Source organism: Tiliqua scincoides, chromosome 3 (assembly GCF_035046505.1).
Source record: "Tiliqua scincoides isolate rTilSci1 chromosome 3, rTilSci1.hap2, whole genome shotgun sequence".
Taxonomy (NCBI): domain Eukaryota; kingdom Metazoa; phylum Chordata; class Lepidosauria; order Squamata; family Scincidae; genus Tiliqua; species Tiliqua scincoides.
Window position 1 is genome coordinate 185,568,441 of NC_089823.1, and position 1,104,862 is coordinate 186,673,302.

Consider the following 1,104,862-nt stretch of genomic DNA (forward strand, 5'->3'; position numbering starts at 1 on the left):
TGATAAATGGTCCAAAGAATAATAATAAAAAAAAACAGGAATGCTGCTTCAACATCAATAGTCTTGTTTCTTAGAAGGATTGCATTCTTGCCCACATTAAGATTGATGGCAAAATTAGTATAATTAAATCCCCCAGCCTACAGCTTTCTTTTCCTAATCAGCAATTATTAATGATTCCCCCCCCCCTTTTCTGGCTGTGCTTTCCCAGAGACATCCATTTAGCACCAAGTGGAAAGGGCATTTTTAAAGCCAGAGTAGGTCAGCTGTCAGTTTCATGTGCTTTGCATGCTTCTCTCTCAGCCTCAGCCCACATAAGACTAGAGATGCACAGGTATCCTCTGGATCACTGCTGTTCTTGAATGAAAGTACCTAAAACGTATGACTCTACCAACTCCTTAAATACCTGAGATTCATCAACTGCCAGATAGTGATAAGGCACCATTTCAATAGCTTTCAGCAATATCTTTTAAAAAAGAGGCAGAGAGTCTTCTTGTTGAGTTTGAATATGATTGACTGATTTAAAATATTTCTGCTATAGTATAAACATAAGAATCAATATTTAAAAAAAAATAATAAAATGCAGGTTGAATATTGCTTATCCGGACTGCTTGGAATGGGAAGGTGTCTAGATTTCAGATTTGTCTAGATTTTGGAATAATTACATAAATATAATATGAAGTTCTTACTCTTGCTCTGCTTGGCTCCGCACTTGGCCACTTTCTGCACACTTTCTGAATTTAAAAAAAATGTCTTGGACAAAAATGTCTGGATTTCAGAACAGTCTGGATTTGGAATGTCCAGATAAGGGATAATCCACCTGTAACAATATTCAACACTTATAAAATCATTATAAAATCGATCACAAAGATTTCCTGGCACCCTCTGCCCGCTCCCCCATAGATAGATAGATCATCATTATTATTCTTAACACTTCAGCCTCCTTATTAGGAAATCCAGAAAATTCTGCAAAAAAAGCAACAGAAAATAGCAATAAAACATCTCAATAAAAACTTACAGTAGCAAAAAATCAGGCAGCCCAATCCTAACCTGCGCTGGAACAGGCAGACTAGCTGGCCTGTGTTGTATCCAGCACAGGGCTGGGACTGGCTGTGGCTCAACCCAGGAAAGGGAAATTAATTTCCCTTAACCCGGGTAATGCGGCAGCAGCCCCAATGGGGCTACTTGGATCTGCACCACCTAAATCCGCGGTGCAGTTCTGAGCAGCCTGGTGCTGTGCCAGGTTACCTGGGAGGGGTTTCGGATCCAGCCTAAGTGCCATCCCCCACCTGGCCCCAGGCCACTCATGGGCCCACCCGCTGCCCACCCTCACTCTGCCCTGCACCTTCCCCATTCTGCCTTCCCTCCTTCTTCCCAGGATCCCCGTGGTGGCCTGACTCAGGGCCCAATCCTATCCAATTTTCCAGTGCCGGTGCAGCTGTGCTAATGGGACATGTACTGCATCCTGTGGTGGGGAGGCAGGCACAGAGGCCTCCTCAAGGTATGGGAACATTTGTTCCCTTACCCTGGGGCTATATTGCAGCTGCACTGGTGCTGAAAAGTTGGATAGGACTGGGCCCACTCTCCAGGCGCACCATCACTGGATTCAGCCTGTAGAGACTGGTGCACCTCCATGTGCAAGCCTCTCGACTCCTGACAAGGCACTTTTGCAACACCTCCAGGCCAGCAAATCAAGATTGTGCCTTAAAATCATATCAAACCAAAAGAAGCAGCTATTAAGTATAGAAATGGCCCTCCCTTGTGCTTGAACTGCTCCTCCACCACGTCATGATTGGCTTCATGATTAACAGAATTTTATGATGATCATTTCACAGCCAGGGAAATGTGATTCTATCCTACCCAGCTAGCACTTCAATTGCAATCCTGAGTACCATGTGAACTGCAATTGTTATCAATAAAATGATGAGCATGTACTGGATAATGCTAATGACAACAGTAACGACAAGCGCATATCTTCCAAGTAATTAAGTTCATGCTTTCCTTCCCAACATTATATGGAAGTACCCCATTGGTTCATAAGGCTTCATCTTCACACAGGCTGCTGTAGGTTGTCTCATGGCATTTGTGGTTTGGTTCAAGAGTGAAAGAGAGAGGGAAATCAACTTCTTTTAGAATTAATTTTCACCAGGGCATTGCAATGAAGAAGAAATGCACCTGCCATCATGGCTTATGTAGTGTCTCTAAGTAATAGCGCTAGGAAAAGGGAAATGAGAATTGATATTATGAGAGTGATGCACTGAGGGTTTCCATTGCCAAGTAGCTGAGATGCCCATAAAGATGAGGGAGAATAATCCTCAGGGAGAATAATCCTGGTGTATCACTTTCCTGTGTATTTTTGGCAGAGTGGACTGTTTCTGGTCTGCATTACAGATCCCATGCCCATTAAGGCATTTCAGTCACATGATCCCAAAATGCCTTGTGGAGATGATATCCTGTGCACAGCTCAATTATGGACAGCTCAATCTCTGGGCTTATATGAATGAGCTGTGAGTAGGGCTAACCTGGGGTTAATAGCTCTTTTACGAGATTGTCAATGACGCAGGCTGGATGTCAAAGCCTTTCCATTAATTATTCTTGACATGCAATATATTTGACTAAACACATGATTAGATTTAAGTGCCAAGGATCAGAACTGGAGGGGAGGATGAGAAGACCTCCATCAGGAGTAAAAGACTCAATGATAAGATTTAATCAAGTCCTAATTGTTTTGACTGGGAGGCTTATGAAGAAAGTGGAGACTTCTTATAGATCTGGAAAGTGAAGTCAAATGGTTTATCCATGTATCACTTACAGAGAAGAGACTGCAGGCTGATTGTTAAGAATTATAGAAGGTCTTCAGGTCAATATCACTTTGGTTTCTAACTTAATATTGATGATCCTACCCTTGGGATGTGCAGGTTGTTCTGGTCTAGATTCTGGCCAGGGTAAAAGTGAATGCTTGAGTGGATAAGAAAATGAAAATGTGATGCATGGAAGAGTCAAAAATCAGGGGGAAAAAAGGAGAATATGTGTAGTAGAGCTAGTTCCCACACAGAGACCTAATATGGAGACCTAATATGGTACTGTGGTTCTGGTGTTGGATTTAGACCTAAAAGGTTCAGGTTCAAACCCCTGCTCAGCCATGATGCTTCTTGGGCCAGTCCCTACCTCTCAACTTAACCCACCTCACAGGGATGTGAGGACAAAATGAGGGAAGGCACCATGTACACTACCCTGAGCTCCTTGGAAGAAGGGCAATATAAAAACATGAAAATAAATAAATAAATAATACACTGAATAACACCCAACTATCAATTCACTAGCAACATGTTTTGTATTCCACTCAAGTAAATACTTAACTAGTATGAGCACTCATTTTTATTCAAAATTTGACTGTTCAAAAATACAAAATGCAAGAGACCTGCTTTTGGATCATAAATAGGTTTGGAGGTTCTTAGACAGCAAACACTAAAAAATGTTGGCCTTTGCCGGTCCTACAGCTGGCCCTTATCATCCACAGGTTAGGCACCTAGGGGGATCCTGGATTGTATCCCCTTTAGATACCGAGGGCTCACTGTCCTTACTTATAATGATCCCTAGTGATGAACAACTTCCATTAATTCACACATGGAGGACTTGAAAAAGAATGAAAACTGGTTCTGAATAGAATAGTGATGGATATAGAAAATCATCAAACTGTTCCAAATTTTTCCCTGCAGAGCAGGCATGTGGATATTGCCATATGAATGGAGTTATATATCAGTGCTATCTTAATAAGAGTCACGTGCTGATGGGGGATTCACATGAACATGGCAACACATATTTCAATCAACCCACTTTGTGAAGTGCTACCAAGAAGTTGTGCCTGCAGTGTGGTGGTGCTGGATAATAGGTTATGTGCTCCATGTGACTGTTTATGGGCCAAGCCACATAGCAGATGTTAGCACATATGAGTTGGCCCCATGAATGAAAGCAGTCCACTCTCATTGTGGTTTCAAAGGGGATGCACTCAATTAGCATGCAAAGGGGCATCTCTTCTGCCATTGGGACCATCCAGGTTTAATTTTCACAGCTACAAAGATTTAATGAGACATTTCAGAAAGCCACATCAACTGCAGGGCACTCACATTGTCACAACACATTCTGAGACTTGCTAATGTTAGATGAAACTGAAGTTTAGTGTTCTGTACATCTGGTTAGTAGCCCAAACAAGGTGAGAGAATCAGATGCACTGAACCTCCACTTAGTACTTCCAGGCAAATTTTATATCAATTACATTCACTAATGGCTTTGGGTAAGAAGTAGGGCAGCTCTGCCCATTATAGGGAGGTAGCAGAAGGAAGATTCTGAACCAGCTGCACTGCCTTGTGAAGCCCGTCCAATGAAGCTCAGGTGTAGCTATGCCTATTTCAGGCCACTCTACTTCCTGCTAGCAGCAGTTCTTGACTACAGCAATGCTCAATATATGAAAGTATCCAAAGATAAGAGAAAAACACAGGGTATTCATCACACATCATCTGAGGACCTGAGTGTGAACAAAGAAGTGGCAAAATATAGCACTGAAACCCAGTGCTATACCCATCTATGCCCATCTTGCATAAGATGGTGAAGTCTAAAACAGACTGTGAGGAACTGCAGAAAGTTTACACAGTTTACAACCGAACAAGACTTGCAGTACAGTGGTCAGTTGCCATTCAGCAAGTCTGCTAACTTGTACAAGTCAGGATTATACAAGAAGTGGAATTAGCAGTGGGACTCTAAGGCAAGCAGCCCTCTGGGAGAAACTACCCACACAGCTCTCACCATAGGAGAAAGGGAAAGAGGCAGACTCTCTAAGGATTCTTCCTCTACATGGCCCTCCCAGAGGGTAGGAAGTGACCCAGAAGACAGTAATCTTGTCCAAGATTACATAAGCATCCTCTGGCCCCATTTGGGGGGGGGGGGGACCCAGCACCAGGCAATTCCACCCTGCTGCTGCAATAGGATGTAGGTTGGGTTCTTTGGTACCCTTGTAGGCCCCTGCCTCAGTTGGACCATAGCGTCTCTGCACAAGCTATAAGAACAGGCACGAGTGGGGATAAAACTGAAGGTGAAGGAAGCTGCCAGGGCTTGGAAACCACCCTGTTTTCTGTTGCATTAAGCTCCCCACTGTTCTTCCTAGACTGTAAGTAATAGAAAAGGCAACACCAACCTGGTGTGCAGCTTGTTCAATGTCATGCAGCGCTTCTGACCATGTTGCACACAATCATTTCAAGGCAGAACTGCCCCCCCCCCCACTGGCGGGAGGGGGAGGAAACCACCATGGTCACAGCCTGGCATAATCTTTCAAACTGTGTGAGGACTGAAAGATAACAGTATATAAGCACCAGATGGTGCAATAGGATCCTCATTGCACTATGACATAGGACAGATCGTTCTCTCCCTGTGAATGCACGATCTTTCTTGCTTTTCTCAAGATCCAGGGAAAGCTGTTGTTCCTAGCTACTCTCTGAACCTCCTGCTGTACTGCCTCCTCATGTGAAAAGAGGGAGCTGGGAGTTTATACTTAAGAGGCACATGACATAATGTTTCTGGCTTAATTAAGCCATTTGAATTTTAGGGGGTTTTAAGCATGAGGCAATTTGAATGCATAATTCAGACAGCCCGCCAACTTGCCTTGTGTTTCCCTTGTTTGGCATGGGAACAGATTGTGAAGGAGGAAGACAGCTGTGATAATATCCTACCGGCTCTGCCAGAGCCAGCTTCTCATTTACATTTGGGGCTTTGGAGAAGAATTAATGAGATTTTCCCAGCCTGGCACAGAACTCGCAAAACTAGTGTAAACCCAGTCTGGGGGAAAACCCTTGACCCAATCAGAAGAAGACAGTTTTGCTCAAGAAGTATCTCCAGTCCCTTGCATAGGGCAATATTGCCTGTTCACATTAACTCATGGGAAATCTCATATGAATTTCATGATGATACTATGAAGGTGCCTATGCTGCAGGACCATGTGAAATCTCAGCAGGCCCTTTTAAGTCATTTCTGACCAATGTTGCATATACACAACAGGGACCAAATGTATACACCTGTGGGTCAGGCAAAAATGTGTTAACTTGACTGAAGATGATGGCTTTCCTATATTAGAAGGGCTTCCATAGATGGCCCATGGGAGTTGTTCCTTGTCTTCCAAAAGGTGGAGCAAGAGAGTCCTTCTACTCCTTATCTCATCAACTTTCTAGGCGTGTCCAGATATGTGAAAAACTCAATGGTTAAACGTGCTTGATTTTATACCATTCCCCTAGTTTTACATGATACAGCTGCCTGCCATTACCACTGCCCAGCTTCCTTCTTACAGGATTTCAGAAGGCTGGCTGCAAATCTCATTTCTGATGTCTGATGAATAGCCTGCATCCTGCTTCTCACTGAGGTATCTGTTGTTGCTATATAGATTGTAATTTCAAGGACTTCTTCCAGAAAAGAAAAAATCAGTCCTGTTTCCTGTGTGTTCTCTCTCTCTCTCTCTCTCTCTCTCTCTCAGTATGTGCAAGCACATTTGTAGAAATCTAAGGAAATGACAGCATAAGAATAAGTCAGAATCAAAGAAATATAATGATCTTTCACCTTATCCTTGGCAGTCCAACCTTATTGGCACCAATGCTGACAAAACAGAGAAGCGACAGGTAGTGGCTTCACTAGGGTTTGAGTCACCTGGTATGGGAAGCCAGCGTGAATCACCCCATCATGGACTTCCTCCCATGCAGTGGGCGGGGCAATGCCCTGGGTGAGGGGGTATGGTGATGCACCATCACCCAGCCCCTGTTGGGTTTTTTTTTGTTTTGTTTTGTTATAACCTTACAAAGGGCAAGTGTGGGTGCAGAAGAATGGGGTCAGCCAGGTTAGTTGAATTCCCAGATTCTAGTAACTAGTGTCCATTCTGAGGAAACCCTATCAACTGAGTTCTTCCCCCAGATGAGAGTTGGAGTGAGGAAGGCACCCTCCTTTTGCATCTTTTTCCTTCCCGGTGACAACATCTGTTCCTTTTCTTGATAACTGTTAGCTGCTCATGAAGTATCTGAGGGTAAACAGGATGGTCAAGTGCATAGGCTATGTGTCATGCCCTCCAATCACCACACCATAGACCTCAGTGGCTTTATTGAACTACCACACATATACAAGACCATGTTTGCATCAGAATATATTTTGGCACACTACAGCTCTAAAATAAATCTCTTTTGTGTGCTTGCTTGTTTTTGTGTTTTAGTTTCCTTGGTTATAAGAAAAAAAGTATTTGTATAAAAACACAGGGCTCTTGCAAAGGAAAGAAAAACCCATCCTGTAGCTGAATATATACGATGCGCCTGATAAATGTAACATATTTGGAGAAAGAGCAACAGGAGCTGTGAAGGCTGCCAATGACATTTTGATGGGGCAAGAATTGTACCAATTGTGGCATTGTTATGTTTTTCTACCTAGGAATTTTATTTTCTTAATAACCAAGTTACAGGTATCACAAACAATCTCTTCAGTGGCCTCTGAGGAATTGTTTGTCTGCTTAGGCATTCACCCACATGCCATAAGCAGCACATGCTTGTCCAGAACAATCTGTCACAGAAATATGAGTCTAGCTCTTTATGGGAAGCGGAAAGCACAGAGCATTTGAGTTTTGTTTGAGAATGTGTTCAAATGCACAAGCTGTTGCAAGTGTAGGCAATTCAAGAAACAGATATGATACAGGCACTCATTTGACTGAAATTTCCAAACTTCTGAGCTGGAATCCTGGGTACTCACCACCACTGCAGTACAGGAGTGTTAGATAAACAGAGGTGTGGCAATAAACTTGACACAATTTGGGAGAAGAAAAAAAAAAGAATTTTGTTTGAATTTTTTTTCCCAGACACTTTAGAATTTTTTTTGAGATTTTTGTGACAGTGGCAAAATTCACTACACTTTCTGATCTACACTAATCTGATACCTCTTCATCCAAGATGAAGCCATTTTCTTTCTGCGACATGTTCAGCAGGTCACCTTGCAAAATGTGCATTCTTCTAGTATTCTATAAAAGAAATTGAATATGAGGTGGGATGGTTGTGAACCTGATTACTCCCTACCTCTTGTACTGCGAGTACAGATGTTACAAGCTAGGTGAAGAGTGATAACAAAACCTCCATGGCTGACCACACTGTCCTTATGCAGGCTAGCCAATAAGATCTGAGTGTTTGCTGGATATTTATGGCTAGAAGCCCACATTCCAGCTTCATTTTCTCAACAGTTTAGCTCCCACCTAACCTTCCTCCAATAGTTAGTGCAGTTACTAAAGGCTAAGGGCAACCCCCCTTCCAGCTGCATTGCTTAAAGCTCAAAGCATTTTTTGCCTACACTATTCTGTTGAGCCAGGTTATCCTTAGCTAGGTCGGTGTCAGCATAAATGCATAGTTGGAGCAGGTCACAGCTTCAAGGTCAGCACATGTGAGGAGGAAATAGGAATAAAAAAATGCTAATAGGTACCCTGCAGCATCAATAGGAGAGCTGCCACCATCTCAGGGCTATTGGTCTCAGGAGACAGGAATCAGAATCCCCTTGGGCACACCTGTCTTGCCCACCCAAAGTTAATAAATCTGGGTGGAAGGTGATTAAAGCAGATTGTCCTCAACATAACTGTTAGTGGGTGTGCTTTTCAAAACATGGTCAGCATGGGCACAAAGCAGAAATGTATATCATGTGCTGGGGCCATGTACAGGAGCCAATGGCATAGCTTAGTGGTTCAGCAGGGAAGAAAGAGGGAGGCAATGATGAAGATGCAACAAAAAGAACCTTATTGTGGTGGTAATAATACAAATGTGGAAAAAGGGAATTGAAAATAAAAAAAAAACAGTGCAATATTCCTTATGATCAGGCCCTAAAAATGTGAGCCATACAATGTACAAAGGAGAGAAGAAGATATCCTTAATAGGGAAAGGGGGCATGTCATGGCATGAACAAAGAAGGGAGAGAGGAGAGGGAAACAGATATTGGGAAATCAGGAGGGTTACCCAAAGGAAACTGAAGCAGAAATACTAGAGGTTTTGTAGTAGTGGAAAGGGAAGGAGAGAGGAGGAAAGCCAGGTAAGAGGAAAAGAAGTGAAAGAGGTTCCCAAGATTCTGACCAGAATGAAAGACCATGCCTGAATTGCAATAGCAAGGAGCGGGTCCCTCTGTGGACCATGAAATAATTTTACTGATTTGCAGTAAGAAAGCTGGTCTCTCTCACTAGATGATCTCTCTCACTCATTACAGCCCAATCTTATTGGGCCTTAACAAGCGACCCACCATTGTAAATGCATCTGTAGTGCTATCAATGGCTGTATTGGCATTGCGGAAGATCTGGCGAGGAGGTAGAATGTGGTGTCTACAGTGGCCCCTTTAAGAGTCAAGGCGTGGGTTTCCAGTAGAGGGTGTGCTGCACAGCTGCAGCCACTAGAGGTAATGAGGTACCAAAGGATATAAGGAGCATCTAAGGCAGGAAAGGGTGTGGGTTGTAGGAAGAGTGAATGTTTGAAGGAGATGAGACTAACTGGCTTACTTGGAATCTGACCTTGGACTTTGACTTGGATACTCTGACTGATTTGACAGGCTTATTTGGAATCTGTAGACTGGAACTGGACTCTGACTTTTGCTTGCTGCACTGTTGAGTTAAACAAGGAAACTAACCAGCCTTAAGTGGGCAGGATACCCAGTGGGGAGGAGTTGTGGCAAGACAATGGCATGCTGCTCTTGTGTGTGTCAGAGCTACTGGTGCAAACAGCCAGAGGCTCTAAGTGCACACTGCAGTCAGAGACCCAGTTTGCATTGGAACAGGTAAGATGCCAGTGGGGGCAGGTCAAGGGCAGTTCAGGGTAGGGAGAGCAGGAGTAGTTCTGCTCAATTACATGTGAAGCATTGCAAGAGTCATGGGGCTAGTAGCCAAGTCCATGCGATCTCTTGGGTTGAAAGCAGAAAGGGCTTGAAAGTAAACCCAGAGCCTAGGCTGTAGCTGTAGCTGATTTCAAGAAGCAAAGAAAGGCAAGAGAACTGGTGCTGTTTTCCCAGCAGGGGTGCAGTATAAGAACAGCTGCCCAGCCCACACTAGCACACCAACTCAAAGAAGCAGGGAAGACTGAAAGAAGGCTGGAAAGAGAAGTGAACGGTTGGTTACAGCACCGGTTAACAATCCTGGCTCCCAGCTAGGCACAGTTGAGCAGGGGTGCTTCACATAGCACTGGTAGCTCAATGAACAACAAAAATTGCAGACGTATGACTCAACTTTGTATACCTTTGTTACCCATTGGTTCCTGTGGAACTCTCATATGTGACTTGATGGCCCTTGATGTTTATCCTCAGCCCTACATGGGTGTTTTTAATGTTTTACACCCTACCACAGGTGTGGTAGCTAGCTCTGGAGGCTAGTGGCTTCATTAATATGAACTCCTTGATGGAGTTCAGCCATCGAGTTGGGGAAGGCAGCTAGGGTTCTAAGTGGCCCTTCTTTTGTGTGGCCAGATACAATGGAGGACAGAGTGCCTGTACCTTTAACCACTATATAGAAGAGGGAATTTTGGCAGGTGCAACTTTTTAAACCTTTCCATGTTGAAGTGTACCTGCCAAAATTCCCTCTTCTATATAGTGGTTAAAGGTACAGGCACTCTGTCCTCCATTGTAGCTGGTCACCCTGGGCTAATGACTGTTCACTCCAAGTCAGGAAGCTCCCAGGCCTTTTGTTCATGGGTTGCAGCTCATGGGATTTTCCCAGAAATGAAAGCCAGGCAAAGCATCATTCAAGCCAGCCTTCGAGAGTGGGATAGCTTTGTGTGTGATTGCCCTGACAAGTGTGGCCTTCTGCATGACTCTCTTGCTATCAGCCCAGTTTTAACATTACATTACTGGCCTAGGTTATGCTCTCTTGGCAGACACCCAGTACAAGTGCATTCAAATGTGTCATGCATTATGCATCCAAATAAAAGTGGTTGTCAGGCAACAATATGTGAAGTGCATGGCAGTGAAAAGGTGGGAGCAATTGGGCAACTTCTCTTGGACTGGGTTTCAGAATGGGGCTTTCTTAGAATTGGGAGGGGGGAGTGAGGCATGTGCGGACTGAGATGCATTGTTGCAGCATTCTGCCTGAATCAATACAACATAGTGATAATGCATGCCTCTGCTGAAACAGGCATTCAGCCAGATTTCAGAGGTGAGCCCCCAAAGACCTAATTCTCTCTATTAGCACTGGTCTAGGTCAAAAGTCAGGCCAGTGAAGTGAGCTGGCTCTTTTGCTGTAAACCCTGTGGAAATAAGAAAGGGAGTTCCTCTGAATACTAATATTTTAATTTTAAATGTGTACAATACTTATAGTAGGAAAACAGGGGTGTGTGTGTGTGTGTGTGTGTGTGTGTGTGTGTGTGTGTGTGGGAGAGAGAGAGAGAGAGAGAGAGAGAGGCAAAGACTGAATACAAATAAATACAAGCTAAAAGTTATAGTTAGTCTCCTCATTCAAAATTAGTTAAGGTTCAGTTAATCAATAGCTTTTTCCTTTGAAAAGAACTTTTATAGGCAGTCAAATTCTACAAACAGGGCACATACTCTAAACGCATTAGCAGGCTCATTGCTAACACTTCAGGATGCACTAAGTCTAAACCAAATTGTCTAAGGGTTGCATAGGATAGGCTCTGATTAATAATGGGCAGTAATATTCATTTAAGGTAACATTTTTCAATCTTTCATCTTGTGGCACACTGATAAGGCACTGAAATTATCAAGGCACACAGTCAGGTTTTTGACAATTGACAATGCATGCCATGCTGCCAGCAGAGGGCTCACATTCCCCATTGGCCCTACTAATAAAATGACTTTCCCCCAAATTCCTGTGGCACACGTGTGAACCACGCACGGCACACCAATGTGCCATGGCACAGTGGTTGAAAATTGCTGATTTAAGGGATAAAAAATCAAAACTCTCACCTTTCTCCCAGCAAGGGCACTCAAAGCAGCTTGTAAGTATCTAAAACACAGTGTGAACTATAAACAATAAAACAATAAAAGCAGTAAAAATAAATAAAACCCCCAATGGATCAGCATCAGTTAAACACCGATCATATCATGTCTAAGAGTCAGTGACAGTCAGCACTCACCATCAAAGGCTATTCTAAACAAAAATGTCTTAAGGCCTGGCATGTATACTCACTTATACATACCCCCCAACAGCCAGTATCAACTCATCACACATAAAGTCATTTTACATAGTTTGGGTTCCCATCTCAGTATTTGCTGCAAGAGTAATTACCTTCTTGCCTAAAATTCTCTTCTCTGCCTTGCAATTCTATTGATTGTTTCTCTCAGCCTACTCATAAAACATTGACCTGGATGTTGTTGTCATTCTTGGCATGCATACGTTAAGTGCTTGATAATATTTTTCTTCAATATGTTTTTAAAGTCACTACATTGAGAAACAGGTTCTTGTTTCACAACAAAAATGTTTATGATTGACATGAAAATCTGTACTCTTCAGCAAAATGTAGAGTAATAGCTAGCAATTTCTTCATTCTGTATTCCGCATTTACAAGGGAACTTGATTATTCTACAGCAGTGGTTCCCAAAGTGGTGGATCGCAACCCACCACGGGAACAGGAAGTGGGCCATTCCCCCTTAAGGGGAGTGACCCAGTAATAGGTATCCCAATGGTGCTGTAGCAATCACAGTGCAATGGGGACCCAAGGGTTTTCCCCCATACCTGGACAGTCACACTGTCCTTGGGGAGGGTCTGAGAAGCCCACAGTCCCCTCCGTGGGACCCCCCAATGCTTAAAATTGCTCCGATTGGAGCACACTTCCAGTTTTCACCCAAAAATCTCCAGGTAAGAGAAAAAACCCCAGGGTCCCTGCCGCACCATGATCACTGTGTCTCCATCAGGACCCAGCCCCAGAACCCACCCCAGCCAAGACTTAGCATATTTTCAATGTCCAAGTAGGAGTTTGGGAATGATTGTTCTGCAGCCAAATTCTGTCTACTCAGAAGTAAGCCTCCTTGAGTTAAACGAGACTTACTGCCAGGAAAGTATATTTAGGCGAGCAGGCTAATAAAGCAATCCTAAGCATACTTACAAGGGAGTAAACCCCATCAAGTTTAAAGGGATAGACTTCTGAGTAAACATGCTTTGACTGCACTGTTAGTGTGCTAAAGAGGTCATTTCATTGTTTAAGAAAAACTGTGAACACTTTCTTGCAAGGTTTCATTTCTCTTTTGTGATTGAAATATTATTCTGGTGAGATCTAAAGAGGAGATATTCTACCACAAAATTGAAATGAATTCCAGCTAAACTCTAACATTTGAGGAAGGTTAAAGCCTTATGTCCATCATCTTCTAAAACAGACTCTAAACTATTTATTTTGAAATTAATTCTCCATGAAACTGTTTTCTTGAATTTTTCCAAGCTCTACCATAATGATGAAAACATGCTGTCTTCGGAATACATATTGCATCTGCCTTCAGATGCAATGAGTTCCCTGTTCGGAATTAGATTGATTCACTACTTCCTACTCAATTTCCTTCAAGTTACAATAATTTTGTTCATGTTCGTTGGTTTGTTTTTTTTCTGCAGAAGGTGATTCAGTTTTTGGTCAACACTGAGATTGGCATTTCAGTGCCCATAATGTACAAGGATAAAAATTGTGCCCTTGTCCTTTTCCTGTAAGCCAGGGGTCTCCAAACTTTTTGGCTAGAGGGCCACATCAAATATCTGGTGTGGTGTTGAGGGCCAGAAAAATTTTTTTAAATATGAAGTTTTAATAAATAAATTAGAGATGGAACTTAGAAGACTGAATAAATGAATGAATAGACTCATTCATTCAACCTCTCTGGCCCTCAGAACACCCTCCAGATGCAACCAGAGCACAGTTCTGGTCGTGTTCAGTTGAGTGGGCCAGAGGCTTTCAGGGGACATGAGGCTGGCCGCGAGCCAGATAGAGGCTTGCCACAGGCTGCATCTGGCACCCGGGCCAGGGTTTGGAGACCCCTGCTGTAAGCAGACAGCTTTCTGTCAAAAATTATACAGTTTAACCTAACAGGCAAAAAATGCCCCTTTGCTGTGCTGATATTCTATTATGCGCTTGACTAATACAATTCATGTCGTTAACAGTCCAATCCTATGGGTGCCTTCCACTGATGGAATGAATGTTGTATCAGTGGAAGGCCTACTTTGTTGGTGCTGCAACTGCAGTGACAACTTGCACAGAAGCCCACCAGGGCAAAAGACTGGTGACCATTCATGCCTCACTTGTGCACTCAGCCGCCACTAAAGGAGGTGAGTTGGCATAGTGTGGGGTTGTGGAGGGGGAGGATTGGGGTGAGAATCAAACCCACCAGGTTGCATGTTGGGAGAGGACAGTGCTAATACCCTATGCCCCCTTCCCAGCCTTGCAACATCCCCTTAGGTCCACTCAGACAGGTCTACTGTGCCAAAGAGTTGGCACAGATTGGAATAGACCCATTGGGCACCATTCTGAGGCAGAGTAGATAAGTAAGAGTTTGTTTACTTACCTCTCCATTGCACCATGGTCACCAGCCAGCCTGCAGGATGCAGTGGAAGCTACATCAGCACCTCCTGCACCCCACAGGCTTGCCAAGGAAGGGATTGAGCTGTAAGTTCCATACATTAATCAGAGGTGTCTCTAGAGTTTGCATCATTGTGTCAGCCCTATGATGAACCTCCTCCTGTGCCCGAACATACAGAATAATAATAATAATTATTATTATTATTTTATTAATTTGTACCCCGCCTTTTTGCCCAACGGGCACACAAGGCGGCTAACAAACAATTTAAAAATACAACATGAAAAACAGTTAAAAACAATTTACAATGATTAAAAAGCTAAAAACAAAACAAACCCCATGGATTTTCATATAAAAAGCAAGAACGCCAGCCAGCCTGTCAACAATTAAAAGCTTTTTGAAATAAAAAGGTCTTCAGTCCACGCTGAAATGTTAGCAATGAGGGAGCAGTTCTCAGTTCTAAGGGGAGGGTATTCAACAGTTCAGGGGCCACCATCGAGAAGGCCCTCTTCCTGGCCGCCACCCCTCTCACATCTCTTAGTGGCGGCACAGTCAAAAGGGCCCCCCCAGAAGAACTAAGAGCATGGGTCGGATTGTAGGGAAGGAGGCGGTCCCTCAAATACCCCGGACCCAAGCTGTAAAGGGCTTTAAAAGTCAAAACTAGCACACAGTATTGTTTCCACAATCTGAATGCTGTGGCATCACTAGGGTTGGTGTCACCCCCATTAACTGTATTTATTTTAATATATAACAGTACCGGTTACTCAACAAATCAGTAATGAACAAAAAACCAGTGGCCAACTTGATGGCACTCACACAACAGTAGTATTAGCTCTGAGAATGGAAATGTGTGTCTGACTCACATTGACACTTTATTTGTTGGCTGATGTGTCATAATAGCCCCTAATTGTCTCTCAGAACAATCAATTTCATTGGTCAGTTTTCAGTTAAAGAAATCCACTTTTAGTAACATAAGGCAGCTGTGTTTCCTTTTCTGGTTATTGGTCACAATTTTTGATTGAATACAGAAAGTTCAATGTGGTTTGTTTCATTGAATTGTGCATTAAAATATGCATCAAATGATATATAACTTGATGGCATTATTCAAAAATACTAAAATTTTCACAATTTTGGCCAGTTGTGGTGTCACACCTTCTGAGGGTATCACTCAGTGCTGCCCTCACCATGGCACCCCCTAGCAATGTCACTGCATTAACCTTATCAAAGGCAACATGCAATTACTAGTTTAAAGGGCATCATTAGCCAGTCTTTCCTTGAAGGAGTTTAGTTTGCCATATTGTATTTGTACCTTCCTAACATCCAGCTCCTCCTTTCCACCAACAAGATAAAAGCACCAGTGTGATGATGAATAGCACAAACAAGAAGCAACAATGAAACAGGTTTGGGAGCAGGGATCACTGACTCCAAATGACATAAAACAAAGAGATAAGTGATTTCATCTACTACAACACAACTAGAAATAATGCTGGTGAGAGAGAGACAGCCTGATAGTCAACACAGCGCAACTACCTCAGTCTTGTGTTCTGGGGGGGGGGGGGGGGTGCTCACCATCTTGATTTACACACTAACTTTGATATGTTATGATGTTTGGCAGGGAATGTTTAATTAGGTGAGGCTTCCAAAGAAGGAACAAGCAATTTATTAGTGAACATGGTTTTTCAAAGACATGCTGCGTGCAGAAGATACTGTACAAGTTCAGAGGCAGGAGGCAAAACAATGTTGATCTGGGTTGCTTACCATAGTGTCACTTCAATGACATGAAATCCAAAGCACCCAAATGCAGTGATTTGTTTAAAGGCCTCTTCCATCATCATTGACTGTAAATGTTTCTGGGATCTGGTTAAATGGCATTTAGCTTTGACAATGATCTGTTTTTGTTTCTGTTTTTCTGGCGGTGCAGCCTCACCACTGTGTTGAGCAAGGCAAGGGCTCTCTTTGCCTGGTCCTGCCCTACATAAGGCAAGAGCAGGAAAGGCAGGCCTTGAGCCTGCCAGGGTTGGAGCCCAGGACAGCATTTGTACAGGCAAGGCCAGTCCTGGCATTCTGCTTCCTGCAGGCTTGGCAGTCCATCCCACCCAACCACAAGAGAGTCTGAGGGGGTGGATTAGCCCAGGGGGTGGATCACATTTTTTTGCTCCCCATGTGACTGGCTGTTGGTGAGGAGTTTTTTTGACTACCTCAGAGTGTACTTGAGGCATGGTACTTTTTATCCAGGTCGGTCATTACTGGCAGTGGAAGAGAGGGTCAAGGAGTAGGATAAGGGGTTCAGTGTGCACCTTGAGGTACGCAAGAGTTGAAGGGGATATACAACCAATTTCAAGAGGCTGTCTGACTTGGGGATGCAGGCTGGTGATATCTCAGGCATGCAAAGTCCACCTCAAAGGCTGTCAAGCATGGAATGAGTGAACTGATTTGGATGCCTTGACCCACTTTCCAGGAGTGTAATGGAAGATCAGAAGATCATCAGGTGGCTGATGTGCTGTTGACAGCTATTCCATGTTTTGACAGCTGGTTGAGAGCTCTGGGAAGGGCAGGGCTGGCTCCACAGCTGTAATCAATCAAGGCCAATGGAGACCTGGTTTGACACCTGAGCTTCATTTGACCTTGATGGGACTTTGAATGGACATGGGCTGAAGGGATGGCTCACCTGAGCCTAATTTGGACTTAATGGGACATCCAAGGATAAAAGGCAGCTTCAGAAGGAGCAAAGCTACCTGATCCAGAGGGAACCTGAGCAGACAGAGCTACCTGACCCAGACGAAGGGGACTGCTAGGACTCTGCTGGATGACACAGAAGAGAGGACTGCCAGGACCTGCTGGAGGAGACACTCTGCTGGAGAGGACACTGCTGGAGAGGAGGGACTCTGCTGCATAAGACTGGACTGGAAAGACTGGACTGTGCTTTGGAGACTGGATTGGACTTGGACTGGAGGCTTCAGACCTTGGGGAGGGAAAGCTTCTGGACAAGAGGACTTGTAGGGAGTGTATGTGTTTGTAGTAATAAATTCAACTGAAAAGGAGTTCATTTCTTCGTACATCACAGCTGTTTTTGGAAAAGGAGGGTGTTAATTAGCCAGACAGTGGGCATTAGAAGGGAGTTGGAATATCTGGACAGGACAAGGAGTGTTGGAGGAAATTTAAAAAATAGTTTCATCTTGGGGGGGAAGCAGAGTAGCTTAAGCAGCGGACCCCCCCTTTGGGCATCACCCCAGAGAACCTCCCTCACCTGGCTGACTGTTATTCAATAAAAAGACAAAGAGGCAATGGCTTGTTAAAGTTGCAAAAAAAAAAAAAAGAAGTTATTCTTACAGTTCCATTGAGTGTATATTTATGGCATCTGATTAGCATCAGAGGTTCAGCTATTACTTAGAGATAGCAAGGCCCTGCAGCTGCCTCACCCTGCATGCCATGTGCTCCAGATGGCCTGGGCATCAGAACCCTGGTGTGTGCCATCTTAACAGGTCAGTGGTCAGAGGACGTGCTCAGAGGAGAAGGGAAGGATAAAGGGTTAGGACCACACCCTACAAGAATCACAGAGAGAACAGGTAGAAAGGTCAGAGTCACTGGGTCATAGCTTGACCCCTTCTGGACAGCATCCTGCCCCCTCTGGACAGCAGATAGAGTTGCACCAACTCCAACAAGGAGTTGGTGTGGAAAAGCTGGGGTTGATAAAAGGCAAGCCCAGGGGTAATGCCCAAGAAGGAAGTAATATTGGTATCTGACTTCTTCAGGTTAGGTGCAGGTGGAGTTGTACTACATGAACATCCACAGCAGAATGAGTTGCATTGTTAGTTGTAATCTATAAAGTGGCCTGGTTCATACTGAAGTTGATCTTGTCTTGTGTCATCTGAGAAGGGATAGAAAATTCCATGATTTGGGGCCCAAAACCTGCCCTCGACTTATCTGTGAGATTGACTTATGGACGGGTGTCTGTGGTGCATAGGGGGTGAAGCTCTCCCTAAGTTTGAGAAACACTGCTCTAGGTAGTATCATTCAGATAGGCAATTACAGACTGGCAGCCCAATCCTATCCACCATGTCCTGGGAGTAAGCCCCATTGACTCTAATGGGACTTACTTCTGAGTAGACATGCATAGGATTGGGCTGTAAGTCACTCCATGAAGAACAGCCAAATGGAATTTCTTATTGTGCTGATAATATTGTGCTTGATAATCCTTACAGATTTTTCCCATTGGGAAGTTGCTCCTTTTTTAGTCAATCTTTCCAAGTTACTTTCATAAGGGAAAAATTCACATTGTAATACCATTCAGGTACGTAAATTCTTTTTCCCCCCATTGCACAACAGCATCAAGGGATTGTGATTATGTGTGGAAGAGCCATGGAGAGGAGCATAATCCCTTTCTTACAGAACTCTTCTATCTTGAAATGACCCCTCTCCAAGTAGAGATGCTACAAGCAACTTACCAGGGGAATTTGAAATACTAAACTCCTCCGCTTGAATGTCTGCAAGTAGAATCGAGATGAGCACAAATGTGTCCATGAAAGCACAAATAGCTTCAAACAAATCAGCCGCTAATAAAGATTCTTTTCATTTGCAACTTTGTGACATATTGTGAACCATTTGGTTATTTGTGGGTGCATTTGAGCTTTTTTGAGAGATCAAAGTGACGGCCTGAACTCAACTCTGTTTCAGGTCAAATACTTAAATGCCTGTGGATCACAGTCTCCTGCTGCTTCTACTTTTTCAGAGATTCTAGATGCATGCCACACCTTGGAAGCGATGACTCCACATACAAACACAACCAGTGGGGGAAAATGTCAAGGACCCTCCACATGCCTTCCCATCCCAAAATCACAGCAGTTATTTTGGGTCACAAAGGCGGTGATGTTTCACAAAAATGGAACATAACTGCATAATGGAACATAGCTTTGCACCATGTGCAGTATGAAGCCAGTGAGCCACCTATTTGAATGAGGAATGGCAATAAACAATGATCAGCAGTAAGTGGATTAGTAAATTGGTCATCTAGGGGTTTCAGTCAGTGGCATCACTGGGGTTGGTGTCACCCCATGGGCCTTCTCTGATTGCCCCCTACTTGCGAGATTCTGGTTGACTGCTGTAAGAAAGAGGATGCTGAACCTTTTATCTGATCCAGCATGGCTTGTCTTAATTCAAGAAGGAGCAAACACTATATCCCTCCATCCTGTTCGGTGTCTCCCCCCCCACCAGTAAGCATCATCATCATAATACAGGTATTATTATTATTATTATTTATATACTGCTTTTCAACTAAAAGTTCACAAAGCGGTTTACAGAGAAAAATCAAATAACTAAATGGCTCCCTGTCCCAAAAAGGCTCACAATCTAAAAAGATGCAAAGGAATACCAGCAGACAGACACTAGAACAAACAGTGCTGGGGTGAGGTGGGCCAGTTACTCTCCCCCTGCTAAAAAAAGGAGCACCCGCTTGAAAAAGTGCCTTTTACCCAATTAGCAGGGGTATTTATATGCCACCTTTCTTGGTTGTCAGATTTCTCCTCAGACTTTATTCAAGGCAGTTTACAAAGGCAGGCTGTTCTAAATGTTCTATTCCATCTGCTCTGAGCGTGGGAGGATGGAGGCCAGAATGTGCGACCAGATCAAGAAAGAAACATCTGAATGTTGTGGTTTCTTGAAAGACAGAAACCTTCTTTCAAATTGTAAAAATCCCTATGGGGATTTAAATTTGCCTGCCTATGTAAACCGCCTTGAATAAAGTCTAAGGAGAAATCTGAGAACCAAGAAAGGTGGTATAGAAATACCTGTATTATTATTATTATTAAATCCCCGTAGGGATTTTTACAATTGAAAGGTTCTATCTTTCAAGAACCACAACATTTCAGATGGATCTTTCTGATCTGGTGACACATTCTGGCCTCCAGTTTCCTCCCACACAAGCTGACAAGCAGCTCCTTCATCTCTCACATGGAGGGCAGCCAAGACGTTTCTTCGCTCACACCGAAGAGCAGGTGGAATAACTCGGCTTGGCTTGTCAGCTGCTTCAAGGTCTCACCATTCACGGTGCCGGTGGCCTTGAATTGGCGACCTGAGGATGTTATCTTCAGGCAAACGGAAGCTCTACCCTCTAGACCAGACTACCTGCCCCTAGACCAGACCTCCTGCCCTGTAGGATCACCTGCAGGATCTAACTCCTCCAATCAGCTTTTTGCCACTGCCACCCTTCTGTCCCCATTCTCAACCACATGTACTATAGCTGCTTCTAAAACCTTGCTGCAAAACTGCCAATCCCTCAGACACCGCCAGCTCTTTCAGTTAATCAAACATCAGATACTCTGTGGATAGTGGGCTTTGGAATCCTTTTCCTTCTTTTCAGATACAGGGGCTACTGGGAGTTGCAGGCCTTTTGGTCACACAGCAAATGCAATCTCTGCTTTGGTCTAGTGAGGATGTTAAGGGAAGAAGGAAGGAAGGAGGAGAAGACCATAATGAAACTTCCCGGGAAGATCTGAAGTTGAGGTACTCATTTCCCATGCCTGGCACCTTAGGCTGAGTGCCTCTGATCAAATACCAAACATCTAACTCCTAAGGGGTATGTGGAAAATAAATGAGTCCCATATAGACAGTCATTTTGGTTTCACCCTTCCTGATGGTGTCACCCAGTGTGACCCGCATCCCCAACAACCCCCTAGTGCTGTCATTGTTTCCAGTTAAGCAACAGATGGAAACTATGTATAATAGCAAGCTAGCCAACTTAGGGTCCAATCCTATCCAATTTTCCAGTGTTGGTGCAGCCATGCCAATGGGGCATGCGCTGCATCCTGTGGTGGTGGGGCAGACACACAGGTCTCCTCAAGGTATGGAAACATTTGTTCCCTTACCTCAAAGCTGCATTGCGGCTGTACCAGAGCTAGAAATTTGGATAGGATTGGGCCCTTGTTCAATCCCTTGCTGGTGTAGTCACATCAGAAGGGAACACACTGAATCCAGCAGGGGGTCAGATTGGGAGGCTTTGGAAAGGAAAGGAGAATTATTTCCCATGCCACCTCTTGTGGCAGCGCTCCCAAAACGGATGCCAAAGAAGCGCTGCACACTCTGTCGGAGTTACAACAAAGGACGTGTCATTTGCTGTTGTATCATCCTGCCCCCAACAGCCTAATCCAGAATAGAATTGGGCTCAGTGGCATAGCTAGAGGGGGTCAAAACACTAAGTTTTCCAGGCTCTTGAACACCTACATACAGCAGCCCCACCCCCTCTCCACCAGAACCACTGGGGCAGTGAGTGCAACACGGAGGAGACACCTCCACATTGCTCCCACTGACCACTATGGCTCCGATGGCAAGGGGGAGGGGCCACTTTACAGAGGTGTTCTGGAGCCTGAAAAACTTAGCATTTTGACGCCTCTCTAGCTACACCACTGATTGGGCTGTTAATGTGTTTTCATCAAAATCCAAATTCTTCCCAATAATAACATATGACAACAAGTTGAAAAATTCTGGCTTCCTGGCAGTTCGGTATCCATACTTGTGCATAACTATCCCAAATATTCCTCAATGGATTTTTGGTGAAGCAAAAAAAAAATTGTGAAAATAGTTGGGGAGATTTCTCTCTAGTTTTGTTCTGTTTGCCAACCATACTATATTTGTGCTACTGCTGCTGCTGAAACAGCTTGAAGGCAAGCCTTTAGGTGAAGGCCACCCATCTTCTTTCGCATCTTCCTCCAGACTGTAGAAATCCAAATGGAGTCATTGCAAGTACAATATTGAACTTGGCTCTCCGCTCAAACTTTTTGGCTCATGTAGCTGGAAAAGTTTGCTAATGAATGTAAGTGTGAGAGAAACATTCTGTTGTTTTTGCTCCAAAGTGTTAAAACGAATGCAGTCTTATGCCAGAAAATGAAATGCTATATACTGTATTTATAATGGAAAAAGAAGGTTGAATTCTGGACATGAGATGGTATCTAGGGTTTCAAGGGAATTTGCTCAGCTCCTCCACTGAACTGCAGCTTCTTGTGCTACACAAAGCGCCTCTCCTGAGGGTCAGGGGTCAGACCCAGGATCATGTCCTCAAGATCCAAAAGGAGGTGGGATGGGACACAGAGACTTGCTGTGGGGGTCAAGGAATGAGGACAGTTCCTTTTCATCAGCTTCATGCTGCTCATGCAACTCTAGATACAATCCATAGTGCATAGTGAAACAGAATTCCTTATCAACCTAGTTTTAATTCACTATCACTTTAATCAGCAAGTGTTTTTATGTACCCATTTGTGTTTTTAATGCTCTATGGTATGGATTTTTTTTATGAACTTAGAAATAGGACATGGCCTATAATCTACCCTTGCATTCCAGCATGTAGTTGATTGCCAAGGGAGAAAAAAAAATCAATATATAATAAAGATGCAACATATTAAGACTAAATTGGAATGATTGATTTCCCCAGGCTAAATTTGGTTGACCTCCTCCACTTCCAGGCCAAATCTTTATGTCTGGCTATGGAGAGATATTTACTCACCAATTTAGGTTTTACAGTGTGGACATAGGAATGATAAAATCCAAGGACACAATCAACACATGCCTCCTCTTCCACTTTCCTGTCTCCCAGGAGACAGTTGCTCTTGCAAAAAGAGATTGGATAAGCTTGTTAACCCAGCCATTCATTGAGGACTAGATTATGAATGGATCAGATACTTCTAGTAATGGAACTGAGAGAGGAAGAATCAAATGCCTAGTAGTACAGCCAATCTTTCAACTGTTGTGGTGTACCCTTGGAGGTTGTTATGGCTAGCAAGCCAGCAATCTTTATTTTCCATCTATAGAATGAGTCGTCTGAGTATTATCTCACAAGGCTATAGTGAATCTGCATTAATTAATGCTTGTTCTATCACAACAGCAGAAAGGGGTTTTCATGTTTCCCAGTAGAGGGATGATAGTCCAGTACTGTGACTGAACACCCGTTGTGCATGGCACAATGTGATAGAGAACGTATTTTGATTGTTTAAAGATAATTAGCTGATTGGATAGTTAGCATGGCTGGCAGGCCTTTGTTAATATTACCCATTTGCAAAACATAAGTACTTCAGTGCATGCAAGACCTAATTAAAATATGTCAGGAAAGGCAGTCTTCGGAAGTCAGATTCCTGGATGCTTTGTAAAATGTTGTGAAATACATGCTAATTGATTAGTAATAAAATGGTCCCAGGAAGTAGAAAATGATTGTTCGCTGCAGGAGTGCCCAGCTCATGAATTGAGAAGGAAAAAGAAAGGCAGCTAATTACTACTGTATAAATTAAATATGAATGGCTAGATACATAAATATGAACAAGAGGGGAGAGGCGGTATAAACTCACCTGATTGGCCCAATAGTGCTAGAGAAGTAGGCAGTCCTTCCAGGCTTACCATCCCCCAATGAGAAAACTGGCTTCAGACAAAACCCTGTTCAGACAACACAATCAGGGTGACTGTGGATGTGCAAGGCAGGATCACGCCCACGAGCAATTCTGGCACAAAGCTGTCAAGGACCCTAGAGCAGTGGTTCTCAAACTGGTGGGTCATGACCCACCAGTTCATGTAAAGGTTCCCACGTCCCTTTAAGGGATAGGGGAAGGGGAGAGGAAGGGAAGCGATCCCCATGTGCTTGTGACTTACTTTCAGAAGGCAGGAGCCCTGTGCAGCCCTGCAGAGTGCTCCCCCAGGTTTGGAACTTTCACTGAAAGTGGTGCAAAGCGCCTCCTGCAAAGCGGAAGTGTTTTGTGCCCACTTTCTCCAAATGTTCCAAGCCTCAGGGAGCGCTGTGCAGGGCTGCGCAGGGCTCCCTGTGCCTCCTGCAGCCTGCTACAGCCCTGCCTTCCAAAAGTAAGTCACAAGCACCCCCCTCGCCCCCCTTAGCAGTGCGATCCTGGGGATCATGTTGCTGCCCTAGCCCCTCCCCCACAAAGACTTATTAAGGGAGTAAAGCTTCCTCAAAGTTTGAGAACCACTACAATAGTTGGCAACCTTCAGTCTCGAAAGACTATGGTATCGCGCTCGGAACGGTGGTTCTGGAACAGCATCTAGTGTGGCTGAAAAGGCCAATTCGGGAGTGACAATCCCTTCTGCACCGGGAGCAAGTGCAGTCTGTCCCTGGTCTGTCTCCCTGGCTATGGGCCTTCCTTCTTTGCCTCTTTGCCTCAGTCTGTTGGCCAAGTGTCTCTTCAAACTGGGAAAGGCCATGCTGCACAGCCTGTCTCCAAGCGGGACGCTCAGAGGCCAGGGTTTCCCACCTGTTGAGGTTCACTCCTAAGGCCTTCAGATACCTCTTGCAGATGTATTGCAGCTGTGATCTACCTGTAGGGTGCTTTCCTTGCACCAGTTCTCCATAGAGGAGATCCTTTGGGATCCGGCCATCATCCATTCTCACAACATGACCGAGCCAACGCAGGCGCCTCTGTTTCAGCAGTGCATACATGCTAGGGATTCCAGCTCGTTCCAGGACTGTGTTGTTTGGAACTTTGTCCTGCCAGGTGATGCTGAGAATGTGTTGGAGGCAGCACATGTGGAAAGCGTTCAGTTTCCTCTCCTGTTTTGAGTGAAGAGTCCATGACTCGCTGCAGTACAGAAGTGTACTCAGAATGCAAGCTCTGTAGACCTGGATCTTGGTATGTTCCATCAGCTTCTTGTTGGACCAGACTCTCTTTGTGAGTCTGGAAAACGTGGTAGCTGCTTTACCGATGCGTTTGTTTAGCTCAGTATCGAGAGAAAATGTCGGAGATCATTGAGCCAAGGTACACAAAGTCATGGACAACCTCCAGTTCATGTGCAGAGATTGTAATGCACAGAGGTGAGTCCACATCCTGAACCGTGACCTATGTTTTCTTCAGGCTGATTGTCAGTCCAAAATCTTGGCAGGCCTTGCTAAAACGATCCATGAGCTGCTGGAGATCTTTGGCAGAGTGGGTAGTGACAGCTGCATCGTCGGCAAAGAGGAAGTCACGCAGACATTTCAGCTGGACTTTGCTCTCAGTCTGGAGAGGTTGAAGAGCTTTCCGTCTGATCTGGTCCGGAGATAGATGCCTTCTGTTGCAGTTCCAGAGGCATGCTTCAGCAGGACAGCGAAGAAAATCCCAAACAAGGTTGGCGCAAGAACACAGCCCTGCTTCACTCGGCTTCGGATGTCAAAGGGGTCTGATGTGGAGCCATCGAAGACAACAGTGCTCTTCATGTCCTTGTGGAAAGATGTGATGAACTACTGCCCTAGAGTAAATCCCTACACTGGGCTCCATATGGTGAGTTGGGTTCCTGAACCACTCCAGATATATCAGTGGTGGGAAGCAGGTGATTTACAGTGGCTCCTGCTTCTCTTACAATCTCTTTTACAATTTGGAGGTGGAGCTGTCACCTTGCCTGAAAAAGCTAAGCAGGATCAGCTTGAGTTTCATCTTGGATGAGGGATAGGCAGCTGCTGGCTAGAGATGAAGGATGTCTTGTGTCTAGGGGCAGTGGTATTTACAAAATACCATGATACAGCACAAAACTGGGCTCTTTGAGCAATAAAATGCAATATCCTACGAAATAAATGAAACAATCCAAAACGTACCTTTAGAAGTGTCCTTCAGAGGGTCTGTGAAGCATTCCAGGAACATTTTGAGTTATTACATACAGCTTACAAGCCTTTTAGAACACACGCAGCTGTGCTCCTTCCTCCATTTCATTTTTACATTTGTTGGAGGCACAGAGCTCTGTTGCAGAGTCTTCTGAGCATGCTTGTTAACTCAAAACCTGGAAGTGCTCCTTAAACCAACAGTGAGCAGTATAAAGCGTTGTCTGGCAAAGAAGAGTCAATCTATCTCCAGTAGCCTGTGCAGCCAACTAGTATCTGGCAGGGAGTGGCTGTTTACACAATAAAGGCAATAGATTGCATTGAATGTTCACTTTATGACCTAATCACATTACAACAGGGATAGGAGAACGCATCCCCGTCATTAAGTGGCGCACACCTGTACTACCGATATTACAGCAAATGCAATTGATAAAAGTACTTCATAATTTATTAAAATGCAATTTTTGAATAAAAACTCAGAACACTTCTTTCAGTTATCTTTATTGTCGGATAACACAGAAATCTCTGAAAATAATACAAGCGTTTTAGACTGCCGCTACTCATGCCATGTGGGCAGGACGGACTCCAGGGTTGAGGGTTTTGTTGGCAAAGTGCCCTCCATAGGTCCCCCCCCCTACATGGGTGGTGGCTCTTCACCTGTGAAGCAGGATTCTATTTGTGGATGGAGAGAAGAAGAAGAAGAGATGGCAGCACCACCACCTCCTCTCTTCCAAAAGTGGGAATTCATTCCAGAGGCCCCTGTGAAGAAGCAAGAACTGGTGGACGGGCTGGCTAGAAGGAAGTGGTTATGAGTCACTGCCTTGGCTAGGGCAGTTGCTCCTCCACTGGGCACCTTTAGGCTCAGCAGTGGACCCTCCTTGGCCGTCAACTGCCCAAAGGTGCTGATACCATCCCTGCTTGTGGGCTGCATAGCTCCATCTGTGATTAGATTCCTCCTTCAGGAGATTGCTGTACTGCAGTATATTTATCTTTTCTTATCACTCCTTTTTGGAAAACAGTCTGTGGTCCCAGTTGTAAATATTAGAACAGAATATTAAACTCTCCTAATTTTTGACAGATTCTGCTCTGGATTCCAAGATTCAAGTTACATAGAGGCACATGGAAAATGTGGCTGCAAATTCCGCAGATGCTGGTTTTTAAATTTTTTTTTTAAAAAAAAATAGTCCTGAAACTATTTACACATTTCAGTGACTATTACATAATTAGCTTCAGGACCATTTAATCTGTAATAACCAGGTGCCTTCATCCCTCACTGTTGATGCCTTTCATCCGACACTGTCACCCAGCACAGAGTGATAGATTCACATTAAAATGTTCTGATGCACTTTGGTGAAAAGTGACGCCTGGTAGGAGGAAGATGAGGTGTTTGGCACAACCTTAGGAAGGTTTGCTCCTCATTTATCACCTGTTAAGGCTGCTTCAGATCTCATCCAGCCACCTGTTATTTTCAGCATCATTATTAAAGATTAGTAGGGCCACTCTGCAGGCTTGTAATTTCTCAGCTCCTGCTCAGCATAGTTAATATTCTGGCCACAAGGTATAAATGTCAATTACTGAATTAGAGTCTTTTTGAGTTTCAAGTTCCTCTGTGTGTGTGTGTGTGTGTGTGTGTGTGTGTGTGTGTGTGTGTGTGTGTGTGCGTGCTGTACATGCACATGTATCCCTCTTCAAAACTCAGCTTTTCTATTATGTCTTTGGCACAACTCTCTGGTCCAGCGATTCCCAAATTCCTACTCAGATGTTGGGACCACTGTGAGTACTTGTGGGGATGGGGCAGGAGCAGGTGGGGTGGCCCTGACAGTGCCATAGCAGTCACAGCACTGCAGTGACCCTTGGACATCCCCATGTACTTCGGGGTGTCCTGCAGCCTCCCTGAGGGTCCAGGAGGCTCGCAGCAGCACCCTCACCAGATGACTCTTCGCTCACAACAGGAGAGGAAACTGAATGCTTTCCACATGCGCTGCCTCCACCGCATCCTCGGCATCACCTGGCAGGACAAAGTTCCAAACAACACAGTCCTGGAACGAGCTGGAATCCCTAGCATGTATGCACTGCTGAAACAGAGGCGCCTGCGTTGGCTCGGTCATGTTGTGAGAATGGATGATGGCCGGATCCCAAAGGATCTCCTCTATGGAGAACTGGTGCAAGGAAAGTGCCCTACAGGTAGATCACAGCTGCAATACATCTGCAAGAGGTATCTGAAGGCCTTAGGAGTGAACCTCAACAGGTGGGAAACCCTGGCCTCTGAGCGTCCCGCTTGGAGACAGGCTGTGCAGCATGGCCTTTCCCAGTTTGAAGAGACACTTGGCCAACAGACTGAGGCAAAGAGGCAAAGAAGGAAGGCCCATAGCCAGGGAGACAGACCAGGGACAGACTGCACTTGCTCCCGGTGCAGAAGGGATTGTCACTCCCGAATTGGCCTTTTCAGCCACACTAGATGCTGTTCCAGAACCACTATTCAGAGCACGATACCATAGTCTTTCAAGATTGGGGGTTGCCAACTAAGGGCGGGAGTAGGGGGGGTGGCCCTGACAGTGCCATAGCAGTCACAGCACTGCAGTGACCCTTGGACATCCCCATGTACTTGGGGGTGTCCTGCAGCCTCCCCAGGGGTCCAGGAGGCTCGCAGCAGCCTCCATGACCCTCTGCGCAGCTGCAACAAGTTCCATTCTGATCTTGGAGCTCTTGCGCGAAGTGAGCTCCGAGATCAGAATGGAGCTTGTTGCAGCTGTGCAGAGGGTCACGGAGGCTGCTGCAAGGACATCCGGGGAGGCTGTAGGATGTGCACAGGTAAGCCTCAGGAGACCCTAACAGCATGGGATGCAGCAGACATCACACTGGTGCTACTGCATTGCCCTGTGGGGTGTTAATGGTGGATTGAGCTGTATGGCTGCAATCTTATACACACCTATCTGGGAGTAAGCCCCATTGAAATAAATGGAAGTTACTTCTTATTTACTACCACTTCTGCGTAGGCATGAATAGGCTTGAGCTGTAAGTCATGTACATGAAATAACTGTGTATTCTTCCTCCAGTTACTCTGCCACCAACTATTAGTGTCTCTCTCATATCTCTTTCTAGATTTTTGAGTCCCTTGGGGTAGGGGTAAGTCTTCCCTTCTATTGCAAAGCACCATGCACACTGATGGTGCAAGAATGATGATGAAGTATATATGTGCATGCAGCAGGATTGCCTATGTTTGAGTGAGTGATGTTTGGCTAGACACCCAAACTAAAAGGTTCATTTGCTGCTCATTCTTTAATTGTCGATAATCACCCATAGCATAGAGAATAAGCTGATGCTCCTAAATTGCTGAAAAATAATGAGGGTATCTGTGGGGTTTTTTATTTACTTATTTATTTTTTCTGTTTTTGACACATTCTTTCTGCTTCTCTCTGGCAGGCTCTATTAATTAACTGTTACACAAACAAACAAAAAAGGCACCTTCCCGTCCCACAACAAATAAGAGGAATTTGAATTAGAGTTGCCGACGGACTTCAAGCACTTTTTAGCCTATTAGAGAGAAAACAAAATCCAGTAAAGCCAGGCTCATTACACGCAAGTGGCATTATCAGACTATATAGCCAATTGAAGATTTCAGGTGCGTTAAAGTCCATGAGTGCCTTTCTGTCTCTTCTATTCGATATTGCAAGGCCAGCCACAGCACAGCAGTGTTCATACATGTTCCTTCTCACTGTAAGTGAGCAGTTGCAGTGCTGCTTACTTAAACTTGATAGACATGTGGTGTCAAAGCATACTCTAAGGACTGATGTCTTCTCCGCCTCTGCATGATAAACTTAAACTACTGTCCTTTCCTTTCTTGTATACACCATAGACTGCTCTTAGGGCAAACTTTCCTGCCCTGAACTTTTGAGAGAAATTCTTTAGGGAGATTTGTGCCGCAACGCAATTGCTGTAAGAATTTCAAGCAGAAAGTTGCTTTTGAAAAATCCTGGCAAAATCATATGAAAGCCTTAACAAAATTCTTTGTCTGCTAACAATTTATTTGTTAGGGATCGTCAGCATTGACAGTTACCCTCTGAAAGAATGTGAATGTGGTTGTGCTAGGGCAGTAATCTCCAAACCCAGTCCATCAGCCAGATCCAGAGTTGCAAGATTACCAATCCAGGCACGACAGAGGCAGGGGCTTTCTGTTCCATGCTGCAGCCTCCCCTTTTTGCAGCCAATCTTCTGGGCAGCTGCTTCCTCCCAGAAACCAGGGCACAGAGCCTGCTGGGATTACAGGCAGCAAAAGCAGCTGCCCGGTGTGAGTTTCTGTGGAGAGTGGCTGCAAAAATGGGAGGTGGGAGTTTGGAACAGAAAGCCTCTGCCACCACTGCACCCAGACAGGTAACCTTATGATACTGTGGTTCATGGTTTGGAGACCGCTGCTCTAGAGCTATTCGCTAAAGGCTATGGCACTGAAATAGTTGGCCACATTACTTACTGCCCAACCCTATCTCCTGCCATTGGCAATAATGCAACAGTGCTGGAGGAGTGCATGCTGCATTCAGTAACTGGAGGAGGTGGCAGACAGCCAGTGGGATGTAAGTAAAAATATGTTGTATTTACCCACTAATAGGCTACCAAATCACCCTTATATCTCCTTAGACCTATGCCTGCCATTTTACTGGCTTATACCCAAGGAGAAAAAAGGGGAATGAAGTTTGGGAAAGGGGACAAGATCCTGGTGCATGCTGGTGCAGCTGAAATCCACTCTCTCCCTCCCCCAATTTGCCCCCACTCTCCCTTCCCTCTTCTTCACTGCCCATAACGTGCCCCCGCTACCAATTTACCAGCACCAATGGAGGCTTTTGGAGTCGCTGCTCCACATAACACACTTACGCTCATTTGCAGTAGTGGCCCAGAAGTGAGCAACAACAGCCCAGCTTTTGTACATCAGTATGGTCCATGTGCTGCCCAAATGCTAGTCAGAGAAAATTAGGGCCTTAGGGACTGGAATTTCCTCCTGGCAGGGAGATGTTGACTTTTAACCTTGAAAGATTGTGCTATAACAAGAAAGGTAGTGGTGGTTTGCCTTTCACTGCCTTCATCCTCAGTTGTATGGTAGGTGTACAAAAATGGGGGCACAATAGACTATGATCTGCTCCTTGGCCTCTAGTCTTTGCTCTATCCTGCTAAGCAATTCAAGGACTTTGTGTTGTTGCCCCATGCCCCATCAAAAAAATCTAGTCTGGAGCCTCTGCACCGTTGTATCAGTCTCCCCTGTTTTAACTTCCATCTCCAAAGCTGTCAGCAGCCCCAACCATGGAAAAATATATGTACCTGTGGGTTTGTTTTTTCTTTACAGAAAGACAAACGTCATCACATAAAAAATACCGAAGCACTGCTTGATCAGGCCAGAGACATCCAGTCTCCTGTTTCCCATGACAGCCAATCCTACAACCAGGAGATGATGTCAAAAGCTTCTTCTGTAGAAATCCTACAACCAGGAGATGATGTCAAAAGCTTCTTTCTGCTATTGCTGCTTTGCAGTGGGTATTCCAGGACATACCACCTCCAAACATAGCAGTAGCATGTTGAACTCCAGAAAAACAGCAAGCAGGTAAAGGTTAAACCCTCCCAGATTTGAAAACTTGGCTTGATCAAACTTGACGCTCTCCATAGCTACTTTAAATAATACTTAGATTATCAGGAGACCTGATCTCTCATGTCACATATACTCTGGTTCTGATTCAATATACTGTCATGTTAGCTGGAGAATGCCACCACCATCACCACCAACCACCAATTTCCAATTGAGGCTTGCTGACTGTCTGAATGCCAGAAATTTTTATTGGAAGCTAGAGCTTCTGAAAGCCTCTCCCTGCCCCTGCAAAAATGGGTGGGGGGGGGGAAGGTGCAGACATCGTTGATTATGTTATTATTTATTTTAAAATATTTCATCCACCTTTCAACCTTATTGCCGCTCCAGTTGGTCAAAAGATCAACATAAACCAGTAAAGGCAGCAGTAGCAACACTACTGGTCTTCAAGAGCTTTTTTTTAAAAAATTTTAAACAGAGCACAAATTATTACCCAAGCCATGGGTGAGAAATCATGACAAACTCAAAGGATAATAAATGCCATGTTTCATCAAATGTTCGATTAACAGAGACAGTTGCAGGCATGAGCCGTGTCCAGGAAAGAGCTAGGAAGCAAGAATGTAGAAAGCAATGTTTATAGCCTTGCCCAAAGTCTTTACATTGATCTGGCTAACATAGCAGGAAGCAACAGTAGCCAACAAATAGTGATAGATGTGCATGCCATCTCTGAGACCTCGGATTTGGTATCATGACTGCATCTCTGATAAGGAACAAGCTCAGATTTCAGCCAAATAGAAAATTCAAAGGGGAATAAATTGATCCATGAGGACACCTCAGCTGGATATCAGTCTCTGTTCAGGATGTTTCATAGCTCACTATAACTCATAGTGAAACCATGGAAAGATCTGGAAAGAATGCTGTCCAGACCAGTTAATCTCCACAGGAATAGTTCCTTTTGAAAAGCTTTTGCGCACCATGAAATTCACATGAAAGGGAGAGGGAAGTAACATGGAGGTCTTAGAGCTCAATCCTAAGCACTCCTTGTCACAAATGTGCCATGAGGCATGTTTGCGACAACTTGTGAGTTGGGGAGGCTGGCATGAGGACACGCGCCAACCTCCCCATGCAAGAGCAAGCCCTGGAACCTGTAAGTTCACACCCGCCTTTCCAGGCTGGTACAGGGATCTGGGGAGGCAGGTGGAGGGCAGGAGGGAGGTGCTTCAGGACAGGGGCAGGGCAGGTAGGCCTGTGGGTAGGCAGCGGGTGTGCGGAGGGAGGGGCCAGAATCCTAACCCTGTTCCTGGCAGCCTGGGACAGCTCTGGGCTGCTCGGATCTGTGCCACCTCTTTAGGTAGCACAGATCCAAGTAGCCCCATTGGGGCTGCTTCATCTTTACCCAGGGTAAGGAGAAGCTATTTCCCTTGCCCCAGGCTGAGCCACTTTTGTCCCCAACCTCATGCTGGATATGGGGCAGGCCTGCCGGCCTCTCTGTTCCAGTGCAAGTTAAGATTGGGTTGCCCAAGGGGAGAAGGGAAACTAGCAGGTTGTAACAAAGCCAGGATTGTAATATAGCTATGGTCCTTTAATAAAGTATAAATATGGTCCTTCAGAGCCTTAGTATTCCCATGTAACCAGTGAAACACTAAAAATGGTGATTACAGTAGTTCTGATTTGGAGTAAGTTCACCAGCAAAGGTTGATGATAATAGGATCTTGTAATAACCACTAGAGGGTGGCAAATGGTTGCAATGCTTTTGTGACCTTTCAAAAAATAATTATTTGGTTACTTGATTACAGAACGTCATGTGTCACTGTGAAGATAAGCACATCACCTGCAACATGCCCTCCAAACCTCCACTCCATATTTTAATGAAGTCCATTCTAGCCTAATGGCCTAATCCTATTGAAGACTAGCGCCGGCGGAATGCCTAGTGCCAGTGGAACAAGAGTATGGCCTACTCAAAAGTGCTGGAAAGCACATTGTAACAGCGCACACTCTTGTATTGCAGCGCGGAGAGTTATTATTATTATTATTATTATTATTATTATTATTATTATTATCATCATCATCATCATCATCATCATCACCACCACCACCACCATCCTCTAGTTAGGATAGAGGTTTCAGTGGATTCTAATAATGCATTCTACTATATAACTTTTATCCTTGCTTATCAAGATGCCCCGTATACCTGAATTAATTTGTTGCACTTTCCATGCATCCCTGTTCCAATGTGACACTTTTTCAGTGTAACACCTTGAACTTTTGTTTATCAGCATCTCTGATTTACTGAGTGCTTTGAAATACTCCTTGGGGGGGTGGGGTACACAAATTATGATCCAAGTCCTGTTTTTCTGCCTCTGTTATGTGTTGCTTCTTCCCAAACTCCTTTCTCAAGGACACAAGGTTTTAAAATCCTATCAAAATACCAAGATTGTCTCAGTGGAATTTGGACAACTTTTTATCATTCATGATCTGGATTCGTCTCCTGTCTTATGTTTAATTTAACACTGTAGCATCAACATAAATGAGAACAAAAATGAGGTGGAGAGAGGAACATTTTTGAGAGTTACTGTATGCAATTGACTCTGTTAGATGTTTAAGGTGTCTGGATGTCATTTTAGGGCATGAAAACCCCCAGGGGAAATTATCTTATGATAATCCCTAGTGCCTGGTGGGATAACAATAGCATTTGATATTACAACTCAAAATGGTTTATCTTGGTAAGGGTGCAACTTTGCTTGAGCTTGAGTGAACGTAATCTGACTGATTTAAAAACAAGGAATTTGACCAATGGACAGAATGTACTGTAACCTAGAAAAGAAAACCAATAGGCATTTAAAAAGCAGGCTCCCAAGATAGATTTTGCATACATTTCAGTCATTTCATTTTACTGAAATGAGATTACAACATACGCATATATCGAGTGCTGGACCTAAATCATCAGTCAGTGTAAATGGATACCACTCTATTAGGTCACTGAAATTGTTTCAGTTTGCTGGAGAAGACAAAATGATGCTATGACTTGCAGCAATATACATCAGAACTTGAATTCCATTGAATTAAATGGATACGCTGAGATGTAGGGAATCAGCCCAATCCTAGCTAGGGCTGATGATGGCAGATCTCACAATCTGCCTCTGTTACAACCCAATCCTGAGCTGCTCAGTGTATGAGGCTGCCGCGGCACCAAAATGGCTGCCGTGGCATCCTGAACGCACTGGGCAGCCAGCACCGGCTCATTGGGGAAAGGGGACATTCGTACCCTTCCCCCGGGTAAGGAAAGTAGCCCTGCAATGTGGCTACTGTATTCTGCAGTGGCTCCACCACTCCAACCGCTCCCTCCCCCTCCCATGTCTCCTCCCCACCCTCTGCCCCCCCGGAACACCTCCTCCTCCTTGTCTTCCCCCACCCCGTCTTACCTCTCCACCACCCAGCACTTCACACACCACTCTGGGACTGCGATAAGGCTCGCAAACGTGACTTAAGGCACTTTTGTGACAGTGCACACCAGCAGTAAGCTGGCGCTCTGGGCTCAGGATCAGGCCCTTAGTCTAGGAGCAGCCGTGTGAAAGCTGTTCCATAGATTTGTGTTGCAGGACTACCAGCACAAATGGCCTGAGGCCTCATATGCTGAGAGCAGTTCACAGACTCCACCTGAACAGGTGGGTCAGCAGTGGGGCTGGTTTGAGAGGGTTGTGAGCAGTTTGGGGAAGGAAGCAGACTGGGCAGGTGGCGGGAGGGAGAAGATCTCAACAGCAGCCATGCACTCTGAGAGTCTATTCCTCTTTCCCACCCCCAAACACCCTCTTGGTCTCCTTTGACTTATGTGACGCCTATTGGTGGCCAGGGAGCTTGTGGGGAATTAAGTAAGGGGCCAACTGGTCACCACCACCCCCATAGCATGCAACATATGCTCCAGCAGTGGCACTGAGTGCTATGGATTGGCAGGGGGGATAGAACTGGACTTTCAGTTTCATTCTAGAAATAGAAAGAACAAAGCTTTTAATCCAAATTTCTGTCTCTGTTTCTATAATGTACCTTGGGTTCCAGAATTGCTGTTCTAGCTTCCAATTTAGATTTTCTTCTTTATCACCAGGGAATGTGAAGAAGCCTCTTGCACTCTGCACATATGAGGTTACTGACCCATGAACCCTGGTTGAGAAAGCTTTCAGAGAAATGATCTGGTGAGCCCTTTTATGGCTTTGGTGGGGCCCTGTGAGGCTTATGCTGTTGACAGGAGTTGGGAATTCTTTTTCCCTCCCCTCCATTTTTCATCACCAGCCTCAATCATATCATTTCTAGCCAGATGGTGGCCACTGTCTTTTTTCTTACAGTGCTTCTTCTCAAAATTGTGTTGTTCCGAGACATTTTATCTGAGAAATGGGATAACAATGCCACTTTTAATGAGTACATCCATGTTTTTCTGATAGCAGTCATTTTTCTCCCACAATACCCTTGGAAGTGCATGAGCTGGAACATTGTCAGAAACTAAAATGGTAGCTGCCACTTGCCTGACCTGGAAGAGCACTTTGGGAAAAGAAAGAAAGAAAAATGCCAAGTCAGCTATGACCCCTGCCAACATTCTGGGGTCCCAGTAGCTTTCTGTGGATGCTGTATACAGATACTGGGATCCATGGAAATTCTAGAAAGCCTCAACGCATGTGCCACAGTTGTTAGTATAGCAAGAACGTCTTTTAGAACCTGACAGAACTTCTGCTGAATTCTGTTTAGTCTGTATTCCAGTACCCAGTGGAATTCCCAAAGCAGAACTCAAGAATCTGCTGCTGAATATTTGTTTAGTCAGAATTCAGTCCTCATTCAACTAGAAGTTTGCTCAGTAGCGACACTCCAAAGTTAAATCATCAAAGTAGATTTGACTCACTGATATTGATTTTCTTAATGAAGCCCATATATTCCTCAAAGGTATTAAAAAAAATCCAAACGAAACAAATTATATTACTTCATTTTTCAGCCAAGGGGGGAAAGAGGAAAAAAGCAAGCCAGTTATTCAAAATTCAGATCTCTCTAGGGATGATGGATCCTTTAATCACCAGGAGCCCACCCTGATAAACCTTTTTGTAATTAGTGTATATGCAAACATTCTGTAAAGTTGCCCTGGAGCTGATTTCTCATTGCGAAAATGCAAAGAGACAATGTATGAACTACAGCTTAGAAGGCAGTTGCTCAGTGTTGCACCAGGCGAAATGTGATTATTAATTATCTAAGACCATCATTAATAAGCCAGAGGTCATCCTTAGTCAACTGCCTAGACTTTACCAAACCTAAGCACTAATAATCTAGAGTCATTTATCAGCACTTTGTGACAGAGAGATTAAGAGAAAGAAATCTGCCTACTGGGCAGTGTGCCACGGTGGAGGAAAATGAAATAAAGGTGCCTTTTTTTCCTCTCTGTCTAGGCCACCCACACAGTAATACAACCAGAAAACAAACTCTGAATTCTCATTACAAAACCTTTTTACAAGATAGAGAGGAAAGATGATTACAGGAATAGGGAACATCATGTTCCAAACTTTATACTTTTTAAGTGCATATTGAATTGGTCTGAAACTATGTTTTCATGTGAAAATTGCTGTCACACTAACTCAGCAGTGAGACAATGTACCCATGAGTCTATTCAAACCATGCCCCTTTGAATGTCTTACGACCCAATCCTGTCCATTAGCGCAAGGCCCAATCCACTGGCATAGCAGCCACTGTGACAGCGCACAGGCCAGAGCAGACAGTGCAAAAAGCTAGAGGCCCTAGGCACATGCCAACAGAGTGCCAAGCTCATGCCAGAGCAGGTAGGTTGATAGAGGGGGGTCTTCAAAGGAAGGATAAGGGTGTGGATCTGGAACAGCTTGAGAGCGTGTCAAGGGCATGCTGGGGCAGATATCAATAATGGTAACAACTCGTATGCCCTTGGTTTGGGCTTAACATGCCCCCAATGTACACCAGGCAAAGCACTGGTGCAGATCTGAATAGGCCCATTGGGGATCAGGTAACATCACAGAAGGTGACACCACAGAAGGTTTAAAAATGCCAAAATGATCTGTTGCTGACTGTTCCCCAGCTGACTTAACAGCATGCAGTGGAGGCTGCATAGTGCCACTGCACTCTCTGGGCCAGCCCAGGATGGGATTGGGCTATTAAATGAGGATTTAATAGCCCAATAGGGGACTAAGATGATTACGGGGCTGGGGCACCTTTCTTATGAGGAAAGGCTACGGCGTTTGGGCCTCTTCAGCCTAGAAAAGAGACGCTTGAGGGGGGACATGATTGAGACATACAAAATTATGCAGGGGATGGACAGAGTGGATAGGGAGATGCTCTTTACACTCTCACATAATACCAGAACCAGGGGACATCCACTAAAATTGAGTGTTGGGCGGGTTAGGACAGACAAAAGAAAATATTTCTTTACTCAGCGTGTGGTCGATCTGTGGAACTCCTTGCCACAGGATGTGGTGCTGGCGTCTAGCCTAGACGCCTTTAAAAGGGGATTGGATGAGTTTCTGGAGGAAAAATCCATTATGGGGTACAAGCCATGTTGTGTATGCGCAACCTCCTGATTTTAGGAATGGGTTAAGTCAGAATGCCAGATGTAGGGGAGAGCACCAGGATGAGGTCTCTTGTTATCTGGTGTGCTCCCTGGGGCATTTGGTGGGCCGCTGTGAGATACAGGAACCTGGACTAGATGGGCCTATGGCCTGATCCAGTGGGGCTGTTCTTATGTTCTTATGTTCTTATGATTTAAATCATATGTGTAGGGATGGGTTAGATGACAATGCACCTAGGCAATTAGGCAACACTAATCAGATTTGGGGGGGGGGGAACCTGCAGGATATACATGCTCATGTTCTAATTGCATGGAGCAGAGGCCTGCTCTGAGCAGACGAATATTATCCAAACCAGCCCATAGAAACTGAATTTGCTTGCTGGATTTCCATGTCATCTTTCCATCACGCTTCCAAGGCAGCTTACGAAAAGCTACAGTAGCAATAAATTATCTAATATAAAATAAAGAACAACTAGAAGCAGCAGTTAAAAGAACTTAAAGCGCAATCCAAGCCTCTCCGTGAGCTGATGCAGATGTCCCTGCAGGCTCAGAGTGTCAAAAACATGCCATAAAGCACACTGTGACTACTCATGAGTCTGAGGCACCGGTTCAAAAGCCTGTGCCAGCTCACCTGCACTGCTTCCAGGAGCAGTGCCAGCCAGAGCAAGTAGGTAGAGGGGCATGGGGAGGGTGGCCGAGAGGAGGGGAAGGGGCATTCCTGGGCACAGGGAGGGTGAAAGAGATTGGGCTGGGGGGGGCTGGGATAGGCGGAGGCCTTCTCCAAAGTATTCAAACCCCCTCCCAGCATTACTAAATAGCTGGTAAGAATCCGAGATGTCCCAGAAGACCAAGGAAATGAAGTTCCCAAACCTTGTTGTGATTCTTTTCATACATGTGTAGTAATATATTGCATATGATGACATGTGATATGGTGACATTTACTGTTAATGGAATGAAAAAGAGTTTACCAGCCATATGAATATCACAAGCAGATCTGACAAAATCATGTATACATCTGTAATGGAAGATCAGAAGGTCATCAGGTGGCTGATGTGGTGTTGACAGCGATTCCCATGTTTTGACAGCTGGTTGACAGCTCTCGAAAGAGAAAGGCTGGCTCCACAGCTGTAATCAATCAAGGCCAATGGAGACTCTGATGGACGCCTGAGCTTCATTTGACCTTGATGGGACTTTGAATGGACTGAAAAAGGCAGCTCCCAGCTGAGCTGCATCTTGGATAATGGGACATACAGGATAAAAGGCAGCTTCAGAAGGACCTAGACCCGCACCCTGGGAGAAGGGGATTGCCAGGACTCTGCTGGAGGACACAGAGCAGAGGACTGCCAGGACCCTGCTGAAGGAGACACTGCTGGAGAAGAGAGTGGAAGGAACTGCTGAGACTCTGTTGGACACACAGAGGAGGGACTCTGCTGCATTGGACTAGGAAGACTGGACTGTGGTTTGGAAATTGAACTGTAGCCTTGGACTGGAGGCTTCAGACCTTTATCCATTAAGTTAAATGGAGTTTTGGGGAGGGGAAAGCCTCTGGACAAGAGGAATTGCAGGGAGTGTGTTTAGAGCAATAAATTTTGGTAATTACTCAAACTGATAAGGAGTTCTAGTCATTCCTTTGCACACCGCAGCTGCTGTTTTTGGAGAAGGGGTTAATTAGCCAAAAAGCAGGCATTGGGAGATGGAGTATAATTTGAATGGGACACTATCTATAGACTAATAATAGACTAATAATAGTGTTGCAAATGTACATCCCAGCACTAGGCATTTCAGCAGGCCATACCATGTAACCAGCCATGCTATGAAATGATATGGCATGCTACTTTATGCTTCCATACAATTGTCTAGCATAGCATCAACTAGCATATATGTAAAATATTGACAACTAAGCGAGGTCCTGAGGTAAGTGAAAAAACATTGCCTTACCTTGAGGAAGCCTCCATGACTGCCACCCAACTGCAGGATGCAGCACATGCTCCATTGGCACAGTTATGTCAGTGCAGGAAAGTTGGTTAGGATGAGGGCCCTAATTTTTTTTTTTAAACTACACATTTACTTATCTGGGAATTTACATTCCACTAAGAAAGTGACCCTCAAGGCAGTTTACAACATAAGGAAAATGCAATCTCTGTGTGTGTGTGTGTGTGTGTGTGTTTGTCTGTACACGTACGCACACACGCACACACGCACACACGCACACACGCACACACACACACACGCACACACACACGCACACACACACGCACACACACACACACACACACACACACACACGTATAAAACAACAAACAGTATATTCTTTTAAAAAGACCAGAATTTTTTTAAAATTCACCATATAACTACACTAAAATGACTGAGAACAGATGGGAAAAAAATTCCTCAAAGCAGTGGACAACAAATCAAAGCAGCCAACATTTGTTGAAACAATAAATGATGGCAGCATAGCAACAAAGGGTCTAGACAAGCCCCAAGGAAGAGGGAGTTCCATAATCTGGGGTTGTTATTACGAAGGCCTGGTCACATATGCTTCCCCCAATCAAACTTCAGGAGGAGGGGAAACATAGAGCAGGCCTCAGATATTTAACTTAGCAGATTTCCGTTGGGAAAGTCACAGCCCAATCCCAAGTAAAAAATCCCCTCCCAGACAATGCAGCCATGCTAGCAGAGCATGCACTGCATCCTGCCAGGGGCAGTTCTGGAGGCCTGCTCAAGGTAAGACTCCACTTTCCCTATGGGTCTCATTTGATCTTCACCAACCATTGCTGGTGCAAAACTGAGGACAGTAATGGAGAGGGAACAGGGGATGGAACAGGGATAGGATCCTGGCACATGCTGGTATGATCTTGGAAGCTAAGCAGGATCAGGCCTGGTTAATACTTGGATGGGAGACCGCTTGGGAATACCAGGTGCTGTAGGCTTATACCATAGTCTTTCGAGACTGAAGGTTGCCAACCAGTGGGATCCATCCCTCTCCATTCTATCTGCTGCCCTTCCCCCTGCTTAGAAACTCTCCCGTTCCTCCTCCTCCCACCTCTCCCCCCCCCCACCACCCATCACCCACTTCCTGCAATGGCTTACCTGCCTCGGCACAGGTTGCTGTTTGTGGCAGCATTCTGGGACCACTGCCACTATTTGAACATGGGAACATGTGTTCCCTTACCTCAGGGCTGCTTTGCAGTTGCATCCATGCTGGCAAGTTGACTAGCATTGGGCCCTATCTTGTTACAGAGAGAGTGATGTGCTAGGCTGTGAAGCAACATGCCTATGCACGAGTATCAAGAGTTCTTGTGGAATAAATAATGTTAGGTCAATTGGTGCAGGGGTGGAGCAGACACGCAGAAGGGGCTATGGCCAGGCATGACACATTTGATGCCCCCCCTCCCCACGGATGAAGGTGTCTGCAGATGAAGGTGTCACAGAGGTGGAGGCATCACAGAAACAAAATTATATCTCTATATTTTCCCCTCAAAAACAGGACCTTGGATAGCACTTCATCTCTTTCACTAGTTCAGGTTGGCGGCATTAAGTGCAATGAAACAGTGCTTGAGTTCCATTTACACACAAACTCTTGTAAAAGTAACAAGAAGGAAATGTATTTATACGCCTCTATTGGCTTTGAAGCTGCCAAGGTGCAGCATTGAAATTGTAGCAAAACATGAGTAAATAGGTTTATTTCTACCATTTTCAGGGAAGGCAAATGTAGATTTCATGATTCAATTTGCAGCCTTGGCTGCAGACCCAGAAGTGTTATATCTGCAGCTATTCTAGTGGGATTTCTGCTCTTTTTTTCTTTTTCTTTAGTCTGGTACCATATTCAGTGTACTTCTATATGTATGTATTAATTGGCAGATTGCTATACATATAACTGTAAAAACCAAGAAATAGTATATTAAAAAGAGCCCTCATTCCATGTTTGCTTTTTTAGAAAATAACCTCATTTTCTTGGTTTGTGTTTTGCCCCCCTTGTATATTAGCATATTTGTTCTTAGTGTTTTTAAATATACAGTCTTTCCATTACAGTTTAATGTTCAGTGGCATCTTGATGTCATTTACCATGATGGAATAGGATTTTATGTGCTCCATGATGTCTTATTGGCTGTATCATTCCATGTGGTTTGCTTTCCTGAAGGCAGTGACAGAAAGACATCATGCACCATTATGTCAGTCCATTCACAATCTAGCACTGGACTGGCTATTTAACAACCCAAACCTATCCAATTTTCCAGTGCTGATGCAGCCATGCCAATGGGGTATATGCTTCATTCTACAGTGAGGGGGGGGGGCAGTCATGGAGACCTCCTCAAGGTAAGGGAACATTTACCTCCTTTGTTCCCTTACCTTAGGGCTGCACTGCAGCTGCATCAGTACTGAAACGTTGGATAGGATACGGCCCTAAATCCTTTTTTTTTTTTAAAGCAATCATTGTCAGGCATGGAGGCAGACACAGGTGTTTCAATAATAGTACATTCATTTGGAACTGAACATTGATTTAAAAGCAATAAGCAAAGCATATTCTGTGAAGAATTCTGTACCTTTTAGAGCCCACATGTCAAAATAAAAATTCAATACCATGAAATCTGAATGCAGAACAGGGACGGCTTCAGCAATATGTGAATATATTTGAATCTTTGGCTATTGATATTAATAGGCTCTGGCTCCATATGCACTGCAGATCAACTCAGATTGAATACTTTTGCCTCTGCTCCAATTACATTCCGAGGCCCTCTTACAATAACACAAGATCTGTTTGGTCTTGTAGCATAAAGTGGTTTGAAAACGATATTTTTGCATTTTGCTTTCTGTTAACAGCAACAGGACAGTTCTCTAGTCTAGGCTTATTTTCCAGAACCAATCCCCCCTCTTCCATTTCCATCATACACTGACTTGGCAATATCTCTTCCTCAAATTATTGTGTATGTAATTATTTGACAGATTGCCTGCACACCCCCCAATAAATACACAAAGCAAGGTTTGGGGTTAAAACTGGGCCATATTTATTGGAACGAATGCTAATTGGCAGACTACTGAAAACTATGTAGTATGTCTTATCTCCACACACTCTTCCCCCTTTAGAATGGGCACCTACCTTGGAGGAAATGGCACACTACAGTTTCTTTCCCCTTTGGGCAGGGGTTTTCAAACTGGGGTGTCACAACCCCACAGCCTGAGGGCCCTGGCCTCTGCTCCCTTAAGGTGTGGGGGCAGTGAGGAGGGAGGGAGGAGGCAGTGACTCCATACCCAGGTTCGATCCCCAGGTGCTTGGCTGTACTTAGCAGAGCCTCCTGCAGCCTCCCAGGGGTACAGGCAGCCCTGCGCGACTGTCTGCAGGGCTCTCCGAAGCTGAAGAAGTGAAAGTGAAGCGAATGCACTCCACATTTGCGGAGGTGGGGAGCAATTGCTCCACTTTCACTTTTGAAGCATTGGAGAGCCCTGCAGACAGTTGTGCAGGGCTCCCCACACCCCCAGGACGCTGCAGGAGGCCCTGATAAGTACAGCCAAGCCTCTGCAGCCCCCTGAGCAACGCAATCCTGGGGATCACGTCGCTGCCCTCCCCCTGCCCCCACTGCCTCCCCCCCCCGCACAAGGGCTTAGAGTGGTTTTCAAACTCCCTGAGAATTTGAAAATCGCTGCCTTGAGGTGTCCTCACCCTGACTTAAGCACACAAATCATCAGCTGATGATCACAACTTACCAACCTCCAAAAGGGGCTGAGGAAGCTGAACTGTCCAAGCCTCTGAAGTTGACTTTGCAGTCCATATCTGAGGGGTTACCAGCCAGTATCCTTGAGCTGCACTGCCTCTTGAGATTGGTTCTGGTTCTCTCAATCACTCTTACTTCAGGGAACTCATCACATCTTTATTTCTACTTCTTATCGTGCACTATACAGTACCTGCCTGTTGTGACCAATTTGGCTAATTCACCACACCCGAAAACAGTCTGGGGTAGGCACTGAGGCAGTGAATACCCCTGTGCTGCCTGACAGCCCAATCCTGAGCTTCCCGGCATCCACTGGAGTGGCAGCACCAAAGCTGCTATTGCTGTATCCAGCAGGTGTCAGAAAGCAGCCATAGGTCTCCTCAGGGGAAACAGACTATTGCCCCCTTCCCCCAGGGAAAGCCCCAAGCCCCACAATGGGGCTTTCTAAGTTTGAGCTGGCTATTTTGCCAGCACAGACATAAGTGACTCCATGTAGGGCCTTCCAGCCTGACACAGCGTTCAGGATCATGAATGATCCTGATGAGCAAGACCTCATTGTGTCACCCCCATGATGGACCTCCTCCCTTACAATACCATACAAAATAAATTACAATATCATACGCACCACTTAAATGCAGTGGCATCACTAGGGTCGGTGTCACCCCCATTAACTTAATATATAACAATACAGGTCATCCAACAACTTAGTAACCAATAAAAAAGCGGTGGCCAATCTGACACTCACACAACTGAATAAGAGTTCCAGGATTAGCTCTGATACATGGAAATGAGAGCTGACTCATACTAACACCTATTGGTTCCCTGCTGTGTCATAACAGCATCTCATTGGCTCTCAGACCAATAAGTGGCATTGCTCAATTTTCAGAAAATCCACTTTTTGTTCCATAAAGCAGTTGTGTTTTCCTTTTCTGATTATTTGTCCTTAACGTTTGATGGAATACAGATATTTCAGTGTGGCTTATTTCATGGTATTCTGCATTAAATTGTATTCTGCATATGCATTATATTCTGTATTAAATGAATGATTTAACATGATGGAATTATTTGAAAATACCAAGATTTCACAATTTTGGCCAGTAGTGATGTCACTGCCCCCCCCCAAGTGTGTCACCCAGTGCAGTCTGCACCTCCCACACACCCTTAGCAATGACTTTGCATGCTTCTCCTGTTCATTAGAAATAGAAGTGATACACAAGAGGAAGGTTGCAGGTTGTGCTCTTTGTATGTAAAGGGGTCAGCTTCCATTTCACCACTCTTTCTCTACTTGGTGCTTCATAAGCACAGCTTAGGCAGTGAGAGGTGATCTGGAGCCCCACTGGCTCCCCCTCTTCTTTTTCCAGCAGCTCCACATTGCTTCTCCTGGTCTACTTGGTGCTTTGTAAGAAAGTAGAAACAGGCAGAAACAGATTGGAGCCATGGCAGCTTTTCTATTTTTCCCCTTCTCCCTCCAGCCATGGGGGGGGGGGGAAGAGGGGAGAGGAGGACTGCTGCTGTAAGCCTCTTCCAACTTGCTCCCAGTGGGCCAGCAGGCTACAGTGATGTCGAAGTGGTCAAGCAGGCTACAGTAGTTGTGGTTAGATGGGAGAGGGCTTATCTGTTTGCCACCCCTCCAAGGGTCACTAAAGGTACTGTTCCACATGGTTGTGGAGGTTGCTTCATGGTGGTTGTTTCATGGTGAGGCTACTGGCCCAGAGTAGGCAAAAACAAAACCCTCCTCACCAACGGCCAATCAGGTGAGAGGCAAAAATTCCTATTCAGTTCCAGATGTCAAGTAGCTACCCTCAAACTGTATTGGAATAGCTGAAGATCTGGTGAGGAGATAGGATGTGGTGTCAGCAGTGGTCCCTTTGAGCGTTAGCCCGGGCTTGTCAGCAGAGGCTGTGCTGCACAGCTGCAGCCACTAGAGGCAATGAGGAGCCTATCGATATAAGGAACACCTGATGGAGGATGGGTTTGTGGGTTGTAGTGGAGAGAGGGGCGGCGGCGGCGCGGCGGCGGCGGCAAGGTAGCTGGATGGACTTTGTGGCTAACTGGACTGCTAACTCATGGACTGACTTACGGCTCTCTGTTTTGGATTGCCCTTCTAGCTAACTGACTATGACTTACAGACTCACAGACTGACCCATGACTCTGCTAATGAACCAACGGAATGGCTAATGATGTACTGGACTTTCAGACTGATTATCTGGTTCACTAACTAATGAACTACTCAAACAGACTGCTGAGCGGTGGAGAGCTGAGGTGCTGCTGCTGCTGTACCTGGAAGGACTGCTGCTTGGAGAGCTGGGAACCTGCAGGCCTACAGGCAAGCCACCTACTAGTCTCCTTCCTGCTGGTACAGCCAGTTCTAGCTGTAGTCAAGCTGGGGGAACTAATTAACCTTAACGTGGGCATAGGATCTCCAGGCAAAGCTCAGAACAGGGAGCTTGGCAGAACACACACAGAACACACTGTGGAAGAACACACACTAACCCAGGGGTCTTCAAACCTCATCCTGGGGGCCAGATGCGGTGAGTCTCTCCGGTCTGCGGTCAGCCTCTAGGATAGACCCCTGAAAGCCTCTGGCCCACTTGACCAAACATGACTGGAGCTGTGCTCTTGTCACGTCCAGAGGGTGTTCTGAGGGCCAGGGAGTTTGCGCACAGCCTCCCTGGTCCTCGGAACACTTTGTAAAGGCCTAAAAGTATCACTTTCTGGTTTTCCCAAAAACGGAAGTATCTTTTTGTGCCCTCTGAAGGCCTTAGAATACTTTCTGAGGGTCAGGGAGGCCTCCACGGCCCTCAGAACACTCTCTGGGTGTTTCCTGTGATGTCCTGGTTCTGAGGTATTTACTCCTGTATATTTAAGTAAACTGCTTAGGAGGTGGGGGAATGGGGGTTCATTTGAGTGTGCACTTTCTTCTGTTCTGCATTTCGGTGCTTGGAGAAATCCTGGAAATTTGAGCCCATTCATTCATTTATTCGTTCATCTCTAATGTATGTATTTAAATTTCATATTTAAATTTCTTTTTTTTTTTCTGGACCTTGTCACTGTGCTAGATATTTGATGCAGCAATCTGACCAAAAAGTTTGGAGACCCCCAAAAGATGGGCAGCTCATTGCAAGGGTGAAAACAGCCTGAGCCAAAGGGCTGAGCCCAAACCCAACTGCAACCATATGCAGTCAGGTGCCATCGTTCTCCTGCTGTGGCTCATGTGAGGGAGGGATGGGGCATAGATGCACCCACCGACATAGCAGTGGCAGAGAGGTAGTATTCACACTCTTTCTTTCAACATGGCTTATAGGATTGCAGAAATAATAATTTTAAAATACCTCCTACTTGTGATCCTACCTTCTTGCCGTTCTAGAACATTTCATATTTGGGAAAGGGAAGTTCAAGTTAATTCTTCATATCCGCACCTCTGCTTAAATTTACAGATGGCTCCAAAGGTTATGCCAAAATGAAATCTGAAGTCGATACATGATTCCCCTTCTCATCTTATGTATTATTAAAGTGCCATTTTGAGTTTCTTCAGCCGCTCTCATAACTGGGAAGGAGAAGCACAAAATAGATGTTTGCAACAAATTTAAAAAACTGCAATGCAAAAGCTCATCCCTGCTAAGGTTCTTCTGTTTCCAAGCCAACCGCTTTTGATCAGGGACTGGCTCTTTCTAAAAGCCTACGCAAAGAGAGGATGGACTACAAATACAAATAAATAAGTTAATAAATCTTGTCAGGGCTTTGTGACATTTCATTTCAGAAATCGTGAAAATGCCATGAGCACATCCAGATGTAGTAAACCTGCACTAATTTATGTTGCAGTTCAGGGCCCAGTTAAGTTACATGGCGATCTTACAGGGAAACAAAAGTCAATGACAAGTAAATTCATGTTCTACATTGCAAAGTGTGTAATGCGAGCCAGACGAACTGATTGTCTGATGATTACGTAATCTATATATAGTTATACAGGTATAATTATGCTGAACACCGCCATGCTTCTTTAAATGAACACGGATAATTAAAAGACAATCATACATTAAAGCAGAGGAACTAGGCAACTAAATATGAACTCAACTAAAGGCGCAGCAAAAATGACTACTGCCATTTAACCGAGTGCATTTTCAGTTATGGGGCTATGGGCAAAATGGTGAAGACGCATGCAAAACGAAGAGAATTAACAGCTGGTATTTAAATCATCTTGCATAAAATGTTCAGTGCAAATATTGCATGTGTATCAAGTGCTCTGTCGGGAAGATAAAAAAGCAAAGAAACCATGATAGCAACAGCAACTAGTTCAAATACCTATACATGAGGGATCCAAGCATGTGACAGGGTGCCAGTTTGGTCAATAGCCTAATTATCTGTCACCAGAAGCACATGTTGACTCATCTCCCCTCTGCCCAAGGCACTGTCCCACTTCCTGTAGTCTCAAACTGTGGTTCAGGACCCACTAGGTGGGTCACGAGCCAATTTCAGGTGGGTCCTCATTCATTTCAAAGTGTATTTTTATTTTAAATATATTAGACTTGATGCTACCATGATATGTGACCGCATTTGGGGAAATGTGACAGATCTGTACTGTCTGCGGCTGCTATGTATATGCTTTTAACAGATGATAGTCAGTGGGGCTTACTCCCAGGTAAAAGGGAATTTCAGCGGGTGCAGCTCTCACAGGTGACAAGCTGCACCTGCTGAAATTCCCTCCTCTACACAATTGTTAAAGGTTCAGGATCCCTAAAGCTGAAAGTTTGCCCACCTTTGGTGTATAGCAGTGGTATTCAAATTGGGGCGTCGCGATGCCCCAGCCTGTGGGTCCTGGCCTCTGCCCCCTTAAGGGGCCGGGGTAGCCAGGAGACAGGGGGAAGGCAGCCAGATAGCGCCACTCAGGAGGGCTGCAGGGGCTTGGGAGCACTTGCCCAAGCCTCCTGCAGCCTCCTGGGGGTGCAGGGAACCCTGTGCAACCTTCGGCAGGGCTCCCCGGGTCAGGAAAAGTGAAAGTGGAGCAATAGTGCCCTGCTAACCGGAAGTGGAGCACGATTGCTTCCCTTTCCCTTCTGACGGGGCTGCAGGGACTGGGGTGCACCCTCCAGTCCCTGTGTGTGGGGAGCCCACAGGGAGGGAGAGTGGGGCAATCGTGCTCCGCTTCTGCTTTTGCGGAGGCAGAGCAGTTCGCTCCACTCTCCCTTTCCCTGAGCTGGGGCGCCCTGCAGGCGCTCACGCAGGGCTCCCCACACACAGGGACGGCTGCTGCAGGGACTGGTGAGTGCATCCCAGTCCCTGCAGCCCCCTGAGCAATGCAATCCTGGGAATCGAGTTGCTGCCTTCCCCCTGTCCCTGCTGCCTCCCCCCTGCCCCCGCCAAGACTTACTGCGGGTTTCAAACTCCCAGAGAGTTTGAAAACCGCAGGTGTATAGGATTACAGCCTTTTGGATGTTTGAGTTTTTAAAAAAAAAACACAGATCTGCAACTGCTTTGGAGAATTAGGAGAGTCTTTTGGAGAGTCTTCTTTATTTTAAATAGATTTTTAAACTTGTACTTATTGTAAACATTTAATTTACTTTCTTATTTTATTAATTTGATTTTGTTGAATGGGGGGGGGGGTGTTAAAAAAAAGTTTCTGCTTGATGATGCCACTTCCAGCGATGACATCAGTTCCATGTTAATAACATTACTTCTGGTGGATCCCAGCAGATTGTCTTCCTAAAAAGTTGGTCCCTGTGCTAAAATGTTTGAGAACAACTGATGCAGTTGAACTGGGGCAGTTCATCTGAATCCCCTTAAATGAACAAATCAAATATGGGGACACATGAGGCCGATGGTGGAGAACTCTTGTGTCTGAGACATGGTGGGGGTATATAGCGGATTGGATTGGATTTTGGACAAACCTGATTCCAGTCCCTACTCCCCTATTAATCTCACTGGGTTGCTCACTATCACTCAGCCTAACATACCTCATAGGATGGGAGTGAAATTATAATACCATAAACTTGTGTACACTGTTTTCATATTATAGAATTGAAGGTCAACAAAAACAGCAACTAATTGGCAGGCTGGAGCATCTTAAGACTATGATGGACTTTGTACTTTAGGAGAAAAGTTATCTGAGGGAGGACATCATAGAGATTTATAAAATTATGAAGGGGTGGAAAGAATAAATGGTCTTTTGAGCCATGCAATGACACTGATTAGCAGTAGGTTTTGGATGGGCAAAATGAAGTACTTTATCACTACATTTTACCACTAAAATACGTTGTTTGGATTTTCTGCCTCAGGAAGCAAAACATCTCGGACCGTTTGCTACAGATTGCTTAAATAGGACAAGAAAAAATGAGAAGACATAGATCATTATCTCCCAATTCCTTTAAATTCCAGTGCTACCCAAAGCGGAGTTTTGCTTTTAAAATGGCTACTTAAGAAACACTGAAAACAGCTTTGCTTAAAATATTTGCCTCCCTGCCCTTCATAATTAGAGAGTGGTTTGCACAGATGGAAAATAAAAAAAGCAAAACATCTTGCCCTTTGGCACTTCAGTCAGGAATGAGGCACCAGCATTTCTAACTAGCTACCTTTGCTTTTGTTCCTACACAATGTACTGACCGTAATGTTTAGCCCAGTGGTTCCCAAACTTTTTGACGCACCTCTGGAGGGTCGTCTTTGCCCAGCGAAGGCCTCACGCTTCCACCCGCAGTCTCTGCGAGGCTCTGCGTTTTTTCTCTGTAAAAAGATAAAAAAAGTCACTTCTGGTTTTTTCATCAAAACTGGAAGTGACATTTTTATGCCCAGAGGGCTTCCCCAGCCCTCATAATGCTTTTTAGAGGCATAAAAATATCAACAGTCACTTTGAGTCTTCTCGGGGGCTGTGAATCCCTGATTAATAAATAAGTGAAAATGCAAATATGGGATCTCTGGATGTGGGGTCCCCCTATATAGGATGACGGGTTTTTTGCAAGGATTCAGTGGTTCCCCTGGCTGGTTTCCATGGCTCCCCAGGGAGCCACTGCCCACCATTTGGGAACCACTGGTTTAACTCCATAATGCGCTCACAGTCAGGTACACAACAGCCACATTGGAAACTGTCGCATTAACCTGCAGGTCAGATTAAAATTGCTCTAAACAACTTGACTGAAATTCGCAAATGACTTACAGTCCAATTGTACTGGACAAATCTGGTGACGGAACTAGTGTTCTGTGCTGCCAAAGTGCTGATGGAGAGTCCAACAGCCCAATCCTATGCTGCCCTGGTGCTGTGCAGTACAGCAGCACTGAAATGACATACACTGTGACTTACCTGCGGGCCACAGCAGCCACCAGAGGACTCTGCAGGATAAGGAACCTGGGTTCCCTTACCCCCTGTAGAACACTGCTGGCCCCATGGGATCCCCAGTGGAATCTTGGATCTGCACCAGCAACTAAGCTGGGGCAGAACTGAGGAGATCAGTGTCAGGCTCCTCAGCTCGGGGGGGGGGGAAGATAGGATTTGGCAGCAGCCTTTGCTGCTGTCCCTGCCCCTCCCTCAAATCCAATTCACCGGCCCAGTTTTGCCCCCTCCCTGCCTTCCCCCATCCTCCCCCACCGCAAAGTGCCTTCATGCTGCCTGCAGAGACACTCACTGGTCAGTGTTCATCATCTGCAGCCTGCTGGTGCAGAGGCCTGGCGCCAAGTGCCATTAGCCTCCCGCCGGCGCAGTGTGTCTCCTGGCAGCGACAAAGTTCCTAATGCACTTTTGCAACACTCACTGCTGACACTGGGGCTGCAGCACTGGCAGTGAGCACCATAGAATTGGGCCCCAGAGCAGCTATGTGCGCAGCGAGGATGGAGAAATGCCTACCAACCAAGATAAGCCAGTAGGGGAGGCAGAACAGGGTGGGGGCCAGAACAGCAGCAGGTGTGGGTGGAATGGGGTAGGGATGGGGGGAGTAATGGGGTGGAATGGAGCAGTCATGGGGGGAGGAGGGTGGATTGAGTTCAGGAAAGGGGTAGGGTTGCTGGCAGCAGTGACTTCCCCCTTCCCGGACCCAATCCCAGGTTCATATAGATTTGTGCCAGTGGTTTGCTGGCACAAGTTTGAATAGACCAGCCTGGTGCTTTGAGGCTTACCCAGAAGAGACCTCCAGGACTGCCCCCCCCCCCAGGATGCAGAATGTATTTCAGTGGCGAGGTTGCATTGGTAGGTGACGGAATAAGACTGGGCCACTATTCTCAATGGGGACTACCATGCCAGGCAAAACTGGCAACGGGCAACCCAATCCTGAGCTGCCTAGCACTCCGGGCTGCCATGGCACTGAAAATGGCTGTTGTAGTATCCAGCACACACCGGGCAGTCCAGCAGCAGCTCCTTGGAGGAAGGGGACTTTTGTCTCCTTCCCATGGGTAAGGGAAGTAGCCCCGCAAGTAGCTCTTGAGATGACCTGACATGGGGCTCAAAATCCAGTGGAGCTGATAGGAAAAAAATCCCTATCTGCCTAATTGGTGCATGGCAGTGGAATTTTTTTTCACTTATCTCAAACAATTTCCTGTGATATGGTGTTAGTTTAGCGCCAATTTGCAGTGCAAGCCTATGCATGTCTACTTAAAGGTAAGTCTCACTGTGTGCAATGGAGTTTATTCCCAGGCAAGTGTATATAGGAGTGCAACCCTGATCACTTTTGGCAGGTATAGTGCAGGACTGAGAGGAGGAGTAGGGGTATGCAAGGGCCAGAGCGGAAGCCAGTACCCATCTCAAGAGACCATCTGGCCCAGTCCTGAATCGTTTAGTCCATGTTAAAGTTTTTCTGGCTTGAAAAACTGGGTCCCAATTTGGCTGCCTTGATCCCCTTTCCAGGGGCAGGTGAGGAAAACCAGAGTTTATCATGAGCCAAGCTCTGTTTCATACCAGGATGTTAAAGTGAACCATTGCATCTGTGACCATCAAGGTAGGTGACCATACTAAAAGGGGGGTGTTTGGTAGTCAGGATCTGCTGCAACAATTAAGTGTAATTGAATTATGTAACTAATATAGCGGCCCTCTTCATAACAAATCTGATCATGTTTCGTGTGATTTGTACAAGGTACTTGAGGAAAGTTATGAACAACAGAGTGGAAGATGGAAGATGAAAAACCTGCATTGCCCTCTGACTCCTGTCACTGCCTTCCATGTGGATGTAGATTACTCTTTGATTCTAACTGTACTTCAGCATTTTTTCTGCAAACTGGAAATACAACAAATATCTCTTTCACTGATAGGGCTTGATAATTCATTAATCTTTATTTAGATATCTCAGAAGACACCACTGGAGATTGTTCAATTTATTCTTCTGCCTCTCAGTGGATTGCAGATTGGTACTTTGTTGGTACATAGTGTATGAAAAATGACTTGAACAGGCTAAATATTTGTGGAACAGACACATCTATTAGATTTTTAATACATTTGGGGAACCCCAGGATAACGGAGAGAGCATGCAATTCGCAACTTTCCAAATGTGATTATATCATTTTCAGAAATTCCCAACACGGTAGAAACTTGTGCAGTGAATTAACCTACAAAATGCATCAATTACCAATGGAGAGATGAGGTTATTTTGAGAAACACAATAAATAAATCTAACTGAAGAAATAAGTTAAAAATGACAACTGCCAAGCAACAGGTCTATGGACTTCTGCTAGCTGGCTATTTCATAATTTGTTTGCTTTGCTGCAAGGTAAATGCAATAGAGGCATCAGGAAATGCCTCTTTTGTTTTCAAAGAAGTCTCATGAGACAATTAAGGTCCAAATCCTAACCAACTTTCCCTCATCGACACAGCTGTGCCAATGGGGCATGTGCTGCATTCTGCAGTTGAGAAGCAATCACGAAGGCCTCCTCAAGGCAAGGGAATGTTCGTTCCCTTACCTTCGGAGCTGCATTGCTCTTACCTTGCTGCTGGGAAGTTGGTTAGAATTGTGCCCTAAGAGCCCATTTTTCAACTGGAGAATCAGGGCAGCTTCATTTAATAACTGCCAGATCCTAAAGGATGTTTACAGTGGCATATCTCCTGATCTGCCTCCATAAGTGCTGGCGAGGTGTGCAGTACACATACCACTGTTGTGCATTGTAAGATTGCCAGAGGCCCTGAACACACTGGCTTATCTAGGCTACACCCGAACAGCTAAGGTGGTGGTGGTGGTGGGGGAGATCATAGCCAATTTGAAGGAAGATCGGGGTGGGGATCCTTGCTTACAGACATGCCCCCTTTTTCTCCTCAGACTTGCACCAGCTAAAGATCTGGTGCAGGTCCGAGGAGACCCATTGGCAATCAGGAAGCTTATGGGGAGGCAGAGAAATATTTCCCCTTATCTCTCCCAAGCCTCCCAATTGCCCCACACCATATCATTTAGTGCAACCTGTTTTGGTGCAGCTGTATGTTATGGCTGAGGAAAGGATAGGATTGGGCTGTAAGGCTTCCACCGCTTTAAGATCAATCAGTGGTTGCAGCCTGAAACTGGATTATTTTGCAATTGTTTTTAGGGTATGTGAACTGCTTTAGGAGACCTTGCCTGGCAGGTGGCGTGCAAATAAGTCAAACCAATAAATAAAATTTAGGCTAGCTTAAGAGCAGAAAACAAAATGGCCAGAAGAACTTCAACTATTCTTTTGTTTAATGGAAAAGGTTTTTTTTCTTTCCCAGCTATTGATATCTGTATTTGTGTTGTCAGTATTTCTGTGTGACAGATATATTAATAATCAAGGCTGATCCACACAACTAAGCTTTGAACAATTTCAAGTTATAATCAGTCACGTACCTGAGGGGGGGGGGCAAAGGGAATAAATGCCCCAGGCACCAGGCTGGGGGAGGTGATGCTGTTATTCATCCCCACCCGTAGCATCCCCCCATGCCACGCAGGGCCTTTTGCTCAGAGGCATTCTGAGGTCAGGGGAAGCAGCATGCTGCCTCCCCGACCCTCCAAAGGCCTTGTAAAGGCCTCGGAGGACTGAAAAAACCCGCTTCTCGTTTCACGAAGGAAACCAGAAGTGACGTTTTTAGGCGCTTAGAACCCCTTTTGAGGGCTGGTGAGGATTCTCCAGCCCTCAGAATACTTTCTAAGGGCATTAAAACATTACTTCTTCTTTCCTTTGTGAAACCAGAAGTGGGTTTTTCGACCCTACAAGGCCTCCAAAAAGGAGGTGGGGGTGGCAGTTCACTGGTGGGGGGATAGCTCAATGTGTGGAGGGGGTAGAAGCCTGCGGTCTTGGTCCTGGGCACTGCCGGGGCCAGGACCACCACTGGTTACAATGATCTTCTATATTTTGGTCAGTTAAATGTGATAGGTGACCACTTCATTCTAAGTGTTCCACCATGGCCCCAAAAGCATAAATGCAACTACATCGAAATAGTAAAGATGGTGACAAGTTGATGACATTCCTAGTATAGAATCATCGGCTCTTTAAAATTGTTTTCCTCTTTCCAAGAGCAACAAAGTAACTTTAACTTTCTGTAATGGATTCATCTTCACCAGGGAGACACAACTTTAAAAATTCTAAGTGATGGCACCTGCCTTGAGGAAATAAGATTTCAGTGACATGAAAAACAAGGGCAATATGCTCTCTTCAGCCTCTCCTGCTTTTCATTTTATCCAGTTATGATATGTTGACATCAATATCTGCCTAAATGTCCAACCACACTGAGCAAATTGTAAAGGTTCTCATCAGTGAAAATGGATAAATGGATCAGTGAAGTCCAGTCACCATTTGAGAAAAAGGGACTGTGCCCAATTGTGCTTCTAAAGGGTGACCAAAACTCTTGATTCTGTAATGATTACTATTGGTGCTTTACTGCATTGACAGCTGTAAGGATGACACACATTGTTGAAATGACTTTCCCCTATCCCATACCAATCCCTATGCAAAAAGAAGTTGCAATTCACAAATTTTTGATATACAAGGCCTTTTCTAAGCAGTATGATGTTCCCTGTAGTACCTTTTCTACCCCTGCATAAATTGAGAACTGTCTGAGTGTGTAAAAGCTCCACTTTCTCCACTCCACTTTCTCAAGTTTCAATGAGTACAAGTTAGAAAGCAAGGCAGTGATTACTTCTTAAGTACAAAGTATGCCTTTGCAGGTCATTCCTTATGGGTGGGCATATCATGGAAATGTTGCCTGATCCAATGCATATTTATCTATAAGCAAATTGAGAGCCAAGATGGTTCAGGAAAATCCAGGATGGTTCAGTTTCAAATCCCTGCTCACTTCCTGGATGACCTTGGGCTAGTCTTGATTTCTCAGCTTCATCTACTTCACGGGGTTAAGGTGAGGACAAAAGGAGGGGAGGAGCCAGGAGCCATGTACATCACCCTGAGCTCCTTGGAGGAAGGGTGGTATAAAAACATGAAAAAATAAATACATTTCATGGAGTTCAATTGGCTTATTCTCAGTTAAGTAAATATAGGACTGTAGCCTTGATTTTTGGAGAAGAAGCACAGACACACACGCTTTACCTCCTGCTGGGAACTGAGAGCTGGTGACAGGTCGGGACAGCTGTCTGAACAGCAGCACTCAAAGAGGACCTATCCTTAGAACCCTGGGAGAAAAGAAGCACTTTCTCCTGCTTCCAATTCAGCCCCTTCAACTACCTGGACTTGCAGCACCCTCTCCATGGGGCTTCAGTGCTCCTAAAAGCTTCTGCATTTCCCAGCCTCATTTTTTTCAGGAAAATGAATCCCTTTTCTGCAATGCTAATGACTTCAAATATAAACCGAGAGGGTAGACAGGAGACAGGAAGATATTGCCATTTGTTGAAGGGAAATGATGACTTTTCATAAAAGGAATCTCCATGGAGGGAGGTTTTGAGACATGGCTCTAGAAGAAGAATAGAGAGGGGAGAGACCTAGCATAATTTTGTCTCTTTGCTCCATTTTGTTTCAAGAGGTGGAGGTGTATTAATGTAGCTTTGGAGAGGACTGCTTGTGGGCATATACAAAAACACTTTTCATAAGGCTGAAATCCTATACAGACCTTCCAGGGAGCAAGCCCCATTGAACATTAGGGGACTTGCTTCTGAGTAGATGAGCAGAGGGTTGCTCTGTAAGCCTTTCAGCTAGGCAACAGGAAGGCTTAACTCAGCACCTCTTCCTCCTGCAATTGAAGAACAATCAACCTCCTACTGGGAGCCTTTGATAAGCAAAACGGTTTCAAACTCTCTCAGTCACAAGTTTGTTCAGCCTCCAACAACAGTGTAACAGCACCAGGCTGGTGACATCAGACTCTAGCTGGTGACATCAGGACAGACTCGGGTCCAATTCCTAACCAATTTTCCAGCACTGGCATAGCGGTGCCAATGGGGCATGTGCTGCATCCTGCAGTTGGGTGGCACTCACAGAGGCCTCCTCAAAGGACGGGAATGTTTGTTCTCTTACCTCGGAGCTGCATTGCCCTTATGTCAGTGCTGGAAAGTGGGTTAGGATTGTGCCCTCAGAGACTGATCTGAGATCACAGGCTCTTTCCTCAGCCTGGCTCGAGGTGGTCACAACAAAGGGGTGAAGGAGTGATGGTGTGTGTGCATGTGGGTTTTTTTTTTTTAGCTTTTACTGCCATACCTGTTCTCTCTGGCTGTCTCCCTCCTCAGTCTGGAGCCCTCCAATTTCACTCAGGCAGTGATGAAGCTGCTGTTTCATGATAAGTCAAGAAAAGAAAGCCATGCTCAGCTGACTACTGCTTTGGCTTCCCTTCAGCCAGTAGCATAGCTGGGCCAGCTGGTGCCCAGGGCTGGCTGACATGATGACATCCCCTGCATCATTGTGTCACCCTCACACCTATATACAGCAGCACTAACAAACTGAATTGCTGGGTATGTAAGGAGTTAAGTCTTGTTCAAATTGTGTGTTGGTACATTAAGTGCAACATCTGCTCCACACTATAAGTGGGACTAAAATAACCAGATGGCGCTGATGTTTTCCTTGCATTATGCAGCAAAGCTAAGATTATGTTTTAATGGCTTAATCATAATTCCCAGAGAGTCTAATGGAATTGCATCACTATGGTGTGAAGACACTGTGCAGAGAGGGGGAAAGGGAAAGTGTGTGAAGGATAATGCCCTGCCCCAAAGATCTTACACTGTGAATAGTGAAAACATAAAGGTAAAAATGGGGCTACAATTCTGTACATATGTATTTCAGAGTATGCCCCAGTGGCTACAATGGGACTTACTTCTAAGTAGACTTGCATAGGTTTATGCTGTAAGTGACCTTCAATACCAATCAAACTCATGAGGATGGTATCATTAAAGAACAGTACAAGTACAAAAACACAATAGTTAGTTCCACGGTTACAGTCCGTTAATTTCCATGAATTAATTACAAATTAAAATATTTTCCAGCACATATATTTTATTCTAATTAGCTAGTAGCCCAATCCAACCTGGGGGTTATAGCAGAGGATCTTGTGACTGTGGGACTACTAGTGCAAACGGCCAAGGACCCTGCATGCCTGCCTACAACCCAACTAGGCCATACTGCAACAGGTAAAGTGGTAGCAGGGGTGGTTTGGGGGAGGATCAAGAGAGGATTTGCTTGTTTGGGCTAGGAGGATCTCAGTAGATCTCAGTAGCAGTCATGAATGCTGGCATCCTATCCTCTCCTTTCCTGGTCTGACATGCTCCCTAAGGCTCCTTCGGACTTACACCAGCTAAATAGCTGGAGCAGATCCAAACAGCCCTGTTGGCAGCCAGGCAGCTTATGAAAAGGCAAGTAAAATATTTACTTGCCTCTCCTGGGCCTTCAGGTTGCTCCCCCTCCCTAGGATACAGCACATGCTCCAGTTATGCTGTGGTATTGTGTAGACCGGGGTCTCCAAACTTTTTGTCCAGAGGGACTCATCAAATATCTAGCGTGGTGGTAAGGGCCGGAAAAAAGATTTCAATATAAAATTTAAATAAATAAATTAGAGCTGGAACTTAGATGAGTGAATAAATGAATGGATGGGTTCATTCATTCAACTTCTCTGGCCCTCAGAACACCCTCCAGACACAACCAAAGCACAGCTCTGGTCATGTTCAGTTGAATGGGCCAGAGGCTTTCAGGGGACAAGAGACTGACTGCAGGCCGGATAGAGGCTTGCCACGGGCTGCATCTGGCCCCCGTGCCGGGGTTTGGAGACCCCTGGTGTAGATTACTGGGGATAGGATTGGGGCATTAATGTATGGGGCCAATTTGCTTGAACTGTATTTAGACTTGGAGCAGTGAAAGAAAGTTCAGTTTATGCTCATCTGTCTTTCTGCTATCTACCTGTATGTACAGCTGAGAGATGGAGTTGTGAATCAGAACATCCCTGGCCTTACCTCTTTTATGAACACACAGGGTAATCTTAGGCAAACCACTTCCTCTCAGACTCCAGCTGAGATATTGGTGCAATGTCCTTGCAGCAACCCTGTCAAGTGAGTAAGTACTAACATGAAGATAATGTTAGTACTTACTCACTTGACAGGGTTGCTGCTAGGACATGTACTAACCGAGAGGCTGTTTCTAGGTCTCATCAGGCCCATAACCCACTCCATTGGCCTACATAGGCCCTGGAATGCCCCTCGGAAATAACTGGAAGTGACTTCCAGTTTGCATTTGAAACTTCTGGTTTGCTTATTCAAAAGGCAAGTCATTTCCAGTTGCTTCCATGGGGCATCTAGTTCATGGGCCCAGCGCAACCTGAAAGTAGCCTCTGGTGGCTCCCAATAAAGCATTTTAGCGCTACAGGGAGCATTGTGTTGCAACTGATTACAGAGGATGAGGTGGTTCATGGTACCAAAAATTTTGGGAAAATCTGTTTTAGGATCATGATTAATCCACTCCAGCCCACTACTCACTAATGGTCTTGTGGTTAGTTGATGAACCTGATTAGATCACTCTTCAGTTAAATCTTCTGTGTGCATCCTGATCCTTAATAAGGAATGCCAGGGACAACTGCATTCAGAAACATGTTGCTTTTAATGTCTTTTTCTAAGTCTGGCTGCCTTAGAAACATTTGTATCTAAGTGTATTATTTGTCAAAGTACATGAAGGAGCATTGTTTTCAAATCAGTTGCTTTGCAAAGAACCACGGAGCCCAGTAACACCTTTTGATCATGCACTTCAAAGACATAGGGAAGGTATTTCAATTGGAAAATGAATGTGAAGCATTAACACTAAAATTGGGCTACACACATTAGGATATCCAGGGTTGCCTCTTCCTTTTTAGAAAGTCAGAGCAGACCAGCGTAGCTTCCTGCAGCAGCGGGAGAAATATTCAGGGTTACTTTTCCATCTTTCATACCTGGGACCAATGTGGCTGAATTTGCATCATTTCTTATTACAGCACGTGTGTTTGAAATTCCTTACAAAGGCCCAATACTATCCAACTTGCCAGCACTACTGCAGCCATGCTGGTAGGATCCTGCAGTGGGGAAGCAGTCATGGAGGCCTTCTCGGGGTAAGGGAATGTTTGTTCCCTTACCTTGAAGTTGAATTGCAGCTGCATCAGGGCTGGAAAGTTGGATAGGACTGGGTCTCAAGACATATATTGTGCCACCATATCTCAAAATCTAAGCCTATATATATGTAACAAAGGCCGCAGACCTAACCCACTTTCCAGCACTGACATAAGGGCAATGCAACTCCAAAGTAAGGGAACAAACATTACCTTGAGGAGGCCTCCATGACTGCCCCCTCAAATGCAGGATGCAGCACATGCCCCACTGGCACAGCTCTGCCAGTGCTGGAAAGTTGGTTAGGCTTGTACTCTATGTTAACTTTCATTTGTTCCTTCTTACCTTTGCCTCACTTCCTATCTTTTTTTCCTATACCCTATCAATGGCGAACATTCAAATTAAGTCCTCGGGAGCAGGAATATTCCTTTTTGCTTTTCCCTTTCCTTATGTTACCCTGTAAAGCAGTAACGCTTCCATCCTATTTCCAATTTCTTGGGAGTAAGCTCCATTGAACACAATGGCACAGACTTCTGAGTAGACACACATAGGTTTGTCGGGTATGCTGGTTTATGAATAGTACTATTTACAGAGAGAATAATGGCTTGGAGCCCAGCGAGTTCTTCCACAATCAGAAGTACCGTTCAAACATGAGGATGGGGCAGTTTTCTCTTCTACCCCTGGTGCCTACCAAATGTGTTCTTGGGGGCCTCCTACAGATGGCTGCAGATGGTAGAGAAAATTCCCTTCACCCTCACACAAACGGAACTTCTTTGTTCATTGAAATAATATTATCCATTCCAATATTAATGCTTCTCCATCCCACCCTGCACATGTGTGCATATACTCTATAGAAGTATTTGCTTCTTGGCAAGCAGTGTTTTCAAAAGCTCTTCTGTGACTTTTCCTCCCCCCACCTTTTCATTCAGTGCCTCCATCTCCAGCTCTTCCTCTCCGCTCCTCCCTGTGTTCCCATTGATATGACTGAATACTTTAATTTATCCTCTGTTGAGTGCCTTTGCCTCGTTCTCTTTGAGTAATTCATACCGTGCTCGGCCTGCTGTCTCCTATTATTTAATCCTGTAATGCATTCTGGGACACAAACCTTGTTGTGCCACACTGTATTGTATCAATATCGTGCATCTTTAAAGTCAAGTTCAAATAACATACCTGGAACCTGTTGCAGTGTGATGCCGCAGATCAACGTGATGGGTGGTGGACTGTAAAGGGACCCAAGGCTCATGGAAAAGACACATATGAGGTTGTCGGGGAAACAACTACTTCTGCTTGTACCCACACTTACCACTCCACTGACGTATTCACTCCACAAATACTCAGTATGTTTTTTTATTATTATTATTATTATTATTATTATTATTATTATTATTATTAACAGACGCCTGCGTTGGCTCGGTCATGTCGTGAGAATGGATGATGGCCGGATCCCAAAGGATCTCCTCTATGGAGAACTCGTGCAAGGAAAGCGCCCTACAGGTAAACCACAGCTGCGATACAAGGACATCTGCAAGAGGGATCTGAAGGGCTTAGGAATGGACCTCAACAAGTGGGAAACCCTGGCCTCTGAGCAGCCTGCTTGGAGGCAGGCTGTGCAGCATGGCCTTTCCCAGTTTGAAGAGACACTTGGCCAACAGTCTGAGGCAAAGAGGCAAAGAAGGAAGGCCCATAGCCAGGGAGACAGACCAGGGACAGACTGCAGTTGCTCCTGGTGTGGAAGAGATTGTCACTCCCGGATTGGCCTTTTTAGCCACACTAGACGCTGTGCCAGAACCACCTTTCAGAGCGCGATACCATAGTCTTTCGAGACTGAAGGTTGCCAATATATATTATTATTAACAGTATTTATATACCGCTTTTCAACTAAAAATTCACAAAGCGGTTTACAGAGAAAAATCAAATAACTAAATGGCTCCCTGTCCCAAAAGGGCTCACAATCTAAAAAGATGCAAATGAATACCAGCAGACAGCCACTAGAACTGACAGTGCTGGGGTGAGGTGGGCCAGTTACTCTCCCCCTGCTAAAAAAAGGAGCACCCACTTTAAAAAGTGCCTCTTACCCAATTAGCAGGGGTTTTGCATTTGTAGTTTGTGCCTTTCTCCATTTTGAGTGTTCCTAGGTAGTGGTGTAGGTAAAGCCGATACAAAAGACTATGTTTTGCAGGGAGCCTCACTACGCAGCATTCCAGGCTCTGCCTCAGTTTTGCTTTAGGGGCCCAGAATGGCTCCAAAGGGCAGGGGAAGGGGCCTCTTGCATATTGCAGTGAGGCTCCCTGCAAAACTTAGTGCTTTGCATCCCCTCTAGCTACCCTACTGTTCCTAGGTAAAATTGTCAAATGTAATTATTTACAATGTGTCTCTGGGAAGGTACTAAGACTAATTCTGCAAGAAGCTGTCAAAAGAGTAATATGTGGCGTGCAAGAAAAGCCCAGAAGAATTTTGTTTAGCATGAGTGAGATTTATGATCCGAGATGGCCATTTGAGGATAATTCAATGAACCAAAAACAGAAGGAAAAGCTAAGAGGATGCAATACAAAAGAAATTCTGCAAAGTGGATTCTTCAAAGAAAGGCACAAAAAAAGAACCAAAAACCAGACCTATTAAGCAAGAAATAAGGTTCTGGACAACAACATACATACATAACTTTCATTGTGCAGGGAATGCAAGCAGTATTTTGTTGTGAAGGGGGGGGGGCGCAAATCAGCCGTTTGCCATGTGGGATGGAAAGCTGGGCACAATGATTCTTCATATAACAAGAGCGGCTTATTTCTTGTGAAGACCTTTTAAGTTTTGTTGGACTCAGAAACGGATTCTAAACTGATCAAAGCATAAACTGCAATTGACTGTTGGCTTCCAGGCAACTGGTTGCTGTAGTGCTGAAATGGAATATCTCATTATGGAGGAGGAGCAAAGTTAGATCATTCTACCCATCTGCTCCACTCTGGTGGCTTAGAAAACAGCATTTCAGAGTGTATCTGCACATGTTAGGCAGAGAGGCTGAGGTGTCGAATTCCGACTGCACCATTGCAGATGAGGTGTCAGGTTTTCAGTGAGCACATCAGGGGGTGATTGGCTGAACTTTTATCTTTGATGTGCCAGTTTTCAGCATGCAGTGAAAGTTGTTTTATTTTCCCCATTATTTTATATTGAATGGGGAAACATTAAAAAGAAATGATGCTTCTCTCAATACTTTGAAGCAGGAATGTCCCCATATTCTAAATCCAGTATCTACCATCACATGGGAAAAAAATGCAGGCCTGTCCACCATGTGATTAGAACCAAGGATACACATATTTCTCCCACCCCACACATGCCACTTTGCTCTCCATTCACATGGGGAGGGTGGACTATCCAAACTGCCCTAATCACAAGGTTCTAGTACTACTACTAGTAGGACTGAACATAATAAGAAGAGCCCAGCTGGACAGGCCACAGGCCCATCTAGTTCAGCTTCCTATATCTCACAGTGGCCCAGCAGATGCCCCAGGGTGTACACAAAACAAGACACCTGATTCCTGTTGCCATTCCCTTGCAGCTGGCATTCTGAGGTACCCTCCTGTTAAAACCAGGAGGTTGCACATACCCATCATGGCTTGTAACCTGTGATGAATGTTTCCTCCATAAATCTGTTGAACCCCCTTTTATATGTAAACCGGGCCAGGTGCCACCACCACATCCTGTGGCAAGGAGTTCCACAGATTAAAGAAATGGGTAAAGAAATATTTTCTTTGGTCTGTTGTAACTTCCCTGACATTCAGTTTTAGTGGATGTCCCCTAATGTGAAACTCCACATTTGTGGTTGTTAGGATGTTCCACCCCAATGCAGGAACATAAAGTGCTATATGCACCCTCCCTCCTCCTTGTACTGTAGTTGGATGCCCAAAAGTTCAGTGATTTGGCTGTCCCAGAACTCTCAGGGAGGTATACCAACACCTCAGCTTAAGCCATTTCTGCCCAATGTTGTATATATGCAACAAGGACCAAATGTGTACATCTGTGGGCCAGGCAGAAACGGGTTAAGCATTTTTCAGAGACACTTAACTTTTAATTTGGTGAGCAGCTTCAGTCTGGAACCTGCTGCTGGGGTTTTATGCAGCAGTTATTTTACTGTCTTTATTAATGCTATCATGACTACTTTACATGCTTTCTGTATATTTTAATCTATTCAGAGCCTCTGGGCTAAAAAAAAAAAAAGATGTTCTAACTGGAGAAAGGAGGACAAGGAATATTCCATTAAAATAACACATATAAGGCTTTGTTTTCACATGCCTAAAGTAGCTGCATTGTGGTGGCCTGCTAGTATTTGGGTGTGTGGATACACATGCATGTGTGAAGTCAGTTCTCATTACACATGGCCGGTGCTGCCTGGACTCTTAATCCCTAAGATTGCATCAAGGACTGCTCTGAAATGACACGTTGCATTTGCTTCAGCTTTGCTCTGTGATTTTTGGTCAGCGGAGACATTTTGCATAATCTCATCCAGCCGCTCCTTGTCAGATCCCTTTGGGTGTTCCTGCTGCGTGTGCTTTGTGTGCCTGGGTGATGTGGCTCCAGGTGCTTTGGATCCCTTTCAGATTGCTTAATGCTGCACCTTGGTGATAAAGCCTTTGTAAGTTCAGCACAGCGGATAACACTGGGAGACACAGCCGAGCTAATCGTCTCTGCCGCGAAGGGGGCTGATTTGGGAGGAAAGCGGGAACGGAGTTTAATTTCCAGCTTTAATAAAATATTCAGTCCCACTGCCTGCATTACCTGCAAGTCACTTTTATTTTTATTTTGGAAAGGGAAGTAGAAAGGAAGGAAAGTGATTAATGTGATGCTTCTGGAGGGATTTGAGTGATCCATTCCTGGCAACAACCATTTCCAAGATGCAGCATAAAATTAGAGCCAGCGGAAAGTTCTGTCACCCACTATTAAATCACTTTGACTGATTAAAACCTACCTTGCTTTTCTCACTTTTCTATTAATTGGAGAGCGGTCCTCTGCAAAGCAAGTGATTATTGCAAGGCTGGGAATGGCTGATGGGGTGGGGAAATCAATCCTGCTCGGCAATCCCAAGTACTGCTTTCCTTCTTGATTCCCCCTTCCCACCATTATGGCCAATTTGAACTGCCCTGGCACAATCTCCCCTTATTCCCACCCCACTCTCTAGATGCACCTGAATTCCAACTCAGCATTGTAGATAGTCTCTCCCAGACCACAAACAAGCACATGGATATACCGATGCATCTATTATTTACCGTCAGCATTGCTTATTCATTCGGATTGAGTCACCACATTAAATGTCACCATTTTCTCCTCAAACAGTTGCATTTGTTAACTTTATAATAATATTTTACAGCTTCTCAGAGGAGTCTTTGACCACCTAGTGTGTTCATGGTTGGCAACCTTCAGTCTCGAAAGACTATGGTATAAGCCTACAGCACCCGGTATTCCCAGGCGGTCTCCCATCCAAGTACTAACCAGGCCTGACCCTGCTTAGCTTCCGAGATCAGACAAGATCAGGCATGTGCAGGGTAACAGTTGCTGCCACTGATGGAACATTCAGGGAAGTCTTCTCAGTGCAGCTGCTATATTATACCTTCATCCTAGGATAGTATTTTCCAAAGGGAAAATTTGTACTTTGAAGTCCTCTCCTGTTAAGTTCTTATTTTTTCCATTGCTTGTTAAGAAGATTCAAATTTTGTTCATTGCTCATCCTCAGAAAAATCCACCTCTTGTTTTCTTTCTCCCAATGACAAGAATTTTAGCATGATAAAAGGGAGAGGAACCCAACTGCCACTTGCATGGCAGATAAGCCATGCCACAAATTCCTGATTTGTCACAGCAAAAACAATCCTAACCAACTTTCCAGTACCACAGTAAGGGCAATGCAGCTCTGAGGTAAGGGAACAAACCTTCCTTTACCTTGAGGTGGCCTCCATGACTGCCACCCAACTGCAGGATGCAGCACATGCCCCATTGTTACAGCTATATCAGTGTTGCAAAATTGGTTAGGGTTTGGGCCTAAGTTTTGTTGGCTACTCCGTGTGAACCATCGAGTAAAATATGGCAGTTGCGTGAATCACCAACAGCCCAATACTATGCGCCCAATATGACAGAAGTTGCCTTCTGCTGTCATAAATGCAGCAGTACTTGCCAAGAAAGGCATGCTGCTGCTGAGTGCAAGGGAGCCAGCAGCAAAAGCTGCTTGTGGCTATTCACATGCACTGATGGTCTGCCTGGACAACATCAAGGTAAGACCAATGGCAGAGCAACCTTTCATGGGTGGGGATAGGAAAGGGACCAGGGCAAAGAGAGGTGCTTGTCAAGGACAGAAAGGATGTGGTTGGCAGCAGCAGCAACTCCATCAAGAGGACTGTCTGTGTTGCTCTATGTTCAACTGTAGTGACACTCTCCCATATTGCCCCTGAAAAGCTGCCAACAAAGATTACTACTTCTACGGAGGCATTTTGGAACAGGGGAAGGCGGCCGGCGGTTGGGCCTGTGAGCTGGTAGGGAGCGGGAGGTGAAACCAGGATCTGGCACTTATGCCAGATTCTAGCCATGTTCCCAGGTGGCTTGGAGCGGCTCCAGGCTGCTCTGTTCTTCTCAAATCTGTGACACCTCCCCAGGAAGCGCAGATCTGAATAGACCCATTGGGGCTGCTGCAGCTCTCCTCAGGGTAAGGGGAATTTTTTCCCCTTACCTTGGGCCAAGTCTCAACCAGCCTGAAAGTTGTGCTGGATATAGTGCAGGTCAACTGGCCTGCCTGTTCCAGCACAAGCTAGGATTGCGCTGCCCAAAAGACATTCTCAGCAGCTGCTTCCTAGTTATGGAACTCTCTGACCAGAAACTCACCAAAGTCCAAGCTGAGCACCTTTGGGAAACAACAGTTATGTAGATTTTGAAGCAGTGTGATCATTTTGAGACTGAGCTACATGCAAAACAATAACCAACCAATGGCACAATCCTAAATGCCTCCTGCGCTAGTGGAGTACATGCTGTCACAAAACGCCTGCAACAATGTAGGTCAGTAGTTCTCAGACTGGGGTGTTGCGATGCCCCAGCCAGAGTCCTGGCCTCCAACCCCTTCAGGGGTGGGGAGGGGGGAGGTAGCGACGTGATAGCCAGGATCATGTCACTTTGGAAGGGCACAGGGGCTTGCTGAGACTTACCACAGCCTGCAGCAGCCTCCCTGGGGTGCGGGGAGCCCTGTGTCAGCCTCCACAGGGCTCCCCAACATGCAGAGACAAGCAAAATAACAATCGCGACCCACTTCTGGTTTTGTGATCGCAAACCGAAAGTGGGTCGCGATCGTTATTTGTACATTCTCTGCATGTTCGGGAGCCCTGTGGAGGCTGGTGCCCCCGGGATGCTGCTCTGGTAAGTCTTGGCAAGCCCTTGTGCCCGTCCAAAGCGATGCAATCCCGGCAATCGAGCCACTGCCTCCCCCCTCCCCCACAAGGATTTACAGCAGGGCTTGAACTTCCTGGGAGTTTGAGAACTGCTGGTGTAGGTGTTAGTGGCACTGGTGTCACATCAGTGTCACACCTGTGCTATTACACTGGCGCCAGTGCAGTCTGCAATGCATGCCAGAGCAGGTAAGCCACACACTGGGCAGTAAAGGGGTGGGGCAGGATGGGGAGGAGGAAGTGGTGGCAGGTTGGGCCCAGGAGGGTGGTGGGACTGGTGAAACTGGTGTACAATGTATCCTATCCCCCTTACTGAACCAGATCCGCCAACACGGATCTACTTAGACTTGCGTCAGCAAATTAGCAGATGCAGGTCCAAGTAGACCTGTTGCTGCAGGCAGGGATTTCCCCAAGGCAAGGGGACCTGTTTCCTTACCTGAAGAAGACTTCCAGACTATTAAATTCCTCCTTGGCATACAGCACAAACTGCGCTGCCCCTGCCACATCGGTGCAGGGAGATTTCAATAGGATGGGGCTGCTAACCACTGATTAACAGTTCCTCTTGCCTCCGCAAAGTCTGGACAAAAGTTTTGTGTGAATGAGTTTACACATGCGATAACCTCCATCACAGTTCTGCGCAGAATGAAACACTTCTTTCTACTTCTGGGAGTCCATAATTCAGTAGAAGAACCTGTAGTTACTCAGACAAAACACCAGAACATCATTAAAGACAAAGGAGCAACTTAAGAGACTGTCTACTGCTGACATTAATTTTAGAATCCAAGGTGCTAATCCGGAGTAGTGAACTAGATCCTGGTAAATTTCCAAGCTGTGACTTCACAACCTTTTATATATTTATGTTTTATTTCACAGGGAGAGGAATTCAGCTAGTCTGAACCTCTGTTAACAGTTATGACCTAATTCCCCCCCTCCCGAGAGAAATATGAAGTTACCATCTACATGCTTACTGGGCTTGAAATAACTTAGCAATGACATTTCCAAGTCAGAACTGTTTTGATGGTTTTGAAGTTAAGAGAAAAGGCACAATTTTCATGATTCTTTCCTTCTGCTTTCTCTGGCCATGGTGGGAGTGTTAAAACTTTCGGCACAGTCCTGCCCATATCTACCCAGAGGAAAGTTCCATTGTGTTCAGTGTGCATACGATTGATGCCTTTATTTCATATATCTAAAGAATGTCCATTGGTTTCAGTTGTGAGCGTCATGGCTGCCAAAATGGTAATGAACTGTTCCTTTGCAGTTGTCTGAATTTTGTCTCCATTTTTCCATCAAATTGCATGCTATTTACATCATGTAAAGTTCTACATAAATAAATTGTTCAGAAATTGACCATAGTTTTCAGATAGGAGGTAAAATGCCAGCACACATTTGAAATGAATTTGTTACATGAAAACTTGAGATTAGTAAGAACATGTTTATACGATTTTCTCCCGGCCTCTTCGAGAAGGGTTTTGATTTCACGGTGAGGTTCAGGAATCCAAAATTAACATGGAATTTACAGTAGGATCACTAGACAATTTAAATCATACCAGCAGATCACAACTAGATAGGTTTTTGGGTAGAGACTGAGCTAAACATTTGAAGGAAGATTTCAGTATCCAGTGCCAATGAAAATACATCATTTTGATATTTTCTGTGGCAGTGGTTCTCACACATTTCGCTCTGGGACCCACTTTTTAGAATGAAAATCTGTCAGGACCCACTGAAAATGAACATAAGAACAGCCCCACTGGATCAGGCCATAGGCCCATCTAGTCCAGCTTCCTGTATCTTACAGCGGTCCACCAAATGCCCCAGGGAGCACACCAGATAACAAGAGACCTCATCCTGGTGCCCTCCCTTGCATCTGGTATTCTGACATAACCCATTTCTAAAATCAGGAGGTTGCGCAATACACATCATGGCTTGTACCCCATAATGGATTTTTCCTCCAGAAACTTGTCCAATCCCCTTTTCAAGGCGTCTAGGCTAGACGCCAGCACCACATCCTGTGGCAAGGAGTTCCACAGACCGACCACACGCTGAGTAAAGAAATATTTTCTTTTGTCTGTCCTAACCCGCCCAACACTCAATTTTAGTGGATGTCCCCTGGTTCTGGTATTATGTGAGAGTGTAAAGAGCATCTCCCTATCCACTCTGTCCATCTCCTGCATAATTTTGTATGTCTCAATCATGTCCCCCCTCAGGTGTCTCTTTTCTAGGCTGAAGAGGCCCAAACGCCGTAGCCTTTCCTCATAAGGAAAGTGCCCCAGCCCCGTAATCATCTTAGTCGCTCTCTTTTGCACCTTTCCATTTCTACTATGTTTTTTTTTGAGATGTGGTGACCAGAACTGGACACAATACTCCAGGTGTGGCCTTACCATAGATTTGTACAACGGCATTATAATATTAGCTATTTTGTTCTCAATACCCTTCCTAATGATCCCAAGCATAGAATTGGCCTTCTTCACTGCCGCCGCACATTGGGTCGACACTTTCATCGACCTGTCCACCACCACCCCAAGATCTCTCTCCTGTTCTGTCACAGACAGCTCAGAACCCATCAGCCTATATCTAAAGTTTTGATTTTTTGCCCCAATGTGCATGACTTTACACTTACTGACATTGAAGCACATCTGCCATTTTGCTGCCCTTTCTGCCAGTCTGGAGAGATCCTTCTGGAGCTCCTCACAATCACTTCTGGTCTTCACCACTTGGAAAAGTTTGGTGTCGTCTGCAAACTTAGCCACCTCACTGCTCAACCCTGTCTCCAGGTCATTTATGAAGAGGTTGAAAAGCACCGATCCCAGGACAGATCCTTGGGGCACACCACTTTTCACCTCTCTCCATTGTGAAAATTGCCCATTGACACCCACTCTCTGCTTCCTGGCCTCCAACCAGTTCCAAATCCATGAGAGGACCTGTCCTCTAATTCCCTGACTGTGGAGTTTTTTTAGGAGCCTTTGGTGAAGGACTGTGTCAAACGCCTTCTGAAAGTCCAGATATATAATGTCCACAGGTTCTCCCACATTCACATGCCTGTTGACCTTTTCAAAGAATTCTATAAGGTTCGTGAGGCAAGACTTACCCTTACAGAAGCCATGCTGACTCTCCCTCAGCAAGGCCTGTTCGTCTATGTGTTTTGAGATCCTATCTTTGATGAGGCATTCCACCATCTTACCCGGTATGGATGTTAGGCTGACAGGCCTATAGTTTCACGGGTCCCCCCTCTTTCCCTTTTTAAAGATAGGCTTGACATTTGCTATCCTCCAATCTTCTGGCACTGTGGCCGTTTTGAGGGACAAGTTGCATACCTTAGTCAAGAGATCTGCAACTTCATTCTTCAATTCCTTAATAACTCTTGGGTGGATGCCATCAAGACCCGGTGACTTATTGATCTTTAATTTATCAATGAGGTCTGAAACATCTTCTCTTTTAACCTCTATCTGACTTAACTCCTTGGTCAGGAGGGGCCGTTTGGGCAACGGTATCTGCCCGAGGTCTTCTGCCGTGAAGACAGATGCAAAGAACTCATTTAATTTCTCTGCCATCTCTAAGTCTCCTTTTTTCTCCCCTTTCCCTCCCTCACCATCCAGAGGGCCAACCGCTTCTCTGGCGGGTTTCCTGCTTCTAACATATTTGAAGAAGCTTTTATTATTCCCCGTAATGTTGTTGGCCATGCGTTCCTCATAGTCTCGCTTGGCCTCCCGTATCACCTGATCACCGTATCCCGTTATCACCATGATGTCATGACTGGAAGTGACATCATCAAGCAGGAAAATTTTCAGCAATCCTACCCACACTTACCCAGGGTTAAGTCCCATTTACTATCATTGTTAAAAAAAAATATACATAGTAGCTTGTTAAAAATATGGGTCTGTAACATTTCCCCAAAAACAGTCACATACCATGGTAGCACCAAGTCTATTAAAAATAAAATATTGAAATGAATGGGGACCCACCTGAAATTGGTTTGCGACCCACCTAGTGGGTCCCTATCCACAGTTTGAGGAACACCATATGGTATAAGGCCTCTGCAATACTGATTGAGGACCCAATCCTATCCAACATTTCAGTGCGGAAGCACCGCAGTGCAACCCTGATGTAAGGGAACAAGCTTTTTCTTACCTTGAGGAGGCCTCCATGACTGTCCTCCTCTCCTCAGGTTGCAGCTCAAGCCCCAATGGCATGGCTGCATTGGTGCTGTAAAGTTGTATAGATTTGGCCCCTAAATTGGGTAAAAATTGTGTTGTGACAGGAATATAGCCTGACATATAAGGTCTCTAGTGGGACCTATTTTTAGCCATTTCTGTCCAACATTGCATATACACCTGTGGGCCAGGCAAAAAATGGGTCAAAGTAGTAAAATGAACGTGGGTCCAGCTGTGAACTAGGTGGGTGTCACTTAAGGCATAGGCCTCCCTATGGCATGTCATCTCTTTTCTTGTTACAGCATCTAATAGAACTCATTACATGGATGATGGCCATCATATTATGACTGTGAGCTCTGTTGCCTTCACTCCACATCATTGGTTGCCAGCCTTAGAGATGAGGAAGTTCACAAGATGGGTACGAACTCATACATTGAGTGTTACTAGACATTACTGCAGGGAAAAAAATGACTAGCCATGGGGAGGACATTTTTGGCAATCTCCTCATGGAAAATGCAGCCTTTGGCCTCTGAAAGAACTTGACTTAACTGGTCTCAGAATTGTCATCCTTCTGCATTGATAAAGAGCCCAGGAAACAAGGACATCAGAATTCAAATTCTTTCCTGTTAAAAACTGATAGAATGAAATATCAATTTAACGATCAATAATAAAAGGAAGATTGTTGTAACTATTAACATTTATACAACATTTGAAGGCTTCAGGCAGCCCAATCTTAGCAAGGGCTTATGGCGGGAGATCTCATGATCCACCACTGTAAATCCTCTTATGGCATTGCACACCAGTGTGGTGCAGTTCATGACTGCTGGTGCAAACAGCCAGATGCTCCAGCTGCTCATGAACATCATTCGCAAGCAGGTAAAGTGGTGGCAGGGTTGTTTGTGGGTGGGAGGGGGAAGACTGGGAGAGCAATGGGGAGGGGAGCTGGGTGGGCAGGTGGCATTTTGAGGGCAGGAGGGAGTGACTGTCACTTGTGTATGCAGGATCTTATCCCCATTTTCTTGGCCCAACACCCCCCCCACACACACACACAGCTTTCCTCAGAGTTACGCCAACAAAATACTCATTGACAGCCAAGGAGCCTACAGAGAGATAAGTAAAAATACCTGGTCATACACACACCCTTCCAACAACACAGCTACATCATTCAGGGTGGTAGGGGATAGGTTTGGGGTACAAGTGCTTTACAATGTTTATTGTGCTTGTATATGTCTGTGAGGAAGATCACTGTCAATCCTCTTGTACCAACTGTAAAATGAGGCTGAGCTAGGAGAAAGTGACTTGGTTAAAACTGTAATCCCAAAGTTTGCAGATTTAAGCTCAATCGTTATCCACTGGGCCAAAGTTGCAGCCTCTCTTGTTTATCAGGCCAAATTCAAAATAAGCTTCAAAGCCTCATGATTGCAACTTAAAAAATGCATTTTTTGTTGTATTTCAAATGAGAAAGTTACACTTCTTAAATACAGGTAATTTTATTTTTGTTCCTTGATAATTCAGAGAAGTGCTTGGCTCAGATATTTTGCTGTTTTTTTAAAGGCTTTTGCTTCTTCATAGACATTTTGCATTATTTGAGCAGCAGAATTTGGTGCTCTTATTTGATTTGGAAAAACAACAGCTTTCAAGCCTATAGAAATGCAGCCCTCTCAATGATTTCCTCTTGTTTTCAACTCCCATGCCAGCTTCCCCCTTAAATTTCATATTGATTTTAACAAGGAAAAGTGAGTCCTTGATACCCAGAGGTTTTGAACAAATACTTGCTACAAATATTGTAGCATGAACCATAATAAACTGAGAAGTACCTGGATCCAATCCATATATTGGGTGAAATGGGAAAATGTGGTTTTAAATTCATCTATTCCCACCCAAGTGGAAAAGATTTGTTCATAATGTTATTAGGGTTGGGGGCAAGGGAAAGTAAATCCAAATTCTTATGTTCAATAGGTTAGTGAATTAATAATAAGTTTCAAAAGTTTGTGAATGTTGGGGTCTTGGTGACTTTTCCTCTTCTCTGAGGTGCATTGTACCACTTGGGTGCAGAGTGTTGATGAGCTATGCAATCAAGTGGTCCTATGAAATCTGTGTGGAGTGCATTAAGGCCCAGTGTTGGTGTATTGAATGGGCTACAAATATTCATGTGTAGAAAACAGACTAATCAGAATTTCCATCTCTCTCTCCCTCTCCCTTCTCCTACAGAGGTGACCTTTCCCCCTTTCCTAATGTTTCCCAACTTTTCCCAACCTGACCACCTTCCCCAATGTGCCAGGGACACTTCCTTTCTGCTGTGTTGCCTATCCCTCCTGATGTCTTCCTTTCTTCCCCAAAGGATGAGGCCAGCATGAATGGGAAGACCTGCAATGGATTAGCCTTCATTGCAGTCACAGCAATTGCATGACGTGGGTTCTGAGAATGGACATGTTAGAGAAAAATGAGGAAGTCAAGCATGGATGAACCAATAATAATTGGAATTTCCAAGCCTAGAATAGGACTTTATTGGCTCCTAAACCTTGACTCAGTGGCATCACTAGGGTTTGCATCACCCAGTGAGGGAGGCCAGGGCGTCACCCCCATGATGCACCTCTTCCCATGCAGTGGGCAAGCAATGCCCTGGATGGTGGGCGTGGTGATGTACCACAGCCCCACCTCCACTGGTTTTTTGGCAATACTTTTTGATATAACACAGATATTTCAACATGGTTTTTTTTATTGCATTATGCTGTAAATTACACATCAAATGGTATATAACATGGGGTGCAATCCTGGGTTGCCCCGGCCCAGGAGGGTCGCAAACATTCTGTAAAACACATTTGCGCCTCCTCTAGAGTCAGCTGGGCCAGCGTGGGGATAGCACAGGGTTGGCTGGGCCGGAGGAAGTCTGAGAAGACCCATAGGGGCTGCAGTGGCTTACCAGGTGTAAGGAGAAGAGTTTCCCCTTATCTCCAGCTGAGCCACTTTGGCACCCTATTGTGTGCTGTATACATAAGAACATAAGAACAGCCCCACTGGATCAGGCCATAGGCCCATCTAGTCCAGCTTCCTGTATCTCACAGCGGCCCACCAAATGCCCCAGGGAGCATACCAGATAACAAGAGACCTCATCCTGGTGCCCTCCCTTGCATCTGGCATTCTGACATAACCCATTTGTAAAATCAGGAGGTTGCGCATACACATCATGGCTTGTACCCCGTAATGGATTTTTCCTCCAGAAATTTGTCCAATCCCCTTTTAAAGGCATCTAGGCTAGACGCCAGCATCACATCCTGTGGCAAGGAGTTCCACAGACCGACCACACACTGAGTAACACGCTGAGGCCTCCTGGCCTGCCTGTTCCAGCACAAGATAGGATTGCACTGCACATGGTGTTATTCCTACAAACCACAATTTCAGTGATTTTGGTCACTAGTGGTGTCACTCCGCCTGTGCACGTCACCTGGTGCAGTCCGCACCCCCCTAGCAATGTCACTGCCTTTACTAAAGCCTACTGTTGTCAAACAAAGAACCAAAACCTATAACCCAGAGCAACGATTTTCAACCTTTTTCATCTTATGACATACTGACAAGGCACTAAAATTTTCAGGGCACACCATCAGTTATTTTGGCAATTGACAAGGCACACTACACCGCCAGTGGGGGATTCACATCCCCCAATCACCCTCCTAATAATTACCCTCCCCCAAACTCTCATGACAAACCTGTGGGTCATTCACAGCTCACCAATGTGCCACAGCTCACTGGTTGAAAATCACTGACCCAGAGGGTTGGTTTGGAGCCATAGCCCTGCTATACGGACAGGCCGCCTGCATCTTTCCAGGTGTGTCTTTCACAGCATATTGTGGATTCCACAAATCTCGATCAACTCAACAACATGCATCGTCATGTGAATATGTGTATATTCTCACTTTTGCAAGGAACCTTTTCCACTGGGAGTTATGTTTTTTCTTACTGTGAGCTTCATCCATACATTTACTGTTGCATCTAAAAAAAGAGCCCACAGCTTTCATGCTACCCCGTCCTTCGTTTGCATCGCCAGCATCACTAGCTCATGCAAACAAGCAGTTACACCAGATAATTGCTCTGCTATATCCATGCCAACTGGGTTTCTTTTTTTAGCATTTTATTTTTTTCATTATGAACTTAATTAACATAAAAATACGTACTGTAGCAAAATGCAAAACAAAATGAAACAGATGTTTGTCTTTACACTTCAATAGGCACCAGTATTAAATACAACTGTAAGAACATAACTGATGACAGCTCACACTGGGATAGTCCCATTAATGTCAGTGGGATGATACCAACACAATGGATGACTGATTCTTTCCCTAAGTGTCAGTCTATCAAGTTTCTGGCCATCAAAAAGGGATATATTTATTTAGTTTTCCAAAAACTAACACTCTGCAATGTGATTTTCAATCATTTCTTTTCTATAAAGTGTGTGTGCGTATAAAGTAATGTGGAGGAAAAGAATCCAGAAGGTTCTTTATCTTCCTTATAAAGTCAAATATTCCTAGGCTATTTCATTTCTCTAAAAGATCAGTTATTTTCAAACAATGCCTTCTCCAAACTCCTCAAACTCCATTAGTAATTGCTTTGTTATTTAACAGCCCAATCCTATCCCCTACAGGTCCACAGCATAAAGTGCCACCAATAGAGTGTGCATTGTATGCTATGGTGGGGTGTGGGAGATGGGATCTGGCATATGCTGCGGCCCCCAAAATCTTCTCTGTCCTACCCCTGATCCTCCCCCATACTATCCATGACCCACTTCTGCTGCCACCTTACATGCTCTGGTGCAGACTGCGTGGGCTGTTGGCAGATACATGTAGTCTCTGGCCATTTGTGCCAGCGGCTCTGAACCACACAACAGGATATACCTTTCCGACCACTATAACTGGACTCAGGTGATCCAGTTGCCATTGGCCCACAGTAGGCTTGGGCCATAACTCATAAATATTCTGTCCCAATATTTAACCCTAACATTTCCTTCTTACATTTAAAATCTTCCTTGCTCCACCTACATCTGGTTTGCCCAATGAAGTTCTTCACTGGGTTCCTTTCCTGAGAATCCTCATCCTTTATCCTACTGGACTGGTACCTTTGCTTGAGGGAATAACTAATCCTAACTGAGTTGCCTGCCAGTGGAATTTGAGTTCTGCCAGCCTAAGTGCTGGCCCCCGATGGAAGTAATGTTCTGCCGATGGGCCATCACTTCTGCTGGCAAGCACAAAGAGACCACCAGTATAATTGCTGGCAGCTGCTCCTGCTCACCAGAGGCAAGGACCTCATCTGTTGGAATTAATAAGGCAGTGGAGGGGGCAGGATGGGCAGAAAGGGGTAGTAAGCAGGAAGATCTGGGTGGAGATTGGGGCCTCAAGGGGGCGTGACTGGGGCAGATGGAGGACTGGTATTGGTGGTGATGGCTCCACTGAAATCCTCCATTCCATTTTGGCCCCAACATGCCCCCTTGCCTCTACTCTGACTTGCACCAGCTAAGGAGCTGGCACACACCTACATACACCCATAGCGGTCCATGTAGGAGAAGAATCAGGCAAGCAAAAGAAATGTTTACTTAGTTTTCTGCCCCCACGTGGTATCTGGCCACCCGCAGGATACAGCGGAGTCTGTGCTAGTACTGCTGCACCCTATTGGCAGCCTTTAGTTAGAATTAGGCCTTTTGTTACGAGCTGCTATGCACAGCAGTTTGATGTTTCTGTGCCTCACGGCGAAACCACAATCACCCCCGGCGACAAGGAAGACCCAGAGGCAGAAGTCATCCACCACACTCCTCCTTTACTGTATGTACAGATATTTACAATGTCCAAGTAGTACAACGGTACACGATCTATTCTTCCAACCAACGTAGCCTCCGGCTCACAATGCTCTGCTTCTCCCACTCACTTGCTTGCCTCTGCTGGACATTTATATTTCTTGCAGCCAATCACAGTATTGGGAATTACTGCACAGTCATGCTGACTGTGCAGCTGCTGCCACACACACACACACATGAAATCACCTGATGCAATATCACCAGATATTGCATCAGCATGAAGCTCCCAGGATGCTGTGCACTCCTGGTTTGGCCAAGGCTTCAGGCCTGATACTGTGCAGCCAGTAAATTACCAGTCAGGCCGGGGTTCAACCCGTGACACCTTTAGTTATCTTGTTACACATGTCACTACATTACTCTGTTCTCATGCATAACCTGTCTCTTTCTCAGTGCCCTCCCATTTGACTGAACAATCTAAAACCTTCACCTCTGCCAAAATCATTCTACTCCCAAGCACCTCCTTATGCATTTCATTATCCTTTCCTGTGAAATATTAATTTAACTGATGACTGATTTAAAAAAAAAAAAAAAGGCTTGAGAGGTTAGAAAATGAAAGGAAATGAGATGGGAAAGCAAATATACATTTAATGTCGTATGTGGTTTGAGCCTAATGTGACCCTAATGTGAGGGGCAATCCTAATCTGACCTGGAGCAGTCAGGCCACCAGGCCTGCCCTGCATCCAAGGCATGGTTGGAACTGAAAGCAGTTCAGCCTGGGGCAAGGGGAATCACTTCCTCTTACCCCAGATAAAGCTGCAGCAGCCCCAGTAGGTCTACTCAGATCTTCACCACCTAAAGAGGTGGCGCAGATCCAGGCTGCCCAGGAACGGGATTAGGATCTGGCATAAGTGCCGAATCTTGGCCCTGGCCCCCTGCCCTGCCAGCGGCCCACAGGCCTGCCCACCACCTGCCGACCCCCGCCCTGATTCTGTGGCAGCAGTGCAGCAATCGTGGACTAAAGTTTAATAATACTTAGTAAGTAATTAGTAATGAGTAGTTTGGAAAGTTGCTCACCTAAATGTATCCTGAAATGGCCTCTTTCTTTCCTTTGTTGGTTCATATTGAAATTACAATCCATTGTGAAACTTAGCTTCTCCTCAGAGTTGAACAATGATTTTCTAGTTTGCATTGACTTACTTGGAGATGGAAAACCTCAAGTATATCAATGCCTTCTACAGAAAGAACAACACAGAGCAAAGGATAGAACGCTATCAAGACACCAATGATTAGAGAACCCAAACAATGCACAGCGACATCGAGATTTTTCTTTTGAAGGAAATGAAATATAAGGTTTGTTTCTCTCATGCTGTGAGATTTCATCTGGGATTCTGACAGAAATATAGCTAGGAGGACATTTAAAATAATAAGCATTCACTCATAATAGACCACTGATGGTACTTTTAAGTATATTCATGCACTTGGTGAAAGATGCTAAACAATTTATATGACTTTGGTAACAGCTACTCATCCACAAAGTTTCTCAGTGATGTAGAGTTTGAAAGTGCCAACTATAACAAATCACTTCGTTACTATTTGACCACATTTCACTGAGTAAGGAGTTGATGTTGGGCAGCCCAGTACAACACAGCTCCCCACATGGTGATGCAACCATACCGACGGGGCACATGACATGAGAAGATTCATGTCATGGAGGCTCCTTGGGGTAAAGGAAAATTTGTTCCCTTGCCCCATGGTAAGCTCATGCTGTCTTGCTAGGTCTACTTGGACCAGCGCCAGCGTGAACCCAGGTTGGGGAGGAACAGGGAGGAGATGCTGTGGGGATGAGGGACATCAAGGCTGGGAAGTGGGTGGTATCAGCAATCTTCTGAACTGGTTTCACCCAGCACATGTCTGATCTCGTCTGATCTTAGAAGCTAAGCAGGGTCAGACCTGGTTAGTACTTAGATGGGAGACTGCCTGGGAATACTGGGTGCTGTAGGCTTATACCATAGTCTCTCGAGACTGAAGGTTGCCAACCAACCATTACATGAACTTGCACCAGCATAATTGCTGACATAGGTCTGAGTAGACCCAGCAGGCCAGCATAGATTTACTCTGAGGTAAGAGAATAAATGTTCTTTTACCACAAGGAAATATCCAGGGCCCCAAACTCCTCTGAGAGATACATTTGTACTGCTTGCATAGCTGCGTAGGGAGTTGAATATATTTACTTGTGGACATTTGAAGTATATATACACCACACTTTTCTTATCCCTGATGGGTAACCCAAATTATATTGCAGACTACGGGATAGAGATGAGCATCTAACATTTATGGTGGGATTGGATGATGTATTTTAATTTTTTTTTACATATTTGTGCATTTGTTGGTCCTAATAGCCAGTTTCTGTGTGAACTACAACAGCTGGACAACTGGAAAACACCGAATGTGACCAGTTTTGGGTTTGGTATCTAAAGCCTTTAATCAGTATTTTAAATCTCCAGCTATTATTTGTAATTTATGCTCCAATAAGTTTCCATATTTTAATTTAGCCTAAACTCCAGCTGTCACTCTTAATTCATATCCCAACTTCTTGACTGGAACCTTGCCCCGTCTGCAGTCCAAGTTACTCAATTTACAGCAGTTGGACTACTGAACAGCTGTTTGTGCATCCTTCATGTAAGAACATAATAATTATAATCATACTGGATCAGATCACGTGACTACCTAGTCCAGCATCCTTTATTTCAATCACTAGCTAAATGTGTCTAGGAAGCACAAGAGTATGAAGGCAACAGTTATTCTGGTTATTCCTTATTCTTTGATTAACCCCATCTCAAAGCTATCTGCATCAGTGACCATCACTACCATGACAAATCCATCAGTTAATTATGTGTCCTGTGGCGAAGTACTTTGTAATGGCACAATTATTTCTCATCTTATATTATTTAGTACTGTTAGCTGTTGCTGCTTCTGCACTGGTTCTAAACCTTCTTTCTGAGCATTGACCCTGGATCTAGCTTCTGATCCCAGGCTCACAACTGGGGATCAACAGCCCACAACAGACCAAAGTTACATAGCTAGATACAGGGTTAATGTGATTGCACCAGCTAGAACTGTCACTGTTTTAAAGTGCTCCGTAGTAGTGCTCCTAGCAATTCTTGAGTGTGGTGTTTGCCTGCAGAGGCAAATTTTTACATGTAGAAGTATGGAGGAGCATGGCTACAGAGCAAATTGGTGTGGAGGCATGGACGGATTCAAGGGGCACCATGGGTGCATGCCCCCCCCAAACAGTTGCACCAGTGGGGAACGCCACCCACCAAGATGGGAAGCAAAGTAGGGCACTAAGGGAACACACACTGGGTGGGGCATTGCTGGTGAGATGGCGCCCAGTTGACACTCTGGCCAGCCCAAGTCTAGCAAGACCTTGAGTCATGTGGCTGGGAGGTGTGGGACTCTTCAACCTGGTGGCCTAGCTCATAAGGAGCCAGGCCACCGAGGAAGGAGGTAGCTTCTTTGGGAGATCCAAGGAGGTGAGCTGGGGAGGCCTGCCTGCTTCCCTTCTTTGGCCCCCCAAACACATGCCCTCCCAACACAGGGAGAGGCTAATTGGCTTGCTTCAGGTTTGAAGCAGCCACTTTGGAAATGTCTTCTTTCAGAAAAGCCACTGTAAAGAGGATGCAACCTCAGCACCAGGAATCAGTTGCACAGACAACACTCTGAGGGGAAAGGTACAGCAAGATATATAAGTGATGGAGATTTGCACTGACAGCCTGAACATTAAAACAGCGTGAAACAGGAAACTAAATAACAGTGGACCATATCCTATCCAACTTTCCAGCCCTGGTGTAGTCATGCCAATGGGTGTGTGCTGCATCTCGTGGTGGGAGGGTAGTTATGGAGGCCTCCACAAGTTAAGGGAGCATTTGTACTTTTGCCTCAGAGCTGCACTGCAGCTGCACCAGCACAAGAAAGTTGTTTAGGATTGGGCCCAGTGTCATTTTATGTCTGAACCATACATTGCTAAACAACCACAAAACACTGACAAGGATCTGCGATATGAAACAGACCTGTTCTAAATAACTCAGTTCTATATAACTCAACTTTTGGTTTTGGATTAGGGGTATAAGACAGGGGTATCAAACATAAGGCCTGGGGCACAGATGCAGCCTGAAGAAGCTTTTTATCTGGCCCTCAGGCTCTCAGCTACTGAGGTGTCACTACTACAAGGACAGCCCACAAAAAAATTGGGCTGTCCCATATCTTGAAATATGATAAAGATTTGTGTATTTTCTCTTCTGTCATTTGCAGCTAAGGAGTTCCTAAGAGAGAAAAAGTGCTTGTTTTTGGTTATGACCTTCTTTAAGGACATCACTTTCAGCCCTCAGCTGGCATCATGAACGCTATTCGGCCCTCTGTATGAAATGAGTTTGATACTCCTGGTATAAGAGCACAATCCTGGGTTCGGCTCGCTGGCTCACTGCCAGCATGCACTGTTGCAGATGTGCCATAAGGCACGTTTGCAGGCCCTACCACCGGGAGAGCGCCAGTGGTAGCCCAGCACTGGGCTACCGCTAAACAGGTGCCCGACCTCTGCTGCTCTGCAGTCGTGCGGACTGCCGAGCACCGGAGAAGTAAGTGGGGGTGTGGGGGAGGCAGGGAGGAGGCGTTCCGGGGAGGGGGGAGGTGAGGAGAGGGCAGGGAAAGGCGTGTCGGGGGAGAGAGCAGGGAGGGAGGGAGGTGGGACCAGTGGAGCGATGCTCCACCGGATCCAAAGCCTCCATGTTGGGCTCACCGCCCGACGTGGAGGCACTTGATTCACCGCCAACCTTTGGGTTGGCGGTGAATCGAATAGCCCCACTGTGGGACTACTGCATTTACCCCTTCTCCTGAGATGTCACTGGTGGCTGCCTTGGGTGCGTAGGATGTGGCAGCAGCCAATTTCGATGCCACACACCCCAGGCAACTCAGGATTGGGCTGTAAATTCGCACCTTTTCTTTTTTATTTAAGAATCTGGAGTCCAATTGATTGGCCATTTGCCTTCTATTTTTACCTTAGTATGTAGCCTGGCTTAAGCCATCTACAGTGTGATACTATTGTTGGATAAGTTCTATACCTACCCTCACAAATCATTTTCCAAATAAAACGTTCACCCTTTCAAATATTAGCCGACTATTCACCAAATATTTGAAAACTGTGTTTGGTATATAATGACATTTGCTTTTAATATTTAATAGTTGCCTTTGTTTCTTGTATAGCAATATTCTGTGTGATAACAATATTTCATAGTTGGCATAAGTCATATTTAGTATTTGCTTTCATTTGATAATTGTCATATATTGTTTTATTATCTTTCAAAAACAAGTTTCGTAGCACCTTAAAGAATAACCAGTTCATTTCAGCACAAACTTTAGAGGACTACAATCCATCAGATGCAAAATGATGTATTTTTTTAATTAGGAAAAGGTAGCATTTGCTTGTTGAGAATTTAGCAGATTTCATACTTGACGCCTTCCAACTAGTTTAACATTGTCAAATTTTGAGCTAAAATGCCATGCTGAAAACTACAAGTTTAACTTTCAGTAGTGACATTTGAAATGTTGCCAGATTTCAAATATTTGTTAATGTTCTTTTTGCTCATCCTCAAACTCATTTCAGTGTGGTGATAGTTTTGCCTCAACCTGCTTTGAAAAAGGCACAAGTCTGAGGTTAGTTGGAACCCTCTGGATCAGTTGCTGGAGTGGAGATAACCTCTTAGTAGACTGGTCCAACAGGTTATACCTGGAAGTTTTTGCCAATTCTGCTAGATTACTGGGGGGGGGGTGTTCTTTTCACCTACGCTTTTCATGTACTCTGTACTGTAAGCCACAGGTTGTTTTTGGAATTAGTTATTTGGTCACATCTGACAGGACCAGTGAAAGTTAGGAGGAGGAACAAAGAATAGGTGACCACCCTATAGGTATTCAGGGGGTGAGGTGGTAATTACAGTCCTTTACATGATTACATCCATTTGCAGCTGTATAGCACATCCTCAAAAGCTGTCTGGCTTGAGGAAGTGAAACAGCTCAGGCTTGCTTGTCCAAGGGCAGGTGGAGAGAGGGAACTGTTATATTGATCGCCCACTGCTCTGGCTGAGGAGAAAAGAACAAAGGCATGGCAGCATCCTGGAGCTTGCACTGCTTTGCAGAGAGGAGTTTAGGTGTCCAATACAGCCCACTGCAGATTTATTGTTCAGTGATTGTGACTCTGTTTTCCATCCAATTTTTTTGCTTTGTGTCTTCATTGTTGGTTGGTTGGCAACCTTCAGTCTCGAAAGACTATGGTATAAGCCTACAGCACCCGGTATTCCCAGGCAGTCTCCCATCCAAGTACTAACCAGGCCTGACCCTGCTTAGCTTCCAAGATCAGGCATGTGCAGGACAATTTTCAGTTGTAGCCTGGATGCTATGGGCTGACTCCTTAGGAGGTCTGCAGTACACAGAGTTGGATAGATGATCTCCAGCTCAATTTGAATCATAGAATTCAACTTTGACTGTTATCTTCCAATGGGGAAGCCATTCCAGAGAGGTGCCCATGTTAGGGACCAATTCTAACCAGCCCTAGCACCAGTACGGAGCTCCAGCACTGGGGCTGGGTGTGGCAAATATGTGTTTAGGCATGAATGTGGTACCCAAAATACCGCCAGAGCCGGTCAGTGCTGGGGCTCAGCATGGCATGGGTGACTAGCCAGTTCTCTTCCAGCACCAGCCAGTGGTGAGTATTTTCAGGGCAAGTGGAGGCAGGAATAGGCGGAATGGGGGGGAAGAGAGAGGGGAGGATTGGGCCCAGGAGGGGAGAGGATATGGTGACAGCCTCTACCTCCACATCCCAACCTCCCTCCCAAGCCAGGCGACCTGACACAGGTCTTCTCAGCCCTATGCCCACTCAAATGCAGGTGCAGAGGCAAGGAGACCCATTACCAACGGCTGCTGCCTACCCACGGTAAGGGAGCAAACACACCCTTCCTCCAAGGAGAACTCTGGCAGTATCCTGGTACCCACAGGATCCAGGAGTAGCAATTTTGGTGCCACTGGAACCATGGGCGCCAGGGGGCTTAGGATTGGACTGTAGCATGAAAAACACAAAGGCACTTTTAAGATTGGTAGGCCAATTTATTTCAGCATAACCTTTTGTGGAATGGAGACAATGTCATCAGATGCATAAAGTGTTGTCCTCAGTTGGCAGCTATACGTGGAGACTGAGAAAAAAGAAAATGTCAAAGTTGAGAGGGGGAGGGACTCAGATGAATCCTCTTCAATTCCATTTTTACTTTCTCTCCACCATGTCTATACTTTTTTCTAGATTGTTCCAGGGGTTAATTACTTGTGGGCGCAATCCTAACCAACTTTCCAGCACCAAGGTAAGGGCAATACAGCTCTGAGGTAAGGGAACAAACATTTCCTTACCTTGAGGAGCACTCCGTGACTGGCACCCAACTGTAGGATGCAGCACATGCCCCGTGTCACAGTTATGTCACTGTGGAAAAGTTGGTTAGGATTTAGGCCTGTGTGTTTCCAAAAATATGGAAGTGAAACATTCCATAACTGATTGACAATACTCCTATCTACTATTAAAAAAAAAAAAAACTAAAATAAAAATCCCCAGATACCTTATAGGATCTGTCAAGCATGCTTGATGAATTCTAAAGAGGTATATTTCACTGGAATTGTAATGCAGTTGAAAATAAACTATCAAGACAAAAGGGAAAAAATAACAGAAATATCAAGGACAAGCATTCTGTTTCCAGCAGAATGACTTTGTGCTTAGGGATGGCTGATCTGGTTCATTCAGATGAAAAGTGTGAAGTGACTCAGAACTTTGACCCAAATTCATAATGAAAGAAATTAGTTTAGGATCCTCTCTCTCTCTCTCTCTCTCTCTCTCTCTCTCTCTCTCTCTCTCTCTCTCGCACACACACACACACACACACACACCCTGACACAGAAGTCTACAGATTCATAGTTTGATGATCAATGCTAACCAGGTCTGAGCTGGAACAGGACATAGCGCAACACAGAAACAGAGCATTGTCCTTTGTAGACTTGCAATGATTTCAATTTGCAAAATGGGTCACTTTCACTGTAGACAAACTGGCCACAGGTACAAGGGATAGCATGCTGTTCAGACCCGCTGGCCATCGTGGGAACTTCCTGGCTCTAAAACTAAACTATCATCTGAGGACACAAATGATGTGCCACCGACTCTTTGACTTCCCCTTACCAAATTAATTCACCGTTCAGCCTAAAACAGGGGTATCAAACATCGAATAGTGGGCTGAATAGCATTCATGGCGCCTGATGAGAGCCAGAAGTGACATAATAAGCAGGAAGTGACATAGTTAAGCTAGGGATGGCCAGAAATAAGCCCTTTGTTCTCACATAGAAACTCATCAGCTACAAATGACAAAATAGAAAATGGGCAAATCTTGTTCATAATTTCAAGATACGGGAGTAGCTTGAGGTTAGGACTAGTTTGCAACTGTGACCATAACCATACAACTATGAGGCCTTGGCAGAGGGGATGTACATTTGTTTTGCCTCCAGTACTCATGCTGAGGCCTGTGCAGGAGAAGCCAGCTGAGAGATCAGCCCCTCCCCTTGGACTGTGACATCTGTCTCTGAAGTGGGGTAGTGTTACATTTCTTCAAATTTCTTATGAATAGCATAACATCCCCCATGGCTGTGGTTCCTGAACTGTTTGCTTTGGCTCCCCAGGGTGCCACAGGAACCAGCCAGCAGAACCGCTGAAAAAACACACCACCCTATACAATGTATAGGATTGTAGCCCTAATGGGGAGCTGCAGCCAATGGTCCAGTAGGTCATTCCAGCACAATTGGGCTTTTAGTTTGACTCCTTTTTTTTCCCCTCTCTTGCTGTGCTCTATTGTTTTTAAATGTTTTTTTTCTGAGTTTCTATAATTCTGATACTATGTTTTTTGTAATGAATCTGAAACATTGAAAGTTTGCTTAATGAGATAACTCTTATTACTGAACTGAACTACTATTGAATTGTCTTTAGATACTCTGTGTGTGTGTTTGTGGCCACAAATTGATACTAGCTTTTTAGTTTGTCAAGTAAAGTGTAGATATTGTGCTGTTATGCTTCTTAAATGAACTGTTAGTTGAATTGTTTTGGCATGTTGGTGCAATGTATTGTTAGTCTATTCTTGTATATGTCAGTACCTCCTCCCCCACACTGTGGATACAGGGAAATGCTATATAAATAGCAACTGCCCCACAGCCCCTGGATCTGCGGATAATTGAAACCATGGATATAGGATCCGTGGATACAGGGGCCTGTCTGATGATGATGATGATGATGATGATGATGGTTATTGTTAAGCATATTCATGTATGGTGTGTCAACAAAAAAGTTCACAAAGTTGTTTACATTGCATAGAAATGTTTTGGAAAAGTGGCATACAAATAAATGGATGATGATAATGAAGAAGAAGACAATCCAGGAGATTTTTGAGTCAATGTGAAAAGCCTGAATCACACAACCCAACCTTTTTTTTTAATTCCAAACCTCTAAGTAGCTTTTATTTCTCCTCAAAGTCTGCGGGCAGATGGAGGCAGCTGGCCCACTTTTGGCAGTACTTGATTCTGTTTATAAGAGGGGGAAAAACAGTGTTTTGAACTGAAGTCAAACAATTCTAGCTGGGCAGAGCAGTTTCTTCTTCAGATTGCTGTGGAATTAATAGGACACAATGAGAATAGCAGTGTTGGTATTTTAGTCCTCCCTGGGCACACCCTGTCTTCCAATTTCCATACATGACATGTTATTTGCAGCCCATGATTATACCCCGCTGCACCATAGCAGGCAGTCACACCAACTGAGGCTGCACAGAGGGCAAACCAGAGATAAGTAAAAAAACTCTGGCCACCTATGGATCTTCTTAGACTGAGGCCAGCTATGGAGCTGGTGTAAATCTGAATAGAACTAGGGGTGTTCTGGGGCAGGGTTATGGGGATAGGATCTGGTGTGTGTGACTACTGCCAGATCCATCCCCTCCCTCCCCCTACTACCCCCTGATTTCTCCCCCCAAACTCCCCAATCTTCCCACTCCCTGCCCATGGCCCACCCTACCTGCCAACGTACCAGTATCAGTGAATATCCAGTCAAATCTGGCATGTGAGCAGAGTCACTGGCTATTTCCATCAGTAGCTCCATGTTTCTGCCATCATCAGGCCTTCTGTATCAGCAGATTACAAGATCCACTGTCACAGAAGGCCCATAGGATTGGGCTGAAATAGAAGGAGAAATGTCCCAGAGCAACTGCCTTCCCTGCGGATTAGAGGAGCCTTTACATATGATAACCTCATCCCTGTAATTGCACAAACAAGCAGACAGTCACATCAGCTTAAGGGACTACTTGCACCCTGACATGCTACATAATTTATTGACTGACTGCCCTTTATAATGGCCTTTTGCAATGGAGATGCAAAATAAACACTGCTGAAGACCAGAATTACACATCCCAGTCTAGATTGTCAGCGCTGAAAGACACTTATGCCCTCAGATGCCTGGATGAGAGCAAACCTCTTAGCTATAGTTCAGTATGCTTAAATATTTAAAACCCAGTTGCACAAGGTAAAGTCCTGAACTTCAAGTCAATGACTCATACAGTTGTCTCGCACACTGTTGACTTTGCAAGAAAAGTTACCCTGCTGGCCACATGGTGGCACCCTGCAAGCCCTTGCTCACTCATAGGAAGGAGCTCTAAAAACAAGTCATTCCCCCCCCCCCTTTATAATGTTGTTTTAAAAAACAGTCTCTTGAAAACATTTTCCTAATGCACTGCAAGTGAAACCAGCACACCAAAATGGAAAGGACTCTAGAAAATGTATGGCCAGATTCTTTAACTGATAATATGAAGAAACAAGTATTGTCTGTTTGAACAGGAATTTGAACACACTTAAGAACATAAGAACATCCCCACTGGAGCAGGCCATAGGCCCATCTAGTCCAGCTTCCTGTATCTCACAGCGGCCCACCAAATGCCCCAGGGAGCACACCAGATAACAAGAGACCTCATCCTGGTGCCCTCCCTTGCATCTGGCATTCTGACATAACCCATTTCTAAAATCAGGAGGTTGTGCATACACATATAAGAACATAAGAACATATGTGCAACTTCTATGAGATAGAGGCAGAGGGCCATCATCAGCATCATAGTTCCAGTTCAAGCAACTGCAGTTTATTAGAATGGTAACGAGTGACAAGCTTGAGCACCATCTTGCGCTGCCCCTTCCCTCCTCCCCTTGCACGCTCAGCTTCATAGGCCACATCCTGATTCATTAAACCACAGTTTACCATCAGATCTGATCAGCCTTTGAGAATGCACAGTTTGATCCAATTCTGAAGAACAACCTAGCTTAGAAGGAGCACTCAAACCATAGTGCTGTGGTTTAGATGTCACAGGGAACTGTGGTTTAACAAGGCTTCTTTGAAGCTATACATGTGTGAGGAGAAAGGAAGATGGTTGTGACATCTTCACTAGGCCATAGTCAACCCCAGTCATGTTGTTGTTCAGTCATTAAGTTGTGTCTGACTCTTCGTGGCCCCACGGACTACAGCACACCAGGCCTCCCTGACTACCACTAACTTCTGGAAGCCGAGTCATACCGTAAAACTAAGTGAAACTGCCATGTCAAATGGCAGGCTCCAGAGTGAATGCCATTTTCTTGTCTACTGCATCTCTGAGCTGTTATCAAAATTTAGTCCCAAGGCAGCAGGGACAGGAGGAGTTTCACGGATCTATTCTGATGGCATGGATAGATCTGTATAGATCCCTACAGGCCTGCAGGGAAAAACCAAACTTTAGTTTGTTAGAACAACCTGCCCCCTCCCCTCCCTAGCTGGCTTAAGAGAAACCTTATCTTTGGAAAATTACATGACCAGCTGCATCTTGGCAAACCGAAACCTATAAACAAGGCCACATCCTGGGAGCCTCCTGACTTTGAGGTAAACAAGCTCATTAGTGATCACAGTGTCTTCAACCATGGCTTTCCTTCCCAACTCCATTGCAAACTGAATGAAGACCTGTGTGTTAAAAGTACATACTTCCAGAGCAATCAAGAAGTCTTCTTCTGCACCCCCCTCAGGGTGAAAAACAATAGAGGGCACTCCCTGAATTTGGAGATAGACCACCAGGACACAAAGAAACAGTCCTTGATGAGCTCGCTTCACAATAGCCTCTATGTTGTTAGCAATTTTGTCTATAAAAACTGAGTCACAGGCTCCCTCATGTCATCTCCTTCATGGTCTTCATCCAAGTCTTCTGCTGCTGCTATTTGTGGATTGCTCAGCTGGTGCTGGTGCTCTTTCCCTTCACTACCCAAAAATTGAAGTGCCCACTGAGCCACACTTGAATCACCTTCTCTGGAAAATCAATCTCGGCTCCCTTGCCTTGCTTTCCTCCCTAGGGCCACTGCCCAGCCTTCCAGGGTTTCTCTTTTCTGCCTTTCCCCCAACCATTTGAACAAGCAAATTGCTATGTCTTGGCAACCTAGTCCCACAATCCCTATAAAAATGCAAGCTCATCTTGACAGATATGGTTAGGTAACCTTGGCGCCTGGCACTCTTGACCATTGGCTCCCAGTCTCCTCTATCTTCCATGCCTCATGTGCAGTGGATTTAACATACTTGATTTTTTCTATCCCCTCTTTCTGTGCATTGGTGTGAGTGTGTGTGGCAGTCAAGGTATTTTTTTACCAATTAAGATGGAGGGCAAGAGATGAAGCCCCAGGCCTCCAACTCATGTTTCCTTTTAAACCAATCCTTCAAGGACTACGAAGACAAGGAGAATCATAATTTCTGCTTGATTCTTCTCTTGTAGGCTTGGGACATTTGTTAAGAATAATCATTACAAGGGAGTGAACTGCTTTGCAACCCACCAAGAGGTTCTCTTGCCTGCAGAGATCATTCTGGCTACAGAGAACATAGGTCCAAGTCAAGGTCTTGCACCACAAATTGAGCCTTTCCTGAGTCTTCTCTCTCTCATTCCTTTGGCCTTCTACCTGACTCCTTCCTCCCTCACTAATAGATAATTCCCATTTCTCCAGTCCCCATTCCTCCTGAATAATCTCCATAGTTTTCTTACATCCTGCTTCCCCTCCTTTCTTCCCTCCTCCATTTTGCATCATAATATACCCCCTTTCTCTTAGTCTGTGAATATTGTCCAGCTTTCTCTTTCTGGCTGTTATATTACTATCCCCACAATAAAAACTACGTGTTGCTGCACCTATGTCCTTCTCAATTCATGCCAGTCGGTTCAATTGTGCCATGAGCCACTGTGTTCAATCCCTATACTTGTACTCAATTTCCTCTGTGTGAGCATGCTCCATGTGTTTTAAAGCATGCCTAGTAACAACACTGTCTCCTGCCCTTATTAGAAATTGACATCTGCATGGTTTGCATGACTGGCTGTTAGCTTCCTGACTTTTGAAGACATGGATTTTACTGACCAAATGTTCTAAGAGCACTGATCTTCCTGATGTGTATAGATGCAAACTATCTATTTTCATTCACCATTGATGGTAGGAGCTGATAAAGGCCAATTAACACATTTCACTGTCACTTTGGATGGAAAAACAACAACAAGAAAAAGCAGTATTGAAAATAAGCTGGGATCGTTTTTCATATCAAGTGCAGACTTTCTGTGTCACTGGAGTTAAATTCTGCCCAGAGGGTATTTTTATTCACAGACAATAAATGCTAACAGGGAATCGAACAGCCCAATCCTCCCCCCCCCCACCACATGATAGTATGCAGCCATGTCAATGAAGCACATGCTGCAAGCTATAATGGAGGGGCAATAAGAAGGATGACTAGAGATAAATATTGTAAAAATATTTTTTGCTTACCTCTGGGTCAGCTTCCTAGCCACCTATGGGTCTCTTCAGACTCATTTACTATGTAGCTGGTGTAAGTCCAAGGATATGAAAGGGGCAGGATGGACTGGGAAAGTGGGCATAGCATCCAATGCAAATTCCACCCCTCCCTTTCCTAATTACCCTCTGCCCTCACCTCTCCCCACAATATCTGATCACATGGCAGAATAGGGAAATGCCACTCCTTAAAATGGCACACATAGGTGGCTCATGCCTATCCATTAGTGACAGAGAGGCATGAAAATAGACTTGCCCATGAGATTTTCTGCTCCTTTAAATTTTGAAAACAAGTTCAGCTAACCTACTCCAAATGCTAATTACTGTTTCTTTGTTGTTCCCTCAACATACTGATGGAGCCCTTGCAGGTGGCTGTGTTTATCTTAGCTCTCCTGTGCCAGTCTTCTTTCTTCACTTTGAACCTCAGACAGATCTGAACTCTCAACATTCAGCACCTGGGATAGCTCTGAACCTGCCAGCAGGACTCACATGAATGCAGCCTCACTGGTCTTGACATACCCAGATGGTTTGGCTCATATCCACATATAAAGGTAATTACAGGCATTCCTGTAATTCCTGCTTGCTTTCCTGCAGAAGTGCCAAACTTTTATTGTAAATCAAATGTTCTCTCTAGGGTTGCTGGAACATGACATAAATGCCATAATGGAACTCATGTGTTCATGTTTAACCAAACCCATCCAGGATCCTTTCTCTCCTATGCTCATGTCATAAGCATTTAGATACTCTCCCCCACCCCCTTTGTTCATAACCATTTCCAAAAGAGCCTCTGTTAATTCTCCTTAACTTCAGGAAGAACAGAGGCTTAATGGTGAATAAAGATCCTGCAGTTATCGAAGGCAGAACACAACAACAAATCTCTCTCTCACACACACACACAAACACACACTCAGAGAGAGAGAGAGAGAGAGAGAGAGAGAGAGAGAGAGAGGCTGTCAGGCATCTAACAAGGGTAGAATGGGTGATTCGCTATCTGGTTCCAAATGACCAGATGTTCATATCATAAGAACCACCATCTGAATCATCACTTAACTAGTGTCCTTATTAGGACATTCAGCATTTTCATTTAGGAGTAAAGAGGGCCTGTATGTTGAGCTGAAGTGTACTGGCAGGGAAAGTAGCACGGAGAAGGCTTACATTCAAGACAATGGGATTTGTCTCTCTGTTAATGTCTAGAAGAATGCCTTTCACAACATCCAACTTCTTATCACGACTAAATTCTGCTTGTGAATTAGTAATCAAAGCAGTTTTTGGATTTCTTTATTAATGTTTGTTGCATGCCTCTTCTCATCTTCCCTACTCATGCAACCTGAACACAAGGGACAGGAGCTGGTTCAGCAGAAGGTAGGAGGAATGAGTTCTACATTCATGCACACATAGGCTCTGTACTAATCATCAGACATCCTGATCATACTGGGCTTCCTGATTCTGCATACAGACCCTACATGTATTTAACTGGGGTTGCATTTAGCCTATTTAAACCTTTCACTGAATGGCCAGGGATTGGGATCGATGCAGAGGTTGCAAGTAGAGAGTGTGATTCCATTCTACCCCTACATGGTTAGTCTGTGTATAATATTAAGGTTAGAAGAGGGCAAAAGTCTACACTATATTTACAGGCACAGAGCTATGCAGCAGTAGTCAGTTAATATATGAAGATCGTCCCAGAAATGATAAAGACCAATGCTGGTTGTACCACTGTTATAACCAGAATACGTCTGCATAGTGGCATCCCTAGGGTTTGCATTGCTTGGTGCAGGAGGCCAGTGTGTCACCCCCATAATGGACCTCCTCCTGTGGGCAGGGCAACACCTTGGGTGGTGGGCATGATAATGCACCATTGTCCCACCCCCTCTAGTTTTTATTTGCTATAACTTTGGATAGAATAGAGATATTGCAATGTGGTTTGCTTCATTGCATCTTGCATGAAATTACACATCAAATGATGCATTGTATAACATATATAATGTTATATATGTGTTATTCAAAAATACAAAGACTTGAATGTGTTATTGTGTTATTGAATGTGTTATTCAAAAATACAAAGATTTTAAAAATTTTGGCCTGTAGAGGTGTCACCCCCCGCCATACATGTCACCAGGTACAGCCCACACTGCCTGCACCTTCTGAGTGATGCCACTGCTTCTGAAATTGGTCTTCATCAACTGTTCCACTTACAAATAACTGATTTTCTTTTAAAAAAAAACAGAAGAAAGAAAAACACTCACTCTTTTTACTAACTTCCCATTCCTCCTTTTATCCCAGTCTTTTTTTATGCAAGAGATCATAAATATACAAATAGAATATTGCCATAGGACCCTGTGGTCCCACCTGTACTTCCTGGGTTTTTTGGTTTGTTTTCAGATCTGAACCCTACGGCTGTGGTGCATCTATCGTTCCTGCCATCTTTTCCAAGTCCAGCCTAGATGCTTGTATTCCCCTTCCTTACCAGTATCTACATTCTAGTCAATCGCTCCACAGTCCGACTACATCTCCTACATTTCTGCTTATATACATATTTCCAATTTTATTTTCTATTGTTATATTGTATTTTCTATTTTTTATTATATTGTATTTACAATATTTATTATATTGTATTTTTTTTTAAAAAAAAAATCTATAAATTGAAAGCCTAGGGCTTACAATCTATAAATTGTAAGGTTTAGGGAATCTGCTTTCAGCAGAGGAAAGGCTGTTACCAAAAAAGGGCTGTTTTGTTTAGGGGAATTAGTATATTAGCCTTTTGGAAACTTTTAGGATCGCAGGCTGGATAACAAGACAGCGTAAAGCAAAGAGATCCCTTGTCTAGCTTAAAGAGGAGACTGGGAGAAAGGTAACTTTCAATCAAAGATTATATTTTTATTACAAAACACACATAGGTAAACATAATGCACATTTCTTGGTGCTAGTACTTGAAAAATGTACCCAGTTTTTATGGTGGTTGCATGTGCTATGTGTTTGGTGCATCCAAAAAGGAGTTCAGAAACAGATAGGTTGTAGGGAAGGATTTTAGGGGTTCCTTAATCTGCTAAATCCAGTTTGCTGACTAAAGATAGGGAAGAAGGGAGGAAATAGGTAGGGAAGAAGGGAAAGAGTTTTAGACACAAGATATATTTACCTGTCCCGGGGAGCAGTTGGGGGAAGAGTCCTAGGAAGGACCACTCCCGTGGGAGGGCAGCCAGAGCGGGAGAGACATGTGCTCGGAGTTCTCTCTTAACAGGGGTTGTGACTGACCTAGAATGACCCGGAAGTATCCTACAGCTGTCCTAGATGTGCATGCTCAGTACACACAATGGTACACGTGGAGTATGTAAGAAAGACATGATGAACCCGAAGTCAGCTTACCAGCCAGGCTGACCTTCTGGGGGAGGGAGGCAATTTGCATAAGGTGCTTAAGAGTGATAAAGCTACAACAAAAGAACAATAGACTTCTTCCTCCGCAGGTGCATGCTTGTTTGGCATAATCAGGAGACACAGTGATTAGGTTATACATTGACCTGCAAGGAAGTGGGGGTTGTGTAATTCATGTGCTTGTAGCTTGACCAGGGCCTTTGGAAACATGTGCTGGGGGAGGAGTGGCCTGCTTGCTTGGTCTGTATGAGCCAAAGTAACATAACCAGATATAAAAATCACAACTTGGAAGGGAAAAGGAGATTTTCACATAACAAGGCGGGGTAGAAATCTTTCAAATAAATAAATAAACTATTCTTCATCTTTAGTCTTAAATGCTAAGCTGGGTTTTTTGACTCTGATCTTTGCATGCCCCATAGACCACCAGTAACATTCATGTCAGCAGAAGTTTTTCATCCATTAGTAAACTGAGTTTTGTTTTGATGCTTAAAAGCACAGCCCCAAAAGGACATGCATTGCTGAGTTTTGACTCACTGAAGGTTTCCTTGCATGCTGAAATATAACTTTTGGATCCCTTTTAGCTTCATGATTTAGTCATCCTTTCTGCGAAAAAGTTTTTGTTTTTTTTAAAAGGTACCTGCTATGAAGTGAACCACCCATAAAGCATGTTGGGTAACCCAATCCTATACTTCAGAAACACAGGGCTGGGCAATGCACATAGATCTGTTCTTTAAACAGTATCCCATTGTTTTCCATGTATCTCCTTATGTTGGACTATCTGTTGTGAAGGAGCTTCTATGTTCCATTCCATTTGGTGGATGCCTTTTAGAGATGCATAACCTAAAACCTATGTGAAAGACAAAACCTATTTTGTCTTAAGAAAACCAAAATGCTTGGAAGATAAATATAGTACACAGCAGGCCTTATTTAAATATAAGAAAATACAAGCAAACCCCTGTTGTTTTCTTCAGATAAGTTTCAGAAAGTACAGATGGAAATTCTCTCAAGAAATGACTGATTGGGTATATCAAAGATATACACTTGTAATCACACACACAGTTACTGACTATAATTCAACAGAACTTGTGTTTAAGACTATTTAAATGCCTGAAACAGGAAGCTTGTGGTCTGAATCTCATTTTGGCCATAAACTCACTGGAGAGATGCCCTCAGGCAAGTCACTATACCCTTCCCCACCATTTGTCGTATGAGGATGACAACAACGCTGGTCTACCTCCATTTTTTCAAGGCTTGGTTAATGTTGGTATAGGTATTGGTCTAGGAGAAGGTAACCCTAAGCTAGTCACCATAGCTTAATCTATCTCATAGGGGCTTTGTAAAATTAGTACTATTATGACCCAATCTTATGGGCCTGCTGCTCTGGTATACTGCCAGATCTGCTAGTGCAATGAAGGCTACACCAGTATGGCAGTCTCTCTGCCAGTCTGTGCAGCAGGTGGAAAGCCATGCATCACCAACAGTGTGGCACAGACGGGCCACCAGAGGATTTCTGCTTGTGTAGGGATGAGGATTGGGGTGGGGATTTGGGCAGGGCAGCTTAGGGCAGGTCACAGCAGCACCAGTGTCCACCATATCCTGAACCCCCAAGCTGGACATGCCCCCAGCAGGCTCTCAGAGTTACACCTGCAGAAGAGCCAGTGTAGATCTGAAGTGTCCCATAAGGGACCATTTTGTGGCTGCACAGGGTGTCCTCCCTCTTACCCAGCATGTTGGATGTAGCAGCTGGTGCACTGGAAGCCCTGCATCCTTCACACCAGCACCATATAGGGTTGGACTAGGCCATATTTATCCCATCAGCCTTCCTCCAAGTTGCTCGGAGTGTTGTACATGGTTCTTCACCAGCCTTCATGATAACTCTATGAGTTATGCTAGGCTGAGAGAAGACTGACTCAAGGTCACTCACAAGCTTCACAGCTAAGCCCAGTCCACTGTTCTAACCAATACACTACAATGGCGCAGAATGATGGCAGAAGAACCTTGTATATACAACCCTGAGCTCCTTGGAAGAAGGATAGCATAGAAATGTTAACAATTAATAATAAATACATTATAGGAAATGCCTTGAGAACATAGGAAAAAGTTCTGTATAAATTCTAAGACTCGTTATTGTGGAGAGGTAATATTTGGAATACTAATAACCTATTATTTTTAGAGGCTTGTTAGGAGTATTTGCTTGTTCCTCCACTTAAGTAGCACCAAGGGAACATTATCTGCCACAAAAGCACAGTTGGGATGTTTTTGTATGTATACTCCAGTGGGTTATTCTTACATGTTTCATAAACACTAACAAGACAAAGGCAAAAAAAAAAAAAATCATTAGACTTCAAAAATCTGAATACTGGTGAAAAACTCATGAGGAAGCCTGGAGTTTTATACAACTACAGCCAAATCTATTCCAAGGCTGATCTGTCAGATGATTATAGTCAAGGTGGAGTAATCACTAAATGCTTTCTTTACGAGAAACAAAACTATATTTATCCTTTGAAATGTCTTGTCACTTGCTTTGTTGCACAGGTGCTCTGGACACACTCCAGTTTGGAAGTACTGAATTGATAGCATGAAATACTGATGCTTTCCAGTGCTTGTTGTCACTGGTGAGGAGAAGGAGAATTCTGCCTGGTAAGGAAGATGTGGAAATGGTTTTGTTTTTAAACTTTCTATTATCCTTTTAGAGGAGAAAAGGGGGGAGCCTTTGGGGATAAGTTTGCGGGGATAGGAGAGATGTCCAACATCCTCCACTCTAACATGAAAAATCTTTTACAGTGCAATCCTATGCATGTCTATTCAAAAGTGAGTTCCATTGAGTTCAATGGAAACTTACTCCCAGGTAAGCGTGTATAGGATTGCAGCCCCAACCTCCTTCATTTTGAGGGTAATAACTCCAGAATCTATAGAACTATGCAGCTTAGGAGGTGCTATTTTATACTCTACATATTCTCATAGAATTATCCTGCTAATTGGGCAAAGAGACAATTTTAACATGGTGCTTCTTTACGACATAGCAGAAGGGCAGCACCTGATCCTATTCATCCCAGCATAGCATCTTTTCCAGTGGTGGTTTGCTGGTGTGTCTTCTGCGTCAGTTGGCATCCTTCAGTCCCGGAAGACTATGGTATCACACTCTGAATAGTGGTTCCGGAACAGTGTCCTCTCCAGTGCGTGAAGCCTGGGTAAAGTAGATATGGAGGATAGACTGTTTCCCATGCAGCAAATCCCCCCTCTCCACGTCGCTGGAATGGTCCAATGGAAAGGCAGAAGCCAATACGGTTGGTTCCAGCGGCGTCGCAGGAGTTGCCAGAACGTGACTGTGTTCAGCCATGAACTGCCTCAGGGACTCTGGCTCCAGATTTTGCCTCGAGGTTGACTCCTGAAGCCTTTCCCATAACTGGATGTAGCCACAAGGCAGTGGAGGTTTGGGATCAGAGTTTTCCTTCTCTCAGATGAGCTGCCTTCCCAGGCTAATGAGTCCCTAACGAGGCTGTGTCTTCTGCAGCTTTGTAAGATTGTAAGCCTTTTTGGGGACAGAGAACCATTTCTTTCACTACCTAATTCCCTTTCTTGTTGAAAGGCAGTATATACATAGTCTAAATAATCATAATATCGAGGTTGACATTGCCTCCATTCATCTGCTGTTTGAATCCCATCCCCCTGCCACCTTTTTCAAAATTAGAAGAAAGGGGCCTACTCTTCAAAATTAGAGTGTTTTTATTAAAACAGCATTATGTTTTAGAGTGTCTTATAAAATGGCTATTGCACACCAATGAAAGAATGGGATGGTTTGGAAGATGACTTGCCAACTTCAATAGTAAGTTTGCTATTTGGCCCACATGTTTAGCAGCCCAGTCCTGCCCTCCAGTATTTTAGGAGGATGGAGCATGTGCAGCATGCTATGGTGAGGGGGTGACCAGACAGCCCGGAAGAGGTAAATATTTATTTATTTATTGTTTAAAAAATTTATAGCCCACCTTTCCAAAAGCTCAAGGTGGCTTACAAGACTTAGTACATAAAAACATAGCATAAAATGATAAGAACACAATTAAAATCTAGATAGTTAAAAATCAGCATAACAGTAATTAATATAATAATTCTAAAAAACCCATAGGTGGTGACAGGTAAAAACAATACCAACTAAAAAACACATGACTACACAATTAAAAAAACAGGTTACATAAAAGACAACCAGGAATATTCCTCTCTACCCACCCCCAAAAGCTAATGTAAATAAAAATGTTTTTAGGCCTTTTCAAAAAGTTTCTATTGAAGGGACAGGTTTTAAATGTTCTGGCAGTGAGTTCCATAAAAATGGTGCCATGCATGAAAAAACCCTGTTCCTTGCCACTGCACTTCTCCCAGCAGCAGGGCCCTTTCAGATGACCTAACTGAATGGGCAGGATTATATGGGAGTAGGTGGTCCTTCAGATGCCATGGTCCCAGGTCATACAGGGCTTTAAAGATAAGTACTGGCCCCTTGAATTGGGCCCAGAAACAAATGGGCAGCCAGTGTAGCCACCAGAGCAGTGGCTCAACTGAGTCAAACCACTGAACTCTTGCAGCCACACAGGCTGCCACATTCTGTACTACCTGAAATTTCCGGACCTTCTTCAGGGGCAGCCCAACGTAGAGTGCATTAAAGTAGTCCAAACAGGATGTAACCAAGGCATGGACCACTGTTGCCAGATCTGAATGACACAGGTACGGCTGCAGCTAGAGCACAACCTAAAGCTGGGCGAAGAGCCCCCTGGCCACCTCTGTCACCCGGAGAAGCTGTACATCCAGAAGTACCTCCAGGCAGCACATCTAATCTTTCAGAGGGAGTGCAACCTCATCCAGAACAGGTCAATAGTCTTAATATCTGCACTGCGGGTTTCTGAACCAAGAGGACCTCTGTCTTGTCCTGATTTAATTTCAGTTTATTGGTCCTCATCCAGACCCCAGCCTCCTCCAGGCAGCACTTGCAATGGACATTGAAGTCCCCATGGGCACTCCAATGTCACCACCGAGATCACCCCTGCCAGCTCAGGCAGGGAGTCCATTGGGCAGCAGGGCAAGCAGAACACCAATACAATCCCTGCCTTGTCTCGCCCATTCAACATCACGCCAAGACACTCAAACTGGAAACTCCGCTGGACAGGGTAACTGGAGATGGAGATAATTTCCCAGTAGACCAGTACTATCCCACCTCTCCACCCCTGCTGACATGGCTGATGAAGCACACAGAAACCTGGTGGATACGGCTGGGATAGATTCACACACACACACCCAGCTTCCTCCAACCAGGAGGATACCAACCAGGTCAGGAGGATACCAACCAGATTAAATCCTGGATCAGGCTGGTCTTATTATTCATTGACCTGGCATTGAACAACAGCTGCTTCAGACCTACAGGGCAACTGTTAGAGCCACCATCAGACTGAGGGATGAAAGATGGGCAAGAAAGTTTTCTTTGATTAACCTTCTTTGATTAACCTTCTTTCTCCTATAATGGCGTGCCCAACCCCCACCAGCATATCTCCTGGAGCCCTACTCTTCTAATTGTGGCACTACAATGCCCCTTCTTACTACCCTGACACATTTCTAGCATGCCCTACTACCACCCACAAGGCCTACTACTACCCACAACGTAGACACAACCACAACTTCCCAGTCACCCACAACAGAAACACAGACCGCAAAATGGTTGAAGCTCTGCTCTAGCCTTCTCAAAAACCAACTCGCTTGGTATTTCTGGCTCCCCCTCAACTTTACCCTAGAAAAAACAGAGTCCCCTTTAAAAGAAAAAAAAAAATCCACAAAGAGAATAGCAAAAATAGTGCCCTAGCATTTAAGTGGGCCAGCTCTCATGTTGCCAAGGCCCCCCTCCACCACTAGACAATCTTCCCAATCTCTCCCTGATTGTGGGGCAGCAGAACTTCAAGGTGTGGGGGCGGGAACACTCATTCACTGGGGATTTTCAGCTCTCACCTGGTCCCCAGTAAAGATGGTCTTTAACACTGACCTCCCCCATCCCATCACCAGCCCTAGCTTGCTGTCACCAAGGCACAGGTCAGAGAGAAACCCTCATGGCTTCACTGTCTCCACAGATGTGATCAACAGATATATCACCACATCTGAAATCTCACAAAAGGGGAAACAACCAGGTGTTTATGACTTACAGTTTGTTTCTGTTGCTGCTGCTGCTGCCTTGTTGACAAGTGAACCTCTCCAGCTCTTATATTCCTCAGATCAGAACTAATCCAGAAAGGCAAAAATGGCCTTACAAGGCCATCACTTATCTGTTGCTACACGCACTGTTGGAACTTGCTTCTGTTGTGTAGATGGAGATTGTCCTCTTGTCACCACCATTCACTGAAATTACTGCTGATTCTTGTTCTTCCTTTCCCCCAGCAGTTGGACCAGATTGGGGAAAGCTGGTACTAGCTTCCCAGAACCTTCCCTTAGGCTCTTGCCCTTTGCTTTATGCTAGAGGGCTCACACTTCTGCCCAAGTCAGGGGCCTCGTACAGAAGAAGGAAGGTGAGGCAGAGTCAGACTTTTGGTATCTCTCTTCCAGGTGTTCCCAATCTCCTTCCCCTGGCCTCCCCTATCTGGCTAAGCCAGAGGCCTTGTACCTACAGAGGAAGGAAGGCGGGGAAGAGTCAGACACTTAGAGCCCGATCCTGAGCTTGGCACAGCAGCTTCGTGCTGCTGCACACTGTCACAAACGTGCCATAAGGCACATCTGTGAGTCCTACTGCCAGGCTACTGCCCTTGCTAACCCAGTGCTGGCTGGTGCTGGGTTAGCACCAGGCTAGTGCCAGGTGGGCGCCCAGCCTCTGCTGCTCGGCAGTTTCAAGACTGCCGAGCCGTAGCACAGTAAGCGAGAGCAGGGAGGGGGCAGGGAGGAGGTGTGACGGGGAGGCGGGGCGGAGAGAGGGCAGGCGGGAGGCGTGCCAGGGGGAGGGAACAGGGAGGCAGACAGGCGGGTCTGGTGGAGCTCTGATCCACTGGATCCTGACTGTTCATGTAGGGCTTGGCTCCCTTCCCAAACAGCTTTATCTTACTGCTGACCTTTTGGTTGGTGGTAAAGTGAGTAGCCCCATTGCGGGGCTGCTTCTCTTACCTCAGAGAAGGGAACCAAAGTCCCCTTCTCCCAAGGCGCCACCTGCGGAAGGCTGAGGCGTGCAGGATGCAGCAGCAGCCGTTCTTGGTGCTGCTGTAGCTGCACACCCCAGGCAGCTCAGGATATGGCTGCCCCCCTCTCTCTCAGGTGTACCCAATCTCCTCGCCCTGACTCAAATAAAACACTGTTTTACTCAGCCCTTGATAGGCCTTCTGGCTTCATATAGGACTCATGGCAGCTATGAGGAAGAGGTAGGTTGGAAAATAGGGGATTGAATCTGGCATATGCTTTTGCCACTGATATCCACCCCCTCCTGCCCCACCTTCCTGCCCTGCCCCAAACTACTCATGGCCTGCTACCACCATCATCTTACCTGGGCTGGCAGAGCATCAGGGCAATTCTGGTGTATGTGTGGCACCATTAGCCATTCCCACCAGCAGCTCCATCATACATAACAGCAGCATGGCTTTGGCACGACCACAAAGGGGCCTACAGCAGCAGAGCATGAGACAGGCCTTTGATAGGATTGGCTTGTCAGTTTCATATTTTTCAAGTGTACCATTATGGATGTGTCTCATGTCATGCTCCTTCTAAAACACTGTTTACAGCAAAATGGGAATACATTGCCATTAACACTGACAAACACTCACCAAGTTGCTGCTAAACAAACCTACGATTGAAAGTGGCAGGCAGGGTATGTGATCCACAGAGGAATTCTCTCTGTCCCCTTGCCATTATTACTATAATAATTGCTTTCTAGATTAGAATAGTTAACAACTGCTAGAAAGTGTTTGCTCTGATTACTGTGAAAGATGACTGATCTATCCTTGTTATAGTACAACTCAATGGCCATTTAACCTTGAAATTCACTAGGATGTTTCTGTCAAACCAAAGACATGAGCATATGTGATTACTAGAGCATTGTTTGTTAGTTGTAGCTTACTTTCTCTAACAAGATGTTCTTTTAAGTGCTTTTGGGTAGGATATTCATAATTCAACATAAGCCCTTTTCAGAAGACCCAACCATGGTGACTCCATAGGGAGGAGTAAGACCACAGGAACAGGTACGGAATCTAAACTATGTTAATTTAATGTAACTTATGTGAGACAACTCTGTGTGCACAACAGTATACACCCATGATTCCTGCTGCACAAACAAGAACCTTGAAAAGGAGGTTCTCAGTCACATAATGCATACGGGGAGGCTTGTAAGCAAGTTCGGAACTGGCACTTAATTTCCATCAATTTGGGGGCACTAATTTGTCCAACTCTACCCACATGTATTATGGGATATCACATGAATGAGCATGCCCTGCTTCTCTCCCAGCATGTCAGTAATGATCCCTCTTGCTCATGATCAGAATAGTATTTTAAAATACTCTGTTACGATGCGGGTATAGTTTCCGCAGCAAGCAGCTGTCCGGCTGCACTCTCCACCTGTCTCTCAAGGCCAAAGCGTAGGCACTCCCAGGAACAAAGACGACACACGGCAGAAGTCCTCCACCAAACGTCTCTTTACTATGTACAATATATACAGCAACAGTCCAGATAGCACACAATTCACGGATCACACTGACGTAGCCTTCGGCACCAAATCCACTCTGCATCTCCCACAACCCAGCTTGCCCTGACTGGAGTGTATACTTACCACAGCCAATCAGAGTGAACTAGAAAGTGCTTAGTCACTCTGATGGCACATGGGGTGACATACCTGGTGACAGTCACCTGGTATGCATCACCAGATGTTGCATCATCTCTTCCCATGATGCTGTGCGCAGTCAGGCCAAGGCTTCAGGGCCTGATACTATCCAGCCTGCAAATTACCTGCAGGCCCGGGGATGATCCCTTGACATACTCTGATGTTGTGATCAGAGTAGTAAAGTTTTTCCTCCAAACCACCCCACCCCTCCACCATTACTAAAACTGGAAGGCATGTCAGAAGCAAGTTCCATTGAGTTCAGTGGGCTTGCTGTCTGATAAGTGTGCATAGGATTGCAGCCGCTGAGCCTGATCCTAACCAACTTTCCAGCGCTGATATGTTCCAGTCACAATATGGTTCTGTTGTAAGGAACAAACAAGACTGCTCCTCCCATCTCAGGATGAAGCCCATACCCCTTTGGCATGGCTACATCAGCGGTGGAAAGTTGGATGTTATTGAGTTCTCAGAGTGGCTGTTGCTTCCCTTGTAACTTGAAGAAGAGTGAAGCACCTTTTTCCTAGTATCACTGTTCCAATCAACTTCAGGGCTCCCTGCAGCTGGCTCTTCTATGTAATGTGTCATTTGGGCTTAAGAGGAAACCAAGGCTCTCCCTGGTACAGCTGAAAAGAATTTGCAGTTGGCTTTTTCGTTTTAATGTGAATGACTGTTTTAGATTCATTTTAAAATTGCCAATCAAGGCAAGAAAAATAGCATAAACCTGTCAAGAAGTGTGCATGGTTCTCCCTCTATTCCCCCACTGCTCCCCCATTGATCTAAACCCCTGGGCAGAACAAGCGTTCGTCTCTTCCCCATTCTTCCAAGGTGATGGGGACAGTGTGGGTGTCTCTGAGTTCCAGCACAGCTGCCATAGTTTTTGCAACTCCACTTCTAGGGTCAGCCCATGATCTTTCCCAGGTCTTCAAAAACATGCAGGAGTTCAGGATTAGTCAGGAGAAAATAACTTAATTGAGATAATAATTATAATTTAGGTGAGGTTTTCCCCCCACCCCCGTACATCAGAGGTTGCCTCTTTAAGGCCTCCAAATAATGAATTTGACAGATCTTGCTCACTCTGCTACCCTGTGCAAGGTTGCTTAGCAACCACAAGATGTGAAATAGAGGAGGTTGCAAGAGTCAGATCAAGAAAAAATAGAGAGGGAAATCATTAGCTGTACATATTCTGAAGAAACCGAGGCCTCAACTATGTATGTATGAAGGCAGAGGTATAGGAACTGTACTGAATTTTCTATAGATACACCTGTGGACCCAGGCCCAGTCCTATCCAGTTTTCCAGTGCTGGTGCAGCTGTGCCAATGGGATGTGCACTACATCCTGTGGTGGGGAGGCAGTCACCGAGGCCTCCTCAAGGTTTGGGAACATTTGTTCCCTTACGTTGGGGCTGCATTGAGGTTGCACTGGTGCTGGAAATTTGGATAGGATTTGGCCCACACACTACTGCAGTCTAATCTCCTTACACCCTGCTCCTAGCCTGGGCCAGTGCCGGTCTCCTGCAAGCTGCCTGAGGATGGCCATTGCAAATGTTCCATAATGTACGTTGCAGCAGCCAGAACAATGGAGGCACCGGTGGGGAGGACAGTGTGGGCATGTGATGGGCCTCCATGTCTGTCAGCGGACCACCAGAAACCATTGGCTGTAAGTTCCCCACTGAGCGGCAGGGAAGTGCTTGGGGTGGGATAGGGTGTACAGAAGGCAGCACTGGGGGGGGGGCAAAACAGAGCAGGAAGGGTGGTTCAGCCATGGAGGAAGGTGGATATGGTGAAGGAGGCTGCTGCTGGATGCAATCCCCCCTCCAGCACCAGAAAACCCTACAAAGGTCTGCTTGAATCTGTGCTGGGAATTGAGTTGGTCCAGTTCCCCAAGTAGACCCATAGTGGCTGCCGGGGCTTGACACAGGGTAAGGGAACTAATGTTCCCTTACCTCAAGAAGACCTATGACTGCCTCCCTCGCCCCACAATATACAGCGGCAGCCATTTCAGTGCCACTGTACCGCAGCACCGGCAGTCTCATTAGGACTGGGTTGCCCATCTCTATGCACCACAGAAATCTTAAAGAGAACATTTTGGTTGAGTAAATTTTTTTAAATTCATCATTTACCACATTTGAAAAGAACTATTTTGGAATGAATTTTCAAAAGCCTCATGCAGTGAAGAGTCCTTTTATTCTACTGCTTTACTTGTTGAATTTCTGGATCATCATCATCTGGAGATTATACAGCTTCACTAGTGTAGTGTAGATCTAAGAATGGTTGGCAACCTTCAGTCTCGAAAGACTCTGGTATAAGCCTACAGCACCCGGTATTCCCAGGCGGTCTCCCATCCAAGTACTAACCAGGCCTGACCCTGCTTAGCTTCCAAGATCAGACAAGATCAGGGATGTGCAGGGTAACAGTTCATTTCCACTTGCTTTCAACACTGAAACACCTTCTTTCTTACCACATTGTTAGAAGGTCAATATTTTATTTCTGTTATTTCTTTTAGGCTGCAATCCTAACCACACTCTCCTGAGAGTAAGCCCCATTGAACAAAATAGGACTTACTTCTGAGTAGACCTGGTTAGGATTGTGCCCTTAGTTTAAGACATGCATTTTAACATGTGTACTTGTACAGACCAGTAATGCAGCTGATGGCAACAGGCCATGTACTGTAATCAACCCCCCTACTCCCACTTTAGTCCAGGGAATCCAATCCTCCAAATCTGAATGAAGTTTGTTTACTGGTTACATTGTAATGAACTGTTCATGCCGCCAAAATGGAGTTGAGCTTTTCAGCTCTGAACCCAGCTGGAACAGCACATTTGGTGGAGCCTAGCCACTTCCCTGGATTCCTGAGCTGGGAAAAACAACTTTGTAAAACAAAGGGAAGTTTTCACATTTCCAGAAGTCCTCACCCTACTTCCTTCATGGCTACTGCCCCCATGCACATTCACAGACAAAGAGAGAAACTTTGTCACCCTTCTTTGAATCGGAGAACTCACATGGGTGGCAACCATGGCCCCTGCAACACAAGATTTTCTTGCTTGACAGAGAAGGATAGGTAACCTTGGCCCATGACTCACAGCCCAATCCTGAGCTCGGCATGCCAGCTCACCGCCAGTGCGCACTGCCGCAATCATGCCATAAGGCATGTTTGTGGGCCCTAGCACTGCTGTTCTGCCAGTGGTAGCCCAGTTGGCGCTGGGCTACCGCCGGGTGAGCAACAGAGCTCTGCCGCTCAGTGGTTGCATGGACCGCCAAGCAGCGGTGAGGTACGTGGAGGCGTGAGGCAGGCAGGAGGCATTATGGGGTGTGGGAGAGAGGGGAGCCAGAGGCAGCTTCCTGAATACGCTAGATGTGGCGGCAGTCATTTTTAGCACCGCTGCAGCCTCCTGCCCCGGGCAGTTCAGGATTGGGCTGCCCACCCCTTTACCGAAAACCCACCAAATCCCCACTATGTTCATTGTCTCATCTTGTGATAATTCAGATTGACTGCATGGTTAGTGATGGTCTCTGTCTATCTGTCACGGAGGTGATGGGAAAAATTTGGGATTTTAACATACATATGGATATGAGGGTGGGGAAAGAATGCTGAAATTTAAAAGGATGTTGGAAAGTTCAAAGAGTGTTTGAGTGCAAATTATGTGTTCCATGACATGAAAAACTGTTATGTCACATCTCAACAATTCATATTTGTTGGCACAGCATATTTGGGCTAGTTCTTATGTTCTTGGACATCAGCACTCAATGACTCAGTGAATTCCTTAGTCTGAGTTCCCTAGCAAGTTCTCTAGGTCACTAACCTGTTTTAATTAATTTGTATTTTATATTTCTTCACAGCCCAATCCTAATGGGCAGCCCAATCCTGAACTGCCTGGGGCGCCCCAGCTCGGCAGCACCGCAAGGACTGCTGTTGAATCCAGTACCTCCCGCGCTACCGCGGGAGGCACTTCAGGAGTAGGGGCCATTTATTCCCTTCCCCTGGGTAAAGGAGGCAGCCCTGCAATGGGGCTACTCTCTTTAGCAGCGACCAAAAGGTTGCCGCTAAATTAAAGGCGCTCATGTAAGGCATGCAGCCTTCACGAGCACCTAGGATCCTGCAGAGCAGGTTCCTCCACCCGCCCACCTCCCAGCATGCCTCCAGCATGCACCCTCCCCATGTCATGCCGGCCTCCCCCCTCCCTGGAACGCCCCCATCCCTGCATCACGCAGGCCTCCCCCCTCCCTGGAACTCCCCCATCCCCGCATCACGCCGCCTCCCCCCTCCCTGGAATGCCCCCGTCCCCGCCACCCTGTGCCCCCTGTGCCGGCGGTCATCCACCGCCGGGCTGCGGAAACTCCACCACCGCCCCGCGCTAGCCCAGCGCTAGCCCAGCACCGGTCGGCGCCCAGCACCGCTAGCCCAGCACCGATGAGCCCCGCGAATGTGCCTTACGGCACGTTTGTGACTGTTCTCAGTGGCGCAGGGCCGTGCTGCTGGGTTCAGGATCAAGCTGTTAGTTGCTTTGGGCTTTTCTTTTGAAACAGAGAAGTGGGGATATAAGCAAGCATTTCAGAATGTAGGAAAAACTGTAGGAAAGTTCCTACATTTTTTTGCAGTGGGGAGAAAGTGTGTAATCTGGGATAGCTCATTCACACAGAGAAAACATCAATTGATTCCATGGTAGCAGTTATCAAGTGATAACCATGTGAACTGACCCTTAGAATTAATCCATATGAGAGCGAGCGAGCGAGCAAGCGAGAGAGAGAGAGAGATTGAGAGAGAGAGAGAGAGAGAGGCAGGCAGGCAGGCAGGCAGGCAGGCAGGCAGGCAGATTTTGGCTATATTATTTCTACTAATGCTACTACAGTGCCAGGTTGAGAATCAATGCATTAAGGTAATTATCACAGAAAATATATAATGATCAATCTAGATCTAGTTTTCCTCAAGAAATGAGAGGTTCTGTAGCTCGCTAAAGGCAAGCATCACCTTCTCTCAATCCTTGTCTATCTAGATGGTGTAGCCTACCAAAATGGATTCTCAGGTGAAGCTAGACAAGAAAGATGAGACATGTCAATTCTGGCCCTACAAGATCAATGCATCACCTGTTTCCACCAAGATAAATCAGATTATAAGCATAGATAGCTGCTGCTCAGCACATATCTTCAATGCTCTTGACAGCCTGTAACAGATAAGAAGATAACATCCCCAATGCCTTTGATGACACATTGATGTCCTTGACCTGGGCAAAATATAAATCAAGAATACACTCTTTTTTTTTGTGCAAGTTGCACTTTGATATTTTGAAGTTGTTGTGATTATTGCAGTTTTCTTTCATCTGTAGCCAGAGAGCTACAGTTTTGCTGCAACTGCTATCATCACAGACTTGAATATGAAAAGAGCAAAGATTGCAAAAATATTAATCATCTAAAATAGCACAACTCTGGGTCTCTTTCAGTCATAAAGATTAAGAAGAAACTTGCTCAGAAACATACAGATTTCTTCCTTTGGAATTTTCCACTTTTATCTTGTGGAAACAAGAATATTTTACAAATTTTAATAATTAAGAACTGCATATTAAAGCAAGTGTTATTTTTGCTAGGTGACACTTGCGCAAATATAAACTAGGTACTGAACCAGTAATGTCAAAATGAAAATTGTGTATGAATTGAAACACAGCATTTTGACCTGTCGAACAGATGCTTTTAAATAGCACTGATCACAGCAAAAGTAAAAAATAAAGAACCCACTAAAAACAGATTGAGATGAAAAATACATTTCAAAATGCCAACTTGACCTGAGATAACTTTCCACTGAACAAATATTGTCTTCTTATGTTTGGCAATAATTTCAAGAAAACGCAATCGAAATTCACCTACACTCCAAAATCACAGCATGATATGAATGTGAAGCGTGTCTGCAGTTGTGGTAGATCTTGAATCGATGGGCACATAAAGAATGTAGGTACCATTCTGGTTGTAATATAGAAGGGAACAGGCAGTAATACTGATACTTAAGAGAGTCACCTCAGTATAAGGAATGTTTGATAGCCCACCCTAGAGTCTGAGATCGACATTCCAACCTGAGATACTTGGCCGTAGGCATGTTGAAACTAAAAGTCCAATCAGGTTCTAAGATGTTCTAGTGGATGAATCAGGTTTGAATATTGCCTCTGTCATGAACTTACAGCTTGTCTTATCATTGGGCTTCACCACCCAACTTCTGGCATCACAAAATGTGACACTCTATAGAGTGCAACCAGGCCACCACCAAAATGGCAAGCAGCACCAGCTGTACAGTAGCAGCTTCTGTTAAGCCCCTGGTGCCAGTAGGTCAGCAGCAGGTGTGGGCCATGGATGGGGAGGAGGAGGGTGTGGGAAGATTTGGGGGTCTTTCTGGGCGGGGAGGGGGAGGAACCAGGGACAAGGAGGAGGTAAGATCTGCCACCATAAACCCATGATAGGATTGGGCTGCCCATTTCCTCTTGTTCGCCTTGAAAATGCACTATGACCATTCATTTTTTCCTAAAGATTCCAGATGTCTATGTAGTCTTTAGGTGAAAGAGCTGTCACTGTTATCCATTATCATCTTCACCATTTCCCTTCTCTGCTTCATGCATTTTCTCAGTCAACAACTACTGGAAAAGGACACAACACACCATCCTGAAACACGATTTGAACCGTTACTGAGTGCTGTATGTTGTTGAAAAAGTTTCAAATCATGACAGACAGATCATGCATTTCAATATTTTCCCAGAAGATGCTACAGTAAACGAAAGAGAGATTTAAGCCATATTTCCCCATTCCCGGTCGCTCTTTGTAGTCTGTCAACAGATTCCTCCTGGTTATTCTTATATAGCTTGCCAAGTTCAGTATGACTTTGGGCATTTTAAATCTTACTAGAGATTTTTGCCAGAGTTTAGTGCTGCTTTCCACTGCAAGACAGGAACAATTACACTTGTACATTTTAACCTTATGCAGATATTTGTCTTTTCATGTTAACATAATTCAGTAATATGTTTCATGCATCAAGTTCCCAGGCTGGTAAGAATTTTTCTTCTTCTTCTCCAGTTCGAACAGAGTACCCTTCAAGACATTTAAGTGTTATTGCAGCATCACTAAGCATTGCATGTTTAACAAGATATGCCAGCAAGAGCAGCATATTTTACACAAGGTAGTCAAGTGTTCAGGACATCAGTTTAATCATCACAAATGCTCCAGTTCAGCAAGGGCAATCTTATCTGTTCTGAAAACAGGCTTCTGTGCAGATGGTCCAATATAAGATATCCTTCTCCCCAGATTACCCATGCTCCAAACTACACGTGCAACCAAGTGTGAAACCTCCGAGATATGCTGCTAATCTAATGTTTCCATTTGTGAAGTGAGCTTGCCATAATCGTCTGAGGTGTGCATATGCCTCGGAGCGCTGGGGATGCAACATGTTAAATCGTAGGCATTTTAGAGGATGTGTATGTCTGTATCTGACCTTTGTTTCACCCAGGCCCCTTCCTACTTTCCTTCCAAGCAACTGTAGATAAAGGGATGATTATCACAGCACAGATCTCACACACAGATGATGGTAGAGAGTGGCTTGGCCAATCTGACCCCAAATAATGGAAAGCAAGCAAGCCTGAAGCAAACACAAGGTACAGCTTTTGACACTTCCATCGCTGTTGGCACTGAGAACTCTAGCATCAGCTGATTTAAATAAAACTTCCCTATATTTTGATCAGGAGCCCTTTATACATCAGAGGTACAGTTCCTATGAAGGCTGGAGGGCTTCTGAATGTATAAATTGTCAACTTTGGCTAGGAAACTTTCCCCTGTGTGCTCCCACAGCACTTCTCCTTCCCAAACTATCCCAGGGCACAGAAGACTTCTTGATTGGGGCCTTTGTAACTTATGTTCTTCAGAACCAGCGTATCAGGTAATCTGCATTTGAAATACTGATGCTCATTTCAATGAGAAGAACCAAATGGAAAAGTCAGTGTAGATTTCAAAAGAATTCTGATGTGTGTGATTTTTTTTTGGGGGGGGGGGGACTCAAAATCTCTTCTGCAGTTAACTCATATGGCTAAATGCTCATCCTGCCAGGTGACAGAGGTGTTAAAGAAATACCAGGAGGACCAAGACAGGTCAATGTATTACATGTTAAATGCCAAATGGAGAATGATTGCAATGTCATATGAAAAGCAACGGTGTCAGGAGCCATTTGGATCACACAGGCAATAGTGCGCTTTTTTATCATTTACCCTTATGCTTCCCTGTCACAAATTTAACAGTCTCTCTGCTTTTCATCTCTTATATTCAAGTTCTCGCAGAAAATTACACACATAGCCTTCTGGTTGTCAGAAAATATCCTGAGCTGATGCACCTAGTAATAAGAATGAAAAGATCTGCAAATTCATTGCAAAGTCGCACATTCCCTAGGCTTAATCCTCATGCCGAGAAGGGAGCTCAAGTTACTTAAGGAGGTGTTCTGTAGGACGTTATCCTTGTGCTTTATCCACCTTTGCATTTGTTTATCCTGTTTGTGGGCTCTGTGTTAAATGCCTCAAGGGAGCAGGAGTTGAAATGCTGTAGAATGTAAAAGAGAATCGTAGAAACAATTTAGTACCTTTTCCCCTGTCTAAATTTGCTACATTCAACTCACAGAAGGGAATGAATGATGAATGTTAGATATATGTATGTATACATAAAAAGAAGAGATTTATTGCACTAGACACAAGAATGTGCTCTCCCCAGAGGGGGGAATTGCTAAAGTAGGGTAAAAAAAAAATTGATTGAATTACACATGGGTTTGGGATATAGAGGCCTATATTACTTCTATCAGATGTGTTTTCTTATTTTTCAGTATCTATGCCTGGGACTCCTTCACAGAAATGATTCTTGACAAAATAATACACATTTGCTTATAATACTAATAATAATACAAATCATGTTCATCATAATGAGTATTGGTTTTCCAAAGATCCCACTTAATAGAAATATATTGCAAAGATATCAGAATGCTGGTAAGAGAGTTTGCTAGACAGTAGCTGCACTTTCCGCAAATACGTATTCAGGTGTAAATGCCACACGTTATTTTAAATACATTGCATTGCATTCCCTACTTCACATAGTGCAGGAAATTCTAGAGCAGTGTTTCTCAAACTGTGGGTTAGAACCACTAGGTGGGTCACGAGCCAATGTCAGGTGGGTCCCCATTCATTTCAATATTTTATTTTTAATATATGAGACAATGCTATCATGGTATGTGACTGCATTTGGGGAAATGTTACAGATCTGTACTTTTAACAGGCTTTTAACAATGATAGTAAATGGGACTTACTCCTGGGTAGGATTGCAGCCTAGGATTGTTAAAAAATTTTCTGCTTGATGATGTCACTTCTAGTCATGACATCACTTCCAGTGGGTCTTGACAGATTCTCATTCTAAAAAATTGGGTCCTGGTGCCAACAGTTTGAGAACCAGTGTTCTAGAGAGCTGTTTTTCAGTTCCCCTGTGAAGTGGGAGCTTTGGAGACTTAAAGAGGACTTGTATACAAATATACACGTTCTGCAACAGAGAACACAGGCAGATGGAGAGAAAGCAGATGTCGTAAAGCAGCCTCCGCGGAAAAGTGTAGCAGGCCCACTGGCAGGGAGGCCACAGTGGCCTTCCATGTGCTGGTGGACCCATGGTCATCTGCCAAAGCAGGTAAGCCCTTGCAGGGGGTTGGAAGGGAGCAGAAAGGTTGTTGAATGGGAGAGGGTGGAATGGGGATTGGCAGGACAGGGTGGAGATGGGGTGGGGAGAAGGATGGGAAGGGGAAGCCATATCCTGACCCCCTTGCTGGCCCACAAGATGCAGCAGGCACAGATTTGAGGAGACCTATTGGGACCACCTGGGTCTTAAACAGGGTAAGGAAGTGTGAGCTCCCTTACCCCAAGGAAACCTGATGCTGCTTCCCAGCCCCACTGGATGCAGTGGTCACCATTTTGGTACTGCTACAGACCTGGGTGCTGGGAAGCATTGGATTGGGTTGCCCAGTATAATTGGTCTGCATGTCCTATGAAGTCAGGATGAAGAAGTTGAGCATGTTTACTTGGGTGAAGAGACAATAAAGAGAGGACATAATTATATCTGAGGGGCTGCCATGTGGAAGATGAAGCAGATTTGTTTTTTGTTGCTCTGGAAAGTAGAAGCAGCGCAAATGTGTTTAAGGTACAACAAGGGAGATTTCATTTAACCATTGGGAGGAACTTTCTAATGATAACAGCTGCCTTGGAAGGTGGTAGGCTCTCCATCATTGAAGATCTTTAGGCAGAGGCTGGATAGCCATCTACCAGGGGTATAGTAGTTGCGGTCAGCCTGCATTGGCAAGGACTTGAATTCAACGATCTTATAGATCCCTTCCAACTCTATAGTTCTATGATTCTCTCATCCCCACAAACCACTTTCACCCCTTACTCACCCACCAATCCTTCCATTCTCCTATCCCAGTCCATTGACTAGGCTGCTACAGGCACTCCTGTTTGTTATATGGCTACCAGTTTTCTTTCCTGCTATATCCCACTCAATATAAAATAGGAATCTGCAAATACTTTTTTGAGCGATTGCACTTCTCTTATGGAAACTAATTTGGCTTCCTTTGAATATGCTCTGTTGTATCACCTTGCAAAGAACTCTGAGTTTTGTTCTGTATTCTATTTGGGCCAATCCTACAAACTGTTCACATGTCTTTGATCTTATTGCCTCACTTTGCAATTCCACTTTTAGCTATATCTTTGTCTACTGCTAGCTGCAACAGCTCTGACACACGCAGTCACAGCCCATCATACTGCAGAGGCTTAAAAAATAGGCCACCTGCTAGTCCATACTCCCAAACAAATTTAAAACTGGTCCGTTCCAACAATTTTATGTAATGTTGCCTCATCTGATGGTGTTAAATATCTGACACTTGGATCAATCTGATGCAGCACTACTGTGAAACCCTTTATTTTGTCAGTGTCAGCTTTAAACCTATCCAGTTCCCTGAGTTAATGGATTTTTTAAAAGCTTATCTGAACCTTCAAGTTTATAGAATCAATGCACCTTGTCTTGAAGACTAAAGAATTAGAGACAGGTTTGTATGTCAGAGATTAATCTAAATACCCAGCACTTTGTACATAAGCTTGTAAGTGGTTAGAACACCCATCTGGCTAACAGCTATTAATTCTGTGGAGCTGGAAGGTGTTCTGCGTTGTGGTGAAAACTCCTTATTTCCCTCTATTTTTTCTATCTTTTTAAAATCTGTTTGGAGCCTTCCATAACCCAGCAGCTCCTGTGATGTTGCAGTATCTTGGAAAGGTTGTTGAGTCATCCCAATGCAATGGCAATTGCACTGTTTTGAGAATCTTCTCCAACTGATGAATAAGCAAAGGATATGGCTTTGAGCCAGCATATTGGACAATGAAGCTCACCTGATTTCCAGGACTGAGAAATTCAAGTACCCCATTCCTTGAGCTAACTAGACCTTGGTCCCAGTGATGTCGCTAGGGGTGTGTGGGGTGTGTGTGTGGGCCTCACTGAGTGACACGCACAGGGGGATGACACCACTACAGACCAAAAATTTTTAAACCTTGGTATTTTCAAATAATACCATGATGTTATATATCATTCAATGTGCAATTTCATGCATAATACAATGAAACAAACTGCATTGAAATATCTCTAATCTATCGAAAGATTTAGCCAAAAAACCAGCAGGGGCCGGGTAATGGAACATCACCATACCCACTGCCAGGGGCGTTGCTCCACCCACCATATGGGAGGAGGTCCATCATGGGGGTGGCATGGTAGCCTCCTGCAGTGGGTAACATAAACTCTGCAGTGGGTAACATAAACTCATACACCACTGCTTGGTCCAACGTATGCATGCAATATTTCCCCCTCTTCTGGTTTGGCATTGCCACTGTTCCTGGAGTCTAGGGGGCAATGAATGAAATGGCTTGGAGGCTACAACAGGGATCCAGATGTGGAGTGTAACATTCTCCAAGTTTGTGAGCTCCTCAGAAAGAGTGCCTGCAGGAGAGGCAAGTATGGGAGTCCCCATTAATGTCAGGAACCCCTGAAGGGGCCTGTTGCACCACCTCCTTGGAGAACATATGAGGGTCCAAGTACAAATGGAGCCTTACAGTTCCCAATATGAGTAGCAAAATGAAAGCCGCAGTGAACAATCGGCTAGTTCTGATTTTCACGAAGGTAATGATTTTCTTGTACAATGCTGGGGAAAAGCCAGAGAAAATCTTTGTTTGTTGAAAGCTAATAAAACCTACAAGCCTTCATCCCAAAGTATCTGAATCCTTATTGGAGCAGTGATGAGGTTTTTAAGCATTCAGTGTTAAGGTGAAATTTAGCAATTTCTATAACTTTATTTTGGAATAATCATTTTCAGTGATATTATCTATTTAACATCTTGTCAGCATTTTAGCAGAGAAGATGAAGATAAATTATATGTAGGATTCTTGTATCCTGGATTCTGTGTGTGTGACATGTGCATTACAAAAAGTGTTCTTTCCAGACTACATTTGGCACACATGACAACACACCAAACCCCAATATAAAGCCCCTGCCAAGGAGACTACAGCTTAGAAAATTATCAGGTGAAGAGCATGTGGATGTACCTCTCTGGGCTCTGAAAGGGGAATTTAATAATGAGAACCATGGTGAAAGGGCACTTGGTGCACAGACGGAAGCAGTTTACACAAAACATGTATGGCAACCTATTTTAACAACTTGTGCCTTCTCAGAATTCCTATTAAGAACATAAGAAGTGCTTTGCTGGATCAGGCCAAGAGCCCATCTAGTCCAGCTTCCTGTATCTTACAGTGGCCCACCAAATGTGTTTGGGACCACACAGACAACAGGTATTCTGCTCCAGGAGGACTCTGCAGCTGGATCCTCTACCGCACCACCAATACGGGAAGCAAGGACAATACACCTGACACAGGAAAGTGGGGAGAGGAAGGGGATCCTATGCTTCAGTGTTTTGTCTCCATCCATCCCCTGCTCGTAGTGCTTCTCTGGCCACCAGCATTGGGACTGGGTGGATGCGGTGACTGACTTCTTAAGATATGACACCAATGATGCACGGACATCAGGATGCTGCTCAATGGATGATAGACGGTGTCAGAGTTTCTGTGGATGCTATTAACATTACTGGGAGGACTGTGCAAGTGCTACTGGAAGGGCTGCACCAGTGAGGCATTCTCTGGATAGGCTTAAAATATGGTGGCCATTGCACTGGTGTCAATGTGCGATTGGTGCACTGTCCAAATAGGATTGGGCCATAAGTTATCGAGGAGAGTCATATGAACAACTTTTTAAACACATACAGGCAGGTAAATCAATCTTACACTTCTTAAATCATAAGAACATAAGAACATAAGAACATAAGAACAGCCCCACTGGATCAGGCCATAGGCCCATCTAGTCCAGCTTCCTGTATCTCACAGCGGCCCACCAAATGCCCCAGGGAGCACACCAGATAACAAGAGACCTCGTCCTGGTGCTCTCCCCTACATCTGGCATTCTGACTTAACCCATTCCTAAAATCAGGAGGTTGCGCATACACATCATGGCTTGTACCCCATAATGGATTTTTCCTCCAGAAACTCGTCCAATCCCCTTTTAAAGGCGTCTAGGCTAGACGCCAGCACCACATCCTGTGGCAAGGAGTTCCACAGACCGACCACACGCTGAGTAAAGAAATATTTTCTTTTGTCTGTCCTAACCCGCCCAACACTCAATTTTAGTGGATGTCCCCTGGTTCTGGTATTATGTGAGAGTGTAAAGAGCATCTCCCTATCCACTCTGTCCATCCCCTGCATAATTTTGTATGTCTCAATCATGTCCCCCCTCAAGCGTCTCTTTTCTAGGCTGAAGAGGCCCAAACGCCGTAGCCTTTCCTCATAAGGAAGGTGCCCCAGCCCCGTAATCATCTTAGTCGCTCTCTTTTGCACCTTTTCCATTTCCACTATGTCTTTTTTGAGATGCGGCGACCAGAACTGGACACAATACTCCAGGTGTGGCCTTACCATCGATTTGTACAACGGCATTATAATACTAGCCGTTTTGTTCTCAATACCCTTCCTAATGATCCCAAGCATAGAATTGGCCTTCTTCACTGCCGCCGCACATTGGGTCGACACTTTCATCGACCTGTCCACCACCACCCCAAGATCTCTCTCCTGATCTGTCACAGACAGCTCAGAACCCATCAGCCTATATCTAAAGTTTTGATTTTTTGCCCCAATGTGCATGACTTTACACTTACTGACATTGAAGCGCATCTGCCATTTTGCTGCCCATTCTGCCAGTCTGGAGAGATCCTTCTGGAGCTCCTCACAATCACTTCTGGTCTTTACCACTCGGAAAAGTTTGGTGTCGTCTGCAAACTTAGCCACTTCACTGCTCAACCCTGTCTCCAGGTCATTTATGAAGAGGTTGAAAAGCACCGGTCCCAGGACAGATCCTTGGGGCACACCGCTTTTCACCTCTCTCCATTGTGAAAATTGCCCATTGACACCCACTCGCTGCTTCCTGGCCTCCAACCAGTTCTCAATCCACGAGAGGACCTGTCCTCTAATTCCCTGACTGTGGAGTTTTTTCAGTAGCCTTTGGTGAGGGACCGTGTCAAATGCCTTCTGAAAGTCCAGATATATAATGTCCACGGGTTCTCCCGCATCCACATGCCTGTTGACCTTTTCAAAGAATTCTATAAGGTTTGTGAGGCAAGACTTACCCTTACAGAAGCCATGCTGACTCTCCCTCAGCAAGGCCTGTTCGTCTATGTGTTTTGAGATCCTATCTTTGATGAGGCATTCCACCATCTTACCCGGTATGGATGTTAGGCTGACCGGCCTATAGTTTCCCGGGTCCCCCCTCTTTCCCTTTTTAAAAATAGGCGTGACATTTGCTATCCTCCAATCTTCTGGTACCATGGCTGTTTTGAGGGACAAGTTGCATACCTTAGTCAAGAGATCTGCAACTTCATTCTTCAATTCCTTAATAACCCTTGGGTGTATGCCATCAGGGCCCGGTGACTTATTGATCTTTAATTTATCAATGAGGTCTGAAACATCTTCTCTTTTAACCTCTATCTGACTTAACTCCTCGGTTAGGAGGGGCCGTTCGGGCAGCGGTATCTGCCCGAGGTCTTCTGCCGTGAAGACAGATGCAAAGAACTCATTTAATTTCTCTGCCATCTCTAAGTCTCCTTTTATCTCCCCTTTCCCTCCCTCACCATCCAGAGGGCCAACCGCTTCTCTGGCGGGTTTCCTGCTTCTAACATATTTGAAGAAGCTTTTATTATTCCCCTTAATGTTGCTGGCCATGCGTTCCTCATAGTCTCGCTTGGCCTCCCCTATCACCTTCTTACATTTCTTTTGCCACAGTTTATGTTCCTTTTTATTCTCTTCATTAGGGCAAGACTTCCATTTACGGAAGGAAGCTTCCTTGCCCTTCACAGCCTCTCTAACTTGGCTGGTTAGCCATGCGGGCACTCTCCTGGATTTAGTGGAACCCTTCTTTCTTTGCGGTATACACCTCTGCTGGGCCTCTATTACTGTTGTTTTAAGCAGCCTCCATGCACTCTGGAGAGACTGGACTCTTTTTACCCTCCCTTTCAACCTCCTTCTAACCAGCCTCCTCATTTGAGGGAAGTCCGCCCGTCGGAAGTCAAGGGTTCATTCTGTCAAATCATTCTGTTTTGGTTCGGTATGAACAGTTCTCAGATTAACTGTGACAAACTGTCATTTTCTTTTGAGTTTATCAGAGAGAATAAAGTAAACAATCTTTGAAAAGAATGAAAAGGAATGCAATTTTCCATAAGTTGCTCTTTTCATGGATATTCAAATTCTTGCTTCTGTAAAACGTTACACTGCACAAACACAACAGAACTGTCTTGTAGCACCTCAGGGACTAACAGAATGTTGCATACGATGAAATGGGCTGCAGTCAACAGAGGCTGATGCTGAAATAAATGTGTGCATTGTTAAGGCACTACAACATTCTTTTAGCCTATGGGGGAGACACAAGGCAGGAGAAGGAAGGTGAGTGGTACCTTGGTATGAGTTCCAACAGTCCACAATTGTATTGCTCATTGCTAAGCAGTTTTTTTTGGAGGGGGGGATGAGGCTGAGATTTCTTTCCAAAATTTCTTGATTAAAATAGCAAATTGTGGTGTTCTGTGTTTTATTCCAAGGGTGGATTTAATAAATTATATTTATAATCACTTTAAAAATGTGCTAGTTAGGTGATATAGTGTCAGTAGATGCAGCCACAATATTATTTCTAAGTGGAAAAGGAGTCTGTTTTAATTTCTAGAAAATACCTTGGACACCAAAATGCAATGTGTTTTTATTTGGCTATTTTAACACCAAAAAGGTGGTGTTTTGTGTTTGTGTGCATTTTAAAAAATGTTTTAATTTATTTAAAAAAATTTAATTAAAAAAATAAAAAAATAAAAAAAAATAAAAACCCACCCCTACTCATTGCACCTTCCAAAGGCAAAAACACACAGTTCTGACATAACCAAACCCAAGAGTGACCCCATGGAGCTGCCAGCCCCATTGTTGATGCCTATGAAACTGTCAGCCCAGTGCAGTTTCCCAGTGCATTTGAAGTCAGATTGTACTGGTTTGGCTATTCCAGGCATTCTTTTCAGGTTTGGGGTTTTTTTTATTTTTTATTTGTTTTAATGAGCCTTTTTTTTGTACTGATCAAGTGCCATTCACAAAGATTTTCACCTTGATCCAACAAGGTGGATGTTCAGATCTCCTATTTTGATCTCCTTCCTATGTTCAGATCTCCTTGTACAGATCTCCTATTTTGCCCTCAAGAATGACCGTTTTGGAAAGAAGTTCTAAAGCAGTCATTTTCAACCACTGTGCCGTGGCACATTGATGTGCTGCGAGTGGTCCACAGGTCCACAAATGCCACAGGAATTTGGGAGAAGATCATTTATTAGTAGGGCCAATGGGAATTGTAGACCCCCTACTGGCAGCATGATGCGCCTTGTCAATTGTCAAAAACCTGATGGTGTGCCTTGACAATTTCAGTGCCTTGTCAGTGTGCCATCAGATGAAAAAGGTTGAAAATCACTGTTCTAAAGGGAAGGGTGGGCCAAGCAGAAAGGATCTCTCTTTCTTGACCTCTCTTGTGAAATCAACATGGCTGGTTCACAAGAAGTCTAGTCAATTCCACCCAAGAACTTTTTCAGGGAAAAGTGAAACAGAGACTCTCCATATGTCAACACAGAAAAGTAGGAAGTCCAGTTTCATGGTGAAATCCTCCCAGGCAATATATCATGTGAATGATGTACTAGTGCTAATTAATCTCTTGGTTTATTAACTGAAAAGCAATCAGAAGGGGGAGGGTTTACAACCCATCTCAGACCCATCACAGTTTATATTTGTTTTATGATCCATAAAGCCCAAACCATCTTTGGATAAAACACCCCTTTTTTATTTCAGTTAATCTGGTAACAAGTTCTTGTTGAAGAAAAGCAGAACTTCACCAAGAACCTCAGGTTTATAATCTTGCTGTTAATAGCCTTTTTGGCACAAGAGTTATGAGATATTAACTCATACAGCCCATAGCCGGAAGGCCTGTGCTATATCCAGCACAAGTCTGGGGCTGTCTGAGGCTCGGCCCAAGGCAACAGGAAACTTTTCCCCTTACCCTGGGGAGAGCTGCAGCAGTCCCAATGAGTCTACTCGGATCTGTGTCACCTAAATTGGTGGTGCAAATCTGAGCAGTCCGGGACTGCCCCAGGCCACCTGGGAATGGTTCTCCCGCTCCCCGCCCGTCCATCTTGGGAATGCCTGCTGCCCACACTCCCCCCTACCCTGAAAGCCTCCTTCCCACCTCCTCCCCATCCCACCCCCAGTCCCCCATACTGGTCTAGCTCGGTCAGTGCACCCTGCCTGGGACCTGCGTTGCTCAGGGAGTCCAGTGCATGTCTGTGATTGGCTTATCTCCCCTTATGTTAGCACAAAAGTGCTTTAAGGAATTTTGCAACAATGATGGACTGGCACAAGGTACTTGCATTCAGCCCAAGGGCACCTTTGGATTGCACCTTTAAAGTCTTAAGAACCTTGTACGATAAGTAGCTCTTCCACTTAGGTCCAACAAAGTTAACTGGAATTAATTTTAAGTACTCCTTCCAAAATAGGGGACTGGGATAAGACCTTTTTCATCATTATAAAAGTCTGTTCCTTTAAAATAATGCAGATAAAGAAAAGTAATAGGTAATTTCTTCTGGATCTGCAGACTCTCATTATCACACCCCAAGGCATCACTGTAGCCATCAATACAATATATCACTACAAGGTCACTTGATTATGTTTTGTGTTATCAATGAGTGAACAGATTGATGGGAGTGTCCATCTTTCACCAGCTAATCTTCCCATGATATCCTGAAATACTTCAGTAGTATCTAATAGTCCCATTTTTAATTTAAATGAATTAATAACCTCAGCTTGTTACATAGCATTAGCTTTTTCCAAGATGTAACTCAAGACAAATATAATATTATGCATATATGTAATGGATGATGGGTCAATAGAAAGAAGGGGGAGAAAATGAGAGCCAAGCCTCAAAAAACCAGAAAAATTCTTCTGGAATGTATTCTTTTCAGGATTACATAGAAAACCCACCAAACTGAATCAAGCATTTTTGAATACAGCAGTGGCATAGCTGGGGGGAGCAAAACAGTACGTACTGTAGGTGCTGCCCCTCACCATGTAAATGGCCCCTCCCACTCTCTGTTGGAGCCATCCCAGGAAGCAATGGCATTGGACAGGAGATGCTTGGAATGGCTCCAACGGCGTCAGAGGGACTGCTTACACGGTATACTACGGCACCTTCAGTATTTACTGTTCCCCCCTCTACTTATGCTACTGAGTACCAATAAAAGACAAGGTCAAAATTCAGAGTTATTTTTATTCCCTTTTCCTGCCTGAAGATTCATTGGTATTGGAAAGAATCCCAAAACACAAACAGTACTGCCTTATATTGACTCAGTTCATTTGACCACCTGGCTCAGCACTGTATACACTACCTGGCAATGGCTCTCTAGTATTGCAGACAGTGTTCTTTCCCAGATGTAACTGGAGATGTCATGCATTGAAATGGCACTTTCTACATGGAAAGTATGTTCTCGATCACTGATTTATGGCCCCTCCACAGTTATTATGACTAACTGAGACCACGCAAGGTGAATTTGAGGTTTAATTTGAGCAACAGTGTTGCTATACGCTATTTCACCTTTACTTCAGTTTCTGAAATAAATACTGAAGTAATTACTATGATGTTCAACTTCACAGTTGAAAAATCTAAGTCTGAAGCCAGGAAACCTAAATAAGGGGAAACAGGTGCTTTGCTTTCTAAAAAGCAGAGTGCAGTTCAACAAGTGTTGTTACTAATGAAGCCAAGATTACAAGGGGCATCCAGGGAACTTGTGAAGTTTGTTGTCTTTGGAAGGCTTCAAAATGCAGCACTGTTCAAAATCTAATATTCACCTGAACACATTCGTCAGAAAAAACAGAACGCTTAATACTAAATAATCAGTGGCAATCGTAACCCATATGATATGCTAGACAATCTTCTTCATGGTGCTCCTACACTTGGCACAGAAATTGGTATCAGGCTACTATATTTTGTGAGAGTTATTAGTTGCTGAAAATATAAAGGCTTTTAATACTGGTGAATACCAATGCAAAGAAAGAACTTATTCCCATTCCCTCACCTTGCAAAAAAAATAATCAAAAATCTGTAATGGCTATTGTTCTTAACATTGTCTTACTTCCAAAAGTTATTATAAAATTCACAACACAACAGGTTGACACAAGAATTGTGTCAATAGATGGTAAGATCATGATAAGGTGCAGAGTAAGTTCTGTCTTTTTGGCCTGGATTGTTTTGGCAGAAGTCATGCCATGCAAGATACATGTTCACATAATGGATTGCCTTGTTTTGAATGTGACCAGTATAATCCATCCAACTAGTACCATCTCTAGCGTTTCTCAAACTGGTTTCTGCTTTCCAGCCTGAGAGTTTTTTGAACTGGTTCCCTCATACATCAAATCATAGCCCCTTCTGATTTTTCATTTGCCCCCTCACTACCAATGTAGATAACTGGGCAATTTCCCATAATAACCCTGGAAAGCAGAATCCTACAATCACAACATTACACAATTAAATTCAAGGGCAGATTCATTTGTAAGTCCTTGTTCTGCTGGTAACATCGAACCTGACAGGCTGCCATCAAAATAAGAAGCTGTTGTATTTATCCCAAGCAAGCAGTTGACTCCATTAAAGGAGAACGTGTTTCATGTTATCTTGCTCCAATTGCATGTCAGAGATTAGTAAGCACTAATTCAAATTACCTTATTATCTGAAACACAAATTACTGATAATTTCTTGATGAGGATTTTCTGTCTTCATTTCATAATGCTCAGGGAAAAAATGCAAATGAATGTAAAAGCCAGGTTCTTTATCTATAAAACTCAAGCAACAAAATCAAGAGACTTGAATTCATTTATAGACATATCTTGGGACCAGGTTCTCACTTACGTTAGATGGATATCAGATCATCCCCAACAGAGGTCAATTAGAGAGCAAAGAGACTAGATTTTTACTTTTCATTGTAGCTCAAGCCAATATAAAACTGGAGTAACCCATAATTATGTAGTTTTCCAATACATGTTGTGTTTTATTTTTAATATATTAGACTTGATGCTATCATAGCATGTTACTGCATTTGTGGAAATGTTACAGATCTGTACATTTAAGAGGCTACTATATATAACAGAGGTTCTCACTCCTTTAGCACTGGGACCACTTTTTTGAATGAGAATCTGTCAGGACCCACTGGAAGTGATGTCATGACCAGAAGTGACAACATTAAGCAGGGAAATTTTTAACAATCCTAGGCTGCAATCCTACCCACACTTACCCAGAAGAAAGTCCCATTTACTATCACTCTTAAAAGCATCTTCATAGTAGACTGTTAAAAGTACAGATCTGTGACATTTCCCCAAATGCAGTTATATACCATGATATGTATTGTATCAAGTCTAATATACTAAAAATAAAATATTGAAATGAATGGGGACCCACCTGAAATTGGCTCACAACCCAACTGGTGGGTCCCAACCCACAGTTGAGAAACATGGATGTATAAGCTTTTAACAATGGGACTTACTCCAGGGTAAATTTGAATAGGATCAGCAACTGCTTGGGAAAGTTAGGAGGGTTCTTCTTTATCTTAAATAAATCTTTAAGCTTATACTTATTGTAAACTTGTAATTTCCTTACTTAGAGCCCAATCCTGAGCTCTTTAGTACTGGTGATACAAGTGTACTGCTGGCGCTGGGTGTCTCAACTGTGTCGTAAGGCACAACCACGACACCCTGTGCGAAGTCAGTGCTGGCGCTGACCCAGCACCCATCGACTCTGACCCCAGTGCTGGACAGATGCTGTCCAGACCTAGGTAAGAGCTCCAGGCGGCACTAAGGTCCTTGGAGTGGGGGGAGCCATTCCAGGGCAGAGGGAGGGTGGGCTTGGGGGAGGAACTTGGGTAGGAGGGCAGTGGGACCAGTGGAGCTCTGCAAAATAGCCAGCACAGACTTGAGAAACGCCGTTGTGGGGCTTGAGGTTTTCCCCAGGGGACAGAAATGAAAGTATCCTTCTTTGAGGAGACCTCCAGTGGTTGCCACAGGCTGCTGCAGTAGCCTGACTTTGGTGCATGTGGTTGTGGTGCTATCTTTAGGATTGGACCAGTGGTTGTCAAACTCCCAGGAAGTTTGAGCCCCGTTGTAAGTTCTTGCAGGGAGTGGAGGAGGCAGCAATGCAATCAGCAAGTTCTGACCCTGACTATACATTTCAAGGTCTCCTACCTGAAAAATTGATGGAACTTGGAAAAACACATTGGTATACTCATCTGCATCCTTCATTACACATACACATACACACACACACAGAGAGAGAGAGAGAGAGAGAGAGAGAGAGAGAGAGAGAGAGAGACCACAGTGAATAGTCATTATGACAAGGAGAATGCCTGACCTTATTCCAAAGCTGTTGCATTGAAACATCAATATCCCAAATAGCCCGTTTTATTAGAACATCGTCTATGGGTCTGTCCATCAAGTCACCACTTTCCCTGGATGAAAAAAAAGAGAGTATTGGGCTTTAAGTGCCAGTTTCTCAAGTTCTATGCATTATTTGTAATGCATCTGCATAAATTTATACTTTTGAGTATAAACAGGTAACCTATGGGGAAAAACAATTTCATTTAGAATAATAACTTTCTATGGGCATAATCCTATACTGCACTGGAACAAGCAAGCCAAGAAGCTTGCGCTGTATCCAGCACGGGATAGGGCCCAAAGTGGTTCACCCAGTGGTAAGGGGAAACTTTTCCCTTTACCTCCTGGTAAGGCACCCTGGCCCCTATGGGTCTCCTCAGACTTGTGCCACCTCCTGAGGTGGTACAAGTCCAAGGAGAGCAGAGCAGCTTCAGGTCGCTCCAAACTCCCCAGGAACAGGGGTTGGAATCTGGCATAACTGCTGGGTCCTAGTCCTGCATCCTGCTCCCCACCCACCCACCCCTGGGGCCACCCACTGCCCGTCCTCCGCCCGCCCCAGAACGCCTCTCTCCTGCCTCCTCCCCACCCATCCCAGAGCCTTGTGTTGGCCCAGCTGACACAAAGCTTGGTGTCTCTGTCAGTGCAGAGGCTTGTGTCACCTCTGTCCGTCGGTTTTGCCAACTCCTGAGGAGGCACAAACATGCCTTATGTCATATTTGAGACCCTCCTAGGCTGGTGCAAGGGACTTGCATCAGCCCAAGGGCGCCTCTGGATTGTGCCCTATATTGCTTAGGACTTGAGTAAATAGGCTTACCCACATACCACTCTGAGGCTACAATTCTATCTGTACTTAGCTGGGAATAACCACCATTGCTCTAATTGGACTTACTTCTGAATAGACATGTATTGGATTGGACTGTCAGGGAGTAAGTCACGCTCAACCAAGAGATACTTACTTCTGTTTGAAGTAAACATTTGTAGAATTGGACAGCAGCATACCGAAACCTCCAGAATTACAACACATAGGGCAGGACACATCACACATGGGCAGGAGGTCTGGTCTAGAGGGTAAAGCCTCCCTTAACCCGGAGATAACATAAGAAGGTCGCAGTTTGAGGACACCGGCAGCTCCCTGAACGACTGAGAATGGTGAGACCTTGAAGCAGCTGACAAGCCAAGCTGAGTGACTCCACCTGCTCTTGGTGTGAGCAAGAAGCGTCTTGGCTGCCCTCCATATGAGAGATGGAGCTGCTTGCAGCCTGCGTGGGAGAACTGGAGGCCAGAAGTGAGACCAAACCAGGAAGATCCATTCTGAAATGTTGTTGGTTCTTGAAAGAGAGAACCTCTATGATTGTAAAAATCCCCTTGAGGGATTTAGAAACGCCTGCCTATGTAAACCGCCTTGTATAAAGTCAAAGGAGTAATCCGATGACCAGAAAAGCGGTATATAAATACCTTGTTGTTGTTGTTGTTGTTGTTGTTATCCAAATAATGGTGGGCTGTACCTTTGAAACCTCCATTGCAGAAACAGGAGTGTAAGAAAAACATCTTGTCTTTGTTATGTCAAAATATTAACCCTCCTAAAAGAAGTAGTGAATGGGGGGATTCAACAGCATTTGTATTTTCAGTTCTTTGGTTTACACTGTCAATTCTGGAAGAGCAAGTGGCTATATTTTAAAATGTGTCAGCACTGATGACAAAAGACACTTGCTCTTGCTTGGAATCAGCAGTGACTTTTGCAGTTTGCCTCCAAGAGAGTTGTCTTGCATTGACCAAGCAACTAATTAAATTGCTGAAGGTTGCAGTACATCTCTATCATTGTTCCAGAGAAATCCCTTTTTCAACTCGACAGCTTTCTTATTATTATAGCAGGCCTCCATTTGTCTCCTCCGCTTCTGATTTGAAGTTGCAACATTGTAATATATTTGCTGGCTAGAAACACAGACAAACGCTCATGGCTGGAAACTTTCATTGTGTGAGATCCCCTCTCTGTTGGAGGTTCTCAGGTATCATGAAATCATGTAAGATTGCCTTAATTTGTAAAGTTTTTGCACTCCTCTTCTGCTACTAGGAGCCAATACAACTTCATGGTTTGACTTGGATTGACTTCATGGATGGGTTAGACACACACACACACACACACACACAGAGAGAGAGAGAGAGAGAGAGAGAGAGAGAGAGAGAGAGAGAGAGAGAGAGAGAGAGGTCTAGTGTTTTCCTTGCCATAGCACCATAGCAGAGGTGGAAGCAGGTAGACAACATTCAGAAACATTTAAAGGCTGCTCTTGGATAAACTGAAGGTTAAGATGGAAAAAAAATTCCAGCGTTATCCTACGAAAGGTTCCTTCCCTAAAAGGCACTCCTGAAAGGTGTACACTGGTACTGAAATGCTGGCCTGAATTGCTGCCACATGGCAGAACACTTTGCAACATGGCAGCTGCTCAGTGCATGAAAGGATCAGGCTCTTTTTTTCCCCACAGCTCTAACTACTAAGGGATCAGGAAAAAAAGTGAAAATGGAAACTCATCTTTACAGGAAATATTTTCTTTTAATCAGTTTAGAGGATTCACTGAATGACGGGGAAGGGGACTGCCTTATTTGCTCAGTGAGGGGACTCTGGAGGCCGATCAGACTTTAATTTGTTTCTATTTATTTGATATTTGCATTCAGCAGGGTCAGACTCTAGAGGATAGCCTACAAACTAAACATTAGTAACATGGAGGCGTGCTCATAAAATCCCTATTTGTGTACAATAAATATGAAATTGCCCAGTGTATTAAATTAAAATGTGATTAGTTAAACTAGTTTGCAGGCACTACTTATAAATAATCATCAAGCTGCTATTCCTAAGAGGCCATCATGAGCATATCAGGCAGTTTTGTTCTTTGGAGTCTTAGGAGTAGGAAGGATCCATTAAAAAAAATAAAGTACCTTGTTGGGTGGCTCAATAGATGCTTGCATATATGTGAGGGATGGGTTGATGATGATTCCTTTGTTTGCCTGACTGAAGTCTGTATTTCACCTCCTAACCAAAGTTTTCAAGCTGGCTTATGGCAAAATGAAAAAAGAAAATTAAAATAGAGTTGGATTTTCAAATCCCTTGATGGATGCGACTTTTTCTCCCAGGTTGCCAGTGATGTTTGTTGCAGTTCCTGGTTCCAGGTGGCAGATCAAGAGGCCCTGGATAGGGCATAGATGTTTATAAGCATCTTCCTAGGGTTCAGATGTTATAATCATGTTCCACTGACACTCTGTTGTGGAATATATGACTCATGCCCCATAGGATTCATAGCCCTACGGTTTCATGGAAAATAACACCAGTGTGAAGGTGATTGCCAAGGCAACTGGAAGAATCCCTCCCCTTGACAGCACTTCCTCACCTAGGCTGCTGTAAATGTCTCTTGTAGTTGGGGGCTCTAGGCGGCAGGTGCAAGAAGTAATCTGAAGAGCGTGTTTCAAAAGCACCATTTATTTTATCTACCCCAGTCACAAGTGGTGCAAGATGGGGGCAAGGTGAACAATTGCCTCCATGCAAGCAGCTTCCCTCCCAAAGCCCTCCACTACTAGACACCCTGTGGTGTTTTGGAAAGGACTTCTCACATACTCAAAAAGTCATAAGAACATAAGAACATAAGAACAGCCCCACTGGATCAGGCCATAGGCCCATCTAGTCCAGCTTCCTGTATCTCACAGCGGCCCACCAAATGCCCCAGGGAGCACACCAGATAACAAGAGACCTCATCCTGGTGCTCTCCCCTACATCTGGCATTCTGACTTAACCCATTCCTAAAATCAGGAGGTTGCGCATACACATCATGGCTTGTACCCCATAATGGATTTTTCCTCCAGAAACTCATCCAATCCACTTTTAAAGGCGTCTAGGCTAGACGCCAGCACCACATCCTGTGGCAAGGAGTTCCACAGACTGACCACGCGCTGAGTAAAGAAATATTTTCTTTTGTCTGTCCTAACCCGCCCAACACTCAATTTTAGTGGATGTCCCCTGGTTCTGGTATTATGTGAGAGTGTAAAGAGCATCTCCCTATCCACTCTGTCCATCCCCTGCATAATTTTGTATGTCTCAATCATGTCCCCCCTCAAGCGTCTCTTTTCTAGGCTGAAGAGGCCCAAACGCCGTAGCCTTTCCTCATAAGGAAGGTGCCCCAGCCCCGTAATCAGCTTAGTCGCTCTCTTTTGCACCTTCTCCATTTCCACTATGTCTTTTTTGAGATGCGGCGACCAGAACTGGACACAATACTCCAGGTGTGGCCTTACCATCGATTTGTACAACGGCATTATAATATTAGCCGTTTTGTTCTCAATACCCTTCCTAATGATCCCAAGCATAGAATTGGCCTTCTTCACTGCCGCCGCACATTGGGTCGACACTTTCATCGACCTGTCCACCACCACCCCAAGATCTCTCTCCTGATCTGTCACAGACAGCTCAGAACCCATCAGCCTATATCTAAAGTTTTGATTTTTTGCCCCAATGTGCATGACTTTACACTTACTGACATTGAAGCGCATCTGCCATTTTGCTGCCCATTCTGCCAGTCTGGAGAGATCCTTCTGGAGCTCCTCACAATCACTTCTGGTCTTTACCACTCGGAAAAGTTTGGTGTCGTCTGCAAACTTAGCCACTTCACTGCTCAACCCTGTCTCCAGGTCATTTATGAAGAGGTTGAAAAGCACCGGTCCCAGGACAGATCCTTGGGGCACACCGCTTTTCACCTCTCTCCATTGTGAAAATTGCCCATTGACACCCACTCTCTGCTTCCTGGCCTCCAACCAGTTCTCAATCCACGAGAGGACCTGTCCTCTAATTCCCTGACTGTGGAGTTTTTTCAGTAGCCTTTGGTGAGGGACCGTGTCAAACGCCTTCTGAAAGTCCAGATATATAATGTCCACGGGTTCTCCCGCATCCACATGCCTGTTGACCTTTTCAAAGAATTCTATAAGGTTTGTGAGGCAAGACTTACCCTTACAGAAGCCATGCTGACTCTCCCTCAGCAAGGCCTGTTCGTCTATGTGTTTTGAGATCCTATCTTTGATGAGGCATTCCACCATCTTACCCGGTATGGATGTTAGGCTGACCGGCCTATAGTTTCCCGGGTCCCCCCTCTTTCCCTTTTTAAAAATAGGCGTGACATTTGCTATCCTCCAATCTTCTGGTACCGTGGCCGTTTTGAGGGACAAGTTGCATACCTTAGTCAAGAGATCTGCAACTTCATTCTTCAATTCCTTAATAACCCTTGGGTGTATGCCATCAGGGCCCGGTGACTTATTGATCTTTAATTTATCAATGAGGTCTGAAACATCTTCTCTTTTAACCTCTATCTGACTTAACTCCTCGGTCAGGAGGGGCCGTTCGGGCAGCGGTATCTGCCCGAGGTCTTCTGCCGTGAAGACAGATGCAAAGAACTCATTTAATTTCTCTGCCATCTCTAAGTCTCCTTTTATCTCCCCTTTCCCTCCCTCACCATCCAGAGGGCCAACCGCTTCTCTGGCGGGTTTCCTGCTTCTAACATATTTGAAGAAGCTTTTATTATTCCCCTTAATGTTGCTGGCCATGCGTTCCTCATAGTCTCGCTTGGCCTCCCCTATCACCTTCTTACATTTCTTTTGCCACAGTTTATGTTCCTTTTTATTCTCTTCATTAGGGCAAGACTTCCATTTACGGAAGGAAGCTTCCTTGCCCTTCACAGCCTCTCTAACTTGGCTGGTTAGCCATGCGGGCACTCTCCTGGATTTAGTGGAACCCTTCTTTCTTTGCGGTATACACCTCTGCTGGGCCTCTATTACTGTTGTTTTAAGCAGCCTCCATGCACTCTGGAGAGACTGGACTCTTTTTACCCTCCCTTTCAACCTCCTTCTAACCAGCCTCCTCATTTGAGGGAAGTCCGCCCGTCGGAAGTCAAGGGTTTTTGTTAGAGATTTGCCTGGTATTCTTCCCCCAACGTGCACATCAAAACGGATCGCAGCATGATCACTGTTCCCCAATGGCTCAGTAACGTTTACATCTCTAACCAGTCTTTTCTTTATCTTCTTTGGTGGACAGCAGACTCACATTAGGGGTAATGTGAGTTGACTGGCTAATGGGCATAAAAATTGGACACATTGTACACAACATTCACCTTACTAATCTGTCTTTGAAGAGACAATAGTAGAGACAGCTGGGACAAAGATATTTTCACCTAGTAATGCACGCTGCCCCTTCCTAGTTCCCATATTTTTCTTTTTTTCTGGTGCCACTAGTCACCCCAGGGAACTAAACTACATAAAACTATGGTTATAGTCTGACAATGCCCTGTAAAGTCATCAGAGGAGGCCCTTTTAAGCATGCTGCCATTGATGGAGGTGAGGGGGATGGCAGTGAGGAACAGGTTCTTCTTGGTGGTGGCACGCCATTTGTGGAACTCCCTCCCCTTGGAACTAAGAACAGCTCTCTCCTCAGAAAGCCCTTGGTAGGGCCTTAAGTCCTTTTTATTCAGAAGTTCTGCATTCGGCAGACTGCAGGCCAACATGTGGAATCGCTGTGGAATAAGCCTTGCTACAAAGCTTAAAGTCTACCGAGCAGTTATGCTAACTACTCTGCTGTATGCCAGTGAGACTTGGACTGTGTACAGGAGGCACGCTAGGCAACTGAATCACTTCCACACAACGTGCCTCCGCAGACTTCTGAGGATCTGGTGGCGGGACAGGGTGCCCGATACAGAAGTCCTCTCCAGAGCAGGACTGCCGTCAGTTCATACCCTGCTGATAAAAGCACAGACACGCTGGGCAGGTCATGTTGTAAGGATGCCAGACCACCACATCCCTAAACAGCTCTTTTATGGTGAGCTGTCTCAAGGAAAGCGATCACATGGGGGACAAAAGAAGCGATAAAAAGACACACTGAAAGCCTCTCTCAAGTCCCTGGATATTGACACCATCGCCTGGGAAATCCTGGCACAAGACCAATCGACATGGTGCATGCTGATCCACCAAGGCTGTCAGACATCTGAAGCCAGAAGGACAACCGTAGCACAAGAGAAGTGTGCACTCCCGAAAGCCAGAGTTGCAAATGCTGCAACAGTGGTGTCTACACATGTCTGCCTGACATGTGGCAGAACATTTCGTGCTCATATCGGCCTTATTAGTCACCTGCGGACACACTGTGGACAGTCTACAACCCATTAGATGTCAAGGTCTTCTTCGAAAACGATGGACGAACATCGTTCAAGATTGTGTAACAGTTAACATGATGGGCTAGTGTTTTAAATGCAGTTTTAACTGTTTTGTGTGACCCATTAAGGTTGTCTTGTTTTAATTGTTTTTAATTCTCCTTTTCCTTCTTCTTCTTGATGGTTGTTTGTGGAACTCCTGTCCTCATTTTGTCAATCCACTCAATCCTTCCCACCACACCACTGTTTCTTTCTAGACTAAAATAACAGCTAAAAGACGTTCCTTGACCTAGAAACATTATTTTATTAATGTTTTGTTATGATGGTGCAATATTTTTCCCCTGCCACAGCCTAAATCCCTTGATTAATGACATCTTTCCCACATTTCAAAATCACACTACCGAAATGAACAAAAACAAGTTGGGGGTGGGTGGGGATATTGTCTCCTCTTTCCTTTATGAAAAGCCAATAACGTCCATGCGGTGCTAGTGGCAAATTCCCCCTGCCCCGCCTCGTGCCTCCAGGCTGAGGTTGCGCCATGATTGGCTATCGTGCCTGGGGGAGAGGCGGACCAGAGCGCCAGTCAGGCGCGCGCGCTCTGGCTGGGCTCAGTTCGCTCCCAGCCGGCAACGAGGACAGACGCATCCTCTGTGGGAACGAACTGAGCGGGTTTGCGGCCCCTCCCTTTGGCAGCGGAGCTGAGCCCAGAGTGGCAAGAGGGAGGCAGAGCAGCCGGGCGAGCAGCTGGAGAGCCTCCTACCCCCTCCAACGGGCAGCAGGTGCGGGCTGCGGGGAGCCTCAGGCAGTGAGGCGGGCAGTGGTTGAGCGGGCAGAGGACCCGTGGAGGCATGGGCGTTGGCGCGTGAGGTGGAGGACCTGCAGAGGAGCCGAATACACAGGGCACACGCCTCTCCAACCGCCCAGGGAACCCAGCGCAGCAGCAGGTGGTGGCTGAGTGGCCCTGGAGAGGAGGATGAGCATCCCCTCCCTCACTGTGCCTGTTTAGGCACTTGTATCCTACTGTCAATCTAGCACACGTGGGAGGGCGGTTTTCCTTAGAGCCACTGGAATAATGGGAAAGAAAAGCCAAAAGAGAGGCGGGAAAGCCCCTAAAACACCAGCACCTCCCACTTCTCATCCAGTTCCCTCTTCTGAGGGGGAGGAAGCTCTCTCTTAATGAACTTAGAGCTCTGTTGGCATGCTTTGATGCTAGGGAGAAGGAAAAAGCCCTCAGAAGAGCTAGGAGGGGTGAGGGGGTGGGGTGTCTGGTACAGTCTTACCTCTAGGAAAGGACATGGGGCCAAATTGAGTGAACTTTTGTCTTCCAGAAAGTGTGGGAGGGGCCAAGCAGGTGCTAATGACGCAGTGCCTTCCGCCCAGGGAGACCACACACCTGAGGTGGAAATTACAGGTGCCACACATATAGCTCCAAAAGGTGCGCTGCCTGCATGCCTGGGTGCTTCAGGTGAGCCAGCACAGGATGTAGGCAAAAATATTGGAGTGGTTTGGGATAAGCGGGAGGGCTATACAGTGCCCGCTACTGCCTTTGCTCCACAATGGTCACCTTGGTCTCAGTGGGGGGCATCTAACTGATATTATCCTGGGGGTGCTTACCAGCAATGGGTGCAAGGTGGGGCAGCCCAGGTCACCCCGGCTGTAGCAGGTCCAGGTGCCAACCTACCTCCGGTTTGGGCACCAGGGGTGCCCTTGCTGCCCTCCCCCTTTTGGGGCAATTGATGGCCCGTTTGGCCATCCCGGGGATGCAGATAGGTGGCCATGTGAATCCTGTTGAGCACCACTGGATATCTTATGGAGACACTGCGCTTCCATTGGGCGGTCTTCTGGCATTAGCAGTTAAGGAAAAGATCTGGAGGGGCAAATATGTGGACATGTTTAGTCTCCTGCAGATCGAGCCAGAACCCGTTCCGAAGCTGGGGGAACCAGTCTGAGACCAGGAGACAGGAAGCGTAAAATCAACAAAAATTGGGCAAATTGGCTGAATGGCTTTGTCATTTATGCCTCCGTGCTGCTACAAATGTATCCCAACAGAGCCCCTGCTCTCTTCAAATATCTGGACATAGTACACAGGGCATTCAGGGATTATACAGGCATGGCTTGGATGGCCTATGACCAGCATTTTAGGTTACGTGCAGCACATGATCCAGCCCTAAATTGGCATGTCCCACAATGGGAATTGTGGACACAGCTGGTTGTCCCCCCTAGGCCAGTGTGGGGTGACTGCTCTGACATCGGTCATCTTATAGCTAGAAACAAGCCAGAACCCAACAAGGCACCCAACAGTGCCCCGTGGGTTCAAAACCCATGAACATGTTCCAGATTTAATGCCTCAGGAAAGTGTGGAAGGAACAAATGCACTTACCTGCACACATGTGACCTTTGCGGGGCAAAACATCCAGTGTCATCCTGCCCTAAGCTGGGAGGGCCAAGACAGGGTGGCAGTCAGCAGTCAGGAGGTAGCTGCAAGGGAGGCACTCTCACTTTCCCTCCCCCAATAGCAAAGGGACCAACACCGATTAAGTTGCCACAGTTATGTTCGTGATAGTGTTGCAGCAAAACATTTGGCTGAAGGGTTTTCTTTGGGTTTTTGAATTCCGGTGGCAAGGCCCGCAGAGCCCATGCTGGCTGAGGATTTGCATACAGTTCAGGGGTTAGAGCATATTATCAGGTCAGCAGGGGAGGATAGCCCTTGCTTTCCTAAGAGCAGAATGGCACGGGAGCATAGGGAGATAGCAAAAGAAGCAGACACAGGCTTGTTTGTTGCAGAAGCATGTATTGGTAAAGGAGCAGGCAGAAGAGTAGTCAGTCAAACGGTCCAGAATTCAGGGATACAGCAGGTCACAGTCACGATAAGGCAGTCCAAAATCAGCACACAAACCAGCAGCATGGCACACAGAAACTCCACCACAACAACCCACACCTTGGTGTCTGTGCTTGCCCCATATATGTGGGGGCCAGCCAATCAGAGTAGGGCGACCTCATAGTCATAAGACAGTCTTGTGACCCACTCTGATTGGCTGTCCAGTGGTGCTTTGCACCACTCCACCATAGCCTACGTGACTCTGCACACATCTTCCCAGAGTCACGTGACTCCCACCTGTAACAGGTGCAGCTGATTGCATCAGCATACATATACAGTACAGTGCTGCTGTTCCTTTAATTGACATTTCATACCGGGCCTGGACATCAAGGCCCCTCCTGCCACATCCTGACTAATAACAATTTCAAGCCTGGGATGCCAAAAACCTGACACATATAGTACGGAAAAAGATCGCCAAGGAGGTGAAAGTGGGCAGGGTCGTTGGACCTAATTGCACCCCCCTCCCCAGCTAATCGTGGTTCATCTAGGCAAGAACATCCTGGGCCAGAGGACCTTGATGTCCTTGAGGCTCCAGGCCCGTAAGGAGTTCTCACTGCTTCTTAGATGGATGGCCATCCTCTGGTCCAGTCTCAACCCCCGACGCATCTGGCATGGAGCGCGGAGCATCTGAAGAATAGATGTTACCAGAAAGTGGCTTAACACTTACCTGGGAAGGGTAGTGGTCGAGTAGGACGGGGCAGTGATTAAACACCCAGCTGTTGGGTTTAAGCAGCCTGCCTTGTTCCACAGCACTTGGAACAAGTGGGGTGCACTTGTAAACAATTGGCAATGACTTGTTTTTGTCTGACCTGCAGCAGGGTTTGAGGGAATTTATCCTTATGGGGAGTGGTGAGGACAAGCGCTAGGCTGTCCTCCCCTGTGGCAGGATACGTGCGGGGCTGGGTAGGTAGGTATTTGGCTCGGTGTCCATCCAAGGCAGCAAGGTGAAGGGTGAGTCTGAACCGCTCCCATGATGCCTGACCAGCTCCAGGAGGCAGGCAGGTGAACCCCTTGCCTGGACTGTCAGGCTGGTGAGGCTCTGCCTACTGGACCTGAAGTCCGGCTGCCTTGCCCCCTTTGGGGGTGGCGTTGAAAGACCTGATCTGGCAATTGCCTGCGTTGGGCCTCAAGCCAGGCGGTATGCCCAATGAGATTGCAGGGGGAGGCAGACGGCTAGGGCCGTTTTCCCCCATATAGCCCCACATGTCTGATGTTTATCATCCTGCTGCAGTTTAAAAGTTTAATAAAGTGGCCCATTTTTCATCCAAGCTGAAGTCTGGTCTCTTTATTGTGGGTGTGGGGGTAAAAGGTAGACAAGGTCAGAAAACAACAGCATATACAGGCATTTATTTTAAAAATGTTGGCAAGCAAAGGGAAATGGAGCAAGATGAGTCTTCCCCAGCTCCTTAGGGAAATCACTCAGTAAGAACTCTTATCAAATACTGATGTTGGTCTAGGTGCTGTTCATTTGCACTGATGATGAAAATTATTTTTTTTAAAAATCTGAATTTTAAAGTATTCATTTACATGTACAGTTCTGTATGACATGCACGATACTGTAAAGAATCAGATGCAAGATAGCAAACTCAACCACTTCCCCTTATCTATCTATCTATCTATCTATCTATCTATCTATCTATCTATCTATCTATCTATCTATCTATCTATCTATCTATCTATCTCTGCCTTGTTTGCTTGCTAATATACAAATTTATAGTTTTGGTCTTGGTTTACCTTACCTAAGGGATAATGTTTAACATTATACATGAAACTGTGGAGGATGTTAGCCATTACGGATGTGCATAGTACAGGTGCTATGAAATTCTCTGCAGAGTTTTGGGGAAATGTGCACTTTATAAAGAGAAATCTCCCTCTTCTCCTTGGTATTTCAGGTGAACTTTGTAGCACATAGTACGTGGTCTTCCACTAAAAACTGGCCACATAATCAAATTGCAACAGACTAAGAATCAAATGACAAATTACATTAAATTGTAGTTTGGGTCTTTTTTAAAAAAAAATTTTTAATAACTTATAAAGTGCTAAAGATTGTATGTGTGTTGCATGGGGCAGGGAGATTTAAGCCTCACTTGTCATGCTAGAGTTTAAATGAAAATAACCCCTCTGCTCCAAGCTGTTATGAGCCCTGGGAAGGAAGGTTCTATTATGTTTGGAATAACTGAACGTGGGTAATCTATATGCTCAGAGCAATAGGTAATGTGCAGTGGCAGACCTCCCCAGCCCTGCACCCCAGGGCAAAGGTTTGTGATGGCGCCCCCATGGGATACCACTAGCCCCCCCCCACAAATCTGCCCCCCCACTTACCTGAAGCATGCGTTGGGGAAGCCTCCTGAAGTTCCCCCAAAACATTAAACTGTGTTTCTGAGAAACCGGAAGCACAGTTTCTGACCCCGTTGGGAGCCTTAGAGAGGCTTCCAAAGGCGCACGAGGCTGGGTCCCCGGGGTCTGCCAATGGTAATGTGACTCTGAGAACTGCATAACCTATACACCTGTTCTGTGCAACTTCTATAACATATAGAGAAGAATCATGTGGGTTGGCTGAATTACGCAGTTCTTTTTTCCCCCCTGCACTTCCCTGATCTCATCTGATCTTGGAAGCTAAGCAGGGTCAGGCCTGGTTAGTACTTGGATGGGAGACCTCTTGGGAATACCGGGTGCTGTAGGTTTATATGAGTCTTTCGAGACTGAAGGTTGCCAACCATTTTTTTTCCCCATGCCAGCAGCAAAGATGGAGGAATTGCTCAAGAATGCCCCCACCCCCCACAAATCACAAAAGATAATATTTACTATAAAGCAGGGCCACATTATTAATTCCATGATGCAATAAGCTTAAATCCTGAAGCAGAACCTGCCTATCAAGTGCCCCCCCCCTTTAATGCAGGCACCTGCACTGAGAGAAGCAGATGCAACTGCTTGCTTCTGCTTTGAGCTTAGCCACCCTGACTCCAACCAGACTCATGCCAAATTCTGGTTTTCACCAACAAACCTTGGAAAAGGTGTCAAGGCAGCCAAATTGCCCAGCTCACCCCAAGACAGACAGCCTTTAGAATGGACTTTCAATTCAGCATCCTGGAATCAGACAGCATCTTGAGATCGATACACGCTTTCCTTCTGGCCCGTGCACAACTTGGGATGCACATCAGATCCCTACTTCTACTCTCTGCCCCATACCTGCCAGAAGTGACCAAACTGGCTAAGATTGCCAAAGGAGACTGTTTGTGTCCACAAATAAATCCCCCACCATGGGCCAATTAGGTAAAGAGCAAAAACTACCTGCTCCCCTGAGGGCAGCCAGCTAATCTCAGACTATCCTTAGGATGGGTGCATCATCACCTGAGTCTGAATGGCTCACTCAGCACACAAGCAAGAGAGAAAAAACACTGAACGAGAGACACCTCTCCCCATTCACCAAATCAGTGAGGGCTCTGCATTTCTTGTGTCTGGGGCTGGACAAGAAGGCCACCACGTGAACTGCAGTAAGTCAGTGTTCCTTGCAATTAAGTTTACAAGTCAACTTCCTCTGAAGATCAAATGTCTTTTTACCATTAGTGGGTTAGTATGTCCAATGGGCAATCAGTACCTTTATCTCACTGCATGGGAATAAACATACTCTGCTAGATCATTACTGTGCTTTGTGCTCTTGAACTTCCTTTTCAACATGTCTGCTTTGGATCTGTGCATTAATAATCTCCGTGGGGTTTCAAATAGACCTTGGGGGGCCCGTGCTGCTGTTCTCAGCTACAAGTTGCAATTGATGACTCAACAAGCTGGGTTTTTTTTTTTTTTTTTCCTGAGAAGCTAATTCATTGAGGAGTTCATATTGAGCAAGAGGTTTTGTGTGTGTTTGTGTGTGTTTTTGTTTCTTTTTCTTTTTCTTGCCCCCGCCCCTCCTTAGGATCAACAGTGACTTTCTCAAACTTCCTAATCAATAGCCGCTGCAGAAGCTCTTAAACACTATTGTCTGGTTCAGGGACCATGAAGCAAAAGTGAAAATGAGCTTAGCAGGAAGAAGCACAAATCTATTGATCTGTTATCTTTTAAGACTTTGTTCTTTATTGCTTTGTGTGTCTCCAGTTTTAAGTTTTATGGGCCACAATTGGAGAAGATAGTCACTCTTTTGTAACCACAAAAACTCTTTTGTGAGCAGGACTGATTCTGTAATTCTTTACAGTTACAATCGGTACTGTACAGCTTACAGTAAATAAGACAAGTTTTGACACATGGCAAATCAGCCCCTGTAAGCATAATGGCTGCAGTGCACAATTTTATAATAATCTGGCAGACATGAAGCGTGGATCCATAGACCTTAACGATTCATTCCAAATGTGTATGCAAATTAGGGGTACAGCACCACCAGGCTGTTATATGTATCAGTGGTGCTTTCATACAACACCTTCAGAGAGAATTCGGTCCCAGGAAACAAAAGTTCTAGGGTTTCCAAGGGTGTGCATGTAGTTCAGTTTTCCTTTGTCACCAACTCAATATGATACTCAATGAGTGCATATGAATGAAGCTTGTTTCTGAACCCCATTCATTATATATTTGGCATTCCGATGCTTCACTTGTCCAGCAACATTGGCGGTCCTTCGTACAGCCAAATCCCAGCAATTGAAGGTTTATTTAATGCCCCAACAGAGCACCAGTGCAGGGCATTTTGGGAAAATCAAATGGCTTCTGCCACAACAACATGGCATCCACACAGAAGGCTGTCATTTTCATAGAAACGATGACCAGGCCATCAATTACGATCCTGGTCCTGTGCTGCTTGGGGCCAGGACCATAAAGTGCCACACTTGTGCCACCCTATGCCACTTCTGGTTTTCAGTCTTGGAAGGGCCTAACAAAAACAAAAACAGATGGTGGGGAGGAGAGGGTTGTGGTGGCACCCCTGGGTGTCACCCTGGGGCATTTGCTCCCCAGCCCCTGCAGGTGTGCCTGTTTGTAGGAAAAGAAGATAGTTGCCTGCACAGAAGACAGCTGCTACCTGCCATAGGCATTGGGGTGGAGTGAATCGATAAGAAGAAGAAAACAGAAGCTGGGAAGGGACAAAAATGAATGCAGCAAAACAAAAATGGTACAAAATGAAAAATTAGATGGAAACATTTAAGAAAAGAATAACTGACAAGTGTTTGTAACAGAAAAAAACACTCAATAATTTTTTTTTTTTCTTGCACACTGCTTGAGTAAGCATCCGTTAACAATTGATTTTTCCACTTGGGAACCCATGCATAGTGAACCCTGAGGTACATAGTGGAAGGCAGGTGGGAATAGAATTTAAATTGGGGGTGTATGTTTCTAGAGAGAGAGAAAAGTATAGCATTCATTTCAAATGGACTTGAAAAGCAGTATTAAGTATTACATTAAATGAGGCAACTGGAAGCTGGGCTATGCGGATAACTACTAAGCAAGTCAAACAAAGTGCTTTCCCCAGTATTTTATCCACCTTGGTGAATGGATACAGGCAACCTGCTAACTCACTGACAGGGCATTTATCTCATTGTATGGGAGCAATGTTTCCATTTGACCGCCACTTTTCTTCAAAGAAAAGCGCCAATGATTTCAGATTATCAAGGTATTACCTATAATTCCAATCATCATCAAAATGATATAGTTGTCTAATGGCCCAATCCAAATGCTTGTTTCGCCGGCATAACAGCTTGATAGGATTGGGCCATACCGCTCACGCCAACATAGTCATGTTTGAGGCTGCCGTCAAGCACATTATGCCAGTGGGCCTGCACCAGCTCTAAAGTTGGGATTAGGCACTACTGGGGGGAGTCAGGAGATTAGCTGGCACTTCCGTGTCCTTCAGCACAAACATGAGACTGGTGGGGCTGAAGGGGGGGTGTTTGCCCACCTTTACTAGGTGATGCTGGCACCATGTGCCATGCAGGAGGAGGGTGTCCTGCTGCTGCCCTTATCACCCTGAAAGCTATGCCTGTGTCTTTAACAGCAGCTTAGAGTGGAGACCTTAGCAGATGGTAATTCTTAGTTGGACATCATATAAAGTTTCACTTGCTAATTCCTGCATCTCAAACCACTGTTAAAGGCATGGGAATAAGAAAGGAAGTGTGTGTGTGGAGGGGGGGGTAAGCAAGTAAGCATTTTGACAATGCTTTCTCCTGCATGCATTTGCTTTCCAAACGACTACACTTCCATTTCTCATTCAGATCATTGTAAATTATGCTTCTGACAAAGTATAAACAAGACCACAAGTATGAACCTAATGAAACATTGAATGAATGACATCCTGCTTCCGAAAAATCTATCAATGTGCCAGTACGTGCTTGCTAAGGGAATCTAAATAAGAAGTGTGTGTTATTCAGTTCACATTTCTACAACATAAGCCTTCAGCATAAATCAAACTGAGCACTAAATGCTCCTAAATTATTAATCTTACTTGAGCTGTTGCAGTAGCACAGCTACGGGGGGGGGGGGGGGTCACAACACTAAGTTTTGCAGGGTACCACAATGCACTGTGCAAGCTGCTGCTCCCCTCACCATCAGAGCCATTCCAGATGATGAGAACCACACAAAGAAGACACCTCCATGTTGCTCTCACAGCCAGGCATGGCTCAGATGGCAAGGGGAAGCAGCAGCTTGCACAGTTGCAAAACTTAGTGCAGTGACCCGCCTGTAACTATGCTACTGAGCTGTTGCAACTTGGTAACAAACTGAGCATGTGTTCTTATTCAAGAGGCTCAGACTTTGTGACAGTGATTTTCAACCTTTTTTGTCTCATGGCGCACTGACAAGGTACTAAATTTGCACACCGTCAGTTTTTTTGACAATTGACGAGGCACACCATGCTGTTGGTGGGGGGCTCACATTCCCCAATGATCCTACTAATAAATGACCCTCCTCCAAACTCCCACGGCACACCTGAAGACCATTCGCTGCACACCAGTGTGCCAGTGTGCCACAGTGTGCCACAGTGGTTGAAAATGGCTGTTTTGTGGGTTGTGTCTACTATAAAAAAACATTGAAATTGATGTTTCTATATGCTTCTTTATATAGTCATCTATTGTATTCCTCCAGAACTATAGATAGCTAATCTATAGAAAGCAACACAACCTATAGAAAATCTATAGAAAGCAACACAATATAGAAAATGCAAAGCAATTTGCATTTCAAAAAGTGACCATTTAACTTGAGGTACACCTAGGTCCAGCAGGACTATCATAACAGCTTCCTCTACTATCTACAGTGAGAACCTCATGCTTTTCCTAGAGAGTATCGATATGATGTGCAATGGATGAGAGGCCACTGAATCCTAGCCCCCTTCCTAGACCCAACCCTGGGCTGCGGAGGATTACCCCTGGGTAAAGGAACATTTGTTGAGAGCTCTGCAAGTGAACCCCCTTCAGGATCCAGCAGCAGCCATTTTGGCATTGCTGCATCAGAAGAAGTGAAAGAACACAACTGGGCTGTAACTTTCCAGTGCTGATAAGGCTGTGCCACCAGGGTATGTGCTCCATCCTGCAATGGGGGAGGCAGTCATGGAGGCCTCTTCAAGGTAAGGAAATGTTGTTCCCTTGCACTGCAACTGCAAGGAGCTGGAAGGTTGGGTAAGACTGGGTCTTAATGATCTGTGCAAACAGTTCATATCACTGCATATATAAACAGGCATATTCCAGTGGTTCCCAAACTGTGAGCTGTGGCTCCTTGGGGAGCCATGGATACAAGCCAGGGAAGCCATGGAACCCTTGTGGAAAAACCCACTGCTCTATACAATGTATAGGGTTGAAGCCCTAATGGGGAGCCATGGCCAATGGCCGAGTAGGTCAAGGGATCCAACAACTGAAAACGATTGGGAACCGTTGGGCATATACTAACATATTTTCATTGACCTGAATGAAAATAGACTGGTTCTGGTATGTGTGTGTTGAAAATCGACACACACACACGCACACAATTTTCCCCCTATCTCCCAAAGAAAACAGCAGGACGCAATACAATCAGAATCACTTTTCTGAATACCTATTTACAAGGACGCTTGCATAGAACAACAGCAGAGATTGACTTGTTCCAACAGAATTGCTGGCTGCAGCAGATAAGATATATTGAATTTTTAATTGTGCTTCATCATGAATACAACTGTTTTGCATCAGCCACTCCATTTAAGAGAGTAAGAGCCATTTAACTATTTTCTGCAGGCTTCTCAACAAGAGGAACCTCAGATTTAATTAGAACGGTGAGAGGCATCCAAAAAATTCGATCACCAACTGCCATTCTGATGGAATTAAAACAGAAAAATCAAGCACATAACCAGAAAGGTTGGACAGCAAGAGATAAGACTTGTTTTAAAGAGATGATGTGAGTGCATTTTAGCCTCTGGCTCTGACACAGTCAAAGGTAATGCAAGCTTTATAGACAATTCCCTAACCAAGCTGCGTGGTAGGAGGAGCAACACGGGTCCAGTCACTCTGTTCTAATCATTTGTTTTTAACAGAAATAAATAGCAGGAAGGTGATCTGGAGGTTGTGTCTCACAAGGTGTAGCCATCGAGTCATTTCAACAGATCTAAGACTTGAAAAGCTTTGACTATTCCTCCAATTTGTCTCGGGTCTCTTATAGTCAGAAAGTGTGGGCAGTTGTATGAGAAAGCTAGAGAAACGCTTTCAAAAGTACACTTTGCCATCCGTAACTAGCAAGGAATTGTCTGTAAGCTCTTAATATTTGAATCACGATGCTCATTTCAAACAATAGATAGCACAATTGCACCTTTTCAGTGCTGTTCCTGTGCCTCTTTCAACTGCTTGACACTGTGAAATTAAAGAGAAGACTGGACTTGTAACATATAATCAGTATATACCTGATAACACAGAACATATCTGTGTGTTCACATTGACCAGGTCTTCAAACTCTGGAACAGAACAGCGCAGGGAGGCCCCTGTGCTGCATGCAGGGCTCCTGGGACTGCCCTTGTGTCCCAGTAGCCAATTGCCTTTCAGTGGGCTCTCCGTGTGTTCCATTCAAATGCAGAGGTGAAACTGGGCAAGAGAGTGTGAAGGAGGTGTAGGGAGTTTTAGGGGTTAAAAGAATTATAGGGGATGATTTAATTCATAAAACAAAGAAGGGGGTAGGAATGAAGTAGCTGAGGGAAATTACTAAACAGAGAGGGAAAGCATGGGAAAGGAAGTGAGAACCTTTGAAGTTAGAACTGTAGGATTAGGCAAAGTAAGGGGGGAAAAGTGTGAAGCAGCAGGAAGGGGGAGGAAGAGTTAAGTGGAAAGGAAAAGAAATTCAGAAAGCCAGTTGGCCTTGAGGAATAGGAAGGATAACACCAGGGCACAGAGATAACCCACAGGTGCAAATGGTGAGATCACGCCAGGGAAGAGAAGTACATGCAGGGGTTTTGATTGGATTGATGGCAAAAGCAGACCCAAGTGTATGATTGGTCGAACAGCATAAAAGGGATGAGTATGACTCAGCAAGATTGTAAAATTTTGATTGGTGGGTGGCAAGATAAAGTTGCGCCAAGCCTTGTCTCTTGGTCCCCTTGGGGGTTGGCGAATGCCACGGGGAGATTCTGCTTCTCTGAACATCTGGAAGGAAGGATCGTGTAAGTGTATATAGGTAAGTAGTAGAGTAGAATTAGTGAGGTTTATTATTTTCCCTGCTATGTGTGTACTGACATCTCCAGCTGCCCTTGAAGAGCCCACTGTATTGGGCGGCAGCTGCTTAAGTTACTATCCACAGTTACAATAAAGAACTTTTTACTTGGATTCTGGTGAGTGTGTGTTCAAAGGTGGGATTGGATGGCTCAGGAGAACCCAGGGGTTTGCGCGGGCAAGCAGCAAAGGGAGCTGGGGCGGCCCAATCCCTTCACATGGTGGCAGCTAAGGTTGAGCATTCCAAAACTCCATTGACCACTTGGTGCTGAGATACATCAGTGCGTACGTATACCGTTTTGTTATTTTGGAAAAGTTAGCAAGCGATGTTGAGTGGAAAGGGAGCAGCTAAATTTGTGCTGCTGCTTACTAAGGAGGAACGGGAGTGGCTGGAGACTTTCCCATCGCCCAGAGTGGAGCAGCTTCGATTCAGGGTCCCGTGGAACAAGCCAGAGGACACCATGATGATGTTGGCTGAGAGCAGAGGCCGCAGTGTGCAGGAAGCGGATCAAAGATCCAAGGATGTGGGGTCGTCATTGGAAGCAGCTGCTGGAGCGCGGTGCGAGACCAAGACGACAGCCCATCCTGGAGCCACTGCGCTGGGGGCTATGGATGTTAAAGTCATGAGCAGCAATGGGGCGGAGGATGCGCAGGGCACGATCCTCGTTGCTACACAGCAACAAATAACCGCACTCACCTCACTACTACAAATGCAGGTGGAAATGTTATTAGAGCAAAGGAGGGCGCAGGAGCATCTGCTAGCTCAACAAGCTGAATGGAGAAAACTGGATTTGGAGGAGAGACAGAAAGAGAGAGAATTTGGGGAGGGGCGAGAGGCTGAAAGAGGGCCCGCTGTTGACACACAATGTTTGCCATGGCTTACGCACACTACCGATATTGCAACTTTTTTTGGATCCTTGAGGTCGCCTTGTGCGAATTTGGAGTATCACCGGGACATTAGGTGCGATATGTCCGAGGTTTGATCCATGACAAAGAAGCGCTGGACATTTTAGGGTCCTTCACTGAGCAGGACACATACGAGACATTTAAGCAATTGTGTTTGCAGAGATTAAATATATCAGTTGATACGAGAAGGAGGCAAGCTTACAAAGTGCCCTTTTGATTCCATGCAACAGTTTCTAGCAAATATGAGGTGCAAGTTACACCTGTGGCTGCATGCGGCTGAGGTGAACACCAAGGAGGATGAGATTGACTTAATTTTGAAGGAGCAATTCTGCTGCTCCCTCTCCACCGAACTTTATACCCTCGTTGCGGATTCTAAACCAAAAACTGCAAAGGAGGCAGCAGTGTGGACTGATGAACTAATTGCATGCGGGGCCGTGAAGAAAGGCTTCTCGAGAGAAAGTTTTGAGAGAGGAGGAGAAGGGTGGATGTATCCAACTGAGCAACAAGGTGAGAGGGGACAAGAAAGACAAACACATGTTTCCGGGTGAGAGCCGCCATTCATGGCCACCCCCTGAAGAAGCTCAGGTGTGCAAGGTTGCGTTGAAAATATGCTGTCTACACTGCAGGTGCCCAGAGGAGAGATAAGATGTTTCTCCTGTGAGAGCAACCAGCATTTCCAACAGGAGCGTGGGATGGCGCAAGGCAGAAATGGGACGGGGGACGCCCGCATGTCCGCTCCTTACGTTACCTACCGTCAGACTATGCTGAGTGAACGAACCATCCAAAATGCCAGCATAGGCAGCAAATGTATTTCAAAGATCGAGACAGGAAGGAAGAGGAGGCAGCAGCAGCTATAGCACACTTAGCGTCACGCGGGCCAGAGCCAGAGAGAAGGCCGCATGCTCCGGGAAGTCCAGAGGCACTCAGCTTGCATAGCAATATCTATCCCATGCAAGTGAACATAAGAACATAAACATAAGAACATAAGAACAGCCCCACTGGATCAGGCCATAGGCCCATCTAGTCCAGCTTCCTGTATCTCACAGTGGCCCACCAAATGCCCCAGGGAGCACACCAGATAACAAGAGACCTCATCCTGGTGCCCTCCCCTACATCTGGCATTCTGACTTAACCCATTTCTAAAATCAGGAGGTTGCGCATACACATCATGGCTTGTACCCCATAATGGATTTTTCCTCCAGAAACTTGTCCAATCCCCTTTTAAAGGCGTCTAGGCTAGACGCCAGCACCACATCCTGTGGCAAGGACTTCCACAGACCGACCACACGCTGAGTAAAGAAATATTTTCTTTAGTCTGTCCTAACCCGCCCAACACTCAATTTTAGTGGATGTCCCCTGGTTCTGGTATTATGTGAGAGTGTAAAGAGCATCTCCCTATCCACTCTGTCCATTCCCTGCATAATTTTGTATGTCTCAATCATGTCCCCCCTCAGGCGTCTCTTTTCTAGGCTGAAGAGGCCCAAACGCCGTAGCCTTTCCTCATAAGGAAGGTGCCCCAGCCCCGTAATCATCTTAGTCGCTCTCTTTTGCACCTTCTCCAGTTCCACTATGTCTTTTTTGAGATGTGGCGACCAGAACTGGACACAATACTCCAGATGTGGCCTTACCATAGATTTGTACAACGGCATTATAATACTAGCCGTTTTGTTCTCAATACCCTTCCTAATGATCCCAAGCATAGAATTGGCCTTCTTCACTGCCGCCGCACATTGGGTCGACACTTTCATCGACCTGTCCACCACCACCCCAAGATCTCTCTCCTGATCTGTCACAGACAGCTCAGAACCCATCAGCCTAGATCTAAAGTTTTGATTTTTTGCCCCAATGTGCATGACTTTACACTTACTGACATTGAAGCGCATCTGCCATTTTGCTGCCCATTCTGCCAGTCTGGAGAGATCCTTCTGGAGCTCCTCACAATCACTTCTGGTCTTTACCACTCGGAAAAGTTTGGTGTCGTCTGCAAACTTAGCCACTTCACTGCTCAACCCTGTCTCCAGGTCATTTATGAAGAGGTTGAAAAGCACCAGTCCCAGGACAGATCCTTGGGGTACACCGCTTTTCACCTCTCTCCATTGTGAAAATTGCCCATTGACACCCACTCTCTGCTTCCTGGCCACCAACCAGTTCTCAATCCACGAGAGGACCTGTCCTCTAATTCCCAGGAGGATTGGGACCATGAGGAGGCGCCCTTCACAGAGAGGTCCCCCCCATGTACATGGGTCATGAAGCAGAAATCCCTCATAGATATTTCTCATGTTAATGATTTATTAATTCTTCTATCGATTAAAAAAAAATAATCATGGAACTTACGGTGCTGAAGCTTGACTCAATCAGAGAAGTTAGTTCACCTGCAGTCCATTACCTTCGACATACCTTGAACTATTCCTGAACAGGTAGGATGTTTCTCTTTGTCCTTAAATGGCCTGGCTTATCCTGATGGTCCAGTGGGAGGGAGACTGCTCTGCAGTAGGTGGCCTGCTTTATGACAGGCTATAATGCGTCAGGGAACAGATCACAGCCCTACCCAGGAAAAATGAATACCAGGAAACTGAGGCCAATTGGAAAAGATCTATTTAGCCTTGATGTTTATTTACTTATTTATTAAAATAGAATCAGCCTTGCTCTTCCAACCCACCAGGATAGCTTGTAGCAGTTAAAACAATAGAACAGTGGTTCTCACACATTTAGCACTGGGACCCATTTTTTAGAATGAGAATCTGTCAGGACTCACCGGAAGTGATGTCATGACCAGATGTGACTGGCTGCAATCCTGCCCACACTTACCTAGGAGTAAGTCCCACTGAATATCATTGTTGAAAGAATATATGTAGTAGCTTGTTAAAAGTACAGGCCTGTAACATTTCCCCAAATGCGGTCACATACCATGGTAGCATCAAGAATAATGTATTAAAAATAAAATATTGAAATGAATGGGGACGTACCTGAAATTGGCTCGCGACCCACCTAGTGGGTCCCAACCCAATTTGAGAAACACCGCAATAGAACAATTTAAAACAATGTAACCCAATTTAAAAGAGCAGAGCAGTAAAATCCCCAGCAAAGTAAAAACATGTAACAGTACTAGCAAATTACAAATTAATTATATTATTAAATTTATAATTAATATTAATAATTAATAATATAAATTAATTATATTATAAATTAAAGTTCTGCTGGCATAGATAGGTCATCACTCAACTTTTAAAGACCCCAGCGTCTGGGCCATTTGGGCCTCCTGGGGGAGGCAATTCCACGTTCAGCCTTTTGTTGAAAAGATGTTGCCTTCAGCTCCACCAGTTCAGCCTCTCCGAGAGGCATGACAAGGAGCAAGGCCACAGAAGTTGACCAATGTGTGCAAGCAGATATGTACAGGAGGAGGTGGTCTTTCAAGAACCCCAGCCCCAAGCCACTCACTATGTGCAATTGCATCAGTAATAGTATTCTGTTTCTGTGTGATAAAATGCCCAGTAGCATCGTTCTAAGCAGAGTGCAAGGGAAAATCCTTTCCATCAAATAGTGGCATTAACCTAAGAACTGTAGGAGACATCACTGTGTCACAGAAACGGGAAAGGAAGAGAGATTTTTCTGCCTCCTGTTGCAGTTTCATTTTGTTACTGCCCCAAACCCAGAACTTATCTACCTTTCTTTGCTGGGATCAGAATAAACTCACATCACATTCTGCAGAATGGAAGACACAAGTCGCACCAAGAAAGTCTCCTCATTAGCTATTCACCTCTGGAGCATGCATCTAGCAGAATTAAACAATCCGACTGAAATTCTTACAGGAATGCCTGATCCATATTGGAACTTTAAAATCCATATTTTAAAATATTGTTTTCAGCCGCAGGCTTTACAGTTCAAGACCATGTTTTTTTAGCATTCACTTTGGATCCCCTTGATCATTTATAATGTCTCAAGTAAGGTGGCAACCCCGACTACTGACTACGTCGTTTGGTGTTTGCAAATGAACCAGGTAGACACTATCAATGCTTCTTTTGGAAGTGAACATGACATGTCCAACTGCTTCTTCATTTAACTCCATAGTACATGTTGAGTGCAGATTTGAACAGTTCCCATCTCTGATTTGCTACATTCTTAACCTGATGGGGATATTAAATGGAGATGAATGTCATTTTTCCCCCTGCTTTATAATCTCCAAACCTCCAATGTATAACTGTAGGGTATTAGGGTTTCTAACCCCCCACCCACCCTCTTTTTCTGAACAAGCATATGCAACCAAAAGTTCCACACACATTGCAGGCGTTAACACATCTGTTAACGTTTGGTTATGCAGCAGTGCCCCGCAGGCACCTGTACAGCTGTCAGGGTTGACATAACTTAATGGCTTTTTCGCCAGAAGCAACCTGCTTGCTACTTGAACTACAGTCAGTGAGAATGAGAACTTTCTGCAGATTCTTCTTTTTTTTTAGGCAATCATTTCTGGTTGGTTTCCTCAGCTCCATGTTGAAATGAATCAAAAACCCAGATAAGTTGAAACAAAGATTTGTTTAAACAATGAAAAAAAATCACTGTTAACAAAATTTCTCATGTAATTTTGGCTCTAATGTCTTTTCATTCCACTGTTATTCAGTGCATAGACATGTGGCAGTAGCACACACGTCCGATAGCTTTCAAACTGGTGGCACCAACCAGTGTCTAATAAAAGTATTCCGGTGGCACGTGTATTAGCACGCCACCGGCGTTTACCCTGCCCGCCCACGAGACACAGGAAGGGCCAGCCTCGCAGCCGATTGGCTGGGGGCTAATTGGTCTGGGGCCACATGCAGGCTGCTCAGAGAAGCCTGCGCAGTCGGGACCAGGCAGCGGTCAAGGGAGGATCCCTGCTTGCTGCTCCCCAACTGAAGGCCATGTGGGGTGGCCTCCGAGCTCAAACGTCTCTGCTGTGGGAGCCTTGCCTGCCCACCTGCCCTTCAAGGGTTCCACCGGAGGGCAGTGAGCAGTATCAGGCAGTTGTGCCCGGCAGAGGCTGCTTAGTGTGGCTTGGGGGTTCCCCCCCCCGTGACTCTTTGCTCCCCTTGGCTGTGAGCCGGTGGGGTGGGTGTGCTTCGTGGGTGGCGAGGGGGACTGAGCGCCTCACTCGCGGGCTCAGCGGCTGCTGAGCTGTGGCTATCAGCAGAGCCAGGCTGGTGCCGCCTCCAGTGTCCTGCCCCACCCCGCCAAGTCTGGCAACCGGCTGAGGAGGGGCCATGCAAGTCTGGCAACCGGCTGAGGAGGGGCTGAGGAGGGGCCGCTGGGTGGTTAGGGTGGCGTCGGGGTTTGGGAGTTGGCGCGCTTCTGTGGGTGGTGAGAGCGGGACCTGAGGTCCTCGCCTTCGGGCTCGCTGGCTGCTGGGCTTCAGCTACCAGTGGAGCCAGGCTGGTGCTGCTTGCGCCCGCCTTCTCCCCCGCCCCTGCTGTCGCCTTTTGGGGCACTCTGATAAGCGCTGCGCCTGGCGAGGGGCCAGGCATGCCTGAGCCCAACCTAAGCCTCCCGCTGGCTGGTTAGGGTGGCGGCGGCGGGGCTTGCGGGGGCTGTGTGGGCGTGAGACCCATCCTCCCGCTGGCCGGAGGGGCGAGCCTGCTGCTTGCAGCTGCGCCTCGGTTGGGGGCAGCTGGAGTGTACTGCCTGAGCTCCCCCCTGGCTGGGTTGGACTGTGGGCCCGCCCTCCTGCCCCACGCTTGTTTTCCTGCCTCCCACGTTAGTGGAGAGTGAATGGCAGGCAGTGTTTGCTGCTGGCTGAAGTTGTGCGGGCTGTTTGGAGTTGAGCAGTCCTAGCTACGCTTCCTGGGAGTAAGCCCCATTGAATAGAACGGGGCTTACTTCTGAGTAGACCTTGTGGGCATTGTGCCCTGAGTGGAGCCCGGGGGGGGGTTCAGCAGGGGATCAGTGCTTTGTGAAGCAAGGTTGAGCAGTACTCACTGCAAACCGCCCCCCGCTTGACCCTCCCCCCTTTTTGGCTATTAATAATAATAATTAAAAAAATACAATTGTTGTTAATTAATGATTGTTAAATAATAAGACGGTCATGATAAATAAGACTTCAATCTTGTCTACACTTTCCTGGGAGTAAGCCCCATTGACTATAATGGGACTTACTTCTGAGTAGACATGCATAGGACTGGGCTCTCAGAAATAATATATATATTTCTCTAATAGAAATATATTGGAGGGGTGAGAGGTGGCTGTCAGTTGCCACCACTCCCCCCCCCCAGGTTTTTTGTTGAGACGTCTGTATGCCCAATGAGGAATAAGAAATCAGGGGGGAAGGCTCCCCCCCCAGCTCGCACTGACTTCTGCCTCAGAGGAGGAGGATGATACAGCTCTGGTTGCACAGGTAGAAGCTTTTAAGAAGGAGAGTGCAATGTGCAAATGCTGGTTTGGGTGATGGTCAATGCATCAGGTGCTTCCCTCCCCAGGGAGGTCTACCAGGAAGGGACGTGGGGCGAACCTTAGGCAAATCCTCTCTTTCAGAGTAACCATTGGAGGAGCTTAAGGAGTGACAGGCTCCAGCCAGACCTCCAGTTGTGCAAGCACAGTGGGACCCTGATGAGCAGCAGCAGCCACAGGTGGCATCTTCCCAGGTTCCTGGGTAGGGACAGTTCAGGTTCTTATCTGTGGGCACTCCATCATTTTCTGGGCACAGAAGAGATTAACCACTTTGGACAAGCTCATTGAGCGACAGGCTCCGGGACCTCCAGCTGTTCAGGTACAGGCATCGGATCTTGATGGTCTCTGGTGTCCCTTACAGCCTAGCTCCTTATGCTGATGTCCTGTATGGGGTTTTCTCTCAGGGAGCCACGGAAGGGTCAGGTGAGCGTCCACAAGTGGCCTAGTGGGATGTGGCCCTGCCTTTGGGTGGTCAACTCACCTTGGCAGTTAAAGGAAAATTTAGCAGGGCGAGTTTGTTAATGTGTTTAGTTTATTGTGTGAGCAACCTGAGCCAGCCTTGAAGGTGGGTGACCCAGTGCCTGTCCCCCAAGTGGGGTGAAGGCAGAAAAATTGGTAGAAATTAGAATAATTGGTTGACCTGATATATTATTTATGCTGCAGTAGTTATTCAAACTTAGGCAGCATGGGCAGCTGCACTTTAAGTACCTGGATATTATCCCCTCGACTGGCAGGTTTCAGAGCGGGATTGTGGGTTCAAATTATCTGGCCGGCCCGGTCCAATTTGGGCGATTGATCCTTAGTGGGCATTTGCTCTGGGCGCAGCTGGGCCAGTGGCAGGGATGTTAGGAGTGTGATGCGTTCACCACCCTGCTCCTGCTATGAGTTTAACTCCATGGGGCGGTGCGGCAGGGCAGGTTGCACCCTTGCACATGTCAGCGGGCAGTACAACGGCCAGCACTCGGTGTCCATGTGCCCCAAGTTGGCAGGATTTAGGAGGAGTCCCAGGCTCCGAGCTGGGCAGGCCAAAAGTGGGGGTGGTCAGCCCCCTCAAGCTGGGAAGGTGGCCCACCCTGATTAGAGTAGAGGTGTTGGCTGTATTTTGTAGGGGTATCCGAAGTTTTCGGACGCTCAATCATTAGTTAAAGGTAGTGACAAGGGATTTCAGATTCCTGCGGCCCCTCCCTCCAGGTCTACCTGGGCCAGGAATCTCCTGTCGGTAAAGGGTATGGAAGGAACAGTTTAAGCTAAGATAGATAAGGAATAGGGAGCCGGCCATCTGGCGGGCCCCTTTAAGTCTCCTCTGTTTCCCAATGTTTAGGTGTTCCCGTTACGTGTAGTTCCAAGAAGGTCCCTGGACCTTCCATCTCATTGACCATCTGTCCTATCCTTATGGGGGTTCAGTTAGTGATAGGATCCCTGCACACCTTAGTTCATTATGATATATTCTTTGGACCAAGCTATCAGGGTAGTATGTGGCTGTGGCCTTGACGCCCTTATGGCCAAGGCGGATATTGTGTCTACAATCAGACTCTTGGCCGTCCACCCTGATGATTTTTGTTTGCTTGGTTTTCAGTTTAATGGTTCCTTATATCTGGATAAAGCGCTACCAATGGGATGCACAATTTCCTGTGCCCTTTCGAGAAATCTGCCTCCCTTTTGGAGTGGTTAGTGGTGAGCAGAGCACGACTCGCCTCAATGGTCTATTATTTTGAGGGCCCCGCAACTACCCTTACGTTTTTGGTATTGAATTAGACACTGTCCAGCGGTGCAGTAGGCCGCCTGGCAACAGGTTGGTTAGGCTGCAGCAGCTAATACCTGCTGGCCTCCAGGCTCCGAAATTGTCCTAGAGACATTTGCAGGTTCTCGTGGGACATCTGAATTTTGCCTGCAGGGTAGTTGCCCCCAGCCAGGCCTTTTTTCAGGAGGCTGCATGCCTGCATGGCAGGTATTAGAGGCCTCACCATCGCCTGTGGATCACCCAAGACATGAAGGCAGATTGGGTAATCTGGTTACAGTTTTGGAGCTTTATAATGGTGTATCCTTTTGGCAGCAGGAGTGTTTACTTGGGGCGGGGCTGCAGGTTCACTCTGATGTTGCGGGTGGTTTTGGATTTGGAGTTATTTTTGAGAGAGATGGTGTTCTGCCCCTTGGCCGGATACATGGGTTTCAGAAGGGGTTACTGTAGGCATGATTTTTTAGGGCTGTCCCCCCCTTGCGGTGGCAGTTCAATTATGGGCAGAGGAATTTGCCAACTCCACTGTGCGTTTCTGGTGCGACAACCAAGCTGTGGTTTTTGTCGTTAACCAGCAGACGTCCCGGTCCCCACGGGTAATGGGACTGGTGAGGGTGTTTGTTTTGCATTGCCTTAAGATTAACACCTTGTTTTTCATTAGGCACATCCCGGGTCTTGACAACGGCATAGCCGACACCCTATCTCGTTTTTTTAGGTGGAGCGTTTCCAGCAGCTGGCACCAGGGGCATGGCGGGATCCCGACCCAATGCTCCTTTGGCTTAGGACACTTGGCTGTGCAGAGTGCAGCATGTAATTTTGTCTGCGCTTGCGCCGTCTACCTTCACAGCTATCAAAGGGAGGCAAGGGAATTTGAGGCCTTTTGGGCAGCCCTGGCCGTACCCCAAGTCTGGCCTATTCCGCCAGAACACCTGATGCGGTTCTTTTATACCTGCAGGGCATTAACGTATCGTGTGGGTCTTTATCAGTGTACTTGGCGGCATTGGCGTTCTGTGCCAAGGCCTCAGGTTTTGCTGATGCTGGTCTTGTTTGGCTGCACGTCCTGTGGTTCGGGGTGCCTTGTTCTGTAATGTTGATGCCTCACCTGTTATGTTTTTCCAGTTTAGGGTCCTTTTTCGCAGGGCAGTGGCGGACCTTGGGTTTCGGGCGGAAGATTACGGCCTGCACTCTTTCAGGACTGGGGCTGCATCGGCTGCAGCTGATATCGGCCTCCCAGCCCGGGACATTCAGAGGATTGGCCGTTGGCGCTCCTGCGCATTTTCGTATTACGTCAGAGAGCCTGACAAGCGCTGAGCGGGATTCGCTCGGCTATTCCCCCTCGCCCTGGTGGTAGGGGCGAGGGGTGATGCAGATACCACAGAAATTTCCAGGCGCGGCCTGTGACAGCGGTTGGGCGCTCTTTGTACTGGCATTGCCAGGTGTTTATAGTGGCACTGCCACAATTTCCTGTATTGCATGCTATATTTCCGGGCTCGTCCCGTGACAGCGGTTGGGCGCTCACTTGCACTGCCTTTGCCAGGTGCTATATGGTTAAGTGATGCATGTTTCTGGAATTGTGATTCCTGTTTTCCTGTCCATAGGTTCCAGGGTGGGAGCAGTTCCGGTCATTATCTTCAGCCACTCCATCGTTTTCTGGGCAAGGAAGAGGGCGGCATCCAGTAGCTTTGGCATGCAGTTGCAGCTTGGTTCCTTGGCTACTGTGCATTGGGTTGCACGGCGGGGAATGCTGTGGGATCAGCTTCTTCCTGCTTTTTATGAATTTGTGCATGCCCATGCCCAGCCTCACATCATCATTATACATTCGGGAGAGAACGACCTGGGCCAGAGGACGACTCTGTCCTTGAGGCTTCAGGCCTACAGCGATATTCTCCACATTAATCAGCATCTTGCGGGACGGTCATCTTATGGTCTGACCTCTTGCCTCACAGTGTTTGGTGTTATGCCTCTGCTGTTAAAAAGACTGAACTGGATAGGAAGAAGGTAAATTCGTATGTGAGGCGGGCGGTACCCCTTTACGGAGTCGGTGTCATTTATCACCCAGGCATCAGCTATGATGCGCCCCAGTTGTTCAGAAGCGATGGAGTACACCTTTCGGTGTTGGGCAATTATACTTTTCTTCTTGAATTGCAACTGGGCCTGCAGAAATTTTTTTCCATGTGGGGCGGTGGGGCCAAGCGCTAGGCTGACCCCCCGGGTGGCAGGTGTCGTGCGGGTTTTGGGTAGGTAAGGTCATATCGGTGTACACCGCAGGGTGGCAAGGGCCGGGTGGACTCCACGCTTGGTCATGCTGGCATTCCCGGCTGGGTGGCGCAGGCTGGATGAACCTCGGCCTGGTGGTAAAGGCGCACCGCGGGTTCGCTCGGGTGGCCTGAGCTAGCCTGCCACCCTGCCCCTTCGGGGTGACAATGAAGGGGGCGGCAGGCTTGTACTGACGCTGCCCTGAGTCTGGTGTGGTCGCCCAAATCACTATAGGGGGAAGTAGACGGGCAGCTCCGTTTCCCCCATGTAGAACCCGCATGACTTATTTGTTAGGCCCTGTTGCAATCTGAAGTATACTTAAATAGTTAATAAAGTGGCCCTTTGTACCATATACCCTTGCCTGTGTCTTTATTGGGGGGTGCTGGGTAATTTATAAATACTTATAAAAGTATTATACTGGCATGTATAAGGGGGCCATGAATGCTCTCGGAGGGAAAGGTGGGGTCAAAATGCTGTTAATAAATGGATGAATGTCTCCATCTAGCCCTGTTTAATGGATGAATCTCCAGGGACTCAGTAAAAGGGGTGTCTGTCTCTGCTACATTAGAGTTATTTAAGCCATTTCTGTCAAACATTGTATATATACAATGTCGATATTTAAAAATGGCCACAGACAGTTTCAAGATGATAATTTTCTTTAAAATTTGACCTTTTTGTACTCAAATGTTTAACATATGCAAAAAAAAAAAAACAACAACAACAACCCAGGGCGGAACAGCTGTTAACAAGTAGAGATAGATAAGGATTGGGGGGGGGGGAATCTGACAAGATCTTAATTTCAGAAATTGGTTAACTGGTGATCAGAGGCATAGCTGGTCATTTGACCATAAATTTTTGACATGTCCCCCCATATAACAAAATTATTTTCAGTAATAGTCATGACATGAAATGAGAAATAATTATAATAACCAGAAAATAAACACAGACAGCAAACATTTTATTGGACTTTGTATATATAAGAAGGAACCTTCCACCACCACCCAATTTTAGACCTTCACATGTCCCACTCTCCATGATCCCACTCCTCATCAGATTCTGGGGTCCAGTTTTAACTATGCCCCTGGATCTGGAGACTCAATGTAGCCATCATGCACACGTGCACATACATATGACCTGCATGCATCAGAAAAGAATAAAGTTATTGGGCAGGGCTTTGCTGAATAGTATCTTTGACATCACCAGCCATTGCTTGCTATGCCACTGCATAGCAAGGGGGGGGGCAGAGGGTGGGAGTGGGAGGTGGCCCTCTCCAGGTGACACCTGCGGGATGACATCAAAATGAATGCAGAAATAAAACTTTATCCTATCCCTATCTTAACTCACCCAGGGATTACATCAGAATGTTTATGGATCTTTAAAAATGGCCGCAAGTGCTTCAAATGGCCACTGGCAGCTTCGGTATGGCTGCGGACAGCTTCAGAATAGCTGTCGATATTTAAAAATGGCCACAGACAGTTTCAAGATGATAATTTTCTTTAAAATTTGACCTTTTTGTACTCAAATGTTTAACATATGCAAAAAAAAACAACAACAACCCAGGGCGGAACAGCTGTTAACAAGTAGAGATAGATAAGGATTGGGGGGGGGGAACCTGACAAGATCTTAATTAATTTCAAGATACATTGGTAAGAAAAACATGAAATACTAAGAAAATAGAAAATACTAAGTACTTCGTATTACTAAGATATGAGAGTCAGGGACTCCCAAACTTCACAGCACTGCAAACCACCTCATCCATTGCTGTGTGTTGCAATACTCCTAGTGGTGCTGGAGGCCTCTCCTGGCCCAGCAACCCACTCTACAGGCCTCTGTGGACCTCAGAATGGTCCTCAGAAACTTCCATAAGACACTTTTGGTTTTCAGAAGCAAACCGGAAGTGGCTTTCAAAAACCAGAGGGGGCTTACAGAGGCTTCTGAGGTCATTCTGAGGCTTGTAGAAGCATGTAGAGTGGGTTGCCAAACCAGGAGAGGCCTCCAGAGGCTCCAGTAGGAAATGGGGCTTCTGGAATGGCTCCAACTTGGAGTCAAACCAGTGCAAGGGTGGGCGGGAGGTCCCAGATTGCGACCCACTATGCTTTGACTCATGACCCACGCTTTGGGAAGCACTGACGTAGGTTGAAACTATCTAAAACATTAATAGTGTCTTGCAATTCATCATTAAACTCATACATGGATGATGGGCGGACTAAGGAATTTGTTCAACTCATTTGCATATAATTCCCTCTCCCCAAAATCTTTACACTTTCTGTCTGTTTTGCCTATGCATCCCGTCCCAGTGAAGATCACATAAAATCCTAAACAAGAGATTTTTACCGTGTTATATTAGCCGCTCATTCTAACAATCTTTGCAGGCAAGTTAAATATAGAGAAAAATATTCTTAGCACTCTAAATTCTTACCGCTATTGCTTCCTGCTGCCATTTCTTCTTGGAATCCCGCCAAAACCACATCTTGTTCTATTTACTACCTAACTGTCTATAACCTTTGCATCACTTAAATGCCTTCTGTTTTCCCCAGAGACTTCAAGTTTTCAAAGCAAATTTCATAAGAATATTTTCGTAATGGATCCAGACATTCCAGCTAGACATACTTTTGTATGTGCATGGTTGAGATGAAGCAAGCCTTATCCTCATTACAAACACTCCTGCAACCTTACACATAAAACCAGCAATCTTGGCTCCTAGATGCAAGAGTCCATAGATGCAAGAGCTCCTTGGGAACTATGGGGCATACAGCTTCCCATAGTTCCCAAGGAGAATTCTGGGGCATACAGCCAGTTCCCAAGGAGACCTCTCTGGCTGTACCCCCTCCTCAACACACACAGATGCACCATGGGTTCCATTGGCATGGCTGCATCAGTGGGTGGGGGGGGGGAGGTAGGATTTGGCTGTGGGACTACTAGTCCCAGTCCCCACTGCTAACAGATGCCACTAGGGCCCTGGAATCACCCATTGCCTCCTTCCTTACATCTAAAGGAAAAAGGGGAACCTGAAAATAGAAATACATATGACAATGGCAGTCCATTCCTAACCTGTGCTGCCACAGCCAGGCCGCATAGCCTACACTGTATCCAGTGCAGGTTAGGAGCATGCTGGAGGTCTCCTTGGGCTAAGGAGATATTTTTCCCCTTGAGTAATACTCCCGCCTACCTAATCACTGCTGAATCACTGGCGCAAATCCAAGGCAGCTCCATGCAAGGCTGCCAGGTCTGGGAAAGAGGCTAGGATATGGCAGAGGCCTCCTCCTGGGAAAGAGGCTAGGATATGGCAGAGGCACCCCATTCCATCCTCCCCCACCCCAAAATGCCTTCTCCCTGCCTCCATTCCGCCATTCCACCATCCTCCTCACCCCCTCCCCCCCCCGCTTCTCTGCTGCTCGGCAGAATACTCGGCTCCTCTGGTGGCTGTTGGTTGGGAAGCACTATCAGCGGGCTGGCGCAGGCCTTCCTATTGGCAGTACTGGCTTTTGAGGAGTTGCAAATATTTGCGCTGTGGGAGTCTTGCATTTTATCCTCTGTGAGTTATGTGTTTGCTCAAGCTTTTCAGTCTCTGCAAGCCCTACTTCCCTTGCCCCATCCAAATTGCCCCCTGAAGTAGATATTAGCCTCCCAAGAGAAAATATTGGTACAGATACCTGCTTTTCCTGCTGTAGTGCAAACAGTAATCGGCTGGGGGATGGGGGGATCATTGTTAGATTAGAAAAATGCTATAGAACAAAAAAATAAACACTTTCTCAGCATTGCTGCTCTGATCCAATTTTGAAACCGCCTGCCCCTGTTTCACAAAGTGGGAGATGGATTTTCCACATTATGCACGAGTTGGCCTGGAACTGATAAACCAGCACATGCATAATAATCTCAAATTACAATTTAACAGTAGAAGAAAGATATTTAAAGGGTTTTTTAGATGTTAGAAAAGCACACGTCAAGTGAAGTTTTTACAGTTTTATAACTTTTCACATTTCACAAAAGCACAAGTGATGTGAAGCTTCACTTTCATATGCATTTTAAAAAAACCAGATTATTCACCTGATAATAAGTATTTGCATGCACCTCTTGCTACATCTTTCTTTTCCTAGATTATTAAATACTCACTCAAACAGAACTCTTACAGTGATCAGTTATTCACTCATTAATTTGAAAGCAGGGCACATGCAAGAACACAGTCTTCAAGCAAAATTACCTTGCAGAGTGCTAAAGTTGATCTATCAAATTATTTATTTCCATCTGATAATTGGTTAAATCATTGACTGTATCCAATACAGAGCACTTCATGCATATCGGTTCAGTCATATCACTTATTTATATTGGACATTAATAAAACTCCTTCTTGGAACAGTTTTCTTCTTTAAAATACAATTTTTTATTTACAATTCATAGAGAAGTAGAGAGTTTATTTTAGTGCAATTACTATAATTTGTGTATTACTTGGGAGCACTTTAGATCTATAAATTTTGATTGGCTGACAACCGTGGACATAAAGCAGAACTTGGTTTAAAATGCCTTATTGAATCTTTATCCCCTGTTGATCAATAATACATACCATTACGATCCTTCAACCTGCTAATAAATAAATATGTTAGCCCACAAGTATGATAATACAAAAAGTTCCTGTTGACTTTTCTGAAAGATGCTCTGCTAGTATATCACCTCATGACCAATTATATAGTCAACAGTACACATAGGAGGACTATCTGCCAATAATCCTTGATCAAAATCAGTACTATGTAAAGTGAATTAAATGATACAGGGTGCAATCCTATCCTGCTCTGGAACAGGCAAGCCAAGAGGCTTGCACTGTACAAAGCACTGGATGGGGGCCCAAAGTGCTCAGCCAGAGGTAAGGGGAAACTTTTCCCCTTACCTCCAGGTAAGGCACCCTGACCCCTATGAGTCTCCTTGGACTTACGCCACGCCTGATGTGGCACAAATCTGAGGAGAGCAGAGTGACTTGAAGCCACTCCAAACTCCTTGGGAACAGGGGGTTGGGATCCACCATAACTTCTGGATACCATCCCCACTTTCTGCTCCCCACCCACTTGCGGGGGTCCTTGCTCCCCACCCACCCCCTGGGCCCCAGCTGACTCAAGGGCACCTCTGGATTGCGCCCACAGTCTTGCACCATGGTGGAAGCATAAGAGACGCGTAAACATGAAACTGAGGCCCTAATCCTATCTGCCACTACCAGTGCAGATGCAGTTGTGCCAAAAATGCAAGCACTGCACTCAGTGGTGGAGGGCAACTTTAGGGGAAATGGAAGGTAAGTAGAAATAATTTCTGCTTACCTCCACATAAACCTTGGGGAAGTCTCTGGGTCTTCTCAGACAAATGCCACCTTCATTGGGTTGTATTTTTGAGGAGAGAAAGGGCAGGGAGCTTTAAAACAGAGGGGATAATGTCCAGTTTGTGCCATTGCCATCAGATCCACCCCTCCTACCTCCTCTCCTCCCTGGTTCCTCCCCCTCCCCTTCCATTATGCCCTCCAGTCCTCCCACTCTCTTCCCCTTCCTACCCACAGCCCATTCCTGCTGTTAACTTACTGGCAACAGGGAATCCATGCAGGCTGCTGCTGTGCGGCCAATATCACTTCCCATTTCTGACAGTGACCTGGTTGCATGCTATATGCTATATGCCTGGTGGCATCACATTGTGCCATGCCGTAGGTCAAGCTGTGATGTCAGAACACTAGTTCCTGCAGCACAGCCCAGTCATAGGATTGGGCCAACCTTTTGTGTACATTCCAAGAGAATGCTTGCAGAAACATCAATTAAGGGAGCAATCCTAACCCCTTATGTCAGTGCTTTCCAGCACTGTCATAGGGGCAATGCAGCTCTGAGGTAAGGGAACAAACATTCCCTTACTTTGAGGAGGCCTCTGTGAGTGACACCCAACTGCAGGATGCAGCACGTGTCCCATTGGCACCGCTATGCCAGTGCTGGAAAGCACTGACATAAGGGTTAGGATTGCACCCTTCATCTGTTACAAAGGCTCAAATGTGCCCACAAAAGGTGGAAATTTGACTAACATCAACTGCTTGCAAAGGTTTGAATGAAAATGGTGCCTATTTCTGGGCTGGAGATTGCTGGAGTGGACATCTTTGCCCATTTCTCTTTTCTTGAGCTCAAGTGAGAGGAAAATAGTTCATTGGTGTTGCTGTAGATGTGGAAAGAGTCACAGCTGACAGGTATAGTATGGGATAGCGGTAAAGAGTAGAGATAGATGTAAAGCCTGAGATAGTGAACTGAGCAAAGGGAGGGACCAGAACCAATCTTCAGAGGCTGCTCTGCTTGAAGCTTCTGGCAGTGAACCCCTTGCCAAAGGATTAGAAAGTCAACCTCAAAGGTTGATCAACATGGGCGGGGCAGGGGGGACAGTAGTGCAATCCAGACCTTTCCCAATCTCTTACAGTGATTACTGAATCATATGATATTGTCAGGCTGGGAATGCTTAGAATGGGGAATAACAAGCAGTTGACTGTCTCCCCCAAACAAGGGAGTCTACACAGAATAAAAGGGGTAAAGATAGGAATTTCTGTAAGATCATATGAATTAATTGAATGTAGTGGCCTATTTAAATCCAACACGCTTGTGTTTTCTTGGGGGTGGGGGGTGGGTAAGCAGATACAGAATGTCTGCAGGAAGTTGAGTCACTCACAAAACATTAAACTTTTTCAGGCACATTTATTCTCTTCTTGATTCTACTCACAAACATTTGACCAGGCAGATACACTATTTTGAGGTTCCTGGTCAAATGTTTGCAACATCACTAGACAAAATGCATTTCCATTGAACACCTTGGGACACACACTGGCTGTTACCCTTTTCCATCAGAAAATAGAAGGAAACATGAATGCTTAACCTGCCCAAAATGAATTCACACTAATGCATCTTGTGTAAAAAGAGCTCTCTGTGTTATGTCATACCATCCAATTAGCATCACCCAAATCCATTTTTCTCCCAGGTTGGCTGTCCAAAATATTAATTTTATTGAGCTGAAAACTTTGAGCAAAATCTGATGATCAATCAAGTCAATGTATGAGCTGTTAAAGACCACAATTACATTACTCCAAAGCTATAATTAAAAAGTTTGATCCTGTTTCTAATCGTGCGATCGATCTCTAAGGGAAATATGTTTCCATTATGATGTAAAACCTAATAAATCTTGGAGTGGTGAAGAAAAAATATATGTTTAAGTTCCCGACACAAAATACAGCGTGAACCAAAAGTAGGTGGACAGTAAATGATAACATTTATTTTGAGATTACATATACAGTTATATTTTGTGATTACATATACAGTTATATTTACTAATACAATTAAATATAATTTAATATAATATAACACAAATGCCATAATTATAATGAACACCATCATTATAGTATAACCCTAACACAAACCCTATTCCACTTACTTTTGGTTCATCCTGTATATACCTGGTCCCTATTGTGAGCTGGACAAGAAAGAGAAATATTAAATGACTATAAATCTGCAACACTCTTCTATAACTGCTTGAAGCAAAGTATAATTTGGCATTTTATTGATATTTCCAGTATTTAAAGCTGACAAGCAGTACATTAAATTTTACCATGTAAATCTGGTCTGACAATGAACAGATTTTTGTGATCTGGTTTGCGACAGCTGCAGTAAAACAAAATGAGACGTGTCAGGCAGGAAAATGGATTGTTCTGTCTCTTCATTCTAACCTTAGGAGCAACCCTTCTAAGTATCTTGATAGCATTTGCTCAGAGAATCAGTCCCGTTGAACATCTTTTCCCATTTTCATGATGCATCTCCTTATCAAAAAGCAAACAGTCAAAGTCTGACAGTTTATTTTCTTTTTCCTGTTCCGGGCAATCACAATGTTTTTCTGTTCCAGATTCATCCCAATCTATGGGATGATTGGCAAAAAAAGAGCCCTGGAAAAAAAAGAGCAGAACTAAGAAATTCAACAAACATAACAGTTAAAAGCCCTTTCCTGGAACGAATCGCTACTAATATGTGAGAAATGAGCATTGTAGTTGATATGCTCGGCTGGAGCACTTACTTATGTTCTTGCTTGCCTTGGTGTTCTCATCAAACCTGGATTCCAGACATAGGGCAAAGGGTAAAATATTGTGAATTCTGAGACCCAAATACCCAGGTCTTCCCACTACCCAATGATGCCTTGCATGAAGTGTGGCACTTGGAAGTAGATGGCAGTGACATGATAATGTCACCACCCAACTGCTTCCAGGGACGGCCTCGTTTCAGAACAAATGAACCCAAGGGCAGCAACGCTCCGCTTGCAGTGGTCTCCTCGTAACACCTTGGCATAGGAGAGTCTATGCCAGAGCAACAGCTACAGAGTAAGGTGCTGCCTGCGGGTGCTCAGCTCATCACCCCAGTGCAGGTACCCCCCAGGCATGGGCCCCAGTTGGGACAGCCCTGATGCTGACCAGCCTTGCACTGTGTGCTCTTCCTGATGTGGTTCTCCAAGCCTTGAGCAAAGGTGTCTGTCCAAGTTCCTTTACCTGGAGAAGCCTTCTGCATACAACACACACACACACACACACACACACACACACACACACACACACACTGTTGAAGTATGGTGGCACCTTCCCGATGTAGGTTAGCAGCGCATTCAGGGCCCAATCCTAAACTGGCCCGGCTCCAGCACCGAGCCCTAGCGCCAGCATTGGGTGCCGTAAAAGTGCTATAAAGCATGTTTACAGCACTCGGTGAGCAGGGAGCGCTGGCACTGAGCCTGCGCCAGTCAGGCACCAGACCAGTGCCGGCAGAAAAAGGATGTGCCATTACCGGGCTAAGTGCAGCCACCGGGCAGTGATGTGGCCTCTGGAGTGCAGGGGAGGGCAGAACAAGGGCGGGATGGGGGGGAGGAACCAGGGCTGGAAGGAGTGGGATTGGCAGAGCTCTTGAAATCCCAACATGGACTCTCCCAAGTCTGTGCCAGCAAAATAGCCAGCACAAACTTGGGAAGCCTCATTGTGGGGCTTGAGGGAGAAAAGGGAATGGGTGAATGGCAGTTGCAGCAGGTATTATGCTCAAGATGTTGTGAGTAATCAGTTCAATTGTTGACAAGAGCTGAAACCTTTGTGAGCCTGCTTCGTTTTTTTTGTATTCTGCTCGCAAGCATTCAAGCATATCCAGTCCATCTGATCAAATGTTTGTGACATCTTTAGTTAAAGCTAGGACCCAAGGTCAATATCATCCTACTACTTAATAGGACTCAGGGGGCTTGTAATATTCAGGTATAAATCTAGCTAGGAATTGCTGCTCTGCCTGGAGCTTGCTAGTGGCAGTGGTCCAATTTTGTTTATACTTAATAAACTTGGAATCTTTCCCCAGAGAACTGTAATGTTAGATGATGGACAATTGTCCTAATACAGAAGTCTTAGGTACAGGCAAAGATCAGGTGCTGTGCATGAGAGTGAGTGATAAGGCAGAGGAGTTATCTCAGCACACACAGATACATGCAGACAGTCTACACAAACAAAATACATTACTCATATTATGTCATATATAATATATATATGACATATATATATGCCATCAGTGTGGAGACTCGTTGGCACCAGCAAAGAGGTAAGAAGATGATGAACAGAGCAGTGCACTGTGAATTAATGCCAAAGCTTTAGAAACTGGAAGCATGACAAATATGGTATGCAGCAATTTCTTGCTATTGTGCTAATCTTGCTTCTTCCAAGAATACATTCCTCGTATGCCCCATCTATCGGTTTTGATTAGATTGTCAAGTAAGGGAGGCAAAGATTTTTTTTGTGTGTGCACATTTCTTTATTCTTTTTTTGTGAGAGAAAAGAATACTTTAAGAACGCAGTAAGAGCACAAGCAAAACAAACAACTGCAAACAGAAATTGAGATATATCTGTTTTCAAGACTATTACAAAGTGACACTAAGATGTATCTGTTTCCAAAGGGGGGAGGAGGAGGAGTATAAACATATTTAAGGACTCTATTCCAGTATCACCTGGCAGGACAAAGTTCCTAACAACACAGTCCTGGAACGTGCTGGAATCCCTAGCATGTATGCACTGCTGAAACAGAGACGCCTGCGTTGGCTCGGTCATGTCGTGAGAATGGATGATGGCCGGATCCCAAAGGATCTCCTCTATGGTTAACTCGTGCAAGGAAAGCGCCCTACAGGTAGACCACAGCTGCGATACAAGGACATCTGCAAGATGTCTCCGCAGCGCTCCCTGAGGCTTGCAATCTGCAATCAAAGCAGGCACAAAGCATTTCCTGCAAAACGGAAGTACTTTGCACCCGCTTCTATTGCAGGTTCCAAGCATCGGGGAGTGCTGTGGAGGTCTGCGCAGGGCTCCCCGCACCTCCTGCAGCCTGCTGCAGCCCTACACTGTACAAAGTAAGTGCAAAGCACCCCCCTAGTCCCCCTTAGCGATGTGATCCTGGGGATCGTGTTGCTGCCTCCTTCCCCTTCCCCTGCCCCTTAAAAGGACAGGGGAAGTGTTACACAAACTGGTGGGTCGCAGCCCACCAGTTTGAGAACCACTGCTCTATTGCATATTTCACCTGCTCTATGTATACATCTAGGAAAGGCTTCCAAATGTCCTTCAATATATCCGTTCACTGTTGTTGTCTGTAAGCCATTTGTTCAAAAATTGATAAAGTCAAAAGGTCTTCAGTCCACTGATGGGCAGCCCAGTTCTGAGGTTTCTGGTGTCTGCTAGTGCAGCACCAAAGCAGCTGAATCCAGTGAGCATTGGGAAGCAGCAGGTGATCTCCTCGGGGGAAGCCCTAAGCCCCACAATGGAGCTTCTCAATCTGCACCGGCTATTTTGCCAGCACAGACTTGAGAGTCTCCGTGTCGGGCCTTCTGGACTGACATGGAGTTCTGGATACACTGGAGCAGAGCTCTGCCAATCCCACCTCCCTCCCACCCCAGTTCCCTGCTCCGCCCTAAGAACCCCTTTTCCCAGAACCCCCATGGATGCCGAAACCTGCAGGTAACTGAATCAGCAGATCTGGCACTAACCTTAATTTCAGATGCAACTGGAAGCACTGCTAGTCAGATTTGGGAGGTCAGGTGGGCTCACAGTGAGTGAAATCCATGGATTCTGAATGCAATGATAAAAAGAGCCCACCTGAATATGTGTTTTTATCTTGTGTGTGTGTGTGCGTGTGTGTGTGTTTGTGTGTGTGTGTGTGTGTGTGTGTGTGTTCTTTAAGAATGTATGTATCAGGTGCATAAGATCAAGGTAAAGACAATGGCAGGGGGATGTGCTTTAACCCTTTGTCCCCAACATAATCAAAGTTTGTATCTCCCCTTCCCTGCCCATGATTGCTTTCATCTTGGGGCAAATGGTTTCAGGGGGATCTATGTCGGGGCAAAAGATCAAAGCCCTCTCTCCCCGCTATAGTCCCAATCCAACTAGGATTCATTCTACTTTTATTTATATTAAAAACAGACATATATGCCAGCCCTAAATATGTCATCAGCGTATCAACTAGTTTGGTCTGCATTGACATTTTTGTTGAGCTATCCACCATGATCACAAGATTCCTCAGAGTTTAGCACCCTACAGGACCAGAAACATGGAGTAGTGTGCCTCGCTCTTTAACGAACTTGCATAATGTGTGACATAGCCATGGTAATTCAAACTGCAGCTTCAGCACCTCCTGTGAAAAGGCTATCATCCCGAGATTTAAAGGAAAATAATACCCTGTGGACAGTAGACATTTTCTTTGCACTTGAGTATGAAAAAACACTGACAACTTCTTTCAGAAAGGAGTATCTGATAAAGGAACATGTTTTCAAAGACTCGTAATACCTAGGAGATCTGAAAGGTCAAATATAATGGGGAAATGAATTGGTGAAAAACTAGCTTAGCAGAAATGAAGTGCTTTTTTGTTTTTTGCCATTTCAAAATTCCTATTTCATATAAAACACTGAAGCCCTTTGGAATAAAATAAATGGAAGATGAAGCAGAAGAAACAGGTAGTAATAATGGTTTCTGATCTAAAGATTGCCCTGGGCAAGCAAAAGAAACTTGCTGTCATGGTGTGGGATATGGATGACCTCCTTCTGAAGCCCTCTGTGACAAATAGAGGCTTCCCTAAGAAACCAAACTCCTCCCTGCCTTTCTCTGACCAACAGACAGATCCTTCTTCGCTCTGTCCCCCCACCATTCCTCACAGCTTGTTCTTTCATGCAGGGCCTAGGAGAGGGAGGTAAACAGGGTAATTTGTACCCAGGCCCAGGGTCAAAAGGTGGGCCCAGGAGCCAAAGGAGGGGGCCCAGAAATTTCCTGAGATCTTATGTTTTCCTATCTACTCAGACTTGTTGCCCGCATGGGATACTGGGGACACTACTGATGCCACATGGGTTGGTAGACCTGGGCTCCAAAGACTTTTCCAGCTGTCTCTATCCTTCCCCTGTTCTGTTTCACCCCTCCCCTTTTGCAAAGGGGCCCCAAAGAAACTTTGTACCCCCTGATAAAATTCCTCTCAGAGGCCCTGCTTTCACGAACTCAAAGAGAGAAAACAAGGAAGGCTCTACCCGAACAGTTTCAGAAACACGTTGAATCCTGTTGCCTCTGCTTGATTTTCCCTGACATTGGGTGGGCTGTCACAACATGCCATAAAGCATGTTGGTGGCACCCAGGGAGTAAGCGGTGCCAGCAGGGAGGCCTGCGCTGCCTTGTTGACACTGCATTTGGACCCTGGGTGCTGGCAGAGACAAGGTAATCGTTGAGCTGTGCAGGGGTGCAGTGAGGGCAGAGGGAGGCATTCCTGGGTGGGAGAGAGTGGGGAAAGGAGGAACCGGTGTGGAACAGGCTCAGGAGGGAGGTGGGATTGGAAGGGGCTGCCTCCGCCAAATCCCATCTCCACTCCTGGGCTCAAAAGCCCGACACGGATCAAGTCGATGCCAGCTAAAAAGCTGGCGCAGCTCCAAGAAGCCCCATTGAGCAGGCTAGGGCTTTACTTGGGGTAAAGGGACAAGTGTTCATTTACTTCGAGGAGACATCCAGCCTGCTGAAATCCAGCACAGGATACAGTGGGCAGTGTTTGGTGCCAGTGCTCCTGTGCTGGATAGGATTGGGCCCTAAATCTCTCAATAGTCACGAGGGATTAAAATGAATGAAATTTATCTTGGACTCCTTTTCTTCTTTATAACCCTTTACTTTCAGGTTGGCAACCTTCAGTCTCGAAAGACTATGGTATAAGCCTACAGCACCCGGTATTCCCAGGCGGTCTCCCATCCAAGTACTGACCAGGCCTGACCCTGCTTAGCTTCCGAGATCATGGTATAAGCCTACAGCCCCCAGTATTCCCAGGCGGTATCCCCTGGGGGCTGGGGATAAGAATAGGCCCTCAGCTTGGCTGTACTTGTCGTAAGAGGCTAATTGGGTAAGAGGGTAACCCCTGCTAATTGGGTAAGAGGCACTTTTTCAAGTGGGTGCTCCTTTTTTTAGCAGGGGGAGAGTAACAGGCCCACCTCACCCCAGCACTGTCTGTTCTAGTGGCTGTCTGCTGGTATTCCTTGGCATCTTTTTAGATTGTGAGCCCTTTTGGGACAGGGAGCCATTTAGTTATTTGATTTTTCTCTGTAAACCGCTTTGTGAACTTTTAGTTGAAAAGCGGTATTTAAATACTGTTAATAATAATAATAATAATAATAATAATAATAATAATAATAATAATAGGCGACTAAACAGCCACCGGGTAGATGGGACTCGTCAGCCTGGGAAGGCAGCTCATCTGAGAGAAGGAAAACTCTGATCCCAAACCTCCACTGCCTTGTGGCTACATCCAGTTAGGGAAAAGGCTTCCGGAGTCAACCTCGAGGCAAAATCTGGAGCCGGAGTCCCTGAGACAGTTCATGGCTGAACACAGTCACGTTCTGGCAACTCCTGCGACGCCGCTGGAACCAACCGTATTGGCCTCTGCCTTTCCATTGGACCATTTCAGCGATGTGGAGAGGGGGGATTTGCTGCATGGGTAACAGCCTATCCTCCATACCTACTTTACCCAGGCTTCGCGCACTGGAGAGGACACTCTGTTCCAGAACCACCATTCAGAGCGTGACACCATAGTCTTCCGAGACTGGGGGATGCCAACAAGAACTTTCAGGCTAATATTAGTGGGTGAATCATGGCCAACAGAAGAAAAAGAAAAACCTGAACACAAATGTTTGGGGACACATACTGCAGTGCACATGTCCTGGACCTGTGAGGCATGGGCTATGCTATGTCTCATGGGGGATTTTTGGCTGCTTGAGGGCTCCTCGAGGTAAGGGGGCATTTGTCCCTTTGCCCTGGGGTAAGTCCCAGCAGCCGCAATGGGTCAACTTGGGCTTGCATTTGGGTTTGATGTCTTCTCAAGATTTTTAAGCCATTTTGAAATAACTTCCAATTGCTAATATTGAATTTGCTATGGCAAAGTCATCTCCATTTTAGTTCGGCGACACATTTGCAATCAAGCAGATGAGAATTCGACTACTACAATACTTTACGTTGTATCCCTGTTGTATATTTGGCTCTCAACCAGCATCAAATCAGTTCCGAGTGAAGCATATATAATGTGTTTGGCATCAGAAACTGACAAGATTATTAATAAATCATGGCCATCCTTAGAAGTCCAGGACCACAATTTTTCTAGCTGTTCATTAGCAACATCCCAGTTGACTGCATTTCATGTATTTAGCCCACTCCCCCACACCTATTTTGTTTTATGGGTGAAATTAAGTAATCAAACATCCTGTAGCAGATTAGTTTACAAAGGTCGCTAATGGCACAATTAAGACTTGTAGCAGATAAATAACTAATTGGTATGCACAATGAGAATGGAAACTTAAGAGATGATTAAAAGTGTTTATGTGTGAAGGTGCATTGATATCAAATAGATGTGCATACATACACATGCATGTATGCAGCAACTGTTACCTTGCACATGCCTGATATTGGAAGCTAAGCAGGGTCAGGTCTGGTTAGTACTTAGATGGGAGACTGCCTGGGAATACCGGGTGCTATAGGCTTCAGTCTTTAGAGACTGAAGGTTTCCAAACACATACACAAACCCTCAGTGCTTGGACAGTGCTGCCATTTGACATTGGCTAAAAACACTATAAAATAAGTCACACAAACTGGGAGTCTTGTATGGATAGAGGTGGGAGAAAACTGTTTTATTTGTTCACAAATTTCAGTGTTTTCCAAAGTTAGAAATGTAGAAAGAAGTGTTATGTGTTTTAACACATAAGTGGGCTGCCCTGGGGGTGGACAAGTGGGGAGTGGGAGGCGGGGCTGGGATCCAGCAGTTATGCTGGATTCCAACCCCCGTTCTCAGGGAGATCGGAGCGGCTTCAAGTCCGAGAAGACCCATTGGGGCAAGGGCGCCTTACCCAAGGGTAAGGGGTAAGGTTTCCCCTTGCCTCTGGCTGAGCTGCCTTGGGCCCCTATCCTGCACTGGATACAGCGCAAGCCTCTTGGCTTGCCTGTTCCAGTGCAGGGTAGCATTGCACCCATAGTTGTTTCCATCATAGCTTTCTTCCTCTATAGCAGGGGTCTCTAAACTTTTTGGCCAAAGGGCCACATCAAATATCTGGCACAGTGTTGAGGGCCAGGGAAAAAATTAAATGTAAAATTGAAATAAATACATTAGAGATGAACCTTAGATGAATGAATGGGCTCAAATGTCCAGGATTTCTCCAAGCAGCAACACAGCCCAAGAAATAAAGCATACACTTATATAGATTCCCCATTCCCCCACCCCACAAACACAACTCTGGTTGTGTTCGGTCAAGTGGTCCAGAGGCTCTCAGGGGATCAGAGGCTGGCTGCGGGCCAGATAGAAGCTCTCCACAGGCTGCATCTGGCCCCCAGGCCTGGGTTTGGAGACCCCTACTCTATAGGTACATTCAGTGACTGTATCATCAGGATTTCTTAAGTTCATTTAGGGTGTGAAAGTGTGTGTGCATGTATGATAAAGTCAACTAAGGGTGCTTTTACTTGATATCTTCTGATTCTTACTATGTCATCTCTGAAGACTATTGACCTTCTGGTTCCTGTGAAAAATTTCAGGTATCGTATATGGATGTTCGGTCAGCAGAAATATTCGCACTATGTGAAAACTCAAGATACATGCCATCCTGTGTGGTGAACACCCATGATTTTCCCCTTTCTGTTTAATTATTCTAACCCTCTTCTGGACCCTTCTAATCCTCCAGGAATTTCTGCCTCAATATCCTCAAAAGACTCAGGAGGGGTTGCCACATCATGTTTTGCAACTATATCTACCTGAACTGAATGTTGGGGCTCTCAGTTAAACTTAGAGAGGGGCTTTTCCAAAGCACTTTCCTTCTGTCTAGGTTTCCCTCCTTTGTAAGATGGCTGCAATATCTGTTTCCAGTTATTCAGACAAAGCATTACAGCACAGAGATTTAGTTAGGATGGGGCTGATAGTTGTAAATCCTGATTCAGAACCCAAATCTACCTAAATCCCCATGCGGTGATGCAGTGGCAGTGGTGCAGGCTATGCTGCATTCTACAAAGAATTTGTCCCCCTTCCCTAGGGTAAGCCCCAGGTGCCACTATGAGTCAACTCGTTGGTGTAAATTTACATTGATCCATGCAGGCAGATCAGGTCCAAGAAGGGTGTTAGGATATGACAAATGTGGATGCTGCCATTCCTGCCCCCCCAGACATGATCCAACCTGCTCCATCCCATCTTCTCCCCATTCCACCCCTTTCTTGCCCTCCCCCCACCCCTGTGCTGGACCTATCTATCTGCTCCATCCCATCTTCTCCCCATTCCACCCCTGTCTTGCCCTCCCCCCACCCCTGTGCTGGACCTATCTATCTGCTCCACAGGTGCACAGGAAGCACCCACAGTATTCCCACAGGCCGGCCAGCTGCTAGCGCTGTCACAGAACACTTTATGGCGCTTTTGCCACAGCACATGCCAGTGGAATGTGTGTTCCACCAGCAAGGCATTTAGGTAGGGCTGGGCCATCAGTCTCCAAGGGTGTTAGCCATCCCCCCAGCTACATGTCAACTGCAAATTTGGCAATGATAAGCATCCCCTTTACCCCCTCATCCAGGTGATTTATAAAATTGTTGAGCACCAGGGCCAGAGAGAGAGAACCCTGAGGCACCCTATGCAATATCTCACTCCAAGTTGACCCAAACCATTTATTATCACTTGTTGATAATAGTTGTTCTGTCAGGTTTAACTCATCTAACAGTAGTACCATGCAGTCCTCATTTTCACATTTTATCAAGGATATTGTGAGGAACTATATGATTTGTTGGCAGTTGAGACAATGGTCGGTTGAAATTTAGATACATCTTGTCCATCACACTCCCATGATCTACTTACTACATTAGTCACTCTATCCAAAAGGAAGATAAGGTTAGTCTGGCCCGACCTTTTCTTGGCAAATCCATGTTGATTCCTAGAAATCACATCATTATTTTCTAAGTGCACACAGATAACATTATTTAATAATACCTACTTAATAATATGCTCCAGAATCTTTCCGCAGATCTCACAATGTAACACAGCTGGTGAACATGCTGAACCAATGATCAGGTGTGAGTTAAACTCAGCAGGGATCCAGGAAGTTTTCAGTCAAGGCTGTTGTTTTACTGGTGATGCTAGTTAGTTATGGGACTCTGAGACATATTTGAAAGGGGAATGCTATATGTGACCCAGAGCTCTAGACAAAACAGAAGAGATGACAGATACAGAGCACTGTCATCTTGGAGTAAAAAAGGTGGTTTCCTCCAGAGAGGGGTGCTTGTTAACTGACAAGAAGTTTTCTCAGGGCTTGCAGATGATACCACGTCCAATCCCAGTGTGTTTGGAACTAAAAAATCAATCCCATCCATTTTGTCTGTTTATTTAGGGAATGTACTTCGTCAAGCACAGTCAATTTCGTCATACCGAATGTGTTATTTAACACATCCAGTTAACCCAATAAGAAAACAGTTACAGCAGAAGAGTCAGTGATTATTCAGGGACTTACTCTGTCATGTTTTAGTTTCTTCAGTTTGGCAATTACTTCTTGTTTGTGAAACAAATCTGATCTTAACATAAGTGATGGGTTCCCATCATCATATCACTGTCATCAGAGAACAAATTATAGCTTGTGCACTTTTTCCCTGCATATGAAGAGTTTTGCTTATGCATAATTCTACATTTGTTGTTTACTTCCATGCATATATGAATTTTCAAAAACAGTAAACCCAATTCTATTTTTTTAAAAATTCATATTTGTTATTTCTCCCCTTCCTGTCTCTCTCAGGGCACAATCCTAAAGCACACTTGAGCCAGCACAAGTCCCTTGCGCTGACCCAGGAGGCCAGCTTTACGTGCTGTAAAGCACGTTTGCGCCTCCTCAGGAGCAAGCCATGCCAGCGCATGGAGTTCACATGAGTGTGGGAAACACATGTTTTGTGACTTGAGTTCGAGTCTTAATGAGTCAAGTCACCCATCCCTGCCACATAGCAGGAACAAACCAAATGTCTTCCATTTTTTTTTCATACAACACCCATGCCAAACCCTTTGTCACTGGGGACCAGATGTTGCCAGGAGTGATAGTGATTCCATCTGCAAAGAGACTGCTTGCTTAGCTTTCCAAAGAATGCAAACACCAGCACCACTCAGATATGTCAGCTATGACGAGTATCATTAAATAGTGCAAAACATTTTGAGTCAATCATCAGAAAGGTATCCCTGAACACCATGTGCTCTTGGCCAGATGCTGGTATTATTTGGAGATGAGCTTTGGTCTCCTGGATATGATGGCAACAGGAGCAAAATGCAAGGAGAGGAAAACAATTCGCTAGAAGGGCATCTTAGCGGTGTGTTAAGCAAATGAGAATATAAATGATGGCTGGAATGTTGGCCAGTAGTGGAGGAATCGTAAATGTAATCGACACAATTCCAGCTAAATGAGGTGTATCCCAGGCAGCTGTCCTGCTGCATTAGGAAGGCATTTAAAGACTCTCCTATCACCATTTTAAAAAACTTCCCGATGGCTTGCACCTCCTCCGGTGCCTACAATAACTCACAGAGCCCATGAGTTGAGTCCTTATAAAACACAGGAAGTGCATTATAACCGGACTGTTTTATGTGTCATCATTACACCATCTTAATGCACCATCTGCAGCCTTTAATCATCAAAGCAACAAGACAAACAAGTTCACACACCTCATTTGCTTGGCTTTGTTTCCTACCCCATATTTATTCTCTCTAGACATCCAAAGATGGATTGATGCCTGCAAGATATGCCTACATTTGATAGGGCACTAAAGCTGAAGAGCTTCTATGTCGTTATGCATATATAGGGTTCAGTCACCCATTTCCATGATGCGGAAGCATCTAGTCTCTTAAATCAAGCAACAGAAGGGAAAAACCCATATACTGGTTATATAGAAAGTCATGTGATTTTGATTTCTTCTAGAACAAACCCCATCAGATGAACAATGGTCCAATCCTATCCCCCATTTATGGCAATAGATTTCATGTTCTGCTGCCATAAGTCCATGTGGTGCAAAAGGCAAGCAGCTATCATGAGCTCTGGAGCCTTTGGCATGAGTGACCGGAGGCTCTGCGCACCCACCAACAGCACCCAGGCCGCATTAGAGCAGATAAGGTGGTAGCAGGCGCAGGCCATGGGTGAGTCAGGAATGAAAATGGGAACAATTTAGAGGAGGAGGGGGTGGAACCTGACAGTAGCAGCATGTGCTGGATCCTATCTCCTTCTTTCTCTTCCCAGACTGGGCCTCATGCACACGCTAAAAACCATTGTTTGTACAACACTTCCATGTGCCATCAAGCTCTATATATAACCACTGGGATTTACCCAATTGTGGCTGTTCAACAGTTGGCTCCCCAATCATGTCCACTCTGTTTTTCTCTAGTGGAGGAGAGGCAAAGCCAACCTCTGCCTCACAACGCAAATGGAGAATATAGTTCTCAAGAAGCTATGAATAGCAGAGTGAAAGCAACCCCATTGAGGGTTTTATTTTTTAATGTACATGTTCTGCAAAGTATCTGTGTTGGACAGAATGAACCTCAGACAATTTGTAGACTTCATCCAAATATGTGACACAGTGATGGTGCCGGTGTAAATATCTTTCTTAGTCCTCTCCTTTTCTTGACAGGACAAGAAAGTGTGAAATTATGAACAGTGTAATGGAGAAATCTCTGGCAAAGATACAGAATAAATCATTCTTAGAAGCCATGAATGATAGATCTAATGGAACCCCCAAACAAATCATTTTGCTTTCATTTATGTTTGCCTCCCAATTCTTATTTATGGTACAATGACAATTCAACAAAACCCCAAAGATTTTGAAACAACACCAATGGAAAATGTTTGTTTTAGCAAAAAATACAAATGAAATTACAACTCCAATTGTACTTGCATACCCCAATTACCAACATGATTGGTTAATTAAGAACTAATATTCATATAAGTATTTTTATGGATTACTTTCGTCACTTATTACAATCCATAAGTTCTTGACAAAACCATCTTTCAGAGCTTCCCACTCAGATTGGTCTGTATGTTCTCCTAATTTGGTTTCTGCTCAAAAGTGGCTTGAGAACCAGCAATAATTCTTTTAAAACACTTAATTGTGATAATATTAAATGCTTTTTGCTGCTATAGTTTCCCTAATTGATGTCTGCTTTGATACTGTGTTTGAAATAATATCTCCTTTTTCTTCTTCATCATTATGGATTAATCATATGGTTTATCCCAGCCAATCAGGGACCTTTGAGGGAGCAAGATAGCATCACAACTCTGTATAGCCAATCTAATTTGTATATGCTATGTTATCACATTTGGTTAAAAAGCATCTCATTGTTCATGGCTCAATCACATGAATCCCACCTGAAGGGTGATCATGTAGATAATGGTATTGACTTGCAACATTAGGTAGCCAATCAGATTTGACTTTGGTTGCCATCCTTACACACACTTAACTGGAAGCAAGCCCAAAGAGTGAGAGTTCTTTCTGAGTAAACAGGCTTAGGATTTCTCTGTTTGTGACCATGTCACTGAAAGCAAATGAATTCAGTTCAAATAGATGACTTGCAGCCCAATCCAGTTCCCCCTGTTAATGCAGCTGTGTCAACAAGCAACACACAGCACCCCATGGAGGAGTTTTGCGCCCTGGAGGCCTCCTTGAGCTAATGGAACATTTGTTCCCTTACCCCAGGGCAAACCATCTATGGGTCTACTTGGATCTATTTTGATGGTGCACGTCCCAGTGGACCCAGTTAGGTAAATCAAGGCCAGGAAGAAGAATAAGATATCTGCAAGCCACTGTGAAAATCCTATTGGTGGAATACAGCTCTGTGTATTTTCTGCGGGGCTGCTCCTGACATGTTTATCAAAAAGATTTGGACTTGAGTCAAATAGAGTCCCCAAAAAAGCTCTGGGCGAGTTCCCACAGCTGCCCATTAAGACTTGAGCATGAGTTCAGTCAAAGGGGGCAGGGACCCAGAACTTGACTCCAGTCTCACTGTGGTGGATCAGCACATCCCTGCTATGTGGGGAAAAAGAAGTGCGTAAGGGGTCATGATCTCAGTCAAATACAGGTAAAGAAGATGCAAAGATGACCAAAAACGATTGTATAGAAATAATGCAAGCATTCTCCCCAGGGAGCTTGAAATATTGAATTCCCCCTGCTTGAATGTTGTATGTGGAATCAAGAGGAGCAGGAATGAGCCAGGAAATTGACTGCCCAGAAAGGTACTTTTTCCTTTGAACTTTTGCAGACGTTCAACCTTTTTGTGCACATTGGAATATTTTTTTCATTGATTGAACTGATTGAACGAAGTTTTCCAGCTTTTGTGGACCTTCGTTTTGAACATGCACAAAAGCCTGACCTAATTTCAGGTTCAACACAGGGATTCTTGGGCTTCCCCATAATTATTCTGCTTTCTTACAAAAGGGAGCAATATCAGCACAAGAAAAGAAAGCCTCAGTTATTTATTAGAAAACATTAACTGTAAGAGTACCTGGGCAATGGAAACCACCACATAAAGCACGTTTTCTACTAATCTCTTTCACTGGAGGTCTTTAAAAACAAGCTGGATGGGGACCAGCAGCAAACCAGTTAGATGGTTTACATACAGCTAGAAAGATGTGAAATGGTAAATTTAAAAAAAAATGCGCTATCCCATCCCCCAACCATCATTCCTATCTTTATATTCCTTTAGATTCCTGCCATTCCTCCCCATTATAATACATGGTGATAGACAGACATTTTTCTAATACTGCCTCCACTGTTTGACACTTACTTGGCTGTGATAATGTGCTAGGATTTTATTTAGCCCCATCACCATTTCTCTTCCTGTGAAGGGATCTCTTGGTAACAGGTTTCTGCAATCATTTCAAACCTGTCAACTAGACTTCTCAAGATGCACATCTACCCTGCTCCTCTTTGAGGCTGTTTTTGTTTTATTCTGTGGATCCCACTATTTTCAATGCATTTTAATAACTGCCCTCTCTTTACTCAAAGTATGCATTTTCTCAAAATGAATAGACCTGATAGATGGAGAGGCAGGGGTAGTGCTATGTCAATAATATGTATGTCTGTACAGAAATCCAACAGCGTTGTGGAGACCATCTGTGGAGACCATAACTAACATATGTTAGTAAAAAAAGGAATAAAAACAGTGTAGTCAGAGTCTACTATAGATCACCAGGCCAAGGGGAAAATATGGATGATGCTCTCCTGAAACAACTTACATATGTTACAAAGAAACACCTGTAAGTAGTAATGGGAGACTTCAACTACCTGGATATCTGTTAACAGCCCAATACTATCTCCCAACATTGGTGCTAATGCAGCTGTGATGGCAGAGTGTGCACTGTATCTAATGGTTGGGGAGCTGATAGGACAGCCAGCAGGTGATAACTAAAAAGTAAGTAAAAAATCTTTTTATTCCCCCCCCCCCAAGTAGGCTGCCTGATCACCTATGGGTCTCCTCGGACAAACCTAAATGTTAACCAGCATTCTATGAGTAGATGAACCAATGGGAAAAGGAGCCCAAGGTGGATGAGAGTTCCTCAAGAAGAAGTTACTACAGGTGCAATCAAAAACATTTCTGAAGAGGAAAAAAAAGGGAGAGACATCTCCAAAAGCCAGTATGGCTGCACCAAAAGCTTAGTGACAAATCTGAGGATAGAAAGGGACATGTTTAGGAAACTGAAGACAGGAGAGATCATGAAAAATGAGCATAGGTAGGACCTCGATATACACTGATTTGGTATCCACTGATTTGACTCACCGCTGATACCGAGGCCCACCTTTAAATGCCTTGTAACAAGGAAAAAGTATCAAAATCCAATTTCCTACCTCTGTACTGTTAGAATTACAATAATTAGAATTTCATTCCACTAGATTCCATTTAGAGGATGAATGTGGTATAGTGCTATACCAATGCATTCTGGAGTGACAATGGAGGAGCAAGAAACCTGGAAGTGAGTCTTTAAAGCTATTTTTCCACTGATTTAGTATCCACTGATTTTTTTTTTAATCCACTGGGGGTTCCGGAACAGAACCCCAGTGGATAACAAGGCACAACCTGTATAGCTAAGTAGGCTAGACTTGTAGGAAGACCATTAGGAATGCTAAAGTTCAGCATGACCTGATCTGACCAGGGATGCAAAGAGCAACAAAAATTTTTATTTTTTTTAAAAAGGTATGTTCAACAGAAGAGAAAGAGTAACAATATCATAGGCTCTTTGCTTTAAAAGGGTGGTGAATTGTTACCTGATGACAAAAGAAAAAACTGAACTGCTCAGCTCCTACTTTGGGTCGTCTTCTACCAAAACGTTAATTGTGCAACATTTATGCTGGTTCTTGACCAAGGAAGGGGGAAATGGGTGTGGACCCACAAGAGTAGTGTAAATGGGAAGGGGACAATCTGAATATTAAGACTGACAGAGAGCACTGGTCACTAGACCTAAGTGAATTCAAGTAATTCAAGTGAACATAAACTGTGGCAAAAGAAATGTAAGAAGGTGATATGGGAGGCCAAGCGAGACTATGAGGAATGCATGGCCAGCAACATCAAGGGGAATAATAAAAGCTTCTTCAAATATGTTAGAAGCAGGAAACCCGCCAGAGAAGCGGTTGGCTCTCTGGATGGTGAGGGAGGGAAAGGGGAGATAAAAGGAGACTTAGAGATGGCAGAGAAATTAAATGAATTCTTTGCATCTGTCTTCACGGCAGAAGACCGTGGGCAGATACTGCTGCCCGAACGGCCCCTCCTGACCAAGGAATTAAGTCAGATAGAGGTTAAAAGAGAAGATGTTTCAGACCTCATTGATAAATTAAAGATCAATAAGTCACCGGGCCCTGATGGCTTCCACCCAAGAGTTATTAAGGAATTGAAAAATGAAGTTACTGATCTCTTGACTAAGATATGCAACTTGTCCCTCAAAACAGCCATGGTGCCAGAGAATTGGAGGATAGCAAATGTCACGCCTATCTTTAAAAAGGGAAGGGAGAGGGACCCGGGAAACTATAGGCCGGTCATCCTAACATCCATACCGGGTAAGATGGTGGAATGCCTCATCAAAGATAGGATCTCAAAACACATAGACAAACAGGCCTTGCTGAGGGAGAATCAGCATGGCTTCTGTAAGGGTAAGTCTTGCCTCACAAACCATATAGAATTCTTTGAAAAAGTCAACAGGCATGTGGATGCAGGAGAACCTGTATACATTATATATCTGGACTTTCAGAAGGCTTTTGACACAGTCCCTCACCAAAGGCTACTAAAAAAACTCCACAGTCAGGGAATTAGAGGACAGGTCCCCTCATGGATTGAGAACTGGTTGAAGGCCAGGAAACAGAGAGTGGGTGTCAATGGGCAATTTTCACAATGGAGAGAAGTGAAAAGCGGTGTGCCCCAAGGATCTGTCCTGGGACCGGTGCTTTTCAACCTTTTCATAATGACCTGGAGATAGGGTTGAGCAGTGAGGTGGCTAAGTTTGCAGACGACACCAAACTTTTCCGACTGGTGAAGACCAGAAGTGATTGTGAGAAGCTCCAGAAGGATCTCTCCAGACTGGCAGAATGGGCAGCAAAATGGCAGATGCGCTTCAATGTCAGTAAGTGTAAAGTCATGCACATTGGGGCAAAAAATCAAACTTTAGATCTAGGCTGATGGGTTCTGAGCTATCTGTGACAGATCAGGAGAGAGATCTTGGGGTGGTGGTGGACAGGTCGATGAAAGTGTCGACTCAATGTGCGGCGGCAGTGAAGAAGGCCAATTCTATGCTTGGGATCATTAGGAAGGGTATTGAGAACAAAACAGCTAATATTATAATGCCATTATACAAATCGATGGTAAGGCCACACCTGGAGTATTGTGTCCAGTTCTGGTTGCTGCATCTCAAAAAAGTCATAGTGGAAATGGAAAAGGTGCAAAAGAGAGTGACTAAGATGATTACGGGGCTGGGGCACCTTCTTTATGAGGAAAGGCTACAGCGTTTGGGCCTCTTCAGCCTAGAAAAGAGGCGCCTGAGGGGGGACATGATTGAGACAAACAAAATTATGCAGGGGATGGACAGAGTGGATAGGGAAATGCTCTTTACACTCTCACATAACACCAGAACCAGGGGACAGCCACTAAAATTGAGAGTTCGGAGAGTTAGGACAGACAAAAGAAAATATTTCTTTACTCAGCATGTGGTTGGTCTGTGGAACTCCTTGCCACAGGATGTGGTGATGGCGTCTGGCTTGGACGCCTTTAAAAGGGGATTGGACAAGTTTCTGGAGGAAAAATCCATTACGGGTTACAAGCCATGATGTGCATGTACAACCTCCTGATTTTTGAAATGGGCTATGTCAGAATGCCAGGTGCAAGGAAGGGTGCCAGAATGAGGTCTCTTGTTATCTGGTGTGCTCCCTGGGGCATTTGGTGGTCCGCTGTGAGATACAGGAAGCTGGACTAGGTGGGCCTATGGCCTGATCCAGTGGAGCTGTTCTTACGTTCTTATGTTCTTATGTCATTTAGACTAGATGAATTGCATCCTAGAATACTGAAAGAACTTGCTTATTTATTCTCAGAACCTCTGTCAATTATCTTTGAGAAATCTTGGAAGACAGGAGAGATGCCACAAAATTGGACTTGGGCTAATTTTGTCCCAATCTCCAAAAAGGGGAAAAAGGAGGATACAGGAAATTATCCTGTATAATTACAAGGAGGAGGTCTGGTCTAGAGGGTAGAGCCTCCATTAGCCCAAAGATAACATCTGAAGGTCGCCACCAGCAGCTTCATGAATGGCGAGACCTTGAAGCAGCTGACAAGCTGAGCTGAGTTATTCTTCCTGCTCTTTGGTGTGAGGAGGAAGCGTCTTGGCTGCCCTTCAAGTGAGAGATGAAGGAGCTGCTTGTCAGCCAGTGTGGGAGAACTGGAGGCCAGAAGTGAGACCAAACCATGAAAGATCCATCTGAAATGTTGTGCCATTCTTGAAAGATAGATCCTTTCTGTTATTGTAAAAATCCCTTCGGGGGTTTAGAGATAGCCTGCCTATGTGAACCACCTTGAATAAAGTTAGAGGAGTAATCCAAGGACCAGAAAGGTGGTATATAAATACCAGTATTATTATTATTATTATAGATCCATCAGTCTGATTTCAATACCAGGAAAGATATGAGAACAAATTATAAAATATAAAAATTATAAAACAAACCTTACCTTGTGCTGACGGAGCACACACTCCACCAGCGCACACTGTCTCAAAAGTGCTGTAAAGTACTTTGCAAAGGCACACCTTCTTGCAGTGCCAGCAGGAAGGCCACAGCCTCCCCGCTGGCACTGATGCACTGAGGGGCACCTGATGAAGTAGGTAAGCACCTACTAGAGCAGGTAAGTAAGGGTGGAACAAGGTAGTAGAGGGCAGTGAAGGGGACAGGGGTGGGCACATCAAGCCCAAGACAAGGCGGGATCAGCAGAGCCAGTGCATGCCATATCCTATCCCCCTTCCTGAACCCAATCTTCTGACATGGATCGATGCAGATTTGCACCAGCGATATAGCTACCGCAGGTCAATGGGCTGACCCATTGTGGCTGCTGAACAAATGTCTCCTTACCTTGAGGAGACTTCATCAGTTGAAATTTCCCTGCTGGATGCAACATAGCCCCTCCAGCACTGCTGCATTGGTAAGGAGAAAATTTAGAATTGAGCTATAAATCTCCTTTTCTTTCTGAAGTCTCCTAATCCACACACACACACCCCTTGCTGGATACAGTGTGCTCCTTTTTAGCCTGGCTGCACCAGCAGGGAAGAGAGGAGGTAGAATTGGGGTCAAAGAGAATTTCACAACCAGTGCCATGAAATAAAGAATGAAATATCGCCTGTGATCAACTGCTGCAGTCATCGATATGCATTAGCATTTGGACATCACAGTAATTTGGCTCTTTTGAAGTGGTACTTGGCTGGATAGATTCAAATTTGGTTAGTGATCCAGGATTCTTGATTCTACCTCTTTTTTGGCTGCAAAAGTAAAACCAATAAGAACCAACTCAGGAAATTGACTGATGTGGACAAACTTCTAGTAAATTTTAAATCAATTTAAAATCCATTACAGTTCTATTATCAAAAATGTATAGATTACTGATCCAAATAAGAGTCAGGGGAAGAGAGACAATTCAGAGACTTAAAGCCAGATGAAGTGACTATTGTAATGAGGAAATGACTGAGGATAGTGGAAAATTACCTTTTTGAACAAAATAAGTCATGTCATCTCTATAAGCTTAAGAGAAAATCAGCATAAAGTTCTCTTTAAATGGGATCTTGCCCCAGTCAGATTAAATAAATGTGACGGTGTATTATCAGATACATGTTGGTGGTGTTCATCGCCTAATGCAAATGACATGCATATGTAGTGGAATTATAATAAAATTTAGCATTACTGGAAAGAAGTAACTGAAGTTCTAATATATTCTTCACCTATTTCACCATGATGACATCTTGTAAAGTACATAGATCATGTGAGATGGAAAGAATAGCAAGGCATTGCAGTTAATACATTTGCCTGAATTTCCAGTAAATGGAAAAATAATACCATTTATAGAGCATTTTGTAAGTGTGCAAAGTGCTTCATGTGTCTTATTGCCAGTGTACTCTCCACAAAAGACACGTAGCAAGTTAAATTCCCTGAAAGGAGTCCATGCTGCTGTGTGGACCCCTTCTCTTGCTGCATGGCGTCACACTACAGTTGCAACCCACAGTTGCAGACTTCCCATTCATTCTATGGGGCAAATGCCCCAGGCGCAGAGCCTCCTGTGCCTTTAGGATCCTGCAGAAGACTCTCTGAGGCTCTCAACGGGGTTGCTTCTGGTAAAGCATTGGGAAAATTCAGAGAGGCTTTCCTGATGCATTGTGCAAGGCTCTGTGAGCTCTAGGTAAGTGTGTGTGTGTGGGGGGTGGATTTGTATGTGACATTTCATGGGGGGCAGAGCTGGAGATGTTGTAATGGAAGATCAGAAGATCATCAGGTGGATGATGTGGTGTTGACAGCGATTCCCTGTTTTGACAGCTGTTTGACAGCTCTGGGAAGGGCAGGGCTGGCTCCACAGCTGTAATCAATCAAGGCCAATGGAGACTTGGATGGACACCTGAGCTTCATTTGACCTTGATGAGACTTTGAATGGACGTGGACTCATGGAATAAAGAGATGGCTCAGCTGAGCCTAACTTGGACTTAACAAGGTGGCTCACAGCTGAGCTGAATTTGGACTTAACAAGGGGCTGCAGGATAAAAGGCAGCTTCAGAAGGAGCAAAGGGCTGGCCAAGCAGGACGCTGACCCAGCCGGAAGCAGGATGCTGATGGAGCCAGGAGCCGGACCCTGACCTACAGGAAGAGAGGACTGCCAGGACCCTGCTGGAGGAGACACTCTGCTGGAGAGGAGGTACTCTTCTTCAGAAAACTGGACTGTGCTTTGGAGACTGGATTGGACTTGGACTGGAGGATTCAGACCTTTACTCACTAAGTTAAGTGGAGTTTTGGGAAGGGAAAGCCTCTGGACAAGAGGACTTGCAGGGAGTGTCTGTGTTTGTAGCAATAAATTCTTGTTAATTGCTCAAACAGATAAGGAGTTCTGTATTCATTTCTTTGCACACCGCAGCTGTTGTTCTTGAGAAAGGAAGGTGTTAATTAGCCAAAAAGCGGGCATTAGAAGGGAGTTGGAATATTTGGACTGGACAAATTGGTGTAGTCGGCAGGAGTTGGATATCTGGCAGAACAGATGTCCGCCACTGGCAACCCATTTCTGGATGCATGGCAACAGTGCATCATTGCTGAAATTCTAGGTTGCTGATCTCTGTGCTGCACAGAGCTTGACTTGCAGTGGGTGGCCACATGGCTTAGCAAATGTCAAGGTTTTGGGAATAAAAGAAGGGCCACATTTATTAAACTTAGGCCATGGCACAATCCTATGCATGTCTCCTCAGAAGTAAGTCCCACTATGTTCAATGGGGCTTACTCCTAGAAAAGTGTGGATTGCTCCCTAAATGGTATATAACAAAGGTTCTCAAACTTTGAGGGAGCTTTACTCCTTCAGTAAGTTCTTGTGGGGGAGGGGCTAGGGCAGCAATGCGATCCCCGGGATCGCATCACTAAGGGGGGGGCAAGGGGCAGACTGCAGCAGGCTGCAGGAGGTGTGGGGAGCCCTGTGCAGCCCTCCGCAGTGCTCCCTGAGGCTTGGAATATTTGCTAAAAGTGGGCACAAAGCACCTCCTGCAAAACGGAAGTGTTTTGCGCCTGCTTTTAGTAAAAGTTCCAAGCCTCGGGGAACACTGAGCAGGGCTGCGCAAGGCTCCCTGCACTTCCTGCAGTCTGCTGCAGCCCTGCCTTCTTGAAATAAGTGCAAAGCACCCCCTTAGCGATGTGATCCTGGGGATCACTTTGCTGCCTCCCTCCCCTTACCCTGCCCCTTAAAGGGACAGGGGAAGTGTTACACAAACTGGTGGGTCATGACCCACCTGTTTGAGAACCACTGGTATATAATATCATGCAGTTGATCCTCAACACACCTTAGAGGAGGTAGCATATAACTTTCCTTCCCCCTTGGGTCACCACCACTCTGACTGCATACTGAGATTGTTTGTGACAATCCTAGCTTTTGGGGGTTTATTGCTAGAAAAAGTGTCAAGGAAGCTGAATTGCTCAGCCCAATCTAAGCTAGACAGCCAAGACTTTGCACTTCAAGGCTGAGGGGTCACCAATCTGCACCCCCAAGCCAAACAGCCTCTTGAGACTGGTTCAGAAGCCACGTATAATTGTCATGTATACCACGGGGTGCACACCACTCCCAATTCTTACTACCAGTCCATCATTATACCTGACAGCTGTGGTTACCCTGGCTGACAAGATAGAAGGCCAATTCCTTCACCAAAGACCAGTCAGGTGAGAAGTAAAAAAAAAAAATCCTACTTTGTCCCAGGAAAGCCAGCAGCTAGCCTCAGACTACTCTAATGGGTATGTGGAAAGGTGCTACAAGCTACCCCAGACACAAAATAAGCCCTGCACCCACCTGAGTCAGACACCCAAATTAATGTAGAAAATCACCCCCTTGCCTTGTGCAGGGCAGGAAGGGACAAAGGATGCCCCTGCCTTGTGGCATTGCTATAGAAGTGCAGTCCACACCGGGTGACATGCATGGGAGAGTGACACCACTAATGGTTGGCAACCTTCAGTCTCGAAAGACTATGGTATAAGCCTATAGCACCCAGTATTCCCAGGCAGTCTCCCATCCAAATACTAACCAGGCCTGACCCTGCTTAGCTTCCGAGATCAGATGAGATCGGGTATGTGCAGGGTAACAGTTGCTGCTTAGTGACACCACTACATGCCAAAATTTTAAAAATCTTTGTATGTTCAAACAATACCTTCATTATATATCAATCAATGTGTAATTTCATGCAGAATACAAAGAAAAAAACCCTGTTGAAATATCTCTATTCTATCAAAAGTTATAGCCAAAAGCCAGAGGGGGCGGGATGATGGTACATCACAACGTCCACTGCCCAAGGTGGCTGTTAATCCTTCAGGTGATTTCTTGGTTTAATGACTCACAGCCCAATCCTATGCATGTCTACTCAGAAGTAAGTTCCATTAGAGTCAATGAGGCTTACTCCCAGGAAAGTGTGGATAGGATTGGGCTGCTACTGTGTATTGAATTCAGCTATCTTCCTTACCATTATTGGGCGGTGTCAAGGTCTTGTTGTAATGGTCTACATTAAAAGTGATTTGACTTTTGCAGTTTTTTGAAAAAAAAAAAAAGAAATCATCCAAAAGGGGTAACTTTTCAGAGGGATGCAAAAATGCTCACAAAAAATGAGTCCCATGTTTTGGATTTTGCTGTAATTGTAAATCCCAGGTGAAAGAATGATTTCTACCCTAGAATGGCGTCAATATGCCTAGATCAATTTGTAAAAGCCACTGGTTTCTGTGCTAATAAAAACAAATGCTTTGGGCAAAACACATGGATGCTTTCATGAGTGCAAATTCTTTTTGAATCAATGTCTTGTGAATGAATCTGCCTTTCACTTTACCTGTTGAACATTTGATTGGACATTGTCTAATCAAAGGTTAGATCTTTCCAGAAAGTACTGATTTCTGTTTGGGTCTTGGCACTGGTTGGATTTCTTGCTGCTTTTTCCTACAGGAAAGCCAGTGCCTTTCCCTCTACATTCAACTTAATTAATGTTACATTCTGTGTCTAGGTCTCCAAAATAATTATGTTTCCACTCCTCAGCTTGCAAGTGAAATATGCTAAAAATAGAGCTAATCAGAGCCAATACAGAGATAAATTTGGGAGTTGTTATTTGTAGCAAAGGAGGATGACAGATATTCCCTTTTCTGGTAATTAAAATTGCAAATGTTGTTTTGTGTGGATTCATCAGTTCAGTTTTCATCAGTTTTGTGTGGTTTCACATTACTTCCCAGAAGTGGTGATATTAAGAGAGAAACAAAACAAAGGCTGGTGGCAATGGGCAGCTCAAACACCACATTAGATAATTCTGCTGCACTTGCTGTTTGGTGTTCAGCTGCAGCTTAGCTGTGATACAGTGACATTAAAGTGGTGTCACCATGTCTGCTCTGATTGGCTGGACTGCATAGGATTGTGTCAGAGGTGCCCTTCCTGTTTCTTTTCCAACCCCCTAACCCCCTCTTTTCGCCCCTTTCATTTTATGGGAGAAGAAGCAAATGGACATTCCCTTCTGTTAGGCGTGGGACCAAATGGATCCATTTTGTCCTATGAAGCTTTAGCTCTTTGTGTACGCACAGCAAAGGAGCCTGGAGCCTCAGACAATCTACCACCCCAACCATAGGCTTCTGTTACCAAGAGTAGAACCAACACACACATTAGTGTGTTTAGACATGTTTTGGAAGACAGTCTCTCTGTGAAGGGAACCCAGTGGGAGAAGACTTGCTTTATGGAAGGAAGTCACATCTTTAACGCCAGCACTTTCAAAAGGATACAGATGTAACTGAGAAGCAGTATTTCGCAAGACAGATTGCAATCCTCCTTTCCTGCGATGTAGGCTGCAATCTTATACACACTTTCCGGGGTGCAAGCCCCGTTGACCAAAATAAAACTTACTTCTGACAAGGCATACATAGGGTAATATAAACAGAGTTTATAAACAGATACTCCTCACCTCCAGTGGGAAGAGGATGAAGGTGCTGTTTGCATCTCCTTTTTCTCCTTTGTCCCCCTTCCAATTCCACACAACTAGAGAAAAAAATTCCAGCAAAAGTCACATTTCCTGTTGCCTCTCCAACTAACCGCAAGCAAAAGGGAGCGATAGCTGCTATTTCAAGCTGAAAGTAAGAAGAGCTGTGGCAGAAAGTCTGGGGTGCTGTTTTACCTACCAACCACCACCCACTGTGGTTGCAAAACTCTCAGATATCAAGAACCACATGAGTTTTGCAACCACACATTCAAAAACCCACATGGAAGAATCTAAACTTGTGGATTGGGAGGATGAATTTTTGCTTCCTACCTGATTGGTCTTTGGTTGAGTTTTTTCGCAACCAAAGCAAAAATTTCTACTTGCCCCAATTTAATTGCATGCCATTGTCTCTAGGTAGTTGGTAGGACTCTTGATTTTTCTCTCTATTAGAGAAGTGGCTTGTAAAGGCTGTGTTTGCTCTACCTGCTCAGTATCATTGTTGCCTTCTGTGTTCCTCTCTCCTACCTCTTGACTTAGCCATGGGAAGGAGACAAAGATGCCTTCCTGCAGTTAGTTTGGTAAAAACATGATGTTCTGATCATTTATTCCCTCTCCCTTAGCAGCATAAAGTGGGAACATGGGCTTCCTTCCCTTTGTTTACTTTCTCAGTTTGCAGATTACACCCCATGCTTCTGCAGGAGTCAATTAGAATGGAAAACCCTTAGAGTTTGTTGTTTGCAAGAGAGCAGATGGGAAGGAAAGAGAAGTGGACCTCCACAGCCTTTAATACTATGTTAGATATGAGGGATAGCTGATAGGCCTGTGACTGCTACTATCTGAGAGGAAAAAAGAAGCAGGAGAAACTTAGTTGGAGGTTCTCTCTCCTCATGCTACAAAAGTTTTGACCCAGGCAAGAGGATTTTGAAATAAGGTCACACATTTATAATCTGGCAATACTGCCGAAACTTTAGCACAATTGGATATGATTCTGTGCATAAATGTTAACACAGTGATCAAGTGTTCCCAAGTTCGTTCATTAAACCCACCCCTTTCAGGTTACTCCTGCTCATAATGTTGCCAAATTTGGGGAATTTACAAGGATCTTTAAAGCTTTCTTTAAGAGAAATTGCTTTTCCTATGCTAAACTCCCTCACCGCAGCACGGAGCCATGAGATTTTCTTTTCTTTTTTTTTATCTCTCTGGTATATATAATGAAGTATTTATAGGGCTCTAAATCACCGTAACAGACTGCACTCTATTACTGCTCGGAAAACAGGCAACGTCACTGCTACCTGGGTAAGCAGCACTGAATGCATACACAAGCTCTTTAAAATCAATGAAGTGAAAATCAAATGCAAACCAACTCGTATTTATACCTGAATTACATTCTGCTGCAAGGAATGAGTATTCACATATTAAAACCATAGAGTCACACGTCAATTACTGCATCGTTTTTAAATGCAGTTGAGTTTTGCGTGTGTATCCAAGGAGAGTGGGAGGGCTCAACATCGGAAAGCAAATGTATGCTATTGTGTGATCGAAACAAGAGCTACAAAGGAGTTTTCTTTCTCAGAGTTGGCAGGGATACACAAAGAGCCATTAGGAGAGATCAAAAGACTGTTGCTGTTTGATGACTGTATTCAAGAGAGGCAGAACAAAATCCAGAAATACATTTTCAACGTATCCATAAACAAGTAATGAAGAGGCTGATCGAAATGGAACATGCTGAACATGTATGTGCTTCAGGCTTTTTTGTTTAGATGTTTGCAAGTGTCCTACCAGAGGAGATTGCAGTTTAGAACTCCCCTGCTTGAATGTTCTCGAGAAGGCTTGCCTGCATATGGTCATATGAGTTTGAACCTTTTCATGCAAACTGAAAGGTGCTCATAAGGTTTTTTCTCATTTGAATCTTGGCAAACCTTTTTCAAGCAGTTGATGCTCATGAAAGTTCAACCTTTTGTCTTTGGCAGTGATCAAACTGATGGAAGCTCAAACCCTCTTATATAAAATACTGCATGTAAAATAAAAGGCATGAGAATGTGACTATATACAGGTCCAGCCTTGTTATACACTGATTTTTTATACACGGATTTGACTCAACATGCATGGCCACTGCAAATGAGAAGGAATGTGCTGATCCCTGGAAAAGGGGAAAAATGCATCCCTTTAAAATCAGTTTAAAAAACTGAACAGTCCTTTAACAATAGCCTCAATGAGAGAGAAAGAAGGCAGCTGGCTGATAATCCATCCATCCTTCTCTCTCCAGGTGACCCCTCCCTTCCCCCTGAGCACCTGAAAGAAAGGTGATCACTCTGCATTGGTGAATACACTTTGCATTGCATTATATATAATGGTAGTTAGAAAGAAGCAGCAAGCAAGTATATTGCATTTGCTGTAACAACAACAGCAACAACAACCTCACCGCCTCCTTTTGGGGGTCTGAAGTTGGTTTATCACAATCCACAATCATGGCCCAATCTTATTTGAATGTTACACTGCTGGAAATAGCATTCCGGTGGCATAAGGCCCTTTACGGCGGTTGCAAAATGCAACATGCCATTCAGTGTGGCATGGCCACTACCGCAGGCAGTGATTGGTGAGCAGCTGGATCCATATGCCAATGGATTTAGGACATCTGCCAGTGATGGTAAGTCAGCACAGGGGATAAGTAAGGAGGGAGAAGGAGGGGGGGATGAGTTGAGACGGGACAAGGAAGAGGACAGATCAGGGCTGGGAGGGGATGGTATCAATGGCAGTGGTGCACGGCAATATCCTATCCATCTTCCTGGCATTTATCCCTGGACCTGGGTCCACACTGCCTTGAGCCAGCATTGTAGTTGGCACAGATCCAGGTAGACCCAGTGGGCCAGCACGGGGATACCCTGGGCAAGAGAAGAAATGTTTCCTTATACCGAGGAGGCCTCCGGGGCCCAAAACTACCCCATGGGATACTGCATGAGTCATGTTGGCACAGCTGCATTGTCACATGAGGAGTTGTGTTGGATTGGGCTGCCCATTAAAAACCTGAAATGATAAATGAAATTAGATGACAGCAGTAGTTAAAATTATCAGGAGAAAACAAATTAAGCAAACTTGGTAAAAGTCTGTTGAAAGTGAAATACTGGCAGAGACAGCAGCACAGTAGAAGGCAGGCAATTCCACTTTTTAGGGGCTGCCACTGAGGAGGAGGCCACTTAACCTGCACACTGAATGTCAGAGGATGGCAGAATGTGTTGGTTAGACCCTGGTCCAGGGAGCATGGGCAAAGAATGAGCATCTCATGAATTTCCATAAACCTGAGCAGGGGTCTCCAAACAGTTCAGTACAAAGGCCACATCACGTATTTTACACATTTTCACGAGCCAAAAAAAAAAAAATCTGTTTTACAAATGAATGAATAAAATTTAAATGAATGAATATGTTTAACTTGGAACTTTTTTTTGTTTTTGTTGTTATCGGCATGATATGATTCAGAACAAATGGAAAATGTGAGCAAATGAGGGTTAGTCATGCTGACCACTCTGTGGCCACTCTGACCACATATAAAGAGTGCGGGAGACAGAACTGCAAGTGTTAACTGTCAACTGTGTGGTTGGGAAAAGATATTTTAAGTTGCTGTCGGCCAGATAAAATCTTGAGGCAGGCCAGATGTGGCCCCCAGGCCATAGTCTGGATAACTCTGAACTAGAAAGTGGTCCTAAGAACTGAAATAGAGGAAATTGCCTGAAGAACTTTTTCTGTGCTGAATTCACTCATTTCTCTGTTGCCTGAACCCATGGCTTTGGGTACATGCTCCAGTCGCTCTACTGGGAAGCTGATACCTTTGCACAGTATGACAGTTAGAATTCCCCAGTATCTTCTGTCAGTTGGTTTTACTAGGTGTAGGGGCCCACCCACTGCCTTGTGGCTACATCCAGTTGTGGAAAAGGCTTCAGGAGGCAACCTCAAGGCAAAATCAGGAGCCGGAGTCCCTCAGGCAGTTCGTGGCTGCACACAGTCACGTTCTGGCAACTCCTGCGACGCCGCTGGAACCAACCGTATTGGTTTCTGCCTTTCCATTGGATCATTCCAGCGACGTGGAGAGGGGGGATTTGTTGCATGGGTAACAGCCTATCCTCCATACCTTCTTTACCCAGGCTTCACGCACTGGAGAGGACACTCCAACTTCGCCATACGGCGTTGGCACAACACGGGAAGCAGCAGTTACCGGTTACAGACTGCACTTGCTCCCAGTGTGGAAGGGATTGTCACTCCTGAATCGGCCTTTTCAGCCACACTAGACGCTGTTCCAGAACCACCTTTCAGAGCGCGATACCATAGTCTTTCAAGACTGAAGGTTGCCAACTAGGGGCCCACCCTTGGAGGTGCCTGGAGCAGGCTTGTTCCACCCCCAGGGAGGCCTCAGGTTGGCTGGAGGGGGTTCCAGCACCCTTGTCCTCCTCCCTAGCAGAGCAGCCAAGCCTGGCCTAGGAGCAGGCGCTGTTCACCTCACAGCTCCCTGCTTCCCACTGACTGCCTCTCATCCCTGGCCTCCCTGTTTTATGGAGCAAGCCTGCCCCCTTTGGCCCCTCCCCTTCCTCCAGGTGGGGCAGAAAAGGCCTTTTCTGTTCCTGGCTTGTTTCATGTAGTGTTCCTTGCTGGCCCTGCCAGACCCCTCTGGCTGGTTGAGGTGAGCCAACCTGCTTTGCCCCCTTCGAGGGCAGTGAAGCCTCCCCACCCTGGGCATGGGGTGCCTGCTCCCGGGTAAGTCAGGGGTCAGGGCATCTGGGAGGGGCCCCGACACAAGGTTTGTAATGAACATATCAGCAGGCCATGCTCTTCAGGAACTTCTTTGCCTTGATGTGACTGCATCTTATTTGCTAGAGAATAAAATGACATAAAAGTCAAGCAAATATTTGCAATGGAGTTCTTTTGGGTTTTCTAATTGTTCTCAAAAGCCAGACCTGAATTTTCCTAGAAAGTTTCTGAGAGTTGTTATTGGCAGGGGGAAAAAAATTAAATAGCAAAACCAGTATGTTCTATGTCGTTATACGTTAACTGCTGCTGCAAGATATAAAACAGCATAATGTGAATAAACTGTAATGAAAGCCAGAAGAGCCTGTGTAATTTCATTATTTTATCTTGGATTCTGAGAGCTGTTCCACAGATATAATTTTGGAACAAAGCACGTGAGAGAGTGGCCCAGTCTACAACTCAATGCCTGTATGAATGCCCCATACTCTTCAGCAGTAAACAAGAATATATTCTAACAGACCCACAGCCCAATCCTATCTCTCCCCCCCCCCACATTGATATAGTCATGTGAAACAGTTTATGCTGCATTCTGCGGGGGCGGGGCAGTTGTGGAGGTCTCTTCTGGATAAGCCTCCACAGTGTGGAGGGGTCTACTTAGACCTGCACTACCAAAATTGCTGGCCCAGATCCACATGGACTTGGGCCATGGAATTGGGTCTGGGAAGGGGGTTTGGATTTGGTGGCTGCCTCTGCCAGAGGCAGAGGTAACTCCCCTTCCCAGACCCAGTCTGCCCCTGTCACCACCCTGTCACTTCCCTGTTTTGCCCACCCCACCCCCATTCCACCCTTGTCCACCCTCTTCCCACCCCATTCTGCTTCCCCTGCTGTTTTACCTGGGCACAGTACAACAAGAGTAAACAAGAGTTTACCTTTATCCTCCAGCACAAGGGCTATGCAGAGTGGTAAAGAGTAAGGTGAAATTCCTGTACTTGGTTCAGAATCAGTTTGACATTTCCAATCTTTATATCATAGTGTTTTAATAGAAAAAGTTGGTTTGCTTCCAAAAGCTCTTTCCTAGATCCCAGTGTTGTGTATGTTGACAGTGTAATCTCTTGAGAACTGTAGGTCCCAGAACCATCCATGGTAGAGAGCCACTTAGGAATTCTCCCCACCCATCTTTCCACTTTTTGATGTTTTTAAATTGTTTGGTTTTATTATTATTATTATTATTATTATTATTATTATTATTATTATTATTATTATTATTATTATGGTTGCACACTATGGATAATATTTATTGAAATGTCCCAGCTTACCCTCCGAAGAAACAGAGTGCTCAGGGCATTGAAGAGAAGGTATAGCAAAACAAATTATAACCAATTCTGCTCTTACGTGAATCAATTGAAGACCTCCTACAATATTGGATTTTTTTTTTTCAATAGCCATTACAGTGTATCAAGACATATTTAGTTCTCTCCTTAGGTTTGAACAAAGCAATTGGCTTGCTTAATGAAATGACGTGTTTCTTTTTGTAACTATTTAGCGGCAATATTTGTCACTGTTGATATTCATAGCAAATGTATCTTATCTGATGTCATTTGTAAAGGAGACTATTCAATCTCAATGTATTACAATATGCACGGCTCTGTGAGACGCATGTTTGCTAGTTTCTTTCATCAGTCACGGTAGTGTAATTTTACTATTTGACTGTATTTATCGTGGGCATCACCAATTATATTTGAGAATGTTTGGACATATTTGAATGTCTGCAATCACACTGTTGTGCATTGTAACAGTCAATTTGTTTAGTAATAAACTTGCACTTGGCTTGTTCTCTTCTATGGGAGAGAATCAGTCCAGGATATTGGCCTGTGTTTATCTGAGGTTCTGAAATACGGCTAGCATCTGCAATCTGAGACCTAAAGAAAATGTGTCCTTTAAAGTGGAATTTATGCTTCTCTTTTCTCCTGCTTTAGGAAGAAAAGAGGAAATATGTCCGTCCATCCACTAACTATAACAAAATCCATGACAGTAAATGAAAAACTTATATTCCAACAAATTGTCAACAGTATCCAAATGCTCAGGGCATTTCTTTCCCGATGATAAAAGGTAGATTGACTATGAGTTGTTGTCAGAGCTGAATTTTTTTCCCCCAATGATAGAAATATATTTCAAAGAAGGCTGTCCAAACTATAACAGCACCCTGACTAAACATCAAATATTTATTAACATATGAAAAGCAACCCTGTTCCAACATGAAATATATTATTTTCCTTACTTTAAAAGAAATATTCTCATATTCATTGTATTTTGTATTTCAGAAAATGTTGTCAAATATCATAATGCAGATAGTGAGTTCCTCATTTCAAATGCTAAAGAATCAAGTTATCTAGTTATATTATTATTGAGCTTGGGGAGCAGCCGTCTAGGCAGGAAATCACTAACAAGCTTTAAGCTGTCAGGAGCCTGCCATGGATGGGAACGCAAGTCAGGTGACTTGAGTCCAAGTTGCAAAAACACATGTTTTCCGCTGACTCAAGTCACCTGCATCAATGTCTTGGGCATTGACTCAAGTCTGAGGCTACTGAGTTGGCACTTGTCCTCATGCAAGCACACTTGAGTCTGTGTCTGGGTGTCCTTGCTTACTTTTTTGCGACAGGAAGGACCTTGTGGGGCCAACATTCAGACCAGGTGAGCAGCAGGGAAGTTCCAGCTATGAGGCAGGGAAGGATTAATGTTTTGCTTTTGCATTGGAGGGAGGAGGCAGGAGCTTGCTTTCTTGTCCATCTCCAAAGGAACCAATGATCATTGGATGAAGGATAGACAGCTTGATTTGTTTCTTTGGATGAGGGAGGGCAGGAGGAGGAGTCCAGTGGAGTTCTTGGCTTAGAATTTGCTGGGGGGAGGTGGTTCATAGTGATCACACTTTCCAACCGCATGGCTCCTGTGGGCTCCATTGTTACTTGGGAGAAGGAAGTCTCATTGAATGACTGGCTGCAAATGGGACTACTTCTGAGTATAGCTGCATCTCACAGAGTTGGTAATACATTGTATGTGTCTGAAGTCTCTTTAACTCAGAGAACCAGATAATTTTATCTGGCCGGAGCCGCATTCATTTTTAATGAGTCAGGCTGGGCAATGAATGTAATTAGTGTTTGCTCTAACCTTTGTGTCTGATGATCCTGGAGCATGAAAAGAAATCCCAGGAGTATCTTGCACCTGATGAACTGAAGTCCATGAAAGTTTATACTGATATAAACTGGTTAGTTTTTAAGATGCTACAACATGCTTACAGCACAATCCTAAATTGCACTGGAACAGGGAGGCCAGTAGGGTTTCCCTGCCCAGGAACAGGGTCAGGATCCAGCACAAGCATTAGGTCCAGGCCCCACTCCCCACTCTCCTGCCATCTAGCCACGAGCCTGCCTACTGCCTGGGCTTACGAGCTTATCTCCTTCTATTGGCAGGTTCGGCCAGCACAGGCTTATCTCCTTCTGTTGGTGTGGAGGCTGGATGCACTCCCTGGGCCAGTGCACATCCTTGCATCGGCCCAGCTGACACTTGAGGAAGATCCTCCCAGGTCAGCGCAAGAAACTCGCGCCAGCCTAGTGCAATCTTAGGATTGTGCTCTTAGTTGCTTTTGAAACTTTCAAGTTACAGGAAAGTACAACAACTCCTTAGCAAATGCAGGGAGGGTGGAATGTGTATCAGAGGCAGGAACGGGGGGGCACCCAGAGCAGCCAACTTGAGTGGGCAACTGGATTCTGTCTCCTCTGGAGCAGTTGACATGCCCCCATGTCTCCTCAGACTCGCACCAGCTAAATTGGCAATCAGGAGGCTTATGGAGGGGAAAGTGAAAATATTTTCTCCCCCGCCCCCCAATAGCATAATGTGCAATCCATTTTGGCATGGCTGTCTACTATGGTGGGGAAAATGATACGATTGGGTCTTCAATTCTTTTTCTGATTTCGGAAAGACTATTTTTTTCTAATATTAACATGTATATCTGATTTTTAACCTATTACTGGCAGCAGATCAATTAAAATTATTTCTGCACGCCATGCACACTCACCCAGTGAATAGAATTTTATCAAAACCTGGAATCTGAGTGCAATAACAGATTCCCAAAGTTTGTACCCTGTAGTTGGCAGCCAGCGATAAACTGTCTTGTTTACCAGTTTACTGTCAGATTTTTGACTCCAAAAGTTATACATCTCCTTCCGACCTATTTCACTAGGTATCAACCTTTGTTTGCATGCCAATTCTCTCATACGCAGTATTTTTTTTTACCATGTGTTTGTTTAGTCCCTGCACACCCTGGGGAACAAGGGAGGAAAGAAGAATGAGCTGAATGCCTTTAAATCTTTGACTGCTATGAATTTTGCATAGGGGCTAAAAGACGTGCTGTCAAAGGCAATATGGATTGAAGAGATATTTGCGTAATTCTTGTGCTGCAGAACTTTTTTTTTTCCATTCTGCTTCACCAAATCTCCAGCTCTGTGGAGCACATGGACTATCAGGAGGAAAAATTTTCCAGCCAGTTCCCTCAGGAAGTCTCCTATAAAAACAAAAACTCTTCCCTCTAAACTCACAACAGGAACCACTGAGTGATCTCTCTCGAGGATAACATGAGAGGCTCTGATGTGCTTACAGAGCTGGGTTTCCCTCTGGAACCCTTTAGGGGTGCTGCTTCTGCTTCCAGAATCAAGCTTGCCCTTTCAACAGTGGAGCTAGTTGTGCTATGTTGCTGGAGGGAAAGAACTCTGTAGCTTTAACTCCATTGTACAGGTGTATTTGGGCCTGAATAGTTATGGTACATACCACAGGGCATGCTGCTGTAAATCCCCCATAAGTCAATGCAGGCAAACACATATAATGACATAGAACTCTTGTAAAGCAGCATTCAGTCAGACGGTTCCCTTCCCAAATATTCAATTCCCCCCTCTTCAGCTTTTTCAACAGAAACAAAATAAATATATACCATGCCATCAAAGTGGTTGGCAATATGAATATTCCCAGCTCATAATGCTTGGATATGTAGACAGACCTAACCTTAGATATTTAGACAAACCATGATATGTAGACAAACCAAATTAACTGCATAATTTACAGCAGAATGCAATGAAACAAACTACTTTGAAATATCTCTATTCTATCAAAAGGTATGGTCAAAAAGCCAGCAGGGGTAGGGTGATGACACATCACCATGCCCACCATCCAAGGTTGTTGCCCCACCCACTGCATGGGAGTAGGTCCATCAGAGGGGTGATGTGCACTGGATGACACAATCCTAGTGATACCACTGGGCAGAGTGGCCTGTTATCAGCTGAATCATACTCCATGAAGTGCTATAGAGCAGTGATTTTCAACCTTTTTCATCTCATAGCACACTGGCAATGAGCTAAAATTGTCAAGGCACACCATCAGTTTTTTGACAATTGACAAGGAACAACTGCACTGCTCGAAGGGGGCTTACACCACCCAATGGCCCTACTAACATATGACCCTCCCCCAAATTTCCATGGAATACCTGTGGACCATTTGCAGCCAGTGGTGTAGCTAATGATTGTGTAGCCCGGTGCCAAGCTCAAAATGATGCCCTGGAGGTGACGTAACAACTGGAAGTGTTCTGGGTGAAAAGGGTAACTTTTTACCCAGTTAGCAGGGGTAAATGTATTATGATACATGGAAATGAGAGCTGACTCATATAAACACCTTATTGGTTCCATGCTGTATCATAATAACATCTCATTGCAACATGTCAATAACATAATAACAAGTCATTGGCTCTCAGAACAATCAGTCTCATGGGTCAGATTTGACTTATAGAAATCCAGTTTTTCTTCCATAAGGCGATTGTGTTTTCATTTTCTGGTTAATTGGCCATAAGTTTTAATAGAATACAGATATTTCAATGCAATTTGTTTAATTGCATTCTGCATTAAATTACCTTTCCAATGATATATAACATGATGGTATTATTCATATATATCAAGATTTTCACAATTTTAGTCACTAGTGTCAAGCTTAGCTTGTTGCCCCCCTAAAGCCTGATGCCTGGTACAACTGCACCCCCTGCACCCCCTTAGCTACGCCACTGTTCACAGCACACCAATATGTCACAGCACAGTGGTTGAAAATAGATGCTATAGAATCTTCCTGCCTATATTGGTGGAGTATTTGGAACAAAATTCCCCACCCCCATATATCCTATCAGTTCAGGTGAAATGACCTGGAGCAGAGAAAGTGTCTGGCTTTGATTCATCAGGTTCCTCAGCATTTGTGTGGAGTTCCGAAGTGCTGCCTAGCTAAGTGGTAGATTAGATCCTCTGGTCAGACTTTTCCATATCTATCCAGTGAAAGATATGGAAGAACGCCAGGAAATCAGGAGGGCAGAAAGTACTAGGAGAAGTTAATTGGGACTTGGAGAGAGTAGCATTGGAGGCAGGCCTGGGGGCAGTTGTCATCCAGCCCTCCCATGGCCTGGAGATTCCACAATGATATAGAAGCCTCTAGAGGATGTTCCTGTTGGTTGATGGGAATGCCAAGCCTAATTGTGGCATTAGAGCCCAATCCTATCCAATTTACCAGTGCCAGTGCAGCCATGCCAATGGGCATGAGCTGCATCCTGTGGTGGGGTGGCCATCACAGAGGCCTCCTCAAGGTAAGGGACTGTTTGTTCTGTTATCTCAGGGCTGCATTGCGGCTGCACCGGAGTTGGAAAGTGGGATAGGATTGGGCCCTGAGTCTTTTGAGGGGATACTGAGGGAGTTCAGGGGTGATCTGGCTGGATGGAGCCCCATTCAGCACCCTACTTGGATGACACTTAATACTGCCTTTGGCTCTTCTCACCTGTAGGTTCCTATTATAATCAGACCTTTCCTTGCTCGGATTAAAACCAGACCTGGGCCTATTTTTTCACATTTGCTTAATTCCCGATTACATTTCTATTATGATAATATGATAGCCCCCATCCTTTTTTAACATTACATTTGGCACCAGACCAATTGAAACAATGCCCTGCTTCCACTCTTCAACAAATGGCTCTGGTTTGGAATTCTTAATACTGCATCCATGGCTATTTATTCTTGCATTTAGAACACATCCCGCCTGTGCACTGGGTAATTTCCTGATGAGAACATTATAAATGCCTGGAGGCTCATTAAAGCGTGGCTTTTATTTCTGGGAAAAAGTTAAATATGAGGCACATTTTAAATGCTTAATGTTTCATCACAAATCTGGAGGAAGAACTAGGCACCTTGTGACTTGCATACGGTGGAAAATGTTTCTGCTGTAGTCCAGCAGCACCCTCAGCTCTACAAGTAGCATATTAAGCACTATACAGCCCCATCCTAGCCACACTTTCCTGGGAGTAAGCCCCATTGACTCTAATGGCACTTACTTCTGAGTAGATATGCATAGGATTGAGCTCTTAGAAGGCTATACACAGATATGAACATAAGAACATAAGAACAGCCCCACTGGATCCGGCCATAGGCCCATCTAGTCCAGCTTCCTGTATCTCACAGCAGCCCACCAAATGCTCCAGGGAGCACACCAGATAACAAGAGACCTCATCCTGGTGCCCTCCCTTGCATCTGGCCTTCTGACATAGCCCATTTCTAAAATCAGGAGGTTGCGCATACACCTCATGGCTTGTACCCCGTAATGGATTTTTCCTCCAGAAACTTGTCCAATCCCCTTTTAAAGGTGTCCAGGCCAGATGCCGTCACCACATGCTGTGGCAAGGAGTTCCACAGACCAACCACACGCTGAGTAAAGAAATATTTTCTCTTGTCTGTCCTAACTCTCCCAACACTCAATTTTAGTGGATGTCCCCTGGTTCTGGTGTTATGTGAGAGTGTAAAGAGCATCTCCCTATCTACTCTGTCCATCCCCTGCATAATTTTGTGTGTCTCAATCATGTCCTGCCCCCCCCCCCGCCATATGAATGGCAGTTGCCCACATCTTTTGCAGTTCTGGGATTATTGCCCCAGTTTAGTTGCAATAGTGTATTCCCCAAGCAAGTATGGTAGGAACACCAGAATGGATCAAGTCAGACATGGACTAAAGGCCTGTGACTGGAGGTGGGTGAAAATGGTTTTACTTTTTCACAGATTTTGGTGTTTTCCAAAGTTAGAAGTGCAGAAAGCGGTGTTACATGTTTTTATTCCAAGGCAGTGGCATCACAAAGAGGTGTGGGATGCACCAGGTGGCATGCACAGGGGGCCGTTTGTGACACCACCACTAGCCAAAATGTTTAAAATCTTGATATTTTTGAATAATGCCATCATATTATATATCAATAAATGTGTAATTGCATGAGGAATGCAATCAAACAAATTATGTTGAAACATCTCGATTCTATCAAAAGTTACAGCCAAAAAACCAGCAGGGTGGGGCAATGGTGCATCACCACGCCCACCATCCAGGGTGTTGCCCCATCCACTGCATGGAAGGAGGTCTATCATGGAGGTGATGTACTGGCCTCTCATACCAGGTGATGCAAATCCTAGCGACACCATTGTTCCAAGGGCACATTTTTATAAATAATTATAAATTATAAGCACTTTAAAAGTGTTCTAGGTAGGTTATATAGTGTCAGCAGATGTAGCCACATGCATGTAGAGGTGCTAGAGAATGGTTTTATTTTTTCCAGATTTTACAGATTCTGGGTTTTTGCATTTTTTTACAAAAATGAGAAGTGCCAAAAGCAGTGTTAGGTGTTTTTATTGTGTTATCACGGAAAAATCCTGCTTCTTCCTATGACTGATTGACTGCCCAGATGAGGGTCACAGCTGCTCACAGCCAGGAACCTGACCACCCCCTTTGCTGGGTGCAAGGGTGCAAGTCCACTGGTAGATGTGTGCCTTCACTTCCTTGCATCTGAGCACTCTCCATCTTCAAATGGAAAGGTTCACCAGAGGTCTCTGTGGGCTCTAGAGGATGTTGTCATTGACTGGGAGGGAGGGGAGGGCAGAAGGATGAAACACCATACAAGTTTTGATTTGCATGGCATATCACCGTTCTCTTTTCCTCTTTGCTAGCCAGCCAGCTTTCTCCCAAGCCCTTATGACAGGGGTGCTCAATAAGTCGATCGCGATCGACCGGTCGATCGCGAGACAAAATGAGTCGATCGCGGAGTGCCGACCCCCCCTTCAGGTGCCTCTGCGAGGAAACGGCTCCGGACTCTCCCTCCACACCCCCCAGTCATGTGCCACCAGAGCCGTAAAGCAGCGCGGCCTTCGCAACAGGATGACAACCAAAGGGTGCGACTAGGAGCGGCTCCAGCATGGAGGAGGCGGGGATGCCGCAAAGGGCGGCAGGGAGAGGAAGGCATGGTGTGGGAACGAGCGAGCGAGCACGATGCCTGTCTGCGAGCCCCTCCTCCATGTGAGCATGAGGCAAGGGGGTTGACGCCCCCGCCCGCCCACTGCCTGGGAGTCTCGGAGCAGTGCCCTTGGCCCAGCCCACCTCCCCACTGGTGGTGGCTCCCAGGTGCGGAGCCCGGACCCACAGCAATGGCGTCCAACACGGCCGAGAGGGAGATCCTCCTCACCGAGCTCCAGGAGGTAAGGAGCGGCCGCCCTGCCTGCCTGCCTGCACCCTCCTCCCCCAGGCCCCTCCTCGCCTGCCTGCTGCTCTCAGCTCCCCGCTGCAGCCGCTGCTCCTGGGCAGGGCCCTGGTAGGCAGTGGGGCTTGCTCCCAGGGAAGGGTGGACTGCAGCCCGATCCCGATCCTAGGCATGTCTACTCTGGTGTAAGGCCCATTGTACTCAATGGGGCTTACTCCCAGGTAAGTGTGGCTAGGATTGCAGCCTCACAGCCTAATCCTAGGCATGTCTACTCAGGAGTAAGTCCTGTTATACTCAGTGGGGCTCAAGGTACACCAACATACATTGTACACATAAATGTTATATGTTATGATGGCGCGAACATTGTAAAAAAAAAACTCTGGTAGATCTCCAGGCCTTGCTGGGTTTCAAAGTAGCTCTCGAGCCAAAAAAGTGTGAGCACCCCTGCCTTATGACAATGTTGGGGCCTTGGGAGAATGTCCTTTAGCCAATGGGGTGGTTGAGGTTGCAGTGATGACTTTGGCAGCAGTGGTTGCAGCAGCTGCTCCTGATGCTCCTCCTCCTCATTCCTACTCATTAAAGGTGAGAGGGAGAATTTGAGGAGCCACAACTGCCTAGAAAGATATGGGGGGGGAGGGTCACACAAGAGGATGGGCCAGTACACACAAAGCCAGGAAGTGGCCAAGATTTGGTAGAACACACTGCTGGTCTTGGTTGGTAGCTGAGATAGACTCAAAATAAAGCTTCTGAATCTCTTGCATGAATGATGTCAACATGTGATGTCACTTAGCATGCTAAGAAGGGGTCCTGCCCGTTAATTGAAGCCAGATGTCCCTTTGGGCTGTGCTGATTCTCTCTCTCTCTCTCTCTCTCTCTCTCTCTGTGTGTGTGTGTGTGAGTGAGAGAGAGAGAGAGAGAGAGAATGGGAAAACTTAATTTCCTCTGGACTAGACTTCTCAGTATCACTGTTTATTCAGGGTTTATATCAGCATGAAGTTTTCAAGTTAAAGGTCTACCTAAGTACCCCTTTGGTTTATGATGAGAGTTAAGACAGTTTCAATTTTCCTTCATGTTCTAAACTAGGGGTGTCAAACTTGAATGCCTGCTGAGGACCAGTAATGGAAATGCACAAGATCCCTGGAGGAGATAGGATGTGGTGTCAGCAGTGGCCCAATTAAGGGTTAAGGCCTGGGATTTCAGCAGAGGATGTGCTGCACAGCTGCAGCCACTAGAGGTAATGAGGTCTCTAGGGATATAAGGAGCACCTGATGCAGGAAGGGTGGGTGGGTAGTAGAAGGAGGAAAGCTTGAGACTGAAGGGATTTTGATGTGTGGTTGCCATGTTCAAGACCTACTGGCAGGAGAGGAGAGGACTTCTGCAAGTTGAACAGGTGAGCTACCCTGGTGGTGGGGTCTAGCAGTACTGCAAGGCAGAAATAGGGCCATTGTTGGGGAAAGAAGGGGAGCTAATTAGCTATAAGTGGGTGTAATTCTCTAAATGAAGCTTGGACTGGGAATCTGGCAAAACAGGGCTGGAAGGAAGTGATGTCATTAAGCAGGTCATAACTAGAAGTAAATACTTTTACTCCCTCAGGAACTCATTTGCAGCAAATGACAGAAGACATGCAAATCTTGATCATATTTTCAAAATAAAGGAGACCTCAATTATCACAAGGGTGACCTGCAGTGACACCCCAGCACAGCTCAGTAGGTGAGAGCAGCTGATAGTGGTGCTGGGTGCGCCTGGGGCCAGTTAAAGAGCCTCTGGGGGCCACTTTTGGCCTGCAGGCATTATGTTTGAACCCTGCTCAAAACAGCTTGGGGAATGGCAAGTTCAGGTGGTCAACTCAAATGAAAGGGCCATGTAAGCTGTCAAGGCTTTTTACAGTCTCATACACTGTGCTACTTTACAGATCAGGCTCCATGAATCCACTCATTGCAATTCTACTTTCAGCTTGACATCAAATTGCATCCAGGCAGAAATGCAATAGGTAAAGCTTCCCCAATTATTTGCTAGCAATAGAGCAGCTGATTACATATTTGAGATAGCAATCCTTTGTGCTTTTCCCAGGTAATGCACTGAACTCAATGACACATACTTCTGAGTAGAGTTGCATAGGATTGAGCGTTACCACAAGGCACAGTGGTTCCTAAAGATGCCACTGGATCTGCACCAGAAGTGGGGACATTGTGCACTCTGAAGTCTACTTCCTTAATCTGGTTTCAGGGTTCCTGGCTCTGGTGTCTCCAGCCTGGCAGGCTGAGATTCCATGCTAGCCTAGGAGTCTGGGACTGGGTCAAGGGCTGGTCCTTCCTTGCCTGTCATCATCAGGTTGAACACAGGGTAAGGCAGTGACAACGCTGCCCTGCACACAATTCAGAAATAAACATGAAACAATGAAGGACTTCTAATGTCTTAGTTCACATTTGGAAAGACATTTGAGTAATTCAGAAATTTAATGTTCAAGGAGAAATTGGAGAATTTCAGAAGCAGCCCTAATGAAAATCCAACAATTTCGCAATTGCCATTCTCAGCATGTAATACTGTAACACAAAAGTCATGTAAGCAGCAGACCTGTTAGAGTATGTTCCTATGTAGCATGAAAGCTCTATTTCATTGCAAACCAATATGTCTGAATTGTTCCAGCAACCAATTAGCATGAACTCTTGTTCAGCACATTAAAAACAGAAAAGGTAAACTTGATTTAAATCAGTTATTTCTCTTTTTTTCCAGTCATCTAAATAAATATTTAAATAGGGATTAAAACAGCCTGGCTTTAAATCAGTCTGTCTCACTCTGCAACAGCATATAACCGATAGGTATAGCCTTGTTAAAGGATCTGAAAAATTGCTAAAATAAAGATGTTGTTAAACAACATGGGTTGTGCAGACTGGGCATCTGTTTTTATATGTCTGTTTGGGGCGATTGCTTCCCAACAACCCTTAGTTTAATGTTTTCATGTGGTGTGTCTGCCCTGTTGACATTCCAGTCCATTTGCTTGGAGGGCATGGTGCCCATTCACGAGCTGCTCAAAGCACTTGGCATGGCACTTGGGCAATGATGAGAGGTTTGTTTGGGCAGCCTACACATGCCAGCTAAGCTACATCTGCTCTGCCTAATGCCACACCTCTGTGTCAATTGGCACACCAGATCAGCCACCACATTGCCTCCATTTCCCACAACATCTGCTAGCACCATCCGCCAACATTCTATTTTTTATTTATGTATTTTTTTATTAATGCACACAGACAAACAAACATAACAAACATTCTAAAACAGTACACACGGGAAGAGGCAGCTTGGGCATTCGCTTGTGGCTGCGGTTGCTTTCTTGGACTATGAACAGCTCGGGTTCAATAGCAGGAAAATGGCTTCTGCTGGAAAAACAGGGGGGGGGAAGTACATTACTCCTGGCAATCAGGGGAGAAAAGATAATCTCCAAGCCAAACTTGGAACATAATTATATAATATGGCAGATACTGGACTATAGGGTTTCAAACCAGTGGCCCCATGTTCTCTCTCTTGGAACACTCGGTGCATGATGTTGTATCATCACTCTGAACATGTTCCCACCCTTGTTCCACTTTACTGTTTTCCCTTTGCTAAGGTGGGAAAACTCGGAGCACGCAGTCATCACATTCAGGAAGAGAAACTAGAATGGAGTGGACGAGACCAAGACACAAGGGTGCAGTTGTCAGTGGCGGCTCCGTGTCATTTTACACATCCTATCCACTGAGCATTTACTTGTGATGATAATGTTTGTGTTATTCCAGTTTTCTGTGGATGTCAATGAAAGGTGACCCTGCTTCTTGGGAGGACATACATTCTCAAATTTTGAGCCAGTGGTTACAGGTAGGCTCAAAACATATGTCACAGGAGAGATTCATTATTGGTTTGCCTGATATTTATTATTATATTAACCCAGATGTTGAGCAGTGATCAGAGATGTGACATTGAAGAGAATCTAATATTTCCCCTTGCACCATTGTCATTTGCCCAGAAGCCATCCTTAAACCCATGAGTGTGTTTTTGTGCTGTGTGTGTAAATTATGCATACGTATGCATGTTTGTGTGTATGAATACAGATACATCATTTGTAATACAGGTTGCGTCTCATTTGCAAGGGTTCCGTTCCCAGAACTCACGTGGATGGCAAAAAATGCACTATAGCAAATCAATTTAAAAAAGAAGTCTCTTTGATCTGGTGATCTTGCTGACCTTCATAATGCACACAGAGGACACCAGTCTCTCTCCAGGTGCTTAGGCTTTGCTAGCAGGCAGCAATCCCTCTCTTCACCAGGAGCCCTAGCAAGGGGGAAAGAATGGAGAAAGTGATAATGGCTGCCATTTAACCTTCTTTTATGTGCTCAGGGGGAAGGGAGGAGTGAAGCCTGCAGACAGAATGATTGATGGATTGTCAGCCAGCTGTCCTCTCTGGCATTATTAAATGACTATTTTCCTTTAATTTAAAGGGCCCTTCTCATCAGCTTTGAGATAGAAAAATCTGTGGATACTTAGGCTATACCTGTAATCCAGGGCTTTTCAAACTGGGGTGATGCAACACCCCAGCCTGTGGGCCCTGGTCTCTGCCCCCTTAAGGGGCAGGGGCAGCCTGGAGGCAGGGAGGAGGCAGCAGCGTGATCCCCAGGATCATGCCACTCTGGGGGCTGCAGGGGCTTGGGTGCACTTACCCAAGCCTCCTGAAGCCTCCCTGGGGTGCAGGGAGCCCAGTGCAAACCTTTGGCAGGGCTCCCCACAGCAGTGAAAGTGGAGCGATCACGCTCCACTTCCGCTTTAGCTGTACCTGTATACCAAGGCTGGACCTGTATATTGTTTTATGCATAGGGCTGGCAGCTGCTTTGAGGAGCAGGTATGAAGTGCAGGGAAGTGGCAGCCGAGCACCCCTTCCTCAGTGCTGCTGCACCAATGCAATTTGAACTAAGAACATAAGAACATAAGAACATAAGAACAGCCCCACTGGATCAGGCCATAGGCCCATCTAGTCCAGCTTCCTGTATCTCACAGCGGCCCACCAAATGCCCCAGGGAGCACACCAGATAACAAGAGACCTCGTCCTGGTGCTCTCCCCTACATCTGGCATTCTGACTTAACCCATTCCTAAAATCAGGAGGTTGCGCATACACATCATGGCTTGTACCCCATAATGGATTTTTCCTCCAGAAACTCGTCCAATCCACTTTTAAAGGCGTCTAGGCTAGACGCCAGCACCACATCCTGTGGCAAGGAGTTCCACAGACTGACCACGCGCTGAGTAAAGAAATATTTTCTTTTGTCTGTCCTAACCCGCCCAGCACTCAATTTTAGTGGATGTCCCCTGGTTCTGGTATTATGTGAGAGTGTAAAGAGCATCTCCCTATCCACTCTGTCCATCCCCTGCATAATTTTGTATGTCTCAATCATGTCCCCCCTCAAGCGTCTCTTTTCTAGGCTGAAGAGGCCCAAACGCCGTAGCCTTTCCTCATAAGGAAGGTGCCCCAGCCCCGTAATCAGCTTAGTCGCTCTCTTTTGCACCTTCTCCATTTCCACTATGTCTTTTTTGAGATGCGGCGACCAGAACTGGACACAATACTCCAGATGTGGCCTTACCATAGATTTGTACAACGGCATTATAATACTAGCCGTTTTGTTCTCAATACCCTTCCTAATGATCCCAAGCATAGAATTGGCCTTCTTCACTGCCGCCGCACATTGGGTCGACACTTTCATCGACCTGTCCACCACCACCCCAAGATCTCTCTCCTGATCTGTCACAGACAGCTCAGAACCCATCAGCCTATATCTAAAGTTTTGATTTTTTGCCCCAATGTGCATGACTTTACACTTACCGACATTGAAGCGCATCTGCCATTTTGCTGCCCATTCTGCCAGTCTGGAGAGATCCTTCTGGAGCTCCTCACAATCACTTCTGGTCTTTACCACTCGGAAAAGTTTGGTGTCGTCTGCAAACTTAGCCACTTCACTGCTCAATCCTGTCTCCAGGTCATTTATGAAGAGGTTGAAAAGCACCGGTCCCAGGACAGATCCTTGGGGCACACCACTTTTCACCTCTCTCCATTGTGAAAATTGCCCATTGACACCCACTCTCTGCTTCCTGGCCTCCAACCAGTTCTCAATCCACGAGAGGACCTGTCCTCTAATTCCCTGACTGTGGAGTTTTTTCAGTAGCCTTTGGTGAGGGACCGTGTCAAATGCCTTCTGAAAGTCCAGATAGATAATGTCCACGGGTTCTCCCGCATCCACATGCCTGTTGACCTTTTCAAAGAATTCTATAAGGTTCGTGAGGCAAGACTTACCCTTACAGAAGCCATGCTGACTCTCCCTCAGCAAGGCCTGTTCGTCTATGTGTTTTGAGATCCTATCTTTGATGAGGCATTCCACCATCTTACCCGGTATGGATGTTAGGCTGACCGGCCTATAGTTTCCCGGGTCCCCCCTCTTTCCCTTTTTAAAAATAGGCGTGACATTTGCTATCCTCCAATCTTCTGGTACCGTGGCCGTTTTGAGGGACAAGTTGCATACCTTAGTCAAGAGATCTGCAACTTCATTCTTCAATTCCTTAATAACCCTTGGGTGTATGCCATCAGGGCCCGGTGACTTATTGATCTTTAATTTATCAATGAGGTCTGAAACATCTTCTCTTTTAACCTCTATCTGACTTAACTCCTCGGTCAGGAGAGGCCGTTCGGGCAGCGGTATCTGCCCGAGGTCTTCTGCCGTGAAGACAGATGCAAAGAACTCATTTAATTTCTCTGCCATCTCTAAGTCTCCTTTTATCTCCCCTTTCCCTCCCTCACCATCCAGAGGGCCAACCGCTTCTCTGGCGGGTTTCCTGCTTCTAACATATTTGAAGAAGCTTTTATTATTCCCCTTAATGTTGCTGGCCATGCGTTCCTCATAGTCTCGCTTGGCCTCCCCTATCACCTTCTTACATTTCTTTTGCCACAGTTTATGTTCCTTTTTATTCTCTTCATTAGGGCAAGACTTCCATTTACGGAAGGAAGCTTCCTTGCCCTTCACAGCCTCTCTAACTTGGCTGGTTAGCCATGCGGGCACTCTCCTGGATTTAGTGGAACCCTTCTTTCTTTGCGGTATACACCTCTGCTGGGCCTCTATTACTGTTGTTTTAAGCAGCCTCCATGCACTCTGGAGAGACTGGACTCTTTTTACCCTCCCTTTCAACCTCCTTCTAACCAGCCTCCTCATTTGAGGGAAGTCCGCCCATCAGAAGTCAAGGGTTTTTGTTAGAGATTTGCCTGGTATTCTTCCCCCAACGTGCACATCAAAACGGATCGCAGCATGATCACTGTTCCCCAATGGCTCAGTAACGTTTACATCTCTAACCAGGTCCTGCGTACCGCACAAAATTAAATCCAGAGTCACCTGTCCTCTGGTGGGCTCCTTGACTAGCTGATCTAAGCCACAGTCATTTAGCACGTCAAGAAATCCGGTTTCCTTATCGTGACCAGAACACAAATTGACCCAGTCAATATGAGGATAATTGAAGTCCCCCATGATTACAACCCTGTCCTTCCTTGTCACCTCCCTGATCTGTTTCCTCATTTCAAGGTCCCCATCCGATTTCTGGTCTGGAGGACGATAGCACGCCCCCAGTATTACATCGCTGCACAAGCCTGGTAATTTAACCCACAGAGATTCTACGGTGGAGTCGGACCCACCTTCAATCTCTACTTTGCTGGATTCTATCCCTTCCTTAACATAAAGGGCCACCCCACCTCCAACACGCCCCTGCCTGTCCCTCCTGTAGAGTTTATAGCCCGGGATTGCGGTATCCCACTGATTCTCCGCATTCCACCAGGTTTCCGTTATGCCCACTATGTCAATATTTTCCCTTGTCACCAGACATTCCAGTTCTCCCACCTTTGCTCGTAGACTTCGGGCATTCGCATAAAAGCATTTATACACGGAATGCCCCAGGATGGGCTGCTTATTTGCTCCTTTGTCCCCGCATCCTCTCATTGTGCCAAACCGTCTATCACATCCCATCACCCTACCTTTCCCAATTTCTTCTCCTACCCTGCCTTTGTCTTGTTGTTCTCTAACCTCCCCATCCTCATCCCATAGGGATGAGGAGTCCCGAACCGGATGCCCCTCGGCTCCTGTCGGCCTTCCCCCAGGGATCAGTTTAAAAGCTGCTCTGCCACCTTTTTAATGTTATGCGCCAGCAGTCTGGTTCCATTCTGGTTCAAATGGAGCCCGTCCCTCTTGTACAGGCCCCGCTTGTCCCAAAACGTTCCCCAGTGCCTAACGAATCTAAACCCCTCCTCCCTACACCACCGTCTCATCCACGCATTGAGACCCCTGATCTCCGCCTGCCTAGCTGGCCCTGCGCGTGGAACAGGTAGCACTTCAGAGAACGCTACCTTTGAGGTCCTGGCTTTCAGCTTCCTGCCTAAAAGCCTAAATTTGGCCTCCAGGACCTCCCAGCTACACTTGCCCACGTCGTTGGTGCCGACATGCACCACAGCCGCTACCTCTCCCCCAGCACTGTCTACTAGCCTGTCTAGACGAGAAGTGATGTCCGCAACCTTCGCACCAGGCAGGCAAGTCACCATGCGGTCCTCACATCCGTCGCAAACCCCCCTCTCTATGTTTCTAATAATAGAATCCCCCACTACAAGAAGCCCCCGACCCCCCTCCCGCCGAGGAGTATCCCGAGTGCGCTCGGATACGGGCCCATCCCCTGGAGAAGGGATCCCCCCTAGGGGATTGTTTCCCTCCTCTCCAGGATGACGTCCTCCAGTCCCGAGACTTCCCACCCGGGCAGCCGAGGAGCTGCACGCCTGAGGTTGGGACGAAGCCTGATCGTCCCCAGAAGTCTCCCCACGGTCCTCCTCTGGCTGCCTGCGCTTCTCCAGGTCGGCCACCAAGGCTTCAAGGGAGCGGACGCGTTCCCTGAGAGCCTGGAGCTCCTTGCACCGAGGACACACCCATGACTTATGCCCCAGAGGCATATAATCATACATGTGGCACTCGATGCAGAACACTGGATAGCCCCCACCCTGCTGCTGGCTGTCTGACTGCATAGCTTTGTTGTTGTTGTTGTTGTTGTTGTTGTTTTATTTATGGGTCCTTTTAAAAACCGTACACTGGATAGCAGCCCTCTTCTCAAGGGAAGAGGAAGGGCAGTGTATGGGGCCCTGGCTTCCTTGCCCTGCTGCTGAACTCGCCCAGATGCTAAACTCTTGTGCCTTACCTGGCACTTAGTTCCCAGAGGCACTGGGTTCCCAGAGGTCACACGCGTCTGCAGAGAGCCTCACGCGATGGCCCGCCTAGCTTTATACTCCTGGCTGGCTCCTCCCCCCTCCTTCCTTCCTGATTGAAGGGGGCTGGCCTTCCCAGGTGAGTTTACAAAAGCTCAGGAAGGCAAATGGCTGCTGATGGGCGTGACCTACTCTGCAGGCTCCTGAATGGACTGCTTGGATTAAAGCAGTCAGTGGATAAAACTGCCAGTGCCTGTTTTAAAATAAAATGAACTTGGGAGAGTTAATGATGGATCTCCTGCACCATGTGTGTTTTATCCCTTGAATGCCAATTGGAGGACTCTTGGTATGCACTGAGGAATGATGATGGTATGCACTGAAGTAATCTCATTCCCCAGTCCCTTCCAGGGAACAAAATAGCAGCCAGCAGACTCTGGCCACTAGGAAAAGAAGCAGGGCTTGATGTGCTGCTTTTGCTACTACCTGTGAGGCATGGCATTTTTGGTTAATAGATTGAGGATAACACCCCCTCCTGCAATAAAACCTCCTGCACCAAAACTTTTGACGATGCCCATGACCCCATTGAAATTATTCATGGGGCAGCCCAATACTGAGCTGGCCAGCGCCCAGGGCTGCAACGGTGCCAAAATAGCTGCCACAGCATCCTGACCATGCCGGGCTCCCAACGCCTCCTCAAGGGAAGGGGATATTATCTCCTTCCCCCAAGTAATATAAGCAACCCCGCAATGGGGCTACTCAACTCTGCACCAGATATTTAGCTGGTGCAGAGCAAAGCAGTCCTGGGTCAGGCTGAGAGGCTCAATGCAGCTCTGCTGGTGCTGCCCCACTTCCTCCCCGCCACACCTTCTCCCAACTGTCCCCCCACCCCAGAACACCTCCCCCCATGCCCCAACTTACCTTTCTGCCACCTGGCAGTCAGCTGGCCTCTGGCTGGTGCTGGGGCAGTGCAGGCTTGCACCGAGCCTGCTCCAGCGCTGGGTCAGCACTAACTGGTGCCTTAAGGTACATTTGTAACAGTGCGTGCCAGTGGTGAGCTAGTGCATGTTCTTCAGGATTGGGCCCTTTGTCCCTCCCTCCTGAACCACATATTTCACCCCTCTGGTTCAACTTACTCCTGGCAAGTGGGTTTCAAATACTGTCAGGTCTAAGCAGATGTCCAAAGAAGCACATGTAGTTTACAAACTGAATGAAACATATTGCCTTTCAATGTTTTCAGGTACCTTCTTTCTTTACCCCATCGCAAAAGGGTGGTCAGCAGTGCCTTCCATTTACTCATGATGACTGTTGGAACCTAGTGCTCTCAGAAAGAACCAAGCAAATGAATGGACTCGACTTGTACAGAGAGGGAACCATCCAAGGAAGTCAGGAAATTGCCAGAAAAATGAGACTTTGGTGCCTATGGACTCTTTGAATGATGGCTGTGACCCATTGCACAAAGAACTGCTCGTTGAAGTCAAACGAAACAATACCTTTTTCACTAGAAGAGAAAAGGTTTCTTTAGCTGCAGAGGTGCCCTGAGCCCTAGATGTGGATCCAGGCAGCACGAGTCACAAACAAATATCTGAGCTAATATGGTAGCAGAAGGTGGGGAGCACTTACTCTTAGCACCAGTGGGTTTCCTTCCCTTCAGATGGCTCATTTTGTGCTACTTCCTCCACCCCTTGTTATCCCTCCAGACGTTTTCCATGTGCTGGTTCTGTCAACTTCACCAAGTGTCATTCAATCCCCCAGATTCTGGTGACAAAACTACATTGGTAGTGCTGGGAAGAATGACTGCTCTGGGTTTCTTTCTCTTTGTTTGTTTTCCTCTCTGTCCAATTTTATTGTACTGTTCTTCCCAGGGATGGGCAAGTCCAACACAGCTTGACTTGAGTCAAGAGTCTCCACCACCCCACCCCCCGCAACTTGACTGAAAACAAGTCATAATTGGGGGCACTTCCCAAGTCTCTCAGAGCATTTTTTTTTTTACTTGAAAAGACTCTAGTCACGAATCATTCCTTTTAAAAACCCAGCTGTGGAAAAAACAGGGCTGCTACCAGAGTGTGTGTCGGAGTTCTCTTTAACCACTCCTCTACTGTCCCCATCTGTAAACAAGGGGGGAGATGGTGGGAGGGACTGCGTGAGAGCTGGGAGAGAAGTGGCAAGAGGGAGGAGGATCACGCGCAGCAGCAGGGAGGCTTACCAGGATGACACGATCCTGGCAGCTCTACTCAGAAGTAGTCTCATTTGCATTGGTTGTTCAATGAGGCTCCCTCCTCCCAAGTAACAATGGAGCTATGCGTTTAGAAAGCATATGATCGTTATGAACCACCTCCTTACCCTCCATGAACTTTTCTGGCCAATCTTAAGGTAAGTATCCCCTTGGGCTCCTCCTGCTGCCCTATCTCAACCCAAGAAGATATTGCCCATCCTTCATCCAGTGATCATTGGTTCTTTCAGAGAAGGGCAAGAGAGCCTGTTCCCTCCTCCCACCTCCTATTCATTGCAAATGCAAACCATTAACCCTTCCCTACCTCCTGGCTGGAACTTCTCTGGGGCTTGTCTGGTATGAATGAAGGCGTCACAAGGTCTTTCACACCATGAAAGCAGTAAGCGAGTGCACCCAGATACTGGGTGCACTTGAGTCTCCATGTGTGGGGATGAGTGCTGAGTCAAGGGGCTCTTGACTCAAGTGTTTTGCTGAGTCTTCCATGCACCTGACTCAAGTGTACACGAGTCAGCAAAAAACATGCATTTTCACAACCTGGACTCGAGCCACCTAACTCTAGTTCCCATCCCTGGTTCTTTCACACACTACACTCTTCCTGCATTGCCCTTGTGCGATGCAGTAATGTGTAGTGAGGTCCAAGGCTGGGAGGCAACTGCACATGGTAACCCAGAAGTATGATGTCACCACCAAACTTCAGGATCACTGGACTTCTGCATGCTCTAACACAGCGGAGACTGAGCTTTCACTGCTTCAGCTAATACAGGGAGAGACTAGCACTGAGGCAGATGAAAGCTAAGCCTTCCCTCTGACTGTTCAATTCTCAAACTGGGTGGAGTGTGTAAACAAAGTGATTTTCTGTGCACACGGTCCACCCACTTTCTGAGTGGTTGCGCAATGGCTGGGGAGGTTGAGCTCTCATCTGCCACAGTTTGAGTCTATCCTGGTATAGAAACTTAGCTGCAGCAGTGAGAACTCAGCCTACCCAGTGATCACGCACCCACTCAGAAACTGGGTGAAGCATGTGCACATTAAGAGGGAATCACATTGTGCATGTGCTCCACCCAGTTCTGAGAGTTGTGCAATCACATGGGAGGCTGAGCCCCACAGACCTCAGGGGTATATATAGCTCAGAGCTGTGCAGAGGTTGCTGATCTAGACACATTGGTCAGCATATACAGGTCCTCAGCTGGTGTGCAGCTTACATAGAAAGTTAATAGTGTCCTTTGAGGATAGGTTAGGACATTTTGAACTGGCAATTTATTCTGCCCTCTTTATTTTGGACACAAATAAAGCCCAACAATACAACAGCAGACATAAGCTGCTCTCGGTGCAAAAAGAATCCCCTCTGGCTGAGCAGTGAAGGTGCAGAGCCCAATTCAAGAAAACCTCCTTGGAATCCTTGTTGCTTTTTTGCATTCAAGTCAGTTCTTTAAAATAAAAAAAAATCAATCTAACAAAGGCATTATAAATCTGGAAGTAACAAACAATGAGAAGAGGCCTTCTGGGTCGACTCATAATTAGAAGAAGGAATGCAGTGTGGGTGGAAGGGCGGCACTGAGTAACCTGCCCAGTTTGCAAAGGACTTGCGTGCTGGTATAATGTGGATTGCACAAAAATATGGTTAGTACTAAGTTCGATGAAGGCTTGTGCAACCAGGTTTCCCCAGCAGACCCTCTGCGACAGCAGAGATTATAGCGGCTGTTATTTATTAATTTACTGAGTTGGTGCTGGATGTTCCCCCCCCATCCCATCCCTCCCTCCACTCATTAATTTCAGATGGGCTACATAACTGTGATCTGTGGGAAATAGAAAATACTCTGGAGCATGGAAGCAGCAAAATGGCAGTATGTAAATAACAAACAAAAGGGGCCATTTCTTTCCTTTCCACATCAGGAGCAGAGATAGTCTATTAACGCATCCAATCAGGGATAAAACAGAAGGAGAAATAATAACAATAATAAGTGCCATTATAGCCTGTTTTTTTGAGAGATATAAAAGCAGTTGCAGTGCTGTGTTGACTCAATTTCCACACGGATGTATGTGCGGAAACATCAGACTTAGACAGGGTTGCTACTGAGAAACACTCGCTTTGAACACCACAGGAGGCAGAAATGATTGGTGAATTTTTTTTTGTTTGTTTATGCATGGTTTTTTCCATCCATTTTCATAGGGGGTGTGTGTGCACGTGAGAGAGAGAGAAAGAGAGAGAGGGAGAGAGAGCACACTGAGAAACTGGAGAGTATGTAAACATAAGGGATTATTTAACAACAGCACCACAAACCCGCCTCAATGGATAGAGTTGGGGCATATCATGACACTGGCATAAAAAAACAAGAGTCCTAAATTGTCCCTGTCCAAATAGGCAGCAACAACTTTATTTTGCTCCCAAGGCATGGAATGGCTGTGAGGGGGAGGGGCCCCTTGCACACTACGGTAAGGCTCCCTGCAAGACTTAATGCTTTTCACCCCCTCTAGCTATGCCACCGATCATTGGCATCCCTGGACATTCATGTCTTTTCTTTTTTCTTTTGGCATCCCAGTCATTTGCATCCCACTATAACTGGGCAACAAACAAACTATAACTGGGCAGCAAACCCCATGTTATATATCCTAAACCTCTTATCCCAGCCCTAACCCTATCTCTACATTTGTGTTAGGATTAAAATAGGGTTAAAAAAAATACATTTTTAAAATAGAAAAGTACATCTAATAGAAATATACATACATTGGGACACAAATGTCTGGGATGCAAAAGGAATGGACAAAAATGTCCAATATCAGGACTCATTTAACACAGTTGTTCAGGATACAATGGTCCTCGCACTAGCCTGGCCCATTCTAAGTTTGCATCCTCTCTGTCCTCCGTCTGAACCAATAGCAATCTTGTTCTACACTGACACCAGATCTCCTTTTTTTTCCAGCAAGCTATTCACAGTTAAGAATTCTGGCCACAGCTGGGAGGCAGAGGATAGATAGCAAACATAATATGAGATAAACACAAAAACATATTTGATCATTCATCCCCTACCATTCACTCAGCTCCTGGGAAAGTGAAGTCTCCACAGTGATGCTCTTTATAATCTTCCTTGACTGTTAGGATTTACGGGCTGCCGCGGCGGCAATAAGTGAAATGTCATTGTCGTTTTGATGATCTGTTTGATTAAGCTGAGCAGCTATAAGACGTAGCTGAAAACACAGACGGAGCATTGTCTCATCACAACCAGAAGCCAGAGATAGGTTGTTTCATGATCTGGCTCCTGGCCCTGCTTCTTGTTTCAAATCAGGGGCTCATTTTCAAATCAGGGGCTTGTTTCAAATCATTTTTAAGGGCTTTTCCTGCACAATTGCTGTACTATTTGCATTCCTAGAACCCTTTTGTAGGTGCCACTTTAAGCAATAAAAAGATCTTAGGCTACAATCCTATCCACATTTACCTGAGAGTAAGTGCCATTGACTATAATGGGACTTACTTCTGAGTAGACAGGATTGGGCTGTAAGTGCACTTTACAGATCACAGACAAACTGAATCAGAGTCTTCAGTGTATGTGTTCTGGTGATGTCTGATGCTTGCTAAGTGCTTGTCATCATTTTTTATATAAATATAACCAAGGGGGGGAAAAAATAATAGCATCACCTTGTTTAGAAAGGATGGAACCACTGATGATAACCGAGAGAACTAGATTAGATCTATTGACCAAAGGAGATAGAAAAATTAGTAGGGACATTCATAAATATATCAGAACATGTTCCATGCCTCATCTATTTTGCAGAGGCATTTTTTGACCTGTTAAGCCTAGCTGCCCTAATGGCCCCTTCCATCCTTTCTCTTGACAGTACCATACAAGTACATTTACATAGAGTCAGTGGCTTCTGGCATGCCAATTTGAAAATCAGGATTGAATCTTCGGTTGATATAATGCTATGTTTTTGGTATTCTGTTGGCAACACCTTTAAGTAGGGCTACAATCTGACTCCAATCACACAGTTCATCCAGTGTGTGATTAAAAGCAAGTTCATGCAAGTCTTTCCTCCTTCAACTAGCATTACCTTCCACCCAACATACCCACTTCCAAATTGCCCTAATGACGTGCTTCTGACAATACAGTTCTTTACAATCACATTTGAACGGCATGCTTAGGGATGTTTTGAAATTCTGCACCCAAAATGAATAATGCAACAGGGCAGAATGATGTGCTTGGAGATGGGACATTAGAGATGTGCTTGGAGATGGTGTACACCCTCACTTGTAAGTGGGTGGGCCAGTCTGTTATATCACCCAGAATGACCCATAATTATGTTCTGTTAATGTGAAATTGTATTCTCCCCATCCCATTCCTCCTCCACACTCTGCCCTCTTCCACTAACTTACCTGGGATGGTGGGTCCCGACTGAGCTGCTGTCATGCACAGGGCTGCTGTATCCTCCTCACTGGTGCTCTGACAGTGTGCCTCTACACACTGCCCTTTTGTGACTTGCCAAAGTCAGTCACCACTGGTAGAATGTTTGTTCCTCCAGTAATAAAGCCCAATTCTATTAGGCTGTAAATCTACAGCATTCCTGATATAGTGTGATGTGATTGCAGGCAAAATACATATATGGAGTAACTGTTACTACTAACTATGAAGTACTGTAACAGAAAGTACAATGCATATATGCCCTAAAGTCCAAATAGATAACGATAAAACCTGGATAGAAGATTGCATAAAGAAGGTTGGCCAAAATTCTTAAGGCAAATGTATTTCCTGCAGAAAAACTGGGAATTTGGTATTGGAAAATAGGAAACAGGAATTCAATATTGAATTTCTCTTGGAGACCTTGCCCATATTTTTCACTTTCACACCAGTCTGTAAAGTCCAGAGCTAACAGCAAATTTTTAGAACTGAGACAAATTTGGAGGTTTTTGATTGGCTACACTTCAGAGAAATATTGCAAAAAGTAGAAAACAGTTTCAAAAAGAAATATCTTTCAAGGTCCACACATCCCAGTCATGGAAACATAGCAGTCATTCATAAAAATTGTTAGTAATTTATGACACAATGGGTGTCACTAGGCTGTCCATTGGGATAAGAGTGCAGAAGCAAAATTCTCTGTTCTGAAGGCAAAGTGGATAAGACCTGGGACTAGAGTTGCCATCACAAGTGTTGAGACATTAGAAGTTCCTGCTCAGGAGAAACATCTAAGGAATTTTAAGAGAATCAAAAGCAAGACAGGCAAAATTGGGGGGTCGGGGGTAGCATATGGCATAGAAATGTTTAGCACATCCCTAGAGTGCGTAGTTGTTCTTCATTTGCTTCTTCCCCGTTCCAATCAATGTGACTATTAGCAATGGTGGAAAAGTGCTTTGGATTGAAAGCCGCAACCCATTCTCTTTGACAGACAAATGGCAAAGAAGGCATTGTTGGAGTCACTGGCACCAAATGAGTTGAACATCTTCTGGGGTTTGTGAAATAACAACCCACAGAGGAAAGGAACACAGTCTTTCATGCTAACTTGCATGCTAACTAATAGGTCAGCTGCATTATGCTATCTAAAGGCTTACAGAGGTGAAAAATTCTCAGCTCTATTGGAATGCAAAATGAAAGCTGATTAAAAAAATATGTGTGGGAACATAAAGGTAGTAATGGTGCACTACTAGGCTACGTCTGATTACCTGCATGCCAAGCATGACTGAGTCAGGGCATGATTTCCAAAATTCCTGGAACAATTCAAACACCAGGCGCTACATGAAGCTAAATGGGTTTCCACAAAATGGTGTCAGAGTTTACAATGCATTAATGAGAAGAGTCATGTGCCCTCTCTCTACGCCTGGTTGTTACAGTTCCCCAGAACTGTCTAACCACAGAAGAGGCTTAAGAACCATGTGTATTAGCCTTAGAGTCATTATCCAAATCATCTCAAGTTGCTTAAAATAATACAGTACTGTGTGGTCAGTGTTCTTGCTCCTTTTTTTTCTTTTTATAGCTCTTCCTGAATGTACTGTAATCTTTTCTTTGAACATTCAGGTCTATGTTTAATTTTTTGTCAACAATGTATTGTGATTGGGCCGAACTGAATATTGTGTGTGTGTTTTTTTTCCTTCAGAGATGATTGGGGTCAGGCTGGAATGCTGAATAATAACCGCCCAAGATCATAGTTCCATTGTTCCCTCAGCCTTTGATATTTCTGTTTATGGAAATGGGTTGCTATTCAGATTTCAGTGTGTATCTATATGGAGTAATTCTCTGCTCTTAGATATATTCACAATTCAGTTGCTGAATCCACTGTGAGAAATGAGATGGGGGGATTGATGGGTTGTTGGTCTGAACCAGTAGGCTCTTCTCAGACTGTGATATGTGAATTTACAGCAGCACAATTTAGTTGGGACCAAGTGTTCTTCCAAAACCAAACTCACAATAAGAGCATTAGGGAAAAAAAAAAGTGATAATCTAGCAACAGTTACTATGACAAAACCTTCACATTGGCCATGTATGGGAGGCACTAATCCACCCATGCAATGGTACACGTACTGAGATACCATCATCACACGTATTGATATTACACACCATGCACAAGTAGACTGATGAGTAGCTGACTGCCCATTCCATCCTCGACATCCATAGGTCCATGGCTTGGAGAGTTGGAACCTAAAGAGCTCATGCTTTCCAAGAGAAAGGTTTTGAGTTCCTCCATTATCGCACAACCAATGTTCATAAAACTGTACACAGCAGCTTTAGACCTGCATCTGTGTGATGAGAAAAAAACATTTTGCAAGGTGAGGATGATATCTTACAAGCGGAAAGGAAATATGAAAGAGTACCAGAAATGATACAAGAGAGGGATTTATAGTGCACTGAAATGCGGTTTATTGTTGGCTCACTTTGAGGCACTGACGAAACAAAGCCACCTTCTTAATTATCTGCAAGTACCGGAATTTCTAATATTAATAGACACTCTGAACCTTCCTTGCACATGCCCAATCTCGTCTGATCTCGGAAGCTAAGCAGGGTCAGACCTGGTTAGCAGTTGGATGGGAGACCGCATGGGAATACTGGGTGCTGTAGGCTTATACCATAGTCTTACGAGACTGAAAGTTGCCAACCACTGAATAGACACTATAGACATAATCAGGGTTGACCACAGACTTGAGGGCAGTAACAGACCTGCCCTCAAGGTGCCCCAAGGCAAAGGTCTGCAATGCTGCCCCCCTGCACCACTCTGCCCCCCCATGCTTACCAACGAAATGGAGCCTTGCATGACTCCAGAACCAACTGGGAAAGCATTCTGAGGCATCCTCATGGTCTTAAAGAAGTACTGTTTCCAATTGCATCGGGAGCCTCAGTAAGGCTTCTCACATGGTCCTGTAGTCGTGTGGCCTCGGTGCCCAAGGCATTTGCCCCATTTGTCTGCCACTGCTTGAGGACCTCAAATTTGGTGGTACAAGGGATGCATTCTATTTTTGCCAATGTAGTAGCAGGAGACAAAAAAAAACCGCACTAAATCATCAAGGAGATTCCGTTGCTGGCTGGACCCAACCCACCCACAGAGAGGCAGGGCAAGGGTCAAAAGTACCCCCCCAAGGTTGCTAGGCCCTGGAAGGATACGGCTTTGTGGTCATGGTCTTGGAGTTAATATAGAAGGCTCTTCTACTGCATCAGTGCTCCTGAAGGAGAGTGTCTACTCAACACGTGTTGGGTCTACATATCAGTCCAGCACTGATATTTTCTCTTCTGCTGTCAATTCAAGGGAAAGGTCACAGTAGGTAATTCTGTGACTGGGCTCATGGTGCAGTGGGAAGGAGCAGTGAAGTGGGAAACCGGTGATGCGATTTGATTTCCATTCCCAAGAAACGTTGAGTTGACCTTTCACCTCATCTTTCGGATGTAATGCCAGCAACAAGAATTTTGGGCCAGAGAGTCAGAGAAGCAGGTCTAGAACCACACGCTCATAAAATAAAGAGCAATATCCTAACTGCACACCCACAGTCTGACATCAGGAACCCCTGATGGAAACTTTAAAGTCTCTCCTGTGTTATCCACCTGTCCTTTCTTCCTTTTCTTTCTGCTTGGCTACTGGCTGCTTGTTCTCTGGGCAGAGGGCACACTTAGTCTCAATGTTTGTGCAAAGTACTCCTGGGTTCTCTGTTCTTTGTGCTTTTGGGTGCTTGGGTCCGTTAGCCATGGGAGGAAGCCCCATGCACTGTGCCTACATACAATATGTAAGCCGTAGTCCCTTTCTAGAATTCATGTTTTCCAAGGATGCTATAGCATGAGGGACTGCTTCATTAGTAATTCTCTTGACCTCCAAGAAGATAATTGGCCTGGTTGAAACTTGGCTGCTGCCTGAGGCAGCAGCAAACACTGCCACACTTCTATGCTGCCTCTCGCGCGCAGCAGCTCTAGCTTCATTTAACTTCCCCTTCTTCCAGTACTGCTGGAAAATGGGGGGGGGGGGGAGGTGCTGCTGCTGCAGCCATCTCTTTGTCCATCTGGCTGCTTAGGAAAACAACTGGGTGGGCAAGGAGGGCAAAGCAGGGTGAAGTGATCCAGAGCCCACCTTCGCTTGAGCTAGGGCACCACTTCCTCCCTTTTTGCACCAGCCTGTTTGGAACAACCACCACAAACAAAACAGGATGAGCTGAGCATACAATGAAGGGCACAGAGGCAGAGCCAGAACTCAAGGGGGCAGGGATGGGACAGATTCTACTTGCCATGCTCTGCCTCTCCTCGCTCACCTGGGTGCTTTCTTAAGCAGCTGGGCGTTTGCAGAGGCAGTGCCAACAGTGGCATTTTGGGCTGCAGCTGTTTAAGAGCCTAATCTTATGCATGTCTGCTCAGAAGTAAATCCCATTATAGTCAATGGGGCATACTCCTAGGGCAGTGTAGTTAGGATGGCAGCCCCAGTCTACTTCTGGACAGAGGATCAGAGAGATAACTGAATGGGTCCATGAGCAGCAATGGGCTGGAAGCTCCATGATCAGCAGTGGAAACAGTGGGCTGGAGGGAGGGGTGGACAGAGGAAGTGTGGGGGCCATCCTTCATTTGTTCGCTGCTCCTCCAACTCACCACTGGATGTGAACCCTGCTCCCAGTGGCGTAGCTAGGCCAGGGCCAGAGGGTACATTTCCCACCCACCTCCCACAGCAGAGTGGTGGTTTTCCTCTATCTCCACTTTGGGAGACAGGTTTTACTGGAAGCACACGGGAAATGCCACAGAATCGGCCTGCTTGCCCTCATCCCCATATGGCTCCAAATAGAGCCATTGTCAAGGCTATGCATGCACAGAGGAAGAGTGACAATGCAGGCATTGGGGTGATGCAATGGCATGGGGGCATCATTGCATCATCTGGCCCTGGATACCAGCCCCCCCCCGGCTACACTACTGCTGGAGGGAGATCTGGCTTCCCCTTGTCAAGCATCTGGGGTTCTCTACTCACTTCAGTGAGTACATTTTAGTTACCCCCTTTTTTATGTCTGCATAACTTACCACTGAAAGGCCAAACCATTAACAGACCAATGGACCCCAACTATGATAACCACTCCTGCACTCTTCCCCTACCACATCACACCTGAATTTCCTTCTTGCACTGGTGTCCCACTACAATAAGGCATGGGTTGGTCCAGTCTTCCTCTGGCTCAATAACCTTACCCCATGAGAGTGAGTTTCCAAAACAAACATTAACTTCCAATAGCACATGATAAATATGGGTTTTGGCCAGCCACCATAGTCAGAAGATAAGAAAATGCCATTAGTGTATTTTAAGATCATTTGTTGTGGTTTGTCTTTTATACATCACAATAATTATAAAAATGTTGCCAATGCAGATCAAACTGTCACCATTTTTTGTGTGTGTTAACAGTTTATTTGGCATGTATGCCTAACACATAGTCTCATTTATTTGTTTATAACAACAGCCATTTGGAGCATAGATCCTAAAAAATAAGTCCTCCTGGGGGAAAGCCACATGCGTTTTGAAACACAGTGCTTTCTGTAAATGGTTCCCCTGCTGCGGATGAAGCAGCGCAAATTTCATTTTGAACCAAATATAATTGCATCTGATATTGGTGCTAATAAAAACAGGTCATGTTGTATAGGTTATAGAGGGGAGAGTAACAGTAGATCATTACTGCATCTCCGATAGCAGCACTAAATAGCGATTTCTGTTGGTACGAGGATAGTATTTGTATCTGCAGGTCTTTGATTTTCAACACTTTTCTTCTCACAGAACATTGACCTTCATGGTCTTCTCTGTGGTCTTCTCCATTTGTGATGTCGCTTCTGGGAGATTCTCTCAGGTTTTGCGGCTCTGTTTCGAGGGCAACTGACTGCAGCAACATCTCCTTAGAATCAGCAGAGAAAGAAGAACTGTCTGTCCCTCTTCCTCTGCTGGGTCCTTAAAGGCATTTGCTGTGTAGGCAAATGCTGTCCTCATAGTCAGTGGGGGTGGGATTTTTGGGAGTGCTTCAGCATGGCGGCAGTGTTTGCTGGTATACTCTCACACCCCCCAATCATATGGATAGCATCCACATGATTGACTGTCTGAAGAGCGATGCAGTCAAGTTCCAAATATGCACAGGTTAACTGGTGTGTGATGGGGCCAGGCTGCTGTAGGCCCTGGGATAAAGTTCTGCTGTGGAACTCCCAAACTTACCAGCAGTGGGCAACAAGTAGTGGCAGTTTACAGTGGCTTGGCCCCTCATTCCACTGTCTCCATTGCTGAATGGGGGTAATCTGAGGTAGCTAACTGGTATGGGGGGGGGGGTTTTTGCAGGTACTAAATCTGAATGGAGAGGTCCTCTAGTGGATGTCGGACTTTTATTTTTGAGCAACCTGACTGACCTCTAGCACCACCCCACAAGAGTCTGTCTTGTGCACCCCCCATGTGGTGGGCTCAATGGAGCTTACTCCCAAGTAAGTGTGTACAACTTGCAGTCTTAGTAATGTCCTCTAGCATTTCTCTCCTGAAGAATCCAGGGAAAAAATTTATTTTTCTTACTACTCTGCTTTCTAACTTCCTCTCAATCAACATGTAATCAATGGGAAGCAGAGAGTGTAATGACATTCTAATCAGAGATGTTTGATGAGGAAATTAGACTACTCACTTTATTATTCTTGATTAGCAGCAAATTATTCCTGCTCACCCTTGCTATTCTCCCCCTTTATTAGGAAATGATTAGAAACAAATAACTGTTAAAACAGCAGGGTTTTAATAATAGTTTTATTTGTGCCTATAATTACATGTATAGTATATCTTTAATCAGGTAATAAACCCGTCTCACCTGGTCCCCATTTTTCACAGTTCTAATTAGGCAAACAAACAAATTTCATCAGGCACAGCAGTAATTCTAGAGGGTACACTAGAAACTGGCATTCAAATGTCACCTTGGAATTCGATAATAGATTCTACATTGGGGTCTGATTCTGAGAGTTCCATTGTAACAATCTAGAATGAATATATTGAAACTGGACTTCCTAACTAGCCTACAAAATTTGGATCTGTCCCTCCCAAATTGATATATCTAATTATAATGCAGTAAAATCAATTGTAACAATAGTATTGTCATTATTACTTTCTGCCTGCCAGAAGGCTTATCCCTGTCCAGAAATGCATGCAATTTTGAGCAAGATCAAATGCTGAATTTTTGAAAAGGGACTAAAACATGGCATTTGGCTGCATCAGGTTTTTGTCCCCTGAAGATCCTGAAGGCAGAATGAGCTACTGTGAACAGGGTGGGGTGGATTTGTAATTGCGGGGTGGGGGTGGATTTGTAATTCATTGGTAGAGCACACGTTTTGCATGCAGAAGGACTCAAGTTGTTATTAATTTATTATTAATTTATTAACAGTATTTATATACCACTTTTCAATGAAAAAATTCACAAAGCGGTTTACAAAGAAAATCAAATAATTAATGACTCTCTGTCCCAAAAGGGCTCACAATCTAAAAAGATGCAAAAGAACACCAGCAGGCAGCCACTAGAAAAGACACTGCTGGGGTGAGGAGGGCCAGTTACTCTTCACCTGCTAAATAAAAGAGAAGCACCCACTTGAAAAAGTACCTCTCACCCAGTTAGCAAGGGTTAATCCTTAATACTTCCTGGAGAAGTTCAGCTAGTCAATGTGGACACTAATGAGGCTGATACACCAAAAGTCTGACACCAAAGACTAATGAGGTAGATACACCAAAAGTCCAAAAGTGGGTATAGGGCCACTCCCACATTTCTAAATGTAAAAAAAGAAAGCAATTGCAACCACCAAACAACAACAAAGTCACAACCCCATACAAACTTACCTGGAAGTAAGTCCCATTGAATTTATTGATACTTCTGAGTAGACATTTGTAGGATTGCACTGTTAAGTCATCTCCCTCTAAACATTACAAAAATGTCTTCCCCTCCCCCTTGAAATTTGTCCTGGTTTGTTTCTTTCCCTTGGCACCCCCACAAATATTGGGGTTGCTTCCAGGAATTTTCAGCTCAGCTCTATTCCACACCATTTGAAGGAACCCTCCCTGCATTCAACAATTCCCTCTTCAAATAAGCATCAAACTTGTAATGTCCAGGGCGTGCCCTGTGAACACATCAACATGGAGGCATGACTATTTGGTGCACTTCCATGGCCTTCTCCTTGTGTTTAAGGAATGCAGGGCGAATAATGTCTGAAAAGGGCTATTGTTTCATTACAGACCAAGTGTTTGCTCCCTGTATAACTGCCGTAATCTCTTTCACACAATGCACAGTTAGCTGCACATTCGCTGCCATACGATATATGGTGATGGCCATTACCTTAGACAGCTTTTTTAAAAAAAGATTAGGTCAATTCAGGGAGCATATATCTATCAACAGCTAATAGGTGTTTACTTTTTTATTTTAGACATTGCTTTCAGGATATGGCATCATGGTACACCTCTGGATCTTAAGAGAACTTTATCATCCTCTGTGACATGAAGGCTGTGCAACACCTCTCTCTCTCTCTCTCTCTGCAATTTGTGTAACTGAGACAATAGAAAAGGTGCAGTGTGACAATCTGGATAAGGACTCAGCAACTTACCATGGGGGAAGAAGTAAGGCACAGGCACTGATGTACCTGATCTTCCTGTGCATTTTTGGAAACCTCACAGGCAGCTGTGTGCTGTGGCCACAAAGGAAGGTAAAGAACAAAAAAGGGGGTCCACTCCCACCTTGCTGTCCATTGGGGTACTCCCAATTGCTGGGATTCCCTCAGCATGGAAACCAGTTATTATAGGATTGATCTGAGAAGCTGCCTAGCACGGCCAACCTCAGCTCCTTAGTACAGACACTTCCTTTTGTACAATAAGCCCCTGAGTGATTGGGCAGGGAATGAGGGTCTGAACAAGATCAAAAGGCTCTCAACAAGATCAAAATGAATTGGGCAAGTAACTTGCAGAAATTACACAAGTTTATTAAGAAAGACAACTAACAAAATGACTAATGGAAAAATGGGGAAAGGACAAATGTACAGAAAAACAAGCATTTGCATTCAGAGGCAAAATGGAAGAAAAAAAAAATCAAACCTATATGTCTACCAAACAGATATGTAGAAAGTTAGTTACTTAGTTGTAGTTCCTCTGATCACCTCTTGGGGAGGCAGAGGAGCGAATAACAATGTACTGGTAACCTCTGCCAGTGCTGGAACAGAACAAGTGCTGGTTCAAAGTAGCCAGCACCTTCTATGAATTTTTAGGCATCACAATTTTACTCTTCTGATTGGCTATTCCAAAGGCAGGAAACTCAGAATCAATTCCAAAGGCCAAGAGGAAACCCTTGGCCCTCCTCTTGGCCACAGTAAGGCAGATAGACTTGACCAAGAAGACAAATGTTAGCAAACCCACCTGCCATCAAGACTGGTCAGCTATCAGTAGTTTGTAGTTGGTTTCCAGTGTCGGACCTGGGCTGGGCAGGGGGGCAAATGCCCCAGGTTCGCCATGCTACTGCCACTGATGCCTTTGCCTGCCGCCCCGCCCTGCCTGTCAATCCAAGCCATTATGCAGGCAGGCGAGGCTCCACGTGGCACTTGGTTTCTCCTGTTTCATCAGGGAGAACATTTGGGCAGGAGGTCTGGTCTAGAGGGTAGAGCCTCTGTTAGCCCGAAGATAACATCAGAAGGTCGCCAGTTTGAGGACACCGGCAGCTCCCTGAATGGCTGAGAATGGTGAGACCTTGAAGCAGCTGACAAAGCCGAGCTGAGTGATTCCACCTGCTCTTGGTGTGAGCAAGAAGCGTCTTGGCTGCCCTCCATGTGAGAGATGGAGCTGCTTGTCAGCCTGCGTGGGAGAACTGGAGGCCAGAAGTGAGACCAAACCAGGAAGATCCATTCTGAAATGTTGTTGGTTCTTGAAAGAGAGAACCTCTATGATTGTAAAAATCCCCTTGAGGGATTTAGAAACGCCTGCCTGTGTAAACCACCTTGAATAAAGTCAGAGGAGAAATCTGATGACCAGAAAGGCGGTATATAAATACCCAGTTATTATTATTAGTAGTAGTAGTGGTAGTAGTAGTGGTAGTGGTAATAGTAATAGTAGTGGTAATAGTAGTGGTAGTATTTAAAACAGAGGGAGCGGACTCAGAAGGCTTCTTGACTGCTGCGAAAAGTCACACAAGTTTCCGTTATTTCTCAAAGAGTATCCTGGGGAGGGGGCTGGTGTCCTGGAGGGGAAGCAGCATGTCAGAGGGGGGCAGCATGTTGCAGACCTGCCCCAGTTCACAATGAGGGCAGGTCCGCTACTGTTGGTGTCCTGCTCAGAGACTGCTGTCCCTATTTAACAGTCATCTACTCAGTGACTACTAAGTGGTTTGCACAAGCTGCCATGACAGCTTCTGTGAAAAAGACAAGTTATGACAGGTGTAAGGTCCTCCAGCAGCTGAGAGCCAATTACTTGGGGCACTCAGCTGCAGGAATGGATATATAAGAGGCCAACCAGTCCATCAACCTTTCATGTTTTCAATTTTTCTGTATATTGCTGTGCACAGAAAGTCTTCCATTTCATGGGGGAGAGAGTGGCACATTTGCAGAGTTGCTGATCTTATTGGTAGGATTTATTTGCACTCCTTACCTTCTGTCACGATGTAGGCACTAATCAGGCACATCAACAGCTGGTACAAGTTGTACAGAATAGAGCCGCAATGTTTAACCAGTGTACTGCAGCACATTGATGTGCCACAAATAGTCCACAGGTGTGCTGCAGGAGTTTGGGGTGGGTCATTTATTAGCTGGGCCATTGGGGGATGTGAGACTCCCACCAGCGGTGTGGTGTGCCTTGTCAATTGTTAAAAAAAAACTGATGTTGTATCTTGACAGTTTTAGCGCTTGTCATGTGCTGTGAAATTAAAAAGGTTGGAAACAGCTGGGATAGAGCAACCTGAGGCTCTGTGGTTTAAAATGGCACCCTCGAAGGGGTGGCCTGAGGGTGGGTTATACCTGAGGCAGAGAAAATGTGCCAGCATTCCTTGGGAACTCGAATCAGTGACTTGGATTTGAGTCGTGAAAATGCAAGATTTTGGGTAACTTGGCAACTCATGAGTTGCACACATGGAAGACCAAAAAAGATTTGAGTCAGAGCCCCCCTGACTCGGCACTTGTCCCCATGCATGCTGACTCGGGTCTGCCTGTGTCTGGGTGTGCTTGCTTACTGTTTTCATGATGTGGAAAGCCTTGTGGGGCAAGCATTCCATCAGGCGAGCAGCAGGGAAGTTCCAGCTGGGAGTCAGGAAAAGGTTAATGTGAGCAGGAGGGGGGAGGGGGCACTGGGCGCTCTTTTCCTGTCCCTGATAGGAAGAAACAGATGATCATTGGACAAAGGATGGGCATTCTGATATTTTCATTGGCTGAGGAGGAGCTGGGGGGGTTCTTGCAAATTTGAAATTTGGGTGTGACTCCTGTTTACTTTCTGCTATTATACTGGAAGTTATTACAGTTCTCTGTCAATTCAGCCAGAAAAGTTTCAAAGTTTTGAGCAAAATACCTTGAAAGTCAAGCAGATGGGCCTCTGACTAAATACAGGGAGGGGGCTTATTAAATGAGAAGGTGCCAATTTAGAAATAGTTGCTTAGGAAGCTGGCTTTATTAAAATTCAAATTCAGTGATGGAGATAAACAGCTTGACTGTAGGCAATATATGTGTCACAGTCACTAATGATGTTTGGGTTGTTATACCAATACTGATTTGAGAAAAGTGGGGAGGAACGTGGTTTGTATACCACTTTCTGAGGTTGCTTTTCTACTTGGTACCCTGACTGTGCTGTTTCCTGGGTGCTGTGGTATGTTTCTCTGGGATGTGATAGAAGTCAAGAGAACTGATTACTCTTGGGGAGTATTCTGGGGAGTTATGAAAACAAGTCTATTATTTTTACAGCTGGGAAAGTTGGCTTTTCACATGTCAGCTGTCAAACTCCAGTTTGTTTTTTAAAGTCTCTGGGTTGATGAAGGACTTGCATCTTTTTAAGCTAATGAGCGTGAGAGAAAGTAGATGCCTGTAGAACCATTATTTGATACACTGTCAGTGTCTGCAGGAATTTCAATAGAATTGCAAAGGTGACTGTGTCCATTTTTGAAAAGCGCTGCTGTAAGAACAGCTGCTAGGAACCATCTTACCTTTACACCATTTCAGTTCAGGCACTCTCTGTCACTGCAATGTGAAACAAGCAAGCAAGCCAACAAACCATTAACTCACTATATGTGTCAAGGTAGTGAATCCTGGAAAGTCTATGATTTTGGTGTGATTTGTGCTGCTTACTAAAAAAGTGAATCTGGAGTCCATTCAAGGTAAAGCATCAAACACATCTGCAGAGAAATCAAAAGATATGCCCATGAGCCAGCAGCACAATCCTATGCATGTGTACTCAGAAATAAATCCTATGAAATCAATGGAACTCATTCCCCCGGTAAGTGGATAGAGTAAAATATGGTAGAAAGTCTAGTATATCACTAGTCTGTCACCAGGTTTTGGCTACAAGGACATTTAAAGGGTTAGCTTAAAAACCAACTCATGGATTATGTGGGAAATTTATGCCCACCCCACATTTGCAAATGGAGGAAAACACACTGAAAGGTGGAGTGAGAGTTGCATGATCCCACTCCTCATTGCACAAAGAGAGGCCTTGTTTGCAAAGGTATCATCCAAACCAGCTCAAAGTAAATTTGAAGTGATGCCTCAGGTGAAATATTAGAACAGAAGCCAAAAGAATTTCATTAAGCTACAAAGCTTCTCAGGGGAGATTGTGCACTCCTATTCCCTGCTGAGCACAGCAGTAGGACACAGGATCTGTGATGTCTCTGTAGAGTGTAGCCATTAAGACTGCTGTTTCAGTTCCAGGCAATGAAGGATTCTTCGTACATTCGCCTGTAATGGTGGACTGAATGGCAGAGCACTTTTTTTAATTGGACCAGCAATGAGATATTAATGCTATGTAGCATTTATATAGCACTTTTGCCAGCATGCAAAGCACTTCACCTGTATTATCTTTGTGCTGATCGACCGTACAACATCCTTGTAAGGTAAGTATTTTTGTCCCCATAGTGCAGTGGGGAATCTGAGAGGGAATCATTTGCTGATGGACACCTAGTGAGTTCATGGCAGAGGTGAGATTCAAACTGGTGAAGTGCTGACAGGCTGCTTGGTTTCTGAACCACTGCACTAACCAGTTCTATGAGATGAATGTCAGTATTATCTTATATGCTTCTGTGAGCCTGGACAAAAACAACAGGTTTTACCAATTTTAGAACTGGAATCAATGTTTGGTTGGAGTGTATGACATTCCAGCCCCACTGCAAGGACTGCATGGCTTGTGTGCTCTCATTCTAGCCAGCTGGGTGGGTCTGAAACACCTGAGAATGATGCCATTCCTGGGCATCTTAGAGCCACAGCAGCAGGAAGGGCCTGGCCAGGGGAGGCGCTTTGGAAGGAGTGGAGCCAGGCAAGAATGGGAACTTTAAAAGAGGCAGAGTGGCAGACAGGGGTGGGTGGGTGAGAATTGGAGCAAGAGAGAAAGGATGGAGAAAGTGGAAAGGGGAGCACTAAAGTGACAAGGAAGGACGAGCACAGTGAATGGAGAAACGTACAGACCAGGAAAAGGGGCACGAAGGAAGTTGAAGAAGTTAATGAAGGGACGGGGGGGGGGGGCACAAAGAACCCAAAGTCTGGGCTAGAAGCAAAGGACAGATGGGATAGCAGGAGAAGAAGGGGAATGAAGTGGAGGGATCCAGATGAGAGGAAGAGCCAGAAATGGAGAGAACTGACTTACTCATGCTCCAGAGTTGGAGACTGTCACCCCTTGGCCCCATGAGTCCTATCATGTCCACCTTAAAAGGTATCCCTCAGGGGGTATACCTCCTGGGGATCTCTAGTCCCCTGATGAGAAGGGATTCAGTGTAAGGAGCAAGAAAGTGATGCTCCCAGCAAGGGTAACTGAAGGGTGAGACTCACAGACTCATGGGACTTGCCGAGAAGGCCATTCTGTATTGTATACCATACTCAAAGACAAACACCTTTCCTGCAGCAAAAGTCAACTGGCTCATGCTCCTTGAGGCCAATACGTAGTCCAACTTATCTTTCCCTTTGATGCAGAATTTCCCCCTTGGGAGGAGGTGGAAGGGCCAAGGGAGCCAACAGGGTGCTATCATGATCTAATCCAATTTGACTAACATCATAATCTGCAAGATTGTTGCAGACAAGAAACTATATGGGCTAATGCTGAGCGTGCACCTGAAAGAAACTGCATCAGACATGTTTCTGTTCTGGTTCTCTCTTTTTAGCTTGGGCACAACAGGTTATAAAGATTTTATGGGCAACATGCTGATATTGTCAGTCTTCACTTGTGATCCTGAGCTCCAGGTAAACGGCTATTCTGAGCTAATACACTTGCATGCAGCGATCCAATCTCTAGCACTGGTGATGCTCATTTCTGGCTAATTGCACCTCATAACCGAACAGTAAATATTTTGCATTCTGTTGCTTGGCATCATGGCACAGTGCTTTTTATGGTGAGCAATTAACACAGTACACTGCAAGGCTGGAGAAGGTAAACTTGTCATCAATAATGGGGGAAGATTATCTGGGGCTTGCAGCTTGGTTCCACTACTGCTTGTTATTGCAATTGGTTTTGCAAGCCTTTCTAGCTCCAGCTAATCATTTGTATCTGACTTGAAAGAATGCTCATTCTCCAATTCAATTTGCTTTGAGAGCTGTGTTGGGGAATCCCAGTCAGGTCAATTCATAGACTTTTCTTCATGTTGTGTAGTCTTGTGATGAGCAGTAGGAATTATAATAAGGACCTCATGACAGTAAAATCTGAACTGTCCTGTTGTATTAATAAAGGCCAAAAAGGCAGAGTTATTCATTCTGAGTACAATGGTAACCTTGCTTCAGCTGTATGTAGCAGAAGTGATCTAGCTGGGTAATATAACTCTAGATTATATCACCCAAGGGAAATGACTCTGATATTACCACATGTGCTCTGATACATTTGTACTAACATGGATCTGCTTTGAAAGACACAAGTGTGAAGAATCTTTGACCATTGGCCATGGTGCACACGCCTCTTATTCTGGTATCTGAGAATAAGGAAGTTGGAGGTTAGATATAGGGTAACCAGATATAGGGTAATCCTCGTTTGCAGGACATGTCCTCCTTTTTTAGCCTCATTACCTGGAAAAGAACTTAAATGTCCTTCTTTTCCCTGTGAGCAGACCCCTGCGGGCAGTGCATAACCTTTTTGTAATTAATAAATTCAGGTAATAAACTATACGTAATATAGTTTTAAACTTAATAAGTAATATAGTGTTTAAATCAACCAGATGAAATCAATATATGAGTGATTTTAGCTTTTATTTTGTCATGTCCTACATTTTTTGATGTCCTACATTTTGGGGTGCCTTGTCCTCTTTTGCAGTTTTGACATCTGGTCACTATGCAGATGTAACAAAAATGCATACACATTTTGTTGAACGAATTATTTGTAATAACACAGACGGAGAAACACATGTAAAAAGTAAACACAACAACATGGACTAACACACTGATGCCACTCTGGAGACCAGAAGAAGGGGAAGACAGCATCTGCAGGGGAAATCGCCAGGTGGGCACTGACTCCATGACTCAGCACTTATGCAAAATGCTGAATTGCCCAGAATTCCAAGTGTTTATGTAGCAATACAAACTCCATCGTGACTGGGAGAGGGATAAAGAAACACTACAGATAGTTGTTGAGAAACTAAAATAGCTGATTGAGAAGCAGATTGAGGCTGATTGAGGCTGTGGTTTGACTCAGGTAATAAAAGTACATAATAAAAAGGTGGCTCTCAAATTAGTCATCTAGGAACCTACAATCTACAGCAGGGGTATCCAAAGTTTTTGGCAGGAGGGCCACATCATCTCTCTGACTATGTCAGGGGCCGGGGGGGGGGGGATAATTAATTTACATTTCAAATTTGAATAAATTTACATAAGTTTACATAAATGAATATATTAAAGATGAATTTATATGAATGAATGAGGGTCTTGCAATAGCTCAAGGCCTATAAAAGGTCTTGCACAAAGCCAGGCCAGCCTTTCTTTTGCTGCTGCTACTGCATCACAGACGTGAAACTGCAAGCAGCGGAGTGAGCCATCATCCCACAGCTCACGCGAGAGGTCAGTCACCCTCACGCTGAGAGCAGTTGCGTCGGGCCAGTGCGGGCTCCAACAAATCTCTGGAGGTCCAGAGGCTCATTGGAGACTAGGGGCTCCCTGAGGGCCGCAAGTGGCCCCAGGGCCGGAGTTTGGGCACCCCTGATCTACAGTGAGGCAGTTGGCTCTGCCATTCCAAGTTGTCTTAACCAATTCTATAGATGTTCAAGAAGGAGCTGAGAAGAAGTGATTCTCCTTGTTACTCAGAGCCCTTGCCAGATCAAGTAGAATTCAAAGGACCTTGGAGGTAAATCCCTGGGCATCCATCCTAAATACTTGAAAAACAGACTTGTAACGCAATCCTATGCATGTTTTCTCAGAAGTTAGTCTCTTCAATGGGGCTTACTCTCATTATCAAGCAGCAGCCTTAAACTGGATAAAAGATTAGGAACTCATAACTAATTCGAAAATTTTAACACTAGAAGCACATGATCTACAAATAGGCTGGCATGCATTCCTGTTTTATGATAAAGACAAACAGCATGGATATTTTAAACAACACATTTTAAGAAGATCTTTAATTTGGATATGGGATCAGATAAAATACAAGATATATTCTAAATTACCCAGATGGATAAAACCGCTTGAAATAGCAACTAATCCGAACTGGATTAAAAAAGACCGAAATAAATCATACAACAATCTGCTGAATATTAAAGGAGAGATCCTAAGTAAGCCTGAGTTAGAAGAGAAAGGAATAAAATTGGATGGACTGGTGGAACGAAATGCAAATAAGAACAAGATTACAAGAAGACCAAAAAATAGGTTTTTATGAGGAAGATATAAGATTTGATAAAATATTTTTGATTGATGAGGGGAAGTATATAAAAAAAATGTACAATTTTCTCCTTAAGATAAGAATGGAGGATGAGACAGTTAAAGATGCAATGGTACACTGGGCAAAAATTTTTGGATATAATATATCGATGGATGACGAACCAAATTTGGAATACAAATATTAAGATAACTAAAGCAGTGTCTTTTAAAGAGAATTTATATAAAATGTTTTATAGATGGTATCTAACTCCAGAGAAATTAGCAAAAATGTATTCTGGGTTATCAAATAAGTGTTGGAAATGTAAAGAGGTTGAAGGAACATTTTATCATATGTGGTGAACATGTGAAAAAGCAAAGAAATACTGGAAAATGATACATAAATTGCTGCAAGAGATATTGCATTGTGTATTACCATTCAAACCAGAAATAGTCCTCCTAAATTAAAGACCAATGTAAGAAATACCTTATTGTACATATTGCTACAGTGGCAAGAATATTGTTTGCTCAAAAATGGAAATCTACAGATGTGCCAACTAGTGAAAATTTAATAGACAAAATTTATGAAATAGCAAAAATGGAAGTTTTAACAGAAAGAATGAAAGAGAGAAATTTAGGTAGAGTAAGAAAATATTGGAAGTCTTTTTATGACTGGATAGATAATTTTAGTTAAACAATATTGAGTGTTTCGGTAAATCCAAATTTTTATACTGATAAATATGATAGCCTTTGTATTGATGATTATTGTGTTTTGTTTTTTTATTGAATGATGCATGTTGTAATCTAGGGCCAATACCCTCATGTGTAACCTGTGTTGTACCAGCCCTAAGTATAACCTGTTTTCCTTACCTGTATCTGTAATAAATAAATAAAATATTTAAAAAATGGGGCCTACTCTCAAGAAAGAGTGTATAGTAGGTCTTTTCAAACTGGGGTATCGCGACGCCCCAGCCTGCGGGCCCTGGCCCCTGCCCCCTAAAGGGGCGGGGCAGCCTGGAGGCAGGGAGGAGGCAGCGGTGCGATCCCCAGAATTGCGCCGCTCAGGGGGGCTGCAGGGGCTTGGGTACCCATACCCAAGCCCCTGCAGCCTCCTGGGGGTGCGGGGAGCCCAGCGCAACCTGCAGCAGGGCTCCCCACAGCAGTGAAAGTAGATGTGGCGTGATCGCTATCGCTATGGGTACCCAAGTCCCTGCAGCCCCCCTGAGTGCTGCCTTCCCCCACCCCTGCTGCCTACCCCCTCCTGCCCACGCAAGAACTTAGTGGCTCTCAAACTCTCCCAGAGAGTTTGAGAACCACTGGTGTATAGGATTGCAAGCTTAGGCAACAGAAAAGGCCGAGGGAAAAGACAACTGAGTCTGGGCATCATGCAAGAAACTAGGAAGACAGGAGGAAGGGCCAGAGGTCAAAATTACTCTCCTTCCACTGAGCCAGTTATTGAAAAGCTGGAATTTGCAGAGGATCTCAAAACCAAATGGCTAAGAGCCCAATCCTATCCATGCCTACTCAGAAGTAAGTCCCATTAGAGTCAATGAACTCTTGGCTGAAAGCGAAGAACATGTACAGGCCAGAGTGCTTAGAAGCCAATTCAAGAAGGCATTCAAGATAGCGAATGAGGTGACCGACCTGGGAAAAACAGGACAAACAGTTCACAGGATGTTTGAATCAGTGAGGTGAGTTGTGTAACAGCCCATCCTATCCAGGCTCCAGAGTGGTGGGTGTGTGCAGCCTCTGGCCATTTGTGCCTGTGGCTCCAGCATGTTCCAGAGCGCCTGGTGGCGGTACACACACCACAGGGATGTGGAGCACATGGGTTGTGGTTGCTTGGGCATTTCACATAGCGGTGGTACTTTTCAAAGGACTCCGATGTGAGGCTTTGCCTCACCTGCCTCCCCACGCACTGCACATCCCTGACACACCGTCATAACTACACATGCAGTGATGGATTGCGAAATCGGCTGCTATAAAAAAAGGTTATGACTTGACTGCAAAACAGGCTAGAAAGGTTCTCATTAGTTTTGCTTGCCTCATTAACTGGGGTTTGGCTAGGCATTCGTATAAAGTTGGCTTGTTGGTTGCACAAGGCATTCATACTAACAATGCTCAGCCGACACTCTTGCCCTGCTGAGGCAGAACTCTCTCAGCACAAACTTTGGCCATTTTCTTCACACACTTGCAAAATGGAGGCCACCTGGGGGTCTGAGCAATGCTGATCTGACTGTGGAATCTTTCTTGGTTGATCTAATGCTACAGAAATTATTCTCAAACCATGTGCTGGCAGGGCACACTACTGAAAGGTCCTGTTCAAGGAAGCCAAATTAGTGTCTAGATGACAAGTTCACTTTTTCAGAGGGGGCTTTGGGCTTTGCTGGGAATTTTCATTAAAAGTGGATAAGCTCCTTCAAGCTCAACGCAGATTGGGACTAGAAATAATGAGTGATTGATTTAAAAGACATCTATTCTGCTTTATCAAGAGCTCAAACAGTATACAAAATATAATACATAATTTAAAATAGATTCAAACAAAATATACAAAATGCATACCATATAAACAGGGCAGGCTACAAGAAAACCAGTGAGCACCAGTATCATATGAGCAGATTAATCGCCCAGGGCCGAATCCTCTCCAACTTTCCAGCACTGATGCAGCCATGCCAACAGGTCATGTGCTGCATCCTGTGGTGGAGCTGCAGATACGGAGGTCTCCCCAAAGTAAGGGCTCCCAATCTTATCCAACTTTCCAGCACTGGTGCAGCCGCAATGCAGTCTTGAGGTAAGGGAACAAGCGTACCTTTACTTTGAGGAGCCCTCTGTGATTGCCTCCCCAGCACAGGTTGCAGCACATGACTCATTGGCATGGTTGTGCCAGCACTGGAAAATTGGATTGGATTGGGCCCTAAAAGTATAACATGACACTTAATAACAGCAGTACTAAAGTAAACAGAACATGTATGCAATGACCAGGGGAATCATCCCTCTTCAAAGACTAATTGATATTAATGATTGTTATAATTATTAATAATGTAGTCATATGGGATGTGATTTACCTGATTATTTGACTACACACATAGTCTCTCTCTCCCTTTCACCCACCCACCCACATATGCACACTCTACTGTAGGTGGGCAAAACTGATAAGAATTTTTCTTTGAAGCTGTTCTATCAGCAGCAGTTAACATTCCCTAAAGACCTCTCAGGCTAGAACAGCACACTGTGACAGCCCTTTCATCATTTTTAAGGGCACAACATCATCCATATTAGCCACCTTCACTCGGTCCCTCTTTTGATATCCAGCAAAATGAGTATGCCAGAATAAGTGCAATCAGTCAATTACCTCATCCTGCTGGGTGCTTGGAATCATTAATCTGGCTTCTTTTTGCCATTTTTAGCTAGCCTGTTTGTTTGCTAGCCGCAACGGTTGCTTATTGGACCAAGGGATTAGAGGAAGAGCTAAATGTATGACCTGTGCAATATCTTTGCTTACTGATGTTGGACCAGATTGCAAATGCATCGCTTCCATTTGGGACTGCAAGTAATTAAAAGGTAATTTCATAACGACTGAAAAGTCGTGGGCTTAGAAAAGTGGGGATTTGTGACTTTTGATAAGTGTTCTGAAGAAACTAATTACCACATCCAGTCTAACAAATATAGGTCGGTCCCCATATCCATGGATCCAGTATCTGTGGTTTCACTTATCCACTGATCTGGGGGGGCCACCACACACCCCATACCCATTACAAGTACCTTTGTTTCACTGTAGTAGCGCTTGCAGCACAAGCCCTCCTTGCTTGACGTTCTTGCTTAACTGAAGAACCAAATGTGCAGGCAACAAGCCTGCACACTAGAGGGCAACTAACAGGAAACAACAGCTCATGCTTCCTGTTAGTCCCTCTGTAGCATGCAGGCTCATTGGCTTCATGATCAGTTCTTCATTTAAGCAAGAATGTTAAGAAGGATCTGTGCTGCCAGCACTACCACAGTAAAACAAGGGTACATGTAATAGTCATGTGGGGGAGGGGATGCTATTTATGTAGCGTTCCCCTGTATCCACAGTTTCCTTATCCATGGCGGTGGGGTGGAACACAACCCCCATGGTTATGGAAGCCAGCTCGTACTAACTTTAAAGGAGAATACTTTGACTGTGGTATTGTTGATGCAATGCCACCTTCAGGACTCTGAAGTATACTGTCTAGGCACATCAGACCTCTGATCTTCCTTCTATGATGCTTGCAGGAGGTGGGATCCGTAAAATTATTTCCTTCCTACCCTTTCTCCACACACCTTTTCTTCCTTCCAGCAAGAGGCTGTGCTCTGCTTGAGCTCTGTGCCCACCCAGGCCACCCCTACACGCATCCATACAAAGAGAACTGCTCTAGGGTTCTCTGTTCCATAGTAACAAACCTTTGGTTTTACAAGTAGGCTACCTCAAATTGCCCATTACAATGGAGTGGCAACAGGATGCAGGTATCTGGTTGACTCACTGAGGCATATGGTGAGTCACTGTGAGATACTGGAAGTTGGACTAGATGGACCTTTGGCCTGATTCAGTGGGGCTCTTCTTATGTTCTTACGTTAGGTTGGTTGGAACAGAAGGGATGAAAAGCAAAACAGAAAAAAGTGCTTGAAGTTGGGTTAATTTTTAAAATAAAGTTTTATCAACCATAACGCTGGAATTCCATCAAATTTCTGCCAATTTGAACGTAGTGTGCAGTCTCTAGTATGTTTGCCTCTGGCTCGCTTGATTTTTCGTTTACAAATATCTTCTATGTAGGCAGCGGGGAGTGGGGATGGGACAGAATGGGGTCAGAACCGGTATTGAAGTATGGGTGGGGAAGGGACCTTCATTCTTTTGCCCTACTCTCATGTTCTGATCTGGATCAAAGTCCCAGTAGTTACTGTTGCCTAGGGAGAGGATATGCCATTGGTACTATTAACTTAACTTGTGGTTTGGTCTGTAAGCATCTTTGCTGCTTGCTAAAGAGCAATTGGGGAAGCTCTAACAAATGTAGATCAGGCACAAAGAGACACATAATGCATGGCAGCAAGTAGGTTATGTTTTGTAGATTGAGTTATTAGCACTAATTGACCTAATCCTTAAGAAACCCTCTGACTCCAGTAGGCTAATGATTAAGACACTGACCCAGATATTTAGCCTCAAAAATTAGCAGCCTTAATATCCCCACAAGACTCCCCCCTCCCATAGTTCTCTCCTGGACTGAGCAAAACAATATTTGTGCCTTGCTTTAGTCAGAAGCAAACTCATTTCTTTACAGACTGAAATAATTTCAACCTTTTAATCCCAGAGTCCAAATGTCACTGTTATCATCTCAGAGAATAATCGCTTTGAGTACTCATTTATTAAAGTTTCAGAGGAATTGGTTTTTAAAAGAATTGTGTGGGAGCAGATAGAGGGGAAATGATGGGGGTGTTGTGAGGGAAGCGAGATTTGGCCTTTGTTTGGCACTTCATTATCTGGCTAAGCCTTCTCTGCTACTTATAACTTCATGCCATTTTATGCACGTGCCATTCTGGTCTCCTACAAAAAACGGAGAGATTAATTCAAGTGATCATCCCTGACTTTTTACAAAGGGATTCAGTATATATGTAAATGTAGGTGGATAACACGCCTCAGTCCATATCTTGCCATGTTTCACATTTTAGGGTGAGTAATAGAGAGGTAAGAATAACAATAGGGACCTTGTCATCATAGGGGAATAGATAATTTCGAAGTACAACGGAATCATCCATATCCATTCAAATATAGCAGGGAGGAGAAGCTGCAGGTTGGGTTCTGGCCTAGACTATAATGTTTTGAAGCCTTTTTCAGTGTTGGAAGCACATACAGGAATGCACGGTGGAGCCCAGTGTGAGTCTACCAACAAACCTCACACCTGCTGTGCTGTCAAAGCCCCACTCCCTGTCTTCACCCTATGAACAGCATTTGCCTGCGTAAATCCTGTCTGCTTCTCCCCAGGTTTATGGACACTGGCAATTCAGCATTTGCAATGATAGTGAGTTTCACTTTGACAGTGTTTGCCTATGCAGACAAACACTGTCTACAGTAGGGGGCAGGGCATCCTTGCACTACACTGGTTGATAAGGTGGTTAGTTTGAAGTGGAAAAGAATCCTGAAATTAGACAGTGCCAGAAACTCTTAAGAATAAGTTGAGGAACACAGCCTGGTCTTAATAAAAGGCAGGCTTTAATGCGGAGGTTCTTTCCCTGCATGTAGCCTGTCCGGGAAAAGTGACTCCTTGTGCCTACTAAGCCGCCTGGGAGGGGCTGCCACACATACACCCCATGTACAATCATTGAGCCCCATGGTGGGGTCACCTAGATGAGTGTCTTGCAATGTGTGCTCCTTGGAGTGCTGGGGCACCCCATGATCAATGTTAGAAATGGAAAGGGGTCAGGAAACCAAACCATTTGAGAACCGCTGACCTTGACAATTGAGAAGCACACCGCTATCAAACCAGTCGCTAACACCACAGAAAGCACTGCAGTCAGTAGGAGGGCTGTCATGCTTGTCCCAAGCCCGGCTTCCTAGTTGCTGGAGGAACAGGGACACTAGGGAGGCAGGTTCTGAGCTGGAATGGCGGTGGGGCTACACAAGTGTATAAGGCAGGCCCCAGTTTGAAGAGTCCAGTTAGTGCCAGTGGAAAGGCAGTAGCAGCAGGACATGGGGGCTCTGTCTCCATAGCTACTGGAGGAGACAGTACCCAAGGAGGCTGTCCCATGGAGAGAAGGAAATGGGTGCTGTATAATCTCAGTCAACCTGAAGCCACAGAGGAAGGCTTTTCAAGCCAGACAGCAGGATCTTTCCAAGGTGGATGGAGAAGGGTGATCCAGAGGCCCAACAAGCAGGTACCGTGAGTACAACCTGGGCCAGGTGTTGGGGGAGCCCCGCATAGTCACAAAGATACTGCTATCCATTCCTTTTGAATCCTCCTTGCTCTTCCTGTTTAATATAAACCCTGGAATAGACTGTTAGTCTCGGAATAACTCAAGACATTCTAAATATTTGTCTTGATTAAGGACTGGCTTAGTTACAAATATAACAAAGAGGAGCCCTGGAATCTACATGCAGTAGACCCTTGGTATCTGCAGGGGTCAGTACCATGACTCCACCCCTCATGGTTACCTTAATCCATGCATAGTGAAATCCACAGGGAGGAGGCAGGGTGGTGGTAGCACAAGGACTCACCAGAGCCCTTGAGAGGGGGGTGAAGGAGATAATTTGTACCTGGGCCTGGGGTCATAAAGGGAACCCAGAAATTTCCTAGAATCTTACATTAGCTGATCTCCCCTGGACTTGCTGCCCACACAGGATGCTGGGGGCACTACCACAAGCATGAGGTGGCAGCTACTGCTGCAAGCTATACGCACCGGGCCTAGGTGCATTCCTGGTGTCACATCTGGGAGGAAACTGACCTGCTATAGTAACTCTTTGGTTAGTGGATCTGCTTACCATGGAGCATATAGGAAAAAGTTCATGGACACAGCTGCAGGACTACAGTTGCTGCAGAAGTAATTTTTGGTACATGCAGGACACTTTCCATTCTAGTGTGAACCTAAATACGATGATGCTAATCTATGATGCTAATCTATGATGATGCTAATCTATAATGATTTTATTTATTTATTTATTTATTTATTTATTTACATCCCGCCTTTCTATCCCAACAAAGGGCACTTGACTTTAGAGAGACTTAGGAGTGGTGTTTGGTTTTCTGTATTATTGTATCTAGCTGCCAACATTGCATGGGCAGGTAGCTCTGGGCTCTGCATCAGGAAGCCCAGTAGATCTGGGCTGCAAAGACTATTCTGTCTATCACCATCTTCCCCCCACCCTGTTTTGCTCCCCTTTGGAAAAGAGCCCAAAAGAAACTTTGTACCCCCTGATAAAATTCCTCTTAGAGGCCATGGGACTCACCTGGGGGCTGTGCCAGATCTTTTGGAGGTCAGTCTCTCAGTCTCTTCAGAAGGCCTCATGGATGCAACTGAAAGCCATTTCTAGTTCACATCAGCAATTTCCAGTTATGTCCAGGAGGGGTTCTGAGGCAAGGGAGGGTTCGTTGAGTGGGCTATGGACCTCTTCTGGCCTCAGAACACCTCCTGGATGTGACTACGAACTGGAAGTGGCTTCCAGTCACATCTGGGAGGAACTCAACATCTACAGATGCTCAAATCTGCAGGTGCTAGTACCATGAATAAGGAGGGCCCACTTTATACTAAGGCTTCTGGCCAACTGGTAGGGCATGGCCCTGTAGCCATCCAGAGATTGTTGGGTGGGTGACTGGAGGAAATGCAGACTGTGGCTGTAATCAAACTTCTGGATTGATTAATCAGTTAATCAATTAATCAATTAATCAATTGATTAATCAATTAACTTCTGGAGTGATTAATCAATTAATCAGTTTGATTAATTGGTTAATCAAACCCCTGGAGGAGGGGCATCCGGTTCGGGACTCCTCATCCCTATGGGATGCGGATGGGGAGGTTAGAGAACAACAAGACAAAGGCAGAGTAGGAGAAGAAATTGGGAAAGGTAGCGTGATGGGATGTGATAGACGGTTTGGCACAATGAGAGGATGTGGGGACAAAGGAGCGAATAAGCAGCCCATCCTGGGGCATTCCGTGTACAAATGCATTTATGCGAATGCCCGAAGTCTACGAGCAAAGGTGGGAGAACTGGAATGTCTGGAGACAAGGGAAAATATTGACATAGTGGGCATAACGGAAACCTGGTGGAATGCGGAGAATCAGTGGGATACTGCAATCCCGGGCTATAAACTCTACAGGAGGGACAGGCAGGGGCGTGTTGGAGGTGGGGTGGCCCTTTATGTTAAGGAAGGGATAGAATCCAGCAAAGTAGAGATTGAAGGTGGGTCCGACTCCACCGTAGAATCTCTGTGGGTTAAATTACCAGGCTTGTGCAGCGATGTAATACTGGGGGCGTGCTATCGTCCTCCAGACCAGAAATCTGATGGGGACCTTGAAATGAGGAAACAGATCAGGGAGGTGACAAGGAGGGACAGGGTTGTAATCATGGGGGACTTCAATTATCCTCATATTGACTGGGTCAATTTGTGTTCTGGTCACGATAAGGAAACCGGATTTCTTGACGTGCTAAATGACTGTGGCTTAGAGCAGCTAGTCACGGAGCCCACCAGAGGACAGGTGACTCTGGATTTAATATTGTGCGGTATGCAGGACCTGGTTAGAGATGTAAACGTTACTGAGCCATTGGGGAACAGTGATCATGCTGCGATCCGTTTTGACGTGCACGTTGGGGGAAGAATACCAGGCAAATCTCTAACAAAAACCCTTGACTTCCGACGGGCGGACTTCCCTCAAATGAGGAGGCTGGTTAGAAAGAGGTTGAAAGGGAGGGTAAAAAGAGTCCAATCTCTCCAGAGTGCATGGAGGCTGCTTAAAACAACAGTAATAGAGGCCCAGCAGAGGTGTATACCGCAAAGAAAGAAGGGTTCCACTAAATCCAGGAGGGTGCCCGCATGGCTAACCAGCCAAGTTAGAGAGGCTGTGAAGGGCAAGGAAGCTTCCTTCCGTAAATGGAAGTCTTGCCCTAATGAGGAGAATAAAAAGGAACATAAACTGTGGCAAAAGAAATGTAAGAAGGTGATACGGGAGGCCAAGCGAGACTATGAGGAACGTATGGCCAGCAACATTAAGGGGAATAATAAAAGCTTCTTCAAATATGTTAGAAGCAGGAAACCCGCCAGAGAAGCGGTTGGCCCTCTGGATGGTGAGAGAGGGAAAGGGGAGATAAAAGGAGACTTAGAGATGGCAGAGAAATTAAATGAGTTCTTTGCATCTGTCTTCACGGCAGAAGACCTCGGGCAGATACCGCTGCCCGAACGGCCCCTCCTGACCGAGGAGTTAAGTCAGATAGAGGTTAAAAGAGAAGATGTTTCAGACCTCATTGATAAATTAAAGATCAATAAGTCACCGGGCCCTGATGGCATCCACCCAAGAGTTATTAAGGAATTGAAGAATGAAGTTGCAGATCTCTTGACTAAGGTATGCAACTTGTCCCTCAAAACGGCCATGGTGCCAGAAGATTGGAGGATAGCAAATGTCACGCCTATTTTTAAAAAGGGAAAGAGGGGGGACCCGGGAAACTATAGGCCGGTCAGCCTAACATCCATACCGGGTAAGATGGTGGAATGCCTCATCAAAGATAGGATCTCAAAACACATAGACGAACAGGCCTTGCTGAGGGAGAGTCAGCATGGCTTCTGTAAGGGTAAGTCTTGCCTTACAAACCTTATTGAATTCTTTGAAAAGGTCAACAGGCATGTGGATTTGGGAGAACCCGTGGACATTATATATCTGGACTTTCAGAAGGCATTTGACACGGTCCCTCACCAAAGGCTACTGAAAAAACTCCACAGTCAGGGAATTAGAGGACAGGTCCTCTCGTGGATTGAGAACTGGTTGGAGGCCAGGAAGCAGAGAGTGGGTGTCAATAGGCAATTTTCACAATGGAGAGAGGTGAAAAGCGGTGTCCCCCAAGGATCTGTCCTGGGACCGGTGCTTTTCAACCTCTTCATAAATGACCTGGAGACAGGGTTGAGCAGTGAGGTGGCTAAGTTTGCAGATGACACCAAACTTTTCCGAGTGGTAAAGACCAGAAGTGATTGTGAGGAGCTCCAGAAGGATCTCTCCAGACTGGCAGAATGGGCAGCAAAATGGCAGATGCGCTTCAATGTCAGTAAGTGTAAAGTCATGCACATTGGGGCAAAAAATCAAAACTTTAGATATAGGCTGATGGGTTCTGAGCTGTCTGTGACAGATCAGGAGAGAGATCTTGGGGTGGTGGTGGACAAGTCGATGAAAGTGTCGACCCAATGTGCGGCAGCAGTGAAGAAGGCCAATTCTATGCTTGGAATCATTAGGAAGGGTATTGAGAACAAAACGGCTAGTATTATAATGCCGTTGTACAAATCTATGGTAAGGCCACACCTGGAGTATTGTGTCCAGTTCTGGTCGCCACATCTCAAAAAAGACATCGTGGAAATGGAAAAGGTGCAAAAGAGAGCGACTAAGATGATTTCGGGGCTGGGGCACCTTCCTTATGAGGAAAGGCTACGGCGTTTGGGCCTCTTCAGCCTAGAAAAGAGACGCCTGAGGGGGGACATGATTGAGACATACAAAATTATGCAGGGGATGGACAGAGTGGATAGGGAGATGCTCTTTACACTCTCACATAATACCAGGACCAGGGGACATCCACTAAAATTGAGTGTTGGGCAGGTTAGGACAGACAAAAGAAAATATTTCTTTACTCAGCGTGTGGTTGGTCTGTGGAACTCCTTGCCACAGGATGTGGTGCTGGCGTCTAGCCTGGACGCCTTTAGAAGGGGATTGGACAAGTTTCTGGAGGAAAAATCCATTATGGGGTACAAGCCATGATGTGTATGCGCAACCTCCTGATTTTAGAGATGGGTTATGTCAGAATGCCAGATGTAGGGGAGGGCACCAGGATGAGGTCTCTTGTTATCTGGTGTGCTCCCTGGGGCATTTGGTGGGCCGCTGTGAGATACAGGAAGCTGGACTAGATGGGCCTATGGCCTGATCCAGTGGGGCTGTTCTTATGTTCTTTAGAGAGAATCAGTCATAAGAACAGCCCCGCTGGATCAGGCCATAGGCCCATCTAGTCCAGCTTTCTGTATCTCACAGTGGTCCACCAAATGCCCCAAGGAGCACACCAGATAGCAAGAGACCTGCATCCTGGTGTCCCTCCTTGCATCTGGCATAGCCCATTTCTAAAATCAGGAGGTTGGAATTGTCACAGAAAGATAGTTGCAAGACATGCAAGTCCTTACATGTTTCCCCATGAGCAACTTTTTTTTTCAGCATTACCTTGCAATCTGCATAGCAGTCCTAACCATAGGCATTGTTACTGAAAATCAATTGAATTGCTAACTTTTTCTTATCTTTTGCAAAAGTTACCAGAGCCAATTTAGGAATCTGGTTTGGATATCCTGCACCAAGTAAAATCACCTAGTTTGACCCTAAATGGTTGAATCATAAGAGGAAAGTTTGCCTCCCCACTCTACAAGCGCTTCAGGTGTCTATCAGCAGAAGTAAGAACAGAGTGAAGCAGGAATCCTTGGTAACCTTCCACAGAGTTCATTCTTCAGCTTTGTTGTTGTTTCTTTCCATCTTTGCAGTCCAAGGTAAAGGATTGAATTGTGAGTAACACTGGTTAAGGCATCTTTCTCATCTTTCTCATTCCTTTTGGGTTTTGTCTTTGGGAACTATTAATTAATCTAAATACAATCTTGGACAAGATTCAGGGGAAGATAATTGGAAGTCTTAGTGGAAAGAGTCTATCTTGATCTTCTACACTGTAACAAAAGCCTTAATTGTAAATTGGCACTGTGGGCTTCTGAGAATTGGGCCTTTTTAAAATTATTTTTAAAGTCTGTATACATTTCGAAGTACTGCTACCTGCAACAACTTTTGGAAGATGAAAAGACATATTTTCAAAGCACAGCATGGTGACTTGCCTCTGTGGCTGAATTTAAAGACACATTTATAATAGTATTGCCATAACCAATAAAATGCACTGACATTTTAGGTTCCTGTGTGGGAAGGAGCTATGTGGGAGTTGCTCCCCCAACTTGCTGTCCTACATGGTTGCATTATATATGTGAATACTGAGACCATGCGGTTGGGACTGATTGCTTATTTCCAATACAATCACCACAAAGTCATGCCTGTGTTCCTATTGATGTGGTTGTCCTATTCACATCGGTATTGCAACTTTATTGGACGACCCCATGAGAAAGCAGACAAGCAGGTATAGGCGTTTTCACAAAGTAAGACTAATATTCATGATTATTCTGTTCACAACAGGACCGCGTGCAGGCACGAAAAATACATTATGGGGACTTGCCCTTACCAAATACACACCAAGTAAACAATAAGTTCATTATCATGGAGGGAATTAAAAATATAGGCTCATCTTGGCCTGCAAATAACACTTCTTTTATTACATTTGGTGATTTATTTTATTTGTTTCCTGCTTTTCTCCCTGAAGGGCAATCAAAGTGGCTTGGTTTGTGCTTTTATTGTAACCATCAGTTGACCAAACACATTACAAACAAATTGGTAATTCAGTGTGGAGAAAACAAGTTTTTCAGATGATAGCCAAATGATTTTTCAATCTTCTGTGCTTTTGATATTGAAAGCAGTGGTCTAGCTTATCCAGAGTTCAATCAGGAAGTACAGAATGGTGTTAATCCACAGTCATGGTATTTGGAGAACAATCTACTACATCTTTTTTCTTTGGAATCTAAAAATAAAGTCATATTCTTTTCCTATAAAGTCATTTATTTTTCCTTTAATCCACTGTTGTGGAATGCTGCAAACCTGAACGTCTTGATTATGGTTTCTTTCCAGTGTGTTTTTTTTAATGTATTGTTGTACAGAAATGTGTAAATTGTATAAATTAGGGATTTTACTAACATTTTGTTGTTGCCTGATATTATAAAACATAAAATGGGTATGTGGTAGCAAAGCGTTTGAGGTGTCTTTTTCCCTAACCATTAAATTCTTGGCAATCGTCTTCTCTTTCTCAGATCTCTAAATACCTTAATACCATTCTCAGAGTGTGTTTGTTCATGTTTACCATTTTTCTTTCACAGACGCCTTGCTTTTGAGTTGGTCAGAGAAAGTGACATTAAGAAAAACACCAAATGAAATTAATGTCCTCTGACAAGCTGACAATTATACAAGCTAATTACCACTTGCATCCCATAATCAAAACCTTGTAAAGCTCACAACAGCAGCAGGCGGACAAATACAACAAAAAAAAACAACACTAGACATTGTCTAGTGCATGGAAGTATATAAACATGGAAGCATGGAAGTATATAAACTCAACCTTCAACATATAGTTTACATTTTGAAAAAGGTGAAGAATGCATTGTACAGAGGCATAACGTACCGAGGCACAGAGCAAACATGGCTAAATTACTGTTCCTTTTAATTTTCCACCCCACAATGAATGAAAGTGATTTTGCATGGGTGGCATAAATAATCCAGTGGTTTGGGTAATCAAATATGAAAGCAAAGGCTAGAAAACATTCACTGGTATCCCATGCAGTTACCCCCATCAAAATTTATAGGCATGCAATTCTAGATAATGAATTACAAACCATAATGAGACCCCACAAGTCAAAGAAAATGTGTTATTTGTCAAATGTAAGACTAATAAAATATCATTTGGTTAGCATCCCATGGGCTTATCTAGGAAATGACAGCCCTGCCTGACTGCCCTGCTTGTTCTTCTAGGAGTGTACAAGAGGAGGGGAGGCTTCACCTCCTCATTCTCCAGCACCTCAGAAGCCACTTAGGGTGCAGACCTCAAAGGGTGCAGTTTTATAAAGGTTAGGTTTTTCTAACCCAAGTAAAAAAAATACTGCTATGGAATATACAGGTTGGACCTTGGTATCCGCAGGGGATCAGTTCCCAGACCTCCTGTAGATACTGAAACCCGTGGAAAATTAAAACCATGGGTTGCGGTCCAATAGGGCTTCCACACATGACTGGAGCCAGTTTTATAAAGGTTAGGTTTTTCTAACCTTGTTCTGGTCAAGTCCAGAGCTATTCTGAGACCCACTGAGGCTGTGGTTTTCACAGAAAGCAGGAAGTGCCCATTAAACACCTGGGGGTGGGGCTTTCTGAGGCCATGGAGGCTGCATGCAGTCTCTGCAGGCCTCAGAAAGGCTCCCAGACTAGAGAATACCTCCAGTTGCATCCAAGAGCTCAGGTCTGGCCTTCCACTGCAGGTTCAGAACCCGTGCTGAGTTAAAAATCTGCGTGTCCCAAATCTGTGGATTAGGAGGTTGGACCTGTACTTATAAAGTATTATTTTTAAAATGGGGGAAGGTTTTGCAATAAATTAGCCTTGCAAAATAGCCTGGCGTCGGCCCTGCGGATGAAAGTGACAGATCAGTGGCATTTCGGGTGGGTTGGCATGGGCTGTTTCTGCATCCCCCATAGCACTCCCCTTCCTCCATTCCTAGCATACAGAGCTTCTGTCCTGTTGCACAGGGTTCCTTTTCTCATTAGTACTTTGTTGCCTCATTCTCCTGTCTCTTCTGCCCTTTTCCTTTTCTCTTTCTCCTGTCCTTCCCATAGGTCCATAGTTTCAGCCCACTCCTTTCCTACAGCTATCTTGCTTCTGGGTTTCCTGTTCCTTAGGGCACAATCCTAACCCCTTATGTCAGTACTTTCCAGCACTGGCATAGTGGTGCCAATGGAACGTGTGCTGCATTCTGCAGTTGGGTGTCACTCACGAAGGCCTCCTCAAAGTAAGGGAACATTTATTCCCTTACCTCAGAGCTGCATTGCCCTTACGTCAGTGCTAGAAAGCACTGACATAAGGGGTTAGGATTGTGCCCTTAGTCTTCCTGCCTTTCAGAAACTCTTCTCAGTCTTAAATCTCCTGCAGAAAGAGATCTCTGAGGCTGAAGCCTATGTGAGGTTTTAATACCAACCGAAGTGATGAAGTCTTCTTCTCTTACAGAAGCTGGATTGTGAAGAGTCTTTGTTCGCTTAGTAGTTTGTAAGCATTCCTCCTATCTGAGAATTCACTGTCACAAAATAATACGATATAAATTCTGCTGCCTGATCTGTTTTCGCTACTTGGTTGTGGGATATCCATTCCTACCTTAGTAGAGAGGCTTGGACAATATGCCCTTCATGTCTCCTTCCAGGCTTACAATGCTATAATCCAATATATCACAGCAGTGAGTTTATCATAAATACCTCAAGTGAAAGAGTCAGGCATTTGCCAGTCAATTATGCATGCTGAGTATATGTTCCTTTTTGCTCATTGTGCTTTGAAATGTTGCAGGAAGCTTGCAGAGAAGAAATAATCCCCAGCAAAAACCAAAGGTGATATAGTTCTGAATATACATATAATTAGTCCTCTCAGAGATAATGAAACATTTTGTTAATTGATGGCACAGAATGCTGTATTATCCCCCATTTGATAACCCAGTAAATCAAAATGAAATAAATTCAGTTTCAACAAACATACCTGATTTATCTCATAGTGTCTGTCTAACGGCCCAGTCTAATCCCCCACCTGTGTATGCCATGCTGCCAGACTGCTGGAACATGTGCTGATGGGTGGCAGGGGTGACAGGCAGTCTGGGAGGGGTAAGTAAAAATATGTTTTGTTTACCTTTCCATAGGCTGCCTGGACATCAGTGGGTCTCCTCAGATCTGTACTAGTTCTTTTGCTGGAGGACGTCTGAGGAGACTCCCAAGGGACGGTCAAGGCCAGGAAGGGGCATAGGATCTGATGTGCACTGCTGCCACCAAGATCCTCCTACCCTTGAACTTCCCCCAGTTAGGCCCACCCTCATCCTTTCCCAAACTGCCTTCCCACTCCAGCTCAGTGTCCAGGCACCACCAGCACACTCACAGGACCTCCAGCTGTTTGCACCAGCGGTCCTGTTGTGTATGACAACTGCATGCCTTTTGCAACTCCTTACAAAGTCTTATTGCAGCAGATCATGAGATACACTGCCTCAGGCCTTCCATAGGATTGGGCCATAAGACATTTTCCCACATGGCTTCTACCTGAGGGCAAGGGATGTCCTTGAGGAAATGGTCTCAGCTATTCAAAGCCTCTCTTATTCCTTAACAGGCAGAATAACTGCATCAGAATGTGCATTATGACATGTGTGAGGATAAATAATAATAATAATAATAATAATAATAATAATAATAATAATAATAATAATAATAATAATAATAATTAACAACAGGTATTTATATACCGCCTTTCTTGGTCTTTATTCAAGACTTTATTCAAGGCGGTTTACATAGGCAGGCTTATTTAAATCCCTTATCAAATAGGGATTTTTACAATTGAAAGAAGGTTCTTTCAAGAACCACTACATTCAGGTGTTTCATTCCAATCTGGCTTCACATTCTGGCCTCCATCCTCCCACGCTCAGAGCAGATGGAATAGCTTGGCTTCAGCTTGTCAGCTGCTTCAAGGTCGCACGGTGCCGGTGGCCTCGAACTGGTGACCTTGTGGATGTTATCTTCAGGCAGACGGAGGCTCTACCCTCTAGACCAGACCTCCTGCCCTAGATGTGGCATGTTCATATTTCATATAATGTGTTGTATACAAAACACTTTCGTATGGTGTGCATGGTTCGGGCACTTGCCTTCTTGGCCACTTCTTTCCCACACATGACATTCTGTTGCTGGATCTTCTTCATCCCTCCCAACAACTTTTGTTGCTGCCAGAATTCTCCTGTCTCTGTCCCATATCTGCCTTTTATGCAGCCTACAGGGCGATTTCCTTCCCACTCTTCCCATCACTGACATACTTAGGGGGCTCAGTGGGTGACATGGCTGGTGGTGAGCACCATGCCTCTCCAAGAGTCATCTACTGCCTCCATTTTGAGGGTATTGTGATCAGAAGTGTTCTGAGGGCCAGAGAGGCTGTGCATGGCCTCTTTGACCCTCAGAAGGCCTTCTAATGCCTCCAGAAGGCCTTTCAAATGTACTTCAATTTTTTGGGGGTGTCTGGTGTGAACCATTTTAGGGTGGCACACAAACCTTTACAGGTTCTGATCCTCTAAAACCAGTGCAGCAGCTTACAAAGCTCAATGTGTGACAAAAGAACAACGGTTCCCAAATTCAGTCAAGATTATTTTGCTTTTAAAATCGAGAATGCACAAATATTTTGTTCATGGAACAAATGTTTTATGTCATACTGAATGTATGTGTATTCATGATTTTATAAATAATGCAGTTGTTCTTCATGGTTAGCGCCAATGTATACATAATAAAAACCCTTAGAGGATAAAATATATATAGTCCTATTTATTTTCTACGGGTGGACCAGCATGATAAGTTATCCTATTATTACTTTGCTCAGAGACCTTATGAGCCTTTAACTTGCCAAACCCTAGATTCAGTCTATTTGTGAGAAATGACTACTCCTTTCTGCCTGAAAATTTGAAAAATTATTCACAACTAGCAGCCCAATCCTAACCTGCCCTGGAGCAGGCAGGCCAGCTAGCCTGTGCTGAAACCAGGGCTGGGCCAACTTCTAGTAAAGGGAATTAATTCCCTTACCTTATGCCCTGCGGCAGCTGCCCCCAATGGGGCTACCTACAAGGTAGGGTGTAAGTCCAGGCCACTCAGGAGGAGGGTTAGGATTCAGTCTGTCAGGTCCTGCTCATGTCCCCCTCTTGGGTCCTGTGCTCCCGCTGGCCTGCCCCCCATAAAACCTTATGGCACGTTTGTGACACTCCTGGGTCAGCACAAGGGACTTGTACTGGCCCAGGGGCGACCCAGGATTGTGCCCTAGGACTGAACAGGTTGCTTTGTGTTCACTGGGCCTCAGCTAAGATTGCCAACCATTTCTAATTGGCCTGAAGCCCTCCAAACTCAGCACCAGTCTCCAGGAGACTCCTGAACGCTATTCTGGAGATTGTAACAGAGCTTCCAGGAACATCCAACATTACATCCTGTGGGGGGAAAATCTCCAGGAATAGCCTCAATCTGAGTTAGCAACCATAGCTTCATCATTCTGACAGCCAGTGAAAGAATGCCAGTGACTTCGCCATACGGCGTCGGCACAACACGGGAAGCAGCAGTTTACCAGTTATAAGTCTTTGCTCAATTGGCGTAGAGCATGACGCCAGGGGCTGCTTCTGATGGTGGGAGAGATCATTGCATCTCATTGGGCAGCTACCGCCCGCCTTAAGCTGGGTAGTCCCCGGCCAGTAAGGTGCTGCCTCGCCACGGTCCGTTAACCTCACGGGGTGCGTGGGGTTTAGGGTGAAAACCGACAAGCGGATCGACAACTTTGCACCAGGCAACAGAAAACAGAAAACTCCTGTCTTCTCTGACGACCTGCAAGAATTGGACGACGCCCGCAAAACAGCTGTCATCAACATGGAGCTGAGCAGACTGCAGATGGACTGTCACCCTTCAAGAGATGAGGCTGCCGGACTCAGGGCCTGTCAAGGAGAGCAATTTCTCATTTTTCTGGCAGGGAAAACCACCAAACGAGACCAGGGAACATGGCGTTGGGTATGCAGTCAGAAATACCCTGCTGAAATCCATCATCCCACCTTCTGCAGGAAGTGAAAGAATTTTGTCCCTGCAGCTCCACTCATCAGCAGGACTTGTCACTCTCACCAGTGCATATGCACTGACTCTGTCATCTTCAGCAGAAGCTAAAGACAAATTCTATGATGACCTGGCCACCACTATCAAGAAAATCCCCAAAAATAGCCATTGTTCTTCCTCAGCATTTTCAGCGCTAGAGTTGGTGCTGATCACAGTTCGTGGCCCCCTTGCTTAGGCCAGTTCTGTTACCAAAAAGGGCTGTTTTGTTTAGGGGGAATTATTACACTACCCTCTTTGGAACCTCAGGATCGCAGGCTGGATAACAAGATGGCGTAATGCAGAGAAATTCCCTTTTAGCTTAAGGAGGAGACTGAGAGAAAGATAACTTTTAATCAAATATTATATTTTTATTACAAAAACACACAGGTAAACATAATGCACATGAAAAATGATAAGTCTTGGTCCTAGTACTTGCATCTAATGTACCTAGCTTTATGGTGGTTGCATGTGAAGTGTATTTGGTGCATCCGAGGAAATTAGAAAAAGGGAAGGTTTGTAGGGAAGGATTTTAGGGGTCCCTGATCTGCCAATCCCAGTTGCTAACTAAAGATGGGGAGAGAAGGGGAGGAAAAGAGGGAGGGGGAAGAAGGGAAAGAGTTCCAGATGCGATATAGTTACCTGTCTTGTGGAGCAGTTGAATGGGAGGGGGGGAAGAGTCCTGGGAGGAGGACCTTCTGCCTTGGGGGGAAGAGTCAGAGAGAGCAAGCATGTGCCAGCCTCTCTCTTAAAAAGGGTTTTTGCTGACCTGGAGCTGACCTGGATGCGACCTAGAGCTGACCTGGATGTGCTTGCTTACTACACACAGTGGGGTACTTGGAATATGTAAAACAATGAAAGGATCAGGAAGTCAGTTATCAGCAATGGCTGGCTTCCTAGGTGGGGGAACTTGTGCAACCCCGGAAGGCAGTTCAAATTTGCATAGAGTACTTAAGCAGTGATTGAGTCACAACAATAAAACAATAGGAGACACTTAAGCAATGATTTACTATGCCAGCCTAGAGAGGTGGAGGTTGTATAAGCAACCTAGAGAAGTGGAGGTTGTGTAATCCATGAGTTTGTAGCTTGACCAGGGTTTTTTGGAAGTTTGGCCTGTGAGAAGTTTGGCCTGTAACCAGATATAAAATCACAACTAAGGAAAAAGGGGATTTTCACCTAACAGTTCGGCACTGGGAGGATGAACGAAAATGGCCAATGCCTGCTAGAGCTTTGCTGTCATCACAGTCTCTGCATCAGCAACACCTTCTTAAACACGAAGCCCCAACATAGAGTCTCTTGGAGACACCCAAGATCAAAGCACTGGCACCAGCTCGACCTGATTCTCACCAGACACTCCAGCCTTCCCAGCATCAAGATCACACACAGTTCTCAGGGTGCTGCCTGCGACACTGACCACTCCCTGGTGTGCAGCAGAGTGAAACTGCTAACTAGGCGACTATCACATGAAAAAGGAAGGAAGACCTCACATTGACACCAATAAGACCCAGGACCAGGGAAAAGTGGAAGAATTTGCACGAGCGCTTGAGGAATCTTTTCCAGTCCCGGCCGATGCAGATGCATCCAACAGATGGGAACATTTCAAAAATGCCGTTTACAACACCTCCTTGTCCATATTTGGCAAGAAGCAGATGGAACATACCAAGATCCAGGTCTACAGAGCTTGCGTCTTGAGTACACTTCTGTACTGCAGGGAGTCATGGACTCTTCGCTCACAACAGGAGAAGAAGCTGAACGCTTTCCACATGTGCTGCTTCTGACGCATCCTCGGTATCACTTGGCAGGACAAAGTTCCAAACAACACAGTCCTGGAACGAGCTGGAATCCCCAGAGTGTATACACTGCTGAAACAGAGACACCTGTGTTGGCTTGGTCATGTCATGAGAATGGGCGATGGTCGGATCCCAAAGGATCTCCTCTATGAAGAACTTGCGGAGGGAAAGCGCCCTATAGGCAGACCACAGCTGTGCTACAAGGATAACTGCAAGAGGGATCTGAAAGCCTTAGGAATGAACCTCAACAGATGGGAAACCTTGGCCTCTGAGCGTTCTGCTTGGAGGCAGGCTGTGCAGCATGGCCTTTCCCAGTTTGAAGAGACACTTTACCAAGAGACTGAGGCAAAGAGACAAAGAAGGAAGGCCCATAGCCAGGGAGACAGACCAGGGAGAGACTACACTTGCTCCCAGTGTGGAAGGGAAGCTTGCTGCCTATCTGAATTCATTTCCCATCAGGGTCAGCCCAGCCCAGGAGGTAGTATCGTTGCATGGATGGATGGCTGGAGGAGGCCATGGACAGACTAGGGTGCTCAGTTGCATCTTTATACACACAGGTTGGGAGTGGGAAAGGACTACTTTGCCCTCTCTTTGCCTGCTCAGTCACTCCTTGAAACTGGTTGGGTGAGTAAACTCAGCCCCAGCCTGTTTTAAGTAAATGTGGAGAAGGAGATGGCAGTAGAAGGACATCACCTCAACTTTAATTCCCAATTGACTCAAGCAAGCCAGTTTCCTCTCCCTCCCACCTGTCCTGCTAAAAACAGTTTTATTCAGCTGTTAGTTCATTTTACAAGGGGGCAACTGAGCATGCTGAATTCCCGTCAGTCTGTTCTTTCTGTGCATCTCCCTTTTCCTTGAATTTTAAAGCTTTCTTACTTCTGCATGCCTAGGGAATGCCTGGAGTATATAGGTACTACTGCCTTGGGCCATCCAAGGTAGATGGGCCCTCCACCATCTGAGTTCACTCTGAGTACGTAGGTAGCAGCAAGGCAAAATACTGTTGGTGTTCCGCGTATACAGTACCAGGCTAGACAGATAAATTCAACATAAGGATACTCCTGATATCCTCTTTAGGTATCTTGGAATTCTGAGATTGACCAGGATTTGATTGTATGTTACAAGCCATGCTGAGTTGTCCTGTGAATGTTGAAAGCCCTGTACAACATGGCCATTGTTGGACTCTCAAGGTAGTGTACTATAGCAAAAGGATTACAAGAAAAAGACACAAAACTCACATTTTTCATTGGTTTCAGGCTGTATGTAAAGGGGGGGGAGCCAAGTAGCCTGTGGTGAACAAATTACCTAGGATAAATGAGGAGAAAACTACCTAATAGCACTTATCTCTTAAAACATTCTTCTTCACTCCATAAATTTAACCACAATACAGAGGAAGGAATTACAATGGCATCTTTTGCATTCAGATAAAATTTAACGGCTTTTAGAACTAGAGAGAAGGGGGAGGAATTTAGTGCCAAGTCACCATTAATTTGATTTTGTTGCAACTAATTAAATCAAACTCAATTAAATGTCTCCATGCCATAACCTTGACACTCTTTGTGATGCTGCTGTTATCCTTTTTATGAGAGAAGGCAATCTCTCTATAGCCAATCAGAATACTGAGTTCCATCCTGTTCGGTATTTTCACATGGATGAAACCAGATTTGTCTTTGCCAATATATGAAACCACTAGAGAACTAGAGAACTAACTGAAAGGCAATGGGAAGGGCCAAACCAGAGCTTCCAGCAGTTCCTACCAGCAAGGAATTTCATGTGCCACCACTGCTCTGATTCCACTGGGAGACAGAACTCAGCAGAGTTCTCGGAGACAGAACTCAGAGCCCAATCCTGAGCTTCATGCACCAGCTTACCACTGGCGCACACTGTCACAAACGTGCCATAAGGCACGTTTGCAAGACCTAATGCCAGGCGAGCGCTGATGCTTGCCCGGCGCTGGGCTAGCACCCGGCAGGTGCCTGGCCTCTGCTGCTCATTGGTCGTATGGACTGCTGAAAAGCTGAGAGGTAAGCAGGGGTGTGGGGGGAGGCGGGGAGGAGGCATTTCAGGGAGAGGGAAGGTGGGCAGAGGGTAGGGGGAGGCATGCCAGGGGAGGGCGGGAGGCAGGACCGGTGGAGTTTTGCTGCACTGGATCCAAAGCCTCTGCATCAGGCTTGCCACCCAACATGAAGACTTTTACCTCACTGCCGACCTTTTGATCAGCGGTGAATTGAGTAGCCCCATTGAGGGGCTATTTGCTTTACCCAGGGGAAGGGGATGAAAGTCCTCTTCTCCCAAGGTACTGTCTACAGCTGCCTTGGGTGCACCGGATGCAGCAGCAGCCATTTTCGGTGCCACCGCAGCCACGCACCCTGGGCAGTTTAGGATTGGGCTCTCAGTGCCTTGTGGGACTTGTCTAGGCTGCAGTTCTGGCTGGCCTGATCATGCAGTCAGCTGATCTCCAAAACCAACCCCAATTCACCAAGGAATCCCCTTGAACCGACAACCAGTTGTTCCAGGCCCCAGAACCTGAGGTCCTAAAGTCTGATTCTTGCTGAGCCTTGACATCAATTTTGTGACATGTGCATTTATTAATCATGCATCAAATATGAGTAAAAAATGGCAACTTAAATGATGAACTCTTTTGTTCTCCTATCACTTTTGCCATGCATTAGCTATTATTGAGTGTGGGTTGCATGAACTGGTTTTCCCTTCCTGCCCAAACCGGTGAAGCATTCTGTGACAGAAGAAAGGAAGTTCCAACTTAATCTCCTAAGCACAAGATAGTCCTTCTCCTAGCCTTATCTGTCATTATGGACACCAAAGTTAGGCCAAGTTTTCCTAAGCCTTGAGGTGGCACTTCAAATACTGCCCCATTACACAGAAGCCTGCTGGCTATTGTCACTGCTCATCTTTCTCGCACTCCCTGGATCAAAAAGGAAGAGAGAATCAGAATAGAAGTGTGGAGAGGAGAAGACTTGTGGGCAAGAGCAGCAATCTGCGCCCCAGAATGCAAGGTCAAAAGGAATATGGGGGGGGGAGAAATGCAACCCACAAAGTGGGTCATGTGCCAGCACTACCCAGAAGCTGCAAGGTATTCTGGGGCACAACATAGCCCAGAATGCCTTGGGGCTTCTGACTAGTGCTTGTCCTACAACTCATCAAAAATTGGGTCCACATTTGTGAGAACAATCCACAGTGTGAGAACCACTTGGCTAGAGCATTGGAGACTCTCTAGACCACTATTCTTCTCCATACTTCCTCTTCTGATTCTCTCTTTTTGAATTCTAATAGCAGAACAAAAGAGGAGAAGAGAAGGTGGGTGGAACAGGTAGAAGGGGGCATCTCCACCAAACCGAGGTGACTACATCTAGTCAGCCTCATGGATAGGCTGACCCTGATGGATACAAAAAACTATGCAGTACTGAATGTTAAGCATGTGTCTGGAAATTCACCATAGCCAGAGCTCAGCACAGGCACAGATTTATTCTCACTTGTCATCAACAGCTGCAGAATATGCTAAAGCAGTTGGCAAACAGCAAGTCTCAAGTTTACTTACAAGCTCCATTAAGACCGCCTTAACCTGTTTTCAAAATGATAAGGTAAAAACCATGAGAGTTCTTCATGCTTTTTAAATTGCATCCTGATAGTTATCACTACAGAACAGCCTCCTATCCTCATTATGAAATTCTTCTACCTTGAGGGGAGAAACACACACACACAATCTAGCTTATCAGTTACATTGCAATTAGCAGTGAAATCTTAATTTTTTTTTAGTAAGCATAAACAATAATTAATTGCTTACTAAAAGATAATTAATTAGGGGCATGTTAATTGTGGCATAACTAAAACTCTTGTTCCAACAATAAAAACAACACTCAGAAAACACCTGCCCCCCTTAACTGCAGGAAGAAAAGTAATAATTTCTATGAAGTGAGATGCTCAGACTTGAGCCTAGCTAAGCCAGTAGGGAACTGGCAATTGGTCAAGCTCATATTAAAGGAGGAAGAGGAGTTACAGCTAAAATTAATACTGTTAATAATAATAATACTGTTAATAATAATAATACTGTTAATAATAATAATAACAGTATTTATATACCACTTTTCAACTAAAAGTTCACAAAGCGGTTTACAGAGAAAAATCAAATGCATCTGTGTAAAATACTCTTTGGAAGTGATTCATCATTTTAAAAACTGCATTAATTTTAGTTAATTATAAAACTAAATAAATAAATAAAACTAAAAAAAATAAAAACTAAAAAAATAAATAAAACTCCAAGTTCTTTTGTATGGCTCTGTATAATTCACGAATTTTGAAGACTGTTATGCAAGGAAAGCCTGTGGGCCAGCCCAGCTCCTTTGGATTAGCACACCAAACAAAACTGGGCTTGAATCAGGTTGTATGGTAGCAACGGAATGCACGAGCGCAAGCGTGCAGTCCACAATAAACATCACACTTCAGGAGCCTAACACCAGCACAGCCAACATGTTATAGATGGAATGTGGGTGGCATTCTTGAGAAACATCACTAGCCTTGCTGAATCTCTTTTTGCTGACTCAAGCTGGAGACTCTTTCAAAGTTGTCTCAAAAATTGATTTCAAGTTATGACAACTCAGAGCCCAATCCTGTGGTTGGCAGCACGGCTCCTTGCCACCAACCACAGTCGCAAACGTGCTGTAAGGCATGTTTGCCGGGCTCCCACCTGTGCTAGCTCAGCGCCAGCCGGTGCTGGGGTAGCGCGGGATGGTCGCCCAGGTTCCACAGCTCGGCAGTCTCCCAGACCGCTGGGCTGCAGAAGGCAGGGGCGTGGACGGGGGCGGGAAGGAGGCGTTCCAGGGAGGGGGGAGGCCAGCAGGAACAGAGAGCGGGCGGGTGGGAGGCATGCTGGGGAGGTGTGACGCAGGGAGGGGGCGGGTGGGAGGTGTGCCTGGGGGAGGGATGGGAGACGGATCCGTGGAGCTCCACTCCGCAGGATCCAAGGCGCTCATGGAGGGCTGCATGCCCTATACAAGTGCCTTTACCTTGTGAGTAGCCCCATTGCGGGGCTGGTCCATCGTCACCATTTCCAGCAGCAGCTGGGCTGCACTCTGCGGCATGCCATGTTTCTCAGCCAGAAAGCATGTTATGCCACCAGTATGCACATTTCAGTGGCATAACAAGCTTTTAGGATTGGGCCGATATTGACATAAATGTTCTCTGAGCTGTTATTATTGATGTGAAAGTTCACAAACTTGACTTTCTGGTTTTGCTTCAAGCCAGCGAGGAAACAGTTTCTGCCCCTTTGCTAGTAAAAAAAATGCTTTGCTTGTCCCAAAACAATCTTCAGTGCTTTGTTGATTTGAATGAACTCAGCAGATGCTTTGTAGAACAGGGTCTTCACTCTTCTTTTGTGGCTCATACAATGACCATCTTTTTTCAATGTATTCATGACCAATTAGCACCATGAAGCATAATGGTTCTGCCATTAATTAACCTGGAGGTTCTTTTCCATGGGTTCAGGAAAGAAAGTAAGCTAGGCAGGACAAACTGGAGGCCACCATACCCTCTATCACTGATGAGGGAGACTCTTGTGTTCCTAATCTTCTTAGTATCAAAGATAAACTTTCACCAAATGGCAGGAACTCCCCTGGTGCAACACACACACACACACACAGCAATTATCCAAAGCTAATCCTATTATGTTAAGAGTCTCCAGCCTTGCTAGCTCAGATCACACTGGAATATTCTGTAACAAGATTAAATGGCCTTTACATTTTTGTTCCCATTGGCTTTCTCACCTGTTTTGCGGCATAGTAGTCCTTTCTCCAGATTTCTGTTCACAAGCACCTGCATTTTGCATTATTCCACTGTCTCTGCACCTGGAATGACAGTTCTTGTTTGAGACATTGGGGGGGGGGGTGGATACAGATATAGATATCTTGTGGAAAGTGCCCACATATAGTTCTGTGTATATTTCTGAATCCTGAAGAATGTATTATCCAGTGTGCTCATTGGTTTTGATGAATCTATTAATCTGGAATGTTTGGAGTCAAATTGGAAGACTCGGTCAACTCTGTTGAGCGGCTGTTGGCCGGATCCTTGTTGGCCCAATCCTATCTCCCAGTTGTGCTGGTGTACTGCCAAGTATGATGGTTGCAGCAGGCCCTCCACTGGTGGTTGCTGCACAGCTGCTTGTGTAGCAGCCATAAAGCTGCACACTGCCAGCAGCACAGTGCAGATTGGTTAGCAAAGGGATTCTGCCACTAGAGGGTGGGAAAATTTGTGGCGAAAAGATCTGTGAGGGCCAGTTCGTTACAGCTCCACTTTGGCCAGAGAAACGATACAAGCCCCCAACTTCTGACTTGATAGACCATAACAGTCCCAACAATCCAGAAGGTGGCAGAGTTTGATTAGTCAAAAATTCTTCTTTCTTTAAATGGTGGTTTGCTGTGCATTCTTTAGTCCTTTCCCGAAGTTAATTAACATTTAATGCAAAACCCAGCTTTCTTTGGAGAAATTCACCAGCTAATTTTGTATGAAGAACGGAAATTCTATTATTTCAACATTATTTTCAACAGTCAGGCCATAACATACTTTTCTTTTCTCTTACTTTGTTTTTCTCTCTTTCCCTTGTTGGTCATTTTAATAGTCGTCGTCTTCGTCTTCATCATCATCATCATCATCATCATGCATTTACTGGTATTAACAGAAATTATCTGAATTAAAGGTCTGAACCCAAGGAATTGCCTCCGTTTTTTTGCCTCACCCCCTTATACTATAAGCATGAAGAGAAGAAGGGCATGTATAGCATATGATCGGTCACAGCTCATTGGGCTGCCATGGTGATGAGGGTAGAGCCTGAATAGCCTTATCAGCTGCCTTGGCTCTCCACATTCAGAGAGCAGCTGCAAACTGCCACCCCCCACCCTCTGGAGGTGGCTCCAGGATTACCTGGTCATCAATAGGAAACTGAGTAGGAATTTTTGGCAGAATTTGGCAGGAATTCATTTGGTAAAGGTAGGTGCGTTTTTTCACCCACAGTACTTTGGACTAACCTAATTTGTCAGCTGTTTTTCTTATCCAGTTGGTCATATCTGGCACGTCTGGTGCAGGTAGGAATTAGGCTTACAGATTGATATGCATCTTGAGGAAGTGGAGTGGGCAAAGGGAAGAAACCAGAACTAGTCCTAAGAAGCAGCTCAACTCAGATATGCTGGCTGGGGACCCATTGTTCTCAATAATTAGTTTATTAATGTCAACTCTCTCTCTCTCTCTCTCTCATGCCCTTCTTCTCTCAAACTCCTACCACATTCTGTTCCTCTCATTCTTCTAGACCAGTGGTTCTCACACATTTAGCACTGGGACCCACTTTTTAGAATGAGAATCTATCAGGACCCACCAGAAGTGATGTTGTGACCGGAAGTGACATCATCAAGCAGGACCATTTTTAACAATCCTAGGCTGCAATCCTACCCACACTTACCAGGAGTAAATCCCATTTACTATCATTGTTAAAATAATATACATCGTAGCTTGTTAAAAGTACAGGTCTGTAACATTTCCCCAAATGCAGTCATATAACATGGTACCATCAACTTCAAAATATTAAAAATAAAATATTGAAATAAATGGAGACCCAACCTAAAATTGGCTCGCGACCCACCTGGTGGGTCCCAAACCACAGTTTGAGAAATACTGCTCTAGACAGTTTCACATTCCATTTCTCTTCTCCTACACCTCTACTGCATCCCTTGCCCTGCAGCCTTCTCAAGCTAGTGATTTCTGATTTTCTATACTCGTGCTTCTCCTTTACCTCCTTTCCAGGGCCCATCCAGCTTCTTCTTCTTTCATTTGGATTTGAGCAGCCAATGGGTTCAGTCTTCTGCCCACCCATGACTTTCCTAATTAAAAAGTCAGTCTCTGCCAGTAGTTACAAGCACACCACTAAATCCTGTATCAAGACAAAATATGTGTCGGTCTTTACTGGAAGAAAGATGTCTTGAAAATGCCAGGCATCTATCTGTATCTACTTTCCCAAAGGGGCCTGTATGAATCAACTTTCTTCTCCTTTAAATTTTGTCTGCAGAAACCAAAAGTGGAACAAAATCCTTCGATGATGCCTGTTTATATGACGGTGAATTGCACTCTGCAGCCTGTCTTGTACAATGTATCCCATATTGAATTTTCATTTACCCTGTTTGCAGACAGGAAAGCCAACACTTGCTGAGTGAGTGTGTGTGTAGCAATTATTTATTTATTTTCGCTGGGAGAAATTCTTCTTATGGTTCTATTTCAGTCTAATCAAAGCTGAAATATCTCCCAGAAAACAGGCGGGAGGACCCTCTGCCTCCCTAATGAGAAGGACTAACAGGAAGAGGTTGAGGCTAGCTGATTACGTGGGCAGCTGTTCTGTTCCAGAGAGCATATACTGGTGTTTCATTAGTTCACCTGTTCTGCTACACCGCAGATTTTGGGCAAAGAGCAAACCTGCCTGCTTCCTGAATACTTATTTCCATCTTGCAAAGATGAGAAAACAGTCATGTGACACCAACTGCAACTCTCCTATTAATCATGCCTTCACCAGGAAGAATCTCTACCACATGTTGCTCTCCTTAACCTTTACTTAGGGCACAATCCTAACCCCTTATGTCAGTGCTTTCCAGCACTGACATGAGCAATGCAGCTCCGAGGTAAGGGAACAAATATTCCCTTACTTTGAGGAGGCCTCTGTGAGTGACACCCAATTGCAGGATGCAGCGCACGGCCCATTGGCACCGCTATGCCAGTGCTGGAAAGCACTGACATAAAGGGTTAGGACTGCGTCCTTAATTGTGCTACAAAACGTCTCTATAGTACCATGGAGTAGCATAAAATTCTAATGGGTGTGAATTATGAATTTAAAGGGGAGAAAATGGTTATTGATTTATTTATACATACATACATACAGGTATTTATATACTGCCTTTCTTTGTTTGTCAGATTTCTCCTCAGACTTTTAATCCAAGGCGGTTTACATAAGCAGGCTGTTCTAAACCCCCATAGGGATTGATTAGCAGGCAAGTGGTGAAGCTTTGCTTCACAGTATTCCAGAACAAGCATTATTCTAAAACCACCATCCAAATGGCAATTCTCTCCTTTTACCCTTACACTCCACGTAGACTATGTCCACAAGAGAGACTGTGGTGTAATGGTTCAAGTGCTGCGCTTGGATAATGGGCTGTGAGTTCAAATTCGATTACCGTTCAAAAGCGTTTACTGTTCTGCTGCACTGCTGCTTCATTTCCTCCCAATCTGAAAACAGGATGCTCTGGGCAATCCCATCTGCCTGCACATCCTGCTGCAAAACTTGCTGGGATGTTGGGCAATAGACAGAACTTCCCAGAGCATCCCTATGCCCAAATCAGGAGGAAAATGAAGCTACAGCGCAGCAGAATGATGTTGGGATGAGGAGTGCAGCAGTCCACTAAATTAGAGGGCTGGAGACCCTATAGTGGAGGATTTGGAGACTACTGCTATCATCCATGAACCATTTATCCAATGGAACTATTGCAAGATTTAAGCATCAAAGCACACTGGCCTGATTGTTTTTGCAGGAATACAATTGCAATGTGGGTACAACTGGTCAACTTCTATCCAAACCTGGGTTGGTTTGCCTTGCTGTGGCAGCAGCTATGCTACTATGTTGCCCTAATCCCAATATGTCATATCTGTGATAAGAAACAGTGACTCTAAGGAAAAGGTGATGAGAAGTATCCCCTACCTTTACAGTCTGTTGCCTGGTGTTGGCCCCAGCAGCGCAGGTGGCCTAGGGAGTAAGAGACTCCTCAGGAGTAGGGGATAGGTACTGCCAGGATTCAGCCCTGAGGCAGGAAGTAGGACCTGAGAGCTCTCACCATCTGTGGCTGATGACAGGGCCAGAAGGCGTGGAGCCCTTGGCAGGCTGCTGAACTCATAAGGAGCCAGAGGGAGAGGTTTGTGCTGGGGCTCCTGGGGAACAGCTAGAGGGAGCCTTGGTGAATCCCTGGCCTGGTCCTTACCTGAGCCTTGTCTTGGAGGGGCTGGAGTTGCCTATCATTCAAGGAAGGGGCCTCCATCCCTACTGGGGATCAGGGGGCATGCCCTACAGGGACAATTCTAGCCATGGGGGGGGAGAGAGAACAGCCCTACCACTTGGACCAGGAGCAGGGTGCCCTGGCAGACACTGAGAGCAGCTTGGGGAACAAGAGGCACTCCTGGCTGAGGATGCAGGGCCACTCCAGAAGTACCTATCTGCGGGACTGGAGGGGTAGTGCACAAGGATACTGGACTGGCCCACCTTCCTCCCGCCAATCTCCAAGCAGACCAAGGGCCTGAGCCGCACCTGGAGCAGTGTTGCTGCAGCTCCTACTGACCCAAGCCTTTTCAGCCATCAGAACCCACCCACCCCCCACATCTCGGACTGATATGGCCAGCAGAGTTGGATGAATGATGGACTTCTCAACTGTGACCAAAACCTGCTCGGGGCCCAGTGGTGTAACTGGGTCCCAATGAATGTTAAATATTTGACAAAAATAAACTGCCTTTACCAGTACCATCAGCACTCCCAGTGGTTCTTCTCAAGACAGGGTAAGTTTTCTGCCAGTCACACCTTCTCACAGCTGCCCTTGCCACCCCGGGGGGAGGGGCAAGGGACATCTATGGATCTACTCAGTCATTAAAGCAATTCAGGATTGCACTGGATACATTCAAATCTTTGGTTTCCTTCTTGGTTTACTATGGGTATACAGTTTTTAGGTGGCATTTTAGCCAGATCTGCCTTTTACCATCCCATTTGCAAAAAAAAAAGGATGCTTGAGATGCAGCTCTAATGAAACGATCAGGGTCTCTCTTTTGTACTGGATTTCTGTGGGTCATTGGTTCCACTGTTGGATCTTCTACTGATAATTTACCACCCAGTTATCATGGGTGATTGATTGGACCTAGTTGTGGTAAGGACACTTTTGGAAGCGTTGTCCATAGGCCACTGAAAACTAGCAGTGTGAACTTATGCCTACATTGAGAAACTTTGGAAGATGCTTGGAGGGCTCAGATGAAAGAAGACAATAGGAAGCTAGAGAAGTATTGTTTATTTTGTACTGTGCATTTGGTTATGATCCATGGGGCTAATAGACTCTTTCCTTAGTTTCTTTACATTCATGCATGCAGTGTATAAATCACCCATTTTTTTAAAAATGCTATTTAGCAAAGCATCATTGTGTAATAAAGTATCCGGTAATTGCAATTACTTAGCAAGTATTATGAATGGAAAGTCAGATTTGCAAAAGTCAATTGGGATGCAATTTGTCTATAAATGCATGGATTAGGAAGGCTAATGAAATCTGCCTTGCTTTAGAAACTCACCTCCTTGTTTTCTCATCAAAGTGTTTTTGTAGCAGCACAGATCTTGATAAATTATCCCTGTTTCTCGCACCAAGGAAACAAAAGAAGCACTGTACCATACCTAACAACACTGCGGTGACTATAGAGGATTCATATGACAATACGCCTGAAGTGTGGAGGGAGGCATTGTTTCTTAGAATGCAAACCAACCTCTCTGCTCCTTTCATATTCCAGAGGGCTGAGTTTAAAAGCACTTGATGCTTTGTTTTTGTTGGTGTATGAAAGAGGTAGGCTTGTATGCATAGCATGTAAAAAGAGGTTCAGTAGGGAAGGGATTTGATACAGCTCAAAAAATACACCTGGGAGATTATTACAGTGGTGGTAAGGGAGGGTTTGTGCATGACAATGAGTCAATGAACAAAGCAGTATAAGCTGTCCTAATAAGAAATGTGAGCCTGTGATCATAAGATGGTTTTTTTTCTAACTATTAAAGGCATAATGTTTGGGAATAACAATAAAAAAAGAAAAGGTCTTTCCTTGTCACACTGGGTTACAAATTGTGCGGAAAAACTCATCCTGGCAGACTAACACACTAACAGGCCACTTGTATAAAATGACTCAATTATGTAGAATTTATTTAGTGTTTTATATATTTTTAACCAATCCTTACTGAGAATGAGATAGTAGCTTATCCAAGGGCAACTTGACACTTATCCAAGTGATGAAATCAGAGAAAGGAGGACCAGAGGGCAAAATGGGTACAGCACCCAACAGCATCAGCCCTTTCTCCTTTGCTCACCAAATTTCTATTGCTTAGAGTGGTATTTACTATGGGAAAAGGTAGCTTTCACTGCCACCATCCAAGGCTAGGAAGCCCTAGGACAGTGGTTCCTAGCCTGGGGGTTGTGACCTCCCCACCTGGGCAGATGTATACATTTTTGGTTGGGATGCTTAAGGATGGTAGTGACTCGACCAAGGACCTGTTGTGACATTAGTATGGCACATTAGTATGGCATGGAGCCCAGTCCAGGTAAGGAAGACCCAGAGACGGCAGCCAGACTGAGACACGGCCACTTGGGGCTGCAGGTGGCACTGTCTGGGCTCGAGGTAGGCCCAAGGTCTTGCAAGATCTTGGGGCTCCTGATAGACTGGAAGGGGTGGAGGCCCATAGCCAAGCTGCTAGGCTCATAAGGAACCTGGCTGCTGGGGAGAGTGGTAGCTCTTCCTGGGGCTTGGGCTTCTTGACAATAGCTGGGGAATGCATTTGTGGACCCCTTGCCTTGAAGGGGCGGGAGTCATCCCTCTGTCAAGGGAAGGACTGTGGCCTCTGACATTGGCCTGAGGGTGGTGAACAGCGGGGGAGGAAAGGCCCTGATTGCTGGACCTGCAGGGCAGCCCCTCCACTTGGGGAAGCCACAGGTCACCCTGACAAGTTCCAGGAGCACCTTTCACCTCTGAGGACATCATTTTTCAAGGGGCTGGAGACCACCATGGTGAGCCAGATTGCTAAGTACCAGGGAGAGGTGTCTGAGGCACAAACTTCGTGCCCCCTCCCCCTGCCAAAAATCATCAGCTTTGCCTCCTTTCAGATGAAGGTTTGGGACATAGTAAATGGGTGAAACTGTGGCCCACAAATTAATTTCTGTTTTTAACTTATTAATATAATTTACAGCCCAATGCTATGCAGAGCTTATAGCAGTGGATTTCTCAATCCACTGCTGTACGGTTCATTGTGGCGGCATGAAGGCTGTGCCACCATCACAACTCAGGTTCTTCCAGCAATCAATTTAGGAAAGAACTTGAGAAAATATCCTACTGATGACTGGCTAATCCTGCCCAGTAAGAAGTGGGGTGACTGGACAGATTTTTGCTGCTGCCATTGGCTACACTACATATGGCTGGCCTATCTCACTCTCCATTCCTCTAAGGGGGGGTGGGTAGACATCCCACATAAGGCAAGCTACAGCGCACCATTGTCAAACAAAGATACCTTTCTGGAACTCTATCCTGTATAATTAATTCCTGTGCTGACCACCTTCCACTTCAGAACTCTGCTGTAACCCAACAGAGAGCTGAGCCACATGGGAAAGCAACAGAAAAATGAGCAAATGCTTATTTCTTTGTTTGCCCAAGGTATTTAGAGAGCTGGTGACATATCTCAGTGCAAAACATTATTTCAGTCAGTGACAGCACAGCTGAGGCTGCAATCTAAAGTGATGTAATTTGAGCTGGAAGCAAAACTAAACTAGAAACACAAGTCCCTTCCACAGGGAGAGAAGGGAGGAGTGGGAAGTCAGGAGTGTGGCTGGATTTAAAAAAGAGAAAAGTAAAACATTCACATCTCTAATGTTCCTGTCCTGGGAACTGCACCAGGGCATTCCTCCCAGCCACCCAGGGCCAATACCAGGTCCAGGCTCAGGAGGGGGCGGGGAAGATAGAGGAGGCCTCTGCCACATTCCAACCACCATCCTGAGCTTGAGAGCCCTACATGGAACTACTTGACCCAATGTAAGGGAACTAATGTTCCCTTATCTTGAAGAGGTCTCTGATTGCCTCCCTGACCCCACAGGATAAAGTGGCGGTTTCTCTGTACTGAGGGACGGGCAACCTGGTTAGGATCAGGCTGCCCATCTTTAATGAAGTATAATGAGATTCAAAGTCAAAATAAGGGGCAGGAAAAGGAAATTTAAAGCTGATTTTTGTTTTGTCTTAATCTGAATGGAGCATGGCTACGGCTATGTAATGGCAAATAACTGCATTTGAACACTTGCCACCACACCGCTGGATGTCACTTAGTGGTAGAGCACATGCTCTAATCTCAGGTGTCAGTTTCAAAGTCTGGTATCTCCAGGTAAGGCTGAAAAAGACTTCTGTTTGAAATCTGGAAGGCCATCGCCAATCATTCTGGATAGCTCTGAGCCAAAATCTAAGAGGGAAGTTATGAATTGTCACTGCTGGTTTTTCAAAGCCAAGCTACCATGTAGCCACTGAGCCCAGACAACTATACTGTGATACTTTACATCAGATAATAATTTTTCCCCTCGTGGCACAGCTGGAAGTTTCACATTCTCCATAGTTCCATTTTAAACAGTCATTTTAAGGCACTTATATATAAAAATAGCATCCTGAGCTATTTTGCCCATGGTTAGCAGGGCCGATTTCCTTTTCTCCTCTCCCACATGCAGGGTAACGGGCCTCTGTTTAACATTTTCCTCCTCAGCTCCATAAGGAACGGCATTTTGCTTCACTCAGATATATTCTATATGCACATACATTGTCAATAATCAGAAATCCCATCATCCCTGAAAATTAAATGTCTTTAAATGAAGCTGGAATGAACTGTCCTTCCCTGGAGTGACTTGCTATTGAAATCTGCATTTATGGCTTGCTGTCTCATTGTGTATTGCCCTTTTGGCATCATCTCTCCAACCTTATCATCATAGTGATTTGTGAAATCCGTCTACGATGTTCTAAAAGTTCCTCCCAAAAAGCACATATTTAAACAGAGAAGCAAACTGATACAACTCAAGAAAAGCTGATCTTTTTAAAAAATCTCTTTGGCTTAAATTAGGATGCAACCATTATCTTGATGGATGAATGGCTATCTTGGCCCACAGCAGGAAGGTAGCAAAAGATCTTGTGGCCTTCCTACCGCAAGGTTTCACTATCCATAGTATTCAACATTTCACAGATGAAAACAGGGACATCCTCTACATGGAATAAACTCATCTGAATACCACGGGTCACTGCCTGAACTCTCACCCCTTTGTTATACATTGCTACTTGCTATATGCCGTCCTACACTGGCTTTAGTGGACTGTCCATGTAATCTTATGCATGTCTACTCGGAAGTAAGTCCCACTCTTAATTTAATGAAGCTTACTCCAAGGTAAGTGTGCATAGGATTGCAATGCAAAGCCCCAATCCTATCCTTTTCTTCCTTTGCAGATGATGCAGCTGCACCACCAGAGTATGTGCTACATCCTGTGGAGGGACAGTCCCAGAGTTCTCCTTCATGTAAGAGAACATTTGTTCCCTTACATGAAGGCAAGCCTCTGGTACCGGAACATATCTACTTGGTTTACAGTGATTTTGTTGGTCAAATAGACTCAGGAAGACAGATTGAGGCCTGGAAGGGGAATAGGATATCAGAGGTGCCACCACTGCCAATACGGCCCCCTTCCAGCCCTCGTTCTATTCCATTTCCTTCACCTTCCCTCATCCCCCATACTGACTTACAGTACTGGGAAAAGCAATGGATCCACTGGTGGGCTGCCACCACCACTTGCCACCTGCAGCAGAGGCTTGACTGCTCCCAACAGTAGCTCACATTTGTGACCCTCATAAACAGCCTTTACGAGAACACTAGTTCCAGCGGCATAAGAGCACTTAGGTTTTGGCTATGTGTCAGTATACTGATCCCATATTTAAAAACTTGTCTTGAATGTGCACAGCATTTCAGGCCTTTTACAAAACAGGAGTGTTCTGGTAATCATGGTTAGTCTTTAATGTGTGCTTACTTTGGTGCACCATTCACCATATGGCAGGTAGTGCTTGTGCCCACAGTCGAGGTAACCATGTGGCACTGCCCAATTGCCCCAACCCCTCTGGATGCAGAGATGAGTAGGGATGTGGTGCGCAGTGGGAAAGACATGGCTGTGCAGTTGCCTGGCCCTTCAAAAGAGGCATGGTTTTGGGGAGGAGCATGCAGAGTAATGCTCCGGCGGTGAAGCTAGCAGCCCAGTTCCATGTATTGCAGCCATATACGGTGATAGTAGTGCTACTTGCCTGCTTTGGAGCATGTCCCACTGAACTCTGTTGATGTGCTAGTCCTAAAAAGGCAAAATACGGATAGGGTTTTATTAGTGATAGGAAACTGGCAGGCCCAGTAGAAGAATACGCACCCTCTATTCCTTAACCTGTACAATCTAAACCACAATTTAACATAAGCTGAGAGCATGGGCATTATGTAAGCATGGAGCGAGTCATCCAGTAGCAGGAGCTAATGAAGTACCCTGGGTTGAGGGATCCCTGATCCCAGGCTCAAACTCAGCCCTAGAGGTAAAAAAAAAAAAAAAAGGTCATTAAGACTTCTGAATACCTTATAAGGCATTGGGAGGTCCAGGGTGGAGCCCCTGCCTCCAGCAGAGACATGGGGACCCCCCCACAAACTCAATCCTTGGTTAACTGAATCTGTGGATATGCCGCTCCCACCCACCTCCCAACCCCGTATACCTTCTACTGAGGCTTATGCTTGTTTTCAGCTAAGATCCCTTGAAAAATGTTTCAAGGGCAGTACCTGAGTTCCACAGATGACATCACTCCTGCTGTAGGAGGTGCCCTAGAACATAACTCACCATTGACTACTCCCCATCCTGATAAAACAATCCCAATGCTTTAATTCTTTTTCTATGCTATTGTGTTTTATTCCTCCCAGAAAGCATATTAAAAACATTTTTAATGTTCAAGGAAAGTATCCAGATATAACAAGGAATTGAAGGGAATATTTTTTAAAAAGGTATTTTTAATACTTCTCTCTGCACAAACTCATGCATACACACACACCCATGCCAATTTTACAGTAACATTAAAACACCAGGGCAGGAAAACAAAATGAAAACCCATGGAGGGCAGCTGAAGAGGCTTAATGGCTGTTATATCATTATAATAATAGTTGCAGCCAGCGTGTTTCAGAGAAAGAAATACATTCGAAAAGGAAAGAGAATATAGGAAATGCCTATTCAATGAACGTGCAGTCTCATGAAGAGAGGAAAAAAAAATGCTAAGAACAGAAAGAAAGAAGGAAAGGTTGATCAAGAGCAAAGCCACGTTTCACCTTGAGGAGATAGATTTTGAAGCTTAGCACAAATGAGGGAGCACTATAATGTGAACACGAGCAAAACATGCAGGTCAAAGTAAAGATTAGCTGAATGTGCTTGGAATCTTTGTACTACAGCAGTTCCATGGTGATCCGTGGTTCATATCTGCAGTATGAAGTATTCTGTCATTGACCATTTCTGGCTTAACAAGATGAAACCCTGAGCAGAGTGAGTTTCCTCTTAACTTCACAAAGGGGGTCCAGGAAGCCAAATCATTCCACCTAGTCAAAGGAAGGCAGCCTTGATATACAGTATTGCCTTTGGAAAGCAATATGAAAATTCTGTGTTAGATCCAGGATGACCCATTCACCCACACTGAAGTCATCATTTGATGTTGTAACAATCAAGTGTTGAAAATGGGTGTGAGGATCTACACGCACCATGTTTGTATGTTACCAATTCAGGGTGATAGCATCAAATTCTTTCACAGGTGGCGTGTTTGTTTCAGAAATATTCCCAATCTTATAAAGGTGTGAAAATGCAGCACTTTTGTGTGTGTTTTTTATGCCTGCCTGCCAGCTAGACCTGCATGGAAACCGCTCCACATTGTGATAATCCATTTAGCAAGGATTTCATGCAACTTTTAGACATTGATAAGAAAAGTGTCCCTGCCTCTTTAGCTAGCTTATGTTGGCAGATTTGAACACCTTGTTAAAGACATACGATTACCAGTGAGCAACGTGTAATTCTACTGCTCTTTCAAATCCCTCAAGGGATGTTACATGACAATGCAGGATTTTCATTTCACCTCTCTCATTTTTGTGTGCAAGCAATCTTGTTTCTTATGCAAATCTCATTTCTGTGCCTTTGAACTTCTTTCCTGAATTAGAAGTCCTCTCACCATCTATTTCTAAAGAAAAATGATGACTTTGGAGTCTTGCTGAAAGAATGGATTCCAGCTAGTATCAACTGTGTAGCGACTTTATAAAATGGAGGAAAAGACATTGTTCCCCAATCCATATGTGAACATGTATATGTTGTTCTGGTTGCGTGCAAAGTGAGAACATGACCCAGATCAGATGCATGTTGTCCTTGAGCAGGTGGACGTCAAGGGAGAATCAGGCCATAACCCTTTGGTAAAAAGTGAAACTATAGCACTTTCTAGCAATGCCACCCCAGTCTTGGGAGAAGCCTCTCAAAAAATTCCACAAGTGGAGAACCCTCCCCTGACATCCTAGGCAGATCCGCCACAGTCCTGGCAACTTCTTAGCCTTAAGATAAACAGGACCTTTGGGGATGGAAAAGAGAGCTGCTCTGCCTTTCCTTCATCAACTTCACTCACAACTTAGTCAGAGTCCTGTGCTAATCATGGCACAGGTCTCATGAACAATTAGGAAGCCTATAGTCACACCACAACAGGAATGAGCCATGTTCACCAACAGTGGCTGAGAGAAAGCAATCAAGAATTATCTTTGGGAGAAAAGGATGGTCTGTGATGAGCTCATCCCATAAGATACTCTATATGGGTCCCCTTAGGGGGAGAAAGATGGGATAAAAATATGTTAAATATATCACCAAAAACATTATACAAAGTCTGGACATTGACACCCAAAGTGTACATTTGTCTTCCATCTAATGTGGTGTGTCTGAGAGGAGAGTTGGCCCATCCATGAGGCCAACTGGTCACCTCAGGCAGCAGATTTGTGGTGGGAGGGGAGTGCGCTCAACTCTCTCTGCTTCTTTGCTTCCACTGTTGTTCTTCCACTCACTGTATTGGAAAAAGAAAAGAGGGGGACAGAGAGGAAGGAGGAAAAAAGAGTGTTGAGCTAGAACATTGGAGGGGTGGGAGGGAGGCTGGCACACCATTGCGTAAATGGGGACAGCATTTGGCATGCATCAGCAGTTTGTGGGCCACCCTGCTTTCCTCACAGAAGACAGCCATAGGTAAAACCCGGGAGTGTGCATAAACTTTAATGTGGTTTTCAGCCATACCAGCATCAGGCAAGTACTGTCAATGTCATGCTCACTCACAGTTTCAGTCCCTGGTCTACTCGGGGAGCCTGGGGTCTCTGTACTGCTGCAGTGCTAGTTTGGCACCTTCATATGGGAAGAAGCTGATTTCACAGCCATTCCTCCCTTCTTTCATGCTGTCAGCTATGCGACTGTAACAGCATCTAGCTCAGCACTCCTCTGTGCGATTGTGGGTCTGAAAAGCTATGGCAATTGTTGCGTTTCCATTGGGACCGGAACTCATGGCTCTCCATTTCATGATGATTGCATCAGGACTAGTGGGATTTGTGTGGCACTGGGGAGAGAAAGACAGCTGCAAATACGAAATCATTCTTCCTAATTTTTTTTTTTTTAAAAGAAAGTTCGTGTATAGTGACAATAAGGTTCCTGCTGCCTGCCCTGAATCGGAAATAATGAATATGGGGATGTGGGGAGGGGAAGGAGTGTTCTGAACATAATCAAGGAAACTTGTCTTGTACTCTCTGCTTTCTGTTATCAATCTGATTGCAAACACAGGCTTCCTTCATCAGACAAACTGACATGCCACTGCAAAATAAAGAAAAGAAATAATGGTACTAGTGATATCTTCTGCAGTGTCACTCATTAATCCTTTCCTGTCTCCACTACATTCTGTTTGGTACTCTCATAAATATGCTCATACAAGACAAGTCCCAGCACAGGAAGTTGGTAAGGACACCACGGAGGTAGAAGAGATTGCAACAATCTGTTTTAATTAGGCTACTGCCAGAGCAGTTCCTGAATCCCACATGACAACCAGTGGTAGAAATGTACTTAAATTGAGTTATAGGAATACTGTAACATGGTAGCTAAGCAATCAGTGAAGGTCTGTTCTGTCATGTATTTGTACCTGTTCCAAAGAAGCATTAATGTGCATCAGTGCCTGCTGTTGGGGGATGAAATGGCATTGTCTTCTACTCTTCTTTTGAATGAGCTGATGCTGTTTTTGTCACTGTTTTTGAAAAGATTACATTAGGCAGGGATGCACTACAAGGTATTAAAATAGATCCCAGTTTCACAAGTGTAATTTATTAAAATGCTTTGCTGATGAGTCACTGGGCTGGAAAAAGAAAAGGACTCTCAAAGCTCAGCTGAACTATATAAAGCTGAGAATTGACAAAAGAAGTTATTCAGAGTAGCTGCAGAATGCAGTCATGCAGCCAAAATGCCAAAAGCCCACCCCCCACCACTAGCTCATCCTTGACAATGGATGGGGATGAGTCATTACTCCTAAATATCCCCATAACTATCGCTGTGGGGCTCTTCTCTGTGGGCTACGTGTTTATGAGGCCTATGGTGAGGTTAAGTAGAGACATGGAGTGAGTTACCATCCATACCCTGATGACTCCCCAGTCCATAATCATTGTTCTTGCAGTGTCACTTGGGATCCAAAGCAGAGAGAGCTAAACATACTTATTTACTGAACTGCAACCAAAGGAGGGGAGTGAGATGTGGCAATTACTGGACAGCAGTGCTTGATGGAGTAGGAGGAACATGTGCTTCCTTATAAAAGTTCACTTATTTCTTTTATTTTGATCCCCCCACACACACACGCACACAACTTATCTTTTCAACAACCCTGTGAGACAGGTTAGTCTGAAAGAATTTTGCTTGGTCTAAAAGTCATCTAGTGAGCTTTGTGAGAATTTGAACCCAGCTCTCCATGACCAACACTTAACTCCTACACCTTGGCTACTGAGACTGCACCAGAGATTGCACATACCTGGCAACCATAACAGCTAGGAGTTTGCTGTTTAATTAACAGCCCAATCTTATGCAGCATTGCTACTGCCAGAACTACGGATCTGGCAGTGGAACACATTTTTCGGCCATCACAAACAGTGATCCAGAAGTATATGTAGCTGCGTGCTTCTAGACCAGGAGCGTCCAAAGTTTTTGGCAGGAGGGCCACATCATCTCTCTGACACTGTGTCGGTGGCCAGGGAAAAAAAGAATTAATTGACATTTAAAATTTGAATAAATTTACATACGTTTACATAAATGAATATATTAAAGATGAACTTATATGAATGAATGAAGGTCTTGAAATAGCTCTAGGCCTATAAAAGGCCTTGCACAAAGCAAGACTGGCCTTTCCTTTGCTGCCGCTACTGCATCACAGATGTGAAACAGCAAGCAGAGGAGGGAGCCCTCATCCCACAGCTCACGTGAGAGGTCAAACAGTTGCCCTTATGCTGAGAGCAGTTGCGTCAGGCCAGTGCAGGCTCCAACAAATCTCTGGAGGGCCAGAGGCTCGTTGGAGACTGGGGGCTCCCTGAGGGCCGCGCTGAGAGGCCTCGAGAGCTGCAAGTGGCCCCAGGGCCGGGGTTTGGGCACCCCTGTTCTAGACCAATGCTGGAGCCACTGCAGAGGCCCTGCATGCAGCAGCAGGGAATGGGAGGAAAAGAAAGGCTCACCAACGTTGGTGAGGTGGCAGGGTGGGATAATGGGGCAGAGGAGCAGAAGAGTGTGGAATGGAGGATGGCTAGAGGCATGTCAGATACAGGAAGGGGAGACACCCAATGTCAGCAACTTACACAAGATGTCACCCTCTCCAGAGTGAGCCAACATGCCCCCTTTGTTTCCTCAGACCTGCATCAGCTAAAGAGCTGGTACGGGTCTGAGGAGACCCATTGGTGGCTGAGCGGCTTATGGAAGTTAACGGAAAGGCCTTCCAATCTGCCCCCCTCCCTCAGCATGCTGCACAGCCCATTTTGGCATGGCTGCATGCTATGGCCGGGAAAACCATACAGCTCATAGGATTGGGCTTAAATGAATTATATAAAATCGAGATTCTAAGAGAGCTGATTTTTTCAAGGATTCAACAGTAGGCCCTTTAAAAAACAAAACAAAACAGCACCACCTATATAGCCCTGTTGGAAATTAAGGCCATGCAGCACAATGAGATGGAAGCCATGTCATAGAATTCTGATATGATGGAATAAATTTACTTGAGTGAACATTCAAAGGTGGTATCCACCACCTACAGTCTGAAATGGCATAGTGTTCTTTTGCCTCTTGATATTTTACCACCTTATACTACAGCATGGGTGAACCACATCTCTAAGTGTATCTTGTCCTAAGCAAATCCACCCTGCTGTGCTATACAGAAGTTTCAGTGTGTGCAAGGCAGTTTATTAAAAGCTTACTGTCCATTAGTTTGCACCAGTAAAGGGCTCCATGATAAACTTAGGCATGGGTGACAGAAGAAGGGGACAGAAGAAGATAACTGAACAATGTCACAGAATTATGTTCACTAAAGCAAATGGAAAATGTATCAAACGCCTATGTTCTTCCACATGGGAACTATAAAATAATCAAAAATTAACAACTTAACCCAGTTAGTAACTTCTAAACAAACATTACTATAATGTACTTTTTCAAATCTTATTTCTCTCATCCAGGCTAAATTATTGTGCCATTATTTAGGTAAAATCAACAATGTATAGCAAACATTTTCACAAACCATTATTCTATCTAATTATTTTTTTAAAAAAACATTATAAATTCTTTCTTGCCTTCATTAAACATTATTAAAAACATATTACTACTGACCATTTACTGATCTTCAGTAATGAATCTAAATGATGCATTTCTAAAATTAAACAATATTTTTCAAAACCATATGTTTTTGTTCTCAAAGTTCCCTTCATTAGATTTTTTAAATCTACATTTAAAAAACAAAAACAAAACTTGCCTATATTAGGGAAGTAATGGGAGACAATTCTAATGGCCCAATCCTATCCCTGTCCAGCCTGCAGGGTGCAGGGGCGCCAACATAGCCTCATGTAATCACGATGTCACTTCTGGTTGTCCCAGAAGAGGAGGAGAGGTGTCTTGGCAGTATGAACGCCACCCACTTCATCCTCAGATTGGGAAGCTGCTGAAACACTAAGAGGTGGCCACCGCCGTCTTGGTTGGGCCTCACTTGCCACCCCCTCATGTGACACTCTGCATAGCACCCAGAGCATTCCACCTCCACCTCTTTGCTTCTCCAGCGGCTGCATTGGCTGCCCATTCATTTCCGGGCCCAATTCAAGGTGCTGGTTTTGACCTTTAAATCCCTATACTGCTCTGGGCCAGGGTATCTCAGAGATCGCCTACTTCTGTACAATCCGGTTCGTCCTCTCAGGTCATCAGAGAAGGCCTTTTTACAAGTGCCGCCGCCTAAGGAGGTACGTGGGGCGGCGGCAAGAAATAGGGCCTTCTCAGTAGTGGCACCAATGTTATGGAACTCCCTTCCCCTTGATGTGAGAATGGCTCCCTCTCTTGAGACTTTTCGGCGAGTCCTGAAGACCTTTTTGTTTAAACAAGCCTTTTTATGTTCATGGCCTTTTTTTAAACATCTTTTCTATATCTTTTTAGTATTTTTACAGGCCTGATTCCTCTATGATTTGCTGCGTTTTGCTCTTTTTATCTGACTACTGTTTTTAGGGGTATCTGTTAATGTGTTTTAATATGTTTTTATTTGCGGTTAAATTATGTTTTTAATCTGTTTTCAATATGTTGTAAGCCGCCCTGGGTCCCTTTCGGGGAGAAGGGCGGGATATAAATAAAGTTTATTATTATTATTGCTGTTCTGTGCCACTACCATGAAGTGACTTGAACCCATCTCTTGGAACAGCAAAGTTGGAGGGGCAGTGAACTGACAAGCCCCTGTCCTGTCTACCTGTTACCCTCTCCACTCCAGTCAACACTCTGGTCCTCTTCTAGCTCATTGAAAGTGAATCAGAAGAGGAATACAGCAATGGTAGCCCCTTCCCCCTTCAGTGCTGCTAGAGGAAGAAGGAGGAAAATAAACAAACAAAAAACTGCTGCAGCTCCTGATCACCTTTATCCACCTTACAAAGCACCAAGCTGGCAAGGACAGGCTATCTGGAGACACCCGCCTGGTGCTTACATTTTAATCCTGCCCTGCAGGTGTTCGCACATGTTCTAGAGGTAACAAAACTGGGGAGGACTCACAGCCCAATCCTATCCTGGAAGCCCTGCTAGGTGCAGCGATGCCAAAATGGCTACTGCTGCATCCAGTGCCACTACCGGGCCCACCAGAGGTCCCTTTCTTGGGAGATTTTTGTCCCCCTGAGGAAAACCCCAGGCCCCACAATGGCCAACATGGAGGATAGGATCTGGAGCAGGCCTCTGCTGGTCCCACCCCCTTCTGCATGGTTCCTTCCCCACCCCACCCTCCTCCCACCTTCCCCTGCCCCTAAAGACCTTACTGCCAAGCAGAGCTCTTCCCTTGCTCCAGGCAGCATCTGTCCAGTGCTGGGCTTAGCGTCGGCTGGTGCTGGCACTCCTTACACTCCAGGTGCCATAAATGTGCTTTACAGCACATTTGCGACACCCGGCACCAGCACTGGAGCTCAGCACTGGCACTCAGAGCCCATAGGATCGGGATCTCAGGCAGCAGAGAGGCACAGGCCACACCAGGATATATCAATGGAAATAGAGTTTCCATCAGGTATCATTTTGTGCCTTGATTATTGGGAGGCAACATCAATCTGCACATTTTGATCTTGGAGATTGGCGAGCAGCAGCCACTGTAAGGAGGAACTTGAGAAGTGTGAAATGCCCTCATGTTTTTGTGTTTGCCTGCTCATTATGAATGCAACAAAAGGAGATTTATAATTTGCTCAGAATGAGACACATTTTAATTTGGTTGGGCACAGCAATGCAAACAAAAATCCTCTTTGAAATAATCCCAAAAGATGTATTGAGCATGAAAATAATCAAGACGACTTGGGCTATTTTCCAGTGTTCTAACATCTTACATCATCATGGGCGCTGGCTTGCTCAAACATAGATACACTATAGGAAAAAATGAAGAAAAAGGCATCTTAAACTTTATTCCAGCTTCCCTTTTCCCATTTATTACAGTGTCTGACCGGCCAGATCTGCTGCTTCTCTATGCGTGTGGTGTCTGATCTGACTGTAGCCTGGGGGTGCCTGCTTCTGTCTTTGATAGTTTTCTAATGCAGTGCATAAATATTTTACTGCAATCTATTAAATTATATGGATTTTCCTAATACCTTTGCAATAACTAAACTCATGCATGAAAAGAAGCCTCTAAACTCCTTTTTAACAATACTTACTTCTCATAATCTTCTTTATGGCAGCATGTTAAAGGGGTACCTGTTAAAGATATTAGGACTTTTTTTTTTAACATAGCAAGAATTACATAGTAAAATATTATTGTGAAGATATCACTTTCCATTCCAGTGCAGAAAACCGGGATTTGGAGAAAGCTGGCTGATATGGCTCTTAGGTATACTAGACACAGGCCTGATAGAAGGGCTTCTATCATTAAAAACAACGGCATGCAACAAGCAGAGGGCGAACGGATTCAATTGTACTGCAATGGAAGTACTTGTGAGAAAGCAATGAGTGTAATTAAACTACTCTGCCTAGTTTGTACCTTGGGGAGCCAGGGTGGTGTAGTGGTTTGGAAGGTGAACTTAGACCTGGAAGATCCTTAGAACTTAGACCTTAGATCTGGAAGATCCAGGTTTGAATCCCCCCTCAGTCACAAAGCTTCCTGGGTGACCTTGGGCCAGTCACTTTGTCTCAGCCTCACCTACCTCACAGGGTTGTCGTGAGGATAAAAGGAGGGAAGGAACCATGGACACCTCCCTGAGCTCCTTCAAGGAAGGGCAGTATAAAAATGTGACAAATTGGCCTCTAATTAAATTCCAGTACTTGATCACATGCCCAGACATGAGACATGCTGTGGACTAAGGTCAAGTCTACCTGAATGGATATGTGGGAAGCTGCCAACCAAAGTCGCTGCTAGAGCAGGGAGTTGAGATTCTCAGTAAAGCAGATATATCTAAGTGTAAATTGCAGAAAGACACTGTGTATTGAATTGTGGAGCATGCATTGTGGTTATTGGATGTGCAGACAAATTGTTGTATCTACTGGCTAACCTTCCTTTGTTAGTGAGATTGCTTGTTAATAGCCCAGGATGATTGACTGGATGATGATTAACTCAAGTTCATAAATGGAAATGAATAGATGGAAGACAACTGGCTGACAATCTCTGTGTATATTTGAATGAAACTACTATCAGAGCTTGGAGGAGGTCACACACACGTGTGCATGTACAGCTAACAAGGAGTGTTTAAAGATCTTCAAGCAGAGGCTTGACAAGCACCTGTTAGAAATGCTTTAGGAGGATTTCCTACTTCAGGCAGGGAGTTGGACTAAATGACCTATTAGGCCCCTTCCAACTCTATGATTCTGTGAAGAAGAAAAACAACAACAACTCCAGTTCTGCAGTCTGGAAGAGAGGGAGAGTCCCTGTTCAGATGATCCCTCCATATCTTCAATGAATGAGGTCACACCTGCTGGCCCCACCCTGCCACATACCTCTCAGAATATGCCTCTCAAAGTCAATTGAATGTGTGCAAAAGAAGCCTGTGCATTTATTGCTATCATGCATAGACTCCCCTTTCAAAATTTCCACCACACATGTGGAGGGTGGTGATGGACCCAAATGCCATGCCAATGTCGAGAGTCAGCTAAAGCAGTTCCCCTTGCCCCTGTTTAGCACATAGCAGAGCATGTGTGGATATGGAGAGAGAGAGAGAGAGAGAGAGAGAGAGAGAGAGAGAACTGGATGTTGAAGGCACTTTGAGGTTCAGGGTTTCTCTATGAAAACCTGATATGGCATAGAAGACCTGCTGTCTTATGGAAGTGCTTGTGTTAGTCTCCATTTATGCTCTATATATGTACATTTGTAAAAAAAAAAAAAGGGGGGGGGCAGATATTACATAATTGCCATGATTCTCCACCACTCTGTTTTAAAAAGGAAACCAAAACTAACAGTTGAAGCCAAACCCCCCCCCCCCACACACACACACACCAGCTCCAGTGCAGCCATGCAGAAAAGTGTGCGCTGCATCCTATGGTGGTGGGGGGAGGGCAAACAGAAGGCAAATGGGAAGTAAATAAATATAGTTTTTCTTAACTCTGTGTAAGGCCCAAGGCTACCTATGGGTCTCCTAGGACATTTGCCACCTATTTTGTTGGCATATGTCCATGGAGGAAATGAGGGTGGGAAGGTTTTAAAAAGAGGAGATAAGACCCAATGTATGCCATTGCCTATACCTCCCCTTTGCCTCCACCCCGCCACCTCCTCTCTCCCTCTCTGAGGAGATTCACCCCAGCAGCTCCCCAGAATGCCTCATTCCACACTCTTCCCACCCACAGTCTGACCCTGGGTCTGCTCACCTGCTCAAGAACAGGTTGCAGGCTGCAGCAGTGGGCTACTGCCTTTTGTGGCAGGGGTTTCAAAACAGCCACCGGCAGCATGCCGTGTGCACCCCCATGTGACCTCTTATGACAGTGGAACTCTGTTCCTCTCTTTTAAGTGGGGGATAGGATTGGGTTGTAGGTAGCACTATCCTGGGATTTTCTTTATTCATGGCAGAGAGGAGCTCTCAACACTATGATTGAAATGGTATAGCAAATCCAGTTCTTCCCTGGCAAAATAACAGAGATGCACTCTTTAGACTGATGCATGTCTCACCTTCCTTTTGAATATCTGTGTTTGAAGAGAGCGATAGAGCTTCAGGCAACCAAATATTAGCTGTCACTTTTATGCCTGGCATTTTTTAATTATTATCTTTTGCTTTCCAAGTGGCTGTGATACCTGTTTGCCTCCATATTCACTGCCCTGCTGGCCCTGGCCCTGGCCCTGTGCAAACGCAGTCCGTCTTGGCAATTCCAGATACATTTGTTTGTATCCTTTTAAAAACAGCCTTTCATTAGGAGTAGAAAAAGACACCTCTTCTTTTGTTCCTTAGCTGAACAAAACAGCTAAGAGCCCCTCTTAATAGAGCCCCTGCTGTATACAGATAAATAAAACAAAAATCTCTTGCTTTAGGAGTCTTGATTTTTATTCAGCACCCCATTCCCAGCAGGTTCTTTTAGAGGCAGCATACAAGAGACCAAAAACAATGCCAGAATCAAATTCTAAGCTGCAGTTTGGGAGAAAAAGAGCACATCTTCTTTAGAGTGGCTTCTTTCAGTTAGGTATTTTTCATGGCCAATAAGCCATAATTAGGTGGGAGTTGTGTTTAAAAAAAAAAACAACCAGCCACCATATCTGGCTTTTGTTCGACTTTGAAAGCATGAACTGCTGTTTGAACTGCTGTTCAGGTTGGATATGTTATGGCAACAGAAAGGCTTATTCACACTACCAAGAAAAGGAACATGTCTGGGATGATAAAAATGAGGTCTGGTGGCCTGTTGAATTTCTTTCACAGGCTTTCTAATGAGTAAGAGTTGCCTTTATTTGGGAGGACGTGAACATTGTCCCAACCTGGCAAGTGAAAATCTGTGAGGACAATCTGTGAGGCGAGTGTTTATATACACCATTGATGCAGATCTCTACCCAAGTTTCATTACTGGCAGGATAGACCTCTGTGGGCACAATCCTGCCCTTCACTTGGGCTGATGCAAGTCCCTTGCACCGGCCCAGGACAGTCCCAAACGTGCCATAAAGCACATTTGCGCCTCCTCAGAAGTAAGCCATGCCGATGCACGGCTGCCAATTATTCTGGTTTCCAAACCCCATTCCCTGCAGAGTTCAGAGCGGCTTCAAGCCGCTCCACTCTCCTTGGACATGTGCCACCTCAGGAGGTGGCGCAAGTCCGAGGAGACCATAGGGGCAAGGGCACCTTACCCGGAGGTAAAGGGAAAAGTTTCCCCTTGCCTCTGGCTGTGCCACTTTGGGTCCCTATCCTGTACTGGATACAGCGCAAGCCTCTTGGCTTGCCTGTTCCAGGCAGCGCAGGGTAGCATTGCATCCTGTATGCGCCAGCTGTTGTACTTGTTGCTATAACTTGAGATGCTGCAGGCCTTCAACCAGGGGAGTTGAAAATATTGAATTCCCCCTGATTAAGTGTCTGCAAGCAGAATCAAGGCCAGCACAAATATATTCACAAAAATGTGACCTTCTGGGAGTGAACTGACTTGTCATAAGATTCTTTTTCATTTGAAACTTTAGAAGTGAACTTTTCCAACTTTTGCAAATGATGAATGCATGCAGTCTTTTTACTTTTTGTCAGCACGTTCAAGCCCTGATGAGATCAAACTCATCAAATGGGTTGCAAATGATCATTTGTTTGTGATCCTTCATTTGAAACCCGTGGAAAAACTCGATTTCACTTCAGGTCAAACATCGGGATCCTCAAGCATCCCTGCCCACAACAAATTGCCCTGAGCTAGAACTAGATCAGGTTGTATTCCTGTAGTTCTGAACACATGAAAGGCAATGGACATTACAGTTTGTAATACAGTCTATGTATTACATGATGTATTACATAGACTGTAATACATCGTGGCAGTGCTTCATGTCAACCATGACATCTGGAAACAATCAGTACTAGTGCATCCCAAATGGTATGATTGTTGGCCCCCATATTTCTTCCTTGTGATATCTGGCCAAACAAATATTCAAATTGGTTTCCCACTTGGTTGAACCATACTACACAGAAAGTGTTCACCAAAGCACCATTTGTCTCCAGGAAACAGAAGAAAGAAATGTCTGGATGGCCATGTAAATGCTGAATGGAACTTAAATGTATTATTTCAGAAGATGCTTTTTTGAAAGACAGCAACCAAACATAAAGAGTAACAACTAATAATTAAGGTGAGGATGGTGGAACCTCAGGCAGCCCAATCCTGAGCTGCCCGGCACATGGGACTGCAACAGTGCCGAAAATGGCTGCTGTTGCATCCAGTGCACCCCAGGCAGTCTCTGCCTCCTTGGGAGAAGGGGATTTTCTTTCCCTTCCCCCAGGTAAGGAGAGTGGCCCTGCAATGGGGCTACTTGATTCTATGACAACTCGAAGGTCGGCGTAGAATAAAGGGCCTCTGTGTTGGACAGCCAGCCCGACATGGAGGCTCAAGATCCAGTGCAGCAAAGCTCCACCAGTCCTGCTTCCCTCCCCTCACGTGCCTCCTTCCCACCCTCTCCTCATCCTCCCTCTACCTCCCCCCCGCCCCAGAACGCCTCCTCCCCACCTCCCCCCACGCTCCCACCTACCTCTCCACTACCTGGACGTCTGCATGACCGTGGAGCGGTGGATGTCTGGTACTCCACTGGTGCAAGGGCCCGCAAACATGACTTACAGCACATTTGCAACAATGCGCGCTGGTGGTGAGCCGGCGTGCACTCTTTAGGATTGGGCCCTTAGTCCATAATAAATGTGTTCAGTCTTCTTGATGGCCTCATTTCATGGCATGTGAAAGTATTCTAGGTCACAGCCGAGGCTTTTGGTGCCACAACTTGTTGCCTAAGCTTTCAGCTGTTTGGTTAACAATTTCGCCCCCCCCCCTAAACATTGGAGATTAATCTGACTTCTTTCATTAGCATTAACATTTATTTAACACTAATACCTTGAGTATTAATAAAAGAAGGGTGGCGCACAAGTGCAAATAAGAATGATGTAATTACTAAATGCACAGGTAGAATTCTCCACCTCAAATAAAAAGACAAATTTTCCAAGAGCTTTCCGGTAATGCTCAGTTCACAGCAATAAAGCTTTATCTTCTCTCATTCTTCCCTACCGTGTTTATATAGGACACATTACAAGCTTTAAACCATCCAGTCTACAATTATGGCTTTATATTATAGAGGTGGGCAATTTATTACATTAGGCTATTTCCAAGTTTATAAAGTTCTTGCTAAGTGGAACTGTAAACTTCTTGGGGGAATTAAGTTAAGCACAGGGTTTACAGTTTCTTTTCTTTCATTTCATTTGTCAAAATATCCAGTAAATGAGTTAAGCAGACTAAAAATACTAGACCATTAAAATGTGTCATAGTAGCAATGACAACTGAGGCTCCCCCCCCCCCATCCTGTGAATCAGATAAAACATAGAGTAATTTAAGCTTCCTACAGAAATGATACTCTGTTTTTGGGAAGGGGTTTTAGTTCAGTGGTAGAGCACATGTTTTACATAAGGAAGGCCCCAGGTTCAATCTCCAACATCTCCAGGTAGGGGCAGGGAAAGATTTCTGTCGGAAACCCTGGAGACCACCTGCCAGTCAGTGTAAATGATACTGACTAGGTGGACCATTGGTCTGACCCAATAGAAGGTAGTTCCCTTTATTCTTGTTGTCAGTCTCCCCTTTGTCACATTTTTTTTTTGCTACATTCCTATCCCCTAATTTGCAGATTTGCTCTCCAACAAGCATTATGATCAAGTAATGGAGACCTGCAGATTTTAAACACGTATATTGATTGAAATGAGGATTACAAAATGTACACAACGCTCTTCAGGTTGAACTTTGAAAGAACACTGCATCATTTCGAGTTTATGCGGCATCTTGCAGTCTTTCTATTGGGGCTGCTTGCACTGTAGCCAAATCTTAACTTTAAACATGCCCTCTTGTCGGCTTAAATCTGTAAGTCCCTGTGCAACCTTGGGGCAAAGATAATGCGAAAGCTATTAGTTTACAAATAATCTACTGGGAAGGAAACTGACTTCCATCCTTATTTAAACTGCCTTGTAGGATCCCATTACCCTCCTGAGCTTTCCCTGTCTCTGTTTTCCAAGGCTGTGAGTAAAGATAGGGGCGACCCTGCCATCTGTAATAATCATCCTCTCCCAGATCTCATCTCGGTGGTTGAAATCATCAGCTTATTGTCAGGCATCAAGATTAAAGGGATTTGACATTTGATTTGTTTGGCTTGTAAAGAATCCCATGACGCGAAAGTATCACCAATTTAAGCTGTAAATTCAGCTCAGCAAAGAAGCAAAATGAACCGGAGCTAGCCTCCCCGATCTGTTTTGTAGCCATCACAGCTGCTTGGAATGATTTGATGTGACATCAATTAGTCAGCATTCACAAGGGGAAAGTCCCTTTTTACAGCCAGCCCACACCCATCAATGTCATTTTTCCTCCTAAAACATGACAAAGAGCAGAAGGGCTTTTCGGTCCCTCTTCGAATACATCACTGGAAGCATTAAGCATAAGCTTGTGGGAGAGAGCCATTGAAAATATTTTGAGACAAAGTGTGGGATTTTAATGGGTGGTGGTGGGTGATGTGAAAGACAATTAGCATGGCATTCTGCACTTTACAAAACACGATGCCCAAGATCAGGGCAATCTAGAAATAGAAGCAAGAGCATTACAATGGGTAGAGGAGGGGAATTGCTGGATCTGTGAATGTGAATGTGGATTTTCCCCTGGGGGCTGGGGATAAGAATAGGCCCTCAGTTTGGCTGTGCTTGTCATAAGAGGCGACTAAACAGCCACCAGGTAGATTGGACTCATTAGCCTGGGAAGGCAGCTCATCTGAGAGAAGGAAAACTCTGATCCCAAACCTCCACTGCCTTGTGGCTACATCCAGTTATGGGAAAGGCTTCAGGAGTCAACCTCGAGGCTAAATCTGGAGCCAGAGTCCCTGAGGCAGTTGATGGCTGAACACAGTCACATTCTGGCAACTCCTGCGACACCACTGGAACCAACCGTATTGGCTTCTGCCTTTCCATTGGACCATTTCAGCGACGTGGAGAGGGGGGATTTGCTGCATGGGTAACACTCTATCCTCCAAAATCTACTTTACCCAGGCTTCGCGCACTGGAGAGGACACTCTGTAGAGCTCGATACCGTAGTCTTCCGAGACTGAAGGATGCCAACAACAAGAATGTGGATTACAATGGAAATGACAAAACAGAGACTGACTGCCCAGTACTAACCCCTACCATGTTGTAGCATGCAGCTTTGCCAATGGAGGATGCACTACACACTATGGTGAAGAGCAGTAGTGTAATTAGAGAGCATTCAAGCAACAACAGCACCCCTCTAACTCCGCCACTGGTGGGGAGGATGATTGGACAGCTTGCAGGAGATAAGATAATATTTTTACTTAACCCCCAGAAAGCTTCTCAGTCCCCTTGTCCAAGGGTCTCCTTGGACATAGGCCAGCCATTTCTCTGGCATTTGTCCAAGGAGAACCAGGGGGTGGGAAGGGCATAAAAATGGGGGATAAGATCAAGCGTACACAACTGCCACTAGATCCACCCCCTCCTCCCCCAACATGCCCCCCAGTTCCTATCAAGGCACACACACCATTACACCCTCTCCTCGCCCATGGCCCCGCCCCGCCACACACTTGCTTGTGCCTGCAGAGCCTTCTGGTGCTGCTCCCATGCATGGCACACCTGTCAGCATGTGACAGTGGCTTTTGCACTGCCATAAGGGATCTTGCACTACTGGAGCCTAGTTCTGGAAGTGCAAAATCACAACAGAATTGGGGCTGGAGTTTCAGAGTCTTGATTAAATCAAATTTTAAAATATTGCAGGTTCAGATTTTAATGTTTCCACACTTTGACATTTTCACTCTCATATAATAATAATAATAATAATAATAATAATAATAATAATAATAATAATAATAATAATAATAATAATAATAATACAGGTATTTATATACTGCCTTTCTTGGTCTTTATTCAAGACTTTATTCAAGGCAGTTTACATAGGCAGGCTGATTAAATCCCCGTAGGGATTTTTACAATTGAAAGAAGGTTCTTTCTTTCAAGAACTACTACATTCAAGGTGTTTCATTCCGATCTGGCTTCACATTCTGGCCTCCATCCTCCCACGCTCAGAGCAGATGGAATAGCTCGGCTTCAGCTTGTCAGCTGCTTCAAGGTCGCACCGTGCCGGTGGCCTCGAACTGGCAACCTTGTGGATGTTATCTTCAGGCAAATGGAGGCTCTAACCTCTAGACCAGACCTCCTGCCCACCTCATGACCACCATATGACCACCACATCTCAGGATACTGACTTCTCAAGAACTGTCCATTAGAATTATTCCATCATTAGAATCAACAATCAATGCAAGTAAGAAAAAGAAAACATCAAGATTTTATACAGTGGTGTTCATAATTTGGGTGCTGAGAACCTCTACACCGTAGAAAATATATGACCCTTCATTCTATGGTGGATGTGCTGAGCAGTCCTGATCTAAGCACTGTATTTCACTGTCCTCACCCTATCCCACCTCAAATAAGTATGAAATAACCTCACCAGCTACCATGTTTAGGGGGATTCTGAACCAACCCCATGACTCAGTCAGGCAACTGCTTACTGTACAAACAAGCTCAGCCCAATTGTAATCCAGTAGTGTTGAAGGAAAATCAAGGTCATGCAAATTAACTTGTTTCTTAACATTTGAAGGTTAATTAACTTGCTGATAGGGTCCTAAAACTTGCTTCTTATCATTTGAATGTCAGTTATGACCATGCTTGAGGACCATGCTTGAGGTTTAAAGGAGTATTGGGGAGAAGTTATAATTCAGAAGTACAGACAATCCCAGGATCAATCCTAGCATTTTCAGATGGGGATGGAAAAGACTCCTCTCTGAAACCCAGGAGAACCACTGCTGATCGCAGTGCTGACAATACTGAGCAAGATGAACTCAGCAAAAGGCCGTTATGTATAAGGATTCATTCTTGGATGAAGAACTACATAAATCTACAGTTCTTTTAAGCCTTATAAAGCAATCTGTGTGTGTGTGTGTGTGTGTGTGTGTGTGTGTGTGTGTGTGTGTGTGTTTTCATGCTAGTGATGCACATAAGAGCCAGGATGGTGTAGTGCAGCATTTCTCAAACTGGGTTTTCAGGTGGGTTCCCATTCATTTCAATGTGTATTTCATTTTTATTATATTAGACTTGATGCTACCATGGTATGTGACCGCATTTGGGGACATGTTACAGATCTGTACTTCCAACAGGCTACTTTGTACATGTTTTTAACAATGATAGTCAATGGAGCTTACTCTCAAGTAAGTATAGATAGAATTGCAGTCTTAGGGATGTTTGAGGAATTTTTTATAAAGAGAACAGCAACTGATTGGGAGGGTTAGGAGGGTTCTACTTTGAATAAAGTTTTAAACTTATGCTTTGTTTTAAAGTAAAATTGTAAACTTTTACTTTACTTGATTGATTGATTTGATTTTGACATATGTGGGTGTTAAAAATTTTCCTGTTTGATAATGTCATTTCTGGCCATGACATCACTTCCAGGTTAATGACATAACTTCTGGTGGGTCCCAACAGATTGTCATTCTAAAAAGTGGGTCCCAGTGCCAAAATGTTTATTTTATTTGTTTATACAGGTATTTATATACCGCCTTTCTTTGGTCGTCAGATTTCTTCTCAGACTTTAATCCAAGGTGGTTTACATAGGCAGGCTGTTCTAAACCCCCGTAGGGATTTTTACAATTGAATAGTTCTAGTCTTTCATAGAACTCCTCCTTCCAGCTGGATTCCTTCCCGGTCTGGCCTCTCTCTGGCCCTTCGCCTCCCATGCTCCACTTGACTCCCACGCTCCACTTGACTTGGCAACTCCTCTCTGCCACCAAGGGTCAGTTCATCAGTATATCAGCGTGTCCTTGGGTACTTCCGGTTGTTTCGAACTGGCAGCCTCAGATCTTCAGACATACACGGCGGCAGCTCTACCAACTGAGCCAGACCTCCTGCCCTGGTCTGAGAACCACTGGTGTAGTGGTATGGGTATTGGACTTAAGTCCAGGAAGATCCAAATCCCTGCTCAGCCATGAAGTTTCCTGAGTGACCTTGAGCCAGTCACTATCTCTCTGCCTCACCTACCTCACAGGGTTCTTGTGAGAATAAAAGGAGGGGTGAAACTATGTGCACCACCCTGAGGTCCTTGGCGGAAGGGTGGTATAAAAATGTGAAATAAAATGAATGTAATAAAATATGATTGCAATGAAAGGATGTTTTACTGGGCATAGTGTTGCTGGATGAGACTGTCTCATCTGTTTCTGAAGTGAAGCAAACAGTAATGAAAGACCCACAGTCTAAAGTAAATAGAATGAGATTGCAACTGCATCCATTCAGTGGAAGGCAAAGAAAATAGTGTCTGCAATAGCAACAGCCTGCATAGCCAGCCATACAGATAGGGACTATAGCAACAGAGTCTCTGCTGGCACAGCTCTGCAGCCTCTCTCTAGGAAAAGGAGCTGAGTTTCAGCTCTGGTAATAATCCACTCCCCAAACTCTGTTTCCTTCTCTTTCCAAACAGCCAATTAACATACAGTGCATGGCTTGTAAGGCAATTTGTCATGAGTCACTTCATGATCGACAGATAAGGGGGGAAATGGTTACTGTAAACTGCATTTCCCAAAATCCATTCCACTGCAAGGTGCTTGAGGAAGATCTTGAGATTGCAATCGAAAGACTTCAATGAGAGTCAGGGGGAACTGAGCCCTTTTCCATTTGCCTCAACATCTCCCTCACAGGAACATATTAAAGCTTTCCTGCTTGCTGCAGCGGCTGCTACTACTTCATTTCCTACAGACTGGCAAAATGCATTGCCAGAACTGGTCGTCTGGATTCTTCAGTCACTTGTTGATAATATCCTGTTCTTTTTACTCTGAAATGATTTGCTAAATCCTAGTCAGTCCCTTGATTGGCAGTTTTCTGAGATCCCAATGCATATTTATTGGGTGCTTCTATGAAAGTATCCCAGTTTTAAGAAAAGCAAGAATAAGGAGATACCATATCTATAGAGGGAGACTCTCACACTGCCTTATGACTCAGTGTTTCTCAAACTGTGAGTCGGGACCCACTAGGTGGGTCGCAGGCAAATTTCAGGTGTGTTCCTGTAGGGACGCTGTCACGAAGGCGCTGGCAAACCACGCCACCCGTGATTCAGCCTCCTTGCCTCAAACCCAATCAACAAAAGGCAGACGTGGTGTGAGAGGATTAGCTTGTTTGATTAGGCAAAGAGAGTGTCTGGAATGAGGGGGAAGAGGGGATAAAAATAAAGAGCTCTGGAAAAAGAGCAAGAGATCTTGCACCAAGCCCAGCCCTCGTCTCTCTTATTCATCTCTATTTGAGATCCCATATTCTGTATTCATCTCTATTGAGATCCCACATCTGGTGACCCCGACGTGATCCCAGAACCCAACTTACCTCAACTGGAACAGTCTTCGGTATACCTCAGCTTCGGCTCCCTGGTAAGTATGGGGGATTCCTTGTCAAAGGAACAGAGCGAGCATGCTCAAGAATTATATAAATTGGTCAAACAGACCGGCGAGGGCTCGGCTTCAGTGCAAGATCTTCGAGATCTTGTCAGGGAATTGGACACCTCTTGTTCATGGTATCCAAAACGAGGCAGTCTTCTGACTGTGGATTGGGGGAGGCTGGCGAAAAATCTGCAGGCAGAACCCCGTATCCCCATTGCTCTAATTTTAACCTGGAAAAAGGTATATAAAGCTCTGTGCCAACTTAATCCACCTGATAATATGCTTCTGAAAGGTACTCTCCCCTCTGCTACAGGGCCACCCCTATATCCAATACTCCTTCCAGCAGCGCCAACCCTCGAAATAATTAAATCGCCTCCCATGCCTAGTGCTCCTTTGGAGCCGCCGCGGTGGTCTCAAATAGCCGCCCGCACAGCAGGCACCCTAGATCTGGCCGACCACTGGGAATCCCCTGCCTTTTTTCCTCTAGAAAAGAAAGAACCTCCAGAAACTACCCGTCACAGGCAGGCTTCAGTCATGGAAGGCATGGCCAGAGAGACCCTGAAATCAGGAGATTTAAAAGCAGAAAAAAATTCAATGATCTGCCCTGCAGGGGCTGGCCAGAACACACAGGGACAAGCCATCCGAGTAGATCAGTTTCTGAATGAAACAGACAAGCAAGTGCAATTAGGAAACCCTTAACCCACTATCCCATTCCATGTTAATTAATAAATATCCAAAACTCATAATGCATCATTTTATGGAAGATATATTGATAGCAGGTCCCCAATTAAATTCTTCTCTCCTGCAAGACCTATCTAAAAATTTACAACAGTTTGGTCTTCACATAGCACCAGAAAAGGTACAGCAACAAGTTCCTTATTTGTACCTAGGGCATAAAGTATTAACAACTTATGCTGCGCCTGCAACCGCAGAATTAAAAATCTCCCAATGCCTGACTTTAGTACAATTGCAGCAGTTACTGGGACATATTCATTAGGTATGTATTTTAAGCTTCCCACACAACTATTAAAGCCAGTATTTGACCAACTTAAAGAGGGCCAAGACCCCGCAAAGCAAATCACCCTCTCTCCAGAAGCTTGTAATTCCATACAAGAAATATAACAAATCATGAGACACTAATTTGTAGATTGGCTCCCATCTTTTGTGGCTAGTAATTCTACTCTCTGACCCATACACCCACCTTTGTAGCTTAAAACAGAAACTCAGATATACATTCTTGAATGGCTTTGTCAGTCAGCCAACCCATCCAGGAATGTGTTATCTTATCAGAAGGCTATCACTGCTTTCATTCACAAGGGGCCAGAAAGAGCAGTGAGGCTCCAAGGCAAGGCTGTAGTAAAAATTAAATTGCCTTTTACCAAAAAATGAAAACCTTCATTTGTGGGAAATTTCCACTTCTTATCAGATTATCGTGTTGGAGCAAAGACTAAACCATGTATATGTTTAAGGCATTTTAAAACCTATTAAAAGGTCTTAATAACATTTTTGTTTCCTTGATGCTAGGTTAATAGATCCTGCTGGCCAATGGAACTCCCTGCCACTGTAGCCAGCAACAGAAGTTTGAATAATAACTTAGTGTTTCCTTAAAACTTTCTAGGTTTCTCATGTATGCAAGGCAAAAAGCCAATGCATGGTTCCTAAGGAAAAAAAAAAGCAGAAGGACCTCTCCTAATCTTTGTGCCTCAGAGCATGCACAGAGTGCAAAATATCAGCAATCTTTTGTTTTAACCCTTTTTGTTTCAACAAGAAAGAACAGGAAAAGAAAACATTTGCTCTCAAGAGAAGGACTAAAGATTACTAAACCTTGTTTCTTTTACAGGACATATGTACACATTTTATTTTGCTTGATACAGCAACTTTTTGTTTCAGCAGCAAGTAAGGACAAAGAAAAGAAAAAAGCATTTGTCCTCCAGAGGACAAATTTACTTAATCTCAATTTCCTTTACAGGAATAAGCAGTGATCCTATATCTGTATTTTTAATACTAATGAAGTATTTCTTTTCTAATGGAAAAATTGTCATGACAAATTCTTTTAATTCTACTTATGTTCTCTGCTTATATACATATAAATACTAAAATGTTCTATATGTTCTTTGGATGTGTGTGTGTGGTATGAAAGAAGCGCTTTGTCTGTCTTTGTTCTTGTTTGTCTTTGACTTATAGTGAAGTCTATCTGAAGTCCACATGACTTCCTTTCTGTAATAGGCCTGATATTCGTTGCAACAATTTTTTATTATTTTTGTATATTGAGCTCATTATCATTTTTGGTACCATGATTTTTTTTCTATCTGCTTTTAAAACCAATGTGTTTTCTTTTCACACACACCCCCATCACCAAAGATGGAAGAAACATGCAGAATTTGCTTCAAGACTGGACCCAACCTTATTTTGTAGCCCACATCGTAATCACAACCCCCTTCCAAGGCTCTTATCTAAAGGACAAAGCTGATCAGACTCTCAGGAGCCTCCCTATTTCATCAGTGAACTCCCTCCCTGTTCTCTGATCCAATAGCTAGTCACTCAGGGAAGATGGTAAACAATTTTCCATCCCTTTTTCACAAGTGCAAACACAAATTATTAAAACCTTTTTATTAAAACAAAAAAGGGAGATATGAGACTATTTGGGCTAATACATATTTAGGAAACACTCTATACTTTGTCATATTCTATACTTTATTATATACTTAAAATTATACTTAAAATTTTTAACATTAAATGCAGAAAGGTTTACTCCTAATGAAAGACATGAAGGAGTCAGGAAACCATTACCCAGCCCCATTGGTAACTTGGGGGCGAGGCTATGCTGTTATGCTTACTCCTACAGGAATGCTTTAGGTACCAGCGCAGTGTGTGCAGCCAGCCAAAGATGTCACCAGGGCCTGGCGAATCCGATCCCCAATTTCCAGATGACCTACCCCCAATTTCCAGATGAGTCCAGCTGGGACTACAGGAGCAGCCAAGGAACAGACAGCCAGCCAAAAGACCCAGACAGGAAGCTCATCCCCTAACCTGGGGAGATCTGAAGGCGCTGACACTCTAACACTCCACAGTGATTGTGATTCAAATGTAAAATTGTTAAGCAAAGCTGAGTATGTTTCACTGGCAGCCTCCCTAGTAGTAATCCTAGCATTGGTGGTGGACAACTCAAGACAATTGCACAAATACAACAAGATGTAAACTTTGGTGGATTTTGGGATTGGCTTACAGGATGGCTGCCGGACTTCGCATGGCTTGGACAGACTTTTGGGCATGGGATTTTTTGGGATGGTTGTTCTGATCATTATCTGTTGTTTTATTCAATGTATCCCCTCCTTGTGTCAATGTATCCCCTCAGTTGTGTCTTTAGCAGCCAGTTTAGTAGGCGTCCCTGGCCTTGCAGTGAATAATGCAAAAACTATAGGCCAGATGGCCTGTTTGTTAGCAAAAACCATCAACGCCACTTCTACAGCCATTGGTCTCTTAGCAAAAGAACAGCACGAACTTCACCATGCTATTCTAGATAACCGAGCTGCTATTGTGAAGCAGTAAAAGATATGTGTTGTTTTAACCTAACAGACAATAGCAACCGAATTCAACAACAAATTAACAAACTTAAGAGCTATGCGCAGAGCATACATCAAGACCTGCATCCCTGCATGGTAGGATGCCCTTTGGTCTTGGCTTCCCACTGGCCTGCTTCGTACCTTAGTACAATATGGTGCACTAATTTGTATTGTTTTAATCATAGGATGTTGTTTTGTACAATGTATTCCTAATTTATTAGCCCTCTGTATCCCTTATTGTCGGCCGAAAGCCTTAGTGCCCACTCAACGCCAGATGTATTATGCATATCAATGCCTTAAAACAAGAAAGGGGGAGATGTAGGGACGCTGTCACGAAGGCGCTGGCAAACCACGCCACCCGTGATTCAGCCTCCTTGCCTCAAACCCAATCAACAAAAGGCAGACGTGGTGTGAGAGGATTAGCTTGTTTGATTAGGCAAAGAGAGTGTCTGGAATGAGGGGGAAGAGGGGATAAAAATAAAGAGCTCTGGAAAAAGAGCAAGAGATCTTGCACCAAGCCCAGCCCTCGTCTCTCTTATTCATCTCTATTTGAGATCCCATATTCTGTATTCATCTCTATTGAGATCCCACATGTTCCTATTCATTTCAATTTTTTTTACTATATTAGACTTGATGCTACCATGGTATGAGACAGCAACTGGGGAAATGTTACAGATCTGTATTTTGCCTAGAATTCTTTAAAATGTTCCTGTTTGACAGTGGTGGACTTCCCCAGTCCTGCGCCCTTGTGCAAAGGTCCGCGATGGTGCCCCCCTGCAAGATGTCGCCACCCCCGTATGCAGATTCGCCCTCCCCCCACTTACCTGTAGCTCACGGAGACTTGTGTGATTCCAGGATGTGTCGGGAAAGCTTCTCTGAGGTTCCCTAATGCTTTAAACTGTGCTTCCAGAAAACTGGAAGCACAGTTTCTGACTCCATCAGGAGCCTCAGAGAGACTTCCGCAGGGTCCTAAAGGCATGCAAGGCTCCACATCCGGGACATTTGCCCCATAGAATGAAGGGGAGGTCCGCCACTGCTGCTTGATGATGTCACTTCCGGTCATGACATCACTTCCAGTGGGTCCTGACAGATTCTCATTCTAAAAAGTTGGTCCTGGTACTAAAAGTGTGAGAACCACTGCCTTATGTATATACGAGGGAGGATGTAATAATAATCCTACAGCTTGTTCCTCTCTCTCCCATAGACACATACGTGTTCACAAACTGAAGAGATGCACTATGACAAATCATTCCAAGCACATTTTCTCCCGGGAGTGGAGTGTGTGCATATGTGTGATACAGCAGCACTGAAGCACATTCTAAATATTTAACAACTTTTCAGATCTCTAACGTTGCTGCTCCTTACCAACCTCTCCAGTTTTCGATGGAGCACACTTTTAATTTAAGATATAAGCAAAGACCCATTTCATCCCATCTTCCCTGATTGAACATGTAATGCTTCAGTGAAACTTCCTCTCCCTAGTTTGCCACAACAGTGTGGTTCTTCTCCCCTTCTTTTGCAGTATGGAGTCCAAATACGCAGTGGAGACCACTAGGATATTTTTTTCATGCCTCTGTACACTCAGTGCCCAATGCTCAATAGTGTTGACTTGATATCCAATAACATATCCCCCCCAACAACATTTGTCCCTTACAAACAATTCCTAAAGTAACAGAATTCATGAGGGGGGGGGCTTAGCAGTGGGAAGTGCAGGGCTTGATTTTTTATATAATAAATAAGAACTCCATTTGAGTGAACCTCCTAACAATGCATGCCCCAGAATCTTTTGGCTCTTCCTTGACTTCTCATGGGTTCTGCCAACATATATGTGACATGAATGATGAAAGAGAACTAGGATAATGTAGTGATACTGGACTTGGACTTAGACCTGGAAGAACCAGGTTCAAACCAGGACACGAAGAACCATGGCATCACTCAGCCATGATGCTTCCTGCATGATCTTGGGCCAATCTCAGCCTCATCTACCTCACAGCATTGTTGCCAGGACAAAAGAGGAAAGGAACTATATGAAGCAGGGGGAAAAAAAGTGTGTTGGAGAGGGAAGTGATGGGCTACAGTGTTTGTTACCACTAGGTAAGAGGGTGGCTTGTGATGCGCTAAGGAACCAAAATGTGTTGAACCAGCCCTGCCATTGGGGAACATAAAAGAACTTTAGTTTCTTCATTTGATTACAAATAATACATTTGATTACAAATAATGAAGAAAAGTAATTCGATCTGACTTGATTCCTTATTCTGTCTCCTTCTCTCCCCCCCCCCCACTCTTATTGGAACAGGAGTGCAAATCTAATAAAGAAGTGGAGGGGAAAGGTATGTTTTTGTTCCTAGCAAACTTCCCATGTCCTACGAATAATGCTGAAGACAGGGAAATGGAATACCTCCGCACTTTTCCGAATATTTGCATTTTATAATTGTTTCTCTAAAGAGCAGGTTGGGCTGAACTGAGCCAGAGGGGCTGTGCCTTTCCTTCTCCTGGTTTGGAGAAGGCAGCAGAATTTTAACAAGGTCTGGTAGTGCCTTTGTAGCAGCTACATCTACACATTACCTCCTTATCTATTTGTCTCTTAACACACTCCTTATTTGCATGCAGAAGCTGGAGACTTGCAGGCTGGATAAGTGGACTGCAGAAATCAAATGGGAAATCAATGAACCTGGGATAGGAGATCCTGTCCTTCCTCCCCCACCTCCCACTCATTAACATTCATATTTCCAGACCCTCCGAGCAAGGGCACGTATTTCAATTTTACTGTGTAAAGCACCAAGCACCCTCCATGATGCTAAAGTGTTGGGCAGAAAGGCACCCTACAGTGTTGGGTGGTCTAATCCAATAGGGCACTTTTGGCAGTGGAACTCCATCCTCTCGCATAAGTGCCACTGCAGCATCATGAAAAGTGCGCTGCTGTCATGCACTTTGGGGCTGCTGATGCAAGCATATGGGGGGCCTGCAGACATGTGGCAATAGCTCCCAGATGCTACACTGGAGCAAGAATAGGGACAATTAGCGGGTGACTCTGGGCAGGGAGCGTTTCCAGGACAAGAGAGGATGAATCCCAGCAGCAGCACATGTGCCAAATGCCACATCAGCTATCCCTGATTTCCTGGCCCAACACATCCCCTGCCTCTCCTCAATCGTATACCTAGCTGGCCTTTGAAAGCCAGGGGGCCTATGGAGGGGTAAGTAAACAATATTTTAAAAATAGTTTTAGTTACCTCTCCTGGGCCGTATGGTCACGCCACCCATCACAACATACAGTGCATGCTCTATGAGTAGTGCTGCATGGTATGGACCTGCAGGGGATACGACTGGGCCCCTAAAGTCACTCCCAAACCTTCCATCCACTACTCCCTTGCCTCAGAAGTTTGAATTTATTTCTCATGTCCTCTTTATCACCCAGGGTCAAATCTCAGAGCCACCTTCCTTGGAGTGTAAGCAGTGCTGAGCAAACTACCGAGTTCACACACGTTATGTACACATATATGTGTAAAAACAACCAAATAATGAACATTGTACAAGCCGCAATCTTGTGATGGGCTGTAGCTCTCCAAGTTGCCATTTTGTAGGTGGCTACACCTCCTGGAGCTGCTCTTTTGGACTGATAGGTTCCCAAAAGCTGTAGCTGGAGCCTCGACAGAAGTGGCATGGCACTCTCAGAGCCCCCAGCACTGGATAACCTGCAAGCCTAGACAGATTTGCCCCTTCTAAATCTTTAAAAAAATATATTTGTGGTATTTTTACATTAATATTTTTAAAAGAGGTCATTAGCTTCAGTGATCCAGCATGAAGAATGTGCCTGTAGAGGACATATCAATAAACAGAATTCTGAATCTTGGTCCTGTTAATGAGGACAGAATTGGTAGGACTTTGAACACAGGTTGTTTCTTTATTCTCATATACTTTTCTATTAATTTTGTCTCCTTTCTTTTTCCTCTCTTTACTCCATTGATTTTCATCTCCCTCACTCCCTCCTTCTCCTTTTCTTCATCCTACCAAAGCCCCAAGGGACAAACACTTCCAATCCAAATTGCAAAGGAACTGCTGTAGTTATAAGGAAACCACAAATTAAGCAATAGTAGGGAGGAGATTAAGATTTTGATCATCGCCTTGTCCCATGTTTACATCAATTGCCAATATGACCCCAATATGCTGTGGCTGAGTTAGGCTGCTTTGCTTCCATCCCCAGCTTTCCAGAGTCACATGGAAATAGTGGAAAGCTTGTAGACAATGTGTAGAAAGGGACTCTGAAAATGAAATTATATTTCTGTGTTTCCCAGGGAAAGCACAGCGCATGCGAGGATATCGACTCAGCAGTGTTAACACAGTAAGAGACATTCTCAGAGGCCAAAAAATCACACTTTGGCTAACCAAAGCATGTGTCAATGGGTACTTTCATCACTCCTGTAGATTTATTCTTTTGTCTTTTCACCAGTCGGACAGGTAATTTGACACAATATGCAGCAGGTACCAAGAGAGAATGCAATGGGGAGCGAATGTCAGAGGTATTCCATGTCCTCTGACAAGAGTATGTGTGTGATGCATGTGCTTGGAAACACATTTTGACTTTACATATTTGGAGATATACTTAAAATATCTTATAGCCAAATGAAGAAGGGGCCTACATACAAATGTGCATATACAGGGTTATTCTGCATGATTGAGAACACTAGAACAATTGGGGTTTCTGATTGGGTAGAAGATGTCTGTTAGAATAGGCTCCTTTTTACATTGCTGAATGTGTGAACACTAGGTTGCAGTCAGTGGAAATGTTGGCATTGCAGGGTATGGCCAGCAGCTTCCTTCTATACATCCTGGACGAGTATGGGAGAGGACTATGGTCCTGCTTCCTTCTATACATCCTGGATGAGTATGGGAGAGGGAGTGGGAGACCATTCATATGGGACATTTCAGGGTTTTACTGCCCAATCTGTTCAGCTGGCAGGAGTGCAAGGATACCAGACTTTCTGCTGGTAAGCACAAGGTCATCAGCACTGGTGAGTTGGTGGTAGAGGCAGGTAGTGGGAGGAACGGGGCATTTCTGGATGGGAATGGGGAGGAACTGGGGCAGGAAGAAGGCAGGAGAGGGTGGATCTGCCAGCAGTGGTGCATGCCTGATCTTATCCCCTTTTGGAAACCTCCTCACCCTTTTTCCCTCCTTGGACATTTGCCACCAAAATATCAGTGGTATGTATCTGAGGAGACCTATATGCAACATTATGGCCTACACAGAGGTAAGTAAAAATAATTTTTACTTACCTCCTGTTTGCCTTTGGGCCCCCTCCCACCATAGAATGCATCACATACCTTTCCGGTGCGGCTGCCTCAGCGCTGGTGGTGGGAGTCAGCTGTTAAATTCACTGACAATGGACCTAGTAGTACTCCATTCTACACCCACAAAGGAGAGTTGTGTATACTATAGAAACCATTTCTGATATGCCCTAGAGAACACTCACACTCATGCACATGCACATGGACAACTGGGATTTTGTGTTTCTATAGCAGACATGGACTACACATTTGAAACTTGTTTTTAGGGAAAACGATCAAGAAAGAAAAAGGGGGAAAGCAGGTTCTGAGGCTAAAGTATTCAGAAGACACCATGAATTCTAGACACTAATGCTAAGGATGCTGCAAGTATAAGCCACTGCAAGTCTTAGGATCTTCTCTCCTCTTTGGAAACGATAGCTGCAGCTCATTGATTGCTGAATGCCTAACAACACACAGTCTGAGTTAAATATTACCTCTGCACTGTCTGTGGGAGCTGCCTGTAGATGTAGGCTGCGATGGAGCCAGAGGTAAATTACGGGCTTAGAGCATTATTGACCTTTGGGATACAAATGTAAATCCAGTGCTCTGATCCACTGTTGAGACTGAGATGTGCCAGAATCTCTCATGTATTTCAGGAGATGCTGGGATTTTCATTCAGTAGCACATATTCTAAGCACTGGCATATTAAATCAGTGACTTTAGGCAGCACCTAAAGCTGAAAGTACATGCACAATCTGCATTTGTTATTTCAGATCTGTAAGAAATGACCACATAATGTACCACTGTGCTAGTCAGGTCACTTGTGAGTTCCCATTCCTTACCTTGTAAAATATTTGGTGTAACCAGTCAGTAAAGAAGGCACTGGGCTGTTGTTTTGACACAAAGTACTGCCAAATGTTCTATATACAAATAACTTACTGGACTGCAAGTTGCAAACTGAAAACGCATCACCTATTCCTCCCCCTGCCCCACTACCTGCCCACCAGCAGGGCATTTTGTAACAATAACATGCCTGTTCCATAATATAGTGCTTTCCATTCCAGGGCCTTCAAAAGTACTTTACAAATTACCAGCCAGAAAATATTGTACAAGTGCTGCGGCTTTGTAGGCACCACCAGAGAGATAAATTGATACTGAATGAGCATGCCCTTTTATGTCGCTAATCCATGTTTCTGATGCATAATGTGGGAAGAGTGCTCTACATCACAATATTAACCAATTCAAGAGGAGAACTGACCAACTAAAAATAATAATAAATCATTTTCCACACAGCCAGCAACATAAGACACAGAAATGGGAATTTGATGATGAGCAGAGCAAATTCTCATTCTTTTGCTAAACAATCTTATTATTCAAAATTGATTTCTTTTCATTTCATCTCACTGGCTCTGTTCAGTCATTTAGAGCCCAATCCTGAGCTTGACACACCAGCTTACCCCCGCCGTGCACTGTCACATACGTGCCATAAGGCACATATGCTCACCCTAAGACTGGGTGAGCATCTGTGCTAGCCCAGCGCTACCTGGCGCTGGGCTAGTGCCAGGTGGGCACCTGGTCTTGGCTGCTCAGCAGTCACACGGACTGCCGAACAGTGGAGAGGAAAGCGGGGGTGGGGGGAGGCAGGGAGGAGGTGTTCTGGGGAGGGGGGAGATGGGTGGAGGGCGGGGAGGAAGCATGATGGGGAGGTGGGCAGGGGGAGGCATGCCAGGGAGGGAGGCAGGACTGGTGGAGTAATGCTCCACCAGGTCCAGAGCCTTTGCATCAGGCTCGGCGCCTGGCACAAAGGCTCTTACCTCACTACCAACCTTTTGGTCGGTGGTGAATTGAGTAGCCCCATTGCTACTCCCTTTTCCCTGGGGAAGGGGATGAAAGTTCCCTTCTCCCGAGGTGCCACCCATGGCTGCCATGGGAGTACAGGATGTGGCAGCAGCCATTTTCATTGCCCTGCACAGCCATGCGCCATGGGAGCTCAGGATTGGGCTCTAAGTCTTTGGTTTTACTAATCAAAGTTTGTTCCATGTTCCCATGATAGCTGATATTCGTTCCTCTTACCTACAACCTGAATCTATGCATATTTACTCAGCAGCACAGTATGATCATGTGCATTTTGACTTGAAAGTGAGCCATATTATGTTCAGTGATGTTTATTCCAGGCAGATATGTATAGGATTGATGCCTAACTGCCCAATCCTCTGCTGCATGCTCTGGGCTGGCTAAGGAACAGGGAGCAATAAAGAGCTAAGTAACAAACCTTTTTAACTTCTCTGTCACTGCCTGGTTCCCAATCAGCCTATTTGGATCTGTGCCAGCATTTTGGCTGGCATAAATCCAAGTGAGTCCAAGGGGCTGTGTCAAGCCCAGGCCAAGGGCATTGGATATGGGTGCCACTGCTGCCATCATTGCTGTCCCAGGCTCAGCCAGATCTCCAACCCGATCCTCCCACAAACACTGCAGAATGCCCTCTCTGCCAACCTGCCTGCTCCAGTTGGGGTTTAGCATTCTGTTAGCCTGTGTGAGCCCAGGCCTGATGAGAGTGCATGAGTTTGATCAGCCTGGATGGGATTGGGCCACTAGTCATTTTGTACCACTGCTTTCCAATCATTCACTCTTTCTTTCCTGCTTGTACGACAATCTTTCTATCCTTTTAACTTCATCCAAAGTAAGTACTTGTGCTCTTGGTCTTTTATTCTCTGTCTTTTTTTATTGAATTGTTTGCTGGCTTCTGGTGAGTTTCCTACAGATTTTAAATTTGTTTTTGTTTCTCTACTCCTTTTCTAAACTAAACTTTCCCATTTGTCTGCTGATTATGGCTAACCATAATCAACCTTCTCTTCTTTCCTTTGATTCTCAATTGCCTCAATATCTTGAATACTTTTTTTTTTTTAAGGTTTGAATTATTTTTCTGAACTCTGCTCTGCTGGATCCAGAACATGCGCTACAAGTCTTCTCAACTCTGCATCAGCAAACTTTAGTAGCCCCATTGCGGAGCTTGGACCTTTCCCTGGGAGAAGGGGAAATAAGTCCCCTCCCCCCCCAAGAAACTGCCAGCTGCCCAGTGACATAGTTTGCAACAGCAGCCATTTTTGTACCTCTGCTCCTTTGGGTGCCAGGCAGCTCACGACTGGGCTGCTAATAAGCTGACCAGGGCTCTTGTTGCTGGTGTGTGTGTCTATTAAACACCCAATCTGCTTGCTAGATGAGGATGAATGTTTAATGACGGACTCACATAACGACGGGAATTTGCGTCATTAAGTGACGCATGACTGTATTGCTAAGCTTTTCTATCAGTTCTGCCCATAATTTGATTTCTATACTTATTTCAACTAGATTGGATTAGTCCAATGCTCTTCATTTGTTCTCCCCTCTTTCCACTTTAAAAGTTGTTTCTAGTCTGCATTTTTGTTGCTTGCCTTATTCTTTCTGCTAGCAAATGTGATTGCATTTCTCTGCTTTTAAATCTTTTTCATTGGAAATCTTTTTTTTTTTGCCTTCAGTTTGTTTCCCTTACCTTCAAATGTATTCATTTGTAGCTCCTACATTTCTGTCATCTCCGATTTCTCTGTATTTTTTCCCCGCTCAGTCTGTATTCTTCTGGTTCTTTGTTGCATGTTAAAATGTGTATCTCTTCCTCTGTTTCACATCTTTGTATTTTTTTCCCCCTTATCTATACCATTCTTCACCAATTCACATGTTCATTGAACTGATTCTCTTTCTCCTTTTTATACATCAAAAAAATGCTTTCAGACTCATTTATTTCAAGTAGCCTAAATTGAATTCTTTTGGGCCTTTTTCGTCTCTTCTTATTTTTAGTGTTATTTATACACTTGGTCTATTGGTCTATTTATATGTGTTTTGCTCAAAACCCCAGTTTTTTAAATACCTGTACATCATATCAGTATTAATTTATCATTTAGAGAGTGACCCTTTTGGGAGCAGGGGACCATTTATTGATTTATTTCTAGGTAAACCGCTTTGTGAACTACTCTGTTGAAAAGCAGTATATAAATATTTTTAATAAAAAGATTAATAACTTATGAACATAATTATATATAGTTTAAATGCAATGATTTATAGTATGCAAATGGCCACACCTGCAGAATGGTAAAGTTCAGCATCCAATTTCACTACAAAAACAGACATTTTCCCTCCCTTTCTTACATTCCCTGATAACAAGGTCTGCTGTACATGTCACCATCTGTAAATTAACAAGATACATTACCTTGTTTCAAGAGGGAGGGTAACTGCAGAAACAGGAGACACAAAAGTTTATTAAGGTCTTTCCCACATGAAAACATGACATCAATTTGCAAGAATCATTGATCCCCTTTCTTTCCTTGGCTTTATTATCAGTTATTTGTCTCTGCTGCTGAGTTATGGTCCCCAATTCAATGCATCTGGCTTGCTCAGTAGAGAAAGGCAAAAGCCCAGAAAGTAGTTGTTTAGACATATGATTGCCTGTAATTCTATATGATTGGCACCTTATTCAGTTGGAGGTGTTCCCTCCGTATGTGGACATTGACCATAAAGGATCAAAACCGGATGGTTCTGCTCCAGACAACCCATTAGAATGTAATCTCACTCACTTTTTCAGAATTTTCGTAGGACTGGGGTGCCTCTTGATGAACTGAAGCTTTCACTAGGTCTTCGGAAAGGTTCTAAGCCCTAGAACATCCCATTTTAATCATAGGGACACTCTTATGCCATTTTGAACGCCTATTGAAGGTTCTGGATTTGGGGAAGTGATTCACAAACCAAATGCCCCAGAAATTCCAAGGAGATGACCCAAAATTTAAATCCCAAACAAAACCCAGAATCTTCTACAGGACCGACTTTTGCATGGGAAGCAGAGAAATGTCTAACAGTCATAGAATTATTGAGGCCAGTTATATTTTTATGCAAAGAGAGTATATGATTAAAACACAGAAATTAACCCTTCCAAACTACTTCTGAAGCTGATATAAAGAAATGTTCTTCCTAGGTTCCTGATGCCTTGGAACTGAAAAAAACAGAGTCACAGCCTGCAGAACCTCCTCCATCCCATGCCGCCAAAAGTCAGTCAGTGGGGGGCAGAACAGATGAGCATCAAAGGAAGTTCCAAGTGGGGAGTAGGCTGAGCCAGGGATGGTTCAGTGGTGGGAGGGGAAGGATCTCAGTGGCAGTGGTGCACACCAAGATCCTATGTCCCTTTTCTGAACCTGATTTGCCTCCTGACTCTCCTTTGGCCAGGTTCAAGGAGAATGATCAGAGACCACGTGGCCAACAGGGAGGTTAGTAAAAAAGGTTTTACTTACCTGTCCTGAGCTCTCTGGTTGCCCCTCCATCCTCTATATCATGCAGTGCACACTTCGACAGCATCACTGCATGCAATGGGGTGGGAAGGAGTAGCACTGTGTCATAAATATAGAAATGACTTCCAATTTGTAATTTAATCCTATAAATGTGGTTAGTCTTATGCTCAAAAATACCAATAATGTAATAATCCAGGTGGATCTGTGTGGGAAGGGTCCTGTAAAAATAATAATAATAACATGAATAGGGACATGAATAGGGACAAATAACTGGGTCAAAGAGCAAGCCTATGCATATTTACTCAGAAGTCCCATTGCATTCAATGGTACTTACTCCAAAATAAGTGTTCATAAAAGTTCAACCTTCATCTCCCAGGTCTTTTCAGATTTTGAAGTTTTTAGATTCAAAGCTCTTTAACCTTTTAAGTGTTTGAGGTTTAAAGGCTTCAAATGGTTTTAGGTTTTTGATCCATTTACGTCTCTAGTACTAATGGTTTAATATTTGGACTTGGCGGCCTGGACTTCTTTTTAAATTGCTGTTGTATGCCTTGTCTCAGACTGTGATATTTAAATGATTTATTTATATCTTAATTCATGTTGCAGTTGATTGCAAACCAGTCTGAGTGGAATTATTCAAAACAGTAGTAAATACATTTTAAAATGAATGAATAAATAAAAAAGGCATAAAAGTATATCATCTAAACACAAAGGTTATAAGTGCACAGAAGGGACTAAATAGATAGATGAGACTCAAGAATGCAAAATGTGTTCTGCTCTTATAGATACCTCTGAAATGACTGGTTCTGATTCCTAAACCAGTTTCTGCTTCGTTCTCCAGTATGGAGAAAGCAGACTGAGACTCAGACATTAATGAAATTCCATCCCATCAGTACAACAGGCAATACTCAAGAGTTGATTTATTAGGATTCAAAGTTAGAGTAAAGGAATGGCACATGCCTAGAAAGTTAAGCAGAAGAATTAAAACAGGATACACAAAAAAGTATTGTTTTCTTGCTTCAGTATATCCTATCAGGATCTTCCACTGAAAGAAAAGTTCTGTCAGTGGAAGGCCCAGGCTGGAGCCACCAACATGAATGGCTTCCAGCCCCGGGTGCCTACCAATTGAGTACCCAGCCCCCACTAGAGCTGGTAAGTTACCGGAGGAACATTCCAGGGGAGGATCCGGGTGGAGATCAGGGCAGGCCAGAGGCATTCCAAGGGCATGTTGGGGCAGATATTGGCAGTGGGGGTGCTGCCAATATCCTATGCCCTCCTTGAATCCTCAACATGCCCCCTTGGCCCCACTTGGACTTGCACCACCCAAAGCACTGATGCAGAACCAAGTAGGCCACTTGGGGACTATGACACAGCACAATAGGAAATGGTCTAAACAATTATTTTACTTACTTCTCCATCACATCATTGTCCCTGGCCTATAGCATGCAGTAGAGCCTACATTGGGTCCTAACTTCCAGTATTCTACCCCTGTTTTGTACAGGCTCCTTATTTGAGAGAGACAACCAGCTACTATGTATTCCCCCTCTAGAAGAGACAGCCAACTACTGTCTATTTCCCCTTTTGAGCAATTCCACTCTGATTCAAAGCTGCAGTTCTGAGATGGCAATCCTAGATTTTCATCACCAAGGAAAGGGGTGAGAAGACCTTTAACATCCAGGAGCTGATCTGGAACTCTGCATCTGAAGTCACTGCTGCTCTGATGTAATTGTTGAGTCTCTTGAGACTCTACCTTCACTCTATTACCTTCACTCTATCCCTCCTGGTATACATCTTCTTCATTCAACAATTTTTCCATCCTCATTATCTGTTCTGCAAGCCACTGATGGCCTTGCTCCTCGCTGGTCTTGCTCAAAGACTTGGCTGACCATCCCAAGTCCTGGACCTGTTAATCCAACAAACCTCTCTTCTGCTTCCTTGGGCCTCATTTGCTTTCTGTCATTTTATACCCATTTCATTTGACTGTCGTCAGTGGGATTCTAACCTCAACCTCACTCTCTACTTACATTTCCACCTTTTAACCTTGTGATCCAGATTCCTTGGCTCACTTGCCTTCACTGGAAGGGACATAGACATCTGGTGAGTGTTTGCAGATATGTTGACACTGTAAGAAGCTATGTTGGTGTATTCCCACTCTTTTAAAACAAACAGATAAACACCCCTGCTGCTCCCTTTAGTTGGAATGCTCCCAACTGAATGCATTGGAGGATAAGGATGTCAGAAACTATCTCTACTGCAGTACAGGGGTGGATTCGGGGGTGGGCATGGATGCGTGGCCCCCCCAAACTGCCACGCCACTGAGGGTCTGTTGGGATGGGAAGTTGGGTGCCAGAGGAATGCCCACTGGGCAGGGCACTGGTGGCAAGATTGCACCCCACTGAGCCCAAACACGGCCGAGCCCAAGTCTACTCATATGGAAGAGGCAGCTCCAGAGGGCAGTCAGAATGGGAGCCCACATCTGCCCAGTTGATAGATATGGACTCCAAGTCCAGCAGGAGCCCAGGTCTACCCACCCAGTAAACCTTGGCCTTGGAGGCAAAAGTTCAATCAGGAGCCCAGGTCCACCCACCTGTGGACTCTGGAATTAAGGTAGTGTTCATGGTCCCCACCCAAACACCCAAACACAATCACTAGAACTAGTCCCTGCTGCAGTATTGAATCAAAGGTATTTCATTTGATGTGACTGTTACTATTCAACCCTTGCAGTGCATAGGAATGGCACAAAAGTTATCCAAGCTTCCATTTTTCAGAATGTTTTCCAAAGAAGGCAGGGAAAACCACATGAGAAAGGGATCTATTTTGTTATTCACATTTTTATACTACTCTCCTTTCAAGGAGCTCAGGGTGGTGCACATAGTGCCTTCCCTCCTTTTGTCCTCACAACAAACTTCTGCGGTAGGTGAATCTGAGAGATAGTGAGTGGTCCAAGGTCACCCAGGAAGTTTCATGGGTGAGCAGGAATTTGAGCCTGGATCTTCCAGGTCTCAATCCAGTTCCCAAACCACTACACGATCCTGGCTCTCTAGCAATCTCATAATGGATGTAATCTAATGTCCAGATTCATAGGCAGTGTACACCTGAATACCACTTGCTGGGACAAAGCAGCAGAAGGTGGTTTGCCTCATGTCCCACTTCTGGGTTTCAGAGGCATCCAGCTGGAAAGGAGGATACTGGCCTAGGTGGATTTCTGGCCTGCTCCACTAAGGCCCTTCTTAAAGAAGGAAGTCAAGGAAAGCACATTCCCTACTTTTCCCTATCCTACTTTTCTGCTTCAGTTCATCTCTTCCAAAGCAGTTTTTCATTTTTTAAAAAATGCAGATTTGGGGCTTTGTTTAACAGAGTAGCCCCTAGGAAAGCCATTTCAATGTGATCCTAATTAACATCTGTTTTTAGCTTTGGGCTGAAACTCTAAAAAATATCCTCCCCCATGTCACTTTAAATCCAGCATTTTATGCACAGGTGTATTGAAGTTCATGGATCTCCTATCATGGATTTGTTTCATTACACTGCTGATGTTGGGCTCCTTGGTTCTTCCTCCAGCACTGTTCTGGAAGCACACTAGAAATGCTTGTTGATATGCCACAATTCTGCTGGGAGCGCATGAGTGTGGAGAGTTTTGTTTTTGTGCAGGTGGCAAGACCGAATTAGCATTGCTGTCAGCACTATCGTTCTGCAAATAATACTTGGCACATCATGCCCCCTGAGTTGGCCTTGCTTTGGCTTACAGCCTGATCCTGTGTCTGGTTCCTTGAATATGACTTCCACTGAGTGCAGGTAGTACAATTCAGTCCTTCCTTCTAAATAAACATGGGAACTTGGGTTGATGCCAGTCCAGATGCTGCTCTTTGGAGGTCTGTTGGATTAGATAATTGTCATTATTCTGTACTCTTTTGAAGGCACTTCCATCTACTTTGCTTCATGCACACTTCATCTCCTGAATCTCATTTCCAATCTGTTAAAATGCAACAAATGAAAGAATCTGTTCTCCCATCTCTACTTGTGCTTTAAGTAATTTCCATGAAATTTTCTTGATCTTCTTTTATTTCCACCTCAGCTCGCCCTAAGTAGTACTCCATCGTTTTAATTATGTTCAATTACTCTACGGATTTATCATTTTGATCCTTTACTTAAAGTACCATTCATAGCCATGGGATTTAAAAAAACAAAAAAAACCTTATGTGTATTTATAGCTGAAATTAATGAGTCACTTTATTATAGACAGTGATCAAATGGAAGGTGAAAAGAAATATGATCTAACTATAGAAAAAAAAGAGACAAAAGCAAATAAATTGGGCACCATCTAGAAATGTTTCTTAATGTGGCTGAGCAGCTTTATTAAGGGCACAGTCCTAGCCATGTCTACTCAGAAGGAAGTCCTATTTTGTTCAATGGGCTTACTCTCAGGAAAGTGTGGTTAGAATTTCAGCCTCAGTGTTTCAATTTGCTTTAATTTCAGAGACTTCCCCCCCCCCACCACCCATGAATCAGATTTACAAATGTATAGCTCTTTCAGTGCATAACCCTGCATGCACCCATCACACTGGTGGTAGCTGGCTTAGAATTGGACTGCCCATCTCAGGGCCCCAAGCTTTATCTCCATGCATTTGATGGCATGGGTCAGGAAGGCCTCATTGCTCTCAGTGACTTTTTATTTTTTTTTTATTTTGGCTAAGAAATATTATGAGTAACTCAGCCATAATAGCATAGGGATTGATAAATGTCAGTTTGTGAAGCCAATCATTCTGCCAGGCAGATTTTCTTGATAAGCAGACCATGGAAATGTGCAAACTGACCCCTTGAAGCAGTGTTGTTATGCTGGGCAAAATGCAACACAAAAATCCAGTCTCCTCCTGAACCAAGCCTGTGCCCTTTTCCAGGTTCCAAAATGCTGGAATGATTCAGGTTTTCATTTGCCAATAAAATGATGAAACTGTGGTCTGCTCGCAATGGTGTTATTTAAATGGCAGCCAGTCTGGGAACAATGTTCCAAACATGTACTTTTCTCTGCACTATTGGCACTTAAAAAATAATTACAAAGATTTATTATTTATACAGCTTCAAGGATGTGTGAAGCATGAGTTATTTTGCTCAGTTGCATCAGATCTTAAAAGGTCACTTGAAATTTCTATATTTAATAAATGATGGTGCTGTTGTTGGTTACTGGTATTCACAACTGAATCAGACATGCATGAAGCTAAGATGTTTTCTCCTATTGCCGCAGCATCTCCACCACCAACAAAAAGAGCTCTGAATGCCCTGTTCAATATTTCCCCAAATGGAGGATCAAGAGTCTCTGAAACACATGAGTTTCACAAAAAGACAAGTGAATCCAGAAAAATTATTCTTGCGGAGTAGGGTGGAAGAGTGCATGGGCAAGGTAATCCTAACTATAGGTCACTGGCGTGATTCTCTGCAGTCTTTTTCCATTGACATAAACTCGGCATAACTTTGTCATTATTTAGCGTTAAATAATATGAATGAGTCCCACAGGGGCCTGAACATATAGTATACTTTACTACATTATATACTATTATTCTGTAATGCGTCGGAGGCTGTGTTTATGTATGCTAGCTTGGGCCAAGCTTGAATGTTTGTGTCACTTTCTTGTTCAGATTTTTATCTACAGTAGGTTTTTTTTTTAATAACTTCAAGCCCATTTTAGGCCTTTATTGAACTGTAAGTGTACCTGAACAGAGCCCAATCCTGTGCTTGGTGGCACAGCTTCTCCGCTGGGCTCCCACCCATGCTAGCCCAGCACCAGCCAGTACTGGGCTAGTGCGGGGCAGTCGCCCAGCTTCCGCGGCTCGGCGGTCTCCCAGACTGCCAAGCCATGGCACAGTAGGTGGGGGCGGGGACAAGGGCGGGGAGGAGGCCTTCCAGGGAGGATGGAGACCAGCAAGGGGCGAAGAGAGGGCGGGCGGGAGGAGTGACGTGGAGGCTTGACATGGGGAGGGGGGTGGGCTGTAGGTGTTCCTGGGGGAGGGAGGGAGGGAAGTGGGTCTGCGGAGCTCTGCTCCACAGGATCCAAGGTGCTCGTGGAGGGCTCCGCGCCCTACAAGAGTGCCTTTGCCTTACCCCAAGTGAGTAGCCCCATTGCAGGGCTGCTTACCTCACCCTGGACCAGGGGTGCCCAAACCCCGGCCCGGGGGCCACTTGCGGCCTTCACGGCCTCTCAGTGCGGCCCTCAGGGAGCCCCCCAGTCTCCAATGAGCCTCTGGTCCTCCAGAGATTTGTTGAAGCCCGCACTGGCCCAATGCAACTTCTCTCAGCGTGAGGGCGACTGTTTGACCTCTTGTGTGAGCTGTGGGATGAGAGCTTCCTCCACTGCTTGCTGTTCCATGTCTGTGATGCAGCAGCGGCAGCAAAGGAAAGGCCAGCCTTGCTTTGTGCAAGGCCTTTTATAGGCCTTGAGCTAATGCAAGACCTTCATTCATTCATATAAGTTCATCTTTAATATATCATTTATGTAAACTTATGTAAATTGATTCAAATTTTCAATGTAAATTAATTCTTTTTTTTCCCCCGGCCCCCGACACAGTGTCAGAGAGCTGATGTGGCCCTCCTGCCAAAAACTTTGGACACCTCTGCCCTGGACAAAAGTCCCCTTCTCCCGAGACACCTCCCGCGGTAGCCCGGGGTGTGCAGGATCAGGCGGCAGCCATTCTCAGTGCCTCTGAGCCTGGGTGCCCCAGGCAGCTCAGGATTGGGCTGCCCATGGGAGAGCACAAGATTTGTATGCCAAAGTTTGAAGTTTCAGTCCCTTGTACTTTGAAGTCAGGCTACAAAATCTCCTGCCTGAAACCCTTGACAGCTGCTGCTACTCAGTGCATAGTACTGAGCTAAATGGTCCACTGATTGGACTCAGTGGAGCGCATGTGCTCCTATGATATTTTAAACATGTGCATTTATTCATCTGTTTTTACTGAATTTAAAAATAGATTTAGTTAACAACATTTCTGAATTTTTCACCCTTTTCTTTTTAAATGTTTTAAACACTTTATAAAAAAAATTGGACATTATTGATTCCTGACCATTCAATTGGGATAATTATTCGGGAATTAAAACAAGAAGAGTTAAGGTGCTTTAGAAGTAAATAATAGGCTGAAAAAATAAAAATTGAAGCATGTACCTATTGGCAACATCGCCCACAGTGGCAAATCACTTCCATTTCAGTTGCATAATTGGATTACAAATGGTAGGTTTCAGTATTTTTTTTCTCATTTCTCAAACATGATTTTACTAAGCCTATCATCACTCTTCAGCAGGTCATCTGTGACTTACAGTGCATGAAACACACAAATAGCAAGGTGGAAAGATTGTATTCTGGCTAAACTCTTACAAAGAACACAAGCCTGAAAAATCAGTCCTGACCTCAACAAGACAAGGCCTATGACCCTGAAGGAACTGTAGTTTGAACAGCCGAACTTTAGCAGAAAGTTTGTAGGATCTTTCCAGGTTTAATTCAGATCCTGGGACTAGGATATTTCAAGGACCATATGAATCTGCCTATTCACTCAACAACAGCGACCTCACTCCATGTTTCTCCTCTTTCTGAAGTTCATTTGAGAGGGACATATGACTGCTCTTTTCCCATTGTAGCCACAGGCTTTGGAACTTCCACCCTTGGAGTGTCATTTAGCTCTTTCTTTGGTGAGTTTCCACCGGCAAGTAAAGACCATTTTTTGTTAAGCAACCATTTAGTTAAATTAATATTTTATTTACATTATTTAAAGGTATTTTATCCCACCGTTCTCCCAGCAGGGCACTCAAGGGGCACGCCAGAACTATAGTACTGGGAGGATCCATTAAAATTGAATATCCGGAGAGTTAGAACAGACAAAAGAAAATACTACTTTACCCAGCGTATAATTAGTCTGTGGAACTCCTTGCCTCAGGATGTGGTGATGACGACTGGCCAAGATGCCTTTAAAGGGGGTTGGACAGATTTCTGGAGGAAAGCTCCATCACAGGGTACAAGCCATGATGGGTATATACAGTCAGAGATGAGCTGGTTGCTCATCATGAGGGCCAGATAGGAATTTTTTTCTGTCATCTGAATTGGCAAATATGTCATCCATGGATGGCAGTTTTTCAATCTACCCCAGACTGGTGAGGGAGGGACAGTGTGTTCAGTAGATTTCATGTTTTAAAATTGGTCACTTGTGTTTAATAAAGAGGCCCAAGTTAAACCCAAGCTGCAGGCTGGTGTTTTCATTGGGGGGTGTGAGGGTAAATAGGATGCCAGATGTAGGAGAATGGCAGTGAGATGCAAGTATCTTGTGTGCTCCTGTGATGAAATGTGCAAGATCCCTTGAGGAGATAGGGTGTGGTGTCAACAGTGGCCCTTTGCTCTGGCAGGGAAGCATAGGGTTAATCCCAGGACTCTAACTAGCAGTGGGTATGCTGCACAGCTGCAGCCACTAGAGGCAACCAAGTCATTAATGGATTAAAGTTGCACCTGATGAAGGGAGAGTTTGGTGGGTAGTAGAAGGAGAAAAGCTGAAGGAAGGAACTGAACTGATGGATTAATGGACTGAGGAACTAATGGATGATGGACCACTGGAACTGCTGATAAGAACATAAGAACATAAGAACAGCCCCACTGGATCAGGCCATAGGCCCATCTAGTCCAGCTTCCTGTATCTCACAGCGGCCCACCAAATGCCCCAGGGAGCACACCAGATAACAAGAGACCTCATCCTGGTGCCCTCCCTTGCATCAGGCATTCTGACATAACCCATTTCTAAAATCAGGAGGTTGCGCATACACATCATGGCTTGTACCCCATAATGGATTTTTCCTCCAGAAACTTGTCCAAACCCCTTTTAAAGGCGTCTAGGCTAGACGCCAGCACCACATCCTGTGGCAAGGAGTTCCACAGACCGACCACACGCTGAGTAAAGAAATATTTTCTTTTGTCTGTCCTAACCCGCCCAACACTCAATTTTAGTGGATGTCCCCTGGTTCTGGTATTATGTGAGAGTGTAAAGAGCATCTCCCTATCCACTCTGTCCATCCCCTGCATAATTTTGTATGTCTCAATCATGTCCCCCCTCAGGCGTCTCTTTTCTAGGCTGAAGAGGCCCAAACGCCGTAGCCTTTCCTCATAAGGAAAGTGCCCCAGCCCCGTAATCATCTTAGTTGCTCTCTTTTGCACCTTTTCCATTTCCACTATGTCTTTTTTGAGATGCGGCGACCAGAACTGGACACAATACTCCAGGTGTGGCCTTACCATAGATTTGTACAACGGCATTATAATATTAGCCGTTTTGTTCTCAATACCCTTCCTAATGATCCCAAGCATAGAATTGGCCTTCTTCACTGCCGCCGCACATTGGGTCGACACTTTCATCGACCTGTCCACCACCACCCCAAGATCTCTCTCCTGATCTGTCACAGACAGCTCAGAACCTATCAGCCTATAACTAAAGTTTTGATTTTTTGCCCCAATGTGCATGACTTTACACTTACTGACATTGAAGCACATCTGCCATTTTGCTGCCCATTCTGCCAGTCTGGAGAGATCTTTCTGGAGCTCCTCACAGTCACTTCTGGTCTTTACCACTCGGAAAAATTTGGTGTCGTCTGCAAACTTAGCCACCTCACTGCTCAACCCTGTCTCCAGGTCATTTATGAAGAGGTTGAAAAGCACCGGTCCCAGGACAGATCCTTGGGGCACACCGCTTTTCACTTCTCTCCATTGTGAAAATTGCCCATTGACACCCACTCTCTGCTTCCTGGCCTCCAACCAGTTCTCAATCCATGAGAGGACCTGTCCTCTAAGTCCCTGACTGTGGAGTTTTTTCAATAGCCTTTGGTGAGGGACCATGTCGAACGCCTTCTGAAAGTCCAGATAGATAATGTCCACGGGTTCTCCCACATCCACATGCCTGTTGACCTTTTCAAAGAATTCTATAAGGTTTGTGAGGCAAGACTTACCCTTACAGAAGCCATGCTGACTCTCCCTCAGCAAGGCCTGTTGGTCTATGTGTTTTGAGATCCTATCTTTGATGAGGCATTCCACCATCTTACCCGGTATGGATGTTAGGCTGACCGGCCTATAGTTTCCCGGGTCCCCCCTCTTTCCCTTTTTAAAGATAGGCATGACATTTGCTATCCTCCAATCTTCTGGCACCATGGCCGTTTTGAGGGACAAGTTGCATACCTTAGTCAAGAGTTCTGCAACTTCATTCTTCAATTCCTTAATAACTCTTGGGTGGATGCCATCAGGGCCCGGTGACTTATTGATCTTTAATTTATCAATGAGGTCTGAAACATCTTCTCTTTTAACCTCTATCTGACTTAACTCCTCGGTTAGGAGGGGCTGTTCGGGCAGCGGTATCTAACGGGCAGATGAACTAACTGACTCAAGGACAGATGGGTGAATGAACTTTGGAGACTGCTGGAACAGAGACTGATGGAGACACTGGAGATTGGTGTGTGGCTGCCATGCCCAAGCCCTGCTGAGGACCAGGTTGTTGCTGTAGTGGCTGTAGAAGCTGCTGGCAGGAGAGAGGAGGAAGGATGACCTCTCCAGGTTGAACAGGTGAACTTCCCTGGTGGTGGGATCCAGCAGTGCTGCAGGACAGGTCATTGTTGGGGAGCAAATTAGCTTAAAGAGAGCATAAATCTCTAATGAAACGTGGATTGGGAATCTGGCAAAACAGCTCCCTGAGTGGCATATGGTGGGTGCTGTGGAAGCTGAACTAATGGGCCTTGGGCCTAATCTAGTGGGGCTTTTCTTATGTTCTTAAGGAGGCTTATAATAATCTTAAAAACCATAAAAACATAGTACTCCCAACTTGATATATTTCTGGGTGGTCTTGTTGATTTTTAAATTCCATTGGTTTCTTGGGTTTGGCGATTGTTTTACAACAGGGGTGGCCAACATTTCAACGTTAGGTCTCCTGGACCTTTAACAGTTGCACAGTAGAGGAAATTTCAACAGGTACAGCTTGTAATTTGTTTTACAATAATCTTTAAAATGGTATTATTGCAGTCATTTTCAACCTTTCATCTCACAGCACATTAAGGAGGTGCTAAAACTTTCAAGGTACCATCAGTTTTTTGACAATTGGCAAAGCACATTGCACTGCCAGGTGGGGTCTCGCATCCCCTACAGCCCTGTTAACAATGACCCTCCTCCAAACGCATACAGCCCATCTGCAGACCATTCACGGCACATCAATGTGTTGTGGCACAGTGGTTGAAAATTGCTGGATTATTGTACTTGTGCATTTGAACCAGAGTGAGCCATCTTGGGGGGGTTTCAGAAAAGAGCAGGAAGGTGGGATATAAATTTCCTGATAAATGAATGAATAAAGTAGTTCAGGAGATTGGGGAAGGGGGAAGCATTCTCTAACACATTATTAGGCCTATAAAAAATTTTCAGTCACAGCTGTATATGATGATTGTTTTGAATTCAGTAATTTATTTTGTAGTGAAACGTGCAAGAATCCAGATAGAGGACATGCCTTCTGGCCTGATAATATAATCCACAGTAGGGGATGTAAGAATTGATTTTCATGTACGAATAACATGCCAAAATTAAAATATCCATTTTGAAGTCAAATGTTAGGGCTGCCAGGGATAGCTACCTGTGTTCTTAGAAATGAAGAATCCATATACTCTCTAACTGCAGCACAGAAGACAAATCCAGGAGGGTTCATCATGCTTGCCTTAAAAGGGGTCAAGCTTTACAATCCCAATAGTTCATTTCCATCTTGTATTATGATCTGAGCCTCAGAAGACTCAGATCTTCTAGCCTCCCTCCACCACTGCCTCCCACCCTATCTGGCTCCCACCATACTGTTCACCCAGTAGCACGATGTCCCTCCAACCCTTGACTCTTTTGAGGGTCTAGAATCTTTCTTCTTAGACTTCCTAATGCTCCTTCATCTGGAATATATCTTAACCAGGAGCAAGAAACACTAGGAAATGTGGTTTCTCTACCACTCCTGGCATAACAGCATGTTGGGCATCAAAGAAACGTGGGAGAGAAACGCCTCCCTCTTGCTGCCTGCCACTATTTCCAAAGCAACAACAAAGGTAGATGCATTGGGAGAGGCAGGGTCAGACTTAGAGCAAGTTGACCAAATTGGAGCCTGGAGTAACTCTGCAGTGAGCAGGACGTCCGCAGCCTCAGGAAGCACCTTGCTCTGTAGCTGACACTCCGGCATGGAATCCATGTCGAGGCACTGTGAGGAGAGCATGGTGAGCAAAGCATTGCTGCTGGGTGGCCCTTCTTCCCATCCCTGGGTCTGATTGGCTTTAAATTGCCCCTTCAGAAGCAGTTGATGATGATGTCACTGCTGAGTGCTTTGCCACTCATCCTGGTGAGAGGGCCCCATCTGAGTGGGAAGTCCCTGCAAAAATGTTTGCATTGGGCCCGCAGCATTATATCTGCCAATCGTACATTCAAACCTCAAAATCTAAGCACCTTTATTGTACAATTTCTTTTGATCCTTCTAATGCCACCCACCGTCACTCAACTGGGAGAGCATTCTTGCCCTGCCCTGCTGTCACATAAGACAAGGGCAGGCCAATTCTAGCACCCTATTGGGTGTTCCTGAGGGCAGGGATGGGGGGTGTTTGTTGTTTCTCTGCACCTTCCTTCAGTGTGCCTCAGGTTTGTTTTTGCACCCACCCACCTTTGGCTGTCTAGCTAGTTGTCCTTTAGAACCAGGTAGGAATTTTTTGTCATTTTCCATATTGGCCTTAATGGGTGGTTTTTCCAGCAAGTGCACTTAGGAATTATGGTGTGCACCCTGAGGTAAGCACGGTCAGAGGGGGGAACAGTACTGATCCCTGGATGCTACCTGGCTCCTGGTAGATAGATTCCTGGTAATCCCTTGGACTTGGATCACAAAGTCAACCTCAAGTGCTTGCCAGCTTGGGGGAGGTGGTGTAGTTCACCTTCCTCCACTCGCTTGCAGATGGTGATGATAAGCTTAGGCTGTCCATTGAAAACGTGCAGCTTGGTGTTCAGGGTGGGAATGCCAGTGAGGGGGGAAAGACACTTTTTGCTGTCTTCTCCAAGTGAGATGCCTACTCTGAAAGAGGTTTGAGTTATTTGCCATGCAAACCGATAAGGCAAGATGCCATTTCCTTTCAACATTTGTGGACACTTGTGTCAGGGAATCCACTGTGTTCATAATGCCAATGGCTACCTTCCGATAAGCATTCAATCAATGTCCCTTCCATGCCTCCAGCAACAGGAGCACTAACCTTTCAATGCTGTCAGTGTGTTCCTTGCAGCAACCTGGCCCCACCTCCTTCCACATCCCTTGACCTTTTCTCCATGTCTCTTTGTTTGCTGCTTTTGTCCTTTTTAAAAAGCTCCTTATTGATGTTTGAACCTAATGGAAGAACATCAACAAGTAATAAAGAAAGGTTAACAATACTGAATCGATTCCAGGAAGAGAGGGACCTGAGGATGGAGAAGGGAATGCAACCAAAAGGCCAAATTTAATCAGTGCCCTATTGACATTCTAATTCTGTGTGTTTTTTTAAAGCAACGCCTAATAAAAGGTCTGTCTGGTGCCCTGCTGTTTCAGCTACCAAGATATTTTTTTTTAACATATTTGGCCATGTTAACCAGTCTCATATCATGAAAACATGATATGCTATATTCTTCTAATGTGTTCTCTTGAAAATGATATGTTACTATTGGAGAAAAATAAAATTGGATTGCCCCGTTTGCCTATGGTTTGCTGAATTTTGAGAGTACTTTTACCATAAACCCAGATGAACGGGGCAAGCAGTAGATTTTCATATTTTTCTTATTACGGCTTCTATATAAAGTGGGCTGGGAGTCTATTTTACAAGAGATTTTATATTTATAGCTGGGTGAATTGGAGCCCAAAGACCTCATATAGTTTCTAATTGCTCCCATCCTAGATATTTGTTTAAACTACACAATTTTCAGATTTCATATGAAAAGTAAGCATTTAGTCCTTGTGCTAATACAGCCATTATTTTGGTCCAAGAACTCCCCCTGTCTGTGGCAGCACATCACCTACTGCCTCCTCTTAATAACAGGCAGTGCGTCAGTAACCCATAGTACATTGCTATGCTGTGAGTGGTCTGCAGGTATGTTGTGGGAGTTTGGAGAAGGGTCATTTATTAATAGGGTCATTGGGGGATGTAAGTCCCCCATCAGCTGCATGGTGTGCCTTGTCAACTGTAAAAAACAAAAACAAAACCCTGATGGTGTCCCTTAGTGGCATCGCTTGGGGAGGCATGGGGGGGCATGCAGGCCACACCAGATAATGTGCATGGGTGAAACCACTACTAGCCAAAACTGTTAATCTTGATATTTTCAAATAATATGCCTCCGACACATTCTCAGCATCACCTGGCAGGACAAAGTTCCAAACAACACAGTCCTGGAACGTGCTGGAATCCCTAGCATGTATGCACTGCTGAAACAGAGACGCCTGCGTTGGCTCGGTCATGTTGTGAGAATGGATGATGGCCGGATCCCAAAGGATCTCCTCTATGGAGAACTGGTGCAAGGAAAGCGCCCTACAGGTAGACCACAGCTGCGATACAAGGACATCTGCAAGAGGGATCTGAAGGCCTTAGGAATGGACCTCAACAAGTGGGAAACCCTGGCCTCTGAGCGGCCCGCTTGGAGGCAGGCTGTGCAGCATGGCCTTTCCTAATTTGAAGAGACACTTGGCCAACAGTCTGAGGCAAAGAGGCAAAGAAGGAAGGCCCATAGCCAGGGAGACAGACCAGGGACAGACTGCACTTGCTCCCGGTATGGAAGGGATTGTCACTCCCAAATCGGCCTTTTCAGCCACACTAGACGCTGTTCCAGAACCACCTTTCAGAGCGCGATACCATAGTCTTTCGAGACTGAAGGTTGCCAACAATATGTTATATATCATTCGACGTGTAACTTCATGAGGAGTGCAATGAAACAAACTTAGTTTAAAATGCCTCTGTTCTGTCAAAAGTTATAGCCAAAAACCAGCTGGGGCAGGGCAATGGCGCATCACCAAGCCCACTGCCCAGGGCATTGCCCCACCCACTGCATGGGAGGAGGTCCATCATGGGGGTGATGCTCTTGCCTTCTGCACTGGGTGATGTGAGGCCACTGGTGTCCCTGACAATTTTTGTGCCTTGTCACTGTGCTGTGAGATGGAAAAAGTTGGGAAACTGCTGCAAAAGACTGAAAATGTTCACTAGCTCTTCCTCTGCCTGCTGAGGTCCTTTCTGAGGAAGCCTAGCAAAATCCATGAAGCTCATCGTCTTCAATGGAAACAATGTTGTGCATTTACATGAGCCTTTCAAGAAGGAAAAACAGAAGTACAAAATGTCCCCCATGGCAATGAAATTGTTAGACAAAAGCAAATGTGGATCTACTCTTGTTTCTTTTGACTAGCCCAGTGTTTGCAGGGAATGAAGGGAAGCAGCTGCAACAATTAGGCTAATGGGGCAATCAAATTTCCACCCTCTCCTCTCCTGGTACGTTTGTATGATTATCAAACTATGGATGTTGGATCAGAGCTGGAGCTGCACTAGCACAGTCGGGGAGGGAAGCGGCTTCCAATGATCCAGAGAAATAATCATGCCTCTGCATGTTACCCTTTGTTAGGCTGTCAGCAAAGCCCTACCAGCAAAGTCTCATGCCCATGTACTTCCTTGGTAGGGAATTACCCACATAAAGCACTGAAATTTGGCAAGTCTAAAGGCATCAGCAACTTCACATCTGATGCTTCAGTTTGTTGTATGATGCCATTTGGAAGGCTGCTAGGTCAGAGACTGATACTTGAATTTCCTTGCTGATGTCTGATGTGAGATATTCTGGTTTGCAGCTGGAAATCTGAGTCTCAATGAAAAATCCACTTCTTTGGCAAGTTTTACCTAAAGACGTTTCTTTTTCTACCAAATGACTTTTTCTGTTGATGTCAATAGGTGCACGGTTCACTACAACCCAGAACAATCTGCCATCAGAATTGGAGCCAGGCCAATGTTGATTCCGATGGGAACTTTCATCTTGACAAAGATATTTGAGAGATTACATTGGGTTTAGCCAATGCGAAGAGATTCATTGGAACAAAACCGGAATGGAAGTGCTGTGGATGAAAGAAAACTGGGCCTTTGATCATCTTGCTTCTCCATTCAGTTTTCTTTAACCCTCTAAGTATACTAAAGAGCTCCTCCTTTTATACTTTTGAGAGAGGGATGTGCCAAAGTGTTGACAATTTAGGCCATGATCCAGAGCCCACCATGCTAGCTTTCTGCTGGCATGCACTATTGCTAGCCTTACCGCAGACCCAGTGCTGGAGCTAGCGCGAGCCCACTCTGGGCCAGCTCCATCATTGGGGCTGCATTTCACTGCCCAGTGGCTTGCCTGAACCACTGGGCAGCAGAGAGGTGAGTAGGAGGGTGGGGGGATGCATTTTGGGGTGGGGGAGAGGTGGGTGAGGGTGGGGAGAGGGTGGAGAGGAGGCATGGCAAGGGGAGGGAGGGAGGGAGGGTGCAGGACTGGCAGAGTTCAGCTTCACTGGATCCTGAGCCCCGTGTGGCCCAACACGGGACTCCTTGATTCTGCGCTGACTCAAGAACCACCGCAGAAACAAGTAGCCCCTTTGTAGGGCTACTTCCCTTATCTGGAAGAAGGGGACAAATGTCCCCTTCCCTGAGGACAACCATGGGCTGTCCGGCACATGTTGGATGCCATGGTAGCTATTTTGGCAGCTCTGCATTGGGCTGTTAGTCAACACTTTCTGGATTGCAGTCCTATTTCAGTGCATGGGCTTTGCTCACCATACCCCAGGCAGGTTTCCCATAGGTATTTGTAAAAACCTGCAGGGAGTGCATTGGGAAGAACTCATTTGCAAGGGCTTCACAAATCCTCAAATTGCCAGCATCCACTCTACTTAGCGGCTATGGAGGGGGGAAAAAAGAATGTCTCTCTCACCAGTAGTATTCGTTGTAGCTTTTATAGCAACAGCTTTAGAAAGCGTCAAGAAGATCAGCGGGGTACTTACACAGCCCAAGCCTGCCTTCCTCTGCCATAATGCTGCTTACATTAATATTTTATTTTCTCTCTCTTGCTTCTATTTAATGTGCTTATAAAATAAAAACAAAAAAAATCCTCTGACAACACTTGTCAGGCGTGTGCATGATCTTTTGATTTTCTCTGAAGCGGAAAAAAAGCCTGGAAAAAAGATGACATTATCTGTAACTTCATTGTGGCAGCAAATCTGAACTGGCAAGCTTCATAACATAATGGGTTAGCCAAAGGACAACTTTGGCTAACCCATCCAATAGCTGCAGGATCTATTGGGCTCTGTTGTTTTTAGAGTGACATTTTAGCTGCATTTCTTATATTGTAGAGGTTATAGTTATCCCAGGAACCATTTGCTTCTACTCTGCAATGTCTCTTTGTCTGCTTGACTCACAAGCAGCAGCTGCATGGGACTGTACTTTTGAATAAGACCAGAGTTCAGAGGTAGATAGTGCTTAACCCTCATTTTCACCCTGGATTCCAGCCCTTCAACCTTGGAGCAGCTCAGTAACCCTGAAAATGTCACTGGTGATACTGGTAGTTTCAGGGTTAAATAGTCACTGGGTGGAATTTGGATGGGAAAATGACACAGAAGTAAAGGTTAAACACCCCTACTTCTTCACCTTTTGAACTGAAGGGCAGGAGGTCTGGTCTAGAGGGTAGAGCCTCCATTTGCCTGAAGATTAACATCCACAAGGTCGCCAGTTCGAGGCCACCGGCACCGTGCGACCTTGAAGCAGCTGACAAGCTGCAGCTGAGCTGTTCCATCTGCTCGGAGTGTGGGAGGATGGAGGCCAGTATGTTAAACCAGATCGGAGTGTAACATCTTGTATGTAGTGGTTCTTGGAAGAAAGAACCTTCTTTCAATTTGTAAAAATCCCTGCGTGGATTTAATAAGCCTGCCTATGTAAACTGCCTTGAATAAAGTCTTGAATAAAGACCAAGAAAGGCGGTATATAAATACTGTATATTATTATTATATTATATATATTATATTATATGAAGGGGCCTCCCGCTTCTCCTCCTCCTCTGTGCTTGAGACATTGCACAGCCCTTTCCCTTTTAAGAATTTCCTCTTCCCTCTTCTTCTTCTCTCTCTGTTTATAGTAACAACTAACACTTAGAACCCAACAGTGTGGAAACTGCATTCCTAATATTGCAGTGGTTCCCAAACGTCTTAGCACCCAGACCCAGTTTTTAAGTATGACAACCTGTCAGAGGACCCTGTCCCCTCAAGCTTGGAAGTGATGTCATTAAGTAGAAAGTGACATATTTGTACTATAATGGAAGATCAGGAGATCACCGGGTAGATGATGTGGTGTTGACAGCTATTCTCATGTTTTGACAGCTGGTTGACAGCTCTGGGAAGGGCATGGCTAGCTCCACAGTTGTAATCAATTAAGACCAATGGAGACTTTGATGGGCATGGACAGAAGTGGTAGCTCACAGCTGCACCTTATGATGTTAGGACTTTGCATGAACTGAAGAATATGGCTCACACCTGAGCCTAATTTGGATAAAAAGGGGCTGCAAGAAAAAAAAGAAAAAAAGCAGCCTCAGAAGGAGCAAAGGACACATACAGAAGAACGAACTGCCAGGACTCTGCTGGAGGGACACAGAGGAAGAGGATGCTGCTGGATTGGACTGGGAAGATTGCACTGTGCTTTAAAGCTGTTTGGGAGCACAGTGTGCCTTGTCAATTGTCAAAAAACAGTTTTTTGCCCTTGAGCATTTTAGAGACTTGCCAGTGTGCCATGAGATGAAAAGGATTGAAAATCACTGTAAAACCTGGCATTCTGATGACACCATGACACAGCTCCTCAAATGTCATGACTGGCAATTGAATATATTAACTGAATCCCTTTTGGTGGTAGATCTGTGATGATCCAGTTACCCCTGAAGGACACCACGTGATATTACAGTCATCAAGTGATGTGCATGCATGTGAGAATCAGTGTAAACAGAACCTTGTAGTAAGCATTTTCATCTGAAAACTCCGTAGGTCTTGTGCTTGTAGAAGGAAGACTGAAAACTCCATTGCGGCTGTGCAACCTTTCATGGGCACACCTGTTCAATTCCCCACAGAAGACCTTTTGAAATGAACATCACTAAGGCCACACCTGGAGTATTGTGTCCACTTCTGGTTGCCACATCTCAAAAAGGACATAGTGGAAATGGACAAGATGCAGAAGAGAGCAACCAAAATGATTACTGGGCTGGGGCATCTCCCTTATGAGGAAAGGCTACAGCGTTTGAGGCTATTCATCTAGAAAAGAGGCGCCTGAGGAGGGACATGATTGAGACATATAAAATTATGCAGGGGATGGACAGAGTGGATAGAGAGACGTTCTTTTCCCTCTCACATAACACCAGAACCAGGGGACATCCACTAAAGCAGGGTGTTGGGAGAGTTAGGACAAACTAGAAAAAAATTTCTTTACCCAGCATGCAATTAGTTTGTGGAACTCCTTGCCACAGGAAGTAGTGATGACATCTTACTTGGATGCCTTTAAGAGGGGATTGGACAAATTTCTGGAGGAAAAGTTCATCATGGATTACAAGCCATGGTAGGGATGTGCAAGCTCTTAGTTTTAGAGGTAGGCTCCCTCTGATTGCCAGATGCAAGGGAGGGCACCAGGACGTAGGCTGTGTCTGTTGTCTTGTGTGCTCCCTGAAGCATTTGGTGGGCCACTGTAAGATATAGGAAGGACTAGATGGGCCTTTGGTCTGATCCAGCAGGGCTCTTCTTATGATGCAGAATTGTCTGGTTAGTTGTGTCCAGTAGCACTGAACGCTTGTGACATACTCAGGAGCTGAACAGGACTATGCAGATGAAACACCTGCATTGTATCTCGTATCCCTCCTGTGTTCCACATCGCTTTTGTCCTTTGCTCCTACTTATGAATGCTTCATTAATCCCTTCCTGTCAAAAAAATATTTAAAATTCTGTAAAAACTAACATTTTGCAATCAAAACAAATTAGGAGAATTAAGTAAATGTATGCAAATTGTCACAAATTATTCTCAATATAGACTTTGAGTTTTCAGGATCTGTTTGAGTGCAGATCTGATCATCTATTTAGATGGGGTTTAGTCTCACTACATAGTTGTACATTTCCTTTCCCACACAAAAGGATGAAACCTAGGAATTCTTTGGGCTTCTCTCCACTAATTGATTGATTGATCAATAGATGTACACACACACACACACACACACACACAGGCTTTATGTTATGCACAAATTTACTTACAGTATTTATTGTATATACTGCCTTTCTCATAGACTCAACGTGGTTTACATATAAACCATTTTTTCCCCAATGGAATTTTTATAAGTAATATTCTATGAGAGAACTCATAGAGACTCCATTTCTCCAGTGGCTTGCCAGAGGTAACCCGTCACCCATCCAAGGCAAGACCTGAGCTGATCCTGCTCAGCTTTTCAGGCAAATCAGTGGTTCAGCCTGAAGACCACACTTCCTGCCTGAATGTTTACACACACACTTTTATATTACCAATTAAAATGGTGAAAGTAGAACAAGGGTGGCTGTGGCAGGAGAACGATAAGCGAGAAAGGCAGAATAAGGGGGCAATGGGAGGCAGGAGCTGTGGCAGGCAAACTGCAGCAGATATCAGTAGATAGTGACAGCAGCAACCCCCAAATCTGTGATGTCCTTGAGATCTAAACATCCTCATAGGCTTCTGTTGCAGAACTGAAACACCTACTGTAGTTCTTTCACATTACCTTCTCATCCTGAAGCCTGCTAGATGTGCCTCTCAAAGATGCCGTGATAATACGCCGTGCCTCCATGATAATGCACACATGCAGCAGTTCTGGTTCATATTGGAGGCCATGACAGGGATTCATGTGGTGTGGGTCCAAGCCTACCCCATGCACACCTGAGGCAGTGTGCCACTTTGCTCCACGCTTAACCTTCACCAAACCTACCCATCTGCCACCTTACCTACTCCAGCACAGCCTCTAGGAGCTGCTGACCTGCATGATGTTTCTGCAGGCCACCGCAAAGCACATGATGGCAGCATGCCTTTTACGATGCCACAGAGGCATTTGCTATGGTGGACTGCAAAATTGGGCCATTAGTCACATATTTGATTCAATATGGGTACAAGCAGTGGGCAGTGTCCATCTATAAAAATGAACTCAGAATAATTTACACAGAAATATGTACAAGAGTACAGAAAGCTGAACTTGGGTCCACCATAAAGTGTGAACACATCTCATTGGTGTTGGGGGTTTAGATCTGCATCAACGGATCCTGTTTTGACTTTGACAAAATTACAGCACTCTGAAATTACAGCCAACAATGAATTCACCATCCAATGAGTCTTTCAAGCACCCCTTCACCTTCTGTTGTCCTCTACATAATAAGTCAAGTTGAAGTGATCCTACTATTAGGGCTTCAAAGCAATGATGAACTTTGATCAAATGCTTCGACGCCTTGTCTCAACTTGGTCACTGATGCATCAATTTTCGCTTCAAACAACTTCAGTGTGGGGGTAAACAGATGCAAAGCAGGAAAGGGTCACACAACAGCTGTGTAGAAGAAGCTGTGAGAAGTGCATTTTCCTCACCCCTGTATGACAAACTGCATTTGCCAAAATGTTCCTTCTTCAGAACCATTGATTTTATAGGATACCTATCCCTCATTGTATCTGGACAACCTTTAAGTATCTGCTAGCAACCACAAGTAGATTTGACAGCTGTTCTCTGAAACACAACAGAAGTTAAATTATATGTCATGGCCTCATGACCCATAACCACAGAATTTGGCCCTGACTCCCAACTGAGAATAATATTCATTCCACAAAATAGAAAAGACAAAATGGGAAGACAGAAGCAGAGAAGCTCACCTGACAATGTTGATTGTTTAGCTGTAACAAAGTTAATGCCCCTGCCCTATCCCTCTAACCAAGTGTTTCTCAAACTATGGGTCAGGACCCACTAAGTGGGTCTTGAGCCAATTCCAGGTGGGTCTCCAGTCATTTCAACATTTTATTTTTAACATATTAGACTTGATGCTACCGTGGTACGTGTCTGCATTTGGGGAAATGTTACAGACCTGTACTTTTAACAAGCTACTATGTATACTCTTTTAACAATGGTAGTAAATGGGACTTACTCATGGGTAAGTGTCGGTAGGATTGCAGCCTAGAATTGTTAAAAATTGTCCTGCTTGATGATGTCATTTCCTGTCATGATACCAGTTCAATTGCTTAGCACAAGTCCTTGTTGACCCATGCATGTGAATTAGGCTCAGACCCCTTGCCAGGGCCTAATCTGCATGTGTGGGTCAACATGGACTTGCACCAAGCCTTTGAACTGGCACAGGTCTGAGCTGACCCATAGCAGCTACTGTGGCTTACACTGGGCTTACACTGTACGTGTGTACAGGTTGTGTCTTTCATGTTTCTTCAATGTTTTTGTCTTTCATCTGAAACTTGGGAAACTAAAATACAATATGTAGTGAACACCAAAACATCAGATTCAATGGTGCATCAAGATCACCCTAACAGGCGCTTTTCAAAAGTTTATGTTCTAGTTAATGTTTAGCTTGCTTCTTAGCTCCTTCCCTCCCAGCCACTGCAAGTTTCTTGAAGGGCACATCTGTGACCAATCCAACACTTAAATGAATGCAGAAGAGTTCCAGCAAAAACAAACATTCTCACATTAAATAAAATAAAGTCACTCACGAGGTTAACAATGTGTTGATTAATGTTTGCTAGAGGTAAGAATGTGATGCTTCAAATTTACCAGTCTGTTATGAATCATGAATCCTGGGTAGCTGGGTTGGTCCAGGACTGGTTAACAAATATTTGGAAGGTAGCAGATGTGTTTATCCCATTTTTGCCTGCCCCACAGGTGTACGTCTCTGTTGCATATATGCAGCATTAGGCAGAAATGGCTTAAGCTAACTGAATGCTATAGTATATACTATACTATACTAATTGAATACTATACTATAAGCTAACTAAATACTATACTAAATATGAGAGATAATAACCACAAGGCAGAAAGTGTAGATAATCATTGGGTCCCGTTTACTAATTCTTCGAAAAATAGGTACAATTTAAGAAATACTAGTGAATTAGCCTAATGAAGAAAAAAATATGGTCTTTTGTGTATTTGTTATTGAGCACAATATTATTCACTCCATATTCTTGAAGTGAGAAGGTTAAAAATGACAGTACTTTGTTTTTACGTAAGTCCAGCACAGTTTTATAGTTAGGAGCTACCCAGCAAGAATCCCCATAGTTCTGCCTTTGGCATTCTAGTGTGATTTGAGTCACCTCACTAGTGAATGCAAGACTCACATTGCAAAGTAATCATTAGCTGATCCAACTTCATTCTTCTGTGTTTCAATCACTTTTCATTATTCGTGTCCCTGCATCCATCCCCACCCCCATCATAAAATTTCCTACAAGAAACAGCACGGCTGTCTCCCATATTGCAATATTACAGTGATTCCTAATCTGAGGGTCGCAACCCCTTGGGGGGGGATCATAAGCTGATTTTCAGGGGCTTGCAGATACCCAGTTTACTACAGTAGATGTGTTCGCACAACATTTTAAAAAGTTGCAGTTTTACAACATTTTCGGGGAACCTGAAAATAAATTTTTGAAAAAATTTCAAGGTGTTTCCACATACCTAAATACAACTGTTGCATATGGTAACATATGGTAGTCTATATGCATTTTTTTTTTAAATACAGGCACTGATTTTACTGATCATACAGTTTAGTTACTGGAAAAAAATTCAGGGTGTGTCCACATACTGATTCATCAATGAGTACAACATGTGATTTATTTAAAAGTGTGATTTATTAAAACAATGACATCACTTCCTACTTAAAATCACTTGTAGCCTGGCTGGTATATGTTCTGTCACCCCTCTCCTGGGACCAATTTATCTTCGCGCCCCACTTCTGGTACCAATTTGTCCTATCCTGCTGACTATGCCAATTTGTCCTGTCCAAAATATTTCATCTTCCAATGCCCACTTTTTGGCTAATTAACACCTCCCCTTCTCCAGAAACAGCAGCTATGATTTCTGCAAAGGAACACCCTTATCAGTTTGAGAGCAGTTAACACTATTTACTGCTACACAAACATTCCCTGCAATTCCTCTTGTCCAGAGACTTTCCCTTCCCCAAAACTTCATTTAATTTAGTAAAGTGCTTAATATGTGTACCAACTCCTTTGAAAAGCACCATGCTTAATGGGATGCCTGATAGTATTTATCAACCATGGCACATTGGTTGAAAATGGCTATTTTATTTTTTCTTTTCTTCAGTATCAGGTGTGGTATATATGAACATACAAACCTGCTTCATAGTGAGTAAGGGAATTGATTCACCTAAGTCAAAGTCGAGTATACAAATCATCTCTCTAAGAAGCACAGATTGAAATAAGGCTAACCTTTACTAGAAACAGAATTTTTTCAGTGGTGGCACCTATACTGAGAAATTCTCTCTTTTTGGAAATTCACCTGGTTGCTCTATTTAAAGAGATCTGTGAAGATGTTTTTTATTGCATTTGGCTGCCTGGTAGCTTAAGTTAATTCTAATTTTGATATGAAAGAGACTGTTGTGTATTTATATTTTATGAATTGTTTTTATGATACATTATGATGTCAGGGCAAGACACTCTGAGGACACCTATGATCAGGTGCAGACAAACATATAATGCAAAAAGCATTCATGTGTTGCTACTTAACCCATTTCTGCCCAGCCCACAGGTGTACACCATTGTGTATATGTAGCATTGGTTGCAAACCTAACCACACTTTCCTGAAAGTAAGCCCCCTTGAACAAAATAGGACTTACTTCTGAGTAGACCTGGTTAGGATTGTGCCCATTGGACAGAAATGGCTTAATATGTGTACCAACTCCTTTGAAAAGCACCATGCTTAATGGGATGCCTGATAGTATTTATGTCTGTGACACTGGAGCTTGATGGCTTATCTATATATAAATATTATCACTTGATGTTGCCATGATCAAGTAATGCATTTGCTGGAGAGGACCAGCCCTTTGAGATTCTACAAAAGACAAGTGATAGCTTCTGTGCTCTGTAGCATGAAGCTTCTGAGCTCTGTAGATTACAGCTCAGGCGATATCTAGGTCCCTTGCATCTAAGTACCCACTAGATAGTGATGTGATATGCAAAAGGAGATAACCTGGGTAGACAGGCATGACAGCCTTTTCTTTGATCCATTTCAAAAGGGAAATGTTCCAAGTCAGGCATCATCCTTCACAACTTTGCCTCCCTGTGACATAGCAGATTTATACAACTTTTTGAAATATTTAGCCCCATAATCTACGTCATAAAGATGCATTATTACTTTTTAACCAACATTAAAGATTAAAAACAGAATAAAAGCTTTGCTTGCTGCCAGGAGCGATTGTCCTTCAGAGAGAGAGAGAGAGAGAGAGAGAGAGAGAGGTTACTACATTACAAGCTTTAAAGAAGCTTGAAAATAGAAGGGCAGGTAGTGTGTCTTTCTTGCATAATTTCCTTTAGGAGCTAGGACTAAAAAGCTGGTTTTCATTCCCCTTGATACTTTCAATCTCTTTGAAAAGTTTGTCATTAGCAATAAAGAACGAAGGGCTAGATAATCGCTCGTTTGTACATTCTTCCCTCCTTGTTGAAATCTAGATCACAAATGTGATGTGCTGTTGTTCTGTGCCTTTTGTAGAAGAAGCTGCTAAGAACAGAAGGACTATGTTAGAGATAATGGGCAAAAACACAGAGATAGCAGAAGCGCAAGCCTGCAGCTGCAGCATGTCCTGCTCAGAGCACAGGGAAGAATGCCAAAAAAAAAGGAGGCAAGACCCAGGGAAGTACCAGCACCAGAGTCTATTTACAGGCACTATTTATAAGTAGAAGGCAGTTCCAGAAATTAGCAAGCAGAGGCAGTCCAGCAAACAGTCCAAATAGTCAGCAAATCAGGCATCAGTCCAGCAGAGATTCATGCAGCAACTTACTCCTACAACCCACCCAGTGGAGTGTGCTTGTTGGACTCCTGTCAGCCAATGGGAAAGGCCTGACCTCATCACTGAGGAATGTCCTTGCATCATCCTGGGTGGGGATTGCATCAGCTTTTCCCATCTCTTCTTGTTCTGTGCAATGACTCAGCACTTTGCCCTGATTGGTCCTTGCCCCATTGTCTGACAGGTATGCTTACATTTGCCTACACACAACAGTAGCCTGGTAGGCCTGCCTTATCCAGCCACCAAATTGCCTTACTGTGTGGGGCACATACTGTAACAGACTGTGCTTTTGGATCAGGTCAACATTCCATCCTGCTTTGTATTCTGTTTTCAGCAGTTACCAGCCAATGTGTCTCTGGGAAGTATATAAAGACAGCAATTTTCATATGAGCCTCAGAACATGGTGACAAACAGGCACTGAACAGGGACACTGCATTTACTTGCAGGGGGTAGACCTACCTTTTATGCATTTGTCCAATTCATTTTCTATGGAAAAGCAGTTGCTTGACCTGCTGCAGTTGACTGACCAACAGTCTCCCTGCCTGAGCTTCTGTGTGTGATCTTGGACATGACCGCCCAATAAACTCTTGGGAACATTATGTCAGGGCTCCTGCCCCAGAAGTGACTCAAAATTTCATGGCTGCCATAAGAACCATGGACACATCTCTGTTAATACTGGTCCCCATTCACAGGGCAGGTCATATTTTAGACCAAATGTTTGCAGCTGGGCTGTATGGTGATGCTCTGGAGGTGGAGGAGATTCATATTCTTCTTCTATCATGGTCAGATTATCTCCAGGTAGCATTGTGACTATTTGGAGCTCCCAGGGTAGGGATCTATTTGGATGATTCACCCCTGGACACTGATGGAACTGGAAGGACTCCTGAGAGCTCTGGTAACCTGCAATATGGAAAACAGACTGCATGAAGCCCTGCTGACTTCTGAAATGGGGAAATGATAAGAGAACTTGACATGATCACTCCCAAGTGTCCCCCTACACACTGGCGTAGGGCAGACCTAAGTCATTAAGACCATCCAGGAAGAAGGAGCAGTCACTGTCTAGAATGATTACATAAATAATCCCAACAAGATACATTGTGTGAATGCATTTTGACTGAAATGTCAGGTCCCCCTGACTTACCTGGGGGAAACCTGGGAGGAACAGGCTATTTGCAGGGTGAGAAGGGGCTCGTGGCAGGGAAGAGGCAGACCCCCAGGCCAGCTGCAAGAAGAACATGGCTGGGAGATCCAGGAAAGGGAGGAGGGGGGAACAGCACGAGGCCCCAGTCTTTTAGCCATTCCAAATAGGAAGGGGTGGGATCTGGAGTGGCTGGTCACCAGCATAAAGCTTAGCCGGGCTGAAGATGAAGGCAGTCTGAGCTAGGCAGCTAGCTGGAGCAGAAGCTGGCCTACCTGTGAGCCAATATTCGCTGGGAGCCCAGAAGCCCCAGCAATTGGGGAGAAGGACCAGGGTGACGCAACCCCCTTCCCTCACACTCCTTTCTAAGCAGTGGCCGGGTTGTTGCTGCTGGAGCCAGAAGCCCCAGTGTCCCCCCTTTGCCTCTCACAACTCAGAGGGTCCTCAGCAACCCAGGGCCCCACATGAAGAGCTACTGAAATCATCTGAGAAAATATAGAGTGCAAATATGGCTCACTGAACTGAAAGAGACATTAATGACCAGAAAGAGATAGCTATGAATGAGCAAGTAATCAAAAAACTTGATTCAGACAACCTGGCCAAAAAATAAACAACAACAACAACAAAACCATTTGGTGTGATTGTGCCATTTAGGCAGTCATTTTTAAATTTAGGATGACATGGAATTGACCTTGGGGGATACTTAATCCTCCTGAAGTCATAAAATGATATTCTCCAGTGAAAAATCTCCACGATAAACATACTTTGATAGATTTTACTTCTTGTTGGGGGGGGGGGGGGGACACATTCCATCCAATTAAAGAGGTCAGCTTTAGTCATATGAATCAAAAGAGTGAAAAATCCTAATTGGGAAACTGTATGTGCAGAAACAAATCCAAAGTGCTTTTTATTAATTGCTAGGACTAAAAATGGTTGGAAAAAATTGCTAAATAGTGTAGGGGAGGGGGATGAATGTGGCTCAGGTTGGTTCAAAGAGACATTCTTTAAAAAAAATTGACATTATTTTTAGAATGAAGAATAGGCAGAATGCTTCCCTAGGTTCCACAATTATCTTACAAGAGGGTGGGCAGACTTTAGGCTACTTTTTTGGTACAACCCTGGGAGCTACCAGTGTGAAATGGCAGCTTGGGGAGGCAGAAGATGGTGGGCTGGGGAGGTGGAACCAGTCACAAATGGCAGCTCCCTTACTGTTGTACACACACACACACACACACACACACACACACACACACACAAGGCAGAAAGGCATGCAAAAATTTAGATCACCATTACAACTATCATTTGTGCTGAAGAACTCTACTCCCTTCTCCAACCATACAACACATAGAAGATCATGGAGGAGAAGACTATTTGTAAGTCAAGCTATGGTGAATGGATATGAAGTTCTAAAGTTTTTGTCCTTCAGTGTATTCTGTTGATTGTTTTACACTAAAAATTCCAGACTCTAGCCATAGCTGAAAGAGGTTGGGCTAAAATGCAGGTTACTGTGCTATAGGACAACAGTATAATCCAACATGGCTGGTTGATGCAGTATAATTGCACCAAATATTTTGATTTTCAGGTGGTAGTACTCCAGTAGTGGTATAGGGAGTTAGAAATACAATATTTCCAAAAAAAAGATGATAATTGTGAGGATCTTCTCTGGGTTTCCCCCTCCATTTTGGTGCCATCTTTCTTCTTATCTGCTGCTTCTTCAGCACTTTCTTTTCCCCCCGTTATGATGATTTCATCTTCTTGATGGATTAGCTGTATGAGTAATCCCGGAAAATCAGGATGACATCATGATTTTATGCAACCAGTCAGAATTGGTTATGTAGTGACATCCTAAAGGCAAATTATGTCATTTGAGAGTGAGGGCAGCGCTCCCTTAATTAGGCAAAGACTCTTTCCACTTCTGTAGCAATCTCGAAAAGGAAGGGACCTTTCCATGCTGCCAAAAATGTTCATGGAAAGCCCCCTGCTTGGGGTTCACCTCTTTTTCTTAGCGTTTGGTGGACAAAGGCAGTGGCGGTTAATTTAATGTGGATGTCTGTTTGATTCTGCTAGAGATCACTCCTCATGGCTAAAAGAAAAAATAAGCAGCCACGCTCCCAATCAGTGCTGATTCCTCTGTTTTTCCCACAAGGAATGGGTTATGTCTACAGAAAGGCATTCTGTGGATCCCCTTGTTTCAATCTCTACAGCAAAATCAAGTATATGTTTGCATGTGTGGAAGAGCTGTTCATATGTAAAGCCCCTTCCATTCTTGCAACACATATGCTGGATTTATGCTTTTACTGTTCAGAGTTTTCCAGGACAAAAAACATTCCTCTCTGGCACAAAGAGCAGCAAGCAAAGCGACAAGATTGTGCTCTCATCTATCAGTACACAGAATACAACAAACATAGCATTTTTCCTTTTTATTCAGATGTTGTAATTTTGGGAGCACATGTTGCTGTTTTCTGTTTGGCGTTGTAAAATTAGAGCGATACTGCTGTCATCATTAAAATTTGAGAGAAACGTTGGTCTAGCATTTAAAAAAAAATGTGGCAGACTCCAGTCTCAGGCCTGATGTAACAGTATTTTAGTTTAGGATGTGCTAATGCATAGAGATTATGAATGTTTTATGGCATTTTTGCTTTAGAATTCAAATGAAGCCTTTTAAGCTGCCATGGCTTTAATGAAGTTCTAAATTCCTCCCTTGAGAGAGGAGGGGAGCAAAGATGGCTCTATCTCATAAAATTGACCAGATCTCTGAGTGTTTATGCCATTTATTCATTTGACAGGCCTTTACGGAAGAAGAGCAGTAGATTGCCACAGAGGTGAAAGGTTCTTCTCAGAGAGATGAAGAGACCAATTTGTGAAGTAACAAAACAACTGGTTATATTCAAAACTCATCAACTGAATGCTTCAACGCTGTTTAGCACAGGGCTATGTTTAGAGCAGAAACTATTGAAGCCACTCTGGGAAGCGATTGTACAAGATGCTTCTTCGGATAGGTCTGGCTCCAAGTCTGAAGTGTCCCCTGATGGGCTCACTGATTGAGCCTCCCCAGCCTTTCTCTTCCATCAGCAGGTATGAGGAGTTTTGTGGGGTAAAAATCATGGACATGAGCTGCTGGTGACTACCAGCTACAACAGGGGTGTCAAACTTGTTTCATATAGTGGGGAAAAAATGGAGCTTGCTAGGGGGCCAGAAGTGGCATCATTAAGCAGGAGTGGCATCATTAAGCAGATGATGACCAGAAATAAGCAGTTCGTTCTCACATAGAAACGCATTATCTGCAAGTGACAGAAGAGAAAATGTGCAAATCTTGCTCATAATTTCAAGATATGAGAGAGCCCAATTATCATGCTGGAAGAGCCCAATTATAATGGGGGCTGGATAAATTGCTTGCAGGGGTCACATTCAGCCCACAGGCACTCAGGCATATTTGACACTCCTGAGCTAGAATGCAGTTCTTGCTGCTCCTGGGCCACCACCATAGATGGCAGCAAAACTAAATAAACTAAAACCATTGCAACATCTGGCACCAATGAGGGAAGCAGGTGAGGGGGCAGTAGCCTCCACAAGAGAAGGAATGGGGCATTCGAAGTCACCATTATTTCCTCCTTCAGAGAGAACCCAGAAGTGACATTCATGCCCCTAGCGCCAGGATAGTGCAATACACCACCGTGGCTAACATATTTTACTGAGTTAAGGCACAGTCCTATCCCTCAGTTTGGCCGGCCCAAGTTCCTTCCACGTTTGCGCCTCCATGGGAGGAAGCCAGGCCAGCGCTGTTGGATCAGATAAGCCGATGCAAGGGTGTCAGGTAGGCATAGGGGAGGTGGGGAGGGGGAGATTCCTGGGCAGGGGGAGGGAGGGTGATGGACGGCCCCTGGGATGGGTGGGCGAGGAGAGGGAGGCAGGGCTGAGATCTGGCAGTTATGCCAGATCCCAATTCCCATCCCCCGGGAGAACGGAGCAGCTTCAAGCACTTCAGGAGGTGGCACAAGCCGAGCAGACCCATTGGGGCCAGAAGCCCTTACCCAGGGGTAAGGGGAAGAGTTTCCCCTTGCCTCTGGCTAAGCTACTTCTGGCCGCAATCCTGCGCTGGATACAGCGCAAGCCTCCTGGCTTGCCTGTTCCAGCACATGTTAGAATTGTGCCCTTAGAGTAAAATGGAGGAGGAACCATGTATACCAACTTGATCCCCCGGAAGAAAGGTGAGATAACACAGGAATAAATGGATAAAATAAGCCATATTGTCCCTGCTAACCAGCAATAGCTTCCAGACACCTTTCAAGGGCAGGCTTACTAGAGCACACTGCAGAAGTCAAAACTAGAAGTCTTAGTGTCCAATTCCTACATCTCGGAGTAGAACTGGAGTCACTGACAATGGGTAATAGCTTCTGTAGTCAAGATAGCATCTTGCTTTACAAATTAATGACTTGTTGGGCCTTTGTGGGTCAATAGAGACATCTGAAAGACACTAGCCTAAGCCAAAAGCCGTGCATCTATTACATTGCCATTCAGTGCACACAGTATGGAAAGGTCAGTGTGGTGTTGGAAATCTGATGTAAAGGAAAGTTGGGTGTTCTTTTTTATTGTCCTGAATGCTTTTACAAATGAGATTCACAAATTATTCTAATATTTCCTGCCCTCTGAGACCCTTTCACAGAAATGGTACTGGTAGTTGCAGAGATAAGGAGTGTGAAAAATGGCTTCAATAAAACACTGCAAACCTTTGAAAAATGATCAAAAATATCTTTCCCTTAAAATGTGGCAACAACAAATCACGCAACAGTTTGCCATAAAGGGTTTTATTGGTTGGCAACAGGGATGAGCTGAATAATGCTCCCATTCATTTTACTACACTGGGGTAAATGTAGACTGTATAAATTACTGCAGAGGCCAAGGCTGGAAAACCCAAAGAGGAAGGGGAGGGAGCGGACTCTTCTGTGTTTGATAAATGATGATGGGGAAGGAGGGAAGGATTGGAAGGGAGAGGGGGGAAAGTAGAATAATCAGTAGAAGTACCCCCTTCCTATGGTAAAAAGGTATCCCACCAACCTGGCTAGCTCTTATCAAACACATATACACAGGATGCTTGGTTAAGGTATAAGAAATACTTTATTCTTAGGGCGCAATCCTAACAAACTTTCCAGCACTGACTTAGCCGCAATACAGCCCCCAAGGTAAGGTAACAAACATAAATTACGTTGAGGAGGCCCCCTTGACTGCCTCCCCGCTGCAAGATGCAGGGCACGCCACATTGGCACAGCTATGTCAGTGCTGGAAAGTTGGTTAGGATTGCGCCTTTAGTTGATTACTTGCATCTTCTGCTTATGATCAAAGGCCCTAATACTTGTGGAACAGCAATCCCTAGAGCTGAGGTCTGTTGAGAATGGCCTGGCAGGCAAGAAGCCCTGGGGCAGTACATCCTTCTCCTTTGGTGTCTGAAGAGAAAGAAAGAGTACAAGAAGGAGGGGAGGAAGGAAATAATTTCACATCTCCTGGAAGAGCCAAAGAGAGAACAGCTAGATGATCTCAGGTGACTGGACATTGCACTGCCCTCCAGACTCCTGCAGGTAAGAACATAAGAACATAAGAACAGCCCCACTGGATCAGGCCATAGGCCCATCTAGTCCAGCTTCCTGTATCTCACAGCGGCCCACCAAATGCCCAGGGAGCACACCAGATAACAAGAGACCTCATCCTGGTGCCCTCCCCTGCATCTGGCATTCTGACTTAACCCATTCCTAAAATCAGGAGGTTGCGCATACTCATCATGGCTTGTACCCCATAATGGATTTTTCCTCCAGAAACTTGTCCAATCCCCTTTTAAAGGCGTCTAGGCTAGACGCCAGCACCACATCCTGTGGCAAGGAGTTCCGCAGACCGACCACGCGCTGAGTAAAGAAATATTTTCTTTTGTCTGTCCTAACCCGCCCAACACTCAATTTTAGTGGATGTCCCCTGGTTCTGGTATTATGTGAGAGTGTAAAGAGCATCTCCCTATCCACTCTGTCCATCCCCTGCATAATTTTGTATGTCTCAATCATGTCCCCCCTCAGGCGTCTCTTTTCTAGGCTGAAGAGGCCCAAACGCCGTAGCCTTTCCTCATAAGGAAGGTGCCCCAGCCCCGTAATCATCTTAGTCGCTCTCTTTTGCACCTTTTCCATTTCCACTATGTCTTTTTTGAGATGTGGCGACCAGAACTGGACACAATACTCCAGGTGTGGCCTTACCATCGATTTGTACAACGGCATTATAATACTAACCGTTTTGTTCTCAATACCCTTCCTAATGATCCCAAGCATAGAATTGGCCTTCTTCACTGCCACCGCACATTGGGTCGACACTTTCATCGACCTGTCCACCACCACCCCAAGATCTCTCTCCTGATCTGTCACAGACAGCTCAGAACCCATCAGCCTATATCTAAAGTTTTGATTTTTTGCCCCAATGTGCATGACTTTACACTTACTGACATTGAAGCGCATCTGCCATTTTGCTGCCCATTCTGCCAGTCTGGAGAGATCCTTCTGGAGCTCCTCACAATCACTTCTGGTCTTTACCACTCGGAAAAGTTTGGTGTCGTCTGCAAACTTAGCCACTTCACTGCTCAACCCTGTCTCCAGGTCATTTATGAAGAGGTTGAAAAGCACCGGTTCCAGGACAGATCCTTGGGGCACACCGCTTTTCACCTCTCTCCATTGTGAAAATTGCCCATTGACACCCACTCTCTGCTTCCTGGCCTCCAACCAGTTCTCAATCCACGAGAGGACCTGTCCTCTAATCCCCTGACTGTGGAGTTTTTTCAGTAGCCTTTGGTGAGGGACCGTGTCAAACGCCTTCTGAAAGTCCAGATATATAATGTCCACGGGTTCTCCCGCATCCACATGCCTGTTGACCTTTTCAAAGAATTCTATAAGGTTCGTGAGGCAAGACTTACCCTTACAGAAGCCATGCTGACTCTCCCTCAGCAAGGTGTGTTCGTCTATGTGTTTTGAGATCCTATCTTTGATGAGGCATTCCACCATCTTACCCGGTAGGATGTTAGGTAGCATTGCATCCAAATGCCAACAGGATGAGGGTTCTGTTGAACGTTATGGCAGTTCTCTGTCATAGGTTCTGTAGCACCTGTAGGGGGGTGGTGGGCCAGAAATAATGAAAGAATATGATGCAACGTTTTCTGGGATATACCATTTACAACTGCAAGTGGGAGTTGCATATTTAAATACTCTGCCATATATTTCCCTGTGGATAGAAAGCCGTCGACCCAGTTGAAAAGCGAAGTTAGATACCTTCTCAAAAACATGCTTACTTTCAATACTGGCATGAGGTTTCTCAAAGTTCTGGGGCAAAGACTCGCATTCCTCACATTCCAAGTTACCTGGCAGTGGGTGATGGCAGTGGGTAGGTGTGGACATCTGAGGTGACTGGTTGGCATTGGGGGAGGAGTTCAAAGCAGTTGGCCCACATAGGTGGGCCCTCTAATGGGCCTCTAATGGCCCTGTAAAGCTTTGTTTGTACAGGGTCTTGCCCCCCCCCATATGGGAAGAATTCACCCATTTAATTTCTACCTGCAATTCAACATGGTACAGGGCAACAACAAATACATCATGGGAAGCTTTTGCTCTGATCTTGAGTTTCAGCTCTTCAAGGCTGAAAGGATCTGTAATAATGAGGATCAGTATTTCGGGTGGGGTGTGTGGTGGCAGAATCGGATATTGGCAATCCTGTTGTTTCCCTACTCTTATGTCATGAAGTGAATGAGGAAATGTACAGTTTCAAGTGATAGCTGTTTTAAAAAAAATAGAAAAATAAAAAAGCAACCTGCCCTGATTGATTACAGATGTAACAGTCCTGCGATTGAGGTTTTATATAACTACCATCGTTAGTGTTAACACCAGTTTAATGGGTGATTTGTAATTTCTGCATGTGAAGCTTGTTAAGAGAATGAATACAGGCACTCAAGATGCCATTTGGATACTGTTAATCTGACACGGCACGGCTGCCATCAAAGTGCACGTCTACAATAAAAATATGTTTATGGAAGATGGAATAAAACTGCCAGGCTTATGAGACTTGAGTAAAATGGTCAGGAAAACATCAGGCTTCAAGTAAACGCGATGTTTTATGGCTTCTGGGATGAAAGAAATAGAAAAAATTGTTAAAAATTAAGAGTTGGAGTTTGCATAGCAAATGAAATAAAGGTTGGCTGTGAAGGAAAGAATGAAGCTAAAAAATCTCAACCAAATAGGGTATCATGGTTTTCTGATTAAGGCTGACTGCCAACATTTCCCCTGTTACATTCCTTTAACATTTTGATGTTTTGCTAATATTAATTCTGAAATTGTAAGAGTACCAGTTTGTACCAATAGTACCAGTAGCAGTGGTACCAGTTTGCTGGTGGCCTGTGAGCAAAGTTCTGCACTTGGTCCTCCTTAGCATCCTCTGCCACCTCCTGATAGAGCACTGGTTGTTACCAGTATCACTAGTACTGAGGTTTAGGGGTTGGCCTGAACAGATGAGCCCTTTGATGAGCATTAGCCTTCAGATACAGTCCAACCTGGATAGCCTCTGATGCCACCACAAATTGAGTCATAGACTGCATGCCTCAGTATCTAGTTCATTTATTTCATTTAAAACACTGCAAAAAAAAAAAAATCGTGTCCATATGAATGACTGAGAGCCCAATCCTGAGCTCGGCGCTCCGGCTTTGTGCCGGAGCGTACTGTCACAAATGTTCCATAAGGCACATCTGCAAGGCTTACCGTTGGGCCAGCACCCATGCTCACAGACCACCGAGCTGCGGCACGGTAAGCAGGGACAGGGAGGAGGTGTTCTGGGGAGGGGGGAGGCAGGCGGAGGGCAGAGAGAGGGCGGGCAAGAGGCGTGATGGGGAGGCAGGAGGTGGAATAAAGGTGGGTAGGAGGCATGCCAGGGGAGGGAGGGAGGTGGGTCCCATGGAGCTCTGCTCATATATGATGTAATGGAGTGGAAAGACATGAAAGAACTGAAAATGATAGCAAACTATGTATACAGTGCGTAGGACTTTTTACAAACTGAGAAATTAAAAAAAATGAACAATTCCTAATTCATAGATTCCATTCTAGAAACATGATCGTAATTTGAGGAACATAAGAACATAAGAACAGCCCCACTGGATCAGGCCATAGGCCCATCTAGTCCAGCTTCCTGTATCTCACAGCAGCCCACCAAATGCCCCAGGGAGCACCCCAGATAACAAGAGACCTCATCCTGGTGCCCTCCCTTGCATCTGGCATTCTGACATAGCCCATTTCTAAAATCAGGAGGTTGCACATACACATCATGGCTTGTACCCCGTAATGGATTTTTCTTCCAGAAACTCGTCCAATCCCCTTTTAAAGGCGTCTAGGCTAGACGCCAGCACCACATCCTGTGGCAAGGAGTTCCACAGACCGACCACACACTGAGTAAAGAAATATTTTCTTTTGTCTGTCCTAACCCGCCCAACACTCAATTTTAGTGGATGTCCCCTGGTTCTGGTATTATGTGAGAGTGTAAAGAGCATCTCCCTATCCACTCTGTCCATCCCCTGCATAATTTTGTATGTCTCAATCATGTCCCCCCTCAAATTGGAGTGAGAATTTCATAAGCATTCCTAGCTGTGAATTCTGTGTCAGGTTTTTCAAGCATGGTTTCAGACACTGCCAGTTCAATCCAGAAACACAATCTGCGCTCACAGTTGCTGCTTCGGAATGCACACAATTTTCACCAAGTTGAACTTAATACTTGGGTCTGATATAGATGGTGTTGTTCATTCCTTTGTAGGGTCAATAGTTGCATGCAATAAAGCACAGCCAGAGCTGAATCGAGGTCTACAGCTGACCCATGCAAACATAAAGTATACTTTGCATTAACAGAGTTGTCATCTGCTGAGAAAAGATTTAAGTGCCCTAGCAATAGATGTTCAACAAGAACTCAGAAGTTATTTCTAGAGATGGGTGAGCCTCAAATTGGTATTGGAAATTATTCAATCCCCCCCCCCAAAAAAAAAAAAAATCAAGGCACAAAAAATGCTAGTCCCCACCCTCAAAACAACCTCCCTATGAGTACCCATCCCTCATAAAAACACTCTCCTTTGTGTTTCTATACTGGTCTCTGGAGAAGTCCAATGGGACCAGCAATGGCAACAACTTGGAGCACAATCCTATGCATACCTACTCAGAAATAAATGCTATTGAATTCAATGGGACTTACTCCCATGTAAGTATGCATAGGATTGCTGCCTTAGAGGGAGGTGGTTGGGGGAGGAGTGGAGACACATGCATGGGAGTGGTTAATTCTTAACATTCCCTCCTCTCTTTGGACTTCTGGTGAGGCCACTGTAATGGAAATGCATAAGATCCTTCCAGGTATAGTGTCAACAGTGGCTCCTTGCTCTGGCAGGCAAGCATAGGGTTAACCCCAGGGCTTTAACTAACAGTGGGTATGCTACACAGCTGCAGTTACTAGAGGCAACCAGGTCATTAATGGATTAAAACTGCACCTGAAGAAGGGAAAGTTTGGAGAGATTGAGAGAGCAGAAGGAAGGTGCTTGGAGGAGAGGGAACTAAACTGATGGACTAAGGAACTAATGGACTGGCTGGTGAACTACTGGATCTGATGGACTAACTGACTAATGGACAGATGGGTGAATGGACTTCTGGGGATTGCTGGAACAGAGAGTGATGGAGACACTTGAGATTGGTGTGTGGCTGCCCCAAGACCTGCTGAGGACCAAGTTTTGCTGTGGTGGCTAGAGAAGCTGCTGGCAGGAGAGGTGAAGAAGGACCTCTGCAGGTTGAACAGGTAAACAACCCTGGTGGTGGGGTCTAGCAGTGCTGTGGTGCAAAACTAGGGCCATTGTTGGGGAACACAGGAATCTAATTGGCTTAAAGTGGGCATAGATTCTCTAGGCAAAGCTTGGACTGGGGATTTGATGAAACAAGAACCATACAAGAAAGGCTTGTGGCTCTTGGGGCCTGCAGTTTTCCCAAAGGATATACTTTGATAGGATCTATACATCCCCTGCTGGATTAGGAGCCATATAAAATAATGGATATGGTCTATATGGTTTCTAGTGCTGAAAACCCAATGTGCTTTCTAAATATGATCCTCCTGTGTACTGAATAATAGCAGAGTGTAGTGCAGTGATAACCAGTGGAGAGGTGGGGTGAAATCATTCTTTGTCCTATGCACTATCTTTTCATCTCAGTGTTAACCAAACTTGCTACAATTCGTTGAGTTCCTACAGCAAGCTTAATGTGTCACAAAATCTAACTCTTGCAAATTTCAAAACATTCCTAGGTGGGGGAAAAAATATCCTCCTTAATTTTTTTTTTTTTTTTTTGCAAGGCGAAGCATAGCAGAACCTTGCTTTTGTTTTATTCTCCTTCCCCAAGGTTCTCCCTGTCTTCATCCAGTGCCTATTGTCCTTGACATGTCATAGCTCAGCCTTGGTAGAATTTCAGCTGCCGGTTTTCTCATCACTTGCACGTTGCTGAAGATTGATGGACAGCTGAGCCATGACCATCAAACATTCCTTGTGCTGTTCAGTGAAAACCGGAGTGATGAGTGACCCAGATGCCTGCTCTTAAGCTGGTGACACAAAAGCTCTTAGGAAGTGTTATTAATGAATCTTCTGGGAAAAGCAATATGCAAGCAAAATTGCCTCATAGCACTTGGTTTAACTGAAATTGAAATAAAAATAATAGTATTCATTCTTTAAACATCTACGTTTTGGGAGCGGGGGGGGGAGAGATGAAACTTCACAAATATTTTATATACATTCTTTTCCTATCAGGAAAAAAAGCAAGCACAGATTTACAGTTCTGAAAAAATCATGACAGGTTCACACAGGCAGGAGTGTAGCCTCTTTGCAGTTCTATCCACAATCCTTATGGAGTCAGAGTAGCTAAATTGACCCAAAGCTCATTCCAAAACCTGTTGTATTCTTAATGCAGGTGTGCACCGATTTCTTAATTTATTCCAAGGTTGTAAAGAGATTTATTCAGATTTTTTTTTACCAGTGGCAAAGCGAGAAGGGGTGGCAATGGTGCACACTGGGTGGAATGCTGGAGTGTCATGTGAGGGGGTGCCATGTGGCACCCAGCTAAGATGACAGCCACTTCCTCTTAGTGTTTTGGCAGCTTCCCAATTGGCCGCTGCTTCTTATTGTCCCAGAGCCTCCCCAGTCACACTGCCGCTGCCTCTTAGTATTTCGGCAGCTTCCCAATTGGGAAACTGCTGAAAAACTAAGTGGTGGTGCGGCGGTGCTCTCTGGTCACTGCAGTCTCCCTTGGAGACTCTCTTTGAGCCTCTCCTTGAGCCTCCAAAGGAGGAGAAAAGGGAATGTCAGCCACATTATGAAACTGCTGTCCCCTCCTCTTCTAGGAGAAGCAGAAGTGACATCGTGACACCATGTGATGTCAAAACATCGCCACCTCAGATTCAAGGGACCCTAGCTACACCACTGATTTTTACAGATATGAAAGCAAAGAAAAGGAAGCTGTTATCTTTCAAACCTCTTTGATAAAAACATGGGAAAACTTTTGATTGCTCTGTTAGCTCTTCATCAAACAGAGGTTTGATGAAATGGCTGCTGGTCCATCATAAATGTGTTGGGGAGGAGCACGGGTGCAAACTGCTCTTCCCACCCCACCCTGTGTGCCATTTGGCACACAGAAGGTGAGTCATCTATATCACGCCCATGTGAATGAAACACTATTTTAAAACAAACAGCTCCCTGACAGATGGGACCTGTTATAATGTGGGAGATGTTCATGCCCGCACGTCTTCTCTGTGCATTTAGGATGGGCTGGAAATATGTTACTATGGTTGGAAAATAACTCCCAAAATGGGACTCGTATATTGTTTATGAGCCATTATAAAGCTGTCTTAAAGTGAGTTGGACTACTGGTCCATCTAGATCAGCATGGGCTACAACAGTGAGAGGCATCAACTGCTCAGAGCTCTTTCTTGGCCCTGCTGGGAGACCCAGAGTATAACATGACATCTTTAGCATGAAATGTATGCTGTCTATCACTGAGTCCTGGCCCCATCCCCACATAATCATCATGGTGTGCAAAACAGAGCTATTTGTGGGGCTGATTAGATGTTTTAGTTTATGGCCATTGCCTTGCATTTTTGATCTTCAGTCTGGCATCTTATCCCTTTCTTTCTTTTTCTGTTGCACTACAACTGCTACCGACCCAATGTGCGGTGGCAGTGAAGAAGGCCAATTCTATGCTTGGGATCATTAGGAAGGGTATTGAGAACAAAACGGCTAATATTATAATGCTGTTGTACAAATCAATGCTTAGGCCACACCTGGAGTATTGTGTCCAGTTCTGGTTGCCACATCTCAAAAAAGACATAGTGGAAATGGAAAAGGTGCAAAAGAGAGCAACTAAGATGATTACTGGGCTGGGGCAAATTCCTTATGAGGAAAGGCTACAGCGTTTGGGCCTCTTCAGCCTAGAAAAGAGACGCCTGAGAGGGGACATGATTGAGACATACAAAATTATGCAGGGGATGGACAGAGTGGATAGGGAGATGCTCTTTACACTCTCACATAATACCAGAACCAGGGGACATCCACTAAAATTGAGTGTTGGGCGGGTTAGGACAGACAAAAGAAAATATTTCTTTACTCAGCGTGTGGTCGGTCTGTGGAACTCCTTGCCACAGGATGTGGTGCTGGCGTCTAGCCTAGACGCCTTTAAAAGGGGATTGGACAATTTTCTGGAGGAAAAATCCATTATGGGGTACAAGCCATGATGTGTATGCGCAACCTCCTGATTTTAGAAATGGGTTATGTCAGAATGCCAGATGTAGGGGAGGGCACCAGGATGAGGTCTCTTGTTATCTGATGTGCTCCCTGGGGCATTTGGTGGGCCGCTGTGAGATACAGGAAGCTGGACTAGATGGGCCTATGGCCTGATCCAGTGGGGCTGTTCTTATGTTCTTATGTAATAAGCCACTTGTAAGCTAGAAGCTAGCAAAAGCTTTTAAGAGCACTGAAAGTGGTTTGAGGAAAGCTTTGCTCCCAATAATATACATTTACAGTACATTTCATTCATCCCACTATCATTTTCGGTCAAACAGATTTTGCAGGTTTTGAAAATATAAAAACCTACCAACTCTGGCAAAGATTAATATGTGATGCATTCACATACAACAAATGGAGATGCCTATTATAAGCTGTGTTATAACATAAATAAGAGTTATTTAAACAAATACTGGATCATCTGTCTCTAACCAAAGTTCTTTGTTTTTAAGTCGACTTCCTGACTTCAGTTTTAAGCACACTTGAGGGCCCAATCCTATCCCAATTTCCAGCACAGATGCAGCCTTGCCAACAGGATGTGTGCTGCATCCTGCAATAGGGGGGCGGTCATGGAGGCCTCTACAATGTAAGGGAACATTTATTCCCTTATCTCCAGGCTGCATTGGCACTGGAATGTTGGATAGGATTGGGCTTTTACCTGGCAGTAAGTACTATTGAACTTAGTGGGATTTGCTTCTGAACAGACATGCAAGAGATTGCACTGTTGGTCAATTTATTTTGGCTGGATTAATTCATTTTAAATTGTGGCGTTCACGTTTCCACAGTTGTGGACTAGTTTGTCCTTTCAATCCATCACATGTACTGATAAATCTCACACCGGACTCTTTTTCACCCATGCTAGGAACTTGTCTATGGAGAACATTTTCCTTTGGGGCAGGAGACAAAAGATTGCTGAGTGCCTAGTGCTCAATAGTTCTCTCCAATCCTATGGGTAATGTTCTCCGATGACAAAGCTACTCTCTTTCTTAGCAAAGGCCTTTTATCAAATGATATAGCAGCACATTTTCAATCATCTCCACGGCACAATGAAGAGACAAACCCTGTTAGCGTTGTTCTCCAGGAAAAAAATCGTAAAATTCACTGGCTTGGTACACCTAGGGACTAACCCTGGCTTTGAGCTCCCATGAATTTTAGTGGCAGCAGAAAAATGTAATTCAATCTTTTCAACTTGGGTGATATGTATTCATGTCAGTGGCTTTAAGATAAGGAAAAGACTTTAGCTGAAGAATGAAACTTTTGATGAATAACCCAGAATGTGATGAATAATGTACAAATATTTCTTTCCTCTCAGTAAAAATGATTCTAGATCCTTTTTCATTTTAATCCTTGTCCTCTTCTACAGGATTTTTTTTCATGCTTGAAAAAAGCATAGGGAAATAACATTTTTTATGAAAAATTTGCTTTTTAAAGAAATAAGTCAAGCATATAACTATGCACTCACAATATCTTTCCTCTGTTATGGTTGAAGAAATGTTTAATGTTGTATACCAGGGATCTCTAAACTTTTAGGCCAGGGGGTCACATCAAATATCTGGCATTGTGCTGAGGGCAGAAAAAATAAATTTTAAGTATAAAATTTAAATAAATGTATTAGAAAGCCGAAGGCCTTCAGATGGCCCAAAAACATCACTTCTGGTTTTTCAAGGAAAACCAGGAAGTGATTTTTGGCCTTTAGAGGGGAGTTGCATGGCCTCCCTGACCCTCAGAACACCCTCCAGATGCAACTGGAGCACAGCTCTGGTCACATTCGGTTGAGCAGGCCAGAGGCTTGCAGAGAACCAGAGGCTTACCACAGGCCAGAAAAAGGCTTGCCGTGGGCTGCATTGGGCCCCCGGGCCGGGGTTTGGAGACCCCTGTTGTATACTGTCGTATTAAATCTTTTTTTGGTGGTGGTGGTGGTAATCATTGTATCGAAGGTGGACAGTTGAATTCACCCCTTAACTTGTCTGTGAACAAGCATGTGTATATGTATGCCAAAATAGATTTCAGATCTTATATTCTTTCATTTGTCTTTTTACTTAATTGATTTTTATACCACTCTTCCAGAAATGTTCTCAGGGCAGTTTACAACAAAAGAGAAAATGAAATTATATTATAAAAATAATAGAGCACAACGAACAGATAAAAACTGTGTTGTTAAACATCTCACTAGATGTTAAAAGCCATGGGGGAAAAAAATAGAAATGTCTACCCTGGCACTAAAAAGATCAGGACTTTGAGGTCCATGAGGCCAACTGCATTCCTCATCTTAGGGGGCAGATTGATGGGAAGTGCCCATCTCTACTGCTTCTCAGGGCACAATCCTGAGGAGCACTTTGGTTAGTGACATAAACCACATTTGCACCTCCTTTGGAATCAGCTGAGCTTAATCCAGGCTCTGCACTACCCGGACCCAGTAAGTTTGCATCAGTCAAGGGTGGCTGGCATGGAGGATTGGAGAGGGAGGGGGGAGGGCAAAAAAGGGGTGTTTTTGGGTGGGAGGAAGGCAGGGGGAGGGCAAGCTGGTGCGTGGACCAGACCCGGGGGAATGGAACTGGCCTGGGCAATCTAGGTAGGATCTTAAACCCCCTCCTGACTAGTCTAGCATTACACTGGGCTGCTTGGATCTGCACCAGCCCCATAGTGGTGGCTGGCGCATGACTTTGAATAAGGATATTCTAGCACAGGTTAGGATTGGGCTATCATACACTCTAGATTACAAAAGGAAGCTGAGAATGAAGGGAAGAGGGAGGTGCTCTAGCCTCTCCTCTCCTTCACACTTCCTTTTCTGCTCTACCTCCCTTCTTATTTTCAAATTCAGAGAGCAAGACCAAGAAGAGAAGAGGCACTTGGTGCATCATCTCAGGTACAGTGGAATCTTGGATTGGTACTAGAAAAGACATCAGTATAGGTACCTCCAAGGTGACATCTTCCTTCAGGAAAGAATTACATATGTGGAGGGCTACAACAATTTGTATATTAACATACTGATGGCCAATTAGATATTATGGCAAACTGATGGTCATAATGTGTCTCTTCCCCTCCATCATAGCAAGAACACCTTACCCATAGCCTGACATCACACTTCTGTGTATTGTATCCTGTATTCTTGTCTGCATCTTGAAGTAGGGAAAAATGAAACATAATGACAGCAGAAAATGGATATGTTCTCTAGTCCTTGGGTGCCCTTCGGGGAGAAAGGCGGAATACAAATCCAATAAATAAATAAATAGTCCAGTGGTTCTCACATGTTTAGCACAGGGACTCACTTTTTAGAATGAGAATCTGTCAGGACCCACAGGATGTGATGTCATGACCAGAAGTGACATCATCAAGCAGAAAATTTTTTAACAGTCCTAAGCTGTAATCCTACCCACACTTATCCAGGTGTAAGTCCCATTGACTATCATTATTAAAAGCATATACATAGGAGCCAGTACAGATCTGTAACATTTCCTCAAATGCAGTCACATACCATGGCAGCTTCAAGTCTAATATATTAAAAACAAAATATTGAAATGAATGGGACCCACCTGAAATTGGCTCGTGATCCACCTAGTTGGTCCCAACCCACAGTTTGAGAAATACTGATCTAGTCAAATGTATCTGATAAATGCATAGTGTCATTTCCAATGGCAGCCACCTATTCAGGATATTGCATAGTTTGGCCCTAAGAGCCACAAGTCACTTGTCTTTAGAATTTCACTTTAACTTTTGTCATGAACCAGTCAGTCACAATGAACAACGAGACTAATCTATTTGACTCAATGTGACTCATACCTATTTTTTTATTGTAAATGTGCATCTTTTCTGGAACTGTTCCTACATGGGAAACCTGAGATCTACCACATTTTGGACATTGTTTGAAACCTGAAAGGAGATTTTTTTTCTCCAAACACATTTCACATGAGAATGGTGTTCAGTTTGCAGATCTACAGTGGAAATGCTAAAGACCTAAAATACACATTCCTTCTCATAACAGTGTGGACATAAGCAGAAGTCAAATGAAAAAATGTATAAAGTTGTAGAAATTGGCAAGATCCAGCTGTGCCTCTGGTCTGTTTTAAAAGGACAGCAGTTTATCGTTCCTCCACTCCAGCTGGTCTTCCTAAGCCCTAAAAAGCACCTCTAATTAGGAACCATTGAGCAGAACAAAAACTAGTCATCTCATAGAGCACAGCGCAGTAAACCATGGAGTACAAAACAGTAACTTTTCCCATGTTTTGTCAAGGCGATGAATTTGACAGGCTGGAAAGCAGAACCATGTGGCGTGAAAACTGTGCAAATTGACAGAGCTTGTTTAATTTTGCCTCACCTGAATTGTTACGGCTCAGTCACACCGAAAGGGAGATCAAACCTCCAGAAGTGAAACTAAAGATGCAGCTACACATTACACAAAGTATCATTTTGTTTCTCTACTTTTTTTTAAGCCAGTGTCAGAATGGACAGGCAAGTAAGGGTAGAGGGGGGAGGGAGGGAGAGAGAGAGAGAGAGAGAGAGACTGTCCAACAGTATTTAAAGAGAGTTGGGGCAATGCAGACTCTGTTGGAAGACTGGGAGAGGGGCAGCACAGGCTCAGAGGGGTTGAGTAGCTTGGAGGCTGGGCTGTAGGCTGGGCCTTGGCTGGTAATTCTGCATTTGGAGTCTGAAGCTTCCTAGGAATGTCTGGGGCCATTCCTGGGAAAGTTTGGGGCAGGTCGCTGGCACCAACCCAGCAACCTACCCCTTGGGCACAGGGCTAAATGATTGGTAGAGATTGAAAGGCCACAGTGGGCAGGATGTGGGCCCATTGGCATGTTGAGTGGAGTGTGCTTGCCCAACCTGCAACAACCAGCCAGGTGTGGCCAGTGTCCAAAGGAGCCTTTCTACCTCCTAGGGAGGAGGCTTCAGACCCTGAAGGCAACCAGGCTGGGTGGGTCGAACCAGAAAGGGGGGAGGCCAAGGCCAGGGAATATAAGGAGCAGGTCAGGGATGAGGAAAAGCTTGATGAAGACAGGAGATTAGCTGATAGGGGGGCTCCTTTACCTTTTAAGGCTGGTAAAAGCCCTAATAGGGTGCTCTGAAGGGGGAGAAATGTTACTAGTCAGGAATGGCTGCAGGATTTATATTATTTGGATGTGTAATTATAAAGTGGTCCATTCCATACCAATATGCTGACCCATCTGGTGTCATTAATGGAAAGTAACAGGGCAAAAATTGAGGAACTCTTGTTGCTAAATTTCAAAAATGGCAGTAATTAAAACAGTTGAAGCCAAGTTTTAGCATGTAATTTAGCATGTAATGTCTGTTCTTAGAGCTATCAATTGATTAAAGACTTTTTAGTCACTTAAACGCCTTGCTTTTCATCTGAGCAATTGATTCATTATGCAGTTAAATAATTACAGTAGTTTGTAATGTGGGCTTTCGATTGTATTTAATTACAGTAACTGTCCCACAACTGAAGAATACACATACAAGTATTTTATTGTTGGAGAAATTATTTGAGTGTACAGAGTTCTCCCTTACTAGCAGTTCTGCTAATTCATTTGCAAAATCTGTTCATGTGGTCCCACATTCCCATAGTCAAAAGTACAATCAAGATTGCATGGTCCCTGTATATCAGGGCCACTTGAATGCTGGCCCCTGGGGCTGGATCTGGGTTCAGGTGGCTCCACCTGCCTGGTGAGCAGACCCTTTCGTTCCACCTCTGAGCAGCTCCTCTGCTGGATAGATTTGTTCACCAAGACTCTCTGGGCAGTCACTTCTGCCCAGACATCCTGTTGCATCCTGTTCTGGGATGCTGGGCAACAGATGCAACTGCCCAGAGCATTCTGGTGCCCAGATCTACGCAGCAGAGGAGCTGCGCAGAGACAGAATGAAAAGCGGCAATCTGAACAGGGACCACACTTTCGTTGGACAGCCATCGCAACTCTACTGCTGTATATGAATGACTGTAGATACACACATTTTCTGAAGCATTTTTGACACTTGTTCTAACTGTGAAATTGAGGTCCTTAGGGATGTCTAGTGTATTTGCCCCTATAACCAATAAAGACACAAGGTAAGGAAGTGGGTTGAACCAGGACACCGTTTTATTAATTTTAAACAGCAGCATGGTTTTCAAACTAATCAATTATCAAAATCCAGCCTTGAAGCAGTGAAGGTTTACATCTAATTAGGCAGCAGGATGGTAATCCCTTTGCTTGTATCTCTGAGCAAATCTATCCCTTGGCAAGAGCAGCATAGCAATCGCATGGTCATAGCTTCCTAGCCCATCTAGGAATGAGCAAGCGCCATGTCAACTCGCTTCCCAAGTTGAGCAGTTTTGATGCAACTACAGATGCAGCCAGCAGGACAGCGCCACTCCCCGCCATACTGTGCAACCCGAGGGGATTGTAGTCAAGCCCTTTTCTTGCCCCTGGCTATCAGTAGGAGTACCACCAATCTTACCAAGTACTCCTTTGTCTGCGCTGCCCCTGTCATGTTATGACCAACAGTATTTATTTCTGAGGAGTAAGATAGGATTGCTGCCTAAGCCTTACTGAACACAATGGGCTTACTTTTGAGTAAAATAAATAACACCATTTTCAACCACCTCTACCAATAGCTGCTTTATAACACATATCCCTTCATATCACACAATGAAATAGGCCAAAAAAAATTCCTCAGATGAGGACAATTTGGCAGGGACCCCCAAAAAATTTCTACTGGGTCCTTTCCCATACTTTGAGGTGGAGGGTGGGCAAGCACGCTCCCCATGAGAGCTCCCTTCCCCAATTCAAACCAGCTTCAGTCAGTTTTCTCCAACCACAGGGGCCTCATGCCTTCCTTGACAGCGTGGGACAAAATCACATTCCCCATTCAGTCTTGGGCAGGGCCCCATTTCTGACATAATTCCTGTCACTGTCTTTATTTTATATCAAACCAGTCTTGACTGGCGACAAGGCATGCAGTAAATAAAATTCAAGGGGATCAGGCCCTCTCCTGAAACATTTGAAGTGGTGTCACCAGTTTCTAATTTTTGAGATGTATAAAAGCCAACATACTTACCTGAATGTGGGAAACTGGTACTACCTGTTTCTTTAAGAGAAATTACCAAAAAGGCAAAGGGTTTCTCTTTTTCTTCCTAATGCTTCCTCTAAGCCAGCCATTTTCAACCACTGTGCTGTGGTGTGCCACAAGTGATCGACAGGTGTGCCACAGGAATTTGACAGAAGGTCATTTATTAGTTGGGCCAATAGGGATGTGAGGCCCCCACTGGCAGCATGGTGTGCCTTGGCAATTATCAAAAAGCTGATGGTGTGCCTTGGCAGTTTTAGTACCTTGTCAGTGTGCCATGAGATGAAAAAGGTTGAAAATTGCAGCTCTAAGCTAATGGTTAGGGTTTCGCTGTGTGAGTGATGTGTACACTTCATTTTTTAAAAAATTAAATTGCCCTTCTTGGTTATTGTAGTCTTATCCCCGCACTAAAGACTATTTAATGTTGCACCTGTAGCCTTGGCTTTGTCCCCTTTTTGTGCCATTCCCCTGAGTAATGCCATGAGTCACTTCACTTGGCCCCTGCGCATGAAACAGATTTCCCCTGTGTTTGCATGTTACGCATGTCTTAGAGCAGGGGTGCTCACACTTTTTTGGCTCGAGAGCTACTTTGAAACCCAGCAAGGCCCGGAGATCTACCAGAGTTTTTTTTACAATGTTCGCGCCATCATAACATATAACATTTATGTGTACAATGTATGTTGGTGTACCTTGAGCCCCACTGAGTATAACAGGACTTACTCCTGAGTAGACATGCCTAGGATTAGGCTGTGAGGCTGCACTCCTAGCCACACTTACCTGGGAGTAAGCCCCATTGAGTACAAAGGGCCTTACTCCCTGCATTTCCTCCCAGAGGCACCTGAAGGGGGGGGTCGGCACTACGCGATCTACTCATTTTGCCTCGCGATCTACCGGTAGATCGCGATCCACCTATTGAGCACCCCTGTCTTAGAGCATGCCTGGAAACAGCCCTCCTCACAGAATAAAAGGTTCTTGTCACCATTAGATATGCCTTCATAAAACTCTTTGGGTGAATTAGTGCCATGTGCTCTTCATGGGACTGTCCTTAGGGGAAAAACTGGAAGCCAGTACAGAATGCAATTACTTGACTATCCGCTACCCAGTGTAGATTTGTGTCTTGAACTTGTGCCCTTTGTATCTGCTTCAGCTGCCTTCTCCAGTACCAACCCAGTGTCTTCAAAACGGGCTGGTCAGAGCCTCTCTTGCCCAGTCTTTTTTTTTTTTTTTAAAGAAGCAGCTGAGCAAGGAGGAGAAAGATGAGGGGCCAAAGCAGTTACTTCTACTTTCTCTAGCCCCACTGCTGCTATTTGCTTACTTAAGAGTATCAGTGGAGGAAGAAGGGTGTTGGTGCCACCCTCAGCCTCTTCTCTCACTCTCAGCAAGTGAGAAGACGAAGTGCAAGGCAAAGTGGCTGGTTGGGTGGCAGGCTGGGATGAATACCCCACCATGGGCAGATTCTGGATGCAAGGAAACCCCCCTGCTAATTTGCCATACCCATCTCAAAACAGTTGCTTCACTTACCAGGCAATTGGCCAAGAAATTCCACAGCCTGATGCTCACCTTTAAAATGTCGTGGTAATTAGACCGTTCATTATAGAAGCAACCAATGTTATTCCTGTTTGGTGTCAGCATTTACCAGACAAGGCTGCCTTAAGTGTCACCTCTGGGTCTCTGCCTCACTTTTGTTTTTCACTATGATTACAAGGAACGCCGTTACCTGAGAAAATCATAGCATATTCTATCATGCACCTACTTTAATCCGTATCCCCAGCAGCTGAAAAATACAAGACTCTCTGTCATCTTACTTCACATTTTCCTTTCCTTAAGGGGCTTCCTGCTATGAACCAGATGAAAAAAGAGTAACACTTGTTTTTTTCTGACAGGTTTTATCTTCTGCTAGAGCTGTTGCAATAGTTTGCGCTCCACTAGCCTTTGCTGTATCCTATACTTGGTGAGCAGAGGAGACACAGCCTGTTGCACATTCCTTGCTCTGAAGAAAAATTAGCATGCTATAAGGGGGTTCCACAGCCAATGTGTGGCTCATAGAATGTTGCTTAAAGGCCTGTGTGGTGTGCAACCAATACAGAGGACTGTGGCATAGCAATGATCATAGTAGCTTTAGGGGTAAAGTTGGATCTCTGTTTTGGATCAAGACAAAGAGCATCCTTCTGTTATAATTATTAATACTAAGATCACTATGTCTGATCCTTAGGGCCCAGGGATCAGACTATGTCTGATCTAGGGTGCGGCAAGTGGACACATCTGCTTTAGTTCCCACTTGAAGGGGAACTCTGGGCACAGACTTACTATATTCTACCAATGGTGCATTTTTGCACCAGTTTTAGAGAACCTCCCAAAAAAGGTAAGTGAACACTATTTTTCTTTTGTTTTTTTATGGGGGCTAAGCATGCATAGATTTTTGCATAAATTCACTTGGGGAGATGAACAGGGCTGGCTTCCCACCCCATCATCTCTCCTTCTCAGCATGACCTGCTGAATAAATTCACTTGGTGGGATGAACAGGGTTGGCTTCCCATGCAATCATCTTCCCTTATCTGTTTGGGCAAGGGTGCAATTTCAGTGCTTGCCATAATCACCATTTTCCCTAGATACACCACTGTTGTGGCCATAACCACATTTCGGCTTGTTACAGTCTCTTCTGCCTCTTTAGAGTGGCAGATTACTTTACTTCAGAGCAAAGCGATGTTGTAAAATGTAGCACTGAGCAGATATGTTTATATGCCTTTTCTGTTTCTGTCAGCTATCAATCTGGTGATATAGTACCAAGATACATGAGAGAAGAATAGCAGTTGGCTGATGTATTATGATAATATGTCAATGGTGCTTTGATAATGCTTAATAACTGTACTACCGCACTGGGGAGCATGCCAAGAAAAACAGAGAAAGGAGAGAGTATATATTTAATTCCTGGATCATGTCTGAGATTCACAACTAACTGATTTTTTTGCATTATCTTTACAATGCCCACTCCACCACCCACATTCTTACAACAGGACACAGAATACAGACTCTGTTTGGATACCCCTTAACCCTGAGATATTCAGTCTGTGCATCCTGCCTCCTTAGGGAGGCTAGCTTCCAGGGGCATCTCAGGGAGAGGGGCTGGGCTGGGCTGTTCCGCTACATGTGCTGCCTCCTGACTTGCTGCTTTTCTGCAGCTGTGAAGAAGGTGGGTGGGGCAGCGTGAGGCTGGGAGGGCTGTGAAACATGCTGGGGGGAGGTGGGAGAGAAGGCTGGCTGGGCAGGCAGAGGTGCCGCATCTCATCATGGAGCTCTCTCCATGTGCACCCTCGCCCCAAGGACTACATTTCCCAGTGTGCCCATCTCCCTGGGCATCCTGGGATAGGTCAAGGCTGGAGGAGAGAAGAGTTCAGAGGTGCTGCATCTCATCAGCACAGGGGCGCTCCTGGCAGGCTTCGAAGCGGGAGGGAAGAGTCAGTCCTCCACTGGGGGTGTCCAGCCTGCTCTTAGTGTCCAAATGCCCCAGCCTGCATCCCTCCGTCTTGCCTGGGGGAACAGGGGTGGCATCTGCATGTGTGTGAGCAGCCCCCATCTATTTTGGGGTGAGTTGTAATCTTGCTGGGTGTGGCTGCAATCCTTTCCACACTTTCCTGGGAGTAAGCCCCATTGATTCAAATGGGGCTTACTTCTGAGTAGACCTACATAGGCTTGGGGTCTGTGTCGGCTTAACCCAGGATCCTCACCTTTCTCTTTTTCCTCCCTCTTCAAAAAAGAGAAAAAAGCCACTCTTGATGGCTTTGTCTCCAAAAATTGATTAAAAATAAAAATCCCCATTCCTTTTTAGCAATTCACCTTTTTCTTCCTGCCTCCTTTTTTTTTTTGGGGGGGGGGGGTACTCTGTTGGCTGCTATTGTAAGACAAAAGGCACAATCCTAGCTAGGTCTACTCAGAAGTAAGTCCTATTGTGTTCAATGGGACTTACTCCCAGGAAAGTGGGGTTAGGATTCCAGTCAAACAGTCTCTAGGTCTCAGTTTGCATCAGTTTGCAATTAGCAGATACACACATAAAACAGTCTTCCCCTCCCCCAGCAAATCCATCCCCCCTCCCTTTCCAAAACCCTCCAGCTGTGCTGCTAACAAACTCAGGGCACAATCCTAACCAGGCCTACTCAGAAATAAGTCCTATTTTGTTCAATGGGGCTTACTCTCAGGTAAGTGTGCTTAGGATCACAGCCTCAGAGTGCTGGCAGCCTTGTTTCTAGTGTATAATTATAACACCTTCATTTCCATTTTGGGGGTAACTGAGGTGAGGTGTTGTAATGCAGAGCCATGGCCAATGGCTACAAGGATCAGGGGAGGCGTGAGCAGGAAAAGTTGGAGAACCATTTTTGCCCAGCTCACAGGTGTACACATTTGGTCCCTGTTGCATATATGCAACATTGGGCAGAAATGGCTTGATTTAATCATGCCCAGGAAACTCCTGGCTGGACACCCAGGAGATGTTCTAGTACCATTATTTGTCAAGAAAAGTATTTATGGGGAACTAAACAAAGCATACAAATACCACTACTCTGGAAGCAGAACTTTGGCATTTTCTTCCTTGCTGAAGGTGTCCTCTCTGTTTTAGTCTTAGCTCCCTCCCACAGAGACTTGCATGCTGTCTGTTTTTGAAAGGTTCTTCCCCATTTGGAAAGCCTTCCATTGCAGCAGTTGCGCTCATCTCCTGATAAACTGCCATCCCTGTCATCCAAAGGACACCTTTCTGCATCCATTTTTTTCCCTGGGATCTGAAGCTGCACAGCCTGGCTTCACTTCATAGGAGGACACTGTACCCCAGTCTATACAGCAGACTAAAGACAGATAATTCCCCTTTTCTCTCTTTCTCTCATCCCTCCTAATAACCACCAGTCTTTGTTTTAAACCTCCTGTTAATTCTTGCCTCCTTCCCTTGCCTCATTTGGTTGGGTCATCTGATGTGGAGGAAGCGAGGCCCAGTGGGCAGCCTCTCTCCCCTCCTTCCTCTTTAGCCCATGCCTGTTCAAATAGCACTGCAGTATTTGCAATTATCCCTTGGCTACTAAACTTCTATAAAACTGATCTCACCACTTCAAACTCTGGGAAAAATAGAATATAAATGTGTTAAGTAAATAAGTCCTCATTTCTCTATATAGCTTTTGATAAAATTATCAAAATACATTTTTGATAAAAGACATATTCCTTTGCGAAATTATGTCTTGTGGTTACTATTAGTCAGAGGCACAGAGGTTGTTAGCTTTGCTTTCCAGTCAAAGACACCAAAACAGTCATTTGCTGCATCCTGGTCTCTCTCATTAAAAATTTCCCCAACAGACAGCCCAATCCTATCTTAATCTACCCATGCAGCTGTGCAGAGGGGGGCAGTTCTGCAGTTCTCCTCCAGGTATGGGAACATGTGTTCCCTTGCCCAGGAGTAAGCTTCCTCTGCCTAAATGGGTCTTCTCAAACCTGCACTAGCAGTTTTGCTGCTGCAAGTGGGAAGGAAGACTGGGATGTGGGAAGGAAGACTGAGGCCAGGAAGGAGGATAGGATATTGGTTGCACTGCTGCCACAAGTACCACCCCATTCCTGGCCTCAAAATACTTACCCCTCTCTGCCTCAGTCTCCACCCTGTTCCTCCCCCTTCCCACTCTATGTAGCCTTCGATTTCCAGTAAGCTTCTGAATAACCATTGCAGGGGAGCAGTGATGGGAGAATTGTCTCCTACTTGTTGGCTACTCAGAGCCAACTGGTGGGCCCCTATAGAAGGCAGGCTATTGGACTAGATAGGCTTTGGCCTGATTCCAGTGCTCTTACGTAGCAGTGGTGAGGTCATCTTGTAACCTGATCAGTGATATTGCAATGTCACTCTTGCTAGCAAGAAGGCAGTTCTGAAACAAAAACCATTATGCTGAAGCAGCAGCCAACTGGGACAGAAAACAGCAGTGAGTGTGTCACAAAAATGGCAATTTTTGGGGTGGGGGGGGTGATCTCTTACAAAGAACTTTCTCCTAAACGTTTTTCATGTGTGGCAAAAATGTTCATGCTCCCAAACATGTTGCTGCACTACTAGACAAAATCTAGGTTTGCATTTTCCAGAGAACATTGCATGATAACAAAAATGCAGAGCAAGTAAATCATGCTAAAGGTCTTTGAAGTTCCACTGACTAAAGTGTATGATTGGGGGGTCAGATCGGCAGAAAGTTAATCTTGCTAATGTAAGTGGAGATGAAATGTATCTTGTGCAGAACTGGAGCTGCATGAGGAGGCTGGGAAAACTGCTCCAAAGGATGAAGTATCATTGTCTATGGAAGGCTATCAAAATAACATAAGCTGACAGCTCTGATGTACAAAAATACATTTATTTTCAACAATTTCAAAACCACTGCCTTTTTTTTTACAGTAGAAATATTCAAATGGAACAATAAAACCAATAACAGTATATATCTACTTATGTATATATATGACTCATGCATTTGTCTTACTTCATGTAAAATAAGTATTGCAGTTGTCTGTTCCATTTAAACCTTATAACAAAAGGGGGGGGGAGAGGAAGGAGTTTGCAAGCTTCTAACAGAAGGGCTTGAATCAGTCTGGCCAAGTCATATTCACTGTAGGAGAAGTTGGTGGGTTTGGCTTCATATAGTGCATGGAAGCCTGACTGCTGCAGGATGGTGAAGAGTGCTTTGTGTTTTGGCACAGCCCAGAATGGGTTCCACATGAAGAGAAAGGTGGTTCACAGGGTGGGGGTGGAGAGTATTAATGTACTATTAGCAAAATGCCAGCAAAAAGTACATGGCCGTCTTTTGCCTCAAACTCCTAACATCTTTTGGCTGACTCCTACAAATGCAGAACAAAACAATGGCATTTTGCTGGTTTGTAGTGTGCCCAGGCAGGCATCACCAGCTGTGAGTTTTATGTCTAGTATTTTCTGAATAGTTCTTCTTGCTTACATTTTATATAGCATGGTACTTCGGAGGCAAATTATCCTTGAACTCTTTGGTGATTTCTACTTCTTTGTGTTGGTTTGGCTAAACAATTAATGCGTTGGCTGGTGTATTGCACATTTTGTCAGCATCCCCTGGACGGCAGTTGATGAGAACCTGCCCTACATCTTGCTAAAAAGAATGAGGAGCCTGCCATGTAAACTGTTTAGCTTAAGAACAGGACCCTAGGATGCCGCTGGCTTAAGAGTTCTGAAACTTGCATGAATAACACCGTGTATCACAAATTGTTTAAATTTTTAATGTTTCTGATACAATTGAGAGGTGCGGATTCCAATGGTAACTTTAATGTTTGTATTAAAATTTTTTTAGTTATCTTAAATTTTGTTTTTGTATCTATTGTATTGCCTAATGCAGCAGTTCCCAAACTGTTTGGTGCTATGACCCACCTTGTCCTCTGTGGCAGGTCGAAACACTCCTGGTGGTGCTGGAGGGAGCCTCCAGAGGGTTCCTGAGGGTCACGCTGGGCTGCTGACCCTCTCTATCAGCCTCCAATGGTTGCAGAAGCCTCTGGAAATTACTTCTGGTTCTCAGGGGTGACTTCTGGTTTTACCAGAATTAAGTTTTGGAGGCTTCTGTAGGCCATTCTGAGGCCTGAAGAAGCCAATAAAGTGGGTCGGCGTCCTGGTGCTAACCAGGAGGCGGCTCTGGCCATCAGCATCGTGACCCACTGTAGAGGATGAGGCTGATCTGGAATAGCTGCTGCCCAGAGTGACTTTGTAAGAATATCAGATGATTGAAAGATAAAATGGGGCAATGCGGACTGATAAGCTCCACTCACAACGAGGAAGGCTTTTTCCCTCATGCAGTGGTCTGCGGTTTGGAAATTTGCTATAGAGATTTGCTAGAAGACAAAATTCTGCACACCACTCTACTGACTTCATGTCTGCTTTGCACTTGAGCATAACGCTTAACATACACCATGGCCTTTTTTATTGCAAAGACAGGACCTCAGAGTAGCTAAGTAATCAAGCATAGTACCATAAAGATCACTAAAAACTGCTTTGCCATGAATAAATTTGTTTCTGACTTAATGTCAAAGCAAAAATATATCATTTGTAGATCCTTTTGGTAGTATCCCATTATTTCTCATAGCTATCCTTATGTTTTGGAATAGTGACCACAATCCTACGCATGTCTGTATTGGCAACCTTCAGTCTCGAAAGACTATGGTATCGCGCTCTGAAAGGTGGCTCTGGCACAGCGTCTAGTGTGGCTGAAAAGGCCAATCCGGGAGTGACAATCCCTTCCACACCGGGAGCAAGTGCAGTCTGTCCCTGGTCTGTCTCCCTGGCTATGGGCCTTCCTTCTTTGCCTCTTAGCCTCAGACTGTTGGCAAAGTGTCTCTTCAAACTGGGAAAGGCCATGCTGCACAGCCTGCCTCCAAGCGGGCCGCTCAGAGGCCAGGGTTTCCCACTTGTTGAGGTCCATCCCTAAGGCCTTCAGATCCCTCTTGCAGATGTCCTTGTATCGCAGCTGTGGTCTACCTGTAGGGCGCTTTCCTTGCACGAGTTCTCCATAGAGGAGATCCTTTGGGATCCGGCCATCATCCATTCTCACGACATGACCAAGCCAACGCAGGCGTCTCTGTTTCAGCAGTGAATACATGCTAGGGATTCCAGCACGTTCCAGGACTGTGTTGTTTGGAACTTTGTCCTGCCAGGTGATGCCGAGGATGCGTCGGAGGCAGCGCATGTGGAAAGCGCTCAGTTTCCTCTCCTGTTGTGGGCGAAGAGTCCATGACTCGCTGCAGTACAGAAGTGTACTCAGGACGCAAGCTCTGTAGACCTGGATCTTGGTATGTTCCGTCAGCTTCTTGTTGGACCAGACTCTCTTTGTGAGTCTGGAAAACGTGGTAGCTGCTTTACCGATGCGCCTGTTTAGCTCGGCATCGAGAGAATGAGTGTCGGAGATCGTTGAGCCAAGGTACACAAAGTCATGGACAACCTCCAGTTCATGCTCAGAGATTGTAATGCAGGGAGGTGAGTCCACATCCTGAACCATGACCTGTGTTTTCTTCAGGCTGATTGTCAGTCCAAAATCTTGGCAGGCCTTGCTAAAACGATCCATGAGCTGCTGGAGATCTTTGGCAGAGTGGGTAGTGACAGCTGCATCGTCGGCAAAGAGGAAGTCACGCAGACATTTCAGCTGGACTTTGGATTTTGCTCTCAGTCTGGAGAGGTTGAAGAGCTTTCCGTCTGATCTGGTCCGGAGATAGATGCCTTCTGTTGCAGTTCCAAAGGCCTGCTTCAGCAGGACAGCGAAGAAAATCCCAAACAGGGTTGGTGCAAGAACACAGCCCTGCTTCACTCCGCTTCGGATGTCAAAAGGGTCTGATGTGGAGCCATCGAAGACAACAGTGCCCTTCATGTCCTTGTGGAAGGATCTGATGATGCTGAGGAGCCTGGGTGGACATCCAATCTTGGGGAGAATCTTGAAGAGGCCGTCTCTGCTGACCAGGTCGAAAGCCTTTGTGAGATCTATGAAGGCTATAAAGAGTGGCTGTCGTTGTTCCCTGCATTTCTCCTGCAGTTGTCTAAGGGAGAATACCATATCAGTGGTGGACCTGTTGGCTCGGAATCCACACTGCGATTCTGGATAGACGCTCTCTGCAAGTACCTGGAGCCTCTTTAGTACAACTCGGGCAAACAGCTTTCCTACAACGCTAAGGAGAGAGATGCCGCGGTAGTTGTTGCAGTCACCCCTGTCACCTTTGTTCTTGTACAGCGTGATGATGTTTGCATCCCTCATGTCTTGAGGTACTCCACCTTCTCTCCAGCAGAGACAGAGGATTTCATGCAGCTCAGTGACGATGATCTCTTTGCAGCATTTTAGGACTTCAGCAGGGATGCTGTCTTTTCCAGGTGCCTTGCCAAAGGCAAGGGAGTCCAGGGCCACGTGAAGTTCTTCTAGGGTTGGTTCACTGTCAAGCTCTTCCAGCACAGGCAGGCACTCAATGTTGTTCAGTGCTTCTTCGGAGACTACATTTTCTCTGGAATATAGCTCAGAGTAGTGCTGCACCCAGCGTTCCATCTGCTGCGCCCGATCCTGGATGACCTCGCCTGTGGCAGACTTCAGAGGGGCAATTTTCTTCTGTGTTGGACCTAGGGCCTGCTTGATACCATCATACATCCCCTTGATGTTGCCCGTGTCAGCTGCTATCTGTATCTCGGAACAGAGCTGGAGCCAGTAGTCGTTAGCACATCTCCTGGCAGTCTGTTGGACTTTGCTGCGAGCAGTTCGGAGGACCTGCAGGTTGCGCTCACTGGGACAGACCTTGTATGCTGCTTGAGCTCTCCTCTTTTCCTCAATGACTGGTGTCAACTCCTCAGAGTGGGCTTCAAACCAGTCTGCCGCCTTGTTGGTCTTCTTGCCGAATATGGACAAGGCAGTGTTGTAAACGGTATTCTTGAAATGTTCCCATCTGTTGGATGCGTTTGCGTCGGCCGGGCCTGGAAGAGATTCCTCAAGCGCTTGTGCAAATTCCTCCACTTTTCTCTGATCCCGGGTCTTGCTGGTATCAATGCGAGGTCTTCCTTCCTTTTTCGTGTGATACAGTCGCTTTGTTTGCAGTTTCACTCTGCTGCACACCAGGGAGTGGTCAGTGTCGCAGGCAGCACCATGATAACTACGTGTGATCTTGATGCTGGGAAGGCTGGAGCGTCTGGTGAGGATCAGGTCGAGCTGGTGCCAGTGCTTTGATCTTGGATGTCTCCAAGAGACTCTATGTTGGGGCTTTGTGTTGAAGAACGTGTTGCTGACACAGAGACCGTGATGACAGCAAAACTCTAGCAGGCGTTGACCATTTTCGTTCATCCTCCCAGTGCCAAACTGACCTAAGCAAGTGGGCCATGAACTGTTATCAGCACCAACTCTAGCATTGAAATCGCCGAGGATGAACAATGGCTCTTTTACAGGGATTTTCTTGACAGTGGTGGCCAGGTCATCATAGAATTTGTCTTTGGCTTCTGCTGGAGACGACAGAGTCGGTGCATAAGCACTGATGAGAGTGATAGGTCCTGCTGATGACTGGAGCTGCAGGGACAAAATTCTTTCACTTCCCACAGTAGGTGGGATGATGGATTTCAGCAGGGTATTTCTGACCGCAAAGCCAACGCCATGTTCCCTGGTTTCGTTTGGTGGTTTTCCCTGCCAGAAAAATGAGAAATTTCTCTCCTTGACAGATCCGGAATCTGGCAGCCTCGTCTCTTGAAGGGCGACGATGTCCATCTGCAGTCTGCTCAGCTCCATGTCGATGACAGCTGTTTTGCGTGCGTCGTCTATTTCTTGCAGGTCATCAGAGAAGCCAGGTGTCATTGTCCTAACGTTCCAGGTGCCCAGCTTTAGGGCAGTAGTTTTCTGTTTTGTGTTGCATGGTGCAGAGTTGTCGATCCGCTTGTCGGTTTTCACCCTAAACCCCACGCACCCCATGAGGTTAACGGACCGTGGCGAGGCAACACCTTACTGGCTGGGGACTGCCCAGCTTAAGGCGGGCGGTAGCTGCCCAATGAGATGCAATGATCTCTCCCACCGTCGGAAGCAGCCCCTGGCGTCATGCTCTACGCCAATCGAGCAAAGACTTATAACCGGTAAACTGCTGCTTCCCGTGTTGTGCCGACGCCGTATGGCGAAGTTGGAGTGTCCTCTCCAGTGCGCGAAGCCTGGGTAAAGAAGGTATGGAGGATAGGCTGTTACCCATGCAGCAAATCCCCCCTCTCCACGTTGCTGGAATGGTCCAATGGAAAGGCAGAAGCCAATACGGTTGGTTCCAGCGGCGTCGCAGGAGTTGCCAGAACGTGACTGTGTTCAGCCATGAACTGCCTCAGGGACTCCGGCTCCTGATTTAGAACCTCTTAGAACCACAAAGGCTAGAACCAACCATGCACAGAGATGCTGTTGGGTTTAACCCTGTGGTTCCCAAACTGTGGGTTGGGATCCACTGGTGGGTCATGACCTGAGTTTTGGTGGGTCACCAAAGGGTGATGGAAAGATCAGATATCTAATTGCCTAGACCCCTGAGGCTATTCATACTGTAGCTGCTAATTACCCTGCAAAGAGCTCAGCTCCTGCAGTTTGCAAATTTGTGTAAATATAGGGAGATAAATGCTCGAGGGTCTTTTTCTGGTTATTATTACTTATAAATTATTTCTTTCTAGATCTCCTGTTTTAAAAGTCTAGTAAACCTAGGTGGGTCCTGATAGTGTCATTTCAAAAAGTGGGTCCCTGTGCTAAAACGTTTGGGAACCACTGGTTTAATCACTTCCGCATCATTATTTGAATCAGAAATGGGAAGTATATTTTCTGGATTTATTCATACCATTATGAAAACAGATAACAGAATGCCACTACTGATTGTGACTGGGCAGAAGAAAATAAGGGAGAAATGCAGGGCTCAAGGTGGTATAGTGGTAGAACAGGAGCTGTGGATTTTGTTGGGGTGGTCAATATAGCAGGTTAAGTCAACTTCTACAACGGCTATAGTGATCTGGTTTTCTCAAACTGAGTTTCATCAGCCAAGCACGCTATGATAACCTTATTGCAACCTTGACTCAGCAGTGCTTTCTGAGCATGCATGGTAAGATGTGACCAGTGGCTTTTTGGGAGGGAGGGCATACTGCTCTGAGCAAAAAAAAAAAAAATGTATTTCATTTTGAAGTGCTCTTTATCAGGGCTGGCTCAAGATCTCCTGGCACCTAAGGGGGCATGCCAAACCCTATCTCTACTTACAAGTAAGAGGCGAATGGAGCAGAAAAGGTAGGCTAGTCTTGGGAGACTGAAAGAAGTCTGATGCTGTAGCCCACCACACACCCTCTTCCAATTCATTTTTTGGAATCCAGGAGCAGATCAAGAAGAGATGGATGTGAGGGAATGATGGACATGGGTAACCCCTGCCAGGCTGCTGGCAGAGGTGACTGCCTCAGCCAGCCTCATGGATGGGCAGCCCCTGCTTCTAAATCAGTATGTTAACACCAATGAGACATATCCTCCCTTATAACACTGACAAAATAAAACAGATAAAGGAGTTAAATGTGACAGACAACTGATACACATTCAGATCCCACTTGTGACACACTTGCTCACTGCAGCTGCCCAGTGAACTGTTTTGCTTCTTGTGGATGTGTGAAGGTGTCTCTGTGTATGTGTGTGATTTATTTTAAATTTATCTTTTACTAAACATTAAATTATTTCCCAAGAAATAAAAAGGTATTTACATGGTAATTATCTACAGTATGCCATCAGTATCCTCAGTATTAACATGCACTTGTGAGGGCCTCATTCATCAACTTGGTCAGATTCGTCAGCAGCCATTTTGTGCATCTTCTCCACCCCCACAAGAACCCAAACAGTAAACCTCAAGAGGTCTAATTCCCAATTTTTAAAAGATATACAAGATAATACACTCAGTGGACTGAATCCAATAGGGTGCTACATGACCGGAGAACCCTGCGTTCTACAGGAACAAGCCTAATATGAAGACAATTAAATAGTCTTCTGAAACTGCCATTGGCAGAATAGGCCAACTCTTTTGTTGAATAGGGAAATAGAAAATGTGCCCATAAATTTAAGTTCAGGGCCTTATGCCTTATTTCCATTAAGCTGTGTATGATTTTATGATACAGTTTGTCCAAATGCTGAATTTATGAATGTGGCCATAGAAAATGAAGAAATAAAAAACAAAGCAAAAACAAACCATACCTAGTTGCCCTCCCTCCCTAATAATAATATAATAATAATTATAATAATGACATAGAATTTTTCCTTTGTAATAATTATAACAATAATATTAATTAAAAATAAAAACTCAGAAATGCTGTTGTCAAAGTGGATTCCTGGTATTAAACACTAGTGCAGTTGGGAATTTCCTTTGTGCTTTCACTGTTGGAGATCGTTGAGATACTTCCTAAGGAAAACAAGAAGGGGAGGGTCAGCGGAGGTCATGATACTTGATAACATTCCAGATATTGTTTGTGTATCAACTACTAAGAGCCTGGGGCATAGATTGACTAATATGTTCTGCTCCTTTACCCACTACTTCAATCACTGAGAACTGTTGCCAAGCTTGAACATTTTAGTTTCAAGAGTTGAAGCCAGTAACCAGGACTCCACATCTTTGACACTACACTTTTCAGAAAGTCTCAGAGACCAATTGACAATTAACAGTGGAATCGGCAAACAAGCAAGCAGGGAGTCAGGTCTCAGCAGTAAACAAAGAAAGGTGACACTAGTTCAGGGGACTGAACTGTCAATGCTAGTTTCTTGCAAAGCACTTTCTCTTTATTCCCACCCCCGTCATTAGCCCCATTTGCCTACCCTAAGTTCCTACCTTACTATAGCACTTTCCTAACACTAGTGATCACAAGAGCAAACAACTTCCAAGGGCCAAATGCACTATGCAGAATAAATGGCAATGGTTGACTATCTATGCAGCTCCTCTAATTGTACGAGCTCCTCGTATTCTGTTGGTTTTCTGGACTTACAAGAATCCTCAAACTCAAAACGTTGTAATTATTCATTACCCACACAAGTGGGCCAACAGAAACTGGATCAATAGCCCAATCCTATCTCTCCCCCAACCCCCAGTTAAGTAGCAGCGCCACGGAGTCTTGCGTTGCATCCTGTTGTGGGAGAGCAGAGCAGGAGGCTGGGGAAATGCATGGGGCTCCTCCAGTCTCTCAGATGCTGTTCTGCTCCTCGTGCTTTTGGAAGGCCATTTACATGGCTATAAAGTGCACCCCCACCACCAGAACACTAGTTCAGACAGCCAGGAGAGAAAGTACGATTGGGCCATAAGTTCTAAAACATTTTGGGGTCTATCTTTCTCTAAAGTCAACTACTGTAGCACAACCACACTCTTACAGCACCACCGCAACACTCTCTTTCTACAATGTCCAAGATCCACAACATTGCATGATATGGCCATGTACTGGGTTTGACTTTAGTTTCAAAACTGGACGTTTAAAAATAAATATAGTGTCATATACAAGTAAGTGATCCTTGGGAAGTCTGACAATTTTCCAACAGCACAAGAAAATGGCCTATTGGGTTAGAGCAGGGGACTCCAAACCTTGGCCCGGGGGCCAGGTGCAGCCTATGGCAAGCCTCTGTCTGGCCCGCGGCCAGCCTCTGATCCCCTGAGAGCCTCTGGCCAAGTTGACCATACACAACCAGAGTTGTGCTTGTGGGGTGGGGGAATGGGGTCCATTTAAGTGTGTGCTTTATTTCTTGGGCTGAGTTAGTTCTTGGCGAAGTCCTGGACATTTGAACCCATTCATTTATTCACTCCTCTAAGTTCCATCTCTAATGTGTTTGTTTAAATTTTATATTTAATTTTTTTCCCAGGCCCTTGACACTGTTCCAGATATTTGATGCGGCCCTTCGGCCAAAAAGTTTAGAGACCCCTGGGTTAGAGGACAGTTCATTTGATTTCATCTTCATTTATAGAAACATGACTTTTTAAAACAGACCCTGAAAGACACCTTAGCTAAACATGCTCCAGAGTGTCTTTAAAATTACCATCTAGTCCTTTTTTTTTCCTGCTCCATCAATTACAAAATTAGTTCAACAATATCTGCTCATCTGTGAAGAGGCCTACTCATCTGTGCCACTACAATCCGTCAGAAAGAATAATATTCAAGTGTTCATCAAGGAAATAACATTAGAAAATGCATTCCTATGCCTGTAGTTCAGCCTAATGTAGAGCCAGTTAATGTCGGCATGACACATGCATGAGGGGAGCAGAGGCATTCTGTGTGCCTGTAGTGCATTGAATTCAGTCATTCAATGAACAGCCATGCTGTTTACCTATAACCCGTGTGTCCATCTCTTTGTCCATGAGTTCTTCAGGATCTGTGAATTCACTCAGTGTGATTTTGGGGGTGTTTTCACTTTGGCTGACGGAACCAATCATTTCCTGTTCCTTGTCATGCTGGACCTGAGCATAGATGTTAATCCAGGGGATTTTCCTACATTAAAAAGAGAGAGAACATAAACCTTCTTCAGGCAGGTGTTGGGAATTCCTTGCGCTACAGGCACAGTTGCTTCCTCAACAAATTCTTGAAAACTGGCTGGGTGAGGTGAAGCCTGGAAACAAAATCTTTCCATTCCCACCATCCTCCCCTCTTTGCCATTTTTAAGAAGTGATGGGGAAGGAAAGATATCAGAAGAGGCGAAGCCTCTTCCCCGAAAGCTCTCCTGGAGAATACCGCTGGAGCTGAAGGGGGAGGTGACCCCCTCCCCATCATTTCTTGTACATTCTTCCTGCTGTGACCAGGCAGGTGGTGGGCCAGTGTAGTGCACCTCCATGAGTTTGCTGGCCCCCAACCTGCTACTCAAAGCAAGTGCTTCAGCTGACCTAATGGCTGGGCCACACTTGCGCCTGGGCTGCCACAGCCAATTCGAACAAATAGGAACAAATGATGACAAATGAGGCCAAGGGCAGTGAAAGCAAAACGGGAGAAGAAAAGTAGCACTGAGATGAAGCCGCAGTCAAGGACAGAAAGAAGCACTGAACAACATCAAAACAAATGTCAGAGTTCCGTGTTTTTCATTTTTTAGCTTAACTGCACTGAATATGAAGAGACTATTAAAATTCAAGAACAACTAGCATGGCCATCTGGGTAGCATTTGGCTCATCGTACGACCATGACCTACGGATGACTTTTACAGATTACTTTTAGCCCGTTTACGTGGTTACCTTGCACTGAATGTTTATGCGATTCAGCCCTTATTCTCCACAGATAGGGCAAAAAACGAACCCTCCTTTCCTTCTTGAGATCTGCTTACATCTTTCAAAAATGGTCACATATTCCTGGTTAATCTTTGTTTCTCTACCTAGTTTCTTTGTTCTTTCTTCATAGGATTTAACTCATAAGCCCGTTAACATAAGCTCCTGCTTCTCTCACAAATGAATAAACAAGCTGATTTATAACACAGGTGCTTTCTTGATTCTGGACATGTAAAATAAGTCAGTGGCCATTCCGACTGAATGTTGTCAATGCTTGGAAAGTTTGGCTGGATTCATTCATTCTTGCTTTTGCTCTCGGCATGTACAGTATTCTGACTGTTGGGACTTTTAAAATTTGGGTAGAATTCAGGAGTAGCTTCCTGGATAAGCAGGATAAAGGCACAAAAGATGTCATTTCAACATGCAGATCCCTGCTTAGTTCATGCTTTTATCAGCTGCTCTTTCAGGGGAGACCTGAACAGATGCATGCTCAAAACAATGCATTGGGGAAAAATGTAGAGATGCCCAGAGCTCATTAGTGGTATATAGGTGCATACCCCCTTCTGCTAGCAGACATTTTCCCCCTGTACCTATGAAAGGATGCCATGGCATGCATGGTGAGCTCTTAGAATGGAATGAAACCTCTTTCTGCCATTCTCTATGTATGGCGGAGCAGGAGAAAGCAACATCAAGAGAGAATTCAAGTGTAGTTGCCTAACTCTTAACCTCTCTGTTTCCAGATATCTCAAGAGTCAAGCTTTTGGTAAGATAAAGCAGTGCTGTCCCATTAATATGAATAGCTCCCACACAAACAATAGGATCACTTGTGTTCAGCAGGAGGCAACTGGTAATTGCTTCTTTTCCAATACAGGTGTGGGTTTTAGCCAGGTTCAGAGATGATGTGGTTTGTATATGCTATTTTTCAGATGCAGAAGGTCCACTTTAGGAATGATTTACAAACCTTGGTTGAGACAGGAAGCAGGAAAATAAAAAATAGAACCAAAATAAGTGGAGATTAGGGAAAAGTCAGACCTGGTACCTGCCCAGAGCTTCAACTGAGAAGTCCATCAAATGTATATGCAGATATGTCCATGAAGAAGGGTCTAGCGAAATGGTTGTATGAGTGCCAGACCCTAATTTCTCATTCCGGATGGCTTTGTATCCTTTCTGTCAGCTTCACACTCCCCAATCTTTGGGATCTTTGTCTCTCTCTAAGGCAGTGATTTTCAGCCTTTTCTGACTCTCAGCACACTGACAAAGTATTAAAATTGTCAAGGCACAACATCACACTTTTGACAACGGATAGGGCACACCATGCTGCCAGTTGGGGGCTCACATCCCCCAATGGCCCTACTAATAAATGACCCTCCCTCAAACTCCCATGGCACACCAGTGTGCCACAGCACATTGATTGAAAATGGCTGTTCTAAGGTCTCATTTCAATCCTTACCTCAGTTAAGGTATCAGGCATCTCCTCCCTCTTCCCTCTGCTATTCAACCATGCTGGTCAGTGAGGTATCAATGCAAGCTCAGCTTAGCATGTGGAAGATGCTTGGAATCACATGCACTTATACCATCTGTCTGGTCACACCCCAAAGCCCATGAAGATATATTTATATACTGCTGGAAAACAGAGTGTCCAGCTAGCCCAAGCAGAGGAGAAAAACAAAACAGAATCAACACATTGCTGTCTACCATCATTATTTCACAGCAGGATATCCTTTAGTCTCCAATGGATTTCTTGTATGTGCACATAGAACTCAACACAGCCCAGGCTTGAGAATAGCTTGTAATGTGACTGCCTAACAAGCCACTTGTGTGTCTTGCTTCATGCAAGTACCTAATAAACAGCCTGTATGTGTAGTAGCAGACTGCCAATTGTAGCAATCTGCAAAATTAAAAATTCATGCAGACACATGTTTTCCATGCCTTAGCTAAACTGATGCTCAGTATTCTAGCTGCGATTCTACCTAATCACAAAAGTACACATTACTAATAGATGGAGGAGAACCAGACAACACTAAATTAGGAGCTGCTGCACTCTTTCATTCTTGAAGAGAAGATCGGGGCCATGTAATTACTACAGAGGATAAGACAGGATACTGTTCCTATCTAGCGCAAAGCCTTAGTCAGCCTAGTTGGCCCCATGGTGAAGAGAAGAGATAATATATTTTATTTGATCTAACTAGGTAGGGTTCAACATGCAGAATTGGGTTTTTAATATAAAAACACATATTTAGAACACCTGTGCAACCAATTAAAAGTTACTTTCTCATTTGTGTTTGGGGTTTTTTTTCTGTTCCTACCCAGAAAAAAAACACATTCAGAAGCCTGAAAAATAGAGTTCAGCTTTACAGAACGTTGATGATTTCAGAGCTGCACAAATTTATGTACAGTATTTAAAAACTTCTGTTGTATAACTCCCAAAAGGCCCTCAAAGAGTCAGTGTGGAACTGCAGCTCTCGGTGTGATAACCCTAAGACTGGCTTCCCAGGATTGTAGCCCTTTCAGATGAGAAGTCTTTTAAAGCAGCCTGACTACTGGGGTTTGCTAGGCACCTCACTTGGAAAACATAGGATTATTGTGAAACCTGGAGCCTGTATCCTGAGCCACACTACCAAGGGGCCTGGACTCTAGCCACTCCCAAGGAGCTTTATGACCTACAATGCGAAGGAAGCTTTGACTCCATGCAACTTTTCTTTCTTGCTCAGCCAGCACCTCTCCACATTCAGCTGCCTCTTCTCCTCCTAGCCCTTCTCCCCCTTGCCCTTCTCTGATCTTACATAGCTCAGCAAGCCCTGTAGTCGCTGGCAGCTTCTGATGTCTCATGTGAGCAACCTGCCCTACCAGGAAGTATTGAGCCAATTAGGAGGTATATTGCTGTTGCTGTGATCTGGGCAACTAGACTGGCAGACACCACAACAGGCTTGCCCAACCTATGAGCTGCCTTGGTGTTCCAGCCAATGGAATCCTTTCCTTATTCAGTATTCCCCCAGCTCTGCAGTGACCATTGGAGGGCTGATTGTGGGTGAATCATCCTGTGTTCCCAAAGCAGCAATTCTCAGGCAATTCCACCACTGCCAGTTCCCTGTAAAAAGTCTTTTCAGGATCTCCATCTCTGTCAGTAGTGCTGGTCATTCAATGAAGTCTATGAGGAGGGAGTTCAGTTCTAGTCTCACAGAACCAATATAGTATTCATCAAACCCTGAAGTCCTAGTTTCTTTGAGACTATTTTGGTACAAAGAGACTTCTGTGCCCAGTGGCACATTCTCCTACATTCAGTCTTCCTGTCCTGTCTTTATTTCTCTGCTATATGGGGTTCTGGCCCCACTCTTCAAGAGTTGCAAGAATGGAGTGGAGGAGACAGAAGGTAGATGCAACAGTTGGATATGTGAAGATGCTGCTCACAGAGATGCAGCCCCTCCCCATCATAAAGGCCATAAAGATAACAGAGCCCATCTGGGCTTGCACCTGGCAGCTCTAATTTAAACTAAACTCTGGCACTGACATCGCTTTATTCCTAAACTCCCAGGGGGAACGTACAACACTGACAGCATTTGTCTGTTCTTCAGAAAGCCAGGAAACTTTCATATGGTAGCAAATGAAAAATAAAACATACTGCGGGAGTCAGAATACATTAAAGCTGGCAGGAGACATTCCATGAAAATAGATACATTTTTGGTACCACGCGCCTTTTTCAAGGCCAGGGGTAATGTTAATTTTTCAAACAGCTATGGATACTTTGTTCAGGACTGCCTTTCATTGATGTGTGCAACTTTGGTTTTTGAAGGGCATTAAGCACATAGAGTTTTGATACAGTCCCACTGATGCAGTAGAGGGAGCAAAGGTTGAATGTGCTTTTGCAAACATTTACAAATGTCACCTTGTGATCCTCCCCCCCCCCCTTTTGCTCAATTGTAGCTCTTAAGAATCATGGAATATTTTGCTTCTACCTTTGACCATGCATTCCTCCCCTTCCTCCGATGCAACAAAATCTTGCATAACTAGGAATAGGACTGTTCCATTTCCATTTGCACCTGGGGAGTTCTCAGAAAGCAGTCTTGAAAGTCATGCTCCATGAGAAAAGGAGGACAGTAAGGTTGGATACAGTTTCTCCTCAGGTGTTCCTTTGAACAAATTACACTCCATTTAAAAGTAGAGGTGGTACAGTGCTGAAGCCTGGGCTGGCTGAGCTGGAATTAACTGGGCTGCAAAAGACTGATATGTTTCCCCATATCAGTGACTTTGTTCTTCTTGGCTCACTTGAATGTGGTCTGGCAGAGCTGTGAACAACTCAAACTACATGTTTTAGGAACACTGCTGCATCTTCTGATCATTTTATGGTCAGACCCAGCTTACATAGATACAAAAGTAGCATTTCTCTTTACTTAACATCCTGCCTGATGAAGATTTCTGGAGAACTCAAAATCTTGCTTCAGATTTTGCATTTATTTGATTGGTTCTAATAACGCTATTAATACTGGGTTTTGACTTTTTTTTTTTCTTATAATGGACCAACACGGCTACATATAATTGAATGGGCTTGCATCAACTGGGATGCCTCTATAGTTATATTAGCCCATGTCCTTCTGGGTACCATAGGGAGGGCACCAGGATGAGGTCTCTTGTTATCTGGTGTGCTCCCTGGGGCATTTGGTGGGCCGTTGTGAGATACAGGAAGCTGGACTAGATGGGCCTATGGCCTGATCCAGTGGGGCTGTTCTTATGTTCTTATTACAATGAGGCATCACTGTAAACTAAGAGTTACATAAGAACAGCCCCACTGGATCAGGTCAAAGGCTCACCTAGTCCAGCTTCATGTATCTCACACTGGCCCACTAAATGCCCCAGTTATGTTACAATTATCGAGACAACCTCCAGGGGGAAAAGGTATTTGAAATGAGATCTTAGAGGAGCACAAAACACTAATCACATAGTAGATAATGCATTGCAGTTATTGTAGCAATCTGAAGAACTACAGTATATGTTGAATTTACACATGGGAGATTTGCATTATTCAAAGTGTGGCTCAGCCATTGACCTCTAAGATCAGCACCAGTTCCCCAGGGATAAATTGGGGATAATCATTAAGACCTGGCTTAAAAGACTTGATGAGAGAACAAACAAGGGCAAACATTCAAAAAAACAATTCCACACATCAGAACTGCTATATAAATGAATAATGATGTTGTTATCTTATCCTGGCAACACATAACTGAATTGTCAAAAGCCAACACAGGAGGAGATTGTGACAGGCTGAATATACATTAACACTAATCATCAAGATAAGAAATTGTAACTGGGTTTCTGATGAGTAACCTCATTCCTTAGAAAGTGGCAGAGGAGCTTCCAAGTTAAACTGAGTTATTACACACATACATTATTCTTAAAAACTGATGCTCCTGTGGACCAGCATTTCTGACTGCCTGGCCTACTGGAAGTACAGATTATTCTTTCATAGAGGAAGATACTGGAATTGGGAATCCAGTATACAGTACGTTTATATTTGTTTCAAGCTAAATCTTGACTTAAACAAAATGTTACTGAGCAGAAAACATCAACAGCAAGAATCAGTCTCAATCAAGCAACAATGAAAATAGTCAACAGCACCAAACACTTGTATCATTTTGAGAGTGAGGTGCAGGTAAGGGAATGCTGGCAAATCGGCGAGATCGCTTACTACCAGAGGGGTTGTAGGTGGAGACATGCTCCTACAAGGCATTGCATTGATCTAAGGTATGTTCTGGAGCCACATGATGGAGCAAACTTCTTCTGAAGCTTAGCATGTGTGGGTCTGGGCAGTGCTTGGATCACAGACTGCCTGGGAACCTTATGCCTGATGCCTTGAGTTCTGCAAAAGGCAGGCAGGACATAAGGTAATAAATGAACTATCCAATATACTGGATAGAAATACATAGCCGGTGCAGACTTGAGAAGCCCCAATGCAGGGCTTAGGGCATTTTCTGGGGGAAGGAACGAACGTCCCCTTCCCCTGAGGAGAGCAGGGACCCCAGCAGTGCCTTTGGATGCAGTGGTAGCCATTTTAGCACCGCTGTGCATCCAGCGCCACCACATGGGATAGGATTGGGCTGTCCAACAGCCCAATCTGAACGGCCCTGCTGGATCAGACCATAGGCCCATCTAGTCCAGCTTCCTGTATCTCACAGTGGCCCACAAATACCTCAGGGAGCACACAAGACCACAGGAGACCTGTATCCTAGTGCCATCCCTTGCATCTGGCATTCTAAGGTAACCTAAAATCAGGAGGTTGCACATACATATGGCTTGTAACCTGTGATGAACTTTTCCTCCAGAAATCTGTCCAATTCCCCTTTAAAGGCATCTAGGTCAGACGCCATCACCATATCCTGTGGCAAGCAGCACAGAATCCATTAGCCTATATGTTAAGATTTGATTATTTTTGTCCCAATGTGCATTACTTTACACTTACACTTTACACTTATTGAAATGCACCTGCCATTTTGCTGCCCATTCTCCTAGTTTGGAGAGATCCTTCTGGAGTTCCTCATAATCTCTTAGCAGTCTAGCCGTCTCCAGGTCATTTATGAACGGGTTGAAAACCACCGGCCCTAGGATATATCCTTGGGGCACTCCACTTTTCACCTCTCTCCATTGTGAAAATTGTCCATTGACACCCACTCTCTGCTTCCTTGTCCTGAACCAGTTCCTAATCCAGGAGAGGACCTGCCCTCTAATTTTCTGACTGTGGAGTTTCCTCAGCATCCTTTGGTGAGGGACTGTGTCAAACACCTTCTGAAAATCCAGATATGTAATATCCATGGATTCTCCCTCATCCACATGCCTGTTGACCTTTTCAAAGAATTCTAAAAGGTTTGTGAGAAAGCAGCTACCTGGATCTGGTTTCACAAATTCATAGTATTTCTTATGAATCTTTTCTCTTCTTATTTCCCAAGGCCCAAACCAAAACATATAAGAAAACCGAATTCCAAAAGTGCAGGTCCTGTTGTGTTTAGCCAGACTTCCTTCAAGTTGTGGAGGAGTATCAACCTACCTTTTAAATTTGTAGATTAAAAAAACAGCCAAGCCCACGAAGACCACTGACAACAGCATCAACATCGCTGAACTGCTGTGCCCAGCGCTGGAGTCCACAAGAGGTGCTGAGAGAAAGAACAATACCCTATTACATTGGGAAGTCATTAACCGCAGGAGAGAAGGGGAGGAAGCACCTGTTTCTTTCCTTCCATTCTCTTGTTTATTTTTGCTGACATGTGGCACATGCTGTGCGCAAACAGGCAACTCACATCAAAAAAATTGATCCCCTTCCCTTTGAACACAAGGCTGCAATTTTTAGATGGCATCATAATGAAAAGGAAGCAGTAGGTTGTGTGCAGACAAATAGTGGGAAGACCACCCCTTCTCAACCCTTTGGTCTGCTTGAGATTCAGTTTCATTCTGGGGCCGAGAGCACAGCTTTTTGTTCATTGGTGATCCAATAAAAGCAAGGAAGAAAAATGTTCAGTCTCTGATGCAGAACATGGTTTCAGCCAGGATGAAAAAAACAAAAACATTCCTCTGAAACCAAATCCTTGCAGTCCTAAGATGATTCTGGAATCATGACATCAGTCCTACAAAGATACATGATTCCACATTCACCCCAACAATTGACAAGTTTGTCTGGTTGCTTAAAAGATTTGCACCTCATATACCAGGTCAGAAGTTTAAACCTTGCATGGCAGCTAACAGAAACACATTTTGCATGGGGATGACAAACTGGGTTATGTTCTTACTGCCTGAGAACATAAAACTAGCCTTGCTCAATTTGATGCAGGGGCCAACATGCTGTTCCCAACAGCGTGAAGACAGATGCCTCCAGGAAGCCCAATAAAGCAGGGAGTAAAAGCAACAGCCCTTCCTCATTTCATAGCCCACCTCCTGATATTTGGAAGCACACCATCTCAGAGTATGGAGGTTCTGTTTAGGAGGGGGCTATTAGCAATGATAGATCTATGAATTCCATGAACGTGTTTATATATTGTACTGGCCATCACAACATGTGGCAATGAATTCCATAATTTGACTATACGCTTTATGAAACACTACTTCTTGCACCTATTGCTAATTAATTTCATACTATTATGAAAGAGGTAGAAAAATCTGTTTCTATACACTGTCTGCATAACAATCATAGTTTTATAAACCTCTGTTGAGGCCCCCTTAGTTGACTTTTCTGTAAATAAAAGCCGACCAAAGGCCTTTGTCTTTCCCCCCAAGGAAAATGTCCCCTGATCATTTTTAGCTGCTGTTTTCTGTACATTTTGGAATGCCATTGTTTGTACATTTTGGAAGACCATTTTGTTTTCTGTACATTTTGGAAGACCATTGTTTTTAAAATGAGCAGCCCTCCAAGCTCTAAGCTACACAGGGACACTAATTTTGAGCCTGGACAGAAGCTCTGACAAACTCAGCTTGACTCTCTAAACATTTCAGAGGCAGAAACTGAAAGGCAATTATTGTGCATCATGAACAACACAGAAGGAACAGAGGCACCCTTCTCATTTAATGAAGATAAGATGTCTGCAAGGTAATTCACAACAGATCTGGCAAATTAATTGCAAGAGACCATCATCAAGCACAGAGACATAAAGAAGCAGCTCTTTCTTCTCACTTGCCTGAATAAAAGCTCTGTGTATTGTAGAGAGCTGAGCTGCACCCACTGAACTCACAAACTGAGCCGCATTACACAATGTGGTAGGCAAGGATGAACCTCACATTGGTTAAACTTACGAGTATCTATCCCTGCAGAAGCACTTTATTTGGACCATGTGATAATTGGACTCTCAAAACACCACCATTAGCTGCTGAGACTCTAAGGGCCCAATCCTACTTTCCAGTCCATGCCAATGGGGCGTGCACTGCATCTTGTTGGAGGGAAAGACAGGGAGGTCTGCTCAAGCTGAGGAAATGTTTGTTCCCTTACCTTGTGGCTGCAATGTGGCTGCATCAGTGCTGGAAAGTTGGCTAGGATTGGGCCCTAAGTGATCTCTTGGCAGAAGTGGCACTGTGGAAAGGGTGGTCTGCATGATACTTGGGCTCTCCAGTCCTGCCCTTTCAGCAGCCCTGCTTCTGCCAAGGCACTGGGAGGGAGTGATGGAAGGAGGTGTTGGAAGGCAAGGAACAGTACAGGGTTAGAGGCAGACCAAGAGGGGGGAGAAAAAGAGAAGGGAGCCTCTGTGAGGGTTCAGTTCTCACACAAGCTACTCTCTCAGCTGCAGAGGTGCAAAGTGACGCCTCAGCAGAAATCCCATGGGATAATTGGGGTCTCCCATATCTTGAAAGTATGATCAAGATTTGCATATTTTCTCTTTTTTCCTTTGCGGCTAATGAGTTCCTAAGTGAGAAATAAGTGCCAATTTAATTTCTGATTATCACTTGCTTAATGATGTCACTTCCAGCCCTCAGCAGGCATCATGAATGCTATTCGGCCCACTATCTGAAATGAGTTTGTCACCCCTTTTGCTACACATTGTGCGTATGGCATGTTTGGGACCTGCATGTGTATTCATTTATATGTAAACAGCATCTGCAGGAGGACCATAGCAAGGGGCGGCTTTAACCCTTTGATCTGGTTCTGGACTGGACCCACACACAGAGCTGCTGTTTGCCTCCAGTAGGGAAATTTCTGCATGCACCAAACTATTTTATGTGTGCAGGACCATTAACATGAATGCAGCAACATGATGGATTGGGTTTATACCTTGCCTTTCTTCCAGTAAGGGCACCCAAGGTGACTTACAAGATGTGCAGATAAATCCTATTTGTGCTTCCTCATGAGCAAGGTGCGCCGGCACACATAGGTGCACCAGCACATGGAGGCTGAATCCAAAACAAGGTTCTGGACTGATGCAGGGCTCTAGGGTGGGCAGGGAGGAGAGAGGCATTCCTGGGCAGGGAGGAGAGAGGCATTCCTGGGCAGGGGGAGGGCAGGCGGTGAGCGGCCCCAGGGGCTGAGCGGGTGGGGAGCGGGAGGCGGGGCTGGGATGCGGCAGTTATGCCAGATCCCAACCCCCGTTCCCAGGGAGTACGGAGTGGCTTGAAGCCGCTCTGCTCTCCTCGGACTTGTGCCACCTCCGGAGGTGGTGCGGTTCTGAGGATACCCAAGGGGCCAGGGCAAAAGTTTTCCCTAGCCTCTGTCTGAGCCAATTCTGGCCCCTATCCTGTGCTGGATACAGCACAAACCTCTTGGCTTGCCTTTTCCAGCGCAGGATAGGATTGCGCCCTTAAAAACATAACAAATATTAAAAACAATAAAAACAAAAAGCCAGGAGATAACACTTGCAAAAAAATGAGATGTTCCCAAACTCTTATGACAACAGCTCATAAATACTGAGCTGGTTCCAAATAGAACAGGGGTCGGCAACCTTAAACACTCAATGAGCCATTTGGACCCATTTTCCGGAGGAAAAAAAACCTCAGGAGCCACAAAACCCTTTTAACGTCTAAAATGAAGATAATACTGCATATATAGTTTTTTTTTTCACCTTTATGCTCTTATAGGTCCCATTTTTATAATGTAGCCCCCTCTTGTAGCTTTTAGTTAGTTTTGTCATACATTCTTGTCCTGTGTTTTCAGACGCCTGGTCCTCTATGGTGTTTTGCCTGATTCCAAAGCCATTCTCTGCCTGGAGAATTAGGCCCACTTTAAGCAAATTAGCTCCCCTTCTTTCCCCTAACAAATGACCTGGTTCTGCCCTGCAGTCCTGCTGGACCCCACCTCCAGGGTAGCTCGCCTGTTCAACCTGCAGAGGTCCTCTCTCTTGCCAGCAGCCTCCCACCACAGCAGACCCTGGGTCCTCAGCAGGTCTTGGGCACAGCAACCACACACCAAACTCCAGTGTCTCCAGCAGTCCATTAGTCACAAAGTCAGTCAGAGCATCCAGGGCAGAGTCCAAAGTAAATAAGCCAAGTCATAGTCCAAGATCAGATTCCAAAGTAAGTCAATCAAATCAGTCAGAGTATCCAAGTCAAAGTCAATAAGCCCAGTCAGTCTCCTCTCCTACCTCCAACCTGCACTCCTTCTACAACCCACAAACCCTTCCTGCCTCAGGTGCTCCTTATATCCCTGAGGGCCCTATTGCCTTCAAGTGGCTGCAGCTGTGCAGCACACTCTGCTGGATGCCCAGGCCTTACCCTTAAAGGGGCCACTGCTGACACCACATCTACCTCCTCACCAGATCTTCCTAGATTCCAATACAAGTGGGGGGGGGAGCAGATCTCTATACAGACCAGTGCAAAAACAAGGGAAAGGTGTGGGGGAGGGAAGATCTCTATATAGACATCACAGCAAGACCAGTGCAAAACCCCTTGCACACAGAACCAACAGATGGAAGTGGGGGGGGGCAGATCTCCATACATACCAGTGCAAAAACAAGGGAAAGGTAAGTCATCCCCAGGAGAGTCAATGGGCTCACTCCAGGTGCTCTTACATCCCTGAGGGCCCTATTGCCTTCAAGTGGCTGCAGCTGTGCAGCACACTCTGCTGGATGCCCAGGCCTTACCCTTAAAGGGGCCACTGCTGACAGCACATCTAGCTCCTCACCAGATCTTCCAGGATTCCAATACATATGGCGATTATGACATCTGCTTATCTTACATGGATACTAAAGAACTCCCCCCACCTTCCAGAGGCACCCTGCTGGAAGGAAAAAAGGACACAGACTCCAGAGGTGAGGAAGAGAAGAAGGGGGGGGCAGCCACAGGCCAGCTTCTGCCCTGCCTGCCCTCCCTTACTTAGGCTGCAACCTTCTCCACACTGTCCTGGGAGTAAGCCCCATTGGCTTAAAGGTCAAACAGACCTATGGGGGGAAGGGGGGGAACCATAGGCCAGCTTCTGCCCTGCCTGCCTGCCTGCCTGCCCTCACTCAGGCTGCAACCTTCTCCACACTGTCCTGGGAGTAAGCCCCATTGACTACAATGGGACTTCTGAGCAGACAAGTTGGTTTGAGTTCTCAGGCTGCAGTCCTCTCCACACTTTTCTGGGAGGAAGCCTAACTGGCTACTTGTGAGTAGACCTGCATAGGAGGTCTGAGGCTGCAGCCCTCCACACCTTCCTGGGAGGAAGCCCCACTGACTACAGCAGGGCTTACTTGTGAGTAGCCTTACTTCCTCTTTGCCGACAATGCAGCTATCACTACCCACTCTGCCAAAGATCTCCAGCAGCTCATGGATTGTTTTAGCAAGGCCTGCCAAGATTTTGGACTGACAATCAGCCTGAAGAAAACACATGTCATGGTTCAGGATGTGGACTCACCTCCCTGCATTACAATCTCTGCACATGAACTGGAGGTTGTCCATGACTTTGTGTACCTTGGCTCAACAATCTCCGACACTCTTTCTCTCGATACCGAGCTAAACAAACGCATCGGTAAAGCAGCTACCACGTTTTCCAGACTCACAAAGAGAGTCTGGTCCAACAAGAAGCTGACGGAACATACCAAGATCCAGGTCTACAGAGCTTGCGTCCTGAGTACACTTCAGTACTGCAGCGAGTCATGGACTCGTCACTCACAACAGGAGAGGAAACTGAATGCTTTCCACATGCGCTGCCTCTGACGCATCCTCGGCATCACCTGGCAGGACAAAGTTCCAAACAACACAGTCCTGGAACGAGCTGGAATCCCTAGCATGTATGCACTGCTGAAACAGAGACGCCTGCGTTGGCTCGGTCATGTTGTGAGAATGGATGATGGCCGGATCCCAAAGGATCTCTTCTATGGAGAACCCGTGCAAGGAAAGCGCCCTACAGGTAGACCACAGCTGCGATACAAGGACATCTGCAAGAGGGATCTGAAGGCCTTAGGAGTGGACCTCAACAAGTGGGAAACCCTGGCCTCTGAGCAGCCCGCTTGGAGGCAGGCTGTGCAACATGGCCTTTCCCAGTTTGAAGAGACACTTGGCCAACAGTCTGAGGCAAAGAGGCAAAGAAGGAAGGCCCATAGCCAGGGAGATAGGCCAGGGACAGACTGCACTTGCTCCCAGTGTGGAAGGGATTGTCACTCCCGAATCGGCCTTTTCAGCCACACTAGATGCTATTCCAGAACCACCTTTCAGAGCGCAATACCATAGTCTTTCGAGACTGAAGGTTGCCAACTACTACTTGTGAGTAGACCTGCACAGGAGGAGGCTGAGGATACAGCCCTCCACACCTTCCTGGGAGTAGCCCAGGGACTACATCAGGGCTTACTCTGGAACAGACCTGGAACAGATGGGCTCCACTCACCAGTCCTTGCGCTTGGCCTTGAGCAGGCTTCAAGGCTGCTATCCCAGGCGCCCTTTCCTGGGAGTAAGCTTCATCCTCTGTAATGGGGCTTACAACAGAGTAGACACACGTAGGAGCAGGTGCCAAGGCTGCCATCCCAGGCACCCTTTCCTGGGAGTAAGCTTCATCCTCTGTAATGGGGCTTACAACTGAGTAGACATGCATAGGAGCAGGCTCCACGGCTGCAATCCCAGGCACCCTTTCCTGGGAGCAAGCTTCATCCACTGTAATGGGGCTTACTACTGAGTAGACACACAGGATGTCTCCTCTGCTGTGGAGGAAAAGCCTCTCCTTGCACTGACTGGGGACCTACTCAGGGAAAGTCCGGCTGCAAGGGCTTGCAATGGCTGAGGAGGAAGGCGGCTCAGGATTGGCTGGTGGTCAGCCAGTGAAGGGCCCTGAGCCATTCCAACAGAAAAAGCCAGGAGCCTGCTGGATGCTGATTGGCTGAGCCTGCTGGAGAGTTGGGGAAGGGAAAAACAGGGACCTTAAGCCTGCAGAGTGGCAAAATTGAAAAGGGAAACCAATGCGGGGCAGGTGGGGGTGAAGGGAGAGGAGGGCAGTGAGCTCAGGGGGTGGAGGGAAGCAGCCCACCCTCCCAACACAGGTGCCTCCTGTCACACTCTTTGCCACTTTCACCTGGAGGAGCCGCAGCAGACAGCTGAAAGAGCCGCATGCGACTCTAGAAATGCAGGTTGCCGACCCCTGAAATAGAACCAGGAGGAGTCGGCCAATTCCAAATATACATATTTGCTGCTCACATAAGTGATTCACCTCCCCCTTTTTTGCAGCAGATGGAATGGATATAATCTGGGACATACATAGTTTTGGTCATGTGTAAGCACTTTCACTTGATGTCCATGTTAAGTAGAATTGAGCCGGGGAAACTATTGTGTGAGAGAAGGAGTGAACCTTAACAATTGCAAAAGTAGCTCAACAGGATTTATGCCTCACCCTAAATTTGACTTCTAAACTGAAGTACATCTAAGAGTTCTCCATCTAGTATGCTGTGGGTGTTCTGAAAGTGCAGTGCTGACAAGTCCAATACGCTGCCCAAGATCAGAAGAGAAAGAATGAGAATACCCTTCTTTTGCTTCTTGCTGACTACATTTCACAGACTTTTTCTCCTTCGTCAGCTTACCTAACGTTAGTTGAGTGACATATACAATGACTTCCACCCCAGGCTTCAACTCAAACTGGATCAGGTTCTGGTTCAGAGCACTGAAGAGGATTTCTACAGCCTGAGGAAACAAAGATTCTTAAATGGCAGCATGATAAAAGAATTCTCATATATACATCTCCAAACAATATCTGGCTCATCTTATGAATAAACAACATTTCCCATAATAGAACACTACAATTATTCACATTAGGCTCAGCCAGTCATTACAGATTTTATTTCAGGTTTAAAATGACACAAAGTTGTTAAAGAGCACACAAGCTTTTGAATTAAACAAATGTTCTATATTAAGCTTTAGTATCCTTACACCATGAGAAGCTGCTTCAATAAGTGTTATTTTCCTAAAATTATTCAGTGCTATTTGCAGTCAAGGAAATGTGGACCACAAAGATCTTTACAGGGACAGGAAGGAAAACCATGGGTGGAATTTAGAGATGCCACCAAACTTGTTCTTATCTAAATTTCTTCCTGGATTTTGCATTTCAAAATTATGGAACTGCAGCATTCATACGCCAATAATTAAATCCTTGTATATGGCAGTGGTCTGCGAACTTGTACTGGCATGCCTGATGAACAGATGGTCATCACTATTTTTTTAAATATGAAAACTATAAACCATTTCCCCAAATAGTAAAGAACGACATGAGTATCACAAAACCCGTACATAGAGGTGCATTCTATAAAACTGAAAACAATACATCATTCCGGAAATTACTGTTCTAGTAATGAGAAGCATAGTGGCAAAAAGACTCTGCTTTCCCTGCTTGGTTCAAATTCTCACTTGTGCTATCAGCTCTTTTTCAGCCTCAACCTTCCTTGTGTGACATGGGCAAAAACCCAACAAAAATCTACCTTAGAGGATTGTTGTACAGATTACCATGACAGGAGTCACTCCATTGTATGTGAAGTGCTTTGGATATTCTACAGTGTGATATTATTATAGACTATTGATTTTACATTCAGAGGATATAAGAGACACTGTCTATGACAGTAATGAGATTTTGCTAGCTAGTCTTTTTTTTATATTTCCCATTCCTCCCCCAGAAGAGATCCAGAAGGAATACAGTTGATTTAATCAGTTCATTTCTGCATGAAAGCTTTAGCAAGCGAATGTTACTGTTCATGACTCTAATTGTGCCTTAATATCAAAGCTGCTATTCATCACTGTAATTACCTATTTATTTAAGTGAATGGATATTACTACTTACAAATATAGTCTGCACTCTATTCCTAACTGGATTTATGACAGAGTAGACACTTGATAGAGAACTTGAAGGCAATCTTAGCTCTATGAAAATTATGTGTGATACATATGTCTCAAAATCTGAGTTTGTCCCCACATTTTTATATTTAAGTTGAAGCCCATTTTAGACCTGCAGTTTGGCAGAAGGAACAACCTTCCTTCAGATCTTCAGAAACACATCAGTCAGTGTCAGAGTATGATGTCACAATTCTCTTTCTTCCTCTGCCCCCCCCAGCCATTTACTTTACCCACAACAAAGGTCTAAAATGGGTTAAAGAAAATCTTGTGGTTACATCCCCAAAACACAACATGAATCAGTCATAAGACTGCAGTCCTAACTAGGGCTTATTCCAAGTCAATGTACGTAAGACAGAGCTGTTTGGCCATGGTCCTGATCAAATTAACTTTTGCCTAAGCTTGGTTGAACGCAGTGGGACATACCTCTGAGTCAATAACCATAGGGTCCCACCGTACAGTGTCATTGGGAAAAGGACACACGAAAATGACTTTAAAAGAGACGACACATATAGATGCATATTTGCAGGTGCTCAAAGTCTGAAAGTCAGATGAGCGACTGAGAACCAAAGCAACCCAATGCAAAAGAGAACACGGATCATGGAGTTATCATTGTTTTGTGAGACAGGGAATTCAGGCAGGTGTAGTTTATCATGTAGGGGTGACAAAAGCTGTACCTACTGAAATGTCCTCTTCTACACAAGCATTAAAAAATACAATGTCCTCCACTGAATCATCTGGGCATTCTAATTGCAATAATTAGTTGCTATTTGAAGAGGATATTGATACAGTGGACATGTCAGAAATTGGATGTGAGTCAAAATCAACTGGAAACATTGTTATCTTGTTACCTTATATCCAAGTTATCCTTGGATATAAAATCTATAACAAGGACACAGGAGTTCATACTTGGAGGCAGTGTTGCTCTTTCAAAGAAAGCAGGCTTGGAGGAGAGGGTTGGGGCTGAAAGACCAAGAGAAAGTATGGGTGTATGGTGGCTAAGTTGCAAATGAGCAGAAGATGGTGTTTACTATGTACATAACACAGAAGTTAAGGGGGTACCTTAACTTACAGCGTCCATGCTTTTGGTGCAGGAGTTGATTTAGAACCTGAATTTTTAAACTGAAGGCTTATTAAGTCATAAGTATCCCAAGGGAGCCCATACAACAAATAAATCTGGAGAGACAAGAGTTTTGCAAAGGCAGAGCAACAGTAAAAAGTTGAGTCATGTTTTCAAGGAATCCCTTCTGAGAGATGCAGGTGACTACATCAGATGACCCCAATTTTGGAAATTTGTCTCAACCCTAATACATAATATGGCATAACTCATTTTTATGCTGAGACCACAGACAGTCAAAGCAGGGTTGCCAGACTGCCAACTCGGACAATGAAATTTAAATTGGCCACTGTGGCTACCAACACTAAGCAACAAATGAAAGGTAGTGTTCCAATATCTTAATACAGAGGTTCCCAAACTGTAAGCCACAGCAACTAAGAATGCCACGATGAACTGAAGGGTGTCACAGGAGGTCCCCAGCAGCCTCTTCTTCCTGGCTTTCCTGGACACCACCATCTTGGATCATGTGCAATTCTCGCAAAATCCAAGATGGTGGCACCCATCTTCCAGGCTCTTACGAGTGCTGGCATCTTGGATCTACATGATCCCAGATGGCAGCAACTGGAGAACTAAAAAGAAGAGACTACTGAAAGAAAGGTGCAGTGACCACGGTAAGTTTGGGAATCACTGCCTTAATAGGTATCAAGAGGAGACATCAGAAATAGGGAGGTTGGGTTAATAATAATAACAATAAACTTTATTTGTATCCCGCCCTTCTCCCTAAAAGGGACCCAGGGCGGCTAACAACATGTAAAAAACAGATTTAAAAAACAAAAATTAGCACAAATAGCAGATAAAAAACATATTAAAAACACATTAACAGAGACCATAAAAACAGTAGTCAGATTAAAAGACAGAATAAAAAGAGCACAAAAGAGCAAGTCACAGAGGAATCAGGCCTGTAAAAAACTAAAAGATGTATAAAAAATGTTAAGAAGGCCAAAAAATCAGAAGGCTTGTATAAACAGCAGTGTCTTCAGGCCTCGCCAAAAACTCTCAAGAGAGGGAGCCATTCTCAAGTCAAGGGGAAGGGAGTTCCATAATGTTGGTGCCACTACTGAGAAGGCCCTATTTCTTGCAGCCGCCCCCCGGACTTCCTTGGGTGGCGGCACTTGCAAAAAGGCCTTCTCTGATGACCTGAGAGGGTGAGCCGGATTGTACGGGAGTAGGCAGTCTCTAAGATATCCTGGCCCAGAGCAGTATAGGGCTTTAAAGGTCAAAACCAGCACCTTGAATTGGGCCCAGAAACGAACGGGCAGCCAATGTAGCCCCCGGAGAAGCGGACTGACAGAGTCAAACTGCCTAGCTCCAGTGACCACACGGGCTGCCGCATTCTGCACTAATTGCAGTTTCTGAACTGTCTTCAGGGGCAGCCCCACATAGAGTGCGTTACAGTAATCTAACCTCAGTGTCACCGTGACATGGATCACCGTGGCCAGGTCTGCACGATCCAGGTACGGCTGCAGCTGGCGCACCAGCCGAAGCTGAGTGAAGGCCCCCCTAGCCACAGCCACCACCTGGGAATCCAGGAGCAGCTGCGAGTCCAGGAGGACCCCCAAGCTGCGAACCTGCTCCTTCAGAGGGAGTGCAACCCCATTCAGAGCAAGCCGATAATCCAGCACCTGCATCGAGGATTTCCGAACCAGGAGAGCCTCTGTCTTATCCGGATTTAATTTCAGCTTGTTAGCCCCCATCCAGATCCTCACTGCTTCCAGTCAGCACTCCAGGCCCTCAACCGCCATCTTGGAGTCTGGAGGAAAGGAGAGATAGAGCTGGGTGTCATCAGCATATTGATGGCACCTCACTCCAAACCCCCGGATGACCTCTCCCAGCGGTTTCATGTAGATATTAAATAGCATGGGGGACAGAATTGAACCCTGTGGCACCCCGCACCTCATAGGCCAGGGTGTCAAAAAGGCCTCCCCCAGCACCACCATCTGGGACCGACCCTCCAAGTAGGAGCGGAACCACCGCAAAACAGTGCCTCCAACTCCCAACTCGGCCAATCAGCCCAGAAGGATACCATGGTTGATGGTATCGAAAGCCACCGAGAGGTCTAGCAGGACCAACAGGGACGCACTCCCCCTGTCCAGTCCCCGGCATAGGTCATCCACCAAGGTGACCAAGGCAGTTTCCGTTCCGAAACCTGGCCTGAAATCAGATTGAAAAGGATCCAGATAATCCGCTGGCCGCTGGGTTAGACTGGCCATCAGTGCCTGTACAGCGTCTGCTCTAAGCAATCAGCTAACCAATCAGTAGCTGAGTACCTGCATAGCATTCACGCAGTTTTCCCCTGCTTCTGACCCTGACACCTCACAGTGCGGAAATGGAATCCAACCTTCTGTCGCATCTGGTCCACTATGTCAGCTGATTTTAAGGCAAAATAATTGTGTTGCTAATCTGGGAATCTTATCACCAACTTATAACGTTTACAGCATCATTGGGGTTCAAAACCTATTTAACAGTTAAAGGAGTAGAATACTTACCTGGAAATCTTTCGTTGGGCTTAATGCTGCATGAAAATAGAAAGCAGGGCAACATCCAGAAGAAAAGCACTCTCCTTTCCTTACCTGGTCCAGGTCACCTTCACTTCCTTTTCTTCTCTCTGACATATTTTGATGGGGTAGGATGTAGAGCTCAGCAGAGGTGGGCAAACCAGGAAATACTGCCACCAGAACTTGTTCATCAGGAATGCCCGTCACCTAAAGAAGAGGACCAGCCACAGGATTAGTAGCAACCATTATAGCATTTAGTTCATTTTCTAGTGTGAGTTCCAGTTTTGAAGAAGAGCAGACAGTCCCATCAAGAATTGGGCCTCTATAGATTTAAGAAAATAAAAGCTCTGCTAGATCAGGCCAAGAATCCCTCTAGTCCAGTTTCCTTTATCTCACAATGGCCCACATGATGCCTCAGGGTGCACTCAACACAACAAAATACTTGCAATCTGTTGCCACTCCCTTGCATCTGGCTTGAGATAGGCTGCCTCTAAAACCAGGAGGTTGCACAGTTATCATGACTAGTTAACCTGAAATGGACATTTCCTCCATAAATCTGTCCAATTGTCTTAAAAGACAACTTTAAGGCATCTAGGCCAGATGCCATCACAATATCCTGGGGCAAAGGGTTCCACAGATTAATTATACACTGGGTAAGGAAATATTATATATTTATAAGGTCTACTTATATTTATTCTCCTCAAGTGAAAACCAGTGCATATTGGAGAAAAAAACAACAACCCAATTTCACATATGCACTGACGGGAACGGCGCTGTTGGTTATGAACTAGGGAAGCAGTGGCCAGAGAAAGAGATATGCCTTTCTCTCCTGCTTGCGGGCTTCACAAAGGCAGCTGGTAGGCCACTGTGGGAAAAGGATGCTTTTCTATGCTCTTCTATAAACCCTAGGAATGACTCAAGGTCGTAATATTCTGCTGCTGAAAAAGATTAATTTGTTTGGTATCTAAAATGTGGCTCTACTGACTTTCATTGTGTTTGGAAACTAGGTTCCATTTTGGTTGATTTGAGCTATGAAACCTATTCCAGTTATGATTAAATCACAATACTGTACAACTGTTTTCTCTGCTAGGTAATATAACACTTTTCTTAGATCCAAACTACACCCTGTAGTTCCATCTGTCTTTTACACTGTTCAGCAGCCATGTGAGGTCAAGGTAGAAGGTATTTAACCCTTTACCTCCATGCCATTTGCTCTTTAAAATTTGCACTCCTGAAGTGGCTAGTTAACTTTTAAAGCGCCATTTACTACAGAGACACTTCACCTGTTAGGCTGCTTTGTTGATCTGATTTTTAAGTGAGAAAATGGAGCTGTAGAGATTAAATGCCTTCTTTGTGGGTGCCATGGCCCCAATCTGAACTGCAGTGCCACACAGAGATAAAAGAAAGACCTGAATTACAGAGTTGTTCAGTAAATAACATGGATTATTTGGGTCTAATTCTCAAATTTTTCTTTCCCTTGTTATACTGGAGCAGTATTTGAATAAGATGACCAACTAGATGAGTTTACACAAAGTTACTTATTCCAAAACATCAAAAATATGAATGTATGATACTACTTTATAGCACAATAGTAAGGCTACCAGATCCTTCTAGGTTGGTACACTGACTGGTAGCATCTGTCCAGGGTCTCAGGCAGTCATTCCCTTCACTGCATTGTCCTTTTATGGCTGGAGATGCTGGAGACTGAATGTGGGGCCTTCTGCATTCAAAGCGTGTGTTCTACTACTCAGCTATGGGACTGTCCTTGCTAATGCCCCACTTCATCTCTGTTCATAAATTGGTTGCTACACAGTATTTTATTTTAATAGCAAAATTAAAACCCATATCAGAATACGATAGTGGCGGTGCTAGGGTTTGCGTCATCCAGTGCAGGAGGCCAGCGTGTCACCCGCAATGATGGACCTCCTCGCATGCAGTGGACGGGGCAACACCCCAGGCAGTGAGCATGGTGATGCACCATTGTCCCACCCCTGCTGGTATTTTGGCTATAATGTTTGATAGAATAGAGATATTTCAACGTGGTTTGTTTCATTGCATTCTGCATGAAATTACACATCAAATGGTATATAACATGTTGGTATTATTCAAAAAGACCAAGATTTTAAAAATTTTGGCCAGTGGTTGTGTCACACCCCCCCCCGGTGCGGCCTGTACCCCCACACCTCCTAGTGACACCACTGATTCAGAATAATTAGAATATAATCAGAATAATTGCTAGGCATGCAATTTATTGTCTCTGTCAAAGCACTCAAACTTCTTTGCAACAAAAATGTTATATATCTAGTTATCGAACTACATGGCTCAGCACATACAACTATTAATAACATCCCATGTCAAAAAGGAGGGGTGCAATGAAGCTGGATCTGAATATTTGCATTCAGGAAAGGTCAAAAGATATTTCAACAATATGTTCCCTGCAGCATTGATCTCAGAATTCTGAAAATCAAGCTCCATTATTTTTATATGCTAGAATACATCTGATCAAAGGGAACAGAGTTATCATTAAATCACACCAAGCAAGTTTTTGCTCAGTGGGGATAACAAGTGGGTAGAACTGCAAATTTTCAGTGTTCACAGAGTGAGAAAATGCAGCATGTCAAGCAAATCCCAAAAGGCAACATGAACATGAAATTGCAGTCTGCAATTTTAAAAAAAGCAACAATTCATGACAAAAATTGAGATACACATATGATATATCTGAATGATATATCTAACAATAATTTCTTAATATTTCTGTTAAACAGTAAGGTGCCATGTACTGTATAAGTAGTCCTGTATAAGTACTAAAACAAGTAATCTATTACTGGTCATGTAGACAAAACATCTTGCTCTGCATATTTGTCCCATCCCCTTAATACTAGGGCAGTGTTTCTCAAACTGTGGGTCAGGACCCAAGCCCATTATAGGTGGGTCACCATTCATTTCAATATTTTATTTTTAATATATTAGATTTGATGCTACCATGAAATGTGACTGCATCTGGGGAAATGTGACAGTTCTGTGTTTTTAACAAGCTACTATGTATAGCTACTATAGCTAACAAGTTACTATCATTTTACCAATGATAGGAAAAGGGACTTACTTCTAGGTAAGTGTGGGTAGGATTGCAGCCGAGAAGTGTTAAAAATTTTTCTGCTTGATGATGTCACTTGAAGTCATGACATCACTTCCAGTGGGTCTTATTCTATTCTAAAAAGTGGGACTCGGTGCTAAAAGTTTGAGAATAATAATAATACATGTATTTATATACCGCCTTTCTTGGTCGTCAGATTTCTCCTCAGACTTTATTCAAGGCGGTTTACATGGGCAAGCTTTTCTAAATCCGCGTAGGGATTTTTACAATCAAAGAAAGGTTCTTTCAAGAACCACAACATTTCAGATGGATCTTTTTGATCTGGTATCACATTCTGGCCTCCGATTTCCTCCCACGCAAGCTGACAGGCAACTCCTTCATCTCTCACATGGAGGGCAGCCAAGACGCTTCTTTGCTCACACCAAACACTGTACTAGAGAAACACTGTACTAGGGAGTAGCAGAGCAGGGTTGTCCCAAATTCTGTTCTTGCAAAGATCTCTGGCCTTTCCTCTTTCTTAGCCTAGTCTGAAAACAAATCTGTACCATGTTCCAAGAGAAAGAGAAACTTTGCTATGATCCACACATTCAGTGTTGTCAGTTGCTGCCTCACAACAGTGGTGCATATCTGAAGACCATGATTACATAAGAACATAAGAACAGCCCTGCTGGATCAGGCCATTTCAACAGGCCCATTTTTCTTGGGATTGTCTTCTATTGTCATGAGCGGTGCATCACTAGGGGTTGCAGGGGTTGTGGGCCACACAGTGGGGGGGACGGAAACGCACTAGTGACCAAAACTGCTAAAACTGCAGTATACCATTCACTGTGTGATATACTATTCAATGCGTAATTTACAGTGGAATGCAATGAAAAAAACCACATTGAAATATCTGTGTTCTATAAAAGGTATAGCCAAAAAACAGCAGGGTGGGGCAATGGTACATCACCATGCCCACCACCCAAGTAATTTCCCCACCCACTACATGGGTGGAGGTCCATCATGGGGGTGATGCGCTGGCCTCCCACACCGGGTGCTGCAAACCCTAGTGACGTCACTGCTCATGAGTGGAGTCATCTCTCAAGATCTAAATCAGGGCTGCTTGAACTGCAGCCTGGGGCCAGATCTGGCGTCTGCACAGATCTGTCCACCTGGTGAGCGAACCTTTCGGTTCCATCCGGGTGCCATGCAAAGTCCCCCTTGATAAACAGGGACGCTCTGGGCAGTCGTGTCTGCCCAGACCTCCTGTTGCATGGCCTTCTGGGATGCTGGGCAGACAATGCAACTGCCCAGAGCATCCCAGTCCTCCAAACAAGGAGGACTTCGCACAGTGCCTGATCGGAACGCTCGGATGCAGTTCGGACAGGGACCGCATTCCAAGCGTGCAGCAGTAGCTAGTTTGAGCACCGCTGATGTAAATGAAATCTATTCTTACGAATATCTGAATTCATAATGAGAACACTATAGTCTATTTGTGAGTCTTTCCTGGAAGACAGTATAACTGACGTATGCTGAATCCAGCTCAGAATTTGTCATGAAGATGTGGTTGCAGAGCAGGGGTGTCAAACATAAGGCCTGCGTGCCAGATGCAGCCCCTGGAAGCTCTTTATCCTTTTCAGGCTTTCTCAGCACTACCATCAGTTGCTCTCAGCTGCTGAGCTGTGCTGAGGTGCCACTGCCGAAAGGGCAGCCCGCATGTTACTTGGGCTCTTTCGATCAAGATTTGCATATTTTCTTTTCTCATTTGCAGCTAATGAGTTCCTAAGTGAGAAAAAAGTGCTTGTTTCTGGTCATGACCTGTATAATGACATCGCTTCCTGTTCAATGACATCACTTCCAGCCCTTAGCAGGCATAATGAATGCCATTCGCTGCATGAAACAAATTTAACACCTTTGTTGTAGAACTTCCTTTCTTTAGAAGCCTCCCAAATTCTGAGACTCAGACTCTTCCAGAAGTGGCATCAGACCTTTCTATTTGGATAAACTTTTAACAGTTAGGGTTAACGGAGAATGAGATACTTGTACTTTTTATACGCTGTTTAGCTTAATTTTCATTTGAGCATTTTGTGGCATATTTTTATGTTGTATAACCTACTCTGAGTGTCAAGCACTGGGAGAACTTGAAGTCCAATCAATCAACAAGATCGGGTTCCATGTGGTTTTTCATCATAAAGCAATTTCAAAAAGCTAACATACTTGGCTTGCTTGAGTAGCCGATATGTAGCCAATTGAGCACCTCTCTTGAGTAGAAAATGTGGTTCACCAGACACAAAGACACATTCAATAGACATGCTGAATGAAAAACACCTGGATGCAAATCCTCTGGTCAATCAAATTACCAGCTTGTCTCCCCATTTCCCTTAGCTATAAAATGACAAGTGATGGTTTGCCATCCAGGACCGCTGGGAGGATGAGCGAGATAAAGATTATCAATGTTGTCCAACTTGTCTCCCATGCCTGAGGAGGCAAGCAGGTATCCCCTTCTCCTTTCTTTTTTGTTTTTATTCGAGCAGCAACATCCTTCTTCCTCTTCATGCTCTCCATGCAGAAGTGGAAGGCAGTCACCTTCCTACCTTCCTTAGATACATGGGATGCTGCCTTCCACTGAGTCAAACCGGACTGTAGTCCAAATGTTTTCTTCCACTGACCCATGGGCCTTCCTCTCTTCTGCAGGGAAATGCTGCAGGAAGAAGAAGAGCACAGGTGGCTGGTGCTAGGCCAGGCCAGCAGTGGAGTGGATGACAAGTGGGTGAAGAAGTGTGCAGGGGCACTCCTCCCAGCCTCCACCAAGCTGCCCTTTGAAGCAGCTGCTTTACCTGGCCTCATCCATGCATAGGACTTGAACACTGCAAACCACTGTGCATACTAACGAGAGTAAGATATTATGCTCCTTGCACCACAGAAGGTACTATTGAAAGGAACGCAGCTGAATTTTCTTGAAATGTTTTGCTGGATTCTGAAAAGTGTCATAAAATACTGATTCAATATTTGTGCAAAGACTCACTAATATTGAGGAATGACTCAATTTTGTGCAAAGACACCCCCTCCTGTGCTTGGCTTCAGTTGTTGCTGCTGCTAACTTGAAAGAAGTATCTTCTTTCTCTGAGTCGTCCTGCCACAAATTACTCAGCCTTTAAGAAATGATCCCCATTATTCAGTGGGCTGGCCAGGGGTGCTCACCTGCACCAGGGCTCTCTTGATGACTCTGCCGATGTCCTCTCTCCACTCAGGGATGTCAGGGTTGTGAAAGTCCAAATTAGGAGAGAATGATAATAACTGAGACTGGAAATACTCTGCCAAGAAAGAAAGCCAGAGTCAAAATCTGCCCTAAATCCTCCAAGGGTGCAAGCCTAACCAACTTTCCAGCACTGGCATAGCTGTGCCAGTGTGGCATGTGCTGCATCATGCAGCTGGGAGGCAGTCATGGAGGCCTCCTCAAGGTAAAGCCATGTTTGTTCCCTTACCTTGGAATTGCATTGCTCTTATGTCAGTGCTGGAAAGTTGGTTAGGATTGTGGCCCAAGTAATTTAGGGCGCAATCCTAACCAAATTTCCAGCACCGAGATAAGGGCAATGCAGCTCTGAGGTAATGGAATAAACATTGCCTTACTTTGAGGAGGCCTCCATGAGTGACATCCAACTGCAGGATGCAGCATATGCCCCACTGGCACAGCTATGCCAGTGCTGGAATGTTGGTTAGGATTGCGTCCTTAAACTGGTAATTTTAAGGTGTACCTGTTCATATGACATACCAAAAAATTCGATGTATAGACATAGACTGTAGAACCGAAGCAGATAGCTTCCAGAATGCAAAGTCTACACCAAAGAACACTAGCTGCTCTTCAAACTCATGGGAGAAAGCCTCCCAAAGCACTTTCCCCCTTTGAAACACAACTTTCAAAACTAATTTTCAAAATTAATTTTCAAGTACTGATAATATTGATATGATTTTTTTTCAGGGGTGGTCCTAAGGTGTCAGATACCAGGTCTAACATAACAAGAAACATACACTAAACTAAGAAATTTCTAGTGCACCTTAACTTTTCCAGCCCTTTGGATTACATTCTTATAAGCAGTTGGGTGGGGTAGAAGAATGTGTGATACCTGAACGCACAACATTCAGGAATATAAATAAAAATAAAAATCTTAATCATCCCTCCAACTAACTTAATTTGGTTTTGTGCTAGTCTGTAAAGACACTTAATCCAAGGCAGTCTGGGAAGAGACCAAGTGAAATAGTGGAAAAAAAGAAGTAATCTAACACAGTGCTTCTGAGAGATGAAGAGACAGTAGACTAGATTGTTTTTTATTAGGTATCTTTTATCCATCCTAAGGCATTTTATATAAGAAAATAAAATAAAGGAAGACAGAAAGCAAAGAACAAACAGGAGACCAGGTGAGTAGCACATGTCTATCTCTGTGGTATGAGGTTTGTAGCTTGCTGGGCAGCCTAACCTTAGAGCTTTCTGCACACACCAGCACTGTCCAGCAATCAAACGGTGCCAGAAAGGAAATGGGAGCCAGCATTCAGAAATTGGTTTGTTCTATTGTACTTGGCATGCATTGTGCTCCACTGAGCAAATTCTTACTGTAAGTAATCTGTTTTCCAAAAGCAGGAATTATCTGTTTGTTAGGTCCATGTGCAGCCATCAGTAGTTAATGCATAACAAATCAGATACCAATCGCGCTAATGACAGCCGAATGAGGGTATTGCAATTCATGAGGCACTAAGAAATTACTTCCTAATTAACTGGCTGCAGGGAAGCAAGTCTAATTTCAATGGCGTGCAAGTTTATAAATTAACAGAGATGGACCTCCACTCTGGCCCACTACAAAATCCCTCCCCTTCTGTTTAACTCCTATTTGGACTCTGTAGTATCTGTCTCAGCTCTCAAAGCTATTAGATAATGTGACACTGAAGTTCTGAAAGCAAAAATGCTGTGGCCTCCTCCTTCTATGTGGGCTTCCTCACTTGGGTGGCGTTTCCCCAGTCAAAGCAGGGAGGCAGGTGCCATTGCCAACAGCTAAGGACTGTGCCTGTTTTGCCTTCCATCTTCCCTACAACAGCAACACAACTCTCACATTTTCACATCTCCTGGCAGTTCCCCAATAACTATCTCATCCTAACTCATTATCCTACAGAATCATAAATTATATGCTATGTGACGTTTTTATTAACTGAGCATCCCAAATGAGACTAATTCATATTTCAGGAACTTTCAAAGGAAAACTACTGAAATTTGATTTGTAAATTTGAAAAGCTACAGGCTGATTCCACTCTGATACTATACGGCTTGGACACATAAAGAGGCCTTCTTTTCAAGGAAGGAAGATAAACAATGTAAATACTGTACAAGGTAACGAAACACTGCATTGAGTAACAGGCACACACAAGACAGTTTTGAAAGAGACTGTGTCTGCTTACCATGCACAGCAATCTCCTTGGTGTCCTGAATGAGAATGCTGCCAGCTGAGACCTGCACTGTGATGGTATTCAGTCCTTCGGTAATAAAAGTATAGGAGATGCTGCTGTCCAAGGTGATATATGGCTGTAAGAGACATATGAAATCTGTGTCAGTTCCTTGAAGCCATTTGTTGTCCATAGTAAGTAACAAGAACTACACATTTCTAGGACAGGAAATAGTTAAAATTTCAGAGAGTCACATACACGGATCAGGCAAGAACACAATAACTCTATTTGTAAATTTGAAAACAAAACAATGAGATCAGTTTATAAAAAAAAAAAACACAACTGCTTAATGTTCAGATCCTTCTCCTCCACCTTCCAAATAAAGCCATGACATGCCCAAACCTGAGACTAAGATTGCTTTTTGGAAATAATACAGTGATTGACCAGCAGCAAGAAGGGAATGTATCATGACTGCATGGTGATTGTCAGCTGCCTTTCTAGAAAGAGTCAAGTGTCTTGTAGCATCCTAAAGATGAATGAGTTTGGTTGACAACCTTCAGTCTCGAAAGACTATGGTATAAGCCTACAGCACCTGGTATTCCCAGGCGGTCTCCCATCCAAGTAGTAACAAGGCCTGACTCTGCTTAACTACAGTCCAGTTGTAGATCAGATGTGAGTTCATGAAAGCTTAAATAAATGTGATAGTCTTTAAGGTGTTACAAAACTCATCATTTCTGCTGCAATAGACTCACACAGGTGCAGTTCTGTGTTCCTTCAAGGTCAGGTTAGAGCAGGGGTGTCCAAAGTTTTTGGCAGGAGGGCCACATCAGCTCTCTGACACTGGCCTTTCTTTTGCTGCCACTACTGCATCACAGACGTGAAACAGCAAGCAGTGGAGGGAGCCCTCATCCCACAGCTCACGTGAGAGGTCAAACAGTCGCCCTCATGCTGAGAGCAGTTGCGTCCGGCCAGTGCGGGCTCCAGCAAGTCTCCGGAGGGCCAGAGGCTCATTGGAGAGTGGGGGCTCCCTGAGGGCCACACTGGGAGTCCTCAAGGGCTGCAAGTCGCCCCAGGGCCGGGGTTTGGGCACCCCTGGGTTAGAGCATGATTCTGAATACTCCATCAGGCTCTCTCTGTTAGTGGAAGGAATAAGGACACTTGTGATAAATTGAGGAAGAGGAGAACAATCTGTATATAGATATTTTTAGGAGTGAGAGTGCCTGCCCAGTTCCCTACTCCCATTTTTCACTTCCATCTGACCCTCTCACTAGAACATAAGAGAAGCCCTGCTGGATTAGGGCAAAGGCCCACCAAGTCTAGCATCCTGTTTTCCACACTAGCTCACCAGCCTCCACTGGGAGGATCACAAGCAGGAGAGAAAAAGCAAACTCCTCTCCCACCACAGCCCTCCTGCTGCTGGCATTCAGTGGCATACTGCAGAGGAAGGTAGGAGGTAGTGCATGGCCATCATGACAAGTAGCAAGTGACAGGCCTGTCCCTGAAGTTGTCCAATCTCCCTTTAAAGCCATCTAATATAGTGACCATCACATCTTAGAGAACACTGTACTTTAGTTGTCCTGATGCTGTTTTGGAGGAAGGGTGCAGAACCCAGGGCAGGGACACACTGATCCTGAGCTCCTGACATGACAGTGCCTCAACAACTAGGAGAGGCCAATATTTCCATACTGGCTTATTTCCTAAAAGTTTGCTTGATTATATACCATCAAATTAGTCTCTCAGTGCCAGGCTTTTTAGCTTTTGCTTGGTGCGAAGCTATTGTACACATCCCAGCTTCTCCTGCACGTCTTCCCCTGTGTCTCTAGGAGTCCTTTGAAATATCCACTTTTGAAATGAAGTATTTATACTCAAGTTTCACACAAACCCTTTGCAGGCAAAATAAACTTTGGGAACTACATTACTGCTTTCCAAGCTGAGAGAGGGAAAGAGACTGAGAGCGAGAGCAGAAGTCAATTTTGTTTTTTAAAATTGCCCTCCCCTTGCATGATGGATGTCTTATTATCATGGCCGATTTCACCTCCATGATGGAGTTTTAACATTTGGCTAGTTCCTTAGATTTAATTCAACCACTGAGGTCTGGAAACGGAACTCTAAATTAAATCAGGGAGTTTAAGGTTCATTTGTTCAAAACCTATTAAACAGCCAGACACATTTATTAAACTGGACCTGTGTTAATCCAAGCAAATTGGCCTTTAGGTGTATTGCTAAAGCAGTGGACCAGCACTTCACTACAATAGCTCTATTTAGAGGGGGAAAATATTAGAGCTTGTCTGGGATGCATATAAAATGCAGCCATATACTGCTGTGGGACCCTTAAAGCAGGAGGATGCAATGAAGCTATGAATCTACAAATGGCCTAAAATGCTATCATTGTCTGAAACTCTTTTCTAGTGGAGTTCATTGCATCAAGAGTTAGCCGATTCACAGAAATCGAAAGCTTCTTCCATTGCATACTGTCCTCGGTTAACATTTCAGCTGGCAGTGCAACGAACTAGTCTGATTCCTCCCATAACATGGCTAGCTTGATTTTCAGTGCAAAAAAAATTACTCACCATGCATTGACAAGTTGATCCAACTGTGCAACAAAGCAACCAAATAGCCTGCTGCTTACACGTAATACTGTAATGACAATCAAGGGTTCTGTTTGGCCCAGCTGGTCTTCTAATGTATGAAAGTTACTTATCTAAAGTAGAATTTGATCAAATAGACCTCATAGACTCCCAAGAGAAGGAAAGGATTTGATAAGACAGGAGATCCATTTTCAACTTGTGCATAGATTTTCAACTTCACATCCTAGTTGAACTACTTTACAAAAAAACGTATTTTAAAGCTAAAAGAGCATATAGACTATTCTGTTATTCATAGCAGGTCATGATTTTTTTTAAAATTTATCTGGATCAGTTCAAAGTTCATATAGTGACCACTGCCACTTGGTTAATTGCATCATTATTTCTGATGGTCACTCTCCCTTCCCCCATCTGCTTGTGGTGAGTTTGGTTCAGAAATAAGCTTTGTTCAAAATGTGGAAGTAACTTGTCTTCTGTTGAGCCAAAATGGATTTCAGCCCCCTCTTGAACCCCATTCCACCAATCTCCCCACTAATTCTTTAATCCATCTTTGTTCCTTTTCAACTCACAAGCAGCCCAATCCTGAGCTGTCCAGTGCGCAGGGCTACCATGGCACCAAAATGGCTCCACCAGTCCCACCCTGCTCCATTCCCCTGCCACACCTTCCCCTGCCCTCCCCCACCCCAAAACACCTCCCCAGCCTTCCCCCATGCCCCCACTTACCTCCCCACCGCCCAGTGTTCCCACTGAGTGCCGGGCGGCACTTCACTCCACTGCCCCGACGGACACTAACCTAGTGCTGGGCCGACACTAAACCTGCGAACGTGCCTTATGGCACATTTGTGACAGTGTGTGCCCGCACTGAGCTGGCACACACTGTTCAGGATTGGACTCTTATGGGGCTGGTGTGGGGGAGGGTTTAGAAAGCTAAAAGCTGCAGGTATCAGAAAAGGCAAGTGACTTTCTCCTTCTATCATCCTTTTTCTGTCCTCCCACTGCTGGAGCTATTGGCACTCTAGCCTGATAAGGGGAGAGGGAGGTTGGGGAATTGGTGGATGCTGGTGTCAAGAGAAACAGAAGAGGATTCAGCTTGGTTTCAGCTTGTTCTGTGTATTGCAGAATTTCCTCTGGCCAGTTGGTGTTCAGATTTTGCATAAGGGGACGCCCTGTGGGACAACTGAAGGCCAATGTGGTGGAAGAGAAAGTATGTGAAGAGTGGATAAGGAATGTCAAAGAGGTTGTGGTGTGTTGTGTGGCATTACAGTTACAGGCTGTTACAGAGCCTGCTGCCCTACCAAAACTTCTGGGTTGCTGAACTTTTACCTTTTATTTTTTACATGCATGGCAGTCTTTAGCCTGCTCCGGGCCTTGCCAAAAACAATGTCAGCGAGAACATGATGAAACTACGTTTGGAAAGGGTCTGGAATGGGACGAAGAGCAACACACAGAGGCTCCAGTAGCAGGCTTTGGGGATAAAACAAATGCAAAAGCTCATCATGTCACCACCACAATTTCCAGGCTCTGGACAGAGCCAGACACTGCCAGGCCACTGGCATGGAGGCCAGACTAGCTTCTCATTTGATGGAAGATGGCCAAGGTAAGGTTACATAGGGGGGATAGAATGAGGGGAGGATGAATGGGGCAGTGATGGGGGCAAGGAGGAGGGCAGATCAGGCCTGGGAGGGGGGTGGATTTGGTGGCAGTGTGTGCTGAATCCTGACTCCCTTCCCAAGCCCAATCTGTTTCTCTGGGTCAGGGCAGACTTGCATCAGCCTTAGAGCTGGTGCAGGTCCAAGTTGACTCAGTTCTATTTACAGAGCCTGGAGATTTTGGTGGCTGCAGGCACTCGATGCTGAGGAGACCTCCAACATCCAAAAATCCTTCTACTCTCCTGAACTCCTATTACTCCCTGACTTCTATTGATGCACTCTCTCAGAGTTAAGAATCTCAGAGTTAGATATAGCAGAAGCTGCTCTGGTGCTGTTACATCACCACATGGGGATTTTGGGAGGATTGGGCTGTCAACGCTGGGACAGTGGGGGGGGAAGGGCTGAATAGGAGGGGCCACGAGGAGACTCCTCTTTGGCTCAGAGTAAAATTCAGAGAGTTTTAATGCTTGCCTTTAGCTTGAGGCAAATATTATAAGCCCCTGAATCTCCTGCTTCCAAGCCCTGAAGCTCCAGTCTCAGTGCCACTACTGATTAGATGGTTACGTCTGGAGGCAAGAGGCTCCAGTTTGGAAAAAAGTTTCCAGCATGCAAAAGATACCATCGTGCAGAAGAACACAGTGGGGAGACCGCATTGTAGATCAAATGTCCAGAAACTATTTTGCTTTGGTCTGCTGAATACATGGGGTACTTTTCCACCCAAAGAATTTGAGAAGCTATAGTGCAGTTTTTTAGACTTCGTGGCTTCGGATTAGAACACATAAAGAGTCTGAGGATTACTCCCCTTGCCCCTGGGCGTGTGTTGTTTAAAGAAATGATTTCTGGAGTTCTTAACTCTGAGAGAGTGCATCAATAGAGGTCAGGGAGTAATAGGAGCTCAGGAGAGTAGAATCCTCGAGACAATAACAGCAAAGGTGTCTTGGGAGAACAGCAGATCTATACCTCTTTTTAGTCCCTCTAGTGAATTGATGGGAGATATCGGAAAATGCCCCAATAACAGACTAGTAGCAATACTTAGCATTCTGCTCTATTCTCTCATGATTATTATCATTTCACAAAGCCAAAAATTCTTATCAGCTACAAACAGCCCCTATTTCTGATGCCATTTGTGCCTGCAGTTTAAAAGCCATTTCTGCCCACCTGTTGCAAATGCGCAACAGGAATCAAATGTGTACACCTGTGGGCTGGGCACAAATGGGTTAAAGAGATTAAAGTTGTGATTGCACCCATAAATTAGAGGTACAGCCATACATAAAATTTAAATTATATAAAAGGCACAGGCATACATTAAATTTAAATTGCAGGTGCAAAAGTACACCGTTAGCCCCATTTGCAATTATCCAAACGTTAAAAAAATATCAATTTTAGGCATTTAACCCTAAACTCTAACCCTGAGGCAAGAACTCTGTATCCCTAACTTCTTCCTTCCCCCAGAATAGTCTATGCAGCCCTGATTTAGCAATAGAATAAGGGCTGGATCATTTTCAGTGGAGCGCACTTCTATCATTAGAAACACTTTCAATTCCCAGAAGCAATTTTTAACAACAGTTGTTAGAAATTGCCATCTAATTACAGGAGAGCCCCCGTATCTGCGGATTCCATATATATAGATTTCTTATCTGTGGATCAAGTCTGTGGGCCCCTGATGAGCACTGCCTCTCATCAGTGGAGGCAAAGGGAGCACCACTACCCTCATCTCCAGAGGGTCCTCTGAGCCTAGCAGAGGCCGCAGACGTCAGTCCACAGCTGCTAGCAGGCTTAGTCTGAGCTTTACATTTTTTTAAAAAGTCACTTCTGGCTTCCTAAGGCATTAAAAAGTCATTTCTGGTTTTACAAAAAAACCGGAAGGGATCTTTTTCATTGTAAAGCTTAGTCTGAGCCTGTCAGAGACTGTGGACAGACATTCGTGGCCTCTGCTGCGGTCAGAGGACCCCCCAAAGTCATCCCCTCGTATCCACGATTCAAGTGTATGTGGGGGGTTCCAGAACAGAACTTCTGCAGATATAGGGGCCCACCTATACGTCCAGTAAAGGGATTATGATGTGTCACAGTGCATTTTATGAGTTGTAGACCAAGAAAAACACTTTGCTAAAATGAATGGAAAGCTCCATCTTTTCCTTCAGGGAGGCATAGTGGGAACCCTTTCAGGATTCCTTATGATCTGATGCTGGCGACTGTGGAAGGAATCCAAACTGTGGAAGAAATCAGCCCATATTAACCCATTTTTGACCAACCTACAGGTGAACACATTTGATTCCTGTTGCATATATGCAATGTTGGGTAGAAATGGCTTAAAGGAAGTCCTTTGTGAGTTTGTATCCAGTATGATGTCATCCATTAACAAACCAGGGATGTTTCAATCCCAGTTCTAAGCAGATGTGCCTCTGATCTGCTTCTGTTTTGAGCAACCAAGGTTGGTTAAACTCCAGTTCCAACCCCAGTTGCCTCTGGTCTGCTTCTGTTTGAGCAACTAGTATATGATCTGTGGCTAGAACAAAATTGCCCATCGATAAACTAGTCAAATGTTCCAAATTATAGAATGCTGCTAGCCAAGTGCCAGTACTCTCTGCATCTACAGTGCTGTGGTCTGGTGCATTCTAGCTTGAGGGGAACTTATTCACTAAGGAATCCCTGCATGTTGCAGAAGATTCTGCAAACATGTAGGTCACAAACTCATACTGCATGGGACACAAGTCAAGTGTGTAGATTACCACTATTACCCCACATGAACCAAGAACTCACCCTAGATCACATCCAATACTACACCAGGTTGCCCATGATAAGGAAAGGGAAGATCTTCCTACTCCTCCCTCTCCCTTAAGCTTTCTAGAGCCACCAACACTCCAGCCCTGTAAATAAAGTGAAAAGGAGAAAAGACGGGTGAAGGATAAGTGGGGAGTTTGACTGAATGGGGCTCCAGAGGGTGTTGAATTCTGGTTTTGCTCAACATAAGCCAAACTGATTCCAAATGATTTATGAGCCAAACTCCAAAGGAGGGGGAGGACTCAAACTCAGGGGAGGAGGGTGACCATCACAAATAATAATGCAATTACAGTATTCAGTTACCAAGTGACAGTGGACATTATGTGAACTTTGTACTGATCCGAATACATACCTAAATAAAATTTTAAAAAGAATCATGACCTCCTATGAATAACTGAGAATAGTCGATATATTCTGTTGCTATTCTCTTTACAGAAATGCCTATTTTAAAGCTAGAAGTAGTTCAACTATAAGGTCGGAAGGTCAATGCACAAACTGAGAAGGGATCTCCTGTCATATTTACCCCTTTTCTTCTCTTGGGAGTATATAGGGTCTATTTGATCAAATTCTACTTTAGGTAAATAATACACCAGAAAACCCATTGGGCCAAAGAGCACCCTTGATCTGCATTACAATTTCACATGTAGTCAGCAGACTGTCTGACTGCTTTGTTGCATAGCTGGCTCAACTTGTCAGTGCACGGGGTAAGTAATGTACCCTTCATGAACTAACACAGGGTGCCAAACATTAGGCCCGCAGATGGAATGCAGTCCCCAGAAGCAATTCCTCTGGCCCCTGTAATAATTGGGCTCTCCCAGCATGATAATTGGGCTCTCTCATATCTTGAAAATATGAACAAGATTTGCACATTTTCTCTTCTGTCATTTGCAGCTCATGAGTTTCTATGTGAGAATAAGTGCTTATTTCTGGCCATCATTTGCTTAATGACATCAATGCCTGCTTAATGATGTCACTTTCAGCCTCAGCAGGCACCATGATTGCTAACTTCGGCCCTCTGTATGAAACAAGTTTGACACCCCTGAACTAAGAACTCACCTAGGAACACATCCAATACTCCACAAGCTGTTTTACTCGTACATGAATGCTTGGTGATCATTACCATTTTATTTAGGAATCCACAGGGGCTTCTGAAGGATTACAGAATATAGGCTGAAATTACTGTTCAAGTGGCTCAAGCAAGCTATGCCATATTTTTAAAAACCCACAAATATCAAAATCCTGTATTTTCCAGTCTCCTGGTTTTGTCTCCTGCTAGCACATACAGAAGGCAATATCTAAATTAAGCAGCCACCAGTGTTGTCTCTTTCAACATGTACAACTCCTAGAATCAAAAGAACTTCAAGTTGGCTAGGCTGTATAGAATGGGTGACTGATTGTCACTGAGCATTCAAAAGCAGCTTTGCATGTACTTCTCTGACATGTCCCCAAGGACACAAACGAACAGCATGGACAGGCAGGGACAGAGCTGTGTGTGATCTCAGCCTGAATTTCAGAGATGCCAAGAAGTTATTTAGTCCCCAGTGACTTTATAGTGCAATGCTGAATGTTAACATTACAAGCACATTCTGACACTCATATTGGGAAGGCTGGTGCTTATTTGATCACCAGCCGTTTTTAAATGCCGAGTATAAAGCCCAGTATTATCCAGTCTACTGTGGTATGTAATTTTGAATTCTGGTAATCACAAAGGCTTCTAAACACAGTGTTCCAGTAATAACCAACTGCTCATTGGAGAGACTCCTGCAAACAACAACACTGGGCAGGAGGAAATAGGAGAGAGACAAAAATGAAAGAAGTAAAGCTTTGAGAATGAGGAAGCTTTATTAGGGAGCTATGAAAAATTATAGCAGCGGCTCACTTGATCTAAAGCCCCATAAAGAAAATCGATATGTTATATGAACCAAGATTAGCCCTTTCAAAAGAAAATAAGCAAGATCTTATTTTATTTTATTCTATTCTATTGTTTTTTTAAAAAAGAACCAAACCTTTGTGTTGTTGCCAAACCACCAGAAGTAAGTGAGGGTACCCGATTGACTTGGCCAAACCACGGCAGTGAGATTGACTTCCTTATTCCGAATGGCCACAAAGGGGACACTCAAATGGACACGCTCCACAGGACCTGTGAGAAGAAAACTCATCAATATACAGAGATCCCTTCCTCATTCACATGTCAAAGTGGTGCAAAGCAAATTACCTCATCTTTCAACTCAAGAGAATGGTATCATCGTAAAATAAATCTCAAACAGTAGAGAATGAAACCAATTGTGTCTCTTTAGTAGTGACAAGACTTGGAATGGCAACTTTTCTGACTCCAGAATTTTGCTTTAATGGAGCTTAATTCCAATTTTACCCACACCTCACCTTCAAAACATTCACGCCCGCTATGGAAGTTAAGAAGAGATATATTTATCACTGTTAAAGCATGCCTTCACTCATAGAAAACGTGTTCCACAGTCAGTTTGTGATAGTGATTCAGTCCTAGTCATTCTATATGGCAGGGATTTTCAAACTGGGGTGTCGCAACACCCCAGCCAGAGGGTCCTGGCCTCTGTCCCCTTAAGGGGCGGGGGTAGGGGGAAGGTAGCGACATGATCCCCAGGATAGCATCGCTAAGGGAACTGCAGGGACTGGCATATACTCACCAGTCCCTGCAGCAGCCTGCTGGGGGTACGGGGAGCCCTGTGTGAGCATCTGCAGGACTCCCTGCAGCTTAAAAAGTGAAAGCAGAGCAATCGGGCCCCATTTCCGCAAAACCAGAAGTGAAGCGCAATCGCTGCACTTTTTTAAGCTGTGGGGAGCCCTGCAGACACTCACGCAGGGCTCTCCGCACCCCCAGGAGGCTGCCGCAGGGACTGGTAAGTACATGCCAGTCCCTGCAGCCCCCTTAGCAATGCAATCTTGGGGATCGTGTCACTGCCTTTCCCCTGCCCCGCTGCACCCCCTCCCCCGCAAGGACGTACTGTGGTCCTCAAACTCCTGGGAGTTTGAGAACTGCAGTTATATGGGGACACAATGCAGTCACAAAGCAATAAACATGAATGATATTGAATAGGTTTTGAGTCTTTGTTGGGCTGAATTGCTAGGGACAGCTTCATGATCCCCAAGGACTTTACGGCTCATTTGGCATAGAATCAAGAGCCATAATCTATGGGCTGATCCTCACATTGCATGAACACAGACAAATATAGTAAAAATATACATGCATTGTTAACTGTAGAGGACTTGCATGTGTAAGAAGGAATGCATGTTTCTGTAAAACGTATGGAAATGGCACGCCAACCCTTCCCCATACACTGCTTCCGAATATTTTTACAGGGTCATACACTAAATCTAAACTTTCCACTCATATACACTCTTCAGACTTGATATGGTTCATTTTGATTTCTTCCCAGGTATTCATATGAAGACAAAGTGCCTGGAATACTATGGACAACTCTTACATCACTGGTTGCTTTTTACTGACCCAGGCTTGAGCACACATTATCCCGAACACCCAATTAAAGAGGTGTTCGGTGTTTGTTTTGCCTGGCCGGGACACGAGAGTCCAGTCCCTCCCCAAGGGGGAGGTGAAGGGGGCGGGGTCTGGCAGCCACAACGGACCTTTCGAAAGGGGATGAGACCCAGCCCTCTTCCTCTTTGTGCATGTGGGCACCGTGGGAATAGAGTGGACCTGACCCCATCCAGCCACTTTAGGACCAGTGCAACTCCAGAGGAGGCCTCCTGCAATGGATCTCATGTGCAGCGTGTTTGATCTGTAAGGTGGGGATGGGGGTTTGGACAGGCTCTGCCCAAGGAAGGATCAGGTGCAGTTCAGGCACACTTTCCTGGGAGTAAGCCCCGGGAGTGCAGGGGGACTTGCTTTCTTGCGAGTAAGCCCCAGGGAGTTTCCCACTTTCCTGGGAGTAAGCCCCGGGGATGGGGCATGGAGTGTGCTTGGAGTGTGCTCTCAGTCCCTGGCCTGGTGGGCGGAGGGGGGCAGGCTGCCACCTTCTAGCTCAGAGCCAGGACTCCCTGCTGGCCTTGCCCAGGTCTCCAGCGCACGTGGCGCTCCTGCTGCTGCTTCCTGGGAGGGTGCCCACAAGGGTTGCTGGAGAGGGGCGCTGTGATTGCAGGGCTGCTCCAGGGCTCCAGCCTGCCCAAGTAGCAGGTTGCAGTGCGCTCCACGTGGGAGTAGGCTCTGCATCGCAGGAGCCCTCCCGAAGGCGCAGGTGCCTGACCCTGCAGCTGCAGGACTGTTGCAGCTCCCCGCATGCAGCTGGCAGGCAAGCCCAGGGCTCCCAGTACGCTCCACGTGGGAGCAGGATCTGCATGGCACGGAGCAGGTGCCTGGCCGCATGTGGCTCAAGCTGCAGGACTGCTGCAGCTCCCTGCATGCGGCTGCAGGCCAGCACGGGGCTCCAGGAGGTGTCCCGACTGAGCCCTGATCCCTGCTGCATGCAGGATCACGCACATGGGGAGTCGCCATGGGAGGCGGTGCCAGCTCAGCACCTCCACATCACCCACTTTCATGCGAGTAAGCCCCAGAGACCATAATGGGGCTTGCCTCTGAGGAGGCAGGCAGAGGCTTAAATGCTGGGGCTGCAACCCCAACCACAATTTCCAGGGAGGAAGCCCCTTGGACTATAATGGGCCTTGCTTCTGAGGAGGCAGGCAGAGCCCTGGACTCTAGCTGCAATCCTACACACACTTTCTTGAGAGTAAGCCCCATAGTCTATAATGGGCCTTGCTTCTGAGGAGGCAAGAAGAGCCTTGACTCTGGCTGCAATCCTAGACAAACTTTCCTGAGAGTAAGCCCCATAGTCTATAATGGGCCTTGCTTCTGAGGAGGCAGGCAGAGCCTTGGACTCTGGCTGCAATCCTACACACACTTTCTTGAGAGTAAGCCCCATAGTTGAGCACTTCCTTTACTTAAAGTCTCAGTCCTCAAGTTTCTAGTCCACAATGAGGATTTTTGGTAGCTTGCTGAATGGCTAGGCAGGATTCTGAATCTTTGTCCCCAACAGACAATGAACCAACATGGTAAAAAGGTTTTCTACTTTATTAAATACATAGGGTTACAAAAAGGTTACAAAGGCAGCAAATGCTAGAGGCATAAAAACTTCTAGGAAACATCAGCATAAAGCTAACTGGCTAACTCTATTAATCTCTGACTCTCACCTGGGTCAGCTTCTTTTGTAGATCCTCAGTTACCTAAGAGGCCACATGGTCCTGGTGGAGCAGGAGGCCCACCCACCACCTCTCTCACTAGAGACAAAGAACAAAAACCTTGTCCTCCAAAAGTGGGGCTGGAAGCTCGCCCTCTGAGCTCTTCCCTCCCCCCTGGAGATCTACAGCTGCATTCCATCCTTGATGGGCATCTTTCTGGCTGCCTAGGTGCTACATTATCACCTTCCATTGAATTGTAAATCCTGGCAGCTAGGACTGCAAGCCCCTTGCAAGCCCCTTCTGTGTTACTGGGTTACTGTGGTTCAGGCTTTGCAATGCTACTAGGCCTAAACTGTACATATTCATGACAATTCTGAACAGGCACACAGAGGACTGCAACCATAGGGTTGCAGTCCTCGCCCACTTTATGGGGAGTAAGCCCCTGGGGGATAATGGGGGCTTGCTTCTGTTGGGGCATGCAGAGGCTTGGAGCATAGGGCTCAGATCCTGGCTCCAACTTCCAAGGAATAAGTCCCAGGAGTATAAGGGGTCTTGTATCCGGGTAGACATAGCTGGACTTAAGGCTACAATCCTGTCCACACTTTCCTGGGAGTGTATTCCATTGATTTTAATGGGACTTAATGATGAGTATATGGGCATAAAATGAGCTCCAATGAGTGCAAGCCAGTACAGATACACCAGCCCAACCACCCGCAACAATCTCCTCCCAGGCACCTGACCTCCTCCTTGTTAATACTTCATCAGTTTTGGAGGATATTTAGAGGCATATGGGGAGCCCCTGGCCATCTCGGATTGCTTACAGCATACACTCCATCTATGTGGGAGCCGCTTTGAAAGCTGCCTGGCCAGGCTTCAGCACCCAAGGAATGGGGCAGAGTGGATGGGGCATTTAATATGTGAGTATAGCATTTAATATTATGTTTTCCCTGGGCATCAGCAGGGCATTTAGTAACTCACTTAGTGGGCATGCCGCCCTTGCTCCTTGAGAGAGGAGATATGTGTGCTGCCCCCTATGCCTTTAAGGGAAGAGTGGCGTTCTATTACCAACATGCTTAACAGGCATGCTACCCCTTCTCCTTAGGGGAGGATGATGATCTGTTACCAGGCTGCCTAATGGGTGTGCTTACCCGACTTCTGTGGGGGTGGTGGTGTTCTGTCAACAATGTGCTTACCAGGAGTACTGCCCCTACTCCTTTCAGAGAAGGGGGGTGTTCTGGTGCAGACCCACTTAGTGGGCATAATGTTACTAGGCCTTTGGAAGAGGGGAGGTTTCAACAACCCGCGTAGCCGTTTCTCCTTAGAGAGGGGTGATGTTTCATTACCAGCCCACTTAATGGGTGCACTGTCCCAGCTCCTGGGGGAGGGGCAATGTTTGGTTACAACCCCCCTTACGGATTTGTGGCCCCTTCTTCTTTGAGAGGGGGGCGTTCTATTAGCAACTGTTTTATGGGTGCTCTGCACCCACCCAGGAAAGGGGTAATGTTCTGTCGACCAGTATTGCACAGTTCACTTCAGTGACTCTGGTGTTCCGGGCATTCCTTCCGGGCATTCCCCAATCTGTGGGGGAGCAGCGTTGGAGGGGATGCCTTGCTATAACCTCTCTGCTTTCATCTTGCAGGACGCTGTGGTGGCCCAGGGTGCGTGTTAAGCTGCGGCAGCAGCAGCAGGGATACCTTGCATTGACATCTCTGCTTTCATTTTGCAGGACACGGTGGTAGCCATGTACACGTATTAATCTGCGGCCACTCCATGGTCTTTTTGGGCCCGCAAGACGGCGGCTGCAACCCCCCTCAGATTGCACTTGGGCCTCAGCCCGGCAGTGCAGGTCGCTTGGTTAGCCAAGAAGGGGATGAGATGGGGCCAGCTGCTGCCCGCGTTGAGGAAGTTACTGAATATGAACCACCAACTGGACGTTTTGGGTGCTCCACCTGGGCGAGAATGACCTTTGCAGGAGGTCTGGTCTGGCTCTGATGAGCAGAGCCTGTGAGGACATCAGCACCCTTATGCGTTGGCTGCCTGGTACCGCCTTGGTCTGGTCGGACCTCTTGCAGCGTTATGGATGGCGAAGGGCCTTCTGCTGCACTAAGATTGAAAGGATGCGCAGGAAAATCACCAAGGGCATTGGTGGCTTGGTGTCTCGCGCTGGTGGCAGCGTGGTAATGCATCTTGCAATTGTGTTGTTGCTACCTTACCTGTACGGGGGCGATGTGTGTTCATTTGTCGGAGAAAGGTGCAGGCATCTTTCTTAAGGACCTGCAGGACGGCCTTAAGTCGCTTCTGCCCCTGTTTGGGAGCGGGGGGGGTCAAGCGCTAGGCTGACCCCTCCTTGTGGCAGGTGGTGCGGGTTAGGAGGCATGAATGGGACTTTGGCATGCACCTTCAGGCGGCATAGGCAGGGCAGAACCCTATTTCAGTCCTCAGGGGCTTGGTGGCATGAGGACGTAGACGGGGCCCTGGCCGGGACCGCGGGGCACACCTCAGAGGCTCAGCGGCTCGAGGTGGTGCAGTCTGCGGTCCGGCTGCCTTCCCCTTAAGGGATAGACATGGATGAGATGCGTTGTCCCAGCAGCGGGGCGCGACTTGGAGTCAGGTGCATGCCCGCCTGGGGGCAGAGGTTTCTGGTACCGCCCAGAGGTCCCTCCCCGCACCACAGGGGCTTTTGCTGCCTCAGATGCTGCAGTTCTCAGCCTCTGCTTCTCTTGGTAACATGAAATAAAGTTGTCCTTTCTCCCATATCTGTTGTCTTGAGTGTTCATTGGACAGTGCGGAAACAAAGATCCAGTTATTAATATCATAGCTACATGTGATAATGCAGTTCTGTTTCTAGAACATGAGGGAGAAAGGTCACAGATAATTCTGACAATACACCGACAGGCAAAAGGGTGTCACTTATAGAAAACCAAATGTACTTCAGAGTGCCATCAGAGGATGGCAACAAATGGCTAAAAGTAGCAAGAAATTGAAAAAAAATTGAAGTTTCTAACAGTAACACTAGCATTCTCTCCATCTGTATCCCTCCACATTGTTTGAACAAGCATGCATGCATGGAACTGAATTTTAATTTGTCATTGTTTTGCAGTAAGCAAGCTTAGAATTACTGATGATTTCTCATAGTCACTTAGATATTACAGTCAGGTAAAGTGCTCTAATTGCAAGCAGGTGGGAGATGTCATGGTTAAATAACAAGTTCTCCTTCTCTGGCCCAGTTCTAATAAAATATTTTACATTCATAAGATGACTTTCTGAATGATTCCTCAATACATGCATATTAAAAACTAATTACATCAGAATGCACAAACAGATGTGGCTGGTGTGACCTACCAGCGATATATCACACAGTATATCAAAAGCCACCCTATGGATACAAAACAAGCACTCCTGATTTGATAAGATCAGGGAGTAGTTTGGGGGAGTAGGATTACACCTCCCAGCTCCCACTGTGGTCCTGATCCAGAATGGAGACCTAAAAGCAGCTACCACGTTTTCCAGACTCACAAAGAGAGTCTGGTCCAACAAGAAGCTGACGGAACATACCAAGATCCAGGTCTACAGAGCTTTCGTCCTGAGTACACTTCTGTACTGCAGTGAGTCATGGACTCTTCGCTCACAACAGGAGAGGAAACTGAGCGCTTTCCACATGCGCTGCCTCCGACGCATCCTCGGCATCACCTGGCAGGACAAAGTTCCAAACAACACAGTCCTGGAACGTGCTGGAATCCCTAGCATGTATTCACTGCTGAAACAGAGACGCCTGCGTTGGCTTGGTCATGTCGTGAGAATGGATGATGGCCGGATCCCAAAGGATCTCCTCTATGGAGAACTCGTGCAAGGAAAGCGCCCTACAGGTAGACCACAGCTGCGATACAAGGACATCTGCAAGAGGGATCTGAAGGCCTTAGGGATGGACCTCAACAAGTGGGAAACCCTGGCCTCTGAGCGGCCCGCTTGGAGGCAGGCTGTGCAGCATGGCCTTTCCCAGTTTGAAGAGACACTTTGCCAACAGTCTGAGGCTAAGAGGCAAAGAAGGAAGGCCCATAGCCAGGGAGACAGACCAGGAACAGACTGCACTTGCTCCTGGTGTGGAAGGGATTGTCACTCCCGGATTGGCCTTTTCAGCCACACTAGACGCTGTGCCAGAACCACCTTTCAGAGCGCGATACCATAGTCTTTCGAGACTGAAGGTTGCCAATACAAAATGATTATGTCAAGCATCACTGCTGGATGTCTGGGAAAGTCGAGCTCTGAGCTGCATAGAGCTCAGCTATGAAGGCCTCAAGCTGTATGGCCATGCAGTTTAGCAGGAATCCAGGTGTAGACCCACATATGCTATTAACTTTTAAAAAGCAAGCACTCAGGGTCATGATGGTAGACCAAGTCACATCTAGTTTGACCCTAACAACAGTGGAGATGTATAGCATGAAAGTACCAAACACTTGAAAGTCAGGGCTGTTTTGGTACTAGACCAAGTTTCTTAGCAGATGAAGACAGAGGAAAGTGACTTTGCAATGGTCGTGCAGCAGTGTTTGTTTTCCTGGTGACCAAACTTAGAGGATGCTATGTTTTTGTCTGTAACTGGCAACAGGTACATGTAAATGGTAGCTGATTTTTCAGCTCATCATTAAACCATTTGCACGCAATCACCTTGAAGCCTGTCTTGAAGATTCCAGCAGAAAGAATACAAGGGCCCCCATATCCGCAGATCCCGTATCTGCAGTTTCAGTTAACCTTGGATGAGGAAAGACTCCCCACACCTCCCACACAGGCTCTGGTGAGGGAAGGGCTGTGCTCCCCTCACCTCCAGAGGGTCTTCGGAGCCCTGAAGAGGCCTCATGCATCCACCTATTGCCTCTGTGGGCCTTAGAATGGCCATTTAGACCAAAAAAAACACCAGTCACTTCTGCTTTTATGAAAAAAAACCAGAAGTGACATTTAGGAGGGTCGAGGAAACCTCTGGGACTTAGGCCCCCTACTGCCTTTTAAAGGCATAAAAACGTAACTTCTGATTTTATGGAAAAAATGGAAGTGACTTTTTTTTTTTTTGCCTAAAAAGCTATTCTGAGACCCACAGAAGCTGCAGGCAGCTGCATGCATTCACTCCAGGCTCAGATGACCCTCTGAAGATGAGAAGAGCATAGCAAAGTCTCTAGAAGACAGGGGGCAGCCCCAGTATCTGCAGTTTCAGCTATCTATGAGGGGTTCCGGAACCCAGGCACACCTGTATTCTCCTCTGTGCATTTCCTAGGTGGTTATCAGAATGCAGATTGTGAGGTGGAAACAGGCCACCATATCACATCATAAGCTGTCTTGACATTGTTCAGGAAAGGGATTGGGATTTAAACAGCTTACATCTTATACGCTACTTTCTGATCTTCCATTTCAAAACGTTATCAAACTTCACCCAATAAAACATTTTCCTCACTAGAAATGAGTGAACATCTCGGAATAAGGCCAAAAATCAATTGGTTTAACCTTCATTCTTTGTGACATTGCCACCGACAATATTTTTCAGAACTTGCAAAAGATCCAGGTTTCTGTTAGCTATTTCTATGCCGGGAATCCACCAGTCTTCTATTTAATGTCTAACTCCTTTGATCCTTATTCCTCCCATGACAATAGATCAGTAGATATAGTTGCGTCTTTGATTCCTTGGATCCTTCAAGTTTCAGGTGAAGCTAAAATGAACAGCTCAAAGGAGCATATTTCAAGTGCATGTTTAACACTTGGAGATGTGGATTGTCTAATTCAGGGGTCTCCAAACCCCGGCCCAGGGGCCAGATGCGGCCCGCGGCAAGCCTCTATCCAGCCCACGGCCAGCCTCTGATCCCCTGAGAGCCTCTGGCCCAGTTGACCATACACAACCAGAGTTGTGCTTGTGGGGTGGGGGAATGGGGGTCCATTTAAGTGTGTGCTTTATTTCTTGGGCTATGTTCGTTCTTGGAGAAGTCCTGGACACTTGTTCCCATTCATTTATTCATTCATCTAAGTTTCGTCTCTAATGTGTTTATTTAAATTTTATATTTACTGTAGATACTCACATATAGTATGTGAAATTTTTGCCAAGTAATCAAGCTCTAATTCTCACTTCGCCTTATCTCTGGGTCAATCAGAGGGCAGAGCCTTTCAACTCTGAACAATTTTATTTCTCTGCTAAGCTTAGGCAGGCAGCTGGTTAGTTGCTATAGTTACTTGCCTGGGACATTCCAGCCAAAGTTAACCTTTTATTCCCCTCCGTTCCCTTTTGCTGCTGCAACCTGATTCCCTTTTGCAAAGGCTTTGCATTTGGCAGAGGTCTTTTTTTTCCAACACCAGGATGAGATCCCCTTTCCATTTGAAGCAACAATTCCCAGGCTACAATTCAATGCAGCATTACTTAAGAATAACACCCATGGAAAGCAGTGGGTCTACTTCTGAGTAAAAAGGGGTTGCAAATATATGCAGCTGCATCTCTCTGCTGTGAATTGAATTGCACACTCTCAGTTATATGTTATGGGTTGTAGTACGTAGAGCTTCTGGCTTAACACACCAGACACCTTAAAGGTGGATTTGATTCCTGGTTCTCCTGCAGTAGTTCCCAACCTTTTTCACTTGCATAACCCTTGGCAGCCCATTTCCATAAATTGTACCCTTCATATTAGCAACATGTTTGTAATTAATAATACAAACCCTGATCTCCTCTCAGACTTCATGTATTCATCACATTTTTTTTTTTCTTTTCATCTGTCTGAAGAACAGAAGACTCTGCTTTTGCACTGTTTTGCACCAGAAGTGTGCTGAGAAATTCTGGGTGATTGATCACTTTCCATATTATGTTTCAGCTTTTTTACTGTGCTCGTTTTCAATCACTGGTTCACAGATGAATTGATGACCAAAAACTAGCTATTGGTGGGGCTTTCACAGCCAACTACCTACCTCCTTTCCTGCCTTGCTGGTCCTTGCAAGGCATTCCTGTCTTGCAAGGCATTCTGAAGCATGACCTGCCTTTTTCTGCCATTATTCCATTCTTTTTCAAGTACCCCTAAAGGTCCTGTTGAGTGTCCCTGGGAGTACATGAATACCAGGTTGGGAACCACTGATTTACTCATATGTTGTTTACAGTGCACTTACTCTGATAGTGTTTACAAAAAGGCGATGAAGACCAGAATTTAAAAAGAATAAAAATGCATCTTATGATCTTTTACTATGTTTTTTAATAAATGTTTAATAAACAGTTCTTAGGTAACAATTAGTGGTAGGTTATTTTTCAGGATCTGGCCTGGGGTAAAATCAGACAAAACTATAGTCAGACACCCCCCTAAGTTTAACCCCCAACTTATCCGAGCGTCATAGAAAATTTCATTATTTCTGGCTCAAAACCTGCCCTCGACTTATCTGTGGGGTCGACTTGTGGGGCTCCCCCCCGCCCTCGGCACTGCTCCAGATATTTGATGTGGCCCTTCGGCCAAAAAGTTTAGAGAGCCCCGGTCTAATTCAATGGTAAAGTAAATGCTTTGCATACTGAAAGCTCCAGGGTCAATCCTTGGAACTTCTTGCTATAACAGGGGAAAGCCCTTGTCTGGAACCTTGTGTTAGTATAGACAACACCTGTACTGAGATGGATAGACCCTTGGCCTAATTCAGCATAGGACAGCTTCAAGATTTTAAAAAGTGAGGTTATCCTATAAACACAATGACATCACATAACATATAGATATTATGTTCCCCTAATCCAGCAGGTTGAGTCATATGTGCACAATGGACCTTTGCACATGCATCCATAACTGCAGAAGGAACCATGCAAACATTCTCATCCAGCAGCTTTAGCCATACATGTCCAGTCCCATTCAAATTAATGGTGATAGCACCGATCATTCATTTGGAGAGGGAGGGGTGGCTGGCTGTGGTTGTAGACACGGTCCTTCTATTTCCTCCACCCCCAAACAATTGTTGCTACAGCCAGCCAACTTGACCAGTGCTGTGAATCTGAAAACAGTTGTTGGGAAGCTTAGCACTTTGCTACAGGTGCTTGCAACATCCCACTGCTGCATGCACAGAGAGAATGGAGCCAATACATGTTATGCATAACCATAGAACAAGCAGACAATACTGCAGTAATAGGAGAATACACAGCCCAATCCTAACTTGCACTGGAATGGAGAGGCTAGCTGGCCTGCCCTATATCCAGACTAAGGTTGGGACTGCTTGCAGCTCAGTCCAGGGCAAGGGGAACTTACCCCGGGTAATGCTGCAGTAGCCCCAATGGGGCTACTTGGATGTGTGCCACTTAAAGAGGTGGTGCAGATCCAAGAAGCCTGGAGCTGCACTGGGTCATCTGGGAATGGGGTCAGGATCTGACCTAAGGGCAGGAACCTAGCCCCACCTCCCCACTCTGCCCCAGTCTGCCTATGGGCCTGCCCCTGAACTCATCTGTTCCATCCTCCCTCCACTCTCCCCAGACCCCCACACTGGCCCAACACAGTTGGTGCAATCTTACCTTTCCTCTGCGCAATGGCGCTAGAGGCCACCTTCCAGCTCCCAAGTCATCACAGAACAGCACTTCTGCGACACTCTGAGGCTGGCCAGGGGAGACATGCCAGCCTATCCCGGAGTCGGGATTGCACCCTCAGATACTCAACTGTCAATATCCCAGTGATATTAGGAAAATACTGTTACCTAATTACCTGTCTTGGACCCCCTTCTTTCCTCCCAAAGTAACCTGTATCAGCCATCAATACAGGACAGAGGGAGGGGGTGCAGAATAAAGACAGGCCAAGTATGAACTTAGGGGAGAAGCTTCAGACTTGCTGCCTTGCAAATTTTATTATTAAAAGACCCTTTGCTGACAGCTAACAAAAACTGCAGACAATAGCATCATCATAGCTAAAAACAAAAATAGCAGGACATGTTTGCACAGAAAGACCGATACCAGGCTACTTCTCTGTTGGAAGGTGGGGGGCAAAAGCCATGAGGAGGACAGTGAAGAAGGGCGGGGGAGCAAGAGCATGAGGAGGCCAGTGGAAGTTACCAGGGAAGGTTAACACCCTTTTGGGGGGACTTTGTTTTGAATGACAACTGAAATGTATAAAAGGAGGGTCCCACCCTTTTGACATTGCCTTTGAATCTGAGTGTGCAAACTCTCAAAGGTCACAGACATGTCTGTTGAACAATAAAGAACCTTCAAAGCCTTCCACCTTTCAGTGTCTGCTTATTCGGCCTCAGCGGCACTGGACAGAATCCACCCTGTCTACCGAACTGGCGTTGCCCTTCTGGGCAGGGGTACGACAATATAATAGGGATATATTATACCAATCCCTCAAAAAGTTCATAGATGTAAAATGTCACAGCAAGATTCATAGCGTATGCACTCAAAGTGAACTCTATAAGTTCATAAATCTGTTGAGAACTGTGCGATAAGTTCAGTATGATACAAGCCTATGACTCATTTCAGTAAGTACCCTCTTCATAAAGCTGCCTAAAGATCCCAAACAATCTACAAAAAGATGACACACCAATTATAACCAGTACAAAGTGCTACAATTTGATGCTTAGAAGATGCACACAGAACAAAAAGTCACTGGTTGATATTGCAGAGTGAAGTACTGTAGTTAAAACTTCATGCAGTAGTTTTGCTCAAGTCAATCCCCTCCCCTCTTCTGTTTTTAAAGTTACAAAAAGAAAAGACAATGTTTTCAGTTTCACTCTTCTCTCCACTGTAATAACATGAACAGTTTTTTGTTTTTTGTTTTCTCAATCAAAATAATGTATCCATAAGACAATCAACATTCACAACCTTTCGAAGCTACATTGTTCTCTGGCATGATAGATTAGCTATTTTCTGACACCTTAAAATTAGGAATTAATTAGGGAAAAAAACAATTAGATCAAGTTCTCTTAAAATGAATAGTTCAAAATTATCAAGGAAAAGATCATTCTGATGTTTCCAAACATATATATGATACTCCAAAGATATCTAACACAAGTTCATTGGATGGTTTCCATGTATGGCTGCATACTTTATACTATATATATTTGTTACTAAGATCTGAACAAAAGTCTGCTGTACGCAGAGAGGGACAACAACATTACACAAATTGCCATTACACAAATTCCCTTCAGTCACTGCCAAAGAAAAGCTATACAAAAAAAAAAACTATAATTCTGGAAAAACTGATTAGTAACTTGTTTTGCTAAGAAGAAGCTGCAAGTAAAGCCAACACTGATAATGTTCTTGTGTGCTGTTCAAAGTGATTTGTGATTGATTTTTACAAAAGAGGCAGGCAGAGGAGGAAATTTAAAATGTGGTTCAGCGAACAGGACTCTCAGGGTAAGTGTAGGTGAATGATTATCTCTCAATTTTTGTTCACTATGTGTAAAATGAGAACATTAAGGACACACATTACTGCGATGCTGTATGGATGAATGAGATGAGGATGGCAGAGCGTTCTAAGAAAGAATCATTGTAATAGGGAAAAGGGGAGTTAAGGACTGAGTCTTATAGAACTGTGAACTGCACACACAGCCAATTGAGAGACATTTCAGAGCTGGCAGTAAGCATCTACTTACAGACCACATGCAGAAAGAGCGCTGCCAGATCAGAACCAAGGTTGTTTTCCGCATAGGCTGTCACCTGGAAAATGCCGGTGCTCTTATAAATGTGCCGGATACCATCCTCAATGGGACTGAAATTAGCATAGGACACAGCAGTACCATCTCCAAAATCTAGCTGGATATTTGTCCTCTGGAGATCGCCCTGCAGGAAGAAACATTGTGGTTTAGGTATGTGGCTGATAAGGGTGATTTATGTGATGCCCTGCCCTGCCACTGGGTATAACCTTGTTAGCAGAAATGTAGGTGAACACCCTGCAACCACCTGCTGCAGTGGAGTAAAACTCAATCTGATACTTGTGGCAGTCCTTCCTAAAAACAGAGGGAAAAGACCAGGTAGATTTGCTGAACATCAAAAGGCTTTTGCATCACATTTTCCCTGGGCAGAAACTGATGAGCCAACAACTAATACTTGGATCTGAGTTTTATACAGGAGTTCTCAAATGGAGTCTTAGATTTAATCAGCCTAAATGGAGTCTAACATCATAGCAACTTTGCCAGCAGAAGAATGCAGTAGAATCTGGAGGCGGTACAGTGCCTTCAGATTAGAGCTTTTTTCTATGTAGTGTTGAATGTTTTCTCTGTATAGAGAACTCCCCGCCGATAAAAACAAAAACAACACAATCTAGGAAATGTTCTATGCAGAAAAGCAGTAAAAAATATTTAACACCTTCCCTCCAGGTGTAGTAAAGGTGTACACTTCACTTCAGGTGTAGTGAAGCGATACAGCATACCACCTCAAGATTCAAGCATTACATTGCTACCAGGGGTGCTTTGCAGCTACACATTAACGTGCGCATGTGGGGAAAATCTATTTTGTGTGCAGTGGTCAATGGCACAGCTCCATGTTTTGGTAGGGAAGGAAGAGGTAGGTGAGACTGAGGGTGCCACAGACCACTCGCTAGGGGGGTGCAGGGGGTGCGGTCCGCACCAGGTGATGCACCGGGGGGGTGATGCGCCCTAGGGGGAGGACGTGCTAGCATAGCGGCATTAGGAGCTACCCCATCATGCCATACACCATTGGATGCAGAATGTCCAGCAGAGTGCAATGCAAAAACCGGAATTGAAATATCTCCTTTCCCTCAAATGTTATGGCCAAAAAACCAGAAAGAAAAAATGAATGGATCCCTATAGAAAGTGAAAGTGAGCCATATTGTGCGTTTACTCATGAGTAGGCGTACTTGCCATAGTCCGTGGGAAAGGGCAGGCTGAGAGGACTCCAAGGACATCAGAATGGTCCTGATCCAATGAATACAGGCCCCAAAAACACAAAAGGGAGGAGGTCCCTCCCTCCCTCCCAGCTGCAGTCTATTGAGCCCTATGGAAAGCGAAGCAGCCTCACGGTCGCGTTTCCTTGCGAGTAGGCAGATGTGCCTTGGCTGCTGGTCAGACCAGGCAAAGGGGAATGTGAGGACACCAGAAGGGTCCTGATCCGATGGTGCTGGAGTGCAACAAATGCTCCAGAAACAAATGCTTCCCCCCCACCCACTAAAAAGGACAAAAAAGAGGCTTGAACTGGTAAGAGGAAAGTTTTCTATTCTGCACTTGTAAAGCCAGGAGGGTTTTTATCTTGATGTGCCTGAAATAGAAGAACTTTAAACTGGGCACTGGGAGGGTTGGAAATCTCATTGATTCTTTTTTTTAGGGGGGGGGGGGAGTTATTGCAGGCACCCTACAGATTAAGCTCCATTGACCACTGTGGGACTTACTTCTGAGTAGACATGCATAGGATTGGGCTCACAGGCTGCAATTCTACCCACACTTTCCTGTGAGTAAGCCCCATTGACCACTATGGGACTTACTTCAGAGTAGACACGCATAGGATTGGGCTCACAGGCTGCAATCCTACCCACACTTTCCTGAGAGTAAGCCCCATTGACCACAATAGGACTTACTTCAGAGTAGATTCACTTGCTGGAACAGGACTGGCTCCCCCTTATTTATTTCTTTTAATTTAATTCTTTTTTTGAATTGATGATGTCACTTCTGGCCATGACATAACTTCCAATGGGTCCTGGACAGATTGTCATTCTAAAAAGTGGGTCCCAGTGCTAAAAGTTTGAGAACTGCTGCAATAAGGTGTTAGTAAGTTGACACAAGGGTGTGTGTGAGAAAGACTCTACAAGTTTTCAAAATCACTACAATCAGAGTTTGGAGGAATAATCCCATCATGTTATATATCAATCAATGTGTAATTTCATGCAGAATGCAATGAAACAAACCACACTGAAATATCTGTGTTCTAACAAAAGGTACAACAAAAAAAACCAGCGGGGGTGGGGCGATGGTACATCACCATGCCCAACAACTGGGGCATTGCCCCGCCCACTGCATGGGGTGACACGCAGGCCTCCCACATCACGAATCCTAGTGACACCACTGCCATAAACTCACTTTTGCCATGGGGATAATTTTATAAATGCAGGGAAGGGGAATCAAAGAAAAACAATTCAAAATAAATACACACACACAAATGACAGAGGTGCTAGACTTGTTGTCTATGTTACTGTTCATAAATGACCTGGAGACAGGGTTGAGCAGCGAGGTGGCCAAATTTGCAGATGACACGAAACTTTTCTGAGTGGTGAAGACCAGAAGAGATTGTGAAGAGCTCCAGAAGGATCTCTCTAAACTGGAAGACTGGGCAGCAAAATGGCAGATGCGCTTCAATGTCAGTAAGTGTAAAGTCATGCACATCGGGGCAAAGAATCAAAACTTTACATATAGGCTAATGGGTTCTGAGCTGTCTGTGACAGATCAGATTTTGGGGTGCTGGTGGACAGTTCAATGAAAGTGTCCAATGTGCGGCGGCAGTGAAGAGGGCTAATTCCATGCTTGGGATCATTAGGAAAGGCATTGAGAATAAGACAGCTAATATTGTAATGCCATTGTACAAATCGATGATAAGGCCACACCTAGAGTATTTTGTCCAGTTCTGGTCACCACAGCTCAAAAAGGATATAGTGGAGATGGAAAAGGTGCAAAAGAGAGCAACCAAAATGATTACTGGGCTGGGGCACCTTCCCTATGAGGAAAGGCTACAGCGTTTGGGCCTCTTCAGTCTAGAAAAGAGGCGCCTGAGGGGGGACATGATTGAGATATACAAAATCATGCAGGGGAAGGACAGAGTGGATAGAGAGACGCTCTTTTCCTTCTCACATAGCACCAGAACCAGGGGACGTCCAGGAAAGTTGAGCGTTGGGAGAGTTAGGACAGACAGAAGAAAATATTTCTTTACCCAGCATGTAATTAGTTTGTGGAACTCCTTGCCACAGGATGTAGTGTGGCATCTTGCCTGGATGCCTTTAAGAGGGCATTGGACAGATTTCTGGAGGAAAAGTTCATTACGGGTTACAAGTCATGGTAAGTATGTGCAAGGTAGAGGTAGGCTGCCTCTGACTGCAAGGTAGAGGTAGGCTGCCTCTGACTGCAAGGTAGAGATAGGCTGCCTCTGATTGCCAGATGTAGGAGAGGGCACCAAGACACAGGTTGTGTCTGTTGTGTGCTCCTTCGGGCACTTGGTGGGCACTGTGAGATACAGGAAGCTGGACTAAATGGGCCCTTGGCCTGATCCAGCAGGGCTCTTCTTACGTTCTTATGACTGCACATAGACTGAAAAGACAGAAAGGGTTTTGTGGTCAACATTGAGACTGCACCAGGGACCAAGTTTACCTTTCATTTTTAGTGTGCTGCATTACAGGAATCATGGGACAAGAATTCCAAGACCAAGCAACCTCCTGCATTGAAAGTGGGGGGCAGAGAAGGGGCTTTGAAGTAAACCTAGAGGCTCAGTCATGTACTTGACTCAAGGAGGGGAAGCAGAGCATGAGAGGCAGAGGTGCTTTCTCAGGAGAAAGAGCTGTGCTGTAAATGGCACACAAAGGATGGCTGTCCAACCTATGCTGGCACAGTGCTTGGTGGCAGTGCTCAAGGAAGAGCAGGGAAGACAGTTGGAAAGGGCAGTAGGTGATTACCAGCCATGGCTGTGGGCTTGGCACAGTGGTTCTTGGGCTAGGATAGGGATGCTTCATGCAGCATAGGCAGCTCATATGAAGGGGGGGGGGGAAAGCCCAGCGTCAGCAAGGCAGTGTAGTTAAGCCACAAAAGGTCACATGTAGCTCCTCTGTGGGTACAGACTGCATATTGGAAAATGGTTGGCAATTTTGGTTGTCAAGCAGTCAAAAAGAATGAAGAAACCTTCTGGGAATACTGGCAAGTCAAAAAAGGCCGAGGAAGAATAAGCATGGACCTCTGGCTCTCACAAAGAATATGGGGTGGGGGATATCTGCAGAGTTGAAGGAATGAAGCAGACCCACACACAGCAAAAATGACTTTTGTCAAGAACCAGGGGACATCCACTAAAATTGAGTGTTGGGAGAGTTAGAACAGACAAAAGAAAATATTTCTTTACTCAGCGTGTGGTTGGTCTGTGGAACCCTTTGCCACAGGATGTGGTGATGGCGACTGGCCTAGACGCCTTTAAAAGGGGATTGGACGAGTTTCTGGAGGAAAAATCCATTATGGGGTACAAGCCATGATGTGTATGCGCAACCTCCTGATATTAGAAATGGGTTATGTCAGAATGCCAGATGCAAGGGAGGGCACCAGGATGCAGGTCTCTTGTTGTCTTGTGTCCTCCCTGGGGCACTTGGTGGGCCGCTGTGAGATACAGGAAGCTGGACTAGATGGGCCTATGGCCTGATCCAGTGGGGCTGTTCTTATGTTCTTATGGGGAAAGAAAGAACTGCAGCCATTGTTACACGTGGGCAGAAACAGCAAGGCAGAAAAAGGAACAGTCAAAAAGACAAAAAGTAAAAGCAGAGAGAGCAACCCACAAGCCCCCATCAAGATAGGTTGCAGCCCCCCCCCCCCCCCCCACTGGCATAGGCTAACAGCTACACCGTTTCTGTTTATGCATTGTACATTTTATTATGGAACTCTGTAAGCCGCCTTGGATATTTGTTTCGGCATGGGAAAGGCAGTATCTAAATTGTTTAAATAATTAAATGAATATTGACACTGTACCGAAAGTGAAGAGGAGATGAGGAGTTTCCAATTTTGCTGTCTGGTACCCCAAAAATATGCCCAACACTAGCCTTGGATGGTTCAGAAAGCACAGCAACCACTTGAGCTTCCTTCGGGAGTCCCAAAGACTCTGAACACGACAGAACTAATGACATCTGGCAACTGTAATACAACCGCCAAACCAATTAATACATTTTATATGCAATAGCAACAAGGGGCTAGTTAAGTGTAAGTGCTCGAGTTTCAAACTATCTAGTCTCATTGACTTCAATGTACTTTAGCTAAAAAGAATTGTCAATTTAGCTGCAAGGATTGGGGCCATTGCGGTTAGCTAGGATTGACTTACGGATTATTTTTAACAGCGTTTTAAGTACTTAAAAGCAACAGCTCTCCTTATTAAATTGTTTAGGCCCTGTCAACACCTATGGCCGGGCTTCTCAAACTAGGGCATTGCGATGCCCCAGCCTGAGAGCCCTGGCCTCTGCCCCCTTAAGGGACAGGGGCAGGGGGGAGAGAGTGATGTGATCCCCAGGGATTGCGTCGCTAAGGGGGCTGCAGGGACTGACATTTACTTACCAGTCCCTGCAACAGCCTCCCAGGGGTGCGGGGAGCCCTGCGTGACCCTCTGCAGGGCACCCCAGTCTTCAAAAAGTGAAAGAGGAGTGATCAGGTTCCACTTCCAGTTTTGCAGAGACGGGGTGCAATTGCTGCACTTTCACTTTCTGAGCTTTGGGGAGCCCTGCAGAGGGTCACGCAAGATTCCCCGCACTCCCGGGAGGCTGTTGCAAGGACTGGAAAGTAAATGCCAGTCCCTGTAGCCTCCTTAGTGATGCAATCCTGGGAATCATGTCGCTACCTTCCCCCCACTACCTTCCCTGCTCCCCCGGAAGGACTTACTGCCGTCCTCAAACTCCATGAGAGTAAGGGGGCATGAAACTCCATGGGGCAGGGGGGCGTTTCGGGGCAGGGGGAGGGCGGCTCTGGGAGCGGGCACGCAGTGAGCTGGCAGTTATGCTGGATCCCAACCCCCATCCCCGGGAAGAGCGGACTGGCTTCGTGCCGCTCCACTCTCCTTGGACTTGTGCCACCTCCAGAAGTGGTGCAGGTCCAAGGAGACCCATTGGGGCATGCAGCCCTTACCCACGGGTAAGGAGAAGAGCTTCCCTTTGCCCGTGGCTTAGCCCCTGAACCCAATGAACCTGCGTTGGATGCAGCGCAAGCCTCCTGGCTTGCCTCCTCCAGCGCAGGTTTGGATTGCGCCCTTGATTATATAAATAGGAATAGAATGTCTGCTCTATTCTCTTCCTCAGATACTATAGGCCTCTGGTTCTCAAACTCATGGATGGGCCAGCCCTCAGGGCCTAGGAGAGGGGGTAAAGGGGGTAATTTGCACAATGGTAATCCAACTGGACATGCTTTACTAGTAAATACTAGTTAATTACTTTACTAGTAATAGTATTATTTATTTATTCATATAGCCCCATAAGTATGCAGAGTACTTTACACACAGCAAAGAGACAGGCCTTGATCCTAAGATGTTTACAATTTAGATTGTGGCGCAAGGGAGGCCATGGTGGTGAAGGCAGGAGTTAACAAAAGAAGCATATGCACTTAGACTTGTAAAAACTATGTAGTCCTATTGGGGCCGTGCATTGCCAGAACGAGTGTTCCAGAAGCGCAAGGTCCTTAACAGTGATGCAAAAGCTGAACCTCACTTGCATACTGCTGGGCCACTACCACAATAGGGGAGAAGAGCAGCATGCACAGCAGCAGCTCCAGGTGTAAGTGCTGGTAGGTTGGCAGCAGAGGCAGGCCATGGGCGGAGGGGGAGGAGTAACAAGGCAAGTTGGGGGAGGAACTGGGGGGTGTCAGGGAAGGGACGGGGTGGATCCAGCAGCAGTTGTGCACGCTGGATTTTATCCCCCATTTTTCTGCCATTCCCGTCCCCTGGCTCTACTCAGACTAGCAACAGCTATATTGATGGCATAGATCTGAGGAGACCCATAGGTAATCAGGCAGCCTACCCAGGACGGGGGGGGTAAATAAAAATATTTTTTTAAAAAAATTTTTAAGATATTTTAACTTACTGTCTGCAGGCTGTCCAATCGCAGCCCCCCAATAGTTTGCAGTGCAGCCTCTGTTGGTGTGGATGCTTGTTATAGTGCAGCAGATGATAGGATTGGGCAGTAGGTTTAGTGCCAAAGTCTTAGTGGAAATATTGGGTTTTAAGAAGGGATTTCAAGGAAGCCTCTCACAGATGCTCAGGGGGAGAGTTCCAAGCATAAAGGCAACAATGCAGAGAGAACAGAGTTATCTGAAGGAGCAGGAAAGCTTCAGGTGGTTGAAGGTGCTGGAGCCTTGTGGAAAATGAGAGTTAAGAGGTCTGGAACGGCAAGGTCATGGAGGGTTTTGAAGGTGAAGTCAAGGAGTTTGTGCTGGATAAGGGAGCAGAGAGGCAGCCAGAGGAAGAATGTAAGGAGAGTCTTATCTTGGTGTAACAAGCATGATAAATAAGGGGCCAATACCATCCAACCTTCCAGGGTTAATGGATCTACAATGCAGGCTTCCGTAACTGCCCCCCCCACCCCGCTGCAGTACATACCTCACTGGTGTAACCACATCAGCACTAGACATTTGGGTAGGATTGGGCCCCAACATTGCTAGTACAATGCTGGATGGGAGCCAGGGGACTAAGCTGAGACAATGGAAGACAAGCAAGCTCCAGTTCCCCAACTCTGGTGAGGGATGTGTTCTCTTGGCTCCTAAAGACTTCAGTACATTAATTGACTCAATATGGTCACATTTCAGCAAGCAACAATTTCCTCCTCATCCCCCATCATTCCTTGCATTTTGCTTTCACAAGTAAAGAAGCAGAGTTCCCAATGCTAAACAGCAGCAGATCCCATTTCCACCCTTTGCCAGCCTGATCTGCATTGCAGTGATCAGCTAATCCCTTTCCTTTAACTATGTTTTCAGTACACCAAAAATGCTGAAAGGTGTTTCATCTGCTGTACGCACGATGCCAGCTATCCCCAAGTTTATGAATATAAATTAAAGTGGAAATGAAGTGGAGGCATTTCAAATGGATAAGAATCACTGCTCCCTGGATATATTAAAGAGGCACTTTTTATAGCGTGAGTCCTGTAAACTATCAAATGGAAATGTGATAATGGTGTGCCGTAAAGCTCACAAGTCTGTAAACTGAGCACAGCTGACAACTGATGGGTGCTGGGTGAGAAAGTAAGTCACTTACAAGGCACCTTGGAAACTATGCAGACCGCAGCAAGCATAACACATGGTTCTAAATATACATGTAAGAAAAAAGCCAGGTGTGTACCTCAAATCAAAGGCACTGATGTACATCATTGCATCATTTTGTTAGGTAAACAGCTCATAAACTAAAACAAGAGCAATTCAGCTGTTACAGTGGATTCCCACTTTCCCCCATACGAAGTGTGGAGCAACTTTGAGTACACGAATGCATCTGTTACCTTGCAAAACAAAGGTGACCCAGCAATATTTTTTCAGAGACATTTTTACATGGAATTACCTCCATCAGGAAGCTGGTCCCTTAAGAAATTTGAGGCAGTATCTGTATAAGTGGCACTTCCGAGGATCTACAGGTGCACATTTGGAATGCTTTGGTTCTTTTCCTCAAAACAGAACTAGATACACAATCATGGCATTCCTGCCTGAAGCATCTGTGATCTCTGATCACAGTGCACTTGATGCGAGATGAACTTGCCAATTTTGAAATTTGCACTTCGATTTCAGTGACTAAAGTCGAAACAGAGCTGATCACAAAGTTCTTGCTGACTTCATTGTTAGTTTAGAAATCAATAAGACTCCACCGCGTTCAGTGGAGCTTTTGTGTACTGGCAATCACCAAGTCTGTGCTTGCAAAACATTTTTAAAAGCCTATTAAAAAAATAACACGGTATTGTATCAACTACACTATGATCAATAGAGCACAGAAGGAAAACTGTCATAAATAGAGGTGGATATAAAACCAAAAGATGGGAAAAGACATTACTATAGCTGTGAAGTCTGTTCATGCGACAGCACCCTGTAGCGTGGAAGTGCTGGCAGCGGAAGTCTCTATTCTTTCTGCCCCCAATTTCAAATCTTTAATCCTGCAGAGCTTTTTTCCTGCCAGATTTCTCAATCCCTCCGCTTTCTGTTCAAGTGGCTGCCTCTTCAATTTACTTCACCCGCTGTCTTATTGCCTTATGTGTGTCATTCTTTATGGGAGGACACTCTGGTCAGGCTCTTTGCTACTAGCTACCTAATACTTAGGTTATGCACGTTCTTTTCTGAACTCTCACACACAAGCAGCTACAGAAGGCTTTGCATCATGTCAAAGTATTGGGGGTGGGGTCAGAGGCATTGGCAGAAGGTCCAAACCCATCAAAGTTTCACACCACCTCTCAGTACCAAAGACAGCAGGAATGCACAGTGCACTGTTGCCCAACACAGTGGTTCTCAAACATTTTAGCACTGGGACCCACTTCTTAGAATGACAATCTGTCAGGATCCACTGGAAGTGACATTATTAACCTGGAAGTGATGTCATGGCTGGAGGTGACATCATCAAGTAGGAAAATTTTTAACACTTCACATATGACAAAATCAAATCAAGTAAGTAAGCAAATTAAAAGTTTACAATAAGTATACGTTGAAATATTTATTTAAAATAAAGATGAACCCTCCTAACCCCCCCCCCCCACCAGTTGCTAATCTGTTTTTAAAAAATGCCCCAAATATCCCAAAGGCTGCAATCCTATCCATATTTACCTGGGGGTAAGTCCCATTGACTAACATTGTTAAAAAACATATACATGGCAGTTAGTTAAAGTACAGCTCTGTAACATTTTCCTAATACCATGGTAGTATCAAGTCTAATATATTAAAAATAAACATTGAAATGATTGGAGGATCCACCTGATATTGGCCCGCTACCCACCTACTGAGTCCTAAGCCACAGTTTGAGAAATGCTGACCTAACACATACATGCACATCTGTGCGTGGTACTGGGAACATGCCAGGCCAGCATGATCCAGGGTAGGCACATGCTGCATTTGCTTGCTTGGTCTGTGGAACTCCTTGCCACAGGATGTGGTGATGGCGTCTGGCCTGGATGCCTTTAAAGGGGGATTGGACAAGTTTCTGGAGGAAAAATCCATTACGGGGTACAAGCCATGATGTGTATGTGTAACCTCCTGATTTTAGAAATGGGCTATGTCAGAATGTCAGATGCAAGGGAGGGCATCAGGATGAGGTCTCTTGTTATCTGGTGTGCTCCCTGGGGCATTTGGTGGGCCGCTGTGAGATACAGGAAGCTGGACTAGATGGCCCCTGGGCCCGATCCAGTGGGGCTGTTCTTACGTTCTTATGTTCTTATGATTTATGCCAAGACAGCACAAGTCCTACAGACAAAGGTTAATGGAGGTTAACTTTGGTTCACTGGAGCAATTCCCCATTGTGAGAAGCTTCTCTGGAAAATTCCACAAACTGTCTTGCTCAGCACCTGCCAAGTGTCCCATGCGCTCCAACTACATCTTCCCCTTGGTCTTGCTTCCCTCTCTTAAACTGGCCAGGTGACTACCTAGCACATGTGCATATGTTACATGTGTCTCAGAGAACCCCTGGTAATACCACCTATAAAGGGTGGATGGGTGGCCGCAGCGGGTCCATAGCTGGGCTCTGCTCTGGGTCCCTAGCAGCCTGGTACCTGCACTGCAGACCAGAACATAGGAGGGAATCTGCTAACGACAAGAGGATCTGTTTGATGAACATGATCTTTTGCTAAGTTCCCTTGAAGCACTGTAGGGAATGTTGCTGACATTTCTCTCACAGATTTTGGAACTCCAAATCACCTGGTCTTGCTTTCGAACTGGAGTAGGTGCATAAGGACTGATCTATCATTCCCTTTCTCCCAGATTTAGTGCAGATCTCTGATCATGCACAGTTCACTTCAGCTTTCTATTCATTTGTGTTTCCACCCAGCCCCACATCACCAGAGTGGCAGAATGCTGCAGCAAAGAAAACTTGATGCAGTCGTACAAACTGAGTCAAAAACATTTTTGTGGGCTATTATGAATGTGCCGGAGGGCATGGGTGCATCAACAAACAATACACACAAAGCGTCATGCTGCAATCATATATACAATCATAAACTGCTGGTCCCAGGATGCTGAGAGCCCTAGTTCAGAGACTTGCACTGGGCCCCACATGGCAACACCCACTCATCCACTCTGACAGCACAGTAGGCACAAACCTATCAACAGACAAAAAGTTCACGGATAGTTTAACCAGATGGGCTCTCTGATGGGCATGGGCCCTTGGTTTGTGACTCCTGAAGCAACCCCTGCAAACACACCAAGAATGTCCTCTTCCATTGATTCATCAATGCGCACTGTGTACTGATTACCCTTCCTCCTCCTGCATCTTCCTGCTCACTGAGCCATGTACAAAGAACCTGGGTGCAGCATGGGAGTGGACTCTTCAAGCTCAAAGGAAGAAAAGATTAACAGCCCAATCCCGCCCACTACTCTCTCCCCCCATCAATACAGCCATGCCAAAATGGCAACCACTATATCCTATGGTGGCAGTTGCAGAAGTCTCTAGGTAAGGGAACATTTGTTCAGGACCAGAATCTGGTCCAACAAAGGGGTTAGGATACTGGTGTTGTCAGTGCTACTGATCCCACCCACTCCTGGGTCCAACCTGCCTATCTCCCACTCCTGCCCCACCCTCCACTCACGCAATTTTGCCTCTCCCTGCCCTTGTTCCACCCTCCACCTGCCCCTCCCAACTCTCCCATTGACTTATCTTTGCTGGTGATTTGAGGGAGAAGAGACAACAAGGCCAGAAAGGTGCAGGCCTTTAAGCCAGTTCAGCCTGCAGCATGCTGACAAGAGCACTTTTTGCAACTGGTACCAACTGCTTTACAGCAGTCAGCCCCAGCAGTAGGAGAGGATCAAAATTATCTTTGTTCAACTAGCATTAAGGAACAGTAAATCACCGGGCAGAGAAAACCAGATAAATAGTAAAGGAACAAAACATGGAAGATCCTCTCATCTCCACCATAGACATCTTTACTTTCTGCTTTGAAAACTAGATCTTTGAAATAAAGAAGACAATCCCAGTGGAAAAGTTTCATGGGGAGTCTGCTGTAAATCCAGATGATGCAACACATTATCTATGCATGTTAGGCTGTGTTTAATTCAGCAAAAAATTATTTTTAGGGTTTATTGGACACCAGAGTGTGTTTATGGTAAAGGATTAATAATCTTAATGCTGGCATTGTAAAATTTTGGATGCTCTTATGCTTTGGTCATGTTCAGAAAGATGTCTTTTTGGGGGAAGAACTTATTAACAGTATTAATGTGATACTACAACAATCACTGACATTTGCCAATACCTATCTTAGAACAGACAAAAGAAAGTATCTCTTTACCTAGTGCGTAATTAGTCTGTGGAACTCCATGCCACAGGATGTGTTGATGATGCCTGGCCTAGATGGCTTTAAAATTGGACAGATTTCTGGAGGAAAGCTCCATCACAGGTTACAAGCCATGATGGGTATGTACAGTGAGATTAGCTGGTCGCTCATCATGAGGGCTGGTAGGAATTTTTTTCTGTCACCCGAATTGGTTGTGGATGGCAATTGTTTTCACCTACCCCAGACTGGCATGGGAGGGGCAGTGTGTTCAGTAGTTTTCAGGTTTTAAAAATTGGTCACATGTTGAATAAAATGGTCCAAGTTAAACCCAAGCCTCAGGCTGTTGTCTTCATTGGTGGGTTCGAGGGTAAATAGAATGCCAGATGCAGGGGAGTAGCAGAAAGATGCAAGTATCTTGTCTTGTGTGCTCTCCAAGGCATCTGGTTGGCCACACTGAGATACAGGAAGCTGGACTAGATTGGCCCTGGGCCCAATCCAGCAGGTCCCTTCTTATGTTCTTATCTGCTTTTGAACTATTTATCCGTATCATGGAAAGTAACAGTGGGACAGCGGAAATGGACTCTCTGTGTCCTTGCGGCAGCAAAAAGACTGATGTCGAAAAGCTGGAAGGATAAGTGACGCCCTATCATTAGTCAAAGGATTGAAGACCTTTTGACCTTGTCAATTTTCAAGCAAAATGTTACATATGACAACTACTAATGGATATATTTGTAGATATTTATAAGGCTTTCCTAGATGTATACATTTAGCAATAGTACCGACTGGTTAAATATCCTTAGATTAACCCTTCCCCCTTTCTGTTTTTGTAAACACGTGTACCTTAGTTTCTCTTTATAATGGTTTTAAAAACAGATATATCTCAAATTATGTTTGCAATTTTTGTTGTGTGTTTGTATTGTGTTCTTAAAGGTACTCTTTTTTCTCTCACAAAAAAGGAGTTAAAAAATCACAATGTTTCGGAGGAACAACCACTGCAGATATTATTGAAGCACACTAAAATGTCTTATATGGGCAGGAGGTCTGGTCTAGAGGAAAGGGCCTCCATTAGCCCAACGATAACATCGGAAGGTCGCCAGCAGCTCCCTGAACGGCGAGACCTTGAAGCAGCTGACAAGCCAAGCTGAGTCATTCCACCTGCTCTTTGGTGTGAGCAAAGAAGCGTCTTGGCTGCCCTCCATGTGAGAGATGAAGGAGCTGCTTGTCAGCCTGCATGGGAGGAAACTGGAAGCCAGAAGTGAGACCAGACCCGGAAAATCCATCTGAAATGTTGTGTGGTTCTTGAAAGACAGAAACTTCTATGATTGTAAAAATCCCCTTAAAAATAACAGCCTGCCTATGTAAACTGCCTTGAATAAAGTCAGAGGAGTAATCCGATGACCAGAAAGAAGGCAGTATATAAATACCTAGCTATTATTATTATTATTATTATTATTATTATTATTATTATTATTATTATTATTATTATATTGTAACTTGAGTTCAAATTTCCACCCAACATCTCCACCATCACTGTTTCAAGGTCATCACATATAAAGAAGTGGGGGGGGGCGCGGGAGAGAAGAGGAGAAAAATTGTATTATTGTTGAAATGGGGGGGATAATGACCCTACCTCTTCCAAGAGGATGATGAAGGTAGTGTTATACCCTTGTTCTGCAACCAGCTTGCCACTTGATGTGAGGATATGCAGACCTCGAGGGGCTTTGCCTGGGCACTGTTCAGACTTGGCTGCATACTTTTCCCGTAGCCCGTCTGTGCAGTTATTAGACACTATCCTGCGATACCTGTGAAGTACGACAATTTGTGTTGGGTTGCCTTGTTCATTGAAAACATCATTTTTCATGGGAAAGACCTAAGTCTGATAGCACATGCATGCTGCCTGCTGAGCAGAAATACAATGACATCTGAAACTCTACCGCCTACAGCTCTTAGTGCAAATTATATTTCAGACTTCTCCCAGAAACAGGAGGAAGAACAAACCAGCAACTAATCTTGAAGAATCGTATACAGGCAAAAGTTAAAGAGTCAGTGACCAGTAGGCTCTCTTTTACTGAATTTACATCCATTTCAATTTCTTGTACTCTCACATTATGAAAGTATCCATTGAGAAATATTGACTTTGCCACAATGTAGTCAGAAAAAGGTTCGTCTTTGCTACACACTACCATAATATGAGTACTTTCTCTATACAATATAAAGGACTAAGGGCCCAGTCCTATCCAACTTTCCAGCACTTATGCAGCCACAATGCAGCCCAACAGTAAGGGCACAAACATTCCCTTACCTTGAGGAGGCCTCTGTGACTGCCCCCACCACCACAGGGTGCAGCACATGCCCTGCTGGCATGGCTGCATCAGCACTGGAAAAGTGGACAGGATTGGGACCTAAGTGAGCTTTATATTTGACTCAGTAAAAATCCCCCTGTGTTTTTCACAGAAAAATAATTTTTCAAAGGGTCAGAAGACATTTTTTTAAAGAAATATCAGAACTTTGGAGGCAAGCACAACGGTGTCTCCAGGAGCCACAGTGGTGCCATTGTGATGCCCCACAATGTCATGATGTTACTTCCATGTTCTCCCACAGGAGGAGGTGGCCTTACACGCTTCTTGTTTGAAAAACGCAAAGAAAAGGATGCTGTGGCGGCAGTGCCTTCTCGATCAGGCTGCTGGGCCTCTTCCTCCTCCTTTGGAGGCTCTCGATGCGCACTCACAGTGACAGCTGGGGCAATATTCGTTCATTGCCCTGGCTGCCAATGCGAGTACGTACACGCTCAGCCTTTTAGACTGGAGCGCGTGTACAATCAGCACTTAGTGGCATATCCTTTTTACCCTGGCACCAGGGAGCCTCCCTTTGCTACCCCACTGGGCAGACACAGTTGACTCTTTGTGCCCTCTTCCACGCAAGTTGCCCCCCGCAACCAATATCCTAGCTAGGAATTTGAAGTTTGAACCAACTTCTTCACATTCCCGTGACATGGAAGAAGCAACAGGATGATCCTGTTCTGATGGCTCACGTCAATGAGCAATCAAAAAAAAGGACCATTCTGCCTCCTTCTTCTCTTGCTTGCCCACCCAGCACAAAGGTCAGGTGGGGAAGAAGGAGAAGGGGACAGAGCACTGCCAGTTCCGGTAGCGCAAAGCCCATCAGGGCCTTTGACAGATAAATTGGGGTGAGACCTGCAAAGCATCTCATTTTTATGGATCACGGAAATCTATTATCAGAACACAATGTACACTCAGAAGTAAAGAGCAAGCATTGAAATATAGCTTTATTCCCTCAGTCTTATTTCCTAAGTGAACATGCTCAAAAATAAGGGTTAATAGGCTCTTATCAGGAGTGTTCTGTTACAGCAAGTTTGATTTTCTACTTTTACATCTGGGCTCAGAAAGAACATTCTATCAGCCACTAATGTCTTTAATCAGAACTCATCTCCCAGAGAATGCATTTTCTCATATTAGCTTGCTGTGTTGTACTTAGTGAAGCCAAATTTCAAAACAGTTCTTGTAATGCTACACAATAAAAAACAAAATAAATTAAATTGCAAACATCTCTGAGTAGTAATGAACTCTCATGAAAGCCAGAGCAATGAGTAAGGCAACCAGTTCACTTGGTAAATAGAAAAAGGAGATGGATTTCAATGAGCAGCAATATAAATAGCACTGGAGAATAAAACAGAACAAACAGGATATGAGAATAGGCAAAACTGTTTCTCAGCTTCATACGTAGATTATGCCAGACTGGTGCATCAGGTATTCTCATAAGTGAAGATATCCACATCTAAACAACAACCTCACCTATACAATGGATGCAGAACAAATGCACTGAGGAATGGAATTACACCTGTTGCCATTGCAGCCCCCCCCCCCACGAACCCCACATGTTGGATTTGCAGATTTGAACACAGGTTACATTCATACAGCTTATGCTCTGTTGAACCTCAAGATCAAGAGTGCCAAATATTTTGCCCAAGGTACACAAGCAGTGGCGTCGCTAGGAGGTGCAGAGGGTGTGGACTGCACCGGGTGATGAGCACAGGGGGGTGATGCGCACTTGGGGGGTGACACACTAAAATTGCGGTGGTTAGGAGTAACCCCATCATGTTATATACTGTCGGATGCAGAATTTCCAGCAGAATGCAATGCAAAAAACCAGAGTGAAATATCTCCTTTCTATCAAAAGTTATGGCCAAAAAACCAGAGAACAAAAAATGCATGGAGCCCTATGGAAATGACACTGAGCCGTATCACATGTTTACTCGCAAGTAGGCGAACTTGCCTTAGTCCGTGGGAAAGGGAAGGCTGACAGTAATCCAGTGATACCAGAATGGTCCTGATTCAATGAATGCAGGCCCCAAAAACACCTGAGAAGGAAGTCCCTCCCGCCAAGCAATACAATACAAATGTATTGAGCTCTACGGAAAATGAAACTAAGCCTCACAGTTGTGTTTACTTGTGAGTAAGTAAACGTGCCTTGGCTGGTGGCCAGGCCAGGCAAAGGGAATGTGAAGCCACCAGAATGGTCCTGATCCAATGGAACTGGAGCTCAACAAATGCTCCAGAAGGCAGCCTCCCCCCACTAAAAAGGATCAAAACAGAGGCTTCAGCTGATAAGGTGAACTTTTTTGAGACTTGCAAAGCCAGGTGGATCCTGACAGTGATCTGGTTTGAACAGAAGTTCTTAAATTGAACTGGGCACTGGGTAGGGCTGAAAACCTTACTGATTTTGGAGCTAGAGGTGTTATTGCAGGCAGGCTACAGAGGAAATTCGCTTGGTGGAACAGGGCTGGCTTCTGCTTATTTAATTATTTGTTTTATTTAATTATTTATACTTTTTTATTTTAATTTGCCTGATGATGTCACTTCCACCATGACATCACTTCTGGTGGGTCTTGAACAGATTGTCATTCTAAAAAGTGGGTCCCAGTGCTAAACGTTTGAGAACTGCTACAATAAGGTGTTAGTAAGTAAACACCTGGGGAGGGGGTTGACACCACTAGTGACCAAAATCACTAAAATCACAGTTTGGAGGAATAATACCAGCATGTTATATATCAATCAATGCATAATTTCATGCAGAATGTGTTCTATCTTTGTTCTATCAAAAGGTACAGCCAAAAAACCAGTGGGGGCGGAGTGATGGTACATCACCACGCCCACCACCTGGGGTGTTGCCCCGCCCACTGCATGGGGAGTGACACACTGGCATCCCGCACCAGGTGATGCGAACCCTAGTGACGCCACTGTACATAAGTACCACTGATGGGCTCAAAGGACACAATCTTGAACCCTCAACTTTCATGCATGCATTCTACAAGCATTTGCTGAATGAACAGATTCATGGAAAGTAACAGTGACAGTGATCCTTTTATCTGTTCTAGAAACAAGCCTTTTTTAATTTCTATTTTAATTTTGGAAGGAAAAGCTGACACCATTGGAGTTGCCCAGAGGCCACCTATCACTACATAAGAATAAATACAACTGAATGTTAATCGTTTTCCGAGGAATGAGTTGGTGTTCAACAAACAGCATCCTGTAAATAACGCTGGCAAACTGCTAGGCATTGCAAAAACGGATATTACAGGGTCATGGATAGGCTCACTCACCCAGTGCTATTCAGGTAGCTCTGACCAAGGCTGCAGTCTTTCAGTTGGGTGGATGGGTTGAACCAAAACGCTGGGATGCATTGATTATTACTGTGTCTTTCATAGCCATAATCACTACAAAAACAAAATATAATGACTGACCTTAGACAGCTGGAATGAATACGCAAATTTTTTTTTTTCATTTTGAAACCCCATTTATCTTCAGGGTTTCTGTTCACTTGCACTAGGACCATTTGGGCCCTGACCCATTTCTCTTGGGAACCATTCACGCCTCTGCTCACTATGCATGTTTGAGATGGTATCCGCTAGGAGCTGCATATTGGTGCTTCTTTTGCAAAGGATGCTAGATAGTAAGGATGTAATTTTTAAATCAAAAATGGATGTGCAAAGAGGACCAGAAACTATTTCCACTCATACCTATTCATGGACTAGCCTGTTCAGACCTGATAGTACGCAGACTGAACCTCATCCAGTTCCAGTTTCATTCATTCCAAAAATGGACGCACACCTCTGTTAATTTGCCATGAATAAACTAGTTCCGTTGATCACATCTGCATCTTACCCTTCCTCTACCCAATCCTATCCTTCCCCCCCCCCCGATAAAGCTATACCAAAAACAGGTGTGTTGTATCCAGCAAGGTGGGGGGGGGGAGTTGTGAAGCTTCAGCAGGAAAGGGGGCAGGAGGTGTAGTTCAGGGGTTTGAGTTGCTGCCTGCCCAAAGAAAGCTGAAGGGGATCTGCTTGATCATGCCTGAATGATCACTGGCAAGTTGAGATAACCCTCTGTGAGACAGAGGGGTTGCTGACAAACTGCGGTGAGAGGGCAGAAGGAATGACCCTGCCCAGATTGATCTAAAGCGATCTGTGGGAAGCTCAGAAGGTACAAATTGCATAGCCAGAGAGATGAAAAGCCATGATGTGCATGTGCAACCTCCTGATTTTAGAAATGGGCTATGTATAGAATGCCAGATGCCATAAATGGGCTATGTATAGAATGCCAGATGCAAGGGAGGGCACCAGGATGCAGGTCTCTTGTTATCTGGTGTGCTCCCTGGGGCATTTGGTGGGCCGCTGTGAGATACAGGAAGCTGGACTAGATGGGCCTATGGCCTGATCCAGTGGGGCTGTTCTTATGACTATAGAGTGAAGGATAACATATGGAGAATGAAGGGTTCTACATGAATATAATAATATTGTAAAAAACCCTATGGATGTTTAGGACAGCCTGCCAGTGCAAATTGCCTTGAATAAGTCTGATGAGAAAGGCGGTATATAAATAATGTAATAAAACAAATAAATAATAAATCCCCTTACCCCAGGTAAGCCTCCCAACCCGCAGTGGGTCTCTTTGGTCCTGTTATTTTGCTAGTGCAAGTCCAAGAAGAGAAAGGGGGTGGGGAGGCAGTGAAAATGGGGGATAGGATAAGGTGCACACCATCACCACCTGATCCACTCCTGCAGCTTCCATCATGCTGCTCCCTGCCCACATTCTGATTTCCTCATGCCACCCTCCCCCACCCTCCCTTGCTGTCTTACCTGCTCTAGTAGGCAGCAAGATGCAGGTGGGAAGGCTCGAGTGTGCTATTCAGTGTACTATCTGTAGACACCTTATGACTGCCTTTCAGCAGTCTCCAGCAGCAGAACGCATATTCCGCTGCCAGCCAGAGCCCATAGGATTGAGCTGTCACTGTGGCATATCTAGGGACTGCTCTATTTTATTATCACAACAACCCAGTGAGGCTGAGAGACAGTTTGTCCAAGGTTGCACAAACAACTCTGTGGTGCAGCAGAAATTTTGAACCCAGGTCTTCCTGGGCCAAGCTCAACTTCTAATTCAGGCCACAAATAAGTAAGAGAAAAAGGCATGGAGGCATCAGATAAGAGAAAGGGATGCATGTGTTTCCTCTCCCAACCCACACTGAAACCGGTAAGGAACGAATGTGGAATTTTGGTTGGTAACTGTGAAGCTAAACTGCTCATTGGAGGAAGTCCAGTATCGACTGTGCAGCATTTCTGACAAGGGACCTTCTCAGCTCTGGTAACTGAAAAGTCAATGGACTAGAAGCAAACAAACCAATTTCTTCAGTTCAGTGAGATTTGAATGGGGAGAATTTCATAGGCTTCCCTAAGTCAGACCTTTCTTCTGCACTGCTGTATCACTGAAGCTCATTCATTTGCTAGATGGCTGCCTCTTGGAGAGATGTCAATGCAAACAGGGGGCCAGGCAACAGGGCAATTTCCCATTCAAGAAAAAACAAGGGTGATGTTGCATGCTATAATTTAGTGCTGATACTGTGCTTGTTCCTACAGTCCTTTTGAAACAGGGCAATTTCTACTGGGCAGGAGGTATGCAGGGTACAAATTCTTCAGGCATCTAAGCACAAGTGGCACCAAGCTCCAGAGAGGAAGACAAGTGGAAGCAGCCTTAAACCCAACTCCTCACAATGCAATCAATCCACAGCACACTGAATCCAAGAACTTGGGACAAAGCAGCCCTATTGTGGCAATTAAATTTTTTCCCCCTTGCATGAAACATTGATCTGACCTCTACCTCTACTGAGTTATCATTAAATCTCAATGAAATATAAAAGGGAAAGGGTGATTCCCAAATAAGTAGCAAAGGAATAAATATTACCAGAGTGCGAACAATGTCTGCATTAATAATAACTGAATTGCAACATATCCAGTTATTATGAATATATAAAACAATATTGTAATAGGAGAAATCCATCACCCCTGAGCTAGCAAAGAACCAGTTCACACAAACAAGTTGTGCTCCCTTTTCCAATGAGACTGCCTCCTCGGGTGCAAATTGCATTGAAAAACTTTATTGTGAACCTGCTGTTCACGCGAGCACAGCTGCAACCATAACTGGGCTCTCAGCTGTCCTTTTTCAAGCCAGGGCACTTGCAATAAGCTGCACATGTTTTGGCATAAGAAGAAGGTCCGCACTAAACATTTTCTATGTATCTGCAAGGAAAAAATACTATACTGAAATGGATCTAGGTAGGAATAGTCTCTGTGAATGAGGAATCTTTGATAGATCCAGGAAGGGCAATATGGTATCCAATTATGTTGGCATCCTTTAGTCTCGGAAGACTATGGTATCACGCTCTGAATGGTGGCTCTGGAACAGTGTCCTCTCCAGTACGCGAAGCCTGGGTAAAGTAGGTATGGAGGATAGGCTGTTACCCATGCAGCAAATCCCCCCTCTCCACGTCACTGAAATGGTCCAATGGAAAGGCAGAAGCCAATACGGTTGGTATCCAATTACATAAACTTATTTGGACATACATGAGGTTTTGGCAGTATTTCATGGTAGGCACCCCATAGCTGAAAATGTAATGAATAGAAGCCTTTCGTTAAAACAAGGGGGGAGGCATAACCAGGTGGATGTTTAATCCAACTCTGTCAAACTCTTTGCTGTTGCCATCCATTCACTGTCCATCCATTCACTGTCCTCCTGTGTTTTCTCTGTGCTTAAAACATATTAATGAAGGGAATCTGACTTTTGAGAACAGCAGTACAGCACCGCAATGACCTCGTGTGTGATTGTTCTTGGCACTACTGTTCCTTTTTTTTTTTTTTTTTAGGTGCCCAATCACCAGAAGACTACAACAAATAGGAGAGGCAAGAGGGGAGAAAGCCATTCTGTCGTGGCCCCAAATAACTCTACATCTACCGGGACGTGGAATTTCATATGAGGCCGCACGTGTAAAAGCAACACTGGGGTGGTGCTACAAGCAGAATGGCTGGAAGTACCCAAGAAATAGGAACAGGTCGCAGTTTTTTTTCTCACAGAACAATGTCAGATGGTGATGCAATGAGGTTATAATGATGTCATTAACTTATGAGTGACTCAGGTCTCTAGAGGAATTCGAGAGTAAGGGCCCAATTCTATCCAACTTTACAGCACTGATGCAGCTGCAATGCAGCCCTGAGGTAGGCGAACAAAGGAGGAGGCCTCTGTGACTGCCCCCCCCCCCACTGTTGAATGCAGCACATGCCCCAATGGTGTGGCTACATCAGGCCTGGAAAGTTGGATAGGATTAGGCCCTAAAATAAGGATGCAGGTCATGACCCTTCCCGAATGCCAATATTTTGTGGAGGGCAATCATTTCTGGACTGCTCAAAGGGAATGCGAGAGTCCTGATTTTTTTTGGTTTTGTTTTGACATTCAAATGTAATCAGTCTCCACAGAACTGCATTTTTAAAAAATGCCTAGTAGTGACTCGGTAATTAAAAATCTTCATGAAGAGCCACGTGTTGCCTGAAAGAAAGAAAGAAAGAAAGAGCGGCATTAATATTTAATAAAATTAAAGGCAACGCGGCTGTATGCCCTGAAGGCTGCAGGCTCATTCATTAACTTCTGGTAAATGTATATTAAAAACACACATGTTGCCCACCTTCCCACTTGAAAGCCCCAGGGTGTGCATGTTAGAAAAATCATCAAGTCCAGCTGCTGCCCTGCCTGGCTTGAAAAAGCTTTCCCGACAAGGGTAAATAAAGAACTAAAGAAAGGAAACATCAAGTAGGTATTCTAATGCCATTTCATTCTTAATTTTTCTACAAAGAGGTGGGGAAAAGTCCTTATTATGTTCTGCTCACCTATTATTACATGTGGTTTCTTGCTCAGAGCAGTTGTATGGGTGTTACTTCTCATCTTATTTCCCCCAATAAATGGGAAGTGAATTAAGACCCCCAATAAATGGGAAGTGAATTAAGGGGGGGGGGCTAGTAACAGATTTAACTAATAGTCACTTTTTTAGCCATTCCTTTTTGTCGTGAGGTGGGAGGGCAAGCTTTCTAATGACACAGCTAGTTTGAGCTGTGATGCTCAGAATGGACTGAGAGAAACAGGTAACCAGTCAAATGAAGATGGCAACTTCTAAAATGTATAGATGAGCCTCATGCGTAAAGCAGTGTAGACGGAAGATCTTGCTTAGGAATACTTGTGGACCAAGTTTGACCACCTGAGCAGGCCCAACTCCTGTACAGTTAGGGCAGGGTTGCACACATTCTGCTCCTCTTCCTGATCCTGTTCTCCTTACTGGGAGAGGGGAAAACAGGTTCAAGCGTTGGCCTATCAATGAGCCCTGATAAACACTGGGATCCAAGGTAGCACATAAAAGGATGTGACTACCACATCTTCCAGCTTCTCCACATTTGCCCAACATTGACAGAAACCCTCATCAAAAATTTTCACCTTCAAAAGACACTGCCTCTCACCTTTGTCACTCAGCAGTTTTCGCAGAGGGAAAAATGTCTCCTGGGAAAACTGCTGCTGCTCCCTCGCGCTCCCACCATTACCACATGGTACTGCAATGCAGTCCAACAAGGAAGACAAGGGCAGCCTCTGGAGCTGCTGGTAGGCCCAACTGGGCAACAGCAGGAAAGCATAGGCAAGAATGACATCAGTGGCTGGGCTTTGACACAAACTGAACAATGCCCACATCCAAGAGCCAATACAGTGGACTGAGGCGATAATGGGAACCCAATTGCTACTCCATAGGTCGCAGCAGCAGAAAAGTGACAGAGGAGAAATGGGTTCTGGAAACTAGGTACCACTTCCAAGGAAGAAGGTCACACAAATTGAAGAAACTAGATCAAATGGGTACGCACTGCAAGAGAGGAGATTTTGGTTGTATATCAGAAGATAATCTTAATGGTAATGGTGGTTTGGCAGCAGAACCAATCACTAAAAGAGGTGGTGGATTCTCCATCACTGGAGATCTTCAAGCACAGGTTCAACAGACACTTGCTAGATATGCTCTAGGAGAATTCCCTGCTAAAGGTGGGTTTGGACTAAATGACCTTGTGGGTCCCAACTCCTTGATTCTATGAAACCAGGTTGAGAAAAAGCAGGGTGAATGGAAGTGAGCATGACCAGCAGAAAAAAAGAGAGGGGAAAGTGGAGGTGGGTGTCCTCAAGTATCAAACTCAGAAACACAAGCGCTTAGGTTGGAGCTGAGGGGATTCATCTGAATTGCTCCCACACACATTTAAATATGCTCCCACACATTATTTAAATATGATTTTAAAAGAGCATTTTAATCACATGGGGTTACTTAATGAACTCAACACATATGCACCAGGCAGGGGGAGCAGGGCATACATAATCCCATTACTAATAGCGAAGCAGGTTAGCTAGCTCAATCAGCTCTATGAAATTAGGTGCATGTCAACTTATCTCCAGATCCAAGGTTCTGACTTACCCATTCTTGTTTCCAGAGTGGCACCAAAGTATTCTTCCATTTCTGATTACAACACTCACACATGTGCAATCTGCTAGTTCTTCCCCCCCCCCCAATTATTTATGCATAGTAGCACATATGTGAATTGATCCAACAGTGCAATAAAAAACCTTCATGGAATCACATGACTGTATCAATCCCTTTTTTGTGTGCTGTGATTTCATTAATGCCCACTGCAGTATGTACATTGATGAAATGACCAAACCACAGTGCAAAAAGGAAATCTTATGTACCTGTGTAAGTTCCAAAATGAATTTTAGAAATTCTCCAAGGACCAATTTGGACTATACATTTCCATCCAACCCGGTCCCATGCAATTAAGGACATGTGTGGTCACAGCCAGGGCCTATGAGAGGAATTTTATCAGGGTGTACAAAGTTTCTTTTGGGCCCCTTCGCAAGGGGGAGGGGTGAACAGAGCAGGGGAAGGTAGTGATCTGCAAGCAAAATAGGGCAAGAGGGCAAAATAGGGTAGGGGGGAGAGTGGAGACAAAAGGCTTTGGAGCCCAGGTCTACCCACCCCTATGGCATCAGCAGAGAGTTACAGTAATATAGAAAACTAAACACACACCTAAGTAACTCTAAAATCTTTTAAATATAGAAAATCTTGCAGAAAATTAGCATCATCTTATTTAGGCTCACGCTAGAATGGGAAGTGTCCTGTATGTACCAAAATGTGCTTCTGCAGCAGTTATAGTCTTAGACCAGTGTCCTTTAGCTCCTATACACTCCTCCATGGTAAACAGACCCATGAGTCAAAGAGCTACAGTAATAGTCCAGTTTTCTCCCAGATTTGATACTGGGTTAAGGAGTATCATGTATGTATTCCTCGTACCAGCATATATGGCTTGCTAGTAGCTGCAACCCCGCACTCGTGGTAGTATCTCCAGCATCCTGTGCGGACAACGTCTGATAGGAAAACGTAAGATGCCAGGAAATTTCTGGGGACCCTCCTTTGGCTCCTGGGCCCCCCTTTTTGACCCTGGGCCTGGTTACAAATTACCCCCTTTAGCCCCCTCTCCTAGGCCCTGAGTCTGCCCAATGGGGCTACTTGGATTTGCATCAGTTAAATTGCTGGAGCAAATCTGGGCAGTCCTGTGTAAAGCTGCCAGGCCTGGGAAGGGGGCTAGAATATGGTGGAGCCCTCCTCCACCAATCCTGTCCCTCCCAGGCCTGTCCCACCCTCATTCCTCCTTCCCTTCCCTCCTGTTACACTCCCTCCCTGCCTCCAGAACACTCTCCTGCCACCGTCTCCCAGCCCCTTCACTGCTCAACACTTTCCTTACCTTCCCGGCAGTGCTGCTCATTTTAGAATGTGCTTCATAGCACATATGTGACACTCTAGGCTGGGGCAGGTACTACTGTGCCGTTGGATCAGGAAGGAAGGCATATGCTGTAGGTCCATTACAAATATGGTTAGATTACTTTTTCTACATTCAGTTACACAGTCACACAGCTGTACTCTCTATTTTACTGTACAGTAATAGACACATTTTGTTGTTATGTATTTATTTAGCTAATAATAGTCCTAAGTATCCTAAGTACACTTAGGTATTTAGTACACTTAAGTGTCCTAAGTACACTTCTGTACTGCAGCGAGTCATGGACTCTTCGCTCACAACAGGAGAGGAAACTGAACGCTTTCCACATGCGCTGCCTCCGACGCATCCTCGGCATCACCTGGCAGGACAAAGTTCCAAACAACACAGTCCTGGAACGAGCTGAAATCCCTAGCATGTATGCACTGCTGAAACAGAGACGCCTGCGTTGGCTCGGTCATGTCATGAGAATGGGCAATGGTCGGATCCCAAAGGATCTCCTCTATGGAGAACTCGTGCAAGGAAAGCACCCTACAGGTGGACCACAGCTGCGATACAAGGACATCTGCAAGAGGGATCTGAAGGCCTTAGGAATGGACCTCAACAGGTGGGAAACCCTGGCCTCTGAGCAGCCCGCTTGGAGGCAGGCTGTGCAGCATGGCCTTTCCCAGTTTGAAGAGACACTTGGCCAACAGTCTGAGGCAAAGAAGGAAGGCCCATAGCCAGGGAGACAGACCAGGGACAGATTGCACTTGCTCCCGGTGCGGAAGGGATTGTCACTCCCGAATCGGCCTTTTCAGCCACACTAGACGCTGTTCCAGAACCACCATTCAGAGCGCGATACCATAGTCTTTCGAGTATCCTTGATCAGGTGGGAGGGGCTGGTTGTCAGGACCAAACCTCTACATATGCTATTAGGATTTTAATATAGGATTGTGTCTAGAAAAACATGAGAAGGAGGATGAGATGTGTGTGCAGAACGAGCACATGTCTTTAGTTTGTAGGAGGTCAGGTTAAATGGAAAAATATCTGAACCAGCACAGAAGGCAGGTGGTGTAGAATGCAGGGTTGAGTAAATCCACAGAACAATAATAGGATGAATCTGCTCCTCTTGCACAGAATTTTAATGCTAAAATTATCAACAAAGAACATTACCAACCTTTGGAATGCCATATACACCTGCGTACCGAGCTCGCAGCAGGCAAGTAAGAAGAGTTCTAGGAAATGGCTGAAACAGACAGCATTGCTTACCACTCAAAGTCCCACTCAGCACAGATGCAAGGTTCTGAGACAACGGTTCTCGAGTAGTCTCGACTCAGTGCGCACCAGGCTCCTGCTTTGCGTTTCTTATAGATCTTCCTCTCTCCCATGACACAAGGCTCACCCTTCGAGGAAGAATAATGGTGAGTCAGAATGGATCAGAGAGTACCAGTGGATTCTGCACATAGTGTTGGGGGTATGTGATCTGGAGGAGAGTACTGTAGGAACTTAATTGTTCCAGAAGCCCCCACTACTAGAAAAGCAAGGAGCGAGTCACCATAAGGATTTGATCCTTCATTTCTAATATCCCTAAACCTTACAAGCAAAAAACTGAAACAAAAAGTCAATAAAAAAAGAAACCCTAGAATACTTTGTAACAGTGCAATCCTACCAGCATAGTCCTATGTATGTTTACTTAGAAGTAAGTCCCAGTGAGTTCAATGAGATTCACAGGCCAATCCTAACCCACTTTCCAGCACCGATGCAGCAGCAGCGTAGCCCTACCATAAGGGAACAAATATTCTCTTACCTTGATGAGGCTTCTGTGACTGCCCCCACCACCACTACATGGTGCAGTGCAAGCCCCATTGGCACGGCCGCATCAGTGCTGGACAGATGGATAGGACTGGGCTGTTACTCTCAAGTAAGTATGTACAGGACTGTTGTCTAACAGAGCAACCCTATGCATGTATACTCAGAAGTAAGTCCCATTGTATTCAAGGGAGTTTACTCCCAGGAAAGTGTGTATAAGATTGCAGCCTAAGTATGCTTTCTCTGAAGAGTTTAATGGAACATATTTCTTCCATTCTACCCTCTCTAATTCTTTCCCCTTCCTCTGTCTCTTAGAGCACAATACTAAGGTGCCCATGGCCGGCGCAAGTCCCTTGCGCTGGCCCAGGAGGGTTGTGAACATACCATAAGGCATGTCTGTGCCTCCTCGGGAGGAACCCAGGCTGGTGCTCAGAGGTGCGCCGGCCTGCGGAGGCTGACACAAGCCTCTGTGCTGGCTTCCTCGACAAGCCTTGAGTCAGCCTGAATGGGCCGACACAAGGCTCTGGGGTGGGTGGGGAGGAGGCAGGGAGGAGGTGGGAGGGAGGTGTTCCTGGGTGGGGGGAGGGTGGGCGTGGGGGAGCAGGAGTCAGGGCTGGGATCCTGCACTTATGCTGGATCCCAACCCTCATTCCTCGGGGGTGTTTGGAGCAGTGTGAAGCCACTCCACTCTCCTCGGACTTGCGCCACCTCAGGAGGTGGTGCAGGTCCGAGGAGACCCATTGGGGCAAAGGCACCTTACTTGGAGGCAAGGGGAAAAGTTTCCCCTTGCCTCTGGCTGAGCCACCTTGGGTCCCTATCCTGTGCTGGATACAGTGTAAACCTCTTGGCTTGCCTGTTCCAGCACAGGGTAGGATTGCGCCCTTATAGTGTGAGCACCTTTGGGACAGGGAACTGTCTTCTCATTCCTGTGCTATGAAAACCAGTTAAAGAACATCTTGTTTAAAAAAGTACATTAACATAGGGATTTCAAACAAATGTACATGAAGCAGTAAATATCTTCAATATGTTGTTATACTGTTAGAGTTTACATGCCTTTTCTGTTACATTTCCAACAACCTCAAAAAAATATTTCAGAAAACAATCAATAAAAGTAGCATATCAACATTCTAAAGAAATAATAAAGAGTACATTTAGGGTTGCGGACTTAAGCTTATGTTCACAGTCTGCTAAGTAAATGGTAATTATGTAAGGGAGGTAGAACAACATAAATTATAACAAGGGGAGATTCTGGGAAAGGTGCACTTCACAAGTCTCTGATGTACTCTTCCCTCCAGCCAGTTTGCATGCCTTAAGAAAAACAATCCCAATGAGTATCTGATAACAGATGCTATCCTCTGATGTTGCCTTGAAACAACTTCCTGACCTGAACACCTTCTGAACTTCAGCATCCTGATTTTATCAGGCACCTGTGATATTGTCTTATCCCTCTGCCATCATTACAATTCAGCTCCTAGGATATCTTCTTAATTATCACAGTCACACTGTGGTAAATCAAAATTAATGTTTGTACAAGTGGTGACTGCAAAAATTACTGGTTTTTTCCTCTCTTGTGTGTCCATAAATCCCTCATCTTAAGGAGCTACTTTGGATTAGGTCACTCATATCTTGGTTTTCCTAAACAGTATCATGTCAAGCCTGGTGACCAAAGCAAGTCCATATTTGTTCCTTTAACATTCGATTAGTTGCTTAGATTTTTTCCTCTTCAAATTTTGTGTAGACGTATTCCTATTTAGATTTCTCTATTTCTCACTTTTCATTAATTATACTTAATATCTTGGATGCATTCCTCTATGACAGCAGTCATTGATAAACACAGACTTTTATCCTCCAAAAGAAATTTCAGTTTGGTGGTACCTGGTTGTGTAAGTGCCATGTTTGGAAGTCATCCTTGGTACACCTCCAGCTAAAGAGGGATTTGTAGTCTACTTTTACTAGTTGCCATTCAGAGCGGAGACTGAAATGCCCAAAGATTCTGAATATCAGTAGGGGTGAATGATTAAGGGAAGGAAAAAAGAAAGATAAATACACACAATTAATTCCATGGGTAAAAATTACTTATATACAATATCCTTCCATGTTGAAACATCTGAAAAAAGAAACACAGTATACATTTCAGAGAAAAGGATCCTGGTTCTTGGCAACTCTATATTCCAAAAGATAAGTTAGACTTGCCTAGTCCAAGTGTTGATCCAAAAACTGAGAGTGGGCCACCATTATTATCAAATTGAAGCCCAGCATTAAGATAGGTTGTCACGGGGCAAAGTTCTGCATTGGCCCATGGGGCAAAATCCTGCATTGGGCTCCCCATGCCCCTTACCTGCCAACAGACAACCCACAGTGGGTTGAGAGTTTTGTCTGGCTTGGTGAGCCCTCTGCTGGCCATGGCTCTTGGTCTAGTGCCTAACCTCTGACAGTATCCCTGCCAATGATGATAGATTTTACTTTCCTCTACAGGGAAGATGATACAATGCCCCTGAATAATTTAAACTCATATCCTCATAAAGATCACATCCTAAGCTGAAGTCAATTTGCTTTATTCTTTGTTGAAAAAAGCCTGAGCAATGACCAAAGACACGAAAAGAGCATCAGGAGTGATAAAGACTTCCCAATTTCTGCTGACTCTTTTGCGTGTGTGTGTTTCAGTGGGTCGGATCCATTGGTGTGTACAGGAAGGCTCTAGCCATTCCACTGGAGTGCTCTTTACGACCGTCATAAAGCAGTCAGCGCAGGTGGAACACTCATTCTGCCAGGGGGGCAGCCCTGTTGGTATAGCTTCTACAGACACAATCCTGTCCTATGCCACTGTTGTCTTCTAAGAATACTGAATACTAACCACGCTTGAAACATTTAGGCACAGGTATGCAATGGTTAATGAGGATGATACGTTCTGAGGAACATGTGGTTAGGCGGTTTCATCACTGCGCAAACATTTTTAGTGTACAGCCCCATCTAATGGGACAATCTGGTATAGCATATTGCTCCTAGGCTACAAACCTCCATATTAACCTTATGAGTGCTGTCATATATGTGGTCCATCACTGGCTCAAACGTCATTATGTGACGCGTACTCATATATAAAACTAGGGTTATGGAGACTCTATGGTGACTGAAGAGCCCTTGTGGAAAAAATATATCAATATTACTTATATCACCTTCTTGGGCTCAGCTGGTTGGGCATTTGGAGTTTGGGTTGGGTCAATCCAAAACCACAATTTGTGACTGAAATGAATGCTGAGCTAAAATGGGTGAAAATATTCCACAAGCATTTCTGGCCACCATAAAAGTCATATACCATTTCTAGCCTTTTTTTTTTTTACATCTTTGCATTAGTCCCAAAGTGGCAGATGTCAGAGAAGAGAAAAGATATCCTAATCACAAAGACAAGCAGGCCAATGCTTCATCAACCTCATTCAGTTGAGCACAGCTGACTAGATGGAATGGAAGGTGAATGAGGATGAGCACTGGATGCAGATGTCATCCATCTGTACCACATCTTTTTCCACAGGATGTGCATCTTTATCAGTTTTCTGTTCCAACTACGCATGCATAACCGAATGCAGTTAGAGCTGGATGGAGTGGAAATCCTGTCACACACTGCTGGTGAACAATGAAACCGTTTGGACACTATAGCGAGAAGGGAAACATTGGCTTGGTCATGTAGACAGTAGTGTTCCCGCCTTCCCTTCATTTAGAGAGAGGGTAGAAAAGGATCCATTTGTCCTCAGTGATGCCATCAAAATCAGTTAGCCATGTGATACTATGACATCACGATGATCATTATGTAACTCCTGGTTGTTTTGGGATCATGGATGTACTTTCAAGTTTAAAAAAAAAGCATTGAAGTGGTAGATAAATAATTACAGCAGTCAGGCATGAAAAAGTGTGTGTGTGTGTGTGTGTGAGGCGGGGGTTCTGCTATCATGTCCTTCCCTACTTCTCCAAATGGCATCTTTCACTGTGATAGCAGATCTTCACAAAACTTTGGTCCAGAACTAACTGGAACATTGTGCAAAACCTGGACTAGGGAGTCAGCCTAAAGAAAACACAGGTCATGGTTCAGGATGTGGACTCACCTCCCTGCATTACAATCTCTGCGCATGAACTGGAGGTTGTCCATGACTTTGTGTACCTTGGCTCAACGATCTCCGACACTCTTTCTCTCGATACCGAGCTAAACAAGCGCATCGGTAAAGCAGCTACCACGTTTTCCAGACTCACAAAGAGAGTCTGGTCCAACAAGAAGCTGACAGAACATACCAAGATCCAGGTCTACAGAGCTTGCGTCCTGAGTACACTTCTGTACTGCAGCGAGTCATGGACTCTCTGCTCACAACAGGAGAGGAAACTGAACGCTTTCCACATGCGCTGCCTCCGGCGCATTCTCGGCATCACCTGGCAGGACAAAGTTCCTAACAATACAGTCCTGGAACGTGCTGGAATCCCTAGCATGTATGCACTGCTGAAACAGAAACGCCTGCGTTGGCTCGGTCATGTCGTGAGAATGGATGATGGCCAGATCCCAAAGGATCTCCTCTATGGAGAACTCATGCAAGGAAAGCGCCCTACAGGTAGACCACAGCTGCGATACAAGGACATCTGCAAGAGGGATCTGAAGGCCTTAGGGATGGACCTCAACAAGTGGGAAACCCTGGCCTCTGAGCGGTCCGCTTGGAGGCAGGCTGTGCAGCATGGCCTTTCCCAGTTTGAAGAGACACTTGGCCAGCAGACTGAGGCAAAGAGGCAAAGAAGGAAGGCCCATAGCCAGGGAGACAGACCAGGGACAGACTGCACTTGCTCCTGGTGTGGAAGAGATTGTCACTCCTGAATTGGCCTTTTCAGCCACACAAGACGCTGTTCCAGAACCACCTTTCAGAGCGCGATACCAGAGTCTTTCGAGACTGAAGGCTGCCAATACTCTGCCTGCCAGTGCTGTTTTCAAATTCTTACTTGGACAAAGTTCAAAGCTATTGAAATAATGGAGGGGGGATGGGAAACCACAAGGAAAATCCTTTAATTAATAAATAACCTTAGATACCTGGACAAAAGGTTCTTTTCATTGATCTAGCTGTGGGGAGCCTGTTTTCGATCAGCTAACTGCTTGTTATCCATCACGTGAGTGGTTATTTTCTCAGTAAGTAAAAATACTTCAGTCAGTTGGAATCATAATTTCAGAGAGGTCAGGGCAGACACAGATGTGGACAAAAGCACCAACATCCATTTTGAGAATGTTAAATATCTCCCAAGAGGTTGAGGAGCTGGGAGGAGCAAGATGAAGCAAATCAGTTCATTGTAACTAGCCACTGGGGTCCAACTATTCTGCCAGAGCCACGAGTCTCAGGTGAGAAGGCACAAAGAAGCCAGGTGAAAATAGTGCTTTGATTATCCATGTCCATTTTTCATGGTACGTAACTCAGACGCCCAAAGAAAGACACATTTACAGTGTGATATTTGTCTGTTTGTTTACAGGAAGAAGAAAAAGGTTATTCCAATTATTTTTTTTCCCTGTATGGCGACATAACCTAAAAATAGTTCTTACGATTTTTGAAGGAATGAGAAAGCAAGAAGGAAAGACATGTTTCACTGAAATGTAAAATAGTATTTGATCACAGCATAGCTGACATTAGCAAGTGATCAGCTAAGTGATTCTGTTGCAATTTGGCTTTATTTATAAAACCAGTGGGAGAATAACCTGGAAGAAAACTGTTGTTTATTATGAGCTTTCAAATCATGCTTGGCTTTTTAACACAAGTGTGCTTTCAAAGTACATTTTGAAAATATGGCATGTCATAAGCGTTGCCATATGATCGTGTAATCATGTAATCGTGTAATGATTCCTATTTACTTGTGATCGTGTAATGTTCCTATTTACTCCACCATGTGTAATGCCACGTGGCATCCAGTTGGCCACTTTCATGGGTGTTTTGATTACAACTAAGGCAAAAGTGGAAGCACACATGGTGGCTGCAGAAGTGGCTGCAAGAAAACGGGTGGCAGAAGCAGCATCAATTCTGCTTCTTAGGCATGTTGCAGCTGATCACAGGGAGGAAGTTCACAACACTGGCAAAAGCTTTGGTATCCCCAGGAATGAAAAGGACAGGATGACTGTTACCTCTTTATATAACAAGAATGATACACTGACACGGGTGTTCAATGTCAAGCTCAGCAACCCATGAAGATACAGCAGCACCTTCTCATCCACAATTTTGTGATCCGATTCTGCAATTTGATTCAACCCAAGCCCATGTTAGAGGGCCTCAGAGGACCCTCAGGACACGACCAGAAGTGCTTACCAGTTGCTCCCAGGAGATCTTCAGAAGCACTGCGAGGTTGTGTGTGGCCTCCCCGTGCCTCACAAGGCCTCCCAGACATTTCTAGAAAGCAGTTCCAGTGTGCAAAAAAATACCCAGAAGTGCCTTTCAGAAATCTCTGGGAGGCCTTCTGGGGCACAGGGAGGTTGCATGTGGCCTCCCATGCCTCAGAAAGCCTCCCAGACTCTTCTAAAAGGCACAGCTGGTTTGTCAACATGGGCCAACCCTGGATTTCATTTTCTGTGGAATTTGGTATCCATGGGAGGTCGAAGAACAGATCCCCCATACCGAGGGCCCACTGTATCTTCATTTCATAAGGAAGGTCTGGTCTAGAGGGTAGAGCCTCCATTTGCCTGAAGATAACATCCACAAGGTCGCCAGTTCGAGGTCATCGGCACCATGCGACCTTGAAGCAGCTGACACGCTGAGCCGAGCTATTTCCATCTGCTCTGAGCATGGGAGGATGGAGGCCAGGATGGAGGCCAGATCAGAATGAATCATTTGAATTGTTGTGGCTCTTGAAAGATAGAGCCTTCTTTCAATTGTCAAAATCCCTACAGGGATTTAAATTAGCCTGCCTATGTAAACCGCCTTGAATAAAGACCAAGAAAGGCAGTATATAAATACCTGTATTATTATTATTATTATTATTATTATTAATAATAATAATAATCTGAACATGGACAGAGTACATGTCACCTGATGGCTGCTTAATTTTGCCAGCTGAGTATGCACAAGTGCCAGTTGCCCAATTCAAATGTCACATCACCAAACAAAAACTGTGGTTTAATGCTGGTTCTGTTGTCATGGCTACAGAAGAAGAAATGCATATAAATTCAACTCTTGCTCCTTCGACTTTGATTCATTTTTTACTGTTTCACTTTTATCCCAACCAAAACTGCCTCTTCCCTGCTAGAAAAAACAGGTCTGATGGGTCCTTCTGAAAAAATAGTTTATCTGTTCTCTGTATTATAAATGGGATTAAGCAAGAAGCCTGGCTAGATAGCTAGTAGAAACATTTCAGGAAAATTAAGTTTGGCTTGAAGTTAATGATTGTGTGTAGATGAAAGGTTTTACTCATAAATTTGTTAAAGGAATCATATAAGGTCAAAGGAAAGGACACAACTATTACTTTTGAATTAACAACATTCAGAAAATGGCATTAGAATGTTGTGAGATAAGTATAAACAGAGTATGAACCCAAAAATGAGGGGAGCTGAAAACAGGTGGAGACTTCTACACCTTGTTCATCTCAGTTCCTGGTTCTGAGGGTGACTTCCAATATTGATGGTTAAAATCTGTGATTCACACTATGCCTCTTGAACAAGCTACTGACTATTATCTTGGTGTGTGTTATACTGTATTATGTCTAATATCATTTGCATTATCCACTCCTGTTTTATACTTTCAGAAGAACAGAAATAGTTACTGAGAAATATTTTGTCTCTCGAGTTTGTGGCATAAATTTGATGGTTAAAAGTATATTGCTGTTTCGCTCATGGTAAGCCGGTGTTTGCTCCTTAGTGTAGACATCACACTTCTGGTTTCCTGAGCAACTTAATGCTGATCTAAACACTTGTGGTGTGAACACATTAAGAAGCAGACTATGAGAATGTGTTAACAAGGTTCCAGTTTCACATGAAGTTCCAGAGTCTAATCTTGCCCTTCCTGCATAAGGGAATCCCAATTTAATATTCTCCCTGTCCCTCAAGTATGGCTGCAAATAATATGTCTGTAATTATGCCATTTCTTCATTCATTTAGAAAGCATTTAGAAAGTTCTGGGTTAATCACAGACTAAGGGTGCAATCCTGACTTGCCCTTGGGCAGATGCAAGCTGTAACGCACGTTTGCACCTCCTCAAGTGTTTGAATTCAGCTTCCATGCTGACAAAGAGAGCAAGCCTTGCATTGGCCGAGCTCAGCTGACACAAGACTCTGTGGAGGGCGGGGAGGAGGCGGAAGGGAGGGGTTCTGGGGCAGGGGGAGGGTGGGTGGAGAATGGCCCTGGGAGTGGGTGGGTAGGCAGTGGGAGGCAGGGTTGGGATCCAGCTGTTAAGCCACTATGCTCTCCTTGAACTTGTGCCACCTTAGGAGGTGGCGCAAGTGCAAGCATAGGGGCTGCAGAGGCTTACCCAGGGGTTAGGGGAAGCATTTCCCCTTACCTTTGGCTGATAAGGTTTCAGAGCAAGATAGGATTTTGCTGCACGAGTGCAATCCTAACTGTGCCCTTGGCAGGCACAGCAGCCACTGAAGGTGTTGCAGAAATGCCATAAAGCACATTTGTGGCACCTGGAGAGGGGGCTGCACCGGTGGTGTGGCAGACACAACCCCACCAATGCTGCATCCTGATCAGTCAGATGGCAGGTTAAGGTTGCCCCTGGTGTGGAGGGGGTATTTCTGAGCAGGAGAAGGGTGAAATTGGGGGCTGATCGGGTCTGGAAGGGGAAAGGATTGGCAAAGGCCTCCTCTGCCAAATCCTAACCCCCCCCCCCCGGCCTAAAACTGGGATTTGAGCCAGCTGTATAGCTGGTACGGATCTTTGAAGCCCCATAAGGCAGGCTGGAGCTCGACATGGAGTAAGGGGAAAAATATTTCCTTACCCTGAAAAGACCTCCAGCTGCCTCCTAACCTGTGCACGTATAGTAGTCTGCTTGTGCCCATTTACAGATAAAAAAATCTCAGCATTAAACTTTTGTTAAAGTCTTTTGTTAAGACAATTCTGCATTTCTGGTCTTATTCTTACGAGTTCCTGGCATTCTTTTACAAGAATAATTACAAGGATTATTCACAATAAATTTGCAAGGATTTGCTGGGTTCAGATATCACCGTAAAACCCCTTATGTTCTAAACCATAATCAGAAGTCAAAACCTTCCACTCTCACATGCAAAGGGGAGGGAAAGCACCCAAGCACAAACTGAGGGGATGTCATATGGAAATGAGATTTTAAAATGGCTCTGAGTTATGTCTGACCCAGACCATTCACTCATAATATACCTCATTTTTATTACAAACAAATTAAGAGCTTCAGCACACCAGAGTCTAGAGTCATTATAATATAGGAAATTATGAGAAGGACAGATTCACAGTATTGGCTGATTGAGAGCCTGGTCTTGCTATGACCATGCTATAATTATTCACGCCACCAGAATTATCAGAGTGTGGCTCAGTTTCATCAGCCCTTGTACGCCCATTTTGAAGAGGGTACCTGTGTGCTGGCCATCCATAATGGCTGCTTTAGTTTTGCCTTGCTGCTCCCCATCCATACAAGCAGACAGTACGTGAAACCACAACATTGATACAACCTCTTTCTCTTTTCCCGATTATCTGGTTACAACACTCAGGAAGCCACCTGCAGCTTTCTTGAAAACCTTGTTCACACTTGATTTAGTACCATACGATTGGAACATCATTCCATTTAGCACCCAAACCCACAGCTAGCACAAATCAAAGTGGTTTCACCAGTCTGTCTGCTGGTTTTATGGCAGATGTGAATATGGTCTACTACATCTAATTTGCTAAGTTATCTGTGTAAAGGGGGGGGGGAACCTAACTCATTGGGCCAGAGAACAGGAAGTTTTCCAAAAAGGTCATAAGCTCCACCTTCAGAATCAACCAATGATGGCAATCCAGGATTGAAAGAAAGAGGCTGCTTTTGATCTTGCATTACCACATTCATCCAAAACCTGCATCATTTTCCAATAAAATGAAACAGGGAAAAATGACTGATAATTTTTGAAGAGCTAGGGGTGAGGGGGAAAAATATTGTTGGAGTGAAAGCGAATACATTAGCATTCCAAAAGGCACAGAGTACTAGCTACTCTTTAATTAAATGATTTCAAAGAAGATGTGTATATTTAATTACTATAATTTAGACAGAAACAATAGTACGCCAACTGTAATTAGAGCAGTAGGAACTGCAAGGGATGTTTTCTTCCTAGTTGCAGAAATAGTCCCAGGTCAGCTTCCTGGTATAATAATGGATCACCATTTTTTTAAAGTAATTTTTTAAAAAGCACACCACAGAATTTAGGGATGATGCAAATTTCTCATGTTTTGAAAGCGGAAAAGAAAAATCAGTTCTATGGGAAGCATCTTCTGGACTGGCGCTGCTACCTGAATCACATGTGCAGAATCTGGGAAATATTATATGACAGGTCAGATTGTAACAATTTGTGAGTAACAAAGCCTCTTTGGGATGGTGCCACACACTCCTTGAAGAATCAGGTTCATGGTTTGGAAATGCTCCCAGACCCAGCTTTGCTTCCAAATTCCTAGGGGGCAACTGTGACAAGGAGTGCTCTTCTCCAGTTGAAAGGCCCAATCCTATCCATCTTTCCAGCACCAGTGCAGCTGCAACCCCATAATAAGGGAACAAATGTTCCCATGCCTTCAGGAGGCCTCTGTGACTGCCTCCCCACCACAGGATGCAGTGCACATCCCATTGGCACAGCTGAACTAACATTGGAAAACTGGATAGGATTGGGTCCTAAGTTGGTATACCAACTACACCAGTCTCTTTCTTCTTTTGGATTTTAGAACATATACAGTTGTGCATTGCTTAGCAACAGGGATGCAGACCAGCACCCCTGTCGCCAAGCGAGACTTGACAATATGCAAAGCCTCTGAAGGGAAGCTGTGCTCCCCTCACCACCAGAGGCTTTTCTGAGCCTTGCAGAGGCAGCTTGCAGATGCATGCTGCCTCTGCAAGGCTCAGAATGCCTGTTTCAGGAGAAAACACGCAACTTCCAGTTTTCCAGAAACCGGAAGTCACACGTTTTGGGCCGTGATGACCAGTCTGAGCCTCCTAGAGGTGTGCTGCCTCTGTGAGGCTCAAAAAAGCATCCAGAGGTGAGGGGAGTACAGTTCCCCTCAGCTTCGGAGGGTTGGGGGGTGAAGAGGGAGCAGCGGTGGCTGTTGAATATATGGGCTGTCGCTGGTCAGAACATCACTAAGTGACGCTCGCCTGTAATAGAAAGGCACAACTTCCATCAAAAACATTAAACTAAACCAAAAGTAGGACTGGAGGAGCAGCATCAATAATTTATAAAAATCAGAATAAATCTCAAACTGAAGAAAATATTTTGTAGAAACTACACCTGTTTTGGAAAAAGGTGAATCTGCTTGTGATCACACATTCATTATATCTAGACAGGAGTAATGCACCAAACCTTACATGGCATTGCCTTTGACAACCACTGGGAAACCGATCTAGATACTGTGGCAGACCTGTTGCAGCATAAAACAGAGCCAGTACTTTCAAGAATGTTTAGACCTATATGCACTTGTCCCAATCCCGCTCATCTTCCAGACTGATCATATGTCCTCCTGGTTCACTGGCCCACCACTTCCCATTGAGTCAGAAATGCACATTCCCAATTTGTTCTTACGTACCCCACTACCTCAAAAGGTCTTCACCCTCCATGAGAGAGCAGGGCACAGTAACCAGGCAAAAAAAAGCCAAACACTGAGTACAGTCGTACACCGCTTAACGAAAGGGATGCGGACCAGAATCCCTGTTGTCAAGTGGGACTTGATGCTATGCAAAGTCTCTGAAGGCAAGCGGAAGCTCTGCTTTCCTTGCCTCCGGAGGCTTTTCTGAGCCTCCCTGAGGCAGCACATATCTGCTCGCTGCCTCTGTGGGGCTGAGAATGCTGGAATTGCACGAGAGATGTGACTTCTTGTTTTCTCCAGGAAACCGGAAATCGTGTCTCTCATATGATTGGAGCATTCTGAGCCTCACAGAGGTGGACTGCCTGTGGGAGGCTCAGAAAAGCCTCCAGAGGCAAGGAGAGTGGAGCTCCCCTCAGCTTTGTAAGCTTGAGTGGTGCAACCTCCTGACTAGCAGCAGCCATCGCATATGCGACTTGTTGCTGGCCAGAAGGTCGTTAAGAGGTGCACACCTGTATAAGTATAAATAAATCTTAAATAAATCAAGTAGCTTAGGACCAGGATGCCTAAAGGGCTGCCCTCTCATGAATTACATGCTCATCTACTCCAATCTGCTGAAGATACCCTGTTAAGTGCTTCAGTACTATCAGAAGTGAGGTTGGCAGGGATGTTAGAACAGGGTCTTTTCTGTTGCTATGCATTTGGTTCCTCCCTGTTGATGCCCCATTGTATGTTTAAGATGTTTCTATTCTGGTAGACTTTTGACCTGAATGATGTTTGATTTTATCTCTGGCACTCTGTTTCCCCCCCCCCCCCAATTGTTATGCTGTTGTTGCTGTTTTTCCAATTATTATGGTGGTACTCTTTTACTGTTTTGAAAATGACCTTTATTTTCTCATTTTACAAGTAACTCCAACACAAAAAACTAATTATAATCAGACTCATTACTTCAGAATACAATGCAGAACAAAAGCACATGCCAAGAGATAGGCAGAGGAAGATAATTACGGCACCCTGGAGATGAGGCAGATTCACCCTCTATTGCCATGCTTGTTTTTATGCTTTGATGCAAGCTGCCCAATCCTATCTGCTTTTCCAGTGGCAGTGCAGCTGTGCCAATGGGGCATGCATTGCATTCTGCAGTGTGGAGGCAGTCACAGAGGCATCCTCAAGGTGTAGGAACATTAATTCCAGTACCTTGGAGCTGCATTGTGGCTGCACCAGTGCTGGAAAATTGGATAGGATTGGGCTCTCAAGCACTCCATTTCTGATTCAGAAAGTAGAGTACAGGTATAACCTAATTATCCATGGATTTTTCACCTGAGGTTTTACCTCAATGCAACGAGAAGGGCCCTTTAAATTGAAGGGGAAAAGTGATTTAACAATGGCCTTGTTAATGGGAGAGAGGAAAGCCAGCTGACAATCCATCAATCACTCTCTCTCCAGGCACTTAGATTAGCTTCACTCTGAGGCAAGCGACCCCTCCCTTCCCCATAAGCATGTGAAAGAATATTAAAAGGCAGTGATTATCACCTCCTCCATTCTTTCCCTGCACTGAGGCTCCTGGTCAAGGGAGGGATTGCTGCCTAGGAGTGAAGCCTTTCTAAATGCCTGGAGAGAGACTGATTATCTGCTTGATGCATTACAAAGGTCAGTAAGGCAGGTTTCAAATTGCTGAGCCAAGGGTCATCGTTTTTAAAAAGGATTTGCTTTAATGCAATTTTTGTCATCCATGTGAGTTCTGGGAATGGAACCCTCGCGAATACCAAGACTCAACCTGTATAAATGTTTTTAATAGCTAGCTAGACAATATGCAAATGTGCTTTTTTGGGTGATTTCCAGAGAAAGCAACAGTAGCTGCCATGAGCTGCTACCTTATGAACCCTAACAGTTTGGGCTACTGTGGGGTATATAGGAAGCCCTGAGCAGAGGCAGATTCAGAGTTTTTTTTGGGGGGGGGGAGCATGAGCACTATCTTAACTCCAAAGCCCAGATCAACCAGGCGAGCAGACCTGAGCTGCCAGTTGAATTTTGGCCTCAGTGGCTGAGATTTGCTTGGAGGGTGGACCTGGACTTGGAGTCCAGATCTACCTGCCAGGTAGACCTAGGCTTCCATTCCAACTCTGCCCTCTGGAGCCACCTTTTCCAGATGGCTTCCTCACAAGAAAGTTGCTTGAACCATTCCCTAATGAGGTGATGTTGGACCTCTGAAACTAGACGTGATAGGGCAAAACTGATGCCATTTTTTTGAATCTGTGCCCCAAATTCACATATACCACCATAAATTTTGAAAAAAGTTTTTCTGACCCTCAAATTCAAGACCTGTGCTATTTTCTGAAATAGTCAAACAAATATTATTTGCACAAATTGTCTCAATGAATGTGCCTTGCAGCCGGTTTTTGTGTTAATGTTATAAAACCCTGCACATAAATACTGTGATTTCAATAAGATACTATGGGGAAACCTGCAGAGACAGGACACCAGCTGAGGGACACCGTTCATAAAAGTACCCAAGGGATAAGGTTGATCCCTGAATTCTCAGTCTCAGTGGCAGTGAAATCAGCCAATATGCCTTAAGGGAGCTGAGTAGAGCAGATGGCACCATGGAGGACCCAGTACAGGACTTTGACCATGTGCTCCCAGCAACCTGGAGCCCATCTTGGTTAGCTTAGTGCCCCCATAACTGTTTTGTCCCATTGTATTGAATGTGCATGTTAGGATGTAAGCCCTGCACCGATCTGATCACAACCCGATGAGAAAATCCCTTAGTGGTTACTGATGAAAAATGCTGCCATATTATATGGTCAATTATATGGTCAATTAGGTTGGGATTTAGCTGACAACTGTTAAGTACTGTCAGTGATGGAAGAACAGAATGGTGTTCTTCAAATCACTAGCTTGGAAAGTCAATAGAAGACATTGCTACTGACCTTCTCTGCTGAGCAGGATTGAATTGGAAACCACTGGGAAACAATAAACTCAGAAGCCCAGTGGCATTGGGACAGAGTCACCTTCCGTTATAAGTGCGTTTTTAGCAAATATTCCCCACTTTGGGTTGTAAAACAATATTTTACAGCTCAAGGATGTGCCAGCTTTTACGTGCCTCAAAATAAAGTGTTAAACCCCTGGAGCATCCCAAACAAATTATGAGAATTTTCCACTCATCTCAGAAGAAAATCTAAACCTTCAGCCTTTTACAAAAATGAGTCAAGGATGAATGCCATTAATTTATGAGCAATTTTTAAAAAAAAACAAAAAAAAAAAACACCAACCTGAGAAACCCTGACAAATTGTCTGCAGATTTATGAAGAAGTCATTTCAAAAAGGTCAGCAGCAACGCTGCTATAATTAAACCTTTCATTAATTTTTAAAATACACAATAACTTACACATGCAATATAAATCTGACCAGATGACCTTGTTGGGAATTATTTAGTGTGTTGTTTTACCTTGTGCCACAATCTAATAGAGAATAACCTCCCCTTCTTGGTGTTGATCTCCCTCTTGAGAAGAGTTCTTGATTTTTAAAATAAGGTTAATCAATTACAGATCAACCAAGGTGCTAGAATAAAGAGCTACTTCTGATTTGTTATGCAGAATTTTTTCCGAGAAAATAATCTTTATGTCAAACCACAGATTTTAACCAAAGATGTTGTTTTTCTTCTGTAAGAAATTATCAAACAGGTGTTAATCTTTGTTTTTTACTACCTTGTACGGATATTGGATTTTTTTCCCCTAAGAAATAAAAGCATATAATAAACTGTTCTGTTCAAATTCTCATTTTTAGCTTTCTTTCATTCATTTTTATGCAGGTCAAACATGACCTACCAGGTGACACCCTTCAGGGTGAGGCAGTGAGCTTCAGGTAGTAGATGTTCGGGAGCCATTAAATGGGAGTAAATTGTCAATTATTCAGTTTATTATTACTTTGGACCATAATAGCACAAATGTGTCACCAGAATAGCACTGTTTGGATTTTCTGCCATAGGCACCAAATAATATATTTAGCTATCTATGAGATCAAATTTAAAAAGAGTTTTAAGTACCTAATTAAAGGCAAACCATTTATCTGGTACAAACAGGCAACAGTAGTGCCTTAAAATAAAATGCAAAAGAAAGTGGCTTTAGTATTATGAAGATAGTATAACCAATTTTCTTGTTTGTTATAGTCATTATCCGTTTTCTTGTAGTCACTTGAATCTAAACACTTTCTTCTGAAATATAGAATATGTAAATATGACTGGCAGCCCAATCCTAAAGCCGGCAGCACCACTGAGTCCAGCAGTGCTGAAAGGCTATCATAGCATCTAGCAGCATTGCCAAGGCTTCCAGAGGTCTTCTCAGGGGACTTTTGTCTCCTTCCCCAAGCCCTGCAATAGGGCTTCTCAAGTCTGCGCTGGCTATTTTGTTTGAGAGACTCAGTGTCGGGCCTTCCAGCCCGACAGAGAGTGCAGGATCCAGCAGAACAGAGTTCTGGCAGTTCCACCCCCATTCCAGCCTGGTTCCTCCCCCCACCCCCCAGAGGCCACACCACTGCCCCGCAGTCTCACTTACCCCCAGCAGCGGTGCATTCGCCTTCTGCTGGCCTAATTGGTGCAGGCCCAGCACCAGCACTCCCTACTCCCTGGTTGCTTTATGGGACATTTAAAGCACCCAGCGCTGCCTCTGAGAGAGATCAGGATTGGGCCCTAACACCCTATTCTTATTGTGCTGCCATCAGCACTAGTCAGTTGTCAGTGAGGGCATGCCATGTGTGAAGAGAGGAGTTTTGGGAAGCATCGGTGGCTGGGAGGGAGGGGAAAGATCTTGGTGGTGCCAGAGTGCATCAGATCTTAATCCCGCTTTTAGAAACCTCCTCACCCCTTTCCTCTCCTTGAACTTACACCCAAAAAAGGACTGGTGTGGATCTGAGAAGACTGATAAGTAATTGGGCAGCCTATCAGGTAGCATGTAAAAATATTTTTACTTACCTCCTGCAGACTGTCTGATCACAGTCCATACACAGTAACATTAAATCCAGATTTTGGAACAACACTTGTAGATAGAACCCAGTGGAACATTATGAGGGAGTTACCAGGAAGACAGTGACAAGCTGTCTCTCAGTAACCCTTATCTTTGCCAGAAACTAGCAGAACCATTGACAGAGAATTACATGAATGCCTGCCAAGTCTCACAGCCAAGTTAACACTTCATGATCAATCTTATTAATGGTACAAAAAGCACTAACAGGGTCAGTTATGGTTCAAATTCCTGAACTGATCACTAGTTGAAGATCACATCAAGTGAAGGGTAATCCCAGGAGTTCAGGAGAACCTTTACCTTAACAACTTTCCTCAAAGAATACTGAAACAGAGCAGTCAATGCTGTTAAGCAGGGGCGAAACAGTTGCAGATTAAGAACATCTGGCACCCTATATCTCTGAGAAACTGGCATAAATAATCTCACCCAATGAAGGACAGGCAGCCCAATCCTAAACTTCCCAGGGCCCAGCAGAGCAGTGGCTCCAAAGTGGTTACCAATGTATCCAGTGGGTGCTGGAAAGCCGCTGGAAGCCTTTTTAGGAGGAAACCCTAAGCCCCGCAATGGGTCTGCACTGGCTATTTTGCCCAACACGGAGTTCAGGATATTATTATTATTAACTGTATTTATATTGCGGAGCAGAGTTCCACCAGTCCCACCCCCATCCCGCCCCGGTTCCTCCTCCTGCCCCATTCTCATACTGCCCTTCCCCCACTCCCAGAGGCCGCACCACTGCCCAGCGGTTTCATTTACCACCGGTGGTAGTACGTCTTCCTCCTGTTGGTAGTTGGCCCACTGCCTGACTGCTGCGGGCCCAGCTCCAGCACTCTCTTTTCCTTGGGTGTCATAAACATGCTTTATGGCACTTTTATGGCACCCAGCACCAGTGCTAGCGCTCAGTGCTGGCACTGGGAGCTTTTAGGATTGGACCCCTAGTTTCTACTAGTTGGTTTCTACCAGCCAGGATAGGCATGAACGCAACATACAATAACAAATACAATTAATAATAATACAAATAATGTAATAACATACTCTAATACTCCAATCATATTTTTTCTTTGATGAAAGAATTAAACTGAAAGCAGTGTTAAAAAAACAGGACCAGACCAAGCTTCTAATACTTTAAACCAGTATTCTCAAACTGTAGGTCAGGACCCACTAGGTGGGTCACGAGCCAATTTCAGGTGGGTCCCCATTCATTATTATATTTTTACTATAATAGACTTGATGCTACCATGTTATGTGATAGTATTTGGGGAAATATGACAGATCTGTACTTTTCACAGGCTACTATGTATATGCTTTTAACAATGATAGTCAATGGGACTTACTCCTGGGTGAGGATTGCAGCCTAGGATTGTTAAAAAATTTTCCTGCTTGATGATGTCACTTCCAGACATGACACCACTTCTGGTGGGTCCCGATAGATTCTCATTCTAAAAAGTGGGTCTTGGTGCTAAAAGTTTGAGAACCACTGCTTTAAACTTTAACATCATATTTGAAGTGACAACCCTTAAGTTGAGCTGAATCTGAGCAATTTTGTCTGCAGGCAAGGTTGCAAACTAATCACAGCAGGCGATAAGTGGTTTGGTTTCCAGGCCAAGGCAGCCCTGGTTCACTGGGTCATTTACCACTCGAAATACAATTTACAGGCACAGGAACGGATTTCTTCCTTATTGCTGGAATTTTTCAAACTCTCAAGGCAGAGGCTTTTAAAAAACGTTTTACAGCATAGTCTGTCTGTTTCCTTTCAAGTGAAGCACCATCTGTGCTCTAGTCATGCCCTTCCAACTTCAGCCATTTCAGACCCTTTATAAATCAGGGGGATCAGTGCTTACAGAGCCGTAGGAGGCCATGCCTTGAAGTAATGGCCTGCTATTCTGCAAATCAACAAGACTATCCAAAAACATCCACTATACTATAAGACACTCATTACTAGTTCATTCTCCAATGTGGTAGGTATTAAAAAATCCCCTTCTGCTGTTTACACAGGTCAGCTACTACGCAAAAGGATAAGCAGAGACAAATCTGGCATCCAAAACGAAAGTAGCCAAAAACAGTGGAGGAAGATTTCATCAAGCCTGGACAGTTCTGGGGTGACAAGTCTTTAACTTTCAGAAAAAACATTCAGAGGACAATTAGAAAGAAAATCAATTGAATTAGTGTTTATAAAAAGACACAGTACGATTGCAACAGTTGACAGAAGAGGACTTTTTATCAGATTACAAAATTAATTTACTAAGCATTGCTAGGAGATTGTTATCAACAATTGTGAACTGTCCCTCTGCTTTCCTTGTATATTTTTAAGTTGAGAACTGTTGCAACCTGTTTTCATTCACGTCCGCGAATCATAGCTTGTGCCCATTGTGATTTTCCCTGAGCCACTTGCCAAGGCATTTTTATTCAAGTTGTTTTCAGAAACGAGTCATGTTGCAGAAGTGGTGGGGGGAAAAAAAGCAAGCACACACACACATAAAACAGAGTTGCAAACACACACAAAAGCAAGTCTTGACTCGAGTCTATTTGAGTCACAACTCTTTTCCGAGTCACTGCCCCAAGTCAGCCCCAAGTCATTGGCTCACATGACTTGAGTTTCCCATGAGTTGCGAAAAACCATCTTTTTCGTGACTCAAATCCAAGTTCAGACTCGAATTCCCATCAATGCAAAATAGTCAGCAACATAGCTAAACGAAGATTATTCACTTATTCACCCTAGTAATTTACCATTAAATTTGAGCAGTAAGATACCCATGATAATCTATGACTGAACTATGCTATTGACATAACATCAAAGTAGTTAATGCTTGTTGTCACATTATATATTACCATATAAATACCATTATAATTAGTGTTTGCAAAATCATAAAAAATCTGTAGTGACTAATAGCCAAGAAAAGATTTTCCCCTGCTGCCTCCTTCCCCTCCCCTGCAAGGACTTACTTCAATCCTCAAACTCCCTGAGAGTTTTAAAACCAATGCCTTGGCAAATTAACACTTTGGAGATACAACTATCAAGTCTTAATTTGCTAAGGATTAAACATTAGCATTATGGTTTCAACAACTGATACTTAATCTCCTTGAATTCCACTAAACATTGAATATCTGTGGGCTGCTAACGATCTGTTGAAATAAAAATGTTGTGTTTTAACTACTGTGAGGAAATTTGGTTTATCTTAGGACAGGAAGTGAAAGCTGCTGACACCCCAAGTCTGTTTCTTTAGGAATAAGGTGTCATGGTGCCCAATACTGTCCTTAAAAATTGGGCCAAGCTTATTGCGTCAGGGAAAACATCGTTTCTGCTGTCAGCTTGCTGGCTGGCTGAGGAGAAACCAAATCTAGAAGCTAACTTTAACAGCCATCTCTAATTCACAATCTTTCTGACACCAATCAGGTTAGAAAGAACATACAGTACGCTATCTGACCTAGTTAATGCCCTACAGCAGCGATTTTCAACCATTTTCATCTCATGGCACACTGACAAGGTGCTAAAATTGCCAAGGCACACCATCAGTATGTTGACCACTGACAAGGCACACTATGCTTCTAGTAGGGAGTTCAAATCCCCCAATGGCCCTACTAATAACCCTCCCCAAACTCCTGCAGCACACCCGTGGACCATTCATGGCACAGCAGTTGAAAATGGCTGCCCTAAAGAAACTGAGACTGCACCCTGGAATATTCCCCAGAATCTTCTGTAGTACTGCAGAAGACTCTAACAATGTGTAATGGGGCACACTTTCAAATTACATGGTGCATCAACTGGACATGAAGTAACAAACAGGCACACAAGACTTCTGGCTCAACTGGTCCATTGCCGTGGCAGACCTCCCAGTCCCGTGCCCTGGGGAAAAGGTCCGCAATAGTGCCCCCCTAGCAGGATGTTGCTGCCCCCCCCAACTTACCTGGAGCTCACGGAGCCTCACACAACTCCAGGACATGTCTCTGAGGTTCCCTGAAGCTTTAAACTGTGCTTCCAGAAAACAGTTTCTGACCCCATCAGGAGCCTCAGAGATGCTTCTGCAGGGTCCTAAAGATGCGCGAGGCTTCGCACCCGGGGCATTTGCCCCAGTGACTAAATGGGAGGTCCACCACTGGCCCACTAATAATTGCACACAGTGGTATAAAGGCTTTGTTGTTATAGTGGCTTGTCTCCATGGGTTGAACATTCAGACTGCACATAGTACAACCAAAGATTGCTCCTGTCTAGTTAGTAAACCTCCCTTAGAACAATACACTTCCATGCATGCTCTAGAGCAGTGGTTCTCATACATTGAGCACCGGGACCCACTATTAAGAATAAGAATCTGTCAGGACTCACCAGAAGTTATGCCATGACTGGAAGCGACATCATCAAGCAGGAAAATTTTTAACAATCCTAGGCCGCAATCCTACCCAGAATTAAGTCCCATTTACTATCATTGTTAAAAGAATATACATAGTAGCTTGTTAAAAGTACAGATCTCTAACATTTCCCCAGATGCAGTCACATATCATGGCAGCAGCATCTAATATATTAAAAATAAAATATTAAATTGAAGGGGGTTCCACCTGAAATTGGCTCACGACTCTCCTATTGGGTCCCGACCCACAGTTTGAGATATGCTGCTCTACAGTCACAGAAGTCCATTGGTGCCCCTGCTTAGAGGGTTAACAATCTTTTAAACCTAGGGGACAGAAAAGCTGAGCCACACATACGAGTGCCACTTGCTTTGCTTAACATACTGTAACACATGGTCAATTGCATGCATAACTTGGATTCTGACTCCTCTGTCCTTGTGTTGAGCTGGTCTTATACACATGCAGGTCCCTCTGTCCTTGTGTTGAGCTGGTCTTATACACATGCAGGTCAATATTTGTTCCTTTGGACGAGTCCTTCAAGGTTGGCTCTAGGGCAAGCCCATTATGAAACTGCCCTTGCCTTCAGTACAACAGGTATGGATGCAGACAATAAGCATCAGAGGAATATACTCACAACTTTAGCCACAGAGCAGCTTTTCTAAATGGAGGGTGAGAGCCGGAACATTCCCCATGAATAAAACATGAAGAACTCTGAAGCCAGACTAATGGGCTGTGTAACCTCCTGATTGTTCTTTATTAGGGTTTAGATAGAATTAGTGTTCAAGGAGGTCACTGGTTATACAGAAATTGGTTGGCAAGAGAGTGAGTCAAAGAACCAGGACCTAATTGCAGCAGACACAGAATGGGAATCAGGGAGAGCGCAAGAGGAGCCAGTTAAATTATCTAATCATTGGCAAGATAATGCACACAGAGGACGGGAGGGAAATAAAGGAGACATAAAAGATGAAAGATGACAGCTAAAAGGGAGATCTTCTAACCAAACACTCCATAATTCTTTCACTAAACAATAAACAGGAACTTGTATGAGCTACTGAGAAACCTTTCATTCATTTCATTTAATCTAGCTGATGGTCTAGACAGGTGGCTGTCTTGAGGGTACAACGTGCTATCTAAGTAGCTACCTGTGTATCACAGCAAAACAAAATAAGATCAAACAATATACTATGGCAAAGTTGATACATAATAGGATTCATAAGTTGCATAAAAGGGATACATAAGTTGATATATAGTGATCAGTACTATTTCAAGGTTATGGAGGGCATTGGGGAAAAGGTTAGCATTGGGGTCCACATGGCAACCCTACCTGCTATCTAGTGGCACTGGGCGCTACCACTGCCACTAGAATTAAGGTCTCAGGAACCTGTTGACAGATTTCTGACAGGTGGGGCCTGGGCACAGACCCTCGGCCAAAAATGATCAACTGCTAACAAAGATATTTATCAAAGTAAATTATAAATATATTTTAAATGTACTTGTCCTGGATGCAGTACAAACTCACTGTAACAGTGATTTCCAACTCATATGCCCTAGCACACTGCTGTGCTGCAAAAGATCTGTAGATGTGCTGTGGGAGTTTGAAGCACACTGGTTGAAAATCACTGAAAAACTCTTCTGGGTTCTGCAGCTTTGTTTCTAGTGCAGCTGTCTGTAGTAACAAATTGTATGCCATTCTCCCTCTGCTGGCAGAGCAGAAACAGAGCCACAGAATCCAGAAGAGTCTCTTAGAAGCCGGAAGTGACATCACAAGAGGCAAAGGCCATGGACATGAACATAGAGGTCAGTGTGCCATGAGAACAAAAGTGATAAAAATCACTGCACTATAACAATCCAACCTTCACTGGATTTGCTTTAGCCAATAAACTAGACTCTGAACTAGCCTCTATACCAGGGGTCACCAAACTCTAGCCCACAGGCCAGATCTGGTGTGCCTGATTATCATGTCCGGGCATGATGTGTTGGTGCTGAAGCCTTACCACTCTGACGCGAAGCAACTTTTTGTGGTGAATTTGCAGTCAGGGAGATGATTCAGCTGGAAAATTGGAATTGTCCCCCCAGCACGAGGCTCTGCAAATTCACAGTGCAAAAATGGGTAGTGTCGTGCTGGAATAGTAAGGCTTTGACACTTCCACACCGCACCTGAACGTGATAGTCAGGGATACCACAGGCTGCGGTTTGGAGACGGCTACTCTTTACTATTATGTAATATTCCTGACATTAGAATCATTGGAAAAGGTGGACTCTGGATTCTCCCGACACAGCAGTCACAAGCAGAAAACAAAAAACACTAGGATGCATCAGGTCAGAGGCACCTCGTAGCGTTTTTCCTAGTACGGAAAATTCAGAAGGCTCAAGGAAGCAAACTTCACTGCAAGTGGATAAGATAAAGATAAACCTCCAACATAATCTGTTAAGATGCTGAGTTTGTAAAATCTAAAATGTGTCCCTAAAAAAACATTCATTAAGCTTCCCAGCTTCCTCATTTCCACCTCATCACATCTGGGTCATCTCAGCTTCAGAGAAAGGCAGAAACATTCTTGGAGAGAACCACTTCCAGATGCCAAGGGGTATCTGTTTAAATCTCATTACATGCAACGTTAGTTTCACAGCACACAGAGATTTTATAAAGGAAGACACTGTCTACTGAGCACCCATCACCATAAATCTGCTACCAGATCATGGTTCATAATAGTGAATTAAGAGCTACTGTATGACTAATACGTTCAAATACTATCTATAGTTCTAAAGATAAGAATGAGGTGTCAAATCAAGACACATAGATGTCAAGTAATTATGGGATAACTGAACTGATGGCGTCTTACTGGTCTCTTAACCTAAGATTTTGCCCAAAGAAAGGAACTTCTCTGTACATATGGATGGATGTCTATCCAAAGCCTTCATAGCATGGTTGGTGAAATGTTTATCACAGATGCTGCTTAGCATGAGAATGCCACTGGAACATCCCCTGCTGCCCACCTCCGCCCAGGTAGCATCCCCATTGGTTCTAGGTTCATCAGATGATCACAAGAAGCAAGAGAGGCAGCAACAAGGCCCTCCAGAGCATCCATCTGCTTCCTTTCTAGCCTTCCTGGGTGACAGTCACCATCAGGGAAGCTGGGTCCCAGTACATGTCTACCTATAGAGAACCTAGGGCCCAATCCTAAGTTTGGCCAGCACTGGATGCCACAAATGTGCTGAAAGGCACACCTGCAACACTCTGCATGGATTCAGCACTGGCCCCGTGCCAGTCAGCACTGGGCATAGCGCTGGCTGGACACCACCTGGAGCTAGGTAACATCTCCAGGCAGCAGTGAGGGCCTCAAGGGTAGAGGAGAGGCGTTCTTGGTGGGGGGAGGGTAGGGAAGGAGAGAAACCAAGGCAGGGGAGGAGCTGAGATAGGAGGGAGTAAGACCAGCAGAGCTCAGCTCTGCTGGATCCTGAACTCTGTGTCAGGCCAGAAGACCCGACACTGAGTCTCTCAAATCTGTGACAGCAAAATAGCCTTTAGATTCCCCCCTTTAGACTTAGTCCCGCTGTGGGGATTGGGGATGAAAGTCCCCTTACCCTAAGGAAACCTCCCGTGGACTTGGCAGTACTGCTGGATGCAGTGGTTGCTGTTTAGACACCGCTGCTCCCAGTGGAGTCACTGCCTTTAAGATTGGGCTGCTACTCTTCCAGTTGCAGGGCAAAGTTAAAAGCTGGAACACTAAAGGAAGTGAGTCTGTCTGCTCGCCCCTTTCGCCTTCCTGGATGGCTGAGCAACATGAGGGTTGAAGTGTGCATGAAAACACATTGAGGAGTGAAGATCAAGGATGTGACTCCATTATCTTTTTTGATCCACCTTCCCAGTTACTTCCCAGTTACTGCACTTTGATCCTCTTAGCATAAAAGCTATGTGTTGTTGCATCTATATCCTTGGCTTCCCCCTCTGTCTATGCCAGTCGATTGGGTTGTACCATGAGCCACTGCACTTAGTCCCTGCACATGTAGTAGATTTCCCCCATGTGCACATGATACACATGTTTTAGAGCACGCCCAGAGCACTACAGTATTTCCCATTTTCGCTGTCCTGACTCACAGCACAGTTGGGGCAATCAGTACAGAGAAATGGAGCATGAAAAGTATGCTTTAGGTTACACAAAACATCGCCCTCCACTCTGGTTTTCAATTTTTGTCAAACCTGTGCTCAGGTGTAATTGGAGTGCAAGCGCAATTACTTACTCTTCTTTTTTTAAAATAAATAAATAAATAAATAAATAAATAAATAAATGACTATCAAAATAGCTATCATGAAGAATGAGAGAGTGAAGGTAGAGGTCTTGTGTTACAAAAGCCACCAAGCAGTGGAGGAATGATAACAGTATCCCAAGCACTGCCTTTTAAACAGGACAGGAGAAAAAGCAGTATACCATTACTGAGTCTTCTAACAACATTACATTGAATCACACCAAGCACAAGCTATATCGTGATAGAAGCAGACCTAAGCAATGAACTACTAGCAGAAAACACCTAATGCACATGCATTATGCTAAATTGTGGCAGACTGTTGGGGACAGAAGAGAATGTTAGGAACTGGCTACTATATCTATCCATCCACTTACCTATCTATCCATCAAGTTATTCCCTTGGCAGTTCTCTCAATGCGTAAAAAAAGAACTCCCACTTAACTGTGACGGGAACTTTTCAGAAATAAGCAAAGTAAATGGAGTGGGCAGGAGAGACACAACTATTGAATACTAATGTATTTCAGCGGCCACCAGGAGGGTCTTAATGCCTTCTGAATCTGGCACCTATCATGGCTGCTAGATACCTTTTAGAAAACGGCCATTCAATTGCTTCAACAATTCAACAGGCACTTTCTTTACAGGGTTGGCACGAGTATGAAAACACAGCAAACAACATGCCAAGGAATGATCTCCAGGCTACCAAATGATGCCAAGTGCAATTAGTGAAGTAATTTGCTGAACATATAATTACAAGGGGGGGTATTCAAGGCGGATTTACAGATTAGCCGGTTGGTTACGTCTGTAAGAAGAAGGGAAATGACATTAATGGATATCAAAATGTGAGTATGCTGAATGGGAAATCATGGCTTTAGAAATTTGGTTCTTTTTAATGCAAAAAACAAAACCAAAAAACATAATTTACTGACAGTGTTTCCAAACAGCTTTGTGTGACAATGGCTTCAAAAGATTCCCAGTGGCATTAAAAGTAGAAGCGAACATGTGAAGAGAAAGGGCGTCGGGCATTAATTTTTAATGGCATTTCCCCCAAGCTCTCTCTCTCTCTCTCTTTTAGATAGTCTTGTTCAAGAAAGGCTGACAGGCTCTTGGCCTTGAGAAGGGAAGTTTCCATTCTGTTCATAAACAGGTAGAGCATTGACAGATGAAAAAGAAACCCTGACGCTTTGGAGTGTGTTCTTCTGTTTGCATCCCTAAAGCTTTGGACTCCATTCCAAGGACAGAGGAAGACTCTGCAGCTCAAAGAGAAATGACAACATGGGAATGGCATGAAAACAGGCTAGCCCAGTGGTTCTCAAACGTTTTAGCACCGGGACTCACTTTTTAGAATTACCATCTGTCGGAACCCATCAGAAGTGACGTCATTAACCTGAAAATGATGTCACGGCTAGAAGTAATATCAATTTTGGCTTCAAAACTAAGCCGTGATCAGCCAAAAATCCCATTACACAGTGCGCTCATGCTCTTATTTTGCATAGCTCAGAATTCAAACATTTCAGTTCAGAAGTCAAAGTAGAACACAGATTGGGATCCTTCTCCAACCTCACAGTCCTCTCCCATTTTCAGCATCCCATCTTCCCATCTATTCAGGGCAAAGGACCCAGCCTCTTTCCCACTGGGAGCCCACCCTGCACAGCAGCTCTGCTCCACGTATTTTCAGTTCTGTATTTTCAATGTCAGTTGAGCTAGGTGCTACGCAATCCTCCTGAAATTGGCTAGTGACCCACTTAGCGGGTCCTGTCCCACAGTTTGAGAAATGGCAGTCTAGCCTGTAACATTCTAATATAAGCCAGGAAAAAGCATTTCACACAAACCTTGATCAATGGAGGCAAAATGTTCACTTTATGGAAATGCAGGGAGTAATACACATATCCATGAAATGTCCTTGTCATTAATCTTTGTTGAAATGTATACATAGAGTGGTATTATTTCTCTTAAACCAGGTGTGGGTAAACCCCTGGTCCACAAGCCACTTGCAACCCTCAGGGACTCCCAATCTGGCCCGTAGGGAGTCTCCCAGTCTCCAAGGAGACCCTAGACCATTGGAGACTGCGGGAGCCCATGCTGGATCACGACCACCAGATGCGAGCTGTGGGCCGAATTACAGCAAGGTCTTTTATAATCTCCATGTGTTTTCTGCTTTTCTGTGGGCTTTTTTTAACCCCCCTCCCCATTGCCTCTGAATAATGTATGTCTCCATGTGTTTCTGCCTTGGTCTGTTAGTTATCACTGTGCAAGAGGTGTGTGGCAAACAGTTCATAGTTTTCATGTGGTTTTACATGCTTGTATTATAGTTCTCATGTGTATTATAAATAAGCTCAGTAAAATTCATTCATTCATATAAGTTCTGTCTCTAATGTATTCATTTTTAGAAATGGGTTATGTCAGAATGCCAGATGCAAGGGAGGGCACCAGGATGAGGTCTCTTGTTATCTGGTGTGCTCCCTGGGGCATTTGGTGGGCCGCTGTGAGATACAGGAAGTTGGACTAGATGGGCCTATGGCCTGATTCAGTGGGGCTGTTCTTATGTTCTTATTTATGTACATTTATTCAAATTTGAGCTGTAAATCAATTCTTTTTTCCCTGGCCCCCAACACAGTGTCAGAGAGATTATGTGGCCCTCCTGCCAAAATGTTTGCCCACCCATCTTAAACCATCTGCACATTCTCCATTTTGTGTGCATGCAACTGGTTTCCTCATTTCTTACCATATGGTCGCTAAATAAGCACCCCCTTCAAAGAAAATATCTGCAAGTTCCTTTCTCCTCTTTAAATGCTCAAGAGATTGGTTGTATGGCTTCAAAATAAACTACACATCAAACACTAGCTTGTAACAGGACTGATCCTAGATGAATGTGCCATGAAACCAAGAGAATAGATTTCATAACAAGGTTGGTGAAGCAGTGTTTGGAAGAGGGAAAAACCAGAGTCCCTAGCCTCGAAGAAGCCCCACAATATCCACTCTCAAATAGGATTTTTTGTGTTAGAAAGAAAAAAAAAAACTTCAATTGTGAGATAAGAGCTGTAGCTTTTTCAGGATAACACTAAATAACTGATTTGAACTGGGGTTGAGAAACAGACTATCCATTTCCTCAGTGACTCTCCATCATAAAACAATTTCTACTAGATTTCAGGCTCAATCCTATCCTCAGTTGACCAATAGGATGCCATGCTGCTGATGCAAACTCTGCTGCATCCCATGGGCCAGCTGGGGATCAGACCAGCAGGGAGAGGTAAATACAGAATTTTTTTCCTGACCTTCTTCACTGCTCCCTGATCCCCAATGGGCCTATTCAGATCTATGCCACCTGTTTTGATGGTGTAAATTGCTGGTGTAAATTTGTAGGCGTTATGCCAAAGTGGGCATACAAGGTCCAGGTTGGGGGCTCCAGCTCTCAAGAATGTCACTGCCACTGAGATCTGCCCCTCTGGCCCAGTCCAATCCCTGTTCTGACCCGCCCCCACCACCACCTTACTAGTACAGACAGCTGGACTGCAGCCTACTGCTGCAGATGTGAGGCTTACAGGTTGTCACTGTCAGCAGGAAGCTGCAGAATGGCAGAGCCTCTCCTGCGCCAGCAGTCTGTAAGATACGCTAACAGACCGTGTAGTCCACTCATGTATCTCATGGATAGGATTGGGCTGTTAGTCTGAAATCCTACATGAGGTGAACATACACTAGAGAACTTACTAGAATTGGAAATTAACCTTTCTGCAGATATTTTAGACTTGTGAATCTTGGGGGCCTTACAGTGCAATAAAGTGTAAGTCTCAGGTGTATAGCTGCCAGACATAATAGAAATTTAGAAGACCTAACATTGATAAGTGAAGTCAGTTCCTTTTCCATACATAAAACCTACAGTGTGCTATGAGAGCTGCACATTTATGTGATGTGAGAGGTTTACAGAAGCAGTGAAATCATTTCTTTAAATTAAGTCTGCAGTAATATACGAGATTTTCATATTCAGTACAACAACCTAGCCAAGAGGTTTATACTGCACACTGAAAAGTAGAAAATGATAGTTGTAGCTATCTTGTTCCTATAATCATTTGTACAATGGAATGAAATGCTCAGAAATGCTCATAGTCCAAATGAGCAGTTCTGCCCTCCCCTAAACTTACATGTGAGCACCCACTATAGGGGGAGGATTACTTCCTTATATTATCACAGCACTAATAAGAGATAGGATATTGCTCTTTCTCTTGGACATTCCCCAGGACACCTAGAAAATGACAACATTGTTCATTGGTATATCCAGGATGAAGATGGTAATCACTATGTTTGCCCTGATCCTGCTGGCAAGATACCAGGTATTTGATATTTCAGACTCCCCAATCAATTTATTGCTTCCTCTCTAGTTTTTAATTTAATTTTAATGAATTTAATGAATTAATTAATTTAAAATATTCTCAATGTATATTAGTCTGTTTTATTGGCCCTAATTCTGAGCACAGGAACATTCATTCTCATTCTAAAGTACTGCATAAATAGATAGTTCTCCCACAGGTTGTTCTCCCCATGCAGACTGCATTAACAGGAGGTGTTTTATCCTTTTATTCTTCAGCTTTGTTTGCTCAATATGTCTCTAACCAGGTGGTAATAGATCAGCTCAGTAAAAATTCTATGGTGAGAAATACATAGCTCCATAGTAGTACAGGTATCGTAAAAAAATAGGCTTGTCTTATTCCCTGGTTCTTGTGAAACTGCATGTAAGATCTTCCATAAAAATCTTTCCTCAGTACCCACTTTTCTGAAAAAAAAACAAAAAAACTTTGATCGTGGCTTTTATGAATCTTTATGAAAAAGAAGGAAAAAAAAGTTATGAATTCTTCAATGAAGATCATAAATTCCTTATAAAGATTTCAAAAGCTAAGCACATCACTGCCACAGAGAACACAGAACAAACTAAAGTACAAGGCTCCTTTTACTCACCCTTAAAAACTGACAGCCATCCTTCTAAATTCTCCCTGCTTTTGCTGCAAAAAAATCTTACATGGATTGAGCAATTGTGCAGATCGCTGACCCTCAGTGTTAAATCACTTGGTGTTTCTCTACAGCAATATTTCAGAATCTCCCACCACCATTCTCTTTCTCTCTCTCTCACTCTCTCCCTCTCGCTAGCAGTTCATAAGATTTCTGTTGATTAGTGTACAATTCATAAGATTTCTGTTGATTTCTGTTATATTTTCATGGTTGAAGAAGTGTGGTGAAGAAATCCAGCCCCTTCTAAAGTGGTGAGAATTACAGTTATGTGAAAATGATTTTACACAATTTCTCAGATGCTTTCAGTACAAGTAAACATGATGAGATGCATGTTAAGCATTTAAGATCACACATCTAGAAATGGTCATGTGGTCAGAAAGTACTATCTCCTGTCATAAAGCAGTTATCCATACACTGCTAACTAACAACACTTTTAGTTAGCAATGTGCACTACAATCCTTATATTACTTGTCTCTATTAAAAACTATGATATTCCCGTTTTACAAGTGAGGAACTATGGCTCAGATCCAAAATGTCCTGTCTATTAATTAAAAAAAAAAAAAAAAAAAAAGCACTTCTGTGCACTTATGAGGGTTATTCACCACCCCAGTAGGAAATTACAGTGTGAACCACAAGGGGCTTTCTTCCCGTGGGTCTGGTGGAAACAGCATCATTTTTCCACAAGGGATGCTGGGACTTGTAGCCTGGCATGGAACAAGGATGTTCCACTACTGTGAGCCATGATGCCTGAGAACACCACGGCAAGTTCACAGGAGTGCCATGGATGTCCTCTGGCAGCCTCTTCTTCTGACTCTTGTGGATGCTGCCATCTTGGATCATGCAAGCTCTCACATGATTCTTGTGAGATCTCACAAGATGGCAGTGCCCAGGACAGGTAGAACAGGCCACCGGAAAGACGGGTGCTATGACCATAGTCAGTTTGGGAACCACTGCACTAAGCTCTGTATTTGTCCTGTCCCAAAAAGTAAGTTTCTGGGGTACCTTGAGGCGCGGGAAAGGGGAAACAGAGAAGGCAGATGCAGGCTCTCCCACAGATGCATGGAGAGTCCTTTCCATGCATCTATGGGAGACGTTGTCAAGTCTACCTGCCCCAGATACTAGTTGTCAAGTTTGCCTGCCCCAAATTGTGTGTCATGTGCTCTGGGGAAAGGAGAATAGCAGATGGTGCAACTCTGGACAAATTGGGGGTTTTTAAGTGCTCCAAAGGAGCCCTTAGAAAGTCTTTGGATTTAAGGGTGAACAACAACATGCTGGAGCAATCCATTTGCTCTCATCCATGAGACTTATGCTAGAAATAAATTTTTGTTGTTTCTGCTACAACACAATTATGTCACTGGAAGTTGTCTAGCCCGTTGAAAGACCTCTTTCTCCTTGGCTTGGTAAACTGAGCCTTTAGTTGCCTGGAAACTATAGTAATCTCAGTGGTACAGGACAGGATCCAAAGAGCTGTTTTATGCTTCCCTCTTTTTTTTCCTTTATGCATTCTGCCAAAACACAAAACTATACCAGATACTCTCCAGAGTTCATGTAAGGTGTGGAAGGATAAAGGTTTTGGTTGAGAAATAACCAGAAATTCTGTCTGTCTAACACAGTGTTAGACTTGGTGTTGGACAGACAGGATTAGCTATGATTTCCCCCACCTCATCAGAGTTGTTTTCATCACAAGAAGCTGCAGGGTTCAACAAAAGACAAAATAACAAGCTGAGTAATATGAAGGCAGGAGAAAATTAGTCCTTGAGTTTTAGAGAGGCAGGAGCATGCATACATGCTTTCTCAATTGTGAACTGCTGTACATAATTCTTATTAATCCTTGGCTGCAAACCTATACACACTCACTTGGGAGTAAGTCCCACTGAACTCTATGAAACTTACTTCTGTGCAGATATGCATAGGATTGCACTGTCTTGGGCTTCTTTGCATCCACCAACACAATTTTAAATTGTGAGTCCCTTTGATTCCCTTTTGCAGGGAACCATTCTATCATTTCTGTTGCTATGTAAACAGAATTGAAAAGGAGATTTTTTTGTTGGGTTTTTTCCCCCTGAAAGACAATCTATAACTAGGACTACTGGACTACACACAAACATTACAGTGCTTCCTAGGACAGAAAGAATTCTCTTCTTTGTCTCAGGGAAAGTGGACCTGCAGAAGCAACTACAGGAAGTTCTCACTTAAAGTTGTTTTGTTCAGTGGTGTTTCATTATATAACATTGTTGACACTGGCACAGCCCTGTTGGTACACCCCCCACTTCCTGGCCATTGCAGCTTCAAAGAGTGGTCCCACCCCCTTCCACCTCCCACTTCCCTATCCCATCTGTTCCCACCAGAATGGGAGCACCACTGAGCATGCCTCACTCGGTGGGGTCCCATGGCTTGAGAACCAGGCAGGACTGTGCATCCTGCTCTGACAGAGGCATCTGAGCCTGCCAGGCCTTGGCACATGCATTGTTGTCACCCAACAAGCCAGGAAGGGAGTGCCCTAGCAGGCTGTGCACTCCAGCAGCTGCCAGCCAATCTTCAGATTTCACATGGGCGTGGAGGCAGTCACTGCACTGAGCCGGGCTATGGGGTGCTGCACGGGGACTGTGCCAGGCTGCCCAAGAAGGGTGGGTATTGTATAACATGTGTGTGTATTAATATACACATATTGTGTGCATGAAAGTAAACATAGGCAGCATTCAATACTGTTACCCATAAAGATACATGTACGTATAAATTAGTCTACGGTAAAATTTGCATAAAGCCACAGTTTCCAAGAACAACTTTGTGAGGACTTGCTGTACTTGTATATTATTCGGGGCTCTAATTCAGATCAATCCACACACCTCTTGAAACATCTGTCTCACACCAGCTTTCATTGGCTTTTTTTATAAAACCAGAAGGTGATTTTTACAAGTGCCAACCCAAACTATCTTCTACCTATCTATGCTCCATTCTGACAACAGACAAAACCTTGTGCTTCTGCTCACATTTCTGTTGCAGCCACATTTTCCCCTATCGTAAAAAAGTCTCACATTCTTCCAGAAAGAAACTCAGAACTCTACCATCTAACAAAGCAAAAAAAAACAGATCATTTTGTGAAACTATAGCTTTGTCTCCAGCTGACATATCATTATCCAATGGACAAATTGTGAGAAGCCATTGCTAACAGCATAATAAGAAATCTAAGTGCATTGCGCTCTCTCAGGTGTGAGGTAGCCAAACCAAGATAAAGCTTAATGGCTTGTCACGTTAAAATAAGCTATCTGCCTTTACCAAATATGCTGGGCAAGATTTTTCCCTGTAGTGAAATTGGCTTAGTACTTGAGATAGATATAAACCACATGCCTCTTCAGCTTCTTTGTTTTGATGTATCTTTTCTTAGCCCTGACATGCTGCAAGGAGGTTTTTGCAGGGGGAAATCAGTACTCACGAACCTCTGAGTCACCTCTGTCTCTTTAACAAAGATCTCTATCCTCCACCACCCCACTAAGGTTCCAAGAAGTGGAACCTCCGACACTGTCATCGGACCTTTTAGAGTCAGCAGGTGTGCAAGCAGAAATAAATCTTTAGTAAACTACTCACCAGGGAAACTGCTAAAGAAAGCAAGTGGAAGTCTCAGCAGCAATCTAGTAAAAGCAGCAACATGAAAATTTCCTTTTGCCAGTCCAAAAAGACGGCTTAAAAGGGAGACTGAAATTTAAACCCTCAGAGCACTGAAGAGCCCAAGTTCAAGTCTAATTCTGAAAGTTGCTCCCTTTCATGGAATTTTCAAGTGATTTATTCAAATGTACAATGTTGGATTTGTAACCACTGAGGGCCCAATCCTAACCAATTTTCCAGTGCCAGCACAGCCATGCCCATGGGGCATGTGCTGCATCCTGTGGTGGGGAGGCAGAGGCCTCCTCAAGGTATGGGAATGTTTGTTCCCTTACCTTGAGGTTGTATAGCAGCTGCATTGGTGCTGGAAAATTGGATAGGATTGGGCCCTGTCTCAAAGCTGAGCAATTTTAAACAAGATTGGCCCCTGCTGACTCGCTCATGCCTTCATGGGGCTATAAAAATCTGTTAGGATACTTCTTGATGAGCTACCGCTCTGAAATTCTGTATATACATAGTTCATAGATCTGAAAACAGACGTTCCTTTCAGCTTTCTTGTCCAAAACAGGAGTCTTCAGTTGTACCCTAAAATGGCAAAACTACTCCCATACTAGCTAGTCCATGATGAAATGATTACTAGATAATCTTAAAAGAGGCCACTGATGGCCTAATCCAACTCGCCGGCAGAGTGGTTGCTATGCCAGCATAGGGTGTTGTATAGGCAGGTTTGCAGTACTGCATGAGTAAAGAGTGCTGGCAGGCAGGTCTGAGCTGTCCCACCAGTGCTGAATCCTGATGGATGGCAGCTGGTGCAGATACATTCTGTGCAATGTAGTGCATGGGTGGGGAAAGGTGGAGGGGGTGGGGGAGGGCGGAACAGAGGACAGTTCAGGGCTGGGAGGGGGTGGGAGTGGCGGAGGTGGCCTCCACCATATCTTAACCCCTTCCCAGGCTTGAAAGCCCTGCATGGACTTCTTGGACTTGCATGACCAATTTCACTAGAGCAGATCCACGTAGACTCATTGGGCAAACTGGGGCTCAACATGGGTAAGATAAACCTCCAACCTTCTCAGTCCCAGAACTGGATACAATGTTGGCCATCCTATAGCACTGGATAGGATTGGGCTGTGATATTTCTTTCCATTAAAACAGAGGACTACATCCCCCCCTGCCCCAACAGTTAAGGTACTTCCAGGCTACTCAGAAAGCTGACATCTGCCCATATAGACTCCAGGGCACTCTGATGACAAAAAAGTTAGAAAGACAGACATATGGAATCGCTCCCTAGAAATGGAGAGGAGGCAAGAAAAGGAGTGTGCATCAAAATGATTGTGTACTTTCAGGACATCTAGAAAGCTTTTAAAAAGTGACATTCATTTAGCTCAAGAAACACTAATTATGAGAAAAGGGTGGACATTGATATTTTACACCATGCAGACAAAATATGTCACACTGAAGTGGCCTTATAACAGAGGCCAATCATCCAGCACAGAACACGCCAAGCTGCACCGGAGATGGAATTAGGGATGTGAGAGTTCTCTTGCCTACTCTGGATTAGATCTGGGAGGCAGGACACTTCCAGTAGCACCTGGAAACATACAATCCTTCAAATCCCTTCCTAAAATAAAATTCTTCACGAAATCTTTGGTACCATGCCTTAGTCCACTTTGCTATTATAACTAAGTTTAAGTGTGCATAACTGAGGGCGCAATCCTAACCCCTTATGTCAGTGCTTTCCAGCACTGACATAACAGCAATGCAGCTCTGAGGTAAGGGAACAAACATTCCCTTGCTTTGAGGAGTGCTCCATGAGTGACATCCAACTGCAGGATGCAGCACATGTCCCATTGGCACTGCTATGCCAGTGCTGGGCAGCACTGACATAAGGGGTTAGGATTGAGCCCGCAAACAATCATATATACTCCCCGTAATTACCCCTGACTCCACCACCTGCTCTCTCTCTCTTATGTGAATATCTAGTTCAGGGCCCCCCAGACGGTGGGCCAGATCCAGCGCCCTTCCAAAGCCCTCTGCCGCGTGACCGGCACTTACTGTTCTGTGGAGGAGTGTTGACAAAGCACCTCTGTTCGCCCCCATTCCTCCTCACATCTAAACACTTCTGCCTGGAAATCTGGGTGCAAACCCTGCTGGGGCGTCGGAGGCCAGAAGCGGCTGGAAGCAAGGAGGAATGGGGGCAAATGGAGGCACTTTGTCAAGGCTTCCCCATGGAATGGTACGTGCCATCCACGCAGGGAAAGCCTTTCTGGGCATGTAGCGGTCTCCACCTCTGATCTAGACTTTAAGCTTCTGAAGGCAGGAATCCATCTGCACAAAGTGCCCAGCAAAATCACGACACTCTCTCAATATGCATGCTTGAAGAATTCTAGCATTTTTCACTAGTTTTATGCAACACACACACACACCACCACCACCACCACGTATTTATTTGTAAGTATTTTTATGCTTCCAAACAACGTTTGATGGGCATTAAAACATACAGCCATGTTCATGGGGATAGCTCAGAGTATATCCAGCCCAGTTCTCACCATTTGTTTCCCACAGTCTTATGTCCTTGTGCATGTTCTCACAGAGGAATTTATCAATGTGAACTACTTCTGTGTGTGGTTGACATGTTTACTTGGTGCTCAGGTGATGTTGTCAAAAGGGTACTCTTGGCTGATCTTAATTGCTTCCATAGGACAAAGGGCAAAAAAGCTTTTATTGGCAATGTATGCTGGGCCCAAACCATTCAAAGCATTACAGGACAAAAAACATTTTGTCTAGAAAATAAACATTCAAGGCACACAGGAGGCAAATGAGTGTGTAAATCAGGTGAAAGGTCACTGAAATCAGATGGTCTAAGGACAGAAAATAAGACAAAATCGGTAACCTATTCTTTGTTCTGTTCTGTAAGGAGAGGTGTCAGCTGCAAAACTGTATGCATTCAGTCAAACATCCACAACATCTACATTACATAAGCCCCACTATCACAGCCAGGGAAAATTATAGTTGCTTTGCTCACACAAGGCATCTAGGATTTCCGACACTAGGGGGCAACACAAACGCGCCCTTGAATAAACGTGACATTGAATCTGACAGGCACCAAAGTGGCATATCTGGAGTGACTCCCAAGGCACCTTGATTAACTCTGAAACTTACGTCATTATCTGTGTTTCTATGCCTGGTTCCACCAGGGACCCATCCACAAAGAGCGGTGCTGATGTGAAGCCATATTTATTCCAGGTCCTTCCCTCATCGAAACTCACCCTGGGTTTGAGAAAGACGAGATAAATGCACATAAAAGGGTTTCACTGGAGCCATTACCAAGGTAATTAAGCACCTTCTTAGGCTGGTGAGTGACAGTTGCTGGATTTATAAACAGGCATCAATCTTCACAGTCTTGCCTTGTTATTAATTAATGCTCTGCTCCGAAGTGCTTTGAAGAAGTAATGCACCGTGAACAGTTATCAAAGTCAATGAGGAACAGTGCTTGCTAGAGCCGAATGATAACTTAGCTCTGATTAAAGGAATGGAGGGATCCTACAATGGAGGGTGCCAACTTCAGCCAGGGCAGGAAACTATTGAGCTTTCTCTGCTGTGGGATTCTGGAGTGTTTATTAATTACATGTGGTCCTATGTCTGCAGGAGATGGGATTATGCTTTCTATTTTAAGCCCAACATGCAAAAGATTTTAGTCAGGTGAGCACTGCATGGCATTATGCACAAAGTTAAAACAACCACTGGTATTCAGATAAGGCTTATCACAGGAAAGCATGGGGTGAATGCACTGAAACTGTGCCCAAAAGTGAGCATGTTCTCTCAACACTTCAAACCATGTCAAACTAAAGATGTCAGTGACATTCTAAAAGTTTAGGGCTGGAAGTCAAGGAGGGTTGGGGAAAAAAATCAGCCGCTCCAAAGCATAAGTTACAAGCATGTGTTCAGAGCCTTACATTTCTGGCTGCCTTTTAATCCATAGTCAAGGGAGCTGTAGTCTGTGAGAAGGTTACAGGGCGTTGTCTCAAGGTAGCGTCTCAAGGTAATAGCAGCTAGTATACTCACAGACACCACTGTTCTACAGTACTGACCATCTTTCACTCACACAATTCAAGATGCACAGCATCCTGGGTAAATATGAGTTAAAAAAAAATACACTGGTTTCCACCAGGAGGCAGTATGCATTGGAGGACTTGCTGCTGTCAACACAAGCAGTTATAATGGTGGCCCAATCCCATGTAAGCCCTGGACCGCCAGAATGCTCATGCTAGTGGCATAAGGCCCATTATGGTTGTTGCAAAACGTGATAAGCCATTCAGCTGGGACATGCCAATGGACAGGGGATGCCTGCTGCTGGCATTGGTAAGTTGGCAAACAGGGTTGGAGGGAGGCAAGGAGGGGTGGAATGGGTAGGAGTGGGCAATATCTACAGATCAAAGCTGGGAAGTAGGCAATATCTACGGTGGCAGCACATGATGATAATCTAAACCCCTTCCCAGCCTCAATCTCTGCACCCAGGTCCACAAGAATTTGTACCAGTTACAGAGCAGGATCAGGTCAGAATAGACCCAGCAGGTGCTGGACTTACCCTGGAGCAAGGGAACAAATGTTTCCTTACCCTGAGGAGGCCCCGGAGGCTGAAACTCCCTTGCAAAATACAGCAGGCACTAGGCTGGCGAACAGGGAGTTAAAATAGATTGGGATGTAAGAGTGGAATGGAAGATCAGAAGATCATCAGGTGGATGCTGTGGTGTTGACAGTGATCCTATGTTTTGACAGCTGGTTGACAGCTCTGGGAAGGGCAGGGCAGGCTCCACAGTTGTAATCAATCAAGGCCAATGGAGACTCTGATGGACACCTGAGCTTCATTTGACCTTGATGGGACTTTGAATGGACATGAGCTGAAGAAATGGCTCACTTGAGCGTAATTTGGACTTAACAAGGGGCTAACAAAGTAGCTCACAGCTGAGCTGCATTTTGGATAATGGGACATCCAAGGATAAAAGGCAGCTTCAGAAGGGACCCAGAGCTACCTGACCCAGGCTGCCTCACCCAGACCTACAGGACACCAACCTACGGGACACAGATGGACCAGGACCTACAGGAGAAGGGGACTGCCAGGACTCTGCTGGAGAGGACACAGGGGAGAGACTCTGCTGCAGTGGACTGCTACAGGAAGGATTGGACTGGGAACACTGGACTGTGCTTTTTTGCTGGAGTGGGCTTGGATTGAAGGCTTTGGACTTTTACCCACTGAGTTAAGTGGAGTTTTGGGGAGGGAAAGCCTCTGGACAAGAGGACTTGCAGGGAGTGTATGTGTTTTTAGCAATAAATTCTTGTTAATTGCTCAAACTGATAAGGAGTTCTAGTCATTTCTTTGCACACCACAGCAGCTGTTCTTAGGAGGGGGTGATAATTCACAAAAAAGCGGGCATTAGAAGGGAGTTAGAATATTTGGACGGGACAAGTTGGCATAGTTGGCAGGATAGGGAGAATCGGCCGGGACAAGGAGTAACAATACTGCAACTTGAAGATAGATAAGCATTAAACATAAAATAAATGGGGGTGTTGTGGAAAAAGACAACTGTTCTGCCCATTTGCAATATTTGTCTTGGAACAAAATATTGCAATATTTGTCTTCATTTTAGATCCCAAACAGGAACCCAAACAGAGCAGGGGCCATTCAGTTTGGGTCACATTTATTCCAAAAACAAATTCACACCTGCATTCAGAGCGTCACATCACTGTTGCCAGTTGAAGTACACTGATCATTAATAACTCAAGTGGAGGAGATACTTGCACATTATTACGGTGCCAAAGCTCTGCTATTATTTCATTGACAGCCGTAACACCTCATTTTGCTCAGAGAGGCACAAGTGACCGCCTGCATGATTACTTTGATTCACACCCAGGGTGTTTGGGTGTCAGCTCTGAAAGCTTTCTCTCTCTAATTTTCTCCATTAAGAGGTTCAGATGCCGGAAAAGGTCAACCCATTAAAAGAAACTCAACTCCACCCAATATATGTTACAGAAAGCACTGGTAATTATAAGTACCAATGCAAATTTCACTTTGCCTTCAGGGATGGGGGTGGGTGGGGATTAAGGATTCTTTTTTCGCATGGTACAAAACAAAGAGCAAAGGCCTAACTAGACTTATCCATAGGATGCCTGGCTACATTGTTGCATTGCATGTTTACTGTATTTGTATTACTTATTTGGATTTTACCATCTTTGGGTTAAAATCCTTGAGTCAAAAAGTGTCATGCATATTTTAACTTAAAAATAAGTAAATGTATCACGCAGTGGTGTCACTACAGGGGTGAAGACTGCACCAGGTGACATGGACAGGGGGTGACACCACTATTGATCAAAAAAATTTTAATCATGGGATTGTCAAATAATACCATCATGTTATAGATCATTCAATGTGTAATTTCATACAGAATGTAATGAAACAAATCATGTTTAAATATGTCTATTCTATCAAATGTTATAGCCAAAAAACCAGCAGGGGCGAGGCAATGGTACATCACCACACTCAACGCCTAGGACATTGCCCCGCCTTCTGCACAGAGGAGGTCCATCATGGGGGTGACGCACTGGCCTCCTGCACTGGGTGATGGAAACCCTAGTGATGCCACTGACATCAGTTTGTCTTAAATCAGAATCATGTTTCCATAGGTTTCCCCTCCTCCTGGCAGATGCTTGCTTTTGTAGAGAGGGGGAATGCCTTTTAAACAGCATGTTTATAAAATGAGACTGCAGACAGAAACATATGGACTTTATAAAAACAGGAGATAATTGTGCTAAATTGCAGACAGCTAGACAATGTTCATGTGCACAGAGAAGACGAATTCTCCCAGACATCATGAAAGTGGCAATAAGCAGGTGATTAAGGGCCCAATCCTATCCAACTTACCGGCACTGATGCAGCTGTGCCAACTGGGTGTGTGGTACATCCTGCAGTGGGAGGGGGCAGTGCTCCTCATGATAAGGGAACACTTGTTCCCTTACCTTGGAGCTGCATTGCGGCTGCATCAGTGCTGGAACTTTGGATAGGATTGGGCTCCAAGTTTGGGATGGATGCTTATGAAGCAAACAGCCACTAGTCCATTATCTGTCTGCCACCTTGCCTTTTGATTATTGCTTTCATACTTTAGAAACTCAGTTCCTTGTGTTTACTTGATTTGGGATTGTGTTTCCGACATCTGAAAATATTTGGCAAAAGAAGTCAAGCACCAGTAGACTAACAGCCCAATCCTGTTGAAATTCCCGTATGCTGATGCAGTGGGGTCAGTGCAGCTTGTGCTGTATCCAGCGGGAGGAATTTTGCAGTCTGGAGGTTTCCTTAAGGTATGAGGACATTTGTCCCCTTGCCCTGGGGAAAGCCCTGGCCTGACAACAGGTCTAACTTAAACCTGCACCTAATAAATCTCTGGTACAAGTCTAAGTGGATCCATGTGAGTAGATCTGGCCTGGGAAGGGGGATAGGTTATGGTGTGCACTGCTGCCACCAGTACTGCCCCTCCTGGGGCCAATCCACCCACCCCTGCTCTTCTCCAGTTTCTCCTGCTCTGTTATACCCCATACCCACCCTCCATCCAATGGCCAGTGTGGAGCTTACCTGCTCCAGTGTGTGTCGAGGCCTGCCCTGGTGCCAGCAGGGTAGTGCAGGCATTCCTGGGTTGCTGCTACCCCTACACTGTTGCAATGTGCTTTACAGCATGTTTGCTACAGCCTGTGCTGGCAGAGCACACACTCCACTGGTGCAAATGGAGTTTAGGATTGTGCCAGAAGTTTGTCACTGGGAGGGAATCTATCAGGAGAAGATTCTCAAGTTAAAGGAAACATCCTTACCACAAATGGCGAATAGGCATTGATGTGTGTTTCATGGCTACAAGGGCTCCACCCCAGTCAAGGAACCAAACGTTGTATTCTTCCTCAAAGATCTGGAAACATGTAAAGTATGACTGGAATTGTACAATGTACAGCATTAAAATAAATACAATCCTTCTCAAGCCCACAACATAATTGGTTCCCGGAACCCTCCGTTTCTGTAGGAATTACCTGTCTCCAGGAATTTCCACCGTCTGAAGAAACAAACATGCCAACCTCCGTGTATGACAATTCTGGACCCACATTGCCTAAAATGGAAGCAGACATATAATAAATTCCTGTGTGGCTAGAGAGGAATCACATTATTTTCTCCCAAAGAAGTTGGAATCAGACGCTAGAAGAAGTACTTTCACAATTTTAATTCTGAGATCACAGGAAACCATTATGGGGCTGTGAAAGGATTAAGGCAACAGTTCTCAAGGAGAGTTTGAGCCGCAGTAAGTATGTGCGGGGGCGAGGGGAAGGTAGCGACACAATCCCCAGGATCACGTAGCTAAGGGAGACACAGGAACTGGCATGTACTCACCAGTCCTGCAGCTGCCTCCCCAGGATGCAGGGAGCCCTGCGCGACCCTCCGCAGGGCTCCGCAGCCTTCTAAAAGTGAAAGTGCAGCAATTGTGCTCCAACTCCACAAAACCGGAAGTGGAGAGTGATCGCTGCGCTTTCACTTTTAGAAAGCTGGGGAGCCCTGCAGAGGGTTGCACAGAGCTCCCTGCACCCCGGGGAGGCTGCTGCAGGGACTGGTGAGTACATGCCAGTCCCTGAGCCCCCCTTAGCGACACGATCCTGGGGATCGCATTGCTTCCTCCCCTCTGCACCCGCCCCTTAAGCGGGCAGAGTCCAGGGCCCTCTGGCTGGGATGTCACAACACCCCAGTTTGAGAAGCCTGGATAAAGAAGAAAACATGCATAGCACATGTTGAATTAAAAACATGGCAGTGGCATCACTAGGGTATGTGTCATGCATTACGGGAAGCCAGTACGTCACCTCCATGATAGACCTTCTCCCACGCAGTGGGAAGGACAATGACCTGAGTGGTGGGTGTGGTGATGTACCACTGCCCCGCCTCACTGGGTTTTTTGCTATACCTTTCTATAGAACACAGATATTTCAATGTGATTTTCTTCTGCTGTAAATTACATTAGTATTAAACGGCATATAACATGATGGTATTATTTTTACAAATCATGATTTTAGCAATTTTATCACCAGTGGTGTCACCCTCCAGGGTGTCACCTTACTAACACCTTATTGGTTCCACGCTGTGCCTTAATAACATCTCATTAGCTCTTCAAGCAATCAGCCTCATTGGTTCCGTTTGAATTAAGGAAATGTACTTTTTTGTTACATAAGAAAGTTGCATTTTTGTTTTCTGGTTTTTTGGCTATAACTTTTGATAGAATGGAGATAGTTCACAACGGCTTTTTCATTGCATTCTGCTGTATATTACACATCAAATAGTATAGAACATGATGGTATTATTCCTACAAACTGCAAATTTTGCAATTTTGGTCACTAGTGCGCCCCCCGAGCACATCACCTTTTCACCCAGGCACTTACCCCAGGGCGGGGATGGCGGAGGGAGCTGAGGCAATCAGACGGGTGAGGTGGGGGGCCCATGGGACATGCAAAACCCTAGCTGGATGGCTGGCGATGCAGGGAGGTAGCGGCCCCGATCGGGCTGGGGCCCCAGCGCAACAGATGAGCCCTGTCTACTTGCCCATTGGGCAAGGCACGGCCTCTGGAACGGCCCTGCAGCGGAGCCACAGCCATGCGCAGCGACAAATGGGCTCGGCTGCAGGGCCAAGGCCCGAGATCTTGGGAGATCTCAGTCCTGGTAAGATCCCAGAAGGGGTGGAGTCAAGCAGTCCGGCTGTTGGGCTCATTAAGATCCTGGCAGCAGAGGCAGGAGGTCGCAGCTCCTGGGAGGACAGGGAGGCAAGGGCAGGAGCGAGCTCCCTTGGGCTCCCCCATGGAACAACCCCTCCCCATGAGGAAGCAGCCAAGCCTCCCGCCTTGACTGTGACCTAAGGGGCAGCCATAGGAGCAGCTCCTTCATCCACAGTCCCAAGGAAGCTCCACCTTGGAGCTACCCCTTAGGGAACAACAGCAGCTGGCCACCCAGCTCAAAGGGTACATCTGGAGGCCACCTAGACTGACCCTGAACCAACCGGGAGAGCATCAGGGGGCATCTCTGACTCTAGCCAGGTACTCCTAAGCCCACGCTCCCCAGCAGCAAGCAGCTACACCCCAGAGCCCGGGACCAGCTGGGCAGCCCCAGCAAATGCCAGTGCCCACAAACAAACCCTGAGAGGCCTGAATTGCAACCGGGGCCCAAGCTGAGCAGCCAGCCAAACAGCAGCCGCAGGACTCTTCTTGACTTTTGGTCCCCTCCTAAAAGGCATCTGCAGCCTCAGGACGGGGACCAAAGATTGTGTCATGCTTAATGCTAAAGGACTTTGGGGTGGGGTTCCTCTGATGTAAAAGGACGTCCCCATGAATGTAAAATTGTTAACTTGATTAAACCGGATGTGCAGACCACTTTTCGCAGCCACTCGCCTTCTTCCACATCACAGTTGGGTATAGGTCGTCCATACCAGTCAGGTTTTAGCTCTACCCCTTGGCCCCGCCCAGGGGATGGACGTTATAGGTCCACACACCCCTAGCAATGCCACTGAAATATGGCCCCATGGATTTGTGTTTTACATAGAATCATGCTACATTTACTTACAGTAAGACAAAATACAAAAGGAGATTAGTTCCTACATACTGAGACACACGAACAGTTCATCCACTAACCTCTTGTCAATTTTTTACATGTAATTAATACAGATGCACGTGTAGCCATAAAGAGCAGACATGCAAATGAAACTTCTAATTTGATGAAACTTTTGAGTACAACATATTCTAGCCAAACAATGTTATAAGTTGCACTGAAATGCTGTCAATGTACTTGAAATAGATGGATATGGGAGATTTAATGTTCCCTTCTTCTCACACTGTATGTGGTGGGTAAGAAGGAGCACAAAGAATGACCAGAGAAATCACCCACAACTCAACTAAAACAAAGTTTAAAATGTTTCTTGATTCTGATTCTGCACTGAGGTTTTCCATGATTTATGGCTCGATCCTAATAGGGCCTTATGCTACCAGATCTAGCATTCCAGCAACATAAGATTCTTTACATCTGTCACAAAATGTTACATGACAGTCCACGCAGCTACATAAGAACATAAGAACAGCCCCACCAGATCAGGCCATAGGCCCATCTAGTCCAGCTTCCTGTATCTCACAGCGGCCCACCAAATGCCCCAGGGAGCACACCAGATAACAAGAGACCTGCAAGGCTTTCTGGGAATTGTAGTTAAGAACATAAGAACAGCCCCACTGGATCAGGCCATAGGCCCATCTAGTCCAGCTTCCTGTATCTCACAGCGGCCCACCAAATGCCCCAAGGAGCACACCAGTGCACTACATGTGGCAAGTGGCTAGGTCTGGGTGCCTTTGAACAGAGAAGAAGCTATAGCGTTGGAAAGTCAGCATGAAGGGCTGAAGGGAGTAGGTGGAATGGAACAGGGAGGTGGAGCAGCAAGGCAGAGAACAGGACAGGGAGGAGAGTGGATCAGAGCCAGGAAGGGGGTGGTATCGGCAGCAGTGGTGCCACTGATATCCTATCCCTCTTTCCTGCTTCCATCCACTTTCCTGGGTCCACTCAGACTTGCACTATGTAAATAGCTGGTGCAGATCTGAATAGAGCTATTCAGGTGACAGAGGCTTAAGGAGAACATGTTCCCTTACCTAGAGGAGACCAATGGGGCCTGAAACTCCCCCATAAGCACGTGCCCCGACGGTGAGGCTGCATTGCCATGCAGGGAGCTACAAAGGACGGAGTTGCCCAATGCATTCACTCAGCACGGCTGATCCCTACAAGCTGGATGACAGCCATGCACAGGATGCACTGATCTCCTCCGGTCTGCATAACTGATACTAGAAACATGTTAAAGAACCAGTGGGAGATGTGTAATACTGGCATGCAGATTGTATGTTCTTTTTTCAACTATTGCTTCCTACACACTGCATTTGTGCTACAGTGTCACACCAGAAGTACAGCCACTTTCCCTGGAACATATTCAGAAGACACACCGAGTACAATTCAATATGCACTGGTGCTCTTATACAAGTATAGTTGAAATGGAGGCTGTAAATGGTACCATTTGGCACATTATGTCCAAGAAGTTTCAGGACCATCATTCCCTAATCTTAGAGTCTAGAAATGTCATTTCTCTACTGGAATTTTGTTTTACTACGCTGATTTTATTGAAGCTGACATGAAAACCCATCTTTGAAATCAGTGTTCAGATGCTCAGCTTTAACGCTGTATCAATTTTTCACACACTTGGAGGAAATCTTATATAAGCACCAATGAATACAGCTTTGAGAGCGGCTACTAACAGGAGAAAATTCGGTGTGAACCTTCTTATGGCATCTATCATCCCTGCAGCTCTTCAGCGGACAACTTCAAAAGTTGAAAGGTCAATTCACCCTTGTTGGACACCACTCAGGCATTTGTCATGGAGTCTTCCTGAGTTTGCCAACAAACAAAAGATAATAGTTGTGAAATGCACCCTGTCTGCCTATAGGCAGGATAGAGTAATCTTCTTTGTCATATAACCTCCAAAAGGCCTTCATAGGGAAATGGATTTTTAAGCCATATAGCAAACAGTGATATAGAAGTGAAATAACTGACACCCTGTCTTAGGCTGCAATCCTAACCACACTTTCCTGAGAGTAAGCTCCATTGAACAAAATAGAACTTACTTCGAAGTAGACCTGGTTAGGATTGTGCTCTTAGTTTCTAAGCCATATATGCTACAGGTTAGCTTAGCTAATTTCTAAAGTAGGTGTTTATTTCATCAAAGTACGGGAGCAGAGGCAGGGCGCTGGTTTTTGTTTCCTTAAAAAAAATAGCAGAGAAATAAAAATCAATCCCAAGCTTCAATAGGAGCACAATAAATACACACTAAAGAAAATGTTAATTGAGTTCCTGACATTTATATTTGAAAATGAAGAATTAAAGCCCAGATACAGCTTGGTGCACTCCTATCAGGGAGTAGACCATGCTGCTTGCCAACTTGAAATGACAATTAAAATTGCTGAAAACAAAACAATGGATTTAGGGGTTGTGATTAATGCAAAGTGTTGCATGAAATGTTGCCATGACATTGCTATCAATACAGTAATGGTTATTCTGCATATAAGGCTACATCATTACTGGGCAACCTCAAGAGATTATTGGCTTTACAAAGCCTTTTGTTTGTGCCTGCTTAGGACAGGGTACAGAAGGTAGAGCTTCTGCTGCACTAACAAGCTCCAGGGACTCTAGATACACATGCTATACACTCATCTCTGTGTGCAAAATGGAAGCTGTGCCACTGGTAATTCAGGATACAGGAATGGGAGGCTCTTCATGCCCACCACCAACCATAAATCCACCACTGGGAACTCCAACCTCCAGGTGTGTAGACTGATCAGAATCAGTCTGCATAGAAGGTCCATCCAGAGAAAGCTGATAAAAGAGAAAATATTTACTACAGGAGAGGACATGTCAGTAGGGTCATTTAAGTCCCTAGCCACTCCCCTGTCTTCCCCCAGGTGGAACTGGTGATATGAGCGGACAACGAACGGCGACAAAAAAAAGTGTACTCAATTGGTATCATTTTGGTCAGAGAGTATCATTCTTGTTGACTTTTTTTCACCTCCTGGCTTCCAGCTCCAGTTTTACTAGTACAGGAAACCCAGTAGGAGCTTTGGGACTCTCTTGGAATCTTCCCTTGGCACAGGTCTACCACAGGGAAGTATCTGTGCCATATGGCACCCACCCAAAGGGCGTGTATCATAACCAATGTAAGGAACATTACAACTGCAAGTTTTCAAAGTGAGCATCAATATGTCGATGATGAGTGAACCAATCTTCTACTATCTTGGAAACAGAAAGCTAGGAATGGTCAATAGTCTTCTAAAACATCATGAGGACAGAAAGTCAAAAAATGCCAACACAATGATATCTAGATAACACAAGATAAAAGAAAGTTCTATTCTGTAGAATATGCTTCTCTCTGTTGTTGCTCATGATAGATCCATTTTATTCAACACCATGACACAAGTCAATTACCTTTTACTTTCCTCTCTTCCACTCTCTCTAAGCTTTCTTTAATCCGTGGCTTTCTTGACAGGTCATTACTATGCAATTAGTTATTTCATTGTGAAACATTGGGGTTCTTTCAAAGCTTGCCTTACATATGTGCAATAACAAGCTATTACTTAGAGAGAAAATTACAGATTTTTTAAATAGGCAAATTGATTCCTAGTTGATAGAAGTGCTGCTAGGTTTCTTAAACCTGGATTGTATCACATTACTCATTTTGAACAGAAGAACATTAGCCCCACTTATTTCAATTAAGTACAGGATTCCAGTCTCCGTGTCCTTTCTACCTGCCCCTTAGTCATGGAAACAAGGATTGCCTTTCTTTCAAATAGCATACCATCCCAACAATTGTCAGATATTATTATTATTATTATTATTATTATTATTATTATTATTATTATTTTATTAATTTGTACCCCGCCTTTTTGCCCAACGGGCACACAAGGCAGCTAACAAACAATTTAAAAATACAACATGAAAAACAGTTAAAAACAATTTACAATGATTAAAAAGCTAAAAACAAAACAAACCCCGTGGATTTTCATGTAAAAAGCAAGAACGCCAGCCAGCCTATCAACAATTAAAAGCTTTTTGAAATAAAAAGGTCTTCAGTCCACGCCGAAACATTAGCAACGAGGGAGCAGTTCTCATTTCAAAGGGGTGGGTATTCCACAGTTCGGGGGCCACCACTGAGAAGGCCCTCTTCCTGGCCACCACCCCTCTCACATCTTTTAGTGGCCATTTTAGTATTATTTAGTGGCTATTTAGTATTTTAGTATTTTAGTGGCTATTTTAGTATTTTAGATACTATTTATTATTAGGCTCCAGGGCACAGCCTGCAGGTGTGTAATGCAGCAACCTTGCTGAAGTAAAGTAGGTCTGAGTCTGTTCAAGAGGACACCATTTAGAAGCCCTTTGGATACTGCCTTGAGTTCCATGATGGAAGAAAACCTGAATATCAATGTATTAAATAGACTATAAAAAACCAAGTAAAATTCTATACACTGTATCATATATTTATGGTTTGAATTTGAGGTTCCTTGGTACAGTTTGGGTACCACGGTTTGGGTACCACAGAGCTTGAAACAGGAATCCCTGCAGATCAGAGTCTCCCTCTTTTCTACATGTACACTGGGACTGATGGGATGATATGAACTACAGTCAATTCTAATTAGCACATTCACATCACAGCCCACAATCCTCCTAGCCTGGTTAGTCAGGTGCTAGCAGAGGGCCAATCTGGTATCACCAGCTGAAATAAAGCTCCCAGTCCTACTGTCTTCTCTCAAGCTGTTTGCTATTGAGGAAGACCATTAGGTTTTCTCTCTGCACCAGTATATTAGTGGCCTCCAGACTGTCTACCATTCACCTGGTAGACAGTAACCTGCCCAAGAGACTTGGTTACTTTTGGACCTGAACACCTAACAGTACAGAATGTAACCTCACCTCAGCACTGTCTGTTCTAGTGGCTGTCTGCTGGTATTCATTTGCATCTTTTTAGATTGTGAGCCCTTTTGGGACAGGGAGCCATTTAGTTATTTGATTTTTCTCTGTAAACCGCTTTGTGAACTTTTAGTTGAAAAGCGGTATATAAATACTGTTAATAATAATAATAATAATAATAATAATAATAATAATAATAAGAAGAAGAAGAAGAAGAAGAAGAAGAAGAAGAAGAAGTAGTAGTAGTAGTAGTAGTAGTAGTTTTGTTTTCTTATGGGTCACCTCTGTAATCAATTAGCATTTGTACGAAAAAAGCACTCCACAACAGGCTTCTGTGATAAACAATGTGTCAGCTAGTTGCCATCCATTTGAATTACAGAATCTATACCCTGTTACTCATTCAAGCTATCCACACTGACAACCATTCAAGAAGCTTTTTGTTACCTTGGACAGCTCCCACTGAGCTAAGCGTTGTAGGAGTTCTGCACAAGGTTGGAGAACTATGGCCATCCTTATGAGACTACATACTGTGTGCAGGCAGCTGCAGACATAAAGGGGCTGTGATGGCTGTCAGATTAATTGCCAGGGACCAGGCACAGCTGCCATTTGTAACATAACAGCCTGTCACTAGAATCCTGCAATCCGCTAAAGACAGGTTTCACCCGCAAGCAGAGAATATCAGTGCTCTAGTGGGGAAGTGTTCACAAGTTCCTCTGGATCAGCGAAACAGTTCATGAATTATGAGCTGTTAAGCTGCTGTTGGGTGTACCTATACAGCATGCTCTTTGGCAGCATCTCCATGAGGGTGTGAAGTACTGAAACAGACCAAAAGGAACATGCCCATATACAAAGTTACTGCCAACTGCTCCAGGGTAACCCACTATGCAGGAAAGCTTGTGCCAATAGCAAGCTACAAAGGAAGTCTTGAATGAACCATTGCTAAGGGGTAGAGACACATTATTCCATAGAAACTCATTTCAGATTCAGCAGGGCCTGAAGTGGCATTGCTTCAAAGGAATTGTGTCACTGTATACCAGCTAAAGATCTGATGGTGACAGTCCTTTCATTTCATATTCTGTAACTGCACAGGAATCAAGGAAGCAGGACTGACTGCCAGTTCTAGCCAATCTGACAATCTAGTTAGCAGCCAAACACCACTGGTATTTCTGAAAACGCCTTTCAGTATACACATTTCTATACATGCACAATGTTCTCCCCTTTAACCTGGAAATACCAACCTTTCCTCCAGGATTCTACCTGTATGTTGTAAGATGAGATTGCAAATTGGTGGGGTAAAGGCAACCAGGCTCACAGGTCAATATACCAAGATGGCAGCAAAAAAAAAAAAAAAAAGTGTATGATTGGTTGCAAAGGTTACTGTGGCACTCAGAAGCAGAAGCAGAGTTCAGTGCTACTTCACAGGCAATTGCTTCTGACCCCAGAAAAAGCACAGCAACGGCGTGCAAAGTCATAACACAGAAATGGTTCAGTAGACAGTTGGAGGCAGCCTTTCAAGCCACCACAGAGCTAGCCATCTTGATACAATCTCTGTAATCACAGCAAAGGAGATGCATTTGCCAAAATTTAGAAGTGGGGAGGTATCAGAAGCTATCTTTCTACTTGCCCAATCATATTCTTTGGTTCCATTGCCAGAACTAGCATTCCAGCAGCAGAGCATGCTTTATAGCATAGTAAACAGTGTTAAAGTAACTAATTTAACCATGTGCCTCTGGGCCACCACCGTAGACACTGAGGAGCAATCCCGGGAGATGCTCCACCAGCTTAGGTAAGTTGAAGGAGTGGATGGATCAGAGTGGGGGTGCAGGGAAAGGGGTTGATTTGGGGAGGGAAGGGGGTTCTTAGAAACTGGGTGATGTGCGTGTACAATGTGATTCCCTGTGATTGTGCATGCATGCCATGCAGTTTCTGAGTGGTTGCATGATCACTGGGGAGACTCAGCTCTTGTGTGCCTCATTGCTAGTCTAGCAGCAACTTGACCTCCCCTCAGAAAGTGGGTGAAGTGCATGCAATCACAGGGGAGGCTGAGATTTGGAGTAGGATAGGTGAGGCTCTGTCTCCCCTGACTGCATGTCCCTGCTGAGCAGCCTGTTTTGGTGAGCCTGCATGCTATGGTGGGGGGAAGGATCGGACTCGGCTGTTAGAGAGAAAAACACTGGGAGATACGAACTAAGCCTAACTAGAAAAAAGCTGCATGCCAGCAGTGGCTTCCCCTGCTTTAAAATAATAGCAGAATGATTGTATTATGCAAACTGAGATTTCCTCATACCTAGTTCAAGATACTTCATTTCCAACAAGATTTCTTCTATGAGCCAGGTGCACTAACAAATGCAGTAAAAGTGTTATTTGTCATGCACATGGAATGGAAGTTGCCATTTGTCCAAATATGCTAATTAACTTCAATGAAAGTTAAAGCCCTCTCTGCTCCCTAACAGGGCTCCATCTGCGACACTATTCCACCTTCCTTCCTTTTTCACAAGTGACCTCTGGGAATGGAAGTGTTCCACTTCCTGCCACACAGGCCTTGCAAGAAAGGTCTAGCAAGCAAGGACGTGGAACATCCATTCCTAGAGGGTCGTCATGAACAAGGGAACAGTATTGCAGAGGAAGCCCTGTTAGGTAAGTGGGGTGACTGAGAGGCTCTTTTAAACATGGTGAAATAGCAAACTCATTTAACTGGCAGCAGGCAAAAGTCTGGTTAACAGAATTTTTTAAAACCATGTGTCAATTAATGCAGCTTTTGCTGGTATTTTATTTGACAGGGGCCACAATAGGATGAACTTCGTCCAATTACTCTGCACCTGACCCACACCACATGAATCCTCTGGATCATATTCTAGAGGCTATTTTATAGACAATGACATTTCCAAACATGCAGTATGGACATGCAAATATAAAACATACAGGTCCAGACTATTTATTCATGGATTTGACTCAACCCGAATGGCCACTGCAAATAAGAAGGAATGCGCTGATCCCTGGAGAAGGGGAAAAGTGCATCCCTTTAAAATCAGTTTAAAAAAAAACTGAACATTCCTTCAGCAATGGCCTCCTTAATGAGAGAGAGAGAGAGAGAGAGAGAGAGAGAGAGAGAGAGAGGGCAGCTGGCTGACAATCCATCAATGCTTCTCTCTCCAGGTGACCCCTCCCTTCTCTCTGAGCTTGTGAAAGAAAGGTGATAGCTTTGCACTGGTGAAGGGAGGGGCTGAGTGAAGCTTTCTAAGCTCTTGGAGGAGGACTGGTTGATGGATTGTCTTCTTAATGACTCTTATCTTAGAGTCAAAAGGTTAGCAAGCCTGTTTTTAAATCACTGGAGCAAGGGAACTTTGTTTTTTGAATGGATTTGCTATAGTGCGTTTTTTGCTATCCATGTGAGTGCTTGGAACGGAACCCACACAAATAATGAGGCTCAACCTGTATATGAAAAAGGACAGCAGTATATTGCCATGAATTGCATTGCTATCCCTTTTCAATCTAGTCACACAAAACCATAAATGATTACTCATTTAGCTGAAACATCTACATGCAGTGCAATTCTATCTTCTGGAACAGGCAGGCCTGAATGCCTGCGCTGTATCCAGGGCAAGATAGGGGCCCAAAGTGGCTCAGCTGGAGGTAAGGGGAAATTCTTCCCTTTACCCCCAGGTAGGCCACCATGGCCCCAATGGGTCTCCTCGGAATTGCGCTACCTCCGGAGGTGGCATAAGACCGAGGAGAGTGGAGCGGCTTGCAACCACTGCTCAGAAACAGGGACTAGGATCTGGTATATCTGCCAGGTCCCAGCCCCGCCTCCTGCTCCCCACCTACCTGCTGCTGGGACTGCCCTCTCTGCCCTCCCCCTGCCCTGGAACTCCTCCCTTCTGCCTCCCTCTTGCCTCTGCCCTGCCCACCCCAGACCCTTGTGTCAGCCAAGCTTGGTTGACACAAGCCTCCCTGCTCAAGTCAGGGCGGAGGCTGGATTCAGCCTCCGCGGACCAGCATGAGTCCCTGCACTGGCCCAGCCAACTCTAGAGGAAGTGCAAATATGCTTTACAGCATGTTTGTGACCCTCCTGGGCTGGTGCATGAGACTTGCGCAGGCCCAAGGACGAGTTAGGATTGCGCCCTTGGATGAATAAGGTATTGGTCAGAAGGATCATGAGGACTTCTTCATGTAAGAAAGATCATGAGGAGATTTTAAATACAAAATTCTAGTTCTCCCAACTGTGGACTAGAGCCAAAAAATATAATTGCAGCATATGCTGAAAGCAATCTTTTTCTGGTCTCTAGGGAGCACAGTCCTCTCCAAGCACTCTCTTTAAATACTCCAGTCCATTAGTATGCAAGGACTGGAAATACCTAAACTGTGCTCCAGTAATGTGCACACACCAATTAGTGCAGGCACTGGGCTTTTTTTCTCTAGCAGATCTCCAAACCACACCATCAAGCAGGGCCAGCCTCAGGAGCTGTGAGGCTCAGCTGGAAACTTTTTTGCAGGGCCCTAAGTTCACAGCCAGATTCACAGATTCAGAAAAAGCCATCCCTGCGTAGCACAGTGCTTTTGGTTCCACACCACAGCCTCTTATCTTTTCAGCCAATCTGCTCAGTTTCTTGTGTCAGGCATTCACTTCAACTTCCTGCCACCCCAACAGGCTCTGCACCCCAATTTCCAGGAGGAAGCAGCTACCTGGCATGAATTACTGAGCAGACCAGCTGGAAAGATAAGAGGCTTTGACGCAGAACAGAAAGTGCCGCGCCATGCGGGTACGGATTTTCATGATTGTGGGCCATCATTCGGCGCCAGTTAGTCTATATTATATTTTCCCAGTGTAAATAGCAGGCATGTGTCTGAAAAGAATAAGAACTGATGTAGAAGTATAGTCATATTCCCTACCTGTAGCAACCAGAAGTCCAGGAACTGTCTCTTTGCTTGAGATGCTGCCCGAAGTATAGGGATTTTCTGAGATTTGAAGATGTAAGTGCAAAGAACAGAATGGCTGAAATAATTGAAAAATAATGGAAATAAATTTTGGTAATAGTCAATTCACAGCATAAGCTGTACTCAATGTTATTGTTCATTTCGTCTATTTTCTGCAGTGAATTCATGCAATAAATCTGAAGCAGAAGAACTAAATGCCCAATCTCATTCTCTACCATGCTTAAGCATGCAGTAGCACCATGGAAGAGTATACTATATGCTATAGGGGGAAGGGGGGCAATCAGGTGGCCTGTGAGAGGTAAAGGAAAATACTTCTCTTCTACCTCTGTACAGGCCTACTTGGACCTATGCCAGCCATATAGCTGGCTTAAGTTTGAGGACAGCCATGCAGAAAAATGGTGGATGTCTGCCACCAGAGCCAACTCCTCTGCCCCTGCAGGAGGGGCTTCCATAATCTGGAGGCCATCACAGAGAAAGCTCTTTCATGTGTTATCAGATGTACTTCTGCTGGTGGTGGAACATGTAAAAGGGCTCTTCCTGAAAATTTCGGGAGGAATTAAGTTGCTAGGTTGCTCGAGATTGGCACATGTCATATATCAATCTGTCTCTGCCTGATTTTAGTCATTATTTTTAATTACAAACATGGTGTTGCATTTAAATGTCTAAATAGCCACTTCCTCTCTTCTGAAAGGGGGAAGATAAAAATATATAAGTACACAAGATTGATCTCAAGTCATTTCTTTGTAGAACGTTTTAAAGTTCAGGACAAGTCTATAGCCTGCATTTACATTTTCATAATGATCCCCTCTGGCTTAAGGAGTATGTGAAACCAGATGTTCAACTAAGTCATTCCCATAATTATGCATCAAAAAGGGAAAAAAGTAATAATTGATGCAAATTGGGGGACTATCTATGCAGGACCAGATTCTATGGAGGCATCCTATGGGTTTCAAAGAATTCCCATGTTGCATGATACTTCAAGAATGGAAGACCTGGTGGGTCCATTAATTACAGCTTGGGAAATTTCCATCACTGACCAGCAGACAGTGGATAGGATCCCCTCGCAGATCGGTGTCTGGAGCCTGCAGCAAACGCCAGTCCCTCCCTTTGTTGTAGGTGATGAAAGTCTTAATTTGGTCCTCCACTTTCTTGTTAGCCAGGAATATGCCTTTGATCCCTGCTACCTAGGAAAAATGAAGAGAGATGAAAAACCACATCGGGCAACTAGATGAGAACAAGGCACAGTCAGTAGCGTATAGACAGTCAGTAAAGTTTCCTGAAGGCTGGCAGCTGCTAATAAGGAGACAAAGATACCATTTCAAGCAGTGACAATCAAATGCGTTTGAAACAAACTTTCTCTTTTCTCAACTAGTTTCTTGACCTCAGAGGTCTCTTGGCCCCTTCATGGTGCATAGTACAGTGGCACCAAAAGGACTAATAATGCTGGGAGACCAAACAATTCGTTTGCAACCAAGGTTACAAGACAGTTACTCAAAGCTGTAATGGACTGTCCCTTTTCATATGATTTTTATTTCATGATATTTATGCAATGGATTTTAATTGACTTTCCTGCAAATTTGGAACATGGTTAAACCTAGGAGCCAGCTTCACCAGTTAAGAGAAAAACATTTTACAGAAGGCAAATGAGAGGACTGCCTTTTCAGATTACTATGGAAGACAAAGTAAAATGGAGGGTGTCTGCATAGGCTAGACGTGTGAAAAAAAAACCTATGTTTTTAAAATTTTGATTTATTTTTATTTGTTTTATTTTCCATTCATGTTAACTTGAGTCATTTTATTCTTAATTGCATTTTTGTATTTCCCCCATGTGTTTTTATTTTCTATTCATTCATTTCTATTCATTTCAGACATTCTAAACCACATTCAAGGCATCCAACTGTCCAGGTTTCAAACAGATTGAATAAAGCATCTCCATTTCATAGACAGTTCAAAAAAAAACCTGCACATATTAAAACTTTCCATTTCTTGAAATGGGAAGACCAGCAGTTCGTCTCTTGAGCCTAACCTTCTGTGTGTTCTGCCCTGTTAGCAAGACATTTGAGGCATTCCATGATCCCTGAAAAGGATCAAAACTGCCAAACGTCAGACAGATAGGATAAATAGACTTCATATAGACAATTTTAAAAGATGTCAATTTCACTGCTCTGTTGCTTCCCTTCTCCCTAAGACATAGTGCACAACATCTTCTGAGCTCCTGAGGTGACCAGAAAAAAACAGAACATGAATGAAAAAGAAAAGAAAAATGAATTGATTTTCTTTAGGACCCAGTTAAAATTAAAATAACATCTACATAAAATAATAATTAGAAGGAAAAAAAAACAAATGCAAAGGCAGACGGGCACCACACTATTCTGCTCTGCTAAAAAACCTGCATTTTATATCCAAAAGTCTACTGAAACAACTGCCCCTATTTCAGATTTGGTATCCACTGGCTTCAAGGCAAAACTGATAGTTCCCTATCCTAGCAAATAATCTTTAAAAAAAAAGTTTTGCAACTTGCACACAACAGCAGCTAGTCACTTGAGAAGATGCTATGCTGGAATGAATAGAAATAGTTGCTTAATAATAATAATAATAATAATAATAATAATAATAATAATAATAATAATAATAATAAGGTATTTATATACCACCTTTCCGGTCATCGGATTACTCCTTTGACTTTATTCAAGGCGGTTTACATAGGCAGGCATTTCTAAATCCCTCCAGGGGATTTTCACAATCATAGAGGTTCTCTCTTTCAAGAACCAACAACATTTCAGAATGGATCTTCCTGGTTTGGTCTCACTTCTGGCCTCCAGTTCTCCCACACAGGCTGGCAAGCAGCTCCATCTCTCACATGGAGGGCAGCCAAGACGCTTCTTGCTCACACCAAGAGCAGGTGGAATCACTCAGCTCGGCTTGTCAGCTGCCTCAAGGTCTCACCATTCTCAGTCGTTCAGGGAGCTGCTGGTGTCCTCAAATTGGTGACCTTCTGATGTTATCTTCAGGCTAACAGAGGCTCTACCATCTAGACCAGACCTCCTGCCCATAACATAGGTTCCTCAGCAGGAATTCCAGTTGGTCCCAGCACCTCTGAACAGGTTCTTGATGCTAGTGATACTGGAATGTCAGCTTAAGTTCCTCTATCAATGTATTGTGAAACATCATGCCAATACATAGCACATTTGCACAAGTCAAGGGAGACTTACAACATCACTTTCTAAACCTGTAGCAGATTTCTCCAGATTCTGGTAAATCTGAGTTCATGCACTCTAGAGAATATGTGTGAACATGTTTCCTGGCAGTTGGAGCAAATGTTATTAGGAGGGTATGTTCTTGAAGGATATGAAATAAAACTAGCAGCCCAATCCTGAGGTGCCTGGCACATGACATTGCCAACATGCCAAAATGGCTACCGCAGCATCCAGCTTGTGCCAGCCAGCCTGCAGAGGTTCCTTGGGGGAAGGGGACATTTGTCCCCTTCCCCCAAATAAGGGAAGTAGCCCCACAATGGGGCTACTCAATTCTGTGGTGACTCTTGAGCTGGCGCAGAATCATGGTGTGTCGGGCCATGTGGCCCAAAACTGGGCTCAGGATCCGGTGGAGCTGAGCTCCACTGGTCCCACCCCCTTCTGCCCCACTTCCTCCCTCTGTCACGTCTCCTCCCTGCCCTCTCCCCACTTTCTCCCCACATGAAAACGATGCAAAAAAGAGGAAGCTGTCTAGATATCTGATACCAAAGCCTGGACCAGCTTGACTCATTCTACAGCACAGAAATATAATTTATACCACAATCTCCTTGCTGAATTACTTATCATCTGCCTTTCCTCACTAGCAAAAAAGAAAAAAAGAAAAAAAGTGCAATTTCAGAGACAGAAAGTCTTTCTTACAAAGGTTTCTAACGCTGCCCATGTAAAGACAGAGACCTATTTTTGAAATCCACAGGGGGAAGCGAGCACAAAATATCCTATCAAAAAACAAATTGCTTCTTAAGAATCCAGTAAGAGGATTTTAATCTCATCTCCAGAGGAATTCCTCTTTAGTGGCAGTGGAACTCCTAAAACCATTGCAGTCACTTTTTTCCCCTGTATAACTTAACAGCCTCATTCTGTCCTTCTTTATTCACAGACATTACTGGCTTGGGGCACAGTTCCAATTCAAAAATCTAACCCTTTGCAGAAGGAAGATGTGAGGATTGCATAATTTATCCATTCTTTGTCCTCAGTCAACTAGATCAGGTAAGTCCACATACCCAACTCTTCCCCACCCCTGTAATCTTTCGTATGGGTCAAGCATTGAGACACATGTCCCTTTAGAAGAGATAGTGCCCATGTCCAGAGCTCAGTTACCTAATCTGTCATTATTGGTCTGCTAGAATACTGGCTTATCTGATGAAACTTAAAAACATCAATTCTGATATCATGTAGTTAGTCAATTATAGGATCAGGCACACAAGTTGCAAATAGGACAATAATCAACCCATTCTAAACAATCAGAAAATTCATAAGAACATTAGAAGAGCCCTGCTGGATCAGGCCAAAGGGCCATATAGTCCAGCTTCCTGCATCTCACAGTGTCCCACCAGATGCCTCAGGGAGCACACAAGACAACAAGAGACCTCCATCCTGGTGCCATTCCCTTGCATCTGGCATTCTGAAGTATAAGCACCTGATTATTAGTAAATATTGTTCGTGTAAAAAAAACTGTTAACATTCATGCTGACACAGGATATCAGATCTGCTCCAGTGGAAAGATTAGTGACAATTGGAAGATGAATCAATGTCCACAGCAAACATCACATTGCATGTAGACCTGGAAAGATTTTGTGTCATGTGAGTTTTCAGTAGCCTTTTTAATCTGCGATGTCACAAGAAACAAAAAATTTCAGTAAAAACCAATAAACAAGTAAAACACTCAAGAATTCTGGCATATGTTTACATGACTGGCAACATTTTGAAAAGACTTCAGCTGAAACTGAATAAGAAGGGTTTGAAGACACGGGCAAGTCTGCATTGCGCCCACTGCATACAGATACACCAAGTTAAGTCATTTCTGCCCAACATTGCATATACCCAACAGGGACCAAATGTTTATATCTGTGGGCCGGGGAACAAAGGCTTAACTGATCTCCACTGACTTCTGAGAATTGTTCTGGAGCCATACACAACCTGAGAGCAGTAATGTGATCTCCCTTGTAGACAGAAGCATATATACTGTACACTCCTAGTATCTCCAGTTAATAGATCTCAGATACGACAACCGAGGAAGAATTCAGCCTGATACTCTAGAGATCCGAGTTCAAGACCTTCTGCAAGTATTATAATGGTCTAACAGTACTGAATAGATCAATGTTTCTGATATAGGTGGCACCTCATATTCTAGTGAGCTGCCAACCAACAAGCCATTTCTTTGTAGAATTTAGTTGGCCAAAATAACTCTAAGAAAATAAAATGTGATTTTATTTTACACCCTCAAAACATTTTATTAAAGTACAGAAAAATTCTTAGTTGTCGGTCTTTTCCTTGACAGCAAGGTAACTAATATCTAACCATATTTTTGATGAGCCACAGACCTATCAGGAAGTGATATTTATCCTGACAAGAGGAGCCATTGCCCCAAAGTGACTTTGGATGCATACCTCGTAAAGGTCAATAACGATATTCCCCTCAAGTCCTCGGTTGCTCTTGACGTTCTCCAAGGCAAGGGTGAAATAGACTCCTCTGGTATCAGAGATGTAAAGGTTGTACGTGTCATTCTGGTTCCACTCCTGAACTGCAGCAAACACTTGATTCTCATCTGTGCTGATAATATGCATGTCCTGTTAAGGAAGATAAAAGGCTTATTACCCCTGATCTTTATATTTCTATGCCCTTTGGGACACAAAGCAATTACCATGACTTATGCCACAGCAGGGGAAGGACCATGAGTTATGAGTGATGTTAAACTATTTTCCATTAGACCAAGCCAATAAATTACCATATTCAGTCTTTCCTTATTTGTATGTTTTTTAATTTTGAAATGGCTGCAGGGCGGTTAATGGGAAGACGGAAGGAGATTCCTGGGTCCTTGAAAGAGTTTCATCCAACTTCATTTTTTATTTATACATTTGCAAACCAGTTTTATTGCTCCTGGAAGATTCACAGCCTCAGAGCCTAAAGGCCTCCTTTTATGTAGAAGACACCAAAAGCACAGCTGTCAAGTAAGGCATTCTCACATTGCCAAGACTAGCAGCCTGAACTTTCAGTAAGAGACAGTCAGCTCCAGCAGAAAAAAAAGAGTTCAAGTCTCCATCTATCCTAAGGGTGTCATACAATGTTTCATACAGTGGAGTGAATAGCATTCATGGTGCCTGTTGAGGGCTGGAGATGACATCATTTGGCAGGAAGTGATGTTGTTAAGCAGATGATGACCAGAAATAAGTACTTCATTCTCACCTAGGAAATCATTAGCTGCAAACGACAGAAGAGGAAAATATGCAGATCTTGATCATATTTTCAAGATATGGGAGAGCCCTATTATTACACAGGCCATCATCTCAGGAGGTCTGGTCTAGAGGGTAGAGCCTCCGTCTGCCTGAAGATAACATCCACAAGGTCGCCAGTTCGAGGCCACCGGCACTGTGCGACCTTGAAGCAGCTGACAAGCTGAAGCCGAGCTATTCCGTCTGCTCTGAGCGTGGGAGGATGGAGGCCAGAATGTGAAGCCAGATTGGAATGAAACACCTTGAATGTAGTAGTTCTTGAAAGAAAGAACCTTCTTCGAAATTGTAAAAATCCCTATTTAAATAGGGATTTAGATAAAGCCTGCCTATGTAAACCGCCTTGAATAAAGTCTTGAATAAAGACCAAGAAAGGCGGTATATAAATACCTGTTGTTGTTGTTATTATTATTATCATCTCAGCAGTACTACTTCTGCTGAGGCATTACTTCACAGCTCAGCAACTGAAAGCTGCTCTGCAAAGTGATGTCTTGGCAGAAGCTGTGCTGCTGAAAGGGTAGCGCTGGGAAAGTTCACATGACACTCAATCATGTGGACTTGATAAAGAGTTTCTGCAGGCCACATCCAGCCCGTGGGCCTTATGATTAACACCCATGATCTATCCCATCTCAATTCTCAATTGTATTTTACTTTATATTGTATTTTAATCTTGATTGTTAGCCGCCTTGGCTGCCCTTTGGGGAGAAAGGTGGAATATAAACAAACAAACAAAATTCTGAGTGGCTACCAATTAAAACTTCAGTGACTGTTTCATGGTAATATCTTTTGAGTCTTGGGACCAATGAAACCCTTAGCAAAATGACAGCAGTATTCCCCAATCTTAGCAGCTACCAGAACTAGCAGGAATATTAACTAGTAGGAATATTCCTACTCAAGCAGCCACCTGAGCACAAAGCACTGATAGCAGAAGGTCTTGCTTGTGTTGTGTTTCCAGCTGGTGCAACTCTCAATAAACTGATTGTATCATTTTACCAGAAACCCGAAGGCAAGTTTAGCAGCCTGCATGCCACTGCAGCTCCATGTGTGCCCAGCCCATGCAAAGCTTGCTCAGATCTTCCATGATGTCATTGCTGGACATCTCTGCCACCCAACTGATTGGCAGAAAGCCCATTCACCAGCTTACAGTCACTTCAGCTGGGGAATGATTCAGATACATAAAAGAGGGAGGACGAGCAGATGGACAGAAGAGGAGAATAAGGATAAGGATGCTGGGCTGGAGTAGAGGAGGGCAGAAGAGATGGGGACAGAGTTTGAGGAGAGAGAAAATAGAGAGAGTGGAGTTGTGCAGGCATGAGACACCTTTACAAAGGGTGAGAATGTAATACGAACAAAAGGTATATTTATAAAGGGTCAAAAATGCAATACGACAAATCAAATCCTTTACTGGCTGCAGACTGTGTAGCTATTAAGACAGCTTATAAAAAGTGCCCTTACCTTTGGTAAAGAGTACTTGGGCAGTTTTATCTGAGTGAAAGGTTCCCTTCGGTAGGACACATAATAATTTGCTCTTCCACCAGCAGTCACCTGTACAAATACAAAAAAGGTCACTGTGAATACTCATTGAAACACATATACTTAGGTCTTTACCAAATTTGAGCCTTTTTGTTTCAGAACAAAAAATCGAGACTGTAGTTCAAGGAAGCCTGCAAAGCCTAAAATGAAAATCCTCAGGCTCCAAAGAGCTGAAATATTACTCCACAATCACATAACACTGTTGCACAACCATCCGCACACTTCAGTTCCGACATGATTTCACAACTGAGTTTCAGAAGGAGTGAAGTTTGGTTCACTGTACCATTCTAACTGGCTACTAGAAGTCAACCCCTTTTCTTTGAGGTATTTCTAGACAGATTGCTTTATAATTTGTTCTAACAATTTCCTGAGTATTGAAGCCAGGCTAACCTGGGGAACTATAGTCTCATTAGTTTGACTTCAATACCTGGAAAATTGTTGGAACAAATTAGAAAGCAATCAATTTGTAACCACCTCTTGGAAATTGCCAACAGCCAGCATGGATTTCTAAAGAAAAAGACATGCCAAACTAATCTAATCTCTCCTCTCCTTTTGAGAATAGCTGGTTTAGTGGACAAGGGAAACATAGCTGTCATAATACAACTCTACTTTTGAAACAGCACTAGATGACCCTGTCAGGAAACGATGCCCCCCCCCCCCCCGGGGAAAAAATTATATCAGGTGGATCCACAAAGGTGTTCATAAGGATAGCTCCCTGCAGAATCGCTATTACACCTGAGTCAAGTAAAGTTTAAAGTTCTGAACTGGTAATGGGAGTTGGTAACAGAATAAATGAAGATCAGTAAACTGAAGCTCAGTCCCAACAAGTCAGAGATTCTGGAGGTGAGTAGCCTATCTGCATACATTTGTGATATTCAGTCTATTCTGGATGGAGTTGCACTCCCCTGAAGTATCAAGTTTGCCATTTGGGAATGCTACTAGATCTAGCTTTGTTGCTAGAGCAGAGGTTCTCAAAACTTTGAGGGAGCTTTCCTCCCTCAGTAAGTTCTTGCAGGGGAGGGGCTAGGGCAGCGATGCGATCCCCCAGACTGCATCGCTAAGGGGGACGAGGGAGGGTGCTTTGCACTCACATTATGTAGGCTGGGCTGCAGCAGGCTGCAGGAGGTGCAGGGAGCCCTGCGCAGCCCTGCACAGTGATCCCCGAGGCTTGGAACATTCACTAAAAGCAGGACCAAAGCACCTCCTGCAAAATGGAAATGCTTTGCACCTGGTTTTAGTGAATGTTCCAAGTCTTAGGGAACGCAGTGCAGGGCTCTCCGTACCTCCTGCAGCCCTGCCTTCTTGAAGTAAGTGCAAAGCACCCCCCCTTGCCCCCCCTCAGCGACGCAATCCTGGGAATCATGTTGCTGCCTCCCTCCCCTTCCCCTGCCCCTTAAAGGGACAGGGAAAGCATTACACGAACTGGTGGGTTGCGACCCAACAGTTTGAGAACCACTGTGCTAGAGCAGCCATTTTCAACCCTTTTCAGCTCACGGCACACCGACAAGGCACTAAAATTGTCAAGGCACACTACCAGTTTTTTAATTACATTAAATCACTGCATTACAATTCATTGTTAATAGGATTCATACAATTATATTATTACATGACAAAGAAACTCAAAAGAAGCTTGGAGAGGAATGGATATGTGATTGTGAAAAGGATGAAAAATGTTATTAAAGTGTTATGCGAGAAAGTGCTGGCAAAGAGAGGTCAGACTGAGCACACAGGAGAGCTGTGGGGTGAGGGGCAATGAAGAGACAGGAGTGAGACAACTACAGGATTCAGCTGGAGTGGGGGGAAGAGATAACTTGAAGCAAGTGATTCTGAACCTTTGGAAGGTGCGGGGGAGTGAAGGGAGGGGCAGTAAGAGGGGTGCTCACTGCAATTATGAGATTTGGGGGGCAAGTGCCTGTGGGAGGGAGTGGGGTGGGGAGAAGTGCCAATTGCCTGCTCCTGTATTTAAAGGAAAAAAGTGTGACCAAAAGCCCAATCCTAGGTATGTCTACTCAGAAGTAAGCCCCATAATAGTCAATGGGTAAGGTGCAGGATAGCACCAGGTAAATCAGGATCGGGTTGCAGCCTTCCTCTCGCTCAGGAGGAGGAGCAAAGCAGCCAAGACCAGCCCCTTCGCTGACTGGCTGCCTGCTCCTTTTCCTTCTGCTGCATGTAAGGTTCAAAGCAGCTGCTTCCCCCACGTGCGTGGCTGCTGCCTGTCTGATCTCGCGGCACACCTGAGGCAGCCTCACGGCACACTAGTGTGACACGGCACAGCGGTTGAAAAACACTGTGGTACAGAGTTACAGAAGTGGCCTTAAGACACATGCAACATGTGCGCACTGGAGTAATCTATTATTTGTGCAGGGAGCAACCAAAGTCTCCCCCTGCCTTAGCATCCCTGCAAACAGGGCACACACTACATCTCATCCCAGAGGCCCCTTCAAGGTAAGGGAACATTTGTTCCCTGCCCCTGGGGCAAGTTCCTCTGCCCTGATGGGTCTACTCAGAGCTGCGTCAACTACTTTGATGAGTAGACCTCATCAAACACCATAAAACACACTGCACCATTGCAAGATGCGTCCTGGCAGCATAGGGGCATCTGGCATTCTATTTACCCTTGCACCCACAGCAAAGACACCAGACAGCACTTTAACTTGGGTCACTCTATTAAACAAAAGTGACCAATTTTTAAAGCATGAAACCTACTGAACAAAGTGACCAGGAGGCAGACAATCAAGACAACGGGGGTGGGGGGGAAGCAGTGTAGGATGACCTGAAGGGGAAATGAGGAGGAGTAGACAGAAGGCAGGAAGAGATCTGTCCCCTCCTTGTAGACCTCAGTGGAACATGTAGAGGCACACACCCCCTCCAAACACCCCCAATTGGAATGGGATGGTAAAAATAGGAAGGATTTCAGCTCTGCCGTATTATTGCACATGTATTCAACATCAGATTCAGATTACACAGAATACTGTATATATAACAATGCCAATTCCACCCTTCACTCCTCAATAACACCCACAATAACTTCAAACCACAAGTTGGTCAGGATGACCATATGGCTTCCTTTTTTTCACAGCCTGTGTGAGGTTAGGGTAGACCCCACACCTATCTTCTTCATGCATGTTTCAATTTATACACTTAAGAGGAAGTCTTCACTAAAGCGAAGGAAAAATTTGGTGACAAATCTAACCATAAGGAGCTCGGGTTGTGGTGTTAGTGATGGTGATGATGATGAATGACAGATAAAGGTAGTACTATTTGGAATACTCTTCACTGTTCAAATCTTTATACTTCTTTCCCACTTAGAATGTGGTGATGGAATTCTCTGATTCACAGCTTCTAAACCATTGGCAATATTTTGACCTGCCGCTGACCTCTCCCGTTATACGTTCCTGGGCCTATGGCCTTTAGGTGAGAGTTCTCTTTTTAAAATTTCTGGTCCATTCAATGTACAAAATCTCAGACTGGTGAACTTTCTGTTTTTCAGTGCTTTGCTTGGGCAGGCATCCAGGCTTGGAGATGACAGAATATATCAAATGCTTCTTTATTATATCAAAAATTTACTGCCTTTTAAGATATCCAATAAAGTACACAAAGATCTCTTTGCAGATATGTTTTTTTTTTCCTTCATATGGAATTTCAACATGTTATATTGCTGTAACATCAATAATACTCTCAGCAATCATATAATCTCTAGATGGTGGCATATTTCTATAGAGAAGCTGTCATTCAAAGGAACCGCTAAGACTGACTATAATGCACAGAGATTTCATATCTGATCCTCTTCTGACAAGGTTCTGCCTTTGACAGAGAATGAGAAAGGAAACCTGCTTTTCAAAAGTGAAGACTTTCAGAATATGATTTTACTCTGAATACAAGGCTTTATCATTAATTCCTCAATGCATCTTTATAATTCCAGCCATGGGGGAGTGAGATCATTTTGGTTGAAGGAAGAGATGGATACGTAAAAGAAACCTAATCTTAAGATTTGATGCACCAGCACTTAAGTTCTTAACATGGGCCCAGTCTATTTTCTCCAGTGCAGTACAACAAAGCATGACATCCTTTTCACTATGGCAAGAATATCAGAGAAGCCAATTCCTGAGAAGTCTTGGATACATTCACCCAAAATCATCTGACACAGTCAGAAGGCTGGGATTCAGACTCTAGGCATTCTTTTGATGATCAATCAAGTAGGGACTGGAGAATAAATTGTGGGGAGTGAAATGAATAGTAGGAGGGAGGGAATATGGGATATGAAGCTTCCTGGGTGACCTTGGGCCAGTCACAATCTCTCAGCCTCACCTACTTACAGGATTGTTGTCAGGACAACAGGAGGGAAAGAACTATGTATACTGCCCTGAGCTCCTTGAAGGAAGGGCAGAATTTAAATGTGAAAATATTTTTATTTCTTCGTTCCCCTCACAATGAATTCCCCCAGTTCTTCCCCATGTTCCATTTAGGGGTCAAGAGGCAAAATCCTTTCGGTACCAAAAGGGACTTTGAAAGCAGAGTTGAGCTAGAGGGCGCAAAACAAAGTATGGGCATGCACAACTCTTGCCAACAGTTTTTTTATTTAATTTTTTGTATTTGGGGAAGAGTCTATTTTCCTGCAAAGTTAGAGGATCTCTATCTATAGCAGATCCCCTTCTCCTTCCCTGCCTCCCCTCCTTGTATGCACAGTAAATGTCAACATGCAAATGTATATTACTTTACTAGCATAGGACTATTTTTTGTACATGTATAGTCTTCAGTTTGCTACCACAGCAACCTTGCAAGGAGGAGATTGCGATGTTCCCATTGCATAGGGCAGCGGTTTTCAAACTCTCTAGCAGAGTTTGCACTGCTGTAAGTCCTTGCGGGGGCGGGGGGAAGGCAGCGGGCGTGGGGGGGAAGGCAGTGATGCAATCCCCAGGATTGTTCCGCTCAGGAGGGCTGCAGGGACTGGGTTGCACTCACCAGTCTCTGCAGCAGCCTTTCGGAGGTGTGGGGAGCCTTGCAGGGTCTGCAAGCCTTGGGGTCTGCAAGCTTGCGGGGTCTGCAAGGGTGTGGGGAGCCTTGGGGGTCTGCAGGGCTCCCTAGCTAGTCAGAAGTGAAAGTGGAGCGATCGCGCTCTACTTCTGGTTTTGTGTGAGTACAGGCACTTGGAAAAAAAAATAAAACAGAGGAGGATAAAGTGGAAAGCAAGTTTTTCTACTCGGTTTAAATAGCCCTGTACTTAACACAAGTTAAACTTAATCTAAGTTAGAACATAATCTAAAGGTTCATTAAATTAGGACACAGGATCTAGGTGAGAGCAATCAATCAATCAATAAAATAAAGGTGCACGCTTAATAAAAGCGGGATTTTAGTTAAACAGGATTTAAACTTTAGTGTGTAAGTTCTGCCAAGGCAAAAAAAAACCCCTTAAACCAGTGCAGTTTAAACTCAAATAAAAAACCAGCTTGAGGTTAAAAAACAGTCCAGCCTCAAAGAACTGAAGTAGGAGGGTAAGAACCTAGGAAGGGCCAGTTCCCACCCAGCCAGGGCAATTTAGCATAGTCTTTGTCCTTTAGGTCACAACCATTGACCTTTAGGAGTTGATAAGAGCCCCATCAGGCAAATCCAAGCACCCCACTCAGGGAAATCTCAGCTGGGAAGACCAGTCCCTTTTCAGTCAGCAAGGAGGGAGGGAGGAGGAGCTAGATAGGAGTATAAAGCTAGTGCCTGCCACTGCGTGAGCCTCTCTGCAGAAGCATGCGTGGCCTCTGGGGAACCCAGTGCCTCGGGAACAAAGTGCCAGGTAAGGCACCACGAGTTTAGCCTCAGTGTGAGTTCAGCAGCAGGGTGAGGAGGCCAGGGCCCCAGACACTGTCCTTTCTCTTCCCTTGAGAAGAGGGCTGCTAACCAGTGTAGGGTTTTTAAGTACCCCTAAACAAAAACAAACAAAATAAAAAAGCTATGCAGTCAGACAGCCAGCAGTAGAGTGGGAGCTATCCAGTGTTTTGCATTGGATGCCACAAGTATGACTATATGCCTCTGGGGCATAAGTCATGGGTGTGTCCTCGGTGCAAGGAGCACCAGGGTCTCAGGGAACGCGTCTGCTCCCTTGAAGCTTTGGTGGGCGACCTGGAGAAGCAGAGGCAGGCAGAGAAGGACCGTGGGGAGACTTCCGGGGACGATCAGGCTTCGTTCCAACTTCAGGTGTGCAGCTCCTCAGCTGCCCGGGTGGGAAGTCTCGGGGCCGCAGGACATCATCCTGGAGAGGAGGGAAACAAACCCCTGGGGGGGACCCCTACTCCAGGGGACGGGCCCGTATCCAAGCGCAATCAGGATACTCCTCGGCGGGAGGGGGGTCGGGGGCTTCTTGTAGTGGGGGATTCGATTATTAGAAACATAGAGAGAGGGGGTTTGCGACGGATGTGAGGACCGCATGGCGACTTGCCTGCCTGGTGCAAAGGTTGTGGACATCACTTCTCGTCTAGACAGGCTGGTAGACAGTGCTGGGGAGGAGGTAGCGGTTGTGGTGCATGTTGGCACCAAAGACATGGGCAAGTGTAGCCAGGAAGTCCTGGAGGCCAAATTTAGGCTATTATGTAGGAAGCTGAAAGCCAGGACTGAAGCAATGACGAGTTGACACAAAGAACACATGGAGCTAGGGTTTCAGGTTGAGTCAAGGAGCAAGAGCTGCTTTTCCGAGCTAGCCCCAGGCTTTTATTACATTTTCATGAAACAATACTAAACAAAGCTCAAGTTGCTCTCAGCCACTGATAAGACACCTTTTCAGGCACAAGCACATTCCTAACTGTTGATCGCTAACCCTTATCTACAAAGCCATAACTTATCCTGTTTTCCTGCCCTGGGCCTCACGCTCTTAGCTCCCATGGACAAGAACATACCAAGGTTTGCCTCGAATGAGAAAAAGGCGGGTGTGCCCGCCCAATTGTTGCCGAAGCCCAGCGCTTCTGCACTGCTACCTGTTCCACGCGCAGGGCCAGTTCGGCAGGCGGAGATCAGGGGTCTCAATGCGTGGATGAGACGGTGGTGTAGGGAGGAGGGGTTTAGATTCATTAGGCACTGGGGAGCGTTTCGGGACAAACAGGGCCTGTACAAGAGGGATGGGCTTCACTTGAACCAGAACGGAACCAGATTGCTGGTGCATAACATTAAAAAGGTGGCAGAGCAGCTTTTAAACTGATCACTGGGGGAAAGCCAACAGGAGCCGAGGGGCATCCGGCTCAGGACTCCTCATCCCTATGGGACGAGGATGGGGAGGTTAGAGAACAACAAGGTAAAGGCAGAGTAGGAGAAGAAATTGGGAATGGTAGCATGATGGGATATGATAGACGGTTTGGCACAATGAGAAAATTCAGGGATAAAGGAGTTAATAAGCAGCACATCCTGGGGCATTCCATGAACAAATGCTTTTATATGCAAATGCCCAAAGTCTCCGAGCAAAGATGGGAGAACTGGAATGTCTGGTGACTAGGGAAAACATTGACATAGTGGGCATAATGGAAACCTGGTGGAATGCAGAGAATCAGTGGGATACTGCAATCCTGGGCTATAAACTCTACAGGAGGGACAGGGCGTTTTGGAGGTGGAGTGGCCATTTATATTAAGGAAGGGATAGAATCTAGCAAAGTAGAGATTGAAGGTGGGTCTGACTCCATAGAATCTCTATGGGTTAAATTACCAGGCCTAAGGAGTGATGTAATACTGGGTGCGTACTATCGTCCTCCAGACTAGAAACTGGAAGGGGACCTTGAAATGAGGAAACAGATCAGGGAGGTGACAAGGAGGGACAGGGTTGTAATCATGGGGGACTTCAATTATCTTCATATTGACTGGGTCAATTTGTGTTCTGGTCACGAAAAAGGAGACCGGATTCCTTGACATGCTAAATGACTGTACCTTAGAGCAGCTAGTCATAGAGCCCACCAGAGGACAGGTGACTCTGGATTTAATATTGTGCGGTACGCAGGACCTGGTTAGGGATGGCAATGTTACTGAGCCATTGGGGAACAGTGATCATGCTGCAATCTGTTTCGACATGCACGTCGGGGGAAGAATACCGGGAAAATCTCTCACAAAAACCCTTGACTTCTGACGAGTGGACTTCCCTCAAACGAGGAGGCTGGTTAGGAGGAGTTTGAAAGGGAAGGTAAAGAGAGTCCAGACACTACAGAGAGCATGGAGGTTGCTTAAATCAACAGTAATAGAGGCCCAGCGGAAGTGTATACCACAAAGGAAGAACGGCTCGACTAAGTCCAGGAGGGTGCCCACATGGCTAACCATCCAAGTTAGAGAGGCCGTAAAGGGCAAGGAAACTTTTTTCTGTAAATGGAAGTCTTGCCCTAATGAGGAGAATAAAAAGGAACATAAACTGTGGCAAAAGAAATATAAGAAGGCGATACAGGAGGCCAAGAGAGACTATGAGGAACGCATGGCCAGCAACATTAAGGGGAATAACAAAAGCTTCTTCAAATATGTTAGAAGCAGGAAACCCGCCAGAGAAGCGGTTGGCCCTCTGGATGGTGAGGGAGGGAAAGGGGAGATAAAAGGAGACTTAGAGATGGCAGAGAAATTAAATGAGTTCTTTGCATCTGTCTTCATGGCTGAAGACCTCGGGCAGATAAGGCTGCCCAAACAGCCCCTCTTGACCAAGGAATTATGTCAGATAGAGGTTAAAAGAGAAGATGTTTCAGACCTCATTGATAAATTAAAGATCAATAAGTCACCAGGCCCTGATGGCCTCCAACCTTTTAGAATTCTAACACCAGAACCAGGGGACATCCACTAAAATTGAGTGTTGGGAAGGTTAGGCCACACAAAAGAAAATATTTATTTACTCAGCGTGTGGTCGATCTGTGGAACTCCTTGCCACAGGATGTGGTGATGGTATCTGGCCTGGATGCCTTTAAAAGGGGATTGGACAAGTTTCAATCCATTACAGGTTACAAGCCATGATGTGTATGTGCAACCTCCTGATTTTAGAATTGCAAGGGAGGGCACCAGGATGCAAGTCTCTTGTTATCAGGTGTGCTCCCTGGGGCATTTGGTCGGCCGCTGTGAGATACAGGAAGCTGGACTAGTTGGGCCTGTGGTCTGATCCAGTGGGGCTGTTCTTATGTTCTTAATGTTCTAAACCATTATGGGAAAGTAATAATAATCAGCAAGGAGAATAAAAATCAGCAAACTCAGCTATGAGAACACCCAGCTATGTGTTCAATTGGCAGTAGTTTTAGTGAGGGAGTATAAGGGAAAACTCAGCCGGTAGGCCCAATTTGGTGCTTACCTCAGCAGGGATGTGGCATTTCCATGATTTACACGTAGGGTAATAAAAATTTCAGGCAATTATCAAATCTTCATTAACATTTGTGAAGCTCTCTGGTCAGGAATGAAGTTCAGGAGACCCTTTTAATTTATTTTGATGAACTTTTCCTATAAGCAAAACTGTCTGCACTGAATCCCAGAGATTATTATAGCTTCCCCCCCCCCCCGACACCACCTTTTATTTCATATTTGATTAATGTCATCCAATTATTTCCCTTGCACTCATCCATCATGCTTAGCTCAGAATTAGCTGGGTTTGTCTTTTTTCCTCTTTTGCTTAAAGACCGGCTCGTTAATCTGGGGTTTTTTTTGGCTCTCCCTTTTATGAGTTTAATTGGGAAGCTGGCCAATGGAAATGATTCCTTGGGACAAATGCGTTTGTCATTAAACAGATCTGTCTTCCTTGCTCTGTGTTCTGCCTTCCCCTTTTCTGATCTGGTCCCACCTCCGTGCATTATTTCTTGCTTGCACTGCATGTGCTGATTTCTTTAAATTGCTTCCTATGTAATAATGAATAAACCTTTATTACTTGAGGATAAAGTATTGGCCTCTGCCTTTCCATTGGACCATTTCAGCGACGTGGAGAGGGGGGATTTGCTGCATGGGTAACAGCCTATCCTCCATACCTACTTTACCCAGGCTTCGCGCTCTGGAGAGGACACTCTGTTCCAGAACCACCATTCAGAGCGTGACACCATAGTCTTTTGAGACTGAAGGATGCCAACAACTTGAGGATCATCTAGCACAGGATCCACTTCTCATTTAAGTTAACTTCAAGAACATTTCAAATAATTATTTGTTTTGTGAAGGTGACAGAACGCTGCATGTGTTTCCCAAGAATCACACTGGGCATTAGTGAGACATACAAGAGCCATTAGTCATAAAACATAGAAAGCAGCTCTATGCCGAGTCAGACCATCAGTCCATTGGGCAGCCCAATCCTACCTAAACCTCCCCATGTTGATGCAACAGTGCCAGTTCAAACTATGCTGCATCCCATGGGGGAGCTTAGCAGGCAGAAAGTCTCCTTGGAGTAAGGGAACATTTATAAAGGGAATTCACTGGCGCAAGTCTGAGTTGATCCGTGTTGGTGGATCAGGTCCAGGAAGGGGGATAGGATACTATGTGTAGTGGTGCCACTGATTCGCCACTCCACCCCATCCCTGCCCTCCCCTGACCCATTACACCCCATCTCTATGTCACGCAGTGTGGTGCTGACCTGTTCCAGTGGGCATTGCTCTTTGCAATGGTGCCAATGGGAAGGGTTCCAACCTCCATGCTTTATAGCATCCTTGTGACAAACTCTGTCAGTGGAGCATGTGCTCAGCCTGCACAGAGGTTGCATAGGATTTTGCCAGTGTCAGTATGGCTGACACTGACTGGTAGTAACTCTCTAGGTTTCAGAGCAGCAAACATTGCCAGCCCTACCTGGAGACACCAGGGATTGAATCTGGAGATCTTCTGCATGAAAAGCATGTGCTCCACTATTAAGCAATGGTCCCTCCCCCACAGGGAAAGGCAACGACAGGCAACAAGTGTTTTCCCTGACTCGTCTGAACTCAAGTTATGCATGTTTTGGAACTGGAAGTGACTTGGGATTCAAGAGCTTTTCTTAGGAACAAGTGGAGACACAGACTTTAAAACTTGAGCCTTTCAGTCTGTGTGTGTGCTTGCTTACATTTTTGCAGCTTCCGCAGCACCTCAAAGGACCTTGTGCTTGATCCAGAAAACCACATATAAACCAGCGCTTGCAAGTAAGAGAGAGGAGGAGGGGCAGGAGTGGGGGGGGAAGGGAGATTTAAGCTTCATTTTGGGGATTGTATGAAGCTTGGTCACAAGGAGGCATGAAAAGGTGGTGGAGGCAACCAGGACAGTGGGGAATGGCTTCTCTTTTTCATCTCAGAAGGAATGGACCACCCACTGGCCAAACAGAAGGCCATACATTTTTACTATGGACGAGGAAGGGGAAGAGCCCAATGGAGGGGAGGGGATTCTTGCTTCATGGATACAAGGAATCAATTGACACTTTCTGCACTGCTGCACTCACTCAAAGAACAGCAGAGCTTTTGTTTACAGATAGGATGGGAAAATCAGGGCAGTGTTAAATGAGAACTCTCTCTCTCTCTCTCACACACACACACACACTGCCAGCAGCTCCACTTTTTCAGTAGAACTGCACCTCATTTGCCAAAAAGATTGACTCAAGTCAAATGGAGCTCCAAAAACACTCTGGACAAGTCCCCACAGCCACCTAGACTCGAGTCTAGGCATAGTTGATTAGTACATCCCAGCTTCCCCACCTGAAAATATCTACACAGTGTTAGGGTGATTTACTTGCAACATTGCTCAGGGATCCAGCATAGATGGTGGCTCCTTTAAGTATTCATTTAGGAACTTTGTATGGTTGTTAATAGAGAAGCTCTCTTTCTTTAAGAATGGTACACTCTATTGGTCATTTCTTTGACCAAAGAAGAGATCTCAGAAAGCAGCCCTAAAAAAAAAAAAGCATGCCCTAAAAAAAAAAAGACCAGGGAAAGCTACTAGTACTAGTCTAGACCAGGGGTGCCTCAACCCCAGTCCGGGGCTACTTGTGGCCCTCGGAGCCTCCCAGTCCAACCCGCAGGGAACCCCCAGTCCCCAATAAGCCTCTGGCCCTCCAGAGACTTGCTGGAGCCCATGCTGGCCCGACACAACTGCTCTCAGCGTGAGGGCAACTGTTCAACCTCTCACGTGAGCTGTGGGAGGAGGGCTCCCTCCGCTGCTTGCTATTTCACATCTGTGATGCAGCAGTGGCAGCCAAGGAAAGGCTGGTCTTGTTTTGTGCAAGGCCTTTTATAGGCTTTGAACTATTGCAAAACCTTCATTCATTCATATATGTTCCATTTCTAATAAGTTCATTTATGTAAATTTATTCAATTTGAAATGTAAATTAATTCTTTCTTTTCCCAGCCCCCCCCCCCCCCCGACAGTGTCAGAAAGATGATGTGGCCCTCCTGCCAAAAAGTTTGGACACCCCTGAACTAGACTACTAGTCTAGACTCTGACTCCTAATATTCTTGGGCAACAATAGAAGACTGAGGTCAGTTTATATGTCACAGGAGTGATTCAGGAGTCATATTTGCATGGCTAGAACTGGTGACGTTCCATTAACATTTGTAGAAAGTGACTATGTGGATCTGCCAAATGACACAGTTCTTTCCCATGACAACGTTGCTTTTCTTGATGGGGGAGGAAGAAAAAAATCTGGTCTAGGAGGATATCACATAGGCCTGCAAGAGCTTTCATGGCATGGTTTTGTAGCAGAGTTGGCAGGTCTAAGGTTAGCATCTCTGAACATGCCTACAAAATGACAAAGGTTTACAAGAAGTTATGTGAGCCTCCTCTGAAATAGCTTAGTCAACGGCCTAGGCCTTTTCTTTGTCCTAGTTTTGGCTACCCTGTGATTTAGGCTGCTCTTCAGTAGCTGAAGGTGATCAGCAATTCACAGAATTTGAAAGCTTTCTAGCACAATGCTTGCCAAGAGGATGACCCTCCAGAGACTGGACTGGGCAGTGCCATCCAAATTCATCCTCTAGAAACTCTTAAGGAAAAGGGGTGGTGGAATATGGGAAAATTGGAGGTTAAGCTGCTGCCTTGCCTGAAAAAGCCAAGCAGGATCGGCTCAGGTCTTGACTTGGATGGATAACCAGAAGTCACTGGCTAAAGATGAAGGAATGTGAACTGGTAAGAAATAGACAGCATCCTGAGGATCAGGCTAAGGCTGTGGCTCCAGTATGAAGATTGCACCATGAAGGGAAACATCTGGAGAAACTGAGGATTCTATTAAGTTTCTCTCATAGAAGAACGCTTGTAAAAAGCCCATTTGAAAGTCACTCAAGCCTCTGTTTTTATCCTTTTTACTGTGGGGAGGGGGACCTTCTGGAGCCTTTGTTGAGCTCCATGTCAATAAGGTTGGGACCATTCTGGTGGCTTTGTATTCCCCTTTACCGGAGCTTCAATAAGAGCTTGTCTACTTGTGAGTAAACACACACATGTGGCTCAGTTTCACTTTCCATAAGGCTCAATACATTTGCCTTGTCAGCTAACAGCTTGTCAGTTTCACAACCCACCAACAATCAGGTGACAAGCGAGTCCTGACCCACAGTTGGGGAAGCACTGGACTAAACCAAAAAGACACATACAGATTTACTTTAGTTCTAACACACAGTTATCCCTGCTGTGTGAGATTTACTGTGTTTTATTTTGTCCTTTCTCTCTCTGTCTTCTTAGGCATGTTATCCAAAACACATCCATTTGCTAATTGGGGGGGGGGGAGCTTGATTTTTTTTTTTTTTATGACTATGGCAGCCTAAAACAATTGCACATAATACAGAAGCTGAAAGCGGAGCATCGTAAACAGCTTTCTTTATGATTTCCCTCCAAGTAAAATCTCTTCTGAGGCACACAGTTGTTTATATTTAATCATGTTTATGAAGAACTTCAAGAGGAGAACATTTTAGTCATCTTAGGTGAGTATTATATCCCATGAGCAGGTATTTTTGATACAGCAGACAAAATGGGACAGGGGGGAAGAGGGGGGAAAATAAGAGATTAAAAGAAATGGCAGAGTAAGAGGCCCCCAGAAGCAAAAGCAAGAGAGTAATATTAATCAATTTTTGCCAGCAGATGTTTTGCTTCAAATTCCAAATCCAATAATACTTGGCTTAGTCTGGATGAAACAGTGACAGGAGCTGGGGAATGCTCAGAGACACAAATAAGAAAACACCTGATTGAACACTGCTCTTATACTTTCACAGTGTTGTTGTTTTTAAACAACCACCTGGGTCTCCTAGGATATTTTATTTTGGCGGGGGAGGGGGACAGGCCATTCCCTTTTCCTTGGCAATAAATAGATCAACACTGTCAGGCAGGAGACACCAGCAAAACAGATGCAATCATGCCCATCACTGAAATATCTTCATCCTATTAGTTTCATAATAGGCTTTTAATGATTGGTTCAATGGAAGTCTCAAGGAGCTGACCCCTGCGGTCCTGCCAGAGTGGTCTTGTCACCATTGATCACCAAGATAAAAATCAATGGCAGCTAAAGAGGGAGAAGTTAAAAATAAATTGCATGGATCGATTTCTGTTAAAACCTGAAAGCTCCAAGTTAAGAGCGGAAGAAAAAAATATATTTATATCACATAACTGGCATGAATGCATTTAAAGCTGCAGAAGATCCTGGCCCCCATCTTAAATGAGCAAGCTCTCAATGCAGACAGAGTCTTTCAAGAAGGAAGAGGTTCCACATGGTGCAAAAATGGAAGTTAAAAGGAAACAGTTGGGAAAATGATGCTAAATGTGAACTCTAGAGAGATTTGGATCAAAACAACTGCATTCAAGTATATTTAGTATGTGAATGAGTGCATCAGAGCACCAACATTGTCCCATCAAGTTAAAATGTTTTAAGAGCCTCACTATGAAAATATGAGCCTCACTACGAATTCGTTTTTAATACTTTTTCCAGTGCATAAGAATTGTCAGTCATTTGGCCTATTCCATTTTCTGTGGTCCAGGATCTGGCCCAAGACCCCCTAACCCAGGTTGCCTGACATGGCCGAGCTCCTGGCCAGCAGGCTTTTCCGCAGGGGTGGTAGCAGTGACATGGGGCCTCCCTACCTCGCCAGAGGGGCCGATCCCAAGGAGGTAAGAGGTACAGGAGCCCTGCCTCTTCCTCCTCAATCACAGTCAAGTTGGTTCTGCTGTCAGATGATCTTATAGGCAACCTTAACTCCAAGGCTCTTTCAAATCCACATTAACACCTCAGTCAGAAGAACAGTCAGAGCTGTTGTGAAAAGCTGCTGAAACAGACTTTCCTTGCCTCACCTTGCTCTGCCTCACCCTGCCCTCCTCCTCTGTTTCCCTCCAGAACCTGACCACTGGACCATCTTAGACCATGCTTTCTGCCGCTGGATCTTCCTCCTCCAGAGCTTCATCGCTAGCCCGACTTTGACCACATCCCTTGCCTTTAGACCCTGATCTACCTGAACCACAACCAGACTGCCAACTAGCCCTAGTTCCTGCGCCTTGTCTCTGAACTAGGTAGAGAACTGTCAAAGTATCCCATGTGCTGATAAACATCCTTGCTAAAAAATAGTCTCCTCCCAGCACACAAGTATTACTTCAAAAATTAGGAGGCATCAATGGCAATGCTTAAAGAACTATTATCACATATCCTGGTCTCTTGCACGGCAAGCACCACAGAATCTCACCCTGTAATTTCTTTCATCAAGCTGCAATTGCCACATACCCACCTCTCATCAGAAGAAATCAACATGTCTCCTTCCCCTTCCATCTCCATTTTAATGCCCTCCTTAGTATCATCAGCAAAAAGAGCAGCACAAAGATTGCAATCTGTTCATATTTACGCTGTCATGATCCTTTATTATAGGTACAGATGAACCTGAGGGAGCATCCAATGAGAAGGTGATGCCCTCTGTTGTCACACAGGGGAAGGAACACTTGACTCTCTTTGGGGAAACAAGAGCCAAAAGGGAAAGTCTCCCAGTCTTCAGAAAGGCATAAAATTGGATAATAAATGGGAGTGATGCTGAAAAGACCGAAGTGTGCAGAAAAACTGCAAGAGAGATAAAGAGTGACAGACAGCATAAACAATCAACAAGGCAGATGCTTTTCCCTTCAGAGCCCTCATTTGAATTCCTTCTTGTGCACTTCGGGAATCTGAGCCAATTCTCTATATCAGGCAAACACAAGGAGGAGTGTTTCTGGCCCAGGACCCCAGACACTGATAATTCCGCACCTCCTCATTACATCTCCCTTTGGTTAATGGTGCAGAATTTCCCCATTTACAACAGAAACCAAGTGCATCTAGACTGATGCAGAGGCCAATCAGGCTCTGATCAAGCCTGGGACAGTTGTTGAAAACTCATGGCTGCAAACAGATCCAAGCTACAGCACACCAGTTCTGAAAACTGATTACAGTATTCTAAGGGAACCATTTGATCTCAGTGGGAAGAACTTACAGATGTTGTAAAAAGGGATGATGGTGATCATCTCTTGCCCCAGCTAGTACTGCAATCGTCTAGAAGTTTCCCACAATGAGTGACTGCATAAGTTACAATATTTTCTATGTCCAGTTTATATTATTCATGAGTTGATTTCAGAAAATAAGGCACACAGGATGCTTTAATAAGGCACACAGTCTTTCCTTTATATACTCTCCATAATTCCTCCCCTGCCCCATTCGAATGGTAAGAAGCCTAGCTCCACCCTCAGGGCTAACTACAGCCACATGATTTGGAGGGGGGGGGGAATCACAGAGAATATATGAACGGAGACTGACTACACATCCGTCCATCCAGGAGGAGTTTTGCCAGAACTGGAACAGGCAAGCTCAAGAACAGCAACAGTTCCTTGCTCTCAAGCTTGGGAAGTTTCCTAAACTATGCCAATAGCTCAGGGACTCTCCCTTCCCCTGGATCCTAAAAAATCAGCATTGGGAAACAAAGTGCGTTGGGAAACCGAATGTGCAGCGGCAGTAAAGAAGGTCAATTCTATGCTGGGGATCATTAGAAAAGGTATTGAGAACAAAACGGCTTGGGGGTGCAAGGGGTGCAGACCGCACCAGGTGACATCAAAATGACTTGTTCAGCCAGCTGGTTGGTCTGGAGCGCCAAGGCAGGTGGCTGGCCTGCAAACATGGCCCGGTTCTCATGAGAGGTCAGGGCTGGAGAAAGACTGGAAAGGGGCAGGGCCATGGGTGTGATACCTCTGGGTGACACCAACACTAGTGACACCACTGATGCCAACCTTTGTTGCCTCTTACTCCACTGCTGATGTAATATACTTCATTCTTATCTCATAACTGAACCATCAGTGGCAGGGAGACACAGACTGCCCCTGTTGGCAAGGGTTAGCTATATAGGTAACAAAGAAACTTTTTGGCTGCGTGAATTAAGCTGCAGCTGTGAGAACTCTATATGCATGTAAATCTTAATTATCTGGTATTTGTTTAACATTCAAAAAAGTATCAAGTAAGATACTCATTTTCATTCATTTGAAATGAAAGGCAACCTCCCTCCTCCTTCAATAAGGACACTGAAGACACCGCTTTTAATATATTCCCTGTTTTCTTTTCTTCTTTATTTGTTTAACTTACTGCAATTAGCAACAATTCATTCCAGCCCCAAGTGTTCTGTTTCCAATGGGTGCCAACTGCAGGCAAATATTGATATCACTCCACAAAGAGCATACTGTCACCAGCACAAACAGACTGGCATTCTGTGCATGGGTTCAGAAGGAAATGAAGAGCTCTGCAATATCCATGAGCTTTAATGTTTGAGGCAAGCCCCAGGAATTTCTGAGTTCAATGAGCTCTGATACATTCAACTCTCTTACACATTTGTAAATTACTAAAAGAACGAAGTTATAAAACAAGTTTGACATGCTCATTGCTTATCTTGCCCCAATCTTGGTTTAGATTTAATCATGAATAAAGCACAAAAGGGGGGGGGAACCATGGCGGGAGAGCAGGGGGTGTTTAATTGTTTGTCCTCACCATGGTTTTGATCCAGACCTCACAAATCTCCTTATGCCATTTCTTAATGAAAATAAAACTTCTATCAGATTTCAATAGACTTTTTCATTTAAAATTGGTATGGGGGGGGTATATGATTGGGATCAAAGCCATGTCAAAGCAAACTACTAAGTCTCCCCTACCCACTGTGGTTTCTCCCCGTTTTGCACTTTATGGTTTCACTCTGTTTCACCTACCCACCCAAGAGGGTTATAGCTCACAGATCTCAATGGATGTGCAACAAGCAGGCCACTCACCTTACATGCCTCTCTTCTTGCATATGGGAGTATCTGAGGCAACCCTAGGCAGAAGCCAAAGAACATCCAGGAACAGGGTGTCCGCTGCGTTAGTACTGAAATAACTATTAACGGGAGGCGATGCATCTTAGCTATGTCCCAACAATTCCCATGGGACAGATCCACGTTTACTTTCAAATCTTACTTCCTTTCAGTTCCACCTCTTCCTTAAATTACATGTTATTTTTGGTATATTTTTAATTTCAATCATCTGATTTTTCAGCCCTGCTTTCTTCAATGGAATGGATCTGTCTTTCCTTGATCTCCTCTCTCTCAACAATTTTTTTTTTATTTAGCTCCATGTGCCCTTCTTCTATGCTTCCTTCAATTTCTGCTCTTTCCTTCATCTATTCCACCTCGTAAGTCCTTTTCCCTGAGATTAGAACCTGTTCTCTGGCAGCTTTCCAGTTCTCAGCACATCCTGTTCTGCCTCTAGGGCCTGCAGCAAGTTTTCCCCCAAGCCAGACTTATTTATTTAACTATGTAAACTGCTTTGTGAACTACTCTTGTTGGAAAGTGGTATATAAATATTTATATAAAAATATAAATTTTTTTACAACAACAACAGTTCCTGCCTTCACTGTAACCCAGGGTTTTTCAAACAGGGGCATCACGACGCCCTAGCCTGAGGGCGCTGGCCTCTTTCCCCTTAAGGGGTGGGGGCAGCGAGGTGGTAGGGAGGAGGCAGAGACACAATCCCCAGGATTGCGCCACTCAGGGGGCCGCAGGGGCTTGGCTGGACTTACCAGAGCCTCCTGCAGCCTCCCAGGGGTGCGGGGAGCCCTGTGCGACCATCTGCAGGGCTCCCTGAAGCTTCAAGAGTGAAAGTAGAGCAATCGTGCTCCACTTCTGGTTTTGTGGAGGCAGGGCATGATCACTCCACTTTCGCTTTCAAAGCCTCGGGGGGGGCCCTGCAGAAGGTCATGCAGGGCTTCCTACACCTTCGAGAGGCTGCAGGAGGCTCTGGTAAGTATAGCCAAGCCCCTGCAGGCCCCTGAGTGACGCAAACCTGGGTCGCTGCCTTCCCCCCGCTGCCTCCCCCCCAACCCCCACAAGAACTCAGAGCGGTTTTCAAACTCCCTGAGAGTTTGAAATCCACTACTGTAACCTTCTACTGCTAATAGCTTCATACACCGGGAGCAGGAATATTTGTGAACATTCTGTGACATCACAGACCGGGGAAGTCAGTTTATGCTGATTCAAATCAATATAGCTTTGCTTAGCTTTGTCTGCATGGACCAACAATGGATCTCCAGAGTTTCAAAGTGTCTCTACCCTACCTGGCCATATCTGGAGATGTCAGGAATTGAGACTAAGACTTTGTGCAAGCAATACATGAGGAATACCACTGAATCTTTAGTTAATTACTATACAGACATCAGCTAGCTGCATGTCATATGGCCAAACCAAGTTTGCCTGGTTTTGCTAAAAATAATTTATGGATCAGAAGTCAATTTTAAGCCCAGAGCTATTGGCATCAGGCAAGTCTGTATTCATCTACAATACCAGATTTCACACCATTTTCGATGCCACTGTTACTGATGAACTTCTAATTACAAATTTTAGAATGTTCCCACTTTGCACAATGATATGATTAAATGCGTTCTGTCTTAACTTCTCAATAAAACTCAGTACAGAGACAAAGGAGACGGCAGACAGAACTAGAAAAGCAACATAAATTAATCGCACATTCTAGCCTGAAATGGCATTTGTCACTTTGCGACACGTCCAATAATTAAGAAACAGAAAGAGACAGAGCAGAAATTTGATGAATAAGAATAGAGATGCATAAACCACCCGAGGGAGAAAGAGCTAAGTAATATAGCAAGACCACAGTAAATTGAGATTTTCAAGAAGAAGAGATGACAAGACAGACCAACAAATGCACAAAGACCTAGTTTTAAAGGTCATTATAAAGACAATAAAGAAAAGTAAGAAGGACCGAAAACAAAAGGTGACAGGCAAGAGTATACATTCCATGGAGAATAAGGACACATAATAAGCTACATTTTGAAACTGCCAGTCAAATTAATATTAAAGTCAAATATCTTTACAGTCTTCTATTTGAAAGTATAAAAAAACAACACAATGAGAAGTGAATTCCTTTGTAAGCAGTGCATAAAGTGTTATCAGTCCTGTTTGGCTGGTAAGGAGGTTTTTTTCTTGGAAGAATGAATGGATGCAAATTGCAATTCAATGGTTTGCATAAAGATTTGGCAGTAAAGATTTGGCATAGGTAGATGCCGGCTAATATTTAAAGTCCCCCAAAATGACTCCACCCCTAGACTAACGCAGAACATAAAATCAATAAAACTATTTCAATATTTGCATTTAATTGTATTTCAATCAACCTACCATCATTCTAAGAAAGCGAGCTAAATATACAAAGTTCAGCTTGCTAAAGAACTATATACAACGGCCCAATCCAATAGTTACCTGCTGCCATCTTTGCACCTCCTCTGCTGGCACTGAGTGCTAAAAAGTAGTCAGCCCCAGTCTAAAAGGTCTCCAGCAGTGTGATACTCAGCACACTGCCAGGGACACTGGCAAGAAAGCCAGAGCCTTCCTGCCAGTGCCAGTGGATGATCCTGGTAAGATGGCAGGAGAGAGCAAAATAAGGTGGCAACAGGGATGGAGCAGCTCAGAATGGGTCTGGTTTGGCAGCAGCAGCAGCTGCCGACTCCTAATCCCCTTCCCAGTCCTGATCCCTGGATGTGGGTCCACAAAGACCTTTGCCAGTTATTAGCGTAGCTCTGAGTAGATGCCCCCCCAGTGCTCTGCAGAAGCTTACCCCCAGTATGGGAATGATTGTTCCCTTACCCAGAGGAGGGTGCAAACTCAAGGTGCAACCCTTTACACACCGAATTGAACACAACGGGACTTGTGTCTGAGGAGCCATTCATACGACTGCCCTGTCATTTATCTCAATAACAGTCAATAACATGAGGTTCAGAATATATCTGATGTTGCTTTGCTAGAGACATAGCTAAAAAAAAAGGTACGAAAGTGCACCATCTCCATCTCATCATCTGTCAAAAGAAAATTCATTTTTTCCCCTGCAAATTGGACCGATGCTTTTTCCCCCCCTAAACATTAGCAGTCTGTGGCCTGGTGCTGTCAGATCTGGAAGCAGCTTCCCGATGTGTGCACTGCCAAAGAAGATACGCCAAAGGCTGCCTTCAGGTCATAATCTCACACTTGGTTGTCAACATACCTGAATGAAGATGTATTCATCCTGGACAACAAGTGAGCTTGTGTCAATAGAGCGTAAAAAAGGTCCACTTCTGGTAGTCTCTGAACATTCTTGAATCCTACAGGTTATATAATGAGCATCTGCAACGGGAACAGACATGAGTGTGAGAAAATGTTCTTCCATAGACTACGGAAAGCAAAGAAGGCTCAAACCAGAGATTCTAAGAACATAAGAACAGCCCCACTGGATCAGGCCATAGGCCCATCTAGTCCAGCTTCCTGTATCTCACAGCGGCCCACCAAATGCCCCAGGGAGCACACCAGATAACAAGAGACCTCATCCTGGTGCCCTCCCTTGCATCTGGCATTCTGACATAACCCATTTCTAAAATCAGGAGGTTGCGCATACACATCACGGCTTGTACCCCATAATGGATTTTTCCTCCAGAAACTTGTCCAATCCCCTTTTAAAGGCGTCCAGGCCAGACGCCAGCACCACATCCTGTGGCAAGGAGTTCCACAGACCGACCACACGCTGAGTAAAGAAGTATTTTCTTTTGTCTGTCCTAACCCGCCCAACACTCAACTTTAGTGGATGTCCCCTGGTTCTGGTAATATGTGAGAGTGTAAAGAGCATCTCCCTATCCACTCTGTCCATCCCCTGCATAATTTTGTATGTCTCAATCATGTATGTCTCTTTTCTAGGCTGAAGAGGCCCAAACGCCGTAGCCTTTCCTCATAAGGAAGGTGCCCTAGCCCCGTAATCATCTTAGTCGCTCTCTTTTGCACCTTTTCCATTTCCACTATGTCTTTTTTGCGATGCGGCGACCAGAACTGAACACAATACTCCAGGTGTGGCCTTACCATAGATTTATACAACGGCATTATAGTACTAGCCGTTTTGTTCTCAATACCCTTCCTAATGATCCCAAGCATAGAACTGGCCTTCTTCACTGCCGCCGCACATTGGGTCGACACTTTCATCGACCTGTCCACCACCACCCCAAGATCTCTCTCGTGATCTGTCACAGACAGCTCAGAACCCATCAGCCTATATCTAAAGTTTTGATTTTTTGCCCCAATGTGCATGACTTTACACTTACTGACATTGAAGCGCATCTGCCATTTTGCTGCCATTCTGCCAGTCTGGAGAGATCCTTCTGGAGCTCCTCACAATCACTTCTGGTCTTCACCACTCGGGGGATTCTGCCTCATGATGGCCAACCCTGACCTCAGAACCTTGTGTTCAGAACTAGGGATGCCTCCCTGATGAACTGTGAGCATTGCCACAAGAAGATGTTTCTCTGTGATGGCTTCCTAGTTTATTCCCAAGGGGGTGTCAGAGCTTGACCAGGGCACACACTGGCTGAGGGCCCACACACATCAGAGGATCTAGCCCTGAACCTTCAGTACTATAGGCAGTGTCCAACGTGTCATCAGTGAGCAGTGGCGTTGCTAGGGGGGTGCAGGTCGCACCGGGTAACGCGCACAGGGGTGTGTGACATGCACAGGGGATGACGCGCTAAAATCGCGATGGTTGGGAGTGTCATGTTATATACCGTTGGATGCAGAATTTTCAGCTGAATGCAATGCAAAAAACCAGAGTGAAATATCTCCTTTCTATCAAACATTAAGGCCAAAAAACTGGAAAACAAAAAATGCATGGAGCCCTATGGAAAGTGAAACTGAGCCGTATAGCGCATTTACTCGTGTGTAGGTGAATTTGCCTTGGTCTGTTGGAAAGGGCAGGCTGACAGGAATCCAACAATACCAGAATGGTCCTGATCCAATGAATGCAGCCCAAAAAATGCAACAAATGCTCCAGAAGGCAGCCCCCACCCCCTACTAAAAAGGATCAAAACAGAGGCTTCAGCTGATAAGGTGAATTTTTTTTTTCAACTTGCAAAGCCAGGTTGATCCTGACAGTGATCTGGTTTAAACAGAAGATCTTAAATTGAACTGGGCACCGGGTAGGGCTGAAAACCTTACTGATTTGGGGGGAGGGGTATTGCAGGCAGACTACAGAGGAAATTACACATACACATAAGACCTTTATTGGCATAGATAATGGAAATACGAAACAACAACCAAACATTAAACATTCAAAACACACACACAATAAAATAAAACACTCGTAATCATCCAATACCCCCTCCCCCATTCACCATAATATAGCGGAAGACCCAGAATTCCGTCCTGCCAGGATCCCAGAAACAAAGTTGGCAACCTTGTCAAAAGAGTCAGTTTCCACTATGGAAAGAAGAGTTTGTAATTTAAATGAGTCCTCCCAGCCCTGCATTTTGTTCAGCAGTGGAGCCAGATAGATCTTACGAAGGGTATCATGGAGTGGGCAGTAAAAAAATATATGATGTAATGTCTCCACACAATTCTTGTCACAGGTACAACTTCTTTCTGAGTAGGGAATGCCACTAAACCTGCCCGATAGCAGAGCTGATGGAAAGGCATTGCATCTCGCAAGGGAGAATGCTCTGCGAGCCTGTGGGCACTGCAGATGATAAAGGAAAGAAGCCAGCTTCCCAAAGCTGACTGGGATGTGCAGATGGAGAGGGGAGCAAATGGTATTAGCTGCACAGAGTAGCTCTTGACACTCAATATCAAGCAATCTTTCCTTGATAGTCCTGTAGGCTTCGCTTAAACCAATCATACCCAGGCTTGCTGTGTCTAGTCCTATCGATTTAAGCTTGGTGAGTAAATCTGCAACCTCCACAGGCAGTACTGAATCAGCCAGAAGCTGGTACATTAGCCCATATGGGGCAGCACTGAAGAGGATTGCAAGCCAAAATTTTACTGATCTCAGCCAAGCCAATGTTTTGAGTCTAATAAAACCCACTTCAAGACACAGGACAGGGTATGGAACACATCTGGGAAAACCCAACATCCTGCACAGGAAGGGGGCCTGTATGTTCTCAGTTGAATGATTCAGGGCCTTATGCTAGATTGGACAGCCATAAAGAACTTGTGAAAGTACCTTAGCCTTGAATACCTCTAAAGTAGCCGGGACATATCTGTTACCCTGGCTAAAAAAAAACCGGGAAATTGCAAGGGATGAGATTTTTGATGCATTTAGGACTGCATTACGATGAGAAACCCACGAATGCTTATAGTGGAAATTAATGCCTAAATATCTGAATGTCTTTACCTGTTCCATTTTGTTGCCCATAAATGACCAATTAAATGGTTTCCAACTGTTGGCAAACACCATGATTTTAGATTTAGAGTAGTTAATCTGTAAGTTGTTGGATGTAAAATACTCTATAGATTGATTAAGTAGACGTTTTAAGCCAATTCTTGTTCGAGAAATAAGAGCCGCATCATCCGCATACAATAATAGCGGCACTGGATGGGACCCAAGTATCGGGCAGTGACTATCCACTGTCTTCAAGGCTGGGGCTAAATCATTCAGGAACAGGTTAAATAGCATGGGAGCCAAAATGCATCCCTGCTTAACCCCTTTGTTTATAGCAATGGGGTGTGTGAGGCTACCACTCCTGGTATATCTAACTTTACATGATGTGTTAGAATATAAGATCTTAATTAACATCAATAGTCTTTTATCAATCCCCATGCTGGCTAATTTAGACCAAAGAAGATCTCTGTCAATGGAATCAAATGCAGCTCTTAGATCAAGGAAAGCCATGTAGAGTCTTGCCTTGGCTTTCTTAATCTGTTTATAGACTAGGTGAGATAAAATTAAACAGTTATCCATTGTTGATTTGCCCCAACAAAATCCTGATTGCTCAGGACCTAGGATATCCTTGGAGTTGGTCCAGGTAAAAAAATTATTATTTAGGTATTTTGCATAAATTTTGCCTATTACAGAGAGCAAGCTGATAGGCCGGTAATTCGCAGGGAGCTTAGGGTCACCCTTTCTAAAAACTGGGATGATTGTTGCCGAGATCCAATCTTTGGGAACTAAGCCAGTCCTATCGATCGATGTGAAGAGAGGTGCAAGCAAGTGAGCCCACCACTCAGGGTCACATTTTAAAAGTTCAGGAGGTATTAGATCCGGTCCGGCAGCTTTCCCTGATTTCAATTGATCTATTATCTGTATGATCTCCATGGGCATCACAGGGGGCCAGGTAGGTAGATCAGATGAATTGAAGTCGGGTTGGGTATCTGGGGATTTGCACTTATCAAAAAATAGTTCTGAAAAATGTTTAATCCATACAGAAGAAGAGATTACAACTGGGTCATCCATTTTGGAGCTAAGAGAGCCTGATATCACGGCCCAAAATTGTTTGTTATTTTTTTGCTGTATTGCTTGCAACAACTTAATCCATTGAGCATGGGTGTACTTCTGCTTTTTATCTACCAGTAAGGCATTAAATTGTTTTTTGTAGAAAAAATATTTAACCACCTCACATGGAGCGTTAGACTTTCTGAAGGCCAAATAAGTTGCTCTGATCAATGCCTTGAGGTCTCTGCATTCTTTATCAAACCAGTCCTTTTTATCGGATACACCATGTACAGTGCTCCGCTTAGGGTTGGAACCCAGGGTCATAAGGATGTGGTCAATTAGGCATTCAAATGACTGGATTTGGGCAAAGGGGTCAGGCTCCTTCAAGATGGATGATAATGAGTCTATACTTGTTGATTCCCTAATTAACTGATGGAAATTTAGAGAAAGGGTGTTGTTCACTATGATTTTGCTGCTACTCTCTGTGTTTACTTCAACCCCTGGGTGTGCTGGTGTTCTCCCCGAGTGTAGATCAAGCACCAGGGTTAAAGGGAAGTGATCACTAATAGTAAGATCCCCAATGTCAAACTCTTTCACATGTGGTTTCAAAGACATGGACGCGAGAGCATAATCTACGACGCTTGACCCACAGGGGGACATGTATGTAAATTCACCAGCATTGGGGTACTCCTTTAGCCCATTAAGCCAGAGCAGATTAGAACTAACAGAAAATCTTGCAAGGGCCAAGCCATTAGCATTGTAGTGAGAATCCTTTGACCATCTATCTAACTTACAAAATGAGGGGAAAGAATCTTCTTCATCCACCATCCATGCTCTAGAATAGATTTGATTAGAGTTTCCAACCCTGGAATTCAGGTCGCCCAGCAAAACAACCTCAGCTAGAGGATGATTCCTCTTGAGGTCATCTATACCAGTCAAGAGGTCACTCCAGAGCTGGGATCTCTGAGAACTGTTAAGTATAGGGGGGATATAGACATTAATACATAATAAGTCAATAGCTTCACAGGATATCATTAAAGCTTGCATCTTACAACACCCTGAAGTTGTGACTAGGGAGCAAGGTTTAAGATGCTCTGCCACCAGTATGGCTAAACCTGCTGATGGACAACCACTAGAATTAGGTTTAATAGCAGGGAGCAAAAAAGCTTTATATCCATTAAGATGCAATTGGCCCTGGACCCATGTCTCTTGCAACATAATTACATCAAAAGTTTTAAGATAACTTAAAAAATCAGTGTCATTTTTCTTGCTCCTCCATCCTGCAATATTCCAGGAAAGGATTCTCAAAAAGGGAGAGACCAAGTCAGGAGAATGGTTGATCAGTCAAGCTTCATTCATGGGCAGGTTCTCAATTTCCAGGGGGGCATGGGACACACAGCTAGATGAGGCTAAGTTTGCCTCCATGGGTAACACAGAATCTCTTGAATTAGTAACATGTTCCCTGAGTGAAGTCATTTCTGAATCAGATTGATGACCCAAAGCTTGCTCTGGAAGAACCGTTCTGCCAGTCAGAGCTTGCTCTAACTTTATCCAGGCATTTTATTATGTTTGCTTGTTCCATCCTTGGAAGACTCTTGAAGGCATTTATAGCTCCTTCCACAATCTCATCTTCTTCTGGAGAAGGGGAGGGAGGCAAATTTTCTCCACCTGGTGGCTCCTGATGGATCTCAGCCTGAATGGGCAGCTTCCGAAGGGGGTCTGCTTCTAGAGATGATGCTTGAGGGTCTCGTGGAGATGAACTCTCCAAGGATGTAGAAGAACATTGGGTCAGAATAATGTTTGTTAGTTCCTGCCAAACCATCTCAATTTTTTTGACCATCTGTAACTGCTTTTGTTGAGGGAGAGCTCTGTATGCCTCCAGAGCCTCTCTGGTTAGTGTGTCCTCGTCTATATCCAGTTGAAGCAGCAGGTCCATGGACTGGGAGCTTGTATCACCACTGTGAGGGCTAGTATTCTGAGGAGACGTTGTAGTTTGTGAAGAAGCACTGGGCAAACACTGAGTGATATCACCAGTGTCCGAGATCTCTGAGCTGAACACAGAATTCCTCAGAAGATGGTTCCTGACACACACTGTGTATGAGGCAGGCAACTCATCCTGTATCTCTGTGGATGAGTTTGTGATCCTCACAGGGCAACTAGGAATGGCAGCATTGTCTCCATTGGGCAGTCTATTTCTGTGTGTGCACTGCTGACGTCCGAAGGTGCACATGCTTTGCAAAGAAGGTCATTTTGGACTACTGATGCAATTGGCTCCAAGGATACAGCAGCTTCAGTTGTACTCTGTCCGTTCAGAGACCCATGCAGGTCCTCTTGGGGTCTGAAGGTCTTCTTCCGTGATGGCAAATTTATTGGTACCTTGGGTGGAGGCTTGGGAACCAGCGATTAAGCCCGGGGGCTGCTGTTAGATGCTGGGCTCTTCCTTTTAGGCATTCCTTTCCCAGCTTTTGAGTGTTGGACATTAGGTGGGCTGTATGCATCCTTGGGTGCTTTGCCTTGTTGCACTGGGAGCGAGGCTTTTAACTTCAGTAATAGACTAGCAAAGCTGTCAGTGGCCGCTTTTAGATCAGAGACTGTTGACATAACATCCAAGTGTAATGAGGACCAAGGATCAGCTGTGTTTTCAGCAAGCTGATTACACTTATCACCTGACTGAGGGCTGGGCACCTGGCCAAAATTGGCCGGCCTTGGAACTGTAGAAGAGGCTGATAATGGAGGCTTCAAATGATTTCTCTGGAGTAGTGGAGTAGTATGTGTTTCACAAAACACCCGGTTTTGGAAAATATTGTATTTTTCGAGAATGTACTTCCTCTCATGAAGCAAGCGAGGAATCCTGTGAGTCTTGAATTTCAACAAGATGCGGGAACATTGTGGCATTTGGTGCCACCGAGGGAGCCTAATCAATTCAATTAAATCAATGTCGTGTACGTCGAGACGGAGTAGCCTGGATAGAGAGTCGAGTGCTCGTGGTTTATTTGTCCATTTCCCCCAGTTAAGGGGCGTGTGCCAGATCACTAACATCCGTTGGTTTTTCAGCAAATGACGGGCCGAGTTCACATGGGGTTCTGGGCTCACCCCTTCTACAGACAGGAGTGGGTTTCTTGGGTGTCTGAAGTGAGTGTCCAAATGCTGTGCAGGATGGGGGGGGTGAGAGAGGAGGGCTCTGGATATCCTTATGAAGCAAGTCCAGCTTTGATAAAACAGAGTTGAACTGCCGGCAGATGTATACAATCGTATTCCCCATTGTTATGGAATAATCTCCTAAAACAGTTAAAAACTGATTACTGGTAGCACTCTCCTCCTGTAGTGAGAGCTTGTCTTGTAGAGCAGGGAAATGTGGCGACTGTGAGTTATAGATATCTCCCAGCTGGGGGGAGGGGGGCAGTTGGTCTCCACAGCAATGTCTTGGACATCAAGGACAGAAAACTTATTAGAGGAGATAAAATTAGGCTCACTCACATGCTGCATCCAGGAGAGTTCATCCAGGCGTCTCTGTTTTGAGGACTTGCCGGGGGAGTTTCCATGTTCTGAATGGTTTCTCTGTCTCCTCTTTTTCCCCATGGTCTCTGCGTTTCAAGATTTGGAATAACCATCCACTGTAATCCACGCATAATTGTAAGCAAAAACAGGAGCTGCCTGTGCCTTTCGGTTCAGGGACAATTACTGAGACCTCCCAGAGAAGAAGTAAACCAGAGGTCCTATCTAGGGAAGGAAAAGAATGTAGAAACGATAGGAGCGGCCGGCAGAGATAACCTACTAGGCGGCCATTTTCTTCCCCCCAGAGGAAATTCACTTGGTGGAACAGGGCTGGCTTCTGCTTTATTTAATTATTTGTTTTACTTTAATTATCTATAATTAGTTTAATTTGCTTGATGATCTCACTTCCACTATGACATCACTTCTGGTGGGTCCTGGACTGTGGCTCCCAGTGCTAAAAGTTTGAGAACAGCTGCAATAGGGTGTTAGTAAGTTGACACCCTCGGGGGGGGGGATGTGACACTACTAGTGACCAAAATCACTAAAATCACAATTTGGAGGAATAATACCATCATGTTATATAGCAATCAATGCGTAATTTCATGCAGAATGTGTCCTATCTTTGTTCTATCAAAAGGTACATCCAAAAAACCAGTGGGGGTGGGGCAATTGTACATCACCACACCCACCGCCCAGGTGTTGCCCCGCCCACTGCATGGGGGGGTGATTTGCTGGCCTTCCGCACCAGGTGACACAAAACCTAGTGACGCCATTATCAGTGCGTAAGCAACAGGCCCAGTTTTAGCCAGATTTTGCCAATTTGGCTAAATAGGGCCCTGCATGAGGGGGGCACGCTGCAGGAGAGGGCAGGTTACTTGCAGCCTCAGCCAGCACTTTGCATGGAGGTAAGCCTCCAAGTCGAGGCTGGCACAGCAAGCAGAGCTTCCATGCAGCCCATCTGTCTCCAGTTGACTGGGCCAAAAACGTCCCCTTCGAAGCAGTTGGCAGTGATGTCATCACGTCGCCACCATCTACTTCTGAATGCTGCACTTCTCATGGGGTACGATCAGCCCCAGGTGATCTGCTGCCTGTGCCAGTAAGTAGGGGGGGAGAAGGCAAAGCCACTCAGCATTGGGTTCCGCTGCTACTATGGTCCACCCTGGTAGGTGAGGGATGCTTGGAGGCTCCAGCGATTTGATGCTGGCACTGCTCATTCCTCTCTCCTCTAGAAAGTGATTATTCTTCCTACTTCTAGAACTAAGGGAATCTTCTCAGCCAATCAGCACACTTGGCCACCAGTGACCCACCCCAAACTGTCCCCACTGCCAACTTATGAGCAATGGTGGAGGATGGCAGAGGTTCAGCAGGCCTCTTTCACCTGCACACAGCCTCTAGACATTTGTGCTGTCACTCCATCAGTCTGGGACTTATAGTGGCAGATTGTAAGATCCACCACTGTTAAGTCCCTGATACAGTTGGGCCATTAGTCTCTCACTTAATTCCACCCATTGATATACTGAGCTAAATGGATCAAGGATCTATCTAGCTGAGAATAAGGCAGAATGTGTTCATGAAAAAAATACATTTGAATTTCTGGGTACCTACACAGTTGAAAAAAGAAAAAAACTGTCTTCAAATCTCAACACACCTGTCTCATTAATCTTGAAAAAACTTTGTTGGAGCTTTACACACACACACACACACACACACACACACACAATACACACACACACAATACACACACACACAATACTGTTACATCATAAGCTCTCAACATGTTCATAGCCTAAAAACTGCTCGTTTTGCTTACTGTTTGCAGAAGACACATTCCATATAAGCAAATATTCTTGCAACACTCGCATTGCACATATTTAAGAGTGTACAAAATTCTTGTACAGAAATTCATTCTGTAATCTACTAACTTCATAAGGAATCCAGACTTCATTCTTATCTGTCCCCTCTGGTCTGTCAGACTGCCTATGCAACACATGACCATAACAACTACCTAATAATCAGGTGATTTTCTTTCTTGAACTTGGAGCCCAATCCTATCCTGACCCCCTGCTGATGCAGCCACATCAAAAACGAGCACACTGGTTTTTTTTTGGGGGGGGGGCATGGATTGGGAGGCTTCAGAGGGGAAATGTTCCCCTTATCTCTCCATAAGCCTCCCACTCCCTCTCTGTAGCTGGTGCAAGTCCAAAGAGACGAAGGGGGCAAGGAGGCTTGCAAAACAGCGGATTGGATCCAGCATGCCATAGTGCTGGATTCACCCTTCATGCCTCTTGTTTCTCCCCATCCCCATCCTGTTCAGCCCCTTCCCTGCCTACCCCACCCCCACTGCTTCCTTAACTCCTCCAGCAGGCGTGGCAGTGCCCAGCATCAAAAGTGGAGTGCTGCCATCTTGCAGCAGCACTTCAAAAATGGCTGCTGACGGAGCACTCCACACACTGTGGGTGGCCATTTTGTGACAGCGGAAATGCCGTTTACTGTTGCAACACACTCTAGCTGGCAGCCCAATCCTGGGTAGAAGTGGACTGCAGGAGAATACCATGAGGTCATGGACTGCACAATCAGTTAAAGATAACCAGGCCACTTATTTGTCAATGGCCTCAGTTCTTCCTTGGCCTACGAAGCAAATATACAGGCATTGTACTAAGCAAAGTTCATTATCTTAGGTTGTTACAGAAGATTTCAGTTGAGATCTAAACTGCTTTATTTATATAAAATTAATCCCATTGAATCCTATGCAAGTAACTTGGGCTCTTGCAATTCTGATCATTCCCACAGAACAGTGTATGGTCCACTGAACAGTCACTGGATTTGGATGTGTTAATGTGGGTGTTTATTATAATTATTTTTGTTATCATTACTAATAAGATTTTATGAATTTTATCATGCCCTGTATTTCACCACAAAGCCATTCTACTATTCATCTAGGCCAGTAATCTGCAGCAACATGTCACAAAGCAAAGGGAGGAAAACGAAGGTGAAAAACTGGTGGAGCCAATCGTTTCAAATAAGATACAGGTGTTGACAACCAACTGCAGCCTAATAGGAAATGTGTAATTTTGAGTGCATTACACCAGTAATCAAATGTATACAAAGAAGGCCACCTGTTTAACATTCATAGGGAGATACAAAACAGTCTCCCTTCTCTACGCCCCAATTTTTCTATTTATTCCATCTATTTATTTACACAATGGAGTGTATGAAAATAGTGAGTTAAAAACCTCTTCAAACCTAAAAACCTCTTCAGACCTAAACCCAGGCTTACCTCACTTTCATGGTGCAGAACTCATAACACAGGATCCCACACAGGAAACGAAATACACATTTTTTCAAAAACTAAGAGATAAAAGTGACCATGTCTAACCAATAACTACATTCAATTGAGAAGTGAAAAGATGATCACTCTGGAACCTGAGCCTGGAGGAGGCAGATAAAAGCCTGTTTTACAAAGCAAAACTGGAAAGAGAATGAAAGTACACCAGCTATTAAGGTCCCAGCTAATGAACCATAAGTTTTTTTGCCAACATGAGGGAGACCTCCTGGGAAAACTCACTGCATTCAGGGAGACTTATGCCCATGATTAGAAATTCAGAAGCACAAATGCAAGTGATACAGAATCAGAAGAATTTTATATAGTTGTGCTTGCATGTGTAAAGCACATGGAATAAAAGATCCAATATTTTAAATGAGAGAAAGAGTCCTTTTTGAGAAATCTGGAAAATACTCAGGAAACAAGGTATGTTATGTCTGCAAGGTTTCCAGCAGAATTAAAAAGTTATTATACTGGGTTGAAATCAATACCCAAAGTAAAGTATAACACATCTGAAGTGATCTGTGGAAGCAGGCAATAACAGAAAATACAGGCAGATTCATGTCTGGCAGTCACTCAGTTTCCTGACATTTTGGTTGTTTGGAAGGAGTCCTGTAACATCCTACTTGATAACCAGTAATCCTGTGCATGTTTAATATCACCCCATCCTTAGTTCTTATTGCTGTTCTTTTAATCCCTGTTCCTCTTCAATTTGTGTCTGAAATGATTTACCTTGACAAGAGTATAGTAAGGCTTTCATAGAGCCTTAGAAAGAGGAAAATAGATGTCATTCGAATGTGACATCTTTTCCAGTGGCTGTTTGCTGCCCCTCCCCGCCTGTCTCTTGCACACGTGTGTGAGTGTGGTTTGTTTTTTTAAAACTGTAAGCCAGGGGCTCTCAAACTTTTTGAGATTAAATCTCCCAAAATAAGTCTTTGCAGGGATAAGGGAAAAGGCAGTGATGCGATCCCCAGGATTGCACCATTGCTGCAGCAGCAGATGGGCCCCGTGGTAGCACAATCCTGGGGATTGCATTGCTGCCTTCCCCATCCCTTAAGGTGGCAGAGGCCAGGGCTCTCAGGCTGGGGCATCGTGACACCCCAGTTTGAGAACCACTGCTGTAAGCCCTTTGGGACCAAGAACCATCTTGTCCTTTATTTCACTATGTAAACTGCTTTGTGGACTTTTTATGGTTGAAAAGTAGCATACAAGTATGCTAAATAATAATTTAACCTCACCCATTTCATTATTCTAAAGCCCTCACATTGACTTTCTCCCAGTCTCAAACCACTTTTTGACCTACTGTGACTATACAGTATTTCATTTTCTGTTATAGAAACTGGTGCTGTTCACAGGTATGAATGAATGAATAAACCTTTATTAGGCATAGATGTTCACAGGTATATTCTGTCTTGCCACCCAGATGAAGTAATCCCTCCCCACAATTGAATACGGCAGCAATTCTCAAACTTCGGGAATTGCTGTCCTAGGCCACTGCCTGCATTTATTAGTAGTCCTATGCATAAAGTGCCTGTGAGTAAGCCCTATTTAACATATTAAGGCCTACTTCAGAATAAATGTGCATTACCAGTGACTATTCTGAGGATCAAGAACTGTGGTGCAGGTCATACCAGGGAAGCAGGAGATATGGCTCTATAGCTGTGTTTCTCAAATAGTGAATCGGAACCCACTAGGTGTGTTGTGAGCCAATTTCAGGTGGGTCCCCATTCACTTTAATATTTTATTTTTAATAGATCTGATGCTACCATGGTATGCAACTGCATCTGGGAAAATGTTACAGATCTGCACTTTTAACAAGCTACTATGTATATTCTTTTAACAATGACAGGAAATGGGACTTACTCCTGGGTAAATGTGGGTAGGATCGCAGCCTAGGATTGTTAAAAATTTTCCTGCTTGATGATGTCACTTCGTCATGACATCACTTCCGGGTCCTGACAAATTCTCATTCTAAAAAGTGGGTCCTGGAGTTAAATGTGTGAGAACCACTGCTCTATAGAGTCTAGTTTTAAAAGATGCATGATCAATATTTGTGAGTCATACTCAAAACTTATTATAAAATTGGAGGCAGTGGTTTAATGGGCACCTGTTGAACCCCGACCACAAGTTTTCAGTCCTGGTCTGGTAGTTTTTTTAAAATTTTCTATTTGAGTTTAGTGTGTTTTCAACTGCACAAAATGACTCTCCTTGGAGAGGAAGGACAGGAACATGCAGTGAATTGAGCCTGGCAAGTCACACATCCCCTATCAATTAAAGTGCAAAACAAGAAACAAAAGTCAGCCAAATGAAATATAGTCTCCTCCTCTCTGACTTTATAGGCTCGATGCTGAGACACTCACGTCCATCTGTCGTCCGAGCTTCCATATGCACAAGATCAGGTTCCTTGTCCAAGCCAGTGACAGACCTGAGAGAGAAGAAGAGGAAAAAATTAGTCTGTGAAACAGAATTGCCGTCATAGCAAACAAAGGTCAAGGTGGATAGGAAGAGGGGAAGAAAACCAGCTGGCTTCTTCTACTTTAAAACAAGCCACTCTGAGACTTGAATGGATTTAGTGCATGAAGAAGCCACAAGAAAAGCAAGGGGCTCAGATTTAATAAGTAGCCTTGTTCAAAAAGCACAGAGAATGGGGACACCAGAGGATTAATTCTGTTTTATCCAGTTCCTAGAGGTCTGGCCTTAGACTGGCTCTCCTACTCTTTCCTTGTTCATTAAAAACGAAACTACTTCTGTGCCCCAATGTACACTTCTAACACTATTAAAAGAGCACTGAGAGTGGTACCTTATGCACTCAACTGTCAAAAAGAAGTGTGACTGGGAATGCACATTTAAAAAAATTGAGGACATGTATAACCTATTCTTTGGTGTCAGTACTCTCAGCATTACAACAGTATTTAAAACTACCAAAATAGAAGAATGAACATATAAAGCAACAGAGCAATAAAAACAAGGCAGCAGAGTTTGAACAAGTTGAGGAGGTAATTAAAAGGCCTTTGCCCAGTGACAAGAGGACTGAAGAGTAGGTGTCACACAGAACACTCATACAGGATGATGTTGCCATATACAAAGTCAGAAAATTGGTCTGTCTAGCTCATTATGCTGGCACCTAGAGTTATGGATGGCTGCATCAATGCTTTTGTGCAGGTGCAGTATGTGGTGCATTGTCTCAGGCATGATACTGCGGGGTCAGCAAGAGGCAGCTATTTTGGGGTATGTATGTTCCAACTTCCAGACAGAGCTCAGAAGTGGAACTGGTATGTAACAGCTTTCGTGTAATAGGGATCTTCTCCAATTTTACCTAGAAATGCCAGGGATTGAACCCAAAACCTCCGGCATGCAAAGCATGACCTTGACCACTGAGCCATTGCTCTGCTTCCATGGATGAAACATTTTTATGGCTGGGCCATCACAACTGGAAGGATCGTTTCTGCAATTGACATCCAGCTAACCTCTGGAGAAAAGGGCTCTCCAAGGCCTCAGATGATGACCTTAGTCAGTCACCAAGCAGGTAGCAGTAGGTGATCCTTTTGATACCCAAGTGACTACTTCTGGCTCTCCTTACAACAACAACTGAATCAATTTGCTTATCAAATTTACTGGCACGACAGCAGGACTCAGTATTTGTTTACAATAGCAATTCACTGCTAATTTTCTACTGATGGTACTACTAATGTATTTCTATGTTGCTGGGTTCTGTATCACCAATTACAGTTTAGAGTTAAATTCCATTAACATTGGTTGATAAGCTGGCTTCTAAATATCCCAGGGAAGTCAATGTTAACAGAACAGTGTAGACAGAGCTGGAATTCAGAACAATTCCCAAGTTTCTTTATAGCATTAGTTTGCCATATTTTCAATCCATGTCTTCTTCATTATAAGGGAGAATGGCAGAGTCACATAGCTTTTGTCAACATATTTGACAAAAATCTGATCCAGGGCAAAATCAAAGGAAAACGAACTACTTTTAAAATGTAGTTGGTAAAAATGCAGAGTAAAAACCAACTACTTTAAAATGTTCTTCACTGAGGGCACATTTCAATGTCAGCATGCCTGCTACATAGTGCAGAGGGATCTGTGGTGTCTTCTAGGCCAGGGGTCTCCAAACCCCGGCCTAGGGGCCAGATGCGGCCCGCAGCAAGCCTCTTTCTGGCCCACGGCCAACCTCTTGTCCCCTGAAAGCCTCTGGCCCACTCAACTGAACATGACCAGAACTTTGCTCCGATTGTGTCTGGAGGGTGTTCTGAGGGCCAGAGAGGTTGAATGAATGAGCCCATTCAATCATTTATTCACTCATCTAAGCTCCATCTCTAATTTATTTATTTAAATTTCATATTTAAATTTTTTTTTCAGCCCTCCATACCACGCCAGATATTTGATGCGGCCCTCTGACCCCTGTTCTAGGCCACTATCTCAGTGCACATGGGTTCTGGTCAAGCCTTCAGGACTGCACTGTCATTCAATATACCCGAGAATGACTCTTGGAACCCAATCAATTCCCCCCATGTAGATTCACATTGCAGGAGGAGATCACTAGTGGTAAATGTTTCAGGGACAATTGTTCACTATTACTGATGCTTTAATTGAAGAACCACTTGTTACACTTTACTAAAGCCCCAGGGGTCCTTAGAATATAGTTTGAAAATATCTGCTTTTAATCGAATTATCTATACAGAAGTTAACTGAAGTGATGAAGATACCACAGGCTGGAATCATTTTAAAGGACATTTAAGAGCTACGTATACAGTTACGATCACATGCAGAAGTAAACACAGAGCCAAGAACAGGTCCCTTCACATTCCTGGAAAAGGCAAATTGTCTTCCCTATTTACTTCCCATCACTGGTCCTACAACAATGGATGGATTGCCTCTTATTTTCCCTTTCTTTTAGAATAGAAAAGAGAAGTGGACAAGAGGTACTTTAAATTTAAAAATTATGCACGAAGCTGACTTTTAGCACCCTCCCTCTGACTTTCACTTACCTTAGGGTACACACTACATCCCTACTCCCTGTCCCAGACTATAGCTTCTAGTTATGGTTACCCTATCTAGAAACCACATCTTAAGGTTAATCTGGGGTAGGTGGGGGGGATGGGACACCTACAGCCAATCTGGAGAAGCAAAAAAAATTGCTATCTAGCCCCAAAATTCTTATCCAGGTAATGAGCTTTGTGGTGGCAGCTGCAACTGGCCCAGTGGCTGTGTCATCTTAGCACCTCTGTAAGCCTTTTACGATAGCAAAACAGAGGTTCTGCTGCTGGAAATAGGCCATAAGATTGGGCCATAAATTAAGTGCTACATCAGATGGAAAGTTTTCCACAGAATGAGGTGCAGTTGGTGTACCAGCCAAAGCTTTGCAAAGCTACCCTTGGCCACCACCATCATTATCTAGATTCTCTCTGCATGTCAACACCAAAATACCTTTGCTCTACATTTTAAAACATGCAGGAAGCCCTATTTTTCCCCAGGTGTAAGGGGAATCACAGTTGTTTGCTTTAACGCAGTAGTGCCTAAACCCTGGCCAGGGGGCCACTTGCAGCCCTCGGGGACTCTCAATCTGGCCCACAGAGAGCCCCCAGTCTCCAATGAGCCTCTGGCCCCGACTTGCTGGAGCCCACACTGGCCTGACACAACTGCTCTCGGCGTGAGGGTGACTGTTCAACCTCTCACATTAGCTGTGGGAGGAGGGCTCCCTCCACTGCTTGCTGTTTCACAAATGTGATGAAGCAGCCACAATGAAGGAAAGGCTGGCCTTGCTTTGTGCAAGGCCTTTTACAGGCCTTGAGCTATTGTAAGACCTTCATTCATTCATATAAGTCTCATCTCTAATACATTCATTTATGTAAATTTATTAAAATTTGAAATGTTAATTAATTCTTTTTTGCCCCAGCCCCCACCCAACACAGTGTCAGAGAGATGATGTGGTCCACCTGCCAAAAAGTTTGGACATACCTGCTTTAACGCAATGTCTGGTGTTCCATTCTCTTATCTTTGGAGGTGGCTCTGTATGTTTTGCATTTGCTGTGGTATTCTTCTATTTGGATAGGTTTAATAAATAATAAGGTAGAACGTTCTCTTAATTGAAAATGCAGTCACTCAGAATACTTTGCAATACTCTGTATGCTTTCTAGATTACATGCTACTGCTTTCAGACAATATATTAGTGTTTATCTTCTCTTTTGGCGATGTCATGAATGTGTAATTATTTTTAACCTTAATTATGCATTCACTTAGAGTTTATATTTTTAAAAAAATGTTCATGAAATAATGCCACACAAGTGGGAGGACTAGTACAGTCTATTGTGATAAGGCAGAGAACAATATTTACTTTAAATATTGCACCCTCTTTTACAATCTTTTTAGATTGTGAGCCCTTTTGGGACAGGGAGCCATTTAGTTATTTGATTTTTCTCTGTAAACCGCTTTGTGAACTTTAAGTTGAAAAGCGGTATATAAATACTGTTGATTGATTGATTGATTTAAGCAAATGAGGTAAGTTGAAAAGCGGTATATAAATACTGTTGATTGATTGATTGATTTAAGCAAATGAGGTAACTTCAAATTCAATCTCTTGTTGCTAAGCAAGTCAAGTGCCTCTTTCTACTTAGGTTTGTGGTCTCTGGTCCACTTTGTTTTGTAACAGATCAAAAGAGGGTTTTTTTTTAGTTTCATCTGGTCAAAGATGAAAATTATCCATTTTTACCCAATGAATTAAGCAAAGTTCATTGTTATAATAACTGGAAAACTCAAAATGTCACCAGAGCCTTTGGAGTGGGGAGACAGAGAGAGAATTGCAGCTGACTAATAGGTAAGAAGAATTTCATCTGAATGTTTTCAGAAAGGTTTATGCATCTCTGCTAACACATTAGCCAGTAATAATACTCTGAGCCAGTGTGGATGACAGTCTGAGTGGTGGGAGATGTCGTGAAAGGAAGTGGGGACATACCAGTCCCACTAACCCATCCAGTGTGTTTCCTCTGTCCTCGCATGATCACGTGGGTTTGAAATATCCAAACTGACCACTAACTGTGTTGTTTAAATGCTATTTGTCCTTATCCTATGCCGCTATCCTCCCCCCCTCTTCCCCCCGCCCAATTAATACAAATGGAAAACCTTATAATGTATCCACTCCACAATCCACTATATAAATCCCAAGGCCCAAAATTAAGATGCATGAGTAGTTTGCTATTTCATGCTCTGTCAAGATCTTGCAAGCCAGATTTACAAAGAAAGGTTTTCTTCTGGGAGAATAAAAAAGATGCAGTACAAGCCTGGAACAAAACTAATGTTGTTGTTATTATGACCAATAAAGATTGCAAGTAGATAAAAATTTTGCCTTAGCAGAGGCTGGCAGGAAGGAAAAAAATCCATAGATGCCCCTGTGATTTATAGAGCAACTTCTCCCAAGTTAACTGAGGGGTTAGATTAGAAACTGATTTCTGGTGGCAGCCTTTTTCTTCCTTAATATGGTGTGAACTCAATTTGATACAGTAGTTTGTAAATAATAGATACCTTTCCAGCCAACTAGATCACCCAGTTCCCTAATGTACTACATCTGTTACAATCCTGAGCTCCCCTCATCCCTGAAGCATCAATAGACAGAGGATGCCAAAGGCAAACAAATAAAATGGAGATGTTTCTCTCGAAAGACTTTTTCCAACAGTGGCACCCTTTCTTTAGAATGCCCTCCCCAGGAAAACTCACTCGGCCAACTCTGTCCTCACCTTCAGAAATAAAATTTTTATTCCATCAGGTGCTCTGAGGGAAAGTGAGTGTAATGTATTAATACTGCTGCTTACCCTCGGCTCCTTTTGCCAACATTGCGTCTGCACTGCTTTAAGCTGGGATTTCTTAAATTGAGAATGTTGTGGAATTTTCTGGCAATATGTGCATGACTTTAATTGTGATTTTTATAAACTGTTCCAAACAGGGCACTAGGAGATGGTTTTGTTGGGCAATAATTTGTAAAATAATTTTAAAAAATTAATTAAAAAACTCGTAAGTGCCTTTCTGAGGCCTCCGGGATGCCTCCCTATGCCTCAAGAACTCCTTCCGGATGTGACTGGAAGACTCTTCCAGTCACATCCAGGAGGTACAGTGAGGCCCTCCTGATGTGAATTGGGACCCTCATTGACTCAAATCCATGGGTTCCAAATGTGCAGATAAGGAGGACCCACTGTATGCTTTAACTATATTGAAATATAGCTACAGGCTATTGGTCATGAAGAAACTAAATATCAGGAGTACTAAGAACAGTACCAAGCAAGTATGTCATTTTCTTTTAGCAGGCTACTATTCCTGAAAAGAAGGGAGTTGGACAAAACAGATCAGGCTGTGGCCAGTAAGTTCTGACAGCCTCTGCAGTAGGCAGTTTGAGACACAATTTTTTCAAACCAGTTTTTCTGTCCATTAAGCTATTTAAGGCAGGGGTGCTCACACTTTTTTGGCTCGAGAGCTACTTTGAAACCCAGCAAGGCCCGGAGATCTACCAGAGTTTTTTTTACAATGTTCGCGCCATCGTAACATATAACATTTATGTGTACAATGTATGTTGGTGTACCTTGAACTCCACTGAGTATAACAGGACTTACTCCTGAGTAGACATGCCTAGGATTAGGCTGTGAGGCTGCAATCCTAGCCACACTTACCTGGGAGTAAGCCCCATTGAGTACAATGGGCCTTACTCCCGGCGTTTCCTCCCAGAGGCACCTGAAGGGGGGGTCGGCACTCCGCAATCTACTCATTTTGCCTCACGATCTACTGGTAGATCGCGATCCACCTATTGAGCACCCCTGATTTAAGGCAATAGGCAAAACCTACTGGGAACTTCTCTTCTGCAAGCTTCAGTGAAATGAATGGGGATTATGCATATTCACTCCTGTTCCTGGTGGACACGAGAAAGAATTCCCAGCAGACGGCATTCTGTTTGCAGTAGGCCTCTGAAGTCTCATTTTCAAAAAATGAAGCAATGCTGGAGTTAAGCTTATTTTCTGAAAAAATTTTAGGTACATCACACGCTCTAGAGTTTTCTTGCTACTGTGCCCTGCATGCCAACATTTAGCAGTTTTTATTTCAAAGAGGCTATGTACATGCTTATATCTTTCTCCTTGAAAGAAATTGTGCTTAAAAATGTTTCACTTTGGTGGAGCTATGCTCCTTGTTATGAGTTCAAGTAATTATACAGTGGGTTAGCTCATGCCTTATTTTTTTCCCCTCAGTGGTTGAAATTTTACACAACATTTTTCTTTTTGAATGAAAAATAATTTACAAAAGTGAGCAAGTATTGCCATGTCAGTACTGTATGGTGATTATGTAAGCATTATTGCTGAATCTGTATTCCATTGTGCCTGTGGTACTGAAGTACTTGTCACAGACAGGGCATGTACAGTGAGGGACGAATGTTACTACCTTGCTGCAGGATCATCATTTTTAAATCTCCCTTTGGAAAACAGATTGTCCAATGCTGGTCAGTCCATGACGTCAAATGAGGTGGAGACCTCAAATGACAGAATGACTACTGCTCACCCCTCTCCTTCCTTTGCCATCACTCCACCTCTGCTCCATTCTCCTCCTCTTTTTTCAAATCAGGGAGCATGAAAAGGAGGAGGAGAGATGGAGGTGGTGTGTACTTGGTGGCATGTTGCCACCGAAAGGGGAAGCATCTGACACACCATCTCAGGTGCTGAGTGGTCTTGGGCTGCTTTAATCAAGTGCTCTCCCACCAGCTCACTTGAGTAGCTTTCTGTCCCAGGCCCCAGATAAAGAAGTACAATCCTGTCTGTCCTCAGAAATCTTTTTTTAGGGATCAAACTTAATCAGTATGGCTGGAAGAAGGAAGGTGGGTGGGTGGGTGAATGCAGAAATCCTGTAGTGGACATATTTATGGATTAAAAAAAAAAAAAGATGAGGGAACCAGTCCTTTGAGCACAGCTCTTGCACTGAAAACCAATTTCTGGCTTACACCTGGGGTGCTGCTGTAGACAAATGTAGACCTAGGTGGAGACAAGAAATGCTGAACTGCTGTGTGAGGGGAACAGATAAGAAAGCTCCGTTGTGAGGAGTAGCTAGAAAAAGGATGACTGGAAAACAAGGAGTTGATTTGGTGGAAAAAACAGTGTTTTCCTGATTCCACATTATTTATTACATTACAGTGTTCTGTCCAAGATATCAGGGTGGCATGCATGGTTCTCTCCACCCCATCCTTATTTTAGTCTCATAACAATCCTGTGCAGTATGTACGGTAAGGTTGATGGAGTGCCCATCCATGAGGCGGTGGATTGCAGGGAGGCAAGAGGCCAGCAAATTCAGGGTTCCATTTACCCAGAGTCTGCCACTGCCTCTCTCCAGCCTGCTGTAAATGTGAGCCACCTGCTAAAAGCAAGCAGACAGTTGATCCTTTGCCTCCTTACCATGCTTCTTGTGTAATTTCCTCAAACATGGCAGAGTAGGACTTCCAGTTTGATTCATGGGGACCATGCAAAGAAAGGAGAACCTTCATTTGTGCTGTCCCTTTAAATAAAAACCCACCCTTTTAAAATAAAAGTCCCACACTTCCTCAACTGAAGAAACAAGGAGAGGAGCACAGTAACAGGCATTTTTGCTTATTGTGCAGAGATGGCAGTGGTGTACCTGAGGTGGCATCAGGAAAAATCCTAGTTGTGCTGCCCCTGGTGACTGACCCAAGGAAACCCAGTGAATTCCATGGCTAAGATCTGAATGTGAATTTCACCAATCTTAGACCAGGACAGAGCTTAATTTTTAAAAAGAGCACTGCTGGTATTAAGCCCTGTAAGTCAAACAAATGCCCTGGAAGTATTGAATGGTCATTTTAAGTGCAGGATTACAGGTAAATTCCTTAAACTATTCCAAAACTCAGCCCTGGTACTGAAGAACAGATTCTAAGGTTGAGCCATGATAAATCTAGCACAGATTAAACCTTGGGTGTGACATCATTTTCTACTGTTTGGGCTTTCATTTACTCAAGAAATTTGCACCAGAGGCATAGGTGGAGTATGTGGTTTCAAGGAAAGCTCAGCATACACAATAAACTGATGGTCAGCAAGAACATTGATCTGAACTGAAACATCACATGACACCCAAGAATACATAAACTTATGTAGTATTGGCAAAAAAAAGTGGCAAGGGAAATTTTGGAAGTTGTAGGTTAGGGAGCCCAAAGACACAGATACAAAGGGTTCAGATTTTTTCCCTGTTGCTTGGGGCATAACATCTAAAGCTCTGACTGCAGGCTCCTAGCAGAGACACAAAAGCTCCACATCTGTGCACTGTTTGTCTCTGCGGAATGCAGACAAATGAAACTGTAAAACATTCTCTTTGGGAGTATACATTTTACCAGGAATTAAGAGATGAATTAATCTCATGTATATCAATGGACAGCCAAGGATGACGACAACATTAAATTGGTGTCTCCTTTTCTGCACTTGGCAGAAGCCCACTAATATCAATTAATATCAGGCACCACAGATATTGATGTATCAGATTCCCAGCGAGTAAAGTAGCACCAAAGTTGTGAAAAAAAACAAAAAAAACGTATTGCTGAAACACCATAGAAACAAGGAATGTTCATGTTTTGTTTAACAGACATGGTTTTTTAGTACAGGTTATGTGATATGCAGGTGGCAGTTTGATATAAAATGTTTCAGAAAGTGCTCCAATTAATCCTGTGGCTCATTACTAGGAATGACAGTACAGTTGTACTCATTAGCCCTGATCAAGCAGCTCACTGATATACATTCAAAACTCTCACATTAGAAAAAATTTCATTCAGGTTAAGAAGGTATCAGAGATAGCACTGCATAGGTGCCAAAATTCCATGGGTTCCAGAGCTTCCCCAATTACAATACCTAACATTTGCTTGGTGGTTTCTAAGTGTACAAAATACAACACCACAGAAGTTCTGACTTACAGCTCAGTCTCTTCATCACAACATCAATCAACTCAACAGTGAAGTGAATGGAGAGCTGTTTTGCCAGATTCCCGGTCCAAGTTTCACTTAGAGAATTATGCCCACTTTCAGCTAATCAGCTCTCCTTCTTTCCCCAACAATTGCCCTATTTCTGCTCTGCAGCACTACTGGACCCCACCACCAGGGTAACTCACCTGTTCAACCTGCAGAGGTCCTCCTTCCTCCCCTCTCCTGCCAGCAGCTCCTCCTACCACTACAGCCACACCTTGGTCCTCCACATGTCTTAGGCATGGCAGCCACACACCAATCTCCAGTAGTCTCCAAAGTCCATTCGCTCATTTGTCCTTTAGTAAGTTCAAGTAGCCCATCAGCCATTAGTTCCTCAGTCCATTTAATACAGTCTCTTTCCTTCCTCCCTCAAACTTTCCTCCTTCTACTACCCACACTGCTTTTCTTTCCTGCAGGTGCTGCTTTTATCCCTGAGTGTCTTTCTGCCTCCAAGTGGCTGCAGCTGTGCAGCACACTCATTGCCATCTAAGGCCCTGGTGTTAACCCCTTGTTTGCCTGCCAGAGCAAGGAGCCACTGTTGACACCACACCCTATCTCCTCGTGGGATCTTGCGCATTTCCATTACAGGAGCCTTTGTTGGTGTGTGAGCACATACGGTGTTCCAACAGAAAGTTAGGTTATCTCCTATGAGGAGGAAGATACACCATCGGTTGCCTTTAAGAAAGTGTTCAAGAGGTGGAAGGAGTACTTTGCAGGCTTATGTAAGTCCCTATTGTCATCCAAGCAGAGGTGCTACATTTTTTTTTCTCCCCACACAACTTTCCACATGGCACATATCAAAAGTATCAAGCATGCTCCTCAGGACTACAGTCTCTCCAAAGGGGATTCCTTTATGTTGCTGTATTATGGTCTCTGGTCTACGTGGCTGACAACTGCACTGCAGCAAAGTCTTATTGCTAAGCAACATATGATGCTAAAAGCTTTTCGTTTTATTTTTGTTTGTTAGCTCCTTCCAATCGGCCATGCTCCTGAGTTCTGAATCGGACTACATATCTATAAGACATTTTGCTTGAGCCCCAACAATGCTCTGCCCAGAAATGCCATGTCTCAGAATGAAATACTGAAATAAATACCAAACGCTGAAATAAATAACTGGTTTTGCTCTGTTTCTCTTTAAATATGTTGATACTAAAATGCAACAATTCAAAAGAACACAAATGCATTTATTTGCCCATATTTATGTGGTCATGTAATCTTAAATGCAGGAGAAAGACATTCAAATTTAGAGTCAAGAGCCCATATAGTTTTAAAACAACACATTTTAAAGGCTGGCTGCAATCGGCACTTTTCTTTAGAAAATGTGGTGGGTCTTTGTCTTGGGAGTTGTTTGAAGGGATTTGTTGAAGGCTGCAGTGGACCAAAGCGGACCCAGTGCAACCAAAAAGGAAGTCACACTCCTGGAATTGTTCTTCCTGAATCCAGCACTTCAGGTTTACAAATGAGAGAGGAAGGGATTAGTGAGCAAACCCAGTTTCTTCTCTTCCCAAGGTACCCTCCCAGGGTCTCCATCATGTCATCATGTCCCTCTGCCAGCAGACTTCTGAATCCTCCTCACTAGTGCTCACTGTGGGACATTTAAGCCTTGCACAACATGCCAAATTGTTTCCTCCTCCCAGGGGAAACTTAAATCTGGTATCCCCATCACCTCGGTGATGGGGCTGCCTAAATGGCAGGTCTCTGAATAATGAGATTTGGGGCAGTTGCTAGAACCTTCAGCCACTTCTCTGCAGGTGCTCATCCTTCTGCCTTGGGGGGGGGGGCTTCACAGGAGAATTGCACTTAGATGGCAATTATCCCAGGCAGAAAAGGGGGGGGGGAAACACTAATGCAGAAATGGATCTGTCCATAAAAATGGGTGATTTACATTCCAGCAGTCTTGAAGAGACCAGGGATGAAGTTTTCTTTTTGGTAGAATCTGCTTTCCTTCTGGATACCTTCTCAAATCGTGACAATGGTGCTCATTTATATGAATGAACTGGAGCCATCAGGACTCATCAAGTCCTAGCAGGAGTTTCTTTGTGTGAAATGCATGTAATTAGCAGAATGGAGGTCAACCAGTAGACAATTTGGAATTCAGATCATGCAATGACAAGCATTTGAAACATGTCAATTTTCTCAGTATTTTCTGCTACCTGTGATCTAGCTTTTTTTCTTAATTTGTTTTGACACATCTGCTCGTTCTATTCAAAACAAAACAGGAAAAAGGGAGACAATAGGTAGAGGTCCCCAAATTATGCTGCTTTTCCTTTAAAGCTGCATTTCAAAATAAAATATGCACAAAGGTCCATCATCCAACTGCAAGTATGTGTCTGGGAAGTTTTAAATAATTTAGCAGTGCATAGGTCTTTTGAGAAATCCTAGCATGCAGGATTCCTACTCGGTACTCTAATGCAGTGGCCAAGAAACAGTCTATAATTAGCATGATCATAATCTCAGCTTTGATTTCTTTTCTAAATGTGTTTCTTGCCCACATGCTCAAGGAAATATCTTTGAAATTACAGAACAATAGCATAATAGCACTGTGGGGCTTTTGCCTCTCTCAGCCCCATTCCACAGAGGAAGCCTGGCCTTGCAGGCTGACGGAAATGACATACTGGGTAGAGGAAGAAATACAAAGAGACTCAGAGAGAATGATGCTACTCAATTTTATAAAAATATATTTAATGTGCTCGATTAGTCACACCTAACTGCCCAAATTCGCATTCAAACTAGGCAGTTCAAGACCAGGTATTAAGCCCCATCCACCCCTTGAGACTGGGAGAAAGTGGCAGGTTTCAGCATTCATTGCACTGAGACTTGGTTGTAAGCACTTACCTGATCACATGTATTGGAAACACTCTGTACACACCTTAAGCTATCACTGCCAGAACTGGAAGTCTCTTTTAAAAGATTATTGCCCCAATGACAAAAGAGCAAACAGTGGGCGGTGTGTCTTTCTCCTTATCCAGGGCACTAATTTTCCTTTTACGGCACCGTTGAAAACTCAACAACACTGTGCAGCACCTCATACTAACAGGCTGAGCTCAGGAAGAGACTTGGACAAGTGGTAGAGAAAAGGACACATTGCTCATTAGCAGCCACCATCATCTCTAGTCCAGAGATCTCCTCTGGTCAGACTGCAGTACCCAGTCATACATATTTCAGAGTCACCACAATGTCCCTGCTTCCTAATTCTGCTGTGAGGGGGTCATCACAATGGCTGGTTCACTTTGTCCCAGACTGCCTCCCTTTTTATCACTGCTCATATCAAATCAAGCCTGCAGAAGACAATGCAGCCAGGGGGGACGGTAAAGGTCACATTTTTGCTGATGTGTCCCTTGACTGCTGCTGATGCAGCCTTCAGAACCGGGAGCCTGCAGCTACTTGCGCAACTGGTTCAGGATTATTAGCCAATTAATAACTCAAACGGACTCAAAATCCCATTAGGAGGAAAGCCGCACTCATTGCTTTTTATTCCTTCTTCCTTACCTTGACAGCTCTTGGCCTCTCAGAGGCTATACTCTCCTGCAATTTCTTGCTACTATTGAATTAAGTGGTCTTGAAGGTTGCGAAGGGCTGCTAGCAGTTGAAGCTGCCTCGCCGTCTGACTGTGGGCAGAGTTCTTTGCCTGATTGCACATTTATCAGGATATTCTGACAAATTTGTCACCCCTGACCTAAGGAAATTGAACTCTTCCCAATGCAGAATGGGTGGGGTAGATTCAATTTACTGATGTCTTCATTTTGTCCAAGTCTCAAAAACTATTAGTGCAGCAATTCTCAAGACACTTAATCAGGAGTAGCCCCACCAGAGCAGTAGGAAATTGGAATGATGCAGAAGCCAATGATCATTGTTTATGCAAACAATAGTGGCTTTAAACTTCCCTTTAAACTCTAGTGCAACAGTGATTATGTGTAGTCCCATTATTTATAAGTTCATTGTTTGTTGTCATACAGTGCAGTCAGTCAATTTGCTGTTACCCTGATCTCATCTGATCTTGGAAGCTAAGCAGGGTCAGGCTTGGTTAGTACTTGGATGAGAGACCGCCTGGGAATACCAGGTACTGTAGGCTTATACCATAGTCTTTCGAGACTGAAGGTTGCCAACCTAGGAGGGGGTTTCTTTCCTCTCTCTGGTAGTTTTCCCACCAAAAATGACTTCCCCTCACCTGCTTTTATTCTCCTATGGAGTGGTTCTCAAACTTTTTAGCACTGGGACCCACTTTTTAAAATAACATTCTATTGGAACCACCTAGATTTACATGACTTTTAAAAAAGACGATCTAGAAAGAAACAGTATTTATTTATTTATTTACAAGTAATTGTTTATTTATTTGCTAAACAAGCTCGATCCATTTCTTTTAGTGAAGCAGCCCTAATGAATAGGCTTGAGGGGTTTAGTTATGTGACCCAGACTTCACCTGCCCCCCACTACCTTTCATTGACAGACTGGGGAAAAAACAAAACATTCATAAACATGTATCTTCCTTTACTTACACAAGCTTGCAAATTGCAGGAGCTCAGCTCTTTGTAGGGAAGTTAGCAGCTATGTAATTTTTGAATAGCTTCAGGGTTTGAGGCAATTAGTTATCTAATCTTTCCATCACTCTTGTTTTCATTGGAGGCTCTGTGGGACCTACTAGAAATTGGGTCCCAACGCACCAAGTGGGTCCCGACCCACAGTTTGAGAAACACTGTGCTATTTGAAAAGTTATGGGACTTGAAGCAGGAAACAAACCCAAATGGAAAGGGTTAAGAAGTAGATATTGATTAGCTACAATCCCATGTTACACAGGAGGCCTGGAGAGAAACTATTCTTAAACCAAAGAATAATAAAGCCCAAGGCCTTGGCAGCTTCACTGTGGATTTTTATATATAGGAAAGACTTGATAGACCCCTGGCACAAAGAAGCAATGCATGTATGATGGCTATTAAAATGCCTAACAGTGGAGGAGAGATGAAATTGGTAACATTTCTGAAGCCTAGTAAAGATTCTGGGGTGTGTCCAAAGGCAGGTCATCATGAATAAACACCACTGAAATCAACAAGGTAAGTCAATCCTGTGTAATTTAAGATTCATTCATTTCAATGGGACCTAAAGGTTCTTTACAGTGGCGCAAAACCTGGGCTGCTGTTGTGCGCTTCTGGGTCACTTCATGCAGCAGACCAGCGTGCACAGGAGTGGCTCTAGAGGCCTCCATTGGTACCAGCAAGTTGGCAGAGTTTGTGTCATGGGTGAGGAGGGAGTGGTTCAGGGCAGGGGGAGAGACGGAGGCAGTAGAGCCCAGCGGCACCAACTTGCACCAGGATCATCTCTCTTTTTCCCCCAGGTTGCCCTGCCCCTTTTCTCGCCTTGGATATACACCAGCAAAATGGCGGACATGTATCCAAAGAGACTCATAGGCTATTGGGCAGCCTGCCAGGGGATAAGTTTTTAAAAAATTATCTTTTACTTAGCACCTGCTAGCTGTACCCCCACACCTTTGGGTGCAGCATGTGCCCCAGGGGATAGTATTAGGCAGCTAGCCATGAGTAGCTTTCTTTGGGTACGCCTTTTTTTACACAATCATATAGATATCACTCCTCAATTAAGATCTTAAAATATGGTTGTTAAGTGAAATGACTCATTATCTATGTATTATCTATAAGGTAGTCCCCAAGTTATGGCATATGTCTGAGGAGACCCAGACAGCATACTGAAGAGCAAATGAAAAATAATTTTACTTACCTCTTGTATACTGTCCAATTTCCACTCCCCCCCCCCACTATAGCATGCAGCACAGCCTCCGTTGGTGTGGCTGCATGTTTTAAATGGTGGGCGAGAGGATTGGGTCAACAAAGAAACTTGGGAACTTAGGGCACAATCCTAACCGGTTCTACTCAGAAGTAAGTCCTATTGTGTTCAATGGGACTTACTCTCAGGAAAGTGAGGTTAGACTTACGCTAGTTTTTAAACTAGTTTTGTGAGGGTGGGGCAGCATAATGTGAAGCTGTGCAATCCTTTTTAGGGATGGTTTTCAATTTTTCTGTAGCACTGTCACAGAAGCCACAGTTTGAAGGAGGGAACTGGTGCAAGAGAAGAGTCTTTGTTCTTTTCAGGTCATTTTCACATCAGAAATTGCCTTTCCTAACTGCTTTTACCCTGCTGTTAAAAAATGGGGGGGGGAGGGTGTCATAAGCTCTATGAGTTAGTAGTTAGTGAGGTTTTTCATCCCTTGGCACAGGGCTTTAAAAGAATAGCAGAAAAACCATGGCATTTCAACAGAACGATAACTGCATCTTCAACATTGCCAATATTTGTGACCTGACGCACTAGCAACATCAAGCACACCTTGGCGTATTCACTGTGACTGGCAATGATAGTACTGAGGCAATGCTAAGTTATAGGTACTAGCAGGGCTTTTTTTCTAATGGAACGCGGGGGGACGGAGTTCCGGCACCTTTTTGCAGGGGCCCCTCCCCTTCGGAGGCATTCCAGGAGGGGGGGAGCAAAACAGAGGCAGAGTAGACAGGCACAGGATTGGACTCTAAGGCTGCCATCCTATCCACAGTAAGCCCCATTCACTAAAGTGGACTTCTGAGTAGACATGCATAGGATTGGGCTCTTAGGCTGCAATTCTAGGCACTTTCCTGGGAGTAAGCTCCATTCACTAGAACGAGATTTACTTCAGAGTAGACATACCTAGGATTGGGCTCTTGATCCTGGCAGAGATATATATCAGCACCCATTTTCACATGCTAAGGGCAGGTGAAAAGGGATTCTATGTGTGTACAACATGCTGTCCAGCCTTGCCAGAGATCTTCCTCGTCCTTCCCCCACAAGCATGCCCTCTGCCAGCCAGCGTTTGCAGCTCCTCGCCAGCAATGCAAAGCAGCTGCTCAGGGCAGCAGAGAACATACAATTGCATGCCAAGCGCCTTCCCGAAGACACAGAGTATTCTGATACCTGAATTAAACCATATTTAATCGCTTGTTTGCAAAAGTAGCTGTTTCTATGTGCACCTAAGGACCCTTCTCATGTAAGAATTCCTTTTTTTTCTTACTCCCACAGTTGCTTAGAGTAATTTTACTACATGGAACTCATGTAAGCCATTTTTTGGAATCCATTCACTGCTTCCTCTCCACAAAGTAGTGCCACACTACATACTACACGCTACAAGTGCACCTGTACAGTATTTTTCCCCATGTGTAGAAAAAGTAGCAAGGGGGAAGCTAGGGGATGTGGAGATTGACAGCCCAATCCTATGCATGTCTACTCAGAAGTAAGTTCATCTTTAGGGGGGAAGCGCATAAAAAATATTTCATTTCTCCAGTAAAAAATGGCTTAAAAATAAATAAATAAATAAATAAATAAATAAATAAATAAATAAATAAATAAATAAATAAAATAACAAATTGTGAGTTCCTGCACCTTTTTTTTTTCACTGGGTACTAGAGTCCTGTGGAGTGCCCCCAGATGCAGCAAATTCCATCACTTATAAATCCACTGGATGGCAAAGTGTTAACAGTCATTAAGTAGTTTATTGATCGGATAGGATACAGTCTACATTACACGTGTAAAAGCATCAGTGTTTAAAAACCAGGATTTTGGAAGACAAGAGTAGGCTCAGAAATAAGGTCCTTGAAGCACCTTTAGTTCAGGGTTTTGCAGAGAAGCAACATTATGAAAAGCCTTTAAGCTCCTTCCTTGGAGAGAGTCCAAAATAGGAGCTATAACTGTGTTAATTTGGATGTCATTCTTTACAGGGGTTTCCAAACTTTTTGGCATGAGGGCCGCATTGTATATCTGGCATGGTGTCAAGGGCTGGAAAAATAATTAATACATGGAGAACCGATTATTGAACACAGTAAGTGGGTGGAGGTGGAAGGAGGAGGGGAGCAGAAGGTAAAATGGACGTGCACAGGAATTGACTTGCACTGGCTAGTTCGATACCTTCCAGCTGTTGTACTTTCCCACGCTGCAATGACAATATTGCACATCTATCAAGTCCAAAATTCTTCTCTATACTGAATGTCTATACTGAAGATTTGTACTGTATTCGACAAGGACTTAAGTTTATTTATTATTATTATTATTATTATTATTACAGCGTGATGATGCTTGCATCCCTCATGCCTTGAGGTACTCCACCTTCTCTCCAACAGAGACAGAGGATTTCATGCAGCTCAGTGACGATGATCTCTTTGCAGCACTTTAGGACTTCAGCAGGGATGCTGTCTTTTCCAGGTGCCTTGCCAAAGGCAAGGGAGTCCAGGGCCACGTGAAGTTCTTCTAGGGTTGGCTCACTGTCAAGCACCTCCAGCACAGACAGGCACTCAATGTTGTTCAGCATTTCTTTGGTGACTACATTTTCTCTGGAATATAGTTCAGAGTAGTGCCGCACCCAGCATTCCATCTGCTGCGCCCGATCCTGGATGACCTCGCCTGCGGCAGACTTCAAAGGGGCAATTTTCTTCTGTGATGGACCTAGGGCCTGCTTGATACCATCATACATCCCCTTGATGTTGCCCATGTCAGCTGCTATCTGTATCTGGGAAGAGTGCTGGAGCCAGTAGGCATTAGCACATCTCCTGGCAGTCTGCTGGTCTTTGCTGCGAGCAGCTCAGAGGACCTGCAGGTTGCGCTCACTGGGACAGGCCTTGTATGTTGCTTGAGCCCTCCTCTTTTCCTCAATGACTGGTGTCAACTCCTCAGAGTGGGCTTCAAACCAGTCTGCCGCCTTGTTGGTCTTCTTGCCGAATATGGACAAGGCGGTGTTGTAAATGGAATTCTTGAAATGTTCCCATCTGTTGGATGTGTTTGTGTCGGCCGGGCCTGGAAGAGATTCCTCAAGCGCTCATGCAAATTCCTCCACTTTTCCCTGATCCCGGGTCTTGCTGGTATCAATGTGAGATCTTCCTTCCTTTTTCGTGTGATACAGTCACTTTGTTTGCAGTTTTACTCTGCTGCACACCAGGGAGTGGTCAAGAACAAAGGCGACAGGGGTGACTGCAACAACTACCGCGGCATCTCTCTCCTTAGCGTTGTAGGAAAGCTGTTTGCCCGAGTTGCACTAAAGAGGTCCAGGTACTTGCAGAGAGCGTCTATCCAGAATCACAGTGCGGATTCCGAGCCAACAGATCCACCACTGATATGGTATTCTCCCTTAGACAACTGCAGGAGAAATGCACGGAACAACGACAGCCACTCTTTATAGCCTTCATAGATCTCACGAAGGCTTTTGACCTGGTCAGCAGGGACGGCCTCTTAAAGATTCTCCCCAAGATCGGATGTCCACCCAGGCTCTTCAACATCATCAGATCTTTCCACAAGGACATGAAGGGCACTGTAGTCTTTGATGGCTCCACATCAGACCCCTTTGACATCCAAAGCAGAGTGAAGCAGGGCTGTGTTCTTGCGCCAACCTTGTTTGGGATTTTCTTCACTGTCCTGCTGAAGCATGCCTTTGGAACTGCAACAGAAGGCATCTATCTCTGGACCAGATCAGACGGAAAGCTCTTCAACCTCTCCAGACTGAGAGCAAAGTCCAAAGTTCAGCTGAAATGTCTGTGTGACTTCCTCTTTGCCGACGATGCAGCTGTCACTACCCATTCTGCCAAAGATCTCCAGCAGCTCATGGATTGTTTTAGCAAGGCCTGTCAAGATTTTGGACTGATGATCAGCTTTAAGAAAACACAGGTCATGGTTCAGGATGTGGACTCACCTCCCTGCATTACAATCTCTGCGCATGAACTGGAGGTTGTCCATGATTTTGTGTACCTTGGCTCAATGATCTCCGATACTCTTTCTCTCAATACCGAGCTAAACAAACGCATCGGTAAAGCAGCTACCACGTTTTCCAGACTCACAAAGAGAGTCTGGTCCAACAAGAAGCTGACGGAACATACCAAGATCCAGGTCTACAGAGTTTGCGTCCTGAGTATACTTCTGTACTGCAGCGAGTCATGGACTCTTTGCTCACAACAGGAGAGGAAACTGAACGCTTTCCACATGCGTTGCCTCCGACACATCCTCGGCATCACCTGGCAGGACAAAGTTCCAAACAACACAGTCCTGGAATGAGCTGAAATCCCTAGCATATATGCTGAAACATACACTGAAACAGAGATGCCTGCATTGGCTCGGTCATGTCGTGAGAATGGATGATGGCCGGATCCCAAAGGATTTCCTCTATGGAGAACTCGTGCAAGGAAAGCGCCCTACAGGTTGACCACAGCTGCGATACAAGGACATCTGCAAGAGGGATCTGAAGGCCTTAGGAGTGGACCTCAACAGGTGGGAAACCCTGGCCTCTGAGCGGCCCGCTTGGAGGCAGGCTGTGCAGCATGGCCTTTCCCAGTTTGAAGAGACACTTTGCCAACAGTCTGAGGCTAAGAGGCAAAGAAGGAAGGCCCATAGCCAGGGAGACAGACCAGGGACAGACTGCACTTGCTCCCAGTGTGGAAGGGATTGTCACTCCCGAATCGGCCTTTTCAGCCACACTAGACGCTGTTCCAGAACCACTTTTCAGAGCGCGATACCATAGTCTTTCGAGACTGAAGGTTGCCAACTATTGTTATTAACAGTATTTATATACTGCTTTTCAACTAAAAGTTCCCAAAAGTTCTGGTTTACAGAGACAATCAAACAACTAATGGCACCCTGTCCCAAAAGGGTTCACAATCTAAAAGATACAAAAGAACACCAGCAGACAGCCACTAGAAAATACACTGCTGGGGTGAGGAGGTTCAGTTACACTCTCCTCCTGCTAAATAAAGAGGAGCACCCACTTGAAAAAGTGCATCTTACCCAGTTAGCAGGGGTAGGACACAGAAGAAACTTTCTGGCTTTTTAAAAAAACTATGGTGTATCCTGAAATGACATTGGCACATAAGGTGATATAGTTTCATATATTCCTTTAACTTGTTTATGGCAACTGGGACATCTTGTTTATGGGGAGATCATGATAGCGGCAACTTTTTTGTTGTTGTTGCTTTTTATTGGGATATAAATGGAGACTGAATGGAATCCCCACAGTTTCCCATGTCGTTCTCAGTTTGCTCACTCTTTGTGTACTGCAAGAAACCAAGGGCATATGATTTTAGCAGTTTATTGTCCAACCCTTAGCCCCTTGGGAATATGTCACACCATGCCTTTGATTTAATGTGAAGGAGGTGAAAAGAATGTGGCAGTTTGGTACCTTGGGGAACCATGAGCCTTTACAGTACTGCCTATAGATATTCAGGTGATTTATGACTAAACCTGCTGCATTGCTAGCATATTCAAACCTTCAGGAGCTTGCAGGCAAGTTTATGTGTGTTTACAAATATACAATAAGGCTGAAATATTACTGGATGTAAGAAAACAACAAACATGTTTTCATTCAATCATGAGTTAGACAACATTTATTTTGTTGGCTAGTCATCTTTTTTTTTTTTTCAGATGGGAGCTATTTCTTGATCATAATGAGTTATGTTGTGACTGATTTTTTAAAAGAGCCATCAAATTAGTTGTAATACATTTGTGGGCTAAGAGTCATTTAAGGGAAGTCGACACACTGGTGAGTTTTGATTAAAGTTTTCAGTGTTTTAACCAGAAATTAACATTAGTGCCTTTGAATTATACTTGAGATAATGGCTTTTCAACAGCATGAGGAGGAGTGGTTATATTGAATGTAGTGCATAAATGATTCTTATCTCTTTTGGCGCATTGACAACTCGAACTTTTATTGCCCGTACAGGGTAATTGACACAGAGCTCAATCCTATGCATACCGCCCAATGGCAATGAGTCCCCTGCACTGCTGCTAACTGCTGTAAAACAGTCAGTGCTAGTCTCAAAAGGTGCTCTGACAGTGTGCCACTCGGCACGCTGCTGGCAGCACCAGCGAGAAGGCCTGCACCTTTCCACCATCTCCAGCGCTTCTCCCACCACTTGCCAGAGCAAGTAAGTCAGTGGGAGAAGCAGGAGGGCGGAACAGGGGCAGGGAGGGGGTGAGACAGGATCAGCAGCAGTGGTGTCGCCAATATCCTAACCCCTTCCCAGACCTGATCCCATGGCATGGATCCACATGGACCTGTACCAGCTACTTAACTAGCTCAGGTCCAAGCAGACCACCCCCACCCTGCACCATAGAGAATTACCCCTGGGTAAGGGGAAGATTGTTCCTTTGCCAAGAGGAGACCTGCTGGACTGCCCCCCACCACAGGGTGCAGTGCTTGCCATTTTGGTGTTAGTGTTGGACTGCTCATCCCAATTTCTAGTCCTGGAACCTTACTGAAGACATTCAATTGGTGGGGAATGCAGTCCCATGGTTAAGATGGTGCACTGTATTCAACATGAGAACTGATAGGCATACCAGTGAGTTAAATAATTTGAAACAAGTTATAGAGGAAGCGTCATCAATTCGTTCAGGCAGAATGAGGGGGAAAGGAAGACACCCAGGTGAAGATCCACTGTTGCCTCCTCAAGTAGCTGCTGTTTCCTCAGCATGCACTGTGCCCCAACCCCTTCACAATGGTCAAAGGAAAACCAAGGGCAAAGCCCCAGCAGCCTCTATGGGGTTACTTGGATGCACATCAGCGATATCTGGGTCACCCCTTCTTGGGCTTTCAGGCCCAGGAGGGGGGACAGGATGTGATGGCAGCCACGGTCACTGTCCCAACCCCCCTCCCAGGCCTGAACACCCAACTGCCCTGTTCCACCCTCCCCCTGCCCCCTACTGCCCAGCAGAGAGAGCCTACTCGCTCTGGCATGCACAGGCCTCTTAGCTGTGGTGGCGGCAGGCCAGCGCAGGCCTTGCTATTGGCACCACAGGCCTCCACACTGCCTTATGGCACATTTGTGACAGGGCATTTGACCATTCTACCGGCACTGGCCAGCATAGGATTGGGCTATCAGTGTATTTCATACTCACAGTGATCGGTTCTTTCACTAGTAGTCCCCTTCAGAATGGTATTACCTCATGACACCTGCAAACAGGGCAGAGAAAGTGGGGAAGGGGCTGTTCAAGACATCCCTAAAGAAAGATGTCTTCCTTGGTTTATTAAGAATCTAAAATGAATTTAAATTATGAAAATCTAGGAGTTAGGTTTTCTACATAGTCATTTCCTCTCCCAAAAGGGTTCACATGTGCTGTGGGACTTTAGGGCTTCTGAACCTCATAAGGCGCTAGAGAAACTGTCTTATTTGTAGAAACACTTCCATTCTTTTCATTCCTAATTCACCATTTTCTTCATCGGGGCAGGGTGACCAGATACAGTGGAGGACTGAGTGCCTATAACCATTGTATAGAAGGGGGAATTTTGGCAAGTGCAGCTTTTTTAATCCTTCCATGTTGAGCTGCACCAGCCAAAATTCCCTCTTCTATAAAATGGTTAAAGGTGTAGGCACTCTGTCCTCCACTGTATCTGGTCACCCTGATCAGGGGTAACTAGAAAAGGATCTAAAATTACGAGGGTAGCCCAGAAAGTAATGCACCACATTTTTTTTCTTCAACAATTATTTATTGAACACAATGAAACTTACACACAAGAAAGAATGATGTTTCTTCCACACTCCCTATTTTTCCACGTAATCTCCATCCAGTTCTATGGCCTTCCTCCAGCGAGACACACGGGCATGTATGCCCTGTCGGTACCACTCCTTGTTCTGGTCACGAAGCCATTTCTGCACTGTGCGAATCACCTCTTCGTCATCCTCAAAATGTCTTCCGCGAATGGCATCCTTTAATGGCCCAAACAAGTGGAAGTCTGAGGGAGCTAGGTCAGGGCTGTAGGGTGGATGGGGTAACACAGTCCAACCCTGTTTAGTGATGTGTTCCGAAGTCCTCAAACTTGTGTGAGGCCGAGCGTTATGTTGAATCAAACATTCACCTGGGTTGCTATGGCGATGAAGTCACTGGAAGCGCTTCTTGAGTTTGGTTAATGTCTTCACATAAGCTTCAGAATTAATGGTGCTGCCTCTTAGCATCACATCAATGAGTATGACGCCCTCACAGTCCCAAAACACAGTGATCATGACCTTACCGGCGGAAGCAGTTGCTTTGAATTTTTTCTTCTGTGGAGATTGAGGATGATGCCATTCCATCGACTGTCGCTTTGTTTCGGGCTCAAAATGGTGAACCCAGGTTTCATCACCTGTCACAATCCTGGACAAGAACGCTTCCCCCTCATCTTCAAAACATTTCAGCAACTCAGAAGAAATGTTTTTTCTGAGAGATTTGTGGTCCACCGTAAGACAGTGCGGAACCCATTGTGCACACACTTTTGAGTAATCAAGAGCACAGATGATTGCATCCACACTTCCTTTGCTGATTGACAGCTTCAGCGCCAACTGCCTAGTCATTATGTGTCGGTCCTCGCGAATGAGCACATCAGCAAGCTGCGTCTTGTCAGGTGTGACAGCCGTGGATGGCCGCCCCGAACGCTGCAAATCTTGGAGCTCTGCCGAACCACCTTCTAGTGGCCTCACCCTCTGTGCCCAGCGACTAACCGTACTTCTGTCGACTGCAGATTCTCCATAAACTGTACACAAACGTTTGTGAATGTTCCCAACAGTTTCTCCGCAGTGAGAAATTCAATGACGACACGCTGCTTGTAACGTACATCACTTACAGACGCCATTTCGAAACACTGCTGCAGCTACGCTATCTGTCTGAAGAAACCAAAAATTTGTGTGCGCACTCCTGAAAATTCAAATAATGTATATCTAAAGTTTCGCATTCGTACCATTACTGTAGGCTGAGGAAAAAATGTGGTGCATTACTTTCTGGGCGACCCTCATACATAACTCAAACAGTGTGTGAATTCTTTTCTAGCTGAGTCTGAGGAAGAGTATATTATAAACCTGGTAAACATAATAAGTAATGGCACTGTTTCCACAATTAAACCCATTTCCTCTAGCACCTTTTGAAGTTTGTTTCCTTGTTGCCTGGTCTTAAGAATGCTTCCCCCCCCCCTTTTTTTTCCTATGAGTATTTAGGATTCCTCCTTCCAACAGCAATTTTTTAAAGACAAATGTCTTAAAGCTCTTTGGGCCTTATATGAGGTGAAAGATCCTCGAAAGCAGAATACACTTCAGCAGGTGCCAAGTTCAAAAACATTTTAGAAACAAGCTGGCACACACTGGTCCACTTCATGTACAATTAAAAGTAACTGCACACATGGCAAACAAGTCAAGCATTAATCATTTTGGCAAAGCATCAAAAGGCATCATTTACTAGTACAAGACTATGATAGAGGCTCCCCCAAGAGAGCCATAGCAGACCCCTGGTTTAGCATATTTCAGATTAGTCTGTGAGTGGGAAGCTTGGAGAAGAAGCTTTAAAGAAGTGCCCTGTGCCAGTCCCTGTGGACTGAATTAATGTCTTCTGCAGCGTTAACTTCTGCGACTCCAGATTTCTTGTACGTTTGCAAAAGCAATAAGTAGGAAGGTTAATCTGCAAGATAAGCCAGAAAGTTGCCAGCCATCTTGTACTCAGCTAATTTCTTTACTTCACATCGGAGCCAACAAAAAGTAAAGAAAAAAAAATCCCATTTGTTTAAAACTCCCATGGAAAGAGTAAGTATAGCAAGGCACTAAAGAAAAAAACAAAAGAAAATGAAAGTAAATTGTGCTTTACCAGGATTGGAAATGTTGATAGACAATCTGTTGGTTTCAGAGAACAAAGAATGGAAAGGCTGAAAAAGGTCAAAGCCACCTAAGTCGGCTCTGAGAATAAAGATTGGAATCCTGATATTCAAGCATTTGCAAGCCTTGATTCATACATTCATTCACAGAGACAGAACTCAAGTTGTGGGGTGGACAAGCAGCTCAACTTGCTCCCCTCCATGGCTAAAACCTCTTGGGCGACGTGAGTACATCATGCTTCTGCTTGTGCGCTCAATGGCCTAATCACATTGTTCCTTCCCCACAAAAGACAATCACCTGAATGGGGCTTCTACTGAGAACCAACTTCATACAAGAAGTTATCTACATGGAGTACAGTGGAGAGATTGTACCTGAGGGACAGGTTGTGGGACCCTCCAGAACAGGGTGGTATGAAGTGCAGAGGGCTCTTATTGGGTAGATGTAGATGGGGTAGACTGTTCTGATGGGCAGGATGAGTGGCCATGATCTTATCACAAATATTGTAGCTGGTAAGTTGCCAGAACTGGTTCTCTTTTACCATCACCAGTTACCTCTTCCTACCATGGGATAAATTTACCCAAAGAAATTTGAAGCCTGCTTCACGGCTGAGCAGCGATTTGATCCTGGACCTTCCAGGTCTAAGTCTGACTGCCAAACCACTGCACCATCCTGGCTTTCACAAGGTTTCTGCAATGAATCAGGCAGAGTCAGGGTCTGTGCGTTACTTGCCCTACATAAGCAGCTCACATCGAGCCTTGCTTCTTGTATCATATTTGTGAGTAACTCTCATCTTCACACAAAACCTAGTCATTAGAATTTTAAAAGATAATTATAATCTTTTCATACTTCATACATACCCTTCATTTAAATTTCATTCATTCATTTATAAAACTGATTCTTTTTCAGCCCACAAAAATGTGTAAAATATATGATGTGACCCTTATACCGAAATGTTTGGAGACCCCCTGCTGTAAGGTGATAACTACTATTTAGTTTTTGATTCAATTAATTGGTTTACTCAGAAGATACCTAGAGAAGCCACTAAAAATTTACTTGTTGACATAGCAATAGGTCTCAAGATTATGACTCACTACTTCCTGGCTCACAGCTGTTAAATCTTTCCATAGTATGGTGAGCTACAACCATAAGTCATGTTAAAGCATTCTCAATCATTATTACCATGTTAAAAGAAAAAAAACAGTGATAGCTTTGCTACTTAAGTACAACAAACTTTATCACATGAATGCATGTGAGTCATCCTTAAATTTGACAGTGGGATATATATATTTCACTTTTGTTACTGGGGTGCCCCTGTGGAATTAGATAAAGGCTAATGTCATATATCTGTTCAAGTTTCAACAACACAGTGATGGTAGAAGCTTTCTCTCATGACCCTTAAAACTATATATTTCAAGGGAATAAAAACATAAGAACATAAGAAGAGCCCTGCTGGATCAAGCCAACAACCCATCTAGTGCAGTTTCCTGTGTCTTACAGTGGCCCATCAAATTCCTCAGGGAGCACACAAGACAATAAGAGACCTGCCTCCTGCTGCCATCACTTGCATCTGGCATTCTGAGGTAGGCTACTTCTAAAATCAGAAGATTGCACATACCCATCATGACTTGTATCCCATGATGGACTTTTCCTCCAGAAATCTGTCCAACCCCCTTTCAAAGGCATCTAGACCAGATGGCCATCACCACATCCTGTGGCAGGGAGCGCCACAGACTAATTACACACTGGGTAAAGAAATACTCCTTTTTTCTTTTCTAGCTCTCACAACACTCAATTTTAGTGGATGTCTCAATTTTAGTGGAACGCAGGCAGTCTCCTTGGAAAGCGTCTAATAGATCCAAAAGAAGCAACAGAATTCCCCTTTGGACACAGAAGGGAAGAGCCTGCTCTCCAAGAATGCAGATATTTTGTAAGCAAATGGTAGTGAGCAATGTCCAAAACTGAACAGGTCTTGAAACATTAATACTGACAGAAACTGTATGGTTGGGGATGTGTGTCATCCTTATCCCATGTAGCAGCCACTCTGCTTTCCGACAGTGCTAGCATTGTCTCTCTTGCCTTTACTCAATAACATGGGGATTGTTTCTTAGTCTGTATTTTCTCTTCACGCAGAGCAATATTTAAGAAAACTGTAAAATAGAAACGGTGGGTGTCGTGTTTTGCTTTTTTCTTCTCACTAACTTGACAAAGTGCATCCTGAATGTAATCTATTATCTTTCAAGCACCTCACTGAAAAATTCATCTGCCTACAGATGCTTAGTTTTCCCTGCAAGTTTCATCCTTTTCATTTGCATGAACATTTCTGATTGTGAATCTGACATGCCTGATATGCCATGGCTCAGTGATCCAGCTATTTATGGATTGTGTAGCAGACACACAGCCACTTGCAGGGGGGGGGGGAGCTTTGAAATGGGAGCTTTGTTTAATAAATTAGTGCAGCAGCAGCAGGATTTTTTTTAAACTTTAAAACTATCTATAGCAGTGTTTCTCAAACGTTTTAGCACTAGGACACACTTTTTAAAATGACAATCTATCACGACCCACTAGACCAGGGGTGTCCAAACTTTTTGGCAGGAGGGCCACACCATCTCTTCCAGACACTGTGTCAGGGGCCGGGGAAAAAAAGAATTAATTTACATTTCAAATTTGAATAAATTTACATAAATGAATATATTAGAGATCGAACTTATATGAATGAATGAAGGTTTTTGCAATAGCTCAAGGCCTATAAAAGGCCTTGCACAAAGCAAGGCCAGCCTTTTCTTTGCTGCAGCAGCATCATGAATGTGAAACAGCAAGCAGTGGAGGGAACCCTTGTCCCACAACTCACGCAAGTGTTCGAACAGTTGGCCGTCATGCTGAGAGCAGTTGCATCAGGTCAGCGCAGGCTCCAGAAAGTCTCTGGGGGGCCAGAGGCTCATTGGAGACTAAGGTCTCCCTGAGGGCCGAATTGGGAGTTCTCAAGGGCCGCAAGTGGCCCCAGGGCCAGGATTTGGGAACCCCTGCACTAGATCAAAAAAGAGATATCTAAAGAAATAACTGTATGTATTGAATAATTGAATTGTATTTATTGAATAATTAATATTATATATAATATAAGTTAAGTTCAATATTCCCCCAAATTGGCTCACGACCCACTGGTGGGTCCCGATCCACATTTTGGGAAACACTGATCTATCGGAAATGCCAGGACAACACAAATGCCAAGCCAAGGACAGAACATATCTGCACAATGTGTGTCATTATTCAAGAACCAAAACACTCATCCGTTGTGCACTGATCACCATGAAATTGGTCTTGCCATATACATTCAAGCAGTGAATATTCAAAGCTAATTAAAGGATAGCCCCTTTAGCATAGTTAGAGGGGGGAGAAAACGGTGATAACAAAATAAAAATACGTTGCAACGCTTTCTGCACTTCTCATTTTGTAAAAAAAAATATGCGAAATAGAAATAAAACTTTTATTTGGTTTTTATTTATAATTTAATGGGAGTGGTGCATGAGTAATGAATGTGGCTGCATCTGCTGACACTATACAACCCATATCACCTACCCAGTTCACTTTTAAAGCAAACGATAATGTCGATTTTAAATAAAAACCCGTAACACCCCTTTCCGCACCAAAATCCACAAAAAATAAAACTGTTTGCTCCCACTTTCTAGGCACAGGATGTCACAGTGGGCAGTAGTTAGCATGTTGATTTTATGCAGTTCAAAATGCAGCAGAACAAAGTGCCAGCACAGTCTCTCATAAGGAAATAAAAGGAGAACCGCAGGAACAGATGAAATGTCAGTCTAGCATCATGTTTCCTACAGGACCAAGCCAGATTGCTTCGAATAAGCCCCCACCCAGGGCGCTCCTACACTTGCATGCTGCCTCTGAATCCAGGGGTTCCACACAGACTATTCTCCTCTACTAATTCTTCTAGACTCCCTTTAGAGCCATTTAGGCTAGTAACCATTGCCACATATTGTGCCATTGATTTGATGAACTTAACTATGTGGACTGAATGAAGGAGAACTTTTTGTCACTCTTGAATCCAATTGTCCATTGATTTCATTAAGTTTTAGTATAATGAGAGAGGAAGAAAAGCTTCCCTTTATCCACTCCCTGTTATCTCATCTCCATATGGGGTGTGAGTGTGAAAAAGATTCCAACTGGCACTTTGTTTGGTGTGCAATAGCCAACTTTGCTCTGCCGGCTCCATCTCATGAGGCTTAAGCCAAGATGACAGGCAGCTGATTGATGCCTTGCCTGTGGGGGAAGAGCCCAATGCCATACAAGGGAAATTAGCACCCAAATCACACACACCCACTCCCATAATTGGCAGAATTCAAATACATTTAAAATATCTTCTCTCCTTTTCATTTAAAATGGCACAAGTTTTTGAATTTAGTTGTTGAATTGTGTATTTACAATACGTTTGGTATTCCAAGTGGTACCGTCCTGACCTCTCCAGGGTGATCACTCTGACAGCAGGCATTTGACTGCCAATACTGCAGCAGGATTAACCCAGAATCCCACAGGGGCTCAGTGGGTCACCACTGCTTTGAGTACAACTTGGTCGAGTGCTGCTCTAGGAGACACTGTACCTACCAGAATGCCTGCAGCTTATGTGGCTACAAGTATCCCTTCAGCACCTGCTCCAGGACTGAAAAGCAGAGGGGCCAAAAGAGGTAGGGGTGTGTGTGAGTGAGAGAGAGAGAGGTGAGATACTTATGAGATCTTCCAATACAGGGCTGGTTTGGATGATAATGTCGCCACCAAACCAGCCACATGCAATTGCATGTGTGTATCCTGGTTCCTGAATACAGGGGTCAGGCTTTGTAAATCAATGGGGGAAATCTGTCCAATCCACCCATTTACAGTGGTGCCTCGCAAGACGAAATTAATTCATTCCGCAAGTCGTTTCGTATTGCGAAAATTTCGTCTTGCGAAGCGCGGTTTCCCATAGGAATGCATTGAAATTTAATTAATGCGTTCCTATGGGCAAAAAAAGTCAGAACAAAGTCAAATTTGGTTTACAAAGTGTTTATTAAGTGCTCTTTGTTGTTGGCAACCTTCAGTCTCGGAAGACTATGGTATCGTGCTCTGGATGGTGGTTCTGGAACAGCGTCTAGTGTGGCTGAAAAGGCCGATTCGGGAGTGACAATCCCTTCCACACTGGGAGCAAGTATAGTGTGTCCCTGGTCTGTCTCCATGGCTATGGGCCTCTTTGCCTCTTTGCCTCAGACTGTTGGCCAAATGTCTCTTCAAACTGGGAAAGGCCATGCTGCACAGCCTGCCTCCAAGCGGGCTCCTCAGCGGGCCGCTCAGAGGTCAGAGGAGATCCTTTGGGATCCGGCCATCATCCATTCTCATAACATGACCAAGCCAACGCAGGCGTCTCTGTTTCAGCAGTGCATACATGCTAGGGATTTCAGCTCGTTCCAGGACTGTGTTGTTTGGAACTTTGTCCTGCCAGGTGATGCTGAGGATGCGTCGGAGGCAGCGCATGTGGAATGCATTCGGTTTCCTCTCCTGTTGTGAGCGGAGAGTCCATGACTCGCTGCAGTACAGAAGTGTACTCAGGATGCAAGCTCTGTAGACCTGGATCTTGGTATGTTCCGTCAGCTTCTTGTTGGACCAGACTCTCTTTGTGAGTCTGGAAAACATGGTAGCTGCTTTACCGATGCGTTTGTTTAGCTCGGTATTGAGAGAAAGAGTGACGGAGATCGTTGAGCCAAGGTACACAAAGTCATGGACACCTCCAGTTCATGCGCAGAGATTGTAATGCAGGGAGGTGAGTCCACATCCTGAACTATGACCTGTGTTTTCTTAAGGCTGATCGTCAGTCCAAAATCTTGGCAGGCCTTGCTAAAACGATCCGTGAGATGCTGGAGATCTTTGGCAGAGTGGGTAGTGACAGCTGCATCGTCGGCAAAGAGGAAGTCACACAGACATTTCAGCTGAACTTTGGACTTTGCTCTCAGTCTGGAGAGGTTGAAGAGCTTTCCGTCAGATCTGGTCCGGAGATAGATGCCTTCTGTTGCAGTTCCAAAGGCATGCTTCAGCAGGACAGCGAAGAAAATCCCAAACAAGGTTGGCGCAAGAATATAGCCCTGCTTCACTCCGCTTTGGATGTCAAAGGGGTCTGATGTGGAGCCATCGAAGACAACAGTGCCTTTCATGTCCTTGTGGAAAGATCTGATGATGCTGAGGAGCCTGGGTGGACATCCAATGTTGGGGAGAATCTTGAAGAGGCCGTCCCTACTGACCAGGTCGAAAGCCTTCGTGAGATCTATGAAGGCTATAAAGAGTGGCTGTCGCCGTTCCCTGCATTTCTCCTGCAGTTGTCTAAGAGAGAATACCATGTCAGTGGTGGACCTGTTGGCTCGGAATCCGCACTGCGATTCTGGATAGACGCTCTCTGCAAGTACCTGGAGCCTCTTTAGTGCAACTCGGGCATACAGCTTTCCTACTACACTAAGGAGAGAGATGCCGCGGTAGTTGTTGCAGTCACCCCTGTCGCCTTTGTTCTTGTACAACGTGATGATGTTTGCATCCCTCATGTCTTGAGGTACTCCACCTTCTCTCCAGCAAAGACAGAGGATTTCATGCAGCTCAGTTACGAGTAAAGAGTAAAGTGCTCTTTAAAGGCATACATACTGTACAGAGGATTTCAAAAATTTCAAGCACAAAACTTCAACTTTTTAATTTTAAAAATTCGTCTTACGAAGCACGGCCATAGAAAAAATTTATCTTGCGAAGCACGGCATAGAAAAACCCGTCTTGCAAGTCACCAGAAAAAATCGCAAAAACGCTTTCGTCTTGCAAGTTTTTCGGTCTGCGAGGCATTCATCTTGCGAGGCACCACTGTATATGGGCTGGTAATGCTACTTTTAAAGCCTTGGTTGAGAAAACAGCCTCAGAATCAAGGGGAGGGGCCACCACAGGAGCTTGGCTATAATCACAGGGGATGATTCAGTATCAAAAGGATCATCCAAACAGGCCCAGAAGTGTTAAGTTCAATGAAACTCATCATTTTGAAACTACTGTTTCATAGTTGAAACAAAACTGCTTTTTGTTATGTTCCTGCAAGATGAAACACTTCCAAAATTAAAAAGGATTGTTTTTTTTTTCCGTTTTTTTCCCCTGACTCAAGCTGTTATTTCTTGAGGGGGTTAATTTTTTTAAGTTATTGTTTTTATATTGTACAATAGTACTGCTGTGCTCTTGCAGAGGAAAAAATAAAATATATAATTATTGTTTTTAAAAAGGCATGCATGCTTTTAATCGGGGAGGGGGGAAGATCACTTGTTGGTTTGCTGCAGTTCAGCACTAGAGCATTGGGGTGTTCCTATGGAAAGGCAACAAACCCAAATTAAATTATATTTATTTCAGGGAAGCAAATTGCTTCATATTTGTATACATTTCAAAACAAACATTTTGTTTCTTTCAAAATCCATCATCAACATTTATTGCTGGAAGACAACCAGAGAAGAATCCAAGGCATATGGAGCTGCAGAATAATAATGGAACTGAAGGAATCCATTTATCCTTGTTTGGTTTTTCCTTCAGTCATGGGATACCAACTCACAGAAAAAAGGAGGTTCAGAGTTAGCAACCAAAAGGATTAGACTATCTGTCTTTCCCCTCAGATAAAACAGGAAGGCATAAAAGCAGCAGTGTTTCCCTTCTTTAAGATCACACTCATTTAACAAATCAAAGCCCGTATGGTTCATGCCAAATTAGATGCTTATTTGCCTTGACAACCATGAGAACAAGCAAAAAGGAGCATGAAACATAAATAATGTGAGCAGTGAAAAGAAAAATGCCAAAATGGGTCATTTTCAGAAGGGCATAATGGCCACATCTAAGGCCACAACTCCACCAAAAATTTCAAGCATGAAATTTAACATGCAAATCAAACAGTCATGAATAAAGCCACCAGTAATTCCTAAGATCATAACAGCCAAAAATAAAATAAAGCATCACTGTAATCATGGGAATTGCTAGTGGTTATTGCGCTAGACTAGTGGTCTTTGAGATACATATTCTTTTGTTCATTAAGAAGCATGTCCAAGGAAGGTGGGACTGTATCATGTAGGGCATATGCCGACACTGGTTTAGTGGCCACAGGGTGGACAGGATGGTCCTGACCAGCATTCTATCAGCAAATAGACTCTGGGGTACAGGACCTGAATATAATACATTCTCCTAAGTCAGCATGGCTGACATACTTTGCAGACAAGTCAGGTGAAGATAATTGTCAGGTTTAATTATTCCTTTCACTCCAAACTTCTGAGAGACTATTTAAGGGCAATCACAAGTTTAAATGTTAAATAAATCCTTACCAAACTTCTAGATTGCATTTGGTTGGGATGCAGGAGAAGGTCTCTTCTATGGCCAGTCCTAGGTCTCAGTAAGTTACCCTCTGTGGAACTTCCTACCTGGTGGGCCCTGCAAGCATCAGTAATCACCAACACCAATCAAGGCTATGGGCATAGAGGTTATTTCAGAGATGGGCAGTCCAATTCACCACAACTGCCTTTGCGGTGATGCAGAGGTTCACTGAACCCTGGGAGAGTTTCCGCCTCAGGAGTCCTGGTGGAAGTTGTGTTGACATGGGACAGCGGATCAGGTCAGGGAAGGTGGTCAGGATTTGATTGGCACTGCCGCCACTGAACCTGCTTCCCTCCCAGGTCTGATATACCCTCCTTCCTGTCCTGTCACAGCCCAGACTAAATCGATACTAACAGGAAGCAAGAGTTAACTGTTTCCTGTTAATATCAAACTAGTAGTTTAAAGAATTTAGGCTGCCGGCAGCCTCCCTGAGTGTAGCTATAAGTATGCTTATAGCATTTAAGCTATATTATAAGCAAGCATATTTTCACCCTGGTAAGGCTATAAACAATGTTAATGGGAGCAGGTGGGGCACATGGGACCCCTGGATCCATGGATAACTGAACTAATGATCATATTTCTATGACCTGGAAATATTTTAAAAGCAAAAAGGAACAGACAGGCATAGAGCCCTCCACACCCCTGCACCTTTCCTCCATACAGGCCCCTTGAGTGACCAAGCACCTTTCATTTGAATTAGGTTATTTCTTGTGTCAAAGCCCCAGCCAAAAGAAAAGCGCTAAGTGAGAAGGGTTTCCTGGAAAGTAAGTCATCTGTTAAGGAAAGAGTCTTACACTTTTCAACTGCATACCTTTAAAATGAGACCCAACCACTCTTTCAGTGTGACCAGGGCAGTTAAAAAAACACACAGAATGGCCCTGATCACATAGATAGAAGATGGGGTAGAGTCTGATTTTCCATGTTTAAACAATGAGACTTCCAAAGTCATGTCTAAGTAGTATTCAAATATCCAGGAGGAGCACATGATTTCTCCTCAGGCTCCATCCTAGTTAGAGAAGAGGCGCTGGTAGCTCCACACTTCCCATTTCTCCTGTGGTGGCTTCCCTTGAAGGGGAGCCTCCACAAGAGAAGGAACAGGGTCACCAAGTTGCTTCAGCGAGCACTCTTCCTCCAGGCCGAACCCAGAAATGATATCACATGGTACGATGTCAAGTGACAATCTGATATCACTGCCCCAGGCACTGGGACAGTGCGTTATACCTCTACAAACGTCAAACTTTTTTAAGAAAAAAAGAAACCTTCATTATGGATGTCAAGACAAACTTCAAGCCATATGAAACAGTTCCTTACTATTTGTATCGCACACGGCACCTATGTGGTTGCCCTTTTACAGCAAGGAAGTCACAGGGAAGAATTTTTCCCCACCATGAAATGGAAAAGTTTTGAAAAGAAATGGAACTTTTACCTGAGAAGTTTAATTTATCTGGAAAATTTAGAAGCAGAAATGTCAAGAACTTTTTCCAACAGTTTCCACACTAAATGTCAGCAGGACAAGGGGTGTTGGTGCAGCTCTTTTCACCACAGACTTAATGGAAAGGTCAGGCATGAAGCCAAAGGCCATAACTGGAAACGGTTGTCTTCTCTTCCGAATTGAGGAAGGCCGACTATGACTAACGGTGGGTGAAATGTTTCAGGGCAGTGCTGCTTAGCAATAGATATGAACTGAACAGCAAAGGCGATAAGAGACTAAAAACAAACACCGCTGCAATAATGTGGGTTAGTCCACAGTGGTTCTGAAAACTTCCAAAAATCTTGTGGCACCTTTCCTCAATCCCTGCTTAACTTGCTGCTTTTTAATCAGAGCTACTTGTTGATTTAGTAAATTTATTTTATGCCACTTTGCCACCCAGATAGGCCCACAAAGTGGTTTACAAAGAACTAAAAGCATTTAATAGTGCTGTTTCTAAAAACTAATTGAGCACAACAAAATCTGACTTCCAAACAGAGCATTAGCAATCAACTAAACATAAGTTAATTTACCCCCACAAAACTGTCTGAAATAAAATTGTCTTGGCTGAGACACAAATATTTGCAGATAAGAAACAACATGACCATAAGTGGCAGGTGGCTTCACCAAGAAGGACTTATCACATGAAACCATTCCATGCACCTCAAGGCAGGGGGGAACACAGAACTGGGTAAATGACATAATGATACAGGTGGTTCTTGAAGTGAGCTGCAGTCTAGGGCAGCAATTAGGAATAGGGTATTTGCCTTGAATTTCTGTCTTTGCTGGACCAACAAAACATAGAGGAAGTTTTGCTAAGCCCTGCTATGCTGTAGCATACAGCTACAGCAATCTAATGCCCTGCCATGCTGGGCAGTCTTAATCCCAATCTTATGCCCTGCCATGCTGTAGCATGCAGCTATGCCATGGAGATACACACTGCATGCTGTTGGGAGGGGGGATTCAGAGGACTGTGAGAGGGAAGGGAAAATATTTTTCCCCTACCGCTCCATAGGTCTCTTGATGGCCTATGGGTCTCCTTAGAAGTATATGCCTGAAGTACATCTGAGGAGAGACTGGGCAAAGGGAACGGGAGAGGATTCTGGAACATGCGGTGGCACTGGAATCCGTCCCTTCCCTCCTTCAATCAACCTGTTACTTCCTCTGCCCTGCCCACAAAATGCCCCAACTTACTGAGGCTGATGCCCAGGGTCCATGGCTCCGACACTGCCACTACTTGGTGAGGGGTATGCATAAGAGCAGCAGTTCCCAAACTTTAAGTCCGTGACCCCCCAGTGAGCCATGACCCACTTTTTCGGTGGTTCATGAAACTGACAGGGAAGATTAGGCTATGTGCATCAAGGGTTAAACAAGCTGCTAATTTGGGAGGGGGGGAAGCACTGCTGCCCAATCAGCATTATAGCCACACCCCTTGGTATCTATAAACCAGGCAGCAGCCTCAAGGGCCTCTAAAAAGTTTGGGAACCGCTGCATTAGGGTACCAATACTCTATCCAGGAACTTCAGCCCTATAGCATTGTGAGACTTCATGGAATATGGAGCAAAGAATGAAGTTTCCACTTGACAGGAAACAAAAGACTTCCTGATCATGTGAATGGATGCAGCAGAAGTGGCAGCAACAGAGCCAGAAGGCAGTTGTGATTGCAAGGTTTGCATCTTGGTCATCTGCTAGGCTGGAGAAAGTATCCAAAGTTCTTCATCAGTGGTAGGGCTGCTCCACTGAATTATCTTTCTGTCTACTTCCTTCTCAATCCCACTTCCTGCCTCAAAGGACAAGTCTGGCTCTACTCTAAAGGACTCCTTATGCATATCATTTTTCTTTCCCTATCAGTTTGCAAGTTGCAACAATTTTTCAAAACTCAAGCTTGCAGTCCTTCAGAAAAATAGCTGTTGGAAACTCACATAACCTACTTTACTTAAAAAGAACAACGGTGTGTCTCCGTCTGAAGTTCTTGTGTAGCCTCCTGTTGCCTCTGCTTAATGATGGCAAAATTAAACTAAGCTCCTTCTAAAGAGGAGGCTCTGGGGAATTCCAGGAAACAAAGAAGAAGGTTTCAATTCTCTCGCCTTCCTGTGATTGGATTCTTCCTCATATAGCTGCTGATATATAGTCATCTTAAAAGAGTTTGTTAATTTCCAGTGGGGAAAAGGCATAAAAGATGACTCTCCTTATCTTTAATGGAATGTTACTGAGCTATACAAAATGGCTCACATTCAAAACAAGCAGGGAAGTGTCTTGTCTGTTTTGCCATGATAAGAGACCGTCTTTAGTACACAGCAGGCATTCCACTCAGTTTGCTAAATGTGAGAGAGTGGTTTAAACTTAATGACAGAGAAGCTCCCAAATGTCTTGGGGCACCACTTGCTTTAAAAAAAAAAATTAATCAGACTATCTCAAATATGGCACATTAGGCATTTCAGAATAAAGGACTGCTGTGTGAAGCACTGCCAGCCCTTTGACTTTCAAAACCAGGAGTCAGATTCCTCCCACTGATTCTGGGAAAAAGTTGAAAAACCATAAGATTTCAAATTGACAGACAGAACTTTCTCCTGTGCTCCTTTTCAGCACAAGCAGCTATTTGAATTCACATTTTTAATAATGTGATAAGAACATAAGAACAGCCCCACTGGATCAGGCCATAGGCCCATCTAGTCCAGCTTCCTGTATCTCACAGTGGCCCACCAAATGCCCCAGGGAGCACAACAGAAAACAAGAGACCTCATCCTGGTGCCCTCCCTTGCATCTGGCATTCTGACGTAGCCCATTTCTAAAATCAGGAGGTTGCGCATACACATCATGGCTTGTAACCAGTAATGGATTTTTCCTCCAGAAACTTCTCTAATCCCCTTCTAAAGGCGTCTAGGCTAGACGCCAGCACCACATCCTGTGGCAAGGAGTTCCACAGATCGACCACACGCTGAGTTAAGAAATATTTTCTTTTGTCTGTCCTAACCCGCCCAACACTCAATTTTAGTGGATGTCCCCTGGTTCTGGTAATTTTTAAGGAGAATAACGTGATCTTCTCCTTAAAAATGCGATAGCCCATTAGTAGTCCTGAAAGCACAACACACTGTTTTTTCCATAGGTACAACATTTCAACAGGTTGATATGGGTAACCATTTGTTGATAACTGGTTGATCCCTAAGACAGGTAATGGATTTTCTTAAGTACAAATTGGGAGAATTTGGTTGTTTTTTTTTCCCCCCTTAATCATCCTCAATTGATGTTAACTAAATTTTTCAAGTGTTCTTGCACCATCACCTCAGTAGCAGCTCTGGGGTCATTGCCTCCCTTGCATATATTTAATATTGTAATAAAATGTGGCAGATGACCTCTGAGGCATAAAAAAGGTGAGGGAATAATGGCTACTGGAGGGGAAGAAGCAAGAGAAGGCTGAGAGTGCCAGTCAGAGAAGGTCAGCAGGTCCAGTCGAGTATCTGTTAAGAATTTAGAGCCTCAATCTAAGATGTGCTTAGACTGTTAAGTGTCTGGGCTTTGAATCAGAGAGGCTACATATATTCATATGAAAACAGGATTTCAATACTGCACTGGGTGCAGGATGGAGTTTACGCCCCCTCTTTTTATTGTACCCTAGAATAAGATAGCATGGAAAAATTGTAGGATACATTTCCAGTGCAATAAGCAGTACTTCTCAAACTGTGGGTCTGGGACCCACCAGTGGGTCATGACCCAGTTTTTGGTGGTTCGCGCAACTGACAGGGCAGATTAGGCTATGTGCATCGAGGGTTAAACAAGCTGTTACTTGGGGAGGAGGGAGCACTGCTGCCCAATCACTATTACAGCCAAACTCCTTGGCATTTATAAATCAGGCAGCAGCTTCTAGGGCCCCTATAAAGTTTGAGAACCACTACAACAGTGCATATGAAAGAAAGGGGTCAATCAATCTTTCTGGAACCATAATTAGAGGTGGGTGAAAATGGTGAAAACAAAATAAAAACACATAATACAGCTTTCTGCATTTCTCGTTTTTGTAGAACAAAAACAAAAACCCTGAAATCTGCAAAAAAAAGTTTTATTTGTTATTTATGTATTTTTAATGGGGGTGCTGCATGGGTAATGACTGTGTCTTCATCTGATGACACTATACCACCTATGTCACCTACCTAGTACACTTTTAAAGTAATTATAATTTATGATTATAATGTAAATTTTGAATAAAAACACATAACGCTGCTTTTTACACTTCTAACTTTGGAAAACACTGAAATCCATGAAAAAAATAAAACCATTTTCACCCTCCTCTAATCATAATCTTTGAGAAGTCATGATAAAGAAAATTGCCACTTTTTTTTTAATGTCTTTGAATACCAGTTGCTGAGAAATAACAGTGGGAGAAGGTTATCTACAGGATCAGATAGGCCTATCCACAAGATGGGTGCATCATACAGTGGGTGTATTGGGAGAGGGCACTCATCTCCATTCTCCTTCACTGCCTGGACTAGAAAAGAAAGAGAATGGCAGGAGCAAAGCCGAGGAGAGCGGTGGGCTTCAGCATAAATCAGCCATCAGTTTGAAATTTTCTATTAGTTGACTGCCCTAGGAAAATAAATCCAGCCTTCATGAAAAATTCTGCCATTTCAGCTTAGCCCTATGTGTCTCCCATTCATGTAGAGAACTCAACTAGACAACCATATTTTCCCCAGAGGCCAAACAAGGACAGATCAGCACTTCCTGTATCTTCTCCTTAGGAGAGAATGAAACTACTTGCTATTCTCGCTATCTGCTTTCACCCTTACGGTAACAAACACTGCACAGCTGTGCTTAGTAGGTCTACAGGAAACCAAAAAGATCCAGAGTGGAATACAAAGTCAAGAGCACTTTGTGAATGGAAACAGTTCCGTTACCTGTCCCTCCAACCTTCTGCTTTCAATTTCCAGCACACAATGAAGTGAGTGAAAAAAAACTTACTCAATTCATTGTGTGCTGAAAATCATTCTAGCCTAAGGAACCATCAGGCAATTGTGCTGGCAGCTGTTACATGTATTGCATTCACTGCACGTAAGGGGTAGAAAGCGCGCCAAATTTTCATGGTGTTCATTTTTCACAGTGATAGATGACATTTTGGGGAGTGTGAAGTTCTGTCCAAAAGAGCATCACTCCCCAGAAGGAAACAAAATCACCTTTTGCTGTGAAATTAAGATTCCTCTCCCTGTCTTGGCCCAGCACTTGCCAAAAGAAGACACACAACCCACAGGATTTTACATGGCACAGTAGATGGTCTCCATGAAGTAGCCACTGCAGCAAAGCCCTGGGCAAACCATGCTCTGCATAATGTAGGTTGGGGAGGCAGATTGCCCAGCAGCCTTTTTTATTCCTTTGTATAGCCTTTTTACAGCTGATAGGCTTTCTGTTTCTTTTTATTTCAGTGTGTACAAGGAACATTGCATGTGCAAATATGAACATGGTACTGGGGATCTGCCAGGAGAACACAGTCCAGGCAAGATTTTCCGAGCTTGACATACCCCCAAAGCAGGCATAAATCCAAAGAGACCCATTGGCATCCAGGAGACCTATGGAAATGCAAGTTAAAACTATTTTAAATTACCTCTCCTGGGCTGCCTGGTGCCCCCCCCGCCCGCCATAGCATGGGGTGTGTGCTCTGGCAGTGCGGCTACATCTCATAAGCTGGTGGGCGATAGGATTGGGGGGTAAGATAGGTGGGGAATTGGTAGGTGGGATAGGTTATCTGGGTAGAATTCTTTCGAGAAAGGAATGGGAGCTTAGGTGCGGTGCCAAAGATATTTGGAAGCCTTTTTTATGATTTTGCCCGTTTGAGTATTCCCATCAATCACTAAAACAGGTGGTCCTTTTTTAAATGTGCTAACACTGTTTCAGAATTTACCCATCCCCACTGCCTCTCTTTGGCTCAGATCTAACAAGGGCTAGTTCTGAGCCATGTGAACTGCTAACAGATTATCAGAGAACGCGGCAGCAATGGAACTGCAGGCTCACCCACCAATTCATATCCCTAAGTATATCTGAATTTGTACTCCATGTATACCCTTGCCACTGGACTTTTCCAGCAGCAGAATGAGATACAGGCTCTTCCCAGTATATTTGCATTTATTTTGAGACAGAGGAGGCCACGTGCATGACTGAGCTCTCTTCATACAACTGATATGACATGAGAAAGAATAATAGCAGCAATTATGCAGTGAAGAGGAAAACAGAAAGAGACATTGTAATAAACTAGACTGTCCCATGACCTCTTAACTTGTGCACGAGGGCACTCATTTCTTCCTTTTTATCATCACCCCATGGGAATCATCCAAGACAGCATGTCACCAACTGAACTAGGAGAGTGGCTTGATTGATGTGTTTGGAAACACAGAGTTTCCTCTCCCTACAGGGTACAGGGCATTTTACTTGGTTGTGAATTTAATAAGATGACAGACAGCAAAAAAAAAACCAATGAGCTAACTATAGACTCAAAGGAGTTGAAGAAATAAACGAGAAGTATTGTTTAATTCAGCCTACCAGGGATATGAGTTTGTCTGTGTGTGCGTGTCTGTGACTCTGTGTGTTTCTGTACATGTTTCAAAAAATTAGACAAAAATGAGAACATGAGAATTCTCATCTTAACGTATTTTGGAATTCTAAGGGCGCACTCCTACAAGGTACTTGGGCCGACACAAGTCCCTTGTGCCAGTCCGAGGGTGTCGCAAAAGGGCGGTAAAGCGCTTTTATGCCACTTGATGGGGAAATAGCCTGGCCTCCCCATGCCGATGCAGGCCCCACTGAGTTGTGTCGGCCAAGCTCAGCTGATGCAGGGGTTGGGAGGGGTGACGGTAGGGCCTGGAGGAGGCAGGTGGGGAGTGGGTGGCAGGACCAAGATCTGGCAGTAATGCCAGATCCTCACCCTGTCCCCAGGAGGCCCAGGGCAATCCCAGGATGCTCAGATTTGCGCCACCTCATCAGGTGGCACAAATCCAAATTGACCCCTTGGGGCTACTGTAACGCGACACAGGATAAGGGGAAATGTTTCCCTTTGCTCAGGCTGTGCCACTTTTGGCCCCAAACTTGCACTGGATGCAGCACAGCCCAATAGCCTGCCTGTGTCCAGCACAAGTTAGGATTGCGCTCTAAGTTACCCTGTTAAACAATAATTCTGAATTTTGTACAGAGAACTGTGCAGCTGTAATTTGTCACCACTTTCAGTTCCTTTGCATCTTTCCCCTTCTAGATTGTTGATATGCACATGGCCATTGACAAAACACGGCAAAAGAGAGATCTTGATGCAATCACATGTACAGCTTCTTCAGCATTCGTGCACAACAAGTACCTATGCGTAACTGTGCTAACTGATAAAATGCCAGTGCGGAGATCCGTTGGGGCTGCCACCACCCACTGTGCATGGATAGGGGGAGAAGAAAGGAACACTGCCCATGCAACTGACCTTTCAGTGCAGCTTTGTGTTCCTTCTGGAGTTACTGTGACAGACATAATACATGGACACAGACCATTCCAGAACAGGTGGTTAAACATAGTTAAAAACAGAACCTTGACCACTAGAAACGCAAATGAACATTGCTTGTGAGCCTGCCAAAGTTATACACATCCAAAACCCATTATTTAAATCAGGGTATTTAACATGCACAATCCTAACCCCTTATGTCAGTGCTTTCTAGCACTGGCATAGCGGTGCCAATGGGACATGTGCTGCATCCTGCAGCTGGGTGTCACTCACGGAGGCCTCCTCAAAGTAAGGGAAAGTTTGTCCCTTACCTCAGAGCTGCATTGCCCTTATGTCAGTGCTGGAAAGCACTGACATAAGGGGTTAGGATTGTGCCCTAAATCTCTTCTGCTAAAAATAATGGCACTCAAAACTGCTTAACTTTGGGTGGATGGTGCCATTGGTCTTAATTTATTAGCTAGTGAAACAACTAACTGGGTGAAGACAATACATTTCAAGGCTTCTTCTTTTCCTTAGCATTGCACAATCATAGTGACACCATCCCCTTTTAAACAACAATAGCATAACAGAGAGGAAACTCACCAGTAAAATCTGTTTGGTGTTATTCGTTCATGCATGAGCTGCCATCTTCTTCCAAAATCCATAGAGCTATAAAGCTGAAAGATAGAAAATCAAATAACTGAGATTGTAACAAGTTAAAGAGTGACACATAGACGGAAATAATATCTGCTCCCTCCAAAGTGCTACTTTAAGTGTCAACCAAATATTTACTGCATGTGTGATAATCTGCATTAGACAAACAGCATTTGATAGTAAGTGGCATGAGGATTTTGACAGCAAAGTGAACCATCATTTATTTTTCTTATAGCAGATATTCAGGACAGAAGCTATGCAACGCTGATATGCAGTACCTCTATATTTGGTATTCTGAATTTTAATGCACATAATTTCTGAATAATAATGCACATAATTAGATGACGTTCTTATTCCCTTCAAAATTACATAGACCAGCAGTTGTCAAGCTCTCTGGGAGAGTTTGAGTCGCAGCAAGTTCTTGCAGGGGTGGGGGGGAGGCAGCAACATGATCCCTATGATCATGTTACTATGGCAGCCTCCCGGGTGTACGGGGAGCCCTGCGCGACCATCCGCAGCGCTCCCTGAAGCTTAAAAAGTGAAAGTTGAGTGATCATGCTCTTCCTCCACAAAACCGGAAGTGGAGCCAGATTGCTCCACTTTAACTTTTTAAGCTTTTTAAGCGGAGGGTCATGTAGGGCTCCCCGCAGCTCCCTTAGTGACGTGATCCTGGGGATCGTGTTGTTGCCTCCCCCTTGCCCCAGCCCCTTAAGGGGGCAGACGCCAGGGCCCTCAGGCTGGGCTGTCACAATGCCCCAGTTTGAGAAGCCCTGACAGACTGTAGTCTCTAGTGCCTGAAATTTAACTGACATCCGACAGCTGATATTCAACTTTTCTAGCTCAAGAGGGAATGGCAGAGACAGCCACTAAAGCAGCATTAAGGGAAAACTGACTACATATATCAGGCCAAAAGAGTTCCAAGCAGCAACTATGAATGCTGTGAATTTTCAGTGACTGTTTCTTCCATGTGCAGGAAATGTCCTTGGTTTCTGACAGAGATAGAAAAGGGGGGGGGAGAAACATGGGGTAGGCATCTCCTGGTTCACACTGAGAATCCAACATGAAAACAAGTGCTGGCAGTAGAAATCAATTTTTAAAATCTGGGATTTTACCATAGCTCCCCAGAAACAGCCTACCAAAGAAAGACATCCTTGCTCACTGTTGTCAAGCTAGACATGCAAAAGTGTGTATGACCCTTGATTTCTTTTCTTTTTTAACAAATAGTGCAGAGGAGGGGCTGTGAAAAACAGTCCAAAAAGAAGAGAATAAGAAATTTACAGCCAAATCCTGTCCATGCAGAATGCTGGCAGATCTCCTGATCCGCCATCACTGCAGTCGCTCCAGTGGTCTGGAGCTCTGTGCTGCAGATGGCATGGCGACCGGTAAGCTCCGTACTGGCAGTTGCAGGTTGCAGACCAGCCATCAGCTCAGGCAAGATGGTGGTGGGGGTGGACATGCAGAGTGTGACAGAAGGGATTGTAGCAGGCTAAGTATATGCTAGCACCCAAACTTTGATTATGCGGGGGGGGGGGGTCTCAGACTGTGTGCTAAATTCCCTTCCATTATCGGTTCTCCGACATGAAATGGTGGGACGGAAAGCAGTAGAATTCTGAGGAATTGAAAGCTGGCCACTTTCTTTAACAACATTTTGCACTGCACAAGTCGGGCATGCTGGGGGGGAAGGGAACAGGACAGAGCAGTTAATGGCATCCAAGAAGGTAATCTAACTAATGCTGCCAGCTGCAGCAACCTTTTGTTTCCCATTGAAAAGTCACTGCCAATATTTCCTGAAGGAGCTACAGCCCACACAGCCCCGGGTCAAGACTTCTGGCATAGGGACATGAGCCAGGCTGAGTTTTGTTGCCACCAGAGTTTTGGCACTGCTTTGACCAGAGTGCTGCATACAAGAGGAGGTTTCTCTGAAATGCAACAGTAACTCCTGTAGAGGTTTCATGTGGTCCAGCTCTCTAAACCTAAAAACCAATCCCATTTCTTCATCAACTACAAAATACTCATTCCTGAGCAACTTGATTATCTATACATTTGCTCAGAAGTAAGGCCCTTTGTGGTCAATGACATGGGGGGTAGTCAGCAGGTGCAAGTGCTTCAGGGCAGCATGGTTGAGAGGTCAGTGCCACCCCCCAGTCGTGCCACCCCGACGGCCACCCATGCCTGCTGTTTCATGTCCAGAGGCATTATGAGAACCAGAGAGGCAGCATGCATCCTCCCTGATCCTTGGAATGCCTACAAAGACCTTCTGGCAGCCTTAAAACGTCACTTCTGGTTTTGCCCCCCAAAAAACAGAAGTGATTTTTTTTTTACCTTCTGGAAGGCTTAGAAGGCATTCCGAGGATCAGGGAGGATGCATGTGGCCTCTCTGGTCCTCATAATGCCTCCAGTCATGCAGTTTCTGGAGATGAGGAGGTGTTTATTAGCCAGAAAGTGGGCATTGGAAGGCAAGATGGAACATTTTGGATGGGACAATTACTTCTGGTGAAAGTGGCATTTCCAGGCTGGGAAAAAAAGCACCTGGAGGCCAGAGATGAGGGAACCAGACCAGGATCCCAAGGGTAGGATCTCCAGAGCTGGAGTGCAGCAGCTGAAAAGACCTGACCTCCAAAGCATGGGCAGGGGACAGGAAATCATAGAGTGGGGCTTCAGCTGATGACCTAGGGCAGTGGTTCCCAAACTGTGAGCCATGGCAACCTGGAGAGCTGAGGAAACCAGGCAGGGAACACTGGAATCTTTGTGAAAAACCCACCATCCTATACAAGGTACAGGATTGTAGCCCTAACGGAGAGCCAAGGCCAATGGCCCAGAAGGCCTGGAAAGCCGCCCATCGAAAAAGTTTGGGAAACACTGACCTAGGAGCACAGTTGTTGTATGGAAGGGTTGTATGTATGTATGTATGTATGTATGTATGTATGTATGTATGTATGTATGGGTTGTATGGAAGGAGGTGGTTTTCCAAGAAATCCTGGTCCCTGAACCTACATGCCTTCAAAGGACAATAACAACGCTTTGAGTTGGGTCACCTATTTTAGAATAAAATTTGTGTTTTCACCCTGAAGGTCTGTTTGTACAACCCTGTGATATGTGAACACTGAATGTTAAGGGGTTAGATTATATATACCACTTGGCATTTTTGTGCAACCAAGCCCAATGCCACTTCTTTCCTACAAGGAATTAAGCATCAGCAAGCATCATGGCTGTTATTTGGCTTCTGCTGTATTTTCATTTTATTCACATCAGTACTTTTAAAAAATGCTTCAGTCCTTAACAGCTGTAGATATGGCCAGCTCCAAAGCACTAAACCCTTTTCACTGCAGCTTGTCATGTGCCCTGCAGTTACATGCTCAAAAGCATCCTTCTGTTGATCATCACAGGAGCCAGGCCAGATGCCGAGCGGCCTTTTTCTTCTCCGTATTAGATCTCTGGCTGACTGATGGTAGAAGGATTAAATTGAACTTGTAGCCTTTAGGTGGATTCAGATAAAGAGATAAGAGGGAGGCTCTTCATTCAAGGGTGCTCGGAATTTCTGCCTTTCCAGCAGTCCACTTTGAATTGCCAGGGAAATGTGATAATCAAGAGAAACCATTCTTATGTTGTGGAGATTTATTTTTTTTGGAGGGGGGGAAGGAAAGGTCCCTCCAGCACTACACTTTGCAGCATCACAGCTTGCGGGCCATTAATCATGCAAGCAAATATAAAGGTCAATTACACATTACTTAAAGAAAGCCAATAAACTAAAGGCTTCTGCAAGCATAAAAGCTGAGCACACATGTGCCTTCTGTTCATCTTACTTTCAGGACCCAGAGGAGATGTGAGAGTCAGCTAGGAGAAAATATAGATGGCACGAGAAAGCCATTTGTCGTCAGTTGGTATGCAGGGTGAAGGAACACAAGTAGGGCTGTTGTGATACCTGCTTGCAAATCTGGATGAAGGTTTATTCTTTTCTTTTCTTTTTTTACAGCTTTTCTTTCCAGATGGTTGGCAACCTTCAGTCTCGAAAGACTATGGTATAAGCCTACAGCACGCAGTATTGGGGCAAGAGGTCTAGTCTAGAGGGTAGAGCCTCCATTTGCCTGAAGATAACATCTACAAGGTCGCCAGTTCGAGGCCACCGGCACCGTGCGACCTTGAAGCAGCTGACAAGCTGAAGTCAAGCTATTCCATCTGCTCTGAGCGTGGGAGGATGGAGGCCAGAATGTGAAACCAGATCAGAGAGAAACACCTGAATGTTGTGGTTCTTGAAAGAAAGAACCTTCTTTCATTTGTAAAAATCCCTACGGGGATTTAAATAAGCCTGCCTATGTAAACCTCCTTGAATAAAGTCTTGAACAAAGACCAAGAAAGGCGGTATATAAATACCTTTAAAAAAAATTCCCAGGCGGTCTCCCATCGAAGTACTAACCAGGCCTGACCCTGCATAGCTTCCAAGATCAGATGAGATCAGGTATGTGTAGGGTAACATATAATAATTCATCTGCCTTCTAATCTCAAACTGCTCCTTAATATGCGTGGACGTGCAGTGCCACGTTGCATGGCTCTTGCCAGTGTGGCTACAGTGGCATTCCATCACCTTCCGTTCTTATGACAGTATCTCAAGCCCATTGTAGAAACAGCTAGAGTGCCTATGTGCAGTGGATGAGCAAGTTAAGCCTTGTCCTGCTCCCGCAGTCGCCTGAAGTCTTGAACCTTAGAAAATAGGGGCCGATTAGGAAACCAAAATAAGAGTACGCAAAGTGCCTCACTTGTCTTATCCTTACGCAGATAGGATTGGACCATTACTGAACCTTTTTATGTGAGAATTTTCATTTAATAAATATTGTGTAATTGAAATTGGTCCCTTCTCAGTCTTGTGAATTAGTTTTCAATGATGCTGGTGCAATGATCTTGCACCTTAATCTAAGAATATCTTGTTCTGCTTGGTGCCTGTACAAAAGAGGGTTAAGGTTGACCGGGTCTGATCACCCCACGCTTTCTGAAGTCATCCCTGAATTAATTTATTAATTCCCAAAATAAATGACAAAAAGTGGTAACAATTGTTCAAATGCTCCATCCAATGCAGAGACACCAGATGGACCCAACAGAGACCCACAACAGAGAAGCATATATTATCTCTGTCCCTTTCTGAGCATGGGCTCTACATAGAGCTACATTTGAAAAGTGCTTCAATACCATTGGCTCTGTGGTGGCTGAAAGATTAAGACTACTGTGCAGCTGAGTTATCCTGGGCTACAAAATAGTTTTGTGGGATGTCACTCATCTTGCAATGGCTAGATTCATAAGGACAGAAACTTCAGCTAACACTATTGTATCTACATGGTTCTGGTCAGCTCAAGGTGTTGTAGCCATGCTGTAAGATGCAACACTGTGCAAGTGTAGCAGTGACTGCATTCAAATCAGTTCACAAGAAGTGACAAAGAATCCACACATATTAACCAAACAGGTGTCACTACTGCATAAAATTGCCCAAAGTGACAACGCTATAATAAGATACTTGCTCGTAACAGCAGTTTCCAAAATTGAAGTTATAAGTGTAGTTATCATGGGAATGAGATCACCTACAGATGGTATCCCTGGGATAGCAGTTTGCAAAGCCATTGGAAATGGTGGTCTTGAAGGCACTTACGCCAGAACGTGAATCGCAGAGCGAGTGCAGCACCAAATTTGAAAAGCAAGCCGTCGTGCTATACAGAACCACTTTTAAACGCAAGAATGAATGAAGATTTGGAACCGGAAGAACATCTATGCTTTCCTCTCCAAAAAATATTTATATGAAGTTTGTTTCAAACCACTATTTTATCCACCAGTTCAGTTTGTAGGATCCACAAGGCTGCTAAATGCATGGCCTTACACGGTTGGAAACAATCTATTTTGAATTTTACTTCCTCACACTATTCAATCCATGTCCTTTCTGTGTCTAATTATACACTCCCTCTGGATATCAAGCTAACTGTACTGGTTTAAATTTTCCAGGCAAGAGCGGCCAAAACTGGGGTGATGTGGACTTAATTTTCCATTATCCACTATGAATTTGGAGGAAATTCAAACTATATGGGTGATAAATGAATCGTTACTTCAAATGTCCCTTGCCCAGCTGTTTGTGCATGTTTCAAACTGATAACTATGTTCTGGAATATCTGATTGTTCTCCAGGTTGGCAGCTAGTCAGAGAATGTTTTGAATTTATTCTCTCCAGGTATTTGGACTGGTCCACTCAAATACTTTGATTTTAATTAGAAACATACTCATTCTTAGGATCAAATTACTGCATCTCTTCCTGCTCCAGCCTTCCTCTGCCCCACCACAATTAAATAACAAGATTCCAGCTAATGGTGCAGCTAATGCATGCACAACTATGAATATATAAGCTCCGTGAACATCAGTGAACAAAGTTTCCATCTTTCTTTTCTTTTTTTAAGGGCGCAATCCTAATCCCTTATGTCAGTGTTTTCCAGTACTGAAATAAGGGCAATGCAGCTCTGAGGTAAGGGAACAAACATTCCCTTACTTTGAGGAGGCCTCTGTGAGTGACACCCAACTGCAGGATGCAGCACATGCCCCATTGGCACTGCTATGCCAGTGCTGGAAAGCGCTGACATAAGGGTTTAGAATTGCGCCCTAAACCATTCAATGTGGTTGCCCTTCCTCTATGACCTAAAGATAGAGTGGGTAAATTGTATTAATTTACCTACAGGGACAAATCAAGCAGCATCATAATGTCTTCTCACTCACAGTGTGATCCCTGATTGTCTATAATTGAAGAAAAACAGCAAAGATGAGGAACACAAACCCCTCATTTCACTTGCATTTCTTTGTATGAAAACTATACTTTGGATCAACTCAGGCTTTTACTGTCTTGTTAGAAGATAATAGTCCACTTTCTCAAATTCAGAGTTCAGAACAACCATTATTAATAAATCTGGAGTCGAAGTAGACTGACATACAATCTATAAACCCAAACCACTACACCAGGGCTATGACCAGTCTAACATAGTCATGAACCCAGCAGTACAATCCACAGTACAATAAGCACTGAAGGAACAAAAAACACTATAGTAACACTGACAGAACTCCCACTAATCACAACATGGTCCTTCCTTCCTTCCTGGAATGGCAATATGAAAATGTGAATGAATAAGATGGCAACAACCACAATAGTTGCCATAAAGCACACCATATTGTATTTTGGATCCCTGCTACAACCCAGGCTCTCAACTTGAGTCAGGCATTATGAAAGGGCCTCAAGGCTGGGCCATAGGCTCTCTGATGGTCCTGGGTCCCTAGCCATGACGCTGCTCCTGACTGCCCTTATGAAGGTGGTAAGGACAGCAACCTAAACAACCTAGAGACTTTCTTCTTCCCATGCTGTGCTGCAGGGGGTGACACAGCACCATGTGCAGAGAGAACCATATTGACCAGTTGACTAGACAATATAGTACTTCCTTAACTACCAGGATTGTATACAGGAGTGGGAATTAGAAGTCAGCCCACAGGCATCAGGAGTCAGGTGGCCACCTGGCCAGGCCAATCTCTGAACCCTCACTACCATAGCAATGGAAGCGCCCATCAGAAGATGGCTAAGGGGAAATCATGGGGTATCCAGTGCAGGGCCCGGCACTGGCTGTACTACCAGCTCACCCCACAATACTAAAAGACACAAAGCTACCTATGCAACCCTTATCTTCTTACATAGAGCAATGCTAGGAAATAAGGAGAATTACCTGATTTCCCAGGCAAATTAGGATTCTGCCATTGTCTAGTGCTATGCAGTGAACACACAGCAGAGAAAGACAGAGTAGTATCTGCTGTCTTTGAGCAATGCAGAGGCATTTTTACTTCCCTCCAGCCCTTGTGCAATAGGAGAATTTATTATTAACAGTATTTATATACCGCTTTTCAACTAAAAGTTCACAAAGTGGTTTACAGAGAAAAATCAAATAACTAATGGCTCCCTGTCCCAAAAGGGCTCACAATCTAAAAAGATGCAAAAAGAACACCAGCAGACAGCCACTAGAAAAGACACTGCTGGGCTGAGGTGCGCCAGTTACTCTCCCCCTGCTAAAAAGAGGAGCACCCACTTGAAAAAGTGCCTCTTACCCAATTAGCAGGGGTGAATTGGGTTTCACCCAATTGAGATTATTCCATCTTCTAAGAATCTTGTGAAGCATTGATAACCAAGGGTGTCTCATTTCACACCCTACAAACAAAGCTATGAAGTTTGAGGGTATTAGTAGTAGTAGCAGCAGTATTTATATACCACTTTTCAACAGAAAGTTCACAAAGCAGTTTACAGAGAAAAATCAATTACAGGTACAACCTATTTATCCATGGATTTTTTATCTTCAGATTTGTCTCAACTCAAATTGGGTGGGGGGAATTGAAAGTAGAACACACCTTTGCCTCCTTTGCCCTGTGCTGGTGTCTACCAGCTCACTACCAGGATTGTATACAGGTGTGGGAATTAGGAGTCAGCCCACAGGCATCAGGAGTGTTTTGGGCTGTCTTTCAAGGCAGCCCAAAACAATGCAAAAAGGCTCTGCCTCGCCCAGGTAGGCAAAAAGCCCTGGAGCCATGGAAGAAGTTCCCTTTGTGAAGGAGCAATAACACTCTTGGAGCCCCTGAGCCAGCAAAGAGGGTGAAGAGGGGGAGGGGGGCAGAAAACCTCCGTAGCCAGAAAATGTGCAGCAAGGTGGAGCGAGCGAGCGAGCGAGCGAGCGAGCGAGCTCTCTCTCTCTCTCTCTCTCTCTCTCTCTCTCTCTCTCTCTCTCTCTCTCTCTCTCACTCACACACACACACACACACACACACACACACATGCTCACAGGGGCAGGTGGGATAGGCACAGAGGGAATTGCTTTAAAAAACCCAGGGGGTGTTTCCCAATCCCCCCCCTTCAGACTGAGATGGTGCAGGCTCTCCAGCCTACAGAAACAAAACAGCCCAGCAAGCAAGTCTTCCCAGCAAGCAAAGCATGAGATTTAGACTACAATCCGATCCACACTTTCCTGGGAGTAAGCCCCATTGACTAGAATAAGACTTGCTTCTGAGTAGGCAAGCACAGGACTGGGCTCTCAGGCTACAATCTGATCCACACTTTCCTGAGAGTAAGCCTCATTGACTACAATGGGGTTTACTTCTGAGTAGAAACGCATAGGACTGGACTCTTAAAAGCTCAGCATCCCACCTGTGAAAGAAGCAGGGACAGCTGGCAACGGGGAGGGCTGAGTACGGAGCAGAGGAGGGGGAGGCAGAGGAAGGGAGGGGAGGGGATTGATAACAGCTGCCTTAGTTTCCTTCCAGCCCCAAGTGTCAGGCTGTAGCATATTTGCTTAACTCTTTGGAATTTTTCTTAATAGTGCCGGGTCAGGGAGCGGAACTCACTGGTATAAATAGGCTCCACCTGCATCTAATGGCTCCCTGTCCCAAGAGGGTTCACAATCTAAATAGATGCAAAAGAGCACCAGCAGACAGCCACTAGAAAAGACACTGCTGGGGTGAAGAGGGCCAGTTACTCTCCCTCTGCTAAATAAAAGAGCACCCACTTGAAAAAGTGCCTCTTATCCAGTTAGTAAGTTTTGATTCAACCCTATAAAAACCCTTCTTACATTTTCTGAGATTTTCAGGGTGGTTCCAAGCATCTTCTCTCTCAGAATAGCAGACATTGGTATAGTATTGACATTGGGACAATAGCAGACAATAGTATGACATTTGGTGCATTTGGTGGGCTGCCCTTTGGTGACATTTGGGCATTTGGTGGGCTGCTGTGAGATACAGGAAGCTAGACTAAATGGGCCTATGGCCTGATCCAGTGAGGCTGCTCTTATGTTCTTATGACAGTGGAGGGCTATTTCCCTTATTCTCTGCTTATATCTTTCCCCACAAGCATCTTGCTGGCTATTGTTTGAAAATACCTGCACAAAATGAAGCCTTCATTTACTAACATGCAGGCTAAAAATTACAAATCATGCACTTGGATTCTGTAGATTAAAAAGTTAGATTCCACACTGCATGAAGCAATCATCATCATCATCATCACTGACATGCAGATTTCTAGATCTCCTGTCAATACATATTTAATTCATTTTTCCTTTCAGTCTAATCAGCCCCTGGAAAGCAAGTGAAATAACTAAGCAAGTAACTAAGCATTTGATCTTCCTCTCCACATGACTCTGTCTCTTCCCCATGATTTCCTTCCCGGTTAAAAACACCATATGGCCATGTCTGCCACAGGGGGCACTGGTGATTTTAATCAGTTCCATCAGCTCTCTGAGCATGTTTGATGGGGCAAAGCTGTTGTGAACCAGCATGCCAAAAAATTACATTGCTTCTATCTAATGCGGGAAAGACCAATATTCCCCTTGGGGCACTCAACCATTGTCCTTCATTTGCCTTGTTCCAACTGCTCATAAGGTACTTAAACACTGTGAAACTTTAGCATCAACAAAAAAGGAAATAGAAGCCATATTTCCAGGGCACAGATTATTTTGTTTCCTCCTAAAGTACCTTATTGCATGATACATTCCTTTAATTTCGACCCAAGTTCTTCTGAGATGCATTTGTTTGCCTTTACAGACAACTAGAGGTTCATCTTCAATACTGTATTTGAGAGCAAAAGACTAAGCTCTGAAAGGGTATTGCTGAGGGAAAGTTGCAGGTTATCACTCTGTCTCAACAATGGGAACATGTTTCCTCTTTCTCACTGACATCTATTGCAACGTGAACAATGTCACAGATTGGGGGGGCATAAAACTTTTGAAAATAGGGGCCACACTTACCTGGTGCACACTGGTGCAGCTGTGATCCACCCCCTTCCTCCCCTCCCTGCCTTAACTCCTGTGCCCACCCCTTCCCTGCTCACAGTTCATGCTTCTGCATTAATATCTAAATTGCCTCAATTTATGGAAACCTCAGGATCCTTGTTCTTACAGTTTCACAATGAGGAAATCATCTGTGAGTGGGAAATATGTTAAATTAGGACTTCCACAGTATGTGTATGAAGGTGGTGCCTCTCTTCCCCCGGTATACCACTAAGCTACTAAACAAAAAGTGAACAGAGTCTATACAAGTGAAATAAAAGAAGAGTATAACTCTGCAAATGACAGCACCAGTCAGAAACAATTTGGTCTGACAGGTACAACAGCAACTGTTGCAGACTAAAAAATCATTGCCAGATAAAATTGCTGTGACACTAGCATGTTGCATGGATCTCCTTAGCCGACCTCAATGTACCTTTTTATATCATCACCTGGAATTCACTCACAAATATCCTCTGCAATCATACAAAAGGAATGTTGCACTTTGGCAGCGAAAGCTAGATCATGGGGATTAGGCTAGGAAATCTAGGTGGTCTTTTGATCTTTTACCATCTCCTTTCCAGGCAATGGCGACTAGTCTTCATTCTTAAAAGGAAGGATGAAGGCTACAGTTGCATGCATACTTAGGCCTGGTAGCATCAAGTCTAATATATTAAAAATAAAATATTGAATGGAGACCCACCTGAAATAAGCTCCTGACTCACAGTTTGAGAAACACTGCTCTATTTCAAATAATAGTTACTTTAGAAATCATATCCTATATGTTTCATTTGTTTTTGTCCCAGAAGTACATGAAATAGAAATTGAGCAGAAAAATGTATTCATGCATCTCTATTTCTCATCTGGGAAAATTATTTTTAAAAATACGCAATTTGGAAGGTAGATACTTTGCTCCTTAAAGGTGAGGGAATAACATAAGAAATTAAGGGACATCGTATGATCTTCACTGAGTACAGAGAGAATGGATTGGTTTAACATTTGGAATGCTGCCAAAGCTTTTATAGGGGGTTATCTTGTGAATATCTCAAACTATAAGAATAAGAATGCAGAGATAATTAGTAATTTGCAGGAGAAAAAAATAAAGAGCTTGAAGAAACTCATAAAAACACTCTAGAAGCTTGCTTAATCTAACTCTTACAGCTGCGGCTGAAAAGGCTTTAAGGTATGCTTGTCAGAAACAATTTGAAAAGGCCAACATGAACTATTAGCAAGCAGGTTGACTGGAAAGAAGACCAAGAACCTGATACCATTTGTTATGCTAAACAGTCAACTAACATTAGGCCAAAATTATGATGAGAATTTAACAGAATTCATGAAATATTCTAGTAACTTATATACCTCAGGAAAGACCAAATGCAGCAAAGATTTAAAAATGATCTACATAAACAATCTACAGTACCCCTGCTAACTGGGTAAGAGGCACTTTTTCGAGTGGGTGTTTCTCTTTTATTTAGCAAAGGAAGAGTAACTGGCCATCCTCACCACAGCAGTGTCTTTTCTAGTGACTGCCTGCTGGTGCAATTTGGCATCTTCTTAGATTGTGAGCTCTTTTGGGACAGGGAGCCATTAGTTATTTGATTTTTCTCTGTAAACTGCTTTGTGAATATAATAATGATAACAACAACAACAACAACTGAGCATAACATCTTTAACAGGTGACAACAGACACATACTCACAATACACCCATGTTGCTACAGGAAATTCAGTAGACAATAAACTGTTTTAAGCTAAATAGGCTGCAATCCTATATGCATTTTCCTGACAGTAAACTCCATCAGTAAACATAGTGGGATTTAGTTCTAAGTAAACCTGTGAAGCAGAAGCTTAAATACTTTGGTCATCTCATGAGAAGGGAGGATTCTTTAGAAAAGACCGTAATGCTGGGAAAAATTGAAGGCAAAAGGAGAAGGGGATGAGATAGTATGAGATAAGATAGTGTCAATGAACATGAACTTGGACAAACTCCAGCAGTTAGTGGTAGACACGGGGGCCTGGCCTGCTGTAGTCCATGGGGTCACAAAGAGCCGACACGACTTAACAACTGAACTACAACAAAACATATGCAGGATTCATTGTAAGGCTCCAGACAGCAACAGTCTGTCGGCTGAGTTAAATAAATTATTCCATGATAGTTATTGTTTCATTGAAATGTGTGTTTGAAGGATGTAGGTTACACTCTGAAATACTCTGATCCTGGAATAATGATGCAAGGATCATGTTAATCCATAAGAAGTGGAAAGATCTGGCACATTTGGTCCCTTATTGCTTTCAGTCTTTTAAACTAACTAACACTGTGAGATCTTGGCATCTATATGCATTAAAAGGCTAAACAGGTTCCCTGCTGGTTACATGCACACAGAACAAATAAGTTGTATTTCTGTGTGATTGCTTTCTGACAACACTGGAAGAGCTATCAACCTTATTAGCCACAGCCCTAGCAAAACTAGAAGAGTTATCAACCATACTAGCCTGCCACAGATGTGGTGATGGCATCTGGCCTAGATGCCTTTAAAAGGGGATTGGACAAATTTCTGGAGGAAAAGTCCACTATGGGTTACAAGCCATGATGGGTATGTGCAACCTCCTGATTTTAGAAGTAGGCTACCTCAGAATGCCAGATGCAAAGGAGGGCAACAGAATGCAGGTCTCTTGTTGTCTTGTGTGCTCCCTGAGGCATCTGGTGGGCCACTGTGAGATACAGGAAGCTGGACTAGGTGGGCCTTTGACCTGATCCAGCAGGGCTCTTCTTATAACTGAATGTCAGGAATGTGATCTTGAAGTAATCTTTGCCCTTTTTGATTCAGAGAAAGCATTTGACAGAATGGAACTTGGCTCCTTGACTGAAGTACTGGTGAGAATTAAAGTTAGCATGCCACTGTTGGGCCATGTCAAGGTTTTATATGATCATCCTTGAACCATTGTAATTGTTAACAATCGATATACCGCTCCCTTTCTTGCTGCCTACAGCACAAGACAAGGCTGCCTACTGTCAGCCTTGCTGTTTGTCATGTGCTTAGAATCTTTGCCAATTGGTATAAGAAGAAATAATTCAATTTCTGGAATAAACTTAGAAACAATTAATTAAAATTAAGCCCTTAGGCTGAAAATGCAATGCTTACAATGATTAAGCCTAGGTCTTCTTTACAAGGGGCATATACACACATAGATCAGTGTAGCGGTTTTTTCTGGTTACAGCACTGATGTTCAAAAATCACAATTCCCTGACTTTAAGATTTTGCAGAGAATGATCAGATAGTTGATTCTGGCCCAAATCCTAACCAACTTTCCAGCTCTGACATAGCTATACCAATGGGTATAGCTTTGACATAGCTCTAACAATAGGGCATATGCTGCATCCTGCAGTTAGGGGGCAGTTATGGAGGCCTCCACAAGGTATGGAAATGTTTGTTCCCTTACCTCAGAGCTGTACTGCCCCTTAGTTCAGTGCTGGAAAGTCGGTTAGGATTGCACCCTATGGCATTCAGCAGACAGACTTTGAGAGGTATTTGGGTATAAAATAATCGGAACTTTCCAGCACCGACATAGCTGTGCCAACAAGGAGTATACCACATCCTGCTCTGGGGTGGCAGTCACAGAGACCTCTTCAAGGTAAGGGAATTGTTTTATTTTTAGGAATGTATCAATTAGCACATTGGTATCCTTCAGCCATCTTCAAAAATATTGGCAGAAGTGATCTTACATTTTGTTTTGATTAAAAAAAAAAAAATTAGAATGGCAGAAACCACCCTGGAGAAACAGTTTGAAAATAGAAGCATGGAATTTCTGTATATAATGAAATATTATTATGCTTCTCATTTGACGATAATCACCCAACATTTAAGTACTTTTTAAAACCACTTAGTATCATTTAGAGAAATACAGGAGTACTTTGCTGCTTGTCATTTTTCCTTGGTACAACTAAAAATACAAAAATCTAATAGGACCAATAAGTTACTCTTTGGCTCCAGTGATGAAGGAATGACATGGAAAGCGGCTGAAAAGACTAAAATGACAGAAGCTATTTGACTCAGAGAGGGGAAAAAAAGAAAAAAAATTCCTTTCCTTCAACAGCACTAGGTTCTCTTTATAGAGTGTATGAAATGGAAGTATAATTTAGATCTATACCACGTTCTGCGTAGATGAAGAGAGGATTACTCAACAAAAAGCAGAGACTTCACAGCCCAATCCTAACTAGCGCTGGCACAGTGGGGCCACATCCAGCCCCAGGCTGGAGGTCTCCTTGGGAAATGCCGAGTAATGCTACAGTCTGCCCAGAGCCTCTGAGACAAATTTGATCAGGGGTACAAAGTTTCTTTTGGGCCCCTTCCCAAAGAGGGAGGGGGTGAAACAGAGTGGATGGTGGTAGTGGGGGTGGGCAGAATGGGGGCAAAACAGACAGGGGGAAAAGTGACAACAGCCAGAATAATTTTTGGAGCCCAGGTCTACCAGTCTTCCCAACGCAGAGCTCAGTCTACCTGCCTACCCAGTGCTGGCAGCTAGATACAGTAGTATGGAAAACTAAACACACTCCTAAGTCTCTCTAAAACCTTTCAAACATAGAAAAACAATGTAGGAGATTAGTATCTTTGTACTTAGGCTCACACTAGAATGGAAAGTGTCCTGTGTACACCAAAACTGAGTTCTGTAGTAGCTGCAGTCCTATAGCGGTGTCACTGAGCTCCTAAACATCCCTTCATGGTTAGCAGATCCACAAGCCAAAGAGCTACTGCAGCAGGTCCGTTTTCTCCCAGATGTGACTTTTTAAGGAATATATGCATTCCTGGGCCTGGCTTATACCGTAATCACCGCCACGTGCCCATGGTAATACCTCCAGTATCCCACGTGGGCAGTGAGTTGGGGTGAGATTGGAAAATTTAAGATTTCCAATATAAGATTCCAGGAAATTTCTGGGCCCCCTCCTTTGGCTCCTGAGCCCCCTTTCTGACCCTGGGCCTGGGTACAAATTATCCCCTTTACCCCCTCTCCTAGGCCCTGCGTCTGCCCAATGGGGCTACTTGGATTTGCATCAGTTAAATTGCTGGAGCAAATCTGGGCAGTCCTGTGTAAAGCTGCCAGGCCTGGGAAGGGGGCTAGAATATGGTGGAGCCCTCCTCCACCAATCCTGTCCCCTCCCAGGCCTGTCCCACCCTCATTCCTCCTTCCCTTCCCTCCTGTTACACTCCCTCCCTGCCTCCAGAACACTCTCCTGCCACCTTCTCCCAGCCCCTTCACTGCTCAACACTTTCCTTACCTTCCCGGCAGTGCTGCTCATTTTAGAATGTGCTTCATAGCACATATGTGACACTCTAGGCTGGGGCAGGTACTACTGTGCCGGTGGATCAGGAAGGAAGGCATATGCTGTAGGTCTATTACAAATATGGTTAGATTACTTTTTCTACATTCAGTTACACAGTCACACAGCTGTAGTCTCTATTTTACTGTACAGTAATAGACACATTTTGTTGTTATGTATTTATTTAGCTAATAATAGTCCTAAGTACACTTAGGTACTTAGTACACTTAAGTGTCCTAAGTACACTTCTGTACTGCAGCGAGTCATGGACTCTTCGCTCACAACAGGAGAGGAAACTGAATGCTTTCCACATGCGCTGCCTCCGACGCATCCTCGGCATCACCTGGCAGGACAAAGTTCCAAACAACACAGTCCTGGAACGAGCTGAAATCCCTAGCATGTATGCACTGCTGAAACAGAGACGCCTGCGTTGGCTCGGTCATGTTGTGAGAATGGGCAATGGTCGGATCCCAAAGGATCTCCTCTATGGAGAACTCATGCAAGGAAAGCACCCTACAGGTAGACCACAGCTACGATACAAGGACATCTGCAAGAGGGATCTGAAGGCCTTAGGAATGGACCTCAACAGGTGGGAAACCCTGGCCTCTGAGCGGCCCGCTTGGAGGCAGGCTGTGCAGCATGGCCTTTCCCAGTTTGAAGAGACACTTGGCCAACAGTCTGAGGCAAAGAAGGAAGGCCCATAGCCAGGGAGACAGACCAGGGACAGATTGCACTTGCTCCCGGTGTGGAAGGGATTGTCACTCCCGAATCGGCCTTTTCAGCCACACTAGACGCTGTTCCAGAACCACCATTCAGAGTGCGATAGCATAGTCTTTCGAGACTGAAGGTTGCCAACAATCAATCAATTTATTTAGCTGAAGAATTTATATCTACCTTCTTCCCACACTCAAGGCAGTTTACAAAATAAAAAAATATTAATTAAATTAAAACAATATTTAAAACATTAAACAAAAAAATGATTAAAACATTAAAACAGACCAAACCCAAGGATCACACAAAACTATTAAAATTATGTTTCATTAAAACTCCAGCCCATGATGTCACTCAAAATCCTTCCTAAATAAAAAGGACTTAAAGCCCAGATTTAAGGAGGGAACCAGGATGTGGGTCTCTTGTTATCTGGTGTGCTCCCTAGGGCATTTGGTGGGCCGCTGTGAGATACAGGAAGCTGGACTAGATGGGCCTGATCCAGTGGGGCTGTTCTTATGTTCCCTGCCAAAAGGTCTCCAAAGAGGGAGACATTCTTAATTCCATTATGACTTTAGTAATTTAAAGCTGCAATTCTACACATGCTTACTTTAGAGTAGTTTTCAATGACATCAGTGGGAGTTCCTTCTCAGTAGACATACGTAAGATTTCACAGTTCATGTTTTACATTTCAGTTGGATTTTTCTAATCTTCCATTTTATCCTGCTCGTCTATATCTTGGTACTTAATTTGATTTTATTATCTTTTTGTAGATAATTTACATTTTACACTTCGGTCTGATTTATCAGATCCTTTCTTGGTTTGTAAACTTTAAATATTGCAAAATAAAGAAAGGAAGACGCGAAAATCCACAGAACTACAACTATTTTCAAGAGCACACAGTGATATACATTAGCTGTGCACAAAGCCCTACAACTCTAATGGTTTGTTATGGGTTTAATTGCTGCATACTTCACTGGTGTTCCCCATCATGAGTCAATACTCAATACTCAAGTCACATGTTGCTCCAAATGGATGAATGCTTAGCCATAGTAAATATAACTGGCAACTACCTGACATAAATGGCAATGATCTGACTCATGCCCAGACAAAATCAGAGAAAATGAGGTACAAGTAAACTCTTGATTCAAATAAATTCCAAGAGTAAGCATGATGATAACCCAAAAACTATGAGTAAAGAAAAAAAACAAACAAATAACAATGTCAATCTGATACAGATGTAGCTGCATCTAACTAGTGGGGGGGGGGAAGGTTTTATATTTGCACACACACAAATGAAATCTGGATGTGGCGGGAGGGGAGAAAAGGAATCACTATAGGTAGGCTAGTAAGGTAATAAAACAGTAATCAAAGGTATAGAAACCCTTTTGCAGGTAAATACCGCCATCTTCTGGTCGTTCAAGTAAGTCCATTAGGCCTGATAACCTGTGAGGGGTCCAGGCACTCAAAAGGACCACACAACCACAAACCATAGCAAATTCTCTCTTTAGTGGATGAACGGTTGAATATTTCAGGTAGCTGTTGAAATATGTTTGGAGATCCACCATCTGATACAGAAGTTCTACATGGAGAGAAACCACTCTACATACCATGCTTATAACGCAGAGTGGTCACAAGTACAGCGCGGCCCTCATTATTCACGGGCATTCCATTCCCAGAACCCCCATGGATACAGAAGTCCACGGATGTTGGTTGTCAGGACCTCCAAGCACTCCAAACCTGATCAGAGCATGCTCCAGTCAAATTCAGCAGCCAGGGAGGCCACGCGCATCCTCCCCAACACGCAGAAGGCCGTCTGAAACCTTCAAAGGGCCAGAAACCACAAATCCAAAAGCCACAGCATTTGGATACCACAAGCCTCCACACCGACAGAGGCACTGAGCCTCGTGTCGGCCCAGCTAGACCAAAGCAAGGCTCTGAGGTAGGCAGCGAGGAGACGGGAGGGAGGCGTTCCTGGGCAGGGGAGGGCAAGCAGTGGGCAGCCCCTGGGGTGGGCACGGACCAGGAGGTGGGTTTGGGATCCGGCAGTTATGCCAGATCCCAACCCCTGTTCCTGGGGAGATCAGAGCGGCTTGAAGCCACTCCGCTCTCCTCGGAGATGGCACAAGCCCAAGGAGACCCATAGGGGAGAAGGCGCCTTACCCAAAAGAAAGGGGGAAAGTTTTCCCTTGCCTCTGGCTGAGCCACTTTTGGCCCCTATCCTGTGCTGGATATAGCGCAAGCCTCCTGGCTTGCCTGTTCTAGTGCAGGCTAGGATTGCGTCATCCAACTTTTCCTCATGCTATTAGGAATTTAGGATGATTGGAATGAGTTAGAATTTTTCCCATTGAAATGAATGTAATAATTGCACTTGTTACACAGATTTTCACAATAAGGAAACAGTGCATATACTTTTCATGCTTTTGATGGAACATTTGGAGACAGAACTTGTGTATGTCCCCTGCAATGAGATATATAGGCATTGGAGGCTGCTCCATTGTGATGGAGATGGACACATTGCCTCTTTAGACATTACACTGGTGGCATGAAGTGTACATCATGCACACCAGTTTGCAAACCTGTTTCCTGCTTCTCCATATAATTCGATGTTGCTTACAGAGAGAACCCTCACATTAGGGGATATACTAGGGGAGGTTACAGACTAAGGGAAATTTAGAAAATTTATTTATTGCTTTGTCATTTGAACATTCCAGTCTCCTCATCATTGGTTCTAAACATGGACAAGAAATTGTTCCTGAGAAAAAGGGGTGGGGAGATAGTGTTTTAAAATTTTTCTCCTGTTTCTTAGCTTCAATCACACTAATGATCTATCCTGAAGGACAAGAACTTTACAAGTGAGAACAATATACTGAAGCAGAATCTATATCAACAGTAAACCCATGATGAGGGTTCAGGATAGGACTGACAGGCTCATAACAATAGTAAGAAATAGTGTTAATGGATTCTGTATATACAATGTTAATCTGCATAACGGTTGCCTGTAACCTGAATCCGAAGATGTTCCTCATTTGTTGTTCAACACTGGACCATAAATTGAACTATGCTGAACTGCTGGCCCAATCCTATCCTCTTTTAGCTCAAGCGGGGCACTTGTTCAGCTGGTGCGCAGTTGTCACAAATGTGCCATGAAGTACACTGCAACATCACAGTCTCCAGAGCCAGGAGTGGAAAGGCTGAAACATTCCCACATGCACCATCACAGTGGAGGACACCCACTGGAGCAGGCAAACACCACACTGAGCAATGTAGGGGCAGGGAGAGGAGGAGAAAGGGGTTAACAGGGAGAGGGAGGATATCGGGACAGATGGGGGTGGGCAGACTGGGCCCAGGAGGGGGAAGAATTGATGGAGCTGTTGCACACCCTATCCTATCCCCCTTCCCGGGCCTGATCCAACAGCACAGGTCAACTTGGACTTGCTATATCACTGGTGTGGATCCAGGTTAACCGATTGGGAGGATGGGGCTTATGCCCCCTTACACCATGGAGGTTATGCCCCCTTACCCCTTTTCTTTCCTATTATGCACTTCTCCTTTGAAAACATGAGTTTGGATCTTGTAGTTGGTCCTCATTCAGCCAAATATGCATGTAACTGCTCAATGTTGAAATAATATATTTAAGAGGTTTGTCCAATAAGACTTCCTGTACTAAGTAAATGAATCTTATGACTGATGATGCGGGGGGGGGGGGGAAGCTGCAGTTTCAATTTGCATCCAATTATTTCTCAGACAACCTACTTTCTCCTAGCGTGTCTCCTCTGAGGAAATAGGTTCCATGATTAATCTTGTCCTTCTTGGTTATGCAAGGTTCTAAAGGGAACTGATCTGCAGATTTCAAAATCCTAGCATGAAGTCAACTTGCTGCCTGGAACAAGGGCAACAGCTACCCAGACTAACAATGGTCAATAGCAGACAAGGCCCAGAAGAGTCAACAGCTGCTTATGGTGACAGAAGCAGAAATGTCACAAAACGGATTTCAGATTCTGTGGTGCTGTCAAGCTGAAAAATGTAGAACCCTGAAGCTGAGCCAGAGAAAAAAGCCATGATATGAAAGGCAGTCACAATAAAAGAATTTAGATTCTTCTTCTACTACTTTGCCTGCCTAGGTAGCAGCAAATTGAATTGTTCACTGATAGAATGGATGGGTGCCAAAGTGCAATGAGCAAGCCTATGCTATCATTACAGTGTGTCCTTCAGTCTTCCCACACCAAACCAGAAGCAGTACAAGGCCATGACTTTGCACATCACCCAGTCACTGTGGTAATGCCTCCTGGACCCTTGCAAAATGTCAGGATGAATGGCCTAGTCCACATTCCTTCTAACAAGGTTCCTCCTTTTATGGGATGGCTTCCTATATGGTTTTCTGTGGGGGAGAACTTTCATATAGACATACCCCAAATGTGGGTACCAAAGTTACAGCTGTTCCTCGTTTATACTTTAAGGGAAGTGGGGGGGGGGAGGAAAGCCTCACAGTTTGAATTTAATTCATGGTTCCTTCACCCACAACTTCAGTAAAAAACAAAACACAAAGGAGAGCAGGAAAAAGAATAAGCAGTTGCTGTTCTGCAACCTCAGGGCTGACCCCATCCATGAGGCCAACTGAATCACAGCCCAATCCTGAGCTGCCCGGAGCTGCAGGACCTGGTGGCTCCACAAAGGGCTCCCGCCGGATCCAGAGCCTCCTGCGCTACAGTGCCTCTCCCCTCCCCGGAACGCCTCCCCCATGCCCCCGAGAACACCCCCATTCCCCGTTCTGCAGCCCAGTGGTCGCAGACACCGCCGATCTGCGAAACGCGGGCACCCACCAGGCGGTGGCTCAGCGCCAGCTGGAGCTGAGCCACCTCTGGCTGCAGCCTGGCAGTAAGCCCCGCAAATGTGCCTTATGGCACGTTTGCGACTGTGGTCTGCGCCGCAGAGGCGCAGCGCAGACCACGGGATTGGGCTCTCAGTCACCTCAGGCAGGTGTCTGCCTACTTGCCTCTACTGATCCTCCTTCTCATCCTACTTTCTGGACTGGAAATTGAAAAGGGGGACAGAGAGGAAGAGAAAATATGGGAGTGCTGAGCTGGAGCATGAGAGAGTGGGAGGAGAAGAGGCTTACATCATCAGGTAAGGGGGACAGCATTTGGCAAGCCACCTCAGGCATCAGGAGGTCATGGGCCAGCCCTATGCCATCCCTCCCACTACTCCATGCTTCTTCTATTGAATTCTGATTTTATAAGCCATAGGACTTCTGTTGTTCCATGCCTGTCACTTCCTTGTCTGATGGTTTATTTGGCCATTTTAGCACCCACCACATCTGCAAAGCATTGTAACAGTATTCAACCCTCATTGTTCCTTAGGGTTACTCTCTTTAAAGTTGCTGTATCATATTGAAAGACACGTTTTAGATGGTTTAAAGTTTTTTCCCTCCCATTATTCATTCCTATTTGTTTTAAAGACCACATGCTGGGATTTGACATTTAAACTGTTCAGTATACCTGGACTGCGTAGGCTTGATTTTGTTCTCACAAATTGGACTGGACTAAACTAGACTGAACGAAACACCCACGAATTGGACTAAACTGAACATTTAGTTGTTATTCAAATGCTTTGCCTCCTCCCTTTCCGAATGAAGTTGTCCATCCATTTTTGCCACTTTTTCAAGGTTTCTGAGGATACATATTGGATGGTGATATGGAACAGAAAGAACAATTGAAGTTATCCATCAGAATTGTGGCTACTCTCCCAAGTCATGACAAGCTGTAATGTAGTCCATCTGTCTGGATTATTCTTAATCTTTGTCATAGCAGCACATAACTCAAGTTAATGAGCTCCTTGATGCCAGAATATACATAAACTCCAAGTGCTTTGGTGGTTTTCCAGCCTCTGAAATTTATGTAAATATGTATACGTGCTTCTGTGCGTACACATTGGTGGCGCGGATTAGGTGGTTGTCTCTCATTCTGTTGTTGTTCCGCTGGCTAGCTCTACCCTGCTTCCTTCCATTCCATGTGCTCTCTGGTTTAAGCTGGATAAATTCTAGAGTTAGTTTCAGAATTAGATGTGGGCAGAATTTCAGAATAGATGTGGGCTTTACAGGTTGACACACAGCCCAAACCTATCCAGCAATAGTGCAGTGAGGCCACACAGCCCATGCTGTATCCAGTGCTGGAATTGAGCAGACTAGAGGTCTCCTTGGGGTAAGGGAACATTTTTTTCCCCTGTGTTGAGCCCCAGCCTGTCTAATGGGGTTACTCAGATCCGCACTAGCAAAATCACTGGCACGAGTTCAAGAAGTCCTGTGTAAGACTTCCAGGACCAGGAAGAGGGTTAGGATATGGCACAGGCCTCCTCCACCAATCCTGTCCCTCTCCTGGGCCTGACCCACCCCCTTTCCACCCTCCCCCTGCCCAGAAAAACCCCTTTCCCTGCTGCCCTTCCCCTCCCTGTGCCACGCGGTGCTGTACTTACCAGTGCCAGCAGCCACAGCTTCAGATCTGGCACCAGTGGGATGACACAGGCTTTCCTTCTGACATTTCCTATTTCTGAGTCATTGCAGTGCTTTATGGCATATTTGGGACACCTAGTGTCCCAAATAGGATTGCACCATCAGAAACAAGTCATGACAATATTCCAACCACATTTAAAATGAACATAAGGGGTGAAAAATTCAAAATAAATCAGACACTAAAATAAATGGAAGTGCTACGTGGATAGATGGAAAGTAAGATGCTATATTTTGCCTAATGGAGGATACTCTACTAGGTAGACATGACACACCACTCTAAAGTCCATTTTGTGGGGGGGGGGGGAGGAGAATCATTAAGAGTGCTACCAAGTAGAAGAAATCATTAATCTTTTTCAAGTTTCACCATCAGTATCTTTTGCTTGCAATGGCAAATTGTGCATTCAGAGTTCAGTGCTTTGCTAGGACAAAATGCACCATGGTGCTCCTCAAAATAAGCCCTTTGCTGCTGCATAATTAAAACTTTTCATCTGCCTTAAAAAACTTACCAGCATTAGCATAATCACGGTGATAAATGCAGAGTCATACTTCTCCTGGTTGCCATTAATGCTTTACATGCTTCAAAGGGAAACAATTGTGACATCTGACTTTATTAAAATTACCTAGTGTGGCAACTCCACTTAATCAAAACATTTTTAAAAAGTTGTTTTTGTTACATTTAATGAGTAATATATGGCACGGCAATGAAATATGCAGCAATACAAATATTTTACAGAGTGAACAATTAAGGCTTATTCCACTTTTAACCGTTGACAACACAAGTGCCCCGCGCTTGATTCAGTCAGTGTGAGCACTAAAAAGGAACTGGTTGGGAAGAAGGGAGCTCCTTTGCTAATGACTTTGGTAATCAAGGCATCTATTTTCATTTCAAATTGGCTAGATTGGGGGAAATTGCAAGACTAAATGACTAGAGCTAATTAGGATTATAAAAATATTCATCATGCTAAAAAATTAACATTGGGTGTTGATTTTCCCAGTATTTGCATATGGCTGCTCTTTAAAGAAGGGTGGGGGCCACAGTGCTGATAAATTGTCTTCTCTTTAATGAATTGAGCAAACACTTTTTTCTGTTTTAGCCATCCTTTCATTTAGAGGCACTTTTGCATATGCATGATCTGTAAATGAAGCTAAGTGATTCTGATTCCTTGCATGATTACCATATTCAAGAAATTGCCTCCCCAACTTGCTGTTAAATACTCCTGAACTTAGCATTTGCTTTTGCAACAGCATGTATGTTGGTATCACTTCGGTATTAACTGTTCTAAATCCTACCAGATTAGAACAGGGGTCTCTAAACTTTTTGGCCAAAGGGCCACATCAAATATCTGGCATGGTGTTGAGGGCCAGAAAAAAAAAATTAAATATAAAATTTAAATAAATGCATTAGAGATGGAACTTAGATGAATGAATGGGCTCAAAGCACAAAGCAATGTCCAGGATTTCTCCAAGCACCAACATAGCCAAGGAAATAAAGCACACACAAGCACAACTCTGGTTCTGTTTGGTCAACTGGGCCAGAGGCTCTCAGGGGATCAGAGGTTGGCCGCGGTTCAAATAGAGGCTCTCCATGGGCTGCATCTGGCCCCCGGGCCGGGGTTTGGAGACCCCTAGATTAGAAGATCTGGCATCTAGTGACATGGTCACGAAAACTAATGCCATATGACATGATGCCATTAATGTCATCAAGGCAGAAGAGGCAAAGAGGACCAAGCCGGTTGTGAACCCCAGAGATCACGCATTTTCTTGCTCTCCCACAACACTTGTTGATTTCAGTCAATGGGACTTCTCTCATTTCAACATTTTTCAACTGTGAGGCATCACACATGCCATCCTCCTTCCCAGTTTATATTACCATCCTCTTTTTTGAAACTGCTCTGCCCCTTTTCTCAGCAGCATAATGGGGCCTAGTGGCACTGTGAGTGGAGCATCACTGTCAGGTCACCCCCTGCATCACCACGCCACTCCCTCCACCCCTCCGCCATACCTCCAGCATCCAGAATGGCTCCATTTCAGAGCCAAATTGGGAAGGGCAGAACTTGCTGCTGTCTTTGCTGTCACGGCTCTTCACCTTTGCCCGTAAATCTGTGCCCTGCCTCAACTGGCAACTGGGGCACCTGCCCCTTGTGCCTCCCAAGACATACCTCTGCTCGCCTCCACAGTATGCCACCTATAGAGGTGACATAGGTCTGAAGAGACCTATAGGCCACAAAGAGGCCTACACACAGATAAGTAAAAAATACTTCTGGCAGGCCTTCTGCTCACCCCCTCCCCATTAACCACTGGATGCAGCGCACACTGTATCAGTGAAGCTACATCATTGTTAATGTTGGGGATAGGACTGGGGCCTAAATGTTACAAACTATAATTTTGTTCAGAGGCCCACATAATTTTAACTGCTTAACTGTGATTTCATTGGGCTTCCCTAATAATCTATATAGCATGTATTCTAGATTTCTTGAATGCTCAATGGAGAACTATAGGGGAGAGTATTATGTAGATTTTCAGCAGGTGACCAACAAAGGTGAAGGAATACAAAGCCTAATGTAAAAATATTAAGATGTTGCCAAGCTTTGTAAGTCCTGGGACTGTTATCGGAATCCGTTTTATTACTATTTTACCACTGTCAAGGTGCAAATTTTGCGTAGTAGATTTAGAGTTAGGTTGTAGTGCAGACTACAAGACAAAACCATGTCAGGTGGTCTGCTCCAACTTTTGTATCTGCGTAATTTTCTTTAGACTTTTTCACCATGCAGCCCATTTTCTTGTCACCCTTTTTAAATACATTCAAGCATTATGCAGTCAAGAAAGCCCGGACGACTCCATATCTGGAATTAGACTTTCAAATTGTGGCACTGTGATTACTGGGAAGACCTTGGTGGAATGGAGTCTGACTAACAGGTGCACCGAAATGGCACATTGCCATATTATCTCAAACATCTAATTCAGCCACTTCTAGGTGGAGATTTTTTTTTTGATGAAGATTAATGAAGAAGCTTGATGATGAATATGCTTAGTCGAAAACGATACGTCTGATTGCCATCTTCTTCATTTTTAGAACTTGTTTGATTAGCAACATTGTAGCAGGTGTTTTTGCACTGGGCCATTTCTTAGACCTTTCTGACTACCCGCATCCCTACATCTCTATATTTCTACACTGGGTTCCTAATTACAGTATTTGAAAATCCTGATAGCACCAGCAAGGAAAAACGAAATACATGACACATAATAATAGGTCTCAGAATGTTTATGGCTACAGTTGCACCACTAAATGGCCTCTTATACCAGACAGTTCTGAAAAAAAATCTCAGTTCGTTTTAAAATTCTGAACAGCACTACAACCCAAGTCTAATCTGGAGGAAAATGTGAACATATTTTGGCAACGAAACCTTTTCTTTGTGTCAAATTCCTGATTCTAATTCCTCTGGTCTGCTTTCCTTAAAAGCACTTTTACATCTGTTCCCTATTGCTTTCTAATGATCTCATAATTCCAGTTCACACTGGAATGTATAATTACCCTGCTCAGAGTGTTCACTCCATCTCTCTCACACAGTAGACCTTTAATGATGGGTGAGCTCTCTTAAATTCACCTCAGACTGGACTGAAAATTATCTGACTCCTCCCAAAAAGTCAGTTAAAAATTGGATAATTTTCTGAGCTAATTTGAGGCTCACAAAAGGAAATTATTCCCCTCAATAGCACCTCCTGTCAGCTTGTGTATCCCTCAAAAAATAGACATAAAAATTTCCCTTCCTTTTACTTACACGTCCCCCTATGGTTGCGGGTAGAAACAGCAGTGAGTGAAAATGGGAAGGGAAGAAGCTTTGTATGTTGCTCCTGTTGCCCTCATAACCAACTCCAACCCATGAGAAAAAAGTGGCAGCATTGTATATGAGAATGCCCCCCCCCCGCAGCATTCTCCTTCAATGTTTCTATCAGTGTAGCAGCATGTGGTGAACATGTGGAGCTTGGACCAGATTTGACCTGCAGGGATCAGATGCAATGAACAGCTAGATTAGTATCTAAACGTTGACACATCCATAAACTAAGATCATATTTACATCTTCGCTTCCTTAATACGTGATGTGGTTTGATCGACCAAACCACAACTATAGAAGTTCCTTGGGTTTCGGGTCAATTAGCATACTGACTCCATTGTGCTACAATGTTTCCTCTGAAAGTGATGCAAGTGTCAAAGAGAGTGCTGAATGAACATGGCAGCCTTACAATCCTGTATTTGTGAACCACAATTAGTGGTCTTAGGTCACTTTCAACCTGTGGATGAAACCCACAACAACATTGCCTTTAAAAATCTACCTAATGTGTGCCTCATTGTTGCTACTAGCCTGCAATTGCTTGAGTCTGTTGTGTACTTTCTGAAAATGAAGCTATGCTACTTTAATCTGATACCCTTTTTGCTTAAATTCATGTTCAGGACATTTGCATTCTCTCTCCCTCTCTGTCATTCACACACACTTACAAGATGTCCATTGCATTTGAAATCTTGCTATTTGCATAGATACTGCCATCTGTTCAGGCCCTATGCAACCCTTACACATAAAGGGCTAGGTTTATGGTATCATTGGAAGTTTACATCTGGTCATTATCTGTCCCCTTAACAAGGGGGGGGGGGCATACAAGGATCTGTCTCCTTGTGTACCAGAACATGGCATTTTACAGCTAAGAGGACCATTTCATCAACAGGTGTTCATTTGCAAAGTTGTCAACAAGAAAGAATGCCAAAGAGCAGGTATCTTGTTTGCAGCTCTGCTTTACAACTAGGCAAAACTCTTAGGGTTTTGCTTTGCTTCTTTGGAAATGTGCACAAGTGTGTACACAAGAGAGAGAGAGAGAGAGAGAGAGAGAGAGAGAGAGAGAGAGAGAGAGAGAGAGAGAGAGTCTTGTTTTTTATTAGTATTTGGAGTGTGTCCTGCAAAGGCTTTCTTTCCTCCCACCCCCTCAGGCTTACTTACACATATCATAATCAGGATCAGTTAGGTTGAACACCAGCCACACCATTCAGAAGACTCATCCACTGGGCTGACTCTGACATCCTTAGTAATGGTGGCAACAGTACTACCCAGAGTGCGATGCAGGGGACAAGGATGCCATGTGCAGGTTTTGACCCCAGGGCCCCTAGCATCCTGACACTGGCATCAGTAATAATTATCATCATCATCATCATCTTTTCTAAATGTGCTTTTATGTGCTCCGTAGCGCATGCTGGCACTGTTGCAATGGTGCAGGGAAGTTTAGGTTGGATTGGACTGTTTGCTGATAAACCCATAGTTTAATCTTATATATGCCTACTAAGAAGTAAGTTCCATTGAGTTCAATGAGATTTACTCCCAAGATTGTGGCTGAAATTGCTGAACTAGTTTGACCCAAGTGTTTCATCTCCACAAAAATACACTAGGAAGACACTCCCCCTCCCCACATACACACACACATTTCATTGAGTCTTCTTCCACAGGGAGATCTCTATGCAATTTCCTCTCCCTTTGGGAGATATAGGACCTCTGAGGCAATCTTTTTCTGGTTCTTTTGTCTGAGTTATGACTTGAATCTGAGATTCTACTGTCTGAGTCATGAACATGAATCTGAATCTGAGACTATGACTTGTTCTCAGACAATAAGTTTCACATTTCCATATCCACCGGCATGTGACTCTTCAAATTAACAGCTTAGGCAGCAGACCATGTGAGTATAGTCTACACTCAGTGGAAGAGGGAGCAGAGAAAGCAGGGGTGTGGGGATTACAGAGAAGGGTATAGAAGAGAAGACACTTTCGCATACACCAGCATCTGTGAACAGAGGAGGGGGAAAAAAAACCCTTTAAATTTTTCATCAAGAACAACTTAAGCCATTCCTGCCCAACACTGCATATATGCAACAGGGATCAAATGTGTACACCTGTGGGCTGGGCAGAAATGGCACATATATTTGCTTACTTGGCAACATTTTGATGGTAGATTTTAGAACATGAGTCTCAGAAGTAAGGCATTCCACAGCCAAAACAACCTCCACCTTCAGTTACCACTGCTGCCCTGACAGGCATGTTGCATTCTGTGAAGCACCTCATTTGTTTCATCCTTGCATCTGTCTTTACCAAACACAGGCATCATTTAAAAGCTTTCTTTCTAACAGAAAACCACCTTCAAAACATTCAGCGACATGAAACAGATATATTAGATCTTTCAATCCATACTGTAGAATTCATGGACACATTGAACATCTGAGCTTGCAGAAGGATTGACATTTGGCGAAGTCTTTCATACAATGACTGCCTGGCACAGTAAAGAACTCCACCTTTACAGTGGCTTTGCGTCTGCAAATGTCACCATGGCATCATCAGAGAAAGAGCAAGGTGCACCTGATGCCTTCTGTTAACAAGGTAAAGGCTATATTCAAGATATTATCTATGGTGACTAGCACAGTACATAATAGGACACTTTCAAGTGCACTAAACTGCTTATATCGGGCAGTAAAAAGACCTGAGGATGATGGCATATTGCAGCTCAAGTGCCTCACATTGTTCAATGTGTATTGTTCAATGGCCCACCAATTAATTTGCTTACCAAGGGAAGGCCAGGAGACTTCACACATATAATTGCTGAGGCAAGTTCTCTCCCACATCTTCATGCTTGCTTCAGCACGAAGCATGCTTCAGCAGACTTATAGAAACTTGAGAAGCAAGTTCAGTGAAAAATGTTACAGGGTATTAACGGTAGCTGCCGTCTTCAGATTCTTCTTTCAAAGTACAACCAAACCAAAGTACAACCAAACCAAAGTACAACCAAAGTACAAAGTACACGCAGGTTAGCCATGCCCCGAGTGCTGCCACATTCATTGGCCATGTTCTTTGACCTTCCAAGCATTTGGCACTTGTCTACAGAGCACAGTGCCGAACACAGAGAAAGTTTCCTTATGGAGGCCCAGGGAGCACAGCCAAAGAGGGCATAATCATGGGGGCATATACCCCATTTGAATTCCTTGCTGATCGGTTGTATCTTGAAATTAAACAAGAGTATCTGAAGAGAGCTTTTCGTATGCCCCCATCTCTACTTCTCATGTCCATGTCAGTTTTCCAATTCAGCTGTGTGGACACAGTGGAGATAAAAGAAGGCTAACCCATCATCATGAAGTCCATAAGTCTTCTCACCATGTACATATATGGCAGGCCAAGAACTTGCACACTGAAACGAAATCGGAATTGTTACCATCAATACTATCTGAGTTTGACGTTTCCATGGGCAACAGAATCTGGAATTTGAAAGAGCTTCTCAAGCTCTCAACATGTGGTATGTGATTCAAAACATATATAATAATTGTTGCCTAACGCTGTCAAAGGTACTCTCTGTTCTCCATCTTGATTATACCATGGGAAATCCAGTGGTGCTTGGAAAATGAGCATATTGAGGTATATATGAAACAATGTATAGAACGAGCAACACACCTTTTGGTCGAGGCTGTATGCCAGAATCCAGTCCTCTTGCTTAGGATGAAAGAGTAGGCTCTGGATGTAGAAGTTGAGTCGATATTTTTGATAGGTGGCGCCTTCATCGTTACTGATTAGTATGCTACTTTCAATCTCTGGGTCACTCAGGAGCATTATCTATATCAGAAAAAAAGACCTAACTGAATATATATGCTTTCATGTTAAATTACTGTAATGTACATCAACCAATGGGATTTTCCACTCCATGAACTATAATGCCAAATGAGGCCACAGACTTGTGGCCTCATTTGTGTAAGGGCCACAAGCATGTGTTAAACAAGTACTGAGAAGGAATTTATTATTATTATTATTATTATTATTATTATTATTATTATTATTATTATTATTACTGCACAGTTTCTTTACAATCGGATAGCCAAGCTAAGCTGGTACACTCTCACGGTGAAGTTGAGAACTGTCTTGTTATCTCAGTTCCTCCCCAGTGGCGCACCGTAGCTGCTGCTCCTCCTCCTCCTTCTCAGCTACCCACACAAAATCACAGCATACACACAGTCCTTCCTGCATTCTACTGATGCTGCTGTTGCATGGGTAGGATCGTGCTGGGAGGCTTTCAGCTGAGCACCAAAGATCAGCACTGAGAATCTCACACTTCAGCAGTGAAGTCTGTTCAATAGGAATTATCACCTTTCCCTGATCTCTGGGGCCATGGTGATAACTCAGTAAACCACAGAAATAAAACCTTGATCTTGTCTTTCTTCTTTTGTTTCCCAAAAGACTTCCATTTTTGCACTATAAAAGAAAACAGGTTGCACCTCTAATCCTCATTTGAAAAGCCAGGCCACTTCTTCAGGATTTGAAAACAGCTTTCAGTTGGGATTTGTTTGTTTCCTGGTATATTTATGCACATTCGGGGAATAAGAGAGACATCTGTAGCTGGCATTTGTAACATTTGCTTACATCTACAGAGTAGATGAGAGAACTGAAGATTGCCATAAAGCAAAACATTCCAGAAGGGACGTTACTTTTAAAAGGAAAATTCTCTGGGAGTACAAAGCATTTCCACGACAATGCCGCTAAAGGTTATCAAGTGAATCAGGCTTTAGAGTCAGGATTTATTCACATACTTTTGCTCTGTGCTCCTTGAATAAAGAGGTCAAGGAGCTTAATGCTAGCATATAGCAGATGGAACCTGACTTTCTGTATGTTTCATCCATCATTTGGTTTACGCAAGTTGCTAGTGTGATGCAAAATCATATCATCACCACCACCACCACCACTGCTTTTCAACACAAAATTTTACATAGCAGAAAATGGAGAGCTGCAAGGAAGGGCTCTCAAATAACGTTTCCAAAAGGCAAATCTCTAGTACTCTACATCTCACACCACAGGTTTTGCTGGCTGAGCTTTGTGCTCCAAGAGTCCCACCAAGGTCACAGTATTAGTCCTGTTAGCGCTCAGCTAGCAGATCTCAACAACCACCCCTGTCCACCAAGCCCTAAAGAATCCCAGAGTTTGCTCCTCCATCTTGGTAGCTTTTCCAGTACAATCAGTCATCCTGAAACTTGGCTACTTACGTGTTTTCACAACATGCTAGCCTCCAGGTCTTCAAATACCTCTTCCAAACCCCTACTGCCTATGACCCCAATCCTTGCTGAAACCTGACATGTGGTCACAGGGGAAAGTTCAGATGGGACAGCAACAGAGCCACAGATATCTTCATGCTGAAATAAAGGCCAGTCTAATCTTACTGAATACGATCCAGCAAAAGTCAATAACCAAAGAAAAAGGGAAATTCAAGGTTACAGTAGAAAGCCATATTAGATCAAAATGGAGGACTCAGGCAAAGATTTGGGTTGGAAATAGGTCCCAGTCTGAGGCGAGGAGCTTATCTAGACCCAGAACTTTGAGGACTGGCTCCAAAACAAGTAAATGAACCAGTTCAGCGGAGGGCAACAAACAGTGTTATCCTACCACCCACCAGCCCACACCATGCAGCCCCACTTATTCATTCATTCATTCATTCATTCATTCATTCATTCATTCATTTTATTAATTTGTACCCCGCCTTTTTGCCCAACGGGCACACAAGGCGGCTAACAAACAATTTAAAAATACAACATGAAAAAAAGTTAAAAACAATTTACAATGATTAAAAAGCTAAAAACAAAACAAACAAACCCTGTGGATTTTCATATAAAAAGCAAGAACGCCAGCCAGCCTATCAATTAAAAGCTTTTTGAAATAAAAAGGTCTTCAGTCCACGCCGAAACGTTAGCAACGAGGGAGCAGTTCTCAGTTCTAAGGGGAGGGTATTCCACAGTTCAGGGGCCACCACCGAGAAGGCCATCTTCCTGGCCGCCACCCCTCTCACATCTCTTAGTGGCGGCACAGTCAAAAGGGCCCCCCCTTATGGAGCACATGCTACATACATGCAAACTTCCTTGACTGTTCTCATCACTTGCTTTTCTTGATGTGGGCCACTATTTATTGATCTCATTTTTTCACATGGTGACCAAGGCAGCACACAGAAAGACAACATACCATTAACTAAAAATACAGAAACATTTAATGAGAGAGAGAGAGCCAATGCAAGCACAACCAGAAGATAATGCCTAGTAAGTGACCATCTGTTCCTGATAACCAACACTTGACTTGCATGCTGATAGGTTTGTAGAGTAAATGAGTTGCAGTGAGATTGGGAAGAAGGTATAGATGTATAGAATATCAATTTTTCAAAAAAAAAAAAAGGGGGGATAAAATTCCCTTCAAATGAGGAGCACCAGATTTGTGCATTTCTGAGTTTGTGCAGTGGTGAAGACTGCATACATGGCTAAGGGCGCAATCCCCTGGGGGTGTTGGGGAGGCCGGCACAAGGGGCTGCAATGGCCTCTCCACACCAGATCCAGGCCCAGTGGGGTAGGTTTGTGTCGGCAGTGATATGGGGAGGGTATGTGAGGAGAGTGGGGAGGAGCGTTTTGGGGCGGAGGGAGGATGGGCAGCAGGCATTCCCGGGGCAGGCAGGTGGGAAGCAGGATGCAGGCCAGGATCCAGCAGTTATGCTGGATCCTGACCTTGTTCCAGGGCATGACAGTGTGGCCTCTGTTCTGCTCAGATCTGTACCACCTTGTCAGGTAGCGCAGATCCAAGTAGACCCTCTGGGGCTGCTGCAGCATGACACGGGTAAGGGGAAGGGTTTCCCCTTGCCTTGGGTTGTGCTACTTTTGGCCCTAAACATGCGCTGGATGCAGCCCAGGCTTGCTGGCCTGCCTGCTCCAGTGCAAGTTAGGATTTGGCTGTAAATAAGACATTTGCTTGAGCTCCAATCATGAGAGCTTACAAAAGAACAGGTGGAACCTGCAGCTTGTTATTCTCATCACCAGGGCAACAGCCACTACAATGAAGGGGAAAAAATGTGCTACACCTGCAAGCCATGTGACTTGAGCAATAGCATGACCATGGCTGACCAGCTGTCAGTAGATGAGGGGGCAAATGAGCTTAATAAAAGAGGAAGAGGGAGCCTATGTGCTTTTGGGAACCTGGCTGCCAATCAGGAAAACTGCACTTTGTACTCTATTTTTGGCTCTGACATAGGACAAAAAACCCTCTATTTTGGGGATTTTCAACATGAATTTAAAGTAAACCTGGGGTGCCATGGACGCTTCAGTGGGAAGTGCCCATCAGAGGACTGGGGAGTGAGCTTTGGAAGTGACCAAAGAAATGGAGGCAAAAGGTAGAGAGGAAACTCCAGATTAGAAGGCTGACATGTTTTCAGACTAATTTGGACAAGAAACAAGACTCTGTAGCTTTGTGCTCCAATGTTCCTTCTGTAGGTTTCATGCTCTTTTGGCTGTCTCGTTTCTCATGAGGAAGGTAAAAGCATTTGCATTATACTGTACTACATGTTTAAAAGAGAGAGGAAGACATGGAAAAGCACATGATAAAAGCCCCCTTCATCCTACTACCACAATCAAATACTCAGAGGACACAATTTAGGGGTGAATAAAATACTGCAACGTTTCCGGTGGTCTCTACTGTCCATCGCTCACTGGTTTAGCTACCGCTTTTTTTTTCAGACAAAGCCTTCAGTTTTACAGGACCTCTCTGAAAAGACATCAGGAAGCCTGAAAGTATCCAGTGTCTGGAAACCTGATCTCAAACATGAGCAATGAAAGGTAAAATCCTGAATGTATGTACTTTGTTTTGTTTCACCTGCTATCTGTTTCATTTGGTTGTGAGCAAAGCCTGAAAGGCTTGTCATCCCCACTTTAAAAAAAAATTCCCCCTTTTGCTTCTTTTTGCACAGCAAAGAGAACACAAAACACCCCTCCAGACAAAACAAAACCTTTCTTTTTTTCCATTGCGTGAAAACACCGCCTCACATTTGTCAAGGGGCAAACTGCCACTTCTCATTATGTGACTTTGGTAAAGGATCCACCCCAATAGTGATTTAGATTAATCACTTTTCATTACCAGCCAATAAACAAACATCAGCAAGAAAGGGCTTCTCTGCCAGTGCCCACTGCCACCATTTATAATTGCCATAAGGAACACCAGAGGGTTGTCAGATATAATTTATAGGCTTTTAAGATCTAATCATTTTCCATAATATTAGATTAAATGGCAGCCCTTTATGAAAGAGGAAATTATGGTTCACCTTGCTACTTTTGAGAACGTCTTATATATTGTTTTCCTCCGTAGATGAGAGAAGGGTGCAGAGTATATTATTGCTGGGGGAGATCTTGCAAAAATGCACTTGAATGGAATAAAATGCCTGCCAGTGCAGCATTCTGGCTTTGAAATTTGTCCTGTTCACAATTAACAAGGGCCTAGCAGCCTAGCCTGGTGAATTGTATGCAGCCCCATCACTGCTATAGAAAATAGCAAGGAGTCCCTGCTGAAACAGGAATGAGCAGCACAAGTGTCTACAGTGTATGAGCAAACTGTAGTGATGCCTGCATATCTGCCCTTTGCTTAAAGGCCTGCAAGGCTCCAGGAGATGTGGCAAGCCAGAACCTCCAGCAGCCAGGCCCAGGTGCCTGGGCCACTTTCAGGCAGAAGTTAACTTGATCTGCCTCCCTCACACACACACCCAAGGACAAAGGTAGGTCCTAGTTGCTAAGTAGCAGATTTCCAAGGAGGGTGATGCCAGCACTAGAATGCTGGAGAATCTGGGGCAGCTGTCGCTAACCCCTGAAGACAGTTGGCAGTGGTCAGTAGCTCCTTCTTTCCACCAGCCAATGACAGCATCCCTTTGGGATATCATGATGATGCAGGGGCCTCTGGGAAATGCTCTCATCTGTAGGTGGTTATGCCAGATACAATGGTGGTATCTTAATGAACACACACCACCAGTGCATCTGGTATTGGGGTTCAAGTAGTCAGTCCAGCTATGTAGGTCTTCTGATAGGTATGGGCTTCTGGTTGGTGTCCAACATAACCAACCCCAAACATCACCATGGGGGGGGGGGGGGTCAGTTACTTTTCCTCTATAGAAAGGTTGCCATGGTTCACATTATAGGGTGAAAAGATTGCTCAGGTGAAAATAAGCTTGACCCTGAGGAACCAAAGCACCTACAGGAACCAAAGCACCTACAGCCAGTTGGCAGCACACCTCCAGGCGACCTCTCCCCTATGGTCACCATATAACCTTCAAAGAACAGCAGATGGAAGAGCTGATGCAATAGCCAGTGCTACACTGATGTCTGGATAACAGACAACTATCATGTATCTGGGAAGTGAGTTTGGTGGGTTGGCCTAACAGGTCTTTTCCATCTTCTGCCTGCCATTTACATTCTGAAGTTCAAGATCATCACACACCTGCACAGACCCTGTGAAACACAAACACAGATGATATAGTGACATCACCCAGCTTTCCCCCATTCTTAAATCTGCATTATAGACCTAACTGCTCGGAAACCTTGTTTTGCCATAGCAGCATACCTGACAAAAATACTTTTGGATTGAGAATAAAGACAGCCTGCCGTAACAGGGGCATTTCTATTAATATTACCATTTTGAGTGCCTTATTATTTTTTCTCCCCCAACCAAACATAAATTCTGAGTGCAAATTACTTAAGCCCGCTTCTTTAAACTGGCACCAGGAAGTTTTATGGGTACAATATTGCTAACAATATCACTGCTCAGTTACATTAGCAGGAAGCATCTTAGTAAATGAATAAAGGCGACGGGTGGAAATAAATGCCTTTGTTCCCGGGGAAAAAATAAAGGGCATTAAACTCTCACTTTGAGGCATCCAGTTTGTCAGCTTTTTTTAATATTCCCTAGGTTAGCCTGCCTCACTTGATTTTTTTTTAAAAGGCAGAAAGCCTCCGAAACAACCCGACGATGGGATAACTGCTGAGCTAAAGAAGAGTTTTGCTACTTGGCACAATGTCAGCCACTTCATCATGAAAAGAGCACTGCCGCTGTGCTTTGAATGTGCTTTTTTTTCAGGGACGTTGCACCTGAAGAAACGTCTGGAAAGAGCAGCACTGTCAGGCTCTGTATTTATTGAATCTTCATGGTTTCCAAAGCAAGCATGCCGAACTAAAAAGCAAAGAAATGTCTTCATCTTCAGGACTCACCAAGAATACCATCCCAAACTAGCCATTCTCACCACTGAAATGCTGCAGACTGAAGCCCTTTTCAGACCTTCTAGTTTAGACCAGGGGTGTCCAAACTTTCTGGAAGAAGGGCCACATCATCTCTCTGACACTGTGTCGGGGGCCGGGGAAAAAAGAATTCATTAACATTTCAAATTTGAATACATTTACATAAATTAATATATTAGAGATGTAACTTCTGTATGAAATGGAAATTCATTCATATATGAATGAAGGTCTTGCAATAGCTCACAGCCTTGCACAAAGCAAGGCCAAACTTTGCTGCCGCTGCTGCATTACAGATGTGAAATAGCAAGCAGTGGAGGAAGCCCTCGTCCCACAGCTCACACGAGAGGTCGAACAGTTGGCTGTCATGCTAAGAGCAGTTGCATCAAGCCAGCGCAGGTTCCAGAAGTCTCCGGAGGGCCAGAGGCTCGTTGGAGACTGGGGGCTCCCTGAGGGCAGGACTAGGAGTCCTCAAGGGCCACAAGTGGCCCCACGGCCTGGATTTGGCCACCCCTGGTTTAGACCAAAAGGCGAGGGGAGGGGTCAGGATTACACCTGCTCAGTTCCACATGTTGAATTGTTTTCTACACACTATTTGATACCTTCTTTTTTCAGGGAACCTGAATGCATGGAGAGAGAGAGACTATATGCATTGTATTGGCAACCTTCAGTCTCGAAAGACTATGGTATCGCGCTCTGAAAGGTGGTTCTGGCACAGCGTCTAGTGTGGCTGAAAAGGCCAATCCGGGAGTGACAATCCCTTCCACACCGGGAGCAAGTGCAGTCTGTCCCTGGTCTGTCTCCCTGGCTATGGGCCTTCCTTCTTTGCCTCTTAGCCTCAGACTGTTGGCAAAGTGTCTCTTCAAACTGGGAAAGGCCATGCTGCACAGCCTGCCTCCAAGCGGGCCGCTCAGAGGCCAGGGTTTCCCACTTGTTGAGGTCCATCCCTAAGGCCTTCAGATCCCTCTTGCAGATGTCCTATGCATATCCAATTCCTATATGCATAGACTCTGTGCACTGCAAGCCAAAAAACACATGGAGGTCAGGAGTAGGGCCTGCCCACCACCATCTTAGCCCCCTTCCATGCACTCAGTGTACCCACTTTCAAATATCTAAAAAGAGCTTTCATCACTTCAAAATGAAAGCAAAGCATCCTGTAGACCAGGGGTGTCAAACCCATTTCATACCGAGGGCCAAACAGCATTCATGATGTCTGCTGAGGGCCGGAAGTGATGTCATTAGGCAGAAAGTGATGTCATTATTCAAGATATGGGAAAACCAGTTTTCATGTGGGCTGCCCTTACAGTAGTAACACCTCAGAACTGCTCAGAAGCTGAGAGCCTGAGGGCCGGATAAAAAGGTTCTGAAGCCTGCATCTGGCCCCGGGTCCTATGTCTGACACCCCTGCTGTAGACTTTATCATTGTGGTAACCAAATATTATCTGGTTTAATTCTTAAGACTGATTTGCGGGGGAAAGGGCTGCACAAACCTCTTCAAAGCCCTTAGTCCTACAGTTTTATGACAGTTCATGGCTACTTTAACCTCCTGATTTTCACCCTCAGAAATGTCTTTTGTGCCCTTTTTTTCTCCTTGAGAGATCCTATTCAATCAGAGATGATGTCCTGAATGTTATGTCATCATTATACTACAAAGCCAATCAGATTTAGCTGCATGCCCATGTCACTGGGGTCAAATTAGAATGGTAGCAATCTTTCCTATACTGGCCACACAGATGGTCCTAAATAATCAGGGATCATACAAACCAGTAAGTTCCGAGTCCTTTCACAATGTATCCTGAAAAATCAACAAAAGTGGGTGGAACCAGAGGTGTCAAACCTATTTTATACAGTAGGTCGAATAGCATTCGTAGCGCTTACTGAGGGCCAGAAGTGACATCATTTAGCAGGAAGTGACATCATTAAGCAGATGATGGCCAGAAATAAACACTTTGTTCTCACACAGATTAGCTGCAAATGGCAGAAGAAAAAAACATGCAGATCTTGTTCATATTTTCAAGATATGAGAGAGCCCAATTATCATGCTGGGAGAGCCCTATTATAATGGGGGCCTAGGGGCCTTAAGTTTGACATCCCTGTGTTAGACTATTAGGATTCATGACATTCCTTTCTTTATGAAATCTCACAAATTGTCAGACTCATATTCCAGTTATCAACATGGACACTGGAGGCCTGGCTTCTGAGAGACAAGATTTCTTTATTGGAATTTATAGGTACAAGTACTTCACTCACACCGCCAAGGTTCACCATGTCTGCACCTACCTCTTCCAACTTTGTATAGCATCCCCTCATTATTACATTGAAATTAGAAGTAATATCAGATTTAATTAGTAGATATAGCTCTAGATTATCATCCTTCAGGAACGTAATGATGTCATCTTACAGGCTGAAGCACACCTCTGTACAGGTTTATGAAGCATGTGTTATAAAAGTACCTCAGCCATACGGCTTTTATACCTTGGCATTCATTTCAAGACAATCTCATAAAATCCATACAAATCTTAAAGTGTTAAAGGTGACTTTCACTACAGTAATGACAGACACTTAGTGGAAATCAAGCAGCAAAGTACAATACAATGACTTTTCCAGCAATTCAACCCCAGAATAAAATATGAATACTACTTTAAAATAAAACCCAAGCATTCCTTCAAAAACTTGCAACCAAATCTCCTGCTAAAACTTGATTTCTCTCTATTGTAGCATAATAATAAACAGATGGGCTACTATTGAGTGAGCAAACCCTGGAGAATCACAATACTTTGGCTTGCTTTTGAGACAGAGTGAATCAGATACAGTTTTTTTGTCTACAGATGGCAAAAGAAAGACTTTAAAGGAGAGCTCTTTCTTTCTTTTGGACATTCTTAGCCAGAAGTAAGAGGGATTGCAAAAGGGCAACAGTCAGTTTTTTTCTCCTTCTTTGACTTGGGCAAGCAGTATAGATCACTCTGCCTACTTACGTAAATCATCTTGGAGAAAGGACCAAGTGCCACCTCCCTCAGCCCTAAGAAGAGAGTCTGCTCCCTCAAACAACTCCGCCCTTTATCATTGGAACCGCCTGCCAGAACGCTTGTGGGGTTCTTCCTCTCTGATTTCCTTCAAACTCTTCTGTAAAACCCACCAACCGCTCAAGCCTATACATATTATTCAGAAGTAAGTAACATTACAGTCAATAGAACTTACTCCTAGGTAAGTGTGCATTGGATTGCAGCCCTATTCCATGAATCCTTTGGTACAGCCCCTTTGCCCCTACGTCCTACTAAACCTAAGTACTTGTGATTGAAATGATGGCATGTTCTTCCCCTGCCTCTTCCCCCCCCTTCTACTGATAACTTGACTGTGAGACCATGAAAGCAGGAAGAAGAGGGGGCTTTCACCCTTTAAACTCAGCCTGAGCTGTGAATGCACAGAAAACCAGCGCACTGTCTTTTCAGTGTATTGTAAAATAAAGAACCAACTCAATATTTCATGGCTCCATATAGCTCTGAAATTTTGCCTTCTTCAAAAATAGAGAGGTCAGATGCAGAACACTCAATTCACACATTCAGATTCCATGCTAAAAAATATGCCCCAAGGCTGCAGGCTAGAGCCAGGTATAAATCACTCCTTGCCTGTTCCATTCTCCTCTATCTCTCTTCTTTCCTGTGTATTCGGAGCAAGACCTCTTTGAGAGGCAAGTGCCCTCCTCTACAATGAAAAATGTAAGGGACATAACCCTCCTACAACTATTACTGTTGTTTCAAAGGCTGGGTGGCTCATTTAACTCTCCGGAACAGCCGGTTTTGTTGCCCTTCATTCTTGGTATGTGAGCCACGTACAAAAGGAAGTACTACATTTCAAGCATTAATGACTAGAATTTGGGGAGCAAGAGTTTACAACAGGAAATTTGTTATATATCAGAATTCTGGGCATTGGCCTCAACTCTACACTACTACAGTAGGATGCTGGTTGCTAAGCAAGATCAAAGGTCAGAGAAACCCAGCAGTCATTTTTTCTGTTGAACGGCAAAAGCAACACTGCAGCAAACCTATATAAGCAAGTCCATTTCAGAGACGCACTCGGTGCTACAGTTGCCACTGGCTTTCACAGTCCTGTAATTGTTTCTTCAACAGATTTAGCTACCCTCTGTGACAAAACACTTTTCTAACTGATTTTGACACTCATCAATGGCACTGTGACAGCAGCACTCAGATGCAATACTGGGGGGAAAAAACAGCCAATGAAGGAGGTCACAGCTGACAAAGCAGCCATGCATGGAGACTCAGACTGCTAAAAGCCTGCACAATGAGGAGACACAAAACTGTGAAGAAGCAGGCGAGAGTAAAGAGGCTGAGACAGTTGTATGTTCACAAAGCAGGGATTGTCACCTTAGTTTTATTTTACATGTTTGAAATTCCCTGGGGAAATAAACTATACTCCCCTCACATGTGCATGTTCTCCAGTAAAGGCAGAAATAAGAACATCAACATATTTTAAGAGGCACCAGCCAGTTTTGAAAGTTTAGCATCCTGAATTTAAACCAGTCATTTCAGAAATAAACATACTATGGGACCAGCAAACCAGATTCTAAAACTACAGACATCCTGCAGTATCCACAGGGCAGTGGTTCTCATGTATTCAGCACTGGGGCCCACATTTTAGAATGAGAATCTGTCAGGGCCCACCGGAAGTGATGTCATGACCGGAAGCAACATCATCAAGCCAGAACATTTTTAACAATGCTAGACTGCAATCGTACCCACAATTACGAGGAGTAAGTCCCATTTACTACCATTGTTAGTATCTTGTTAAGTGTACAGGTCTGTAACATTTCCCCAATCACATTCACATACCATAGTAGCATCAAGTCTAATATATTAAAAATAAACTATTGAAATGAATGGGGACTGTCACGGGGTGGGGCAAGTCCCTTTCCCTTTACGATGGATTAAGTTGGGTGTTTGTTACCCAGATGTAGTGCATTAGTAATTTAAAGAATAAAACCTGGGCATGGGTGCCTGAAAACACATACAGCAGGAGGAAGGGAGCTGGGGGTTAACAGCTTTTATACTGGAAGAAATGCTGAGAGACCTGTAAGATGGTAATTTTCTTTTGAATATGATCTTTTCTTGTTTTTAAGCTACTGTATTTCATGTATATATGTTATTGGAGCAATTGAAGCTCCCTTAAAGCTATAATAAAAATCTTTTACATTAAAATTGAGTGCCATAATTAACCAAGGACATGTATGTTAATAGGATCTGGGGCTTGGAGTAAGCTAAATAAATAAACATTGCTCTTGGGGGTTTGTGGAGGATGGTATAGGTGGAGGAGGGTTAAATCCTGGTTGACTTGGGAATCTCCCCTGGTCCTTCCCTACCCCAAGGGTGATGTTTCGTGACAGGGACCCACCTGAAATTGGCTCACGACCCACCTAGTGGGCTCCAACTCACAGTCTGAGAAACACTGCCACAGGGATAGGTTCCTGCTGCTACCACAGATGTCAGAAACCATGGATAGCAGCAAACCTTACAAGTGGTTTGCAAATCCCCCCATTGTGCAAATGACTTATCTGTCTCTGCAGTTACCCTGTCGTTGTCTCCTGAGTGCAGCTGTCTCTGTGCTATCTGCAAATGCCAACAGGAGGCAAGAAGTGCAAACAGGAAGTGGGTTGAAGAACTTAAAACAATGCGACGCTAAGCGTGATGGGGAAATTTGTGAACCACATATTACAGGAACCGTGGATACGGGGGGGGGGGGGAGCCTGTGTATGGTGATTAGGTTTCAGAATAAGGGGGAAAGAGCCGCATCTTTAATCAACCCAAATGTAAGAGATGGTGAATTATCCAATGTTTGCATTAGATATATTCAGAAACAAGCAACCATCTCCCAGAAAATTCAAAAATTGCTCCACTCATTTCCAGCCTGGTTGGCAACCTTCTGTCTTGAAAGACTATGGTATAAGCCTACAGCACCCGGTATTCCCAGGCGGTCTCCCATCCAAGTACTAACCAGGCCTGACCCTGCTTAGCTTCCAAGATCAGACGAGATTGGGCATGTGCAGGGTAACATCTAAACTCAACCTCCCTTCCTACTCATCCACACTCAAATGACACCCAGACAATGTCATTGCCAGTTCCTTCCAAGAGCCTTATGCTGCAGCTGCAGTGTGTGTGTGTGTGTGGGGGTGAGTACTCAGGGAACTTAGGGAAGTGCTGCCCTGGGGCCTTGCTGCTCTTTGAAATAGGCTACTGAACTAGATGAACCTGTCCTGCAAGACAATTCTTATGAACAGAGAAGCTACCTTCTTTCTGGCCAGAGGCGTATATTTTCTTTAGTTGTGTTAAGTTCCCATACCTACAAAACATACAAAGATAAAAGATGGTTGAATGGCCTAGGACCTGCACAGTGCATTGAAACTGGCCAAAAATAACCACAGAACCCAAGGCAGTGATAACCATTCAAAGACTGGAGCGTTGTCACCATATATGGTGTTCTTCTAAGGGAAGTCAAAAAGTAAGAGGTTTAGCCCCATGTAATTGGGAAGACAGACAATGACGAGGCTGTACAGTAGATCATTCAGAGCAAAACAGTAATTGTGATAAAGGATAGAAAAGAATTTCATTGAGGAAAGTCAAAAAACTAGGCAGTCTTAAAAATAAGATGAGGACGACCAAGGCAGGATACAGCACATAATTTTTTCACACAATTAAATTAACGGAAATATTAAAACAATAAAATTATTTGTGCTGTGCTGGCAAGTGTGGGATCAGGACCTCCATCTACAAAAGTATCATTATGCAGCCAGAATGTTCAATGTGTTCCTCCGTTGGGAATCATAGCTTACACACAGGGGGCAACTCACCATCGTTATAATGCTATAACGATTTCTGCTTACAAATCAGAGTTATTTTAACAAGGAAAATTGCTTGGAGACCCATGGGGACCAGCAGAAATGTACTTTGCTTTGAACTCAAATAATGTAGAAACGAGCAATAAATACTGTCTGCTTTCTAGCCTGCACTCTTTGAACAACACTCTCCTTCCTGTCCCAATGATTATGCGCTACATACATTCCCCTGGGGGCTGGGGATAAGAATAGACTCTCAGTTTGACTGTACTTGTTGTAAGAGGTGACTAAACAGCCACCGGGTAGATGGGACTCGTCAGCCTGGGAAGGCAGCTCATCCGAGAGAAGGAAAACTCTGATCCCAAACCTCCACTGCCTTGTGGCTACATCCAGTTACGGAAAAGGCTTCAGGAGTCAACCTCGAGGCAAAATCTGGAGCTGGAGTCCCTGAGGCAGTTCATGGCTGAACACAGTCACGTTCTGGCAACTCCTGCGACACTGCTAGAACCAACCGTATTGGCTTCTGCCTTTCCATGGACCATTTCAGCGACATGGAGAGGGGGGATTTGCTGCATGGGTAACAGTCTATCCTCCATATCTACCTTACCCAGGCTTCGCGCACTGGAGAGGACACTCCATTCCAGAACCACCATTCAGAGCGCCATACCATAGTCTTCCGAGACTGAAGGATGCCAACAACATAGTGATGGATGCTGTATGGATCTGACTTCTAGATGTGATTGCAAATGAATTGGGATTGGGCCATGGCACAGCGATAGAATGTGTGCTCTCCACAACGGAAGCCCCCTTGATGGTGGTGGATGTGCTATCCCAGTGACAGGACCATTGTGTGCCGGACTACAGTGTCCTGGTCAAATGCACCCCAGTATTGGACGTTTGCATCTGTTCTTTTTGTGTCCCAATATATGTATACTTATATTAGATGTACTTTTTATTTATCAAATGTAAAGGTAGGGTTAGGGCTGGGATAAAAGGCTTAGGGTATGTAAACGTGGGGTTTGTTGTCCAATTATAGTGTGATACAAATAACCGGAACACAAAAAAAAGTCAGACACAAATGTCCAGGGATGCCTCCTCTGGGGGAAGGGGGATGCATTTGACCAGGACACAGTAGTCTAGGATGAAAATATCCTAGTACCATGCTACCCTACTTCCAAATTCTGCCACAAGCACCAGCACTCCACCCCACCATGAGCTATATCCCCAGCACCAGGCAGCACATGTGCTCTCTCTCTCTCTCTCTCTCTCATATACACACACAGAGCTCCCATCCTCCAGCTGGAAGGGATGATAGAATTTAGTCATTCTTTATGGCATCCCAATCAAATCAATATTTACCTTCCTAGAAAGATGTGAAGAATCACATATGTATCTGATGTTGGTCTACTATTTTTGACGCAGCTGTTCTACAAGCCTCAGTGTAAACTCAGCCTGCTATTTATAACCTTTCAGATAAAGATGCATTACACTACACACTGTTAGGCCGCATAAAAGAATCAATTATCACAATCACATACGGCTTTAAATATAATCAGAGGACAACAAAATTGAACATATAAAAATCTTGTAGGATAGCGCAACTTGGGCATCATTTTCTTATGTTACATGAGATTGCACCAATATAAAATGAAGCTTAGAAATATATTTCTGCAATCCTGCTACAGAATTTCATATAAAATCAGACTGGGCTAAAACTTAAGAGTTCTGATAATATGGAATCTGGACCGTCCTTGGCCTGCCCATTGGTCAATCTGTGTGTTCACTCTATGATTTCCTATTCCTTAAATCCTGTCTCGTATTCTAGAAATTCCTAAAGACTATAAAACCCATGGTGCAATGTGCTACCTGACATGTATGTGTACTCACATGCATGGTCCTGGGTGCACACTGAGAGAGAGCACGACCCAGGGCAAATAAAGTCGATGCCACAGGCCTTTCGGTAAAAGGCAAACTTAGGTTTAACAAAGCAATCCCACTACCCCATATATGGCTTGGAAAATTCCACAAGCAGCCACACCTTGCCCAGGCCTATTAGCCACACCTATTCAAACTTACAAAGAATGCCACAGTTCTGGAAATCTCCTAATCTTAAAATAAACAAGACCATCTGCAGTCACAAAAGAAATGCCTCCATCCCCTGACTTCACTGTACAAACTTCTGATAATTCAATTTGAGCCCTCAATCTGAGCCCTTCTTCTAATGAAGGCACATGTCTCCTAAGCAATTAAAGAACATTCAGTCATACCATTCCCAGGGTGTGCCACAAATGGAAACAGCCTATTCCATCAGGGATGGGTGAGGTGCCTGCCATTTTTTCTTCCTGAGAAATGTACATTTGTACTGGTATTTTCTTCCCAAAACAGAGCATTCATTCATTCACATTAGAAATGCTTTGCAGACTACTCCCTTCTCTGTGATACTTTCAGAGTGTTGACAAACCACTCGGCAGCCACAGCATTAGCATATACAGCCTCCCTGCTCATTTTTATGTTGTGGTAGCCATATTTATTTTTATTCTTCATATTTTTACACTGTCCTTCCTCCAAGGAGCTCAGGGTGATGTACATGGTTCCACTGCTTCTTTTGTCTTCACAACAAACCCTTCAAGGTAAGTAAGTCTGAGAGAGAGAGAGAGAGAGAGAGAGAGAGAGAGAGAGAGAGAGAGACTGCAAATATCCTAGTCACTCAGGAAGCACCAAACGTTAAGAGAACAAGCCGGACTTTGCTGTGAATGGCAGTCTGGGTCCTTCTTCCTCCTTCTGCAGTTCTTCCAAGATTTCACAGGCTTTCCCCTGGGCTAGGAACATGCTGACAGGTATGCTTTGCTGATTTTGATCCTCTATCCACGTGCTCAGCATTTGGTCCATTATGGAGCTTCTGGCATAAGAGGTCTTCTTGCACTTGCAGTTGACCCCCAACTGAGCACTTTTCTTTATCTTGTCTGCATTGTCCCAAATGGTAATAAGCAGGACTGTGAGTTAAGTACATGTGCATGAAAGGATTAAAGGCCCATCTTGCTCCCTCAGGTCAGCGGAATTAAGTTTCTCCTTACTGCTCTGAAGAGAAGCACTTTTCTGCAAACACACGAAGGCACTTTCCTACTAAGAAGAAGCTCCAGGAAAGGAAGGAAGTTTTGAATAAGAATAACCAAGTTCCCCTCTACATAGTCTCTTCATCATGTCTCTCTTTCCAAGTGAGAGAATGCAATGCTTTACAAAACTAATTGACAGCAGGCAGGGCTGTGAGGCATGAAAAAAAATTAGTACAACAAACCACACACGCCCCTCTTTGCCAGGTCAGATGTGCAGTTCTTGGCTGGCTTCCAGCCCACCAGCACCTGCTATTTAACAAGCAAATGCTTCTTCTGCTTGCTGTGCCTTCTAATTAAAAGTGAAGCGTACACGTGTCAGCTGCCAAGGAGGCAAGGAAAGGCAGTGAGACCCAGCTTTACAACCTGCCTAATGACAGCCCAAAGTGGAGGAGCTCTTGTTGAAGGAATGCATTGCTGAACTGCTTTCCCCATGCCCTCTCCATTTGTCATAAAATCACTGTACAGGCCGAGTCTCGGTATTTGCGAGGGTTCCGTTCCCAGAACTCACATGGATGGCAAAAATCGTATTAAAGTGATGACCTTTGTAATGTAAGGCAGAGTCATTAAGCAGACAATCCATCAGTCTCTCTCCAGGCACTTAGAAAGGTTTCACTCCAAGCCAACGACCCCTCCCTTCACCCAGAGCACACTGCAGGGAAAGTATGCAAAGTGATTATCTTTCTTTCATGTGCTCAGGGGGAAGGGAGGGTTCGCTTGCCTTGGAGTGAAGCTGTTCTAATTGCCTGGAAAGAGAATGATTGATGGACTATCAGCTGGCTGCCCTCTCTCACATTAACGAGGTTAATGTTAAACAACTTTTTTCCTTTAATTTAAAGGGCCTTTCTCATCATGTTGAGATAAAACCGTGGGTGAAAAATCCATGGATAATAAGGTTATTCCTGCATTTTTATGGGTGTTTCTATCCCTTTCTATATATTTCTATGTATTTTTTGGCCTATTTCCCTATGTTGTGTGTGGGCTTAGGCTCAATAGCACCAGACTGTTTCATTCAGGTTGGGATGTAAATTACGTGCCATCTTCCTTTGTTGAGTGAACACCATTAGACACAAGAGAGAGGAAGCTTTCTGTTTGTCTTCCATTGAGTCAGGAATGAGCCAGCTGATTGGCTCATGTTCCTGCCAGGTATGCCAGGACCATGCCTCCACTTCACTCTCACTGCTCCGAATGGCTCTGCAGGTGAGGCGGAGGGGGTGCTTTACACTGGCATTCAACAACTTAAAAACTTAGTGATTTGCCCCCCTCCAGGAATGCTAGTGCTGCCAGTCTTACTCCCAATAAGGGAGAAGGTTGAGACAAGGTAACCCGCTAATATCATTACAATCAAATGGTAAAATTCCCAAGCGGACAGAAGTGAATGCTTCTTGTTCCAACAGCCTGAGAACCTCACTCTGTGAGCTCCCAGAACGAGAGGCTCCTTAGTGGATGTGAGTGTAAAGAGTTGGTGAGCTCCACACGCAGGAAAAATCAGATAAGGAACAGTTTATTGGCCAGGAAAAACCACCAGAAATTTATATGATTTTAGTGTTGTCTCCTCTAACCCTATTATAAAGTTTAAATTGAAATTCCTAGGCAGCATCCCTGATGGATGCCTGAGGTTTATCAGTATTGTTCTAGGAGGGGGTTCTGCCCAGGGAACCCCTCTGGCTAGCCTGATCTCCTAGGCTGGTAGCAGCAGATTCAATCTACCAAGGCTTTTTCTTATTCAGCTGTGAGTCTAAACAGGGCAGAGGAGAGAGCGGGAAGGAAGTGATCATGATAACCACTAGGAACTACTGCCCCGGATCAGTATGGGGGATAATAATTGTTATTATCATCATAAAAATACCTAACAATAAGTCCTGCTGAATCAGTCCATCTAGGCCAGAATTCTGTTTCCCACAATGACTAACCAGATATCTCTAGAAAACCTACAACAGGGCTTGAAGTGTATAGCTGTCTTCCACTACCGCTCCTCAACAAGTGGTATTCAGTGGCATATTTTCTCTGGTCATAAATGTTCCATATATAAATCATGACTAATAGCGAGGGGTAGACCTAACCTCCATGAATGTGTCTCATCTAATACAGACCTACCTTACAGAGTTGTTGCAACACCTGCTTAGATAATACATGCAAGCCGATCTGACCTAAACAGCTTTGTGAATTAATTGCAGATTTAAAATGCAACTTTTAATTAAATTTCAGATCTAATTAGATCTTTTTCTGCCCTCATGAGAATGTGTTTTGAGCTGATGGGTGGCGTTCTTTGTAAATAATTTACATCTATTGGTTTATGCAGTCCATTTAAAACAGATTTCTCCAATTAAAAATTATTTGCCTATGATATATAGTTGAAAGGAACTTTTTTATCTTCACTTAATATCCTCAAGCTCTCGCAGGACTTCAGATACATCCAAAAGCAAGGCAGTTAAGTGACCCAAAGATTTTAATTTGCTGACAGTTGTATTTACAAATAACTAACTTTTTATTCTAGCTCATCTGCACCTAAAATAGCATCTGCTTTTCACACTGGAAGGTTATGGATTCAAATCACATAATGAGGCTGTTCCGCACAAGAATTAGACTCATGCATATCCGAATCCCTTCCTCTCCTTATGCTTAGCAAGGGAACATTTCTGTTCCTGGTTTAGCATGAACCATAGTTTACCATTTAGTCAGAAATCAGCAATCTGCAGTGTATACAAACAATAGAATTGCAAACTAAGTTTTGATTATTTGCAGTTCCAATTTGTAGGCAAATTATAACCTTCAATGTGTGGATGATACATGGTTTCCATCTACAGTCAACTGCGTGTGGGGGGGGGGCAAACTGAAGTGGACCAGCTAGCCCAGGAGTGTCAAACATAAGGCCTGGGGGCCTGATGCGGCCCGCAAAAGCTTTTTATCCGGCCCTCAGGCTCTCAGTTTCTGAGCAGTGCTGAGGTGTTACTACTGAAAAGGAAGGCCACATGAAAAATGGACTGTCCCTTATCTTGAAATATTATCAAGATTTGCATGTTTTTTCTTCTGTCATTTGCAACTAATGAGTTCTTCAGTGAGAAGAAGTGTTTATTTTTTGGTTATGGCCTGTTTAATGACATCACTTCCTGTCTAATGACATCACTTCCGGCCCTCAGCAGGGATGATGAATGCTATTTGGCCCTCTATATGAAACAAGTTTTGATACCCCTGAGCTAGCCATTCACCATGCTCTGACATGGCCATACCCTTGAGCCACTGCGCACTTTGTACTTATCTTCAGAGAGCAAAGCTGAGTACAAGAAAGATTCTCCCATACAATACGGAACCTCAGGTGAACTTCCACCTATCGACTACACATTGGCAGCATCACATCTGAAAAGGCCTTATAGATTATGCAGACCACTGTTTGCCAGATTTTGCCAAAACAGCACATGTGGTTTGTTACTAACTAGAACAGTGGTTCCCAAACTGGTGGGTTGTGATCCACCCCAGGGGAACCGAAAAAGAAACTGGCAGCAACACGATTGGAACTATCATGCTACTGCTGGGAGGAAGGGGTTTTTTCCACTTACCTGGGGCTCCCTAAGGCTCTCTAGGGGGTCTGGAGAGCCTGCGACCCCTTTGCAGCCCTCCCTGTTTAAAAACACACACACACACACACACACACACACACACACACACACACACACACACACACACACACAACTTCCTCTTCTGCAAAACCATAAGTGTTTTTTTTTCCCCCTTTTTCATAGAAGTTTGAAGTTCCCAGGAGGGCTCAAAGGGGGTTGCAGGTTCCCCAGATCCTCCAGAGAGCCTTAGCAACCCTCTCCCTCCCCAGCAGCACAGCATGATCACCCCATCGTGTTGCTACTCCTTCCCCTTTCCCTCCCCCACAAATACTTACAGGGTAGGACTTTCCAGGTAGGACTTTGGAAATCTCTGAACTAGGAGGACCGGAAGCTTTTAATGTCCATTCCTAACACACAGAGGAAGGAGTACATGATCCCAAGCTTCCCACTGCTAACACTAAACCATGTCTAACTGTGCAATCCTAGGCATGTCTACTCAGAGGTGAATTCCGCTGTGTTCAGTGGGGCTTACTCCCAGGTAAGAATTAAGGCTTAGTGCTATCCCTCAAAAGCTTAAATGTCAGTTACATCTACGAATTACTTTAACCCATTTTTGCCCAGCCTACAGGTGTACACACTTGATCCCTGTTGCGTATACGTAACGTTGGGTAGAAATGGCAGAACGTTCCATTCACTTCAGCCTTTGGCTTCTGCGTAGCCCATTCATGAGGAAATGAGGCAACTGGTTGAAGGGAAGGAAGATTTTGATGTTAGTGAGGAGGGGATATGAGAATTCCCTGTTCTTTCTCCCTGAAACATAAAAAGGAAGCAAAAGATACAAGAGTAGCATCTGCCTAGGAACAACAGAAGCCAGATGTTCAATGAGGAATGATCTTCCATTAACAAAAAGCTTTACAATAAGAATTGCTTGCATTTTTTAAAAAGCTGCATTTAACAGCTTCAGGTTTGGACTGTGTAAAAGAGTGACTGAGGATAGCAATATACTGGAACATCCCCAGTTAACTGGACAAAGAGGCTCCTTTTAAGTGGTGCTTCTCTTCTATTCAGCAGGGGAGAGCAACTGTCCCTGTTCTCCCCAAGAATATTCACCTATTCTTGCTGGTGTTGCCCCTGTGTCTTTTTTAAAAAGATTTTGAGCCCTTTGAGATCAGGGAAATTTTTTTAACTTCTTTTTTTGTTTGTAATTCCAATTTGTAGGTAAGCTATAACTTTCCATACGTAGATTATTATTTTTTTCTTCACATTTTTATACTGCTTCTCCCCTCCTTTTGTCCTCACAACAACCCTGTGAGGTAGGTGAGGCTGAGAGAAAGTGACTGGCCCAAGCTCACCCAGGAAGTTTCATGGCTGAGAGCGGATTTGAACCTGGATCTTCCAGGTCTAAGTCCACCTCCCAAACCACTACACCACCCTGGCATGCCTACCATCTACACTCAATGTATGTAAGCTGCTTGGTCAACTTTGCTGTTCTTGTTGACAAGCAATTCCTTGTAATCATACAAGGAAAAAAAGAAATGAAGGAACTACATGCATTTTTATAAAGCTACCTATAGCTTTTACCCACTCCCTAAACTGTTCAAAGAAATGAACAGCCCACATTTTCCATTTGGTTTAGCAGAAGGATCTGTGTGTTCCCCTGATGGCATTGTATTTACACACATCTGGAAAAGGGGGAAAAAAATTGGTCCTCAGTATTAATTCCAGCATCCAGAGATCTCCAGGCAACTGTGGCTATGCTGCCAAAGAATGAACGTCCTCCCTCTTCCTCTTCCCAAGCTCCTCTCCACCCATTCTATTATTTTGTCCTCCTTTTTTAATATCAGAACATGCTGACTCGTTATTATTGATTGATTATTCTGCTGACTGCAAAGTGCCATTCCCTTCCTCATTAATGCAAAGCTACCTCATTTTTCATACTTCATAAATTAACATATTACTCTCACTAAAAAACAGTAGAGGAGAAAGTTACATTTCTGGAAAAGGGTACAGAAAAAATTCCTTAAGAAAACTTAAGTGCTTACAGGTACGTAAACCCCACTGCTACGCTCAGTCTAGCCAATATATTTTCTAAGGTACATATACGGATCTGTGGATTCAAGGAGGAGAACCTCATCACAGTGTCTGCCTAGAATATATCAGCCCTCTCTGTGCTATAGTGAACAGAAGAAGCTTCTGCTTAGAAGGTTTATATATATATATATTTATATATACACACACACCTTCTAAGCAGAAGAAGGAGAAGCATATATATATATATGTAATAAATAAATAAACAGATCTTAAATAGTCCATCACAGACATACAGATCATGCATTTTTGTGTACACAGGATACTGTTTGATGCTGAGTCAAAACTATTAGTAATCTAGACTACTTCTAGCTACTCTGACAGAGATCCTTCCTGTTTCTGGATCTTCTCAACTAGAGATGACAAGGATTGAGCTTGGGAGCTTCTGCACGGAAAGCACGTGCTTCACCTCCAAGCTATGGCTCTTAAAACCAGCTGCCAATAAGTCAGGCAGAAATCTAGCTGGTTCTTTATGCAAAGGTGCAAGCTATGCAAAAGTGATATTGCATCATACAGAGCTTTTGCATGCAGATAATACCATTTCTAGGAAATTAGGTGTTTTGGTTAGAGATGTAAATTATTCAGTGACTCTAATGCATCAAATGGATCCCTAAAACCAGACACTGCCACACACGAAGTCAAGATCTTCTAAATTATGTTGCAAGCACCCATGGACAACAGCTAAGAGGGGTGTTCATATCAGTGAGGAGTACACCAGAAAATTAACAGAACAAAGATTTTATAGAGATAATACTGTGCAACATAAATGCTCTTGTTTTTTTATTAATTATTTACTATTCATTCACATCCAAGTGCTTTACTAATGCTAACGAATTTAATCTCCGAGGCTTAATTTTAAAAATGATTCAAGTATTCATTAAAAATAACATGATACTAAAAGCAGAGAGGAATACTAATCAAGCTTCCCTTATTTTACAAGAGTTTTAGCTGTTGCACAGACTCTGAGTTGCACGGCCTCATCAACGCAAGGAGACTCAGGGCCAAATCCCAACCAACTTGCCACCACCAACATAGCTGTGCCAATGGGGCATGTGCTGCATCCTACAGTAGAGTGGCAGTTACAAAGGCCTTCTCAAGATAAGGGAATGTTTGTTCCCTTACCTCGGCGCAAGAAAGTTGGTTAGGCTTGCACACTCAGAATATTTTCATAGGTCAGTAAATAAGAGATAACCAAAACCCTGGTTCCATTTGCCATTGTCTAGCTGGAAGTACTAGTGGGAGGAAGTATACACAGAGAAGTAAAATAAAGAGTAAAAAGCAGAAACTGGAAACAAAAGTTATCAGAGCAGCTAAGAGATTATGCTTTCAATCCGGACTTCCTTGGGTTGAATCTCACTTCTGCCATGAACTCACTTACAGCCAAATCCTATTTTACGCTGGCGAAACAGGACCACAGGGCCCACACTGTATCCAGTGCTGAAATTGAGCAGGCCAGATGTCTCCTTGGAGTAAGGGAACATTTTTTCCCTTAACCTGTATAGAGCTCCAACCTGCTCAATGAAGCTATTTGGAACTGCACCAGCTAAATCACTGTTGGAGGCCCCTTCCACCAACTCCACCCTCTTCTGGACTTCACCCATCCCCTTTCGCACCCAACAACCACCTTGAAACACCCCCTTCCACCTGCATTTCACCCTCCCCTCCCCCAACTGGCACAGCACTTTGGAACATAAGAAGAGCCCTGCTGGATCAGGCCAAAGACCCATCTAGTCCAGCTTCCTTTATCACAATGGCCCACCAGATTTCTCAGGGAGCATATAAGACAATAAGATACCTGAATGCTGTTGCCACCTGGATTCTGAGGTAGCCTACTTCTAAAACCAGGGGCTTAGCCTAGTTCTAAAACCACTTACCTGCACCAGTGGATTTTGGGCTGGATGCAGCACCTGTGGGACGGCACAGTCTTTCTCGTTGGTGCAGTTTACTCTCCAGTTGTTGACAAGTGCTTTACCACACTTATACAACACCTAGTACCAGCAGAGCAACTGCTGAGTCGGCACTCTTTGTCAAGAAGATTGAGCTGTAAGTGGTCTTAGGCAAGCCGCTCCCTCTGAACTTCTCCCCCAACTGCAATATGCACGTCATGAGTGCACAGTCAACTTACAAGGGCTGTTGCAAGAATTACATCCAGATTTTGACTGTGAAGTGCTTTGAAGTGTTGCAAGGTGATTGTTGCAAGAATTACATCCAGATCTGCACTCAGGCTGAATTGACCTATGTGAGTCATGAAAGTAAGTTGTCTGCTAGCTCTGGAGCTGTCCATGGTTCTGGCACATTCTGCATCTAATCCAAGCCTCTATCTGTGTTGTCGGTTTCCATCTGTTATCTGATACTGCTGTTATATTGACTTCCTGTGAGGAACTGGATGGTTTAAGGATCCATTTAGTGCATTCAAGTCACCAAATATGTTTGAACCTAGTCTAACCCAAACACCCAGCTTCTTGGAAATGATATTATCTGCACAAGACTCACCCCATTCATTTGTCAGCTCCCTACCTCCCCACTTGTGTCCGATCAAACCTCAGAGGCCTTTAATTTGAAGTTCAATTTATGCTAGATGTAGTCACAGGCCAAATGGGAAGGCACGATAAGAAACCTGGAGGCTAAGTAAAGATTGAGACTATCAGGATAGATATTCAGGTTGCAATCCTTCACAGACATCCACTGCATACATCCCAGTGAAATCAGTGCAAATTGATTTGAGTAAACCTGCATAGGATTATCAGAACTCTCCCAACTCAAATCTCACCTCTGCATGAATTCACTAGGCAGTATTAGGCAACTGCTCAGTTTCAGAGGACATTATAGCAGCAGTTCCCAAACTCTCTGGGATCGCACCGCTGCCAAGGATTGTTTTTTTTTGGTTTTTTTTTTTTTTTACTTACCAGTCGTTTTTACTTACCAGAAGCAGCACTGGCCTCCCAAGTGGTGAGGGGAACCCACGGATGCTTCTGCAGGGCTCCCCAGGCCTTGGAATATCTAAAAACAGTGATTGTGACCCACTTCCTGTTTTGTAATTGCAAACCGGAAGTGGGTCACAATGTTTCTAGACATTCCTAGGCTTAAGGAGCCCTGCAGAGGCATCTACAGGCTCCCTGCACCCCCTGGAAAGCCGGCAACTGATAAGTACAAAAAAAACCCATTTCATCCCTGGCAGTGGTGCGGTCCTGGCTGAGACATTGTGATGCTCCACCTTGGGAAGCTCTGCCTTATAGAGTTGTAGTAAGTAAGGATGACATCAAGATAATACATGTGAAATACTTTGCACAAGCAGAAAGTACTATATATAAATGTTAAAAATTATTTTAGTGTTGTGAAGCCCTACCCTACTTGAGAGTCACATAATCCTATCCAGCTTTCAAGCGCTGATGCCGCTCTGCCCACAGGGTGTGTGCAGCATCCTGCAGTAGGGGGGTGCAGTCATGGAGGCCTCCTCAAGGAAGGGGAACTACCTCAGGGCTGCATTGTGACTGCATAGTGCTGGAAAGTTGGATAGTATTGGTTTCTAAGGCTGCAATCCTATCCACCCTTTCCTGGAAGTAAGCCCTACTGAAGACAGTAGACATGCATAGGACTGTGCCTAAGGGCACAATCCAGCCCTTGACTTGGGACGCGCAAGTTCCTTGTGCTGAAAGGCACGTTTGCACCTCCTCGGGAGGAAGCCAGGCCAGCGCTCAGAGAAGCGTCAGCGTGCACAGGCCGATGCAAGCCTCCGTGCCAGCTTCCTCCAAGCGCCTTGCATCGGCCTAGCTGTGCCAACACAAGTCTCTGAAGTAGGTAGGGGATGGGGAGGAGGCAAGAGGGAGGTGTTCCTGGGCAGGGGGAGGGTGGGTGGTGGGTGGTGGGGAGCGGGAGGTGGGGCTGGGATCCAGTAGTTATGCATGATCCCAACCCCCATTCCCAGGGAGAACGGAGCAGCTCCAAGCTGCTCTGCTCTCCTCGGACTTGTGCCACCTCAAGAGGTGGCACCTCAAGAGGTGGCACAAGTCCAAGGAGACCCATAGAGGCCAGTGGTCCTTACCTGGAAAATGTTTCTCCTTGCCTCTTGCTGAGCAAATAATGCCATGCAAATGATAACAGTAACACAGACAATGCCATATCTTCGGTCTTCATCCCTTCAGACACCAGTTTTATATCCACTGCATTTTCTTCCTTTCCTTAATTAAAATCTGCCACTTGCAAACAAAAAATTTAGAAAGTAGATACAAATGAGACCTGTAGGCACTGTTTATTGCAATTGCACACATTGAATATTGATTTACACATTGATTTTCAGAAATAATTTTAGCAACAATTTCTGACAGTACAATGCTATGAACAGCACAGCACAATCTTAGACTAACAGTACAATCCTATCCACACTAGCAAGCTCTCTTCCTCTGCAGGATGCAGCAGAGCCTATCCTGGCCCCATTGCATTGCATTGCAGGAAGATAGTTAAGAGTTAGGAGTGGGCTGTAAATCCCACTGAACACAATGCGACTTACTTCTGGGTATGTAAGCATTGGATCAAGCTGATGATCTTCCACAGATTTTAGATACTTGAACGCAATTTGTGTGGATGGGAGTGCACCTATGGATCCTTTTCCAACAGAAACAGGGTGATCTCATATGTCATCCCTCAAGTATGTCCCCCCCCTCCACAAGGGCACAGTATAGCTTGGAAGAATGCTCCAGTGATATTAATGGGTGCTAGAGAGGATTGAAACTTCCATTTAATTTAAAGTCCAGGTAATACAGGTTCCCATTAGTGTGGATGGAACAGTTAACATTTCCACAGTAAATGTATTTTGCTGAGCCTAAGGAAAAGATTAGAAATAAAAGGCAAGAGAAAAACAGTTCTATTATTTCTTCCCTTTGGCTCTAATTCACCCTGTGCAGGAGTGATGGTTTGCTTCCTCTGTTATAAATATGTCTCTTTTCAGATACAAATAATGTGCAGCAGTTCCCAGCACATGCCAGTCAAAAGAGCATCAATGTAATAACAATGAAAACAAATCCAGAGAAGCCCTCTGCCTGCTAAATGGATCTCGGGAACTCTTACCTGAGTCATAATATTTGAAAACTAATTATTTTTCACATTAGATGGATTAGAAATGGCAAATAGATGTCACATTGCTAGGGAGAAGCTCAGTTCACCCAGAACTACTTTTAGACATTCATTATGGTCCCAGCTAGAGTAACTGGTAGCAGGGAGAACATCTGCCCTGGCAAGGTATGGAGAACTTCCCTCCACCCATGAGTGCCTGCTGCTAGAATGACATCAACAGCAGCCAGTTACAACACAGCAGCAGTGAACTGTGTGGTACAGACATGTTCCAAGAAGGCAAGGAGCATCCAACCACTGGGATGTCTCTTCCAGGTGCCATTGGACTATTTTTAGATGCTCACTGTGGGGTCACCACTGCCCTTCACTGATGTGCCCAGCTGTACGTATCTCTGTCATCTGATCCCAAAGAGTTGGAGGTAGTCTTGAGGTCTGAACACAGTAATGGAACAGATGTGGATGAGTAGGCTGAAGTGTAATTCAGATAAGTGAGGAGTCTTAGGAAAAGAAACTTTGGAGCACAGTTTCAACCTGATCTTGAGGAGATAGCACTGTCTCTAAGGCCAGTGGAACTGGACCTGTTCCTGGAGGTGGTTTGCAATAACTAGGAGTGTCTTTGCTCATCTACATTTGGTGAAGCAGCTACTGCCCTTCCTGGAAAAAGTGGATTTGGCCACAGCAACCCATGCTTTGGTCGTCATCTTAAAAGCTTTCTTGTTCTAGACTTTTGAATTATTATTGACTACTGCTGCTCTTTGTTGCTGCATGAAATGAATCTGATATGCTGTTTTTATAGTTAATTATTGTATAATTTATATTATTTTTCTTATGATGTGAGCTACCCTGGAACCATATCATGAAGAGCAGATATAAATATAAGTAATAAATAAATTGCCAAGTGCACCCAGAAAACAGTAGCTCTGTCACACTATCATCCAGTTGGAACACATTAAATAATCAGCAACAGTAGGTCCTGATTCAAGCAGGGACAGGGTAGAATTGCCTGTAATGGCTATCAGCTCTACAATATTCCTGCAAGACATGCACTGTTCAGTGGGGACACAGTAACATGACCATTGCCCCATGCTCAGAGCTTGAGAGCTAGGGTGGTGTGGTGGTTTGGGAGCAGGACTTAAGCAGGGATTTGAACCTGGATCTTCCAGGCTTAAGTCATAAGGCTAGCTAGGTGACCTTGAGCCAGTCGCTACCTCTCAGCCTCACCTACAGGATTGTTGTGAGGACAAAAGGAGGGAAGGAACCATGTACACCTGTCCTGAGCTCCTTGGAGGATGGATGGTATAAAAATGTGGAAAATAAATAAATTCATGCTGCTAGTTCCATGACATAGCATGCAGCCAGTAGCATGAGAAGTAGGTCTAAAAGACATAAGATCAAACTACTTTATACAGCCTACATGGGTCCAGCAATTTTCTCTTTCCACTGGCTGAATAGGAAGATGACTGGTGTATGCTGAAGATCCCTCTGCATATGAACTGTGAATACTAAATAGCCTGCAAAAATAGTACACCAATGCCCAAAATAATCAGCATGCAGACTGATGTGCCCTAGAAATTAAGTTACCTATTCTCTGTCATGTCCTATCACTGTACAGGATAATGATGCCAACTCCCCAATTAGAAAAACCCGACTATTTTGCTTCAGATGTTGTCTATCAACTGCTGATGTGGATCAAATAATAACAAATGGATTTCAGAAGGTCAGCCTGCCCCAGCTGGTTTTCTTTTCATATGCTCTCTTACAGAACAGAGGATGAACAGCTGGCATGGCCCATACATTAAATGCTGTTAGATTCCTACATCTCTCACACAGGAAAGCCAGTTACCTCATTAAAGTACCACCATGCTTCCTGTGTTGGCCCTTAAAACATCTGAAGAACTTTGCAATATTCCCTTTCCTCCTTATTATACCACCTCATTTCCTCTCTCATTAGAAACAAATAGGAAATAGAACTCACCTTGAAGCTGCTGGGATCTAACGAGCCAGCATTGCTGATACAGTATTTCCCTTATTGAAATGGGGGATGAGCAAAAAAGCTAGCTGAAAGTTATCAGTGAATTTTTCAACAGAGCAGAACTTTGACCTTGGGTCTCGACCCAACATTCTCTTCACTAGACTACACTGGCTCTCAGAAGCTTTCTGATAATTGCTGACCACTTTATACTTCAAAGGTCAAGAGAGTGTTTGGGAAGCAACCAAAAGGATGTGCTGATGTTTCTTGAGACTTCCAGGGCAGCACAGGTCAATGATGTAGAGGGAAGAGTGGAGACTATCATGGATCCCCCTGAAAAGCTTATTATTCTGCTTTTGGGAGCCCTTTTTTGCTTTGACATGGAAAATAATGGCAGGTATACTCGCGATTATCAAAATTATTAATCACAGTCTGGAGAAAATCGGTTTATGATCGATGCTTCTCCTTGCCAAATTTGTTACAGATCCTTGAGTCTCAATCCATCCTGTAGTTTAGATCAAGCTACAATAACTCATACACAGCAGACTTATACCAGATGATGATTTGCTTGGCTTCTCATGCAAATCGTCAGTCAGCAGTACTGCCGTGAAATGAAAAGCATGCCTCCGAATATGCTGCCCTGATTAAAGCCTCTTAACAGAGGTGGGGGAATCTGAGTGTAACAGGCTCTTGGGCTCCCTGTTATAAATGGAAATTATAATTGTGTCGGAAACCTCTTGCCATGTAGCGGTTTACATGCATCAGGAAGCTTCTACGGCTGCTCAGAACTGTGCTATCTTGGCAATACTGTAATTAAAATGCAGATCCTCTGGAGTTAAAAACCTAAGATCTCCCCCGTTTGATCCTGGAAAGAGAGCATCTTTGAGATTTTAAATATACAAGCTAAGTAGTACAGGCACAAGCCCTACTGAAATCAATGGAGTTTCCATATGTGCAGTTGTCACAGGATTGTGAGTGCAGAAGCTATGACATTACTGTTGAATCACTTCCATCTGTAGGAAGGAGGGAGCACTGGTGAATACAGGGTTAGGTCCCTAACCCAATGACATGGCACACGCTTTACACTCATAAGGTCCCAGGTTCTATTCCAGCACTTCCAAGAAGAGCACAGAAAGAACCTAGGACAGTTGCTGCAATCAGAGATCACTATATTGAGCTAGACCAGTGGTTCTCAAACATTTTCAGCCTGCGGCTCCCCTGATCCCTGTGGCCATTGGTCACAGCTCCCCACTTATTTATTTTATTTATTTAATTTGATTTATATTCCACCTTCCTCCCCGAAGGGCACCCAAGGCGGCTTACATAACCTCACTTCAATTACATCCAAAATTGGGATGAAGGTGTTATAATTATACAAACAACCATAGAAAAAGTGAATTTGAAGGCACCAGGGAACAAAAAAAACTAGAGAAGCTGGAGCTGCCAGCACCCTAGATTTATAAGCAGCAAACCTGGAGGAATTTGGAAAGGGACTTTTTTGTTCCTTGTAAGGGGAGAAGAAGTGAGGAAATTTGCTGGGGGAAGAAACGACTTTGTTTTGAGTGATTCTGCTTATTGTAAACCGATGAGAAACAGAGACCCAGGCTGCAATCCTAAACACTCTTTCCTGGGAGTAAGACTCATTGAACAAAATGGAACCTACTTCTGAGTAGACATGCATAGGATCATGATGCCAGAGACTGTTTATCTTACAGTAGCAGCCAATGTGGGATGCCAAAAAGAAAAAGAAAAATGGTCAGAGACATTCAGGGTAGCAACGGCAATGTACCACTGCTGCCCTGAATGGCTCTGATGCGAAGGGGAGAGACTGCTTACATGGCACGCTGCAGACAGTGCTGTGATTACCATGTCTCTGCCCCCCCCCCCGCTCTGCTTCTGCCTAGGATTTAGACAGCCTATTCACCACAAAGAAGAATATATTCAATTAGCAAAACCAGTGATTCAACTGATCTAGCCTGCTCTCCCTGGCAGTAGCTACTCTAAGAGCCACATGGCACTTAAAACAGTGAATCATTTTAGGTTCTCTCTGAAGTCAGATTTGTAAGGGATAAAGGAAAAGAGTCCACATCACGATGAAAAAAAAATATTAAAAAATTTGAAAAAAAATTGAGAGCTAAATCTTTCTGCTTCATGTTCTAATTGAGCTCCAGGCTCTGCTTTTGAGCCAGGTATGTGAGGCTCATTTAAGTAGTATTCCAAAGTTTGCGTAATTCTTACCTAACAGCTGAACAAGAGATATTTGAAGGCTTCAGAGAAACCTGCTAGGTAATTCCCAATCTAGTTCTGCGGGATAGCTGAGAAGTAATTATCCTTCTGTCTACTAAATCAATTAGGAAACCATAAGTATAACAATTTTTTTATCTTGTTCTTACTAACTACAACTTCTTAACTCCTCCTCTGAGGACTGAGGAGCAGAGAGTGGCAGACACAATGTTCCAATCAGGAGAAATGTGACTTGTCCACAGGAAACTAGGGTTAACAATGAGGAAGAAAAAAAAACACCACGCACAGCGTTAAGGAATAGACATCATAGTCCCCAGTCGAGATCTTTGTTTGAAACAGAAGGCTACGTAGGAGCACTTGTGTGGTAGGATCTGTGTAACTTGCACCCATATTTCGTACTTTGGAAGAGTCAAAGGAAAAACTCTCCAACAGATGATTAGCATGGTCATATACACCTGACCATGGTGCCAATCATTCAACCTGCACACATTACCAATTTAGCATTGGGTGCTATGCCAGTAGCTTAGGTGCTACGCGTGAAGATTCAGTGATGGGAACTGTATGTGCCCCACTGGATTGTATGGACTGGATTGGGGTGTCTACAATTCCTAATGTGTAGATTCAGGCAGCCATTTTTCATCATCATTGGAAGACAGGAGACTGCCTTATACTGAGTTAGACCTTTGGTCCACACCTAGCTCAATACTATAGACCAGTGTTTCTCAAACTGTGAACTGGGACCCACTATATGGGTCGCAAGCCAATTTCAGGTGGATCCCCATTCATTTCAATATTTTATTTTTAATACATTAGACTTGATGCTACCGTTGGATGTGAATGCATTTGGGGAAATGTGACAGATCTTTACTTTGAACAGGCTACTATGTATATATCATTTTAAGAATGATAGTCAATGCGACTTACTACTGGGTAAATGTGGGTAGGATTGCAGTCTAGGTGTGTTAAAAATTTTCCAGCTCAATGATGTCACTTCCGGTCATAACATCACTTTCAGTAGGTCCTCATAGAGTCTCACTCTAAAAAGTGGGTCCCAGTGCTAGAAGTTTGAGAACCACTGCAAAGACCACTGAATGGCAGAAGGTCTCCAAGATTTCAGCTAACAAATCACTAAAAATTGAGCACCAGGAGAAGTCAGTGCAGAACTGATCTGAATCCATTTTAACATCATATTTGTCACTTGCCACACAGATTCAACCAAGCACCAGATTGCAACCTGTGCTGCCCTCTAGTGGCCTTCTGCCAGGTGGTTCGAGATGCTGGACAAGGGTCTTTAACATTTATATGCCTGCTTTACGAAAGTTCACAACCCCCAATATTTAAGGGCTTAGTATTTAAAAGAGCCAGGTGCTACATATAGGTTTTCAATTATTTTTAAAAATATGCTAAGAAGGAATCCCTCTGTTTTAGGCTCTGAACGTGGGTGGCTCAATCTGAGAAATGTTCTTTAATAATTCTCACTTTATCAAGTTCTTCAGTAGAAGAAGATGCCAAAATTAATTAGCCTAATGAGCAAATGTGTGCAGTCATTGCCACCCAACATGGAAACTTACAAAATTAAATTAAGCAGATGTTGGTAGTAAAGCTCATTAAAAAAAACACAGAGAAAAAAAGGAGTAGAAGAGGTCCTAGCTTTAGTCCTCAAGCCATTTCCTTTTGGTAGAATCTCTTTCAAATTCTGTTAAAGACAGTGAGACTATTGTGAAATAGTGAGGATGTGAAAGAAAGCCAAAGGTTAAAGTGCAACCACTAATGTAAGCAAATCCAAATACAAGATAATATAATTTAATTTTAATATATTGACTAGGCGCAATCCAAACTGTAGAGCTTCTGAACTTGTTCTTTAGCCTGCTTGCACCAGCTGAACTCAATTATTATTTTCCACAGCTATAGTTTAATGTTGTCATTCGAAAGAAGTGAAGTTTAACAGGGGATACAAAGTTTCTTTGGGGTTCCTTCCCTCCTCCATTGGACCATAATTTCATAAGATCACTGAATCATAATTTGGACAAATTACGATATATAAAACTATGTAGGCTTACACAGAATGTGAGTGCCAGTCTTCACACAATGTGTGCAAACATTTTCTGAGATCCCAGGAAATTCCAGCTCCCCTCCTTTCGCTCCCAGGCCCCCTATTTGATCCCAGGCCCAGGCACAATGTACCCCCTGCATCCCAGGACCCCATGAGGGCTCCCCCACATAGGCCCTGGAGAGATCAGAAAATGTAAGATCCAGCTTCCCATATCCAGCTTCCCTCCTTTGAGTCTTGGGCCCCCCTTTTTGACCCTGGGGCTTGGTGCAATTTATCACCTGCACACCTCTCTCATGGGTCCTGGTGAGTTCCCCATTACCGGCACAACTGTTTGACTGACTGAAGACCTCATCTAAGACCGTTGGCAGGGGCAATCTCTGCCCACCTCTGCTGCTTCTCTTTTTGAATCCAGGGAGCAGGAGAAGCAGCAGAGACAGGGGCTAATCTGGTGGCTAGTATCTAGCTCAGCAACGCAACACACAAGGTAGGGCAGTATTTATTTATACCACTTTAGGTGCCAGGAAGTTTTGATTTTAGAAAATAAAAATATCTGGTTAAACAAGCTGGTGCTCACCCAAGGAATTGTGCTCTATGAATTCTACCTCCCACATTCACCCACCTCTACCCACTCAAAATTACCCACAGATTTTTCCAGAACATTGTCACTCTTACCCTGCATAACTGACCCTAATAAAAACTTCCTTGCTGAGCTACTATGACAGTAAGAAAGGCAAGTACTTAAAGAGCACTTGGTGTTCCTAATAAGTAGGTAAAAGCTTCTTGACATAAATTAGCTGTTCTTACTGTATATTTCTGACACAAACAATTCAAAGGCATTAAGGTACACATAAATTCTTGGATATGACAATGGCATACAGAAGTTTCATATGGTTATGGGGAAATCACTCTCTCATTCTTTAAAGTCCCACCTGGCAATATGGCAGTCCTTACTAGCGAGGAAGGCTGCCTAGAGCCCTGTTGCCTCATAATTAGCTCAGTTCTTCCAAACTTCCTTTGTTAATTTTGTAAGCTCTCAAAGACAAAGCGTGGAGAAACTCACCCTATCACCACCAGGTCACAAAACCTATCTTGGTGAGTGTGTGGCTGCGCCAAGGATGGTGTACAGAGCTGGTCCAAGACTTCCTGACATCTGGGGCAGGATTACAAATGCTGCCCCTTTACCTGGTGATGTGCCTGTCTCTGCTCCTCCCACTCGTGCTGTTCTAGCTCAGCCCTCTCCTTACCTTCACACTTTCTCTTTCCCAATCCAAGGATAAGCAGTGGAGGTAAATAGGTGGGCGGAGTGCCCCCACCACCAACACCAAACAGTTGGCCTCATGGATGGGTTGGGTATGGAGGGCTTCAGTAGCATCAGAGATCTCATTTTCAAGGCAAAGCACACTCAGAAAAATCAACTGAGACGAGTAAGCCTAGGAAATTGAGTCCCCAATCCCAGATGGTGGCTCAGTCCATTAAACCAAGCACATTGCAGGCTCTTTCCCTGGCTCTTTGAGAGTAATCAATAATTCTGAGCATTCCCAGAAGAATCCACAAGAGCACAGGCCTTAAGAGTTCTGCTATCACTAATGCCCTCCATGCTAGCCTTTGCTATAACACTCTATCCCTGTGGTTCCCGAATTGTGAGCCATGGCTCCCTGGGGAGCCACAGAAACCAGTTAAAGGAGCGGCGGAATCATTGCGAAAAACCCACCACCCTTTACAATATATAGGATTGTAGCCCTAATTGAGGGAGGCGGCCAATGGCTCAGACAGTCAAGGGAGCAACCATTTGAAAAAGTTTGGGAACCACTGCTCTATCCCCTTCTCCATTTTGGGAAGGGTAGGAGACAGCGGCAGAAAGCGCTGCTGGTTGGTGGGCAGTTCTGATGCCAAAGTGAGCCAATATAAGTTGGTCCTAAACTTTGAGGGGGCAAGGGAAGAGTCACACATACAGTAATGAGCTAAAAGTTTTTGTGCTCATGCCCCTGGCAACAACTAGCTAGGCTTCAGGAAGGAGCCAAACCTCATTGGTAAAGTATATACTTTACATGCAGAACATCCCACATTCAATTTCTCCAGGAAGACCTAGTGAAGACCACTGCCTGAAACCGCAATAAATTGCTACCAGTCAGCATAGAACATACTGAGCTACAGTACCAGCTTCTCGTGTTCATAGGAATGCACTGTTTTCTAGATTACTAATTATTGTGTCAGCTATGTCTCCTGGGGAAAACTGCTGAAATCCTATGGAGAGAGAAGGCACTACGGCCTAAGGTTTGATGTGATTTGGTTTTGGAACACTGACTAGATCAAGTTGATGGATGAGAACTCAACCTGAGAATTTCAGACAGAAAAGATTTCTCATAGATGTAACAGGATGAACTGTAGCTATGGCAATACGGCTCCCTAAATATGCCTGGCGGAAACATAAACATCAGTCCTGAACCTGGTGACCTGACAAGAGAGGGGGAAATAGTCGCAAAAATAATAACAGCAAAATATACCTTCCTACATATATCACAGGAGCTCAGAATGGGCACTTTGAGAATGATCAAATGTAATAGTTTCCAGGCTCTCCTACTGATACTACCGTTTAGTTATCTCGTACGGCAATCTATCTCTGACAACAGAAGATAGATAAAGCATCTGTTCTTTTCCAGCAACAAGAATCAATGTGATGATTGCTTGAAGTAAAGCAGACAGACAGACAGACAGACAGGATTGTCCTGCAATGAGTCAGTAGCAACTCAGGGTATATCACATGGGAGAGCAGAAGCATCACTCTCCTTCCTACACATTCCAAGCACGTCTTCTGTGTTGTCTTGCCTCACACTCTATGCTCCTTCTTATTTGTGACTTTGAACTCTTGACTTCAAGTAAAATTCCAACTCTGAACATAGAAATTTGAAGTCAGAATTCCAGACAGAGTGAATGAAATCAGGACCTAAAGGAGGCAACGGAAATCAAACTTAGCTATTGTATTCCTACATCTCATGCATGCTTTAGTCCTTTCTATGCACCATAAGGAAGAAATTTAATAACTGCAGCCCTTTGAAGTCAAACTAGTCTCAAACCAGCATAAGGCTCAGCTCAGAAGGTTAATCATCTGGAACACATGACTCCATTCCAGAAGGAAGAATTGGGTAAGTAGCTAGTAGACATGAAGTCTGCAAAAACAACAGACCCAATAACTATAGTGGTATCTTGGAGGCTTTGTTACATGTCAGGTTTCAACAGATTCATGTTTAAGGCTGCATCTTAAACATACTTTCTAGGAAGTAAGCCTCACTGAACATGGTTGGGCTTACTGCCGAGTAAACATGCAGAAATGCGAATCCTACTTTGCCCACAGTGTACATTCTATTATCGTCCACATTCTCCCTTCCCTTGACAACATTCCCAGGTAGAGTAAACAGCACAAACAATGATTAAATATAAATTCCACACATTGAAATGGTTTTACAGTTCAAGCTTATGAATGTTAACTGAGAAGTAAACTGGTCTGCTCCCAGGAAAATGCACATGTGATTGTGTCCTTACAGACTAAGAGGTGTTTTTGGCAAAATGGTAACAGGAAATAGGTTATCTACAAAAAAAGTCACATAAAAGAAAAAGAGAACAGAAATCTCCAATTTGCCAACATATTTTGCATGCTCAATATGGAGTCAAAATTATTTCATATGTTAGTAAGGCGGCAATCCTAGAACACTTACCTGGGAGTAGGCCCTATTTAACTCAGTGGAACTTACTCCTGAGTTGACACGCATAAGATTGGGCTGTCAAGCTCTTTGTTTTTACTTAGTTGCCTAGTCAAACATAGCTTTCTTACCTTCCTCTTATTCGTAGGACTGACATAAAGGTAACTCAGCACTGTCTTCAGTCCCACCTTGTCATTTAGCTTTTCGTAAGTAGTACCATAATCCGTAGACCTGGAATACAGAGAAAATGCATTGTGTTAAAAGTTTTGCACTGCTCCAATTTTGGTGGCAAACCAGTTTCATCAAGAGGAAGTTGGCCGATTATTTCAACGGGACTTGGATTGAACAACACGTTATCACTGTTTTGACGCTTACGTCTGTTTGCATATATCTAAACAGAATTACAAGTGGTTAACCAATGCATTGCAAGCTTTATATTGCTAAACTAGTAAGAAATTAACGGTGCAATTCTCTGTATGTAGACTCAGAATCAGAATAATCTTTTCAGAATCAGAATCTGATTGTCAGAAATAAGTCCTGCTAGGTTCAATTGGACTTACTCCCATGTAAGTATGTATAAGATTGCAGCCTAAGAAGATTCACATATCACATTGCACAAATGTATTGGTGCCTCTATACATGGCATGTTTTTGTTTGTGAATAACTATACAGTATAAGCGTTCATTTTAAAAGTGAACCCAGATCTTGAAGCCCTCAAATTTAGGGTGTAGATCACGTATTGATCATAATATATAAATAATTATATGCATGTACAGATTGACACCCTGTGTACATGCAAACAACATAATGTGTAAATAGCCCTGTTGTGTCCATCTAGTTTTAATTTCTGAGGCATTGTGTCTATTTCACCTTGGCAGCTACTGAAAACTGGATACCCAAACTATGCAGGTAATTGGCAGGTTTAGGGGCCAGTAAATTAGGCAGCCACTTGGAGTGCCAGGCTTGTTTGTGATAATTTCAGTTATTCTTGAAATTTAAAAGGCCCCTATAACATCAGAGAAAACAGATTTGTTTTTATGCCCTTATATATGGCATGAATAAAATCAGATTGACAAAACCATGTTCACAAATGCATTGCTCAATATGACAAGGATAAATCATGCATTCAGACTGCACATCCAAGCTGTAAAAGGCAGCACAAGTGCAATAAGAAATAATGTACTCAAAGGTTGAACAAATGGAGGGGACACTAAAGACATTCCTTGCCTGAGTGGCATTTGGTATAGGACCATGGGTGAGACCCTGTACAGTCATTCTCTGTCTGTACAGAGAACTAGGTTGATTCTGAAGCTGTAGATGTAACCTTCAAGTGGAACATGAACAGTAAAATACATTATAAGCACTTGATCATATATTAGCCATGGTGGTATTCTCACCCACATGGCTGAGAAGTTGGCAGGTGCCCCAACCCCCCAAGAACAAACATCATGGGCACTCCATGTGGAAGTCTGTATGTGTGATGTCCTGTTTATTATATCTTTCCTGCAAGAAAGTGCTGAATAGACTATATGAAATGGCCATATAGGCCTTCAGGTGGATGTGTTATTTTCTATGCAAGGGTACAGTGTAAGGACACCTGCCCATTCCTTCACTACACCAGTGAGGACCAGCCCATTCACGAGGTCATTCATGAAGCTGTCACACCAGGCAGCTGATTGGTGGGCAGCACATTTCTCTGTCCACTTTGTTGCCTCCATGCTCCTCTTCCTCCTCCCACACCTTGAATTGGAAAAGGGGGACAAAGAGAAACAGGAAATGTGGAGAGGAAGAGCATGAGGAGCTAAGACACTGGAGAGTGGGATGAGTAGATGCTGGCATATCATCAGGCAAGGGGTGGAACAGCATTTGGAAAGCAACCTCAGGCATCAGGAGTTCTTGGGCTAGCCCTGGGTAGAGGATAAATAGGAACTGGGCTTAAGTCTGGCCAGGAAAATGCCCACAGAAGTCTTTTGGAGTAGGGATTTTGTCTGCCTTCCCTTTCCATGTGACATCAGATCATAGTGGAGCTCACTTTCCAAATGGTGTACAGTTCAAACATCTGCAACTTAATTTGTATAAATAACACAAGATTTACCACAGAGAGAGAGAGAGAGAGAGAGAGAGAGAGAGAGAGAGATAAATCAAGATATTGCTGTAATAATGAGTAAGAACTACATTCATTTAAAAATAAATAGAGCCACTGAATGTTGCTTACCATCACATGGAAGCAAAGAAAGGGTTGGAGACAGTGTGTCAGGAATAAATAAGAGGTTCAAAGCTGGAAAAAGCAAAATTGGCAGCTGTAGTGTGCTAAGATGAAAGCAGCTGCCTCCATGCCAGGCATTGTTGTTCTGCTGGAAGGAGAGAAGTGCTGGTGCCTGAGCTGGCAAAGCCTGAAGATGCAACAATGATCTGGAGGTGGCATTCACGGTGTGCAGCTGGCAGATACTGCCAGCTCAGTCTCCAAGGGACTTCTTTTCTACACCTTCTCTCTCACTCTTTGTTTCTTCTTTCTGAATGCCAGAGAAAGGGCTGGTTTGCTTCTTTTAAAAAAATGCTTCTGTGACAACTGCCAATGTCACACTGATGCAAGTGCAATATTCTGCACTACAAAAGTGGCAGAAAACAGGACACAGGACAAAAATCTCATGACTGCAAAGGCAATTCCAGTAGGCACTGCCAGCACAGTAGTGGTTGTTGGTCCATGATGGCCAAATTTGCTCATGATGTTTGTAAGTGAATGTTTACTTGGGCTGCATGGTCCAGGAGGAAGAGGGTTGGAAAATCTAATGCCTGAACCAGAGTTCTTTTCATGGCTAGTATTTCATCTAGGAAACCCTGCAAAACCTGACCTGCATGATTCCATCCAGCGCAGCACCTGTGTTCCTCACACTTATATGCCCCCTGAGTGGGCAAGAAGATCCTCTGCCTAAATTCTGCCTAAATTCTGTCCCTCCAGCCAAAATCATTGGTTGAGGGGTGGCACCAATTTCTAATGTGGCTGAATTCTCAACTGAGAGAGCGTTCTATCTAGTCCACTGACTGAACACAACACTCTCACTCACTCACTCTCTCTCTCTCTCTCTCTCTCTCTCTCTCTCACACACACACACACACACACACAAAATAACTGGCACACTATTCCACCACAAACCACTTATTTCTAGCCCCTTCCACCAGTTTCCTAGTGACTCTATAAGCCATTCCAACAGTCTTATAGCAAGTCATAAGTATTTATGTTATCTGGTTGCTGCATTAGAAGCTATGATTTAGGTCTGCATTGCAGGTTCACAAGAGTTAAACTCACAGTTTGGAACCAGATTACAAGATCAATTGATTTTGAAATCCATAAAATGGATAGTATAAATCAATATCACTGACCAGCTCTGTGATATCATGTCCTTTGCCAATATCTGCAATTGCCTTTTAATCTTCAAATGGGCTGAGACAACTTGAGAAACCACAGATTTAAGAGCATTTGGGCAGGATCCAAATCCTGTACCCATCTATCTGGGTATCATAAGCAAGTTTGTTGCTGACAAGTGACCTCCCCTTGAAGCAGAGCTTAGAATGAGAATTCCTTAATGTAGAAAACTGAACACTGGCAATGTGGGAGCAATTAAATTCACAACAGGAGGCATCTAGTACTTGCAGATTCATAGGGTCAGGAAGCTCTTAATGGATGGATAGCCCTAAATGTGTTGTAATGGAATTAACATGAGCATTAATGCAGCTCTTCGACCTAACCCTACCAGCAGGGATAAAAACTCTGAAGAGCCCAGATTCACATTATGTCAAAGAAGAGGCACAAGGATTTATTTGACATGGGCTGGGGGAAGCCAAAAGGGGCAAATTTTAATTTAGAAGGCAGAACTGAAAAGAGAGTGTATTTTGGGGGGAAAAGGAAAAACCATTAACACCTCATGCAAAACAGGCTTTTGGTGATTGTTCAGGGAGCCCTATAAGATTGTCCGGGTGAGGACAAGAAAATTGCCTTCACTCAGATTTAGCTTGGTGATGTCAACATGCTGGTAATGTGATCCCAACAAGGAGAACCCTACATTTTTTTCCCCCTCAAATGAAACTGAAAGACTTGCTAGGATAGGCAAAGAATTGAGTGAATAAGTGTGGAAAATTTGGGTCTTTTGGAAACTATTTTGGGACACCCAGATAATATTTTTATGCACTGAAATATTCACCCACAAAATCTGACAAAACCTGACTAATTTCAATTGACTTTCAAAAGGAGTGCCAATAACTTAATTGCTTTCCAGGTTCTGCTTCCCCACCCGTTGTGCACAGATCTTCTGAAAATATATCACACATACCACAATACAGCTGGTTACTCCCTAATTGTCCTCATTCATTATCTGATTATCCATAATTTTTTTTTTCACCCTCTCAAAGAAAAGGCAGAGAAGATGTGCAATTCTAAGTAGCTGCATTCCCACAGAGATTCTTTTTGTTGGAATGGTGGCCACCTCCAGCTTTACATAAAAGGGTCACAAGGCAATCTAATAATAACCTCCTATTTCACCATTTCATCTTTCTTCTTAACATTATGAAATGTTTCACCATTGTTACCATTTTTTAAAAGGGGAAATTATTTCAGTAAGACTGAAGCACAAATTGGCTTCCATTTGCTGACACGAGCACACATGAATGAATCCTAAGCATGTTTGCCCTGGAACAATCTGAAGAGCCCCAAGGTGAAAGATGGAGAATGTTGATGCTGAGAGTTATGTCTATTGTTTGTCTCCCAGATGACATCAGATGATAAAAACAGCCTTAGAGGAAGCTTCTAAGAGAGGGGAAGAAACTCTTAGCATTCTAGAACAGGGATGTCAAGCTCATTTCATACAGAGGGCCGAAGTTAGCATTTATGATGCCTGCTGAGGCTTGAAGTGACATCATTAAGCAGAAAGTTCCATCATTATACAGATAATGGTCAGAAATAAGCATTTTGTTCTCACACAGAAACTCATTAGCAGCAAATGACAGAAGAGAAAGTGTGCAAATCTTGTTCATATTTTCAAGATACAAGAGAGCCCAAAAAAACAAGCTGGGAGAGCCCCATAATAATGGGGGTGAGATAAATTGCTTCCAGGGGTCACATTCAGCCTGCAGGCCTTATGTTTAACACCCCTCTTCTAGAAAGTTCCCAAGACTCAACAGAGGTACTGAGAGAGCATGATGCGGAACACCAAACCCCTTCTAGTAACAGAAGCCAGGAAGTGGCATGGGCTAAATATACTAGCCATAAGAATCATGAAGACCCAAATTGGACAGAGAAGACAAACCCCAGCATCTTAGAATGCCCTTCAACTGACCGTCTGGATTTGCATACTGTGTTAACAGCCCAATTTAAACCTCTTCAATAAGAAGAAACACAACAAAAGAAAAAATGAGATAATTCAGGCCATCTCCAGATTTTCCCATGTTACATTCTCACATGCACTAGAAAGCTTCCAATATTCAAGAATACCACCCATTCCTCAGAGAATTGTGGGGGGGGGGGGATTTGTTGCCTCATCTTGCAAGGGGACAAATGACGCCAGCAGACTAATGCCATGGCACACAGGAAGGAGGCACATGGGTGGCCCTCCCACCAATTTTTCAGTTAGTTCCCCGACAGTTAGTCCTTGCGCAGATTCATTATCACTATATGCGCATAAACTACGGACTATTATAACCCATAACATATTGTCTGATGTCTTATTGGGTTATAATTACCCCTGCTAATTGGGCAAGAAAACACTTTTTCAAGTGGGTGCTCCTTTTTTAGCAGGGGGAGAGTAACTGGCCCACCTCAGCCCAGCAGTGTCTTTTCTAGTGGCTGTCTGCTGGTGTTCTTTTTGCATCTTTTTAGATTGTGAGCCCTTTTGGGACAGGGAGCCATTTAGTTATTTGATTTTTCTCTGTAAACCGCTTTGTGAACTTTTAGTTGAAAAGCGGTATATAAATACTGTTAATAATAATGTTAATAATAATATTCAGGCAAAAGGATATGATTGCCTAATAAATTATCTACATACTCTCTCCTCCCTTCCCTTGTTTTCTTTTTCTTTATTAGAAGTGATTTTGTCGTTATGACTCTAGACCACATTTTCCTCTCGGAACTCAGCAGCAAAATTGCAAGAGTGACAAAATCACCAAAGACTGATCATCAAAGAGTGACTTGATGCAACTGCTGACCAACTATTAAGGACATAAACCAATACTCCTGTTCCAATAGTATTAGCGGTTGGTCCAGAGGTAATTCACACAACATGAGTGTGGCCTGTCTGTTCAAGGCCATCCATAGTTCAGAGGAAGAGGCATCCATGGAAGTCCAATTCGTTCCTCTGGTTCTGAAGCTTCCCACAAATGCTCGAGCCAGCTGGACCTCAGCCAGCACATTACAACACATTTAGTATTGTAATAATGCACCAGTGTCTGCAGCAAATGAAGAGAAAAAGGGCCGGGTATGCACAGGAGATGGTGGACCAAGTGGCAGATGGAGTCACCAGCATCCTGACAGGAAGGCCAGGGGTCACTCACCTGTCAGGAGAAACATTATTAGCATATCCTTTCATCTAGCTTGTCTTTCTCTACATTTTGACAAGGGTACCGAAGGCCAGTAGCAGGCTTGTTTCAATATTTGCGTGCTAAGCTGGGGAAACAATTGCTGTAAAATACATATCGGTCTCTCAGAACCAAGTAAGATAAAAATGCAGGGAATGATCAACAGACCCTTTGGATATGCTCATATTTTCTGCCTCTCTGCTGTATTTTTCTATGAGACCAGTGTGTTTGAGAAATCCCATGGGTCTGTATGTTCTCTTCTGTCTCTCATGTGTCAGGCTTAGACTGCAACCCAAAGATTCAGTGCAGTGCAACACAAAGATTCAGCAGCCACAAGGTCTCCAGCACATTTGTCCTTGGGTGTGGTTATTTACCCCTCTTGCTGTATGGCTCGCCTGATGATGACAGTGGTCAGGAGGGAGATTCAACAGCAGCTCCAGGGAAGGAACCAGTGGGAAGAGTCACTGCTGCTTTGTTTCCTACTGCACCAGGAAAGTTAAAGCGCTAACATGGCACTTGAACTGAAGCCTGACAAACCTAGTCAAACTGGAACAATGTATAAGAACATAAGAACATAAGAACAGCCCCACTGTATCAGGCCATAAGCCCATCTAGTCCAGCTTCCTGTATCTCACAGCAGCCCACCAAATGCTCCCACCAAGGGAGCACACCAGATAACAAGAGACTTCATCCTGGTGCCCTCCCTTGCATCTGGCATTCTGACATAGCCCATTTCTAAAATCAGGAGGTTGCACAGACACATCATGGCTTGTACCCCGTAATGGATTTTTCCTCCAGAAACTTGTCCAATCCCCTTTTAAAGGCATCCAGGCCAGACGCCATCACCACATCCTGTGGCAAGGAGTTCCACAGACCAACCACACGCTGAGTAAAGAAATATTTTCTTTTGTCTGTTCTAACTCTCCCAACACTCAATTTTAGTGGATGTCCCCTGGTTCTGGTGTTATGTGAGAGTGTAAAGAGCATCTCCCTATCCACTCAGTATGATACTCTGAGATGCTACAACCACAATTATACAATCTGGTCATAAAGCATGGGATAAACAAATCCTGCTAATAGGGCTGTGAATGCTATTTTGGATAAGACACAAGTCATCCTGAATACAGCCACTTCAAATCTTGCATCGGAAGTTGGTGATAAGCGTGGTGTGCAGGGCTTGACATTCTCTGCAAATTCACACGATATTTGAAAGCTTTAAAACTTTGTTTTGAAGTTGATTCTTATGCTAGTGTCTTCTGTGAGTGGGAACTAGTTGGTGAACCTCAACTTGGGATATATTACCTTGGGTTGGCTGCTCTTTTCACTTCAAGTCATTCACACATGCAACATTATTGCATAAACCAGTGTCAGACAATGAAATGTAAGTCATCCAACTCATGCAGTCTCTGATATACATTTTGGAGCATCCAAGATTAATTTATGTGGCTACACACCCAGAGGTATGGGAAGCTTGGTGTAAGTGTGTGAGTGTACTCCAACTGCATGGGTGCAGCCAATCTTTCCCACCTAATCAGTGCACCCAACTGGCATCCTTCCCACACTATCTTTCCTTCTTCTCAGTTCTTTCCCAAAATTAGATACCTTTGACAAACTTTTAGTTAGAGATTGAGGGCTCTAAGGGCTCTTCTTATGTTCTTATATCTGATTCCTAGCATGCAAATAAAGAGTGCTTGTTTGTTTTTAGAGCCTGCCCACTTTCTCAACTGTTTAATTTTCAATTTGTAACAAGTACTACTTTTCAGTTTTATGCTACTTTTTAGGTTTATGCTTAAAATTTATGCTACTTTTAGGTTTATGTTTAAACCTAGTGTGTGTTTTCCAAATGTTTCAGATGCATTTCAAATAGTGTAGTTTCTATAACATACTTTTATAGTGTGTTATCGTGTATAGTAGTAGTAGTAGTAGTAGTAGTAGTAGTAGTAGTAGTAGTAGTAGTAGTAGTAGTAGTAACAACAGCCTCAAAGTTTCTTTGAGAAATCTAGAGCCACGGTGACCCTAGATTTTCGTTAGGAAACTTTAAAGCTAACCACTCCTGTGACAGCCAATGGGATTCTTCCAGGAGTCTTCTAGAACCCCTGGGAGAATCCCTATTGGCCTCTGGGAAAGAAGAAAGAAATGGATCCAGACACTCTCTCCCCCACCTCAAGAGTACAATACAGCAGGCAGCAGGCAGCAGCACCAGGATCTCTGCAGGTGGTAACATCCCCATTGGCCGGGGGGGGGGGCAGTGAAGGAAGAGTCCGGCCAGAGACTTTTTTCCCCAGGAAGGGGACACTCCCAATGGTGGGATCTCCACCACTGCTGCAAGCATGCCAGGAGAGACCAGGAAGTGTGGGAGGAACTGGAAAGTGGAAAAACAACCAGGAAGATAGAATGAGCAAAACAACCAAGAATCAGGAAAAACAACCAAGAAAGCAGGAATGAGCATAGAAGGTTGAGCAAGACAAGAGGCAATGCTCATGTGTGTGCATACATGCAAAAAGCCCCTACCCCTCAAAAAATGTCCTTATGCCCTAGGGCTACCACAACCCTGTCTGCCCCTACTTTCAAAATTCCCCAAAATGGAGAACACTCAGAAAAGTTTATCAAAAAGTAAAACTGACACACCATTTGTCACACACAGTTATTAACCACTAGGGCTGCCATCTAAGACTAAAGCTATTTCTGGATATTTTTTCTCCCCAACATTATAGTGTCCTCAATCCAGGGACTCCCTACTAAAATCTCCAGGATTTTAAGGATTGCTTTTGTAGTCTCCTGGAGATTAGTACTGATTCCTAGAGCCTCCAGGCCAATCCTGGATAGTTCACAACTCAAGTCAGCAAAATGAGGGTCCCCCCCTATAAATGAACCCTCTTCATCTTGAGCGGCTGCAGCAAACCAACAGTAACCTAATTCAGTGAGAAAATATATCACACAAAAGGCTCACCACTGGATTCTGATTAGTGTCTTATCTTATGTCTATCTAACTTGTATTTTCAGCTCTGAGTCTACAATGGTTCCCAAGCTGCTAATGCCACATCACTTTTGTCAGACCAAATCTCCCATCTGTAATTCATTCCTGTCATTTTTGCAGAACCCATGCGAAGCTTCATCTAACACAAAGCACCTTGGCTGAAAAATATAAACTTGTCAAACATTTTTCAGACACTCGGATCAATAAACTGTCCAAACTTGGGACGTCAATCTGTCTCTCACCGGGCCCAGCCAGCCAGCCACAGGTCTGCCATCCTAATGAAGGAATGGCAAGTTAAGGAAATAAAGAACTCGCTCCGTTGGAGAAGTCCTGACTCAGATTACTCAGGACAGGAATTAACACAGCATCTAATCTGGTATCTCATCTTCACTAGTGCACAATGAAGTAATGGTAGAGGTCTCTTTCCCATACTAGCTTAAGAAAGAAATTGACAAAATTTCCATTAGAGGATGAAAGTCCCAACCTTTACAGTTCCAGAGATGGCACACTGTATAGCTAATCTCATACTAGAATGTGAGAATGGAAAAAAAAAATACAGCTTGGGAGCATTAGAAGGGTGGTTCTTTATTGTAAATAAATTTTTAAAATTAGACTTATTGTAAATTTTAATTAAATTAATTAATTTGATTTGGTTTTGTCATATGGGAGGTGTTAAAAATTTTCCTGCTTGATGGTGTCACTTCTGGTCATGACATCACTCCCAGGTTTATGACATCACTTCTGGTGGGTCCCAAGAGAGTGTCATTCTAAAAGGTGAGTCCCGGTGCTAAAAGGTTTGAGAACCATTGGACTAGATGCTTTGTAATGGAAACAGCAAAAGCACTAACATAGCTCTTCAACTCCTGTTTGGTTCTGACGACACCCCTGCCTCTGATCCCTGTTCGCTGTTTAGGAACTTTTTAGTGCTATCTTGGACCATGCACCTGCTTCTGGACTATTTGGCTGACAGCAAGGTCCCCAGGTTTCAGAAACCAATGGCCAGGAGCCTGATCCATGCTGAGATCTGACAAAGCCTGTTCTTGGGATGGCATCAGTAGTGAGATTCAGCCGGTTCGCGCCTATTCTGTAGAACCGTTTCTTATTGTAGGTCTTGGTTCGGCGAACCGTTTATTAAAGAGCGCCGGCTGCGCTGCTCACAGGGGCTGGAGCGGCCAGCGGCAGCTGCGCACCATGTGGCCTCGTGCAGGCGCCCGATTGCCGCAGCTGAGCGCCTGGCGCCGGGGAGCTCGCGCCTTGACAGGTCCCTGTGAGAGCCTCGCTGCACCTGCCCACGGCGCAGGCTCCGGAGCACCTCTCAAGCCCCGCCCCGCCTGTAGGGCTGTTGGCGGGCGCCAGCTCTGCAGCGCACACGAGCTGTTGCTAGCGGGGTTGCCCCTGGCTTGAGCTGGACGGGACACACACACAACATACAGCGTGGCTGCTCCTGCGCCCCCTCCGAAGCGCCACCCTCTCCATTCGCTCTCCAGCCTGCTGCTCCGGCAGCCGCTCACCCTGGGCAGAGGTGGGTCTCTCGGCTCCCCCTGGGCTGGGGCAGCCCCGCGGGATGCTGCGCCCCCGGCCCGCTCTGCCCCGCGCCACCCAAGGCTGCTGCCGCACACCCCTGCGCCTCCCACGCTGCACTCCTCGCAGAGGCGCCTGCAGCCTGCGCGGGGTCCGGCTGGAGGCAGCCACGGCTCCCCCCACGCCAGAGGGACCCCCATGAGCAGCGCTGGGACCCACTGGGGGGTCCCAGTGCTGGGAGGGAGGCAGGCAGGCAGGCAGAGCGCGCTGGCTGGCTGGCCAGCCGGCTGGCGGAGGTGGGCAAAGGAAGTGGCTCTGGGGACTGGGGGCGCCTGGGGGGGCTGCTGAGGGGGGAAGGGGAGGGCTGGGAGCGGGAGAGGCAAACTTCCCACCAGTGCATCTTCTCAGGCCTCTTCCCAGGGAGAAGTGAGAGCCCCAGCTTAGGCATACCTACTCAGAAGTAAGGCCCCTTATAGTCAGTGGGGCTTACTCCCAGGTAAGTGTAGACAGGATTGCAGCCTGAGATGCACTCAGCATGCACACAGCTGCCCAGGGGAGGATGCTATGGGGTGGAAAGCCCCATTGGCTAGAATGGGACTGACTTCTGAGGAGACTCGCATAGGCTGGGGCTGTGAGGCTACCAATCTTGTCCACACTTCCCTGGGAGTAAGCCCCATTGAGTAGAATGGGACTGACTTCTGAAACCCTCTGGCGAAGGGGAGCCCTGCCTGCTCCCTCAGGGGACTGCGGCTTCCCCCACTCTGCTCTGCTTTGCGTTGCCCGCCTGGCTGGCTCCTCTCCTAGGAGAAGGAGGAGGGGAAGCCACGGCAGTTGGGAAGGGCGGGCACCTCACACGGGCAGCTGCCTTCCTCCTCCTCACTAGGGCAACTAGCTGAGGAGAGGAGCAGAGTCCCTACTTGTTGCTACTTCTTCTGCAGTAGGCAGGTAGCAGCACCCCGCAGGCTCCTCTTGGGCTTCCTCCCCCACCCCTGCTCCTGTCAGCTCTTGGGGTGGGCTCCATTAGCCCCATTTAACCCTCCCCATTGATTTGCAGAAGGGCTGAGTAGTGGGAGGGAGACTGCTTCTTGTGCCTCACTCTAGGTGACTGACCCACACACACACACCACCCAGTCCTGTTACTATTGCAGGCATCTTCCTTCTCCAGCAATAGCTGTGGGGGAGAGTTTTGTTAATGAAATGCAGAAGGGGATTGGCTCCTTTGAGCATCCTTGAATTATACTCAGAGTTGCCTCAGGGTGTTAATTATATTTTTATGCATCTGGTGGTAGGCACAGTATTTTTCCTCATTTTTTAAAATCTGGGGTGTCCCTTAATCTATGGTTAAAGGGGCATTTGTATTCTGATTTTAACTATATAGACAACATGTGAAGCAAACTCAGATTAACCATGTGAGTAGCGTCATGCCTCTTTACAGCATAACAACTTATACAGATGAAGTTGGTTTCATCTCACAGAGTCCTCAGGAGTTCGGTTCATGCTAACTGGAGGAGAATGTTTTGAGTAGTTACACCATTTCTGCCCAATGTTGCATATTTGCAGCAGGGAACAAATGTGTACACCTGTAGGCTGGGCAAAAATGAGTTAATTAATATTGTATCTGCAGTGAAATGTATGAGGGTGAAACTATCATATTTACACTCGTACATTGTTTGTCAACCAGTGGTACGGGTACCACCAGTGGTATTTGAGTGGTACTTTCTGGTGGTACTTGTGGGACCTCCTGATATCGACTGCCTGGCAGCGAGACCAGTGACTAGGACACTGTTTCTCAACCAATTGTACAGGTACCTGGAGTGGTACTTTCTGGTGGTACTTGTGACTCCCCTTCCCACAAGCAGCCCTGACCCCATGAAGCCCTGACCCTCTCTCCCATGCAACCCTGACCCTGTGAAGCCCTGACCCCCAAGCAGCCCTGACCCCCCTCTCCACAAGTAGCCCTGACCCCCTCTCCCATGCAACCCTGACCCCCCTTCCCACAAGCAGCCCTGACCCCCATTCAGCCCTGACCCTCCTTCCCACAAGCAGCCTTGACCCCCCCTCCCCTAAACAGCCCTTACCCAAGCAGGCCTGACCCCGTCCCATGTGCACCCATGGGTGTCTGGATAATTGATGAGAATACTGGGGGGGGGCTATTGGACACCTGATGGGGGATACTGGGGGGACTGGACATTGTCATTAGGACATAGAACCTGTTGTTAATTTATTTGAATCCCACCACTGGATGGCATGATTTGCAGACAATAAGAGACTTTTGTGATGGAGGCATTGGGTACCATAAGAGTTGCATAAACAGCTACCAAAAGGTTGATGGCTTTCTCCAAATAGCACAACGCTTTAATTATGCAAGGAAAGGTAGGAGGAGCCTTGGGGTGCAATCCTAATGCCTTATGCCCGTGCTTTCGAGCACGGACACAAGGGCAACGAAGCCCCGAGGTAAGGGAATAAACATTCCCTTACTTTGAGGAGGTCTCTGTGAGTGACACCCAACTTCAGGATGCAGCACAAGTTCCATTAACACCACTATGCCAGTGCTGGAAAGCACGGACATAATGGGTTAGAATTGCACCCTTAATGAAATCCATGAACCCCATGCCATCTCCAGCTATACCCAAATCACACCTGACCTGAAACAGTAGTTAATGTTCACCACCACCAGCAGCCTCTGTAATTTGAAAAATGGATGAGTAGCTTTGCCCATGGGAATCTCAGGCATGCTGCACCATAGCTCCCCTTGTACCCCTCACACAACCATTTGGAGGATGAGATATATGAATAAACTAATATTTTCCTGGTGTCTGAATATGCCAATCTTTTCTTGGCGCATAGTGTTGCATACTGCCTTTCCCAAACAACATACTGCTTACATTAATGATAATCAATATGTCTGTGCTTCTGATAAAAGACAGCTGTATGGCAATATGCAACAATGACTGATCTTCTTAACTCTCCGCTAAAATTTGACTGCTCTGCAGAGCGAAAAGGGGGATGGAGCCAGGAAAGAAACATTATCACTTGCCCATATGTATGTTCTTTGCAGCTATTCAACTTCAAACAATATGTTTTCAATGATGGGCACAGTAAAACAATGACTGTCTTTATAAGTTAACAGTAATATATGTTGACAAGTGTTATCTCCAAGAGTTATGTTGCGCTCCTACTTTATGCATAAAGTGATGCTGGAGACAGGAAATACAGAATGATTGGGGGTTTTGCTACAAGTTATTAGCTTGCAAAGATAGTGCGCAGTCACCTTACCAGCATTTTTCCTTCAAGGAAGGGGGAAAAAAGATGGATGAAAATGGGATCTTTGTTTAACGACACCATCAATAATTGCTCTAAGCAACTAATATCTATGCTGCAGCCCTAACAAGGAAAACATGAAGTTTGGGATATGTCTGGTCTCCAGGCAGTCCACAAAGAGATTTGTGTTTTTCTTAAATAGTATCTGAAATTTCTGTCTCAGAACCTGAACGAAAAGTTGGACATAGAAGTGGCCTGGGATTTCCTTTTGACCATCGCAACTGAGGACTACCTAGCTTGGAAGAAGGGACAAAGATTAACGGTGCAGTCTTAAACAACTTTCCAGCACTGGCATAGCTGTGCTAGTGGGGTATGTGCTGCATCCTACAGTTGGGGGGCAGTCACGGAGGCCTCCTGAAGGTATGGCAATGTTTGTTCCCTTAACTCGAAGTTGCATTACCCTTATGTCAGTGTTGGAAAGTGGGTTAGGATTGCACCCTAATATAGAAAACAAGTTATACTCCTAAATCTGTGTAAGTATTTGGGGTGTTTTGACAGCCTGATCAAAAATGCTATTGCTATTTAATACTGGAAACACTTTGTTTCCAACTGCTGCCTTCACTCATCCTTTCCTAGAAAGCTGAGCTTCCCTCAACCCTTCTTTATGCAAAACCGCGTCATCATGATCTCAGTATTGTTCATTTATCGCTATATTTACATCATGCACCCCTCCCTATGGTTGTTCATCTCTTTGACACTTAACTTCTAGGTGAACTACAGAAGTTTATGTTCTCTTCTTAAAGAAGAACTGGATCTCTGCATGCTAGCCTGACCAGTAGAATTGTCTCCTCAGGGGGAATAAATAAGGTGACAATCCAGGTTTGGTATATTAGCTTTGAATCAGATTCAAACACCAAAAAACAAAACACAGGGGAGGGGGCTAGTTAAGAGCAAAGGTGCCTAACCTGTAACTGAAATGAAATTATATCAGCACTGTGAAAAACTCATTGCCTAGGAAGGTAACAATTAAATAATCAAGAAATACAAACAAAAAGGAGAGAGGGAGAATTAGGTGCAAGAGTCCTAAGAACATAAGAAGAGCCTTGCTGGATTGCTCAAAGAGCCCATCTGGTCCAATTACCTGCACCTCACAGTGGCCCACATGCCCCTTCATTGAGTTTAGCCATGGAGCTGGTATGGACAGCTAGTTTGCGGAGCCTATCTGCCTTTGTTTTGTTAACAAGTTGCTTTTCTCAAGACAGGAGGCTCTTAGGAGATGGCTTTTGTTAACAAACAAAACATGTGTCCAAGCAAGTTGGGGTTGCCCATGCTATGCTGGAGCAGGCAGTTTAGAGACATTTGAGCCTGTCTGTTAGCACATGCAGAAGGGTTATTAATTAAGAGTAATTAATCTGTGGAATTCCTTGCCTCAGGATGTTGTGATGACATCCGGCCTGGATGCCTTTAAGAGAGGACAGGGAATTGCACAGATTTATGGAGGGGGGCGGGAATCCATCACAGGCTACACGCCATGATGCCAATCATTCTTTATGCAACCTTTGGGTTTTAGAAGTAGTTTATCACTGAATGCCAGATGCAAGGGAATGGCAACAGGATATGGGTGTCTTGTGTGCTCCCAGAGGCATCTGGTGGACCACTGTGAGATACAGGTAACTGGACCAGATGGACTCTTTGCCTGACCAGATGAACCCTTTGCCTGATGGACATTGGGCACTTTGCAGGTCTCGCTTGTTCTCCATGTATAGCCTGACTAAAGTTAAAAATCACATGAGTTGTTTATCCCTATATTTATTTACATTAACATTAACATTGCAATATTAATGGAAGAGTGTAGAAGAAAAAATAAAATGAATACAGATGTCCATCACAAGGAAAGTCACTGGAGAGGTATAATGACCTTAAAAATCTTACTTTAAATATTCATCTGTGCAATCAGCTGCAACTGAGTCTGAATGTTGGACAATGCAGTTCAGAAATAAACCAAATGGCTTTAAATCTGCTTTGACAAGGCATATTCAAGTCTCCATATGTAGCAAATGGTGATCTATCACAGACACTGTGGATGGTACACAATGCCATCCATTCGCATCGAAACTCACCACTACATTGAAGTACTACCTTCTCTTCTGTTGAACACACCACTTCAACAACATAATTGTTATGACTTGACTTTAAACTTGTTCACCATATCCCAATGTTGTGTTTTAAATCTGCTGCCCTCCCCCTTTAAAAGTTCATTTTCCCAAGTATGTAGAGCAGACATTCAGTATTTGGCAGCTCAGGGTTCTTGTCTCTTTATTTGACTTTTCCTTCTGACAGATCAATAGGTTAATATGATGAAGGGACAGTAACATGATAGCTAAAGTTCTGAAATATCCAAATATCCATGTGGTAAAAATATGGCAAATTCACAAGGTTTACAATTCCAAATGTTTGTTGAAGTTGAAGGCTATGAATCACCATCATATTATCAGTGGTGTTACAGCCCACCAGATGTTAGACTGGGATTTTTGGGTGCTCACTAGTTCAAACTCTGCCCAGAGGTTTAACAACAGGTGGGATATTGCCATATAATGTTCCATTTTCCTAGTACTGCTGCACATTGCAGTTGTTTGGATGTTATCTTCTCAATGCCTATATTGACCACTGTTTCTTAAGGGACTTGAGGACTGTGTGTAGTGCACAAATGACAATAGGAGTGGTGGTTGTTTTCTTTCCCCAAAGGCACTGTATTTCAATTTCCAGGTCTTTGTTCTTTGTGATCTTTTCCAGTTGTTTCTCTTCTGTTCAAATTGTTTCTCCTCAATTCGATCATATTATTAATTATTATTATAATTATTAATGAAAGAGGTTATAGTATGTCAAGTATTGGCCAACTTTGGTTCATACAAGAAAAGAAGGTGATCATCCAAAGGTCTGATAATCACAGAATTGCATCCATATTCATAGGATTCTCTTACTTATGCACAGGCAGGGCAAAGGCTCTTCCACTGTTACACCCAGCATGGCTGTGAATTTCAAATGCAGATCAACTATCAAGCAATATTTATATTACAATAATAACTTGGAAGAACTTGTTTAATATCAGAAGACTTAGTGGAGCAGATGAATAGCTTCGGCATGATATCCATGGGATAGAAATTCAATTAAAAACTGCAAGTGGCACAGGAGTGGTAGTTATTGTTCAACATGCACCAGAGGGCCTTTCTTGAAATACAGCTATTAGCAATGCTGGTTGAGAAATTCTGTTTTCCTTTATGGCAATCTGTTAGCTTTTATAAAAGTTAAATGAACAAAAATTGAACGCAATGAAGCCAGCAGCTAGCTGTTTTCATAATATTATGGATTAGCTGCATTTTACTAAGGAAGTGAAGGAGATGCCACAATCACTGTAAAAGTAAAGGAGCAATCACCTTTAAATGCTGGTGGCACACCTATTGATAAAAAAAAGTGCATAGTCTGCGATCCACCACTTCTCAATAAATTAACATCCTTTCCCAACAAGGAAATCAGTCAGTCTGGAATTCTCTAGAAAGATCACAGATATACTGCTTGCAACAGCCTGTCCTTCAGCACTCTTCAGATGGTAAAGACTGGCAGGTCCTGCAACTGTGACAGGTATCAGAATGGTCCAGTAGACTTATCTCCAATAAGGACCATAGACCAAGACGGCAAATACTGTCTCAAAACCATGTTCAGGTTCAAAGCAACATGAAGACCAAATATACAGTACAGCCAGCAATGACATATCAAACCTCTCTAAAAGTTAAGGACTCTCCCTACCATTGAAACACTTTTCAGAAGCCAGATTCACTTCAGCTGTGCTACCATGTGCATCTGATCTAAGGCACTCTGCCTCTGTGATGGTTTCACCACCATTTTCAAAGAGTAAAAGTGCCAGCTTATGGAGGAAAAGTGTTTTCTGTACCTTTTGCAAGAAAACTGTTAGCACAATTTCCCAGCCCCCCCCCGCCCCATACATAAGCACACAATAGGCATAGTCTCATATCTTCCTTCAAGAAGACTTATAAAAAGAATATGGAAATAGTCCCGATAAAACAATGCTTAATAAAAAAAAAAAAAGAACTGATGTAGAATACCTACAAAACACTTTTCTGAATGTTTCTAGCCTAAATGCAATGTCTTCACCAGTTTGCAGAGACAGAAGAGACCAGGGTTGGGAACTCGAGTCAGTGACTCGAACTCGGGATGCAAAAATGTATGATTTTGGGTAACTGTTGACTCGTGAGTCACACGCATGGAAAAGTCACACGCAGAGTGAGTCACACTCTGGAAAACACTTGAGTCAGGGCGCCTTGACTTGGTACTTGAGTCTGCCAGTGTCTCAATGTGCTTGCTTACTGTTTACGTGGTGTGAAAAACCGCATGGGGCCAACACTCCGACTGGGCAAGCAGCAGGAAGTTCCAGCCGGGAGGCTAGAAAGGGTTAATGTTTTCCTCTTGCAATGAATGGGGGAGGCAAGAATGGGCTCTCTTTTCCTGTCTCTGACAGGAAGGAAGGAATGGATGATCATTGGTCAAAGGATGGACATTCTGATATTTTCATTAGCTGAGGGAGGACCAAGGGGGTTCTTGTCTTACAACTAGCTTGAGAAGCCCAGGGAGGGGGAGGAGGCAGGGAAGTGGGAGGGAGTTTATAGTGATCATGCTTTGCACCACATGGCTGATAGGAAGGAGTGAGTCTCATTGAATGACCAGCTACAGTGGGACTACTTCTAAGTAGGGCTGCAAAGGATCAGGTTGTCCTGGTAAGCCTCACAGCTGCTGCAAATGAGCCTCCTCCCTCTTGCCTCTTCTATCCCAGCTCTCACACAGTCCCTCCCACCCACTTTACATATGGGACGGGGCAGCAGGGGAGTAGTTAAAGAGAACTCCAACACACACACACACACACACACACACACACACACTCCATAAGAACATAAGAACAGCCCCACTGGATCAGGCCATAGGCCCATCTAGTCCAGCTTCCTGTATCTCACAGCGGCCCACCAAATGCCCTGCAACCAGCAGCAGCTCCATTTTTTCCAGGGCTTGGTTTTTAAAGGGGGCCATTTGACAAGTCCTTTAGAGTCACTAAAGGGTGACTTGGCAACTTGGAAAGTGCCTCCGTTAGCACTCTTTTTCGAGTTGAGTCGCAGGGAAGCTGGGACTCTTGACTCAATTTGAGTCAAGCCACGCTGAACTTTCCCATCCCTGTAAGAGACATCGAGTTACATAAACTGAACTCTTTTTCCCAGTGGCCCAACCTTGACATTCTTTTGTCTATAATGAAAATGTCCCTGCAAACAGACATAGTTTGCAGAATATGTCAAAAATCATATTATATTTAACATGCACTCCCAGCCACACTGGCAGGAAGCTTCACTGACGATAATGGGGCTCACTCCTCAGTAGAAATGCAAAGGATTGGGCTCTTAAACTCTATGTATCAGACACAACAAAACAGAATGTTAATGTGCCTTCCTTGCACATTGGATGGAATAAGTCTGTTGCATGTGTTTTTTGTGGGAGTTTTTTCCTTTCTAATTTCAGCTCAGCAGCTGAGGAAAATCGGGAACCTCTCAGGTAAACCTCCAAATTACCAGCAGTCACAGTATTTATTGGTAATCTATTAGCACCTTTTCTAAAGTTATTAACTGAGAAGGCATTGCTTCAGTTCAGTGGTTTGAAAAAACAACAAACCATAAATATAAATGAGTGAAACAGAACATCAGCAGGGAGTTTAATTGGGATTAAATCAATTGTTACTATTCCTTTCAAACAGTCCTCGCAAACATTGCATGCAAATTTCTCCATGGAGAATTTTTCATTGCACAAACTATACTCCTCTTGGGAGATTAATGGGTTGTGAGCTACAAGTTAGGGAAAGTGGGAATCCTGCTTTATCCATTCATTTGATGAAACATACCCAGCCTTCATCTCCCCATGAAAGGTTGAATGCAGCTGTGGGGCCTGATAGCTCCAACATATCACACAATTCAGATATCAGGTCAGAGCAATAGCATTCAAGTGATTAATTAGCCAGATTTAAAAAAAACACACTTTGTAATCAACAAAAAAGATGCCATTGATTAATAGGGCAGATCTTTAAAATACATACTCGTGCATGCACGTCTATTCTCCCCCCACCCCTACTGTATTTCATGTACAAGTACTTCTTATATAAACACAGGTGGCAAGTGCCAGCTTAGAAGAGACATTCCCACTTCTTTCACCCTTCTTTTATTGGATTTATGGAGTTTTCAAATTGGTGCAAATGTCACATTATATCACATGATTAACTGACCGACTGCAATTCCATACACATTTCCCTGGAAGTAATTCCCATTAAATTCAGTGGGACATACTTCAGTGGGAGTAGACAGACATAGGCTTGCTCTATGTGGCTGCAATTTTAAGCACACTTTCTTGGAAGTCAAGTTCACTGAACATAGTAGAACCTACTTCTGAGAAAGCATGCACAAGATTGTGCTGCAATAGTCCTGTAGCTGCTTTGCATAATATGCCTGAATGTTACACTAATATAGCATTATATTGTCACCAACAGATGATGTGAAATATTTTCCTACAAACAGATGATGTGAAATATTTTCCTACAAAAGAATATAATTCAGAGTTAACTGTCAAGTCCTCATTTTTCCTTTTTTGGACTAGAAATGCTCTCTCTCTCACCTTTGGTTATATCTGGCCAACACTGACCCTAACATATTTTATTTCCCCACCTTGCATCAATGCTTCATCACCTGAGGTATGTGCAATATCATTATGAAATTTGCAAATGATGTTGGGACACAACGTCTGGACTATGCAGAATCCAACAGAAGCACCCCAGCATCCTCTGTGACATTGCTGGAAATTTCAGAGCGCACCTCTCAGAATACACACTGCTTCACTGATACCTGTAAATACATAGCTTCTCAGGATGACTGCTTGAGTTAATTTCAGAGTGACCTAATAAGGCTGAGCACATCAGATGTATCCAAAGACCTGTGAGTTCCAAAGTGGGGCCTGGTGATGTTACAAGACTGTCAACCCTTGAAAAATGGGGCAAAAAGAAATATAGTGCTGGGTGCGGTGCATTGAAAAGGGTGGAGCCACTGGGAAAGAAATGGAGCCCAGTAGCAGACCCAAAATGGCCTCCTTTATGCCATGTGACTGGCTGAGGAAAACAAATGAAAAATACTTGGAACTGGCCATTTTTGACAAACTGGCCATCCAGCTATGGATTGGGCATCCCTTATCCAGATTTCTGAAATCCAAAATATTTGAAAAATCACTATTTTTTTTAGCACTGACCAGTTTTCCACCACAAGTGGAAAATTCCACACCTGACTTCATGTGACGGGTTGCACAAAATGCACAAAATTATCAAAGAATATTGTATAAAATTACCTTCAGGCTATGTGTATAAGGTGTATATGAAAATAAATGAATTTTGTGCTTAGACTTGGGCCCTATCCCCAAGATATCTCAGTATGTATATGCAAGTATCCCAAAATACTGAAAAATCCAATATGCTTCTTGTCCCAAGCACTTCGGATAAGGGATGCCCAACCTGTCATTACATGAAACTTCAAGACTTGCATCCTACAGCCATCAATATTTGAAACAAGACATGATTTAACTACACAGCACAATTGCCTTATTCTCTCTTAACATTTTTTCTGTACAGGCAGAGGACGAACCAGAAGTGTCGATGAGAGGAGAAGATGCTGATACTTCAGATCTAGCCATGTTTACAGCAAATTGCTGATTTGCTTTTTGCTCATTTCTTTCCTATTAAGAACACTCAATGAATTAGGAATAGACAGGTCATTGGCACCAGGCTATCTAGACGTGTTTATTAGCAACAAGAACAAAGAAAAAAGGGAACAACATTTGGTGCTTGTCTTTCTCCACAACAACCACCCCTCACTTCATGCTAGCTTGATAACATTCTAACAAAGACCGCAAAACCTTGATCTGTGTTTTTATCATGTGCATATTGCTCCTTCAGTCCCCAAACACTGATAGAAAGGATTAAAGAAAAGGACTGCTAAAACAAAATGGATCTAGGATTCAAAACCAATTACTAAAGTATAATCTTGCTCAGATGGGCCTGCTAAGAATAATTACCATTCGGCAAGATGAATGCATGTTTGAGACACATTACAGAAGTCCGCATAATTAAATATAGCAACCGATCCTCATTTATCTCCCAAGCAACTCCCGTTTAAAAGTTAACCTAAATGAGCTTGCAGGAGATGGCATTTGTGCAAAGCCTTGTAGAAGTTTTTGTAGGCACTCCAAGCTTGAGAACAGGAAAAAACTGATCCTGTCACTAGCAAATAGGTGGAACAAAATGGCTCACTGTGCTCCTAGCATGATATGTCCTTTAAAATAGCAAGATTTCTGAGAGAGGCTGCAAGAACAGCTTGTGTTTGGTCCAACTAGGGACTATCTTGAACAATGACAGCTGCCTAGCAGGAAGGGACAGGTTTATATGGGTAAACCTGCCTGTTTAGGGGTCAATATGGGGAATGGAGAGCTGCTAAATAAAAACAAAACTGTGTGAGCACATGTGAGAATATGTAGCCAGGATTGGCCCATTTAAGATTCCACCTAAAATGTTTCCGTGCACTTGGGTGGCACTTGGGCACTTTAGAGGGATGGCAAACAAATGAACTCCTTGCCCATGGGTGCCAAACATAAGGCCCACATACCCAATGTGGCCCCAGAAGCAATTTATCAGGCTCCTGTTATCTCCCAGCGTGATAACTGGGCTTTCATATTTTGAAATTATGAACAAGATTTTCACATTTTCTCTTCAGTCATCTGCAGCTAATGCGTTTCTATAGGAGAACAAAGTGCTTATTTCTGGCCATCATCTGCTTAATGATGTCACTTTCTGCTTAATGATGTCACTTCCGGCCTGCAGCAGGCACTATGAAAGTTATTCAGCCCACTACATAAAATGACACCCCTGCCCTAGCCCATCTGTCCACCGCACTCTCCAACCTGAAGCTCCATTTGGGTCACCAATTCTCTTCTGTCTTGCTAAGTGCAAGTTGCAAGAGGATTGCAGCAGTGGCAGCCTCCTTCTCTCCCAGTGCTACTGAAGGAAAAAGGTAGAAAAGGCTGTTGTTGCTCCAAATCACCTCTCCCTGGCAACTTGGTGCTTATAAAGTTGCAGAGACAGGCAGTTTGTAGCCTGCCCAACCAATTGTCCCTTCCCTGTACAGTGATGCTTCGCAAGACGAATGCCTCGCAGGACGAAAGCATTTTGTGATTTTTTTGGTGACTCACAAGATGAATTTTTCTATGGCCGTGCTTCACAAGATGAATTTTTTTGCATTTTTTTTTTTTTGGTTTGTTTTAAATCGCGCTTCACAAGACGAAAATTTTGCAATACGAAACGACTCATGGAACGAATTAATTTTGTCTTGTGAGGCACCACCGTACTTGAAAAGATCACTGCGCGCAGCCTCCCTGCTCCACTCCTCTTAACAACATAAGAAGAGCACACTGGATCAGGCCATTGGCTCATCTAGTCCAGCTTCCTGCATCTAACAGTGGCCCACCAAATGCCCCAGGGAGCACACCAGATAACAAGAGACCTGCATCCTGGTGCCCTCCCTTGCACTGGCATTCTGACGTAGCCCATTTCTAAAATGAGGAGGTTGCATATACCCATTATGGCTTGTAACCCATAATGGATTTTTCCTCCAGAAACTTGTCCAATCCCCTTTAAAAGGCATCTAGGCCAGATGCCATCCCCATATCCTGTGGCAAGGAGTTCCACAGACCAACCACATGCTGAGTAAAGAAATATTTTCTTTTCTCTGCCCTAACTCTCCCAACACTCAATTTTAGTGGATGGCCCCTGGTTCTGGTGTTGTGTGAGAGGATAAAGAGCATCTCTCTATTCACTCTATCCTTCCCATGCATAATTTTGTATGTCTCAATCATGTCCCCCCTCAGGTGCCTCTTTTCTAGGCTGAAGAGGCCCAAACACCGTAGCCTTTCCTCATAAGGAAGGTGCCCCAGCCCAGTAATCATCTTAATCACTCTTTTGCACCTTTTTCATATCCACTATGTCCTTTTAGCAAGACCTGCCAAGATTTTGGACTGACGATCAGCCTGAAGAAAACACAGGTCATGGTTCAGGATGTGGACTCACCTCCCTGCATTACAATCTCTGCGCATGAACTGGAGGTTGTCTATTACTTTGTGTACCTTGGCTCAACGATCTCCGACATTCTTTCTCTCGATACCGAGCTAAACAAATGCATCGGTAAAGCAGCTACCACGTTTTCCAGACTCACAAAGAGAGTATGGTCCAACAAGAAGCTAACGGAACATACCAAGATCCAGGTCTACAGAGCTTGCGTCCTGAGTACACTTCTGTACTGCAGCGAGTCATGGACTCTTCACTCACAACAGGAGAGGAAACTGAACGCATTCCACATGCGCTGCCTCCGACGCATCCTCGGCATCACCTGGCAGGACAAAGTTCCAAACAACACAGTCCTGGAACGAGCTGGAATCCCTAGCATGTATTCACTGCTGAAACAGAGATGCCTGCGTTAGCTTGATCATGTTGTGAGAATGGATGATGGCCGGATCCCAAAGGATCTCCTCTATGGAGAACTCGTGCAAGGAAAGCGCCCTACAGGTAGACCACAGCTGCGATACAAGGACATCTGCAAGAGGGATCTGAAGGCCTTAGGAGTGGACCTCAACAGGTGGGAAACCCTGGCCTCTGAGCGGCCCGCTTGGAGGCAGACTGTGCAGCATGGCCTTTCCCAGTTTGAAGAGACAATTGGCCAACAGTCTGAGGCAAAGAGGCAAAGAAGGAAGGCCCATAGCCAGGGAGACAGACCAGGGACACACTACACTTGCTCCCAGTGTGGAAGGGATTATCACTCCTGAATCAGCCTTTTCAGCCACACTAGACGCTATGCCAGAAACACCATCCAGAGCGCGATACCATAGTCTTCTGAGACTGAAGGTTGCCAACATGTCCTTTTTGAGATGTGGTGACCAGAACTGGACACAATACTCCAGGTGTGGCCTTACCATCGATTTGTACAACGGCATTATAATATTAGCCGTTTTGTTCTCAATACCTTTTCTAAGGATCCCAAGCATAGAATTTGCTTTCTTCACTGCTGCCGCACATTGGGTCAACACTTTCATCAACCTGTGCACCACAACCCGAAGATCTCTCTCCTGATCTGTCACAGACAGCTCCAAACCCATTAGCCTATATGTGAAGTTTTGATTTTTTTGCCCCAATTGTCTTCTGTTGACAATTAGCACATGGATGGGCTGCTGGATTCCCAGCACCCATTTCTAACTGAAGAGACACAGAGAAAGCATATGTAGGTACACAGATGTTCGCTCACCTCCTTCCATGGGAGAGGTACATGCAGATACACATAAGCAAGGGTGGCATTGGGCAGCCAGTTCAGACAGTGCAGAGTCCCTGTCTATGGGTGTGTGCACTTGGTGTTCCTCCTACCTGTCTTGCTGTGTAGGCTTTGTACTGATGTTTATTTGCTCAAAATGTTACTGAGGCAGCTGTAGGCAGAAGGACATAGGCAGTTTTAAAATTTACAAGTGGATGTCAAAAATTATTAAATCACAAGGTTTGTTTTGGACAATAAATGTTGACAGTTACAGCGAAGTGGCAACAATTATTTGGCAAAAAAAAATCACTGGTAAATATCAGAAATTATTGTTATTTTGTCACAAGGCTTGCTTACAAACCAATTGTGCTAAAGGCATTACTTATCAATATTTCTTATGGAGTAAACAACAAAATGAGAAAAGTAACTAAGGGCCCAAACCAATGCTTCCCCAGTGCCCAGAGGCGCAGCAGTGCCGAAATGGTTGCTGCTGTATCCTGTGGGGCCAGGGAAGCAGCCCAAGTCCTCCTTGGGGTAACCTTGCTTCCCTTACCCCATGTCGAGCCCAGGCAGCACTGATGAGTCTACTTAGATCTGCGCCCACTGTTGAGCGGACACAGAACTGAGGACACCCAGGTCCATCTCTGCAGCTCGGGGGGATTAGGATTTGGCGGCAGCCTCTGCCAATGTCTCCATCCCTTCCTGGGCCTGATTCTCCCTCCAGCCCACCATCCCTCTGTCCAATTTCGCCCTCCCCCTGCCTCAAAAAGCCTCACTGCTGACTGGCAACCCAGAGCTCCCCCAATGCATCTTCTTGGCATTGAGGCCCTGCACTGACTCAGTGTGGGCACTGAGGCCTTACCACTGGCACCAGACTTACAACACTTCTCATCACAGACAGAGCCAATGGTAAGTCAAGAGCACTGGCAATAAGCCCGATAGGATTGGGGTGCCCAGCTGCAATCCCATACACACTTGCCTGGGAGTAAGTTCCATTCAACTTGATGAGGCTTACTTCTGAGTAGGCATGCTTAGGACTGCACGGTAAAGGAACTTGACTGACGGTGAGTGTAACTGCAAATATCAGACTTTACTGTCATTTACCCCTGCTAATTGGGCAAGAGGCACTTTTCCTAGTGGGTGCTACTCTTTATTTAGCAAGGGGAGAGTAAATGGCCCTCCTCACCCCAGCAGTGCCTTTTCTAGTGGCTATCTGCTGGTGTTCTTTTACATCTTTTTAGATTGTGAGCCCTTTTGGGACAGGGAGCCATTAGAGATTTAATTTTCTCTGTAAACCGCTTTGTGAACTATTCATTGAAAATTGATATATAAATACTGTTGATGATGATGATGATGATGATGATGATGATGATGATGATGATGATGATGATGATGATGATGATGATAATAATAATAATAATAATAATAATAATAATTCCCATTGTTCTTCCAAAATATGAAGAATTAGCAGTGACTGTAGATGTCTACCAAGTTTAGGGCATTTGCAATAACATATCAATGTTAAAATTACAATTCCGTTGTTCAGGCAGAACTGCATACAGCTATGAGGTGACTATTGGCTGTAATCCATAAATTATCATCTTCTTTCCCATGATCAAACTTTCTAGCCCAGCCCAGCCTACAGCAGACAAAGCACAATCACCAAGTAAACCGTTCATCACTTCTGAACTAGTGTATATTTTATGGAAGCCCAGAAGTTTACTACAATATACCTAGTTTTACTGAATGCTTGCCCAAGAGTTCTCTATTAATCCTTCAGATATATGCCCACCTTCTCCCATCCCTCGTTCACCCATTTGAGGCCAAACACTCCAGGCTTCAGGTGAAGGGAGAGCTCTCCAGTGAAGCAGAGAGAAATTGCCCTGATGATGGATGTGTTTGCACAACCTAGAAACCAAGGTAAGAAATCCAATTCCCATCTTCCCCATACTTTATAAGTGTAGGACATCCTTCAACTTTTAACTCAGTCTAACCATGAAGTATTAGAATATAATTCCAAGGGTGAAGCAAATTAAGAGGTCGCTGCTACCTTCCATAAATTAATCATTTGCCCAAGCACATGACAGTGTGCGCATGCAGCCAGTTAGCAACGGCAGCAGCTCCCTGACAGAGTTCCTTCACGTGTGCCCACTATGTGCCGCTGTGTGCTGGTCACTGGCCTCTCCTTCACACTTTGAGGGTTTCTTTGTGATACGTCCCAAACACATGGCAAACACGTCTAATTAGAAAGTGTGACTGCGGCCTCAAGCAAGAAAGGCAGCTGCCTCTCCTTCTCAAGGGCTGTGCTGAACAGGGAAGGACTCTGCTTCGAATGCCACCTCCATTCCCCACAAACATGTTCCCCAAAAATGGTAGCCAAGGATGCACAGTCACCACTTGCTGCCCCATGGTACCCATACCATGGGGGAGCAAGTGTTGTCTGCACATCCTTGGCTACCATTTTCAGGGAACGTGCGTGTGGGGAATGGAGGTGGCATTCGAAGGTAGTGGCATTTGAAGCAAAGAGTCATCGAAGCAAAGAGTCACACCTGCTCCCTGCTAAAGCACTGTGCACTACTTCTGTCACCTGAGGCTTCAGGGGTTTTCCTGGCCAGGTGAACCCACTAACAGGTACAAGGCCACAGCCAGTGCCTGAGCTGGCTAATTCCTGATTCAAGCTCTTAGCTTAAATTGGCTACCTGCAGTAATATCTGCTGTACTGTTTCCCAAACTGAAGAATGGCAAAGAAAAAAAATGAAAGGAGTTGCACTCAAAGCCTCTCATTCCTATGTCCAGTTCAGTCACAGGCTGTAGGCAAGAACTCATGGCAGAACAGTGTACCATGAGCACACTGTGGTGTTAACAAATCATTTTGTTCTTAAATATATGATGTCCCTTAATACATAGGGCATCTTCTACAATTCCAGCAGTCAAGAGTGTTTGGTCTGGAGATTCTGTTTATATGATCCCAGGAGCATGGGGAAGCATATACTTATCATTAAGATTATCAGTACTGTAAGGACTACCTGGCTTCCCATCACCTGCCCAGTACACTTTTGTCAACATGACAAGAGAAAAATCAACCACAAAATCTTCTAGATAGGCAGCAAAAAAAAAAGACCTCAAAAAAACAAAAAACAAAAACTGGATCATGGCTGTCTCTCCCTGAAATAAGAAAGAGTTGTCTATTTATAACTCTTGAAGTCAAATTGGCAGCCAGAGGAATAAAGATATTTGAAAAGAACTTCAGCCAAACTGCAGGCATTTTTGTTCCACTGTCGATGTCTTTCAAAGTACTGCCAACATCAGTCCTGTGCATATTTAATATACATAACTTTATCTTTTTGTTCACCTGAATGCTGACCACTTATCATGACTACAAATAGCATGGACTTCCATAGCTACGTCCAGTGCAATCCTTTTCCCTGTACAGCCTAAGGCAGAACAGAACCCATCAAAGACACTGAGTTCCCCAGGATAAATGGAATTGAGACACTGTTTACAAAAGATTACACAATGAACATATAATTAACCTCTATCATCAGGAAACCCAGGTTCTTTTTTTTAATGCAGGTATTTAATGCAGGTATATATATATATACATACACACACACACACACACACACATATAGTTTATATGTGTGTATGTATATGTATGTGTGCGTATACACACACACATATACATACATAAATATATATATACATATATTTATACATACATACACACTAGTTATTTAATTTTCTATGTAAACTGCTTTGTGAACCTTTTGTTGAAAAGCGGTATATAAATACTATTAATAATAATGCAAAGAAAAAAATAATGGCACTCAATTTTGCAATGCAAGTTAATATTATGCTAATCAGGAATATTAAAATGTTGCAATGTACCCACAGACCTTAAAAGGCATGCTCCTATTTCGTAGTTCAGCTCAGCACCAAAGAGCTCTGCATTTGGGGTGAGGTTTCTGAGACTGGGAAAAAGAAAACACATTCTGTTCCTTCCCCCTTTCTAAAATCTCCACATTTAGCATGTAGAGGAGGATTCTTTGACCTTGCTGTAGATGAGGCTGCCCTTGAAAACAGCTTGGAAGATTCAGCCGGTGCAAAACTCAGCTGCCCGAGTTTTAACTGAAACAGCTCACTGTGAGAATATTACCTATATTGCTCTGTTTGTACTGGTTACCAGTGGTTTCCAGGCTCATCAAACTGCTGGTTTTTACCTTTAAAGCTGCGGATTTCAAACTCTCTGGGAGTTTGAAAAGCACAGTAAGTCCTTGCAAGGGAGGGGAGGCAGAATGGGCGGGGGGGGAAGGCAGCGACGCGATCCCCAGGATCGCGCCGCTCAGCTGGGCTGCAGGGACTGGGGTGCACTCACCAGTCCCTGCAGAAGCCTTTCCGGGGTGCAGGGAGCCTTGCAAGAGTGGCTGCAGGGCTCCCCAGCTGGTTCGGAGTTAAAGCTCTACTTTCACTTCAAACCAGCCCTGCAGGCGCTTGTGCAGGGCTCCCGAACCCCGGAAAGGCTTCTGCAGGAACTGGTGAGCACATCCCAGTCCCTGCAGCCCCCCTGAGTGGTGCGATCCTGAGGATCTCATCGCTGCCTCCCACCCCTGAAAGGGGGCAGAGGCCAGGGCACTCAGGCTGGGGTGTCGCGATGCCCCAGTCTGAATAGCACTGCTTTAAAACCTTTTCCTATATATGCCCACAATGCAGCCTAATATAATCATCTGAGGCCCTGCTTTGGGTACCTCATTTATTAGGAGTGTGACAGGCATCAATGAGAAGCAAGGTCTGCTCAGCGATGGCCCCAGCCCTTTGGAATGCCTTCCACTGGGCCAGACATTCACCCATCAGAAATGTAGATAATTCTTACTGGAGGATTAGGGATTTAATATTTATAATAAGATACTCTGTAGAAGTATTTCCAGTATTGTACAAGGGGTGTATGACATGATGAATTCAGACAGAAGCTCTATTTTTCCTCTGAGATAAAAGTACACCAGAGGTCCCCTTTTTCCCATAAGACATCCCTACAATCTAGAAGATCAATTTTTTATGTCAATGTAAATTGGAAACATTTATGGGAGATTATGCACCTTGAGAGATCTCTATATTCCTACTGTGACTTGACAGGTCAATGTTGTACACAAAAACCTTAAAAGCACCTTTTCATTTATATTTTACAGAGTTCTTCTCAATGCAACATTCTTGGAAATTCTCCTGCGGAAAAGTTTTCCAAGCAGATGTTTAATTTTCTTCAGTGGAACTTGCAATAGCCAAGAGGCTCTGAGATACACTTGCACTTCAGAAAATAAGCTCGACAGCCTTTACAAAATTTACCAATTTTTATTTCCTATAAATGCAGCTGCTGTACTGCAGTACACCACAAATGGTCAAACATGCCTTTAAAACAACAGCAAGCTGAAAATGAATACAGATTTGAGACCCAACAGATGATGATGTTGATCAACAGACCCTAATAAGTACATTCAGATCAACTTGGCCCAAAGGAACCAAAACCTCATTTGATATCTGATGTTGGTTCAGAGCAGATTTAAGGTACTGCTGTATTACCTGCCCCTAGGTAACTCTTCCAAGAGAACCATGGGGATTTTTCTGATATAAAAGTGCTCTGTTCCTATCCAGAGATGGAGACTCAACTTTATAAAAAATTCCATAGCTCAGATCTTGAACATTAAGCTTGCCAGACAGTCCCTTTGGAGACCCCTGCCTGCTGGAGAAGACCACAAGTCTGTAGATGGCACTGAGAGGAATTGCCGTTCTGTCCTAGTTTATCTTCATATGATCTCTTTCAATTTGGGCAACCTTAGAGTGGGGCTTCATAGACTTAGGGCACAATCCTAACCAGGTCTACTCAGAAGTAAGTTCTATTTTGTTCAATGGGGCTTGAAAGGAAAGTGGAGGGAGGAAAGGAGAGTGTTGTTAAGATTGAAGCTTTGGACTGACTACTTTCAGAGTTCAGTATAAACCTGGGAACTCCTAAGTGATGAGTCTGGTGGATTTCAATTTCTTATCCTGCTTGGTTCCTCTTTTCTTCCTATTTAGAGGCATAGCTCCAGCAGATCTATCCTCTAGGCTCCTGTTAGCAGACAAATGGGATTAGTAATAGAAACTCTGCTACATTTTGTTGTATTTGTATTTGGCAGAGGAAAGGATCTGTTTCTGGTTACAGCAGGGGTGTCCAAAGTTTTTGGCAAGAGGGCCACATCAGCTCTCTGACACTGTGTCGGGGGCCAGGAAAAAAAAGAATTAATTTACATTTAAAATTTGAATAAATTTACATAAGTTTACATAAATATATTAAAGATGAACTTAAATGAATGAATGAAGGTCTTGCGATAGCTCAAGGCCTATAAAAGGCCTTGCACAAAGCAAGGCTAGCCTTTCCTTTGCTGTCACTGCTGAATCACAGACGTGAAACAGCAAACAGTGGAGGGAGCCCTCATCCCACAGCTGACACGAGAGGTCAAACAGCCGCCCTCACGCCGAGATCAGTTGCGTCAGGCCAGAGTGGGCTCCAACAAATCTCAGGAGGACCAGAGGCTCATTGGAGACTGGGGGCTCCCTGAGGGCCGCATTGAGAGGCCTCAAGAGCCGCAAGTGGCCCCAGGGCCGGGGTTTGGGCACCCCTGGTCTACAGTAATGCACATACTTAAATACAACACAAATAGAACACTGTACAGTCCCTAACAGTCACAATCTCATCCAGTTCATTAAATTATGGGATAACAAGGAAAAGTGTTTTGCTATGGTTATTATTAGAGCTATACTGAATGATCATGGTTGAGGGAGCTTGGGAGCAAAATGTTTGCCCCCAAACATCCCTAAATGATCACCTGCTCTTCACTGTCCCTATGGGCAACTGCTCTGGTGCCACTTCTGTCTACTACCTAGACTGCTTCTTCCTCCCAATATGATCCCAACCAATCAGGGATCACATTATGAAAGTATGAACGTGCTGACATCACGAAGCCAAATAGCCAGTTTGTTGCCAACCTGCTCATTCAAATGCGCTTATTCCTACATGTGTCATGCACACACACAATAAATTCAAATTTCCAGTAATTCTAGAGCAAGAGGTCAAATTCAGCAGTGTAACAGTTTAGGGACCATTGACATGAACAACAAGAAGTGGAGCAAACAACCTCAAACTGCCTCAAAGTTAGGCAGTTGTACCAGTAACCACAAGACTGAACCTTTCAAAGACAATCGAGGTTAGAGCTTTAGAGTTAGTTTTAGAGCTTTAAATAGTTGTGAGTGGGGGAAAAAAATAGTAATAAGTAGATGCATTTTGGACCAACAGGAGTTAAACAAAAGGGGAAAGGAATGGAAGCAAAGGAGTGAGAGACTGCTGAAATTTCTCTTCAGCCAGCCAGAGGAAAAAAGATGGTTAGCAGGAAACTCTGTAACACACACAACAGAATGAAGACTTTTGATGTGAAAGAGGGTTGCTACATGGGTCAAAGTGAAGGGGGGTAGAAGAGGTTGCTAATACTAATCTGCTGGGTACACTAGCGTACATTATCCATCTATGCAGCTGGGGCTGGGCTCAATGGAGAAGAAAACTTCCAAACAAACAGCACACACACTTTGGGAGCAGGAACGTAATCAGTGGGGCTTTCTCTCAAGTAAGCGTGCATAGGATTATACCTGAAGGGTACTAAGACACATTATATTTAGAAGTGGTAGAAACCCACCCACCTCTATTCAGCATTGGTGTGGTCTTCTTGAGCTCTTCTGGAGAATTTTCAGGAAAAGGTCAGTCTTTTCCAACCAATTCTCCAAAACTTAGAAAGCATGCGCTGCTCCAGCTCTCACATCTGACGGTTTCTCTCCTCTGGTCCCTCTTCCCCAAACTTACAAGTTGCTGGAGGAGGGAAATCAAAGGGTGGGTGAGAAAGCCATTTTCATCTGTAAGACACTGCTTTTGCAATGGAGTGCAAACCAATGCATAAGGGGCTGATGTTCAAAATGGCAAAAGTCCTCCAAACCCAAGGGACATACCCAACCTTTTGGGTGAGTCTAAACAAATTTTCCAAAAAGTTTCCAAATTTGGCCACTGTAGTGTCAACACCCCCCAAGGTGTCACGCAGTGCGATCTGCACCACTCTAGTGATCCCATTAGGTATTAAATTACAATGCCTGAAACTGACTCACTCATTGGGGTTTTCAATATACTTTCACAAGGCTGAAATTCTGTATAAGAGCTAATTCAAACATTGTAATGATATGTGTAACCATACCTCTTCTCCCTAAACTTTCTATAGTTTTGTTGGTAAAAAAAAACCTACTGCTTTGAGTTATTCTTCTGCTTCTGAGATAAATGAAATCTGAACTGAAGATTAGTCTGGGTAGCCAAGTTATCAAACATCACCTGCCATGGCTGTTAAGTATGTAGCTGGTGCAATGCTGGCCTCAAATCAATTGCACTGAGTAAGCAACCAACCCCTACTTGCCCTTTCCAATCCCACTTGGCTGATGTCTGCCCTACATAGTCTCATAATTAAGCTGGAACCACGTCAGAACTGTCAGATCATCTTATTTCAAACTCTCAAATCATTAGGCTATCACAAGTCATTCAATGGGAAGTGCATGTCAGCAATGCAAGATCTGGTTTGCTGATGAGATCTGAATCAAGTCAGCGTGTTCTAGAGAGCAGGAACTCTGTCTTGGGTTAATTGCTTTCATTTCACTGTATGCAGGGCAATCATGGACAAACCCACTGCAGCCAACTCCCATTCACCTAATGCTATAGCATCTCTTTGCCCCCACCCCCAAAGAAAAACCCAAAAGAAACAAAATACCAGCATGGTGTTCCAACTGAGCAGTGTACTAAGAACCATATTTAGCACTTCTTCTCTTATATCTCCAGGTAGACTGTGAAAGACCCCTGACAGAAATCAGTCATCACAAAGAATTATACGACATACATATATTAAAAGGAGTTGTAGCTCACTGTTCTGTTCCATTAGTCAATAGATGACCAATGGTCTAAAACAGTATAAGGCAGAGTGACCAGATAAAATGGAATGCCCATACTTTTAACCAGAGGTTCCCAAACTTTCTCTTGGAGACTTTGGTCCTCATAAGTCTTTGTGGGGGAGGGGCAGCAAGGGTGTTCCTGCAATTGCACCACCACCATGCAAAAGGGTTTTTTCACTTACTGGGGGATCAATACACCCACTTGTAAACCCACTTTGCAACAAAACAGGAAGTGGGTCATGATCATATTTTGGAGCAGTTCTGAGGTGCTGAAGGCCCTCAGAGGACCCCTTCACTTGCCATAGGACCATAGAGACTCATCAGTAAGTGGAAAAAAAAACCTTTTTGAACTGCAGCGGACAATCACAAGAGTGTAATCACCACAGACACAAAGTCACCACACCCCTTAAGGGGCTAGCAACTTTTTGTCCCAGGCTGGGATATTGTGACGCCCTAATTTGGCAACCACTACCTTGAACCATTGAAAAGGGAATTTTAGAAGGTACAGCTAGGATTTTAGAAGGTACAGCTCAACATGGAAAGGTTTAAAAAGCTCTTCTGTACAATGGTTAAAGGTATAGGCACTCTGTCCTCCAGTTGCCAAGGTAGGGACATTCACTGAGTTAAGTGCACTGGTCAAAATGTGTTGATGGGGGGGGGGGGATGTCGCATACGGCCTATACAAACCCCTGCTTTAAATAAAAGAATTAACTCACCACACTAGTTTTTCACATTATCAGCTTATGCACACAGAGACTGCTTTTTTCCAAGCCTTCCTTCTTCCCAAATTGCTGCACTTTGCCCTCCATGTGAGAACATAAGAAATATATGTAAATGCCTTGGCTTATGGCTTCCCATTGGGAACAATACATCCCATCACACTAATTGGGATTCAATGAAGCCATTAAATACCAGCTTCCCTAAGCCAGTGTCAGATTTAAACATCTAGCCAAGAGCATGAAGCCTTGAGGATGCTTATTGTTAGATAGATTACAGTTGTACATCTGGGAAAGAAATCATTCATTTCTATCAGGGCAAACAAAGGCTTCAGGCAGAGAATCCTATGCTGGCAAAAGCTTTTGAACATCTTCTTCTTTATTCCTATTCAATTACTGTCTTTTGCCTGATTTGGGGACCAAGATCTGTCAGCCCCTATCCTGCCTGGCAACCAGTGTGCTGTCAAACTTGCAAAGGCACCTTACCGCTTGCTAAACTTTAGAGGAAGCACTTTCTGAGATCAATGATAATTGACTGATTAAGTATGCCTAATGCTGTTAGAATGTGAACTGATTGTGTAATGGTGCTAATTAGTAACTGCCAGAACTTATTCCAATTATTAACTTTTATGAAAGTCATGTGCAAAGATAAGAGCCCCTATCGCAGCCTGCGGTAGCATCTGTAATGGCCTCTGGGGGCCTGCTTAGTGATAACACACTTTCCTCCAGAGATGGAAGGCCATGTGATAAAAGGAATTTAGGACTGACACTTTCCAAAACATGGCTTTGCTGAATCAATTCATGCCAGAGTGGTGTAAGAGAGGGCCCTGTGCACTCCATACCCACCTAATTTTGAGCAAAGGAAATAGATATTCTTGTTTTTTAAGAGTAAATTAGCAGGACCGTCAATGGTATTACTTGGGGTTTTATCACTCACCTTTGCCCCACTTTGGTCTTCAAGGTCACTTACAAAATACAATAAACCGGAAGATAAAAACCAGAAATAAAACAAATCAAAAACAACCAAAAGCTACAATCCTATACACAGTTATTGAATGCAGTGAAGCCGGCTTCTGAATAAACATGTACTGAACTATGCTGTACATCATATCAGGCAGCTACAGTAGCCAGCCACAAATAGCAGATAGCCTTGATATAGATACAGATCTAAAACAGATAAAAAGAATGATAGCAGCTAAAACTAAAGCAATATCATGCAAATAAAGGCAGGAAAATAATTTAGCCTAGCATCTAAAAGATAATATGGTTCAGGGCAAATATGCCAAAGGTAGCAGTTGGGGCATCATCACAGAAAAGGCCTTATTCATATTCATAGTTGAGTGTCATCACAGAAAAGGCCCCATCTCTAGAAATGTTTGGTTCTGGTGAATAAAACAGGATTACAATCTCTTGCTAAACACAGTGGGATTACTTCTTAAATACAGGTTGAGTCTACCTATCCACAGATTTTGTATCCATGTATTTGACTCAACATGAGTCCCCTGGACCCACATTGAGCCAGATTTGGCCCAATCTGAACCCTTTGAAGGCAACCGGAGCTGTACTCTGGTTGCCTCCATAGGGTAATTTGAGGTCTGGGGAGGCCATGCATGGCCTCCCTGGCCCTCAGAATGCCTTTCAAAGCTTCTAGGAGGCATCAGAAGGTCACTTCCAGTTTTACTTACTAGGCTTTTGGAAGACTGTGGAAGCCCTCCCCAGCCCTCTGAAGGCCTTGAAACATCACTCCTGGTTTTGATACCAAATCAAAAGTGACGTTCTAAGGCCTCCCGAGGCCTTAGAAGGCATTCTGAGGTCCAGGGAGGCCACCCTCAGATCACCCTGCAGAGGTGACATAGGAGTTCAAGGACTTGTCTGGGTGCAAAGTGGGAAAATAGTATACAGCTTTCCCTTTTCTAAGGTGGAAACTGGGACCTTTCAATTCAGATCAGAGCCTAGTAGATACTATTTCAATAATACCAGATGCTCCAGTAAAGAACAGCAGCCCCCTGCCCATTTCAACCTAGAGAGGGGGAAACTGTTATCTGAAACATTACAAAAACTGCCAAAATAAATGTTCATTTTCCGATGCCAACTGAAACCATTTTCTGGCACATTGAAATGGGTACTCATTGTTCCAAAATGAAGCATCAAAAGAAAAACACATTGTTTCAAGACACAGGGTGGGTGGGGGATTTGGTCTGATGCCAGAAATCCACCTATAATCATTTGGGAGGCAATATATGGCCATCACCTCTCCCAGTTTGCAATCATTGTCTTTTCTCTGCAAAATGTCACAGGGAGATGATGAACCTGGGAAGAAAGGGAGCATGCATGTACATGATTTTCTTGCAAAAGATTATCCTCACTATTTGCATTCTTTCCTCCACCCCTTACAAGACTTACAACAATTATACATATGATTTCATGGGTTCCAAATGCCCCTGTTTACTAGGCTCAGTTCATATTATTGGTAATTATCCCCAAGAGCGCTCCCTACTTGTTTCTGTTGGGCCTTTTGTGAAGATTTGGGGATACTTTAAAAAAAAATAATCTGTGAATATGTTTAAATAGTGCCTATTCAGAGGGTAAATGTTGCTGAAATGGAACAAGCTTAATAATAATAATAAATAATAATAACTTTATTTCTACCCCGCCTTTCTCCCCGAAGGGACTCAAGGCGGCTTACAACATATTAAAAACAATTTAAAAACAAATAAAAACATATTAACACATACTAAAAACAGCAGTCAGAGTAAAAAAAAATAGGTAAAAAGAGCATAGAGCAGCAGCAAGTCATAAAAGAATCAGGCCTGTAAAAAATATTAAAAGATGTTAAAAAGATGTTAAAAGGCCAAGAACTCAGAAGGCCTGTTTAAACAGAAGGGTCTTCAGGCCTTGCCGAAAGGTCTCAAGAGAGGGAGCCATTCTTAAGTCAAGGGGAAGGGAGTTCCATAGCGTTGGTGCCACTACTGAGAAGGCCCTATTTCTTGCAGCTTCTGCAACAAGCTGTAATAAATGCAACCAGATCCATCGTGCAATAAATAGTCTGACATTTTACATTTCTAGAGGGGTAGCTCTGTTAGCTTGTTGCAGCAAAGGCAACAAAGAGTCTTGTGGCACCTTAGAGACTAGCACACTTTATTGTACTATAAGCTTTCATGGATAAGAGCTGACTTCATCAGATGCAGGAAATATTACCTTCCATTGGCAAGAAATTGTGAGTATAGTGAAGAAGAAAAGAATTATGAACCGGGGGTGAAAAAAATCCCAGAGGTAGCTCGTTGACCATTATAACTAATGGTTACACAGTCTTATTGGCTATGCTAAGTTAATTAACAGCCCAATTGTATGGTTCAGAAACATTGTTCTGAGTGCTATAGGATATAGTGTGTACACTCTCAGACTCCCAACACAATTCCGGCCCCATTGGCAGCAAGGAAGCTCTACCGGTGCAGCTCAAGTCCTGCTGTCATACACACTCCAAATGCTACTGCAACATTGCACTGTGTACGCTCACCATCTGTACAACTACAGTCAATGTAAGCCTCCAAATAGGGCACGGACTTGTAGCAGTAGCAAAGGGAGGAGCCAGCATGTGGCATATTCCAAACTCCCTCTAGGTGACAGACATTCCCCAAATAGCAACAGAATGCCTGACATGGGGACTATGATGATGATAACTAAGGAGGGTGCATTGCACAACATTACTGGTAAGATAATTTCTTGACACTTATCTTCTCGGATGAGGGTGGTGTAGACAGATCGGGCCTGGGAGGGGACAGGGTTGGTGGTGCCAGTCTGTGCCATATCCTATTCCTATTCCTCGGTTGAATCCACTTGCATGGATCAAGTCAGACATCACAGTTGCTGGGGCTTATCCTGGAGCAAGGAGACAAATGTCCCCAAAGAGATTTCCAGCAACCAAAATTCCCCCGTGGGATACCATATAGCAGTGCTTCCCAAACTTTTTTGCATTGGGACCCATTTTTAAAAACTGCAATCTGTGGTGACCCACTAGAAAAAAAAGAAGAGATCTAGAAAGATATAATATTTTATTAATAATAATAAATTGTTAATTAATAATTGGTGTCTTGTGCTCCTGAGGCTGCTAGAAACCTTACATATAGTATGCGTGTGTTGAAATTTGCTAGACTCTCGCCGGAAAATGAAGTTCAAGGACCATTCTCCCAAACCTTTATAGTCATTCCAAGTCCCCAGAAGGCTGAACAGGAGAGCAAGATGTGCAGTTAGGGACTTCCAGGGCAGACAAAAGGCTGAAACTGGGCTCACATGTGCTCTAAAGCATACCAATTACACAGGCCAACACACATTTTGCTTCCTTAAACGTTACACCAATTCCTGGGTATATTTGGGGTGCTGATTCCAAAAATGGCATCCGTTTTGCCCTATCACGTCTAGTTTTGGAGATATAGTATAGCCTCATTAGTGAATGGTTCAAGCAGCTTCCTCATGAGGAAGCCTTCACCATGGCTTCCTCATGAGGAAGCTGCTTGAACCATTCACTAATGAGGCTATACTATATCTCCAAAACTAGACGTGATAGGGCAAAACGGATGCCACTTTTGGAATCGGCACCCCAAATTCATATCAAACTACCATAAAGTTTGGGAAAAACATTTCTGACCCTCAATTTTGTAGGCCTGTATTATTAGAGAAAATAGGAAAATGTGACATTTTAATTTGGGGGTACGGAGATTACCTCATACTACAGGTTAGCTTTCTAGCTAACCGTTGTCTTCTGTAAACTGGGCAAGGGTGCTTGCAAAGTTTTTTTTTTTTCCTGCCCCAGTGTTTCAAAAACTTTTCATGATCCACCAAAAATCGGCTTGTCTATGCCAGCCCTGCTGCATCACCACATAGGAATTTAGTTAGGATTGGGCTGTTAAGAAGCTTCCTGTCTCACTGCATATATTATGTACATTTAAGCTTCAACAAACCATCTGATAAATTCTAATTCAGCAGTTTCATAACCAGTCTGCTCCTGAAATTATTACACTGAAAAATAGTGACTGCTATGGGCCCTGCATTCTCCTACTCCATTCAGTAGCCAGGGCAAGGCAACTATTTCAGAGTAAATGAATGCAGTCGGAAGAGAGGAGCTTCACAAGTGAGTAAGGCGGAGCACTCAGGCTTGAAAATATTCAAACCACTATGTCTATTACATTTCCCAACACACTTTCCTCTTGAAAGATCTGAAGTTGAGAAGATCACAGCAGACTGAAAGATGCATTTTATGAGCAGAATAACCCTGCTTTGATCTTACAGATATTTGCAACTATCAAGATCCTAATGGCATTCAAAAGCCTCTCTCCCTATTCCCCTAAGCTACAACTGTAAAAACAAATAGCAAAATAGCAAAGTAAATCAGAAGGGTTATACCACTAAACGTGCGTGAGGGTGGTAAGTGAGCATCAGGGATATGGCCCTGCAGCACAGCATTGGGTGCACCACACCGATTCTACTTATCAGAGATAAATGCATTTTGCCAAGCTATAAACTAATTGCTCACATTCTGCAATGAGCCAAGAGCCAGCGTCTCCAGTGCTGCTACGTGATACATTTCTTGAATCATCCAAGACAGTGAGATGGGATTAGCTATTTACATATAGAGCTGCTGCTGTACCAAGTCACTTTGAATCAAGACATCAGACAAAAAGCCTGAGAATAGAAGGCACAACACTTACTGTTTTGTTGTACAAGTCAGCATCTTGCAGGTCAAGGGCACATAATCATCACATTGACTTATTATATCATTATTATCATTATTGTGGCTGATAACTCCCCTGGGGGCTGGGGATAAGAATAGGCCCTCAGTTTGGCTGTACTTGTCGTAAGAGGCGACTAAACAGCCACCGGGTAGATGGGACTCGTCAGCCTGGGAAGGCAGCTCATCTGAGAGAAGGAAAACTCTGATCCCAAACCTCCACTGCCTTGTGGCTACATCCAGTTATGGAAAAGGCTTCAGGAGTCAACCTCGAGGCAAAATCCGGAGCCGGAGTCCTTGAGGCAGTTCATGGCTGAACACAGTCATGTTCTGGCAACTCCTGCGACGCCGCTGGAACCAACCGTATTGGCCTCTGCCTTTCCATCGGACAATTTCAGCGACGTGGAGAGGGGGGATTTGCTGCATGGGTAACAGCCTATCCTCCATACCTACTTTACCCAGGCTTCGCGCACTGGAGAGGACACTCTGTTCCAGAACCACCATTCAGAGCGTGACACCATAGTCTTCCAAGACTGAAGGATGCCAACCAGTGTGGCTGATAACACACAAACACAAATACCAGCACTCTGGTATTTATTGTATGTCAAACACCTGGCCATCAAAAGATGCAGGGATATGTCCCTGGCAGGATAAAGAGAAGCCATTAGGAAATGGTACATGGAGAACTGGCTCTTTCAAAACAGTTTCAAATTACTTCTACGAACAGCCAGCTTCTAAGACCCTGCTACATGTATATCTTGTCTTTCTTCCATCATGGTTCCCAGGCAGTCTCCCATCCAAGAACAGACCACAGCCAGAACTGCTTAGATTTGGTAAGCTTGTTCTGTTACCAGCTTGTTCTATTACTACCATGGCTCTTTGATTGCCATACTACAAAGAATATCAAGCTGCCTCTCAACTTTGGCATGTCACCTGAAGCTGGGTTGTTTTTCCATACTTTGCATTTAAGCTCCCTTTTCAAAAAGAAAAAAGTATAAAATTGGCCCAGTTCTTCTACCTGCATAATTAGCACTTGGTGTGCCACCATTCAAAATTCTTAGTAGTCTCTCTCTGTGACTTTTAAAGGTCACCCCCTCATACCACAGGACTACCTTTCAGCTCAGCACATTGAAGCCATTCTGTGGCAAGCAGCAAAGCCAGTAATAGTTGCCATGGTGTTGGTATTTAAGTTCCAGCACTAAGAAAGTATAATTGAGCTGCTCCTGGAATATTCTACAGGTTCAGCACCTATGATGGCCTAGACCAGTGATCTTCAATTTATCAAGAGCTGGGCCCCACTTCAGACATCAGCTTGCAACCTAGGACAAGGGTGTCAAACTCATTTCATACTGAGGGCCGAACAGCATTCATGATACCTGCTGAGGGCTGGAAGTGATGTCATTAGGCAGGAAATGATGTCATTAAACAGGTCATAACCAAAAATAAGCACTTTTTCTCACTTAGGAACTCATTAGCTGCAAATGACAGAAGAGAAAATACACAAATCTTGATCATATTTCAAGATATGGAAGAGCCCAATTTTCACGTGGCTGCCCTTTCAGCAGTAACACCTCAGCACTGCTCAGCAGCTGAGAGCCTGAGGGCCAGATAAAAAGCTTCCGTGGGCCATATCCGGCCCCCAGGCCTTATGTTTGACACCCCTGACCTAGAATCTACCTTCAAGAGCACCATGGGAGACAGGAGTGGGTGAATGGGCAACCACGGTTTCTTTTTCTCTCCCACTCAATGACAGCCAATCAATATGTATTCCTACTCTCTCATTCTGTCTCTACTTTCCTTCCTGGCCAATTGGAAGAAGAGGAGGAGCAGAAAATGACATAGCATTTAGTTCTGAGAGGAAGATGGAGAGAAAGAAAACAAGGCAAGTTAGAGGGCAGAGGAAGTGCGCAGCAGGTACAGCATACAGATTAGTGGGGGGCCAAGAGGGCCTACTGAAGACTGGGAAGCATGATCAATGAAACCCCACTTGATCAACGTTCATGATCAATGAAGAGCCAAAATCTTCAGGAGAATGAACCACATCTAGACCCCATAGCTTAGCTATGTGCAGCAATCCATCTGAGATCAGGTAGCAACCCAATTCTGCGTCCCAACCATCTGTCGAAGACATCTGGTATAGACTCTCTATAGGACTTCTCAATGGCCAAAGAACTGTATATTCCTTACTTATGTTTGCAACCACTTTGTGGTGCTCATTATCAGCTTGACAGGATTTCAGTCTGGCTTGTTCAGGAATTTGAACTTTAATCAGATTTATCCTCTGCCCTTCCACCAAGAAGCCCAAAGCCATTCACATATTTCCCCATTTTATCCTGTGAGTTAGGCTAACAACTGGGAGGCAACAATTGACCTAAGGTAATACAGTAAACTTTGTGACTGAATTAGAATGTGAACCTAAGTCTCCCCAGACTGCATTGCCTGATTCTCCCACACATAAACCCAACATTTTGTAAACTGCACCAGACTGGCTCCCTGGAGTTATATTTTCTACTTCCCGCAGAGCCCGTTTCAGATGATTAGTAGTAGCAAAAAATTAGGAAGTTGTTGTATATAATAGTCCAAAAGTGATGAACCATCAAAAGTAATTTATCAGCTCTGAAACTTCCTAGCCTGGTTGTGCAAGCTGCATTACTTAATGGGGAATGTGCAGATGAGTAGCATGATAATTGTTCGCTGGGCTGGGAAGATCAGACTGCCAGCGCTCCGTGTTTGAAAATACTTGCATGTAACAGATGCTTCCTTGGCCAGGTGCAACTTAACTATTGATTGAAACAGCTACGTTCATGGGACTTATTGTTAGTATAACAAGGGGAGGGATGCAGGCAAGAAGAACCCTTTTAAAAGAGGGTTGTCCTTAATATAAGTATATATATGCTCTTTTCTGATACACTAACTCATGAAACATGGTCATAAGGCTGTAGAGCAGTGGTTCTCAAATGTTTTATCATCTAATAAAAACAAGTTTCACTTTACCAGCTGCTCAAGCCTCTGTAGCTATAATGGTGATTGGTTAGCAGTGTCCCCCCAAGTAGTGTTGATGCAACTCCGTCTGCTATCCAGAGGAGGCAGGATGCTGTCCAGAAGGGGTCAAGCTATGGCTCAGTGACTCTGACCTTTCTACCTGTTCTCTTTGTGATCCTTGTGGGGTGTGGCCCTAACCCTTTATCTTTCCCTTCTCCTCTGAGCACTTCCTCTTGTCCTCTGACCACCGACCTGTTAAGAAGTGCACACCAGGGCTCTGATGCCCAGGCCATCCTGAGCACAAGGCATGCAGGGCGAGGCAGCTCCAGGGCCTTGCTATCTCTAAGTGTTAGCTGAACCTCTGATCCTAATCAGATGCTGTAAATATACACTCAATGGAACTGTAAGTAAATAACTTCTTTTTTGCAACTTTAACAAGCCATTGCCCCTTTGTCTTTTTTATTGATTAGCAGTCAGCCGGGTGAGGGAGGTTTCCTGTGATAATACCCAAAAGAGGGGGGTGTCTGCTGCTTAAGCTACTCTGCTTCCCCCCCCCCCAAAGAGGAAACTATTTTTAATTTCCTCCAACAAGTAGCAGGTTGTTTAACTCTTGATGTACAACCCTAATCTGCTTTGTCAGTTTCATGACAACCCACAGTTGGTGAACTGCTGCTGTAGAGGAAAAGCAAACGCACACTTACTGCCCAAGCCTATCCCTCACCATGTTATAGCACTCAGCTGTGCTAACAGAGGCTGCACTGCATGCTATGGTGGGGGAGGTAATTGGACAGCCTGCAGGAGGTAAGTAAACGTATTTTACTTTTTTTTACTTACACCTTGGTAGGCTGCCCAGCCTATGGGTCTCCTTGGCCCTATGCCAGATATAACTGGCACAAATTCAAGGAGAGCCAGGAATCAGGGCAGACAAATACAGGGCATAAGATCTGGCATGTGTGATAGCTCCCAAATCCACTCAGAACACACCCTCCAAGATGCCCCATAACTTCTCCTTCCTGCCCAAGCCTGGCTTGGGCCACTTACTGGTACCTGCAGAGCCTCGAGGAACTGCTGCCATGCCTCTCACTGTGACACTAGCCCAGCGATGTGCAACAGTGGCCCAACTTCTGCACTGCCATAAAGGACTTCATACTACTGGAACCTCACCTCACACTACTGAAACACTGCAGAAAGCCCCCAAAGGACTGGAGCCAAAATCAGATCAGATGATCCAAGAAACAGCTAACGTGAATACAACTTCCAAACTGCTCAAAATTTTCAGTCTTTTAATGAAGGTGTATTTTTTTTAATCAGATGAGACTGCCCAAGACACAAATGCTCTTCAACGACCGGTACAATGACAGCTGCATATGACAGCAAGCAGATGGGTCCTGCTAACAGGTGCACCTTTGCTGAGATGGTAGCAGGAGTAACAACCCACAGCAGCTACAGTGGCATGTTCTTGGCTGCAAAACAACTCCTGAATTTAGTCTTGCTACTTTTTCATAAGGCAAGGAAGCAATTTTATAGAAACATTCTTCCTATACACCCTGGCCTTAATCCTTCAAGCACACATCTCTACGTATCTCTGTGTTGTATTTAAGGGGCAAAGAATTGCACATTCTCACCTTAAGTACAGGGCAGTCTTCATACTCTAAACTAGGTAAAAACCTATGCACACCTATGTTTAAATCAGAAACTGAGTCAGAGTTTGATAGAGCTGGGCACTGGTTCAGGTGCCCTCAAGGTCTGCCTACCCAACCCCTGAAGGTCCCCCCCAGCACTCTTCTTTGCATGGAGCAATGCAATCATGTCATGTAGCTCTCCAAGGAACTTATTATTTGCAAAATCATACAGGCAGGTCTTCCTCCTCTGCCCTGCTGGCTTGTTTAGCCATACCACCATCTATGATGACAATGATGGCAGTAAACAAGCAAATGGAAGTAGCAGGCATGAGCAGTAAAGAGAGGGTAGATGTATCTCTCCTCCTCCTCTTCCCCAGTCACATTCTGTGCTCTGTGTGTATTCCATGCGTGCAGCGGGACCAACAAGACAAAGTGCCTGAGAACCTAGCACAACGTGTCATCATCTCTGGCTAGGAGCTCTGTAAGAGATCTGTATGTAAACATGTAAGTAAATCAGTGGCATAGCTAATGATCATGTAGCCTGCTGCCAAGCTCAAAATGCTGCCATGGAAGTGATGTCACAACCGGAAGTGACATCACACCTGGGCTTTTTAAAAAGTGAAAATTGGGAGGAACCCACCTCCTCCCCCCAGCAGCTCTCCACCCACTTACTCTGCTGCCTCCCCCCACTCAGTGGCACAGCTAAGGCATCCATCTGCTACCCAGGGACAAAGAAGATTTTGTAGCCCCCCTCGCATGATAAAATAAAATTTAATTAAGTATATAAATAAAAGGTTATTGGTTCCATACTGTATCATAGTATCTCATTGGCACTCAGAACAATCAGTCTCATAGGTCAGTTTGGAGTTAAGCAAATCCACTTTTTGTTCCACAAGACAGTTGTGTTTTCATTTTCTGGTTAATTGGCCATAACTTTTGATAGAATACAGATATTCCAGTGCAGTTTGTTTCACTGCACTCTGCATTAAATTACCTTTCCAATGATATGTAACATAATGGTATTATTCATACATACCAAGATTTTCACAATTTTAGTCACTAGTGGCAAGCTCAGCTTGTTTCCTCCTGAACATCTGATGCCCAGTACAACTGCTACCCCCTGCACCCCCTTAGCTATGCCACTGAAGTAAATCAATTAAGAGCGCAATCCTAACCCCTTATGTCAGTACTTTCCAGCACTGGCATAGTGGTGCCAATGGGACAAGTGCTGCATCCTGCAGTTGGGTGTCACTCACGGAGGCCTCCTCAAAGTAAGGGAATGTTTGTTCCCTTACCTCAGAGCTGCACTGCCCTTATGTCAGTGCTGGAAAGCACTGACATAAGGGGTTAGGATCGCTCCCTAAGTTACCAACACCTCTGTGAAGCCTGAATTCAATACTCACAGTTCAATAGTCACCCTTAATTACTTAATGTAAAAAGAAAAAAAAAGTGACATTGATCATCTCTAGATACCCAGTCATATGCATTAACATTACAAATATCCATTAAACAACAACGACACTATGTATGAAATACCATCCATGTCCTGCAAACTGGTTTCTAGAACTATGGATGGATCTTCAGTCAATAATCATCCAACTTATTTGGTCACTCAGAACTTAAAAACAATTGGGGAAATTTCAACTATGTCTAGTATACAATTTAACTCTGAACACAGCAAGAACATGGAGAATACTGACAAAGAATTTGGCCAACTTTGGGTTGCCAATATGAATTGCCAACATATGTAACTACTAAAGATGGGACTTGCAGAACTGATTCTTGCCTCCAGTAAGTCTAGCAGGAGCTTGTAGATTTCATCTATAAGCATGATCTACTGCAGTGATTCTCAAACTTTTTAGCATCGGGACCCACTTTGAAAAAATGACATGCTATCAGGACCCACCTCGGTTTACGAGACATTTTTTAAAAATCTAGAAAGAAATAATTGTTTTATTTATTTATATGTAATAATAACAAGGAAAAGTTGCTCCAACATTTATCTCCCTATATTTACAAATGCTTGTAAACTGCAGAAGCTGTTTGCAGGGCAGTTCACAGCTACCTGATTTTTGAAAAGCCTCAGGGCTTGTGGCAGTTAGTTATCTGATCCTTCCATCACATTTGTTTTCATTGGAGGCTTTGCTTGCCTGCTATGGGACCTGCCAAAAATCAGGTCACAACCCACAGTTTGGGAATCACTGATCTACTGAATTGCAGATTTCAGCCTTTGTCTCTAGCAAAGGGTATTCTTCGCTCTTTACTGACTTAAAAGAAAGGAGATTGCATACTGTGTCTATTTCAAGCCTGTCAAAACATAACATCACGCCTGCAGGCATGACTTGCACGTGTAAAACCGGTTAGCTGCACGCAACATGACACACTCAATGACAATGACAATCCATGCAAATTAGTCATGTCGAAAGCAACACTTTCACTTCTATGCTTTAGGTATGAAAAATAAGCTCACAAAACACAATCACCAGAATCGAAATCCCAGGCCTACCCTGATCTGACAAGTCTTGCTTTCCTAGTCTTTAGAGACAAGTGGCTATAAAAAAACAAAAAGAGTGAATAGGGGCAGAAAGCTTTTAATTAACAGCCAAGCTAAAACACCTTTACAATCTGCAGTTTTGTTTTTATTAATTTGCCTGGATTCAGCAGGAATTCCACCAAGGAATAGAGATGAGCAGATGCAAGGGAAGTGCATTAATAAATCATGAGTGTCATTAAAATTTGTAAACTAATATCTTCTGGGAAGTCTCAGCAATTAGTCTCAGAGCTTTCTTGGCACAACAAAAAAAATTAATAAATCCAAAAAGATCTGCGTTTTAAAATGTTGCCGACCCACAGAAAGGTCATCAATAGAGCAATTAGATGACAAAACAAATAGAGCACCTGGGAATAAGACTTGTGAAAGGCTTTCACCAAAGGCTTTCATGTGATTAGATAGTAGAGCTCTTTCTATAAAGGACAGAGACCAATGATGGGGCTCAAGTATATATACCTTTATGAAATGATTCAAGGAAGTGGTTCCTAAACCATGCGCCACAGCACCTTAGAGCACCATGGTACGCTGATAGGGATGCTGAAAGATATCCCTGGTCACCCCTCCTACTAGCTCTCCCAGATGCCACCATCTTGAATCTCATGAGATTTGAGCACCATTATCTTGCATCTTGTGAGATCTCAGAAGATTCGGGTGCCACCATCTCGCAAGACTTTGAGAGTTCAAAGATGTTGGTGCCTGGCTGAGTTCAGAAGATGCTGTGGGGGTGCCTTGACCCCGGTACGTTTGGAAATGACTGGTTCAAGGGGATACACTTCCAGGTCTCCTTTATGGGTGTCACCAAGGTACTGCTCATCTGCATGACTTGGGTATGTCTCATTCAACGGATGCCATTTTGGCCAGTATACGTTACCAGGAGTGGTGAATTTTTCTGAGCACACATAAGGAAGCAGCAAATGTTTCCTATAGCTGGGGAAGTGCTAAAGCAGAACCTGAATCTTTTTGAGAGGAACCATTGTTGGGGATGTTCACAAACTCAACTGTGAAACCACACACCAGTGTCTCATCAAGTAAGATTCTAGTTCCTTTTGCAATAAGACATTTCTGCATCATAAGCACTGCCAATATCCTCTAACCCCTTCCTGGGCTCAATCCCACAGCATGGGGCAAAACAGACTTGCAACAGCAAAATAGCTGCTGCAGGTCTGAGTGGATCTGTCTGCTGTGGAGGATTAACCCCAGGTAAAGGAACTATTGTTCCCTTACCTAGAGGAGACCTCTGCAACTGCCCTCTCCCACCATAAGATGCAGCAGCTGCCATTTTGGTGCCACTGCATTGACAGGGAGGTTGCAGAAAGGATAAGATTGGGTTGTTGATGTGGTAAATTATTTCCCACATCTCAAATGCTTGCACTTTTTTCCATGTTTTCTCTTTTTTCTCTTTGGTCCAGCCATGATCCAGCCACAATTCAGCACAAAGCCCCCAAACAGCAGAGAGCCAACCTTGAAGAAATTCTGTTTTGGATGATAAACACTAGAGGGAGTGCCAATTTCCTATCTCTAGCTTTGATTTTCACATCATTTAAAATGCATGAAGACAAGCTGATTTTTCATAGAAACATCAAACATGTTTGAGAGGCCCACAGAATGCCAGGTCATCATTGGTATAAGCACATCTAGAATCCGTTGCTTTTCATAGAAGATGCCAGAGAGAGCTGGCCTTAGGGCAATTGGATCAATTTGTCCAAATTGGGCCACGTGCCTGGAAGGGCCCCACACTGGGGTGCTGAGCAGAGCAACCACTGCTGCAGCCTGCACCTCGCTCTGAAACGGCTCCTTCAGCATGGAATCTTCCATGCTGAGACGTTGCAAGGAAAGCGTGGCGAGCAGAGCATTGCCATTGGGTGGCCCTCCCACCTGCCGGTCTTGGGTCCAATTGGCTTTAAATTAGCCCCCCCCCCCGAAACAATTGGCAGTGACACCACTTCCAGGTGCCTTCCCACTACCACTCATCGTGGTGAGATGGGGAGGTCTGCGCAGGGTGGCCTCCCCACAAAAATCTTTTGTATTGGGCCACGCAGTTCCCAAGCCAAGCCCTGATTCCAGCCTCTGAGAGTAATGAGCAAAGAGCAGTAACAGTTAGCTGCAATTTCAGACTAACTTTTTTCCATTCATGCAGAAACTCTGGTGTTCACAAAAGCCTTAAACCAAAAATTAAAAAAAAAATCAATCAAATTAATGATGAAGCCGCTTGTTGGAGGCAACCTAACTATTTCAGGTATGCATGAGATCTGCTGGGATAAATTTATCTTGTGTGTGCACGAAGATGGCAGCATAATATCCATTGTTCAATAATAAAGAAGAATTATATAACTTCGTAATAGTGCTAGGGGATGTAATCTTGCCACAATTGCCGCCTGCAAGTTTCTTTTCAATACAGAAAATGGAGGTAAAACTTCATTATTGCATTTATGCATAAGCATTACGTATGCATAAGTATTGCAATCTATACCTGGAAAATGGTATGTCTGAGACTGAGTACATTAGACAATTTGCCAACACAGCAAGGTGGGAAAGTTTTGACAATTCAAAACATTTTTCCCATGGTGTCCTTGAATTTAGGGTTCGCAGATATGTGTGCAAGAGCAACATGATAATGCTGGCAGGCAAGAGGCTGAGATAAAGGACATCTGGTCAGTTTTTGCAGACATTTAAGAATAAGTGAATACAATTTTAGAAAATTCTAGCATTTCTGTAAATGTTAAGATTATCAGGTACTGATTATGACCACAGCAAATAAGAAGATTAAACTTTTTAATCAATTTGTACCCACATATGTTTGGGCTCATAAATGACCCTAGGGTCAAGCTATAATATATGTAGAAAGTATTATTAAGATACATGCATTGGACTGCAAACATCTTTACTTTAACAGGAAGTAATGGTGGAGATTCAACCCAGATCAAGATCACATAGCAGTGGAGGACTTACCCCGCCCCACTCCCAGGCAAAGGTCTGCAAAGACGCCCCCACGAGATGCCCACCCCACAAGCGAAGCTGCCCCCTACCTTCCAAGTGCGACGAAGCCTATGACTCTATGACCGACTGGAGAAGCCTTCTGAGGTTTCCTCACAGTCTTAAACTGTACTTCTGGGAAACCAAATGTACAGTTTCTGACAGCTTCAGGAGCCTCAGTGAGACTTCCCACACAGTCCTTCAGTCATGTGGGCTCAGCACCTGGGGCATTTACCCCAGTTTTCCAGCGCAAGATCTGATGTTAATCCTTTGTCCTGGGTCAAGGTCCTACTGAGAATTTCATCCCCACTGCTATTTGACCCCAAAGTGGCTATTTCTTGCGAACAGCAGCTTCGGGGGCAAACAACTTTTGAGTGTGATTTTCAGTGGGAACACAGTGAAGGGGAAAGGGTTAACAAATATATGTCAACATACTGTGGTTCTGAATATGGTTTGCTCCTCTCCCCCCCTTTACTTCCTGTTGAAGAAAAGTAATGTTCAGATTTAAGCACATGTCTTAACACATTCTATGTAATATGTAGACCTAAGCACCACAAGCAGGGAAGATGTGAAGATGGGGCATCATTCCCGCTTGACCTAGCAATCTTCCACACCATTTAAACACCATGTTGCACATTTTAGTCAGTTTTATCTATCATTAGGACTATTGGGAAAAGAGATCAAATGCTGTTTTAAATCATTCTTGTTTAAACAGTCCCTAGATCGTTTATTGATTTCTCTGACTTTTTAACCCAGCAGTTGAATTAGCTTCTCTTTTACCCTTCTATACAACATGCTGGATTGTACCCAGAGGTCCATCAGAGAATTCAGTGTGAGTTGTGGATGCATAAATAGCTATACGGTCTGATTAGATAATGTTTTTAGGAACATTTGAAGCTTTATAGCTTGTTAATCCAGCAGTGTTGAAGAGCATATGAAAGTGTTGCATGCCACGTCAGACCTCAATCCATGCATGTTTACTCAGAAGTAAGCCCCATTAAGTTCAGCAGGGCTAACTCCCAAGTGAGTGCAGACAGGATCACAGCTTTAGGCCCCAATCCCAACCAACTTTCCAGCACTGGCATAGTGGTGCCAATGGGGCATGTGCTGCATGCTGCAGTTGGCTGGCACTGACTGAGGGCTCCTCAAAGTAACAGAATGTTTGTTCCCTTACTTTGGAGCTGCTTTGCCTTTATATCGGTGCTGGAAAGTGGGTTAGGACTGTGCCCTCAGTCATCTAGGTCAGTACTATCTACTTTGACTGACAGCAGGTCTCCGAGGTTATGGATAAATGTGTCTTTCTGCTACAATTTCAGAGTATGCCAAGTGCAGATGGTCTCACATCATTCCAATATACCCCTAGTATTTCTATGCAGTGATTTCACAAGTAACTTAAGGCCAAATCCTAAACAGTGTGTGCTGGCTTACCACCGGCATGCACTGTCGCAAACGTGCTGTAAGGCATGTGTGCAGCCCCCAGCACCAGCCAGCGCTGGGCTAGTGCCAGTGGACTGCCGCTGCTCCACTGCTCCATGGTCATGTGGACCACCATGGGGGGAGCATGGGCGGAGGCGGAGAGGAAGCATTCTGGGGTGGGTGGAGGCAGGGGAGGGCAAGGAGGAAGTGTGCTGGGGAGGGAGAGGGACTGGAGGGAGGCAGACCAGTGGAGCTTTGCCCCACTGGATCCCGAGCCTCCGTGTCAGGCTGGCAGTGGCCCAACACAGGTGCTCTTGATTCTACACTGACCCTTGGGTCACCAGAGAATTGAGTAGTCCCATTGCAGGGCTACTCGCCTTACCTGGGGGGATGAAAGTCCCCTTCTCCTGAGGAGCCGCCAGTCCTGCTCAGGATGCAGTGGTAGCCATTTTTAGCAGCAGCCTTGCACACTTGGGCAGCTCAGGATTGGGCTGCCCAGCAATTACAGACCATGCTCCTTAGCCAAAAAATGCTGCCACTTTGCCAAGCCAACCCTGCCTGTGTCCTTTGCTCCTCCAGTTCCAGCACCTGTAGCTGATCAAAGGTCTATTGCTTGATCAGATGATACTGCCCTTTCTTCATTGCTGCCCTCAAAGTCAGGAACCTCCTTCAGATCATTTGCAGGATGCCTCCTATTCACTGCAATTCCCTCCTCAAAACTCACCTTTTCCATGAAGCCTTTGGCATGACCCCTCTAGTCCCCATGCCTTACTGCAACTAAGTACACATACATGAAATAATCACACTTTCTTCTCCCATATAGCCTACCAGCACTCCCCTCCCCTCCTTCTATTGTTCCTGTTGTGTTTATTTCCTGCCTGTTAGAGCAGGGCAGCAACCCTGCCATATACACTGATGGTGGGATATATAACCACCAACCACCACAACCACCACTACCTGACACACAAGCAGTGAATTAGTAAGTGTTAGTCTGTCAAGTTGTATCAGATGCCAGAAAATTCAAGATGTTCAGACGCTGGGTCCACATGGTCTGTTTTGTCTTTATGTGATGCTCCCCAAGTGTTCCTAGGGATATATTTTGCAAGAAAGACATCATACTTTTTTTCTGGATTTTCCCAACACAGACATTGATGCTCAGGGACAACTTCTGAGACTTGTCATTTAATATGGTGTGGCATCTCTAACCATGAATACAAGTGGCAATTGTATCCATGGATAATTCCGTTCATATCAGGTATTTTCTGTGTGAAAGCCTTACCAGAGAGAGCTGCATGCAGGTCGACTGACCTACCAGGCCTCCATTAATCTCCAGTTACTATGGCCTGTTCTTCCATCTTCAATCTTTGCATGTCCATTTCTGCCAACCTTAAGCAGTGTACAATCACAAGAGGCAAGACGGAGCAGGAGGTACAGATCAGTAACATACTGTCCAGCAGAACCAAAGTACCCTTAACAGACAAGACCATCTCTCTTGTCCAAAACCTACTAAAGGTTTGCAACTGCAAAAATTAAAATCTGCCTGCCTGATTAGGTTGTGATAAAATTACTCATGGCCGAAGTTTCCAGGCCTCAGCATTCAAACATCCCCTGTGTCTCAGTCACTTTCACTATGCAGAGCATGGATGGGTAATTTCAGAAATGTGAAGATCTGACTTTTTTACCTCAGCATATTTGTTTACCTGCCTTTTAATAGCCCAATCCTAGACCGCCGGGAGGAACAGCAGTACCTGCATGCTATGGGTGCTGCGGCAGCCGCCTGCGTCTCCTTGGGGGAAGGAGACATTTGTCCCTTTCCCCCAGGTTAGGGTGCAGGCCCCTCAATGGGTATCCTCCAGTCTATGGAGTCTATTTTGCTGGCTCCTTCCTCCCTCATTCTCCCCACCCACCTCCTCCCCCCGCCCCCACAAACCTTACCGCCACCAGGAGCTCTTCCATTGCTCTAGGCAGTATCCTTCTGGCACTGGGCTCAATGCCAACTAGTACTGGGCCAGCACCGGCAGTCCCTGCAAGCTTTATGCATGTTATGACACACAGCGCTGGTATTACACTTGTACTGCTGGTGCTAAAGGGCTCAGGAATGGGCTCTAAGTCACAAAAGGATCACATTTTGAATAAGATGTTTCTTTATGCCCTGCTTTCCCTGGAATACTCCAAGTTCAACCGTACTGTCACCTTTTCCCCCCAGCTCAAGCACTGCAGCCATCTCCCAGCATTAGCAAAAGATTTCAGCTGGTTACATTATTTATGCAGAGCCAGACTGTGCAGTAATTATGCCTATACTATAATCACTGTGTCATTTGCACTTGTTAGGTACAAGGAAAAAAGTTTTTTTTTTTCTTCCCAGGTTTAAATACCCTGAAAAGTACACAGTAAATGGAAACGACTGTGCTCTCTCCTATTAGTCGCAGGGTTATTTATACCTCTGCGGATTAGCATGGTATAGTGCAATTGGGTTTTAGAGGTACCATGCATATCCAGAAGTTTCAAGAGCTCTTAGAAACCATTAACCCCTAACACATTAACATGTACTGCCTGTGAAACTATTTCCTCTCTGGTTCAGTTCCAGAAATGGACTCCAAAAATGGGTTTCCAATGAACAGTTAAGAGACAAGATGTGAAGGATAAGTGCAGAATGGTATACAGTTCTCATGCTCACTATTTAAGAAGAAAGAAAGAAAAAAGCACATGAGATGACAAACAGATTGTCCCATTCATTCATTGATTCATTCATTCTTCTTCTTCTTCTTAAAGTTTAACATCCAGGAAAGCTTGAACTTGAGGATGCACTTCATCAACATTACAGCTGATTAATGCTCCCAGTTCTACCTTTTATTCATTTTTTTCAAATCCTGAAACATGCACACACAGCAATATCACCAGCCACTGCAATATCTCTTAGAAAGCTACACCCACAGCTTACACGCATATTTTGCAAAGCAGTTATTTAGGTTTAGGCAAGCCAAAGGAAAAATTACTATCTCTCTGGTGCAGAGATGGAAGCCAAGAACAGAAGAACCCCTAGGCCCCACTCCAGTTTCTCTGCAAGAAACCTCCCCTGCCAGTGATAACCACTCACACGCTCACTCGCACACAGGAAATAAGAGTTTCCTTAGAGTACATCACCACTTTTCTTCCTCTTTCTTCCATCATCACACATATACACACCCCTCCTCATTTCATGCAACACAAAGCAATCTTTTGTCCAAGGGATGCCATGGGGTATATTATCTACTTACCTCCAGAGTGAGCTTTCAGTAACACTTCCCAAGTTGAAGTCATACAGCTTTGTAAGAATGAGAATCACCTGAGAGGAGAAGAGAGGAGGGGAAGAGAGAGAGAGAAAAAAAAAGAATCTTCCTTTAGCTTTCTGAAACAATGAATATACTGCATCTGAAATCACCCAAAGGACAGCTTAGCACTGATCCATTAAAGTTGGGCTTTTATAGGATCAAACAGAGAATAGCAAGGGAGGGAGGGAGGAATCATTCCCGTAAAGTATCCACATAGCTTCTAACATGTATTGCAAATTCAAAACAACTTAGGGGAAAATAAAATAAAGCATGACTAAGAAAGTAACCCTGAAATTGTTATGCTTCCCTATATCTGCAATTATTCAGAGCTTAGTTGACAGTACAACCAGAACTTATTCTAGTCCTCATGGTGTTTGACACAGAAAACCACTCAAACTCACTAGAGCCTGGATTCTTCTGTACCTGCTAAGACTTCAAATGAGCAATAAGTGCATATCAATCTGTGTTTCACATAATCCACTGTACTGCATAATGCTGCAGTATGATGGGAGGGCTCCTGGAGACCCCTTCAGGAGCTCCACAGGCACACCGTAAGAGTCCACCAGGTACCTCTTGCCTGGCTTGTTCACCTGTCCTTCCTGCCTCCCCTGTTTGCGGTTCTCCTCCCACGTTCTCCTCCTGTTGCAGCTCTTCACCAGCATTCAGCATTGGGCTCATTGCTGCGCTACTCCATTCATGCACCAGTGCTCTGGGGCTCCCCATAACTCCACACATGTGCCGGTGGCGCTCTCTGAGACTCTTTTTAGGAGTGTAAAGGGCTTGGGAAACCAAAAAGTTTAAGAACCAATGTTCTATGTGCAATTAAAGCCATATAGATAACATCTGAATTTGCCTCTGCCATTACATCTGTTTACCATCAGATAAGCTTAGAAGCATCAGTCACATAATGTGACTTCCTACGTTCTGTGTTCCAATTCCATTTATATTACTGTAGTGTAACTCAAGATAGTGACACTGCCTTTAGCAGAAATATTGTAGGTGCACATGAATGATCAAAGAAGAGATCTGCCCTGCTGCCTGAGTGCCTGGTAAGCCTGACGAAAGAGCAAGAAAGTGACAGATTATAAATCATCCCTTAGGGTCTCAAATTCATGCAGGGTATTGGCAAACAGCAAGATCTGCCTGAGGCAATCATGATCTACAATACAGCCAATCTTCAATGTATAACACATCATCCATATAAATTGTAGACGTACAAAGTCCAGTCAGGAACAGAGGAAGTACAACTGTCACCAATGCAGTTCTCACACAACAAGCTTTTACCAACTCAGTGGGAAACCTTGAAGAGTGCAACAGAAAACCTCAGAAATGCTGAATCCAAGAGACACCTAGTGAATAAACATGGGGAAGCCCCTTCTTCTGTGATCCTCACTGATACCACTAAGTCAGGAGCTATACATCAGGGGTGGTCAATCCGTGAGCCCCATGCAGCTCTTTGACATATAATGTGGAAATATGTTGGCTAAGCTCCTTTTTGTATCACAATTAATATAAAAGGAAAATAAAAATTTTCAAGTTTTATAATTAATTACCCGGTATAAACTGAGAGTCCATTGGTAATGTCCATGGTGAGTAACTAAACACAAGAATTTAGCTGCTTCTTGAATATTGCGACTAACATCTCTCTTGTGATTTTCAAACACTTGAAGTTTATCCTATGTGGCTCTTATGTTAAGCAAGTTTGGCCACTCCTGCTATATATACAACAGTGTTTCTCAAACTGTGGGTTGGAACCCACTAGGTGGGTTGCAATCCAATTTCAGGTGGGTTCGCATACATTTCAATATTTTATTTTTAATATATTAGACTTGATGCTACCATGGTATGTGACTGCATTTGGGGAAATGTTACAGACCTGTACTTTTAACAAGCTACTACATATATTCTTTTAACAATTATAGTAAATGGGATTTCAGCCTAGGATTGTTAAAAATTTTCTTGCTTGATGATGTCACTTCTAGTCACGACATCACTTCCAGTGGATCTTGACAGATTCTCATGCTTAAAAAGTGGGTCCCGGTGCTAAATGTGCAAGAACCACTGATATATACAAAGGAAACCAATTTTGTGCTCCTGTCTTCCTTCCTGAAACAAGGCAGACAGGCACAGTCCAGAGAAATACATACATTTCATGCCCACTGAATATTACTGGGATGGATATAACCATGCAAATAATTCTGGTGGCACGTGTATTAGCACGCCACCGGCGTTTACCCTGCCCGCCCACGAGACACAGGAAGGGCCAGCCTCGCAGCCGATTGGCTGGGGGCTAATTGGTCTGGGGCCACGTGCAGGCTGCTCAGAGAAGCCCGCGCAGTCGGGACCAGGCAGCGGTCAGGGAAGGACCTCTTGCACGCTGCTCCCCGACTCAGGCCACGTTGCTGGGGCCTCGAGCCCAGCAGACTTGGCTGCGGGAGCCCGCCTGCCCTCTCGGCTTACCTGAGGGCAGCGAGCGGTTGCTGGTGGTGTCACCTGGGTTGGGCTTCTTGGCTGGGTTGCGGTGGGCTGCCTTGCAGGGGTGGCGGTCCAGCTGCGCCCCTCTTTGGCCGCGTGTGTGCGGCTGGTGTGCCCACGCCTCCAGTGGGCTTGGTGTGCCTCGGGGCTGGTGCTTGGCTGCTCGCTTGGCTGCTCTCCTCCAGGCTGCTGGCTGCGCTCAGGTAGAGCGCTCAGCGGGAGCCGCTGAGCGCCCGACCCCCCCCACCTCCCCAGGGTAGTTTGGGTGGCCAGCGCTTGGACGCCTGGCGGCTCTGCACGGGTCCGTGTTTGAGCCTGCTGGTCGTTTGGGGTGCGTGTGTGAAACGGGTCGCCTGCTTGGTGTGCAGGTGCCCCGTGGGAGCGCTGTTTGGGCGCGTGCCTGGCTGGCTGCAGCTGGTGCCTGCCGCCCTTGGGGTTGCTCTGCCTCCTGCCCGGCTGCTTGTTGAGCCTGCCCGCAGAGGCACCAGGAGCTTTTCTCAGCACCTTCCTCCGTGTGTTTGGGGCTTTCAGGGCTTTGTCAGCTTCCTCCCCAGCACATAGTGAGGAAGGGCATTTTGCAAGGAGTTTGCTTCCTTTGTTTGCCTATAAGGCCTAGTGGCTGAGTGGTGTTTTACACTCAACATTGAGTGAAGCTAAGCAGAGTTAGCTGTGGTTCAGAATTGGATGGGAGACCGCAAGTCTGTTTTGCTGTGTCATTTGCATGCTAGTTTAAAAAAAAAAAAAAAAAGGGGGGGAGGAAAGAAAATAAGAAGTTGATTGGATAAATAAATAAAGAGGTGAGATTAAAATAATAATATTAATAAAGATAATAAATAATTAAAAAAAAAAACAGCAAACAAACAAACAAAAAACAAATTCCGTAATTAAGGAAGTTGTAGTTAAAATATAAATTAATAACAAAACAAAACAACAACAACAACAACAACAAAATAAAATTAATGATTGTTAAATAATAAGAAGGTCATGATAAATAAGACTTCAATCTTGTCTACACTTTCCTGGGAGTAAGCCCCATTGACTATATTGGGATTTACTTCTGAGTAGACATGCATAGGACTGGGCTCTCAGAAATAATATATATATTTCTCTAATAGAAATATATTGGAGGGGTGAGAGGTGGCTGTCAGTTGCCACCACTCCCCCCCCCAGGTTTTTTGTTGAGACGTCTGTATGCCCAATGAGGAATAAGAAATCAGGGGGGAAGGCCCCCCCCCAGCTCGCACTGATTTCTTCCTCAGAGGAGGAGGATGATACAGCTGAGCTGTGGGCTCTGGTTGCACAGGCAGAAGCTTTTAAGAAGGAGAGTGCAATGTGCAAACGCTGGTTTGGGTGATGGTCAATGCATCAGGCGCTTCCCTCCCCAGGGAGGTCTACCAGGAAGGGACGTGGGGCGAACCTAACGCAAATCCTCTCTTCCAGAGTAACCATTGGAGGAGCTTAAGGAGTGACAGGCTCCAGCCAGACCTCCGGTTGTGTAAGCACAGTGGGACCCTGATGAGCAGCAGTAGCCACAGGTGGCATCTTCCCAGGTTGCTGGGTAGGGACAGTTCAGGTTCTTATCTGTGGGCACTCCATCATTTTCTGGGCACAGAAGAGATTAACTGCTTTGGACAAGCTCATTGAGCGACAGGCTCTGGGACCTCCAGTTGTTCAGGTACAGGCATCGGATCTTGATGGTCTCTGGTGTCCCTTACAGCCTAACTCCTTATGCTGATGTCCTGTATGGGGTTTTCTCTCAGGGAGCCACAGAAGGGTCAGGTGAGTATCCACGAGTGGCCTAGTGGGATGTGGCCCTGCCTTTGGGTGGTCAACTCGCCTTGGCAGTTAAAGGAAAATTTAGCAGGGCGAGTTTGTTAATGTGTTTAGTTTATTGTGTGAGCAACCTGAGCCAGCCTTGAAGGTGGGTGACCCAGTGCCTGTCCCCCAAGTGGGGTGAAGGCAGAAAAATTGATAAAAATTGGAATAATTGGTTGACCTGATATATTATTTTGCTGCAGTAGTTATTCAAATGTAGGCAGCACGGGCAGCTGCACTTTAAGTACCTGGATATTATCCCCTCGACTGGCAGGTTTCAGAGCAGGATTGTGGGTTCAATTTATCTGGCCGGCCCGGTCCAATTTAGGCGATTGATCCTTAGTGGGCATTTGCTCTGGGTGCAGCCAGGCCAGTGGCAGGGATGTTAGGAATGTGATGCGTTCACCCCCCGCTCCTGCTGTGAGTTTAACTCCATGGGGCGGTGCGGCAGGGCAGGTTGCACCCTTGCACATGTCAGCGGGCAGTACAACGGCCAGCACTTGGTGTCCGTGTGCCCCAAGTTGGCAGGATTTAGGAGGAGTCCCAGGCTCCGAGCTGGGCAGGCCAAAAGTGGGGGTGGTCAGCCCCCTCAAGCTGGGAAGGTGGCCCACCCTGATTAGAGTAGAGGTGTTGGCTGTATTTTGTAGGGGTATCCTAAGTTTTCGGACGCTCAATCATTAGTTGAAGGTAGTGACAAGGGATTTCAGATTCCTGCGGCCCCTCCCTCTAGGTCTACCTGGGCCAGGAATCTCCTGTCAGTAAAGGGTATGGAAGGAACAGTTTAAGCTAAGATAGATAAGGAATAGGGAGCCAGCCATCTGGCGGGCCCCTTTAAGTCTCCTCCGTTTCCCAATGTTTAGGTGTTCCCATTACGTGTAGTTCCAAGAAGGTCCCTGGACCTTCCATCTCATTCACCATCTGTCCTATCCTTATGGGGGTTCAGTTAGTGATAGGATCCCTGCACACCTTAGTTCATTATGATATATTCTTTGGACCAAGCTATCAGGGTAGTATGTGGCTGTGGCCTTGACGCCCTTATGGCCAAGGCGGATATTGTGTCTACAATCAGACTCTTGCCCGTCCACCCTGATGATTTTTGTTTGCTTGGTTTTCAGTTTAATGGTTCCTTATATCTGGATAAAGCGCTACCAATGGGATACGCAATTTCCTGTGCCCTTTCGAGAAATCTGCCTCCCTTTTGGAGTGGTTAGTGGTGAGCAGAGCACGATTCGCCTCAATGGTCTATTATTTTGAGGGCCCCGCAACTACCCTTACGTTTTGGTATTGAATTAGACACTGTCCAGCGGTGCAGTAGGCCGCCTGGCAACAGGTTGGTTAGGCTGCAGCAGCTAATACGTGCTGGCCTCCAGGCTCCGAAATTGTCCTAGAGACATTTGCAGGTTCTCGTGGGACATCTGAATTTTGCCTGCAGGGTAGTTGCCCCCAGCCAGGCCTTTTTTCAGGAGGCTGCATGCCTGCATGGCAGGTATTAGAGGCCTCACTATCGCCTGCGGATCACCCAGGACATGAAGGCAGATTGGGTAATCTGGTTACAGTTTTGGAGTTTTATAATGGTGTATCCTTTTGGCAGCAGGAGTGTTTACTTGGGGCGGGGCTGCAGGTTCACTCTGATGTTGAGGGTGGTTTTGGATTTGGAGTTATTTTAGAGAGAGATGGTGTTCTGCCCCTTGGCCGGATACAGGGGTTTCAGAAGGGGTTACTGTAGGCATGATTTTTTAGGGCTGTCCCCTCCTTGCGGTGGCAGTTCAATTATGGGCAGAGGAATTTGCCAACTCCACCGTGCGTTTCTGGTGTGACATCCAAGCTGTGGTTTTTGTCGTTAACCAGCAGACGTCCCGGTCCCCACGGGTGATGGGACTGGTGAGGGTGTTTGTTTTGCATTGCCTTAAGATTAACACCTTGTTTTTCATTAGGCACATCCAGGGTCTTGATAACGGCATAGCCGACACTCTATCTTGTTTTTTAGGTGGAGCATTTCCGGCAGCTGGCTCCAGGGGTGCGGCGGGATCCCGACCCGATGCCCCTTTCGCTTAGGACCCTTGGCTATGCAGAGCGCAGCATGTAATTTTGTCTGCGCTTGCGCCGTCTACCTTCACAGCTATCGAAGGGAGGCAAAGGAATTTGAGGCCTTTTGGGCAGCCCTGGCTGTACCCCAAGTCTGGCCTATTCCGCCAGAACACCTGATGCGGTTCTTTTATACCTGCAGGGCATTAACGTATCGTGTGGGTCTTTATCAGTGTACTTGGCGACATTGGCGTTCTGTGCCAAGGCCTCAAGTTTTGCTGATGCTGGTCTTGTTTGGCTGCACGTCCTGTGGTTTGGGATGCCTTGTTCTGTCATGTTGATGCCTCACCTGTTATGTTTTTCCAGTTTAGGGTCCTTTTTCGCAGGGCAGTGGCGGACCTGGGGTTTCGGGCGGAAGATTACGGCCTGCACTCTTTCAGGACTGGGGCTGCAGCGGCTGCAGCTGATATCGGCCTCCCAGCCCGGGGCATTCAGAGGATTGGCCGTTGGCGCTCCTGCGCATTTTCATATTACGTCAGAGAGCCTGACAAGCGCTGAGCGGGATTCGCTCGGCTATTCCCCCTCGCCCTGGTGGTAGGGGCGAGGGGTGATGCAGATACCACAGAAATTTCCAGGCGCGGCCTGTGACAGCGGTTGGGCGCTCTTTATACTGGCATTGCCAGGCGTTATAGTGGCACTGCCACAAGTTCCTGTATTGCATGCTATATTTCCGGGCTTGTCCCGTGACAGCGGTTGGGCGCTCTTTATACTGGCATTGCCAGGTGTTTATAGTGGCACTGCCACAAGTTCCTGTATTGCATGCTATATTTCCGGGCTTGTCCCGTGACAGCGGTTGGGCGCTCTTTATACTGGCATTGCCAGAAGTTTATTGTGGCACTGCCACATGTTCCTGTTTTGCATGCTATATTTCCGGGCTCGTCCCGTGACAGCAGTTGGGCGCTCACTTGCACTGGCTTTGCCAGGTGCTATATGGTTAAGTGATGCATGTTTCTGGAATTGTGATTCCTGTTTTCCTGTCCACAGGTTCCTGGGCGGGAGCAGTTCGGGTCATTATCTTCAGCCACTCCATCGTTTTCTGGGCAAGGAAGAGGGCGGCATCCAGTAGCTTTGGCATGCAGTTGCAGCTTGGTTCCTTGGCTACTGTGCATTGGGTTGCACGGCAGGGAATGCTGTGGGATCAGCTTCTTCCTGCTTTTTATGAGTTTGTGCATGCCCATGCCCAGCCTCACATCGTCGTTATACATTTGGGAGAGAACGACCTGGGCCAGAGGACGACGCTGTCCTTGAGGCTTCAGGCCTACAGCGATATTCTCCACATTAATCAGCATTTTGCAGGAAGGTCATCTTATGGTCTGACCTCTTGCCTCACAGTGTTTGGCGTTATGCCTCTGATGTTAAAAAGATTGAACTGGCTAGGAAGAAGGTAAATTCGTATGTGAGGCGGGCGGTACCCCTTTATGGAGTTGGTGTCATTTATCACCCAGGCATCAGCTATGAGGCGCCCCAGTTGTTCAGAAGCGATGGAGTACACCTTTCGGTGTTGGGCAATTATACTTTTCTTCTTGAATTGCAACTGGGCCTGCGGAAATTTGTTTCCGTGTGGGGCGGTGGGGCCAAGCGCTAGGCTGACCCCCCGGGTGGCAGGTGTCGTGCGGGTTTTGGGTAGGTAAGGTCATATCGGTGTACACCGCAGGGTGGCAAGGGCCGGGTGGACTCCACGCTTGGTCATGCTGGCATTCCCGGCTGGGTGGCGCAGGCTGGATGAACCTCGGCCTGGTGGTAAAGGCGCACCGCGGGTTCGCTCGGGTGGCCTGAGCTAGCCTGCCACCCTGCCCCTTCGGGGTGACAATGAAGGGGGCGGCAGGCTTGTACTGACGCTGCCCTGAGTCTGGTGTGGTCGCCCAAATCACTATAGGGGGAAGTAGACGGGCAGCTCCGTTTCCCCCATGTAGAACCCGCATGACTTATTTGTTAGGCCCTGTTGCAATCTGAAGTATATTTAAATAGTTAATAAAGTGGCCCTTTGTACCATATACCCTTGCCTGTGTCTTTATTGGGGGGTGCTGGGTAAATAGTCACAATGGCTATAGGCTACTCTGGTTTCAAAGCAGTCTGTCTTTGAATACCAGCTGCAGGGTATGTCTCAGGTCCTGGTTGAGGGCTTCCGACAGGAATTGACTGTAAGAAACATGAGACTGGACTAGATGACTCTAGGGCCTGATCCAGCAGGCCTCCCCTACCAAAGTCCACCAAAATAACTAACCCTGATCATCTAACAAGCCTATCCACAGACATGCCAATGATAGTTATTGTCAGTATAAAAAACTCATTTCCATCTGATTGCCATCTTTTTACTCACAACAGCTGATGAGACAAATGATGTTTGCAAGCCTGAATCAATATGAGCACCACTGAGTGCTGAAGTTCCACTGATTGCCCAAAACCGATCCTTGGATCATCACTCTCCCCTTCCCCCTGATTTACATCCTTCTTTTCACATAGCTCCACAGCAGCTGAATAAGGGTTTAGATCCAGGTCTCTCCAGCTCCAGTTTGCCACTCACACCACTGCACTACAGTAGTTGCGTTAAACTATATTCCCATTCTACTTTTCTTAAAAACACATACAGAGATTTCTGTATTTTTATATGTATAGCTAAGCTAGACAGGCTGAGAAACTTTTCTGAAAATGGTGACTCCAACTTCATTTACATTCTGCTTGTTATTAAATGAAAGCACTTGCTATTTGCAAAGATAATTAAGAGGAGATTTCATTTCCTCGTGGATGATGATGCATAACCTCTCTATTCATTTCTGATGCTCCGGATTAATCCTGATATCTGAGATACAACATAATCTACACAGAGAATGCTGTCAAAGGAAAGGAGGACTTCATTTGTACATGTTACCATCACACTGCCAAGTCAATATTAATGGAAATAATTAAAGAAGCTTTCAGAAATGATTCATGATTGGTGGACATCTGCACCTGAGTGCATGTGGGGGGGGGAATCTATGTGGCAGTTGCAATATTTATATTTGTACTGATGCCAAAAAAAGGGACAGTAGCACTAGATAAGTCATAGTGGCTGAATAGTGACTCTAACACAAATGATTTCTCTGAATAAGTGGCAGCTGTGAGCACAGCAGTGGTCCATCACATTCCCAAAGCAAGGCATCCACCCATCCTCAAAATATCCTTTCATGGGGATTTGACTTTCACTCTTCATTCGTCCACTTATATTTTTTTACTCTAATGCTGGGTTCCCTAAGCACAATGCATGACAATCATGGGACATGCTTCCAAAGTGCTCTGATGGAAGATCAGGTATTTTGATGGTCCTAAACAGGACAAGAGGGTCTGCACTCCTTCTTCTAGCACTGAATAAGGCCAATGTTCCTTCCTGCCTTCACTGTCAGTTAGCCATTTCTCACCCCAAATGCTTTATGCCTTTGGTGATGGAGAAACACTTTTTAGATATAGTTTGATATTTCAGCTCTCTACAAATCAGCACAGACCCCAAGTTTTCATGAGAGCACACCCATGAGTCATATTTCAGACAGCTGAGTAGACATGAATAGGATTGTGCTGTTAGAGATTCAAAAGAAACTTCCATACTGAAGAGTGTCCTTTGGATAAAGATAAACTTTTCCCAAGAGTCATTGGGGGGGGGGGAGGTGTCAGACAACATTCACCAAGTGGAAGGTCCCTTCTTTTCATATAATTGTAACTCATCTTTTCGCTTAGTGATTAATGGCCCCAAACAGACATGATGCTGAAGATCTATTACTGGTTCTTTCATTGTGTTTTTTTAAAAAAAACTGTATCTTTTTTTATACAATGTCTTGCATCACATCTGTTTAGAGCTTAAGTAACATCCATGCCAAGCCAAAAGAAGGAAGTTAGAAATAATTCTTACCTTACAATTTGTCTAAATTCTCTGTTCTGATTATGCCTTTATTTCTTGCTTTGCAAATGCAAGTACCTCTCTTGATTCAAAATGTACAAAACTGGGGCCAATGGCAGCTTAATTCCCGACTGCCTAAAGCAGAGGGGAGGTAATTTTAATTGGGTCTACAGCAAGTTGGAAAAAGCTAAAAACCCTCTGTTAGGGCCCCAGGGGTGGCATCTAAAGTCAGTCAGGTTGAGCCCTGGCCCAGGATTGAAATTCAAGCTGACCCCTAGATCCCCATGGTGGGCACAATATGCCATGGGGGGGGGGGAAGGCAGAATGTAGAGGAGGGGTCAGTGTAGGATTTTGTCCCAGGGCCCCAGCTAGCACTACTCAGTCCCATTCTGTTCAGATTCTGCCCTTCCTGCCTTCCTGTTGCTCTTATTTAAAACAAAATAAATAGCAGAAACACAAGGCTAAACTATATGTTTAACATACTGTGCTATTAGACTCCTAGAAATTAACGTTCTCCAGTGAGTTGGCTCCCCACACTGTCTTGAAATTTTCATGGCCTTCCTGCTGTAAACTTGAGTCAGGACACCAGCTGCAGAATAAGGAGTTATAACTCAGAACTCAGACTCTTTTTAAGACTATGCAAATGTCTTCAAGCTACCCTGGCTGTTTATCACATTCAACTGCCATCTCAAGGGCTCCAGTACCTTGCTTTCCATTAACTGGTTTCAATATATTAACTGTTACCTGCACTCTGAAGTCAGTGTATCTGAAATGGAAATATCAGCCCTTGTTCTCTTTTCTCTTTCAAAGTAAAGATGTCCCCTGGTATCCATGGATTTGGTCATCCATGGTTCTCCATGGGCTCCCCCCACCACCCCCATTCCCATTACCCTGCCTCTGTTGCTACAAAACCCTCTTGCTTTTACAGGTCACTAAAAATTAGAAAACACTGAGCAAGCAGGAAGCAGGCACAATAACAACTGTTACCCTGCACATGCCCGATCTCGTCTGATCTCAGAAGCTAAGCAGGGTCAGGCCAGGTTAGTACTTGGATGGGAGACCGCCTGGGAATACCGGGTGCTGTAGGCTTATACCATAGTCTTTTGAGACTGAAGGTTGCCAACCAGAGGGAGAGTGCCGGAATGTTAATTGGAAGCAGGGCTTCCTCTATCTTTCTCTATCATGCTGGTTACCTGCCTGCTCACTGCATTCCCATTTTAGTGACCTGTAAAACCAAGAAGATTTTGTAATGATCTGTCAAAGCAAGAACCATGCCTGTACAACAAAGGCAAGGTAATGGGTGCAGGGGGGCACACAGAACGCAGGGGGGCACGCAGTTTGTGGTATTTGTGGGGACCAGGAATGCATCCCCACAGATACCAGAGGGGCACCTGTACTATACTGAGAATTGAGGGCTTTTTAAAATTACCTTTTGCACTGACCTATGGTCCCTCCAAGGTAATCCAGGCACACACTTTTCCAGTCCTCATTTTGGCTGATCATATCCATAGAGAACTGAAGGTACAGAAATGCAGAGCTTTTATTTTTCCCCTGCCATGTTTTTTGCTGGATCTTAAGAACTATGATACATGCTGTAGCTTTAAGAAAAAACAAAACAACCAAAAAGGAGATAAATCCTCCCAAGGCTTTGAGGGTGGTATCATAGCAAGGAAGCAACTGGAAGATATGATCCAGTGTGGGTTGCTGAATCAATAAAAATAAATTATGGCCACTTTTTTTGCAGCAGCGTTTTATAATGCGTGATAGAGGACTCTTAAATCATATCACTGCCAGTGGGTGGAGATCGTATTTATTTTTAACTGACTTACATAGAGATAAAGCTCAGGCTTCTGTTATTTTAAGCAAGCAAGATGTCTTCTCTAGCGGGAATGCCTTATTACTTGTGGCGGGACCATCTCGCCACAAGATACTGTTGGCAAAGATACTGTGGGGAACAATTTGAGCCCGGCAGAGGAAACGATTAGATGATGCAAGAGGTCTTTTTCAGACTCTTAAATTTCTGTGCTTTGGGTTGTTTGCAGGTTGTTTTCTTCCTTGCTATGTTTATACACAGTATGCTGGGATTCTACCCCAACACCCCCTGTGTTTTGCTGGAAGCTTGAAAAGGCTGACTAATATTCCATGCATCTCCTCCAAGATTATCCCACCTTGACTTATGTCTGATAATTATAAATAATGCCTAGCTTTTACGTGGCACCGCTACTGCAGGAAGATGGAAGGTACTTTGTGATCTAAATTCTTCGCCGGCTCTCCCAGGAAGCTGGTAATAGTGCATGCATTTTCAACAACTGTGCGTGAATGCCAACGCATTCTGTTTATCCAGGCAGGTAACGTAGATCGGAATGATTTACTAAGAAGTTAATGATGCCAGTCGAGGATACCTGAGGTTGATTCGCAGTTTGCTAACCTGAAGCAACAATCAGTATTTGCACAGGCAGCAGGAAAAAGAATCTAAGAGCACAATCCAAAGGATGCACTCAGTCAGTGCAAGTCGCTTACACCAGCCCAGGAATGTCACAAATGTGCCGTAAAGCACATTTGCGACTACTCTGGAGTTGGGAGTTATCACACAAGTATGGATGCCTGCCTCTGTATGCCAGATCCCCACCGGGAGAGGGTAAGTTTGTGCTGCCTAGGGCGGCCAGCGCAGGCAATTGGAGAGGGTGACAGGAGGGTGGAATGGGGTGTTTGGGGCAGAGGAGAGTGGAAAGGTGGGCAAACCAGGCCTGGTGGGATCAGCCTTAGGCTGCAATCCTAACCACACTTTCCTGAGAGTAAGCCCCATTGAACAAAACAGAACTTACTTCTGAGTAGACCTGGTTAGGCTTGTGCCCTTAGTGACGTAGGCTGGATCCAAACCCCCCTGCTAGCCAAACCCAGGCCGCTTGGATTTGCTCCAGCGATTTTGCTGCTGCAGATTTGAGTAGCCCCGCAGGAGTGGCTACGGCAGGACATAGGGTAAGAAGAAAAATATCCTCTTACTCTGAGTTGCACCACAGCCATCTCCTAACCTGTGCTGGATATGGTGCAGGCCACTTGGCCTGCCTGTTCTAGGGCAGGTTAGGATTGGGCTGTATACTGTTTCAACCATATGCTTTCTAACAGCTTGTCGTGGGGCAACAGATCCTGTGCCACCTGGCTATAGGAAGCATTGTTACAAGTCATGTGCAGAGATACGTTGAATGCATGTGCAGGGACTAAGGTGCAATGACTTGTGATGTACCTCCATGCAGGGCCTAGGAGAGGGGGATAAAGGGGGTAATTTGTACCAGGGTCCAGGGTCAAAAAGGGGGCCCAGAAACCAAAGGAGGGGGACAAGAAATTTCCTGGGATCTGACATTCTTCTATGTACTCAGACTTATTGCCTGCACGGGATGCTGGGGATAGTACCACAAGCATGCAGCTGCAGCTACTGGCAACCCATATATGCTGGGCCAAGGAATGCATGCATGACATGCATGCATGCATGACACAGTGCCAAATCTGGGAGGAAACTGGCCTGCTACAGAAGCTCCTTGACTAGTGAATCTGTTTACCATGAAGGAGTATATAGGAGCTCAGGGACACAGTTGCAGGGCTACAGCTCCTGCAGAAGCAAGTTTTTGTACGCGCAGGACACTTTCCATTCCAGTGTGAGCCTAAATATGATAATGCTAATTTTCTGCATGATTTTCTATATTTCAAAGATTTTAGAGAGACTTAGGAGTGTGTTTGGTTTTCCATATTACTGTATCTAGCTGTCAAGGCCACATGGACGGGTAGATCTAGGCTCCTAAGATTTTTCCAGCTGTCTCCACCCTCCCCTCACCTTGTTTCACCCCTCCCTGCCCCCATTCTGCTCACCCATCACCACCTTCCCCTGCTCTGTTTCACCCATCCCCCTTTGCAAAGGGGTCCAAAAGAAATTTTGTATGCCCTGGTAAAATTCCTCTCAGAGGCCCTGCCTCCATGGACAGGAATTTAATCAAGAGGAAAGAAACAAAGATGTGGATGCAACACAATACAAATTTTTAGAAGGGGTGAATATAAAATAAAAGGGAGGGGAATCCAAAAATTATACAGTGTTGCTCTCAGCTATAGCTGAGAGCTACAGCTTGCTGCCAGAGTTGCCAAGTTAACAAGGCGGTGTAAACTGGTCCCAATCCTACTTAAACAATCTCATCATGATTGCCTCTGATAGAGATATGCTTTCAGAGAAAAAAATGGAGAATTGCTTGTTGGGAGAGGAGGGGAATGTTTCCTTCTGCAGTGTACATGGGGGGACAGGATTTGCAAATCACTCTGTTGGCAAAAATAATTACTATGGATTTTAGTAATCCATGGCTATTTGCAAATATTCATACGTAGATAATGTGAGATCAGCTCAGCACACCCTTCTTTCCAGTAGCATAGCTACTGGTTATTTGACACCCGGGACCCATAAATTTTTATCACCCCATATGACATAATTATTAATTATTCATTCATTCATTCACATTTTTATACTACCCTTCCTCTAAGCAGCTCAGGGTGGTGTACATAGCTCCTCCCCTTATGTTGTCCTCACAACAACCCTGTGAGGTAGGTGAGACTAAGAGATAGTAATAGTCGCGACATGAAATAAATAATAACGGCCAGAAAATAAATGCAGTGAGTATTTCCCCACAAGCAATGGATGAAATTCTGCATCAAATGGTATATAACATCATGGGATTATTCCTAAAAGCAATGATTTCCAGAATTGTGGTCACTAAGGTGTCACCCCCCCCCCCCCAAGATGTCTCATTGGCCTGTTTTGAGTTGGCAGTGGTTCTCAAACTTAACACTGGGACCCACTTTTTAGAATGAAAATCTGTCTGGGACCCACCGGAAGTGATGTCATTGCTGGAAGTGACATCATCAAGCAAAATAAAATAAATAATTCCAAATAATTAAATAAGGGGAAGCCAGCCCTGTTCCACCAAGTGGATTTTCTCTGTAGCCTGCCTGCAAGAACGCCCCCCCCCAAAAAAAAATCAGTGAGATTTTCAGCCCTCCCCAGTGCCCAGTTCAGTGTATGTTCTTATATTTCAAGCATAGCACTATCAGAACCCATCTGGCTTTACAAGTCTAAAAACAAATAAAATGGACCTTACCAACTGAAGCCTCTGTTTTATTCTTGGGGAAGGGGGGTGCTGCTTTCTGGAGCATTTGTTGAGCTCCACTTTCATCAGATTGGGACCAGGCAGCTAGCTTTGCATTCCCCTTTGCCTGACTTGACCAGCAACCAAGTCATGTTTGCTTACTTGTGAGTAAACACGACCATGTGGCTTCGTTTTGCTTCCCATAGGGCTCAATACATTCACCAGCTTGGAGGGAGAGACTTCCTTTCCAGGTTTTTTTCGGGAGCTACATTCAGTGGATCAGGACCATTCTGGTGTCGTTGGATTCCTCTTAGCCTGCCCTTTCCGATGGACAGAGGCAAGTTCACCTACTTGAGAGTAAACACACAATGTGGCTCACTTTCACTTTCCATAGGCTCTGTGTTTGTTTGTTTTTGCTTTCCAGTTTTTGGGCCATAACCTTTGATGGAAAGGAGATATTGCACTCCAGTTTTTTGTATTGCATTATGGTGGAAATTCCACATCCAACGGTACATAGCATGATGGGGTTATTCCTAACCTTTGTGATGTTAGCGATGTTAGGTCATTTGCAGTGTCACTCCTCCCCCAAGGCTGGTGCCTGGGGAAGACCACCCCCTCCGCCCCTCGCTAGCTACGCCACTGCTTCTCTCACTTGTGAACAGATATGGTTATATAAACATCCAAGGCTGCAGTACTTGTGCCAGGTTACCAAGAATCCTGGACAAGATGTGGATGCAACACAATACAATTTATTGGTGTGCTGAATATATAAACAAAAGGGAATCAGTATATGAGAATAGAAAAATGAAAGCCAGGATGGTGTAGTGGTTCTGGTTTTGGACTTAAACCTGGAAGATCCAGGTTCAAGTCCTTGCTCAGTCATGAAGCTTCCTGGGCCACTCTTTCTCAGCTTCACAGGATTGTTGCAAGGACAAAAGGAGAGGAGTAGCTTTGTACACTACCCTAAACTTCTTGGAGGAAGAGGGGTCTAAAAATGTGAATAAATAAAGCCTTTCACTGTGCCCCCCATGGCACCCCGAGATGGTGTTTTGGGCACTAACCACTACCTGTTTGATGGTTGATCTGATGAACATGAGCCCTGGACCTGGCTGACCTTGATGCCAGCCTACATAAGGCTGTTTGCCTCACTGGAATAGCCTGGGGGAGAACTGCTGTGAACAAAAATCATATTCTGATTCTGAGATGGGACCCTGGATGAACACAAGCAGAACTCTTGTGTGGAGGGAGATTTATATCAGTGTGCTTGTTTATTTATTTACTCCTGAGAGGTCCTGTGGTGCTTTCTTTGGCCGATTTTAGCGCTTACAGAAATACGTAGCAGGCAAGAAAACAACAGATCAATTGATTGTTTTTCAAGCTTTGTTAGCACTTTCCTCACACACTCCCTGCTAGGAACTTGTGCTTATTCTTTCCCCATCCCCCTTATTAATTCCACTTTGTAAATATGTGGACAGGCCTACGAATGAGCTATGTTAATCTCTGTGCTGATAGAGCAGGATTTCCGAGAACGGAGATGACTCCAAGGCATTGGATCAGCAGGGACTGCCTCTCAGTAGTCTATCCAAAGTATTCAAATACCTCTCTCTCTCTCTCTCTCTCTCTCACACACACACACACACACACACACACACACACACACACACACACACACACACACACACACTAATATATCCCTGTCTCCTTGCTATATAAGACTGTCTGTCTTTGACTTGACACTTCTGAGTTGTCTCTGAAGTTCTTCATCATGACTCAGAAGAAGCTGAATGCATTTACAATCTAATTTGTTAGAAACAAATCTATCTGGGTTCAGAGGTATATGCAAAGCATTTTGCCAATTTAAAGCTGGCAGGAGCACAAGGAGAGTTTAATGAACTAAAGTAATTTTCCTTCCTTGTAAAATTTTACGGCCATGAAAGGTCTGCGCAGCCAGTGAAGGCGCTCAGAGGTTTCCAAGCTGTCTGGTAATTTATGGATCTCCAGTCATTCTTCTGCACAACAGGAAATCCCATGAGCTTTACACTTTCCTTCAATAAAAGGGAGGTGACCACAGCAAGCCCAACTCAATTCTACATGGTTTCCACTGATTTATGGTCTTTCTCTGTTCAAATGAAAGATGCTGAGCATCTAGTCCTCAAAGTCTATTAATTCCTTCATGTTCCTACTACTGAATGAGAAAGAAAACAATTTAGGATGTAGGCTGCTGATATTAAGGACGAGTTACATTTCTGGTTGCTATTAATCTCTATGCTGCCTCTTTGTCTTGTCAGTTTCATCTCAAGAACTACCAGGGGGCTTATTTCTTCATTGGTATTTCCATAAACAGTGTGATTGGCAATTGAGAGAAGACAAAACTTTGCAGGAGATGAGCTGCTAAATTGTACCACAGGTGCTTGAATAGAGCACAGCACTTCTGCAAGTAATTTGAGAAAAGCATTCATTCCTCATGAAAAGAAGTCCAAGCACTAAATTCCACAGTAATTACCATAAGAGTTTCTAACTTGAATTTGATTAGGATGCTGGGATGAAACATATTTTAACACAGGACCTGCTTCCTATGAAATAAATGGAGGACTGACAGCCCAATCCTGTCCAGGATTAGACTATCATGAGGAGGAATTTATGACAGTGGAAGAGTCTTCCACCGCCAACAGAGCACACACCAGTTCATTGGAGGCCATTTTGGAGCACTGTTCAAGAGGCAGCAGCACTCTATGTCCATCACTGGTTCCCACCATGCCGGCTGGACCAGATGACGCAACATCAAGGACGAGTGGTGGGCAGGCAGGGGGTAAAACTGGGCAGGGGGAGGAATGTGAGTGGGAAGGGAGCAGGAGGGAGTGAATCTGGTGGCAATGACACATGCCAGATAAAGCCTTGAGTTTTAAAACCTGGAGTAATAAAGTTGAGGGACATGACTACTGTGCTCTTGACCTCCTGATGCTGGTCTTTTTTTCCCCTTCTCAGGTTCATGGTGGATTTCTGATGGCAATGCCACATACCCCATGAAACAGTGCTCCTAGCAATTAAGATCCAAATTGTGTTTTAGGGTGTTTTTGTTGTTTGTTTTTGCACTTATAGGCAGAATGGTAAGCAATGCTTACAGCAAACCCATTCTTCATAGGAACTAAAGAAATTGGCAAAAATTTCATCCAGCTGACTTCTAAAGTGCCAGCACACCACCTCTCCTATGTGTGCTCTTTGCCCTTCCATCATGGGCCCTTCCATCATGCAAGAAGAGCAGCTGGTGCAGTAACACCAGCACCTTATTGGTGTACAGAGGCTCAGGGGTGGAGCTTTGCTAGCTACTGCTCATCACTTTCTCCAACCAGCTCAATGCATGACAGTTGCTGACTCCCACCCACCTGTGCTTGCTGAGTCTGAGATTAGCTGATTACCTTTGGGGTTGGGTAGGAAATTTTTGTGTCTACCTGATTGACCTTGGTTGGCTTGGTTTTTTTTCTCCTACCTAGACTGTCTTCTTTTGGTTTGGTGGTCTTCTTTAGCTAGGGCAGTCACATCTGACAGATTTTCTTCAGGCCAGGGGACAGGAGCAGAGATTTCAGTGTACACCTTGAGATAAGTAAAAGTCAGTGGGTGAATCCTTAGTGTATTCCAATCCTTAGTGTAGTGATTTTCAACCACCGTGCATGGCACGTTGGTGTGCTGCAATTTGTCCGCAGGTGTGCTGTGGGAGTTAAGGGGAGGGTAATTTATTAATAGGGCCACTGAATATGAGAGCCTTCCTGTCAGCAGTGTGGTGTGCCTTGTCAACTGCCGAAAAACTGATGGTACAACTTGACAATTTTAGCACTTTGTCAGTGTGCCATGAGAAGAAAAAGATTGAAAACCATTGCCTTATAGGCTTTCTGGCTCAGGGAGGCTGGCTGATGCTTGGATTACAAAATCAACCTCAAAGGTTTTCCAGCTTGGGAGATATGGAACAATCTAGCTTCCTGGACCCTTGGTGTAGAGAAGCTTATGACATCCATCGATGGGCCACTGTTTTGAGTTAGGATATGAATGGCCAAAAGGGCACTAAATAGTGGCTTAACTATCTCCTCTAGATTAGAAGCTCCCATTGCAGGGGGGAGGGGGAGTTCTGAGGCTGTCTTCAGGTGTTAACAAGTTTCTGATTGGCTTTAAATAAAGTGTCCCAATTTATATTAACTTGTTTTGCATGTTTATTGAAGCATACACAGGCAATACTCATATTGCCAAGAGGTTTTCAAAACTTGGTTTTTTAATAAATGAATCTTGTGGAGGGATATTAAAAAAGGAGGGAAGTCAAATTTCAAACAAGAATATAAAGACTACAAAAATAAACCTCTGGGCTTCTTGAACCTTATACTGTAGTTTGATTCTTGCATGCCCCACAGAAATATGAGGATGCAAAGCAAAACAAAATGTTCATGCTCTGAGGTTCATGCTAAGAACCATTTGATAATAAACAAGGAATCCTAGCTGTGGCTTTTAGGCTTTGGCATTTCTTGAGAGGGTTTGTCATTGCTTCTTGGGGAACGTGCTCAGTCTGGAAGCAGACCTGTATTCACATTGCAATGGAGATTTCAACCAGCATGATCTGATGCAGCCCTCATTCACGCAACACGTGTGGATGAAAATATGAATTTGCATTCTCATTTCTAACCACAAACTCAAACAGCACCTTCCAATATGTGAACTGAGATCACTCTGTGTTAAGGCTGGTCTGGAAGCGCCTTCCCCCCTTTCTGTGCTGCAGTTTCAGGTGCTGAAAATTGGGGATGGGGGCAATCTTGATTATTTTTCAGGGAATGTTATATCCATGGCTTTGGCCTGCCCCTCCTCCCCTGGGCACAGGGCTTCCTCTCCTCCTCTTCTCTTCTCCTGTGCTGAGGGCCCTCTCACACTTACTGTGCCAAGGAAGAAGACGTCGAGTCTGGGAGAGAGGCTGAGATAGTCTGTTTAATGCAGTCAAGGGTTTCACATTCATGAGGGGGGCCTTGTTACGTCACAGGGAGGTAGAGAAATTAAGAAGTCTCTGAGCCCAGTGGCTGCCACCGTGTTGTTCCCCTGAAGACTTGCAGAATAATGATACGTTACAATGTAGTATAATTCACCAGGCATTGGGGGATGGGATTTATGGCCACCAACAGGATCCAGCTGCCAAGAAGAGCTCTACACCACAACCATAACTGCTGCCAAAAAAGTAGCTGAGAAAAAAATTAAAGGAATAAAAGGATTGCCGCAGGCTGCCAAGCAGCCATAAGCTGCCCACAAAACCTCCTTAGAATTTCCCTGGGACCCCTTGAAATTTCTCCCACTTTCCCCACCCAGCATTCGCCACAACTCCAAATTCAAGACCAAACAGACATGAATGAGATTTTTTGGTTCGCATGACTACATGTTGCAATTTACTCGTACCAGAGAAACAGTGGCTCTACTATAATTGAGAGGCCATTAATATATTAACGCCCTGGTATGAAATATTTCTGCCCTGATAATGACAGAAGCGCCTGACAATCCTACGAAAAGACATCCTTAAAATGAGCCCTTTGTTTTATTCTTATGGCCTGGTGGAATACAGTTCACTTGTTTCACTAATAAGCCCATTTTGTCAGCTCCTCAGGTGACAAGAAAGGCATTCACATAGAAGAAGAACACGGCCTCTTGGCAGAGATACAAGAGAGGGTTTCTCTGCCAGAATTAGCTCGCCGTCTTACAAAACTACCTGTCTTTTCTATCTGAATATTTGCCAAAAGAAGGGCGGGAGAAAAGAGATATTTTCAGTTATAACGGCTTGCAGATTTGACCTTGTTTGGTTTCCATCCAAAGTTGCACTGCTTCTCTCTCTCTCTCTCTCTCTCTCTCTCTCTCTCTCTCTCTCTCACACACACACACACACACACTCATCTGTTTCAAGCCAAGAAAAAAAATAAAGATTTTTTTCCACTTAAAAAGTATCTTTTGTTCATTATATCTACTGCCCGAAATGTGAAACAGCACAGTTAAAGCTGTCACGGGCCATTTTTCTTTTACACTTAAGTGTTTAGTTATTTTTAAAAGACAAAAGAGAACAAACCAGAGCAAAGTATTCAGAATTCCAGCCAATGCAACATTGGGACTGAGCATACAGGTGCAGCGGGGAGGCAGCAGTAGGGATTTATATCCTGCAAAAGCTCATTTAAAGCCATAAAAAGAAGGAGGAAGAGGCCAAAATGACATTTCTGTGAACCTGTGAAATTCAGATTTGCGTCCTCACTGCGACCTTTGTGTGTGTAACCTTGAATCATGCACATGCTTTCCCTGGGCTTGATTTAGCTCTCCCTGGCTATCACCTTGAGACTGTCCCATCTGTGCAAGCAATGTATTAGCAAAAGCACACAGATGAGAAACCTCCTGCAGCGATACAGGTTGCAACGCTGACGCAAGAGCAGTAGTCGAACAAAGAAGTAGTAGAACTAATCTTCCAAAACTACAAGGGAGAGCTAAGGATACAAGTGGTTACCATAGCCAGGGTCAGCCTCTCCTTCAAGCAGCAAGTAGGTATAGGAGGCAAACCGATGAAGGTTACCCCACATCCCACACCTGCTTGCCATTCCCCTGCCCATCCAGGCACTTCATTCTCTGCTCTGACCCTCTTGCTGCTTTCCTAGAGGGAGTGATTGGGATAGCTGCAATCCACCCCTTCCTCCAGTGCTGCTACCACAAGCAATGCTGCAGAAAGAAGCAGTAAGGGGCTGGAGCGATCCCATTCTGATCATCCTGGGGGAGCAATCAAAATCCATTATCTGAGCAGATAAGGAGGTGGAGGCAGAGATGGAGCAATCTTCCCCCAGCCCTCTGCCAACAGTTGGCTCCCACCCAAATACTTCTTGAAGCATACGGGCAAGGCGAAGAATGCTGGGAACAGAAGGGGGCTATGCACCCAGCATGCTTTGCCCAGCCTGTGTGCTTCAAGAAGCAATTAAAAATAAGGAAGATATTCTGGGAGTGCTGTGCTTCGTTGTCCTTCCCTCCCCTCTCTCCCCTTGCCCAGCCTGCTTTAAAGGGCTAAGTGAGGAGGTGGCATGAGAGTGGATAGGAACAGAACAAGAGAGAGAGAGTTGAGACAAAGGCAAGGGCAGAAAATTTCACTGCTGCTGAAGTACCACCTCAGCTTGTATTAACGCCATGGTCCCCTCCATCTACCAACCTGCATTGGTCCAACCAGTGCCAAATATAGCCCAACGCCTCTTTTCTACTATGCCTTGATGACCCTCCCCCCTTCCCACCTTCCACAAACCGGCCCAATGAATATGAGGCCACAGAACTGTTTTTCCTCACCCTGGTATGATTAAAGATGGTGAGGATTTTATAAAAGACCATAAGGAGTTAAGATGATGTTGAGTCATAAAAAACCTACAGTTGGTTGCTTCTACACAAGCAGATTTATTGCAACAAAGGCGTGTAAAAATTCATTCCTCGCTGCCCTGTCAGAGAACCCAGGCATTGCAAAGCAAGGAATTGCACGTCCTGCCTGCCCAGCTCTTGCAGTGGTATCACTTATCAAGGAGTAGCTTTCCATACTATTTATTTGCCACATCCTGAGCCATGGTGATCAGAGCCCGGGTCCAAACAGAAGCATCTGATTTACTTCTTAAGGCAGAGATTTTCAATGAAATTGAACTTTCCTGCAAAGAAGATAAGAATAAAGACCAAAGAAAAAATTGAATTTGGAGGAAGGGACGAGAAGTGGACAGACAGGTCATAGGGTTTTTCTACACTAAAACTCTCTAGTGCAACTGAGATGCTACAGGGTGACCCCAAAAAAACAGAACCCACAAATCTTTGAATAAAACTGTTAATTTTAATTTTTCTTCTTTTTTCATTCAGGGTATACAAGTCAACTTTGTGCATGAAATATTGGAACAATAATCTTCCCCAATATGTCTTGGTCAACCAAGGAAAAGTTTCTTGAAATTTACTGGACCTTTGTAGGATTTAATAACATTTTTATGGGTTCTGTTTTTTTGTTTTGTTTTTTGTTTTGGTCACTCTGTATTTTTCTGGAATCAGTAGCAAGCACAATTAAAATGAAGGTTCCAGAAGGACAGGGCTGCAGGACTCTCAGGTAAAGTTGTGGAGAGCTCGAGTGATCCTGTTGTGAAACTTTACTTGGAAATCTTGCTTGTCAGCAGCACTGTCAATGACTGTCGGGTCTACCACCTCCCTATTCCTTCCAAAGTTATTAGGAAGCTTCTGTAGCTACATGAGCCAAGTGTGTATGTGTATCTATACACACCCTCCTCCTCATCTCTGCATCTTGAGAAAAGGAAGGAGAATTCTGGCTTGTGATGAGCTATGGAGATTGAGCAGCTCTCCATCTTCGCACCCCCACCTCATTTGGTCTTAAGAATTAGCAAGTAATTAGCAGGTTGTAAATGTAATTAATGGAAGAAGGGGTGGAACAGTAGCTGGAAGCGATCCACACCCATTGGGATTGTGCTGCTCTTCATTCCTCTCCTTTTGAAATTGCAATAAATTCAAAAGGAATAGAAAATGAGGAAGAAAACACAACAATTTGCTATCAACATACAGTGGACAGTCATCTGCAGGGGATCCTTGCCAAGACTCCCAACAGATACCAAATTCCATGGATAGTGAATATATCAATGGATTTATACATTGTCCATGAATTTATCCAGCATGACACTGCAATTACATACCTGGGGCCATGCCTGGCCCTCTGGGGATCACACATGGCATCCTCACTTCCTCAGAAGCCTCCCAGATGCAACTGGAAGGAACTTCCAGCTATGGGTTCAGCATCCACAAATACTCAAATCTATACTGAGAGCTCAGTGCAGAAGTAATTTAATAATGAATAACCAGTAAACAATACAATATGAAGAAGTACAGTGAATCCAAAAAGGTCCACCTATGCTTTTTGAGGTCTGATGAGATGTTTTAGCCCTTGAAAGAACCAAGATGCAAGGCTGAGGGACAAGACATTTCTTTTAATCTATGTTTAACAGGCAAGTTTAAAGCAGGAAGAGGACCAGAAGTGGTCTTTTGAAACAGCCATAGGGGACAATTTGATGCACAAGAGTGGTGGGTTATGAGAAGACGTTTACCCCATCTGCCTCTGTCCTCTGGATGTCCAACATTGAAGGTCAAGGAAAGTCTCCTCAGTATGGCATTTTTTCACTTCAAACAAATGCTATAAGTGTGGGGCAAAGCAAGTGCCTCGGGAGTAGGCTAGTGTAGGATATGGCTTACCAGTGTGCTCTCCCTCCCACCAATTCCATACAGTTTGAGCTATATAAAAGCACCTGAACAGGGCAAAGGCCATTACACTTTTGATGTTATACGAAATGTTATACGCTGTTGTTACTTCTGATGCTAAACCCGGGCAGTCCATTGCCCTGGGATGCAGGAGAAGTGATTGAGGCAAACAGGCAGGGGAAGGCAGCAGGCACACCCTGCTGATCCACCCCTCACATCGCTTCATGGATGGACCAGCCTTATCTACAACATGGATCCTTTCAGGAGCCCACACCATGGCTCCTCTCTATTCCAGTTTCACTTCTCATAAAACTAGGCCAGAAACTAGAACACAGAATTCTCTGACTTGTTCTAGGATTTTTCACATGACCCCAGACAGGGGTTGTGGCAGAGGTCAGCCTCGTGAAGACATTGGCTGAGGACCAATCAGAAAAGGCCAACCCAGGACCCTCAAGTACTGGTAACAGCAATAGCACCCAATGCAACATCAAGGAGTGGGCAAGGGGTGCCATGTAAGGTTCCATTTAGGGCTTTGCCTCAGGGCCCCCAGGACCAAATGCCAGCATGCTGCCAGAGGCACAAGAAAGAGCAGCAATAGAATAGCTTCCACCAAGGAGCACAGCATAAAGAGGGCCCCCCCCTTGCAAGTAAAAGGTGTCAAAGGAGCCAAACCAAACCATTTCACCTTGAACCGATTTCCTGCCACGTGGCCCTCATGTCCTAGCAACACAGAGTTGCCCAGCATTCTCAAGCAGCCGAGGCACCAACGTGGTATATTCAGGAGCATAGGAGAAACATCCCACATGGGCACATTTGGGGAAGCAGGAGCCAACCCCACATAGGAGGAAGAAAGAAGAACAAAAGCACACTAGGAATGCAGTCCGACAAAAATGCTGACACAACCACATCTGACACATTTCTAAAAGACAAAACCCAGCAAATTGCAGACAAAAATGCGGCAGGATGTGTGAAAAAGAACCAGCAGCAGAAGGAAGCATTTGTCCTCACTCCTACAGCGCTTACTCCCGTAAAAAACAAGCAAACTTACAAACAAAAGGAGGACAAAACTTCTGAATAGGCAGCAGCTGCATAACTTGTTATTCTTGAGCAATAAGAAATGGTGGACAGTCTCGGGTACCATTCTGCACTAGATATTCAGAAATTACTGTGTTAAGAACTGGCAGCATACAAGGCCTGTCCCAGTGAGCGCAACCTGCAGGTCCTCCGAACTGCTCGCAGCAAAGTCCAACAGACTGCCAGGAGATGTGCTAACGACTACTGGCTCCAGCTCTGTTCCGAGATACAGATAGCAGCTGACACGGGCAACATCAAGGGGATGTATGATGGTATCAAGCAGGCCCTAGGTCCAACACAGAAGAAAATTGCCCCTCTGAAGTCTGCCACAGGCGAGGTCATCCAGGATCGGGCGCAGCAGATGGAACGCTGGGTGCAGCACTACTCTGAGCTATATTCCAGAGAAAATGTAGTCACCGAAGAAGCACTGAACAACATTGAGTGCCTGCCTGTGCTGGAAGAGCTTGACAGTGAACCAACCCTAGAAGAACTTCACGTGGCCCTGGACTCCCTTGCCTTTGGCAAGGCACCTGGAAAAGACAGCATCCCTGCTGAAGTCCTAAAATGCTGCAAAGAGATCAACGTCACTGAGCTGCATGAAATCCTCTGTCTCTGCTGGAGAGAAGGTGGAGTACCTCAAGACATGAGGGATGCAAACATCATCACGCTGTACAAGAACAAAGGTGACAGGGGTGACTGCAACAACTACCGCGGCATCTCTCTCCTTAGCGTTGTAGGAAAGCTGTTTGCCCGAGTTGTACTAAAGAGGCTCCAGGTACTTGCAGAGAGCGTCTATCCAGAATCGCAGTGTGGATTCCGAGCCAACAGGTCCACCACTGATATGGTATTCTCCCTTAGACAACTGCAGGAGAAATGCAGGGAACAACGACAGCCACTCTTTATAGCCTTCATAGATCTCACAAAGGCTTTCGACCTGGTCAGCAGAGACGGCCTCTTCAAGATCCTCCCCAAGATTGGATGTCCACCCAGGCTCCTCAGCATCATCAGATCTTTCCACAAGGACATGAAGGGCACTGTTGTCTTCGATGGCTCCACATCAGACCCTTTTGACATCCGAAGCGGAGTGAAGCAGGGCTGTGTTCTTGCACCAACCTTGTTTGGGATTTTCTTCGCTGTCCTGCTGAAGCAGGCCTTTGGAACTGCAACAGAAGGCATCTATCTCCGGACCAGATCAGACGGAAAGCTCTTCAACCTCTCCAGACTGAGAGCAAAATCCAAAGTCCAGCTGAAATGTCTGCGTGACTTCCTCTTTGCCGACGATGCAGCTATCACTACCCACTCTGCCAAATATCTCCAGCAGCTCATGGATCGTTTTAGCAAGGCCTGCCAAGATTTTGGACTGACAATCAGCCTGAAGAAAACACAGGTCATGGTTCAGGATGTGGACTCACCTCCCTGCATTACAATTTCTGAGCATGAACTGGAGGTTGTCCATGACTTTGTGTACCTTGGCTCAACGATCTCCGACACTCATTCTCTCGATACCGAGCTAAACAAGCGCATCGGTAAAGCAGCTACCACGTTTTCCAGACTCACAAAGAGAGTCTGGTCCAACAAGAAGCTGACGGAACAAACCAAGATCCAGGTCTACAGAGCTTGCGTCCTGAGTACACTTCTGTACTGCAGCGAGTCATGGACTCTTCGCTCACAACAGGAGAGGAAACTGAGCGCTTTCCACATGCACTGCCTCCAACGCATCCTCGGCATCACCTGGCAGGACAAAGTTCCAAACAACACAGTCCTGGAACGTGCTGGAATCCCTAGCATGTATTCACTGCTGAAACAGAGACGCCTGCGTTGGCTTGGTCATGTCGTGAGAATGGATGATGGCCGGATCCCAAAGGATCTCCTCTATGGAGAACTCGTGCAAGGAAAGCGCCCTACAGGTAGACCACAGCTGCGATACAAGGACATCTGCAAGAGGGATCTGAAGGCCTTAGGGATGGACCTCAACAAGTGGGAAACCCTGGCCTCTGAGCGGCCCGCTTGGAGGCAGGCTGTGCAGCATGGCCTTTCCCAGTTTGAAGAGACACTTTGCCAACAGTCTGAGGCTAAGAGGCAAAGAAGGAAGGCCCATAGCCAGGGAGACAGACCAGGGACAGACTGCACTTGCTCCTGGTGTGGAAGGGATTGTCACTCCCGGATTGGCCTTTTCAGCCACACTAGACGCTGTGCCAGAACCACCTTTCAGAGCGCGATACCATAGTCTTTCGAGACTGAAGGTTGCCAATACAAGAACTGGAAACTAACTATTGTTTATACCTGGGAGAACATTCATCTTCCATGACGAATAGGGAGAGGTTAGCTTTGCAGCCCATGAATAACAATAAGCAATGCCCAATATTTGGTGACTTTAAAAGAAAGGTCCCCTGTACGAGTACCAAGTCATTACTGACCCTTGGGGTGTTGCAACTTCTGCAACAATAACCTGCACTAAAGTCAACAAGAAATTATCAGATGAAATGTTGAAATGCGCGAAACAGACTCTAGATTCCATGACCCCCCCTCCCCACACTGCTTCCTTAGCAGTATTTCATTATTATTTGGACTTCAAAGCATGCAAAATAGAATACAGCAGAGTGAATGCTGGTGGATGGTTGTTGGCTTCCCATTAAACATCCTGTACCTTCCATCACCTTCCTATCAGTCCAAAAACAGTTCTAATGCACAGCTGGGGAACAACAGAGCTATGAATTGCTGAGCACATTCTGGAGACTCTATCATCAGTGGTCATGAAGACGACAACTGCAAAAGCAAGTGCAGATCAAACGATCCCATGAGGCAGTTAGCCTGTATTCTGAATGAACATAAGCTATCTTTACAAGATGTAGCAAGGCCTGCACTATCCAACATGTTCCAATGGAAGCTACATATTTATCACCATGTTAGGCTGCTTCCTGATACACACAAACCCCTCTCCTGCCCCTCCCCCTGCATCCCGTCTGCCTCACCACTGCTCCCTTTTCAACTTCCTGATACACACAAACCCCTCTCGTGCCCCTCCCCCGAAATGCAGGGAACAACGACAGCCACTCTTTATAGCCTTCATAGACCTCACGAAGGCTTTCGACCTGGTCAGCAGGGATGGCCTCTTCAAGATTCTCCCCAAGATTGGATGTCCACCCAGGCTCCTCAGCATCATCAGATCCTTCCATAAGGACATGAAGGGCTCTGTTGTCTTTGATGGCTCCACATCACACCCCTTTGACATCCGAAGCGGTGTGAAACAGGGCTGTGTTCTTGCACCAACCTTGTTTGGGATCTTCTTCGCTGTCGTGCTGAAGCAGGCCTTTGGAACTGCAACAGAAGGCATCTATCTCCGGACCAGATCAGATGGAAAGCTCTTCAACCTCTCCAGACTGAGAGCAAAGTCCAAAGTCCAGCTGAAATGTCTGCGTGACTTCCTCTTTGCCGACGATGCAGCTATCACTACCCACTCTGCCAAATATCTCCAGCAGCTCATGGATCGTTTTAGCAAGGCCTGCCAAGATTTTGGACTGACAATCAGCCTGAACAAAACACAGGTCATGGTTCAGGATGTGGACTCACCTCCCTGCATTACAATCTCTGCACATGAACTGGAGGTTGTCCATGACTTTGTGTACCTTGGCTCAACGATCTCTGACACTCTTTCTCTCGATACCGAGTTAAACAAACGCATCGTAAAGCAGCTACCACGTTTTCCAGACTCACAAAGAGAGTCTGGTCCAACAAGAAGCTGACGGAACATACCAAGATCCAGGTCTACAGAGCTTGCGTCCTGAGTACACTTCTGTACTGCAGCGAGTCATGGACTCTTCACTCACAACAGGAGAGGAAACTGAATGCTTTCCACATGCGCTGCCTCCGACGTATTCTCGGCATCACCTGGCAGGACAAAGTTCCAAACAACACAGTCCTGGAACGTGCTGGAATCCCTAGCATGTATGCACTACTGAAACAGAGACGCCTGCATTGGCTCGGTCATGTCGTGAGAATGGATGATGGCCGGATCCCAAAGGATCTCCTCTATGGAGAACTCGTGCAAGGAAAGCGCCCTACAGGTAGACCACAGCTGCGATACAAGGACATCTGCAAGAGGGATCTGAAGGCCTTAGGAGTGGACCTCAACAAGTGGGAAACCCTGGCCTCTGAGCGGCCTGCTTGGAGGCAGGCTGTGCAGCATGGCCTTTCCCAGTTTGAAGAGACACTTTGCCAACAGTCTGAGGCTAAGAGGCAAAGAAGGAAGGCCCATAGCCAGGGAGACAGGCTAGGGACAGACTGCACTTGCTCCCAGTGTGGAAGGGATTGTCACTCCCGAATCGGCCTTTTCAGCCACACTAGACGCTGTTCCAGAACCACCTTTCAGAGCGCGATACCATAGTCTTTCGAGACTGAAGGTTGCCAACTATGGTTAGGCTGCTTCTGGGATAGCCATCAAATCAAAATGTTGGGATCACCCCTCCCAAACCCTATCACATTTTCAATCATGATTTTTTTTTTAATAAAGCATAAATGTCAGAGACTTCTTTGATATGTGTTTTACTACTCAGATGCTGAGGAAGCAAACCTTCGCCAGACATTTTTCCACAGCTGCAAAAATAAAAACACCCCAAACTCAGAACTAATGAAAAATGACAGCAATTTATCAGGCTTTCTGAAAACAAGGTTGAGAGCTTCAAAAAGTTGTGTAGTTCAGACAGGGAGTAAAGTAATCTTGCTTAATCAATTTTTTTTAAGTTGAAATTTGTTCCTGTGGATTTTACACTTTTAATGATCTAATTTATTGTGGATGTTTTGACAGGGCCAATTCACAGGACCTTTTTAATGAATTGATGAATTGCATTAATCCAGGAGTCTGTCTGGACATTCTTCACCAAAACACATTACATCTAAACCCATCTTAAATTGGCAGCAGAATATTTTGTACACACAGAAACTAGGATGGTTTCAAATGAACACCAGCCATGGAATGTAAGGCACCAGAGGAAGGCATGGAGCAGGTTCCTCTTGCCTTCTCAGGGCTGTTTGTATAGGTAAATGACACCTGGACCTACTTGGTCCCCAGTATCCCCCCTCCCCTTTGCCTGAAGGAAAACTGCAGCAACTCAACCCAAAAGGAAGCAGAAAAGCAATACAGACCCTGATGACCTAGCTCTGCTAGCTTTGGCTCCACAATCTGAGCAAGTGTTACACTGAGCAGACAACTCCATTCCTTGTTGGTGTCACCCCATTCCACCACCCTTTCTAGTATTTGACTACCTGTTGGACTGAGCCCAAGAAAATTTGCTTAGGATTGTATCCTTAATGAAACATGAATTACAATCCGTCTTTCAAGTGGAAAGACTAAGGCAGGGATGCCCAAACCCCGGCCCTGGGGCCACTTGTAGCCCTCAAGGCCTTTCAGTGCGACCCTCAGGGAGCCCCAAGTCTCCAATGAGCCTCTGGCCCTCCAGAGATTCGTTGGAGCCCACACTGGCCTGACGCATCTGTTCTTGGTGACTGTTTGACCTCTCGCATGAGCTGTGGGATGAGGGCTCCTTCCACTGCTTGTTGTTTCATGTCTGTGATGCAGTAGCAGCAGCAAAGGAAAGGCCAGCCGTGCTTTGTGCAAGGCCTTTTATAGGCCTTGAGCTATTGCAAGACCTTCATTCATTCATATAAGTTCATCTTTAATATATTCATTTATGTAAACTTATGTAAATTTATTCAAATTTCAAATGTAAATTAATTCTTTCCCCCCCCCCCCCGGCCCCTGACACAGTGTCAGAGAGATGATGTGGCTCTCCTGCCAAAAACTTTGGACACCCTTGGACTAAGGCATAGCCATTCACACATCCCCAGGCAAATTTCTCAGTTTGGCTCCTGCTGAGCTAGACGGTTCTTTTCAGCTGAGCTCCACTGAAGAAAATGTCAAAGGCATCATCTGAGTGCTTCTGCGGATGGCACTGCTGATCCTTCTATAAGACAAGTCCTGGTGATTCACCTCCTGTCAATGACAATCCAGCACCCATCTGTTTCTGGCCCACTGGAGCCTTGTACACCTGCACCAGAACCAGCCTTGCCGCTGTGTCCTGTGTCAGAGCTGGGATCACAGCTTAAAACATAGCATTGCTGCCTTAACAGTGCAGAGAGCAGGTCATCCAGATTCACTAGCCCTGCAAGGAAGGCAATGATTATGACAGTCCTGCAAGGGCACAGAAATCCTGGGAAAAGGTGTTTTACTTACTGTGTAGCTACAGGAAACGGATGACCACCTCTCCATGTGAAATAATGAGAGCAGATATCAGCATCACAAGAAATACAGCACTTGTTGGGGTCCATGTCTCTTTCTCTCCCTCTACTGGCAAATGTATGATGTTGTGCATTTTTCCACCCTCACTGCTGACACCCAATTAACAGAGGAGGAGGAAGAGGAGGCAGGGAAGTCCTCTGTATGATAACATCTCTTCACATGTTGAGTAACACTAAATACAACTGGATTGAAAATTCCCTATTCAGGCCTTCTGAAAACTAGGCATGGCGTCCACAGGTAGTAGGGAACTGGGAGCATGCCAGCTTCCACCACTCAATTATGCCCCTAATTTTTCCAGATTCAGTGATGGTCTAAAGACGGCAATGCCAAACCCAGAGACACTTTCTTTGTCCCACTTTGAAATCTGGAGTGTCCAGGGTTCAAAGAGAGTGCCCCTGAATTCATCACTATCTACTCTAAAGTAAAGTTGAACCCAGGGAGAGCAGGGGCCATGCACAGCTAATGGGAAAACACTGGCATAGGCCAGAGCTAACCAGTTCTCTCACACTGGTCTTCTACTTGGGTAAAGAATGGCCACTTACAAAATAACTGGAAAGGGCATTAATTTCACCCTCAGTATGGACAATAATTGCCCCTTTTCACCCATGTCCCACTCTTCCTTCTGTCATGCCTTCCTCCTTTTCCTAACTATGTAGGGCAGCAGTTCCCAATCTTATCATGGTCATGGCATTCCTCTTCCACAGCGGCCTCTTCTTCCTAATTCTCCCAGGTGCCTCTATCTTGGATCATATGACTGTCTCTCACAAGTAATTCACATACTATTTCATACCAAGAATCTTTGAAAGTAGAACTTGCATTGCGTGCTGGGGGGGGGGGGGGGGAGGTTCATCCAAAACAATTGAATGAGCTCCTCAAACAACTAGGAAAAGGGAGAAGGCACACCAAGAAGAGGAGTTGGACATGTGTGACGCTGCCCCTAATCTCACAAAGAGGGGCCAGGCAGGCAAGTATGGTCTGAATCCTCACAGCAAGAACCTCTAGTGTTGATTTGAAACCAAACATAGACCAAATGGTTCATAGCTAGAGCTTGCTCAGGGTGTGTGTTGTCACAGTTCTACTTTTGCTTTTGGCTTAGTATTCAAGGTCACATCAGGTCATCAGGACTGTGGCACCCACATTACTGATAATAGTGTCTATTTAGGGAGCTGTTAAACACCTACACACCTGGCCTTTGTAAAATAAAATGTGGAATTTATATTGAAATGAAAAATCATTAAGAAAGCAACTGAAGCAGAGAGAGCTACAAGACTTGACAAATTGTTTATTTTTAGCCTGACAACATAGCATTTGCTGTAGCGGAGGTGCTCCTGATTAAATAAGTGATCCAAATGCATATATTAAACCTGTAATTTTATTGGCTGAGAACTATGGAGCAATTTAGAAGACATGAATTGCTGTGTTAAGCAAACTAGCCTGTGTACAACACTCATGAATTATGGACCCTGGCAAAAGAACTGACCAGTTGCCAAGCAAGCCCTTTTATGATAACAACAATGATCACCAATACAGCACAACAGGAATTAGGGATACTTATTAGCCCACCTCCCTGGAAAACCAGTATTGTTCCCAACTGAACAATTACAAAGGTTTTGTGTAGAGCAGTCTAGGCTACCTTTTAAAAGCCTCAATTCTCAAGTTATGTCAGTCCTACAATTTGGAATGACTGCCATTTCCAGTCATGAAATGACTGAACATAGAAAAATCTGCCTTTTCAACCAGGTTGTTGGGACCTTTGGAATAAAGTCCAGCACTGGGCCTCCATGGAAGCCCTGCCCAACCCTGATTGGACATAGGTCTCTCACTGTTACTACGGATTCAGAGGTCCATCTCACCTGGTGAACTTTATGATGTCTGAGAGCCCTTTGGCCAATGCCCAACCTAGCTGATATTATATTATTATTATTATGTCTGCCACTTCTACCTGGTGGCCTCTACAATCATATTATGGATATTATGACTACTTCAGGGGCATGAATAAAGTAAATTATATAGAGAAATTCCACAAGCAAAGAGGAAGATCTCAGTTAAGGTCCATTTTTATCTATTCAGAATTTCAAGCAATTTGAACTATTCTTTTGTTCTTAATTTTCAGGATCGTGTTCATAATTTGCACACTACATGCACATCAAATTGACAAAGGATTTGAAATTTCACAATTTCATGTTCATTATTCATAATTTTGCAATTTAATGTCAGTCCACTCAGCACCTGACATTTGGAAAACTGACAACAAATGATTGATTGGTTGCAGTCCTACACTGCAACAGTGCATGATTTGAGCAAATGATGGCATTTTAAATACCTTCCATCAAAAAGGACTAATTAACATAGGTTCAATAAACAAGTTGTCCTCTGACAAATATCAAGCAAGCAAAAAAAAAAAAAAAAGGTACATTCACGCATTCTGCTTTTCCACCACTCCTGGGACCATGAAATGGCAACAATCAACCTGAAATATAGGATCTTCCTCTTCCTTTCTCTCGCTCAAATATATGTATTTGCTTTTAAAAGGAGGTGTACTGAGGCGATCTATACGTTTGCTGCAATTTACCTCTGGTTGACCCACAGTGAGTGAATCTTTCTGGATCCATATAGACAAGCTTTAGAACAAAATATCATAGACCTAACACAACGCTGAACAAGTTTAGAATAGGCCAGAATAGACTACAAGATCAGAACTGAAATGGATGGATCCTTCTGATTCCACTGAGTCAGAACATTGCCTCTTTTGTTTTGGCATTCTGTTCTCTTGGACTACAAACTGCTGCAGCTTTTCTCGATCGTAAAGAAAATAACAAAAAAAAACATTCAAATATGTATTTTTCCAAGCAATTTCACATATTTCTTACCCAAACAGCTGGTGTGATGACACGTTTCAAAAGTATACATTTAAATATGGAATTTTCTACAAGTGTACAGAATGCCTGGAATCCATAGATACATTTGTATTTTATAAAATCTGATTCACTGGGGAGCAGGATGGGCTCAGAATCATGTGTCCTATCAGGATTGTCAGAATTATTTGGCTCAATATACCTGAAATTTGCTGTCTGAATACGGCAAGGCCTTGATGTCTGGGCCTGTGTTTGTAAGCCCATGTAAACTCTGTTTTCCATATGTCTCTGACCTGACCAGCGATGTGTATGGAAAAGTGCTGAGTCACAGTGCAAATCAATGTAAAGGTGAAACAGGTGCACCCTAGGAGGCTGATGCAATCAGTCACAAGAGGATAAGGTAATGGTAAGAGGTCATCCTGAATTTGATAGGTGCACAGCAATATATAGGGGAGGCAGGCATAGCTCACCTCTGTGGGTCACTGTATGGAGTTGGAAGGAGTAAGAGTCTGTCGGAGAGTTAGAGAATATTGCTGTAAATATGCTTGCAATTTTGCTAGGAGAGACTGCCTATCTGCAGATTTCATAAATACAGCTTGGTGGTGGACACCTGCCTTGTTTGTGCTATTTCTTCCTGGGACTTTCTAGGAGCACTCTTGGAGCCAGCAATCTGCTGCACTCTGCTAGAAGCAGGCACTACATTATCTACACATTCCTTAACAGGTTATGCACCCAGCGTAACTCCAACAGAGAGCCATATTTTTTCATCCTTAAAACTGTGCTCTGCAATGTAGAATATGTTTTGTGGGTCAACACTTTTGGTCTTCATCAAAGTCAAAGTGATGCAAGATTTGGTCTTTATCAAAATCTAAACATGTGTATCCTTGATAGTCTCAAAGCATCCCAAACTCACATATCCAAACACTGCCAATGCAAGTATGTTGTCAAACCAGAAAATCATGACAATTCACACGCAGTGTTCCCCCCCACCACCACCACCGTGTCAAAAGCAACAAGCACAGGCATGTATAGACAGGGGAGCCAACAACTTTTCTGGACCTTTTTGCAAGGCTGTGGTCAATACTGAGAACAATACTGGAGAAGGTCTCTGTCTCTTGATCTGAGATACACTCAGAGATATTAATTTTGCTGCAATCATCCAGCACTGCCCCAGTGATTCATAATTCCTTCTGCAAGGCATATTGGATGTGAGGCGAAAGAGGAGCAGACTTTCTACTGGCAGAACTAATTTCTGCCAGCTGCAATGAAGGACGGCATTTTTTGGCAGTGGTAGCAGGAAAAGACATTAGATGTGGCAGCCACCATGTCGGAAGCACTACACTGCAGGGGGAGAGAAGAAATGGCCAGATAATGAAATTACAGAACATTGAAAATGTCACAGAACGGCAGCAGACGGCCATCATTCATGGGTTATATGAGGCATTAACATGCTGATATCCCATTCGAGTGACAAAGATGGCAACAGGAACTGTAAATAGTCCAAAATGAATCCATGCCCAAGACCAGAGGTTTAATGAAACCAGGGGAGCTGGCAAAAAATTAATCCCACTCTCTCTGAGCAGGCTCGAAGCAGTAAGATGCAGACCCGTCTCCGAGGAAGTAATTGCTCTGCTGCTATTTTTGTGAACCCCCTCATTCTTCCACAATACCCAACCATTTAGGCACTTTAATTGCAAAAGGAAATCATGCACTGCCAAGCTACTTCAAGCTGAGCCATCATCCTGTAATCTCAAGGAGGACATTTTCTTTCCCAACCAGTAGGAATATTCCAAAATAACTGAGCTAACAGTAATGCCTCAGAAGGCACAGGAAGACAGTTGAACGTAATCCTAATAGCTGTCTGTCCACGGTCCACTGAATGAGCCCTGAAATTTCTAAAACTTGTACATATGGCTGAAAGAACTGCATTTCTGAGTCAGACCAAGGCCCATTTAGTCCAGCTCTGGTACACTCACAGGCATGGTATCTTCCCATGTTCTTTGACCAGAATAGTATGTAGTTAGTGGCATCCTGCCTCAGATTATGGAGTTTCTATTTAGGTATTATATTATAATAACCAACAACAGACATAACCTCCATGAATTTGTCTAATTTCTCATTTAATGCCATCAACGCTAAGGGCTATCACTACATCTGGGAACTTGATGTATGCTGGCTTGAGTTTCACCATGGAAGAAAGTCGGGATATACAGACCCCGCTCAATTTACACAGTCTTTATTTGCATGTTTTGAAATAGCTGGATGCCTAGAAGCCCTGGAGTCCAGGGCACTGATGTCATGAGACATTGTGACATCACTTCTGGGTTCTTCCTGCCAGAGGAAGCGCTGGGGACTTCACACCCTCATTTCCTCTCCTGTGGAGGCTCTTCTTTGAAGGAGTGGCCCCTTCAAGGGGGAGTCTCCACAGGAGAAGGAATGAGGGCACGAAGCCCCCAGTGTCTCTTCTACCAGGGAAAACCCAGAATTGACCGCCTTGTGCTGCTTACAATCCTCCTGGAGGAGCACTCAGTGCAGCAGCTTCGCAACCCATTCCTTCTCCTGTGAAGTCCCTCCTTGAAGAAGCACCACTTGAGGGGGATGCAACTGAAGATTCGGGCATACAAAGCCCCTGTAGCAAGTGCCCCTCTTCTGCGAGAACTGTTAAGAGGCACAAGGCAGTCGTGCACCCCCCAGAAGCTCCTCAGGCTCCTCTCTTGTTACACCTCTGTTCACAAACTAACATCAGAATTCTGATTTGTGTGTACAGTTTGTTTTGTTTGAATTAAAACAGTAAAGCTTCCCCCACTTCCACATGTTAGGCTAGCAGAATAGACATGTGATATTTGGCACATTTTTCAGCGTGAGCCCACGTCTGGAAAACTTTCATCTACCTTGTCTAGGGAGCCTAGAGCAAAAAAGGCACAAAAATCAATCACAGTGGATGTTAAACTAGACGTAATCAACCGACTTCAGAGAGGGGTGCGTGTATCGGATGTTTGCCAAATGCTTCATTGAACTGAGATCACTGTTTGTACCATCTAAGACACTGCAAAGATTGAGCATTTTTCTTAATCCGGGCATCTGCAAGTGCAAAAAAAAGGCCTCTTATGCTCAGATTTCAAAAATGGGGCACATGGAAATGCCAAGTATGTGTGGATTAAAGATCAAAATCAGTGCAACATACCAGCTTACAAGTTCTTAGCCCAGAAAAAAATGCATGCAATCTGCAGAGGGAGGAAGACAACACCCTGAACCCATTCACAGATGGCTCTAGCTGATTCTCTACTTTAGAAGATATGGTTATCACAACATAAAAATGAGTGGGGAGTCTGCATATCCTGATGCTATGGCTGCTGAGTGCTTCATTGAGACTCTGAAGGCTAACACTGAGAAGGTAAGCTACTTTGCAAAGCAGATTTTCATTGTGGATGAAGCAACACATTTTTGGAAGAGAAATGTCAGAACAAATATACGAGGAGAAACTGGCACCTGGCTTCAAGGATTGCTACTTTTTAATATTCGGGGAAATTCCAAAGAAGACTGCAAACTGAAACCGGTGCTTGTGTATGGGACTGCCATGGGACTGCAAGGGAGAGGTACCCTATGCTCTCAGGGTCTGCAAAAAGCATCCTTACTCCATGACTTCTTGAACTGGGGGGGGGGGGGAGTGTTCCTTGGTGATCATGAGCTGCTGCCATGATGTATGCTGGACAGTAGAAAGAGGATTGTGGTGGCATACTGACAGCTACCCTGGAAGGTACCAGAGACGCAGCAAAGAGCAGGGCGTGTGGTATGGCTGGCTGGGCAGGCTGCTGCAGTAAACCCCCTGTTTTATATGCCAGCCCAACAGCAGTGCTTCAACCTCTTTACAGTGATATAAGGTATTAAATGCCAGATGGGGAGTTCTTTGCCTGTTACCTGCTGTGGTTACCACAGTTTTGTAGCTTTGTGAAGTGGCTGATGTGGGTTCCCTCTTTTCCTTTGTCCCTGCCATGGGTACTGCTGGCCAGGTGAATGCCTTGCATGGCCTGGACAAGCCTGGCATATGTCCTTTGTGGCACTGGCATTGGGGCGCCATTGATGCAACATTGCCAAGACTGATTTAGGATATGACAGGTGGCACATCAAAGTTTGTGCACCATTGGCATGGCATCCAGATAGGATTGGGTCCTAAATTAACATTGAAGCTATTGGAATTCCTGCAGTAGTCAATGAGTGGGTGGGGGAGCCAGTGCCCTATAAGAACTATGGGAGTAGGGTGGCCAGGGGCCAATGGAAATCATGGCCCTGGCACATTTCCAGGAAGGCCCATCCTCTGAAACTAGCCCTGGCTGAATGTCACCTTCTAGTATCAATATTCTTGAAGACAGTAAGATGAAGTCCTTAACAAGAGCTGAAGAAATTACATGCTGCTATAGCAAATTAAGTTAAGTCACAGTAACCAAAGTGAATGTTGTCAAAGACAACTGGACTGAGCTGGAATTCTAAAAGACAGAATCTGAATTTCAAAATTGATCAGGGAAAACAAATATCCACGATCAAGGATTCTGAAACACAATCCGTCTCAGTCTTCCTATCTAGCATCCCTCACACTTCCCCTAGAGACCAAGGAGTATAGAGGGCCTCGTACACATTGCCAGACTGGCATTTCCTTCCAAAGCCTGCCGTATGTCAAAGTGATTGATGGATGGACAGTTCACAGTTAACGCTCACATGCCTCATTAAGTCCGAGGTGCTTCCTCTGTCAGCGTAGGAAGGTGGCCGAGATAGCACTTGGGACTACAGCTTGCAAGGCAAACATAGCAGCTTTCACTTGACACTCCAGTGTAATTACTCATTCAGTATTTTATATCTCTCAGCCACAGACCCAGGAATTTCTCACGCAGAGGAACACCCTCTGTCTCTGTAAATAGAACGACACATGCTGTTTCACTCACTAGCCCTCAAGACTACATGGAGATGTTCCCCATTGTATGCAAATCCACAAAAGCAGATCTGGGTACAATGGAAGAGACAAGATTATGTTCCAGATTCAAAGTGAGTATATTTTCAAAATATAGTATTTCCCACTATTTGCATGAAAAGATTTTCACTAATTTGGTTCCCAAGGCAGCTTATAAATATTGATGTATCCCTGTGAACTTCCATGAAATATCCTTGTAGAACAACTAGGGTTGCTAGCGCTTGGGGAGGGGGACAACAGTCTGGCGAGTTACAGCTGGCAAATGCAGAAAAAAATTATTAGTCTCTACTAACTACATAGGCGGGCTCCAGTACCTGTGGATACGGCATCCATGGTTTCAGTAATGTGCGGCTTCTGGGGACCCACTTTAAAATAGCCCCAAACAGCTTTCTCTGCCATTGCACTATGAATGGCGCAATCTTCCAGGTAATCTTCCGAGCTCCCTGAAGCCTCGTCCTAGTCACACAGAGGCCCTTTCCTTTGCCCAGGTTTGCATCAAGATGCATTCTAGACCAAGACTGGACAAAGGCAAAGGTTTCCACGTGACCATGAAGAGCTTCAGGGAGCTCAGATGACTACCTGGAGCCCTCAAAACACAGTGGTTTCACAGGCTTTTTTCTTCTCTTTGTAAACATTTTTAAAGTGGGTCCCCAGTATCCACAGATTTGCAGTATCTGCAAGGCGTCTGGAACAGAATTCCAGATACGGGGACCCACCTATATTTTCATGTAGTCGTGTCAGAGCCAGCCCATCCATGAGGCCAGCTGAAGACTGGTGGAGTCACCAGAGACTGGTGGTGGGCACCCCTCTCTGTCTGCCAGTTTGCTTCAACTACCTTTTCCTTCCACCCTCTGGAACAGAAAAGGATGAGGGGGACAGAGAACAAGAGGAAATGCAGAGGGGAGGTTGCAGTTGCTGAAACTTCACAATTGGAAACCGTTATTCCAATCTACAGTTTCAAACATGAAAACCTACTTTCTGAATTTTTTATATCAACATTGCCTAAGAGAGGAGTTAATAGTACAAGTAATTTGAGGACATGAATTAAGTCCCTGACCAGCAAATGGATTCGGTGATTTGCTTACTGACTCACTCAGAATAAAGTACTCATTCAGTTCCTGGAACTAAGGACGAGCAACTCACTTGGTGATGCTTTTGGGGTTGAAATCAGTCATATGTGCATTGAAAAATTAAGCTCCAGGTTCAATATTTGATCTGTGTTATTAGATCATTCGAGTCATGCTTTCATTTCAAACGTTGCTTGAGTGCTGCGCAAAATTAAAAATCACTGAATTGAAATGTCAGCACAGCCATTTTCAGAATCAAAAATTGAATGCTGTGATGAAGTTTAGCTGTTAGAAAATTGCTTGTTTCAAAAAGAGGCATCCAACAACTGCACCTGCTTCTGTTCTTCCTGAATGCAATAGTCCACCTTCAAATTCCTGGGAGCATAAAATGATCGCTGCTGAAACCAATTTAATGTTATTAGTCTGGATCCCAAATTCCCCTGGTCTATCAGCTGGCCAGCCAATCAGTCCCACTGTGTAGAATGCTTTGTACTTCTTCCCATATTTAGAAAAGCCTGCTATCAAAGATACTACGTACTTCTTTTTGACCCATGTATTTCACAAGCCTATTTTCCCTTCATTTTTTCTTGGAATTATAAAAAGCTGTAATTGTGGGCGTGGAGTAATTTGCCACAGATTGCCTTGTCACAGAAAGTAAGTTAAATACACATTCTTCTTATAGCCACGAGTTGGGGAAAAGATTTAGGTTTTCAGGGAAGAGACTGAATGTTCTCACCCACATATGTATATAACTCTAGGAAAGTGCCTGTAATGTTATTTAGAGAAAAGCTGTGAAATGGATACTAGCTCTTATTCATTGGAATTATGCACAGCATCTGCCTCAAGAACCTACACGCATTTGCGCAAGAAATGAGTTGCATATGACCCTGAAGAGTCCTGTTATTTTATGAAGCATGAAGGAAATGATTGAAGGGATCATGAATTGAGCACCCATGCATAATGCCACAGTTGTGATTCTGCTGGTCTACTGGGACAAACACCTGGGTGTTCTACTGTGCTTTCCTAACAGCATTCATTTGATTAGGCTATCTATCTAAGGAGATCTTTACCTGAACTCCCTCCCAACTTCTACCAGTCCTTCATTCTGAGGTCAAATGGAAAGTATCCTTTCCATTAAGAAGAAATTAAAACAGGGAGAATGAAAAGAAAGATGGAACTTCATAAAGAATAGAATGGTAATCTGTTTATCTGCAGAACAGTTGGAAGAGTCACAAAGATTGTATGGGGGAGGGCTTAAGAAGAACACAAGACAGGAATCATCATTGGGGGAAAAGCATAAAAGTAGTCATAATACAGAGGGCAAGGAAGAACATAAAGGCTGCTATTTATATAAAAAGAGTTCCATCCTGTCTTTCAACCAATTTGGTCCCCCAGGCAGCTTATAAATATTTATTTGCTCCTATGAACTATGTTCTTTAGAAGCACCTCTTTGGCACTACAGCAAGTTCTCCCAATAAAGCAAAAATTGAGAAAAGAGATTCTGAACACTTCTGCAGGTTGGCAAAGAAATCTTGGTTGAAAGAGCTCTGAATTTTGCAAGCAGAATTTGCAGAATTTGAGAAAAATTTCTGTGATGAGGATTCTCAAAATCTGAACGACATTATGGAGATCTTACAAAATGTATTCCAGTAATTTCTGGAGCAGACAGAATGCATTACATATATTTCTACTTAGTATCCATTAAGAACTGAAGCGTCATAATCCAATGTCTGTAAAAAAAAAAAGTTTCCTTCCTGCTAAAAGATGTTTACGCACTTTAACCATTTTCATTTTAAGGAAAGCAAGCAATAGTTTTAAAATAAAATGAAAGAGACACAGGAATCTTTCAGTGTCATGTGGTTTGATGCTGTGAGACTTACTTCTAAGAGCCACAGCCAATTCAGTCCCTGAGGTTTTCTACAGAGATGTCATCAAGCCTTGTATTTCAAAAGTCTTAGGGCTTGTAATCCCCAAAGATAACCTTCTCACTAGTCTTCTAGAGTTGTTTGAGCCTGCCAACAGGCATGAAGACTGAAGTAATCCTATTGCCACAATACACCTGAACTTTTGAAAAGTCCTTGACAAAATCCCTCACCAAAGAGTTTATGCTCTTGCATAAACATAGCTGTCATTGAATATGAGGAAAGAACCTTTGATGGACTGGTAATTAAAAAACAAGAAGCTGAGGGTAGGAATAAATGGCCAATTCCCTTTTTTAAAAAAAACTTAAATGGTTTTACGAGGGAAACCTGTAATTTGAATTCCAACTGATTTCACACTAAAGAAGGAAACTAACCTCTACTTATGACACCTCCACTGTGGAAAATGCTCCTTTTCTCCACACTTTAAAGTATGGGAAGGGCACTTTGGTTTGAAATTCCCTCCCAAATGACCACCTGAAAGAGGAGATGATAAGCAGCCCCAAAGCATAAATAAGGGTGAGCTCCTAGCCATTCAGGTTAGGAAGTTGGAGCTGAATACTGAGCTAAACCACTGAGCGCATTACGTCTGAACTATCTGAGAGAAAGACTATTACCAAACTGTCCACTGTAGATAAACCCAGTTTCATATGAAGAGTTGTGTAGTCTGTATTGTAATCTTGCCCTAAGATTGTGCACCAAGCTACCACAGGGAATACCAGACTCCACTGAGAACTTTGAAGGGAGCATCCCAACTTCCTCAAGGCCCCATGGAAAGTGAAGCTCTGGCAAGGGAGGGATTGGTGGTAGCAGAAGAACTACCAGATGGGTCAATATTTGGTGTCTTGAGGTCATGGTCCCTTGGGAACCCTCGAGAGTACCTCAGGAGGAAAATATGCAGTGGGGTCCCTCAAGAATCTGCCCTGGGACTAATGCTTTTCTGTTTATTCATAAATGACCTGATGTTAGGATAAATAGCAAGGGGGGCAGGTTTCCTGATGAAACCAACCTATTCAGCATGGTGAACACCAAGGTGGATTTGGAATAGCTCCAACAGGAATTCTACAGACTAGATGAATGGACAACCAAACGGCAAATGTAGTACAATGTCAATACATGTAAAGGTTAACAGTCATGTGTTACCAGAGATTGTATGTCTCTGAATACCAGTTACAGGGAATGGTTGGAGAGAATATGCCATTGGTGGGCCACTGTGGGAAACAGAATGCTGGAGTAGAAAGGCCTTTGGCCTGATCCAGCAGGGCTTTTTTTACAATCTTCCAAACCCCTTCCTTTATCCCTCCAGCCCACTTATCTGGCTGATGGTATTCTGATGGAGACAAGTGGGAGGAAAGTGCCCATCCTTCTGTTCTTACACTCATGATGGTACCAAGGTGCATAGGAAAGCAAAGGGCAAAGACTGGTCAGCATGGGGCTTACCGAATTGCGTGCTGCCAAGGTTAGTTTCAGACAATTGTGTCATTAGCAAAGAAGTCAGGGCTGTCTGATATACAGCCCTTCACAAATTGCTGTGGTATTAATGCAATTTATGTGGATTGTAATGCAGTCAATTTATCCCCATAAAGAAAAGTGAAATCATAACTCACTGGACAGGTTCTGGTTCTTAGTGTCATCTGCAGTGATAAATTAAATAATACTGCACAAGTTCCTGTACATGACTTCTCATTCCTAGGTAGATTGAGCCTAGCCCAGCACAAGCCATGGTGCAATAGTCTCTTTGGTCAGAGAACTCTCCCCCTCCCATTCCCCAGATGTACCTTGCTGAAGGAATGGGGGTAGCAGGCCTTATCTTTAAAGGCTTGGTCACCCCAATGTCCTTACAGACAATCTTTGCATGCACAGTTGTGCCTTCCTTCCCCAACAAATGACATTTTCCTGCTTGATGATGTCACTTCCAGTCATGACATCACTTCCAGTGGGTCCTGGACAGATTCTCATTCTAAAAAGTGGGTCCCAGTGCTAAATGTGTGAGAACCACTGCAATAAGGTGTTAATATGTTAACACTGCAATAAAGTGTTAATATGGGGGGGACCTTGGGAGGAGGAAGTAGCAGAGCAAATTTGCAGCGAATTGTTGCAGGGCGAGGAGACAAATTTTCCCCCATTTTCACTTTTTTAAGAGCTCAGACATGACATCACTTCTGGGGCATCATTTCGAGTTTGGTACTGAGCTACACAATCATTAGCTACACCTGAGGTATTCAATCTGTGTGTCCTGCCTCCCTAGTGAGGCATGGCTAGTCTCCAGGGGCGTCACCAGGCCCTGGTGAGAGAGGCTGCTCTGCTCTGCTCCGCTGCATGTGCTGCCTCCTGACTTGCTGCTTTTCTGCAGCTGTGAACGAGGTGGGTGGGGCAGCGTGAGGCTGGGAGGGCGTGTGAAACATGGAGCTCTCTCCATGTGCAACCTCACCCCAAGGACTACATTTCCCAGTGTGCCCCTTGCCCTGGGCATCCTGGGATTGGTCAAGGCTGCTTGGGAAGGAAGGAGCCAGCCTGCTCCTAGTGGGGGGGGGGTGTCCAAATGCCCCAGCCTGCATCCCTCCGTCTTGCCTGGGGGAACAGGGGTGGCATCTGCATGTTGGGTGTATGTGTGTGAGCAGCCCCCATCTACTGTGGGGTGAGTTGTAATCTTGCTGGGTGTGGCTGCAATCCTTTCCACACTTTCCTGGGAGTAAGCCCCATTGACTCAAATGGGGCTTACTTCTGAGTAGACCTGCATAGGCTTGGGGTCTGTGTCGGCTTAACCCAGGATCCTCACCTTTCTCTTTTTCCTCCCCCTTCAACAAAGAGAAAAAACCACTCTTGATGGCTTTGTCTCCAAAAATTTATTAAAAATAAAAATCCCCATTCCTTTTTAGCCATTCCCCTTTTTCCTCCTGCCTCCTTTGGGGGGGGGGTTACTCTGTTGGCTGCTATTGTAAGACAAAAGGCACAATCCTAGCTAGGTCTACTCAGAAGTAAGTCCTATTGTGTTCAATGGGACTTAATCCCAGGAAAGTGGGATTAGGATTCCAGCCAAACAGTCTCTAGGTCTCAGTTTGCATCAGTTGACAATTAGCAGATACACACAAAACAAAGTCTACCCCTCCCCCAGCAAATTCATCACTTCCCCCCTCCCTTTCCAAAACCCTCCAGGTGGTGCTGCTAACAAACTCAGGGCACAATCCTAACCTGGTCTACTCAGAAGTAAGTCCTGTTTTGTTCAATGGGCCGTACTCTCATTCAAGTGTGGTTAGGACTGCAGCCTCAGAGTGCTGGCAGCCTTGTTTCTCGTGTATAATTATAACACCTTCATCTCCATTTTGGGGGTAACTGAGGTGAGGTGTCGTAATGCAGAGCCATGGCCAATGACTACAAGAATCAGGGGAGGCGCGAGCCGGAAACGTTTGAGAACCACTGAGCTACACCACTATATGCCTGACCAAGCTCCACACATGAAGCTGCCCCAAAGCACAAGCAGTTGTTTTGTAACAGTTCCTGTTTTACATCGCACACATGTCATTAAAATCTCAACAAAAGAAACCTAATTTTCTTAACAAAGACCATAATGAAGCTGAAAGAAGAAATCACACAAATCCATAATTATCACAAGAAAGCCAAACTACTGCTTTTTCAAACACGTTCTCATTACCTATTTGCAGCACAATTTTGTGCTTTTTCTCTTCCTCTGCCTCCTGTCTTTCCATCCCTGCTCTAAAACTTTGCCAGAGCACAGGGAAGGTGTTCAACAAGCAGTCATTTCTTCCATCCAAAAGGCTGACCCTTCAACTTCTGAGCTCTTTTGAAGGTCATAGGAAACAGATATAATTACAGGTGATGCACACATACAGAAGATCTGAAATTGTTCAGCCTGAAAAACACATGGCTAGTTGTTCATTATTACGTTGCAAAAGATGGGGCAATCTGGATCATTTTGCTTCACTGACATACTTTGCATTCATTCCAAGATTTTTGTTTCTTTTGTTGGATTTTTACCTTTGGCTCAGCTATGTTTTTGCCACAGATAGCTATGTTTTTGCCATAGATGGAGCAAGGGAATCTGAGGCCACTATCACCAATAAGGCAAAAGTAGCTCCCACAGTGGCCACTGTCAGCTGGCCACCGCCACTCACCATCAGTTACGCAGCACTGTGTGTTGCATTTTGCAATGGCTCTAAAGCACACTGATCTCTGGAACATGCATTCCAGTGATGTAGCAGCAGAATAAGATTGGGGTCTTGGTTTTGCATGTTCTAAAATAGCACAGTTAACAATGCAATTTTGTGCCTTCTGTTTTCACATCTGTGCAGTGGTGTCACTAAGTTTGCATTACCTGGTGCGGAAGGCCATAAGAACATAAGAACAGCCCCACTGGATCAGGCCATAGGGCCATCTAATCCAACTTCCTGTATCTCACAGCGGCCCCACCAAATGCCCCAGGGAGCACACCTGATAATAAGAGACCTGCATCCTGGTGCCCTCCCTTGCATCTGACATAGCCCATTTCTAAAATCAGGAGGTTACACATGCACATCATGGCTGGTAACCCGTAATGGATTTTTCCTGCAGAAACTTGTCCAATCCCCTTTTAAAGGCATCCAGGCCAGATGCCGTCACCACATCCTGTGGCAAGGAGTTCCACAGAACAACCACACCCTGAGTAAAGAAATATTTTCTTTTGTCTGTTCTAACTCTCCCAACACTCAATTTTAGTGGATGTCCCCTGGTTCTGGTGTTGTGAGAATGTAAAGAGCATCTCTCTATTCACTTTATCCTTCCCATGCATAATTTTGTATGTCTCAATCATGTCCCCCCTCAGGCATCTCTTTTCTAGGCTGAAGAGGCCCAAACGCCAAAGCCTTTCCTCATAAGGAAGGTGCCCCAGCCCAGCAATCATCTTAGTTGCCCTCTTATGCACCTTTTTCATTTCCACTATATCCTTTTTGAGATGCGGCGACCAGAACTGGACACAATACTCCAGGTGTGGCCTTACCATAGATTTGTACAACGGCATTATAATATTAGTGGTTTTGTTCTCAATACCTTTTCTAACAATCCCAAGCATAGAATTGGCCTTCTTCACTGCCGCCGCACATTGGGTCGACACTTTCAGCGACCTGTCCACCACCACCCCAAGATCTCCCTCCTGATCTGTCACAGACAGCTCACAACCCATTAGCCTATATGTGAAGTTTTGATTTTTTGCCCCAATGTGCATGACTTTACACTTACTTACATTGAAACGCATCTGCCATTTTGCTGCCCATTCTGCCAGTTTGGAGAGATCCTTCTGGAGCTCCTCACAATCACTTCTGGTCTTCACCACTTGGAAAAGTTTGGTGTTGTCTGCAAACTTAGCCACCTCACTGCTCAACCCTGTCTCCAGGTCATTTATAAAGAGGTTGAAGAGCACCAGTCCCAGGACAGATCCTTGGGCCACACCGCTTTTCACCTATCTCCATAGTGAAAACTGCCCATTGACACCCACTCTCTGTTTCCTGGTCTTCAACCAGGTCTCAAACCAGGAGAGGACCTGCCCTCTAATTCCCTGACTGTGGAGTATTTTCAGTAGCCTTTGGTGAGGGACCATGTCGAACGTCTTCTGAAAGTCCAGATATATAATGTCCATGGGTTCTCCCGCATCCACATGCCTGTTGACCTTTAAAGTCCAGTGTGGTTTGCACCCTCCACACCTCCCACTTGCAACGCCACTGTATCTATGTAAAGGCAAGGTGCTCTCACTGTTGTGTAGCCAATATTTTAACTGCTTAAGCAGGAAAAAGTAAGAAGAGTGTTCAGTATAGAGAGTAAGGGGCACAAAGCAGATAAAAGAGCAAAACATGACATGAAATATGGGCAAGGTTGGTGTATCAGTAGTGGACAAAAGCAGTGCTATTACTATAGAAAGCCTATCCAAAATAAAATGTATCTTGACTCAAACCAAATGACAATCTTAAATAGCTCCAGTGTACTGGCCTCTTCCCTTCCATATAGAACTGCCATGTAGTCGATACCACCTATGTCTGCAGTAAATTCTGAGAAGGGATTTTTGTCTTTGCTGTCATGGCTGAACACAAGAAAAAAAAATGGTAATAGAAAAGGAGCTCATCTGAATCCTGCCTGGTTTATGAGCATTTTTGCTTCTCTTTATGGAAAGCCGTAAATCACAATGACTTTAAGGCTCAAAACCTTGGGGAGAGCTTCTGGCTTTTGATGGGGGATAGCATTTTCAAATGGAGCTGACAAGACCGGAGCTGAAGAGGCAAACAGACAGAAATATGAGAGCAGTGGAGCTCCAAGAGGAGAGACCTCATGTTAAATTAGAGACATAAAGTGAAGCCGCCTCTCGGCTTCTTGTGAATACAATTGCATAGATTTCCAAGGGCAAGAGAAAGTGTAGGCAGACTGGTGGAGAAGTTCCACTGCAACTATTCCACAGTTCCACTGCAGAAGTAGATCAAAAAAGAGCCAGATTCATTCACAAAAAATAGGAATATTACTAGCATAATGCTCCTGCACCACCGTGTGCTGGGCACTTATCATTTTGTGGGCTGTCTCCCAATGCACACTGTCTCTCAGGAAAGTAGCTTCAGCCCCCTTGCCCTACTTCCCTCCCTACAAACAGCTATGGCTACAGCCTAGCCTCTGGGTTTGCTTTTCAAGCCCTTTCCTCCTGTGCTCCCTGCTTTTAAACCAGGAAACAGCTTGATAACCTAGCCCCCACAATTCCAGCAACATTTTGCACCTGCGACAGCAGAAATGGATAGGTAAATTTGGTCCTAGGCAAGCCAAGCCATCAACCCACAAAACCCCCTTCTATTTTACTATCTCATGTGCAGTCAAACTGATGACACACTTGGGGTTGAATCCAATCTAAATTTCTAGTGCTAATGCAGCCATAATTCAGCCCTGGCATAAGGGAAAACATGATCCCTAACTTTGGGGAGGCCTCTGTGATTGCCCCATCCCATCTTTGGATGCAGTGATTGCTCTGGAGCGACAGGAGGTTGTGTATGCGCAACCTCCTGATTTTAGAAATGGGTCATGTCAGAATGCCAGATGCAAAGGAGGGCACCAGGATGAGGTCTCTTGTTATCTGGTGTGCTCCCTGGGGCATTTGGTGGGCCGCTGTGAGATACAGGAAGCTGGACTAGATGGGCCTATGGCCTGATCCAGTGGGGCTGTTCTTATGTTCTCTACTGGCACAGCTGCATCAGAGCTTGTACACTGAATAGGATTGGGCCCTCAGTGCCTCTACCGTTCTCCTCTTTGGTGTGACTGCTGTGTGTGATTTTGGATTCCCCTGACTTACAATTTACTATTATTATCCATACAGTAAGGTTCTTGTTGCACATTTACCCTTGCCTTCCTCTTCCTGAGGAAGAGCTTTGCCACTGGCCGCCGCACCTGGTCCCTCAATACAAAAAAAGATCTTCCTGTGCACATGTTGTGAGCATACCCAGTAACACTCTCCACTCAGTGGCTTGACCTTTCTCCCTGTGTCTCTTAGGAATCCAGATTCAAATTTCAGGCCAGCCTTGTCTGGAGGATGCTACTTAGTTGGATTTGTGAATATATGTGTGAACCCAACTCAAAATTAAATTATCATACAAACGGCCATTTTGTGAGACACACTTCTTCCCGAAGGAGCTATTTCACAATGGTAGTACGGAAAAGCAAAAGAAAGGTTATCACCAGAGAGTACTTGCCCTAGGAATAACAGGTAATGGTTTTTCAATAGCATTGGACAATATCACATTGAAATCAGTCCTAAGACTTTTTATTGGAAAATGTTCATTTCAAACTTCATACAGAAACAGGCTCAAAATCCCCCAGAAAGGAAGACAAGCAAAGCACAAATTTACTGAATACTCCAATCATTTCAATTGACCTATTGACTATTGACTATTACTATCCATACAGTAAGGTTCTTGTTGCACATTTACCCTTGCCTTCCTCTTCCTGAGGAAGAGCTTTGCCACTGGCCACCGCACCTTCCTTATGAGGAAAGGCTACGGTGTTTGGGCCTCTTCAGCCTAGAAAAGAGATGCCTAAGGGGGGACATGATTGAGACATACAAAATTATGCAGGGGATGGACAGAGTGGATAAGGAGATGCTCTTTACACTCTCACATAATACCAGAACCAGGGGATATCCACTAAAATTGAGTGTTGGGCGGGTTAGGACAGACAAAAGAAAATATTTCTTTACTCAGCGTGTGGTCGGTCTGTGGAACTCCTTGCCACAGGATGTGGTGCTGGCGTCTAGCCTAGACACCTTTAAAAGGGGATTGGACACGTTTCTGGAGGAAAAATCCATTATGGGGTACAAGCCATGATGTGTATGCGCAATCTCCTGATTTTAGAAATGGGTTATGTCAGAATGCCAGATGCAAGGGAGGGCACCAGGATGAGGTCTCTTGTTATCTGGTGTGCTCCCTGGGGCATTTGGTGGGCCACTGTGAGATACAGGAAGCTGGACTAGATGGGCCTATGGCCTGATCCAGTGGGGCCGTTCTTATATTCTTATGACCTACTCAGTTCTGTGAAGTCTAAAGTGGCATAACATGGATGAAAGAAGACTCAGACCTGCTCATCATTCAGCTATAAGCAAAACAGCATGTTGTGTGTGCTGGTGATATTATTACTATGGGACGGGCGCCGTGCTACAGTTTCCACGGTCCTGGTTTTGTTCTAATAAAAAGACTTCATCAGAACCCCCCCTCTCTCTTATGAGCTTCTTTTCTCCACTGGAGAGATAAAAGGATAAATCATAATGAAAACCTAAATCATTTAAGAATCACAGGCCCTCAGAAAATCTCCTAGCTTTAGATGGTGAAAGAATCTAAGAGGCGCCAGCCGCCTTGGGCTGTCAGACAAACAAGCAGAAAGATGACAAGGTCTGCGTGTCAAGAGTATATAGAGCAGTTTAAACGGAAGAAATAAATACCATCACATTTCTCTGTACAGTCTAAAACTTATTCCATCACAAGTCTCCTCATGGAGATGATTACATTGGGATATGTGTTCTATGACTGCCTGACAGGAATTCTTCCCTTTAGAATTCTCTCATGCCTCTGTCTCTGAGAATATTCCTCCTTTTAAGTTTTATTTATTAATCTACGTAACAGGTTTGTTCTCTCTCTTAACAGACCCAGGGTGGGTACAATAAAAAAAGTTTTTAAAAACAGAATAGAGTAGAAGCAAAACAAGCAATCAGGAATGACAGTGTCATGAAGGAAAGAAAGGAAAAAAAGGAACAGACAGGCTCAGAGAAGGCCTTCTGAAACAAAAAATCTTCACTCTCCTGCAAAAGGTTGGTAAGGGAGAGAGCAAGATGCCCTGCATGTAGAAGGGTCTCTCACACATCCCCATAAGCTGGACCAGAAACAACAATGAGATGTATAAGAGAATCTCTCTGGAAGATCTTAGGAAGTGAGTAGACTTCTAGCAGGGGATGCTGGTCCTCCACAGGGACTTTGGCCTCAGGTCATTTAGGACTTTGACAGCCCAAGTCTATGAAAGCCTACTTAGAAGGCCTGCATACCCATTGTGTTCCACGGGACCCACTCAGAGGAAAATGTACATAGGATTGTAGCCTAAAGGTCATAAGCAACATCTTGAATAGTACCCAGAAGTGATCATAACAGTTCATAATAGCTAGTGCCTTTCAACACTCTCCTGGTTGCATTTTCCACCAGCTAGAGCTTCTGGAGGAAGCTTCTGTGCCCACGCTGAGCACACTGCACAAATCTGAATGAAAGCTGAATAAGGCATGTATACCCATAGCCAGGTCTGATTAAACATATATGGGTGTAGCGAGTGCACCATCTAAAGCTAGGCAAATGCCCCAAGGTCACATCCATTCCCTGGGCATCCAGAAGCAAGATGGAGTTCAAGTGGTTCCCTCATCAGACCTCGTTAGTAGGCTACCTGTGGTCCCACCTAGAAAAGCTGTGACTCCACCAAGCAAGCAAGGTTGCTATGGCCTTGTTCCTCAGGTACAAGGCAATGTTTGACCACCCCAGCTACACAGATTTTTCTGGGCACCGAGACACACTGCTGCAACTCCTGATGAGAATGTCCAAAAAGACGTGCCCCTGATCTTGACTCATTATAGGCCGCACACTTCTTCTGACCTGGAGGTTAATAAGGAGGTGAGAAGACGAAAAGTGAAACTGCTCTAGGGCAGCAGAGAAGTTGCAGGTTTTTGTTTGCTTTTTTCAAAACTCCCTCCTGTAACTCAAACTTCCCGATAAAGTTGTTTTGTCTCTTACTCTCTGGAGTGTTCATTAAGGATCAGAGCAACCAGTTGTTTATTTGTCTCACTGCAGAGAGCAATCACAGTTTCAAAATGTGGTTTATTTATATTCCGCATGGTGAACTGGAGGATAATGGCAGATTAATTGAAAAGGTCATCCTTGATTATTAGTTTAAACTACTATAACAGCACCTGAATATTATTCCCCATGTAGGTTTGTCAAACATCCATTCTTTTACTAGAATAACTATTGTCTGGATCAGAATTGGAACAGGAGCATGCATCCAAAAGACTCTCCTAGTTCAGAACACAAAGTGCCATGAGAAGACAAGCCTGAAGATTTCATACATTTCAGGATCACTTCCTTCTGGTTCCATCCAAGTGCCAATATTCCCCATCACTGGGCAGCCCTCCCTGCTTTTGCCTTCTCAAAATTTACCATTGAAAAGAGGAGTGGCCCCATGAAGAGCAGAGGACTTCAGCTGGGACAGAGACTGCATTTTTAAGGCCTGGACATTCTGCAGGAGCATATCACTGCTGGAACCTGTGAAACTGTGCTTAACAGAATGGGAATTTTGGTTCCAGGTTCTTCAACAATGGCACCTCTATCAGAATATTGAGGCCTTAAAGGGGCAATCTTCTCCTGTTGAAAGCACCAATCCTCTCTGCTGCAGGTCCTCCCACTTTGCTAGGGAAAGTTTTGGGAAAGGGGGAAGCAGCAGGAAGAGCTGGGGACAAACTTTTCCAAACTTGATATTTCCAAGCTTCTGAGGAGGAATTTACACAACTACATTTTTTGCTAAGACTTCTCAGTGATCATTCTAAAATAATTTTTTTAAAAAACATACTACAGTTACTGTAGTTATTTTATTTACCATATTTTTCGCTCCATAAGACGCACCTGATCATAAGACGCACCTATTTTTTAGAGGAGGAAAACAGGAAAAAAATTCTGAACCAAATAGTGTAATAAAATATTTAATAAACTATAACAGAATAACATTTGAACCATGTAAAGTGAACAGCAGTCAACAGTGGCATTAAGAACCATTATCACTGTCATTAACAAATGGAGAGACTTAAAGGTTTGAGTACTCTAGTTTTCTGGAAACCCCAAGAACTCATCATCGCTAGAGTCAGAATTTATGAAGCTCATTTGCTCACAGTCACTGACATCACTTTCTTCGCTGTCTTCATATAAGATACTGTCTTCACTTCCATCTAAGGCATTGCTAATGCCACATTTTTTGAATGACATTTTTTGAATGTGAGCATAAACTGGCATGAAGATCCCCCCCTTTATTAGGGTGAATGGGATCATAAACTGGCATGAAGATCCCCCCTTTATTAGGGTGAATGGGATCATAAACTGGCATGAAGATCCCCCCTTTATTAGGGTGAATGGGATCATAAACTGGCATGAAGATCCCCCCCTTTATTAGGGTGAATGGGATCATAAACTGGCATGAAGATCCCCCCTTCATTAAGGTCCCCAACGTGCACTCTTTTTTGCAGTATTCGCTCCATAAGACGCACACACTTCCCCCCCCCACTTTTTTGGGGGGGAAAAGTGCGTCTTATGGAGCGAAAAATACGGTATGTATTTATAAAATGTGTAGCCCACTCTTCAGCTCAAAGTGTGATCCCAGGCTAGCTCACAATCAAAATTTATCACAATTGTGAGGTGGAGTGAGACGAACCATAGAAAGGCAACAGGGCACCCCCACCGCCAACGATCCGCTGCCTGCTTCAGTTGGCCTCAAGGGTGAGCCAACACTGCAGGGAAGCCATTGCTAATTAACATTTTGCTCTGTCAGGTAACCGTTATTGGAGAGTTAACACTTCAGAGCTGCCTGGAAGCATACGTTTGGTTCTCAAATGATAAATTTAAGTCTTTCCTGACTCTTTCCCAAACTAGCCAGATTTTGCTACAACTTTAAGAGACAGAAATCAGTCGTGTACAATCCACCCAAAGAGAAGGACCTAGAAACCAAGGGAGGGACCCAATACCAGGAAGCAGAGCAGCCAAGCAGGCAGACTTTTCTTGAAGCTCTCACAGCCACTCCAGCCCACGAGATAGACAAAGAGCACCAATGCTCTTCAGTGGATCCAGGAAACAGCCAATTAAGGATTGAAGACAATAACAGCAGCACAACCTGGCAGACTTCTGGCGGAGTCACCAGGCAGCCCTCTGGCAGTGCTCTAATAACCCCACCATAGGGACACACGAGGCCAAAATGCCAAGAATACGGTGACGTCAGTGTTGCCAAGAGAGGCCTTCATCTGCCTTTTTGGAGGAAGCTTCTCAACTGGATACTATCCCCTGAGACACAAGGGATGCGACTAAGAGACTTCAGGTCTGCAGGTTGAGAGACACAGTTGTAAAAGCAGCCAGAAGAGACTGCCATTAAACATGAGAAAAAGAATATTCCAATCAGCTCTTGATCATTTAATGCGCTATGTAATGTTATTCTTCAGGGAGAGGATGGAGCTCGGCAACAGAACTGATGCTTTGCACACAGAAGGCTTCCAGGTTCAACTTGTGTTAAAAAGAGCAGCCATAGGCAATGGGGAAAGCCTTAATTTGAGACTCTGGAGTGCCACAGCTAGTGAGAGCAGAAAATACACTGGACAGGTACATGAGTGCCTGGACTCAGTACAAGGAAGTTTCATATGTCTGCCTGTATTCATCAACATACAATAATACACATAAAAGAGGGACGACATTTTAATAAAGCCTGACCAGTAAAAACACCTGGTAGCAAGAGACAATCAGTAGCAATAGACAAATGAATTTCATTTGATTTGAATGGGTGACCACCTGCCCCCAGGCATTTCTTGAAGACAGCACGGCATGGTTCAAAGAGAACAGACAATTGGATACAGCACCTACTTAGATCACTTACTGTACTAATGAGACTTCCTATTTCATTGACTTCAGAGCATAATACAAAATATCAGATGGAGCTATTATTATAAAAGCTGAACTGCTAGAGACACAATACATGCTTTCCCCCATTAGCCAGGTCTGCGACTGAGAAACATTTGCTAGAGAATTGCAAGTTCAATTACACAGGCAAACATAGGCAAATTCGTGCATTAGGGGACAAGGAACATGAATACCTTAGCACAGTTGTCAAGAGTTTAAATCAAGGTTGCCATAAAGATGAACATCTGCTTTTTATGCTCCCCAAGGAAATCTAAAAGTGACACTGAATTCAGCATTTTAAAAAATACACCTGCAAATATGCTGCAAGAAATTCCAAATTGGGATGTCTGGAAGAAAATGTCTGGAGTCAATAATTCTGAAGTCAGATAACATAGTCAGCATTTGTGTACTTTTATTTTACCCTTAAAAATCCAATATCAAATGGACTCCAGCAACAAGTAGCTCATATCATCCAATCAAGAGATGATCCCCATCTCTGATTTTGATCTGATGCTGATACAAATTCAGAATTTGATGTCAGAATTTGAATTCCAAAATGGGGGCATATTGAAATGTCAGTAGAGGAGATTTAGAATAAATACAAGTGGGGGTAAAAATCCTTCATTCAAATAATTGGATGATAAAACATGCTGCCTTTGGGAAATAATGTAATTTCCTCCTCTAGAGGCTTTTAAAACAATGAACAAACATCTGTCAAAGGATTAATGACCTTAGAAGTCTCTTCCAGCTCTAGGTTTCTATACAGTATTTATGTTTATCATAATTCTAGCAATATACTTGGATTTTCAATTCAAAATTGTATCCATTACTGGTCCAATAAAAATCACCCCTTAGCATAGTAAACATCACAGATGTTCTGTGCTGAGTTACTGCCATTTCTGCAAGATCATTGCTGAAATACTACTTCAGATAATCCACGAGGAAAGATATACTTCTTATTTCCCATGGAACAGTTTGCAGCCCTTGATGCAGCTAAAGTACTTGGAGAATTTCAGCTGGAGTTTGAGCCCAGTCTTTAAATTGTGACTGAATTATCACTGAGATTTCTATAGCTCCTTGGAAGCTGCCTTGAAAGAAGGAGCATGCAATGGATAAAAAACATTTCCCACAGTGGCAACTTAATGTTTTCATGTGTGCACTGAGACTAGGCATCTGGGCTTTCTGGTTTAGGAAAAATACAGCTAAAGATAGATATGATTGACTTTATAAAACAAAGGATGATACTGTAGAGAAAGAAAATAGAGAGGTTCTCCTTCTTTCATGATACAAGGTCAGAGACAGCCAAAGTAATCAATGGGTAGTAGGTTCAGGGTACACAAAGTACTTATGTGAATAAGTAGATAGATTTTGTCCTAGATTTTAAAGCCTTCTAAGTCAGTGGTCATTGCCAGGTCTTGTGGCAGTGAATTCCATAAGTTACTTATGTGAATAACTTATGGAATTCACTGCCATAAGACCTGGCAATGACCACTGGCTTAGAAGGCTTTAAAAGAGAAATAGACTGATTCCTGAAACTAGATATCTCAAGGTCTTTTAAAGAGGATACCTATATGCAGGGTGACCATAACCACAAAAAAGGACAAGGCACCCCAAAATCTAGGACATCCAAGAAAAATGTAGGACATGACAAAATAAAAGCTAAAAACACTCGTATGTTGATCTCATGTGGTCAGTTTAAACAGTATATTACTTATTATTAAATTTAAAACTACATTATAACCTATAATTTATTAATTACATGAAGGCTAAGTGCTGCCTAAAGGAGTTCGCTCACAGGGAAAAGGACATTTAAGTTCTTTTCCAGGACATGCTAAAAAAGGGAACGTCTGGTCACCCTGCCTAGATGAAACCTCCAGGTTCAGGTTCTTTTCAGGGGGTACAATGGGGGCAACCTCGCCATCACACAAATGGAGGAGGTCACTATGTAAACATTACAAACAATACACTTCAACTGATGGGGAAAAATGATACTGACACAAAGTGCAGTGAAAAGGCAGGAGAAACTAAAAGGAACATTTGTAACCCCTGGGCCTCTCAGGTCTGCCCTACGTCAGAGACAGAAGATCACTGAATTCCAAAATATACCTTCTAGAATGCCAACTCTTTCCCTGCCAAAGTTCAGAAGTACTAAAATTCCACAGAAATTGAGCTAAAGCACTATTGGGGGGGGGGGGGGAGCAGCAATTTCACTAGACTTGGAACATTTCAAGTTTCTCTAGCCCCACCCTTGTGGACTCCACAGTGGGTGGAGAAGGGGTTGTCAGTAGGGCTAGTTGACTTGGTAGCATCTTTGCTCCTGGTGCCTGCTGCTCTTCCAAAATTTGACCAAATCTGAAATGAAATCAACCTGAAGCAAAAGCATTTTATCATACAGATCCTCTTTTCTTCAGTTTTAATTCCTGGTAGACAACCAACACTGTGCTGTTCAAAGGGGCTGAAGTCATGAGATCACTGATAATATAAGCAGCCCCTGTAACCAGCAGAGGAATGATCTTACAGCTGCTAGTAAAAAGTAAAAAAAAAAAAACAACAACATATCAATCTTCATTTTAATGTAGTGCTCACCTTTTCTCCCCTCTCTACTGTTAAAACAGTAAGTGGGGGAGGGAGCAGGGAGTAGGGGTTGATTCTTCCACTTGGCTGCCTAGACTGCTCCACTCCAGTAACCTGCTTTTAATTCCTGAACATAGGATAGCCATTTCATCCACCACAGTAACATTTCTGAGACTCCAAGAGAGTGAGTTTGCTTGACTTTTGGTGTCCTGGGTCAGTAGTTTGCAATCTGCCCTGAATAAAGAAGGATTTTCTTGGCTCTCAGCATTGGGGGCTCAAGCATCTTTTTAATGTCCCTGCCCACAATAGTCCACAGTAGATTCTTTCCACTTTCAATTCATTTTTCTTGCTTTCCATTTTCTTTTCCTTCACATCCAGAGCTCAACAGTGCTTCTAGAAGTCAAAATAACCTGTCAGAATCAATGGAAAAGCTTTAGGCTTAACCGTCACTCTTTCATAGACCTGGATTTACTGGCTGCCAGAAGCCATCAAGGTGACCTCACACACTGTAAAGTGAGGCCCTCTCCATATAATCTATGGCCAAAAAGTGAGAAATATATATGCCAGGAAGGGCTGTATTCCCAATGGAAACCATTTACATTAGTTAAAGTGAAGGGACTACTTAATTGAATATTAAAGTTAATAATAAAATCAAGGAAATTAGCCTTTAAAAGGCACTTATTTTGCAATGGTCCTACATTTTCTGCAGATTGAAGGTATTGATCCAGAAGTCAACAGGGAAGCGGGAAGTATGTATTGCTGGATGATGGACAACTAGAAAAGCTGCAGGACTTTGCAAGGGTTGTGGTTTCAGCTGAACCCTACAGTTTTGTGTCTATAATGGAATGCCCCACATACCTGGGACAGGCAACCTTTGAAACAGTATAATTTTCTCTCCCTTTCATTCACTCTGTAACAGGACCTTCAAATAACCATGGCCTCCTTCATGGATTCCTGCCATCCCATAAGCACAGGTCTCCCTTCCCCTTCCTACAAGCTCCATAGGAAGGAAGAAGGATCTGCAATAGCCCAAACCAATGGGGTCTTTAATGTGGGCCAGGGTTACCCGGGCATAATCTGGCAGGGGCACCTGAAGATAGATGTTCTGCAGTGTTACTAACCCAGAGCAGCATGAACCAGGAATGTTGGTGGTGACATCATAGGCCACAGTGTCATTTTCTGACACTTAAAAAAAACCAAACTAGATAATGTAAGTAGCCCAGCTGTGTGCTTAGTTTTCTTTATAAAATAGCATACGTTGGGAACCATGATCTGGATTAGGACTACAGCAGAGGGACAGTAATAACCCTTTGCTTCGCTGTAATCTTAATCCAGGTACCCTCATCACAGGGGTCACTTTTTATTCTGCTCAGCTAGCAGCTGAGGTCTGGACAGCTGGGGACAAGAGTCAAAGCCCTCCTCCCCTGACCCAGCCACCAGAGCATGCTATGTGAAAAAGAAAAAAGCAAGCAGCTATACAGTAGATGCTTCAAATTATGTTCAACTTGACCTTATCATGAATGGTATGAGTTTTCCTGTTGTCAGTCTACAATTGCAACTGATCACCGTTTCCAAATTGACCACAGATGATGACATATCATAAAACTGGATACAACTGGATACAGTGATGTCTACTGTAGAAGGGTTTGGGTGAAGGTAGGAGAGTTTCAACTTGTTCACCCTCCAAAAAAGTCTCTGATCACTACAAAAGTTAACATTACAGAAGGTGACGAGCAAGAGATTGACATACAGAAAGGAAGGGTCAGACAGGCACATGGCTTGGGGAGAAGAGAGAATGGGAGTAGCTGCTTCCAGTGCAGCTAGTTTAGCCATTGCTATTGTAAGGCTGTATCTGCACCTTGGCAGAGCCAAGGGATTAAAGCAGTCCCACCTGCAGCAAACTGACTTCTGTTAAGAGCTTTAGGCCCAAATCCTAACCCACTTTCCAGCACTGGCATAGCTGTGCCAATGGGACATGTGCCGCACCCTGCAGTTGGGGAGCACTCACGGAGGCCTCCTCAAGGTAAGGGAATGTTTGTTTCCTTTTCTAGGAGCTGCATTTCCCTTATGTTGATACTGGAAAGTGGGTTAGGATTGTGCTCTTATTTGAACAAGGAAAGAACTGCAGCCACTGCTGCAAAGGCAGAAAACAAGAAGATAGGAAAAGAAACAGCTAAAGAGAAGTCCAGCCAAAGTAGGAGAAAGCAACACACAAGCCCTTAAACTAGGGACTAACTTCCCCTAATAGTGGTGGCCAACATGTGCACTATTGCTGTCTGCATAGATACACTGGGTGGCTCAGCTAACATGCCATCTTCCAACACCAACAGGGAGGAAGTGAGAGGAAAAGTACATTGTGATGAATCTTGTTCTCCACCACTCTCCTTTTCTGTATTTTTGGATGATCTCAACTCCCCAGGAGCACTTGTGCAATTTCAGCAGTCTTAGAGCTGCTGAAAAACCCTCCTGTAGCATTCCTGTTCTTTGTATGGAAACTCCAATATTTCCCAGTCATGTGATGGATGGGGATTCAGGCTCCATCTTCCTCTCTTGGGCAGCTATTCTGGTTAGCAACAGAGCTGCCTTCACCTTTGGGTAGCAAACCTGCCCAAGGGATCCAAGATCTATCCCTAGATCCAAGGGATAGGATGGAGAATCCAGTTGGTTTCTATCTCTCCAATCAGATAATTTCATTACATCATCAAAGCAAAATCAACAGGAAGTGTTCATTGTTCTCTGCCAGTCCTCTCAGTGAGCCATGTGTTGGGAGCTCAGAAAGGAGCACTCATTTGCTGACCTACAAATGGAAGGACTGGGTCTTACATAAGCAATCTAAATAGTTCAAGCCAGGGACTGTGTAGCTTGATTGCAATCAGGGAATTTATTGTTGCTTTTTTTGCTGCTGTCCAGCCAGCATGCTTGTAGGCTTCACCCTGGGTGAGCGGGAGATTGTGGCTGAGAATTTTGAGTAGCATCCTAGCTCCATCTGCTGGGTATTAATGGTTACTGCATCCATTTGATGAAAACTTTGTGCATTCCAGCCAAGCTCAGGCATATTCCATCAGCCGACTTATACTTTTACTAGCCACTTTTCCTTATTTTGTTTGTCTAATTCCCTTTCCTTTAGGACTTTTAATAAACTACTCACATTCTGACTCTCAGTCTGCCTGGTCCATATTCACAGGTCATTCAATTGATTGTCATGTCTCTCCACCCTGCAGATACTGCTCTGGGTTTGATTTTTATTGTATCCCTGAGTTTCAGTGCTCCCCAGGGAGGGAATTTTTCCCAGACAGCCCCCCTCTGCCTGGCCTCTGCATCCTGGGATAGTGGTCTTAAATACAAACTACCAAGGCTTTCCCCTGTTCAGCTGTTGGCCCAGCAGTTACAGCTTGTAAAGGGAAAGCTGGGAGTAAGATATGTTGCAAGCACACAAGCTGTATAAGATTAAAAGGTAATCTAATTCAGTGTTCTTGCCAAAAGGCAGAGCAATTCATTCACCAGCCCCATAGAGTCAAAATAGCTGCAGATGACTTAAACTAGTCAAGAATACCAAGTGTTACCAATACCAAGAATACCAAGTGGTCTGTGATACAAGGACATCTGCAAGAGGGATCTGAAGGCCTTAGGAGTGGACCTCAACAGGTGGGAAACCCTGGCCTCTGAGCGACCCGCTTGGAGGCAGGCTGTACAGCATGGCCTTTCCCAGTTTGAAGAGACACTTGGCCAACAGACTGAGGCAAAGAAGGAAGGCCCATAGCCAAGGAAACAGTCCAGGGACAGACTGCACTTGCTCCCAGTGTGGAAGGGATTGTCACTCCCTAATCGACCTTTTCAGCCAACCTTTTCACACTAGACGCTGTTCCAGAACCACCATTCAGAGCACAATACCATAGTCTTTCGAGACTGAAGGTTGCCAACTACTACTATACCAAGTGTGATATCCAGGCACCACCACCTGTCCAAACTCTAACAATGTTATTATTCTAGCAATCACACCATTGTATGGTACAAATACTGTAAATGGGCATCTGATGAGCACTATGCCACAGCTTGGTTTTGCATCTAGGAGGACACTTTTACACTGATAGCAAAATGCACCCATAGAATTATACTAGTTAGCCAGAGTCTTAGGGAAGATGAACATGTAAAAGACAGAGTGGGTGGTGGGCCAGTTAATGGAGACCCCTGGCAACACTTTAATTCTGCAATGGAGGGGAGGTATCAAAAGCCTCTTCAACCTCATGAAAGACACTCATCACTGAAGAGTAATAGGCCTTTCTGCTTCTCATTATTTACTGAGCCCATGACACTCAACAATCTCTCTGAAGAAACTCGTGGACAGACATGTCCCATGGATGATGGGAAGTTTGAAGAGATAGCCGAGTATGCCACTTCCCCTGACATTTTCAGTACAAATCTGCTTGAGATGCTATTCATCAAAATGCCACTTCCTCACAGTTTGCCTGTAAAAACTTTGGTAACATAATTTGCTCTGTAAACAGGGTTCTTTGTTTCATTTTTAAGGGAAGTACCCGGAACGTTTATGTATCTCTTACTTAGAAACAGCCACCCTATAATCAAGTTACACATCTCAGAGAATGAGAATTAGTGAAATTGCTGGAATGCTCCATGACAGCATTTCAGTATTTATTGCAGTCATAAACAGTGCATTAAAATCTCAGTCAGTTTGCATATGGAGAAAAAGGAGCCGTTTTGAACTAGTCATCATAGAGGAAGCACAGAAAACAAGACAAAAAACCATGATTTATCACCTTCCCTGTTGCCTCTTTCCTTTCTTCCTCCTTTACCTTCTGTTTATATCAGGAGAATGTGGAATTCAGACCCTCTCGAGAACACTTTGCATCAATAGCAGTGATGAAATAAAACTAAAAGAACTGTTCTCCAACAGCTGCCACAACAACAATTTCAAGGATGCTGTGAATTCTTGAATGGGGGGCAGCGCCAGCGGTCCTAGAATGAAATCTTGTGTTCCCCTTTGATTTTGTTGCTTCGTTCATGTCTTGAAGTTGCCTTCTTTTTTGCTCTGTGCTAAGTCAGGTTACGGGCAGTCCAATCCTGAGCTGCCAGGTGTACAGGGCTACAGCAGCGCCAAAAATGGCTGCCGTTGCATTCTCCGTGCTCCAGGCAGCCGCTGCGTACTCTTGGGAGAAGGGGACTTTTGTCCCCTTCCCCTGGGTAAAGCAAGTAGCCCTGCAATGGGGCTACTCCATTCTACATGGACCCAAAGGTCAGCGTAGAATCAAGAGCCTCCATGTTGGGTGGCCAGCCGAACACAGAGGCTCTGGATCCATGAATCCACCTCCCTCCTGCCCCACTCCTCCCTTTGGCATACCTCCTCCTCACCCTTTCCCTGCCCTCCTTCTGCCCTGGAATGCCTCCTCCTTGCCTCTCAGCCGCTTGGCGGTCCACATGACCGCCGAGCAGTGGACAGTGCACACCAGCAGTGAGCCGACACACACACCATAGGATTGGGCCCTTACTCCCCAATTACCCAGACTACCCTGACAAGCAAACAGGATATAGTGCTCCGATCGTGGCAGGATAAATGATAGGTTGATGATAGTCTGTGTCCTCTTAAGCAATTCATAATAATAATGTGACTCAGCACTTGACTCATCTCCCTGAGCCAACAGGGAGAGAACTGGGCATTCACTCCAATCTCATCTAGGTTGGAAACGGCCAGTTTCCCTCTGATCCAAGATAAAAAGGAGATGAATTTAAGTCACCTACCTGAATGCTTCATATCTAAGAAAACTCTAGTGAGTTTATACTCTAGTGCAGGGTGCCCAAACCTCGGCCCTGGGGCCACTTGCGGCCCTCGAGGGCTCTCAATGCGGCCCTCAGCGAGCTCCCAGTTTCCAATTTGCCTCTGGCCCTCCAGAGATTTGTTGGAGCCTGCACAGGCCCCATGCAACTGTTCTCAATGTAAGGGCGACTGTTTGACCTCTCAAATGAGCTATGGGATGAGGGCTCCCTCCACTACTTGCTGTTTCATGTCTGTGATGCAGCAGCGGCAGCAAAGGAAAGGCCAGCCTTGCTTTGTGCAAGGCCTTTTATAGGTCTTGAGCTATTGCAAAACCTTCATTCATTCATATAAGTTCATCTTTAATATGTTCATTTATGTAAACTTATGTAAATTTATTCAAATTTTAAATGTAAATTAATTCTTTTTTCCCTGGCTCCCGACACAGTGTCAGAGAGATGATGTGGCCCTCCTGCCAAAAACTTTGGACACCCCTGCTCTAGTGAGTTTGGCTCACACACCTTTCAGATCCGAAGATGCCAACTTTCTGCACAAAAGAAAACTGGGTAGCTTCAAGTATTCATGAAGAAGGCTACCAAAAGCATGAAAACAACTGGATGTCTGTGTAGATTATGGGTTCAGAAAATATGACACTCTTATCTAAAGTTTCAGTCCAAGAGATTCACTGCCAGGTTCATATTAAGTAATGCTCATTTATTGGGGGGGGGGGGGATTGGCTGAGTGTCACAATTATATTCTGTGGATGCACCCAAGTGCAGTCTATAAGCTCCTCAGAGCATGGCGCAAGGGTGTTCTCTATTTGTAGTTAATTATTTTCTTGTGATTTTTCACTTTGGGGGCCAAATACCTTTTTTAATCAGACATCTCAAAAGTAATTTGGTAGTGTCAATTAATGGACTCACAATATACCTTCATACAACTTTTCTTCTGCTTTCTGACTCGTATGCTAGAAACTGCGGTCCCAGAAGAGGAATGACTGAGCTGCTGCATATTCAGGTCTTGTTATATCAAGGCCCATACAGAAGCCAGGCTGAGCACACACAGCTTGGGTTACATTACTGATAATTGCATCAATATTTTCTTAGGTGGGAGAAATGACCAGGGGGCTGGAGTCAGCCTTTGTTCCTGTGGTGAAAATCCTCACCTCCCCCCCTCCATTTGAGGGGGCACTTTTAATTCCTACAGTGGCTTCTGTAATGTCTAGCGTCCCAAAAGCCGAGCGCACCATGCTAAAAGAGGACACAGATGAAACATGGCCATCATTTGGAACTCAGTAAATGCTATTTTGCCACAATCAAAATCTGTCTGTTAGACCAAAGGGCATAAAGCTTGTGCCTGCTTTCAGCAAACTAGGAGGTCTTGAATCTACTACTGACTCTAGGCTGTAAAATGGTTTCCTGGATTTATTACTCAGGTTATTACAGTGGAGAGTTTGAGACTGCTTGCAGCAACCATGATAAAAAGGGGAGTGGGGGTAGGCAGGGAAAACAGCAAATAGCAATAGCATGTAAGCGTTCAGAAAACAATGTTACTGATTGGATATGGCAGGAGGACCAGACAGGTCAATAGAGAAAGAGAAGCTCTCGTGGCAGGAGCCCTGCCCTGCAATAAGGCTCGTCTCCCGAATAGCTCCTAAGGGAGAAAGATAGCTTTCACCAGAGCAGTTCACACTCCTTCACCTTTTGGCTTCCACAAACCAAGCCTCTTTTGTCACTCCTGTCTAAGACTGTACAGTATCCTAGCATAAATCTCTGCTTCCTAAAGGGGTGCATAAGCAGCTCTACTCTGTTCCACAGTGTGCCTCAAAAACCAGGACCCCTTCTAGGCATCCTAGTTCATTTTCAGATCCAAGGTCTATTTGGATCAGGCACACAGCTGCTCATTCTGCAGGCTGATTCAAGGATGTATTGTTCAGGTTGTGATTCAGACAAGAGTGAAATCTATTTCCCCTTTATGCCAAAGTATTATTTAAAGGCCCATCACTCCTGAACTCACACAGAGTCACTGCATGGCTTTGGATTGTGCCTGTTGCTTTCTCTGTTGGAGCTGCCTTAGGTGGCCCAATTCAAACAAAAATTTAAGCTACCTGTACTGAGACTGAAGCCAGGAGACTCATCTTCTTCTGAGAGGTTTTCAGGGAGAAGTTGCATCTCAGATTCTGACCCTGGCAGATTCAAGGGTTGCGTGACGCTTCCTAAGAAGAAGTCTGTAGCTCAGGTGAGAAATTACCAGCAATAGGTCTAGTGTTCAGCTCAGAACTTGGGTCATCACCTCTCAACTTGGACATTAGATATATATCTTTACATCCTGACGCAGCCGGAGATGGCAGGCATTCCACTGAGTATGTTATTAAGCCTGTCCTCCAGCTGCTATGTGGTATACATGAAATCCAGGTCATCACAGCAAATGAGGGACAAGGGAAGAAATGAGAGTGAGGTTGCCTAATCTCCCACTTTACAAGGTGATGTAAAAAGTATGCTTCTGGTGCCAAGATTGCCAGGAGAAACTTAAGTTACAGCATACTTCCCCCAAAGGTCATTCAATATCTCTAAGTTTAACTGAGAATAGTGAGGCCACTGTAAAGTCAACTAACAGCTCAATCCTAACTAACTTTTTAGTTGCGATGCAGTCATGGGCATCGCAACAGGGCCCATGCTGCATCCTGTGGTGGGGGTTCAGTCACAGATGCCTCCTAATGATAAAGAAATGTTTGTTCCTTTACTTTGGGCTGCAATGCGGCTGCATTGGTACTGGAAAATTGGTTAGGACTGGACTGTAAGTAAGGGCAAATATGTGTTGGCAACGTTCAGTCTCGAAAGACTATGGTATCGCGCTCTGAATAGTGGTTCTGGAACAGCGTCTAGTGTGCCTGAAAAAGTCAATTAAGGAGTGACAATCCCTTCCACACTGGGAGCAAGTGCAGTCTGTCCCTGGTCTGTCTCCCTGGCTATGGGCCTTCCTTCTTTGCCTCTTTGCCTCAGTCTGTTGGCCAAGTGTCTCTTCAAACTGGGAAAGGCCATGTTGCACAGCCTGCCTCCAAGTGGGCCGCTCAGAAGCCAGGGTTTCCCACTTGTTGAGGTCCACTCCTAAGGCCTTCAGATCCCTCTTGCAGATGTCCTTGTATCGCAGCTGTGGTCTACCTGTAGGGCGCTTTCCTTGCACGAGTTCTCCATAGAAGAGATCATTTGGGATCCGGCCATCATCCATTCTCACGACATGACCGAGCCAAAGCAAGGGACAATCTCAGTGGTTGCTCACAAGCATGACATTCTCTCCTATTGATAATCCACCAGCACCCGAACCTGATCATTTTTTTTGAAGGGTTGCTCACCCCAATTTATAAATGTGAAACTGACAAACAATAGAATGGGCCGATGAACAGGTGAGCTGCCGCCAAAATGCAGTGTGCTCTGAGCAATGAGACAGAGGATTGAATCTGAATGAAATCCAATAATCAGGAAATGAAGACATCCTCTACCAATAACAAAAAAGCCAACAAGGCCTCTTCTTCAAAATTCAAGCTTTACACAAAATGTTTGGTTTCCCCTGGAGACTATTTAGAAGAAACCAGGCTAATGAACAGAAATTTTCATGTGTAAACCATCTGCTGCCATGCAAGAGCTACTGCTGCTCCTTAGAAGATGGGAAGATATTTGGAATCCTAATGACACCAGCCCTCCTGACAGGTAGGCAAGCTGTTCAACCAGCTGTTTCCTACCATTGCTATAATCCCAAGTGTAGCACTCCACCCTCCCTGCAATGGCTGAGGCAGCTCCATCCCCAATTTGACACCTTCCTTGTGAGGCCACCTTTTGTAAGTGTTGGAGTCGTACAAACCCCAAGGTATATATTTCACACTAGAGATGGCTGGAATCTAATGACTTGCCATCTAGTTCATGTGCAGTGGGGCAAACGGATGAGTAAACATCAAGTGCCCAATAGAGGTGGCTTTTAAAAGGTCAGACTAAGCTGTAAAGCAATAACAATGACTTCATTAAAAATTGAAAATGATAATTACACTTTAAGTAGATACCACAGCTTGTATTTGAATGCTTACAAGCATCGGCATTGCCCGTTGTGTAGGTTAGGGTCTTTCTCGGTATGCAATCCAAATAGTACTTTAAATCCATCTTGATAAGACTAGATAATTATACTATACATATTGTGGATAGTGCTTTATTATCCAATACAGTTCAGCATGGTTGGACTGGAATGCTCCTTGATGGCACTTAAGATTATAGCTGTAAACATTAATCAGTGCAATGAAACAACCAATTCAATAATTACAATTTAGTTAAAGGGTAGATAATATATTAGAGTGGGTTTTTTTTTCTGTTTCTGAAGGCAAAACATTTAAAGACCACTAGTGCGCATGGCATACCCAGAAGCAAATCGATGCACGTCTCTAGGTTTGAGAAATGCTTTAAGACAATTCATGCAGAAGCAACTTATTTGTGCGCGTTATTCAACTAGGAAAATCCTTCTCCATCGTTAAACAGTTTTACAGTATTACCAGTATTGTGATCATGTTGAGATTATGCCCTTGCCTCAACCGAAGAAGCTCATCTATGATGCTCTCAAATGAAAGAAATTCACATTATAAAGAAGGAGCGACGGTTTAATCCTAAAGGATGTTTCATCTTTTCCAACTACCAGGTATCCCCCGCTTAACAACAATTTGCTGAATGACAGACTGCATACATGATGGTGGTCAAAACACAATAAAGATGCTCTTAATGAGGCAAACACATCTCCCATAGCCTGAGAAGCTTTTAATGCAAAGAAAAGGCAACCTATCTCCAGCAGCTTGTGCAACCAGCTAGTGCCTGGCAGGTAGTGTCTGTTTACACAACGAAGACAACATATTGGACTGAATGTTCAGTCCTTAATGACCTAATCGCATAACAGGGATATAAGTGGCACACACCTGTGTTTTATTTACAAATATTATGCAAAAGACAGCAAGTAAAAAGACAGAGTTAGACCAGGGAAACGGGTTCAAAAGCTCAATTCAGCTTTGAATTCAGCATTTTGTCTTTGCCCCCCCCCCATTAAGACGAGCCAGGGCTAAAACATGTGAAACAATAGCAACCAAGAATGACTTTAAAACGTGTGCAGATACTGAGTTCCTTCACAATTGGTAAGCTTAACTCTTTGGATAATGATGAATTTGAAAAGGCTTCTCTAGCTCTGAGTCACAATTTTGTGGTGATTGTTTCTTACACAGAGCATGTTGAGATGCCTGCAAAGGTGACTCAGCTCTCCATTTGTTTCCAATACAAGAATAATGAGGACCTCTTGTCAACCAAAAGTTTCTGTCAGTGTGATATTTCCATTCTAAAGCGTTCCGTAGCGCACTCATCACTAACCAAGTGATTAGACCTTGCATATTTTTCTTCTGAAAGAAAATCAGAAAAATGAGATGCGCTAAAGCCCAACTTAGAATTCAAAGTAACAGGCTGAGGGGGAAGGGGATGCTCTGCTGGTTCCTTCTAGTTTGAAACCTTGCTTTAATTATAACCTATATCAGCGTTTCTCAAACTGTAGGTCTATGAATCCAGCCGAGCGGTTCACAAACTTTTAAACACTGGGACCCACTTTTTAGAATGACAATCTGACCAGGACCCACCAGAAGTGGTCATTAACCTGGAAGTGATGTCATAGCCAGAAATAGCATCTTCAAGTAGGACAATGTTTAACTTCCCCAATATGACAAAATCAAATCAAATTAAGTATAAGTGAAATGAATGGGGAACCACCTGAAATTGGCTTGCAACCCATCTAGTGGGCCTTGACCCACAGTTTGAGAAGCACTGATCTAGACCTCCAAGGTCCACTTGAGTGTATTAGCTTTTATTAATACAATAACTTCATATGGCATTCCTTTCTTCATATATATCCCTCTTTTCACTTTTCTTTTTTTTTGGCGCCTTGTACTTCCCTACAGCTGGAGAGGGAGCGGAAAGGAACACTCCTTCTTTCCTTCAAATCAATTTTTCTGTGAAGGCTTCTCCTAGATCAATGTAGCTCTCAGCTCTCATTTAACCTTTAGTAACCCCGTCCCAACTATTCCTGACCTTCCAACTTCTGTTCTTCCCATTATATGCAGTGTAAAACCACAAGACCACAAGACTCTGGGGTGCATTCTGTTGTTCTTAGAATTCTATTACAGGTTGCCTTGTGCCATTTCCAACCATCAACCTCTCTAGTTGAGAACCATCTACTGTGACAATAGGCTCTCCAGATCTCAAAACAGAAGTTGTATCTCAGCTCTGTCACCCAAGAATTGTTTAACTGGAAATGTCAGTGATTGAATAACTTGCTAATTTATGCCTGCAAACATTTGCTCTGCTACTGATCTGTTGTGCAACCAATATGCATGTGTCAAAGTCATGCACTGTTGGAATACAAATACGTTTTAAACAGTAGCAATAATCTGGACTTGATTGGGCAAATGAGGGATCAACTGATGACACAGCAGAAGGCAGAGCAAGAAAATGGCCTAGAGACGAGATTCATCTAATCATTGTTTTGTTCAGGGAATATAGAAGATCTGTTAAGTACTTCCAGGCAAATATACAATTTAAAAGCTTGATCAAGAGATCAAGAGAGTATAGTATGCACCAGAGCAATGGCACCGGCTAACGCAATCTATATCATTCAATAATTCTAGACAATTCTGGGATATTGTAACTGGTGGCGGGATCCATCTTCCTAACTATCCATCTTCCTAACTATCCATCTGTTAGGATGGATCCATCTCCCTTCCTAACAAAGTGGTGGGATGCATCTTCAGTCCCTTATCATCTCTGGATGCATCTCTGGATGCAAAAGGACTTCTCCAGTCCTTTTTATGACACCACTACTCCTTCATCTGAGCTCCCTTTTATATTAGTTGAGCTCCCTGAATGGCCCTGTGTGACCATTGATGAGGTCAAAGAGCTGATCTCTTCTTATGAATCGAGGAAAACCCCTGGTCCAAATGCCATTCCTAGGACATTTAAAAATGCAGACCTGCACTGGTTAAAAGCAGTTAAAATGTTAAAAACAGACCTGCACTGGTAAGCTTCAAGCTTATCAATTCTTTTTACAATGACCCAACCAATTAGGTCTTATCCCTAAAAGTTGAACCCTATGCCAGTATAAGAAAAGACCATATGGCTCCTGGAATCTTTCGGCCTATAAACATTCTGTCTTCGCTAGGGAAACTGTATGTAAAACATCTATTAACTAAACTTAATCAGTGGCTAGCAGATAAGGACATACTAGGTGCAGAACAAATAGACTTCGGAGCAGGTAGAACAACTTTAGACCACTGCCTGATTTTGTCTCACGTAATCCATAAGTACATGTTGGAGGCAGGATCAAAATTATATGTTGCTTATTTGGACTTGAGGAGTGCTTTTGACAAAGCTGACAGATCAAGGCTCTGGGATAAATTGTGTGATTTATGCACAGAAAAGAGACTCTTATTAGGAAACTTTATTCTAATATATCTTGCCAAGTTAGACTCGCTATAGGAGGTGATTTGACTGAGGAAATTTTGATAAACAAGGGTGTCAAACAAGATTGCCTTTAGCACCTATGCTGTTTAATCTGTTTATAAATGAGCTACCCATATGGAAGGAGTGCAGGGCCATCCCCCTAAACTTGGGGCCCGGCATGTCCCATTGCTGCTTTATGCAGATGAGGCTGTTATAGTAACACAGACACATCTTGGCCTTAATAAGCTGATTAATAAATGCATGGGTTGCTTAACAACCAATAAACTCCATCTAAATTACGAAAAATCCAAAATTTTGGTATTTGCCAAAACTTGGAAGTTCAATGGTCATACTATTGAACAAGTTAAACATTTCAAATACCTGGGTATATATTTTTGGTATAATCATTCTTGGGTCCTTCATCAAAATATGGTTCTAAGTGCTGCAAAAACAATGCTACAGGCCATTAACCGCTTTTTTAAATAGCAAAGGCAATTCTTACATACCTGCAGCGCTCTGAGTGTTCAAGGCCAAAACTATCGCTCAAATTCTATATGGAGTTCCCATATGGATAAGTGCCTGAGATTACGCTGTTGAACAGCTGCAAGCAACATTCCTGAGGAAAATCCTAGGCCTCCCAAGGTGTGTACCATATGCTGCCCTATGTCTTGAGACAGGTCAGCTCCAGATTGAGACCTGGGCATGGCTGAGAACCTTTAAGTTGTGGTTTAAACTACCAGGCTGCTCAAACCCCAGCCTGCGGGGACCCCCAGTCCAGCAACCCCAGGGAGCCCCCATCTCCAATGGGCACTTGGCCCATTGGAGACCTGCCGGAGCCCTCACTGGCCCGACGCAACTGCCCTTTGCAGCAGCAGCAGCGAGGGCAAGGCAGACTCTGCAGAGCTTTCCTGCAGTCTTGCGGGAGTTCTGCAGAAGCCCCACCCATCCAAATAGGAGGAGTTGGGGAGGCCCCAGTTGAGGCCAGGTGTCGGATGGGGGTGAGAAGGCGCGGGACTGAATGCTGCCGCAGTCAGTGTGCTTTGTGTTGGATTTGGGTGGGCGCTGAGGGGGAGAAGGTGCAGGACTTTTGAATCGGAAGATCTCCTGGGATGCTGGGCTGTTGCTGGAGAAAGCAGAAGGGGGTTTTGAATGGAAAGATCTTGCTGGGTTGCGTGGCTGGTGTTGGAGAAAGAGGAGTGGGTGCGGGGCTTTTGAATGAGAAGGGTCTGCAGAAGTGCAAGGATGCTGGACTGAGAGGGGAGAAGATGCAGGGCTTTTGAATGGGAAGGAACGTGTGCCAACTTAGAAGTCGCGGAAGTGGCAGGGGGGAGCACTGAAAGATGGAGAAAAAGGGTTGTTTCCATGTGCTGCTTGAGTTTACTAGTGTGGGGGTGGGGTGGGGGGGTCTGCTGAGAGAGAAATGGCGCTAAGATTTTTTTCCTTCCCTTCCTGAAATTTATTGATGTTTTGGTGGCTCGAGACAACAGCTCCACCATCCACATTAATAGTTCTCATGTGTTTTCTTTGCATGCTGGTATTCTAGTTCTCAGGGTTATTATTAAGCCCAGCAAAATTCATTCATTCATATAAGCTCTAAGATATTCATTTATGTAAATTTATTCAAATTTGAAATGCAAATTTCCCCAGCCCCCAACACAGGGTCAGAGGGATGATGTGGCCTTTCTGCCAAAATGTTTGAGCACCCCTGGTCTACTATAACAGGGACCAGAACAGTTTGCTTTACTGTCTCTTGGAAAACAGGTTTCCTCTACTGGGCTCTTCTAATTTTGAAGAGAAAAAAGAAATCAGAATGATGGGTACTGAAATTGATTCCCTGGGATCCCTACTGCAGATGGAAGCCTATCAGATTATCAAGAGAAGGCTTGTAGATATTCAATGGCAGAGTTTGTTAAGTGCAGCGAACAATACTTGTTCACCACTAAATATCCATATTTCATTTATGGCTGGCCAGCCCGCAAGGTATCTATAGTGAACTACTACTACTATAATTTGTATTTGAAACTGTTATTGTTGTTTTATATATGCCAACATTCCATTTAATTCCATGGAACTTAAGCATGAGCATCTTTATTTGAATCAGGGTTGATTTAGAGCCCACGCAAAAATTGTGGGGTTTAGAAAGAGCTGACATTTAGACCCATGTCTGTCTGTCTCAGCAACCCAACTTCTTCCCATCAGTGGAGAGCTAGTGCTCCCCATCATGCACTTTCCTCTCTCTCCCTCTCCCCTCACTTCTATCAACCATCCCATCCATATATCACACATCAGCACATTTAGACCCTGTTGTCAACTTCCCGCATCCCATCCTGTATTTCAGGGGTGCTCAATAGGTGGATCGCGATCTACCGGTAGATCACGAGGCAAAATGAGTAGATCGCGGAGCCCTGCTCTCCAAACTGTTAATATGTCAGTTTCATCTAGTGACTAGACGAAACTGACATATTTAGCTGACACTAAACTGACACTGAAACTGACACTTTAGCTGCTCTTCAGGCATGCAGCAACAAAACTGACGAAACTGACTAGACTCCAGCAGGGGCTCCATACATTAAAGGGGGTGTCTGTCAGACGCTTCCTTCCCCCCTGGTAGATCTCCGGGCCTTGCTGGGTTTCAAAGTAGCTCTCGAGCCAAAAAAGTGTGAGCACCCCTGCTGTATTTTATACTGCCTTTCAATGCTGTCCCTTAAATCCCTCCAAACCAATGGTGATTTTCTGAGCCCAAGACTGAGTCTCATGTTGTTCAGTCTCCAGCAGTAGCTTTAATTGAGATCACTAAACAATCCCCTCAGAGAACCTAACAGGAGGAAAAATGCTGGCGATGTTGGCAGTTCAATTCAATCTGCACAATTTCTGCTGAGGGGCAGTAGATCCAGAAAAGTAGCTGCAAGGGGTTCACAGAAACTTTAATTTTCTTCCAATTCCCCCTTGGATATTAAATTTAGAGGCTCTCCTGGACTATGGCTCTTTTTATTATTCCTTTTTTTCCCCTTCCTCTATTTTTATGAACTCGCACTGGAATAAACTTAAAGGCTCTGTGCTGTACTTTTGTGAAATATTAGGACAGTGTTCTTTTAGAATGGCTTTATTTGTTTTCACGGTATGCAATAATTTTTTCTGAATGTCAACAACAAAACACAAAATTGGGATGTTAGGTTTTATATCTCTTGCTGCGTGTCATTAGTACTAAGCAGTGCTTTTTTGGTAAAAAAAAATAGGTGCAGGAACTCAAAACTTTTTATTTATTTATTTATTTATTTTTAAACCATTTTTTATACATGTGCGCATGCTGTCCATCCTGTGTGAGCTCCCTGATAGCAAAAGCACTCCTGCCACAGCTGGAGCTTAACTGTGGGTTAAGTCCTAACTGGAACGTAAGGAAAAAAAAAAAGGTCAAAAAAGAGCCTGCCTGGGACTTTGAGGAGTTTTGCAGCCTCAACTGGCTCCCCTTTTGGCAACTAGCAACCAACCTTTATATTTTGCAGCCATGGAGCACCTTCCCACCTTAAAAAAAAAAAAAAATTATTCCTCAGTGGGATTTGAACCTCTAGCCTCTGGCTCCACAGACCTACAGTTTCACCACTGAGCCACCAGAGCTCTTAGGCCCAAAGTGTTTGGAACTAATACTTGAGGCACTGATAGCCACCAGCTGGGCTGAAGACCTTATATATTAGTTCTGAACACTTTGACAATAGGCTTTCCTATAGCCCAATGGAGAGAGTGCTGGGCTGTGGAGCACAAGGTTGGAGGTTCGAATCCCTCCCTAGCCAGCAGTGAAAAGCGGGGTGGTGCAGGCAGGGGGGAAAAAAGGTGGGGGCAGAGAGGAGGGGGGAAAAAAGGTGCCGGAATGCCGTTCCGGTGCATTCCATTACAAAAAAAGCCCTGGTACTAAGTATTGGTCACCTCTCTCCCCCAAACCATGAATTCATTTCAAAGGCTACAGAAGAATTAATACAGTTCCAACCTTTTTATACACGGATTTGACTCAACACAAATGGACACTGCAAATGAGAAGGAATGTGTTGATTCCTGGAGAGGGTGGGAAAAATGCAACCCTTTAAAATCACAGTTTTAAAAACTACTTTTCTTACTGTTGTAGAGAGACAGTCATGCAAATGATTACAGGTATAACCTAACTATCCATACGTATTTTACCCATGGAAAAAATCCATGGATTTTTATATCTCACGGCAATAAGAAGGGCCCTTTAAATTAAAGGAAAACAGTGATTTAACAATAGCTTTCTTAATGCAAGACAGGCAAGTGACCCCTCCCTTCCCCCCCAGCTCCTGAAAGAAAGATAATCACTTTGCTCTGGTAAAGGGAGGGGTTGCTGGCTGAAGCCTTTCTAAGTGCCTGGGGAGAGACTGATTGATGGATTGTCTGCCTAATGACTCTGTTTTACATCACAAAAGTCAGCAAGTCTGTTTTTAAATAGCCTAAAAAGGGACTTGTTTTGTAAATGAATTTGCTTTAACATGACTTTTGCCATCCATGTGAGTTCTGAGAATGGAACTCTCGCAAATACCTAGAGTCAACCTGTATTTTCAGCTCTGTATTTTCAATGGCAGCTGACCTAGGTGCTACGCAACCCACCTGAAACCAGACCATGACTCACCTAGTGGGTCCTGACCCACAGTTTGAGAAATGCTGCATTGGAACATATGGCACACAATCAAATTAATCAGATACTGTGCAAAAATCACAGTAAAAAAGATTCACATTGCATATTTTGTTTACTGTACATCATACTGTAATCTGGGATTTGGAGTTCTTGTGAATAATGGACAGAAGACATGTAGTCTGGCAATAAGGAAAATGTGAAATATGATACCATATCATTAGATGAAATTAGATAAGATTTCACACACATGCTGATTTATGTACAACATGTTTTAAAATAATACACAGAAGCAATGAAGCTATCATGGGAATACAGATGGGATGAGTTGCATGAAGGTTGTTTTTTTCTAGTACTGTACAGAAGTTGATGAAATTAGTTTCACTGTGCCATGAAAAACAGTTTTGAAACTTCTTGATGCAAACATGCATAGTAAAGCATTTACTGCAAGTACTGTAGCTTTTGGTACAGATGCAGAAATTTGGTCCTCCACACACTATGAAAGTGATCAAATGTGATGGGAAATACAAAGTCCATTTCCTTGAGCCAGGTCACAAAGCCTTATGCTCAGATACAAGAGGGTAAAAATGTCTGCAATACGGTTGAGTCGGGCAACAGATTTCATACTTTATCGATCAACCAACACGGTCCAGTAATTATCACTGATTAGCATTATCTCATCCACATTCTACTGTTATCAAATTTATGATTACAGAGCATATACTACACAGAACTTTGGTTTACATTTGCTTTCATCTCTCCCATCTCCAGTAAACCTGATTTTTGTCCCTTTCAAGGTCACGTTTTGTTTTCATAGACGTTCTCCAAAGCTTGCTCAGATTTACCCAATGGCACTTCAAACATGGCTTTGTAAACTTTTTAAATTGTACTGCCTATCTTTTATCAACACTAACACCAAAGGTTATTGAATACCACAGCAACAACAGCCCTTAATTCCCTAGAAATAGCTAATCAAGCAGGAGCTTTTCTTTTTAACTCATTCTCCCTACTGTGTACTGTAAAGGAAAAGTAGGACCAGGAAAAGAGAAATCAAACAATTGATTAATTCTCTGAAAGAAATATTTTTGAAAGAGTAAATGTTACTTTGCACGTATACGCAGGCAAATGGACAGCATTGGCTAGATGCAAGAGCCTGATAATGCATTCCTAAGCTGTTCACACAGACCTGAAAGTCCCCTTTAAGATGGTTCACTGACAGCTAAACCATATCGAGCACTGAAACAGCAATCTCACAAGCTCCCCAACTCTATTGCCATTTTCTATGATGAAACGTTTCTAGATTGCAGGACATTTAGTGTCATGCCATAGAGAAAATGCTTGTCTTTTTTTGTGTGCAAAGTTTGTTTGTTTATTTATTTATTTATTATAAAAGAGAGAGAGAAAATGCTTGTCTGCTCTTTAAAGTTTTCCCTGCATTAAAACAAGGCCCTGATGTGATAAGCCACATGAATCCATATGATTAGAGTCTTGACATTAATGTGGTTATCCAGGGGCACAGAGGTAGGATAGGAGTGATCCTGCTCTCCCCCCCCCAAACCACGCACCAGCTCTGCACAGAATATTATCCACTCCCAACACCACCACCAGATGGGGTCCAGCCAAATATACAAAAACGCACATGGAATAAATACATGTTTGGATGCAAAACCCACATAGGTTTCCTTATCTGTCAGTGGTCACTTCTGAGGCCCGTTCTGAGGCCCATAGAGACCAAAAGAGTGGGATGCCAGCTCAGCATGACCTGGAAGAGCACTAGGAAGAGGATTGTGACATGACCCACTGTGGAGGATGAGGTGGGTTACAGCACAGAAAAGTTTGGGAACCACTGATCTAAAGGATTGGGTTTTATCTTAATAATCATGAATGGGTAATTTAGGGATAGAGACTATTCTCAGACATGAAAGACTTAGCAGAGTCTGTGCAGGCAGCTTCCTACTCAGGAAAGGACTCATCCCCTTCTCTCCTGATCTTGAACTTGTTTCTCCCCATCTAGCCTGCCCATCCTTCCTTGCCTCCAAATGCATTCTTCAATATTCATGCATTGATTTATTTCCTCGTAACCAGGAAAGTAAATAGTAGTTAAAAAGAATGACTTAGTCCAGTCAGCAACAACTGGCACATATCCAGGATGCAGAGAGCTGTATTTACCTGTCTCCAGTGCAAGTGCGGGAAATTGATGCCTTCTCATTTATTACATGTTGTACTCTGACAATTTGGACCTGACAAAGTACAAAATAAATGTGAGCCGAAACGGTTGTGAAGGGAAGGTGCATGTATGGAAGAAGGCCAGGGCCTTGCCAAGTTGTGGTTCCTATGTTACTTTAAAGAAGTAGAAAAGGTTGTTGATGTTGATTGTTATACATCTTGATTGATGCAGAATGCACATATTTTGCTCTACAGTATCTCTGTGTACAAAGCTCAGGCTGGTGCACCAATGCATCCTTTCCTGGGTCAGTCAGACTTGGCTACAATGGCCCATGCATTGGTTGCATCAAGACTTGATTACAACACCTCTCTGTCACACACGGGGCTGCCGTGAAGATATCTTGGAAACTTCAGGAGATGCAGATACAGCTACACTTGTTTTAACTGGTGCCAGGTGTGCCTATTGGCTACTGGTTCATTTCCAAGTACAATCAAGATTCTTGATATGTCCTTTTAAAGCAAAAATGGCTCAGGTAAGTATAGATAGGATTGCAGCCTTAGTAGATATCAGGACAATGGCTTGCCACACTGAGGAAAATTCTGGTCAATTTGATTTTTTTTTTTTTTTTTTTTTGCAATGATGCTTGGGAAATCAGTGAATCTCTCTGTACCTCCATTTTCCCATCTATTGAGGAAGAGGATGCAAGATAGTTAATTCCTTTGCCTTACCTAACATTAGGGCAATAAAGAGGATTATTCCAAGAAGTACAGTGTACTTGGGTGCCACACACAGTACAGACCAGCCTTAAGACCGCCTTAAAAAGATCCATTACCGCAAGACCCTCTCTCTCTCTCTGCAGCACATTATTTCTCTTGATAAATTAACCATCAGCAGATCCTTTGACAAAGAAGGGGCACTGGCATCTTTCAGTAGCTTTTGACACAGTCTGCTCTCTGTCTCATCAATCATTGCTGTTGTTGTTTGCACTGAAGTTGTGGCTAACTGAGCATTTAATATATTGCTTTGTCGCTATGAAACACTGCAATATTGGCATGTCTGCAGCTCCCTATCCACCCTACCCAGTGGCCAAGAACAAAGAAAATAGCAACTGCTATCAGGGGGCATGATAATAGACTTGTATAGCTGGGGAATGTTGCCCTCTTGCTGCTTCAGTTGCCTCCGTTCTCCTGCTTACAGAGCCGCTTTGCAAACCCTGCTCTCCCCCCACTTTATGCTTTGCCAGCCCTCCTATCACTTCTGCTACCCCACGACTACTCCAGGCCTTTTGCCACTCATACCCTCTGCCTGTCTGCCAAATGTTTCCACAAATGCCTTCCCAGAAACCCTCCAATTACCATTTCCTACAGCCGTTCACTGCTAATGTTGAGTGGGATTAGGTTGCCAAAACCTGATCCTGAATGATGCTCCTGTGCTCTCAACACCTGCGCAACAAGCAAACATTTGGCTGTGACTTCTTCTCTGATGGGCAGCATGGTCCTCTCATGCCTAGTCAGGTGAGTGATCTCTCCCATATTGCTTTGATATATCTCCTGCCCTTTCCTTAGAGAACAGGTTACAATCTACCCTTATAGCTCGTGATCTTCACTACAGCTGTGTGAAATAAATGAAGCTGACTGGCTGTGACCTACCCACAAGACTACTTAGTAAGCTTCTGAACAATGATTTTAATTTGGGTATTCTATATACACAACCTGGACTCCAGGCATTAAGCCCCATTAGTATCGCTACTGTCAATATTACCATGCAACAGGGCAGGGATTCTTAACTGGAGGTTATCCATAACCCCTGCGGGTATGGGAAACAAATGATTGGGGTATGGGACAATTGCTCTCTGAACAATTTTTTAAAATTGTTAGATTAGATTTTTCACTATCACCATTATCAATACAGATTGAGGCGTTCTATTCCTTGCTATCCATATACAACAGGGGTGTCCAAAGTTTTTGGCAGGAGGGCCACATGAGCTCTCTGACACTGTGTCGGGGGCCGGGGCAAAAAAAGAATCACTTTTTTTGAATAAATTTACATAAGTTTACATAAATGAATATATTAAAGATGAACTTATATGAATGAATGAAGGTCTTGCAATAGCTCAAGGCCTATAAAAGGCCTTGCACAAAGCAAGGCTGGCCTTTCCTTTGCTGCTGCTACTGCATCACAGATGCGAAACAGCAAGCAGTGTAGGGAGCTCTCATCCCACAGCTCACACGAGAGGTCAAACAGTCACCCTCACGCTGAGAGAAGTTGCGTTGGGCCAGTGCGGGCTTCAACAAATCTCTGGAGGGCCAGAGGCTCATTGGAGAGTGGGGGCTCCCTGAGGGCCGCATTGAGAGGCCTCAAGGGCCGCAAGTGGACCCCAGGCCGGGGTTTGGGCACCCCTGATATACAACATTAAGCCAAGCTATTGATATCTTTTGAAATTGTGCTGGTACCTAATAGGACTGGTGATGATGATTTCGACAATCTGGCAATGTGATGTATAGGGCCATACTGGCCAATCCATTGACAGACTGTAATCATAAAAAGGTTATGAAACTCTGCAATAGGGAATAATGCAAAATTCTCAAGTCTTACTGGAGCCATCATATCATATAAGATCAAGTCTGTCCTGTTTGGCAGGAACAAAAACACTGCAATTCAGAGAAGCTGCCACCCACTTCCTTCCATTCACTGATAAAGAAAAAAAGGACCCAAAAATCATCTCATAAAAACCTTTCTTAGGAACAATCAAAATGACACCAAGTGCTGTGCAATAAGTTTTTATGTTTTCCAGGACTGGTCTGTGTTGAGCAAAGAAAAAAAAAGAGGAAAGTTAGGAATGGTCAAATTAAATTATGGCTTTGGGAAGAGACACAGCTCAGTGGTAGAGCCCCTGTTTTGTGTGCCAAAGGTCCCAGATTTGATCCCCAGCAACTCCAAGTAGGGCAGGGAAAGGTCTCCACCTGAAACCCTGGAGAGCTCCTGCCAACTGGATCAATATTGAGCTAGAGGATGACTCAGATAGCCTGACATGATTCCCATAAAAACTGAGATGCTGAAATTATGGCCCTCCTTTCAGACTAGAACAGTCAAATAATGTATTACATTGCAATTGTAATGAGATTCAAAAATAATGTTCATGCTCTAGTATGAATCCAGATGACAAGTTCCAACTGTGTGTTCTCCTACCCAAGTCACACTCCCTGATCCCTGATCATCTATATAATGGCACCAAATTAATAGAGCCACAAGAAAAGAATCATAATCAGAATATGCATGGCATATTTCAAAATCAGACATATATGAATTAGTCACCTCAGGGGCCTGTGCAGCACCTTTAATTTTCCAAAATGTTTTCCCTTTGAAAAAAAGAACATTTCTGTGCAAGACTCACTCAGCGAAAACTCATTCCTGTGTCAACTTGGCTTAGTTACAAGTTTCCTCTCTTTGTATGATTTTATCATAAGGTTGATGCTAGAGATAAGGGATGCTAGAGATAAGAGCGTTAACAGTGCAAGCCTCTCTGTGCCTTCCAGAAGTAAGTCCCCTTGTGTTTAGTGGAACTCACTCTCAGGCAAGTGAGTGTAGGATTGCAGCCTGACAGCCCAATCCTATCCACACTTTCTTGGGAGTAAGCCCCATTGACTCTAATGGGACTTACTTCTGCATAGACATGCATATGATTGGGCTGTGAGACATTTATTTTGTTTGTTTTTAATTGGTCTATTATAAATTATATTGCTCTGTCATGTGTGGTTTAATGTACATACATTTTTTGAGAGTTTTGGGGTAACATTTTTAATTGGTTTCGGCATCTTTTTCAATTAGTCTGTTGTGTTAACTGAGTTCATATGATTGTTTTGCATAGACTTTTTACAGGATTAATTTGGTTAAATATTTTATTATTATTATTATTATTAGTAGTAGTAGTAGTAGTAGTAGTAGTAGTAGTAGTAGTAGTTTGTATCTTATTTTCCAGTCTGTTGCATGCACTTGAAAGCAGATTTAGTAATTATATATAATTGTCTGTTTGTTTCCTTGCTCCAAATAATGATTTGCCAAAACGTCAAAACGGGTTAGGCTTTCAACAAGATATCAAATCATCTTGTATTAACATTTTTTCCACCTGTTTGGTGGTTCTGCCTCTTCTGTTGCTTGTTAGGGTTTCTCTCTCACTCTTTCACTGCAGCTTATTATGTTTCTAACATTTCCAAACATTACAAGTCATAAGTCTTAATATTTACCACTCAGTGAAACTTATCAACATACCTCTGACAATGAAAGCCTATGCCTGTTTACTCAGAAGCAAGTTCCATTGAATGGGCCTTGCTCTCAAGTATGTGTGTATCAGACTGCAGTCTAAATTATGAAGACTCATGTTGATAATTCTCACTAGATACTGATCTCATGTGGCATTTAGTCACACATAAGAAAGATCATGGCTATAACCCCTTTTTAGGAAAAAATAGTCCACCAGTTATTCTCTTCTATCTTCATTCCTAATCAAAGAACACAGGCCACTTGAAGGCAGAGAGCAGAAGTAAAAGAGAAAGATAATAGTCTTTATATTAGTATAGCTGGAGATTAATGTCAAGGTTTACACTGGATACAAAGTCAATGGAAGCCAAACTGATAGTATTACCTATTGTTTGGGGAGCATTGGTAAGCACTGGAAGAGATTCCAAATGCATATCATATTTTTTAGAAGTGGGCTACCTCAGAATGCCAGATGAAAGGGAGGGTACCTGTGTGTTCCTGGAGGCATTTGGTGGGCCACCATGAGACACAGGAAGCTGGACTAGACAGGCCTCTGGCCTGACCCAGCAGGACTGTTCTTATATCTCAACCCACACTTGCCAAACTAGACATTAGGACTTGCCTTGTCGTTTGGCGCTTGGGAAAAGAGAGAGTACCCAAAGTCAACTTTTACAAGAAGTTGCTTAAATATAGTACAGGATGTATCATTGTGACTTTAGCCATCTTGACTGCTGTGAACACAGTGTGGGCCTAGGACAGTGGTATTCAAACTGGGGCATCGCGACGCCCCAGCCTGTGGGTCCTGACCTCTGCCCCTTTAAGGGGCAGGGGCAGCCAGGAGACAGGGGTCTCCTGGCTGCACTTGGTGCACTTGCCCAAGCCTCCTGCAGCCATCCCTGTGTGCGGGGAGTCCTGTGCGAGCACCTGCAGGACTCCCCAGGTCAGGAAAAGGGAAAGTGGAGTGATCACGCCCTGCTCCGCAAAACCGGAAGCGGAGTACGATCGCTCCGCTTTCCCTTTTAATGGGGCTGCAGGGACTTGGGTGCACCCTCCAGCAGCTGTCCCTGTGTGCGGGGAGCTCTGCGCGAGCGCCTGCAGGGCGCCCCAGCTCAAGGAAAGGGAGAATGGGGCGATCACTCTCCGCTTCTGCGGAGGATCGGGTCGCTGCCTTCCTCCTGCCCCTGCTGCCTCCCCCCGCCCCCGCAAAGACTTACTGCAGGTTTCAAACTCCCGGAGAGTTTGAAAACCACAGGCCTAGGACAAATAACCTGAATGGCGATTAATGACTGAAGAATGTCTTTCTTGAGAGTTAGACACTGGGCAGAGAAACTACATTAAGGCAGTTTTCAGTTTTTAATTGAAAAAGGAGCACTTCTCAAATAAAATAATAAAAAAAATTTAATACATTCAAATAATAAAGAAATTTAAAAAAAAAATAAGAGAAAAAGGAGAGGTGGAAGTTCTTAGATGGAGTTTGCAGCAAATGAATGGAAATCCTGGAGTGGGATATCTGGGCAGGTTGTTGTCTGAAGACTGGATGCAGCATTAGTGAGAGCGCTACTTGCTGAAAGGGGCATTTTTCTTCCAGTGTTTTCTGCTTGCACATTTGTAAATAAAACAAATATTAAGAAGGCACTGCAAGTCTCTAGCACTCTCTGAGCTCAAGGAAATTAAACCCTGTAGCACTGGCCCTGGAACTCAGGGAAGTAGGGAGGACTTAATATTCTCAATTTTTGTACCAAAACATAGCTGGCACACTCTGGCACCCGTCAGCTTTCTATTGATAGCATGGAAAAAACCTAGAACAGTCAGAAAACACTATATTAAAATGCAGTGCAGAGAGGCTGGGCATAGGGTCTCAAGTGAACTGTTGCAGAATAGTGGCTAAATGATGACTAAGCAATGAATGAAGATTTCTCTGGTCTGAATCCTTCCTCATTGAAAGCCCAATCCTATCCTTCCCCTTGCCACTGCTGCACCTGCACCAAAAAGAGGTATGCTGTATTCAGTGGGGTGGTGGTGTATCTGAAGGCTTCAGAAAGGGGACCCCTCTGTAAACCTCCTGATCTACAATGGGTCTCCTTGGATCTGCACCAGCAATTTCACCGGTGCATGTCCAAGAAGACAATGAGGATGGGGAGACTTGAAAAGAGGGAATAGGACTCTGCATGTGCGATCACTTTCTGCTGTAAAGTCCTGTGCTGTTGTTAAAGCCCTGCATGCACCAACCCAGTGCTAGATAGGATTGGGCTGTAAGTAATCTTAGGAAAGCCATTTCCTTTCAGTCTCAGTACCCGAGTTAAAATATGGGTATAAAAATACTTTACAGGAATGTTATAAGGACAATAGATGTGAAACAATGTGCATAGTCAAAAACACTCTACAAATGTTTAAAGTGCTATTATGAAACAAGAGCTTCATTTGGCATCCAAAGTGCAGGATTCTGTATCTCTGGATCATGACAGACTGGTCCCCCATCTGACAAATACACCACCGATCCAGCAGGTAACATTATGAAAAAAATAAAAAGCTGAGGCCTCCCTTTCTTGTTTGCTATTAAATTTACCCACAGTCAACAATTTGCTTTGGAACATGACTTACAGCATGCAGAGTGTGCAGCCATAAAGATTACTCGCTCCAATCTTGTTGGAGGATTAATGACGCCTGTCTGGGTGATCAAATTCTATAACAACAAAACAGCAGAGCTGTTGATCCAAGAGGAATGGCCACTATCCAAGGGTCATGCAAGAAACCAATATATTCTGTTCCTTCACATTTATAAGGAAGTGGTCTAGCCTACAGACTGAACAAAATACCCAGGAACCAAGGCAAGCAAGAAAATATCATCATTCTGGGAAACTGTGAATTGTGGTAAGACATATGCTTTTCCCAGATACAGTAAATGAGTTATAAATCCGGGGTAATTTGTCCCACAATGGTGCAGGAAAATGGCAGCTAGATATGGCTGCAATCCAGATCAGGTGAATAAAACATGCCACAGGAGGCTATCCATGTCAATACATATTTTTATTCATCAGATCCTAAATACAGACACTTGAAAACAAGCCCTGTTGTTTCAATGCAATCTGCTTCCAAGTAGATGGCAGGTAATCCTAACAGAAAAGCATTTCCCATTCTGAATCTGTCTAAAAGCAGTTAAGCTTCAATCTTCATACTACAGGTTGAGCCTACTTATCCATAGATTTGGCTCAACACAGGTCCTCCTAATACCCCATTGAGCCACATTTGGCCCAAGCTGAAGCCTCTGGAGCTCTAGTCAGAGCTCAAGTCGTCTCCGGAGGCTCTTCTGAGGCCCATGGAGGCTGCACACAGCCTTTTCGGGCCTCAGAGTGGCCTCCATATGTCCTTGAAGGACACTTACAGTTTATGGCCGAAAACAGGTCTCAGAATAGCTCCGGACGTGACCAGAGCAAGGCTCTGATTGCATTCGGAGCTCAGTGGACCCTGCATGATTTGGTTTCATGTGTAATTTGGTATCCACAAGAGTTCCAGAAACAGAACCCCCACGGATAACGAGGGTCCACCTGTACTAACTTTTTCAGTACATTTTTATTACCTTCCTCTAAGACCCTTGTTGAAGTGGACATAATTCCCTTCCATTGTTATTGCTGCAACCATGCTGTGAAATACTGTAGATACTCACCTATAGTACCTAAAATTTTTGCCAAGTAATCAAGCTCCAATTATCACTTCACCTTGATATGTGCAGAACTTGGGCTCAGCTGACTGATGTAAATTTGCCTGAGGGGATCGTAGCTTGTGCCTTTCATGAGCCAATAGACAGTCAGTCTGAGTTTGTCTGAGCCAATCATTATAAAGTTTTGTTTGAGCCAATGGGGTCACTGTTGAGGAAAGTGAACTGAGTACCTTGTAACAAGCCCTTGAGAGTTGGAGGCCCAAATGGAAAACTGCTGCAGGAGAGAAGGCTGCAGTACCAGTGGAGGAAAGGTAGAGGCTGCTGTGTGCAGAGCCACTGAGGCTATAAAAGGGGCTGCACCAGCAAAGCAAGCTCAGAGACCACCAGGGAAGCTCTGCAGGGAAGGAGCCTGCAGAGAAGGAGCCTCTTGCTGGAGCTGAGAACCAGTGGGGAACTTCCATCAAGCCTCCAGCCCTTGGCCTGCCTCACGTCCTGCTGCCTCCTGCCTGCCTAGTGCCTGCCTCAGGTCCTCTCTCAATTGGGGGAATTTGAAATAAGGTCTTTCCATTTGTTTGGTTCTGTTGCACAGTGTCTTCAGGGTTCAAAACAAACTCAGCAGACTGAAATTGTGGTGATTTCCAAGTCTGTATTCATTGCCAGCAATGGGCTTCTCTTGGTGTTCAAAATGGGAACACAGAGAGCTGTGGTCTCTCAGTGTCCCAGAGAAAAAGCAACTTTCCAATGCATGTTCCAGCTTAAATACCCCTAAGGTTCTTTGTCTGAGAAAATCGCACTCCTATTCGTTAGAGCCTGTGATGTCAGAAATGGAACATACATTTAAATATCTCAGGTTACTGTGTTCGTCATATTTGGAAAACTCCTCCCCTTTCTATAATGTCTATACCATTCCAAAGGGGGCACTGTGTGTCTATCTTAATTTTCCTAATTACTCTAATTTTGTAATTATGGCTTATTTTAATTAGTGTTTATACTTATTTTAATCATTTTTTATCCTCTTTTCCATTCTGATTTCAAATATTTTATATCTTATTTCTAAACAAAGTTATTAAGTGATTTCTTTCTTCTGTAAATCTCAGCTCTGCTCTGATATAAGTTGCATTTTCAAGAGATTCACATTCCTGAGATAATTGTCTCTTATCGGACTTTGTCAATTTGATATGTAGTTCCACTAGTTTCATATCTGTTCTGTCAACTTTGATTTTGAACAGACTTTCTGTTAATGAGTCTATGTCTACTAAGATTAATTATTTCTTATTATTCTGTATTCTTGGGTCTGCTCTTGGGTCAGGAGAAAGACATAAATATTTGAGCTTACTCCCTTTATTCTTGGTTCCATAAAGTCTGGAAAACTTTTACTTAGATAAGAACACCACATTCCAAATTAGCTGTGTTGCCTTTATTTTCAAGCTTCACTTTAAGGCAGACCCAAGTCTTTTCTTATTATAGATTAAAGAATGCATGCAAACATATTGCATTTTGCTTTAGGTGCTATTCTTATTTCTCAATTAGAAGTTTTAATAGAAATATCTATATCTGTTAATTGAAGTTACAGAGCTGCTGGCTTTTGTTAAACTCTTATGGCTGGCAGTTTGCTTCTAATAATTCAATAACACTAAGCTTTTACTTTGATTTGCAAATATCTTATATATTTCATGCTGCATTTTACTTACAGGCAAACTTGAATACCAACTGGCTGTGCTTTCTGTGCAGAAATCAAGTGTCTTTTAGAATGATTTTGCTTCTGTTTATGACTTCATCAGTTAACCCTCATTACCCCCATTAGGGTTCATCAGTTTATTGCCTGGCTTAATCTTGCTACTGTTTTAGAGATCATAAAAGACTCTCTTTGTCTAAATGTAGGCATTTCAGTCTGAAGCCTAACTTTATTTAGGTGTTACACTGTTTCTTTCTAAATATATTATTTAAAAACTTTATTCTGGTTTAACAATGTCTTATTTTGCTTCATGAAGCTCAAAGCTATTTGGATTTTTAAAATCCAAATTGCTTCTTTGTTCCAGTCTGACATGCAAGCTGCATTTCAGACTTCTGTTACAGCCTATCTTTATCTATCACTTTGACAGTTTCTTTGAAGTTTCAGCTTGACTATAAATTTTAACTAGTTAGCTTGACAACTACTAACTGTTATCTTGATTGTGTCAAATTGGTTTATTGCTTAAGCAATTAACTATCTCCACTTGTTATTTGGGTCCTCTCTGTGTTATGCTAGCCCCAGCTCTAACTCTGAAGGGTGACACAGAGTTCATTTGATTCTTGCATTTTCCCTTGATTGCATTTCCCTCTAAGGCTTCTGGGCAAAATGGATCTAAACTCTTCTTATATCTACTTGGCAAATGTGCTTGTGAACATGCTAACATACATATTTTCTCTCTAGCATAACATAACATAACATTTGATTGACATAAGTTCTGATAGCCCAAAATGCTCTCTCTCATGAGTCTTCTTTGTGAGATGTATTTGAATCTGGAATATTTTGGTTCAGCATAATGGCTACATTCAACTTGTAACTTCCAGGGCCCTCCCTCAGTTCAGGTTCCATTCCTCCTAATAAAAGCCTTAAACTTAGTTTGGTGTCAGTGGTCTCTTTTGATCCTGCATAACAACCTTTTCTCTGGGTCGATCAGAGGGCAAAGCCTATCAACTCTGAGAAGTTTAGGTTCTTGCTAAAGCTAAGGGTCATTTGGTTTTGGTTTCAGTTCTTGCTAAAGGTCATTTTCTATGGTAACTTTACTGGAAAATTCCAGCCAAAGTTAACCTTTTATTCTCCTGCAACCTGGTTCCTTTTTGCAAACACATGCATTTGGCAGAAGTCTCTTTTTTTCAACACCAGGATGGGATCCTCCTTCCATTTGAAACGAAGTCCCAGGCTACAATTCAGTGCACCATTATTTAAGAATAACTCCCATGGAAAGCAGTCGGTCTACTTCTGAGTAAAAAGCTGCAATATATGCAGCTGCATTTCTCTGCTGTGAATTGAATTGCACACTCAGTTATGTGTTATGGGTTATATGTAGAGCTTCTGGCTTAACATACCAGACACCTTAAAGGTGGATTTGATTCATGGATCTCCTACAGTGGTCCCCAACCTTTTTCACTTGCATATCCCTTGGCAGCCCATTTCCATAAATTGTACCCTTCATATTAGCAAAATGTTTGTAATTAATAATACAGTCCTCATCTCCTCCATATGAAAGCCCTGACCATGCATTTATCACAGTGTTTTCTCTTTTTATCTGTTTGAAGAACAGAAGACTCTTGCCTTTGCACTGTTTTGCACCAGACGTGTCCTGAGAAATTCTGGGTGATTGATCACTTTCCATATTATGTTTCAGCTTTTTTACTGTGCTGGTTTTCAATCACTGGTTCATACATGAATTGATGACCAAAAACTAGCTATTGGTTGGGCTTTCACAGCCAATTAGCTACCTCCCTTCCTGCCTTGCAAGGCATTCTGGAGCACAAACCACCTTTTTGCCATTATTCCATTCTTTTTCAAGTACCCCTAAAGGTCCTGTTGAGTGTCGCTGGGAGTACATGAATACCAGGTTGGGAACCACTGTTTTACTGGTATGTAGTTTACAGTGCACTTACTGTGATAGTGTTTACAAAACGGTGGTGAAGACCAGAATTTAAAAAGAATAAAAATGTATCTTATGATCTTTTACTATGTTTTTAATAAATTAGAGATTATAGTTCTTAGGTAACAATTAGTGGTAGGTTATTTTTCAGGATCTGGCCTCAGGTAAAATCAGACAAAACTATAGTCAGACACCCCCTAAGTTTAACCCCCAACTTATCCGAGGGTCACAGAAAATTCCATGATTTTTGCTCAAAATTGCCCTTGACTTATCTGTGGGATTGACTTATAGGTGAGTGTCTGTGTTGAGTCAAGGCTAAAATACCATGATAGACCCAACATTATCCATGAGTTCCACAACTCTAAACCTGGATCTGCCCAGTGCTGGCCCAATACGTCAATCATAATGCGACAACTGCTTTCTTCTCTTATTTTTTAAGGCTATCCAATATATTTAAATCAATTTTACAACCTCCTGTCAAAAAGGTGGTTTTAGCAGGGTTAGCCCAAGAATTCTGATGCCTGAGGTGGCATGTCAAATGCTGCTGCCACTTACCTAGTTATGTGCCAGTCTCGCACTCTCCAATATTCTAGCTCAGCACTCTCTTTCCTTCACATCTCCGCTTCATCTCAGACCCCCTCTTCTTTTTCCAGTCCAGAGAGTGGAAGAAGGAGCAGCAGTAGAAGTAAGTGGTGGACCAAGATGAGTGGCCACCACCAATCAATTCCCTGAAACAACTGCTTCCGCTGGCTGCTTCCTGGACCTGCCCTGGGTTTTAATAATAAAACAGTATGGAAAGCTTACAGAATGCAGAGAGGGACCCTTTAAAAACAGATAGCTGTTCATGTCACTAGTGCCCATACTTGGGGCCAGGTACAGAATGAGAACATGTAAATGTATCATCAATAAAAATGAAGGTATTTCCAAGTCCTTTCAAACACTCCACACATATGCATGCTAAGGCATATGCACATAACTTTCTATGATTGCTTCCCATTGATTTAAAAGGAAATCATCTGCAAGTGATGATGCACAGAATGGCAGCCTCGCTTTACATTTCCATGCACTGCCACTCACCTTACAGCTTCCCCCTCCCCAGCCGCCTTCATTTCCTTCCATTTTTGCACATTTCTTTCAGTGCTTACAAAAGTGCAGAGAAAAGCTTCCCCTGGCAGGACACAGCCTCGCTGTTATGCTCCTCCGTTGCCCTGAGAACACCCGCTCTTTCCAAAGCACCTCTATCATTCCGATGCTGAGAATGTCATCTGCAGCAGCCATGGCACAAAAACAAGGGGGTCAGGGTGAGGTGGGGACAGTACTACAGAGCAAGCACACACACTGAATCAATCACACTGGCAGAGATTAATGGGGAAAGTAGCACTCCCGAGCGCCAGAAATGCTGAGAGCATGGATAGAGATGGCACATTTGCAAGCGCCTGCAACTCCAGACAGCAGTATCTTTCATGGCACCAGAGCCAAATCCCCAGTGGAAGACATCCCTCGTCATCCTTCCTCATTTCCATTCACAGAAAAAAACAACAACAAGATACCGATGTTTGGTAGCTGTGCCAAATAAATCTCTTTCCCCACCTTTTTCTTACCTTGTGGATTTTATAATGGTTGCCTTTCAGACAAGCCATATGCAGAGTTTGGAGCACTTAAGCTCTGTAGAGGACTGGACTGAACTCTTTTTCCTTCTCTTGCTTTCTTCCTTTTCCAGCACACACACAATCAGAACACAGTATTTTTACACACTGTAAACACAGTGTAAACACAGAACACGCCTATTTTTAAAAAGGGAAAGAGGGGGGACCCGGGAAACTATAGGCTGGTCAGCCTATCATCCATACCAGGTAAGATGGTAGAATGCCTCATCAAAGATAGGATCTCAAAACACATAGACGAACAGGCCTTGCTGAGGGAGAGTCAGCATGGCTTCTGTAAGGGTAAGTCTTGCCTCACGAACCTTATAGAATTCTTTGAAAAGGTCAATAGGCATGTGGATTTGGGAGAACCTGTGGACATTATATATCTGGACTTTCAGAAGGCGTTTGACACGGTCCCTCACCAAAGGCTACTGAAAAAAATCCACAGTCAGGGAATTAGAGGACAGGTCCTCTCGTGGATTGAGAACTGGTTGGAGGCCAGGAAGCAGAGAGTGGGTGTCTGGGCAATTTTCACTATGGAGAGAGGTGAAAAGCAGTGTGCCCCAAGGATCTGTCCTGGGAGCAGTGCTTTTCAACCTCTTCATAAATGACCTGGAGACAGGGTTGAGCAGTGAAGTGGCTAAGTTTGCAGACGACACCAAACTTTTCCGAGTGGTGAAGACCAGAAGTGATTGTGAGGAGCTCCAGAAGGATCTCTCCAGACTGGCAGAATGGGCAGCAAAATGGCAGATGCGCTTCAATGTCAGTAAGTGTAAAGTCATGCACATTGGGGCAAAAAATCAAAACTTTAGATATAGGCTGATGGGTTCTGAGCTGTCTGTGACAGATCGATGGTGGTGGTGGTGGACAGGTCGATGAAAGTGTCGACCCAATTTGCGGCGGCAGTGAAGAAGGCCAATTCTATGCTTGGGATCATTAGGAAGGATATTGAGAACAAAACGGCTAGTATTATAATGCCGTTGTACAAATCTATGGTAAGGCCACACCTGGAGTATTGTGTCCAGTTCTGGTCGCTGCATCGCAAAAAAGACATAGTGGAAATGGAAAAGGTGCAAAAGAGAGCGACTAAGATGATTAGGGGGCTGGGGCACCTTCCTTATGAGGAAAGGCTTTGGCGTTTGGGCCTTTTCTCAGCCTAGAAAAGAGACGCCTGAGGGGGGACATGATTGAGACATACAAAATTATGCAGGGGATGGACAGAGTAGATAGGGAGATGCTCTTTACACTCTCACATAATACCAGAACCAGGGGACATCCACTAAAATTGAGTGTTGGGCGGGTTAGGACAGACAAAAGAAAATACTTCTTTACTCGGCGTGTGGTCAGTCTGTGGAACTCCTTGCCACAGGATGTGGTGCTGGCATCTAGCCTAGACACCTTTAAAAGGGGATTGGACAAGTTTCTGGAGGAAAAATCCATTACGGGGTACAAGCCATGATGTGTATGTGCAACCTCCTGATTTTAGAAATGGGTTATGTCAGAATGCCAGATGCAAGGGAGGGCACCAGGATGAGGTCTCTTGTTATCTGGTGTGCTCCCTGGGGCATTTGGTAGGCCGCTGTGAGATACAGGAAGCTGGACTAGATGGGCCTATGGCCTGATCCAGTGGGGCTGTTCTTATGTTCTTATTTTCTTAGTAATCAAGAGCCATTGACCTTGCTAAGGAGCAAATGACAGCATGCAGGGGAAAAGAACTCTCTTTCTCACCTGGTCACACCATTGTCTTCATGAAAGGACAGGAAGAAGGCATTAAAAATGCCTTTCCCTATAAAAAAAAATCCCGTTTATGACAGTCTCTGAAAAGGAAACCGAAAGAGAGACAGAAAGGGACTCAAGGGGTGAAGAAAAGAAGTGTTGCAAGAATTTTTTTCATGGCTGATAGAATAGACAGCTCAAAGGTCAGATAATGCAATGTGTTTAAAAAAAATACTTAAAATCTGAAAGTCAAAGTCGCTGCTGTCTAGCTGGTGCATTATTGCTAGCAATAAAGTCTGCAGGCAACGCACAATGTGTGCAACACTTTCAGCCAGGCAATCTTTAGTTGCCAAGATGAAAAATGGCTGGTTAGACAGCAAGGCTTGCTTTAAGAAAGGGTAGCTCATTCATCTGACTGTTCTGTTTCTGGAATCGCCCTGACATAAGGGCAAGGAGAATTGCGGATTCTGTGACTTCTCTGGGTAGTATGTCCGAGGAAGAGGTCAAAGCTCAGTGATGATATGGACCAAGGTCTGAATTGGTATAAGGCTGTTTCACATCTTCAAGTCCATCTACTTTCTTTGATGACAGAATTACAGGGAGGGAGATTCAGCTGTAATCACATGTTGCAATGACTATCACAGTTACTGTTCTTAGAAGGTTACAGAGGGCATGATTTGGCTAGAACTGGGGTTATCAGAAATGGGACTTGTGGACGGAGGGCCCCAACTTCCCTTCCCTGCATAGCACTGCTCTGCCTGGTGGCAAAGGGCTGAATTGAGCACTTCTTGCCTGGTGGTCAGTTACACACCTAGTAAGACAGCAGCAAGTTTGGAAGCCTGATAAGTCAGGTCTCACCTTGATATGTGCACATATGACAACATTGCCATATTCAACAGAATTATCTTTCTCCCACTACACTCTCTTTCTGCAGAGGGAACGAGGGGAAAGCTGCATGTATTGCCATTTTGTCCACAGTATCTTTCACAAATTATGTGTATGTATGGAGAAAGAAGGGTAGAAATCTGTTTGTCCCATGAGAAGTAAGCCTAAGATACACCATGCACCAATATTAGAAGGGAAGCGCCTCCATTTCTACATACATACATTTAGCGCCTACATTTCCAAAGAAGTTTGGAGGTACTTCCCTTCTAAAAAGGGACACCGTAGAGTGACTATGAACACAACTGGTGACCTGCCATATTAGACTTGACCAAAGATTCAGCATGCCACAATTCAAACGGACTGCTTTTTCCTAATTCCCTTGAAGAGAGCCAGGGTGGTGTAGTGGTTTGGGAGGTGGACCTAGACCTGGAAGATCCAGGTTCAAATCCCCCCTTAGCCACAAAGCTTCCTGGGTGACCTTGGGCCAGTCACTTCCTCTCAGCTTCACCTACCTCACAGGGTTGTTGTGAGGACAAAAGGAGGGGAGCAGCTGTGTACACCACCCTGAGCTCTGTGGAGAAAGGGCAGTATAAAAATGTGAAAAATAAATAAATAAAGAGAAGACACCAATGTGAGCAATATTTTTAGAGGATGGGGATTATCTGCATAGAAGCATTGCCAGCTAGTTCTCCACTGAAAACAGAGGGACCCTTATTCAGTGAGAAGCTTGGATCTACAGACATCAACTGCTGAACAAACTGGATAAAATGCAGACTGGAAATACAAGATGATCGCCAGATACCATTTTCAAGTCATTAAAGAAATGAAGAAACGTCTTGTTTATTTCCTCAGAAGAAAAGGTCAAAGGCAGCCCCTCAGGCACTGCTGCAGGTACTATTTCCATACGCTTCAAGTTGCCTGAACTCCAACTTTGGACGCTTTCAACCTTTTGTAGCAGAGAAGATAAGCCATGAATATTTCACAAGGCTTGTTCACTTGCAAGAAGCTTGGAAATGATTAAAGTGCAAATATAACGACATTGTTGTTGGAGATGGGAGGAAGATGAAAAACTGTGTATAGAGAGGCATGGTTATTTTTCTTACCACTTCTGAAATGGAATCACATCGCTGATCTCTTATCTTAAAGGGAATGTTCGAAGGAGAATGTGATTTCAGCTGCAAAGAAGGGCAAAACCTGCTTGCCAAGGAGCTCACCAAAGAAAGACACCACTCAGAGCATTACAGCTTTTTCCCAATTCTTGACAGTGCAGCAACTTGAAAACCAAACTTGGCTATTTTCAAAATGCAACACATCAGAGCTCGAAGACAAACACTAGAGAACTTGACATGTCATACTCAAGAGATGATCTCACAGTCCTGTGACAGCCATGTAGACCCGATTCATTAAAAAAACACCAAGAGCAGTAGTTTTTCACATGACAGTGGTTACAGGATGAACACATGAATACACTTTGTGGTTCCTAGCTTAGTGCTGCTCAGCTGCATCAGAAATAAAACCACTGTATCTGAAACACCCATACATTCAAATATATGCGTATCCAGAGACTTCCAATGTCCTCTCCTCTGACTTTTTTTAGCCCTGCACCCAGGTTTTAGCTTGGAGTACATGCCACATTTGGGTGGGTAGCAATATCTTTCATAACCTGCTGCTATCACAGACAATGCTGTAGCTCCACAATATTACTTTTAAAAACCTATGAAGTACTATATCTTGTCATTGATCACTCATTGTTTCTAGTTAGCAGCTGGGTGGTGGAAGCATTTAATCTGCTTAATATAGCAAGATTACAGAGTCTTTATCACACCTGAATATAACAGAGAGGTAAAAACCACAGCCGATTATGTTGGAGGACCAATTCCCTGCACGTTCCCCAATTCCCAATTCCGTTGTTAGCTGTGTGGATTACCAAAGGCAGCGCTGGCTTTATATGTATGATATGAGACATTGTGCAAAGATTTGAGGATGTGCTGCTGCCATGAACTGTAAATATCAACACTAGTCAAATTTGCAAGATAATTTATAATCGGGAGATCCTAGATCGCAGAGTATGGTCTGAAGGCATAATACTGTACAGCCACCTTGCCATACTCAATAGAATGTACTTCTGTGTAGAAGTGTGTAGGACTATACTGTTTCTACGTCTACTGCATCGTACACAGTATTATTACTGTGAAATTGCACAGGTTCTATGCATTGAATTTTGCCTCAGGAAATCAATGAGAAACAATTTTTATCACATCCTCTAATAGCCAGTGAAGGGAATGCTAGAACTCCCAGCATTCCATCTGCCAACCACTAGAGCAGGGGTCTCCAGACCCTAGCCCGGGGGCCAGATGCGGCCCACGGAGAGCCTCTATCCAGCCCACAACCAGTCTCTGATCCCCTGAGAGCCTCTTGCCCAGTTGACCAAACACAACCAGAGCTGTGCTTGTGGGGTGGGGGAATGGGGGTCCATTGAAGTGTGTGTGCTTTATTTCTTGGGCTGTGTCGGTGCTTGGAGAAATCCTGGACATTTGAGCCCATTCACTCATTCATTTCAGTCATTCATCTAAGTTCCATCTCTAATGTATTCATTTAAATTTTAGATTTCATCTTTTTTCCAGCCCTCAACACTGTATCAGATATTTGATGCAGCCCTTCGGCCGAAAAGTTTGGAGACCCCTGCACTAGAGGAAGCAACAGCAGCAGAGGTTGAACTTGTCAGAAGAAGATATACCTTGCTTGGGTTCTTTGCTTGCTCTCTGGGCCATAAAGAATCAAAGCAGATAGGCACACGGGTCCACTCAGCAAGAAGAGGTGTGTATTTGAGGGGATAAATGCATGCTGGCAAGGGTAGGAGGTAGAATAATTTAGGGTGGGATTTGAGAGGCAGTTCAACACAGACCAGTCCAGCTTGCAATCATAGCACAGAATGTTCATTTCTGACCAAGCTAACAGTTGTCATAATCAGCAGATGTACAATATTTAGGCAATCCTATATGGACTAATAAGGGAGTAAATCCTATTGAACCAAGCATAACTTACTTCCAAGTAAATACAGCATGTTACAGGCTTGTGCTGTTAGGCCAAAATCCTATACACCCATGGTTCCCAAACATTTAGCACCCGGACTCACTTTTTAAACTGAGAATCTGTCAGGACTCACTGGAGTGATGTCATGACCAGAAGTGACATCATCAAGCTGGAAGCGTTTTAGCAACCTGAGGCTGTAATCCTACCCACATTTATCCAGGAGTAAATCCCATTTACTTTTGTTGGCATCCTTCAGTCTCGGAAGACTATGGTGTCATGCCCTGAACGGTGGTTCTGGAACAGAGTGTCCTCTCCAGTGCGCGAAGCCTGGGTAAAGTAGGTATGGAGGATAGGCTGTTACCCATGCAGCAAATCCCCCCTCTCCACGTCGCTGAAATGGTCCAATGGAAAGGCAGAGACCAATACGGTTGGTTCCAGCGGCATCGCAGGAGTTGCCAAAATGTGACTGTGTTCAGCCATCAACTGCCTCAGGGACTCCGGCTCCGGATTTTGCCTCGAGGTTGACTCCTGAAGCCTTTCCCATAACTGGATGTAGCCACAAGGCAGTGGAGGTTTGGGATCAGAGTTTTCCTTCTCTCAGATGAGCTGCCTTCCCAGGCTGACGAGTCCCATCTACCCGGTGGCTGTTTAGTCGCCTCTTACGACACGTACAGCCAAACTAAGGGCCTATTCTTATCCCCAGCCCCCAGGGGAAATCCTATTTACTATTATTGTTAAAAGCATATACATAGTAGCCTGTTAGAAGTACAGATCTGTAACATTTCCCCAAATGCAATCACATGCCATGGTAGCGTAAAGTCCAATATAATAAAAATAAAGTATTGAAATGAATGGAGACTTACCTTTAATTGGCTTGTGACCCACAGTTTGAGAAACACTATAGTATACACACCTGCCCGCATTTAAACCCATTGAACACGTGGGACACTGCTGAGAAAACATCTCCAGAATTGCACTGTTTGTCATTTCTTATACTTTTCTAAACAACCAAGATGCTAAATTAACCTTAGAGAGCAAAATCAAATATCATTTGTGAGGCAGTCAGAACTTTACTGTTAAAGTTTTTTTTTTAAATAATTTAATTCATCCCTTACAGCAGTGGTTCTCACACATTAAGCACTGGGACCCACTTTTTAGAATGAGAATCTGTCAGGACCCACCAAAAGTGATGCCATGACCAGAAGTGACATCATAAAGTAAGAAAATTTTTAACAATCCTAGGTTGTAATCCTACCCACACTTACCCAGGAGTAAGTCCCATACACTATCATTGTTAAAAGAATATACATAGTAGCTTGTTAAAGTACAGGTCTGTAACATTTCCCCAAATGCAGTCACATCATGGTAGCATTGTCTAATATATTAAAAATAAAACATTGAAATGAATGGGGACCCACCTGAAATTGGCTCGTGACCCACCTAGTGGCAGAAACACTGCCCCCTCCACCTAGACCAGGGGTCGGCAACCTTAAACACTCAAAGAGCCATTTGGACCTGTTTTCTGGAGGAAATAAACCTCAGGAGCCACAAAACTCTTTTGACATCTAGTTGGCAACCTTCAGTCTCGAAAGACTATGGTATCGCGCTCTGAAAGGTGGTTCTGGAACAGCGTCTAGTGTGGCTGAAAAGGCCGATTCGGGAGTGACAATCCCTTCCACACTGGGAGCAAGTGCAGTCTGTCCCTGGTCTGTCTCCCTGGCTATGGGCCTTCCTTCTTTGCCTCTTTGCTTCAGTCTGTTGGCCAAGTGTCTCTTCAAACTGGGAAAGGCCATGTTGCACAGCCTGCCTCCAAGCGGGCCGCTCAGAGGCCAGGGTTTCCCACTTGTTGAGGTCCACTCCTAAGGCCTTCAGATCCCTCTTGCAGATGTCCTTGTATCGCAGCTGTGGTCTACCTGTAGGGCGCTTTCCTTGCACGAGTTCTCCATAGAGGAGATCCTTTGGGATCCGGCCATCATCCATTCTCACGACATGACCGAGCCAACGCAGGCGTCTCTGTTTCAGTAGTGCATACATGCTAGGGATTCCAGCACGTTCCAGGACTGTGTTGTTTGAAACTTTGCCCTGCCAGGTGATGCCGAGAATACGTCGGAGGCAGCGCATGTGGAAAGCATTCAGTTTCCTCTCCTGTTGTGAGTGAAGAGTCCATGACTCGCTGCAGTACAGAAGTGTACTCAGGACGCAAGCTCTGTAGACCTGGATCTTGGTATGTTCCGTCAGCTTCTTGTTGGACCAGACTCTCTTTGTGAGTCTGGAAAACGTGGTAGCTGCTTTACCGATGCGTTTGTTTAGCTCGGTATCGAGAGAAAGAGTGTTGGAGATAGTTGAGCCAAGGTACACAAAGTCATGGACAACCTCCAGTTCATGTGCAGAGATTGTAATGCAGGGAGGTAAGTCCACATCCTGAACCATGACCTGTGTTTTCTTCAGGCTGATTGTCAGTCCAAAATCTTGGCAGGCCTTGCTAAAACGATCCATGAGCTGCTGGAGATCTTTGGCAGAGTGGGTAGTGATAGCTGCATCGTCGGCAAAGAGGAAGTCACAAAGACATTTCAGCTGGACTTTGGATTTTGCTCTCAGTCTGGAGAGGTTGAAGAGCTTTCCATCTGATCTGGTCCGGAGATAGATGCCTTCTGTTGTAGTTCCAAAGGCCTGCTTCAGCAGGACAGCGAAGAAGATCCCAAACAAGGTTGGTGCAAGAACACAGCCCTGCTTCACGCCGCTTCAGATGTCAAAGGGGTGTAATGTGGAGCCATCAAAGACAACAGTGCCCTTCATGTCCTTGTGGAAGGATCTGATGATGCTGAGGAGCCTGGGTGGACATCCAATCTTGGGGAGAATCTTGAAGAGGCCATCCCTGCTGACCAGGTCGAAGGCCTTCGTGAGATCTATGAAGGCTATAAAGAGTGGCTGTCGTTGTTCCCTGCATTTCTCCTGCAGTTGTCTAAGGGAGAATACCATATCAGTGGTGGACCTGTTGGCTCGGAATCCACACTGTGATTCTGGATAAACGCTCTCTGCAAGTACCTGGAGCCTCTTTAGTGCAACTCGGGCAAACAACTTTCCTACAACGCTAAGGAGAGAGATGCCACGGTAGTTGTTGCAGTCACCCCTGTCGCCTTTGTTCTTGAACAGCGTGATGATGTTTGCATCCCTCATGTCTTGAGGTACTCCACCTTCTCTCCAGCAGAGACAAAGGATTTCATGCAGCTCAGTGATGATGATCTCTTTGCAGCACTTTAGGACTTCAGCAGGGATGCTGTCTTTTCCAGGTGCCTTGCCAAAGGCAAGGGAGTCCAGGGCCACGTGAAGTTCTTCTAGGGTTGGTTCACTGTCAAGCTCCTCCAGCACAGGCAGGCACTCAATGTTGTTCAGCGCTTCTTCGATGACTACATTTTCTCTGGAATATAGCTCAGAGTAGTGCGGCACCCAGCGTTCCATCTGCTGCGCCCGATCCTGGATGACCTCGCCTGTTGCAGACTTCAGAGGGGCAATTTTCTTCTGTGTTGGACCTAGGGCCTGCTTGATACCATCATACATCCCCTTGATGTTGCCCATGTCAGCTGCTATCTGTATCTCGGAACAGAGCTGGAGCCAGTAGTCGTTAGCACATCTCCTGGCAGTCTGCTGGACTTTGCTGCGAGCACCTCGGAGGACCTGCAGGTTGCGCTCACTGGGACAGGCCTTGTATGCTGCTTGAGCTCTCCTCTTTTCCTCAATGACTGGTGTCAACTCCTCAGAGTGGGCTTCAAACCAGTCTGCTGTCTTGTTGGTCTTCTTGCCAAATATGGACAAGGCGGTGTTGTAAACGGCATTCTTGAAATGTTCCCATCTGTTGGATGCGTTTGCATCGACCGGGCCTGGAAGAGATTCCTCAAGCGCTCGTGCAAATTCCTCCACTTTTCTCTGATCCCGGGTCTTGCTCGTATCAATGCGAGGTCTTCCTTCCCTTTTCGTGTGATACAGTCGCTTTGTTTGCAGTTTCACTCTGCTGCACACCAGCGAGTGGTCGGTGTCACAGGCAGCACCCTGATAGCTGCGTGTGATCTTGATGCTGGGAAGGCTGGAGCGTCTGGTGAGAATCAGGTCGAGCTGGTGCCAGTGCTTTGATCTTGGGTGTCTCCAAGAGACTCTATGTTGGGGCTTCGTGTTGAAGAACGTGTTGCTGACACAGAGACCGTGATGACAGCAAAACTCTAGCAGGCGTTGGCCATTTTCGTTCATCTTTCCAGTGCCGAACTGACCTAAGCAAGTGGGCCACGAACTGTTTGACATCTAACATTTTGACATCTAAAATGTCATTTTGACACGAACATTGTCACGAACGAAAATGTCATTTTGTCATGAACATTTTGACATCTAAAATGAAGATAATACTGCATATATAGTTTTTTTTTTACCTTTATGCTCTTATAGGTCCCATTTTTATAATGTAGCCCCCTCTTGTAGCTTTTAGTTAGTTTTGTCATACATTCTTGTCCTGTGTTTTCAGACGCCTGGTCCTCTATGGTGTTTTACCTGATTCCAAGGCCATTCTCTGCCTGGAGAATTATGCCCACTTTAAGCAAATTAGCTCCCCTTCTTTCCCCCAACAAATGACCCTGCTTCTGCCCTGCACTCCTGCTGGACCGCACCTCCAGGGTAGCTCCCCTGTTCAATGTGCAGAGGTCCTCTCTCCTGCCAGCAGCCTCCCACCACTACAGCAGCCCCTTGGTCCTCAGCAGGTCTTGGGCACAGTAGCCACACTTCAAACTCCAGTGTCTCCAGCAGTTAGTCACAAAGTCAGTCAGAGTATCCAGGGCAAAGTCCAAAGTCAATAAGCCAAGTCACAGTACAAGATCAGATTCCAAAGTAAGTCAGTCAAATCAGTCAGAGTATCCAAGTCAATATAGCCAGTCAGTCTACCAGTCTCCTCTCCTACCTCCAACCTGCACTCCTTCTACAACCCACAAAACCTTCCTGCCTCAGGTGCTCATTATATCCCTGAGGGCCCTATTGCCTTCAAGTGGCTGCAGCTGTGCAGCACACTCTGCTGGATGCCCAGGCCTTACCCTTAAAGGGGCCACTGCTGACACCACATCTCCTCCTCATCAGATCTTCCAGGATTCCAATACATATGTTGGTTATGACATCTGCTTATCTTACATGGATACTAAAGAACTCCCCCCACCTTCCAGAGGCACCCTGCTGGAAGGAAAAAAGGACACAGACTCCAGAGGTGGGGAAGAGAAGAAGGCCAACTTCTGCCCTGCCTGCCTGCCCTCCCTCACTTAGGCTGCAACCCTCTCCACACTATCCTGGGAGTAAGCCCCATTGGCTACAATGACACTTCTGAGCAGACAAGTTGGTTGGAGCTCTCAGGTTGCAGTCCTCTCCACACTTTCCTGGGAGGAAGCCCCACTGACTACAGCAGGGCTTACTTGTGAGTAGACCTGCACAGGAGGAGGCTGAGGCTACAGGCCTCCACACCTTCCTGGGAGTAGCCCAGGGACTACATTGGGGCTTACTCTCGAACAGACCTGCTCGGGCTCCCACTCACCCGTCCTTGCACTTGGCCTTGAGCAGGCTCCAAGGCTGCCATCCCAGGCACCCTTTCCTGGGAGTAAGCTTCATCCGCTGTAATGGGGCTTACTACTGAGTAGACACACAGGATGTCTCCTCTGCTATGGAGGAAAAGCCTCTCCTTGCACTGAGTGGGGACCTGCTCAAGGAAAGGCGGGCTGCAAGGGCTTGCAAGGGCTGAGAAGGAGGGCAGCTCAGGATTGGCTGGTGGTCAGCCAGTGAAGGGCCCTGAGCCATTCCAACAGAAAAAGCCAGGAGCCTGCTGGATGCTGATTGGCTGATCCTGCTGGAGAGTTGGGGAAGGGAAAAACAGGGACCTTAAGCCTGCAGAGCTTAATTGAAAATTTTGCAGGGCAAAATAATTTTGCAGGGCAAAATTGAAAAGGGAAACCAATGTGGAGCAGGTGGGGGTGAAGGGAGAGGAGGGAAGCAGCCTCCCCTCCCAGCACAGGTGCCTCCTGTTAACCCCTTTGCCATTTTCACCAGGAGGAGCCGCAGCAGACAGCTGAAAGAGCCACATGCGGCTCTAGATCTGCAGGTTGCCGACCCCTGACCTAGACTATTATTTCAGAGATCCAGATAAACAAAGTCTGAGATTACAGCCAGCAGTCCCAGGGAATTTCATGTACTCGACATCTGTCATTTAAATGGCAAGAAATAAACTTTATTGGTGGTAATAAACATGATGCCAACTCTTGTCAGTCAAGTGAACTGTGGGTGTTTTGACATCTGAGGATAAGACAGATTCATTACCTTGCAAATATACAGTACAATATGAAAACATTCTAGTGTTCTATTCATGTGCTGTGCGGCAGGCCTAGTGAAAAACAAGAACAGATGCTTGGGAAGTCTCCACCATGAATTATCTCAAATGGCATATATATATGCCTATATATATATATGCTTCTGACATGTTTTTACTACACTCTCTTTACTGTTCTCTCTTCCAAGCAATCAAGCGGAAACTCTGCTGTTTCAAAATGTAAGTGGCATTTTTACAACTCATTCTTTGTTATGCTGACCCACCCACAAAGCTGACTGAGAGAATCAGGTGGCACTTAGGGTGGCAAATTAGCGGGGGTGCATCTGTCTCCTCCTCATTGCTAAGAGGAAGCAAATATGCAAGAGTAATGAGCTAGAGCAGCAGTTCCCAAACTCTCTGGGACTTTGGGAGCTGCAGTAAGTCTTTGCAGGGGAGGAGGGAGTGCAGCGACATGATCCCCAGGATCACACCACTGCCAGGGGTAACAGGGGCTTCATGGTGCTCACCAGCAGTCACCTGGGTGTTCCGCAGGGCTCCCCAACCCTCGGACAATCTAAAAATAAAGATGGTGACTCCCAAAGTCCCTTCCGTTTTTCGATCATGAAACCAGAAGCGGGTTGCAATCTTTAGGTTTTCTGAGGTTTTGGGAGCCCTGCGGAGGCTTCCACGGGTCTCCCTGCGTCCTGAGGAGGCCTGCTGCTACTGCTGGTGAGTAAAATGAAGCCCCTGATGCCACTGGCAATGGTGCCATTCTGGAGATTGTGTGGCTGCATCTCCTGCTCCCTGCCCCTTTTAAAGTCAACAATGACTTAACATAGTGCCAAGGAATGGTATAAAGTAAAAAAAAAGAATTGGAGAAAATGTTGAGTCCCTCCAATGAATACCCTAATCCCTTCCAGGCCATCAGAGGACTTTGATTAACTTTTCAGGCAATTATGGCACATCAGCAGGAGTATAAATTGTGTACTGACTAAGCAGCCATTTCTTACCCATAAAGCAAAATATACTCCCTTACGAGGAATATAAAGTAAGTGAGCATTATACATAAATGGGTCCTGTTAGGCACTGACCCTGAACATGAGCCCTGTTGGATCCAACTACTGGCCCATCAAGTCCGGCATCCTGTTCCCCATAGTGGCCAACCAGATGCCTCTGGGAAGCTCACAAGCAGGCCCCTGAAACCCAGGTTTTTGGCATGGCTGCACCAGAGGGGAGGGGAAGGGCAGAATTGGGCTCTTAGTATAGGTGAGAGGAATCTTTTCCCACTGCTACTTCAAGAGGTGGAGCTTGAACCTGGTATGAAAAGCAAGTGCATTGCCACTGACCTATAGACCCTCTTCTCTAAAGGCATATGAGTTTCTGCAGCTCTTAGGTTGTATTTCTCCAGCACAAAAGATTAGGTCTTTCAAAACTGGGTAATCACTGAGCAGTCCCAGATGAAGAGAGCCTTACAGAAATTCACAACATCTACAGTGATGTTCAGGTAACAAAACAGTTGCGTTATTTGTTTCAGCAAAAACAGCAAAAAGAATGAGTTTTGAATGGATAGTTTTACCAATACGTTCTGTAGTAGAACAGGGAATGTTATTCTGGTTAAAGCACAATCTATCAGAGTGCCAGAACAACTAAAATAGGCTGTTCATTAATCAATGGGATGCTGAAGAACAGAATGATTCTGTCTCCAACAGTCAACTCATGGTACATCCTTCTTGTGTAAGATCATTCCAAGGTAGCCCAAATTAACCCACCACCTGGAATATCGAGGTAGATCTGCCACCCACTAATCCCCAAATTCTGCCCCCCCACATGCAAGTTCCCCCCTCCTCCAGCCAGCATACACACACATCGCATCAGTATTTGCATCATTGTTGTTCACTCTACCACTTTATCCTCTTCAGATTCTGGTGAAGTGCTGGGGCAGGAGAATCCTGTTCCTTCCTACCTGACCATTTTATAATACATGGAAGGAAAGGCAGCAGTCCTTTCCCAAGTACTCAGGAAAATGATCGCCACAGCAGGAGAGCGGGAAGAAGAGGTCAGTCCCCTTCCTCTATGTATTCATTCAGGGTGGAGCAGGTGGTGGGTGGACCAGGAGAGGTGACAGATTCAGGCAGTTTGTGGCACAACCCGCCAGTTGCCACTTCCCCAACCTGCCACTTGAAGGCCGAGGTTTCGCTGGGCTGCCTCTGAGCTCATCACTCATGATATCCCTTACTAATGATATCCCTTTATATCTCTTAATAATCCCTTGCTAGTTTAGGAATGCTGATTATAAAGGATCTTGGAGGAGATGCAACAACAATGTCCCTTTCAGCCCCAACAATGTCACCATTCTATAAATCATTTGACACGACATCTCACAGAATTATGAACTCTGTTATCATTCAAATTTGATTCAGGCTGTTGAGAATTGATAATACCCTGGAAGAAGTTCTCTGTAACCAAACTGACTCCTCTTGACTGACCTAAATGAATGTTAGATGAGTAAACAAGATATGGCCAGGTGTTGAATCTAATTAGAACCAGCTCATCGATAGAACAGCAGATAGGCGCGTGTACAAGTAGCTAATTACTGTGGAGACTTTAATGAACTTTCAAAAGACCAAAGCCTTTGTCCCCATTAATTAGGAAATGAGTGTGCTATTTGCTCACATTATTCTGTTAGCAGAAGTGCTGAGAAAGCTATTTTTTATATCCTGATATGTGGTTACTGCATCAAAATGGTGAAAGAGAGAAAAATCATTACTGGTTTAGAATTTGGATCTGTAGTTAGCAGAACTTGGGATCTGTAGTAGCACTGTAGTTAGCAGATTTGTTTCAGTAAATGAATGGGTATCAATTGCAGTAAAGTAGATTTAGGGTAAATCATTTGGACAAATTGCCTACAGGTCAAATTCTATGAGCTATTGATAGGTTTAATTTACTTTTTCATTCTTTAGAAGTTTTTATGTCCAAGCCTGCATACCAGGCACATTGTCATAGCCTTGACCTTTAATACTATAATAGTGGGTTTCAACTGTGATTTTTTTTCCCCTAGGAAATACACTTTGCACATATTCAGAGAAAATATATTCTGTATTATTCTCATATTATTGTTAAAGAATATTAAACTAGTGGTTTGCATGAAAAACAAATTGCAAAGGTTTACCTAGCAAAGTGAATGAGAACATGGTCACCTGCCCCAAAGGTGCTTGAAATCTAAAAAGAAACACAATGGAAACACCAGCAACAGTCGCTGGGAGGTGACACTACACTGTGATAAGTAGGTATTCCTCTTCAGTAACCTCTCTGCCCAGTTAGCATGAGAATTTGATGGTTATATTCTATTGTAACAGATTCTGCAAACAGCCCTGGATATCCTTGGATCCAGTTATGGGTCAAGCAGATGCCAAGAATTGTGTGGCCTGGGAATCTGTAATTTCAACCAGTAGCATAGCCGGGGCAGTGCCACCTGGGGTGATGACGCTGTGATGTCATACAATGTCATGATGTCATGTGATGCCACATCACCACCTCCAGGTTTGGAGGAGGATGGTTACAGCTTTGTGGTGTGGCTGTCCCCACCTGTTTCTTCTGCAACAGCTTGTTGGCTGTCTATTGGCTTCTGCCAAACCATGGCAGAACTCCAAGCACAGTGTTGTGCTCGAAGGTCTGCTGTAACTCAGCAGAAACCGAAAGATAGCTGGCAAACTGCTGCTAACTTCTGCTGAGCTGCAGTAGTTCTCCAAGCACAGCATTGTGCTTGGTCCCTTTTGGCCAAGAAGGGGGTGCCGGAAGAAAATGCATGAAGAAGTAAAGACAAGCAGCCACGTGACTTCTTCTATAAATACTAAGCAGGGTGGCCACCATCTTGGCTGACTTCATGGTCCCTGACAAGATGCTCCAGGGTGGTATCTAGAACAGCCCACCCCGGCTAGCTCTGCCATTGATTTCAACTAACAGGTAATATTACAAGGACCTCCCCCATTCAACTTGCCTGCAGCCATATTAGTAAAAGCCAGTCTACATAACCAGTTGGATCTTATTATACCCTGTCCAGGTAAACTGCAAGATCTTCTATGTTGCACATTTTCAAGACGAGCCAGGAGAAATCTTTCCAGGCTACGTTACTTGCTTAGCATAACAGGTTACATCACAAACCAGGATTGCAGCTAATGCACTTGTATTCTTTCAAGATAATGAGCAAAATTTGAATGCAGCTGTTGGGCTGATTCCATTCCTTATGCCAGCGTTATTCAAACTGTGTGGAGTGGCTATTTAGGGAGGCGCCAGGAACTGAAAGGGGAGGTGTGGGATGTCCTCTTGCAGTGATATAGTCACACCCCTGAGCAGAATACAAGCCCATCTTCTGCCCATCTCTGTGTCTCCGTCAGATCTCCCTCTCCGTCAGCTGCGAGAGTGGCTGCTGCCGCCCCGCCCTCTTCTCCCTCCACTCCCAGGCTGCCGCCTTCTGCTGCATGTTGTTTGCAAAGCCCTTCCACTCCAGCCCCCATCTGGCAAGTACCAAGCATGCTCACTTTGCAGTACTTGTCCTTGCTGACCCTCAGAAAGAAACTCTCCTTGATCCTTGTCTCTTTGGTTCCTAGTTCCCAGCCTGGGATCGATTCTCATCAAAGTGAAAACTCTCTTTTCAACCCCCTCCCTCTTCCACTTCCCCCTTTCAATCTCTAAACCTTCCCACTTTTCTCCCCCCCCCCCTTAAAGTTGTTTCCATGCAGTTGGCAAAGGGGGAGGGGAGAGACAAGCACACACTTTACTTGGCCAGGAGCAGAAAAAGGGTACTGTTTTTAAAGTGATTTATTAATCTTGTTGTTTGACTGAAGAGGAAAGGCTGTATTCTTAAAGTGATGAATCTTTCTATTTGAAGGGAATACTTATCAGCCATTGATGAAGTGATTGCCAGCCCAATCCTATCCACACTTTCCTGGGAGTAAGCCCCATTGACTGTAATGGGACTCACTTCTGAGTAGACATGCATAGGCTTGAGTTGTGCATCTCTTAGTATAGGAGACAAATCTGCTTCCTAACCAAACCCTTATCAGCTCTGATATATTTTCATGGTCTATTTTTGTTTTCCCCTCCAACTGCTGAAAAAATTTAATTTAATTAAGAAAGGGTTCAATCCTATCCAAGGAGAATGGGAGAAATGACTAGTTGGATTGGGGTCCACAGGGGTGTGTGTGTGTGTGTGCAATGTTGGTCAGACTGGGTGTTCACAAAGTTCATTTGATAAAACAATTCTATTGGTATGCTTACAAAGTTAAAAAAATGAGTCTTCCTGAACCAGACAAAATCTACCTACTCCAGCATCCTGTCTCCAACAGTGATCAGCAGCTGATCATTTATAAAGCATGTATATTGCTGTGTATTAACAATATATTTTTAAGATCTACATTTAATTAATGATATGATTAATATAATTAATATTAATATAGTTAATATTTCTGGTCACTTCCTGTTTAATGATGTCACTTCCAGCCCTCAGGAACATGACGGGGAGTCATGGCCAACAGCCACGTGGGTCAAGGGAGCCACTGGTCGGAAAAGTTTGAGTACCACTGCCTTATGCGATAGGATTTGTTCAGATCTTTCAAACTGAAACAAAAATTCCATCTCCTATGTTCTCATCACTTAGTTGAAATGCTTATGGAAGTACCATGGTAAGTATATAGACATTTGTGCCTCCTGGAGTTCAAGGTCAGTGTCAGAAAACAATGTTTGGCAAGCTTTCTATCTGCTTTTTGGAGTCTATAGGGCACAGTGTTGTCAAACATCCATGTTTTTCTCTGGAATTGCAAAGCAAGGTTGAGACACTAAGATTCTACCCAAATGTCATAGTACCAGGATACATCTGGAGTTGGGCCTTTCAATGATTAAACTGCCTGCTTTACCAAAAAGGTGGCCAACTTGAAAGTGAATAGCCAGTGCCAGCATCAGGTTGCTGGCCCTGCTCTGGGACCCCTATGATGTGCCCCACCTGCCCTTGATAGCACAAAGAGAGCTATCATTTCCACCAAGGGTCATCCCTGCCAATTGGGATCTCTGATGAACCTGGACACTCAGTTAGTGGCTGAGTTAGCTGCCCCTTGAAGCCACCCCTGATGCCCCTTTACTGTCACTTCAGTCATCAATGACTTCCATAAAGAAGTTGGGCGTCTATCCAGTTCATCCAATACCATGTCACAAATGGATTCACATTATTATGTAAGGGTGCATGATGTCTCCCTGATTCTTGAAAACAAACCACACAGGCCAAGACAACCAACCAAACACTGCACAGCACACAATGCAGCAAGATGTCAATGAATGTCAAAATGTCACTGAAGGACCACACCATGCCAACCACTAAGATAAATATTTTGAAAAAGGCAATGAACATCAGCAAAAATGCAACTGAAGTTTGGGGGGGGGGGGATAAAATACAAGGGCAGAAGGAGCTCAGTTTCATTTCACAGTATTTTGTATTCAAATTTCTTTCCCTTCCAAAAGTGAAGCCTGGACACAGACATTTTTCCAGAGTCACAGCTGCACCACAGAGGGTATTATCACATCCTTTTTTCATACCATGGCACCCTCAGTCAAGATGACCCCAGGCTTCATCCCAAAATGTTTTGTGCTGGGAAGCAATTCACACAGTTATTTCCAAGAATGAAACTTGGCTCGCATAACATGGCAAACTATAAAACCATGGTTGTTCTTTTTCAATAACACAGTGATGGCAAATGAATGCACATGGCAAGGATGTGGGATTTAACTGGCAGGCTCTGCCCATGACCTATGAGTGTTCAGCTGCATGGAGGCTATTTACATGCACGTGAAAGCATGTAGGTCCTCATCAAATGATCAGAAACCTTAGAAAAGCAGAGTTTCTAACTGTGTGGACAATATCCATAGCACATATAGTTGTAAGTGCATAAATGCATATAGATATTCAACTATATTTACGTCTCTCCAGGGTCAGCCTAAGTCCTCTTGACACCTGAGTTGGCAAGCCAAATGCTACCCCCACCCCCTTATCTGATGCTTTTCCAGCCCCTGATCCTCCTATTCTCTAATATTTTAGCTCAGTATCCCACCCCCACATTTCCTCCCATTCTCTTCCTCTCTGTTCTCCCTTTCATTACCAATCCAGGGAATAGGAGGGGAGCAAGTGGTGACAGCAACTGTTACCCTGCACATGCCCAATCTCATCTGATCTTGGAAGCTAAGCAGGGTCAGGCCTGGTTAGTACTTGGATGGGAGACCGCCTGGGAATACCGGGTGCTGTAGGCTTATACCATAGTCTTTCGAGACTGAAGGTTGCCAACCACATGGTGGCAAGTAGGCAGACAACCTCACAGTCTGCTGCCTCGAGGTGCCTGCTCATGGATGGGCCAGCTCAGGGTCTCTCCCCTCTTTGGGTGTGTTCACACACCATAATTGTGTCATCTGAGAATAGCTAAGAGTTTCTCACAGAATTCTGAATTCCACCCACCATGGGGAGGTGTAGGACAGGTACAGAGCACACATCAGTTTGCTGCCTCCCCAAGTCTGCCACTCTAAACAAGAGCATCATCCGGCCTTGTGGGTGATCCACCCTTTTGTTCCTCCAGACATCATTTCATTGATAATGCACTTTTTCTTATTATGCTGTTAAGTTTTTATTTCTTCTTTTTCAATATTCAGATTATATTTTAATTGCATGTTTTCTTCTTAGCTAACATTTTATCTTATTTTAGGGAATAGAACATTTCTTTAATAAAGTCCATGTTAAAAGAAATTATTTCAGATAATACAATGAAAACTCCTAGCAGAGATAAAATGAGAAGCCAATCCTCCTAAGCATAAGAATACATTAATATCTCATAGGAGGAAAGAGAAATCACCACCCTCAAAAAGAGAGCATGGATTAGAAACAAGATTTCAGCTCACTCTATATATTTTTCTCAGTTGCTCAAAGTGCCAGCGTGATCTTAAGAACAAGATACATGACATAATTGATATCTAGAGTCATCTGACACTTTCACATCAGGAACTTTGGGAAAAAGCAACAACTTAATATGCTGCTTCCTATATTTAATGGAGGACTCCCATGTTTCAGTCTCAAACACAGGCAATGAAAACTCTAAAAGCACAAAGCAACACTCATGAAACCTACGAGAATAAGAAACAAAATTTAATTTGGCCAAATATGATAAAGCTCAAACTGAAAGGCAAAAAAAAAAAATGTTATTTTCAGATCTCTATGGGGGCATTATAAAAAGCAAAACAAAATTAAAAACAATAAATAAATTATTGATAAAGTCCATATATACCAATAAAAAGAAATTTAAAACATCCAGTTACATTAGCTGGAGTACAATTACATGATTAGCTCCATAATAACCACTCCTACTGAACCAGCTAGCAGCTTTTATGCTAGAGCTGTTTATAAGAACTGTAGCCATTTTTTGTTGTGTTGGTCAGAGGAAAGCACAATAAGAACATAACACAAGAACATATGAGCTTCCTGTATCTCACAGTGGCCCACCAGATGCCTCAGGGAGCCTGCAAGACAACAAGAGACCTGCGTCTTGATGCCACTCCCTTGCATCTGGCATTCTGAGGTAAACTACTTCGAAAACCAGGAGGTTGCACACACCCATCATGGCTTGTAACCCCTAATAGAATTTTCTTCCATAAACCTGTCCATTCCTCTTTTAAAGGCATCTAGGCCAGATCCCATCACCACATCCTGTGGCAAGGAGTTCCACAGATTAATTACACATTGGATAAAAAAAAATTTTTTTGTCTGTTCTAACTCTTGTCTTCAGAGAAGTTCGCCCTCCTCTGAGTCAAAGCACAGCCCATCTAGCTTAGTTTATTGACACCGACAGCATCTCTCCAGGATTTCAGAGATTAATTTTTCTCTGTCGCACCTGCAGGTGCTGGGGATTGAACCTGGAACCTTCTGCATGCAAAGCACATACGACGCCACCTGAGCTACATCTTCTCCCTTGCTTTGGGCCAAGCCGCACCTCCATCCTTTGTGGCACCCATCAGTTTCCCACCCTCACTTTGCTTCCTCCTTGTCTCCCTGCAACTTTCAAAATTGAGTACATATTGTTGTAATGCAACTCGCTACCCCACCTCCCTTGAAAGACCCTAGAGAGGAAGAAAGGAAGAGCAAGAAAAACAAAGCAGCAGAGCACAATGTTTGCTTGCTCACCCAACACTTTTTTTTACTGGACTCTTGAAAGTGGATCTCTCAATGCTACAGGTTGGGAGCTGCAGCAGATCCTACAGCTCTTGGCAAATTGATCCAAAAGATTTTTTCCCCTCTAAAAACTGAAATTCTCAAGTAGGTACTTTTTCAGGAGCTATATTCATACGGCTTCTGCTAATGACAAGAGCTTCAGTGCACAATGAGTTGGCACAAATTAATGATCTGCTTTAAGCCTGGTGACTGCTTGCTCAACTTCATTACAAGAATATCTGGCCACTGTACAGCATCTCTTAATTAAAGAGGTATTTGGAATTGGCACAATATGCAAACTTATAAAAGCAGGGAATTAAATTAAGACTCTGTCCTGAGTAGTTGAGGATTTCGAGGCAACAAGGATAGAGCTGGTAGGCTAGTTAATTTGATCTTCCATTTCACATGAACAAAACATCAGGTACCAAATCCTGTATAAATAATGCAGGCTCCTCTCTGTTTTTGAACAGCTATGAAGATTTTAAGTCTGGCAAATCATGCCAAAAGCCAGGATTGTCCCATCCAGATGTACCCGGTTGCTAGCCCAAGGACATAGAATTAGAACTCCACCTGCATTGCTAGAGGACACTTTAATAGGGACACCCCAGTGAGCTAACTACACATTACTCACAGATGTGTAACAGACATTTGTTTTTATGTTATAAGAAAAACAGCTTTGAGGAAGGGGTTTTGGGGCATATAAATAATAAGAAAGAGGGAATATTTAATCCTATTCCTTCTCCATGCCAAATCGTTTCCGCTCTTCAGGCAGTTTTCTCTGTGGAGTTCTATATAGTTTGCTTTTCCTAGGGACCAGCAACTTTGGAAATCCTTTTTAATTGCCCTCCCCTACCTCTGCTTCATTGTACAGTCACCACTGCAGCTGCTAGGAAACCATAAAAACCTCCTATACAGCTGGTAAAATGAACAGCACTACATAGAGAGGTGAGAAGGCAAGAGAAAAGAGAAGAAGGATGCAAGAGTGTGAGGCCAGATAGATAAAAGAAAAAGAAGAGAGCTGAGATTAGGGAGAGACCAGTAGCAAGCTGAGCATGGTGTTACCCCTGAAGGTGACTTTCAGAGCCAATTTTCTGCAGCTGCATGTCTTCTGAGCAGGCAAATGGTTAAAACGGACCAGCTTACTATACTAACTGTCTGATCTTCTGAATAATAGAGCCAGAAGCAACATATCCTCCTAACATTTGCCTAACAGAGTTAACTGCTCTCATGGCTCCCTTGAACTGGAACAGTAGGACATCTTGACTGACCAGCAGAGCTGGGTGACAATCATTATCTCCTTTTCAATAGTTGTGATGATATTAGAGCCTTCACAGACTGTAGCTACCATCCCATGAGTGACCAAATACAGGCCACTGCAATTTCAGCCAGAGCCTGGGTGGTTAGAAGTTTGACCCACCCTGCCTTTTGCATTTAGGTAAAAAACTTCACTGCAGTCCACCTAAGTCTTCCCTAGGGTCCACATAGGGTCAATAAGTGCCTCTCTCAGGTATTTTTCCCTACTCTTTAAAGGGAGCACTCCTGTCCTTGAGAATTGCTGCACCTTCCTCATCACTCCCACTAACCAAACACCTTTGCAACCTGCATGGGTTCCACCAAGTCCTTCTATCTCCAGATGGCAATCCCTAATCCTTTCTGGGAACTTGATTTTACAGGCCTTAAGATCTCAAATATCCTTGGATCAACATCCTTCTCTGCCCAGCAGACCAGGACAGGTATACTTTGTCCATTCTCTGTCATCCATGCCCATATGATCAACTCCTGTAACACAAGCCTTGAAACCACTTTGATCTTGTCACTCTCCCTTTTAGCTTGGCAAGTAGCCTCTCTTTCATTTGCCCTTGCTACATTAATGCCTTGGCAATTTTTTCCCTGATTTCCCTGGCAAGCCATCTATTATTTGTTTCCCTGCCCCAAGGCCAATTGAATTGGCTTGAGCAGTTAAATTTGTCATCATAGCTATCCATGCTCTGTACTAATCACATAACTATATAACTGCTATTGGTTTTCATATGCTATCTTCCCCAACATTTTACCGGTTGTATTGACTCCTCCAATAAACTATTATGGAGCATATTTGAGCATGAAGCCTTTCACTATACTCCTTCCCTTTCTGGTACTGGTTGGTGCACCATAACCAATGGACAAGGATCTGAATATACACCTGTTGTCTGTGTGTGAGCACATGCATCTCCAGAGCACTTATGGTAACAATGGTTTAAACAGAAGGATATGGTCAAAGTCCACCCATGACCTATATAATCAAGACCAGCCCTGTACTTACAAGACTCTTTGTACTCCCAAAACATACATAGAAGTCCGATCAGAATTCCATCACATTTTAAGCTTGATTAAAATTGAGGCTCATATCTGCAAGGCCGAACCTTCCACTGTCTCTTCAGTTTGCTTAGAAAGAGGACCACGTAGCCTGGAATAATGACCTTTGTTACATATATGTCAAGCCCAAGCAAGGAAAATACAGGTGGAGCCTGTTTATCTGTGGATTTTACATCTGCATATCTGGTCCAACACGGGTCCCTCTCGAACCTTCTGAACCCTCCAAAGGCAACTGGAGCTGTGCTCCAGTTGCCTTCAGAGGGCTTTCTGAAGTGCGCATCCATCCACTGCCTCTGTGGGCTTCACAATGGCTGTTTTAATCAGAAAAAAATGCTACTTCTGGTTTCCTACGGGAAGCCAGAAGTGACTTTTTATGCCATATAAAGCATTCTGAGGCCTGTGGAAGCCCTCCAGGGTGGTTCACACACTGCCTCTTTGGGTTTCAGAAAGCCCTCCAAAAGGGAACTGGAGCTGTGCTTAAGGGGCTAAAGATCATGAATTTGATTATCTGCGAACAGATGCCCTGTGCATACTGAGGCCCCACCTATAGTAATGAAGCAGGCCTAGAATCCATAAGCTTACAGCTGTGTGAAGTTCAAGAAAATCAACAGACCAATGGATTGTCAATCAATTCTGTTGAGTTACTGAAGCTAAGTAAGAAGGTGCTGACACATAGGGTGCCTGGATCAGAGACTACCAGGGAATCATTTGTAAACGGCTGGGAATAATTAGATAAACAAATAGCATAGACATGCAGAGAATTAATCCAGATAGTACCAAATACTCATCAATTTCCATATTCACTTCAGAATTAGCATGCTTGAATTGTCAAGATAATAACAAGAGGGGGCGGAAAAAAACCTCCTTGAAAAACATTCATGTAATTTTGGTGCTCTTCAGCTCACTTGTGGTCTCCTAGTTACTACGTCGAACAACAGTGGCGTCACTAGGGTTTGCGTCGCCTGGATCGGGAAGCCAGCACGTCACCCCCATGCAGTGGGCGGGGCAACACTCTAGGTGGTGGGTGTGGTGATCTACCATTGCCCCGCCCCCACTGGTTTTTTTGGTTGTACCTTTTGATAGAATAAAGATATTTAAACGCAGTTTCATTACATGCTTCATGAAATTACACATTGATTGATATATCACATGATGGTATTATTTTTACAAACTGATTTTAGTGATTTTGGTCACTAGTGGTGTCACTTCCCCCCAGGGTGTCAACTTATTAACACCTTATTGGAACAGTTCTCAAACTTTTAGCACTGGGACATACTTTTTAGAATGACAATCTGTCCAGGACCCACCATAAAGCAAATTTAAAAAAATAATTAAAGTAAAACAAATAATTAAATAAGAGGAAGCCAGCTCTGTTCTACAAAGTGAATTTTCTCTGTAGCCTGCCTGCAATAACACCCCCCCCAAAAAAAAAAGAATCAGTAAGATTTTCACCCCTAACCAATACCCAGTTCAATTTAAGTTCTTATATTTCAAGTATATCACTATTAGGACCCACCTGGTTTTACAAGTCTGACAGCCCAATTCTATGCCTGTCTACTCAGAAGTAAGTCCCATTATAGTCAGTGGGGCTTACTCCCAGGTAAGTGTGGATAGGATTGCAGCCTAAAACATAAAAAAAATTCACCTTACCCTGTCAAGCCTGGTTCATTCTTTTTATTGGGGGGAGGGGGTTGCCTTCTGGAGCATTTGTTGAGCTCCAGTTGCATCAAATCAGGACCACTCTGGTGGCCTCACATTTCCCTTTGCCTGACCTGCCCAGGAGCCAAGGCATGTTTGCTTATTCACGAGTAAACACGACCATGTGGCTTAGTTTCACTTTCCATAGGGCTCAATACATTTGCCAGCTTGGAGAGAGGGACCTCTTTCTTGGATTTTTTTGGGGGCTACATTCATTGGATAAGGACCATCCTGGTGTTGTTGGATTCCTCTCAGCCTGTCCTTTCTGATGGACTAAGGCAAGTTAACCTACTAGCGAGTAAATGCACGATACCACTTGGTTTCACTTTCCATTGGGCTCCATGCATATTTTGTTTTTCCAGTTTTTTGCCAATAACTTTTGATAGAGATGAGATACTTCACTCTGGTTTTTCTTCATTGCATTCTGCTGGAAATTCCACATCCAACGGTATATAATATGATGGGGTTAATCCTAACCACCACAATTTTAGCGCGTCACCCCCTTGCGCATCACCTGGTGCGGCCCGCACCCCCCTAGCGACGCCACTGTCTAAGGATCACTGTTTTCTTTCGCCTTCACAATCCTCTGCTTTTGCAATCCTGTGTCTTCATTATCCTATTCCTCCTTTGCCTTCCCTGTCATTTAATCCAATTGGCTTCAGCAACCCACATGATTTTATCAGTGGCATCGCAATGCCATACTGATGCAATAGAGCCAGGATGGTTCAGGAGTTGCATTAGACCTGGAAGATCCAGGTTCCAAGCCCCACCCAGCCACGAAACTACATGCGTCATCTTGGGCGAGTCACTATCTCTCAGCCTTGTCCACCTCATAGGGTTGTTGTGAGGACAAAAGGAACCATGTACTCCAAGGAACCCTCAGCAGCTTGGAAGAAGAGCAGTCTAAAAATGTGACTGAATGTCATGGACACCCATAAGCAAAATCACTGGATAATAGTAGCCCCCAAAACACCAGCTGCCCTGTGAGGAGAAGAAAGGTCAACAATAGCAAAGAATCATCATTGCTGCCTCAACTTACTGGTACCTCTAAGTTTGGACTATGCCTCTTCCCTCTCACTGTAGCTACAGAACCAGCAACTGCCCTGTGTGGAGGAGAAGGAACCCTACCCCACTTTTTTCTGTCATAATGATTTTCTCTTGTTAGGTTTTACGTAAGCAGTTTTGGCAGCTTTGTTAGGTGAAGGATGAATATTTTAAGTAAATAATAAATAAATGGCAGTGAGCACAAATGAGGACAAAGACAGTGAGGGCAAAGGAGAAGAAGAAAAATGGCACAGAAGAAACAGAAGCTGGAGGGGAAAGGCGTAAGGCAGCACTGAAGTTACATAAATATGTTCATGAGAATTCAAAAACTGCTGAAATGGGAGACACTCGTCAACGTTCGTGGGGGTTTGGGGCACAGAATCAAATAAGTAGTTTTCACTTGTTACTAAAATAAATTACTAATGTTGCAATTGATTATTAATAGCATCAAATGCAAGCAATGCACTGAACACAATAGATGGGGAGAGGGAGAGGGAGAGCTCTGAAACAAGGCCAAAAAGAGTATCTCATATAAAATTAATCAGGAGAGTTTATGGCAATATACAGAAGGAAGATGAAAGAATTTAGTTAAGGATAGAGTTACAGTGAAAGGCTATGCATGAACCAATCTTTCAATAAATATATTTATAGCATAATGCGCAAGATACTTGGAAAAAATATTGCCCCAAACTCTGCACCATCATTTTTTTAAACTATCAATGAAATTAGAGTAGTCATTGTGCCAAAAGAGCCATAAAAACAACCTCAGGGTGAAATCCTAGACACACTTTCTGGGAATAACCCCCACTGAACACAAATGGCATTTACATTTGAGTAGTCATGCATACGGGGCAGCATGATCTGGAGCACTGCCTGATGCTACCCCAGGTCCACCATTGTCACTTCTGAATAAAAGAAAGCCCCTTACCTTGCTCCTGGCATGGTTTCTTCAAACATGGAAGTCCCACACGTCAGAAACCGCTCTAGGAGCAAGGTAAGGAGAATGATTATCCAATTTCCACTCACCTTTAGTGTGCGGAAAGTGGATAGCATCTGTGGTAGGGTAGAGGAAGGTGGCAGCAGTGGCAGACTCAGGGTGAAAGGCACCCCAAATCCACCGCCGTATCCCTCCCCCACAAACCACCACTGATGCGACCTGCATTGCCTCGTCTAATGAACGGGCCACCCATGCATGCAAAGAATTGTATAGTTACTCACTTATTTGCAAATGTACAGCAATATGTTCACCTATGTTAACTAGTATGTCTCAAAACAGATGGAGTAGGCATGGCTGTCTCCAGAAGTCAGATTGCGTTGGTAGTTCCAGATCCAAGTCCAAGACAGGTGCCATCCCCTCTCTCTCCCTTGATATGAAGCGCAGCCACACTGGAGGCAATGATGCAGTTTCTAACCTGACTAGGCTTCATACCAAGGGGCAGCATGTTCCAGAGTCTCCTGCTACACTGTCTGTGTCTCTGGGACACACACTGTGACCACACTGGAAGCAATGCATGTTGCCTTGCATCAACATGGGCAGCACAAGAGAGAGTTTGGAGCAGTTTCTCAATTTGTACTGCTTGCTCCCTTTCCAATACACTGACCTTGCCTCCCCAACCACAAGGCTTGCCTAAGCCAAGCTGACCCATAAAAAACTAATGCTAGCTCTGGGTACTGTGTATGGGGAACACAACACCAGTAGCTGAAGAAGTTGTTTTAAGTAAGTGCGATTTCATTACCACAATTCAGTTCACAACTTATGGTTTTTGCACTACTACATAGCAAGTATAGGAAAGATTCGAACAGCACGGTCAATTGAATTGTGAAGAGTATATGTGGCGACTCAAAGATCCTCCTCCCCCCACCCCCACACAATTGAAAGAATGAGCCCTTAAGACTGAAATCACTTTGTGCCATCACAAAGTTCCATCAAAGTCAGAAGAAACTCCTTCTCAATACATCTGGTTACTATCAGGTTGCCTAATGACTACCTTACCTTCTACTACTCTCATTCGTCCTTGTCTCAGTGGCAAAGCAACACAATTATTCCCTACTTTCTTTGCAGCAGCCATTAAGATATTTGAAGATTGTTATTAAGTGCACTCTTAATCCTCTTTTCTTCAAACTAATTATAGCAGATTGCATTATCTTCCCCTCTCATGACAAGCTACTCAAACCTTTTGTCATCACCTGTGTTGTTCTTCTCCGGATCCCTTTCAGTTTCTGCACATTCCATTTTTGAGTACTTGCTCTCAGACAGGATATTCCTGCCATACCAACTTGGATATTATGCTTCACTGAATGCAGCCTAAAACTGCATATACACTATGTATATTTTGCAAGAACTTGACAATGCTGATTTACTTTCAATGCTTGCTAGACTCAAAGTTCTTAAAATATGAGACAAGACTCCATGAGGAGCAGGAGACCATTATTAGGGTGTTAGAAGCATCATGGAGAGGCACAAGTCCTCTATTTTGGAGCTCCAGTATTGAACATGTCCCTGACTCTCCTGTCCCAAGTCCCCATTACTCATGGTTATTTCCTGGGATTTCATGGATACTTGTCCATCTGTTCTCTGTTGTGACTGCTCTAAGAAAGGCCTTTGTCTCTTCTGTGCTCCATGTATCACAGCACTGGACTACAATAAAGGTTACATTATAAGTATGATGTCTATTGCATTTCTGCTCTAATAGCTTTGATCTTCCTCACAAGGAAGATCTGTATGAAGCTCTGTATGAAGTGCATTTGAGATGGTGATGAGGTGATTAAATAGAGGCTTGAAGCCAAGACCTTTTACAAATGCAGAACAGTATAAAAATGAATTCAAACGCTCACTCTTTTGTCATAGCTTAATACAGCCATTAATGCGTGCAGTCCTTGCACATTTAACAAGCTATTAGTAATCGATGTCTGGATGCTCAGCCATTATGTGCAAATACCTTCCATAATTAGAGGAGCCATTATCTTCAGTAAGCCGGTAATGTGCACCAACAAACTGGACTGTCTACGGCATGCTGTATGCAAAATGCATTTCTAGCTCTTAGCTCACAGTAGGATACAAGTTGATTCCTGGGGTGTGAGAGAGGGAAGTGGGTAGAAAGAGGCAGCCCCAAATGGGAAAGTCACTGGCACAGTTCTTCCACTTTTACTAGATGTTACTTATCCTGAAACAAGAATTTAACTAGGGAATATTCTACAGCATAACCCATGCCTGAAAAAAACCATGCCGATCCTTTTACACTTGTTTTGTTAAAAAAAAATCCCCAAACAGGAATCTTTTTTAAATTATATATTTCTAAATCAATAAAAACCAATAGTATTCACAAATGAACAAAATCAGTAAACAATACAATAGGAATTTGAATAGAATTTGAAGTTTCTTTACTTTGAATCTGGATAAGGATATAGGACGAACCTTGCAGGATCAGACCAAAGGCTCATCTAGCCCAGTATTCTGTTTTACAGTAGCCAACTACTGTAGATGCCTCTGGGAAGCCCACAAACAGGAGAAAGTGGCACACCCCTCTTCTATCATTTCTACCCTGCAAATGTTCTTCAGAGGCATACTACTGCTATACATAGCATAGCGTATGATCATCAGGACTAGCAACCATGGATCTGAAGATGCTGGTCAGCAGCATTCCATCAAATTCAGATGTCATACTGGCACTGCCATGTTATCAAGCTCCAAACCCAAGGAATACATCCATCACCACCTCAGGTCAAGGGCCACAGCTTTACTTACAACACACTAAAATATGCACTGGGCCCTAAATAACCTTAATTCAATCCCTCTCCCACTTCAGCAATGTGGGTCTAAGACCTTGGACAGATCTGAGATTAAGCTATTCCAGTCTCCTCTGCAGGCAACCCCACCAGATTCTGAACAGTAGAGTAGCTCAGCTTTCTACCAACCCTTCTTGGGTTTCTTGACTCTCTCAAGAAAGTGTATATAGGATTGGAGCCAAGTTCCTTAGGGTACTGTTTTGCCAAATTCCCTTTCCAAACTTGGCCTAGACAATTTATGCCAACTTTAAGCTAATTAGTTCCCCTCTTCACTTGAAATAGCCCCAATTCTGCAGAAAGCACAAACAGGGTGGCTTGTCTGTTCAACTTGCAGAGGTCCTCCTCCTTCCCCTGTCCCTCCAGCAGCTTCTCTGGCCACTGCAGCAACACCTTGGATCGCAGAAGGTCCTGGGTATGGGAGCCACACACCAGCAGTCTCTGTTCCAGCAGTTCCCAATAGTCTCCATTCATTCACTCCATCAGTCAATCAATTTAGTTAGTCCATCCTCTTTCCTCCAAGCTCCTTCCTTCTGTTCTCTCAGTCTCTCCTTCCTTCTACACCCTCACCCTTTTCTTTCCTCCAGGTGCAGTTTTTATCCCTGCAGTTTTAACCTCCAAGAGGCTGCAGTGGTGCAGCACACTCACTGCAATCTAAGACTTGCCTGCCAGAGCAAGGGGCCACTGTTGACACCACACCCTATCTCCTTGAGGGATCTTGCACATTTCCATTACCTGTACTCACCAGTTCTAACCTTAGCTGACTTCCTATATCTACTTGGCACCTACCAGCTGTAACAAAAAACAAACAACTAATAACCAGTCCCCACCCATTCTGAACAGTATGAAGCAGCTGAAAAACTATCCTACACCACAGTCAATCTCAGTTTCACCACAAGCCACCCATTAATCCCATATTGAATTTCTTGGATGGAAGGGAATGCTACTGCATGAGCCCAAACTCAAGCTCAAAAAGTTCCCCTCCCCCAAGAGCCCTCCCAGCCTCATGCCTTTCCCAAATAGGATGGGGCAAATCTGTCTCCACCAATCAGCTTGGGTGAAGGTTAACATTATAGGGCCAGCTCATTTCAAGAAGGCTCTTTGTCAGAGGACTGTTTTCTGCATTTTATGTGACAGTGTCATTTATTTATTAAAACAAATTATTTTGCCACACAGTATACAGAACAAATGCTCATGAAGTCTTTTTCAAAATGCATTGGAAACAAAACTCTCTCTAGTTAACTCTCTCATTTCTGCCCAGCTCACATATGTACACATTTGATCCCTGTTGCATAGAGGCAACATTGGGCAGAAATAGCTTAACCTTAAGTAATGATTTCTCATATTATTTTAACACCCAGAGAAGGTCTTCTGAAGACCTTTTGTTCTCAAAAGAGCTAATATTCCTATAAAAGTGCCAGATTTTTACCCTTAACATCAAACCATCTGCATTCTCAGGAGTAAAACAAGATTTCCACATGAACAAATTTTATGCAGCCTTATTTTAAAACCATTGCATTGAACCACAAGCAAAGCACACATTTGTGAAAGCAGCGGGGTGGAAGTGGAGGTTTAACTGAATTGAACAACTGATGATAGTGAGATGGTGATCCTCCCCCCAAATGGAACCAAACAACTTTCAAATATGTAGATGGGTTATCCATGGAAGCCTGCTGCTCAGGGCAAAGAACAGAGAACCAAATACAGAATTCTTCTTCTGGATTGCACTCATGTTTTAACCTCAAACTCTATGAAGCTGCTGGGGCAGCAAACAACAAGAGTTACGCACAATGATTAATTTGTATTAGCCCATACTTTTCAGTAAGCAAACTCTTCCCTGTTTGTCCAGTTAAGCACTAGCCTGGCTAGCTGCTGAAACTTTAAAGGACTTGAGTGATAAGTGATTCTTTCTATGGGGACAGGTAGGGAGCTCTCCAAAGTACCTGAAATTATGATTAAATCCATTCTAAATCTATGCCCCCGTATATGGCACATCTTTAGCATATTTAGCAGCATCTTATTCATCTAAGCAGCATCTAATTCATTGTTCATCTATACACTGTTTTAGGAATCTGTGCAAGTGAATGTTTCTCTAATTCCTGGTCTGATACATTAGCAAGTATGGGAAGCAATAATTGGGGACAAAGGCAATCCTATCCTTTGCCAGCCCCAGTAGCATCGCTGGGGAGGTGGAGGGCGGCCCGCACCAAGTGATGCAAACTTGGGGTGGGGGGGGTGATGCGCACTGGGGGATGACACCACCAGTGACCAAAATCACTAAAATTGCACTTTGTAGGAGTAACACAATCACGTTATATTTCATTTGATGTGCAATTTACAGCAGAACGCAATGAAACAAACAGCTTTGAATTATCTCTATCCTATCAAAAAGTATGGCCAAAAAACAAGCAGGGGCAAAGCAATGGTACATCACCACATCCACTACCCATATTGTTGTCCTGCCCACTGCATGGGAGGAGGTCTATCATGGGGGTGACATGCTGGCCTTCCTCACCAGGTGACACAAACCTTATTGATGCCACTGGCCTGCCTGCAGCATGCAGTGTCACCAACATAGCAACCTCTGCATGCTGTGGGCCAGCTGGGTCCAAGATGACCAGGAGCAGGAAGTAAATATTTTTTTCTTCATTACCTGTTTCACTGTTCCCTGGACCTCAATGGGTCTACTCAGACCTACACCAGCTATTTTGTGGGGAGAGGCCAGTGGATGGGCAGACTGGATTCCGAAAGAGGGGCGAAATTGGCAACAGCTGAGCATGCAGTATCTACCTCCCCAGGCTTGAAATCCTGACACAGCTCAACTCAGACGTATGCTGGCCATTTTGCAGGCGCAGATTCTTTTAGACCTGTTTTGTAGGCTGGGGCTTTTCCCAAGGCAAGGGGACAAATGTCCCTTTATCACGAAGAGACCTCCAGCCTGCTCACTTCTAGCATAGAATGTGGCGCAGCTGTGCTGGCCTCAGTGCAATAGCACTGGTTAGGATTGGGCTGTAGTCTGTAAATCAGGCGTGCTCAAAACGTCAATCGCGATCGACCGGTCGATCGCGAAGCAAAATCCAGTCGATCGCGCACCAAGCCTCCCGTCCACCATGTTGAAAGGGGCGGGAAAGAGCCCCGGAGCTTCCCGATTGGCCCGCCATCGCACCCGGGAGACTTGGCGGCGCCAGGCCAATCGGGAAGCTCCGGGGCTCTTTCCTGCCCCTTTCAACATGGCGGGCCAATCGGGAAGCTCCGGGGCTCTTTCCCGCCCCTTTCAATGAATGAAAGGGGTGGGAAAGAGCCCCGGAGCTTCCCGATTGGCCTGGCGCTGCCGAGTCTCCCGGGTGCGATGGCAGGCCAATCGGGAAGCTCTGGGGCTCTTTCCCGCCCCTTTCAACATGGTGGACGGGAGGCTTGGGAGGCTCTTTCCCGCCCCTTTCAACATGGCGGGCCAATCGGGAAGCTCCGGGGCTCTTTCCCGCCCCTTTCAATGAATGAAAGGGGCGGGAAAGGGCCCCGGAGCTTCCGATTGGCCCACCATCGCATCCGGGACACTCGATCACCCTCAAAGCGGCCCCGGGAACGAGCCTCACAAAGGGGGGAGAAGGAACCGCCCCCACACCAGCGCTTCTCCCCCCAGCCCCCCTCAGAGGGACGAGCCTGCTCAGCCACGCTCCCCGAAGCAGCGGCAGGACAGCGCCGTTCCACCCAAGCTGCCGAGGGAGTGGCGGAACGACCAAGCGGAGGGCCTAACTGCCCTGTCCCTGCACCAGGGCGCTGTCCTGCCACTGCTTCGGGGAGCATGGCTGAGCGGGCTCGTCCCTCTGAGGGGGGCTGGGGGCAGAAGGAACCGCCCCTGCGCCAGCGCTTCTCCCCCCAAGCGGCTTGGTCGTTCTGGGTGGGAGGCTGGAAGGTCAAGAGCTGCAGCCCTGCCTAAACTTTCCTGCGAGTAAGGCCCATTGACTAGAATGGACCTTACTTCTGAGTAGGCCTGCCTAGGATTGGGCTCTTAGGCTGCCATTCTGGCCACACTTTCCTGGCAGTAAGTCCCACTGATGAACATTTGGAAGTGTACCTGAGGCTGGCTGTCAGCAGCTACTGTCCGGACTATGCATCCTTGCCTGATTCACTTCAGTGCAAGTCATCAAAGTAAACTCAAGTAATTACAAAAAATGTTTATAGTTAATTATGTTGTGTTGTGCAATATTGGCTCATTCGGTTATGCAAGGTACACCAACATACATTGTACACATAAATGTGATATGTTATGATGGCGCGAACATTGTAAAAAACTCTGGTAGATCTCCGGGCCTTGCTGGGTTTCAAAGTAGCTCTCCAGCCAAAAAAGTGTGAGCACCCCTGCTGTAAATGTTACTCTTCCCCTCCACTTTTGGTAATTGAATCATTTTCTAATCCTTTAAAGACAACCAGCTCACTCATCTCTGTTTGGTACTTTTCAGGGATTAGGTGACCTAAATTGGCAACCCCATTAAATTAAAACATGCAAATGCACTTTATAAAAAAAATATGTTGCTGTAGAATTTAAAACTTCTGGTCAGGGTCCTGGACAAAGGCTATTCAGAAGATCTAGAGTTTCTGAGATGCTTAGGAGAAGTAGGCAGACTTTAGGCTTCCTGGAACTATTTTCTGGAAGGACCAAGCCTTGGGAGCTACCACCACAAAACGGTAGCTTGTATAATAACTTTTTTTAAAAAACATTCACACATCTTAGTAGTGCACTTTGCTCAGTATTCCACCCATGTTCCAAACAAGACTGTGCTGGAATTTGAACTTGGGTTGCTGGAAGCCAAGGAAGACACAAGGGGAAATTTAAACCATTGAGATCAGAGGCAGGAGGTGAGGAGGCAGGAGGTTCAGAGTGACTTCAGATTTGGTGCAGTGGGATTTGAGTTGAAATTACCAGTCGTTCCAGGGTGACATTCTGACCACCTCAACTTATAGGATAGGTCTATGGCAAAATAAAGGGCAGACACTACAGAGAGAATGATACATTGTGATTCATGTGATGTTCAGTGCTTCCATTCCTGCTTTCAGTCAAGGAGAAAGTGTGATTGAGAATTGGAGCGCTTGTTATGTGGGTCCCAGGCTAGTGCTTGACATTTTTTTGAAGCAAACAACATCTCCTACAACTGACAATTATGTGACAAATTCTGCCAATGAAGAATCCTCAGATCCCTGCTTCTTTTCTATACGCAAAACTAGTCGTTCTAGACTCACCTCTGCAATCACTGTCGTTTGAGATAACATATAGGATTTGAAATATGATCAGCAAGTACAGAACAAGGAAACCCATAATCATCCTACCATTATATAATTGTCATCCATGCACATGTTAGTTTTTCAGAGTGACGTATCAAAAAAGATAGCTCCCTATCTTGAGAAATCTATATTTTGCTAAATGAAAAAGAGGGAGTGGAAGACATGGACAACACCATGAACCATCCAAGATGAAAATGAAGAGCTGCGGTTAAGATACCTCCCCTGAAAGGAGAATCAAACAACTGATTTTGGCAGCAGGATCCAGGTGCGTTAATCAACACCAGAATGAGAGGATCTCTTGGCTTTGATATTGTTGCACCGCATCTCATCAGCCCAGGCAGATCAGGTGGTCTAGAGCACCAGAAGGGGCTTGACTGAGAAGACATACCTGTTGGTTCAGGCACTGTTCCTTGCCATAGACTGCTTGGCTACATACCTATATCTGGTCCCTCTGATCTATGTTCACTAGCACTGACCCTGACCTGACCTGAACAATGAACTTGCCCTTCCACTTGAGTGGGTGAAGGCTTGAGCCCATCCACAGGGTCTTGAAACGTGCACTTTGTTTTAGTTAGATGAATTGTTTGGTTAACTATCAGGAGACTAACATCAAAGCTCCACAGAAAATGCAGGTTTGAGAGGAATCTGAAGAGAGAGAGAGAGAGAGAGAGAGAGAGAATAGAACCATATAGGAGCCCTGAGAGTAACATCCAAGAATGTGACAACACAAAAGAGAATGGCCAGAATAATTTAAGAGAACAAGAGAGCTTGGGCAGCCAAATGTGGCACAGATGGAGACACAAAAGTCACGGTTCAGAGTGTCACAACCATACTGAGCTTTAACGGAAAGGACAAGAAGTTCGTGCTGGACGCAGAAAGGCATGAGAAACTAGTATAGTAATTTTCATCCCACAAAGTAGCATGTCCAATAGCTACAAATCCTATGGGACAGAAAAAGAAATTCCTACTCCTAGTTATTTGTGGTGATGCTCAAATGCTAATATAATTTGCACAAGGGGTTCAGAGCTTTTCTTTTAGAAAACTGATATCTCAGGTTCCGGGGAAGCTAGCATTCTACGCACACACTGCAAACAATGCATATTACTTCCGAGATCTTGTCGGTAAAGAAGGGTTAAAATGCCTGGGACATTTTACTTGCTCTCTTTTTATCTTGCAAATCAGGACAAGCTCCCAATATTTATTAATATGCTTTAAAACACTTATGCATTCACTCGAGAAACTATCCTAAATAACTTGGAGACATTTTGATGTGCTAATTTTAAAGTTGAACTTTACCAAAAACAAACTGTAACCAATCGTAAATGAGGTTAATCACTTGCTGATTTCACTGGCATTCATTGTAATGATGCTAATTACAATAAACACATTTAAAATTAATGTGCATGTCATATGCATACATCAATTCCATTCTAATTTACCATTGATTAATGTCCACATGCCGAACGTGTTTACAATGATGAAACAGCCTCACAAGAAAGGGGGAAAGGGTTAGACTAGGGAAAGAAAAGAAAAAGATATCAAGACATTACTCAGAAACTTAATCTCAAATCAGTCGTGGAAATAAAGACACCCAACCACATGACCAACGTGGGATATTTTTTAAGAACATATATCCTCCCTTCTTCAGTGTGAACATGGAGAGGAAGGGCACAAGCCTATGCAGGTCTACTCAGAAGTAAGTCCTATTGAGTTCTATGGGACTTACTTCCAGGAAAATGTGGTTAGGATTGCAGCTGAAGTTGCACAAAAATGTTAGATGATACAACATGATTTTGAAGTATTTAAAAAAAAAGAAATGCACTAAAAATATAGTTAAAATTCACAATAAAAATATCTTCAACAGCAAAATAAAGAGACCATCTAAAGATAGGCAAAAAAATACCTGATAGATGTTCTCAGGAAGAAAGTTCAAAAAGGAGTGCCTGGTGCCCGACTCTGGATAGTGGTCTTGCAACAAGTAGCAAAGGATCTTAGCTACCTCATGACAACCACAATCACGCATATATAAAGACACACATGCACCACACAGGGGAACGGAGGAAAGCAATTATTGCATATCAGTTTCTATTATATTTCATCATCCCGGGCACAGGCAAGCACTAGATTCAGCCTTGGAAAAGGACACAGAGTACATGGAGGGCTAAAGGCCAGCCATATGTTGCCTCATGAGGTCCAGCCAATGGGGGCATATTTGTGAACAAATACAACACCTGGAAATACACCCAACCACAGCAGTTTGCAGAAATTACCTATCTACCCGCTCTGGGTCACAGTGCAATACTAGTTATTCTTTGATATTCTATGTTTCCTCTTCCCTTGTATGGCTCATGGGCAAGGCCTTTTACACCCACTTTGCCCTCTCATGGGACAGAAAAGTACAGATTATAGGCAGTGCCCTTAAATAAATTCTACATTAGTGATGACTGGCTGGGCAGTATAAGATAACAGGGAATAAACTATCATGGGCGAGGGCCCTAAGGCAGTGTTTCTCAACCAGAGGTACTCATACCACCACTGCTACTTGAGATGGTGTCCAGTGGTACCCACAGGATCCCCAGACCCCTGCTGTCTGGCAGTGAGACCAGCAATGCAACATGACAAGCAGCAGTAGGAGGCTTGGCTCAGCAGGCAAAGCTCCAGCTTGGGCTTTTTGCGTGCTCCGAAAAGCCCTCCTGTCCACCCTTGAGCCTCTTATTAGTGTTTGTCATGTTGCGTCTGGTCTCCCAATCTGGAGATGATGACATCATTGCCAGTTACTTTTGGTGGTACTTCCAATAGGTGGACCATGTGAAGTGGTACAAATGTTGAGCAACACTGCCCTAAGGCACTATAGTAGTTGAAGAGGATTCCCTAAGTTAGCCTGTCAGGATTTTAGCACTCAGGTTTGTGGCTTGCTTACCTCACACACTTAGAGCTTTTGAGCTCTAAGTGTGGGATGTGGGCAGGCATCTGTCACTGCAGCTAGTTGTGTAACCCACATTGTAGTGTTGCAGATCTCCATTTCAGAAAGTTAATCTGCAATCATATGCACACTTACCTGGGAATATGCCCCACTGAACAAAGCACTTAGTTGCATGCAAACATGTGTAGTGTAAACTTTATTCTATAATAAAGTTGTATTCTGTCAATAAACTAGTTCCGCATTGGCATCCTTCAGTCTCGGAAGACTATGGTATCGCACTTTGAATGGTGGTTCTGGAACAGAGTGTCCTCTCCAGAGCGTGAAGCCTGGGTAAAGTAGATATGGAGGTTAGACTGTTTCCCATGCAGCAAATCCCCCCTCTCCACATCACTGAAATGGTTCCAAGGAAAGGCAGAAGCCAATACGGTTGGTTCTAGCGGCGTCGCAGGAGTTGCCAGAACGTGACTGTGTTCAACCATGAACTGCTGCAGAGACTCCTGCTCTGGATTTTGCCTCGAGGTGGACTCCTGAAGCCTTTTCCATAACTGGATGTAGTCGCAAGGCAGTGGAGGTTTGGGATCAGAGTTTTCCTTCTCTCAGATGACCTGCCTTCCCAGGCTCTCGAGTCCCATCTACCCGGTGGTTGTTTAGTCGCCTCTTATGACAAGTACAGCCAAACTGACGGCCTATTCCCAGCCCCCAGGGGTGACATCTAGGATGTCAGGACTTGTGCATGAATTGGATTAAAGTGAGGGAGAGGTGCACATAGTCAGTCTCACTCTCTCTTCCCAGATTCCATCTTGCTCCAAGGGCAGGACAAAAGTCGAGACGGTTGGAGATGGGCTGGGTGCAGTGGTTGACCAGGGTGTCTTTCGTGTCTTGCCATGCTCTTAGCATACCATGTCGCTTGCAGAAACTGCCTTCATGACCATTGGTCCTATTCTAGTAGGTCTCATCTGCTCAATCCGCCAGAGTCTGTCTTCACATGCTCGGGATAGACAAGTTCCAATCTCGCCAAAGGTCAATGACCCTATGGCTATCCTCAACCTGGTTTGGCCAGCCTGTTGAAGCTGTTGCCCTAGTTACACTAGTTAAACTAGTTACATCCTAGTTATCTGTGTCTTAATTTGCATGTATCAGTCCCATAGATCATGACTCCTCTGGGGGCTCTACCTTCTCCCCTAAAAAGCCATAAGACCACATACTCTTGCCGATATCTTGTAAAGTGTGCAGAAATGCCTGTTACAATTTAGAATTACCCTCTGACAAAGGGGATGAACTGTTGCTACTACCAATCTATCCTTGATGATACCCTAGGGCACTGGAACTGCAACCCACAGTTCCATCCAATGGGTGCCAACTATTAATGGTGGTTTCCCTTCATTAAGATTTCTGCTGCAGCTGAAAGACAGCAGCCCTGAGCAAAAGGCTATGTAGTGCTCAGGTGCCTTTGTAAACAAGCTGCCAGCTCACAGCAATTTTATGTTCATGACTACATGCCAAGAGACGGGGACCACCACCAACAGCATTTGCTTATGTGAACAAATCCTCTCTCTCTCTCCCTCCCTCCTTCCCCCCCCCCAGCTTCTACCACAGCTGGCACGTACTGACATTGGAAAACCAATATTGGTACTGGCAATATAAATGACTCACTTTCCCAGAATCCCCCTCCTAAGACAATAAGATGGTGGTGGTGTTTTTAATTAAACTGCTGGACAAACTGGGTCACAATGCAGGAAATGGAGACAGTGCAGGACAGGAAGGAATTGGGAGTTTCACAGAAGAGCAATGTTGCTGACATTGGTTCGTGAAGCACTCACAATGCTCACGTAATTGCTACAGTAATGGCAGCATTCGCTGCCTCAGAGGCATTGGAAAATGCATTAATTTTTATTAATCTTTTATATAAGCATTTTCAGTGTACAAAGTGTTTTCTAATTCTTTTCATCCCTTTTCCAAACCACCTTCTGAACATGGAGTACTGCAGTCATAGGCAATACAGTTTGAGGATTATGAAATTTGTCCAAACTAGAGAGGTTTCCAGGACAGTAATGCCTATCTAGATGTATTATCATGAGAAGCATAAATCAGGCATAGAATGAAGAAGGAACTGAATCATCTAAACTAAGTAAATATTGTTGCTAATAAAAGCTCTGCTGGATGCAGTTTGTGAGAAGCAATCTGTTAGACCAGGACAAGCTCAAGACAGTAAATTTCTTCCATTTCCCAAGGGATCTCCTTGCTTATAGACAGCAGATCATTCTGCACATCACCAAGGAGAAGAGCCAGGGCTTTTCATCTTCCTGGAAGCCAAGTCCTCCAATCTGGAAAGATCTGCCCCATAGAGGAAATACAACCCAACAGTTGTTTTATCTAAGCCAGGGCTAGTCAAACCATGGTCCGAGGGCTGGATCCGGGGTTTGGTGGAATCCTTCTGCGCAATGAGCAGACCTTTCCATTCCACTTTGTCCCCTTCGTCTGGGGGACTGGGATGCTCTGGGCAGTCGCATTTGCCCAGATGTCCTGTCATGCAGCCTTCTGGTATGTCGGGCAGATGACAACTGCCCAGAGCATCCCTGTCCCCAGAGCGAGGGGGGCTTCACACAGCGCTGAAATGAAACAGAAGGAAGCCATCCGAATGGGAACCTCTTTTCCTCTGCACAGCGGTGGCAAGTTTGGCCACCATTGATCTAGGCAAACATGCAGTAGGAGAAGAAGATTTGAACAAGTAGGGTAGGCGATCTTATCTTGCCCTGGCCCTTTCTCCCACAAAGTTCTAGACAGCTCTTTGCAAGATATAACTCACATTATTGTTATTAAGAACATTTATATACCACTTTTTAGCAAAAGAAAGTTTGCCAAAAGTTTCTGTGGTTTCATCTTTAAAATTGTTGTTCCCGGGTTTCAGCAATGCAAAATAGGAGAGGCAAAGGACTGATCAGAGAATCACTCCTGGGTGAAGACACTCTGGGTGAACCAGTCAGTGGTGGGTTCATCCATCAGAACTGAGAATTATTATTAAAATATTTATATACTCTGCTTTCCAACCAAAAAGAGTCCACAAAGTGACTGACACTGCAAAAGGAACCAGCATAGGATTCTCTGTTCCCAAGAGCCCTATGGACCAAAGTGAAACACAAGGGAGGCACTACAAACAGCTGCTGGGAGAGATGCAATATGCCTGAATGAAGTTGCTCTCCCTTTGCCAAGCATAAGAGAGCCAACACTTTTAAAGGTGCCTCTTTATTCAGTTAACTAGCGCTCCTTTTTTGGAACACTGCAGAGAAAAGGGACTTGGGAGTGAGTTTCTAGGGAAAAGTAGTGACAAAAAGAATTACACTTCCCTCATCCACTACTGCATCAAAAACTAAAACCATATTAGACTAAGCTGCACTCACCTACAAATAGGTGACTAGAAACAGAGACAGTCACTGAAGTTGTATGCATGCATAGGAACATATCATGTACATATCTGGATCTATAAGCGCTGGCTCTGCTGGTTAGGAAAATGCACTCTTCCCATCACCAGATGTGCTTTCTTGTTTCTTATTGATTAGGATGGAGTGAGTAATGGCTCTCAGGCCAGGAGCAAGAACTGAGCACTGTTTCAGATAAACCCTGCTGCATGCCTCTAGAAATCAACTCAGTGGGGTGAATGGTACACAAAGCTGGCAGTTTCTGTTCATGGCAAACAGGTCACTTGCCTGACTCATCATAAGCAGGGGCTGAGAACTGCTAAAAGAAATGACAACGCCAACAATATAGCCATTGTATAAATCTGCCCTGGTTATGGATTGACTGCAAATCATATTCCATGTACAGCATGAATCCAAACAAAGGGACATGCTAGCACTCTATAGATCAGTAATCCAGTGCAAGCTAGTGCAAATGGTGAATAGACTTGGGCAAGAGAAGAACAGCAAAGATGCTAACAATGTATGGTTTCAGAGTTACACAAATGCAAGAAGATGGTAGTGGCAGGGATAAACTAGAACATTTAAGCCTGCTGTTCCTACCTCTCTAGCTCCACTAAAGATCTAACAACCTGGTACTACCTGCTACTCCTTGTACTCCCATCTCCAAAAATATGCCTGGATAGCAACCTCAGTTCAGTTTGCCATGAATGCAGGGCTGGCCCATCCATGAGGACAACTGAAGCAGTTGCTTCAGGCACAGATTAGTGGGGGGTACTCATCCCTGTTCATTCACTTTCCTCCACTGCTCAGCCTTCTCAGGCAAGTGAGGGCAAGGAGGGAGCAACTCTGGCCTCTGTCACCCAAAGTGGGCTTTTTCATCAGAGTGTCCCCCCACTTACCACATGGAGGTGCCCTGGGCCTCTGGCATAACATGGAACCTCCCCCTTAGGACAGCCAACCAGGAGACGATGGGAGCATTGCAGCCCCACAATGCTTCCAACCGAATCTGAAAGGACAACAAGCCTTGTGGCCTCCTGAAGGCAGCAAGACTTGTTGAGGGCCTAGAGCCTATGTGCCCGGAAGACTAACAGGGCTTTGAAGCTATGAGCCCAGCAACAACTGCTGCCTGGCCTGGTCAGCCCTTGCTCAAGCTATTTACATTGCTCAAGAAAGCCCCAGTCCTAGCACTTGTGAGAGAGCAAATGGGTGTCCTTTCTGAGTTCACTCAAGCAACTTGCAAGAGAACACACACTTTCTGTGAGCAGGAAGTGTTTGTTGTTCTCTGCTGAAATTGCCCGAGTGACTTGTTCATCTGGAACTCAGAGAGGTCCAAAGAAAAGTAGCAGGAGGCAGGGAAGCAGCTGCTGGCCAAGGGCCCAGAGGCTGAGATCCCTTTCCATTTTTCCTTTGTATCAATGTATGCAGCAGGCAGGCAGACTGTGACTGTTGCAGTGTTGGAACAAGGGCATGGTCGCTTGGGACTCTGAATTCTTACATGTGTTCCAAAGCAGGATAATCTCCTTCCCTTTCCATTACTATAAACCAGAGTTGATACATTTGTGCATTTTTGCTGGCTAGTCCATCCCTATAGATTTCTGAGTCTTTCCTAGCAACTGCCTTCAAATATCTAGAGTAGGATGCATGCAGTTCAGGATTTAGCTGAAACTGCAATGGTTCGGAAAGAACAGAGAAATAACACTGTCCTTATGCTCACTTGCACATAAGCAACCAAATGCTCTCTGTCTCCTTTACCATCAGCTTCTGCACACTTGCAATGTCTGTTGCTAGATTTTAATCCCAAGTACAATGTACCAAGTGACCTCATTAAAACAACAAAGAGTCATGTGGCACCTTCAAGGCAAACATATTTATTGTGGCGGAAGCTTTTATGGGACTTGAGCACTAGTCATCACATGCATGAAATATTGTATTATCCTCAGTCAGTCAGCACAGTAGGAAGGTAAGTAAGGGTCCTAGCTCAGTGGTAAACACATTTACCTGGGAATAAGCCCTGTCTACCATAATGAGATATACTCCTGAGTAGACATGTATAGGATTGGGCTCTTAGTGTCAGTAATTACAGTGGGACTAAAAGCAGCTTAAATCAAAGTATGTTAGCTGTATCGGTGACCTAGACTGGTAGCCTTGAGCAGCCCTCCTAGGACATATAATTCCCCCCCCCCCATTCTCACCATCACTACTAAAGCTGGTGCTTGGACCCAAGTTGGAAAATAGACCTCATCAAATGCCTTCTCCTACCAGCAGGGGGAGCCTCCTGACAGAAAACTGAAACAGCCAAATGCTGGCTAGAAACATTTTCATGGGAATGAAATCATTTTAAATCCTGGATGGTTTGTGGAGCAAGTTAAATTATTTTGTCACAATAGTCTCTTGCTGACAGTCACAGAGTACTTAATTAAAAGAAAGAACACAGACAAATCAAAAGGCCCATCAAGCCAGGACAAACACACACACAGACACCTTAGTGCATTTGCACCAATTCAGCTGATTATGGCCACAATCCTATACCCATTTTCCCAGGAGTAAGCCCCACTGATCAGAATGTGACTTACATTTGAGTAGACATGCATAGGGTTGTGCTGTATATCTCTTCAGCTGTGGCCCCTACTAATGGTTTCAGGGGAGATGGATTGGGGTGACATATTAAATGAAGTTTGAATTTCCAGCTTCTAACAATCTGATTCTATGCATACTTACTCAGAAGGAACTTTCACCATCTTAAATGAGACCTACTCACTCACCAGCAAGCTAGCATAAGATTTGGGCAGTCTAATACTTGCAATGGCACAAATACATTGTGATAATACTTTTTTTAAGACACCACTTTCTAAAATCTGAGTGATTATTACTATGGGTGGTACAGATAAAAAAATCAATAAGACAAGTCACATCCTTAAGAGATTTTAATTCATCAATAAGACTAAATACAAAAACATATAGGCTGAAATTCTATATGCACTTCCCTGGAGGTAAGCCCCTTTGAACACAGTGAGCAGGTAGACATAAAATTGTGCTGTTAGTGGCTTTCAAAAACATAATTACTCAAACACATTATGATTTGGGGATTAAAATGTGGGCTTTTATATATATTGCAGTGAAAGTACAAAGTCAATTATTATTAGCTCCGACTAATAAAAACTAGGAACTCAAAACCATCTTTGGAGATTCTAAATACAGGTTGAGTCTCATTACTTCCATTCCAAGAACTCAGGTGGATGGCAAAAAACACACTATAGTAAATCAATTTAAAAAACAAAGTTTCTTTGCTCTGGTGATTTAAAAACAGCCCTGATGACCTTTGTAATGTACAAAGTGTCAATCAGTCTCTCTCCAGGAGTTTAGCAATCCCTCCCTTCACCAGGAGCCCCAGCAAGGGGGAAAGAATGCAGAAGGTGATAATCGCTGCCTTTTAGCCTTCTTTCATGTGCTCAGTGGGAAGGGAGGAGTCAAGCCTGCAGAGAGAATGATTGATGGGTTGTCAGCTGCCCTCTCTGGCATCATTAAACAACTGTTTTTCTTTAATTTAAAAGGTCCTTCTCATCAGCTTTGAGATAGAAAATAAAATAATAATAATAATAATAATAATGCAGGTATTTATATGCCACCTTTCTTGGTCGTCAGATTTCTCCTCAGACTTTAATTCAAGGTAGTTTACATAGGCAGGCTGTTTAAATCCCTGTAAAAATATAGGGATTTTTACAATTAAAGAAAGGTTCTATCTTTCAAGAACCACACAACATTTCAGATGGAACTTTTGTGGTCTGTTATCACTTTCTGGCCTCCTCCCACACAGGCTGACAAGCAGCTCCTTCCAAAGAGCAGGTGGAATAACTCGGCTCAGCTTGTCAGCTGCTTCAAGGTCTCACCGTTCACGGTGCCGGTTATCTTCAGGCAAATGGAGGCTCAGCCCTCTAGACTAGACCTCCTGCCCAAAATCTGTGGATACTTAGGTTATACCTGTAATCACCTGTATGACTGTCTCCCTCCAACAGTAAAAAGCAGTTTTTAAAACTGTGATTTTAAAGGGGTGCATTTTTCCCCTTCTCCAGGGATCAGCACCTTCTCATTTGCAGGGATCATTCAGGTTGAGTCAAATCCGTGTATAAAAAATCCATGTATAACAAGGCTGAACCTGTAGTTGAAATTAGGAACTACTGTGTTTTCATACAATACTTTATAGTTTTTCCTAGTTAGAACCAGAATCTCCTACAATAGTTAGGAGCTTCTAGTTTTAAGTAGATGAAACTAGCAGTAACTAGTTTGGGTTTTTACTGTAACAGAGAGAGACAGAGACAGATTCACATTAGTATACATATTTAACACCTAGTATACATATTTAAAAGAACATTCTTTTCTCAAGCCCAACTCCCTAGACTTCAATTTTGAATTAAGAACATAGAATACCTCAAGACCAATGCAGTACCTTTATCATTGCTAATCTCTCTTATCTTTTTTTAGCTGTATGGAAGGGATTCTGTACTGGGCTCTCAAACTGAGATGGAGAAATCAGTGATGGAGAAATCAAACATGTGCAAAGCTCTGTAAAATAGTTTCTTCTAGCGCAAAGTAGATATGTGCTGGTTCACACACAAGCTCCACACAAGTTCAGTCCTGCTGCTGCAGATCATATAGCCCTTCCCTATTCAGGGAGTTATAAAAGTACCTGCTATGTTTCTGAAGGAAATTTCACTCAACTTCAGACTAGTAATAACAGGTAACTGCTATCTAGCCTCTTTTTCTTCTCCTTCCCCCTCCCAAGCAGAAGCACTGTCCCATATATTGCAATAAAGATTGATTGCAAGATCAGTTGGTGATGTTCTGAGAAAAGGGGTTTTCCTCAGAAAGGAGGGATACTGATGCAGCAGATTTGTAGGATTGTTTATGGCTTTTATTCATCTCTGGACTATTGTGGATGCTAATATCCAAGTTGCCCTCCCCCACGCAAGTAAGCCACCTCCTCCCAAATGCACTTGTCCCATTTCCCATGGCCAAGTTTGCAGATGACACTTACTATTCAAGGTTGTAAAAATCAACCAGAATATGAAGTGCTCCAAAAAGATTTTTTCAAAGCGGGCAAATCAGCATCCAAACAGCAAATGCCGTTCAGTGTCAGTGAGCATATAGTGACCGAACCTTTGGGGCAGAAAAGATCCCAACTTTCTATATGTAGATGGGGTCTGAGCTGTCTGTGACAAAGCAGGACAGATATCTTGGAATCAGCTCAGTGATAATGTCATCCCAGTGTGCAGAGGCTGTAAAGAAGGCAAATTTTTTCATTAGTCATTAGGAAAGGGATCAAGACACTGACATTTCAAGGATCCTAAACTGATGGTGTGACCACCTTGGAAATACTGCGTGCAGTTCTGGTTGCTACATCTCAAGAGGAATGTTTTAGAACTGGAAATGGTACAAAAAAGAAGACAACCAAAAGGATCAGAGGGCTGCAGCACTTTTGTTATGAGGAAATTATATAATGTTTGGCTACTACCAAGAAATGGCCATCTACCCACCAGGCATTACAGAGTAAATGCCCATCTGTCCCGGGTCCTACCATTAAAAAATTGCCCTGTCCCAGGGTGGACATCTTGCTCCTTCATTTAAGCAGAGGAATTGGAGGAGCAAGTATGTGGACATGTTCAGACTACTTCATGCTGAACAAGAATCTGTCCCCAGGGTGGGGGAGCCAGCCAGGGACTAGGAAACAGTGTACAGGAGGAAATATTGGAGCTGAACTGAGAGAAGAATTCCTAGTTTCTTGCAAAGGACTTGGAACATCTAGTGTCTAGAAAGCCAATCATGACTTCAGTATGGTCATTGTATTATTTTTAATTTCCTCCTTATCTTTATCTTATCTTTCTTCTGAGATACTCAGGGCAGTATAGAGGATTCACCCCATCCATGTTAAACCTGAAAAACCCTGCAAGGATAAGTTGACACAGAGTGACTAGCCCAAAGTTACCAGTAAGTATCATACCCAAGTGAAAACCGACTCCAGATCTCCCCCCAGTAATGGTCTAAGTGTCAAACAACATATATTACATTAATTCATCCATGCATGTTATTTGTCAATAGCAGCTAGGGTGGGGGGCCTAACCAGGAGTGGCACCAATGACAGCTGACCTCCAAGCACAAATAGCAGTTTTGGGAAACAAAGCACACATAAAATTTGCCTGGATGCAGCACAGCAGTAAAGAGTTAAACAGCCTTTTCAATACAGTTCAATCCTAATTCTATTTCTAATTCTATTTCCCACTACAAATAAAATGATACATTTGCAGGGCCAAGTCATGCACTCAGCAAATCATGCAATCTGATCCTAACACTTTCACTGCTACACCACATGAGCGCAAACACTTATGCTGAGTTATTTTGGACTGTTTTTTTTTCATTTCAGGAAGCGGCTTGGCCTCTCTGTATATGTAACTGGCAAACATGAATCTCAGTAGGGAGGCTTCTGTGATTTTGAAAGTTTCAAATTGTACATGTGAGAGACATAGGAAGTTGCCATAGCCAAGATCAATGAGATCTTGGATTATCCATGCTGTTGCTCACATAAAGAGAGAAACTGAATCAGCTCCCACTCGTTTGGAGAGCATGCCTGCACTGTCTCTCTGATTTGAAGTGCATAGCTACAAGGACAGGAGGAAAATACCCACTTTTGCAAGAACCCAGCTGAGCACAGAAGAGAGTGTGTCACTTGTGGTCCTTCACCTCTGTTGCCCACAACACAAGATTCTCCCTGTTGCTTAATCCAGCTCTGTATAAAATTGTTTGGAGCACTTCTAATTTCCAATATGGTGAGTAAACACAGCTTAATGAAGGCTCATCATAAGATCTAACACAATAGAATATGATTTGGGTGCTTGTTTAAGGGCGATTCAGAGAAGCCCCCCTGTTGTGACTTAACCGTTTACAGTAATGAGCCTCAACTGATTTGCGAACCAATTTTCCCAAGTGCCAAATTCTTCCACTAAGCACCTGTTATAATATGGCTAAGGGCACAATCCTAACCCCTTATGTCAGTGCTTTTCAGCACTGACATAAGGGCAATGCAGCTCCGAGGTAAGGGAACAAACATTCCCTTACTTTGAGGAGGCCTCCGTGAGTGACACCCAACTGCAGGATGCAGCACATGTCCCATTGGCACCGCTATGCCAGTGCTGGAAAGCACTGACATAAGGGGTTAGGACTGCGCCCTAAGTGAGCCTGGCTGGAGAGACCCCAGTCTTATACTCCCTCCCCTTCCCAGCCATTCTTTAGGACCTGTGCAAATAGAAAACAGTGGGAAATGTTTGCTTTTTGTTATTGCTTCAGTCCCCAGAAGCACAACCTGTTTTGAATTTCACTATTGCTGACTCAATGAACAGCTGAGTGATTGCTGCATTTCCTTTTGAATAGACATTGCTTTAAAAAAAGGTTTCCGGGGTTCTTCTCTGTAGGAATAGCCATGAGTCACAATGTGCCAGGAATCATTATATATTATGGTGAATCACATCAAATGGCCCCTGTGGCTTGAGAAAGAAGGGGAGAATTGCTAGTTTGGCTTCCAAATATGCGCAAGTTGAAATCATTAAATAAAGCAAGTGGTTGATGTGGACACAGGCTAGCTAGGTTAACAAAAATATGCTTATAGCAATGCCCCCACTACATTTGGCGAGATCTCCAATACCACTGGCTTCCAGTGGTAATGGGACGATTAGGAATCCCAGACAGGAGCCCTACAACCTGCCTTTGACGAAGGGTTTGGACCATGACTTTAGTAGCACAGCATCTAACAGTAGCTTTTATTGCTGAATGAATGGCTCACTGCAGACCAATATGTGCTAATTCTTTTTTTTTTTTTAATCAGAAGTAGAACAGGAACACGAAACCAGGTCTGTTCATTTTGTCATAGCTGCTGCTCAGTCCATCAGTTCACTTAGCAAGAGGCCAAACGCTATGCAAAAGACAGAAGATACCACAAGTAGTAAGGAAACAGTTGTCATCCCCAGCTAGTATGTAGTTTGCATTCCAGGTCAGTGAAGAACTCCGAGTGCATGTAATTGGCAAGTTAACATCTTCTGTAAGAGTTTCTTATAATGGGTCCTCCTGATACCATGGAGAGTTCCTTGCATGATTACATCCTCAGATGCTGCTATCTAGGACACACACTGCTTTTTACAGCCTCCTAGCTCATCTCCGATAGGAGAAGTTCATACCAACCTCTTTATCTTGCTTGCTTTCTAACTACATATGGCTTGTTCAGTGCCATACCGAAGCAGAGCCCACCCTAATCTGTAGCTGATCGGATCTGAAGAAAGTGCCAGGGTTACGACAACTTTTATTGGATGACTGTTTAACTGCAAGTGTACCCTGAACATGACCAGCTCATGTTCAGCTCGCATTTGGGAGCCAATGGTTGTATTTTATTCATGGATTTAATTTTTCCATAAATTAAAGGGTACAGAAGGTAACTCAAATAGGCATGACCACCTTTTTTTAATGTGTAATGATTTAGCATATGTAATTGAGTGCATCTGGGCATTCTTATTTTCTCTCATCAGTCCTCATGAAATGAGATGATTTAGGTCTGACTTCCCTCTTTTCAAGAATATAACTCATTTTGGATAAATGAAAAGCCAGGGATAATGAAGGATTATCTAGCCACTCTATTGGCAAGTGCCTAACAGTGTACCTGAAAAAAGAAGATTAGGAAGAGGTATAATTTTAATACAATACTCTAAGAGTAGGAATCAGCAGTTAGGAGTCAAATCAGGACTGCCGAGGAGAATTAGCTGAAGGACAAGCAAGGGCCACTACAAATCGCAAGTGAGATGTATGGACACAGTTAGGAGTGGCCCAACCATGAGGCCATCTGAGATGTTTGCATCCTTGGAAGGGCGGGGAGCAGACAAGCTCCTTGCTCATCTGTCTGCTGCCCTCTCCAGCTCACCACTCCACTGGGTGTTCTAATCCACTTCCAACTTGCTCCTAGCAAGTTGGATCACACCTTCTCCCTCCAGCACTGCTAGAAGAGAACAAAGGACAAAACATCTTCCATGGCTCCACATAGCTTTCCCCACCTACTTAGTGCTTACACAGCAGCAGGTAGGCAGGGTGAGGTGATATGAAACCCACCCACCCCTTCCCTGTACTTACAAAGACTGCTGCATGCAGCCCATCTGTTTACAATGAGCACAAGCAGGGGATGCTGAGTTTCCAGCATTCTCTGTGCTTGTTCGTTTCAAACAGGAGAGGCATAGACCAAGGAGGCTGCAGAATTTGCTACTCTCCAACACTGCCCCAACAATCTACCTTTGGAGATCAGCTATCCCAGCTTTCTAACAGAAGATAAAATGTAGCTGGCGACTACAGTTTCAAGTGACGTATTTTAAAATACAACTATAGGCTTACATCAAAGTTCCAGCTCAGTACAGTGGTCTTTTTGCCAGGGAACTGCAGTTTCCAAAAATCATTCACTCATTTTGCAACTCCAATTTTAAGTTCTTAATTTCTATACTGAGAAAGGTGCCAAGACTGGAAGCCGTACATGTTGCTGCAAAAGACATCCTCCTAATCCAGGACCTATGAGGGTAAGCTGTGGTCATTCAGCAATATGTAAAAAACACTCTGTGTGTGCTCAAACATTCTGTAGTTATTACTATACATTTTCCAGTGCAAACAACAGGCTCTGAGGTTTACCATTGCTCAAGGCTCAGTGTCCTCCATGGTTTTGAAAAATCAAGCCCAAATTTAATTTTGTGTGGGTATAAATGGAGCAGCATTTTCCAGCAAGGGCTGGAGGGGGGGTGGTTGGCGAGTTCTGTTGGATGATTGGAGAAGGGAGGCAGAGCCTGGCTCTGTGGAACCCCAGGCAATCTATATGGTTCACATAAAATCAGGATTCTCATTATGTTGTAACAAATTGCTAATTCCACTGAACGATGAGGTTAACAAGGCTCCTGTCAATAATAGCAGTTCAGTAAGCAGGAGCTCAATATTCTGAGCAAATCTACTTTAATCAGCATTTTAAGTAGGAAAAAAAAATACAAGTCCTCACATTCTGGTTTTCCATTTCTGAGTGGACCCGAACCAGGGAAAAACGTTTTTGTCTCTGAACTATTCTATAGACTTTGACTGTAGCCCACCAAAGGCAGTGGGAAATGTTCCAGTCTACCTTTGTTGAAAAAAAATGTATAATTATTACTAAATACCTAGGTTACCACCTGAATGAAGACCCTGTGTCTTAACTAAAATGTGATGCTCCCTAAGGTGGCAATTTAGCTCAGCCCCAGCTAGGTTTAAAAAAATACTTAACTCCCTTAAGTAGACTACCATCCATCTGTGAAAAAGCAAACATTTGTTCCAGTAGCTTTTGCATGAAGCCTTTGTCACCATGGCTTAGCCCTCACTTCCTACTGTAACTATGCTTATGTACATAAAACTGATACATACTCATAGGTGTCCCCTATTTCTGACCCAGTCCTATTTCTTGCCAACCCAGAGCATGCAGAACCACTGACAGAGTATGTGCTGCATGCTATGGTGTGGGGGGAGCAACCACACAGCTCAGGAGAGGTAAGCCAAAAAATTTTTTTTACTTTCCTCTCTGTATGTTAACTGGCCTCCAATGGGTCTTCTTGAACCTACACGAGCTGCTGGTGTAAATCTGTGGAGGCTCCTGAGGGTAGGTCTGTGCCAGGAAGGGGGGGGATAGAAAATTGAGGTGCGCTGCTTCTGCAAAGATCTTCCCCCTTCCACCCACTCCCCACCCCAATCCTCCCCCAAACTGTCCCTTCCACCATTTTACTGGCTCTAAATGGGCGTACGGGGGCTGCTGGCATACCAATAGAACCTCCAGCCATTTATGCTCTGTGGTACATGACAGCAGTATGGTGTTTGCAGCACCCCACTGGAATTACAGAGGTGGATCATGAGATTCACCAGCGTAAGACTGATCTTCTGGGTCATATCGGGCAGGCAACCCACGCTATTTCCAGGCCTCAGAATGGTCTACAGAAGCCTCCGAAAGCTACTTCCAGTTTTAGGAGGTAACTTCTGGTTTCACTGAAAGTAGCTTTCAGAGACTTCTACAGGCCATTCTGAGACTCACAGAGGCCAATAAAGTGGGTCACTGACCCAGCGTGGCCAGGAAGAGGACTCCAGAGACTCTACAGTAGGTCATTCTGGCCAGCAGCCTCAAAATCCACTGCAGGGAACCGGGTGGATTTGGGAACTGCTGTGCTAGACGATGTGTCTCAGGTTCAGACTCCAGCTACCTTGGAAGTGAGAGTAAATGCCCCAGTCAGTGGTGCAAATAGTAATTAGGTCTGGAAAGAGTTATTTTTATGCATTTATTTTGATCTAAGTCAGTGGTTTCTAAACTGTGGGTCCAGGCCCCATCAGTGGGTCATGACCCAAATTTTTGTTGGAATGTGAAACTGACAGGGCAGAATAGGCTATGTGCATCAAGGGTCAAATAACCTGCTCCTTGGGGGGGGGGGGGGAGAAGCACTGCTGCTCAATCATCACATCCACATGACTTGGCATTTATAAATCTGACTGCAGCCTCCAGGGCCTCTAAACTGCTTGGGAAGGACTGGTCTAAGTCATAACTGCTGATACGTTCCAGGTAAAGTAGGGAAGGTGCTCCCCTTGGTAGTGCAGAGTTTCCCAAACCTGACATCACTTCTGAAATATTTTGAACAAACAGAAACATGCTACACATATACAAGGCCCATTTGCAGCTATCCTCCCCCACCCCCAACTCTCATCTCTATCTTTTTAATGAAATCTGCATACAGTACAGTGGGCCGACTGTATCCATGGATTCTGGACCTGAGGATTTTATTACCTGCAGGTCCCCGAACCTGTGGGTCAGACCCAAAGGGACCCCCCTGGAGGCTGCACTCCCTTCGCCTCCAGAGAATATTCTGAGGGCCTTCTAAGGCCTCTAGGAAGGTCACTTTCAGTTTTACAGAAAAACCAGGTGTGAAGTCCTTAAAAGGCCTTCAGAGGGCCAGGGAGGACTTCCTCTGGCCCTCCAAAGGCCATTTAAGGCCTTAAAATGTCACTTCAGTTTTTCCCATAAAACTGGAAGTGATGTTCTAAGACCTCCCAGAGGCCTTAAAAGGCCTTCAGAGAATGAGGGAGACCATGCGTGGATAATACCAATAACTCCCATGGATAATGCAGGAGACCCTGTACTTGCAAGTCCATCAAACTCACTTTAGAGCAATTCAGTTTGGCCTGAATAAAGGTACTCTAGTCCCTTGTAAAATCACAATCAAAAAAATTGGAAACACTTAAAATAATTTTTTTTAAACATTTCCAATTTCTTTTTCTGTGATTTTTTTTTTTGTAAAGGGGAAAAAAGTCTGAGGCAGCAGTAGAATTGCTCATAAAAATCAAAGTTTTCCCTGAGGCATCAGTAACACTGGAAGATAATATAATCTGATCTTTATTTTAAGATTCCAAACCACTTGTCTCTCCAGGTAAAAGCAAATTTATTCTTTGGTAGTTTTAATTGTGAACTTATTTAGTATAATGGCCTCTGGGAGCTGAAATTCCAGCAGACTGATCGTTTATCTGTCACACTTCAGAGAGGGGAGAATATTATATTTTGTGAAAAGGTGCTGAGTGAGGAGCTCTTCACATCTAATAGAGAAGATATCACCTAAGGTTGAGTGAAAGACACTAGGCTTTTAGAGCGCTTAAGGTAGTACTGTGGAGGCACTGATGCTCAAGCCTATCCAACTTCCCAGCATCAATGTGCCAATGGGGCATGTGCTGTATTCTGTAGTGGGGGGGGGGGTCATGGAGGCCTCCTTAAAGTATGGGAACATTTGTTCCCTTACCTCAGAGCTTCATTGCAGCTGCATTGACTCTGGAAAGTTGGATATGATTGGGCACTTGGTCATGGCTAACTAAATTTAGGATACAAGCTGCTACTTTCATTCTTGCCTCTGTGCACAGATCAGACAGGTTTTTCTTTGTAGAATAGCCAAGTGGCACAGGCTTGAAAACCTGTTTGCCCAAAGACAGAAGTGGAATTAAAGAAACATGTGTGTACACACTAACACATCTGTGTTACAGACTGTGTGTGTGCATGCAAAACACTGTGCCTTGTGTGATGGTCTGGTGAAAAATCTGAGGGCTGGGCCAACATAACCTTCACAAAAGTGTTACCAATAAGCAGAAATACAGAGAATTCCATTACATTTATTTTCCCTAACGATATGTAAATATGGTCGGATGGTTTCTCAGAGTAGGGGAGATTATGAGATATTTTATGTTACTCTCTTTCTCACCTTCTAGGATTTTGCCGCTGGGGTGCCTTAGCCATATTGCTGCTTAATGTTGTCCCAACATACATGACATTTCACCTTCATTTTATGACGCATGATGATGAGCTGGATGGGAAGTTCAGTTCAGGAAACTGAGCAGCTGCTGTTTCCCTTGGCTAGCTTTTCTATATGGATCTATAAAAGCACACACAACATGTTGTCGAATGGAAGGTCATCCAAAGGCAGGCCAACAAGAAACTGCCTGCCCGGGACCTATATCTGTGCCACATTAATCACTTGGCTTGGACCCTATTTTGCCTGGAGAACAGATCTGGCTACATTTCATCTCTCCATAAAAATAAACATTAAAGACTTGCAAGAAAATTAATTTGCTTATCACCAGGGAAATTACGATGCTTGTTGAACTAAAATCATACCTGCGGCTATGCTCTAGATGGGCAACACAACAGATGTTAGCAGGAGAAAAGTAGTCCAATGAGTTCGTTTCATACTCACTGTGAGATTCCATTGGAGAAGGGAGCCTGGCAGGGTCTTTTTGTGCAGTTAGAAGGAACAACATTTTATTATTTTAAAATAAAAATAGGGCAAGGCATTCAAATCTAGATCCACTGTCCAACAGCATTCAGGTCTGTTCAGCATCAAGCAGCAAGACCACAGAAGCATCAGCAATGATTACGGTAAGGCATATTATGAACTTGTATGATAAACAGGACAGTCAGGTCTCATAGTAAAGTTAATGGACTCCTTCTGTGGCTTTTGCAAGGCTTAGATTGCTAGAAACTGATAATTGTGGCAGAATCCAGGCCAGGAATATAGGCAGAGGGTGACATAATGCCAAAGGTCTGTCAGAGGCCCAGAAAGTCCAGCAAAGATAATCTGGGGCACCCTGTCAATGTCACCTTCTAAATTTGGGAAAATAGGAAGCAGCCTCTTAGGGAAGTGGGGGGGGATGTTCCAAAAGTGACTCGCCTCCTGTAAAGAGACGAAAGGTGGGATTCCCAAAGCTACTAAGAAAAGTGAGATTCAGAGTGAATACCACTGTAGAGTGGTCTTCAATCTTGCTATTTAATGTACAGGTGGGCTCCCATATCCATGGTTTCCCTTAACAGTGAATTGGGTCTGCAGGCCCCCTACGCACGCTCCCTCCAAAGGCAAGAGGAACTGGGATACCCTCACCTCCAAGAGTCTTCTGAGGCCAGTAGAGGCTGCATATGAACGCTCATGGTTGCTGGGGCCTCAGAATGGCCTAAAAGGCAAAAAATGCTATTTTGGGTTTCACAATAAAACAAGATGTGATATTTTTAATAAGGTATTGAGAGGCCCAGAGAGGCCCAGGGGTTTCCCAAGTCTCCCAGTACCTTATAAGGCATTAAAGGTATCACATCCAGTTTTATTGTAAACCCAAAATAGCATTTTTTGCCTTTTAGGTCCACTGCAGGCTATCCACCTGCAACCACAGGTCCATTACAGGCAGTCGTGCGCGGCCTCTGCATGTCTCAGAAAGTCTCCAGAGGCAAGGGGAGACCAGTTATCTATGGTTTCAATTGACTGCAGAGGGTTCCAGAATGGAATCTCTGCAAATACTGGGGCACACTTGTATTTAAAACATTTATTCCCGCTTTTACACTGCAATACAGGGGCACCCAAAGTTGTTCCATTCTAAACTATTTAAAAACATGTGCCTGCTTTTCATTTCAATTAACTTCACACAAGTGCTGTTGGGAAATAATTTTATCCATTCCTATGAAGGACTCCTCAGGCTTCTTATTTTTATTTAACTTTCATATTTTGATACTGCCCTTCCTCCAGGTAGCTCAAGGTAGTATATATAGTTCCTTCCCCCTTTGTCCTCACAACAATCCTGTGAGATAAGTGAGGCTGAGAGGCAGCGACTGGTCCAAGGTCACCCAGAAAGCATCATGGCTGAGCAGGGATTTGAATCTGGATCTTCCAGTTTTAGGTCCAACTTCCGAACCACTACACCATCCTGGATCTGTAGCAGATCCTGCTCTAATTGGCCCTGGGAAACATACCATAGAATAAGGGTTACTTGGGCAAAAAACTCCTCGCCATCCCTTCTGATCACTCTCAGCACAGAAGTTGTGTGGGGAACTGGTGTACGACACTCCTGCTTTGCTTTTCCTTTGAATCTGTACCAAACACCCCTTCAACTCTCAGACAGCACCTTTTCCTACCATAGCTATAGTATACCTCTAGATCTCAGTCAGCAATACAGAACATTCAGAGGGTATATCATGTTTTGTGGAGGATGCCGGATGGATTTGGGATTCATTTACTCTATCATATTTTGATGAAACAATTGTATTTCATACATTGAAACAAAAATTAACATTTCTCTAGTGCTGTGCTTTATAACTACAAGAACTGAAGCAGCCAGCTCATCCTCTGAGGAGCTGCCACCTGTGTTCTCCCAGAACCGCTGTGCTTTTCCAGAGTGCAGGAGAGACTGGCATGTAACTGGTACAAGATGGGAATGAAGTGAGAGGGAAAACAGCACTTATTACTCTGACATCTATCTTGTCTTAGACATGGGGGCCTTGTGAGCACACCAAGGTTGGCCGCGCTGCTTACAGAAATCCCTTCACCATGCATCTGGTTCAGTAAACACCATGACGACTGCACACGTGTTTCTGTTCTTTTAATGGTTGAGGAACCTCTGCCTTGTTTTTATTTACTTTGTTGCCTTCCCAACAGGGCAGATACCCAAGCATGAAAGGGTGAGGGAGAGAATGACCTTGCAACAGGTTGAGTATAGGATTGCAACTACATCGTGTCAGCTTTAGCCCTGTCACTATAGGAGTATTATGGGATCAGGCTGTCAATCAAAAGGGAGTTTGTAAATTTGAATTTACCTTCCCTCAAAGCCTGGCAGGAACTCAGTGTATGCTGTCTATACTCAAACATTTTTAAAAAGACTTGCAATTGCCTCGAATGCCAATAAGTTGTCTGAAACAAATTTCATTAACATGAACAAAATGGCCATAAAACTCTGCAATGTTAATGCAAAAGGAGAATGCCACAGAAAAAGGAACAAGAAAGCAATTTGTCTGCTTATGCAACTTTTCTGCAGAGCGAGGCTTTGAGTCAAGTAGGCAAGTCCAAAACAGAATTGTAAAATCAATTGTGGATCTTCTGCATCCACTAAGAATGTGTACTACTTCAGTCAGAGTCAGTAACCCTATCCAGTTCTGTAGTACGGAGATCGTAATTATAGGCAGAAATGTCTGTGAGCTCCGGGGGGAAAAATGATGTATGAATATTAAGTATTCATATAAGTTTTAGCTAACAGAACAGTAAAGAGATGTGGGCAGTGTCGTACGATTTTGCCACCAAGAGATGAAATTCAAGGTGCCGCATGAAAGCAAAGCCCATGGAGGCAGTGCCAGGGAAGAACCAGCGAACCAACCAACCTAAAAAACAGAAAGCCAACCACCAAGAAAGCCATGCATGCAAGTGTACAGTCCAGGTGTAACGCATTGCCTAGGCAAGGCCTAGTCACAGCCCCAAACACATTTCAAGAAGGTAAAACCAATGACAGACTTCTTTAAAAAGCTGCACTGCCAATTCCATTGTTTGCAGACAAGCTGTCATGGCTCCTTTGGACATCATATTGCTTTTTCTTCCCTGGGGCAGAAGTGAGAACTGCTTCTAGTAAACAACCAGGATGCTGGCATAACTGTGACTCCACAGCAGCTGACGACATCTATGACACTTCTGAAGACTATGGCCACACACAGAGATACTACACTGACTATTGCTGGGCCTCAGGAATGGGAAGACTTTCAAAACCTATCCAGAATTGCCACTGATTTATGTGCACCTACTGTTCAATACTTCTTTAATTTAAAAAAAAAAAATCCATTTCCCTGCCCAGTTTCTTTCCATCCTTTTAAATTATGGCACAAAGATTTTTATGGGGAAAAGAGATCAAAATCTCTTTTGATTTTTTTTTTTTTTGGGGGGGGGGAACCTGCCATATCATCTAAAAATAAATCCTTGCATAACTTTGCTTTTACACTGGGATCATCTTGCAAGAAGAAAACAAAGTCAGGCAACCAGATTCAAGCTCTTTTACACACTCTGGTCTATCAAGGATAAATCCTAGATGACTGTCCAGACTGCCACCACAGCACAGCTATCACATTTTCAAGCTCTGTTAACTTCTAGGGCTACACTATCCAGTTCAGGTGACCTGGGATTCGGGCCTTGAGGGATGAGTGAGGCTCAGTGATCAACTGGCCCATGCCTTTGATTTCACAGGCATGCTGTCTGACAGCCTCCACACAGGAAGTGGTTCACCAGTTTCCAGAGAGACAAGCAACATGACAGATATAAAACTGGAACAGAGGTCCCGAGTATAAACACCCAGTAGGGACTGGAAAAAGCAACAGGCAGGTGTACTCCACATTAAAGCTCTGACAAGGGCTGTGGGGGCACTGCTTTATGGAGTAACAGAAGCTGTGAGTGTTCTTGGCACCAGAAAATGTAGTCCTTCAGCAAACACAAAGCAGTCAGCGTGAAGCTAGAGGGCTTGCTAATTTAAGCCTGGAGACTGCACAAGCCACAATTTTAAGTCTGAGGAAGGAGTCACAGGCAAGCAGGGGCATTGTTTGTGTGCCTCTTGCAGAGTTTCTCTGAAAGAAGATCACATGCTTCAGGGACCTCGAGCCAATGATGTCAACAAAGGCATTCGAGGCTTTCTACACAGTCCATTTTGGGCTTTGTACACAATGCAAGATAAAATGTGGTGCGATCGTATTAATGTTTCCATTCACCGCAATACTCAGATCATGACTGGCTGTCATGGTTAGCCTTGTCGTTAAAATTATTGTTCGTATGTAACAGCACAGTGCTTCAAGACACTCTTATACCTTGGCTTATCACATTCTGATACATACATCAATTTGTACTCACTCATTAATGACCGTATTTCTTGTGTGATGCATTGGCAAAGTTGTGTGTATTCCACAATGCCACAACGGCACTGTAGAAGCTGGTATTGAGCATGGAATTCAGAATATCACCTTTTGATAGTTAAAAACAAGTTTCTAATCCTTATGGCTACAAAGACACACTTGCATAGTATTTTGTATTATGGAGGAGAGCAGGAAGCTAAGAGGTGTTCAGTGTTCTTTACAGTTCATTATCCTTCCCCATGACTAGCAGAAGCAAAAAGGAATGATATACAATATGCAAATGTAATGGAACCTTGATTGTTGCATAACCAATAGAAGTCATGGAATTCAGCTTTTCTTGGTGCATAATTTAGATTTTTTAAAAATAGTGTGGAATAACTACAGTTCCCAGTATTCACTGCGGTGGGAGACAGTGGCGTCACGAGGGTTTGTGTCACCTGATACAGGAGGCCAGCGCATCACCCCCATGATGGACCTTCTCCCATGCAGTGGGTGTGGCAACACCCCAAGCAGTGGGCACGGTGATGCACCATCACCCCACCAGGGTTTTGGCTATAACTTTTGATAGAACAGAGATATTTCAACACAGTTTGTTTCATTGCATTCCGCATGAAATTACACTTTGAATGATATATAACATGATGGTATTATTCAAAAATATCCAGATTTTTAAACTTTTGGCCAGTGGTGGTGTCACCTCCCCCGTGCGTATCACCCAGTGTGCCCTGCATCCACCTAGTGGCATCAATGGTGGGAGATAAGCCACTGAGTTTTTCAGCATGTCCCATGTATCTAGTTCCCAAATACTATTTGAACAGGGTTGAAATGTAATAGAGTAGTCCAGTTCCTGGAAGTGGCACCACAGCCAAATGCTATTGTTTGGTAACTCAGGATCTACTGATAAGATTGCTGAATGATCTGGGGCAAATCAGAAGGCTTTCTGGCTCCCAATTGTTTAATGATAGCAACAACTTAAAGGGTTCTCCTCCATCCCAAATTATAGCACAATCCCATACATCAGTGGTTCTCAAAACTCTCTGGGAGAGTTTGAGAGCCACTAAGTTCTTGCATGGGCAGAAAGGAGGAGGCAGCAGGGGCAGGGTGATCTACCTACCTCTATCTACCACCTGATAGAGGGGTGTGGGGGTGGGGAAAGCTGCTGCATTTTACGCCAACCCATCTGCTCATTTGTCTACCACTTCATCCCCAGAAGGAGGATACGTGCGCACACAGGGGTGACATTTGGGTGGATTCAGGCAGCACCAGGACTCAGGCCACCACAGGGTAGACACATAACCATCCTTGGGTCATGTTAGCCAGCATTTCAATGTTTCAGGAGCTGGGATGGAACCAAATAAATAGAGCATGATGCACAAAACCTGCCAACTCACACTGATAAGCCAACACAAAATTAGCTCAAACTTCTATAGACACCTGCCCTTTGAAGGAAGAGTCCTAAGTCAACAAGACCCTCTAAAGTGAAGGAAAGTAGGCAGTGATGTTGCTACTGAGTCAATTATCGCCAACCTCCTTCCAAAGATAGAAGGTGCTATAAAGTTAATTCCAGTTTCCCCAGGAATTTCCCCACTTTGCCTACGTGAGCACCATGCACCTGCATGCACAGTCAGTCAAGTTGCTATTTTTCTCCAGCTTGCTTCAAGTAGAGAGATTTTCCAGCATGCTTCCCTCCTACGCTGCTATTTTTACCCACTTCTGATCAATGCAATTTTAAACATCCAGAGGCCTTGAAAGAAGTCAGTAGATAACCGATTCATTTCAGATAGTGCTCGTCTTCGTAGAGTAGAAGCAGCTCCTTGTAATAGCCAAGCAAGAAAGGACTTTAATGCTTCGATCTTGCACACACTTATTTGGGAGTAAACCCGCCCCCCAATGAGTTTAGTGGAACTAACTCCTGAGTAATCATACTCAGTGGCAAAAATAGTCATCTAGCATAATTCCATCCTTATAGCCACCCAAACCGAAATAGTAATGGGGGGGCAACTTCTGGAGCATTTGTTGAGCTCCGTGTTCACTGGATCAAGACCAATAGTATCAATAGTTGTCTGCGTAAAATGCTTTATTGTTTATTTTATCTTGGGTTTGCATTGTTTGTAATTGTTTTGGAAACCACTTGAATCCCCATTGGGGCTCGGAAAGGCAAGATATAAGTGCTTTTATATAAATCAAGAGTAGCAAAACTGTGACCTCGAAAATGCTGCTGGAGTGGCCAATGCCTCAACACAATGGGATGCATATGGCCTACCAGTTCATATGCGTTGCAACCCTGCATTTGTTTACTCTTGAGTCACTACTGAAACGTGACAGCAACTATGCAGATGTTGCTGAAAAGTAATGTAATGGTAGGTACTCTGCATGGTTGACATAAAACCTTCCTTATTGCATGCCCACATGCATTCATCATCTGTACCCCATCATCTGTACAATTCAAATGGCAGCCAAACTGGCATGAAAACATACAGACTGCAATCCTAAACATGCTTACATGGGAGTGAGCCCCACTAGACTCAGTGGGACTTGCATCTGCATAGACATGCATAGGATTGCGCTGTAAGAGTTTCTTAAAACTAGCCATATGGAGCACCACTACCTCCATAAATAAGTGCTTTTCAGCAGCCTCCACTGAAATAACGTCCACTACAGTCTTCTAAACAGATTTATTGGGGCATACCCTACCATGTACTACAACCTACTAAATCTGATGAAGTGAACTCTAGTCTACAAAGCTTATACTACAATGAATCTGGCATCACAGGATTCCCTCTCTCCCTTTCCCCCCATGTATAGTAACAACTCAACATAGCTACAACTATGGAATTTGACCCTGTGTCTCAAATACAATGCACACTTTGCACACTCCTGCCATATGCTTTGTCATACTGTATTTGAGAAAAGAATGTCTAGTTTGTTAAGGATGATTCAGTGGGTATAATTTTTGTCTACAGAAAGTTCTACATTCTATCCCTGGCATCCCCTGGCAAGGCTGGAAAAGACTCCAGCCTGGAATCCTGGAAAGCTGCTGTTACTCAGGGTAGACAACATTGTGTCAGAACAATGGTCAAACTCCGTATAAAGCAGTTCCAGAAGGAATATGAGTAGATGACAAAGTACATTGCCGTCCTACACATCTATGATTTTTTTTTTTTTAAAGGAGGAAGTTTGATTTACATTCTGAACTGGTGCCAAAGGAGGAGGGAGTATAACCCAGTAAACCCCACACCTATTTACAAATTTGACTGTTTGTGCCTTCAGAGCCTAGTCATTAATTAATGAGTTCCATTAAACATTCCCTGAGTTATAAGCACACAGCGAAAGAGCCTTCTTTTGGAAATGCAGATGAGCAAGATGAGAGATGCTTGCTTTTCAAATGTGAAGACAAAACCCCCTGGCATGTGCCGAAGCGATAATGGGAATACAGAAGAGAGAAAAGACCAGACACCCTTACTTATATTTCAATAAACAGGGCTTGCAACAAGCCCTCAGAAGGTTTCAGTTACAGAGGTGCCTCTTGCACTGATAAGAACAATCCATGGCAAATGGAAAAAGGCTGAAGGCACCCAATGCCTAAAAATAAATTATGTAAAAAAATAAAATCACTAACAGCAGGTGCTAGATAAAAGCCATCATGCAATGGCTGAAAAAATCATGCATATTATGAAGAGAGAACTGAAGCAAAAATTATGAAGCAATCACGGGAAATAGGTTTGATCTAGATCTAAACCAGTGGTTCCCAAACTGTGGGTCAGGACCCAATTTTTGGTGGGTCACAAAAATGACAAGCTAATAGCTGACAAGAAAAATGTCTTGAGCCCTATGGAAACTGAAATGGAGTAGTACATGCATGCTCAGTCATGAGTAGGCAAATGTACCTTGGCTCTGACTGAAGGCCAGGCAAAGGGGAACTTAAAGCCACCAGAATGGTCCTGATCCAATGAACATGCAGCTCAACAAATGTTCCAGAAGTTGTTCCCCACCATTATAAAAAGGATAAAAACAAAGGCTTGAATGGCTGGTAAAGTGAAACTTTTTTTTTTTAAGTCTGGTAAACCTAGGTGGGTCCCAATAGAGTGTCATTTTTAAAAGTGGGTTCAGGTGCTAAAAAGATGGGAGCCACTGATCTAGACCATTTCCAGAAGGATTCTGAATTTGAATCCAAAGGGTAACTTCCAATTAAATTTAAAGTTCAGATTTTAAAATTTTACTTTTGCTCACAGCATCATTTTTTTCCAATGATGTGGGAGTGCGAGCAGAAGGGGGGCTGTAGCTCAATGGTAGTGCATATGCACTGCAAGCGGAATGGCCCAGGTAGGACAAAGAAACAACATTCTGTCCCAAACCTTAGAGAGCTGTTGCCCGACAGCATCAGCAATGTTAAGCTGAATTGACCAATAGTCTGGCTCAGTTTAAGAAAGCCTCCTATGGGATTTCTTAGGGCAACATTTAGGGACAGCCTGCCAATGAGATTGCTGAGGCTCTTGCAGCAGGGCCTCTTAAGGAAGAGCCCTGCTGGATCAGGCCAAGGGCCCAACTAATCCAGCTTCCTGCATTTCACAGTGGCTAACCAGAAGCATCAGAGAAACTCAAGGTAACAAGATACCTGCATCCTGTTGTCATTTCCTTGCATCTGGCATTCAGAAATAGGCTACTTTAAAACCCAGAGGTCACACGCAGTCATCATGGCTTGACGCACAAACACTACACACACTGCTTCTACTGGCCACTTCCATTGGCCCCTTTAAGTGACTTCTAGTCTACCCCATTACCATTGCCTCCTTTTCCCACTACTAAAATTACTTTTTAAAAACAGGAAGAGGAACTGCATGGGGAGGATGAGTGGTGACCTAGAGTATCTCCTAGGAAGACCGCACTGGTAACACTGGAAATATCACTAATTGCAATTTATATTAATCATGGAAAGGATAAATGCCCCAATGTATCCTTTTGGTCATCATACTGGCCAATAAGAACAGCAGCAACTCGAGAAGCAATTTTAACATAATACTCCTAAAGATCAGTATGAAAATATATCCAGACAGAGATGTACGAATAATTTGAGATTGACATTTTGAAGTATATTTTTAGATAGGGCATGCCGATTTGAAACAAAACACTTTGCTCCATCTCAGTGTTTTGATTTATTAAATGTCATTGCGTGTCAACTTCACCACTCAGGAGAAATAGAAACTTGTTCTTTCATTTTTAATTAGAGATTGTCATCGATATTTGGTGGCAGCCACCAAATTCCATGCTAAGACGGGTAGACTATGTGCAGGGAGGTGCATCTACTCCTGTGATCTACCCACCATGTGAAACTCCTAACAGAGATCCATCTGGTCAACTCCCAGTTTAGTAGTAGTTGGCAAGAGAAGACTTTGCTTTATCAGAAAACACCCCTGGACCCTGCTGGTGGGAAGCTGCAAATATTTTGTAGCTAGAATTTTACCGGATTTATTAATTTTACTGGCAGAATGGGCAGCAAAATGGCAGATGCGTTGCAATGTCAATAAGTGTAAAGTCATGCACATTGGGGCAAAAAATCAAAACTTCACATATAAGCTAATGGGTTCTGAGCTGTCTGCGACTAGATGGGCCTATGGCCTGATCCAGTGGGGCTGTTCTTATATTCTTATTAAAATTTAATGATAGACTTAATAGCTTTGGCACTGTTTTTCTAACAGAAAACAGTTTTTAGTCCCACATGCAGTACTTCAGCTGAATGGTAACGAAGATAAAATTTTAGGTTTAGGCAGCAATCTAACATACGTTTTCCATTAAATAAGCCCCATGAACAAAATGGGGCTTATTTCCGGGTAGACCTGCATAGGATTAGACTGATAGGATACTATAATATTAAATTCCAAGATGTCAGATGCTGCTTTCAGAAACTGAAACGTCCGCCTCAAATATCAGTATCATTTTTTAAGATGAAGGCTCTGGGACACCAAGGATTTGAACAGCTGACCTACAAACTTCCTACAGAGGAGTCTGAGGTCAACATCTAAAATTCATCTTCAGTCAAAGCTACCGTAGTTTGTATTCTTTTTAAGGGGGGGCAGGACATCAGGCCCTAAGCTATCTAAGCAAAACAAGATACTGGTAGCTCTCAATTTGCATAGTCTTAATTTACATATTTTCAAAATAGCATGATTTACACATTAAGACAGGAAGTCTAATTTACGCTGGCAATTTTGGAAATAATGCTGTCATTAAACTCACCATATGCCTCCAGGACTGATCTGTCGAGGACTCTCTCTCCCCAGAGCAGAGCAGCATGGAAGGCAGCTCAACTGGTATATGCTCAGTCTTCTCATTGACAGCAGCTGTAGCAGGTGGTACTTGAGCTAGAGCCATGAAGGTGTTCTCCTCTTCCCTTCATCCTACAGATAGGTGGGATGAGTACAAGCAATGGTGCATGCTGCCTGTGTCTCTCAGTCATGGTTCTCCTCCTCCTCTACTGTTGTTGCCTCTACCTTCATTCCTAGCAGTTCAGAGGATTTCAGCAGCAAAAGCAAAAACTGTGTGCCCAACTGTGAACTTGACTGGGAGAAGGAAAGAAGGAAGGAGACTTCATGCAAGCAGGAAACCCTCAGGTAAAAGTTCACTGCCCAGTTGACTTTTGGGAAGCAGAAAAGTCAACCAGACAGGAGCATTTGCCTCAGTGGAAGGGTTACGGGGAGGAAATGCATCTTTGTTTTCCTCATTGCCTTCTCAGCCACTGATATCAGTCTCACTTCCAGTAGTATCTCTCCTCAATCCTTCCCCTACACCACCTTGGGCAAGCAGAAGTCACCAGTCATGGACTGTTCCCCTAACCCAGGAGTGGCCAACCTTTCAACTTTAGGGTTCCTAGACTTTTAACATTTTTGTAGAAGAGGGAATTTCAGCAGGTGCAACTTGTCATCTCACAGCACCTACTGAAATTCCCTCCTCTACCCAAATGTTAATGGTCCAGGAGCCCTAAAGTTGAAAGGTTGGCCACCCCCGCCCTATCCTTTCCAATCCTTTTTTTTTTTTTTGTATGGGAAAGCCAGTTTTTTTTTATATATACATAACAACAACAACAACAACAACAGGTATTTTTATACCGCCTTTCTTGGTCTTTATTCAAGACTTTATTCAAGGTGGTTTACATAGGCAGGCTTATCCAAGTCCCTTATTAAATAGGAATTTTTACAATTGAAAGAAGGTTCTCTCTTTCAAGAACCACTACATTCAGGTGTTTCAATCCGATCTGGCTTCACATTCTGGCCTCCATCCTCCCACGCTCAGAGCAGATGGAATAGCTCGGCTTCGGCTTGTCAGCTGCTTCAAGGTCGCACCGTGCCGGTGGCCTCAAACTGGCGACCTTGTGGATGTTATCTTCAGGCAGACGGAGGCTCAACCCTCTAGACCAGACCTCCTACCCATGATTTTCCAAGAACCTGATCCCCACATAAATTGAGACCTATCTGTACAGTTACTGTTTCTTCTTGTATTTGCTTTGTATGTTTTTTACACTGTCCCAAATGTGGATGACCAAAAGCCTCCAAAAAAGTGAGAGTAGCCCTGCCATGAATATCTAGTTCAGTCAGAATCCTATTCACACTAGCTGCTATTTTCAGAATGCACACATCTCAGAAAAAATACTAGTAATGGAAAACAAAAACCTGTGTTCTTTCAAGGTACTCTCAAAACAGCAATTTTCTGCTCACACATTCCTCCGTTTCCCCATAGGCAAGTATGCAAGCCCCAATTACATAGCCACCCATTTCTGAGCTGCATGCTGTAAGGTGCAGTGAAGCTGAACTGCTCCTTTTGAGGTCTGAAAACTAAGTAAGTTGGGGGTGCACTTCAAATCAGACTTAATATTCTGATCAAAAATGGCTGCAATAAAAGCTAGCATCTCTCTTCAGTGCCAAAGGATCTGAGAAGAAAGAGCAAGGATATCTGTGAGGACATCAGATGGGCTGCACATAAGGGAGCAAAACATAAGCTTTTGGTATCAGACAATGGATAATTTAAAATGTGTATAGATATGTTAAATATATAAGGATTATGAAGATATTTTTATTCCACCCGTTCCAAAATGGGTCACCGAGATGGGTTGTAAAAGGCAAAACATATAATAAAAAATTAGCAATAGAAAGTAAATCTATACTAGACAAACAAGTGGTAGCCTCAGTTTAGTGGCACTACGAGGCAAACACATACAAGCAGAGCCCATCATGGCTGTTTGATCATCCGCTCTCTCCCTAATTTCTTCCCTCTCTCTTCAGAAAGGAAAATGTTTGTATCTCCCTCGCAATGGCAACAGACTTTTGGCAGCCACTGATGCAATGGCAGGTACAGAAGCAAAGTTTTGCTCCAACACTCCTGCCTTTGCAAGCTGGAAAAACCTGATGACCACGGCCAGAGGAACAATAAGAAGAGGAAAAAGAAGCGCTTTTGCTCTCACCCCCTGGGGAAGGTCAGAGGAAGCCATTCAGTCTCTCATTTCCCACCCCACCCACTTTCCCATGATTCACCATTATGAGGACACCTTTATTTCTAACTACCACGCCAAAAAGGTACAAGTAAAACAACAGGAGCAGAAGCCCTAGCCAGGCTCAGGCAGCACCAGCAAGCCAACAGGGAGAGAAAATGCCATGGTCTCTGCCAGTCTCTGGGTCTTCCAAGAATCCAACTTTAAGGATCGATGGGGGGGGGGGGCTTCAAGAGACAATTTTGATGCTCCCCTGGCTGCTTCTGGCAGCTCCCTGGGGCGCTCACAGTTTGGGAACCGCAGATGAACAAATTTTTTGAGGCATATTTGAAACTTGAAAGTGTGGAGGCTGTCAATGGTCCAATACAGGGGTGCCCAAACCCCGGCCCTGGGGCCACTTGCAGCCCTCAAGGACTCCCAATCCAGCCTGCAAGGAGCCCCGAGTCTCCGATGAGCTTTGGCCCTCCGGAGACTTGCTGGAGCCTGTGCTGCCCCGACACAACTGTTCTCAGCGTGACGGCCAACTGTTTGACGTCTTGTGTGAGCTGTGGGACGAGGGTTCCCTCAACTGCTTGTTGTTTCACATCTGTTATACAGCAGTGGCAGCAAAGGACAGGACGGTCTTGCTTTGTGCAAGACCTTTTATAGGCCATGAGCTATTGCAAGACCTTCATTCGTTCATATAAGTTCCATCTCTAATGTATTCATTTATGTAAATTTATTCAAACTTGAAATGTAAATTAACTCTTTTCTCCCCCCCCCCCAACACAGTGTCAGAGAGATGTGACCCTCCTGCCAAAAAGTTTGGACAGCCCTGGTCCAAAATCCACTAAGTGCAACACAAGACCCTTTTGCCCAAGTCCACCAGACACCAGTGACCACTGAGATTCTTAAAAAGCCAATTCACTATCACAGTCCTGCTTGCACGCCTCATAGCACATACATGGGCATTTTTGCTTCTCATCTGCATCAGCAAATAAAGTCAATTGAAATGACATTTTCAAGTTCACAGGAAGGAATAATGAGAAAGGTAATATCCTTCAGATTTTGCCAGCTCTTATCTTTCCGATTTTCATCCTTTTCATTTTATACCTGTGTCATGCAGCCTCATACCTCTTTGCTGCAATCTGAGATGCTAAGAGGCAAGTAAGAACAAAAAGAAAAAGAAAGAAATTGGGCAGCAGGAGTCTTTACAAAGACACAAAATCCATTTCTGAAAGATCCCAGGTCACGTTTCAGGTACGTCCTACTTAGGACATAGAAACATCTCCCCTTTTGTGCCTTCTCCACAATAGAGAAACGAAGACCCAGAGGTTAAAACACAAAATGGATTTCAGAGAGAGGACTTTGCTCAAAGTCATAGTGGAGCAGGTCTAATTTTCTTTCTTTCTTCCCCCCTCCGCCCCCATTTGACTTGGCTTTTCTTCTTTCATACTTTGCTCCAGCAGGGGCTCATCATTACTACAAAGTAAAACAGAAGACAATGAAGGTCTCAAGAAGTCTCTGCTAGCCAAACTAAGGGAGCTGTATTGCTCTGTGCTCATGAGTCCACTACTATCTCAAGCTACACCAGTTGACAATACAATGTGACATTGCTCCTGTTCTGTCACTCCAAAATTGAGGTCCAGTGTGATACAATGGCCAATTGTGAGATAGCCCAATATCAACCAGTAAGCTTTGTGGCTGAGAATTTATTTGAATACAGGTCCTCCTTGGACGTGGGCAAGGAGGACCTGTATTCAAATAAATTCTCAGCCACAAAGCTTACTGGTTGATATTGGGCTATCTCACAATCTATCCAACTGCCAGGATTGTTGTAAACATATAATGAGTCTGCAGCGTGTACAACCCTCTGAGCAGCTTGGAGGAAGTATCAATATGAAAAATAAGTAGCATTGGCAGTACAACAGCTGACATGACAGTCAGAGCCCCAATCCGTATTAATAGCACAAGAGGAATTCTGCATCTAGAGAAGAAAAATCCATAGGTACTAATCAGACAACAGTTTTGGAACCTCCCCATGCAGTAATTGGAATGCTTGCTTTGTAAGAGATGTTGTACCGTTTCCTAGTCTTTTGCTCAACTATAGTTTCAGGAGACTAGATCTCCTGTGCTGAAAATACTACACAACCACTCTGGTTTACCAGCATTAATGGCAGAGGTGAATCTGCACTGATTAGGTGATACTCAGGTGGGGGGTTTAGGAGTTTGGTCCTGAGGACTCCGATAGATGTGGGTGATTGGACAGTGTTCAAGCTGGTCAACCTCCAATTCCAACCTGAGAGGTTGTGAAGTTCTCTGGCTATATTCAAGTGTCTAATCAGACACAGACTCCACTAACTATGGAATGAGACCAACTAAACCCTCAACCAATAGGTACATACTCATCCAGAAAAGTTTTGCACCATCTTCCCCCCCCCACACACACACACACACACTGCACTCGTCCAACTGGTGTGGAGACATCATCATCTACACACACCTACACAACAGAATCAGAGGGATGCGATTTTTAAATGCAGTTTTAAAGCATTCTTTTTTCCCTCTGTATGAATCAGCACTAAAATACAAATTCTGCATTTTAAAAAAAACCAGTGACTCCTATGACTTCTACATAAACAACAAATGTAGTACACACAGGAACTCTTGAAATTATAGATACAACTATGTAATTCTTCTTCAAGATAGAGTGAAGGAGAAATTACAAACTGTATCCTGGAGAATCCTCAGCACCTTGGAAATTTACCAGTAATGCTATAAGGCTTTTCTGAATGATGCTTTGCCCACCATGATTAATGTTCCACTATAAAGTATACGGGATAATGTTGGGTATTTTCTAGGGTATCCTTTCAGTTTGGCTAAATTGAGATCTAGTAGCCTAGGCATCACATAAATTGAAGATGCACCATAGAACATTCCCCAGACTCATTTGCAATACACACTGGTTCCATGATTACTATGCGGGCGCTACTTTGCGGACACAGCTCCATGTGGACAGTATCCCACCACTAGGTGGATCCCCATTCATTTCAATATTTTATTTTTAATATATTAGACTTGATGCTGCCATGGTATGTGATTTCATTTGGGGAAATATTACAGATCTGTACTTTGAACAGGCTACTACATATATGCTTTTAACAATGATAGCCAATGAGATTTACTCCTGGGTAAGTGTTGGTAGGATTACAGCCTAGGATTGTTAAAAATGTTCCTGCTTAATGATGTCGCTTCCAGTCACAACATCACTTGCAGTGGGTCCTGACAGATTTTCACTCTAAAAAGTGGGTCCCGGTGCTAAAAGTGTGAAAACCACTGGATTAAATTATTGGGAACCATGTAGCAAATTATACAATCTATTTACCAACTAAGCTTTGAAAACTTTCAAAATACACATTCTTCAATCGAGAAGAATTTAAGAATAGACCTTGATTATAAAATGAAGTGGATAGTTATTACATGCAGACGACAGGAAGCTGACTTGAACTTGCCCAAGTTTTGGCCACCAAATGCAAGTGGAATATGAGCTTGCATTTGAAAAGTCATCAAGTGAGGCATTCTGACATACAGTAGTGGCAGATGAATTTACAATTCTGTTTGAAGATCTTCCAGCTTCTGTCCACCAACTTTCATCTGAATATTTCTGTCCACCAACTTTCATCTGAATCTTCCTTTCTTCCAAGGTTTACTCACAAGGGTTTTAAATTAATCATCATTCAAAAGGGTAGATGGGAGTGGGAGGATGTAAGCAAGTGATTCTCCGTGCATTTCTCAGGTTGTTGTCCACAAGGACGTAAGGCATAAAAAAAGCCTAGTAAGTTCTTCCAGTGAGAAATTTCATAAAAATCAAAAAGGACTTTTCCTTCTATTTTGTTATCAGTGTGAATTGTAAATAAGGCTGGGGAGACCCAGGGCAGAGAACGGAAAACAGACCAGCTGGTATTAGCAAATGCACACACCTATCATTTCTATCCCAGTTGCCTGGCAACACACAGAAGGCATGCCAGAGAGCAAGGGGTACTTAAATTTGACAAGTGAATTAATTGGTTGCTTCCTTAGTGGGAGCTTTAGTGGTTAAAGTGGAAACTACAGGCCAGGTTCAGTCACCCAACATCAATAGCTTGTGAATAAATCAGGAGAAAAAAATAACTTTATTGGAACATCCTACTTCTGTGGTTTTCAAACTCGTAGGGAGTTTGAATCCCGCAGTAAGTCTTTGCGGGGGCTGGGGGGAGCCAGCGGCACAATCCCCAGGATCACACCGCTCAGGGGGGCTGCAGGGGCTTGGTGCACTTGCCCAAGCCCCCTGCAGCCCCCCCCAGGGGTGCAGGGAGCCCTGCATGACCTTTGGCCCCATTCTCACTTTTCCTGACCCGGGGAGCCCTGCAGGCACTCACGCCCAGCTCCCCGCAGCCAGGGACGGCTGCTCCAGGGACTGGAGGGTGCACCCCAATCCCTGCAGCCCAGTCAAAAGGGGAAGAGAAGCGATTGCGCACCACTTCTGGTTTAGCGGAGCAGGGCGCGATCGCTCTGCTGTCACCTTCCCTGACCCAGGGAGCCCTGCCAAAGGTCGTGCAGGGCTCCCCGCACCCCGGGGGGCTGCAAGGGGCTTGGGCAAGTGCACCAAGCCCCTGCAGCCCCCCTGAGCGGCACGATCCTGGGGATTGCGCCGCTGCCTCCTGGCTGACCCCGCCCCTTAAGGGGAAAGGGACCAGGATCCTCAGGCTGGGGCGTTGTGACGCCCCAGTTTGAATACCACTGTCCTACTTTATAAGTTGGAAGGGAGGAATCAAAAATGACTTGTTACTTGGAATCTGCAGTTTCTCCCCAAGGCCTGTGTTTAAGTGTTAGAAGAAAATAGATTCAAGTGAATTCGTTCAGCAAGAGGACCATTTCTGATCCAATGGTGGCTTGTAATCCTGAAAGAAGGATGTACTGTATTGGCGATGTACGATGCTACTGCCTTCCTGGAGATGATTATGAGAACAAACATCTTACATGCCAATTGTCTGGCTACATAAGTAGACCTTTTCCATCACTTGATTCATAGAGCTGCTGGGAGGTTTAAAAACCACAGACCAGAAAACATCTGTCAGGAGCTGGTGCTTGCTGGCTTGTTTTTACTAGTTGTTGACACTTCATTTATAATTGCTGTGGGTTAGTACAGTTTGAGCATTCTGTTTGTGCTTTCAAAAAAAGGGACTCGACTCTCCTCTCTGCTAATGATTTTGAGCAAAAGATTTGAACAGTTATATGACAGAAGAGCTGGAGGGGAGTCATGCCTAGTGTAAGTTACTCAGTACATCCCTTCCTGCTCTCCACTTCCTAGATTTCCAGTTGAATGGGGGACGGAATAATAATACAGGTATTTCTATACCGCCTTTCTAGGTCCTCAGATTTCTCCTCAGATTTCACCTTTATTCAAGGTGGTTTACATGGGCAGGCAATTTAAATCCCCACAGGGATTTTTACAATTAGAAAGGTTGTATCTTTCAAGAAACCACAACAATCAGATGTTTCGTTCTTGATCTGGCCGCACATTCTGGCCTCCATCCTCCCACGCTCAGAGCAGATAGAATAACTCGGCTCAGCTTGTCAGCTACTCCAAGGTCGCACGGTGCCGGTGGCCTCGAACCGGCGACCTTCGGATGTTATCTTCAGGCAAATGGAGGCTCAACCCTCTAGACCAGACCTCCTGCCCCAAGGGAATGGGATGGGACTGGTAGATCCAACTGCTGCCACCATCCAAGGTTAAGGAAAACAGGCAGAAGAGGTGCCTATGATTAAAAAAAAAATCACACACAATCCTGGGAGTACAGAACCCAGGGCTTCTCATTTCAACTCACTGCAATAGTGTCCACAAGCTATCAGATATGATAACCTACAGAATTACCTGTGAACACAAACTAGGCAGGCAAGGAAGATATAACCTTTTTTTATGAAAACCCAAAGAGGAATTAAAGTATGGAAAGGGAGTAGAGAAAAGTACAAGAAGACGGCTGATAAGAGATGCCTGCACATGACCAGATGGACACAGAAGATAGCTGACCCAAATTGGTTGCAGTAACATCTTGAAGAGAAATCCAGGAAGCTACTTAAAAACAAAAGTTGTTACAACCAGTGAAGTTTGCAGGCTGGCTTGGAATGAAGTGAATAACAGAACAACATTAATTCCCTAAACATGTCTAAGATGAAATATAGTCCCTATCACCAACTACTTGTGTTCCAGGAATCTTGACCTTCTGCACTTCATGGAGACAGAATGAGTGTGTCTCCTATAAACCAAATGCTGGTCCCAACAGGAGGCTTAGCAAAATGCATCTAAGCATCCATGTGCTTGACCATAAGAAACCTAGGTTTTTTAGACAATGACTAAAGAACCTAGGTTTCTTTGACAATGTTGTGGGGTTACCTACCTGATCAGAAGTTTGGGAACCAGTTGGTTACTTCATCCCACCTCTTTACTTCGAAAGGTGGGCTTGGCTACCTAATCAGTAGGGTCATGTCAATCTCAGTAGGAGGCTTGGCTAGGAGTTCCTGTCTCTGGGGGAAAGCCCACCCATCGAGAAGCACCAATGCATATTCAGCTACATAGCTGTCTATGAACGGTTTTAAACAAAGAACAAGGGCTACTGCAGGAGGATGTCCCTGCTGCTTTAAAGACACTGACCCATCACAGAAATCCCTGTGGGATTAGAAGTGTTCCCCCAAACTAAAGAAAAATTCAGCAGAAAGAAAGGGCATTCATCACAGATTATTTCAAGAAACTGCGTGAAATTCAGCTCTTAGATTAACAATGTTCATAGCCAGTAATAAATGTTTAAAATCACAGTTTAGCCTCTCAGTATGAGTGGTTGACCTGATAATAAATGAACAAATGAGAGAGAGTCTGGGTAATGAATGTTGGAAATGCGGAAGTGTCACACAGAGAAAAAGACATGTATTTGAACCAATCGATGATAAAATATAAACAAGTAAAAAAAATGGGTCATATCAAAAAAGATATAGTAGAACTGGAAAAGATGCAGAAGTGATTGAGGTTAGTGGGCTGGGATACCTCCCATATGAGGAGTGGCTACAGTGTTTGAGGCTCTTCAGCCTAGAACAGAGGTGCTCAAACTTGCATCCGCAGAACACCAGGAATGCGTTCCCTGCGCGACCGGCACTTACAGTTCCGGGGTGCTGCAGCTCTTCTTGTCCCCAGATCGGGATGTCATGACATACCAGCCAGCTGCGGCTATGATGCAACACCCCAATAGGCATCACACCCAGATTTCCACATAAAGGTGACTGGACAGAGCATCACATTGTCCCAATCTGGGGATAAGAAGAGCTGCGACACTCCCGAACTGTGAGTGCTGGTCATGCGAGGGAAGGATTCAACTGAATCCCAGATCCAGATCCTTGGGCTGGGGTTCAACCAGCCTGGTCCAGGAAAAGGTGTCTGGGGAAGGGCATGATTGAGACATATAAAATATATGTATGGGATGGTTAGAGTGAATAGCAGGAAGTTCTTTTCTGTCTCACACAACACGAGCACCAGGGGGGCATCCACTAAAATTAACTTGTGGGAGAGTTAGAACAGACAAAAGGATTTATTTCTTTACCCAGCATGTTAATATGTGGAACTCCTTGTCACAGGATGTTGTGGTGGCACCTAGATACTTTTAAAAGGTGTTTGGACAGACTGATGAAGGTCCATCGTGGGTTACAAGTCATGATGACTTTATGCAACCCCCACTTTTTAGAGGTGGCCTATCACTAAATGCCAGTTGCAAGGGAGTGGCAACAGGATGTGGGTATCTTGAGTGCTCCTTGAGCCATCTTGGCTTAGATAGGCCCTTGGTCTGATCCAGCAGGGCACTTTTTATGTGCTTAACACACAATTTTCTAAATATATTATATACAATCTTACTATTATTATTTACACAATGCCATCCATGTACACTATGGTTTATACAGAATGAGAGTCCAGCTCCTTACCCCAAGAGCTGTGCAATCTATACAGATATAAGGGAAACAGAGCAAGGAAAGGAAATGGAGGCTGAGGAAGAATATACAGTTCACCTTTAGGTATGGAAGTAGATTAAACTTCAAATCACCAAACACATTTCAACTTTACAGTCTTCGTCAGTGGCTTAGATTTAGAAAATAGTTATCTAGCTATTCCAGAGTTCAAGCAAAAGGTTCATTCAGTCATCAATGTATGCGTTATTTAAGATAGAAAACATCACATTTCTAGCACGGAAATAATGTTATACACTCCCCTCTTGAGGTGCACGCTAAGAAATCCTGAATTACTTTACTCTTCCCAAGGGACAAAAATTGTGTTTTGGTTTGGGTTTGGGTTTTTTTTACGGAAGGTAAATGTGAAACTTTGTTAACAACTATTTCACATTAGATTTTCTTAAAACTGAATACAAAACAAGTCTAGCTATACATGAGTTATGTGAAGACTTCTGCCAAATTTCAACATCTTCTGACTTGCATCTCCAGGGATACAGCATTTCCTAGGTAAGGGGAGAAGTAAGGGTTTGAATGTGTTGCCAGAACCAGACTCTGCCTGACCCCAGAATCAGACCCCGGAATCAAACGGTTAGTTATGGTTGAGCAAGTGCAGTAAAAACCGGAAATTAGTGTGTCTTTTTCAACACCAAGAAACTGCCTTGGCTGAGTGCTGACTATTTGCTGTCTGCTTATGCTAAAAATAGGAAAACGCTTGCTGAGACAGAAAGTTAACCAATGAGTGAAGAGCTGTGCAAACCACAAGAAAATGTTATAAAAATGTGAACCTTCCTTTGTCTGATGCTGCATTCTGACCACGTTTGGGTCAGGGGTAGCCCATGCTTGCAAATTATGAGTAAAAGGCCTTAACTCCTAAAGTCCTCACTGGTTGTTCTGTGTCTCTTTTCCATCCAACTGCGCACTGGGTTAAAGCTGAACTTGCCTATCAGTCCCCCAAAGATTGGGCAACAGATGTGTAACTACACACAGAATCATCAGTAGTCCAATTTAATTCCATGGGGCAGGTAGCTCAGTCTACACACTTGCATGGGGCGGGGGCAACACAAGCATTTTTGGAAAAGAAAAACAACAACCACCCCCCATGGGGGGGGGAACTAAACAGCAGCAATACCATTCCCCAAAACAAGAGCAATTTTCAAAATCTGTGTTGCCAAACGATTCTCCTAGGGCCCAGCATTTATTAATAATTCATCCAAATATTAGAGTAATTACCATATTTTGCAATATCACAACAGTGCACTTCAGCAGAAACAGTCGACAAATCTCCTCACAAGCGCCATTAATAAATAAAATGCAATTCACCATATTAAATTTGTTGTTTAAAGGCTACATATTTCATCACAGCTAATTCATTTTAAATAATCAGCTGGGTCTCCCCCTGGACCCCTGGCTTGGTGCTTTCTTCCACCATGGAAATGAAATAATGTTTCAAACATTACAGCAGAAGTGGACCTGAACTGTAACATTAACACATGGGCTATTAGCCCACAGTTCTCTGTGGAATGGCCAGAAAGGCTGGCAAGAGACTGCTATTAGTGTGATTATTTTCCACAATGAAATATTCCATGGAGGCTCAGGTTCATAGTATGGCATCTCTCTTCTGGCTTTTAAAGGGAAGCTCATGCAACAAAGATTTGAAAACCACTCATGTTTGGGGGTGGGGAGTGCTTTTTTCTACTGACCCAACAAACTTTACAGTAGTGTCTGCCCTCTTAGAATGGGCACATTGGTGGATATGCTTATTTTCTTCAGTATACACACTAATGCCTTTATAATGACACCTAGGGGGTAGGAAATGGAGAAGAAACTCTTGAACATACTACCCCAGCATTTCTCAACCAGTGATATGGGTGCCACCTCAAGCACCAACCAGTGGTTATGGATACCGCTGGTGGTACTTGAGGTTGTGTCTGGTGGTATTTGCAGGACCCCTGGACATCTGCCACCCAACAGTGAGACCAGCAACAGGACCTGACAAACAGCAGTAGAAGGTTCAGCTCCATGGGCAGAGCTCCAGTGTGTTTTTTGCATGTTCGAAAAAGCCCTCCTGTTCGTCTGGTCTCAACCTCTTACCTCTGTTCATAGTGTCACATATGGCCTCCCAACCTGGAAGTAACTCACAATTATCTAACTTCCAGTGTTACTTCCAATAGATGGACCATGTGAAATGGTACGGCGAGGGATAAACGTTGAGAAATGCTATACTACCCTGAACGTTCTATCTTTTTTCATAAAAGCTAAACTCACCATTCAATCTTCTGCAAATTTGGCAGAATAAGGTAACTGCCTCCACCGCCCTACCAAATTTTGTTGAAATCTATTGAGAGATTAGCAAATTACAGCAGTTTAAAATTTTACCTAATAGAGGGGGAATGGGCATAGTTTGTGATCAGAAATTCATCAACTCTAGAGCTTTCCCCTTGCAGTTGCCCTCCCTGAAACGTTTTTCCACAAATGTAAACATTTTTCTGAAGTGCATTCTTTTTTTAATTTTGAAGAACATCTGTGAAGTTGGGTTGCTTTAAATTTACACAATTATCTGCAGATTACAAAAGGAGGTTGTGTTGGTGAAGTATCATCAGTTGTCTGTTGGAGTTTTGAGGGCATTTTCTTGTTCTGCCGCCTCTGTACATTTGCACATGGATGAAGGAAGATGGCAAACAGGCAAATAAGCAGGGCTGTCCCGTCGTCGTCCCCCCGCCTCCCTTTACTTATAACACATACTTTAGTTTCCATTTACTTATAACAAGGGGGTCAGGCTCCAGATCATCTTTCCTTAAAAGCCATGGCACAGAGATCCCCACAAGGAAGCTGCATGAACCATTCACTGGTTCACCAGTGGTACTCAGGCTATGCTGTATCCCCAAAAGTAGCCATGATAGGGTGAAACCGATGCAATTTTTGGAATCTACACCCCAAATATACCCAGGAATAGGTCTAAATTTAAGGCTGCAATCCTATCCACACTTACCTGGGAGTAAGCCCCATCAACTATAATGGGACTTACTTCTGAATAGACATGGATAGGCTTGTGCTGTAATACAGCAAAATGTGTGTTGGCCTGTGTTACTACTCAACAATACTAATATTTTACATATGATCTATTCAACATTAATATTTACCATTATTAATGTTAAATGGATCATATGTTAAAATGTAAATATATGTATTATTGTTGAGCAATAATCAGTGCCTGCCATATTTTTTCCTCAGGTTATTTTCAAGTCAAAGTCTATGTTTTCCTATATTTGACTAGTATTTTGTCTGAAGTTCACACTGGGGGCTCATGCCACATGTTCCCTAAATTGAACCTGTCCCATTTGCTAGCCCGACATCATAGATAAAGCAGAGCAGAGCAAGACAGAATAAATAGTAGGTCACTGCTATCCAAGAAAATGTATAGCAATTGATAGTCAGCGTGTATTGATTGCTTAAGGTGCAAATTCCACATTAGCATTGTTTTTTCTATTTTTCAACACATTTTGACACTTGGCTTCTGAATTCTCATAAGAACAGCCCCACTGGATCAGTCCATAGACCCATCTAGTCCAGTTTCCTACATCTCACAGTGGCCCACCAAATACCCCAGGGAGCACAACAGATAACAAGAGACCTGCATCCTGGTACCCTCCCTTGCATCTGGCTTTCTGACATAGCCCATTTCTAAAATCAGGAGGTTGCACATACACATCATGGCTTGTAACCCAAAATGGATTTTTCCTCCAGAAACTTGTCCAATCCCCTTTTAAAGGCATCCAGGCCAGATGCCGTCACCACATCCTGCGGCAAGGAGTTCCACAGACTGACCACACGCTGAGTTAAGAAATATTTTCTTTTGTCTGTCCTAACCCTCCCAACACTCAATTTTAGTGGATGTCCCCTGGTTCTGGTGTTATGTGAGAGTGTAAAGAGCATCTCTCTATCCACTTTATCCTTCCCATGCATAATTTTGTATGTGTCAATCATGTCCCCCCTCAGGTGTCTCTTTTCTAGGCTGAAGAGGCCCAAACACCGTAGCCTTTCCTCATAAGGAAGGTGCCCCAGCCCAGCAAGCATCTTAGTTGCCCTCTTTTGCACCTTTTCCATTTCCACTATATCCTTTTTGAGATGCAGCAACCAGAACTGGACACAATCCTCCAGGTGTGGCCTTACCATTGATTTGTACAATGGCATTACAATATTAGCCGTTTTGTTTTTCTCTAATGATCCCAAGCATAGAATTGGCCTTCTTCACTGCCACCACACACTGGGCCGACATTTTCATCGACCTATCCACAACCACCCCAAGATCTCTCTCCTGATCTGTCACAAACAGCTCACAACCCATTAGCCTATATGTGAAGTTTTGATTTTTTGCCCCAATGTGCATGACTTTACACTTACTGACATTGAAGCGCATCTGCCATTTTGCTGCCCATTCTGCCAGTCTGGAGAGATCCTTCTGGAGCTCCTTACAATCACTTCTGGTCTTCACCACTCAGAAAAGTTTGGTGTCATCCGCAAACTTTGCAACCTCACTGCTCAACCCCGTCTCCAGGTCATTTATGAAGAGGTTGAAAAGCACCTGTCCCAGGACAATTCCTTGGGGCACACTGCTTTTCACCTCTCTCCATTGTGAAAATTGCCCATTGACACCCACTCTCTGTTTCCTGGTCTTCAACCAGTTCTCAATCCAGGAGAGGATATGCCCTCTAATTCCCTGACTGTGGAGTTTTTTCAGTAGCCTTTGGTGAGGGACCGTGTCCAAAGCCTTCTGAAAGTCCAGATATATAATGTCCATGGGTTCTCCCACATCCACAGGCCTGTTGACCGTTTCAAAGAATTCTATAAGGTTTGTGAGGCTACCCTTACAGAAGCCATGCTGATTATCCCTGAGCAAGGCCTGTTCATCTATGTATTTTGAGATTCTATCTTTGATGAGGCATTCCACCATCTTACCCAGTATAGATGTTAGGCTAACCGGCCTATAGTTTCCTGGGTCCCCCCTCTTTCCCTTTTTAAACATTGGTATGACATTTGCTATCCTCCAATCCTCTGGCATAGTGGCCGTTTTGAGGGACGAGTTGCATATTTTAGTCAAGAGATCAGCAACTTCATTTTTCAATTCCTTAATAACTCTTGGGTTGATGCCGTCAGGGCCCGGTGACTTATTTAGCTTTAATTTATCAATGAAGTCTGAAACATCTTCTCTTCCAACCTCTATCTGACTTAATTCCTTGGTCAGGAGGGGCCATTCGGGCAGTGGTATTTGCTTGAGGTGGTCTGCCGTGAAGACAGATGCAAAGAACTCCTTTAATTTCTCTGCCATCTCTAAGTCTCCTTTTATCTCCCCTTTCCCTCCCTCACCATCCAGAGGGCCAACCACTTCTCTGGCAGGTTTCCTGCTTCTAACATATTTGAAGAAGCTTTTATTATTTCCCTTAATGTGACTGGCCATGCGTTCCGCATAGTCTCTCTTAGCCTCCCGTATCACCTTATTACATTTCTTTTGCCACAGTTTATGTTCCTTTTTATTCCCCTCATTAGGGCAAGACTCCCATTTACTGAAGGAAGCTTCCTTGCCCTTTACGGCCTCTCTAACTTGGCTGGTTAGCCCTCCTGGACTTAGTCGAGCCCTTTTTCCTTTGCAGTATACACTTCTGCTGGGCCTCTATTACTGTTGTTTTAAGCAGCCTCCATGCACTCTGGAGAGATTGGACTCTTTTTACCTTCCCTTTCAACCTCCTTCTAACCAGCCTCCTCATTTGAGGGAAGTCCGCTCGTCGGAAGTCAAGGGTTTTTGTGAGAGATTTGCCTGGTATTCTTCCCCCAACATGCATGTCGAAACGGATCGCAACATGATCACAGTTCCCAACGACTCAGTAACATTTACATCTCTAACCAGGTCCTGAATACCGCACAATATTAAATCCAGAGTCACCTGTCCTCTGGTGGGCTCCATGACTAGCTGCTCTAAGGCATAGTCATTTAACATGTCAAGAAATCTGGTCTCCTTTTCGTGACCAGAACACAAATTGACCCAGTCGATATGAGGATACTTGAAGTCCCCCATGATTACAACCCTATCCCTCCTTGTCACCTCTCTGATCTGTATCCTCATTTCAAGGCCCCCTTCTGGTTTCTGGTCTGGAGGATGATAGTACGCCCCCAGTATTACATCGGTCCTTGGTCCTGGTAATTTAACCCACAGAGATTCTATGGTGGAGTCGGACCCACCTTCAATCTATACTTTGCTGGATTCTATCCCTTCCTTAACATAAATGGCCATCCTACCTCCAACACACCCCTCCCTGTCCCTCCTGTAGAGTTTATAGCCCGGGATTGCGGTATCCCACTGATTTTCCGCATTCCACCTGGTTTCCATTATGCCCACTATGTCAATGTTTTCCCTTGTCACCAGACATTCCAGTTCTCCTATCTCTGCTTGGAGACTTTGGACATTTGCATAAAAGCATTTGTACATGGTATGCCCCAGGATGGGCTGCTTATTAGCTCCTTTGTTGCAGCATCCTCTCACTGTGCCAAACTGTCTATCACATCCTATCATGCTAGCATTCCCAATTCCTTCTCCTACTCTGCCTTTACCTTGTTGTCCTCTAACATGTTCTCCCATGAAGAAATATTGTAGTAGAAAGTGCAAATGTTTGTCTCTCTACTAATATTGCTTCTGAAACTGAGTGTGTGCATGAAGACCTTCCCTATGTCCACGAAACTGCCCTAAACAGAAAACATGGGAATTTGCTCAAAAAGACACTGAAGGCAGAAACACAGGGTCTCTTCACATCACATGGTAAATATGACTAGCTTGAGTAATGTAAATGATCAGTCAGAGAGTTAATCCAAGATGTTAAGGTTCCTCAGTGACTGTGGATGGTTCCCTGAATGGGCAATCCCTGCAGGAACAAGGTCTCAAATACTGGCATATGAAAAGAGACACTGGATCGGGAGGTCCAAGGTGGGCTGTACATCTGTCTCATGAATCTGGTCTGTGTGCTTGATTTTTCAAATATAAATATCACCAACATGGAACACAGATCTAGACTGGGGCAGCAGCAGAGGGGTCATTTAACCCTTTGCATCTCAGGGTCCCAGTTTAGAGTCTCTCCCTTCAGTTGCTATTTAGCAAGGTAAAAAAAAAAACTCCCATTGTTGTACACTTGTCACTTCTCAGGTTCGAACGGACACACAGAGAGAACAAGCTGTGAGGTGGCTGAAGATGAAGCACCCTTGGGGCACAGAGGCTCCCTCCTAGACTGTCAGCCTTTTTTGTTTGTTTGTTTAAAGCAAAGTCTACTGCTTGCTTCCAGTAGATTCTGCCTATACAGCTGTAAATAAAGCACAACTCACAAGGCCACCACCATTCTCTAATGTTTCATAATCCAAAAGAAATTAAACCCAATTGCACTGCGTGTGTAACATCTGACTGCTTGAGAAAATAAGAAACATTGCAACAATATAACATAACCTTGCTAACTGGCTAGCATTTGCTTTCTGTCGGTTAACTGGGGTTTCAAAGAATCCCAACATAAAAAAGCTTCAGCACCTTCACCTAGTATGTTCCCATTAACAGAGACTACTGCAAAAGATAGAGCATGGCTCTCCCACCACAACCTTATTGCTCTTAAACAATATTCCCAAGATTCAGCAAGCCAAACGGTGACAATATTTCTGGGGACACCTGTGTCGGTGCTGCCTTTCATCTGTCCCACTACCGATAACTTACATTTTACAGGTATTTGAAGTTTCTGTCTTTCTTTTTATTTCTTTTGTTGCCAATCGAGCAAGCTGTTAACCAGACTTTGAACCCTGTTTGTTATGTTACTCAAGCAAAACCCCTTAAGATTGCCTGCTGGTACAGCTAGGAGAAAACAGCATTTCACTGAACATGTATTTTGCACTTAAAACGCATGCTCTGCAAATGCCATAATGCAAGAAAGAAAGAAAAATATTTATTTTGATTTCTTTATAATCAATGGCCCTGAGAGGAGAAAGAAAATCTCACCCCGTTGTTGCTGAGTATGGATCAAAGATAGACAAATACATTCGAAGAACCACAAAATAGCTTTGCTACATGTGTCTGATATACCAGTGGTATATGCGGTTAATGCTGGCGTTTCCACTATCTTTAAAGTCATTGTATGCACTGAATTCAGATGGCTTTAACAGGAAAAAATTGTTCTCTAGTGCCAAGTACCACAGCAAATACAGAGAACCTCCTCTTGTCTGTCCTCAGAAAGACAGGATTGGATGCCAGTCCCTGAGGAGGAATGCTGGCAGTATATTAAATCCTCATTAAAATAATTGTTTTTCAGATGAAAATACAAATTCTCTCCCAACTGGTCATTGCATTATTTCTTACATTGTCCTCTAGCTACTTGCATTTAGAACTGTCCTGATTTTCTGTGAATATGTTAGCAACTGATTAGCCAATACTTTTTGATATTAGGCGATGATTAAATTGCCCAGGGTTATTATTACTGTTCTTGCTGAGGTTAGGCCTGGGTAGGAGCAGAATGGCCATCTTTCCAAACACATCTGCCATCCAGAATGCTGTCTGGGAGGCTGAGCCTTGCATCTACTTTTGTTCAATCCAATCCCATTCAGCCTTGAATTTGCCAACCTTTACAACTGGTACTTAATCCTTTGCATTTACAAGTTGTTTGCTGTTCCAGTTGTGCTTTCAATAAAGTTGAAGGCTGATCAACTGAAACTAAGAGAATAGCTGACTAGAGAGATATACATACAAATGTATGTCAAGACTAGAAAATAATCCTCCTAGTTTCTGTTAACTCACACTGTGCCTTCTCCTTATTTGTGCAACGGTGCTTCATGAGTAGATAACAAGCACAATATGGGAGTCAGGAATGGGAACCTGGCACCATGGTGAGACTCAGTCCCACAACAAGTCTTACTAGGCACTCTCCTTGCTGACTCCCCCCCTCCCCCCCCAAAGTCTTGAGTCATTTTAAGAAAGCTCTACAGAGTTAGGGCACCATGACTGTAGCCTTAGAACTCAAAAACGAGTCTCTCTTTAAATACAGCTGTGTTTAATCAATGTAACATTTGGTTGTAAAATGTTGCTTTATCTAACACACACGGATTTTAGAAGCGGCAGGGAGGACCCGGTAGGGAGCAAAAGAATGGAAGGAATTAGAAAACTGAACTGGAAGGACGTAGTGTGAGAAATCCCGGAACAAGGGGGAAAGTGAGACAAGGGGGAAGCTAGAGTCACACAGCAAAGGGATATAGGCATCCTGTGAAACTTGTGTTTTATCCAGGCAGCAGAGTGGCTTCTGGAGAAGTAAAGGTTCTAAGGCACACAACAGCCAGAAAATGGATTTCTCTGACTAAGCGTGGAGAAAATGAGGACTTGAGCTGAGACATTGTTATGGTTTGATTCAGAACAATAAAGGAATGATTTCTGAAGTTTGGGATGAGTGTTCTACAAGCCAATCAGCACTTCCCTGCTAAGAGAAGACTTGCATTTCCCTATCATAATATAGTGGTTCTCGAACATTTAGCACTGAGACCCACTTTTTCGAATGAGAATCTGTCAGGAACCACCAGAAGTGATCTCATGACTGGAAGTGATGTCATCAAGCAGGAACATTTTTTACAATCCTGGGCTGCAATCCTAGCCTACCCACAGTTACCCAGGAGTAAGTCCCATTTACTATCATTGTTAAAAGAATATACATAGTAGCTTGTTAAAAGTACAGGTCTGTAACATTTCCCCAAATGCAGTGACATACCATGGTAGCATCAACTCTAATAGATTAAAAATAAAATATAGAAATGAATGAGGACCCACCTGAAATTGGCTCGCGACCCACCTAGTGGGTCCTGACCCACAGTTTGAGAAACACTGATATAATACACACTCTTAAAAAGGACATCAGTCAGGATCCTGAATGGGTTTTGACCAAAAAATAAAATCAAAAGGTCTATGTATAAGAACCAAGGTACCAAATCAACAGGTCCCAGTTGTTCACTCTTTAGAGGGCAAATGGAAGTTAAGGGCTCTACACCAAAATTTGGTATGGAGGAAAGGCTGCTACATAAATGAGCTAAAAGATGAATTCAGGTAGAAAGTAAGAATCTTAGAAGATAGGCTCCCACAGAAATTTTGCAAGCACCTTTTTGGAGAGCTTAGTTATACAGATGTGAGAAACACACCACCCACAGGCCCACATGTGAGAGAGGAAGATAAAGTGGGCTTAACAACAAGTATACCTTTTCACATCTGCTGAGCTGAAGTTACTGGGAAGTTCTTGGCCAAAAGGCAAAGCAACCCAAACAGAAAAGAAAGAGAAAAGGAAAAGGTCCAAAGGGAAAAAAAGACATCTGAGCAACAATCCAAACAGACTTCAGAAGCACTCAAGTCATGTAGCAGCATGCTGTTCCAAAACACAAGGGAAGATTAGTATAAGGTCTAGGTTTCAGTGGATCAGTTATGCCCCCACCCAAGGAAAAAAAAAGCCCTCAGCGATTGCTGGGCTGAATGATCTGGGATAGTTGAGTCAAAAGGCATCTCCAGCCAAGACAAAAAAGCTTGATTGGGCAATATTTTGATTTAAACAAAAGCCATTAGTTTTGGCTCACAATAATCAGAAGGTGTGGTTTCTACTCAGAGGTTTCCCAATGGCCAAAAGGTGCACTCACGCTAGTCAAAAGTTGGTATAAGCACAGCAATGACTGAATTGGGGGTGACTGGACAGATACTCAGAGCAGCTCCTATGCTTATTCCAGAGAGAAGGGACTATCAGAGAACAATAAGGTAGTTGCACTGGAGGCAAAGTTTTCTCTGTTCTCCTGTGACTCTCTAGGCATTCCTTCCAGGCTTCCAGGCTTGGGCCAGTGAAACAGATCTATGTATCTATGTCCAGAGGAAATTCTCCTATATGAAAGAGAATTTGTTGTTTACACTACAAATACTAGGTTTCATGCACACTATACTGGAGATATTTGGGGTAATTTCATACATTAGCCTACCAAAGCCCCTTCAACAATGTAACAAACTGAATGCCAGTAATTCACAAATCACGTTCATTCCAGTTCTCACAGGCTGTCCCATATTTGTAATATCCACTGTTTGGGTGGCAGATCACAACTGATATCTGGTGAGTATTAGTTAATAACTCGAGCTCAAGGCCAAAGCAATAAATGCTTTAGAAAGGAATGATTTACTGTGGTAAACCGGTATCCTTTTTTACTGCACCTCAAATATAAATGCTCTGATTTCCCATTAGGTGCCTTGCAAGTAGAGAAGGAGCCACACTGAAAATCTATTATTGCCTAGCAGACCTTGAACCACTCTTTGTGAGGAGGAAAAAATTCTGTCAGTTTCCACACAGAGCCATGATCTAAGCAGTGACATTTAGGTAGCTGGAGGCGGAACGTATAGGTTTTGCTTTAGAAAAGGGTTTTTATATAATCTAGTAGAAACACAGATTTGCCAAGCTAAAACGCAGCATACAGCACAACCACCTAGCAGTTCACAAATGACTGAGCACGAACCATTCCTCATTGTGAAGTGACCTTATGGCTCCAGAGAAAAACATCCTGTTTGCTGGCTAGCCACTTATTTCATGTAGAACGAATGGAAAAGAGAAAAGACAGGCAAAAAGAGGCAAGAGGCATTAAAATAGTTATGTACTGTGACTAGATTTATCAATAGCATACAAGAAAGCTAGCCATTGAATTAAAGGCAGATAAAATTATGTTAGATACATTCATAATAGAACTCTTCCGGGGGGGGGGGGGGGTCCTGCTACAGCCACCAAGCAAGGCAACTGCCAAATGAAGTCAAATCAAATATTCACACACTCCAGATGCAAGGTATTTCACATTTCGTGTGACGGAGATTCTGATTTTGAAGTTCTAATTAAATGCTGAATGCAGGGTTTTTAAGAGGTCACTACTGCTCTGGCAGGGGTAAATTCATCATGTAACATTAACAAGTGCATAATTTACTGTTTGGCATTCAAGAATTCAAAATGCACTATTCATTAATTCAGAATTTGGACTCAGCCTGTCTCTCCAATTCCATCCCTGCAGATAATAATAATAAAAAAATCAGTCTATTTCCTTTGCAAAACCTATATATGTGGATAAAAAAGCTTAGCTTGTACAGAGCTGTAAATATTCCACAACAATGAGCAAGATCGCTTTTTTGTGTCTCTTTTCCTTCAGGTAATAACAAAAGTTAGCTTGCTAGAGTTTTAGCAGGATCAGCTCCCACCAGCGCTATGGACATACACAGGGTCGCACACAAGCCTTAAAGTATGTTGCACAGAGGCCAGTGATGCTGGTGGAGAGGCCTCCGCTGGCACACCTCCGCCGAAACTGGAGTACCACCCACCAGGGTGCAGTACATGGGTAAGTACATGGCCAGGTGAAGGAGAGGAGGGGAGAATGGAAAAGGAGTGGGGAGGGGTGTTTGGGGCAAAGGGAAGGTGATGAGGAGAGTGGTTCAGGCCTGGGAGATGGTGAGGACAGTGGAGAAGGCCTCCACCACATCCTAACCCCCGTCCCAAGCCGGAAAGCCCTTGAGCTGGTCCAGATCCAAGTAGCCCCATTGGGCAGGCTGGGGTTCAAAACAAGGTAAGAGAACAAATGTTCCTTACCTCGAGTGGACCTCCAACTGCCTCCCTGTCCCCGCAGGATACAATGGCAGCCATTTCAGCGCCAGTGTATCATGGCACAGATAGCCCAATTAGAACTGGGCTGTTAATATGTGGTTTTCAAACTGTATTTTATAGTGACTTGTCGAAGCTGTTTTAATCAAGTCCAGTTACATGTTGGACTTGTTTATATAGTTGTTTTAAACTCTGTACTGTGGTTGGTTTTGGCTACTGGTTAAAACCTGAACCCTTAACAATTTAGTGGTTAGCATTTCCAATTATATAGCTTGCTGTTCAGTTTTATTGTGAACTCATTTTTGTGATCTTCGCTACTTCATATCAGCTTGATAGGTACTGTGTACCACAGAAGTTAACACACACAAGCAAACTCCCTCGGGTGTTCACAGTTGTGGGGGGAAAGGCAGAATATGAGTTTATTAAATCAATTTCAGCTTAAGCAAAATCCAAATTGAACAATCTATGCACACCAGCAAACCTTCCATTGGTACCAGTGCATCCAGTGCTGGAAATAATGCTTTCTTCCTTACTAGACAAAGTAGCTAATCTCAGCATATCAAAATCAGGGAGGTTACCAACTATCAGTCTAACCATTTTTCTAGTCTTCAAATATTCTTTTAACCCACCACACAGATACAGCTTCCATATTACATCAGGTCCCAATGGTTTACAACAGCGGACCTTCATACAATCAGCCGTAAGTCCCCAAGAACTGAGCAGTTAATACCTGCATGTGCAAATCACTTCTTGATCCCTGGGATCACAGAGCAATTCAGTGGCTGAGAAATAGAGGTATTACTTTAAGTTCCAAACCAACACGGGATATGAGCTGCCCAGTATCCATAAGGCAAATAAGAATCTCATTTGCATTGATTACATCTCATGTTGTTTAAGTCATGATCCATGGGGAAGAGGTTATGTGCACTCAGTGAGACTGAAATCTGCATACAAACAGAAGTATGCCAAGACCAAACTACTCATTTTATTAAACGCAAAGTGAAGAGGTGTACATAAGGATACCAACCTCCCTTCTTTAAAAAAAAAAAAAGAGTAGTCATACAAGGCATCCTCCAGATTCAGACTGTGGCACACGGGAAGGTGCAGTGAACCCTTTCCCTCTGCACCAAAAATCACCCTTCCAGTGCTATTTGCCTTTGAAATGAAACAAGCAAGCTCTTCAGGAGCAAATAGCAGTTTGGAAGAGTGATTTTCAGTGAGGAAAAGGAAGACATCCCCATCCCCGCCCCCTGATTCAAATTGAGACCATGGTGCACAGGGGTTAGGGTTAACCTCTGTACACCATGTTCCCAATCTGGATCGGGCCCCTATGGCTTTTTTTTTGCTAAAGTTAAAAAAAAACTTGCCAGGCAAGCACACCTCTTGATCACCCCTGTAGTGCAACATGTAGTCAGGTCGACCCAGTGGGAAGACATAAGCATGCCACATTCAGGCCCTGCTGCTTCTATCAGCCTGACAATACCCTTCTAAATTACAACATGACTGTTCTGCCAACTCGTTTCTCCCCTGCCTTCAGTTTGTGACAGGATAGATGACTTAAGCAATACCTGAAAGTGCTGGTTCTCCTGATAAGAATTTATGAGCTTTGGCAGGTAGGGATGACCTGTTCAACTCTATTGACCTAAATAAGCAGAGAGGAATTATCCCAGAAATGCCACTGCATCAGAGCTGCCCTCCCCCAACTCTCTCAAGCATGTCTACAACTTGACTGGATTTCAGCAGGCAGTACTGCTGACAACACACCACCCGGTAGTTCCCTCTCCTTCCTTCCACCTCCCTGCTTGTCTTGCAGCAGTAGATGCGCAAGTCTGAAAAGCACTGTTGCAGGATGTTCTCAAGGAACATAACATGTCAGAGTTGCTCCACTGGCCTAACGTCAAGGCCTTGCTAATTTCTCTGATAGGGGCGAACATTTGTCATTTTCTCATCCTGTCCCCTGAGAGCTGGCAAAGCTGGTCAAGGCCTTGCTAATTTCTCTGATGGGGCAAACATTTGTCATTTTCTCATCCTGTCCCCTGAGAGCTGGCAAAGACGAAGACAACCAAGAAAAATGAATCAGTGGCACCAGTCAGACAAGGGTTTCCTGATGGAGGAAGGAGGAGATGCATAAATAAATAACCGAAACAGATTCTGGCTTCCCTGTGGCTGCCACTTGTCAGGGCAAATTTCCCCAAACACAAAATGTGGCACATCCTACGCCTGATGGGAGAAAAGTGAAAAGACGGACTTAAACTCCCATTAAGGACTCACACTAACAAATATTAGAAAGAGGCAATGCAGGATTGCTTGAAAAGTGTATCAACAAGAGATAGCAACACCTGTCTGATCTTTTACTACAAACAATTAACAAAACCAGACCAAGCCAAGTATCCTCCAGGATTCTTTCAAATGTGCCTCTTCTCCTTTGAAATCCATTGAAATTTGGTCCATTCGATCAAAGCTGCATGCATTACTTACCCAAAAGAATCCTCAATCGTGGAATCAAAATTATGCAAAAGCCTTTACTTGTCGCAGATAAACTGGATGAGGACTAGCAAACTGAAATTGAATCTGGTCAACAAGGAGGTTCTTCTGGTTAGGAGAGGCACTGATGCACCATTACTGTACTGCAGCATTTCCCAAACTGTGAGTCGTGATCCACTGGTAGGTCATGACCCATGTGTGGCAGGCCTGATGCAGTGCTCCTGGTGGTGCTGGAATGCCTTATTGGGAGGCCCTGAAGGCCAGGTCCATGACCTACTCTGTGGGCCTCAGAATGGCCCACAGAGGCAACAGGAAGCAACTCCTGGTTTGTGGATGCAACATTTGACTAGAAGTCAGTTCCATTCACTTCTGCAGGCCATTGTGAGGTCTGCAGAAACCATGAGAATAAGCTACAGGTCTGGCACAACCTGTAAGAGGCCTCCGGGGCCTCCCAATAAAGCATTCCAGCACTACCAGGAGCATCACATCGCAACCCACAAGGTGGGTCACAGTGCTGAAATGTTTGAGAACCACTGCTATTCTGCATCAGCCTGCTCTTGAAGGATCAGGTTTGTAGCCTGGAAGTAGTCTTGGATTCCAAGGTAATGGTCATGACCCAGAATGCATTTTGCCTAGCTTCAATTAGTGTACAGTTCCATCTGTTTCTACGCTGCAGCTACAGCAACCATTCCTTAATTACTTCTCAACTAGATAGACTACTGCAGGGCACTCTATGTGGGGCTGCCTTTGAAGACCTGCTGCAAGCTGTAACTGGTGCAAGATGCAGCTGCAAAAGCTCTAACCAGCATGAGGCAATTTTATCATGTCATATTACTGCAGCTGCAATGTTTCCAGGCATGATTTAAGATACTACTGTCCACCCAGAAAATGCCTTTGTTTCCTAGGTGCAAAATTGATATTCTATATCTGGATTTTCAGAGGGCGAATTTAGCATATGACAGCAGCATAGACACAGCGGCCTTACCACAGGTGAATGCAGCTGAAATTTGGCACAGGATAAGAATTTTCCCACAGCTAAAAATGTGCTGAGTTTGTCCTTATGAAGAGGCCCTGCACTTTAACTACCTTAGATTTAGGGCAACGCCAATACTATTTGCATTCTGATGCTTACAATACGTATTGGAATGCCAATATTGGCTGCTAGCCATGCATAGTTGCTTTCGATCTCAGGCCTACATTTGGCAACCATTACACTGAACATGTAAATATACAACACTGCCATAAAGAGTCATATATTTAGTCCTTCTAACCCAGTGTTACACACATACACCATGATTGCATCCTATACATAGAATCCCATGAATCATCAAAAAAAGTTATTTTAATTCTAAAAAGTTCTCTTCTCCATTTCTGAAGCAACATCATATCCCACACTGGGGCTTCTCTAATAAGCCCCCCAAAACACATACATCCTTTATTACTTTGTTCTTGCTTTGACATAACATCTGTCCTGAAGAATCCCTACAAATGCTGTAGATTATTTTGTAATAATCTTCTCCGGGGGCTACATTGGCTGCCCATTCGTTTCCGGACCCAATTCAAGGTGCTGGTTTTGACCTTTAAAGCCCTATACTGCTCTGGGCCAGGATATCTTAGAGACCGCCTACTCCCGTACAATCCGGCTCGCCCTCTCAGGTAATCAGAGAAGGCCTTTTTACAAGTGCCGCCACCCAAGGAGGTCCGGGGGGCAGCTGCAAGAAATAGGGCCTTCTCGGTAGTGGCCCTACCACTACCCTACCTAATTAGGCCCTACCTAATGTCCTACCAACATTATGGAACTCCCTTCCTCTTGATTTGAGAATGGCTCCCTCTCTTGAGAGTTTTCAGCGAGGCCTGAAAACACTGTTGTTTATACAAGCCTTCTGATTTCTGGCCTTCTTAACATTTTTATACATCTTTTAGCTTTTTACAGGCTTGATTCCTCGGTGACTTGCTCTTTTATTCTGTCTTTTAATCTGACTACTGTTTTTATGGCCCCTGTTAATGTGTTTTTAAACGTTTTTATCTGCTATGTGTTAATGTTTTTTAAAATCTGTTTTTTTTACATGTTGTTAGCCGCCCTGGGTCCCTTTAGGGAGAAGGGCGGGATATAAATAAAGTTTATTATTATTATTATTATTAAGTTTCTGGCTGGTCCTCGCATGTTCTGTGGAAAATGAAATAAATATCATGGTTATTATGGTCCTCGGTCCCTCCCTCCTGCTTAGGCACAAGAAACTTTCAGACTTGGAGTTCTTTAGAGAGGGAAGCACAAATCTCGCTCTCTGAAACAGTAAGTCCCAATTTAGCTGCTGCATTAGCACATTGTTCTAGAAAAGGACTTGGGCACGCAACTCAAATCATGTTCCAAATGTTGATTCTTCTGCTGTAACAACATCTAACATTTGTATAGCATTGTATAGCACAAAGCACTTCACATGTATTAGCTTCATGTTGTCCTTACAACTCCTACCTGACAGGTTAAGTTTTTAATTCTATGATTTATTTCTGTGTAAACCACTTTGCAAATTACTCTTGTGAAAAGTGGCATATATCTAGCAAGCTCATGGCGGGGGAAAGCTTCAAGAAAGTCTCATATCACAGCTCAGCCTCTTAACCACTACTTCAGTAAACTCACTCCGCAACACTGCTTCGGACTGGTTTCAGCAAATCTCACAAGATCTGGAAAACGGATACAAAAGAAAAAGGTCTCCTTGCATATCCCTCATGATCCTCCATTTTTTTCCACATGGATATAGGGTTGCAGCCTGATCCCAGATCTCTGAACCCTAGGAAAGTGTATTCTCTTCCTTTTCCATGTTTGGACCCTAAAAGTAGGGACTACCACTGAGCTACAGCCCCTCACAACAGGGATTAATACACAGCTGTTATCTATGCCTAATAAAGGTTTATTCATTCATTCATTCATTCATACAGAGCTTTTGATTAACATTATGCCTGGGCATTGGAAGGGAAAAGAGCAAGTTCACCACATGTGGAAACCATACCTTCAACCATATGAAAAGGGTAATGCCAAACTTTTTTTGGCAGAGTTTTGCAGATCACTTGCGTGCAGGAGGGAAAGAGATTTTCACATATTCAAAAAGGTTTGTTAGGAAACATCTCCCCCAATCTGTCTGTCAAAACTCTTGCACAGCAGCCATCAAGTGGCGGAAAATTTTAGCTGTGCTTCAAGCAGAAGGGATTTGTTGACACCTTTTTACAAATGCTTTATTTACACTTCAATCTCCTTCTTTGTGTCTCCCTCCCTCCTTACACCCAGGACCATGTAAATTTTAATTAAGAAGTTTATTGTTTGGCCCTTCCAGCCTTCAGAAAAAAAAAAATAAGTGAAGCCAATCACTAGCAGAAGAGAGCATAGAAATGTCACCGGGAGACGCAGCTCTGGCTGTTTGCAATCATACAAAAGAAGAACAAGTGAGGAGGGTAATCTTAAAATTAATTAAAATGGCTTCTTGTTAAATGCAAGCTTGGAACAAAGGTGCTTCAGTGACAATCAGGCAGAAAGTGTGACAAGGTTGGCAACTGTGTCCTCCGATAAAGAGGAGCCTCTGTTCTCAAGCAGGACAGGCAACCCAGCACAAATTGATGCATTTTCTGTGGAATAACAGCCCAAACCTGAGCTGCCCAGGGGAGCAGTGGCGCCAGAATGGTTGCCGGCCTGGTGGTGAGTATTGCAGGCATGCATTACAGCATGTTTGCAACAGTGCTGGCGCTGGGCCTGCACAGGTCCGAAGACCTCCAAATGTGGTCTTATAAAAGTCATGCTTTGTTATCCACTGGGGTTGTTTCAGAATCCCCAGTGGAGTAAAAAAAAAAGTAGTGGACACCAAATCAGTGGAAAAATAGCTTTAAAGATTCACTTCAACGTTTCTTGCTCCTCTATTGTAGCCCCAAAATGCATTGATATAGACACTATACCACATTCAGCCACTAGAATAATGAAATGAAATAATTATTTAACAGTGCGAAGAGAGGAAATTTGATTTTGGTGCTTTTCCCCCTTGTTACAACACATTTAAATGTGGACCTCAGTATCAGTGGTGATTCAAATCAGCGGACACCAAGGTGTCACCTTGGTATCCACCTATACCTACAGCATCTTCCTAAAGCAACTCAGTTATAATAACTTGAATGGTCTGCGCTTCTGTTGTACAAATGCTACCAACACCTGTATACTGGTCTTCTTTTGTGGGGCCTTTCCATTTCAGAAAAATAAAGCAACTTTCTCATTCTCATCTTCCCAGAAGATATGCATGAAAACATGATGGCACTGAGAAGGCTTAAGGAAGCAAGGTAAAGTAACTCTATTTTTTGTATATGTAATTCACATTTTCATTATTTTTCTTTCTTTCATGGGCATTACCCAGTCCTTGCTGAGTGAGTATGGCACAGCCATCCTTGTATAACCAGGGGCAAGTAGAGTGGAGCAAATGTATTCTAATCCAGACCCCATATGCACAACAAGAATGGAATCCCTACCACACAGGTCCTAGTTTTACCATTAAAAATAAAGTTTCCTCCCTCCACAGACCAATCATCCTCTCAGGCAGTTTTTTCCCTGATCTTATAGGATTTTGTACTGCTGAAGTGCTGTAATTCAACTGTGATCCTTGTAGAAGTAAGACACTGCAAGGTCCCCATCAACAACTTAACAACTGCATGAGTTGATCCGCCTTTAAAAGGGGATTGGACAAGTTTCTGGAGGAAAAATCCATTACGGGGTACAAGCCATGATGTGTATGCACAACCTCCTGATTTTAGAAATGGGTTATGTCAGAAAGCCAGATGCAAGGGAGGGCACCAGGATGAGGTCTCTTGTTATCTGGTGTGCTCCCTGGGGCATTTGGTGAGCCGCTGTGAGATACAGGAAGCTGGACTAGATGGGCCTATGGCCTGATCAAGTGGGGCTGTTCTTATGTTCTTATGACACCCTGAAGAGCCTCCATCAACTAATGTTACCTCAGTCACAACACTGGGCTGTGTTGGTTCATGGCCCAACTGAACCACCCATGTTCAGTCTTAGGATACTGAAAAAATGATGGCATCCAGCTGGGTTTTTTAAGTCAATTCCCAGGTTTCCTCAACAAAACAAAGACTGCACTAACCTGACCTGCAAAGGTGTAAATCTATTTAAGCCATTTCTGCCCAACATTGCATATATGCAACAGGAATGAAATGTGTTCACCTGTAGTCTGGGCAGAAATTGATTAACACAAGACCATTCTTAACCCAAGGATTAGTTTGCCCACCTGGCTGACAGGACAAGATCTTGATCAAATTTCACAACATATTACTTGGATTATGGATTTCGCTTCTGAATTCACGTCTGAATGCAAAGTCTAAAGGGATTCACGAATATAGCATGAACCCCCTCAGTCAAGATGGAGGTTCACTGTCTAAGAGACATACGGATAAAGCATATGTTCTAACATACTTTCAGGATTTTGTTCACTATGAATATCAGGAACTTGCTTTCACTGTAACTGATAACTGGCTCAGGAGTCTCTGAAACCCACTAGAACAGAAATAACCAAAGCAGTCTATGAAGCAAGTGAAAAGTTCACAGATGCTGTCTCCGCTCCAGCAGTGGAACTCCATCCATTTAAAACATTTTTCTTTAAATTGAAACTGGATTAAATTGGAGATGTTCCTTATTGGCTAGATGAGAATAACCACCAATTTCAGAAGACAGCCATGAGTAATAAAAATATAAAGTGCTTTGTAAAGTTCATATGCTATGTAAATGACAGCGTTTTTTTCTCCATCAAAAAGTTGCACAAGTACCCCACATCCTTCCCAAAGTAAAATAATTCAACTTGAAACTGTTTTAATATCTTGTGCAGAATAACATTCCGATAGTTTCCTTTCTGGCAGGTGAACCAAACTCATTATGGGAGGCAGACAGTGCCAACTCCCCATCTGCTTTTGGCCCCAATCAACCAAGAGTAGCAAGGATTGCCTCCAGCACTGTGAGAGTCCTCCTTATCACAGTCTAGTAACATCCATCAGTAGTTACTGTAGAGATGCAGGGATGATTTCACCAGGCCTGAATACCAAGATAAAGGATTTCATTTTTAAACAGGCTAGATAAAGAAGGAAATTCCTACTTATTCACATTGACAACTAAAGAAAAAACCCAAGAGGATAAAAACAGGATGCTGCCACAGTACTCATCCTTCCAATCCAGAGGATATTCCAGTAGGGAAATTGAGTTGATTTTCACCCTATCCTTTGCCCATTTGCAAGGAAAACCTTTCAATAGCAGCACTTGGCTGAACCGCCTGCAAGTGAATTTCCAATTTTAATATTTCAGCAATATCAATCTTTCATAATACACTTTAAAGCTCTCCTATCTCCCACTGTCTTTTTTATATTTTATTAAATGTCCACACTCCCTCTAGTGTTAGCCTCCATTCTTCCCAAATGCTTTTCAGGCAGCAGTTGGAATCTCTCATTTCCAGTGCTTTTGGCCCAAGGCTGCAGAGATGAAGGGGAGGGCAGCGGGAGGGCAGCTGAGCTAATTAAGAGCAATGCTATTTCGGGCAACAAGGCCAGGGTTGCTTCTCTCATCTGTTCACAAAAAGGCCTGGTGCTTCCTACCAAACTGCAAAGTGGTCAGTGCAACTAACATTCATTTCAGAGAATAAAACCATCTTATTTGGAGCAACACATTATCCTGAGATTGTTTTTAAGACAATCAGGACAGCAGTTAAGGATCTGTTCCTTTTCTCCACTCCTCTTGCCCCCTGAGAATGTAGCTACATGAACACCACAAAATCATCAGAATGTACTCCTAAATTTGGTCTCTGAATGGTGTGTTACACATGCATAATCAGTCTCCAAGCACCTCCTCAAAAACTAGTGGATTCTAGGAAACGACGATGAGACCTCTCATGTCAGACAGATGTCCTCTCCATTCGTTATCCCCTCTTTTCCCAAAGGATGTTTTGGCTTAGAAAACTGCGGAAATTTTAGTTGTAAAACATTATGCGCTCTCTTTCCACTCAACCTTAGTTAATACCTAACATGATCATCATATTACGCAGGTACATTCTGGGATGGAGAAGCAAGGAAGATTCTCTTAGAAAACACACGACAGCTGTTATGAGAATCTGTCTTTCTGAACTTTATTCAGAGTGACCAGATGTCATGTGACCTTTTTCCAGGACATGTCCTCTTTTTTATCTACATGTCCTGGAAAAAAATGTTCTCCTTTTCCCTGTGAGTGGCCCCTGCAGCCATTGCATAGCCTTCTTGCAATTAATATATTATATGTAATAAATTACATGTAATATAGTTTTAGATGTAATAATGTAGTTTTAATTTTACCACATGCCATCAATAGACAAGTGTTTTTAGCTTTTATGTTGTCATGTCCTACAGGTGTCCTACATTTTGGGGTGCCTTGTCCTCCTTTGCAGTTATGACATCTGATCACCCTGACTTCATTTTGTATGAGGAAACATGGGCCCTTGGAGTGAGCTAAAGTAAAAATGGAAATGGCAAGCTTTAGCCTTTCCTTTGGGAAGTGGTTGTTAGGGCAGTGAGCAAGGAAGGGGGATTAGATTAGCATGACCATGTGTGGTTTAGCTTGTGACTTGTCGACGCATTTCTCTGGCTCAGCCTTCAGAGAGCTACAGCTCTTCACAAAGAAATCTACTTTATGCAGAGTCCATATTCCACTGGTCTGTCAAACACAGTGGTGTTAACTGGGTGGCTCCCAAGGCAGGGCTCTCCAGGGTTTCAGAAAGGAATTTCTCTCTGCCCTAGCTGGAGATAAGCCTGCAGCAAGGCAGCTTCATATCCACTGAGCACCCCCCCCCCCCGCTAAGGGTTTTCTAAGTTGAAACTACATTCGACCCACACAGGTGCATGTATGTGTTCAGCATAGCCTGGAAGTTCTAGACCAGGTATGCTGTTGCCTCTTTTGCTCCCCCTGAAATGAATTGGGCTGTTCTGGTATTCTAACTGAACATTTGGAAAACCTGAGGGGTTTTCCCAGTATTCCACTGGAACATGCAGGAAACACAATGCAACTGTATTTCAGTTATAGTTGCCCCTGCTTTTTGTCCCTTCTCCTTGGTAAAAATAACATCCCCACTGATGCAATGCTACTCCCAAAAACATTGCTCTTACTTTTTCTTGGCTTCATGGCACCAAATTTGATTGGCTATGCACTGCAAGATAACCGTATTCATTACACAGTCCTCCATCTTCTGTGATGACTACCCCCAGGAAGAAGACCCAATTCCCTAAAACTGTTGCTGAACCAGCAGCAGGACACAGAAGCAATGGCAGTGAACCAGGTATATGTGTGTGTGGGGGGGGGGGGCATTATGTTTTGTAATAGGTCAGCCCCCTTGGTTCCAAAACAAAACAAGCCATCATTCAGCACAGTCCCTGTCTAAAATAGTCTACGTGGAACTTTCTCCATCAACTTCTAAAGACTTTAACTGCAGTCTGGACCCACCAATATGGCCTTTAAACATTGCAGGCTTGCCCCCCTTACAATTTTTATTCCTTCTATTTATCGTCCCACCTGAGGAAGAGCTTTGTGAAAACTGAAAACTTGCACAGCACATTTAAGCCATGACTGATCCCAACCTGATTTTCATTCCCAATTTTATTCTTTTAAGGCCAACACAACTACCTGTTTTTTGGTAACAAGAAGGTGCTGATGTACAAGAAAGCACAGCAACTACATGCACACAGTTCATTGATGGAGAAGTGAAGGATGATGACTGTAAGGAGATCTCAGGCATGCATACACACCTAAGAGCAGCCAGTTGGCACTAACCAAGCCCAGAGTTCCTTAGTCTTCTCTTCCCAGACCCAAACCATGGCTAAACTGTGCCACTTTTGCCTTTTCATCATTTCCAAAATCTGCTCTTTCTTTGCCATAACATCCTACTAATACTTTTGTGCATTGTCTCTAAACTATACGCATTCGGTTGGTGGGTCCTGATCCACTAAACTGAGGCACCATACACATACTCATAAGAAAGGACCACTACTCCCAATTCAAATAGCAGCTTTGTGTGGAACAGTGTTGCTCATTATGTCATACATGCAGATTTTCAAAGTACACTTCCCTGCAATTTAATCAGGGGCTCCTAGTCATGCCAGCCAGCTGATGCTACCTTAGTTTCTTCTGCCTACTTCCTATCTATTCCTTTAGTTGACCCCCTTCTCACCTGCTGCACAGCACACCTGAAGTCCTGTTTGCTACAACAGAAGAAGAAGGAGCTGGACACAGACAACAGGGAACAATGGGTGGGAGAAGCCAAGGCTCTCACCTCCTGATGCAGCAGCAGATTAAATTGAATGGGAGCAATGTGGCCATTCTAGTTGAGGATGAGCTGCTCCACCTATCCCTGACACATATCCCAAGAAAACGGCGGATGCAAACATTTCTGTAACAACCTGCAAACTATTTTGTATTCGTTTGGAACCAACAGGTTGCTAGATAGAGTCATTAAAATAACACGATGCAGTCACATCACCCCCAATTGACAGCAGACAGACAAGATGAGCAGTGGGGAAAAGAAGGTGAAGATTACCACAGTGCTCAGGGTGATGTAGGAAAAGTGCCGCAGCAGTGAGGCACGAAAAGGCCAGGCTAGTAAAATTCAGGAAAGGCTTTGCAAGCGGAGGCTCATAAAGGAACATAAGAAAGAACAGCAAAACGGTTTGATACTGAGATGAGAGGCTGTTCCAAGCCTGACCACGGCAGAGGAACAAAGACTGAAGTGGAGAAAGGACAAGTGTGGGGGCGGGGGGATAGCACATGAGACTTGGTGGAGTAACAAAAGGGGAAGCAAGAGTTTATAGAAGCAAGGAAAGTGACTTGAAGAGTTGTTACTGTTACTATACTAGGACCTTGATGCCAGTACAGATGGAAAAACAGGTGCTAACTGTGAAGAGGACAACACTTGAGGTGGCACAGAGCCAAACTTTGACAGTTTTTCTTTTTAAAAACTACTTTAAAACTTGTCACTGTAAAGGAGAGCAAGACGAGTTTGCTAAGACCACAAAAGAAAAACTAACAACCAGGATGTAATGAATTTGATGAACGGGTCAGTCTTGGCGTCTGTTACACCAGGCAGCTACTGCAACAGAGCTAATAGTGTAATACAGATCCTGCCAGATTCAGGACCCATGGTTTTAACTAACCCACAGTGGTTCTGAACCCACAGTGGAGGTAGTCATGTCCAGGAACCTTTCTAAGGACCACAGAGCATCTGTTTTCCAAAACCATGTGCCTTTCTGGCACCTCTGGAGGCCTCTGTGGGCCCCAGAACACCTACAGACAGCAACCGGAGAACATCTCCGATCACATCCAGAAGTTCTATGGACTGGAACTGCCAATTTCATTATCCGTGAGTTTCAGTATCCGGGGGAGGGGGTTTCAGGAATGGGTCCCCCACAGATAGCGTGGTCCAACTGTACAGCCATGATTCCATGTACTTGCAGGAGCAAAGTCAACAGCATAACTAGGAGAACAAGGCTGACAGCCGCTCCCAAAGTGCTCCTCACAACTCCAACACCAACTTATTGACCATGGTAACAACAACATCATCATGCCATGTATGCACTGAAGGCACAATCAAGACAGGATGGCAGCTTAAGCACCACGATCACATAATTCTATCCAGAGTACTGTGCGAGAGCCAGTATGTTTAGTTATGTGGTTAAAGAGAAGCAATTTTCAATTTATGCTGGGAAAGCTCTGCAGTTTTGCCAACTCTGCAGGAGTTTGGAACACAGTGGTTGAAAATAACTGAAAAATTATTCCGGTTCAGGAGCCACAGAACCCAGAGGAGTATCCTAGAAAAACAGAAGTTACATCAAAGAGGTGAAGATCATAGAGGTCAGTATTCCATGAGAAGAAAATCACTGCTTTAGAGAGTTGGCCTTTGACCAGGAAAATCTGGGTTCAACCCTCCACTCACTATGAAGCTTCCTGGTTGACCTTGGGCCAGTCACTTTCCCTCAGTCCAACCTACCTCACAGGATTGTTGTGAGGACAAAACCCAAATCCATTTATGCCACCCTGAGCTCAACAGAAAAGGACAGGCACACCCTATCCCTTCTCAAGGTACAAGCTTGCTCCCAGGAGGCACTGGCAGCTTCTCCCATGGTCAGAAGCAGCGGTGTCACTAGGATTTGCGTCACCCAATGCGGGAGGTCTGTGCGTCACCCCATGTAGTGGGTGGGGCAACGCCCCAGGTGGGCATGGTGATGTACCACCACCCCACCCCCATTGTTTTTTTGGCTGTACCTTTTGTTCTAACACAGATATTTCAATGTGGTTTGCTTCATCGCATTCTGCATGAAAGTACGCATTGATTGATATATAACATGATGGTCTTATTCCTCCAAACTCTGATTTTAGTGATTTTGAAAACTTGTAGAGTCTCTCTCTCTCTCTCTCTCTCTCTCTCTCTCTCTCTCTCTCACACACACACACACACACCTGTATCAACTTACTAACACCTTATTGCAGCAGTTCTCAAACTTTTAGCACTGGGAACCACTTTTTAGAATGACAATCTGTCCAGGACCTATTGGAAGTGATGTCATGGCCAGAAGTGACAGCATCAAGCAAATTAAAATAAATAATTATAAAAAAATTAAATTAAAATAAAATAATTAAATAAGGGGGAGCCAGTCCTGTTCCACCAAGTGAATCTACTCTGAAGCAAGTCCCATAGGGGTCAATGGGGCTTACTCTCAGGAAAGTGTGGGTAGGATTGCAGCCTGTGAGCCCAAGCCTATGCATGTCTACTCTGAAGTAAGTCCCATAGTGGCCAATGGAGCTTACTCTGTAGTCTGCCTTCAATAGCCCCCCCAAAAAGAATCAGTGAGATCTTCAGCCCTCCCCTGTGCCCAGTTTAAAGTTCTTCTATTTCAGGCATATCAGAATAAAGACCCACCTGGCTTTGCAAGTGCAAAATAGAAAACTTTCCCCTTACCATTCAAGCCTCTTTTTTGTCGGTGGGGTTGCACTTCTGTTGCACTCCAGCTCCATCAGATCAGGACCCTTCTGGTGTCGTCACATTCCTCTTTGTCTGGCCTGACCACCAGCCAAGGCACGTCTGCCTACTCACGAGTAAATGCAACTGTGAGGCTGCTTTGCTTTCCATAGGGCTCCATTGACTGAGAGGGAGACAGCTGGGAGGGAGGAACCTCTTTCTCCTGTGTTTTTGGGGGCTGCACTCATTGGATGAGGACCATTCTGACGTTCTTGGAGCCTCTCAGCCTAGACTTTCCAAAGGACTATGGCAAGTACGCCTACTTGCGAGTAAATGCGTGATACGACTCACTTTCACTTTCCATAGGGCTCCATGCATTTTTTCCTTCCAGTTTTTTGGCCATAACTTCTGAAGGAAAGGAGCTATTTCAGTTCCAATTTTTGCACTGCACTCTGCTGGCCATTCTGCATCCAACGGTGTATGGCATGACATGGTAGCTCCTAAGCCCGCAATGTTAGCACATCCTCCCCAAGGGCATGTCACCCCCCAGCGCGTCACCTGGTGCAGCCTGCACCCCCCTAGCGACGCCAGTGATTGGAAGAGTGGCAGGCAAAACCTAGCAGCTTCCCAAGCGGAGGATTCAAAACCTGTTCTGCTCATACTGGTCATTTCCTCCAACAGATCACATGATTGACCCCACTCCAACCTTTTACTCCATATAGTCCAACAGCTTATGCAATAACTGCTCTAGTGACAAAGGGGCAATGAGTTTCCCTCTCTCATCCTCTGCTTAGCTTTACAAGAACAAGAAGTAGCTGAAACAGCTTTCAACTGAACAGCATCTCTTGGGGAGCGTGCAATCACATCAAGCCCATCTGGCATGTAACTCCGAAGCAATCAATACTTTGAAAATGAATATATACACTTAGAAAGGGCAAGAGACAGCGGCCAGGATGTCAACTGCACAATGAAGTGAAACACCTGGAGAAATGGAGGTTCTATGAGATTGTCGCATGGAATAATATTTGTAAAAATCCAGGGATGTGTGATGGGTGGGGAGGCAGGTGAGGCACTGCCTCATCTGCCTCCCCACTCACCGTACATCCCTGTAAAAATCTCATTGAAAAACTGATTTATGCTCAGCCTGCCTATCTAAACCGCCTTGAGTCTACTGAGAAAGACGGCATATAAATATTGTAATAAATATACATTATTGTAGTCCACTGTTCCAAGTTCTTTTGAAATATACATGATCCTATGTAGCATTTTGGTGCTACTCGAGGAGCAGCTTGAGATGCTGCGTTGGTGTGGCAGAGAAGCCATAGCAAGAATTAGACAACAGACACAGGTTTCAGAGAGGTTGAAAGTGCTGGAAGCACGAGCAGGAATGAAATCAAGGGAGAAGTGAAGTGCCGTCTCCCAGCTCCTAACCCAGCTTTTTATTAAGTCTCAAAACACATGATATAAGGTTACGTAGTTGGGAAATTTCCACAAGGATGCTACCTTGCTTCATACTTGCTGCCTACTAGCTAGTTCTAGCTTAACCGCAAACACATTCCTAGATATGACTTCTCCTTCACAACATCTTCTGCTCACAGGCACAGAGTTCAATGACCCAACATATTTTCAAGGTTGGTTGAGTGTGCTCAACAGCGCAGGTGTGCCTGACTGTCCTTGATGCCAAATATGCTAAGACAGCTTAGTGCCTGTGTATGTAAATACTACAATCCTAACCACACAGTCAAAGCTAAGTGGAGGAACAGTAAACTCTCCCCAGCCACTATTAATCCCAACCAATGAGTTCCAATTTAGTGTCACAAGTGTAAATTATTCAACAGAAAACTTACATGAACCATCTCCTACATCGTTGACTACAGAAGCCTGAATTCCACCTCTGAGCTAAAAGACCTTCTCTCTCTATTCAAAAACTATAAATATTTTCCACTGTCACATCCTGCATTGTTAGGGGCCTTAATTAAAAAGCACCTGCCACATATTATAGTCCATCAGGTTCCCAAACTCACCAAGGTGATCAGTAAATAGCCTCTGATTGACATTAGCAGGCGAGTAATCTCATCCAAACACTGCTAGTGGCCTCTGTAGCAATTACCACCAAGCAGAAAGAGGCAAGGAGGTGTGTGCTTCCACACCTTCCCATGCAATGAAACCATTTCCAGTCCCTTGAGCCAAAAGGTCTCAGATACACAAGGAAGAGGAAGAATTAATTACTGTTTTGATTTCTCACAAAGACCTCTGGATGCATGTGTATAATCACTTATTGTCATAGATAATTGTATGTATACAGATGCTTACAATGCATAATTAGCATAAAGAAAGGGGAGGGGAAATTGCAGAGAATCAAAGCCACAAGGGCTCAGTCCTGCCACGGCGGCATGAGAGGAACTGCAACTCAACAACAGAGAACATGTTTTGTATGCTCAACATCCCTGGTTTAGGGCCCAGTCCTAAAGTTGGCCAGCACCAGCATTGAGCCCTGGCACTGGGTGCAATAAACATGCCATAAAGCATGTTTGCAGCCTCCTCAGAGTAGGGAGCACTGGAGCTGGGCCCACACCAATCTGGTGCCAGAGGAAAGAAGATGCACTGCCACTAGGGGTGTGACAGCTGGGTGGCAGTGTGGCCTATGGAGTGGGGGGAGGGTGGCAGGATCGGCAGAGCTCTAATGCAGTGTATCCCAAACTCTGTCTCAGGTTGAAAGGCCCAAACCGGAGTCCCTAAAGCCTGCACCACAAAAATACCCAGGTTTGCCTGAAACTACTACCAGTCACTAGAAACAATGCTGAGCTGGGTGGATTTGGCTGACTCAGAATAAGGCAGCTTCAGTTGCATAAAATGACCTTTCAGCACTTTCTGAAAGATAGCAGATCAGGACTTGGACTAGCCAAACCAGTTCTAATGATGTTCAAAGGGACTTCCTTGGAAGTAGGCTTCCAATTTCCAGAGTTATACAACACATTTCAATTTTTTTGACAGACAAAACATTTCCTTTATTAGCCCATGAAGAAAAATATCATGACTCTCCTTCATCCCTATGGATATTCATATGGGGAAAATCAGAACGGATAAGGAAGCAAAGTTCTAAATTACACACACAGGATGAAGTCCAGTATCTTAAACAGCCCCCAGATGAGACACAGAAACCCATGTGCTTCCTGCACTCCATGTTTTTTTTCCAAATACTAAGCAAAAATAGCCTGCACTGATTTAACCTTCACGTGGTTTAACTTTTCTGATTCATCCTCTCAGAGCAACACTGGCATAGAACTCATATTCATGTGTACTTATCTGAGATGAATCAATTCATCTCAAATCTTTAAACATTCAGTTCCTGCACTAATTAGTATAACATTCTGGGCTGGCTCACTTGATAGAAACTGGAAGCAATCACTGTGATGATGGCTGTTGCAAAAATCACACACAACAGCTGATGTTGCAGCCGGGTTGTGTCTCTTGACCAGATCACAAGCTTGTAACAAACAGGACCCCTTAGAGAACTCAAAGGGAAACTCTGGAAAGAGGACACTCTCCATAAACAGCCTGCTGCCCTCAGAAGAGTTACAAGAAAAACATTTCAACACTTATCTTCTCAGAAATCTCTGTGTAGGTACACTGCCCCCAACAAATTCCTCACACCAACATGGAACTTGCTTTCACTCCAACAAGGGATAAAAGGATCATGTGATCCATACAAGTAACTATGAATGATGCACATATTTATTTTAAAATATTTATAATCTGCCTTTCTATTGGGTAACTAAAGAATCAAGAAAGCTGTCAATATTTAAAAGACATAAAACCACCAATAAATAGAACAGAACAAAACAAAATACAACCATAAAAGCAGCCAACCTAATGATTCGGAAAGGGCAAAAGCAAACTGGAATTAAAAAAAAGTCTTAAGCTTCTGCCAGCAGCCCAATAGGGAGGGTTCTGTTCTTAAGCCATTTCTGCCCATCGGTGCATATACACAACAAGGATCAAATGTGTACACCTGTGGGCTGGGCAGAAATGGGCTAATTTGGGAGGGGGGAATTCCATAGTTGAGGTGCAACCACATTTTTCTTATATCTCTGCCCCCCCCATACACATCCACCTCAGTACGAACAAATGCATCTGCATGGCTAACTATTTCTTTCTCTTGTAATAGCTAATGGCAGTGAGTGCATGTTCTCCCTTGGTGAATGCCAGGTACTCCAACCATTGCTCCTTCCAGTCCTGCAGCCCTTTTGTTTTTTTCAGAACTGCAGCCTTGCCACATGGGGCACAACAGTCACTTCTCACAAAAATGATTCCCATTGGGAAGGTGAAAGATGACACTCTAAAAGGCACTATGCTCTTAGTCCCAACAGGGCACTGCAGCATAGCCATCCAGGTAGCACTATTCACCCTCACACTGATCAAGAGTCTATGCTGGTGTCTATGTTCAGTTACACTCTTTGTGTTTCTCTTGGCTATCCGCTGGCAGCTTTCCAACAGGGAGAGAGGACACAGGACCTTGACAACATACTTGATCCAGATAGGTCCTTGTAGTTTTGCACATACAGCAATATAACTGGTGCAGGTGGCTCTGACACCTGCTACTCTGCTGCCTGACATACAACAAACCTTTATTAGGCATATAGTTTTACAACTAATATCTCCAAACAGTCATGTATGAAGGTATATATTAAAAGAGAGATAAGAAATAAGGGTTAAAACACACCAGTTTGCTTACACAGTTACTCCAAGTTGCTTAGAACCAGCAACTTAGCCCGCTTCAAGTTGCTCAAATGTAGAAATTTAGCAACTGGAAGGGTCACAAATTCAAATTCACCTGCCAGCAAAAGTTGTAAAGAGGTGATCTCAGAGAGACCTTTTTTGTTTCCCCGGACAATGAGGGGAGATACTGGTCTCTGAGCACCTGATTAAAAGCACAGTGCAGAACAATGTGTGGAAGAGAGTCTACCTCTCTGAGGCCACAATTGCAAAATCGTTCTTCCTTCAGGGCATTTCTAAACCTACCAAGTAGGTCATTAGAAGGCAACAAGTTGCATAGGGCTAATGTAAAAGCCCTCCTTTCAAAGGGGCACTCTAAGAAGGACAGGCCTGACATACAATTTGGAAAGGAACAAGAACTCTGCTCAAATGCATGTTGCACTGTCAGACACCAGTCAAAAAAGCTTTGCTTTGTTCATACTTGTTGTTGCTCTCTTAGCTGATAGGATCCCTTCACTCCACTCTTCTTGTTTCTTTTGTCAGCTGGCCTAAAGATGAGGCTTTGCAGGGGACATAGAAGGCATTGCTCTACTGTCAGAGCATCCATCATCCTTTCTCTCTGACTCCTTGGGCTGTAAGGGGAAGTAGGTTTCTCTAGGGCTCATAAGCAGCCTGTTCACTGCTACTATGATAAATGAGATAGGCAGCATGAACATGGCTACACTTGCAATAATAAGCAACAGGTGGCAGCAATGATGCACAAGGATATGATATATGTGCAGCTGGAAGAGCAGACTGATACAAAAGACATCCTGTGTCACATACAAGCCAAACTATTGGTCCATGCAGGACACCCTCTGATTGGGTCATGTGCTACAGTTTTCCAGTCAGCTCTGTACCTCCATTTTAGTGAGAAAGCACATTTCAGTGCTTTCATTGAAGCTTCCTCTGTGCAAGACCTGGAGTCTTGAACTGAGCTAGCATTTCATAGGCAGGCTTTGTTTCTGGTGTATGTGGTGCAGGATGCTAAATACAGCATGAGATGCTCCAAATTTGTCTTCAACATTGGCTGAGTGGTTAGAGAGCTAACCTGGAGATTGCCCATTAGTGGTTCAACACCTGCTTCTGCTCCTCCTTTTGTATCTGCCACAAGTGATTATGGACAGTCGTGCAAAAGGCAGATGTGGCTTTTCTTAGAACACTCCTGTGGATTGGGCTTGAGCCTGCTGTTCAGCCTGGGTCTGTATAGAGTAAACCACCAACAATGTTTCTTGCCTCGAGGACAGCTGGAGTTCCCTTTGCAGTTTGGCCCAGTTCCTACCTGGCAAAAAGAATACTTTCCATGGATGTGTTGCCTTGCACATACTCCTGCCTTGGTCAGGCTTGTGTGTTTATTCAACATGCCTGCCCTTTCCCCAAGGGAGCTACTTCCTTCACTGGGCCTGCTGTTGTAGTCAACAATAAATTTCTTGTTAGTATGTTTGTGTAAGTGGCATAAGAGGATTCCAGTAGTGAGTTCTGGAACTCCTGGCTCTTCTTTGCTTTTACCCCCTTACTGCCTATGCCAGAGTACCTCTTATAGTAGGAAGTGCTGTAATAACCTTTTGCCAGGGAAGGTGTGTGTATGGTGCACTGATGACATAAGGGCATCTCCCCATTCATATGCATTGATTGGCTCCTTCTGTGTGCTCTGCCCCTGTTGTCGGCATACTACACCAAAATTGGCACATGCTAGAGTTTGCCATAGGTGCTGAAGAAGTGATTGACAGAGTTACACCCCTCTGGAGTTTTGAAACTCTACATTGCTTCTCCTCACCCCCACCCCACCAGTGCTGGACCAGCATAGAATACAGAGCATATTTAAGCAAGAGCAGTTAGGTTGGAGGTTCAACCTGAGAAGATATGCATAGCAACCTCTGAGAAGATATGCATAGCACTGTGCTGTTGGGCTCCCAGAGCAGAAAGCATGACTCTAGAGCTTCCTATTTTTGCAGAGAAGTCAGTGTTGATTATACTTTTACACCTTGAGTTCTCAATGCACATTACCTTCTGGCTCCACCCAGCCACATCCACCTCTTCCAATGGTATGCATGGCAGCAGTGGCATTTGCCCAGCCCACAGCTGTGTATGAAGCCCTGTGGTCTGGGGCACCCCTCCAACAATGGTGTGAGAAGACCAATCCACAAGACACTTCTGACTCCGTGTAAAACCACCTCACAGGGAATTACTAAAACACCACAATTCTTCCTTGAAGAGGAAAAAGGTTCTACCTGCAGTGGTGCCCCCTTCTTTCCTGAAACATCAAGACATCCCATGCACAAACCCAGATCTCCTGTGCCAAGCCACCTGCTCTCAAGCACCATATACCTTGAGAATCTAGGAATTAAGCATTCAGGCTTCATCAAGAAAAGAGATCCAAATATATCTCTTAGTAACACAAAGATGCTAAATCAGTGGTGGATCTGCAAATCCACATCATTGCTATCCCACCTGTAGCCTTGGCAATGATCTGTGTAGAAGATGAAAAGCTGAATCTCTGCTCCACTGACTGATTCTGCTTCCTACATAACTCCTATTTCTCCTTTCTGGTCAAATACCAATGAACAGAAATACAGTAAAACCATCTGCTTCAAAAGGGCAGAGCATTTCTTCACCCACCTTCATGGAACAATACCACTGGAACCTAAAGGGAAAGTTTTTGTGATCCTTTAATTAATTACCAGTGGGGAGGGGGAGGCAGAGAAGAGTATATATCTATCCTGATTGCCTGGAAGCATATACAATGTGTTCTGCAAAAACACTGTATAGAAATATAGAAGCATCAGCATTTAAAGTGCTACTCAGAATACCTTCATATCAATTATTTTATCTGTTTGGAGGAAAGGGTAGCTAAATAGCTGGCTATTTTCCTCCTGCAGATTTTGAGCCAAGTTTGTAGGACTATGGGCCAAAGACTAGTTCAAACAAAACACAGTCCAAGCATCCTTAAACTAGCAGTAAAATGAAGACAGTAGCCATATGCTGTCAGTACACAGATTAACCCACAAAGGTCAGTTCTAAGGCTAATTATGATAGAGAGCCATGTGTGACTGGTAAATCAAGAAAGGTTGCTTACCTGACATGATGGGGCTGTGGAACCCATGTTTTATATGCTGAAGATCCCAGTTTCACATCCCCAGCAGAGCTGGGGAAAAACCCCTTTCTGAAACTACTGCCAGCTGCTGCCTAGATCAGGTGGAACTGATTCAGATGAACCAGTTGCCTGACTCAGAATGAGGCACCTTCCTATGACCTCCATCCAAATGACTTAGCATTATAGTTGACTGACAGTGCAATCCTATACAGGTCTACTCAGAAGTAAGCCCCATTGAGTAATGAGACTTACTTCCCAGTTAAGTATGTGTAGGATTGCAGTCTGAGTCACCTACTTTATGACAATGTATAGCTACTGTTTTCATTTCACCACTTTATGGTGCATGGCAACTACACTGCAGTATCCTGACCTATTCCCAGTTCATGCCAGAATTACTGGAAAGTCTAATCCAAATTAAATGCCTGCATAGGGTTACCAAATACAAAGTGGGTCAGAGTGCCTATACCTTTAACCACTGTACAGAAGAGGGAATTTTGGCAGGTGCAACTCAACATGGAAGTGTTTCAAAAGCTACACCTTCCAAAATTCCCTCTTCTAAACAATGGTTGAAAGTATAGGCACATTGTCCCACTTTGTATCTTATAACCCTACCTCTACACGGATACCTTTCACTCTGAGAACCATTAATTTCCTTGGATTTTTCCTTCGCTCTCAAGGACACTTCATGTGTTACTTTCCCCCTTTATAGACATCAATCTCCCTGTGGGAAAAACAGTGTCCAGTTGTAATGTACCTGAATTTGTAATGTACAAAGTGCAACTGATCTTCTGTTGCAGGTACACAGACCAGGCAGCCACTGTGGATCCTGGCATATGAAATGTGAAATGCAGCGATCAGAATTGATAGTGGGACAGTAGAGCTTTCTGGCAAAGAAGGAGCAGGTTAGGGAGCCTGGGATGACAGGAAAGGGTGTTAAGCAGGTGCTTAAAAAGGTGTTACTAGCTGCTTGAAGGAGGAAGTCAAAAAGACACAGTGGCATTTTAGAAGACACCACATGTGTCTTTTCATGCTGACCAACTCAAAACACTCTGCTACGAATCCACTACAACCTTCCTTCTTTTTAAGGTCTATATGTTCTCTCTCTCTCTCTCTCTGAAGTTATGCCCAGTGAAGCTGTGTATATTCACATTTCTATCTAATGAGCAAGGCATTTGAAGTGTACAAGCTGCATTGCATTCTGCTCCACAGCCCCCCATTGTGGTGTGTAAAAAGTAATATCTTCTGGATATAAAGGAAATTGGGGTACAAGGAAATTAGCAGGTTTAGGTTTTTGTGTGTGTATTGTATTTCTTGCCCCAGTCACAATCCCCAATCCATAGCTTCAGTTGCAAATGCTTTCTAAAAAGTTACAATTCTTTGTTCTGGTTTTTCAATTTGCTGTGTTATCCCTCTTCGCTGGTTAGTTTTTCCTACTTTTTAAAAGACATGCAATCTTGTACTTCCCCTTAGGATCACTTTTTTTAAAAAATTCACTATTATATTTTCCTCTTCCTACCAGGCAGGTTTTTAAAACTCCAGGAAAGTTCAGTACACTGAAATTAACTGTATACAAAACCATCACTTTTGCCAGTTTTTGATGCTTGCCAAAAGCAAGTGGGAGACTTGACAAGTCAAATCTTTATGAAGAGTGAGAAACTGCACATGCAACCCACATGATTAAAGTGAGAAGTGAAACACTGTCTGCGCCAGGGAGCAAAATGCATTCAACATGGTGAAGGGGCACATGTCTGGGCATACCGCTAAGACACTTATGCACTTGTATACACTGAGAAAATATGTTCGCAAGCACTATGCAGTAAGAAAATTCTTTACTCAGCGCGTGGTCGGTCTGTGGAACTCCTTGCCACAGGATGTGGTGCTGGCGTCTAGCCTAGACGCCTTTAAAAGGGGATTGGACGAGTTTCTGGAGGAAAAATCCATTATGGGGTACAAGCCATGATGTGTATGCGCAACCTCCTGATTTTAGGAATGGGTTAAGTCAGAATGCCAGATGTAGGGGAGGGCACCAGGATGAGGTCTCTTGTTATCTGGTGTGCTCCCTGGGGCATTTGGTGGGCCGCTGTGAGATACAGGAAGCTGGACTAGATGGGCCTATGGCCTGATCCAGTGGGGCTGTTCTTATGTTCTTATGTTCTTATGAAAATCTTGTGGTCATGTATATAATGGCTTAGAACTCTAATCTGAGCCAAGTCACTATTTCACTGTGCCCTGTCAGGCACAATTGCTTGACCCCCTTGTGCTACAATCAAGCCCATTGTTGAATTGGGTAGAAGCAAGGCTGCAGCAAAGAAGAAAAGACTCAGCTGGTATCTCAGATTATTTTTTCCCTGATAACACAAGAAAGCAGTGCCTTTCAGAAAGCAAGTTGAGCATTTGACTTTCCCTGCAGGTTCATAGTGTTGCCTGGCTTTTAAAAATCAAGCTAATTAATCAAGAGCTCAAGTGTGTGCATTCACCCACGAGAGACTACAAGAAAACATACATCTCTAGCTACTGGACCTCTTGTTACAGAAATAACGGAAGAATGTCAATTATTTATTAATATGCTGGCTTGCACAAACATCAGTTCCCTACTCCGTTGGTGACACACAGCTCTTTGCGCCCCAAATAACATGAGAAGCAAAATTTGCTGTAATGCACCATCTGACAACCACGAATAGTTCTTGAGCTAGCATTTCATGCATCAATAACTTCTTTAGACTTGTATCCAAATAAAGATGGTCATTTTTGGGAAACCACTACTGTAAAAAATAAAATCTTTATTTCCCCAAAATGACAGGAGCATTTGGAACTCACTTAATAAGCAATCAAAATAAGTATTGAAAATCCATGCCAGTGACTTGCCCTCTGGGCAGAAACTGAGCACTGTATGCTTAAGACAAGAAAACAGAGCCAGCAGATTTCACTCTACTGACCAAAGCTGTTGGAAATGAGGATTCTGTAATGCGGAGATATGACAAGCCTTCCCAGCATTGGGGTCTTCATTTATTCTAAGTCACTGTGAGTTCCACAGCATGGCATGATCAGGAGTAGCATGCATTTACATCAACTGTCCACACTGCTAACTAAAAGGTGATCATGGGGAAAAGTTTCCCATCATAAAGCAATGACCAAAACATGGACATGGTGTTTGCACCTGGCAACATAGAAGGATAGACCAGACATGAAAGGTTTGGGCCCCAGATGACCAGTAAAATCCAGGGAGGAAAAGATAATCAGAACTGGTAGGTAGGAAAGGGCATTTTCAGAAATGGCATTGTGTCCTTAATTGTTCTGTGCCCAATTACAGTGTATGTAAAAATAAAGGGGGTGATCATAATGAGAACATTTGCACCAATAGGATGTCCCCAAGTCTCTAAAGAAGCACTTGCCTGTTCCAGCCTGTTATGACGGAGCGGGCTGACAGCATTTCTGACATCAAGTAAACACAGAGCAGAAAGTCCTCCTTACAAGGAGGTCCTGGGAGCATTACGAAGGGGGGAGATGCTAGCCAGCTAAGTGTTCCTAAGCTCACAATGTCCCTTTCATTGCTCTGCCCAACAGACACACTGCCTCAAAGACAGCAGCAACATCCAGCACAGCTATTCAGAAGAAGGCTTCAAGGGCGCCACCTTTTGATAAGACTGAATCCAGCAAAAAAAAAAAAAAAAAAAAGGAAAGAAAAAGAAAATAGAGCCTCGTTTCATTGCATCCAATACCAAAGTTTCAGAGATGCAGCTCTACCCGTGGGGTTGGCTGGCTGGCTCTCTCTCCAATCTGTCCTTTATTGACTGCAAAGAAAAAACTTGAACTGCCATTGATTTGCCAGAATTTTTACAAGACGGATAGGGCTTCCCTCCTCCTCCTCCTCCTCCTCCTTCTCTCTCGCCCTATAGTAGCACAGAGGGAGGGTGCGTGCGTGTTTCTGCTTCTCCCACCGCTTAATCATGAATCAAGCCCCGGCCCCCCAACGACAAACCCCCATCCCCGCCTCTCTCTCCATCTCCCACCCCAGCATTAGTCATTTTCCCACATAGATCCACTGAAGCCTTTCCAGGTACGTATTACGTACGGAAAACGAGGGGAAGAGAGAGAGAGAGAGAGAGAGAGAGACGATCGACTGTATAACTGCCTTCTAAGCCGTGCAAAGAGAATCATTCCCTGTACAGACGGAAAGGGGGAGTTTACAAAAGAGACAAAGGGGGGCGAAGGCGGCAGCCCCAACCCCCACTGATGCCAGCCGTCTGATCCAACTTTCCTCCAGCAGCCCCTACTCCAGGTTTACTAGCGCCCATAAAACAGAGGAGCAGCGGGGCTCTCTCTCCCTCTGTGGCATCCTGAGCCTCAGCCTCCCCGCCAGCCACTCCAGGATGAAAAGGGCTTGGGCGAGCTCGCGATCGGAGCTGGCTGGCTGAGGCTACAATCCTATACACACTTTCCTGGGAGTAAGTCCCACTGAATGCAGTGGAACGTACTTCTGAGTAAACATGCATCGGATCGTACTGTGAGGCGCATTTCCTACTCCTAATCATGTTTTTTCCCCCACCAGACCAAAACTTTTTTTACCCCCTTAAGCTAAGAACGAGAGTAGCGGAACCTGAGCTCTATCCCAGGCATGTCTACTCAGAAGTAAGTCCCATTAGAATCCGTGGCGCTTACTCTAAGTGTGGCTCTTATTTACTCCCAGTTAAGTAAGCCCCTCCCTGCACAGTGGGGCTTTGCTGGGGGGGAGCGCGCCCACCTCCCACCCCAACCCCCTGGCGAGCCCCTTCTGGACTCACGCTGCTGTTGTAGCCGGACCAGTGCACCATGGCCTGGTTGTGAGCCGAGTCTCCGGTCAGGGCAAAGGTGGTGCCGGTCAACTTCAGCTCCTCGCCGCTCCGCAGCCTGCCCAGCGTCCGCCCTTCCTCCCTGGAGCCCCTGCCTTGCGCTCGGGTCGCTCTGGGGCCATCCATGGAGGGGACGCCCCCCCAGCCGCCGCCTCCGTCCGCCCCGAAAGGCTGGGGCTCCTCGCCGCTGCTCCTCCTCGCCCGGGGCGCACCAGGCTGCCGGCCAGGAGAGGCTCCTTCCTCCCGGGCACCTCCGGGCATCTCCTCCCAGCCGAGCGCAGAGGAGCCTCCGCTGCTGCCGCTCGCCTTCCCCAGCTGTTGGACGAACCCTCCGGGCTGGGGGCTCCTACGCGCCCTCCCGGTGCCTGCAGGCGGTGCCCAGGTGCCAACCCCCTCCGTCCCCCGGCCCCGATCCTCTCGGCGCTCCTCCACCGCCGAGGCGCCGCCGTCCCCCTCCTCGTCCTCCTCGCCCCCATCCTCCCAGCCTCCACCGGGCAGGGCTTCGTCCCCTTCTTGGCCGCCACTTGGCCCGGGAGACGCTCCCCGAGGAACCTCCAGCGGCGGCGGCGGCTGCTGCTGCGGCAGCTTCGCCCGGAGAGGTGCGGGAGGCGACGAAGCGGCGGCAAAGCAAGCCCGGCAAGTGATCTCAGCGCCGACCAGAGACCAGCAAGTGGCCAGCAAGAGCCATGTCGAGGGGATCCAAGCGAGGGAGCAGCCAGAGGACCTGCCGGCAGCCCCCCTCTCCATGCCTTGCAGAGAGAGATAGAGAGCGAGTTGGAGGGCTGGGCGGGGGTCCTTCCTCGGAAGAGGGAGGGGAGAGGCTGCTGGAGCCTAGTGAGTCGGCAGCCAAAGGTCTCCTCTTGCACCTGGTCCTCAAGCCTCGCAGATGATGAGCAGCTCGAACATCCACCAGCACCAAACTCCTGGAGTTGGATCCCCCTCCTGGCACTGCTGCTGGATCGCCCTTCTCTCTCCCCCTCTTTCTTTCTCTTTCTTTTTTCTTTCTTTCCTTCCTTCTTTCTTTTTTTTTAACGCTTTTCAGTGAAACTGTTCACGTCCGAGGATTTGATCAAGTAAGAGGCGAGCACCACCAAGGGGAGGAGCTGCTGCGCCCCAGCCAAGCGCCGCCGTGGAAGTAGCATAGACCAGCCATTCACCGACCACGCTGCACTTCCAGAGGAATCCGAAGTGGGGTGTGTGTCGAGCGAGCGAGCGCACGCGCGCCTGGGGGGTGTCTCGGTGTTCACCCAGCAAGAACGGACTACACGGGCGTGCGTGGGCACGAAAACAACAACAGCTACAGAGATGCGGAGGAGGACCCACCGAGGGTTTTCTCCTCGCTCGCATGGTAGCTGGATGAAGTGGCGTCACTAGGGTTCGCGTCACCCGGTGGGGGATGCCAGCGTGTTACCCCCCCCATGCAGTGGGTGGGGCAACACCCCAGGTGGTGGGTGTGGTGATGTAACACCACTCCGCCCCCACTGGTTTTGGGGCTGTACCTTTTGATAGAACAAAGACAACACATTCTGCATGAAATTATGCATTGATTGATATATAACGTAACATGATGGTATTATTCCTCCAAACTGTGATTTTGGTCACTAGTGGTGCCACCACCCCCACCCCCTAGGGTGTCAACTTATTAACACCTTATTGCAGCAGTTCTCAAACTTTTAGCACTGGGACCCACTTTTTCGAATGACAATCTGTCCAAGACCCACCAGAAGTGATGTCATGGTGGAAGTGACATCATCAGGCAAATTAAAATAAATAAGTATAAATAATTAAAGTAAAACAAATAAGTAGAAGCCAGCCCTGTTCCACCAAGTGAATTTCCTCTGTAGCCTGCCTGCAATAACACCCCCCCCCCCTCCAAAATCAGTAAAGTTTTCAGCCCTACCCAGTGCCCAGTTCAATTTAAGAACTTCTGTTTAAACCAGATCACTGTCAGGATCCACCTGGCTTCGCAAGTCTCAGAAAGGTTCGCCTTATCAGCCTCTGTTTTGATCCTAAGAACATAAGAACAGCCCCACTGGATCAGGCCATAGGCTCATCTAGTCCAGCTTCCTATATCTCACAGCGGCCCACCAAATGCCCCAGGGAGCACACCAGATAACAAGAGACCTCATCCTGGTGCCCTCCCTTGCATCTGGCATTCTGACATAACCCATTTCTAAAATCAGGAGGTTGCGCATACACATCATGGCTTGTACCCCGTAATGGATTTTTCCTCCAGAAACTTGTCCAATCCCCTTTTAAAGGCGTCTAGGCTAGACGCCACCACCACATCCTGTGGCAAGGAGTTCCACAGACTGACCACACCCTGAGTAAAGAAATATTTCCTTTTGTCTGTTCTAACCCGCCCAACACTCAACTTTAGTGGACGTCCCCTGGTTCTGGTATTATGTGAGAGTGTAAAGAGCATCTCCCTATCCACTCTGTCCATCCCCTGCATAATTTTGTATGTCTCAATCATGTCCCCCCTCAAGCGTCTCTTTTCTAGGCTGAAGAGGCCCAAACGCAGTTGCCTTTCCTCATAAGGAAAGTGCCCCAGCCACGTAATCATCTTAGTCGCTCTCTTTTGCACCTTTTCCATTTCCACTATGTCTTTTTTGAGATGTGGCAACCAGAACTGGACACAATACTCCAGGTGTGGCCTAAGCATTGATTTGTACAACAGCATTATAATATTAGCCGTTTTGTTCTCAATACCCTTCCTAATGATCCCAAGCATAGAATTGGCCCTCTTCACTGCCACCGCACATTGGGTCGACACTTTCATCGACTTGACCACCACCATCCTTTTTAGTGGGGGAGGGAGGCTGCCTTCTGGAGCACTTGTTTAGCTGCAGGTGCATAGGATCAGGACCATTCTGATAGCCTTGCACTTTCCTTCACCAGATCTTCCACACCAGCCAAGGCACGTTTGCTTACTCGTGAGTAAACACGACCATGAGGCTTTGTTTCACTTTCCATAGGCTCAGTACATTGGTCTGCTTGGAGAGAGGGACTTCCTTCTCAGGTGTTTTGGGGGCTGCATTCATTGGTTCAGGACCATTCTGGTGTCATTGGATTCCTCTCAGCCTGTCCTTTCCTGAACTAAGGCACGTTCACCTACTCGCGAGTAAACGCGCTATACAGCTCACTTTCACTTTCCATAGGGATCAATCTATGCATTTTTTTGTTCTCCAGTTCTTTGGCCATAACTTTTGATAGAAAGGAGATATTTCACTCTGGTTTTTTGCATTGCATTCCGCTCAAAATTTCGCATTCAATGGTATATAATATGATGGGGTTATTCCTAACCACCACGATTTTAGCATGTCACCCCCCTAGTGCACGTCACCCCCCCTGCACGTCACCCGGTGCGGTCCGCACCCCCCTAGCGACACCACTGGCTAGGTGTAAACAGAAGCCCCCACCTGGCGCGAAAGGTTTCCCAGGGCTTCTCCTCAAAAAAGGATCCAGCTGTATCTGCCTGGCTTGGAGCCCAAACCTAGGCATGTCTGCTCAGAAGTCCCATTAGTCAATGGAGCTTACTCCCAGGAAAGTGTGGATAGGATTGCAGCCTGATAACACAATCATATGCATGTCTACTCAGAAGTAGGTCCTATTTTAGTCAGTGGAGCTTGCTCCCAGGTAAGTGTGCAGAGAATGGCAGCCTGTGAGCCCATTCCTATGCATTTCTATGCAGAAGTAAGTCCCATTATAGTCAATGGGGCTTATTCCCGGGATAGTATGGATAGGCTTGCAGTCTTAGAGCCAGTCCTATGCATGTCTACTCAGAAGTAAGTACCATTATAGTCAATGGGGCTTCCTCCTAGGAGAATGTGAATAGGATTGTTCAGAATTTGTGTGTGAGAAAGAGGCAAGCAGACTGGGGGAGGGGGGGAGTGATTCTTCACCTGGTTTTTTGTTAGCGTTGGCTGGAAAGCCCGGCCGATTTCAATGGGATTGACTTCGACTGCACAGAAACGTGATTCTGGACTCCTTGCGAGTCGGCGATGTCGTGACAATGGAAAGAGGTCTGAATATTTCTCTTGTGCCTCCTCCTTAGTGACAGTCACGCACCCCCTTTGTTCGTATTCCTATCCTAATCATGATCCCACGGAAGTCACGTTGAGGACAGTGGGTTTGGCCAAGTAAGTTTGCAAGCATTGTTTGCACCCCTTCAGTGGCGGTCACTGAAGTGAGCTGCAAGTAAGACTGCAGGTCCTAAGCATGCCAACTCGGGAGCAAAGCTACAGTGGGGCTTCTTTCCATGCATAGGACTGGGGGGAATACACAACTGACATTCAGCCCAGTCCTATGCAGGTCTACTCAGAATCAAGTCCCATTGAGTACAATGGGACATACTCCCAGGTAAGTGGGTGTATAGGATTACAGCCCTTTTCTTTCCATTGTACACGAACTCCAAGCAATCAAGAAGCTCCATCATATCCATATACTTCCCCAGGAGTGAATTCCATTGAACTCAATGGAGCTTTTTACTGGAGGGTTGGAGCCCAGCTCTACTCAGAAGTAAGTCCCATTAGAGTCAATGGGGCTTACTCCCAGGAAAGTGGGACCAGGATTGCAGTCTGTCTCTTACCTATGGCTTTGCAAGTGACAAATGAGATGAGAAGACTGTTTCACGGACTTCTGTGGGTAGACAAACGCTATCAAAAGGATGGTCGAAGACGGAACGGAGTAGGAGAGAACAAGTGAACCCCCCTCGATCTCCGGGGAGAGGGGCTGGGGAGGCTCTTGGCAGACGCCAAGCCCTGCACTTGTTCGGAGTCTCCACCCTCCAGAGGGCTCCCAATAGGCGAGCGAGGCGCCCCCGGGAAAGTCCCCGGGCTTCTTTGGCATCGCGCCTTCAACAGCTTCTCCGACTGCGTGGGCAGCCCCTGGGGATCTCCCCTGCCCGACTCCAAGCTGCGCCTGGCTCCGGTGGGAGAAAAAGAGAACCTGGCTGGCCGCCTTTCAGTTTACAACCTGCACCCTTGCCTGGGCGCGTCCACACACACGTTAGAGGCGTTGGCTGCCATCCTGGTCACACTTTCCTGGGAGTAAACCCCATTGGCGCTAATGGGACTTACTTCTGAGTAGACATGGATAGGATTGGGCTCATAGGTTGCCATCCTGTCCACACTTTCCTGGGAGTAAGCCCCATTGACTGTAATGGAAGTTACTTCTGAGTAGACATGCATAGGCTTGGACTCACTCTCTGATCGGGCAATAGTGTGACGTCTCCACTCCTTCCTGGCTCGTTTTGCCTTCCAGCAAGTCCCAAGAAGATCTACAATAGGGATTAATTGTCCAGACCTGCTGGCTGTCCAGTCCTTCATTCACTCCTCCAGCCCCTCTCCTCCATAGACCCGTCTAACCTGGCCTCCCCATCCCAGGGACAGCAACCCTAAATATCCAGGGGTCCTCCTGGGGCAAACAGTGGTGAAGGACATCATCCTCATGCCCTGCCTGTGAACTTAAAGGAGCATCTCTTTGGTACAGATTCTCACAGCCCTCCCTTCATGTCCTGCCTGTGAACTTATAGCAGCATTACTTTGACCCAAATTCCCCCAGCCCCCCCCCCTTCATTTCCCCCTAGATTACCACCATAATTCATTCCTTCCCAGGTCTGGCATAAGAGTTAGCCGGATCAGGCACTGATAGAGACCATACCACTTGGGTCTATCTGGTTAGAGCAATCTCTGAAACTTCAGTACCACCAGCAGAGGTATTGCCCAGTCTGCCATCAGAAAATGGGTAAGGAGCATAACTGCTTCCCTCTCACTACCACCAAATTAATTATCCTAGTGCCACCAGTTGATTAATTTATTCTCCCAGTGCCCCTCCTGCTTATAAATATTTTGATTTTTGCTATTTTAAAAAGATGAGGGAATCCCTGAATCCCCACTATTCCTAAGTAAATTGAAATAGGATACACTCTCCCTGTTTATTCCTGCCTCCATCCTTCTTTTTCTCTGTTGTCTCCCATGTGTCAGCAATTTTCAGTCTTTTTAATTTCACAGCACACTGAGAAGGTGTTAAAATTGCCAAGGCACATCATCGATTGACAATTGCACTGCACTGCACTGCACAAGCACTGCACTGCACTGCACTGCACAAGTAACACTGCACTGACTTAGGGGGCTCACATCCCCAATGGCCCTATTAATCAATGACCCACCTCAAGTCTTGTGGAGGGCACACCTGTGAACCATTTGCAGCACAGTGGTTGAAAATTGCTGATCTAGATTGTAAACCTCTCAGGGCAGAGTCTTTTCTGTGCAAAGCACCTGCCTCTGCACATAAGAATTGGTCCCCATGTTGTCAATTTTTTCTACAGAATACCCAAATTAGGATTTGCCCCAAGCAGAGAGCTAGATGGGTGGTGGTTGCCGAACACAGAGTAAGTTTAGGAAGTCAAAGAAGAATATTTTCAGCTGGGAATGATGCCTTGCATGGGAGCAAAGGGATCATTTTAATAAGGCTATAATTCATTCTTACGGAATTTCAAGACCTCTTTGCAGTCCTTCCAATGAATACATTGCAGTAAAATCCCCATTACTATACATGTTTAAACAGAAGTAACTTCCACTATATTCGTAGTGCTTACTTCCAGGAAAGTGTGCCTAGGATTGCAGCATTAGTTGCAATCTGTAGTGCGCAACTTGGAGCACTGCAAATGTCCTAGGGAGATCCAGGTGTCTTCTTTGGAGCACCTTCAACATTCATAACAGGACACAGTCATGTGCATGGTACACAATGGGCTGGTCTGAAGCTACTGTCTTTTCAATCATGTAGTCCAGTGGTTCGCAAACTTTTAGCTCTGGGACCCACTTTTTAGAATGAGAATCTGTCAGGACCCATCAAAAGTGATGTCATACCAGAAGTGACATCATCAAGCAGGAAAATTTTTAACAATCCTGGGCTGCAACCCTACCCACACTTACCCAGGAGTAAGTTCCATTTAATAAAAACATATACATCGTAGCCTGTTCAAAGTACAGATCTGCACTCACATACCATGGTAGCATCAAGCTTAATTTATTAAAAATAAAATATTGAAATGAATGGGAACCCACCTGAAATCGTCTTGCAACCCACTTAGTGGGTCCCAACTCACAGTTTGAGAAACACTGATGTAGTCAAATGGAGAAAAAAAAAAGTCTCAAGCACACTTTGGAGGTTGGAATCATTAAAAGACTTTATTTTCCCAAATTAGAGGCACCTGAAGGAGCATTCATACATGCATATGGTCATCACTCAATGCTTGCCGCATCAGTTAATAAACTGCATGTCTGAAATAGTGGCCACAGATAGAACATTCATATAGCCTGCCTGATATTACCTCAGACATAATAAATCCGAGGAAGCAATTCAGACATTTAGCTTTGAGTAAATGAGACCTGCTTCACAGGTTCTCTCTGAAGCAATGTAATTCCTGTTTTCTTGTGGCTGCTCCCACACCGTTCCTGGTAATATATATGATTTCTGCCCATACACTTAAGGTGAATCATGTGGTTACATTTCACACTATGCAAGTCTGATGTGGTTAGTAATGGTGTAGTCTGATCAAATGGGCAGAAATGTATTAATTAAAAGTTTTACATTCAATGCTTCCTTCCCCCCCCCCCCCCCAACCAGGAAGGTGCTCAAGACAGCTTCCAATAGACTAAAACATGATAAAATACACTGGGCGGAAAAAATGAAAACCACACAGAAACAATAACAGCAGCCAAACCACCAATGAGGACAACATCAACACCACCCCAGGTCAAAGATTACACAGAACAAGAAAGCATCAGAACAAAGTTAGAGATGGAACTACCCTTCCTGCAAGAGGAAGCTCTACAACTTGGGTACCACTACAGAGAAGGCATTCTCTCAGATCACCCATCAAGTGATCTTCTGCAAGCAGCAGAACACACACAGAAAGGCCCCCCCAGATCACCAGGTAGAGCCAGGTCCAGAAATATTCTCAAATTCCAGATTGGCTTCTCTAAAGGGAGTGTAAGCCCCTCCAGAAGCAGCTGACAATCCATAACCTGAATTGCAGGACTCCTACCCAGTAACACCTGACTTGTCCAGATTTCATTGTGGTTTGTTTGCCTTCATCCAGCCCACTACCAATGTCAGAGAGCGATTTGGAACTTTCGCTGCCTCCCTATTGCCAGATAGAATCTAGATATAGAGCTGGGTGTCATTCACATATGGTTGGCACACAATTCCATACTCCCTGATGATTTCTCCCAGTTGTTTAATGAAAGATGTTAAGTAATATGGGGGGCAAGATCAAACACTATGGGATCCCAAAGACCGATGACTACAGCATCAAGTTGAACACCCTAGTATCACCTTCTAGAATCCACCCATGAGGAAAGACTGGAGCCACTGCACAAAAATTCCCCCAAGTCCCACCCCAGCCAGAAGGATACCGTAGTTGATGGTGTCAAACACCCCCATGAGCTGCAGCAGAACCGACAAGGACTCACTACCCCGTCTATGTCATTTGCTATAGATCATCAGCTAAGATAACCAAGGCTGTTTTCATCTCAAACTCTGGATGGAAGCTGGTCTGAAATGGGTCCAGACAATCAGTTTCACTCAGGAATTTCTGGTATTGGGTAGCCATCATTCACTCAAGCAACATTCCCCAAGTTGAGTTTGAGACCAGCTGGTAATTATTCAATGTGGTGGAATCCAGAGAGGGCTTCTTGAGGAAGGCAGGCATTACACACTTCCCTAGAGAGAGACCATCACCATAAGGCAGGAAGGTGCTACACACTCCCCTAGATTGAGAGAGATTCAGTTATGACAGGAACAGTCTGCCTTGTGCCTTTGTGGGATCTCCTTCACTAGACGTTTTCAAGCAGGGGCTAGATAGTCACCTCCTGTCAGGGACACTGTAGCAGTTGCATGCACTGAGCAGAGGGTTCACCTAGATGATCACCAGAATACCTTCCATCTCTAATGTTCTGTGATTCTATTAGAAGTGGGCAAAAGGAGAAGGGACTGACAGAGCAGGTATAATGAGCCTCAGTGGTTCTGCAAAACATTTGCTTAAGCTAAACAGTCTGTATTTTGGATGAAGCTATAAAAGTACAACATATACGGTATACTTACACATGAACACACACACACATATATATATATATAAGTATTTTGACTGATGAGGCTTAATGTGCAGCATATCAATACAAAAGAGATAGAATCTTATCACAAGGTATGTCCACAAGGTGGGTGCATGTGTGGAATTGGCACTGGTGGTCTTTTCATTAGCTTTGGTGCTTATATGCAAATATTAACTGAGTACAGATGTTTACAATATGAATCATGTACCTCCAGTAATTTTTTTAAAGCTGAAACTGAAGAAAAAGTACTGAATTCTAAACTTGCTGTTAATGTTATTTGTCTGAGCAGTGGAAGTGACAACTATGAAATGCTTAGATGGCCATGGATTTGTAACAATATATTTCCAAGAATAGCAATTGATTAATCCTGCACAATATCCATTTCAACCAACCCTAATCCCTGCAATGATCCTTGGTATAATCTAGTTTAATCCCTTACAGGCTGCAAATATCCAGTAAATGGTGATACATTCCATTGGATCAAGGGGATTTTTAATTGATCTTTCTATTGAGGTAAGGTAGAGGCACCAGATACTAATATAGATATATACCAAGTCTTATGAGCACATGAACATAAAGGTCAAAAGGAGACAGAACGAAAATCAGAACCAAAAATTCAAGATAGTGAGGGGTAGGGGGAGGAAAATGATAAAGAAACCAAGGAGGAAAGGGAAACAGAAAAGGAGTCAAAAGTGAATGTAACTAACCAACCATTTACAACTCATAACCCATTTTACAGTACCGTTGCTGTATTCTGACAAGGGTTACCAAAACTTTAAGTACAAGTGTCTTGTGCCTTTAAGAGGGCCGGGGAAACAAGATCCAAAGAGGGCATTTTCAGAGATAGTTTAGGCCCTAAGGGAAGAAAAAAGCTCATAAATCCTTTTGTCTCCTCATCCCACTTATTTTCATCCTGGGGCTGATAGCAGGGCTTAATGCAACCTAAGATTTAGCAGAGGCAAACCTGGAACCTTTCCAAGGGTTGTATGCTGGAATATGTGGAGGATGTATAAAATGCCTTTCCACCCACCAGCCCAGCCAGGGAACAGTGCTTTCCAAGCAGATAACAATATGCACAAGTCTCAGTCTAGACTTGAGTAATGATTGAGCAAGGGAACTGCTGCTTATATAGAAGGAATATAGCTGGGAGCAAGGTTACATATGTATGGGAAATCAATTTCTGGACTTGATTGCAGGTCACTGGCTCAGCAACTTTGCCAGAAGGTTGAGTGTCCCCAATGGCAACTGTCTGGTTATCTTTGGATTAAACCTCCCACCTCTGGTTTTGAACCCCGCTGGAAAAATGGATGAAGCTGGGGATCTGACTAACCTGGATTAAGGATCCACTACAGCAGTGGTTCTCACACATTTAGCACCGGGACCCACTTTTTAGAATGAGAATGTGTTGGGACCCACCAGAAATGATGTCATGACCAGAAGTGACATCATCAAGCAGGAACATTTTTAACAATCCTAGGCTGCAATCCTACCCATACTTATCCAGGAGTAAGTCCCATTGTTAAAAGCTTACACACAGCAGCCTGTTAAAAGTACAGAGCTGTAACATTTCCCCAAATGCAGTCACACACCATGCTAGCATCAAGTCTTGTATAGTAAAATAAAATATTGAAATGAATGGGGACCCACCTGAAATTGGCTTGCGACCCACCTAGTGGATCCCGACCCACAGTTTGAGAAACACTGCACTACAGAATCCCACACCTTCTCTTTTTGTCTTGTTCAGATGTGTCAGTGGTTCCATAACCATCACCCCTTAGCAGAAATATTATCCAAGCCCCAGTCTGGGAACATTTGGGTCATCTCCTGTCCTCCAACTCAGGGATGACCAGGTGGCAGCAATCTCTGTACTGCATTTGCTTCCTATGGCCACCCTGGGACTTTCACTTACCCATGCACTGCTGTAATGTCCAAGGCATGATCAGAAGGTACATTATTTATTGACTACTGAAACAAAGATCCCTAAGAGAGACACCAGCAAACAGCCACTGGAATACATGCTGTGCTGGGATGTTGCTGCAAACCTGAGGAAGCTAAACAGTGTGGGGGTAGGAAGTTATCTGGGAACCTTTTTTATGCCCCCCTCCAAAAACGTTCCATCATGGAACAAATAAGAGATATGTAGCTAATGGGGAAGAATACAATTCATATGACATTAGCAACTATAAACACATTGTAGGACAGAGGGAGATATGTAGAGTGATTTATATCCCAAACAATTGGAAGCCTTCTCCAGCCTCTGGTTTCTGTGCATTTAACAATCACATATTTTCAAGATCTTTTTTCTCAGGGCTAGAAACTTGCCTTTTAAAAATAGTATCTTTAGAGCCAAACTAGATGTTATAACAGCAAATGTGTGGCCAATGCAAGGTGCACTTAACCTCTCCCACACCCACCAGTTCCCCCCAACAAATGTTTCCTGGGACCATTTTCCTGCTAACCAGGGACATTTCCAGTTTTTAAAATCTAATTGTGTGTGGGGGGGGGGGCGCTTCTAATATGTCAGGGGGAGGAAAGAATTAGTGGGCAAGGGAGAATTAGTGGCCAGCTGAAGATGTCTCAAACATGCTGTGAAGCATGTTTGCAACACTGTGTGACTGTTCTGCCAGATTCCAAGGCCAAGCTCTGCCTGGAGAAATATGCCCACTTTAAGCAAATTAGCTCCCCTTCTTTCCCCCAACAAATGACCCTGGGTCTGCCCTGCAGTCCTGCTGGACCCCCCCCCCCAGGGTAGCTCACCTGTTCAACCTGCAGAGGTCCTCTCGTCTGCCAGCAGCCTCCCACCACTACAGTAGACCCTTGGTCCTCAGCAGGTCTTGGGCACAGCAGCCACACACCAAACTCCAATGTCTCCAGCAGTCCATTAGCCACAAAGTCAGTCAGAATATCCAGGGCAAAGTCCAAAGTCAAGAAGCCAAGTCACAGTCTAAAGTCAGGTTCCAGGTAAGTCAGTCAAATCAGTCAAGGTATCCAAGTCAAAGTCAAGAAGCCAAGTCACAGTCCGAGGTCAGATTCCAAAAATCAATAAGCCCAGTCAGTCTCTCCTCCTGCCTCCAACCTACACTCCTTCTACAAACCCTTCCTGCCTCAGGTACTCCTTATATCCCTGAGGGCCCTATTGCCTTCCAGTGGCTGCAGCTGTGCAGCACACTCTGCTGGATGCCCAGGCCTTACCCTTAAAGGGGCCACTGCTGACACCACATCTACCTCCTCACCAGATCTTCCTCGATTCCAATACAGAGACTCGGCAGCACAGGCATGATGGCCTGTGCCAGCCCGTCAGCACTGGATCAGAGTTCCTAGCTACCAATGGAGGTAAGTTTCACACTGAGTGGCACAGGGGCTGGGAGAAGACGGCAGAAGGGCATTTCAGAGGTGGGAAAGTGGCATTTCTGGGACAGGAGGGCAGAATCAGGGCAGATCATGCCCCAAGGTAGGTTTGGCAGAGGCCTCCTCTGCCATATCCTATCCCTCCCTCCTGGACCAGGCAGCTTTACACAGGACCACTTGGATTTCTGCCAGATATATAGCTGGCAGAGATCTGAGTAGGGCAGGACCCCCTTACTTGGGGGTAAGGGGAAAAATATCCCTCACCCTGAGGAAACCGTCAGCTGCCTCCTAACCTGTGCTGGGTACTGTGCAGGCCACTCAGTCTGGCTACGTCAGCAAAGGTTAGGATTGGGCTGTCAGTACTTGCCAATTCTCTACTGAGTTCTCTATCATGGTCTCCTAGTCCCCTCCATATTATAATTATGAGGAGAAAATGGGTTTGAGTACCCCACGTTCCCATCACAGCATGTAGTCCTACATTGCATCTGTCAGATTCTGCCAAAGAAAGTCAGTCTGTAATTTGTTCTGCCATGAGACATGAATTTCCAAGCCCTTTGCCCACATTTCACCCTTTCCAACCCTCTCTCTTGACCTATGAACTTGGCAAAAGCCAGATCTGGCCCCAAATCCTCTGTCACAGTCATAAGTCGTGGAGACTGGGAGATCAGCCAATGTGCCAGATACAATAATCTGGCATAAGAAGAAGGGTATAAACATGGCTTAAAATGCATAATACCCACAAACACAAAGGGAGTAATAACATTTCTCTGTGAAGGTGGTGGTGGGAGACAGACCCATGATTACATCACTGAAGCAGCCTGTTCAAATTAACTGGGTCAATCGTTCACAGCAGCAACAAATTCAGGAACACCCCATCCCTTCCCAGTTGCATTTTTCAGCTTCTGGAAAATGAGAAAGACTGAATGTTGCACTCCTTGCAGAACAGAAAAGCACGAAGTAGCAATAGAGATTTAATATGGATTTTCATTTAAAGCTGGAAGTTCTGTGCTTCCTATAGTTTATGCTGTGTGTATGATTTTATTGATAATTTAATGTGAGGAGGAGCACAGATGTGAATCTATGCATCATGATCAGAAAGCCCACTCATGGGTTAAGCAAAGAGTCATGTCCTCGTTACTCAATGACAGTCTGAATTTTTTTCCCATTGTTGAGAGCCAAATTCTAAAGGTCCAATCCTATGCTCAAGATATGCTGGCATAACAACAGCCCTGCTGGCAAAGAAGTCCATCTGCCAATGAACACACCACGGACATTGGCACAAGGTCAGAAAAATGCCACATCAACATAGCTCGGTCGCTGGTACAACTCATCTGGTGAAGAGGCCAAATTGGGAATGAGACTGGAACCTGATGTGGGAGGGACAAGGAAGCATAGACATATGCCTTATCCGATCCCCACCTTTGAAGACAGTCACCCTCCTGACACTGGAAAAATGCTATGCCAAAAATAGACCTAGCATAGGTAGGAGTAATCCCATAGGAAATAATGAGGCAGGGGAAAACATCTCCCTGCCTGCTTTCCAAGAATGGAGGATACAGACTGCATTTGACAGCCAATCACAGCATAGCATATAAGCCCCTGCCAGGGACATTAGAGCTCAAGTGATAATGTATAGCATAGGGCTATACCTCTCTCAAAGGGGAACCATGGTGAAAGGGCACATGGTGTATGAAGGAAGTACTTTGCACAAATAACCTCTTGTCCCAACAAGATATATGGCAAGATACAATATTAACTCTTGTCGTCTTGGAATTCTTATAGCATGTATTCAACCTCACAAGGTCACCGCACACCAATACTTAAGTGGAACCTCTACTTCACCACCCCAAGACAGGAAACAAACACAAGGCACTCCACACAGGTAAGTGAAGTGGGGGGGGGGGGAATTCCATGCCACAATACACTGATGCCGCAGCTCTATCTCCTGTCTCTTCCCCCACTTCTGACCCTTTAGGATTATCAAATGTATCTGTGTTATAAAAGGTGTTGCCTAAACATCCCTTACAGCTAGGAGTAGGGAGGGTGTGCTTCCTTTTGGCCAATAGCATGGCTCCAATCATTGGTACTGCTGGCCACTCACCTGAATCCCAGTCTTTTTCAAGACTGCATCATTGCCACAGGAGGCTGAACAGTGGTCCTCTGAAGAGTACTAATGCGCTCCACCCCAGAAGTGGGAAAGGCAAGGTTCTGGTTCCAAGGTTCCACAGATAGCTTCTACTTCCCACCATGATAGTGAGGTGATATATGTCCAGCTCTCTTTCAACAATGAGTTACCTGGCATGAAGCATCACTAAATTAAAAAGTGCATCATACACAGTGACATAAACTGCCCAGCTCCTATAGCCCAATCCTATTCCACACAGGCATGCAGGATGCAGGGCTGCTGGTGCAGCCCTGAGCACTGACAGGGGACCAAATCAACTGGAAGAAGTAAGCAAAGAAAGACTTTACTTACCTCCCTGTCATAAACTTAGGGGGGTTTGGGGTGCTCAGAGTTCTTGGTTCTCGAACCCTAAAGTCCTCAAGGCCCCTCTGCTTAGTAGTACTGCCACCACCCTGTATGTGCCAGTGTCTCAGTCCAGGGTCACTGAGACCCTCTAGGCTTAACTTGCAGGCACTGAGCTCTTTCTTCAATTAAAGCTTCAGTCCTCAAGTTACTAGACCTCAGTGAGCACTTGGTAGCTTGCTGAACAGCTAGGCAGGACTCTGAACCTTTGTCCCCAACAGGTAATGAAACAACTTAGTAAAAGAGATTTTAGTTTATTAAGTACATACGGTTACATAAAGTTACAATAAGGCAGCAAATGCTAGAGGCATAAACATCTAGCAAACATATCAGCAGTAAAATAATAAAGCTAGCTGGTTATCTCTATTAGTCCCTATCTCTCACCTGGGTCAGCTTCACTTGTAGATCTTTTAGCTCCAGGCTACCTGTGAGGCCAGGTGCCCATGGTGGACAATTAGAGCTCACAAGCGTGCAACATGTTGCACCCAAAAATGCTGTCCAAGAAGGAACATGCACACCCCTTGGGGTACTCATTATTATACTTCTTATGCTAATAGTGTTGACGTGACTTCATACTTATTTATGAATCAGAAACTTCTGAGGATAGAACCTTCTTAAAGTTGGCCTGGTTGCTAGCCCCTCATAGTTCTTTACCCCCCCCCCCAAACTGGAGATCCATAGCTGCATTCCATCACGCTTGATCAAGCACCTCTCTGTCTACTAAGGTGCCAAACATTCCAATGGGTTGTAATTCTTGTTGTCTGCCCTTTCTGGCCAGCAAAGGAGAGAACAATCTTTTTGTTTATTTACTCACATTCTTGCAGCTAGGAACTGCTAGCAACTTCTCCGTTACTGACTTAGTCTGGTTCAGGCTTCTACTGTCCACCTAGGCCTAACATGTACATATCCATGACACTCCCCAGCCACTGTCTAATCTATGCCAGCTGGCATAGATTTCAGAGTCTGCTGAGAATGCATCAGGCCCAGGACCAGGTTATGGATACAGCAGCCAGCATCACCCTAATCTGCCCCAACCCACCCTGCTCCATCCCTTTTTGGACTCTCTGCTATCGGAAACCTCCAAGGGGCTGGTCTGCATGGCACTGTTGGTAGTGCATGGCCTTCCAGCCTTTGCACTATCAGCAGAGCTCTGCAAACTGGTGGGGAGGCAGCGAAATTGTGTACCTCATGGTATGCTGGCAAACTGTAAGGACAGGGTTGGGCTATTAAATGCCTTAGTGGTGATGGATCATAACCTCAATTGCAGGCTCTGTCTTTGAGGGTAATGGGAATTATGCCAGTTTATGTATTTATTTAGAACAGTGGTTATCATACTTTTAGCACCAGTACCCACTTTTTAGAATGAGAATCTGTCAGGACCCACCAGAGTGACATCGTGACCAGAAGTGAAATCATCAAGCAGGGAAATTTTTAACAATCCAAGGCTGTAATCCTACCCACACTTTACCTAAGAGTAAGTCCCATTGACTATCATTGTTAAAAGCTGTAACATTTCCCCAAATGTAATCACATACCATGGTAGCATCAAGCCTAATATATTAAAAATAAAATATTGAAACAAATGGGGACCCACCTGAAATTGGCTCGCAACCCACCTAGTGGGTCCCAACCCACAGTTTGAGAAACACTGATTTAGAAGATTTCTATACCACCTTTCCCCAGGCTAAACACTGTCGCTCAAGGCAGTTTATAACAAGGTTAAAAACATACATAATAAAACATACATAAAAACAATACTTAAAAACACAGTGGCCAAAAATAGCAGATTAAAATATAAGACCATCAGGCAAATAGCAGATAAGAGTCAGATTAAAAGGCCAGCAGATCACCCCAATGTCCTCAACTGTCAGAAACTGCCCCCCATCCTACCCACCACCAAAAGCTGTTTGAATTTATTTATTTTTAAAGTTTTCAAACCCCACTGGAAAGCATCCAGGGAAGGGCAGATCATACTGCACCTGGGAGGAAGTTCCATGTTTGGGGAGCCATCACTGGAAAGGCTCTTCCTCTCACTATGGCCCCCTTGCTTCAGTCAAGGAGGGCATACAATGAAGAGCCCCCTCAAAAGACCTCAGGAGATGAGCCAATCTACATGAAATCTCTAATCCGAGACACTCCTGTTTGCAGCAACTATAACCATTACCTGGTCTGAAAATACAGAATTTTAGATTATATCGATGTCTGAAATAATAAATATAATATGAATTTGTCTTACATTTTAGGTCAATTGGGGGCAGAAGAAAGTACCCCCAACAGGCACAGTGTACAAATAAAATACTGTGACATAAACTACCCAGCCCAATCTGATCCCACTCTGGCATGCAGGGCTGCAGGATTCTTCCAAATCAGCTGGAAGAAGTAAGCCAAGAAAAACTTTACTTACCTCCCCAGCCACTGCCTAATCTACCCCATGCAGAAAATGAACAGGAGAAAGGAAAATACGATGGCACTGGGGGGAGCCAGGGAGGGGGAGGAACCCCTCCAAAGAGTTACACTTTACAACCTACTTTCTGATCATACAGCTAGTTGTAAGTGGGTAGAGGTGTTGTGAGGTATGCAATATCAGATGGTGGATGATGCTATTTCAAAGTTGACCCCAGTCTACATTCACCATCCCACACTAATTTGCATAATAAAATGTGTTTGTTCCCCCCCCCCCCGAATATCTGAGCTATACCTAGAGGGAGGAAAAGCTTTTTTGTTCCTCAGTTCTCCAGGGAGGCCAAATTCAAAGAAACACTTCTGTGCAAAGATGAAATTTCTTAGGAGTTATGTCCAAGCTGTGCTCCCCTGACTTTGATGGTGGAGCTTGCCAGGGGGACATTCCACCCTCCACCACTGTGTGTTGTGTTGTTTGTTTCATATGATAAACACGGCCTTTTAAAGATTTCCACCCCAGACTGTTCCTTTTCTGGCTGTTAGGGGCCTGCTAGAAAAGAGAAACATAGCAGGTGCTCAAGGAAAAAAAAAAGCTGTACCTCTCAGGTAAGGAAGAACGTATTTAAAAAGAGAATGAGGGAAAAGCCGAATGAATAAAAAAGAAGTTAAAAGAATCTGCCAGTTGGCAAGTACACCTTTCCCTTAGAAAGCTAAACCCTTTTTTACTGTCAGCTTCTTTTACTGATTTCTTGAGACATCCAGCCAAGGCTTTAGCTGGTATAGCTACACATACACACACCCCACAGGCAAAGTGGGGGGAATCTTTGTCCCCATGCTGTCTCTGTTGTCCATCTTTCCCATGTGATGCTAACCCCAGCCATGCTCTTTCCCCCACCTTGTACCTCATGTTCCACTACCCAAGTACCAGCCTCACACTTTTTTCTATCATCCCTCATTTCAGAAATCTGCACAAAGGTCTGAGCCAGAAAGGGCATGGCTATCATTCAGAACCTTCCCTTCCCAGGGCCTAGGAGATGGGGGGTAAAGGGGGCAATTAAAACCCAGGCCAGGGTCAGAAAGGGGGCCCAGGAGCCCAAGGAGGGAACCCAGAAATTTCCTGGGATCTTACATTTCCCAACATCACCCAGACTCACTGCCCACATAGGATGCTAGTGACAAATACCTTGGGCACATGGCGGCGACTGCTGCCACAAGCTATGCACACCAGACCCAGGAATGCATACTTTCCTTAACAGTGGGAGGAAACTGACCTGCTACAGTAGCTCTTCGGCTTCTGGATCTGCTTACCATGAAGAAGTGTATAGGAACTCAGCGACCTAGCTGTGGGACTGCAGCTGCTAAGTCAGTTTTGGTGTAAGCAGGACACTTTCTATTACAGTGCGAGCCTTAATCATCATCATCATCATCATCATCATCCCCTGCAATGATTTTCTGTTTTCCGTATTACTGTATCTAGCTGCCAACACTGGGCAGGCAGGTAGGCCTGAGCTCTGCATTAGGAAGACTGGTAGATCTGGGCTCCAAAGACTATTCCAGCTATTGCTACTTTCCCCGGCCTGTTTTACCCCCATTCTGCCCACCCCATTACCACCCTCCCACTCTGTTTAACCCCCTCCCTCTTTGGGAAGGGCCCCAAAAGAAACTTTGAACCCCCCTGATAAAATTTCTCTCAGAGGCCCTACCCCTCTTTCCTCATCCCAGCCTGCTCCCTTTCCCAATTTGCCTGATCTTTCCCTGCCATCACCTTACCAGCAAATGATGGAGGAGGTTCAGTGGGCTACTGACACCAGTGCACAGCTTGTGGCTGTTTCTTTTTTACTCATTCTTGCCATCAGTCCAGGAGTTATGCTGATGGATCATGAGATATGGTAGCCTGAGGCCCTGATTGGATTGGTCTGCTAATCTCCTGCCCAACATTTCTCTTACCCAGTGCTTTTTTGGTGGAAAAAAAAAAGGTGCAGGAACTCACAACTTGTTAATCTTTTATTTATTTATTTATTTTTAAACCATTTTTTATTGGAGAAATAAGTAATAAGATACAACTAGACAACACGTACAGAGAGGATAACAAAAAGGCATTCAACACTATTGAATACAGATATATTAAAAATAATATTGAAATGAATGGGGACCTACCTGAAATTGGCTCATGACCCACCTAGTGCGTCCCACCCCTTAGTTGGCAACCCTCAGCACTATGGTATAGTGCTCTGAATGGTGGTTCTGGCACAGCGTTTAGTGGGTCCCGACCCATAGTTTGAGAAACACTGTTCTAATGTAAAATGCACTAAAATACACTGTGCCTACAGTTATCAAGTTAACCACTCTTTCCTATTGGCAAAAAATAGTTCAGGACAATCTTTAATCTATATCAAAGACTTTCAAAATTGAGGGTCAGAAAAACATTTAATCAAAATTTATTGTGGTTTTTTTATGAATTTGGGTTGCTGATTCCAAAAATGGCCATAGCTTAGGCTTCCTCATGAGGAAGCTCCTTGAACCATTCACTAACGGGACTATGCCATATTTCCAAAACTAGAAATGATAGGGGAAAACCAATGCTATTTTTGGAATCAGCACCCCAGTGGTGTCACTGGGATTCACGTCACCCAGTGCCTGTGCATCACCCCATGCAGTGGGCGTGGTGATGCACCATCGCCCTGCCCCTACTGGTTTATTGGCTGTACCTTTTGTTAGAACACAGATATTTCAATGTGGTTTGTTTCATTGCATTCTACATGAAGTTATGCATAGTTTGATATAAAACATGATGGTATTGTTCCTCCAAATTTTGATTTTAGTGATTTTGAAAACTTGTAGAGTCTCTCACACACACACCCCTGTGTCAACTTACTAACAACTTATGGCAGCAGTTCTCAAACTTTTAGCTCCATGTTTTGCCAGATTCCAAGGCTAAGCTCTGCCTGGAGAATTAGGCCCACTTTAAGCAAATTAGCTCCCCTTCTTTCCCCCAACAAGTGACCCTGGTTCTGCCCTGCAGTCCTGCTGGACCCCACCTCCAGGGTAGCTCACCTGTTCAACCTGCAGAGGTGCTCTCTCCTGCCAGCAGCCTCCCACCACTACAGCAGACCCTTGGTCCTCAGCAGGTCTTGGGCACAGCAGCCACACACCAAACTCCAGTGTCTCCAGCAATCTCCAAAGCCCATTAACCATCAATTCCTTAGTCCATTAATCCAGTCTCCCCTGCCTCAAGCTTTCCTCCTTCAGCTGCCCACAAACCCTTCCTGCCTCAGGTGCTCCTTATATCCCTGAGGGCCCTATTGCCTTCAAGTGGCTGCAGCTGTGCAGCACACTCCCTGGAAGCCCAGGCCTTACCCTTAAAGGGGCCACTGCTGACACCACAGCCTACCTCCTTTCCAGAGCTACCGAGATTCCAATACACACCGGGACCCACTTTTTAGAATGACAATCTGTCCAGGACCCACTGGAAGTGATGTCATGGCCAGAAGTGACATCATCAAGCAAATTAAAATAAATAATTATAAATAATTAAAAGAAATAATTAAATAAGGGAGAGCCAGTCCTGTTCCACCAAGTGAATCTGAAGTAAGTCCTATTGTGGTCAATGGGGCTTACTCTCAGGAAAGTGTGGGTAGGATTGCAGCCTGTGAGCCCAATCCTATGCATGTCTACTCTGAAGTAAGTCCCATAGTGGTCAATGGAGCTTACTCTGTAGCCTGCCTGCAATAAAGCCCCCCCCCCCAAAGAATCAGTGAGATTTCCAGTCCTCCCCAGTGCCCAGTTTAAAGTTCTTCTATTTCAGGCAGATCAAGATAAAGACCCTCCTGGCTTTGTAAGTGCAAAATAGAAAACTTTCCCCTTACCACCTGAAGCCTCTTTTTTGTCCGTTGGGGGGGGGGGGGGAGGCTGCCTTCTGGAGTATCTCCAGCTCCATGAGATCGGGACCATTCTGGTGTCCTCACATTCCCCTTTGCCTAGCCTGACCAACAGCCAAGGCACGTCTGCCTACTCACAAGGAAACTCAACGTGAGGCTGCTTGCTTTCCATACAGCTCAATAGACTGCAGCTGGGAGGGATGCAGGGACCTCCTTCTCCCTTTTGTGCTTTTGGGGGCTGCATTCATTGGATCAGGACCATTCTGACGTCCTTGGAGTCCTCTCAGCTGCCCTTTCCGATGGACTACTAGTGAGTAAACGCAGCCATGTGGCTTCTTTTCTGGCTCAGGCTCGCAGCTAGGAGGGATGGGACCTTCTCGGGTGTTTTTGGGAGGCTGCATTCATTGGATTGGGGCCACTCTGGTGTCCTTGGATTCCTCTCAGCCTGCCCTTTCTGACGGACTATGGCAAGTATGCCTACTTGTGAGTAAATGCACACTACGGCTCACTTTCACTTTCCATAGGGCTCCATTCATTTTTTCCTGGGGGGGCGGCATAAAAAAGGTGCAGGAATGCCGTTCCGGTGCATTCTATTAGAAAAAAAGCCCTGCTCTTACCCATTCTCTGTCTTACCTCTTCCTTCATCCCCACATCTTCATCTTCCCCCATTCAAAGCTAGGGATTGCTCAGCAACAGGTCCCCTGAGGCAGCTCGATAACTGCCTCCCCTGGTTCTTTAAAGAGCTGGGTCCCTTCATGCAGGCTGTCTGCTGTTTTTATGGCTTTCTCTGAACCCAACTGAAGCAACTCTGCCTGCTGCCTCTCCTGATGCAGGCATCCTGCCTGTTTTTCATTGGAAGCCAGCCATGATTGCACAAATCAGTGGCTAGCTGCCTCCCTGTGTATTGTAATGTGTGTGTGTATTGCCTAACTCACTCACTGTGCTGAAAAAGAAAGAAGTAGAAAGTAAGGTACTTTTTTTTAACTTGTTGGGTCCTTGGGCTAGATGTGGTAAATATCACACAATTAAATGTGTATGTATATATTTTTTCAGCATACTACTTCTGACAGAATAGAAAGGTTTGCAGTAACATGGTGACATGCATGGTCAACCAATGCATGCTACTGAACCTCGTAAGGTCTTTTTTGAAAATTGCACTAATTTAAGATCAATTTTTCCTCCATCCCTTTGCCTAAATGTTTAGGATGGAGTCATAGAATGACTTCATTCCTAATGACAAAGTGACTGTTTGCAGTCAGTTCATGGGACAGACCCAGCCTTGTGAAATGGCTTGTTACATGAATCCATGTTCCATAGACCTGGATGAACCACACCTCCTTAATCCTTGCCCAGCATCCATGGCTATAGACTACATAGTCACTATATAGGTAGTGAGCAATAGCCAGCTTCTGTTCATCCAAGCCAGGAACAAGCTCAGGCCGCCTGCCGTCAAACCAACTGTGCAAGGGGCCCCTTGCCATTCTCAGTTTCATTAGTCAAGCAAACAGGGTCAACAAAACCCAAGATGGGGGCAGGGACACACCCATGGATATTTATACAGAATTAAAGTTTCCAACTTTGCATGCCCATTTTATTCAAGCACTCAATGAGCAGTTACTGTAATATTATAACCTAATACAGTTTGCATTGATTTATTGCAAGGGGCACATACAACATCGGCAAGCTAATGGAATCTTTGAGAGGATCATTTCTGGATAGGCTGCAATTGCTTAATTATCTCCAGGAACTGATGCAGAGAATAAATAGCATGTTGAGGGAAAACAACATGGGGTAGGGCTGACCTCCATTTCCTTAGCTTAGGTGAAGTAAATTGTGACATAGTACATTATATATTGCACAGGGTTTGGTATCTTTGGCTGAGTGCCCCCCCCCCAATTCATAAGTGGTGGTGTTCCACAGCACCCCCAACTGAGTTCTCTGTTAATAAGGGATTATACAGATGATTCATCAGTGGGATCCCTGTCTGCATTCCACCATTAGTACAGCACTCTAGGGAGTCTTCCACGGTGTGATATCCATCCTGCAAGTTGCCAAAGGGGAATAGCCTTGCTAGTCAGAAGACAGAGGCTTGCTATGGGTAGACAACCACGTGGCTCCTCACACATCATTTCTTGCTTCAGAGGCAAATAAGAGTTTGGGTGGAGCCAGTGGTTTCATATAATGGGTATAATGGGATCAGAGGAAAGAGTTGATCCTTCCCTCCTTTGCAGTCCATGATTCCAATCTAAAATGAGCTCCTGTGTCATTTTTACTTACGGTAGAAGCACTTCTGGGTTTAAGTAGGCTTCCTAGAAGCTCAACTAAGCACATGTTGGTCCTTTCTGTGGGGTTATTTGTCCCACTTTCTTGCCACAGTGAAGAAAGCAGCAACATGCAGTTATTTACATCTCAAAACCTCTGGTGCTGTAGCTATAAAACAGGACTGCACTTGTGCAGCAAAATATTCAGCACAGGAAAAACAAAACATTCACAGAATGACATACTGGAGGCAGGAAGCTATGATGGTAGGATTATTCATGCCACGATCTCCATCCCTAAGGGCCAGATGACATGTGACATTACACATATCACCGTATCAAATGGCACATCACTGTATCATTAGGGGTTTAAATGTACTTGGAAGAAGCAGCTGCCTGGAGCTGTGGTTCAAATCATGACAGTTGCATAGAGGTAGAGAGTGCTTCGCTCTTTACTTCTGCACCACCACCACTAGTCGTCCCACCACAAGTCACATACACACCCTGAAGCACGCACAGAACACACAGAAGTGCCATTTTCGGCAGTAGGCCTGTTGGAATTAAATAGCTGTTTTCAGATAAGTGATTTTCAGTTGGAAAATGGCCTGGAAGGAAAAGGCTAAATAATCCCACCTTTGCATTACAGCCCTGATCCAAGCCACAGTCCCACGTGATTGCTACTCATAAGTAAACTTAAGCCCCTAACTTCACAATGATGCATTTAACATCACATGTGATGACGTGCCAACCAGGCCTATTTCTGGCTGACATTTTTGGCACCACTTTCCAGATAGCAGACTACTGATGCTAGCACTAGCTGGGGTAGTAAGGAATAGCACTTACCTGGCAACACAACTTATGATTACATGAATACTGGGAAAATGGAACCATGTGAGTCCTCAGCTGCAGTCTAGAATGATCTAGAATCTGTTCTAGACACAGACTCCATTCATTGTGCTAACCATAGTATGAACTATGGTTAGCACAAATTTTTAATAGGCCAGCAATGGTTTAGAGTTGCATGTCTCTCTTTGTTTCCCATCTGCTCAGCACTAGGGCAACCATTGTTATGGCCAGCGTTCCACCTCTAAAGTATCCTGCACCACAGAGATGGGAGTGAACTTGTTCATTCCCATTTCCATAGGCAGCAGCAATGTGGAACAATGATAATAAATTGTGGTTTGTCAAGGGTTTGTGTTTTAGAATTGCCAAACCCCCAGGAATCAGGAACCAGGAAGATACAGGATTACCTTTGATTGGTCCTAACTACTGTGGTATACAGCATTCCCCAATTTTGGATTGTGGCTTTTACTCCTGATGGACCATCACAGCCACCACTGATTTAATTACAAACCACCGCATTTTTAAGTTACAATGTTACAACTCTAGGCTATTTGTAAAATATTACTATATTATCACTGGGTATCACTATATTCCCTTTTTAATTTTTGACAGCTTGGAACTTTTCTGGAAGAAATCTGGAAGAAAGAAGTCAATGAAACTTTATGACCAAATGTGATTTCTTTAATTAACTTTGCATTAATCCAAGTTTCATTTTGATCAATAAATTTGAATAAGGTCGAGGCTAAAATTAACTTTAAAAAAAATTAATTTCTTGGTGAGCGATCTGGATGGACTGTGAATTCCTGGCTCAAACTTATGTCCAGCAGAAGGACTTAATTAATTGTAATGAGGATTTCACTCTGCATATCTCTTCGTGCCTACATTATTTTCCACTGGACACAACCTGCATGACAATCTATCTGTTAGCAGCTATGTGGCAGAGATCACCATTGAGATACTTGGCTTGTTTGCTGCCCTCAGAAATCGTCAGAAAAGCTTTAGAGTTCCATATTAATGATTTGCAAGTCTAACATATTTTGCATGGGACTTACTACTTTGAAAATTATTAAATCCCCCTCATTATAAAAGTGCCACTGTTTTGCTCTCATGAATTCAAGCTGGGAGGCAAGCCTGAACCCAGGAGAAAGTGGGACACACTGGGGGACAGTTTGAAGGTGGGAGGAGGTGGATCTTGTCAGCATTCATGCATGCTAAGATCCCACCCTATCTTCCCAGCCTAAATAGCTGGCATAAGTCTGAGGAGACCCATTGGCAGCCAGGCTCCTTATGGGGAGGTAAAATATTTTTACTTATCTCTTCTGTGCTGTCTGGTTCTTCCCTCACCATTTGATGCAGCACATGCTCCATTGACACATTTGCATTACATGGTAGGGGGACAGGATTAGAGCAAAGAAGAGGTAAGTACAGTACTAATATTCAGTACTCTGAAACAGTTTGTGTTTATTGAAATGTGTGTTTATTGACATCTCAGGATACTACTGAAGTATCAGGCTTTGGACCTCTTGTTTTCATTGGGTTCTTCTCACATATAGACCTGCTGCTTTTCAGTTCTTCTGATGCGTCTACCTATCAAGAAGAGGAACCAGTAGGGCAAGGGATCCAGGACAACAAACACTCCCCTGCACCAGCTATTTTGCTGGCAAAGAACCAAGAACTGTAAAGGAGCTTACAGGGAGAGGGATAGGATTCAGCCTTACACGAGTGTTGCCAAACTTGCCCTCTCCCTCCCTCATCTCGCCTCCCTGCCTGCATCTCCACACCCAGAAACTCACCCGTTTCTCCCTTCCCTGCTCTGCTGACCACCACCACCAGCAAGACCAACTCATGGACACCTGAGGACATCACTCTGTTGGTCAGGTGTGTTAGGCTGTCAGCGATTGCACTGACAGCCTCGCAGTCCTTGCTGGTGGAAATTATATTCAGCTGGTATCCTCCTCCTTCCACTGGTGGAACATGAATTCTGCCAGAGGGGCAGCCTGATAAGATCGAGCTATGAAACTTATAAAGTTATGCATTGGAGGGACTGCGTTGATAGAGGGATGTTCTTTTCCCTCTTGCACAACACTGGAACCTGGAGGTCATTGACCAGCAGGAGAGACAGAACAGACAAACATTATTTTTTATGCAGCGTGCAATTAATCTGTGGAACTCTTTGCCACAGGTCCTGGCCGAGATGCTTTTAAAAGGGGATTGGATAGATTTATGGGGGGAAGTTCATCACAGGTGGCAACTCATGATGACTATAAGCAATCTTCAGGTAGTCTATTTATGGATGCCTGATGTTAAGGGAGTGGTAACAGGGTGCAGGTATTTTGTTCTCTTGTGTGCTCGCAGAGGCATCTGGCAGGCTGCTGGGAGATGCAGGAAACTGGACTAGATGAGCCCTCGGACTTGCGCCACCTCCGGAGGTGGCATGTCTGAAGAGAGCAGAGCAGCTTGCAGCTCTTTGCTGCTCGTGAAATGGAGTTGGGATCTGGCATAATAGCCAGGTCCCAGCCCTATCTCCCACTCCTCGCCCACCCCCGGGACCACCCTCCACCCCCCCACCCCAGAATGCCTCCGTCCCACCTCCTCCCCGCCCTCCCCAGTCCCCTGCATCAGCGGAGCTTGGCCAAAGCAACCTTCCCTTCACAAGTCAGTGTGGAGGCTGGATGCAGCCTCCGGGGGCCAACATTCATCCCTGTGCCAGCCCGGTTGACTCTCAAGGAAGCATAAACGTGCTTTATGGCACATTTATGACCCTCCTGGGCGCAGTTAGGATTGTGCCCTTCAGGTATCAGCTTATATGTGGACCTTACGGATAACACTGAGCTGATCTCTGTACCTCAACTGCAGTTCCTCACTCTTAAAAGGAGTGTTAAACTACTTCATGCAGTTGTTGAGCGCATGAATGAGTCAAGAACTGTAATATGGCACAGTTCAAGTGCTATATGCATCATTTAAAATATTGTGCAATGGTAAGAACTATTATTTTAATGTCTCACTTTCTTCGCCCATCTCTTAGGCTTAGGACTGACCTATCATTAGCTGCTAAAGAATGCTGCAGTCTGTAATTATCCCAGGATCATTGTTTTGTGTCTGCACATTATGATTGATTGATTCTCAATATTCCATTGCTTATGATATTTTCCAAGTAAACAACTTCCCCCTCTCCATTGGGAAATAATATCCTAGTTTAATCAAATTGGTGGGAGGCCAAGTCAGAGCCAGGAAAGCCAACCCTCCTCCAAATGAATCTTAAACTATTTACAATAGATTGAGATACCGAGACTCCCAGTCTGCAAACCACAAAGAGTTTAAAATGGAGACATTGGATTTAAGTCTGTTTAATTCCACTGAAATCTATTTAAGACTGAATTGCTGAAATGACTTGTGGACTGGACTTTAAATCAATCAAGGAAAGTATGATGTGAAATACATTTTTCATTGCTATGTGAGGAGAGAGGAAATTATCCTTTAGAAGGAACACATTCCTTGGACAATCAACCCATATCCTCTTATGCCAGTAGTCCTTTGGGGTGGGGTTGAAAGGTTTCTAATAGTGGATTGTCTGAACATTAGGAAAATAGAGATATAGGCATATGGGCATGCTGTCTATATCTGTGCTTCTCAACATTGGTTCTCCACTGTACCACTTTGCATGGTCCACCTATTGGAAGTAATACCAGAATAATATATAATAATAATAATATAATATACAGTATTTATATACCGCCTTTCTTGGTCTTTATTCAAGACTTTATTCAAGGCGGTTTACACAGGCAGGCTTATTAAATCCACGCAGGGATTTTTACAAATTGAAAGAAGGTTCTCTCTTTCAAGAACCACCACATTCAAGATGTTACACTCCGATCTGGTTTAACATTCTGGCCTCCATCCTCCCATGCTCCGAGCAGATGGAACAGCTCAGCTGCAGCTTGCCAGCTGCTTCAAGGTCGCACGGTGCCGGTGGCCTCGAACTGGCGACCTTGTGGATGTTAATCTTCAGGCAAATGGAGGCTCTACCCTCTAGACCAGACCTCCTGCCCCAATGATATCATTGCCATATCATTGCCAGTTACTTCTGGATTGGGAGGCCAGACGCAACACAGCAAACACCAGTATGCAACTCAGGGTGGATGGGAAAGTATTTTGAGCGTGCAAAAAGTGCATTTGTCTGGGGCATGCATGAGAAGTCAGAGAACTGCTGCAGCAACTACCTGCCTGTGATAGTTGATTGCATGCCATGTTTGCTTATCCTGGAAGGGTGCATATGAAAATAATTGTGCATGATGTTTCTTCTAATACAGGAAAAAGGCATGGAAATGTATACATTTCTTCTATTGCTACAGGAAAAGGGGGGCATGATGAAAGTGTGTTTATTTATTCTACAGGGAAAAAAAGGGGAGCATCTCATTGGATTAAATTGCGCAACTGCATATATATTTCACAGGATTTGCATACTGTGATCCAGTTGCAAAGTTGGGGATTATTCAAGATGTTGAATTTTTTATTTCTATTTTGTTGAGGAGGGAGCTAGGAAAGAACAAGGAGTGATGATATTCAGGCTTGTGCTGTTGGTAGGGAAGTAACAAGACAGGGACACAAAACTGCTAGAGCTGAGAATTGCTGTAGTTTTAAAGGCTTTAGTAGAGAGTGACACAGTGTATCTTTAAGCAGAGGTTGGATAGCCTCTGTCTAGGATGTTGTAGTTGTGGACACTCTGCATTGGCAGGGGATTGGACTTGATGATCTTGAAAGTTCCAACTCAGATTTCTTTGATTCTCCCTGTGCAATCCTGTGATGACCCGTCATATCACATTGAGCATTGCTTATAGTATGTTTCACACAGAAAGCACTGAAAACCAGAATACATGTGTGTGTATACAACAAACACATCCTCTGTTGAATCCAGTAGAGTATACCTGCTGAAGCCAGCATTTTATAAACTGCATCAAATTCGGTTCTAGACGTGAGTACATTTAGGTTGTGCATATGATATTGTAATTTAAAGGTGCAATTTGAATGATGTGGGGTGATGATGTGGGGGTGGGGCAGTGATGCGGGCGCGGGGAAATAATGCATAACCACACCTGCTTCTCAGGGGCATTGCCCCACCCAGTGGCATCGCTAGGAGGTGCGGGGGGTGCGGTTTGCACCGGGCGACATGCACAGGGAGGTGACGCGCACTTGGGGGGTTACATGCTAAAATCGCAGTGGTTAGGAGTAACCCCATCATATTATACACCGTGGGATGTGGAATTTCGAGTGGAATGCAATGCAAAAAACCAGAGTGCAATATCTTTTTTCTATCAAAAGTTATGGACAAAAAACTGGAGAACAAAAATGCATGGATCTCTATGGAAAGTGAAAGTGAGCCTACTCACGTGCGTTTACTCGTGAGTAGGCAAACTTGCCTTAGTCCGTTGGAAAGGGCAGGCTGAGAGGAATCCAATGACACCAGAATGGTCCTGATCCAATGAATGCAGCCCCAAAAAACACCTGAGAAGGAAGTGTCTCCCTCCAAGCAGAAGAATGTATTGAGCCCTGTGGAAAGCAAAACTAAGTCTCATGGTCGCGTTTACTCGTGAGTAAGCAAACATACCTTGGCTGGTGGTCAGGCCAGGCAAAGGGGAATGTTAAGCCACCAGAACGGTCCTGATCGGATGGGACTGGAGCTCAACAAATGCTCCAGAAGCCTCTCCCCCCCCACTAAAAAGGATCAAAACAGAGGCTTCAGCTGATAAGGTGAACTTTTTTGAGACTTGCAAAGCCAGGTAGATCCTGACAGTGATCTGGTTTGAACAGAAGTTCTTAAATTGAACTGGGCTCTGGGTAGGGCTGAAAACCTTACTGATTTTGGAGGGGGGGTGTTATTGCAGGCAGGCTACAGAAGAAATTCACTTGGTGGACCAGATCTGGTTTCTGCTTATTTAATTATTTGTTTTACTTTATTTATACTTATTTATTTTAATTTGCCTGATTATGTCACTTCCACCATGACTTCACTTCTGGTGGCTCTTGGACAGACTATCTTTCTAAAAAGTGGGTCCCAGTGCTAAAAGTTTGAGAACTGCTGCAATAAGGTGTTAGTAAGTTGACACCCGAGGTGTGTGTGTGTGTGACACCACTAGTGACCAAAATCACTAAAATCAGTTTGGAGGAATAATACCATCATGTTATATATAAATCAATGCATCATTTCATGCAGAACGTGTTCTATCTTTGTTCAATCAAAAGGTGCAGCCAAAAAACCAGTGGGGCGGAGTGATGTTACATCACCATGCCCCCCACTGCATGGGGGGTGACGCGCTGGCATCCCGCACCGGGTGACGCGAACCCTAGTGATGCCACTGGCCCCACCCACTGCATGGGATGAGGTCCATTATGGGGGGATTATCCATATCTGATAATACGCGAACTGATGATCAGAAACTAGCAGTTGCTGAGGCTTTTGCAGCCACCTAGCTGCCTTCCTTCCTGCCTTGCCAGTCCCACAAGGCATTCAAATACAGACCTACTTTTTTATGCCATTAGTCTTTTTCTGCCATTAGGTACTTTTTCAAGTACCCCTAAAGTTTCTGGCAAGTACCCCGGGGGCACAAGTACCCCAGGTTGGGAACCACTGTTCTAGAATGATGACATCTTTAATGGCTTCAAACTTATCAAGGAATAAGTGCACCAAGCACTCATTTCCCAGACATCATGAAACAACGGAAGAATGAGTTTAGGATATTTAAATTATATATTTTTCCCCTTACACTTCTTTAAAAACCTGAAAAATTAGAGTACAAATGTAGAGTCCATTGTCACATTTGGCACAGATTTTACTCATAGCAGCTCCATAAATACTTCAGGGCAAAAGGCACATGACTTGCCCACATGAGAAAGTGAACAATATTTAACATGGCTTGATAAAAATTTGTGGAACAGGTTTTTACAGATATATGGGACAAATGCAGTAATAGGTTACAAAAATAAAGCCCACTTCTCATGATCTTTCACAGTGACAGGGTCACAGTAAGTTTCAATTACCAGTCTGAGCAGCATGAATCCGTGGGCAGAATGGAATGGAAAATCATTCACTTTGAATGTCTGACAGGCGTGGCAGGACGGATAGCATCAAATTACCCATTATAACAAAACATCTCTGAAATGTACTTAAGCAATGAGAATGGAAGCTCAGGGTATTTCACACAAACTAATGACTTTCTCAAAACTTAACGTCTGGGGATACAATGTACCTACTGAGACACCACACATTTCATTAGACACCCAAATGCCTCACAGCTGACAAAATGTATGGTGGGGATTAGCAAATTTGCATTTATCATTCCTACTGCTATTTATATGGTGCCTTTCCAAATCAAAATGGGTGCACTTCACTTATCTCCCACACAGATAATATGGAGGGCTGCTTGTGCCAGATAAAAATCAATTGGTATTTGTTAAAATAGCAATGACTAAAGCTGCCTTTTATGCCATTCATCATTTATAGCAATAAAATTAGATTGCCCCCTATTTATATCGCAAATTTCATGACACAGAGATGCTTGTTTTTTTGTTGGCAACCTTCAGTCTCAAGAGACTATGGTATCGCGCTCTGAAAGGTGGTTCTGGAACAGCGTCTAGTGTGGCTGAAAAGGCCGATTCGGAAGTGATAATCCCTTCCACACTGGGAGCAAGTGCAGTCTGTCCCTGGTCTGTCTCCCTGGCTATGGGCCTTCCTTCTTTGACTCTTTGCCTCAGACTGTTGGCCAAGTGTCTCTTCAAACTGGGAAAGGCCATGCTGCACAGCCTGCCTCCAAGCGGGCCGCTCAGAGGCCAGGGTTTCCCACCTGTTAAGGTCCACTCCTAAGGCCTTCAGATCCCTCTTGCAGATGTCCTTGTATCGCAGCTGTGGTCTACCTGTAGGGCACTTTCCTTGCACGAGTTCTCCATAGAGGAGATCCTTTGGGATCCGGCCATCATCCATTCTCACAACATGACCAAGCCAACGCAGGCGTCTCTGTTTCAGCAGCGCATACATGCTAAGGATTACAGCTCGTTCCAGGACTGACACAGAGATATATTTTGAAATATTGTTAGAATTCCCTGTCTTTTCAACCTCATACTTCACCTGTCAATTTACCTGACCTAGGGAACTAATAACAAGAGGTCAAAACTAGTCTGCACCTCCAAGTCAAACCACATTTGTTTCCAAATTCTGTAATCTAAAGTTTGGACCCAGGCACTAATAAGAGAACAGTAACCCCACAGGCAGCCCAATCCCATGCTGCCCATTGCCACCTCTCCAGTCTCATCCTGGTACCGGGCATTGTAAAAGTGCTGTAAGGCACTCCAGGATTGGCAGTGAGCCTGCTGCACTAGCAGAGAGGCCATGCCAGAAGGACACACCCCTGGAGCACCAGGTGGTAAGTTTCCCCACCAGACACAGGGAGGCCTTTTGGGGCAGAAGGAAGGTGGGGAGAGAGCAAAACTGGGTGGGGGGGGTGGGCAAGATCAGGCCTAGGAGGGGGCAGCGATGGCAGCAGAAGCTGCTGTTGAATCCTACCCTGCTTCCCAAGCCATGGAACCTGATATGGGTCTCCTCGGTTCTGTGCCAGCTCAAGAGATATTACAGTAGAATCATCGAGACCAGCCATGCACGACACAAGGTAAAGAGAACCAAGGTCTTCCTTTTGTATGAAATCCAATTCTATGAAAAGTGATGGAGTCTAAAAGCCCAATTCTGTTCCTCCCCAGTGCCCAGCTGTACAGGGGCGCTGAAATGGCCACCATTGTATTCTGTGGTGTCAGGGAAGGTACTGAAGAAAACTTTGTGTTCCATATTTTTTCAGACACAGTAATTTGCATGTCCATTCCTGTGACTTACTACTTGAGAACGAGAAGCTGCCCACTTCATACCTGGAATTACTTGGACCAACCCAGCAGTCAGATGTTTGTTGTTTGTTGCAAGTCACAGAAAAGAGTTAGACAGGCAGCTTTCCTTTTCCTTAACACATGCCATGCTCAAAACTAAATTTAAAAATATAGACTCCTTTATAGAATTCAGTACTACTTCCTTCCATGCATTGCTACAATTAATTCACTCAATGCATGTTACCCAAAAATTACCTTAAATTCACTGTTCTGAAAGCGTTATGTTGGACATTTCCAAGGAGGAGTGAAACTACCTCTCCAAAGTCAGCACTGCTCTGGGATGGAAGAGAAATCACATACTTTGTGTACTGCCATTAAACTTGAATCCAGAAACAGCCTAAGGCAGAGCTACAAGCCAAGAATGACTGCTAGCACGTAAGCAAAATGTGTACAGCTGTTAGAGTGGTGGAGAAGACACCTGGGGAGGGCAGGTAGGAGTTGAGTGTGGTCCTCAAGAAAGTGAAAGATTGCCAGTCTGAACAAAGTGCTGGACAGAGAAAAGAATGCCTGTGGAATGCTACTGGAATCTCTTTGTCATTCTTCACAGGTAGCTAGGAATTTACAATGAGAGATCTAATCACCAATCTGCCAAGTTACAATGGTGCCCTGAAGAACTGGCCAACACTGCACAGCTGCCTAGAAAAACTGAAAACTTCTGTAATGAGCTGCATAATTTGTACAATTCTGTATTTTGGGGTTGAGTAGAGGGACAGGGAGGGGAGGAGGGAATAAATATTTCTTGGCTTAAATCCCCAGTGCATATGACGGCTTCCCCATTACTGTGGTTCATATGCTTATAGAAAAGCTCATTGCTTAATGAGCAATGCAGGCCTTGTTAAAGCCTAGTTTTATCTGGCAAGGAGGTTTGGAGCTACTTGGCTTCCGGGTGGCCCTATATCCTAAAACAGAAAAGGAACTAAGAATGCCACAGAGATCCGCTCTCCAAACTGGAACTCTGTACAGGCAGAGATGCTTCAACACAGACTCACAGAAGAAAAGCAACTCCTCACTTTAAGAAATGCTGATGCAAATAAAGCAACCAAGAATGTAGTTAACATGCTGCATGTAGATCCAACTCCTCTGTCTCAATTATACTGCTGTAAATGAGGAGTAATTACATTGAACTTGAACATAAACAACAAGGCGAACAACAATGGCTCTTCTGTCACTAGACTTTTGCTAATGTGGTATACAAGGAAACCCCAGACATTCATCGCAGTAATTCAGGCCACAGTGGCATATGGATACTTACCAGAGCAATGTAATAGTTAGCATATCAAATTAGGACTGGGTTCAAGTCCCCATTCAACTACGATGTGGTAACTGTAGTCCAGTCCACACACTCTCAAGAAAGTTATGAAGATAAAGTACCTGGACAACCAGGTACATTATTGCAAGTGGGATACAAAATACAGTAAATCAGTCCCAACATAAGAACATAAGAACAGCCCCACTGGATCAGGCCATAGGCCCATCTAGTCCAGCTTCCTGTATCTCACAGCGGCCCACCAAATGCCCCAGGGAACACGTCAGATAACAAGAGACCTGCATCCTGGTGCCCTCCCTTGCATCTGGCATTCTGACATAAGGTATGGCCGGCTTTAAGCCAATTGGACCAACTACTCCCAAATGGGCCCTGTGCCCTAAGGGCCCCCACGCTAAGGTAATCTAGTCTAGTCTACACAGACCAATATATTGCAATTGATACCTAATACCACATTGCAGGTTTAATAAAGAACAGCAGCTATTATAATTTCCTCTAGATTCTTAAAAATTCAGTCGTGTTTGTTTATGCTGCTTATATTTTGAAATTGGCTGGGACTCTGCAAAAAAAATGTTTCCAATTGGGCTCTGCAGCTCTGGGCCTGGTCGCCACTAAAGCATCTTAAGTGAAGCTTTTATTCAACCAGTTTCACAAGGTATGGATTTTAAATGCTCATGACTTTTGGAAAATTTATGGAAAGTTAATCAAGAGAGAGCCTATTAAAAAGCCAGTTATTTCCAGTGCTCTGGTGTAAAATGTGTAAGAGCAGAGCCCTCAAGAGGGTATGCCTTGGCCACCTAAGCCAGAAACCATTACTATGAACTTCTTCCACTAAATCACCAATTCAATTTTTGAGTCAATTCTGTATTTTAATATCTGTGGATGACTTGATAAAATGAAGGACAGATCATTCTGACTTTGGGGCCACTACTGTTCAATTCATTGAGCCTTCTAATTAAAAAGAAAATCAAATGATAAAACATACTTCATCTCAAGGTAGAAAATAACAGCTCCTGAATGAGAGCAAGGCCAAACCACAGGCATTCTCTTGTGACTGAAATATTCTTATCCCATGGATTTGGGGATAGCAGTTTCAGGCAGCTTTAAAGCTGCATGAGCCACTAGTGAAGAGACAGCCTCCAGGCTGCTTTGTCCAGGCAGAATTTCCCATCTGGCCGGCATTTGTGGAGCTATATGGGATGACAAATGGAGCCAGATGGGAAATCCTCCACAGGCAAGTCACTCTTGGTGGGTGACACTCATGCTCATGCACACAGATAAATAAGAAAATCAAACTGTCTGCTGCAAAATTACCAATCTTGGCAACATCTGCTTTTTCCTTCCAGGTGTTTGCGTCCAATTCTGTTGAGTTAAGCTGCTTGGGCACTTAGAAAATTACAGCTACTTAATTTTTGAATTCGCCAAGGGAAGGACTTGGGAGGAGAATGAATATAAACCAACGGTATGTGCCATGCCTGCAAACCTTGGCATGCAGAAAATAGCCACCTAAGCAGATAACTCTGCAATCACTTGGTTTTGTGGTGTCAAAGGGGGGGGGTGCCAAGCTCAAGACTACAGAGTCAAAATGAGTGGCTGCCTGATGTGGGGCCAAACCAATCTTTGGGTCTTCCTCCCAAGACTGCTTCCTAGGCTGAAAGACTTGGCTTTGTTGTGGCCAATGTTTGGCCCTTAATGAAGAAAAAACAACAAAACAGAGACAGGAAAGCACCACTTTAATAGCTGGCAGGCAGAAGAAAGAGCCAGAACTTTCCATTACTTTCCATTGGTGAGGCTCCCCACAACAAACACCACTGCAAGACAGCAGTGCCTTTCTCCCTGCAAGGATCCTGCAATCAGTGTTCAACCACTCCTCCTGTATCAACCATTTGAAAAGGCAAGGACATCATCACAAAATCGCTTGGTCACTCTCCATTCACACCTGCCAACCCTGCCCATTCTTGACCACTAGGCTGCTGCTGTGGAGTTCCAGCAGGCTTCTTAAGAAAGCAAGATGGCTGGTTAATTTCCTTTAGGTTGAATGGAGCACCCAGGAACTGGTTTGGATTTCTATATGAGTTTTCTGGGTATGGATTTGACTGCTTCTTTGGAACTAGAAGCAGTAGTGGGGTGGGGCAATGGTAGCTCCCTACTACGTAATTTGTCCTCCCTTTACAACCAAGTTTACAGATGAAATAATGTGTAGCAGCCTCTGGTGGACTATTCCTTTGTTAGCCTAACAGCCCAAGGAAACTGATGTTTCACAAGTGAGAATTAATAGGAGACGGTTTCTTAATAGTTGGAGGGCATCTCTTTCTTTTTGAATGAATTACCCAGATATGACAGTTTTGTAAGAGACAGAGCCAAAGAAAGGGTGAAGTGTTTTATGTGAAATTAGCTAAAACTGTGGATATAGCTTTGGAGGGCTGCCCAAACTGATCTCTGAAAGATCCTCTCTTTTGAAGGAACATCTGGCTTCCTCTTTCCATGCTCTAATTGTATATTAGTATATAAAGCAAATACTACAAAGATGCTATAAGTTCCCTAGTGGGCTCTTACCCAAAGAGGAAACCTTGCCCAGTAGCATTGCCCTTCTCCCTGCTCAGAGAGGTGGAGACTGGAACACATGCAACAGATGTTTGGAACACATCTGAAGAGGCATGGGCGGTCCACTTTGAGAATATGTTGTTGGTAGAACTTTGGGTAGCATGTAAAGGATTAGTGGATGAGGATGAGGAGCAGCTTCAGTACAGCATAATCCTTTTTTTAATGTTGCTGGAACAAGATGATTACAGCAATACCCCACAAAAGCATGTGATGGTTACCAGGTGGCATAGATGGATATTCCTGCATGCTCTGCATGGGCTATAGGTGTAGCAGTTGAGAAAGTACCTCTTTCCCTTCATGCTAGTTAGCTTTGGCCCACTTTCCCTTTTCTTGTTTCCTGAGTCCTGCTGTACACTTTTCTAGAGCTTCCCTGCTTCCTCCACCACTCACTGTAGACCCTCACTCACTTTTGTTAATTTCATAATAGGCTCACACCTCCTCATCCCACCTGCCTTTTAAGTGTTGGGATGGGAAAGGTGGTTCCTCTAAAGATTATATCCTGCCAGTGGAGATTTGCCCCAAATACCCAGTGAGTTGACCCCTTAAATGTCCTAGAAAGAAACCCAAGTGAAGTAGTTCACTCAGTAGTGTCTTTCTCTGCAGTGTCCTCTTGCCTTAACCAATGCCATTATTGTGCATGCCTAGGCAGAGGAAGTGGGGTGATCGTGTCCCTTCTCTTAGCCTTTGCTTTCCAAAAATCACCACTCTGAGACAATCTCCATTCTCCTTTCCTTGTTCACATGGCTGCCTCGCCTCTCTCCCTGCTGCTCCACCGCACCCTCCCACATGTCTGGGCCCCTGTCTCCATCTCTTTCCTACCCAAGGACACCTAAAAGTTTCTAATCAAAGGTAGACAGAACCTAGACATAGTTAATAAGTAGACAGTGAACAATCAAAAAAGAGTTCACCTCTCCTCCTCCACCCACACTGAAATAGTCCTGGGACTTTCAAACATTCATCTCAAATGTTCTTTGACTCCAAAAAGCAAGCAAGTTAAGATGCTGTATCTCAAAAGGAAAATGTCCTTAGAAAGCTGAAGTAAGCCTTTTTTCTTTTTCTTTTTTTCTTTTTTTTTTTTTGCATTTTCACAGTGGTTTAAGTATAAGTGACACATTGTGAAAATGGACCTAAACTACTAAGGAAAAAATAACATCATTCTCCCAGTAAGCACAGAAAGGTTGAATAGCACTGGATCTCCTCAGTTAGTTGCAAAGGACACTGGAATGCCCCCTCCCTTCTCTGCCTGATCACATACAGTGGAGCTGTCCAAGGTACCAGAACAGAGTCGAGGAGGCCCTGAATGGGAACTGTGTCATTCAGGTCAGTTCCGACAGCATTTCAAGAGGTCAGGGACAACTCAAACTGCAGTATAAAGCACATGTTCTTCATGATCAAAGCATAATATTTTAGGAACCAGCATCCACATCCCATCTTTCAAAGGCTGCATCAGCAAGAGCATTTTGGGACAAGCAGGGCCAGTACAAGAAGGATGGGCTTCACTTGAACCAGAATGGAACCAGACTGCTGGCACATAACATTAAAAAGGTGGCAGAGCAACTTTTAAACTGACCCCTGGGGGAAAGCTGACAGGAGCCGAGGGGCATCCGGTTCGGGACTCCTTACCCCTATGGGACGAGGACAGGGAGGTTAGAGAACAACAAGGTAAAGACAGAGTAGGAGAGGAAATTGGGAATGGTAGCCCACGCAATCCTAGGCTATAAACTCTACAGGAGGCAAAGGGAGGGGCGTGTTGGAAGGGGAGTGGCCATTTATGTTAAGGAAGGGATAGAATCCAGCAAAGTAGAGATTGAAGGCGGATCTCACTCCACCATAGAATCTCTGTGGGTTAAATTACCACGCCTGAGGAGTGATGAAATACTGTCATCCTCCAGACCAGAAACCTGAAGTGGACCTTGAAATGAGAAAACAGATCAAGGAGGGACAGGGTTGTAATCATGGGGGACTTCAATTATCCTCATATCGACTGGGTCAATTTGTGTTCTGGTCATGAAAGAGAGACCGAATTTCTTGACATGTTAAATGACTATGCCTTAGAGCAGCTAGTCATGGAGCCCACCAGAGGACAGGTGACTCTGGATTTAATATTGTGCGGTACGCAGGACCTGGTTAGGGATGTAAATGTTACTGAGCCATTGGGGAATAGTGACCATGCTGCGATCTGTTTTGACATGCATGTCGGGAGAAGAGTACCAGGCAAATCTGTCACAAAAACCCTTGACTTCCAACGAGCGGACTTCCCTCTAATGAGGAGGCTGGTTAGAAGGAAGTTGAAAGGGAAGGTCAAAAGAGTCCAATCTCTCCAGAGTGCATGGAGGCTGCTTAAAACAACAGTAATAGAGGCCCAGCAGAAGTGTATATTGCAAAGGAAGAAGGACTCAACTAAGTCCAGGAGGGTGCCCGCATGGCTAACAAGCCAAGTAAAGAGGCCGTAAAGGGCAAGGAGGCTTCCTTCCATAAATGGAAGTCTTGCCCTAATGAGGAGAATAAAAAGGAACATAAACTGTGGCAAAAAAAAAATGTAAGAAGGTGATACGGGAGGCCAAGCGAGACTATGAGGAACACGTGGCCAGCAACATTAAGGGGAATAATAAAAGCTTCTTCAGATATGTTAGAAGCAGGAAACCTGCCAGAGAAGCGGTTGGCCCTCTGGATGGTGAGGGAGGGAAAGGGGAGATAAAAGGAGACTTAGAGATGGCAAAGAAATTAAATGAGTTCTTTGCATCTGTCTTCATGACAGAAGACGTTGGGCTGATACCATGGCCTGAATGGCCCCTCCTGACCAAGGAATTGATTCAGATAGGTTAAAAGAGAAGATGTTTTTCTTCTCTTATTGACAAATCTTCCTAATTGACAAATTAAAGATCAATAAGTCACTGGGCCCTGATGGCATCCACCCAAGAGTTATTAAGGAATTGAAGAATGAAGTTGCTGATCTCTTGACTAAAATATGCAACTTGTCCCTTAAAATGGCCATGGTGCCAGAAGATTGGAGGATAGCAAATGTCACACCAATCTTTAAATAGGGAAGGATAGGGGACCCAGGACACTATAGGCCAGTCAGCCTAAACTCTATTCCGGGTAAGATGGTGGAATGCCTCATCTATTATAGAATCTCAAAATACTCGTAGATGAACAAGCCTTGCTGAGGGAGAATCAGCATGGCTTCTGTAAGGGTAAGTCATGCCTCACAAACTTTTTAGAATTCTTTGAAAAGGTCAACAGGCATGTGGATACAGGAGAACCCATTGACTCGTATATCTGGACTTTCAGAAGGCGTTCGACATGGTCCCTCACCAAAGGCTAATGAAAAAACTCCACAGTCAGGGAATTAGAAGGCAGGTTCTCTCTTGGATTGGGAACTGGTTGAAGACCAGGAAACAGAGAGTGGGTGTCAATGGACAATTTTCACAATGGAGAGAGGTAAAAAGCGGTGTGCCCCAAGGATCTGTACTTTTCAACCTGTTCATAAATGACCTGGAGACCAGGGTGAGAAGTGAGGTGGCTAAGTTTGCAGACGACACTAAACTTTGCTGAGTGGTGAAGACCAGAAGTGATTGTGAGGAGCTCCAGAAGGATTTCTCCAAATTGGCAAAATGGGCAGCGAAACGACAGATGCGTTTCAATGTAAGTAAGTGTAAAGTCATGCACATTGGGGCAAAAAAAATCAAAACTTCACATATAGGCTAATGGGTTCTGAGCTGTCTGTGACAGATCAGGAGAGAGATCTTGGGGTGGTGGTGGACAGATCGATGAAAGTGTCGACCCAATGTGTGGCGGCAGTGAAGAAGGCCAATTCTATGCTTGGGATCATTAGAAAAGGTATTGAGAACAAAATGCCTAATATTATAATTCTGTTGTACAAATCTATGGTAAGGCCACACCTGGAGTATTGCGTCTGTTCTCAAAAAGGACATAGTGGAAATGGAAAAGGTGCAAAAGAGAGCAACCAAAATGATTACTGGGCTGGGGCACCTCCCTTATGAGGAAAGGCTATGGCGTTTGGACCTCTTCAGCCTACAAAAGAGGCGCCTGAGGGGGGACATATAAATTATGCAGGGGATGGACAGAGTGGATAGAGAGATGCTCTTTACCTTCTCACACAACATCAGAACCAGGGACATCCACTAAAATTGAGTGTTGGGCTAGTTAGGACAGACAAAAGAAAATATTTCTTTACTCAGCACATGGTTGGTCTGTGGAACTCCTTGCCACAGGATGTGGTGACGGCATCTGGCCTGGATGCCTTTAAAAGGGGATTGGACAAATTTCTGGAGGAAAAATACATTACGGGTTACAAGCCATGATGTGTATGTGCAACCTCCTGATTTTAGAAGTGGGCTACATCAGAATGTCAAATGCAAGGGAGAGCACCAGGATGCAGGTCTCTTGTTGTCTTGTGTGCTCTCTGGGGCATTTGGTGGGGCCGCTGTGAGATACAGGAAGCTGGACTAGATGGGCCTATGGCCTGATCCAGCGGGGCTGTTCTTATGTTCTTATTATGTCACTGTGATGGAGGGGGGAGCATAAGATTGGGCTGAAAGAGAGGCAAGGCTAAGTGACAGTTGCAGCCTCCATTAAATAGGCAAACAAGACCCTGATCCAGTGGGGCTCTTCTTAAGAGCCTGCTCCAGGCTGTATGTTCAAGAGAGGAATGATAGGGGCATGGTCCAAAAGTTCGGAAAATGACAGACCAGGGTACAGAGACAAGTGTGTGGTCTGAACCACATGCTGAGACAAGTTCCTGAACTGACCAATAGAGATGAGAAAGACCAGAGGCGAAAACATAGTCAAAGTGAGGCGATAGTCAAGATTTGAGGCAGCAATACCGTGTTAGAAGGCCAAGAAGTAGGGCCAGCTCTAGGTTTCAGGGTGTGTTCAGCCTACCTGAGTGGGCCCTGAGAGAGCTGCTCCACCACCATCACACAAAGCCTATTGTGTGCGAAGTGGTCTTAAGGGTTGGCACCGGGCTCTTCTGAAAGTCCTGGGTCCTCAGCAGCTGACCAACAACCTCCATCTCCGAAGCATGCCCTGGACAGATGTAGGTATATGAATGAAGTAAGGCCAAGAGCAAGGCTCAAGGCAGCAGTCAGAAATCAGAGGGGTCAGAAGACAGGTCAAATTTAGTCAGGGCTCATGAGAGGTGAGAAAAGAAATTGGGTGCGGAAGCAGAGTCCTCACACTCAAAGCAAGATACTCAGGCTGACGAGCAAGCTCTGTGACCAGGGCTTTATAAGGCTTGATGAACAAGAATGGGCCCATTGCATTAGCTGACAATGCACTCACATGCAAGTACAGCAGCCTAAATCACACCTTTGAATGATAAAGCATAGGGCCAAACTAAAGCTTAGAGCCAGGGTAGTGTAGCGGTTTCGGAGGTGGACTTAGACCTGGGAGATCCAGGTTCGAATCCCCCCTCAGCCTCACCTACCTCACAGGGTTGTTGTGAGGACAAAAGGAGGGGAGCAGCTGTGTACACTGCCCTTATGAAAAAAATGTGAAAAAAACTAGATGTAAGCAAAGCCCTGCTGAATCAGGCCAAAACCTCACCTAGTCCAGCATTCTATATCCCACATCCCACATTAACCACCAATGTCCTTTGGGAAGCCCATACTTCTCTCCTGCCTTGCTCGCCTGCAACTGATATTCAGAGGCATATATAGTGCTGCTGAACGCAGAGGTAATGTGACTACAAAATGGGTTATTCACTACAAAAAAGGGGAGAGTGGCACTGAGACATTTCTTTGGGACTGTGAAGTAGCCAAAGTCTGTGAATGATAAGATGAAAACAATAAAGAAATTAGTGCTGTGCCCCAGTGTGAATGGCTGATGTTGACAAAAGTCAGTTTATTATGAAAAATGCTCTGATTATGAAAGAAAAGAGTCACGACAACAGTCAAAATGGGGAGGTGTTATGAGACATTTGTCCAACCGAATCATGTCAGCATGTCTTTAATGAGGTAGTTTCACAAAAAGAAACCACGTGATGTGGATTGCTGATAGAGTTCATCAGTGACAAGGCATAGGTTGACTCACAGGCTATTCCTCACGCTCCATACAGTGGTGGATCAGGCAGAAATGAGCTGGCACATCCATGCAGTCACAGAATCAGACCTTTTAATGCTGGAGCAATCAATTCAATCTCAGCACAGGTCCATTTAATTGACATAGGGCGCAATCCAGCCCTTGACCCAGGAGGGTTGTAAATGTGCCGTAAGGCACGTTTGCACCTCCTTGGGAGGAAGCTGGACGGAAGCCAGCCTCTGCGCCAGCTTCTTCCAAGCACCTTGCATCGGCATGGCTGTTTGATGCAAGGCTCTGAGGTAGGCAGGGGGGGCAGGGAGGAGGCGGGGGGGAGGAGTTCCTGTGCAGAGGGAGGCTGTGCGGTGGGTGGCCCTGGGGGTGGGCGAGTGGGGAGCAGGAGGCGGGGCTGGGATCCAGCAGATATGCTGGATCCAAACCCCCTTTCCAGGGGAGAACAGAGCGGCTCCAAGTCACTCCACTCTCCTCAGACCTTACCACCCATAAGGGTCAGCGGTCCTTACCTGGAGGTAAGGGGAAATGTTCCCCCTTGTCTCTGGCTGAGCCACTTATGGCCCCTATCCTGTGCTGGACACAACGCAAGCCTCTTGGCTTGCCTGTTCCAGCGCAGGGTAGGATTGCGCCCATAGTATGTCATGTTAATGTGTTCAAGTGGAGTGGCCCTTTGACGCCTTAAGCATTAGAGTGGAGGTAACAAATTTTCAGCCAATCTCTCAAATGGGAAAGCTCTCTCTCTCTCTCTCTCTCTCTCTCTCTCTCTCTCTCTCACACACACACACACACACAGAGAGAGAGAGAGAGAGAGAGAGAGAGAGAGAGAGAGAGAGAGAGAGAGAGAGAGAGAGAGAGAGAGAGAGAGAGAGAACCATATTTTACATGGATTTGCAATATTCCATAGTTTGCCTAGGCTTCCAAAAGGGTCTGGTCACACTTAGGAGAGGCAACAATGTTAACCAAAAGGATGATGGGAGAGACTTAGCTCTTGCCTCCAATGTAAATGTTTTACTCTAGTGACCTACATGTTCTCGGCTCAAGCCCCTATTCTGAAAAGCAACCTTGTGACATGCGCTTAGCTGACTGAGAGTTATAAACATATAAAATGTAAAAATAGTTTCAGTCTTCTGGCGACTGGCTTTGAAGATAAAGATAGGTGAGTCTCCCCCTGGAGGTTATAAGCCCCTGGGGCTTAAAATTGGGGATTGGGGAAATTGGGGGTTGTAAAACTGGGGATTAAAAGCGAGCAATTTGCAAATTCCTTTTCCTCTGTGTTAATTTCTGTCTGAAAAGATAATTGCCAAATGATCAGTGTTAGGAATTTCTTTGATCTATTGTTTAAAATGGCATAAATACGTAGTACAGCGCAATGAAACTTTTAGAATTTGCATTTGGAATCTTGTTTTATAATTGCATGGAATCTCTATGTCCAAGTGTCCACTTTGGTCTGCAAGCTGAGTCCATTGTCGTGTTCTCCCATACTTAATATTTATTGAAATTGTGTTACCCTGTTAAGAAATATCTAACTCTCATCTCTGCAGCTCACTATAAGTGCAAAGTTCTTGTGTATTCTGCAGAAAGGATAATCTAGCAGCTGAATGGAGGGATCTACTTTGACATTCCTATTGTCTAACTAGGAGCTTTGTGCTCCCTTCTTCCCCCCCTTCCCTTTCTTCTTTATTCTATTAATTAAAGAATATTGTCTGCATCTCATCACAACAGATAAGGATAGATAATATGGTCATTACTTTTATGTTGAAAGTGTATAAATGTGTGCGTGTGTCCCTGTGTGTTTCCTTTACTAAGAGAACTCAATGAGTTTAGGGTTTTGTGTTGTAAGACCGAATTTTCTAGTTTTTCTGTTTTGTTTTTGTATTCAGAAGACAGAGGCCTGGCCTGTGCTAAGCTTTTGTATTGTAAACAGATACTTTGCCCTCTCTGTTGAGTGGTGCATCTCCCTTATTGTGCTGCCTTTTATGTGAACAGGAGCTTTGGTCTTTCAGAGGGACCATGTTGAGATATCAGTAAACACACCTAGCCAAGAGCTTTACAAAAATGAATTGTTTGCTAGTCTTGAAGCGAGCCAAGGCCCTATCTGAAAAAACTTATTTCACAGAGAGTTCAAGAGACACAGTCCTTGGGGATGAACATCTGTTGAACAGATTGAATCAGTTGCCTTTATTTGATTGGTTTGTACTGATAGAAACTCCTCATGTTAGCTTATGAACTACTTTAACATACATATTATGTTTATCTTCTGCCTCTCAAAGCTTATTTTTCTTTCCCAGCTCTGAATTTGCATAACAAGAAAAGCTAGTCAATAACATAGTCTCAGCTAAGTTTTTTTCTAGTTTTCTCATCTTTTCCTCCCTGTACACTGAACCTCCTTTTATTTTGCCCCTAGTAATTCCTTAATTTCTATAGATGTAACATCTCCCCCAAGCTACCAGTCTTCCTTTGCCTTCCTCCCAATTATTGGTGTCTCACTGTTTCCTTTACATGTCAAAGATTGAGATCCGGTTCTGCTCAGCAACTAGTTTTGCTTTTATGCAATTGGTTCCTGGTGCCCTCTCCTTTTCTCCTGTCAGTTTGCACAGATACACAGGTCAGCAACACATACAGCACTGGAAATAATTACAATTTAGGTTTTCATGGAGGAATTTTCCAGTCCATTGTGCCTGAAAACTGTAACTTACAAATGATTGATGGATCTGACCTAGAGCATCACATTAGATCAAAGAAAGGGTCTTGTTTGCCTGTTTAATGGAGGCTGCATCTGTCACTTAGCCTTGCCTCTCTTTCAGCCCAATCTTATGCTGCCCCCTGCACCATAAGAACAGCCCCGCTGGATCAGGCCATAGGCCCATCTAGTCCAGCTTTCTGTATCTCACAGCAGCCCATGAAATGCCCCAGGGAGCACACCAGATAACAATAGACCTGCATCCTGGTGCCCTCCCTTGCATCTGGCATTCTGATGAAGCCCATTTCTAAAATCAGGAGGTTGCACATGCACATCATGGCTTGTAACCCATAATGGATTTTTCCTCCAGAAACTTGTCCAATCCCCTTTTAAAGGCGTCCAGGCCAGTCGCCATCACCACATCCTGTGGCAAGGAGTCCCACAGACCAACCACACGCTGAGTAAAGAAACATCAAACTTGGAGGCAGGCAGGCCAGAAGACTTCAGTAGGAAAAGGGGATTTTAAATATACGCCTCCCGACCTGCAATGGGTCTCCTCAGACCCACGCAGACAACTTTGCCAGCATACATTCAACAGAAAGGGGCAGAAAGGCTTCCACTGAAGGGGAAAAGGTCTGTTGCAAGTGGCCTGTGACAGATCTTCCCCCTCCTGCAGCCTCCCCACCTCCTGTTATCCCTGCCCGGTTTCACCATCTCCCCACCTGCATACCACCATCCCGCCACCCCATTCTGCCTCTCTCATCATCCTACCTGCTCCGGTGAGCAGGGATTTCCTGGATGGTAGGGGCGGTATGGCACAGGCATTCCCGCTGGCTCTCCACGCAGCACACTGACTCACGCACTGTTGGGGTGCCTTTCACAACAGGTGCTGACTGCTTCACTGCAATCAGCACTGTTAGAGGAGCCTCACCACCACTGGGTGGTGAGGGAAGGTTTGGGCCCTGTGTCTGTTACTCCATTAAGGACATGTGATGTTATGGCCACCAGTGGGATTCTGCTGGTGGAGGGGCAGGGAAGGGATGGAGATAATGGTGAGGTCAGGACAAATCAGGGCAAGACTGAGGCTGATTTCAGCAGAGCTGGTGGCTGCCAGATCCCAAATCTCCCTTCCAGGTTGGACATGGCCCCAGCAGGCTCAGCAGAATTACATCAGCAACAGAGCTGGTGTAGCTTTGAGGTGTCTCTTCAGGGCCCATGTGGAGGCCAACACAAATGTGGAGGCCCTTCCCACTCCTCACAACTGGCCTATCCATTGGGGGCGGTGCATAGGATGCAGCAGATGCCACACTAGCAACCCTGCATCCCACTCATCATCATCAGATAGGATCAAGCCATTCGACTATGAAAACTGTAATTTTCTCCTGGTGAGAGGGAGACACTTGAAAAGGTAGGTCCTGCTAGGTTGGTTGGGACACCATTGGATGAGAGACAAAGAGGCATAGCATAGTTAGACTAAGACTGGTGTCTTCTCAGGAACTTTTATGGCCGGGGCATCACAACAGTAGTAAACCTGTATCTGGGCTGGACAGATCTAGAATGGTGGCTCACTTGACTGAATATTCCTCAATACAATAATATGCCCTATAAATACAAAATTGCAGCTCAGGAAGAAGATTTCCTGCAGGGTTTTGAACCTGGGTCTCCCCAATTCTCGGTGAACACTCTAACCACTATCCCCCTCTATGAGATCAGCCATAATTGCTCCTGCAAGAAATATTAAAACTTGCTCTTGCCAAGTGGCATTTTGCAAATGAGTTGATTGATAATTTGAAAAAGAATGCTTTGAAAAAAAATTTTCATATTGGTTCAATTGGAAGTTCATAGTTTTTGTAAAAGTGCATGGGATTATTTTATATCTGTTACGTATCATGCAGTACACTGTATTTTAGACCAGGACTAGAAAGATCTGGGCTGAAAATCCCCTCTCAGCTATGAAGCTCACTGACCATGAGCTGGTCACTCTTTCTTGGTCTGACCTATCCGACAGGATTGCTGTGAGGTTAGGAGGAGCTTGAACCTTGTACTCCATCCTGGGTTTCTTGGAGGAAGGGCAGGATACAAAAAGTGGTGAGTATATCTACTGCTGTAAAGAGCTGGAATGTGATGCTTAATTTATTTCTCTCCAGTCTGAGCCTTTCTGAAACCGAGTGCATTTGGTTATGAATCTGAATTCATCATCACACTTGTAACACAAATCCCTTTGTAAAAAAAAAAAAAAAGCTATCCTCCCTTTTCACCCCACCCACAGCCTTTTCTGCCTCTCTCTCACCTTCCCCCAGCTCCTCCCCACTCTTCTGTTCCCCCACTTGCCATTCCACATTTCTGCTGTTTTGCTCTTGAAGAGATGTCATAATTTGAGGATGACACATTCCAGCCTTGAGTTAAAGAGCCTGAGTCATAATGCGGCCGTGAGTGAGACAAGTGACTTAGAACAGCCAGATCTTTTTTGGGGAGCATGTAGTATGTGTAATCCTGTTCTATAGAAGGGAGTAGGTGGGAGGGAAGGGTCATGAGAAGGAGGGTGTTCACACAATCAAAGTGACAAGGACTGAAAATGTCCTTAGGAATTGAACTGCAACTGAAAATGTTGTCAGGAGCTCAACAAAACACACCTGGAATGGGGAGGTAGAGTGGGTGTCAGTTTGGAGGAGAGGGGGGGAAAAAAGCATCTCAGGTCAAGCTTATATCAATCAGGGTTTCATGAAGATTTTACACTACAAAGAGTCTGATCCAAAAGATCAAAAATAAGTGGAGATCCTCAAGGAAAAAGGAAAAAACCAACACTGAAAAAGGCCCTCTCTCCAGTGAAAAAAGGCCCTCTCTCCACCTCAAAAGGAGCACCCAAAAGACGTCCTAGAAAGATCCCAATTGATGGGCAAGTTCAAGTACTGGAAGATGGTCCCAAGTCATTCAGGGCTTCTAATGTAAAAAGCCATACCATGAATTGAGCCTGAGTGAAATGAAAGAGTGCTAGGTCCCTTTGAGCAGACAGGATGCCTTAACCTCCGTTCCAGCAGGAGGCCAAGAACCTAATCAAACACACAAAATCCAAAATCATGATTAATCTCCAAGTCTTTAACATCAACATGCTTAGCTAAGGAAACACAGTGACTATGGGCCCAATCTTATAGGGCTGCTATGCTGCTGGGACTCATGTTCAAGTGGTGCAATGTGTTTTATGGCTGTCATGAAAGGCGACATGCCATCCAGCGCAACCCACCAACAAGCCCCAGTGCTAGTAAGTCAGAGAAGGGGCCAGGCATTATGTGGGTGGAATGGGGCAGGGAGGAGATAAATGGGGCAGAGCTAGGGCAGATTGAGGTTGGGGGAAAGGGGGTATTGGTGGCAGTGGCACTGCTGATATCCTATCCCTCTTCCTGGCCTCGATCTGCCTTCCCATGTCCACTTAGACTTGTGCCAGCATAATGGCTGACAGCAAGGTTTATTCCCAGGCAAGGGAATAAACAGTCCTTTCCCTGAATCAGACCTCCAGGACTGCCCTCCTCCACTGGGTGCAGTGTGTGCTCCAGTGGCACAACTGCATCAACAGGGGAGTGGGCAACCCAGTCCCAAACTGCCTGGCATCCAGAGGAGCAGCAGCACCAAAATGGCTACTGCTGCATCCTAGGGGTGCATGGCAGCCACTGGAGTCTCCTTGGGGAAGGGGTCATTTGTGCCATAATGGTCCTGGAATGGGTCTCCTCCAGTCTGTGCCAGCTATTTTGCCGGCACAGACTGGAGTAGCTCCATGTTGGGCTTTCCAGCTCAACACAGTGTATAGGATCCCGCAGAGCAGGGCTCTGCTGGTCCCACCCCTTCCCACCCTGCTTCCTCCACCCACCCCATACTGCCCACTCCCCACCTCAATACTATTCACCACCAGCCAGCACTGCTGGAGCACCAGCCGGCCCTCCACAGGGCGCTGAGGCTCAGTGCCATCTGGCGCTGGCGCAGCACCGGCAGCCCCTCCTGTCCAGGTGCCATGGATGTGCCTTACAGCACATTTGCAACACCCAGTGCCGGTGCTGAAGTTCAGCACCAGCGCTAATGGATTTCAGGACAGCCCTTAGGGCCAAAACCTATCCAACTTTCCAGTACCAGTGCAGCCGTGCCAATGGTACATACGCGGCATCCTGCAGTGAGGGGGCAATCATGGAGGCCTCTTCCAGGTACAGGCACATTTGTTCCCTTTCCTCAAGGCTGCACTGCAGCTGCACTGGTACTGCAAAGTTGGATAGGATTGGGCCCTTAGTTAGGATTGGGTTGCCTGTTAGAGTGGATCAGAGGCAGAAAAACAGTATGAGACTTGAAACCAAGGGAGCAATAAGGTGGCAATGATATCCAGAACTCTGGCACACCATTCTGGATGAGGGACTGCAGTGTCAGGGAGAAGTATATATAGCAACTGTGGGAAGTGGAGAATTAACCAGATGGGAGGTGACATTGACAACATGTCATTCTGGAAAGACAAAGAGATCCATGACTAATTTTGGAGCTGATGCACTTTCATTGACTCTAGTAGTAGTAGGCTATTGTCTGAATATTCTGCTTAAATGAAATATGTATCTGCTAGCTATACACTGCAGTGCAGGGTCATATAATGACACCAGAATGGCCCTGTGTAGAGCATCCTGGGCAGAGTCTGGTCTAGAGGGTAGAGCCTCCGTTAGCCCGAAGATAACATCAGAAGGTCGCCAGTTTGAGGCTACCAGCAGCTCCCGGAAGGGCGAGACCTTGAAGCAGCTGACAAGCCAAGCCGAGTTATTCCACCTCCTCTTTGGTGTGAGCAAAGAAGGTGCTTATCAGCCTGTGTGGCCAGAAGTGAGACCAGACTAGGAAGATCCATCTGAAATGTTGTGTGGTTCTTGAAAGAGAGAACAATCCAAGATTGTAAAAATCCCCTTGAGGGATTTAGAAATGCCTGCCTATGTAAACCACCTTGAATAAAGTCAGAGGAGTAATCTGATGACCAGAAAGGCGGTATATAAATACCTAGTTATCATCATCATCATCCTCAGGAGCAGTGAATTTGCATCAAAGTAGGGACCAGAGTGATAGATTTCAAAGTGCAGAAGCCTGTGATGATACCAACCCCCCATACCATAGCCGCACTCCATTAAGGTAATTTAAAAAATCATTTTTCAATGTCTTCATTAGAGCATTTTCTTCTCCTGACACTTATTTCTACCTTGAAACTTATTATACTTCATTTCAAGATCTATCTCATTTCACATCAAACTCCTGGAGTGGGTTGCAAAAGTTTTAAAGAAGCAACGCATATAAATACTGGAAATGGGATTTTTAAATAGCCCAAATATATACTTCAGCACCTTAGCCTAGGCATGTTGACTTACGAGAATTAAGTTCCACTATGTTCAACAGAACTTACTCCCAGGTAAATTTGCATACGATTGTAGTCTTAATGTAACTGGAGCTACATACTGGAAAGATGATGGGCTAGACATTAACAGATGCCTCTAGGGAAATTTCTCAGTTTGCCTCCTGCTGAGGTTGGTGCTTAGTCTCAGCTCAGGTCCTTTGAAAAAAGCTTGAAAGGCAGTGCCTGAGTGCTTCTGCTGCCGACATCACTGTTTCTGCTGTAGAAAACCTACACTCCCCTCAACAACACCCTTGGAGAGGAGAATAGGAAGTGCAGCTCTCTTTCTCCCTGAAACTGCTCTTTCTCTAGTACGGCAGGGGTTTCTAAACTTTTCGGCTGAAGGCCCACATCAAATATCTGGCACAGCGTAGAGGGCCAGAGAAAAAAATTAAATATAAATTTAAAGAAATACATTAGAGATGGAACTTAGATGAATGACTGAAACGAATGAATGAATGAATGAATGGGCTCAAATGTCCAGAATTTCTCCAAGCACCAACACAGCCCAAGAAATAAAGCATACACACTTCAATGGACCCCCATTACCCCACCCCACAAGCACAACTCTGGTTGTGTCTGGTCAACTGGGTCAGAGGCTCTCAGGGGGATCAGAGGCTGGCTGCGAGCCGGAGAGAAGCTCTCTGTGGGCCACATCTGGCCCCCAGGCCAGGGTTTGGAGACCCCTGTAGCAGGGTATCAGTTTGTGATCTAAACATTGGTTCAGAATGCAGTGAAGTAAATACAGGTGGGGAGAGTATAGAAACACCATAGAAAGAGGGTTACAAATTGTTCTCTTCCTGCAGGTGCTTTACATAAGAACATAAGAACAGCCCCACTGGATCAGGCCATAGGCCCATCTAGTCCAGCTTCCTGTATCTCACAGTGGCCCACCAAATGCCCCAGGGAGCACACCAGACAACAAGAGACCTCATTCTGGTGCCCACCCTTGCATCTGGCATTCTGACATAGCCCATTTCTATAATCAGGAGGTTGTACATGCACATCATGGCTTGTAACCCGTAATGTATTTTTCCTCCAGAAACTTATCCAATCCCCTTTTAAAGGCGTCTAGGCTAGATGCTAGCACCACATCCTGTGGCAAGGAGTTCCACAGACCAACCACACGCTGAGTAAAGAAATATTTTCTTATGTCTGTTCTAATCCTCCCAACACTCAATTTTAGCGGATGTCCCCTGATTCTGGTGTTATGTGAGAGTGTAAAGAGCATCTCTCTATCCACTCTGTCCATCCCCTGCATAATTTTGTATGTCTCAATCATGTCACCCCTGAGGCGCCTCTTTTCTAGGCTAAAGAGACCCAAACGTCATAGCCTTTCCTCATAAGGAAGGTGCCCCAGCCCCGTAATCATTTTGATTGCTCTCTTTTGCACCTTTTCCATTTCCACTATGTCTTTTTTGAGATGCGGCAACCAGAACTGAACACAATACTCCAGGTGTGGCCTTACCATAGATTTGTACTACAGAATTATAATATTAGCCGTTTTGTTCTCAATACCTTTTCTAATGATCCCAAGCATAGAATTGGCCTTCTTCACTGCCGCCGCACATTGAGTCGACGCTTTCATCGACCTGTCCACCACCACCCCAAGATCTCTCTCCTGATCTGTCACAGACAGCTCAGAACCCATCAGCCTATATGTGAAGTTTTGTTTTTTCAGTAGCCTTTGGTGAGGGACCATGTTGAACGCCTTCTGAAAATCCAGATATATAATGTCCACGGGTTCTCCCGCATCCACATGCCTGTTGACCTTTTCAAAAAATTCGAACTAAATTAAAGATCAATAAGTCGCCGGGCCCTGATGGCATCCACCCAAGAGTTATTAAGGAATTGAAGAAAGAAAGGTTCGTGAGGCAAGACATACCCTTACAGAAGCCATGCTGATTCTCAAGGCCTGTTCATCTATGTGTTTTGAGAACCTATCTTTGATTAGGTATTCCACCATCTTACCCGGAATAGATGCTAAGCTGACTGGCCTATAGTTTCCCGGGTCCCCCCTCTTTCCCTTTTTAATAATAGGCGTGACATTTGCTATCCTCCAATCTTCTGGCACCGTGGCTGTTTTGAGGGACAAGTTGCATATCTTAGTCAAGAGATCAGCAACTTCATTTTTCAATTCCTTAATAACTCTTGGGCGGATGCCATCAGGGCCCAGCGACTTATTGATCTTTAATTTATCAATGAGGTCTGAAACATCTTCTCCTTTAACCTCTATCTGGCTTAATTCCTCGGTCAGGAGGGGCCTTTTGAGCAGCGGTATCTGCCCGAGGTCTTCTGCCATGAAGACAGATGCAAAGAACTCATTTAATTTCTCTGCCATCTCTAAGTCTCCTTTTATCTCCCCTTTCCCTCCCTCACCATCCAGAGGGCCAACCGCTTCTCTGGCGGGTTAAAGGACCATTGCATGTCAACACATGGCTGCTACATTATGTGTAGTTTGTCCATCAGGCCTCCAGAAATAAAAGGCAAAGACAGCTACTCTTCTGAAATGTGTTTGGTGTGTGAACACATAGTAAACTTTCGCCTAAGGATCCATCATAACTGTTACACCTAACTTTGGTTTTCTTTAGAAATAGATCTGTGGGGGAGGAACTGAGATCAGAGCTGTGACGCATTGGGAGAGGTAATCTGACTCTTTTCCTCCACATCATTTTCCCAATAAAAATGATCCCCTGAAGCACAAAAGTGCCATTTGTTGCAATGGCACCTTTGGAGGTGAATAGCAACTTTTAGGTTGACTTTTGGAGGGGAGAACAACATAAAGAGAAAGTCTTGCCTCCCCTCATTTAGGGTAGTAGCGTAGAGATCTAAACTGGGTAGTAGAGATCACAGTAGAGATCTAAACTGGGTTCCTTACAGTGCCTGTTTCTAAAGAATAAAACTAGTGCAGGAGAGAACACTTTGTATTTAACATACAGCGGACCCTCCTTACCCACTAGCTTGGCATCCACGGATTTGAGTATCTGTGGGTGCTGAGCCTGTGGCCAGAGGGCCTCAGAAGGCCTCCCAGATACAACTAGAAGTGGCTGGTGCAAACTGGAAGTGCCTTCTGATCACGTCCAGGAGGCCTTCTGAGAAAGCCGGGAAGCTGTGCACAATCTCCAAAGGACCGGGCACAGGCACCAGGTACTGTGCCAGGCCCCTCAGCAGATTCAATTATCTGCAGAATTCAGTATCCACAGGGGATCCTGGAATGGGTCCCCCATGAATACTGAGGACCCATTGTACTTTTCCTGTGGCAGTAAGTACCTCACTAAGTCTCAACTCCTGGGAGCACCCGTATCCCATGTGTTCAGGTAGACAAATGCCCTTCAAATGTTGCAGAAGACACATTGCCAGCTCACAGTGGACACACGAGATTTCTATCAACATGTGAACTAGCCCTGATAGTTTCCACAGAGCACAGCAAGATGGTAATGGAACTATAAGCATCTGGTGCTTGTCCAAACACACAACAATCCAGTCACACTGCACAAGCTGAGTGTTGGTGCAATGACTAACTGTCACGGCCTCATCACTGATTCTTCTCTGATATGTATGGAGAATCAACATATTAGTCTGCAATATCTGTACCGAAAGTGAGAATTTAAGACTGTCTCTCTCCCTTCTGATGAAAGCAGATGTTTGTTTTCAGTAGGGCTTTCCAGGGACACTCCTGCAAGAAAAGCAAGGGGCATCCATACCCTTAAAAAAGGTGACAGACAGAATAGGTACTGCTAAACCTTTTCTTCATTCAGCAGTGGTAAATTACAGCACAATCCTATGCATGTCTACTGAAATGTTGGTTCTTCTGATTTCAATGGGACTTATTCCCAATTGAGTGTAGATTGGGTTGCACTGATCATATGATACATGGACTTTCTCCCCTCAAACATCCAAGAAATCTTGAGTGCCAAAATATTCCACAGCAGGGATGCTAAGAGCATCAGGTCCCAGCACATGCACTATTAAATCTTGGTTTCTTCATATATGCAAGCAGATTTTTTTTTAAAAAAATAAATACTTTCTCAGACTCTTCAAAAAATTATTAGAGCATGTGACTTTCCGGTCTGGTCTGACTGGCTTTACTCTTTTATTTGAACAAGCAGTCCAGTCTGCTGGGGTCAACCAGGCTGGGCGTTAAGGGCTCATTTGGTCAAGTGGATCCTTGATTTCTCAGTACATGTGACAGCACCCAGTGTGTCTTCGGGGGGGAGAAGCAGGAGGCACTGTGGGAGATCCAGAGAAGAATGTGGCACTAGAAACCCCCACCAGCCAGTCATCAGCCCTGAGCCACATAACATGTGTCTGGGTCAGGACAGTTCTCAGATTCAAACGTTCTGGCTGTAACCTGCCTTCTCATCATTCTGAAAATGTACTGGTCCTGCCTGCTCTTGTCTATGCTCTCCAAATGTCTTGTGTGCCACCTTCCTGATTCTTATCTCCATAACAACAATACATCCTTGCTTTTAAAACTGACAATAACTGCAAGGACTTTCTGTGCACAACCCTTGGCTTAGAGCAGGGTCCTCCAAATTTTTCAGCCAGAGAGTCACATCAAATATCTGACATGGTGTCAAGGGCCAGAAAAAAATATGAATTTGAAATATAAAATTTAAATAAATGCATTAGAGATGGAAATTAGATGAATGAACAAATGGGCTCAAATTTCCAGGATTTCTCCAAGCACCAACACACATCACAAAATAAAGCATACATTCAAATGGACCCCCATTTCCCTACCTCCCAAGCAGCTTACTTAAATATACAGGAGTAAATATCTCAAAACTAGCACATCACAGGAAACACCCTGAGTGTGTTTTGAGGGCTGGGGAGACCCCCCTGACCCTTAGAAAGCATTTTAAGGCCTTCAGAGGGCACAGAAAGTTATTTCCAGTTTTTTCAGGAAAACCAGGAAATTATGTTTTTAGGCCTTTAGAAGGTGTTCTAAGGACCAAGGAGGCTGGGTGCAGCCTACCCGACCCTCAGAACACCCACCGGACATGACTGGAACATAGCTCTAGCCCATCACCCATTACTTCCTTTCTTGCTTTTAGAGCAATGCTCTAACCCTCCACTCTTCTCTCCTCCTTACTTCCTCTTCTGTGCCATCATCTTCTTCCTTTCTAAACCAGCCCATGGGAGAGGATGATGAGCAGTGAAGGTGGGCACCCCTTTCCAATCCGCTGCCTGAGGCAACTGCCTCAGTTGGCCTCAGTAGATGGCCTCCACTACCAGCCTGTTTTAATATTATTTACATGATCCAGTGCACAGTACCTAAAACAATGCTACAGTCCTCCTTCTTGATATGTTTCCAGTAAATTTTTTGACAAAACAGTTTTTTTTTACTACAGATAAACTTCTTGTAAAGAAAGTGTGTTCCTTGACCACAAGACTCTGAAATCCTGAGGCTGACTTGAGTTCTAAAAAGCATGTGATCAGTTCTTCATATTTTCCTTTCAAAGAAACTGCCCTCACCTTCTGAACTGCTGTAATGCAATAACTAGAGACTGTTAAACTTGCATTGTGTAGGAAACCTTGGCTGAAATCAGTACAGTAATGAAATGAACCATATGCTCCCCTTTATCTCTGTTTACCAGGGATTTTCTGGTACCTGTCACAGGAAAAACTCTGTCCCTATTTTGCCTTTGTGGGAGATGTTGGGAATGCCTTTTAAAAATGTGTCATTGTGCATACATATGCACCACTGTGCAATTCGTGAACTTTATATCCCCAAATCTCTGAACACTAGATTAAATATTCATTGCCAGGTTAAACATTCTAAAAATTAATTGGTATGGAGCTGATTGGAAGACCCTCCTTTGTACAGTGAAGGAAGAATGATCACCATCAGCTTTCATATCCTGATCCTTTCCATTGTGCCGGGGTTCCACTATGTAACTGCATGGGGAGGGGGGGTGTCTGAAAGCTTCCAGACCCTCACCTGAATTGAATCTCTCTCTCTCATAAACACACACACACACACACACACCAGAAAAGAGCAGAATATGGATGCTCATGGCGCCCACACTTATGTGATTAAGGATCACATAAAGATAAGCCAATCCAACAAGTATCGTCCAAACTAGCCCATGCTCAGTGCATGAACCACCTTTACTAACCACTAATACGCCAACTCAGAAGTGTGATGGGGCAAATGAGGAGAAAATAATGGCAGACAGTGATCCTTGGTATGAGAATACTGTCATGTCCCTATTTTAAAAACGAAATACTGGGGGGAGTACTCACATCAGAAGCATTGGCCATGCCACTACCCCTCAGTCTAACTAATTTCACTGCATTTTTATGAGACTACAATAACTTAGTCAACTCTTGAAGGGAGGGAGAGGGATACCATAAATTCCTTTTAGCCACTGGACTCCTGTTCAGTTTTAGGGCAGATGGAAATCAACACAAAGCTCCCACGAATGCCCATGAGTTCTGTATCATATTTTCACTGCAAGAGCCACCAGAATCTGGATTCAGTCACAGTCCCAGATGCCAAGGGACTGGATTCTACTTTCCTCACTCACCAGTTCTTCAAATATTCCAATAATATGGCTTGTTTTATAAGCGGGGACTTTTCTTCTGCCTTGCTGATTATGAGCAGTATATGAGCTCGTATATTGTGAATTTCTCTAAAAACTTCTTTGAAGCTATTGGAAACTCTCTGGTGCTCCCTTGTGTTCATGTCTAGTTAGCAAGGAGAGCAAACAAAGACAAAAAAAGCCATTTGGATCAAATGACTCTCTGGCAATTGGCTCTTTAGGGAGGGCTCTCAGCATTTAAATGGCTGAAAGTGCCTTGAACACTTACAGTTCACATGTCTTTTTTTTAAAAAGTGCTATAAAACACCAATGATTGTCTAGACTAAAGCACTATAATTTCAATGGCGTAAGTGTAGCATGGCTGTTTACAGTGCTTTGGATGGACATCCTCGAGGACAATCCATCCGGGGATAGCTCATAGTTAGGTAGATAAGAGTGCTCAAGACAAAGGAGGTCTGGGGAATGTTCCTGGAGTGGTTTCTGTGGCAACCATAGAAACCAATCTCTTATGTATCACATTTATGTATCACATTTTTATACCGCCCTTCCTCCAAAGAGCTCAGGGTGGTGTACATGGCTGCTCCCTTTTTTCTTCACAACAACCCTGTGAGGTAGGTGAGGCTGAGAGAAAGTGACTGGCCAAGGTCACCCAGGGTGCTTCATGGCTGAGGGGGGATTTGAACCTGGATCTTCCAGGTCTGAGTCTACCTCCCAAACCACTACACCACCCTGGCTCTCACACCACCCTTACATACTGATCACCATCATAGTTTATCCCAAAGTATGCGATCAACTAAAGACTAGTCCATCTATGAGACCATCTATGAGATGGTTGCCCCAGAGACAGCAGTTTGGCAGGGGGTGATCACCACCCACCTTTGCTGCTCTTCTTTCCATTCCCTGGATTCAAAAAAGAAGAGAGGAAAGAAGCAGTGATGTGAAGAGGAGAGGTGAGGTGAGAGTAGATGTCAGAGTGTCTCTGACACTCTAGCCCACTACCCTCCTTTTCTCAATTCTTCTTCCATTCCTTTCTCTTTCTCCTTTTTAATTCAGGGAGTCGGAAGAGCAGCAGCAGCAGCAGCCGCCAATGATGCAAAAAGCAACACACCGTTTCACGTAGCCAGACTGCCACCACATGTGGCTGCAGCAGTGCACCATTGGCCCATTCACAACCCCCACCACCAGTAAGTCACCACAGGAGCAGGAGAGAGGTAGGGGATGGGCAGAATGGTATGGGGAGGAACAAGATGGAGATGAGGTCTGGGAGGAGGGTGAATTGAGGCTGGGAAGACAGTGGTATCTGCAGCAGCAGGCCTAGCAACATCCTATCCCCCTTCTTGGTCTTGATCCACATTCCTGACTCCACTCAGACTTGCACCAGCTATATAGACTTGCACCAGCTAAAGAGGTGACACAGATTTGAGAGATACATTGCAGAGTGTGTGGCTTACAGAGGGGTAAGGGGATAAATCCCATTTCTCCTCCAAAGTATCTCAATCTTCCCCAACTGATAAAGCATGGCATGAGTGCAACAGCAGGAGATGGGATAGGATTTGGCTCCTAGGCTCACTTAAATGAATGTCCCATCTAATTGGATGTTTTTCAACCATCTGGGTATCCCTACCTGCCCTGCAGTCTAGTCAGGTTGGCTTTGATGCCTAATGGGCGAACACATGCCAGTTCCAGGTATGTTGGTTAGGACTTATTGTTGTTGAAGGAATCCAGACAAAGAAGAGACGCAATAAACATAACAGCCTGTCTGCTTGGCCAACTGGTCTTTCTGCAATGGTGCTGATTTCAAATGAGATAAGGGAACCTGTTTTCTCTTGATTGTTCTGCTCAGGCTTAAGGGAAACTTGTGGGAAAAGAGGGGAGCTCAATATCACACATTCTAACACACAACTATTTTCAAAGGTCCCAAGAAATAAAATATGGCATTATGTGATAATTTGCCTAGACCACCTTGATGTCAGAATGAAAGCTGATATGCACATTTACAAAATAATTCTCCATTTGAAATTGGCCTGCTCCTTCTTCAAGACAGGAGAGAGAAGACACAGAATAGATTGCTGTGCAGTATCTGAAGCAAAGTTTATCAAGCTTTGTGCCTTACTAGTACACCCAACAGAGTACACACTGCATTTGAGATGTTCAAACATGTCTTTATCAGTACAACATATCACCAGTTTTTTTAATTAATATAGCTAGGTTGCAACAAGTACACTGAATTGCTTTTAAATGTTTCCCCACAAAGTCCCTTTAAAGATGCACAGTGTCTAATCTGGCTAAAACCAATTCATAATCAAAATGATTCTTTTTCTAGTTGTCCAAATGTAAGATACCTAAATTGTTTTAAAACTCTACCATAGCAGACCTTGACAAACACAACCGTTGCTGCACTCAGCAGGGGAGCCAGCAGAGATCTGTAACGTACACACATTCTTGGCCACAAAGTGCTACACCAGGGACTTTGCAATCACACTGCACAAATCTTTACAACGTGAGCCATAAAGCCAACCATCCATACCTAGACTAACAGCCTGAAAAATGCAGTCATTTTTGGTGAGAGCAGAAAGTGTGAAACTATCCATCTCAGAAATGAGGCCAAGGCTGGAGGTTTTGGGAGAACAGGGTTGAGTTACCTTTTAGCTTTATCTCCAGAGGGGTAGCCATGTTAGATGGTTGCAACACAAACTCTGACGAGTCTTGTGGTGCCCAATTTATTGTAGCATGAGACTTCGTGGATTGCAGCCCACCTCATCAAACGAATGCATGAAGTGTTACCCTCAGTCTGGTTACACAGATGGAAGCAAAGAAAAAACATAGATGTAATGCAAACAATGAGACCAGATTGTCACAAATGCAAGAGGGACAGTCTGTGACGATTCTATCTAAATAAGATATCAGTCAATAGATGACTTGCATTTCGTGGCCATTCGACCTCACTGTTTAAACTTTTCTTTATACGTGTGTGTGTGCGCACATGGCACTTAATCTTGATGACGTGAACTATAGTCCACTAAAGCTTATGCTACAATAAACAGGTTAATCTTGAAGATGCCACAAAACTCTCCGCTATTCTTGCTTTTGGTTCTCAAAGTCTTAACTTTGAGCAGAAGTATAGGCAGAGGAGTTGTATTGCCACATTTTTTTTTAATGAGCCCTGTCCTTCTGCCTTTTAAGTACCAGCCTACTGCTATACTGACATATAGAAAGAGGGGCTCTCACCATGATGTTTTCAGGATGATTTATTTAAAAAAAAAATACTGAAATCACAATATCAAAAATATACGCAATTGCATAGTAACTGTATAGCAATTTAAAGAGATTAATAACCAATCCTATCTCCAGCCACCAGCTCCAATGCAGGTCTGCACTGCATCGTAAAGGGGGGGAACCTGAGAGCAAACAAGCAATAGCTAAAAAAAAATGTTTACTTAACCCACATAAGCTCTAGGGCCACCTATGAGACTTCTCCTCTTTCGTGGCATATGTCCAAAGGGGAAAAGTAGACAGTGAGTATGTGCCATTACTACTGGATCCACTATCTCCCACTTCCTCCCTGCCCCTTTTTCCTCCCTCTTCCGCACCAAGAAATGCCCCATTCCTCCCATCCCCACTGCCAACTCACTGGTACCAGTGGATGGTGGCCTCTCCACCAATGTGCATTTGCTGCTGCCAGTCATTGTGCTGACGGCCCGTGTTCACTGGCAGAACATAACTTCTGTGAGTATCCTTAGACTTCCACCCACAAAGATGGCAGATAGGAATGGGCCATAATACTTCAAAAAGCCTGTGAGAATAAAAAGCCTAGTGCTGAAAAATGTGTGGTCACCAGGTGACCCTCCCTGGGACAGTTTCAAACAGTCTCACTCCTGAGAAGCTTTTTCATCTGTGGCCACCTGTCTTCTCTAAGATATAAGGGGCATGCACAGAAGAGCCTCCAAAGATGATCTTAGTGCACAAGCTGTGGGGTTTGGGAACCCAGGCTCAAGCCATGTAGCTATTAGCCCTGTTTAGAAGTTAGTTTGCACACATTCTTGTATGAGTGAGAACTTCCCGGTAGTGTGCTTGGAGGGGAATCAGGCTAAATTGTTTGTGCTACAAGGAAGCCCTTGTGCATGTAGGAATGCATGGGAGCTAGCTGTTTAATACAGCTACCTATGCGTTCTAAAGGATTCTGCACATTTAATAAAATAGCAGCACAGTAATTCGAGAGTGTGCAGGCATGAGTATGGAATTCACTAAGTTCACAAACACATCATACCTGAATCATTCCCCAACCATATTAACTTCAAATATGTTTGGTGCATAATTTGCAAATGCCAACCATGAATATTTTACCACATCATGTTTCATTTTGAACCTCTCGTTCCATTCAATTTTTCATGCACAAGTGCCATTGTTTCTATCTCTAATACTCCAGGCATGAATTTAAATATTTAAAAACTAAACAAAAAAAATTCTGCTTCTATAAAACTCAAACCTGATATTTCTGTCCACATATTGTAGCTTGAAAACTTCCACAGCCAAGTTTGAAAAACCATTTGCTTTACTTCTAAAGGAACAGCAAAGACAAGGGGAACTTCTCTCCATCCTGGGGTAGGAAGGGGGAATCATTATTTCTATCTGCCTCCTCCATCCTGATTAAGAACCCAATCCTATCCTCCTTGACCCCCCCCCCACTGGTGCACACTGTATCCAGTGAGGAGGGGCAGATTGGGAGGCTTTGGGGGGGAAGGGGATCCCTTACCTCCCACTGCTCAATGGGAGAAGTGAAGAGGTGGCTGGTATGCATATCACTCCCTCTTACCAAGGGAGGTAGAATTTGGTGCACTGCCTCAAACAGTAAGATGTCTTGATCAGGCCCTGAATGTATCCTCAGATGACTGGAGCAAGGAGCAATTGTTTTAATGTATATAAAGGCAGCTTTGGATTAGACATACAAAAGAACTTCCTAACCATAAAACCAGTTCACTAGCAGGACATGGTGCTTAGGATTATTGTGGAATCATCTGCCTGAGAGGTTTTTCCAAGTACAGATTGACCAAGAACCTGGTGGGAAAGTTGTTGTATTGGATGACTCACTTCAGAACAGGGGGAGTGGTTCAAATGTTCTGCTGGGCTCTTTCCAGTTCTATCTTTTCTTCTTGTATAGCTCTGGAAAGATTGTTCATCCCATTCTGCAGCCATACTCCAAAATTCAGAATCAAGGGCTCTCTACAGGCCAATTCAAAATAGCCAAACCCAGTCACTCAAGGAACAACTTACGGCACCTGCCTATACTTGTCCACTCAGAAATAGCCTCCTTGAGTTCAATGGGACTTACTCCCACACAGGCATGTATATAGGAGGACAGCCTTTGTGAACCAACTGGGTGCTGTAAAGTCAGTATCAAAACAGAAATTTCAGAACTGGAGAGAGATAAGAACAAGTATAACTCAGGGCATAATCCTAACCAGGTCTACTCAGAAGTAACTCCTATTTTGTTCAATGGGGCTTACTCTCAGGAAAGTGTGGTTAGGATTGCAGCCTCAGTGTCCTTGGCACCAAGGCTGAATTTTCCATCAGATTATGCTTCTTATAAAAAGGATACTATTTCAGACTGTACTATGTTAGGAGGAGAAGTTTGATGTTGGGCATATTGAGCAAAGGAGAATTTGGTCTTAGTTATCACATTTTCAACCTCTTAGTGCAAACACTGGAGGTTTGTTTAGCTGGAGGTATACAGAATTGGCAAACAGCAGTTGGCCGACTCTCAGAGTACTCAGCAGTTCTGAATACTGGAGCCTAACGAGGGTGTTTAATTTCAACAATGCCTTGAGATGTTTAGCTTCCACTAATAGCAACAATCCCAAGAGGCACCAGAGGAATGTTTATTGGTTTAAAAAGTGCAAATGTGTGTGCAAGGAGATTGCAGTGCTCCATATTCATTGATTGGGATTTTAATAACCAGAATTTCATGTGACATATTTATTAAGAATTGAGTTAATCTACATGCTACAGCCACCACCACCACCCAGAATATTATTTGAAATCCCCACTATGTGATGGCTGGCATATGGCAGTAATGTAAAGAGTGCCTGTCCTAGATGATATACTACTCAAGGTTCCTGGAAACTGATGGCCGTAAGGCCATCCAGACAAAGGAATTAAAACCAGATAAATCCATATTAGCATCATCTCCACTGCCCACTTCATATATCTGATAAAGCAGTCTTTTGCCTATGGGAGTGCATGTCATAATAAATGTTTGCAGGACAACAGGGCTCTGTGATCTTTCAGTCATCTGTCATGTTGTATGTGCCTTTGGTAATATCATGTGCACAGTTGATAGATAGCATGTTGAATGTTAATGGAGATGTGGATTCAGGAGATGTGGATTCAAATACTGTCCCTGCTTCATAGGGTGCCTTTGGGCCAGTCACTGTCTCTCAACCTAATATTCTACTGCCAAGCTGCAAAAGAGTTCTCAAATTATTATTATTTACATTTCTGTCCATCTTTCCTCAAAGACATTCAAGGCAGCATACCAAGTTTTCCTCCCATATTATCTTCACAACAACCCCGTGAGGTGGGCTAGATTGAGGGAAAACTTTTAGCCCCACTGATCATGGACATCCAGAACTTCATGGTCAAAATCACAGGTATCCCTGGTAAACAAGTTAACCACTACTGGCTCTCATGCTGCTTGAGACAAATGTGAGATCTTCTTTAGAGATCCTTGTGAACTTAAAAAGGGCAACCCCACACATGTTACCCTTGAGTACTTTGAAGGGTGAGCAGTATTCCATGGCCTGCCCTTGATTACAGCTCTGGCTCTACATTTCTTTAAATGAAAATTAATATCTAATCCAAGAATGTCTTTCATCCTGTCCTCCATTCAAGATTTTCACTTCCTTCTGTAAAATGCTTTTCCCCCCTCTACAGCAATCTTGTCATCACCTTGGCTTCAGTTCCTTATGTTCATACTGTAGCAATTTTCTGGTTCCTGTCTCTGGTAAATCATTGTTCCTATTTTGGCATTTGGGGGTCTACTTTGCTAAAACATTACCAGTGCGATTGGCACATGCAAATAAATGCACATGCAGGAATATCAATAAATGCACATGCAGAGAAATCAAGGTACCCAGCTGCGCACAGTCTGCCATTTTACATATGGTAGCGCCTGAAATATACTTTGAATTGTTAACAACATATTGTAGGGCAATTATATTTTCTCTGGTATACCTTCTACAGTCACACTCTTGGCACTGAAATCAGTGGAGAACTTGCCACTGCAAAGTAAATGAAAGCGGCATATAGCAGGCAGCAAAGAGTACTCAACAGTGTGCAATTATTGAGGATGTATGACTTGTGAAGTGATCCTTGGTATATGAATGATGGTGTTATGCATTTCCCAAATGTCCAGAGCTCAGTAGGACAACACTGTTTTGCATGCTGAAAATCCCGAGCATCAACTCTTAGCATTTCCCGACAGGGACAGGAAAAGACCTCCCTGTCTGTTTCAGGAGAACTGAAACTCCTGGAGAACTACTGCAGCAGTGTAAACAACCCAAACCTGGATGGATCAACAGCAGTTCTCTATGATTTGTTAAAGCTGCTTGTATGGTTGAACAGACAAGCCACCTTGCAGTCTAAATATATTGGCTCAGCTAGAGTTGTCCCTAGCTCGTTGGTAAAGAACTACATTGATCTAATGCTTATTTAAAGTGTAAGTTAATCTGACTCCATCATGGTATCTGAATAACCAATGCCTTGTATTTCCTGACTTCTAGAACATTAACTTCAGGACAATAGCAAAGTGAAGGAGAAAGTTGTCCTGTTCAGGCTAACTTTTTCTCCCTGCCTTAAAGGAAGAAAGAACATCTGAAGGGCAAGAAAGCTGAGCATCTGTTTCTGGGCATTAAACAAAACAAAATAGGAGAGATTCCATTTATTTGGCTTAACATCCAGCCTGAAAAATTATTCAGGAAAACTCAAAAGCATACACACTAATTTGCGATATTTTAGTAGTTCCTAATAAGGATGCATGAATGGGATGATCTCACTGTTTGCTCAAGCATTTGCTCGTCTTTGTTTAATATGGAACTAGCCTGGTTCAGACTTGCATGGTTCAGCCCTGCACATGTCTGATCTCATCTGATCTCGGAAGCTAAGCAGGTTCAGGCCTGGTTAGTACTTGGATGGGAGACCGCCTAGGAATACCTGGTGCTGTAGGCTTATACCATAGTCTTTTGAGACTGAAGGTTGCCAACCATTCGGTTTAGCCCCTCCATTATGAACTTTTACCTCTCATGTTTTTCTACGCAGGCCAGAGAGCCTTCTTACACCTCTAGATAACTCATCAGAAAGGTATATAGGAAAATACCTTCTTGTCTAGCGCTTTTGCCCTTCCAAACAATAAACAAGAATTATCCCAGTTAGCGCCCGGCTGGATTCTGGTCATGCCTGCCCCTTGGATGAATCCTCCCATCTAACCAGAACTTAGGGTAAGTCCCAGGGCTTGGGCTAGTTTCCCTGTCTCAGGACTAACCAATGAGAAAGGCTGAAACCTAATCCCCAGGTTCACCATTAAAAGGAAAGGATGATTTGAAGTAACTGTGTTTGCTTGTTTTTGACAACAGGGTCAACTGCCCAAAGACGACCAATCCCTCTGGAGATGGAGGAGATTTGATCCTTCATCCTGTGTAAGTAAGTGCATTTCTTTGTGCAGGGAACATACAGAAACTGCTTTTGATTTCTTTTGTGTTGCCTCTGATCACGCCTGTTATTTCTCCCATTTTGTACATTGCCTATTTGTTGTTTCAACAAGCTTTTTTCTATATTGTAAAAGAAAACCACCTGTCTGGTTAAGACAAGAGCTAAAGAGCCATTTGCCTACTTGCTCTCCAAAGACTGCTTGAGCCAACATTATGGGTTGCTCCATTCTTAGGTTGGTTCACACCTGCGTGTTTATCACTTGATAACAGAAGAATTGTGGTGACTGGCATAATCAATGGCGAGCCATCTGCAGCCTGGTATACAGAGGCAATTAACAGCGTGATCCTATGCATGTCTACTCAGAAATAAGTCCCATTAGAGTCAATGGGGCTTACTCCCAGGAAAGTGTGGATAGGATTGGGTTGTGAGTGAGGTGAGAATGAGGTAGTGAAGTTTGGAGAATGGAGTAGAGGCAGCATGGACTGTACCTCTTCAGATGACAAGTGGGGGTTCACTTTTTTTGAGACTTCCCCTAAGTGAACTTTTATTAGTGGAAAACTAGCACAGAGAGGGGGCTGGGCTTTTGCTGATTTATTTACATAGTGCCACCCCATGTGCATGGTGCTGTACAAGTTATGAGAAGAGAGACTTCTGCCCAATTGAAAATTGACACAAGGGAGACAGCAAAGGGGGGTGTTACCAAAAAGGTTTGTTATGATTTAAGGGGAATTATTATATTACCCTTTTGGAAACTTCAGGATTGCAGGCTAGATAACAAGATAGCGTAATGCAAAGAAATTCCTTTTTAGCTTGAAAAGAGACTGGGAGAAAGATAACTTTCAATAGGATTATATTTTATTGCAAAAACACATAGGTATACATAATGCACATGGAAAAATGGTAAGTACATATAAGCTTGCATATGTCTACTTGAATCCTGACACTGTAGGATTGGATACAGTGTACCTAACTGTCATGGTGGTTGCGTGTGGAGTGTATTTGCGTGTGGGGCAGGAGGTCTGGTCTAGAGGGTAGAGCCTCCATTTGCCTGAAGATTAACATCCACAAGGTCGCCAGTTCGAGGCCACCGGCACCGTGCGACCTTGAAGCAGCTGGCAAGCTGCAGCTGAGCTGTTCCATCTGCTCGGAGCGTGGGAGGATGGAGGCCAGAATGTTAAACCAGATCGGAGCGTAACATCTTGAATGTGGTGGTTCTTGAAAGAGAGAACCTTCTTTCAATTTGTAAAAATCCCTGCGTGGATTTAATAAGCCTGCCTGTGTAAACCGCCTTGAATAAAGTCTTGAATAAAGACCAAGAAAGGCGGTATATAAATACTGTATATTATATTATTATTATTATTTGGTGCATTCCGAGGAGATCAGAAAAGGATATATTTTAGGGAAGGATTTTAGGGGTCCCTGGTCTGCATAACCCAGTTGCTGACTAAAGATGGGTAGAGAAGGGGAGAAAAGGGGGGGGGTGAAGCAGGGAAAAGGTTCCAGATGCAAGATATAGTTACCTGTCCTGAGGAGCAGTTGGATGGGAGGGGGGAAGAGTCCTATTGAGGACCACTGCCTTGGAGGGCAGCCAAAGAGTGAGCGGGAGCACATGATAGCCTCTCTCTTTTAAGGGGTTTCTGCTGACCTGAATGACCCGGATGTGGCCTCGTGGATGCACATGCTCACTACACACAGTGGGACACACAGAGCATGCAAGAAAAACAGGATGTTAGGTCAGCCATGACTGGCCTCCTGGAGGGGGGGGGTAGCTTGCTTTCTGTTGCCACTTCGGGGAATTTGGAGTCAGGATGTAGCTTATCAGCAAATTCCATGGGTCTAATGACTTGCTAGCTAGGAGAATAGACAACAATAGGAGACACTTAAGTACAGTGATTGAGCTTCCAGACTCCTTGACTGGGGGATGGGGATGTGGTTACCATGAACTTGACTTGACTTGACTGTCCTGTGTGTTGAGGTTTAATGGGTTTGCATAACAGTGACTGGATTAGGAGACACTTTGCATAGAAACAATGATTTAGGCTTTGTTGCCGGGAGTCTTCCTCCCATGCTGTGTGCATGGAGAGGTAGAGGTTGTGTACACTTGTGACTTTACCAGGTTTTTTGGAAATTGGGCCTGCTTGCTTGGCCTGTATGATATTTTAGTCCATAATAACATAACCAGATATAAAAATCACAAAAGGAAAAAGGAGATTTTCACGTAACAGGGGGAAGGGAAGTAGAAGCAAGAATAAACTGGGGAAGAATATGCCATTCTTATTCTTTTCTTATTACAGGCTGGAACCTTCTCTCTGATACGTTAGGGATTTTTTCCTTGTGGTTGGACATTACATGAGGAAGAATAAAAATGATACCCCCCTTTCGCACTTGAGATTGGAACTGCAACAGTCAATTCCACCTCAGGATTCTAATCTGTTTGCTGCATCTGCAAAGAGACAGTTAGATGATATACCCATTACTCCTACCCACCTCATAATCAGAAGTGGGTCCAAATACTTCTTCTACGCACACATATCAGGAGCACCATCTCCTCTGCCTCATTCTCACATGGGGACAGAATGTCTCTGCTGCCCCTAATCACACAGTTGATATAATGCAGTAATGCCCCCAAATACATGGAGAACATAAGAACATAAGAACAGCCCCACTGGATCAGGCCATAGGCCCATCTAGTCCAGCTTCCTGTATCTCACAGCGGCCCACCAAATGCCCCAGGGAGCACACCAGATAACAAGAGACCTCATCCTGGTGCCCTCCCTTGCATCTGGCATTCTGACATAACCCATTTCTAAAATCAGGAGGTTGCGCATACACATCATGGCTTGTACCCCATAATGGATTTTTCCTCCAGAAACTTGTCCAATCCCCTTTTAAAGGCGTCTAGGCTAGACGCCAGCACCACATCCTGTGGCAAGGAGTTCCACAGACTGACCACACGCTGAGTAAAGAAATATTTTCTTTTGTCTGTCCTAACCCGCCCAACACTCAATTTTAGTAGATGTCCCCTGGTTCTGGTATTATGTGAGAGTGTAAAGAGCATCTCCCTATCCACTCTGTCCATTCCCTGCATAATTTTGTATGTCTCAATCATGTCCCCCCTCAAGCGTCTCTTTTCTAGGCTGAAGAGGCCCAAACGCCAAAGCCTTTCCTCATAAGGAAGGTGCCCCAGCCCCGTTATCATCTTAGTCGCTCTCTTTTGCACCTTTTCCATTTCCACTATGTCTTTTTTGAGATGCGGCGACCAGAACTGGACACAATACTCCAGGTGTGGCCTTACCATAGATTTGTACAACGGCATTATAATACTAGCCGTTTTGTTCTCAATACCCTTCCTAATGATCCCAAGCATAGAATTGGCCTTCTTCACTGCCGCCGCACATTGGGTCGACACTTTCATCGACCTGTCCACCACCACCCCAAGATCTCTCTCCTGATCTGTCACAGACAGCTCAGAACCCATCAGCCTATATCTAAAGTTTTGATTTTTTTGCCCCAATGTGCAGGACTTTACACTTACTGACATTGAAGCGCATCTGCCATTTTGCTGCCCATTCTGCCAATCTGGAGAGATCCTTCTGGAGCTCCTCACAATCACTTCTGGTCTTTACCACTCGGAAAAGTTTGGTGTCATCTGCAAACTTAGCCACTTCACTGCTCAATCCTGCCTCCAGGTCATTTATGAAGAGGTTGAAAAGCACCGGTCCCAGGACAGATCCTTGGGGCACACCGCTTTTCACCTCTCTCCATTGTGAAAATTGCCCATTGACACCCACTCTCTGCTTCCTGGACTCCAACCAGTTCTCAATCCACGAGAGGACCTGTCCTCTAATTCCCTGACTGTGGAGTTTTTTCAGTAGCCTTTGGTGAGGGACCGTGTCAAACGCCTTCTGAAAGTCCAGATATATAATGTCCACGGGTTCTCCCGCATCCACATGCCTGTTGACCTTTTCAAAGAATTCTATAAGGTTTGTGAGGCAAGACTTACCCTTACAGAAGCCATGCTGACTCTCCCTCAGCAAGGCCTGTTCGTCTATGTGTTTTGAGATCCTATCTTTGATGAGGCATTCCACCATCTTACCCGGTATGGATGTTAGGCTGACCGGCCTATAGTTTCCCGGGTCCCCCCTCTTTCCCTTTTTAAAAATAGGCGTGACATTTGCTATCCTCCAATCTTCTGGCACCATGGCCGTTTTGAGGGACAAGTTGCATACCTTAGTCAAGAGATCAGCAACTTCATTCTTCAATTCCTTAATAACCCTTGGGTGGATGCCATCAGGGCCCGGTGACTTATTGATCTTTAATTTATCAATGAGGTCTGAAACATCTTCTCTTTTAACCTCTATCTGACTTAACTCCTCGGTCAGGAGGGGCCGTTCGGGCAGTGGTATCTGCCCGAGGTCTTCTGCCGTGAAGACAGAAGCAAAGAACTCATTTAATTTCTCTGCCATCTCTAAGTCTCCTTTTATCTCCCCTTTCCCTCCCTCACCATCCAGAGGGCCAACCGCTTCTCTGGCGGGTTTCCTGCTTCTAACATATTTGAAGAAGCTTTTATTATTCCCCTTAATGTCTTATTAAGGTTTTAATTCTTGAACCACCCACCCCCAGTGAAAGTTTGAAACAATGCAAACTATGGAACACTTTCTCTAATGCACACAGCCAAGGGAAACTGACAGCATTCAGAGCAAATCTGACAGTACTGAGAGCTTCTGGGTGAAACTGACAGCTACAGCAACAAGAGATGGTAGCAGGGCAGCTTACTGTGTTGCTTGAGGTCATGCAAGTACAGGGTTGCAGACTTCTGGATCAGTGTACTTGAGGTCATAACTGTACATTAAAAGAGCTTATCAACCACAAAGGCAGTTTGGATGCTTTTCCCCACATGTGAATATGCAGTAGTGAGGATGATGCACTGAATTGCAGTGGGGGAGATGCACATGGTGTGCAAAAGTTCTGGGCACATCATCTCAACCAGCTCTAGGCTTCAGACTTATTACCACAAAGATAATGCTGGTAATCAACCAGAGTCACCTCAAGTATAAGGGTGCCAATTCACATATTCAGCTGCAAGTCATTGACACCTGCAGAAGTTTTGAAGTACAAAACCAAGTAGAGCACATCCAAAAGGATTTTTAAGCATCTCCATATGCTAGACTTTTTGCTGAGATAGAAGCTCTTTTTATATGCTAAGCCTTCATTGCTACCCTTTCACTGTTAGCCCTTGTTACAACCAGAATTTAATTTGATACACGAGGTTGCAGTCCAAATGCAACACCCAGCTTTGCAACATCTCTAAAGTTGCTTGAGTAGCTCACCATTGGAATTCAATCCTTTTTTTTTTCCTAACTCCTTTGATTAAAGATTGCTTTTTTTCTGCTGAGCTCTCCGTTGCGTGCAACTAAAACTAAAATGCACTAAAGAAAACTAATGGTGTGGCAGACATTTTTATGCAGGATAATAAGAAGAGGGCACGATGCATAAATAGATCATGTTATTTAAATGCACCAAAAGCAGCACTGCCAGCAACATGCAGGCATAGCAATAAGGGGTGCCTTGCACAGGGAAGTGATGCCTCCAGTTGAAGAGTGGTATTAAATATTCCATCATATTATTTCAGCCTGGGCTCCTGGACGAAGTACTCTGTGTGACTGTGTTGTTTTTAGGCAGAAAGCTAGCTGCTGGCCATCAGAAAACACACGTGTGCCAAGAAAACCAGCCTAAATAACTGCTCTGCAGTAGTTAGAAAATCACATCGCTCTTCTTCATTTGACTTGGTTAGTATAATCTCTTCTTTAAAAAAATACTTAGCAGGGGGAAAAAAATCACTTTTTAGAGTGGCCAGTTTTACACCAAAATCTCATATTTTAAAAGCCTGAAGCAATCATATTTGCAATAAAAAGAATGAATTCAAAGACTTTTGCTTGACCTAATATGTAGTCCTTTCACAGGAAAACAGGAGCTTGCCTTGTGCTGACTCAAAGCACTAATCCATCACTGAGTTGATGCTTTCAGCTCAGTTGATGATTTCAGATAGGGGTCTTTCCCAGCCCTACCTGGAAATGATGAAGATTGAACCGGGGATGTTCAACAGGTTATCTCCCACTTGGGACGGACCTTTCCTATCAACAAGAATCCTGTATTTGGATTTCCTACAGTCTAAGGATCAACTCACCCAGCTGTAGGTCCTGAGCCTGGTGACATAACAGCCTGATGAAAATGCAGAGGGAGGCTAAGCAGTGTACTTCAGAGGCCAGCTCAAGACCACTGGCAGGCTAGATGCCAGCAAAAGCACTTGGAGAAAGGTCAAGGACAAAAGAGCGAACTGCCATGCGTCGACCTTGCCTGAACATGGAGGAGCCAAGGGCTTGGTAGGATGCTATGGGCAGGACCAAGGGTGGGCCAGTGGGGATGGAAACCTACGCACCCTCATCTAGACCAGGAGAACGACTGGGGCAAGGTAACCAAGGAGAAGGTGTGCATCTCCCCTGCGAGATGGCAACCTGAAAGGCTGGCAGTCCACAAGGCTTTGTGGTGCCAAAGGGCACATGGGGGGAGGAGAACTGTGGGTTAGAGTGGGCTTTTCAGGAGTCCATGGGGCAGGAAGGGCAAGGGTGAGGCACCTCCTCTAATGGATACAAACCTACTTGCAGGGCCAGTGAGGAGAATTCTCACCAGAGAAATAAAGGAAGTGGGCACTTCACCCCACAGAGTTAGTTGGCTCCAGGAAGACAAGGCAAACAGAGGAGTAACTCAAGGGTAAAGCTCAACCTCTTCCATGTGGCAGTAATCTGAGCCCCATTGGCCGGGACCATCCTGGACAGGCAACCCTCAGCGCAGGTCAAAGAGGGCACTGGGCCATCCCAGGCTGCAGGCATTCAGGGGTAGATTGGGCACCTGCCACTTGGGACCCTGCCCAAATCCTGATCCAGTGTATAATCACAGAAGAGTTCATTTGATCCCTGCTAATATAAGATTATTAAGAGCCTCCCTCAGAATAACAGGTGGTTAACTAGATTTGGATTAAACCCCCCAAAAGTTGAAAGCTTTACCAACTTTCATACAAGTACATAAGAATTAATCTTGCACCATTTCCTCAGCATCAACACATCAGGTCAGGATAGCACCACCAGATGCATCTTCCCATCTGGAAATACTGGATTGCCCACCTGAGATTTTTCAAAATCTGGCCTTTTAATTTGTGACAGAGCTTCCATTTCAGAAATGAGATCTTGTCTACAAGAAGAAAAATTCTGGCTTTCCTAGTGTTCCTGGAAACTCTCCATCTAGCTCTCTTGATGGATTTTTCAAGAGCTGTTACTCTTGCCTTCAGTCCTTCAGGCTGAAGAGACTTCTCAGTGAAAGGATGCCAGAGTATCCTGACATTTAGGAACAAGAAGGTTGCTAACCAATTGGAGAGACACTTGATCAACTAGCAAGTTCAACCAACTAGCACCTATCTCAAGTGATCCTCCAAGCTCTCCCACCTACCCTCAAACTTCCACCTTGCCAAGAAGCTTCTGCAATATCTCAGAGGTCAATCAGGCACTATTTTGCGCAGGCAAACTGCTGGGTGTGAAGTGCACCTTATGCACTACAAAGCACTGCACACGGTGCTGTTCTGACCCCCAGGAGCGCTCTTCACAAATGCTCTTGTCATTTCACACAGGGTGCTCAAAAAGCCACGTGCAATGCTCACATGTTGTTTTGTAGTGTACAAGATGCTGCTTCTCACCCAGCAGGCATCTTTTTTACATGAGGTGCTTGCTTGGGATGAGTGTTTTCATTACAATAAAATAAAAGCTTCTGAACATTAAAAAAAAAAACTCTTCTTACTCACTTCCTATTTTTCTGGCACAAACAGTTCATGGCTACTAAAATATACATAGATACTTTGACTTGATGTTGTGGTTAGATAAACTTCTGTTGGTTAGGAGTAAATATCAGACTGCCCGTTGATTTCTTTGAAGCCCCATATGGAAATGTGACAGCTCTATCTAAGGGAAGACCAGAGAGGGTTCTTACTCTGAAAAGCAGCAGCGACACAGAGCCTCTTCACAGAACAATACATGCTACCCCCCAAAAGACAACATTTCAGGACTTAAAGATCACTTGGGGGAAATCACTCCTGTGTGATCAGGAGTATCAGTCAATCTACATCCAGGACATCCCAGTTCCTAAGGCAGTGTGCCAAATGCTGCCTCCTGTAATCCTACAGCACACCAGCCACAGTTCCTTCTCCTAATCCTCCTTCTCCTTGGAGGAGGAGGAAAAGGAATTGTCAAGGCAGGGAGACAAACAAAAATCAGGCAGCCCCCATTAATCTGCCACTTGAGGGGACTGCCTCTTGATGACTCATGGATTGGCCAGCCCTGGGAGTAAGCCACACTGAACCAAGTGGGACTTACTTCCAAGTACACACACATAGGACTGTGCTCTTAGATTGCATGGTTAGCCCTTCATACTACATTTTATTTTGCTGCTTTTTTTGAAATCTCTCTATAAATGAGATGCATCATTTGAATGACAGTCCCATGACACTTATCTTAGTTTTGCTCCTCAGGAAATCACAGGAGTGGATGTATTTTTTCCCCCAATCTCTTTGTAACCTTCGTTCTTTTTTTTCTTTCCTGTGCTGTCTAATCAGTCAACGGCGATCCAAACCTGGAAGAACAACAGTGTAATGGGAGAGCATAAGAGTAGCAATTAAAAAATGTCAGTCACCCACACTGCCCTAGTGATGCCACTGTTTCAACTGCTAGAGAGCACAGATTGCACCAGCCACAATGGAACTGCTCTGCCTTTGAATCTTTGAAGACTTAAATTCCCTAGTTCCGTTGGAGAAATTGAGTACAGATGACCTTAATTCTAGGGAGATTGGTGCATAGAGGAGTATGTGGTTGCATAGGAAGATGCCTTTACTGAATCATTGGTCCATCCAGCTCAACATCATTTACACAGACTTGCAACAGATGTCCAGGGATTTGGCCAGGTATTACCCAACCTTCCTGGGAGATGCCAGGGATTGAGCCTAGACTCTTCTACAAGTAAAGCATGTGCAGCTTCTTTCCCCTTGTCTGGGGGCGGGGGGGGGGTGGGGACGACGACGATGAATAGGACGCATGGGACTGTGACTGTTCCTAATCATGTATTTGTATGCATACAAACTGTCCACATGTAGGTCCTATAGTTTATAGCCTATAGGCTATGGACCCAATCAATGTGTGGAGGTTCAATGGGCAAGTGCTCCTCTAAAGACAGATTCCTTGGGGCTACAAAGGGGCTACTACCTATGATGAAAAGTGTCTCTGCTCAAAAGGCATTAGATATTCAGTAACTGTAACCAGAAGCATTTCCAAAATAAGTCAGGCCATTTTCTTCAGCACATTTGGAGATCTGCCTCCTTGTTTTGGAGGGGTTGGAAATGATGCTTCCCTCCTTCACTTTCTCCCTGATCCCACTTCCCCCTCTGCACGTTGATTGTACCAGCGGTTAGGTTCTGCCCAGGACTCACATAGATTGTTTCTTTCACTCAGCTGTAGATTGCCAAATGGTTTTGCTACAGTTCTGTGGAGTGGATCCAGAGAGAGTGGAAGATTTGTTCAGGAGATAGGGATAGATTGGCCTTCAATTCACAAAAGCACCACCTGAAGTGTTTTGTCTCTATCTTACAAAGAAGCAGAGGTAGCAAGTCAGTACATTGGCTGTGATTGAATAACCAGAAAATGTCTATCTAGAGCAGTGGTTCCCAAACTGTGGGTCGGGACCCACTAGTGGGTTGCAACCTGATTTTTGATGGAAAGATCAGATTACTAATTGCTTCAAGCCTCTGCTAATTACCCTCCAAAGAGCTCAGCTCCTGCAGTTTGCAAGATAGCTGCTAACTACCCTGCAAGGAACTGAGCTCCTGCAATTTGCAAGCATGTGTAAATATAGGGAGACATATGTTTGAGGGTCTTTTTCTGGTTATCATTACTTATAAATAAATATATAAAATATTATTTCTTCATAGATCTCCTTTTTTAAGGTCTAGTAAACCTAGGTGAGACTCAATACAGTTTCATTTTAAAAAGTGGGTTCTAGTGCTAAAAGGTTTGGGAACCACTGATCTAGAGATATTAGCTGGTAAATGGCCAACTGAACCATTGGATCACATCATAGCAAAATTCAGTGCCTGGAAATCAAAGTTGCGCAAATTCACCTGTAAAACAATGATAAGGTGGGAATTGAATGACCCATCTAAGGATATTTTGAGAATAACTAAGAGATGATTGTTGGTTTTTCCCAGTGTGTGTTTTCAGGGAGGGCTAATTATTCAATGATCATTGAGGTTTTAATAGGCCACTATGAATTCAAAGTGTTCCAACAGACATCCACTAAAACTGAGTGTTGGGAGGGTTAGGACAGCCAAAAGAAAATATTTCTTTACTGAGCGTGCGGTCAGTCTGAGGAACTCCTTGCCACAGGATGTGGTGATGGCATCTGGCCTGGATGCCTTTAAAAGGGGATTGGACAAGTTTCTGGAGGAAAAATCCATTAAGGGTTACAAGCCATGATGTGTCTGTGCAACCTCCTGATTTTAGAAATGGGCTATGTCAGAAGGCCAGATGCAAGGGAGGGCACCAGGATGAGGTCTCTTGTTATCTGGTGTGCTCCCTGGGGCATTTGGTGGGCCGCTGTGAGATACAGGAAGCTGGACTAGATGGGCCTATGGCCTGATCCAGTGGGGCTGTTCTTATGTTCTTAACAGTGCGGCCATTGTGAAACAAAAGGTTCATTGCCAATTTTGGATATATTAAGTCAAGAAGTGAAATTGAGCCCTGAGACAGAAATTTTCCATTCTATTTAGTGCAGGGTAGGTTTCGCCTAGATGACTGCATAGAATCTAGATCACCAAGGAGAATAAACATTTCACATCAAGAGGTCTCTGCAGTGTCCTGGGATCTGAAACAAAGGATTAGGATCCATTGTGATCCTTAGGGCTGCTCTTCTCTGAAATAAGAAGTAGTCCATTAAAATGCAGACAATTTATCAATCCTAGAAGGATTGACAACAGCCATAGCTCTCAGAAGAGTAACTACTCAAAAGTGTTTTAAAATAAACATCCTATGAAGGGACCTAACATGAAACAACATGAAGAATTCATTCAGTGGTGAAAGGAGAGGGGCAAAAGGAGTACGAGATAAGAAATGATTGCCCTTTATCAAGAAGCTCAAAAGAAACACAATGTTGGGGATTAAGAACCACAAGGTTAATAGGGTGGAATACTCACATTTTATGAGGAAAGCCTACAAAGTTTGGGGCATTTAACTTGAAAAAAACAACGATTAAGGGGGAAGGATGTGATTGAGGCTTATACAATTATGCATGGTGTGGAGAGCATGGATAAAGAGAAGTTTCTTCTCCCTCGGTTACAACACTAGAACTAAAGGTCATCCTATGAAATGGATTGGCAGAAAATTTAGGAAAAAAGAAAGAAAGAAATACTTCTTCATATAGAGCACATTTAATCTGTGGTACTTACTACCACAGCTTGTGTTGATGGTCATTAGATGGGTTTAAAAAAGTACTAGACATAGTCATGGAGGACATGTCTATTCCTGGTTACTAGTCATTAAGCTCTGTGCTTCCTAGAAGATCAAAGGCAACCTGCATCTGAATAACAGTTGCAGGGGAGCAATGATGAGAAAGGGATTGGCCTTCATCTCCTGCTTGTGGACTTCCTAGAAGTAGCTGGTAGGTCACCATGGAAAACAGGATGCTGGATTAGATGAACCTTTAGACGGATCCAGCAGGGCTGTTCTTATACACATACAGAATCCATGCAGCATTGCTTCTGTTCTGGCTGGTGCAATCACTGCCTACTTGAGACAGTCCCAGCCACCACTTATCTAACTCACTTAAGCAGATTCCTAAATGGCCAGTTGGGAATCAGCATCCAGTTGGATTAACCTCCTGGTTGATCTTCAGATTGAAGATCAGAGAATGGCACAATAATCAGGCATAAAGCAAAACGCTGAATGCAACTTTTACATCAATGCATGGGGTTGAGTATACATTCTGAACCACGACAAAATGCTCCACTGATGGATCAACTGTTTAAAAAGTTTGAAACTACTGCTCTACTTTAACCTCTGTCAAGAGGCTATACAAATTGCCAAGCTCATCTGGCCTGACAGCTGCCATATTTTGAGAGTACCACTATTTTGAAAACTAGGCTGTAAGGCCCTGCCTGCAATTCTGCAAACACAATTGAAGACGAAAACCCAGTGACACCTGTCACCAATAAGGCATCTGGGCAGCAAAATTCTGTTTTTGCTCATGTATTATTCTCCTGGCACAACTGCAAGTTGAAACTTTTGCCCCAATTAGGGACTTGGAGACTAGGTTAGATCCCTCTTGGGATTATTCCCTAGATACTTTTGACCTCAAAAATGCATGAAGTTTTATTATTTCTTTGCAAGATCTTCATTAACAGTTCTGTATGTTAAAAATACCCCCTACTAGATGGAATGAAAAACCTGCCCCTTGGCTCCTTGAACCCACTCCTATACAGCTGTAGTTATGAGGTTGAATACCATTCTTCTCCCAGTTCATAGGAGTGATCATCTGTTCTTGCTCTGACAAGGGCCTGATCTTCAAAAAGTTGTGGTTTATGCTTCTGGACCAGACCCAAGTATGGAACTCTGAATCTCAAATTACTTTGAAATGAATAAAAGAAGAACCTGAAGTATTCCAGCTTCAGGCCTTCAAGACAGAACTTCCTGCCATAGTGATATGGTGGTGGGAGAAGCTAGGTCATGTGTAAAATCTAATATTAACAGCTGCATCCTAACCAACTTTTCAGTGCCAATGCAGCTGTGCCAATGGGGAGCACACTGCATTCTGTGGTGGTGGCAACAGTCCCAGAAGCCTCCTCAAAGTAAGGGAACATTACCTCAGGGCTGCATTGCCATTATATCAGCCCCTGTAAATTGGTTAGGGCTGTAACAGAATACTCAACTCTAAGCCAAAATCCTTTGAGTTAAGCCATTTCTGCCCAATGTTGCATATATGCAACAGGGATCAAATGTGTATACCTGTGGGCTGGGCAAAAATGGGTTAAATATCATATTATAAAACCCACAAGAAAAACCAATAAGAAGGCTAACATTAGTAATGTTAGGGGTTTAGTAAATATCACACAGCTCTAGGGGTAACCTTCTGGTGAACCATTAAGTACTTGACTCCTTTTCTTTACTGAGAAGCTAATGTAGTGAAATGGCTAAGGGCCCAATCCTATCCAATTTTCCAGCCCCAGTGCAGCCCCATGATAAGGGAACAAATGTTCCCATACCTTAAGGAGGCCTCTGTGACTGCTGCCCCACCACAAGATACAGTGCATGCCCCATTGGCACAGCTGCACAGGCACTGGAAAATGGGATAGGATTGGGCCCTAAGAGACTGACAGCACAATTCTAGGCATGTCTATTCAGAAGTAAGCCCCATTCTGTTTGATGGAGTTTACTCCCATGAAAGTGTGTCTAGGATTGCAGCCTGAGTTATGAATCAAGACTTCCTTGTTTTAAATCTTGCCTCTGGCTTTAAGTCATTAGATAGCCTTAGGCAACTCTGAGCCACTCTCTTTCAGCCCCAGATGAATATGGAGAGAATATGTACAGGGCTGTTGTGTGTGTGTGGGGGGGGGGATACATAAGAAGCACTTTCAACCCTCCAAAGCACTGTACAAATGCTCAGAATTATTTACTGAATGTGAATCTACTTAGGGGAAAGCAGTGTGAAGTGCCAAGAGGAGCAAATTCCTTGAAACTACACCATCTGTAAAGAAATAGAAGGCCATTTAGCTTGTTCCAGTGGTAGAGGAAACAAAAGGGTCCTCTCTGGAAATGTGTTGGATTGCCTTGACAAGGCCACTAAGGTGCTCACTCAACCTTAATAATGCAAAGCTCTGTTCCAACAGTGCTTTAAGGTTAGATCTTAAAAAAACGAGACAGCTCCCAAGGTATCTTAATTGTGTGGTCACAATTGCCTTAACAGTACCATCTTTTACACTGCAGCTATCCAACAACCCAAGTCCTGAGGGTTCCTCATAATGGAGCTGTTACAATGACTCCCTTTATCCTGGCAGTAGCAGTATTTCCAGATGGTTAGTGGCTCTGTTCTGAGAATAAAATTGTTTGGAATGCCACAGATAAAAAGGGACTGGTGCATTTAACATATGGGCACCTGTTCTAGGCATGTTTTCCATAGGATGACATGACTGCTTAAGCATTTATAAAGGGTGTCTTTGGTCCTGCAAAACTAATAATGGCAGAACCTCTTCTGCACACACAATTCCAGTACAATGCATTATTTACTGTTCCTTATTGATTCACTTGTGTGTTTGAAGATCAAGAGCACCAACAATTATCTTCAACTCAAAATCCTAATCCTGTTCAGATCGTCTAGTAGCTGGATGAGGATAATCCATTTAAAGGAAATTGGGAGATACAACATGTGAGTTGTAACAGGCCTGAGGCTGCTGTCCTATGCACTCTTTCCTGGGAATAATCCTTGAAACAGTTCTGAGTAAAACCTGCAAAGCAGTGGGCTGCCAATTTATGCTTTCCTGAACAAACGGCCAGAAATCAGGAAGATGGCTCCCTATGTCTTTGGTCCTAACTGTATAATTTAATCTCGAAATTCTTGGCAGTGTTTATGACAACAAAACTCTGGCCTATATTCTTCTGGGACCGATGTATTATTCAGTGCATTCCTACAAGAAATAAATAGAAGCTCTGTGAAAACAGAGGAGACGAAGAGCTATCATCTTTGTTAAAGGAGAGGAGAAAAGCTGTATTTTTTATTTAGTTACCAAATACAGTACAATGTTCAGAGAAGTACAGTACTTACTGAATGTCAGAGCTCTGATGTAGAAACCATCCAACACAGAATGTACAAGAAGACCTAAACAAGGCAAAATCAAAATTACAAAATCAACACATCAGTCTAGACGAGAACCTGTATTTCTCACGTGTCTGACTCAAAAATTGAAACAACAGCCATTTTGCATGAGACAAACATGCTTTTAACCTATTCGGGCATTACGTTCTTTGCTGAAAATTGTATGCAAACACTAGAAATGGGGATTCTTTTCACAATGAATGGAAAACAAAGCAATTAAGACTTACTTGATTTATTTTTCATTCCTTGTGAAATTAATGCCAGAGATTTCTGACTGAAATAAATGACATATGCCAATAGTTCATTCAGAATACCCCATTCATTTTCATAATGGGTGGGTGGCTGGGAAGAGTTGGCCTGTAGTATGAACAAGTGGCACCCTTTTTGCAGTTTTTTTAAATTTTTGCATTTTTATTCCTACAGTTTTTTGAAACTGTTCTTAACCATTTTTGCACACAGTATCCTGGATATTCCACTATTTGGAGGCTATTTTTTCACTCTGTGAAAAAGTGACAACTACCAGAGAAGTGTCAGGTATATTTAGTGTCAGGCATCATTCTTCCCAGAATGCCTTGAAACAACATCAACATGAGAGAAACTGTGAAGAAATGGCTTCCAGAAGGCAGCTAATAAAAATAATTCAGACATATACTTGAAAACTTTCAAGTTTTTAAACTTGAAAGACAGTATTTTTAAAAAGCTGCCATACTGCCACATTACAGGCAAGTTCTTTCTAACCCCTGGTTAGAAACATGAATAGTAGTAATCGGGAATGACCGCAAGTGATTCACTTTTTAAAACAGTAGTAGATATACCACATCCCCCAAATTCAGCCTCACTACCAGAATGTGTGCACCAGCACCGTTGTGTACCATCAGCACCATGCAGCACATACACAAAATCCCCCTTGCATTTTTTAAAAACACCACCGTCTCCTCTGAGTTGGCCCGATCCTCCCCACCTGGCCAAGAGAAGAGGAGGAGGAGGCAAGATGGCGGTGGCACCTCTCACTATGGTCGCCACAGCAATCACATCTCACATTTTCCAGCTATGTTGCCACAAGGAGGTAGCCCCCCCCCCCACTGCTCAAACTCCTGACTTAACAGCTGTCTCCGTGGTCTTCACTCTGCTGCCTTGTATTCAAAGAGAAAAACAGAGCAGGAAGTCAGAAAAAGAACCATCCTATTGGTTCTCTCCCCCCCCCCCCAAAAAAAACTTCCTTTTTGGGAAGTGAGACAGTCCTCTTGTCTCCTTTCTTCCAACCCCTTCTGCGGCTCTATAGGAGCAATTTTCAACCTTTTCCATCTCAGGGCACACTGACAAGGTGTGAAAATTGTCAAGGTACACCATCAGCTTTTTGACAATTGACAAGGCACACCATTATGCTGGTGGGGGGCTAAAATCCCCTAATGACCCTAATAATAAATTACCCTCCCCCAAATTTCTGTGGCGCACCTGTAGACCGTTCGCGGCACACCAGTGTGCCACAGTACACTGGTTGAAAATCGCTGCTCTATAGTGTATTTTAAAACAGCAGGAAAATGTAGACAAAAGGCGAGGTAAGTGGAGACAAGGGAAAGCAGCTGCAGAGATGACTGGCAGGCAGAGATGACTCCTCCATCCATCGCTCAAAGTAACCTGACTCAACTCACCTCAAGGCTGAACTGGGGAGGGGGGGGGATAACAAAAATGGTTGGAAAAAAAGACAAAAAATAAATGTGATGTTAACAAATCTGTAATGAAACCAGTGGAGCTTGTAATAACAAAAAACAAATGAAATAATCAAACAGGAAAAAAAAACCGTGTATGCCCTCACAAACACATAGTCTGCAGGAGCCTTCTTGTCTGAGAGTTCAGACCTACATTTTCTCTCTCAGGGCAGTTTCCAACACAGGAAAAAGCATCTCAGGGATTGCATTTCAACATAACAGTGGTGGGAGGGGAATGTGTTCAGTAATACCATCTCCTTTGCCCAAAGAGGGATAATATTTCAAATTATCCCTCTTTGAAATAACTGTCCGTGCTCCTTGCGCACATTTGTGTGGCATGTTTAATTTCACCCCAAGGAAAAGGGAAACTACGCTGTACCATAAAAGGGGCCTTGGGACTGGGACAGCATAGCTACTACAGGATGTAACTTCAAGCTGAATATGCTGCCCTGATGTAAATCACCCCTCCCATGAGTGGCCATGCAGTCCATTGAAAAGGCTAGACAAGCTCCGTGAGGCTTCTTCAGTGAGGAAAGCTTCAGCTTGTTTCTTACAACAAATAATTAGAAGAGAAAGGAATGGGAAAACAGCACAGAAGAGACTTGCCTAGTTTGTTGTTCCATGTGTACCCTCCGGCCTTCAAATGTCAACAAAAACACCCTGTGTGGTTACGGGAAAGACAAGCTGCCACGCTGGTATTAATTGATTAAATCAATACCCAGTACAGTACGGGAGAAAATTGGATGTGTGTAAACAGCTGGCATTAATCTAGCCCAAAGAAGGCCTGGACTGCCCTTTGTGCTTCTCCTGAAACAAGATCAAACACCTGGGAAGAAAGGCTTTAACACTCTTGTTCTTAATCTTTGAATAGCTACGTATCCTGCAAAAAAAAAAATAATAATAATGCACCAAATAGAAGAAGGGTAAACAACGAGAACAGTGTGTTGGGAGGAGACCATGAGAGTTGGGGATGAAGAGCTGTCAATAGTAATACTAAGGGTTTGGATAGTATGTGAGCTGCTGTCCTATACAGCTTTCAAGGGGGTTGTTTCAAGTTTGTTGCCCAACTGCTAAGTCAACCAGATCAATGCCAGCAAGTTCTGAAGTAACTTATTAGCTTGAGCAACAAGTTGCTGGTACAAAGATCAGCAAAGAAGCACACACTCAAATGCCTAGATGCCTCTTATATAGCTTCAATTATTCTACCTCCTCTCTCCTTATATGGGCATGTTTGCCGCACTGTTTCCTTGAGTCCAAATGTTAACTCAGGCCATTTTCAGCCAGTTCTGGTCAGTTTAGTTATGCAACCAGCAAAGTGACCTTACATAACTGAATATAATTCAATATGGCTGACAGCTCAAAATGAAATTACAGTTGGGGCCTCAGTATCCACTGATTTGACTCAACACTGATGAGGTTCACCTTTAAATGCCTTGTAACAAGGAAAAAAAGCACCAAAATCCAATTTCCTAACTTTGTGCTGTTAAATAATTATACTTTCCACCCCATCTAGTGGCTGAATGAGGCATAGTGTCTATACCGGTGGTTCTCACACTTTTAGCATCGGGACCCACTTTTTAGAATGCAAATCTGTCAGGACCCACCAGAAGTGACCGGAAGTGACATAATTAGGCAAGAAAATTTTTAACAATCCTAGGCTGGAATCCTATTCACACTTACCCAGGAGTGACTATTTTTGTTAAAAACATATACACAGTAGCCTGATAAAAGTACAGATCTGTAACTTTCCCCAAATGCAGTCACATACCAGCCTATTATATTAAAAATAAAATATTGAAATGAATGAGGACCCACCTGAAACTGGCTCGTGACCCACCTAGTGGATCCTGACCCACAGTTTGAGAAACACTGATCTATACCAAAGCATTCTGGACTGACAATGGAGGAACAAGAAACCTAGAAGTGGGTCTTTAAAGCTATTTTCCCCTGATTTGGTATTCACTGATTTTTTTTAATCCACTGGGGGTTCCAGAATGGAACCCCAACGAATAACGAGGCACAAACTGTACTCTTGATCTAACAACATGTAAATAATTAATCAAATTGCATAGCATGTAACAGTACTCTTCTTGATCTGCACATATATCATCTTACTTTTTATCTACAATGCAGCAGCTCCTTCTCCTCTTGATGAAATTTATACCCTGGCTTTCCCCTTAAAATTAAGGTGCCCAAAGCAACTAATTTCATAATAAAAATCAATAAAATTAATAGAATGCAATGAAAACAATGGGAGCACACACCATAAAAGGATAAGGAGCAAGCTCTGCAGCAACAATTACTATAGGGATAAAGCTGAATGAAAAAAGAAAGGTATTCAGCCAATGCTAGGAGGTCAACAAGGAGGGGGCAGTTCTTAGCTCTAGTACCGCTGTCTCCAAACCAGAAACCGCTGCATTCCAGAAAAGGCTTCCCCAGTGCAAATTGAATGCTTTGTTCTGCTGGATAGTCTCCTTATCATGCCCCCAAACTGCATGAGGGCCAACTGTGTCAGCCCAGAAATCTGGCTGCAAAGCCTGCTGGGGTGACTGACCGCATAAGCAGCTGGCCAGCAGGCAGTTTATGAGAGATCAGCAGCATGGTAGGGCAGTTCCCCAACAGAATGGAGTGTTTTGCTCACCTTGGGGGTGGATTCAGCCATGCACTGGATCGAGCCCATGGTCAGGTTTAATCAACTCATGTAAGATTGCAGCTAGTATACCAGTCTAAGCTGGGCAAGTGCTCCCACCCTGGCCACTGCCACTACCAAGAAGATACACAAACTATGAACCTGCTCCTGCAAAGGGGTGCAATCCCATTCAGAGTAAATTGATAGTCCAGTATCTTTATCTTAAAAATACAAAACCTGGGGAGCAGAAGAGGATGTGTGTGGCAAAATGTAGAGTACAGCCCAGAGTAGAAAGAATCTCCTTAATGATACTCTAGGCCAGCAGCACTCTACTCTCTTCCATCCACTTCTGCATCCCAGGCTCTGCATATTTTAAAATCAGAGAACAGGAAGAGGAAGGGGAGGAACAGTGGCAGCAAAAGGCAGGTGGTGGAGAAAGGGAAGGATTGAGATTATTATTAACAGTATTTATATACTGCTTTTCAACTAAAAGTTCACAAAGCGGTTTACAGAGAAAAATCAAATAACTAAATGGTTCCCTGTCCCCAAAGGGCTCACAATCTAAAAATATGCAAAAAGAACACCAGCAGACAGCCACTAGAACAGACAGTGCTGGGGTGAGGTGGGCCAGTTACTCTCCCCCTGCTAAAAAAAGGAGCACCCACTTGAAAAAGTGCCTCTTACCCAATTAGCAGGGGTATTAATTGATGAGGGGATGTAGCAAGGTGGCCACAATTGGGAGCTGAGATTTCCTTTGCAATGTTGGAGGGATGGTGGCTCTACATCTCAGGCATGGGTGAGAGGCTTATGCTAGCCCTGTGTGCTAGTTTTTTGTTTGTTTACTTTTTTTTTTAGTGTCAGGGAGTTTTTTTTTTCTATTTAAGAGGTTATTTCAAAGCAGTACCTGTCCCCACCTGCAGTCTGGCAAACTCTTATCACCTCAGATTTCCAACACCTCATTCAACTGCATGTGTAGACCAGACCTTAAGCACATAGTGACATGAAGGGTGCAATCCTAACCCACTTTCCAGCACCAACATAAGGGCAACGTAGCTCATAGGTAAGGAAACAAACATTCCCTTTCTTTGAGGAGGCCTCTGTGAATGCCCCCGCCCCCTGCAACTGCAAGATGCAGCACATACCCTGTTGGCACAGCTGGGCCAGAGCTAGAAAGTGGGTTAGGATTTGGGCCGAAATGGTAGAAGACCCATGCTTTCAAACATGAGCAGTAAACCAGCAATTGAGAAGAAGCAAGTGGAGATGGAACTAAACCCAATCTCAGAACCTGGGTGGGAGAAAAAGAACTGTGGGGAGGGGTTCTAAGGGTAAAAGTGGCCAAAGGAGGAAGAACTCCGTATCCTGCAGTCTGTTTCTGAACTTGAAAGTCATGTCAGGCAATTTTGAATTGTGACGCGTAAGCCCAATTTTCTGTCTGCTTCCTAGGCGTCCTCCACAACCTGTCTCAGCGGAAAAATAGACATGACAGCAACACAGTGGGGCTGGCATCAGGAGTCAGCCAGCATGGAAGCTGGCTGAATAGTCCATCGCTCTCTCTTCCTCCACACTTCTTCTTCCACTCCATTTCCCTCATCCTTTTCAAATCCAGGTGGAGGCAGCAGATGGAATCAATGGAGGCAGTGAGTGGGTACAGGGGCTGGCATTTGGTGCAACAAGGTGTCACTACAAAGGGGGCAGCATTTGATCTGCCACCTCAGGCACTTGGAAACCATGAACTAGTCCTTCACTAGGAGAGCATATCACATGGAAATACCTTGACGCAGGGCCTCTGAGAGGAATTTTATCAGGGGTTACAAAGTTTCTTTTGGGCCCCTTTGCAAAGGGGGAGGGGTGAAACAGAACGGAGAAGGGAGGTGACAGGTGAGCAGAATAGGGGCAGGGAGGGGTGGGGGGAGGGTAGAGACAGCTGGAAAAGTCTTTGAATCCCAGGTCTACCAAACCATGTGGCATCAGTAGTGTCCCCAGCACCCCCAGTCGTGATGGTGTCCCTAGCATGCCGTGTGGGCAACAAGTCTGAGTAGACAGGAAAATGTAAGATCTCAGGAAATTTCTGGGCCCTCTCTTTTGGCTCCTGGGCCCTCCTTTAGACTCTGAGCCTGGGTACAAATAACCCCCTTTACCCCCCTCTCTTAGGCCCTGCCTTGACGTGCTTCTTCAGAAATCATCTCTTCAAACCTAACCACCAGTCAGTGGGCTCTTTTCTTCTGAAAGGATCCAAGAGCAGAAAAACAGCCCAGAAAACTGCTGTGACAGCAAGAATGGAGAGTTCAGTCATGATGCATGACGCACAATCTGTAAGCCAGCTTCTTCACCTCAGAGGCATTGTGCACTGAGATTCATGTTCCTTAACTGAGGGCTTCAGATTAAACTAATCTAATACCTTGGAATGCACAGTATTTTCTCCTCATGGGAAGAAATTTTTTAAAGCTGCACTAGCCTGGCTTGACAGGAAATCATTCTGGACTTTAATCCTCACAGGTGATCTTTTATATCCCGAATGCACTTAGATCCCGGAACTGGGACCAGAAGAGGAGGAGATATGGGATGTCAGGGAGGAAAGACTTGCATGGGGAATTACTGACGATAATGAAATTTGGCCTGAATAGCTCTACAAAATCAAAAAATGGCTCTAACCCTAACAGGCTCTACAAAAAATCGCTCTAACCCTAACAGGCTGCCTTTTCTCCACTGAGAAAATGAATAGGATGGCCATATGACCCCTCAGAAAGTCCAAGAATTCAACAAGCAAATGATGTGTTTTGTGTGTGTGTGTGTGTGTGTGTGTGTGTGTGTGTGTGTGTGTGTGTGTGATCTCTCTTACTCACTGAACATTGGCTGAGGTGCCAAGACCACCCAGTTTCCCAGGATGTGTGGTTTGAACACCAGAGTTGCTTTGGTGCCGATAAAGACAGAAAACTACAGTTCCCATCTTCCAGCTCTGCAAAACGGGCATGCCTAGCTGGGACTTCCAAAGGTGCCAGTCACTGCTTGTGCAATTCACTGGTTCTTCAGTTGCCTTCTGCAGTTTTCTTCCTCCTTGAAATCTTGAGGATGGGCTTATAAGGAGGCAGGTATGTCCCTAACCGAGTGTACCAAGGCATGCTGTCACACTGCAACCCCTGTCATTGAACAGACAGTGCAGAAGGTGGTGGGGAGCTGAGAAGGCAGTTCAGGGGGCCTTGCAGAGGGTGAACAGTCATTTTGGTGTCACCCCTCCCATGGGGTCACCTGGTGCGGTTTGCACCCCCAGCACTCCCCTAGTAATGCCACTGCAACTATTATTCTCTGTAATGGGCTGTATCCTCATTTTCACACTAAGAAGTCTTGCCAGGGAGGTGTTTAAACTTCTATGCTAAATAATAGAAGCCCGATTAGAACTGAATAAAACCGGGTCTTCCTCTGCAGCTTAATTGGACACACTTCAAAAGTTGTGGGAGAATTTGTAATAAAATTTCACACAGTTAACTCTCCTCCTGTATCAATGGAGTTGCTTCCAATTTTTGACTTTTTGTATGGTAATGCTGTACATGAAGCAAGACAGAGGCTTGATAGAAAGCTTAGAAGAGTAGGCTCTTTTTTTCCTCCTGCTCTCCATAATTCAAAGAAGCTGAAAACACTGACAAGGAAGCGGCACTCTGAGGGTAAAGGCTGACTGTGAACAATGCATTGTTTTGCCTGCAAAAGTATTCCAGACAAAATATAGGGAGAAAAGGCTGGTTTTTATTTTACTGTTTTGTTAAATAAAATTTCTAAGTGTTGCCTATCAGGAACCACAAAATGCTTGCAGCCATCCTAGATCATGCTCTGATCTGATCATTTTGTGTAGCACCTAAGCAGGATCAGAAAGTTTTGCAATGTACCGTGTTGCTGATAATTCAGTAATAAGGAGGTTTCTTCTCTGAACTAATGCTGAATCATCTTTATGGGAAGGCACAATAATGCTAGAGGGGAGAACCTTTGAAAGGAAATTCATTACCATTTCAAGAGTTCTTCATCTGGCACCTTGAAAATGATCTTATCACTTTAAAAAAAAGTATCTCATGAGAGACTAGCCTCTGTATTGTTACCATCTAAGATCCAAGGAAATTGGTCTGAGAGATAAGGTATTTCCCAAGATCACACAAGATATGACAGAAGAGATATCTGAACCTCATTCTATCCAGACAATGCCTACCATGGGCAATATCATAATTGGGGAAAATAGCATCTGGAGACTGTTCAGACATAGCATCAAGTGGTTAATTATTGTACATGTGAATTGGCAATCATAGATGAATCACCAGAGATGGAACTTATATATCATCAGCACAATCGTTTTGATTTCTGGTTGGCAACCTTCAGTCTCGAAAGACTATGGTATAAGCCTACAGCACCCGGTATTCCCAAGCAGTCTCCCATCCAAGTACTAACCAGGCCTGACTCTGCTTAGCTTCTGAGATCAGACGAGATCAGGCATCTGCAGGGTAACAGTTGCTATTCTTTTATTTTAGGCATTCACACCCTGCCTTGCCACCAAAAATAAATGGTGCCCAGGATGGCTCTTTTTCTGGAGAAGGAACTTTGTCAAGTGATACGACACCAGCATGTCAGCCCAATCCTAAGCATGTATACTCTGAATAAGTCCCATTACAGTCAATGGGACTTACTCCCAGGTAAGTGTGGATAGGATTGCAGCCTATGAATCAACACTGGGGCAACTGGCAGCAAAAACTCCCTAAAGGGCCAGCTTGTCCATAATTCAGTTGAATAACCAAGTATAGTCAAGAGATAACAAACTTGATTATCTATTCCAACCCTATCCTCCACCATCAGCATCAATGCAGCCATGCCAAAAAGGTGTGCACTGCATCCTGGGGGGGGGGGGGGAGGAATCTGACAGTCTGCAGGAGGTAAATGAGAACATTTTGCACTTACCTCTTCACTTACCCCATTGATGACCAATGGGGTGGGGAGGTTTCAAAAGCGGAGATAAGAGTAAGCTTGAGCCATTGCTGCTGAATTCACCCTGTTCTGCTCCGCCCACCTCCCCACCCAGAAATGCCCCGGCCTTCTAACCTCACCTACAGCCCATCCCCATTGTCAACTTACCAGTGCTGGAGGATCCAGGGAGGCAGCTGCTGCATGGTTGGCACTGCTCACCATTTCTAGCAGCATAAGAACATAAGAAGAGCCCCACTGGATCAGGCCAAAGGCCCATCTAGTCCAGCTTCCTGTATCTCACAGTGGCCCACCAAATGCCCCAGGGAGCACACAAGACAACAGACACGACCTGCGGTCTAGTGCCCTCCCCTGCACCTGGCAGTCAGAGGCAACCTGCCTCTAAAAACCAAGAGCTTGCACATACCTACTATGACTTCAGTTGTATGCAATTCAGTTGTAGTTCAGTTGTATGCAATAGAGCATCACATTTTGCAATGCCATAAGTCAGGCTATGCTGCTGAATGCGAGTTCTGGCAGTAAAGCCTTATGATAGGATTGGACTGTCATAGACCTTATATTTTCAGCTGAGGGTTGGTAGCAAAGAAGTGGAACTGGAGATCCTTCTGTATTCCATGGCATAGAATTAAGGCAGTGCTTCTCAAACTCGCAGGGAGTTTGAGCTCCGCAGTAAATCCTTGCGGGAGAGGGGGGAGGCAGTAATGCAATCACCAGGATCACGTCACTTGGGGGGGCGCAAGGGCTTGGCTGAACTCACCACAGCCAACAGCACCCTTCCAGAGGTGCAGGGAACTTGCACCAGCCTTTGCAGGGCTCCCCAATATGCAGATACTGAAAATAACGATTGTGACCCACTTCCAGGACAGGGGGAGAGTAGGTGGCGGATGTTCCGGGGGGGGGGGAATGAGAGGCGGGGTTAGAACCCAGCAGTTATGCCGGGTCCTGACCCCCATTCCCAGGTGGCATCGAGCAGCCTCTGGTTGCTCTGTTTTTCTCAGATTTGTGCCACCTCCTGAGGCACAATGTAACCTCCATTGGGGCCACCAATGTAACCAGTAGGCAGCTTGCCTGTGGGGCTGCAGATATCCTCCTTCCTCACTGCTCCAGTCAGCAGCTTCTCCAGCCATAGTAGCTTTAGGCAGCCCTTGGGTTGAGCAGCCAACACCCCACTCTCCAGCAACCTCCAATAGTCTCCCTTCAGTAGTCAGTTTGCCAGCCAGTCAGTTAGTCCATTAGCCAGTGTGTTAGTCAGTTAGTCAGCACACCAGTTTGTTAGTCTTATGTCAAACAGTCAACTGAGCAGTGAACAGTGGTGCCTGTTTCCAAGATCAATGGAACTTAACTTTCAGCCTTCCTCAGTTGTGGTATTTGAAACAAAACTGGCCAATTGATTAACACACACAAAAAATCCAGTTGGAAAGGAGCAAAGAGAATCTACAGCTGGTTTGTCCCTTTCCTTTCAATCAGTCTTTCAACTGATGGAAGATAATCCATTCGTATTTTAACAGCTAATTATACAAGTGCTCTGGCATTTGCGGAAACAGCCCTGCTCTTTATTTAGTGGCTGGTAATTACAGAATTACAGATCTCTCTTGATCCCTCTGTTTTAATGGGAGACCTTCTCTTTCTTTCTGAACAAACAAGGCGGCAACTGGAGAGGTTAAGGATTCTGAATTATGAGTTGTTATCTTGTTGAACACAAAAGGCAAATGAATGTGTTGTCACTAATTTGGATAAAGATATAGAGGCTTTGAAGCAATTCAACAAGAAAAGGGCAAAGGCAACAAAGGAAATGGTCACCCATGGAGAATTGTTACGTCAATACGTTTGGAGTAGCGATCACAACTCTTAAAACGCTGACTTTCTGGTTGTCATTTAGACTGCTAGACAGTTCGAGTGAGGCCCAGAGCACCATTTGTACATAACACTGGCCTTCTGCTGATTCCCTATTCCCCAACCCACCAGGCTTTCCCCAAATTTGCTTTCAAGTCATGCTTAGCACGATACGTTGTCTCGAGTCCTATGTGATTACAATACGTGCCAAACCATCCACACTTTCCTATTATTTTATTTGGTGGCAGACCCATTGAGGTTAATGGCCACTTGATAAATGGGTACCTTATTCAGCCTCAGCCTCTTTCATTCCACCGGTACAAACGGGCACTTGGGTGTTTAACTCCTCTACAGCTCTTGCTGAGCCAGGAATTTAAGGCCAGCTAATCATTTGCTGGAAGAAAGTCTCATTAGTTCTTTTCTTTTTAAAATGCTTTACGTGACACAGGGAAAGAGAGGGGAAGCAGGCAAATGAGAATTGATGAACTCCTGGATTCCGAGATGTCTCAGGGCAAACTACTGTTTTTCAGAGGTCTAAGTCAGAGCAAAACACCGTCTGGCATCCTAAACCAATTCCCCACTGTGGTGCATGTGGCTGTGGGTGGGCAGGAGGGGAGGTTTTGAAGGAGTATTCACGGTGGCACAGTAACAGGCCTGTAATAAAAGTTTACCAGCTTCTACATCGGTTCCCAATAATGAGAAGGAGATGTTTCAGCAGGTTGAAGCTCTTTGTGATGAGAAAAGCAATTTCTGGAAACAGGTTTAAGAGCTTCTATTCTCCCATTGCGTATGCAGCTTACAATTCCACATTCCACTCTTAAAAATAACACTGACAAGACAGAGCTTGAATATTTCACTCCATACACATCCATATAACGCCCACCCACAAAGCACACAAAGCACCACAATCAAATGGAAAAGCTAGGCAGTTCTATTATTAAAATTGACAGGTGTTTTTTTTAAGTGCTTCATTCACTTTACACCGTTTTGGAGGTTTATCAAAAAGGGGTGAATAAGGAACAAAGCAGAGTTCACATGAATTGTGGGAATGTAATTCAGGTGTTTGTGCACTTCCACCCATAACCTGAGTTCAAATTTGTGACCTTTCCAAAGTTGATGAATTAATCACAATGTTGAAAATAAGTCCTTCAGGTATTTATTAACTCTCTGACATCATGTTATATGCAGGTAACCCAGCAATGACTAATAGAATTACAGTAATAATGATTTGACTCATAAAGCTGAATTTTAGGAAATGGATGCCCAGAACCTGGCCAACAGCAAGTAAGCCATATCACAAGTGATATATTCAAGATAGCACCAAGAAGGACCCATGTTCTCCCTCTGGGAAACCTGGTGCTTCTCCCCATCCTGAGATCTCACAAAAACCACACATACAGTCATTCCCAGTTATATATTCGCGATGGAGTCACTGACACCAGAAATGCAGGATCAGGGTCATGTTTCCACTCCTCTACCCAGCTGGTGGTCTGCCTACCAACTTACAGTCCTCACTCTGAGTTCCCTGAGGAAAGAGAAGAACAGGGAGCTACCTGACCAACTTCTTTGCTTCACTTCACTCTCTTTCTGGAATCCCTAGCATGTATTCACTGCTGAAACACAGACGCCTGCGTTGGCTCAGTCATGTTGTGAGAATGGATGATGGCCAGATCCCAAAGGATCTCCTCTATGGAGAACTCGTGCAAGGAAAGCGCCCTACAGGTAGACCACAGCTGCGATACAAGGACATCTGCAAGAGGGATCTGAAGGCCTTAGGAGTGGACCTCAACAAGTGGGAAACCTGGCCTCTGAGCGGCCCGCTTGGAGGCAGGCTGTGCAGCATGGCCTTTCCCAGTTTGAAGAGACACTTGGCCAACAGTCTGAGGCAAAGAGGCAAAGAAGGAAGGCCCATAGCCAGGGAGACAGACCAGGGACAGACTGCACTTGCTCCCGGTGTGGAAGGGATTGTCATTCCCGAATCGGCCTTTTCAGCCACACTAGACGCTGTTCCAGAACTACCATTCATAGTGCGATACCATAGTCTTTTGAGACTGAAGGTTGCCAACAACAACAACTCTCTTTCTCACACACACACACACACACACACACACCTTCATTGAGTAGCTTGCAAGGCTGAGCACCATGTCAGAAGCAGGAGTCCAATTGCTCTGTAGGTTAACACACTAGGCAGGTTTGTTAAATCAAAGGAAAAGCTGTATTGGGGATTAATATGGAACAATGAAAAACAGACTGTCATCTGGAAGATGGAAGTCGTCCTGACACACCAGCCTGCTCAGTGGACAGGTGAGTGAAGAAGGCCAAGAGTGAAGTGGCCAAGAAACCAGAAGATGTGCCCAGTGCCGCTGCCAGAATAGAGGCTCAGCTTGTCATAAAGTGCCCAACCCAGCTTTGTGAGACTTCTTGCATCATAGAGGCAGAGGAGAGTAGCCTAGAGGCAGAGACCAAATCCCACCAGAACCCCCTGGATGGGGGTAACTTTGCAACCATCTCCCTTCCTAGTAGGGAGGCTACCTGACCCTCTGAGGAGGCTGGGAAATCCCTGAATCCAGGAAGGGATGCTCCAGAAGGTGGAGGAAGAGGTGGAGTCTGGAATCTCCCTCCCCTTCTTGCACTCTGAGGTCCAGCTGAAACCTATCCTGAATGAAAACAAGGGAACAGTGGGGAAGGTTAAAGCAGACAAGAGAGCTAGCCCCATCCTGAAAGGCTCTCCTTGTGGACACTCAATGGTGCTGGAGGAGGAGCTTACACACACCTCAGCAGGGTATATCTGTCTTCTATATCTGTCTGTGATCAAATAGGTAACAAACAATTGCAATAATGCTCCTGAAACGTCTACAGTGAGTTCCATTTGGCATCAGTTTCTGCAGTGAAGGGATCTACTGCTATGAAACGAGTGTGCATTTAGCACCAACAGCAGACCAGATGCTGCACAGAATCCAGAGTTCATAGAATGCTCAGAATTGACATGAGACTGCCAGGATTTGGGGACATTGGCAGGAATTGTGCACTGTTGCTGATGCAGCGTGACAAAATCTGATGAGACATTCTAATCCCATAACAAGCTTGTTTGCTGGTGTTGCCCTGAAGAGGGTTTAGTTTTTAAAAAAATTATACACAACAGGGATGCAGGAATTTCTTGTTGTTCCATGCAGTTCAATATTGTCTCTAATGACTGACAGTGGGGCTTCAGATGGGGGTCTCTCATTCAACCCTACCTGGAGAAGCCAGAGATTGAATTTAGGGACTTTATATGTGCAGATCTGGTGCTCTTCCACTGAGCTATAGCCACACTGTCTTACTCTGCATGGGATCACAGGGGGCCTCTGAAGCTCCTGAAATTGGCCTGATTCTTCAGCATGCCCTGCTTAGTAATGACTGAACATGACAAGAGAGTGAAAAACTAGAGCAACATCAAGAAGTCAAAGGAGACTTCAAGAAAACTTAACCATGGCACAGTTTTTCCCCCTCTCTGCTATACGAAATGACCCTCACAGCAGCACTTTCTGGCAAAGGGAAATTATAGCTTGGTATCTATTTTTTTTTCACTGCTAGAATTAGATTGCTCATCTTATTATACCTTATAAAATTGCTCAGTGCCTGCAAGGAGAGAATTGATTTTCAATACCATCTTTCTTTCTTTTTCTTTTTCTTTTTTTAATAGCCAGTTTTAAACTCATGAGATGCACACTGCAGGTTCCAAACAACACTGTAACTCCCATCTGAGACATATAGGCCACTATTAGATGGATTTGGGACTGGGAACCTGAAAGTTCTCCCTGTACATTTTCATGTGCTAAAGCTCAATCACAGGACAATTTACCTGACTGGTGCTTCCAAGCATTCCACCATGTTTAAAGAACTCACAAAAAATCTAATGACCCGAATCATCCATACTGCCACTGAAATCTAGCAACTTCCAGAAACTCTAAAACATTAAGAATTGCCTTGTTGTGTCAAATGTATGGATTAGCAAGATGCTCTTGGAAAGCTAACAAGCAAAGTACATTAACACAGCTATTGCCTGAAGTAGGAGTGGCATCAGGGATTGACAGCCAGTCAGCCAATGTCGATTAGGCTTATCAGAGGGACTCACCAGCCAGACTGACGCCGGATCACCCTCCCCAGCACCAGCAATAGTGCAAGACAACTGACAGCCCAATCCTAACCCATGCTGGCATGGGGAGGCCAGTCAGTTTCAGGTCAGCCTGGGACAACAGGAATTCCTTCTCCTTACCCCAGGTAACACCACAACATCCCCAGTGGGGCTACTCAGATCTACTCCACCTAAAGAGGTGGCTCAGATCTGAGCAACCTGGAGTTGCTTCAGGCTGCCCAGGACCGGGGTTAGAATTTGGCGCAAGTGCCAGTTCCTGGCCCCACCCCCTGCTCACCAGCAGCCCACCCATGGGTCTGCCTGGCCCCAGCGCCTGCTCTCCCCCCACCCTGAAATAACTCCTTTCTGCCCTCTCCCATCCCCAGACCCCCATACTGACCTGGCTTGGCTGGTGTGGGCTTACCTTTAGCACCAGCCCACGGGACTTGGGCCTCCTTCCTCCTGGGTCTTGCACTGGCTAAGGGCACCTTTGGGATTGTACCCTGAGAGACTCACACCTTAACACACCCCATCATAAGAACATAAGAACAGCCCCATTGGATCAGGCCATAGGCCCATCTAGTCCAGCTTCCTGTATCTCACAGCAGCCCACCAAATGCCCCAGGGAGCACTCCAGATAATAAGAGACCTCATCCTGGTGCCCTCCCTTGCATCTGGCATTCTGACATAACCCATTTCTAAAATCAGGAGGTTGCGCATACACATCATGGCTTGTACCCCATAATGGATTTTTCCTCCAGAAACTTGTCCAATCCCCTTTTAAAGGCGTCTAGGCTTGTCAGCTGCTTCAAGGTCTCGCTGTTCACGATGCTGGTGGCCTCAAACTGGTGACCTTCGGATGTTATCTTCAGGCAAACAGAGGCTCTACCCTCTAGACCAGGACTCCTGTTAACTAGAGGTATATTCCCATTTAGCTGAAAAATAGGGGAAAAAATTCCCATCATGCTGAAAAATAGGAACTGATAGGCCTATTCATAAATAAGGCTTAATTAAGCCAGGATGATAAATAAGACAGGAGGCAAATCCACTTAATCCTTTATTTTTTAAGAAAAGAAAAATTGCGTATCTTATAGTAATAAATTCCATCATTCAATTAAGTATTGCCTGAAGGAACATTTCTTTCTGTCCGTCCTGAACCAACCAACCACTGTCATTGTATGTCCCTGCGTTTGCACTATCAATCCTAACAACCCCTTTACAAATACAAAATGAAAATTGAGAGAAAGCCAATTTTCTAAGTAAATCCAGCAAGTTCATGGTTATTCAGAGATTTGAATCTAGATTCTCATAGTGACCATTTGTAATCAGCTATGGTTGCAATCTGATCCACACTTACCTGGGAGTAAGCTCCATTGATTATAATGGGACTTTTCTGCGTAGACATACATAGGATTGGGCTCTAAGTATCAAAAGTGGTTCACTGCCCTGGTAATGCCCAATAAACACATGAATCAGGTTTTATGGATTATAATTGGGCTGCAATTATTAAATCAACGCCAGTCAACAAGATACTTAATCCCTACAGGTGTCCTATCTCCAAATACTCCTTCCCTCTTTAGCGTGAGTACCCAATGTGGAAGAGACAGCTCACTGCCTTTTGTTCCCCTTTTGAGCATCTCCCCTCACTCAGAGCTGCAGATCATCTACTGACACAAACACCCAAAGAGCTCAAGGCAGCAAGCCTTTGAGCTCAACTTTGCAATCCAAGCTCAAGGGGTTTCCAGCCTTCATCCCTCTGCTGTACTCTGTCTGCTAGTTGTGACTGACCTGGCTAGAAAAAACATTGTGCCTTGATAACATGAAAAAAAAAAACCTGCTTACTCCCTGACAAAAAGCACAGCAAAACATTCCTACCTGGTCTCAAATGTGAACTAGTTAGTCAGAGTGTCCCAGTGGGTGGGTGGGGGGGAGGTCAATCCTGGTAAAGGAACACTAATCCAAAAGGGAAGGTGAACCAAATCCTGCCCCATTGCCAAGAATTGGGTGCTTCAGATTGCAAGGATGACCCCACCATCATCATGGCATCAAAAGGGCGGTATTCCAGAATGACACATGCTACTTACAGCATCAAGAAGGTTCATGTATGAGCAAAGGCCTGCCAAAGATGTTCTTTATAGGGCAGCTTCTCAGGTCTTTGGTGACAGTGGCAGGATGGCAGAGCTGACATGCAACCCGAGTGATGGTCTGGTCAGGTGTTGCCTTCATGGTGGGCAACTGCGCCTCAGGTCTGTTTCTTGAACAAGGAAGCAAATTGTTGGTTCAGCCAAGGTAATGATTTTCCAAACTCATGCCTTCAAACTGAACTAGAGCCAATGGGTACAAACTGCAAGAGAAGAGATTCCGATTGGATATCAGGAAACAATTCCTGACAATAAGGGCAATTTGGCAGTGGAAGAGATCACCAAGGGAAGCTCCCTCACTGGAGATCTTCAAGCAGAGGCTCGACAAGCACCTGTTGGAGATGCTCTAGGAGGATTTCCTGCTACAGGCAGGGGGTTGGACTAGATAACCTATTAGGTCCCTTCCAATTCTATGATTCTATGAAAATCTAACCTTAATTTTTTGCTAATACTTGGCCATATTACAGCCACAAGGTAAGACGAAGTGCCGAAGCTGGGAGGAGTGATGAGATGCAATCTTGCTGTGGGGCTGAGATATGCCAGACCATTCAAATAAATGGTCCCCACAACCCAGGTCATTCCACCAGTTCAGCTATTCACTGAAATCCATGCTGTGCTTCTCTGTTCTAAAATTAGCCAGATTACAAGCTCAAAAATGCCATCTTCTTTCCATAAAGGTTATCTCCACCTGTCTCTCTGCCCTACATTCCACACATCTTTTGCCACTAAAGAGTTAAAAATTAGGGAAAGAAGTGAGCTCCCTGTCTCCCACTCTTGCTTTCCAGAACCTGCTGTTTGTTGGTGAAACCACAACAGAGGATGAGTATTCCATACAAGGAAGGGATAGCCAGGCTACATTTCTAGTGCAGACATGTGCACATATAGGAATCCCTGAACACCCAATCATCATTACACCATATTCTCTCTTCTTCTACAAGGGGAGTGCAGGTAGGCATACTCCCAAGCTAGACTAGCTAAGCCCCAGTTGTGAAGATCAGACTTTGACAGCCTGGAAATACACTAGAAAATTGCTTTCCCCAAGTCATGAGGTGCCATTTGAAAGCATCTACACATTACCTCCAAACTGTCCTCTCTTTCCACACAGTGCTGATGTCAGGTTGCAGGGACCCTGGAGTAAAGTTTTGTACTGGATTCCCTCCAGGTGCCACAATGTTGCATTGGGTACTACCCCTCCCCCTGGCATTCAGTCTTCAGGTCAACCAAGCTGGGGATGACTTCTGATGGCTGTGGGCTTTTGTGCCTACCTCCCAAAACCACTCCTGTTCCCACAAAATTCCGTTTGTGGGGTTCTCACTGATGCCATACGGATGCCAGTTACTGTTAAAAATAGGTTGATAAGTAGCAAGAGGAAGAACACGGAATCTGCAATCCAAATAGTGGTTGTTATCTGTAGCACAGGGAGTAGGAATGTTCCTTGGGTGCATATAGTTCCTCCTTTTAGAGCAGTGACGTAGCTAGCAGGGGTGGGGGGCAGGCCACCCCAGGTGCCACCCATGGGGGGAGTGACACCACTAGTGACCAAAATTGCAAAAATTGTGGTTTTTAGGAATAATGCCATCATGTTATATATCATTTCATGTGTAATTTACAGCAGAATGCAATGAAACAAACCAGAGTGAAATATCTCAGTTCTATCAAGAGTTATGGTCAACAAAAATACAACCGTCATTATTAATTATTATTATTATTAACAGTATTTATATACCGCTTTTCAACAGAAAGTTCACAAAGTGGTTTGCGGAGAAGAATCAAATATTTAATGGCTCCCTGTCCCAAGAGTGCTCACAATCTAAAAAGATGCAAAAGAGCACCAGCAGACAGCCACTAGAAAAGTCACTGCTGGGGTGAAGAGGGCCAGTTACTCCCTCTCTCTCTCTGCTAAATAAAAGAGGAGCACCCACTTGAAAAAGTACCTCTTACCCAGTTAGCAGGGGTATGTATATAACATAAAATATGTAACAAAAAATAGATTTACTTAATTCAAAATGGACCAATGCGACTGATTGTTTGAAAAACCAGTGAGATGTTATTATGGCACAGTATGGAACCAATAAGATGTTAGTAAGGTGACACCCTTGGGGGGGTTGCCACCACTAGTGACCAAATTGTGGAAATCATGGTTTTTATGACTAATACCATCATGTTATATATCATTCGATGTGTAATTTAATACAGAATGTAATGAATCAAACCACATTGAAATACCTGTATTCTGTCAAAAGTTACAGCCCAATAACCAAAAAAGGAAAACACAACTGACTTATGTAAAAAAGTGGATTTCCTTAACTCAAAACTGACCAATGCATCTGAGTGTTCTGAGAGCTTATTATGACACAGCATGGAACCAATAAGATATTATGAGTCAGCCTCCTTTTCCATGTATCAGACCAAATATTCGAACACCTATTCAGTTGTGCAATTATCATCAAGTTGGCCAACATTTTTTTTTTGTTGGTTACTGATTGGTTGGGTGACATGTATTGTTCTAAAGTAAAATAAATAAAGTTGATGGGGTGGCACCATGAATTACCAGACCAGGTGACATTAAACACAACAAGAGACCTGCATCCTGGTGCCCTCCTTGCATCTGGCATTCTGAAGTAGCCCATTTCTAAAATCAAGTGGTTGCACATAACATGTAACCATGATAGCTACATTGAACCTCCAGATGCAGGGGCAGTATGTCACTGAGCACTATGTGCAGGGGAGCAACAGCAGGGGAGGGCACTGATGTTCATCCATTGCTTGTGGGGAAATATTCACTGCATTTATTTTCTGACCATTATTATTATTCATTTCATGTCATGACTATTTCTCTCTGTCAGCCTCACCTACCTCACAGGGTTGTTGTTTGGACAAAAGAAGGGAAGGAACCATACACACGACCCTGAGTGCCTTACAGGAAAGGTGGTATAAACATGTGAGAAATATAAATTAATTAATTAAATAATTATGTCATATGGGGTCATGTAAAAAATTTATGGGCCTTGGGCATCAAATGACCTAGCTATGTCACTGCTTTAGGGTCTGAAGTCCAGAGTTTTGTGAGACAAACAAAACAGTTCCATGAAATCCTGAGAATACTTGCCATGTCTGTTCCACAAGCCAATTCTTGCACATGCCCAGTGCATAGCATTGTGTTTGCTTTTTATATAAGTCATAAATCTTTTACAGAGACACACAGCAACAGAGGACACTACCAATAGGATTGCAGAGCAGGATGACCCCTGCTCTGGCACACCCTACTCACTCACACACACTTATACACATCTCCCCTTGGCAAAAACAAGTGGCCTTTCTACAGTAACTCTTTAATCCTTGCAGTCTAGCTTCATGGCTCCCTCCCCTTCATTATTTCTTCAGCTCGTCTCTGCACTCTCAACAATTTGTCGATGCGCTCCGTCACTCTGCTTTACATGAAAGGAAAAACAGTGATTTGGGGCACTGATCTTCCAACAGAAAAAACCTAAAAGTGGCATGGCAGATGAGTGAATGATCTAAATTGCTCTGACATTTTCCTCCCTAGGATGAATTCAGGCTTGTCTTTTGAAAGCAACTTTGACCAAATTTCTTTTTACCACAGATGACCCTTTCTGCAAATACTGTTTTGCCGACTAATACATGGATTAGAACAACCCCAGATAAAGCAAAGTGGGGGGGGGGGAGAGATGACTTTACACTGCTAATTGCTGTTTCTTAAAGTACGTAGTAACAGAACTCAAGACAGATTTTCATCAAGCAAAAGATTACTTTTCCTGGACAACATCAGGTTCTTACTAACATCCCTAAACTCTAATTCGGTTCGAAACTGTCAAATCCACACTACCAGTAAATATATTTCACAGGATTCTTTTGGAGCCAAACTAGGAGCACTATGAATCCATTTGTAAAGAAGAGTTTGTGTCTTGAAAAGGCAGTCGCTGCAGAAACCTTTTGCATACATTTTGAAATGTCAATGTCATGGTTGGTTCACAAGATCGGAAAAAGTCGTCATCCTCCCAGAGCCTGGGGGATTTTCCCATGTGATCTTAATCTCCCCAGGATCGACCGACATACTTAACTGTGCAGGATAAAGGGGAAAGTTCTTCTTCTCCACTGTGGCAACTAAGCAATTTTAAGATTATATATTCTTTTTCGGAGTTTCACAGTGAAGGAAATAAGCCTGACAACTAGAATAAGTGAAATTCACAATACCCAGAACTTTTTGTGTTGAGATTTCCTGCAGGTGACCCCAATAAGTTCATCATTATTATTGTCCTTTTTTGTTTCCTGAAAGCATTAAATGCTAATCAACTTACCGTATTTCTCAAGCCATGTTGATTTTTCTTTGTTCCTCCTTTATTTTAAGTCGTCACATGTAATCAAGAAATTTCCCGGTTCAGGACAACGTGTCTGGAGCCATTACAACCCTTCACATTTGAGCAAAAGGATAAGAAGAGATGACTTTTTTTTTTTTTTTTTAAGGAATGGCTTCAGATGATCGGAACAGTTTGGCTCATGTCAGCCATGTGCCAAAATGCAGAAGCCAACCTGCACATTTGTCAGTCTAGAGATAATTACCAAGAAACCAAACTGTTTCCAGAATTGAAAAGTGACCCTGAACTTTCCACTGTTCAAAAATGGGAAAGTACAAAAAACAGTTTGAAGGAGGGAATTCAAATGGGAGCTTACATGTGGATGCTTTTCTCAGTTATTAAAGTTTTCATTTAGAAGAAGAAATAATAGTTGGAATAAAGAAGAAAAATTCAAAATAAAATTAGAGTGAAAACTCTAAGTTTGAAAAACAGAGATCATTAATTTGCATTTTACAAATCTATCAAGATGAAAAGAAGCTTCTAATAATTAAATTATGTCCCACTGTTACATTTTTTGATCTCTGAGGAATTATTGAAAATTCAGACTTTCTGTTTTCAATCAGATAAGTAGGAACAAGCCAGAAGAAGATCTAAGGGAAACAAGAGGTGATAAGGAGGGGAAAGGGAGTAAAGTTTTTTGCATGTTAACTGGGCAAGGCAGAACAGTGGTTGCTGTTTAGAGACAAGATTGTTGTACTAATGTATAAGGGCAATATTGTGATTGCTTTACTTATGGGGAATTAGTATTTTAGGGGAGAAAAGGAGGGAGGGAGAGAGAGAACCAAAAGGTTTAAATCACACTACACAATTTATTTATTCACACTACACAATTTATACAAAAAAATGCTTTACAATAATAGGACAGGGAATCAAAATACATGCAATGCAAAAGGCAAAAACAACAACATGAAAGGCAAATAAATGGGCAAACAAGCATTAGCAATCCTACTTAGAACATGAGTGTGTGCAACCAAATAATGGCACATTGGTATGCCACAAATGGTCCACAGGTGCACCATGATAAAGCCGCAACCCTTTTGCTGGTAAAGAGATGTATGGGACCTTGGATGAGCAGGCACACAAAACAGCATACACCAGCAGAGTTATTTGAATGCAGTGGTTATATTTCAGAGCAAGGGTTATCACAAGTAGACTAATCAGTAAACATTCCTAGTCAGCATGATGAGCAGTCAGTCCATAAACAACAAATCCAAATCAGCTTTCCCAGATACACAGTCAAAGTTCATTCCATGGTCAGTAACAACATGTACATACATCCAGCCTCCCACGTTACTGGCAGCAGTTCAGTAGTCTCCTACTGCTGCACTGGAGGCTCAACAGACCAAACATTAAGTAGTTGGAGTGGCCAATTGGTGTAGGCAATGCCACACCCAGGGTGTGGCAGTCACAGGTGTTTGCTGATCCTGCTGACTCCAGCAATCTGCACCTGTTCCTGAACAACCTTGTTGGCTATGTTTCTGTCTTACCCAGAACATAGACCTGACACGCCATAGGAGTTTGGGAGAGAGTCATTTATTAGTAGGGATGTGATCCCCCCACCAGCAGCACTGCCAAAAACCTGATGGTGTGCCTTGACAATTTTAGTGCCTTGTCAGTGTGCCATGAGATAAAACGGGTTGAAAAATCACTGAGCTACAGCATTCTAAAGACTGCTTGATATTTAGAGTGGAGAGAGAAGGGAGAAGAGGAGATGTGCTTGGTTCCTGTAGCAAGGAGAAGGAGAAAAGAAGGAGGGGTCAGATATTGAAGATAAGCAGAGAGATATTAGCATGTTGTGATTTTCAGATGCTTTATCCAGGAGGGCAAGCAAGATTTTAGGGAAAAGAGGCAATCAAGAAAGAGAAGTGCTGCAAAGAAACAGAGACCATGGCCACCACACAAGGAACAATGGTTTGGTATATATATGCAGGATGAGTTGGCAGGTGAACAAAAAGTGGACACAGGAGGAGGTTGAGTCTAGAATGCCTCCTTTTCACCCACAGTAAGAGATCTTGCATTCTGCTGTGAGGACTTCTAACTGATGTGTCAGTGCCCCTGACAAAGCAGGGATGGATTGGTTTTCACTCCTTTGGAGACAAAACAGGTTTGTTCCTTACAAACTCTCTCTGCTGAAAGATCTTGTTAGATTGGTTACAATTGTTTCTAGAGAGCCTGGGGCCTCATTCTCCACTTTCACACCTATATATGTTGAAAAACTGAAAGTGAAACACACTGAACACTAAAAGGGAAAGGAGGAGGAAAGACTATGTCAATGGGCTGCATGAGGGAAGGAGGATGATTGTTTAGAAGGGGCACCAACCAATCTTTTACCTATCACAGTCCATTTAGATGAGTTGTCTAGATGAGCCAAGTTACAAATTACATTGCTCAGGTGGATGCAGTTGAGTATGGGCCCGATCCTGTGCTTCGTGCACCAGCTTACTGCCAGTGTGCACTTCATAAGCCACATCCTTATGAGTTGGCGCTGGACAAACTCCAGCGCCGGGCCCGTGTTCTGCCACCTGGCGCTCGCCTGGACTGCTGGGCAGCAGAGAGGTGAGTTGGGGTGGGGGAAGGCAGGGGAAAGTTTTCTGGGGTGGGTGGAAGGTGGCGGAAGGGATGGCAGGCGTGGGAACAGGGCAGGACCAGCGGAGAATGATTCCGCCAGATTTGGAGCCCAGTGTCAGACCACGCAACCCGACATGGGACTCCTTGATTCTGTGCCAGCTAAAGAGCCGCCACAAAATCGAGTAGCCCCATTGCAGGGCTACTTCCCTTACCTGGGGGAAAGGGACAAAAGTCCCCTTCCCCTGAGGAGCTAACAGTGGCAGCCTGGCACAGGAGCCCTGTACATCGGGCAACTCAGGATTGGGCTTCAAGAGCCCAATCTTATGCACGTCTATTCAGAAGGAAGTCCCATTATAGTCAATGGGGCTTACTCCTAGGAAAGTGTGGATAGGATTGTAGCCTCAGGCTCTGGGTCAGTGGTTCTCAAACTCTCTGGGAGAGTTTGAGAGCCAGTAAGTCTTTGCAGGGGAGGGGGAAGGAGGCAGCGGGGGCAGGGGGAAAGCAGCGGCACAATCCCCAGGATCGCGTTGCTCAGGGGGCTGCAGGGGATTGGGTGCACTTACCCAAGCCTCCTGCAGCCTCCCCGGGGTGCGGGGAGCCCGGCGCGACTGCTGGCAGGGCTCCCTGCAGCAGGGAAAGTGGATGCGGAGCAATCATGCCCCGCCCCCGCTAAAGCGGACGTGGAGCGCCTTCCCCCCTGCCTCTAAGCTGCCCCTGCCCCTTAAGGGGGCACAGTCCAGGACCCTCAGGCTGGGGCGTCATGACGCCCCAGTTCGAATAGCACTGCTCTAGGTCAATGACCAGGGATACTCAGGGAAGTGAGGGGAATGTAGAGAGAAAGGATCAGTCAAACATTACTGGGTGTGATTTCAGCTTATATGTCTGTTTCAGTTGTGGCAACTTATTGGGGGGAAAGAGGGCAACATGATGCTTCACAAGCAAACTAGCTTGGTTCCAAGGAGAGGAGAATGAAGGGGGGGGAATGAGGACTGCAAGTGGTTCTGTAGCAGGCAGCTGGGGGTTAGAACATCAAGGGAGAGGAAGGGGTAATGGAGCAGAACTGGGAAAAGGGGATCAGGAGACAGAGAAAGAAGACGGAAAGTAGGCTGGATGAAGAAGCAGAGTCATCTTCCTGGCTTGCTGAGAACATTGTCTTTTAACTGATAATGTGGGATGCTCTAATGTAGCATGACATGGAATTCCAACTGGAGGTGGTGAGATGGAGTTTCAAATGGTGGCTCCTTATATAACTGCATCTTATAATATTCACTTTCAAGGCCAGCCCATGCAAGAGGCAAAATAAGGAAGTCGCTTCAAATGGCAGATTGGCAGGGGGAATCAGGCCGACTACTTCCACCACCTTTGCTCCCTGGATTGCAAAGGCAGACAGGAATGGAGTGGAAGAAGTGCAGAAAAGTATCATGGGATAGTCTCCAGTGCACCGCCCCACCCATCTTTTCCACATTTCATCATCCTCTCCATTCCCCTGTTCCTGTTCCAATCCAGCTTATTCAGTGTCCCCAAAGGGGAAAAAAAGATCCTCCCCTTCAGGTGCAATATATCTTTTCTATGTGCTCAGATTCCCCCATGCAAGCACGCCCACAAAGTGCAATAAAATGGCACGTGTGCAGGCCATATGCGCCAACAGCCATTTGTTGTTACTGTTGTTTAACAGCTGATACATTCTGAGGATGCTACCGTGCTGCTTAGTTACCCTGAACACATTACTTTTTCACTATACTAATGGGAGGTCATATTTTTTACTGTTAAGTACTTATGTGCAACTGTAAGAAAATGATTCCTTATCAGTAGTGTATAAATTCAGAGTCAGAACGGTGGTGATGCCAAACAATCACAGATTGTCCATATGGGTAGCTGAGATAGTGAAACCTTTGCTTTCTAATGGTTCAGTGAACACAAACTTTATTTCATATACAGAATTATTAAAAATATTGTACAGGTGGGGCCTTGGTATCAGTGGGGGATTCGTTCTCGAACCCCCCATGACAACAAATTTCACAGATATTCAAATCCATTATCTTTGTCCCATTAATCCCTTCAAAGGGCACAGCTCTGATCCCCTCTGGAGGGCTTTCTGAAGCCTGGAGGGCAGCATGCATCCGCCCGCTGCCTTTCTGGGCTTCAGAATAGCCCAGAGAGGCTATTGTTTTTAATAAACTTCCTTTCCTTTTCACCTTTTACTGGCCTGCCCAGGTATACTGAGGAGAGTGTGTGTTGCCTCATCCTTTGACACCTACAGCTACGCTACTCTGTTGTTTTTCAGAAACTTCCTGGGTATCAAGGCCTCCCATCATACCATGAGGATGGAGAATCTTCAAGGTGGACCCTCTTGGTCAGACCATTGCCTTGCTAGCAGAGATTACCACCATTTTATCCCAGAACAATTGTGAATTGGGGGAGGAAGGAGGAAACAGAATTCAAGGCTCCGCCCCTCAACACAGTCCCTGTGTTGGGACTGTGAAAGGTGCCATGTCCAGTGATTGCAGTGTAGGTTATGTCTCGGTAAATAAATAAACCACTGCTGTCACCATCATCACAGTGCTTCACAAAGGCATCCCATTCCTTGCAAGGAATTTCTTCCTAGAGATGTCACTAACTCTCAAGATGCCAATTCAACTATTCAGTCATCGATATCAGGTGGAGAGTGGGATTTCCAAGCCCATAAAACCAGTTGCTTAGCAACAAAATCAGCACATCAAATTCAAGCCGTACGCATCTTATTTAGGGCCCATTGGGCCGGAATGTATCCAAGCACCAAGTGAACAAAGGAGAATTCACAGGCTGTGCCTGGTGTGGGGTTGATTCTTTGACGTCTTTCCAGAAAGAACAAATTACCTTACAGTTCTAATACATGTGGGTAAGAGTAGCCTCTAATTCTCTACATCCCCAGCAAGAAGAGGCTACTAGAGGACCCTCTTTGGGCCCATACGAACAGGGGACAATGAATTTGCAACCAAATCTTTTCAGCACCAATCTAAGTCTGTGGCTACACTGGAGGAAATTACTGAACTAAGATCCTTTTTCTATCACACTTCCCTGTCTCTTCAAGAAGGGAATAACTTCATTAACGCCTTATTTTCACACTGTACCATTGCAACCTCTTTTAACTTTCAACCCCTTTGGCTACAGCCGACACCTTGAGGAGTCAAGCGTTTGTGTTAACACGCATGATAAATATCGCTTCAAATTGATTATTTCCATGCAAGCTGTTAATCTAATGAACGATAGCTGAAGCCACATATTCTTCACAATTTAAGCTTCACTTACATTGTCAGAAGACATTTGTTCTTCTTCACTGCACCAGCTCATCTCGGTTGCGTGCTCTCCCCAGGACTCGCACACCCCATGCACAAGCCAGGCATTCCAGCTGGAGAATTCTGATTTTAGTCGGGCAGGTTACCAAAGAAACCAAAGTAATGTATTGGCATTTTGCTTCCTTGTCTCAAAACAGTAGTCTGCGTGGGGTGTGTTTTGTGTAGAAGACAGGGCAATGGAGACCTAAGAACTTCAGACTGGTTTCATTCTTAAGAATGTGAAAATTACTTAAAGAAAATGTAAGTGTTTTTTTTTTCCTGCATGGCCAGATAGTGCATAGAACAAGCACATGAAGAGAGAATGGCCTTGCACCTGCTATCCCCTTGTTTCCACAAATTCATTGCTCCTTTCTGAATAGAAACAACATATATACAAATTGTAAGGACCACCACTGTAGTGTAGTCTTAGAAAGCTGGACTGGGTCCAAGACCCCTATGGTAAAATCTTCACTTGGTCATGAAGCTCACTAGGCAATCGTGAATCAGCTTTCTCTTAACTGAATCTACCTTGCAGGGCTGTTGTAAGGATGCAAGGGGTGAACTTTACATGCTTCCCCAAACTCCTTGGAGGAAGGGTGGGATATCAGCATAACTAAGAGAAATGCATATACTCTCAATGTGCAATGTGGTGAAGTAAAAATGTTGTAGTCCTGATCACAGAGAAATAACATATATAACTTTTGTACAATGGTTCTGTACAATGAGGGTCAACAGGCAGGCCTTGCTTTCATCCTATGTATTTCTTGCATAAAGACATAACTTTAACTTTCAATAGAGCAACCTGTGCAATTTCATTTCTATTCACCTATAAAAGACAAGCAGAGAATGCACACAAGGAGACTTGGAAATGCCAAACAGGGCTATAAGAGAGCACAGCCTACTAGGGAGGAATCCAGGAGCCATAGAGGTGCCCGACAATTGCCTATATAGGTCTAAAAAAGGGGAGCATAGTGCATAGTGAAAGAGCATTTGGAGATTCTCCCAGGTATAGTCTCTGGCATCTCCAGTTAACAGGAGCACAGATTTTAGGCTGGAAAAAACCAATACTCAAAACCCTGGAGAGCTGCTACCAGTTTGAAATAGACAATACTGGCTAGATCAAGGTGTCAAACATAAGGCCTGCAGGCTGGATATGGCCCCATAAGCTCTTTATCCAGCCTGTGTGACAATTGGGCTCTCCCAGAGCCACCTTTTATGCACTTCTGCTGAGGCTCTGGAAGGGAGAAGTAGAAGGAGGCCTCAGAAGGCATGGAATACTATGGGGGAAGGCAGACCAAGAGGGTTGAGAGAAGGAGATGGTGCCAAGGCACAAGGAGAGTCCAATTATCATGGGGGTCACCCTTTCAGCAGCACCGCTTCTGCCAAGGTGTTACTTTGCAGAGCACCTCTCAGCTTCAGAGCTGTGAATTGGTGCCTCAGCCAAAGCAGTGTGCTGAAAGGGTGGCCTGTGTGATAACTGGAGCAGTATGACAATTGGGCTCTCCCATATCTTGAAAATATGATCAAGATTTGCATGTTTTATCTTCTATCACTTACAACTAATGAATTCCTACATAACAAAGTGATGGTCATCATCTGTTTAATGATGTTACTTCTGGCCCTCAACAGGAACCATGAATGCTATTTTGCCCACTGTATGAAACAAATTTGACACCCTTGGCCTAGATGCACCAAAGGTTGACTCAGTGTAAAACATGTCACAGAGAGAGAGAGAGAGAGAGAGAGAGAGAGAGGAACATGAAGGTACAGAACCCCTAGGTTCTACACCTTCACTTTCCTCTTCAAGGTAGAGTTGATCTAAATGGTTTGATAGGATTTAGCTGCTGCAAAATCTGTTCCTGGGTAAGTGCCTCAATGACTGCAAGGCACAACTGAATGAAGAGATACTCAACCTTTCCTTGAACTAGAATATCAATCTAGTTCTCATAAATCCAATCCAAGATTCAGTCCAATGAACTACACTTTCTGACTTGAAAAATCCATTGTTGCATGTCCAAAGATATCCACTATGTGAAAATAAGAAATATCTGGCAACCCTCAACATAAAGACAAGATGACAGTCTACATGTCGCAAAAAGTAAGAAATGTCCACATTATCAAGGTTTTATTGAATGGTAGAAAGGAAGCCAATTTTTTCTTACTGCATTACACCCAGTGAACTAGAACCAGCTAAAAATTGAAGGCTATCTTACAGCTGCAAGCATGGCAGCAGTAAATTAACTGCAAAATCAGATTTGTGCGATAGCACCTTGGAATGGCAATGAACATAGATTGCATATTTGCCTGGAACTCCCTTAATGTTACACTGGTAACCTGATGGTGCTACACCTTAAGTCCAGAGCAGATCCTGTGCAAAATACCTTCCATGCCCTACCTATCCATTCACTGCATTGTACCTTTTGGCCTGCAAGACTTCAGTTTTTTTTTTTTCCTTTCAGGCTTCTGATCTCTGCAGGTTGGCTGTTTACACATCTCTTGCCCTGCATCAATAGGTTCCTAATTTACTGGTGAATAAGTGTTTCAGCTATTAGATCAGATTCTGCAGACAGTGAAAATAATCATCTTCAGAGGAGTGATTTGCAAAGCTTGTCCCTGACGATCAGCAAAATGATTTAATCAAAGATATTTTATCTACCCGAGCAGCATGAAACAGAAACAGAAAGACAGGCACTAATAAACATCACGAAGATGGGGAAGCAAAGTGAAAGCGACCCAAACGGAGAAAGACAGAGAGAGTGAAAGAAACGGACATACACCGTTTGGGCGGTTATTACCGCAGCTTTTAGGCATGTCACATAGATTTATGCCATACTTGGAAGATTTTTGGTTTCATTCCCTTTGCCCTGAATTTGCAGTTCTCTGCACCTGCTATCCTTGGCAGAAACAGGGAGCAAAAGCAGGTTGCAGCCCTTTGAACACCTGCGCCTGTTCCTTTGCTTCTCTTCTTTGTCACAAGAGTCATTTGATTTTACAACCTGTAGGAAGTGGCAGGCAGCCAGTAGCTCCCCAGCCCTTTACAAAGGGAATGTAGTGCTGCTGAAAGATGCTAAGCTGTCAGGGGGGATGCTCAGCCCGCATACCCACACATGCCAGCCTAAGATACTGCTATTCAGATCAATTTAGTTCCTAGCTCTGTGGTACCCAAGTAGGTTTGATTTGGCTGGATCCCATCTTGTCCGTCTCCCCTTGCATAGCCTGATGGCATACATCTTTCTACCCTTGTAGCAGGAGTGTCACCTACTGGCATTTTTTTGTACTTGCTATTTATTTCAGATACCACAAGACTAGCAGGATTCTGTTCTCTCTCCCAGGAAAGCACCTTTCAGGGACAGAGGAACAAAAAATGGATCTTTCCTGGCTGGGTTTTTTTCCCAGCAAGGCAGTCTGACCAAAGAGCAAGATGAAATGGGTGGTTAGCAAGGCAAGTCAAGCTCAGTTCCAGGAGGCAAGTGCAGGGGGAGAACAAGGTAGCAGCATTAGTAGGGAGGGGGAAACTAAGAGAAGGCCAGAAGGATCAGCTGTTTTTTGTTGGCAACCTTCAGTCTCGAAAGACTATGGTATTGCGCTCTGAATGGTGGTTCTGGAACAGTGTCTAGTGTGGCTGAAAAGGCCGATTCGGGAATGACAATCCCTTCCACACCGGGAGCAAGTGCAGTCTGTCCCTGGTCTGTCTCCCTGGCTATGGGCCTTCCTTCTTTGCCTCTTTGCCTCAGACTGTTGGCCAAGTGTCTCTTCAAACTGGGAAAGGCCATGCTGCACAGCCTGCCTCCAAGCGGGCCGCTCAGAGGCCAGGGTTTCCCACCTGTTGAGGTCCACTCCTAAGGCCTTCAGATCATGCAAGCAGGAACAAGGCAAGGCAAAGAATAGACTCTGTCGGATAAAGTAAGAGTTTTGTAACACGGACAAAGTTTGCTTTTTTAGAAAGATAGGAGCCAATCACACAATGGCCAATCACAGCCGAGCTAGAAAAGCTAAAGGTTTGTGATGAAGCTCCAGTGCCTCAAACAGCAGACCTTCCATCCCAGTTCCTGATAGCCCTGCTCACTGAGTCTGCCTGTACCTGACAGCCTATAACGGAGCCTTGTCTACATAGCAGGTACATATGAACAGCATTTACTAGGGAGGGAGGGAACAGGAACAGTCTTCCTTTGAGGGGTTTTAGTCATTGGGTGGGTTCACCTTTGAAGTTAGCAGCCCTACAGGGCCCATAACACGTTTGCACGAATCTTTCAGCTATAACTCCTCACTGCCTGCTCTAACCCCCTCTCCCATCAGTACCTCCCCAATATTAACTCTCAGCAGCATCTTGAACAAGGCCAAAGGGAATGTTTTGCAAAAATAGAATTCCCTGGTCAAGTCTAAGTAGATGAGAACTCTAAGAACATGCTCTCCATCATGCCCAAGTCCATCGTTCTGAAGAATGATAATGAGTAGGAGTGCTCACAAACACCCTAAAGCATTACAGTATACAATTTCTGCCTGATCTGGGATTTACTATGTCTTGCAGACCACTTCAAAATATCTTTGTTTTGATTCAGGCAAAAGTTTGCTTACCACACTGGGAGTGATAATTACTGCAAGGTTCATACCATTTCAAGTCTGGTCTCCCCCCCCCCCCCCCAACTAAGTAAAAGAGACCAGTAGGGTGATTACTCTCCATCTATCTGTAGTCTAACATGAAAGCTTGAGCTCCCCCTTCCTTGACCTGCTTTCCTAGTTCTGAAAGGGAAAGGTAGCAGTGATGCAGGCGGCAAACACTAGACCTACATGGAGAAGTGTTTAAAAAGAATTGCTTTGGGGAGCAGGCAATAAAGTGTCCAGATATAAAAGTGGGTAGATAAAGACCTACATTTCACTTTCAGTCAATACCACACAACTGGCTGCTGCAATCCAGCAGAGTCACACTACAGAACCAGAGGGCAAAATCTATACGATGGAAAGTTTATGTACCATTTACCATATAGCTAAGCACAAGGCATTTAGCGCATGTGGCCAAGTAATAACAATATACCCATCACTCCATATTTGAGAAAGCCAGACAAATGTGGCATTGAATCCATAATTGCAAAGGTAACAGGCCTCCTTCTCCTTGCTGTTCTCCTGCACTTGCACTCTATTGAGGCCTGCATCCAGTAGTGTTCAGGCAAACCCAGGTGAAGTTTGCTGCCCTTCTCCCTGTATACCAATCACCACACAGTGCTCATTACTGTGATGATGCAGCAATAACAGATTGTCCTGTAAACACTTGGAATATCCAAAATGAGCCCCAGGAGATAACATTTTCAGTCCGATGTTCCGAGACCTAAAACCAGGCATGTGCATTTCTTTACTTTTCACTAACTGCTTTGACTCTAGAGAGGTTACACCATTTTGGCCAGAGATGTTTAAAAATCAATGGGCTTGACTCTAGGATGTGTGGAAACCTCTGCTCTTAGAGCTACCTCCTGGTTAATTACATCTGGAAATTTAAAGGAAGAGGAATAGATCTAAGACCAGCATAAATAGTCATTGATCTCGAAGGGCTCTATAGAGTTCCATTGATTCTACCATCTGACCTAGTAACTTGAGCAAAGAAGACTACTAGAAAAAAGGTTGAAAATTTATACGCAGCAAACTGACAGTCATTTCTGGCTATTGTAGGAGCTTTCTTTCCACAAATTGGTCTCATACCTGGAGAAACATCACAAAATTGTTGCAAGAAGAAAATTTGGAGGAGGAGGAGAATTAGAGGCAACACCAGCTGGTTTTGGACTCTACCAAAGTCCAAAATTCCCCCCCATCAGGATTTCAGGGGGAGCCTCAGTCAGCACATGGCAAACCTAGAACTCTTCCTAACACTCATTTCATGTGTGCAGGGAGTTTTTTCACACGGAGAAGCCACCAGACATTAGAACCCACACATGTAATATCAACTGATATAAGATAAGCATTTCATGAGTTTGATCTTATAGCTCGGTTTTCAGTTCCCAGTGAATCCAAATACCCGCCATCATCCATTAAGATGTGTTAAATGAGAAATTTGACCTGCCAGTTTGACACTCTGCCTGGCTAAATGCAGGATGGTTGAGGCTCCTTCCAATACAGGCACACAGGCACCATATGGTGAGAGTCTGTGGAGTGGCTCCTTATGAGATTTGGGCAGAGTTTATCCACATCTATGCAACCTCCCCCAAACAAGTGGTGGCTAAAATCTGCCCAATCCATGTGGGAAACAACTTACACCCATGATTTGCATGTGACCTCACCCACAGATGACTGTGTGAATGAAGTGAGACTCTGAAAGATCATCATGGTGACCACAAAAAAGGTTTTCCAGCAGCGTCCACTTCACAACACTGTTCACAACACTGTTGCCAAACATGAATGTGCACATGTGAGTATTATACTAGGTCCTTGCCAGCTGTGTGATGCTTTTGTCCAGGCTGGTGTCAAGAGAGCATCCAAGCCACAAACCCTTGGGTAAAAAGGCAAACCACTAGAACCACCAAGCCTAATCTGAACATGAATAGCTTGCCCTGATATCCTGTTCAGATCTACACACAATGGCACAATCTTGAGAACTTCCTGGCTTTTGCTGTGTTCCTCAGATAAGCTCAGATTATGGGATCAACAATTTCTAGGGTCATGCTATGGGTTCATATATTCTAACCATGTATGCTTCAACATTTGGGTGGGGCACACCTTGTCGGATTTCATCTTACTATATGATACCAAGTTTGGCACTATACACAGGAGGAAATTGGCCCCTGTTATGCTTGGTAAGGGCTGCCTAGGAATGCCTAAAAGCTTGTGACAATGCATGTTGACTCTGCCATGGGTATGATTTACATAATTAACCCAATCTCCCTCCATAAAGAATAAGACAGGGGAACATCTTTCCTCAAAGTCTTTCGAAGGCTTTCTGCAGATGTTGCATTTCCCAGATGGCCATTCTTATGGCTCGGTTGTCCTAGTTTCTTCCAGGACCTCCTCTCCTCGGATCGCAGATCCAGGCTTCCCTGAACTGCAAGTGAGTGATTGATTAGGAAACAGGTAATTCTGTGAGGCACTTTGTCATTTCTGAGAGAAGTGCTGAGCAGCTGGGAGTAAATTACAGCTATCAATCTCCACCGCTATGTATAGATACATTAATTATTTCTTTTTCTTCCTCTACAGAAACGGAGTTTTAACAGTTTTCTCAGCACAGGCTGTGTTTAGATGGTGAAGCAAGTCTTCATAGACTGCTATAATGTCTTTATTGTACAAATGACATCTTTCAACATCCGCTATAACATCCACAGGGAAGCAATAATGATATAAACATTTAATGCTTAGAGATGAAGGGCTTTTCCCTTCCAGGTGAGGCAAATCTTTTATGCTTAGCGCTACAAAGGCACTAATGCCAGTCCAGGATCAGTGGCGTGATACATCATCTGTGTTTAATGTAAGGCGGTTCGTGTGTCCATCTTTTCAAAAGCATACAATCTGTTCACCTACAAATGGCCCTTTTTTTGTTATTTTGGAACCAACTTTAAGGAGAATGCTTACCCATGTGGCCAGGGGCACAATTATATCCCAACTTGACTTGCATATTCTTTGTGAGTGCCTCTGCGGGGCTCACTCTGATGCAGTGCACATACTATGATTTTGCTGAAACAGTTGTGTCCCTGGCTCTTCTGCTGCCCAATGCCGTAGCAACAAATGCTGCCCAGAAGCGGCACCACCACAATTACTTTCAGTACGCTCAGAAGGGTTCTGCATTGCTCTGAGCAGCCGCCTACTTTTTTGCCTTCTTTTCAAAGGAAAAGAAGGAGCCGTGCACAATGGCTCCAAGTGCATGCCATGGAGGCAATCATCATGGAGACAATAACCATGGGGGCAGTGAATGGCACTGACATCCCCCAGGCATTCTGCCTGGGGGCACTGCCCCCTCCTCCTTCAGGTATGCTAGTGCACTGAAGGAACAGAAATGACTTCCTGTGGCCACAAATGGACTCACATTTATGGTTCTCCTGTAGCAATAATACCTTGGTTTTTTCCTATCCCAGTGTCCAAAAAGAGGACAGCCAACTGTTTGGGGATGTGGCAGCACCAAATAGGGCTTTCTCAATAGTGGCACCTACATTATGAAATTCCCTCCCCTCTGGTTTAAGAATAGTTCTTTCTTTAGTAGTCTTCTGGCAAGGTCTAAAAACACGCCTCTTCCTTTCTATATCCATCTTTCCTTTCCCAATCCAGGCCTTGGGAGGAGGAACAGAGGAAGCAAATAGGGGCACAGAGATGGTTCCTACTTGGGGCACAGAGATGCCTCCCACCAATTGGCTGCCTGAGGGAACTGCTTCAACTGGCCTCATGGATGGGCCAGCCCTGAGTCACAATGCTGTCTAGAAGCATGCAGCTTACCTCTAACAATCTGCAAGGAGAAATACAACCCCTCATGCTGACATCCTAATGGGTGGAAGGGGTCAGAACCTAGGGGTCAGAACTAGGATAGAACCAGCAGAGCCACACCTTGACACACCTTTCTTATCACAATTGTGGCACTAGCCTTGATTCACCTTCAAAAGCATGAGAATTTGGAGCAAGGAGTTGTTGGGGGGGGGGGTTTGTCAGTCCAGCTGTCTTAATTTCTAATTGTAACCAATTCCCACAAAAGTCAGTGAGTCACCTTGGGTCACCAACAGCAACAACATACAAGGCTTCTACACATTTATCTAGAAGTGGAAAACTCAGCAGGGTCACCTCTTTGGACCCCTGTAGCACTATGCCATAACAAGATGCACCAACCGACATTCCTTTTTCTAAATCAGATATTTTTTAAAAAATGATTCAAGTGGTGGAAATTCCGTCCTTGATGCCCTCTGATCATCCATTTCCAATACCCTTGAGAGTCACTCTCAAGTTTTTCCTGAGTCACAGAAGGTGGAATCACTAAACTATATCTTGAAGTTTATGAATACCGATATTGTGTTCCCAGCATCTCCCCCTTTTTTCCTAGGCTGAGAGGTAACAGGCAGTTTACTATAACATTTTTCTTTATGTTTCAGTTCCACTTCATTAGACCAATAAGATACTCTATCTCCAGAGTGCACTTCTTGGGCTATTAAAGCCACAAGTCTTCGACCTTGTGTCTTATCAACACCACCCAAGACACACTATAACAACCAAGAAATGCACCACCTGTCATCCCTTATTACTTAATAAACTTGCCAGCAGGCCTGCTGCAACAAAATTATGAAGCCAGATTATTGCATTGGGCTCAGTAAATCTAGGGGCTCAGTCTGCTTCAGGAGGAGAAAAAAAATCTAATTGAGGGAACAGAGGGTGTGATGAAGGGATCCTGTCAGTTCCACTGGAGTTTATATCCCCCCAGGGACATATGCCTTTAAAATTAGCAGTATTGGATTCTAATACAAAGAATTCCAAAGACTGGAAGGGAGGGAGAGCAAGCTGCGTGCAAATTAGCTGTATATCATTTTTTTATTACAAATGCAGAAAAATGCAAATAACGTAAATGAACAACACAACCACAATAAATAACAGAAGTACAGACACTCATACAGAACCATCCGTTCATCTTCCTTATCACAGAGCAAATGATTCATAACTTCTGTTTTCACATTAAAACCGCTATTCATATATTTAACACAGGCATTCCCATCTTTGCTGAAATTATTCTTTGACCAAATGGAAGACTGTTTTACGTGACATCCTGGCAACAGCCATCTTTGCATCAGTCTATACCAGTGGTTCCCAAACTTCTCCTAGGATGTTGGGAACTCTGTAAGTTTTTGTTGGGGAGGGGCAAAGACAGTGACATGATCGCCAGGATTGTGCCACTGCCAGGGATGAAAGGTTTCTTTAAAAAAAAAAAACAACTTATCGGGGCAGCACCGGCCTTTGGGGGGGGGGGGTTCAGGGAGTCGATGGATGCCTCTGCAGAGCTCCCCAAGCCTCAGAATCTCTAAAAATGCCACTTCTGGTTTGCACAAAACTGCAGGCTCCCCACATCTTCCCCCCCCCCAAGCTGGGAAGCCAGCGCTGCCCTGGTAAGCATTTTAAAAACCCTCTTGTTCCCAGCAGTGGCAAATCCTGGCAAACATGTCGCTGCCATCTCCTCCCCTTAAGGGGGCTGAGACAGGGCTTCCTTGGCTGATGGGTCACAACCCACCAGTTTGGGAACCTCTGGTCTATACAGTTCCAGATTAGTCTGAGATGTTCCTGTTTACTGACTGCTTCAAACAACCCAGGACTATAACCAACTGATTCAGCCGTAATTCATAGCCAATCTTACTATGAATTGTAGGCAATATATATTTCCAAAAGGACTGAACTCTCATGCACATCTGCCAATAAAGTCAGCTTGGGCTTGTAAACATTTTCAATAACAATGACATTACTATTTATCTTTGCCAATCGAGAAGATGTTAAGTATCAAAGTCAACTCCTAACATTTCCTGTAATCTATTTTCAAAGTTCTTACCTTACTTTCTTCCAAGGATAAAAAGTATTGACACATTTGTGACATCAAACTCTCCATTCTGTAAGAGCAGAATGAATGTGTCCAGTGCAGTTAATCAAGGTTCGATGTTCCACAGTAAAATTCTTGCACTGGGGAGATGTGGCATATCACCACTCCTCCTAGCTTTATTCTGGTCATAACTTGTAAACTTCCCTTCATTTATAAAATCATGGAACCTAATCAAATTATGAGAATGACCAGATAGCACCCAAAAGTGTTTTTTAAAATTCTTTATTGGTGCACAAAACAATATCTTTGTACTCACCTTAATCTGAAATTATTATAAGATTACCTGCAACACCATCACAATCACTGAATTTGACTTTCTCATAAATATCATTAATTTCCCCAATGTATGATGAAGTCATATGCTATTACTCAGCAGTCTCTTTCTTTATCTCTTCAGAAATGTTCAAATCCAGCAATTCTGTTTTTTCTCTAGTTGTGTACAGTGGTGTAGTGGTAAATTTTAAGTGCAGGAGCTCACCATGACTACCTTATAGTCATGCCCCATTAAGACTTATACCCCATTAAGACATAACCCAAAAAGTGAATGTTAAATATCTTCACTAGAGTGTTTTCTTCTTCTGCCTTTTCTCTTATTTCCACTTTGAATTTTATTATACTTCATTTAAAGATCTGGCTCATTTCATTCTAAACTTTTGGAGTTGGTTGCAACAGATTTAAAATGAATGTAAAAATTAAAAAAATGGATATAGCAAAAGTTCTCTTACCTTGAGAAAGTCTCTGTGACTGCCCTCCCTCCACTCAGAATGCTGTGCATGCCATGTTGACACAACAGCATCACTGCTGCAAAGGTGAATAGGGACGTGGGCCCTGGTTAACTAACTGTAATCAAAAGTGGGATAGCAGCATAAGCTATAATTCCAGATCAGGGGTGCCCAAGCCCACATGCGGCCCTCGAGGCCTCTCAATGCAGCCCTCAGGGAGCCCCCAGTCTCCAATGAGCCTCTGGCCCTCCAGAGATTTGTTGGAGCCTGCACTGGCCCAATGCAACTGCTCTCAGCGTGAGGGCAACTGTTTGACCTTTCGCATGAGCTGTGGGATGCGGGCTTCCTCCACTACTTGCTGGTTCATGTCTGTGATGCAGTAGTGGCAGCAAAGGAAAGGTCAGCTTGCTTTGTGCAAGGCCTTTTATAGGCCTTGAGCTATTGCAAGACCCTCATGCATTCATGAGTTCATCTTTAATATATTCATTATGTAAACTTATGTAAATTTATTCAAATTTTAAATGTAAATTAATTCTTTTTTTCCCTGGCCCCCGAAACAGTGTCAGAGAGATGATGTGGCCCTCCTGCCAAAATCTTTGGACACCCCTGTTCTAGATTAAACGGTATATAGGAGTATATGAATTGCCCAGTGATTCAATAGGTTGTGCAGATGCCCACAGAGGTGGCACAATTAATCCCAAGGATGAAGTTTCCCTCTTATGAATCATATCTACTCTGCTCACTCTCTCATGCAGCTGCCATACTTTATCTAGAGCCCAATTGGATCCAATTTTCTAGCGTTGATGCAGCTATGCCAATGGGGCATGCACTGTATCTGGAGTGGGTGGGTCACATGGTAAGAGAACATTTATTCCTTACCTTGCCTTATCGGTGCTGGAAAGTTGGATAGGATTGGGCCCTATATAAAATAAGGCCAGCACATCACATGGTAGAGAGAAAGGGATCCATATCCCCCAACAACAGGGATGGTGGTCAATCAAGAGGCAGCAGCAGTTTGTAGGTAGTAGAGGGGGGAATGGAGAAAGTCTTTAACCACTAACTCCTTGTACATGCTCAGATTAAAGCCATTTTCCCCAAACTCTACAATTTTCTTCTCACTTTACTGAAGGATCAAACCACTGATTCTTTTTGGGTAGGCTGGCTACAGGATGGGTAGGGGAGAGGAGAGAAAACTGTGAACCAGAAAGACCAGGGTCAGGTTTCCCTGTAAGAATCCCTGCCATTGCATGGAGTCCTTCTGTGGCAGCAGAGTGGAGCATCTGGATGGTCGGCCATGATGTCACATGTGAACACAAACTTCCAAGGAGCTGAGCTCTGAGCTATGCAGAACTCGGCTGCACACCTTCAAGCAGAGTTTCCCAAACTGTGGGTTGCAATTCACTGGTGGATTGTGACGTTGGCCCTCCGATCCACCCTTGCTCCAGTTTGGCTCTAAATTAGAGCCATTCTGGAAGCCAAATTACTCATTGAGAGGGTGAAGAGGACTCTTCTGGGTCATGCCAGGCCGCTGATGCACTCTACTGGCCTCTGTGGGCCACAGAATGGCCCACAGGAACTTCAGAAAGCCACTTCCTGTTTTTGGAAACCCACTTCCAGTTTGCTTCCGAAAACTGGAAGTTGCTCTCTGAAGCTTCTACTGACTATCCTGAGTCCTGCAGAGGCCTGTAGAGTGGGTCGCCAGCCCAACGCAACCCAGAAGAGCCTCCCCATCTTCCCAGGAAGTCATTTCCATGTTGTGACCCACCACAGAGGACAAAGCGGGTTGCTGCACTGAGAAGGTTGGTAACTGCTGCCTTAGACAGAATAGTGCTCATGGTCCTTCTTTAAGACCCCTCGCACCATACATTTGAGAATCACTCAGACAATTGACCCTGCCCGCGTAGTTTGATCTGGTCCAGCCCAAGCTGAAGTGGTGCCCAAAACAACACCCAAATTTTCCATACACAACTTGGCATGCGCCACGCTCCTCCTCACTTACCTAGCTGTTTCTTCAGAAACAAGCAGCCAGACAGATAAGGAGGGGGCCGCAATCCAAGAGCAACCTGCCTCCAAGCCTTTGCTTTCTTCTTCCACTCTCAACGTGCTCCGTGCAGCCTATTTGTTTGAAGAAGAAGCATCCAGTTGAGAACAAGAGGCAGAGATAAAGGCCTGGAAAGTGATAAAGGAAAGGAGGAGTCCCTCAGCTGACTTCACCTCCTCCTTGCCCAGCCAGCCACTTCTTCAGACAAACAGGCTGGATGGAGTATGCTGGCCCAGAGCAAAAGAGAAGAGAAGGAGCGCAGAGCATGCTGCTGGGTGGGCACCCTTCATCAGTGCACAACCTCCAGCCCATTGCTCAAAGCAGCTGCTTTACCCAGCCTTATGAGTGGGCCAGCCCTGAGTCTGAGCACTTCAGCGTTCTCCCAGCTACACAGGTTCTGCTCATGGACAAACCACTCTTGCATGTCTGAAGAATGTTTAAAGGGCATCAGCCTAGCATAAGAATGTGAGTCATATTATGGCTCTCAAGGGCACCACTGTGTCCTTGTTTGAGCTTTCAGAATGAGCCTCAAAGCTCACCTCACCAACCTCTTAAATGCTTTATGAAACAGTAAACTAAAATTGTCCGAATCCCTTCTTCAACATTTAAGCACCCTGCAGAATAAACAGACCCATAAGACGAATTGCCTTCTTCTCCCTCCACCCAACACCCTTTTATGATTTCCTCTAGCATCAGTCAACAAAATCTTTGTTTTTTGTTTAAGACAGCAGTAACTTAAGTTTCCCACATATTGTTGGTGCATTATAAGTTGGACATATTGGTATTGCTTTGGATACAAACCTCATTCATTCAAGGATGGGGTTGGTGGGTGAAAGCAAAGAAAAGTGCACAGGATCCAGAAGTTTCTCATCATTCTCAGGCAGCTGTAATCAGATAAGTGGTGACATGAGGATGGAAAATTGCCTCTCAAACAGCAGGGGGAAATCAAGGGTTGATCAGCAAAAAAATAAATCTCAGATTGTGATATAAAAAAAAATCTGACAGTTTTACATCTGAATTTTTAAGAAAACAAGACAATACTTTTCTTTGGCAATATTGGACAGAACACTGCCATCTATATAATCTTCCTCTGCATTCAGCCAGATCTTGTCACTCAAGATCTGGACAAGGAATGAATAAAAGAAGGCAAAGGAGGAAAATATATGTCAAATCAAGATGATACCCTCTAATTGAGAGGGGATGTGAAAACAGATATGACACTCAGGGGTTGCATAAATTCTTGGCACAAAGACATGTCACTACTCAGACTGCAATGTGCATAGTCTTCATTTGCATCTCCGATGGATGGAAAAACAAGAGGCAAAGAAATGTGAGGGAAGTTAGTATTTTTAAGGGGCTCATTCCCTGCATGATGAGAAATCCAGTAGGGTTTAGTTTCTTTGAATAGTTGTTTGTTTTACAAATACTATACACCATTGTTGGGAACTCAAGTGACTTGGACTCAAATGCATGATTTTGGGTGACCCTGCAACTCGTGAGTTGCACACAAGGAAGGCTCTGAAAAAGACTCGTCAGGGCCCCTCCCCCAACTTGGCACTTATCCCCAAGTGTGCTGACTCAAGTCTGCCTGTGTCTGGGGATGCTTGCTTACTGTTTTTGCCACGTGGAAAACCTCATGAGGCCAGCATTCTGACCGGCGAGCAGCAAGGAGTTCCAGCTGGGAGGCAGGAAAAGTTTAATGTGAGCAAGAGGTAGAGGTGGAACTGGCCTCTTTTCCCATCTCTGATAGGAAGGAAGGAATGGATGATCATTGGACAAAGGATGGGCATTCTCATATTTCCATTGGCTGAGGGAGGGCAAGAGGAGGGCAGGACAACCCTCATTGCATGACCAACTGAAGTGGGACTACTTCTGAGTAGGGCTGACAAGGATTGGGTTGTCCTGGTAATCCTCTCAGCTGCTGCTCATGACTCTCCTCCCTCTCAGCACTCCTGTCCCAGCTCTTTCACTCCCTCCCACCTCTCCTGCCCTTCTTACAGATGGGTGGGGACAGCAGCGGAGAGATGGGTGTTCAAAGAGAGCTCTGATGCACACACTCCCCGGCAGCAGCCCCATTTTCCCCCGTGATGGGCTTTTTAAAGGGGGGACAACTCAACTCAAGTCCATTAGAGTCACGAAAGGGCGACTCGAAGACTCGGAAAGTGCACCCATCAGGACTCTTTTTGGAGTTGAGTCCTGCGGGGTGGTGACTCAGCGATTTGACCAGAGTCTAGCCACACTGGGTTTTCCCATCCCCGCTATACACACACATAGCTGACAAGCAAGAAAAAGTACTGATCCTGCATCAGATTCCAGAGCAACAGCATGGGCCTCCACAACCTGCCAGGTTGCTCCCAATCCAGCCAACTCCTGCTAAAATTCTCAGTCAGCCCCAAATCCAAAACAACTACAGACTTTTCCTCTGCCCCTCTCACCGACTGAAGGATATCACCTTCCAAAGGCTGGAAAGAGATTCCTGATCATGTAGAGAAAACATCTTCAGTCACTACAGAACATTAGGGCTCTTTTGCTCAGTCTCTTGCTATCTACTAGTTTGTCCAATCAAACTATAATGGATTAAAGTTTACCAAATTCAAGTGCTGAGGAAGCTCTTATTTGATTTTAAGGCCATGATCTTAACCCATTTTGGTCTGGTCCACAGGTGTACACATTTGGTCCCTAATCCATATGCTCAATGTTGGGCTGAAATGACTTAAGCACACTTCCAGGGAAGTATTAAATCCAGTAGGTCATAGTTCTACCTGAACATGCCTAGAACTGGGCTATAAGAGTGGCAGAGAAGACACATGACCACAAATTGCAATTTTTCTAATCACAGTGCTGCAGAGATGAGCAGTGGCATCACTAGGATTCGCATCACCCGGTGCGGGAGGCCTGACCACTGCCTGCACATGCAGTGGGCGGGGCAACGCCCCAGGTGGTGGGTGTGGTGATGAACCATCGCCCCATCCCCACTGGTTTTTTGACTGTACCTTTTGTTAGAACACAGATATTTCAGTGTGGTTTGTTTCATTGCATTCTGCATGAAATTGCACATTGATTGATATATAACATGATGGTATTATTCCCCCAAATTCTGTTTTTAGTGATTTTGAAAACTTGTAGAGTCACACACACACACCCCGTGTCAACTAACTAACACCTTACTGCAGCAGTTCTCAAGCTTTTAGCACTGGGACCCACTTTTTAGAATGACAATCTGTCCAGAACCCATTGGAAGTGATGTCATGGCCAGAAGTGACACATCAAGCAAATTAAAATAAATAATTATCATAATTGAATTAAAATAAAAAATAATTAAATAAGGGGGAGCCAGTCCTGTTCGACCAAGTGAATCTACTCTGAAGTAAGTCCTATTGTGGTCAATGGGGCTTACTCTCATAAGAACAGCCCCACTGGATCAGGCCATAGGCCCATCTAGTCCAGCTTCCTGTATCTCACAGCAGACCACCAAATGCCCAGGGAGCACACCAGATAATAAGAGACCTGCATCCTGGTGCCCTCCCTTGCATCTGACATAGCCCATTTCTAAAATCAGGAGGTTACACATACACATCATGGCTTGCAACCCGTAATGGATTTTTCCTCCAGAAACTTGTCCAATCCCCTTTTAAAGGGAACCAGGCCAGATGCTGTCACCACATCCTGTGGCAAGGAGTTCCACAGACCAACCACACACCGAGTAAAGAAATATTTTCTTTTGTCTGTTCTAACTCTCCCAACACTCAATTTTAGTGGATGTCCCCTGGTTCTGGTGTTATGTGAGAGTGTAAAGAGCATCTCTCTATCGACTTTATCCTTCCTGTGCATAATTTTGTATGTCTCAATCATGTCCCCCCTCAGGCATCTCTTTTCTAGACTGAAGAGGCCCAAACGCCAAAGCCTTTCCTCATAAGGAAGGTGCCCCAGCCCAGTAATCATCTTAGTTGCTCTCTTTTGCATCTTTTCCATTTCCACTATATCCTTTTTGAGATGTGGCGACCAGAACTGGATGCAATACTCCAGGTGTGGCCTTACCATAGATTTGTACAACGGCATTATAATATTAGCCATTTTGTTCTCAATACCTTTTCTAATGATCCCAAGCATAGAATTGGCCTTCTTCACTGCCGCCGCACATTGAGTCAACACTTTCATCGACGTGTCCACCACCACCCCAAGATCTCTCTCCTGATCTGTCACAGACAGCTCACAGCCCATCAGCCTATATGTGAAGTTTTCACTTTTTGCCCCAATGTGCATGACTTTACACTTACTGACATTGAAGCGCATCTGCCATTTTGTTGCCCATTCTGCCAGTTTGGAGAGATTCTTCTGGAGCTGCTTGCAATCACTTCTGGTCTTCAACACTCGGAAAAGTTTAGTGTCATCTGCAAACTTAACCACCTCACTGCTCACCCCTGTCTCCAGGTCATTTATGAAGAGGTTGAAAAGCACCAGTCCCAGGACAGATCCTTGCGGCACGCCGCTTTTCACTTCTCTCCATTGTGAAAATTGCCCATTGACATCCACTCTCTGTTTCCCTCTTTCCCTGTTTAAAGATCGGTGTGACATTTGCTATTCTCCAATCTTCTGGCACCATGGCCATTTTGAGGGACAAGATGCATATTTTAATCAAGAGATCAGCAACTTCATTCTTCAATTCCTTATAAACTCTTGGGTGGATGCCATCAGGGCCCGGTGACTTATTGATCTTTAATTTATCAATGAGGTCTGAAACATCTTCTCTTTTAACCTCTATCTGAATTAATTCCTTGGTCAAGAGAATTATTCAGGCCATGATATCAGCCCAACGTCTTCTGTCATGAAGACAGATGCAGAGAACTCATTTAATTTCTCTGCCATCGCTAAGTCTCCTTTTATCTCCCCTTTCCCTCCCTCACCATCCAGAGGGCAAACTGCTTCTCTGGCGGGTTTCCTGCTTCTAACATATTTGAAGAAGCTTATATTATTCCCCTTAATGCTGCTGGCCATGTGTTCCTCACAGTCTCTCTTGGCCTCTAGTATCACCTTCTTACATTTCTTTTGCCACTGTTTATGTTCCTTTTTATTCTCCTCATTAGGGCAAGACTTCCATTTACAGAAGGAAGATTCCTTGCCCTTTACAGCCTCTCTAACTTGGCTCGTTAGCCATGTGGGCACCCTCCCGGATTTAGTGAAGCCCTTCTTTCTTTGCGGTATACACTTCTGCTGGGCATCCATTATTATTGTTTTAAGCAGCCTCCATGCACTCTGGAGAGATTGGACTCTTTTTACCTTCCCTTTCAACCTCCTTCTAACCAGCCTCCTCATTTGAGGGAAGTCCATTCATTGGAAGTCAAGGGTTTTTGTGAGAGATTTGCCCAGTATTCTTCCCCCAACGTGCATGTTGAAACGGATCGCAGCATGATCACTGTTCCCCAACGGCTCAGTAACATTTACATCTCTAACCAGGTCCTGAGTACCACACAATATTAAATCCAGAGTCACCTGTTCTCTGGTGGGCTCCATGACTAGCTGCTCTAAGCCACAGTCATTTAACATGTCAAGAAATCCAGTCTCCTTTTCGTGACCAGAACACAAATTGACCCAGTCGATATGAGGATAATTGAAGTCCCCCATGATTACAACCCCGTCCCTCCTTGTCACCTCCCTGATCTGTTTCCTCATTTCAAGGTCCCCTTCTGGTTTCTGGTCTGGAGGATGATAGCACGCCCCCAGTTCTATGGTGGAGTCGGACCTGCCTTCAATCTCTACTTTGCTGGATTCTATCCCTTCTTTAACGTAAATGGCCACCCCACCTCCAACACGCCCCTCCCTGTCCCTCCTGTAAAGTTTATAGCCCGGGATTGCGGTATCCCGCTGATTTTCCTCATTCCACTGGGTTCCCGTTATGCCCGCTATGTTACTGTTTTCCCTAGTCACCAAACATTCCAATTCTCTCATCTTTGCTTGGAGACTTCGGGCATTTGCATAAAAACATTTGTACATGGAATGCTTATTAACTCCTTTGTCCCCGCATCCTCTCCTTGTGCCAAACTGTCTATCACATCCCATCATGCTACCATTCCCAAATTCTTCTCCTACTCTGTCTTTACCCTGTTGTTCTCTAACCTCCCGCTCCTCGTCCTATAGGGATGATGAGTCCCGAACCGGATGCCCCTCGGCTCCTGTCAGCTTTTCCCCAGGGATCAGTTTAAAAGCTGCTCTGCCACCTTTTTAATGTTATGCGCCAGCAATCTGGTTCCATTCTGGTTCAAGTGAAGCCCATCCCTATTGTACAGGCCCTGCTTGTCCCAAAACATTCCCCAGTGCCTAATGAATCTAAACCACTCCTCCCTACACCATCGTCTCATCCACGCATTGAGACCCCTGGTCTCCGCCTGCCTAGCTGGCCCTGCGTGTGGAACAGGTAGCACTTCCAGGAATGCTACCTTTGAGATCCTGGCTTTCAACTTCCTACCTAATAGCCTAGGACCTCCCGGCTACACTTGCCCACGTCATTGGTGCCGACATGCAGCACAAGCGCTACCTCCTCCCCAGCACTATCTACCAGATAGTGGAAAGTGTGGGTACGGAACTCTCAGGAAAGTGTGGTTAGGATTGCAGCCTGTGAGCCCAATCCTATGCATGTCTACTCAGAAGTAAGTCCCATAGTGGTCAATGGGGCTTACTCTGTAGTCTGCCTGCAATAGCCCCCCCAAAAAGTATCAATGAGATCTTCAGCCCTCCCCAGTGCCCAGTTTAAAGTTCTTCTATTTCAGGCATAGCAAGATAAAGACCCACCTGGCTTTACAAGTGCAAAATAGAAAACTTTCCCCTTACCAGTTGAAGCCACTTTTTTGTCCTTTTTAGTGGGGGGGGGGGCTGCCTTCTGGAGCATTTGTTGTTCCATCGAACCATTTTGGTGTCCTCACATTCCCCTTTGCCTGGCCTGACCACCAGCCAAGGCACATCTGCCTACTCACTAGTAAACATGACCATGTGGCTGAGTTTGCTTTCCATAGGGCTCAATAGACTTGCAGCTGGGAGGGAGGGAGGGACCTCCTTCTCAGGTGTTTTTTGGGAGCTATATTCATTGGATTAGGACCATTCTGACCTCCTTGGAGTCCTCTCTGCCTGCCCTTTCCAATAGACTAAGGCATGTTTGCCTACTCATGAGTAAACACAGCCATGTGGCTTCGTTTTGGGCTCAGACTCACAGCTGGGAGGGAGGGACATTCTTGGATGATTTTGGGGGCTGCATTCATTGGATCGGGACCATTCAGGTGTCGTTGGATTCCTCTCAGCCTGCCCTTTCCCACGTACTATGGCAAGCACGCCTACTCATGAGTAAACACGTAATACGACTCACTTTCACTTTCCATAGGGATCCATTCATTTTTCTTTCCAGTTTTTTGGCCATAACTTTTGAAGGTAAGGAGTTATTTCAATTCTGTTTCTTGTTCCGCCTGGGATTCTGCATCCAACAGTGTATGGCACAATGGGGTAGCTCCTAAAGCTGTGATATTAGCACATCACCCGGTGCAGCCCGCACCCCCACCCCCTTAGCAACGCCACTGGAGATGAGAAAAAGACTCATCTGGTGGAATTTTCCCTGCTTCACACTTCTTAAAGGTACAGAATCCATTTTAGGCTCTAGAGCTGGCAATTCTGGTTGTAGTTGGGGGGCAACAGCTAGAGGCGTACGGAGATGTGCACACAAAGTACACACCTCCTGTCACACCATCACCTTGAAGTTCATTACAAGAGGATTTCTCCTCAAATTCATTATTCAACAGAAAAGGACATTGTATAAATGGACCCTTGCTCTAGTGCAGGTGTTTAGCAGGATGACCTTGTATAAATAAAAGCCCTTATCAGATGTTCAGAACATGTATGTACTCAATGCATGGAGTGGGAGTATTTTTTCAGTATTCCCAACTGCACATATACAGACAATTTTATGTACATAGGCTTTATGCACAGAGAGCCCATCAACCTCTGGGGGCTGGGAATAAGGAGAATGGATGTGCACCCATTTCTCCTTCTATTTGTCAATATAAATGGATTTGAAAGTCAGAAAAGGACGATGGTGCTCATACATATGTAATCTTAGAGGCTTCATACAGAGTGAGGTAAATAGTAACACTAAGGTTATCCAATTAGTCTGTCGAATCTGCTGCCACAGGATGTGGTGATGATGGCCAAAAGCTTGGATGGCTTTAAAAGACAACTGGCCAAATTCATGATGGACAAACAATTGCTACCAGTCAATGACTACTCATCATGATGGCGATGCACTCCCTCTGTGTTCAGGAGCAACATGACTCTGAGTACCAGTTCCAAAGAACAGTTGCAAGAGAGAAGTGTGTTTCTTCTTCTTTGCTTGGGCTTCCCAGAGACAGCTGCTGGGCCACAGATGGAAACAAGATGCTGGACTAGATGGTCATTTAGTCTGATCAGCAGGGCGTTCCTTAAGTTCTTCTCTCTAGGATAAAAATAGAACTGTGCCTTCTATCATTCACTCACTTATTTCAGTAGGATTGTGGCTTCCTTCACACAAAAGGCACCAACTGTTGGCAACTTGATTTCACACACATTTCAGTGTGGAAGTCATTTCCTCATGACACAATCCCTTGCCACTAACTTGTGCGTATTTTGCAACTATACTGGTGGGGCCAACTGCATTTTGTTGTTGTTTTAAATCTAAGTTCAGTACACAAATGAGAAGACAACTTTTAGAGTTACATATCTCATTCATTCCCAAGACATTCATAACTCTGCTGCAATTCTGTATAGAAGTTCCTGGAGAATGAATTTGATAGTATTCTTGCACATTATTGCTGTACAGATGGAGCCTATTTATCCGTGTTAGTTCCATTCCATGACTCAATTAACAAAAAACGCATTGTGCTAAATTCCATAGAGTTACGCAAATATACTGCAGCCTGACACTTCTGGATGGAAGGAAACTAAGGCAGCTGTTATCAATCCCCTCCCCTCCATACTCAGCCCTCCCCGTTGCCAGCTGCCCAGCTTCTTTCACAGGGGATGCTGAGCTTTTAAGAGTCCAGTCCTATGCGTTTCTACTCAGAAGTAAGCCCCATTGTAGTCAATGGGGCTTACTCCCAGGAAAGTGTGGAGTGGATTGTAGGCTAAATCTCAAGCTTTACTTGGTGGGAAGGGGGCTATCACACTTTAATATCCAAGTCATGAGTGCATTTTCAAGAGCTTCACAGCCCAATCCTGAGCTGCCCGGGGTGCAGGGCTGTGGCAGCACTGAAAATGGCTCACCCAGAGATTTCATTCCCTTCCCCCAGGTAAAGAAAGTAGCCCCACAATGGGGCTAATTAATTCACAGCCAACAAAAAAGTCGGTGGTGAATCAAAAGCCTCTGTGTCAGGCAGTGAGCCCAGCATGGAGGCTTTGGATCAGCAATGATGCAGCATCGCTCCACCGGTCCTGCTTCCCTCTGTCCCTACTCCCTTCCCCCAGCATGCCTCGCCTTGCCCTCTCCCCAACTCCCGCTTCCCTGTAACGTGTCCTCCTCGCCCTCGCCCTCTCCCCACCCACTGCCCGCCTCCCCCTCCCCCTCCCCAGAACGCCTCCTCCCCGCTTCCCCCCATGTCCCCACTTACCTGTCCATTGCGGTCAGGCACCCGCCCAGTGGTAGGCTGACGCCGGCCAACGTTGGGCTATTACCGGCACTCGCCAGCGCTAGGGCCCACAAACATGCCTTATGGCATGTGAGCCAGTGTGCTGAGCACAGGATTGGGCTCTTAATAAGCACTGGGGATCTTTTCCTTCTTCAGTTAATGTGAATTACTCCAGTTCACAATTTATGCTTCTCCCACTTTAAAAAATAAACACGCCCACTTTACAAAAATCTCCCACTTTAAAAAAATCAATCAAATCTCCCTCCAGCTAGTGTGGGAGAAGATGCTGCACTTCTTGAACTGCAGAAGCTAGACTGTATTGCCCTGCAACTAGACTCAAGTGCAATCCTATCTTGGTGTGATTGCTATCATGCTATGACAGTCTGGCAGTGTGTAAGTCCACTTACTGGATTACCTATCCTATTTCTTTCACAACCACCCCAGTCACCAGTGTGAAACTGACAAGGTCAAAGGAAATCTTGTCAACCTGGTCACTGTTTCTCTATGGCAGCTGGTGAAACTGACAAGAGCAGGGGAATGCCTTTTCAATTTCACCAGCATGTTGTGTGTTTTTCCTACAAAAGGGCATAGACAGAGCTATCTTCCAAAGGCACAGATGCCAGTAATGGTGCACATAGCAAAATTTGAATTTTTTTAAAAAAATCAAAGGAGCCACCAGTGAACTTCACATGGTCTTCCCTTGATCATGTCAGTTTTTTCACTACGGACTTTTAAGAGGAGAATGATATGGGTGGGCCAATGCCTATAGCCACGAAAAATAAGGTGGAATCTAGAAAGGGCAGAAGTGTAATGCACTGCCCGAGCACCCAGGGCAGTGACGGCATGATGTCACATGTTACTGTAATGTCACTACCAGGTTCTCTTCAGAGGATGGAGTGCTTGCTGCCGCCAGGGCCTAGAAGAGGGGAGAAAGGGGGGTATTTTGTACCCAGGTTCAGGATTGAAAAGGGAGCCAGGAGCCCAAGGAGGGGTCCAGAAATTTCCTGGGATCTTACGTTTTCCTATCTACTCAGACTTGTTGCCCACACGGGATGCTGGGGACACTACCATGAGCATGCGGCTGCAGCTACTGGCAAGCCATATTTGCTGGGCCGGGGGATGCATGCATGACACAGTGTCAAATCTGGGAGGAAACTGGTCTGCTACAGTAGCTTTTTGGCTTGTAGATCTGCTTACCATGTGCAGGGGTCAGGGAACTTTTTTACCTCTTACCCCCCAAAAAATTTATAAACGCAGACGTTACCCCCTTGATTTGAAAGTAAGGAAATCATACATCCAATAACATTTTGAATTCAAATACTGTATTTAAAATTACTTTGAAAGCTTCAACTTACTTGAAAACTTCAGGTTTTGGAGAAATGATGTTGCTTCATCTTGGATACGAGATCATCAATATTGGGACATTTTGATGTCAGAGCAATATGGATACAGTCTTCCGGGTCCAATCGATTTCTTGTCTTTGTTTTTATGTTCGTAAGAGTGGAAAATCCTTGTTCGCAAAGGTAGGTTGTTGCAAAAGGCAGCAACTTTTTGAATGCTTCCTCATGTGCAATTTTGAAGGCCTTTGCAGGTGTTGACATCCAAAAATGTGAAAGATCTGCTTTGTTTTCAAATGCAATCTGTGCTTCATTACTGCATCGAAGCTCAAGAAGTGACTCTGCCAACCCTTGAGGCTCTTCTGGTACAGCACAAATTTCACATTTAAAGGGGTCTACAATCCAACTGACAGCATGTGAATCAAGATCTGGAAAGTAATCAGAGAACCGCTCTTTGAGTTTAGTAAGATGCCTTATAACTGTATCCTTGATGTCTTCAAAAGTAATATTTTCACAATCTTCCAAGAACAAAGCTAACGTTGAAAAGGTAGCTATCTTTTTCTGTTCAACTTTTTGCCTCCAATATGAAAGCTTTGATCCAAATGCAGAAATCTTTTCTCTGGCTGAAATTATATTTATGTTTTTTCCTTGCAATTCTTTGTTCAATACATTAACATGCTCAAACATATCTGCTAAATATGCAAGATGTGCAACCCACAAGGGGTTTGTAAACTTCTCTGCAAGAACATGCTTTTGCTCAACCATAAAACTTTCAAGTTCAGTTTTGAGAGCCCACACTCGGTTCAGAACATTTCCACGTGAGAGCCACCTCACTTCAGTATGATAAAGTAGGTCTGTATATTCAGCATCACCAGCTTTACATAATTCACGAAATAATCGCGTGTTTAGTGCATGTCCTTTGACAACATTGACAATCTTCATAACATCATGCATGACGGCCTCTAATGTAGGTTCCAAATGTTTCACAAGCAGAGCCTGGCGATGGATAATACAGTGGTTTACTTCAACTTTTGGGTTTCTCTCTCTCACAAAAGCCACAAAACCATTAACATGACCCAACATAGCTGGAGCTCCATCAACAGACACAGCAAGGCAGTCTTCCCACTTTAAATTGACGTCATTAAAGTATTCATTAACTTTATTGAAGATATCAATTCCACGAGATCGCAAGTCAAGAGGAGAACAAAACAACAATTCCTCTTCAATTAAATGTAAACCTTTGTAGCGGACATATACCATCAGCTGAGAATTACTACTAACATCCGTAGTCTCATCTAGCTGAATAGCAAAGTATTTACTCTCTTTTACTGAGGAAATAACTTGTTGCCTCACATTTTTTGCTAAAATAGAAACTCTTTCTTTAACAACTCTTGCAGACAAGGGCACACAATTTAGTTTCTTGGCTTCATTCTGACCACACATAATCTCTGCCATTTTCAAAGCTGCTGGTTTAACCAAATCCTCACCAATAGTATAAGGTTTTTTGTTTCGGGCAATCAACCAGGCCACTTCAAAGCTAGCCTTGGATGCTGAACATTGACTGAATGTACCTCTAAAGCTGCTGTCCAATCTTTGTCTTTTGACAGACATTTCCAAATTGACAAAATATTCCCGTGGTTTTGAAGCCAGATGTGGGTGCAAATTATCCAAGTGTTTCTTCAATTGACTCTTTTTCAAAGATTCTGCAGTCAGTACTTTCAAACAAACAACACACTGTGGTTTCATTATTCCTTTGTCGTCAATTTGGGTAACCCCATAATCAAGGAATTCTTCCTGGTATATTCTTTTTCTAATTGATGTCATCTGAAGGGTGAAAAAGACAATGATTGGAAAAGTTGTAACCCTGACTGACAGGCTGTGTACCGAATTAGCAGGATGCACCAAATTTAATAAAGATGTGCATTATTTTTACTGGAACACATTGCACACCAGCCATGGGGTGGTATATAGTGAGTAGTTAGGTGTCCAACGTGCCTAGCAAGTTGCATTATATTTTTGCTATCTCACAGAGGATTTTATCATCATCATTATCAATGGCTGGCAGAGTGGTGTTGGCAATGATGTGCTTGCTAGAGACAGCCAAGGCAGAGTTGGGGGGCTTTTTTGTAGGTGGTGCGCAAACCAGGCTTAAGGTCATGTAGTTAGAGCTAGAGTGGGTAGCCATTGCTCATACCTTGACAGGACAGAACGGTGGAGACTTGGCAGACAGAAGATGGACCCACAATAGCAGTGCAGCGGCAGTACAGGAGATGGACCCTGATGGGGGGTGCAAGACACAGAAATTTGGCATTTGTTAAAGCTGTGTTAAGCACCAGGTCATACACTTCACCCTCAGGTCCAGCACCCCACTTTGGACTGCACATGATGACAATGACCACCAGGCCCCCCGACCCCTCTCCTCCAAACAGCACACCCCCTAGCAAACTTTTCAACTTGCCCCCCCCGAGGACAGTATCTTCGCAAGTCTTTTGCATACAACAGAATCCCCCATACAGAGGTGTAGCTGCCCCAGTATAGGTAGCCAGTAGCCAAGTGATGCCTCAGTATAGGTAGTCAGTAGCCAGATGACCCCCCAGTATAGGTAGTCAGTAGCCAGATGACCCCCCAGTATAGGTAGTCAGTAGCCAGATGACCCCCCAGTATAGGTAGTTAGTAGCCCGGTGATCCCCCAGTATAGGTAGTCAGTAGCCAGATGACCCCCCAGTATAGGTAGTTAGTAGCCCGGTGATCCCCCCAGTATAGGTAGTCAGTAGCCAGATGACCCCCCAGTATAGGTAGTTAGTAGCCCGGTGATCCCCCCAGTATAGGTAGCCCAACGATGCCCCCAATAAAAATAAATAAACAATACTCACCTTACCTCGATCCCACGTCGGTCGGCGCTACAGCGCCGGGCAGCTCCAGTCTCCCGCACAGAGCGGAGAGAGCGGGCGGCTGCGATACACGCAGGCTGTGGATACAGCCTGAGTGTATCGCCTGCTCCCTTCCGCTCACCGCATCTGAAGGTGAGCGGAAGGGAGCAGGGCAGCGGGCAGTGTGCACACAGCGCACCAGCCCGCTGCCGGCCCCCTGGAGCGGGTGGAGAGCGGGTGCGCTGACTCCCTCCGCTACCTCCCCGCCCGGCGCCCGCACACAGTTAGGTAAGGCAACCTTACCTATCGCTTCTTCGTCTGACACTCCTCGCAGGCAGACTGAAGATGGCGGCTCTGGATCAGGTGGTACCCGTTCTCTCTACAGCGCTTGCGCCATACACGTAAACGCTGGAGCAGTCCACTGAGAGAGCGGGGGGGGGAGCAGAGCAGAGAAGGAGGATGCGGTGACACTGACACACACTGACACTGGCCGTCCGTGCTATAATGGACCGTAATAACTGCTGCTATGCTGATAGTTCCGCCATTGGCCAGCGCAACCTCCTCATTACCCCCAGATTTTCACTTTTACCCCATTTGGGGTAATTTACCCCTGTTCCCTGACCACTGATGTATAGGAACTCAGCGACACAGTTGCAAGACTACTTGCTGCAGAAGTCAGTTTTGATATGCACGGGACTCTTTCCATTCTAGTGTGAGCCTAACTATAATGATACTAATTTTCTGCCTGATTCTCTATATTGAAAAGATTTTAGAAAGACTTAGAAGCGTGTTTGGTTTTCCATATTACTGTATCTAGCTGCTGATGCTACATGGGTGAGTAGACTTGGGCTCCAAAGACTTTTCCAGCTGTTTCCACCCTCCCCCCACACTGTTTTGCCCCTCCCTGCCCCATTCTACTCACCCGTTACCACCCTCCCCCACTCTTTCACCCTTTTGCAAAGGGCCCCCCAAAAACTTTGTACCCCCTGATAAAATTTCTCTCAGCCATGGCTTTGTGCCCCTGTTCCTTTTCCTGTGGAAGCTCCCCTTGGTTGGAATAGAGGGGGGTGCAAAGCCACCAGCACCTCCTCCAAAATTAGGGCGGAGCATGGGAGCAGTCATGCTCCCCCCTTGGCTTCGTGCCTGGGGCAAGTGCGCCTCAGGCTGCATCCTAGTTATGTCTCTGAGAAAGGGAATTGTCTCACACCTGTTAATAGTGACCAGAGACACTTCTGTGCAGGGAGGAGAGATTAAAATGTGGAAAATGCTACGTCCAAATGTGTACAGCTCTGTGAAAAATTCAGTGGCGGGAGGACTGAAAAGAAAGCACTTCAGATGAATGGCATCTATTCAAGTTGACACACAAAAATCTCTAAGGCTGAAATGTGACTTTAAATAAACCTTTGTGCACATCCATCAATCGATTTTTTAAAAATTGATATAGAGTAAGGACATTTAACACAATATTTCTTTCAAGTCTTTCATACATGTACACCAAGAGTAGGAGAGAGGCTCAAGAGTACTTTAAGTTGCAGGTGTGAAACCGGTCTAAGTGAAGGCAGTTCTCACACAGTAAGTGAGGACGAGAAAAAAGGACAGAGAATGGCAAGGTAGCAGAGTTGACTGTGCAGTTTGTTCCACATGGTTACGTCAGTGTTTGGAACAACCAAAGATGTCTGAAACGGTTCCTTGTGTGCAACAGTTCATCATTTTGCTTCAAGCAGTCAGGGTCCCGATAGTGTCCCCCAGTCATTCTAAATTCTGCATCACATCTCTAAGCCATAATGGAACCACTGAATGGCCAGACTTCTGCTGCCACCCGCTAGATTCAAGATCAGAGACAAATTTAAAAAGCCAGTGAGCAGGAGTATAATTATGGGGAATGCACACAAAAAATGTAATCGTCATTGTACTATTTGCAGATGTATCCGTTGTTTACATTTCAAGCTTAGTTATCCTCCAGTTGAGCATTTACTGTATAATAATATTGCTGCCTGAGGCATCCTCTGCAAACTAAACTGCCAAATTCACTCACTATCCACAGTACCACAGATTATTTGCATTTGGCATGCCAAAGCTACACACATTTCTCGTTGCGGAACCAAGGCAGCAAAACTGCTTTGTGCTTCTGCTTCAAACATTCCTCCACATAGTGCATCCTGTGACTCTTCACCAAACTATTAAGTAAGGACTAAGAATCTCAGGGCTAGAGATGGGCAGCCCAATCCTGAGCTGCCCGGTGCCCAGGGCTGCAGCAGCATCAAAAATGGCTGCTACTGCATTCTCGGCGCAACCTGGGCAGTGCCAGCAGCTCCTCTGGAGACTTTCATCCCCTTCCCTTGGGTAAGGCAAATAGCCCCTCAATGGGACTACTCAGTTCTATGGCGATCCAAGGGTCTCTTCTCTGTCAAGCTGGCAGCCCAAAAACAGACACTCAGGATCCAGGGGAATGAAGCTCCACCTGTCCTGTTTCCCTCCCACCTTCCCCACCCTCTGCCCACTTCCCCCACCCCGGAACAGCTCCTCCTTGCCTCCCCCCATCTACCTTTCTGCCACCCAGCAGTCCACACAACTGCGGAGTGAGCTAGTACTGGTGCTGGACTGGCATTGAAGGCCTCAGATGTGCATTAGGGCACGTTTTCGCTGGCATGCATTGTATTGGATTGGGCCCAGAGAGTCATTTTCAGAGAGTGGCAAATGGTATAGCAGAGGTATCAATTCTTGGGAGGTACATGTTCTCTGACCAAACACTGGTGGCAGGTTTTTGAAGCAACAAAAAAAACAAAATACAGAAATTGGTATTATTATCACTGATGTTGCACACCAGTGAGGATAATATCAGTTGGGGCTTTATCATACCACCTTCAACAAACTAAAAACACTCTTGCCTATTTCTAGCTTAGCTGGCTTGCTAGGAAGAAGTGTTGAAATTAGGGAAGGCGGATTAGCTGTGGCCTAGGATAGTACCCAGAATGCTGGTTCAATCATATTCAGGGCCGACAGCAGCTGAACTTATGGTCTGCTGCTGTAAACCCCATTCCAGTAGCATGAAACCTGCACCGCTGTTATGCACTTTGGAACTGCTGATGCAAAAGGCAAGACCCGACACACACACACACATTAGCAGCTCCCGGATGCCCCACCTGAGCAAAAACGGTGGCATCAGGGATGGCTTAGGGATGGAAGTGGTAGGATAAGGAGAGGAACCAGGCTGAACCAGGAGCAGTTTGGGGGGCAGATTTCAGTGGCAGCAGCTCATGCCAAGGTCCTCGTATCCCCCTTTTCCCAGCCCAACACACCCCATGAAGCTCCTTGACTTACAGGGACTTTTACATACACTTCTTAGGCCATCTGGTAATCCCCCTCCATCACAGCATGCAGTCCAAGCTCTGTCAGCACTGCTACATCACACTGGCTAGTAGCAGATTGTGTTGCCCATCTTCAGTCTTTCTTGTGCAAGAGTTGAAATCTTGAGCTTTCTCGGTCTTCAAATGATGATAAATATCCAATCAAAAATTCTCTATAAACACATTTGTACTTTAGGATCCTAAAAAGTGAGACCAAGAAGCCAGAATTTTAAATATGAGAAATACTATTCGCTTGCCAACTACTACTATGAGAAACTATTCGCTTGCCAAACTACAATGAATTATACTCATTGATTTCCACCACTTTTTTTAGTGTGGCTGCCTTTATAGGTCTCCTTAACTATTTTCAGCAGAGCTCACCTTTCTTTTATTTTCCTTTTGCAAGCAAAGCAGTAATGGGTTCGCTTTTATACTTGTAACTGAATGATTGCTGTGCACTGGGAGTATTCATGTCCCAAACCCTAGGACATTTGGTCAATTGATGGCATTTATCTCATGCTGTGCCCTCCTTTACCTTGTTAAAAAGTCAAGTAGAGAAGAAGTGCCAGAGACTTTGCTCAGGCAACAAGCTAAAGAGAGAAGCTTTTAAAAAAATAAATAAAATAAAATAAAATAAAAAAGTCATATATAGGAGTGGTGAAATCTAGATCACTCTTTTAAGGAAAGGAGCCCAATCCTCAATTCTGCACTCATGTCCTTGGAAACAAGAACAACTGAAATCAATGGCATCTGCTTCTGAATAAACAAGTGTGTTCTATGGATATTGAGTTCTATCTCAAGAAAGTTAGTGATGACTAACAGCCCAATCCTACCTAACTCCCCCAGTGCTGATGCAGCTGCACCAGAGAGATGCATATTTCATCACACAGGAGAGTTTCAGGGTCTTGAGGCCTCATTGAGGGAAGGCAACATTTGTTTCCTTGCCCTGGGGCAAGCCTTTGCTACCCCACTAGGTCTACTTGGATCTGCACCCGCAACTTTGCTGGCACAAGTCCAGGTGGACACAGATAAGTGGCTTGAGGCCAGGAAATGAAGTTATGACATCAGCAGCTCTGCTGCCATCAATACTGCCTCTTTCTTCGTTTCTACACCCACCCTTCCCCATCCCAGTCTCCAGCCAGACCCTCCCCACCTTCAGATCTCCAGCGATGACTAGAAAAGACCTGCAGAGCTGCTGTCAGTCAGTGTAGATAATGCTGAGCAAGATGAACCAATATTCTGACCATATCAGGCAAGTCCCTAAGTTTGCATGAACACTCTTGTTTACTTGAAATTCTGACTGCCAAAGGACACCTAAACATTGCAAAGCTGTATTTGTCTCATGTGTGCACTAAAAATGGCTCAATCATACTCTAAAAACCGAATGTGCTGATTTGCATTTTAGAAACTACTGTTTTGGTTAAATACGAACAAGAAATCCATTACAATCCTTATGATTCATCAACTATGGTTTCTTTAAGTGGACCATCACCGGAGGTGTTGCACTCCTAGTCAGTCTGGTTTATCTGAATTGTGGAGATCTTCCACAACAATGACAGAAATAGTGTTGTGCTGGCTAATTTAGTCTAATCTGAAGGTTCCATGCTTAGCAGGTGAGCACAAACTCTTAAGTGGCTGCCTGCTCTTTACGACCTTGTATCTCCGCAATGTACACAAAGAGCTTTGCCTTCTTCAAAAGACACAGCATGTCACACACAGATGACACAGCCTGGGGCCATGCCACCAAGGCTTTATCTTTCCACCAAGGTGGAAATCCTATCATGCCACCAAGGTGTTATCTTTCCGTCAGAAATGTGGTCACACCAGATCGCTTGCCCTCTCTTGCCTTCCATTAACGTCATCTCAAATTAGGCTGCTATAACACCAAATTAGGCTGCTACAACACCAATTAAGCAGCTGGGTTTAATTAATTAATGGCTCCGGTGCATGTGAGAACTTCTTGCCTTTGTGGAACTTCACCAGCTCCTAAGATTGAAACCAGCACTGCAGCAGAGGGCAGGTGGTCTGCAAGCAATGAAGTATTGGGTCCTGCAAGGGACAGATGGCCATGCTTCCCTTTTCAAGGGACCTGCCTTCTCTTTTGGAAGTGGTCTGCCCATTGCTGATCAGGAACCGGCTGGCCTATGACGAAAAGCTTATTTGTCAATGCAAAGAGATAACCCTTCCGCATAATATAAATTAAGCAATTATGCTGCTGCTACAACCTATTCCCTTTTATGTGCATATCTAAATGATTATTGCTTCCCTCCACATAATGGTTTTTGCTCCACGGGTTGCCTCATTTGTTTATTTTCTTGGCTAGCTTTCTTGTCCATAGAGAGAAAGAGGGAGGAAAAAAAGCTTTAGGCAGTTATTATTGTCATCCATGCAATTTTCATGGAGAAAAGCTTCTGTAGCTGAAGAAGAGAGACTTATCCAAATGACACAAAAAAATTGTTTTGGTTTTCATTTCAAGTTATTTATTTCACTGGGGATGGGGAGGGGGAAAAAACTCTCAGCGATGAATTTGTCAGTGAAATCTAATTTTAAACACCTGATAATATGATGAAGACAAAATTCCATGTTAGTTTGGGACAGAAAGAGGCACATCAGATGGTTTCTGGCAAAGAAATTAAACAAGGCAGTTTAATGAAGCTTAAAATATTGGTGGGGGAAAAATGGGTCTTTCCCTTTTGTAAACAAAAGCTACATTTTTTTCCATATTAGAAACAAAAATGCCAAGCTGAAGGCATTAAACCCATTTTACACAACTAGCCAAGATCTGCATGGAACAGAAGTGTGGGTAAAGGTATTCAGGGTGCAATCCTATACACACTCTCCTGGAAGTAAGCCCCTACTTACTTCTAAATATACATGCATAGGATTGTGCTGTCATTTGTATAACTAATGCAGAGCTCCAGATCTAATCCTTAACAATGATGAGTGAAAATTTAGAATTTAGATTTCATCTTCTGAAGAGATGGGAAAGCTTTAAAAAGACACCAAGTGCTTTGGTTGTCTGCCACTGAGGAAAACATCCTCATAATCCCACTATTGCAAATAGGGTTGTATGCAACATGGAAGATAACTTTAGTAGCTGTTCCTGTACTTGGATGATGGGGATATCAGTATCTACATGTAGGATAGGTGTACTTCTCAGGTGTAGCACTACAAACACCAATCATATACATGGAGCTATACAGAGAGTGGAAGGTTAGGTCCCTGCCCTGAGACATCCATATGCTAGAACAGAGACAAGGGACACAATAGAGGAAAGGGAGGGAAGCAAACGAAGGATAACGCTAGGGGTGGGTGGGTGGATGGAATATGTGATTCTTTTATTTATCACATACACTTACTTCAGCTTCATGTCAAACTGATTTTATACTGGTACTTTGTTGCTCTATGCCTGTATTTTGCTTTTAGTCTATGTTTTGGTGTATTTTAAATTGCTTGTAGCATTTCTATCACAAGCCATTTCATTATTTTTGAACACAATGTGAGATATACATATTGAAAATAAATGCAAATTTCCTCCTTCTTGTTATGATGTCTTGACTCAGATGGACTCCTCCAATAGATCCGAGTGGAGCCAAGTGTTTCTACAGTGACTTGTTATCCAAATTAGACTGTTCTCCAGTCAGCAGACTACAGTACGGTGACAACAGATAATGAGATCTGGTACACGTATTACAATAATGAGCCAGCCACATGATTTCTTGTTTATACGAGGCCCATTATCACAAGTCCATCCTAGAGTGCCTCGCTGTCATTCACTACCTGTTACGTATAGCAAATGACACACTGTTGAGTCGCCTCTGGTTGTCATGTGTATATTTTCACATTGCTTGTTAACCATATGGTTCCTACTCCATCCCAAGGCTAACTGTAGCTTGTAGAAACAATGGTGTAAGACAAAGGATTAACTACGACTCCCTGTATGCTAGGGTACGGATCTCCCCCCTCATTCCCACAGGGGTGGTTTAAGTTAAAGAAACACAGATACGCCTAGAGAGGGCTAAACTCTCGACTTCATGTAAAATTTAGTTTGGCTCTCAGATGGAAGAGGAAATGTTACCAAGACAGCGAGTGAGAAGTCACAAGGGGGTAGTACTTCTAGGTTATGACAGCTTGGAAGTTCTAGTGATTTAGGGGCTATCAAAACATTGCTATGCCTTAGTGAGCTTTTTCATCTTACAAACTTGGTCAGAGTCACATGTTAAGATGCTTGCTTATGAAGGGGGAACTCATGAAAATGGATCCCGTTTGGATGCCACACACACACAAACTTGCATAAGTGTTGATTACACTAATGAAACTGTCACAATTAGGGTTACCAATTTAGAACCCCTGTGCCATTTTCAGGTATGTAACAAATTCAAGTCTAGCAGATAAAGCTCTGCTCAGCACGTAGACAAAAGTGGGATACAAAGAGAAGGAAGTCAGAGAGCCCGGCCTCTGTCAGTGTGAGCAAGACCCTGTTCAGCTTCTGAAGCTTATAGGTACAAAAGCACTGCTGGGGAAAGCTTTACTTGCAGCCCAACCCAGTACATACGACCCAATTGAACTTGCAGCCCAATCAAAATGGCCTCCACTGCATTCTATGTGGGAAAGGAGGTACCAACAGGTACATTTGTTCCCTTGCACTGAGAAAGCCCCAGCACCTGCAGTGGGGCTACTCAGACCTGTGTCAGCAAAATAGCTGGCGTCAATCCAAGCCACTCTGTGCCAGGAAATCCGGCTTGGGAAAGGAGAAAGGATACAACAGAGACCTCTGCCACTGTTCCCCCTCCTGGGCCTCTCACTCCCACACTGCATGGTGCTATCCATGCAATTTAGAATTCCTGAAAAGGTCTCTGAGTATTCTACATCCCCTTTAGTAGCTTTGCAAGTACACGCATGCATTCACACACAGCCACACTTCAAATTCTGATATTAGAAAGGCTTTTGGATGCCCAGCATTTCCAAACATGGGCAAAAAGTCTCATGTGGGACTTTGGGAATGTGTTGGCACGGCAATGGGATTTGCCCATCCACTTGGACTCTCCCCAGTGACATAGTCACTATCCAAGCAACATAAAATTCCTGAACAGGATTTGTGGGTAAGCCCCTGTCCCAACCTGAACCAAACAAGTTGAGATTCTAAACACAATGTTTGACCCAACATGTCTGTGTTGGGAGGGGAGGAGCAATCCAGACTGGGAGCTGCCAAAGCTGTTCCAAAACAAAGGCTGCAATCCTAACCAACTTTCTAGCACTGACATAAGGGCAATGCATCTTCAAGATAACATTGCCTTACCTTGAGGCCTCCATGACTGCCTCCTGACTGCAGGATGCAACACATGCCCCAGTGGCATAGCTATGCCAGTACAGGTCCAACCTATTTATACATGGATTTTTTATACATGGATTTGACTCAACACGAATGGCCACTGCAAATGAGAAGGAATGTGCTGATCCCTGGAGAAAGGGAAAATGCATCCCTTTAAAATCAGTTTAAAAAACCGAACAGTCCTTTAACAATAGCCTCCTTAATGAGAGAGGGGGAGCAGCTGGCTGACAATCCATCAATCCTTCTCTCTCCAGGTGACCCCTCCCTTCCCTCTGAGCATGTGAAAGAAAGGTGATCACTTTGCATTGGTGAAGGGAGGGGCTGAGTGAAGTGCCTTTCTAAGCTCTTGGGAGGATGGCTGATTGATGGATTGTCTTCTTAATGACTCTTATCTTACATCACAAAGGTCAGCAAGGCTGTTTTTAAATCACCAGAGCAAAGAAACCTTGTTTTTTAAATTGATTTGCTATAGTGCATTTTTTGGCATCCACATGAGTGATTGAAACAGAACCCACGAGAATAATGAGGCTCAACCTCTACTGGAAAGTTGGTTAGGATTGCGCCCTAAGCCAAACAATGATGTAGACCCATCTAGTTAGGCTCTTAACAGCTTTATAAAGCTCTTAACGCTCTATAAACATGGTTGGCTTTTTAAATGCAAGTCACCCTATGTGCAAAGGACACCCATTTGGATGGCGCAACTATCATACACAAAACTATAGATGGTCCTCAACATTCTGAATGAATGAAAACTTGAAAGCCTAAAAATGAAAACTGGCAGCACATTACTGATTGGAAACTGTAACAAGGGAACCAATTCATCCAGAGACACAGCACTAGTTTCCACAAGTGTGGCAGAATCTTTATCAAATACCACAATTCTAGAAATCAATGCAGGGTCACTGTAATTGTCCCCATGAACAGGCCAGTTCACTCATTATATTCTCCACATAAATGTCATCCCTGGGATGGTTGCAAGTTTGGGCACATGGAACGCATTCTCACCCTGAAAATCGGCCCAGTGCGAGCCTCCAGTCTGAGCAAAGGTCCAGACTACAGCCCTAAATCATAAAGGCAAGGCCCCTCACCCCTCAGCCATTCGATCAACTTAATCAACCCAGGGGGATGATCAATATTTTTTAAAGAGGCTTTCCAATGTAGCTCATTCCTTAAGAGAGGAAATGGGATTTAAATGAAGAAAAAGTCTTAATGCCATTCACGGTTATTTTTAACCTGACATTTCTCTGATGCTGTGGGTTGGCTAATTGATGACACTGCCTGGAAATATTATGTCTGCCTTCAGTATTTATAGCTTCCCAATTATCTGGGCACTACTAATGAGCTGCTGGCTGATGAAGAAGGACTTCCAAGATCCAGATCCTCCTTTAGGATGAAAAGGATCCTCCTTTTGCATTAGCTCAAAGGACCTGGGTTAGGCTCTTCCTTTTTCAGATAATAAATCCTTCCATCCAATTCATTCAGTCTTGGAAGAAGCACAGGAAGAATTATGCATGGTAATTATTTGCTCTGGGATGCAGTTGGAGCCAAGTTTCTGTCTGCTTTGACATGGTTCTATCATTTCCCCATCAGCATTTTGCAATGAAGATTCCAATATCGTGCAGTGGGCCATCTTTGGCACCCAGCAGCGAAGGCAGGAGCAGCTGCTGATCAAACGGCAAGCAGTGCAAGAGAAAACAAGGTAGGAGTGATACCATTGGCTATAAATTGGGCCCAAGGCCATGCTTTTCTGATTCTTTTTCTTTCTAGAAGAAACATCTTTATCAAAATAAATGACAGCCAAAAAGTGACTTTTGAAAACTACATTTGTGTCAGCCCAAATTGGGCTGTGGATTTTTTTTTTCCTACAAAAATCCATAGAAAACATAGGCAACCCTACAAGTCCACTGAAAAGATCTTCAACCTACAAGTGGCCTGTGTGATTCGATTATGGCAGGACACAGAACAGAATACCTGTTGGACTTCATATTGCCTCCAAATTTCCTAAAACAATTGTCTCTTTCTTATCCCAGAAGCCTGCCACATGAAAGCTGCATCTATCACCCAGTCTAAAAAGTCTTCCTCTACTCAGTCTTAGGGTGCTTATAACTGCAGGTGGGTGGGATAATTACACCATACCCATCTTACATTGCTTTGCTTCTCATTCAGAGCATGCTCTCTCTTCAGGGCATGGACCTGTGCAGAAGACCAGACCCCTGTGGCAACAGTCCTGAAAAACAAAAAGGATTCTGTGGAGTGTTTGGCCAACAGAAGCAGTGGTTGGAGCCTCTGGCATTTGCCAAAATAGAGCAGTCACTCCCTGCATTTAGCTGTTGCAAAAGGAAGGGATGGTTGGACATCATAATTGATAGGATAGCACATGTGATAGTCTTGAGGGGGTCAGGTGTCGGGGAAGTGAGGTGGTGACATGAGACAGACTTACAACATTACTACACTGCAGCAAGGAAATCCCTCCCCTGCTTTGCTTACCTTTTGGGGTACATTTGATCTCTTTGCCAGTGCAGTTGCTCCAGCATTCAGGCTGTGTCGTAGTTACAATGGCACAGCTTTTTCCTGCCACTCTTATCCTAGAGCAGCCATTTTCAACAACTGTGCCGTGGCACACTGGTGTGTCGTGAATGGTCTGCAGGTGTGCCACAGGAGTTTGTGGAAGGTTATTTATTAGTAGGGCCACTGGAGGAATTGAACCCCCTACCAGCAGCGCAGTGTGCCTTGTTAATGATCAAAATACTGATGATGTGCCTTGGCAATTTTAGTGCCTTGTCAGTGTGCCATGAGATGAAAAAGATTGAAAATTGCTGTCCTAGAGATACACCAGTGTATCTCTACAAAAGCTGGCACAGTGATAGCCCCTCACAGTGTTCAAGTCTACCTGCAGACAGATGTACCAAGGACGCCGGTGCAATGCCAGAAAGAAATGCTGCTTAGTCATCACTCAGGCACTAGTACAGCTCTGTGGTTGGAGAGAGCAAAACAGGGAAGAGATTGGGACATGACATGGGAGGGATGAGGTAGAGTCAACATGCACCATATCCTACCTAACCCCTCTTCAGATTACAGACATGCTCCGGATACCAGAAAGACACCATTCCAACAACAGAACTGGCATTTGGAGGAACAACCCCCTAAGGAACAACAGGGAAGAGAAAAACAGCAGATAATTGCATTTCCTGCCCCACCCACTTTCCTACCACAGACCATAGGATACAGACTACATTTGGCAGCCAATCACAGCATAGTGACTGAAGTACTAAAGCCGAGCCAGGGAGATTGTTCAGATTATCAGACATGTGGCATGCAGCTGCATTCCTTTAGTCTCTCCAGGGGAACTTTGATGGTTGGTAACTATGATAAAAAGTCACTTTATGCACAAAGAGAATACTTTGCCCAAACAATCTCTTGTCTCTCACAACAAGAATGGCAAAATATGTGGTCGAAACCTGCCTTTTCAGAATTCTTATTGCAGATATTTTGCTTCAGGAGGATGCCATGCACAAAAACCCAGCTAGAACCTCACCACCCTACAGGGGAAGCAAGCACAATGCACCCTACAAAGGTAAACAATAGGAAAGGGGAATTCCATACTGCAATGTATTGATGCTACTTTTGCTTCTCATGTATCTACCTCCCCTCCCCCACCTACTAACCCTTCAGGATTATGATTAGCAAATGTGTCTGCTATCAACTGTGTTGCCCAACCATCCCTTACTTTTTACAAAAGCTAAGAGCCGGGAGTGTCCCTTTTGGCAAATGCCAGGGACTCCAACCATTGCTACTGCTGGCCAAACACTCATCAGAATCCCTTTTGTTTCAGGACTGCACCATTTCAAAGGGGGCTGAAAACTGGTCCTCTGCAGCCTCCCCCACCCTCCCAGAGAGGAAAGACAGGAGGAGTTTCCATAGATCCAAGAGATGAGCCAGCACTACTTTGCGAGGACAGACTTGGCATTTGGGCCTTGTTGTGCCAGAATCGGTACGCAGTCAGTGTGGCATTGCCAGGATGGTTTAAGATACGACAGATGTGTCTGCATGATGTCAGCATGGCATCCAAATAGGATTGGGCTGTTAGTGTAGTTTTAATTGTATTATAAACCAGAATTGCAGTTCGTTGGTGGGATACAAATATTTCAAATAAAAAAAAATATGGACACATCTGCTTGATATAAAATTCTTGCTACCTGCCCTGAGAAGAGAGCATGCTCTGTGAATCAGCAAAAACATAATTCCAGGGGTCTGAGAACCTGGTAAGATGTTGCCCTTCAAACGTAAACCATTCGCTTGGCTGTCAGAAGAGGGCAGGTTTTCTGCAAACATAAGAGACTAATTTTCCACCAATGGTAAACACCATCACTGCTGCCCAGGTGCAATGTTCCCGCCTCACAGCTGCGTAACTGCAAGGAATAAATGGAAGCCACAGCAAACATCTGAACTTTTATTGTGCAGGTTAAATGCTCTGTACGTTTAACAAATTTTTTTTTTTAAGTTACTGAAATCGAAAAATGCCAGGCCATTTAGATTAGCCATGCTCAGATTCTTGCTGTGATTGGGGTGTAATTGTCCACAAGCAAAAGACAATCACTCAAAATTAGTGCTTGTCACTGAGCTCTACATTGCCTCCAGCGGCACTTGCTAATGTTCCTCGCTTCACTGTGCGCTGAAACCCGCAACTGACCCGAATCCAAGGAAAGCCTCTCTCCACTTCCCCCTCCAAGAATAGGCTTGTTTTGGCCTTCTCTAGCAATGCTCTCTTACTGTGACAGGAACTGGAGAATGGGACCAAACCCAGGCCAGGCACACTCCAACATCATGAAAAACTCTCAGGCTGTGGGGATGTAGAATAAACATGATACTGGAAGTGTAATAGACTGAACCTTCCTGACCCAGATGGCCAGGAAAGGGCAAGGCAAGCAATATCTGGCTGCTACTCTCTCAATTCCTTTCTCTGTGTAACTAGAAGGGATAAATGGAACATTTGGACTTTTATTGTTCAGGTTAAATGCTCGATAAGTTTAATTGCATTAGCATAAAACAGGAGAGTTTTTAAAAAATGTCTTTTATGTTTAAAACATTTTTATCTCTTTATTATAAATATTAACAGCCTGTCTTTCATTTGGACATTCAGATAACGTCCAGGGTGGCTTACAAAAATCTAACACACACACAGAGTAAAACACAAAGCAAAAAAGGCAGCAATTAATAAAATTAAAACAGTTCACTAAAAGCAATTCAGCAGCAGACACAAAACGTCACCCAGATGATATATTAAAAGTCTCCTGAATTTAAAAAAAAAAAATGTTTTAACAGGCAGGAAAGGAGCAGGAAAAGGTTGGCAGGAAAGGAGCAAAATAAAGCTCTATAGTAATGGCATTCCAGGATGCAACCACTAAGAAGGACCTGCCTTTCGATCCCACCTGGCAATGGGATGTAGCAAAGAACCTCTATAGCAGATCTTTACATATGGGCAAGTTCCTGTGGTCACAGTGGCCTTGCAGGTGACTCATCTCAAGCCATTTAGGGCTTTCAAAGTCAAAGTCAGCACTTTGAATTGGGTTGAAAAATGGATTGGCAGTCAATGAAGCTGTTGCAGTAGCAAATGCATCTCTGATATTTGGGCAACCAGGTTCAAGACTATGTACAGAAACTCTCTCAAATAACAACTCTGGGCTTTCAAAGAAAGCACAATTTCTTCTTCTACACCCAAGACAAACAATTCTACTGTCCAGTAACACCTCTGTCTTATCCAGATTAAGCTTCAGTTTGTCCCCCCCAATCCAGGCCATTACTATTGTCAGACATCGATTCAGATCTGAATTTCAACAGCTTCCCTGAAATGAGGGACGAAGGCGGGACAGAGCTGGTTGTCATCCATCACACCGGTGGTACTTTTCTTCAGATTCCCAGTTATCTCCCCTAGCAGTTTCATGTACATGTTGAACAGCACTGGAGAGAAAATAGAACCCTGTGGGACCGCAGAGGCCAAAGTCCAAAACAGGAGTACTCCAGAACACCTTTACAGACCATACTAAACAATTTGCCAGTTATAACCCAACCATAATGGGCTGGCACACTGGTGGAACATGCCTTTCACCAGCAGGTGCTGTTGTGATCACTTCTAGCTGGTATGCTGGTGGGAAGGCCAGAGCGTTCCCCCATGTACTGGCACTTTCAAGGACACCTGCCAAACCAGATAAGTCCAGCATAGGGGCAGGAGAGGGGAGGGGTGAAACAGGTAGGGGAGGATGACCACAGGGGTGGGGGTGAGTAGATCAGGCTTGGGAGGGGAGAAGGATCAGTGGTGTTCATGCATGCCATATCCTATCCCCCTTCAACGCAGACTTGCACCAGAGATATTGGTGGTGCAGGATTAAGTTGATCCATTGTGGCTGCTGAGGTTTACGGAGACCTCCAGCAACCACAATTCCCCTGTGGAATGCAGCATAGCTCATGCTGGCACGGCTGCATCGCCACGTAGGAATTTGCTTAGGATTTGGCTGTTAGTTTCCTTCATTGTAAAGCCAATTTCTCTAACAGAGTTTATAGAACGGATCCCCAGCTGGGTATAAATCTGATCTGCAATTTCCATAGGAGATACACCAAAACCATTTAGACCCAATCATCCGTTCATGACTCTGAATCTTGAGTCTCTGAATCTTATTGGGGCTTTCTCAGATTTTTTTTTTATTGTGGTTTTGTCACAAGCCAATATTTCTCCTTTTATAGGAGCTGATACAGCTAAATGATAAGGCTTTAAAAAAATCTTTCAGCTCTGTTGGAACCAGCATGATTTCTGGGATGTGAAGATTTAACTGTGTCACCTCATCAGGAATAAGGAAAATATATATATTAAAAAAACTTTTATAAGGAGATGTGATCCTGTTCCAAAACCTATTGTAAGGAGTATAAACTGCCATAAAGACAGCAAGCCAAGGATTTGTCCTTTTATTTCAATAACTCTTCCTGTGATAACGCCTATAAAATTCTGACATGTTGAGAACGTACATTCTCTGCAAGGATGTGGAACTATCTGTTATTTGGTTTGAACAGGGCATTTCAAATTATCTAAACTACTGTATTTTAATCTTCACTTGGTTGGCAACCTTCAGTCTCGAAAGACTATGGTATAAGCCTACAGCACCCAGTATTCCCATGCGGTCTCCCATCCAAATACTAACCAGGCCTGACCCTGCTTTGCTTCCGAGATCAGACAAGCACCTGACCCCTTTGCATCCAATTGTGTGATTTTTTTTTTTAAAGAGGCAACTTTGTGGTTACTTTGAATCTCAAATCAAAACAGTTAATCAAAATGGAGTTTCTTTTTTTCTCTTGGTATAGCTTTCCACTCATGTCTAGGGTTTACTAATGGGCTTAGCAATCCTGTGATCTCCCTGAGATGCCTTACACTGCAAGCATCAAGGTGCTAGAGGCCCTGAGGCAAAACGCTGCACTGTATCCCCCCATGCTGCCCTCCGATCACACATCCTGATGGCCCATTGGGTGCTCGCACTGCCCCTGATGCTGAGGTTTCAGGAATCAGCTTGATTAGTGGGGCCTGACCTGCCCAACCCAATGCCACCCCTGGTTATATCTAGCTTCTTCTCTCAGTCAACAGCTAAGTCAAAAGCGCTGTAATAGCAACAGGAAAAGGAAGTAATGTGGTTACCAAGAGAGCAACAGAATCTCCAACAGCATCCACTAATGTTCCTGAACTGCCCCCCCCCAACACTAGTCATGTATTGAAAGCACCAGTGAACTCGTGATGGTACTGGATGCCATCATGTGACCTATTATGTTAAAGAAGAGGGGAGGAGGAAGCACCCTGAAGTTGCATGTGCTCAATGAGGGTTTTCCTCGTTTTAACATTTCCTGGTTTCATTTTTGAAACTCCTGTAAATGGTGGTCATCCTTCTCTTATGTTCAACAAATGCATAAGCTGAGGACGTTTAATTGAAAAGTAACATTTGATTTTCCATTTTTAGAATGGTGGCACCACTGCTTTTTTTCAGTTGTGCAACTGATGTTTGAGCAGTCATTAATAAGTGATAGCGGGCAACAATTTCCTACATGGTGCCAATCCTGAAAAGTAACGAACAGTCATGAGGATTTCTATAGCACCCAACATCTACTAGGTCTAATAAAAGAATAAAATCATAACAGGTGCTGCCTGCAGCCATACAACCTCAATAAAACAGATACAGAACAGACAGGAGAGGGAAGGGCTAATCTTTCTACAACACCTGAATGTTATGTAGGCCTACACATCCAGGCCAGCATACTTTTTGGTCATCATCTTGCCATGCAAGACAATCTAATATCCTTGCCCCCAAATTTACACTGGAATCACTGCCATTTTTAAAAAATATTTTTGGCTTCAAAGGACCTCACAGCAAAACAAAAGTACAATCAGACTATATATATCTCTCTCTCTATGCAAAATGCTGATGTTGGTGAAATAATTACTTTCACCATGTCGCACTTTAAGAAGTTGGTTCCCCCCACCCCCACACACAATTAGCCTCATAATATAATTGAGAAATAAGATATTGGATGCTGGAATTGTGGTCGGAGATAGGAGGCTTTTAAGAGAACCACAGTGGTGAGCAAATCTGCCACTGGAGTCTGGGGAAAAACTCATTAAATAACAGGTATAGAGAAAGTCAGGAGGGACTTAGAGACAAAGTAGTTTAACCCAGCAAAGGAAAATAAGTGCCTTTTGATGAAATCTTTTATGGGATTTGAAGCACTGCAGTATTTGAATCCTATTTTTGTTGGGCATCCAGAATTTCCATTTGATACTTTGACTGCCTCTACTGTCTGTGAAATATCAAAGTGTGCTGGAAAATAAATATATTCTCATGGAAACTGTAATAAGGTTATGGCAATAATCAGCATTGTTGCAATGGGAGCATCACTTTCTAATTCATGTGGTGGAAACAGATCTTTCCAAAGGTTTAGGGATCCACAGTAGCTGCAATTATGACCAGATTTTTAGCTCACACCCAACACCATGGGCAGATCATTAACAAGTGTCCATTACAACTAGAAAGAATCATTTGGAATTCAGGATAAGTAGAAGAACTTTTGCCTGGCACTGTGCTTACATGTGTACATGGTGTTGTGCAAGCCAGAAGAGCATGACTCAGGTCAGGCTTGTGGCATTTTGAATTGGGATAATGCCGGAAGGCCACTAGTCTTACAGGTCTTAAAGAAGAAGCCAACTTTTGATTTTTTCTTCAGAGCAAACCCTTTAAATCTGAGTGGCTGCAAGTTAGCCTGGGAATTTTGAATGCTTTGGATGTGTCTGGAAACTAAAAACAGCCCAAAGTAATGTGAATTCTGATAGTTGCTACCTAGACATATTCCCTGTCTTACTTGATGCCACCAGCCTTCTCCTCGCATTTCCTATGGGTGCTGGTGGGCTCTCTGACTTGGAGCTCCTTACTAGAGCTCTGAACAGCTGGAGAGAAAGAGCTGGGAAATTTTTTCACTTGGTTGGAATGATGTCACTGGATTACCTGGTCTCCTCTCCTGGAAGAGAACTGGTGGGAGCCCAAACCAAGGTTCATACCTGACTCAAACATCCTTGACTCCAGTGGAAGAGAAATGCAGTAATGAATTTTGCAGACAAAGGAACAGGGCTGCCTGTAAATCACATTCCAGAGAAGCTGCTGGGGGGGGGGGGAGAGAGAGCAGGTTTACAATGCCCCAAACCATGAGGGATACACAGAAAAAGGACTGAAGGAACTAGGGGAACTTGGGGGAAAACAGAAATTTGTCACAGTCCCTCAGTTACTGCTGTTAGTAGCAAGGATGGGAACTCGCCTCGTAAAGACTCAACTCGAGTCACAAAAACATTTTTTGCAACTCATGTTAACTCAAGTCACAGAGGGCACTCACTGGGACCCAGCTCATAACTCAGGGCCAGTGACTCGAAAAAGACTTGAGTCCTGACTCACACACCACACACAATTCCTTACTTTTTTGCCATACTTGACTCATGCCATGATCCGTTTCTCATAATGACTGAATTCAAGTAAAAAATGACTCTACAGCAGCTCAGGAAGAGTCACGATGGCCACATCGTCTCAAGTCAGGGGATTAGAAACTTGTGACCTGACTCGCAACTTGGCACAGTGACTCTGGCACATCTCTGCTTAGTAGTTTGGTATCTTAAAAAACATACAACCATTTTGTAAACATTTTTAAAGTATATTTATTTCAATTGCTTCAAAAAAAATGTTCAGCTCATTAAAAGCTCTGCTCAAAAGCACTTACCATAGATACTCGCCTATAAGGTGAAAAATTTCTTCCCAGAAAAGCAGCCTGAATCATTGCCCCGCCTTATCTCCAGGGCAGGCAAGCAGCGAGGGGGGAGGTGACTGAGCCAGCCAATCACTATTGTGGGAGGGAGGGAGCAAGTGATCTTCTGCTGAGAGGAGGCTGTGCAGGCTGGGGCTGCTGCTGAGCATTCACAGCTGCATCCGGGTGTGCTCCACGTGCTCCTTCAGGCTGTTGCCCAGCTGCAGAAGCTCCAAGCACAGGGCAGGGCAATTGCCACCTCAGCCATCAGCAGCCCCCCTAGCTCAGCACCAGCACCCACAGAGGCATCTCTGGAGCAGCACCCAAGACAGAGCAGGTGACAATGAGCTGTGTGTGGGAGGGGGCATCTGAGTGAGGGAGGAGCAGTCATTTGAAACAGCTGAGTCCATCTCCTCTTTCCTTCTTGTTCCCCCTTCCCCCCTTCCTACTGTATTTAAACTTCAAGCACTCCATTGGAAAGCCCAACTTGCTAACCCCCTTCCCATCTCCCCACAGATGAAGCTGGACAGGGTGGGGAAGGGGGGAGAGTGATCTTTTTAAAGAGAGAGAGAGAGAGAGAGGCAGCCTGCAGAAGGCTGTACCTTTGTTTCTCAAGCCATTGAAAGGGTTAAGTCCATCTCCTCTTTCCTTCTTGTTTTTGCCCCCTCCCCCTTATTGAATCCAAACTTTAAACTCTCTGTTGCAAAGCTGAGGCTTGCTAGCCCCTCTCCCCATAATCATTCACCACTGATGAAGTTGTACTGGGGGGGAGAGGAAGAGTTAACTTTTATAAAAGGAAAAGTGTGTGTGTGAGAGAGAGAGAGAGAGCAATTAAAACAGTTAAGGCTACAATCCTAGCCTCACTTTCATGGGAGTAAGCCCCACTGACTATTAAGGGACTTGCTTCTGAGTAGGCATGCCTAGGATTGGGCTCCCAGTCTATTCCCTCCTCTTGCTTTCCTCTCCACCTTACTGTATACAGTCACACTTCAGTCTCTCCTTTGCAAAACTTTTTGCAAACCTCCTTGCTAATCTCATTTCCCCCTATCCTCACCAATGAAGTTGGACTGGAGGGGAAAAGTCCCTGCATTTGTGTATGGGGGGGGGGGGGGAGCATCTGTGTGTGTGAGAGAGAAAAGCAATCTCCCTGTGTGTGTGTGTGTGTGTGTGTCCTTTTCACTGGAAGAGTCCTGGAGACCTTGCAAAGATGCAAAACACAGGAAAAGCAGAGAATAGAATTTAAAGTAGAATTATTCTGCAGCAACAGGTATTTTAGCCAGAGATCTTAGCTGCATGCTGGCAGGAGCTAGGAAGCACTTGCAACAGCTGCTTATGTAGTAAGCTTTTAGGAGAGCATGCTTGCTTCTGCAGTATCCCCCTGCCAGGACCTCCACACGAGGCCCGGAGGCGCTGCTGCCCTTCCTCCACAGAGGGTCTACTTCCAAGTAAATCAGGTGCAACTATGTGCAGCTGCACTTGCTCAGTCACTCCTTGTTGCTTGTCTCTCTACTGTGAACTGAATTGCACACTCCCTGGTGTGTGTTCTAGGGAGAGCCTTTGGCTTAAGGCACCAGGCACTTTAAAGGAGGATTTCATTAATGGTTCTACTGGTATGCTGTTTCCAGTATACAGCCCAATCCTAGGCTTGTCTACTCAGAAGTAAGTTCCATTAAAGTTAATGAGGCTTACTCCCAGGAAAGTGTGGATGGGATTGTGGCCTTACTCTGATAGTGTTTACAAATGGTTGTTGAGAGATCAATTAAAAAAATTAGTGAACAAAAATGTATCTTATGATATATGAGATAGATCATAGTTTTTAATAAATTAGACTATTTTTAATACTGTTTTTGCTACACTATGTATACATACTATACATACTTGGAGGTTATTTTTCAGGATCTGGCCTCAGGTAAAATCAGACAAAATTATAGTCAGACACCTGCCTAAGTTAAACCCCCAACTTATCCGAGGGTCACAGCAAATTCCATGATTTTGGGCTCAAAACCTGCCCTCGGCTTATCTGTGAGATAATAATAATAATAATAATAATAATAATAATAATAAAACTTTATTTTTATCCCGCCCTTCTCCCAAAAAGGGATCAAGGGCGGCTAACAACATATAAAACAAATTAAAACATAATTTCACAGATAAAAACATATTAAAAAACACATTAGCAGAACCCGTAAAAACAGTAGTCAGAAGAGTCAGAATAAAAGAGCATAAAACAGCAGTTCTTAGAGGAATCGGGCCTGTAAAAAAGCAACTAAAAGATATATAAAAGATGTTTAAAAGGCCATAACGTTAGAAGGCTTGGTTAAACAACAAGGTCTTCAGGCCTCGCCGAAAGGACTCAAGAGAGGGAGCCATTCTCAAGTCAAGGGGAAGGGAGTTCCACAACGTTGGTGCCACTACTGAGAAGGCCCTATTTCTTGCCGCCGCCCCACGTACCTCCTTAGGCGGCAGCACTTGTAAAAAGGCCTTCTCTGATGACCTGAGAGGACGAGCCGGATTGTACGGGAGTAGGCGATCTCTAAGATAACCTGGCCCAGAGCAGTATAGAGCTTTAAAGGTCAAAACCAGCACCTTGAATTGGGCCCGGAAACGAATGGGCAGCCAATGTAGCCCCCGGAGAAGTGGGCTGACAGAGTCAAATCGCCTAGCTCCAGTGACCACCCGGGCCGCCGCATTCTGCACTAATTGCAGTTTCCGAACCGTCTTCAGGGGCAGCCCCACATAAAGCGCGTTACAATAATCTAACCTCGATGTCACCGTAGCATGGATCACCGTGGCCAGGTCTGCACGATCCAAGTACGGATGCAGCTGGCGCACCAGCCGAAGCTGAGCAAAGGCCCCCCTAGCCACAGCCGCCACCTGGGAATCCAGGAGCAGTTGCGAGTCCAGGTGGACCCCCAAGCTGCGGACCTGCTCCTTCAGAGGGAGTGCAACCCCATTCAGAGCAAGCTGATAATCCAGCACCTGCATCGAGGATTTCCGAACCAGGAGAGCCTCTGTCTTATCCGGATTTAATTTCAGCTTGTTAGCCCCCATCCAGATCCTCACTGCTTCCAGACAGCGCTCCAGGCCCTCAGCCGCCACCCTGGAGTCTGGAGGAAAGGAGAGATAAAGCTGGGTGTCATCAGCATATTGATGACACCCCACTCCAAACCTCCGGATGACCTCTCCCAGCGGTTTCATGTAGATATTAAATAGCATGGGGGACAGAATTGAGCCCTGCGGCACCCCGCACTTCAAGGGCCAGGGTGTCGAACAGGCATCCCCCAGCAACACCATCTGGGACCGACCTTCCAAGTAGGAGCGGAACCACCGCAAAACAGTGCCTCCAACTCCCAATTCGGCCAATCGGCCCAGAAGGATACCATAGTCGATGGTATCGAAAGCCGCCGAGAGGTCCAGCAGGACCAACAGGGACGCACTCCCCCTGTCCAGTCCTCGGTGTAGGTCATCCACCAAGGCGACCAAGGCAGTTTCCGTCCCAAAGCCCGGCCTGAAACCAGATTGAAAAGGATCCAGATAATCCGCTTCATCCAAGACCCTCTGGAGTTGGGCCGCCACCACCCGCTCAATTACCTTGCCCAGAAACGGGATGTTGGAGACTGGCCGATAGTTGTTCAACACATTGGAATCCAGATTGACTTATAGGCGAGTTTCTACGGTATCTAGCCAGTTGTACTTTTTAAAATGACCAAGTAGTAAGACAGGTCCTCCCACTAGCAACATCCCATTGTTTGTGTGCCTTCTGCTGACTTCTGGAGTTCTTTACAGAAGTGCTTTGGAGGCTGTGCAGTTTTACTTTCCTGGACCCAAAGCGGCACCCAGGCAGCCTTTTTGAAGTACTGCAGAGAACAGATAAAGCTGCTTTATACTCAAGCCATTGGGCCACCTTCCACAGCACTGCGGGCACTGACTGGCAGCAGTTTGCCAAAATTTCAAACTGGAGTCTTGCTCAGTCCCTATCTGGAAATGGGAAGGCCTGGCCCCGAGACTTTCTCCATGCAAAGCAGGTATGCTACTACTGAGCATGGCCCATCCCCACAGCCGAACATTTACAGTAAGACAAGTGAGTCATTTCATCTGGTCACAGTATTGCACTATTATCAAAATGGGACTTGCAAGAGTATTGCATGAAGCTAAAATATTAGTAGATCATGGTCTGACTAGAGGTACAAAAAGGCCTTTGGGTGTGGTTTCCTTCTCCTCCTTATTCCATTATGTGGTCCCTGTCTCTTCCATCAAGGCCAAACTTAACCTAGGCCCAAGAGCCTTGTGCTGCCAGAACTCCTGTTCCAGCTGTGCAAGGTCCCTTACTACAGCATGAAACTGGGGTGCTGTCATGTGCTTAAACAGCGACATGTGCAGCGCAAGTGGCAGCAGAGCTGAGAGGATCTGCTGGTGCTGGTAAGTCAATGGCAGGAGTGGCCAAGAGCAGGGAGGGGGAGTAACTGGGCATTTGGGGGCAGGAACGGGGGGGGGGGGTGTCAGGGAATGAAGGGGTGGATCCAGCAGCAGTCACACTTGTCAGATTTTATTCCCTCTTTCTAATACCCCATCCCTTTTCACTCCTTGGAATGCGCCACCAAAATGCTCCCATTTTGGTACAATCCTATTATTACAGGAATGATAACTTCAGAAATAAAGGGAGTGATTAGAGCCCATCCGGTTAACAAGTGAAAGTCGTTCCCTGCCCTGCAAGGGAAGGAATAATACAGATTTTTTGAAGAAAGGGGAGAAGTGGGATGCAAAATGCTGACAGTGCTGCTTTCCCTTTTAAGTCCTGTGCTGCAATATCATGAAAGTTCCATTATTGTTTAAAAGATACTCTGTTATTAGAAGAAATGATAGTGGCTCTGGGCAGCTTCGCCTTCACATAAATAAGATGTTTAATAACTTTACTGCTGCAATTCTATGCGCTGATGTCACACTGGCTCCAGGCATCTATTAGGGCAATCAGCACAGACAAAAGGCAACTGACTCCTGCAACAAAGTTTCACATCATCGTGAGTGTCCCAGGATCACCATCCTCCCTGAAGGAACCTCCCAACAAAAGGATTGTGGCTTGGCTCTTCTTGGCAGGTGGCCTGATGGAAAGGGGAAGGAACAGAATGCAGGAAGTCTCCAAGTGTCACAGACCTGGGACTCTGAATGATCAGACACATTCCTGGTTCACTGGCCCAACACTCCCAGTGAGACTGAAATGCATGGTCTTAATTTGTTCTTGTACAACTTAAGTCCCAGTGATTTCAATGGTTCTTGGGAATCTTAACTTCTAGACCAGCCATTTTCAACCTTTTTCAGCTCACGGCACACTGACAAGGCACTAAAGTTGTCAAGGCACACTTCTAGTTTTTAATTACATTATTATATTACAATTAATATAACTAAGGGCACAAGCCTAACCAGGTCTACTCAGAAGTCAGTCCTATTTTGTTCAATGGGGCTTACTCTCAGGAAAGTGTGGTTAGGATTGCAGCCTTAGATAATGACAATGAAAGAAATTCCCCAGAAGCTTGGAGAGGTGTATGTGGTTTCTGGAAAGGAAGACCAATGTTTTGAAGCAGGTCTGTTCAAACTGCTATCAGTTGACATGTTCTGATATGGCAGGAGGTGCTGGCAAGGAGAGATGAGACTGAGCATACTGCAGAAAGGGGGGGTGAAGGGCAGTGAGGAGATGTGGCTGAAACAAGTACAGGATTCACTGGGGTGGGGGAGAGAGAAAGAGAATGGGAGGCAACTGGTTTTGGAAGGTGGGGAAGAGGGAGGGGTGGGGAGGGGCAGTAAGACGGATTATGATGGGGGGTGTGCAGGAGGGGAGGAGGTGGGGGGGGAAGAAAAGCATAACTTGCCTGCTGATGTATTCAAGAAAGAGTGCAACCAAGCCTCTGTACGTCTACTCAGAAGCAAGCCCCATTATAGTCAATGGGGCTTACTCCTAGGTAAGTGTGGATCAGATTCTGGCCCAGCGCCCTTCCTGCCAAAGCCTTGCCAGGGGAGACAAGGCAGGCAGGGTCACTTTGGGGCATTGCAGGCAAGGAAAAGGGTCTCTCCAGGATCCTTCCTACCTGCTTCAACCTTCAGGCTCGCTCACTCCCTCCTCGCTCTCGCTGCTCGCCCTCACTCCCTCCAAGTTCCCACCCGCTCTTCCAGGCTTCTCTAGCTGCCTGGCTGGCTGCCCAATCAGTGCACGGGGCAGGCACCAGCAACAGCAAGCCCCTGCACGGCCGCTCCTTTTTCTCCTGCCGCCACACACGGCTCCAAGCAGCCGCTTCTCCCACACACGAAGCTACAGCTGCTGCCGCCACCACCTGACTCCTTGGCCCTGCGGCACACCTGAGGCAGCCTCACGGCACACTAGTGTGCCGCATCACAGCGGTTGAAAACCGCTGTTCTTGACTGTAAATCTCTCAGTGCCTTGTAATATCTGCTGGTGCCTGGTCTTTGCACTTTAAAGTGCCATACACAAAGATGGTGGTAAGTAAATAAAGTTCCTCTTCATGCCAATCACTGCATAAGAAACTGCAGTCCAAGGCACAGCAACAGAGGCTGGTTAAATCATTGGCAGCCCTATGCTCAACTCTTTGGTCTTCCCTTAGATAAAGTGGGTTACTCTTTCTCTGTTGCTTTCCAAATACCACAAGCAATTCAAGCTGAGGGCAACTATAAAAAATTCAATTCATTTAAGAACAAAAGATGAGGAAGCAGCCATATACAGAGCTATTTACTCCAGCTTGAGGAAACACCATCTGAAAATGGAACGGGGGAGACATAACGAAAGCAGGGCAAGACCAGCAGATTTGCATCACCAGATCAGTGCTGTTAGCAGAACAAGCCAAGGACTGATACATTTTGCAAAATCTGGATGCTGACATTTTTACCTTTCTGCAGAGATGAAGACAAATTCCCTGCCATTTTTGGGTGCCTCTTCATTAAGTGCAACACATCCCTTCCCTGTGCATGCATCCATCCTCAGCACGATGATCTTGTAAGCACTTATGCCATTTGCTGCAGTCCTTGGGAAATAAATCATACTGCGGCATCAACTGCAGTCACTTCACAAGGAAAGATTGTGAGGGCCTTTTTTTGAGACACACACTCTCTCTCTCTCTCTCTCTCTCTGTCTCTGAGAGAGTGTGTGCATGTGTGTAGCATTCTAAAATAATAATGAGTTTTAAAAACAATTGACCTATTAAACAAACATTACATATGCCTCAGAGGACATAACTGCAAAATGTTACACCACAGTAGAATGTGGTGTAGCAAAAAAGGAACCTCAGTGATATTCTACAAAGTAGATTTTCTGTCCTGAACATGCAGTGACACAGGCAGGCTCCACCACTGTGAGGTTACGTAATGAGCAACATTAAAAGTGGTACTGCTTGTGTGACACACAGTGATAGCTACAGGTTTTGGGGGCACCTTGAGCAAGATGTCTTCAGTAAAGCCTTGTTCTTGAGTAAATCTCCTCCCCAGTTTCCTATCACTGTAACTACTATCCATTCACTCGCTCTTGCCCTTTGGGTCCAAACTGCAACACCCAAAGCAGTGATTTTCAGCTGGTGTGCTTCGGTACATTGGTGCACCATGAAAAGTCTGCAGATGTTCTGTAGGAGTTTGGTGCACAGTGGTTGAAAATCACTGAAAAACCCTTCTGAGTTCCACACCTCTTGTTTCTAGGGCAACTGTAGTAATGAACTGGCTAGACCTCTTCCTCTAACAGCAGAAGAACAAGCAATTTGTTACTACAGGCAGTTGCCTTAGAAACAGAGCCACAGAACCCAGAAGAATCACCTGGAAGCCAGCCAGAAGTGACATCACAATGATGGAAGGTGACACAATAACCAGGGTAATATGCCATTGGGGCAAATGCTTAAAAATTTAAAAGCCGCACTGCTAAAGCATAAAGGCATACAGAATAGAAAGGCTGTTTTTATTTAGAAAAATCATAGTCTCACAGAAAAGCTGCTTGAAAAACTCTTTTTGGAAAGCTGTTTTGCTAGTTTCACAGAAGCTGAGACCTTGGGGCCTCAAAGTCTTGCGTTGATACATTTTGGAATTTGGAAAAGGGAGTCGTATCTAAAGCAAAGATAGATAGGCTTCATCATTGGCAGAAGTACACGACTCGCCAAGGACCTCACAATGCTGAGAAAACACATATATAGCATCCCCTGCTGGTTCTTGAAAACTTTGTAATTCAATACGTTTAATTATTTAATTTTACCTTATTTGGAAACCTGTAACTTGAAGCTCACCTATCAAGTGTCTCTAAGGCTATCTATAGCCTATTAAGAATTAGCCCCATCTATGATGTCAAACTTCAGCCAATGGGAAGTTCAAATCTTCAAACCAAGAACCCAGAATGTTATAAAGAGTCCAGTTAACATTGATACTGGCTCTCAATGCTTTGGACAGTAGTCCCATGAGATACCCGTTGCTAGCAACGAAATAAAAGCTTGCAAACAATCACCTTGAATACTGAGTCTTGCTTTTTTGGACCTTGCAACAAGAGGTGAAGACCATGGATAAGACCATAGAGGTCAGTGTTTTGTGAGAAGAAAAGTTGTCAGAAAGTTCTAGAGAGAGAGGGCTAAGTAAATAGAGGTTGCTGTTTCTCTCTCACATGCTAGGAGACAGCAATGACAGCAAGGCCAAGGAGCTCTGGGGGTGGCAGTAAGCCCCTTACTGGGGTGCAGGCCTTGGCACATGCCTGGTGATGCCAACTTGTGATAAACCTGTTGGCATCAGAGTACTGAAGAAACAAAAGTTTTGTAATAGTCTGAAATTAATCATAGCTTTTATGGCAGATTTAGAACTTCTGTACACTTTGTTGAGATGCAGGGTTACAAACCAACCAATATTCTCCTGATCCACTAAACCAGGGGTCTCCAAACCCCGGCCCAGAGGCCAGATGTGTTCCATAGCAAACCTCTTTCTGGCCCGCAGCCAACCTCTTGTCCCCTGAAAGCCTCTGGCCCACTCAACTGAATATGGCCAGAACTGTGCTCTGATTGTGCCTGGAGAGTGTTCTGAGGGCCAAAGAGGTTGAATGAATGAGCCCATTCATTCATTCACTCATCTAAGTTCCATCTCTAATTTATTTATTTAAATTTTATATTTAAATTTTTTTCCGGCCCTCCACACCACGCCAGATATTTGAAGCGGCCCTCTGGCCAAAAAGTTTGGAGACCCCTGCACTAAACCAAAGAACCACTGTCAAGGAACCACTAATAGGCACCCAAGGAATGAGTGAACCATTCTGCCAGACAGAATGAGGAAACCACTGTGACTCCCCGAGGCAAATATAGCTCACTCACCATGTATGGTGGCTCACAGGACTCAATCAACTTATTTTTGCTGCTTGCCCAGGACTGCAAGAAGAAAAGGGAGGTCACATTCCTGGCAGTCACAATACATGGCTAGTGGGATGACTTTAGCTTCATAGACCACAACTTATACAATGCTTTTCTACTTGAAAAACCAAGATTCCTTGGACCTTGATGCATTTGAGCTTCTCTTGCTCTGCTTTGACACATCAGAGTCTATCATAGCTCTGCCCTCACCCATCAGTCCTCTAAATCTCACATGGTCTACCATGTTGTTCTCTAGCACAACAGACCACTACTTTTTAAATACAGAACTTATGATTGTAGCTCAGTGCTCAAAGCACATGCTTTGCATGCAGGAAGTTTTGGGCTCAATCCCTGGCATCTGCCCTAAGACTTGGAAATAACTTTGTCTGAAATTCTGAGACCTGCTACTAGTCACAGTAGACAATAGCAAGCTGCAAAGCAGATCTTCACCAAATCTGACCTATGCCATGATCTTTGGTGGTCTTAGGCAAGCCATTCCCTCTCAACCTCCCTAGCTGCAATATGGGGATAATGCTATTTACCTTACAGAGTTGTTGCAGGGTTCCTAAATTTAATATGTGTGAAGCACTTTGTATGCTCAGATAATACTGTATAAATGTGAACCATTCTAGTAGATGGACCAATGACCTGACTTAGTATAAGGCAGGATTCATATGTTTTTACATAGGTTGGTAAATCTATACAAAATAAATTGGAGGTCTAGATCTGCCCTGCACTGCAACAAGAGGCCTTTCTAAAGACAATTTCCACCTTACAAGAAGGTGAGTCAGTTCTATTTTCCCCTCTTACACATTCTTTTTTAAACATAATACCCATCTTAAAGATAATCAGACTCGTAATGTTTTGTTCATTTTTGTTTGCCAAGACCAAAACACCCCCAACAACAATAAATCACTGTACAACAGTGAAATAAACCTTTCAGCATCAAACCAATTTACAGTAAAACACAGTAAAGTGCTGCCTGATTGAATATACATTCAAGCTTTAAAATATTTTCTCAGTTCATACATATAAATCTAATGCCATATCTGAACTCTGACAGTCATGAATCTTTTTTTCTAAAATGGTAGGAACATTCATAATTCACTATATATTTTAAACAAACAACAACAACAACAACAACATAGAAAACCTTGTCCGTGAATGATTTCTGCACCAGGAGCAATCTTTGCAGGTCACAGGTACACTCTCTCGATTCTGTATCCTTGTACACTCCCTGCTATTATAGCTGGTATTTAAAGCCTTTTTTAATTATAATTTTGATCTGCTAGCAATCTTTACAGAATAGAGCATTGTGAGATGATAACATTTTCTGACCTGAAGGTGCTGCAAGATTCTTTGTTGATTGTGTTGCAATGCATGTTGGAGCTTACCCTACTAAAGTTCTTTCTGAATCAAAACTGACCCCCAGATATCCTGACAACTAGTCAACAACCAAAAAACATTGCCTAAAGTGACAGACTTAAACACCCAGTAATTGGCAATAATTAAACCCATCACCTCTGAATAGCTGTCAATTCACCTGATAGCCTTTGATAATTAACACCAGACCTGTCAGAGCTGAGCTTCAAATCTGACTGGTTCAAATTTACAAGTGATACCCAGTTCAGCTCTTTTGAACCTTAAGGAAAGCTCTGCCTCCCAGGGCGGTTTTTGCCCAGTTTGGCCCAGGGAAGGGAGGAGACAGTTGTCAATCATCAGAGGAAAATTGCAATCCATATATTTGATTGTATCTAGTTTTACTGTCCAGTTCTATTGCTCACTATTGATGCCAATGCAGCCATGCTAACAGAGGTGCCTCTACATAGGCCTCGTGTTGATCTTTGGGTCTCCTGGCCATGCCATATTAGCCAGCCATATTAGCTTGCGTAAATCTGAGGAAAGGGGATGGGGCATGCTGAAAATCGGATCTGGCATTCACATTTGCCACCAAGATCCTCCCCTCCAGCCTGCTCCTCCACCTCTGCCCTCTTTGCCCCATTACGCTCATGTCAGAATCTCCCTGTGCAGCAGAAGGCCTCTGACTTCTGTCAGGCATTTCATTTGTTGACAGGGCCCTCCTGCAGGTTTGATTATCAGTGGAAATCGGAATGTGCAGGGGGTCTTAGAATGGATCCCCCGCAGATACTGAGGGCCAACCATATTTCTTTTGCAACAGCTTACAGAGTTGACCAAACTCCCTGCTGACCTGCTTCAACAACCAATAGTCACTTCAATTGGCAACCTTTTGCCTGTCCGGATGGTGCCTTCTGACCCACAGTTGAAAATAATTAACTTGCTGTCACCAGCACCCCCAATCCCTTCCTAGAGCATACTTAGAGAAGGGAGGGAAGTCTTCTTGCTGAGTGGAAAGAACTGTATGGGCCTCAGAAGCATTCTAAGACTAAAAATGATGTAAAACTGGAAGGAGGGGTGGGAGAACAGAGGGGAAAAAACTTTTGACTGCACTACACATGCTAATTGTCTTTCAAATTATGTCTGCAATTGATCCCAGTTCATCACAGAGTTCTCACTCAAGCCCAGCACTTCAGCTCCTGAGAGTCAGCTTCCTGCTGCACTTCAGCACTTTGTTTTCCCAGGCCTGCTGAGAACCAGAACTGTAGTAGATAGCAGTTACGGGTGACCTTGGCATGCACCACTGAATCAGTGGCAACGAATGCTCACTGCAGAAGGCTTCAGGCACATCACCGCCCCACCAGACCCAAACCAGCTGATTCTTTTTCTACGCTAGGCTGGCTCTGATGTTAATGAACTATGGAAATTCTAATAAAATTACACTGCATGAGAGGAGGAGGAATAGGGGAAGCTATTGCTGTAACCCTGAAAGAGCCTGTACAGTTTTCAGAAGAGAAATTTGATGCAGAACACAGACATTAAGAATAGGAAAGTTTTCCTAGTCAGCCTCCCAAGTGCCCTCTTCGCTTTGGCGTCCAAGACTTTTCTTCTTTTTCATTTGTCAGCTGCTCTCTTTTCACTCCTAAAACTAATCTTAGCATCATCTGATCTCTGAAAAGGGATACACATGTTCAGATCCATAATAGCACCCAAATGTATTGCTTTCTGGAGGTCTGGTCTAGAGGGTACAGCCTCCACTAGCCAGAAGATAACATCTGAAGGTCGCCAGTTCGAGGCCACTGGCACTGTGAATGGTGAGACCTTGAAGCAGCTGACAAGCTGAGCTGAGTTATTCCACTTGCTCTTTGGTGTGAGCAAAGAAGTGTCTTGGCTGCCCTTCAAGTGAGAGATGAAGGAGCTGCTTGTCAGCCAGCGCGGGAGGCAGCTGGGGGCCAGAAGTGATACCAGACCGTGAAAGATCCATCTGAAATGTTGTGCGGTTCTTGAAAGATAGAACCTTTCTGTTACTGTAAAAATCCCCTCAGGGGTTTAGAGATAGCCTGCCTATGTGAACTGCCTTGAATAAAGTCAGAGGAGTAATCCAGTGACCAGAAAGGCAGTATATAAATGCCAGTATTATTAGATTGTTATTTCTTTTGATGTTATCGTTGACACAGATCACAAAATAATAAAGAACTGCTTCAGCAGAGGTAGACCAAGCATTCTGTCTCCAACAGTGGCCAGACTTTCATAAGCAGAGGTGTTTGAAAATGGTGTTATTTATTTTGTGAGCCCATTGTGAAGTGAGCCCACTGTGTTCAGTAAGGCTTAGGCTATAATCCTATCTTAACAGAAACAAGCACCTCTACTCATAAGCAAGACATGATAGTGATGGTCATCACCTGTTTATCACTTAAATCTACTGCAGGGGTACTGAAAATGTGGAACAAATTTATTGAATTTGTTGTAGCCCATCCACCCCCATCTGATGGCTTGAAATGGATGTCCATCATCTCTCTGCCCCCCCCCCCCTTTAAGTGCTTCCACTAACACAGTGGTTCTCACACATTTAGCACCGGGACCCACTTTTTATCTGTCAGAATCTGTCAGGACCCACCGGAAGGGATGTCATGACCAGAAGTGACATGACCAAGCAGGAAAATTTTTAACAATCCTAGGCTGCAATCCTTCTCACACTTACCCAGGAGTAAGTCCCATTTAGTATCATTGTTAATATATATAGTAGCTTGTTAAAGTACAAGTCTGTAACATTTCCCCAAATGCAGTCACATACCATGATAGCATCAAGTCTACCATATTAAAAATAAAATATTGAAAAGATGGGGACCCACCTAGTGGGTCCCTACCCACAGTTTGAGAAACACTGCACTAACACATTTATTTCTTCTAAACCATGATTCAGATTGCCTTGGCCACCCTGACTGATTACCAGAAGAGAATCAGGACAGAGGAGCATTACCTTCCTGGGTTTCCGTGACCTCTAATCCAGTGGTTCTCAAACTGGTGGGTCGTGACCCACCAGTTCATGTAATGCTTCCCCATCCCTTTATGGGCAGGGGAAGAAGAGAGGCAGGGAAGTGATCCCAAGGATTGCATCCCTAAGGGGGGGGTGAGGGGGAGTGTTTTCACTTGTTGGAGTTGTTGGAGATGTTGGAGTTGCTGGAGGCTGCAGGAGGAGCCAGCACAGCCCTCTGCAGGGCTCCCTCCTGTTTGCAGTAGGTGCTTTGCAATTGCTCCGTTTTAAGTTTCCAAGCCTCAGGAAGTCCTGCGGAGGGCTGCGCTGGGCTCCCCGCACCTCCTGCAGCCTCCAGCAACCCACACTGGGACTCAAATAAGTGAAAGCACCCCCCTTCATCTCCCCTTAGGGATGCAATCCTGGGGCTTGCTTCCCTGCCCTTGCACATCCCCTGCAAAGACTTACTGAGAGAGTAAAGCTCCCTCAAAGTTTGAGAACCACTGTTCTAATCATTTCTCATTGTATTGCTTATAAGGATTGTTCATATGTTGTGCTGTACATGTTATTTCTGTGTGAATGGCTGTCCCTGGGTTCATTTTGTTGTACCAATCAACAATTTAAATACTTTGTACACAGGATGTATCTGCACTGAATGGAACCGGTGAATAACCATTCCCAGGTACAGGCAAATAAAAATTGTACCTAGGAATAGTTTCATGTGTGAACAGTCATATATAGAGTTGCTCCCTGAGCTGAGAGCAAGGTGTTGGCAGAATTCCATGCCAGTAGTATAACTAGAGGGGGTCACATTACTGAGTTTTTGCAGGTGCCTGAACGTCCAGTGCAACTGACTCCTCTCCTTCAGAGCCATTCCGGGAAGCTAGACGCTAGAGCAAAACAGAGGAGATGACTTCGTTTTGCTCTCATCCCCCAGAATGTGAAGGGGAGGAGAGGGGCTGCTTGCACGGTGCATTCAGGCGCCTGCAAAAACTTCGTGCTGTGACACCCTCCCAGCTATGCTATTGTCCCATGCCATTAGAAGATCCATCTGGCCAGCTCAATTACTGAATCATTACTACTGGTGATAATGATACAGGTCCAGCCTATTTATACATGGATTTTTTTATACACGGATTTGACTCAACACAATGGCCACTGCAAATGAGAAGGAATGTGCTGATCCCTGGAGAAAGGGGAAAATGCATCCCTTTAAAATCAGTTTAAAAAAATAAACAGTCCTTTAACAATAGCTTCCTTAATGGGGGGGGCAGCTGGCTGACAATCCATCAATCCTTTTCTCTCCAGGCGAACCCTCCCTTCCCCCTGAGCATGTGAAAGAAAGGTGATCCCTTTGCATTGGTGAAGGGAGGGGCTGAGTGAAGTGCCTTTGTAAGTGCTTAGAGGAGGACTGATTGATGGATTGTCTTCTTAATGACCCTTATCTTACATCACAAAGGTCAGCAAGGCTGTTTTTAAATCACCTGAGCAACAGGACTTTGCTTTTCAAATTGATTTGCTATAGTGTGTTTTTTGCCATCCACATGAGTGCTTGGAATGAAACCCACTCGAATAACGGGGCTCAACCTATATACTATCAGGGAGTGGGCAGAGGGCACCATGGAGGAGCCTCTGCAGAACTTTGTGTCAAGGCTCCCAACAACTGACTGAGGGTGATTATTCTCACAGTGATTCTGCTCCTACTTTATTGAGAGACTCCAGGAGGAAGTACACAACTGTTTAGTTCTACATCAGTGGTTCTCATACATTTAGCACCAGGACGCACTTTTCAAAATGAGAATCTGTCAGCACCCACTGGAAGTGATGTCACGACCAGAAATGACATCATCAAGTAGGAAAATTTTTTAACAATCCTAGGCTGCAATCCTACCCACACATACCCAGGAGTAAGTCCCATTTACTATCATTGTTAAAAGAATATACAGGTCCAACCTTGTTATACACGGATTTGACTCAACACGAATGGCCACTGCAAATGAGAAGGAATGTGCTGATCCCTGGAGAAGGGGAAAAATGCACCCCTTTAAAATGCTTTTCTTACTTTTGTAGAGATTTTTATCTCAACATGATGAGAAGGGCCCTTTAAATTAAAGGAAAACAGTCCTTTACAATAGTTAGAGGGCAGCCAGCAGACAATCCATCAATCATTCTCTCTTCAAGCTACCCCCTCCCTTCCCCCTGAACACGTGAAAGAAGGATAATCCTTTCTAAGGGATTGGAGACTGATTGTTGGATTGTCATCTTAATGACTCTATCTTAGCATCACATAGGTAAGCAAGGCTGTTTTTAAATCACCTGAGCAACAGGACTTTGTTTTTTAAATTGATTTACTATAGTGCAGTTTTTGCCATCCACATGAATTCTGGGAATGGAACCCACATGAATAATGAGACTCAACCTGTACATAGCAGCTTGTTAAAAGTGCAGGTCTGTAACATTTCCCCAAATACAGTTACATACCATGGTAGCATCAAATCTAATATATTAAAAATAAAATATTGAAATGAATGGGGACCCAGCTGAAATTGGCTTGCGACCCACCTAGTGGGTCCCGACCCATGGTTTGAGAAACACTGTTCTATATGAAATTGTTGGGACAGATAGACTGGAATGGGTTGCTCTATTTCTTTTCCATCTGAACAAGGTTTAGTATCCTTCAATGACGGATTGAAGCTTGCATGGTGGGCAGTCCTAGTATTGGAGATGTGGTAGAAATGCCTGTTCTGAATGGAGCCATGTTCCCCTACAAGAGCAGATTTGCATCTTGGCTGTGCTGTTGGATCTTGGTCTTCATTTAAATTCCCAGGTGGAAGCTATGGCTTAGAGACCATTTATTCAGAAAGTAGGTCAATGGAGTTACTCCCTAGTAGCAGTGCTACTCCAGCAGGCTCTTCTTATGTTCTTAGGACAGCCGCCTCAGTAGAACATTCATCATGTTTAGGATTTCAGCATGTAGCCAACACAGAGCAGAAGCTTTGGGAAGTATCTCCCTTAACTTTGCACCTATCTCCCATAGTTGCACCTGAGAAAAAAACAACTTAAGGCAGAACCAAGGTAAGGAAAGCACCCAACAGTCGGTTAAAGGCTCAGGTAGAGTTCTCAGTGAAAAAGCAACCTGTGTGGAGGCCTAAATCATTGACATAAAACATCTAACCAACTAGGTTCCCATTACATGGATTGTCCTACAGCTCAGCACATCATTCCCAATCTCTCTTCTTACCCACATATTGAAAGCATCAGAAAGGATAGCATATTGGGCTTGACCATGTGGTTGGAGGCAACAACAATCATCCCACACCTTCTCCTCTTCTTTAGCAGCTGCAGTCTGGCTACCAGTCATCTGGATCCACCTCAAGCATCTCACCACACCAAGGCACATGTGATCCTCCTCCAAGGTACATTATCCTAGCCACACACTCACCCTCAAAGACAGTTAAGAGATAAGAGTGCAGTGAACCCTCAATTCAACAGACCTTGGAAACTGCTTCATTAAAAACTAGTCTTATATGACTACTGACTTACATTAATTTGGATTTGATGGACTTTCAGCATTAACGGATACCCCTTCCCCCATTAGTCCATTAAATTGAGGGTTTATGTATCTCTTTGACCCAGTATATCCATTCACTTTTCTTTTGGCTCTAAGTGTGCAACATCCTGCACTCTACAGCTTATAAAATGATATTCTGCATATAAAGATCTCCTTTTTCTGGATATTTGCATAAATCAATTTTTCTCCCCTTTGAAAGCTGAAAACTTCCTGAAGTGCAAATTGTTCTCTTAAAGTATCCAGCACATCATTTCTCCTGCACCATTCAGGTTCAGAATTGGCTTTCATACCACACTTCTTTAAAAAATGATTTGAGAGAAATTACTGGGGAGTGCATTCCATCTGTCTCTGGAAATAGGCTTTACATTTGTATCATTTGCCAGCAACACTCCATCTCCACCTCTACTATTGCATCTCTATTTGGTTGGCTGACTGAAGAAGGGGCAGTAATGTGTTTATTTAAGGAACTTGTTAAATGCATTCAAATCCCGCAAGCCCCTACCATCTGGAGTCCCCGCTGGACAACAAATCCCATTATTAAAATGCTGCAGATAGCAACTATATGATGGCATTGAGATGTTCATGGGACTAGATTACAATATAATACAGAATCCATTACTTAAGTTTTCTATGAAAGAGTCTGAGCTACTAGACTATTGGAATGTGAGCTACCAGATGGCATATATGCTACACACTCTATTTCCAACTGGTTGTCCCATTGCCTATTCACTGCTACAGAAAATCAAAGCAGGAAGGAGAAAGTGCCTCCACAACATTTAAGGATGCTTGTTTTGTTATTAAATTCCAGACCTAGCCGCCTTCTCTCAGATCGTGTCCCTTATCCAGCCCTCACCTCCACTACTGCTTTTGCCTGCTTTATAGCAGCCAATACTGATCACTGTAATTGAGTAGGACTGGCTCTATCCAAGACAGCACTCCTCCAAAGGGCTTTTGGGTTCCTCTGATTAACTTTGTCTCTTGTTTCTGCTGCTATGATTAATGCTTCTTCTTCTTAGTGTTTACAGAGTTTTAAATCATTTTTGGCGTGGGTTTTTTGTTGTTTTTTTTAATGACATCCAATGCTGGCTTGTTTTTGCATGCCTGGTTAGCTGCCCTGCAGACATTTGGTTGCAATTACTGTATTTTCAATAAATAAATAGCAGTTGGGACTATGATTGAACATGACCTCTTTCTTTTTGGAAGAAGGGTGAGATACAACGAGATTCCAAACTCCTTAGAAGAAAGGCATGATGCAAATGCCACAAATAACTAGAAATTAATTCACTTGGAGCATGTGGTTTGACTTGAATAATCTAGAGCTGTTTGCTCTTTAAGCACCTGCTGTGGTTCTCTGCAGGTCTAGTGAGAACTCTTGAACTTACCTAGTTTGGAAGCATCCTCTGTAAAATAGCAGAAACATATTGCTCTTGGATAATTTTTGCAGATCAATGGCACACCAAGTTTTTCTTTCAGACTATCACCATTCAGCACATATTCTAGTGAGAATAGTGTTAATTGTTCCCTGGCTCCTTGGCTCTTATTCCAACCCCAAAACTCAAACTCTACTGAGCCTGTCCTGGGATTCCAGACTTTTATAAGGCCCAGTATTTCTAAAAGCCATATTAAACTAAATAGCCTCATAAAAGCCCCATTGTGAGAAGTAATTGGTTTGTGGGACATTCCCATAAAAATAATAAAGAGACTGCCAAAGGCAGTTTCCTGAGGTCAATTATCTTTGTGTTCCCAAAAGCTGGCTAGAACTCAGGCCTAGCATTCCATTTTACAGGTGTGTGAATCAAATTCCAGGTGGTGTCCTACAATCTGACCTCCTCAGCTGCCATAGAAATACCAAAATGATCAGATTAAATTCCTTGAGTGATGAACTATGGACACAAGCACAATTTACCTTGGTTCCACCTCCTTTAGTGTGGTTAAATCATTACATGAACCCAGCTGAAAGTAAACCTGGTAGAGACATAATGTCCCATTATCACACAAGCGAACACACACAAACACATCCCCCACCACCACCCCACTATTTACATAAGCCCCTTTGGTTGATATCTTCCCCAATGTTCTAGATGTCACCTCCTGGAAAGAAGACAAATTATGCCCTGATTTGCACATTACAGTTCATTTCATCACAGGTACATTTTAAACTCCATACTTACTAGCAGTGAAATGAACTATCCAGTAATGAAAAAATAGTTTTATTTGCTGGCAACTGGGCCTGCTGTCAATGAAACCGTAACACCCAATATTGGACATGGCTTAGTCAGTGTCCTGAGAAACAAAGCCTTTTCTTAAGAAGTCATGCTTTTATTCCTTGTAGATGCAAAGAAAATCTTGAAGGCACGAAAGCTTCTCTTCCTGTGTTCGTAGCTAGAATATTTGGCACTTTAAGTACCAGATACCTCTCATACATTCCCCTTTAATGGCCCAATCCTATTTCCCACCAGTCCAGAGCAAGTAGCACTACTGACAGACCATGTGCTGCGTGCCACGGGGGGGGGGGGGGACGGGACACAACTAGATGGGCCTGGAGAGGTTAATAAAAAGAACTTTTTTACTTACTTCTCTGTAGGCTGCCTGGCCCATTTTTGCTGGCACAAGTCCAAGGAGGCTCCTGAGAGGAGTACAGGCCAAGAAAAGGGGATATGAACTTGGCACATGCTGCTAGTTCCAAGATCCCCCTTCTTGCCCCAAACCACCCCCTATTTGGCCTGCAGCCAGCCCCAGTTCTCCACCATACTACCCATTCTGTCACCTTACCTGCTCCGGTTGAGCATCCAAGGGCTGTATGCACAAGTGGCTCTTTAGTTTACAACAGCAGTATGGCATTTGCCATGCCACACTGGGACTTGCAGTTAGTGGATGCAAGATCTGCTGCTTTAAGAGCCCAATAAGATTAGACTGACTCTTCAAAATGTTTGAAATGGGGGGGGGGGGATTAAAGGATCACAATATATGGTACAACTTAATTAAATTTATGAAAGCTTACACAATCTTATTTTGCAGAACAATTTCCATAAGAGTAAAGATCCTTGTGACTCCCTTAAGGACTCATGCATTTCTTATGGCATGAACTTTCATCTTGTATATGCTAAGATACACATTAGACTTTAAGATGCCACAGGATGCATTGTTGTTATATTTTGAAGTTTGAAGGAATCTAAACACAGAATTTGAAGTGTTTCTACAGATCTCAACAGAATAATCCAATAATCAAGATCATGTATTGGGGAAAAATGTCACAAAAGTAGAACGTAAAAGACAATCAGGACCAGATTCTGCACCTACAGCTGGATTCAAGAGATACTAATGTTTGAAAAAGAGCATATCCTCAAAGATACACAAGCTGCTCTCAGCAGGAGTCTGCAGAGGGAAAAAGTCATCCAGGAATCATTTGTACTTTCTATTTCCTTTTCAGAACCCCATTTTTTCCTCTTTATTTTCCCCTTTTACAAGTATTTGTCTGGAGTGGACATTCCAGTGCTTTTCAGAACAGTCACCTTTGTAAGTACAGGTCCAACCTTGTTATACACGGATTTTTTTATACACAGATTTGACTCAACATGAATGGCCCCTGCAAATGAGAAGGAATGTGCTGATCCCTGGAGAAAGGAAAAAATGCACCCATTTAAAATAAAAAACTGCTTTTTACTGTTGTAGAGAGATAATCATGCAAGTGATTAAAGGTATAGCTTAATTATCCACAGATTTTTCACGGGGCAGGGGAATCCACAGATTTTTCTATCTCAAAGAGATGAGAAGTACCCTTTAAATTAAAGAAAAACAGTCATTTAACAATAGCCTAGTTAATGCAAGAGAGGGCAGCCGGCTGGCAATCCATCAATCATTTTCTCTCCAGGCACAAGGCAAGCCCCTCCCTTCCCCCTGAGCACGTGAAAGAAGGCTAAACGGCAGTGATTATCACTTTCTCCATTCTTTCCCCCTCGCTGCAGCTCCTGGTGAAGGGAGGGATTGCTGCCTCCGAGTGAAGCCAAAGCACTTGGAAAGAGACTGATTGCCTCAGTGTGCATTTCAAAAGATCAGCAAGGCTATTTTTAAATCACTGGAGCAAAGGGACTTCACTGTTCTTCACAAAGAACAGATTTGCTTTAGTGTGTTTTTTGCCATCCACTGAGTTCTGGGAATGGAACCCTCGCGAATAATGAGACACAACCTGTATGTTAAATACTCATATAAGCACTTGGATATAGTATCATTCTGGGCTGTAGTGCTGTTGATTTTACAGTGACTACCATTAAAAAGTTTTTTTTTTTTTTTAAGTCCTCATCTATCACTGGATGAGGAAAAAAAATTATCACCACACCATTTTGAGATGATGCTTTGTCCTGGCATAGTATGAATAGTCAACATGGCATCCTCCACAAAGCAGCTTAGAAGAAGAAGAAGACTTGCTATATGGCCAGAAAGATAAACCCCTCTGTTTCAAAGTGTGGTGAATGGGAAAAAATGGGATTCCAGACACAAGCCCTATTGATATCTCCTGTGGTACAGTGTGCATTCATTTCATAACAAGGAAAAATGAACCCCCGTTTGAATTTTTTCCCCCATTCATCACAAAACAAATGTGCACCCCTAGCTCACAGAAGGGCTGGCTGTCGGCAGATGATAAAGGCAGATGGAAAATCACTTATCCTGCAGCACTGAAGTAAATTATGAGACAGATCCCCTGAGAAGACAAGAAGTGAAGCTCTTGACCAGACAAGCAACACTGGCATGCCTTTCCCCTTGATATTCCTTGATTTGAATTTTCAGTCTTGTAAAGGGCACTGAATTGACAGCCCTAGAAATATGTATCTGTTCATTTACGAAGCTGCAGCCTGGCGACAGTGGCGCATAGCAGCTTCCCACATGCTGCCACATTGGCAGCACACCACAGTAGTTCCATTCCACACCAAATCTGTTACCTCCACACTTAACCTTGGACATTCCATCCTGTGGCTTTTGATCTTAAAGCATAGTCTAAAACAATTAGATGAATGGATGGGATGCTTAGGTTTTCTGAGTGGAAACTGTTTTGTAGTCATAAAAGTTAGGAACTCCTTTTGTTAAAAAAAAAAGAACAGAAAGAAAAGAAAAAGCTCACAATAGATTTTTCTTTTATAGGTTGCAGAAGACTGAACTGTTTGACTCAAGCAGACCGGCTTCATGTAGAGCAACTAAGATTTGAATTCAGTTTCACTTGGGTCAGTCCAATGGAGTATAGCTATATATCACAACATGGTTTTTTTTGTCTGAGTTTTGCAGAGCAAACACAGTTTAACAAGGACAAAATGTATTACAGCGTAACAACATTCTTCAACTAGTCAAGAGCTAGTTGAACGCACATCAAATCCCAGCCTCCATCATGGTGACAGGACCCATTTTCAAGAGGCCAGTTGGTCAAGGGGTGAGAAAGCTGCAATAGTTCCTCTTTACTTGCCCAATGCTGGCCAAACAATCAGTGTGCACTGCTACAATGTCATTCTGCCCCTTCTTCTCTTCCAAACCAACTGAAATGAAAGGAGGAAAAGAGAGTATTGTGGCACCAGCATGCACTTAGTGCTGAAAGGGGAAGAAGGAGAAAAAAGAAGCACAGCAAGGTAGGCAGCAGAGAGTACTGCACTAGTAGGGAACAGGACGTTAAGGGGAGGATGAAGACTGGGAGAATTTGCCCTTCCAAAACCAACATTTCTAGGATTTATCTACTCTAGGACCTCTAGTCCTGACTACTGTTCAAAGTGTGCAGAACTGAGCCTTAAAACAAAATGATGACAGCACTACTGTGCTCCCATATGAGGATGGTTCACAAGGCACCTGTTGCAAGACTTCTGCAGCATAACATAAATATGTACCTAATCTTAAAATCTACTGGACATGATCCAGTTGAAGCAAACCACTTTGCATCTTGGTCCTATCCTATGCAGATTTCCTCAGAAATGAGACTCAAGCAGAATTTACTTTCTAAACCTGCTTGAGATTGCAGTCTTGAGCATTCACTAAGGACAAAGTCCTCTCAACTGAAATCAATGGGACATAACTTAAAATCAAAGTGCTCATCATAAGCTAGATCATGGTGGCATTAAATGGGACAGCGATACGAACATCCTTGGAAAATGTGAGCTCACCAGGAATCTGAGATGACATCTCAGTTTTGCTTTTGCTGTTTTCATGAGGAAAAGGGTCAATACATGGGAAAAAAAGGGAGCCAGAGAGACATAATTCTGCTAAAGTCAGCATATGTCTTCATATCCTAGGAGGAGCCACCTGTCTACACACAGACATGCCAGATTACCTGCTGATATAAACAAATGTAGCTTTGTTGACTTTGGTGGCACTGTGCCAGGCTAAAGCAGCTACTCCTTGGCCTGATTCAGGAGTTTTTACAATCTGCCTTGAACAGTGTTGGAACCAATTTCTTAAAGAAAGCAAATAAAACTACACGCATGAAATAATAGCATTTCAAAAAGTTTTAAAGAGCTGGTAAGTTAGCTTGAGGGTTGCGTAGTGAACAGAATGGGACAGGGAGGGGAATGGGGCAGAAACGGAGGCAGGGAAGGGTGTGTGTCAAGGCCAGAAATGAGGAGGTATTGACAGCAGTGCCACTGCCAATATCCTATCCCCCTTCATAGCCTCAATCTGCTTTCCCAGGTCCACTCAGACTTGCATCAACACAATTACTGGCACAAATTTGAGTAGACTCATTTGTGCAGCATAGGGTTACCCCTGGGCAATGGAACAAAACTTCCCTTACCTAGGGGAACCTCTGAGATTGGCCCCACCAACAGGATGCAGCATGCACTCTGTGGCACAGCGGGGGGGGGGGGGTAGCTGCAATTCTAATAAATTCAATATCCAGATAAAAGAGCAAAGAAAACACCACATCATAAATCCCTGCTTTCTGTGAATTAAAACAACTTACCTTAATAGTTTTGCACAGTAGGTTTAATTATGCATTCCATGAAAGCAAAGATCAATATTTTTGCAGAGTTCCATAAATAAAATATTTATCAAGATCTCTCTTTGGACTAGTTTTTCATCCCTGAGGCAAGAGTAAGCATTCCACACAAAAGCAACTTTCAAAACATTTTACTTTGTACAGTTTTGAGTGTTTTCCACTAGCCCTTCAGCCTCACACAAAGTGACTTCATCATATGGCTTCCTAATAAATGATAGTTAAATCTTTTCAGATTGAAAACATTTTGGTGTGGGGAGGCATGTGTGACTTTATATGGAAACATAGTTAAATGTTGTCAGACCAACCCAATGTCTTCCTGTTAACAGGATGTAATGTTAAAAGTTGGTTATTTTTAAGGTCTAGGTTTGGCACACAGGAAATTGCTTAAAAATACAGCATGGTCACAACATACAGTCTAACTACAGTCAAAGATGTTAGCATCCTACCTGGCATCTGCATATTAAAAAAGAATTACACTCACCAGAATGGGAGTTGAACACAAATCTAATCTACCTTGGGGTGGCGGTAGTTGTTTGATTCCCATTATATAACATACCTTCGAAACTAAATGCTGTTCGTTCAGGACAACAAATTCTCATATCAATATTTTCTTAAAGGTAGGACATTAGCATTCTAGATATTTTTCATGGGGTTTTAGGGTAGATTTTTTGAAGAGGTAGATCAAAGCAATGCATGCATTTTAAAAAGTTGCCTGATTGCAAGTTTAACAACCAATCCTACATTATTTACTTGGAAGTAAGCCTCAGTGATTTTGATTGAACTTGCTTCTCATCAAGAGTGCTTAGAAATGCAACCTTCAAAACAGAAACATGAGTGCATCTTATTGCTGTTCTGCTCCACTGATTTTAAAGGGTGGTGG

The 1,104,862-nt window shown here is 44.4% G+C and overlaps 2 protein-coding genes and 4 pseudogenes across 2 annotated transcripts; 2 read left to right on the forward strand and 4 right to left on the reverse strand.

Annotated features, from left to right (window-relative positions):
* Positions 1–65,751: 65,751 nt before the first annotated feature.
* Positions 65,752–65,868, reverse strand: LOC136646138 (5S ribosomal RNA; annotated as a pseudogene).
* Positions 65,869–370,961: 305,093 nt separating this feature from the next.
* Positions 370,962–925,223, reverse strand: LOC136645227 (VPS10 domain-containing receptor SorCS3-like). Its single transcript, XM_066621465.1, has 27 exons — positions 924,429–925,223; positions 716,363–716,430; positions 660,494–660,593; positions 623,122–623,280; positions 592,268–592,341; positions 549,119–549,183; positions 535,766–535,884; positions 514,285–514,374; positions 511,990–512,169; positions 507,386–507,532; positions 506,304–506,406; positions 493,937–494,013; positions 493,727–493,818; positions 489,032–489,139; positions 453,831–453,948; positions 451,416–451,549; positions 442,593–442,706; positions 438,603–438,774; positions 424,461–424,647; positions 410,741–410,874; positions 401,735–401,858; positions 399,491–399,603; positions 393,292–393,423; positions 388,308–388,407; positions 380,903–381,008; positions 372,948–373,108; positions 370,962–371,046 (listed from the first exon to the last, which is right to left on the reverse strand). The coding sequence occupies exons 1-27, from the start codon at positions 925,221–925,223 to the stop codon at positions 370,982–370,984; spliced, it is 3,837 nt and encodes a 1,278-aa protein (XP_066477562.1). The 3' UTR covers positions 370,962–370,981.
* Positions 635,690–635,804, reverse strand: LOC136647017 (5S ribosomal RNA; annotated as a pseudogene).
* Positions 727,632–727,748, forward strand: LOC136647266 (5S ribosomal RNA; annotated as a pseudogene).
* On the forward strand, positions 827,369–827,488 carry LOC136646498 (5S ribosomal RNA; annotated as a pseudogene).
* A 132,182-nt stretch (positions 925,224–1,057,405) lies between the features above and the next one.
* On the reverse strand, positions 1,057,406–1,060,044 carry LOC136645228 (protein FAM200C-like). Its single transcript, XM_066621466.1, has 3 exons — positions 1,059,907–1,060,044; positions 1,058,298–1,059,710; positions 1,057,406–1,057,465 (listed from the first exon to the last, which is right to left on the reverse strand). Exons 1-3 carry the CDS (start codon positions 1,060,042–1,060,044, stop codon positions 1,057,406–1,057,408), a joined length of 1,611 nt encoding a protein of 536 aa, XP_066477563.1.
* Between the last annotated feature and the right edge of the window lie 44,818 nt (positions 1,060,045–1,104,862).

What these genes read in the sequence shown, in the direction of transcription:
- LOC136645227 (XM_066621465.1), bottom strand. Translation starts at nt 925,223, where the DNA reads ATGGAGAGGGGGGCTGCCGGCAGGTCCTCTGGCTGCTCCCTCGCTTGG. An exon ending in ACACCAAACAGATTTTACTG is followed by an intron (nt 549,184 to 592,267) that starts GTGAGTTTCCTC and finishes CTTCTCTCTCAG; the next exon opens with GTCTGTCACTGGCTTGGACA. An exon ending in ATGCCTATTCGCCATTTGTG is followed by an intron (nt 489,140 to 493,726) that starts GTAAGGATGTTT and finishes TCTCAAACCCAG; the next exon opens with GGTGAGTTTCGATGAGGGAA.
- LOC136645228 (XM_066621466.1), bottom strand. Translation starts at nt 1,060,044, where the DNA reads ATGACCTTAAGCCTGGTTTGCGCACCACCTACAAAAAAGCCCCCCAAC. An exon ending in ATAAAATCCTCTGTGAGATA is followed by an intron (nt 1,059,711 to 1,059,906) that starts GCAAAAATATAA and finishes TTCACCCTTCAG; the next exon opens with ATGACATCAATTAGAAAAAG. An exon ending in CAGATCTTGATTCACATGCT is followed by an intron (nt 1,057,466 to 1,058,297) that starts GTCAGTTGGATT and finishes CCCCTCTTCTAG; the next exon opens with GCCCTGGCGGCAGCAAGCAC.